General features: G+C 43.0%; 10 protein-coding genes and 1 long non-coding RNA gene across 37 annotated transcripts; 8 read left to right on the top strand and 3 right to left on the bottom strand.

Moving 5' to 3' along the window:
* The first annotated feature begins 15075 nt into the window (after nt 1-15075).
* On the top strand, nt 15076-26629 carry DPY30 (dpy-30 histone methyltransferase complex regulatory subunit). 5 transcript variants are annotated; one of them, XM_084828307.1, is made up of 5 exons: nt 15076-15215; nt 15934-15990; nt 16095-16142; nt 16974-17116; nt 24986-26629. In XM_084828307.1, exons 2-5 carry the CDS (start codon nt 15955-15957, stop codon nt 25056-25058), a joined length of 300 nt encoding a protein of 99 aa, XP_084684433.1. In that variant the 5' UTR covers nt 15076-15215; nt 15934-15954; the 3' UTR covers nt 25059-26629. The 5 variants fall into 5 exon arrangements, with proteins under 5 accessions (XP_084684433.1, XP_084684431.1, XP_084684432.1 ...); XM_084828305.1 differs by having other exon boundaries at nt 15897-15990; XM_084828306.1 differs by having other exon boundaries at nt 15076-15698; nt 15897-15990.
* A 2991-nt stretch (nt 26630-29620) lies between these two features.
* Nucleotides 29621-49814, bottom strand: LOC146359872 (uncharacterized). Its single transcript, XR_014786820.1, has 3 exons — nt 49672-49814; nt 34668-34766; nt 29621-30876 (listed from the first exon to the last, which is right to left on the bottom strand). It is a non-coding gene; the product is annotated as an uncharacterized LOC146359872 (long non-coding RNA).
* Nucleotides 49815-58862: 9048 nt separating this feature from the next.
* On the top strand, nt 58863-85323 carry MEMO1 (mediator of cell motility 1). 5 transcript variants are annotated; one of them, XM_084828262.1, is made up of 10 exons: nt 58863-59286; nt 70888-70969; nt 71955-72023; nt 73050-73162; nt 74108-74219; nt 75804-75946; nt 77795-77871; nt 80875-80979; nt 83374-83589; nt 83686-85323. In XM_084828262.1, the coding sequence occupies exons 1-9, from the start codon at nt 59226-59228 to the stop codon at nt 83503-83505; spliced, it is 894 nt and encodes a 297-aa protein (XP_084684388.1). In that variant the 5' UTR covers nt 58863-59225; the 3' UTR covers nt 83506-83589; nt 83686-85323. The 5 variants fall into 5 exon arrangements, with proteins under 5 accessions (XP_084684388.1, XP_084684389.1, XP_084684391.1 ...); XM_084828263.1 differs by having other exon boundaries at nt 83374-83469; nt 83686-84007; XM_084828264.1 differs by lacking the exon at nt 58863-59286 and adding an exon at nt 61301-61742 and having other exon boundaries at nt 83686-84013.
* A 91190-nt stretch (nt 85324-176513) lies between these two features.
* Nucleotides 176514-225646, top strand: SRD5A2 (steroid 5 alpha-reductase 2). The gene is made up of 5 exons (XM_084832358.1): nt 176514-176833; nt 212341-212504; nt 221813-221914; nt 223734-223884; nt 225372-225646. The coding sequence occupies exons 1-5, from the start codon at nt 176514-176516 to the stop codon at nt 225436-225438; spliced, it is 804 nt and encodes a 267-aa protein (XP_084688484.1). The 3' UTR covers nt 225439-225646.
* A 17537-nt stretch (nt 225647-243183) lies between these two features.
* On the top strand, nt 243184-322148 carry AHCTF1 (AT-hook containing transcription factor 1). Of its 5 annotated transcripts, none has more exons than XM_084828301.1 (36): nt 243184-243405; nt 254070-254196; nt 257424-257677; nt 262388-262568; nt 264253-264460; nt 265301-265417; nt 265902-265986; nt 268439-268589; nt 270007-270139; nt 270231-270412; nt 276705-276766; nt 281345-281473; nt 281960-282050; nt 282134-282223; nt 282387-282527; nt 283086-283190; nt 283506-283599; nt 284136-284259; nt 284331-284387; nt 285201-285347; nt 286495-286679; nt 286898-287042; nt 287212-287343; nt 306476-306623; nt 306711-306861; nt 307313-307414; nt 307979-308183; nt 308306-308506; nt 310080-310506; nt 311799-311916; nt 313033-313139; nt 315078-315235; nt 315830-317915; nt 319763-319896; nt 320950-321052; nt 321299-322148. In XM_084828301.1, the coding sequence occupies exons 2-36, from the start codon at nt 254076-254078 to the stop codon at nt 321304-321306; spliced, it is 6882 nt and encodes a 2293-aa protein (XP_084684427.1). In that variant the 5' UTR covers nt 243184-243405; nt 254070-254075; the 3' UTR covers nt 321307-322148. The 5 variants fall into 5 exon arrangements, with proteins under 5 accessions (XP_084684427.1, XP_084684424.1, XP_084684428.1 ...); XM_084828298.1 differs by having other exon boundaries at nt 320950-321056; XM_084828302.1 differs by having other exon boundaries at nt 243184-243412.
* An 89-nt stretch (nt 322149-322237) lies between these two features.
* LOC146359868 (kinesin-like protein KIF28) lies at nt 322238-384834 on the top strand. Its single transcript, XM_084828303.1, is given in 24 exon segments — nt 322238-322799; nt 328108-328299; nt 329219-329422; nt 334312-334347; nt 335929-336153; nt 337759-337913; nt 340780-340891; nt 342696-342763; nt 348197-348339; nt 350986-351107; nt 352768-352858; nt 355080-355134; nt 356564-356687; nt 359533-359677; nt 363072-363190; nt 365689-365796; nt 366137-366411; nt 370333-370467; nt 378673-378839; nt 380942-381048; nt 382666-382816; nt 383947-384137; nt 384675-384805; nt 384807-384834. Coding segments are annotated over 24 exon segments (3138 nt in total). The 5' UTR covers nt 322238-322745.
* On the bottom strand, nt 384819-410492 carry SCCPDH (saccharopine dehydrogenase (putative)). The gene is made up of 12 exons (XM_084828304.1): nt 410225-410492; nt 402182-402294; nt 399790-399870; nt 398594-398723; nt 397262-397311; nt 396283-396413; nt 394065-394182; nt 392399-392518; nt 392260-392316; nt 390889-391000; nt 388581-388662; nt 384819-387228 (listed from the first exon to the last, which is right to left on the bottom strand). The coding sequence occupies exons 1-12, from the start codon at nt 410409-410411 to the stop codon at nt 387123-387125; spliced, it is 1287 nt and encodes a 428-aa protein (XP_084684430.1). The 5' UTR covers nt 410412-410492; the 3' UTR covers nt 384819-387122.
* Nucleotides 410493-435963: 25471 nt separating this feature from the next.
* On the bottom strand, nt 435964-510862 carry CNST (consortin, connexin sorting protein). Of its 4 annotated transcripts, XM_084828293.1 has the most exons (14): nt 510675-510854; nt 507317-507450; nt 507063-507163; nt 495961-496018; nt 493612-494020; nt 482024-482202; nt 475977-476007; nt 470788-470874; nt 466405-466519; nt 459587-459608; nt 459334-459430; nt 452460-453346; nt 445360-445495; nt 435964-441151 (listed from the first exon to the last, which is right to left on the bottom strand). In XM_084828293.1, the coding sequence occupies exons 5-14, from the start codon at nt 493964-493966 to the stop codon at nt 440946-440948; spliced, it is 2115 nt and encodes a 704-aa protein (XP_084684419.1). In that variant the 5' UTR covers nt 493967-494020; nt 495961-496018; nt 507063-507163; nt 507317-507450; nt 510675-510854; the 3' UTR covers nt 435964-440945. The 4 variants fall into 4 exon arrangements, with proteins under 4 accessions (XP_084684419.1, XP_084684418.1, XP_084684420.1 ...); XM_084828292.1 differs by lacking the exon at nt 507317-507450 and having other exon boundaries at nt 510675-510862; XM_084828294.1 differs by lacking the exons at nt 495961-496018; nt 507317-507450 and having other exon boundaries at nt 510675-510769.
* A 100-nt stretch (nt 510863-510962) lies between these two features.
* Nucleotides 510963-526808, top strand: TFB2M (transcription factor B2, mitochondrial). Of its 2 annotated transcripts, none has more exons than XM_084828297.1 (8): nt 510963-511396; nt 515906-515994; nt 516248-516401; nt 517501-517649; nt 518306-518395; nt 519996-520058; nt 520830-520981; nt 525124-526808. In XM_084828297.1, the coding sequence occupies exons 1-8, from the start codon at nt 511072-511074 to the stop codon at nt 525233-525235; spliced, it is 1134 nt and encodes a 377-aa protein (XP_084684423.1). In that variant the 5' UTR covers nt 510963-511071; the 3' UTR covers nt 525236-526808. The 2 variants fall into 2 exon arrangements, with proteins under 2 accessions (XP_084684423.1, XP_084684422.1); XM_084828296.1 differs by lacking the exon at nt 525124-526808 and adding an exon at nt 521346-522290.
* Nucleotides 526809-533307: 6499 nt separating this feature from the next.
* Nucleotides 533308-1084872, top strand: SMYD3 (SET and MYND domain containing 3). 11 transcript variants are annotated; one of them, XM_084828281.1, is made up of 13 exons: nt 533308-533539; nt 577849-577912; nt 583365-583472; nt 584125-584182; nt 588638-588774; nt 601817-601924; nt 940133-940200; nt 941079-941181; nt 950613-950723; nt 995716-995803; nt 997584-997758; nt 1075225-1075333; nt 1079460-1084872. In XM_084828281.1, exons 1-13 carry the CDS (start codon nt 533391-533393, stop codon nt 1079559-1079561), a joined length of 1380 nt encoding a protein of 459 aa, XP_084684407.1. In that variant the 5' UTR covers nt 533308-533390; the 3' UTR covers nt 1079562-1084872. The 11 variants fall into 11 exon arrangements, with proteins under 11 accessions (XP_084684407.1, XP_084684408.1, XP_084684409.1 ...); XM_084828282.1 differs by lacking the exon at nt 601817-601924 and having other exon boundaries at nt 995713-995803; XM_084828283.1 differs by lacking the exon at nt 601817-601924 and having other exon boundaries at nt 1079460-1084871.
* On the top strand, nt 788220-872975 carry LOC146359864 (zinc finger BED domain-containing protein 5-like). The gene is made up of 2 exons (XM_084828279.1): nt 788220-788306; nt 831754-872975. Exon 2 carries the CDS (start codon nt 869192-869194, stop codon nt 870827-870829), a length of 1638 nt encoding a protein of 545 aa, XP_084684405.1. The 5' UTR covers nt 788220-788306; nt 831754-869191; the 3' UTR covers nt 870830-872975.
* Nucleotides 1084873-1087946: the final 3074 nt, after the last annotated feature.

Here is a 1087946-nt window from a genome sequence, read left to right as displayed (position 1 = left end):
CTGGACACGCAGGTAAGATCCAACTCGAGTTTATTCATGTACAACGAAGGCAGCTCTATCAATGCAGAGGCAGCGCAGATCAACACTCACCAGTTACATTTATAATCATAGTGTGGCTAAATAAGTGACATCAGCCAAGCCCAGTGCACATGTCTGCTCATTATCAACTAAACTTTTACTGAACCACCACCCCCCGGTTCCTCCCTGAGAGTCCTGCAATTTTTCCAGGGTTTATGACCCAATTATTTTGGAAGCACGATGATTCACAGGTTTGGGATGAGTTGCTGTGCCAACAAGATAACATCGCTCTACTGTCCTAGCAGTTTCTCCTTCAATATGGAAGAAACAGAGACAACGGTTTTAGGCCTTTGAGGAATCTGCCACGTAGGCATGAAGAAGCCAAGAAGACATGGCTTTGCCTTAGTTATTTTCCACAATACCCATGTGTTATATATATATATATATATATATCTGCCAACCAAGGATACATGGTATGCATCTGGTGGCTGGTAATCCATGAAAGCTTATGCCTGTTAGGGTGCAATCCTATAAACTGGACCCTCATGAGACCGAAGACTCCATGGATCCAATGCCCTGCTGGGCTAAAGCTGACAGGGTGAGAAGCACGGCGAAGGCGATCTTCACCTCCCTGTCTTCTGATTGCTGGGCTTTTCACCAGAGGAACTTTTCTGCCTGTCTAGCAGTAGTGGTTCAGAGGTGGAGGGAAGGAAGCTGGAAATGGCTCAGGATAGCTTGTACCTTGGCCTCTCCAGTCTCCTCCCCTCCCTGGACTACTGGACCCCCCTCCCATTTTCCCCTTTCCAAGGTTGATTTTCCAATCTCCGAGTCCAGCGGGTGTCTTTCTTTCCATGCCAGCTGCAAGGGGGCAAGGGGGAGGATCTCTGATTCCCCCTTGTGATGTTGGAGCACTGTCTCCATCCTTGGAGAGGGGAATCCCCACTATCCTAGGGCCCCTCAGACAGTGTCTAGGGCCCATAGGATTGCTCTCTCCATCGTCAAGGTGCCACAAAATTCTGTTGCTTTTGCTGCTCTAGACTAACATAGGGCATCCCTCTGAAATTTGATATAGCCAGGATCTATCCATTAATAACCCTGTTCATTAAATGTATATGGGATTGTTGTATGTCTGCTGCTTCCAGGAAGCAAACATCATAGAAACTATAAATATACTACATTGGAAATGCTTTGAGGAGAAGTTTTAGCTGAAAATTTATTTTTAGAAAAACACCCCCACACACACTATGAATTGTTGCTAGAACAATTATTTGAAGCAAAAAGTTAACAAATCCCTGAAAACTGATATGCACTAATAGAAATGTTGGTTCCATCTCAACATTTAAAAAACAAATTAAAAGTAAAACCAAGGATGTTTGAAATAATGGGCACCAATTATGGTCTAAGGAAGTATGAAGAATGACATGGAGGGAGCAATCCTATGGCCGCTAGACAGCAGTTAGACGGCCACAGGATATGTTGTTTTCCAGGAACCAACCTTGGACCCTGTGCTCCGAGGTCAGTTCCTGGAGAACCGACTTCCCCCCAGCCTCATCTTCCACACTCGCAAGGGGAGCGCAGAGCCACCTGAAAGGGGTGTTGGTTGGGGGCGTTCCGGGGTGGGGAGAGCATAACTGCCTGTACAGTACATCCTATGTGTTGTACAGCAGCCTCCTTCCCCGCTCTGTGCTCCCACGGCTAGACAGCCGCAATTGGCTGTCTAGCTGAAAAAGCAGAGCAGGAGAAGAGTGGAGTGAATTATCTCCTCCATGCTTCTCCTGCCCTCCTTTGGACAGGTGGCCACCTATCTAGATAAGATTGTTCCCTAAGAGATATCTTTGACACTGTATAGCACTATTATGTTTTGGAATAAAGGACCCATTTTTAAAACAAGAACTATCTGGAAGCCCTATTCAGTACGCCAATGTTATCTTTGCTTATGATAATCTCAGCAAACAATGCCACCATCTTTTCCCAGTATAGTTTCAAAGAATTTGAAAATGGCATGCAAGATACAAAGCAACTTATCAGATGTATTGGATGTAAAATAGAATCATAGAATCACAGAATAGTAGGGTTGGAAGGGGCCTACAAGGCCATCGAGTCCAACCCCCTGCTCAATGCAGGAATCCAAATCAGAGCATCGCTGCCAGATGGCTGTCCAGCCTTGACTTGAACGCCTCCAGTGTGGGAGAGCCCACCACCTCCCTAGGTAATTGGTTCCATTGTCGTATTGCTCTAACAGTCAGGAAGTTTTTCCTGATGTTCAGCTGGAATCTGGCTTCCTGTCACTTGAGCCCATTATTCCATGTCCTGCACTCTGGGATGATCAAGAAGTGATCCTGGCCTTCCTCTCTGTGACAACCTTACAAGGACTTGAAGAGCGCTATCATCTCTCCCCTCCTCTTCTCAAGGCTAAACATGCCCAGGTCTTTCAGTCTCTCTTCATAGGGCTTTGTTTCCAGTCCCCTGATCATCTTTGCTGCCCTCCTCTGAACCCTCTCCAGTTTGTCTGCATCCTTCTTAAAGTGTGGTGCCCAGAACTGGACACAATAGTCCAGGTGAGGCCTAACCAGTGCTGAGTAGAGGGGAACTAGTACTTCCCGGGGTTTGGAAGCTATGCTTCTATTAATGCAGCCCAAAAGAGCATTGGCCTTTTTTGCAGCCACATCACATTGTTGGCTCATATTCAGCTGGTGATCGACAACAATTCCAAGATCCTTCTCACTTGTAGTGTTGTTGAGCCACGTATCCCCCATCTCGTAACTGTGTGTTTGATTTCTTTTTCCTAGGTGCAGAACTTGGCATTTATCCCTATTAAATGTCATTCTGTTGTTTTCTGCCCAGCGCTCCAGTCTATCCAGATCACTTTGAATTTTGTTTCTGTCTTCCAGGGTATTAGCTATCCCGCCCAATTTTGTGTCATCTGCAAATTTGATCAGCATTCCCTGCACCTCCTCCTCCAAGTCATTAATAAAAAAGTTGAAGAGCACTGGGCCCAGGACTGAGCCCTGTGGTACACCACTCGTTACCTCTCCCCAGTTTGAGAAGGTCCCATTGATAAGCACTCTTTGAGTCCGATTCTGTAGCCAACTGTGGATCCACCGGATCATTGTTTCATCTAGCCCACTTTGAGCTAGTTTGCTCATCAGGATATCATGGGGCACTTTGTCGAAAGCTTTGCTGAAGTCGAGGTATATGATGTCTACAGCATTCCCACGGTCCACAAGGGAAGTTACTTGATCAAAAAATGAGATCAAATTCGTCTGGCCGGACTTGTTTTTACGAATCCATGTTGGCTTCGAGCAATCACTGCTTTGTTTTCAAGGTGCTTCCAGATAGATTGCTTTATCATCTGCTCCAGAATTTTCCCAGGGATTGATGTCAGACTGACTGGTCTGTAGTTCCCAGGTTCCGCCTTTTTACCCTTTTTTGAAGGTAGGGACAACATTAGCCCTCCTCCAGTCATCTGGCACTTCCCCCGTCCTCCATGATTTCTCAAAGAGAAGAGACAGCAGTTCTGAGAGTTCTTCTGCCAGTTCCTTTATTAATCGAGGATGCAGTTCATCTGGCCCTGGAGATTTGAACTCATTCAAAGTCATTAGGTGTTCCTTGACCATATACCTATCTATCTCAAGCTGCAATCCTGCCCCTTCAGCCTGTACTTTGCCTTTGCCAGGGGGGTCATAGACCCTCTTTTGGGAGAAGACTGAGCCAAAGTAGGAATTGAGCACCTCTGCCTTTTCTTTGTCATCTGTTATCGTTTTGCCATCCTTATTTAATAGCTGAACAACCATTTCTTTCCTCTGCCTTTTCCTATGCACGTAGCTGAAGAAAGCCTTTTTGTTGTTTTTAGCATCCCTCGCTAAACTCAGCTCGTTCTCAGCTTCAGCCTTCCTGACGCCATCCCTGCAATTCTGTGCTACCTGCCTGTACTCTTCCTTGGTTACTTGGCCTTCTTTCCACTTCCTATATGTGTCCTTTTTTGTTTTCAGGTCATCCCTAAGCTTTTTGTGAAGCCACATTGGCTTCTTCTGTTGTCTTCCACCTTTTCTTCTTGTTGGAATTGTTTGTAATTGTGCCTTGAGAATTTCCTTTTTTAAAAGCTCCCACCCATCTTGGACTCCTTTTCTCGTTGGAGTCACTTGCCATGGGACCTTACTGATCATTGTTCTGAGTTTATTGAAATCAGCTTTTCTAAAATCCAGGGTACGTGTTTGACTACACTCGGATTTTGCTTCCCTTAGAACCATGAACTCAAGCACAACATGGTTGCTTTCCCCCAGAGTTCCTGTAACTGCTACTTTATCCACAAAGCCATCTGTGTTGGTTAGGATCAAGTCAAGGATAGCCGATCCTCTAGTTCCTTCCTCTACTTTCTGTAGGAGGAAGTTATCCACCACACAAGTTAGGAATTTCCTGGAGGGGCCATGTTTTGCAGAATTTGTCTCCCAACAAATATCGGGGAAATTGAATTCCCCATTACTACTACATCATGCTTCCTTAAAACATTGGCTATTCGCTTTTCAAAAGTTTCATCCTCGACTTCTCCTTGATTGGGTGGCCGGTAGTAGACTCTGACCACCAGATTCCCTTTATTCTTTGCTCCATTTATTTTGATCCAGATGCTCTCGATGGGGCTACCAAGCTCATCCTCCTGTATTTCTGAGCAGAGATATGTATTTTTCACATACAGTGCAACCCCACCTCCCTTTCTGTTCTTCCTGTTCAATTGCTGTATTCCAGTCATGAGAGTCATCCCACCAAATCTCAGTTATACCTATCAAGTCATAATTTCCCTCCTGTATTAAGAGTTCAAGGTTGTTCTGTTGTTTCCCATACTCCGGGCATTAGTATATAGACATTGAAGGCCATGTGCTTCATAGTCTGGCTTTCTTCCTACATGTGTCTGAAGACGATTATTGGATGCTATCAGAGCTGTTCTCTCCATTGCAGTGCATGCGCCTACGTCCATTGTTACCCCCAACTTTACATCTCCCTTCCCCGTAGGATTCAGTTTAAAGCCCTCCTGATGAAGTTCTTCATGCTGTGGCCAAACACATTCTTCCCATCCTTTGTGAGGTGCAACCCATCCCTTGCCAACAGCCCAACTTCCAGGAAGTATAGCCTGTGGTCCCAGAATCCAAATCTCTCTGGTCGGCACCACATTCGTAGCCAGTCATTCACCCGGAGTATTTTTCGTTCCCTTTCTATCCCTCTTCTAACTACTGGAAGGATGGATGAGAATCATAGAATCATAGAATAGTAGGGTTGGAAGGGGCCTACAAGGCCATCGAGTCCAACCCCCTGCTCAATGCAGGAATCCAAGTCAGAGCATCCCTGACAAATGGCTGTCCAGCCTCGTCTTAAAGGCCTCCAGTGTGGGAGAGCCCACCACCTCCCCAGGTAATTGGTTCCATTGCCGTATTGCTCTGACACTCAGGAAGTTTTTCCTGATGTTCAGCCGGAATCTGGCTTCCTGTAACTTGAGCCCATTATTCCGTGTCCTGCACTCTGGGATGATCAAGAAGAGATCCTGGCCTTCTTCTCTGTGACAACCTTTCAAGTACTTGAAGAGTGCTATCATATCTCCCCTCAGTCTTCTCTTCTCAAGGCTAAACATGCCCAGTTCTTTCAGTCTCTCTTCATAGGGCTTTGTTTCCAGTCCCCTGATCATCTTTGTTGCCCTCCTTTGAACCCTCTCCAGCTTGTCTGCATCCTTCTTAAAGTGTGGTGCCCAGAACTGGACACAGTACTCCAGATGAGGCCTAACCAGTGCTGAGTAGAGGGGAACTAGTACTTCCCAGGATTTGGAAGCGATGCTTCTATTAATGCAGCCCAAAATAGCATTTGCCTTTTTTGCAGCCACATCACATTGTTGGCTCATATTCAGCTTGTGATCGACGACAATTCCAAGATCCTTCTCGCTCGTAGTGTGGTTGAGCCACGTATCTCCCATCTTGTAACTGTGCATTTGGTTTCTTTTTCCTAGGTGCAGAACTTGGCATTTGTCCCTATTAAATGCCATTCTGTTGTTTTCTGCCCAGCACTCCAGTCTATCCAGATCACTTTGAATTTTGTTTCTGTCTTCCAAAGTATTAGCTATCCCTCCCAATTTTGTGTCATCTGCAAATTTGATCAGCATTCCCTGCACCTCCTCCTCCAAGTCATTAATAAAAATGTTGAAGAGCACTGGGCCCAGGACTGAGCCCTGCGGTACCCCACTCGTTACTTCTCCCCAGCTTGAGAAGGTCCCATTGATAAGCACTCTTTGAGTCCGATTCTGTAGCCAACTGTGGATCCACCAGATCGTTGTTTCATCTAGCCCACTTCGAGCAAGTTTGCTCATCAGGATATCATGGGGCACTTTGTCGAAAGCTTTGCTGAAGTCGAGGTATATGATGTCTACAGCATTCCCACGGTCTACAAGGGAGGTGACTTGATCAAAAAATGAGATCAGATTTGTCTGGCAGGACTTGTTTTTGACAAATCCATGTTGGCTTCGAGTAATCACAGCATTGTTGTCAAGGTGCTTCCAGATGGATTGCTTTATGATCTGCTCCAGAATTTTCCCAGGGATTGATGTCAGACTGACTGGTCTGTAGTTCCCAGGTTCCTCCTTTTTACCCTTTTTGAAGATAGGGACAACATTAGCCCTCCTCCAGTCATCTGGCACTTCCCCGGTCCTCCATGATTTCTCAAAGAGAATAGACAGCGGTTCTGAGAGTTCTTCTGCCAGTTCCTTGATTACTCTAGGATGCAGTTCATCTGGCCCTGGAGATTTGAACTCATTCAAAGTAATGAGGTGTTCCTTGACCATATGCCTGTCGATCTCAAGCTGCAATCCTGCCCCTTCAGCCTGTACTTCGCCTTTGCCAGGGGGGTCATAGACCCTCTTTTGGGAGAAGACTGAGCCAAAGTAGGAATTGAGCACCTCTGCCTTTTCTTTGTCATCTGTTATCATTTTGCCATCCTTATTTAATAGCTGAACAACCATTTCTTTCCTCTGCCTTTTACTATGCACGTAGCTGAAGAAAGCCTTTTTGTTGTTTTTAGCATCCCTCGCTAACCTCAGCTCGTTCTCCGCTTTAGCCTTCCTGACGCCATCCCTGCAATTCTGTGCTACCTGCCTGTACTCTTCCTTTGTTACTTGGCCTTCTTTCCACTTCCTATATGTGTCCTTTTTTGTTTTCAGGTCATCCCTAAGCTTTTTGTGAAGCCACATTGGCTTCTTCTGTTGTCTTCCACCTTTTCTTCTTGTTGGAATTGTTTGTGATTGTGCCTTGAGAATTTCCTTTTTTAAAAGTTCCCACCCATCTTGGACTCCTTTTCTCGCTAGCATTGTTTGCCATGGGACCTTACTGATCATTGTTCTGAGTTTATTAAAATCAGCTTTCCTAAAATCCAGGGTACGCGTTTGAGTACACTCGGCTTTTGCTTCCCTTAGAACCAAGAACTCAAGTACAACATGGTCGCTTTCCCCCAGAGTTCCTGTAACTGCTACTTTATCCACTAAGTCATCTCTGTTGGTTAGGATCAAGTCAAGGATAGCCGATCCTCTAGTTCCTTCCTCTACTTTCTGTAGGAGGAAGTTATCCGCCACACAAGTCAGGAATTTCCTGGAGGGGCCATGTTTGGCAGAATTTGTCTCCCAACAAATATCGGGGAAATTGAAGTCCCCCATTACTACTACATCATGCTTCCTTAAAACATTGGCTATTTGCTTTTCAAAAGTTTCATCCTTGGCTTCTCCTTGACTGGGTGGCCGGTAGTAGACTCCGACCACCAGGTTCCTTTTATTCTTTGCTCCATTTATACTATTTATACCAGAAAACTATCTGGGTCCCAAAGTTCTTGAGTTTCATTCCCAAAGCTTCAAAGTCTGACGTGATTTCTTCATAGCTCCGCTTGGTGGTACCATTTGTTCCCACATGGATGAGAAGAAAGGGATACCTGTCAGTGGGCTTTATGAGTGCAGGCAACCTTTCAGTCAGGTCTCTAATCCATCCTCCCGGGAGACAACATACCTGGCAAGTCCACGGGTCTTTGCGACATACTTGGGTCTCGATCCCACGCAGCAAGGAGTCTCCCACTACTACCACTCTTCTCTTCTTGTTGTTGTAGGCCTGGGTTTCATCGCCTCTGTTTGACTGACCCTCAGCCTCTTGCTCACTCTCATGTAGGTTCCCCTGTGATTCTTCCTCTGCAGGCTGTCCTCCAGTCTCATTCGCAAGTACCTGGAATCGGTTCCACAACTCCACTGCTTCTACTGGTGCAGAGTGGCATCTAGTTCTTCTTCTCCTAACTGTCATCCTTTTCCAAGGAGTATCCTCTACTCCATTTGTCCTCACCTCAGCATTTCCCTCTGCCTCATCTTGCTGTTGCTCTTCAAGCTTCTGGTCTTCCCTTTGCTGATGTAGTTCCCCCATTCTTTCCAAGAACTCTTCATGTTCTCTTATTCCCCTGAGGGTCAACAGTCACCGCTCCAGTCCACTTTTTCTTCCAGCAGCATGATCAACTTGCACTTGTTGCGGGTGTAGGCCATGTTGTTCTCAGGCAAGAAAACAAACATTGCACACACCTTGCAGGTCACCACCACTGGAGAGTCTTGTCCTTCCATAGCCTCTATTCCCTTTTTGAGTGTAGCTTTCTGATTGTTCTAAACTAGCCTGTGCCTGCTCCTCTACTCAGTAGAGGTTAAAAGCAGAGTCCCACTGGTGTGGAAGTGTGTGTTACAAGACAAATAAATGAAAAAAGTTAGTTAAAAAATAAAATAAATGTTAGGGGCCTCCCCCTGGACCTCCCGTGCCGAACTCCCCTGGCCAACTCCTGTTTGCTCCCCGTCCACTTGCTCTGGTTGCTCGCTCTCTGGGAGCTTGCTTGCTTTTGTAGCCCCTGGACCAGCTGGAGTAGCTTGCTCTGCTCTGCTCTGCTCTGCTCTGCTCTGCTCAGCTGGGAGGCGGGAAACAGACTGAAGCTTCCTGCCCACTCAACTGCTGGGAGTACTCAGGCCACACACACCCAATTCAGTTGGAGCTCTCAGAAGTACCTGGTGAGCTCACAGCCACTCAGAAGGATAAAGGGCAGCCCCCTGGGCTTCCTGTAGCCCACTTACCTCTTAGCCTCTGTCTCCTTTGTCTCTTCTACCACTGCAACTCCCCTGGCCAACTCCTGTTTGCTCCCCCTGTTTGCTCACTCTGGTTGCTCTCTGTCTGGGAGCTTGCTTGCTTCTGTAGTCCCTGGACCAGCTGGAGCAGTTTATTCCGCTCTGCTCAGCTGGCAGGCGGGAAACAATTGCACATGTCCAGTGCAATCATATGTGCATATATTCAGAACTAAGCCCCACCATATACAAGCCCCACTGTGTTCAGGGCCATATTCTCAGGTATGTGTACAGAATTGCAGCCTTAGATTGCAATCCTGTGCATAAATAGGCATGAATGAACCTATTGATTTCAGTGGACTCGGGGGTGCTTTGGTGCATAGGATAGGCTGTAAGTTGTTTGTATGAAAGCTGCTTCCTAGGATGCCCTGTTTATTTTCATGTCACAAATGAGAAGCATGCTGAAGAAGAGCAGTGTAAGGGGACAATCCTATTGCCACTAGACAGCAGCTAGACAGCCATAGGATTGGTCAGTTTCCAGGAACTGACCTCAGAGCCCATGCTCTAAGGTTGGCTCCAGGCGAACCGCCTCCCCGACGCCTCGTAGGCAGGGCAGATCGTCCCCGGGCTCGTAAGAGCAAAGCGGAGCAGGGCAAAAGGGGGCATTCCCAGGGGTGGGGAGTGTGGAAGTGCCAGTATGATACTTCCTATGTGTCATCTGGCCTCTCCACCCTGCGCTCTGACATCCTGTGGCTAGATGGCTGAATTTAGCTTCCTAGTCTCTTAGCTTTGGTGTTTAAAATCTGTATTTTAAATCTCTGCATTGCTGCTAGGTTTTATTCTGGTTGTATTGTTATATTGTTATAAGCATTTTTTAATGCTTTTATATTTTATATTTTATCCTGCACTTTTTGGTTTTAATTTTTGTGAACTGCCCAGAGAGCTTTGGCTATTGGGCAGTATAGAAATAAATTGTGAAAAATTATTATGTATTCCAGCATCCTGTCTTCCCGCAACTGTCCAGCTGGCAAATGCTAAGGGATGAGACTGTGTTTTCTGGGGCAATAGTCATGCTTCTCAGATTCCCCTGCTATATAGGGGGGCTGCATCAGTTAATGGAAATGGTTCCTTACTCCCTCCCTTAGAGAGATGGGAATATTGGGCCTTCCCACTCCAAGCAACATAGAGTGACAGATACATCCAACAGGGTGGCCTAGTTTCAACAGGTGCGTATCAGGCTTTCTTATGACACACAGTCTGGGAATCACTTTTTTAGGAGAATGATGGTCACATCCAATGCTTGCTGCTATCTGTAGGGTTAGTCTGTCATGAGTCATCTCTCCTAATATAAATGTGTATCTCCTACATCAGCTCCACCCATCCTGGCTGGGGGATGCTGGGAGTTGTAATCCAACACAGGTTGGGAAAGACCATCCTACATTATAGTCCTTCTGGGGCTGTACATATATAGTCATGGATGTGAGGAATTGCACTTGATTCAGGCATCTGTCTATGATAACGCATCACTCCTTCAGTCCAACTGCTTCAAATCAGAGCTGCCCTGGGACTGCTGTGTTGAAGGAAAGCAAACTGGACTGTGCCATCAGTCAGGGGGACAAGGGGCACTGGGAGGCTGCACCCTCTGCCTCCCAGGAAGAACATCCCAATAAGGGGAAGACAGCTTGGCCCAAGCCATCGGTCAGAGAAGCAGCTGCAGGGAGCTATGCTTCCCCCCACCACCAATAGAAAGAACACTCTGCTCCAACTGTCAGTTGCCCTCTGACTGCAGAAGGGAGGGGAAGCACCCTCTGGCCCCATCCATCAGCCAGAAAAGGACTAGCAGCTGCTGAGTTGGGGGCTGTATTATTACAACTGATTGTAAGCTGCCTTTAGAATCATTTGAGTGAAAGGCAGGGTATAAATCAGGGGTGGGGAACCTATGGTCCCCAGATGTTGTACCACATCATCCCTGACTATTGGCCATGTTGGCTGGTGGGATGGGAGTTGAAGTCCAACAACATCTGGGGGGCCACAAGTTCCCCCACCTCTGGTATAAATCCACAAAATAATGGTGCAATCCAATGCTGCTTAGACAGAAAAAGAGTCCTATAATGCCCAGCATTCGCTAGCCAGCCCTGCTGGCTGGGGAATGCTTGGAATTGTAGGCTTTTTTCAGCCTAAATATGCATAGGATTGCACCCTAAATAAATATATATTTACCTAAATTAAGACAAGGGACACCAGAGAACTAAAACTTGTCTACATATGATGCTTTACTCATTAATTCAGTCCAGATCAAACAATTTACTTCATAAAGGAAAATGTTGGATCTGCACAGTGCAAGCTTCAAGTCCTTCTAAATTAAAGGAACCTGCTGAAGGAAGCGAACGACAGAGCTCAGCAGTTCACTTCCCATTAGAACTGCTCTAGTGCCCGAGCCTGCGTGGGAATCCAGCTTCTTGATTGGTGGCTATGCAACCCAGAGCTATTGTGCTCCGGCACCTTTGGGATTTCATGGATCACTGCCTTGTTGTGGCGAAGGGTCTTGCGTAACTCAGTGAAGCCCTAAGCTATGCCGTGCAGGGCCACCCAAGACGGACAGGTCATGGCAGAGAGTTCTGACAAAATGTGGTCCACTGGAGAAGGAAATGGCAACCCACTCCAGTATTCTTGCCAAGAAAACCCCACGGAACGTATCACAAGGCTAAAAGATATGATGCCGGAAGATGAGACCCTCAGGTCGGAAGGTGTCCAATATACTACTGGGGAAGAGCAGAGGGTATTTCCAAGTAGCGCCAGAAAGAGTGAAGCGGCTGGGCCAAAGCCGAAAGGACACTCAGCTGTGGATGTGTCTGGTGGTGAAAAGAAAATCCGATGCTGTAAAGAACAATATTGTTTAGGAACCTGGAATGTCGATCAATGAATCAAGGTAAGCTAGAGGTGGTCAAACATGAGATGGCAAGATTGAACATCGACATCTTGGGAATCGGCGAACTAAAATGGACAAGCATGGGCGAATTTAATTCAGGTGGCCATCATATCTACTACTGTGGGCAAGAATCCCTTAGAAGAAATGGAGTAGCACTCATAGTCAACAAAAGGGTGGGAAAAGCAGTACTGGGGTACAATCTCAAAAACGATAGAATGATCTCAGTACGAATCCAAGGCAAACCATTCAACATCACAGTACTTCAAGTCTATGCCCCAACCACTGATGCCGAAGAAGCTGAGGTTGATGGGTTCTATGAAGACCTACAACACCTTCTAGAACTAACACCAAAAAAAGATGTCCTCTTCATCATAGGGGATTGGAATGCTAAAGTAGGAAATCAAGAAATCACCGGGATAACAGGCAGGCATGGCCTGGGTGTACAAAATGAAGCAGGACAAAAGCTAATAAGAGTTTTGCCAAGAGAACACGCTGATCATAGCAAACACTCTTTTCCAAAAGCACAAGAGATGACTCTACACATGGACATCACCAGATGGTCAATATCGAAATCAGATTGATTATGTCCTTTGCAGTCAAAGATGGAGAAGCTCTATACAGTCAGTAAAAACAAGACCTGGAGCTGACTGTGGCTCAGATCATGAGCTTCTTGTTGCAAAATTTCAGCTTAAATTGAAGAATGTAGGGAAAACCACTAAACCATTCAGGTATGACCTAAATCATATCCCTTATGAATATACAGTGGAGGTGAGGAATAGCTTTCAGGGATTAGACCTGATAGACAGAGTGCCTGAGGAACTATGGACGGAGGTCCATAACATTGTTCAGGAGGCAGCAACTCAATCCATCCCAAAGAAAAAGAAATGCAAGAAAGCCAAGTGGCTGTCTGATGAGGCTTTACAAGTAGCTGAGGAAAGAAGGGAAGCGAAAAGCAAGGGAGAAAGGGGAAGATATATCCAAAGGAATGCAGAGTTCCAGAGAATAGCAAGGAGAGACAAGAAGGCCTTCTTCAATGAACAATGCAAAGAAATCAAACAACAGAAAACAACAACAGAAAACAACAGAATGGGAAAGACTAGAGATCTCTTCAAGAAAATCGGAGATCTCAAGGGAACGTTTTGTGCAAAGACGGGCATGATAAAGGACAAAGAAGGCAGGGACCTAACAGAAGCAGAGGAGATTAAGAAGAGGTGGAAAGAATACACAGAAACTATACAAAAAAAGATCTGAATGTCCCTGATAGCCATGATAGTGCGGTCACTGAACTTGAGCCGGACATCCTCGAGAGTGAAGTCAAGTGGGCCTTAGGAAGCATTAGTAACAACAAAGCTAGCGGAGATGACAGCATTCCAGCTGAGCTATTTAAAATCCTAAAAGATGATGTTGTTAAAGTGCTGCACTCAATATGCCAACACATTTGGAACACTCAACAGTGGCCACAAGACTGGAAAAGGTCAGTTTACATTCCAATTCCAAAGAAGGGCAACGCCAAAGAGTGTTCAAACTACCGCACAATTGCGCTCATTTCACATGCCAGCAAGGTGATGCTCAAAATCCTACAAGCTAGGCTTCAGCAGTATGCGAACCGAGAACTACCGGAAGTACAAGCTGGGTTTCGAAGAGGCAGAGGAACTAGAGATCAAATCGCCAACGTTCGCTGGATCATGGAGAAAGCAAGAGAATTCCAGAAAAAGTCTATTTCTGCTTCATTGACTACGCTAAAGCCTTTGATTGTGTGGATCACAACAAACTGTGGCAAATTCTTAAAGTGATGGGAGTACCAGACCACCTTACCTGTCTCCTGAGAAACCTGTACGAGGGTCAAGAAGCAACAGTAAGAACCAGACATGGAACAACCGATTGGTTCAAAATTGGGAAAGGAGTACGACAAGGCTGCATATTGTCACCCTGCTTATTTAACTTATATGCAGAGTACATCATGAGAAATGCCGAGTTGGATGAATCACAGGTCGGAATTAAGATTGCCGGAAGAATTTTCAACAACCTCCGATATGCAGACGATACCACCCTAATGGCAGAAAGCGAAGAGGATCTCAAGAGCCTCTTGTTGAGGGTGAAAGAGGAGAGTGCAAAAGCTGGTTTGAAACTCAACATTACAAAAACGAAGATCATGGCATCTGGCCCCATCACTTCCTGGCATATGGAAGGGGAAGAAATGGAAGCAGTGACAGATTTTACTTTCTTGGGCTCCAAGATCACCACAGACGGTGACTGTAGCCATGAAATTAAAAGACGCTTGTTCCTTGGGAGGAAAGCTATGGCAAACCTAGACAGCATAGTAAGAAGCAGAAACATCACCTTGCCGACAAAGGTCCGTCTAATCAAAGCTATGGTTTTCCCAGTAGTAATGTATGGCTGTGAGAGCTGGACTATAAGGAAGGCTGAGCGCCGAAGAATTGATGCTTTCGAACTGTGGTGCTGGAGAAGACTCTTACGAGTCCCCTGGACTGCAAGGAGGTCCAATCAGTCCATCCTAAAGGAAATCAACCCTGAGTGCTCATTGAAGGACAGATACTGAAGCTGAAGCTCAAATATTTTGGCCACCTAATGCGAAAACTCCCTGGAAAAGACCCTGATGCTGGGAAAGACTGAAGGCAAAAGGAGAAGGGGACGGCAGAGGATGAGATGGCTAGACAGCATCACTGATGCAATGAATATGAACCTGAGCACACTCCGGGAGAGAGCGCAGGACAGGAAGGCCTGGCGTGCTATGGTCCATGGGGTCACGAAGAGTCGGACACGACTGAACAACAACAACCTTTGGGATTCCCCTGCTCAGTGTGACTACGCGGCACACGCCCCTTTAACTTTTAGGGTGCTAAAGCCCTCCGTAAGAGAGAGCAGCCGAGACGCGCGCCAAGGGCCATCCTTTCCGGTACCCAAGCGCCCCGCCCTCCCCCGCTCGGGCGAAGCGAAAGGCTGTCATTATTACGCAGGCGCACTAGCGGCTGAATCACTACGGCCGGTAGAGCGCGACGTTTCTCTCAGTCGTTTATGGCACAGCGCTGCACGACAGTTAGAGTCCCCGTTTACGGCTCGTATCGACGGTTGTTTCGCTGGTTGCCCCGCGACGGGTCCGTTCTCGCTGGTTTTGCCTTCGAACTAAGGCTCCTTAGCTAAGCCGAGGTGAGAGAGTGAGGCGCGAGTCGAGCCTGGCGGCAGAGCGCCCGTCCCTCGCTTGGAAGCCCTAGGCCGGGGAACGCCGCGGGCCCGCCTGCTCCCTCGGCGCCTCAGTTTGCCTGCCTGGGCTCCCGTCCTCTCGCCCTCTCCCGTTCCAGCCGTCTCAGTTACGTCGCGCTGCTTAAATGTGGCCGCGGCCGCTTCCGTCAGGCTAGTAGGGTCGGTTAATAGCGAGGCTTCATGAAGCACGGCAGGCAAGCCGGCTGTTTGGGTTGCTTCTTGGTCGCAGTGTAGTATGGAGCAAGCGTCTGTTAGGGTCTAGAGACACGGCTGCTGTCCCCATGTACGCCTGCCTGGGATTAAGGCCCATTGAGATCAATGGGACTTGCTTTTGTGTTAAAGTATATAAGCCGCCTTTGCCACAATGGGTGTAGTTGATCCTAATTTCCCCATCACTGCCCGTAGCAGTTTTTCTGGCTCTCTTTCCAGGTAAATCTGAAAGCAGAAAAGCTTGTTTTTAGTAGTTAACCCACTTGATCTTGTTCTTAAGGATTTTTGGTGGGGGTGGGGATAAGTGATAAAAAATCTCTGACAAGAAAATCTGGACCCATACAAAAAGGCACTTGGAGGTGTTCATAACAACTCCAGCAGCCATATTACAATACTAACTTTTAACATTTACTGCAGTGTAATCAGCAACTACGTCTGTTGTTTTCCCCACAAGACCTGGTAACTTCTGCACATCATGGACACAGAACAGATTATGGAGGGCCAGCCACAGGTAATGCCAGCCCCCCAGCCCCACATTACTCTCTTTAATGCATCTGGTTCTTAAAAAGGAAGTATTCATTAGTTTTCATTTGACAACTGTGTGGTGTTTCACAGGTTCCAGAAAATCCTCATGCAGAATATGGTCTGACAGACAATGTAGAGGTAACTATGATTATCCTTAATTATTCTTAGTTGAAATTAGCCTTATCTTGGGACTCTCCCATGGAGTATAACCTGCCTTGATTGTTCAATTATGGAACTAACTGAGTGAAGATAGTGAGAGGGGCATTGAGTAGGTCATGACTTATGGTGGCTTGCCTAGTGTGGCTACCCAGCCTCTGATATTTATTGTGAAAAGATGGTTGAAATAGCAGTCCTAAGAAAGAGAGGTCTGCACCGGCTTTTCTAAGGGCGCAACCCTGTTTAGACAGAAAAAAGTCCCACAACTGTCAGCATTCCCCAGCCAGCATGGCTGGGTGGGGAATGCTGAGAATTATGGGACTTTTTTCTGTCTAAACATGCATAGGATTGTGCTCCAAAAGACTCGAAATTAAAGAGTGGCTTACTGGGACCTGGTCTTACAAAGTGTTGTGCCACTGGTTCCTTGTATATGAAATTTATATATTAAGATTGACTTTACTGTATGGAATGCTTTTGCATGTTTGTGCATATTTTGTGGGTGTAACGTTGAATTTGTTCCCAGGTAACTAAAACACCCAAATGTTTACTATAAGTCGGTAAATCAAGCCATACAATGGCTGTCTTTGGAGCTACAGTCAGTGATAAAACTTCTCAAGGAAATGAATAAACTTTGATACTTGGAGTTTTTTGTGACTTCTTGGAGAAAACATAGTTATTTCACTCAGGTAGATTAAAATAAAATGTATGGATCTTTATTCACTTTTTGAATAATGAAATTCAAAAATGCAAGTTTTATTTTCAACTAAAACACTGGATTGTTATCTTCATGTAGTATATGTTTACTTTTTAAAGCGGATTGTGGAAAACGAGAAAGCAAACGCAGAGAAAACATCAAAGCAGAAGGTGGATCTTCAGTCGTTACCTACACGTGCCTATCTGGATCAGACAGTTGTGCCTATTTTACTACAAGGACTAGCAGTGCTTGCAAAGGAGAGGTGAGCTAATATTGGGGATCTTGCAGTCCAGCATTTTCACCTCAGTACTAATCGTTCTTCTCTTTATCCATATGTCTAGAGAAGTACGGAGCAGTTTCCTCCCCTTTCCCATATTCCCTCCCAAAGCAGGAGAGGGTTGATATAGACAGAGTATGCCTGTGTGAATAACTGAAGCACTTTTCTCTCATTTTTCATGCCCAACAAGAGTCAGATATTGATTGACCAAGGGTGCGATCCAATGCATATTTAGACAGAAAAAAGTTCTGCAGTTCCCAGCACACCCCAGCCAGCATGGCTAGCTGGAAGGATGCCGGGAATTGTAGGATTTTTTTTCTGTCTAAATGTGCATAGGATTGCGCCCTCATAATATTTGTATCCCTTTCCTCAGCCAAAAAGGCTCCCACGGCAGCTTACATCAATCACATAAAAACAGTTTGTGCCCAATCTAATAAGACAAGACATACAAGGAAAAAAGGATGTGAAGGGTAGACTGACAGCATGGATGGTGGAATGGCCCTACGTCCCTTCTTATCTCCCAGAGGCAGGGCAATCCACCTGGAGCAGGCCCTGATGTTCCTTTTGCCTGCTCCTGTCTCCCTTGCTCCTCCTTTCCCACAGGGCTTTTGATGTCAGGTGGCCCACAAGGTTGGTGGGGAGGGGTTCAACTGGAGTAGATGAGTCGTGCTGAGTCTGACCGAACACAGGTAAGAGCTCACTATCGAGCCTACTCTGTGGCGGTGAGGGTGGCAAAGAGACAGTTCTTTTCCACCAGCATTGCATCTTCTCAGTGTCATCCAGCGGAGCTTTTCTGAGTGGTTTGCAGCTTGTTACTTTCTGGGCCAGGGAGAGAGACTGTGGAACCCTCGGTTGCACGCTGTGACGAGTTTGTGCGGCACTTTGAACATAAAGTTGCTCAGATTCGCCATGAATTGGACACCACCATTAATGCAGTTCCGTTGGTAGAGGCGTTCAGAGCACCGTCTGATCCAGTTCTATTGGATGAGTTTCAGTTATTGAGGCCTGAGGATGTAGACAAGGTGCTTGGCCAAGTCCGATCGACCACTTGTGTGCTTGACCCTTGCCCTTCATGGCTTCTTAAATCAAACAAGGAGGGGATGTTCAGCTGGATCCAGGAGGTTGTAAATTCCTCCTTGAGAGAGGGAGTGGTGACTCTACACATGGACATCACCAGATGGTCAATATCGAAATAAGATTGATTATGTCCTTTGCAGTCAAAGATGGAGAAGCTCTATACAGTCAGTAAAAACAAGACCTGGAGCTGACTGGCTCAGATCATGAGCTTCTTGTTGCAAAATTTCAGCTTAAATTGAAGAACGTAGGGAAAACCACTAAATCATTCATGTATGACCTAAATCATATCTCTTATGAATATACAGTGGAGGTGAGGAATAGATTTAAGGGATTAGACCTGATAGACAGAGTGCCTGAGGAACTATGGACGGAGGTCCGTAACATTGTTCAGGAGGCAGCAACTCAATCCATCCCAAAGAAAAAGAAATGCAAGAAAGCCAAGTGGCTGTCTGATGAGGCTTTACAAGTAGCTGAAGAAAGAAGGGAAGCGAAAAGCAAGGGAGAAAGGGGAAGATATATCCAACTGAATGCAGAGTTCCAGAGAATAGCAAGGAGAGACAAGAAGGCCTTCTTAAATGAACAATGCAAAGAAATCGAGGAAAACAACAGAATGGGAAAGACTAGAGATCTCTTCAAGAAAATCGGAGATCTCAAGGGAACGTTTTGTGCAAAGACAGGCATGATAAAGGACAAAGAAGGTAGGGACCTAACAGAAGCAGATGAGATTAAGAAGAGGTGGAAAGAATACACAGAAGAACTATACAAAAAAAGATCTGAATGTCCCTGATAGCCATGATAGTGCGGCCACTGAACATGAGCCGGACATCCTAGAGGGTGAAGTCAAGTGGGCCTTAGGAAGCATTAGTAACAACAAAGCTAGTGGAGATGACAGTATTCCAGCTGAGCTATTTAAAATCCTAAAAGGTGATGCTGTTAAAGTGCTGCACTCAATATGCCAACACATTTGGAACACTCAACAGTGGCCACAAGACTGGAAAAGGTCAGTTTACATTCCAATTCCAAAGAAGGGCAACGCCAAAGAGTGTTCAAACTACCGCACAATTGCGCTCATTTCACATGCCAGCAAGGTGATGCTCAAAATCCTACAAGCTAGGCTTCAGCAGTATGCGAACCGAGAACTACCAGAAGTACAAGCTGGGTTTCGAAGAGGCAGAGGAACTAGAGATCAAATCGCCAACATTCGCTGCATCATGGAGAAAGCAAGAGAATTCCAGAAAAAGTCTATTTCTGCTTCATTGACTACGTTAAAGCTTTTGATTGTGTGGATCACAACAAACTGTGGCAAATTCTTAAAGTGATGGGAGTACCAGACCACCTTACCTGTCTCTTGAGAAACCTGTACGAGGTCAAGAAGCAACAGTAAGAACCAGACATGGAACAACCGAGTGGTTCAAAATTGGGAAAGGAGTACGACAAGGCTCCGTATTGTCACCCTGCTTATTTAACTTATATGCAGAGTACATCATGAGAAACGCCGGGTTGGATGAATCGCAGGTCGGAATTAAGATTGCCGGGAGAAGGCGAAGAGGATCTCAAGAGCCTCTTGTTGAGGGTGAAAGAGGAGAGTGCAAAAGCTGGTTTGAAACTCAACATTACAAAAACGAAGATCATGGCATCTGGCCCCATCACTTCCTGGCATATAGAAGGGGAAGAAATGGAAGCAGTGACAGATTTTACTTTCTTGGGCTCCAAGATCACCACAGACGGTGACTGTAGCCATGAAATTAAAAGACGCTTGCTCCTTGGGAGGAAAGCTATGGCAAACCTAGACAGCATAGTAAGAAGCAGAGACATCACCTTGCCGACAAAGGTCCGTCTAATCAAAGCTATGGTTTTCCCAGTAGTAATGTATGGCTGTGAGAGCTGGACTATAAGGAAGGCTGAGCGCCGAAGAATTGATGCTTTCGAACTGTGGTGCTGGAGAAGACTCTTACGAGTCCCCTGGACTGCAAGGAGGTCCAATCAGTCCATCCTAAAGGAAATCAACCCTGAGTGCTCATTGGAAGGACAGATACTGAAGCTGAAGCTCAAATATTTTGGCCACCTAATGCGAAGAGAAAACTCTCTGGAAAAGACCCTGATGCTGGGAAAGACTGAAGGCAAAAGGAGAAGGGGACGGCAGAGGATGAGATGGCTAGATAGCATCACCGATGCAATGAATATGAACTTGAGCATGCTCCAGGAGAGAGCGGAGGACAGGAAGGCCTGGCGTGCTATGGTCCATGGGGTCACGAAGAGTCGGACACGACTGAACAACAACAGCAAAATCAGACCTCTCCTGAAAAAGCCTAACCTGAACCCAGAGGATGTTAACAATTATAGGCCAGTGGCCAACATCCTCTTCTTGGGCAAGGTGCTTGAACGGGTGGTTGCAGGACAGCTCCAGGCACTCTTCAATGAAACAGATTATCTAGATCCATTTCAATCGGGCTTCAGGCCTGGTTTTGGAACAGAAACTGCCTTGGTCGCCCTGTGGGTTGGCCTCTGCTGGGAGAGGGACAGGGGGAGTGCGACCCTGTTGATTCTCCTGGACCTCTCAGCGGCTTTCGATACCATCGACCATGGTATCCTTCTGGATAGGTTGTCTGCATTGGGAGTTGGAGGCACTGCACTGCAGTGGTTCCGCTCCTACTTGGATGGCAGACTCCAGAAGCTGGTGCTGAGGGATTATTGCTCTGTGCCATGGCAATTATGCCATGGGGTTCCACAGGGCTCTATTTTATTCCCCATGCTGTTTAACATCTACAGGAAACCGCTGGGGGAGGTTATCCGGAGGTGTGGGCTGAGGTGCCATCAATATGCGGATGACACCCAGCTCTACCTCTCTTTCTCATCAAACCCGGGTGAGGCAGTGGCTGTTCTAAATCAGGGCCTGGACATGGTAATGGACTGGATGAGGGCCAATAAACTGAAACTTAATCCAGACAAGACGGAGGTACTGTTAGTGGGTGGTTCGTCTGCCCGGCTAGGTGATATTCAATCTGTTATGGAGGGGGTTGCACTCCCTCTAAAGGATCGCGTTCATAGTTTGGGGGTGCTCTTGGATCCAGAACTGTCACTTGAGGCACAGGTGAACTCAGTGGCACGGAGCACTTTTTATCAGCTTAGGCTGGTATACCAACTACGCCCTTATCTGGACAGAGATAGCCTTGCTACAGTTATCCATGCTCTGATAACTTCTCGTCTGGATTACTGCAATGCGTTATACGTGGGGCTGCCTTTGAAAACGGTCCGGAAACTTCAGCTGGTCCAAAATAGGGCAGCAAGATTGTTAACAGGGACTGGCCAATGAGCTCATATTACCCCAGTACTTTTCCTTTTTTCTGGCTGCCAGTCCATTTCCAGGCCCAATTCAAAGTGCTGGTATTAACATTCAAAGCCCTAAACGGCTTGGGGCCAGGTTATCTGAAGGATCGCCTCCTCCCATATGTGCCTGCCTAGACCTTAAGATCATCTTCAGAGGCCCTTCTCCGTGAGCCCCTGCCAAAGGAAGTGAGGCAGGTGGCTACTGGAAGGAGGGCTTTTTCTGCTGTGGCACCCCGGCTATGGAATGAGCTCCCTAGTGAGGTTTGCCTGGCACCTACACTGTATTCTTTCCAGTGCCAGGTGAAGACCTTTTTATTTTCCCAGGCATTTTAGCATTTTAGCCCTTTAGACTTTTAGCTTTGCTGTTTTAAATCTGTATTTTAAATCCCTGCACTGCTGCTAGGTTTTATTCTGGTTTTATTCTGGTTGTATTGTTTACTGTGGTTTTAATGTTTTATATATTTTGTATTTTATTGTGTGCTCTTGGTTTTAATTTTTGTGAACCGCCCAGAGAGCTTCGGCTATTGGGTGGTATGTTGTTATTGTTCAGTCGTTCAGTCGTGTCCAGCTCTTCATGACCCCATGGACCATAGCACGCCAGGCCTTCCTGTCCTCCGCTCTCTCCCGGAGCATGCTCAAGTTCATATTCATTGCATCGGTGATGCTATCTAGCCATCTCATCCTCTGCCGTCCCCTTCTCCTTTTGCCTTCAGTCTTTCCCAGCATCAGGGTCTTTTCCAGAGAGTTTTCTCTTCGCATTAGGTGGCCAAAATATTTGAGCTTCAGCTTCAGTATCTGTCCTTCCAATGAGCACTCAGGGTTGATTTCCTTTAGGATTGACTGATTGGACCTCCTTGCAGTCCAGGGGACTCGTAAGAGTCTTCTCCAGCACCACAGTTCGAAAGCATCAATTCTTCGGCGCTCAGCCTTCCTTATAGTCCAGCTCTCACAGCCATACATTACTACTGGGAAAACCATAGCTTTGATTAGACGGACCTTTGTCGGCAAGGTGATGTCTCTGCTTCTTACTATGCTGTCTACGTTTGCCATAGCTTTCCTCCCAAGGAGCAAGCATCTTTTAATTTCATGGCTACAGTCACTGTCTGCGGTGATCTTGGAGCCCAAGAAAGTAAAATCTGTCACTACTTCCATTTCTTCCCCTTCTATATGCCAGGAAGTGATAGGGCCAGATGCCATGATCTTAGTTTTTGTAATGTTGAGTTTCAAACCAGCTTTTGCACTCTCCTCTTTCACCCTCAACAAGAGGCTCTTGAGATCCTCTTCGCTTTCTGCCATTAGGGTGGTATCGTCTGCATATCGGAGGTTGTTGATCATTCTCCCAGCAATCTTAATTCCGACCTGTGATTCATCCAACCCGGCATTTCTCATGATGTACTCTGCATATAAGTTAAATAAGCAGGGTGACAATATGCAGCCTTGTCGTACTCCTTTCCCAATTTTGAACCACTCGGTCGTTCCATGTCTGGTTCTTATTGTTGCTTCTTGACCCTCGTACAGGTTTCTCAGGAGACAGGTAAGGTGGTCTGGTACTCCCATCACTTTAAGAATTTGCCACAGTTTGTTGTGATCATAGAATCATAGAATCACTCAGTCATGGAAGCTCACTGGGTGACTTTGGGCCAGTCACACACTCTCAGCCCAACCCACCTCACAGGGTTGTTGTTGTGAGGATAAAATGGAGAGGAGGAGGAGGATAATGTAAGCCGCCTTGGGTTCCTTGCAAGAGGAAAAAAGGCGGGGTATAAATGCAATAAATAAATAAATAAAAATAAATAAATAAATAGAATAGTAGGGTTGGAAGGGGCCTACAAGGCCATCGAGTCCAACCCCCTGCTCAATGCAGGAATCCAAGTCACAGCATCCCTGACAAATGGCTGTCCAGCCTCGTCTTAAATCCACACAATCAAAGGCTTTAGCGTAGTCAATGAAGCAGAAATTGACGTTTTTCTGGAATTCTCTTGCTTTCTCCATGATGCAGCGAATGTTGGCGATTTGATCTCTAGTTCCTCTGCCACTTCGAAACCCAGCTTGTACTTCCGGTAGTTCTCGGTTCGCATACTGCTGAAGCCTAGCTTGTAGGATTTTGAGCATCACCTTGCTGGCATGTGAAATGAGCACAATTGTGTGGTAGTTTGAACACTCTTTGGCATTGCCCTTCTTTGGAATTGGAATGTAAACTGACCTTTTCCAGTCATGTGGCCATTGTTGAGTGTTCCAAATTTGTTGGCATATTAAATGCAGCACTTTCACAGCATCATCTTTTAGGATTTTAAATAGCTCAGCTGGAATACTGTCATCTCCACTAGCTTTGTTGTTAGTAATGCTTCCTAAGGCCCACTTGACTTCACTCTGAAATACATAAATAAAATAGATCCTGATGTTTCTTTTGCCTGCTCCTATCTCCCTTGCTCAGATACTGCTGTAGATGCACAAATAAATGTTTGTGCTGGTGACTAGACAAATTTGGCTAAAGGAATTAATGTATCCTCAGGAATTTCCCCAAGTTAAAATAAGAAAGCAGATCAAATGAACAGATATAAAAGTCTGTCATTCTTTGCAGTTTTAAAATTTAGACTGTAATACAGGGATGGGGAACCTTTCCATCCAACCTACAACCTCTCCCTTGGTCTCCCCCTCCACATGTCCAGCACAGAAGTACAGCAGAATGGCGGAGGAGTAACGGATTGCTTCTGTGCTGATGGAGGAAGGAAGAGTCCTAGGGTGGGGCTTCTCTTCCTCTGCAGCTAGCATGGAAGCAGAGTGAGCTGTCAGAGGAGGGATAGATGATTCCGCCCTCCAACAGCTCACTGCATTTCTATGATTGATAGCTGGTGAGGTAGAGAAGCCCCTTGCTCCACAAATAGCAAAGAAACCAAATGAGCTGCTCGAGGAGGACCTGCAGAGCAAACAGACAGAAAGATATTAAGTTGGAGAGAATGGAGGGTGTGAGGGAAAAACCCTAAACGGTCAGAGGTAAGGATATGGAGAGAATTCCTGCGGGGTAGACCATGATGACAGACGTCAGAATTTCAGAAAGAGAAAAGGGGGTGGCTCTGCTCACTGCAGCAAGCCCTGCTGGCATGTGGTCCTTGATGGAAGGGAAAGCGTCCACTGACAAAAATGGTTCCCTGTGTTCTGTAATAGATGAGAGAGAAATTCTGGCACAGGTTTATTAGCCAGCAATTTCACTTAGCCACTATCTGTTCTACATATGCCAAGTGCTGATTACATAATGTATTGAAATAAAACATTTGGTTGTCTTAAATAATACTCAGAAGTACTTTCCTCATCTTTTAAGATTTACTATGCACTCTGGATTCTAGTGCTGAAATTACTTCAGTTAAATTATCAGATTTAGGAACATAGACATTAAAATAACTTTTCAGCTGATGGCTATATAAGAAATTACTTTTCTCTTTTTCTTTTCAGACCACCAAATCCTATTGAATTCCTAGCAGCATACCTGTTAAAAAATAAGGCACAGTTTGAGGACCGAAATTAATTTCATCTGAAGAGGACCGTTTGCTCAGCATATATGCTAAATAAACATGAATCATTGTCTGGTGTACAAATCCTACAGAACCAAAAATCTCGTTTACACATCATTTCTTGGGCCTTCTCTTGAATTATTTAATAAAGTACCTTAAGTTTTATTTGTTACCTTGTTGTAAACTAGCATGTAAACAAAAAGGCCTCCAATATAAAGGCTTGAAACCTCACAATTGGGTGAAGTTTCAAATCATTCAAAGGCTGCAAAGCTATACACAGTTACTTGAGAGAAGGCCCCATTGAACGCATTGGAGCTTACTTCTGAGTAAACATGCTTAGGTTTGCTCTGTAATAAGATATTTAGCAGAGTATATTAATCCAGTGATATGGGGAAACAGTCACAAACCTCAAGCTAGTGAAGAGTCAAAAATATTATTCTCCTATTATGGTATCCAGTATGTTCTGCTGAAATGGGTCAAGACTGTTACCTAGTCACAAAAAACTACCCACTGCCTTGTGGATTACAACTTGTTTTAGTGAAAATAGCTCACTATGTAGTCTTACATACTAGAAAGCATTGTCTGAAAATCTGCAGTCTTGCATTTCAAAATGTTGCAGGTAGTTTACTACAGTTGTCAGTGAGATTTCATGGTATACAGTCTTGATAATGCATATTGATGGTAAAAATAATAATATACTGGCCTTTTTGAAATGTTGTTACTGTGTGCCTATATCAGTTAGCCACAGACCCTGTTAAACTGATAAATTTGGGGTTTTAGCAATTTTATCTTGTTCACTTCATTGAGATTAAAGATGTTTGAAATCAAAACACTTTAGTTAATGGGTGAGTGCAAGCATAGCTGGCTAATGTGGTTTGATCACACTGCGGTCTTAAGCTCTGATGACTCCTGGGGAAAAGGACCATAGCTCAGTGATGAAAGCACCTATTTTACATGGAGATACTTCCTGAGTTCACTTTCTTGATATCTTCACTTCAAAAGGATCTCGTAGCCAGTATTAGAAAGACCTTTGGTTGAGGCCCTAGAGAGCTGCTACCACTTAAAGGAGACATCACTGGGCAATGCTTTGATTTGCTATAAGCCTGCTTCATATGTACAAAGTGAGTTCAATATGGCGATTAAACGAAAGTCATATAAACACCTACTTGGGAGTAAGTATTATTGGACTCTGGGATTTATTTCATAATAAATACAGAATTGGGCTGAAGTGTTTAATCTTACTTTGTTCCATGGGAGGCAGCTTGGGGAAGCATATTTAAATCATAAGAACATTATACAGAAATATGCATAGTTGTTAGAGGCTGTATAATTTTTGTTAGAGGCTGTCAACATTTTTCATATGACTGAATCATGAAAAGCAACCTGTACCTGTTCTCAAACCACTGCTAGTATAAGCCTCATTAAACAGTATTTTTATTAATACATGACTTACCAGGTATAAAGAATAACTAGAATCACTGTGGTCTAGTCTAGTGAATGGATCTAGTGGATTTGGTTTAAATCTGTTTATCGGGATAGGAATAGTAACTATTTCACAGCGTTACTGTAAGGAATAAAGATTGCGAAACAAAAAGTGGTACTTCTTGTTCAGGTGATATATGAAACAGGGAAACTCAGTAGGCACAAGTAGATGGAAGTAAATGGACCTTATGTTGGCAGAACATTTGGGAGCAACCAAAAGACCATGTGAACTGGCTTCATTGCCTAGACTGCAATGGAGATACTGGCCAACAGCAATCTAATATCAAGGCTTAGTAAGAAGAAAGTGTTTGAGTACTGTGATGTAATTGAAGATACTTCATTAAGGGCGCTATCCTGTGGGGATGGGTGGCAGCCTATCCAATGCAGGAGAAGTACAGAGGGGATTGTTCCCTCTGCGCTTCTCCTGCCCTGCATTTGCAGCTAGACAGCCGATTTCAGTTGTCTAGCTGCAGGAAGGCAGAGTGGGGGAGGAGGCTGCCAGATGACACATAGGATGTGTCTTACTGGCATTTCTGCCTTCCCTACCCTGGAACGCCCCCAGGGATGCCCTGTTTTTGCTGCTCCATGCTCCTCTGCAGAGTGCAGGGCTGTTCCGCGCTCTGTGTGCCTTCTGCAAGGCAGCGCGGAACAGGAGGAAGGTCGGTTCTCTGGGAACCGACCTTGGAGCGCAGGTTCTGAGGTCGGTTCCTGGAAAACCAGATATCCTATGGCCGTCTAGCCACTGACTAGCAGCCATAGGATTGCTCCCCGCAAAGCATAGCTAAACATAGATGTTTGGAGTGGTAAAAGAAAACCCACAAGGATGTCTATTGAAAAAAGAATTTTAGGTTGATAATCTATTTAAATAAACCTTATATGTGTGTTTTGTAGATATTGAAGGAAATATGAGAACATAACTAAATAGAAAACATTAGTTTTCAGAAGGAAAGACCATCTTTTTTTTATTTCTTACACTGGCAACAAACCAGAACCAAAATAGCCTCAATAAATTCCACTGTTGACAAGTTAATTAAAACAGTTGACAAGCTTGTAGCCCTAAAGAATAATGTAGTCCTTTGAAGAATATTACCAATATTATCTTCAGAGGCATGGTGTATTGTATTCAGTTTTCATGGATGTGTCATACTTTTCAATATTACATGACAGTATACGCTGAACTCTGCAGTGATAACATTTTGCCTTAAAACCCAGCATGCTTCTTTTGCAGGTTTCTCCAGCAGCTAAAGTATTTTCTGATGATAACTATTTTTTATACTTTAATGAATTTTGCCTTTTTTTCTAGTTAAGCCACTGGGTACTGCAGGCAAAAGAACAGCCAGGAGAGGGAACCCTTGAGGAAAAAACCCTTTTTAAATATATGATGCAGAAGCCTTTTAATATGAAGTTCCCTCATCTCTTTTTACATTGAGCAGGGGGTTGGACTCGATGGCCTTTTAGGCCCCTTCCAACCCTACTATTCTATGATTCTTATTGAATACAAAACCACAGTGTCTACAATAGGTATTGGCTTCTATTGACTTTTAAAACGTATTTTTATTTTTACTTATTAAATTTATTAATTGCCCATCTGGCTGGTTACCCAGCCACTCTGGGCGATGTACAGAATATATAATAAAACAGTTTAAAACAAAATTCCACAGTAAAAACATAATTTTTCTAAAAATACGCTAACCCACCCCAAATGCCTATTCATCTAAAATTAATCTCCAGCTTTGTTAATATAAAACTGTCCAGGTTTTCTTGTTTTCCACCTACCAAGGAACCTGTATGTTTTGCCTAACAGTAGAGACAGATGCAGGTAACTGATGGATTTTATATTTCAAAACGGGGGGAGGGATAAATGTTTGTTTTTAGTCCAGCACTTTTCTTTACTCACCATCTAGTCCAGGGGTGCAGGACCTCAGGCCCAGGTGCAGCATCTGGCCTTTTGAGGGTCCCATCTGGCCCTCCAGGGTTCCCCAGAAGGCCATACCCCTTCTCTTGGCTCCATCCCCTTTCCCCCCATTGTTCCTGGGTTTTGGTGATGCAAAAGTGGCCACCCTAAACAAGAGCAATCTTTTAGTCCAGGTACTGCTAGGTCAGGTTTTGAAGTATTCCTATTCTATGAAGATCTACTGGAATATAGGACATCTATCCTTATTTTAAGTCTTATTGCTCAAAATCTGTTTCACAGTTTATTACCAGGGTTGGGGACCTGAGCTTTTCATATTTCTTTTCAAATGTTTTATACTGTGGTTCATAAAAAATTCCTCAGTTTCTAGGGTTAAAAGTAGTGCTGTGCCAAAAATTTGTCCCATTTTTTTTAATTGATTCTCACCCAATTTGAGAGGAAAGAAATTGCTTTAGAAAAGAAATTCAAAGGAGAAGAAATTTTGGATAAATTCTCATGGAATTGGTTCAGCGTTCTTGTGCTTACCTTACTTAGGAGGTGGCCAAGGAGTGTACACAAGTGTCCTGTCTTTCATTGTACAATCATCTCTGTGGCAGCCTGTAACTTCCTTGGCTTTCCACACTTCAATTAAAGCCCAAGGGAGACATAATAAAGTAATTCCTCCCATTGGGCTTTTTCAGATCAGGGAGCACAGGCAGCCTGGGTGGCAGCAGAGCAATGGGGAGATATACAATTGAAAGAAAACACACAGCACCCTTCACTACATTGCAGTAATTCAGTACGGTCAAAAACACTACCCAAACAAATTATAAAATGCCCTGAGAATGATACAGAAGAGTGGAAGCCTCAACGCTTGTAGTGGCCTTGGAAAAAAACAAAAACTCTTAGGAGAAAAGAATCTGTGCTACAATTCCTGCCAATAGTGAGTGCTATCTGTGAGAAACTCTTCGAGAATTCTCCTTCCATTAGAGAAATTAGGTGAAAATCCCCCCTCTAAAATTTTCTCTGCCCACAAATACTCTGGGGAATTTTAAGAGGCCGTTTGTGCATAGCTCTAGTTAAAAGCAACAACAAACTCCTAAATTGCACAATTAAACTTCTAAAAGGAAAACAGAACAGCAAAAAACAATGTCGGGTGGGGAAAACAGCTGCCAAAAGTCAAATGAAAAACGGACATGTTTTTACATTATTTATTTATTTAAAATCTTTCTTGGTCGCCTTTCAGACCAGAAGCCCTCCCAAGGCGGCTTACAACAATAAAATACATAAAAACAATTAAAATATTAAAAGTGATAAAATGTAAAAACAATAAAAGCCAACAATAAAACCAACAAGGATGTTAACAGCAGCAACAGTAGCAGTCATATCAGTAGAAGGCCAAGGTAAAATAATATTTTCAAGGCCTTCTTAAAATACTGCAATGAGGGAGCATGGTGGACCTCCAATGGCAACTTGTTCCACAGGTGTGGGGCCACTGCAGAGAAGACCCTCTCATGTGTGTTCACCCACCTGACTGCTCTCACAGGTGGGCAAAGGAGGAGGGCCTCTCTTTCTGATCTTAAAGTGCAGGCAGGCTGATATGGATGTAGATGGTCCTTCAAGTAACTTGGTCCCAAACCATTTAAGGCTTTACAGGTCAAAACCAGCACTTTGAATTGGGCTCGGAAACCAGTGCAGCTGGCGCAGTATAGACATTGTATGATCGAATCGGCTCACCCCCACCTGCTGCATTCTGCACAAGCTGGAGTTTCTGAACCGTCTTCAAAGGCAACCCCACATATAGCGCATTACAGTAGTCCAGCCTGGATGTGACTAGTGCATGGATAACTGAGGCAAGGTCCATCTTCCCCAGATAGGGCCACAGTTGGCATACCAAAAAGTTGGTAAAAAGCACTCCTGGACACCGCAGCCATCTGGGCTTCCCCAGTTAGCTCAGAGTCTAGGAGGACTCCCAAACTGCACACTTGGTCTTTCAAGGGGAGTGCAACCCCATCTAAGACCAATTGTAAACTTACATGCCTTCAAAAGGCCAGCAGGGAGGAAGTTGAATCAACTACCTAGGAAGTGAGTTCCACACCATCAGGGCTGCTACAGAAAAGGCCCAGCTCCTGGGGAAGGCTAACTAGCTGACATTTTTGAACTATCTTCAAAAGCAGCCCCATGTAGAGTATATTGCAGTAGTCTGGTCTGAAGGTCATGGGTGACAATGGTCAGGTCCAGGGACCCTGGAAGTGGGGAAGAAACTAGAGTCTTTCCCCACTCCAAGATTGGTCAAGGTAGAGAAGTACTCCCCTGAGAGATAATCGGAGGCAGGGTAGGAAAGAATCTTGCTGTTGTAGTCAACGCTAATTGCTAAGGAGGGAGAGGATGCAGCCCATCACCTAGGACCCAGCAACAGGGCACCATCTTGCTTGCTGTGCCTTGGGAGCAGAGCTTTCCTGTGGAGGCAGAAGCAGAGCTGAGAATTAATGTGTGTGGAGGGCTACAGTGAGGACAGAGCTGAGGTTGGAAGTGAAGAGGCTGGGCCTTGAACAGTGAGCTTCCAGTTCTTCTACCATCTTATAATATATTGTAAAGACACCATTCCTGAACAGCTGGGATCCCTTTCCAATTTAATTTTTAATTTAATATGGACTGCCTTAACCCCTCCCCATGCAGCTTATAAACACCTCTTTTGTCTCTGGCTGAGTCAGTTCCAGTACTGAACATGCAGGAACAGTTGGGTATTAATCATTCATCCTCCACCATTAGGATTGTTGGGAAAACAAGTAAATAACTTTCCCCAGTGGTACTTTTTCCTCTCTGCATTCATGCACAGAGTGCTTTCCCCCTTACTGTTCTGTATTCTGTTATCTAAAATTTTTAGGCATCTAGGATTCAGAAGCTTGGCTTCCAAATCCAAGAAGCCCTGGAATTTGTTTTAAATGCCAGATGTCTACTTTGGAATATACATACATAGATTTTTGGCACCACATTTCCAAAGAGGAGGCTTGCCCTAAGGGCCTTGCAATCTAAAAATAGACACAAGAGAAACAACAGTGGAAGAAGAGGGAAATGGAGGCAAGGTTAAACAAGGGAAGAATATGCAATTACTTCAGTTACGCAGTCAGGGCCAGAAATATTGGAACAAGGATAACTGTTTTGGCAGTTGGCCTCTGTACACCACCACATTGAAGTTGAAAGGAAACACACCCAGATGGGAGCGAAGTCAGGACTTCCAGCTGTAATTCAAGGGGCTTGACAAAAATGGGGCACTAACCATTCAGGAAATACAGCCAGTGGCATACAAACACACCCATCGTTGGTGGCTCATAAATAATGAAACAAGCCAATATCATTGCCAATATAACTTACGCCAATATAACTTAAGGATCGCCTTTAATACCTGGATGAAAATCCTTTGCAGTCAATGACTGCCTGAAGTCTGGAACCCATGGACATGACGCAATGCTGAGTTTCCTCCCTCGAGATGCTTTGCCAGGCCTTTACTGCAGCTGCCTTCAGCTGCTGCTTGTTTGTGGGTCTTTCTGCCTTCAGTCTTGTCTTCAATAAGTGAGAAGCATGCTCTATTGAGTTGAGACCAGGTGACTGACTTGGCCATTGAAGAATAGCCCACTTCTCTGCCTTGAGAAACTCTTGGGTAGCTTTTGCTGTATGTTTTGGGTCATGATCCATCTGCAGTATGAAGCGGCGTCCTATCAGTTTGGCAGCATTCGGCTGAATCTGAGCAGAAAGTATAGCCCTATACACTTCAGAATTCATCCTGCTGCTTTGATCAGCAGTCAGGTCATCAATAAACACCAGTGACCCGGTTCCATTGGCAGCCATACATGCCCATACATGCCCATGCCATAACACTGCCTCCACCATGTCTGACAGATGATGGGGTATGCTTTGGATCATGAGCTGTTCCTTTCCTTCTCCATACTTTTCTCTTCCCATCATTCTGGTACAAGTTAATCTTGGTTTCATCAGTCCAAAAAATGTTATTCCAGAACTGGGCAGGCCTTTTTAGGTGTTTGCTGGCAAAGGCTAATCTGGCCTTTTGGTTCTTGAGCGTTCCCAGTGGTTTGCGCCTTCTTGTGAAGCCTCTGTATTTACATTCATAAAGCTGTCTCTTGACTGTAGATGCTGACAATGACATGCCTACCTCCTCAAGAGCGTTCTTGACCTGGCTAGATGTATGGAAAGGGTTCCTCTTCACCATGAGCAGAATTCTGTGGTCATCCACTTTAGTTGTCTTCCGTGGTCTTCCAGACCTTTTGCTGTTGCTAAGCTTGCCAGTTAATTCCTTCTTTTTCAGGATGTTCCAAACTGTTGTGTTGGCCACTCCCAATGTTCTTGCTATCTCTCTGATGGGTTTACTTTGTTTCCTCAGCCTAATGGTGGCCTCCTTCACTCGCATGGACACCTCTTTGGACCTCACGTTGGGAGTTCCAGTGAACAGCTACCAAATGCAAATGTAACACTCAGAACCACCTCCAGGCCTTTTATCTGCTTGATTGGTCATGGGGTACCCAGGAAACAGGCCACACCTGGCCATGCAGCTTGTCAGCCATTCATTCCATTACTTATGAGCCCCCAACAATGGGTGTGTGTGTATGCCACTGGCTGTACTTCTTGAATGGTTAGAGCCCCACTTTTGTCAAGCCCCTTGAATTACAGCTGAAAGTCCTGACTTTGCTCCCATCTGGATGTGTCTCCTTTCAACTTCAATGTGGTGGTGTACAGAGGCCAACTGCCAAAACAGTTATCCTTGTTCCAATATTTCTGGCCCTGACTTTATGTACTTCAGGTTAGTTACAGTAAATAGCTTTTAAAGCAAGAATACATGTAAGTGTGCTGGTCAGGTACAGAGTTTGTTTCCCTCATGACTAGGGTGACCATGTATCCTTTGTTACAGAAGACAGCCTATTGAAGGGCTGTCAGAGAACAGTCCTCTGTTGAAAAGACTGTCTGGTCCAAGTCCGGTTTAAAGATAAAGAATGCTAAGAAGGGAGAGAGCACGGCTGTTAAAGCTACCCATCCACAGTTAGCACCTGGACAGCAGACTGAGCAAGGCACACAGGTCACTGTCACAGTCTTCCGCACTATGGTGAAATGTATTGCATTTCTATTTAGATTATAATAATTATTTCTAAATTTGCATCTACGCAGGTAAATCAGCATAAACAAATTTTATGCAAATCTGTGTCCTTTTTTTTTAAATGATGCATTTCTGTTTTTTTGGTGATGTGTAAGTGGCCACCCTAGTCACTGCTGCAAGTACAGAGACTCCCCACATCCCAGGCTTTTGGAGGAAGGGTTTCCAGGTGGTTTTTCTGGACAGGCTTGAGTCTCACCTCTTTTTCTAGGAATGAAGCAACTAGTCCAAGGATATGGCTTCCATCAGCTTTTAGCCCCAGAGCTTCCCATTTGACCAATGAAACACTGGATTTGGATGTGGCTGCCAATCCATTTCAGGGCCCTATTAACCCATTTCTGGATTAATACCAAAGTGCTGGTATTAACATTCAAAGCCCTAAATGGCTTGGGGACAGGTTATCTGAAGGATCGCCTATTCCCATATCTATCTGCCCGGACCCTAGGATCATCTTTAGTAGTCCTTCTCCGGGAGCCCCTGTCAAAGGAAGTGAGGTGGGTGGCTAGCTGCCAAGAAGAGGGCCTTTTCTGCTGTGGCACCCCAGCTGTAGAATGAGCTTCCCATAAAAGCTCGCCTGGTGCCTACGTTGTACTCTTTCCAGTGCCAGGTGAAGACCTTTTTATTTCCCAGGCATTTTAGTCTTTTAGGTCTGTTGTTTTATATTTGTTACTGTATTTTAAATATCTGTACTGCTCCTAGGTTTTATTGTACTTTTATAGTGCAGTTTTAAGCTTTTGCTTTTTATATTGTATTTTATTTTATGATGTACTTTATGGTTTTAATTATTGTGAATCACCCAGAGAGCTTCAGCTATTGGGCAGTATAGAAATGAATGAATGAATGGTGGTACATCTCCACATTCAGCCCTCAGCCTTCCCTCCTGACCCTGACTCCTCACCTTCTGGCTCCATCCCTGCACAGCAAGTAGGCTTGAAAAAAGCCTCCCAGCAGAACCAAGATACCACTGGTATATGAAGATGTTTTTGACTTGGGCCCAAACAGCACTCTGCGGCAAAGTTGCCAAATATTTCTGGGGGCCAGGCACTTTTACGATCTCTCTGACATTTCAGAAAGCATATCTCTTACCATTCCTTCCAGTCTTTAGTTCAGCTGCCCTGCACCATCAGCATTCCTATCATTCAGCTGTCATTCAAGTCAGCATTGTGTAGGATATCGATGTGTTGCCTGTCATCCAGGAAGGCCAGATGGAAGAAGAAGAAAAAAATTAAAGCTCGTACTTTGTAACCAGGCTTGTTAAATAGGTCTTTTGAAAGAAACTTGAGGGAAGAAAACAAACTCAATTCCTGACTGTCATGGCAATGAGAATGTTGAGCAATTCTGAAAAGGGTTTATTTTTCTGACATATACAACATGATGCAGCCCAAATGCTAGAATATATAAGGAATCCCCGCAATATCTAACAGAGATCTCAAACACTGTGTTTTATTAATTCTTGTTCCTAGTCCTTGAAAAGAAGGGTGGGGATTGTGCTGGGATTTGTTCTTAAATTACATCATTTTGTCCTTCGTAGGCATGCCAACTTATGCTCTGTCTCCAAGGTATATTACAAGAGATATGTCTGAAAACGCAGGCACATTCTCTGAGCCCAGAATGCCGGACCAAGACATGTGATTGTCATATGCAAAGCCCAAATGGTGCCCATAGGGCCAATACTTTTTAAAGTATTTCTGTGTAATCCAGACACCAATTTCTGCTTTCATTTTTACTTCCCCACCCCCATGGTGCCACCTCAAGCAGATCACTTCACTCTGCTATATGGCAGTAGGAGTCCAATCCCACCCCACCCCAACTTCCCTGCCCCACTGGGAAAGGGTTACTGTTCCTGAACTCTGTGTTCTGCTACCAGGTAATCTAGGTGAGTTAAGTGTGGTGTAGCTGTGCAAGTTTTGGAAGGAAATGGCTCCCCCCGCTCTTCCTACATCTCTATATTGTTACATCAGAGGCAGCATTACTAGATTTAGTTTCCTTTGGATGACAGAGATCTGGCGAATTGTGATGTACTGCGATATTGTCTTTATTTAGAAATATACAGCAGACTATACTCCTATAAGGTAGCAGATCCACTACCACACATCAGATTGGGGGGGGGGGGCTCTACCATCAACATGCCTGTCCTTAGCCAACTCACAGATCTCTGCCCATTCCAGTTTCCAAAACTTCAGTCTTTTTCCTTCTCTCTCATAATGACATCGTAGCTGCTTCCAAAAATTTAAAATTCTACAAATTCCATTCCCTAGTTTCACACACATTTTTAGTGAAAGCAAAGCAACAGAAAGGATGCTTCCAGCCAAGGCTTTTATCGTGCAATTGCTGTGCCTCATTCACGGAATTTTATAGGGTCCAAACAATGTCATCTTCCATTTGTAACATTCCTGTCTTTTCCCACTGATTCTTCCATCTTTTTTTTTTTTTAACACAGAAAATCTGTGAAGGAAGCAAAGATAGAATAACCGCATAATATCTTTTGATTGGTAGCATTAGGACCCGTCTGTCTGGAAGCATCCAAAATATTTTTGTTTGTAGAATGACTGTAATTTTATAACAAGGGTTCTCAAACTTTGTCAGAACAAACCTCTCTGAATCAAGGAAGGTCACTGAGCAAGTTCACCAAAGACAAATAAATGAAAAGTGAATTCCATGCACGCTCCAGGGAAGCTATAGATCTGTGAAAAGTGGGGAGTTACCCATTGCATTTACACACCCAAACATCATCCATCAAAACATGTTGGTGAGGTAAGACTCCCCACTACATTTTGTTTCCCAAGAAAGATTTGGAGCAGCTTGGCATTCCATCCATTGACCCAATCAAAGCACATACAAAAAATGGGCAAGCAGTGCTATGGGCAAATAACACCTCTTCTTAGCAATTCCTTGTGCCTCCTATAGATTCCTACATCACACAAACAAAACAGAAATGTCCACTGACCATCGAATATAATTTTGTTGTAGATTCAAGTGAAGGGGCACAGCAGAATTTAACATGCAGAGAGTGTGTTGTAACATTTATTAAAAAAAAAAAAACAGTGCTAGAAACATCCTTGAATCTTCTAGCTTCTCAGACTCTTAACTGGTATAGGTGAAAATTGCTGTTTGTAACACTGTGCCTTTGTGCCTTGCCCTATTTCCAGCCCACGGGCCCTGCTGGCATTTTTAATTAAATCCGTGTTTTGCAGAGAGAGTGGGGAGAGAGAACGTTTATTTTGTAACAGTGTTCTGAACACTTTAATTTGGGTGTGTGTGTGTTTGTGTGTGCATGCATGCATGCGCTCACATATTATATATTTTCGTGGTAAATAATGACTTTTGTGAAATGTTTGCGGAGAAAATGAAGCCATACCAATAACAACATGTTCTTGTAGAATCGCAGAGCAAATACAAGGGAACTGCAAGTCAGAGCAAGTAATGAATACAGATAAATCACAGGTTGGAGCAAGATATTTAAAAAAACCAGTTCTGCTGAAGAGTTTTGTTAAAACATCCCAAAGCCAAATCTATGCTGAGTCTCACACAATCAATCTTCTATTACCCTCTTTGATTATCCTAAAATTTAGCATCTAAACATTTCAGCAATGATGCCAAGAGCAAATGTGTGTGGTGAAAAAATAATGAAACAGTAAATAACTAACATTAGACCATAGCTTCCAAAGAGTTAAAGATAGGAGGAACTTGAAATGACATTAAATACACACACAATGCAGCTATACCCAAACCACTACTTCTTCAAACTTTTAATACACACTTTGGGCAACTCAGTATGGTGGTCACTTATGCATCGCCACAAAAGAGGCCAAAAGATGGCACCAATTTGCATACAATTTCCATGATCTATGGATGGGTGCAAATCTAGAAATAATGGCTAACATTTAAATAGAAAATTACAATACATCTCACTACAGTAGGGAAGACCGCAATCTGGTGACTTGTGTGGATGCTCAATCTGCTGTCCAGGTGCTGACTTTGATGGGCAACTTCAAGATCACAATAGACTCCCTTTACATGCTCTTCCTTCCCCCTCTTTTCCCCCCTCTTCACCCTGCCCCCCATATCTGAATCTGCCATATGTTTCACTGGACTTCTTGTGAGGTTTCCTCTTTTCATGGAGGGAACTCAAGTGGAACTCAAGCGCTGTAATTTAACACCTCATTGGGCTTCTTCACACAGAGCTTTTATCCTGCTGTTGAGATTGCTCATTCACGGAAGTTTGCAGGCCCTTTAGATGATGCCGTTAACCTCCAGGATGTCTCCTGCACTAAATGACCTTTATTCTGTTTTTAAATAGATCAGAGATAATGAGCTATCAAATTACCCTGCTTTTATCACTTGTTTTTGGTTTTTAAACAGAAGTAATTTTGGTAGAATATCAAGGACAGCAAAGAATCCATTAATTATTTTGTTATTATTTAATTAGCTTACCAGACATGACAACTGTTTTTACTATAGGAGTATTTAAATGAGAATGAATTTGCAATAAGCTTTTAAGTAAGCATTCTATTAAAATATGTTAATGATGGAGGACAGATCATTCATGAAGTGAAGCATTTTTAACAGGTAGTATGCTTACAAATATTGATAATTAATATGTTGTGCTCATATGATCATTCCTCACTTAATTTATGTAGGTTTTCATTTGAGCTAAGATGACTGGCCTTGAGAAAGCATTTTGTACTCAAAATGCATATTGAATAAAAAAAATAACTCCCTAAGACATTTGACTGTCCAGAATAACCATTGTTGTTTTTTAGAACTAACGTTGATGGCTGATGTTTTTCAATTTTCTTTTCATAATTGCTACTGTACACAGACTGATCCTGCTTTTGTGCATGCAGAAATTTCTCACCCATAACCTGTATGGACGTAATCGTTTTACAGCTCTGCCTACACACACTTTAGAAGGCTCCAGTTTTTGTGGGTACTTGGGCAACAAAGAATCACTGGGACCCTTTTGGCATGGCTGCACAGACCCAGACACAGTGGGCATCTCTACACCAGCCTAGAATCCTGCATTTAAAATGGGACTTTCTGCTTCTGTTTTAAATGCAGGAGCACAACGACTCCCTTTTTCACCTGCTTCCTTTCCCCCCTCCCCTTTCCCCCTCCTTCTCCCCGTATCCGAGTCTTTCATTGATCTCGCTCCTCTTCTTGCCGCTTTAACTCATTTCAGGGAGGAAACTGAAGTGGAACACAACAGAGTAATTTGATTAACTGCGATCTATTTAAAAATGGAACAAAGGGCATTTAGTGCAGGAGACACCCTGGAGGGACATGGCAGGGTCATGGCATCATGTCATGTAAAGAGCCCGCAAACTTCCATGAAGGAGCAATCTCAATTGCAGGATAAAAGCTCCATGTGAAGAAGCCCAGTGACCCAGTTTGCATGATCAAAACAGCCACGGTATTAAGTAAGCCACGGTGGTCTATGGCACATACTGGCATATGCTGGGCAGGATTTGAATATTCAACACCCAGCCACAGTTTGTCATGTCATGAGAATCCAGCCATTAGGGGTTGTGCAAGGGTTAAATAATGCTTGCATAAGCCATGGTCTGTTGTTGGGTAATGCACGGGTTATTTAGAGAGGGGCAGGGGGAGTACAACCCTATTGATTCTCTTGGACCTCTCAGCAGCTTCCAATACCATCAACTGTGGTATCCTTCTGGATAGGTTGTCTGGGCTGGGAGTTGGAGGCACTGCACTGCAGTAGTTCTGTTCTTACTTGGATGGCCAATTCCGGAAGGTGGTGGTGATGAATTATTGCTCTGTCCCAGTGGAAACTGATGGCTCCAATATCTGTAGTGTGGTGAATCCGCTCTGGATTTCAGTCAGAACAGGTGCTTCACACCTTGGATAACTCCTTTAGAGTTCTGACTGGTTCTGACTGAAACCCAGAACGGATTCACCACCCCACTGACATCGGAGCCACCAGCCTCCACTGCTCTGTCCCTTGGCACTTATGCCATGGGGCACCCCAGGGCGCTATTTTATCATGCGGTTCAACATCTACATGAAACTGCTGGGGGAGAATCATAGAATCATAGGGTTGGAAGGGGCCTACAAGACCATCGAGTCCAACCCCCTGCTCAGTGCAGGAAGCCTGATTCCCAGGCGGTCTCCCATCCAAGTACTAAACCAGGGTTGACCATGCTTAGCTTCTGAGATCAGATGAGATTATTCACAGATATGGACTGAGGTGTCCCCAATATGCAGTTGTTGTTTTTTTTAAATACATTTTTATCCTGCCCTTTCCCTAAGGAGCTCAGGCTGTCCCTATTTTATCCACACAACAACCCTTTGAGGTAGGTTAGGCTGAAGAGAGAGAGCGGCCTAAGATCACCCAGTGAACTTCATGGCTGGGTGGGGATTTTAAGCTGGGTCTGTGTGGCAGTGCCAAAGGGGTCCCAGTGATACTTTGTTGCCCAAGTACCCACACAAACTGGAGCCTGCCCTGCACATAATTTCCTAAAATGTGTGTGGGAGGAGCTGCAGGACAATTATGTCCATAATCTAAAATTACCCAGCTGCACCACTGGCAGCAGCAGCAACGCACCAGCTCCCAAGGTAAGTGTGCTTCTGGGGCTTACTGCTCCCTTAAAGAAGGGGGAGCAGCAAAAAAGTATCTTTGACTTTTTGATGGTCTTCATGCAAAACATGGCCATATTTGTGGGGTAAATGAAAAGCAAAATTTGAATTATTTTGAATCATTAGTATGCCTTGTAGAAGTCTTCAGGATTTATGGCGCAATCCTAGGCATGTTTACTTGAAACCAAGTCCCACTATGTTCAGTGAGATGCCCAAGTAAGTGTGCATAGGATTGCAGCTATAGCTGCCTCCTTAGGGACTCTGTAAGTTTAATCTTCAAGAGGTGATGTGGAGGCATTTTGTCTCTAGTGTACAGGTACATAATGTGTGCATACAGTAAGGAACCATGCAACCCATAGCTAGCTACTTTACATATCAGGGAGACTTGTATTGAACTGTTCATAACCTAGGGTAAGGCAATTCTTTTTTCCAAGTATTCCTATTTTTTTACATTACATTTCAATTCTACCTTTCCTCCAAGAGTTAAATGTAGTGATTCCCCCCTACCCCCATTTTTATTCTCACAACCTGTGAGGAAGGTTGGGACAATCACTATCTGTAAGCCTAAGCTCACCAACTGAGCATCAGTGAGCAGGGATTTGAACCCAAGTCTCTCTTGTCCTAATCTGACACTAAACTGACAACAATAGAAAAAACACCTTCCTGGACTGTAAATCAATGTAGGCAAACAAATACTAAAAAGCAGGCATAATAGAGCCTTCAGTATATGTGGTAGCGTGTCCTTGGGGTGGAGAGAAGAGTTCAGGTAGTAATCCTTGGTAGTGAAATTGGAGTGTTGCAAGCACATTCCCATCTTTGTCTATGAAATGCTGAAGAGCAATCCAGATAAGTGCAGGAGCAATGATTAACATTCCTATCTTTGAATATTGGGTCAAAGAGTTTTGCAGCAGTGTAAACAATTTGTTTTTGGTTAGAAAATGATCTGGGGCTTCTCTACACCAGGGTTTTATCCTGCACCTTTGCTGGGGCTTCTGCTTCTGGATTCTTTGCGGAATTAAAATTGGCTCCTTTGCACATGCTTACATATGCTTTTGGGGGGGATTTCCTTTCTCTGCAAGTTCTATATGGTTCATTATACAGCCACTAGATGGCACTGTGGTATAGTGGAATTGCGCAATTACACACAGCCATTGTCATATGTCTAGAAAAAATGCCGTACTTAAAAAAGGGGGATAAAGGTTATAAAGCACAGGAGAGGCTCTGGAGGTTGATAACATTGTGTTAAGGACCCACAAACTTCCGTAAGTGAACAATTATGAGCACACAATAAAAGTCTCATGTAGAGATGCCCCGGGTCTGGAGTGCGCTGTGTGTGTGTATGTGTATGTGTGTGCTGGGGGGGGGGGGATTTGCTGGTCTACCTCAAGCAGCAAATTCTCTTGGGCTATCCTGTATCTATAGCAAACACTCTTTCCCAACAGCACAAGAGGCGACTCTACACATGGACATCACCAGATGGTCAATATCGAAATCAGATTGATTATGTCCTTTGCAGCCAAAGATGGAGAAGCTCTATACAGTCAGTAAAAACAAGACCCGGAGCTGACTGTGGCTCAGATCATGAGCTACTTCTTGCAAAATTTCAGCTGAAATTGAAGAACGTAGGGAAAACCACTAAACCATTTAGGTATGACCTAAATCATATCCCTGATGAATATACAGTGGAGGTGAGGAATAGATTCAAGGGATTAGACCTGATAGACAGAGTGCCTGAGGAACTATGGATGGAGGTCCGTAACATTGTTCAGGAGGCAGCAACAAAATCCATCCCAAAGAAAAAGAAATGCAAGAAAGCAAAGTGGCTGTCTGATTAGGCTTTACAAGAAGCTGAGGAAAGAAGGGAAGCGAAAAGCAAGGGAGAAAGGGGAAGATATATCCAACTGAATGCAGAGTTCCAGAGAACAGCAAGGAGAGACAAGAAGGCCTTAAATGAACAGCGCAAAGAAATCGAGGAAAACAATAGAATGGGAAAGACTAGAGATCTTTTCAAGAAAATCGGAGATCTCAAGGGAACGTTTTGTGCAAAGATGGGCATGATAAAGGACAAAGAAGGCAGGGACCTAACAGAATCAGAGGAGATTAAGAAGAGGTGGAAAGAATACACAGAAGAACTCTACAGGAAAGATCTGAATGTCCCTGATAGCCATGATAGTGCGGTCACTGAACTTGAGCCGGACATCCTAGAGGGTGAAGTCAAGTGGGCCTTAGGAAGCATTAGTAACAACAAAGCTAGTGGAGATGACAGTATTCCAGCTGAGCTATTTAAAATCCTAAAAGATGATGCTGTTAAAGTGCTGCACTCAATATGCCAACACATTTGGAACACTCAACAGTGGCCACAAGACTGGAAAAGGTCAGTTTACATTCCAATTCCAAAGAAGGGCAATGCCAAAGAGTGTTCAAACTACCGCACAATTGCGCTCATTTCACATGCCAGCAAGGTGATGCTCAAAATCCTACAAGCTAGGCTTCAGCAGCATGTGAACTGAGAACTACAGGAAATACAAGCGGGGTTTCAAAGAGGCAGAGGAACTAGAGATCAAATCGCCAACGTTCGCTGGATCATGGAGAAAGCAAGAGAATTCCAGAAAAACGTCTATTTCTGCTTCATTGACTACGCTAAAGCCTTTGATTGTGTGGATCACAACAAACTGTGGCAAATTCTTAAAGAGATGGGAGTACCAGACCACCTTACCTGTCTCCTGAGAAACCTGTACGAGGGTCAAGAAGCAACAGTAAGAACTAGACATGGAACAACCCATTGGTTCAAAATTGGGAAAGGAGTACGACAAGGCTGCATATTCTCACCCTGCTTATTTAACGTATATGCAGAGTACATCATGAGAAACGCCGGGTTGGATGAATCACAGGTCGGAATTAAGATTGCCGGGAGAATTATCAACAACCTCCGATATGCAGACGATACCACCCTAATGGCAGAAAGCGAAGAGGATCTAAAGAGCCTCTTGTTGAAGGTGAAAGAGGAGAGTGCAAAAGCTGGTTTGAAACTCAACATAAAAAAAACCCCAAGATCGTGGCATCTGGCCCCATCACTTCCTGGCATATAGAAGGGGAAGAAGTGGAAGCAGTGACAGATTTTATTTTCTTGGGCTCCAAGATCACCGCAGACGGTGACTGTAGCCATGAAATTAAAAGACGCTTGCTCCTTGGGGGGAAAGCTATGGCAAACCTAGACAGCATAGTAAGAAGCAGAGACATCACCTTGCCGACAAAGGTCCGTCTAATCAAAGCTATGGTTTTCCTAGTAGTAATGTATGGCTGTGAGAGCTGGACTATAAGGAAGGCTGAGCACCGAAAAATTGATGCTCTTGAACTGTGGTGCTGGAGAAGACTCTTACGAGTCCCCTGGATTGCAAGGAGGTCCAATCAGTCAATCCTAAAGGAAATCAACCCTGAGTGCTCATTGGAAGGACAGATCCTGAAACTGGAAGCTCAAATATTTTGGCCACCTAATGCGAAGAGAAAACTCACTGGAAAAGACCCTGATGCTGGGAAAGATTGAAGGCAAAAGGAGAAGGGGATGGCAGAGGATGATGCAATGCACTAGATAGCATCACCAATGCAATGAATATGAACTTGAGCACACTCCGGGAGAGAGCGGAGGACAGGAAGGCCTGGTGTGCTATGGTCCATGGGGTCACAAAGAGTCGGACATGACTTAACAACTGAACAACAATCCTGTATCCAGTACTGGCAACATTTAGGGCATCTCAGAATCTTTCTACTTCTTCTATTCCTGCTTCTTTGGTGGATCTAGCTGAGCCTCCAACAACCTCCTCAGTTTTGCTACCTGGATGGTTTTGGAACGGAGCAGAGCATTTTATAATAGTCCTTGAAAACCTTTGAGGCTGTTGAATGGTAAACCTCTTTCCATCCATTGAGTAAAATTGAATTTCAAATGCATTAATTATTTGGTTTTGTTGGAAGGGTAACCAGTTCAGCCGCTGATACTCCCAGTCATGAGCTATTTATTATATCATAGGTTGTTTGGGGATTTGGGTCCATGACTACTAGCACCAGAGGCAGATAATTATGTCTCAAAGCAACCAGGAAGATAGTTTGGGGAGGGAGTTGCTACTGAAACTAATCTTCCTGCATACTCTAAAACAATCCTATATAAACACCAAAGGGAGAGAGTGATATTGAAGCCATTGCTACCCAAGACACTTGAGGAAGCATTACTGATGTTACACCAGTATTAGTTTCCACCAGCGCAACATCAATAGAGCTAGTGCGTGGGTAGTGTTGAATCTTTCCCTTGATGTGCATTCCACACATCCAGTTCCCAGAGCCCACACATTTGGTGCCAGTTACCTTGAATTAGGGTGCAATCCTATCAAGCCAGGCGGCCGCCTCCAAACTCAGAGGCGACCGACTACCCAAAGCAATGCAGGAGAGGCACAGAGGGGATTGCCTTTCCTGCCTTGCTATTTTTCCGTTTTCAGCTGTCTAGCGGCAGGGGGGCCTACCGGGAAAGGAAGCTGCCGTACGACACATTGGATGTGACGTACCCACAGCTCTGCTCTCCCCGCCCCGGAACGCCCCTTTTCAGTCACTCCGCTCTCCTCTTCCGAGCACAGAGGATGGGGCTTCGGAGGCAGTGCAGATGAGCGGGGAGGTCAGTTTTCCGGGAACTGAGCTTGGAGTGCGGGCTCCAAGGTTGGTTCCCGGAAATGAGCATATCCTATGGCCCTCTAGACAGTGTCTAGTGGCCATAGGATTGCTCCTTTAATTAATATATTTGCATCCAGCCTGATCCCATGCACACTTACTAAGAAGTGACTCCCACTATATTCCGTGGAACTTATTCCCAAGCAAGTGTGCATAGTATTGCTACATTAATCTGAATGTCTACAGATTAATGTAAACCACAGTCTAGTCTTTCATGAAGTTATTAGGGTAAACCACAAAGGTTTCTCTGTGTCTGTACAGGTGTTTCCAGTATTTCCTGACTAACATTAGCCAAACGTTTTAGTTATATTGAGTTTAAGCACATTTAGAGGGTTTTCAATTTTTATTTTAAAGGGATATTTAGGGCATCTCTTTTGTTGTTGTTGTTGTTCAGTCGTTCAGTCGTGTCCGACTCTTCGTGACCCCATGGACCATAGCACGCCAGGCCTTCCTGTCCTGCGCTCTCTCCCGGAGCGTGCTCAAGTTCATATTCATTGCATCCGTGATGCTATCTAGCCATCTCATCCTCTGCCGTCCCCTTCTCCTTTTGCCTTCAGTCTTTCCCAGCATCAGGGTCTTTTCCAGGGAGTTTTCTCTTCGCATTAGGTGGCCAAAATATTGGAGCTTCAGCTTCATTATCTGTCCTTCCAAAGAGCAGTCAGGGTTGATTTCCTTTAGGATGGACTGATTTGACCTCCTTGCAGTCCAGGGGACTCGTAAGAGTCTTCTCCAGCACCACAGTTCGAAAGCATCAATTCTTCGGCGCTCAGCCTTCCTTATAGTCCAGCTCTCACAGCCATACATTACTACTGGGAAAACCATAGCTTTGATTAGACGGACCTTTGTCGGCAAGGTGATGTCTCTGCTTCTTACTATGCTGTCTAGGTTTGCCATAGCTTTCCTCCCAAGGAGCAAGCGTCTTTTAATTTCATGGCTACAGTCACCGTCTGCGGTGATCTTGGAGCCCAAGAAAGTAAAATCTGTCACTGCTTCCATTTCTTCCCCTTCTATATGCCAGGAAGTGATAGGGCCAGATGCCATGATCTTAGTTTTTTTAATGTTGAGTTTCAAACCAGCTTTTGCACTCTCCTCTTTCACCCTCAACAAGAGGCTCTTGAGATCCTCTTCGCTTTCTGCCATTAGGGTGGTATCGTCTGCATATCGGAGGTTGTTGATAATTCTCCCGGCAATCTTAATTCCGATCTCTGATTCATCCAACCCGGCATTTCTCATGATGTACTCTGCATATAAGTTAAATAAGCAGGGTGACAATATGCAGCCTTGTCGTACTCCTTTCCCAATTTTGAACCACTCGGTTGTTCCATGTCTGGTTCTTACTGTTGCTTCTTGACCCTCGTACAGGTTTCTCAGGAGACAGGTAAGGTGGTCTGGTACTCCCATCACTTTAAGAATTTGCCACAGTTTGTTGTGATCCACACAATCAAAGGCTTTAGCGTAGTCAATGAAGCAGAAATAGACGTTTTTCTGGAATTCTCTTGCTTTCTCCATGATGCAGCGAATGTTGGCGATTTGATCTCTAGTTCCTCTGCCTCTTCGAAACCCAGCTTGTACTTCCGGTAGTTCTCGGTTCGCATACTGCTGAAGCCTAGCTTGTAGGATTTTGAGCATCACCTTGCTGGCATGTGAAATGAGCGCAATTGTGCGGTAGTTTGAACACTCTTTGGCGTTGCCCTTCTTTGGAATTGGAATGTAAACTGACCTTTTCCAGTCTTGTGGCCACTGTTGAGTGTTCCAGATTTGTTGGCATATTGAATGCAGCACTTTAACAGCATCATCTTTTAGGATTTTAAATAGCTCGGCTGGAATACTGTCATCTCCGCTAGCTTTGTTGTTACTAATGCTTCCTAAGGCCCACTTCACTTCACTCTCGAGGATGTCCGGCTCAAGTTCAGTGACCGCACTATCATGGCTATCAGGGACATTCAAATCTTTCCTGTATAGTTCTTCTGTGTATTCTTGCCACCTCTTCTTAATCTCATCTGCTTCTGTTAGGTCCCTGCCTTCTTTGTCCTTTATCATGCCCGTCTTTGCACAAAACGTTCCCTTGAGATCTCCAATTTTCTTGAAGAGATCTCTAGTCTTTCCCATTCTGTTGTTTTCCTCGATTTCTTTGCATTGTTCATTTAAGAAGGCCTTCTTGTCTCTCCTTGCTATTCTCTGGAACTCTGCATTCAGTTGGGTATATCTTCCCCTTTCTCCCTTGCTTTTCGCTTCCCTTCTTTCGTGAACTACTTGTAAAGCCTCATCAGACAGCCACTTGGCTTTCTTGCATTTCTTTTTCTTTGGGACGGATTTCGTTGCTGCCTCCTGAACAATGTTACGGACCTCCGTCCATAGTTCCTCAGGCACTCTGTCTATCAGGTCTAATCCCTGAAATCTATTCCTCACCTCCACTGTATATTCATCAGGGATATGATTTAGATCATACCTGAAAGGTTTAGTGGCTTTCCCTACGTTCTTCAATTTAAGCCGAAATTTTGCAAGAAGCAGCTCATGATCTGAGCCACAGTCAGCTCCAGGTCTTGTTTTTACTGACTGTATGGAGCTTCTCCATCTTTGGCTGCAAAGGACATAATCAATCTGATTTCGATATTGACCATCTGGTGACGTCCATGTGTAGAGTCGCCTCTTGTGCTGTTGGAAAAGAGTGTTTGCTATGATCAGCATGTTCTCTTGGCAAAACTCTATTAGCTTTTGTCCTGCTTCATTTTGTACACCAAGGCCATGCCTGCCTGTTATCCCGGTGATTTCTTGACTTCCTACTTTAGCATTCCAATCCCCTATGATGAAGAGGACATCTTTTTTTGGTGTTAGTTCTAGAAGGTGTTGTAGGTCTTCATAGAACCGATCAACCTCAGCTTCTTCGGCATCAGTGGTTGGGGCATAGACTTGAATTACTGTGTTGTTGAATGGTTTGCCTTGGATTCGTACTGAGATCATTCTATCATTTTTAAGATTGTACCCCAGTACTGCTTTTCCCACCCTTTTGTTGACTATGAGTGCTACTCCATTTCTTCTAAGGGATTCTTGCCCACAATAGTAGATATGATGGTCACCTGAATTAAATTCGCCCATGCCTGTCCATTTGAGTTCGCTGACTCCCAAGATGTCGATGTTCAATCTTGCCATCTCATGTTTGACCACCTCCAGCTTACCTTGATTCATTGATCTGACATTCCAGGTTCCTAAACAATATTGTTCTTTACAGCATCGGATTTTCTTTTCACCGCCAGACACATCCACAGCTGAGTGTCCTTTCGGGTTTGGCCCAGCCGCTTCACTCTTTCTGGCGCTACTTGGAAATACCCTCTGCTCTTCCCCAGTAGCATATTGGACACCTTCTGACCTGAGGGGCTCATCTTCCGGCGTCATCTCTTTTAGCCTTGTGATACGTTCCATGGGGTTTTCTTGGCAAGAATACTGGAGTGGGTTGCCATTTCCTTCTCCAGTGGACCACATTTTGTCAGAACTCTCTGCCATGACCTGTCCGTCTTGGGTGGCCCTGCACGGCATAGCTTATGGCTTCACTGAGTTACGCAAGCCCCTTCGCCACAACAAGGCAGTGATCCATGAAGGGGAGGGCATCTCTACACCAGCCTAAAATCCTGCATTTAAAACAGGGCTTTTCGCTTCTGTTTTAAATGTAGGATCACAACTGATTCCCTTTCCACCCGCCTCCTTCTCTGTAGATGGTCGTTCCCATAGTGTTATGTTTCCGTGAAGAGGCACTGCACATGCTCCAGTTTCAGCGATACTTGCTCCTGGGTTCCTGCCCCTTTCCCTCCCCTTGCACATTACTGGTGGATGGGGAGTGACATGCAGACAGCCCCCCTCCCGATCTCCCCGGGGCCCTGCCTCCCTCTTCCATGCTTTTGGCCAATCCCTGCCACTCAGCCCCTCTGCTTCTCCTCTGCTCTGCTCTGCTCTGCTCTGCTGTGCTCTGCTCTGCTCTGCCACCCACCCACCCCATCATCATGCACTGCCGCTCTGCCTCTCTGTTTTGAACAGGCAGGCTGAAAATGGCGAGGAGCCAAAATGGCTCAGGTGCAGGAAGACTGAACCCCCATTAGACCTTTGTCACCACCTTCGACATGATGACCACGTCCCCAACAACCACACTCAGTGCTTCAGTCACGCTAGGGGAGAAATACACAGGGAGGACATGGCACTCCATTTGCACATATCTGGAAAAATGCCCAATTTTTTCCATTTGAGGAAAACACAGGATAGGTGGGAGAAAATAATGGAATAAAGACTGGACAACAACGACGTCATGTAATGGACCCGCACAATTCAGTGAGTGAGCAACTATGAATGCACAATAAACTTGAGGTGTAGAGATCCCCTTAATTTTTCCTTGTACCATGATGAGACTTGAATGTATAATTTCATTGCTACTGCAAATATTGGGAGAAATAAATAACTGATGCCCTCAAATTCAGCCAGATTTACTATTTCCTATGAATGATCAACTTAGGACACAATGCTATGCATGTTTAGACAGAAAGGAAGTCCTAGAACTCCCAGCATACCCCAGCCAGCTGGCTGGGGACTGCTGGGAGTTCTAGGACTTCCTTTCTGTCTAAACATGCATAGCGTTGTGCCTTTAGAGATTTTATTATATTAAGTGTTATATAAGTATAACTAAATAAAAATTTGATTCTGATAACTTTTCTTCTGGAGTTGCTGCATCAAAAAACAAGACAAAAAAACCACAAGTATATTTGGAGCTGTGGTGAATGTTTCAACTTGTACATACCATGATTTGATAGATGGAATATGCAAGGCACAGACTAACTCCCCTCCATCCTCTTTGGCTCTCGGCCTTTGTTGCTCTGCTTTTCCTCTCTTTGCTGACTTCAATGGCGCTGCCTCCTTTTCACTCCCTCTCTCCACTCCAATGACGTTCCTAATCCCCCCCCCCCCCAGTTCAGTCATGTTAGCTATTTTGGAAGAAGGGGCCTTTGAGGGCTGTTGGTGTCTCCATGGCAGCAGTCCAATAATATACCAGATGACAAATTAGGTGGGTGAAGAGCTGAAGTGGATTAAGTGGCTGCCTTTGTACAGCCCACTGTGATCCTGTTTCATCCCCTCGAAGTGAAACTAATCATGTAGAAATAAAAATTGTCTACATTTTACACTAAAGTCCTCCTGCCACTGGATTATTGAACTCTTAAAATTAAACATATTTTTCCATGTTTGCAGGACATGAAAATTGAAATGTTAAATATGAGTCCTCTGTCATACCATGACTGCTAGGCTCAGAGTTCATACTGCTTTCAGAAGTGAAATGCTCTGACTTTGCTACCATTCCCTTCTACATTTCTGGCCCTGATGCAAAATGAGCTTGTACTCCAACCAACCCTCCCTTTTATAAATTTGTGACTACGGCTGGTGGCTCCGATGTCAGTGGGGCTCTGATTCCGTTCCGGGTTTCAGTCAGAACCAGTCAGAACTCTAAAGGAGCTATCCAAGCTTCACACCTTGGAAAGCTCCTTTAGACTTCTGACTGGTTCTGACTGAAATTTGGACTGGATTCACCACCCCACTGACATCAGAGCCACCAGCCTCCACTGCATTTGGGACTAGCCCAGTACATTTTACCATTCCAAGCAATGCAAAAGCATAATGCCTTACAATATTGGCCTGGACTGCAGAGCTGAAGGGAAGCATAGTCTGCTCCATCTATTGGCTAGGGGCCTCCAAGTGCCTAGATTGTGTGGGTTTGCAGTTTGCAGTTTGCGTATGCGTGTGATGTTAGGGGTGCATTATTATTAATATTGATTAATATTTATTATTATTATTAATATTATTATTATTATTAATCCACCTTGAGGATCATTTGATCAAAAGGTGAGATAGAAGTTGTCTAAACAAACAAACAAACATAAACAGTGTTGGAGAATACGCTGAATTGCAACTCTTGTGTTTTATATACCTGCTTTTTTGGTGCCCTAAACATTGCCACCTCAAAGAAACTGTAAGCTACTTGTTCTTGTTGGGTCAGCTGTGATTTGCGAATCTGCTGTAGTGACCTGTTTCAAATGGCTTTGCTATATCCTAGTACCCACAGTCAAGAGGCAGGGGGACCTTTTGGGTCCCTAGAAAAGTGGCACCCAAACAGAACCTGAAGGAACAGCTACAAAAGAGAACATGGTTGAAGATGTTTCCATAGTTCTAACATGTTCTCTCTATTCCTACATTATTTATTTACTTATTTCTTAGATTTCTATACCACCCAATAGCCAAAGGTCTCTCGGCAGTTCACAAAAATTAAAACCACAAAATATACGATAAAATACAATATAAAATATAATAGCTTAAAACTACAGTATAAAAGTACAGCCAGAGTGAAACTTAGCAACAGTGCAGAGATTTAAAATGCAATGGCAGATTTAAAACAACAGCGCTAAAAGACTAAAATGCTAAAATACCAGAGAAAATAAAAAGAACTTCACCTCGCACAAGAAAGAACACAATGTAGGTGCAAGGCAAATCTCTTTATACATATGCCTCACCCTTCTTTGAATGCTTTTTGGAATGATGGCCATTTTTAACAGGCCCTGTGTAAGCTAATAAAACTTGCTACACACATCTCATTTTTACCACACCTTCCTACCAGAAGAATGAGAGTGATTCAGATGATAAAATGACCACATCCTTTCACCTAGTTCAGGGGTAGGCAACCTTTTTGAGCAGTGGGCACATCTGGCAATTTAAGAAACTGTCCTGGGCACCACCACAAAATGGCTGCTACGGGGGGTGGGCAAAGGATAAGTAACCTGCCCAAAGGGGACCTGAGCCCCAACACACAGAGGGAGCAATCCTACCAGGAAAGGCGGCCGCCTCCGAACCCTATCCAATGCAGGGCAGGAGGAGCACGGAGGGAATCGTCCCCTTCGTGCTTCAGCCGCCCTGCATTTGCAGCTAGACAGACGATTTCGGCTGTCTAGCCGTGGGAAGGTGGAGTGAGGGAAGCAGCTGCCAGATGACACGTTGGATGTGTTGTACCGGCATTTCCGCCTTCCCCACCCCGGAACACCCCCCAGAACACTGTTTTTGCCACTCCACGCTCCTCTTCCGAGCACGGAGCACAGGTCCGTTACAAGCTGCCTGTGAGGCAGTGTTGCGCGGAGGAGGTTAGTTCTCAGGGAACCGACCTCGGAGCACGGGCTCTGAGGTTGGTTCCTGGAAACTGACATATCCTATGGCCATCTACCCTCTGACTACCAGCCACAGGATTGCTCCCTAAATGACTGCTTTGAACCCACAGTTTTCAGCACAACAGAAATTATGTACATATAAATTAGTACATGCAAATTTAATGCAACTCTGTATCCTCTTTTGTCCTCTTTTTTTGGTGAAGTGTAAGCGGCCACCCTAGTTTGCAAACTCCAGAACACAGATATTTGGTTGATCCTTTTCTTCATTTCTGTTGTGCCACCTGCTGTTGCTGTAAATCTGATGCTGCACTTGCAGCTTGGCCTGAAAACAATTTCACAGCCATCCCATTGATAACTCCAGGCTGTACACCACATCCCTTTTGTAGAGTTGTCTCCCTTCTATTGTTCACTTGTGTTTCCCTGTTGTAATGGATAATACAAAAGAAAGCAACATTCCCCACAGCACATGTTCCCTGACCTCCGTGGTCCCTGTATCTAGACTGATTGGAGAAGAACAATGGAGGGGAAAGGGAACACATGTGCTAAGGGTGCAATCTTTAGACAGAAAAAAAGCCCTACAACTCCTAGTATGGCTGGCTGGGGAATGCTGGGAGTTGTAGGACATTTTTCCATCTAAACATGTACCCTAAAAGATTAAACTGAGTTGGGGGAAAAGAATATCTTTTAAAAATACAGTGTGTGAATATACTTATAAAGCTGACAACAAAACAATTGCACACAATGTAAGGTTGATTCCATTCATATATGCAATTACAGAGATACATAAGCTTAATACAAAGGCACACATTGATGAAAGAAAGAAAAAAATCAAAGAAAATCAGTTAATGAATGTACTTTCATTGCTCTGCCCGAAATGAATTCAGTGTCAGGTTGTAAAGAAATTGCTGCTCCAGCCAACAGGATACGGATCTAATGCCCATTTGGTGAAAGCTTTATTCATGGGCTTCCACAATAACAATCCGTGAACTGGTAGATCAGATTCATAACAACAAATGTTTTATGTGGCATTTGTCCCACACTTTTCTCAAATGTGATTGCAGAGTCTAAGATTCCAAATATATTTGTTAATAAACTAGATTAAATCATTCTCTATTTATTTGTGAGAGTACTAGAGTGAAAAGAAACCATCACTCAGTGGTCAAGTAGACCACTGTTGCTTTGCATGTAGAAAGTCCAAAGGTTCAATCCTTGGCATGTCTAGTTAAAAGGATCCAGTAGCAGATGATATGAAAGGCCTCCATTTGAGACCCTGGAGAGCTGTTGCCAAACAGAATGATAGACAATACTGGGCATGCTGGACGAATAGTCTGACCTGATATAAGGCAGCTTCTTGTGTTCAGTCCTTTCCTTCATTTAGCTAATGAGCCTTTTCTGCCAATCCTGATTGGATTAAGTTTTCAGAATGAGGGAAGAGATGAAAGACAGGAGGCTCAAACAACCTATCCAAATGGGCCTTTGGGGAAGAGCAGTCAGTTTCTTTTCTGATGCCTACTTGCAGCACTCAGGGCCTAGAGCTGCCCAGGGTGGGTAACAGGAACAACTCCGCATGCTTCCAGAAACTACGGGGTGATAGAGAACCTGTTGTATCAACAGTTGCTTGTCTTGTTCATCCCCCTTGTTGACTTGTCACTTGATCAGTTCCTTTTTCCCACTCCCTCCCTTTCCTCTTCACAACAGGCACCATGTGTTCTCTCCCTTAGGGAAGCAAGTAACCCTATCTCATGCCTTTGCTTACTTACATTCACGCACCCAGCTTTAGGGGGTGCTTGTAGTTAAACAGTATTAGCCTTCTTCAACGACGTGTATAAAAGCACTAATAAAGTAGGAAAGCAATCCTATGGCCTCTAGACAGCATTTGGGGGGTCATTGGATAATTCAGATTCCTGGATCCAAGGTCGGAGACAGTGGTCCAACCTCAGACCCAGAAGTCCAAGCTCCCCTCCCCTTTGCAGCAGGCATTGAGAGAACCACATTGACTGCCTCTTTCAGGCAGAGGCAACCTAGGAGAAGAGGGAAAGGGGGCAGTTCTGTGGGTGGGGAGGGGACTAGGGAGGCCCGCTTATGAAGGATCCTCCGACCTCCCCAGCCTCTGCAGAGCCCCAGCTAGATGGGAGAAAAAGCCCCTGTAGCAAAGCTGGCGAGTAGGAGGAGCACAGAAGCTAAGATTGCCTCTGCGTTCCTCCCACTCTGCATAAGATGCCCATCAGCCTCCAAGTTTGGAGGCTGATGGGCATCCCAATATGATGGTGCCCTAAATGGATTTGAAGTTCTAAACTGGCTGTAGCTTGTGTTTATACCCTCTAATACTAAATACTGTTTTACCATGCTTTCTTTGTATAAGGCAACTGTGCCATAAGTCACACCAGACTTTCCAACACCCAGAACCCCAAGATTCCATTTTGAAACGGCTTTAAACAGAAGAATTTTGAAAATGTGTACATTTGGGGTGAACGCTGCCTGCACAAAACACCAAGTTAGGAATCTTGTATTTTTCTACTTTTTAATCCTTTTTGCCAGTTTTCTTCCTTTTACTTTTAAATGCCATGTCAGTCTAGTTTCTTTTGTAATAAAACCAGTTTTACTTTTTAATTTGCATGCAAGGCACTCTAGAAGCCTTTTTGGCTGAACAGAGTGATAAAAATGCTTCAAACAAACTTGCAATCCTGTGCCTTGGGGTTTTCAAGCCATGACTGCTCTGGCACTTGTAGGACAGGCTGAGAGATACCCAGATAATATTGGGGTTCTTTTGATGATGTTTGGGAAGAACCTCTGCCTCTGACCCTGGAGAGCCACTACCAGTCAGCAAAGACAATACCATGCTAAATGGACAAATAATCTGGCATGGTATAAAGCAGCTTCCTGTGGGAAGATCTACCAGTACTGCTAACCAGAAAATGTTATGGGGAATCCAGAAGCTCATATGAACACAGGTGCCACAGGAGTCAACACAAAGAGCAATATTATATGGACATTTCAGTCAATTCTTAAATTGTGCAAATGTAGGCCTTCTTATATACTGTCATGAAACTGACAAATCTTTGTCAAAGGACTTTCCAAAACATGCTTTACAGTACAATCTATGCATCTACTCAGAAGTAAGTTCCATCATGTTCAGTGGATCTTACTCCCAGCTAAGTGGGCACAGGATTGCAGCCCAAGTAAACAGTTTTCAGGAGCTCATGTGCTCAATGGGCGGGGGACACTACTATATCACCCTCCCTCTGCCCTGACTCACAGCTTAGAGAGGCTGATTTTGGTTTAAAACCAAACAGACACAAAGGGGTTGGGGGACCCAAAGAACTTGATGAAATGTTTATTTTGAGCCTCAACAGTCGTGGTAGTAGAGAAGCCACACAAGCCTGGTAAACCTACAGCCCAGCCCAAGGAGAAGCAGAACAGGGAGGAAGAAACAGGATCACTCACAGACCCAAGGACCAGCAGCCAAGGCCACCAGAGTAGACAGCTACCCTGAGGAGCCCACCCACTCACTGTCATGTTCACCCAGTCCTCCTTCCCTCAGATGCCAAAGAGGTCTATGGAGTGCCAGGATCCAGGCCAGAGCACGTCCTCCTTTAAAGAGTCACTCCTCACCAAGGAAGAGGTATGGAGCCTGGTCCAGACATCTAGGTCTGCACCAGTATATAAGGCAAGGGTGGGGAAGGTGTGGTTCTCCAAATGGTGTTAGATTGCAGCTTTCATCATCCCTCACCACTGGCCATACCGGCTAAGGGCTCATGGGAGTTGTAGTCCAACAACATCTGGAGAGCCACATTCCCCAACCCTGATATAAGGGCTAGGTTCAGTTCAGGCCTTTGATGGAACCAGCCCTCTCCTAGGAGTACTGCAGTGCAGATTGTGTCCAGCTAATCACTGTCTTGATACCTGTTCTCTCCAGCTGCCCTTCATGGGCTCCCGTACAGGTGTTCTGCTGCCTCCCCTCTTCTGCCTGTCTATGCACCTCCAACTTGTCTCCAGTGGGCTTTGTCTAACTTTTGCAGGCCACTAGCAGCCAAAACAATTATATTTAGTAGAGGAATCCTGGGCAAGCGGTGTTTCCTCTGCTGCATTTCTGAATTTGCTTTTGTGTTCAATAACTCTCACTTTCAAGGATTTCTTTGTTTTACTTACATACATGCAGCCAATTTTAAGAGTACATAATCACATACACCACATGGAAATGATTGTAATTGGTAGAATGCCACAAATTGTATTGTTTCCCGCCTGGGGGATATGCAGCCACATTCAAAGATAAAGAAAGTTGGCTGTGCTGTGCATGTAATGATTCTCAAAACCCTCTTAAAATCAGAATGAATGAGAAAAATAACATTTTGGATCCAGTAGACCTAAAAATAGGTGTTTTGGAACATCCTTCTACATGATCAAGGATGTGCCAGTGCTGCACGATGATTATTTTTTATTAATGAGGATGAACATCCATGAGAAACACAATGCATTGGTGCCCCCATATTTCCTTTGCCTGTAAAATCCCAGTTCTCTCTACAATGTTGGCCCTGTAATATGCAGTAGTGATGACGATTCTACAGAGATGTCCCCTGTTGCTGAAGGAAATGGTAACTCAGTGCTTGACAATGGAAATGCTCTTCCAAGTTATAATTTCTCCTACATCTGAGAAACTGACCTACAGAGAAATAACTTACGGGCACAACCCTAAAAGTCTTACAACTCCCAATATGGCCCAGCCAGCAATGCTGGCTGGGGAATGCTGGGAGCTATAGGAGTTTTTTCTGACTAAACATGCATAGGATTGATCCCTTAAGGGCCCTTACCTCTAGGTTTCACAAAATAGTGGATAATTAATTTCCCTTTATGATGGAATACAATGATATCTAAAAAGTTAAATTGGCACAATCTCATACTTCACAGAGAGGCCTGGCTCCAGGTTTGAGTGATCAGCAAAGTGCCATCTGGTGGCCCCCTCTTACGTTCATGGCTTATCGATGGCGGCCATTACTAATACTGGGCATGTTGATAGAAAACTTTAGACTAAGGTGTACAATATTAACCTCAATATTGTACACCTTAGTCTAAAGTTTTCTATCAACATGCCCAGTATTAGTAATGGCCAAGGGTCTGCCTGTAGACTGTCTAAAAACAAAGGACATCTGGCACCCATACAAACACCACGCTGTGTGTGTCCAAATGCTGCAACGGAATAGGGCAGGAATAGGCCACATGGTGCTTGTTGGCACCAACGCACCTCAGACACCTTCCTTGGCACTCACCAAGGTGCCCTACACCCTCCCCCTCCCCTCTCACTGCCATTTTTTTTAAATCACATTTTTCTTACCGGCAGCTGGGATTGCTATGAAGTAAGTTTCTGATGGTGCTGAAAAGTGTGGATTACAAGGAGTTGTTTAGTGTGTTGGGGCTCAGACCCCACCTCTGCTTTGTACTCAATCTTTTGGGTGGTCACTTGTCCTTTCCCACACATCCCATGCCAGCTATCTTGTGGTGGTGCCTAGGTAAGTTTCTCAAATTACCAAATGTGCCCATGGCCCAAAAAGGTTGCCTACCCCTGGAATGGGTCATTACTGGACTATGGTGTGACATGGCATCACAATATAAGACCCTGTGATGGGACTGTGTCGTTTGAGTGTGTATACAGCCCGTACCACTATAAACACTAAATATGTAAATATTAAATATTTGTTTAAAGAATTCACTCAACAAAGAGTTTACATAAGATTAATTTTTTAAAAAAAGGCAAAACAGCTCCTGCCCATAGATTTATCAGATAGTTTTCACTGTCCCTCATAACTCACAAGGGAGTTTCCCAAAATTCAACTGGCCAGTTACTTTTGGGAATCGGAAGATCTTGGGCTACATCAACCTTTGATCTGATCTAGTAAAGCAAAGGCGAAGAAGTACTTATTTTCCCTTTAAGATATTCTTAAGTCCCAATTGTTGTGGGCTGCATTTGTGGTGTTAATTCTAGGCTGTCGGGCGAGGGGGGGGGGGATTTTGTGTATTGTGGACACACACTTTTCATAATGTATTGTTTTTAGATTACGTTTTGATGACTTTTATTTGTATTTGTATTACTGTGCTGAGCATGGTTTGTACTGATTTTGTTATTCTTCTGTTACAGAGTTCTGCATTTGTGTGTTATAATTTGTTTCGAGACTGCTCTTTGGGGTGAGAAGGGATGCATGTATTTTCATAACAATAGTAACAACAACTTGGCAATTATTTTTAATTGCAAAGTATCTCACGTGTGTATTATACTGTTTTATTACAGCCTCATACAGAGACACACAGAACACTCCTCCCGCCCGCCCCCGAGTGGAACTGAGGCTAAATCCGCTACTGTATCGCTGGCCGAACACAAAAGTATTTCTCGTTCCAACTCTTCAAATATCAGGCACCGCCAACCCGGCACAGGATCCTTCCCCACAGTTGGGAGCAGCCCGGCGATTTCACGTGGCCCGTCAGCAACCGGCCAGGAAGTTGTCCCGCCCCCTCCTTTCACAAGCCAACCTCTTCCTCTAATCTTCCCTTCACCTCAGAGACACAACCCCGCCAATCAGCGAGGCCAGAAGCCATCGCCACGGCAACTCCACTTGACCAATCTTCAATGGTCCCGCCCGCTCCTGCCGCTTACCCAATGGCGAGGATGCTTTTCAGAGCGCTGTCCAATGGGAAGCTGCGATTCAGCCCGTCAAAAGAATAGGGAAAAACATGACCCAATCGCCGAAGGGCTTTTGCTTCCCTTTGCCCAATGGGAAGCCACGCTGGTGTGCTCCTTATGCCACAGGAGCCGAGTTAGGCCAAACCCGGCGGCTGCCGCCTGCTCTTTGCGTTTCGCCCGGGCGGCGGTCGCTGCCTCGGCCTTTGTCCCCCTCAGGCGCTGCGTCCGTCGCCGTCTCCGCTCCCTCCCCCAGGACCGGCGGGCCCTCCGGCAGCGTGCAGCCTCGCGCCGTGCGCCGCTTCCCCTGCCTGGTCGCCGGCCGCGCGGTGCCTCCGGCAGCGCCGCCACCCCCCTCGCGGGGGCTTTGGCTCTGCCGGCGGGGGAGGAGGGGGATTAACGCCGCCGCGGCCGGGCTCGCCTCCCGCGCCCCCTCCCCTCCCTCCCGCCTCCCCCAACACCATAGGCGGCTCAGGCACCAAGATGTCCAACCGAGTGCTCTGCCGGGAGGCCAGCCACGCCGGCAGCTGGTACACGGCCTCAGGTACGGGCTGGGTCGCAAGCCCCTGTGGGCGGCGGTCGCCTTCGGGGGCCGGGACGGGGTGTCGGGGAGGGCCGGCGTGTTCGGCGGTTCTGTCGGAGCAGGCAGAGGAGTCGGGCTGAATTGCAGCACGCCAGCTCGCCCTTGCCTGCCCCTGTCAACTGCTTTGAAAGGGGGCTCGGACCTGAGGAGCAGCCTTAAACGTTTGGAATAAATCCGCATTCTGCATTAATCCGAAGCGCCCGGTGCCGTCCTCGGGATCATTACAGTGCCGTTCGCTGTGCGTTGAAAAGGGCCAAACTCGAGCGCCCAAGCATGAAAGCCTCTCTGGGTTGAGCTGTAGGAGGGAAGAGGGATAAAGGATGTTTCGGGTAACTAATTTTCGTTAAATTCAAGAAAAGGAAAGAAAAAAAGAAAGTATCTTGGCATCTTAAAGAGGAGCAGATTTATTGTGGAATAAGCTTTTGTGGCCCTGAGTCTCTGTCGTCATTTGCAGCAATCTGATGAAGGGACTGTAGTCAATAAACGTTTTTGCCACAATTGGGCTGCAACCCTATACATGCTTATTTGGGAGTAAATCCTACTGAACTCAATAGGACGTACTTCTGGTGTAGGCGGCCCTAGGATTGCTCTGTAAGCCTGTTAATCTTCAAGACTCCACGAGACTCATTGGTGTGTGTGTGTATGCTTGATCGGCATTAGGAAGTCTTGATAGGGCTGGGGTGGGGAAAAGGATGTGTTGCAAAACCGCCTGGAGATGCTTTGAAAGTTGCTGGGGAGGCGCCCCCTGCCCCTGGGGTGGCAGCGATGATCGCAGAGGCCAGCGTGGGTTGTGCAGAGGAGGCTTCCCCTTCTCTTTCGCCCGGGCTGGTGGGCCTTTGACTGAATCAGCACTTTCCACCTGGTATGCTGAGGCACTTTTCTACAACCTCGATTTGCTCTCGGCCTTTGCCCTTTCTCTTCTTTTCCATCCCCCAACAGTGAGTTGCTCAGCCTGCCGAGGCTGGACTCCAGAGGCTCGAGAGCACCTGAAAAAAGGATGTTCCGTAATGCTGGCTGGGGAAATTTCTCCTGCTTCCTCTTCTCTTTGTGTCCTCACTTTGAGGAAGGAGTTAGCAAAAAGAATCTGGTGGTGGTTTGGTGCTGAGTTAAGAAACCTGAAGCGTGTGAATGAAAAGGGGTCATTTGGGGTAATGCGGGGGAGGGGGAAGAAATGGATTATGGGAACAGCAGTTGTAGCTCTGGCTAGTAGGCATCTTGTCTAGTCCAGCATCTTATCGTAACCCACTGAACTGGTTGTTTTGGTAATCATGAAAATGTATGCAATCCTTGAAAGTGATGCTTTGCAACACCCTTGAGTAGAATCAAGGCCTTGATGGCTGTATGTGCCGTGGGGAAAAAGACCCTTTGCCTATCTGTATTTGTATTTTTAAGTCATACGTGCACAGAAACAGGTGAGGAGAATGCCACCGTTAGTGGTGCTTGTAGATGTTATTTGCTGTCCAGTACCATCTAAAATGAGAACAGATAGGACCTGAGCAGTGGTTAGACCTTTCTCTCTCCCTCTCCCCCCACCACCTTTGTTTCTTCTAGTCCACTGAGGAAATGCTGTGTGCAGAACTGCCCTCTGCAGGCTAAAACGAGTATGTTCTCCAGAATGGAATTTCTTCTTCTGTGTATCTTATGCAGCAACCAGAGATTTCACTTGGCCCTAAAAAGAAAAACTTCTCAAGGAACAGGCAGAGAAATTAACACTTACTTCATCTGGCTTGTGGGTTTATGGGGTACAGCAAGTTTGACAAGCGTTATAAATACTGCTGCTTGCTAACTGCATGTTTAAAGTCAAGAATGCTCATCTACACGCTTCTTGTTAGCAACTGTCTCAGTTATCTGGTAGGTAGTCACATGAGAGTCATAACTGATTGGCCTCAGACGCCCAGAGATTTAAAGAATTGGTGAGAGTCAGTGACCCAGTTTGCATGCTGCAACAACCCCATGGTTTGTTAAACTGTGGGTTGTTGTGAGTGAAGCAGGAGCAAGCATGCTGGCTCCAGCTGGCTGCTCCTGCTGAGCTAAACAACCCAGGGATCTCTGTCCCTGGATTGTTGTCTGTGACATCCGAACCCAGAGTTTTAAGTTGTTGGGGAGGAACAACCCAGATGGGTTGTTTAGTTCAGCAAAAGTATCTGGGAGCCAGCAAATTCACCTGCTGTCTCTTGTTCACAGCTACCCAGGGTTTGGTTAATCCCTGGGTAGTCGTGACATGTGAATCAGGTCAGTGTGTTGTAGTGGTTAGATTGCTGATCAGGGTGACTAGGTTCAAATCCCCACTCAGCTATGAAGCTCACTGGGTGATCATGGGCCAATAATTCTCAGCCTACCCTACTTCACAAGAGTTATTGTGAGGATAATGGGGGGAGAAGAACCACGTACACAGCCTCAACCTTCTTGGAGGAAAGGTGAGATATAAATGTAGTAATTAAATTGTTTTGTTAATGTCTAGACTAGATGTAGTTTTTTGTAATATTTATTGGTGTGATTTTTAATTTTGTTTCATATGAATGAAATTATTGAATGTTTTTCTTCTGTAGCTGTAGTTGAGCCTTAGGGTAGATTGTCTCATCAGTGTTTGTTTGCTTAAATGAAGTATGGTTGTATAATTGAAATGGATACATGTTAGTTCATTGGATTCATAGTATTTTAAAGTTTTCATTCCCTTGCATTATGTTGGAGGTCAGGGAAAGGACAAAGATCTAAAAATGCCACCATCTTAACTTGGATCAAGTGAAGCCCATATTAGATCTGATTCTAAAGGCAGTGATGAGTCTAGTTCTGTATTAACTTTCAGAGGCTTAAAATATTGAGGGGTGTGTATGAAGCCCATAGACATAGGGAGGGGGTTGCACAAAACATCTCACCAGGAGTGAGTGCCTCTCCCCCTCTGGCAAGCATCTCTTCCCAGTACAAAGAACTCTCCCCTGAGTTCTCTGTCCATTTCAGCTAGCCTCACCCTCTTGGAGATCTCCGGCATCTGCCCCAGAATGGGGGAAGAGTTGGTTTCACGCATCATGCTATTGTAATGGGTGTCTCATTCCCAGACTGTATTCACAAGCAGACCAAACTCCAGTTTCATGGACCTGCAGTCTGTGCCTTCCCTGGTATCAAGTTCCTTAGATGTGATGGGATGAATAGGAGCAGAAGTAGTCCAGATCCAGCATTTAGTCTTAACTGTGAGAGCAAGAGGAAAGAGGTCTGAACTGTTGCTACTTCTCCAGTTTCTCTTGATGCATCTGAGGATCCTGTCATTAGTTTTAAAAAGTCCTCTTTTTACTCTAGCTGGCTCCTTCTCATGCTTTCTCCCTCCACTCAGCAACATTTACCTCTGCATCTCTTGGTTGTTTGCCAGTGGAATAGGGTTTTGACAGCATCGCCACCAGAAGCAGGGCCTAGCTTCCTGGTACACAGACAGTGTTGGAATTGGTTCTGGCTCTGACTGGTGTTGGGAAGTTCAATAGGGAGAGGAAAAAGATTCTTTGCATCCTTAAGTTCTCTGTGCACTTCAGAAGTTTTGAGGGAGGAGAGGGTCAGTAACAAGGGTGGGCAATTACAACTAATGGTTGGCTACTAAGGTAAACCAAAGTTTTATGGGTCCCTGAATAGACTAGAGTGGGTAGGGAAGCTGGTACCCTCCAAATTTCTGCACTACAACTCCCCATTTGCCATTCTAGCTGGGGCATATGGGAGTTGAAGTCCAAAACATCTGGAGGTCATCAAGTTGCCTACTTCTGAACTAGAACAGCATCAGCACATTAATAAATAAATAAATATGACTCTGGTTGAAAAACCAATGTGACAATGGATAAAACTGAGAGGTATGACTTTTTTTATGAAGCATACAGATCTACTTCATCTGTTCCATACTGGCCATTGAATCCAGGATGGGCGGAAACCAAAGAAAAGGGGTGCAACTGGATGGTGGAGGATAGAATTATCGATAAGATAAAATTAGGGTGCTGAGGAGGTTGCTTGAGTGGATGTAATGTTTCAACCTACTCATACAGTGGCCAAACTAGCTGGATGCATTGCAGAATAAACACATTCCCTACTCTTGAGAGTTGGCAGCAAGACAAAGAAGGTTGAACAGGCTGGCCAGACAGGTTTCCCGGGGTCTCTTGCTTACTCTACAAAAGCTTGACATGAGTTTAGCAGTTACAAGAGAACTTGTATATGCTAGCCCATTTTGCTGAAGCAAATGTTTATTAACTGCCAAATTATAAAGTGATGTGCAAACACAAATTTTCTTTGTTCTTTAAAAGAATCTGGTGACACCCTGAAGACTATCAGGTTTATTGTGACATATGCTTTCATGGACTAGAGCCTTCATCAGATGCATGAAACATTATTTGCACTTGGAAGACATGTATATACATAGTCATAGTGAAAATATTATAAATAGTTGGACTAAAAGGCCACAAAATGCAAGAAGTTGTAACAATTCAATGTAAACCTTAAATGTGTACAAGAGAAGCACAGTGATCATTCCCAACAACACTAATAGTTGATATTGTTATCTGGAAGTTTTATTTAACAATGTGCTGATTAACAGTTCTTGGAATACTTTATATGAAAGGATTCTTGTTCAGAATTATATTTTGACACATCTAAAATTTGAGCTGAATTTCTCCTTTCAGTTGTCCATAACATTGCAATTATGAATTTGTTCACTGTGTTCTGTTTTGTGCCAAGATCTCAAGACTCAAGTTGATGTACTGAGATGAGGGTCTGTGAGGATCTTTCCAGTGTTCTAATCTTAGATGGCTTGATTTTAAACAGAATTCCTTGAAGTCTGTTGTATTTCTCTTGCCTTGTCTCAGTTAAAGTTGGATGTTTTCTCCCAAATGTCAGGACTTGTGCATGTGCTTGCTTCACTTTTAGGCCCAGTTAGCACATATCATTTACAAGCGGCATGCTTGTGCATGCTGCTCGATTGTCCTTCCATCCATGGTTTCTTTAGTGTTGCATACTAACGGGTAATTCTGGCTTGTCTTTCCCTTGACAAGCCAGAGCCGTAAGCCAACTCCAAACCATGGCTTATTGTTACATCTGAACCAATCAATCCTCAGTCTTACTGCCGCTTGGGAAGTCCTCTCGTCTGAAGAGGTCTACTTTGCAGACATAATAGTGTACACTGTTAAGCAGTGTGTGAAATATGCTGTTAAACCAGGATGCCGAAGAGGAGCTGAGCAGTCAAATGCATGAAATATGAAACATATTTAGAGGACCATAATGGGAGCTCAGAAATTCCATTTGTCTCATTTTGTTCTGTGTTATGGTCTAGTCTGGAGATTATGAGTGCTGTGCAATCAAGTTTCCAATTTTTTACTAGTTTGCCTGTCCACACATACCAATATTAGTCACTTGTGGCACACTGGTGCCCCTGAGGGAACTTCCTTCCAATGTTCATCATATCAGCCTGGTTGCCTGAAAGTGATTCTTACTCATCATAAACAGACAGGCCAGAGGCTATAACCAAGCCTGCATAACGGTTCCTTCTGCAATCTCACTTGGGAATGTAGTGTCATAACTGTCATAAAGGTATTTATCAGGCATATAAGTGATCCATCTAGGAAACTTTTAATGTAATTGTGTGGGATATAAATGTTAAAATAAATAAAATATGCAACATTTATACTCTGTGTCTGGATGTTTCTGTATTTATGATTCATGGAGTAAATCGCTTGGATTGTGTTCTGAAATATACTCTCAAACTCTCATTGATCTTTGGCTAGACTACTGTTGGACTCTTGCTACACCCTAAAGCCCAGTCAGTGCAGGAGCAACATTCCTAGTCATGCTTAGGAGATCAGGAGCATGCCAAAGATTTACTCTCTTCTGCTGTACAAATTTCCTTCATCCCCTTTTCAAGTTTTAATCGTTGTTTGCTGTTATTTCTGAATCTGCAATAATCTGGTTAGAATTAAATAGAATTTGCAAACTCATTTCAAACTCTGGTTAAAAGTGGAAATCTGGTTAGCGTTAAACCATTGTTAGTGTTGAAGCAAGCCTAATGTAAGTAATACATTTATTGCTCAATCAAAATATCATTGTAAAAGATGCAAGCATAATGCTATACCATGGTTAAAGCAAACTATGGGAGGAAGGGGGAATCGGCATGCAAACTCATAGCATGCTTCTGATCTTTTAATTGCAGTTAGACTTCTCAAACTTCAACTTAAGTTGCTGTGATGTGTGTTTGGGCCTTAAGTTAGTTTTATGTACTTTATTTTTCATCTTCTTTTGACCGTAAACTCATTTTTTTCAGATTATATGAAATTAATTAAAGCAACTCTTCAGTTTTATTTTCTGAAAGTAGTAAGACTGTAACTTGACTGAATTCAGGGTTATTGTCCTCTGAACTTATTATTATTATTATTATTATTATTATTAATATTTCTATACTGCCCCATAGCTGAAGCTCTCTGGGTGGTTTACAAAACAATATACAAAGTTTAAAAACCATTTACATAAAACATACGGACAAACAACATATAACTAAAAACAACTTTTAACGAAAACCAATTTGTTTAAAAAAATACAACAAAACACATCTTAAAATAACACTGCTTAAAAATTTGATTTGCTTATGTCAGATTTTAAGCTGTACAACAGGCTTTCCCAACCTGGTGCCCTCCAGATGTCTTGGACTTGAACTCCCATCTGTCCCAGCCAGCATGACCAATGGTCAGGAATGCTGGAAGTTGTAGTCCAAAACATCTGAAGGTCACCAAGTTGGGGAAGGCTGCTTTACAGTGAGATAATTTGGGGTGTGGTGGATTTTAGAGTTAACATCAAGTTAGAAATGTTTTGTTTTGACATAGATGTAGCTATTTCCCTCATAGATTGTACTATTGTCTTATCCTCTCATCACACATGGGTTGCTGAAAGCTGTTGACATTTTTTTTACTTCGTAACTTCTGTCTAAAGAAATTGTGGGTAAAACATTTCCAGAAGCTGCTACTGTTGTATGTACAACTTAAATGCATCTTTTTTCTTTTTAAGAAACAGGTATTTTATTTTAGAAATTAAGGGTTAACAATATAACAACAAAAACATCGACATACACTGCCTATTTTGCGTTATTCATCAGAGGTTCTATGCATATTTTAGGGTTGTTGTGCCTGAACATACACTTGTTGCATACATTTTACACTCAATCACTTTTCAATTATTAGCCTTGATAGTTATTACACCCTTCCAAAAGTGGGACTGCAGATTTGGTGGATGGTGGTCTGTAGATCCCGCATTATTTATTTCATTTCTATACCGCCCAATAGCCGAAGCTCTCATTAATGTATCTAATGAAAGGGAACCATGTTTCCAAGAATGAGTCCTTCTTGCTTATCCCTTTGGTCAATCAGTTGTGTTAATTTTTCAGTAAGAACCACCTCCCAGATTTTCAGAAACCATCCATTCACAGTGTACCCTGTTTACATTTTCCAGATCGTGCTATAACATTCTTGCCACTGTTAGTAATAGTAAAACTAGGTCTCTATGTAACAGCTGCTTTTGTGTATCATTAAAAATAGAAGAGCTAATAATGGGGTGCTTAACTGTTTGTCTTGTTATTGAGAAATGTAATTGAGAATGGCCGTCCAAAATATTTGCACATGTTCACAAGCCCACCACATAGGGAAGAAAGTACCTTTGACCTGACCTTTCCAGCAATTTGGGGAAATATTTGTTCTAATATTTAGTTTCACAGGTGTCAGATGCCACCTATGCATTAGTTTTAGATGTGTTTCTCTAATTGCTGCTGAAATAGACATGTGGGTTCTTTTTCCAGATTGTATTCCATTGCATATCTGTAATCTGTTCCCCAATATCATTCTCCCAAACTATTTTTAATTCTCCTGTTGTTCTGCTATGAAGTGTCATTAACCAGCTGTAGATACGAGAGACTAAACCTTTAGACCTCTCTTACGAGCTAGCACATTCATTTTCGAAGACCCTGGGGAGTCAGGTTACCTCATTCCTTCGTTTTAGTTTTGAAGCAAATCTTTGTATTTACTTAAATGCATCTTTGAGAGCAGTCTTAATCTCCAGATCTGCTGGCTGGAGGGGGTTAGGATGGCATATAAATGCTTCTTTCATGGTAGAGAGCACCTTGGTACTCCTGTGGAAAGTTCTGCGAGTGCAGATCTACTACTGGCAGTAGGTGGGCCCTTTTCCCCCCAGCCCCCCCCAAATACACCCCCCCCGGTTCAGCGCTTCTAGACGTTTTATGTTTCTAGTCCTACCACATCTTAAGCACTAACACATTATGACATGACCATTTGTAGAAAAGAACCTATGTGCATCTGATGTAGTACATAGTTGCCTATAAAAACTCATGCCACAGTAAATGTCTTAAAGGTGCAATAGGAACATTGTGGCCAAAACACTAATAACACGATCCTGCACAGATTTCTCAGATGTATGCCCCACTCTGCTTGGTAGGGTTTGCTCACTTGGAAATGCATCTAGGATTGCAGCCAAAGCCAATTACTGAGCAGAGCTATTCTAAGTTGTGAGGGTGGGGCGGGGATTGAAGTGACAGATGACTCGCCACTTGGAAAGCCCTGCTGGCTCTCTAAGGGGTGTTTTTCCCCAGAGAATTTTCCATTGGTTCTTGTTTTTTTCCCCTTCGCTTCTCTCTGCCATTGTTTTCAGCGGGGAGGAAATTACCTGTGGACCTGAAGGGAATGGCGGGATATAGGTTCCAGCAGATCCAAGGCTGTCTCCACCCCCACAACACCCTGTTTCAGGGCCTACTTACTGCTTGTGGGAGATCTGCTCCATCTTTTAAAAAGCATTAAAATCATTCCAAAAGAGAAAACGTTTCATATAAATTTCTTTCAGAGCTCCCCCCCATACTTCTGCTTTTTCCACTAGAAAGACAAAGTGTGTGTGTGTGGGGGGAGTTCCCGCCCCAAATGTTTTAAAAAAATTCCACCCAGGCCTTCACATCTCCAGGTAGGACTCTGTATGCCTCAGGAGTGTTTCTAACAAAGTGTTTAGTGTTGCAGCACCTGTCCTTTGAAATGTGCTCCATGTTAATGTTACAGGTGTCTTTAGTTCTAATCTTTAGACATCTGCTTAAGACTACTTTAAAAGCCAATGTTAGAAGAAATGACCCATTGGTCCAGGTTCACATGTCATGCTCAGCAATCTGCAAATGAGTCGATTGTAGCCTGTTGATTAAAAGTAGAGGTGGCAGCACTCCTGCTTGTGTATGGCAATCCATGGCTTGTTTAAACCACGGGGTGTTGCTACACGAATAGATTTGTTCTCTTAATGCTGAGCCAAAACCTTTCTAGTGAGGATTGACAACTCAAAATGGTGGCAAGGGCAAGTGGGTTGATGGGCAAAACATTACCCCAACTTTGAGGCTGTTTGCCTCTGGTGGTGGTGGCTTTTTTGTGCTGCAATAGATCCCCCTTTATTAGTGGTCCCCCCCTTACACCCTCCAGATGCTAGCTCCTGTGGAATCTTGGGAGGAAATGGTGGCAACTGCAGCCAAGAAGAGGAGCTCGACTATTGGCATCTATATATAGCAACAGCATGCAAAAAAAGTTAAAGGAGCCCCAAATATTGAAGCACATACTGAAATTCCTCAATAATTTTCTACCTGTGAATGGCCATTGCTGTGTATGAAATGGCCAGGCTCCACTCTTGAAGGTGTGTCCAATCAATCATGTTCTAGTATGAAATCATTTCTTTTGTGAATAAGCATAATAACAAACATGAAGACTCTGGGGGAAGAGCCTTTACCCTGGCACTCCAACTGCTCACAATTTAGTAAGAAAACTTCCTTCCTGTAAGTCAACCACAAACAGCTCTCAAGCCCACGGTAGTGGGAGGGGAGAGCCATCTCCTAACCCTGTTGTGGAAACTCTGAATGTCCTGTAGGCTCCTCCCAACTCCCCATTCTTGGCACTAACCATGCTTAGTGTTAATTTAACTCCAAACAATAGTTTGCGAACCATGCTTTGAACATGACTGAAGAAGATGTAATGCTAACCACGCTTTGCAGAATGGAAGCTTAGCAGGTATTCCTAATGTAGTTTGGTAGCACCAGATGTCTACCTCCTACTGATAAGGATTCTGCTGTTGCTATTCTTCCTGACAAGTCAGAACTGCAGAATCTGTGATGGCTGGGGCAATTGGGAATCCAGTTATGATTTGAGACCCATGATGCTCTTGCCCTTCTTCCAATGTGTAGAACATGGGTTAAAGTTGCTATATAATCTCTTGACATGCCTACCCAAAGTAATAGATAATAATCCTTCTTCTTACACCTTCAAGTCATATAGCAGAGCTGGACAACACACAGCCCATAGACTGCATGTGGCCCCTCCCGCCCCTAAAAATTCATTTTAAAAAGTTTTTGAAGGGGGGGAAAGGTCTACGTATTGTCTACGGAGCACCAAAAGGATAAAAACAAGCTAATTTTGACCCTTTTGCACTTTGTAGCCACTATAGATACCATTTAAAGAAATTATCTTACGGCACCTGCGGAGACTTGTGACCCATGGGGGTGGTCCAGGGGGTGAAAATGGACCCTGTACCGCCTGATGTTGCTCACCCCTGTCATTTAGGGCCAGTTTATACCACACAACAGCCCACTGAGGGTTGTTTAACTCTTGGTGACTCTGCTGTGCATACTGGCTGCCGTTTTGTAGCAACTGAGGGTTGCCACACTGTGCAAACCTGGCCACCGTGGGACATGCGAGGGTTAAACCCAGCTGTACTAACAAACTATGGTTTGTTAACCAAGAAAAAAGCACAGTTCACAGCCCAAGAACAAACCATGTGTTTTTTTTCTGGGTTGTTTGTGGTTAACAAACCATAGTTTGTTAGCAGAGCAGGGTTCACACAACACAGTAAGCCACAGTTCTACAAAAAGCCATGGTTCACTGGCAACCTACACTCAACCCATACGCAACCTTGAGTGTGGGTTGTCATTCTGTGTGAACTCAGTCAATGGGCTATGTGAAAGTTGTTTGGCCCTCGTATAACCCACGGTAGCCAGGTTCGCATGACACGACAACCCCTAGTCGCTGGTTGAATACGCAAAATGGTGCCTGTGGTGAACCACGGCTTGTTGCGCGAACCAGCTCACAGGAATCTGATCTTTTCTTCTCAGTGCTCTTCTTTAGCTAAACAATTTAGCTAAACAGATCAGATCAGCTAAACAGAAAAACTGAGCAGCTGTGAAGAGGGAGCTATTTCACCAGCCTGATTACTGATGTCTGTGGTTTCATTTTAGTTGAAATAGTTCCAGGTACTAATGTGAGTAAATATAAGGCAGGAATCAAACAGATAGCTGCTTATCAATAAGTCTGTTACTGTATTAATAGCTTTCCAGTTGTTCTATAAATTTACTAAGTAGTTTTTCTGTCACAACTCCTTAAGATACCAAACTTGTTTATGTTAAAAATGAAATTTGCACTGTTAAAATGTACTACTGTTGAAGCTGTAAGGAAGCATTAAAATGACACGAAACAAAGTCTAAGGATGGTTCTAGGGTGCTGCCATTGTTTAAAAATCTGTCTCTTCCTGTAGGACCTCAGCTGAGTGCACAACTAGAAGGTTGGCTTTCTCAAGTACAGACTACAAGAAGACCTGCTAGAGCCATTATCGCACCGTAAGTTGTTTTGGTTTCTTTCTTCCACATGCTGACTAGTTAAAAAGGGCTGCACAGAGTATTAACGTTCAAACATTTGGAGCAAAAGTGGTGCCCATAGGTGTGGGGGAGTGAAATGCTCCTCCCAGTTCATGTTTATTACTCCTGTCAGCTTATTTTTTTGGTGCCACTTTCTTAAATCTATGGGGTTCTAATCTTGAGTTGGATCCAGAGTAAGTTAGTCAGACTTTAGTTCCATTGAAATCAACAGGAATAAGTTCATACATACACATTCATTCATTTGTACAAATATATATATTTGCTCACACAGATTCCTCTTCACTGTTGCTCATCTGTTTCTTGGGCAGCGGGGGGTGGGGAGATCATGGAGAGGAGAGGGTTAAACATCCTCCTGCAATCTCTCCCCAACCCCCTCAAGCTGCTGCTGAAGAAACAGCTGAGCAGCAGTGAAGAGGGGGCTATTTCACCAGCCCAACTGCCCATATAGGGCTGGCAAATCTCAGTATGGAAACCAATCAGGCTAGCAAAGCAGCTTTCTTTGTTGCTGCTGAGCTGTTTCCTGAGCAGCAGAGAGGTGGTCATGGAGAGGGAAGCCTCTGGGAACCACCGCTTCAAGGCTCCAGACACCTTGAAGTCACAGCTCCCAATGGAGCTGGCTTTCCTCACCTTTCCTGAGAGGATGTGGCTTGGTGGAGCGGGAGGGGCCTTGGTGGGCTCGCTGGGGAGGCCTGGCAGGCCAAATCCGGCCCACTGCTGGATACACATCCACTGGTTCAGAGTCACATAAGCTGAGCAGCTCCTGGTTTTCAGAGTACCAGTTGGGCATGTTGCTATTGCATTTTTCAAGTATAAGTTGAATATCTGCTGTTGGTGAAGTCCTTTATAACTTCAGCAAGCTATTTCTCTACATAGGTCACCAGTACTCTGACTATTTCTGTACAGCTAATTTAATGTTAATTTAATGCAATGTATCTATTTTTTGTAGACATGCAGGTTATACTTACTGTGGGTCTTGTGCAGCTCATGCTTACAAACAAGTGGACCCTTCAATCACGTAAGTAGCGTTAGAAAATTCTTACATCAAGTAGATTTGCAACTTGATTTGCTTAGATGCTGGCTTTAAGATAAAAAGTGGTTATTTTAGGTAGATACCTGTTCAACAGTGTCAGAAAGAGAATAGGTTGGCTCTAGAGTTGCGCTGAGGGGAGATCTGCTGATGCTGCAGGAAAGGGGGTGAGGTGGCGAGGTGGCATTTTTTTGGCCAATTCCACCTCCCCAGCCACGTGCCATTCCCTATAAAGCTGCTTTGAGGGCTGGAGAACCCTCCTGAACACCATGGGAAGTGGTACTGGAGGCTGCAGGAGGAAAGAGGAATTGGCAAGAAGCACCACTCTACTACCTTCCTCCAGTGTGGAGCCTCCATTTGATCTTGATTCCTCCTGCCAGTGGAAAGAACCCTTCCATTTGCAGGGACCAAATTTGGATCCAACCCAATGGAGATAGCTTGAAGCTTGCCAAATTGAATGGAGAATCTTAGGCAGTATGCTTTGTAGAAAACCTGAGCATGTGATAATGCTTTCTGAGGCTCAAATGCCAAAAGCAAAACATTGTAAAACTGATGTCCCTATCTCCTGCCCGCCCCACCCCCCTCATTCTTGCATTACCTTCTGCACTGTGGTTGCCAACAGGATATGAAAGTGTTTGGGATCCAAACCATACAAATATGCATATGTACGTGAAGCCATTTGTATGCAGGGTGGGGTGATTTTTAACCACATCAACACTGTTCTTCTGGTTGCACGAATGTGTTTAATCATCTTGGGCTGTGTGCAGCCAGCTTCATATTCATACTGTTCTCCATGTGATTCAGCATGGAGCAACCACACCAGCAATCACACTACAAAAATAATGTGAAAGTAAGAGGAGGGATATATCACAGTCATTCTATTGTGATCCTTTGTTATTCTTTCAGTTATGAAACCCTTTGCTCAGACATCGCAGTCGTGGGGAAATAATGGAGTTATATTTCTGTGGAGTAGACAGTTGCTAATATTGCGTCTTTTCTATTCATCATCATCAGACGGCGGATCTTCATCCTTGGGCCTTCCCATCATGTGCCCCTCTCTCGATGTGCACTTTCCAGTGTGGATTTATATAGAACCCCCCTATATGATCTGCGAATTGATCAAAAGGGTAATTATATATTCACAGCTCTTCCAGTACATAATAGTTTTGTTGTGGCCTTGCATTTTAACTGGCTTACCTCTAAATGCTTTACATGAAAATCTTAGCTGTACTACTGCATGGTATGGTGCAGGAAGTACGGGTAAGCATTGATTGTTACTTCTGAGCCAAGGGTGGGCAATATGTGATCCTCCAGGTGTTTTGACCTACAACTCATATTAGCCTTAAACAGCATAGCCAGTGGTGAGGGGTGAGGGGAGTTGTAGGCCAAAACATCTGGAGGGCCACACATTGCCCATCCCTGTTCTATGCTAACTTCTCCAGAAATGGAATGCTAAAGGTATGTGTCATTAGTTTTGGGGAACCTACTTTTCTAGGCTGACTATGCTGAATCAGAAAATCAAAAGTCACTGTTCCCAGTCCCAATTTCTCAACTGGGAGCCTTGAATTCAAGATGGTGTCCAAGCTGGTTTCTTGAATGAATGCTTCCTGTTTCTATGGCTGTGTAGGAGCTTGCTTGAGAGAAACAATCCAGAACTGATTGGGGTTTTCAGGTACCTACAAAATCAATAGAATGCATACTAAAATGCCTGACAATATCAATTCACAAAATCAGTATTCCTTTTGTAGGAGACAACAATCAGTTCTTCCCATAAACAAATATTCCCCAACAGGCCCATAAATGTTTATAGGTTAATTTGGAGTTGGCCTTGCTGCACTGGTTACTACTATTAGTCTCAATTCATAGTGTTCTCTCTTATACAGTCATAAAGGAAATGCTGTAGCTTGGCACTTTATGTTGCAACACTCAGTTGAGAATATTTACTCTGTCCTAGTTTGGGTTAAATGTAGTCTAACCAGGAAGCTTATGAAGCAGAAAAGAGAGCTTCTTATTCAGTGGTTGCATCCATTTACTATTTTTTAGTCATTCTAATATATTTGAAAACTTCTCAGTTTATGCAGAACTGTGGAAGACTGGAATGTTTGAACGTATGTCTCTGCAAACCGATGAAGATGAACACAGTATTGAAATGCACTTGCCTTATACTGCTAAAGCCATGGAAAGGTACCTTGACTTTTAAATAGCTGCACAATACGTAGAATTACATACATGGATCTCCTACCTATATCTATGGTCTGGAATAGTGGAATTTATTTTTCTTCTGTCCCACTAGTGTTTAATATGTTAGAATCCTCAATATCCTTAGGACTTGAATCCACAAACGCTCATTAAAAAGAGTAAGATTGAAACATTGAGACCTACGGATAGGCTATTATGTTAAAAGACTAGAAATTGGAGGGATGAGGGGTAGAGGTTCTGGTAGTTGGAGCATAGCGATCTCCACCTTCCTTTGCTGTCATACCTCCTCTTAGCTCAGTGCCCCAATTGTCCTCGCTCCTTCCCTGTATGATTTTTAAAAATTGGCAGAAGTCAAGAACATGCACTGCCTCAGTTTTCATAGCTTATTCCAGTTGTAGGAAGCCCGAATCTTGCTAAATTTAGCATCTTGCCCTCTAGAAATTATATGTAAAATTATATTAGTCTGTATGTTAATGAGGCAATGAAAATCATTTACCTTGAATAAGAGTAGTGTGTTTGGTACAAGGGGGGATACAAAAAGAGTAATCTGTCTTCAGTGCAAAGCATTCTAGTCCTGATCCGAAACATTTTCACCAGAATTTCTACCTGCAGTGTTCTGTCTTGGAATGCTGCACTGCTTCAGTTGTTGAAGTATTTCCTAAGCTCTTATTTGATCACACACAGATAATTCCCGTAATAAAGAAGTGGTCATTGTTAGGTTATCTGCTTCTGACAGGGAGAGTGTGTGCTAGTGGGAGTGTGTAGTGTGCAGAAAAGAGCCTGGCTTGGACTGGTCATAAATATAGCTTATTGTGCTTTCTTATAATATGCACTTTTTCATACTTAAATGCAACTTAGAGCGCAATCCTATGGCTGCTAGTCAGCAGCTAGACGGCCATAGAATAGGTCGGTTCCCTGAGAACTGACTTCCACCCCCTCCCATGCTGCCTCGTAGGCAGTGCACATCGACCCCATGCTCTGTGCTCGTAAGAGCAGCATGGAGCAGCGAAAACAGGGCATTCCTGGGGGCAGGCTGGGACAGGGAAGATGGAAGTGTCTTTCTGACGCTTCCTATGCATTGTCTGGCATGTCCACCCCCCCCCCCACTTCCTGTGGCTAGACAGCCAAAATTGGCTGTCTAGCTGCAGATGCAGGGCGGCTGAAGCATAGAGGGAAAGATCCCCTCTGCGCTGCTCCTGCCCTGCATTGGATAGGCGGTCGCCTCCAAGCTTGGAGGCGGCCGCCTATCCCAATAGGATTGTGCCCTTAGAGTGTGCTGGTGAGATGTAAACTTTTTTTAAAAAAAGCTTGGTGGAAAGTATGACAAATTTAACTTGTGATACTTTTTAAAAAAGTTGATTTAATTATTTTAAGAAATTCTGAATTCACAATCTTGCCCTTCACAGCCAATTGGGTGTGTGCAACATTCTGCATATGGGAGGGACGCCTACAGGATAGAAATTTTGCATGTGGGCACGGCTCAAATAGGAGGGTGAGGAGGGGTTTCAGCAGGGCATTGATCATGTACTGAACCTTTACAAATACAAGCTTCTTTTTTCCCCCCTTAAGCCATAAGGATGAGTTTACCATTGTTCCTGTCCTGGTTGGAGCACTGAGTGAGACAAAAGAACAGGAATTTGGAAAACTCTTCAGCAAATATTTAGCAGATCCTTGTAATCTCTTTGTGGTGTCCTCTGACTTTTGTCATTGGGGTAAGTTAAACCATGTTAATAGTTTTGAACCCCCACTGCATATATTTGCACATACTTCGCAAACTGCCATTTTTAATTAAAATATGTTTTGGTTTGACAAACCTGCTTGAGCAAATTGAAGCTAAACGTGAACTTCTACACACTTGTATAGTGAGGTGGTGGTGACAACAAAGTTATGATCATCCTACTTAAGGCCCAACAGTGGCTTAACATACACAAGGGGTAGTATCCAACTGTTACATTCCATTAGTGCAAATGACGTTGCGCTAGCAGAAACTAGGTCCTGAACTATGGTCAAGAGAAGAATCCAACTAAAGTTACATTTGGGCAAGCATGGTTGTGCAAGTGGTTGTGCATTATGCTTGTGCAACCCATGGTGCAACCCCTTGCGCATAACTCTTGTGCAACCTGTTCTGCATAACACCTGTGCAACCTGTTGCGCAACCCCTTGCGCAAAGCTCTTGCACAACCAGTTTCATGTAGCTCTTGCACAACCAGTTTCGGAACTGCTTGCATAACCGGTTGCACAAGCGTAAAGGGCAACTGCTTGCACAATGGAAAGATTTAGTGAAGCTCTGCTAGTGCTGTTGGAGTTTGCGGAATGACATCTTTGGTTACTGTTTAAGGTCTTAAGAGCTAAATGTATTGTCCCAAATTTGTTCTCCATGTAATGAAGTATTTTGCTTTCTAAACAAAAATAAGCACTGATTAAGGGTAGGAAGAATTTGTAAAAACTTTTCAGAACTTGCATTACAAACTTATATCAGATAATTTATTATTTATTTATTTCATTTCTATGCTGCCCAATAGCCGAAGCTCTCTGGGCGGTTCACAAAAATTAAAACCAAACAGCACACAATAAAACAATCTAAAATATATAGAACATTAAAACCACAATATAACAATACAACCACAATAAAACCTAGCAGCAGTGCAGGAGTTTAAAATACAGATTTAAAACAGCAAAGCTAAAAGTTTAGAAAGCTAAAATGCTAAATTTTTGTTCGTATTTGTTGCCTTCTACTTGGGTTAGAATTGCAAGGCCAGCAAAAAGACACACCTGTGATCAAGGGAGTTGTTTTTTTCCTGGCTTCTGTGTCATTTTAAAGTTTCACAGGTTATTACCAGAAACATACCAGAGGTGTTACAATAGGACAAAGCGTGAAGAGCATTATATTTCTTGCGAGCGCTAGTGGTTTTTGTAGTATTAGCAATTAAAAAAGACAACTGTTCTGGTATTTTGCACATAGCACTTTTACAGAGTAATGCAAACTAAAAATAAGCCTGTACCAAATTTAGCAGTGACCAGCATTTACTGTAAATTAATTAAGAAGCGTTTAATGTATGACCACACTGTATTTCTATGGTGCTAGTACAGAATATATTTGCATTTTAGGACTGTTTTTAATATGGTCAGTTGCTGTCTTTTTGGAATAATTCTATTACAATAAAATGTAATGAACGATGATAGCTTAAGATTCAGTACAACATGGTTTTACCTTGCCTGCTGAGATGCCATTCTGCTTCATTTTTTATCTTAACCATATATTAGATGTTTAGTTGCTTTTTAATTTGATATGCTTTGGGTCTTTTGTTGTGAAGTGTATTGGATTTTTCATTTTTTTATATAATTCAATACAATACGAACAGTAAACATTTCCCTCATCCCACTCTCCCTGTCCCATTTCCTCCTCTTCAGGTTTCCCCCTCTCTTCTTAATAGCCTGTATTTAAAAAGTAAAGGTTTCGTGTATATGAGTAAAACAATTGTGTATGAATAAAATATATAAGCAAAAACTGGATAAATAAATAGTTACATAGAATTTTGGGGGTGTTTTTTTTGCTTAAGGGCAGCGGTTCAGATACAGCTACTATGATGAGTCTCAAGGGGAGATTTATAGGTCCATCGAACACCTAGATAAAATGGTAAGTATAAAAATTGTAACATTTTGTAACTTCTTACTCCGTAATCAGCTTCTCCTGAATATTTTGAATGCATCTCGAATTTGATCAAAGCACCATATAGTACATGTTAACTGCATTCCCATTTCTCAGAGCTGTTAGCTGTAAACAAACACAGTGTTCTTCATTGTGAAAACTTAACTAAGTTATTTCAAGAGTCTTGAAAGAATGTGGCATTTGTAATAAGCAGGAATTGATGCCATCTTGACAAATTAACAAAGACATGCTCAAAAAATGATACTACTTGTTGCTTAAATAATCTTTTGAACATTTGTGTCGGACAACCAACACAGGAGGCAGGCAAGGAGTCAGGGTGTTCAGGTGAGCAGCACTGATTCACTGGCTATGTAAGGAGAACTTATTGAGTGTTGGGATAAGTAGGATGAGGGGTAAAATGGCAAAAATGTGGCTTGGGGGACTTCTAACACCTTCACATAGTGAAGGCCTGGTTGGGCGTTGTCTGTCTAGAAATGCAGTTGGGGACTGAAGGCCAAAATTGGTGAAGAAAAGCTTTCGTTGGGAGCTATTTTTGGAGCAGATGCAGATCCTGACACATTTTGAGTTCAACCAGTAATTTTAACAAGGAATGTTTTTGAGTAAAAATGAACATTTCCAACTAGTGGTGCTCAGCTATAACTCAGGTAAAGGTAAATGTGGTGCATGCTAACGTGGAGGCAATAAGTCTGTCTGGGAGCTATATCGGTGCCCTCTTCTCTTCCCGCTTCTGGCTGTGTGACTGAATTTCCCCAGAAAACAAGCCTCCTTTTACAGTAATGCAGGTTTAATTCATCAAATGTGTTTTGTACAAACTCAGGATTATTTTACTTTCCTAGTTCAAACAGCAAAAAAGCTTGCTTAGTAGGAAGCATGAGGTCAACTTTCAACTTCAAAATGCTGCTGCAGAGATCTTCTGAGATCCCAGGTGTACCTCATGATCAGTTTAGGGACTTTAAAAGCAACCCAAAACAGCTAGGATTCAGGTTATTTTGGGATCTTATCTAAAATGGAGAGTGATCAGTTGTAACAGACTCCTAATATTGTGGCACTCATCAAAGATGCAGTAGCTGTGGATGAGACTTGGCTCCGTAGCAGCCATTATTTGTTCTCAGCCTACCCTTCTGCAAGCGCTCTGTGCATGCCGGAGAACTTCGGGAAGGGAGATTTCTCATGGAGTAGGTAGAAGCAATGCAAGTCTCCCACACTACTTCTGCGTGCTCCAAAGCTGAATGCAATAGAGCAAAGGGAGCTCTAATGTTGCACAGATCTTTACAGTATGCAGGAGCTTCTGCCTGCTCCACATTCAGTGTGGCATAAGATCCAGTGTGCTGCTGGATTCTGGTGAATGAACTTGTGGAGGCCTTGCATAGAGACAGGGGTAAGGTTCAAGTAATAAATATGCAAAATTAGTCATTTAAAAGGAGTAAATTGTTCCAGTCCTTTTCATTGGCTGCTAAATATATTGCAGGTAGATACATCTATGAATATGTCCAAGGCAAAATGCAAAAAGATATAATTTAGTGTCTTCTGTTTTGATAACTTCAGGGCCAGGTAAAGTAATTCAAACTAGAAATGGAGTAGTTGGAACTGAGTGGATTGGAAAAGGTGAACAGTCTTCATAAAGAGCAACATAAAGCCATTAAAATGTAGGAAGGTACAAAGCCAGCTGTGTTTTGCACACTGTTGCATCTGTAAATATCTGCCTGTTAGGCAGATGTTGTGAGGGGTGTGTGTCAAAGTCCAGGATCACCCATGGTAGCTTTTCAGAACTGCTGCTTGTTCATTCTCTCAAACTAGTACTCTGATCGCCTAATTAAATTTGATCATCAGTAGGTTCAGAATGGAAAAAAATAGTATTTCACACAAGGCACAGCTGCATTATGGAATTCCCAGCTATAGGATGTGCCCACTATCTTAAAAGGCTTTTTAAAAAGTCTCAAACATACAGAGGCTCTAGATGCTGGTGACATATTATGTGGGAGGACTGTTGCTTTTATATCCTCCTTCCCTGTTAGCTGTCCCCACCAGCAGCCATTCCATCAGGCTGTATTGAAGGGGATGAGAGGGGGAAGCGGGGCCGTTCTACCAGCCCTGCTAAAAGACCATCTCTATAAAGGCTCCTCCTCCCTCAGCTGTCATCTCCAGCAGCCATTCTAGCAGCTGTATAGAGCGAGATGAGAGGGAAGGCAGGGCCATTCCACTAGCCCTGCTGAAAGACTTAATGTTTTCCCCATCTTCCCTCCCTATTCCTTTCTCCTTGTGTGTCTTTTTATATTTTAAGCCTGCAGGCAAGGATTGTCATCTTTTACTGATTATTTGTAAGTCTTTTTGGCTGAGGAGCATGATAAAAATACTCTAGATAAATACATTGCACATGTCTTTCTTAGAGCCATTTATTTGGCCACTGAAGGAAACAAGACTAGAGTGGATGAAGCTTTGGTGTGATTCAGCAGGGCTGCTGGACTTCAGCAAGTATCCAGTGGTTACAAATAGTATTGTGAAGAGATGCTCTCTGTTGTTGGAGACTACAGTGGGTTCCATGGGAGGAGGTGGTCTTTCGTTATATTGGGTGTAGACCTTGTCACTTTATCACAGGATGCTAGCCTTTGGATTTGGAGCTAACATGCAAAGGGGAAAACTCTTAATGGTGCTGGTGTGGGTATAAAAGACCTCCTGCTTTATGTTGATCATGATATCTGAACATCCAGAACAGCTGTTTTCCAGCAGTTTGTTAAACTGGTGTCAATCTTATTCACAAATTGTTTTGTATTCATAATACACAGTAATGCAGTTTTAACTATCAAATATAATGCTAAGCTGTATGACACTGGGTTTACTTTAAACTTTTCCTATGTTCCAAGAATGTTTTCTCTTAAAATAGATGCTTCTTGGAAAACATGCTTGGCATGAAATAAGTGTTTGTCCCAAGTAATAGCTTTAGAATTAATTTTATTTTGATGTTCTCTTTAGGGTATGAGCATTATAGAGCAGCTTGACCCTGTGTCCTTTAGCAATTACTTGAAGAAATACCATAATACAATATGTGGAAGACATCCCATTGGCGTTTTACTAAATGTAAGTATTGTTAAATGACGTCTGAATGCAGTGATTCCCAAACTATAGAACAGCAGTGGGGAATCTCCAGCTAGCAAGGTCTAGGGCAACCTCCATGGGCACTGCTTGCCCCACACTCAGCTCGCTGACTTGGAGCTCGGGGAGGAGGCAGGGAGAGGAATCCCCTTGTAATTTCCACTCACAGATCGGCGATAACGGGGATTCCCCTTACTTAGTGCATTGCTCCCCCTCCCGGTAGGGACAGGGAGCAGCATGCTAAGTGCTTCACCTGCCCTGTGTCATCCTCTGTTAGGGAAGGGGTGGGTAAAACTCATCCCCAGCTGAACTGGCAGCTGGGAAGCTCCATCCAGTGCTTTAGCCGGGGGGCTTCACCTGCCCTGAGTCATTTCCAGTGGGAGATAGCTGAATGCTGCATATTGCCCCCCCACCCCATTTAATAAGTGTTTTTATTTTTGAAGGCCGCCTTAGGAGGACTCCTGCCCTGAAAGGGCTAGAAATATTTTAAATAAATAATAATAAATCCAGCCCCCATAAACCAGGCTCCCACATTAGAAGTGAACACACCTGGTGGGTGGGGAGAAGTCCTCTTGGGGTGTCTGCAGAGAAGAATTAGCAGTGCAGTAGGTGTTATGTACTCCTACTCACCAGTCCCCTCCTGTAAGAACTGCCTGTATGGGGTTGGGATCATATGTCTGCCAAAGACTTCTGGTTTGGCCCCTTTCCTTTGTCAAAATATTATGGTTTGTCTTCTTTTTCATTACCAGGATTGCATGTACTGTTGGATTTAAAAAATCTGTACCATGATAAGCTGAGTTCCTTATATAAATATACCAATCGAATAAATGCGTTTCTTAGTTTACATAATCTAATCTACATCTGCTAACAATGGGGAGTGATATTGAGCTATGTGGAACACTGAGCTCTTCCCTATAATTACTGGAAATGCTCATGAACCCATTGCTGCTCACAGTATTCATTGGGCATTGCCTATACATTAAAGCCAGGTAGCAGCCATAACACACACAGTTCTATCCACCCCCCTTTCCCCTAGTTTTCTGGAACAAGCTTATGCTGGTTTAAAGCTTTTAATTGTGGCAGGTTGTGCAAAAAGTGCTTTTCTTTGCTGTTGAGTAGAGTGTGAGTGCATTCGCATGCCACAGCAGTAAATCGTAGGTTAATTAACCCATGATTTACTGAGGATGCACGGAGCACATGAGCCACTTCTGGGTTGCAAAACAATCTACAAATGTCCCATTTGTAGGTTGTTAGCATGACATTCAAACCCAGGCATGCTGGATGTTCTTGGGTTAAACAACCCAAAGTTAATCTACATTTTGTTGTTAGGTTAACTCTGGATTGTTTAACCCATAAACAACCCAGAGTGTCTGGGTTCGCACAACATATGAATGGGGAGTTTGTAAGTTGTTTGCAGTCTGGAAGTGGCTCGTACGTCCCTAGGAAATCGTGGGTTTTGCTGTGACCTGGTTTGCACATAACGACAATCCAGAGTATGAATTGTTGGTTGTTACATGCACACCCTGCACTATGGTTTAACAATGGTTTGTTAACCACAAACAACCCAGAGTTCACAACCCAACAACAAACCATGGTTTTACTTCCTGAATCCACGATTCAACAACAACTCATAGAGGCTGTTTGGACAATTGAACAGCCGACTGTGGCTTATTTAAGCCTTGGTGGGCTGCGGCACATGCTGGTGACCATTTTGAATATTGAAACCACGCCCGCAGCTTGTGTTATCCAAACCTGGGGACTGCGGGTTATGAGATGGTTAAGTAATGCTCACATAACCCAACAGTAGAACATGGATTGTTTAACCCTTGTACACCCCACGGTCTCCAGGTTTAGATAACACAACAAACTGTGGCTGTGGCTTGAATATTCAAAAATTGCCTGGCACGCACCAGCACACGCTGCGATTCACCATGGTTTAAACAAGCCACAGTAAGCAGCAGTGATTGTGTGAAGCAGGCCTGTATCTATTCTTTAGAGCAGGGGAGGCTGGGACCCTGACAGTTTCTGCCTGTAGCTCTAAAAAAAACCCAAACATTTAGTGCAGCTTGAATTTTTCTCTGCTTGTACAATTCTTCACAACCCAATCACTTGCTCATTCCCTTCTTCCATTTAGTGGCTGCTGGAATTTTGCCTTGGGGAATATGGACACTGGAAAGCTGTCTTGACCACCTGAATAGCTAGAAAGCACGTACTAGGGAGTAGGCTCTCCCTATGACTAATAAGGGAAAAATGCAGAATGTTCTGCAAAAGGTGTATTTTCGCATTTTTAGTGTTCATTATGGATATGCAACGGGAGTCAAAGTGCTGTTAGAGGTCATTTTATAAAAACATGAACCTTTTGGCTTTCCCCCCCTCTAGGCTATCACAGAGCTCCAGAAGAATGGAATGAACATGAGCTTCTCATTTTTGAATTATGCTCAGTCAAGTCAGTGTCGAAACTGGCAAGACAGCTCAGTGAGTTATGCAGCAGGAGCATTAATGGTCCACTGAACCTCTGACTACTCAGGGATGACGCCTGCACACTCAATGGGGTCCCAGCCTTGCCCTTGCAAAGATGCAGTTCCTGGCCTTTGGGTACACTGAAACCTCAAACTAATAGAACTCTTCTTTTTTCTAGTAGGTGTAGTCCTTCCTTAGTTACAACTCATTTTAAAATGCTTTCTTGTTTAGGACAAGGGAAGGAAGGCTGGTGTCAAAATGTTGTGACTTCTAAAAACCAGTGGCTATAAAGGTATGGTGACAGACGGTCCTTGCAAATACAACATGTAAAGCATTTACCACATCCCAGATTTGCACTCTGCAGACCTGTGCACATGTACTCTGCTTTCAGAATAGTTTTGCAAGTCGTAAACAGAAAAGGGTGGAAGCTTTTTATTGAAAATGCATTTATAAAAGATCCTGTATTAGAATATAATAAAACTCCAATATAGTCAATTACTACCCATGTTGTACAACAAATATCTTCTATTTTAGTTGCTAATAAAGGGCTGCACAAACCAAAATGGTGTCGTGTGATTTACATTGGGTAGTTTATTATTCTTTTCTACATGCAACTTTTCTTATCTGCTCGCTATTTCGGAAGTTCTCATGAGTGGTTTCTCTAAAGCAAAGTGAACCCTACTCTCTTAAAGCTTGGGTCTTGCATGCACCGCTAATAGTGTGCAGAGCAGTTCCTGTAGGGCCCTGGTATCACTATAACCTTCCCTCACATGTAGCCTCCTCATGTGAAACCACTCTTCTGAGCACACTATGCCTTGAACAGGCCATTCCGGTTCAGCTGAAGTCCTTAGCTCTCTTCATGAGCTGTTCTTCTTGTGGGAAAAGAACACATGAGGAGAAGAGTGCTTCAGCCCCACCACTCTCCGTCATTGCATCTGTTGCTCTGGATGCATGGAGGGTGGCAGTCTGAAGAGGAGCACCTCCTATCTCTGTAGCGGTGCTCCACACAATCAAGAACCCTGGAATATCAGACCGACAGGCGACTGATGTAGTGATGGAGAAGGGTGGGGCTGGAGCACTCCTCACCTGTTCTTTTAACACACAAAGAGGAGTCCATGGAGAGGGCTTTGGGGTGCTTTAATTTTAAGAATCCCACTGTTCACTTCTCCCCTGGGTCGTATTGTACAGGCTACATTTAGCAGAAGCAGGACTAAAAGCCATGTGCATGGGGGTGCCCTTTGAAGAGCAGTGTTGCATGTAAAGCCAGCCTTTGGGGGTGGGGTTATTGGAGTCTCTCTACACCCTTCTCTCCATCCTCACACTGCAAGATTTCAGTCTAAAGCATAAGAGCTGATGCAAAGGGCTTGTTCACATGTCACAACAGCTCACCGTGGCTTAATTTACCCATGGGAGCTGTCATTTTTGCATGGCGCCGAGCTTGTGTTGTGCAAACCCAGGCAGCAGGGCTTGTTTGAGGGTTAGACAATGCTCAAATAACCCTAAAATAAGCCATGAGCCACCTGGGTTCACACAACACAGTAAGCTCAGTGCCTATGAGGACCATGCAAACATGGCTACCGTGGGTACCCAACACAACAGCCCCATGGGTAAATTAAACCACGGTGGGCTCTCTTGTGGAAACCAAGTCAATGATTTATTGTGCCAACCTGTAATATATAGGATAGACTATGCCAGCAACTGTCAGAACAGCATTTTAAAAATGTGATTTTGTGAGCAAATGGGTTAATACAAATGGTTAGGATCTGAGTGTTAGTGCTAAGTGTTGTCAAGGCTGCTTCTGTTGCTCATTTTATCTCAGTATGTAGTAAGAACTGGATTCTGAAAAATGAATTAAAATATATTTTTTCTATTTTGGTATTGAAGTAACTCTATCAGTGGGAAAACAATACTGCATGAAACAGACTTCACAATATTTATTGTTTTAATATTTACTGATAATGTTTTACTGTACAAAAACTTCTCTCAAGTAGAAATTATCCTTACTATGCAAATATGCTGGGATATCTTAACCAGAATTGCAAGGCTATCAGAATAGCTATGCTTGCTCACAAGACAAAGAATTGTTTCTGCTGGAAAAGTTTGTTCTTGAGTTATTACTTTGTACTGTGGACTTTAAAAACTTGTGCGTTTGTGAATGTCACTTCTGAAATATTGTTCATTGTCAAATATAATGGAATAAGCTAATATTTAGTCAAATAGAAGTTGACTTGCCCTCATGTGATCTAACTATAAATATCCCTTTCCACATAACTGGAAAAGTGTAGTGCGGTTTATAGGTCTTCTCAAATGTCTTCTCAAATTTATAGGTCTTCTCAAATGTAAGACCTATAAAGTAAGGTGGGTAAAAATTATGATTTTTCAAAAAATAAAAATAGGATATTTAAAAATGAAAATCTAATTTTTTATATTTAAAAAAATCAATATACTAAATTTCTCATTTTAAAAATAACAGTTGCCATTTAATATGATCACAAACATGCTAACCCTACACACCAGCTCTGTCACAGTTACACACACTGAGTTGGTTACCTACCAATCAAGCATGGACATCTATTTTAGTTTTTCCTTTCAAAAGGGAAACTTCCTTTCCTGTCCAGTCTAACAGCTCTCACTTTTTGAAAGTTCTGAGTGTTGCCATAGCTCAGTGGTAAAGCAAATGCCCTGCATTCAGGTCTCAGGTTCAATCCCTAGCATCTCCAAGAAAAAATCTTGCCTGAAACACTGAAGAGCTCCTGCAAGGCACTTGACAACACTGGGCTATATGGACCGGTGATCTGATAGTGTAACACTGCTTCCTGTGTTTCTCTGACTAAAGTCATGTGCAAAGACACTGCCTGGATAGGATTGTTTTTCTGTGCTTATGTGCTGGTGGAGCTGGGCCAAGCAAAGCAGAGTTAGTTAGGGCAGAGAGACAACATAGGAAAGGACAGTTGGAGGCTGAGTGGAAAAGAACAGTGGAATGAACTGGAAAGAAAAACTTAATACATTATAGTACAGATACAGCTTCCAGTTCCTAAATTCCCCCACACTTTTGCCACAGAAAAACTGTCTTGGCTTCTGGGCTTAAGACAGGCATCTGGGATATACCCTCCTTGATGTTGCAAAATGCTGTCTTGAGTTGTGAATTAACATGTTTTAGAGATCAGGCCTTTGTTTAAGAAATATGTGAAGAACGGTCAGTGGCAACAAGCTTGATGTAAATCAACCACTTTAAATCCGGCCCTGTCATTAATATAAGCTTAATGAAGAATAAATTGCCTAGACATAGGGTAGATTGATTGCCTATCCTTATTAAGAGGCCAGCTACCATGTTTTGCACCAACTGCAGCTTGTAGACTAGGTCCAAGGGCAGTTCTCCACTAGAATGGAGCACAGTACAACCATCTCCAAATTACACTGGGGGCGGAGGGAGTCCATTGCTCAGTTTTCACTTGGAAGAGGGAGGCTCGGTGTTCTGATCATGTTAACGCTGTGTCCAATCGCTGGCAAGTGTTGGAAAAACATTAGTTGCGTGTTTTTCAGACAGCTTATTTGTGGCCTCTATAAGAGAAGAAATGGTTCTTTTGCCTATGTAGAATGCTATGATTTTAGCCAATTATTGGGCTTTAATGTAAGCACAGATATGAGTAAGTCATTTCCATTGAAATAGGTGTTAGTTCAAAGGAGATACATTCAGGGTGAAGGTGAAACACATGGCGGTGGTACAATTTCTCAAATGGGAGTTGATGGACAAATGGTGACTATAAGCTAGCACGCTAGATTCACATGTGTAGTTTGTGTGTGTTTTCCTATGCAGCTCTTCCTTTAGGAACTGATGGCTTCTGCTTTCAGGGGGCGATTTTACTTAAACTTGATCTTCTGTAGCTTTTTATGCTACTTCCGTCATTTGAATTATTTCTGTATTCTGTGGAATCACTGGGCATTTCTTTGTCAGTGTCTGTAATCCTTTGCGTCCCACCCAGTGTTTTGCCACTTTGCACATTTTTCTGTCGCACCTGAACTGATGCTTCAAGTAGCTTTGGAGCAGTTCTAACACTGACCAGAATAGCAGGATACATCTTGCTCACATTACTCACAACGCACAGTATTGTGTAGCACAATACATGTTAACTACAGGGGAAGATGTAAGCCCAGATTCGTTGACCCTCTGATAACCATAGATTTCATTGTTAAGGGAGACACCTTCAGTAAAAAATTAAAAAGTAAGTCCATAATACTCAAGCCGCTTTGGGCTCTTTTCAGGCAAGAACTAAAAATAGTTCACTTTTCCTAAGGACACGTCGCATAAGCTCTTATTCCATCAATGGCATGCTTCTGTTAATTATGAGTTTAGTGCCGGTAGTACAGATTGTTCTTCAAGCTGTTTCAGCATTTAAGAATCCTGTAGAAATACTTTGCAGTATGTGTGTGTCCTTAATCCAGAACTGAGTGTATATTTTGAGTTGGAGGTGCAGATCACAGAACTGTAAACACAGAATAGGATTACTTGTGTCTCCTGTTAGTTATTGCCTACTTCCCTGATGTCCTTATCACATTGACCCAAGAGAGATTAAATATAACAGCATTTATTTGTGCCTATTCATCCTGTTGAGCCATTGTGTCATCCATTATCAAACCTTAAGGGTTTCAGGCTCTGCCCCCTTTCTCTCCATATCCCAAGTGCTACTACATCCTGCCTGGAGAGGCCTACCATCTACAACGGATTGGCAGAAAGTAGATCTTGGACTTAACTTGCAGCATTCCTGACCATTGGTCATGCTGGGAGCGGCTTCTGGGACTTGAGGTCTGAAACATTTGGAGATCTGCCTACCCCTGATCCACAATTCTCAAACACCATGTTTTTAGTGTAAATAAAAACTAACTAGCATTATCTCAGAAGAAGCAGATTTTGGTGGAAAGTATATGGAACATTTCCTCTATAATATCAAGAATAAATGAGAGTCCTGTCCTCCAGTTTGACAGGGAAGTACAATGTCAGTCTTGCATACCTCCAGAATATAGAGTTTGGAGTGTGCGTTATGTATGCAACATATATTTTTAAGTAGTTAAACTTTGATTTAAATTGAACAATGCAAGTACGACTACTGAAAAGATGCAGAAAAGCAGTTGGATGTGTTAGAAAACACTTGGATTAAAGCAGGGGTTGGCAACTTGTGGCTTTTCAGATGTTTTGAGCTTCAGCTTCCATCAGCTGGATCATGGGAGTTGTAGGCCAAAACATCTGGAGGGCCCACAAGTAGCCCACTCCTGAGATAAAGCATTGTGGCACCAATTTTTAAAACATGTTATTTGCTTTTGTGTTTGAGGTAAACAACCAGCACAACACTCTTGCCATCGCCCAACTATAATGCTTCAGATTTATTGAAGTAAATCTGAGACCTAGAGAAGGTCTCATAAATTCACTTGTATCCTCTAGCAGTTTTTTAAACCTATAACTAGACCTTTGGTTGCAGATTTCCTCACTTCTTGGTCATACAGTATTTGTTCTGGCTTGTTCCTGGCCATCATGCGTAGGTAGCGCTCTTTAAAAACAAAAAAAAAGTTTTGCTGAGAGGAAAGTCTGAAGCAGTAAAAATTGTACATTAAGACTGATGTATGTTGACATACCATTCTTTTCTTTTGCCTTCAAATCTGCTAACTTTCGAAGCACGAGGGAGTAAAGATCACATCCTTTCAAGCAGTATCAAAATGCTGCCTTGAAAGAAGCTGTAAGCTTGTGGGCAGGGTTCTTTTTTAACATACTTGGTACTATGTCTACTGATTGCAAGTTAAATCTAGAAGAACAGTCTAAAGGGCAGTTACAGAAGATGACAGCAGGTCATTCAAACTGATAGCATTCAGCAGACATAGATGTCCTATCGGTGTATTTCAGGGAGTCACTTTTGAAGCTGGAGCAGCCTGATAGCTGAAAACAAAAGATTGTTTTGTGTAATGTAGTACTGTTAAAAATTAAGAATGCCTTGCAATTTATGCATCTTGTATAGTACTGTAGGCATCAATAGTCAATTCAGTAAAATGCATAATATGCAGTTTTAAACAGTAGATGTCGCCATTGGGTTTAATGCCTTTCTGTCAGTGTTACTCGTTTAATGAAGCCACTGCACTAAAAAGCATCTTCTTAAACCAGAGTACAGGTCAAGTCAGGAGATGAGAAGCTAATGTGCAGCTGTGAAACTATCTTTTGTAGGTGTATACTGTCAGATTTGGTTTTGTCTGGTCTTGCCACTCCTAAGCTATTGTTCGGGAGTGTAGTATTAACTGTTCCTCCGTTTCAATGTGAATGATAGCCTGTAAAACAACCACTTTGCATTCCATACGCTGAGGTTTTTCAAGCATGTCTATTTCAGCCACGATTTAAAATGTCAACCTAGGTTCAAGATGTCACATGGCTTCATCCAGATTAAAGTATTAATAAGTCAAATTGTGTTTTATTAAAAAAGTTTCAGTCTGCTTATTTCAAATCACACTGTAAAATGTAATGCTTGCTTCCTCATCTACCCAATAACACGTGACCCTTATATCTCCAAGCTATCTGTGTGGCTTTCTCCTTTTCCTACTGAGCCCTTGTTCCTTCAAGTCTGCCTACTTCACCCATCCCTCCCTTGAATTTCTGCTTCTATGTTTCCTGTCAGTTGTTTCTATTCCTTCAGTCACCCTCAGTCTTGGAATCTTTATTAACTCCTCTATCTCCTAGGCCAGATGTGGGCAACTTGCAATCCAGTGACATCTGGATGGCCACAACTCCCATCACCCCCACCATTGGCTGTGCTGGCTAGGGCTGATGGGAGTTGCGGTCCAGTGAGAGTCAGTGTGGTGTAGTGGCGAGAGTGTTGTACGGGGAGTCAGGAGACCCAAGTTCTAGTCTCCACTCAGCCATGAAGCTCACTGGATGACTTTGGGCCAGTCACAGACTCTCAGCCCAACCTACCTCACAGGGTTGTTGTTGTGCAGATAAAATGGAGAGGAGGAGGATTATGTACGCCGCCTTGGGTTCCTTAAGGAGGAAAAAAGGCGAGATATAAATGTAATAAATAAATAAAAAATAAACATCTGAAGGGCCACAAGTTGCCCACCACTATTCTACTCATTCTTGTCATTAAGCTTCCCCACTTTCTTGCCTGTGTTGTTCTTCCCCGCAAGGCCCAGATCTGACTTTTCCCCAAACTGATGGAATATTCACTACTGGCCATTTAACTTAAGTATTTTTGTCAGACTCATTCCATCTCTCGCCTTGCCCCTCTCAGAAGCAAGCATATAGACACTTACCATCTTTTTCCTCCTGTATTTTCCCTCTTAAGAACAGAAGAAGAGCCATGCTGAATCAGACCAAAGACCTACCTTGTCCAGCATTCTGCTAGCACAGTGACCATCCAGCTGCCTGTGGGAAGCCCACAAGTAAGACATGAGTGCAGTAGCTGTTCCCATGAGAGGTTCTCACCATGACAGGAGGTCATTATCCTACAGTACCTGTCACACTGGGTCATCACGCACAAAGTCCCCTGCCCTACAGTGTGGTTCTTCCATGCAGTACCTGGATAGCAGGTATTGGGAAAATAAACTGCTCCCTGTTTCACCAGAAAACCTAGAGAGGCACTTCTCGCTTGGTATGACTAGTTCCATGGCTAGGGAGCAGTACCATCTTCTACCTTTTTGTCAAAGTAGAACCAACAGGGTCTTGATAACATAGTGACCTCAAGTATCAGGTGGCCGCACCTACTGAGACACACATATTCTGGGGTGTGGCTTCTTCAGCAGGAGATGGATGGAAGCAAAGGAATTAAGGGAGTCATTAAGCTATTTGACAGTTTTGAAAGATAAATGGTTTGTACTAGAAATCTGTCCTTTCACAGAAAACATACCAATTCCTCCTGGTACACAGGAGGAACAAATGGATTAGGAGTTACTAGCTTACTCATTCCAGCTGGCAGCAGTACCCACCCTAGCTAAAAAGATAGGTGCTATTCTATTTATGCTTCTTTCACATAAATAATATCAGTTAACCAAACACATTGAAAGAAGAACAGAAAGTGCAATTCACATCATATAGCCAAAACTGAACATTGGCATCAATGAGGACGGATCTTCATAAAATTAAAATACAGAACTGAAGTTCTTCCAAAAATATGTTCCTGTAACATAGCTGCAGTTCGACTCACAGAGAAGTCAAAACATTATGCCTCTTGCTATCATGGAATGCAAAAGCCAAGCCCACATTAGTGTGTGTGTTTTTGTAAAAGCTCCAGTTGTGATAAAGGGTGGGGCAAGAGAGACAATGAGACATGAGTCTAACGTGTGTCTGGCAAACTCTTGTACCTCTTTGATAAATGGTATGTGAGAGAACTGTAGGAGAGTGTACACAAGACTTGCATGGTTGTTTTAGGAGATCTATCTGCTGTGGGGTACTTTTGAAGTAGTCTTCCAGAGCTCTTATAAGATTGTACTGTATTGGTCAGCACCTTTTGGGCTTAGATCGGGGGTAGGCAACTTGTGGCCCCCCAGATATTTTGGCCTACAACTCCCATCAGCCCTACTATCTAGTGGTCGGATGATGGGATTTGTATGCCAAAACACCTGGAGTGCCACAACTTGCCTACCCATGGCTTAGATGCATATAGTAACCAATAACCACAAGGCCAGTTCTTCATTCCTGGTTTGTGTCTTTCCTGGTAAAAGCGAGAGAACATCCTTAAAAACATCATTTACTACTACTGCTACTACTACAACGGATCACATAAAGTGACAAGACGGGAAGTGAAGTAATCTGGCTCACCCCCTGCAAATACCAGCAGCATAGCAGATGGTGTGAAAAATAAGTAGACAGCCAACGATTCACTTGGGCAGGCTGACCTGGCAGAAGCAGAGTGGTGTTCAAACTTTCTGTATTCGACAACTTGTATCTTTTGACTTGATCACAGTTTTGATGCCTATAATCCTGATGTGTTACTTTTCATTTGTCAGTATTTCCTTTCAACACCAGCAAGAAATTTTCACAAACTTACTGGATAATTTTATCTATATGGGCCATCAGTCCCTGAATCAAAAATCCAAATGGAAAAAAAAGCTAAAAGCTTTGACTAGAATCTAGTCACTGGATCATCGAACTTTGGATGTGGCACTCATTCATGCAATATATCAGGATTTTCCAGGCTCGCAGTGGATGGGAAGGTTCATTCTAATGCATGAGCCAGCCAACAAACATGTTGAATGGGGTGGACTTGCTTTGACTGGCCTTGAAAACTTTTCATTTTCTTAATGGATGGGTTTTGCTTCATGATCAGGTTCAAACTGATCTGTACATACAGTGAGTTGAAGAAATTTGTTTCCACATTGGATAGGTTAGCAACCCTATAGGTTAGTGGCCGGATAGCCAGCCAGATGGGCGGCTAACAAATCAAATAAATAAACAAACCCAGGTAATGTTATGTTTCACCTATAGTATGTAATATGATTTCATTTGCTTAGGCTATTTAAAACATTTGACTAAACCTTCCTGTAATTGTCAAGCAGCTCTGGCATGGTGCATTTTGTTTACTCCTATTTTATCCATGCCAGTTACTGCAAATTGAACTGTACACAGGTTGATGGATCTGATAGTTGATATGGATACTGCCTTAGGGATATTACTAGGCTGAATCACAGGATTTCTTCCAGCTCTATAAAGTAAGCTGGACTGTGGCATATTCTTCACATAATCACATATTTAAATGATGACTTCCACAGCATGTGTTGATGGCCACCAACTTAGGGAGCAATCCTATGGGGATAGTTGGCCACCCCCAAACTCAGAGGCAACCTACTATCCAATGCAGGGCGGGCTGAGCACAGAGGGGATCTTCTTCTCCATGCTCTGGCTGCCCTGCATTTGTGGCTAGACGGCTGATTAGGGTGCTTTGGAGCAGGGAGGGGATGGGAGGCTGGACAGTGCATAGGAAGCATAATGATGCTTCTGTTGTCCCCTCCCCATCCCCAGGAATGCCCCCTTTCCCCCCCGCTCTGTGCTGCTCTTACGAGCACAGACCTAGGGATGAACCACACTGCCACGAGGCAGTAGGGGAGGGGGAGGGAGAAGGGAGTTGGTTTTCTGGGAACTGAGCTCAGAGAGCTGGCTCCAAGCTCAGTTCCCAGGAAACGAAAAATTCTATGGCTGTCTAGATGCTGTCTAGCGGCCATAGGACTGCGCCCATAGACAGTTTTAAAAAGGGATTAGACAAATTCATGGAGGATGAGTCTATCAATGGCTACTAGCCATGATGGTTGTACATTACCTCCAGTATTGGAGGCAGTATGCCTCTAAAATACCAGTTGCTGGGAAACATCTGTGAGAGAAGATTATGGCACTCAATTCCTGCTTGTGGGCTTTTATAAGGCATCTGGTTGGCCACTGTGGGAAACCAGGTGATGGACAAAATAGGGCTTTGGTCTAATCCAACAGGGTTGCTCTTATGTGGTGGCTTAGTACTGTGTTAGCTCTGTCAATTTTTCTTCCTCTGTTTTATGTTTTTAATTTACTTAATGCTGCAGTGTTGTGTTCCTCTGCTCTCTGTTCATAAAGTAGTCTCTATACAGTTGATTTAATTGTATTTGCACCTTTTTGGTAATTATTTTAACTTGTTCTTGTTTCTATCTTGGATGCTGCCCGGAGACCTTCTGTTATAGGACAGCCTATAAATAGTATAAATAAATAAAATGGCACTCTTCTAGCCAGAGCTGCTTAAAACAAATGTTTTGATGATGAATTGGTTCTCTGCCTAATATAAAATACTAGCTAAAGTAAAACACACATAGGTCTCTGTGGCTAATTTTGTAAGTTTTCCTATTAATCGTTCCAAACCATGGCCTCTGTAGGAGGAATCAGACAAGATCATCTAGTACAGGCCCTTCCTTCTGGTTAGATTACCAGCTAATCCCCTCTTCAAATAGACATAAATTATTGTAATGATTCATTACTATAGCATTTTTATATAACAAACTGTTTTACAATACTTACCTCCCAATAACCTTGAGAAAGTTTATTACCATTCCAGTTTACAGACTGGAAATCAAGGCTAAGGATGTTACTTGCCTTAGGCCACCAGTGTATCCATGGCTGTCTAGTATCCTCTGTCAATACTACAATAAGGATGGTGATGCCAAAAAATATCCAAGATGACATTTTTAACAGGGTTCTTATTAAGGCAAAGCTACATGAAACATTTGGATAGGAAAGTATAATCACAGCACAACAGCCTCCTTGAAACTATTTAAAGCCATTACACAGGCTGCAGCAGAGGGAGTGAAGGGAAGCAGATGTACCACCAGCTCTGCTAAGAAACTATCTTCATCAGGTTCTTCCCTCTTTCAACTGTCACATGGCAGCCACCATTATATCTGCCACCAAAGAACATCAGCCAGCCACTGAAGGACCATAGCAGCAGCTGGAGGGGAAGAATTGTTTATTTTGCCATCACCTCCCTGAGTTTCCCAATTGCTGCTATGGTAGGGGACATCAGAACCACCAGCTGGCCACTGAGAAGACTTCCACAAGGGGCCTAGAGCATCCAGTTTCGGGCTGTTGAATCTAGACTCAGCGCAGATGGCCAGAACAACTGCCAGCTGCCAGAAACTACTGCAGCAGCTGGTTCACCAGGGAAGTTAGGGGGTTGTTATTGCTGCCATCAACTTCCCCTGCTCCTTGGATTTTCTGAGCACTGCTGAGGTGAAAATCAGCAGTTTCCAGTAGATGACCACCAAGAAGACCTCTGGGATGCTCGTAACTGTATTTTCATGTGTTTTGTGATCTTGTAAGTCACTTTGTGAGGACTCCACGCCCTGAAAAGCAAGTTTTTAAAACCTCTTAAATGAATGAATGAATGAATGAATGAATATTCTGCCAGACGCAGCATGAGAATGCTCAAGGAAAAACAAATTTGAGCTTTGAGAAGAGGGAAATCTTCTCTCTAGTATGGTTGTAATGAGAAGTCAGCCACATATTGACCTCAGTGTGGCACTTGAGAAGAATGAGTTCTCACCTCTCCCAAGATCCCTCTTCACTCTAGGTGGAAATATGCTCTGTTTTCTTACACATGACAAGTCAAAAGTCAGTACCACACACATACTCATGTAGTGCCCAGTTGAATGTCTGCAAACCCTCCTCCATATTGTCATCAGATAATGAGAGAGCTTCAGCTATTGGGTGGTATAGAAATGAAATAAATATAAATAAATAAATAAATAAATAAATAAATAAACTATATAGACATCCAGACAGCCTCCACACACCCCACACCCCACTCCTATTCCTCCCCACACCAACCTGCTTTTTGTAATATCTTGCATGATGAAGAGATATGGAAAGCTTGCACATTTTTTTGTGATCTTTGAGTTGGCCTGATAGAGATATTACACTATATGGATTTTGTAATGTTTAAAAACACACACACCCTAAAAAGTCCCCTGCCTTCATTTTCTTTTTTAAAATAACCTTCCATTCAACAAGAAATCAATTGAACGTGCTTAACGTGCTTAAATTAAATTAACGTGCTTAAATTTCATGCACGTGGAATTACATATTAATTACATTACATCCCAGACTATACGATATAAAACATCTTGTTTTAGGCTCACCATCTTTCTAACTGTCATGGAATGTCACTGTAAGCAACAAAGCATATGCATATGCACACACACAAAATGCACAAGTGTGCTGAAGTGATTATGTAATGTGCACTAATTACCATCACATACAACTGTGTAGTTCCAAATTTTCCTTTTAAAAAGTCCTGTCACGTTCCATGACTGTATTTATTTAATTAATAGATCTATATACTGCTTACCATATTAAAAATATTTCTAAACAGTTTACAAGAAAATTAAACATTTAGAAACCTATATAGCCCTGCTTGCTTTTGAAAAATCTTTTGAAAAAAAATCTTTTGAAGATTTTTGCTTTACTGGTATTTCCACCCACCAGATAATCTAAAAAAATCTGTGATACTTGCACTGTCCTGTGTCCTGATTACAAACATTTTCTGTTTTACCAGTTTTGCCAGGTCCCACTTAACTTATTTGTGTACTGTGTACCACTATAATTTGGCCACCAGATTTAAGTTGACACAAAGTCTTCTATTTTTTTTTTAATGACATAAACAGCACTAGGGATAGCCCATACATCATGCTATGGGTTTTTAGGCTTCCAGTCTAGAGAGATGATAAAGTTGAGTATAACCTCAACATAACTTTAAATGAAATTCTTCTTAACTTTGCAGGAATAACTTAAAAGCATGATTTCAGGCTGCTCTGAGTGACATCTACAGAAGACCCAGAAAAAGTAATAGGACTTGCACAGGCACCCTGATGTGTTGTACAGGTCCCATTAATTTAAATGGTTCTTGCACATGAACTGCTCTTGATATATTAGGTCCACATGAGTTGCAGCTTGCTCATAAAGCATGTTGATTTGGAAGTGCCCCAGTATGTTCAGTTGGGGCCGATCTACACTTAGTTTTTTTTCCACCCCCAATGAGGTCTTACCACCCATCTTTCACACTACGCAGCACCTGCCTCGCGTTGGAACTGGAATTTCCTGCTTCCGTGCTCCCTCTTTCAATACCCTGTTATTCTGGTATTTCCCATTAATGTGCTCTGCTCCTCTGTGTTCGTCACTGTACAAGGTCGTAGTCCCCTCCCATGCCTGCCCATATTTGGTGGTGTTTGTATTTCCCTCCTGTCCAATCACAGCTGTCAACGCCCCCATGCATACTTCCTGCTACTGATTGCATAGCTTCCTCAGCACTCAAAGGTTTATCACCAACAAGGAAAGGGCTGGAGGTGCAGGCTCTTGTCTGATCTTGGAAGCTCAGCAGGACAGCCCTCGTCAGTAGTTGGATGGGTGACTGCCTGAGAATCAGGCTTCCTGCATTGACCAGGAGGTTGTTCTATCCCTTCCACTGACATTAACTTCTAACTCCTTCTATCCCCTGCTTTGCTTTTTTTGTAAATTAAGGCATTATCTTCAAATCTTCAAATCTTCGAAGAATTGTAGCTTCTCCAGCCTGATTTCTCCGCACACAAGCATAATTTTTTTCACTGGGCAGTCTTCGAAGATGCAAGCAGCCCCACCCAACCCAAGGGTATCTTGCCTCTGCATCTTTCAGTCAGAAGGAGAAGAGGGTAAAATGCCTCCCTGCAATAAAGGGAGACGCATCTGATCCCCCACCCCACCAAGCTCTGTTGTTTCAGAGCACCCTATTAAGTTAAATGGGGCTTACTCGATGCTTGCAGACTTACAGGGTGATCTTATGTCCACTCAGAAGTAAGTCCCATTGAGTTCAATGTGGCTTACTCCCAAGTAAGTAAGTGCCCAGGATCAGGGCCGAGAAAACAGTACACCTGAAGTTAAGCTCCCGGGAGATGGGGGGGAAGGATGGGGGAAGGCAGCATGTGTAAAGGCAGCCACTTGTGATCCTGCATTTAAAACGGAAGCAGAAAACCCCATTTTAAATGCAGAAATTTAGGATGGCAGAAGATCCATATTTTCCATCTTCAGTCGGTGGAGGCAGATGTGCCTTAAGATTGTTTAAACAGTTGCTTCCAATGGGATTTCCCTCCATGGGTGACAAAAACAGGGCAGTCTTCAAAGCTTCAAAGATGCTAGCAGCCCCCCACAAAGCTGAGTGCTGGGTGCTACCGCCAATGCCCCTCTCCCTCACGCCAGCTGTCAAGGGCTGGTGCAGGGACAAGAGCCTCAGCAGACACACACACCCCGGCCTCTCACCCTGGCCTCCAGCAGGTACAGAGGGAGAAGAGGATAGGTGCCTCCTTACTTGGATGGGCGACTGCCTGGGAATCAGGCTGCCTGCATTGAGCAGGGGGTTGGACTCGATGGTCTTGTAGGACCCTTCCAACCCTATGATTCTATGCCTATGTCTTCCCTACACCCCCACCTGCTACAGCAGCAGAGGCAAGGGACAAGCTGGTTGTTTTCCATAAGACTGGGAAAACTTACAGGAAAAGACCAGCCTCTCCCGCACAACTGCTGCTGTAGCAATGATGGGGGGAGGACAAGAGGCGCTGCCTTCTTCCCCTCTTCTTGCTGAGGGGACTGGTGTCCGTGGGGGGGGCACGGACTGGCAACTTCTCACTCTACACACACACAGGGATAGAGGAAGAGAGGGACAGTGGGTGGGGATCAGCAGAACCAGGAAGAGTTTCTGCTCCTCCAGTCAGGGCCGCCTTCTTTAAGAGCAGGAAAACAGTACAGTGCTCAAGTGTGAACCGTGCTTGCGCATTCAATGAGGTACTGGAACAGGGAAACAGGGTGAGTGTGAATAATCACGTTTTCATGTGATGCCATTTAACTCGCCAGTCTACCGAATTGAATGCGCTAGCGGACATAATGTAGATCCCCCCATGGATATAGGAGAATCATAGCCGTAGTTTAAACTAAGCTTGATGTGTTAGACTACAACACATCAGATGTGTTGGACTACAACTCCCAGCATCCCACAGCCAGCATTGGGGGATGCTGGAGGATGCTAGGAGGCTGGGGGATGCTAGTCCTACACATTTGTTGTAAAAAGGTAAAGGTAAAGGTGTTCCCAACCAGTCGTGTCCGACTCTAGGGTGTGGTGCTCATCTCCATTTCTAAGCTGAAGAGCCAGCGCTGTCCGAAGACGCTTCTGTGGTCATGTGGCCAGCATGACTGAACACCGAGGTGCACGGAATGCTGTTACCTTTCCCGCCGAGGCGGTACCTATTTATCTACTTGCAATTTCTTGCTTTCGAACTGCTAGGTTGGCAGAAGCTGGGACTGAAGACGGGAGCTCACTCCGTCACACAGCACTCGGGTCTCGAACTGCTGTCCTGCCGACCTTCCGGTCTGCAATTCAGCATCTTAACCACTAAGTAGTCCTACACAATTGAGGGCACTAGGTTTGGGAAGGCTGCTCTAGACTACAAGGGATTTAGCTGCCGAAACATCTCCCATTCATATTGAATACTTGTTTTTCCACAGCAGTCAAGGCAGCAACCTGTTCTGGCCAAAAATACAAGACATTCCATAAATTCAGTCAGTTTTAAATGGCTGCAATCTGCCTTGAGGTTAGTAGCCCACCCAAATGGTGAACTGAGCTTTCCAGGCATAAACAGGGAGGCCTCTGCTTGAAGGGTGGCCTAAGACTTCTTCACTTCCCTGTGTATCTCTTAATTATTTTTATGGTACGTTTGAGAAGGAAAACGAATGCAACCCCCCGCCCACCGCCCTTAAGTCAGAATTGAGATCCACACTGGTTCTTAAGTAAAATACATGTAAGAGCATTAGAGAATAATAGGAGGGAGGTGAACCGGGGTAATTATAAATCAAAAACCAAGACATATAGTGCTGACAGCGGAAGATGTGTAGTGGAGACAATGAAAACACAGCTGGAGGCAAGCCTAAGCAGCAGTTCTGCCTTTTTTATGAGCTTGTTTTGTCCATGCTGGGAATAGGAGCCAAAGTATGTAAAGGTTCCAAGGCCCCATTTGCTTGACATCTCTGAGCTTTTCTATGACTCCAAGTATCCTCTGCTCTCTGAATGATGCCTGGGACAAATCTCACATTACGTCTATCTTTTTCTGAATCCAGAAAACATTCCCGGTAAGAGTCAGAAGGTGAGAGACTAAAAGGTCAAGCAAGGAGCAAAAAACTGCTGAACAACCTACAACAGCAAAAAAACCTGCTTGGTATGTGCATGTGTTTAAGCCAGGGAAAGTAAACAACAGCACACTGCAAATTGTGACCGAATTATAACAGTCAATCACCCCACTGTAGGAGGCCAGCCTTTGAGCATTCTTTTATGCTCATGTCTTATTATAAACGGCCTATTCAACAAGGAAATGTTTTGGGGTTTTCGTGTGGTGGTAATCTTAAATCCCAGAAAGCTTGAATCTGTGTGTGTGCGCGCGCGTGTGTGTGTTTCATTTAAAAATATTCAATAGAAATATGAAATAGAAACGAGCCTCATAAGGGGTGTTTTGTGTGCATGAAATCTTAAATTTGATCAGGGATAGCAAAATTCTGTATTCTTTGAGGCTGCTCTGTTCTCTAGACAATGGGCTGTGGGCTGCAAATGTATTTTGCCACTCAAAGGATTAATGTAGATCAGGGGTGGGAAACTTTGGACAGTCTGGGAGCCAATTTTCAGATCCCAGATCCTGCATGGGCCACACTCCTGCTGCCGCTGCTGAATTTGGTGGAGTGGTGGTGGTGGCGGCAACAACAAAAAGGGTGGTTTGCTGCCGAAATTTGGCAGCATGCTGCTACAGAGCCTTAGAAAGGCCATTTAGCTAGAAAACAAGCTAAATCTGGCCTTTCTAAGGCTCTGTACAGGTTTGCTGCTGAATTTTGGCAGCAAACTGCCAGCTTTTCTGGGCCTTCAGTGACGTGACAATGGGGATGGGAGCAACAAAAGAGGACGGGGATGCATGTTCCACACAGACCATATGTTGCCCACCCCTGGTAGAGGTGGACAATGTGTGAAGAAGTTTACGTGCTTCCTAAATGCAGTGGCAGAATTAGACCTAGGTTCCAGGCCGAGGTCTGGGACCCTATAATCGAGATGCCCTCCAAACAGTGCCGCAGTGGCAGTTGCCACAATGTCCTCTTTTCCCTTTTCTTTTTTTAAACTAGTGCGATCGGAACGCACTGCAGAGCAAAGGCACTCTGGGCCAGTGAAGCTGACAGGTGCAACTGCAGCTCTGCTCTGCAGCATGCCCCAACCTCATCTAAACAAAGTTTAGAAGGAGGAGGATGAGGAGGAGAAGGAGAAAATATGCCTTCTGCCATTGTGGCTGCCCCATAAGAGGGAGGGAGACCAACAAGGCAGCGGGAAGAAGGGAACCAACAAGTCCCCCCTGGGTTTTTTTCTAAACTGTTTACTGAGGTTGGACGCATTTTGTTGCATGTGAAGTGGGGCAGATGCTTTCCACACCTTGATTCAAATGTGGAAGAGCCGCATACAATTGCTGAGGGATCATATCCAGAACTTGGGCTTTTAGCTGGTCATCCAGCCTTTGGACGCTGCCAAACAAGAGGGCTTGCACACGTGCAGGTCTGTCTGGTGCGGGATGGGGCGGTGGCTGCTTGCGCATCTGTCTCAGCAGTGAGGCAGGGCATGAAGGAAGGCCCTTCTATGCGCTGCTTCTTTGGAAGAAAGCCTGAATGAAGGACAGGGAGATCTGAAGGTCCATCGTATAAAGCTGAGAGACAAAGAATAAGGTGGGTTGGAGGGAGGGGAGGAAAGCATTGCTTTCCCCTGAGGCCTGCTTGAAATTGTTTTCCAGGTAGACAGCTGTCTATAAGCAACCTAGTAAGAATAAAAACTGGACCCTTTCACATGGCATTCCTTTATTAAGTTTGTTAACTGTAACTGATGAACCAGGCAACTGCCTATCCAGCAAAACCTGTCTTGGAAAGGTCATATTTGTTGAAAATGTGAGCGCCAACAGGAGCTTCCCTCCAGAGGCTAACAGCAGCCACAAGACCGGGGGAGAGGGGATTTTCATTTGGACATCAGTGGAGGAGGAAAGGGTTAATCCCCTTCTCCCTGCACTCTGCAATCCCAAAGAAAATCCCCCCAGCACCTGCTATTAATTATCCCCCCCCCAAAAAAAGACACAGCTTAAGAAATGTGTTTAGTGTCATGTCTAGTTTGGCTTTCACAATTTAGGGCTGCATTCCCCAACCCAGTGCCTTCCAAATGTGATGAACCTCAACTCCCATCATTGGCCATACTCTCATCCCCAGAGAGTATGGCCTATGGCCAGGGATGCTGGAAGGAGTAGTCAAAAACATCTGGAGGGCACCAGGTTGAGGAAGGCTGATTGCGGGCTATCTTCTATTGAAACACCATCCCTCTTCAGATTCCAGTTTTACTTTGGATGCATCAATCACCTTGTTTACAGTGGAGGCTGATGGGTCCGATGTCAGTGGGGCGGTGAATCCGCTCCAGGGTTCAGTCAGAACCAGCCAGAACTCTGAGGGAGCTATCCAAGTTGCAAATCACCTTGGATAGCTCCTTTAGAGTTCTGACTGGTTCTGACTCAAACCTGGAACGGATTCACCGCCCCATTGACATCAGACCCACCAGCCTCCATTGCTTGTTTACCTCGACATGCACTTATGTATTTTCTTTCTTCTTATATGTACATTGATCATGTTACATGGGATGATAATATTCTGTTGAATAAAACAAAATTAAACCAGTCAGTTTAAGGAGTGTATCGTAAGAGCTCTGGCTCCCTCAAAATGTCAACCCCACAAAATGCTAGTCAATCTGTGTACCTTTACATAATTAGCATGAGCAGTTGAAAGCCCAACATTGCTGGTTAGGCCTTTGTTTATCACAGTTCCACTTGCTCCAAATTATAGGTTAATGGGTCTTGGCATCTCATGTAGACCTGAGCAGCCTGTGCTCTCCCTTGCTGTTTAACCCATCTGTTTGTGTGCTAATGATATAGTTCAAAATACCTATTTACCAAAAGAGATAATTTATCACATCACATTTTTAACTCACATTTCCTCCAAGGAAGGGTAAAATGCAATTTTCCTAGCTGATGATGTAGAGCTATTTACAGCAAGGTACTCTTTCTGTTGCAATGCTGGCCAGATCTTGCCTATTAGCCCACATTCCATTTGGGCCTTCGAATCTGTGTTATTGGTATTTCCAAGGCAAGCCTAAATTGGCACCAATGGGAACTTCCTTTGAAATGCAAATAGCCACTTAGGAGAGATGGATTTTTATCAGAACCTTTAAGGGAGCAATCCTATGGCTGCTAGTCAGTGGCTATACAGCCATAGGATATGTGGTTTCCCACGCTCCGAGGTCAGTTCCCAGAGAACCAACCTTCCCCCCTTCTGTGCAGCCTTGAAGGCAGCGCAGAATGGCTCTGCGCTCCGCGCTTGGAAGAGAAGCACGGATCAGCCAAAACGGGGGGTTCTGGGGGCGTTCTGGGGCAGGGAAGGTAGAAATGCCGGTATGACACATCCTATGTGTCATCTGGCAGCCTCCTTCCCCGCTCTGCCTTCCCATGGCTAGACAGCTGAAATCAGCTGTCTAGCCGCAAATGCAGGGCAGGAGAAGCACGGAAGGAACGATACCCTCCATGCTTCTCCTGCTCTGCATTGGATAAGCTGTCGCCTCTGAGTTTGGAGGTGGCCGCCTATCCCCATGGGATTACGCCCTAAAATACTTTCCCTACCATTTCTATTAGTCCAATGTGATCAAGTTCAGGCTGTGACTTGTCAGGGATGGGTCCAAGCGCCTTGAGATGTCTGACAGCTCTGATTCTGAATCAGAGTTGGCGCAGCTGTATCAGGGGCCAGGGGAAGGGACCCTCCCTAATGATCCAAGACGTTGGGAGAGATTCCTCTGAAGACCTTGACAAACAGATGGCCCAAGCCAAGTCCCTGCCCTCTCCCTCCACCATGAGAATGCAAGTTTCTGAGGAGGAGGAGGAAGAGGGTGTGACTTAAGGGACACTAAGGCACATCTCAAAGCAAAGCGAGAAAAGTTAGGAGCAAAGCTCAGACGCTCAGCCACTCTTAGAAGCCAACGTAGGAGGGAGCCACCCTAAGGGCGGAGCGTCACTGCAAAGCAAGTCTGACCATGAGATTCATGCCTAAACTGTTGGCAACTTCACTACCTTCCAGTTTGTCTCCTCTATTTATTTATTTATTTATTTATTGCATTTATACCCCGCCTTTCTCCCTCTCGCAAGGAACTCAAGGCGGCTTACATTATCCTCCTCCTCACCATTGTATCCTCACAACAACAACCCTGTGAGGTAGGTTGGGCTGAGAGTCTGTGACTGGCCCAAAGTCACCCAGTGAGCTTCCATGGCCAAGTGGGGACTAGAACCCGGATCTCCCGGCTCCCAGTCCGTCACTTAGGGATCTAATCCCTAATTAGGTCCGTCACCTAATTAGGGATCTCAGATTAGTTGTTGAGGGGCCTGAGGCAGTCTCAAGAGGTTCATGAAATCTGCATTTGTAAAGAGGCTAGTTTCTAGAAAAATAAAGTAGTATTAGCTAATGCTTTGTCTCCTTGTGGTGCTGATAGCAAAGGGAGGACAATCCATTTCTTGCAGTGACCAATCCCATTATATGTGGATGTGTTAACTGAGAATGTTTCTACATGAGCGATTTATGCATGCTCGTGACTGGCCATTCATGGAAGTGTGCGCATCCATTACACGATGTTGTCCACATCCAGGGCCCCTCCTGTGCTTTTTCTGGTTTATTCTGTTGTAGAAAAAACACCTCAAATAATCAGCTTTAAAAAAAACACGGTTTAATATGGGGCATATTGCTATTTTTCAGCCACTAGATGGCTCTGTTTTCATTGAAAAATATAGAAAGCTCCAGGAAGGCTGCCAAGAAAGGGTGTTTTATCACATTCCTTGTCCAAGGAGCCAATCCTCATCGCTCCATGGAAATGGAAGCAAAATGCTCCAGAGGCTCCTGGATTTTCCTTTAATGTAGAAGCACCCTAAGACACAGTATTGGTTTGGAGTTTTGCTATCATGTGTTCCTTTTCAATAAAAGGGGAGTGTTTGCGCTTGTGCATCACGATTGATTGGATCGAGGCAATAGAAAGGATGGTACAGTCTTGAGAAAGTCACATGAACAAGATGTTTTGGACCTTTTTGCAGACTGAAGAGAGAATCATCTCACCGCTTCCCCACAGCTTCATCTTGCATCTCCATGTACCATTTTCATCCCTCTCCTCTTTCAGGGAAATCCCCCCTTACCCCATACCTCACCTGCACCACAGCCCATACCATTCAGCAGGTCTTCTGACCCTCAGACTAACCTTTTAGGGGATTGCCAAGGGGAGGATAGGGCTTCCCCCAGCCCCATTACTCACACATTAACCTGGATTGAACCTATTGTTTCCCATTGTGTGTGTTTAGGGGCATTTACTTTTACTTATTTTAGCATGTAATCCTATGCATCTTTAGGCAGAAAGAAGTCCTACAACTCCCAGCATGCCCCAGCCAGCATGGAAATTTTAGGGCTTTTTTCTGTCTAAACATGCATAGGATTGCGTCTTTATTTTATTTTGTCTTGTACACTGTGATCCTGAAGGAAGTCAGAAAGTGTGCATAATATTGCAGCCAAGGGGTGATCTTCACAACAACAGAATGAGAAGCATGTTGGAGTATTCATGGAATCGGCTTTGGTCCGTCAGGGACATACAAAGCAAGATAAGCCTAGTGTACTGTACCTTTAAAATCTGGTTTTCAGTGCTTGAAAGGAACATGGGGGCGGGGGTCAAGAACTTAAATTCATCAAACTGGCAGGGGCTGCTCAACCAATGAGAGAGGCTTGTTTCCCACCCCTGTCCAGGCTGCCTGCTGCTACTACATTATGAATGGTGAGCAACTAATTTTCCCATTGTGTGCAGATTTCCCTGAAGAAACCAAAATCCCCAGTTCTCTAGTGCTGCATCTGAAGGCTCCTGAGAGTGCCTCGCCTCGCCCCACCCCACCCCAACTTCACTGCATCCCAGCAATCTGCTGCGGAGTTACTGCTCCCACCCCATTTTTCCCCATGTGTGCACTTTTGGTTATTGCCTCCAACACCCACTTCCAAGCCCCCCCCTTTTCTCCCTTTTCTCCTTCTCCCTGCTTTGCGATGAGATATTAGAAGCTCCCATAAGCCCAAAGATCAAAATATCTTTACTGGGAAAGATCTTTACTTTACAGAACAACAGAGGGCTCCTTCACATGGAGCTTTTATCCTGTGATTGAGATTGCTCCTTCACGGACGTTTGTGGGCTCTGTACATGACGCCGTGACCCTCCAGGGCGTCTCCTGCACTAAATGCCCTTTGTTCTGTTTTTTAATAGATCACAGATAATGAGCTATCAAATTACCCTGTTGTGTTCCGCTTCAGTTTCCTCTGTGAAAAGAGTAAAAGAGGCAAGAAGAGGAGCGAGACCAATGAAAGATAATGGAAGACTCAGATACAGGGAGAAGGAGGTGGGGGGGAAAGGTAGAGCATGTAAAGGGAGTCAGTGGTGATCCTGCATTTAAAATGGAAGCAGAAAACCCTGTTTTAAATGTAGGATTTTAGGCTAGTGTAGAAATGCCCAGAGGCTCTCTTCACACCTGAGGTCTCCAATCCCCTTCAATGCATTTACTTTGAACCTCCCCCTCCCATTGACTTCACTGACTGCTGCTTCTCCCTTTTGCTCACCAGATTGATGGGCTTTTTTCCTCCCAGGGTGGATGGGGGAATCTCTCTTCTCAGCAACACAGGAGAAAGGCTTGACAGTTAGGCTTTCAATGGGTATTAAAAGTGCCTTTTCTCCTCCCCTGAATAAATTCATCATGCAGAGCTTGGAATGGTCATTTTAAATGGTTTCCTTTTGGGGTGTGGAGTTGTTTTAGATAAGGCAGTAATGCCGAGGTGGTTTTCCATAGTACTCCCTCCCTCCCACCTAGCCAGCCGCTATCTTTTCTCCTAGCCCATCTTGCAGGGTCGTTGGGAAGCCAGAATAAGGGGGAAGAGCAACAACAGTGCAGCGGGGAGAAGCAAGCCGGGTCTAATGAAGAAGGTGTCCCCCGTGAAGCAGTCGCCTGGGGGATGGGCTGCTAGGGATGGCTTGTGCATTGACTGTATACAAGTCCGTTTGTGGATTTCTTACTTCTGCAGTTGGGAACCTGGAAATCGGTATATCCTTCATATTTAGCAGAGAAGGATTAGCAGCGCCAATAAACTTGGGGTAAGCCACCGAGAAGACTCTCTCTCTGTCGGAAGAAGGAGGGGACCAGCTCCCATAGCTCACTATCCAGGCCACACTAGAAGGGCTTGCGACTTCCCTCCTGCTGTGGAGGAGTGGAGGGACGGGCAGAGCCATCCATCATGTTACAGGAACCAATGATCAGGGGACAGGAGGGGGTATGGAGCCAGCAATCCCCTTCTGTCCTGATTGTTCTGTGCAGCTCTGCCCAGCCATGAAAAGATATAATATGGAGGGGCATGCTATGAGAGATGCCTGTATGCAGGGCCAGTGTAAATCCCAGAAAGGATCTGGAATCAAAAGGACCGGTTTGTAGTGGGATAAAATACCAGGTTTGAAGAGAGCCAGAGAAAGGACTTTACATCACAGAAACTGCAGAACATCAAAAAGGCACAGCATTTTAAGAGAGCATCCTGAAAGAACACTTTAGGACACGTTACTAAACTTAGCCTTTAACCCTTTCACTGCAGGGGAGTGAGACTGATTTCTTACTTCTGAGTAGGCATGCACAGAAGGGGGGATATATTGATGTTGTTGTTCAGTCATTCAGTCGTGTCCGACTCTTCGTGACCCTATGGACCATAGCACGCCAGGCCTTCCTGTCCTCCGCAATCTCCCGGAGCGTGCTCAAGTTCATATTCATTGCATCGGTGATGCTATCTAGCCATCTCATCCTCTGCCGTCCCCTTCTCCTTTTGCCTTCAGTCTTTCCCAGCATCAGGGTCTTTTCCAGAGAGTTTTCTCTTCACATTAGGTGGCCAAAATATTTGAGCTTCAGCTTCAGTCTCTGTCCTTCCAAAGAGCACTCAGGGATGATTTCCTTTAGGATTGACTGATTGGACCTCCTTGCAGTCCAGGGGACTCGTAAGAGTCTTCTCCAGCACCACAGTTCGAAAGCATCAATTCTTCGGCACTCAGCCTTCCTTATAGTCCAGCTCTCACAGCCATACATTACTACTGGGAAAACCATAGCTTTGATTAGACGGACCTTTGTCGGCAAGGTGATGTCTCTGCTTCTTACTATGCTGTCTAGGTTTGCCATAGCTTTCCTCCCAAGGAGCAAGCATCTTTTAATTTCATGGCTACAGTCACCGTCTGCGATGATCTTGAAGCCCAAGAAAATAAAATCTGTCACAGCTTCCATTTCTTCCCCTTCTATATGCCAGGAAGTGATGGGGCCAGATGCCATGATCTGAGTTTTTTTAATGTTGAGTTTCAAACCAGCTTTTGCACTCTCCTCTTTCACCCTCAACAACAGGCTCTTGAGATCCTCTTCACTTTCTGCCATTAGGGTGGTATCGTCTGCATATCTGAGGTTGTTGATAATTCTCCCGGCAATCTTAATTCCGACCTGTGATTCATCCAACCCGGCGTTTCTCATGATGTACTCTGCATATACGTTAAATAAGCAGGGTGACAATATGCAGCCTTGTCGTACTCCTTTCCCAATTTTGAACCACTCGGTTGTTCCATGTCTGGTTCTTACTGTTGCTTCTTGACCCTCGTACAGGTTTCTCAGGAGACAGGTAAGGTGGTCTGGTACTCCCATCACTTTATGAATTTGCCACAGTTTGTTGTGATCCACACAATCAAAGGCTTTAGCGTAGTCAATGAAGCAGAAATAGACATTTTTCTGGAATTCTCTTGCTTTCTCCATGATCCAGTGAACGTTGGCGATTTGATCTCTAGTTCCTCTGCCTCTTCGAAACCCAGCTTGTACTTCCGGTAGTTCTCGGTTCGCATACTGCTGAAGCCTAGCTTGTAGGATTTTGAACATCACCTTGCTGGCATGTGAAATGAGCGCAATTGTGCGGTAGTTTGAACACTCTTTGGCGTTGCCCTTCTTTGGAATTGGAATGTAAACTGACCTTTTCCAGTCTTGTGGCCACTGTTGAGTGTTCCAGATTTGTTGGCATATTGAGTGCAGCACTTTAACAGCATCATCTTTTAGGATTTTAAATAGCTCAGCTGGGAGACTGTCATCTCCGCTAGCTTTGTTGTTAGTAATGCTTCCTAAGGCCCACTTGACTTCACTCTCGAGGATGTCCGGCTCAAGTTCAGTGACCGCACTATCATGGCTATCAGGGACATTCAGATCTTTCCTGTATAGTTCTTCTGTGTATTCTTTCCACCTCTTCTTAATCTCCTCTGCTTCTGTTAGGTCCCTGCCTTCTTTGTCCTTTATCATGCCCGTCTTTGCCCAAAACGTTCCCTTGAGATCTCCGATTTTCTTGAAGAGATCTCTAGTCTTTCCCATTCTGTTGTTTTCCTCGATTTCTTTGCATTGTTCATTTAAGAAGGCCTTCTTGTCTCTCCTTGCTATTCTCTGGAACTCTGCATTCAGTTGGATATATCTTCCCCTTTCTCCCTTGCTTTTCGCTTCCCTTCTTTCCTCAACTACTTGTAAAGCCTAATCAGACAGCCACTTGGCTTTCTTGCATTTCTTTTTCTTTGGGATGGATTTTGTTGCTGCCTCCTGAACAATGTTACAGACCTCCGTCCATAGTTCCTCAGGCACTCTGTCTATCAGGTCTAATCCCTTAAATCTATTCCTCACTTCCACTGTATATTCATAAGGGATATGATTTAGGTCATACCTGAATGGTTTAGTGGTTTTCCCTACGTTCTTCAATTTAAGCTGAAATTTTGCAACAAGAAGCTCATGATCTGAGCCACAGTCAGCTCCAGGTCTTGTTTTTACTGACTGTATAGAGCTTCTCTACCTTTGGCTGCAAAGGGCATAATCAATCTGATTTCAATATTGACCATCTGGTGATGTCCATGTGTAGAGTCGTCTCTTGTGCTGTTGGAAAAGAGTGTTTGCTATGATCAGCGTGTTCTCTTGGCAAAACTCTATTAGCTTTTGTCCTGCTTCATTTTGTACACCAAGGCCATGCCTGCCTGGTATCCCGGTGATTTCCTGACTTCCTACTTTAGCATTCCAATCCCCTATGATGAAGAGGACATCTTTTTTTGGTGTTAGTTCTAGAAGGTGTTGTAGGTCTTCGTAGAACCGATCAACCTCAGCTTCTTCGGCCTCAGTGGTTGGGGCATAGACTTGAATTACTGTGATGTTGAATGGTTTGCCTTGGATTCGTACTGAGATCATTTTATCGTTTTTGAGATTGTACCCCAGTACTGCTTTTCCCACCCTTTTGTTGACTATGAGTGCTATTCCATTTCTTCTAAGGGATTCTTGCCCACAGTAGTAGATATGATGGTCACCTGAATTAAATTCGCCCATGCCTGTCCATTTTAGTTCGCTGATTCCCAAGATGTCGATGTTCTGTCTTGCCATCTCATGTTTGACCACCTCCAGCTTACCTTGATTCATTGATCTGACATTCCAGGTTCCCAAACAATATTGTTCTTTACAGCATTGGATTTTCTTTTCACCACCAGACACATCCACAGCTGAGTGTCCTTTTGGCTTTGGCCCAGCCGCTTCACTCTTTCTGGCGCTACTTGGAAATATCCTCTTCTCTTCCCCAGTAGTATATTGGACACCTTCCGACCTGAGGGGCTCATCTTCCGGTGTCATATCTTTTAGCCTTGTGATACATTTCATGGGGTTTTCTTGGCAAGAATACTGGAGTGGGTTGCCATTTCCTTCTCCAGTGGACCACATTTTGTCAGAACTCTCTGCCATGACCTGTCCGTCTTGGGTGGCCCTGCACGGCATAGCTTATGGCTTCCCTGAGTTACGCAAGCCCCTTCGCCACAACAAGGCAGTGATGCATGAAGGGGGGGGGATATATTACCTGAGGTAATTGAGTGTCCCCACTACTGCGGTAATGTGAGGGGTCGCTGCTGCACTCCCGGGGATTTTCTAAATGGGAAAAGCTACTTCTGTTGGGGAAACAAGAGGGAATGGTGCATCCCACCCCCTTCACCACATCACTGCCAGGTCATAGAGGGACGTCTAGGATTTAATGCGGCGGGGGCAGGACATGGTGCACTGTGGTAAAACTGCCAGGGAGCCACTTTCAGTTAAAAAAAAGTCAGAGTAAAAGGAGTTTCAGAAAATGCAGCTTTTCAAGAGGGAAGCAGCTGGTTGGCAGCGGATTGGTGACAACGTCATCTGTCGCGAAGGAACTCAGATGGCTCTAACTGCGCAGTAAATTACTCATGAAAACAGGCACCTAGACTCCTCCTATCATGTATTCCAGATTTGGGGGGAGGGGGGAACGCTTATGAAAAAAGAGTTCACCCTCCACACATGTACAATGTTTGGAAAAATAACATCTCCCAAGTGACAAATTAAAAGTGTGAGTAGAAACCAGGCTAGGAAAATAGAAAAAAAATAGTTTCAGAGTGGCTCCACACACTAACCATCAAAAGGCATTGTGCAGCTATTGTGTCTTTTCTTCTTCTGGTAAGAAAAAAAGATGGAAGAAGTGGCGGGCAAACACAGGAAGGCTACACATTGAAGACAACGTCACCTGGACACCCCCATCCCCTAATATTCCATGAGTGAGTCAGTGTGATGGCACAATAAAAGCCGCATCTGGAAACACCCTAGGGCAGATAAAGGAGACTGGTTCTCCTCAATATTTTCTAGGCTTTTATATTACTCACAAAAATGGACATTATCAGAATTGTTTCTCTATTACTCAGCCCCCCTCCTCAAGCACAGCTCTATTTATTTATTTATTTATTTATTTATTTATTTATTTATTTCATTTCTATACCGCCCAATAGCCGAAGCTCTCTGGGCGGTTCACAAAAATTAAATCCAAACAACACACAATAAAACAATTTAAAATATACAGAACATTAAAACCACAATATAACAATACAACCACAATAAAACCTAGCAGCAGTGCAAGAGTTTAAAATACAGATTTAAAACAGCAAAGATAAAAATTTAGAAAGCTAAAATGCTAAAATGCCTGGGAAAATAAAAAGGTCTTCACCTGGCGCCGAAAGGAATACAATGTAGGCGCCAGGCGAACCTCACTAGGGAGCTCATTCCAGAGCCGGGGTGCCACAGCAGAAAAAGCCCTCCTCCTAGTAGCCACCCGCCTCACTTCCGTTGGCAGGGGCTCATGGAGAAGGGCCGCTGATGATGATCTTAAGGTCCGGGCAGGCACATATGGGAGGAGGCGATCCTTCAGGTAACCTGGCCCCAAGCCGTTAAGGGCTTTGGCTGTTAAAACCAGCACTTTGAATCGGGCCCGGAAATGGACTGGCAGCCAGTGCAGCTGGAAAAGTACTGGCGTAGTATGAGCTCGCAGGCCAGTCCCTGTTAACAATCTTGCTGCCCTATTTTGGACCAGCTGAAGTGTCCGGACCGTTTTCAAAGGCAGCCCCACATATAACGCATTGCAGTAATCCAGACGAGAAGTTATCAGAGCATGGATAACTGTAGCAAGGCTATCTCTGTCCAGATAAGGGCATAGTTGGTATACCAGCCTAAGCTAATAAAAAGTGCTCCATGCCACTGAGTTCACCTGTGCCTCAAGTGACAGTTCTGGATCCAAGAGCACCCCCAAACTATGAACCTGATCCTTTAGGGGGAGTGCAACCCCCTCCAGAACAGGTTGAATATCACCGGGCAGACGAACCACCCACTAACAGTATCTCTGTCTTGTCTGGATTGAGTTTCAGTTTATTAGCCCTCATCCAGTCCATTACTGTGCCCAGGCACTGATTCAGAACAGTCACTGCTCTTGACTGTTCTGAATTTTTTGATGTAAAAGAGAGGTAGAGCTGGGTGTCATCTGCATATTGATGGCACCTCAGCCCACACCTCCGGATAACCTCCCCCAGCGGTTTCATGTAGATGTTAAACAGCATGGGGGATAAAATAGAGCCCTGTGGAACCCCATGGCACAATTGCCATGGCACAGAGCAGTAATCCCCCAGCACCACCTTCTGGAATCGGCCATCCAAGTAGGAGCGGAACCACTGTAGTGCAGTGCCTCCTACTCCCAACCCAGACAACCTATCCAGAAGGATACCATGGTCGATGGTATCGAAAGCCGCTGAGAGGTCCAGGAGAATCAACAGGGTCGCACTCCCCCTGTCCCTCTCCCGGCAGAGGTCATCTCACAGGGCGACCAAGGCAGTTTCCGTTCCAAAACCAGGCCTGAAGCCCGATTGAAATGGATCTAGATAATCCGTTTCATTCAAGAGTGCCTGGAGCTGTCCTACAACCACCCGCTCAAGCACCTTGCCCAGGAAGGGGATGTTGGCCACTGGCCTATAATTATTAACATCCTCTGGGTCCAGGTTAGGCTTTTTCAGGAGTGGTCTAATTACTGCCTCTTTTAAAGCAGCAGGCACCACTCCCTCTCTCAAGGAGGAATTTACAACCTCCTGGATCCAGCCGGACAACCCCTCCTTGTTTGATTTAATAAACCATGAAGGGCAAGGGTCAAGCACACAAGTGGTTGATCGGACTTGGCCAAGCACCTTGTCCACATCCTCAGGCCTCAGTAACTGAAACTCATCCAATAAAACTGGACCAGACGGTGCTCTGAACGTCTCTACCAATGGAACTGCATTAATGGTGGTGTCCAATTCATGACGAATCTGAGCGACTTTATCCTCAAAGTGCCGTGCAAACTCGTCACAGCGTGCTACCGAGGGTTCCACCGTCTCTCTCCCTGGCCCAGAATGTAACAGGCCGCGAACCACTTGGAAAAGCTCCGCTGGACGACACTGAGAAGATGCAATGCTGGTGGAAAAGAACTGTCTCTTTGCCACCCTCACCGCCACAGAGTAGGCTCAATAGTGGACTCTTACCTGTGTTCGGTCAGACTCAGCATGAGTTTCCCTCCACCTGCGTTCTAGCCGTCTCCCCTCTTGCTTCATTGCCCTCAGCTCAGGTGTATACCAAGGAGCTGGCCAGGCTCTGCTCAGAGGGAGAGGGCGCTTGGGCGCGACCGTGTCAACCGCCCGAGTCATCTCTGCATTCCACAGAGCGACCTGGGCTTCGACAGGAGCACCAGCCATACCAGCAGGAAAATCCCCCAGAGCCCTCTGGAATCCATCCGAATCCATTAGCCTGCGGGGGCAGACCATTTTAATAGGTCCCCCACCCTTGCAGAGGGGAAAGGCTGCCAGGAGTCTAAACCTCAGCAGGAAGTGATCTGACCATGACAAAGGGACAGATGTTAATTCCTCCACTTTCAGATCACCATCCTCCTGCCCAGTCGAGAAAACCAGATCAAGCGTGTGTCCTTTTGTATGCGTTGGGCCGATGACATGTTGGGACAGCCCCATGGTTGTCATGGCAGCCATGAAGTCCTGAGCCGCCCCGGATACAGCGGCCTCGGCATGGAAGTTGAGATCCCCCAGGACCATCATCCTAGGGGTCCTCAACACCAAGTCCGAGACCACCTCCGTCAGCTCAGGCAGGGAGTCTGATGGGCAGCGGGGTGGGCGGTACACCAACAGAATCCACAATCTGTCCCGGGTACCCAACACAAGGTACAAACACTCAAGATCTGCACTCGAATGAGCAGGAAGCCTGGAGAGGGAGATTGAATTCCTATAGACCACGGCAACCCCTCCTCCCCGACCCTCAAGTCGGTGTTGGTGCTGCACCGAGTACCCAGGAGGGCACAGCTGGGAGAGAGTGACCCCTCCCAGTTCCCCCACCCAGGTCCCAGTAATACATGCCAGGTCAGCCCCCTCATCCACAATCAAGTCATGGATGAGGGAGATTTTATTTTGGGCCGACCTGGCATTCAGCAGCAGCACCACCAGACCCAAGGGCAGACTGGTAAGGCTGCCAGGAACCATCAGGTTGGGGGAAGAGCCAGAAGAGGGGACAGCTGTAAGGTGTCTAGCCCCTCTTCTCCTCAGCTGGCCTGTTAATCCCCCAATGCCATACCTCCCCCTGCCCGTGACCACAGTTATGGTGGCACCTCTCTGACTCCCTGAGTTGCCCAATAGTCCTCCCAGGCACATATTAAAATGTTAAGATATAAATAGCACAACAGTTTAAAAGAATATAAAAGATAAAAGAGATAAAAGAGAACAGCAGCTAAGAAGGAGCAGATAAAGTCCACGTTTGCCCCTTTCCCCTTGTCTTTAAAGCTGCTGCCCTCTGCTGCCGCTATTTGCTGCTGGTATTGTATTTAAAATGTAGCACTACTTCACTTTAAAAAAAAATCACTTTGATTACCTCTATCCTTTTTGCTCCACTGAGATTTTGTTTGCTTCCAAACAAAAGAAAATTCATACTATCTCAATGATCATTAAGTCTGACATCTCAATAACAAAACGCATTCATCAAAGGCAATTTCCCTGGACAGGTAGGTAAAAAAGGCTGAACTACATCACAGGTATGATTGTTGACACATGAAAATGAGACTGAACCACACCACAGGTATGATTGCCCCCTCCCCCCCATCAGCTTCTAATTATCTCAGAACCATGCAACCGTAAATCAGTCTTTTGACTGTTGCACTGTGGAATGATAATTTTTCATGAATTATTTCACACATGGCCCAGTGTTATTTTATGTTCATAGCAAATTCCCCAGGGCTGATTCGCATGGGCTCCGATTCTGAACACGTTCAGTTCAGCTACTTGATCAGCCAGTCCTAGGCGTCTTTATACAGAAGTAAGTCCTAAGTAAATGTGTATAGGATTGCAGCATTAATCTCCTCACTGACCTTGGCCGAGTCACAAATGCCTCTCGCGTTATGATTCTGCCCAGCTCTACAAGGGGGTAAACACTTTTCACCAGTAGCATTCCTTGAAACCTGTGGATGCATGCTAAAGTGACCTTGGGGAGAAGTCTGGAAAAGCTCAGATGTTCTTTCTTACAGCCTGTCAACACCAAGTTACATTTTACAAACACATATAGATAGTGAGTAAGAGAGAAAGAGATTCAAGGATAAAAAGCAAAAGTTGGCCCTTCAAATTCTCTCTCTCTCTCTCTCTTTCACACCCACACTCCTTGCCCCGTGCTGTACACAGTATACTAACCTTGTGCTGTACCCTTCCAAATCCTAGATAACCACCACCATTCTCTGCATATTTGTGGCCTGCCTGGGACCAGTACTCAGCCACAATATATGGTGGGCATGTCCTGTATAGTTCAGGGATTAAGTCTGGCAGGCTTGCTCTCTAGCAGGGATGGGCAACGTTTGGCCCTTCAGATATATTGACCTACAACTCCCATCAGCTGTAGCCAGCATAGCCAATGGTGAGGGATCATGGGAGTTGTAGGCCAAAAAATCTGGAGGACCACAAGTTGCCCACCTCTGCTCTTTAGAATTACGTTCCTTCTTACATTCTTCTCCAACCTGGTGCCCTCCAGATAGTGTGCCTGCTGTGATATATGCATGCCCCACATAAAAAAAAGTATTTTCTTTTGGTCAAAATAGTTATTTTAGACATATGCAAATTTAATTGAACAGTTAGTTGATTAAAGCTCATTTGATTAACTGACTAAGCTTTCTTTAATAGGGTCACACAGCCCTGCTACCAACATCTATGTTAACTGCAGGAAAACAAAGGCATTTACAAATCTTGTGGACAACTGAGACTGTCAGCAGAACAATTTAAACAGCACAGATTGATTGATTGATTGATTGATTGATCAGTTAATGCTTTTTGCAGATTAAAAAAAAAATCTGCGGAACAGACTACTGAATCATGATATTGTCCAAAACTGATGTTGCTTAAGGGAAGGAATACAAAACTAAAGGAAGTTATCCTAGCCAAATCTGCACTCTGTGAGAAAGCGTGAACAGTGCTCTTCTCAGTAGTTCTGGCTTGTTGTGAACATGCTGCGCACTGGTTTTGGAGCTGCCAAAGAGAAGCACAGCTGCTAGGGAGAACAAGGCCATAGATGGCACTGTCTTCTTCTGTGGTGTCAGAAATCAATGAAACATGCTCCTAAGGAGGTAAGTACATTGCATAATAGAACAACACCGAAGGGCTTTTCTGTGAACACTAAGCAGCATCTTTTGTTACTTACATTGAGAAACTGTAGCTTAGAAGCCCTCCAAAAGCTCATTTGTTGAGATGTGTAATATGCAAATATAATCAACTAAAGAACTAAGTCTTTGCTTAAAAGCAAGATACTTAATTGCCCTCAAAAATCAGTGAACACCTTTCCTGATAAGCTTTATGTTTCCTCAAGGAGTAGGCTCACAATGCTATTTTGTACATCACTAAGATGTGATGGAGTGGTGCTAGAGGGAGCCATACTCATGCGACGGCTGAGCGGTGCCAAAGCAACCTAAGGAGAATGTGAAGGAGGAAGCCAGCAGGGGAGCAGCTGTAGAATTGATTGGATATGGAGTCATGGCCAGAGAGCCCTGAGGACTGCTGGAGGATGTTGGAGTGCCTCTGGCTGAAAAGACAGGAGGAGAGAGTAGACCACAGCAGCACCAAGAGAACGAGGAGAAGATGTGTGCCAACAGCTGCTGATGTGAAGTGGTGGCCTGACACTGAGCCCTTCCCAAAGCAAGTTTGGATGGGCCTAGCGGGAATGATGCAACTTTCAGGTGGTTGGCGGCTGCAGGAATTGTCTCCGCTTAAAGGAACAACATTTGTCTCTTCAAGCTCCTTTACCAAATTCAATTTGTAAAAATCTGTATCAGGAGTGGGTAACTTGTGGCCCTCCAGATGTTTTGGCTTATAACTCCCATCAGCCCTAGCCAGCGTAGCCAATGGTGAGGAATGATGGGAGTTGTAGGGCAAAACATCTGGAGGACTACAAGTTTCCCAACCCCTGAATGGAACACAGTTCTATTTGTGGTGATAATTGTCAATGGAAATCTCTAGATACTCTGTCTGACTGAGTTTGGGAAAGAAAAAATAGCTGCCTTGAGCACCGTTGCAATGAACCAATACCAAGTGTATCCAAATTCTGTTTTGCATTCTCTTGTTTCTTCCTTATTCTAATATACTTTTATAAATGCTTGCTATAATTGTTGCACAGGAATGTGAGAATGGTTACATGTCTGGTTTTCTCCTTTAGCATGAGGCCTAGGACTGAGGGTGAGGGTGCATGAAGACATCAGTCAAGCCCAAAGACAAAGAAGACTTTGAGAGGAACTGAGATGAGGGCGGTCCTTCAAAGTGCACTCAGGTTACTGTAAAGACAACAGGATGCATCTCTCCAGCCAGGGTCAACCTTGCAAAATAACACAGCCTGAAGCTGTAAAATGCAAAAGACAACTTCCAAGAAGTGGTTCCAGCTAGTTGCAATCCAGGCGCCCTTTTGAGGAATCGAGAGGCCTAGAAGGAATGCCCCAAGAAGATCCAAACGTACAATAACTCAGGAGTGAGAAGAAGCAAGTAGGACAATACAGCAGAACCCAGGACAGCATGCAAATGCCAAGAACTCTGGTCCTATACCCCTACATTACACCCCAGCCAGGCCAGCTTTGGGTTGTATGTGTGTGAGTATGAACGAGTAGTTAAGCATTATTACTAGGGGTGGGAGAACCCCCCGACATCCAGTCTGGGGTGGGGCATCCACTGCGAGGGAAATCCAGGCTGCTTGGGGCCCTGTGGATCTCCCCGGAGCCCTGGTATGTCCACTGGATTTTGCGAGGCGGCTCTCTAGCTTTATAAAAGGCCATCTAGGCTAATGGTGGCTGCCATTAGCCTACCATGGGGAAATTACGGCCATAATTGGCATATTTTATGCCATTTGCAGCTGTAAAGCACTTAAAGGTAAAGGTGTCCCCAACCAGTCGTGTCCGACTCTAGGGTGTGGTGCTCATCTCCATTTCTAAGCCGAAGAGCCAGCGCTGTCCAAAGATGCTTCCATGGTCATGTGGCCGGCATGACTGAACACCGAGGTGCACGGAACGCTGTTACCTTTCCCGCTGAAGCAATACCTATTTATCTACTTGCAATGTCTTGCTTTCGAACTGCTAGATTGGCAGGAGCTGGGACTGAAGACAGGAGCTCACTCCGTCATGCGGCACTCGGGTCTCGAACTGCTGTCCTGCCGACCTTCCTGTCTGCAGTTCAGCATCTTAACCACTAAGCCATCGCAGTCCCTACTAAGCCACCGCGGTCCCTAAAGCACTTACTTCTACCTAAATTACGAGAATCCGGCCTCATTGGAGTCCGCAGCCAGTTTTTCCAGGATCCCTAATTATTACTTCATTTCTTTTTGGGTGTGGCTAGCATTCCCACACCATCTGCTGTCTTGGCAATAAAAGCTTTAAACAAGAAGCCTTGGTGTACTCTTTCAGCTCCACCTCTATAAGGTCCTGGGAGCATCAGCTTGATCACCTGGCACTCCTGTTTAAATTGGTAAAACTTGTCACACCGTTTTTGGTGGAAAGGTGGGATAGAAGTTGAATACATAAATATGGTTCAGTTTTGAAATCCTCATACCTTATATTTGTGTACCAGATAGATATAGCTATACCACCCTTCAACCATGTTCCCAGGGCCGTTTACAAAAACGAAACCATAACATCATAAAAATAAAATCAGTCATAAAACAATGAGAACATTGCAATTAGCATTACAAGACACTTTTAATGCCTAGGAAAATAAGGGACTCTTCGCCTGGTGCCAAAAAGATAACTGTTTTGGCACCAGACAAGCCTCCCTGAGGAGAGACTTCCATGAACAGGGTGTTGCAGTTGAAAATCCCATCTCCCCATTTCTTACCTGCTTTACCTTAGAAGGGGGGAAAGCAAGAAGAGGGACGATTAGCTTAGTGCACAGATAGTTTGATGTGGGAGCAGACATTCCTTCAAGTACCTGGGTCCTAAGCCATGCAGGGCTTTAAAGGTAATCAATAAACACTGTCGCTTTTAAACCTCACCAATCTCTTTTCTCTGGGATTGAAAACTTGTCCAATCAGGACCTGTAGACAAGGCTTTTTAGCAATGATAACTAGCCAGTCACAGAAGAGTAGGTAAATAAGATTGTGAAGTGTCATGCACATGGAGGAAGAGAACCTATCCCACCTACATGATAGTGAATACAAATCTGATACCTGTATGAGATAGAATTCTTCCACTGGAAACCCAACATGCTCATATACAGTCAAACAGACTGTATATTATGGGTTTGTTTTTGGCTTTTTTTAGGACATAGCCATATACAGCCAGACAGGTTAGTTGACGAAACGTTAGAAATCTAACGGAAATATGCTATTTCCATCACAGTCATAGAAGAACACAATTCTTTTTGAGATCCGCTAATAATTTGCACCATACGGATTATAGTAATGATTTCCTCACAAACTGATTTCATTCACGCCACAGCTGCTATGTTAACACAACCTTCATCACGGTACTTCACATCCGTCTGTCAAAAGTGGTTGTTTTTTCAGGAGTCATTCACAGGTCCAACAAATCTAAAGATCAAACAAGGAGAAGAGGGGAAAAAACCTTCCATTTCAGTTGTATAATCCAACTAACTACTTAATTGGTTGGATTATACCAATTACTACTCTACTGTAAGATCCAACTAATTACTGAATCGGAATAGACCTCCGCCCCTGCCTTCATATATAAAGTTAATGGGGCTGATTTTAAATGTTCCTTGCGGAAAGATGAACATCCTGTTGCTGTCTGTCCAGAACCTCTGAAGGACAAGACACACAATTTATAAATTATTGAAACACTAAATTAGTCCAGTGACTAAAGCCACTAATTTTTTCATTATGGGATGTAAAATAATGAAATGTCATGGATTCAAGAGCCTTCAGAAAGCTTAGTAGGGTGAGTTACTTCAGTTTTTCTACATTTAATTGAACCGAGTCTGTTGAATTTAATGTTCCTACAAAGAACATTTCATGGCACCACCCAGTAAGCCAGACATGGGGCCTGAGAAGCTGGAGACACCACGTCTGCACCTTAATACAGCAACGCATCTGGAGGGCATCAGGCTGGGGAAGGCTGCCTTAATACAAGGGTAGGGAATGTGTGGCCCTCCAGATGTTGTTAGACCAGGACTCCCATCAGCCCTAGCCAGCATAGCCAATGGTGAGGAATGGTGGGAGTCCAACAACATCTGGACGGCCACATGTTCCCTATCCCTACCTTAATGCATACTCTGCTACCAACCAAGATGAGGTGGCCATGGAGGATCCATGTAGCCTGGCCAAAACAGCAATTCAATCCAGAGAGTAACTGTCTGAGGGGAAAACAGCATCCTAGTCCACCTGAGCAGGCAGCCAGATCCCCCTCAAGACACACCTCACCAACTGCTCCAGAGGCTAGGGTCACCCAGTGCCATTCACCAGACACACCAGAAAGCCTTCCAAGAGATCACCAAGTATTGCAGGTGTGCATGGTGCCAGGCTCTCAGCACAAATGAGGGCCTTGGAAGTTCCTGAGGTCCTGCAACATATAGAATCATAGAATAGTAGGGTTGGAAGGGGCCTATAAGCCCGTCGAGTCCACTGCACCTCCAACCTTCTGCCTGTGAGTATCATTTGGTCCTATATGAGGGAGTCCATCCCTTGAGTGCTTTGTCATGACCCATGGGGCCTCACCTGTGACAAGAATAGGAGAGACCTGCAGTGAATAGTGCCAAAATAGATGGGAGTGGCTCTACCAGTTATATTTACAGCACACTCCAAAGTATTTTCTGTGATCATAACCACCATCTATAAGCTTTTGGGCTACACCTAAATCTTTAGATCTGTCCAAATTCTACTTGCACATTGATTGGGATCTTTCCTGGTCATATTAGGCACCAAGAAAAAGTACATACCAGTGATACTTTTCTACAAGGTCAAGGTCCAGGAGACACAGCAGCACATGGCTTGAAGCCTGAAGGAACATCTTGTCCCATATATAACTACCTGGATATTAAGATCATCATCTGACACCCTCCTCCAGGTGCAACCACCAAATGAGGTGGGGTGGGCAGCTACAAGAGAGAAGACCTTTTCAGTGGTGGCACCCCGTTTGTGGAATGCTCTCCCCAGAGATGGTCAGGTGCCTCTGTTATGGTCTGTCTGGCACCAGGTGAAGACTTCTTTATTCTCCCACGTTTTTAAAGAGCTGTTTTAGTACACTGCTACGCTGCTCGTTTATATTTGGTTTTATGGGGTTGCAATTGTTTTATTATTTGTTTCTGGTTTTATCATATTCTGTGCTGTTTTTATTTGTTGTTTTTGTTTTAATGTTTGCACTGTATGTTTTAAATGTATTGTACACTGCCCAGTTTAAAAGTACAGTAAATAAAATAAAAATAAGAGACTAGTGTTGTACCCTTATAGCTACAGTCCCTTCCCTAAGTTCCCAGTTTGTTCTTTGGAAGCTGGTGGTGACCTGCAAGGTGTGTGCAATGTGACACTGCTGTTGGTGACCTGCAAAGTGTGTGCAATGTTTGTTTTCTTGCCTGAGAACAACATGGCCTACACTTGCAACAAGTGCAAGTTGATCACGCTGCTGGAAGAAAAAGTAAGTGGACTGGAGCAGCGACTGTCAACCCTCCGGGGAATAAGAAAACATGAAGAGTTCTTGGACAGAATGGGGGAACTACAGCAGCAAAGGAAAGACCAGAAGCTTGAAGAGCAACAGCAAGTTGAGGCACAAGTGGGAAATGTTGAGGTGAAGAAAAATGGATTAGCGTATACTCCTTGGAAAAGGGTGACAGTTAGGAGAAGAAGAACTAGACACCACTCTGCACCAGTGGAAGCAGTGGAGCTGTGGAACCAATTCCAGGTACTTGAGGATGAGACTGGAGGACAGCCTGCAGAGGAAGAATCACAGGGGAACCTACATGAGAGTGAGCAAGAGGCTGAAGGTCAGTCAAACAGAGTCGATGAAACAGTCAAACAGGCCTACAACAAGAAGAAGAGAAGAGTGGTAGTAGTGGGAGACTCCTTGCTGCGTGGGATCGAGACCCAAGTATGTCGCGAAGACCTGTGGACTTGCCAGGTATGTTGTCTCCCGGGAGGATGGATTAGAGACCTGACTGAAAGGTTGCCTACATTCATAGCGCCCACTGACAGGTATCCCTTTCTTCTCATCCATGTGGGAACAAATGATACCGCCAAGCGGAGCTATGAAGAAATCACATCAGACTTTGAAGCTTTGGGAAGGAAACTCAAGAACTTTGGGGCCCAGATAGTTTTCTCATCCATCCCTCCAGTAGTTAGAAGAGGGATAGAAAGGGAATGAAAAATAATCCGGGTGAACGACTGGCTACGAAGGTGGTGCCGACGAGAGAGATTTGGATTCTGGGACCACGCGCTATACTCCCTGGAAGATGGGCTGTTGTCAAGGGACGGCTTGCACTTCACAAAGGTGGAGAAGAATGTGTTTGGCCACAGCATGAAGATCAGGAGGGCTTTAAACTGAATCCTATGGGGAAGGGAGATGTAAAGTTGGGGGTAACAATGGTCGTAGGCGCATGCACTGCAACGGAGAGAACAGCTCTGATAGCGCCCAATAATAGTCTTCAGACACATGTAGGAAGAAAGCCAGACTATGAAGCACATGGTCTTCGATGTCTATATACTAATGCCCAGAGTATGGGAAACAAACAGAACGAACTTGAACTCTTAATACAAGAGGGAAATTATGACTTGATAGGTAAAACTGAGACTTGGTGGGATGACTCTCATGACTGGAATACAGCAATTGAAGGATATAACTTGTTCAAAAAGAACAGGAGGAACAGAAAGGGAGGTGGGGTTGCACTGTATGTGAAAAATACATATCTCTGCTCAGAAATACAGGAGGATGAGCTTGGTAGCCCTATTGAGAGCATCTGGATCAAAATAAATGGAGCAAAGAATAAAAGGAACCTGGTGGTCAGAGTCTACTACCGGCCACCCAATCAAGGAGAAGACGGGGATGAAACTTTTGAAAAGCAAATAGCCAGTGTTTCAAGGAAGCATGATGTAGTAGTAATGGGGGACTTCAATTTCCCCGATATTTGTTGGGAGATAAATTCTGCAAAACATGGCCCCTCCAGGAAATTCCTAACTTGTGTGGCGGATAACTTCCTCCTACAGAAAGTAGAGGAAGGAACTAGAGGATCGGCTATCCTTGACTTGATCCTAACCAACACAGATGGCTTCGTGGATAAAGTAGCAGTTACAGTTTTCTGGGGGAAAGCAACCATGTTGTACTTGAGTTCATGGTTCTAAGGGAAGCAAAAGCCGAGTGTAGTCAAACGCGTACCCTGGATTTTAGGAAAGCTGATTTTAATAAACTCAGAACAATGATCAGTAAGGTCCCATGGCAAGCGACTCCAACGAGAAAAGGAGTCCAAGATGGGTGGGAGCTTTTAAAAAAGGAAATTCTCAAGGCACAATTACAAACAATTCCTACAAGAAGAAAAGGTGGAAGACAACAGAAGAAGCCAATTAGGCTTCACAAAAAGCTTAGAGAAAACAAAAAAGGACACATATAGGAAGTGGAAAGAAGGCCAAGTAACCAAGGAAGAGTACAGGCAGGTAGCACAGAATTGCAGGGATGGTGTCAGGAAAGCTAAAGCTGAGAACGAGCTGAGGACGAGCTGAGGGATGCTAAAAGCAACAAAAAGGCTTTCTTCAGCTACATGCATAATTAAAGGCAGAGGAAAGAAATGGTTGTTCAGCTATTAAATAAGGATGGCAAAACAATAACAGATGACAAAGGCAGAGGTGCTCAATTCCTACTTGGGCTCAGTCTTCTCCCAAAAGAGGGTATATGACCCCCCTGGCAAAGGCGAAGTACAGGCTGAAGGGGCAGGATTGCAGCTTGAGATCGATAGGCATATGGTCAAAGAACACCTAATGACTCTGAATGCGTTCAAATCTCCAGGGCCAGTTGAATTGCATCCTAGAGTAATAAAGGAACTGACAGAAGAACTCTCAGAACCGCTGTCTATTCTCTTTGAGAAATCATGGAGGACGGGTAAAGTGACAGATGACTGGAGGAGGGCTAATGTTGTCCCTGTCTTCAAAAAGGGTAAAAAGTGGGAACCTGGGAACTACAGACCAGTCAGTCTGACATCAATCCCTGGGAAAATTCTGGGGCAGATGATAAAGCAATCCATCTGGAAGCACCTTGAAAACAATGCAGTGATTACTCAAAGCCAACATGGATTTGTCAAGAACAAATCCTGCCAGACAAATCTGATCTCATTTTTTGATCAAGTAACTTCCCTTGTGGACCGTGGGAATGGTGTAGACATAATATACCTCGACTTCAGCAAAGTTTTCGACAAAGTGCCCCATGATATCCTGATGAGCAAACTAGCTCGAAGTGGGCTAGGTGAAACAACGATCCGGTGGATCCACAGTTGGCTACAGAATCGGACTCAAAGAGTGCTTATCAATGGGACCTTCTCAAACTGGGGAGAGGTAACGAGTGGGGTACCGCAGGGCTCAGTCCTGGGCCCAGTGCTCTTCAACATATTTTTTAATGACTTGGAGGAGGAGGTGCAGGGAATGCTGATCAAATTTGCAGATGACACAAAATTGGGCGGGATAGCTAATACCCTGGAAGACAGAACCAAAATTCAAAGTGATCTGGATAGACTGGAGCGCTGGGCAGAAAACAACAGAATGACAGTTAATAGGGATAAATGCCAAGTTCTGCACCGAGGAAAAAGAAACCAAATGCACACTTACAAGATGGGGGATGCATGGCTCAACAACATTACAAGGAGAAGGATCTTGGAATTGTTGTCGATCACAAGCTGAATATGAGTCAACAATGTGATGTGGCTGCAAAAAAGGGCAATGCTGTTTTGGGCTGCATTAATAGAAGCATAGCTTCCAAATCCCAGGAAGTACTAGTTCCCCTCTTCTTAGCACTGGTTAGGCATCATCTGGAGTATTGTGTCCTGTTCCGGGCACCACACTTTAAGAAGGATGCAGACAAACTGGAGAGGGTTCAGAAGAGGGCAACCAAGATGATCAGGGACTGGAAACAAAGCTCTATGAAGAAAGAACTGAAAGAACTGGGCATGTTTAGCCTTGAGAAGTGAAGACTGAGGGGAGAGATGATAGTGCTCTTCAAGTACTTGAAAGGTTGTCACAGAGAGGAAGGCCAGGATCTCTTCTCGATCATGCCAGAGTACAGGACACGGAAGAATGGGCTCAAGTTACAGGAGGCCAGATTCCTGCTGAACATCAGGAGAAACCTCCTGACTGTTAGAGTGATATGACAATGGAACCAATTCCCTAGGGAGGTAGTGGGCTCTCCCACACTGGAGGCCTTCAAGACGAGGCTGGACAGCCATCTATCAGGGATGCTCTGACTTGGATTTCTGCATTGAGCAGGGGGTTGGACTCGATGGCCTTGTAGGCCCTTCCAACCCTACTATTCTATGATTCTAAGCTTGTTCCTAGAGGGCCTGATAGGAATAGGGCAAAGAAGAAAGGACAGGGAAAAGAGAATGAAGGAATAAGAACAAGAAGACAAAAGCACCTTGTAGGAAAGTGTATGAGAATTCTGGGAAAGTTGTTTGTATTCTCCCTTGGCTCCTTCTTCCTCTGGGCTTGCCACCATTTTTTCTGGCTGGCATTTGAGGAGAGCAATCCTATGCCCGCCAGACAGCATTGGGGGAGGGGGCATAGGATTGCTTGGTTTCCTGGTTCCGAGCTCATAGACAGGGCTCTGACCTTGGAGCCAGGAAACTCTGCTCCCTGCCCCCTCCCCATCTGCTTTGTAGCCAGCACAGAGAGAACCATGTCAGCTAACACTGTGTGCTCAGAAAACGGAGTGCAGAGATGGGGAAAAGGGAGCATTTCCAGGGGCGGAGCACCGAGGAGACCAGGGTGGCGGCCATACAACATTTCCTAGGGCCGCCCCAGCCTCCTTCCCTCCTCTTCCCAGGCACCCCTGTGAAATCACCTGTCTAGCAGAAATGCAGGGTGGCTGGAGCATGGAGCCACCGCTCTCCTCCTGCCCTACACTGGATACTCTGCAGCCTCCAAGTTTGGAGGAAGCCGACTATCTGGATAGGATTGGGCCCTTCGCCTTTTAAATCTGCCTGATATGCTGAGGGCCAAACTAGATGGTGTAAGAAATGCATGATCATAGTTCACATTATGTTTTGGTATATTTAATGGAAATTATTTTTAACTATTTTATATTTTGTATGTTTTAATAATTTTGTTATAAGTCGCCCTTGGTCTTTTTTAATAGAAAGGCAACTAACAAATTCAAATCATCATAATTGTCTTCTTTTTGCTGCTTGAACAAAGAAAATCAAATAGCAGTTATGCAAGTCCTTGATCAGGCCTGGCACATGGGAAAAGGGGTTTAATCCTGCTTTGCCACACTACAGTCCTGAAGAAAATTGTCCCCATGAAGCTGCTATTTGCCACAGGAGGGAAGTTGCAATAGTGCCAATGGCAGCTTCCCTCTAGACCAAAGAGCTAGACATATAAAATGCAATCATATGTTTTTCATGTCATCTAGTTTGGCCCTGAAATGTAACTCTTTTAACTTTTGTTTAAGGCCTGGTCTACACATGCAGCAGAATGGAGGAGGCAGAGCTCTGAGATGACAGAAAGGAGAATACCACTTCAGACCCCAGGAGGAGGATCACATTTTTAAGGGCAATCTTATCTGGATAGCCAGCCACCGCCGAACTCAGAGGCGACCGCATGTCCAAAGCAAGGCAGGAGAAGCACAGGGGGGATCATTCTCTCTGAGCGTCTGCTGCCCTGCTTTTTCTGCTAGACAGCCGTTTTCAACTGTCTAACCACGGGGGGGGCTGAGTGGGAGAGGAAGCTGCTGTACGACACATAGGATGTATCGTATGCGCAGATCCGCTCTCCCCGCCCCGGAATGCCCGCAGCTCCGCCCCTTTATTATTATTATTATTATTACATTTATTAATCGCCCATCTGGCTGGTCACCCAGTTCCGCCCCTTTTCAGCCACTCCGGGCTCCTTTTCCGAGTGCAGAGGATGGGGCTTCTCTGCGCTGCCTCCAAAGCAGCGCGGATGTTGGGGGAGGTCAGTTTGCCAGGAATGACCTTGGAGCGCGGGCTGTGAAGTTGGTTCCTGGAAAACAGCATATCCTATGGCCGTCAAGCCACTGTCTAGTGGCCTTAGGATTGCTCCCTTAGTGTTCTTTTGCATAATAATAAATATCTGCATTAAAAAACTAGCACAGCAAAATGTGGGCTGGGATACAACCTCTCTCCCACATATAGTAATTTTTTACTTACAGGATTTCTTTTTAATATGGAGATGCATTCAGTAATGCCCCCACCTGCATTCTGTAGTGTTATAGTCCTTATACTACCTCAGGAGTCTACTACCTCATTTGAGCTTCTTGTATAATGGTGCCATTTCAGTAAGTTTAAGAAGAATACCAAAACATGCGGCATTCATGAGCAGGAAACATCAGAACCTCAGACTTTTTGCTGGTAATTTGTTGAAAACAAGAAAAGAATTCCTGTATTTTTCTCAGTGGTTTAGAGGAGGAAAATTTGGCAAATGTAGCCCACTACGTACCTGCTGTAATTCCCACTTCTACACCACTATGAAGAGTACAGTGCTATGCACAGTTACTTAGAAGCGAGCTACTGACAAGAGTTGCCAACTGACCAAAACCCCCAGCCTGTTAAATTTAACAGCAGCTTAATGTGCAGCAGTGAGGTGAAGATTTCATAGCATGGGGATAATAATTATCTCTGACTAAGGTATATGCATCAAGCAATTCTTAAAAACATAGGTACATGTTTTTATGTGTGAATGGCTTTAGGTTTCACAGTGGCTGGCCACTCAGTAAAGTATTGCACTTCTGAGAAAATCAAGTGGAGAATTGGTTTCCATTCTTTACAAAACAGATGGTTATTTTGGCTTCTGCCCAAAGTCTTGCTTACCACAAATATTCAAAACTTGGGAGGGACTGCATGAGTAAGGCAAGTGGTGTGGGATTCCATCACACAACAGAAAGATTATGTATGGCACAAACATCTAATTTCTAGCAAATTACAAATAAATGAGAAACAAGTGTTTCACAAGCACTGAACAGTTTGGAGAAACTGGACCATCTAAAAAAAAGATATTGTGTACACACATTCATATACATACATAATATGATCCAGAGTAGAATTAATCTGGTTAGTGAGCTGTTATAATTTGCAGCTTCTGAAAACAGAACTGCACTTTGAGAGCAAGTGGATTAGGCATCGTGTATGGATTGAGTAATTGCCCACAGGGGCATAAGCTTCAGTGCTCAGGCTCCCGCTATATGTTCCAGCCAGTGCCAGGCATTATTGGCAGGGTCATGTGAAGGGCCCAGTGAAGTCTTCTATCTTCTCTCAATTTCAGCAGTAGCTGTACCAAAGGACAGACTGGGCCGGACATAACAGCCCACTGTGGGTTAACCCACAGTGAGACTGCAGTGTGCGCTGGGCGTGTGCACTGGGCGTGTGGGACCGCCATTTTGCATATCCAACCCCTGCTTGAGGATTGTCGTGTTGTGTAAATCCACTGGACATGGATTAAGCAACCTTTGTATACCCCTAGAGAAGACCATGTTTAATCCTTGCATAACTCACAGTCACCAGGTTCACACGACACAACATCCCTTGAGTGGGGCTTGGATATGCAAAGTGGTGCCCATGGGCGTCATGGCTTGTCATGCCGACAAGCCATGCCATGTCATGTGAACCAGGTCCATGGCTCAACTGGTAGTGGAGTCAGCATTATTCATCAAAGTGTAACCCATGGGTATATTTTTCTTTAAGAATTCTGAGTGGGAATATTCCTGCACATGCTCAGTAAAGGAGTAAGATAGGGAGTGGCCACCACTTTAAGGAGTTATCAAAATGAAGTGTAGAAGAAGCTTGCTTTCTCCTCCCTGTAAGACCCTGAACCCCTGAGACAGGGTTCTGAAATTTTCTGAAACCGTTTTGAAATTTTTTAATCATGTTTTTTTTTTTACAAACACTATCATAGAATCATAGAATCATAGTAGGGTTGGAAGGGGCCTACAAGGCCATCGAGTCCAACCCCCTGCTCAATGCAGGAATCCAAGTCAGAGCATCCCTGACAGATGGCTGTCCAGCCTCGTCTTGAAGGCCTCCAGTGTGGGAGAGCCCACACCTCCCTAGGTCATTGGTTCCATTGTCGTATTGCTCTAACAGTCAGGAAGTTTTTCCTGATGTTCAGCCAGAATCTGACTTCCTGTAACTTGAGCCCATTATTCCGTGTCCTGCACTCTGGGATGATCAAGAAGAGATCCTGGCCTTCCTCTCTGTGACAACCTTTCAAGTACTTGAAGAGCGCTATCATCTCTCCCCTCAGTCTTCTCTTCTCAAGGCTAAACATGCCCAGTTCTTTCAGTCTTTCTTCATAGGGCTTTGTTTCCAGTCCCCTGATCATCTTTGTTGCCCTCCTCTGAACCCTCTCCAGTTTGTCTGCATCCTTCTTCAAGTGTGGCGCCCAGAACTGGACACAGTACTCCAGATGAGACCTAACCAGTGCTGAATGGAGGGGAACTAGTACTTCCCGGGATTTGGAAGCTATGCTTCTATTAATGCAGCCCAAAAGAGCATTGCCCTTTTTTGCAGCCACATCACATTGTTGGCTCATATTCAGCTTGTGATCGACAACAATTCCAAGATCCTTCTCGCTTGTCGTGTTGTTGAGCTGCGTATCCCCCATCTTGTAAGTGTGCATTTGGTTTCTTTTTCCTCGGTGCAGAACTTGGCATTTATCCCTATTAAATGTCATTCTGTTGTTTTCTGCCCAGTGCTCCAGTCTATCCAGATCACTTTGAATTTTGGTTCTGTCTTCCAGGGTATTAGCTATCCCGCCCAATTTTGTGTCATCTGCAAATTTGATCAGCATTCCCTGCACCTCCTCCTCCAAGTCATTCATAAAAATGTTGAAGAGCACTGGGCCCAGGACTGAGCCCTGCGGTACCCCACTCGTTACCTCTCCCCAGTTTGAGAAGGTCCCATTGATAAGCACTCTTTGAGTCCGATTCTGTAGCCAACTGTGGATCCACCGGATCGTTGTTTCATCTGGCACACTTTGAGCTAGTTTGCTCATCAGGATATCATGGGGCACTCTGTTGAAAGCTTTGCTGAAGTAGAGGTATATTATGTCTACAGCATTCCCATGGTCCACAAGGGAGGTTACTTGATCAAAAAATGAGATCAGATTCATCTGGCAGGACTTGTTCTTGACAAATCCATGTTGGCTTTGAGTAATCACTGCATTGTTTTCAAGGTGCTTCCAGATGGATTGCTTTATCATCTGCTCCAGGATTTTCCCAGGGATTGATGTCAGACTGATTGGTCTGTAGTTCCCAGGTTCGTCCTTTTTACCCTTTTTGAAGATAGGGACAACATTAGCCCTCCTCCAGTCATCTGGCACTTTACCCGTCCTCCATGATTTCTCAAAGAGAATAGACAGTGGTTCTGAGAGCTCTTCTGCCAGTTCCTTTATTACTCTAAAATGCAGTTCATCTGGCCCTGGAGATTTGAACTCATTCAAATCATTAGGTGTTCCTTGAGCATATGCCTGTCGATCTCAAGCTGCAATCCTGCCCCTTCAGCCTGTACTTCGCCTTTGCCAGGGGGGTCATATACCCTCTTTTGGGAGAAGACTGAGCCCAAGTAGGAATTGAGCACCTCTGCCTTTTCTTTGTCATCTGTTATCATTTTGCCATCCTTATTTAATAGCTGAACAACCATTTCTTTCCTCTGTCTTTTACTATGAACGTAGCTAAAGAAAGCCTTTTTGTTGCTTTTAGCATCCCTCGCTAACCTCAGCTTGTTCTCAGCTTTCCCCTTCCTGACACCATCCCTGCAATTCTGTGCTACCTGCCTGTACTCTTCCTTTGTTGCTTGGCCTTCTTTCCACTTCCTATATGTGTCTTTTTTTGTTTCCAGGTCATCTCTAAGTTTTTTGTGAAGCCACATTGGCTTCTTCTGTTGTCTTCCACCTTTTCTTCTTGTTGGAATTGTTTGTAATTGTGCCTTGAGAATTTCCTTTTTTAAAAGTTCCCACCCATCTTGGACTCCTTTTCTCGTTGGAGTCGCTTGCCATGGGACCTTACTGATCATTGTTCTGAGTTTATTAAAATCAGCTTTCCTAAAATCCAGGGTACGCGTTTGACTACACTCGGCTTTTGCTTCCCTTAGAACCATGAACTCAAGTACAACATGGTTGCTTTCCCCCAGAGTTCCTGTAACTGCTACTTTATCCACGAAGCCATCTGTGTTGGTTAGGATCAAGTCAAGGATAGCCGATCCTCTAGTTCCTTCCTCTACTTTCTGTAAGAGGAAGTTATCCGCCACACAAGTCAGGAATTTCCTGGAGGGGCCATGTTTTGAAGAATTTGTCTCCCAACAAATATCGGGGAAATTGAAGTCCCCCATTACTACTACATCACGCTTCCTTGAAACACTGGCTATTTGCTTTTCAAAAGTTTCATCCTCGTCCTCTCCTTGATTGGGTGGCTGCTAGTAGACTCTGACCACCAGGTTCCTTTTATTCTTTGCTCCATTTATTTTGATCCAGATGCTCTCGATAGGGCTACCAAGCTCATCCTCCTGTATTTCTGAGCAGAGATATGTATTTTTCACATACAGTGCAACCCCACCTCCCTTTCTGTTCCTCCTGTTCTTTTTGAACAAGTTATATCCTTCAATTGCTGTATTCCAGTCATCGGAGTTATCCCACCAAGTCTCAGTTATACCTATCAAGTCATAATTTCCCTCTTGTATTAAGAGTTCAAGTTCGTTCTGTTTGTTTCCCATACTCTGGGCATTAGTATATAGACATCGAAGACCATGTGCTTCATAGTCTGGCTTTCTTCCTACATGTGTCTGAAGACTATTATTGGGCGCTATCAGAGCTGTTCTCTCCGTTGCAGTGCATGCGCCTACGTCCACTATTACCCCCAACTTTACATCTCCCTTCCCCATAGGATTCAGTTTAAAGCCCTCCGGATGAAGTTCTTCATGCTGTGGCCAAACACATTCTTCCCATCCTTTGTGAGGTGCAACCCGTCCCTTGCCAACAGCCCATCTTCCAGGAAGTATAGCGCGTGGTCCCAGAATCCAAATCTCTTGCATCGGCACCGCCATTGCAGCCAGTCATTCAACCGGAGTATTTTTCTTTACCTTTCTAGCCCTCTTCTAACTACTGGAGGGATGGATGAGAAAACTATTGGGCCCCAAAGTTCTTGAGTTTCCTTCCAAAGCTTCAAAGTCTGACATGATTTCTTTGTAGCTCCGCTTGGCGGTATCATTTGTTCCCACATGGATGAGAAGAAAGGGATACCTGTCAGTGAGCTTTATGAGTGCAGGCAACCTTTCAGTCAGGTCTCTAATCCGTCCTCCCGGGAGACAACATACCTGGCAAGTCCGCGGGTCTTCGCGACATACTTGGGTCTCGATCCCACGCAGCAAGGAGTCTCCCACTACTCCTCCTCTTCTCTTCTTCTTGTTGTAAGCCTGGGTTTCATTGCCTCCGCTTGACTGACCTTCAGCCTCTTGCTCACTCTCATGCAGCTTCCCCTGTGATTCTTCCTCTGCAGGCTGTCCTCCAGTCTCATCCTCAAGTACCTGGAATTGGTTCCACAGCTCCACTGCTTCCACTGGTGCAGAGTGATGTCTAGTTCTTCTTCTCCTAACTGTCATCCTTTTCCAAGGAGTATCCTCATTTGTCCTCATTTCAGCATTTCCCACTTATGCCTCAGCTTGCTGTTGCTGTTCAAGCTTCTGGTCTTCACTTTGCTGCTGTAGATCCCCCATTCTGTCCAAAAACTCTTCATGTTCTCTTATTCCCTGGAGGGTTGACAGTCGCCACTCCAGTCCACTTACTTTTTCTTCCAGCAGCGTGATTAACTTGCACTTGTTGCGGGTGTAGGCCATGTTGTTCTCAGGCAAGAAAAGAAACATTGCACACAACTTGCAGGTCACCACCACTGGAGAGTCTTGTCCTTCCATAGCCTCTATTCCCTTTTTGAGTGTAGCTTTCTGATTGTTCTAAACTAGCCTGTGCCTGCTCCTCTACTCAGTAGAGGTTAAAAGCAGAGTCCCACTGGTGTGGAAGCGTGTGTTACAAGATAAATAAATGAAAAAAATGTTTGTTTAAAAAGAAGAAAAAATGTTAGGGGCCTCCCCTTTGACGTCCCCTGCTGAACTCCCCTGGCCAACTCCTGCTTGCTCCCCCTGTTCACTCACTCTGGTCGCTCGCTCTCTGGGAGCGTGCTTGCTTCTGTAGTCCCTGGACCAGCTGGAGCAGCTTGCTCTGCTCTGCTCAGCTGGGAGGCAGGAAACAGACTGAAGCTTCCTGCCCACTCAGCTGCTGGGAGTACTCAGGCCACACACCCCCAATTCAGTTGGAGCTCTCAGAAGCACCTGGTGAGCTCACAGCCACTCAGAAGGATAAAGGACATCCCCCTGGGCTTCCTGCAGCCCACTGACCTCTTTGCCTCTGTCTCCTTTGTCACTTCTACCACTGCCACTCCCCTGGCCAACTCCTGTTTGCTCCTCCTGTTCGCTCGCTCTGGTCACTCGCTCTCTGGGAGCTTGCTTGCTTCTGTAGTCCCTGGACCAGCTGGAGCAGCTTGTTCTGCTCTGCTCTGCTCAGCTGGGAGGCGGGAAACAGACTGAAGCTTCCTGCCCACTCAGCTGCTGGGAGTACTCAGGCCACACACCCCCAATTCAGTTGGAGCTCTCAGTAGCACCTGGTGAGCTCACAGCCACTCAGAAGGATAAAGGACATCCCCCTGGGCTTCCTGCAGCCCACTGACCTCTTTGCCTCTGTCTCCTTTGTCTCCTTTGTCTCTTCTACCACTGCCACTCCCCTGGCCAACTCCTGTTTGCTCCCCCTGTTTGCTCGCTCTCTGGGAGCTTGCTTGCTTCTGTAGTCCCTGGACCAGCTGGAGCAGCTTGCTCTGCTCTGCTCTGCTCAGCTGGGAGGTGGGAAACAGACTGAAGTTCCCTGCCCACTCAGCTGCTGGGAGTACTCAGGTCACACACCCCCAATTCAATTGGAGCTCTCAGAAGCACCTGGTGAGCTCACAGCCACTCAGAAGGATAAAGGACAGCCCCCTGGGCTTCCTGCAGCCCACTGACCTCTTTGCCTCTGTCTCCTTTGTTTTCTTTTGTCTCTTCTACCACTGCCACTCCCCTGGCCAACTCCTGTTTGCTCCCCCTGTTTGCTCGCTCTCTGGGAGCTTGCTTGCTTCTGTAGTCCCTGGACCAGCTGGAGCAGCTTGTTCTGCTCTGCTCTGCTCTGCTCAGCTGGGAGACGGGAAACAGACTGAAGCTTCCTGCCCACTCAGCTGCTGGGCGTACTCAGGCCACACACCCCCAATTCAGTTGGAACTCTCAGAAGCACCTGGTGAGCTCACAGCCACTCAGAAGGATAAAGGGCAGCCCCCTGGGCTTCCTGCAGCCCACTTACTCTTTGCCTCTTTCTCCTTTGTCTCCTTTGTCTCTTCTACCACTGCCACTCCCCTGGCCAACTCCTGTTTGCTCCCCCTGTTCGCGCACTCTGGTCGCTCATTCTCTGGGAGCTTGCTTGCTTGCTTCTGTAGTCCCTAGACCAGCTGGAGCAGCTTGCTCTGTGCTGCTCTGCTCTGCTCAGCTGGGAGGCGGGAAACAGACTGAAGCTTCCTGCCCACTCAGCTGCTGGGCGTACTCAGGCCACACACCCCCAATTCAGTTGGAGCTCTCAGGAGCACCTGGTGAGCTCACAGCCACTCAGAAGGATAAAAGGCATCCCCCTGGGCTTCCTGCAGCCCACTTACCTCTTTGCCTCTGTCTCCTTTGTCTCCTTTGTCTCTTTTACCACTGCCACTCCCCTGGCCAACTCCTGTTTGCTCCCCCTGTTCACGCGCTCTGGTCGCTCGCTCTCTGGGAGCTTGCTTGCTTCTGTAGTCCCTGGACCAGCTGGAGCAGCTTGCTCTGCTCTGCTCTGCTCAGCTGAGAGGCGGGAAACAGACTCAAAGGATAGCTCCTTTGGAGTCCTGGCTGGTTCTGAATGAAACCTAGAGCAGATGCACGGCCGCACTGACATCGGAGCCACCAGCCTCCACTGGTTGCAGGGGTTTCCCTGTTCATTCTTTTCATGTCTGCTTTTGCACGGACAGCTTGTCTGAAAGTTTTTAAAAGCCCACATCCATCTTCTCCCAGGTTTGGCAGGGGGAGGCTGAGGGCCCCCAACATATTACTTCGTATTACTAGTTAATGGACAATCAAGGTTGTGCTAGTAGTATACTGTATCTTTAGGAACGAAGCCAACATGAGCTAGTCATGTTAGTGAACTGGAAGAAACAGTTTCGCTTCTGCAGTAGACACGTGAATGAGTGGTTGAGCATGTATCTCTTTTCTTCAGGGGCCAGAACAATCCTGGGCCTGGATGGAAGCAGTGAAAATTCTCAGGTAAGTTGTACTTGTTCTAAACTATATATTACATTTATTATGACAATATTCCATGTATTCCAGGTTACTTTGGGCTCAGTCCCACCCACAACTCTACACCCCCCACTGCTCATGCAAACTGTTTTTGGTTTGCTACTGGCCATTGTGCATGTGGGACAACTGTTGTGAAACACTTTACCAGCCACAACATCTGTCGTGGAGCCAAGGTGCCATCCAGGGTGCATCCCAGATTACTAGATTGACAAAAGCGTGTAGAGCACTGCATTTCCTCAGCTTTCTAAAAATAACATTTTGTGGGAAAGGTTTGTTTTATGCAGGTCTTTTTCACCCATACGTGGCAAACATCACCTAGCAAGTCTTTTATTATTTTCCCAATCATGTGTCCTGTTTAATTCTGGTTTTATACTGCAAATTTTCATTTTTTAAAACAGGTGTACAGCTGTTATTGTTTTGTTATTTGAATCATTAGCTGACATGACAATGGGATAAAGTGGGTTGATGCATCTTTCCATCAAATAAAGAAATACATGTTCTGGGATGAAATGCAGGTGAAGGAAGTAAGTCAAAAGTCCCTGATCTTTCCAGTAGTTAGCAACTCTTTTTTAATTTCATCCCAAGCACTGATTCATCCTATGAACAGATCACAAATCAGAGGTTAAAGGGATTGTATTAATGATTTACTGAAGAAATAGCCCCCCTTTTGAGCATCGCATAGGCCTCTAAACTTTCTTTGAGCAGACTGATGCCTTATTAGAATTACAGTACCTATGACTCCCAAAATGTTGGGGCCAAACTCTACTAGTATTATACTAGGGTTATATATAACTCATCTCTCTAGAGAGAGAATTATATATAAATCAACGATATAACTACTAGACGTGTGTGTGTGTGTGTGTGTGTGTGTGTGTGAGTGTGTGTGGTTATATATAATTGGGCTAAAGAATAATTTAGCTTCATTATGGTGAATTGCTAGTAAGTGGGGGATCCTAGGAACACTCCATAGAACTTCCAGGGATGGGGGGTGGGTGGGGGGAACTGCACCTGCACTGTTGAATTTGCTGCCAAAATTCAGTGGCACAGCAGCAGCTGGAAAAATAGCCCCCTTTAAAACCAACAAGTGTTGGCTTGCTTCCGAATTGCAGCATGGGAGGAGGGGCTTATTTTGTGGCAGCAGGGCAGTGGGGGCCACATAAAAGACCTGGAGGGCCACATGTGGCCCACAAACTGTGTATAGCCCACCCATGCCATTTTTATTTTATTTATTTCATTTCTATACCGCCCAATAGCTGAAGCTCTCTGGGTGGTTCACAAAAATTAAAACCAAAGAGCACACACAAAAAAATACAAAATGTATAAAACATTAAAACCACAGTAAACAATAGGGATTGGGCTGAAGTGCAGAGATGAATGGTGGAAACTGGGGGCACCCATGCCACTCCTCTGAAAGCCACAGCCTCACAGGGCTACTTCTAATTAAAACAAAAATGTCAGGACTTTGTTTCATGCATTTGCATGCGATGTGTTGTTTGTCCCTGAGCTCTAGACATGAGCTCTAGACAAAGAAATTAGAATATGACAGGCCGCTGCAGCAGAATCTATCCAAATACCAGACAGAGCAAAGCTGATCATGTGATAAATCCTTTTCCACTGAGAAGTTTGGGTGAACCTTTCTAGGGCTGAGCAACGAAGGCTACAAATCTGTGCACACTTACCTGGGAGTAAACCCCGCTGAACACAATGGGACTCACTTCTGAGTGTATATGCCAAGGATTGCACTGTAAGAACCTTGCCTTTGCCTGCATTGAGCGGCAGTGTGCATCTAAAATGCACTGCTGGGCTAGAGAAACATCCCCACACACACACACATTTTAGAACTAGAATGATTTATACAGAAAGTAATTTAATTTACATATTGGCCACTCCAACAGTTGGGACTTTACATAATACCATAAAACGCAATTTATGGCCTGCATACTATAAAAATGTGCTTACATAACGCAATAAAATGTAACCTCACATTCCAATATAAAAACAAATGTTAAAAAGAAGAAAGGTTAATGTATGAAAAGGGAAATCTGCAGCTGATCCCCCTAAAGAGCATCTGGCAAATAAACTAGCCTTCAATTGCTCTTGGAAAAAGACTTGCTGGAATGCTGAGTAAGTGGGCACTGATGAAGCTTGCACCTGCCTAAGGATCTCCTCCAGGCAGCAAAGCATTTAAAAGAAGGAAGATTAATTTGCAGGCCACATCTAAACTACATATGTTTTGTTTTGAGGACTCTGGATTCAAAGAGAAGCACATTGTGCAACTTTTGGGGACAGTATTTTTGTTGAAAAACTCCCAGAGTGGACTAGAATAAAATATTACTGAAGGAAGAACAGGAGGTAATATAGGATCAAGGACGTGTGCCCCCCCGCTCCTTTCTTCCTGCTTTGCTCCTTTGCACAACTAATGCATGAAGGGGGCTGGTGTCAACTTGGAGAAGGGGGGGGATGTGATGTACACAGATGTGTGTGTGTAGGTTTAAAGCCTAGGCAGAGCCTCTCACTTAGTGCAGGCCTTGGAACACAGGCACACCTTTCTCAGTGTGCAATGTAATTCTTCGGGAGAGCATGTTTCTTATGTTCGGAAGTAATAACAAAGCCTGTTGTTGAAGCTACCAGAGTCTCCCGTGTGTTGCCCTGACAACAATGTGTCCTGCTTTTAACACGTAAACTCACAGATAGTCAAGAATCAGATAGAGAGGGGTTGAGGCCAGTAAAGCGGGGTCATATTTGGTAAAGCACGGTCAGGCCTAGGAGAGCAGGGTCAAAGCAAGTAAGGAACCATTAGGACCCTGGACAGCATACTGCTGGGGGCAAGGCACTGACTGCAGTGTTTCCTCACCGGGAGAGCTGTTGTCCCAGCAAGGGACTGCAGGCAAGTGAGGCCGTAAGAAGGCTGGCAGGCCCAGAAACTTCAGAGGCTCTGCCTTCTGCTGGATGCTAGCTATAGCCCTTAAAGGGCCCATGGTTATTTCTGTAGCCTCATGCTCCTCCATGGCAAAGGGGCAGGAGAAGCTGTGGGTGAGTCATCCTCAGGGGTTGAGGGGAGAGCAACACCTTCAGACCTGGAAGGTATCTGAAGGGGGTGCCAAGGTTCTCCCTGAAGTGGGGTGACCAGTGACTCATCAGACTCTGTGTCCTCCTTGGGGTGCTGATGAGCCTCTGAGCCCAGGGACATGACACCAAGGAGGAAGGTGGACCATAAGGTGGGCAGGTAAGCTCATCCCTGCATTCTATCCTTGCCCAAGGATCACTACAGGGGGATTGAAGTTCAGAGAACAGATTGTTGTCTAAGCTTAGGTAGAGTGATGCCTTAAGATATATCTGTACCTGTTCCTGTTGCTTTATTGTAGCAGAGAGCAGGAGAAAGAACAGTCTTGGAACCTGTTCAGGTAAGAGAAGGTACCATCTAGGTAGTGGAATGCCCCATGCTGATATAATTCCTGATGGTATACAGAACTGCCCAGACTGAGGGCCAGACACATAAGAGACACAGCAGAATCGTGAACAATGGATAATACAAATACACCCATAGGCTGCTTTCAGACATTACATTAAAGATGGCAAAGCGTCTTTATAAATCCATCAGCTTGCAGTGATTATTTCCATTTATTTGTCACATTTTTTTCAGATGTGCCTTTATCATAATAATATAGTAGCAATTTGCCACAAACCCCATTTTCATTGGTGCATTCATTCCTACACAGCATGTAGTGCATTGTGAAGTCTCTTGTGTCACATCTGCCTCCTGCCAAATGTCAATGAGTGAAGATGAAGCTCAGTAAGCAAGTGGAAGTCAGGTTGGGCATGGTCAAGGGAAGTAAATAAAAGGAAAAGGAAAGACAAGACTATGGCAAAGGCAAGGTGAAGTGAGGCATTGGCAGGGAAAAACAATGTTATTCCTACCAGAGTAGACCAGACCTCATCTGGAAGCTTTTATAGGGTTCGGTCCTTGTCACATAACCTTATGTACTGATGTTCTTGTGGCCTTTTGAAGGTCTATCCAGTTATTCTACAGTTCCTTCATTTGACCAGTGCTCTCCCTGGGCTTCACTACACCAGGGTTTTATCCCGCACCCTTACTAGGGCTTCTGCTTCTGGATTCTTTGCGGGATTACGATTGGCTCCTTTACATGTGCTTACATGTGCTTTTTCCAGGAATTTCCTTTCTCTGTAAATTCTATACGTTTCATTATACAGCTACTCGATAGTGCTGTGGTGCAGCGGAACTGCAGAAGTAGACGCAGCCATTGAAGCGCTTCATCGCACTTCTAGAAAAAAAAGGTGGACTTTCCCCGATCTTAAAAAAAGGGATAAAGGTTATAGAGCATGGGACAGGCCCTGGAGGTTTGTGTAAAGGACATGCAAATGTCTATGAGTAACCAATCACGAGCACATGATAAAAAACATCGTGTAGAGAGCCCCCCTCCCCCCATGTGCAAAGGCAAAAGCCCTGCCTTACATATTCCAGGTTCCAAACTCACTGCATATTGAGTCCTCATACCTTGGCCAACATACAAGAAACAGGAAAACTATACTGTTTAGCAAGCCTGTCCAAATGGTCATAATCATTTGAAGGGCTGGGAATGGCCACAAGCAGCCATTCGGTATAAGGGAGATGAGAGCAAGAGGCAGGGCCATTCCACCAGTCCTGTTGAAAGACTTCATTTTCTCCCTCTTCCCGACCCATTCCTCTTCCTTTGTGTGTTGTATCTTTTTAGATTATAAATCTGCAGGCAGGGACTGACTTGTTCTACTGATATTTTAGCTGCTCCGGGAGCTTTTTTGACTGTGAGGTGAGATAAAACTACTTTAAATAAATAAATGAAGCGTTGTAAAACTGTGGTCAAAACATGCATAGATGCCCACGGCATCAGAACATACTGCAGTGGGCCAGAATTCTGGTAAACGTTTGCATGCACAATATGTATCTCACGATACTTCCCTGCCACCTGAACACGCAGCATTAAATAGCATTGTTTCTGCAAGTGAAATCTGCTCTTGTTTTATACCAGCTTTCCCCAGTCTGCTGCCCTCCAGATGCAGGGACATTTCTAGGGGGAGGCAAAGGGGGCAGTTGCCTGGGTCACCAGGAGATCCGGGGCACCGAGCAACCCCCAGGCAGGCAGCAGCAATAGTGGCTAGACAAGGTTTGGTGCGCAGTAGAGGCAAGCACTGCATTGTCCAGCCCAGGCTGCAGCTGTGTGCCATTTTAAATCACAACATTTCCCCTAGTGTGAGAGGCAGCCATGTTGCAGGCTGGAAATCAGAAGTGGGTGCCAGGTCTGAAAACCACTGGTTGAAAGGATGCATACACTATGTTTCAAACAAAAGTTTAAAGCACCTTACAGCACACTGACACAGATAAATGTTTCCATTTTAAAGAAATAAATTAGAAGTAGATGATATCAGTATCCCAGAAATCTCCCTGTGACCATATTTCATGTTGCTCAGGAACTCCCAGTGGGAGTGTGAGCGATGAGGTGGCAAAATTGTACCACACCTGGGGTGCCAAAATAGCTCGAGACACCTGTGTCCAGATGTCCTGGACTACAATTCCAACAACCCCAACCTGAATGCCCATGCTGGCTGGGATTGATGGCTTTTGTAGTCCAACACATCTTGTAGTCCAAGTAGGGGAACGTTGCTCTGCACCAAAGTGCCTATGCCTTCCTACTCTGAAAAGATTGTCTTATCAGGGTGGGGGGGGGGCGCTTCTCAAATCTGGGGCCAAAGCTGCCCCTCCTGAGGTCCCCATCTGGTCCTTTGGAGTTCCCCACATGGCCACACTCCTTCCCCCAAACCACTGGTCATTTGGTGGCTTCCCAGCTTTTGTGCAATCCCCCCCCGCCGCCCCATTCTAAATGGTTGAAATGCCTCCCCTAAGGCTGAGTTACTGGCAGTAAAAGTTTTCAGCTACAAAAGTCTGGCATTTGGGGCATTATGGACCACCGTCCCTCCCGCTTTGCCTTTGGCCCCACCCACCACTGGACTGTGGCCCCCTGGAGTTTCTCTGAAATAGAATTCAGCCCTCAGGCTGACAGGCTTTGCGTGTTTCCAGTCCTACCATCCAATTTCTTTTCCTGTCGACAAGCATCTCTACACCAGCCTAAAATCCCACATTTAAATGGAGCTTTCTGCTTCCATTTTAAATGCAGGATCACAATGGGTTCCCTTTACATGGGCTTCCTTTTCTCCCTCTCCTTTCGCCCTCCTTCTCCCCCTTGTCTGAGTCTTCCATTGGTCTAGCTCCTCTTCTTGCGGCTTTCCCGTTTTCACAGAGGGAACTCAAGCGGAACACAAGCAGGGTAATTTGATAGCTCATTATCTCCGATTTATATAAGAATGGAACATGGGTCATTTAGTGCAGGAGCCACCCTGGAGGTTCACGACCTCATCTATTTTATTATTTTATTTTATTTATTTCATTTCTATACCGCCCAAGAGCCAAAGCTCTCTGGGCGGTTCACAAAAATTAAAACCAAATGGCAAACAATAAAACAATATAAAATATATAGAACATTAAAGCCACAATATAACAATGCAACCACAATAAAACCTAGCAGCAGAGCAGGAGTTTAAAATACAGATTTAAAACAGAAAAGCTAAAAGTTCAGAAATCTAAAGGGCCCCGCAAATGGCCGTGAGTGAGCAATCTCAATAACAGGATAAAAGCTCCATGTAAAGAAGCCCTACAGGACTTCTTGCTAGCTGGAACAAATGTGATTATATGAGGAGTTGTATACAGTTTGTAAAGCAAAACTATTTGGTATCCCTGATAAACAGTAAAGGAAAATAATTTGAGTGGAAGATGGATAATTTCAAGTTTGGATGAAGAAGAATTTTCAAACGCTTGAGAAAGTGCAGAGATGCACTCTTTATGGCTTTTTAAAATGCCTGGAAAAATAATCAGAAAGCAAGCCTCAAAATGTCCCATCTATCTTTGTGCGATGAACTGAACTGATTATTGTGAGTTTTCCCCCAAAACAGGGGAGGAAAAGACCCAAGGCTGTTCTGGCCAACTGTTTTAGAGTGATAATCTTGGCTTGAATATCTGCCTAAAGAAAATTTGCTGTCCTAGAATTCAGCTGTTTACATGATAAGCTGGGCCAGGTCATTCATAAAACCGAACATTTAAAATCATTCCTATCCTAGTTGTAGCTCAAAGAGGTCCAGTCAGGGGCGTTGCTAGGTTCTTAAAAGATACGGGGCACAGGCCCATAACACGAATGTGCATATATATATATGTGTGTGTGTGTGTGTGTGTGTGTTTCTAAGCGCATGTCTAATGTGTGTGTTATGTGCATGCAGTGTGCTTGCATATAGATTACATACATACATAAGAAGTGTGCACTGACCCCCACCACACTTCAACTCAGACCCCGATTCAGCATTTTGGAAAACATCCCGCTTCTGCTCTGGCCAGTTTGTGCTCTGGGCCACTTCAGCTCAGCACCAAACCTGAGTCAATGTTTGGAAAAATTAGTCTTTATGCTTCCTGTTGACTACCATGGGAAATTAGAAAAAAAACTGTAACTTTTTTTCTCTTGGTCAGAACTGGATGATAATTTCAGGCATAGTAGCCCCCTAGAAAGGGATTACACCTGCCCAATGTCAGAAAAATAGATTGTTGTTGTTCAGTCGTTCAGTCGTATCCGACTCTTCGTGACCCCATGGACCATAACACGCCAGGCCTTCCTGTCCTGCGCTCTCTCCTGGAGCGTGCTCAAGTTCATATTCATTGCATCGGTGATGCTATCTAGCCATCTCATCCTCTGCTGTCCCCTTCTCCTTTTGCCTTCAGTCTTTCCCAGCATCAGGGTCTTTTCCAGAGAGTTTTCTCTTCACATTAGGTGGCCAAAATATTTGAGCTTCAGCTTCAGTATCTGTCCTTCCAATGAGCACTCAGGATTGATTTCCTTTAGGATGGACTGATTTGACCTCCTTGCAGTCCAGGGGACTCGTAAGAGTCTTCTCCAGCACCACAGTTCAAAAGCATCAATTCTTCGGTGCTCAGCCTTCCTTATAGTCCAGCTTTCACAGCCATACATTACTACTGGGAAAACCATAGCTTGATTAGACGGACCTTTGTCGGCAAGATGATGTCTCTGCTTCTTACTATGCTATCTAGGTTTGCCATAGCTTTCCTCCCAAGGAGCAAGCGTCTTCTAATTTCATGGCTACAGTCACCGTCTGCGGTGATCTTGGAGCCCAAGAAAGTAAAATCTGTCACTGCTTCCATTTCTTCCCCTTCCATATGCCAGGAAGTGATGGGGCCAGATGCCATGATCTTCATTTTTTTAATGTTGAGTTTCAAACCAGCTTTTGCGCTCTCCTCTTTCACCCTCAACAAGAGGCTCTTGAGATCCTCTTCGCTTTCTGCCATTAGGGTGGTATGGTCTGCATATCGGAGGTTGTTGATAATTCTCCCGGCAATCTTAATTCTGACCTGTGATTCATCCAACCCGGCGTTTCTCATGATGTACTCTGCATATAAGTTAAATAAGCAGGGCGACAATATGCAGCCTTGTCGTACTCCTTTCCCAATTTTGAACCAATCGGTTGTTCCATGTCTGGTTCTTACTGTTGCTTCTTGACCCTCGTACAGGTTTCTCAGGAGACAGGTAAGGTGGTCTGGTACTCCCATCACTTTAAGAATTTGCCACAGTTTGTTGTGATCCACACAATCAAAGGCTTTAGCGTAGTCAATGAAGCAGAAATAGACGTTTTTCTGGAATTCTCTTTCTTTCTCCATGATCCAGTGAAAGTTGGCAATTTGATCTCTAGTTCCTCTGCCTCTTCGAAACCCAGCTTGTACTTCTGGTAGTTCTCAGTTCGCATACTGCTGAAACCTAGCTTGTAGGATTTTGAGCATCACCTTGCTGGCATGTGAAATGAGCGCAATTGTGCGGTAGTTTGAACACTCTTTGGCATTGCCCTTCTTTGGAATTGGAATGTAAACTGACCTTTTCCAGTCTTGCGGCCACTGTTGAGTGTTCCAGATTTGTTGCATATTGAGTGCAGCACTTTAACAGCATCATCTTTTAGGATTTTAAATAGCTCAGCTGGAATACTGTCATCTCCGCTAGCTTTGTTGTTAGTAATGCTTCCTAAGGCCCACTTGACTTCACTCTCGAGGATGTCCGGCTCAAGTTCAGTGACCGCACTATCATGGCTATCAGGGACATTCAGATCTTTCCTGTATAGTTCTTCTGTGTATTCTTGCCACCTCTTCTTATTCTCCTCTGCTTCTGTTAGGTCCCTGCCTTCTTTGTCCTTTATCATGCCCGTCTTTGCACAAAACGTTCCCTTGAGATCTCCGATTTTCTTGAAGAGATCTCTGGTCTTTCCCATTCTGTTGTTTTCCTCGATTTCTTTGCATTGTTCATTTAAGAAGGCCTTCTTGTCTCTCCGTGCTATTCTCTGGAACTCTGCATTCAGTTGGATATATCTTCCCCTTTCTCCCTTGCTTTTCGCTTCCATTCTTTCCTCAGCTACTTGTAAAGCCTCATCAGACAGCCACTTGGCTTTCTTGCATTTCTTTTTCTTTGAGATGGATTGAGTTGCTGCCTCCTGAACAATGTTATGGACCTCCGTCCATAGTTCCTCAGGCACTCTGTCTATCAGGTCTAATCCCTGAAATCTATTCCTCACCTCCACTGTATATTCATAAGGGATATGATTTAGGTCATACCTGAATGGTTTAGTGGTTTTCCCTACGTTCTTCAATTTCAGCCGAAATTTTGCAACAAGCAGCTCATGATCTGAGCCACAGTCAGCTCCAGGTCTTGTTTTTACTGACTGTATAGAGCTTCTCCATCTTTGGCTGCAAAGGACATAATCAATCTGATTTCGATATTGACCATCTGGTGATGTCCATGTGTAGAGTTGCCTCTTGTGCTGTTGGAAAAGAGTGTTTGCTATGATCAGCGTGTTCTCTTGGCAAAACTCGATTAGCCTTTGTCCTGCTTCATTTTGTACACAAAGGCCATGCTTGCCTGTTATCCCGGTGATTTCTTGACTTCCTACTTTAGCATTCCAGTCCCCTATGATGAAAAGGACATCTTTTTTGGGTGTTAGTTCTAGAAGGTGTTGTAGGTCTTCATAGAACCGATCAACCTCAGCTTCTTCGGCCTCAGTGGTTGGGGCATAGACTTGAATTACTGTGATGCTGAATGGTTTGCCTTGGATTCGTACTGAGATCATTCTATCATTTTTGAGATTGTACCCCAGTACTGCTTTTCCCACCCTTTTGTTGACTATGAGTGCTACTCCATTTCTTCTAAGGGATTCTTGCCCACAGTAGTAGATATGATGGTCACCTGAATTAAATTCGCCCATGCCTGTCCATTTTAGTTTGCTGATTCCCAAGATGTCAATGTTCAGTCTTGCCATCTCATGTTTCACTACCTCCAGCTTACCTTGATTCATTGATCTTACATTCCAGGTTCCTAGACAATATTGTTCTTTACAGATTTTCTTTTCACCACCAGACACATCCACAGCTGAGTGTCCTTTCAGCTTTGGCCCAGCCACTTCACTTTTTCTGGCGCTACTTGGAAATACCCTCTGCTCTTCCCCAGTAGTATATTGGACACCTTCCGACCTGAGGGGCTCATCTTCTGGCATCATCTCTTTTAGCCTTGTGATACATTTCATGGGGTTTTCTTGGCAAGAATACTGGAGTGGGTTGCCATTTCCTTCTCCAGTGGACCACATTTTGTCAGAACTCTCTGCCATAACCTGTCCATCTTGGGTGGCCCTGCATGGCATAGCTTATGGCGTCACTGAGTTACGCAAGCTCCTTTGCCACAACAAGGCAGTGATCCATGAAGGGGAGAAAAATAGGTGCAGGGTTTATATTTTGATTTTCTTTTAAAGGGAACTGCCAATAACATTTTAATTCCTTGGAAGAATTGGATAAAAATTTCAGGATTCATTGCCCCATCAGAGGAGATCATGTCTGCCCAATTTCAGAATGATAGCCACAAGAGTTTTTGTGCAAGGGTGGCCTTGACATTTTGAGGTCTCCAAAAGAGGACATACTTATCTCCCTATGTTCCTTGTGGACCATTGTTCTGAAAATTATAGACAGCCTAGAGTTGTCCCTAAGTAAGAAACCAGCAAAGTTTCAGAAGGATAGGTGCAGCAGTTCATGTGGAAGGGGAGTTCTCCAATTTGGGGGAGGGAGTCATTTGCTTTCCCTTCCATTCACCCCTTCCCCAATAGTTTTTGGGTAAATTTGTATGAAAATGCATAGGTCATTAGAGGTGTCCCCCAGGCAAGAAACCTGCAAAGTTTCTGAAGGATATACATGCATTCCCATTTCGAATTACTAGAATTTATTTACATTTCACCAGTGTCAGCAGCAGGGGAACATGGGTGGGAAGGTGCTATTGCCCTCATGTCCTGCTTGTGGCTTTCCTATGGGCATCTGGTTGGCCACTGTGTGAACAGAATGTTGGACTAGATGGACCTTGGTCTGATGCAGCACGGCTCTTCTTATGTTCTTAGTGCCTCCGAGCATGTGCATAATGTTTTTCTTTCACCACTGAGCACTTACATTCTCCCTCTACCAATTCTGTTCCCCTCCATGCAACCATCCCTCCTCATCCTACCATCCTCCAGCAACTCTTTATAAAAACAGATGTCTTGTTTTGTGCAACTGCTCTCTACCTCCTCCTTCCTTGTTATGCACAAGCGCTCATTGTATCTTCCTCCCCATAACTTCAATTGTGCCAAGACTTCACGAGGATTCAGCCAATGAGTCTGTTTTCAAAACTAGGGCTAAGTTATGGAGAAACTCTGTACTAAGTGCCTTTCCCTCACCACTGAAGCTAGAGTTTGGCTATTGGGCGGCATAGAAATAAAATAAATAAGTAAACAGAGTTCATGCAACCCCCCCCCCCAAACCCACAAATGTCAAGACATGCATAGGACTGAGCTGAAAGGGTAGTCAATTCATTAGACAGAATTGGGTAGGCACTGTATTAACCCTGCAGTACATTGCTCACAACTCAGGACTTATTTCTGAGTAAACATGCAGAACATCAAGGTGCAAACCTCCCTGAAAAAGTAACTTGCGCTGGAATCCTATGCACACTTTCCTGAGGATAAACCTTATTAAACATAATGGGGCTTCTGAGTAGGGATACATAGGATTGTATAAATGAACAGTATTAATCTCCCCTCCACTTAAAAAACAAAAACTCCTTTTTTAAAAATTAAAACTTTCTGTTCATAGGAGCATAGGAAGCTGCCTTATACTGAGTCAGACCGTAGTCCATCTAGAATTGTTGACACTGACTGGCAGCAGGAGCTCTCCAAAGTTTCAGACAGGATTCTTTCGTAACCATACCTGGAGATCCTGGGGATTGAACCCGGGAGCTTCTGCATGCCAAGCATGTGCTCTACCACTGAGCTACAGCTCTTCCTATTGCTGGATAATGGCAACTGACAAACAAAACAGCCCCAGATTTGTTTCTCTGCAACCATGTGAGCCCACTTGTCTCAAAGACTTGAGTAAGGAGAAGGAGAAAAACCAGCCCTTTTGTCTGTTTGCATAAAGTAAAATACCATTCAGAACTGCTCTTGCCCGCCGAAGAGAATTCTCTTTAAGAATTCCCCAAGATATGCTCTGGGTGGGATAAAGAAGAGAAAGAAAGAAAGAAAGAAAGAAAGAAAGAAAGAAAGAAAGAAAGACCAGGATAGGAGAAGGAAGAAGAAAAGAAGAACGGTGATTGGAAATGCGGGGCGGGGGGGAGAGAATTCCCTAAGCCAAGTGGCTCCTTTCAGAGAAGTAATACTTCAGAGGAATTTAGGAGGCTGTGCAGGGTTTGCAAGGATTGCAAGTACTTAAATGAACTTTATGAGGTGAGGTGGTAGAGGGCTTTTTCTAGCTTTTTTAAAACTGTAAGGTAAAGGTAAAGGTGTCCCCAGCCAGTCGTGTCCGACACCAGGGGGTGGTGCTCATCTCTATTTCTAAGCCGAAGAGCCAGCGCTGTCCGAAGACGCTGCCGTGGTCATCTGGCCGGCATGACAGAATTTAAAACTGTAGAACCTGTGTAAAAGCCTCAGCAGTTCCTTGATCATGATGCCACGTAGTCCTAACCCTCCCTTTGGGATAATTTGAGTTCTACAGCTATTTAGGAGAAATTAAAGTGGAGGGAAAGAAGTTTGTGGAGGCTGATTGGATCCTTTGCTGTACTGAAGCTATTAAACTGCTGCAGAAGTCAAAGATTCCACTTTGGAGCAGTAAAATCAGGTGCTGTGTGAAATACCAGTATTTCACATGGAGATCTTTCTTTCCTTCCTTCTCACTCTTCAAAATTTCATTGCAGGCAAGCTCCCAACAGTGGGCATGTAAGAGCACAAAAGAAAAGTAGGGGGAGAGAGGTTTTTGGCACCTCGAAACAAACAAACAAACACCTTACACCAAAGATTAGGGATAGTGACCTCCTAATGGTCACCTTAAACACCTTCTGATTAGGATCTCTAATCCCCTGGGTGACTTGACAGTTTTTACTTTTTGTTTTAGACTTTGAGAAAAGGAAAATTTACGCATGGCTAGCGCAAAAGCCACTGGACCTAACAGTCTGAAATTTGGTAGGTTGTCAGCTCCATAGGGCCTGCTAGGTCCCTATATTCAATGAATTTATGTGGAAGCACAAAGAAATTATAGCTCTTTACTTTGACAGATTTTCTTGGAAAAAGCAAATTTTACCTGTGGCTAGCACAAAAGCCACTAGGCCTGTCTGAAATTTGGCAGGCTCAGTCAGCTCTATGAGGGCTGTTAGGTCCCCATATTCAATGAATTTATGTGGAAGCACAAAGAAATTATAGCTGTTTGTTTTGACAGAGTTTCTTGAAAATAACAAATTTTACCTGTGACTAGCACAAACGCCACTGGACCTAACTGCCTGCAATTTGGCATATTCAAACAGCCCCATGGGGGCTACCAAGCCTCCAAATGTCATGTATCTATCATACAAACTAAAAAAGTTATGGATATTTTTGTTTTCCAATGCAAATCAATGGGAAAATGTAAAAAAAAAAAAGGCAATTAGGACAGCTCGAAAGATCCCGGGGCACAGCCCAAAAAAGATCCAGGGCCCGTGCCCAGGTAGGCCTTTCTATAACGACGCCCCAATCCAAGCCTGTTATGTGTGTACCCCAAATCCCTTTATAAGAGAGAGGAGAACTTTCTGGAAGCTTTGTCTTCATTTAATGCTGCATCCCAGTGTCAATGCCAAAAGAGCAGACTTCTTTCTCAGACAGGTGCAGGGCATGTGACACGAACAAGGAGGGGAATGGCCAGTTATGCAACTGGAATATAATGCAAACAATGTGGCTACTTACACATCTTTTTTAAAAAAGGAAATACATCGCCAAAAAAAAGGACAAAAGAGAACACCACTTTGCATAACACTGACATATTTATTTATTACATTTACGTATTTCCCACCATTTTTCTCTTGCAAGGAACCCAAGGCAGCTTACATAATCCACTTCCTCTCCATTTCAACTTCACAAAAACCCTGTGAGGTAGATTAGGCTGAGAATGAGTGACAAAGTCACCCGCTGTGATTCATGGCTGAGCGAGGACTGGAACCCAGATCTCCTGAGTCCCGGTCCAAAACTCATATGCAAGTGTGTGTGTCTAAGTACAAATTTAGAAATATTAACTATTACTTAAAGAGAAAGACAATCCCCCTAGTGGGGAAGACTGACCAGGTGACCTGTGTGCCTGCTCAGCCTGCAGTCCAATTCAAGCTCCCTGATCTCTCTTCTTATGGTTCTTTGACCTTAAACTAGACTTGGACCGGACAGCCCATCAAACAGAGGACACCTTCAACACAGCACTGTCCTCCACCAGCTCTCCAAAATAGAGGACTGTCCTCTGTAAAGTAGGGCACCTGACCACCCTAAATGCAAAAGCCATTGAAGTAAATAGAGAGTCCCAGCAATATCAATAGGTTTGAAATGATTCCCCTTCTTGGAGCAAGATGTCTGCATAGTATGGATGTTCAAGATCTTCATAAGGATAAGCACTACAAGAAACTGCTGCTGCTGCTACCCCCCCACACCCTGCCCCCTATAATGGCCATAGCAGCTGATTCCCCCCTTCCAGTTTTGTTGCCTTTTCTGTCAGCCATTCCATGACCAGTCACTTCCCAGTATTTCCTTCTGTCCCAGGCCAGATAGTTGCTTTCCCCATCTTCTTTTGACCTATTCTGTCACATTATAGTACCTTCTTGGGATATGGTTAGAAAGCTGACAGACTGCCATAATTTGCATGCTGTGTTGTGTGGCATCATTGGTCTGCCTGTCTTATTCAGCATTTTTGTTACGTGAATATAAAAAATGAGGTTAATAAAGCAACTTGTTTATACCGTAATGTGCAATTTAAGTAACTGACAAGCATCTAAAGAAGAACATCTAAGGGCACCATCCTATGAATGATTAGGCAGAAATAAATCCCACAATCCCAGCATGCCCCAGCCAGTCAAGCTGACTGGGGCATGCTGGGAATTGTTGGACATTTTCCTGTCTAAACATGCATAGGATTGCAACCTAAACTCCCATAACAAAAGAATGCAATCTGGAAGATTATTGGGATGGCAATCCTAATCCTGATATCAGAGATCCCCAAGATATTCAAAGCCCTGTCAGGCTCATGCCCACAGGGTAGAAGTGAGGGAGCACTGGGTTTTTTGCTCCTTTCCCCCCTCCCTGGCTGGAGTTTTTCTGTCTTTAACTGATTTTCCTCCCATTGAAACCAATGGGAGGGTATTAATCTACACCAGCTGGTGTAGATTACTGGCCAGTTTATGACAAGGCCAGAGGTCAGGACAGCTCTCTCAGACCTCCCCCCAGCATGCCTTCTTTTCCCCTCTGTCTGACATCAGAGGTAAGGGGTGCGAATATTTCTATGGAGACTGGGAGAGGGATATGAGTTTGGTTCTCCAAGTGTGGATTTCTCTCTCTGCCCTCAGAGAGGGAGTGCCAGTATATTTGAAATCTTTAGAGGTAACCGGTTCAGAAATACTTGTAAATAAATAAATCCTATGGTCCCTGGAATGTTGTCTGAAGAGACTATAGGACTGCACTCTAAGGAAAGTAAATGCTACAATAATACTACATGAAAACCCATAAGAGAGGAAATGAAATGTTTTCAGACTCTTTAAAAAAAACTGGGAAACATTCTTACAGCTTGCTTCTGGAATAATAAAAAGGAGGTAACTATATTATCCTTAAAGAATTGACTTTTTCAGATAGGATAAAAGATCCAGAACAACATTTCATATTTGGAACAGGCTCTTTAGGTAGGACATATTTTATGCTTGGTTCTATTTATGCTGCTTCTGTTCTATGCTTAAAAAAGAAAAATGTGTTTAATGCGTGTTTTTTTAAAAAGTTGTTAATATATGTTATGGTTGGTTCTCAGCATTCTACTATTTTGATTTATAACCATTTTTGTAAGTCTTATAGAATTCTTCCATTTATTTACAAATCTAGCAATTGTTATTAAGTATAGCACATGTTCTTTCATATTTTTGTGAATTAATATTTTCATACAATCAAGCAGCAATTAGATACATCACTTTCTAAACCCTACCATCTTCAATAAGGAATAAACTATACCTGCTCCTGTTTGCTTTACTGCTCTGCCGAGAAAATAATATTTGCACTGAGTAAATGAGGATGGAAGAGGCTGCTTTTGGAAACACTATTTCTGACTATGAGAACATAACTAGAATCACGCAGCCTGCTTCACAGTGTCTCTTTCAAGTTTCCCAGTGAATTTTGGCTGGATCTTCAGAAGGAATTAACATGAATTATCATTGTTGTGGAGGCTACAGTGGTAGAAGAGACATATCCAGCAGTTTCTCCAGTAGTGCATCATCAATAAACTGTCAGAGCAAACACAGCATGATGGGGTTAGACCCAGAATCTGCCTCCCATGGGTTGAAGGGCTGCTTCCATCCTGGAAGGCTTCTGAACCAGTGGAGGAATCCTGCTGGCAGAAAGTAGGGAGGTAATCTTCATTGAATTTCCCTGTCCTGCTGCAGTCTTATGCCCACTCCCCAAATCTGCTCTGGGGGGTTGGGGAACCCTCTGGAATGGTGCAGGAGGGAGGAATGAATCAGAGAAGTTTAACACCCTGTTTTGCACCAGCAGGAGTGTTCTGGATGGAACCCCCCTCAGGGAATGCTCTTGCTGGTGAAAAATAAGCTGGATCCAACTGGATCCAACTTGATAGCATTCAGGCTTCAGTAGCAGTAGTACCTCTACCTTGTATTCAGTTTCTTGGCCAAATTATTGTCTCTGAGCCTCATCAGGTTGTCTTCTGTAAAATGGGAGTTGGAGCAGAAAACTGCAGGTTCAAAGTGGTCTTGCATTTTGGAGCTCACACCCCACCTCTGCCTAGTACTTAGGTTCTGGGGCAAGTTACTTTTCTTTCAGCCTCATCAGTTTGCCTTCTGGGAAATGGGTGTTTTGTGACCAACCCGCACCATGGCACCTATTCTGTGATCAGGCAAGCCCCTCCATAGCAGTCATTTTGTGAGAGCACCGACAACACTCCCAAATTCCAAATGTACCTGCCAACCCAAAAAGATTGGGGACCTCTGTAATAGGGTATATTCCATGGCAAGGATCCAAAGTACTGCATGACTAGTTCTGCCTGCCCAGAGAAGCTGTGGGTTTACATTTCTTCAACAGCAGTTCATCCTACCACATGTCAAATCCTCTTTGAACATGAATGGATTTCCAAAATCAAATTGCAACTGCATCCTGTCAGGACCCATGCATGTATGGGGCTTTGGTGAGCAATATGGCTGGGACAGAGCAGGGGCCAATGGAATTCATAGGAGCTGGTGCCCCCGGCAGCCCTGTCTGACACCTCTGTCACTCTCCATTTATTTCTGGGGGGACCATCCATTGGAAAATGCATCCCCTCCACTCCACTCCACCACTCCAGTCCCTGCCCTATTACTCGCCATTCTTCAAAATTCACTTTTGGAACCGGATTAATGTAAGGAAATATAGGAAATAAGGCTGCAGCAGGAGACGTTAAAAGAATGTAGACTTGACTAATTTACAGATGTATATTTATTTGCATATCTATTTTGCTCACTGAATCTGGGTTTTTTGATTGCAGAATCTACAGATTTTTAGTCCAAAGACAGTAATTCCACTAAAAAATATCCGTGTACAAAACTTTCTCTTCATGACCTTTTCCCTTAGAAATCTGATCTTAAATATACTAAACAACATTATCTTGTTTTTAATTATCCCTGGTTGAAGCAAGTGTACAGAACATGCCTCTTTTTGCCCAAGGGAGAATTATATCTTTTTCTCAAAGTGCCAGACAGAACTCTGTCTGTGCTTAAGATTACATTATACATGCATAATTCCTGCATAGCTTGTTATGTTGCCTGGAGCAATGAAGCAAAGCTTGCAAAGACCACTACTCCATTCAAGACTTTTAGAATGCAGGAAGACTAGACGATACGTTGTGATACATTATAAAATGCATGCCAATCTGGTAATGGAGACGAAGCAGACAAAAACTATCAGGCCAATTAAAAAAAACACATAGTTCAACGGGAAATAAGGTTTTGCTGGAGAAGGAACAGACTTGTCTTTCAAGTAGTTTTCAATGGTATCATGGTCAGGCAATATTATTAACTGTCCCCACTTAACCCCTTGCTATGTGACTCTTACAGGATTTGGAGAAGCTACTTTAGTGCTGTTAATGCTTCCTAAATCACATTCTTTGCTACTGTTATAACTCACAGCTTCTCTTCTAATAATCTGTACAGGTAGCCTAGCTAGGTATTAATTTAATTTTTGGCATAATGAAAACTGAGAATGTGGTGGACTGGATCTGGTATCAACTGAACACCACATCGCCTGCATTTGCATAGCATGGTAAGCTAGGATTCTGGCGAATCCTGGCTTTCCATGAGTAAGCTGCATGCTAGTGCATGCAGCCTGTTCACTCCCACTTGGCTCCTCCCACTAGTGCAAGAGGCTAAACAAAGCAGAGATAGTTTGCTTGGTGTGTCAGCTGATCCCTGAATTGTTGTGCCCTTTAAAAACTAGGATTATAAACCAGGGTTTGTTCCTAGCTTATAAATCCCGACTTGTTTGGCAGCTACAAGCCAGGATCCTGGGTTCAGACCACACAATAAGCAAACTGTTTCTGTTTTTTTTAGCTGCTCACCCGACTGCAGGGATGGGAATCCAGTGGCCCTCCAGATGTTGTTGGACTACAGCTCCCATCATTCCTGACCATTGGTCATCCTGGCTGGGGTGGGGAGTTGGAGCCCAATAGCATCTGGAGGGCCACGGGTTCCTCTCTTGCACTAGTGAGCGACAAGCAGAAGCAAATGGGCTGTGTACATGTGCAGGCAGCTCGTTCATGGTAAGCCAGGATTTGCCAGGACCCTGGCTTTCCATTCTATTTAAATGCTGCCATTATGAATTCTACAAGGAATTTATGGATCTATTACTGCTATATATGACAATATTTATAAATCAGGTAATGAAAGGGGAGCAATCACCACACTCATGGGAAGATGCAAGGATTGCAGTGATTTTAAAACCAGGCAAGCAAAGGGACCAACTAGATTCCTACTGGCCAACGGTGTTATTAAACCAGCATTATAATAAAAGAATATGTCTCCCCAGACCAAACAGGATTCATACCTCAAAGGAAAATAGCTGACCTAATACGTAGAGTACTTAATGCCATTCACATAAGTAAAAAGAAAGAAAAGCCATTAACAATCTTATCTCTTGATGCATAGAAAGCATTTGACCATTTGGAATGGAGTTTCATATTTGCACTCATGGGAAAATTAAATATAGGACAATATTTTATGAAAGCAGTACAGTCAGTGTGTGAGTTTATGAAAGCAGTACAGTCAGCACAAAAGATCATAGCCTTGTTCTGTCTGCATTCCCTTTCCATGGCTGGAACTTTATATACCAAACCTCCTGCTGCCATTTTCTGTATAGCCTGGGATTGCCGGGCATGTGTGATGTTGCTCAGTCTCATACAAGGATCATATTTGAACTTAACTGACTGGAGGCTAATTTGGGGAGGACAGGAAGTACACTTTTATGAATGGGAAATAGGGGCTAGTTATTATGAATGGCGAAAGCTGCTACTGTGAAATTGTGAAGGCTAGAAACATCACTGTAGCCGTAGCGCTTTTATGAATCGGAAAGGCAGGCTAGTTACTCTGACTGGTGAAAGCTACTACTTCGCAATTCTGAAGGCTAGGTACAGTGCTGTAGTGCTTTTATGAATTGGAAAAACTCCCGCCCAGAGGGAAGTCTCTACTAGTTCATCTCAGACTGCTAGGATCCAGCTACAGCAGGCCTGGCTAGCAGATCCTTGATCTCTCTTCCCACAGTATACACATATACATTTCTTATACTTTAATACAATACAGAACTGGGGGCCGCACACTCACTGCCTGGAATTCTTTGAATTCCACTATCCCCCTTTTTTATGTTAACAAAATACAACACTGATATCAACTGATATCAACTTTAGTTAAGAACAGTTACTGTCATTAGTGTCTTTTATGCCAGTCCAGAGTCCTGCCACTTTTGGCTACTTTGTAGTTTTGTCAACTACTCGTTTCTCTGTCTCTTCCAGAAGGTGTTAGCTAGTAATTGCACCTGTCTTCACTGCCACTTGTACAGGTCTCCGACATCAAATTGTCCTGGAGGGGCAACCCGTTTGCCTGTTTTTTGTGTCAGCAAGGTGGAAGATGCAAGAATCCCTTCCCTGCGGACTACTGCCTGGCAGACCGCCAGTCCTGCAGGACCAGGCCCTCAGGTCCCGAGCCAGCTGTGCTGCTTCCACCTGCCCCTTCCTGGAGGGGCTACATAAGCTGGCTGGCTGAGGTGGCCTGGGAGAGCCAGGGCCTGCAGGAGAAGCTGCCACCACCGGGGTAGAGGCGTGCCTGCTGCTGCTGGGCCTGCTGCTGCGCTGCCGCCACCACCACTATCACTACTGTGGACTCCTGCCTGGCATTATTTTTAAGGGGATTTTTTATTTTTATTTAATTTCTGGGGGATTCTGTTGTGTTTTTAGAGGTGGGTAGCCTGCCTGATAGGCGGGAGCGAGGGGGCATGTGTCCACCTGATGGAGGCAGTGGGGGGAGTGTTGGGGGCCAGAAGATACCGAGGCTGGGCGGCAGGTGCTGGCGGAGCGCTAGGGGCAGGCCATGCCAGGTAAGGGGAATAAGGGAGAGATGTGTAGTATCTGTCCCCTGCTCCGGGCCTGCCCAGAGCCAAAGGATGGCTGCGGGAGGCATGACTCCATCTTCTGGCCTTCGTTTGCTGCTCTGCAATGCCAGGTCTGTTATCCAGAAAACCTCCCTCATCCATGACATGATCCTGGACGAGGGTGCAGACCTGGCATGTATTACGGAGACCTGGCTGGCCGAGGCCGCTGCTCCAACTCTTGCAGCCATGTGTCCAGCTGGATTTTCGCATGCACAGCAGCCAAGGGCTGGGGATCGGGGAGGGGGAGTGGCTGTTATCTACCGAGAGTCCTTGGTCTTCACCAGACCCCCTCTCCGGGAGACAAAGGTTGCTGAGTGCATGTACTGGAGTTTGGGCCCGAAGGGCAGTCTGGGGATTCTGCTTGTGTACCGTCCACCCCGCTGCATGACTGACTCCCTGGCCGAGGTGCTTGAGGTGGTCTCTGATGTGCGTGTACAGCCCCTTAACTTATTTGTGTTGGGGGACTTCAACGTACATTCAGAGGCCATCCTCACAGGAGCACCTCGGGACTTCATGGAGACCATGGCTTCCTGAGAGCTGCACCATATTCTAACTGGGCCCACCCATGTAGCTGGTCATGCACTAGACCTTGTGTTTGTTTCTGGAGAAGCGGGGAGTGATCTGGAAGTCGGGGGAATATCCACCACCCCCTTGTCATGGTCATATCGTTATCTGGTGACGTTGGACTTCTCAGTTCCACAACCCCCCCGCAGGGGTGGAGGACCCATTAAAACGTTCCGCCCCAGGCGCCTTATGGATCCGAATGGATTCCTGAACGCGCTTGGGGATTCTCTGGAGCATGCCAACGGCCACTCGGTTGAGACCCTGGTGGGTGGGTGGAATGCCACAATCACTGGGGCATTAGATCGGGTGGCTCTGAAATGCCCTCTCCCCCTGAACAGGGCTCGGACTGCACCATGGTTCAATCCGCAGTTACGAGCTCTGAAACAGGAGGTGAGACAGCTAGAGCACCGGTGGCGAAAGTCTCGCTCCAAAGATGATCAGAGACGGGCTAGAGCTGTATCTTCAGTCTATCATGTGGCAGTGAAGGCAGCAAAAAAGGAATATTATCCTGCCTCTATCGCGTCTGCAGAGTGCTGTCCCAGGAGCCTGTTCCAAGTGGTCCGGAGCCTGGTCGGTCCTGTGGCTCCTGAACCACTGGAGCATTCTAAGGCCTCCTGTGAGGCCTTGGCAAAGCACTTTGCAGATAAAATTGATTGGATTAGGAGTGTTACTCCACACGCTGTGAGCAAGAGGCAGCCTGTGGCAAACCGGCTTTGTGTGATCGGTTCCAGCTTCTTCCTTCTGATGAAGTGGACAAGGTGCTTTCATCTGTAAGGCCGACCACCTGCTTACTTGATCCTTGCCCATCTTGGCTCATTATGGGCTGCAGAGAGAGACTGGGTGAGGGGATTAGGGTGGTGGTGAACGCCTCCCTTGAGGAGGGAGTGATGCCATCAGCCCTCAAGGAGGCAGGGATAAGACTGCTCTTAAAGAAGCCCTCCTTGGATCCCCAAGTTCTGAACAACTTTCGCCCAGTCTCAAATCTGCCATTTTTGGGCAAGGTGATCGAGCGGGTAGTGGTGATGCAGTTGAAGGCACACTTGGAAGAAACCGATTATCTAGACCCATTTCAGTCGGGCTTCAGGCTTGGGCATGGGACAGAAGCGGCCTTGGTCGCCTTGGTGGATGATATGAGGAGGGCTCTGGATAGGGGTGAATGCTCCTTCCTTGTTCTCCTCGACCTCTCAGCGGCTTTCGATACCGTTGACCACGGTATCCTCCTGGACTGCCTGGAGGGGTTGGGCATTGGTGACACTGTATTGTGGTGGTTCCGGTCCTTCCTCTCCGGCAGGTACTAGAGGGTAGCACTGGGAGAGGAGGTTTCGGACCCATGGCCATTCACTTGTGGGGTGCCACAGGGTTCCATCCTCTCCCCGATGCTATTTAACATCTATGTGAAGCCGCTGGGGGCTATCATCAGGAGGTTTGGGGTGCGGTGTCATCAATATGCGGATGACACGCAGCTCTACCTCTCGTTCAAATCTTCACCAAGATTGGCTGTAGAATCCCTGTCCAAATGTCTGGAGACGGTGAGTGGCTGGATGGGGAGGAATAAGCTGAAGCTGAACCCTGACAAGACCAAGGTACTTTTGGTGGGAGACAAGAGGAGGCTGGGGGATGTTGACCTGGTGTTGAATGGGGTACCGCTACCCTTGAAAGACCAAGTCCGCAGCCTGGGGGTCATTTTGGACTCCCAGCTGTCCATGGAGGCTCAGGTGTCAGCTGTGAGCTGGACAGCGCTGTATCAACTCCATCTGATACGGCGGCTGTGCCTCTTCCTTCCCGACCATCTGCTCCCATCGGTAGTACATGCCCTGGTCTCCTCTCGTTTAGACTACTGTAATGCGCTCTACGTGGGGTTACCCGTGAAGATGGTTCGGAAGCTGCAGCTGGTACAGAACGCGGCAGCTCGCCTGATTAAAGGCAGCCGCCGGCGGGATCACATCACTCCAGTGCTGAAGTAATTGCACTGGTTACCTGTTGTTTTCCAGGCCAAATTCAAGGTGTTGGTTTTGACCTTTAAAACCCTATATGGTTCCGGCCCAGCCTATCTTAAGGAGCACCTCCAGCAACACCAGATAGGCCGCTTAACAAGATCAGCCTCGGACGGCCTTCTCTCTGTCCCATCAGCCAGGACAGCTAAGGACAGCTAGACTGGTGGGGACGAGGGAGAGGGCCTTCTCTGTGGTGGCCCCCACTCTGTGGAACTCCCTCCCTAGGGAACTCCGCCATGCCCCCTCTTTAATGAGCTTCCACTGTGCATTAAAAACGTGGTTGTTCAGGCAGGCATTTGGGGTGGGTTAGGGTATTTTAGAAAATGTTTTTATTGTAGAATTTTATTGTTTTAAACTGTTTTATTATATGCTTGTACATCACCCAGAGTGGCTGGGTGACTAGCCAGATGGGCGATTGATTGATTGATAAATAAATAAATCATTGGCTTCTCTGGATCAGACGAAACAGGAACCAGTGGCCTAGCATTGATGATAGCTACCACCTCTGATAGGAGTTAAGGTTTCATGGGTGAGGAAATGAATTCCTGTGAGCATAGAGCCCAGAATTCTGTGTGCAATGCCAATCATTCGTTCTCATGCTCCGCCCATATGAGAGGCATGGGGAGGGTTGAATACCCAAGTGCAGTTTTGAGTGCTCAGAAAGTGACTGAGGGCTGGGTCAAGACTGTCTGCATCTTTGATTCCTAATTTTCGGCAGCCTCCTATGAAGTTGGTGCCACAGTCAGATTTCAATTGTTTGACTGGGCCTCATATGGAGAGAAACCTGTGAAGGGCATTTATGAAACTTGAAGTATCCATGGCTTCAATTACTTCAATGTGGATGGTGCAAATGCGACAGGTGAAAAGGCTGGCCCATGGCTTTCTCTTGGCTTGCCCACCTCTGGTCTTGTGAGCTATCATGTTCCATGGGCCAAAAACATCAATACCCATGTAAGTGAAAGGAGGTTCAGTACTGAGTCATCTGGTAGCAAATCTGCCATCTTTTGTTGTTGGCATTTTCCTCTCAGCTTGCAAGACTTGACACAGGACTGGATCACTGTGGTGATGCATCTCTTGGCTCCTATGATCCCCAAACCTGCAAGTCTAATTGCACTTTTGGTGAAGTGATGTCCTTGTTCCTGGACACATTCATGATAATGGCGCACTAACAGCGTAGCAATGTGGTGTTGCGCTGGTAGGATGATTGGGTTGCACACTACTGATTCTAGTTTGGCCTGATTCAAGCGGCCTCCAACTCTTAGTAACCTATCTTCATCAACAAGAGGGTTTAGCTTTAGCAGGGTGCTGTTTCTGGGAATGTTCCTTCTCTGACACAACGGATTTCTGTTGGGTAAACTTCTTCTTGGATGCTTCGCAAGATTATTTTTGCTGCTGCAGCTCCTCGGGCATCTGGTGCCAGTGACAGGAAGTGCTAGATGTATTGTCTTGTATACGATGGAAGGAATGTGTATAATGGATAAGGCATGCTACTCCTTGGGAGAGTACCGGCCACTTAGAGTAGCACTCAAAATGGTGTGTTTCTAAGTGATTCTCTGGGGCAGTCTGTGTTTTCAGGCAGGTGACTTCTGAATGGATTTCTGCATCTTGGTCTAGATCTTGAAGCACTGTGTCACGTAGGGTGTGTCTCTTTCTTCTTAATGGATGAAGTTCTCTATCAAGGGAAAGATCTTCCTTTACTGTGAGATGTTCTGGACATGGCTTGAATATGAGGTCCGACCTTTCTTTAACACACTTGTGAGGCAGGCGCTTGTATTGCTTAGCTTGCGGAGCAAACATTTCCCACAATGTCCCACCCAAGGTCATACTTAAGGGCCTAGAGTGTTTCATTGGGCCTGTTGCATTGCTGGCGAATCTTATGGGCTTGCATGACGTTTCTTCTAAGCAGCAATAGTATTTGAACCTCTGGGTTGAGAGGCAGGATGTATTTAGCTATTGGCTTCAGATGAGGATGACATAAGGCTGCATTTGGTGTAGGGATCTATTCCCTGTTGTCTGGTATGCTGTCACATTCTATCAGCATGGGAAGGGGAAAGCAAACCTTGTCATCACAGGATGATATCCCAAAAGAGGAGGCTCTTCTCCTTGCCGTCTTGGTGACACCCATGCATGTCTTGATTGTGTAGGGAGTTTTGTCCCCATAAAGATTAAGCATGTTGAAAAACTTAGGCCTTGCCAGTGACTGATAACACTGGTCGTCCAGCACAACATTCAGTTGCATAGCTTTGTCAGGCTGACCTTCCAGAAACACTTTGGCTAGGCATATTTTGGCACAAGACTTGCCTTGCCTTCCATTTCCACATATTTGGGTGCACTTTGCCACACTGTCAGTTGACTCAGCTCCTTCTCCACCAGGTTTAGCGGCATCGGCTTGCTCTGTCTTCTCCCCGCCACGCTTGGTGATGGGAGAGGCAGGCTGGGAGGAGTTGGTTCTTTTGGCATCTGGATGCAAGGCAGTATAATGCCTGCCACTGTTGCACTTTTCACATTTTATGGCAACGCTGCATTCCTTAGCAAGGTGTTCTGTAGAGGCGCAGCACCTATAACAAATCTTGCAATCCTGTAGCAAGGTCTTACGTTCTTGGAGGGGCTTTTCTCTGAATCCTCAGCACTTGCTTAAAAGGTGAGGTTTCTTGTGCAATGGGCAGAGTTGGTCTGGACTTTCTACCATCTTGGACTTCAGTGTGGCACCTGCTACATCTATCTTGTGTACAGTCACAGCTGGACTGGGTCTGAAGTTATGTGAGGATGGCTTGTTAAGATTGCTTGTTAAGAATCTTAACCAGTGGATGGCTTGTTAAGAATCTTAAACAAAACAAAACAAAACAAAACAAGGATGGCTTGTTAAGAATCTTAACCAGTTAAGATTGCTGGTCTGCTTTTACTGAATGTGTAACCTATTTCCCCCTTTTTTCTTCTTTCTTTCTCTCTCCAGTATTGTAATATTTGAAACTGAGGATTGCTGGTGCTTGTTGTAGAGGAGTTAAGACGGGTCATTCTTCTGTTTAACCATTTTCTCGATAAAGCTGACAAGGATAGAGAAAGGAGGGGAAACACCTTTGTATTTTTCCCTGTATTTCCCAACCACAGAGATCCACTTTTCTCGGATGGAGTGTGGTAGGTCCCCTATGATGGGCTTCTGTTACATGTAGCGGTCAAGGCACAAGAGCCCTGGCAGGCACAGGTGCCGCAATCTGCTAATTCCCACAACTTGTGATAGTCTTTGTTTGGAATCCTAGGAAAATCTCCCAATTTCATCAACAGAGCATTTTCTGTCTCTACGGATGCTCCATAGCATGTTTCCAATCTGTTCCACACCTGGTTCAGTGCTGCGTCTGGTCACCTATGCAGGATGTGTGGATCTGCTGTGGTTGGGCTGCTGACTCAGGCCCCAGCCAGGTAGTCATTAGATTAAGTTCGTCGTTGGCTGTCTTACGTCCTTGATAGCATTCAGAAATGAGTTTTTCCAGAGTCTATAGTCTTCCGGACAATCACTGAATTTTGTAAGTCCTCTGAGTAACAGGTCCCGCTTGGACAACTGAGCAGCTAGTCACAGGTGTCAAAGGCTTCTCTCTGGGTGTGCTGCGGCCTTTGATATGTACTGTAGGATGCTGCATGCTGCTTGAGAGGCACTGGTTGTGTCTCACTTTGAGGAACATACATGTTAGGTCTTCCTGCTGGTACTTCCAGTGAGGCGTGGTCATCAAAGAGGGACTCAGCACCATGGACATGGGGCGATATGACCATGGTTGCCTCTTGGGGCTTGTCTCTTTCTGACCAGTCTGATCAATTTTGATACATGAGTCTGGAATATGGGGCTGGCTGGGCACTGCAATATGCTCTGGCAGACGTTGAGTGAGTTGTGCCAGTTCATCTCATAGAATCATAGAATAGTAGAGTTGGAAGGGGCCTATAAAAACATCCAGTCCAACTCCCTGCTCAGTGTAGGAATCCAAGTCAAAGCATCCCTGACAAGTGGCTGTCCGCTTCATCCTGAATGTTTCCAGTGTGGGAGAGCCCACCACCTCCCTAGGTAATTGCTTTAATTGTTGTATTGCTCTAACAATCAGGAAGTTTCTCCTGATGTTCAGCCGGAATCTGGCTTCCTGTAACTTGAATTCATTATTCCATGTCCTGCATTCTGGGATGACCAAGAAGAGATCCTGGCCTTCCCCTCTGTGACAACCTTTCAAGTACTTGAAGAGTGCTATCGTATCTCCCCACAGTCTTCTCTCCACCTGGCACATGGAGGGCTCATTCTTCTTGGGCTTGAGCAGACACGTATTCCGCAATCCTGTTATCATGGTCCACCTCTCCTAATTCTTCAGGTTGGAAGTCTGCCTCTTCACCTTTTATGGTTTCCTGGAGGGCTTTAGCTGGGGCTGCTCCTTGCACTGCTGCCTTTCCTCTTTGAAGGCAGCCAAATTTGCAGTCAGTCTCGTTTGTCTGCAGAGTTCCTCAGCCTCAATTTCTGCCTCCTTGTCTTCGCATTCTGCCCTTTTGCATGCACATTCTGCCCTTTTGTGTGCAGCCTCCGCTTCGCATTCTGCTGCTTCAAATTGCACTGCCTTTTCTATTTTTGCATATTCACTGCATTTTCTTGCTGCTGCTGCTGCTGCTTCCGCGAATGTTTATGCTGCAGCAACAGCAAGAGCATTGCTACTTGTGTGGCTAGACCCCGCTAGACCTCCATGTATGTCTAGATGATATCTTGGAGCTGGACGTTGTTGAAGCTCTGGATGAGGGACAGCTTTTACCTTTGGGCTCTGGAAGGCTCTCTCTTTCATTAGTGGTGTTATGGCAAGATGTGACTTGCAAGGCTTCCTGTAGCTCTCTGTCCTCTGCAACTATGATCTGATTTCTTAAGTTGGACAGGAAGTCAGCAACTAGCTTCTTACACAGCTGCTTGTTTCCTTTCTGCCTTACACAAACTTGTATCTTTATCCAGTTTCTCTAGAATGCAGTGCTGCCTTTGTATCAACTGCTGCCATGCATCATAGTGCTTTGCTATGCTGTCATTAATCTTCTGTAATTCATCTGCATGAGATGCTTGTTTGACCATCTCCATAGTACTTGCTGTTTTCAACCATGCCTCACCACACTTCTTGGAGATGTCAGCCTCTTGCGTCTCCAATAACTCTCTCATCTGGGGAGTCAGTTTGCAAACCCTTTCTCTGGGCTAACTTCTATTGCTCTGTGATTCTGGATACTCTTTCAAAGCAGCATTTTGCTGTTTAACACTGTGTGGCTTAGGAGCTGTTGCAGATAACAAACTTGGGCTAATCTTCTAGAACCAGGCTTTAGCCAGCACGTGGAGCAGGGTTCATTTAATGAGTCTCCTTACTTCTCTTCTGTGTTTGCTCTGTAGCGTTACATGAGAGTAGGTCACTGACTCCGAAGTAGCCTCTCTGGGCTACTGGCAGCTTGCTTCTGGCTATGGCTGAAGCCCTTTCTCCTCCGCTTTGGAAGTTCTGCAATCCTTTTTGAACTCCTTGTCACGTCTTTCATTTGGTTTTACTCTGGGACTCGATTTACTCCATTTTTACTCTGGAATCTGAGTTGCTCTGTTTTACTGTGTTGTCTCCAAGCTAGGGATGTGGGAGAATTCCACCACGGACCCCAATGAGGCCGGATTCCAAGAATCTGGCCCCATTGGGGCCTGTGGCAGAACGGAGCACTCACCTCCGCCTCCCCCCAGAATCCGTCCGGGTCAGATCTGTCTCTGCGTTGATCCTGCGGAGCCGGCCGCCAGCTCCGTATCGCTGGTGAATGTCAACATGGCCGGCAGCCATTGCCGTGCTGTATTGCTGTGCTAAGTAAGTCTCCGGATGCAAATGGCGTAGTGGGCACCATTTGCAGCCATAAAGCTCGTAGATTAGCCTAAATGCAGCCATTTACGGCTACATTTAGGCTAATCTGCAGGCTTTACGGCCACAAATGGCGCCCGCTGTGCCATTTGCATCAGGAGACTTACTTAGCACAGCGATATGGCACGGCAATGGCTGCCGGCCGCATTAACATTTGCCAGCAATGTGGAGCTGGTAGCCGGCTCCACAGGATCAATGCAGAGCGGAGCCGGACTGGACAGACTCCGGGGGGAGGGACGGATCACCTCCCCCTGCAGGCGGATTCTCTCCCAGAACAACAAGTAGGGAATCCACCCATCCCTACTCCAAGCCGATGTGCCCTTCATATAGACACTTTTCAGCCAGTTTAACTCAAGCCTGTCTTCAAATCCAACAAACAATTATTCATTGAACAGTCTCTTTCAATGGAACAACAGAGAATACTAACTCACGGTCCACAGGAAATAAGGTGGTTGTCACAAATGAGGGTTAGGTCCAGTGGGAAATTACTGGTGGCTGCTGGATAAAAAGGGGTGAAGCTTGGTAAAAACAGAGTCTTCTCTCCCAGGTCTTCTGGGCCTCCTGCTTCTTTGCTGGCTAGGACTAAAGGTAAAGAAAAACTCTGGCCCAAAGGAAAGGCACTACTAGTTCATCTCAGACTGCTAGGATCCAGCTACAGCAGGCCTGGCTAGTAGATCCTTGATCTCTCCACTCACAGTATAAACATACACATTTCTTACTGTTGTTGTTGTTCAGTCGTTAAGTCATGTCCAACTCTTCGTGATCCCATGGACCATAGCACGCCAGGCCTTCCTGTCCTGCACTCTCTCCCGGAGCATGCTCAAGTTCACATTCATTGCATCGGTGATGCTATCTAGCTATCTCATCCTCTGCCGTCCCCTTCTCCTTTTGCCTTCAATCTTTCCCAGCATCAGGGTCTTTTCCAGGGAGTTTTCTCTTCACATTAGGTGGCCAAAATAGTTGAGCTTCATCTTCAGTATCTGTCCTTCCAATGAGCACTCAGGATTGATTTCCTTTAGGATTGACTGATTTGACCTCCTTGCAGTCCAGGGGACTCGTAAGAGTCTTCTCCAGCATCACAGTTCAAAAGCATCAATTCTTCGGCGCTCAGCCTTCCTTATAGTCCAGCTCTCACAGCCATACGTTACTACTGGGAAAACCATAGCTTTGATTATGGGGACCTTTGTCGGCAAGGTGATGTCTCTGCTTCTTACTATGCTGTCTAGGTTTGCCATAGCTTTCCTCCCAAGGAGCAAGTGTCTTTTAATTTCATGGCTACAGCCACCGTCTGCGGTGATCTTGGAGCCCAAGAAAATAAAATCTGTCACTGCTTCCACTTCTTCCCCTTCTATATGCCAGGAAGTGATGGGGCCAGATGCCACGATCTTAGTTTTTTTAATGTTGACTTTCAAACCAGCTTTTGCACTCTCCGCTTTCACCCTCAACAAGAGGCTCTTTAGATCCTCTTCGCTTTCTGCCATTAGGGTGGTATCGTCTGCGTATCTGAGGTTGTTGATAATTCTCCCGGCAATCTTAATTCCGACCTGTGATTCATCCAACCCGGCGTTTCTCATGATGTGCTCTGCATATAAGTTATATAAGCAGGGCAACAACATGCAGCCTTGTCGTACTCCTTTCCCAATTTTGAACCAATTGGTTATTCTTACTGTTGCTTCTTGACCCTCGTACAGGTTTCTCAGGAGACAGGTAAGGTGGTCAGGTACTCCCACCTCTTTAAGAATTTGCCAGAGTTTGTTGCGATCCACACAATCAAAGGCTTTAGCGTAGTCAATGAAGCAGAATACATTTCTTATACTTTAATACAATACAGAACTGGGGGCAGCACACCAACTGAATCTGACTTTTGGCAGTATTTCTTTTATATACTAATTAGGGACATACACAGCAATATCTTTCAAAGCCCTTCCTCAGACTATGGAAAAGAGATTAAATTTAAGCTGTTATGATGAAGAATTAAAAAGAAAAACTCTAAGCAGCATATGGATTCCACCCATATCTTGATTTGTACGGCAAAGGGAAAATATGCATATATGTTAAATGTCAATAATCCAATGTGTTTCTTTTTATTATTACTTTTTCTCTTTTTTGTTTATGTTGGTTTGTTGGTTTGGAAAACTAATAACATCTTTAAAAATCAAATGCTGCCATTATGTGCCTGGATTATGGGCCTGATAGCCACACAATGTGGAGGCAGATACTGGGTCTCTGTTTTGACCAGACTAAATGCATAAAATACGGCAATATCTTCTATTGCACCAACTTCCTTCCCTTGGTGAAGAGCTAATGCAAACATTTGGTCTGTTGTATATTGTATGGCATCACTGCCCTTATCATAACATTGACAACTTCACATGATTGCCTTCATCTTGGAAATATCGGTGAACACTCTCTAGAGCTGCCTTCCTGAACCTGGTGCCCTCCAGATTTGTGGACTGCAACCCCAGCATTCTGGACCACTGGCCATGCTGGTTGGGGCTGATAGAAGTTGAAGCCCAAAACATCTGAGCAGCACCAGGTTGGGGAAGGCACCTCTAGACAGTAGCAGTGCAGTCTGTGGGGAGTGTCTTTAGCAGTGGAAGAGGAAATCAGTATGCTTGATCAGGTTTTAGGGTTCTAGAGGAACCTAGACTGCTCACTTTACTTTTCACATTGTTATTGGCCACGTTTTACATCAGCTAACAATACAACTTTTGCATGGCTTGAATGTTGAACTACAGCAATCTTCTTTTGCAATTGCACGTTTTTCCTTGAACTGTACGTTTTGTGTATGGTTGCACATTTTTGATTCACTATTGCCGCTCTCAGAATGGAGCTACTTCAGTGCTCGCACCAGTTAAACTCCAGGGCATCCCTCCCATGTTTAATTTACTGACCCCCATCCTGTCCTGCGCCTTGCCCACGTGGCTAGAAACCGAAAGTGGAGACAGTCAGACGGGGCAGGTGAAGCACAGCAGACTAGAATGTGACTAGAATGGGGGTGAGGGGCAGTTTCATCCCCTGCCCCTATGAACAAATGCCCGCAACTGCACTCATGCATTTGGGTTTATTTTTCTCTTATTCTTAGGTGTTTTCTTTTATTCATCCTCATTCCAAATAAATGTTTGTTGTAGTGCATGATGCTTCTTGAATATAACACTCTTCTGCATTAGTGCTGTTTAATTCCCAGGACTTTATACCACGACGTGCAGGCTGCTAAACGTCATAGAATGTGATGCTAAGCAACAAAGAGCAAACACAAGGAAAGCGCACTGTGTGTTGTGTTGTACCGGCGCACACTATGTGCGTGAATTAGGGACTGGGTAAAATGAGGATCCATGAAATCAAAAAGGGATCCTCATGATTTCATATGATTTTTAAAGGGGTGACCCACAAAACCACCATCATATGACAGAGCACATCTACCTCCACAGACTGAACCAGAAAAATCACGGATGTGCCACTCATGGGCGCAGCCACGACACAAAAACAGGGATCCTTGGCAGGGATCCTCAGCATTTTTTACAGGGAAAGGCCCCCAAACCACCGTCATATTGCAGAACATCCATGCCCAGGGAATGAGTGACAAATAACATAGATTTGGGGCTTCATAGCATTGTGATCCCCTTCATGGATCACTGCCTTGTTGTGGCAAAGGGGCTTGCGTAACTCAGTGAAGCCATAAGCTATGCCGTGCAGGGCCACCCAAGACGGACAGGTCATGGCAGAGAGTTAACCTGGAGAAGGAAATGGCAACCCACCCCAGTATTCTTGCCAAGAAAACCCCATGGAATGTATCACAAGGCTAAAAGATATGACACCGGAAGATGAGCCCCTCAAGTCAGAAGATGTCCAATATACTACTGGGGAAGAGCAGAGGGTATTTCCAAGTAGCGCCAGAAACAGTGAAGTGGCTGGGCCAAAGCTGAAAGGACACTCAGCTGGGGATGTGTCTGGTGGTGAAAAGAAAGTCCAATGCTGTAAAGAACAATATTGTTTGGGAACCTGGAATGTAAGATCAATGAATCAAGGTAAGCTGGAGGTGGTCAAACATGAGATGGCAAGATTGAACATCAACATCTTGGGAATCAGCGAACTAAAATGGACAAGCATGGGCAAATTTAATTCAGGTGACCATTATATCTACTACTGTGGGCAAGAATCCCTTAGAAGAAATGGAGTAGCACTCATAGTCAATAAAAGGGTGGGGAAAGCAGTACTGGGGTACAATCTCAAAAACGATAGAATGATCTCAGTATGAATCCAAGGCAAACCATTCAACATCAAAGTAATTCAAGTCTATGCCCCAACCATGGAGGCGGAAGAAGCTGAGGTTGATTTATTTATTTATTTATTGCATTTATATCCCGCATTTTTTCCTCTTGCAAGGAACCCAAGGGGGCTTACATGATCCTCCTCCTCTCCCTTTTATCCTCACAACAACAACCCTGTGAGGTAGGTTGGGCTGAGAGTCTGTGACTGGCCCAAAGTCACCCAGTGAGCTTTTATGGCTGAGTGGGGACTAGAACGCGGATCTCCCAGCTCCCAGTCCAACACTCTAGCCACTAAAAGATGTCCTCTTCATCATAGGGGATTGGAATGCTAAAGTAGGAAGTCAAGAAATCACCGGGATAACAGGCAAGCATGGCCTTGGTGTACAAAATGAAGCAGGACAAAGGCTAATAGAGTTTTGCCAAGAGAACAAGCTGATCATAGCAAAAACTCTTTTCCAACAGCACAAGAGGCAACTCTACACATGGACATCACCACATGGTCAATATCGAAATCAGATTGATTATGTCCTTTGCAGCCAAAGATGGAGAAGCTCTATACAGTCAGTAAAAACAAGACCTGGAGCTGACTGTGGCTCAGATCATGAGCTTCTTGTTGCAAAATTTCAGCTTAAATTGAAGAACGTAGGGAAAACCACTAAACCATTCAGGTATGACCTAAATCATATCCCTTATGAATATACAGTGGAGGTGAGGAATAGATTTCAGGGATTAGACCTGATAGACAGAGTGCCTGAGGAACTATGGACGGAGGTCCATAACGTTGTTCAGGAGGCAGCAACTCAATCCATCCCAAAGAAAAAGAAATGCAAAAAAGCCAAGTGGCTGTCTGATGAGGCTTTACAAGTAGCTGAGGAAAGAAGGGAAGCGAAAAGCAAGGGAGAAAGGGGAAGATATATCCAACTGAATGCAGAGTTCCAGAGAACAGCAAGGAGAGACAAGAAGGCCTTCTTAAATGAACAATGCAAAGAAATCGAGGAAAACAATAGAATGGGAAAGACTAGAGATCTTTTCAAGAAAATCGGAGATCTCAAGGGAACGTTTTGTGCAAAGATGGGCATGATAAAGGACAAAAAAGGCAGGGACCTAACAGAAGCAGATGAGATTAAGAAGCGGTGGAAAGAATACACAGAAGAACTATACAGGAAAGATCTGAATGTCCCAATAGCCATGATAGTGCGGTCACTGAACTTGAGCCAGACATCCTAGAGACCAGAGTGTGAAGTCAAGCGGGCCTTAGGTAGCATTACTAACAACAAAGCTAGCGGAGATGACAGTATTCCAGCTGAGCTATTTAAAATCCTAAAAGATGGTGCTGTTAAAGTGCTACACTCAATATGCCAACAAATTTGGAACACTCAACAGTGGCCACAAGACTGGAAAAGGTCAGTTTACATTCCAATTCCAAAGAAGGGCAACACCAAAGAGTGTTCAAACTACTGTACAATTGCGCTCATTTCACATGCCAGCAAGGTGATGCTAAAAATCCTACAAGCTAGGCTTCAGCAGTATGTGAACCGAGAACTACCGGAAGTACAAGCTGGGTTTCGAAGAGGCAGAGGAACTAGAGATCAAATCACCAACATTCGCCGCATCATGGAGAAAGCAAGAGAATTCCAGAAAAACATCTATTTCTGCTTCATTGACTACGCTAAAGCCTTGGATTGTGTGGGTCACAACAAACTGTGGCAAATTCTTAAAGAGATGGGAGTACCAGACCACCTTACCTGTCTCCTGAGAAACCTGTACGAGGGTCAAGAAGCAACAGTAAGAACCAGACATGGAACAACCGATTGGTTCAAAATTGGGAAAGGAGTACGACAAGGCTGCATATTGTTGCCCTGCTTATTTAACTTATATGCAGAGTATATCATGAGAAATGCCGGGTTGGATGAATCACAGGTCGGAATTAAGATTGCCGGGAGAATTATCAACAACCTCAGATACGCAGACGATACCACCCTAATGGTAGAAAGCGAAGAGGATCTAAAGAGCCTCTTGTTGAGGGTGAAAGAGGAGAGTGCAAAAGCTGGTTTGAAAGTCAACATTAAAAAAACTAAGATCATGGCATCTGGCCCCATCACTTCCTGGCATATAGAAGGGGAAGAAATGGAAGCAGTGATAGATTTTATTTTCTTGAGCTCCAAGATCACCGCAGACGGTGACTGTAGCCATGAAATTAAAAGACGCTTGCTCCTTGGGAGGAAAGCTATGGCAAACCTAGACAGCATAGTAAGAAGCAGAGACATCACCTTGCCGACAAAGGTCCCCATAATCAAAGCTATGGCTTTCCCATTAGTAATGTATGGCTGTGAGAGCTGGACTATAAGGAAGGCTGAGCACCGAAGAATTGGTGCTTTCAAACTGTAGTGCTGGAGAAGACTCTTACGAGTTCCCTGGACTGCAAGGAGGTCAAATCAGTCCATCCTAAAGGAAATCAACCCTGAGTGCTCATTGGAAGGACAGATACTGAAGATGAAGCTGAAATATTTTGGCCACCTAATGCGAAGAGAAAACTCCCTGGAAAAGACCCTGATGCTGGGAAAGATTGAAGGCAAAAGGAGAAGGGGACGGCAGAGGATGAGATGGCTAGATAGCATCACTGATGCAATGAATATGAACTTGAGCACGCTCCGGGAGAGAGCGGAGGACAGGAAGGCCTGGCGTGCTACGGTCCATAGGGTCACGAAGAGTCGGACACGACTTAATGACTGAACAACAACAAGCATTGTGATGTTATAAAACAATGGATAAGACACACAATTCAATTAGGACCCTCTGAATTTTTACATTGGGTCCCTCTGCCCATCTCACCCCCATCAAAGTACAGAACTCATCTTTGTCCAAGTATGCACACTAAGAATCCCAGATCTGCTGCTTCCCAGCAGATCCCAGACCTGCTGCTTTATCTCAAATGATGTGAAGCATTTATGCGAGGCATGGATCTTGATGTATCATCTGGATTTTATACGTAGTGCATTCAAACTCATAGCTGAAGAACAAAGCAAATACATGTCACAGTGGCATGGATCCTATATTTCTCAGATACAGGATGGCAAGAAAACGAAAAGGATTCAAGACGCAGTTCCTTATGGGTCCTCTGGATTTTTATATAGTGTCCCCACAATTGCATCATTACATGGATCACATCCATGGCCACAGAGCAAAGTATTAAAATTATTGATCCTGTACTTCATGGAGTAAGCATGATATAAAAACATGAATCCATAATAATCACACTCCCATGTTTCACAGAACCACCATGGCATAAAAACATGAATTTGGGGCATGGATCCTATGGATTTTTTTAACAGAAGGTGCCACCAAAATAACCAGCAAATCACAGATCATTTCTGTGTCATTTTCAAAATCATGGATCCACAGATTTGTGGTGTTGTCATGCTGCAAAACATGGATTTGAGACATGGCTACTCATAATTCCCCTGGATTTTTATGGGGATGCCTCCGAAATCACCATCAAATCACAGATCATGCCTGTGTCCAGGGACTGAGCCACAGAAAGCACTGATCCAGAACTTCATGGTGCAACTGTGGTGAAAACTTTGGGTCTAAGTCCCAGATCCACATGGATGTTCCAGATTTTTACGTGGGAATGTTGAATTGGGCATGGAATGCCCAGTTCCAGCCAGTCCCCTAGCTGCCATATTTTGTACCAACTGAAGTGTCTGGATTGTATTCAAGAGCAGCCCTACATACAGTACATTGCAGTAATCTAACATGATTACCAGGGCATGGATCATTGAAGCAAGGATGTCACTATACAGGCAAAGTTGTAGCTGCTGTATCAGCCCAAGGTGGTAGAAGGCACTTGAGCCTCAGAAGACACCTGTACCTCTAGTGACAAGGCTGGGTCTAGAAGCACCCCCAAGCTATGGACTTGATTCCAGTATTTGGGGACTGCAAATCCTTCCAAGACAGTTAGCACACCACACACCTGGAGTGTCAAGCCACCAGCAGTACGTCTGTCTTGTCCGGATCAAGCTTCAGTTTATTGACCCTCATTATATCCATTACCCTGGCCAGGCACTGATTAAGCACATCCACTTCCCCACGGGGATCAAATGAGAAAGAGATGGAGCTATGTGCCATCAGCATACCAATGCTGCTGCACTCTAAGTCTCCTAATGACCTCCGTCAACAGTTTCAATGTGGATGTTAAATAGCATTTGGGACAAGATGGAACCTTGTTGGACCCCAGAGCATGCTATGGAGTTTAGCACACACACCCCAGCACCACCTTCTGTAAATGGCCATCCAAGTATGAATGGAACTATTGCAAAGCTGTACCACCCACGTGCAACTCAGACAGCTTGTCCTGAAGGATGCCATGGCTGACAGTATCGCAAGCCACTGCGAGATCCAGGAGAATCAACTGGGTTGCACCCCCAGGTGGGCTCCCACACTGGAGGCATTCAAGATGAGCCTGGACAGCCATCTGTCGGGGATGCTCTGACTTGGATTCCTGCATTGAGCAGGGGGTTGGACTCGATGGCCTTGTAGGCCCCTTCCAACCCTACTATTCTATGATTCCCCCTAGTCTCTCTCTCAGCAAAGCTCAGGGTGACCACTGCATTTTCTGTGCCAAAACCAGGCCTAAACCCTGACTGAAGGTGGATCTAAAAAGTCAACTTCATCCACGAGTGATGGGATGAACCATCCCATCTGCTACCACCCTCTCAAGCACCTTGCCCAGGAAAGGGACGTTAGCTACTGGCCTATATTCAGATCTGCTGGATCCAAGGTTGTTTATTTCAGAAGTGGTGTCACCACTGTGATCAGTAGGGAAGAACTGGTAACCTTTCAAAACGAGCCAATCATCCTCTCCCTTCTGGAGTTCATAGGTCATGAAGGGCAAGAATACTTGGGCTAACTTAAACAAGCACCTTGTTCACATCCTTGGGGGCAGCTGTGCTCTCTGACATGATGGGATTTGCTCTGTAAAAATCATATGAAATCAAGAGGATCCCTGCCAAGGATCCCTGTTTTGCACCGTGGCTTTGCCCACAAGTGGCTGATCCATGATTTTTCTGGTTCAGTTCGCAGAGGCAAATGTGTTCTGTAATTTGATTGTGGTTTGGTGAATTTGCTTTGTAAAAAATCACATGAAATCAAGGGGATCCCTGCCTCAGATCCATGTTTCTGTGCCATGGCTGCGCCCACTAGTGGCGGGTCTGTGATTTTTCTGGTTCAGTCCACGGGGTGCACGTGCTCTGTGATACGATGGTGCTTTGGGGTATCTTTCTTGTTAAAATAATGGGGATCCCTGAGGATCTCTGCCAAGGATCCCTGTTTTGCACTGTGGCTGCACCCACAAGTGGCAGATCTGTGATTGGTCTGGTTCAGTCGTGGGGGCAGATGCGCTCCGTGATATGATGGTGGTTTCGGGGGGGGGGGGTGTCTCCCTTTTAAAAATCATACGAAATCATGAGGATCCCTTTTTGATTTCATGGATCCTTGTTTTACTTTCTTCCCGTGAATTACAACTGCAAACTGCTGTGCAGCCCCCCCCGGGAAGAATCCCAGCAGACGCCCATGCCAGGCTGTAAAGGAAAGGATGCCATGCCTGCGCCTTTGGAAAAGTCCCTCTCTTACGCGGAGGCGGCCGCCGACTCTCCAAATGGGCGCATGGGGCGCGGCGGAAGATTAGGCCGCGTGTCCCAGGGGCGACCTCCGGCGGGGACAGCAAGGCGGGAGGGCGAGCGGCCTGGAGGCCGGTCCTGGCCAGAGCGCGGCAGGCGGCTCCTCCTCTTCTTCTCACCCAGGCTGCACGCGGCATCCCAAGCCAAACACCCCTTCCTCGGGAGGGGAGGCGGCGGCGGGCGGCCCTATTAATGGCGGGGCTGCCCCGCCGCCGCCTCCATCGCCGCCGAGCGCCCCCTTGGGAGGAGCATGCAATGCTCGCCGAGCCTGGTGGCGGCCCTCAGCGCCCTGCTGGTGGCCGTGGGGCTCCTGCACCTGTGGCGAAACAGCCACCGGCCCATTCGCTACGGGAAGCACGACGAGCAGCAGCACGAGGAGGACGAGGGGAGGAAGGGCAGTGCCGAGCCGCCGCGCTGCGCCCACCTGTCCGCCCGCTGCGCCTGGTTCCTGCAAGAGCTGCCCGCTTTCCTGGTGCCCGCGCTCCTGCTGGCGCTACGCAGCCCGCCGCGCTTGGCGCCCCTCGGCTGCAGGCTGCTGGGCGGCATGTTCTGCGGCCACTACTTCCACAGGTAACTCGCGAGGGGAGCCGGCTGAGTGGCGGGCGCCCGCGGGCAGCCCGCCACTGTAGTCGAGGCGTCTTTGGACGCTTGGTTCTCTCCTTCAGGCTCATCTGATTGGTTCTCCCGATGCTCAGGGCTGCCGTTCTCGAGATGCTTTACTCTCGAGGAGTCTCTTTGCCCAGGCTAGTGGGGGGGGGGGGGGGGAGGACCGTCCGCAACTGCAACTTTCGCTGGAGGCTGCGGAACTACTTTTGTAGCACGAACCTAGGCATGTTTACTCGGACCCAATTCTGATTCTGTTCGGCGGATCCCAAGTAAGCGTCTTTCAGTGCAATCCTATGCATATCTACTCAGAAGTGAGCCCCACTGAGTTTGATAGGACTTATTCTCAGGGAAGTGTGTATAGATTGCAGTCAAAGTCCCACAGAACTGTCGACCTTAACGTGTTAGTAAGGATGCCTGCAAATTCTGAATTTAAGGTAAGTGAAATAGTTAGGATTTCTGATGCTTAATTCTGTATGTCCCTTTCCTACTTTATAAAGAGCTGGCTTTGTTTTGTTTTTAAAAAACCCTCTACCAGCTTGGAGAGTTTTCACTTCTGTAAAGTCTTCTGCACCCCCACCGGGAACACTGCAGTTTATTCTATCAAAATTTCAGCCTCTATATAAAACGTTTTCCACACAGGGAGGGGTAAGGGCTGGGAATTGAAATTGCAGGAACAGCCTGCTTTTCAGGGCACAATGAGACTACCAGCCTGTGATGCGTTCTTGTTAACATTTTATTGACGACTATGTAACAGTTATTCTCCTCCCATAACCTTTCCTTTTCACCTTCACAATCATTTGTCTGCTGCCGTCCTATTCTACATCACCAGGTTTTTTAAATACAACTTACTAAGGAATATAAACATAAATACTTAACAAAATCATGGACACAATAGAAGTTCTTGTGAGGACTGTTAACAGAGTTCCTAGGCAGAGTTTCCATATAGGCAATAGCTTTAAACATAGGACCAAACTACACATTGCACAGCAGATCCATAACCAGATCTCCCAACGTTTTTAGTTTTTACTTTAAAACAGCCACAGTGGGCTCCAGATTTGATCAGTGCAGCAGTTCTGGGGGAAGGTTTTCATTTTTTAACTCTTTTCTCTTGTAGCATTTTTCAGATCTAAAATGTACCCCTCAAAGGTTCTGTTAGCACTGTGTGTATGTGTGTAGAAAATCCCACTGAATTAAATGGAATTTACTTTCAAGGGTCTGTGTATAGAATTGCAGCTTTAGAAGATTAAGGGTGCAATCCTATGCATGTCAAGACAGAAAAAAAAGTCCTAGAACTCCCAGCATTCCCCAGCCAGCTGTGGGAGTTCTAGGACTTTTTTTCTGTCTTGTCATGCATAGGATTGCACCCTAATAGAACTTGCTTTCAAGGACGTGTGTTTATTAGAACACCTCCCCCCCCCAGCCCCCATCTATCCATAGAATTGGCAACACATTTCAGGTAAAATTGGCTATGAAAGAACAAACAAAAGTAAAACCTTTAATGTGTGTGTTGAAGGCACTCTATAAATGTCACATTAAGTGTGTTTTCATTAAAAAGGAATTGAAGATGGTATTAATCTTGTTATAAACTGTTGACAAGAATAAGACAAATATTCCTAACGATTTTTATTGGCTTTTAGAGGACGTGTAGCCAATAACCCTCAACTATATGAAGATGTGACATTTGTGTTTGGCTTCTTAAGATTAGCAAGTATGGTATTGGCAAACTCTTCAAATAGAGTGAAATGTAAAAGACAAATCTAATAAAAATGGGACAGTGTGCTGGGAAGGGATAAAAATCTATGAACGTAATACCAAGGGATGCTAAAACGTTGCTTTTGTGACAAACATTTAGCCCAGTCCAGTGCATCTTTACTTAGGAGAGAGAGACTGCTAGCCAACCAGGGCTAAACCCTGGACCGGGCAATGAGACAACCAGGCCTAAGCCTTCCCACCTGCTTTGGCACTAGGGGTGGATGAAAGTCACTTACCTGTCGTCGAAGCTTGTTCGCGGTGGGGGGGAGGCGCTTCGCTGCTCCCCCCGCGAAGTTCAGGCCGGGGGGGGAGGCTTCCCACCTCGCCCCGGCCGAAATTCAGGCTGGGGGGGAGGCTTCCTGCCTCGCCCGGCCGAAATTCAGGCCGGGGAGGAGGCTTCCCGCCTCGCCCGGCCGCGAACTCCAAAGTTTTTTTAAAAAAACAAAAACGCCCCCATGATAGGCTACGTGACGATTAACGTAGCCTATCACGGCTAGATCTGCAAAGTCAGCCGTGATAGGCTACGTTAATCGTCACGTAGCCTATCACGGGTGACTTTAAAAAAAAAAAAAAAAAGTGCGTACACTAATGGCGGCCCCCATAGGGAGCCGCCATTCGCGTTCCTTATTTGGTCGCTGTAGTCTACGTAAAGCTTTACGTAGACTACGGCGACCAAATAAGGAACGGGAATGGCGGCTCCCTATGGGGGCCGCCATTATCCATACGCGCTTTTTTTTTTTAAGTCACCCGTGATAGGCTACGTGACGATTTACGTAGCCTATCACGGCTGACTTTGCAGATCTAGCCGTGATAGGCTACGTTAATCGTCACGTAGCCTATCACGGGGGCGTTTTTGTTTTTTTTTCTTTTATTGGAATGGTGGCGGCGGCAGCCGGTCAAAAGACCGGCTGCCACTCCCGCCCCGCACGAACACCCGCCGAACCACCGGCCGGACCCGCTGCCGAGAGGGACATTCGGCAAAGGTAAGTCCCGTCCCGGGGGGGGGGGAGCGGGGGCGGGGGGGCGGAGAATTTCTCCCCGAAACTTGTTCGGGGGGCCGAACACGTTGGCGCTCGGCCTCCTGAAGTTTCGGGGAGAAATTCTCCGCCATCCCTATTTGGCACACTTTCTTGTGTTAGGGGCCTTTTTGAAGAAGCTGCTGCTTTTAAGGTGACTGGGAAGCTGTGGGGACCCTTTGGGGAGGATCCTTTGTGTAGACCTGAGTCCCTGGCCCAGAAACTCTGTTTAGCTTCATAGTCCCATCCAGAGGTGGCCCTGGATGGAATGTCTTCACTCAACGCAGAGTTAAACCATGGAATTCACTACCACAGGATGTAGTGATGGCCACCAATTTGGATGGCTTTAAAAGTGGGTTGGACAAATCCCTGGTGGAAAAGACTACTAGTCCTGATGGCTCTGTGCTACCTCCTGGACCAGAGGCAGTGAGCCTATGTATACCAGTTGCTGGGGAAAATGGGTGGGAGGGTGCTGTTGCACTCATGCCCTGCTTGTAGGTTCCCCGTCGACAGCTGGGTGGCCACTGCATGGACTAGATGGACCCTTGGCTGATCCAGCATGGCTCTCCCTATATTCTTATGTTCTATATTTGGGACAAATGGGGCAGCAACCCTCTGCCACCCAGTTGTGGCAGAAAAATCCCCCCACAACCAGGTACATTTGCTCCAGTGCACTGCATGCAGCTGCTGATTGCTGTGTATGCTCTTCTGCCCTCCTCTGACAATCTCAGTAGAATATGGAGTATCTGCCCTCCCCTCCCCTCCCCTCCCCCCCCCCCCAGTGAGCACCAGCCACCATCTACACTTTAAGATCTTTGCGTGTCGGTGTAAGGTTGGTCAGATGCTGCTAAATTGGAAACTTTCCAGAATTATTTTTTGAGATTACTTTTACAGTTGCCATATGGCTCCCCTGCAGTGGTGCAAAGAACTGAGGGGGTGGGGGGGTGAGGAGGTTAAAAAAACACATTTTGTCCTAGAGGACACATTGGCCACCTCGCAGAGAGCAGCTCGCTGAGTGCTGACCTGTGCTGGTGGAGATGAGGTGGACTTCCCTCAAGGTCTGCACACGATGGGGCAGTTCCTCATCCCATCAACTGTACCACTTGGACAGCGGCCTGCGGAGAGCAAAGGGAGGCACAGGGAGAGTGTTAGCAGTAAGCAGTGATTGGAAGCTGCAAGACACAGTCCTTGGAGCCGAGTGAAGAGCCGGTGCTTGTGAGGGCGTAAGGGAGCACAGGTAGGAGTGGGCGGTGCCTCCTAAAGTGTTCATCCAGCACTCCTGCCTCAGCATCATCCCTGCCGGAGGAAAAGGATAGACTGCAAAGACTGTGATCTTACTCACCTCTTCCCCCTTGGGGACTGCAGTGTACAGCAGCAGCTCTTCATTCTAAGCCATGCAGCCCAGCTCTGATCCTGCAAGGCAGAAATGCTCATGAGCATCTGGCCATCAGTGTCAATGGTTGGAGCAGAGCTTTGCCAGCAGAGAGCTTAGCTGCATGTGCTTCCCTCATGTACGTGGCACTGCTTCCCGCTGCCAGGATGGAAGAGTGTTAGTGCGATACAGTTGAGGCAAAACCCTGTTTTCATATAGGGCAAAGGGGTGGCGGTGTGAATCCCAACTGAAATAAATGCAGCCCCCGTTCATTTTAAGGGGTCTGTTCAGAAGACTTGCAACCAACTATGCCCTGTATGAAAGAAAGGCTGAATGCCCAAGAGCCTCATCCACAAACAGTGCCCAGCGTGGCGTGTTTTGGCATTACCAATGCAACATACTGTGTAAGACAAACCACACCTAAAAAAAGATATTGTAGGACTGGAGAAAGGGCAGAAAAGGGCAACTAAAATGACCAAGGGGCTGGAGTATCTCCCCTATAAGGAAAGGTTACAACAGCTGGGATTGTTTAGCTTGGAAAAAAGGAAGGGAGACATGATAGAGGTTTACGAAGTTATGCATTATGTGGAGAATGTGGACAGGGAAACATTGTTCTCCCCCTTTCATAATACTAGAACCCGGGGTCATCCCATGAAGCTGATTGGTGGGAGATTCAGGACAGATACAAGGAAGTACTTCACACAGCACATAATCCAAGTTAGGAATTCGCTACCACAAGATGTAGTGATGGCCACCAATTTGGATGGCTTTAAAAGGAGGTTAGAGAAATTCCTTAAGGAGAAGGCTATCAATGGCTTCTAGTCCTGATGGCTATGTGCTACCTCCAGTATCAGAGGCAGTATGGCTAGTTACACCAATTGCTGAGGAATATGGGCGGGAGGGTGCTGTTGCACTCATGTCCTGCTTGTGGGTTCCCAGTCGACAGCTGGTTGGCCACTGTGTGAACAGAATACAGGACTAGATGGACTCTTAGGGCTCAATCCTAACTAGATAGGTGGCTGCCTCCGAACTCGGAGGCAACTGCCTATTCAAAGCAAGGCAGGAGAGGCAGGGGCGGGATCATTCCCTCCGCTCCTCTCCTACCCTGCTGTTTTCTGCTAGACAGCCATTTTCAGCTGTCTAGCCGCAGGGGGCTGACTGGGAGAGGCGGCTGCGTGTATGACACATAGGATGTGTCATACACACAGTTCTGCTCTCCCCACCCCAGAATGCTCCCAGCCCAGCTCCTTTTCAGTCACTCCGTGCTCCTCTTCTGAGCCTGGAGGATGGGGCTTCTCTGTGGGGAGAAGTCAGTTTTCTGGGAACCAGAAAAGAGCATATCCGATGGCCTTCTAGACAGTGTCTAGTGGCCATAGGATTGCTGCCTTAGTCTGATCCAGCATGGCTCTTCTTATGTTCTTACAAGCAACTGGTATGTATGCTTATTTTCTGGTGGATGCTATGCTTTTGCCACCATCCCTCCAAAACCCAGTCTAATATGAGCCCTTTGTTCTAGATCTGCTTTGCTTTCTTTCAAAATTTTAATAAAGTGTTGTTGAAAATTACTAGATTCTTTAGCTCATTTTGGAATTTTTAGTGTTCTTCTGATTTCTTAGAAATAGTAGTGCAGTCCTCCTCTCTTAGGAAGATCAGGATGATAAGGGGTGGGGAGAGGATAAATATGGCAATGGACTGCGGAATAAATGGCTAAAAAGCCATGAACTGATTAAATTTTATATCCACAAAATATTTTGGACACTACATAAATGCTTGATTTTTTTCTGCATGCACCAATGAAGTTGTCTGTTGTATAGGGGCAAGGCAAAATACTCAGGAGTAGTTATGAGATAATCTGAGCTTGAATTCATTTGATTCAGATGGAAAGAAAACATTTGTTTTTAGACAACTGAAAAACCTTAACATATGTTGCAGCAATGGAGAGCAGTTTCTGTCTTCTAAAAGGTACAATGATACATCTTTGCAAAAGCTCTGCTCTCACTCTCTCTCTCTCTCTCTCTCTCACACACACACACACACACACACTGTAAAAATTAGATTCTGGATTTTGGGGTTAGAAAAGTGCTTTTCATCACTCACCCCAGTGATGCACATTATCCACATATTTAATTCCATTCCTAACTAAAATGAGATACTGGATGGAACGAATGGCTTAGAAACTCTTTTGAGTGTATAAGGTTTATGAACATGTTTGAACCACCCAGAGAGCTTCGGCTGTTGGGTGATATAGAAATGAAATAAAGCTTGGTGAACACACTGAAAAGGACAAATGCTAGGGGAAAAGGAAAGAAATGTCTGCAGTGATCCCCAGAGGTGGACCACAGGAATCTTGAGGAAAGAAAACAGGAAAAACAGGATTTTTTTTAAAAAATTAACTTTTGTATACTTCTATTTATAGGTTTTAATTGTACAAGTTTTAATGTTGTAAAGCCGCCTTGTGTCCCAGTATGGGGGGAAAGGTGGGATATAATAATAATAACAACAACAATAATTGTCAGTGGGCTTACAGCCCTGGGTGCTGTAAACAGTCTGAACACAAGAAGAAAGAGCAGGTGGTATATCTTCAGATATATGAGTGCATGTGACAGCTGAGTGGTGAACAAAAACCAAATTCTATTTAGTAGATAGTTTTTGGAAACAAATGAGCAAGACTTTGGCTCTCTTCACACCTTGTTTTTTTAGCAGGATCATTCTGCTTTAATCACTAGTTTTCACGGGAGCTTTAAATGCTGCCGCTGCTCTCATGCTGCTATCTCACAACTTTCCTTCCCTCTTCCCATGTTATATGAGAGCGGGGAAAACCCGGCATTTTCTGTGCTTGTGATTGAAGTCGCAATTTCTCCCCTGTGTATTTCCCCTTTAGTGCTTTGTCGCGCTTCATGTGGGCGTGTGCTAGGGGCTGGCCTGGGTGGTGTTGAACAACATTGTCATGACAGCAAATTGGGGGCGCAGGTCACGGACCATGCTTCCAGTGCCCGTTTCTCCCTCTCTCCCATTCCACAAAGGGCAAAGTGGTTAATCATCCCAAATGCTGCTCCAAGATCCCCTTGAACACAGCAGTGCTTACTTCTGAGTAAACTCATTGGCTGTAAGGCTTTCCTTTCCTAGGAGTAAGTGCCACTGAAATCTGTGTGGCTTGCTTCTGAGCAGGCATGCATAGGAGTGCATTGTAAGTCTACTTAGGGTAGCAGTCTTAAGGTCTCCCATCCCCTTCAATGCATTTACTTTGAACCTCCCCCTCCCATTGACTTCACTGGCTGCTGCTTCTCCCTTTTGCTCACCAGATTGATGGGCTTTTTTCCTCCCAGGGTGGATGGGGGAATCTCTCTTCTCAGCAACACAGGAGAAAGGCTTGACAGTTAGGCTTTCAATGGGTATTAAAAGTGCCTTTTCTCCTCCCCTGAATAAATTAATCGTGCAGAGCTTGGAATGGTCATTTTAAATGGTTTCCTTTTGGGGTGTGGAGTTGTTTTAGATAAGGCAGTAATGTCGAGATGGTTTTCCATAGTACTCCCTCCCTCCCACCTAGCCAGCTGCTATTTCTTCTCCTAGCCCACCTTGCAGGGTCGTTGGAAGCCAAAATAAGGGAGAAGACCAACAACAGCACCGGCGGGGAGGAAGCAAGCAGGGTCTAATGAAGAAGGTGTCCCCCGTGAAGCGGTCGCCTGAGGAGGGGCTGCTAGGGATGGCTTGGTGCATTGACTGTATACACGTCTGTTTGTGGATTTCTTACTTCTGTAGTTGGGAACCCGGAAATAGGTATACACTCAGTAGTGCAATCAATATACTGCATTTATTTCCATCACACACTGACATATTTAGCAGAGAAGGATTAGCAGTGCCAGAAAACTTGGGGTAAGCCACTGAGGAGACTCCCTCTCCGTCGGAGGAAGGAGGGGACCAGCTCCCATAGCTCACTATCCAGGCCACACTAGAAGGGCTTACGACTTCCCTCCTGCCGTGGAGGACTGGAGGGATGGGCAGAGCCATCCATCATGTTACAGGAACCAACGATCAGGGGAGGGGAAGGGGTATGGAGCCAGCAGCCCCCTTCTGTCCTGATTGTTCTGTGCAGCTCCACCCAGCCATGAAAATATATAATGTGGAGGGGCACACTATGAGAGATGCCTTTATACAGGGCCAGTGTAAATCCCGGAAAGGATCTGGAATCAAAAGGACCGGTTTGTAGTGGGATAAAATGCCAGGTGTAAATACAGCCTTTCTTACAATTCTGTAAAGTGTGACATTTAGTAGGAGAAGGATACTATTAACAGGAATTGGACAGTCGTCCGACTTACGTGCAATGGCACTGATTGCATTTAAGGTTGCATCTGCGACTGGATGCGCACAATCTCGTCTGATCTTGGAAGCTAAGCAGGGTCAGCCGTGGTTAGTACTTGGATGGGAGACCGCCTGGGAATCAGGCTTCCTGTATTGAGCAGGGGGTCGGACTCAATGGCCTTCCAGCCCTATGATTCTATGATCACGGGGCTGGCTACAGGTCCATGTCATTCTGAATTTACCCCAGTGTGTATCAGACCAGCATGGGACCCACATTCCATTCCACTGGTTATGTTCTGTGCATTGTCGCAGTCAGGCCTGGAAATGGCTTAAGACATCTTAAGAATCTCATCCACACTTTACAATGATTTGAAGGAAGGCAGACAGAAGGACCTGTACTATCTCTCCTGTATGTGGGCTGCGGGGCATTCAAGCAGATCTTGAAAATGTTTTTGTTTTGTGATTCTTTTTTAAAAATGCAAGCTGGTCTGTTTGCTGCTGCTGTTTGTATGTGGTTAGTTTTTATTGGTTTTGAGTGCAATTTTAATAGTGTGCATTGCATCCAGTGTTAAGTCCCAATCATTTCAGTAGGTCTGCTCTGAGTAGGAGTAACGTTGGGCACTCCCCTGTCAATTTTACTGTTTACTCATTTTTGTGTAAGCCAACTTGGGACGGTTTTTACCCTGCAAGATGGGGAATACATCTGTTTAACAGAATATGTAGTTGAAGCAGGCATGACTTGAGTCTCAGGGGTCATGTCTGCTTGAGGGAGGTAGACCTGCTCAAGTCGAATAGTTCAGCCGGAGAGAGGAAAGGAGAAGCGCAAACCCGCAGTCTGAGTCAGGAAACACAGCTAGCTCCTCCCATGCACAAAGAATAGCTCCAGAAAGAGGAAAGGAGATGGGAATTAGAAGGTGGGCATGCCTGCAGGGTGGAGATCCTTATTAGAAGGTGCTTTGTTGGATCCCAAAAGCGTATCTAGTTGTGGGGAGGCACTGAATATCCTTTCCACTGAAGCTGGTATTTTATGCCAAAATGTTTCACATCTTATAATTTTTTTTGTTTATTGAAAAAATCTTTTAAAATGTATAACTGAATGTATGATTGCTAATCGTTTATTCTGGTTTGGTGTGACCTTTCCACAAGACAGCTTTCAAAGCAGTGTTCTCTGTAGCTGTAAATCTAGCTGTAAGTTTATGTCTACCATAAATTATGGCTGAAAATCTCCATGGAAAATGTTTTAGCTGCTGCATATAAAACCATAAGCACCATAGAGACAGACTGCATGAGTCTGATTGCTTTCCTCATCCAATTTTTTTTAGTACTTCTGGAGCTGCTGTTACTAAATCTTTTTAAAAAATTGAAATAGCAGTTAATACTGTGGATGTACAAGCACTACCAGATTAAGGATGTGAACATACTGAAATCTCCAGTACATTCTTTCATAAGCATTTACTCCAACATATTTGCCTGTGATAAATAACAAGGCAGTATCAGATTTTATGGCAGCCTTTGCCAACCTGGTGCCCTCCAGATGCATCAGACTACAACTCCCAGCATCCTCCAGCCACCAGTTGTAGTCCAACGCATCTGAAGGGCACCAGATGGGCATATATGGTATGGCACTGTTGCAGCTGTTTGTACATTCCATGCTAATCAGTTCCAGGCAGGTGAAACAAAGTCTTACAATACACCATTCATAGATTTTAATTTACTCTGCTTCAAGATAACCGCCTTCTTGTGAGATTTCCATGGCTGCTGTAATTATGAGTCTGTACTTGGTGAGAAAGCTATCAATTAGGAAGAGACACAGGGTTGCAACGGAAGAACGATGAGTCAAGTACACAGTTGTTTGGAAGGTTGGCAAGTTGATATTTGCCTGCTTCTTTTCTGGTATGGCCCTGCTGTGACTGGTAGATACCCTGTAGCATCAGACTTCCTGTGCATGGGAGCGCATATTCCCATTGTGGCGCCTCTGTGCTAGCCTGGTGCAAGTCTCCAAAGGTTCAGACTACCCTGCAATAACCCTTACTTATAGTGCAGGGGAGGGAGAGCGCAACCATGGACTAAAGTGTGGCATCCAGGGATCAAAAAACTAAACTGGCTGGTCCTGTTTGTATATCTAAACAGAAATAAGACTGAGTTCAATGGGACTTTTTCCCTAGTGAGTATGCACAAGAGTGCAGCCTCAGACCCTGGGAATTTTATTTTTATTTATTTAAAATCATTTTATATTGTCCTTCCGTTGGTAATGTTCAAGATGGTTTATAGCGCTGACTGTACGTGAGAACCATGACTGAATCCACTTACATTTCGTGAGTGCGTCTTTAATATTTGCACTGACTACAACAGCTTTTTTCAACTGGGTGTCCTCCGGATGTGTTGGACTGCAAGTCCCGGGATTCTGTGGGTTGTAGTCCAACACATCTGGAAGGCACCAGGTTGGTGAAGGCTGGGCTACAGAGTCTTCTATGATACCCTGGTTTGAAATACAGTTTAAGGTCTATTAGATCTCCTTTTCAGAGAGAAAACGTCTGCTGGTATTCTGAACGCTTGTAAGAAGTGAAATACATCAGCTAGGACAACTGCTTACAGTTTGCCTGTAATTAAGATTTCAATAAGAGATACTAAATAAGACTGAAAAATAGGGAAGGTCTCTTGTTCCACAGGACTAGTAGAGCAACACCTGTTTATGCCAAGATTTTATTCCACATCTCATGATTGTATTATTTTATCAAGACCTAAAATAAAACCAAGAGTTTCTTATCCTTCTCCCCCCACCCCCAAGACTTCCAGTTGCAAAGAGAACATAGAAACCTGACTGTGGCGTTATATTGAATTAAGAAACAGTAGCCAATTGATTAATGTTTGTTCAAATGGGTAGTTTCTTTAAAAATCAGTTTGGTTTTTCAGTTCTAGATCCTTTTGTTCAGTCGTTCAGTCGTGTCCGACTCTTTGTGACCCCATGGACCATAGCACGCCAGGCCTTCCTGTCCTGCGCACTCTCCCGGAGCGTACTCAAGTTCATATTCATTGCATCGGTCTAGCCATCTCATCCTCTGCCGTCCCCTTCTCCTTTTGCCTTCAGTCTTTCATCAGGGTCTTTTCCAGAGAGTTTTCTCTTCGCATTAGGTGGCCAAAATATTTGAGCTTCAGCTTCAGTATCTGTCCTTCCAATGAGCACTCAGGGTTGATTTCCTTTAGGATTGACTGATTTGACCTCCTTGCAGTCCAGGGGACTCATAAGAGTCTTCTCCAGCACCACAGTTTGAAAGCATAAATTCTTCGGCGCTCAGCCTTCCTTATAGTCCAGCTTTCACAGCCATACATTACTATTGGGAAAACCATAGCTTTGATTAGACGGACCTTTGTCGGCAAGGTGATGTCTCTGCTTCTTACTATGCTGTCTAGGTTTGCCATAGCTTTCCTCCCAAGGAGCAAGCGTCTTTTAATTTCATGGCTACAGTCACCGTCTGCGGTGATCTTGGAGCCCAAGAAAGTAAAATCTGTCACTGCTTCCATTTCTTCCCCTTCTATATGCCAGGAAGTGATAGGGCCAGATGCCATGATCTTAGTTTTTTTAATGTTGAGTTTCAAACCAGCTTTTGCACTCTCCTCTTTCACCCTCAACAAGAGGCTCTTTAGATCCTCTTCCCTTTCTGCCATTAGGGTGGTATCGTCTGCATATCGGAGGTTGTTGATAATTCTCCCGGCAATCTTAATGCCGACCTGTGATTCATCCAACCCGGCATTTCTCATGATGTACTCTGCATATAAGTTAAATAAGCAGGGTGACAATATGCAGCCTTGTCGTACTCCTTTCCCAATTTTGAACCAATCAGTTGTTCCATGTCTGGTTCTTACTGTTGCTTCTTGACCCTCGTACAGGTTTCTCAGGAGACAGGTAAGGTGGTCTGGTACTCCCATCACTTTAAGAATTTGCCACAGTTTGTTGTGATCCACACAATCAAAGGCTTTAGCGTAGTCAATGAAGCAGAAATAGACGTTTTTCTGGAATTCTCTTGCTTTCTCCATGATGCAGCGAATGTTGGCGATTTGATCTCTAGTTCCTCTGCCTCTTCGAAACCCAGCTTGTACTTCCGGTAGTTCTCGGTTCGCATACTGCTGAAGCTTAGCTTGTAGGATTTTGAGCATCACCTTGCTGGCATGTGAAATGAGTGCAATTGTGCGGTAGTTTGAACAGTCCTTGGCGTTGCCCTTCTTTGGAATTGGAATGTAAACTGACCTTTTCCAGTCTTGCGGCCATTGTTGAGTGTTCCAAATTTGTTGGCATATTGAATGCAGCACTTTAACAGCATCATCTTTTAGGATTTTAAATAGCTCAGCTGGAATACTGTCATCTCCGCTAGCTTTGTTGTTAGTAATGCTTCCTAAGGCCCACTTGACCACTCTCGAGGATGTCCGGCTCAAGTTCAGTGACCGCACTATCATGGCTATCAAGGACATTACTATCATGGCTATCAAGGACATTAAGATCTTTCCTGTATAGTTCTTCTGTGTATTCTTTCCACCTCTTCTTAATCTCATCTCCTTCTGTGAGGTCCCTGCCTTCTTTGTCCTTTATCATGCCCGTCTTTGCACAAAACGTTCCCTTGAGATCTCCAATTTTCTTGAAGAGATCTCTGGTCTTTCCCATTCTGTTGTTTTCCTCGATTTCCTTGCATTGTTCATTTAAGAAGGCCTTCTTGTCTCTCCGTGCTATTCTCTGGAACTCTGCATTCAGTTGGATATATCTTCCCCTTTCTCCCTTGCTTTTTGCTTCCCTTCTTTCCTCAGCTACTTGTAAAGCCTAATCAGACAGCCACTTGGCTTTCTTGCATTTCTTTTTCTTTGGGATGGATTTTGTTGCTGCCTCCTGAACAATGTTACGGACCTCCGTCCATAGTTCCTCAGGCACTCTGTCTATCAGGTCTAATCCCTGAAAGCTATTCCTCACCTCCACTGTATATTCATAAGGGATATGATTTAGGTCATACCTGAATGGCTTAGTGGTTTTCCCTACCTTCTTCAATTTCAGCCGAAATTTTGCAACAAGCAGCTCATGATCTGAGCCACAGTCAGCTCCAGGTCTTGTTTTTACTGACTGTATGGAGCTTCTCCATCTTTGGCTGCAAAGGACATATTCAATCTGATTTCGATATTGACCATCTGGTGATGTCCATGTGTAGAGTCGCCTCTTGTGCTGTTGGAAAAGGGTGTTTGCTATGATCAGCGTGTTCTCTTGGCAAAACTCGATTAGCCTTTGTCCTGCTTCATTTTGTACACCAAGGCCATGCCTGCCTGTTATCCCGGTTATTTCTTGATTTCCTACTTTAGCATTCCAGTCCCCTATGATGAAGAGGACATCTTTTTTTGGTGTTAGTTCTAGAAGGTGTTGTAGGTCTTCATAGAACCGATCAACCTCAGCTTCTGCGGCATCAGTGGTTGGGGCATAGACTTGAATTACTGTGATGTTGAATGGTTTGCCTTGGATTCGTACTGAGATCATTCTATCATTTTTAAGATTGTACCCCAGTACTGCTTTTCCCACCCTTTTGTTGACTATGAGTGCTACTCCATTTCTTCTAAGGGATTCTTGGCCACAATAGTAGATATGATGGTCACCTGAATTAAATTCGCCCATGCCTGTCCATTTTAGTTCGCTGATTCCCAAGATGTCGATGTTCAATCTTGCCATCTCATGTTTGACCACCTCCAGCTTACCTTGATTCATTGATCTGACATTCCAGGTTCCTAAACAATATTGTTCTTTACAGCATCGGATTTTCTTTTCACCACCAGACACATCCACAGCTGAGTGTCCTTTCGGCTTTGGCCCAGCCGCTTCACTCTTTCTGGCGCTACTTGGAAATACCCTCTGCTCTTCCCCAGTAGTATATTGGACACCTTCCGACCTGAGGGGCTCATCTTCCGGCGTCATATCTTTTAGCCTTGTGATACGTTCCATGGGGTTTTCTTGGCAAGAATACTGGAGTGGGTTGCCATTTCCTTCTCCAGTGGACCACATTTTGTCAGAACTCTCTGCCATGACCTGTCCGTCTTGGGTGGCCCTGCACGGCATAGCTTATGGCTTCCCTGAGTTACGCAAGCCCCTTCGCCACAACAAGGCAGTGATCCGTGAAGGGGTAGATCCTACTTTTCTTATTTTACATCTGGGGGTGGAACCCTAAATGTTCACCAAGCTCCTTGTTTCCCTCTTGTTTATTTGATATTGTTGGACAGGCCTGTCATGAAACAGTATTATGCTTTTTTTTTACATGGGGGATTAAAACTCAACTTGTATTTAGTTGTGACATTTATGTTCCATTTTTTAACATTAAAAACAGCCGTTTTTGTTCTTCCCACAGCTAAGACCGCATAATAAATCTTGGAACTTTCTGCTCCATTAAAGCAACTAACTTTTTGAAGTCTGTAGTCTAGTTAAGTCATTCTGGCACATCTTTCTGTGTTTTGGCAGATGTACGACTCATATTATAACAACAGGAACAAACCGATCTGCCTTCATAAAATATCAAATGGCTGTTTTCTAGAAGAATAGTAAGGGATGTTCCACTGAAACATAGATGTGCTGCATTTGAAACACCACTACAGCGTAAACTGACATTTCCCAGTTTGCTAGTCAAAGAGAAGTGTCGTAGTATAACTGGAACCCTGGGAAGTAGTTGAAAGAGCATTTCTGTAATGTTTTCCAAATATGATGCTTCTTGGGATATATCTGCAATTTCTATCTATCTAAAACCATTTCTAGGCCACCTTTAAGGGTAGAACCCTCTCAAGGTGGTGTTCCCAGCTGCCATGAGACATAAACTGGTGCAAGAGTCATCTCCCCTTCCCAGGGAATGCTGGGAACATTAGTTTTGCATGAGAAAGGGCCTGGGGATCTCTCAAAGAAAGTTCCCAGCATTCTGCAGTTCCCAGATTCTTTGGAAGAAGCCATGACAGTCAAAATCTTCTTAAGTTTAAAATACAGACAGGGCTCTTGTTTGCATATTATCATAGGTATTTCGTAAATGTGTGTACTCCTGGGAGCTTTTCAAGTAGTTTAAACTAATAATCACCCTGGATTTTATTCTTGGCACAATAATCATCGTGAGCGTGATCCGGTGCGAGTAGCGTGATATCCCATCCTTTCACAATGGAAGTGTTGTAATCTTGCAGTGAGGTGGTGACATGCTGCAGCCTGCAAAGTCTTAAAAAACTGTGTTGGATGAGCAGCCCAGTGCAGGCTTTGGACAGCAAGCGTGCACACAGCCAGGGAAGATTTAAAAGCAAACGTCAGGAAAGGCTGGTGAAAAGGTGGAGCAATGGCTGTGGTGGCGAGGATGTATTGCTTCTCTTAGAACTTGGATGAGCATACCAGTGTTGCAGCACTAATTCAGTGGAGGAAATAAAGCACAGATAATGAGGCAACTTTTAAAAATCAAGACAAAGTTAAATTTCACAAGGTTAAATGGGAGAGAAAGACATGCAAAGGGCTAGATGTGTCTGATCTCGTAAGCTAAGCAGGGTCAGCCCTGGTTAGTACTTGAATAGGAGACTGCCTGGGAATCAGGCTTCCTGCATTGAGCAAGGGGTTGGACTCGATGGCCTTGTAGGCCCCTTCCAACCCTACGATTCTATGATCTAAATATTATAAATAAAGTTATTGTGTCATCATGAGAGCCAGTATGATGTAGTGGTTAGACTGCAGGTGTCCCCAACCTTTTTGGGCCAGTGGGCACATTTGGAATTTCGACAGAGTGTCATAGGCACTCTCACAGAATTGCTGCCATAAGGTGGGAGGCTTGTCCACCACTGCTGTGGTGGGCATGGCCAGTCGCAGTGTACTAGTAGTTCCTGGTTCGGGGTAAAAGGGGAATGGCCAGGAAGAGGGGAGGAGTCAAGGCAGAGTAGAACCGAGCTGGGGAAAGTTGCATTATACAGGCAGTTAATAAACTGTTACTCACTTTGCTAAGTTGTGGAAGTTATTGGTTAAAGATACTAAAATGTTTAGGTAACAACTCAACAGACACCCATTTCCCAGAAGGCAAATTGGCAAGATTAAAAGAAATGTAATGTACCCAAGAATTTGGATACATGGCAGGGGTAGGGTCTGAGCTCCAGAACACAAAACCACTCCGTTGAACCCACAATTTTCTGCTCCAACACCCGTTTCCCAGAAGTCAAACTGGTGAGACTCAGAAACAAGTAATTTGTTTTTAAAAAAATTAATACAAGGCAGAGTTGGGCTCTGAGCTCCAAATGCCAAATCACGTATCAGTCCCCACAAAGCACAACAAAATACGCATTTCACATGTGAGGCCCAGAGGGATTCATGGAAATAAAGGTGGCACTGGAGGCTGGCACAGCCCTTTGCTTCCCAGTTAATAACGCATCAGGAGACACAGGCAGCTTGGCAGGTGCCAAGGGAGGTGTTTGCGGGCACAGTGGTGCTCATGGCACCACATTGGAGACCCCAGGGCCAGAGTGTTGGCTGGGGACCTGGAAGACCAGGGATTGAAACTCCACTCATCCTTGAAGCTGTACTCAATAGGTGCTCATGACAGTCATGCAAACGTAGATCATAGAGTTGGAAGGGGCCTACAAGACCATCGAGTCCAACCCCCTGCTCAGTGCAGGAAGCCTGATTCCCAGGCAGTCTCCCACCCAAGTACTAACCAGGGCTGACCCTGCTTAGCTTCTGAGATCAGACGAGATCAGGCAAATCAGCGATGGGTACAAGTATAGGGGATTGGATCCAGAGATGCGCTATCAGCATCATCATCATCATCACCACCACTCTAATAATAATCCTTAACATTTGTTTGTGCTTTCAGATGTTCAAAGTGTTTCATATACATTCATTATTTAATTACAATCCATACAACAACCCAGTCAGGTAAGTCATCATTATCCCCCATATTGCAGATGGGGGGCAGGGGGAGGCTGAAAGAGCGTGGCTTGCCTAAGGCCATCTAGTAAGTTCATGGCAGAGGCTAGATTCAAAGCAGAGACTTGTAGCGCAGTCTCTTAGCCATCGTGCTTCAAATTGTGGTAGTGGTGCTGTTCCGTAAACTCTTGTGCAAGAGCTAGTGGAAGACATTGTGTTTACATGCAAGACCTTGTGCGGGGCTAGCACCAAGGGTAGGCATGGTTTGGGACCCATTGAGGGCCCAAACCCTAGCTGGATGTGCTTCTCCGCCACGCCATTGCAACCTGCTTGTTCACCTGCCTCTCACTCCGGCCCAGACAATGGTGGTGGTGAGGAGTAGATGCCACTGCCTGCTTGCTCACTGGCTCCCTGCCTATCAAGCAAGCAGGTGGTAGCAATGAGAGGAGGAGGAGGAGCCATAGCAGCCAGTGACAATGGCAGTGAGAAGGTAAACTCACTGAGGGAAGGAGCCCATTGAGGGTGTCCTGCCCAAGGGCCCTCAAATATCTGGAGCAGGCACTGACCTTGTGCAAGAGATTGTACAATGCTTTGCACCAGCACGCATCTTCAGACATGTGCATCACCTTACACAAACAGAAGCACACAACTGGATTTTGGGTTTTTATTCTCATGCAAGGCTCTTGTGCTAAATCAGAACAAGCCCTTCTGCATGCCCTGGAAGGGCCCTTCTGCCTGTGGAAGGGCACTTCTGGATCCAACCCAGAGTATTCAGAGCTTGAAAAATGCAGTGTTCCCACAACAGAACCATGATCCAGAAGGAAGACATTTAGGTTTTTGTGCAACCAAGTAGTAACACCATTTGTGGCACTAAAAAAGGTAATCTGGAAAGGCAGCCGGTCTTTATGGGTGCTTATTAAAGCCATTCCCTGGTTTAATTTAGGCAATAATTCCTACCCCATACCCACTTTTTTCACAGGACTCCCTCTTTCAAGACGTTAGCCTAGTTCCTATGTAAGTTTAAGCCATAGTTTAGCCTTATGTGCTTGTTCTTAGGTCTGAATCAGGAACTGCTGTTGGTCTTAACTATGGTTTACTGAAAACAAGCCAAGGTCATTAGCCATAATTTGAAATTGGTTTGTTTCAATAAATCATTGTGGACATAATGACAAATTATGGTTAGCTTGAAATGGAAGCAAATTCTTCCAGTATCCTTCTCACAGTTGTGCCAGAGGAGGTGAGGGTAGGGGGAAGCACATGAGCCTAAGGCTCATACATGTAACACTAAACTGTGGTTTGGTGTCACATGTGAACATGACCATTTTGTACCTATTTCCCAAGTTCACAAGACATCTGCTATAAATGGTCTATTGAGATCATGGCTACATTCCTAGTTTCAGTAAAACTGCTTCAATCCTATTGACATTAGTGTGATTGAAGATGGCAGTTTTGTGTGCAAGATGGCAACTATCTGTGTTCTCTGTGACAAATATACATGCTCTGGAAAGTCTTGACTGGCGGTTTGCATGATTTTGGAAGGAAGAAACCTTGATTTAGGCAAGCTTATGCTATTCCTAAGAATGAACCAAATATAGGGATGTGCAAATCTGCCAGTGTCCAGACTGGGGGATCTGTCTTGGGGAAATCTGGCCCTCTTGGAGCTCTGCATGTGGCTTGCAGATTTCAGCATAATTTTTTCTCTGCAAAAATCAGCGTGTTTTATGCAATTTATGTCCGTAAGGTGCGTAAAATGCACTAATTACAGCCATAATTTGCCCAAGATATACAAATCGCAGTGCACTTAGTGTATTTTCCTGTTTTTACAGAGAAAAATTATGCCAAATTCCACAAGCCATAGCAGCACGGAGACCCGACCCGCCGCAGATTCCACAGGTTGGGTTCTCAGGAACCCAGTGTCATTCAGGTCTGTTGAAGATTTCTCCAGCATTGCTAACCAAATATATTTTGACCTCAGTTATTGCAACTTTAGTATGGAACATCTTGTGAGAAGCAATTCACAGCCCTTTTCATGGGAACATCCAGCTTCCAACACTTTCCCCTAAAGAATCTTCTCTTCTGGAGCAACGGGCCTATGGGTACGTTGCCAAATGACAACATCATGGAGCTACTAAGCATGATGGCTATATACTACGTCCAGGATCAGAGATAGCATGCCTCTAAATACCAGTCTCTGTGGAACAATAGTGTGCAAGGGCTACTGCAATATAGCATTCCCCCACCCCCAATTTGGTGCACTCTAGATGTGTTTGACTACAACTTCCACCACCCCGGCTAGATTAGAGCTCCCTGCTTCTTGATTAATGCTTTTCAAGTTGTTAAAACATTAGGCCACTCTCTACCTGAATTAGCTAAAATATTTGTTTTAATAAATATACTCCATATGGCAGAAAAAGAAATTTCTCAGTCTTCTATAGAGTTCCATGTTAAAAGAACAGTTTATACATTCTTGAAACGTATCCCGGTATCTGAGCTTTTTGTTTCTTTTATACAATGGAAAAATTACTAGGAATAGAATGCACTAGGTGGCGCAATAAGCCTTTCTATTCCTTTAGTTACCTTACCTGAATGCATGCAGGAGAATTAAATATTTGTCCCAAAAAAACAGCTTTCACACATGACATTAAAAGCATATTTGAGCCTCACTTGCACTGTTTGTCCCATGTGTGAATGTTGGTGTTGGACAAAAAAAAAGGAAGAATGCTTTTTTGAAATAAAAAGTACATTCTAGCCGAGTTGCATTACAGACTGATTTAAACTCCGTGTGTGAAAGCATCAGAATAAGTGTCATCTTCTAAATCTAAAATCCATAATTAAACCATATCTTTATTAGGACCAGCCTAAATGTCACAAATTAGTGAGCAAGCTTTTGAGTTCTCCAGAACAAAAAAAATTGAGCAAAAAAATCCCTCCTCTCTGATAAATTTATTTATTTATTTATTTCATTTCTATACTGCCCAATAGCCGAAGCTCTCTGGGCGGTTCACAAAAACTAAAACCAAACAACACACAATAAAACAATTTAAAATATATAGAACATTAAAACCACAATATAACAATACAACCACAATAAAACCTAGCAGCAGTACAGGAGTTTAAAATACAGATTTAAAACAGCAAAGATAAAAATTTAGAAAGCTAAAATGCCTGGGAAAATAAAAAGGTCTTCACCTGGCGCCGAAAGGAGTACAATGTAGGCGCCAGGCGAACCTCACTAGGGAGCTCATTCCAGAGCCGGGGTGCCACAGCAGAAAAAGCCCTCCTCCTAGTAGCCACCCGCCTCACTTTCTTTGGCAGGGGCTCACGGAGAAGGGCTGATGATGATGATCTTAAGGTCCGGGCAGGCACATATGGGAGGAGGCGATCCTTCAGGTAACCTGGCCCCAAGCCGTTAAGGGCTTTGAATGTTAACACCAGCACTTTGAATCGGGCCCGGAAATGGACTGGCAGCCAGTGCAGCTGGAAAAGTACTGGCGTAATATGAGCTCGCAGGCCAGTCCCTGTTAACAATCTTGCTGCCCTATTTTGGACCAGCTGAAGTGTCCGGACCGTTTTCAAAGGCAGCCCCACGTATAACGCATTGCAGTAATCCAGACGAGAAGTTATCAGAGCATGGATAACTGTAGCTAGGCTATCTCTGTCCAGGTAAGGGCGTAGTTGGTATACCAGCCTAAGCTGATAAAAAGTGCTCCGTGCCACTGAGTTCACCTGTGCCTCAAGTGACAGTTCTGGATCCAAGAGCACCCCCAAACTATGAACCTGATCCTTTAGGGGGAGTGCAACCCCCTCCAGAACAGGTTGAATATCACCTAGCCGGGCAGACGAACCACCCACTAACAGTACCTCCGTCTTGTCTGGATTGAGTTTCAGTTTATTAGCCCTCATCCAGTCCATTACCGTGCCCAGGCACTGGTTCAGAACAGCCACTGCCTCACCTGGTTTTGATGAGAAAGAGAGGTAGAGCTGGGTGTCATCCGCATATTGATGGCACCTCAGCCCACACCTCCGGATAACCTCCCCCAGCGGTTTCATGTAGATGTTAAACAGCATGGGGGATAAAATAGAGCCCTGTGGAACCCCATGGCACAATTGCCATGGCACAGAGCAATAATCCCCCAGCACCACCTTCTGGAATCGGCCATCCAAGTAGGAGCGGAACCACTGTAGTGCAGTGCCTCCAACTCCCAACCCAGACAACCTATCCAGAAGGATACCATGGTCGATGGTATCGAAAGCCGCTGAGAGGTCCAGGAGAATCAACAGGGTCGCACTCCCCCTGTCCCTCTCCCGGCAGAGGTCATCCCACAGGGCGACCAAGGCAGTTTCCGTTCCAAAACCAGGCCTGAAGCCCGATTGAAATGGATCTAGATAATCCGTTTCATTCAAGAGTGCCTAGAGCTGTCCTACAACCACCCGCTCAAGCACCTTGCCCAGGAAGGGGATGTTGGCCACTGGCCTATAATTGTTAACATCCTCTGGGTCCAGGTTAGGCTTTTTCAGGAGTGGTCTAATTACTGCTTCTTTTAAAGCAGCAGGCACCACTCCCTCTCTCAAGGAGGAATTTACAACCTCCTGGACCCAGCCGGACAACCCCTCCTTGTTTGATTTAATAAGCCATGAAGGGCAAGGGTCAAGCACACAAGTGGTCGATCGGACTTGGCCAAGCACCTTGTCCGCATCCTCAGGCCTCAGTAACTGAAACTCATCCAATAAAACTGGACCAGACGGTGCTCTGAACGCCTCTACCAATGGAACTGCATTAATGGTGGTGTCCAATTCATGACGAATCTGAGCGACTTTATCCTCAAAGTGCCGCGCAAACTCGTCACAGCGTGCTACCGAGGGTTCCACCGTCTCTCTCCCTGGCCCAGAATGTAACAGGCCGCGAACCACTCGGAAAAGCTCCGCCGGACGACACTGAGAAGATGCAATGCTGGTGGAAAAGAACTGCCTCTTTGCCACCCTCACCGCCACAGAGTAGGCTCGATAGTGGGCTCTTACCTGTGTTCGGTCAGACTCAGCACAAGTTTTCCTCCACCTGCGTTCTAGCCATCTCCCCTCTTGCTTCATTGCCCTCAGCTCAGGTGTATACCAAGGAACTGGCCGGGCTCTGCTCAGAGGGAGAGGGCGCTTGGGTGCGATCGTGTCAATGTATTCCTGCACTGGTACACATGTGTTAGTCTTTTTTTTTAAGGCCCTGAAGGATCTGGGCTCATTTTACAGCCACCTCCTGCTTCTAATACGATGAAAGCAATACAATGTAACATGTGACACCAAATCATGTTATTAAGTGCTACAACTCTGCTAACATGGTCTTGAAAGCACTGCCCATTTCGCTCACAGCTTCTGCATTGCAGCTTGGTGTGCGGCACAGAAATACCTTTTAAACACAAAGGATGCTGTACAATATTCAGTTATGTGTACCCACCAAGAAGCAGTTGTATTGCGGTTGAAATAGACTTTTGCAGCTATGCCTCTGCGCCAAAAGGGACTGCAGTGTGGATGCTAGTGTTCTTTTTGGAATCTTGCGATCCTCCGCTTCCTTTTTTTCTTAAAGTGCATGGAAGCTTCAGAATGTGACGGCTGTAAATGTAAAAAGACGAGGGACAGTCTGGCTTCTAGAGGTGGGACATCTTCATTCCTCAGAACTCTATAAGCTTTGTTTGCACTGGTCCTTATTTTAGAATCTGCCTCAGTTGTTTGTGGGATTAGTTTGGGCTTTTCTCACCACATGCTTGCGATTTGTGTCAGCTTCTTCCCTCACAGTCTGCATCTCATTAGGAATCAAGTAAAAAGGCATATTACCTTGTCTCATAGGAATTGCATTGCAGTATTAGTCAGTTGGCTCCTGGATAATCCAAAGAGTAATTTCCCCCCTGCAATTCATCCTCTGTCTCACCCCCTTTTCTACAGCATCCCCATTGACTGAGAGAAACAGTCATACTTACCCAGTGTTCCAGTACAGCAGGGGTGGGAAACTGTTTTGGCCCCAGGGGCTGCATTGCCTTCTGGCTCATCTCGTGGGGACTGGATGATGTCAGAGGGAAGCTCCTTCCTCCTGAAGGAACTGCCCTGTTCTTTGTGCAGAGAGAGACATGGAGCTACTGTTCCATGCCTGTCTGTGCATGGAGAAATGAATTCCAGTATACTGGAGCACTGTCCACATTTGAATGTATTTTTAGGCAGTGCAGATGAGTGATGGAACAGTGGGTGAAACAGAGGATGGATTGGAGGAAGGATATCACTCTTTGGATTGTCCAAGGAATTCCTCCACGCAGAGAGAGGCACAGAGCAATTGCTCCTTGCCTCTCTCTGTGTCGTGAAAAGAACGGACTTTTTCTCCATGCAGAGGAAGGTATGGAACAATGGTTCCATGCCTGTCTGTGCCTTGAGAACACTAGAGAACACTGTCCCTCTCAGCACTAGAGAAAGGCAGCCCAGAGAAAGGTAGCCTTGATGTCTTCAGGCCCTGGGAGATGAGCCAGAAGGCAATTCAGCCCCCTAGTGCTAAAGCAGTTCCCCTAGTGCTGATATAGTTCCCCTGCAGCACCCTTTCTCTTCCACTGGGTGAGGAGACCCCTACCGCTCTCTCCAGGAGAGGGGGCAGGATCTGTGAAAAGGCAGTCTCTGTGGGCCAGAGGTTCCCTATCTCTGCAGTACAGCCACACCTTCTTTTAAAAGAAATTCCCTGGAGTTTTTTGTGCAAGGACAGCATTCTGTCTGAGCATGTGGACATCTGGATGCCTAGGCAAAATGGCATCTTCACACTAAAATTCTGAGAATTGCTATAGATTTTGTGGTGGAGGCTGCAGGAACCATGTTCACAAATGAGCTGAGCAGAACCCTTTTAAAACCAATGTTGCTGGTGCTTTTTGTGCAACAGCAACATTAGACTCTGTAACTTGAAGCCAACTTGCTTGTTGTCCATCGGTGTCCCAAGATTGCCATCTTTTCCTTCCACTATTCTAATCCCCAGGAATAATCCAAATGTTTTAAAGCAACAACCCAACCCCAAATATTGCAAGGAGAACAAAAGTATTAACATTAATCAAAATACATATTCATAATTCATTCCTCCTGCAAAATTTGAAGTATTTTAATGCTGAACTATGAGAGTCACTTCCTTAATCTGTTTACAGTATTTTTTTAATTAATGCAAATCTTGCATTACTCCAGCATCTTTTCTAGAGCTGTTTGAAAATCCCTTCTCCAATTTGCTGCCCCATTGGCAGATGGCGAATTGAGGAGGAATTTTGGTGTTTTGGAGTGGAGCCGTCAAATTCTTTCAAAATGTTAGGGGGCTTCCCACTGGTAGCATGGTGGTTCTATCTGTCTGTCTTCTGTCTATCTAACACTCTGACTTAGGATACAATCTTATGCATTTTTACACAGAAAGAAGTCCTACAACTTCCAGCAATCCCCGTCAGCCATGCTGTCTTTTTAGGTTTGCTGCCTCTGGTGGCAGCAGAATTCCCCTTGGTGGCCTCCACCTGGAAGCCATCTTTTTTTTTTTTAATCAGAATGCCCTGGATGCAATGTCACCCAGTGTCAGGGTGGAAACTGAGCTGATAGAACCCCAGAGCAGTTCTGATTCTGAGGAGAAACAGCAGTCGGTGGGAGAGGAACACGCTCATCTCTCACAGGCACAGCAGCTGGCAGAGATTCCTCCTGCCAGCATTCCTAAGACAGTGACCCTGGCAGCAAGAGAGTGCTGGAGGGGGGGCTTGCTGGACGCTTGATGCCGACGCCGGGAGCGATGACAGTTGGAGGGTGCGGAAAGGAGGCGTAGTGCTCGTTTGGCACGCAAGCAACGGTCGTGTCCGAGGACCCAAGGGAAAGAGGGAGGATCTCTTCCTAGCCCATAAGTTCAGGGTCTTCCCGTGATTCTCCTTCAAACGGGGACCAACTGCCTAACCTGGAGCATAGGCTACTCTGCTATCTTTTCCCCAGTGCTGTTCCTTGCTTAGTCACTGGTGATTAGCATCTGAAAGAATCATTCAGTTGTAAAAGGATTAAAGCCTTGAAAAGAATCCTTTTGTCTGTGTCTTGAGTTAGCTATTAGAGTAGACTGAAAGAGGCAGCTAGGGCGATCCTGACACCCAGGGTATTTTGAAAACAAAACAATACCCTGGGGCATTCCGGGGAACATCTGGGGGGATTCTGAAGAGTAAAACAAAAAAGGCAAAGAGAAGGTTTCGCCATCACAGTGCTAGCAGCAGAGAAAAAAGAAAAAGGACCAACATTTGACTAATGTGGTAAGTTCCCCCCCCCTCCAGCCACAATTTTGAAGAAAATTGCCTCTTTCATTGAAATCACACACACCCCAAATTTGGGGAGGGCACAGTCCCCCCTCTTAATTCAAGCTGAAAGTTCTCATATAAAAACTCTCAACTCATCTCTACTGTTCTGCCCAGGAGTTCATCCATGTTTCATAAGTAAAACCTCTTTATTTTATAGAAATACCCTCAACAGCTTACACACTTATAAAACATAGTTACCAAAGTGTGGTGGTTAAAGAACAATGTAACTATGATCCCCAAGGTAGATTTTTTTTATTAGCTACTGAAAGTGATAGGTTTATTGCTATCATCTCATAAATATTCTGTGTATACTTCAGGACTGAATTGGCAGTTATGTTTCAAAGCATGTATATTCCCCCCGAGTGTACTTCAGTGAAGAAAAAATGGTACATTGGTGGTTTTGCTGTTATCTTTGGAAGCTCTTGATGCTTCTCAGATCATCAAGTTCTCTCATAATTGCCTGAAACTTGGCTCTCAGCATCAATGAAATAAATGGATTAAAACAGCATGTACTTGCTCAATTCACTTCTTAATATGCACAATAAAACCTACATTTGCAGCTTTACAGCATGAACTGTCTGCAATATTTTTATTAGACTATTTAATCAGCCTCTTTCAGGACACATTGGTGTTGTGAATTTGGGATGTCGATTACTGTGAATGAGCCTGTCACTATGGTTTTGCCTGAAATGTCACCTGATGTGGGTAAGGGATTTGACCAAATAACCTTAATGTTATATTATGGGCCTAGCTTCCAGAAGGTAATACCAATCAGAGCGAGTCTGATAGAAGCAGAGAAATGTTTCCGAGATTATCTACAGTGAGGGGAATCAGAAAAGGAGAGCTGATAGTTGGCTGAAGGAGATGCACCTTAGAGTGCAAAGGCTCTCTGTGGGAATCTGATCTAGGGGTGGGTAGATGTGCTGCCTGCTGTAGGAGTGCTCATTTGCTTCCAAATGTTCTCCGTGTATATCTGTATATTTGTAAATGGAATAAAATATCACCAAGACGTTATATGGCTAGAGTGCTCTCTCATTCGCTACCCTCAAACTTCTCATTGCTTGGTGAAGAGTGAAGGCTTTGGAAGTGGTGTGTGTGTGTGTGTGTTTACTTCCTTGGAATGAAATTGAGCCAGAATGGAGGAAGTAGCAGCAACACTTCTGGCAGAAATGAAAGCATTTAATCAACTTGTCCTGCAGGGGTGGGAAAGTTGGTTTTGCAGCAGCAGTCCCAGCAGCCAATGGAGGCTTTGCTGCTAAACCTTATCAAGCACCTTAAAGCCTGCCTAGGGGGTGAACTTAAAGCAATAAAATCAGAGTTTGTGAGTTATATGAGGAATTTGAGTAGCAGCCACAGAAGGTCATAGCTGACCCTGAAGACTGGCTGAAGAACACCCAGTTATGGGGGTGGGGGGGCTGAGGAATTCCCTAAGGTGAAGGAGCAGCTGAAGAGCTAGAATGAATGGGTTTAAAACTGAGTGTAAGATTAGGGTGAGGATGGCTGTAGGATCCAGAGAACAAGAAAATGTCGTATGACCTTCTTATTGGGCCCAGACAGGAATTGGAGGAGACTTTCTCGAAGTAGAACCCCATTGCCTTCGCACCTATGGTGATCGAGGAGAGTCAGCAGAGACTGACAACCCCTGCCCCCAATATCACCGCTCAAGAAGGTGACCCACTCAGCTGGACTTCAGATTTGGGGAAACCCAGTTGACTGATTTCCCCTTAGCTCTATGCTCTCTGAAACTACCCCCAGGACCCCAGAAGTGGCTCTGAGCAAAGGCCCAAACCAGAAGATGCAGTACCTATCTGGTAGTATGAGGCCTCCTTCCCTAAGCCCTACATGGGAATAGGAAGAGCGCATGCTCCATATTAAGATCGTGTGATGATCCAGAAAAGGGTGCATGTTAGGTGTCTAGCAGGTGCTGATGCAACACCTCATGTGGCTCAGCTCCATGAGACTCGTAGCTGGACAGCTCCACTGCAGTTTTGGAAACTTTGCTCCATGGCTTCACTGGTAAGATGACAATCTGAGCCACGTAGCAGCAGCAGTGGGAATGGAGCAAAAGGAGACGAGCAAGAAAAAGCAGAATGTAGGAGGAGGAGTCACAGGTGAGTGGTCAAACTATCACAGCATGTAAAGTTTCCCAGAAGAAGCAGCTCGCTGCTGCACTGCAGGCCTTGGCAGGGGTAGCTAGAAGAAATGGAGAAATGGGAACAACCAAAGGGACGATGCATTTAATCTGTTGCCTCGGCTAGCGTCCTCATTGGACACACACACAACCATAGCCTCATAGAGGAAGCCAGAGCTTAGCCTCTTTAGCACAAAGCCCCTGAAACTGACATGGTCCATGCTCCGCTGCTCTTCCTTCTGTGTTGCAGCCAGTGTCACAGCCAAGCTATACAGATTATTTTTCAACTACAATTTGGCTTTGTTTACTCATTCATTCATTCATTCATTCATTCAGTATATGAATTGCCCTATAGCTGAAGCTGTCAGGGTGACATACGCAGTAAAAACAACTACAACAAAACCAATGATAAAACATTTTTTTAAATGTTTTAAAAGCAGCAATGATTAAAATAACTTTAAAATAACAGGTAAAATATCTAAGCAGCTAAAAATGGAAAAAGATGGTTTTATGGTTTTAAAATGTAGCATTAAGAATACCATTAAAAATAAAACAGCAGTTAACAATTCTTTTACAGGGCCTGGGAGCCTTTATAGATCCTTTGCCTAAGATTCAAGGTATTACTCTATATGGCTACATCCACTCTAGCATATTTTTCAGTAGCTGTTCATTATAATGCCATAATAGTTGAAACCACATCCCTGTTCGTTGCAAGGGATTTTTTGGGTAGGGCTGTAACCCGATTTTAAAGATCTTACTGTGCAATCCTATGCATGTTTACTCAAAAGTAAGCCTCATTGGTTCAGTTACAAGTACATATAATCATAGAATAGTAGGGTTGGAAGGGGCCTACAAGGCCATCAAGTCTAATCCCCTGCTCAATGCAGGAATCCAAGTCAGAGCATCCCCAACAGATGGCTGTCCAGCCTCGTCTTGAATGCCTTCAGTATGGAAGAGCCCACCACCTCTCTAGGTGATTGGTTACATTGTCGTATTGCTGTAATAGGGAGTTTTTCCTGATGTTCAGCCAGAATCTGACTTCCTGTCACTTGAGCCCATTATTCCGTGTCCTGCACTCTGGGATGATCGAGAAGAGATGCTGGCCTTCCTCTCTGTGACAACCTTGCAAGTACTTGAAGAGTACATAGGACTGCAGCCTTAATTGATTAATCATCTGTTTCTATTCATTTATTTATTTATTTAATAAATTTATCTACCACTGAACATACTTAAAAATATTTGTACACAGTTCATAAAATACATTATAATATACATCAAAATACAATTAAAATACATAAAAATTGCTAAAATGTTAATATAAAAATAAAGTAATTAAAAATCAATTAAGATCAATAAAACACCATAATTATCAGTACAATCTGATATATGGCAACTCAGAAGTAAGTCCCATTGAGTTCAGTGGGGCTTCCTTCCCACTAAGCCATTATAGGATTGTAGCATAACAGTGAAATCCAATCCATATCTACTCAGATGTAAGTCCCACTCAATTAAATGGTCGGGATCCTGAGTTTACTGTTGCTGGTGGAAGCATCCCCTAAGAAGAGTTCTGCTCATGGATGCTTCTGGCAGTGGAAATGGGGGAGGCAGCTTTCACCTATTTCCCCTTCCCCCTGCAGTCTTTGGTGCCCTTGAAAATCTGCTGGGGGGGGGGGGATCTCGAAATGTGTATGCATTGGGAGAGATGAATCAGTGTAAATTTCCCACCCCTTCTGCCAGCAGCATCCTCCACTGGGTCTCAGTCCCACCCCTGAACAGAAGGACTCCTCCCAGGTAAATGGGTATAGAATTACAGACTTAGTCAATTAATGTGAGAATTAAATTCGTAAATCGGCAAAAACAATGTTCTTAAGCCATGTACATATTGTCTTTGTTTTTAGATAATATACGTATGTCCTAGCAACAGCATCTAGGAAGAAACACTGGGTTGGATCCAGACCTAGTCATACTTAGAGTAGACCCATTGAAATTAATGGAACTTAGGTTAAAAAAAGGTAAAGGTTAAGGTGTCCCCAACCAGTCGTGTCCGACTCTAGGGTGCGGTGCTCATCCCCGTTTCTAAGCCGAAGAGCCAGCACTGTCTGAAGATGCTTCCGTGGTCATGTGGCTGGCATGACTGAACACCGAGGTGCACGGAACGCTGTTACCTTTCCCGCTGAGGCGGTACCTATTTATCTACTTGCAATTTCTTGCTTTCGAACTGCTAGGTTGGCAGGAGCTGGGACTGAAGACGGGAGCTCACTCCGTCACGCAGCACTCGGGTCTCGAACTGCTGACCTGCCGACCTTCCAGTCTGCAGTTCAGCGTCTTAACCACTAAGCCACCGCGGCCGCAAAAGTTAGGTTAGTCATGACTAATTTAAGTCCCATGGATTTCAATGGAACTACTCTAAATAGTAGAGGAAAGGGGGAATGCCTTTTAGATGATGCTTGCTATCTCTTTCATTAGTATCTTTATTTTTTTATTACTTCTAGGGGCTTACAAATCAATGAAAAAAAATCTTCATTTGATCATCCGACTTCTGATGGATTAGTTGATTAACTCACTTTAAATATATTTGCATGTTAGCAAAATATCAATATAATTGCCTTTTGAAATTTTGAATGCCATGTAGACTAACTTGCAATTTGCTTAGGGTGCAGTCCTATGGGGATGGCCATAAGCCTCTTAACTCCGATGCTTATGGCCATCCAATGCAGAGAGGGAGGAGCGGCGGAAGCAACTTTCACCTCTGCACTGCCCCCGCTCTGCATTTTATCTAGATGGGTTTTTTCACCCATCTAGCTGAGGTGTCGGTGAGGGGGAAGGACGGAGGCTGGGGAAGGTTGGGGGTAGCTCAGATCCCTGCTCCCTCAGTCCCCTCCCACAGGAACGCCCCCTTTCTGTCTTCTCCGAGATTGCCTTTGCAACCTCGGAGAGGCAGCCAGCGCAGTTCTCTCCATGCTGGCTGCGAGGGGGTGGGGGAGGGGCATGGAGCTTGGACTCCTGCATCGGAGGCCAGAGCACTGTCTCTGACCTCAGATCCAGGAATCTGAAGTATCATATGGTCCCTCAGACTCTGCCTAGGGGCCAAAGAATTGCTCTGTTACATGCTCTAGATTATGTGCTCTTTTGGCACAACAACGTGTTTTCTTTATTTTTTGCTTATGAAAGTCTGCAAAGCCCCATGTGCTCTACTGGCACCATATGTAATGAATAAATAAAAATAAACTAAAGCAACCGGCCATTGTCAGATAAAAGGTCTTCTATTTAAGAGGTTGCATATTACATATAGGTAAATTAATCACATATGAAGTGCCATCAAGCACAGAAATAATATTGAAAGATACAACAGTTAGCTGGACTAATAAAAAGGAGGATACATAACATGCGATATGTTTTTAGGATAAGAAACAAAATTATACTGCTTAGTGTGAAAAGTGTCAGTTTTGTATGGTCCCATAGAGAGCCAAGTTTGATAACTGAGTTTTCCATAGTGGTTGCCCAATCTGAAATACCAAGTCACTTTAGCTGGATATTGCTCAGTGTTGCGCAAGTACTGGGTGCATTGCGCTAATAATGGAGATGATTAAATGTTTAGGTAGTAAATGTAGAAAATCCAGACAAATATGCTGAAGTGCTATCTCAGATAAATACACTGGGTTGACAATGTTTCTAATTTCCTGAAAAGCAAGATCCGTGTTTAAAGCTGGTTTACACTTAGGCAAAATGGGATCTCACCTTCTGTGTTACTATCCAACAGCTTTTCATTTGCTTTGTATAAAGCGGCATGACCATTTGAAACCAGCTCCTGCATGGAAGAGCAGTTTGATGATAGATGTTAATACAAAGCATGTTGGTATCTCAGTTGGGTAGACTTCAGGTTTTGGTTTGCAGATTTATTTGTTTGTTTGTTTGTTTGTTTGTTTGATTTATTAGCTGCCCATCTGGCCGGCCACCTGGCCACTCTAGGCAGTGTACAATACTAATAACAAATTTACATAATCAACTGAACAACCCTCCCCCAAAACCATAAAACAACACTGCTCTAAAAAACCCTAACCCACCCCAAATGCCCACCTGAACAGCCAGGTTTTTAAAGCCCAGAGGAAGCTCATCAAAGAGGGGGCATGGCAGAGTTCCCTAGGGAGGGAGTTCCACAGAGTGAGGGCCACCACAGAAAAGGCCCTTTCCCTAGTCCTCACCAGCCTAGCTGTCCTGGCTGATGGAACAGACAGGAGGCCTACCAAGGCTGATCTCATTGAGTGGCGTCCCTGGTGTTGTTGGAGGCGCTCCTTAAGATAGACTGGGCCAGAACCATATAGGGTATTAAAGGTCAATGCCAACACCTTGAATTGGGCCTGAAAAACAACTGGTAACCAGATGCCAATGTATGTTCCAAAACAAATACATACTTGTCACAGTGATCCAGGCTGGTGTACCCTGAATCCAGCTTGGTTGATCCATGAACAAAGGATCCACATGCTTTAGGATCCAGTTCTTCCCCTGGAACATGGTGCCTTCTCTTCAGAGGAGAATCTACACTAGAGCCCGTTTCATTTGAGGCACCACTGTGCCACTATGTTTTCAAAATGCAACTTATTGCTCTGGAGGCACATGGTAATGGATGCAGCATAGCATCAACCCGATTGAGTGTTGCAATTGCATGAGAAGTAGGAGGACTTGACCAGTCACCTGCATTTTATCTTTTGTGTTTATGGTGTGAGGACTACCACAAGCCACAGTATAGTGCTGCAATTGAAGGAGAAATGGGAGGCCATGCTGCTGATTCAGTTGTGTTGTGTTTTTTAATTAAAGTCCACTAACTGCATACGTATCTTCGCTGCTGTGGAGGAATGGTTCAAAAATAAATTGTGTGGCTGTTCACAGCTGCACAGCTGTGTAGATGCACTGTGAAAAATAGCTGCAAAAAACCACATGGATTTCCTGTCCACAGATCCCATGAAAATCAGTGTGAGGGAGGAGGAGGAAGAGTCTAAATTCTGCTACAGGAGTGCTGGGGAGAAAGAGCAGGGAAAAGGTTGCAAATTAGATTCTACATCTTTTAAGTCACTTCCACCCCTAAGAGTTATAATACAGCTAGAATGGAACACGCGTCTTTGTAGTACACAAAAATCACAAGCACCAAAAAATACCACCCAACCCTGTCATAAAAGTAGTTTGAGAGAAAAAAAAATGGAATATTGAGGGAGAAATAGTGACAGAACAACTGGTTGGGGAGTGCGTCATGTGCCCCACACATGAGCCAGATGTTACAGCACCAGGATAAAATGTTAGTATAGATTGGCCCCAGGTGCCTCGTAGGCCGGTCAGGCCAGAAAGCTTTCTTTTTCATTTTCAGTTACACCACTGTAACCCTGCTGTATCAGTGTTCTGAATCATGCATGTGTTTTTGCATTTAAGCCAATGCGAATACAAGCCCCCTTCAGACGTTCCCCCTCGATATAGGAAGTTTGAGGACTGGGATGGGAATGCTGGAGGTGGAGCTCCTGTGCATTGTGTGCTCACATTCCTTCCCCCTTTTTAATCCTGAGTTGAGCAGACTGCCTGCCTGCATAGGATTAGTCTGATAGAAAGGGGTGGTGTGTAGACTCAGAACAGGCACATCCCCTCAGTTATGAGGCCTTTCTCCAGGTGTCCCTGATGAATGAGGTGAGGGAAGTTATAACTGAGTTATAGTCCAAATCACCTGGAGGGCACCAGGTTGCCTACCCATGCGCCATCCATGCTGAACCTGTATATCTGTAAATAAGCACAAAGGACAGTGTCCAATAGGGCTGCTGTTCTCCTGTTGATTCTGTTGTGTAAGTGGAACCCACCATGAGCACAGTGGGAGTCAGCGCTTTGTAAAGGAACCCAGGAAATGCACAGAAGTGCTTGTGCAATTGGTTTCTGGACTGGGGAAGATCAGCAGAGCTTCCTTACGTGAGCTCTGCTGACCTCCGTTTCGGAAACAAGTGTTTCTGCTTGTTTCTGGTTCCTATAGGAAGTGCTAACTCTCTGTTGTGCTAGCGGTGGGTCCTGCTGGCAGTTGGGCAGAACTGGCTATTGCTCAAATATTACAAAACATCAATAAGCCTCCATTGACCTGTCTCCAGAGGAAATCAAACTTAGGTAAGCCCTGCAGGCCTGGAACTTCTCACTGCTCAGAGGACTGTGGTAAGCATAACAATGTAAGGCACTGGTGAGGTTGTATAGAGCTGTGGTGATGGCAAGCTGCTTATTCCTGCTCAGACAATCTTCAGGAATTTTGTTCTACAAACCAATTTGTTCTCTTCTTGGCAGCCTACCTAATCACTGTTGTTCTGGCAGGGATCTGCTCCCTATGGTCTGGGAACTGATTTATTTCTCCTTTGATAGGCTGCCAAGTTGTTTCCCTTGTTCAATCTGCTGTTTCCTCCTCTGCAACATTGTTACTTTAGCAGCTTTTGAAATTCTAATACTGGTCTGGTGCCACCCTTCTGTATGATAACATACACGAAACAGTTAATGGAGCCATATTTAAGAGATCCCTTTCGCTGTGCCTTAGCATGATGCTGACCAATTTTTGATTGCCCCTCTTTAAAGGCAAAATGTTTTCTGTGATCATGCCAGAAAAGCAATGGCCATTATATTGATTTTCCTGAAGTATTAACAGAATACATGAATCTGGCCACCACCAGCAGGCAGCATGTTGGATGAAGAACTAGCTTTCTAAGGCAGGGATGGGCAGAAGGTAGATCTTCAGATATTTTGTACTTCAGCTCCCAGAAGCTCTTCCAGCATGGCCAGTTGTTAGAAATGCTGGGAGTTAAAGTCCAAAACACCTGGAGATCTACTTTCTGTCCACCCCTGCTCTAAGAGACATAAACTGGAAAGTAAACACAGAAAAATAGACACAAGTGTACTTACCGCACATGGTGATCTGTACTTAGGACAGTCTTGTGTAAAGCACCTCTTTCATTAATTTTAAGGTATTTTTCAAATTTTATAAAATAAGACAACAGTGGGATATGGGTGGGGTAAGGGGGGAAAAAGTCTGGGTCAAGAGCCAAATGTCAATGAACAAGTCCACGGTTGCTGTATATACTCTTCTGGTTATAAAGAAGTTCTCTGCAATGTCAGGCATAAGTATCTGTCTAGAGCTACGCTGTCCAAATATCTAGGAAGGTATCCAGTAACTGCTGTCTCCAGTAGGCTACATGTTCAAAAGTAGACAGTGCCATCAAATCTTCTATCCCGTGCAAGTAGTCAGTCCTATCCATGCTTTAATTCTTAAAGAATTACTTTCTTTAATTACTTTAATTCTTCTGGTAGCTTTTGGCTACCAGAAGGGCTTGGATCCTGCAATGGCAGCTGTCTATTAGGACCACATCAGGCAGACACCTATACCTGTGGATTGTACACCCATAGCTGTAAATTGTATACTGTGTACTGATAAGAGGTGAGCCTAGCTCCTCACATATTCTTCTGGAGCCTACTGAGTAGTGGTTCATGTTAATGTACTGAGAAGCAGATGCAAAGTGATTATTCTCAAGGTCCTAATGAAAATACACCTGAGGAAAAAGGGGGGATACCTGGCAGCATGCTGGGATTACTGGGGCCTAAAGCTCATTGAAAATGGTACACTGGCATCTATTTCCAGCGGCTTGATGTTGTGTGTATGTGTTTTTGTTGTTGTTTTTGTCTACCTCAGGACATTCATTTACTCATTCCTTACAAGAGGTAGGCCTTTCCCCCTGAAGACACTGTTTTTCGGTGTGCTGTTCTGTATCTATAATGGCTTCCTTCAAGGTTACTACATGATTTACTGTGCTGAATACCCAGATGACTGGTGCAGCGACATAAGATTTTCATCAGGTAATTATTGCTATGAGATGTGGAGCTTCTTGCTGTCCAGATGACTTGCACACTGCCAAAATTCACTGAGTGTCGAAGTATGGCGGGGTGGGGGGGACATTACTTGTCTAACCATCAACACAGAAACACAATAGTTTGAATAACAAAAGCAAAAGAACACTTTGCAAAATCTCTTAGTATTTAAGATGCCATAAGACTGTTGTTTTCTCAGACTAACACAGCTACCCATGTGGAAGATAAAATGTGTGAATAGATTGTATGCTCATAAAGTCCAGCCATGAGAGGGAGCAATTTGCACATTTCAAACTTACACAATTGACATTTTGCAGTCAGCTCCTAGCTGATTTATCTATTACTTTCCCTCTAGATTTCTTCCCAAGAGATGGGTGAATCTGTTAACTTAAATTCTGCTCAGTTTGTTGTTTTTCCAATATTATGTTTATTCCATCCCATTTCCTCACAGTTTGTGATTTTTTCCTGAAAAGTCCACACAAAAAATGTGCGCTGTTGTATACGCTGCTCCAAATATATGCAATTTTCCAAGTGATTTCCCCTACTATAATATATTTTTGTATGTTCTTTCTTCTAATATACTCATTTTCTGAACATTTTTTACACATCCTTGTGTGCATTTTTTTTATTTGCAAATTGCATTGCAAAATTTGGAAATGTGTGAATATTGCCATATAACTCCATGCTGGTGCATGTGCAGGTTCAGCAAGTGTTAATTTGGTAAGTTTGCATTAAAATGCAAATCCAATGCATTTCTCCCCTTTCCCTAGTCTTCCCCCCACACCCACACCCAGTTTTGTTTTGTTTTGTTTTACTTCGGTATAAAATACGTTCCATGACTGAAGCCTAGCTCAAATGAAGGCCTGGTGCTTTCTGAATGAGCCACAGTTAGTTTTAATATTGGCTAGCTGATATACCCAGCGTTGCCCAGGATGTAATTTAGTCATAGGCACTATTTGTTAGAAACACATTAAGATAGGTTTACGCTTCTCGGAAATGCTCCATAAGAAAGGTGAAAAGGGAAATTGAGGAGATTTTTTGTTTATTATTTTTTTAAAAATTCTTATAAAGAGCACACAACACAATTTTTGCTTATTGTTACAAACTAATTCTGGAAAGTATAACTGTACGTGGGAAGAACATGGAGATTCCCGAGCAGCATGATGGGTGACATGATGGTGACGGCGCCAACAACTATGGACCTAAAGTTAAATATTAGGAAAGTAGAAGTTCATTGTAAGGCTTGTTTATAAACAACATTTGTTGTTTTTGTTGGAGCAAAGATATACAACCGATTCGGGGAACCCACTGTAGAACACGCAACATATAACTGCCCATGGGAGAAACATGGAGAATAAAGCCCTAAGTCTCCACTCCACTGTGTCATCCCAGCCCCTCAGACAGGCGCGCACACACCGCACCACATTTCACATTAGTGTTAATCACACACTACTAACAGATACATCTAGCATTGAAAGGGGTAAAGATATTTAACACTAACTTGCTTGCTCGCTGGATATTGCAGAAGAGGGGAGAGAAACTAAATGCTCTGCACAGTCAGAAAAAAAGCCACGAGTGAAGGGGAGGGAACAAACAGCAGCCAGCCAATCCAAGGTGAAGGAAATCAGAGTGAATGGGAGAGAGACCAATAGAATGAAAGATGGCCAATAGGATGACTCGTAGCTGAAATCAGAAACCTGGCCTGCACCATGATTAAGAGGGTGCACTTGTTAGTAAGGGGAAGTATAAACAAAGTAATAATGTAACCCAGTGACTCCTGTCATACACTCTGGCAAGTGAGAATGTGAAGTAAAAGGGCAGGCAACTATAGGGCCCAAACGGCAGGCTCAGTGGGCCCCCACAGTGTGATTACACCCAGGGCAGCTCCCCCTTATTCCCTGGGTTACAGATGGCCTTGCAGCCAGCCACAAACACACAAACCCACACACAATTTTTGACTTTTATATATATAGAAGAAGATAAGCTACATTCCAGAAGATTTTCCATTTTAGTCTATAGAAGCAAAACTAAACACATTTGTTATTAATGCTTTAATTGTTGAATAAAATTTTGGATTTTGTATTGTGTTCATATTTACTGGTGATTCACACCTTATTAACTGTACTTGTCTTCCACTGTATCATTCATGTATTATAGGTATGAGAGATTTACATTCCAGCTGATGCGAAGTAGACTTGCCTACAAAAGCTCATACTACAGTAAATTATTCAGTCTCTTGGTGCCACAGCACCTTTTTTCTCTGCAAACTCAGTTTTCTCTGCAAACTTCAAACTAAAAAGTATTAGGGATGTCAGAGAATTCCGTGATGAATCTTGGTGAGGCTGAATGCCAGTGCATTCGGCCCCCCAAAATCCATCACGGAACGAAGCCCCCGCCCCACCAACCCACGAAAAGCGTGCGGGACGAAGTCCCCGCCACCCCCAACCCACAAAAGGCGCACGAAATGGAGCACTTACCTGCTCCCGTCCACACGCTTTGCGAATGGCAGCCGTCCTGCGGCCGCCATTCGCTTCCTCTTCATAGCCGTGATAGGCTACGTAAATACTTACATAGCCTATCACGGCTAATGCAGGGACGCCATTTGCTACCATCATTTGCGTATGCTGGTATTTTTCCCCCCTGCCGTGATAGGCTACGTAAATATTTACGTAGCCTATCACGGCTAAATACAGGGATGCAAATGGCGGCGGCTACGACAGCCGCCATTTGCATCCCTGCAGGGCCAGCAGTCAGATGTCCAGCTGCAGGCAGCTAGAGCCGGCTGGCGGCTCTGTGGCTTGGCCGCGGAGCGGAGCTGTCCGAGCAGGATTCCGGGGGGGGGGACCAGATTGCCTCCCCCCACATCGAGGATTCCAGGGGGAGGGACGGAGCGCCTCAGTGGAAACAGAATGGAACGGAAGGTAAGTGTTCCGTCCATCCCTAAAAACTATATGCATGTTTGAATAGTTTCAGCCAGAAGAAACTTAGGACATACTAATTTGTTATTATGAGCAGGACTGGCTCAAGACATTTTCTTGCCTGAGGTGGAGCAGCAAATCCTGCCCTTGAGTAAAAATGCATAACATCCAAGACCAGCCAAGTTATTCTAGCACCTGAGGCAGCAAATCCCAGAAGTGCATCTCTCTGTTGCTGCCCTTTCGCTATTTAGATTGTATGGGATGCTTCTCAAACACTGTATTCTTATGATCAGAAAGAGCATATAGTATATGTATCACTTCAGAAAGCAGACCGAAGCTTGCATGTCTGAATGCATCTCTGCATCAAACCCTAGATGTGATCTCTCGCTAGAAAGAGTTGAGGGGGGTTCCCCCACCACAGGCACACCTGAAAGTAGCACAAGCAATGGGCTCCTTCACACTGAGCTTTTATCCTGTGATTGAGATGGCTCCTTCACGGAAGTTTGCGGGCTCTTTACATGACGCGTGATCATTCAAACCGTCTCCTGCACGAAATGCCCTTTGTTCCGTTTTTAAATAGATCGCAGATAATGAGCTACCAAATTACCCCGTTGTGTTCCGCTTCAGTTTCCTCTGTGGAAAGAGTAAAAACGGCAAGAAGAGGAGCAAGACCAATGAAAGATAATGGAAGACTCAGATACGGGGAGAAGGAGGTGGGGGGAAAGGAAGCGCATGAAAAAGGGAGTCGTGATCCTGCATTTAAAACGGAAGCAGAAAGCCCCGTTTTGAATCCAGGATTGTAGGCTGGTGTAGTGATGCCCAACGAGAGGGAGCAATGTATGGCTCTCACATGGCCCATGTTGCTTTGTGCCATCCCATCTGTCTACACATCCTCTGCCTTCTGGCTGCATGGTTCATCGAAGCAGCAATAACTAGGGGGCAGTACCAGCGCTTCCGTCGCCACTGCGCACCCTCCCAGCCCCCCTCCAACGTTATCCGGCACCACTGTGTATATGATGTGACCTGGTTTTGATTGTTATTTTTTATTTAAAAATTTTTAATCATTGTTTTATTGTGGTTTGTGGTTTCAAACTTTGTTTGCAGCCTTGGGAGGGTATTCCCTAAAAGATGGCTTATAAATCATATAGCAGGTGGTGAGGAGAAGTATGGATTCCCCCTCCCCTTGTTTACCTGTGTGGGGCACAATTTATTATTAATTATTATCAGCATCTTACAAAGCACCTACAATTTTCTAAGTGCTGTATAGCTATAGAAAGACAAGATGGTACCTGCACACAGGCTCATGGTCAAAGACTGTGCTGCTTCCGGAGCCTCCTGAAAACAGCTGTCTTCCAGGAAGCATCCCTTAACTGACCAGCCACAGAATTCTGTTTTTAAAAGAACAATTTTAATACGGTGTTTTAAATGTTTTTATCATTTTACCTTTTATGTTCACCGCTCTGGAATCTATTTTAGATGTGGAGCAGTATACAAATGTTGTGAGTGAATGAATGAATGAATGAATAAATAAATAAATAAATAAATAGACTGTCAGGGTGGAAACTGAGCCCATAGAGCCCCAGAGCAGTTCTGATTCTGAGGAGGAACAGCAATCCGTGGGAGAGGAGCTCACTCATCTCTCACAGGCACAGCAGCTGGCAGAGATTCCTCCTGCCAGCATTCCTGGGATAGATAGTTACCCTGGAAGCGAGAGAGCGCTGGAGGGGGGCTTGCTGGATGCTCTGTGCAGGCGCAGGGAGTGACGACAGATGGAGGGCGCGGAAAGGAGGCGTAGCACTCGTTTGGCACGCAAACAATGGTCGCGTCCCGAGGACCCAAGGGAAAGAGGGAGGATCTCTCCCTAGCCCATAAGTTCAGGGTCTTCCCGTGATTCTCCTTCAAACAGGGACCAACTGCCTAACCTGGAGCTTAGGCTACTCAGCTATCTTTCCCCAGTGCTGTTCCTTGCTTTGGCGCTAGATACTAGTATTCTGAAAGAGTCATAAAGGAATAAAGTCTCAGAAAGAATTCCTCGTCGTCTGTGTCCTGAGTTGGCTATTGGTGGGGACTGCAAGAGGCAACTAGGGCGCTCCTGACAGCTTGGTCCCCGTTCCTCTTTTTTTTCTCTCTCTGTTCCTACTGCCTCTGGAGGCTGCCATGGACTCGGCGGTACAAACTCTCGCGCAAGAGAACCAGGCTCTTCGTGATCAAGTGGCTCAACTGATGACTGCTGTACAGAGTCTGCAAGCTGCGGTTCAATCCCCACCACCTCCGATTCCCCCCCACCGCAAGTGCCCGGTGGCTCTGCCAGAGAAGTTTTCTGGTGAGAAAGGACTTTTTCAGATTTTCCGGGCCCAATTGGAGCTGTACATGCACCTATGACCTGAGGATTTCCTGACAGAACAGGTTCGTGTGGGCTTCATCATTAACCTACTTTCAGGTGTGGCAGCTAAATGGGCTTCGGGACTTCTTCTCGCTAATGACCCCCTGCTCGGGGACTATCAAGGTTTCATGACAGCGATGGCCAGTTTTTCGGTGACCCCCTGCGCACACAGATGGCTTCTTGGGAGATTTGCTGCCTCAGGCAGGGCAAGGACTCAGTTTCCAGCTACGCGACAACTTTTCGCTTGCTGATGCAGGATTTACAGTGGAATGATGGCGCACTGGTGGCTCAGTTTTTGGACGGTTTGAACGACAAGACCTTGGATGAGTTGGCACACATGCCTAGCCCGCCTACTTTGGAGGACCTTATCCAGACCTGCCTCCAGAAAGATAGTCGGCTGGAGGGGCGCCGGCAGACCCAGTGGGGGGCCGGGGGCCGGGATTTCCCTCCTCCCATTTCCCCATGTTTCCTGCCCCCTCCCCCACCCCCACCCCTGCGGTGGGGGCGGAGGAGACCCTGATGAAGCTGGGAGCTACCCGAGCCCTGCTGCCGCTGGAGGAACTAGAGTGGCGGCGCGCAGAGCGCTGATGCTTTCGGTGTGGAAAGCTGGGATATTTCACCAAAAACTGCTGCACTAGACCTGCAGCCCCACTGCCTCCCCCTCCTCTCCTTCCTTCTCCTCCTCCTCCTCCTCATCCCCAGGCCTGACTAGGCTGCCCCCTAAGCCTGTTGGGGGTCTCCCGTGTGGGGGTCGGTTCCCCACCAGGTGGGTGCCTTCCGCAACCCTCCCACCCTCCCATCTGCTATTGCATGTTCACCTCCGCTCCTCCCAGTGGGGTGGGGTGCAGGCCCTAGCTTTAGTGGACTCTGGGGCTACGACCAGTTTCATGGATGAAACGTTCGCTCTCTTCCACAAGATTCCTACCCTGCCTCTTCCTGCCCCCTTGGCAGTGGAGACCATCGATGGGCATCCTCTTTCTCTGGGCGCGGTGACCCAGATTACAGCTCCACTCACTCTGCACGCCCAGTCCCACGTTGAGCAGATTCAGTTTCACTTGGCCAAGGTTCCCCAATACCCAATCGTGCTAGGTGTTTCCTGGCTCTCTAAGCATAATCCTCAGATTTCATGGGGGCTTCAGCAAGTGGAGTTTGCATCTCCCTACTGCTGGGAGCACTGCTTCCCGACCGAGGCGCCAGTCCCAGCCCAGGCCTTAACCCTTTCCTCCCCCTCTTCTGGCAGTTCTTCAGCTACCGTGATCCTCACAGAGAAGTATGCGGCTTTTCGGGATATTTTCAACAAGAAGGAGGCCGACCAGCTCCCCCCCCCCACTGCCCTTTTGACTGTGCCATTAACCTCATTCCTGGGGCGACCATCCCCGCTGGCTGGCTGTATTCGATGTCAGAGCCGGAGCTTTGAGCTCTGCGGGAGTTTTTGGACACAAACCTCAGACGTGGCTTCATTTGCCCCTCCTCCTCCCATGCCTGCGCCCCTACCATGTTTGTGTGCAAGAAATTGGGAGAAGTCCACCCAGTGCACGATTTCAGAGCTTTGAATTCAGTCTTGATCTCCAACAAGTACCCCCTCCCCCTCATACCGGAGATGCTGGAGCGCCTGGGGCAAGCCAAGATTTTCACAAAGTTGGATCTGTGTGGCGCCTACAATCTGATTCGCATCTGGGAGGGGGATGAGTGGAAGACCTGTTTCGGCACCCGGCACAGACTGTATGAATACCTAGAGATTGGGCTTGCCTGCACCCCCCCCCCCATGTTTTCACGTTTTATGAATGCCATCTTCCGGGACTATTTGGACACTTTCCTCATTGTGTATCTCGATGATTTACTTATATTTTCTGAGGACCCCCATGCCCATCAGCACCATGTCTCCGCCATCCTCCAGTGCCTCCACAAACACCACCTTTATGCCAAGCTGGAGAAATGTGCATTTGACCTAGCCTCTTTGGACTACCTTGGCTACATTATCTCAGCTGACGGTATCAGGATGGATCCTGCAAAGGTCTAGGCTGTCCTCTCCTGGCAGGCTCCATCCACCAAGAAGGACTTGCAATGTTTTCTGGGGTTTGCTAATTTTACAGGAAGTTCCTGCTCAGCTTTGCTCGGCTGACATCTCCTCTCACAGATCTCCTTAAGGGCAGGAAATCTCCTTTTCATTGGACGGCATCTGCCCAACAGGCTTTTGAGGAACTTAAGAAGCTTTTTAGTTCTGAGCTGATCCTGTTACATCCTGACCCGAGGAAGCCTTTTGTAGTGCAAACTGATGCCTCTGACTTTGCGGTGGGGGCAGTGCTTTTTCAGCCAGATCGGGCAGGCAGCAGGTTGCAACCCTGTGCTTACCACTCCAGGAAGCTGAACATGTCTGAGAGGAATTATACCATCTGCGAGAAGGAACTGTTGGCCAACAAGTCCACTTTGGAGACCTGGTGTCATCTTCTGGAGGGGGCACAGCACCCAGTCGAAGTTAGAACTGACCATCGCAACCTGGAACATCTTTAGACAGCCCGTGCTTTAAACCAGCGGCAGATTAGGTGGTCACTTTCCCCCCCCCATTTCCACCTTAAGATTTGGCATGTGAAGACCTCCAACAACCTACAAACAGATGCTCTTTCTCATAAGCCAGACCTCCAGCCAGGGGGTGAGGGAAATCCCCCCCTCTCTGATTCTTCCCCCCCCAGAGCCTGGCGCAAGGAAGCTTGCACCTCGCCACACAGGGCCTTTCCAGATTACAGCCCAGATTAACTCTGTTGCTTATCGCCTGGCTCTCCCGCCCTCCATGAAGATCCATCCTGTTTTTCATCGGTCCTTGCTATCCCCCCTGGTTTCTGGTGACCCTCATCGCTTGGCCAGCTCCCCGCTGCCGCCAGTGCTGGTGGAGGGGGAGTAGGAGTTTGAGGTCATGGAGATTCTGGACTCCCGCCTTTCTTGCGGCTGCCTGCAATATCTGGTGGACTGGAAGGGGTACGGGCCAGATGAGCAATCCTGGGAACCCACGGAAAATGTGCATGCTCCGTTGCTGCTGAGGCGCTTCCACCAGCTGTACCCCCACAAACCCAGGGCCCCAGGGGAGGAGCATGAGGGGGGGGGCCTCATGGGAGCGGGGATGATGTCAGGCTGGAAACTGAACCAATAGAGCCCCAGAGCAGTTCTGATTCTGAGGAGGAACAGCAATCAATGGGAGAGGAGCTCGCTCATCTCTCACAAGTACAGCAGCTGGCAGAGATTCCTCCTGCCAGCATTCCTGGGATAGATAGTGACCCTGGAAGCGAGAGAGCGCTGGAGGGGGGCTTGCTGGATGCTCGGCGCAGACACAGGGAGTGACGACAGATAGAGGGCGCGGAAAGGAGGCGTAGCACTCGTTTGGCACGCAAACAATGGTCGCGTCCCGAGGATCCAAGGGATAGAGGGAGGATCTCTCCCTAGCCCATAAGTTCAGGGTCTTCCCGTGATTCTCCTTCAAACGGGGACCAACTGCCTTACCTGGAGCTTAAGCTACTCAGCTATCTTTCCCCAGTGCTGGTCCTTGCTTTGGCGCTGGCTACTAGTATTCTGAAAGAGTCATAAAGGAATAAAGTCTCGGAAAGAATTCCTTGTCATCTGTGTCCTGAGTTGGCTATTGGTGGGGGCTGCAAGAGGCAGCTAGGGCGCTCCTGACACAGACATGATATAAAAGGGGCAGCAGCTTCTTCTCTCGCCAGTGGATGGGTCCAAGTTGATCATAATTCTAATAGGTGATCTTTTTGGCCGGGAAGGGCAAAGCATGCTCCGTGCAGCTGCCGCTTCTCTGGCCGATGTCTGGCACCAGGTTGGTCTCTCCTTTGTGTGTGACATTCTTCTTGGGAGGCAGGGGGTGTTGGACAGCCAATCGATGAGGCTAGAATGTGCTGATTATGCTTGTTAAACAGAATAACTGTTCAAACATAGGTTTGAAATTAAATAAATCTGGACATTCAACTCATATGCACTTCATTTTCTGCCTGTAGGCATTGTGTTGTTTTTGTTTGGCATGGGAATCAATATCCACAGTGATATCCTTCTACGCCAGCTAAGAAAACCTGGAGAGCTCACTTACAAAATTCCACAAGGTATGTCTGTCTTTCTCCAATTTCCCAGCAATATAGGATGGCTTTTGATGCCCCGCTTGCCCCTGTAGGAGCTTGCCCCTGCAGTTTGAGAAGCACAAGTTATGGTGAAGAAGACATGAACCTATGCAATTAGGTTCCTTCCTTCATCAGAAGTGGTTAATAAGACTCATGGGTTATGGTGGGAAACTGAGAATGACTTGCCTTCTAGCAGGCTGATCTGAATACAGAATCTAGAACTAAAAGAAATAAAACATGATTTGACTTTTCACCCCCATTTCCTACTTATGGCCACTTCCTTTAGACTCTCTGGTATGATTGAGACAGAATGGAAATATTTCTCTTACATTAAATACAGGTAATGCACAATCTAGAGCAGGGCAGAAGGTACAACTTAGGACCACTGGAGGCTGGTTGCTCTGATTTTGGTGGGGCTGTGGTCCATGCTGGGTTTCAGTCAGAACCAGCCAGAACTCTAAAGGAGCTATCCAAGGTGCTGAACCCATTTTGGAGATGGGATCAACATTTTGGATATCTCCTTTAGAGTTCTGGCTGGTTCTGACTGATACCCAGAATGGATTTACAGCCACCAGCCTCCATTGCATAGGACCACTGGAATGATCATCTTCCCCTGTAGACCTGTTAGATCACTATGATCTCCATTTTAAAACCTTTTTATTGGCAACATAATGGTAACAACAAACACAAACAAAGCAAAAAAGGGGGATTCATATCATGAAACATATCAGTATACAGTAATCATTAGCATCTCCCTTGATATAGGGGGGAAAAGGAGAGAAAGAGAGAAAATGGATCTTCAGTCCATCGAGTGATAGATGGTGGGTGTTTTTCCTTCCAAGCTTGGAAGACTCTTTGCAACTGAAAAGGCTCAGTGTCCACTTTTGTGTCCATCTGTTAATTCCCACATCACAGGGATGTAATTTAAAAGTGCATGTACATTCACTATTATCACAGATTTTTCAAGAACAAAATTTATTCAAGGAATGACTTCCAGCCACTATGATCTTCAAGGAAGGCCTTATTGTCTGTGCCACATCCTTCAGAGCTCCATCTGGTGGCAACATGGCAATAGGCCTTCTCACCCCCTTGAATGGCCTCTCCTCTGCAATAGGAGGCACCAACAATCATATCCTTTTGATGTTTATTAAAAATGTATCTGTTTACCCTGTCTTTTCCCAGCCATTAACTGATTAAGGGTGCAATCCTATGCATGTTTAGACAGAAAACACAGTCCTACAACTCCCAGCATTCCCCAGCCAGCATGGTTGGCTGGAGTATGCTGGGAATTGTAGGACTTTATTCGGTCTAAACATGCATGGGATTGCACACTTAGTTAAGCCTTGGCTTTCAGAGTCTTGTAATTTGCAGTGGTGTTGTGTTTTATTGTTTAATAACTTATTGCAAACAGCGTCAGGATTTAAAAAATGGGAAGCAGTATATACAAATCTGAATAAATAAAGAGTAAACAAGGAGAAAACAATTCTACCATTGCTAGCTACCTGCCAGAGACAGCAACTGGTATTCTGGGGCCCTCACCTAGAGGGCAATACAATCAGCCTATAAATCTGATTTTATTATTGTGAACCAAAATCGGTATACAGTTTTGCCTACAATATACTGTTAAAAAAAGAAGAAGTCTGGAGCAGGCCAGGCATACGCAGGATTGCAGCCTTCGCTTTGATTTGGCTTAGTGTCCAGGGGAGGAGAATCAGCACATCAAACTGCAGCATAGCGGGAATGTAGGAAAAGAGAATCAACTTTCACTGCTGAAACATCTTCACATGTTCTCTTTTTTGTGCAGGAGGTCTGTTTGCATATGTATCGGGAGCAAATTTCTTTGGTGAGATACTGGAATGGTTTGGCTATGCTATAGCAACCTGGTCCCTCCCAGCCTTTTCCTTTGCACTTTTTACACTCTGCTGCATTGGGCCACGTGCTTACCACCACCACAGGTATTCAATCTGTTGTTATTTTTTACTATTTATGTAGCATTCAGCAATATTCTAGGAAAACACAATTGCTTAGGGCTGGTTCGCCATTCATTGTTTGACGGTAGCAGCAAGAGATGAACATGTAAGAATGAATGAACCATCATGTATCAGACCTCAAAGACAGAATTTTGATATTACACTACATGCAAGCATATATAACTGAACCTCCATGGCTTTTTTTTTTTTAATGAAAATTTTTCATTAAATAAGGAGAGAAATTTTTCATTAAATAAGGAGAGAAATTTTTAGAGAAGCAGTCAGGGTATGTGTGCTTTAATCTTTATCCCATCTACTGTTTCTGTGCTCCAGATCACACCCATATAGGCAACCCTCTGGGTTAACAAATGCATGTTTGTTTCAAGAAAAGGATTAAGCGCTCACCTGCAGCCACATCTCTTTTCTAAATTTATCTGTTTTTAAAAAAATCTTATTGTGGTATTTTCTTTTATTTGTTTTGTAAAAGAGCAGTTCTATGGCTGCTAGTCAGCAGCTAGATGGCCTTAGGATATGTGGGTTTCCGGGAGCTGACCTCAGAGCCTGCGCTCCGAGGTTGGTTCTCAGAGAACTGACCTCTCCCCCAGTTCCGCGCTGCCTTGCAGGCAGTGTGGAACATCGCCATACTCCACACTTGGAAGAGGAGAGCAGAGAGGCCAAAACAGGGCGTTCTGGGGGACATTCCAGGGCAGAGAAGGCAGAAATGCCAGTACAATACATCCTGTGTCATCCGGCAGCCTCCTCCCCTGCTCCTCCTTCCCGCAGCTAGACAGCCAAAATCATCTGTCTAGCCACAACTGCAGGGCAGGAGAAGCATGGAGGGAATGATCCCCTCTGTGCTTCTCCTGCCCTGCATTGGATAGGCAGTCACCTCCGAGTTCGGAGGCAGCCGCCTATCCCCATAGGATTGTGCCTTAAAACACTTTATTATTTAAGACCTTGTGCTCAGATACCTTGTTTTCTTTGTCGTCTTAGCACTCATCTTCCTAAGTTCATAAATGCACTCCTATCTCTGTGGTGTAGTAGCTTCTGGAGCAGGATAGCTTGTAAGGATAGTTAATACATTTACATTACATTTTACATTAAAGATATTTAACTTAGCCAAACCCTAACTGGAACAAACCATAGTTTGCAAACCTACTTCAGTTCAAATCATTATTTCTGATTTTGCCAACCAGCAGGTCAAACATCCCACTAAACTATAGCTAAACATCCTTACCCATAGCTCGTTGTGATATCGTAGTGTTGATACTATCAGTCGCTTAAACCTGAAAATCAACTGGAAGTTTCCACTCTTTTTATTTAATGACCCATTTTAGATATCTTTCAAGAGCAGTATAATAGAGGTGATGTGAGAAATTAAATGCTACTTTCTTAAAGCAATCTGTGCAGGACGATTCTATAATGTCACTTTTATCTATTTGTATTTTCATGTCGTGTCCCTTTTCTTGCAGGTACTATCTTAGGAAGTTCACCAGCTACCCAAGATCAAGAAAAGCCTTGATTCCTTTTATATTCTAAAGAGCAATTATCCGGACCTTTTTGGGGGTGCTGTGTGTTGTTTGTCTTTTTATTGTCTAAAGATGAGTTTTATTATTATTAAGTGTAAAATGCTAATATGATTTTCAAAAAAGGAAGAATCTGACATAGTATAATATTGCCATGCATTGAGAGTTGTTGCTGGATAGAAGTAATTATCCACATACTAAAAATGGTAGTGTCTTAGGGCCAGAATATAAGTAGCAGGCAGTTATGCGACTTTTCTTCCAAATTTTGTTTAAACAGAAAAAGCAGGCATTGGACGCTACAGTCTTGAACACAGCACCAGTGGAGTGGGGAGGTACTTAATCCTTTTCCCCGCACCATTTTTCTGCTCAAAATTGCCTTGCCACAAATTGCTTTTCTCCCTGCAGGAAAAGGACATGGTATCATTGCATCTTTTCTCCTGTGGGTGAGAAAGCAGCTTTTGAGTTATCCTATCCTGATAGCAAAGAGGAAACCATGGGGCACTAGGATGCACCGGAGGAGGGAGCAGACCCAGCCTCAGCAGTTTGGCTGGAATCACAGGAGCTCAGATAGCTTCAAGTTGGCAACTTACTCCTAACAAGATCAACTGAGGCCTTATATTCTCCTCACAGGTTCCACCTGCTAGTGGAAGACTGAAGAGGCTTAAAGGGGGTAGTCCTCTGCCCTGGACCCAACCACTATGTCACCTCTCAGTCACTTCACATGTTGTGCATTACTTCTGCTAGCAAGGGGACGCTGAGGAATGTAAGGCCTCTGCTGTAAAGGGGGGGCAGTGCTGAGAGTGCTTCTTCAAGAGTCCTTGGCTCGAGGAGTTCCTGACTAACAGTCTCCGATTCGGAGGTGTGGAACCCTGGCCCAGGCTCAGTGTCGGGGCCTGGATACCACACTCCTGGGACATGTGCCACTAGTTCACCTGAACCAACTGGCTCTGCCTCCTTTCTGTCAGAGCCCTGGCCTCGGCTCAAGATCATAACAGGGGACAGGATTTTCAACAGATAAATAGCAGGGAGGAGTTAAGTAGCTCTCCCTACCCCGCACCCCCACTTGCCCAGTCCTGATTTTCACATAGCTGCTTTTCAGTAGAAAAATAAGGACAGCAGCACTGGAAGGAAGAATCATAAGACACCCCTAATTTGGCCCTTCCAGGTGTGAAGAATAGCTGCCCATCAGCCAGTTATTCAGCAGTTGGTCTCTTCCTGCCAGCATTTCAAAGACTGCCTGTCCGCAGTGCTACTTTTTGTTTCCGAGGAATGACTGAACATTTATTACTGCCTGTGTTTTCGTTACTCCCGGGCTGTACTTGGCACTGCAGGAGTCATCCTATTTAGGAATCTTCTGTTGGGGGGAAAAAATCTTATTCTTTTTAGCGTCAACCCTTCTATTCTGTTCCTGTGTTCTTCCCCATAAAGACCAAGAGACCGTTCCATGAAAAAAAATGATGCTTGGTTCCAAGACCTCTTGATGACAGGAATGCTTTTTCATGTATATTTTCTTCAGCTGGATTGTTGTTGGAAATAATTATGATAAAGAGTGGGCTGTAGTGTTCCAAAGCCACACAAGTAATTTAACTGGACATGTCACTTCCTTGTAAAACGTGTTTCATGAACTTAATATGAAATCAAATAAATAATGAATCAGTGACTGAACTTATTGCAGACTTAGAATTTAGTTGTACTAAAAGGCTGATGCAGACAGCCTGTTCTAATAGAGCACTGTCATAGCATCTTAGATTATACGTTCTGTGAGTTTATTCATCACCTATTCAAGATCCTCTTGAAGTACATAGCAAAGTACATAATCAATCTGATTTCGATATTGACCATCTGGTGATGTCCATGTGTAGAGTCGCCTCTTGTGCTGTTGGAAAAGAGTGTTTGCTATGATCAGTGTGTTCTCTTGGCAAAACTCGATTAGCCTTTGTCCTGCTTCATTTTGTACACCAAGGCCATGCCTGCCTGTTATCCCGGTTATTTCTTTACTTCCTACTTTGGCATTCCAATCCCTTATGATGAAAAGGACATCTTTTTTTGGTGTTAGTTCTAGAAGGTGTTGTAGGTCTTCATAGAACCGATCAACCTCAGCTTCTTCGGCCTCAGTGGTTGGGGCATAGACTTGAATTACTGTGATGTTGAATGGTTTGCCTTGGATTTGTACTGAGATCATTCTATCGTTTTTGAGATTGTACCCCAGTACTGCTTTTCCCACCCTTTTGTTGACCATGAGTGCTACTCCATTTCTTCTAAGCGATTCTTGCCCACAGTAGTAGATATAATGGTCACCTGAATTAAATTCGCCCATGCTTGTCCATTTTATTTCACTGATTCCCAAGACGTTGATGTTCAATCTTGCCATCTCATGTTTGACCACCTCCAGCTTACCTTGATTCATTGATCTTACATTCCAGGTTCCCAAACAATATTGTTCTTTACAGCATCGGATTTTCTTTTCACCACCAGACACATCCACAGCTGAGTGTCCTTTCGGCTTTGGCCCAGCCGCTTCACTCTTTCTGGTGCTACTTGGAAATTCCCTCTGCTCTTCCCCAGTAGTATATTGGACACCTTCCGACCTGAGGGGCTCATCTTCCAGCGTCATATAACGTTTAGCCTTGTGATATGTTCCATGGGGTTTTCTTGGCAAGAATACTGGAGTGGGTTGCCATTTCCTTCTCCAGTGGACCACATTTTGTCAGAACTCTCTGCTATGACCTGTCCGTCTTGGATGGCCCTGCATGGCATAGCTTATGGCTTCACTGAGTTACGCAAGCTCCTTCGCCACAACAAGGCAGTGATCCATGAAGGGGAAATATATGTTAATAATGCTATTCACTAACAACTATATGTTAGTGAATAGCATTATTATTTTTACTTGAGAAAACATGACGTTGTTTGGAGTGAAGTGGGTACCTTTGGAGATTGTGGGAGGGAGGGATGAACACATGCTACCAGGAGTGTGTGAGGCAGTGGTAGCCTTCATAATTCCTGTTCTTGAAAGTGCAGCATTGGTGCTGGAAGTACTATGATATTTAGCGGGCCAAAATGTATAGTGTTATTTTACACAGCCTCCTTTCATCCATCTGTGTTGATCTCTTCTAATTAGGGAGATGGATTTAATTATTTATTACATTTATATACCACCTTTCTTCCATTGTGGAACTCAAGCTGGCTATAAGTGGTTCCCAGGTGGTCTCCCCTTTAAGCACTGACCAGACCCAGACCTGCTTAGCTTTAGCTAGGTGGCTATCTCATGTGCCTTCAGACCATGCTTGGATCTGTTCCTTACCTACACTATGGTGCAGCCATATCCCAAGTCAGACCATTGGCCCATCTAGTCCAGTACTGTCTGCTCTCAACAGTTCTGCAGGGTTTCAGACTGGGATTTTTCACAGCCCTACCTGGAGGTGCCAGAGATTAAATTAGGGATCCTTTTGCATGCAAAGTATGTTCTCTACCACTGAGCTATGTCCTATGAAGTTCAGTGTCTCATTGTCAGACCAAGTACTTATTGTACAATTGACATCGGCCTTGCCATTTTTATCTTCATTCCTGGGGTTTATATGGCCTTTCTTCCACAGAACTCAAGTTAGCATATGTAGGGTTCCATCCAGGCACTGACCAGAGCCAGACCTGCTTAGCTTCAGAAAGATTACTGCATTATGAGCCTTCAGACCATGCCCTAATGATGGATAAACACTTAGGAGAAGTATTGCTTTTGAAGAAAAACATTGAGTTGAGAATTTGCCAAGATATCTTCTGACCATAACATTCTAGGTTGCTTCAGACACTGAAACGTCTTCACACAGAGCAGACTGATTAATACGGCCCCATGGAGGAAGCAACATCTGGCCCAGGATGTGTTCACAAATAAAGGTCCCACTGCTTGGTGGTAATTAATGCTGCAAGAATCTCACATGAATGGCCGCCATTCTTGTATTTTTTGTAGATGCCCCAGCTTAGATATTCCATATGAAGGGATCCACCTGAACAGGAAATTATATTTGCATTTTAATTTGTAGGATAAATGGCATTGGGTGCAGTAGTAATATATTTTGAATATAGGAGAGGCATCAGTCATGCAAATAATCCTCCTGCATCAGTGAAATCACACCTCACAAGTCAAGTATGTGACTCAACAAACAAATTAGCTGAACTATCAGGCACAGCTAAGCTGTCTTCACAAGTGTGGCAGAATGAGAAGAGATGGAAGGAGCTTGAAACGGTTAGGCAATGACAGCCAAAAATATCCCCCTAGACTTGCATTTCTGCACAGTCACTAACTTGTTGAGTTAGACATGCATTGTTGCTACTCCAATGGGAAACTGAGCTGTAAAATCAAAAAAGAGTTCAGAGTGATTTGTGATTGCCCTGCCAATCTGCACGAAGTTTGGAGATATATTGATGCAAGATGCGCTTGATCTCATCTGATCTCGGAAGCTAAGCAGGGTCAGCCCAGGTTAGCACTTGGATGGGAAACTGCCTGGGAATCAGGCTTCCTGCAATGAGCAGGGGTTGGACTCGATGGCCTTGTAGGCCCCTTCCAACCCTATGATTCTATGATTCTATAATAATCATTCCTGCTCTGTTTTATGAGGTACACAGAACTTCTAGATTCCTCTTCCCACTCCTTGCTCCATCAGTGCAGGAGGTACAAATAGAATCTAAAAAGCACTTTTAAAGATTTGCTACAAGTTTTTGTATGTTTATTTTACTTAGTTGTTTTAACATTTATATCCCAGCCTTCTACCAAGGAGCTTGGGGTAGTACACAGGGTTCTCCTCACCCACCATTTTATCCACACATCAACCCTGTGAGGTCAGTTAGAATAAGAAAGAATGGCTGACACATTATCTCCTGGTGAGCTTCATGGCTAAGTGGAGACTTGAAACCTGGGGGTGTCTCCATGACAATGGAAGGAGAAGCCAATGGTGGGTTACCTAGATTTATCAAGGTGGCGGCTTTGGTCTGCGCAGGGCTCCACAAACGAGTGCACTGCACCATCCTAAGTCCATTCTCAAGAACGTCCTTCCGGGTGGGGTGGGGGGATTGGAGTGAATGTCATCAGACTGGCAGGAGCAGATCAACCAATGCGAGAGGCCTCTCCCGTCCTTCCTTACAGCTGACAGGAAACACCCCTTGACCGGGGTCATTGTGCAAGGGCTAGCACATACCCGAGATAAATGCAGGGTTGGGGCACACAACAACTATACTTCAGAGAACCCAACTTAAGGAAAAGAATTGGACTTAAAGTAGTCTCAGGAAATTTGGGTTTTCCATGAAAAACTACAGGGTGGCTGCAGGATGGCCATGACATCATGTTGCCAACAACCCCAAATTGGAGCCAGTTCACAGAAAATCAACCATGCAAGCGCACACACATACACAAACCCCCGGTCTCCTAGGTCCTAGTCCAATACTCTAACCACTGCACCACACTGGCTCAGGTTGTAATATAGCAAGACTCAACTTGTGTAGTAGAGCAGCTAACAGAGCAATTCTATGGCCCCTAGCCAATGTCTGTTGGACATGGGATATTTCAGATTCCTGGATCCAAGGCCGGAGATCTCAGACCCAGGAGTCCGAACTCTCTGCCTCCACCCCCTCGTAGGTGACACAGAGAGAACTATGTCGGCTGCCTCTATTAACTTGTAGAGAAGGGAATGGCAGCATGCCGGTTGGCGGGCAGGGGAGAGGACAGGGGAAGTGGGGCTATGAGCTATTACCAGCCTTCCCCAGCCTCCATCCCTTCCCCTCCCTGAAGACTCCACCAGATGGGCAAAAACACTCATCTAGCTAAAATGCCTTGGAGGCTCACAAGTACCCAGGGTGGACCAAATAGGATTGTGCCCTAAGAGAGTGAGCCAGAATACAGGAATACAGAAGAGAGTTTGAACCTCGTCTCTGCCATGAACTCACCAAGTGTCCTTAGGTAAACCACTGCCTTTAAGCCTCAGCCCCATGAACCTACCCCCCCACCCACGCTACAATATGGGAATAATACCTACCTTAGTTGTAAAAATTACATGATAATGGGTTGGATTCTAACATAGCCTTCCATGAACAGAAAGGATCCTTCTGTTCATTGGAAGGCTTTTGATCCAGTGGAGGTTCCTGTTGGTGGAAGGAGGGAGACAAATATTTTCACTCTTGCCCATCCTCCACCACTGTTCCAGGGGGTCAGATATGCAGGGGGCACAAGGGACTGCAGGGACATCCAGAAATGTTTGCCTCACCCCAACCACACCAATAGGAGCAAGACTGGATCAAAGTCTATGCATGTGTGAAGCACTATACAGATGATAAATACTAATAAAATGTCAACCAATATATATTTGATTTTAACAAAACATTTATATCCCAACCTTCTTATGCAAAAGTACCACTCAGGGTGACTTAAAAAAATAAAAGTTACAATATCATAAAAATGTAAATCAACCAACACAGGGAGACAGTGTCAGCAATTAAAACAAAAACATAAAAATATTATCTGCTACATACAACAAAATCCTGCTGGAATAAAAGAGTCTTCATATATAATAAATTTCAAAATCTGATATACTGATTACATTTCAGATTACATTTGTAACCCACTCTTCTTCTACAGAGCTCAAGGCGACGCACACAGATTTATTCACATTCATCAAGTTTGCATAATTAAACAACCGCTCAATCTATTCTGGTGTGCTAAACAACCCATCCCTTGGTTGTTTTCCATGATGTTCAAACCTGGAACTCCAGGTTGGTGAGGGAGAAACAACCCAGAGTTATAACCCAAGAACAAATAATGGATTATAACTCTGGATTCTTTCTCCCTCAATAACCCAGAGTTTGGGGTTTGCACGTCATGGAGAACAATCCAGAGACAGGGTGTCCCTGGGTTGTTTAGCACACTGGAAGCAGGCAGGAGCCAACACACTCAGTTGCTCCTGTGCACTCCCGAACAACTAATCATTAACAAACAGTGGGCTATTTCATTGTGTGAACTGGGTCATTCTGTCCTCAGAACAATTTTGTCAGGTAGATCACTTAGAGAGGCTGGCCCACAGGACAAAATAGAGTTTAGACTCCAATATCTTCAAAGTCCAAACCCATTAACACCCTATCTGCTACACTACATGGCCTCTAATATGGCAAGAAAAAAATGTACAGCACAGGACTAAAATTAAAGCATTTGTATTTAAGAACACAAGAAGGGCCCTGCTGGATCAGACCAAAGGCCCTATCTAGTCCAACATCCTGTTTCCCACAGTGGCCAACCAGATACCAGTAGTATTCTGAAAAGTACTTCTTCAACCCAGAAGTGGGGATGGGGCCATGCCAAGCAGCTCTGAGTCACATGCATCACAGAGCTCCTCCCTAGACACTTGCACATACAGCGCGAATGTCTGCTAAGTTGCTGCACATCCTCATTCACATGCACACACAACTAATGTGCGTACACATATAACAAGTAACATGAGTCCCATGCCCTATCACATGAGACGGTATCCTGATTCAAACAGACCTAACGAATGGATAGAGAAGACAACGACTGGCAAAACTAGTATTTGCCAAATAAGGAGGTGAAGGTGGCACTTAGGAAATGGTAGAGCAGGCGATTGCAAGGCTGTATGGCCAGAGAAACTCAGGCGCTAGTGAAAGGGTGACCATGAGGGCAGAAATGGACAGAATTGGGAGGAAACGAAATAGAACAAGGGACAGCTATAGTTATGTATATCTGGAAATGAAACAGATTATTTAGATCCCTTCCAATCAGGTTTCAGGCCTGGTTATGGGATGGAAACAGGCTTGGTCACCCTGGTTGATGACTTACGCCAAGGAATGGATGGGGGAGTGCTACCCTGTTGGTTCTTCTGGACCTCTCAGTAGCTTTTAATACCATCAACCATGGTATCCTTCTGGATTGCTTATCTGGATTGGGCTTGGGAGGCACAGTTTTAAAGTGGTTCTGGTCCCTTCTGGAGGAGCGGTCTCAGAAGGTGGTGCTGGGGGACTTCTGTTCCACCCCATGGCCATTAGCCTATGGGGTGCCACAAGGTTCTATCTTATCCCCCATGCTTTTTAACATCTACATGAAACCACTGGGGGAAGTCATTGGGAGGTTTGGGCTGAAATGTCATCAGTATGTGGATGATACTCAGCTCTACCTCTCGTTTCCATCTGCCCATCCCAGGAGGCTGTGGAACTCTTGAACCAGTGTCTGGAGGCTGTTTTGGGATGGATGAGGGTGAACAAGCTGAAACTTAATCCAGACAAGACGTAGGTACTGTGGGCTGGGAAACCAACTACTTCAGATGGAGGTTTACAACTGGTCTTAGATGGGGTTGCACTCCCCCTGAAAGACCAAGTGTGCAGTTTAGGAGTCCTCCTGGTCTCTGAGCTAACTGGAGAAGCCCAGGTGGCTGCAGTGTCCAGGAATGCTTTTTACCAGCTTAGGCAGGTAAGCCAACTGTGGCCCTATCTGGAGAGGACGGACCTTGCCTCAGTTATCCACACACTAGTCACATCCAGGCTGGACTACCGTAATGTGCTATAAGTGGGGCTGCCTTTGATGATGGTTCAGAAACTCCAGCTTGTGCAGAATGCGGCCGCAAGAGTATTGGTGGGGGCGATTCGATCATATAACACCTATACTGCGCCAGCTGCACTGGCTACCGGTGCGTTTCCGAGCTCAATTCAAAGTGCTGGTTTATTTATTTATTTATTTATTTCATTTATTTATTTCATTTCTATACCACCCAATAGCCGAAGCTCTCTGTTTAAAGCCTTAAAGGACCAAGTTACTTGAAGGACCGCCTATACCCATATCAGCCTGCCTGCACTTCAAGATCAGAAAGAGAGGCCCTTCTCATTTGCCCACCAGTGAGAGCAGTCAGGTGAGTGAACACACATGAGAGGGACTTCTCTTTAGTGGCCTCACAGCTTTGGAACAAGCTGCCATCAGAGGTCCGCCATGCTCCATCATTGCAGACTTTTAAGAAGCCCCTGAAAACATATTATTTTACCTCAGCCTTCTGTTGATATGACTGTTGCTGTTGCTGCTGTTAACATCATTGTCGGTTTTATTGTTGGTTTTAGTGGTTGGCTTTTATTGTTGTTTTTATTGTTTTTATGTTTTTAACAGTTTTAATATTTGAACTGTATTTTATTGTTGTAAGCCACCTTGGGAGGGCTTCTGCCCTGAACGGTGGCCAAGAAATATTTTAAATCAATAAATAAGGAGAGAGTGGTTTTTACCTCACTCTCCTACCAGCAATCTTGATCCAGGTTGCTCAGAGCGGGGCAAGGTTAAAGCCTCCCCACCCCCATTCCACCGACAGAGCTAGGAAAGAAAGCATGTGGGCACCCTCTTTGTGCACCCTCCTTCCCAGCAGAATTGAGGTGTGCACCTTGTTTCCCTGCAGAACTGATTCTGCTGGTGTGGTGGCGGCAGCAGCAGCACAGGGAGGAATTGTGAGGGCTAGGGTACCCACAGCGGGCTGTACAGGTGGCCTCCAAGGGCTGCATATGCCCCATGTATTACCCATCCCTGTAAATGGACATTAGGATAATGTCCAATAAATCCATAGCAAATCATATATGTGAACAAAGAGCCATCACTTTTGAAGCTTCTCTATAACAGCAGGGAGGGGAACCTTTGAGAGTACAGCTGTACACCGGAAGGACTCCAGGCAAGTGGGAACCCTGTTGTATCCACAGACACCTGGAGGAGGGGCTAGATGGTACATGTGAGCCATGTCAGGGGCAGAGCTCCTGGGCGCAGTCCCATCCCCACTTGCATGTTGAAGTAAGTACTTTTCAGAATGCCTGAATAGGGCTTATGGGAAGCCAACTAGCAGGACATGAAGCACGGGAAGAAATTTCTGGGGAAAGAGCTTACACTTGTCACGTAAATGCTGCCTTGACCTCCTTGGAGAAAAGGTAAGATATAAATTTAATTAACTGATTACACAGTGAATATTAATTGATATATCTCATCTTTCTTCCATAAATTTGCTTACTCCTTATTTTCTATGACCACAACTTGTGGTAATAAATTCTACACATTAATTATGCACACCGTGAAGAAGTAAAATGCCTCTTGGAAAAGAGATCTTGAGCTCTCCTTTCAATGGCTCCAACTTGCTTTCCCTAAGCAGCCAGTTCTGCCATCAATTAGGTGTCTGTTTTTCCTAGGTTTTGCCATGCCCTTTTCAATTTCTATTAAATTATTGTTACTCTACTGGAGAACAGTAGAATTCCCATTATGCTGTTTCTGGCTCATTAAGCCTGTAATTACTTTTGGTTTTGATGTCACTAACCATTTATCAGCAATTAAACATTTAATAAACAGATGAGCAGAGCTTTTAAACAAAACATACATGCATTGATTACACATTGTAGAGGACATATATTACTGATAATCAAGGCTGAATAGCTGCCAATAAGGAGAACTAACACAGAGAAATATCACATGATGGTGCATTTAACAATCCTGCAAATGCATAAGCTCAGGAATGCTGAGTTTTATCTCCATATTAAAGCTGGTATAACCTTATATAAACTGAACACGGTGTAATATTTAAGTTTTACAAAATCACCCCACCGCTTTTACATTTTTTGCTCTATACCAGGGGTGGGGAACCTTTTCTTTATGAAGGGCCATTGGCCTATGGGAAAAATCAGCCAGGGCCCACATCCAATGGTGGACAGAGCCAAAGCATGCATGTTATCAGCATGCTTTGCATCTTCAAGTCAACCTCCTTCCCCAGGTAAACATGCCCTTATACAAGATTAACCTGAGCTTAAGACATAAAATTCTGAAGTAAACTGTTCAGTATATAAGAATAAGGAGGGATGACGTAGCAACAGTGGGATGTATCCAAAGGTGGCTTTGTACCAGCCAAAGGCTCTTTCACTTGCGCGTGGCAGGACATTGTTCTCTGTTCCCACCTACCCATGCAGCCTTCCATGCTTTCTGGAAAGCTGTGCTTGAGGACTGGAGCCCCCTCTGGAACAGTACAAGATGTGGCCCAGACAGCTGGAGTAGACAAAATACCCATTATATTGTTGTAATATGGAGTGGTGGTGGACAGGAGAGGGTTAAAGGAGCCAGAAGAAGTGTTGGGGAACACCCCAGTGGCCCAGGTAAGGTGGGCAAATATCTCCTTTCTGGGGGAAATTACAGGTAAATGACTCACAGTGACAACAAAATAGAGAATAATCTGGATAGTGAGGCACATTTTGGCAAAGAGGGATGCCTTACACACACCCCGTAGCAAAGGGTGATGTAAACTAGGCATTTGTGAAGGAAGCAAAGGTCAGGCTACAGTTGAGAGAGAGAGAGAGAGAGAGAGAGAGAGAGAGAGAGAGAGATTAAGGATTCAATCCTATTCACACTTATTTGGAAGTAAATCTCATTGAGTCCAATGGGACTTCATTGAGTACTTCTGAGTTGAGACATGCATAGTGCTGTGACATTCTAGCAGAGCCCAAAGTCAGCTTTCTGTCTCTCTCTCTCTCCACCTATCTTCAGTGGGTATATTTGTAAATAAACACAACTATTAAAAACACCAATAAGCTTCTAATAGTCTTCCAAAGGAAATCAAACCCAGATAAACACTGCACCTCTGAAACTTCTCACTGCTCAAAGTGGTGTGAGCATATTAATTAATTTAGGGAGCAATCGTATGGCCACTAGACACTGTCTAGAGCAGAGCTTTCCAAACTTTTCATGTTGGTGACACACTTTTTAGACATGCATCATTTCATGACACAGTAATTCAGTTTTACTAGCAAACTAGTTAAACTAATCCGTTATAAGAGATACGGACACATACATAAATTGTAATAATGAAATGTATGGGGACACAACATATCTCATGAAAACCTTTCATTTATATTTTTAAAAATATATGATTTGTAAGATAATAACATACATTGGTGTCATTTATGAGTAACAGTATGTAAATATGTGCAAGAATTTAAAAAAGTTGAATAACACCAATAACTACTTACCATTTTAATAGGATGTATGAGGTTGATGGGATGAACACAGCTTTTCAATATTTGGTGGAATATTAGATAAAGACACTCGCATTTCGTCATCAAGCATTTTTAAGCTTCCACGTTTCAGTATCTTTAACTTTGCCACTGTTGAAAATAAATGGCAGAAATCAAATCATAAGTGCCACGTGGTGGGTGGCTTGCTGTTTGCCACATTGGGTTTGGGAGGGTGGCCTCCCTTCAGCCAGCAGCAGGTGGGCTGACTGGGTGACAGCCTGCAGCTGCGCTCGCCTGGGTGATCGGGAGCACGCTGATTCTGAGGCTTCTGGCCTCCACTGAGCTCCGTTCCGACTGGCCAAGATGGCGGACGGCCCGCTCGGAGCAGTCCCAGTCCCAGGCAGCGTTTCCACCTGGGTGTTACTCTGACCTGGCCGCGCGGCAGCATGGTGCAGAAGTCTGCGAAGGGCACATCTGAAACCATGCAGGGCTGGTGGCCGCTGCCACTTCTCCACGCTGGCATCGGCCGAGCTCTGCTCCCAAGGCAGCGCCTCCCTTCTCCTCTCTTCGGCCCGCGCCTCTGCCTTTCCGGGGAGCGCAGGCTCGAAGCTCCTCGCCTGCTCGGCGCAGCCCTCCCTGCTCTGGGGGCGTGCAGCGGGCTGTTGTTCTCCCCCGCTGCCCTGCAGCCGCACCGAGGACGCGGGGACGCCTCTCGCCCGAGCTGATTGCAAATTGCTCAACTAATTGCTCTGCTAACTTCGAATTCTCCACACTCCTTGTGCAGCCAGCGTTACCACACTCCTCACCGTACCGCTCCAACACCGCCAATCACGTGCATCCTACGTCAAGACGCCACATGATCCTAAAGCAGCTAATGTTAAAGCACCTAAGCCTTAGCAGCTAAGCAGCTTTAACATTAGCGGCTTTAGGAAGTTCCGGGGGAGGGGCCAAGGGAAGCAAACGTGAGTAAGGGAGCTCCGCGGTGCCCTTCCGCACAATTTTCTGCATTTCGCCCGACACACCTACACACTGCCGCCGACACACTAATGTGTCACGGCACACAGTTTGGAAAACTCTGGTCTAGAGGACCAAAGGATACGCTCATTTCCGGAAACCGACCTCGGAGCCCACGCTCTGAGGTTGGTTCCTGGAAAATCGACTGCCCCCCTCATCCATGCTGCCTCTGAAGAGGAGCACAGAGTGATTGAAAAGGGGCGTTCCAGGGCAGGGAGAGCAGAGCTGTGCATATGACACATCCAATGTGTCGTACGGCAGCTTCCTCTCTCAGTTGCCCCCACCCCCCGCTGCTAGACAGCAGAAAACAGCTGTCTAGTGAAAAATAGCAAGTCAGGAGAGGCACGGGGGGGGGAACAATCCCCCACGTGCCTCTCCTGCCTTGCTTTGGATAAGTGGTCGCCTCCAAGGTCAGAGGCAGCCGCCTATCTAGTTAGGATTGCACCCTTAGCCTTTTAAATTATGTAGTTATTTTAACGTTATGTGTTCCTTTTTAAAATATGTTATTTCTATTTTTTTAATGTTTTAAATTGCTGTGCACTGCCTTGATGGTTTTCTGGAAAATAGGGCAGTATATAAATGTTAATCATGTCTTGTATTGTATTGTTAAGGTTTTAATCTTTTGAAAACCACCCAGAGACCTTTGGCTATTGGGCAATATAGAAATGTAATGAATAAATTATAAAATAATAAATAAAGACAAATGGTTTATATTCTCAAAGCAATGTGTAATTCTCAAACATATAGTGAAGGCCAGGTCATATGATCTAGGAAATAGAGCACAGGTCTAGGAATGCTTACTGTTCACTTGTTTGCTTGAAATTTCTAAACTGCCATTTTACTCTGTGGGCATTCAAGGTGGTTTACAATTCACAATCAAAACCAAAAATCAAAGACTAATGTTAAAATCATTGAGCACACTAAAGTCCCACAGAGGAACCTAATCCAATGTTAATCTTACAAAGTTGACCCATTGAAATAAATGGGATCGAAGTTAGTCATGACTAACTTAAGTCCCTTTCATCTCATTGGGCCTACTCTACATAGGACTAACATTGGAAAAAATCCAACATGTACTCAGCTGTGATCGGGTCTGTGCAAGGAGCTTATACAATATAATGAGGTCTGTGGAGGAATCTTGTTATATAATATCATATGCTCATTGTTTATGACTAAACGTCAAGAAGAGAATATTTGTGCATCTTTTGCTTTGCCTTCTGCTTCTATTGTTGGTTACATAGCACTAGAAAAAAGTTCCTAGAAAACCTTTGTACATCATAGATAAGGGAGAAAAATCTATTAAACTGAAGAGGGTACAGGACATCCTTTTATAGAATCATAGAATAGTAGGGTTGGAAGGGGCCTATAAGACCATCGGGTCCAAACCCCTGCTCAGTGCAGGAAAACAGGTCAAAGCATCCCTGACAGATGACTGTCCAGCTTCATCTTGAATGCCTCCAGCGTGGGAGAGCCCACTACCTCCCTAGGTAATTGGTTCCACTGTCGTATTGCTCTAACAGTCAGGGAGTTTTTCCTGATGTTCAGCTGGAATCTGGCTTTTTGTAAGTTGAATCCATTATTACATGTCCTGCATGCTGGCATGATCGAGAAGAGATCCTGGCCTTCCTCTCTGTAACAATCTTTCGAGTACTTGAAGAGCGCTATCATATTTCCCCTCAGTCTTCTCTTCTCAAGGATAAACATGCCCAGTTCTTTCAGTCTCTCCTCATAGGGCTTTGTTTCCAGTCCCCTGTTCATCTTCGTTGCCTTCCTCTGAACCTTTTCCAGTTTGTCTGCATCCTTCTTAAAGTGTGATGGCCACTTATGTTAAGACCTGCATTAAATTTAACTGACATATTTGTCTGAGATAGTAATAATGGTATATATTTACTTTCTAATAGGTTACATGACATACAGTTTATTAGCTCCTCTGGAAGAGTGTAGTTGAAAACACAACAAAAGAACAAGTCTCCTGGGATAATGTATTCATGGCTGTCAAACCTACTTTATACAGAGAATGCAAAGGCAGCTTTTCTGGTCCACTGTGCACTGTCTAATAAGTGTTCTTTGTTTCACTGAAAAGCCTAAAGGTTATGACTGTTGTCAGGAAGCCCATATTGTTATCAAGAAAGTGTATTGTAACATTTTGCGGGCAGGCAAGGCCAAACACACAATTTATACTTCCACTGTGACGCTATGTGTTAGTATGGAGGACAGTGGAATTCTTTCTTGACCAAACAATGATAAATGTTTTTCACACATAACAATATTGACTCAGCAACATGCCTGACTGTATCATTATGCATGTGTGGCTGATAGATAGATACCACTTTAAATGGTATCTATCTTGAAGTTCTTCATTTCTAAAAAGCACTTTTTTATTTTATCTCAGCATATGAATGTGTACGGATTGCTATGCAGAATAAGGTAAAGGTAAAGGTGTCCCCAACCAGTCGTGTCCGACTAGGGTACGGTGCTCATCCCCGTTTCTAAGCCAAAGAGCCAGTGCTGTCCGAAGACGCTTCCGTGGTCATGTGGCCGGCATGACTGAACACCGAGGTGCACGGAACGCTGTTACCTTTCCCACCGAGGCGGTACCTATTTATCTACTTGCAATTTCTTGCTTTCGAACTGCTAGGTTGGCAGGAGCTGAGACTGAAGACGGGAGCTCACTCCGTCACGCAGCACTCGGGTCTCGAACTGCTGACCTGCCAACCTTCCAGTCTGCAGTTCAGCGTCTTAACCACTAAGCAGAATACTTCCCAGCAAATGTGTTTATGCACACTGACCTGAGAGTAAGACCCGATTCACACATCACAGCTGCAGTTCCTGAGTTGTTTCACTCAGGAATTGTGGGGACAAGTGGAGTGTACAAGTTGCACACTTGTCGTTTCCACTTTTAATTAACTAATTAAATTAATTAAGTTTCATGACATGTGAACCTGTCAACTCTGCGTTGTTTATGGGTTAAAAACCTGCAGAATCAACCCAACAAAAAAACAATGGGCAATTAAAAAGCGGGTTGTAAATTAAAAGCGGAAATGCATTTGCTTGTCCCTGTAATTCCTGGGTTAAACAACCCAGGAATTGCCACTGAGACATGTGAACCAGATATAAACCTTACTGAATTCAGTGAGGTTTATCTCTGAGTAAACATGCATACATTTATAGTATTAGAAACTCAAATAAAATGTTTTTCATGGGTCAACTTTGTTTTTTATCCAGTTGTCAAGATTTATTCAATGAATTCAAACCCCAAACACTAACATTATCAATGGCAGCTTCCCACTCATACCAACTACCAGTGTACCGGGGGGGGGGGGGGAGGAGGCATTTTCACTGGAGTTGCAGCACCAAAGGAAAGGGTTCACCCTATAGTTATTTTAAAAGGCAAAAACAGACACACAAGAGCAAACTACATGTTTAAAAGTAATATGTAGCTTGGATCTCACCAGTGACCTGCTTTGCAGAGAACAGTCTTCTATTTTAAGGGCTGTCAGAGGATAGTCCTCTCTTTGAAGGTGTTCTCTATCTGAAGGGCTGTCCAGTCCAAATCCAGTTTTCAGATTAAGAACTATAAGAAGGGAGAGCACGGGCCTTCCATTTGCCCATCAACAGCACCTAGGCAGCAGGTTGAACAGGCACACAGGACACCTGGTCAGTCTTCCCCACTGTGGTGAGATTTATTGGATTTCTATTTAGGTTATAGTAATAATTTCTAAAGTGGTGTCCATACATATAAATCAGTACATGCAAATGTTATGCAAATCTGTGTCCTCTTTTGTAGGAATAAGCATCATAGAATCATAGGGTTGGAAGGGGCCTACACGACCATCGAGTCCAACCCCGTGCTCAATGCAGGAAGCCTGATTCCCAGGCGGTTTCCCATCCAAGTACTAACCAGGGCTAACCCTGCTTAGCTTCCGAGATCAGGCACAACCCATATTTTAATGTAAAAATAATACAGTGAGCATCTATAATCACACACTTCCCTGGCCCCCTGACTATAAAGTATTAAAACAAAACGAAAACAGGAGGTCATGGCGACCATGGCCATGCCAGTCCAGGCGCTGATGCGAATCTGTTTCCAACTGCCCTCATTATCTGCCTCTCTTCGGGTGGTCATATGGGAGACTCTGGGCTGCAAGACCGCGGATTTCGGGCACAAAGTCGAGCCCTAGGTGCACTGGCCTATCCCGAGTGCGAACATGGCAAACATCTATTTCCCGGTGTGGCCACTCACTTCCATGGAGAGGGCTTACCAGCTTCTCCAGGGGTTGGGAGCAGTTTACCAGGTAGAAGCACACAGGCACCATAAGACTGCAGCCCAACGCACATTTACTTGGGAGCAAGTCCTCTTGAACACAGTTGGACTCATTTCCACGAAAACGTGCATAGGATCGGGCCAGACATGACTGCATATTAAAAAAAAAAAAAGCCGTCTTCTAAACAAAAGACACAAGTCCTAAATCGCAGCCTTCGAAGCGTGCCGGACGATCGGCTGAGTAGCCAAACTCGAAGCGATGCATGCTGGGATGCGTAGTTTAGCGAAAACTGCGTCCGGGCACTCTCCTCCTCCTCCTCCTCCTCCTCCTCCTCCTCCTCCTCCTCGCCAGGCTTGACAAACAGCAGCTCCAGAAGAAGGAAAGGCGTAAGAATTTGAAAATTCCCGCGGCGCCTGCGACTTGTTCTCGCGAGATCTCCCACTTCCCACCCGCTCTTTCGTCCCCTCCCTCCGCTGCCTGCCGGTGAGTGATCGTGGGTGGGGGGAGGAAGAGGAGGGCGACGCTGCTGCGCAGACAGATACCGAGCGAGCGCGGCGGCGGAGCGAGCAGGCCCGGCCTAGCCCGGCGAGCCCGCCTACCTCCGTCCCTCAAGCGCTGCGGCGGAAGTGCCGGAGAGATGTCGCCGTTCTGACCGAATACTGCGAGCGACGCGGCCGAGGCGGCGACACCCGCCTCAGCGGCAGGTACCAGGCAAGGAAGAGAGGCGGGCCGGCCGAGAGAGGGTTTGGGCGGCGGGGTGGGCGTGGGCAGCCTCCCGCGTAGGCCCGGCTTCGGGCCGGGGAAGGCGGCCCGGGAAGGCCAGCGCCGGGCTCATTATATAAGCGTCCGCTGGTGCCACACATGGCCGTGCCGGGTGCCCGAGCCGCGCTCCCCCAGGTCGGCCTCCCGTGTGCGCTGCCGGGCCTGCTGGCTCCGCACGCACCCAAGGGGGCTACGCGCGGGGATGGGCTTCGTGCCGGGGAAGCCCCCTCGTGCCGTTTCCCCTGCCCGCCGCCTCCAAGCCCCAGCAGCGCGGGGAAGGCGGCCTTCTGAGGGCTGGTCGCGCAAGGCGGCAGTCACGGGCGGAGGGAAAACGCGCTGCTGGCGACGGGCGGGTTGCAGCAAGTAAAACAACCAAAGGTCGTTGTGGGGGGCGAGGGCTCCGCAGCACGAAGCCCAGCTCCTGCTCTCTCTTGCCTGCCGAGGCGAGCGGGCTCTTGGGTTTACGTTTGCCAGGGAGTCGCTCGTGATCGCGCTTTCCCCCTCGCCCCTCTCCAGCAACACGACGAACATGTGATCGTTCGTAGCGAACAAACCAGAACGAGGGCGAAACAGCCATTTTCGAGAGCCTACATAGGTAATGTGTCAGGCTTAGACTCGGATTCAAGACTCTGTGGGCTTGCTTGTTCTATGCTTTTTTGCTGAGAAGGCTTGCATTGTTCAGTGGGACTTGCTTCCAAGGAAGCATGCATACGATTTCAGTCCTAATCCTGGGTTCTTGGGAACAAGTACTGCTGTGATCACTTGGGTTGGATTCTCACTAAAGTTCATACAATAATACTGCTAATGGGGTGGTCTATATATGCCACGGAGTATGATGGAACTCTCAGTTGGTAGAGGGATCTTGTCATCTCCCAACTAGAGTCTGAGGTGGTATCTTAGAATGCCCCCCCCCCCCCCCCGTGCATGTGGAAACTAGAACAGTAGGGAAAGGGCTGGGCTGGAACATTTCCCCTTGATGTACTTCTGTGTTTGTTTTTACTTGTATAGGGGTCTTTTTGTGGGTGACCATTTAAAAATATGGTCCCTCTCTTTGTAGTTTGAAGGCTGCTGCTTGGATATAATTGGCCAATGTTTCAGTGGGGTATCTGTGAGGCAGAAAGTCCTTGGTTCAAATTTTAGGTGTGAACTGAGGACAAACTTAAGTAAGTTATTCTCTGGCCTGCCTAACTCAGCTGTACATATTTCAGTTTATTAAGCTGACATATGTATGTGCCTTCAATTTATTAAGCCAGGATATGTATGTGTCTTGTCCCCTTGTACTCCATCCTCCAGCCCTTCTTTCTCAGCATGCTGTGAATCAAAACTTCCTGACATACTTCAAACCTTGGTTTAAGATGTTGGCTTGTACCAATCCAGGTAATCATTGTTTCCCATTAAGCCCCACCTGGAAAAGTGGTTACTTAACCAAGCAAGTATTGTGTCACTGTGCTTTGAGAAGGTAGGAAGGGGCAGCCTGAGGATTGAGCATGTAGGTGTTGGATGTTTAGGCATATCTCTGCTTAATAAGCTGAGATATGTATGTCCAAACCTGACCTCTGTCTGAACCTCAGCCTGTAGTAATATTGGCTTTTAGCATACAGGGCAGTATCCAATGCTGGCAGTCCACTAGCTCTAAACACATTATGCTAGCAGGTATGACCACTAGCACAACAGGAAACTAGTGTTTGCTAGTACAACCCAGGAAAGTAGCTGAAACTATTGCTTCTGGAATAGGACAGGTCAGTGGAGCTCCCCACCGCAAGGTCTGCTGATTGGTCCCATTCCAGAAGTGGTAGTTGCAGCTAGTTTCTGGTTGTGCTAGCCAGCACTAGCTTTCCATTGTACTAGTAGTTGTTCCTGCTAGTGCGGCAGCAGCGTTGGATACCAGCCACTTGCTTTTTGTAAGGATTATTGAGATAACAGATGTGGGGTGCTTCAAGCACTTGGGAGGAAGGGTTAAATGCTAAGCAGCATTATGAATATATAAGTGAGAATAACAGTGCAATCTTAGGCAGGTTTATTTGGAAGTAAACTTTGAGTTCAGTGGGATTTACTCTCAGGTAACCTTGAATACAGTTGCAGCTAACGTTTTCTATCTTTTAGGAAGTTGTTAAGAATGAATATGAGAAATTCCTGTGCTTTGGAGGGCTTTGGTTTTTTTTTTTTAAAAAGAAATGTAGTTGCAAGAAAACATGGGATAAGGCCCTCCGTGATTCAACGTATGCTGACTTCCATGGTGCTAGGTTAAGTAATGTTCAGACAAGACTATTGTATATATTCGGAACATCTTGATTCCCAACTGGCATGCAAAAATAGATCACAGAGTTTGTTAAAAATGCATTCAAGATTTGAGTGGTGATCAAATTAATAGATCCCATATTAGCAATCAGTGATTTACAACCAGGCTATATCAAAGGGTGAATATAGGTGGCTGGTGCCCTAGATTTGATAGGCTGAATGGATGAGTATCCAAAGCTATTTTTCACCTGTCTTCAGAAACTATAGGTTCTCTTGTGACTATACGATAGTTATTCAATGTTGCCATGAAATCATGTGAGTTTCTACTGCCTGTCTCTCTGCTTGTTTTAAAGGCATGTCTATTCTGGCAGAGCTGTAGAGTAGCTGGCATGTAAAATAATGCCTCAAATAATAAGCATGCTGACTCTTAATTTCTTTATTTACTGTCCTTGGATGTAATGTAAAATTGCTTGTCACTGTATCAATGTATACAGAGAATCAAAACAGTTGGGTCATGAATCAGGCAATAGCATATAACAGCCTTCCCCAACCTGGTGCCCTCTAGATGCATTAGACTACAACTCCTATCACCCCCAGCCCCAGGGAAGGCTGGCTTTTGGGATAGTTTTTATGGGTAAAAAATAGGAGTCTCATAAAGAGACCAGGGTATTTATTTCTAGATCTGTTGGTGCAGTAGAAACAATACTGCCTTCTAACACAAAGTAAATATACTAAGGCACAACCTCTGTAGGGAGTTGACAAGGTTGTGATCTGTCCACACTGATGTGTCTTAGGTGCTAAGCAAATACCCTTTTTTATACTAGGCTTCTTAATTTTTTTGTACTGTTTATACAGCTTCTACCTGCTGTTCTTGTTGTATCCAAGTGTTTCATGCTATTAGCATGAATTATGTTGCTCACAGTTGGGAACCTAGTTTCCTTAGCACAAGAGGAGAATCCAACTAAAGTTATCCCTGCAGAAGTGGCTGTGCATTGCGCTTGTGCAATGGAAGGATTTGGTGGAGCTCTGTTAGCGTAATTTGAGTTTGCTGAATGACACCGTTGGATGCTGCCAATAGTTTGCATGTAGTTGAAGATTTTAACTAGTTGTCCTGGAAACGTTTATATTGAGAAGCAGCCTGTAACTTAATATCAAATAAATCGTAGACTTTCCAATGAAAGTAATGAGCTGGGTGGAATAGTGAATCAATTTAATATGGACTCCCAACATGAACTTCCTCCCTGTTTGCATTTATTCCTCATTCTGCATTTTTTTTGTCCTGTACAAGCATTTGAATATCTGCTTATGACTCATTTAGTGAAGTATAATAATCTAGTGGAAAAGAATCTCAGATGTTCCTGCCAGTGTCTTTCATGACTTGTTTTTGTGATCTTTAAGATCAAAAATGTTTGAAATTGAATGCTTTAAATCAGGAGGCATTCATGAGTTGAACTTTTAAAAAAAAATCTCCCAGATCTTCTAGTGAGCATTTTTGGAAGCACAGGCACAGTGGAGTTTTAGGGCGCCATCCTATACATATTTAGACAGAAAAAAAGGTCTTGCAACGCCCAGCATTTGCTAGCCAGCATTCCCCGGTTGTATGATTTTTTTCTGTCTAAATATGCATAGGATGGCACCCTTAGTCTCCCAGAAAGTGTTCTGTCACTGTTTTTAGTGTTGGAAATCTTCATGTTCAGTTAGTGGTAGTGTTTATTGCATGGGGGCAGGGAAGTGTTCGAGGTGGAAAGATTTTGCCAAATGGGACTTTGATTTCAAAGCCTATAAGATGGTCTCCATTTGGTTCTACCACACTGTGATAGGAATCACAATTGATATGAAACATGTTGAGGGAAAGCAGAGGATTATGTCTTATGGTCTGCTGAACTGTATTGCATAGAAATGCTTTCCTTCACATGGAAAAGTAGCCAGCCCTGTCATTACTGGTGTCATGGTTTTCTGGATGTTGATCAAATTTTACTACCCATCACAGCCCTAAATGGCTTTGAAATATGTAACTACTTGTTAAAGGGAGACAGCTTCTTATCTTTCCAGAAGTGCTATCCTGAAGACAGAAGGTGATAAAAGCTACAAATTTGTGATTTGCCTGCATGTTTTAGATGGTGGACTTGTTGATAGGACTACACACACACACACACACACACACACGAGAGCGCGAGCAAGAGCATGCAGTTGTGTACTTCTAGATCAGCCTTCCCCCACCTGGTGCCCTCCAGATTTTTTGGATTTCAACTCCCATCAGTTCCGATCGGTATGGCCAATGGTCAGAAATGCTGGGAGTTGTAGTCCAAAGCATCTGGAGGGTGCCGGCTTGGGGAAGGCTGTTCTAGATTGACTTGTAAGGGGTGGAAATTGATTTTGAAGGGTGGAAGACTCTTCACTGTTATTCTGCATAGTTTGTTTCTGTAAGGTTTGAGCAGAAACACAGGATAAGAGGGCCAGATTTAAATCACCTGGAAAAAACTGTGATTTAAATCAAGTTTGCCACTTAGTTCTTCAAATATTTCTTAAACAATTGTGAAAATCTGATTACTAAAACACATTAATTTACAGCTCAACACAGCATGTTACAAGGAAGGAGAGTTACTTTGTGTAAATTTTTAAATAATTTGATTTTCAGTAATTCAGGGAATAGTACATAATACCCTTGCTAGGTCAAGCTGCAGATACAGCAGCTGTACACTAGGAATGGTAAGAACTTAAATCACACACACTCACAATCACAATAATACTTATTTTGTTAAACAATTTTAAATATTACATAAAGTTTTCGCATTGCAATTGCAGCAGTCTCCTGAGTTGCTAGCTGACACCTGCCTTAAATTGGTTTTTTAATTTTCAAATTTTATTAACTCTGACAGACAAGTCATCACACTAAATGTACAGTACTATCCTTTAAACATTCACAATTAGATATCATCTTCCCCACTCACACTGTCATTTTTATTCATGGACTGAAACAAATACGAGTTTTCCTGCTCTTTCAATTCCCAGTCGATTTCTTAGCTTTTAGTGAACAATGCCAAATGATGAAAATATTTTCTGTGTCCAAGGTGTCTGGCCAATAATTTCCACCAGTTCATTGGACTGACCTTGTTCAAATCATTAGTAAACATGTGAAGTTTAAATTGTTCCCCTCCAGCCCTGAAATGTATTATGACCAGCATAACAGAGGAGTGGTTTTGAGATACCCATGCCATAACAGCAGCATCTTTTTCAGATGTTAGGCATCTGTCTTTATATCTGAGGTTGAGAATGTTTACAAGAAAATGAGTTGAAGTTATTGCTTGATCCAGTTTGCCTGCAGCTTAACTTCCTCGTTAGGTATTTCTTTCTTCAGCATTTCTTGAAGTACCTTCACATTTCAATAGCATCGGCCATGCAACAATGGTCTCTCTGAAATTTGTGTAAGGCTATTGATATAAGGGGCCGCGGTGGCTTAGTGGTTAAGATGCTGAACTGCAGACCGGAAGGTCGGCAGGACAGCAGTTCGAGACCCGAGTGCCGCGTGACGGAGTGAGCTCCCGTCTTCAATCCCAGCTCGTGCCAACCTAGCAGTTCGAAAGCAAGAAATTGCAAGTGGATAAATAGGTACCGCCTCGGTGGGAAAGGTAACAGCGTTCCGTGCACCTCGGTGTTCAGTCATGCCGGCCACATGACCATGGAAGCGTCTTCGGACAGCGCTGGCTCTTTGGTTTAGAAACGGGGATGAGCACCGCACCCTAGAGTCGGACACGACTGGTTGGGGACACCTTTCACCTTTCATTGATATAAGCTTCAGTATACTGAGCATATACTCTATGTCACTTTTTGATCCAATATTAGATACTTTGAATGAGATGCTTCCATCTATTTTATCATGGTTTTCTTCACAAATTTTTATGAGGATAGGCCAGTTCTTAATAAATTGTTGGTAGTTCGGCTGGGCAAAGACATTGTCATGAGATGCATGAAATGAATGCCCATATTTGATTGGTAGGTAATTCAGTGCACGAGTGTGACAGAGCCACAAATTAATTTTTATGAGACGGTAAGTGTAGATTTAGCATGTGTGTGATGAGATTTAATTGTAACTTGTTTTTTAAAACAAGGTTAGTATTTTGATGACTTCTTAAAAAATGAAAAATCCAATTTTAATTTCTAAAAATCCATTTTTTAAAAATCATTGATTTGTAGCCACCCTGAGGAAGACTAGAGCAGTCACTGGTGTACTTTCACTCTGATTAGGATTCCTCCAGCTGCTGGTTGTTTAATGGTCCTGAGTAATTGGGTTGCTGATTGTTAGTCTTAATCCAGGGGTAGCGAACCTCCTACAGCCTTCGGACCAAATTCAATTTCAAAGAAGTGCCTGGGGCCTCATTCCAGTAGTAGGCTGAAGGCAAAAGGGGAAGGGCCGAAACTACAGAAAATACCAGCATATTGTAGCTTAAAGCTCTTACTGCCAGTAATTAAGTCTTAAGAGAGACATTGGGATCCCAGGAGGGCATGAGACTGCCCACCCCTGGTTTAATCCTGTGCTTTTATACTCAGAAGTAAGTAGTGCAGTTTAATGGGCCTTATTCTCAAGTAAGTATGCATAAGATTGTCATCTTAGTCACACTTCATCTCCCCCCACCCCTCAAATATATGGCTAATATGCTGATGAGAACTGCCCATCTAGATAATCCTTCATCTTATTTAATCAGATAGCACAAATATCTACAGTGTGAACAAATGTGTTATGGCTTTTAAAGAAAGTAGGTACTGTAATTAAGAGTACTCATGGTTTACTGTAAGCATTGTGGTTGTAAGACCTCAGAAAGGAATCAGTGTTACAGTTTTGCCATCTTAAATTCATTATGTAACACATACCCCTCCAAAAACCCAGTAGCCTAAAAATGACTTCCATTTTTTGTCCCCTTCGCTTGTACTGGGGTAGTGTGTTTCAGTGAGCTCCAGCTATTAGGTGGCATAGAAATGTAGTTAGTAAACAAAACAAAAAATCATGTTACTGTACAAAACAGTGACATAGTCTGACTGTGGTAATGTTATCTTTGGTATTGCCCTTGCCGCCATCAACATTCTTCCAGAATGTTGTCTTGTTCCTATCTAGATACGTTGGTATGTGTTTTTGTTTTCATTTAGCATATAGCCCTTTAGTTGCACAAAGTTTTTCACGGTTTTGAAAGCAGTGTGGTGTATGGCAGGTCTGTAGCCATAATGTGTTCTCCTGATTGGTATCCTTTTTCATATATTGTAAATATATAGTAGCCTGCATTTTTCAAAAATCATACTGCAGTAATTTTGTCTGATTTACCTTTGTGATTAAACTGCTAACCATTTGATTCATGGACACAATGATTTATGACACAGTAGCTTAAATCCAACATCATGCAGGTGGATTTCCTCTTGTTCCCCGCCAACTACACACCTTCCAAATCTGCTCTGGAAGGCCTTCCAACTCTCTGGAGCAGATTTGGAAGGTATGTGAGGAACTTCATTGCGGAGGGGAGAACTGTTTTGCTGGTGGACAGTCAGGATTGGATACAACCCAATGAAAGATATAGCTAACGTCTCCATTTTTACTTAGCTGTTCAAACCTTTAAAGTAATATGGCATATTGTCTCTACAGATAATCTTAATGTCTACCAGAAAAGGAGGTTTAGAGGAAATTAATCTTGATTTTTGGCAGAAGGGGTGATGGTTGGGCTAAGCAGACTTTGCTGGGCTGGTTTTTAGCAGTTGCTGAAGTTGCAAACAAGGGCTTCCTTATCTTCAGTGGTGGAGAATTTAGGACATAGACTCCATGGCTTAATCTGGTAAAAGCATATGCCAGTTCAAGATGTTCTACAGTATCAGCAGTCATGGTGAGCTCAATGGAACTATTCACAGCCTGTTCACTTTGCACCAGAGCACATCGGACCCTGCTTTGCACCTGTGCATAAACACTTGTATAACTTGGCATGTTTACATAATTCTCTTGAAGACTGTAGAGCTATTGAGGCTGCGGTCTTAAACTAGGGTTAAAAGGAATACTGAGATTGCAGTCAATTTTTTTAAAAAATGCTCTAACATTGTATGTATCCAGATAAGTCTCTTCCATGCAAGCAAAGGAAATACTCCCCTGTGTTGGTTGATGTTTGTGTTCTCACTCAGATTCTGGTTGTCATGTTTGGGATGCGGAGAAAGTATCCTCATAACCCAATCTATTCCTGGCCCTGCAAGTGTTTTCCCCCTGATAAAGATATTGCACATTTTGTATGCCTGAATCATGTTCTCATGCTTTGCTCAACTTGCTCATGGCACAACTTGTGACCTACCATACCAAATGAAACCCACCAGGAGTTTGATAAATCACCTATTTAAATTTTGTTAACATTGAAAAAAATGCTAAGACATATTCCTATTATGTCTTTGAAGAGGAATATGATTCTCCCATAGTCAGCTGTTTACATGAAGTAAAAATGATCTGCTTGGTCTCGAGATTGTATATGTGTACACAAATATTCTTGAGGGTGTAGTAGTGCTGGGACACCACTGGATACGTGCATATGAAAAAATAATTTTAAAGGTAATGCATACTTTGCTTTTTGATGCACCAAACTGCAGCAGGCATCTTTTTAAGAGAGATTTCCTCTTTCCCACATGACTACCTCTTTAAGATGGCACATGCCATCTGACGTTCTTATCAGTACTTGTGAATGGTAGCAGGTAGCCATGATCAGGCCAACTGCCTTCCTCTAATGCTGTGGCATGGGAGCAGGTGGGCATGGAGAGTATTCTGTGGTATATGTAGAACTACCAGACCATTGTGTTTTCTCCTTCTGTCTTTCCCCCCCCCAACTTGTGGAGTTGCCTATCGTTTATTCAATAATTTTGAGAAAGCAAGGTGGTATTACAACAAAGGTAGTTCATGAAAACAGGAAAATACATTGTTATTGGCATCTCATCTGTGTTTCCCCCACCTTTCTTCTCTCTGACCCAGTCAGTATTGGTTATCTAGGTTGGTGTGCTGCATGGGTGAGCTCACAGAATCATAGAATAGTAGGGTTGGAAGGGGCCCACAAGACCATCGAGTCCAACCTCCTGCTCAATGCAGGAATCCAAGTCAGAGCATCCCCGACAGATGGCTGTCCAGTCTCATCTTGAATGCCTGCAGTGTGGGAGAGCCCACTACCTCCCTAGGGAATTGGTTCCATTGTCGTATTGCCCTAACAGTCAGGAAGTTTTTCCTGATGTTCAGCCGGAATCTGGCTTCCTGTAACTTGAGCCCCTTATTCCGTGTCCTGCACTCTGGGATGATCAAGAAGAGATCCTGGCCTTCCTCTCTGTGACAACCTTCCAAGTACTTGAAGAGCGCTATCCTATCTCCCCTCAGTCTTCTCTTCTCAAGGCTAAACATGCCCAGTTCTTTCCGTCTCTCTTCATAGGGCTTTGTGTCCAGTCCCCTGATCATCTTTGTTGCCCTCCTCTGAACCCTCACCAGCTTGTCTGCATCCTTCTTAAAGTGTGGTGCCCAGAACTGGACACAGTACTCCAGATGAGGCCTAACTAGTGCTGAGTAGAGAGAGACTAGTACTTCCTGGGATTTGGAAGCTATGCTTCTATTAATGCAGCCCAAAAGGGCATTTGCCTTTTTTGCAGCCACATCACCTTGTTGGCTCATATTCAGCTTGTGATCGACAACAATTCCAAGGTCCTTCTCACTTGTAGTGTTGTTGAGCCATGCATCCCCCATCTTGTAACTGTGCATTTGGTTTCTTTTTCTTAGGTGCAGAGCTTGGCATTTATCCCTATTAAATGTCATTCTGTTGTTTTCTGCCCAGCGCTCCACTCTATCAAGATCACTTTGAATTTTGTTTCTGTCTTCCAAAGTATTAGCTATCCCGCCCAATTTTGTGTCATCTGAAAATTTGATCAGCATTCCCTGCACCTCCTCTTCCAAGGCATTAATAAAAATGTTGAAGAGCACTGGGCCCAGGACTGAGTCCTGTGGTACCCCGCTCGTTACCTCTCCCCAGTTTGAGAAGATCCCCAGTTTGAGAAGATCGAGAAAAACTATCTGCTTGGTATCTCAGACTACAAAGTGCAGTGGAGCTGAGCTGTACTTCAGAGTCCTGTGGCTTCTATCCCTTGTTCCTACAGTTTTCTTCCTCGAAAATTAATATTCTTCACTTCCTCGAGACTTGGCTAGAAATTTGAGATTCTCTACAAATGTGAATCCCTGCAAAATAAGCAAATTTATGTTGACTGTAGAATTTGAGTTTCTGTAATACAGTAAAATCGCCTTAACCTATGGGTATTGTAGTATTTGTAATAACTTACTGGTACTGACTGCTTGCTGAATAAACTTTCTATTGTGTGCCTACAGTGAATCATGCGAGACCTAACAGCTCACGTAACCAGCAGCCTGCTGCAATTTCCAGACGCGACTGTACAAGCACTTGGGGAAGATGAGATAACGATAGACTGTGTACTTCATGGGAAATTCACTGGAGGTAAATGTCTAAGACTCCATTACTTTCCTTTTACAAGTGTTCTAATACCTAAATGCATGACCAAATATTATCACTAGGGCAAAGAAGGATGTTCTTAACTGGAAAAAGCAAATTGCATAATTGGATCCCTATAGAGAGTAATTTTCTTGAATCCGCAGTTGGTGGGCAGCTGGCCCATTTGTGTGGATCCAAGTGCAGGAACTGAGTGTATTTGACACAGGAGTACAGTTCCTTGCTGCAGTGGAAAATATCCCTCCAAGCCACAGGCCTTTCATGATCCTGCCACTCTACAGCAGCCCACAGTGAGAAGGGCCACGATGTGAGTGTATGGGAATTGGTGGTGGTGGGGTGTCTGACTATAAGCATGGAAGATACCCCAGGCAGGAAAGGAGTGGAGGGAGCAGGAAAGTGAGTGGAGGGAAGGAGGTGGGGAAGACAAATGGAATTGAAGGGAGAATAAGGGGAGGACCAAGAATTCAGTCCATGTGTGTTTGAATTTGGGGAGAAAATAAGATAAAAAAGAGGGCGACATGCAAGGGGAATTGGGGGACCAAAAATGCCCAAGCAGAAAGCCCGTTCGACCACTTGGTTCTCAGGAGTTGTATTTGACATGTACATAATGTTGCATTAGAGCTGCACAAAAAAGTACAAAATCTGTTTTCTGACAGGCAGCATAGAAGTGTTCTGAAGGTGGGGGTGTTATTATGGTTATTATCGAAAATTATTGGGTTTTATTTTCCATGATTATGGAAAAGCAGCACACAAAAGGAGAGGCTGTGGCTTGGTGGCAGAACACCTGCTTTGTAGAAGGTCCCTGTTTTAAATCCTTGGTATCTCCAGGTAGGGCTGGAAAATTCCTGCCTGAAATCCTGGAGAGCCACTGCCAGTAAGTTTCAACAGTACTGGGCTAGATGTACCCATGGTCTGACTTGTTCATATAAGGCAACTTTCTATGTTCTAATGCTGCAGCACTTACATCTACATAGAAATTGAACCTAAATTCTGTCAAGATAGAGGTGCTGTTTGGCAAGTCTGGGAAGGAAGTTTTTTTTTCTGTTCAGGACAGGGTCACAGTCTCCATGAAAGAACAAGTACACAGCTTGGGGAAGCAAATTGACCTTCCTTTGCAGCTACATTGCAAGGTGACATCAATGTCTTAGGAGCGTTTTTTTACTAGCTTTGGTGGGTAAACTGGCTGTGCTTCCCTTCTCTAATTCATGCAACTGTAACTTTCTATTGGACTGCTATAAAACACTCCACATTGGCCTGCTCTGGAACACTGGAAGTTTCAGCTGCTGCGGAATGCAGTAGCCCACCTACTAACTGGTCTGAAGAACAGAGAAATCACCCCAGTGTTGTTGGGCTCTCTCATTGGCTTAGCTTCTAGCCCAACTCAAGGTGTTAATTCTTAATTTATAAGCTGTTAATTGCCTGGGTCCTATATCTTTGGGAGTGCCTCCTTCCCTATGTCTTTAAGGACAATAGGTGTGGAACTGTGTGTTCTATCTTATGTTGTGAGATCTGTAAAAGCATACAACTGGATTTAGTCAGTTATGGCACTATTCCTTTGGAATTCTCTTCCCTTAGAGAGCTTTGGTTGGTTCTTCCCTTCATGGCTTTTGCCCCCAATTAGACACCGCTATTTTCAGGACATTTGCTGGTAACCACTGAGTTCTGCAGTTCTGAATATTAAAATGACAACTGTACTTGTTTGATGCTAGGTTTCTGTGTTGATGGTATTCATCTTAGGAAACTTGCATTCTGTGCATACCTTTGGGCACCCATATTGGGATTGGAATTGCAAATTGGGTATTCTATAAATGGGGAGAAGTAGCTCTTTGGCAACTCTTCATAAAATACAGTTGTTGATTTTAAAGAAACACCAAGTGAAATCCTAAGAGTACAGATTACTTTCTTGCATTTAATTCATTTTCTACTTCTGGCTCAGTTCTCGGGTATTGAGATATTATTTTTATGGAACTTCCATTATCCATCTACCCTGCCAACATCTGGTGGTTTGTGGATTGGTAACTACATTAACTATATTGGATTCATAAGGAAATGCTATGTTTACCTCAGAACAGACAAATGGCAGTTAGAAGGGCTGACCGTTAACCAGAGTTTTCCAAATGGTGTACAGAGACTGAAAATGTGACATCTGTCAAGAGAAGATCTAGGCACTTACTTTAGTGTTGCATTGGAGATGTTAAATTAAGATGCATCATGTTACTCATATGCCTGAGCCGAATAATCCTGGAGCGGAGTTTCCCATCTCCAGGCAATAAGCATTTGTTTCTAAGCCTTTCGCTGTAATACAGCTCCTTCCTTATCTTGGTTTCATTGTCTTCTTAAATTTCATCCTGTAGCTAACATAAGGGTCAGTTCAGTGGGCCACTGGGAAGCACAGTACTGGTGTGGTGAATATGCACAGTAAGAAGCTTTTAGAGATTATCATTTCTGTGTGGAATGTCATAAGACTTTGGAAGGCCTCTCATATGTGTTAATATCCCTAAGTATGCCTATATAACAGTTTCTGGTCATTATTCAGGAACTGATACTTTCTTTAATGAACCATCAAAACCCTGGCGGGGGAACCCCGAATCTGAATTTTAATATTGCTACAAACAGACTGCTAAAGTCTGCAATGTATAAATTATTTTTGAGTACAATTATTGAAGTCACTGAGATTGCTCCAGGTTGCAACCAGAATAGTAGGTGCCAAGTGTGTAGAGCAGACAAATCCTTGGCAGTATCCAGTTCTGCCCATCCACCAGTGGGGCCCACCGCTGCTTCAATTCCATGAGTAGCCAGCTCTGCCGATTCCCTTCCAGAAGCTGTGCCAGCCTCTTGCAGAACTGAGATTTAACGCTTCTTTGGACAAGTCCTGCTTGTTTCCAGAATGGGACAGGCTGGCAGAGCGCCTATATGCAAGCTCCGCCTGCCTGCCCCATTCCAGAAATGGGTGTTTCCACTCATTTTTGGGTTGCCCCCAGAAGCGCAAAATCTCCATTCCACAAGTGGTGGGTACCATTTGTGGAAGGGAATCAGCGGGGCTGGCTGCTCATGAGCACTCTCCATTGGATGCTGCACCTTGTGTAACGGGGTTTTTTTTTTTCTCTTGGTCTTTTCTACCTAACTGCCTTCCAATATTATGTCTTTACAGATCCCAGCTTTACATTAAACCTTCTGCATTTTCCGTACTTACATACATTTCCCTTTTCTTCTAGGGCGAGGTGGGCTGGCTTGCCTTACATGTGGGCCTCAGCTTGAAGTAGTAAGCCCAGCCACTGGAGAACGGCTGTCTGCATATCGTTTTAGTGGTGTGAATGAACAGCCTCCCACTATCCTTGCAGTGAAAGAGTTTTCCTGGCAGAAAAGAACTGGACTATTAATTGGCTTGGAAGAAACAGAAGGGAGCGTTCTGTGCTTGTATGACCTTGGAATATCACGAGTGGTTAAAGCAGTAGTTCTTCCTGGAAGGGTACATACATGGCTTTTAAATTTAAAATCAAGGCTTTTGCTCTTTTGTATACTTCAGATACTGTTTTTGCTTTTATTCTTGTTTGTGTCAACTAAAATTCTCTTCTATTAGTAATGACTTAATAATATCAGAATTTTCTCAGCATAGACACCTGTGGCTTAGCTTTACTCTCAGGCACATCCTAGGCTCTGATAAGATAAATGGTACCAGAGCTCGTTAGCTCTGGAATGTGCTGAGGGGGCACTACACCAGCCTTTGACTCATCTTATGCGCCAAGAGGCCTAACTGCAAGGAAGTGCAACTAATAATGAACCAAAGCAGAGAGCATTATGGATCTCTAAGTGTCTCTAGAACTACTGTTAACTTGCTTACAGGCCCGGGGGTCTACACATGGGAAGATAGTTGTGGGGCACACGAAGTAAGAGAAGGCAGGTGCTTAGCAGAAACAGGGAGATAAAAGCAGACACTGTCATCAAATGAGGTATAGATATTCTGGGGATCTTTGACTTAGCTGGAGTTACTTGCTGTGTGTATTCATCTTTTAAAAGCAAAAGCTTGTCTCCTGTAATATGTAAAGCAACCTTTTCCCATGTTGGCATGACCTGAATTTACATTCCAGTCAGTTTGCAGGGTGTAGAAATTGTCTTTTTATCTATTTTTATTCTACCCCCCTTTTCATTTGCATATCAAAAATATTGTCAGGATTTAACATAGCACAATGAAGCTTCATGCTTGGAAAATCTGTGCTGCTGCCTCCTTCCTACAGACCTTGTGGCCCTTGACAAGCCTGCCCTGAGGATCAAGGGACCCTTGGCAACAGCATGGGATTAGCTGTGGGAGCTGTTTAAGGAGAGGGAATTGCCCACTTAGAAGATTCCCTCTAGCAGCTCTCATGCTATTAAGGGTCTCCCAACTCTCAGGAAGAGCTTTTCAGGGGCTGCAGTAGGTGTGTGTATGAACAATCCCGGAGGCCAACTCACACTAGGTTGGATGCAAGCAATATGTCGGAAGTGCGATACTGCTTTATTTGTACAGCTTGGTGTTCTAAATGAAATTGCATCAAGTTTGTTTATACAATTAATCCCAACATACTCTAATGAAAATATTTTTACCTGTAGCATTCCTCCTTTTCTTTACTATTCTTTGTCTGCTTAGCTTACATAATAGTTGGAAGCAGAGATTCAAGTAGATTGGAATTCTCTTCAGCTATTTCTTTTGATTTAAAATTGCAAGAATTTGAACACTAAGGTATATTATCTGGTGCACGTGCACTCATCTGCAGAGCAAACTTGTGTTAAACCTTGCCATTAAAATATTTGTCATTCTTGGCTCTTGGACTTCTAGGACAAATATATTTCGGTCATTGTGCACACAATGCTGATGCCCAAGGCTTGGACCATGGGGGTTCCTGTTTCTGGCAATAGAAAAATCTCCGCAAGCACATTGTGCTTTCCCATTTTTATAGCCACTATGAGACCCATAGTTGCAAACCTGTCTGCTGAAGTATTCTGTGTTTTTGTTTTTATATTATATAAAACTTGGTTGTGATTTTTAATTTTCAGTGAACTATCATAGTTTCTTTGAAATAATTTTGCTGATGCACGCTCTTGTTTTTAGCTCATTATTCAAGTGTATGTTAAAGGAAACCAGAATAAACTAAGAATTGCAAAGGTATTAATATAGAGCAACCAGAGAAAATTTAAAAAAGAACATACTGGCATTTAATAAGTGTGGGATGAAATTCATCTCTAGACAGCCCCTGCCATCCATATACATACATACATACATACATACATGTTGGGGAGTTGACAAATGATAGTGGAACCTGCTGTACATTAATTGATTAATCCACTGAAACATTTCTCTGTTGTAAAATGAAAGTAAACATCTTGGCTGCAGTCTGTAGGCCTGAGTGTTAAACCATGTTATTTTGTTAACTACTCCTCCCAGTTTGTAATTGATCCTAAACATTTGTGCTACTATTATGCTGTGACTTGAACCCATGGCTCACAGTGGACTACATTATTTTATATTGACCTGGTTTGCTCAGTATGCTGAGAGACTCCATATATATAGCTTGCTGCTGACACATGGTAAGCACCTTAATTCGAAAGGGAGGATCATTATGTGAACTTCCTGCTGTAGCTCTGGGTAATTTTCCCTACGTTAGTCACACTTCCCTATGCATGTTGCTTTTGGTATTCTATGCTTTGGATCTGCTGAAACAGTACTTGAGAGTCTCCCATAGGTGAGATGGAGTAGGCCTCTGAAGGGGGAAGCTACTAATCTGTTTATTAGAATTTTACTCTGCTTTTCTAGAGGGGTATGTTGAAAGCCGCTTACAGTTAAGGTAAAATTGCAACAAAATCATAATATAAAATGCATTAAAATGAAAAATTAGCAAACATAGAAACAACAGGAATCATAGCAGCATCAAAGAGGGCCAGTTAAAACACTTCAGTCGCAGTAACTGATAAGTGCACAGGGTGATCTGTTTTTGTGTGTGTTTGACTTCATGGGGGGGGGGGTAACACTTTTGTTCTGTCAATCAATAACTGCAACAGAATAATTACAGAAAGATCAAATTTGCTCTCTGCAAATTTGCAGCTTCATTGAGTGGGGAAATAAAACCAGCAAATGTAAAGTGAGTGGCAGTTTGTGTATGGGTGGGAATTAAATGAAAAAAGAATGTTCACAGAATAAACTCTGGAAATGGTAGTCAGATTGCCCTAACTACTCCAGATTATCTCTCTTAGCCTAGATCTTTCTTTGTAAAATGTAGGTCTTCAGTTCTTAATTTAAAGATGGGGAGTTCTCTTCCAGAACTGTAATACAGTATGCTTTGCCGTTATGATTCTAGCAATTCAGAATATAGTCATTTTTGGAAGTGTCCAGATTGCAAGAATGTATTCCAAAATAAGGTGATAGAATCATTTAAGTCTCATCTTTGAATTAAAATTCTAGTTTCTATCCATGCTGTCTTTCCAGAAAGATTCAGCAACAGAGCAATGAGAAAACACATGGACTAGTGGCTTGCAGTTTGCCACTTCTGTAGCATTTGTAGCTTTGTGAAATGATTGCATCAAAAAAGAGGTGTGGAGGATGACATCAGAGTATGAAATGTAATTTTTTGCTGTATAAACTTGTCATAGGTCAGTATTACTTTGGAGAGAGTGTTCCATTGGGTTTGTATAGTGTTGTGGCCTGATTCAAACTAATTCTCAAATAGTCTATCTTGTGTTCAAGGATAAACTTGAATAAAAATTTTATTTAAAATATTAAGTTAGGATGGGACCTTGCATGCAAGGTCATGGAAATCTCACCTTCAAATGAACATGGGGTGTCTCTGTGTACTTGTTCACTGGGTCTGCATGATCACAGAGGGGAATAAGCCACAGTGGCTTATTTTCCCTCTCCACGTGTGCTGGTCATGAGCCGCCTAATTAGCATGATTACCCTTGCTGGGCGTGGATTGTCATGACGCCTGAACCCAGCAAGGGTGGTGGCTGGGGTGGTTTACAAGCCACCCTGAAACCCATAACTTATCCCAGGGTTTCAGGGTGGTTTGTAAACGACCCCAGCCACTCACCCTCTCTGGGTTCAGATGTAATGACAACCCTCGCCCAGTGATGGTAATTATGCAAATTAAGCAACTCACGACCAGCATGCTGAGGGAGGGAAAAAAACCCACTGTGGCTTATTCCCCTCTGTGATGTAAGGAGTAGGGTGGGGTGGGGATGGAAAGAGCGTATAAGCCAGAAACCTCCTGATCTCACCTAAACGGCCAACTAGTGTATTTATATCCCCTTTGCTTCTAAATAATTATAATCAACTAAAAAAAAATGGAAGTATTCACAAGTATGAAATTGAGGGCTAAACTATACTGAGGTAAATTCTCTCCCTTCACTGCTTTTTTTAAAAGTAAAAACCAATAGTATATGCAATAGTATAGTTTCCAGATATAAAATTGTTTCGGAGAAGCCATATCCAAATCCTTAAGAAGAATTCATGCTCCTGTACTAGAAAGCTTTTTTCCCCCTGAAGGAGTTAGTGCAGGTCTCCAAATGCAGGTGAAGCCCAGATAGTGTTCTATGGAGAAAGAGGAGGTATTTCAGTGAGCACTTGTGGTCTAGCAGTACAGTGGCTTGTTTTAGCAGTGCATCAAATCTCATTAGCTTCAAAATGATCTTAAAGAACTCAGGGCAAGTTTCTTTGCCACTGAAAGAGGCAGCTATTCTTGTTCCATTAACCAAAAGAGGTACCTGACGTAGTTCAGATAAAAACCTAGGACAGAATAATGTTGTTGTTTTTTAGTGTGAGTACCTGTGAAAAAATGGCCACAGTTAAAGGCTTAATTTTTTTTAGCATTTTGTATAACGATCAACTGGCCATTAACACATTTTCATTTAGAAACTAAAAAAAACCCTTTTCACTTTTTTCCTAGTACTTGAGACTGTGGATGAAGTTGCATCATCTGCTTGGCATGGGGGACAGAGCAATTCAGTTATACCTGCTTGCTAGGCAAACCACCTTATTGTGGATCAATATGGAGGGAGCCATGCTGAGATCCTTGGCCAAATCCAAAGCCTCAGGGAATGCAAGCCTAAATGATGAAGCTGGGCTAATAAAACAAAAAAAAAATTGTTTTATTTGTATGCTCAACTTAAAGTTTGTCAAACAGCTAAAGTAACATTAATTTTCCCCCCCCAGGTCTCTGCCATAGAACCCATAATTAACCATGGAGGAGCCAGCTTGACAACGCAACACTTGCACCAGAGTCTTAGGTGGTTGTTTGGTGTGGCTGCTGTGGTTACAGATGTTGGACATGTCCTCCTGATAGATCTTTGCCTGGATGATTTGTCATGTAGCCAGAATGAAATAGAGGCATCTGGTAAATTCCATTCATCTTTCTCTGTAACACTGCTTGCTAATTGAAAAATAGGTGTTAAGTTTCCTTTATCATGTGTGTGCCCTTTGACATATTTTAGCAAACATAACTTGCAGAGGTAAAGAGGCCAGGACATCTGACTTGTGTTGTTAAAACTGTAGAGTTCAGTCTCTCCCTTGGTCCCCAGTAGGATGGCTAGCTTTGGTCTGCCAAGCTGTAAAATGCATATCTGACCCTTTGGCGATATGGAAGTCGGAGAAGATGGCAACATCGTGCTAGTTTCTGTGGATGGTGAGAGAGAGCAATAGGTTTGCAACTTCAGTTCAGCGGGACGGATGGTTTGGGATGAAATGGCTTGGGATTTCAACTTTGTCCACAGTAGAATTGTACTGTAGACTAGTGCGGACTTGAAGCACATGTAGTGCGTGTGTAACCTGTATTGGCACTGAAAGCATTTGGGAATCTGGGTTATATCCAGATGCATCTGTCCACCAACAGAATGGACACCAGTGGTGAAATAGATTCTCTTCCTCCCGCTGCAGACCTGCTCATGCCCCCACCATTCTTCTCCAGAAGGTTGGGACACGTCCAGAGGAGACCTTTGGGGGTGGTGAAGAGGTTCAGGGGGAAGGGGAAGTACCATTGTCTGGGTGGACGTTTCCTCATGCAGTGCTGGATGTCACCCTTTGTTTTAGCAGGAGTTGACATATCTTGGCTGTCTTACTAACCAGCCAGTTTTGTGGCTGCTGTTGATTCTGCCTCCCCGTCCCCATGGGTGGGGAAATAAGTTCTATGGACCCCACTATGTTACTATGCTGAAAGCAGTGCCAAAACTGAGCCATAATCCAGTGTACTCGTGTGTTCTCTTCCTCTTTTCTCTAGAATATATCCGAAATCCAAAGTCTCTTTGTTGGTGGTTTATATTGTGAACTTTCAGTTTATGATATATGCTTACACAAGCATTAAAATATCAAACACGCTATTGATTATGTGGACACTTTTCTAGAACTTTCCGTATTAAGGACTTTTTGTTTTTAAAATGAACTGAATTTGAAACAAATGCATTTGTTGATTTATTCATTAGTTTTAAACTGCTTTACATTGGAGGTATTGTTTTTCATTGAAAAAATAGGCTAGAACTGTATGGGCAGTTCACAAGTGGGGGGAGGGGAACAGAAGTGAAATAGACATATAAGAAAGCCCTATTTAGAATAGCCTGAACAGGTCCCATAAAAGTTGCAAGAAGAGAGGGAGCAGAACATTGAAACTGACAGATTTAAAAGCTTCATTTAGTCTAGATAACAGGCTGTGTCTGGAGTCTATTTTAACTTAGTATAAAATCCGGATCCCCTATCCAATCTGAACTTGGGCAGGTGTGATGCCTTGTTGGGGGAAGGGGCTAGTAGAAGATATGTGATCTGGATGCAAAACACCAAACAGCGGAAGACTGGCTGGATCTTCTTTTGATATGTTTGGAGAAATGAAGGAACTAATGAATGAATGGAATTCAAATGAATGGAAAACAAAATAAATAAGACTTTTAAATGAAAATTAATGGAAAATTAAATAAATCCTCTCAGGTCTACCTTCATATGTTCACTTTACTTTCTAATTTAAAACTGTTAAAATAAGCTACATTAAAGAATGACAATATGATTTTTTTTGTTGCATACTGCTATATGCATAGATCTAGAAGTTATCACTGGAATCCCTCCTGAAATCCCACAAATAAGGGAAGCTATAACAAGGAAAGGTCGGCATCTATGTTTCCAGTTATTGAACCCATCAGGAACTGCTGTGACAACTCTGTCATACATACACAGAAGCAACCAGTTAGTTGTGGGGTTTTCTGATGGATATATTTCACTGTGGAATATGAAAAGTTTGAAGAAAGAGTAAGTATATGAAAAGTGGGGTATTTCTTTAAATGAAATAAACTGAAAGGCTTTATATGCTGATTATAGAAATTCTTGAAGTATATAAAATGTGTATTAGGCAGACCTTTTCTTAACAATATTACATTAAATGGCTTCTATAAACTGTAGAAATGGCTCAGTTATGTCAAATTTGTGAATTATACTATTTTGCTTAACAGCTTTTTAAAAAGGCAACTTAGAGCTGAAATAATTGAATTCCAGCCATTTTGTCCCTTTGAGTTGTTGTGGATAGGGCTGCACAATAATTAAGTAGGAGTACACAAATGTAAAGGTGATGGCTTTAATCTAGAGTTCCTGTGAGGGGAACTCTATTCACAGTAGCCTCCTGCTGGAGAAAGAGGCGGGGAAGAAATTTTCACTGATTCCTCCTTCCCTCTGCAGCCCCCTGAAACTCTGCTCCCATGAGTTGGGAGGGTTCTCTAGAAAAGTGTGGGAGGTGGCATGGGGATTGGAAGGGGGAATTGTCAAAAATCACTTCAACCCCCTTCCTTCAGTGGGAGCTGAACCCCACAAATGGAAGGGGTTCTTGGATCCCACCTTTATTGCAGGATAGTATTAATAACTTGAATAAGTTACCTCAAATGAGACACAGGGCAGATAAAACCATCCAATATTGAATGGCCTTTTTAAAAACAAGAGTTGTAATTGGGTTCAGTGATGGGTCTGCCTAGGTCCACCTTCTTCCAGTGTGGCTTTTTATGCCTCTGTTTCTGACACAGTGGAAGTTGCTACCACTAGAACTGAATATGATGTTGCAGAGTTACCCATCTATCTTTTCCTCTCCTCTCCCTTATTTAGGTATCACTCTCAGTTAGAAGGAGGTAGAATTCCTGTCTATGCTGCTACTTTTCAAGAACCTGAAAATGATCCTCGCAATTGTTGTTATTTGTGGGCTATTCAGTCAACACAAGAAAGGTGGGTGAAGACAGTTTGACAAATTTAGAAAATATAGGTGGCTGTTGTCAAGATTATAAATTGTATTAAGGCTAAGTCTTGTATTGTGTGGGTGAGTTTGCTTATCCTTCTGCTGACTTAACAAATAATTGGTTTATTGGATTCTGCATTCTTGTATGTAGTCTTCTGATTGGAATGAAGTGCTTGAGCAAACTCTAAACTTGTATAGTCAAATCTCTTTCAAAACAGTTCAGTAGTCTGAAATATAATTCTAGAATTAGGGTCTTAGTAATCATCAGAAACTAGTGAAGTGCCCTTGCAACTAGAAAGCTAGAGGTGGAAGGTTATGCACTGAAAACATTGCAGTGAAATAGTACAACTGCTATACAATTAAATAATAATTAACCCTTAAAAAATCTTTTTGTGACAGTAACTCATGAAGTAATATTACCTGACAAATAACAAAGGTGCTTAAGTTCTACATTAAAATCTTATTTCATTCTAGCGAAGGGGATATTGTGAGTTTACATCTACTGCAGTTGGCCTTCAGTGACAGACGGCGTTTGGCATCAGGACAAATCATGTATGAGGTAAAATACCAATGTGTTAAAATGCAATACTCTTTTTAACATGGTCTTAAGCTACATTATGCGAGCATGCTTCCACTCACACAACAGAAGTTTCCCTTTTCCTTATCCTTCCTGCAGCCGCCCCAAATCCTCCAGTCTGATCTACCAGTGGTGTTTGTTCTGCTCATGGAATGACAGTCTTGGATATAACCCATTGTTGACTACATTTGCCATTCATGCATTTATGCAATCTCTCAAATATGGAGTGGCTTTGCAGTTCTGAGTTTGCATTCTTATAAAATGAAAAAGTAAAATGAAATGTGTGTGTTGTAGCACTACACAACTGGACTGAAAAATAGGTGCAAACTAACATTCTTTGCCACACATATAAAATTGGCATTGAACTGATAAGCAGCTAAATAACTGCACAATTATTTATTGTATTTGGAGCATAAATCCTTAGGATGCAACCCTAAGAGCTAATTCAAATGTTGCACAGTCCTGACAAGGCCACAGGAATTGGAGCTTGTTGTAGCACTTGTAATTACCCTGAACTCAGTTGCATAGAGATTCACCAAGCCAGCACAGCAGAGCACATTCCTGGTGGTCACCATCATGGTGACCACGTGAATGAGACTGTCAGTGTGGTGAGCAGCTTTCAGACTTGAAGTATACAGAAGCTAATCCAGTGACCTCTGTATGATGTATATAGTATTTTTAATTGTCCCTAATGCATAATCTAAGTGACCAGCTTGTCTTGCATTAAAAAAAACCCATTACTTTTATCCCGGTTAGAATAAAAGTCAGACAGAAGCTCTGGCACTGTAATGAAAACACAGAACTAACTCCTGGATGTACTTACTTGTGTTTCTAAGCATGTATTTTTATTGCTTGTCAGTCATGGTTTGTGTATATATGAGTCTTGGTGAGGTTTTTTACAGTGCCCGAAGCATTTTGGCTAGCTTAGAAAGAACATTTACCTGTGGATTTATTTTTTTCCTTCCAGGCTCAATTCTTCAAATGCTTCCTTGTTTGCTGCATGCTTCAACATCTTGTCTCTTCATAAAGTGATTTTTCCCGCTTTTGTACCTTTTAATGTTGCTTTAATTTAAATAAAACGTTGTTTAAGGATTATAGTCATATGCTACTTTTACAGCTAACAAATAATTTGCCTGACATATTGGATTGGATTCATCACAGCAGTTGAAACCTCACAGCAATACATTCACATTATTTATTGATTCTGACTTGACACCCCCAGTCTCTTATTTTTATTTGACCTTACTTTTTGGGTTCTGTGTCTTTCAAATTGGTTACTTCCCTGACTTTCCCAGTAAATGTTGAGAGGCAGCAAACATTCCTTTTATTGTTTAATTCTAGTGCTGCATTGATTCTTCCATCATTTGCAGTAGTGTGTGTGTGTACATATATATAAATTTTTAAACAATAGGAAAACAGAAAGTTGACAATTATATATTAAAGTACTTTTCCTTAACTGACAAAAAATGTAATGACTTCTAATTCTCTCTGACAATAGTTAGCAATATTTCCTCACTCAGTTAATACCAACAGGTTTCTTGTCCAATCACTTGTCTATAACTTGCACTTATATCTTCATATAAATAAAAATCAGCCATGTCAGTGTTTTTATTTTATAGAATGTTCTTATGTGTCATTATACGTAATGTAATATGTTGTACAGCATACAACATCTTGCATAATCAGAACTCTGTATTCTGAGACAGGATATTCCTTTATTCCTAAAGCAGCTATAACAAGTTTTTATTTAACAATAGGCAGTATACAATGCTGGCAGTTGGCCAGCTCTAAACATATTGTGCTAGCGAGAATTTCACAAGAGGAAATTACCACTTGCCAGTAACCCAAGAAACTACCCGAAACCATTGCTTCTGGAATGGGACACATCAGCGAAGCTCACTTCCACAACCTCTGCAGACTTGTCCCATTCCAGAAGTGGTACTTTTAGGTAGTTTCTTGTGTTGCGCTAGCAAGCGCTACTTTCCGTTGTGCTGGCTGTTCACACTAGCACACCAGCAGTATTAGGTACTGCACTTTTTCTTTAAAATAACTCTGTAGGATGGTTGCAACATCTCCAAACAGTTTGCTGTGTTTCTGGACTGCTCTTATATTAAGGAAGGCTTTCTATATGCCTCTTGTCCTTAGAGGAAACAATTAATGTTTGTCATCCGTTCTAAAAATATAAAAGCTGTCAATATGTAGCATAGCTTAGGCAAAAAGGCTTCCTTCAGGCTTTTTTTGCACATCATACTAGGTAAGCCTTTTATTTAAAGCAATGTTGAACCTCACTGTACTGTGCCTTAATTGGGTAGCGTTTTCAAAAGTACTTCGGATACTAAGTTTAAGCATTCCTTTTTTATTAAAACTTCTTAATCTTGCTGATCTGTATACTGCACGCTGTTCTAGTGTAATCACTATGTGTTTTCCCCCCCAGGGTTTGGAATACTGTGAAGAAAGGTACAGTCTAGACCTCACAGGAGGAGTTTTCTCTTTGAGAGGGCAGACTAGCAATACTAAATTAATTGGTTGTCAAACTGTAGAAAAATTTCGAAGCCATGTTGACAGAGAAGATGGTATTAATGAAGGTTGGTATAGAACACATTTTTTTAAAACTTATTATTATAACTAGGAATGGGAATGCTTTCTCCGTAACTTTATAACTTTCTCCATAATGCCTTTCAAATGTAACAGTTCATATTAGTTTATCCCACAGGGGTTCTTTTGGGTTGCTGCTTTTGAACCATTTTAAACATTTATCAGAAGTAAGAGAAAGTTGTTAGATGAAGAAAGGATATCAAGGGGTGGGGACCATTCCTCCAGGAGCTTTCAGTGGAAAAACTTAGGAAAAACTGGATTTGAGTTTAGAGAAATAGCATACAAACTCTTCTGAAACCCTAATTCTTTGGATCCATCTTGTCAATTCTGGCTCCTGGTCGAGAAGCAAAACTCAATTTTTGCTCCTTCAACAGCTCTTTCATAGAATCACAAGGGGCCTACAAGGCCATCGAGTCCAACCCCCTGCTCAATGCAGTAATCCAAGTCAGAGCATCCCTGACAGATGGCTGTCCAGCCTCGTCTTGAATGCCTCCAGTGTGGGAGAGCCCACTACTTCCCTAGGAAATTGGTTCCATTGTCGTATTGCTGTAACAGTCAGGAGGTTTTTCCTGATGTTCAGCTGGAATCTGGTTTCCTGTTGCTTGAGCCTATTATTCCGTGCCCTGCACTCTGGGATGATCAAGAAGAGATCCTGGCCTTCCTCTTTGTGACAACCTTTCAAGGACTTGAAGAGTACTATCATCTCTCCCCTCAGTCTTCTCTTCTCAAGGCTAAACATGCCCAGTTCTTTCAGTCTCTCTTCATAGGGCTTTATTTCCAGTCCCCGATCATCTTTGTTGCCCTCCTCTGAACCCTCTCCAGTTTGTCTGCATCCTTCTTAAAGTGTGGTGCCCAGAACTGGACACAGTACTCCAGATGAGGCCTAACCAGTGCTGAGTAGAGGGGAACTAGTACTTCCTAGGATTTGGAAGCTATGCTTCTATTAATGCAGCCCAAAATAGCATTTGCCTTTTTTGCAGACACATCACCTTGTTGGCTCATATTCAGCTTGTGATCAAGAACCATTCCAAGATCCTTTCTGTAGCAAACAGCTGGTGACTCACAGCTACTGATAACTAGCAAATTCTCCCAATGTTCTTTTGTTATAGTAAATCTCCAAAACTATTTTTAAAGCCTTTTCACTGGAAGCTAGAAGATTTGACCAAGTCTCATGTGTACTTAATTTCAGGTAAACAAAGTAGGATTGGGATGCAAGTAGCTCGTGAAACTGGGAAAGCATGAGATTCAGATTAGTCAAAACTATACATCAAGTATTTTATCATATTGCACTGACACTTTTTTTAGCCTTAAAATTGTGATGCATATTCTGTGAAATTGAACTGTGTTTCACAGTTGCCAACACTTTTTACAACAGTTCCATCTCTTTCTTTCTTGCCCCGCCACCAGTCATATCACCTGACACAAGTGTTTCTGTATTCAGCTGGCAAGTGAACACCTATGGTCAAGGCAAACCTTCTACCTATTTAGGTATATTTGACATAAATCGGTGGTATCATGCTCAAATGCCAGATTCATTAAGGTAAGACTTAGCCATTATTTCATAGGTTTTCAAAAAGAATATCTAGGATAGTGTGAGCTTGACATCTTTTGTTTTTTTCTGCTTTCTCAAGGCCAGGGGAATTTCTACATAATTGTCCGTATTTTGCATTATGGTCCCTGGATGCTGTAGTGAGCATGACGTCTCCACATCGCATCTTGGATGTCTTGGTACATGAGCGAAGCTTTAGTCGTGGTGTGCCTCCTTCATATCCTCCACCTGAACAGTTTTTTAACCCAAGCACCTACAACTTTGGTATGTATACCATCAATTGCTTCTACAGGAACTACTGAGTAGAAAATTGGACGTGAAATTTATGTCCTATATAATTTCTAGCAGTTATGGCCATTGCTGTTGTGAGGTCCTTTCAAGGCAAGAAATGCACTGCCCTTACTCTATTTCAGAGAATCCAAACAATTTTTTAGTCACACCATGTCTGTTGCAATTTTTTTCCAGAATTCAGTTTTGTTGTTTTTTCAAAGGGAAAATGCACAGTACTGTATTTTAATATAGAATATTTGTGTCATAGGGTACCTATTGGCTGGTGCTGCTAAGTTCACTGGTGAAAAGTGCAGTTTTCCTTACAGTGTCTGGCTAATTTATTGTAATGTCAGTGGTACCATTGCTATAATAAGTTTTTCCATTCTGTTACTAGAAGGAGCATTCATGTAGTCATTTGAATAGAGGGTGGGAGGACAATGAACACCAGAAAAGCTGCTCCCTTTCTGCAGCCATTATTTTGCAGCTTTAAAAAATGTTTAGGCTGTGCACTTTTCTCCTCATGCTTGAGTGCCATAAGAAAGAGGTGTGCAAGGTGTTCTCCCCCCCCCCCGCGAAATTACCTGCCCCCATACCATAGATATGGAGCAAGATATTGCTTTGCTAGCCTGGTTGAGCACTACTAATGTATAGTATAATATAGTGCTATCATTAGTACAAACAGATTTTTAATTTTACTTAATCTGATAAACACATCAGATTGAATACTGGAAAATGGTGAACCCAAAATGCAAATGTTGATTAGTCACATGCTTTAAGAACCAGACTAGGCATGACACCATTCACACAATTCATAAGTGAATGAATGACTTTCTAGAAGTAAATTGCAGACGTGGACCCCCTGATCTGGATTTGGACTCGGGGGTCGGGGGGGAGAAGGAGGCTTTAACCATCTGTCTACTGTGATCCCCAGTCCAGATCTGGGGCCCTGTGTGTGCTATTTGCATTGCACAAAAAACCAGTTCACAGCAATGGAAGCATTTCTTCTAATGTAAATGTGAGGCATTAAGGCTCTGATCCAGGTTGGGATCAGTGAGGGACAGAGGTTTAAATTCCCCCCACATACACCCATCAGGTTCCCAATCAGAAGAGCCCGTGCCTGCTATTTACTTGTAAAATGCCCTAACATGGGTAATTTAAAAATATTTCTAATATCATTTTGCTCCTAAAGCAATGACTGTGGGGGAGGCATTTGGGCAAAGAAGCAATGCACCTAAAATGTCACTGCCTCTGAGACCATTACTCCCCCCTCCAAGTTGACTTCAGAGAGAGTGGGGCTTAGAAGCCCACAAAGCAACGGTGATAAGGAGGGATTTGCTGTATTTTGTGTTCAGGGAGATGAGCTCAGCTTCCTTTCTTTGGCAATTGCAAACCTCCTGTCCTGTTCTTGGCTAGTGCCTGTGTGTCCTCTACTGCCAGGGATATTTGCTGGCAGCAGAAGGAAATGTGCATGCTCTATCTGCTACTGGAACCATTCCGTGGTGGGAGGCAGTTTGAGACATCTTGACCAATATTTTCCTGCAAGGATAGGGTATCTCTAATGCTGGTAGAGACTAGTGTTGAGCAGTCAGCTTTGTGCTTGCCCAGAAGATCAGTTGAGGCTGCTGAGAGTATCAGCTTAGCACATGAAGGATGAAAATACCAACCTTCCACTAGCTGCTATGCCAGGACCCCAAAAATCCTCATTTTGGGGAAGAGGGACAGGGTAGCAGGGCTTCAGTAAAGATGGGGGCAACCCATCTGCACAGACATTGAAACACAACGTGTTTCTGCTGGAGAATTGTATGTTGTACTACAAGCCCAATGATACCTCTGCTAGAAATTATGCTCTCCACGATATTTCTGAGCATGGCCTACCAGTGCCCTCCAGTCTTCATTGGAGCCATCCACTACCTGTTACTCTGTTCTTTCCCTAAGATGAGGGGGTTTGGTCTTGGGGAAAGGAGATGGGGTAGCTTAGGGCAGAAACAGAGTTGAAGCAAAGGTGGGTTGTGCCTGCCTTTACCGATCCCAGGCTCTTCCCTGCTGGTTCGTCCCTGCTTTTCACCCAGGATAGAACTTCTTTGCTAGTTATTGCAATCTATCAATCTAACTTACCTCAAAGCCTTAACTTTTTGTACCTTACAGCTTTTTCTCTTATACTATTCATTCCTCTCCTGTTATTTAAAAAAAAAAAAAGGAAAGAAAACAGTCACAAATCCTGTAAGGAGAACAAGCGCTATTACTCATACTCACATCGTAAAAGATGAGAAATCTGCACAATGCAGCTGCAACCTCAGCTCCCAGTTGGGGATTTATTTCTCTGTCCATGACAGAGGTGAAACAAGCAGCAAGCACCAGCCTGGAGGCTCTGGCTGCTTGCTCAGTCTCACCACCAAGGAGCAGCCCAAACTGGTTTCCACAGCTGCAGGCACAAGTGTCAGGGCATTTGTCCACCGACTACGTCATCCTCTCTCAGGCTGACCCGGAACCGACCATAAAAATCTAGAGTCAGAGGAGAGCAAGCCGACCACATCCTGTGCTGACCACGTACAACCAAAGGGCACCAGGGCTGCGGGCAGGGCTGGAACTACCTCGCATTCCCGTCTCCTCTCAACCTCTTTCCACCAAACACAGGAGGTGGCCGTTTTGGATGGCAGTTTTGATTTCCATAGACAGGACGACCCCTCCACCTCCTTCCTGAGCTAACTAGAGGGGTCCCAGGTGTCTAGCTTCCCCTAAGATCAAGACCTTCTTCCAGATAGATGAACAGGTCCTTGCCTAACTCAAGAAAGCTCTTTTGGAAGAATTAACAGTTACTATATAATCAAGAGGACATTTCCAAGCATTGTGAGAAGCATAAACTCTTTAGACTCCTCTTCCCCTTCCCATCCCCGCACCAAGATCCAGACCTAGGAACAAAAATCCCAAGGAGAGTTAACCACATCATCAAGCTGATCCCACTATTCTCCAGCACTCATTTGCTGAATTAAGAGAAGTCTCCCCAGATCCACACCCCACAGCCAAGGGTGTCACCTACAGAAACAAGATACCTGAATTGGATATACATGTCCAGGACAGCGACTCTTCCATACTCCCTCCCCTGGGGGCGGGGGGGGGGGGGAATTCAGATAAAAGGGAATGGGAGTGGTCAGACATGGAAACAAGTAAGGATGTTCCCAATACCAGATTTTTCAATAGTGAGGATTTCCCACCCTTATTGTCAAAGGCCATTGCTTCTCTAGCCATAAAATGTGTGGAGCCAGAGAAAGAACAGAGAAACATCAGCCGATCTCAAGAGGAGCAGCCATGTTCCCCAGATCCTGCCTGCTTCCAGGAAGGTGCTCTTCCTCAACTCTCAGTAAACTAATGAACCAGGAGTGGTCTATCCCCCTGCAAAACAACAAGGGCACTGATACAGCCCAGCATCTTTGCATTCCCCCTCAGAATGTCATGGAAGAACTCAAGGCCTCTGTAATAGATGGCCCCATTGCAGTCCTACTTTCAGGTGCAGTCATGCCTAAGGATGAGGATGAACCCCTAAAAGACCAGGTTTTAGCTCTCCAGGCCTCAGCAGTTTGTCCATGTTTTGCAAGGGTGTCATCCTATGCATTGTAAACATAAATGACTTGAATCAAACCATCCTCTACAGAGGTCTGGTAAAATTGTCTAAATCCTTTGCTTTCATAGCAGATGCCACTCAGGACGCACTACAGTTTAACACTAAATCTATTGCAGCTAGTATGGTAGCACACAGGTCTATTTGGCTGAAACATTGGAACGTGGACTCATTCTCCAGAGCCAACCCAGCCATAGTGTCTTTTACGGGAACATATCTATTTGGTGAAAGAGATTTTAGTAGAGACCAGTGACAAAAAGGAGGTCATGCTGTCTTTTTTCTAAAAGAGAGAACGAGAAACCCTTTAGTAGACCCTTCTCTTCCTTTTGCAACACTGACTATTCTTCCTTTCATTCTGAAACTACAGATTCCCCACACCTGCATTGTCCAGGTCCCACTTCCAGCCCAGAGGCAATACCTCCTCCTCCAAACTTTCCACTCCTTTCCATGCCACCAAGACAGGACACCAGCAATTCTGACACCAGAGCGCCCTCAGTGGGTAGACGGCTTCACATCATTGCAACCACAAACTCCTGAGATCCTTCTCCAGGTTGAACTCCTACGGGGCATAAGCTCTCAACACCAAATGGCCGGAGTGAAGACTCTACACGTTTCTCCCAATTCCTCTCATAGCAAGGATCTTGCAAAAGGTCAAATAAAAGCAGGCAGAAGTCATCCTAATAGCCCCCTTCTGGTCCAGGTGACCTTAGTTCTTCAAAATCCTAAACCTAGCCCTCAGAGGACCCTGGTTCCTCCCTCTGATACCAGTTCTCACTCAAAGCCCAGTTCTCTATCCAAATCCAAGTTGGGTTCAGTTAGCTTCATGGCTTTTGAACAATGAGCCTACTCTGCCTTAGGATACCTCAACTTGATAATCACTATCTTGCTGGCCTCAAGGAAAGACTCCACTGTGCGTGTATATGAAACTTCCTCGAAAGCCTTCACCAGGTGGCATTAGACATAAAAAAACTGGAACTCAGTAGGCCTAAAAGAACTTCTGCTAATCCTCCAAGCAGGCCTTGATCTAGGTCTCAAACGGGTATCGTACGCAGGCAAACTTTGGCTATTTCCTCAGTGCATCCAAACCTGGGTGTTCTCTGCTTAGCTCCTATCCTCACATCAAGTGTTTCCTAAGGAGGAGGGCACACTCTTAAGTCTACCACCAGTCCACATATTTCCATCCTGGAGCCTGCCAGTCATTTTACCTGCTCTGACTGAAGCACCTTTTAGCCGTGAAAAACAGTACCTCTCAGATTCCTGTCGCAGAAGATGTTCCTCGGAGCCATCACCTTGGCATGAAGGATTTCCGAACTCCCAGCACTGTTGGTTAGAGAAAGTCTCATCACCTTTCAAAAGGACACAGTCATCTGGTGACCAGACCCTACCCTTATCCCTAAAGCAAATACCATCCTTCATAGAGCATGGGAGTTAATTCTAACTTCTTCTGTTCTTACCCTTATCCCCCGGAGAAGGACTGGCACAGGTTAGATGTACACAGGGCAGTCAAAATATCTCAAAAGAACCACCTCTTTCAGAAAGTCGCATTCACTCTATCTCTTTCTATCCCACAGCTAAGGGGGGAAAGGTATCCAGATCAATCTTAGCCAGATGGCTTAAAGCCTGTATTTTTTTCCAGCTTATGAAGCTTCACACCTCCCAAAACCTGTTAATGACACTGCACGTTCCACTAGGTCAGCAACTACATCGGCAGCCCTCAGTGCACACCCCTCCATGGTGGAAATCAGTAGGGCTGCAACATAGAAAAATCGAAATTCCATCATGAGGCATTATAAAATAGACAGCAGCAGCCTCAGCAGAGATCTCCTTCAGCAGGAGGGTCCTCCAACTGGTAGTATCCTCACACTAATACACTGATCTCACATACCCACTATGTGAGATTAGTGTATTAGCACTAAGCTTTAGCATATCTCGTTGTAGGATGCCTTCTTCATACCAATCTGAAGAATGGAATATTGGTTACTTACCAAGAAGGTTCCTTCTGGGATGGTGTGCAGAAGGCATCCCAGCCACAACCTACATATTTCAGAGGTAATACTGTAATCATCTGGAGTCACCAGCCTCTGTGCCTACCTGAACCTGGTCTTGTTCTGGGGTTCTATCTAGGCTCACTATCTTTAGTATACTCTCCTCCCTTCAGTGGTTGTGTTTCTCTAAGCTATAGCCATGAACGGAACTGGCAGGGAGGAGCCTGGGACCGGTAGACTAAACAAAAGTCTGACCACATGGTCCCTGCTTTTTCTGGGTAATAGAGAGAGCTAACCTGTTTGGGGTTGCTTCCGCACGCCAACCCAGAAAGAACCTTCTTGGTAAGTAACCAGTGTTCCGATCTCTATAGATAGATATAGATCAGGGGTGATGAACCTGTGGTCCTCCATTTTATTTATTTATTTATTTATATACCGCCCAATAGCCGAAGCTCTCTCCATAGGATGATGGATTCTGTCTCTCATTGACCCTGACCATTGGTCATACTGGCTGATGAAAGTTTGCATCCAACACGGGTTTCCATCCCTGTTCTAGAGAAATGTTTGAGTCTTGTTCAAAGAAAAGGAAGCAAATATGGGACTTGCGTAACTTCAGCTAAACGAGTATTATTACTATTTCACCTTGCTGGCAATGTTGATTCTAACTAAATACTCTGCTTCACAGATGCAACTTGTTTGCTGAACTCTGGAGTTCTTCATGTGACTTGCACAGGATTTCAAAAGGATGTAAGTTTTAATAATCTGTTGCTCTTATTAAAATGCTCTTCGTATTTGCATCCTTACCTGCTTTTGCAACTCATAAATGCTAAACGCCAGTTCTGCCTGGCAATTTTATTTCTAAGATGCCTGAGAAAGATAACCTGAAACATCCATGCCAAGAAAACTACAAAGTCTACTGCTACACTGTACACACATCAATTCAGTATACTCTTAACTTTGGGCTTCAGCAGTGGGGCACCTTACTGTCCTGATTAAAGAAATAATTAAAATTAAGATTTTCCTTACTGGCAATGAGAATCACTTCAAAGTGAAGCTCTGGCCTCCAGCCACAGCCATCTTCATTTCCCCACAATGCCTCTGGGCCCCACATGGACCCAAAGACATTCTTTAGGAAATTAAGATGACCAGCAGCTGCAGGCCAGAGCTTCACTCTGCAGTGCGGTCAGCCATCTAGCAAAAGAAAAAAATAAGAAAAGGAAAAGGGACCTGTTGCATGATAAGTGGAGAGTGTTTTAGTGAGCGGTGGGGGGGGGGAACGTGATGGGGAAGGTATCGGGAAACCGGGGGTGGGGGAAGACTGGGAAGGCCAAGGGGTTAGTGCGGGTAGTGAGATGCTGGAGGGAGGATACCAGGAAACCAGGGGTGGGGGAAGACTGGGAAAGCCGAGGGGTTAGTGCAGGTAGTGGGATGCTGGAGGGAGGATACTAGGAAAGCCAGCATGGGGCAGGGGGATGGGATAACCAACATAAGCAAGCCTAGGGAGGGTAGCAGGAGGCAGGGCGTAGCAGGGAAAATGGGGATGGGGTGGGAAGGCCAGCAGATCACAGTGGGGAGCATTCATGTCTTTACTGATGAAAATCGGATAGGATCTGTCAAGGTAACCTCCTTATAGTCTAATTCATCCCTATAATGGGACCTCAACTAGAAATAGGCTTGTAAATGCAACCATATGAAATATAATATTAATACAAATTATGTAATTTTGCATTTTAATTATCCCTTACCCTCTCATCCTGCATACCATGTAAAGTAAAGACCATCAATAAAGAATTGTTTAAATATAACAGAAGCAGGAAACCAGCTAGGGAGGCAGTTGGATCATTGGATGATAGTGGAGTTAAAGGAGTACTAAAAGAAGATAAGGAGACTGCAGAGAACCTGAATGAATTTTTTTCATCTTCCTTCACTGCAGAAGATATAGGACAGATACCTGTGCCTGGGCTGATGTTTTCAGGAAGGGAGTCTGAGGAACTGAGGCAAATAATGGTGACAAAGAATGAAGTTCTCAACCGTATTGATAAAATGAAAGTTAATAAATCACTGGGCCCAGATGGTATCCACCCTAGAGTTCTTCAAAAACTCAAGTATGAAATTCCTGGACTTCTAACAAAAATATGTAACATGTCCCTAAAAACAGCCTCTGTACCAGACCACTGGAGAATGGCCAATGTAGCACAATTTTTTAAAAAGGGATTGGGGGGAGGGGGGTGTAATTACGGGCCGGTTAGCTTAATGTCTGTTCTGGGTAAACTGGTTGAAAGCATTATTCAAGATAAAATTAGTAAGCATATAGCAGGATTAGCCCTGCTGAAAAAGAATCAACATGGTTTCTGCAAAGGTAGATCCTGTCTCGCAAAACTTTTAAAGTTTTTGAGAGTGTCAATAAACGTGTGGACAGGGGTGATCTAGTAGATGTTGTTTACATGGACTACCACAAGGCCTTTGACAAAGTCCCTCAGCAAAGACTCCTGAGCAAACTTAGCAGTCATGGAATAAGAGGAGAGGTCGTCTTATGAGTCAGTAACTGGTTAAAGAACAGAAAGCAGAGAGTAGAAATAAATGGTAAATTCTCCCAATGGATGGATGTAAACAGTGGGGTCCCACAGGGGTCTGTATGGGGACCAATGTTTTTATTGATAAATAATCTGGAATTAGGAGCAAGCAGTGAAGTGGCCAAGTTTGCTTATGACACCAAATTATTTAGGGTGGTTAAAACAAAAAAGGATTATGAGGGACAGTTTGGAAAAAGGATCTTTCCAAACTGAGAAAGGGCATCAAAATGGAAAATGTGGCTCAGTGTAAGCAAGTGTAATGTGGTGCACATTGTGGCAACAATTCCCAACTTTAGAAGCTGATTGGATCTGAGCTAACAGTGGCTGACCAAGAAAGGCATCTTGGGGTTGTGGTGGGCAGCTTAATGAGAATGTCAACCCAGTGTGCAGCCGCTGTGAAAAAGGCAAATTCCACGTTACACATAATTAGGAATGGAATTGAAAATAAAACTGCCAAGTTCATACTCCCCTTATAGAAATCTATGGTTTGACTGCACTTCAAATACTGTGCACAGTTCTAGTCACTATATCTAAAAAAGGACATTGTAGAATTGGGAAAAAGTGCAGAAAGGGCAATTAAAATGATCAAGGGGTTGGAGCAACTCCCCTATGAGGAAAGCTCATCCTGTGAAGCTGATTAGTGGGAGATTCAGGACAGATAAAAGGAAGTACTGCTTCACACAGCACGTAGTTGAACTATGGAATTCACTACCACAAGATGTAGTGATGGCCACCAATTTGGATGGCTTTAAAGGGGATTGGACAAATTCGTGGAGGAGAAGACTATCGATGGCTACTAGTCCTGAAGACTATATGCAACCTCCAGTGTCAGAGGCAGTATGCCTATGTACACCAGTTTCTGGGGAACATGGGTGGGAGGGCGCTGTTGCACTCATGTCATGCTTGTGGGTTTCTTGTAGGCAGCTGGTTGGCCACTGTGTGAACAGAATGCTGAACTAGATGGATCCTTGGTCTGATCCAGCATGGCTCCTCTTATGTTCTTAATTACCTCCAAACAAGTGAACGGACGGGCAAAGTAGGGATGGAGTGTTCTGTCCCTCTGTTGCCAATCCACTCTTTCTAGGCTGTGGAATTTTGTTTTACTAGCGTGCTTCTTATTCGTAAGAGGGTCTGGCTCTGTTCCTCCTCCATCAGCCCTTCTTAGAGATAAAAAGCAGGCAAGTAACTTCTGTGGGCTTATTTTAAAAGCTGACAGGCTATATAGCTAAGAGTGTAAATGAACTAATTAGTCTACTTTGAAACACAAAAGTATACGTAAGAGTCTACGTAAATAACCACTTCCAAAAGTGTTCAAGGAATTACAATAACTGTGACAATTTAGGGACAGAAAGGCACCAAGACTTAAACATTTCCCCTCCATTTTTCATTGCTTAAATCACTTTTTAATTGCATCTTTCAGTATGTGTTTTGTTCTTTGCCTTTTCTTTGGTGATTCTCTCTCCTTTTAATGCAGCTACTCATAAGAAAATATCTAATTTTGCATCTATCTGAGGATTAAGTATTTGATTTGGAAAGGCAAGCTCTACAGTAAATCATACTGAGTTAAATATTATTTGTTTGTGGCTTAGACTAGATTACTACAAAAAAATTGCCTGAAAGGTACTGAAGATATGCACTGCTAACTATAGGACTATTGTAGAGAGAGTGAGAAAAAGAGCATGTGATGGGTTTCTTTCCTTAATTCTGTCTTTGAATGCCTGAACTACTGCCTGTTCACACTTGAGGCCATTCACAATCAGTCTGATTTTGTTTGGGAAGCAACTTGGAGAATTAAATGGGAATAATTTAAATATAACCACTCCACCTTATAAGATCTGGGAGTGGGCTTGATGAGGAAAAGGGATTGTAACAAGGTAATTGAGAACTTCAGACACCTGACTGCAAAGTAAATAGCCTATAAATGAATCTGCAGCCATTAATAAAATTTGGAGTCTTGCTACTTCAGTGATTTGTGGATCTTGTAAACTGGCTATCTTCTGTGTGAGCGGGGGTGTTATACCATGGTTGCAAGCAAGATTGCAAGAGTGACACCAAGCAGTTTTCCTCCTGAAAATGCTTCATACAGACTTGAATGCTTTTTACCTTGAGGGCTTGGGGGTGGGGGGTTTACCCCACCCTGAAGACCTGTTTATGGAAGGAGACCCTCCAGTTTGGAATTTGCTGTGAATTGTAGTTGGAAGGAAAAATTGGCACTCCATTCCTATGTGTGTACAGAAGCGCTTTCTGCTTAGTCATTGGATTCTTTGGATTCCAGTCTGCGTGTAGTTCCAGCTGTATGGGGCGTACACTTTCCAGTGCCAGCATATCCCTGAGGCAATAGTGCTGGCAAGCAGAGGCTCAACACAGTTCAGCAAGACACTGAGTAGGGAACGTTTAAGCGTTGATGAATCTCAGTTGAGTGTGCCATAGCAAAGAGATTTTCAATGGCACTCACTTGAGAACAGTAACACAACCTTGCAAATAAATCCACCAAGTTACTGATGCTCAGATTTTCCTAACCTGTTCATACATATTTATGTTGTCATTTGTAACCGAAGAACAAAAACAATGACTTCCGTAAAGCTTCCCTGCATGGTTACAGAAACATGAAGGAAAGGTGGCAAACATAATTTTCCCTCTGACTTTATTTTGGCAAGGATTTCTTAATCTTTTTAATGACTAGTGACTTCGCAGCTTTCTCCTGGCAGTTTAATTGCTGTCCTAATAAATAATTGTTTGTGGTTAATTTCAGACCTTGCATTTCTTAAAAAAATCTGGTTGTTCCTTAAATGAAGCTATTCCTGACGGTTATAATAGATGTCTTGTAGCTGGTTTGCTTTCTCCAAGATTTATTGATGTTCAGCCTTCGAGCCTGAGTCAGGTGAGTCTATGATAAATATGTGAGTGAAAATGTAGCCTTTCCATTGTGTCTTTTTTTTTTTTTTACATCCAAATCTAGTTTAATTCAGTTAGGGCGCAATCCTATGCATGTTTAGACAGAAAAAAAGTCCTACAACTCCCAGCATGTCCCAGATAGCCATGGCTGTCTGGGGCCTGCTGGGAGTTGTAGGACTTTTTTTCTGTCTAAACATGCATAGGATTGCACCCTTATAGTCCCTGATCTAACCAAGATATCCACTTTCAAAATTAGGTTGCCATATGTGTATCAAGGCCTCACTTGAATTGGCTGGATACATCATTTGGTGATGGTGCACACATCCTTATCTGGGGCCAGTGTCGTACATTGCAAGTGAACAGAGCTGGCTTTTAGCCTCTGTACTGAAGTGGTTGTCATTGGTGCCGTGAAATGCATTTATACTGATATTGGTGCATTTTATTACTACTTTTTTTTTTTTTTTTTTTTAAGGAAGAGCAGTTTGAAGCTGTATTATCAGCTGCTATCCAAACTAGTTCTTTGGGGCTCCTCACTAGCTGCATCAAACAGTGGACTGCTGAAGGTAAGTAAATTTTGCTATTTGATTAAATTATGTTTTAGAAACTAGAATTTCTGCTCATAACTTCTGCTTTTGGTTTTTCTAAGAGCAACCAGATTCTGCCCCAAACTTGCATTTTGTTCTTGAATGGACATGGAATAAAGTGGTTAACACAAAAGAAGACTTTGTTCGTCTATGTAAGTAATATAGTGTATTTTGGAACTATGTACGTCAAACCATTATATGCTGAATGTATTCAATAACTGGGCTGGGTTATTGGTTCATTTAGCAATGTTAAGAGGGCACCTTCAACTTCCACTCTAAACTAATATTGTCATAATCTTTGTTTTTTGTCATAAGGTGTCCCACTATTTGATGGATCATCTAACTTTATTGATCCACAAACTCTACAGTCTCTGCAGCACTGCGAGTTGCTTCTTAGCAACCTTAGCACAGTTTTGAACTGTTTCGTAATGGAAGCACAGGAATTGACAGAAAAAGGTGTGTGAGATCAAATCTAAGGTGCACGTTTTGTGTAACTTTCTAATAAATAGGAACCTTATAATCTTTTCTTCCTTCCGTAAAGGCAGTTCATAAATGTTTAGATACAGCTTCTCTAGTTTCAGCTCCTTGGTGGGGGAAGGGGTGCATTTTTCTTTTAATACCAAAAGTATTAAAAGGGTCTGATCCCCAAACACTGCACATTAATACCCAAGGAGATTACGTGAAAGCATAGGCAGCATATCTAGCCTTCATTCTTGGTCTTGAAGAAGGGTTTATGTCCCTGGGTAGTTCCCCTGCCTTGGCAGCTGATTTGGTATCTTTTACAGCCACATTTGGGCTGAAGATGGTGTTCCCCCACATCAGTCTGAAGGGTTACCCTCTGCCCACTAAGATGAAGGAGAGAGTGCAGTTCCAAATAAACTCTTACCACTATAGTAAACAAGGGATAGAATCTTTTCAGAGCTACCAACGGCTATAAAAAGGTTGCTGCAAACTGTCATATATTGCTTTCCAAAGATGCACTGTGCTTAAACTCCTGTGTTAATCCCCTTTCAGGCATTACAGATCTAACAAACAAGCAGGTTGTAACGAGTCTCCTTTCACAGTACGTACAAGTGGTCATCTGGTTCTGTCGATCCAGCCTTCTTCCAGAAAGTTTAGGTAAGCTTTTAAGAAACAGTGTTTAAGTTCTCAGACACAGCAACTATTTTTTCTGTTTTAACAAGCGGGGTGCAAGTTCTACATAGATACTACTTTCAGAATAGTAGTAAGTGACAGTAGATTCTGTGGCAATTGTTGATGTGCACTATCTCCTGGCTTGTAGTTGGGTAGAACATCTAAAACAAATGCATTTAAATATATGCATTGTATCCAGTGTTAATCCTAATTAAACTAAACCCATTGTGTATTTTGTAATCAGTTGGAATTGTTTTATCGAACTGGTTTTTAAAATGAGTTTTCATCTCTTGCGGGTAGATGAAGATATGGAATTGTCAAAGCCTTTCTATAATTATCAACATATACAACGCTTTTATGCCAACTGTCGTCAGAAACTGGAACGCTTATCAAGGTAAAGGCTTTCTAAAGGAATTTTCAAATCATGTCATAACAGAGGGTTTTTGCTAACTGTCAGAGGAAGAGGCAGCAAGGTATAGGCAAGACAACAAGGGACTGGCTTGCAATACAAAAATGGCTGATATTTGCCTAGAGGTATCTAATATTTGTAAAATCTTTATGTAAATATTTTATACAAGTGCTATCATTCTGTGTGTTGCCTTGTTGAAGTTGTTCCCCTTTCGTGTATTGTCTGTTAATCGTAAGCCATTCTGACAAGGATCTATTGCAGCATTTAATAAAATGCTACATACTTGGTAAATAATATGCAGATACTTTTTAAATCCATGGAAGCTTTTAAGGGTCTTGCAGAACAATCTTCTGCAGAGGTCCTGTAGACTAACTGGTTCAACATTTAAATTCTCTGTGTATGTAGTAGAAAGAGACAAAGAAACCTAAATCACACAATCTATTTAATATAAATTTTAAATGTGCTTGTAGCACTTGGGAATTGCGTTGTTTTTACAGCATTACTTTTCATTCATGTTACAGAGGCAAATGGAACCCTGATTGCCTGATGATTGATGGAATGATTTCCCAGTTAGGTGATTCAGTTGTGAACTTGTGGCAGAGAGATGATGGAGGAACAGGGAAATATCCACCTCCTACATTACATGTAAGTATGACTGGTAAAGGTTTGCTAAATTTTAACAAATGAAATACCTGACTATGTGTTCTACATTATAGGCGCTGCTTGATCTCTATTTATTAGAAAATATTGAAGAACTCTACAAGCATGCAACTGTATCCTTTCAAAGATTTAAAACATGACATCACAGTTATTCCAAAAATAGTGAGATTAGCCTTCTATTAATTTGGCAAAACACTCTTTAGTGTGTAGAACTTAAAGCACAATGTTAAGAGAACTGGGTACGATGTTCTGAAATGCCCAGGAGCAAGGAAGTGCAAAAAGAAGAAGTGGAAGAAGAGTAATATCTGCCATCTGAGGGAAGAATGGCAACCTTAACATTGTGCCATGACATGAACTGGATAGCCAGTACCATCAGCTGTGCATGTATTGCACATCATAACCAAGGTTCTCAATTATATTACATTCTTTAAAAGCTTTCAATTTTACTTTTCTTTCTCTCTCCTCCCCACCTTACAAAATAAATTAATTGCAGGGATTATTTGTTGGGCTTGATAATTTCACACTTCTCCATATAGACTATTTGCACAAGAATTCATGCAATTCTATAATAGGTTCTGTAACAGTTCTCATACTTTAACTCAAACAATAAGCTGTACAAGCAGAAGAATAAATTTGAACTAGTACAAGATGTTAGTAAAATCACTGGAAACTATGGAGAAGCTATCAAAATGCATGAACATCTTTCAAGCCTAGGAAACTGCATTCTGTTCTACGCATTTAGAAAGAATTAGCATCTTTGTGTTACTCTGTTAAACAGTGAGGTTAAATATGGATTTAATATTTAATGAAGAATGATCTTTTAAAACCTGAAAACTGCAGGAAAGATAGTTTTATAAATGGGAATGTTCTCTTTTCTAGCACTTCACTGGTAATTAGCTTATGATTGACCTTAATACTTTAATTAGACAATTTATTTATTACTGGACATCATGCATTCCTGTCCAAACAGGAATGACACTTCAGTGGATGCTTTCCCAACTGCCTTTGCAGTTCCTTTAGGTCTGGTTAACCTTATCCAGGGTTTTTGGTGTTTGGATCACAATGACTATGAGGTATGTGTATAAAGTGACAGTTCAATTTTCGTAGAAACAGGTAGAAAGGGAAGAAAAAAGGAAAATGTATAACATGAGCACTAGTCAATTAATATATATAGCTGGAAGCATTCATTCTTAACAGTCCAGTATCACCAGAGCTTAAGAGAATCCTATTGTCTTATCATAATGCTTCTGTTCTACTTTCTAGTGCAATGGTTAGTATGTATGTGGTGCAATGACTTCTGCACTCTTATCATAGCGTTAGGCTGATATACGTGTCAGACTAGGATATTGCTGGTGCAGAAGTGTGCGTTATGACTTTTACACTGGTAACAGGTCCTTTCACTAGGTGAACACAGCAGAATTGTTGCAGTGAAACACACAGCACAATATAGCATGATGGGGGAAATGGTGTTAGTGTGTTTTAAGATCCTTGCACTGCTGCTGGCTTTTGCTTTCATTTTTGTATTCTGTTTTAAACATTTCAAGGTTTTAATATTTTGTGTTGTATTTATGGCTTTAAGTCTTGTTTTGTGAATGCTCAGAGAGCTTTGGCTATTGAGCAGTATAGAAATGTAATAAATAAGAACATTCACCTTTGAGTTGTCCTAAAGGATTTGATCACCAAAGTGCCAGCTGTATTGATGCAAATTAATCTGCTTAAGACCTGATAGCACTGTATGGCAGACCTAGCCCATTTATACTGTGTAGGATGCTTCTGTAGCTAGATTTGTTCATTTGACATCAGATATGTATATCTAAGGATTAGCGTATAAAGCAAATTCCATATTGCTTTCAGATTCAGTACAGAAAACATTAATAGTATGTCTTCCATTTGGTTGATTGCTCGTTGTACTGCTTGAGTTTTCCCAGCCACCTGCTAAAATGAGGACAGCATTCTCATTTTAACAAAGCTCTTTTGCGTGGCAGGCTTTTGAGCCCAGAGGTGGTCCTAGAGGTTGAAGAGACTCTCCGCAGTGGTATTCTATTAGGTAGAAGAGATTAGCACTGGGAGGGAAGGTTAACTGTACACATGGAACTCTGGATCCTGCGTACCTAGATCTTTGGGGCCTGGCTACAATTGATAGAAAGGTGCATCTAATATAGATGCTGGTTCCAGTATCATTATAATTTGTATTCTATTTGTCGTCTTCAACTCTTGCAGAATTCTCTGACCTATCTGTTTCATCCAGCTACAATCAAATTGCCTTGGCAACACATGAGGATAATTCAAGCACTGATGTGTCAAGGGGAACACAGGCGAGCTCTCCGATACATACAAATGATAAAGCCATCAATGATGAGCAGCAGCGAAGTTGCACTTCACCTTACCGTCTTATTATTTAACAGGTGAAAAATTGATGCCCTTTGGTATTAGTTTAATTAAAATAATGCCAAATTAAAAACAAGATATCAGATCTTATTTTGACAGTATTGCTGTTCCTTTTTGGTATACATTTTGGTAGTGAAACACTTGGAGCATCTTTAGAAGTAGTTTTTTAATGTGGTTTTTCTGTAGCAGAAAAATCTGGCACAACTTTAATTTGCATTTCAAAAATAAATTTCAGTTGTATGGTGGAAGCTTGGAGTGTGTTGCGGCAGTATTCTACCCGGTTAAATGTAGAAGAGATGCTTAAACACGTATATGAAATCTGTCAGGAGCTGGGACTGATGGAAGATTTGCTAAAACTACCATTCACAGAAACTGAACAGGTAAGCTTGCTTAGGAATAAGATCTCAAAAGTACAATTCTCCAAAAAAAAAAAAAAAAAAGGTGATTGAAAGCATCATTAATATGGTGACACTACATGTGTGTGTTTTCATAATTAGGCCCTAATTGCTCTAGAAAAGGGAATGTAATATTCTAAATTTATTTTTCTAGGAGTGTCTTGAGAAGTTCTTGCAGACAAGCACCGGTGTTAACAATCATGAGTTCCTCTTAGTTCACCACCTTCAGCGTGCCAACTATATTCCAGCACTGCGGTTGAATCAATCACTGAAGACTAATCTCATGGTAAACCTTAACATTCAGTTGGACATGACAGAAATTAAACTGGTTTTACTTTTGAAAAGTTGCTTTGATACGCAGTACAAAGAAGATGCTATTTCAAGCTAAGTACTAAAAAAATATCTGAATGTGTACTTGAAAAGACAAAATTATCTAGAGCTGACACTTGTGAAATTCACAGGCCAGTTCGGGGAAAAAGGGGATCACACTTGGTGCTAAAATTAGTTTGCTTAACTTTAATTTCCAGGTTCTGATTTGAGATAACACGTCTGGTACAAATGGTCTCGTGTAGCATATTGTAGCTTTAAACTAATGATGAACATATATGTACAAGTGGGGAGAAAAAGTTTGTGAACCATAATGATGATTACAGAAATTCCATAGTTTTACAATAATAGCCTTCTTGAATTAAAAGCAGTCCTTTTCTAAATATCCTAAAGGGTTTACGCTAACCAATTCTGTGTCTTGTGAATTAAAACAATGTGTAAATTAGGCAATGAGTACTTAAGAGTCAGGTTATGTGCAAAAGTAAGTGAACCCCTGGTTGCATCAGCTCAGTTAAAAGGAATAATTAGAATCAGGTGTTTAAGTAGTTAGGTAGATCTTCAGGGGTGAGTTTGGGAGGTCCCACCCTATAAAAGTGTTGCAGAACCCAGAGTCAGAGAGACCACGGAGTGAAGGAAAAAGAGATTCTTTATTTAACGCACGGGCTTAAGGCTGGAATCATTTCCAAAGAGCCAGAAGCCCTGAAATACATCAGCACATTGGTTTTATAGACATTGTGACACATATGAAACGGCTCCTCCTCTCCCTCCCACGTGTGGTTGCAGTCCTCAACATTTCTTCTCCTAGCACTATTGTTTATAATACAAGAACTGGGTTATAGGGTAGCCATGATAAGGAGAGAACAGCAGAGAACAAGATATACAATTGTATGACCTTTGACAAGATAAGGAATTCCTGTGTCTTGTCAGCTTACAACAATATATTCAAGGGAGAAAGAGCTCAGCAAGAACATGAAGCATGAGACTGCATGAGGCTACTTAGTCTGACCCCCGATATGGCTGCTACATTCCCCCCTTAAATGCATAATTTCATTACAATTATAGCATTTCTGATAACCATACAAAGCTTTTTGTGACATACATATTACTTAGCCTCTTGTTGGGCTATTAGAGCGTAGAGGGCAGCAGTTTTACTAGCTGAGACATAAAACAGATTGGTTAAACAGCGCATAAGACAAGGAACACAGAGACATAACAGAACTTTTATGAACAACACTGGTAGAATTAGGATGAACTATGCTTCAAGCCAGCTAAGATCTGGAAGCCAAGGGGTTAACTAATTGAGCTAATTGTTTTGTCTTATTGTTTTGTTAGCTACTATATTGTGCAGCTTGTTGATCTGTTCATCTACAGCATTGCCATTATCAGTTAAGTTAAAACAACAGAGCCTTTGTTGTGTCTCACAACTTAAATGATGAAGAAGGAAGAGGTAATCTATACCAGCTCTATTTTCTAGAACTGCACCTCTTAGATCACGCAACTCTTTATTTAACAATGACAGTGCTCGTGAGGTGGCATTTATGCTTTTGGCTAAGCTGCAAGCTAACCGGTTGATGTAGGGGGTAGGATCTTTGCAACCACGCCCCAATTAGCATTTTGGGAATAAGTTAAACTTACACCATAAACTCTTAACATGGTATCTTTTTGAATTTTTCTAGGATGTCTACAGACAGGTATCAGGCAAGAGCTAATAAGCCTGTTTGCAGGTATACCTCTTGGCAAACAAAAATGTTTTACTTTCGTGATGTTAGCCAGGTGAAGCCAGTAATTATCAGCAAATCACTGGGACAAACTTCTCCTTCCAGGGGCAGACCCCCCTTTTTGCACCTTATTAAGGAAACACAGTGCAACACTACAACACGCATGTTTGATCTTCTTTGGGATCTGACCGTACGCTGGGCAGCTATTCACCTGGCAAGCTGCAGTAAGGTTTAGTCCCCTACTTCAGTTCTCCAGTTGCAGACTGTACGCAGGGGGACAGTCTCCCGGTGTGTCCACAGTAAGGTCTAGCCTGAGTCTTCTTACTGCTTTTTCAGAATGATTTTTAAAGGATTTTCAGGATTTCTGTTTACAGTCTACTCTCCCCCTCTCGCTCTCTTGACTCGTGTCTAATGTATCCAGGGTTTAACTCCAGCTGCTTTCATAGCTGCGGGGGTGGAAAGTATGACAGTTTTCAGTCTTCTCCATCTGGGAGTCAAAGGGTTATTTTTCCCTCTTTAACTCATACTTTAACTCTTGGTTGGAAAGGATGAACTTCTGTGATGGGAATTGGGGGCTTATTTTCTAAGACAAAGCGACGCTGGGCTTGTAGAACTTTGTTCAGTGTTTGAACTTCTTGTTTAAGGCTAACGTTTGCTTGCTTTTGATGCTGCTCCAGTGTCAATTATGAAGTCAATGTCACGGCTCCTCACAGTCAATGTCATGGCCCCTCTCAAGCTGTCTCCCTCTTCACCTATTCTGGCCCCTTTGGTTTTCTCCTTTGTGTTTGATGTATTTTATTTGGGCATTCATGCCACTAATGTCCATCTTGTCCACACTGGGCACACTGGTTCTTTTTTAAGAATCTTCTGCCTCTGCCGGGTCTTTTTCTTTTCTTTTTTCATTTACGTCTTCTTGGGCCTCTGGGTCGAGGGGGGTATACTGGCGATAGGCATCTGAAAGATGCTCCAAGTACGCTCTGGTGCCTCGGTGGCACCTTGCAGCACTTTAGACACTTTGGTCATATTAATTGACTTCTTTATACCTGCCTTTACGGCTTTTAACAGCAGGGTTTGATACTGGGTGAGGCGCTCTAGCCCCACTTGTGTTTTGGGATTCCAGCGGGGGGGGTTACTTACAAGGAGGTTTTATTGGGTAACTTACAGCACACAGGCGTACTTAATGGCTGGATCAGACAGCTTCTCTGAACCACGAACTATTGGGCTAAATGGGTTTTATACCATACATGTTACCCATGAGGCAACACAACACTAGCAAGCATTTTCAGCATAGGCTAGAAGTGTTTGGTTCTCAGGCACAGCTTCCTGTAAACAACTTCGCTTCCCAAAGTGCTTGATAACACTTTTATTTATTAGTATGGGAAGACAATTTTTTTCTCTTTCTTTTGCTTTCTTTTTCTTTGCTGATCTGCCTGTATTGCAGATCATGTTTCAAACTTTTTACATAAAACTTTCTGCTCCATGCACCAGCCTTGTCTCTTTATTTGTCTTTTAAGTTAAACTCATTTACTTAAACCTTCTGCCTTACACTAGTCCCAATGACACACATTTGGGATAGGCTCTTCTTTTCCTTCTAGTTACATTTTCTTCATTTTAAAGAACTATTACATTATTGTGGCTACTTTACCCCAGGTAATAAGCTCCAGGCACAATTAGCTGCTTTTAATTTACCCTGGGGGCAACTGTGGCCACGCTTCTTTTCTACAAATGTTTTTTTTTCTTTGCCTCTTGCCTTTTCTTTCTTTTTTTTCTCCCTCTCTATCTGTCTTCTACTTTCTCTATTCCTTCTTTTCTACTTGCTTTTGTCTTTCTTTCCTTGTCATCCATTGGGAACCACACTTAGTATTATTTGGAGTTGCAACTAACACTAATCTGCAAATATCACATATATTTTATGATATCTAAGAAATCATAAAATATACACAACAAACTTTTTCTACAATTTAACACAATGAATGGAAAACACTTTTTGCATGGTAAGGCATGATGGAGCAGATCCAGCAATTATACTGCTCTTCTGGCTGAAAGCTCAGGGCCCATTAAAATCAAGGGACGGGCATACCCACACACGCAAAGAGTTCTAGGTCACCATTTTTGCCTCGGCAACAATATGCTGCATGAGTTCTGGCAGAAGGAAATCTAAAAGTCACAGATCAAACTCAGCCTGCTGTACACTGAGCTGACTACAAACACAGACACACGGTCCACAGCGATGAGAGTTCAAGTTTATCAAAAGCTTCACAGCACTGTCCATGACAAGTCTTTGACAATTTAAAATTTTAGTCCATGTGCAGAGTGTCTCTAAAAAGCCCAGACAATGATGGAGGCAAACAGGGAAGGCTCTGGGCAATGAAGATGCAATGTTTCCAGCAAAGGCTCTCCACTTTTGCATCAGTTTAAAAAGGGAAAGTGTGGCCCTACACCCCTTCTGACAGACAAGGGCCTTTAACTTTTTAGCAAGGCCTCTGTCTAAACAGAGCGGCACAGCTCAGCTCTCTAGCTGTGACGCTTTAACCTGGGCAACTCCTCTGTAAATTTTATTCTACTTCTGTCAGGTTCTCACAGACATTTTAAAAACTTACTCTTTTTTTTTCTTCTAACCTGGTACACGAAAGCACTGAAACACTGAGTGCCGAAACTCAGGACGCTGGGGGGTGATGGGCATCACTTTATACTTGCATTTTTCAGGCAGCCATTAATCTTCGGGGAGGCGGTGGGGTGATTTGCAGGACTTCAAAGGCAAGCTTCTCAGTTTGTTTGTATTTGTAAATCCCAAGCTTAAAACAGGACATGATGAGGTACAGGGCTGCCAAATTCTTGCTTTGGCACGGGCAACAAATAACTCAGGTCAGCTTTCTTCGCTGGGGTCTCAAACAGGAAAACAGTCTTAATTTAAAGTTGTAACATCACTGACAGTGTCAGCCAGCCAGCTACACAGATCTCATTGTTTTTCAAGACAGTTGCTCCAATATCTTCTTTTCTTCTCAATCAGGTTGGGTCTCCCAGCTTACACAGTTTATTGCAGCTTTCAGGAGCATGGTAGTAGCGTGATTTTGGCTTGGCCAGGAACATGCTGTCTGGTTTCTCGGTCTCTTCAGCACACACACTTAGGCAGTGTAACACTGGACACTTAAATCAGTGAGATTTCTTCATTGCAGGGAATCCCACGGCAAAAGCTTAATGGTTACGCTCTTCAGAAATCATATAGCCGATGGTCAGTAGCTACAGGCTCTATGCAATTCTAACACAGTTCAAAGCTAAACACGGTTACCTTGACAGAGATCTTCAACGTGGTCTTTCCGCTTTATTCTGCTTTGGGACAGTCTTATGACACACTTTTCACTCGAAGAGGGGTCTAGCCTGTGCTCTGAGGGCTGATTCTTCACCTTTATTTTCTATTTTGCCTTCATCTTCTGGGTCTTCATTTTCAGTTTCCATTTCTTAGGGATTTCATCTCAATTAGGCGAGGTGATGATGTTGCACAACTCAGAATGTTGTGGGCAATTTTCCTGCCCCCTCTCTCTCGGCGCGCTAGGCTAACAGCTACTTCTTCGGCCTTACACTCTCACGCTCCCACGCTTTGTTAAAAGCCAGACTGTCCTGCAACATTTCTCTAATTAACAGCCTCAGATTTTGTTTTTTTTTTCCTCTCAGCTTGACCTTGAGCTTTTTGCTGTTTTCTCTCTCTATTCTGAATCTTTTTTAAAAAACCTTTTTTTTTCTTTGTTTGATATACATCTCAAGGGGGTGCAAGGTTTGCTTCCCCCACCACCCATATCCTCCCTCCTAAATTGAAGACAGACACAATTAGGGAATGGGAATTGGTCAGTGAGTAAGGGGTCTCACTGGCCGACACAAGAGGATTTTACACACCACGCACTTTGCTACTGGCCTGGGCACCGGGACGGTCAACGGTATGCGTCAGAAACCTCAGTAGCCACTCACACAATCATCAGTCTCTCAACTACATCCATATGTCCCTGCCACCCACTTTTCCCACTTTTTACCAGAGCGGAAAGCGGCTTCCCCAGCTTCCTCAGCTTCCTACTGAGTACTGGCGTGCTGGGTACTGGCGCCCACTCGGGGGTGTGATCAGGCCCCCCTTCTACCCGCAAGGAGTAGGTTCTTTTTGTATACGTATACCACCAACACTGACCTTCTTCATAAGGCGGGGCCCTCTTTTTTTCTGCCCAGTGGCCTTTCTCCCTAAAGGCGGGGCCCTCTTTTTCCCATATACTTGCCTTTCTCCTGAAGGCTTCCAATGTGGGTTTCAACTCAATTGCAGCTGCGATACAGGCAGGGCTCAAGTTCCTTCCTCTGCTTCCCAAGGTTCTCTTGCTGCTCGCTGCCGTTTGGGCGATCCCGGTGCAGGCTTTCTCCCATTCACTCGACAAAAAGGTCGGTGGCGCCAAGAAAGGGAGGCATGCGCCGAGCTCGTCTTCCCGGTGCGGCGATCAAGAGCAGGCAAATGCCACAAGTCTGGCTCAGAGCCTGCCACATCCGAGTCACGGCACCATTTATGTTGCAGAACCCAGAGTCAGAGAGACCACGGAGTGAAGGAAAAAGAGATTCTTTATTTAACGCGCGGGCTTAAGGCTGGAATCATTTCCAAAGAGCCAGAAGCCCCGAAATACATCAGCGCATTGGTTTTATAGACATTGTGACACATATGAAACGGCTCCTCCTCTCCCTCCCACGTGGGGTTGCAGTCCTCAACATTTCTTCTCCTAGCACTATTGTTTATAATACAAGAATTGGGTTATAGGGTAGCCGTGATAAGGAGAGAACAGAAGAGAACAGCAGAGAACAAGATATACAATTGTATGACCTTTGACAAGATAAGGAATTCCTGTGTCTCGTCAGCTTACAACAATATATTCAAGGGAGAAAGAGCTCAGCAAGAACATGAAGCATGAGACTGCATGAGGCTACTTAGTCTGACCCCCGATATGGCTGCTACAGAAGTATCAGAAACTTTGTGAGTTTGGACTTCACCATATGGTTGTGTGGAAACATCTCATGCCACAATCAAAAGACAACTCTGAGGACCTCAGAAAAGCAGTTATTGCTGTTCATCAGTCTAGAAAGGGTTACAAAACCACTTCTAAGGGTTTGGGGCTCCACCAATCCACTGTCAGACAGATAGTCTACAAATGGGTAGGGTTCAAAACCACAGTCAGTCTACCCGGGAGCAGTCGTCCTACCAAAATCTCTCCAAGAACAAACCAGCACATCATCCAGGAATTCAGAAAGAACCCCCCAGAATAACAACCAGGGATCTGCAGGCCACTCTTCCTTTGGCTAATGTGAGTGTTCGTGACTGAACAATCAGAAAATGACTGAACAAGAATGGTGTTCATGGGAAGATAGCCAGGAGGAAACCACTGGTCTCTAAAAAGAACATTGCTGCCCATCTGAAGTTTGCTGAAGGTCACATAGATGAGCCCCAAGACTTCTGGAACAATGTTCTCTAGACAGATGAGTCAAAGGTAGAACTTTTTGGCTTCAATGAGAAACGTTATGTTTGGTGAAAAACAAACACTGCATTCAAACAGAGGACCGCATCCCAACCGTCAAGCATGGTGGTGGGAATGTGATGGCTTGGGCCTGCTTTGCTGCCTCAGGACCTGGACGGCTTGCCAACATTGACACAACCATGAATTTTGCGGCATATCAGAAGATTCTAGAGGAGAATGTCAGGCCATCCATCCACGAGCTGAAGCTGAACCAAAAGAGGGTCATGCAACATGACAATAATCCTAAACACACCAGCAGTTCTACAAAAGAATGGCTGCGGAAGAAGAAATTCATTGTTTTAGAATGGCCTAGTTAAAGTCCGGATCTAAACCCCATCAAAATGTTGTGGCAGGACTGTAAGCTAGCTGTTCGTGCAAGGAAGCCCTCAAATGTCACTGAGTTGAGGCAGTTCTGTAAGGAAGAATGAGCCAAAATTCCTCAAAACCGATGTCATAGTGTTGCAGAACCCAGAGTCAGAGAGACCACGGAGTGAAGGAAAAAGAGATTCTTTATTTAACGCGCGGGCTTAAGGCTGGAATCGTTTCCAAAGAGCCAGAAGCCCCGATTTACATTAGCACATTGGTTTTATAGACATTGTGACACATATGAAACGGCTCCTCCTCCCCCTCCCGCGTGGGGTTGCAATCCTCAACATTTCTTCTCTTAGCACTATTGTTTATAATACGAGAACTGGGTTATAGGGTAGCCATGATAAGGAGAGAACAGAAGAGAACAGCAGAGAACAAGATATACAATTGTATGACCTTTGACAAGATAAGGAATTCCTGTGTCTTGTCAGCTTACAACAATATATTCAAGGGAGAAAGAGCTCAGCAAGAACATGAAGCATGAGACTGCATGAGGCTACTTAGAATGACCCCCAATATGGCTGCTACATTCCCCCCTTAAATGCATAATTTCATTACAATTATAGCATTTCTGATAACCATACAAAGCTTTTTGTGACATACATATTACTTAGCCTTTTGTTGGGCTATTAGAGCATAGAGGGCAGCAGTTTTACTAGCTGAGACATAAAACAGATTGGTTAAACAGCTCATAAGACAAGGAACGCAGAGACATAACAGAACTTTTATGAACAACACTGGTAGAATTAGGATGAACAATGCTTCAAGCCAGCTAAGATCTGGAAGCCAAGGGGTTAACTAATTGAGCTAATTGTTTTGTTTATTGTTTTGTTAGCTACTATATTGTGCAGCTTGTTGATCTGTTTATCTACAGCATTGCCATTATCAGTTAAGTTAAAACAACAGAGCTTTTGGTGTGACTCACAACTTAAATGATGAAGAAGGAAGAGGTAATCTATACCAGCTCTATTTTCTAGAACTGCACCTCTTAGATCACGCAACTCTTTATTTAATAATGACAATGCTCGTGAGGTGGCATTTATGCTTTTGGCTAAGCTGCAAGCTAACCGGTTGATTTCCAGACCATCAGCCAAGGCTAAACCTGGAACCTTAACCAGTGACATTGCTAAGGCCAATTTTTCTGAGTCAGAATATAACTGCACATGACTACTACAATTTTTAGTTAGTTGGAGTGCTCGAGGCTGCCGTCGACGGATTTTCTCAGGCTACAGGGGAAGAATTGGCACCAATTTAATTGGCGGCTGAGGCAACATGGGTGGTTATCAGACAAGTTGGCAGGAATGAATGACCAAGTGCGGGAATTACATGTTTAAAACTATCCATGAGGCAAAAGTATGTGGGCATCATTAAAAGATATGTTTTGAATTTTATTACAGTGGAAGGGGGCCAGGGATAGCTTTATATTTTCTGGAAAATTTTTGACAATTAAGCATTCGTGCACACGTAGCATTTGTTTCAGCAACGATGGGGGTGCGTAGAGTGAACTCTGTAGGGGGTAGGATCTTTGCAACCACGCCTCAATTAGCATTTTGGGAATAAGTTAAACTTACACCATAAACTCTTAACATGGTATCTTTTTGAATTTTCCCAGGATGTCTACAGACAGGTATTAAGCAAGAGCTAATAAGCCTGTTTGCAGGTATACCTCTTGGCAAACAAAAAAGTTTTACTCTCGTGATGTTAGCCAGGTGAAGCCAGTAATTATCAGCAAATCCCTGGGACAAACTTTTTCTTTCTAGGGGCTGGCCCCCCTTTTTGCACCTTATTAAGGAAACACAATGCAACACTACTAACACTACAACACGCATGTTTGATCTTCTTTGGGATCTGACCGTACGCCGGGCAGCTATTCACCTGGCAAGCTGCAGTAGGGTCTAGTCCCCTTCTTCAATTCTCCAGTTGCAGGTCTGACCGTATGCAGGGGGACAGTCTCCTGGTGTGTCCACAGTAAGGTCGAGCCTGAGTCTTCTTACTGCTTTTTTAGAATGATTTTTAAAGGATTTTCAGGATTTCTGTTTACAGTCTACTTTCCCCCTCTCGCTTTCTTGACTCGTGTCCAATGTATCCAGGGTTTAACTCCAGCTGCTTTCATAGCTGCGGGGGTGGAAAGTATGACAGTTTTCAGTCTTCTCCATCTGGGAGTCAAAGGGTTATTTTTCCCTCTTTAACTCATACTTTAACACTTGGTTGGAAAGGATGAACTTCTGTGATGGGAATTGGGGGCTTATTTTCTAAGACAAAGCGACGCTGGGCTTGAAGAACTTTGTTCAGTGTTTGAACTTCTTGTTTAAGGCTAACGTTTGCTTGCTTTTGATGCTGCTCCAGTGTCAATTATGAAGTCAATGTCATGGCTCCTCACAGTCAATGTCACGGCCCGTCTCAAGCTGTCTCCCTCTTCGCCCATTCTGGCCCCTTTGGTTTTCTCCTTTGTGTATTTGATTTATTTTTTTGGGGCATTCATGCCACTAATGTCCATTTTGTCCACACTGGGCACACTGGTTCTTTTTTAAGAATCTTCTGCCTCTGCTGGGTCTTCTTTTTTTTTTTTTCGTTTACGTCTTCTTGGGCCTCTGGGTTGAGGGAGGTGTACTGGCGAAAGGCATTTGAAAGACGCTCCAAGTACGCTCTGGGGCCTCGGTGGCACCTTGCAGCACTTTAGACACTTTGGTCATATTAACTGACTTCTTCATACCTGCTTTCATGGCTTTTAACAGCAGGGTTTGATACTGGGTGAGGCGCTCTAGCCCCACTTGTGTTTTGGGATTCCAGCGAGGGGGGGATTTACTTACAAGGAGACTTTATTGGGTAACTTACAGCACACAGGCGTACTTAATGGCTGGATCAGACAGCTTCTCTGAACCACGAGCTATTGGGCTAAATGGGTTTTATACCATACATGTTACCCATGAGGCAGCACAACACTAGCAAGCATTTTCAGCATAGGCTAGAAGTGTTTGGTTCTCAGGCACAGCTTCCTGTAAACAACTTCGCTTCTCAAAGTGCTTGATAACACTTTTTATTTATTAGTATGGGAAGACAAATTTTTTCTCTTTCTTTTGCTTTCTTTTTCTTTGCTGATCTGCCTGTATTGCAGATCATGTTTCAAACTTTTTATATAAAACTTTCTGCTCCATGCACCAGCCTTGTCTCTTTATTTGTCTTTTTCAAGTTAAACTTACTTAAACTTTTCTGCCTTACACTAGTCCCACTGACACACATTTGGGATAGGCTCTTCTTCTTCTTCTAGTTACATTTTCTTTATCTTAAAGAACTATTACATTATTGTGGCTACTTTACCCCAGGTAATAAGCTCCAGGCACAATCAGCTTCTTTTAATTTACCCTGGGGGCAACTATGGCCACGCTTCTTTTTTATAAATGTTTTTTTTTTTTTTGCCTCTTGCCTTTTCTTTCTTCTTTTTTTCTCTCTTCTCTATCTGTCTGCTACTTTCTCTATTCCTTCTTTTTTACTTGCTTTTGTCTTTCTTCTACTTGACTTTGTCTTTTCTCCTCGTCATCCATTGGGAACCACACTTAGTATCATTTGGAGTTGCAACTAACACTAATCTGCAAATATCACATATATTTTATGATATTTAAGAAATCATAAAATATACACAACAAACTTTTTCTGCAATTTAACACAATGAATGGAAAGCACTTCTTGCATTGTAAGGCATGATGGAGCAGATCCAGCAATTATACTGCTCTTCTGGCTGAAAGCTCAGGGCCCATTAAAATCAAGAGACGGGCATACCCACACACAAAGAGTTCTAGGTCACCATTTTTGCATCGGCAACTCTATGCTGCATGAGTTTTAGCAGAAGGAAATCTAAAAGTTATAAATTAAACTCAGCCTGCTGTACACTGAGCTGACTACAAACATAGACACACAGTCCACAGCGATGAGAGTTCAAGTTTATCCAAAGCTTCACAGCACTGTCCATGGCAAGTCTTTGACAATTTAAAATTTTAGTCCATGTGCAGAGTGTCTCTAAAAAAGCCCAGACATTGATGGAAGCAAACAGAGACGGCTCTGGGCAATGAAGATGCGATGTTTCCAGCAAAGGCTCTCCACTTTTGCATCAGTTTAAAAAGGGAAAGTGTGGCCCTACACCCCTTCTGACAGACAAGGGCCTTTAACTTTTTAGCAAGGCCTCTGTCTAAACAGAGTGGCACAGCTCAGCTCTCTAGCCGTGACACTTTAACTTGGGCAACTCCTCTGTAAATTTTATTCTACCTCTGTCAGGTTCTCACAGACATTTTAAAAACTTACTCTTTTTTTTTCTTCTAACCTGGTACACGAAAGCACTGAAACACTTGAGTGCTGAAACTCAGGACACTGGGGGGTGATGGGCATCGCCTTATACTTGCATTTTTCAGGCAGCCATTAATCTTCGGGGAGGCGGTGGGGTGATTTGCAGGACTTCAAAGGCAAGCTTCTCAGTTTGTTTGTATTTGTAAATCCCAAGCTTAAAACAGGACACGATGAGGTACAGGGCAGCCAAATTCTTGCTTTGGCACTGGCAACAAATAACTTGGGTCAGCTTTCTTCGCTGGGGTCTCAAACAGGAAAACAGTCTTAATTTAAAGTTGTAACATCACTGACAGCGTCAGCCAGCCAGCTACACAGATCTCATTGTTTTTTAAGACAGTTGCTCCAATATCTTCTTTTTTTCTCAATCAGGTTGGGTCTCCCAGCTTACACAGTTTATTGCAGCTTTCAGGAGCATGGTAGTAGCGTGATTTTGGCTTGGCCAGGAACATGCTGTGTGGTTTCTCAGTCTCTTTAGCACACACACTTAGGCAGTGTAACACTGGACACTCAAATCAGTGAGATTTCTTCATTGCAGGGAATTCCACGGCAAAAGCTTAATGGTTACGCTCTTCAGAAATCATATAGCTGATGGTCAGTAGCTACAGGCTCTATGCAATTCTAACACAGTTCAAAGCTAAACACGGTTACCTTGACAGAGATCTTCAACATGGTCTTTCCGCTTCATTCTGCTTTGGGACAGTCTTATGGCACACTTTTTACTTGAAGAGGGGTCTAGCCTGTGCTCTGGGGGCTGATTCTTCACCTTTATTTTCTATTTTGCCTTCATCTTTTGGGTCTTCATTTTTAGTTTCCATTTCTTAGGGATTTTATTTCAATTAGGCGAGGTGATGATGTTGCACAACTCAGAATGTTGTGGGCAATTTTCCTGCCACCCCTCTCTCGGTGCGCTAGGCTAACAGCTACTTCTTCGGCCTTACACTCTCACGCTCCCACGCTTTGTTAAAAGCCAGACTGTCCCGCAACATTTTTCTAATTAACAGCCTCAGATCTTGTTTTTTTCCCTCTCAGCTTGACCTTGAGCTTTTTGCTGTTTTCTCTTTCTATTCTGAATCTTTTTTAAAAAAAAAACCTTTTTCTTTCTTTGTTTGATATACATCTCAAGGGGGTGCAAGGTTTGCTTCCCCCACCACCCATATCCTCCCTCCTAAATTGAAGACAGACACGATTAGGGAATGGGAATTGGTCAGTGAATAAGGGGTCTCACTGGCCGACACAAGAGGATTTTTCACACCACACACTTTGCTACTGGCCTGGGCACCCGGACGGTCAACGGTATGCTTCAAAAACTGCAGTAGCCACTCACACAATCATCAGTTTCTCCACTACATCCATATGTCCCTGCCACCCACTTTCCCCACTTTTTACCAGAGCGGAAAACGGCTTCCCCAGCTTCCTCAGCTTCCTACTGAGTACTGGCGTGCTAGGTACTGGCGCCCACTCGGGGGTGTGATCAGGCCCCCCTTCTACCCGCAAGGAGTAGGTTCTTTTGTATACGTATACCACCAACACTGACCTTCTTCATAAGGCGGGGCCCTCTTTTTTTCTGCCCAGTGGCCTTTCTCCCTAAAGGCGGGGCCCTCTTTTTCCCATATACTTGCCTTTCTCCTGAAGGCTTCCAATGTGGGTTTCAACTCAATTGCAGCTGCGATACAGGCAGGGCTCAAGTTCCTTCCTCCGCTTCCCAAGGTTCTCTTGCTGCTCGCTGCCGTTTGGGCGATCCCGGTGCAGGCTTTCTCCCATTCACTCGACAAAAAGGTCGGTGGCGCCAAGAAAGGGAGGCATGCGCCGAGCTCGTCTTCCCGGTGCGGCGATCAAGAGCAGGCAACTGCCACCTGTCTGGCTCAGAGCCTGCCACATCCGAGTCACGGCACCATTTATGTTGCAGAACCCAGAGTCAGAGAGACCACGGAGTGAAGGAAAAAGAGATTCTTTATTTAACGCGCGGGCTTAAGGCTGGAATCGTTTCCAAAGAGCCAGAAGCCCCGATTTACATTAGCACATTGGTTTTATAGACATTGTGACACATATGAAACGGCTCCTCCTCCCCCTCCCGCGTGGGGTTGCAATCCTCAACATTTCTTCTCTTAGCACTATTGTTTATAATACGAGAACTGGGTTATAGGGTAGCCATGATAAGGAGAGAACAGCAGAGAACAAGATATACAATTGTATGACCTTTGACAAGATAAGGAATTCCTGTGTCTTGTCAGCTTACAACAATATATTCAAGGGAGAAAGAGCTCAGCAAGAACATGAAGCATGAGACTGCATGAGGCTACTTAGTCTGACCCCCGATATGGCTGCTACAATAGAATCATAGAATAGTAGGGTTGGAAGGGGCCTACAAGGCCATCGAGTCCAACCCCCTGCTCAATGCAGGAATCCAAGTCAGAGCATCCCTGACAGATGGCTGTCCAGCCTCGTCTTGAATGCCTCCAGTGTGGGAGAGCCCACCACCTCCCTAGGTAATTGGTTCCATTGTCGTATTGCTCTAACAGTCAGGAAGTTTTTCCTGATGTTCAGCCGGAATCTGGCTTCCTGTAACTTGAGCCCATTATTCTGTGTCCTGCACTCTGGGATGATCAAGAAGAGATCCTGGCCTTTCTCTTTGTGACAACCTTTCAAGGACTTGGAGCGCTATCATATCTCCCCTCAGTCTTCTCTTCTCAAGGCTAAACATGCCCAGGTCTTTCAGTCTCTCTTCATAGGGCTTTGTGTCCAGTCCCCTGATCATCTTTGTTGCCCTCCTCTGAACCCTCTCCAGTTTGTCTGCATCCTTCTTAAAGTGTGATGCCCAGAACTGGACACAGTACTCCAGATGAGGCCTAACTAGTGCTGAGTAGAGGGGAACTAGTACTTCCCAGGATTTGGAAGCTATGCTTCTATGAATGCAACCCCAAATAGCATTTGCCTTTTTTGCAGCCACATCACATTGTTGGCATATATTCAGCTTGTGATGGACAACAATTCCAAGATCCTTCTCTCTTGTAGTGTTGTTGAGCCACGTATCCCCTATCTTGTAACTGTGCATTTGGTTTCTTTTTCCTCGGTGCAGAACTTGGCTTTTATCCCTATTAAATGCCATTCTGTTGTTTTCTGCCCAGCGCTCCAGTCTATCCAGATCACTTTGAATTTTCTTTCTGTCTTCCAAGGTATTAGCTATCCTGCCCAATTTTGTGTCATCTGCAAATTTGATCAGCATTCCCTGCACCTCCTCTTCCAAGTCATTAATAAAAATGTTGAAGAGCACTGGGCCCAGGACTGAGTCCTGTGGTACCCTACCTGTTACCTCTCCCCAGTTTGAGAAGGTCCCATTGATAAGCACTTTTTGAATCTGATTCTGTAGCTAACTGTGGATCCACCGGATCGTTGTTTCATCTAGCCCACTTTGAGCTCGTTTGCTCATCAGGATATCATGGGGCACTTTGTTGAAAGCTTTGCTGAAGTCGAGGTATATGATGTCTACAGCATTCCCACAGTCCACAAGGGAGGTTACTTGATCAAAAAATGAGATCAGATTCATCTGGCAGGACTTGTTTTTGACAAATCCATGTTGGCTTCGAGTAATCACTGCATTGTTTTCAAGGTGCTTACAGATGGATTGCTTTATCATCTGCTCCAGAATTTTCCCAGGGATTGATGTCAGACTGACTGGTCTGTAGTTCCCAGGTTCCTCCTTTTTACCCTTTTTGAAGACAGGGACAACATTAGCCCTCCTCCAGTCATCTGGCACTTCACCCGTCCTCCATGATTTCTCAAAGAGAATAGACAGCGGATCTGAGAGTTCTTCTGCCAGTTCCTTTATTACTCTAGGATGCAATTCATCTGGCCCTGGAGATTTGAACTCATTCAAAGTCATTAGGTGTTCTTTGACCATATGCCTGTCGATCTCAAGCTGCAATCCTGCCCCTTCAGCCTGTACTTCGCCTTTGCTAGGGGGGTCATAGACCCTCGTTTGGGAGAAGGCTGAGCCCAAGTAGGAATTGAGCACCTCTGCCTTTTCTTTGTCATCTGTTATCGTTTTGCTATCCTTATTTAATAGCTGAACAACCATTTCTTTCCTCTGCCTTTTACTATGCACGTAGCTGAAGAAAGCCTTTTTGTTGTTTTTAGCATCCCTCGCTAACCTCAGCTCGTTCTCAGATTTAGCCTTCCTGACACCATCCCTGCAATTCTGTGCTACCTGCCTGTACTCTTCCTTTGTTACTTGGCCTTCTTTCCACTTCCTATATGTGTCCTTTTTTGTTTTCAGGTCATCCCTAAGCTTTTTGTGAAGCCACATTGGCTTCTTCTGTTGTCTTCCACCTTTTCTTCTTGTTGGAATTGTTTGTAATTGTGCCTTGAGAATTTCCTTTTTTAAAAGCTCCCACCCATCTTGGACTCCTTTTCTCCTTAGCATTGCTTGCCATGGGACCTTACCGATTATTGTTCTGAGTTTATTAAAATCAGCTTTCCTAAAATCCAGGGTACGCGTTTGACTACACTCGGCTTTTCCTTCCCTTAGAACCAAGAACTCAAGTACAACATGGTCGCTTTCCCCCAGAGTTCCTGTAGCTGCTACTTTATCCACTAAGTCATCTGTGTTGGTTAGGATCAAGTCAAGGATAGCCAATCCTCTAGTTCCTTCCTCTACCTTCTGTAGGAGGAAGTTATCCGCCACACAAGTCAGGAATTTCCTGGAGGGGCCATGTTTTGCAGAATTTGTCTCCCAACAAATATCGGGGAAATTGAAGTCCCCCATTACTACTACATCATGCTTCCTTGAAACATTGGCTATTTGCTTTTCAAAAGTTTCATCCTTGTCTTCTCCTTGATTGGGTGGCCGGTAGTAGACTCTGACCACTAGGTTCCTTTTATTCTTTGCACCATTTATTTTAACCCAGATGCTCTCGATGGGGCTACCAAGCTCATCCTCCTGTATTTCTGTGCAGAGATATGTATTTTTCACATATAGTGCAACCCCACCTCCCTTTCTGTTCCTCCTGTTCTTTTCGAAGAAGTTATATCCTTCAATTGCTGTATTCCAGTCATGAGAGTCATCCCACCAAGTCTCAGTTATACCTATCAAGTCATAATTTCCCTCCTGTATTAAGAGTTCAAGTTCGTTCTGTTTGTTTCCCATACTCTGGGCATTAGTATATAGACATCAAAGACCATGTGCTTTATAGTCTGGCTTTCTTCCTACATGTGTCTGAAGACAATTATTGGGCGCTATCAGAGCTGTTCTCTGTTGCAGTGCATGCGCCTACGTCCATTGTTACCCCCAACATTACATCTCCCTTCCCCGTAGGATTCAGTTTAAAGCCCTCCTGATGAAGTTCTTCATGCTGTGGCCAAACACATTCTTCCCATCCTTTGTGAGGTGCAACCCGTCCCTTGCCAACAGCCCAACTTCCAGGAAGTATAGCCCGTGGTCCCAGAATCCAAATCTCTCTTGTCAGCACCACCTTCGTAGCCAGTCATTCACCCGGAGTATTTTTCTTTCCCTTTCTATCCCTGTTCTAACTACTGGAAGGCTGGATGAGAAAACTATCTGGGCCCCAAAGTTCTTGAGTTTCCTTCCCAAAGCTTCAAAGTCTGTGAGAGACTGACCAACAGTTACAGGAAACGCTTACTTGAAATAATTGATGCTCAAGGGGGTGCCATCAGGTACTGAATCTAATGGGTCACATAGCTTTTCATGCCTGGATATTGAATGTTGAATCAGTTGTGGATAAGTAAATGTTGAAAAAGCATCATGTGTCATTTGTCAGGTTATCTATTTTTCTTTATCTATGGTTATGGGGTTAGATTAAGATCTAATAACATTTTAGGTTGGAAGTATGTGACAGTCCTCAGGGGTTCACAAACTTTTTCTTACCACTGTAACTTTAAGCAAGCAGGTATGTGTATATACTACTTTTGTTTGCTGACTTATGATTCATAATGTACGTTGTAGCAAATTATTTGATACTGACCAGTAAGTAGTATATGTGCCAAGAGCAAGACAGCTTGAAAACATTGCTTGTTCTTTATGAGTGCCTTAAAACTGGTTTTCAGTCATACTCATGCAAATGTCTACAAACCATTTTGGCTAATTGCCATTGGCTTCCAAAAAAGCCTAAGTATGACTCGTAAGAAGTGCAATTCCTTGGCTAATTTCAAAACCATAAATGTATATTTAACAGCTTTTTTTGAGATTTCAAAAGTAATTTCAGACATCTTAGAAAACCAATTTCAATCAGATGCCAATACATTCTGTTACAGTAGGGAAGGGGAATGTGTAACCCTCCAGATGCTTGGTGGACTACAGCTCCTATCAGCCCTAGCCAGCATAGCCAGTGGTGAGGGATGATGGGACTTGCAGTCCAGCAACATCTGGAGGGACCACACATTCTCCATCCTTGCTCTACAGGATAATAAAAATGCTGTAGTGAAGCCTGCCCCTTTGCCCCAGAATCTCTCTTTTGGTACATTGAGCTACCCCTCCCCCTCAAATTATATGGTAAATCAAAATGGAAAAATCAGAAAATAATGTCCAGTATCCTGAGAAGAAAGCAAAAGGAGGAAAAGGGCAGTTCTTTAATTGGTCATAGTAATTACCTTCTCAAATTTTCCAAAATGCCTTTTCTTCATAATATATATTCTGGCTGCCAATAGCTCACACCTTAAACTTTTCTTTCAAAATGAAATCATATTGTCATGAATCAGGTGTAAGCTTATAGTTGCAACTTGACCTAATCACTGTACAATTATTGCAGTTGTCTTCCCTGAATCCTCAAGATAACCTGAGCTACAAATAAAGAATACATTATAAACATAGGGGGCAAGTTACAGTACTACCTAATTGTAAAAAGAGTGTACCTTGATCCAAATTTACCCACTTGCAGAGTTCACACATTGTACTGTTGATGTATTAAAATTGGTCAGACAAATCTTCCTGTCACCTTGGCATCAAGAACTCATTAATATGTAGATCTGTACAGATAGCGTAGTTGCCACTCCTTTAGTTTTATGGGTATAATTTTACTCTGGGTGCCTATGTAAAAAAGACTCCCAATTGGAATAACATTTTTCAGTTGTTTCTATAAAATGCCCATTTAGAACTCTTCTTCCCTCCTCCCTTAAATAGAATGATCGTGATCCCCGTTGGAGAGAGAGATCGGTTGCCAGAAATTCTATATTAGACCAGTATGGAAAAGTTCTGCCCAGAGTACAAAGGAAGTTAGCTGTAGAGCGAGCCAAGCCTTACCATCTGTCGTCTTCACTAAGGCGAGAAAGTAAGTCTTTCATTTCAATGGGAATGGTGAAACTTTTAAAAATCTGTTTTAAAGTGTTTATAATGTTGGGTTTTCTTCTTTTTTTAGTTTTGAGACCAAAGCCATTATCGACCGTTGCAAAGCAAGTTGCTACAGGAAATGTAGTTACAAAAGCAACTTTCATCAATAATGTACTGTCCAAAATTGGAGAGGTGTGGGTGGGAACTGAACAGAAAAATAAGTCATTTCAAAATGATACGTAAGTATTACTTTAGTTGCCTTAGGGAATTGTTGCAGTTTGTGTTGTCCAGTGCTAAAATAAGAACTTCAGAATAACTGTCCCCATTCAGAACAACCTTCCTTCTAATAGCCATAATGAATAGGTTAGTATTGCTACTATTCCAAAGCTATGCATTTTAATAGTGGGAACTTTGGCTTAGAACAGTCCCATAGTTCAGTGTACTAAACTGGGTGCTTCACTTTATAACCTCTCATATGAAATGTTAAACTTCTGTATCTCTTGGGGGGGATTAAGCCACAGATACAGGTGAAAAGGCAATAACTTTTTTTAAAGGCTAGAGGAGGCAGCACGTTACATAATTATCTGACTTCTGCCTAACTCATTCTGCTTTGTGGAAATAATACTTAAATGCTCATATGATTTTAGTGACTTGTATGAACTTGGTCTCTCACCTGCTTTCAAAATCCAGAACCGAAGAACAGCCATCTAGAGTGGATCCTTGCAGTGATACAGAGTTACCAGATCCATTTGTTGGAACACCAGTTACTAAATCTTTGAGAAAATGTTCCAGGTAAAATTCTTTACTAGTCTGAAGTACACTTGGAAGTTCATTTGTATTCTTTGAGTGCTTTCCTGACCCATCTACAAACGGATAGGGTTCAAGACCACAGTCACTCTACCCAGGAGCAGTCGTCCTACCAAAATCTCTCCAAGGACAAACCGGCACTTTCCTGACCCACTGAAGTCAGTAACAGTAATTGTTTACAATAGTATGTGTTGAGAGTTGCTTAGTGAGTTCACACCAAATAGTTGGTGTGTGGGGCATAACATACTCTTGCCTTGAATTAAGTCTTCTGTGTGGATTAAACCTTTTAAAATTGAAGTATGTTCACAGGTATAGAAGTATAAGTCTGGTCCATGCTTTGGAAAGCTTTTTATTACTTAATTAAACAAGTGAACTGTGGTAATGTATTGATGAACACATAAATTTTAAAATTGGAAGTACCTCAAGCACATTCTCCACCTTCCTTTTAATAGCCATAATGAATAGGCTGGTATTGCTACTATTCCAAAGCTGTGCATTTTAATACTTACAAAGGCACTTAATTCTTTTAAACACTTAAAATATTTGCAGATTGCTTGACTTGGTGGTCCAGCCTATTCCTCTTGATTCACCACCCCTTGGAAGTAGTCTGCAGGTGTCACCAAGAGTTTCTGCTTCCTGTGTGCTTTCTAGTCCATTGCATTCCAACTTTCGATGCTCCAGAAGAAAATTACTGCATAAGAACTTTACAAGAGCACCAGAATTAAAATTACTGGAAACACCACCTGTTGTCAAGGTATATAAAATTGTGAAGGTTTCAGGAACCTGTTTGGTTCACAGGGTGAAGTGCCACGTAATGATGGGCTTCTACTTGGATTCTTAGTTCACCCATTTTAAGATACTTTCTCCTCTCCTTAGAGAGCTAAAGCTTTGACATCTACATCTTCCTCCGGCTTCCCTGGTTTTACTCCTCAGTCTATTTTGAGATCCAGTCTTCGCACTACTCCTTTAGCTACTCCAACTGTATCTCCAGCAAGGTCTATTACACCTCCTCTTCGTGCAAAAGAAACAAAAATATCATTTCTGGAAGAAAGCAAAGCTTCACAGTGGACTGCTGGGGTAGGTTGGAAGAAAGCAATGCTGGAAAAGAACAGTCTGAGCCCTATTTAGTTGTGACTCTAACTGCCTGAAGTGTAAGCACTGTAAGGGATCAGGATTGACCCCAGGTCTGTTTGACACCCATACTTTTACTGTCACATTGCAATTGCGGGATTGGGGTGGGGTATGTGTAGAGCCCAACATGTATAGGCCTGATCTATGTAATTATTGTTGATACTCTTCAAAATTGGAAGTGGGGGGGAAGAAGAGTCTAACTGGAATTGGGCCAGGTTCACTGTGTTGTACATGCATAGGCCCTAACTGAATGTGATGTCTAATGTGCAAATGTCAGACAAGCCTGGGGAGCCTGGGCATGATTCTGATTCCAGCTCCCCTTTATGCATAGGCTCTACACAATTCCATAGAGCATATTCACACAGTGACCAGGTTCGCACGTATCTGCTGTCTGTGGGTTGCCTAACCCAGAGTTAGCTATGCCTGCACAGCAGGGAGCAAGTGTGCTGCCTCCCGTGTGTGTACTCATCGCTTCCGCTTTCCTAAACAACCTAGAATATTGGGTTCGGACGTCATGACCACAACCCAGGAGTAGGGCATCCCTGGGTTGTTTCGGAAAGGGGGAGCAGGCAGGAACCAGCATGCTCGCTCGCTCCCACACACTCACAAACAGCCCATGGTTTGTTAACCATGGGTTAGTCCAGTGACCTGGGTCAGTCTTGAAATTATCTCAAGTATTCAGTTTGAGATAACTATAGTCAGCACTTCCCGGTAGTAGTGTGAAAGGCAAAGTTCCTCAATATAATTGTCACTGTTGCATTTATTTATTTCTGAAGCTTGAAAGCAGCTGCACATTGCCTGCTTTAATATTAATTTACAGATCCAGAGTCCCTCTTGCAGACTGCTGTTTCTGAACTCTTGCTGAAATGATATCAGAACACATGCCAGGCAAGCCTCCCTGGCAAAATAACCAAATACAGAGGAGAGCAAAGGAGCAAGTCAGAGTCGCAGGAAATGCACAAATCTAGGAGCTGAGAAGTGGAGTGACAAGCTACTTGTTCCTTTAGCAGAGGCCTGGAGGAACCTAAGCTGTTCCTATGGAAAGTGGGGGAAAGATGTCCACTTTTTCTACTCAGACTGGTGATTGGTTTAGTTGCTGATTTAGAAGTGCAGATTTGAGCCATTTCCTTCATCATGCACAACTTCTACATCTTTAAGGAAGGCATCATGGGTGGAGTTGGCCTGAAAAAGAATCAAATAAAGCATTAGTTAAGGCATGCAAGTTTCTCAAAATAGAGAAGTTCTGTCCGGTGGTTATCTTTTTTCATTTTTTTAACCATGGAAGTACTTTCAATTAACAGTTTAAAAAACACCCACATCACACTCTCCCAGGTTAACATGCACTCAAGATGTGTAAAGCTCCTGTGTGCACATGAGGAATGGTCACTTTGACTTAAATAGGCTGTCTTTTGTGGGCCGGGGAGTGGAATGTATACTTTATTGGTCAGAGCATTGCATCACCAGAATTTTCTGTTCACTTCTCTTGCTTATTATAATTTGGGCTCTTTTTTCTTTCAAGATGACAGATCATAAAACAAAATCAATTTCTTCTGAATATAATTATAATCCCCAAGTTCAAATGGAAGATATGTGGGCTAAGAATAGAAAAACTCCCTCTTTTTCGGCATGCAGTCTTCAGGAAAACCATGAAGAAATTGCCCTGTTACCAGAATGCATACCAGGCGATCGTTTGGATAAAACTGAACCCTCCAAAGAAACAAATAACACTTTTGTTAAGTCAGACAAAACTACTTCAGAGCATCATGGTACAAAATCACCAGTTGACTTCGGAGGTGATACCTTCATGGCCTCTCAACCAGCTCATTTTTTCTCAGAAGGCATTGTGGACATACCAGGGTCAATTGAAAGAGAAGGCAATGAGATGATGGGAAATGATCTTTCGCAAATGGAACAGCAAACATCTGCAGATGTAGAACAGTCAGCTGGTATGTCATGTGATCTAGTTGTCTACAGATATAATGGAAAGGAATTTAAGAAGAATGGGCCTACCTGGTGGATCAGAGCAGAAAAACTCCCAAATAGGGCATGATGTCAGGTGACTCCCACCCACAGTAAACAGAGAAATACTGTCTCTATATATAGCGGTTCTATTTTTAGCTATCCTAATTGTGAGTGGTGAGTGCATATCAGTTTGGAAGCAGAACAGGGCAACCCAAAAATCAGTAGTGGCTTTTGCCTATTCTGGGAACATTCTAAGTAGGAGTGCAAATTAAACATGTTTTTCCAACCCCCCCCAGATCTGCCTGTCAGGAACCTGCGGGCTTGCAGATTGTTGATGGTAATTGAGTCTGGGGAATGGGATGGGTCTAAAGTAAAGAACCCAAAGGTCAGGCAGTCTGAGTCTGCCTGGTAAGTCTCTAGCTGAGGCCCAGGTTGATGTGTCATAAAGGAAAATGGAGGACAGAAGAAAGAGGCTCAAACCCTCACAGCTTATATTAGGGGTCTTAGAGCAGGTGGGGTATTAAGAGTTTGAGAGTTGCCTTTCTGATCTGCCAAATTTCATGCCAGCCGTTACATAGCTATAAAATACTTGGGTTTGAGGTTGGTAGCCCTCTAGTGTTGTATAGTACAGAGTTTCAGAAGTGGGGAAATACATCCTGTCTCTCCTCCATGATGAGAGGTTTGAACTGACCTATAAGACTCCTGTTCAAGGCTGTTTAGAGCTATGAACAGGTGCATTTCTCGTAGGGGGTAGGGATACACTGCAACACTTTTGTTGCAGGTCCCACTTGTTAAGACATCCATTAATAAATTATAATCTTGTTTTTTAAAACATCTATCATAGTAACCATCACAACATCCTCTGGCAATGGATCTCCTATGTTAATCCATATGAATTTTCTAATGCTTCTAGGAAAAAGTGCAGAATCCTAATATATTATCACAAATCCCTTGGATAGCTAATGCAAAGTCCCTGCCTCCTCCAAATCTAAGATGAAATGAGAAAATACATTGCTTTCATTTCTTTGTAGGTGCAAAAGAATATGAAAGGCAGTGAAAACAAAAAACAGTGGTTGTCAACTAAGCCAAGCCAAAACTTTTAATTTCCATTCACATTTCAGTATAATAGAAATAAGCATTTTTAAGTTCCAGTAAATAAAATCCAAGGATACTGCTTGAGTGGGGGGTTTAGTACCTTTTAAACGGTATATGCATTAGTTACCAAAAAAATCAGTGAGGATAAACAGACTTATGGTATAACTTCTGCTGTCCGTAGAGTTTCCTGAAAAAGAAGATGAGGAATATGGCTCACTTCCTGAGGATGGAGTATTTGTGATGGATCATTTAAACGCTATCCAGGACACTGCAGTCACATTCGTACCATCTAATGAAAGGTAAATATGCTAAGTATATACTGAAAATAATAGATTTAGTGGTTTGCTTTAAACCAGGGGTGGGCAACTCAGAGGGCCAGGGGTCATTTTTGTCACTTGGACCTCCCCCTGTGAGCTGCCCATGGTGCTGAATTTTTCAAAAAGGCATCTGGAGTGATGAAATGGTCAAAATTAGCCTGTTTTCAAGATAATTTTACCATTTGGGGCTTCTTGGTAGCTACAGAGCACTAAAAGGATCAAAACGGCCACTCCAGATTCCATTTTGTTGGTGTTTTTTTTTTTAATTGTTTTACAATATTGGTGGGGAGCTGCACATTGCCCATCCCTGCTTTAATCCCTTAAATTTAATTTTTGTGTGCAGTTTCTTGGCTCCTGTGATTATGATGCATACTGGTGGAAGGAGGGCCACAACTGGAGCACCATTTTGCAGCCTTCATTGTAATATTTGCCCTGTTCTCATTCAAGTTTCTACAATCATATACTCTTCCAAACAGCATGCTGATAGTTGTAAGCTGCTCTCTTGAGCCCTGATCATCTTTAGAAAGATTGACAACTTGTGATGATACCAAATCTTCATAATTGTTTTTTACCCCTAAACTGCTCCTGTGTCTTTTCCTGTCCTCTGCCATCCTTTACTAGGAAAAAGCAAGACATTTTTCCTTAAGCAGTTGTTCTTATCTGGGTTTTGTGTTGTAACCTATCCTAACTGGTGCCAGTAGTGATTACACTGGTTTTCTTGGAAGTAAGTTCTGAGTTCAATGGGGCTTGTTCCTAGGTGAGTGGGACTCACTACTGAGTACAGGTGCTTACTGAAGCTTGAACTGTTAATTGAATGTACAGAGTAATACAAATTACAGACTTTAGCTAGCCATATCTTCAGAGCTGAGTGCTGGATCACATGAATAGTTACAATTTTATATACAACAAAGTGGCAGGTTCCAGACTTTTCCATAGAACTGGATTTGCTGTATCTCTTGCAGTACAGCTCAAGAATAGTTGCACTGGTTGAAGATGTGTTTTGGCAAAGAAATATCTTAATGGCCTTCATAAAGAAACTATTTTAAATTCATTTTATTCAAAGTCCACATGTGAATATGTCTTTCTTTGTGTACAAAGTGAAATTAATGTCCTAGAATCCAGCGTGCCACTGTTGTTGGAAGACAACGGTCACCTTGGTGAAACAAGAACCCAAGCCTTGGAGCCAGTTGGAGCAGATGCTGAATGTATGTATATTTGAATTATACAAATGGAACAAGCAGAAGAGTGTTTTTCCCAGCTGCTATTAGCAAGTGGAAGATATTTGAAACATTAGAAATGTGTGACTGTACTCTCTGGCTTGGTTTGCATGTAATAATAACCCAAACTATGGGTTGAGTATGGGTTAATTGTGGGTTGTTGTTACATATGAGTCCTGCACTACAGTTTAACCATGAACAACCCAGAATTAACAACCTAACAACAAACAATGAGTTCTCTTCCTGGGTTGTTTGTGGTTAGCAACTCATAGTTAAACTGTAGTGCAGGGTTCGCAAGTAACAGCAACCCACAATTCAACAACAACCCATACTCTGGGTTGTTGTAACATGCGAACTAGGCCGCTGTGTGTCTTTGATGCATATGTCTAAAATCTTGTAAGCCTGATATGTTTGTTTTATATGTTGATATTGTAGCTTCTGAACTATTTAGTACTCTGCTATTTAAATGTATGAAAAAGTTAGTAGAAGCATATACCCCAAAGAAGTATTGCCTCTATGCTTGATGTCTCTGCTGATCCTGTCTCACATTTTGCAGTGCTGTTGTATAACTTGGGTAATGTTAGAGTGGAGGAAATAATATGTCTTAAAACTTACTCTGTACAAACTTAAAATTTGGCAATTATTACATATCTGGATATTTTAGAACTCATTTTTCAGAGATCTACTTATTTAGGATTTGTTCTAACCTATAAGTTAGAACCGATAGTTAACTAGTCAAATGAACCATGGTCAGCTGAAGCAGCTCTCTTGTAAGCGTAAGAATTAGGGGAGCAGATTTTAGAAGAATTTGTTTTAATACATAAAATTTAATGTTGGTACACAATCTTCTAGAAAAGGGTCGAGTCCTGGAGCTGTAGTAATTCATTAAGCAAAAATATTTTGTTCCTAGGAAGATTTCTTCCTAGAAAATTCATCCACAGACCAAGGCCACCTTCTCTCATCTTCAGAGTAAATGTCAAGAACACAATGTGGAAACAGACCTATCATCTGTGCTTCTCCTAGAGGCCTGGTTCTTGAGCTTGTACCTGTAGCTCACAGTGCTTTGTGCGTGCCCAATAGGCCCTGCATGCAGGGCCAGTGACCCGGTTCAACTGTAACACTGGCAATTCTTGGGTTGTTTAACCCAGGAGTTGCAGGGATGAGCAGAGTGCATGAGCTGACACTTATTTTTTTCACTTTTAATCATTGCCCCATTCCTAGGTTGTTTTTTGTGATGTCCGAACCAGGAAACAACAAACAAAACAATTGAGTTAACTCTGAATTATTTAACCCATACACAACCCAGGTTTTGGGGGTTGGATGTCACAGAACAACCCAAGAATGGTGTTTTCACAGGTTGTTGATTAAAAGTGGAGACTTCTGACTTCAGCTTGTCTCCACAGTTTCTGGGTTAAACAACCCAGGAATTGCCAGCATTACATCCAAATCAGATCTATAGGTGTCTGTAATGTTCAGAATGACGTAATCAAGTATCAACCAAGTCTTAACACAATATATATTTAAGAGAAGGTTAACATTTCCTTTTTAAAAATAGGAATATCATGGTGGAACATCTCAAACATTGCAAAACCTATAATGGTGTCATTTTGTTTGACTTGGAGATAGACCAAAATTATTAGTTCATTGTAACTTAAATGTGCATCAGTTGCAGTTGGATGAATATTCTCTCGATAAACATCCTGCTCTGCTCTTGGACACAGATAAGCTTAATATTGAAAGCTGAGAAGCACAGTGTGACAGAACTATCTCAGTTCTTTTGATTCTATAAAGCAAAGATGAACAGAGGCTTAGAATGTTCCTTAAATATGGTTAAGGAATCTCATCAGGATAGCAGTCACTAGTAAAGAGCGTTGATGCAGAAACAATAAAGTTAGATAAATAATGGAAGGAAACCCCTTTTTTCAGCTGTCATCAGTATTCCTGATAGTGAAGATGTTGCCAGTATTCATTCCAAAAATGAACTTGAAGAAAGGGAAGCGGTAGACGAAGATAGATCAGAAAAAGCTGTCAGAGAAGAAGATGTAGTAGTCCTGCAAGAAGATACTCCACCTAATATTGAAAATGTAAGTAAAGTCCTTCTTCATTTAGCACTTCATCGCTTTCTTTGAAATCTGTGACTGTGTTTGGAACTATTGTTCTACCAGTATAAATGTTTTAGGATGCAATTCTATGCATATTTAGACAGAAAAAGTCCTACAACTCCCAGCATTCCATTTTTTAATCTAAATATGCATAGGATTGCATCCTTTAATTGTATAGTTTTATTTATTTATTAACCATAGAATTGGTTTGGATAATAATACACTGCTCCATGTGGAGCAGCCCTAACAAAGCAGCTCTAGGAGGAAGTAATTTCTGTCCCAGAGCACTACTACCACTTCCCGTTAATCTGTGTGCCTGCAACAACTGAAAAACACATTCCCAGTCATTGCAATTGGGAAGTTGCAGCTGTATCCATGGAGGTTTGGGGGCAAGATCCCATAGTTGCTCCATGTGGAGCAATGTACAAATAGCTTATTCAGACAATGGAATGTAACTGTTAGTTTGATGATTCCTATAAAAATTGAAGTACCGTTGTTGTATATCGCTGTTAAATTTAGTATAATAATATTACTGAAACATACTATGTATTAATCTTATATGCTTTCTGTTTATAGCTTATTGGAGATGAAAAACATGAGGTACAAGTTTCAGAAGCTATAGTGGAGGCATTCCCGTACAATGAACTGTGTCCCTCAAGCAATCTCAAATTTCAGTACAGCTGTGACAATATAGAGCAGCAGGTCACATGTGAATTACTTGATAGAGATGCTGATGAATCTTCCTTTACTGAAGGAGATGGAGATCTTCTCCTGTCTCCGAACAACTTTACCTTAATATTAGAAGGGGATGAAGAAGCTGAGATAGGAGACTCTACTGTATTGCATACTTTTCCTCTTAAATCAGCTGGCCCAAAATCTGAGGGTGAGTGCATGAATAGTGCTGGAAGTAACAACCAAGAATTTGCTACAAATTCAATGACCACGGCAACTAGTGATCAGATAACACAGAATACGGCTGAAGTATTACCTTACGTTCCAGAACCTATTGAAATGGCTATTGCTGAAAATCTGTTAGATGTAATCAAAGACACAAGAAATAACGAATTTTCAGCTGAAGTAGTGGAACAGTCTCTTCATGAAAGCATAAGCAAGAAGGCATTAAGTTCCCCCCAGGCTCCTCTACAAAATGTTCTTGAAACAAATAAAGATATAAAATTAAGTCAAGTAGAAAATTTGGTAATGTCTGGTACCAGCACAACAAAGCAGGCAACACAGAGTGTACATGTCCCGTTATCTGATGATCAGCCATTGACAAAGATGGATAAACCAGACCTGTTGGTATTGCCTACCCCAAGGAGAAGTGCTAGACGAGCGAGAGAGACTTCAGACATTCCTGAAAGCCTTCCCCTCAATCCTGAAGGAGGACTTCAAGAACAGCAAACAACCCAGGCTGTGGCTTTTCCAGTCAGAGATGCCAACAAAACAAAGGAGTTTGACTTAGAAATATCTGCAGATGTTCATCCCATTGCTCAGGAGTTTCAGGCAACTATTACTACAAGGAGAGGGGTTAGGAAACCAAAAGAGTTTGCATCAGAACCTCATGAGCATCCAAATGAGCAGCCTCCTTCTGCTTGCAGGAGGACTGCTAGAATTACAAGAAGTTTAGTAGGGGATCAAGAAGGTAGTCAGTTCATCATTGACCATACAATACAAATGACTGTCAATCCTAAAAGTGCAAGGAAACTAAAAACCATTGCTTTCCATCTTGCAGAAAATGTAATTTCAGAACAGGGGGTGGAACCCCATGAACAGCAGCTGAGTGCAAAACCAAGAAGAGGAAGGCCAAGAAAGCATGGCATACTGAAAGTAATAGCTCAAACAGAAACTGAGCCTGGGAACTTACCATTACCTACACCAGTTAGAAGGGGTAGATCTAGAAAGTCCAGCGCACCAGAAACAAGTTCTGAACATGACAGGAAGCTAAGTGAACCACATCTATCTGTACCAACTGGACAGGAGAGAGCACAAAGCACAAGTATATCAGAAACTGTTTCTGATCAAGAGACTAAGCTTACTGAACAGCTGCCCGTACGGCGTAAAAGAGGCAGACCAAGAAAGAATCCTTTGGATGTTTCAGCAAATTCACTGTTGGACTTGTCTTTATCATCTCCTCCTCCTCGGACAGATACTAGATCTTCTGTCGCTACTAGAAGAAATACTAGGAGTGCGGCACTAAACCTGTCTACAAGCACAGGATGTGTACCTTCTGTAGAGGAGTCTGCACTGAACACCACAAAGAGGAGATCTGCAAGAGTTACATCTGCAAGTATAGAGAAAACAGATACAGAAAAATCGAATCTAGAAGAACACTCTGTTCAGCCAAGTGACACAGTGGCTTTGGCAAGGAGGCAGTCCAAGATGACAGCAATCAGAAAGAAGAAACAGCTACCATCTCTCTCTGAGGAAGGTACAGAGGAGGAGGAACAGCTGGCACAATCAACCAGTAATGTAGCTGGATTGCAGTCCACAGACGTGACCAAACTGAGGCTTGATGAAACAGGGAGAACTTTGGGACACCATGATAGTCATGTTAAAAGGACCAGATACAACAAAAAGAGTGTGGAACAGAGCCTCTACTTGGATGTAAATGAAGCCTTCTATTTTTCTCCTCCTCTTACAAAGCTCACAGAAAAAACTAAAGGTATTTGAATTTTTCTTAGACAAATAAATGGTTGACAGACCAGTCAAATTCTCATGCTTGCAAAATTGAGCAAAATCTGAGCAGGAGAAATACTGGAGATTTTTATTCCAGCAAGACTGCTGCATGATATTGGTTACATGCCATAGTTTGAGGGTGTAGAGCTTAAAGTAGGTTGTACCTTTTCCAAATAGTTTTGCAGAATGTGATACCTGGTATAAATTAGGGAAAGCTAAAATCAAGCTGGTACCAAGCCAGCCTGGCTGGGAAAGATGATTCTGTGCTTTCTAACTGCTCAGTGAGACATCATTAATGGTTTCTAACACTCATGAGGCGGTGAAAGGCAAACCTGTTTGGGTCTGTTAGTTATATTTAAGGATAGTAGATTCCTATACCCTAGTAGAAAAATAGGGAACAAAATGACACCCACAAACTTCTAAAAAGAGCCCCAAGCCAGGATTGCTCATGCAACTTTTCCTTGTTCCTGTGGAATATCTCACATACTTAAAGGCAGTGTGTTGATGTGAACTCAGCCCATGGGGAGATGGAAAAATTGAGTTGCCTAAAGGACACACCCAATTCACCCCTGCCAGCTATGGTTGCTTCTGAATCAAAGGGAGATGGAAACTCCATACTTCCAAATTGACTCTGTGAGGAGTGGAGAATTGGGCTCAGACAACAAACCCTTTGGTGTGCTGTGAGCCCAGCAACAGCATGTGGGCTTTGGGAATCCAACATGAGTGGCGGGGGAAGGGAAGGATTGGAATACAAGACAGTGTACCCTTTTAGTGCTTTTCTCCGATCCCATAGTCCTTCCCACCCCCCATGAAGAGAATGCTTTGGGAATGAAGAGAGGGATATGCCCTCTTTTGTCCCTAAAGTAACTGCAGTGGAAAAAGAGGAGCTCAGAGGCAGCCTCTTCTAACCTAAAAGTAGTTGATGCACAGTGGAAATGTAGAGAGCCATATCTTCCTGCAACATGAAATGGTTTTGAGACTAGATGCAAAAATCAACATCTGGAAAACAAGTAATATACTGTGGAATCAGAATTGCCCCTTTTTCCTACTTCTGAAAGACAGTTTCTCCAGTCAGTAGGACTTAAATTTGATAGGAATCTACACTTGGTTTAGTGCAGGAGCAGGCAAATTGTAGGCCCAAACATCTGGAGGGCCACAACTCCCACCATCCCTCACCATTGGCTATGCTGGCTAGGGCTGATGGGAGTTGTAGGCCCAAAAATCTGGAGGGCCACAAGTTGCCCTCTCATCGTTCAGTGTAACCATTCACTTTGTATAATAGAGCCCCTGAAGCACTTAACAGCAAGTCTTGTTTAAAAGAGAGGGTGTGGCAGGGCAGTATACTGGGACACTATAAACACCAGACACAGGCCTCAACTCTGCAGAATTCCACAAGATCTCAGTTTAATCTTCTCTCCGCCCACCTGCAATCACTTGTGTGCCTGGTAGACCACTGCACTACTGAGAGCACTGCAATGTAGCTGTCCATTAATTTGAGCATCCTACAGCCTGCTTCTTGTCCAAGGCATGGCTATTCTTAAAAAAAGCGGAAGCAGATTTTTATTTAGGGATCTGTGGGAGAGTGGACTGTTGGATACCATAGCATACAAACCTCAAAAGGTCTTTGTGTAAAGTGAACAACCTGCTGTGTCTTGAACACCTGGCAAGGCTTTGCTCTGCCAAGAGTGAGATGGACACTTAGGGGTCATATGGAAAGCTGCTCCACACCCTGCTCTCCACTTGTTCTAGGTGCAGGATTGCAGCCTAAGTTGCATGTGTAGCATGTTTAGTTTCACATTCAAAATTAAACATATACTTCTTAATTAATATTAGGTGAACAAGCAGTAACGCCTGTGCAGCTCAAAGGTTTAGATGCAGGTTTGGCATCTCAGTTTGTCTTCTCACCCCCCGTTTTGAGGTCCAGGAAAAAACAAGTGTCCAGTATTTCAAGAATTGTGGAAGATTTGGTAAGTAAAACCTCTAGTCCGCTCTATCCTCTCTGTTCCTTCAAATAACTGAAGAGAGCAAACCAGCAAGTTTCTACATCAGGAGTGGCAGGAAGTCCATTTCAGAGTGCTAAAAGAGTCAAATGGCAAACAAGCTAATTTTGACCCTTTGGACATTGTGCAGCTGCTATGGACACCTTTTTTCAGGGAGGGGGACTTTCCTCCCAATTTTGGGAGGTGGCAGAGGCCCCCACCCCTGCTTTACATGAACATTCCTCAACCTGGTGCCCTCCAGATGCACTGGATATAACAACTCCCATCATTCCCAGTCAGCATAGCCAATGGCTGTCTGGAGGTGTTGGGGTTTGTAGTCCAACACACCTTCAGTGTGGCAGGTTGCTTTACATTACTCAGAACTCATAAGCCCACTATCTTTTCCAAAATATTTTGTCAAATCTGTTGGGAGGGACTTAATTGAAGCTATATTAATTGGACAGGCACAGGCAGTTAACATAATATTTGCACTCATTCTTAAAGGGGCAGTAGCCAATATGATAAATCCTTTGCTATCCCATGTAATTTATCTTGATAAATGTTTTAGTCTCCATAGGAATTCATACAGAAATGTGACATTACCAGGTTTTTCTTTTGAAAGACTGTGAATCATTGATCATTATGTATTCCTGGAACAATGGCTGTTACCCAGCTCATCTCTGTGGAAGATCCCCAGTTCATTAGTGACAGGAAGGGCAGAAAAGATTGAGATAAATTGGCCTGGCACTATACCCCCTCTTCCTAAGCCCAGGCTTCCTCTGCTGTTGACTATTCTGTGGTTTTAAGGCTTTTTATAGTTTTTAATGTGAGCCACCTTCAACAATTGGTTAGAAAGGCTGGAAACAAATGTTTTAAATAAAAATTGTGTAGCATTGTGTTAACGGTAAACAACTACAAGAGCCCTGTGGGTTCATATGTGACGTATACATTTTAGAACTCAAATACATTTTTTAAATGGGTAATGGAGACAAGGATACACCTTCACTTTTTGCATGGTTAACACTCTTCACTTGTCCTTAGGAATTACCAATTAAAGAGGAAAAGGATGCCATCTCAATAGAATGTCTAGAACAGCAGAAAATAAAAAGAAGCAGAGCTACAAGGTCAAAAGCAACAAAAACAAGCAAGTATGCAATTATTCCATCTTGGTTTTGGGGTGTTGGGGGGAGAAGTTGCTTCAAAAGTAGTCACATACCAAAAATGCCACATTGACACATTTAACTTTTGGTATTACTTATGGTATGAGGAATTGTGAGCAAAAGGGAACAGCATTAATTTGGTCTTCTGTTTACCAATGTGTCTCAAGTCTAATTCACCTAAAGAAAAAACTCTACTTGTCAGCATCACCTCTCTTCTCTCTTCCTTGCAGAGTCCTAGGGAAAGATGGTAGTTGGTCACCACCACCAATGGAAATTAAGTTCATTTCTCCTTTTGGCACCCCAGTAGATGGAGCAAAAGGCAAACAGAGAGAATCTGTGGACAAAGCAGAAAAGGCTGTTCAAAAGACTGTTCGTAGGAAAGAGAAGAGACTGTCTAGCTATCCAAAGCCAGTTGTTCGGAAGAAAATGCTATAACTGTTTTTAAAAATGTGTAATATACACCCATGTTTGTAAAGTCATCAGGATTGTGTGGAATATTAAGAAAAAATCATCTAATTTGGAAGATAATTTATATAAATTATTGTAAAATTTCAGGAAACTAAAGGTCTTCAATAAGTAACTCCATGTGGAGTGCTATTTCTTCAGTCAATGCAGTTTTTCTATTTTATAAGACACTTCATACATTTATATTATATGTAAATACATCTTATTTTAGGAATGTTAAATAAAAATGTATACTTAATGATTATTGTCCACTAGATTTTTGAGAGAGAATAATGGGAATGCGTGATGTAAACAAGTCAAAGGGGATTTTAATGATGGCTTGCCACTGCTGGTGCCCCTCTAATGGGAGGCTAACTTTCTTTTTTAAAACAGTTTGATCTTCCAGTGTTTTTAAAAATAAAAATTTGGCAGTTTTAGGATTTATAGAAAATGTTTTGACCTTTTGGGAATTGGTAATAGTTACCCATCACAAACAAATTCTTACTCTCCTGATTGAACATGTACTTTATTGAAGTTGGAATGTAAACAATTGTATTGAAGCTGTGCAATATTTTTTGTATTTGTCTTAACTTGGGAAAGCCGCTCTTCAGTTTATAAAACAAAATCTCACCTCAATTGTTTCATTGTTCTTTCAATTTGCTGCATCAGAAGGAGTCTTTAACACTTGAGACATTTATATGTTCACAACTATTTGCCACAGGACTCAACTTCAGGGATTTCACCTACTTTGACTCAAATTTGATACTTTGAACTGATGCATGTTTTATAGATTTTGTGGTTACTAGAGAAGTACTACCACAATTTTGGTGAACTAAAAGTTGTCTAGAAATATACATTCTTCTGTAGTGTTTGACCCATCACTGCAGTACAGAAAAAATGAAGGCAGGTTGAATCAGAGTCATGGTCCAAATTGAGAGAGAAGCAAAATGTAGGTAATGAATTCAAATGAAATTTCACAAAAGACGCCCAGTTTTCAGGTGCATTCACACTACAGATTAACATCACCAACTGGAGTTCTTAGAAATAATTTATCAGGTAACCTGTACAGGTAATGAGGAAACACATTAATAATTGAATAGTCTAGAAAGATACAGCTGTATTAGGCGCCACTCTACCATTATTACTTTTCAAAGCAAGGTCCTGAAGATAAATTGGTGGGTGCACTCTACATTTTTGTTTCTGGATTTCCTGGAAGAATTAAGCAACAAAAGCATGCCAAGTTCTGATAGTGTGAAAGTGGCAGTACGTGTAAGACCTTTCAGTCAGGTTAGTAACTCGCTTTGTGTACTCTGTTGAAACTAAGGTGGGCTGTTTTATTCCAGAAAGGAGGAAAGATGTGAGGTGAGGCTTTGGCAAAATGAGGAGGCAGTCAAGTCCAGTCTTCTAGTAATGGTGGTACTCCAAGGCCAAAGCTACCATCACAGAGAGAGTGAAGGGAGAAAAAGTGAAATTTGGTGTTGCTGCCCAAGCTGCCAGACGTTCATACACAGCGGAGTACGCCTTACCAGGAGCAAACCAGAGCTTGAATCATAGTTTGCCTTGCTTCATCTAGTAGATATGACCACTTGGTTCAAATAGATTCTGAAATTTGTCACCTCACATGCATGTTAGATCATGAAGGTTTCCAACCAGGTGCAAACATCCCCTTATCTTCAAAAAATTTTTTAACCTGTCATTGGTAGCACCATAATTTGAAGTTAGCAGCTGCAAACCAGCCATCGTAATTACACAAAGCCCTGACAAAGCATTTAAATTTGTGGGCAATTTTTAGATCATGGTTTCCTAATTATAGCAAACCCAGAACGAATGTTGGGGCTAGTGGGTCCTGCCAGGACACTGGTTTCTGTGCAGTTGCCCAGGGCTGCTGGATACTTGAGACCAAGAGATCCAGTGTACTTTTAAGGATAGCATTAATAATCAGGGTTTTACGTGATGATGCTTTTCTTATATTGTTACAGTCATGGAAGAAGGTGCCCCTATAGGACCTTTTAAAGGGTTGGCCCTGGAAATCCAGTGCCCAGTTTATTGACCAAGGGTCTTTCCATTTTCAAGGTTCCCTTGCCTTTAGGATCCTGAACTTGTGCCTCTTCACTTTCTCTCCCTGCTAGGAAAAACATCACCTGTTTAATGCTTCATGTGAGGCTGCTGTTAAGGCACAGAACCAGGGTGGGAAAAGGTAAAACGTTTGCCCAGCTCATGATCCCTTGATGTTCCTAGGCTTTACATAAGGTTGCCCCCCACCCCCTTCTAGCAGGGCTTCTGTGCCTTTCATATGTGCATGGCAGGAAGGAAGTTAACAGCTGCAGCTTTTCTCTCAGTGATGGGAAAAGCTGCAGCTGTTAGAAATCTCAGTCATGCACCTTTTGAAGGCACAGGAGTCCTACTGGGGGAAAGGGGCAAAGCTGGACTCCATATAAAAGTTTGTCTCCGCTTACTGTCTGAGTGAGGTAAAGAAAATTGAGGAGGGTGAGGCAGTAAGGATGGGATCTGGAAACATCTTGGATGCTGCCAAATGTTACAAGGTAGGCTTAAATTCTGCTGTTTTGGGAAAAGGTAGCCTGTGTCTAGAAAGAGACTTTTCTCATCTTTGACAAAAGGAATGATAGGCTCAGCACATCCCAAGCAGAGCTGCATGCATGACTCTTTTCAAACACCTTTCTGGTGAGCTCTTTACTGATTTCTTTTATTCCTCCCTGTTAACTTGCAGACCTTACCTGAGGGCGACACCCACACAAGCACCAACCAAGGAATATTTTATATTGATTTGTAGGCTTCCTGTTTCAGCCAGATGGAAGGAAAAATTAACCAGTTTTATGTTGTTTAACGTTTTAGCCCTTCTGTAAGTCTTTTAGGGCACAATCCTATGACTACTAGTCAGTGGCTAGATGGCCATAGGATAGGTCAGTTCCCTGAGAACCAACCTCCACCCGCTCCCACACTGCCTCATAGGCAGTGTGGAATGGCCTCATGCTCTACACTCGGAAGAGGAGCGCAGAGCAGCGAAAACGGGGTGTGCCAGGGCGGGGAGGGCAGAAGTGCCATTCTGACACTTCCTATGCGTCGGCCGCGGTGGCTTAGTGGTTAAGACGCTGAACTGCGGACTGGAAGGTTGGCAGATCAGCAGTTCGAGACCCGAGTGCTGCATGACGGAGTGAGCTCCCGTCTTCAGTCTCAGCTTCTGCCAACCTAGCAGTTCGAAAGCAAGAAATTGCAAGTAGATAAATAGGTACCGCCTCGGCGGGAAAGGTAGCAGCGTTCCGTGCACCTCGGTGTTCAGTCATGCCGGCCACGTGACCACGGAAGCGTCTTCGGACAGCGCTGGCTCTTCGGCTTAGAGACGGGGATGAGCACCGCACCCTAGAGTCGGACACAACTGGTTGGGGACACCTTTACCTTTTTTATGCGTCGGCTGGCATCCACCCCCCCGCTCCGCCTTCCTGCAGCTAGACAGCTGAAATCGGCTGTCTAGCCGTGAATGCAGGGTGGCTGAAGCATGGGGGAACGATCCCCTCTGCGCTGCTCCTGCCCTGCATTGGATAGGCAGTTGCCTCCGAGTCCGGAGGCAGCCGCCTATCCCGACAGGATTGCGTCCTTAAGCTTTCAAACCTCAATATTGTGGCAGCATTGAACTGGGAGGGAAAAGGCAACTTTTGCTTCAAAAGAATAGGCTTCTAAAATGTGACTGCCTTTTGTCACCTCTGTAAGGTCCTTTGTTCAAGGCAGGGGTGGGCAACTTGTGCTCCAGATGTTTTGGCCTATAATTCCTAATCCCCCCCATTACCCATGTTGATGGGAGTTGTTGGCTAAAACAGCTGGAGGGCCATAAATTGCCCACCCCTGGTTTAAGACAGTCACTAAGAGGTTTTACAGGCCCTTTCCAACCCTATGATTCTATGATTCCTCCTGACTATATCTGTCACCTGGTCTTGTGCTGCTACTGCAAGTAATTGAATTAAAATAGTTTTAGGGTGTTACTAGCTTAAGTAGGATTTTAATGTTTGTCTTTTTTCCAGTTTGATACTAAACTCAAAATCTTAATGCTCCTAGCCTTTTCCCTAAATGTTTGAAACAGTTGTATTTTAAACTGAGTCATGGTATACCCTGCTCCTTGAAACCTCTGTTCTATTGAACTGAGTAGTATCACACTTGCTTAAACTCTTAGAGTTTAAGGCTTTAGGTAAAAGCTTCAAAGAGGTTATATTGAAGAAAGCAGTAGTAGTAATAGTAGTAAAAGTTATGTAGCGCTTCCCACCACAAATAACAGTCTCAAGGTGACCTTAAACCTTAATGTTCAGATAATGTTGCAAGTAGGTTCATGGAATGTAAATTTTCAACCCTAGTTCACACTTTGGTTTTTCACTGGTGCTTTGAAAAACTTGAATGCAGAACAGATAAAAATGAAACCTTTTGCTGATAATCTCCTCTGCTTTGGTGTTGCTGTGAAATAACTTCCCAGACCTAGCTTTGATTTCGTTTTAATCCTGGTAAACCCAAAGCACTCTGCTGTAGATGTAACACAGACTGGTTTCATACGATAAGATAAGCCATAGGGGGTTGCAAGTCTTGTTAGTGTCAGTGTGGCTTACCATGACGTGCAAAACCGGCACGGACGATTCAGCGTGGATAGTTTTGCACAGACAAGCCACCCTGAGAACCCATGGCTTGTACTAGAGTTGTTGAAGGTGGCTTGTTCTTAGTTGGCTTGTTGTGACATCAGAACCTGGTAAACATGGCTGGCCCCAAGTGGCTACAGAGCCACTTGGAAAGAGCAGCAAACAAGCCCATTCCGCTCCTCGTGGTTTCACCAGTGCTGCCTCCATCCTCCCTCACCAGTGACTGCCCCTCCACCAATGCTGAAATGGCACTTTGGAAGGACCATAACTCGGTCACCACCTTCTAATTCTTTTGTTGCCTAGGGTCGTCATTATTATTTTTCCCCTGGTCTTTGCAAGTATGCAAGAGCTCAGATTCGCCTGTCCGCTATGTGTAGTCTCACCTTGTCAATTTCCTTGCATGATGCAGCTGTCAAAGGAAGTCCGGAAGTGAGGTAGGTAATGTACTAGGACATCGACAAGGTGAGCCTACACAGAGGCTGATCTGTGCACATTTGCAAGGGACTGAGGGGAACATAATAGTAAGAGAAAGTACAAACCCATTTGCACAATTCAGAACCAGCAGAAAAGAAAAAGAAATGCTAGCAAAGTAAGTGCTCTGAAAAGGAGCCCTGAAGGGGAAGGGGGCCATAACTCCCACTTGGCAATGTCATCTTCTCGCGATTAAGCCTTCAACTGACACTTGCCAGTGACCTCCGCCCTTTCCACACCTCCCCAAGTCCTGGCAAAACTGACAAATGGGAGTCCCCCCCCCCCATCGCAACTTCTTTTTGGAACAATTACTGCTGGGGTTACAGCGCTTCAGCGCATTTGTGCAAATCTCCCTGACAGCTTTTTAAAAGAACTCTTAGAAGGTGGTTCCACGGGACAGAGCAAATGGGGCCCCATTGGGGCAGGCAGGTGCAATTACTGCTGGTGCAGGCGCCCCGTTCACTCCATCCCTTCAGCTGCGTTTTGTGCACACACCCTTCCTATTTTTGCAAGCTATCTGGAGGAATAATTAATAGACATTCTTTATTTTTAAGCAGCTGACCAAGCTCCGGCCTATGAAAGGTTGCCACAACATGTGATAGGGAGCAATCCTATGCATGTTTAGACAGAAATAAAGTCCTACAACTCCTAGAATTGCTCAGCCAGCCATACTGTAGGACTTCTTTCCATCTAACCATGCATAGGATTGCACCCTTAGGGCGCAATCCTATCAGGATAGGCGGCCGCCTCCAAACTCGGGGCAACTGCCCATCCAATGCAGGGCAGGAGCGGTGCAGAGGGGACCGCCCCTCCATGCTTCAGCCGCCCTGCATTCGCAGCTAGACAGCTGATTTCAGCTGTCAAGCTGCAGGAAGTCAGAGTAAGGGGCGGACGACGGATGACGCATAGGAAGAGTCAGAAAGGCACTTCCGCCCTCCCTGTCCCGGACTGCCCCCAGGAATGCCCTGTTTTCGCTGCTCCTCTTCCAAGCGTGGAGTGTGTGGCCAATCCGCACTGCCTATGAGGCGGTGTGGAGGTTGGTTCTCAGGGAGCTGACCTCAGAGCACGAGGACTGACCTATCCTATGGCCGTCTAGCTGCTGACTAGCAGCCACAGGATTCCACCCTGAGTCTCTTAAGGTGCTACAGCACTCTGCTATTCTGCGTTAAGATACTGTATTCATAGAAAGTAGTACTCTCAAAAAATTCTAGTAGCTTATTGTATTTTTCAGTGTCCAGCTGAGATAGAATTATGCTGACTAGTATAGTATTTCTTCACCTTTTATTCTTCCCCAATAGCTACAATTTCCTCTTTTCCCATAATATCCTTGAAGTTTAGCACATGAAAGGCAAAGTATGTTTCCTCTGTGAAGGCGTGTCCTAAAATCAGCTTCCTCTCAGAGATCTACAATTACATGATGTGGCCCAAACTGGAAAACCTGTTACCGATTTATAATCCCATTGTTTTAAATCTGACTCTAATTTCAACAGAGAGAGAAGAATGCAGGCAGTAGGTGTGTGATTTCTATGAATTCCAGCACAACAAGCATACGTGATCCCAAGAATCCAAGTCATGTGAAAACATTTACCTTTGACCTGGCATATTGGTCACACAGTGGATTTTTAAAGGACCAAGATGGCAAACTAATTTCAGCTGGGCCAAACAGCAAATACTCAGGACAGGTAAAATTCATTGAAGGAAGTGCTTTCAAATGTTTTCTATCACAGCACAAAAGCATAACTAATTGTTCACTTGAAGCAGTTCACAGCATGCAAAGCAGAGATAAAGTTTAATAATAAATAAATAATTGGGAATAAGTTCCCAATAAAAGGCTTCTTAACATCCTTTCCCTACATTTTAATGCCTAAAATTAATTAAGCTGCGTATTCAGAATTGTCATTACATATAATGGATGGCTGTGGCTGGTAATTAACTCTACCTCCTGAGCTACCATTTTGTACCTCACTCCACCCCAAGTCACTATTTTGTACCTGGCTACTTGGCAGACTTTGGGGTTCTAGTAAAAAAACAAAGTAGATCCTACAAGCCAGAAATCTGCCCACTCCTGACCTGTACCACAACTGTGTTCTAGACCACACTTCAGTGTGGAACTTCTGTGGGGGAGATGCACTCAGTGCACCACAGTTATCTGGCCTCAGCCCATCCTTACTTGCTCTCTATCTGAGTAACAGGTTTCAAAGTGCTACCACATATGCATAGGGGCCCCCTTCCAGGGGCAGCCCCCACCAAACGTTGGGGGCCATCTCAAGCAGCGCTCCATGAGAAGGGCTTTTGCCAGAAGAAAAAAATGACACCCCCCCTCCTTACAGCCTCTTTTGGTAGTGCTTTAGTGTGCACAATCAGAAGTGAGAGAGAAAATAGTCCTGGATATATTAATGTCAATTTGTGTCTGCGGTGGCTCGTTTTATATACACACATTGACAGTAATGTATCCAGGACTATTTTTCCTCTCACTGCTGACTATGCACACTAAAGCACTACTAAAACAGGCTGTAAAATCCTATATGGGCACATGCACTAGACACAGCTTCTATTTGTGTGTGCTTATATATGTTTGAATTTAAATCTCTATCATTGTAGACAGAAGTTTTTCGAGACCTTGGACAGGGGGTTCTGGACAGTGCTTGGCAAGGTTACAATGCTACCCTCTTGGCTTATGGACAGACTGGCTCAGGGAAGAGTTATTCCATGATTGGATATGGTACAAACAGAGGCATAATTCCAGTGGTATGTGAAGAGCTCTTTAAAACAATTCAAAACCAAGAGAAAAACAAGCAATATCAGGTATGTTCAAGTTGCATAAAAGTTTGTAAAATCAAGCATTGATGGGTGGTGTATTTAATATTATATATTTTGACATATTGGTTGCATTTGTGTGTGTGAGTGTGTGTGTGTGTGTGTGTATTACAGTAGTTTGTGGAAACAGAAAACATATGCCAGGATGCGGAGGCACTCATTTAATTTAATGTTTATTACTTTTCTATATCACCTAACAGCCAAAGCTCTCTGAGCAGTTCACAAAGATTAAAACCATAAAAATACAGTATAATAATATAATATAAAACCAGAGGGTCTTCGACATAATATAACACACAATCATATCTAATAGGAACAGTTTGAGGGGCTAAGGAACAAGGGATTTATGTTGGAAGTTGTGTGAATAAAAATGCTTTCAGCTCATTCCTGTTGCCTACCTCCATCTTCTTGGCACACAGATAGACAGCCCAGACTGCTAGGGCTGTGCACTGCTTTGATCCGAAGCCTGAATAACGAGGCAAAGCAGGCTGATTTGGAGGTGCCTTGGAGTGATCTGAAGCAGATCAGAATAGCAATGAGGTGCCCCTGAAGTGAAGCATTTTATCAATGAGGCGCCTCGTCTCCCTCAGAGATTCGTAGCTCTTCTTATGCGTTCTGAACAGCCCAGACAGGCTGCCTCTAAAATGTATCAACTTGTAAAAGATCACATGGAGGGAGAGGAGGAAGAGGAGAAGGGAGGGGAGAAGGGGAGAGGAGGTAGAGGTGCCAAATGTATCAATTTGAGAGAGATACAGCTACTGGGAGTGGCAGATGAGAAAGAGGGAAGGGGAGAGGAGGAGCGAGCGAGCCTTGCTGTGAGTCAGCCTCCATTTGCTCATTGTGAGAGAGGTGGTGTTACTGGAGAGGAGAGGACTCTGAACGTTATTTGGCTAGAGCAGTGGTCTCCAAAGTGGGGTGCACGTATCCCAGGGGATGCCCAAGATGATCCATTGGGATACATGAGCTGCCTGATAACTGAGCAGCCTTCGGCTGCCTTGATGAGCTGCCACTGTGTGCAACAATGGTGGTGGCAGTGGTGACAGTAGGATTTGACAGGAGCCGAGAGGGAAGCTCCGTGGCATTTCTTTCTCGGCTCCAGTCCTATCCTGCCTCTGCTTCGGCCACCAAGAGCAACTGCGCCAGTCTCCACCAAGCATGGCAGAGAAAGCTATGGCACCAGAGTAGCTGGCATCCCGCTGAAGGACAGCGGGAAGGAGATTAACACTTCCCACTCTCCTTTGGCAGAATGAAGCCGAGAAGAAAGCGAGTGCTATGACAGCTCTTCCCACCCCACCCCACCCCACCCCACCCCACCCCACCCCACTGTAATAAGTTCACCGTTCATTCTTGTTGTTTGTTCATTTAAAAATCCAGAAAAATTCGCTGTAGTTGCTTACAGTGAATCTTCCCCCACGCACACCTTTTCAATTCTCTCTCAGCCATTAGTTTGCCCTTACTTTGATTCTGTCTAGATTTTTTATATATATATATATATATATATATATACACACACACACACACACACACACGACTTTCTTTTCCTTGTTCTTGGCTCCCCTCCACCACCACCCCTTCACAATTCCGGTATTCCTTCCCTTCTCATTACTGATCTCTTCCCCCCCCCCCTCAAAATTAAAAACCCCTTTCTTTTCTGTTAGGATTATAGTTAGTCCCCTACCCCTTTGCTTGTAGTTTAGTGTTTGCTTTTCATTTGCTCGTGTGTGTGTGCGTACGCGCGCACGCACGCGCTGTGTGGACAAGTAAACAAGGACTACACACAGTCCACATTTCCAGAAGCAATGGGCAAAGCACTGCACACATTAACAGCTATTATTTAAATAACATAATACTACTCTGTGTGTTGCAAAGCAAGCAAGCCCAATATGAGGCATCGTTGGGGTCTTGGCAGGGGCAGAGGTGGGCGAGGTGCTGCTGTGCCCTCCTGGCAAGGTTGCTGTGCTGCTTCCTGCCTCTGTCAGTCCAGCAGACAACTGTTGTTGCTCTTCGTTCAAGCCAATGTGCCCACCTGGCAGGGCTGCTGTCTTCATTTGCTTCCTGCCTCCCAGCTAGTGTTTCCCCAGGCAGTTCAGCCAAAGAGACCCTGAGGTTATTGACTGTGAATAGGAAAGTAGTACTAGGGGAAAGGGTTATTTGCACTTCAAAGAAACCTACAGCGGAGTTTAGGGATAGTGGCCTCCTCACCACTTCAACACCTTAAGTTGATTATCCCTTTATGAACTTTGGTTTGAGTTTCTCAGAACAGCACATTTTACCTGTGCCTAGCACAAAAACCCCTGGGCCAAACTGTCTGAAATTTGGCAGGTGGAATGCCCTCCAGAGGGGCTGTGCATTTCCCAACTTTCATGAATTTCTGTGCAACCAGTGAAAACTTATAGCTCCTTGCTTTGAGAGTTTTTGTGGAATAAATCAAATTTCACTTGCACCTAGCACAAAAAATACTGGCCCAAATTGCCTGGACATCCCTCCTGGGGGGCTGAGAGCTCCCCAGATTTCATATATTTATCATGAAACTGAAAAAGTTATGGCTGTTTGTGTTTTCCCATGCAAGTCAATGAGAAAACCACCAAAAACAAGTGATTTGGATGTCTGAATCTCTCTTTGGATTCAGATCTGAGTTGAAGTGGATGGAGTCTGTTGTTGTTGTTCAGTCGTGTCCGACTCTTCGTGACCCCATGGACCATAGCACGCCAGGCCTTCCTGTCGTGCACTCTCTCCCGGAGCGTGCTCAAGTCCATATTCATTACATCAGTGATGCTATCTAGCCATCTCATCTTCTGCCGTCCCCTTCTCCTTTTGCCTTCAGTCTTTCCCAGCATCAGGGTCTTTTCCAGAGAGTTTTCTCTTCGCATTAGGTGGCCAAAATATTTGAGCTTCAGCTTCAGTCTCTGTCCTTCCAATGAGCACTCAGGGTTGATTTCCTTTAGGATTGACTGATTGGACCTCCTTGCAGTCCAGGGGACATGTAAGAGTCTTCTCCAGCACCACAGTTCGAAAGCATCAATTCTTCGGTGCTCAGCCTTCCTTATAGTCCAGCTCTCACAGCCATACGTTACCACTGGGAAAACCATAGCTTTGATTATGCAGACCTTTGTCGGCAAGGTGATGTCTCTGCTTCTTACTATGCTGTCTAGGTTTGCCATAGCTTCCCTCCCAAGGAGAAAGCGTCTTTTAATTTCATGGCTACAGTCACCGTCTGCGGTGATCTTGGAGCCCAAGAAAATAAAATCTGTCACTGCTGCCATTTCTTCCCCTTCCATATGCCAGGAAGTGATGGGGCCAGATGCCATAATCTTCGTTTTTTTAATGTTGAGTTTCAAACCAGCTTTTGCACTCTCCTCTTTCACCCTCAACAAGAGGTTCTTTAGATCCTCTTCGCTTTCTGCCATGAGGGTGGTATCATCTGCATATCTGAGGTTGTTGATAATTCTCCCGGCAATTTTAATTCCGACCTGTGATTCATCCAACCCGGCGTTTCTCATGATGTACTCTGCATATAAGTTAAATAAGCAGGGTGACAATATGCAGCCTTGTCGTACTCCTTTCCCAATTTTGAACCAATCGGTTGTTCCATGTCTGGTTCTTACTATTCCTTCTTGACCCTCGTACAGGTTTCTCAGGAGACAGGTAAGGTGGTCTGGTACCCCCATCTCTTTCAAAATTTGCCACAGTTTGTTGTGATCCACACAATCAAAGGCTTTAGCGTAGTCAATGAAGCAGAAATAGACGTTTTTCTGGAATTCTCTTGCTTTCTCCATGATCCAGCAAAAGTTGGTGATCCAGCGAAAGTTGGCAGGATGGAGTCTAAATCAGTCCAAATCAAAGCGGGGCCGCTTCAGAAGGTCTGAAGCGGCATCTGAAGTGAAGGATGTGTGTGTCTGTGCACAGCCCTACTTTTGACACAACTAGGATGGCTACGTATAAATTGCCAAAGAAAGAAGAAATGCATCAACAGAAAGGAGGAAAAAAGATAACACAGACTTATATAAATTTTGCATCTGCTAATGTATATGTAAAGATGCAATTTTAGAAATAATGATTAAAATATAAATATAAATACATCTTACCACAGTGTTGGAGATGGTGACCTGTGTGTCTTGCTCCATCTGCTGTCCAGGTGCTCTGGATAGGCAAGTTCAAGGTCCAGGTCTTCCTTCTGATGGTTCTTTATCTTTAAGCTGGACTTGGACTGGACAGCCCTTCAAACAGAGGAGACCTTCAAAATAGGGGACCATCCTCTGGCAGCCCTTCAAATAGAGGACTATCCTCTGTAAAAGAGGGCACATGGTCATGCTAGCACACAACCTTAAAATCCTTGGCATGTCTCTTGGCTGGCCCATCTGAGCTCAAATTCTGTCCTGAGAGGAGCGGGGGGAGGGGGGCAGAGGGAGAGAGGTAGGGTGATGTTTATGGCTGCTTCTCAAAAGTTGAGTTCCCTTTCAAGGAGAATTATGGGTGTTCTAATTCCCCCTTTGTCATAAAATCCATCAGGGTTAATATATTCAGTAAGCACAAAAAATACTTGTGACAAATCAGTCATAACTTCTGTTAGGAGTGTGTTTATGGAATGACATAAGCTATATCATTTTGGATTTATTGCTGTTTGAGGGTAATTTGTATCTCTGACTTTCAAAAACACTTCTGTTTTAAAAAGAGAGTGGCTCCAATAGCTAGATAAAATGCAACTAGAAAATGTACAAACTGGATGTGCTTGGGAGATGAAAACATTCTGTAACTCAGGGGACACAGCACAGTCTGGATCAGACTTACATATGGACCTCATTGTTGCTAAATTGATTTAAACTGTTAATGGTGGAGATAGTGACTTATCATTTGGTATGTTCTTTTTCAATTTTTAGGTTACATTTAGTATGCTGGAAATTTATAATGAGCAGGTAATTACAGTAAGAGTGACTATTTAACTCTTCTTTATTTTTCAACCTTTTCCCCTAGAAGCCATGCAAGGATGTTTATTTCTATTCTACAGGGATGTAGAACTGACCCAGAACTGAGAACCTGAACAGACTTTAATAGCAGTTCAAAATGAAATCAGCGCTTTTACACCCAGGTCATGTGGCACTGTAGCACTCCTGCATGCCACGTCTTCAGCATTTAACTCATTGGTGCAGCAGGCCTCAGGAAAAGGCCATATGAAATAGTTAGGTTTATTCAATACAAAAAAACCTCCTGTAAGCCTGTGAGAGCTCTGTCAGGCGTGCCTTCCAAGCTGTGTGGGCCAAACCCCATCTAATTGCACCTTGGCTGAGTGTGGAGGCACTTGCTCCATACCAACTTGCCAGATCCTCATTCTTCAAATACTGTAAGCACCTCAGGGCCTCTGTATGTAATCAAAACAGCATGTTCTTTAATCCCCTGAAGTACATCAGACATCCTGCAGGCTGCTTGTCTCCTTGTGCTGCATACGTTCTGAAAGGAAAATAAAATTCTAGAGCGTTCTTCCCCAGCCAGGCACCCTCCAGATGTATTGAACTACAACTCACATCATCCGCAGCCAGGATGACCATTGGCCTGCTGGCTGGTGATTATGGGAGGTGTAGTCCAACACATCTGGAGAGCATCAAATCCTGCGTTTAAAATGGGGCTTTCTGCTTCCATTTTTAATGCAGGACCACGACTCCCTTTACACGCGCTTCCTTTCCCCACTCCCCTTCCCCTTTCCTTCTCCCCGTATCTGAGTCCTCCATTATCTTTCATTGACCTTGTTCCTCCTCTTGACACTTTTCCTCTTGTCACAGAGGAAACTGAAGCGGAACACAATGGGGTAATCTGATAGCTCATTATCTACGATCCATTTAAAAATGGAACAAAGGGCTTTTAGTGCAGGACCTGCCTTGAATGATCACAGCGTCATGTAAAGAGCCCGCAAACTTCTGTGAAGGAACAATCTCAATAGCAGGATAAAAGCTCAATGTGAAGGAGCCCCTTAAGTGCTATACAGTCTATTTCTCAGTCATGTGCATTTAACTGAAGAATATTCAATAGGAAAAGGTTCATGTAAGCTTGATGGCTACTACTGGACATTTTATTTTTAAAAAATTCTCGATTTCTCTTTGCACAGTTTGGGAAGCAAGAATGCTATTTGAGCAATAAGGGGAAACTGCATGTGCACATGCATGCCTGTGTGTTTAGACCACATACAATTCTTCAGGAGCAGCTATATGTCTACCCAAATTGTTCACAATTGTTATAGCAGTTAAAATGAGTCTAAGGTAGCTATATGCCAGAGGTGCAAAACCTTTGCACATAAAGGTGGATATTTGACCCCTATGACATAGCTGTAATAATTATGCATTGTAACAAATAATGCTGTTAAAATGCACAGCTCTTTTGCAATTTAATCTCATATGCATACAGGAGTAAACCTTGAATCTTGCTGAGAATTCCCCTCCCCACCAAAATGTCACAATTTGTTTTCAATCCAAAATTACTCTAAGAAACATTCTCTGCAATCCAAGGTCATAGATTTGCTATCTAAAATCAAGAAGCGGGGTGGACTGAAGGTAAGGGAAGATCAGCAACAAGGCTTCTACGTGGATGGTTTGAAACTGGTGCCGTGCGACAGTTACGCACAAATTGAGAGGCTAATGGAACAAGGTACCAAAATAAGAACCACGGCTTCAACCAGTATGAATGCCACCAGCAGTCGGTCTCATATGCTCATCACCATCCAGTTCAAACAGGTATAGTACCAAAATCTCAAGTAGTGGCCTGTTTGCAAAACTTAGCCAATTTATGTAGAGAATTAGGTTTTAACGGTTTTTAATTAGGACTCTTGTGTGGCGTGTACTACTATGGGTATATTAATAGACCACCAAAGACAGGGAACTATTTTGTTAGGGCACAGGTAATCAATCTGTGGCATGAGTCATGCAGGAGTTTCTGGCACATCTGGAAAAGGCCTGAGAGCTGGTAGCCTGGCTGCGCGCGCAAGTCTTATTCCTCCCACGCCACGCTGCTGCCTGCCTTCAGTGCAGTAGCCTGTTGAGGCAGAACGTCACCAAGCACAAGGGCTGCATATGTACTGCAGTGAAGATTGTGGAACTATCTCTTATTGTGAACTTGACTTCACTTTTGCCAAAATCATTGGCCAAAGCTGCCCCCTACAACTAGTGCTGTGCTGAAAATTTCGCTTCTTCCATTTTTGGCATTTCATGGGAGTGGGTGGATGCAAAACAAAAACTCTGGTGAAAGAGGCTGGGAGAGGTTAGAGTTTTGAATAACAATTTCGGTGTACCTTTTTAAGTGTAGGAGGTGGCTGGGGGTCCTCTTTCTATTCATTCTTTTTAAACACCCCCTGCACTTGCAGGAACCCAAGTCTCTTCTCCAGTCCAGCAGCTCTTTCTGAATTCCCAGGAGACCACGTGACTTCAAGCTCTCCAATAGGCATTCAGGAAAGACTCTGGGGCTTCAGATGCTTCTTTGCAAAGCACAAACAATTGGGGATTTTAGAGCTTTAGAAAATTTCTGATCTTCCATGCAGCAACACAGAGCAAGCAAGATAAGCATTCTTTAAAGCTCCCAGAGTCCCATTTGTTCTTTGCAAAGAAGCTTCTGAAGTCTGGGAGCGCTTCCTGAATGCCTATTGGAGAGGGAGAGGTCATGTGGCCTCATGGGAGTTCAAGAAGTGCTGCCAGGCTGGAGAAACCTCTCATGCAGGGGGTGTTTTTCAAGTTAAAAAAAGAAATAGAAGATCCTTCAGCCGCCTCCCAAACTTAAAAAGGTATGTGGAAACCCTGTCTCCCTCCCGAAGGAGAACATTCTCCAAAATTCTCCCCCTCCCTGCAAAAGAGGCAGAAAAAACAATGCCCATTTTTCAGAGAAAGAAAATATTCCCCCAAATAGGGGGAGGATTAGGCACAGCACTACCTACAACAGTCCATAAAGGAAAACACAAACATGACTTGGGGGGAGGGAATTCTAGGACCCCCAAACGATTATAGTGACTTTGCAATATTGTCTTTTTTGGCATTAGGTTTGCAACTTTGGAATTTTATTTTGTATGTTTTGATATACAGGTTGCAACTTATTTTCGTTGTGGGCACCGGTACTCCATTTTACTTTGTGCATTTGTGTGTGCACACATTTTCATCACTTAGGTTTGATCGTTCATCATCATAGCAAGCTGTGATGGATGGATGTTGGATATGTTGAGTGCAATCCACTAGGAATTTCTCCTTCACAAATGTCAGTGAAGAGAAGGAGAACTTGGCAAGCAGAGCTTGCCCAGGCCACATTCCTGTGGCACTGTGCTCCTTGTCTTCCTTTCCCAATGCTCTTTCTTGCAGATTTTTCTGAAAGAAGACATGACTAAACAATCCATTATAAATCTGGTGGACTTGGCAGGAAGTGAAAGACAAAGGTCCTCAGGATCAGAAGGAGACAGGCTGAGGGAAGGAACCCGTGTAAATCTGAGTTTAACAACCTTAGGAAATGTTATCAGGTACAAAAGAGACTTAGTCAACTGAGCCATCCATGTCTTGGGTATTGTAGTACAAAAATAACAACTGCTCAATTTTTTAAAGATGCTCCATCTAGATTAAATGTTGGGTTGTAACCTCCTTGAGGTGGATCCCTGTCTTTCTGCTTGTTGCTTGTTGTTCTTTAAAGTGCTACATACACTGATGGTGCTATATAAATAATAGTAAATAATAAACTGTTCAATCCTCAGTCTCAGAAACTGGAATCTTGAAACCAGCAGCAGCTGGTGACTCCAGGGCCAGAGGGGTAGTGATTCCATTCTGAGCTTTAGTTACCACCAGCCCAAACTCTAAAGGTGCTATCCAAGGTTCTGAACCTTATCCCCAAAATGGGTGCAGCACCTTGGATAGCACCTTTAGAGTTTTGGTTGGTTGTAACTAAAACCCTGAATGGAACATTGCCCCTCCAGACTTGGACTCACCAGCTGCCACTTCCGGAAACCTTCCTGAGCTGTTATCCTGGACCTGGTTTCAGAAATTGGATGATATCATTGAATGATAATGGAGTTAAAGGAGTGCTGAAGGAGGACAAAGAGACTGCAGAGAAGCTGAATGAATTCTTTTCATCCATCCTCACTGCAGAAGATATAAGACAGTGTGCCTGAACTGATGTTTTCAGGAAGGGAGTCTGAGGAACTGAGGCAAATAGTGGTGACAAAAGATGAAGTTCTCAACCTTATTGATAAATTGAAAGCAAATAAATCACCGGGCCCAGATGGTATCTATCCAAGTCCTTAAAGAACTCAAATATGAAATTGCTGATCTTCTAACTAAAATATGCAACATGTCCCTAAAAAAGCCTCTATACCAGAGGAGTGGAAGATGGCCAGTGTAACACCAATTTTCCAAAAGGGATGTGGGAAATTACAGGCCCATTAGCTTAACTTATGTTCTGGATAAATTGGTTGAAGGCAGTATTAAAGATAAAATAAGCATATAGAAGGACAAGCCCTGCTGAAAAAGAATCAACATGGCTTCCACAAAGGTAAGTCCTGTCTCACTAACCTTTTAGAGTTCTTTGAGAGTGTCAATAAATATGTAGACGGGGTGATCCAGTAGACATTGTTTACTTGGACTTTCAAAAGACTTTTGACAAAGTCCCTCACCAAAGACTCCTGAGCAAACTTAGCAGTCATGGAATAAGTGGACAGGTCCTCTTATGGATCAGTAACTGGTTAAAGAACAGAAAACAGAGAGTAGGAATAAATGGTAAATTCTCCCAATGGAGGGAAGTAAATAGTGGGGTCCCACAGGGATCTATATTAGGACCAATGCTTTTCAATTTATTCATAAATAATCTGGAATTAGGAGTGAGTAGTGAAGTGGCCAAGTTTTCTGATGACACCAAATTATTTAGGATGGTTAAAACAAAAAGGGATTGTGAAGAGCTCCAAAAGGATCTTTCCAAACTGGGAGAATGGGCATCCATATGGCAAATGCAGTTCAATGTAGGCAAATGTAAAGAGATGCACATTGGGGCAAAAAATCCCAACTTCAAGTATAGCCTGATGGGATCTGAACTAGCAGTGACTGACCAGGAAAGAGATCTTGGGGTTGTGGTGGACAGCTCAGTGAAGATGTGAACCTAGTGTGCGGCCACTGTAAAAAAGGCAAACTCCATGTTAGGCATAACTAGAAAAGGAACTGAGAATAAAACTGCCAATATCATATTGCCCTTATACAAATCTATGGTGAGGATACACATGGAATGCTGTGTCCAGTTCTGGTCACGACACCTAAAAAAATATATTGTAGAGCTGGAAATGTGCAGAAAAGGGCAACTAAAATGATCAAGGGGTTGGAGCAACTCCCCTATGAGGGAAGGCTGCAACAGCTGGGATTGTTTAGCTGGGAAAAAAGGAGGGTAGGGTGGACACATGATAGAGGTATACAAAATTATGCCTGGTGTGGAGAATGTGGATAGGGAGACATTTTTCTCCCTCTCTCAAAATACCAGAACCTGGGGTCATCCTATGAATCTGATTGGTTGGAGATTCAGGACAGATACAAGGAAGTACTTCTTCACACAGCGCATAGTTAAACTATGGAATTCGCTACCACAAGATGTAGTGATGGCCACCAGTTTGGATGGCTTTAAAAGGAGGCTTTAAAAGGAGTTTACCAATTCCTGGAGGAAAAGGCTATCAGTGGCTACTAGTCCTGATGGCTATGTGCTACCTCCAGTACCCGAGGCAGTAAGCCTATGTACACCAGTTGCTGGGGAACATGGGTGGGTGGGTGCTGTTGCGCTCATGCCCTGTTTGAGCGTTCCTGGCTGGCAGCTGGTTGGCCACTGTGTGAACAGAATGCTGGACTAGATGGACCCTTGGTCTGATCCAGCAGGGCTCTTCTTATGTTCTAAATAAGAGAATGTCATTTCTCAAATTCAGGAAGAGCCCGTCGATGTTCTCTCAATAAGTGACACATGCATTTTCTGCTAACTTCTTTTAAGTGATGTTGTTGATAATAAATATTATTTGGGCTATTCTGTTCATGTACTGCCAATTTTTGTAGGTTTTCCTAAATATCACCCATACCCACCCCATCTAGTGATCCTTAAATGGCTCCTTCTCAAATCAAATCCCATTAGTAATTTGTGGCCCATTTACTTTTGACACATGTTCAGTAAACAGATCTTAATGTGAATTGTGAATTGTAGTACTGAGTTATGACTACGGTTGCAATCTTATATACACGTTCCTGGGAGTAAGCCCCACTGAATTCGATACGGCTTACTTCTGAGAAAACATGCATAGGATTGGGCTGTAGTTTACCAAATGTACATCTCCTGCTCACTGTCGTTTTCCCTGTCATTTATTTTTCTTCTAGTGCACTGGCTGAGGCTGCCATGGGGAAGAAAGTGTTGCATGTCCCATACAGAGATTCAGTTCTTACAAAACTCTTACAGTCTGCTTTAGGAGGAAACAGCAGAACTATTATGGTAAAAATGGTCATATTCTCTGGACAGTGGGAATGTGGGGGAAACATACACTCTATTGCATTTTTATGTCAAAATTCTACTGTTCTTCCCTGAGGAAAAACAACCCAAAGCAGCTCACATAAAACCTCTGACAAAAGCAAAATACACTTCAGGATTGAAAGAATAGATTTCACATGCAACCTGTAAATAGAGAAACATAGAAGTTATAAAGTATATGCATTTTCCATAAGTATTTCTGTAAGGCAGAAGATCATATTAATACTGCTTTCCAATTTATTTGATTTTCTGATTGAAGACTTCTAATGTTTAAGCATGCAGAAAAATAACCTTGAGGGCAGGTGGAAGAGAGGTGAATGACTCTGAAAATGCAGAACACCCAGAAAAACTCCTGAAATGTATTGGGAATTTTGCCCTACAAGGCTGGGGTGTGGGGGAGGATGAACAAGAACACGCTTTCTTGTTCTGTAGCCACATTTAGCAGGATGTATGTTAGTCCGGGTTCTCTGATCCTTTGGTGCAGTAAAATGGTCATAATATAAACACAGCTGGAAAACTCTGAGGTATTGGCCACCTAAGAATCTGATTCTGGTTACACTGCTTAGGATGGAATTGGAAATATTTAATCACCCCTGGCTACTTGTGGAAGTGTTTTTAGGACCTTTCTTAGGACAGATGGCTGAACCGCACAATCCCCAGTTAAGATGTACATTTTTAATTAATTTCTCGCATTTTAATCACTGAGAGAGGTCTGCGCAGAACTTCAGAGCTAGGTTCCCTTTGCGCTAATAATGTTTCTGAAGTAAAGAGTCAAGTTTGTCTTGCCTTGTTAGCTGGTTCATGCTAGGGATGGGCAACCCCATCCAGGGGGGTTCCGCCACAAGGAAATCCGTGCTGCTTGGAACTTACCGAATTTCCCAGAGCCCTGATGTGTTTGCTGGATTTTGAGTGGCATCTTTCCAGCTTTAAAAAAGGCAGGACACAGTAATGGTGGCTGCCATTAGCCTATCATGAGGAAAGTACAGCCATAATGTTTGTATTTTATGCCATTTGCAGCCATAAAGCACTTACTTCTACAAAAACTGCAACAGTAAAGTGCTTAATTCTATCTAAATTATGTCTGTAAAGAGTTTATGCATGTAGTCAAGGCCTGGGAGCACAGCTCCTTTTTGGAAACATTAATACAAACTCCAAAATCTACAGTAGGGCAATACTGTTATTAGGACCAACCAATGTGTCAGAAAATATTGAGTAAGTTTTGAGTTTTTCAGAACCTGTCATCAAGCTGAATGTTAAGCAAACAGGGTGGGGTGAGGAGAGGGAAAAGGCTGGCAAGATATTAAAGCCACAGAATCGTTTTGATTTAGAAAATATACTCACTATCTTGGTTGGCCCTAATAATAGTATTGCCCAGCGGAGGCTTGTGGCTCCAATGTCATTAGGCAGTGAATCCACTCTAGGTTTCAGTCAAAACCAGTCAGAACTCTAAAGGAGCTATTCCTCGCATCTTGGATAGCTCCTTTAATGTTCTGACTGAAAGCCAGTGCGGATTCACCGCCCCACTGGCATCGGAGCCACCAGCCTCCCCTGGTATTGCCATCCTGAAGATTTTGGTTTCTTCTACCCCCGTGGACCAACCCAGCAAACTATGCCTTTTTGTTAATACAAACTGGGCCACATTCCTCTGGGTGTGGGTGTGTCTTTGGCCAAGGCGGCTGCCAGTTACCAATTTCTATTCTAATAGCCAGATTCTCAGTAACAGCAAAGTAATAACTGAAAACCTAACCTATTTTTCACATATTTGCAGATTGCAGCGATTAGTCCAGCAGACATGTGTTATGAGGAGACGTTGTCAACTTTGCGATATGCTGAGAGGTATATTTGTTTTCCCATCTTGTAAGGAAAGAGTTTGGATTGGAGTCCAAGATGGGGCAAGACATTAAATCAGGCTTCCCAACCTGGTGTCCTCCAAATGTGTTGGACTGCAACTCCCATAATCCACCAGCCAGCATGGCTGGTGGATTATGGGAGTTGTCATCCAACACATCTGGAGGGCACCAGGTTAGGGAAGGCTGCATTAAATGAAGATAAGCTGTAACTTATTTTTGTGCACACACTGTACTATACAGCATCTAGTCTGCTGCAGTTATTTATATGTATATATTTATTTTACCTTCATAACCTGCCTTTTTTCCTCTTGCAAGAAACTCAAGGCTTCCATAGTCCTCCTCCTCTCAATTTTTATCCTCACAACAACCCTGTGAGGTAGGTTAGACTGAGAGTCAATGACTGACCCACAGTCACCCAGTGAGCTTCATGGCCAAGAGGGGACTAGAACCTGGATCTCCTGAGTCCCAGTGTAATATTCTAACCATGACACCAAAACTGTTAACTTAGTTGTAAATACACAGACACAGTTCTGAATTAGGACTGATAATGTGTTTTTATGTGCTTCATTAAGCCAGATTATATCCTTTCCCAAGCCACTCTAACACATAAGGCATTCAGTTAGAGTTTGTCAGAGACAAAGCAAGTTAGGGTGCAATCCTATGCCTGTATAGACAGAAAAAAGTGCTACAACACTCAGCATGGCTGGCTGGCTGGGGAATGCTGGGCATTTAGGCACTTCTTTCTGTCTAAACATGCATAGATTGCACTCTTAATGAATGTTCACATGGATCCCAAGGCCTGGACATACTTGTATAACTAACTGTGTGAAAACCCTGAGAATATTTTGGTTTTGAAACATTAGTGGCTTTTCTTCTCCCCTTCTTTCTTCCTAGTATTCTACAACATCCTAATTGGGATAGGGGCAAGGTGGTCTACACAAAATTTATCCATGCCCGTCCTGAGGTGGGAGCAATTGGTTGTCAAAGGGAATTGTACTGGAAAGTTGCAAGGGTGAGTTACCACCTGGCAGCCTCCGCAGATTGAAACTTGGGCTGTTCACCATGGGTGAAATTGTGTCCATCTACTGATGGAGTGTCCTCTGCCAATGGTGTGGATTTTCCCTCTCAAATCTGCTCTGGAGGGTAGGGAGACCCTCCCAAGCAGATTTTGGGAGCATGCAGCAGGGGCTACAAGGGGAAGGAGAGGATGGGAAATGCCCATTCCATGAGCAGAAGTCTGCCTGTGTGACATAGGTTCTACATTCCTCAGCAAGGAAATAGAATTGCCCAAAGCTTTAGCCTCATCTCACTAAGGTCTCTTTGTCACAATGCTGACAACTTAAGACTAATGGAACAGGCTGCTTGATAGGGAGGTAAGAATGCCAGTAGGAGCAATATGTGAGTAGCTTAGAAAATGTTGGTGATAGAGCTTTTCGTAAGTGGTGCAGTCCTGTGCCTGTATAGGTGAGGTCTTATGGGCTGGCGCTGTTTAAATGGTAATGTGTGTTGCATCACTTACTTCAAAATAAGACAGCCCTGCTATGTTTGAGGACCTTCTTGCAATTCTATTGAGTGGGACCCTGGACTTCTGTCCCAAAGTGCTGTCCAAACAGTACTGCTGGTTTTCATGTTCACCAAGTGTAGAAGTCATGTTCAGTCTGCATTTTAAAAATCTAAAGCATTACTCTTTTGAATTATGGCTTTCTTCACACGGAGCTTTTATCCTGCAATTGAGATTGCTCCCTCACGGACGTTTGTGGGCCCTTTACATGATGCCGTGATCCTCCAAGGTGTCTCCTGCACTAAATGCCCTTTATTCCGTTTTTAAATAGATCGTAGATAATGAGCTATCAAATTACCGCGTTGTGTTCTGCTTGAGTTCCCTCTGTGAAAAGAGGAAAAGTGGCAAGAAGAGGAGCGAGATAAATGAAAGATAATGGAAGACTCCGATATGGCGAGAAGGAGGGGAAAAGGGAAGGGGGAAAAGGAAGCACGTGGAAAAGGGAGTTGTTGTGATCCTGCATTTAAAAGGGAAGCAGAAAGCCCTGTTTTAAATGCAGGATTTTAGGCTGGTGTAGAGATGCCCTATGTATCCTAGCAGTGCATTACTGCAGGGGTGGGGAACCTGTGGCCTTCCAGATGATGTTGGACTCCATGTCTCAGGAGCAGCCTATATGACCACTGGTCAGAGATTATGTAGTCCAACATCTCGAGGGCCCCAGGTTCCCCACCCCTGCCTTACTGCAGCCCCGAGAAAGTGGGATATTGAGGAGAAAAATCAATTTAAGGAACTCATCAGAACATAAGAAGAGCCATGCTGTATCAGACCAAATGGCATATCTAGTCCAGCATTCTGTTTTCACAGTGGCCAACCAGATTCCCATCTTTCCCCTGGCCCACAAGCACGACTTGAGCGCAACAGTACTCTCTCAGTCGTAATCCCAGCAACTGGCATATAGAGGCATACTGCCCCTGATACAGGAGGTAAAATATAGCCTTCATGACCAGTAGCCATTGCTACCCTTATCCTCCACATATTTGTCTAACCCCCTTTTAAAGCCGTCCAAATTGGTGGCCATTACTACATCCGGTGATAGCAAATTCATAGTTTAACTATGCACTGTGTGAAGAAGTACTTTCTTTTATCTGTTCTGAATCTCCCACCAATCAGCTTCATGGGATGACCCCAGGTTCTAGTATCATGAGAGAGTGAGAAAAACCTCTCCCTGTCCACTTCCTCGACACCATGCATAATTTAATACATCTCTATCATGTCTTCTCTTACTCACCTTTTTTTGAAGCTAAACAACCCCAAACATTGGAACCTTTCCTTATAGGTGATTTGCTGCAGCCCCTTGATCATTTTGATTGCCCTTTCCTGCAGTGTTTCCATCTCTACAATATTATTGAGGTGCTGTGACTAGAACTTGACACAGTATTCCAAGTGTGTTCACACAATCGCTTTGTATAAAGGCATTATGATCTTGGCAGTTTTATTTTCAACTTCTTTCCTAATTATGCCTAACATGGAACTTGCCTTTGCAGCTGCACCCTGGGTTGACATTTTCATCGAGCTATCCACCACAACCCCAAGATCCCTTTTCTGATCAACCGCTGCCAGCTCAGATCCCATCAGTAAACTTAGGATTTTTTATCCCAATGTGTGTCACTTTATACTTGCTTGTTTATCCTGGCTTTTCCCAACCATTAACTTGTCTAAGGGATCCTTCACACAGGGCTTTTATCCTGCTATGGAGATTGCTTACTCACAGAAGTTTGCAGGTCCTGTACATGATGCAGTCCTCCTCCAGAGCACCTCCCGCTCTTTGTGAGCTCTACTGTGTTATGTTGTGTTATATTGTGTACGGTAAGAACAGACCACGGAACAACGGACTGGTTTAAGATTGGGAAAGGAGTATGGCAGGGTTGTATACTCTCACCCTACCTATTCAACCTGTAAGCAGAACACATCCTGTGATGTGCTGGGCTTGATGAATCCAAGGCTGGAGTTAAAATCGCTGGAAGAAACATTAACAATCTCAGATATGCAGATTCAGCCACTTCAATGGCTGAAAGCGAGGAGAAGCTGAGGAATCTTATGATGAAGGTGAAAGAAAGTGCAAAAGCTGGGTTGCAGTTAAACCTCAAAAAAGCCAAGATTGTGGCAACCAGCTTGATTGAAAGCTGGCAAATAGAGGGAGAAAACATGGAGGCAGTGACAGACTTTGTCTTTCTAGGCGCAAAGATTACTGCAGACGCTGACTCCAGCCAGGAAATCAGAAGATGTTTACTTCTTGGGAGGACAGCAGTGACAAATCTGGATAAAATAGTGAAGAGCAGAGACATCACACTGACAACAAAGGCCCGCATAGTTAAAGCAATGGTATTCCCCTCAGTAACCTATGGCTGCGAGAGCTGGACCATAAGGAAGGCTGAGCGAAGGAAGATAGATGCTTTTGAACTGTGGTGCTGGAGGGAAATTCTGAGAGTGCCTTGGACTGCAAGAAGATCAAACCAGTCCATCCTCCAGGAAATAAAGCCAGACTGCTCACTTGAGGGAAGGATATTAGAGGCAAAACTGAAGTACTTTGGCCACATCATGAGAAGACGGGGTACCCTGGAGAAGATGCTGATACTAGGGAAAGTGGAAGGCAAAAGGAAGAGGGGTCAACCAAGGGCAAGATGGATGGATGATATTCTGGAGGTGACGGACTTGACCTTGGGGGAGCTGGGGGTGGCGACAGCCGACAGGAAGCTCTGGCGTGGGCTGGTCCATGAAGTCACGAAGAGTCGGAAGTGACTGAACGAATAAACAAAAAAAATTTGTGTTATTTTCCATGACAACAAAAGTCCAGCATTTTCCCTCCTCCCACAATGGAGTCGATATAAATGAGGGTATACTGTTTAAAGTCGCTTTATTACAAATTGAACAACAGCACCACCTAGTGGCTTTGTAATGAAACATAGATCTTATTGAGAATTTTAGTTTTTGTAAAAAGCCACATGGAAAAGACCTGGTCTAATCCCACAAGGATTCCGGAAGCAGAAGCCCCAGTAAATTGCAGGATTTTTAGCGTTGTGTGATGAAGCCCTATATGTTGTGCTTTTATAATGATGTAGTGTGTTTCTTTTTACAAACTTTTTTTTGTAACTTTTTTACAAAACTTTTACAAACTTTTGTAATTTTTTTGCTTTGGGATATTGAAAATGGGAAGCGGTATATATTCTAAAAAAATTAATTTTATTATTACATTTTTATAAATAAGTAAAAAACTGTATTTGCCATTTTAATGCCCATTCCCCCAATTTGGAGAGATCCTTTTGGAGCTCTTCACAATACCATTTTTTTAACCACTCTAAATAATTTGATGTCTTCTGCAAACTTGGCCACCTCACTGCTCACTCCTAATTCCAGATTGTTTATGAACAAATTAAAAAGCACCAGTCCCAATACAGATCCCTGTGGGACCCCACTGTTTACATCCCTCCATTGGGAAAATTTACCATTTATCCCTACTCTCTGCTTTCTGTTCTTTAATCATTTACCGATCCATAAGAGGACATCTCCTCTTATTCCATGACGTCAAGTTTGCTTAGGAGTCTTTGGCAAGGGGCTTTGTCAGAAGCTCTTTGGAAGTCCAAGTAAACAAAGTCTGAGGTTGTGATTTTACTCACTGGCTGAGAAAGAAAGCTGAGCTCAGCTGCTTCTTATCCTGCGAGAGGATACAAGGGTCTTACAGCACACAACAAATAATCATGTTGGCATAATTATTGTTTTGCGCAGCCCAAATTACCACTGAATACACGACTTAATGACTGAACAACAGTGGTTTTGTATGTTTAACTGGATTTTTCTCTTTGCTTCTGCAAGATAGTACAATAACTGTGTGTTTTTTCCTGTTTGTTTTTCATCTGAAAGAACAAAGAAGATAGAGAACAGAGCAGTGATAAATACAGGTCCAACTGCAAAATTGATAAATGAGCTGAAGACAGAAAATTGTCATCTGTTATCCAGACTGTCAGGCCTTGGAAACACTGGTAAAACAGTAGCAGATGAAACAAGTATGTATTACCAAGTAAGAACATCACATTTACTGGATTAGAAGACCACATACTGTCATTCTACAATATTTTTAACTGTTCCCTTTTTCTGAGAGATAATGGTGGTATATTTGGACGCAGCAGCAGGGCCAGCATCAAGAGTAAGCATGATCGGGCACTGGCCAAGGGCCTACACCCCAGCAGGGGCCCACTGACAAGAGCCCCCTGGAGTAGTTCCTCCTCTTCACCATGGCACCCTGGTTGTTCCCCTGCCTCTTTCTCTGGCCCAGACAACAGTGGTGGTGAGAAGGAGGAGGAGCAGACGCCACTGCCTACTTGCTCACCGGCTCTCTGCCTGGAAAGCAAGAAAGTGGCAGCAGTGATGAGAAAGAGGCTCACTGAGAGAGGGGGCCCATTGAGGGTGTCTTGCCCAAGCGCCCTCAAAAACCTGGAGCCAGCACTGCCAGTAGGACAGCCTTCCCCAAACTGCTGCCTTCCAGATGTTTTGGACCAACTCACGGCAGCCCCAGCCAGCATGGCCAGTGATTAGGATGGAGGGAGTTGTCATCTAAAGCAGCTGGCGATCACCAGGTTGAGAAAGGCAGCAATAGGGCGTGGCACAGATAGAAAAGCACTTTGCTTGCTCAAGATGTCCCTGATTTCTGACACACACACTTCAGCTGCAGCCCTGCGCATGACATACCACCAACTCCAAAGGGCCACCTGGCCCCCAGGAGCAACCTTTCAGGGAGGCGGTGCAGGGGACTGCAGTGGGGAGGAGGAGGGAAACCTGTATTCCTCAGGCAGAACTCTGCGAGCTGTTCTTGGAATCCAAGCCATTATTTTAAAAGAGTTATATTTAGGCAAGAAGAGCAAGAATAAGAACAGAGGAATAAGAACACACAATCTGCCCTAGAAGCAGAAAATTCACATCCAAGGGCACCAGATTGTCTACCCCCTCAGGCTGGTGCAAATGTAGCAGGATAATATTTTAATCACATTTATTTTATGTATTTATTACATTTATATCCCACCTGTTTTCCTCCTTAAGGAACCCAAGGCGGCGTACATAATCCTCCTCCTCTCCATTTTATCCTCACAACACCAACCCTGCGAGGTGGGTTGGGCTGAGAGTCTGTGCCTGGCCCAAAGTCACCCTGTGAGCTTGGATGGCCGAGTGGGGACTGGAACCTGGATCTCCTGACTCCCAGTCCAACACTCTCGCCACTACACCACACTGGTTCTCAGTTAAGGTATATTCCGTGGTGCTGTCTGTGTATCACACATATGGGTTCTGCGCCTGTGCAGAGCCTCGTTCAGAAAAACTCTACAGCCTTCCAGGCTAAGTTCCTTTTGGGATCTGCATGGGAAGGTGGGAGCCATGCCCTTCGTCCGTGTGCGGTTGGGGTTGCCTCATCCACTGCCTTCAGCCAAGGGGTCTCACTCCTTAACCTCTGCAGATCAGCAACCTGGTCTCAGCCATCCACTTGTCTGGTGCTGCCATTTAAATGCCCATGCCAGGGCAGAAGATGCTTTCAGACAGGCAGTCCTATCCTCTCTCCACTCTTAAGCTCCTGCCCTATTTCCTGTAAGAGAGCTTGTTAATCACCTATATGAGTGATGCACAGAGACCATGAAGGAGGAAGACAGGTTGCTTACCTGCAACTGGTTCTTCAAGTGGTCATCTCTGCATTCCCACAACCCACCCCCTCTTCCCTCAGCAGATGCCTGTCTCTGGTCAGGTGTCCTTACCTTTCCTAGGGCTGCTGAAACAGCCTCTGGGAACTGAGAAGGAAGACAGGAGTCACACCCCTTGAATGCGTGCAGATGGGGTGGGCTTCCCTCCTAAAAATGTTCCACTCTAGAAGTTCCTGAATGAGGTTCTGTGCCTGCTCAGAGCCTCATTTGAGAACATTCTAGAGGTGAATGCATATTTGTGAATGCACAGATGACCACTCAAAGAACCACAGTTACAGGTAAGCAACCAACATCAACAAAAACTAAAGCTAACCAAATTCCTCATTTAACTAGGATTCCAAGCTAATTAATAATCCTGGTTAATTGGGTCATTTGAGGAATTTTCACCAGAGAAGAGATAAAACCTATGCATGAGCCCTAGATGTATAGGATCTAGGATCTACGATCTACAGACTAGGAACATGGAATCCAAAATGCTCATTGCTGCTTTGCCTTGGTCTAAGAACATAGTTTGGTCAGGGCTCCCTGTTCTGCAAACAGTGCAGACCTTGAAACATTAAATACCCTACAACTAGGCAATATCTGTAATACAGAGTATATCTTGTCATCAAGATAATGTGAATCAGATTTACATAAAGGGTATCTAATTTGTACAAATTCTAACTGGGATAATAAAACAGACACCGAATCCTTCCCAATTTTGTATCAGTTTTTCTTCTTATAGGATGGACTCACATGAACCTATGGCTAACATTTTTATCTAGAAATATTTCACCAGTGCTTAAAAACGTTTGCTTCCGTCACTGAATATATACGATTTACACGTTACTGAGGTCCGCTGTTTCATGGTGGCTTAGTGAAGATACCACAATCTTAATTTAGGAGGGAAATGTGAAGACTGTTGATAAATTAGTCTTATTTTGTTATTTTCCCAATTGCCTCATAGTTAAGTTTTCTCCCTCTTTCCAGAAGAGCTTCGCTGTTTGTTGGCTGAAAATGAACTGCGGATTCAAGCCATTCAAGCCACCTGGGAATGTCGGCTGGAAGAAGCCCGAAAAGAGTGGGAGCAGCAATATGTGGCAGTTACTCAGGTCGCAACTTCTCAGTGATGGGTGTCGATCTCTGTCACTCCTTAGTTTGAGAGCTCCCCAGTAGCCTTTAACTGGTCACTGTTGGAGCAAAGTGGTGGACTAAAAGCCCTCTCGGTCTGGCCCAGCAAGGCAATTCTTACGTTTTAAAACTTTTTAAAAAATCTAGTCAGGATGACCATATGCCTTTTCCACAGCAACATAACATGCACTTGGAAGTCCTGTGCAAACAGGCTTATCCATTCATTTCAATGGACAGGGCAGCTCTGCACACTGAAAGCCATGCTTGCTCAGAATATCCTCCTCCCCTGAAATGAATGAGAGAGCTCTTGCTGGTAGGAAAGGCTCTGTGTACATGTTGGACCTCTCTGCCTGCAAAAGCATATTAAACTGAGGTAAGCAATGGCTGCTTCTGATAAGATTCAATTGTGTTTCTCATCGCAACCTCTACAGCAACAAGTGACTTGCCCTTTTTAAACTATAAAGTGTTTCACAGTGTGTGCTCAGCAACTGATTTCTCTGCTACAGAAATGTGGCGTTGAAGGATGATGTGACAAGTGAGTGCAACAAACGAAAAGCACATACATGTGTATAAGGCAGGAGGGAAACAACTGTGCAAAAAAGGTCATATCACTAACAGCTGCAAAAAGGTGTCTTTGGTCATGGTACAGTGTAATAACTTCTTCACACAGCACACAGTTAAACTAAGGAATTTGCTACCACAAGACATAGTGATGGCCACCAATTTGGATGGCTTTAAAAGGGAGTTAGACAAATTCGCAGAGGAGAAGGCTATCAGTGGCTACTAGTCCTGATGGCAGTATGCCTATGTACACCAGTTGCTGGGGAACATGGGTGCAACAGTGGGTTTCCCGTGGGCAGATGGTCGGCCCCTGTGTGAACAGAATGCTGGACTAGATGAATCTTTGGTCTGATTCAGCAGGGCTCTTCTTACGTTCTTAACTTATCAGGAGCCTTAAATATAGGAACAAGCAGTCCATGCAGTTATTAGGAACATAGGAAATTGCCTTATACTAAGTCGGACCATGGCTCCTTCTAACCCAGTATTGTTGACACTGACTGGCAGCGGTAATCCAGGGTTTCAGGAAGGAGTCTTTCCTAGCCCTACCTGGAGATGTTAGGGATTGAACCTGGGTCTTTCTGACTGCAGAGCATGTGCTGAAAGGCTCTTGCCTCACAGGGTTTCAGATAGCCTTACTAATATACATGCTAAGGCCAATACAGATTCTCGCCTGTTCTCACATTTAACTGTGAACATTTTTTAATTATTAAAGAGGCTAGATTTTTCTTCAGAGGAGAGAGTTCAAATATAGTAATTTGTTTATAAAATTAGGATAATGATCCTCAACCTATCAAAGTATATCCCATAACCTGCTTTGGGGCTAAAACGTGTGCCCTTCCTTCCATCTCTCTATATTTGTATATCTTTGTGTAAGTAACAAATGAGAGCATAAGAGGAAAGAGTTGAGGAACTCCATTGATAGCTAGCATTGCTTATAAGGGCAGGTGCATGATAAATACTCCTGTCTTTCAGAATCCTTTTGGAAGATGCTGGGTAAATATTATTTGTGTGCCGCATACATTGTTGGCTGTCACTTGATGAGGACTGTGCTGAAATAAGGTTTAATTAATTCTTCCACAGGAGAGATGGATGATGGAAACATTTCCTTATCTTGTGAATATCAATGAAGACCCTCAGCTTTCTGGGGTTCTGAAATATTTCATTCAAGATGGTATTATTTTGTGTGCTGCATGTCTGTTGCTTAAGTCCATTGCTTAATAATATAACATTTCATTTTATATTATTAAGCACCATCAATCTAAGCCAGCCTTTTCTAACCAGGCACCCTCCAGATTGGTTGAACTACAACTCCCATCACCCCCAGGCAGCATGATCCATGGGGTGCGCTGGCTGGGGATTATGCAAGTTGTAGTCCAACCCATCTGGAGACCGCCAGGTTCAGAAAGACTGACATAAGCGATTACATTCAAAGTAATGTAATAGAAAAAGGAAAGTTCCTGTTCCAAAGGGCAGAAAGGGATAACAATAGACAAATATCTACAACTCCAGTTAGAATTATAGATTTCTAACAGAAAGTTTAGCATTTGCATATAGGTCCAAATCCAAAGAATGTTAGGGCACAATCCTATGCATGTTTAGACAAAAATAAATCTTATAACTCCCAGCATCCCTCAAACAGCATGGCTGTCTGGGGGATGCTGGGAGTTGTAGGACTTGTTTCTGTCTAAACATGCATAGGATTGTGCCCTTAGAGAGCAATCTTATGGGCTCTAGGAGAGCATCCCAGGGACCATTGGAATGCCCAGAAGAACCCTTCCAAAGTCGGAGATAGTGCTTTGAACGTGGAAGGGGGAGTCAGAGATCCAACCCCCAGACCCCAACCCTGCACAACTGGCATGGAAAGAACCGCACCTGCTGCCCTCCAAGGTCAGAAAGGTGACCCCAGAGAAGGAGGAAAGGGGGCATTCTGGGGAGAGCAGAAGAGACTAGGGAGACCAGGATACGAGATATTCTGAGCTTCCTTCTCCACCCCACCCCTCTCCGAAGTGCCTTCACTAGTGAAAATCAGGAAAGACAAAGGTTTGTGGGGGGGAGATTTTTGTTGTTGTTCCTCCTGCCCTGCTGGCTGTAGTCCTGCAGGGCATAGGACTCTCGGAAGCCTTTGGGTTCAGGGGCTCCCAAGCAGCGAGAGCACAATCGATAAGATTATATCCTTAGTCACACTAAAGTCCCATTAAATTAGTGGGACATAAATTAGTAATGCCTAACTTGTCCTACTGATTTCAGTGACACCTAAGCACAACTAACTTTCTCTGCATTTGGGGCATTGTATGGTATTTTATGAATAACATTTTTTGTTTTGGAGAAGCTAACTTATTTTCCATTACAAGAGGGGTACTCCAAAAGGAATGCTATTCAGTCTTAACTGAAGGAAGGAAGTAAATAGTCACAGAGGCTGTTTTCATAAGAAGATCCAGTTAGATCTTTGCTGTATTTCCTATACTTGTAAACTTTGCGGTGTCAAGTGAATGAAAAATCACTACTGGCCAGAATGTGCATTGTTTAAATATGGTTCTCTTTCAGCCTGAATTTGAAGTGAAATATTATAGGCGCTCTTATGAGATGTGAAAATGGCCTGAAGCAGGGTTATTTATTTATTTATTACATTTCTATACCACCCAATAGCCGAAGCTCTCTGGGCAGTTCACAACAGTTAAAACCATAAAATGCAACATGATAAAATACAATATAATACTTTTAAACTACAGTATAAAATAAAAATAAAAACCAAAATAAAACCTAGCAGCAATGCAAAGATTTAAAATACAGTAACAGATTTAAAACAGAACCTGAAAAATACCTTGGGTATCTTAAATCTTCTAGTAAGACTGTATATTTTGTAAAGAAGCAAATTAAATTATATTCCAAAAATCAGCTCACCATTAGCCACTCAAATTGTCCTTGCCATTAGCATTTCATGGGGAAACATGTTTCTATGCTTAAGTGCCCAAATAAAATTGGTGTGATCCACAGGGGCAGTGACTTGGAGTGTGTGGGGGTTCTCCAATAGTGCTCCTCTAAAAATTGTTTTTGCTGACAGTCTCAGCACTAAACTGCTTTTAAGGCCCACCAATTATATAAAGCTGCCTGGTAGTTTGGTGCTGGGAGTTCCTGTGCTGAAAACAGAGGGTAAGTTTTCATAGCTTCCCCCGCCCCCCAGATCTCAGACGAGCTGACTTATCCCATCTGATTTCTGCAAGCTACACAGCACCTCTGCTGTTGTCTCACTGGAAGTCTGCATGTCAGACTACTGAGGGGAATGTGGAGTCAGCACAGCTGGTCCTAGAAGTAGAAGGCATAGAAAAATGCATGGTGGGAATGTCCACTGCAGTCTTTCAAGACAAATTTACAAGATAATTTTTTTCTTTCAGGTTCTTCTGATGTTGGTCAGTCATCTTCCAATGCAATAGCCCTCAGAGGTTTAGGGTATGTCTCTATGAGTTCCCTGCTTTTTCTGTCCTTAATTCACAGGGAAATTGCATGGGCTGTGTGAGGGCATGGGCCCTACCATTAGGCAGAGTGAGGCAGCAGATTTTGGGTCATGGAAAGGTAGCAAATGGTAAATTATTTAATTTGTTGTTATAATATTTTTTACTGCCAGGAATGGGAAAGGTGCTAGTGTAGTTTTCTGACTTGTTGTGACAAAATAACTAGGATTGTGTTGGGTACTATTCACCTGGATGGGTGGGTGGGTGTGGAGGTACCTTTGCTGCTCTGCCTCAGGCAGCAAAGTGTCTTGGCCCAACCCTAGCTATGTGATACCTTGATGTGATTTTTATTGTTTCTAAAGACTGAAGGCAAAAGGAGAAGGGGACGGCAGAGGATGAGATGGCTAGATAGCATCACCGATGCAATGAATATGAACTTGAGCACACTCCGGGAGAGAGCGCAGGACAGGAAGGCCTGGCGTGCTATGGTCCATGGGGTCACGAAGAGTCGGACATGGCTGAACGACTGAACAACAACATAGAATGGAATGTAAAAAGCATTCCTCAAGACAGCACTAAAATTACTATTAGTCCCTGTCACTAGGCACTTTCTATACTGCAAGACATTCCAGTCAAATGTCTGTGTGGGTATATACTGATTTCACGTAATTCGCCTTAGACCATCTGCTCCTTTCTATTAGTGGGGCTCATAGATCGCTGAGCCATCAGTCCTATTTACATGGTGATGAAGTGGACCTGCAAACTGAGTTTGAACCCAGCCTTAAACCCTAAGAGACTGATATATTTTAATATTACATTTGTATCCTGCCTTTCTTCCAATGAGCTGAGAGCAGAGTACATGATTCTCTTCTCCCCATTTTATCCACACAGCAGCCTTGTGAAGTAGGTTAGCCTGACAGAGAGTGGCCGAGGCTCATCCCATGAGCCTCCTGGCGAAGTGGGGATTTGAACCTGAATCTCTCTGGTCCTAGACCAACACTCCATTCCCTCTACCAAACTGGCTCTCCTCTGCTCATCATAACAGCTTTTCTTTGCAGTTACTCCAGACTATTGATCCATCTAGCCCAGTACCATTTACTCTGGTAGGAGTTCTCCAGGGTCTTCTCTCCCAGCCCTAAGAGCTTTTAATTGGAAAGGCTTGTGGGGACTGAACCTGAGACCTACTGTATGCAAAGCATGGTCACTGCCACTGAACGTTGGGCCCTCTCATCATTTTCTCCTCCTCGAATCTTATTCCAAATGATGCCTTAGCAGTGCCATGTACAGCATTACTGCTCTTTCCATATATTTGCTAGAATTATAACAGCAATATTTTCACCTTGGTGGGGCTAGGGAAAACCTTTATCATGGATTTGAATCTCTCTCTCTCTCTCTCTCTCTCTCTCTCTCTCTCTCTCTCTCTCAAGCATTTTAGATAAGCATGCAACATTCACAAACACTGATGGCAAAGTCACTATAACCCCTCGGGATAAGTGTAAAGTGATTGTTAATGGTGTGCCCATTGTTGTAAAAACTAAACTGCAGCATCTGGTGAGTTCCTTACTTGTTAACAGTTTTGAATTCTTTATTTGTTAACCATTTCCCCATACTCTAATGTGCTGTGTGCTTTATATCTTTATGGCATTAGTGAAATATTGGGCTTTGAAACTGTGATCTTCATCCAGTGAGTTTTCTTGATGAGCGGGGATTTGAATTGTTTTCTTACACCCAAACTCAACAGTGTACCTTCACTACCACTTCTACAGGGCTGGCCCTACCATTAGGCAGAGTGAAGCAGTTCCCTCAAGTGGCAGATGCTGGGAGATGGCAGCAAGAAGTGAGATGAGAGACCTGTGTGGCATGAGGCCTGCTCTGAGTTAGCCTGCTGCCTTCAGGTGCAGTAGTGAATGCTGTCCCATCATCCCAGTCAAGTCCGCTTTTGTACATGGGATGGGAATGGGTGCTATCTTTGCCTCAGGCAGCAAAATGTCTTGGGCTAGCGTTGCACTTTGTCTTCTGGAATATTAAAAGCAAATCAGGGTTTGGGATTGCCAACTTGGAATCTCGTGAGAGGAACTGAGAAAGCTCAGAGAAATTGATCTAGAAATATCTGTGCCTTTTAAAGAAACACCTCAAACTAGAGCAGATTAGAATACTTACGACCTTTAAGCTAAACACAGCTCTCCTGCCCTGTATTATGACCTGCCAGGAGCTTGACATCCTCCCTGTTTTTGGATTCACATCCAGGCCACAAAATCAGGAGGCTTATCAAACCCCACTTGGACCAGTAGTACATAGTGTGGGTGGGCTGTATTCAGTTTGACATGTCAGATTTAGGGCACAGTCCTATGGGGATAGTTGGCCACCTCCGAGCTCAGAGGCAGCTGACTATCGAATGCAGGGCAGGTGGAGCGTGGAGGGGATCTTCTCCTCCGCAGTCCGGCCACCCTGCATTTGTGGCTAGACGGCCAATTTTAGCTGTGTAGCCAGGGCGCGTCGGAGTGGTGGGGGGAAGCCGGACGGTGCATAGGATGTGTCATAACGGCACTTCCGTGGTCTCCTCCCCGCCCCCAGGGACACCCCCTTTTCCCCTGCTCTGTGCTGCTCTTATGAGCGTGGAGCCAGGGACAAAACCCGCTGCCTACAAGGGGGCAGGGGAGGGGGCAGGGAGCCAGGTTTTTGGGAACCAAGCTTGGAGCCCTGGCTCTGAGCTCGGTTCCCAGAAACTGAAAAATCCTACAGCTGTCTAGACACTGTTTAGCAGCCATAGGATTGTGCCCTAATGTATTTGGGTTGCATTTGAATAAGCAACACTTAGAAAGGCATATTTACTTTATACTTCAAGGTCATGATTCATTCTGGATGTTAGCACAGTGTATTTTGAAACATTTCCAGCCCAAACCTGTTCTAGTTTAGATACTATGGCACACAATTGCATTTAGGATATACTTAACATTTACATTGGATCAAATGTTGTCATTCTTCTGACAGAAGTGGTTCCATTAGCAGAACGGAGAGGACTGATTCCCCCGCCGGACACATGTCCTCAAAATTTGCTCCATAGTTCTGGGAACCCTCCAAAGTAGGTTTTAGGGCAGTGCAGGGAACTGCAGAGGGGAGGAGAGAGGGAGAAACTCCCATCAGATTAGCAGTTTTTCACTAGCGAGACAGATTTAACTCTTTGTGCACATTAGTGTACAATAAGCCCTTTATGTTAGGTGACTCACTATTATGTCCATCTTCCAGATGGAGGTGTTAAGGCTGTGAGAAAGTTGCTTAAAGCCACATAATTTGTAGCTGAGGAGATCTGAATGTAGACTTCTCAGTTTACACCTCAGTCTCCTAAGCACTACACGAATTCTTCTTGTAAAGACCAAGGGGGTGTCTTCACCAGGGATTTATGCCAAGCTGGCTGCATGTTGAGGTTGTTACGGATACATGATGTTGCGGCCATCTGCGGCCATCCTGGAGCTTATCGTGGAAAAACTGGATTTCCTGAGGCTGCTTAAAGTCTGATTCTTTTCCTTAAGTTGGGTTCTCGGCAGTATAGTTGTGTGCCCCAAACCCTGCATTTACCTCGGGTAGGCTAGCCCTGCCCAGGGGTGTGCCTTTCACCATGACCCCAGTCAAGGGGTATTCCCTGTCCCTGTGTTTCCCAGCACAAACCAGTTAGTGTCTATTCAGAAGTAGCTCCCATTGTGCTCAGTGAGGCTTGTCCCCTGAATGCCCACATCAGAATTTACAGAGATCCCCCTCAATTAAAATGGCACAGTTTAAAGCACAAAGTCTCTAAGTGCTCTAAAGTGCGATTTCGAGGCTCTGATTCTTCATTGTTTGGTTTATTGCCTTAGGAAGTAACTACATCACACCTTCATTATAGAGATCCTGTGCAGAATCAGATTAGAAAGGGGGATGGTTTCCCATCGCTGTGTTTGGGCCCCCCCCCCCCATCTTTCCCACGCACACATATATGTGTCTACTTGGAAATAACTCCTATTGTGCTCAATTAGGCTTGCTCCTGAAATGCAGGTGCATCTGGACTTTCAGGGGAAAGGAGAAAGGGGGGAGGGGGGACACTTCTCTTATTGGTTGAGCAGTCCCTGCCAGTCAGATAACATTCACTCCAACCCCCCCCCCCCGAAGTATGTTCTGTGAAGCGATTTTTACTGGTGCAGAGCACTCACTTGTGGAGCCCTGCATGGACCAAAGTTCAGCAAAGCTGATTCCTTTTTTAAAAATCCAGTACTCCTCCATTCACTTCTCCTTCTGCTGTCATGGAAACACCCCCTAAGTTTCTGACCTCTGCTTTCAGCTAATATAATGAAATGTATAAGGCTTAACAATCCATTGTGCAATAAAAATACTTTCAGCAAGCACTGTGTACTCAATTCCTCAGGACCGTATCATTTTGGGGTCAAACAACGCATACCTCTACATTGGTCCACCTACAGATCGCACCAACGAGGACCAGAGTAGATATGACTATGATTTTGTTCAGTCAGAGCTAGCAGCTGCCGAAGGCTTCAGCGTAGATAAACTTGGTAAGCACGATGTTATAGTTCTCCTTACTATTATTCTGTTTTTATAGATGTGCTGATCTAAGCTTATTTTTATAGCTATTGTATATATTTATATTTTATCAAACATTGCTTTGAAAACTTGTTTGCAGTGGTGGTGTATAAAATAAATTAATTAAACAAAAATATGGGTACCTGAGGTAATATACTGTGGGTGGGGCGATGTTTTGCCATTAATTCATATTAGTTGCATGATGTTCCCATATTTTTATACATAATGCAGAACGGGGAGCATAGGGTGCCAATGCTGCATGGTCAGGACTGTTGTCTTATGGGATTCCATGTGTGCAGAATGTTGTGCAGATTCTGTCTCTGGTCCTTTTTTCCTCCATCTCCAAGTGCTGTTCTTTCCTCTCTGTACCTACAACTCAACTATTATCAATGCACTGTTCACCTTGGCTACTATGGGCTTCTCTATATTAAGCAAAAATCCTCCTCTGGCTTTCTTCTTCCAGAGTATTTCTGGATTTTCGAAGGGCTCCTTTAGACGGCAAACATGTGATTTGGAATTGAAAACTTCCTTTCTTGCTAATGCTCTATATGTAAAATGAAACAATGCCATCAAGTGGCTGAATTATAGCGCTATGCCGGCTTTAGACACTGCCGATATTGCGCCATTTCCTTTTATTACAGCTTATCTCTAATCTTTTTGAAAGTGGGATAAAGGAGGAAAGTGCGGGAGATGTCCTGAAAGTTGACGATGTTGTGTAAAGGACCCTCAGACTTCCGTGAGTGACCGATCATGAGCATGCAATAAATCACTTATGTAGAGAAGCTCTGTAACTGGCTATACTGTTGCTGCTGCATCCTTCATCTCTACTCAGATTCTGAATTCCTCTGTCCAGTCTCATCTCTCTATATTCCATTCCATTATTGTGACAATCTTTCCCCTCATTAATTACATGTGCTACATGTTACACTTTTCTTTAAATTAGAGCTTCTACTCTTAACTTTTTAAATATCTGCATAGTAGCTCTTCCTTTGTACTAATTCTTGTTCCTTCCATTTTTCACCAACTTATCTACTGTCTGACCTCTTTGGCTTGTATCCAGTGGTGTCTGTTCACCAGCAGAACAGACACTGCTAGTGGAACAGATACTCCCCCCCTCTGCAACCCCACCCCACCTGCTCCAGATAATAACATAAGCAAAACGAAAGAAGGGCTGGTCCGTTCCCCCCACAGATACTTGTCATGTAAAGTTTGAAAATGGGGAGAAACAACAGAGGGAAGATAGAGGATGGTAGAGGCAAGAGTAACATGGGATGAATGCGAGCAAAACAACTGCATCCATTTGGCCCCAGTTCATATTATGACTGATATTTTCCTCCCATACTTCCTCCAAGGTGTTCAAGGCAGCATGCATGGTTCCCTCCCAACCACCCTGCCTTGCCATTTTATCCTCACAGCAACTTTGTAGAGGTAGATTGGCCCACGCACCATCTTTCAGCTCAATGTGCTTCATGGTTGTGGGGATTTGAACCTGGATCTACGTCCAACATTCTGTCTACTGGTTCTCTCATACATTTACCAGGCTCAGTGCCTTCACAAAACAGAGGACAGCCTTGCCCCCACTTCCATCAACCATGTACATGGAGGCCTAGTTTGTGTGAAAAAATAAGGAGGGGAACTATGTGACTGATGAGCATGAGGCTCATGTGAGATATTTTCTGTTTGGTTATGGGGAGAATGGGGAGTTACTTTCTCCACTGCTGGCCCCAGTGAATGTATGAACTGTGGCAATAATAGTGTGCCCTTTCCTATTTATCAACTTTGCCCCACCTCTCTCTCAATCTCTCAAAGACTTTCCCAAACTGCCCAGTTTAGGAAAACTGGGCAGTTTAATCTTATTTATTTTATTTTTAATTATTTTTAAGCGGGCTTTAATGATAGAACCCTCTCATACAGGATAAAACAAAACCATATACACCAATAAAACCTGCTGCCCACAGATTATGAGAAGGCCAGTGAAAGCAAGTGGGTCTTTAGAGGCTTCCTGAAGACCAGCAACAAAGGCGCCTGATGAACCCCTGATGGAAGTTGCTTATTTGCTCCTCCACTGCTGCCCAGCTTTCTATCCCCACTACTTATGACTCAGTTTCTCTCCCCATTCCTTCTACCACAAACTTCTCCAGGAATTGACTCTGTCAGTTTTGTACACTGCACAACTACTGTCGCACTATAAATACCATATAAGTGATCTCCTATCTGGGGCAGAACTTCCGTTCCTGACATTTTCAGTATTTATCCTTAAAAATATCAAGTTTCTTACCACCGAGTTTAGTTTAGTTGTTAATTTAGGGATATTAATATTAATAGATATTAATGGGAACAACACACAACATCCTGAATAGTTTTTTTTCTCAAAGAGGGCAGGCATTATTTATTTACTGATATTTATGAATTGCTTACATTAAAATAATTTTCTAAGCGATATAGAAACAATACAGTATAAAACCATTAAAAAACAAACAAACTGTACAGCAGCAAGGAAAACAAGATAACTTTCTGGGACTATTTGCTGGAACAAGTACATTTTCAGTAGGCTCCAAAAACCCAGAAGTGTCGGTGTCTGTCTAATTTGTACTGTTAAGTAGGTAGTTCCAGAGAATGGACATTCTGATACCAAAGACCCTATTCTGAGCCATCATGTACCTCTGAAATCTTAGGCACCAGCAGGAGGGTATCTCCTGATGTGTGCAACAACTGAACAGACAAGTAGGGGGCCAGCGATCTCTTAAGTATCCTGATCCTGAGTTGTTTAGGGCTTTGTTTAGTGCTTTTTGTACACATTCCAAAACCTTAAATCTGGCCTGGTAGCATATAGACAGCCAGTGCAGTTCCCTCAGCCTTGGTGCAATACACTGGCAATAAGCTGTTCCTGTAACCAACCTAGCTGCCGTATTCAGCCGTAACATTCATCCACAAGTAGCTGCGTGCCTGTGTGACCAAAATAAATGGTGATCCTAATTACCAAACATCTGATTATTCCAACACTTTAGATGTTTTCAGAATGTTCAGAGAAATTTCACATGAATATACAGAAAAGGCAAAGATGGCTACAATAGGTTTTAATCAGTGGAGGCTGGCAGCTACGATTTTGGTGGGGCTATGCATCCATTCTAGGTTTCAATCAGAACCAGTCAGAACTCTAAATCTTATCTCCAAAATAGGTTCAGCACCTTGTATAGCTCCTGTAGAGTTCTGGCTGATTCTGACTGAAACCCAGAATGGATTCACAGCTCCACTGAAATTGGAGCCAGCAGCCTCCACTCGTTTCAATAGCATATTAATTTCCCCCCATAATACACATGAGGATTCTGGTCATTTAGACTTAACAATAAGGCACTTTTCTTAAAGGTGCTGCAAGCAGGAAGGATGGCAAGCCAGATCCCAGCGTCCTTGCTGTGTTCCATGATTATATTAAGTTAATGCCATTGGTTGCCGAAGCAAATCAAATGAGTGTGGAGCTGAGGAAGGTAAGTGCGAATGTGTGTATATCCCATTGTCTACTGCAGGATTAGAAGCAGCCTGTACATTGAGCAGACAGGATAGTCCATGTAAGATGGTGACTGATTGAGGAGAAACCCCTCCTGGTTAAGCCTTTGAATCCAAACCAGAGTCCAGCTCCTGAATCTATGTGAAACATGTTTGTTTTCGTCACGGGACAAAAGATCTTTCCCTAGTGCTGACTATGGTGTCAGTGTTAAACATTTAACATAGTGCTAAACATTCAAGTGCTTGATGCTGCATGGAGAAATAAAGGGAACCTAACAGGGATGCCTCTCGCAATAGGAAGGGATGTGTCTAAGAGCATGTGTGCATGAGGATGTATTCAAGGGACTGGATGAATTTTTTTGGTGCCTCTGACAACTTCAGTCTCTGAAGATTGGTCCTACATCTATCTGCCCAGCAGACTCGGTCAACAGTATGCCCAGTATGGGCTATGCCTGCACGGTTCAAGATGTGATAATGTGGCTGGGTTGTCCTATGTCACAGGTTCATACTTGCTCATTTTGAATGGGTGAGAGCGGAAATCTGAGAAGACATCCTAAATATCTGACACAACAACATTTCAGATTTTGTCTCCCCTAGAAAGGGAAACTGAATTATCAGACAGGGGAAAGGTAGCTATAAGAACTACTTTGTATATATCAGTGTGTTACTAGGATATCTGCTTACACTATGATTTAATACAAACAATTACTTAAATGGATACTTCCAAAAAAAAGCTGTTAACTGTTTTCCATTGTTGGCAATGACTAAAATGTTACTGCTTATGCTACCTACCTCTTATACTAGACAAAATCACGTTGGTGCTATAGCACCTTGCATATATTCCCATTTTGTTTCTGAGAAGCTCAGGTATTATAGCTTTCTAAATTGGATGACAAATGAGGTCCGCCTAGTGCCAATATCTTTTCAGTGCTAGGTTAAGATTTTCCTCGACTCTGGGGTGGGTAACTTGTGACCCTCCAGATTGTTACTCAGGGCCCCTTTTGGGTTTCAAGGGCTGGGAACAGAGAGCTTAGAAGGAAGCCATGGAATGGAACAGGAGTGAAACTTTGGTGCACAAGCAAGCCTGTCTTTCCTTGAGGGCAGAGAGTTTTGCTGCCTGCAGTCTGAGATGCAGGCAATTGTGCTGACAAAGCAGTGGTCGAGTTGTGGAACAACAGGCCACTGTGAGAAGGAGTTGCAATGTTTGTTGCTCCTCACAGCTCGCAGAAGCTCCATGAGTCCAGAATGTTCCCGTATACGCTGATAAGGCCTAAGGTAACATCGGCTGTCCAAAATAGTGAGAAACTATCCCTACAGGGTTCCGCCCCCCCCCCCCCCCGGTCACTCACCAATCCAGACCAAAATTTTCCAGTTATCAGCTAGAGAAAAGAGCCAATCAAAAAGCAGAAAATTGAGGGTGTTAGGGGATTAAAGAAAGCAACGGCACCCTGTTAGAGAGAGAGAGAAGGAAAAAACACCATGTTTTGTTCCTGTCGTGCTCACTTGATTTTTACCTTTTTTGCTCAACTCTGTGTTTTGTTCGCAGATTGTGGTTTGTTTGGGGGCCTTTTGGCCTCAGCTTGGTTTATACCTCCCTTTTGGGGAAAGAAGGCTCTTCTTTTCTTTTTTTGAACATCTTCAGATGTGCATTTGTGAAAACACACATTTTCATGCATACGCAAATATGTGCATTTGCAAAAATGCACATTTTTGCGATCACCATTTTATTTTTCAAAAAATGCTGACTGCAGATCATCAGGGTGAGTGCAGGCTGCAGACCAGCAAGTAGGGGCTGGGTGGGTGTCCGGAGAACCTAGACAGAGGTGGATTCACACATCACTAATCTTAATACTTCCTATGTGGCATATTTCATTTGTTTAACAAGTGGAAAGTGTATTCACTGTTTTCCTAGTTAAGTTTTCAAAGATATTGAACTTTTAAATAGCCTTAAGTCAGTTCTGGTTACACTCTCTCGCCCATTGGGGCAAAGTCAGAACCTTATTTTCACAGATGTCTTGACCTACACTCCCCATCATCCTCACCATTGGCTATACTGGCTAGGGGTGATGGAAGTTGTAGGCCAAAATATCTGGAGGGCCACAAGTTGTCCATCTCTGCTCTACTCCCAGGCATTTGATGGGACTTCTTTATATAGTTATTTTACTGGGTCTTGATTATTTGTAATTGTTTTTAGTTGTTTTAAATGGTTTTAAATCTTCATATGTTTTAACCTTTGCTATAAGATGTCTAGAGTCTTGTTTTAGAGAAAGGTGTCTAATAAATTTAATAAATTAGGCTGCAATCCTATGCATGTTTAGACAGAAAAAGTCCTGCAACTCCCAGCGTGGCTGGCTGGGGAATGCTGGGCGCTGTAGGACTTTTTCTGTCTAAACATGCATAGGATTGCACCCTTAATGAATGAAATTAATTATGCTAATCTGCTACAGAAAAACTGTCTTGAGAAGCATTTCTTTAACAGGACCTAAACCTGGAACTGAAAGTGAAAAATCTGGCATCCTCTGACTCCAGAGGTTATGACCTACAAAAGGAGATCATAGTTAAAGTGGCACACAAAGTTACTAAGCAGGTAAGAAGTCTCAGCCACTGGTTGTGCTGTCTTGTCTTAACAGAAGGTTGCATTGATAAAGATTATGCTGCAGGGTCCACAGGCTGCTCCATTTCTGTAGCAGCGGGGCTTCCCCTACCCATCCAAAGTCCTCCCTGCTGCTGTCTCATGACTGGCCCCAGTTTTGGCAAGCTGATGCCAAAGCCCCCAAATTGGTCCACCAAGTGTACATCTCCCCACACCTGGCTATTATTTGTCCAAAGTATAAGCAGCACCTAACAAAGCTTTTTGGAAATTACATTTAGTTTTCAGAATATTAAAACTTATGATGAAAGTGATTGAAATCACTTCATTCCGCTAGGTATGGGTTTGGTCAAAACCCAAGTTCATCAACAGGAAATTTTTAATGGAAGAGCTTTATCAACGTTTCTTAGATGGAGAAGATGTGCAAGTTGACAAAGAGAGTGATCCGTTCTGGGATCCTGTGGAAGTAATTCATTTAGGCTCTGCTCATATCTGGCTCCAGTCTCTTGCTTACTGCATGAAACTTGAAGAACAAACTGAACTCCTGAATTCCGAAGGAATGGAGGAAGCCATCATACTGATCAATATAATCCCGTGCTCTCCAAATGGGAGGTGAGCAACTCTGTTGTTTCTACTGTTGGCTGAGGAAAGGCTATAAGGGCTTAATTTAAAGTTTTATGTCTACACCTTTAGCAGAGGTGGTTCTATACTTGGGGCAAATGGGGCAGTGACCCTCTGCATCTCCCCCACCCACTTGTGGCAAATAAATCCCCCATAACAAGTACATTTGCTCCAGTGCACAGCATGGAGCTGCCCATTGCCACGCATGATCTTCTCCTGCCCTCCTCTGACAGCCTGAGTAGAATATTGAGTATCTGCCCTGCCCTCCACCCCACCAGCCCCAATCAGCACCAGTCGCCACAGACCTATAGAAGGCACCGAGAGAAAGATGCAGCTCTTGTGCCTCTCCCCCACTGCTTAACCTGCCCCACTGCTCACTTTTCTCTCTCATTTGCTATACAGTAGGGAGGGCATTAGGGTGTGCAGTGGCAGGAGACATGGTGGCTGCATCTCTCTCAATGCCTTGAAGTTGTTAAAAGCATAGACATGTTCAGGGCTGGCTTCAGGTTTTTGAAGGCCTTTGGGCAAGACACCCTCAATGGGCCCCTCTCCCTCAGTGAGTCTACTTTTTCATGGCCATTGTCACCATCTGCTATTGCTCCTCATCCTCTTTCTTGTCATTGCTACAACTTGCTTGACAGGCAGACAGGCAGTGAGCAAAACAGGCAATGGCATGTACTGCTCCCCTTCTCACCACCATCATTGTATAGGCCAGGGTGAAAGGCAGGTGAACAGCCAGGTTGCAGTGGTGAGGAGGAACTGGAGCAACTCCAGGGAGCTCTTGCCAGTGGGCCCATGCTGGGCTGTGGGCCCTTGGCAGGTGCCCAACCCTGCCCACCCTTGATGCTGGCCCTGGGCATGTTCTCTGAATAAAGATTTGGCAACCATATTTCTTACTGAAACTTCTCAATATTATGTATAAAAATCCAAATGCACAATAAAGAACATTTGGAGAGTGGCTAAGTATGAATTTAGATTTTACCTGAAGGCTTTGGAGGAGGCTTTACAAACCTCCTTAATTTGTTATACAGTGGCTGTGTTCAGACATAACAATAAACTATGGTTTAGTCTTGGCCAGCCCAAAACATTTTTCTGCCTAAGGTGAAGGACAAGATGGTACCCCCTCCCATTCCATGCAAAAAGCTGACTGCGCTGGTAGCTGGTTTTTTTTTCTGACAGTGGCAATGGCACAGTATCCTCCCCCACATCTGAAGACAGCAGGCTAGCCTAGAGGGTGCAGGAGAGGCCGCATGGCCCACAGCTTTCACTTCCAGCACCTTGCTGTGGCCTCCCAGCATCTGTCACCTGAGGCAACTGCCTCACCCTGTCCAGTGTTAGGGCTTGCTCTGTTAGTGCCATGTGAACCAGCTTCAGGCTTGTACACTTCCTTCCAACATCTGGTGTGGCCCCAAGGTGAAGAACAGAAGCATTTGCTTCCAGTTTCAGCTAACCACAGTTTGTCATTGTGTGCAAACCAGGAACTGTTGTTAGTTTTAACTATGTTTTGTCTGAACATGCAAACTTCAAACTGTAGTCTGTGTTCCTGGCTTGTTTGGATAAATCATAGTTAAACTAACTGCACTTCCTGGTTCAGACATAATGACAAACTGCAGTTAGTTGCAAATGAAAGCAATGCTTTTCTGCTCTCTTCCTTCCAGTCATGCCAATGAGAAAAGGGGAGGGAGGAACAGGCTTGTGCACACAATAGCCAGGGCTGGCCCTCCCATGAGGCTGGGTGAATCCCCTGCTCATGTACCAGATTGGGAAGGGCGCAGGATCATGCCTCTCCCCTGCCAGGAGGGCCCCTGCCAGTACTGCCACTGCTCTCCCACTGCAGCAAATGCCACAGCAAGAGAGGGGCAAGTAGGGCTCCTAGAAGGAGCAGCCCCACTTTGTTCCTCTAGGGAGGATCTCTCCCAAAGCAAGAGATCGGGCAGGCAGCTGGCTTCTTTCTTCAAAGGCAGTCTCCTGGGCCACCTCTCTGGAGAGGCTGCCTGCCAATTTCTCACTCTGGGAGAGCCCCCCTTCATTCTGAGGAAGAGGGAAATGACTTTTTAAAAGGGACCCGGAAGACAAACAAATATACTCTTGTGCTGAGGCTGTGCCTCTGGGGGCAGGGGGCTTGTGATAATGGAAGATGAGATAATTAGTCACATAGACAGCTGGGTATGTGGTGGCATGTAGACTGCATAGTAAATTGCCTGCCTGGTGCAAAGGTTGCAGATATAACATGCCATCTAGATAGCTTCGTAGATAGTGCTGGGATAATGCCAGTGGTCATAGTTCATGTTGGTACCAACGATGTGGGGAAATGTAGTTGTGAGGTCCTGGAAGCCAAATTCAAGTTGCTAGATAGGGGGTTGAAATCCAGGACCATCAAGGTGGCTTACTGCTGATAAAACTTCGCAGTCATTCCATGGGTTCTGTTATGGATCAGTAACTTGTTAAAGAACAGAAAGCAGAGAGAAGGAATAAATGGTAAATTCTCCCAATGGAGTGATGTAAACAGTGGGATCCCACAGGGATCTGTCTTGGGACCAGTGCTTTTCGACTCATTCATAAATGATCTGGAATTAGGAGTGAGCAGAGAGGTGGCCAGGTTTGCCAATGGCACCAATTATTTAGAGTGGATAAAACAAAAAAGGGTTGTGAAGAGCTCCGAAAGGATCTCCCCAAACTGGGTGAATAGGCATAAAAATGGCAAATGCGATTCAATGTAAGCAAGTATAGAGTGATGCATGTTGGGACAAAAAAATCCCAATTTCACATATACGCTGATGAGATCTGAGCTACCAGTGACTGACCAAGCAAAGGATCTTGAGGTTGTGGTGGACAGCTCGATGAAAATGTCGACCCAGTGTGCAGCAGCTGCTGTGAAAAGGTCAAATGCCATGCTAGGCATAGTTAGGAAAGGAAATGAGAATAAAACTGCCAATATCATACTGCCCTTATACAAATCTATGGTGCAACCACACTTGGAATACTGTGTACAGTTCTGGTCACCACACCTAAAAAAGGATATTGTTGAGTTGGAAAAAGTGCAAAAATAGGCAATGAAAATGATCAAGGGGCTGGAGCAACTTGCCTATAAGGAAAAGTTACAACATCTGGGACTGTTTAGCTTAGAGAAAATGCAAGTGAGGAGAGATATAATAGAAGTGTACAAAATTATACATGGTGTGGAGAATGTGGATAGGGAGACATTTTTCTCCCTCTCTCATAATATCAGAACACAGGGTCATCTGATGAAGCTGATTGGTGGGGTGCGGCCCTTCGTTTGTCCTTAAGAGGTCAGGCAGACAGCCTGTCCGGAGATGCGCTCAGACCTGAACGCCGCTCTTTCAGGGGTCCTTCCTTAAAGTAAGGCATTGTGAGGTGGCCCTGGAGACTGCCTTGGGGAAACCCACAAGTAGGACATGAGTGCAGTGCCCCCCACCCCATGCTCATGTTCCCCAGCAACGGTACAGGCAGACTCCAGGGCCAACTGACAATGCCTCATTTTGAGGAAGGACCCCTAAGACTGTGGCAGTCAGGTCTGGGTGGCTCTCTGGAGAGGCTGCCCACCCAGTCTCTCATTGGCATGGGATGGGGGTGGCAAGCAGGACCCACTGCTTGTGCAATGGAGCTTGAAGGCTTCCTATAGGAAGTCCCAGAACAAGTGGAAACTCTCGTTTCTGGATTGGGACAGGCCAGCAGAGCTCCCTTATGTGTTTCTGCTCATTTCCAGTTCCTCCTGGAAACGCTTACGTTTCCACTGTGTGAGCATTGTCTCTCGCTAGTTGAGCAGGATTGGTGGGCATGCAGCACCTGTTGGATACTGTCTTGGATTTAGCCATGTTATATCCAGAAATGGCCCATGTCACTACCATCTTGCACATTAATCACTATTCTTACCCTTTTCCCCCCCAACAGAGCCTTGGGAGAGGATGATATGGTTATTGACCCTTTGGAATTGCTGGGCAAAAGGACTGATTTCCAAATTAACATTTTACAATGCCTTGGAGTCAAATGGATTAAAGAAGTGGCCCAGAGAGGGATTCAGATTGGGTACTGTTTTAAAACTTCCTATAGATCATGGTCAGGTTTCTTTTGCATACAAGCTTTACCCAAGGCAGCAATATTTTTCAGATAATGTTAGGCAGGGGTGGGCAGAAGGTAGATCTGGATCTAATGTAGATATCTGAGTGATTTGCAGTAGATTGGAATGGATTCAGTCTCCCAATTGCTTAACAACAGCAGCAACAAAATCTCCCCCCTCCCACACTAAGTTATAGTGCTGAAATGAAGAAAGCTTGGCGTAACAAGGAATGGATTTTGTTTGGAAGGACTGTGAACTCCATTCAGTCCTGAGTCTCAAAACAAATTCTCAGAATTCTTTAATTTTAAATGTGTCTTTTGCACCTCCCTCAGGTTGGTGGATCTTGAGGTTCTAGTAGAAAACAAAAACAAGGCAGATCCCACAAGCCTGAAGTCTGCCCACCCCTGAGGTTGGGTATCTGAATTTCTTCAACAAATGGGGAAAAGCCTCTTCATGAGTCATGGGAGATAGGGATCCTTATAGGGAGCACCTCCATAGCAGTTTAGAAGGAACCCATTCTTGTCCATGACGAGCCTATGCTGGTCTCTTCCCTGTTCTTGCCAGTTAGAAAATGAACTGCTCCATAAATAGGAGCTGATGTTTTTCTTCGCCATGACTGCATGGGCTGCTGCAAGAACAGCATGTGCTTTGTCTCACTTCATGAAATACCGTTTTTTGCACAAAACTTCCAAACCATATGAAAAGCACTACAAAATAAATTACACAAACAATTGAAAATGAAGGGGAACTGTGCAGGAAGACAGCAGTACTCCTGTGGAGCTTCCATTCATTTCAACGGAGCCTGTTTAGGGCAATTTCCCAGTGAATTATTTATTTATTTATTATTGCATTTATATCCCGCCTTTATTCCTCTTGCAAGGAACCCAAGGAGGCTTACATTATCCTCCTCCTCTCCCTTTTATCCTCACAACAACCCTGTGAAGTGGGTTGGGCTGAGAGTCTGTGACTGGCCCAGAGTCACCCAGTGAGCTTCCATGGCCGAGTGGGGACTAGAAACCGGATCTCCCAGCTCCCAGTCCAACACTCTTGCCACTACAGCGCAGTAGAGGCTGGTGGCTCTGATGTCGGTGGGGCGGTGTTTCAATCAGAATCAGTCAGAACTCTAAAGGAGCTATCCAAGGCACGAAGCTTGTCCTGACTGCACCTTGGATAGCTTTTTTCCAGTTCTGACTGAAACACAGAGCACATTCTCCGCCCCACTGACATTGGAGCTACCATTCTCCACTGGTCCAGGGCTGTAATTCTAAGCATACTAGCCTGCAGGGGCGCTGTTATAGAAGGGCCCACCTGGGCACGGGCCATGGATCTTTTTTAAGTGGTGCCCCGGATCTTTTGAGCTGTTTCAATTGGCATTTTTTTTATGTTTTCCTATTGACTTGCATTGGAAAACAGAAATGGCCATAACTTTTTTCTAAGATAAATACATGGCATTTTGGGACCTGACAGCCCCCGTGGAGCTGACTGAATCTGCCAAATTTCAGGCAGTTCGGTCTAGTGGCTTTTGTTCTAGCCACAGGTAAAATTTGATTTTTTCCAGAAAATGTGTCAAAGCAAAGAGCTATAATTTTTTTGTTCTTCCACATAAGCACATGGAATTTGGAGATCTGGCAGCTCCCGTGGCCCCTTCATGGATCACTGCCTTGTTGTGGCGAAGGGGCTTGCGCAACTCAGTGAAGCCATAAGCTATGCCATGCAGGGCCACCCAAGACAGACAGGTCATGGCAGAGAGTTCTGACAAAATGTGGTCCACTGGAGAAGGAAATGGCAACCCACTCCAGTATTCTTGCCAAGAAAACCCCGTGGAACGTATCACAAGGCTAAAAGATATGATGCCAGAAGATGAGCCCCTCAGGTCGGAAGGTGTCCAATATACTACTGGGGAAGAGCAGAGGGTATTTCCAAGTAGTGCCAGAAAGAGTGAAGTGGCTGGGCCAAAGCTGAAAGGAGACTCAGCTGTGGATGTGTCTGGTGGTGAAAAGAAAATCCGATGCTGTAAAGAACAATATTGTTTAGCAACCTGGAATGTAAGATAAATGAATCAAGGTAAGCTGGAGATGGTCAAACATGAGATGGCAAGATTGAACATCGACATCTTGGAAATCAGCAAACTAAAATGGACAAGCATGGGCGAATTTAATTCAGGTGACCATCATATCTACTACTGTGGGCAAGAATCCCTTAGAAGAAATGGAGTAGCACTCATAGTCAACAAAAGGGTGGGAAAAGCAGTACTGGGGTACAATCTAAAAAATGATAGAATGATATATCCAACTGAATGCAGGAAGATATATCCAACTGAATGCAGATTTCCAGAGAATAGCAAGGAGTGACAAGAAGGCCTTCTTAAATGAACAATGCAAAGAAATCGAGGAAAACAATAGAATGGGAAAGACTAGAGATCTTTTCAAGAAAATTGGAGATCTCAAGGGAACGTTTTGTGCAAAGACGGGCATGATAAAAGACAAAGAAGGCAGGGACCTAAGAGAAGCAGATGAGATTAAGAAGAGGTGGAAAGAATACACAGAAGAACTATACAGGAAAGATCTTAATGTCCCTGATGGCCATGATAGTGCGGTCACTGAACTTGAGCCAGACATCCTCGAGAGTGAAGTCAAGTGGGCCTTAGGAAGCATTAGTAACAACAAAGCTAGCGGAGATGGCAGTCTTCCAGCTGAGCTATTTAAAATCCTAAAAGATGATGCTGTTAAAGTGCTGCACTCAATATGCCAACAAATTTGGAACACTCAACAGTGGCCACAAGACTGGAAAAGGTCAGTTTACATTCCAGTTCCAAAGAAGGGCAACGCCAAAGAGTGTTCAAACTACCGTACAATTGCACTCATTTCACATGCCAGCAAGGTGATGCTCAAATTCCTACAAGCTAGGCTTCAGCAGTATGTGAACGGAGAACTACCGGAAGTACAAGTTGGGTTTCGAAGAGGCAGAGGAACTAGAGATCAAATCACCAACATTCACTGGATCATGGAGAAAGCAAGAGAATTCCAGAAAAACGTCTATTTCTGCTTCATTGACTACACTAAAGCCTTTGATTGTGTGGATCACAACAACCTGTGGCAAATTCTTAAAGTGATGGGAGTACCAGACCACCTTACCTGTCTCCTGAGAAACCTGTACGAGGGTCAAGAAGCAAGAACCAGACGTGGAACAACCGACTGGTTCAAAATTGGGAAAGGAGTACGACAAGGCTGCATATTGTCGCCCTGCTTATTTAACTTCTATGCAGAGTACATCATGAGAAACGCCGGGTTGGATGAATCACAGGTCGGAATTAAGAGTGCTGGGAGAATTATCAACAACCTTCGATACGCAGACGATACCACCCTAATGGCAGAAAGCAAAGAGGATCTAAAGAGCCTCTTGTTGAGGGTGAAAGAGGAGAGTGCAAAAGCTGGTTTGAAAGTCAACATTACAAAAACGAAGATCATGGCATCTGGCCCCATCCCTTCCTGGCATATAGAAGGGGAAGAAATGGAAGCAGTGACAGATTTTACTTTCTTGGGCTCCAAGATCACCGCAGCCGGTGACTGTAGCCATGAAATTAAAAGACGCTTGCTCCTTGGGGGGAAAGCTATGGCAAACCTAGACAGCATAGTAAGAAGCAGAGACATCACCTTGCCGACAAAGGTCCGTCTAATCAAAGCTATGGTTTTCCCAGTAGTAATGTATGGCTGTGAGAGCTGGACTGTAAGGAAGGCTGAGTGCCGAAGAATTGATGCCTTCGAAATGTGGTGCTGGAGAAGACTCTTACGAGTTCCCTGGACTGCAAGGAGGTCAAATCAGTCAATCCTAAAGGAAATTAACCCTGACTGCTCATTGGAAGGAGAGTTACTGAAGCTGAAGCTCAAATATTTTGGCCACCTAATGCGAAGAGAAAACTCTCTGGAAAAGACCCTGATGCTGGGAAAGACTGAAGGCAAAAGGAGAAGGGGACGGCAGAGGATGAGATGGCTAGATAGCATCACTTATGCAATGAATATGAACTTGAGCACACTCCGGGAGAGAGCGGAGGACAGGAAGGCCTGACGTGCTATGGTCCATGGGGCCACGAAGAGTCGGACACGACTGAACAACAACAGCTCCCATGGAGCTGATTGTTTGTTGTTTATTCGTTCAGTCGCTTCCGACTCTTCGTGACTTCATGGACCAGCCCACGCCAGAGCTTCCTGTCACCCGTCGCCACCCCCAGCTCCCCCAAGGTCAAGTCCGTCACCTCCAGAATATCATCCATCCATCTTGCCCTTGGTCGGCCCCTCTTCCTTTTGCCTTCCCCTTTCCCTAGCATCAGCATCTTCTCCAGGGTATTCTGTCTTCTCATTATGTGGCCAAAGTACATCAGTTTTGCCTTTCATATTCCCTCAAGTGAGAAGTCTGGCTTGATGTTCTGGAGTATGGACTGGTTTGATCTTCTTGCAGTCCAAGGCACTCTCAGAATTTTCCTCCAGCACCACAGTTCAAAAGCATCTATCTTCCTTTGCTCAGCCTTCCTTATGGTCCAGCTCTCGCAGCCATAGGTTACTACGGGGAATACCATTGCTTTAACTATGCAGACATTTGTTGTCAGTGTGATGTCTCTGCTCTTAACTATTTTATCCAGATTTGTCATTGCTCTCCTGGAGCTGATTGAACCTGCCCATTTTCAGGCAGTTAGGTGCAGTGGCTTTTATGCTAGTCACAGGTAAAATTTGCTATTTCCAGGAGAATCTGTCAAAGCAAAGAGCTATATATTTTTTGTGCTTCCACATACATGCATGGAATTTGGGGACCTGGCAGCCCCTATGGAGCTGACTGAACCTGCCAAATTTCAGACAGTTAGGTCCAGTGGCTTTTGTGCTAGTTGTGCGTAAAGTTTCCTTTTCTCAAAGACTAAAACAAAAAGTAAAAACTGCCAAGCTACACAGGGGATTAGAAATCCTAATCAGAAGGTATTTAAGGTGACCATTAGGAGGTCACTATACCTAATCTCTGGTGCAGGTTTTTTTGAGGTACAAAAATCCTCTCTCCCCCTACTTTTTTGGCCTTACATGCCCACTGTTGGGAGCTTGCTTGCAATGAAATTTTGAAGAGAGAGAAGGAAGGGAAGAAAGAGCTTTATGTGGAATACTGGTATTTCACACAGCACCTGATTTTACTGCCCCAAAGTGGAACCTTTGGCTTCTGCAGAAGTTAGTAGCTTCAGTACAGCAAAGGATCCAATCAGCCTCTGCAAACTTGTTTCTCCCCCTCCACTTTAATTTCTCCTAAATAGCTGTGGGACTCAAATTATTTCAAAAGGAGGGTTAGGACTATGTGGCATCATGATTGAGGAACTGCTAAGGTTTTTAAACAGGTTCTATAGTTTAAAAAAAGGTAGAAAAAGCCCTCAGCCACCTCACCTCATAAAATTCATTTCAGTACATACAATCCTTACAAACCCTCCACAGCCTCCTAAATTCCTCTGAAGTACTACCTCTCTGAAAGGAGCCACTTGGCTTAGGGAATTCTCTCTACCCCCCCCCCACATTTCCAGTCTCCATTCTTCTTTTCTTCCCTCCCCTCCCCTATCCTGTTCTTTCTTTCTCTTCTTTATTCCACCCAGAGTATATCTTGAGGAATTCTTAAAGAGAATTATCTTCAGTGGGCAAGAGAAGTTCTGAACTGTATTTGACTTTATACAAACAGACAAGAGGGTTAGGTTTTCTCATTCTCACTCAAGCCTTTGAGAAAAGTGGGTTCACATGGTCACAGAGAAACAAATCTGGGGCTGTTTTGTCAGTTGCCATTATCCAGCAATAGGAAGGGCTGTAGCTCAGTGGTAGAGCACATGCTTGGCATGCAGAAGCTCCCGGGTTCAATCCCCAGCATCTCCAGGTAGGCCTAGGAAAGAATCCTGCCTGAAACCCTGGAGAGCCGCTGCTGCCAGTCAGTGTCAACAGTACTGCGCTAGATGGACCCAGGGTCTGGCTCAGTACAAGGCAGCTTCCTATGCTCCTATGAACAGAAAGCTTTAATCAAAATAGGAGATTTTGGTTTGTTTTTTAAGTGGAGGGGAGATAAATACTGCTCATTTATACAATCCTGTGAATGCCTACTCAGAAGCCCCATTATGTTTAATGAGGCTTACCTTCAGGAAAGTGTGCATAGGATTCCAGCACGAGTTAATTTTGCAGGGACGTTTGCACTTTGATGCTCTGGATGTTTACTCAGAAATAAGTCCTGAGTTGTGAGCATGGTATTGCAGGCTTAATACAGTGCCTACCCAATTCCACCTAATGAAATGACTACCGTTTCAGCTCAGTCCTATGCATGTTTTGTCATTTGTGGGTTTGGTGTTTTTTGTTTTTTTTCTTGAACACTAGCTTCAGTGGAGAGGGAAAGGCACTTAGTGCATGCTCAGAGTTTCTCCATAACTTAGCCCTCGTTTTGAAAACAGACCCATTGGCTGAATCCTGGTGAAGTCTTGGCACAAAGGAAGTTATGGGGAGGAAGATACAATGAGAGCTTGTGCATAACAAGGAGGAGGTAGAGAGCAGTTGCACAAAACAAGACATCTGTTCTTCTGAAGAGTTGCTGGAGGATGGTAGTATGAGGAGGGATGGTTACATGGAGGGGAATAGAATTGGTAGGGGGAGAATGTAAGTGCTTAGTGGTGAAAGAAAAGCATTCTGCATATGCTCAGTGGCTTCTGTTTAAGAACATAAGAGCTGTGTTGCATCAGACCAAGGTTCATCTAGTCCAGCATTCTGTTCACACAGTGGCCAATCAGATGCCCATAGGAAAGCCACAAGCAGGACATGAGTGCAATAGCACCTTCCCACCCATGTTCCCCTGACGTTGACACTGGTGAAATGTAAATAAATTCTAGTAATTCAAAATTTGCATGTATGTATATCCTTCAGAAACTTTGCAGTTTTCTTGCCTGGGAGACACCTCTAATGACCTATGCATTTTCATACAAATTTACCCAAAAACCTAGTGGGGAAGCGGTGAAGGGAAAGCAAATCACTCGCTCCCTGAAACTGGAGAACTCCCCTTCCACATGAACTGCTGCACTTATCCTTCTGAAACTTTGCTGCTTTCTTACTTAGGGACAACTCTAGGCTGTCTGTAATTTTCAGAAGAATGGTCCACAAGGAAAATAAGAAGATTAGTATGTCCTCTTTTGGAGACCTCAAAATGTCAAGGCCATCCTTGCACAAAAATCCTTGTGGCTATCATTCTGAAATTTGGAGACATGATCTCCTCTGATGGAGCAATGAATCCTGAAATGTGTATCCAGTTCTTCCAAGTAATAAAAAATTTATTGGCAGTTCCCTTTAAAAGACAATAAAAATATAAAGCCTGCACCTATTTTTCTGACATTGGGCAGGTGTAATCCCCTTCTAGGGGGCTACTATGCCTAAAATTATCATCCAGTTCTGACCAAGAGAAAAAAGTTAGTTGTTTTTTTTAAATTTCCAATGGTAGTCAACAGGAAGCATAAAGACTAATTTTTCCAAACCTTGACTCAGGTTTGGTGCTGAGCTGAAATGATCCCACTACAAATTGGCCTGAGCAGAAGTGGGATGTTTTCCAAAATGCTGAATCAGGGTCTGAGTTGAAGTGGGGTCGGGGGTCAGTGCATACTTCTTATGTATGTATGTATGTATCTTTGTAATCTATACACACACGCAAGCACACCTCATGCACATACCACACACACATACACACACAGAGATGTGCACTTAGACTTGGATATATTATAAAGGTAGATGGTAGGTAGGTAGGTAGGTAGGTAGGTAGATGCGAATTTGTGTTATGGGCCTGTGCCCTGGATCTTTTAAGAACCTAGCAATGCCCCTGCTAACCTGTAACAATGCCACTGAAAGTGTGCGACTTCTAAACAGGATTAGAACTGTATTGCAAGTCTGTTTGAGGAAATACGCATTTTTAGAAATTGTGACATCTTCAGTAGAAAAATGAGTACCAAAAAATGAAAAGAAGGAACAATTTTCTGAAATCTGAGTGTGCTTGTGGTATATCAATTATTCAGTGGGAAGTAATATCTATCCTTGAAATGTTGCTGTATATGCATGGTTGGCATATTCTTTCAAGCAGTTGATCTCTTTGGAGACTGAACTTAGTTTTAATGAGGTTGTTTCTTTTTCCATTTTTAGATACAAAGTTTATGATCTCCAACACTCATTATACACAAAACCTGCTTGGAAAAATGTGAATCCAAAGATAGAAGAACTAGTTAAATTTTCAGCCATGAAGACATCCCATGATTTTTTGAACTATCTGCAGAAAAATGCCTTAATTATTGACTTGTGGGGACTTCAAGGTATTCTTATTGTGGTAAAAGCTGTGTATGCATCTTGACAAGCTTTCTGTCTAAAAGCATAGATTGCAAATATGACAAAATAATACTGCTGTTTGGGAAAGATAACAAACACATGAAGTTGCCTTATACAAGTCAGATGATTTGTCCCTCTAGGCCAGTATTGCCAACCTGCAGTGACTCTTCAAGCTGAGGTCTTTCCCAGCCCTTCTGATATCCTTTTCAGTGGACATCCTAAGGATACAACTTGAGACACCCTTCCTGCTCTGCTACCGAACAGTGGTCCCTCCCAACAATTCTCAATAAGATGTGCTGAATGTAGATATATTATTTTACACCATTGTGATATTCTGATACAAGATTGATCCACGCCAATCACAGTTTGCAAGTAAGCTCCAGGACCCATCTTATTCCAGCCAGGGTATAGAAGCCTATCATTACACAATGGAATTCCTTCCTACCCATGTTCTCCTTCATCTTTTGAATTCCATCTCTAGGGTTACTTTCTCTGCCATCTCTAGAATGTTGCAGGAAAATGGTACCATGTTTGCCATAAATGGAATAGTCAAAAGTCAACTTTACCAGTTGAAACTGGTTCAATATTCCTTTACCTATTTGATATGTAGGTATATCGTTTCAGCCAGCTTTGTGGTCCTGAACTTTTTTAAGGTGTTAAAAGTCATGGACTTTTAACACCTTATCTTGATCCTCTGTATGACTGGACCATCTAAGCGTAACTTGCATAACTGGGTACCCTTCAATAATAATTTATATAATATAGCTAACCAAGTTAGAGTTTGAGAAATTTGAGTAATGACCCCTCTGTTGGAGTGTAAACCTCTCTAGCCCTTCCTTATACTTGGAAATGTTTAAACAGAGAACACCCAGCAGTTTGAACTTTTGTTGGTTTATTCTGCTTGTTCAGTGTGAGGCCATTACACCTACAAAGCTTTGACCTACCTTATAATTCAGGGGTGGGGAGCAATAGGCCCTAGGGCCAAATCTGGCCCTCCAGGGTTTCCCAAATGGCCACACTCCCTTTCCCCCAACCACCAATCGTTTGGTGGCTTCCTGGCTTTTGTGCAGTTTCCCCCCATTCTGAAAGGCTGACATGCCTGTCTTGAGGCTGAGTTAAGAGCTTTAAGCTACAATATGCTGGTGTTCTGGGCCTGCCCATTTTGCCTTCAGCCCCACCCACCACTGGAATTTATTATTTATTTGAAGTACTTTTATGCTACTCCTCAGCCAAAAAGGCTCTCAGAGTTGTGTACATATAATCAATTAAACAAGATGGTCCCTGTCCACAGGCTTACAATCTAAAACGTCATAACACGCAAGGAAAAAGGAATGAGGTGGGAAGAGGGAAAACATTTATTCTTTCAGCAGGGATAGTGGAATGGTCTTGCCCCTCTCATATCCCTTAGATCAGCCTGCTGGAATGGCTGCTGGTGCTGATAGTTGAGGGAGGAGCCTTCACAAGGGAGGTCTTCAGCTGTGCTGCTCTCATCTCCCTCCATACAGCTTGCTGGTGGTAAGCTCTCAGGAATGTGGCCCTGAGAGCTTCTTGGCAACTGAATTTGGCCCCGGGCTGAAAGAGGTTCCCCCACCCATTATAATGAAACGGATTTAGATGGTTATTTTGCTAAGCAATCACACCCCAGCTCCACTTCAGAGCAGCTGCTGCTCCCAGGGGATGCTGGCACTTACACCCAACTTGCTAGTTTCCCTAGGATACTGTGCATGAGCAAGCTCATAATGGCACATAATGGCCAGGAGTGGGAGGCTGACAGACATCTGAAGCAGCAGAATAAGGTATAAGGTGAGGGGGGGAAAGGGACATATTATCTGCAGGTTAGGTGGAAGAAGGGCATCTCATGTCACTCTTTTTGAGAAGATGTTTTTAATGAACCTTTTAAAAGAGTGTGGAAATATCAGCCCAACACATGCCATGTTTATTGTAACCAATTCTAAAAGTACAATTAATGGCGTCTTTATCACAGAATTGGTATAAAATTCCCATTGTCTCCTAAATATTGTGAACTTGAACAGGGATGTGAAAGCGATAATCTGGTCCTTAACTGTGCAACGTTTTTCCAATAATACAGAAGGATGTGCTGAACTGGACTCATCTCACCAAGGCATGGCCGTCACAAGCGAGGGTTCTATTATCATTGATAACCCTAAAGCTGAAGTTCTGAGCCTTGCTGGTCAGGTGAGTGCATTCCTGCCATTCTTGCATACATTGGACTAAAGGTCAAAGCCAGGCTATGAGCCAGTTCCAAATGCCTCATATGACAGGTATCTTTTTTTATACTCTGGCTGCTACTTAATACTTAAGCTGGTACAGAACGCGGCGGCTCGCCTGATTAAAGGCAGCCGCGAGCAAGATCACATCACTCCAGTGCTGAAGGAGTTGCACTGGTTACCAGCTGTTTTCCGGGCCAAATTCAAGGTGTTGGTTTTGACCTTTAAAACCCTATATGGTTCCGGCCCAGCCTATCTTAAGGAGCGCCTCCAGCCACACCAGACAGGCCGCTTAACAAGATCAGCCTTGGATGGCCTTCTCTCCGTCCCATCAGCCAGGACAGCTAGACTGGTGGGGACGAGGGAGAGGGCCTTCTCTGTGGTGGCCCCCACTCTGTGGAACTCCCTCCCTAGGGAACTCCGCCATGCCCCCTCTGTAATGAGCTTCCGCCACGCATTAAAAACGTGGTTGTTAAGGCAGGCATTTGGGGTGGGTTAGGGTATTTTTAGAAAAATGATGTTTTTACTGTGGAATTTTATTTTTAAACTGCCTTATTATATATTCTGTACATTGCCCAGAGTGGCTGGGTGACCAGCCAGATGGGTGATTAATAAATTTAATAAATAATAATATTAATACGGAGGCAGAATAAGCGAAATGGTTGGGCTATTGAACTACATCCCTGGATCTTGTAAGGTCTTAGGGGTTTGATCAGTTTCTGTCAGTACAGCCTGCTCCATTAGGTTAAATGGGACACTGCCCCACCAGGCTCAGGCCAGCTGGGCTGTTGTTGCTGCTGCTTTATTTTCATTTTTGTTCTTGGTTGGAACAAAACATTTTTGTTCCTGCCATTGCAGCTACACTCTGGTGAAGAGGGGGGAAGCATAGGCTTTGTTTTCTTTTTCTGTGGAGTTCAGGGGTGCAGACAGAGGGAAAGCTGCCTGGGGGAACTTTTTTAATTTTTTGTTGGGTGGGTGAGGTGGGGAAAAATACTTAATACTTGGGGAATGGTTGGTGAGACAGTGTGCACAGTAAACTTGCGAGGGCAGTGGGAGACAGTCTAACGTCTAAAAAAAAATGACGTGTGGGAAATGGAAGCAGGGAGAGGAAGTCCTGCCATCTGTCATATAAGCCCTTGCCTTTCATGCTGGTCTGTGTATGCATGGAGGTAAGGCTGTACTTGCTCTGTAGAAAAAGGCACTCTGCCCCAGTTTTAGTTTATTCTTGTGGAATACTAGTGGAAACTAGGGGATTTTTGCACCCCCTCTCCCTTAAATTCAGGACAGATTAAAGGAAGTACTTCTTCACACAGCACATAGCTTGTTCTAGGGTTTCAGGGTAGCTTGTAACCCACCCCCACTACCCACCCTCATTGGGTTTGGATGACATGACAAACCACCTCTGGTGAGGGCAATTATGGTAATTATGCTGTGCGCACACGTGCAGAGTGGGAAAATAAAGCTACAGTGGCTTATTATCCTTCCCCGATCATGCAAACCCAGTGCGTGTGTGTTTGTATAGGGGTGTGTGTGTGTGTAATATATACATATATGTATGTGTATATCTATAATCTATTTTTTTTAGAACACAGAAAACCAGATTGCTGAACTTTACCAAAAGCTACAAAAGCTCGAGCAAGAGACTGACCTACTCAGAGACATTAACAGAGCTCTAAGGGAAGAAAATGTACTTTTGAAGGATAAATTGAAAGCATGTGAGGCAGAAATCCATCGAAGTAAGTACCTGAGAACTTTATAAATTAAAATGCAAGTTTTTACTCCTGCTTTATATTGTACTTTGACCCTCTTAAGACCATTGATCACTCAGATTTACTTTAATACATACTGTTGGGGTTCTATTTGACAAGTTTCAGAAGGAGAGATGTTCATGTTTGATTGATTCCATTGTGTTGGCCCACCCAAAGGTTTCAGACAACTTTGCATTATTATATATGGCTATATTAAAAAAATCATTAGGGTACATTCACAATTGATAGCTCAGACTTGTTACACATATAATTCAGGATGTCCTAATTATTATAAATGACTGAAAATATACCTTTGCACACCGATTGAAACTCTGGACATGAAGTCTACAGTGCCCCAGGTAAAAGATCTGCTTATACAGTGTCAGCTATGAACTTCAACAGCATGGAGTATAGGGAGTTCAGCTTTCACACACTTTTAGTACAGATTTCAGGAGGGAGAGTTACCAGTGGGAGAAAGGATGCTGGAATCCAAGCCTTAAGAGATTGCCTCCCTTCCACCCACTCCCTGACTCAGGGGTGTTGAACATCTTTCAGCTCGAGTGCCCAATTCTATTTTGGAAAAGCTCTTGGGGGGTCGCATTCCAGTGATGAGGAAGACCAAAGGCAAAAGAGGTGGGAACAAAAATACAAAAAATACCAGCATATTTTGGGCTTACTGCCAGTTACTAAGCCCTAGGAGAGGCATTTCAACCTTTTAGAATGGGCGGGGGAGGTGGGAAGAGAGCAAAAGCTGGGAAACCACCAAAGGATTGCTGGTCAGGTGCAGGATGAAGCAGGAACCACCTGTTGATATGAGGGAACGTGGCCATCTAGGGAACTCCCGTTTGTGGAAGTACAAAAACGTTACAGGAAAAACCCACAAACAGTCATGTAACTTCAGCTGAGGACTTGAACATGCCCAGTGGCCACACAATATGTAGTGTCTGTTAATGGCCAAAAAACAGAAAGCCAGGTGGTTGTGGTGGATTGGTGTATCCTGGAAGATGGTCTGCAACGTTTTGTTTCAAGTCCTACTTGTGTACTTATAACAGCAGAAATTCAAACTATATGTCAAAAACCTGTCTGCTCATATGAATTCTTATATATTATTGTTCTAGGCAAGACCTTAAAATCTCCCACAAAAAGCCAAGCTACTAAAATAACTCCATCAGCATCAAAAGGCACGCGCCCAGTATGCAGTACTCAGATAAGCTGTGATGCTGAATTTGCTAAAGCACTCAAAGCCTTCTACCAGAATATGACTGTGATCAGAGGACAGTTCTTAAAACTAAAGCACTGCAAAGCTCCGGTATCTATCTATCTATCTATCTATCTATCTATCTATCTATCTATCTATCTATCTATCATCTATCTATCTAATTTGAAAAGGAAAGGTCGATTCTAACCTTGGTTAAAAAAAGGATTGTGCTGTTTTTCTGTGAACTATCTGCAATGAATCTGAGAAATTCTTCTTAGACTCACAACTTTTCTGAACTCTTCCATTTTATCACTAAATGCTACTGCTCTCATAATGCCCACGTATTCCACAAACCTAAGAGCCAGGAATTGAAGACTTTTAAAACTGTTTTCTGACACCTAAGTGTTGTTTTGGGATATGTACACCAATTCTAGATTGGTGTCTACCTTGTTAAAATTAGCTCAGGTTATTTAGTCTATGTTGGTCAGATGTGTTCCTTCTTGCTGAACAAGTTGCCCATCTCCTGGTGTCAGCTATTCTATCCCTTTTCTCGTATCAGAGCTACCATTTCCTTGAAGGGCATATTGTTACTAATTTTTACAATGCAGCTTCCATTGCACAAAAAAATACTATTTATTTTGGTTCCAGGATGAAGATAATGTTCAACTACTTCGACTCTTTGCTGAGAGACAATCGCACATGTTAAAGGATTTTGGAGAACAACTTGAGTCAAATATAAGTAAACTGAAAAATGACGTTGCCTTAATAGTTAAAAAGAAACGAGAGGCTAGGTTACAGCAAGCCATGAAGTCATCATAGTATATTAAATAAAATGATGGTGCTTTCACATAATAATTATAGTAGCGCTTAAGTACCATTTGTTAGGTATCACTATAAATGATGGCATAATACATGTATTTACAAGCTGCAAGTCAGTGATGTTTCTCACTTATCTATTCCTCATCCCTAAGACCACTGCTTGTAAATTACCTGTTAGAACTCCATGACGTAGACAGAAGTAGACACAGGTCTGTTAGTTCTGAATCGTCTGCATAGTGTGCCTGTCCAGGGAGGGCAGTGGTTCCATGGAGCATTATATTGCTCTTCTCTCAAGGACACAGGAGGAATTGTTCCTTCACAAACTTACATATTTCATGAGAAATTGTGCAACAGTACCTCATTTGGAATAATCAGTGTTGGAAGATTAATAAAGAACTGTAAAGGACTTGATATAGCTGAGAATGAACCAACTGCTTCAGTTTTATAACCATTTTCTTCTAAGAAACATGTCAGATTTCAGCCCAGAAACTTAACAGTGAACACAGATAAATGTCTATTGTTTTTAGCCAATGGCATATGGGTGTACACACAGAGAGACATAGAGTAATTGATCATGATGTCTTTAGTTCATGCTAATGTTAACCTAAGCAGTAAAGAAAACAAGAACTCAGGTTCATTCTAATTCTAAACTACAGCAATATGTTGAAGTATATCCTCACCCTCTAGGAATGCTCTTACCAGCCTCAAACAGGAACATGGTAGAGCTGTTCAGGCTTCTCGGAACAGAGAAGGGGGAGAAGCTGAAGGGAAAAGGGGTGGGGGGAAAGCTGCTGCTGTGCTATAGTGCCATATTGTTCTAGAGCGCTCAGGTTTGGAGCTGGTTAGCCTGATAAAGATATTATACTATATGGATTTTGTAATGTTTCATATGGTCAACATGGCTGTCTTTTTCCCCCTCATTTTTTATGTGACTGTTTTGCTTCCAAACTGAGTGAACTCAAGTGGCTCCAAAACATCTCCCCCTTCACACAACAGCTCCTTTATGTTTGCTGATTCCACTCCATGTTCCTGAAGGTGATGGTAGGATGCCTGAGCAGCTGGACGGAAATACTGGTAACTTGCTTATTCATACAGAGAAGGGCCTTGGACTTTAAGTATAAGGCTCTTAAAATCCTACCTATAATTTGGGCTAAAAAAAGAGGGAATTACAGCTAGGGTTCCAGATATATTCCATCTTCCTTTATATTGCTTAAGATAGTGGGCTGAAATACTTCAGCAGCATTTATTCTGAGGATTATACAACACTCTAATTATGTACTTTTAACAGTGATCTTCAAGTTATACAAAAACCAAGCAGATTTGCAACCCTCTTTTATTACACTGAAAAAGAATAGAAGAAAGTAACAGCAACTAGAAATATTTCTTCCTTACACATTAGTACCATAGTTTCCCCTGCCTTGGGGTTATCTCCATTGCAAAGAAATGTCAGCTGTTCATGTAAGTTTATGAAGCTACTATTCAAACAGTGTAAGTGCTTCTAAACCAAGCTCACTTTGATGTAGAAAAAACATTGTGAGCCATCATCCTAATTGTGACTAGACCTCATGAGGACGACATTAAGCCCAACGAATTTGTTCCACTGGTGTTAATAGAATTTATTTATCTAAACGTACATGTGACTGGGCACTAAGGCTCAGTGGTTAATGGAACTTATTCCTAAGTAAGTATAGATGACAGCCTTAATCATGGCTAAGTATAGCTGGGTAGAGGCCTCTCAGTCAAAGAGTCTTCAGACAACTAAATCAAAATTAACGGAACACTGAAACCAGACTTTTGTCCCTTCAGGACATTAGTTGTCTCCACGAACAGTGCTCTGATACCTCCCATATTTGATCAGTTAAGGCACAGTTTTATAATAAAATCAACAACAACTTTCACAATTCCAAACAAAGAATAAGTGATACTTTCATAGTTACTACTTAAAAAAAAACACAGATTATTAATTACCCTAGCTAACATTTGATTTCTATCAAGTTTTGTTAGCCAGTTTCAAGCCTTTGTTTCTATAATTCTAGCACTAATCTTTTTATTAACCGCTGCTGTATTACAATACTCCCTTATTCACACTTCCAGTTGTGAAAATGCAATACTTTCTTACTCCCATTTCAAGCAACAATATGGAACAGATGATCACATTACATATAAAAACAATTGTAAGTATTTTATTAAACTAAGCAACCCTTCTTAATTGGTCTTTTTTGGTGGGCAAGTTCCATGCAAAGGTTTGCTGGTCCTGCTGTCTCTTCAGAACTTTTTTTAGGCTTCAGGCTTGCTAATAACGGAGAACTCAATTCCATGCTTATTGAGTCTGTCAATAAGTTTTGTATTAGAGAATGCAGCCCCAGGAGTATAGACACCACCTCTGTAAAACAGCCACACATTTTTGTTAGTGACATGCAGCTGCCAAAGCAAACCTAAATCTTTGCCAACAACCAGTATTCATATGGACAAAGCCATCCTGTTTTCTTTAAGTAAAAGGTCCCCTCCCCAATATTAACCAAACAGTACATGGTACTATGAACTGTCAGCAATAAGTTCACTATTTAAGTGAATTTAAGAACTTTGTGTAGAAAAGTTTCATTACGTAACTGAAATGACTGACAGTGGGCCATTTACATGTAACAGCAGCAAACTGAGTTAATTAACACACTATTTTCCAGGTCACATGCTGCCATCATTTTAAATATACAACCTCAGATCATCGTGATTAGAGATTATTTCATAACATACAAACTCAACCATTATGGGGTAAACAACCTACAGTTAACCTAAGAACTAATCATAGGTTAAGTGTGGTTTGTTCAACCCATGATTAACCCATAGTGTCTGGGTTTGTACTTAACAAAATAACCTCTGATCGGGCTGATCAGAGGTTGCATATTCAAAATGGGGGTGGTAAGCAACCCCAACTAATTGTGGGTGAATTAACCCATGATTTGCTGCCATTATGTGCGAACTGGGTCACCATAATCCTATACAGGTCTACTCAGAAGTAAACTCCACTGAGTTCAATGGAAGTAAATAGGATTTACATCCAAGTGAATAAGACTGCAGCCTAAAATGCTTTACAAATACTGAACTTAACATGCAAGCTCTGGTATAAAAATGAAATATCTAGTAAGATCTGAAAGTTTACATTCTCTCCCAAATGAACAAACAAGTGATACAGTAATTCTGTGGTTTACAAGCCATTGAACTTCAAATGGCCTAAAGCTTATGTCTTCCAGCCTGAATTAAAATCACTCCCCTATACAATGATTATTACTGATATTCTTAACATAGTTTTACCACTTCTTTACAAGAGCGGTATTTGACAAAATCCCATAATCTCTCCCTCCCCAAAATGCAACACAGCTAAATGTCAGAACAGATCAAGGTCAAATTACCAAGAGTTTATTGTTTCTAATGTTATTCTAGTATAGGCAGCCAGATCTATGCCAGCACCGAATAGATAGTGGCTGAGAAAGTGCACCCGACACTGGCTTATGAAGTGGGAGGGAAGAGTAAGTATAGCACAGAGCTCTACGAACTCTCTCAGAGAATTACCGGATGCATTCCACCCTAGCTGTTTGAAAGCACTGTGATCGGCAGGAGAGTTGTACAATCCCTTGGGGCTTATTTTTATGCTGTGAGAGAGTAGCCCTGATCTGTAGGTGAAGAAGCTAAAATAATAGAGCCACATTTCACACCAAAAGAATTAAAAACAGGACTCACTTTTCAGGAAGGGAACTCTTGTCCTTTAGAAGTGCCACAGCTGCCTGAACCATTGCTATGGGTGTAGCAACGTAGCCAACCTCTACAAAGAGACAACAAGCAAACCCCACACACCCCAGTTATGCTCATCAGTTGTGAATAACTTTGGATGGCAGATGAAACCAGAAACCGTATGACGTATCCCTGTAAATACTTTCCCACAAAGTCCAAAACTTCTTGTTCCTGGTTGCACCATGACCTTACTGCAAGAATCTCTAACTTCCTCTTGAACCCTGTGCATGTGTTTTTTCCATTTCTGTAACCCACCCCAACTCATTAAGTCCCACCGGACCATTATTGGCCCTGTTTACACATCAGAACGACAAACTGTGGTTTAATTAACCCACGATTTCCAGATTGCACGCTGTGCACAAGCTGCATCTACTTTGCACAATCAACCTCCAATCGAGCTGATCATAGGTTGCTTTGGGACAGGCCAACCTGGACACTATGGGTTATTTGTGGGTTAAACAATCCAGAGTTAACCTAATCGTAGGTTAAGTTTGGGTTGTTTACTCCACGAATTACGAAATAGAGCCTGGGTTTGCACATCATGCAACCTCTGATCAGAGGTTGATTATTCAAAGTGGCAGCAGATCACACACAGCACACACCCTGGGTAACTAACCCACCATTTGCCACTATTGCATACGAACCGGGTTAGTATTTAAAATTTGCCTCTCCTTAGGCAAATACCTTTCCTTCAGCCAACATCTTACTAGTCTAGAGGACTTTTCTCTTTTCAGGCTGTACATGCCTGTTTACTTTTATCTACCATCTTTCTGCTAAAGCACTGAAGGGAGTGCTTAGTCTGAAACATGATACAAAAGGGAAAAAATAATGAGGAAAGAGAAGCAGCATATTTAGGTATCAATTTTCATATTGTTACATAATAATATTACAGAATGTCCAGGTGATTCAGTCACTGCAGGAGTGTGCAAAAGGGAGAAGTCAAATGGCAACTGGCTGAGCTGATGGAAGAGTGCCTTGCAGCATCCTTTCCCTAAGATGCAGCCAGGCAGAACAAGTCCATATCCACATGCACTTTGACCATCACAGGCCCCTTTATATAATTTATGCCTCTATGTTACATTATGGACTAGTACTGCAACATACATTCTTATAACTACATGTTGCAACAGTAATTGCTTTCAGTGGCTTGAATCCAATGGTGTATGAGTGGAACACACTGGTTCATTCAAACTGGCTCCCATGTGCTTCTGGAGAGCCACCTGTCCCTCATGAGCAATTTTTGGGAGGTGATAGGAAAGCCCTGCTGAACAAGTGAAGTTCAGCTCATGCATATTTATATTCTAAGCCAGTAAGTCTGTGTGATAAGACTAGGAAAAAAATATGAAATCAGAGTCTAGTGTACCTTCGATAAGAGGTTTTAGTCGCCCAGAAATGGACGTATTTCTAAATAATTTGGCATATTTAGGACAGGGAAGGGGACCTTGAGCCCATAGGCCTTACATGACCCACAGGAGGTTCCCGTCCCTTCTGTCTGAGACAAGGCAGTTTTTCCTGCTCCCCCATACACACTGCATTTAAGCTTTTTAAAAGCCTAAATGGAGGCTTTTAAATGGAGGTACCAATGGGGTTTTTAAAAAGCCTGACTGCAGCAGAGGGGGGGGCAATGTGAGTGTTTAAATGGGCAATCACAACACAGGGCCACATGCCAGAAGTAGGTGGCCCTGCCCACATTTGGATATGGCGCAGCCCACTGCTAACGTGCAGCCCTCCAATGTGCTTGCCTGGAACCAATTTAATCGCCAGGCTGAAAAACATTATCTACTCTTGCTTTAGCATGAGACAAACAGGATTCCACAGCCTTAGCAAAATTTTAATAAGAAAGCTCAGGCAGTGCTGCAAACTATGGTTTAAAGGACTGGAAACAAAACTTACACACGCCTGTCTTCCCTCAGTTATCTTGTTCAAGTATCAAGGTTTTAGTCAAAAGCAAGAATTGAAGTGGTGGTGTTGCTGAGTTTAGTGATGATTTTCATTTTCCCTTGAGGGAAAAAAAACTTCTGTGAAATGCTGCACCTCTTTGTGTGAAGTGATGTGCAGATGTCTAATTTCTGTTCACATATAGAAGGGTGTATTTGGCAGGCTCTCTTCCCACAGCCTGATGTTTAAGAAACCTCCAACTCTACAAATAGAGGCTGTCACTTTAGTGTCTGCCTACACAAAAATCAGTTTGTAGTAAATATACTGTATTAAAGTGGAGTGTTATTTATAGTTGCTTGCTACAATATTGTTGCTCTACCTGGTCCCCTCACTTGGGTGCAGATTTTAACATTTGGTTTGCTCTGCTGTGGATCTTGGCCTGTGCTGTATCCCTCTCCAAAAAAAGTCATTTCAAAGGATGACCCTTTCATCTGCAGTTCAAAAGATAGGAAATAAACAGTATTAGATGTCCAGGCAATAGCACAGTTTACATCAAGCACGCCTTACTACTAATACTACTGAATTACAGCCCAATTCATGTATGTTTCTGAAGGGCATGAATGAGAGCCAGTGTGGTGTAGTGGCAAGAGTGTTGGACTGGGAGCTGGGAGATCTGGGTTCTAGTCCCCACTTGGCCATGGAAGCTCACTGGGTGACTTTGGGCCAGTCACACACTCTCAGCCCAACCTACCTCACAGGGTTGTTGTTGTGAGGATAAAATGGAAAGGAGGAGGATAATGTAAGCCACCTTGGGTTCCTTGCAAGAGGAAAAAAGGCGGGATATAAATGCAATAATAAATAAATAAATATAAGGTGATAATTACAACCAGTGATTTTACTACCTCATTTTGAGAGAAAGACATGTATGTAAAATAGCTCTTTTGTGGAACGAACTCAATTACTACTACTATTTCTGACAGAATATCTCAGTTTCAATCCTATGCACATTTTCCTAGGAGTAAACTCTAGGAAACACACTGGAACGTAATTCTGAGTAAACATGCATAGGAATGGATTACGCAGTTTTTCACATACGAAAATCCTGATAGAATGAAGGGCAGTACATAAGTGTTTTTACTGTCTCAAGGGGATGCACATTGCACAAACTGTAATATTCTGCCTGTATTATCCATCTGCTGGATGTAGCCGATTGCCTCCATGAAGCAAACATGAACACATCCAATACAGCAGATCTCTATTAAAATAAAGAGTGCTGCACATAGATTAAGCATGCCTGCTGGATTTAACCTTCTCAATATTGACGAAGTGTTCTAATTACAGTACCCACAACTAGAAGACCAGTCGCTGCTTTACTTGACCCATTCATTTTTAAAGGCACTGAGCTACTTTCTTTGCAATTTTTCCAGTATTTAAAATACTGTCTCCACATAGCAGATTAAGGAATTCTCTATTGTTGCTGTTAGTAAGTTAGTTGATAAAGATGTTGACATTATAGTGTTTTACATATTAATAGTTGAACAGCAATCAGAATTCTAACCTTAAATCTGTCTATCAGAAGTGGCAGTACTCGGATGTCCTTGTGTATTTGAATATTCCCCTTCTATTTAGAATATTGATCTTTTGCTCTCAAGAAAGCTCCATTATGAAACCATTATTTATACTGCATCAGATATAGTGATGTATTGTGACCTAAAGGCTAACTTACTAATGAAGAAATGGTGGTAATTACCTGTTTTTCTGTTGGTCCTTCCTTTGTAAAATATCCTCCAGAAAAAAATCCAGGGTACTAAAGTAAGAAGATCCACAGTAAGTTTCAGAATAGTAAGACAAGACTATCAAATTAAAAAAATATTTAAAAACAAACCTACTTTTATCAGGAGCTTTCTTCCAAAGCTGAACTTCACAAGCATTAAAAATAAAAGGCCAGCAAACATTAGCTTAATGACAGATCCAATACCACCCACAGTGCTGTAAGCAGCATACTGCACCTGAGCAGAAGAAAGAATTCATATCGATGACAATGAACTGACAGTAATTGTTCAAGAGAAACTCACACATTAACTTTTCTGAAATGTGAATCTCAAGAGCCATAATGCACAGAGAATCAAGCTGTACATGGGTGACAAAGAATAAATCAAAGAATGGCTGAATATGGTTATCAGGTTTAATCATGGTCTTAATCATTTGTAAGAACATCTCAAGACATTAAAGAAATTGCATTTTTATTTTAGTCCTACATCTGCAACAGCACAGACTCAACAGCACCACGATTATCCTATCCCCAGGTACTGAAAAGGAGAATTTCCTGCTTAAAAACAAGCTGAGAAGTGTGCTACAATGCCAGAGATGGAGAATGCCTAGCCTGCCCCCCTCCCCACCGCTGCAAAAGCACACTAAGAGCACAGGTTTTAAAAAATGCCATGGCATTGTTTCTGGAGGAGCACCAGTAGCCCTGCTGCTATTTGCTACTTTTGGTTTCATTCATCTAAAAAAGCAACATGAACATTCCCACACGATTGGTGGTGGGGAACATTCAGTAGTAAAAAAATTTAAAAAAAACTTTCCAAAAGTTCATAAAGTAGCAGATGCCTGAAAGTCTCGTGCACAGCAATCCTACTTCTGTGAGTTCAGCGGGACTTACTCCCAGCCTAAGTGACACACACGTTCAGATCCAGCTATTTCATTGAAGACATGTGTAATAAACCACAGCCCCAACCCTCTGCACCTTAAGGTTTTCTTGCCTACCATATACTCCTTCCTTCCCTTGCAGCAGAGCAAGGAAACCACATAGATCAAAGCTTTTGCATAAATACATAAGCGGATGTTTTCCCCTTAAGTTAATCCTGTCTGGCAGGAACCTGAGGAAAATCTTCCCAAGTCACAACTCCTTCCCCAAGTTCTTGTAAATGGCCAGTACTAATGGACTCATGTCCACAGATATCCTACATAGCCATTTTACTGCCTTTTGACTGGATATTTGTCCCCGACCCCACTCTGCCACGATCATTGCCCATCCCAGAATACACATAAAATAAGGCAGTTTTTGTCTCCATTTGCCCTAAGATTGCTGCTTGCTTCCTTCAGCCTCCAGAGGAGTTCCATGTAACTATGCATGTAAGTGGTAAACTCACTTAGAAATTGTATTCATGCAACATTAGTCAGAAATTGCTGTTTATTTTGTTTTTATGCAATCGCTGATTTCTCCTACTCTTTTTAACTTGAATCTTCCAATAAATAACTTAAATTAGAAGTCTGGAGTTGAGCAATGAGCTTTGTTTGAACATCATTTTACTAATAAATCCTCATGCCAAAAGGTACCTGATTATTTAGAGGTCTGTCTCCCTTCCCCTTAAGAATACCTCACATCTGGATTCCACATCCAGATTTTAAAATATTAACATGGGGTGGCAGCTGTTGATTATTAAAGAGAAAAACACCTCTCAGAACTGTTCTACTTTGCAAGAAAGGTGGGAGCACGAGTTCCTTTGTTATAATGAGACAAAACTAATGTTATGAATACTTAAGTAAACTTACAGGTGTTTCCTGCAGATGCATGTGCAAATAGCGTTGAGTTCGTTTTACTACAGAGGCATCTGATCCCATGAATGGAATGGAATACTGTTTGAATTCATTACTGTAAAACACTGCACCTCTGCAAAAATAGAAGCCAAGACAATCAAAACTTAGCAAAATGTCTTTAAGCCAAATCTCCGTCTGTAACTTGTCCTTTTCAATGCATCGTTACCATGTTTCCTTTTAGGAAAAGCCTTGAAAAACCACTTTATTTAACCACTTGAAACCTATTGACTGGATTTGTATGACACAACAACTCACCATGGGCAGTCAGCCATGATGGTTGTCGTGTTGTCCAAACGCGGTGCATTCTCTGCAGTGGCTTAATTTTCACGAACAAGCTACCCTGAGAACCCATGGCTTGTTGCAGAGTTGGTCAATACATAGTTGGTTGTCGTGCTGTCCGAACCCAGGAAAGTGATTTTATCGTGGGTTGCCGGGATCGGCTACAGATCTTGTGCCACTCTTCGCGATCTCACCAGTGCTGCCTCTAGCCGCCCTCACCAGTGAATGCCCCTCTACCGATGCCAAAACAGCCCTTTGGAAGGACTGTCACGCGTTCGCCACGTAAAAAATAAATAAATTGGTGCCTCAAAATTACACAGATGGGGTTGTAATTTTTTAAATTATTTTTTTCTGTCTGTCTTTCGCAGGGGCACAAGAGGGCACTTTTACCCGTGTAGTTTTGCCTGGTCAATTTCCTTGTACCTTTCAACTGTGAAAGGGAGAAGTGAAGTAGAGCAATTAACATAAAAGGAAATTGACAAGATAAGGCTCCACATAGGCTAATTTGTGCACAGTTGCAAAGGACCAGGGGAGAAATAACAGTAACAGAAAGGAGCGGCCCAGTAGGGCAATTCAGAAGCACTGAAACTGTGGGGGAAAAGGTAAATGGAGTAAGTGCTCCAAAAGCAGGGGGACAATGTCTCCCCCTTGGCAATGTGATCATCTCTCATTTAAGTGTTGGACTGACACTTAGCGTCCTCCACCTTTTCAGCACTTCCCCAAGTCTCCAGGTAGTGCAGAAAGGGGAGATGTTAACTCCCGCCACCCTTTTCACTGTTCCTTTTCAGAGCAGTTACTGCTGTGGCTAGTGCACTTCAGCAGATGTGCCCAAATCTCCCTGACAGTTTTTTTTAAAGCCTGAGAAGGGAGCTGCATGGATCACAGTGAATGGGGCTCCACTGGGGGGTGAGGGTGTAAGTACTGCTGGTACGGGTGCCCCATTTGCTCTGTCCCATTCAGCCACCCTCTAAGGGCTTTTTTAAAAACAACTGTCATGAATATTTACACAAATTTAAAGGCTGGGAAGTAAATGGGCGGGGAAATACACTCAATTTAAGGGTGGGAAGTACATGGGGGGGAAATTGCACAGCTACAGTAACTGCAAAAGCAGCAGCAAAAAGCAGGGGGGAGCCAATACCTTCCTTTCTGGACTTGCTGTAGATTCGAGGAACTGTTGAATGGGAGGACACTGAAAAGTGTTAGTTCAACACTTAAAAGTGAGAGGATCACATTGCCAAAGGGGAAATATTGTCCCCACCACCTTTCGGTGCACTGACTCCATCTGCCTTTTCTCCCTGTTTTTGGAATTAGGCTACTGGGTCCTGCCTTTCTCTTACTGTTATTTCTCTGCCAGTCCTTTGCAACTGTATGCAAATTAGCCTATATGCAGCTTTGACTTGTCAGTTTTTTTGCAGGACACCTATTGCACTTAGGAGCTCCCACTGAAAGCTGTAACATACAAAGACACCGACAAGGCAAGACTACACGTATCGGACAGGCAAAAGTGCGCTCTTGCTTATTTGTGAAAGAACAGGGTGGGTGGGTTAGTAATACATTTGCGTGCTCCCAAAACACCAAAAAAATAATTTTTAAAAGGTGGCGAACAAAAAGGGATAGTGATCAGAGCGGAGAGGGGGCTGGAGCGAGGAGTTCTGCCGCAAAGGTGCCTAGGATACATGCCGCAGCCCGCTGGAAGACTGAGGGGTAAGGAGGGGAGAACAAGCCATGGCAAGCCCGATCATCTGTCGGGCATACTGTGGGTTATTCAGCAAACAACTAAGACATCATGGCTTATTTGCAGGGTGGCTTAGCATGACAAGCAAACCTGCCCATTTTGAGCTATGTAAACATTCGCAATTAAAAAGGCACTAACATATACATAAATTTCTTATACCTTCTCCTAAGTTTTGCTCCGATCACTGGAAGGGGCTTATGTCCTATTTGCTTTCGAACTTTCTTGAGATTGTCTTGATCTGCAAGGCCATATACAGCTGATTTCCAGGTCCCATCATGAATACAGGCACCCTGTTAAAACACCATGTTAACTCAAAGTACTGTATTTGAGTAGCACTCTACTTTTAATTGCTTCAGTTCACCTGTACCACTACCCACAATAGCGAAAACACATCTTACTACAATTACATACACTGAACCTGTTTCAGAGATTAAATCAGAGCACAGCTGCTCCTATGCTTCACCACCTAATCATTTCACATCCCCACGCCCCCCACCAAAAGATGATCATTGTGTCTGTTCTTACGGCAACAATCACTTGCTGCAGGAAGGAATTGAGAGTATGTCAAACTAATGTCTAACTTAATCTGTTACTACTTTTTGAAGGTGACCGGCAGTGTTGAGAGTTGACAGCATTGATGAGAGAACACAACATGCACAGCTCTGGATTTTGGATGGAAGTTTTTTACCCCACAGCTTTTTATATGGCCAGGAAGGAACCTCTTTCTGCTCAAGGATCTGTACTGATAGACTGGGATGAGTTTGATATTACACTATTCCTCCTCCAATAGTTTTATTTCCCTCCAAATATCTCACATTTGTAATGAATTTTAAGTCGTATTTACCCAAAACAGCAGCAAATCATCTCATTTACTACACAACCCTACCATAGCAGAAACCACACGATCAGGTTGGGCTATCACAAACTGATGTTGTGTAACTCTCATACTGCAACAGCTATGCCAGGACAAGCATTGAGAGGTGATGTTCTGCTGTCTGACAGTTTTGTAAACTGCCGTTACTGCTTCAAAAGCCAGCTATTAGTTCAAAATATTTGTATTATCCTCTCGAAGTTTAATGATTTCATTTTATATGATGGGCGCGTACTGCAAGCTTAGCAAAATAAGAAATCGACCAACCTCTGGGCCAGATTTTACAGTCAGAAAACTTTCAACTGCAGTTAAGGTACCTTTAAGGGAAAGAGTTGGTTATTATTTGTGATAATAAGGAACTAAATAGTAGTTTATATTCCAGTAATCATACTGTCAGATGAATGATGACACTTTGGCATTAAAATATTTTCACAATAGTGTATACTTCTAATTAAGATTACAACCAGAATGTTTAATTCACATGAGGCACATGGGCAATCCAAAGGAAGGGCAAATTTTTCCACCATTTCACCCAAGATTCCTTCCGTACTGAACCATCACCATGTTTTTAGCCAAACATACCCAGTTTCAACTGCAGAATCCTCCTACATTGTGACTGCAAATCAAGCACACAGTGACCCAAAGTTAACCCAAAAATTACCCATGGTTTGTTGTTGGGTTAAAACAACCCAGGAATTGCTGTTGTGACGTGCGAACCAGGCCTTTGTGTTCTTTGCCCACAAAGACACAGAGACCAGATTTGGAGAGATCTGCATACAGAATTAACAGACCCTGTTTCGCCCTGCTTCTGGTATGAAGTGTACAAATGGCTCATCAAGATATTGCAGGGAATGGAAGGTTTGCATGCACTTCCCACATCCTCATTCAGCTTTCCTTGTTCTATTCCATCAAGGAACATAGGCTTTTTCCCATGCAGCAGCAGGATTGGTTTATGTCATCTAAGTAAACAGTTTCAGATAAATTGAACCAAAGGCATTTATAGCTCCACACCTTAAAACAGTATAATTCTGCTATTCATAACAAAATTATGTTTGCAGTAGAAGGAGATATGAAAAGTAGGGCCATTCCACTGGCTCAGCTCCTTCAGGCTCCTCTCTCCCTCAACTGTCATCTGGCAGCAGTCATTCCATCAGGCTGCAGCAGAGGGAAAGATGGGAAGCATCAGCTCTGCTGAAACACCAGCTCCATCAGACTCCTCCTCTCCCTGTTTGTATTCCAACTGGTCATCATAAGAACTACCGCTTAACTTTAAGAGTTGGTGCCCAAGCTTTTCTTTCTCTTCTCTCCTCCTCTTTTTAGACTGTAAGCCTGTGATCAAGGATGGGTTTTTTTTTTGTTTTTATTGATCATATATAAGCTGCTCTGGGACATTTTTTGGTTAAAGAGCAAGGTAACACTGTTATAAATAAATAAATAAATATTTTATAGCAATAATGTCTGTCCTTATTAAGAAGGAAAAAACTGAACACAGGGTGAATTGTTGCCCCTGACTACCCAAACACCTTTAAACCTGTCACAAAGAAAAATATTACTCTTTCCACACCAGTTATCGAAATACTGATCAAGCAGAAGAATCACCTTTCAAATTGTTTCTGGTGTATAATACTCCCATATCTGCTGGAATCGAGTCAAAACCACAGCTTCCAATAATATATACTCCCTTTTCTGCAGCTTTGTCATTGTAATTCAGATACATTCCTTCCAGAAACTGAAATAGAAATGCAACAACATTGTATTGAAAAATTGACAGCGCTCTCATGTTCAAGGTAAGATAACCTCCACAGCTGTGTCACTGATACCACATTAACTGGCTGATGGTCCACCTTCCAAAGTTATAGACATTTGTTCTATATCTCAAAGCACTTAGGGTGCAATCCTATGCATGTTTAGACAGAAAAAATGCCTATAACTTGCACCATGCTGGCTGGGGCATGCTGGGAGTTGTAGGCATTTTTTGTCTAAACATGCATAGGATTGTGCCTTTAATGATGTAATGCTACAACATGGTTATATTCAATTATGAATGCCCAACACACATTTACAGAGTTATACTCAAGACAGTGACAGATCCCCCTGCAGGTGTTGTGTTGTATAAGTTAATGCCCCATCCTGCCACTGCTATTCCCACCCCACTCTCAGGGTTTTACATAAGATGTAAGCCAAAACACTTAACAAAGCAGTATTAAATCTCTCTCTGTTTGGTTAGTTATTCACATACATGCGCCCACACCTCTATTCAAATCTACCTTAAAAGCAATCCAGACAAACTGATTTTTTACACCATCAAATGAGATAAAACTTGTAAAAAATTTATTGCCAGACAAGCCTACTACCTATTTTATTTTTGCAGATTTCACGGATGATTGCCAACATAATCTGGATTGTGTTTCTGAGGCCTTGGCACCACAGCAATGATATTACTATTATGCACGTGGACCTAGGGCATCTCAGGTCCTAATTCAACTGAAGATCTGCCACTCCTCCCTACTTTCATTGATTTTCAGAGATGAAGTTTTGAGAGGGTTTGTGAGGGGACACACACACACCATCACAGGCATATTCAGAGAAATGGATACAGCTGCACATGTATAGGATGGGTGTAAGAACTATTATTCTTGGGTAGCACAACCAAGTTTTATATTTGAAGTTAAGTCAATATTATTTCTGCATTATGGTCAGATGTGCAAGAACAAATATTAAGCAACATGTATTTTGTGACCTAATGCAAACATTACTTCCAAAGTAGTCTGGTTTGCCTTCTCAGTTCCACATACCTGAGGTTCTCCACTAATGTCGACACAACTTGCACCATTCTCAACACAAGCTTTCACCACAGGCTCTCCAAAAAACCTGTACTATAAGAATACATAAAATGAATTACTTGTTTGATAAGTTACATTACACTGACTACTTTAATAAACAGACCAAGCTATCTAGTTTTCTTAATATTTTTAATAGGGCTATCACCAGATAAAGAAACCTTAGATGATTAACTGAGTTTCAATCAATTAATGAATGGAATTAATTGTTGTGAATTAATGAATAACTAATTGTTGTGAACCACCCAGGGAATTTTGGGTACTGGGCAGTATAGAAATATAATAAATACATACATATGTCTTTATTACATACATACATATGCTCTTATATGTCACCAGCATAAAATGCATTTCTGCTTTCATCTGTCCCTCTCACAGGAAGGGAATTTATCTACAGTGGCACATGCAACATTACCATTTTTAGAAGTATTTATATTAAACACATTTTTAAAATGTGCTGCCCAATTAAATCAAGGGTAACTTTTCAGTTGACCAAGATATTTGTACCTGACTAATCTGACTAATTAAATTAGCTAAATACTTCAACCCTAATTATGAACTTTTTAGGATTAGACTATTTCACTTATGAATGGCTACAAGATTCTCTACTTGATAGGTCTCTAGAAATGTTAAGAGTTGTGTGACAGAAGCTGAACAAGTCTAGTCTTTCTCATCATTGAGCTAAGCATTCTGACCTTCTCCCCCTTTCTACCCACTGTGGCACATGGATCTGCAAGCCCTACGCTGCCTGTGATACCGTTAGAGGGTGGGCAGATAGGCTACCATGCTCCAATGACTAATCTCAAATTTATGAGAGTTGGTCCAAATTAGGCATGAAAAAAAAATTAACTGAACAAAAGCAATATAACATACTTTATAAACAGGAAACTTAAAAAAAAAGCATGACTACCCATTTTATCCGTTATAGTTTTTTTTTTATTAAAATAAATCTGTTGCCACTGTCTGATGATTTTATGTATTATATATTAATGCTGGAATATACCCTGAGTTCATGAACACAAAAAGTGCTTTTTTCATATTCTTTGCCCACAATTTCTATGCATGTGCATAGCGTTTAAGCTTCAATTGCTAACCTTTCTCTAGGTTAATGAGCTGGCAGAACTTTGAAACCGAAAGCATCAAACAATAAAGCCCATCCTCTACATCTCCCTTCCCATAGCTACAGTACACTTCACTAGAATAGACAGAACTAGCAGCATGAATATTTTCCATATATAGTAATTTATCAGCTATTTGCTTTTCTTAGAGAGCAATCCTATGTCCCCTAGACAGTGTCTGGGGGAGATAGGATTTTTCCGTTTCCCAGCTCCGAGCTTGTACACAGTGCTACAAGCTCATAGACGGGAAACCATGCTCCCTGCCCCTCTCCCTCCCCTCGTAGCCAGGCGGAGGGAACCATGGCAGCTGCCCCTTCGTGCCTGTCTGGGCTCATAACACAGAGCACAGACAGGGCAAAAAGGGGGCATTCCCAGGGGCAGGAAGGGGACCGTGGAGGCTGTTTCAGACAATTTCCTTTGCGGTCTCCAGCCCCGTTCCCGCCCCTTCCCCGAAGCTGCACTTGACGCCTGATACTAGGCTGCATGGCAGCCTGAGCACAGAAGGAATCCTCTATGCTTCAGCCACCCTGCATTGGATAGGTGGTCGCCTCTGACTTCAGAGAAAGTTGGAGGCAACTGTCTATCTCAATAGGATTGCACCCTTAGTAACTGCACATACGAACAGAAGGAAATCAAGAGAATAAAGAACAGTGCTTGTAGAATTCTTGTTACCTGATGTTTGGTCACACACTCAGTTAGGAGAATAAGTAAGTTCAACCCACTATTATCACTGTAGTACATTTTATAATGGCCTCAAAGGACTTCTACATTCTTGATAATTTGTGGAACAAATGGAACTGTGAAATTCTCCCTAAAAATCAGCCATGCTGATCTGTACTCAGACCTATTTAATGCAGTACTTAAGAGGTCTGATATTTGCTAGGGAGAAGACATAATCCAGTTTCACAAAATACAGTAGGTCAAACTATTTCAAATGTCAAAAGCTAGTACCAATTTCCATCCATGTCTCTGACATCACTGCTCCCCCAATTCTTTTTAAATTTTAGTGGTATGAACATTAAAATTAATAAAACAAGAATAAGAACGGTGTTACAGAGCAGGATTTTGCCTTTATGCTTTGAAGTTTCTTTTTTCATTCAGAGTTTGTTAAACCAAAAGATAAAAATAATGTTTGATCTTGCAATATACTAAGGAAACTTCATTTTACTGTTGCAGCATAAGAACCTTGTATTCATTCATTAATTTTTAAATTGGAAGAAAACACTTACAGGTCCTACGCAGTTCAGAACAATAGCAGTTTGTTTAGCCATATTAGCGAGAGAGGATGGATCACTGACATCACATAGTATTATGCCAACTTCTGACTTCAGCTCTGTCTTCCCTGAAAATTGAAAACTAAAATGTTATGAAGGAAGCCAAATACTATTTAATTATTTCTCTCCAGTCTCCTTTTTCCTTTTTCTTAACTACCATTATTTGGTTGTTAATTGTGAGGTGACTAGAAATGAACCAAGGCCAGTTTTCTTTAATTTTCCAACTACTTTTAGTAAACCGGTTATTTTTCTTCTATAACAATTCCACCCCCAAATATACCTTTTCAGCACAAGCATGCATGTAGGAAGATGTGGCACCTCTTGCTACAACATGACAAGAAAATGTCAGTCTCAGGTGGGGCCAACTTACTATCTTTCTGGCCCTGCCTGGCCCTGTGTTGCTGCCTGAAAGAGACGTTACCTCCCAGGTTGGAGCTGGAGAGAAAAACACTCCCCCAGGCAGCTTATTGCTGATTTGGGCCAGCTGGGCTCAAGGTTCCTGGGACAGCTCTTGTTATCTGCCCACCCTGACGCGGGCAACAGCGCTCCAGCGGCAGCGTTGCCAAAGGCGTCGCCTCCAAAGGCAGGGTCGACCCTTTGGGGGGAGCCGCTTCAGGGGGGATGCAAGGGAAGGGCCACCCCCTTAACATCTAGCTGATTAACTCTGCAGCTTTATATGTGAGGCTAGCTGCTCTCCAACAAAAATTTTGTTATGTGCCTGGGAGAGAGGGTATGGGGCCAAGCCAGGGCATTTGAGGGGGCCCCAATTAGTGTGGTTACAGGTCAAGGGAGATATGGCTTTGGGAGGAGGGCTAGCTAGTTTAGAGGAACATGGGCCAGACAGTTAATGGCTGTGCTGTGTTCTGGGCCTCCCCACACCTGCAGGCATGGTGATTGCCCTATCAGCCTGCCCTCAGGCCTCCAGATGCTGCTGTTAAATGCCAGATCAATTCAGAATAAGACCTCCCTTATCCATGATTTAATAATGGATGAGGTGACCGATCTGGCATGCAAAACAAAGACCTGGGTGGGTGAGCAGGGCGGAGTTGGTCTCTCTCAGCTCTGCCCACAGGGGTACTTGGTTCAGCATCAGGGAGGGCGGGCAGACGGGCCTATAGGAGTTCCGTCTCCCTCTCCAGGCTCCCTGTCCATGTGACTACTGGTATGGAGTGACTGCACCTTGTGTTGGGCCAGCAGGACAGATTGGGGATTCTGTTGGTTTACTGCCTACCCCACTGCTCAACAGACTCTCTACCTGAGCTGACAGAGGTGGTCTTGGGTGTATTGTTCATGCTGAGGGCACCTTTGTCAGGGGTGGCTCAAGATTTCATGGTCTCCATGACAACCATGGGACTGTCCCAACATGTCATTGGCCCAACGCATGTAGTGGGGCATACTCTAGACTTGGTTTTCTCAACTGGACAGGGAGATGGTGATCTGAAGGTAGGGAACTTTGCTTCTGTTCCTCTGTCATGGTCAGAACATTGCTTGCTGAAGTTTAGACTTATGGCAGCTTTTCCCCTCTGCAAGGGTGGGGGACCTATTAAGATGGTCCGCCCACGGAGGCTAATGGATCCAGATGGTTTCCAGAGGGCTGGGGAGCTTTCTGGCTGATATGGCTGGCTCTCATGTCGAAACCCTGGTCAATGTGTGGAATGTAGAAATGACCTAAGGAGACTGTAGACCCATCTGAGGCCTGCTGTAATTCCTTTGCTAGGCACTTCCAGGATAAAATCTCTTGCATCCGCCGGGACTTAGACGCCAGTCTTACAGCAGGTGAATCTAGTGACGTGTCCAGAGCACAGCCTTGTTCTGTTTTCTTGGATGAGTTTCAGTTGGTACAGATCGAGGATGTTGACAAGGTGCTTTAACTTGTTTGTGCAACCACTTCCATACCGGATCCTTGCCCCTCTTGGCTTATAAAAACTGGCAGGGAAGGAACAGCTGGCTGGGCCAGGGAGGTGATAAATGCCTCCTTGAGAGAGGGAGCAGCCCCGGGCCGCCTCAAAGAGGCGGTGGTGAAACCACTCCTAAAGAAACCCTCCCTAGATGCAGAAAATCTTAATAATTTTAGGCCAGTGGCCTAAATTCCTTTCCTGGGCAAGGTTCTTGAGCAGGTGGTTGCCAAACAGCTCCAAACCCTCTTGGATGAGACTGCTTATCTAGATCCATTTCAGCTGGGGGTCAGGCTGGCTTTTGGTATGGAAACAGCCTTGGTTGCCCTGTATGATTACCTATGTTGGGAGAGGGACAGGGGAGTGTGACCTTGTTGATTCTCCTTGATTTCTCAGCGGCTTGTGATACCATCAACCATGGTATCCTTCTGGGGCAACTGAGTTGGGAAACACTGTATAGCAGTGGTTTCACTCCTACTTGGATGGTTGGCTCCAGAAGGTGGTACTTCAGGGATATTGCTCGGCCCTGTGGACTCTCCAGTATGGGGTTCCGCAGGGGTCAGTTTTATCCCCCATGTTATTCAACATCTAGATGAAACTTTTCTACAGAAAGTAGAGGTAGGATATAGAGGATCGGCTATCCTTGACTTGAACCTAACCAACAGAGATGACTTAGTGGGTAAAGTAGCAGTTACAGGAACTCTGGGGGAAAGTGACCATTTAAACTTGAGTTCATGGTTCTAAAAGAAGCAAAAGCCAAGTGTAGCCAAGCCTGTACCATGGATTTTAGAAAAGCTGATTTTAATAAACTCAGAACAATGATAAGTAAGGTCCCATGGCAAGTGACTCTAACGAGAAAAGGGGTCCAAGATGGGTGGGAGTTTTTAAAAAAGGAAGTTCTCAAGGCACAATTACAAACAATTCCAACAAGAAGAAAAGGTGGAAGACAACAGAAGAAGCCAATGTGGCTTCACAAAAAGCTAAGAGATAACCTGAAAACAAAAAAGTACACATATGGGAAGTGGAAAGAAGGCCAAGTAACAAAGGAAGAGTACAGGCAGGTAGCACAGAATTGCAGGGATGGCGTCCGGAAGGCTAAAGCTGAGAACGAGCTGAGGTTAGCGAGGGATGCTAAAAACAACAAAAAGGCTTTCTTCAGCTACGTGCATAGTAAAAGGCAGAGGAAGGAAATGGTAGTTCAGCTATTAAATAAGGATGGCAAAATGATAACAGATGACAAAGAAAAGGCAGAAGTGCTCAATTCCTACTTTGGCTCAGTCTTCCCCCAAAAGAGGGTCTATGACCCCCCTGGCAAAGGCAAAGTACAGGCTGAAGGGGCAGGATTGCAGCTTGAGGTCGATAGGCATATGGTCAAGGAACACCTAATGACTTTGAATGAGTTCAAATCTCCAGGGCCAGATGAACTGCATCCTAGAGTAATAAAGGAACTGGCAGAAGCACTCTCAGAACCACTGTCTATTATCTCTGAGAAATCATGGAGAATGGGTGAAGTGCCAGATGAGTGGAGGAAGGCTAACGTTGTTCCCATCTTCAAAAAGGGTAAAAAGGAGGAACCTGGGAACTACAGACCAGTCAGTCTGACATCAATCCCTGGGAAAATTCTGGAGCAGATGATAAAGCAATCCATCTGTAAGCACCTTGAAAACAATGCAGTGATTACTCGAAGCCAACATGGATTTGTCAAGAACAAATCTTGCCGGACAAATCTGATCTCATTTTTTGATCAGGTAACCTCCCTTGTGGACCGTGGGAATGCTGTTGGCTACTGAATCGGACTCGAAGAGTGCTTATCAATGGGATCTTCTCAAACTGGGGAGAGGTAACGAGTGGGGTACCGCAGGGCTCAGTCCTGGGGCCAGCGCTCTTCAACATTTTTATTAATGGAGGACGAGGTGCAGGGAATGCTGATCAAATCTGCAGATGACACAAAACTGGGCGGGATAGCTAATACTTTGGAAGACAGAAACAAAATTCAAAGTGATCTGGATAGACTGGAGCACTGGGCAGAAAACAACAGAATGACATTTAATAGGGATAAATGTCAAGTTCTGCACCCAGGAAAAAGGAACCAAAGGCACAGTTACAATATGGGGGATACGTGGCTCAACAACACTACAAGCAGGAAGGATCTTGGAATTGTTGTCGATCACAAGCTGAATATGAGCCAACAAGGTGATGTGGCTGCAAAAAAGGCCAATGCTATTTGGGGCTGCATTCATAGAAGCATAGCTTCCAAATCCTGGGAAGTACTAGTCTCCCTCTACTCAGCACTGGTTAGGCCTTATCTGGAGTACTGTGTCCATTTCTGGGCACTGCACTTTAAGAAGGATGCAGACAAGCTGGTGAGGGTTCAGAGGAGGGCAACAAAGATGATCAGGGGACCGGACACAAAGCCCTATGAGGAGAGACTGAAAGAACTGGCCATGTTTAGCCTTGAGAAGACTGAGGGGAGAGATGATAGTGCTCTTCCAAGTACTTGAAAGGTTGTCACAGAGAGGAAGGCCAGGATCTCTCCTTGATCATCCCAGAGTGCAGAACACGGAATAATGGGCTCAAGTTACAGGAAGCCAGATTCTGGCTGAACATCAGGACAAACGTCCTGACTGTTAGAGCAATAGGACAATGGAACCAATTACCTAGGGAGGTGGTGGGATCTCCCACACTGGAGGCATTCAAGATGAGGCTGGACAGCCATCTGTCAGGGATGCTCTGACTTAGATTCCTGCATTGAGCAGGGGGTTGGACTCGATGGTCTTGTAGGCCCCTTCCAACCCTACTATTCTATGATTCTATGAAACCGTTGAGCGTGGTCATCAGCAGTTTTGGAGTGCACTGTCATCAGCAGGCTGATGACAAGTAGCTCTATCTCTCCTTTTCATCTTCTTCAGGTGAGGCTGTGGATGTGCTAAATTGGTGCCTGGCTGCAACAATGGACTGGATGAGGGCTAATAAACTGAAACTTAATCCGGACAAGACTGAGATGCTGTTAGTGGGTGATTCTGCTGACCGGATGGGTACTCAACCTGTTCTCGATGGGGTTTCACTCCCCCTGAAGGAGCAGGTTTGTAGCTTGGGGGTCCTCCTGGAGCCATCTTTGTCACTAGAGGCTCTATTAGCCTCAGTGGCATGGAGTGCCTTCTACCAACTTCGGTTGGTGGCCCAGCTACACCCCTATCTGGACAGGGATAACCTGGCTTCAGTCATCTATGCTCTGGTAACCTCCAAGTTAAGATTACTGCAATGCACTCTACGTGGTGCTGCCGTTGAAGATGGTTCGGAAGCTGCAGCTCATGCAAAATGCGGCAGCTAGACTGATAATGGGGACCAGAAGGTCTGAACATACAAGACTGATTCTGGCCCGCTTGCACTGGCTGCCTATATGCTTCCGAGCCCAATTCACAGTTCTGTATATTTTGACTATAAAGCCCTACATGGCTTGGGACCACAGTACCTGACAGAATGCTTCTCCCAGGATTAACCGACCTGTATACTACGCTCTACATGTAAGGCCCTGCTCCGAGGGAGGCTCAGAGGGTGGCAACAAGGGAGAGGGCCTTTTCAGTGGTAGCTCCCCATTTATGGAATAATCTCCTGGATGAGGCCTGCCTGGTGCCAACATTGTCATCTTTTCGGTGCCGGGTTAAAACTGCCCTCTTCTCTAAGGCATTTGGCAGCGTATAATGAGTCTCTTGATTGTCTCTGGCTGATTGTTTTAAATAATTTCAGATATTTGTTGTTGTTGTGTGTTATTTTATGTCACTATGTGAATGGTTTTTATATTTTATATAAATGTATTTTAATGGTTTTAATTTTTGTGAACCGCTCAGAGAGCTTCAGCTATGGGGAGGTATAGAAATATAATAAATGAAATGAAAAATCTCAAGAAATTATGGAATACTATTTAAGAGAAATACAATGCAGCAAGAAAACCATGCAAGTGAGTAGCAAATATTGATCACTGTGTCAGTACAAATCTGGTTTTGGAAATCAAATTAAATAGTAATTTTGTCCTTAAATGCTTTTAAAAACAAACAAGCCCAGCAGTCTTAGCACCACAAATTTTGTAACATTTACACATACAATATCAGAACCAACACATGTTTTAAGTCATCAATTCAAAAGCCTCGAGCTGTGAAACAAAAAACACAAGTCTCATCTGAAAAGTATTAGCAAAACTGTTACGGCATTTTAAACCAGCTGGGATAGTCACATGAAAAACTGCGTGAAACTGCAGCAATGTTGGAGTCAGCTACACTGACTAAGGGAGCAACTCTATGCTTGCTGGAGAATGCTGAGAGTTGTAGAACATTTTCTGCCTAAACATGCATAGGATTGCGCCCCAAGGGTAAGAGCCTCTTACCAGAACAACCTGGCATATACAAGTTAGGACAAAGTAACAGAGTTAGTAGATTCAGAAGCAAAAAGTTTGCAACAGCAAGGACTAGCTAACTGAAGTAACTTGCACGGTTTATACAACTGCAAAAAAACACACAGAAAAGTACTGACATTTGAAACAAAATAAAAGCCCGTGCATGCAACTGAGGCTGCGGTCTTAGGCAAGCTTACTTAGAAGTAAGTCCCACTGAAATCAGTGGGATTTACTTCCAAGTAAACATCCACAGGACTGCATTGCCTAAAACAATTTGAACACCACCAGTTCAATACAGTCATGTAAAACTGTATTCTTTGTTGGCAAACCAGAAATGACAATGAACTGGCAAAAGAAGCATTGAGCCCTTTGGGATCAAAACGTGCACTCACAACCAGTGTTGTGCAGCTGGGGTTGGCAGACTTGGGTTCAGTACCTACCCACTGCCAATTCACTATTTCTCAACCTCAATTCTCTATGCTAATATTGGTGACTTTCCTCCTAATGTCGCCTGGAGAATGAACACAACCGAGACTGTAAAGTCCCTTGAACTTAAAAGGGCTATTTTGTAAAATTGCAGTAATAGGTTCTCTGCCTTCCCAGAATGAAGAGCAGTTGAATCCCCAATCTGCACCGAAGTCTGTGCAGATCCATATCCCCTGCTCCCAAGTAGGTTGATACTGGTGTTGAAAACCATGGTCTGCAAATCATAACTCCCATTATTGGCTTGAAAACAGGTGAGGGATGCACAGAGATATTCTCTCTACATTCTCACCTGCCTGGATCAGCAAAATGTGATAATGGCCACTGGCTTACATGGCTTCAAAATGGAATTAGACAAATTAATCCATAATAGGTCTATTAGCAACTACTGGCCATGATAGCTAAACAGACCCTCCAGCTTCAATGCTCGTGGGCATTGTGGAGGTGTCTAATCAGCCACTGTGGGAAACAAGATGCTAGACTAGATGGATCCAGCCAGGCTCTTCTTATGTTAACCAAGCCCACCAAGCTTTATCTTACAGTTCGGCCATGAACAATTCTTTCTCCTCTCGGCAATCTATGACATCCTCTCTTCGTTTCTCCATCACCCCAGAAAGAACTCATAATACTAAGGTCAATGTCCAAGACGCGTCATCAAGCGCTGGTGCATTTGTGGCCTGATGCAGGATAGTCCTGATAGGGCACCTGCAGAATCCGTCACACAGCTCTCCGTCCCTATTGTGAAAGCACAAAGGGCAGGGACAAAGAAGCCCTTCATCTAGCTGGACGAGGGCCGAGTTCTAGTCCCCATTAGGCCATTGGGCCAGTCATCGATTCTCACAGGGCTGCTGTGAGGAGGAGGGCCATGTAATCCGCCTTAGGCTCTTTGCAAGAGAAAAGAAGGCAGGGAATAAATGTAGTAATACATAAATTACAGAAATAAAATGCCAGTGTACGCTTATATCTGGGAGTAAACCGCACTGAGCTCGGGGATACTTCCGAGAAAATGTGCATAGGGTGTCACTTGATTCACCTGCCCCCTCCCCGGCTAATGCTGCCCCACCACCGCTTTTCTGCGGCGCCTCTCATGTCTGGGGGAAGCCCTTGCGGCGGGGGGCGCGGCGGGGCGGGGGAGAACAGGCCTTCCGCCTCGGACTGTGAAACAGGCCCGGGGGGGCGGAACGGGGCGAACAGCGGCGCCACGCGAGACGCTCTCGCTCTCCTTCCTACCCAGTTTCGCGGCCGCTCTTTCGACCACAGCCTGCAGCTTGTCCCGGTTCCTGCCGGCCACGGCCCAGCGGAGCGAGCCGCGCAGCTCGTCCTCGGCAGCCACCCGCGCAACCTCGTTGGCCACGAACTGCCCCGTGAAGCCCGAGGCCCCGAACACCACCAGCTGGAAAGTCTGCCCGGTCGCCATGGGGACGAGAAGAGCCCCTCGCTCAGCTCGCGGGGGGAGGCGGCGGCCGCGGCACACTGCTGCGCGCCTCCCGACGGCGACGGAACAGAGCGGCGAGGAGGCGGGGCCGGCCCGCGCCAGCCTCGGGCTCGCTCGACGTCACGTGGCTAGCAACTCGCGCGATCGCCCCGCCCGCCGGAGGCGCCTCGCTCAGAAGCCGCCGCCTCCTCGGTGGCGCGCTGCCCGCGGCGGAATGGCTACTGGCCCCTGGCTCCCAGCGCTGGCCGGGGCGCGGTGGCGACTGGCCCCTGGCTCCCAGCGCTGGCGGAGCTATTTCGGCAATGAGGCAGCGCCTCTCCCTGGAAGTAAATTACAACATACCTAACGCCTTGCTGCCCGGCACTGCCTGAGGCAACCGCCTTATTTTGCCCAGTGGTAGGGTCTGCCAATTGCAGTCTGTGTCCAGAACTTGACTCTTCTTACGCTCTTGCTACACCCCTTTGCGAACAGCTTTTTAGTCTGCATGGTTGTCAGTCAGGGTAGGCAACCTGGTGCCTTGCAGATGTTTTGGAGTACGGCTCCCATAATCCTTGACCATTGGCCATGCTGTCTGAGACTTACGGGAGTTGTAGTGCAAAACATCTGTAGGGCATCAGGTTGTCTATCCTTAGTCATATGAGTACTGAAAGAGAGGGACAATAGTACTCAGTGCTAAAGTACATGCACTGCATGCAGAAGTTTGATTGGGGGCATCTCTAGGTAGGGCTAGGAAAGAACCCTGCCTGAAACCCTGGTAAGCTGCTGCCAGTCAGTGTTGACAATACTGGGCTAGAGGTGCCAGTGGTCTGACTCAGCATAAAGTAGCTCCCTATGTTCCTGTGATGGACTTGAGCACGCTCCGGGAGAGAGCGCAGGACAGGAAGGCCTGGCGTGCTATGGTCCATGGGGTCACGAAGAGTCGGACACGACTGAACAACAACAACAATGTTCCTATGAAGGGGCATTTTAGTTGGCTTCATATTCTGTGCGAAAAGTATCCATCTCCATTCAAGATTCAGAATTCTTTGGAGATAGCTCACTAGTCATAAGCCCGTTACCACACTACTTCACTGCAAAGTATATAGGGAATGCAGATGCGAAACATCTGCCTGGGAGTGGGCAGGGAGGCAGATGACATCTACAAAGAGATCACCAGACCATTATGGAATTGGTATCTGCACCCTCTGGTCTGTGGTGAGAACACACCAGCCAGTGAGAGAGCATGGGTAAGAGATCAAGGGAAGATGGCAGTGGCTGCTGCAAGAAACAGCCTTCACTCATCAATGCTATCTCTTTTTCTCTCTGGATGACAAAGATAGCTGCTCCTCTTTGCCACACCACCCAGATTTGGAGAGCAACTGGAAGCAGAGACAGCTTCTTGCCACCTCTGCTCATTTCCCTATTGCTCGCTTGCTAGATAGTTGGGATAAGGCCCAGCAGGCCCAGTCTTCATTGCCATGCCCACACCACATAGTGAGCAAATGGCAGTGGTAGCAACAAGGTGCTAACATCTGCATTCACTCTTGCTTGCTTTCTCTCTGGGCAATACAGGACTGGGCCCAGTGCAGACAGCAGCCGATCAAAGAAAGGGAAGCAGCAACTGCAAAGAGCAGCTGTTGCCCCTACTAGCTTGCTTGTATTCTCTTTCTCTGGGTAGCACGATGGTTAATATTGGGCCTACAACACCACGCTGAGACCACTTAACCACCGCAGTGCCCAGTGAGAGAGAAAGATGCATGCACACACACACACACAAGTGAGAGAGCGAGGCGATGACTCCTTGCAGCTGCCTACACTCACTTGCACTTGCCCTCTCTCTCCGAGCAGCAGAACAATCAGGTTGGGCTGCTGCCTCCACTGCTTGCTTGCTTGGCTGGCAAGCAGCAACAAAGCCACAGCCTATTTCATGCAATTGCTGAAGTTAGCTGTTTTGTGGGAGGCTTGAAAACACTTTTGTCTTTTGCTGATAAACATGGATTAATGTAAGGCTGTAGTCCGAAACACAATTTACTTGGAAGTCAGTTAAATTTAAAGGGACAGTCTCTGGTTGTATTATTTTTAGAGTGCAAACCCCAGTGCCTTATTCACAGTCAGATACATTGGGGTGGAAGTAGCGTGCTAGAGAGTACTTGTGCAAAAGTTAAGCATGAGACAGACATGATGCTAAGGTATCCTGTGGGAGAAAGTCTCCTGCAAGTGGAGATGTATTATTTGGGGTGGACCAAAGCTTTTTTTGAGGTGCATGAAACCCCTAGTTCCTTATGTGTATGTCAACAATAATTGACATGGAAGCATACTGGGAGTAATTTGTTTAAAAATGAAGCATTGGTCCAGACATAAAGGTAGGTGGTATTGTAGGAGACAGCCTCCAGGCAGTGGAGGTATAGGATCTAGGGAGGGCCAAAGCTTATTTCACATTTCTTACCCTAAATGTGGCCTGGGGACATCATGTGTGCAAGCATGTTATGAAAGACTTTGGCTAGAGACAATACTAGAGCATCTCACAGGAGACAATATCATCATCATCATCATTATTATTATTATTATTATTATTATTATTTTAAAGCATGTTCCCAGAGCAACTTACAAAGACCAGAAATAAGACAGTCCCCACTCACAAGCTTACAGTCTAAAGGACATGACACAAAAGGAAAAAGGGTTAGGAGGGAGGAGGAAAAAGCAGACTCAAACACTAGATCCTTACGGCTTCTCCACACAGGGCTTTTATCCTGTGTTACGTGATGTGCTCTAGTTAGACCTCTGTACTTGCACATGTTTTAACGAGACCCACACACCTGTTTATAAGGAATCTTTAGACATTAGCAAATAGAGTGTCTATGGCGATTCCCTAAGAAGGCGATTCCCACCCAAGGAGATCCACATTTAGACACTGTTGGAGAGAACACCACAATGGCACATTTATTGAGGTTTACAGAGATTCAAATACACAAGCCAGTTAGGGGCAAATTAGCTGAGCAAATGGATTTGTTAATACTTAGACCAACTGGGGATGCTCCAGCCTTCTCCAAGTTATGCTTTGGTTGGGAAATTAACTGCATTCTTGGTGAAGCTGAGCTCCAGGCCTAAAAGTAGTTTTTAAGACTCTGGGAAGAAGTCGTTGCGAAGCTTGAAGCATACACACGTGCACACATGCGCGCACACACACACACACACACACAGAAGGGAAAGACGGGGTGGAGGCTACAATTTGTAGTAAGCAATATACCTTTCCTTGGGCTCCAGCCCCTTCCTGCAGACAAGAACTAGTGAGTGTTGCAACTCCTGGGCTTAAGTGAAGGGGGAGGAGAGCAGGAAGACTTGACTAGGGGAGGCAAGGCACCCACTGATAGCACTTTGCTCTGGCAAGCAAGGAGCTTAGTGATTTCAGTAATTTCAGCATGGAGCCTTTCCTCTGGGAGGAGAGACTCTGATTTCAGCCACTGTGGCCCCTTATCCTTGGAGGGGTAAGGGCACCTAGTGACTTCAGCAGCATGGCCCCATGCCTTTGGGAAGAGGGGGACCAGGGACTGGGGACCCTGGCTGCCCAATCCTTATACAGTTCAGAGAAAGGGAATTACATCACAACTTCGATGAGCTGCTCATAGGCTGGAGTGCAACAATAGGAGTGTATTGCAGGTAGTTGACTAGGGAACATACCAGATATCACTCTTGCGCGCATTCATGTTTTGCTGAATGTTTACCACCACCTTTGCCTTTGGGAAATGCATTTTAGGAAGTCCATTAGAAACTGAATTACTTGATCTAGTCTTGCATGATTGCTCTCAGCCCCATTCCTGTGTCTTTGCTGAAGCTGGGGATGAAGATCTTTGGCTTTTTGGCTGTGTCTTGAAATGGAGTCAGTACAGTTCACTCAAAAGAGAGCTCCTTCATTTGTGTGGCCTTTACATGATGTCGCCATCCTTCAGGACTCTCCCGCTCTTTGTAACCATTATCACCGGTTTTTTCATGACAAGGAAAGTCTAGTATTTTCTCTCTAACTCTCTATATCCCACCATAGAAGCCGCATGAAAATGCAAAATTCCGCTATACTGCAGCACCATCTAGTGGCTGTATAATGAAACATAGAACTTGCCTGAAAATCCCTGAAAAACAGCTCATATTGGTCTGTGTAAAGGAGCTGAGCTTAATCCCACAAAGAATCTGGAAGCAGAAGCCCTGGCAAGGGTGTGGGATTTTACCCTCATGTTAAGAAGCCCTTAGTTTCAAAGTTCAGTAGGGAGCATCAAGAAGTCATGGATCTGGATCTGAGCACAATGGAGGGGCTGCTGCTTCCTTTTCCTCTGGTGGAGTCAGAAGTTGCAGTTGACAGCTGGAGGAGGAGAGCTCTGACTGCTGCTTCCTCTCCCTATGATAGTTATTGACATGGATGGGTGTGAGTTGGGGTAGCCCAAAGCTATTGGAAGTATAATGAACCCACTACCCAAACACTCTGGTTCTCTTCAGAACGTCCCCTTATCTGCCAAAAGACATCCTCCATCCATAATCCTTAATGTAATCCTTACTGTAGGCACAGTCATTTGCATCATTCCACATAAGCATGTAGGGGCGTGGGGAGAGAAAGACAAGCATCTCAGTTTTACAACTTTCAACACCACCTGCATAATTTCAACAATGTGTTAATTATCACCATTTGTGCATATGTGCAGAATCTGACACAGACAGAATCCTGTCTGATTGGATCCTTGTCTTCTCACCCTCTTCCAAGAGCCCAACATAAGATAGCCAAGGTTTGGTCTGTCTGTCTGTCTGTCTTTTTTAACATGCCTTTGCTGACCAGGAGGAACCAAGGCAACCTCCTCTCCAAGATGAGTCCCACACTGGGAGCGTGCCAAGCTACCAATACTTCTACATATTTGTAAGGGTGAAACTACTTTAAAGATAATACTAGTCTAAGTTCAGCTAGAAATATACTTGCCATTTCCCTACCTCTCTTTGTCTTTACTCCTTAATAAAACTACTTGAATTGGACCTCTTGAAGTGTTGTGTATGCACAACCCAGAACCTATCCCATCCACTCACTTAACTGCTCAGCTATGCTATACTTATTTTAAGGAGGAAAACAGGAACGAATTGGGTTTGGGCTGGTGGGAACTAGTAGACTTGGCAAGGGTTACTTCCCTACTCTCAAGAATCCTCATAGCTCTGCAGTGGCCCCAACTCAAATTTAGGGGATAATTGGGGCTGATGGCAGATACCCCTGTGTACAAGGCCAGCCCTACCATTAGGCAGAGTGAGGCAGCTGCCTCAGGTGACAGATGATGATGGGAGAGGACAGTCTGTGTGTGCCACTCTGCCCTGCTCCTAGAGTCTGACTGGTCCCCTCACATGCAGAGGAGGATGCTGGCCTGTTGCTAGTGTTCAAGTAAAACTCAGCTGCTAATCCAGTCAATTTTTGTACATGGAATAGGGTGGGGGTGGGGAAAATGAAAACACTTATCTTTTACTCCAGGCAGCAAAATGCCTTGGGCCAACTGTAAGTGTATAAGTAACATGCAAGATGCCTCTCAGGTGGTCCTCTGCAAGACAATTGAGAGTATGTGTCTGCACTATCACAGGGGGTGAAGGGGCATGAAAACTTTCAGTTTCTTATTCAAGCTGCTCAGCTCAGTTCTGCATTGAATAAGGAACTAGGAACCAACTTCAGTAAGCATTACGTTCTACTGCATAGGCTCTGTGCTGTGATGCAACAAACCATCAAAATGCTCTCTCTACCTGAGAAATATGTTCACTGTGATGTAGTATACTTTATTTAGTTATGGATATTTACTTACAACATTTGTACACTGCCCCATAACAAAGTTCTCTGGATGATTTACAACAAACAAAAACAATTTAAATACAAAACAGAACATAAAACCATACAATCAAAAGCAACATAATACAACAACAAAACTAAACTCATAGCACTCCAGAACTAAACATACAGATTTTAGAACTGAGAGGTTCAAAATATACAAGTCATTTAAGCCTCCTTTGAAAACTCTTTATAGCTAATCCTATAAAGTGGCGGCATAGTGGACATACTCTCAGTGACAGGAAAATAGGGCACTGGTAATCTGCCCAATATGATAAGCATACTAGCCTCCGTATTGCAGAAGATGTCAAGGGCAGAGCAGTACAAGAGAAACTACACACTTATTGCTACATTTGTTTGTGCCTAGTTTTCACATGCTCTGAAATTAAAACATCAATTGTATTTTAAAGTGCTTTAAAAGGCTGAGCTAAAATATTTTATAAATTCTACATCAATGCAAACAAAACATGATTTAGGGGAATTACTATATCTGATATATTGATGCTTGTTAACATCTAGGAAAACAGTTTTCATATTAAGAGTATACAGGACAAGGTTCAAAGTGTTGTAAAGACTAATTGCAGTGATTTCATAATATTAAAAGCGACATCTCTCCATATATAATAATGATGGTGTCAGCATGAAATTAGAGCCAGTGATTCTGTGGGAAATGAGTGGGTTGTCATAGGGATTTACATTACAAGGCTATCAGTATGTTAACTTTTTATCTACTGCCAAGTATCACTTTGGGATGATCTATGGTCTTCATCTTTAGACAATATAGGTTGCAATCCTATACATACCCGGGATCAAGTCCTGTGGAACTCCAGGGGACTCACTTCCCACTAGAAATTTGTAGGATTGCACTATTAAAAAGGCTTCTGGGTAATGAAAATTTATTTTTCCTCCTTCCTTCCTGTTTTCTTAAGTGAAGTTAATTGCTTAATTGATGTTCTTTAAGCAAAAATTCCATTTAATTCCCATACAAGCAGGTCAATAGACCATATATTGTTTGTAGTCGAACACTTAATGAAGCCATGGTTCTGCTGACGCTTGAAGAATCGACCTGTTGCCTAGCACACCTGCCTTTTGGAAATAACAATTTTATTGCTTTTGCTGTTACCTTCCTTTATTTTAAAATTTAATTTAAAATGTTTCTTTGTAAATGTACGCTGGCCCTGGCATTGCAGGATAAAAGCCAGAGAAGAATTGTTCAGTAAATCATTAACATTTATAGAAACTTTACCTAACATGTTAAAAGTGGTAATGACTAATTAAAAAATTAAATTTAATACAAGAACATTCAAATAATTAGCTTATGTATCAGACTTGATACTGAAAGTATTGTTTTTTTGTTCTGAAAATAATACTGAAAGTATTATTGTTTTTAAGGAGGGCATAGGAATTGCTGATATTTTAGAAAGAGCACATAGAATCATAGAATGGTAGGGTTGGAAGGGGCCTACAAGACCACTGAGTCCAACCCCCTGCCCAATGCAGGAATCCAAGTCAGAGTATCCCTGACAGATGGCTGTCCAGCCTCGTCTTGAACGCCTCCAGTCTGGGAGAGCCCACCACCTCCCTAGGGAATTGGTTCCATTGTTGTATTGCTCTAACAGGAAGTTTTTCCTGATGTTCAGCCGGAATCTGGCTTCCTGTAACTTGAACCAATTATTCCGTGTCCTGCATTCTGGGATGATCGAGAAGAGATCCTGGCCTTCCTCTCTCTGACAACCTTTCAAGTACTTGAAGAGTGCTATCATCTCTCCCCTCAGTCTCCTCTTCTCAAGGCTAAACATGCCCAGTTCTTTCAGTCTCTCTTCATAGGGCTTTGTTTCCAGTCCCCTGATCATCTTTGTTGCCCTCCTCTGAACCCTCTCCAGTTTGTCTGCATCCTTCTTAAAGTGCGGTGCCCAGAACTGGACACAGTACTCCAGATGAGGCCTAACCAGTGCTGAGTAGAAGGGAACTAGTAACACAGCATTCCCACAGTCCACAAGGGAGGTTACTTGATCAAAAAATGAGATCAGATTCATCTGGCAGGATTTGTTCTTGACAAATCCATGTTGGCTTCGAGTAATCACTGCATTGTTTTCAAGGTGCTTACAGATGGATTGCTTTATCATCTGCTCCAGAATTTTCCCAGGGATTGATGTCAGACTGACTGGTCTGTAGTTCCCAGGTTCCTCCTTTTTGCCCTTTTTGAAGATAGGGACAACATTAGCCCTCCTCCAGTCATCTGGCACTTCACCCATCCTCCATGATTGCTCAGAGATAATAGACAGTGGTTCTGAGAGTTCTTCTGCCAGTTCCTTTATTACTCTAGGATGCAGTTCATCTGGACCTGGAGATTTGAACTCATTCAAAGTCATTAGGTGTTCCTTGACCATATGCCTATTGATCTCAAGCTGCAATCCTACCCCTTCAGCCTGTACTTTGCCTTTGCCAGGGGGGTCATAGACCCTCTTTTGGGAGAAGGCTGAGCCAAAGTAGGAATTGAGCACTTCTGCCTTTTCTTTGTCATCTGTTATCATTTTGCCATCCTTATTTAACAGCTGAACCACCATTTCTTTCCTCTGTCTTTTACTATGCACGTAGCTGAAGAAAGCTTTTTTGTTGCTTTTAGCATCCCTCGCTAACCTCAGCTCATTCTCAGCTTTAGCCTTCCTGACACCATCCCTGAAATTCTGTGCTACCTGCCTGTACTCTTCCTTTGTTGCTTGGCCTTCCTTCCACTTCCTATATGTGTACTTTTTTGTTTTCAGGTCATCTCTAAGCTTTTTGTGAAGCCACATTGGCTTCTTCTGATGTCTTCCACCTTTTTTTCTTGCTGGGCTTGTTTGTAATTGTGCCTTGAGAATTCCCTTTGTTAAAAACTCCCACCCGTCTTGGACTCCTTTTCTCATTAGAGTCGCTTGCCATGGGACCTTACTGATCATTGTTCTGAGTTTATTAAAATCAGCTTTCCTAAAATCCAGGGTACACGTTTGGCTACACTCAGCTTTTGCTTCCTTTAGTATCATGAATTCCAGTATAACATGGTCACTTTCCCCCAGAGTTCCTGTAACTGCTACTTTATCCACTAAGTCATCTCTGTTGGTTAGGATCAAATCAAGGATAGCCAATCCTCTAGTTCCTTCCTCTACTTTCTGTAGGAGAAAGTTATCCGCCACACAAGTCAGGAATTTCCTGGAGGGGCCATGTTTTGCAAAATGTGTCTCCCAACAAATATCAGGGAAATTGAAGTCCCCCATTACTACATCATGCTTCCTTGAAACATTGGCTATTTGCTTTTCAAAAGTTTCATCCTCAGCTTCTCCTTGATTGGGTGGCCAGTAGTAGACTCTGACCACCATGTTCCTTTTATTCTTTGCTGCATTTATTTTAAACCAGATGCTTTTGATGGTGCTACCAAGCTCATCCTCCTGTATTTCTGTGTAGAGATACGTATCTTTCACTTATAGTGCAACCCCACCTCCCTTTCTGTTCTTCCTGTTCTTTTTGAACAAGTTATATCCTTCAATTGCTGTATTCAAGTCATGAGAGTCATCCCACCAAGTCTCAGTTACTCCTATCAAGTCATAATTTCCCTCCTGAATTAAGAGTTCAAGGTTGTTCTGCTGGCTTTCTTCCTACATGTTTGTGAAAACTATTACTGGGTGCTATTAGATCTGTTCTCTCTGTTGTGGTGCATGAGCCTTCGTCCATTGTTACCCCCAACTTTACATCTCCCTTCCCCGTAGGATTCAGTTTAAAGCCCTCCTGATACAGTTCTTCATGTTGTGGCCAAACACATTCTTCCCAACCTTTGTGAGGTGCAACCCATCCCTTGCCAACAGTCCATCTTTCAGGAAGTATAGCCCGTGGTCCCAGAATCCAAATCTCTCTCGTCGGCGTCACCTTTGTAGCCAGTCATTCACCCGGAGTATTTTTCTTTCCCTTTCTATCCCTCTTCTAACTACTGGAAGGCTGGATGAGAAAACTATCTGGGCCCCAAAGTTCTTGAGTTTCCTTCCCAAAGGAATGTTATTCTCAGGCAAGAAAACAAACATGGCACACACCTTGCAGGTCACCACCACTGGAGAGTCTTGTCCTTCCATAGCCTCTTTTCCTTTTTGTGGCTAGCTTTCTGATTGATCTAGAGCAGCCTGTGCCTGGTCCTCTACTCACTGGAGGTTGAAAACAGAGTCCCAGTGGTATGGAAGTGTGTGTTACAAGACAAATACATTAAAAAAAGAGAAAAAAATGTTTTTTTTTTAATGTTAGGGGCCTCCCCCTTGACCTCCCCTGCCGAACTCCCCTGGCCAACTCCCGTTTGCTCCCCCGTCCACTCACTCTGATTGCTCGCTCTCTGGGAGCTTGCTTGCTTCTATAGTCCCAAGAACAGCTGGAGCAGCTTGCTCTGCTCTGCTCAGCTGGGAGGTGGGAAACAGACTGAAACTTCCTGCCCACACAGCTTCTGGGACTACTCAGCCCCCCCCCCCCAATTCAGTTGGAGCTCTCAGGAGCACCTGGTGAGCTCACAGCCACTCAGAAGATAAAGGACAGCCCCCCCCCCCCGGCTTAAACAATAAGGAACACTCTCCAAATTACCAGGTGGCTAGTATAAAAGAAATCTGTTTCATGACACAAGCCTATGCATGTTTAGACAGGAAAATGTCTGATAACTCCCAGTATCCACTAGCCAGTGTGGCTAGCTGAGGAATGCTGGGAACTGTAGGACTTTTTTCTGGCTAAACATGGATAGGATTGTGCCTTTAAGCTATCTATGGTCATTTGTCTCTCAGTTTGAAATAGAAGGTGCTTTAGCTGTTTCTTCTTATACCTAATTGATGCATAAACATGTTCAGGCATGTGCACATATAAAAAAAAGTAAACGTACAAGAACATTGTTGCCAAGGTAGATTATGCTACCTTCAAAAAATGAAACACGTCTGGATGATCCTCTGTTTACTAAGGAGTCCCATTAAATGAGGCTTACTCCCAAGTAAGCACATGTTGGTTTATAATTTAAGAAACTGGAAAAATCAGGGAAGACTATGACCAGTGTAAGTCTGTTTCCAGTGTAGTTAAAGATATAACTCTTCCTTTGTTGGCAGTGGTCAAGTCCTCTTTTGGCACATGGAGAACCATCTGCCAGAGTTTTGACTGCAGCCAGTTATGAGGTGTGGAGAGCCTTAATTATGCCCAACTGGCTTCATAACAATGCATGTGTGTGATATATCTCATGTCCGTACCAGCAGGTACCTCTCAACAGCCACTGACAGGTAAGTAACGTTGACAACACCAACAGCATTGGCTCTAGGTATAAATGCAAGAATGTCTTACAAATCAGAGAGTCCCGTATCATTTTTCTTGTGTTCTCAGGCCTAGTTGCTTTTAAAAAAACCCTGACAGGTACTAACTACTTCAAAAAGTAGTTTAGCTATAACAACTGCCTAAAAAGTTGTTTTAACTAGTAGTTAACGACATTTTAATAAAAGTAATTGAAACTACTTTGAAGTAGTTAGATAGTTTAACTTATTTTTATAACTACTTCCTCTTCTGGTTGAAAATTAAAACTTTTTAAAACTTTTTTTTGTTACATAGGTCAAGCAAAACAGTTTACCAGAGTTTATTTATTATAAAGATTTATACCCCACATTTTGATCAAATGATTCTCAAGGTTATATACAAAAAAACTCAGACAAACACACCACTCAGCAACCCTTAGTTCCCTAGTTAACAGATGGGTCCAGAGTGTGCTTTCCTTCAGTTTTGCAGTCCCAGGGTAACTGGGAGTTGGAGCAGAATGTTTCTTCTAGCAGGGAGGTGGGAAGCAGGGCATTCAGCAAGGCACACTTTAGATCTGGTTTTCTGCATTGGTTGGGATGATGGTGATCTGGGGGTGGAGGAACTTTTTATCGTTCCATTGTCATGGACAGATCACTACCTGGTGGGGTTTAGACTTGCTGGGACTTGGAGTCTCTGCTGGGGTGGGGGGATTAAGATGGTCTGCCCCAAGAGACTGATGGATCCAGATGGCTTTTTGATGGCTCTTGGGGATTTTCCTCTCACCCCAGTAGGAGATTCTGTCAAAGCCTTGGCTGATCTCTGGAATGGAGAAATGGGCCAGGTGGTTGACACGGTTGCTCCTGAGTGTCAACCGGAGTGGAGCCAAACAAGTCCCCTTGTTTTCCAGGGTGCTGCAGATAATGGAATGAGTGGAATGTTGACTAGAGAGATGTTGGCAGAAAACTCGGAATGAGTCCGATTGAACATGGGCTAAAGCTAATTTGAAAGCCTATTCCATGGCAATTAAAGTGACGAAGAAACCATACTTCTCCACCAACATTGTGTCTGCTCAGAGTTGCCCAGCAGCACTTCTTCAGATGGTTAGAGGCCTGTTTTGCTCTGGGCTGCAAGAAGAGGTGGACCACTCGATAGTGTGCTGTGACCAACTGACGCAATGCTTGGCAAATAAAAGTGATCATATCCATGCTGACTTGGGTGCCATAATTGATACAGGTCTGATGCATGTAACTTTGGCTCCTGCTTGTTCAGTTACAATGGATTCTTTTCAAATTTTTCAGCCCAAGGTTGTGGACAAGATCCTTGGAGAAGTGAGGCCTACCACTTGTGTGCTGGACCCTTGCCCTTCCTTGCTTATAAAAGCAGCCAAGGGTGGGGGGACTGGCTGAGGGGGTAAGGGCAGGGGTGAACACTTCTTTATGGCATGGTGTGATTCTGTCTTGCCTAAAGGAAGCAGCACTAAGACTTTTGTTTAAAAAAACCTCCCTGAACCCCACTGTGTTGTATAATTTCCAGCTGGTCTCCAATATTCCATTCTTGGGCAAGGTGTTGGAGCGTGTGGTGACTTCTCAGCTCCAGGGATTTCTGGATAAGACAGATCATCTAGATCCATTTCGATCCGGCTTCAGGCCTTTTTATGGGACAGAGACTGTTTTGGTTGCCTTGGTGGATGATCTATGCCGGGAACTGGACAGGTGAAGTATGTCCCAATTAGTTGTGCTGGACCTTTCAGCAGCTTTTGGTACCATTGACCATGGAATCCTTCTGGGGCATCTGTCTAAGATGGTACTGGGAGGCACTGTTATACAGTGGCTCTGGTCCTTCTTGGAGGGAAAATTTCAGAAGGTTGTGCTGGGGGATTCTTGTTTGATGCTATGGCCATTGGCCTGTGGTGTCTCTCAGGGCTCCATCTTATACACTATGCTATTTAACATATACATGAAACCGCAGGGAGATATTTCCAGAGTTTTGGGGTTCGGTCCCACCAGTATGCTGATGACAGCCAGCTCCATCTCTCCTTTCCATCTAAATCCAAGGAAGCTGTTCTGGTTCTAAATCAGTGTCTGATGTTGTTAGTGGACTGGTTGAGGGCAAACAAATTGAACCTTAATCCATACAAGACAGAGGTACTCCTGGTCAGTCAGAAGGCAGATCAGGGAATAGGGATTCAGACTCTGCTGGATAGGGTTACACTCCCCCTAAAGATTCAGGCTTGCAGTTTGGGTATACACTTGGACTCGGCCCTGAACCTAGATACCCAGGTCTTGGCGGTGACCGGGAGTGCATTTACACAGCTGAGGCTACTGCACCAACTGTGCCCATTCCTAAAGACATCGGATCTGACCATGGTTACACATGCCTTAGTTACATCCTGTTTGGAGTAACAAGATGTAACTAAGGCAGCTCTATGGGGGGCTGCCTTCGAAAATTGTTCAGAAACTTCAGCTAGTCCAGAATGTTCGGCCAGACTGTTGACGAGGGCCAGTTACAGGAAGCACACAATTCCGTTGTTAATGGGTACCACTCCGTTTCTGGGCAGAATTCAAAGTAGTGGTTATGACCTATAAAGCCCTATAGTGCTTGGGACCAAGCTACTCGAAAGACCGCCTTCTCCCATACAAGCCTGCCCAGTCCTTAAGAACTTCCGGAGAGGCCCTTCTTTTACAATTGGCACCATCAGAGGTGCATTTGGTGGCGATGCAAGAGAGGGCCTTTTTGGTGGCCACTCCCAGGCTGTGGAACTCCCTCCCAAGGGAGGCTAGGTTTGTTCCCTCTCTGCTATCCTTCCGATGACAGGCAAAGACTGCTTTATTCAAGAGGGTCTTGGGCCTGTGAGTGGGTCTGTGGGTTGGATGCTGCTTTTATTCTGTAATTGTTGTTTTTATTGCGTTTCAATGTGTTTTATTGTTCTAATCTATTTTAAATTGTGTTTGTAAACCACCTTGAGTGCCATTTTTTGATAGAAAGGTGGAGTATAAATCAAATCATAATAATACAAAGCAAGCAAGCATCGTGTAGCTGATCTTTCTCTGGCTAATGGATGGGCCAGGCTGGTCTTCCCTTGCCATGATGTTTTCCTGGGAGGCAGGGGGCGCAACCTCCCAGTGGCCCTTGGTCCCCTGGCTGAATGATGCGGCCAACTATGCTTCCCTTCAGCTCTCCAGTCAGAGTGTAGTATCAGACCTTAGACAAGCTAGTTGTTCAGCAAACCAAGCTTGGTGCATCCTGATATCTTTTTGCACCAAGCAAGACCTAACAATTCAGTCAGGATAACACTCCCCTATTCCATTTCAGGGGGCTGCGGTGGCTTAGTGGCTAAGACACCAAACTGCAGACCGGAAGGTCGGCAGGACAGCAGTTCGAGATCCGAGTGCCGCATGACGGAGTGAACTCCCGTCTTCAGTCCCAGCTCCTGCCAACCTAGCAGTTCGAAACCAAGAAATTGCAAGTAGATAAATAGGTACCACCTCGTTGGGAAAGGTAACAGCGTTCCGTGCACCTCGGTGTTCAGTCATGCCGGCCACATGACCACGGAAGTTTCTTCGGAAAGCGCTGGCTCTTCGGCTTAGAAACGGGGATGAGCACCACCCCCTAGAGTCGGACACGACTGGCTGGGGACACCTTTACCTTTACCTTTTTATTCCATTTCAACACAATTACAAACTAAAAACTAGGGCTGTTTCATCTCACCTAGCAATATCCTTTTCTACTATTACTACCACGACTACTGCTAAACATTTATCACCAATAGTGTACCCAGTGTACCTGGTGATGTACCCGGGTACACAATAGGGTACCCAGGTGTATCACCAATAGTGTATACACACAGGTGACACAGTTCTGGTCCCAATGTCTGATTGAAAGGACTGGCATGGAAGGACAGAGAGGGTGAAGAGGGGCAGTGGATTATCAAGAAGTAATTTAGGAGGGACAAGAGAGTTGAGGCTAGAGTAGTTCAGGGAAGGCTTTGATAAAGAAGTGGGATATGTCAGGGAATGTGAAGGGAGAGAAACTCTGGAGGATAACAGGAAAAAAAGATGTAGTTAACTCTGAAAGTTCGAGCATCTTAATTCAAATCTTAATTAACCGACACCTGAATCCTGTAACTGGTAAAAGCCGATCTGTAAAGAGCTAACTCCATGCACGTGTTCCCATCAGCTGCTGTCTCCTGGACCATGCTAAACTGCTAGTTTTCTGAGCACAGCCAACCCTCAGGAATGCTATACACTGAGCATGCTCCTAGCAACTAGTTATACTGTAGGAATGGAATTGCCACACACCTTGCTGGTCATTGCAGGCATGCCTGTATTCATCTTAAGGTGCAATCCTATGCATGTTTAGACAGAAAAAGTCCTACAACTGCCAGCATAATGCTGGGATTTGTAGGACTTTTTTCTGTCTAAACATGCATAGGATTGTGTCCTTAGTGACTGATTTGGCATTCTATTGTTATTCGTACAGAGTTTCCATCAGGATAATAAGTATTTAAAGAGGAATTTCTCCAATAGTGGATGAAAGGAATTATTATGGCTAGGATTTAAGCTATAGCAGTTAACAATCAACAAAGCAGTCTTGGATGAAACTGATTATCTGGACCCATTTCAAACCAGCTTCAGAGCGGGATATGGAGTTGGAGACTGCCATGGTCGCCTTGGATGATCTTCACCTGGGAATTGATAGGGGGAGTGCATCCCTGTTGATTCTTTTGGATCTCTCAGCAGCATTCGATACCATCGACCATGGTATCCTTCTGGTTCACCTTGGGGAGTTTGGGGTTGGGGGCACTGCCCTGCAGTGGTTCCACTCCTTTCTCTCAGGACGGTTCCAGATAGTGTCACTTGGGGATAGTTTTTCCTCGAAAAAGGAACTATTATGTGGAGTCCCTCAGGGCTCCATTCTATCCCTGATGCTGTTCAATATCTACATGAAACTGCTGGGAGAGATCATCAGGAGATTTGGAGCTGAGTGTTATCAGTATGCTGATGACACCCAAATCTATTTCTCCTTAACAACTTCATCCAAGGAAGGTATGACTCCTCTGAATGACTGCCTGAAGTCGGTAATGGGCTGGATGAGGGAGAACAAGCTGAAACTGAATCTGGATGGCGTTGCACTCCCCCTGAAGGAGCAAGTTTGTAGCCTGGGGGTGCTTGACCCAACCCTACTCCTGGCACCTCAGTTGGAGGCAACGGTGAGAAGTGCCTGTTATCAACTTCAGCTGATACGCCAGCTACGCCCATTCCTGGAACATGTGGACCTGGTAACGGTGGTGCACACACTGGTAACCTCTAGGTTTGATTTCTGGAATGTGCTGTACTTGGGACTGCCTTTATATTTTGTTCAGAAACTTCAACTGGTACAAAATATGGCAGCCAGGTTGGTCTCTGGGACATCCCGTGGAGACCATATTACACCAGTTTTAAAATCTTCACACTGGCTTCCAATCTGTTTCCGAGCAAAATATAAAGTCTGGTTCTTACCTTTAAAGCTTTACATGGTCTAGGTCCAAGGTACCTTAGGGAGCGCCTTCTTCCCTACTCCCATTCTGCCACCTAAGGTCCTCTGAGGGCTCTTTGCTGCAGCTGCCTAATGTGAGACTGGCAGCCACACACAAGAGGACCTTTTTGTTTGCTGCCCCTCAATTGTGCAACGATCTGCTGGTTGAAATGTGCCCGCTGACCTAGTTGAAGGTTTTTAAGCAGGCATTAAAGATGCTATTATTCTGACAGGCCTTCCCTTTTTAGAACTCCTGTTCGTTCTGCTGACTTTTGTATACTGTTTTAAGCAGTGTTGTTTTAAGCTGTGTTTTATTGTTGGATTTTAAAAAAATGTTTTTAGTTCAAAGTTGTTTTTAGTTATATGTTGTTGTATATATTGTCCATATGTTTTTATGTAAATGGTTTTTAGACTTTGTATATTGTATTTTAATGTTTTAACTTTTGTAAACTGCCCAGAGAGCTTTGGCTATGGGGTGGTACAGATATGTAATAAATAAGTAAACAAACAAACAAACAAAACAAAACTATCTTAGCATCAGAGGCACGTTTGGTGGGATGTGAGAGAAGGCCTTCTCAGTGGCCACTCCCACCCCCCGCAACCCCTGTCGAAGGAAGCTAGGTTCACTCCCTCTCTGTTGTCTTCTGCTGGCAGGCAAAGACATTTTTATTCAGGCAGGTCTTTGGCATGCAAGTTACTCTATTGCTGAAAGTGGTTTTGAATGGTTGAGTGCTGCCTATTTCTTTTATTGTTGCATTTTTAATTATGTTTTAACGGCTCTGTTTTTATGTTATATTTTAATTAAGATTTTGTTTTTAACCTGGTTTTTATTATTGTTAGCTGCCTTGACTACCATTTTGGGTGGAAAAGCAGGATATTAAATAATGAATGAAATAAATAAATCCTTCCTGGTATTTTATTTCCCACAGTATTTATATCCCACCTTTTGGAACAAAAAAAAGGTTCTACATGGGAGCTAACAGCAATCCTATACTAAAACAACAATTAAACTTGTGTTCTTTAGCCAAAGAAAGCAATCAAAATTAATTAAAACAGTAGTAAGCAAAACAAAAACATCAAGAAACCAACAAAGAAACTTAGCAAAAGGAACAGAAGAAAAGAGCCAGAACGGAGAACCCCTCAAATGCAGAGATCACCAACACTCTCTGAAAGGGCACAGCCTGAGCCTGGCATGATGTGATGTGACAACAAGTGTCCCGTCCTTGCATGATAGTATTGTGTTTATGTGACTCTGCTCACCATAGTTAGTAAAGTAGCAACAGCTAGGTCAAAAAACAAACTATTATGTTACCTTTGCAATAACTGAGAGACGTCTTAGCTATAGTGTGGTAGGTTCTCACACAGACTAGCAGTTTCCTCATTGGCTTCAAAGCTGGGGACAGTTCTGCACACAAATCTATGTCGTTATGTGAATGATTTTATACTTTATATAATGCATTTTAATGGTTCTTAATTTTTGTGACCTACCCAGAGAGCTTCGGCTATGAGGCGGTATAGAAATATAATAAATGAAATGAAACCCCCTTTCACAATTATCAGAAAAATGTGTGTGCACATGCTGCAGAGCACAAAAACACAAGGCAAAACACAAGGATCTAGGGTATCTCATCAAGTCCTGTTTCTACTAACTACTTTTTAAGACAGATTTATCTGGTCCCCTTTTATATGTGAGCTTTTAATGAACAAATAAAATTGGGGAAGGAAATGGCAATGGGGAAGGAAACGGCAACCCACCCCAGTATTCTTGCCATGAAAACTAAATGGATCAGTACAACCAGAGATATGTCAGTATACCATTGGAAGATGGGACTCCCAGGTCGGAAGATGGTCAAAATGCTACTGGGGAGGAACAGAGGATCAGTTCAACTAGCCCCAGATGTGATGACGCAGCTAGCTCAAAGCCGAAAGGACGGCTAGCAGCCGATGGTGCTGGTGGTGAACGACAAATCCGATGTTCTAAAGATCAACACACCATAGGAACCTGGAATGTAAGATCTATGAGCCAGGGCAAATTGGATGTGGTTATTGGGGAGATGTCAAGATTAAATATACCTACTGGATAGTACGCCAAAAAAAGATGTTATTTTCATTATAGGAGACTGGAATGCTAAGGTGGGTAGTCAAACGACACCTGGAATTACAGGCAAGCATGGTCTGGGAGAACAAAATGAAGCGGGACATAGGCTGATAGAATTTTGCCAAGACAACTCACTGTGCATAACAAACACTCTCTTCCAACAACCTAAGAGACGACTTTATACATGGACTTCACCAGATGGTCGACACTGAAATCAGATTGACTACATCCTTTGTAGCCAAAGGTGGCAGACATCTATGCAGTTGGTAAAAACAAGATCTGGAGCTGATTGTAGTTCAGATCACGAACTTCTTATTGCACAGTTTAGAATCAGACTAAAGAGAATAGGGAAGACCCACAGATCAGTGAGATATGAGCTCACTAATATTCCTAATGAATATGCAGTGGAGGTGAAGAATAGATTAAAGGACTAGATTTAGTAGATAGGGTTCTGGAAGAACTATGGACAGAAGTTCGCAACATTGTTCAGGAGGCAGCAACAAAAAACATCCCAAAGAAAAAGAAAACCAAGAAGGCAAGATGGCTTTCTGCTGAGACACTGGAAGTAGCCCAAGAAAGGAGGAAAGCAAAAGGCAACAATGATAGGGGGGGATATGCCCAATTAAATGCAAAATTCCAGAAGTTAGCCAGAAGAGATAAGGAATTATTTTTAAACAAGCAATGCACGGAAGTGGAAGAAGATAATAGAATAGGAAGGACAAGAGACCTCTTCCAGAAAATTAGAAACATCGGAGGTAAACTCCAGGCAAAAGTGGGTATGATCAAAAACAAAGATGGCAAGGACCTAACAGAAGCAGAAGAGATCAAGAAAAGGTGGCAAGAATATATGGAAGATCTGTATAAGAAGGATTATAATATTGGGGATAGATTTGACGTTGTGGTCAGTGAGCTAGAGCCAGACATCCTGAAGAGTGAGGTTGAATGGGCCTTAAGAAGCATTGCTAATAACAAGGCAGCAGGAGATGACAGTATCCCAGCTGAACTGTTTAAAATCTTGGAAGATGATGCTGTCAAGGTGATGCATGCCATATGCCAGCAAATTTGGAAAACACAAGAATGGCCAACAGGTTGGAAAAAATCAACTTATATCCCCATACCAAAAAAGGGACGCACCAAAGCATGTTCAAACTATCAAACAGTGGCACTTATTTCACATGCCAGTAAGGTAATGCTCAAGATCTTGCAAGGTAGACTCCAGCAATTCATGGAATGAGAATTGCCAGATGTACAAGCTGGGTTTCGAAAAGACAGAAGAACTAGAGACCAAATTGCCAATATCCACTGGATAATGGAGAAAGCCAGGGAGTTTCAGAAAAACATCTATTTCTGTTTTATTGACTATTCTAAAGCCTTTGACTGTGTGAATCATAACAAACTGTGGCAAGTTCTTGGTGGGATGGGGATACCAAGTATTCTTGTCTGCCTCCTGAGGAATCTGTATAACGACCAAGTAGCAATGGGAAGAACAGACCATGGAACAACAGACTGGTTTAAGATTGGGAAAGGAGTACGGCAGGGTTGTATACTCTCACCCCACCTATTCAACCTGTACGCAGAACACATCATGCGACGTGCTGGGCTTGATGAAGCCAAGGCTGGAGTTAAAATCGCTGGAAGAAACATTAACAATCTCCAATATGCAGATGATACCACTTTGATGGCTGAAAGCAAGGAGGAGCTGAGGAACCTCATGACGAAGGTGAAAGAAGGAAGTGCAAAAGCTGGGTTGCAGTTAAACCTCAAAAAAGCCAAGATTATGGCAACCAGCTTGATTGAGAACTGGCAAGTAGAGGGAGAAAACGTGGAGGCAGTGACAGACTTTGTCTTTCTAGGCGCAAAGATTACTGCAGACGTTGACTGCAGCCAGGAAATCAGAAGACGTTTACTTGTTGGGAGGGCAGCAATGACAAATCTGGATAAAATAGTTAAAAGCAGAGACATCACACTGACAACAAAGGTCCGCACAGTTAAAGCAATGGTACTCCCCGTAGTAACCTATGGCTGCGAGAGCTGGACCATAAGGAAAGCTGAGCGAAGGAAGATAGGTGCTTTTGAACTGTGGTGCTGGAGGAAAATTCTGAGAGTGCCTTGGACTGCAAGAAGATCAAACCAGTCCATCCTCCAGGAAATCAAGCCAGACTGCTCACTTGAGGGAATGATATTAAAGGCAAAACTGAAGTACTTTGGCCACATAATGAGAAGACAGGATACCCTGGAGAAGATGTTGATGCTAGGGAAAGGGGAAGGCAAAAGGAAGAGGGGCCGACCAAGGGCAAGATGGATGGATGATATTCTGGAGGTGACGGACTTGACCTTGGGGGAGCTGGGGGTGGTGATGTCCAACAGGAAGCTCTGGCGTGGGCTGGTCCATGAAGTCATGAAGAGTCGGAAGCGACTGAACGAATAAACAACAACAATGAACAAATAGTTTAACAGCCCAATCCTAACAGGCTCACTCTGAAGTGTGACTTATTTCCAAGTAAATATGCACAGGACTGGGTTATTAGTAATTATTTTCTTCAATCCATTTTAAAGCTTTGCTGTTGTTTTTAAAATTTATTGTTAGTAAGACAGATGTTTTAAGTTTTTAATGCTAAGAAACTCAGATGCTCTAATCAGGACAGGCAATCAAATGAGATATGGATTACACAAACTACATCCATTTTTTCTGGGACAAATTGTGGCAAATTAGCTCTTAGAGCTAAAATTAGCATTTTTCCTTAAGGAGGAAAAAAGGTGGGCTATAAATGTAATAAATAAATAACTAATGAATAAATATTATTCATCTTTGAAATTCTGTGGTCAGAGAAAAAGTGCCCCTAGCTGGGAGGGAGGAGAGAATGAGATGGTAAATGAAAAGTTGCTAGATGGCGCTGTGGAGTTGTTTTCACCTGCATTTTGCAAAATATACCATATTATTTTATTTATTTTATTTATTATTGCATTTATATCCCGCCTTTATTCCTCTTGCAAGGAACCCAAGGCGGCTTACATTATCCTCCTCCTCTCCATTTTATCCTCACAACAACCCTGTGAGGTAGGTTGGGCTGAGAGTGTGTGACTGGCCCAAAGTCACCCAGTGAGCTTCCATGGCCGAGTGGGGACTAGAACCCGGATCTCTCGGCTCCCAGTCCAACACTCTCGCCACTACACCATACTGGCTCTCAAATATTATTTTGTAAGACTGATACTACCTTGTGACCACATCTCTCTAACCCACTTAAGATATTTTCTTTTTGAAATAATTGAGTTATATCCTCAGATGAAACTGGGGAAAGGTTATACAACCCATCATATGAGGAAATGGAAAAGTAAGTAAAGCAGAGTTGTGATGGTGGGGAAAACACTGCTGAGATTACAAATGAGGGAATAAAGCAATGTACCTGCTATTATTTCATGAATTTTTAAAATCAAGATATTTATACACCACTTTTCATTTCAGGAAAACCTCACAAAGCAAACCTTTACATAACATTATGAAAACAATAACCATCAATAAAAAATATACAATTTAGGGCACGGTTATTTTGCCCAGTTTTGGGTTTCACCCCCCCCCCCAACTGGGCATGATTTCAAGGCCCCATGGAAACAAGGGCAGCCATTTTATTTATTTGTTCACTTTACATACCGCCCAACTGGCAAATGCCCTTGGGGCACTTCAGCAGGATGGCAGCAAAGTGGCTTGCCCTGCTTAGGTGGAAGGTGCTCGCTAGAACCATAGCTTCCCTTTTTTAACTCATCAAAAGCAACTATCTATCAGGGGCTGGAGGAGAGGAGAGGGAGCCCAGTGCTGCATCCTTCCTAGGCAGCGGCTCCCCAAACATTTCTGGTTTTTAAAAGCTATTGCTGGTCTGGTGAGCATCCCACCCAGCCACATACTGGGTGAACTGGCGCTGCCTTCCACCCCTCCAAAAATAACCTAAGTGGCTGCCCCCATCACCAATTGTGAATAGGGGTAGCAAACCAGGTCTTAAGACAAGTGACAGAAAAAAATTGATTTTTTTTCATTCTATATTCTTAAATCACATTCTCTCTTCTTCCTGTAACCTTGCAGCACCAATTGCTAGAAGGATGGACCACCTTAGCAGGAACAGAAGGATCTAGATGTTCACAGCCCACCTAGCTGTGTTTTTCTCTCCTACGCTCAGGGCAAGATGCTTCTTCAGCAGCACCTTTTAATGTATGCATTATAAACTTGAAATGTCAAGTTACAAGTATATTCACATATTTAAGTGATAGAAGAATTTAAGTTCCCAAGTTAAACCCCTCTTCCCTAGTTGCACTCTTTGTATTCAAGCTGAATACAAACAAGTGTCGTAACCCAAGGGAAGAGCTCATGGGGCACCTGTTGTAGGAGGTCCATTTAGCCTTTGGCTGCATTCCTATACACAATTACTTGGGTAAGACTCAGTGGTACTTATTTCCAAGTAAACATCAGAGGGTTGGTTGTATGTTGACCACACAGAAGGTTACTGTAATCCACAAGTTTGTCCCATGACCACTGTTTTAAGGGTCACTGTTGTGTTTTGTATTTTATAAGACCTGCATGCAGGGTTATCACATACCTTGGAGCACTCCGCTGTTTTTTATATGCATACAATTATTTAATCATATGACATTTCAAATGTCCCACTATCTATTATTGAGGATGAACTAGAAAAATAATAATGCTGCCCATGGAAGAACTCTCAACATAGTGCCCAATTTCCACCCCCCCCCCCAATATACTTAAAAGCATGTATGTATGTGGGAACAGGGAGTAGGTAAACATGTTGTGCCAAGGGCATGGGACAGTAACAGGGAAATTACTGTAGCTCAGTGGAAGAGCATATGCTCTGCATACAATGAAATTCTGCATTTAATCCCTGGCAACGACTGAACAACAACAACAATCTCCAGGTAGGGCTTGAAAAGACTAATGTCTGAAAATCTTGGTGAGCCATTGCCAGTCACTGTAGAGTAGCCGTTCCCAACCTGATGCCCTCCAGATGTGTTGGGCTACAACTCCCATTATTCCTAGCCAGCATGGGAGTTGTAGGTCAAAATATCTGGAGGGCATCAGGTTGGGGGAGGCTGGCGTTGACAATACTGAGCTACATGGGCTAATGCTCTGACTCGGTATAAGATAGCTTCCTATGTTCCTAAATTTAGAAAGACAAAAAAATGAGATTATATAAGGTCAGTCTCCTGAAATAGACTGCTCATGACAAAGTGTTTAAATATACTTTTGTTAGTGCTACATTTCAATATCCTAAGGTACTGTTTTCAGTTATGGTACAACAACGTATGTTTTGTGCATACATAATAAACTACAGGACTATTATAAACTTGGTCAGAGAGCTTACTATAAGCACTATTTATGGATCAAATAGTACAGAGATATGATATACCATGCTTACAACAAAATATAATTTCTACTTCTTGATAATCCTCCAGAGTTTAGAGGGCTTTCCATAAAAATAAAGTTAGGGCTTTAGCAAAAACAATGGACAGGCTGAGAAAACAGTTGTGTGGTTTTGCATTTCACATTTCCAGGCAGTAATGATGCTTTTTGAGATTATTGATTGCAAGCATTTCAAACTGCCTGGCAAGGGAAAAAATACAGCACTGGAGAACTTAGAGAATGATGGAACAATTCTTTCCATAACTCTATGGCACTAATTTTCCCTTGGAAAACTCTCTTTGTACTTTCATCTGTACTCCACCTACACTATACAAGCTGAAACTTTTACATTTCAGATGCTAGCACTTGTTGACTTTTAAATTGAACTAGTACTATTTGCTGTAGTTTATTTTGTATTTCCACTTTTTTCATAGAATAAAAATAGTTGTCACAAACTGCAGCATATTTGGACACACAGGACATAACTTTTTCTCCTGGGAATAGATAAATAGATTAATAAGAGCAAAAGCACATTCATGTTCTTAAATGATACCACTGGGAAGTTTGCTGGACTCAGCAATTCCTTGGCTTAAGGACATGTAGTGTCTGGCTAGGAACAGGACAGAGATCACACAGCCTGCTCAAAAGCATTCTCTTGTCAAATGTCTCCTCTGAAGAAAGAAACATGAATCAATAAATCTACATGGGCAAGTTGAATATGTAGCTTTGTCCCATATTTTTGTTGTTATGTGTGTAAATTTGGTTTGTTTCCTAAGAGAAGATAGTACATGTGAAAAACATCCTGGAAGGTAAAGAGTTACCTATGAAGAGGAGAAAACAACTTTCAGGGCAATCTGCAGAAACCAGTTCAATGTCCCCCTCCCCATCAGAAAATGATACAGATGACCGCTTGGAGAGAACCCAGCAGAGCATAGGGGACTGGAATCAAGGGCATCACTCCCTCTAGTAGTGAATTCAACTGGATGTGGCCAAAACAGGGCCACTGAGAAACAAGAGGGAGTATACCAGCATGCTCAAAGGAACTCCAAGGTTTGTAGAAGTACAAACAATCTTTCAAAAATAAAAACTAAGGGGGCAAAACTAAAACCAGCCCAAACTAACCCAGTCCAGTGAGCATTCTCGGTAGCCACAGAATGTAGTGACAGTGGGAAAAGAAAAATGGAACATGGGGTGGTGGGGAAGACAGTGGAATGCCCTGCTAGAGGGAACACTGAACAAGGAGCACTACTGTTAGGAGGGCTAATAACACTGTAGCATTTTGTTGCCAATCCCACTTGTAATTATTTAAAAGTTAATGTAAAAGAATAAAAATCCATTCAAATGCTTTTCGAAAACATCGGCAAGTAGCCGTCTCCCAGAGCACACTATACAGATCTATTATTAAACACAGCACTCAAAAGACTTAATGCATTTTCTCAGGGACGCTTTATTTTTGTTTGTTACGTTTAGAAATCACAAGCTTGGTTGATGGTTTCAAATAGTAATGTCCTCCCCTTGTCATCAGTAGCTATGGTTAGATTTATCCCTAATATTCATGACTTCTTATTGTCTTGATCATACACTATAGCAGAACTAAAATTACCATTTTCTTATGCTTATAACAGCCCTTTAATTACACATTTAGTAGTACGTGAGCCAGCTACACTCACAGAATCCAACTTCATACGTAATTTGGCATTAGGATTTTCACTTATTCTTCACTGAAAAAGCTCAACTACCAAGCCCCCATCGTTGGCAGCAATTGATTGCACATCGACCTAGGCACCATAGGCACAATGTGAATACATTTTGAAACATTAGTAATCTGGAAGGCAGTGATCAGAAGGAATGTGACGTATAAGTAGAATCAGGATTTTCTCAAATGTCAGCAATATAATTTGGAACAATACAATTGCATTGTCCTAGCTTTCTGTTCTCTCCAATTTAATTTTACTTGCAATACCTAACCATAGACAACTGGGAGGAAATGACTATGTGCAATGGGTTATAGCCAAAGGACCTTTGCCCAAATGAATTATCACAAAAGAGAAAAACCATGTTTCCTAACTTCTAGTTTCCTCTCAATTTTATAGTAAGTTGAAGTGTTGCTTGTAAGTATAATTTGTACAGCATTTTCAAATAGAAACATAATACTTATATTTACCTTTTTCATTTAGCTTGGATCTATATTTAGGTACAGACCCTGCACAGATTTACACTGGAGTATTCACTTTTAAGTTAGTTGGACTTGCATAAAATGTTTACAGAATCAAGGCCAAAGATACCATGGAGACAGACTATAACATTATTTGAAAGGTCAGTTAGAGCAATTTTTTTTATACAGCCAACCATTTGAAAAATCACCACAAAGCATGTGAACTATCACATCAAACAAGAATTAGTACCAGGGTTTTAATTTGTTATATGAAGAGACTGGATATCTAGCTATAGTTCAGGACCACATGGTCAGCAGAGAGATGAAGGAGTACATGCAAACATGGCCAAAAATTCTAGACTGCTTCTGTATGGTGCTAATAAATGAGATCCAATGTAAGACTGCTCTACAACTGCACCAGCCCTAGACACTTCCCCCATTCTGCTTGCTATATGCCCCAGCCAAGGGAACTATGGATTCTGTGGCTGCAAGATGTCCCTATTTAAAGTAATATTGGGTTAGGATTGCCCTATGAAAAATTATAAATACAGACAGACACTGCTACTATGCTTGTTCTTTGGAGTATGGTAAAGCAGGGATGTTTTGAAATAAGCGAGATCCATTAAATTCTATGGAATTGCCATGACTGGAAATAAAATGACCTTTTAAAAAAGGAGTTATCTGGCAACCCTAGTGCAAAGTGAGACTTTTAAAAATTGTGTTGTATTTCTCTTTTAAATGTGCAATAAAATCACTTTAAAATCACTTCTCCCAAAATGAACCTAAGTACAAGGTTTCTTGATATCTGTACATGGCATACTTTTAGAATAAACATTTTCAAGTTATAATTTTCAACATTTTTGGTGATGAGGTGCACAAACATTTAACACAGAGGTGAAATCCATTGTTGCTTTAAACATTAACTTAATATTCAACACCAAATTGAAAATTACAAAATCCCCAAAGATATACTAACTACAGGGGAATTATTACATACAGCATAGCTACCGAATGCATGCTCATCATCACTCCATCATAAAATTATAAAATAAAATAAGAAAATCCCTTTACAGATCAAGCTAATTGAATAAGGGCAGACAAAAGAGACGTACTGAACCAGCCAGTAACATACCTCCCTTTTAGAAGAGTTCAAGCATTGCTATAGTATAACGCAAAAGACCTTTGGAATACACAGAAAAAACTGTTTCGACATAACAGAAGGTGTTTGTTTGTTTTTTTAAATTGAGACAAAACATGTAACATTGCCAATTAATTAGCCCCTTGTAAGACTTGCTCTGCCAGTACATAACTCCTTGGGCCAGAATCCAAATAGCCACACAAGGGAAAGTCCCTGATTTCAAAAGCTACTTTCTCTTCACCTAAACTACTTCCCACACTCTGAGGAACTTAAAGACCAGCCTCCAGTGCAGTGTGTGAAGTTGTGGCCAGAAATTGAACAAAAAGCAGGACAGCTCTAAGTTTGTATGTGGAAATATTTGTGTACAGCCAATGACTTATTTGGAACCTAATCTTGGGCTGAAATATTCCAATACCCTTGTCAGAATAACACTACAATTAAAATGCAATGCTAGCCTTGCAGAGCACTGTTGTAGTGGAGCCAGGGGTCACAGAATCAGAGCACGGGGGCTTAGATTACATCATCTGTCCCCTCCCCTCAGACTTCTCTGTTCCTTCTTACCTTAGCTGCAGCCTTGACAATAGCTGCAGTAACTGGGGGAAAATGGATTTTCCCAGCTGCAATTTATTGTTGTGAGCTATCCCTCTTGTAATGCCAAATATTTTGAGGAGACTTGCTCTTGAATGGGCAGTTAAGACCAATTAGCTTTAGAAAAGACCTGCTCATAGCAGAACTGAAAACTACTAGAACTGGTTTGTTGATATGGATCAGCACAGCTGCCTGAATTTTTGGGACTCTCCTTGGGGGCACGACTGTGGAGATTGTCATGATCAGCTCCTGCACTTTGACATTTAGTACTACACCACTGTTGGTGTAAATGCAAGTATACGGGAGTGGTGGGCCAGAGGTGAAAATGCAAATTAGTTTTCCCTAAGATCATTGTAGGAAGAATGAGCATGTCAGGAATGGGAAGATAAATGCAGTGGACATGTTTAGACTTTATCAGCCTTTCCCCATACCATTCTCTTCGGAAAACTTGAGAAACACAGGGGACAACTGACTAGACAGTAGCACTGTTTAGAAAGTAGGATTAATGTAAAGCATTGGTGCAGAAGGCATTCTAGACAGACAAGAGCTTTTCATACAAGGAATGAGGCACAACAGCACTGTTTGTTATGATAATGCTTTAGAAAGCAATCCTATGGCCCCTAGACAGAGTCTGGGGGGCCATAGGATACTTCAGATTCCTGGATCTGAGGTTGGAGACAGCACTCCGACTTCAGACCCAGGAGTCTGAGCTCCCTGCTGTCTCCTAGCTGGCAGAAAGAACCATGCTGGTGACCTTGGAGGGAAGGTAAAGGGGGCGTGCCAGTGGTTTGGGAGGGGAGGCAATGGCTCATGCTCTATCCCCAGGTCTCCCCAGCCTCCTTCCCTCTCCCTCCCTGACGCCTTAGCTAGATGGGCGACAAAGCCCATCTAGCTAAATTGCAGAGTGGGAGGTGCGGTGGAGGCACTTCCTGCTCTGCACAGGATATATGCCTCTGAGTTTGGAGGCTTATGAGTATCAAGGGCAGATCCGATAGGATTGCGTCCTTAGTCACTATTGTGAAGACTACATTATGTTTGGGTGATCTTTTTTGAGAAGGACAAATATTGAGGATAAGGATTCAATAAGATGGGCTGAAGAATTTGGATATATTCAATGCTGAAAAAAGGAGGGTGTAGGACAGTGCATGACAATTATTTCCAAATATTTAAAATGATGTCAGAAAGAACAGGGAGAACAATAATTTCCACCAAGAATAGTGCAAGTTGTAACAGCCAAGATCCAGAGAGCTATTTAGGTACACCTAAGGTCTTGGGAATGCCCAGTAGTTAATTTTATTACATTTATATCTCACTTTTCTTCCATCATGGAACTCAAGATAGTGTACATCAGATTACCAAGTATTATAAGTATTATCCAGGCATTGGCCAGACTTTAATTTCATCTCTTTGAACAGACCACCTTGCTATCTCATAAATTGCTTTGCAAAACGTTCCTCAAAAACATTATAGAAAGCAATTCCAAGTTCACATTTCTTCATTATTTGGTTACGTAGAAATCAGTACCTTTATTAAAGCCAAGGAGAATTTTGATATTGTCTAAGGCTCGTTTTGCTCATTACACAGAAGAAACCCAGGTTTGCCACCAAGTACAGACTCAGTGGAGGTCCCTCTCTAGGCAATCATAGCTCCCTGTTAAGTATACTTGCATGTGTTTGTTGCATACACACGTTACTTTTTTAGATGAACATTTAAAACACAGATGTACATCTAAAAAATAAAATTAGTAAAGTGGTCCCTTTTTAAGGGATGTGGATGGTACCTTTTATTATCAGCCGTAAAATTTATTAAAATAGCTTTTTGTTTTGTGTGTGGTGAATCTATTTTTCTAAAAACACCACTTTTTAGGAATTTACCATTCTAAAACTTCACATAGTTTGCCAAGGCTGCATTATGAAGTGATGGGTGCATCACTTATTACAGCTGCTATATTCTGAAATGCAAGGCAAATTAACTGACATTTAGATTGAGAGCTATGATTTATGTGACACCACCCCAATCAAGTTACACAACTCACTAGGACAATTAAAAAACAGTACATTAAAAAATCCAAATAAGGTACATTTCCATAAAGTACGGACTTAATGCATGATAGTTGGAGTTGCAATACCTTTGCAAGATCAGCTGGAAAAATAAATCAACAGTCTTGTACTATGCTTACATATATTGCATATGATTATGTGGGAATTGGAAACTGTATGGAAGGTGATCACCTTTTTCTGTCTTCATTTCCAAAAGTTGGTGGATAGGTGACTGTTCAAAGCATCTCAAAAGGCATCTCAACATTAGGACAATCAGTTTATCAGTCTCTCATGCTGCCTCACGATAATTGAACATCAATCCAATTTATATACTCCTGATTACTGGACAGAAGTTCCTACATACAACATAGGAGCTTCTTACGTCATTCATTGTAGCTCTTCTGAAGGTGCCATGTTATAAGAAACTTGAAGTATTTTTTTCTTCAGCAAGTGTCAGCAAGTTGTCAGCAAAGTGTTCATATTTATTTCCTCTATGAAAAGCATATCCAGTGCTTAAGTTCCTCTATACACTGCAGTATTTGGGTATAATAAAAGTCCACATTTGCTGCAAAGTCAGTACATACCGGGGATTCTGCATCGCCAAATGTGCAGTACAGTGCAGTTCCTCCAACACTAAGGAATACAGTTGCTATGCACAGTAAGATCAGCAGAACACAGGAGCCACCTCCAACATCCTCTGTAAATATAAGATATGTACACAACTGATAAAATCACAGGTAACTGAAACACTTCAGTTAAATTATTCAATTCTGAAAGGGCCAAGTAAGTGCTAAAACCATCAGCTACACCATTCAAACCCTCTGTCAAAATAGAAAAAAGCTAAAGAAAACTGGGACTGCTGGCCCAAAGAACTGGATTTCTAGAAACAAATAGCAACAAGAACTCTTGTTGAAAAGGTTACTTCTTTTGCAGTCATAGAGGAAAACATGCACCATACACTTTTAGCTATCCAATGGATACATTATTATAAATTATTCCTTTCTGCTTTTAATTTGTTCTTGTAATTTTATTTAATCTTATGATGGCCCATGCCCTGAATAAATAAAACTACAACTACTACCAAAAGTCACTGGCCTGATTCGCACGTCACACTATGCCATGGTGGGTTGTCACCATGGGTGATTGCAGGGTGGCTTAGCATGAACCCAGCATGGCTTTTCTGTCATGGGTTGTTTTTTGCAAACAAGCCACCTTGAGAACCCATGGCTTGTAGTAGAGCTTCTTCAGCGTGGGTTGTTTAAAACAGCGAGAACGCCACCTAGTAAGAGCAGTGAAAAGCCATGCTGGCTGTTCCTTGCAAACTTGCTAGTGACATTGCCATCCAACTTCCTCCTTTGCTGTCAGTGTCTGCCCTTTCATTGATACCACATTGGAACTTAGCAATGTCCCTATCACGTTGGCATCCTTTAAAAAAAATATTTTTGGGTCACTAAAAATGACACAAATTTGTGGTCCCCCCCTTCAGCCCTGTGCAAATGCACACATTTGCAGGACTGCAGCAAGGCATATTTTCTATTTTATTCACATTCTTCATTGTTAAACTGGCAAAGCGGAAAAATCGGCACATACTCCCACAGTAATTAGACCCCCAGCTAAAACTCCCATATTGTTCAGCCATCCCTTTTGGAGTTTGCTGTCAAGGGAAGTGCTGAAGTGGAGGAGGAATGTGACAGTTGGCATTTCAACATGTTATGAGAGGGGGAATTTGACAAGAGGCATTTCTAGTCGTGCAGATGGCATATTGATGTGCTTGGGTATTGTACTAGCTGCTGTCTTACTGATACAACATAAGAATGCAAACTGCAGTCCTGCGGATGTGTGCACTGGCACAGGACCGAAGGGGGTGGGGGGAAATACTGATCCATTTGCACAAATTTGAAGGACCATTAAAAAAACCCCAAAAAAACAGCTTGATCCCATTTGTGCAAATTGGAAGGCCCAGAACAAAAGGTAGCCAAGGCCTCTTGTTGAGGGTGAAAGCGGAAAGTGCAAAAGCTGGTTTGAAACTCAACATTAAAAAAACTAAGATCGTGGCATCTGGTCCCATCACTTCCTGGCATATAGAAGGGAAAGAAATGGAAGCAGTGACAGATTTTATTTTCTTGGGCTCCAAGATCACCGCAGACGGTGACTGTAGCCATGAAATTAAAAGACGTTTGCTCCTTGGGAGGAAAGCTATGGCAAACCTAGACAGCATAGTAAGAAGCAGAGACATCACCTTGCCGACAAAGGTCCGCATAATCAAAGCTATGGTTTTCCCAGTAGTAACGTATGGCTGTGAGAGCTGGACTATAAGGAAGGCTGAGCGCCGAAGAATCGATGCTTTCGAACTGTGGTGCTGGAGAAGACTCTTACGAGTCCCCTGGACTGCAAGGAGGTCAGATCAGTCAATCCTAAAGGAAATCAACCCTGACTGCTCAATGGAAGGACAGATACTGAAGCTGAAGCGCAAATATTTTGGCCACCAAATGCGAAGAGAAAACTCCCTGGAAAAGACCCTGATGCTGGGAAAGATTGAAGGCAAAAGGAGAAGGGGACGGCAGAGGATGAGATGGCTAGATAGCATCACCGATGCAGTGAATATGAACTTGAGCACACTCTGGGAGAGAGCGGAGGACAGGAAGGCCTGGCGTGCTATGGTCCATGGGGTCACGAAGAGTCGGACACGACTTAATGACTGAACAACAAGGTTAAAATTGCCCAGAAAAGGGTTAGCGATCAGAGGCAGTGCCCGGGGGGCGGGGGAGTTTCCCTCCTTTGGGAATACGAGGTTCTGAGATTTAGTGCTTTGCAACTTCTGGTTTGACAGCTATGTAGCGATCGGGGGTGGGGTGGGTGGGGAGATCTCGGCCCTCAGGAATATGAGGATCCAAGAGGGGTTGTGCTGCAAAGGCGGCTGGGATACATGCTGGGAGCAGGTGGGATGACTGAAGGGGAAAGAAGTCACACCAAGCCACCGTGCTCAATCATCTGTCGGGAGTACCACGGGTTGTTCAGTGAACCAACCCACGATGGCTTATTCTCAGGGTGGCTTAGTGTGATGTGTGAACTCACCCACTGAGTACAAAATGTTTAGTATTTTGAGAGAAGTACACTTATTTTGTTATTCAATGTAGAAAAAAACATATCACTGGGTTTTACTTCTCCATGACTAACATAATCTTACAGTCTCCACCCCTCACATAAAAATGTATTGAAAATCTGTGTGTGTGTGTGTGTGTGTGTGTGTGTAAGCTAAATGATACAGGCACAAGATAAAAGGTAACGAGGAATGCGAATATATTCAGGAGGGCAATGAAGCTGGCCAGGAGTATGGAAAAATATCCTATAAGAAAAGGTTGAATGAACACGGTATGTTTAGCCTGGGAAAGACGAGAGGGGGGTATAATAGTACTCTTCAACTACCTGAATAGCTGTCTCATAAAAGAGGGCAAATACTTGCTCTCTACTGCCCCAGAGGGCAGGACCAGATCTAAAGGCCTTAAGTTACAGAAGGGAAGATTTCTGTTGAAGTTTAGAAGAAAAGTCTAAATGATAAGAACAGTTTGACAATGGAACCAATTATCTAAGAATGGTGGGCTCTCCCATGGAAGTCAACAAGCAGAAGCTGGACAGTCTTCTTTCTCTGACTTTCCTTAATTGAACAGAGAGTTGGACTAGATAGCCAAAAAGGCTGCCTCTAACTCTATGATTCTATGAACCTTATCTACCTGATGGTGGGACTATCTGAAAAGGCCCCAGGCAAATATGACGCGCAGTACCGCTCTGGTCAAACCCTACATCAGCTTGTGTAGAGGAGAAAATGAAGAAAATCTATTAAACAGAGGAAAAGTATCTTCCCCTACACTCCACCTTTCATAATTGGGTATGCAGAATAGTGAACAAATAGCATAACAGGATGAAATGAAGTAATCTTATGCAGATAAAATGGAAATGCCCTGCACACATCAAACATGTGCAACGATCTTTCTAGCTCATCCTGAAGTAAGAGAAAGATAATGGTTGTGTGAAAACATTTTAGCATTTAGTGCAGGGTAAATTTTAGAACAGTCCATCAATGCTACCACCAATCCTTAGAAATTTAAGCAAATATGACACATAACCATAGTTGCTGCAAAGATTATTTCAGGGGTCCCCAATGTGGTGCCATGGCACCCAAAAATATAAATTTTAATTTTTTCCTATTTTTAATATACATACATGGATTTATATGAAATGCACACAATTTTCTAGCAATTATACATTGGCTGCAACAAAAGTGGATGAAATATCCAAATAAGTATCCATTTGAAGGTGAAGTCTATATGCCTTTTCAAATATTTAAAGTGTTGTAAGGTCCTCAATCCATTGTATTATAGGAGGTGAGTGTTTATCCTTCCAGTGTTGTAATATTAGCCTTTTAGCTGTCAAAAGGGTGCACTTACCCTAACCATTTGTTAGCTTCCATGAAGCAGGTAAATAATTTAAAAGAGTGTGTAAATAAGTGAATATTAAAGACAGTTCCACTACAAATTTTTTCTGTGTAATAAATAACCTCCCTGCAAAAAGAAGCAACTACTGGACATTGCCAAAACACATGTTTAAAAGAAGCATTAGCTGTATTGCACTGATTAGCTGAATTAGACAATCTCTTATTAAAGAGACATCACGGTGTCCAATAGACACAAAGCAAAAGTTTTTGCTGAAAAGGTGCAGCCTAAAATCCATAGATGCAAAAGGTAGACATCAAAGCGGCAACCCACTGATTAGGCATTTTGTGATGGTGCCCACAGTATCTCAAATTCCCAAATATGCCCATCGGCCCAAAAAGGTTGGGACCTCTGGACTATTTCATATCCTATGAGTGCCTTGGGAAAAAATGATGAAAAACAAGAAGCAGAATACCTTGATCTAATGTGTCCTCCATTTCTTGGAATCTCACTCTTCTTTTTGACTGTCTCTGCTGGATTTGAACAAGTGTTTTTCCTTCACTGTCATCTCTCTTCTTTAATATGGACACAAGCCCCTCCGCAGGAATAGTCTAACAAGAATTATAAAACAGATTATTTTCATGACCCAGTATTAAGAAACTATGTTTGGTTTTCTATTTTCATTGTCTTATAATTATGCATTATGTCATGTTAGATATTATCTATACTGCTATACTATAGCATTTGCTTTTAGACTTTACTATTGTTGGAACATATAATTAACATAGATTGTTTTGCAAGATACCTAAGGAATGTGTCTCTAAAGCACCCTAAACATTGAAGATACTATATTATTATAATTATTATTGTTATTATTATTAAACATTTCTATACTGCCCCATAGCCGAAGCTCTCTGGGCGGTTTACAGAAATTATGATGTTATTAACTTACTACAACATAACACGGTCTATATATGCATACAGTCTTTCCGCAGCTAAAAACTTGTCTTTGATCTCATTACATAATTAATGGGTTTCTCCTTGTACACTACACATAGGGATTACCCAGACAATGCAGATCCCTATAAAAACTAGGTTTTCTGGGATTTGTTGTGCTTTTGGTGCAAACAACATGACTTATTAGGCTGGTTTGGATGATACAACAGCCCACTGTAGGTTAATTTACCCGCTGGGGTTGTTGCATTGTGCTAGGTGCCCATGGCACCTAGCTTTTTGCATAGCTCCCATGGGCACCTGGCTTGCCATGGGATGTGTTGTGCAAACCCAAGTGGCATGGGTTGTTTGAGGGTTAAACAACCCTCAAATAACCCTAAAACAATCCGTGGGTTATTTAAGGGTTGTCTAACCCTCATACAACCCTGCCACACAGCCCCTACAGATAAATTAATCCACGGTGGGCTGTCATGTCATGAGAACCAGGTCAATGTGCCAGGTCAATTGTTTAACCCCTGCACATCCCACCCCCACTGGTTTGCACAACACAACAAGCCACAGTTGCTGCTTGAATATTAAGAATGGGCACCCCCATGTGCCATAGTCAACCATGGCTTAAATAAGCCACAGAGGACACTGTCTGATCATGTGAACAGGCACACTGACCTGGTTCACATGACACGACAGCCCACTGTGGGTTAATTTACCTGCAAGGGCTGTTGTGTTGCTCTGGGTGCCTATGGGCATTTGGCTTGCTGTGGGTTGTTGTGTCATGTGAATCCCTGGCCTGTTAGGGTTATGTGAGAGTTGTTTAATCCTCACACAACCCACCCCTGCCAGGTTTGGATGACACAACAAGCCATGATTGCGGCTTGCATGTTCAGGATGGTGCCTGTGGATGACATGTCTCATCTTGGATTCCTGCATTGAGCAGGGGGTTGGATTCGATGGCCTTGTAGGCCCCTTCCAACCCTACTATTCTATGATTCTATGGCTTAATTGAGCCATGACGAGACATGGCAATTGTGCAAACCTGGTCACTGTGCAGGATCCAGATATCCTCTTAAATTATGGACTTTTGTTTAAGGAATACTGTACTTTTTAACAGCTTTTAAACCACAATGTAGTGTTACTTGGGAAATGTCCCCCCCCCCCCCAGCATGGGCACTGATTTGAAGCTCTGTTTGAAGTGTGACTGCATGAGTAGCACAAGCTCCTACCAGAAACTGCTAATGACATCCCTTATGATGAATGACACAACTACATCTGTCCCCACCATATTATGACTCTGACACCAGAGTTCATTGTGCAAAGAGATGACTCACAGAAGAGCTGGAATTGACTAGTCTCAAGATAAAGTGTAAAGAAGAGCCTTTTCAATTTCAGCCCTAGAAGCAAATCTTCAGAGTTTGTAGTGAGACTTGATGACCTGGACTAACTGCCTGGGACATGTCCAGGAGCTTCTCAATACTTTAAGATTGTTTTTGCCTCCTGTGAGAGACCTCTGCCCCTCTGATGGACACATCCTCCAGCAATGAAAGGGAGCAGAGCAAAGACAGCAGCAACACAATTACCCCCCTATGCAAAGCAAGATATCCCACCTACAGCAAGCTATCATGCCCTTCCCCAATCCTTTATATATGGAGAGTCCTGAGAAGAGTGAGGGGGCTCATTTTCAGCTGGTTTTGTGTATAAATCCATAGGCTTGGTTCCAGACTCTATCTTCTGCAAATGAAAGGCCACTTTCCATCCACAGAAGGCTATGATCCAATGGAGAGATCCCACTGGCAGAAGAAAGGTGGAGACAACTTTTGCAAATTCCTTCCTTCCGCTGGAGCAACTTGTGACTTCCAGAAAACTGCACCGGAGGTTTCTCCATCTCCTCGAGTGGATTTTCAGAGGGTGTAAGTGGCTGCAGGGGGAAGGAGGAACTGGCAGAAGTGTCCCCCCCTTCTTTCCACCGGTGGAAGTGAAGTTTAGATCCAATATGTGCTCCATACAGGCTGCTGCTGCATTGGTACAGAGGTTGGAAGCTGGATCCCAACACAAATGAAAATATTATTAAGTGCCCACTTGCTCTGGTGCTGGGAATGCACCAGAGCATAAGATCAGATGCATCCTTGAAAACAAAAATATACAGTTACAAGACACATTTTTATAATACCTATGATTTATACTTTTAGTACTAATAGGAGTTTTAGTTCTATAAGTAAAATAGCTGAAAACATAAAATCAATAATAGGCTGAACTGCTAAAAGCACAAGTACTCAAAATGGAGATATTAGTACATTCTCTCTGAAGAGGGTTAAGTTGTTCCTGCTATATTAGCAAACCCATTAACAATACTTTATGCATTATTCAACATTCAAGATTGCCACTGCGTAGATGTAGTAGTTGCTATTGTTATTATAATGTTATGTGGCTGAGCTAGAAAAAAATATTGATCGATGTTTTCTGGACTAAATTAAATAGCAATATAAAGCTTGATAAGAAGATTGTGACCTCCAGTATTAGCTGTTTTATAATGTATATTACATTCTAAGTAGCCCGCCCCAAATGGAAATGTACCTTTGGTATCCATTTATCGGAAGATATAGTTTCAATTTCCAGTAGTTTACTACTACCCTCCAGTCTTAAAACACACACACACACACACACACACACACACTGACCTTTGGATATGCAATGTGAAGTGCATAAGCACTGATGCAACAGACAACCATATCCAATATAAATGATGAAGTCTATAATCTTATCTGTTGGGGGTGAATACCACTGGACATCGCAGAACATGCTTCTGAGCAAATATGCATAGGCTTGGGCTGCATAGAGACAGAGTGTGTGTGTGTGTGGGGGTCTATTATGCAGACTACTTGTTTTAACAAATGGCTGTACTTTTGGTTTTCCCACTGGCACTGTTCATTTTATGCAAAGATTTGCTTTCAGAAAGTTATATGTAGACAGTAATCCATTTTCCATAGATAAACTGATATTATGCCAAATCATATTACCCTTATCCTGACAAAGCACCCTGCAGTCAGTGCTTCATGCAGAACACAGACTAATCAAGCATGAGGACTGGGTGAAAGGTCAAATTACCTGTCACAATGTCAATTTACTTTACTGATATCATGTTTAATGTTACATCAATAAACTGCCTTTCCTTACACAAAGGCCAAGTTCTAAAAGCAAGGAATACTGAACAACTGAATAGGTTTCAGTGTCTTCAAATAGATTACTCTTATCAGTGTTGGCTTCAGCTTTTGGGGGCCCTTGCGTGAGATGCTTTCAGTGAGCTCTCCTCCCCGAATGGGCCCACCTCTTTGGCACTGTTGCCCCCATCCATTCCTTCTGGGCCCAATCCACAACACTGCCCAGAAGAATGGGCAACACAAGCAGAGATTGCTGCTCCTGCTCCTTGCTTTTGTCACTGCTCACATGCTTGGAGAGAACAGGTGAGCAGGAGGAACAGCAAGGAGAAGGCGGAGGAAAAGCTGAGCCAGGGAGCTTTGGAGTTTAGTGGTGGGCCTCCCTGCTGGGGTGTGGGTAGGGATATTGGAGAAATCTTCAATGAAATCAAATGACTTGGGTTTTGATGAGACTGATCTGCGGGTTCTGTAGAGGACTGGCTTTTCATGTGCGATTCCATGGCCTTGCCAGTTTTTTTTTACTTTCCAGAATTGTATGCAAATTTAGTTGTAGAAAAATACATAAAATAAAAAACACCAGCTGAAAATATGCATTTCCCCCATAGGCTAAAGCATGAAAATGTGTATTTTGGATGGATTTGCATATTTGGGGGGGATTTGCACATTTTCACAAGTGTGAAGTTGTGCAAATGTGAATTTTAGCAAATTCGGGAAATTGGAAAACATCAGATTCCATCAATGAGTGGATGACAGAATGAAAGGCACCTCATAATCCGCAAAACACAGACGGAATGGATTTCACAAAATCCATACATCCCTAGGTGTGGGTCTTGGCAGATGCCCAACAATCCTGATTCCAGATGCCAGCCCTAATTCTTGCAAATCAAATCAGAATAAAATATTAAAGCTATTGTACATATTCTGAAGGAACCAGTTTAAAATGGCTGGAGTCCTGACTTCCCCTGCTATGTGCAGCAACTGCAGGCAGTCCAGAACATTATACATTCTTGCTTAATACAAGGTATGGGTCTGCTCTAACACAAACACAAATTCTCTCCCATCCCTTTTGCTTTTCCCTGATTTATGTATCTCTGAAGCTCATGCATCCAGCTGACACGGCCTGGGGATCAAGCTCCCTCTAGAGACAGCCAGTATTATTCCATATTTGGCCCGGAGAGATTGCTATTGAATGATGCAAGGTACATTCTGTGCCTGTTCAGAGACCAAAGTCTGCCTGTGAAGAACATGGAGCCCAGAAAATATTAAACCAGAGTAAGGAATTACTTAAAGTTTTCCATAAACACTGTATCATCAGCTCTTGTCTTATTACAGTAAACTGAAGATGAGAGGGAGAAGGAGTGAATAGCATTTAAACAGCAGATAGAACTGCCAAAAATAGTATTAGAATAAATGATTTTATAGAATTGTTTAGTTACATTTATGAATTTTAACAGGCAAGATTTTAACTATAACATTAAAAAATCTGTCTAGAGGAGTTGGAAGGAATAACAAATCAGAAACGTTGCACAGTCCATTTACACAGATATAATATTCACATGACAACAGAAAAAAGGAAGTAGAAGAGCCTGCTCATATTAAGTAGGCATGAAAACCATACAAACCACCTGGTTGTCTTAGAGGACTAAAAAGGCTTCTTTTCTTTTTGTTAAAGGGATTTCAGTATGTACTAGAACATGAACATATTTGCTTTAATTTTAAAGGATTTTAAATATCTTTTATGGATTACCGAGACTCTTGGAACTACAAGGTGTGTTTAAGAAACAGTTTCAAAAGTTGCCTGAACGCTCCCCTCCCCTCAAATTTAGGGCATATCTGGATAGGAAAAGTAATACAGTTAGGAACCTAACATAGTCCCTTAATCACCCCAAATCAAAATCGTTGTACTTTTGCTATGATGAAGTCAAGATCGTCTGTTTTTGTAAAATGATACTTCATTTCAGTATTCAGGGGGTTCCTACAGAGAATCTCAAACTGCCTTAAGCTATATGCGACAAACAGCTGATACCTTGATAACTACCTATTCCATGTGCCATGATTATAAAAGCCTTTTAAAACCACTTCCATATGCACTTTGCCCTATTTTAAGAAATATTAAATCCTTCCTTTGTCACAAATTTGCTACTTCCCTACTCTAAGTACACACTGTACTTAATGTGACAACAGTACATTGCCTTTTGCTGAATTAATGTCTCAGGGTAGGGAATGGCTTGAATAATGCTTGGAATTCCTCTAAGCGCGAAGAAATACAGGAGTTCATGCATTTTTAGTAGATTTTTGCAGCATATAACATATTCCCTTCAGAAATGGTAAAAATATGAAGATAAATTATAAATGTTATTATTTCTATATGTTAATCCTCACACATAACAAGTAATTAGGACTGAAGTTTCTTTTAAGAAAAGCATGTTTATAATATTCCTAATAAACTTTAAAAACAAACACTCTGTTCAAAATATCTCTAAAGCGCTGCTCTAGTTAGTAATTGTGCCACTGATCCTGGAGCAAAAATTCAATGAATGGCTACTGAGAAAGGCTTATTTATTATTAGAAAAACAACAGCCTTTTTTGGACAAAACTCTACCTTGCCTTCAGAAGGATTTTGAAGAGAGAGAAAAATTATACAAGGCAATCTCTTCTTTCCAGCTTTTACAGATCAGTGCAGAACCAGTAATGGATAGCCTTCTGCGAACGACATCCTAGAAGACTCAATTAACATGCCCAGAAGCATGGTGTGACCTCAAAGAGGTCAGTCAGCTATAAAAGTATGGTGTGTTCTGACTTAATCTCTAACTTCTGATGCTGGCACCATGTGCTTTGGAACAGCAGTAAAAAGTGCCCTAAAGCATCCTGTCTGCAGGCCTTTCATATACCAACTGCACGGTTTCAGTCAGAAGGGCTTAAAATCCCTTTGCTAAGTCATTCTGTCTGCTCTCTCCCCACTCAGTTTAGAAAAGCAATAGCAGAACCAAGTATATTTTCATGGAGGAATACATTCACTTAATTGCTGTTATCAGCCGGCCATGATTTTATAATAAGTGAAAGGTTCTTATTTACCTCAGTTTAAACAATAGAATGTTTGTGGTCAGGAATTGGAAAGTACATCTACAGATTATGCATCAGGAGACTTTTTCATCCTGCCCAAAGTTCTCATTTGATTGGTATTGGAAAGGCATGGCCTTTAAAAATATACTATACACGTGTTTCTCTCTTTTCTTCACAATCATTTACTTATTACATTCATGAACATACTGATAAAAATATAGACATATTCTGCTAAATGTGCCTGCTTTTTGGGAAAACATGAGAATGTTTTCCAACGTGGACGTTCAACATGTGGAATTATCATGAAAAAAATAACTTCTATTATTTTTCATGCTAAAGAAAATAAAGACAAATAAATTAGCCACAAATAATGCAAACAATGTTCAAATTTATTTTTGCCAATGTTTACCTCTGCAATCTCTATCCGTTTTGCAAGTTCATCAAGTGAAGAAAAGCTTTCATCCAGTGAATAACCTTCAAATGAACCATAAAGTGCTTGTTTGGGTGGTATATGTGGAAGAATTTCAGAGTCCCCTTGGCTTTCTAGGTATTTGGGAGACTCTTCTCTGTCTTTTATGCTACCATTTAAAAATCGTTCAAAGAAGTCTTTCGGTTCTTCACTTTCACATTCCTCTTCCAGTACTGCTGTTTCCTCCTGCATCCTTTCATATGCAACACAGGCTTGTTCAGGCATATTACTTTCAGAGCACACATTCCCACTAGTATCTGATGTTTTGTCTTGCACAGATTTTCTACCATTTCCATAATCAGGCTGTTGCTGCTGCTGGTATAATATGCTGCTTCCCAGCTGGCTACTGGAAATCACAATAGAGCCAGAACAGTGTTTTGACCTGAGTAAGTTTCTTCCAGACTGAACATTTTCATCTGTGGAAATCAGATCAGGAGGTATGTAATCAGCATCTGTCAAAACCAACGTGTCTACCATTGGCTCAGTAGAGCACCCTGTTGCAGGCTCCTCAGCAGCAGCTTCTATTTTTGCTACATCCTCAGAGAACCGTTCCTCTCTTAGCTGCAGACTGTCCTCTTCACTAGCATCCCTAGAAGATAAACAGCCAGAGCGAGGCGTGCCCAGTGTCCCTGTGGACTGGGTGGGTAGCTCCAGTGTTGATTTAGCACTGCAGTGCTCCTCCTCCATATGGTCCTTCCCCACAGCTAGCCGAAGATTTGCCCTCTCTTTAAGTGTACGACAGCTTTCTGGATGGAAGCTCTCACTCCTCTCGCTCTCTTTGCGATGATTGTCCTTCTCTGGTCCAACGCCAGGCCAATTTTGTGTATCTAAATGCAACAGGAAAAGAGTTCAAGGCATTTAAAACGGATTAAATACATTAGCATTGTAGAGAGAGAGGAAAAAAATCAGTAATCTGATAACATTACCCATTAATGCGTTGAGTGAATTCCTGCCTGGCAGCAATGGCTGTGTTTTACTATTTTTTAATGTATAAAATACTGAACATATTTAGCAAATTAAGTGAAGTAGCTAATTTGGTTTTCTGCTGATGTTTAGAGAACTTAAGGCATGTCTCAATACTGTGCTAAACAAAGGCATGAGTAGTTACATCTTTGTAAGTTTTCTTTAACTTCAGTAACATGTGGCTTAATTTCCCTCTTAAGTATTCTACACAGCAAGAATTCAGAATACTCTAAACCAGTGGTAGGGAAGTCACAGCCCTTGGGCAGAATGCAGTCTGCAGCTGAATTTCATGAGGCCTGTGGAATCTCAGCCCTTTCCCCACCCAAGCAGGGAGAGCAGTGTGCTTTGAAAGTGCAGATTGGCCCAATCTTTTCTTTCAAAAGGTGTCGCTGCTTGTGTGGGGAAGAGTTTGCCCCCTACCTGCCTAAGCAGGGAGAGTGAAGCACTTAGAGAACATGGATCTGCACTTTCAAAAGGTGACCCTGCTGAGGTCCTCTTCCTGCTTGATGAGGGAGAGCAGAGACTTTTCAACAGACCTGCTTGGGCAGAGAAGTGGAGTAGCAGGGTGGCACTAACTGGGGGCTGAGAGAGAAAAGGGTGTGGTAGAACAAGAGAAAGAAAAAGGATGGCTCTACCCATGTTTGGCTCTGGCTCCACCCACTGCCAGATGCAGTCTCCTGTTGACTTTTCTTGTGGGTTTTCAGCCCTTCGCTACCCCTGCTCTAAACATTTCTATGAGAAGGGAGACAATGGACTGGTTTGCAGAACACGAGCAGACCAGACCATCATGGATTATTTTGAATATGCAACCCCCAATTGGGAGTAACACTATGTCATGCAAACCTAACTTCCATGGGTTATTGGAGGGTTAAAAACCCTCACATAACCTACTATTAATCATGGATTAATTAATTGAGGGTTTAACAAACAATAACGTGCTGTGTCATGCGAACCAGGTCAGTGTCTCAAATAATTGTTTCATACATATTTTCAGCTACATTAATTATGATTAACATGGTACACACCATACTGTTAAATATCTTAAGCATCTGAAAGATTAGAAAATCCACTAAGTATGCTCAGGTCCCATTAACAGAATGGGACTTCACTTTGCATTAGATTATTACCTTAATGCTTAAGAAAATTCTACATGAAGATTATGGAGTGTATGGGACTGAGCTTAGCTAATAGTATTTAACTATTAGTAGTAATCCAGTATTTTTAATCAATGCTTATAGTACTCCTGATGTAGTATGTAAGTATCACACGAGACTTGCATAGCATTAACAGATGCAGAGTCGAAGGAAATGGCAACCCTATATAGGACATCCTAAGACATCATTCAAACACCTCAGGAGCCCTGTTCATTGGTGCAACCTTAAGGGTGCAATCCTATGGAGATGGTCAGCCGCCTCTGAAGTTGGAGGCGGCCAACTATCCAATGCAGGGCGGGTGGAGCATGGAGGGGATCCTCTGCACTTTGGCTGCTCTCCATTTATGGCTAGACACCAATTTCGGCTGTCTGGCTGGGGCGCGTCAGAGCGGGGGCGCGCAGGAGGCCAGACATTGTGTAGGAAGCACTATAACAAGGCTTCTGTGGTCTCCTCCCCTTTTGCCCACTCTGCATTGGCCTTATAAGTGTGGAGACGGGGATGGACCACGCTGCCTACAAGGCAGCAGGGGAGGGGGGGGAGTGAGGTTTTGGGGAACGGAGCTCGCAGCCCTGGATCCAAGCTCGCTTCTCAGAAACCGAAAAATCCTATGGCTACCTAGACACCATCTAGCAGTCATAGGATTGTGCCCTAAGCTAGTTTTATTTTAACAGCAAGTGAATAAATGATAAACAAGGCAGAGCTAGACAACTCTAACATATCAAACGTAGGATGCCACTGTAGTCATAATCTGTGACTGACTCTACAAATCCTTGCCTAGATATGAGTGAAAAACAAAGGCTTGTCTGACTCTATGACCCAATTCGGACGATCAGACAACCCATGAGTTGGATTGTCTGAACAACCCACAATCATGAGTTGTTTGTGAGTGCATGGGAGCAAGCTGGCTTCTGACCACTTGCCCACTTCCGCTTTGCTAAACAACCTAGGAACCCATGCTTTGTTGTTGGGTTAAAATGCTGGGTTGTTTTTCCCCTAACAAACCAGAGTTTCAGGTTCGGACATCATGGCAAATATCCCAGGAATGGGGCATTCCTGGGTTGTTTAGCAAAGTGGAAGCAGGAGAGTGGTCAGAAGCCAGCTCATTGCTCCTAACTGCTCACAAACAATCCATGGTTAACTAACTCTGGGTTGTTTAATTGTCCCAACCAGGTCTTTATGTCATCTACCAGTTGTTTTCCAGGCCAAATTCAAAGTGTTGGTTTTGACTTTTAAAACCCTATATGGTTCCGGCCCAGCCTATCTTAAGGAGCGCCTCCAGCAACACCAGACAGGCCACTTAACAAGATCAGCCTCAGATGGCCTTCTCTCCGTCCCAACAGCCAGGACACCTAGACTGGTGGGGACGAGGGAGAGGGCCTTTTCTGTGGTGGTCCCCACTCTGTGGAACTCCCCCCCCCAGGGAACTCCGCCATGCCCCCTCTTTAATGAGCTTCTGCCGAGCATTAAAAATGTGGTTGTTCAGGCAGGCATTTGGGGTGGGTTAGGGTATTTTAGAAAATGTTTTTATTGTAGAATTTTATTGTTTTAAACTGTTTTATTATATACTTTGTACATTGCCCAGAGTGGCTGGGTGACCAGCCAGATGAACGATTAATAAATTTAATGAATAAATAAATAAATCTAGAAAAATGCATATAAATAACCTATATTCTATAGTGTAAAAAAGGTTTACCATAGTTATTAGTATGTCCCAAATGTTCCCTTTAACTTCCACCAAAAATAAGATTAAAAATAATGAGAAACTGCATCTTATACACCAATGTTTGGAAAGATCATAAGCTTTAAATAACAAAGGGATACTGAATCATTTCCAGCATAACAGCCATTTTTACACTTATCCAGTATAGGCTTTACTATATAAAAAATGAATGTTCTTTATACACACATGTATGTTTCTGTATAAGCTGTATTATCAATTTTTGAAATTAATTCTAAGAGAACCTAGGGAATTTAAAAATTTCTCTCTCTCTCTCTCTCTCTCACACACACACACACACACACACACACCCTACTTTTGTTGACATGGCTATATTTGAAATTGTGACATTGCTTAATCTATTTCTGTTGGTCGAAGCCTCCTCATACTTGTGTCCACCTTGTAGCAGGCACCATTGTGCAGGATCCAACAGTGCCCTAGTGCTGGCGGCGAGCACCGTCAGTTCCTGGTGCACACGCAGCCCTTACTGCTGGTGGCGGTGATGTAGCATTTCCGGGGGCAAGCCCCCAAATGTCCAGAAATGCACGTTTCTGGAAAACATGACCTGCCCCTTCCAGAAACTTGTATTTGTGGTTGTTTGGGGGCTTGCCCCCAGAAGCACTACATTGCTGCTGTGGGTGGTAGGGGCCAGCCACACATGCACCACGAACCAGTGGTGCTCATCACCAGCAGTATGGTACTGTTGGATTCTACCCATTGTTGGCAGCCACAACAGAGATAGCAAAGATGAAATGGTCATGGATGTTAAATCACCCTTTTACTCTGTCTCTTTGAGGTTAATGATAAAGAATTTAGATAAGCTAGGAACATCTGCAAAATTCTCTCTGAATTGCATTGACATAATACATTTTAAGCACAATGTAACTTTATATAATGACTGAGTGTGAGATTTTAATTCTTAATTTGAGGTATCTTAAGTGAACTTCTACAAATGCTATGCATTTGTCATCTGAAAACCTAGCTGAATTTTAAATGCACATAAATGTGCATCCCTTATGTATCCCTTACATTCTCTCTCTCTCTCTCTCTCTCTCTCTCTCTCTCTCTCAATCTTTCAGCCTATAGGCATAGAACTTGTGTGGTGCTATGCTATGGATTGAAGACTGTATTTGGAGTTCAAATTTTAAATCTCTTTTCAGCCAAACTGCAAACTGGGGGGGCTTGGGTAGGTCCCTGTCTCACCTTACCTTGCATGTTATTTTAAAGTCCAAGATTTAATATCACAAAAACCTACTTAAGCAATAAGATACCTATTACAGAAGAAAATAGTCATCAATAGGGTGTAACTAAAAAAAGCTCAAGGGAATTTCCACATCATATTCAGAGAAACTTTGGTGTAAGTTAGGACAACTCAGTATACATAGAAAAGCACACAGAAAAATTAGACTAACTTCTTGTAAGGTCACATGAGGACACAGCTGTTAAGATAGCCATAATTATGTTCTTGTGAGCAAAGTACAGAAAGTTCTTTTGATATTTTCAAAGCAGAAAAATAATAATGCATTTTAGAAATCTCTTTTCCAGCAACAAGGTATATTGTGGAAACCTGAAACTCTACTCATCAGTAATGTGTGCCCTGCCTCTACAGCAGAAAGCAGTCTATTCTGCATTGCAGCAAAGTGACTTTTCACTGCTTTCTCCTCTGGGCTCCGCTTACCAGCTTCCAGAAAAAGCTTAGGCCTGCACAGAAGATATATGGGGGGCAGGGTCTAGTTGACAAGGATCTGGCTGTAAGGAAGTGCACTGTCTAGCAAGAGATCACACAGTGTAGTAAAACGTCTTGTCAGTAGATCAAGGTTTGCATGGGGATGAACATCCAGTGATGTGATGAGACAAACATATATAACTCACTGCCGATGATGTTAGCAGGATGGACAGAGGCATGAAAGAAGGCCTGAAGAACACAGTTCATGAGGAAGTGAAACAAGGTATTATCAAAAGTACAGAAGTGGCTTAAGATGCTGCTTGAGATTTAAATAGGATCATAGTTACAGAACCTATTGCTGAACTCTTGTGAATTCACTGAACAGGATCTAGACAGGGTTCTGTTGAGCTTACTATATTGCTTTGCTGACTATATTGCCAAACCATTACATTGTTTGGATGATTTCAGTACTGCAGGATAGAATAGGGAGTGGCTTACATCTCTGTATACTGGCTTTGCTGAAAATAGTATCAGAGAAATAGCTAAGAGAGAGAGCAAGATCTAACTATTTCTAAGCAAGAACTATCTAACACAGATCCAGTTGTATTGATAAAGACAAAGTTATGCTAAGGCATTCAACGAAGACTCCCTGGTTAGTCAAGTCCAGGATCAGTGGATCCTTGCCCTGGGGTGAACAGAAAAGATCCAGGTCTCAGTATCACCTGAAAATCAGAGGAACTAGTCATTCCCCTTTACTGAAGGCGCTACCTGTACCCATAAGCAGAGAATATCGTTGTTTGGTAATTATCTCCTGTTCTGATTGGAATTTTCTCAATAAAACTGAGATGCATCTTTCTCCTTTTTGTGGGCTGGCTTTCTGTTCCTGATGACACAGTTTGTTAAACCCTCAAGCTAATGCATGTCAGTGCTTACACCAGCAAGGAGAAGACTAGCACCTGGGGGATGAGGGCCAGCATGCAGGAACACGTCCAAGCAGATATCTATGTGGGTGACAGCACCATAGACACCTTCAGCCTCTTCTTCTAGTTCCATGCCATTTTATCACAAGTGGTGCAGGTGTGGAAGGCGAACAGACAACTTTTAATGCTGGAGAAATGGAGGGTATTATTTAAAACTACTGCCTACATATATTCTGTTGTTTTTCAAGAGAAGCCTAAGATTTAAAAATATAATTACCTTCTTATTTTATTCCTGTTAGAAAAGTGTCTAGCTATTGCTCTTCCATATGAAAGCTTTCCAAACACTGGCAGGTTGCTTTTAAATGTAAACTCGGAAAAGTGACAAGAGAGATACCTGAATCATATCCAGCAGTGCCTATTTCCTTTAAATCTTCAGATACTATTAAACGTATGAAACTCTCATGCATCAAGGATTTTTCTTTACTTATTAGCTGAAAAACAGAATAGCATTCCTATAATTGAATACTGTTATTTTTTAAATTCATGCTACACATGTAATGAGAAGATCTGTTCTCTACATTTAGTACATTTGAGTACACCAAAACATGTGATTATAAACCCATGCCAAGAAAAGCTTTGGAGCTTACCTTGCTTTTGAAGATAAGTGACCTGCAACCAAAAAAGAAAATAAAAAATAAACAGCTGCTTTCACCAAAATATTCTTCACAAGAAACGTCATCAAAACTAGATGACAAATCAGATTAGTTCTTTCCATGCTCTAATATTAGCACAGAAGTTTCCAACACTGAAATACTATCTGTGCCAGGATAGTTTTAAAGCACAGAGCCAGACCATATGCTAACATCATTACAAACACCAATTAATCGCTAATGGCCCAGAAGGCTCTAAAAGCAGTGAAATCAATACAACATGTCAGAAGTGTTCTTATAGCATGGTGTTTATACAAAAAGTGTCAACTTTCAAATAATTCTCCTGAGTTGAAATCAACTACTCAGAACAATTAACAGTGGCTTTCAGATCACTGAAGGAGTTTGGAGAAAACTACTTCCTCTTTGCATTTTCCTTGTGAAACAGGGGTCTTAGGAGTGGATGTGAACCTCTGAAGAAGTAGGCTGTTCTGACTTTTTTCAGCACTTGTGCAGTATATTCATATTCTCCATTTTGCTCACAAGTCACTTCTCTAATCTTCTACAGAAATAGCAACTCGCCTCAGAAAGAAAGAGAGCTGTAAAACCACAACAACTGGTAGCAAGGCTCAGGTTTTAAAGGTCATCCTATATACCAATAGCAAAATAATTCTCTAAGAGGGGATCCTTATGTAACTTAAAAGGCACCACCCAACTACAAGAGGGAAGTATCAGCAGGCTTGGGGGAACCCCAAGGTTTGCAGAATTTTTTAAAAACCTAGAAAAATCCCTAAAAGGAGTGGGGGACATTCCTAAATCAGTTCAATGGAGGCTGAGCATGCTCTGTAGGGATAGGAGGATACAGTTGGCGGGGGCGGGGAGACAGAAAACCACTGTGTGTGTGTGTGTGTGTGTGTGTGTGTGTGTGTGAAGAGAAGAGAAGAGAAGAGAAGAGAAGAGAAGAGAAGAGAAGAGAGATCTTGGAAAAGAGCATGGCTGGCTGGCTGGCATACTGAATAGGAACACTCAATACCGCAACACTTTTGTTGGCTGTCCTATTTGTATTTTATATTAAACCAGTGATTATGACCAAGTAAAAACTAATGACAAACTCAATAACAAATATATGGAATTACTATAAATATAAAGGACACACTTGTTGATATCAGTGGGGTAACACTGAAAAGAAAAAAGGTTATGTTGACATTCCAGTGCTGTACACACATATACGCTTTATCATTATTTCCTATCGTTTTATCCTGCCCTTCCTCCAAGGAGCTGAGAGTAGTATCCTCACAAACAACCCTGTGAAATAGATTAGGCTGAGAGGTAAGGCCCAGAATCACCCAGTGAGTTCATGACTGAAAGGGGATTTGAGGCCAGGTCTCCTTGGTCTAAGTCCATCAATCTGGTCACTATTCCACACTGATCCTAAGACTCCCCCAATATGCCAAGTGAGTGACAAGCAGTTTCAAAAGTAGTGCAAAGACATTATATCAGTTAAAAAAGGGGGGAGGGGAAACACCCAGACAGCAAGCCTTGGGGCATGAGATAAACAGAACTTCAGTTAGCAGACTCAAGTGGTAAGCAAATGGGTGTCTGGTGGTAGACCTGACTGGTAAGCGGAAGACTGTTAAACACAGTCATGTGCTTGGAACTTATCATATTTAATTCAATGACAGTATCTTATATAAAGATGCATGGCCTGCACTGACTTACTTGCTTCCTTCATTATTCATTTATTATGTTTTTATTCTGCTCTTCCTCCAAGGAGCTCAGATCGGTGTATTTCTCCATGCTCAAAATTTTATTCTCAAAATATTTTAAGATGAGTCACCATCATGTATAGGTTAACTTAATTGGGCCAGTAACTCAGTGAACTTCATGGCCGGGTTGCTTGCAATTTCCCATGCCTTCCATAGTGGCCATTTTGTGGTGGTGCCCAGGACAGTTTATCAAATTGCCAAATGCGCCCATGGCCCAAAATGGTTCCCTACTCCTGCTTCAGATCATATAGGACTTCCTAGACTCATTTCAAATTTCAACCACATACTTGTGTCCACAATGGGAATTATTATAGCAGAAGGTACACAACTGAGAAGATAGTGTGTGTCCCCTCCCCCGGAAATGTTTAAAAATGCTAACTGATCCCAACAGTCATAAAGAACAGGTTAGAACAGATCCCAACAATCATAAAAATGAAGAATAGAGAACATAAGCCAGCATAACTCCCATTTCAAACCATATAAACACAACAAACCTGTTTTAGTGTATTAGTGGTTACCACAATATTCAAGCACTTCTTTATATTCAAGCATCTTTACTTAACTCTGCACTGTGAACATGTTTAAGAAATGTTCAAGGAGAAAGCTAAATTTCTTTAAATTTGCCTTGCTGATAAAGGTAATTTATCAAATGCATCCATTACTACCCCAAGGCAGCTAGGCAGCTCCTCAGACAATTAGTATGTGAGACGCTTTATACTATTAGATATAAAGTAGAAGGACTAAAACTGTAGCTACAAGAATCCAGGTCATGAGTCTAGGGCTCCATGAGACCCTTAGCCTAATTTCAAAAGCCCTTTGCAAGCTATCACTTTAGACTTCTGGCAAAAGCAATCTGTCCCTCCCTTGACAGCCCACTGGGCAGGGAAGCAGAGAGAAAAAGAGCAAGGGGAGGGGCAGAAAAAGTGCACATAAAGGGGATGGCAGAGAGGGAGAAAGAAAAGGAATGGACTCATCTACCACTGACATGGGGCCCACCACAGATTACCCCTGAGGGAACATGGTTCTCGTCAGAAAAAAGATTTCCCCACCCCTGCTCTAGGTGCTTGCTTTGATCCTAAAGGGTCATGCTGTTCAGTGTTACCATAACACAAGGTAAAGTAATTCTTGTTAGTCAAGAGTGTCTGATTGTGGGACCAGGATAGAGTAGGGATGCCTTAATTTGCCCTATAACAGAGAAGGGGAGGTATGATGTTGAATGGAAATGTAAGGAGGAGACTGCTCAGACAATGCTGGTGTCCTCTTGCAGTCTTTTCACCTAGCTCAGTGTATGCAGAATTTGTCAGTCAACCACTAAACCTGCAGCTGTTACATTCCAGATCAGCCTATAGCCAAGTAACTGTAATTCAGGCTTTGACCTTGGATGTGGGAGTGACCTAGTGTGTATCACCAAGACCACTCACATAGACAGAGACAACTAGAAACACCATTGACATTGGCAGTAAGCATTCTATATAACATCAAGCCAGCTGTTCGTGGAAGTCATTGTGTGGCAGTAGCAGCTCTATCTGCCCTCTGACCCAAATGTTAGCTGCTCCATTCTTGAGTTGGGTACTTCCAGGGGGGCTCTTTGCACCACTGAGGTGGTGCCAGCAGTGGTCAGTAGTGTGGCCAGACAGCGGTGAAGTGGCAGGGACAATTAGAGCAGACACTGTGGAAAAGTTAATTTGACTGAACAGAGATTAGAATTCATCCATCCATCCACCCACCCACCCATCCATCCATCCATCCATCCATCCATCCATCCAATTATTACATTCATTTATATCCCACCTTTCAGGATATAAATCCCTCTAAGGCAGCTTTGAGGAATATCAACAATCATTAGTAAAATCTCAACAAACCACTCAAAAACAATTAAGTAATCAGGATTCTTCCCACAGGGCAGATGGTAAAAGATGGCTGTGTTGGGGTGGGGGGCAGTCCAGCTGGAACAGGCTCCAAGGTGATATTTGCCTGCCTCCCTTTCCCTTCCAGGATACTTCCCACAGGGCAGATAGTGGCAGATGGCCCTGTGGGGGAGTAGGATAGTCCAACTGGAGCAGGATCTGAGATGGTCATTGTGTGCCTGCTTCCCTCTCTCTTCTGGGATTCTACTCACACAGCAGTTGGTGGTAATGGCCCTGTGAGCAGAGGGGACAGTCTAGGTGGAGCATGCTCACTGACGATCTTCTCCTGCTTGTATCCCTCTCTTCTGAGATCCTTCCCACAGGACAGATGGTGGTAGATGGCCCAGTGAGGGAGTGGGGCAATCCAGCTGGGACAGGCTTCTCAGTTATTTATACCCCACCTTTCAGGTATCAGATCTTTCCAAGGTGGTTTACAAGTAACTTCTTGTAACATTTGAAAGCATATGTTGTGGCGATGACTCTGCTGCTACTGCATCAGCACTCTGCTGTCCAGCATAACATTTTTGGTGTGAAGGAGTTTTTGGGGTATTAAGGGGACCCTAAATGAGGTGGAAGAACCATCTATAATTGTTTTTTATTTATTCACTTTAATTCAATTATTTTTAGACTGCTTTTAAGCGTAGAACTTTGTCATGGCAAAGTTTGACTAGTTTGATTGTGACTACTTTGTGGAGCAAAGTGCTCCAACCTTGATGCCACTTTGAATATAGAGCTTGTACAGGAAATGTAATCACCCCTGCTCAGGTTTCAGCTACTGTTGCTTCAGGGAGCTGACCAGGTGTTTGGAGAATTCTTGCACACTCAATCCCTGCTCTTCATGGCTGCTTGAGACCAGACATGACAATCTGGTTAGCCTGTTTATGGCAGTGACAGAAGTCTCATTGAAGTTTTCTCTTGCTCTGCAATAAAGGAAGCCATGATTGGACTATTACTGCAGGTGGAGGGTTCTTTGGATTCATCCAATGTTTCAGGTCATGACTAGTTTCCAATTTGCTGTTCTTGGGGAAGAACATACACAGTGATGGCACAACTGAAGGCATTGGATGATAGAGATTATCTTGATCCTTATCAATCTGTTTTTCAGGTTGACTATGAGACTGTAAATGCCTTGGTTGGGCTGGTTGATGACTTGTGGTGGGAGAAGAACATAGGGAGTTTGACCTTGCTAACTTTCCTGGTTCTCTAAGTGCCTTTGATACCATCAACCATGGTTTCCTTCTGGATTTACTGCATCAGTTGGGGACTGAAGACTCCTTATTGCAGTTGTTCCACTCCTACCTGCAAATAGATGCCAGATGGTAATGTTGGGGGACTGTGTTCTTTCCTTTTTCTGTGGGACTGCAAAAGGGTCAATTTTGTTACCCATATTACTTAACATTTGCACGAAACTGCTGCATGCAGTCATCTGGAGACTTGGCGTGAGGTATCATCAATACGCTGACAACATACAGCTATATTTTTCTTTTTCATCAGATCCAGGTGAAGCACTTCCTTTAACAAATGCCTGAATTTGGTGACTGAATGGATGCAGGCAAAAAAATGGAAGGTCAATGCAAGCAAGAAAATGATATTGATGATGGACAACCCATCTAAGCTGAAAGTAGGTGTTGCATGTTCTAGAGATGGAATCACATTCTCCCTTAAGGGGTATACTCATTTTGGTGGTACTCCTAGATTGGACATTACTGATTTACCAACTGTGGTCAAAGGAGATACAGCACACAGTGGTTCAATTTAGATAACTTTTTCATGATCCTCTAAACCATGAGCTCCATCTTCCCCTTTCACATTCAGATTCCCTCTTTTCTGGATAGTACTAATCATAGTTTTATTTTCAGCTACGATTTAGAAACCATGGTTAAAGTCAACCATAATTTGTTCAACTCAGATGTCACAGCAAAACTGCAGTTAGGCAAACCAGGAAAGGGACAAGGAAAGTAGCATTTAAGAGGAAAAGAGGGAGTGACCTGGTTCGCAGAGCACAACAGCCATAAGTTACCCATGTGGACTGTCACGTTTTTCTGGGCACCCATCGGTGCCATTTTTGCAAGGCACCTGCACAGTTGTGGGTTGTCATGTCATGCAAACCCAGGTGGCAGGGATTGTTTGAAGGCTAGATAACCCTCAAATAATCTATGGCTTGTTCTAGGATTATTTGAGGGTCATCTAACCCTCAAACAATCCCCGCACAACATAACCCACAGCAAGCTGGGTGCCATAGAAAATGGCACCCATGGGTGCCTGGCACAACATGACAGCTCCCATGGATAAATCAACTCATAGTGAACTGTTATGTCACGTGAACCAACCCAGTGGCCAGGTTCACACAATCACGGGGGTAAAAGAAGCCATCGTGGTTTCTCAACCCACCCCTTTGCATGCCTGTTGTTTATACAATTACCCGCACTACAGCATGAGTTGGTGTGTCATCCGAACCCAGCATGCGGTGTGGTGGGGGAGGCTTTGTACCCATCCTACAACCCACAACGTGCAACAGGTGTTTTGGGGCAGGTACGAAGCCAACCCCACTGCGTCGTGCACCAGGTCCAGATGACATGCCAACCCATACTGCAGCATGGGTAATTATGTTAGTAACGGATGCACATGTGGCACATGTGGGGGTGGGGGGAGAAGCCATGATGGCTTATTTTACCCACACAATTGTGTGAAACCAGTCAGTGTGTGAGCCCATAGTATATTCCTGATTCTCCCAAACCATGATTTTGGAGGATTCTTAACATGACATCTGAATTGAGCCTATGAAGAATTCAACAATTTAATCTTCCAATATTTTTGGTTTTTAAAATTTCTGTATCAAGTAGTATAGCATTTTACTTTGCACAAGTATCACAAGCAAAATAAGGTGAGACATTTAAGCTGGAAACTAACTTAATCCATCACAGTTCAGAACCCATGCTCAGTGGACTTTTTAATCCCCCCCCTTTCTTTAAGCAGCTGCTCTCTGTACTAAATCACAAGCTGCTTTTTAAACTTTGGGCCATGTCAAAAGCACTTTATACTGTAGCATGGAAGAGTTGCTCTTCAACCCCCCCGCCCCTGCCCCAATGAAGAATTTACTGGGCACACAGGACTGTGACTAATAATAATAATTTTTATTACTTACTCTTGATGAGATGTGCAAAGTTCAGCAAGTTTGCCTAACTCCTCATTATTCAGTCGTTTAGGAGAATTCTTTAGATCTGGGACCTCACTGGATGCGGTTGCTTTCCATTTTTTTTCTGTATCAATACACAGAAGTTTCATATATTCATATATTTAAAATATGTTAATGTCTTCAAAAACAACTTTTTAAAAATGTACTCCAGTCTCATACACTAGATTCAAAATAAATGAAAAACAGGTATTACAGCACAGAATAACTACAGTAGCCCATTAAAAACATGAAACGAAGTTGAAAATAATGATGTTCCTTTTCTTGAAAATAGATTAGGAACCAGTGATGTAAGGTGCAAAATTTCCCAGTGTTTTGTTTTTCTATGGAAAATTTTCCATTTCATCAGTGCATTCGTAAAAATGAATGTATGCCAATTGCAAATACAATATCAGGAAAGCCTGGCAGTTTCAAAGTTGAAATTAATGTGTTTCAGATGACTATCCTTAACAAGTATGTGAGAGAATACATATATGTCACTGAAACACATATCTATATAAGAATGTGGTAATGTAACGCTTATTACTAGAGATCTACCAGACCGATTTTGCTCATTTCTTTTTAAGTGACGCTTGAGCAGTGTAGATATGCAGAAAATTTTGAAACTTCAAAAAAGTTCAAAGCTCAAGCTTTAATAGCAAAACAATATGTGCATTTGCTCTGCACCAGTCTCCTATTGCTCTATAGTTCAGTGCCGGTTTATTTGCTCTGTACCAAATAGCGCCTGATCTGACATCATGTTTTTTTGACCTCCATTACCTGCATCTTCCCACTTTCCTTTTTTCTATTTCTGTTTGGGTTTGTTTTTATTTGTTTTGCTTCACAGACAGGTTTCACAAGGCGCTGCTAGGCCTCGGGGCGGTTGCTAGGGGCAACACCCCCCCCATTCTATTGTTTTGAACGGGATGAATCAAGAGACTGAGGAGGGAGAGGCTGCTCCTCCCATGATGCCCTGTATACAGGTGGTGTGTGTGTGTGTGTGTTAAGTGTGTGTGTGTGTGTAAGTGTGTGTGAGAGAGAGGGGGTAGTGGGCAGGGCGACAAGGCAGGAGTGGGTGGGGTGCAAGATCTCCACTATATTGGATGGATCTGGCTTAGGGTAGGTGAGAGGAAGGCAGCGTCCCCCCCCCCCATCTCATCTTTTGTTTTTCAGGTCTAGGTAAAGGCATAGGTGGGGCTTCTTGGGTGGAGGCCTGGAACACTGTGGGGTGGGTCTGTCTATACTTTCATGTAATGGGAGGGGGAGGGGGTTCTTATTGGAAGGAGGGAGGCTAATTGTGTGGGTGAATGAGGGGGATAGAGATGGGTTGGAAGACCCCATTTGCTTTGGCAGGGAGAAGCTTACTTTAATGTAGTAGGAAGAGGTTGTATTATTGGGGTGCTCATGGAAGGAAAGCTGATGCGGGACATAATTGGAAAGTTGAGAGAGAGAGAGAGAGAGAGAGGAAGAGGAAGGTAAGGAAAGAAATGCTACCTGAAGGTCATTCGAGTCACAAGGGAAATGGCCAAACATATTTTTATCCACTCATTCTCAGACTACTAGCACCTGTGGCGACACAGGTTTTATACTAGCATGTCTCAAAGTGAAATGGAACTAATAAAGTGACAGCAAAACTGAAGGTGCCCCAACAATGTTAGTGGAAATAAGCTGAACTCTACTGAAATAGATGAGTGGCTGTCCACATATCATGTACATTTCTTTAGGTTGCTAACATTAGTGTGTCAACAGTTTTTAGTATCTTTATTCCCCCCCAAATTTAAACTATGTTAAGGGAAGTACATTGTAAGGGAAGTACACTGGAGCATTCTAAGGCCTCCTGTGAGGCCTTGGCAAGGCACTTTGCAGATAAAATTGATTGGATTAGGAGGGTTATTCCATGCACTGTGGATACTGTTAGTGAGCAGGAGGCGGTCTGTGGCACACCGGTTTTGTGGGATTGGTTCCAGCTTCTTCCTTCTGATGAAGTGGACAAGGTGCTTTCATCTGTAAGGCCGACCACCTGCTTACTTGATCCTTGCCCATCTTGGCTCATTATGAGCTGCAGAGAGAGGCTGGGTGAAGGGATCAAGGCAGTGGTGAACGCCTCCCTTGAGGGAGTGATGCCATCAGCCCTCAAGGAGGCAGTGATAAGACCGCTCTTAAAGAAGCCCTTGTTGGATCCCCAAGTTCTGAACAACTTTCGCCCAGTCTCGAATCTGCCATTTTTGGGCAAGGTGATTGAGCAGGTGGTGGCGATGCAGTTGAGGGCACACTTGGAAGAAGTCGATCATCTAGATCCATTTCAGTCAGGCTTCAGGCCTGGGCATGGGACAGAAACGGCCTTGGTCATCTTGGTGGATGATATGAGGAGGGCTCTGGATAGGGACGAATGCTCCTTCCTTGTTCTTCTCGACCTCTCAGCAGCTTTTGATACCGTTGACCATGGTATCCTCCTGGACTGCCTGGAGGGGGTGGGCATTGGAGACACAGTATTACGGTGGTTCTGGTCCTTCCTCTCCGGCAGGTACCAGAGGGTAGCACTGGGAGAGGAGGTTTTGGACCCGTGGCTGCCCACTTGTGGGGTGCCACAGGGTTCCATCCTCTCCCCGATGCTATTTAACATCTATGTGAAGCCGCTGGGGGCTATCATCAGGAGGTTTGGGGTGCGGTGTCATCAGTATGTGGATGACACGCAGCTCTACCTCTCGTTCAAATCTTCATCATGGTTGGCCGTAGAATCCCTGTCCAAATGTCTGGAGATGGTGAGTGGCTGGATGGGGAGGAACAAGCTGAAGCTGAACCCTGAACGAGACCGAGGTACGTTTGGTGGGAGACAAGAGGAGGTTGGGGGAGGTTGACCTGGTGTTGAATGGGGCACGGTTACCCTTGAAAGACCAGGTTCGCAGCTTGGGGGTCATCTTAGACTCCCAGCTGTCCATGGAGGCTCAGGTGTCAGCTGTGAGCTGGACAGCGCTGTACCAACTCCATCTGATATGGTGGCTGCGCCCCTACCTTCCCGACCATCTGCTCCCATTGGTAGTACATGCCCTGGTCTCCTCTCGTTTAGACTACTGTAATGCGCTGTACATGGGGTTAACCTTGAAGACGGTTTGGAAGCTGCAGCTGGTACAGAACGCAGCGGCTTGCCTGATTAAAGGCAGCCACCAGCAAGATCACATCACTCCAGTGCTGAAGGAGCTGCACTGGCTATCAGTTGTTTTCTGGGCTAAATTCAAGGTGTTGGTTTTGACCTTTAAAACCCTGTACAGTTCCGGCCCAGCCTATCTCAAACAGCGCCTCCAGCAACACCAGATAGGCCACTTAACAAGATCAGCCTCGGATGGCCTTCTCTCTGTCCCATCAGCCAGGACAGCTAGGCTGGGGAGGACGAGTGAGAGGGCATTCTCTGTGGTGGCCCCCACTCTGTGGAACTCCTTCCCTAGGGAACTCCGCCATGCCCCCTCTTTAATGAGCTTCTGCCGCGCATTAAAAACATGGTTGTTCAGGCAGGCATTTGGGGTGGGCTAGGGAAATTTTAGAAATGTGATGTTTTTAATGTTAAATTTTATTGTATGAACTGTTTTTATTGTTGTACATTGCCTAGAATGGCTGGGTGACCGGCCAGATGGGCGACTAATAAATTTAATAAAAAATAAATAAATAAAAGTACATGCTATTATCTTTAAATTTTTACAAGTATTCCAATAAACATTTCTACATAATATAACATTTAAGTCACATCAAATGTGCTTTAATTTCCCCCCTCAAATATTTCAGGTCAAATACCTGTGGTGTATTGGTACAAAACATTAACATGGGGCACATTTTTAAAGCTTTGTTTACTAAATACTAGTAAAATAAACATGCTGAATTAGACCTATCTAGTGCAGGGCTGTGCAACTTATGGCCTTCCAGGTGTTTTGGCCTATAGCTCCCATCAGCTCTAGCCAGCATAGCCAATGGTAAGGGGTAATGGGAGTTGTAGGCCAAAACATCTGGAGGGCTACACATTGCCCACACCTGCCCTAGAGCATCAGAACATTTTCTGATTAAAACAGATTTTTTCCTATGCAAACGACCCATTTGCATAGGGCCACATGTAAATTAACCTAATTTGCACTGGAAAATTTCCCTGAAAAATTTCCAGTTCAGAATTTTCTGGAAAAGCCACATCACTGTTAGAAACACATACTTCTGCCCCAATAATGAGGTGTATTTCTCACAACGTTCAGTGCTATGGAGATATGCAACAATCTTTCTTCTTTTCAAACCAGGATTTATTCTATTAGAATAAAACCAAAACAGATTTCTCAAGTGTTACCTAACAGAAAAATTTCTAGTATATGACACCCTTACCCCACTGCTGCTGAATAGAAGAAAGATTTGCAAGTAGGTGCTCATGATATAACCGTTCAAGCTGAATAAACTTCATGGCTTTCTCATCTGAATGGAAAAGTAAAGAAAAATACCGAGACAGACTAACAGTCAAGTATAGATATTATTCACAGTATAGATATTATTTTAAAAACAGTGGTCTGCCTTATGATATGAGGGAAACTTGACATGCAGGGGCTTCATGAGCACAAGAATCAACTCAAAAGAGTTCACTCTTAATTTCTGCCCTTGCAGTCAACACTCCTAATTCACTATGCATCTAAACAAATTTCCTTTTTTGGGCAACAAGCTCTCTGGAATGAGAGCTCCCATCAGCAATTTGACTTTCACATTTAAAGATGCTAGATTTAATATAATCCCGTACCACCTGCCAGAATGTATTGCTTCAAAAGACCAAACTGGAAAACACACAGCTGCAATTGAATTTGTCCTTTAAAGCTAAAAGCTTCTAAAAGTTTGGTTGTCTGTCTAGAATACCCCGGGGGGGGGGGGGGGGAGACAGACTAGCTAATGCTACCACTATAATCAATCTCTTGGGAAAGAAAGCACAAGGGGAAATCAAAGCAGCCACAAACATCTTGTGTATTCTGCAACATACCATGTGGCTTAGACATGTAACAAACTAAAACTTAATCTATATATTAATAGACAGTAAACTTAAACCCATATCCTGGAATCACTTTTGCCTACTGGGGAGTTACTGGACAATCTAAGTTCATTCATATCTTGTGATCACATCTTAGATCTAGACTGTCACACTAGGATCATAGAGTTGGAAGGAGTCTTGTAGGTGATCTAGTCCAACCCCGTGCTTGATGCAGGAAATCTGGAGCTAGAGCATCTTCAACAGATAGCTTATTCAGCCAGAGTTGGTTTCAGGATTTTGAGGATCTTGAGCAAGCACCCTCAATGGGCCCCTCCCTCAGTGAGTCTACCTTCTCACTGCCATTCTCACCAGCTGTTATTGCTCCTCATCCTCTTTCTCATCATTCCTACCACTTGCTTGCTTGATAGGCAGAAAGCCAGTGAACAAGTAGGCGTTAACATCTACTGCTCTTCCTTCTCACCACCACCATTACCTGAGCCAGAGCAAGAGGCAGGTGAACAAACAAGTTGCAATGATGAAGACAAGCAGCAAGTTCAGAAGATTCTTGTCAGTTGGCCCCTACTGGGCTGTGGGCCCATGGCAGGTGCCCAACCATGCCTGTCCTCGATGCTGGCCCTGTATCCAGCCTTTGCTTGAATACTTCCAATGATGGGGAGCCCACCATCTCTCCATTGTCAAACTGCTCTTACCAGCAAGACATTTCTCCTAACGTTCAAGAGAAATCTACCCTCCTGTAACTTAAGCCCATTAAACCAAGTCCTGCCCTCTAAGGCAGCAGAAAACAAGTCTTGGCCCACATCTGTGTGACAGCATGAAGAAATGCCATCTATATAACTGTTGTTCTGTAAATATTCTGTATGGCCTCTGAGAGGCTACAATGTATCTGTGTAAGCCTGAGGCCGAGTGTTGTTACTGCGATGAAGGTCTGTTTTAGTAGTAGCTCCTTAGTGATGTTCTGAAGGGGGAGAGAGAACCAATCACTAATATTTTTAGATGGGGCCTGGATCAGGTAAATTTAATTCTAATTGGCTGGGGGTTCTAGTTAGGTGAAAAAGCGCAGTTGGGAAATGACAGTTGACAGTTAAGGAGTAGACAGAGATTGAGAGAATCTGTTGGTAGTTAGGGAGGAAGAAGGTCTGCTGGTTGGTGGGTGGTGATATAGAAGGACTAGGAAAAAGCTGAGGAGAAAATGAATAGCTAAGGTCTGAATATTAAGCTATTCCTTCTCTGTGGGATAACCATATGCGGCTGGTGAAGATCAGGAGTAGGGAGGAGGTGGCTGTTTTATGACAAGAGACTGCTCTAAGGTTACAGAAGCAAGCATTAAACCCCAGATAAATGGTCCTAGCAGCCAGAAATACAACAGGAGGAGCTTTGTGCGTCAGAGGAAGACTGTACGCAAGAGCTGGACCTGGTTGCAATGTATTTGGCTGGGGTGCAGGTTTAGGGAACTTGGCCTGAGGTAAAAAGTAATTAAGAGGCTCTTAGTAGTAACAGTGTCTCTTGACATACCTCTTTGTCATGCCTTCCCCTAACACTGTGGTCTCAGAAGAGGAATCTGATTCAGAGATGGAGGAATCTCTGGGGCCTGGTTGGGCTATAGTGTGACAGGGTGCTGGGAATTTGTCTGTCTGTTTTCACAGAAGACTGCAGTCAAGGGGAGGCAGGTGCACCTTCTGAGCTACAGACACAGTTGGCCTTGAGGAAAGGTGCCCAAGCTGCTGCAGCACGAGGAACATTCTTTGATAAATGGTGAGGAAACAGAATTGGCTGAGGAAGGGCAGGCCCAGGACTTTCTCCTAGACAGTACCACCAGCTAAAAAGGCAAGAGGAAAAGCAAGCAATTAGACGGAGTACTAGACTCCAGGCCACGATTTCCAGTAGGGCAAGAATGACAAGCGAGGAACTCTAGTTAACACCCTATATAAAAGTGGGCACAGAGGCAAAGGAGGTTTGTGGGTACAACATTGCTGGTACTGGACACATGTTTACTTGGACTACGCTTGGATCTTGAACTATTGCATGCCTTGATTCCTGTGCCTTGGGACCCTGCCTTGTATTATGCTGCTGGACTTTTAAGATCCTGCTTCTGGCTCCTTTTTGGATTATCTGAGTTTAAGTTTGGGCTCACTGAAGACTCTGATCCATGGATTCTTGTGAGGTGCCTGTGTTGGTGTCCTGTTGTAATAAAAGTGATTGCTGTTTCTTTAACATGCATTTTGGTTGCTGATGTTGTGAGGGAGCCAGGGCTGACATCCTTAAGAATGGCCAGTAAGCAGTCTTTTGAAAACTCCACAGTAAATATTAGTATTCCCCTATGTACAAAATATCCCTCTAGTAAATTATTTGTTTAGTAGTTCATCTTATCTCTAATGTTGGTACCCATCTCATGCCTAAGCCTCTTATACCAAACTATGAGGAGGTTTTAAAGTATTCTAAGAGAACTGGTTGCAGCGGGAAAGGGTCAGCTTATGGAACTCTGGGTTATAGTGGTAGAGAGTTCCTTAGGCCCTGAAATATAAGCATTTGCTATAAAATAAGAAACCTAGGTGGGACTGCCTAGTGAAAGAGCAGTTTCCCCATAGGTGGTGGCAGTGTAGGAAAGAAAATCTCCCACAGATAGCCAATGAGGTATTTGAACAGTGCTATCATGTCCCCTCACAGTCTTCTCTTCTGCAGGCTAAACATTACCTAGTCCCTTCTGCTGTTGTTGTCGTCACCTAAATGCAGAATGTTGTCTTTGTTGAATTTAATTTTGTTAGTTTTAACCTAGTTGCTTATTCTATCAAGATCATTTTGAATTTTATTCCTGTCTTCTGAGGTGTTAGCTATCCCCTTCTGGTGCCATCTGGAAATTTGATAAGCATTCCCTTTACCCCTTCATCTAAGTCCTAAAGAATACCAGGCCCAAGACAGAGCCCTATGGCACCCCTAGCCCCTAGTTTGTTCACACTTGCTGGTGGCCCTCTGCTGCAACTGAACAAATTGTGGTGGTTCTGCATGCAGCCTCCATGTGGAGGAAACCAGTTTATACAAATGGCACCTTCATATGAGTACTGCCCAGCCATGAGCCTCTGGTAGTCCTGTGTACACCTGGGGCATTGGAGTGGAGGCTGCCACCAAGTGTGAACCAGTGTTGTAACTCAGTTCATTCAATTATGGACACTGGGTTGGATCAAGAGATGTCTTACATGAGAGGAAAAGCACAAGGCAGCCCTGCCAAATTCCTCCAGTTTCCTTATCCTGTTGCAGCCTTCACCCCGCTGTCCCATCCCACACTGTTCTAAAGGGTCCATCATATGAGTGACTTTTGGTGGGCGTAAAGGGCTGCAGGCCCGATTGCATAAGCAGAGTTCTACTTGATGTTTTCCGAATCCAACCCAAAGGGTTACCACCACCAGTGTTAGAATTGCATTAGAAACTATTCCTCCCTTACTTTTTATTTTTTAGCAATTTGACACAGTGTAGAAGTGAAAGATAATTACTGTATTCAGTGATCTAAAGCTGCACATTGTTCCTTATTTGCACCAAAGAAATATCTGCATAAGACCATTATTATGCAACACTCTTTGTAATGTAACATTTAAGTAATTTTACAGGTTAGATTGCGCGTATTTGCAGCATGAAAGTGAAAAATCACACAATACAGCAACTGTCCCTAGCAGATTGTTACTCAAATGCAGTACCCAACCAAGAGAAGAGGAGAAATGCATCTAGTATTAGGGACATTATACCTATTATGTATTTTAAATATTTTATATAAATTCTTTTTTAGCGTTTCCTTTTGAGATTAGACAGGTTAGAAGTCTATAGGCCAAAGTACAAAGACTTAAGTGCATGCAAAAATGCTTCCACGTGTACAATGGAACTTCCCCAGCTGCCTTGCCTGACCACAGCTATTAAGAGATGTCTCATACAGGTATCCTAAATTTAGGGACAGTTTGCCAACTGCTGTGAGGTGCTGTAATTTAACAAAACAAAAAAGGGATTGAGAAAGGGGGTGTGGTGGAGAAGCCAAAGCTCTATCCTGAATCCCCTTTCCCCATACTTGGATCTGATTTATTTCAATAAAAATTATCAAATACATATCCTATGAATGTTCAGCTAGCACTTTAGTCTGAAAAACTGGTATAATCTAGAGAACACAGTGTGTCCAGAAACAGGCTAGTATGAATGCAGTGCAAAATTCTGCTACGTTAGGTTGGGATAGGATGAGAGGAAGACCAAATCTACTATGCACGATACAGTTAAAGCAAGCACATGCACATTAATGTGCAAGCCCATGAACATCACGTTCACATATCAACATATGTGGAACTTTTACATTCTGCCTTCAGAATTGTTACAACAGTATCTGTACATATTTGAGAGAAGAATTTAATACTTATATGCCACCACTACAGAATTAAGAAAACCAAATAATCACACTTAAAGATAATCTATCATCTTCACTTTGCTTTACCCTGACCAGTAGTTGAAAGTGTTCAGCCATATGCTTTATTTTTGAGGACACACAACTTTATCTTGATTTTTAAAAGGATACATTCTCCATCCTGAAAATAGGTTTCAGCCATCTGTAAAGGAAAGGAAAGAAGTAGTTAATATTTTCAAATATTTATTATAATATTATAGTAACTTTATCACACTTCATATCACCCTTCAGGGAAAGGTATCGGTTCTATACCAAGGGTCATACTGGAATGTTTGTGAGCCAGAGCGCAATTCATTTGAATACTTTTATCTACAAACACAAAACCACACCAGAATCTATGTAAAATGTACAAGAATGTGGTGTACTAGTCTGGACCATGGCAAGATACTATTTGTACAACTTGGGATGTGAGATTAGAGATGGCAATTATGTTTTGGAAACAATAATAAGATTGAAATCCTAGGCACGCTTACCTGGAACTAAACCCCATTAAATACAGTGGGAATTACTGCTGAGTAAACTTTGACAGGATTCCACTGTAAGTTCCTCTGTACTTATATTTTATCAAAGCATCCAATATTCACAGAGGTAAACAAAAAAAAGCCACCAAGTTTATATACTTTGCAACCTCTTATATTTAAGTACTTCCTCTACAATCCTGAGAGTTATAATTTTTTCTGCCCACACCAATGAAAGCAAATACTTGAAAATGCTCAGCTAAGACTGCTGTGGCATCTTAAATACTAACAAATATATTGTGGCATAAGCTTTCATGGGCCAATGCACATTTCTTCATGGGCTTTGGCCCACAAAAGTTTATACCACAATATATCTCCCTGTTTTAAGGTGCCAAAAGAATATGTTGTTTATTGCTACACCAAATATCATGGCTCCTCTGCTTGGATTTGTGACTACTGAATATTCTAACACAATTAAGCTATTTGACCTCATTTGCAATTTCACAATCTTCACTGCTAACATTTCTTCTCAATCAGATGACCCCAATTCTCTCTATTATATGTAACATTCTGGGATTAAGTTTAACATTTCATTCTACTTTCCAAAAGTATATACTTCTTCTGTGTTCTCTCAGATTAAATAATTGAAGTTTACTTGATAATAACTTTCTTAGTTAAATGAAATTGAAATAAACCATTTACCTATGTTATCCAATTGAAATTCATTATATCTAGAAAAAATGACAATTTAGAAAGAAATCCTAGTAGCTGACTATTGACATTTTAATCCATTAATAAAGTCTCTCATGGCATGATCTAAATTAGTCTAAAGAAGAACACAGTTGCTAATGGCAATATAGGCTTTAGTGTTGCCTTAAATTTGTTGGATACCTGAAGGGCTATCTCTTCCCTGAACCTTCCCACCCACTCAGCTCACTAGGGAAGGACCTTCTTGTGTCTTGCAGCTGTCAGAAATTTAGTTGCTGGATACATTTGAAATAGCCATCACTGTACTGGCACCCAGACTTTGGAATTCCCTACCCTGGAAGATTTGTTTTCTCCCTCCCTGATTGCATTCGGTAACCAGGTAAAACCTATTTTGTTTCAAATGAAATTTCAGGCTCAGATGAATTATTTTTTAGATACAGTTACCAAATGTATGATTTTATTTAATTGTTATGTATAATGTTGTTTTATTACATCAGTTATAAGCTGCTGCCTTTGGCTTTGTTATACAATGGAAAGGTGTAGAAATATTTTTTAATAACTTGTAAGAAAAATAAATATTTTATATTTCTTCTTGTAGTCTATTAGCATCTGCTGACCAAAACACAAACTCCCAAGTCATTTTAAAATATCCTTGCTCTAAGTGGCTCCGCTTCAGCAAAGGAGATCGTTACCTTGTCGTGGTGCTGGAGCTTGAGCACCTCAATGACGTCATGAGCTAAACCGTGAAGGGACACCCAAGATGGGAAGGTCATGGCAGAGAGATCAGACTAAATACGATCCCTGGGGAAGGAAACGGCAACCCACCCCAGTATTCTTGCCATGAAAACTAAATGGATCAGTACAACCAGAGATATGTCAGTATACCATCGGAAGATAGGACTCCCAGGTCGGAAGATGGTCAAAATGCTACTGGGGAGGAACACAGGATAAGTTCAACTAGCCCCAGATGTGATGACACAGCTGGCTCAAAGCTGAAAGGACGGCTAGCAGCCGATGGTGCTGGTGGTGAACGACAAATCCGATGTTCTAAAGATCAACACACCATAGGAACCTGGAATGTAAGATCTATGAGCCAGGGCAAATTGGATGTGGTTATTGGGGAGATGTCAAGATTAAATATAGACATTTTGGGTGTCAGTGAACTGAAATGGACTGAAATGGGCCACTTCACATCAAATGACCACCAGATCTACTACTGTGGACAAGAGGACCACAGAAGAAATAGAGTAGCCTTCATAATTAATAATAAAGTGGCTAAAGCCGTGCTTGGATACAATCCAAAAAATGACAGAATGATCTCAATTCGAATTCAGGGTAAGCCATTTAACATCACAGTGATCCAAATATACGCCCCAACCACAGATGCCGAAAAAGCAGTAGATCAGTTCTATGAGGATCTGCAGCACCTACTGGATAGTACGCCAAAAAAAGATGTCATTTTCATTACAGGAGACTAGAATGCTAAGGTGGGTAGTCAAATGACACCTGGAATTACAGGCAAGCATGGTCTGGGAGAAAAAAATGAAGCAGGACATAAGCTGATATAATTTTGCCAAGACAACTCACTGTGCATAACAAACACTCTCTTCCAACAACCTAAGAGACGACTTTATACATGGACTTCACCAGATGGTCGACACCGAAATCAGATTGATTACATCCTTTGTAGCCAAAGGTGGCGGACATCTATGCAGTTGGTAAAAACAAGACCTGGAGCTGATTGTAGTTCAGATCATGAACTTCTCATTGCACAATTTAGAATCAGACTAAAGAGAACAGGGAAGACCCACAGATCAGTGACATATGAGCTCACTAATATTCCTCATGAATATGCAGTGGAGGTGAAGAATAGATTTAAGGGACTAGATTTAGTAGATAGGGTTCTGGAAGAACTATGGACAGAAGTTTGCAACATTGTTCAGGAGGTGGCAACAAAAAACATCCCAAAGAAAAAGAAAACCAAGAAGGCAAGATGGCTGTCTGCTGAGACACTGGAAGCAGCCCAAGAAAGAAGAAAAGCAAAAGACAACAGTGATAGGGGGAGATATGTCCAATTAAATGCAAAATTCCAGAGGTTAGCCAGAAGAGATAAGGAATTATTTTTAAACAAGCAATGCGCGGAAGCGGATGAAGATAATAGAATAGGAAGGACAAGAGACCTCTTCCAGAAAATTAGAAACATCGGAGGTAAACTCCAGGCAAAAGTGGGTATGATCAAAAACAAAGATGGCAAGGACCTAACAGAAGCAGAAGAGATCAAGAAAAGGTGGCAAGAATATACGGAAGATCTGTATAAGAAGGATAATAATATTGGGGATAGATTTGACGTTGTGGTCAGTGAGCTAGAGCCAGACATCCTGAAGAGTGAGGTTGAATGGGCCTTAAGAAGCATTGCTAATAACAAGGCAGCAGGAGATGACAGTATCCCAGCTGAACTGTTTAAAATCTTGGAAGATGATGCTGTCAAGGTGATGCATGCCATATGCCAGCAAATTTGGAAAACACAAGAATGGCCAACAGGTTGGAAAAAATCAACTTATATCCCCATACCAAAAAAGGGATGCACCAAAGCATGTTCAAACTATCGAACAGTGGCACTTATTTCACATGCCAGTAAGGTAATGCTCAAGATCTTGCAAGGTAGACTCCAGCAATTCATGGAACGAGAATTGCCAGATGTACAAGCTGGGTTTCGAAAAGGCAGAGGAACTAGAGACCAAATTGCCAATATCCGCTGGATAATGGAGAAAGCCAGGGAGTTTCAGAAAAACATCTATTTCTGTTTTATTGACTATTCTAAAGCCTTTGACTGTGTGGATCATCACAAATTGTGGCAAGTTCTTGGTGGGATGGGGATACCAAGTCATCTTGTCTGCCTCCTGAGGAATCTGTATAACGACCAAGTAGCAATGGTAAGAACAGACCATGGAACAACAGACTGGTTTAAGATTGGGAAAGGAGTACGGCAGGGTTGTATACTCTCACCCCACCTATTCAACCTGTACGCAGAACACATCATGCGACGTGCTGGGCTTGATGAAGCCAAGGCTGGAGTTAAAATCGCTGGAAGAAACATTAACAACCTCAAATATGCAGATGATACCACTTGGATGGCTGAAAGCGAGGAGGAGCTGAGGAACCTCATGACGAAGGTGAAAGAAGAAAGTGCAAAAGCTGGGTTGCAATTAAACCTCAAAAAAGCCAAGGTTATGGCAACCAGCTTGATTGAGAACTGGCAAGTAGAGGGAGAAAACGTGGAGGCAGTGACAGACTTTGTCTTTCTAGGTGCAAAGATTACTGCAGACGTTGACTGCAGCCAGGAAATCAGAAGACGTTTACTTCTTGGGAGGTCAGCAATGGCAAATCTGGATAAATAGTGAAGAGCAGAGACATCACACTGACAACAGAGGTCCGCATAGTGAAAGCAATGGTATTCCCCGTAGTAACCTATGGCTGCGAGAGCTGGACCATAAGGAAGGCTGAGCGAAGGAAGATAGATGCTTTTGAACTGTGGTGCTGGAGGAAAATTCTGAGAGTGCCTTGGACTGCAAGAAGATCAAACCAGTCCATACACCAGGAAATCAAGCCAGACTGCTCACTTGAGGGAATGATATGAAAGGCAAAACTGAAGTACTTTGGCCACATAATGAGAAGACAGGATACCCTGGAGAAGATGCTGATGCTAGGGAAAGGGGAAGGCAAAAGGAAGAGGGGCCGACCAAGGGCAAGATGGATGGATGATATTCTGGAGGTGACAGACTTGACCTTGGGGGAGCTGGGGGTGGCGATGGCCGACAGGAAGCTCTGGCGTGGGCTGGTCCATGAAGTCATGAAGAGCCGGAAGCGACTGAACGAATAAACAACAACAAGTGGCTCCGATGTTTTCCTTTTCAGAGGTTCATTTTGACAATATACATATTTGAGACACGTAGCGATGGCCACCAATTTGGATGGCTTTAAAAGGGGGTTAGACAAATTCCTGGAGGATAGGGCTGTCAGTGGCTACTAATCCTGATGGCTATATGCTACCTTCGGTATCAGAGGCAGTATGCCTATGTACATCAGTAGCTGGAGAAGATGAATGGGAGGGTGCTGTTGCACTCAAGTCCTGCTTGTGGGTTTCCTGTCGACAGCTGGTTGGCCATTGTGTGAACAGAATGCTAGACTAGATTGGCCCTTGGTCTGATCCAGCACGGCTCTTCTTATGTTCTTATGAAATGTGTAATAATAGATCATAACAGAAGGAAGTGATAGTCCTCCTTCCCTTATGGATCTCCAGGGAACATGACTTAGAATTTTTCAAGGTTTCTTAACCAAACAAAAGCCAAAATAAATCTCCTCTCATTCTTTCAATTCAGTCAGTGATATTTAATAAACACTGAAATAAAATAGGCAGAATGCTAATTTTAATCCAAGAAATTATTTCCATCCATGATAAATTCAATGGTAGACGTGTGTCATATTTTTAACTCCTAAATGTATCACCTCCATCTCTTAAAAGTTCTTCCATACCTCTAAATCTAGGTATTGTTCCATACCTCTTTTCCACATCTGTAAAACCTAGCTCTTAACATGTCTGCTTTAGCTTTGATAAATTTATAACCAGAAGTTTTTCTCTAGGAATAAATCATATAAACATATGCAGCTGCTTTACAGCAGGTCAGACCATTGGTCCACCTAGCCTAGTATTGTCTACTCTGAGTAGCAGTGGTTCTTCAGAGTCCCAGGAAGAGCCACTACCTGCCATCTGATTCTGTAAATGGGGATGCCAGGAGTTGAACCTGGGACCTTTAGCGTGCAACACAGGTGCTCTGCTACTGAGCTATTGGAAATCAGATTCCAGTAGGAAAATATGCAATGTGCATGCACAAATACATGCACAGATGTACACTACATGCTTCTGTAGTGTGGAATTTAAGCAACAGTAGCATAAAAAATATCACAGAGAAATAAGGCAGGTATTCTCGCTACCTGATGGAGACACAGGGGCAGCACTCGTGAATCCACCTGCTCAAATTCTTCTTGAAGAAGAGAGAAGAGGGCTTGAAAGGTCTGGTTTGGATCCTTTTGTGGACAATTTGCTTTTGCCTTGCTTCCATCTTCATCTTGTGCACAAGCTGTTGCTGTAATGTCAGTCTTCTCTTGCTTGGCTGCGGAAATGACCAAAGAAAACAATTTTTTCTCTTAAAAAAGGAAGTGTCTGAAAAATATTTAAAAACACAGGGCTGCATTCAAACTTGCACAAGCAGAGGTCTGCTCATGCATGGGACTTTCCCACACTTCCCCACCCCACCCCAAGCCACTCTGGATAGTCAGGGTCTCTCAGGAAAAGCTTTTCAAAGGATGCAGTGGGAGACAAAGGGCAGGAAAGCAACACTGCAAAAGTGGACCTGTGTTTGCACCATTATGATACAATCCATATCAAAATAGCTGGTACAATAGCCAATAAAACATTTGTTATATACTTTAACCTCTAAACATATACCTGAGCCACTACACTTGTAGTTTTCAAGCAGTCCTTGTTCCTCAGGAATGAAAGGAAAACTGAAACATATGAATGATCTGACAGATCACTGATTCTGTATGCCCATATTGTGGAGCAGGGCTCCACAGCAGAAAAGGCCCTCTTCTTGGTAGCCACCTGCCTCATTTCCTTTGGTGGGGGCTCCCAGAGAAGGACCCCTGAGGATGACCTTAGGTCTGAGCAGGTGCATATGGGAGGCGGCGATCCTTCAGATAACCTGGCCCCAAGCTGTTTAGGGCTTTGAATGTTAATACCAGCACTCTGAATTGGGCCCAGAAATAGACTGGCAGCCAGTGCAGCTGGAAAAGTACTGGCGTATTGTGACCTCATTGGCCAGTCCCTGTTAACAATCTTGTTGCCCTATTTTGGACTAGCTGAAGTTTCCGGACCAATTTCAAAGGCAGTCCCACATATAATGCACTGCAGTAATCCAGATGAGAAGCTATCAGAGCATGGATAACTGTAGCAAGGCTATCTCTGTCCAGATAAGAGTGTAGTTGTTTTATCAGCCTAAGCTAATAAAAGGTGCTCCATGCCACTGAGTTCATCTGTGCCTCAAGTGACAGTTCTGGATCCAAGAGCACTCCCAAACTATGAACCTGATCCTTTAGGGGGAGTGCAACCCCCTCCAGAACAGGTTGAACATCACCTAGCTGGGCAGACGAACCACCAACTAACAGTACCTCCGTCTTGTCTGGACTGAGTTTCAGTTTATTGGCCTTCATCCAGTCCATTACTGTGCCCAGGGACTGATTCAGAATAGCCCTCCCTCACCTGGGTTTGATGAGAAAGAGAGGTAGAGCTGGGTGTCATCCGCATATTGATGTCACCTCAGCCTATGCCTCCAAATAACCTCCCCCAGCGGTTTCATGTAGATGTTAAACAGCATGGGGGATAAAATAGAGCCCCGTGGAACCCCATTGCATAATTGCTAAGGCACAGAGCAATAATCCCCCAGCACCACCTTCTGGAATCAGCCATCCAAATAGGAGTGGAACCACTGCAGTGCAGTGTCTCCAATTCCCAGCCCAGACAACCTATCCAGCAGGATACCATGATTGATGGTATCGAAAGCCACTGAGAGATCCTGGAGAATCAACAGGGTCACACTCCCCCTGTCCCTCTCCCAGTTGAGGTCATCCCACAGGGTGACCAAGGCAGTTTCTGTTCCAAACCCAGGCCCGAATCCCGACTGACATGGATCTAGATAATCCATTTCATTCAGGAGTGCCTGGAGGTTTTTAACAACAAATTTACATTTGTATACTGTTCCCCATCCAAAATAGATTCCAGAGTGGTGAACACAAGAAGCACAATAGTAAAAAAGATAAATAATTAAAAAACCAATATTAAAATTATTAAAAACAGAATGCCAATAAAAACCATGGTTAGTTATTTAAGAATGCTTCCTGGAACATAACTGTTTTCAGGAGGCGTTGGAACAAACACAGTGTTGGTGCCTGCCTGACCTCTGGGGCAGGGAGTTCCAAAGAAAGGGGGCCACCATGCTGAAGGCTCTTCTCCTGGTGGACTCCAATCAGGCTATTGGACCACACTGAACCACAAGGAGCATGCCCTCTGATGACCTCAGTGACCGGGCAGGTTGGTAAGGGAGAGTGCACTCTCTCAGGTATCGTGGTTCCAAGTTGTTTATGGCTTTGTACTGTTTCTTGATCAATACAATTTTGGGGCCAAGAACAACAAGAGCCAGCGTTTATTTCAAGAAATTATGAAATTTTATACTAGTGATGGAATAAGATTACATTCAAAATAATAGTGTTCTATTTATGGCAGCATGTGACCTTTACTATCCCTTTGTGCCATGCCCAAATACTACTCTAGCCTTTAGGAAGACTTTGTTTCAAAGTGCTATTATGCCTCAAAATGTAATTTGCATATTCCAAAGAAATTTGCAAAGTTTTCATGAGTGTAGTGTATAATGATGAAATTGGTATTCAAACACACTTAAAGTAGAATGAGTAAAGTTAATTTTCCTGGAAATTGGTTTCATTTTTTCAGCATTGTTGATACAAAATGGATTGAGTTTTGCAATTATTTTCTCCAAAATTGGTCTTGCCTGAATTAATATAGCTCATGCTAAGAAAATTCAGGAAGGCCACCTTTATGGCCCCCTAGTCACTATTAGTTGAAACTCATCAAGATAACTATCAAAATACTATTATTCAATTATAAAAGCCATTAGCAACATGAGTAAAAACAGCAAGAAAATAACCATAAAAGAGAACAGTTTACACCTTTGATATCTGAGGTACAATTTACCAAATGGACAGTTTCTATGTCTGAGAAGAAACTGCTCCAATGTAAATTATTTTTAATTCTAAGGTTTCTAGTTTACAGAACCTTCTAAATGTCAGAGGATATCTTTAGATTTTGTCAGTAAAGAAAGACTACAAGTTCAGGATATCCCAATCAGTTTTTATTTTTAATTCAGTTGTATCCTGCTTTTCTTCCATGGAACTCCAGGTGGCATAGAGTTCCCTTGTTCACTGATCATATAGGCACTGATCAGATCCAGACATGGTTAGTTTTAGCAAAGTTGCTGGATCATGTGCCTTCAGATCATGCCCTGGGACTTGCACACAGTTTAACAGTTAATCATATCAACAAAGGTGAGAACAGGAACATTCACTGGAACTGGCATTTGTTAAAAAAAAAATCAGTAGTTTATTACTTACAAAATAAGTCTGAATTTTAAGATTTACACACACACACACACACACTTACAACAGGAACATCACACACTAGTAGGAGGTCTTTTTCCATGAAATAATTTACTTTATGGAAATTGTGTTTATCGCAAGTTATCCTGGTTTTATAAAAAAAATAATCCTAGAGTTGAATAAAATATACTGGTAAGAGAGGTGTCCCCAACCTTTTTAGGCTAGTGGGCATATCTGGAAATTTGAGGAAGTGCTGTGGGCACTTTGACATAATGGCTGCCAAGGGAGAACTTGCCCATTCACAAAATGGCTGCCACTGTGAGTGTGGCCAGTTAAAAAAACACCCATTTTCCTGATGACAAATTGGTGTGGGAAAGGTAAAGACAGCTTGCTCAAAATCCTAACTAAAAGACAGAGGTGGGCTGTGAACTCCAAAACACATATCACTCTTTTGAACCCACTGTTTTGTGCGCCAACATTTCAGCTGTTGAGGCTCAGAGACAAGTAACTTGGCCAAGAAACGGAGAACAAAGCAGAGAGGGTTTTACTCTTAAAGGAGGCCTAAAAATAAAATAAAAAAGCCTAAGCCCCAAATCACATATCTGCCCTCACAAAGTGCAACAAAATATCCATTTCACTGAAGGCAAACTGGCGATGCTCAGAGAAACACACAGAGAGAGGCAAAACTCCACCCATATGTACAACACATCATACCAAAAAACCAACAGCCAATGCACCCCCCGAACATAAAAAATAGGCAAAACATACATACACACAGTACAAATAAAACACTTCCCTCACTCTCCACCACCCCTTTCGCTGCCACAAACACTTCCTACCACCGCACAGTACCTTTTTCTTTTTTCTGTGCAGCTGCATATGGTTCAGAATGAAGCATTGGCCTGCAGTCCCTGCCATTATTTTCTTATTTTCTAAGAAAGCCTCCAAGGCCCACACAGTCCCCAAAGACATTCTTGGAAATAAAGATGGTGCTGCAGGTTGGTGCTTTGCAGCATGCCAGCCTCCCAGTTAAAACAACAACAACAACAACAACAACAATTTAACAATCAGGAGGGGTAGGGAGTCTGGCAGATGCCAGGGAGGTGTTTGTGGCTACATCTGGGACCACAGAGGTAAGACATTTCCCTACTTGGAGCAGTTCCCATTTTTATGTTGCCAGATGTCCAAGCACCAAGTTATATGTAAGCAAAAAATGTTAGAAACTTTCACACCCTGGAGAATACAACGCTACAATACAGAACAAAAAGAATCAATGTCTTCCTTTTGGGGCATTTTCTGGTATATAGGGCTACAGCATTTAATTATAACTATTTCCTAGCAGCTGTTGAGGTTCTCTCCCTTCTCATGTCTTCTGTTTCCCAGCATACACCATTGATCCCCAATTCTGAAGTCTACATCTAATCTCTTCAAAATCAGTAGCTGAATCTTCAACTTTATGTTTCCACCTGTTAGAGACTGAAATATCTTTTTTTCCTCTATCCATATCATAGATATTTACATAAATATACAGCATTTGTTGAACATTTAATATATCCATTTATTTAAAATACAGTTAATTTGAAAGACACCTAAACTAGACAGACATTATCCTTGTTCATCCATTGCTCAAACAAAGCAGCCTAGCAGAATTTCAGCTTTATGATGAGACAAATAAACAATGCAAGAAAAATAACCTTTGTATTTTCAGTCTGATGTTGGACCAAGATATATCTGACCTGCCATTATGATCTTTTAAAGATTTGGCCACAGAAGTGAAAATAACTTCCCAATATCCTAACCACTTTATTATTACATATAATCAATGTATTTTGTTTGGCTAAAAATTATTTAACGTCAGGTACATTCATTCTTGACAATTTCTGCAAATGTAGTGTAAAAAATCAAGTAAAAACATAAAAATTCTAATCACTGTTTGCAGTACTCCAGTCTCTTTAGAACCTTGCATAAAGGGTGGATACTTTCATGACATTGCTAACATCCTTTATGGAATGCTTCAGCATGCAGGTCCTATAAAAATCCAGGCTGGACTACTGTAGGGTGCTGTACATTATTTATTTATTTATTTATTTATTTATTTCATTTCTATACCGCCCAATAGCCGAAGCTCTTGGCCACCCAAGTATTGGTGGAGGCAAGGCAATTCAACCACATAATGCCTATACTGCGCCAGCTGCACTGGTTACCGTTGTGTTTCAGAGCCCAATTTAAAGTGCTGGTTTTGACCTTTAAAGCCTTAAATGATTTGGGACTAAGTTACCTGAAGGACTGCCTTCATCCATACCAGCCTGCCCACACTTTAAGATCAGAAAGAGAGGCCCTCCTCATCTGCTCACCTGTGAGAGCAGTTAGGTGAGTGACCACATGTGAGAGGGCTTTCTCTGCAGTAGCCCCACACCTGTGGAACAAGTTGCCATGGGAGGTCTGCCTTGCTCTGTCATTGCCAGGTTTTAAAATGGCCTTGAAACCATATTATTTTACCGTGGCCTTCCCTTGATATGAGTGCTGCTGTTGCTGCCATTGTTGTTGTTGCTGGTTTTATTGTTGACTTTTATTGTTGTTTTTATTGCTATTTTATTGTGCTTGTGTTTTATCATTTTTAATATTTTAACTGTTTTTATGTGTTTTATTGCTGTAAGCCACCTTGGGAGGCTTTCGGACCTGAAAAGTGGCCAAGAAATATTTTAAATAAATAATAAAATAAAATAAATGCAATAGTCCCCTAAATCTCATATTTCAGAGGGACTGTAGCCTATTCATTTATTTCAGTAGTTAACAACTCAGGAGTCATACCACTGATAGTACACTCCAGGTATCCATGTTATTAAAAGTAAGGTGATTATTAATATTTTAAAGTCTTCATCGATTGTTTATAGTCAAGTATATAGTCAAGTATGTCCTGTTCAAATATACTCATGGCCATGTTAGATAGCATATTGTCATATAACATCTAATGCAAAGCTCATATTCCCAAATTTTGAGCTGATGGGCAAAAATAACCACCTATTACAAGATACTGTTGTTTTTTAATCTCTCATACACAGTACAAATACACACACACACACACACACACACCAAAAAACGGAGAGAAACATTACAAAAATTTAAGTTTAAACACACAATAGCAGCCCTTCTGCACAAGATGTTCACCCCTTCTGCTAAATTAAAGTGCCTTTTGCCAATGTGGCACCCACACGCTCCACAATACCTTTAGAGACCTTCCACTGTGTCCACACAAGGCTCTCTTTACCCTCCACCCTCTGTTGCCAATGTTGTGCTGTGTTTTTCCCTTGTTTGGGGGGGGGGGGATGCGCCATTGGGCTGAGGGTGGGGAGGTCAGAATAGAGAGAAGAGTGTGCAACGGGCAGTGACTTTACTTCTGCTTCCTATGCTGCTCAAAGAGAATTGCTACAGCTACAAATAAGACCTCATTGGCTTTTTCCTCTCTCCCTCTCACTCCACAGCTTGACTTTCCCTTCCCTCCCTTTACCCTCTGTGGCTGTGTTTCCCTTTCCCACCTCTCTCTCTCTCTCTTTCTCCCTGCCGGCCTTTATCAGGGTGGGTTGTTTTCCTTCTCTCCCGCCCCTCTGTCTGGGTGGATTGTTTTCCTCCTCCCTCTCTCTGAGTTCCCTTCCTTTCTCTCTGTGTGCGTTTTTTCTCCCCCCCCCCATTCAGTGTGTGTGTGTGTGTATGCTCCAAACATTTTGTGACTGGTCGTGCCCCCTACAACAGCCATTTTGTGGTTGTGCCCACTACACTTTCCTAAAATTCCAAATGTGCCCATGGGTCCCAAAAGTTTTGGCACTCCAGAATTAAAGCACTGATAATACACCAGCACTTCAAGAAGTTTAATTTAATCTAGTAAGCAATAAATTATAGTCAACTCCCTAGTAATTGGAAGGCTATTAATTCTTACTAGCCACATCTGCTTAAAGACCGTTATTTTATTCATCAGCATAAAATACCAAACATTCCTAACCCACTCCTCTTTTGAGGGCTTCTTGTAGGGGACAGGGGATGTGATGACATTGGTGGAGTCAGTAGGTATGGTCCTACTCTCCCCCTTCACATGAATTTTAATCATTTGAACAACTGGAAAGGGTTCCTGTATTAATAAAATCTGTGTTCTTTCCTCGACACCTCCAACAGCTTCCCTTTACTCGCCAACATTTAATAGATGAATGCACATGAATGGGTGGGGCTGGGGGCAGAGGACAGCAGCGTGGCCTGGCACAGGGTAATGGGACCATTATAGTCTGGACTCAAAACAAGCCACATGCAGAAAGCGGGGACTAAAGGTGCATGCAAGGGGATAGCTCTTGATAATAAAAGCAAACAGGCAAGCCTTAGAATACATGGCAAGTCAAATTCATATATTACACAAGTATGTGCTATACAGCATTTATAACATTTAGAGGACATTTGAAATGCCTTTTAGGGACTCTTGTTCTGAAATAACTCTTTTTGAAATCAGATGTAAAACAAAGGTGATGAGGATTCAAAGTGAGTTGAGAAACTACTGATGCAAGTACACTGTGCTGAATATCTAGGAACACGTCTGGGACTTCACATGCAATGAGCTTTAATTTTGTTATAAAATAATTGAACAGGCAGAGAGGGTATTATCCACCTTAATTTTTCCCTTGCTTTATAGTAAAAAAAGTAATGAAATTTATTTAAATTTTTGAAAAGAGTTTCCATGAATTCCTTGCATGGAACTGACCCAGATAGATTCTCAAGACAGGTTTGTACAACAATGCTGTACTATTCTTATATTAGGACAGGACAATACAGAAAACTGCTGCTCATTTCAACCCCAGCTTATTATTACACTTTGCAAACATGGTGATGCCTTAATGTGCTACATACCTACAAATAAATCTGCACTACCTTTACATGTATAACATGGCCTTTATTAGCTTGTTATAGCTGCTATGCTATGCGCTATTTGAAAATCAAACTCAAAACAAGGGGACTGACAGGTCAAATGGTCAAGAACAAGGATCTTTTCTTTCCTATTAAAACTGGCATGGCTATACTTCAATGACATTTATTTAATTATTCCTAATCAGACCAAATCTACAGCAACAACCTCTCAGGAATGCAAAAATCACGTTTACTCTCTTCAGATGATGTGAGTTTATTTTAAAGTGAGAGAACTGTAGCACAGAAATATAAAATGCTGAATTAATCATGCATAGATAAGTGTTCTTACAGTTCAGTTATAGTTGCTGACATGTGGTCACAAATATATCCAAGAAATCACATCAGATTTATCTTTTCCCAATAAATATCTCCCCAAACTCCTTTGTATATCAGGACTTTATTTGGAAGCAGACATGCTTTGCTAAATATGTACTACTAACTGCAGGTCTAGATATTGTTGGCTTCACAGAGAACTAAGCACTTACAAAGCTCATGTTGATTTTCATAATGAAGTCTCAGGATCCTGAAGCCTTCACTACATGAACTGGGGGATGGGGGTGATCCTACTACAGACTACCACTATAATTATCCATATTCCTGCAATACCTGGTCTTTTAGGTTGATCTTAACCACAAATACTCCTTCAGTTGCAAAAATCTTTTTCAACGAATAGTTCTCAACTTTCAAGGAAGCACTGGTGAACATTTAAACTCCACCTAAATTCAGGAAGGAGGGTCTGCTCTGTGCCAATGGGTTTCCTTAGCATCCAACTGTAAAATCAACAAACGTTTCAGGACATGTGGATGTACAGGGGATGGGACAACCAGGAAAACTGAGACAATCTACTGTTATCAGGGGTAGGCAACCTGTTATTCTCCAGATGTTTTGGACTACAACACACATAAGTCCCAGCCAGATGGCCAATGGTCAGGGATTTTGGGAGTAGTTATTAAAAATATCCAGCAGACATTAGAGAATATGGTATTTTAGGTCTTTGGACAAATATAGAATAAATTATTCAGGCTTATGCAGTTCTATAAACATAGTAGCAATCCCTATGAAAAGCAACGAGGTTCCTTTCTCTAAGTCTGATTTTGTTTTGCATGAAAATATCTTGCACAACATATCCTCAGATTAGGATAACCTTTTGTTTCTGCCATGTCAGAAACATACTTTTATTTCCTTAAAATTGCCAAGCAAAACCACCATGTTTAATTTTTCAATTTTCTCTGTAGTAGTTGAACTTAGATTGCAGGAAAAACATCTTAGTTCTCAACCTTTTAACCCAGTCTGATTTATTAGCTCTCTTTCTACTTAGTGTATACAGAGTGCAGAATGATCATACCCTTGTACAGCCCACGTGTTTTAAAGTTCTGTCTTTAAACACATATGACAACCCCATCTAGGAGCCAGTGTGGACACAGCCATCGGCTGGGTTTGCACTTAATGCTAAACCATGGTATGGGTTGTTAAATTCAGTGTTGTCATGATGTGTGAACGGAGCCATGCTAACAAACCATGGTTTGTTAACCATTAACAACCCAGAAAGAGAACCCATAGTTTGTTGTTGGGTTGTGAACTCTAGGTTGTTTAAACCATGGGTTGTCATTATGTGTGAATTCAGAATTGTGGGTTATTCATGGGTTGTTTCGCCAGGATACAGAGCCGGCAGGCAAGAGTGGTAACCTCCTCCAGTTGCTCTACATGCCAGAACTACAGCACCACAAAGGCATTTGGGATACAAGGAGGGAGTGGGTGAAGGAGGGAAGCAAACAATTGAGGGATTGAGAAAACAAACTGCAGTTAGTTCGATTGTCTGCCAGATAGATAGGGCAACAAACCATGGGTTAATGTGCAGTAATGTGCAAACCAGGTCATTAAAATAAAAGCTTTGAAACTACTTACTAACATCTTTTTTTTTTTTTTAAATATCACATGAGATGAGGCCCTCCATAACCTTGGGAGAACATGAAGCCTGTCTTGCTATCAAGCTGTATTTTCTTTTCTTTCCAACAGCTAGGATGTTCTCAATGCAGTAGATTAAAACCAAATTTAGTTGTTTTTACAGCATCTACCAGTTTAAAAAATCTACTCTGCTTTGTCTAGCATGAAAATCACTTGCTAAAGTTTCCTTTGAATAGTGGTTGTCAGAAGGCCCCACCCTAATTACTCAGGCAGCAACGCTAATGATCTTCACTGGGACAGTGAAAAATTTGTTTTTTTTTTCAGAGCAATCTCATCACAAGGGAGAAAACTCTAATTCTTATGTATTTTGTTTTCAGACTTGTGCCATCACATGATGAAACTGAGGGCTCAACGCAGAAGTTTGGTTTAAAAACATATACAAATCTATTTTAAAATATTTATAACTGTGGTAAGGTATTTTTGTTTAAAAAATGATTGAGCAATAGCACCTTAAACCCATCCTTGTTAAAGCTCAACAATGGGGCCCTACCGCAATGGCCAGCACTGCCAGTCCTGGTGCATGTGGGGCCACTACCACCAGCGGCAGTGATGTAGTGCTTCTGGGGGAAAGCCCCTAAACAACTGAAAACACAAATTTCTGGAAGGGGCAGGTCATGCCTTCCAGAAACGAGTTTTTCCAGTTGTTAGGGGGCTTGCCCCTGGAAGCGTTACATCACCGCCACCAGTGGTAGGGGCTGTCTGTGTACCTGGACCTGTGGTGCTGGCCTACTTCAAGTGTTCAGAGCCTGCCTTTTTCACTGATGACCAGCCTATCAGAATCTAATAGTTACTCCTCAGTCATATCTATTTTCTTTACATAGAGGAGTCTGGCTCACACCTGTCTCCTACCCACCCAAGTTCTTTTATTTCTAAATCTTGTGTAGCATGGCTACACTGCTCCTCTCAGCACTCTTACTGTTTTTAAAGAAAAAAGTGGGAACAAGAAACTCAAGTAGGACATAAATCATGAATCCCACAATATCTATCCTTTACATCCTATTATTAGTTTCCTCTTCTTCCTCTGAACACTGGTTCTATACAAAGTCACCAGATGCTCAAATCCTGAGAGCTTTGTGTTCATAGTCCCCAATGACCTTAATATCACAAAAATTCCACCTTAACATATAGCCCAGTTGGAAGCAACCTGTAGAGCAGTACACCATACAAATTCCATGCAATGAGAAAAGAATGGGTATTAGGCAAAGGAAGGGAATGATAAGAACAATGTTCTTGTTAATGTTTTCACAATGTATGCTTTATTCAAGCCTGGATTGCAGGGTTGGATAGGAAGGTAGGAGGGCTGGAGCACTTTCCAAGTCCAGTAAGACTACAAGTAGATGCACCTAAGACAGATTTAATGGGAAAGAGACCTTCAGGGAATTTGAGCAAAGTTGTACTACCTTCAAGTAAACAAAATGCATATGCATTTTAGGAAACTAATGTACCTTTCCCGCTGGAACGTTTTGTTTTCCTTGAACTCTTTTTTTCAGAGGCACATTTTTCTAACGGGAGCATTGCATCTGCAGTGAAGCTTGTAGATGGCTTATCATTTTCCTCTTCTTGGCAGCATGATGTGTAGTCTCCACTGTCCTCATTATTATTTATGCTATCCTGCTCAACTCTTCCCATTGTGTTGTCACTGTTTTTCAGGGCATCGTGCTTGCTGCCATTAAGCTGATTTTCATTTTCATCGGGAGAAGAAGCCAAGCAAGTTTTGATCCTTTCTAAGTGTCTGTCAGTACGAAGCAAGTCTTGTAAATTTAACTGCAGGTCATTTGTAGGAGATTCCTCGTCATCCATTAGAGCGTTCCTAAAGTGAACTTTGTATTCAGTTTGCCTAAATGATTATCAGCTCTAAAAAAGACAAGTTTGTATAATAATCAAAATCCAAGTCATGTTTTGACCATGTCGCTGTATCACTTAGACTATATAAGTTTAAACTGAATTGTTTCGATCGTTTTAGCAATTTAATTCTAGATAGATGGCATTTCACAGTTGTGAACTATAATCACCATAGCTTGTAAGCACAAGACAATTGCTCTCTTAAAAAATGGAGTAGCTACTTCATGTAAAAGCTCTTCTCAAAGTTCAGAAATATGCAGATGCACATTTGTTAAAGGTACGAATTATCTAGATTAGCCATACTCACACACTAATTGAAAATACTGTATTTAACAACAAGATGTCTAACCAAATAAATGGGTTCCATTATAATTAGGAAAATTGTCCTACCAGCCCTATCATTTAGCAATTAAATAAATTACACATCTGAACTGTGCTTCAAAAACCTTAAACATCTACAATATGGCTTTCGCACCCTTTTTCACAATGGAAGAAAATGAAACAGAAGTACTTAAATGGCTGCCTAGTAAAGAGGAAATCAAATAGGACTGTGCTTAAACAAGTGAACATCTGTGGTTAAAATGATGGAACACATCTCTCAATCACAAGATAAGAGACAGTTTAATTTCATATTGAAAAGAGTTTCAGATATAAAAATGAGAGGGCTTATTTACTGACTGACTCAACCCAGGACTTGTTGTTTCAGAAAATAAAAGTAGAAAGGGGCAACCTGCCTGTTGACAATGCAGTACCATAAAACATAACACTATGCCGGCATGCAGGGAGATATACTAGCAGACAGTTAACAGTTTTGTTTGGAATAGGTATGTTAATAACTGTTGCATAAAGGAAAATGGTATGAACAGATTAAACTTTCAAGATTTCTCAGTAACTGCAAAGTAGTTAAAACAACTTATTGGAAAGGAAAGGATCCTCCTGTGCAAGCACTGGGTCATTACTGACCCCTAGAGCTTACGTTGGCGTTTTCATGGCAGACTATAGTGGGGTGGTTTGCCATTGCCTTCCCCAGTCATGACTACCTTTCCCCCAGCACTCATTAAACCGACCTAGGAAGGATGGAAGGCTGAGTTGACCTGAGCCGGCTACCCGAGACCCAGCTTCCGCTGGGATCAAACTCAGGTCGTGGGGAGAGTTTCGGTTCCAATACTGCCACCTACCACTCTACGCCAAACGAGGCTCTTCTAACTTGCTGTCAAGGGCTCCTTGGAGGCCTCTCTCAGTCTAATCCAGTAGCCAAGTCCAGACACAGACAAAGGGATTCCTTTCAAAGCTTTATTCTTCTTTTACAACTTAACAACTATACCGTTTGCAACTAGATCTGAGCAGCACAGTACCTATGCCCTACGTTGGAACAGTTGGTCCCCGTTTGAAAGGGAATTACTGGCAAACCCCTGGACTTAAGGACTAGGGAGAGTCCCTCCCCTTTTCCCTTGGATCCTCTGGGCGCAGCCATTGTTTGCACGCCAACCGGGCACTACGCCTCCTTTCCGCGCCCTCCATCTGGCGCCGCTCTCTGCGTCTGCGTCGCGTGTCCACCAAGTCTGCTATCCGCGCTCTGTTACTCCCTGGACTGCTATCTAAGCTAGGAATGTTGGTGGGAGGAATCTCCGTCAGCTGTTGGCCCTGGGAAAGAGGAGCGCGCTCCCCTCCCAGGAGCAACTGCTCTTCCTCAGAATCAGAACTACTCTGGGATTCTATGGGCTCAGTGTCCACCCTGACACTTACTGGACCTTGATATTAATTATATAGATAGATCATTTTAAAAGAAGGAGTAGGTTGAGATCCAAGAATTATCTGAAGAATGGGTTCCTAAATAAAAGTATGAGTTATTGGGCTGGATCAAATTAAAGGATGTCTGATTGCTCCCCAACATGTAGCGGGGAGTGAAAGCATGCCTTCTCTTACCACATATGCAGCAAGGTTTAACCTACCTCCAATGCCACCATCCATCCATGGGGGAGCATAATGTTCCAGTGGGGACCAACTGTTCTGTGAGAGCAAAACAGGTAGATGAAGACACCTTCGTATGCCTACACCTAGATTAGTTCACAATTGCCCCTTCTACTGTTCTTTTCGCCCGTGTTCAGAGAAATTAAATATTCTCCATGTAAGGGAGTTGTTTTGTTCATTTCTGTTTTGAGACCAGTATTTTAACATTCTGTTTTTCAACCTGTTCTCTTTTCTCCCCACTCTCAATAGCTTTCAGTGTGGATCCATTTCTTTCATGGGTTTAAACTTTAAAGTATCATTTGTAATAGAATGGTTGTATTTTATTAATGTTTTGAACTGTTTGGGGGACTCTAAAATTTAATAACTAAGGGCACAATCTTATTCAGATAGGCAGCTGCCTCCGAACTTGGAGGCGACTGCCTATCCAATGCAGGGCAGGAGGAGCACGGAGGGGATCGTTCCCTCCACACTTCTCCTGCCCTGCATTTGTGGCTAGACAGCTGATTGCAGCTTTCTAGCTGTGGGAGGGCAGAGCAGGAGAGGAGGCTGCTGTATGACACACTGGATGTGTCATACAGGCATTTCCACCCTCCCTGCCCTCTTGTGAGCACGGAGCACGGGGCTGTTCTGCGCTGACTCTGGTCAGTTCTCCAGGAACTGACCTCGGAGCATGGGCTCTGAGGTCTGTTCCCAGGAAACCAGATATCCTATGGCCATCTAGCCACTGTCTAGCAGCCATAGGATTGCTCCCTCCGGGTGCAATCCTATGCATGTTTATACAGAAAAAGTCTCAGGAATGGCTGGGGAATGCTGGAAGCTGTAGGACTTCTTTCTGTCTAAACATGCATAGGATTGCACCCTAAATAAATCAGATTACATGCAATGGGAAGGAGATTCTAAAATGCCATAATACAGAACCTAAGAAAAGACATTGTCAAGCGTCAGTGGCCAAGGGAGAGGCTAAACCTAGCCCTTTATCATCCCCACAAGGCATACTCACAAAGGAGGAGGTGACAAACCAAAAGTAGTTTCAACTTTGTTATCAACAACTTTGTTATTACAATGATCTAGTTATTATGACTGTAAAATGTATTAATTGTTTTGTATTGATTTCTTATAACTGCTTTGTTCAGTATTTTTGTTTTCCAGCTTAAACATGCCATTGAAGAGACAGAAGATACATTCCAAAACAATCATACACTCTCATAATTTTACCTAACTTTGCATTTAATTCAATGAAATTATTCCAGAATTTCACACAAAAACCCTTCTTCTGACATCTAACCTGAAGTTTTTCATATCTCATATTTATCTTTTCATTCTTGTACCCTCAGCCCTACTTAATTTAACTCATCTCCCTCCTTCAGCCTATATTATCTCCTCTAATACATGTGTAGCATTCCAACATAGCCTTCCAATTAGCTAAGGGAGACTCACATCTCCTGCCAAACAAGCAGCAGCTTGCTAAGAGAATTGCTCAAGCCACTCTTGTCACACATATCTACATAGGTGTTGTCTGATGAATTTCTTGTGCTTATCAGCAAGGCTGAATTAGCATATACAATTCCCAAGAAACCTATACCTAAAAGCAGCTGCAGATGTTTTAGACTACAACTCCCATCAGCCCTAGCCAGCATAGCCAATGATGAGGTGGAAAGTCAAAACATCTGGAAGGCTACAAGTTGCCCACCCCTGTCCTATTACCTAATAGTGGGACATTCTCTGCCAGGGAAACGTATCTTCCAAGACTAGGTAAAACTACCCACTTTGGATTCTATTCACTCTTTACAAGTATAATGCCTAAAACCAACCTTCGGATTTGCTAACATAAAGGTCTTTTATTTCTATTCTCTACCTCATAAAGGTCCCACTTGTTCCAATTAGAAGTCCCTTACACTACTGTAATATAATTTAAGTTAGTGTTCATTTCCAGTTCAATATTGCCCATAGTTCCAATATGCCTTGGTGCAATCTGAGACATTTTTGCACCAGGAATGGTCTAACCTAATTAGGTCTTCAGAGCACCTCAATTCCATCTTAAGGCTGTCACAGACTGCAGACTGGGCTTTGCCATCCCCTATCCCCCACCCCAAATATCCTCCCTGGTCCTTGGCTCCCTTTTTTGCTTAAAACCTAGTCTGAAGACAAGTTCTAGCAAATTTGAAAGTTTACTCATTACTTTGTGATGGTCTACTAGGTCCTGATAATGTATTATTTTTTCCAGTTTTAGTTTAGATATACCAAACAGTTCTTCTATAATATTTACTGGAAAAGTATAATTTTAGAATAGGGATCCAGATGGAATTGAGGAAATTACAGGCCTGTTAGCTTAACATCTTTTCTGGGAAAATTGGTGGAAAGTGTTATTAAAGATAAAATTATCAAGCATAACTGCTGAAGGTGAATTAACACAGCTTTTGCAAGTCCTTTCAAACTGACATTTTAGAGGGTTTTTTTTGAGAGTGTCAGCAAGCATCTGGATAGGGATGATCCAGTAGATATAATTTACTTGAACTTTCAAAAGACTTTTGTCAAACTCCCACACCAAAGACTCCTGAGCATATTTAGCAGTGATGGGATAAGAAGAGAAGTGGAAAAGAGATACTGTAGGACACAGTGGATTAAATCTGTAAGACTAACCAATAAAGTGTCATTTATACTAAACTGCCTTACAAATATGCACAAGAGCAAATGAAGCACACAATAGTTGCAATACTTCCATAATTAAAAAATGCCGCCTTCACAGAATCAAGAATAGGTGGTAGTAACCGGTAATCATCATGAAGGAAAACGCAAGAACAATTTCTCTACAGTTTTTTTTTTTTTGCTAAGAAGTGAGAGTGGGTGAGAGGCTGAGGTAGAAGAATATTTAATGTTTGGATACACATTCTCTTTCCAGTCCTACTTTCCGACAGAGATAATTGTCACTCATTGCAGCTGCCCCACAGGGTGGCCTCATTAGTAGTTTCTCTCATTATGAGATTATTGTGTTATGTACAATCTCATTAGCAAGTATGCTCACTATCAGACAATCTCTTTAATCTAACCTCTTGACTTCTCAATCAAACACGTTTCTGTAAGCTCTTTAGTAAAGTTCCTTATTTCCTCAATCCCCACTCCCTCTCCCTCTCTCTCCCTTTAATCAGAACATGTAAACCTGTTTTCTATATGGAAATGGAAATGTAGAAAACATGTAAATGTAGAGAACAGCCAGAAATACATTTAATTCTAACTGTGATATGTGTAAATTGCTTGTCTATGAAAGCAGTATGACCTTCAAGTCCTGGTTAATAACCCTGGCTAGCAGTGGTACAGATAAAATGTTACACCATGAATAAGGTTGTCAAGGGAAAGGAGGAAGGAATTTGTGAAGCAAGAGTAGACAGAAGGCAGCAAGTGATCCTATGGTGTGTTCCCAAGTTCTTAACCAAGGTCAGCAGCATGTCTTCATGGGCTTGCCCTTTGTGGATACTCATGCAAACCGCAGGAAAAAAATTTAAACATATATGATAGAAGACCCAATTAAAACTATTTTCACATCCCAGATGTGAAAACTTACTTTATAGCCAATTATTAGCTAGCTATCAAAAATCATAATTTAAATCATATACTATCTGTGTATCTGAAGTTCTTATATTAAACAATTATCATCTATGGCTCTCACTTCTTACCCCAGACACTGGACTCTGCCTTATAAATCCCTAGTTGAAATGGGAATGGTGAACATCCACCACCTTCCTCATGTTTGATGATAAGCAGGTCTACAAGTGTGCCACGTAACAGGTAAGGGAGTGACTAAACAAAGCTGTGGAGAGAATGCGTGGAAGGAGCAGGTGCTACCTTTTTTCTGCTTCAATTATAAACGTGAAGGGCAAAATCCTGTTGTCTGGGGTAAGAGGTGGCAACCCTATCAGCACCATCAGCATCATCTAGTATGGCTAACAATATTTGTGCTGGGATATAAACTTGCCCCAAGTGTACCCGAGATGATGATGATGATGATGATGATGATGATAATGATTATTATGATGATGATGATTATTATTATTGCATTTATATCCCGCCTTTATTCCTCTTGCAAGGAACCCAAGGCGGCTTACATTATCTTCCTCCTCTCCATTTTATCCTCACAACAACAACCCTGTGAGGTAGGTTGGGCTGAGAGTGTGTGACTGGCCCAAAGTCACCCAGTGAGCTTCCATGGCGGAGTGGGGACTAGAACCCGGATCTCCCAGCTCCCAGTCCAACACTCTTGCCACTACACCACACTGGCTCTCTTATTCATTCATATACTTACTCTGATTCATATACTTACTCTGTTTGATTATTCAGTTTGATAACTCAGTGGTTTGCATCTCAAAATTAGGCACTACCAAAGATTCTACTTTATTCTCTCTTTTAGCATTTACATTTTACTTTTATTGTTTAAGTGTCAATGATGATCTCTTCTAAATTCCCATGTTAAAAAATGTGAAATTTTACAAACACACAGTTGGAACCATTGCTAATTTCCCATAGTTTTATTTAGCCTTCAGTTTAATCATCTTGAAAACTGTGACTTAGGTTCCAATCCTAAACCCACTTACCTGGGAGTAAATCCCATTGAAGTCAATGGGACTAACTTCTGAGTAGAAGTATAGATGTATAGGGTTGCACTGTTACAGTTTTGCTGAACAAATTCTTTCTTGCAACAGCAAATACTTTCCCCTGGCTAAGTATTTTCATTGATAAAGAGTGTTCATCTGTTTCTCTGAACACATGTGAAGATTCTGATCAAACACATAATTAAAGACCAATCCTATGCATGTGTATTCAGAAGAAAGTCCCACTGTGTTCAAGGGGAGCTTATTCCCTAGTAAGTGCATTTAGGATTGCAGCCTAACAGAGCAATCCTAATTTGGGCAGGGGGAACAAAGGGGTGGATCCTCCACCACTTCCAAACCCCAGCGAGTAGGAGGGCAGCTTTACTGGGGTTTTCAGCCTGGCAGATACTCATTTCTTTAAATTTCTCCCCAGTGAAACCAACAGGGGCAGGGGGAATTAACTATGCCGTCTCGAGGCTGGCACAGCCTCTTAGGGGTATGGAGAGGCTTTGGATTCAGCAAATCCAAAGCTGCCCAGCTCCTAGAATGCCCTGATTTGGCACTTGCCATTGGCTGGAACACCGCTGGCAACAGATCTCCACCTGTGGAGTTTTCCACAGGCATACCAGGGGCTGCCAGGGTGGACATGCCCTCGCCACTGATGGAGAGGCACCACTGCCCCTTTCTGACTCCGTCAGACAGCTGGCTAAAAGGGTTAGGATTGCACTGTTAAGGGAGCAATCCTATGACCGCTAGTCAGCGGCTAGATGGCCATAGGATATCTCGTTTTCCGGGAACCGACCGCCCCCCACTTCCGCGCTGCCTTGCAGGCAGCGTGGAAAAGCCCCATGCCCCGTGCTTGCAAGAGAAGCACAGAGCAGCCAAAATGGGGCATTCTTGGGGAGTGTTCCGGGGCGGGAAGAAATGCCTGTACGACACATCCAATGTGTCATACGGCAGCCTCCTCCCCTGCTCAGCCCTCCCGCAGCTAGACAGCCACAATAGGCTATCTAGCCAAAATGCAGGGCAGGAGAAGCACGGAAGGAACAATCCCCCCCCCCCCCGTGCTTCTGCTGTCCTGCACTGGATAGGCGGTTGCCTCCAAGTTCAGAGGCAGCCGCCTATCTGCATAGGATTGCGCCCTAAGACTCTTAAATTTGAAGTAATAGCTCTGATCCGTCTACCTATAAACTACTTATTTTCTCAATGAAAACAAATATAAATTAGTATAATTTAGGTGTAGCTATAAATTTAGAAATGCATATCCTGAACATTACCACTAAATTAAAAAAACAGCACAAGACAGCATTTCTATTTCAAATTGTTTTCACCAATCACACTGGAGTCTTTTAAATTTCTACATTCGCAATGTTTGGCTCGTAATGATCCCAGTGCAATAAACCATGGTAAAACGGACAGGGAATGAGCTCCTCCCTTTCTCTCCTCTTATGCACCCGGCTTCAATGAAGGTATTGTAGTTTCTAGGACTACTATTTAAAATTCTTTGCGGAAGCCAGGCACATGAGAAAGGGAGGAGCTGGGATGGAGCACGCAGGGAAAAGATTCATTCCCAAGTCAATAAATCATGGTTTATTGGACTAGGATGATTACATCTGAAATGGGCCACAGTCTTGGATCTCAGTAGGTTGGAATGCTCCCTGTTGCCCAAAGATTCCAAAACACTACAGCTTGGATGCTGAGCTTCCTTCTGCTGGTGGGTGCATTTGATCAGTAGAGTTCTGCTCATGGGATGCTCCTGACAGTTGATGGTGGGGAGGAGGCAGGGCGAAGGGTGAATCAGTGAAAACTGCTTCTCCCCCAATTCTATCAGTGGAATCCTCTGTTGGATCAAACACTTCGTACTCTTGACACAATACTTTGCTTAATCTAAATATTATTTAACAGCTCTAAGTATCCGGGCTGGGATCCAAAGTGCTCCTTTAGATACGCTCAAGGACTTGGGGTTCTAGTGGAATTTTTAGCTTCACCTTTGAATGACACCTCCCATATCACAACCTTTCCAAACCAGTTGCTCTCCAGATGTGATGGACTACAAGTCTCAATGGCCACGATCGCTGGGTATTATGGAAGTTGTAGTCCAACACATCTGGAAGGCACCACATTGGGGAAGACTGCCATACCATGTCACTGCTCTTGAGACTTCCCTAATTTCAAAAGAGGTTTTCTATCTGCCATGTTCAAGAAATACAAGCCTATTTAATTCAATATCTGTTCAATGTGTACAATTTTGTCATCATCTTGTACAGACTTCAGTACTATCATCACTATAACAAATCATATCCCAGATGACTTTGGCTCACAATATATAGATGTGTTTTAATGTTACTTTATGTACACTGCCCTGAAATCCATTTGAATAAAGGATGGTCTAGCAGTTTTAAAAATAAATTATTTTAAAATATTGCCATTTCAGTAGTAATTCTTGGCATTTAAGACACCAGAAAAAACGTATTTTCTTCTATGGTTATACATGGCTTGGAATGCACTCAGTCAGCAGAGTCTGAAGATTCTGGCTGCAATCCTGCACCCAATTATGTGCACTGTCCCATTAAGACATGGGGTTTTAGCACACAACTGAGTGCTGGACTGCTGTTTTTAGCCTAAGCCAGTGCACAGCAAGTGAACTCAATTCCTCAATTTGTTTTAAAGTCATATACCAGGATAGTTCTGTATTAAGGAGAAAAAACAATACTTGTCATAGGTATAATATTTAACAGTGTTTAAATAAACAGATTTGGGAATGTTTACACTGGAGCAGTTATATCTGCATTATTTCTTTTCCTGTGAGAAGTTAATTAAAATCTAAGTGAAATGTTTTGACTAGTCACAGTTCTGAAGTATTTACACTAGGTATCATAGCACCATTAATAAAAGTGCAACACATACCAATATTTTTACAAGAATAATTCTAAGACAGTATTCTTCAATCATGTATGTTTTATGTCTTGGCTCTGTCATACTGGGATCAAAGGAGAGTGTATCTCCCCTGCAGGTTCAGGCAACAAGGCAGATGCTACTGTCCTGAGTGGATCTTCCCCAGCAAGGAAGACACACCAAGCTGCTTAATTTATGGATTTCTAGTTGAGAAGCCAAGCTGAGATGTCTGTTTTAGGAATGCAGCTTGGATAGACAAGGCAGAGAGGAGTAAATTGCATGGGCAGAGGAGCAGGCTGAAATCTAAGCAGGTCTGGGAGCAAGGTGGGAAGAAGACAAGAAAACGAATCAATGATGTTTACACATGGGCTGCTTCGTTGCATTGGCAAAGTCTATGGGTAAGAAGGGAAAACACAGAGAGGAGCAGGGAAAGGAGTGATTAATCATGTGGGGAAACAATGGTGAAGCCAGGAGCTGATGAAGGTGCTTGGGGCCAAAGAAGTCCTTGGTTTAAGGCCCTAGTGGTGTTATAAGCATTATTTATATACTACTTCTCATTGAATAAATCTTGAAATGGTGGGTCTTCCAAATGGTGGGTCATGACCTGACCCATGGTGATTCACAACAGCAGCACTACCACCATGCAAATATATGTTAAAACATTGTCATCCTCAAATGCACGGTTGAGCTGAAGATGAGTCCCAGGTCTGAAATAAAAGGCACTAACAGAGCAATCCTGTGATCCCTGGAGAGCATCCAAGGGACCACAGGATTTCCCCCTCCCAAAGCCATAGATATTGCTTTGACTTTGGGAGACGGACTCTAAAATCCGATCCTGCTCCCACCCCCTCACAGCCACTGTGGAAAGAACCTGTTTTCTGAGGTCACAAAAGTGGCCTTGGAGGACTTGAAATAGGTCTGAAAGGGGGCATTCCGGTGGGTGAGGAGGGGAGAGAAGAGACCAGGATACATAATATTCTGTGGTCTCTCCAGTACCCTCCTCTAGACAGGCCTAGAGACTAGAGGAAAAAGAAACAAAAGGAGGATAGAGAGCTGAAAATTGCCTTGATTGCCCCTCCTGCCCTTCCGCCAGCAGTGAACTGGATACCTGGAAGCCTCTGAGATCAGAAGCTTCCTTCTAATGGCAGCACAACCTATAGGATTGTGCCCTAAAGTTCCCCCCAGCTCCCAGCAGGTCCCTGGTTCAAGACCTCCCACAGCTTGGAATCCTGACAGCTTCCATGCATAGCATTATTGATATTTTGTTCCTTCACAGACATAATACTGTATTTATTGAATAAGACTTATTTACAGAAGGTAATACTTAGCCTCTAAAGGCGCAGTCCTATGCATGTTTAGACAGAAAGGAAGTCCTACAACTCCCAGCATTTCTCAGCCAGCAGTGCTAACTGGGGAATGCTGGAAGTTGTAGGATTTTTTTATGTCTAAACATGCATAGGATTTTATTGATTTATTTATTATATTTCTATACCACCCAATAGCAAAGATCTCTGGGGGGTTCACAAAAATTAAAACCACAAAGTACAAAATAAAAACAGTATAAAATATAAAAGCTTAAAACTACAGTATAAAAATATAAGCAGAATAAAACCTAGCAGCAATGCAGAATTCAAAATACAGTAACAGATTTCAAACAGGAAAGTTAAAAGACTATAATGCTAAAATGCTGGGAAAATAAAAAGGTCTCCACCTGGCACCTGAAAGAGTACAACATAGGTGCCAGGCAAACCTCCCTAGGGTTCCACAGCTGGGGTGCCATCGCAGAAAACGCCTTCTTCCTGGTAGCCACCTGCCTCACTTCCATTGGCAGGGGCTCCTGGAGAAGGACCCCTGAAGATGATCTTAGAGTTCAGGCAGGTACATATAGGAGGAGATGATCCTTCAGATAACCTGGCCCCAAGTCATTTAAGGCTTTGAATGTTAACACCAGCACTCTGAATCGGGCCTGGATATGGACTGGCAGCCAGTGCAGCTGGAAAAGTACTTGCATGATATGATCATGTTAGCCAGCCCCTATTAACAATCTCACTGCCCTGTTTTGGATCAGCTGAAGTTTCCAGACCATTTTCAAAGACAGCCCCACATGTAACACATTGCAGTAGTCCAGACAAGAGGTTATCAGAGCATGGATAACTGTAGCAAGGCTATCTCTGTCCAGATAAGGGCATAGTTGGTATATCAGCCTAAGCTGATAAAAGGTGCTTCATGCCACTGAGTTCACCTGTGCCTCAAGTGACAGTTCTGGGTCCAAGAGCACCCCTAACGTACGAATCCGATCCTTTAGAGGGAGTGCAACCTCCTTCAGAACAGGTTGAACATCACCCAGCTGGGCAGATGAACCACCCACTAGCAGTACCTCTGTCTTGTCCAGGTGAGGCAGTGGCTGTTCTGAATCAGTGCCTGGGCACAGTAATGGACTGGAGGAGGGTCAGTAAACTGAGACAGTTTACTGTCTCAGTTTACTGACCCTCCTCCAGTCCATTACTGTGCCCAGGCACTGATTCAGAACAGCCACTGCCTCACCTGGATTTGATGAAAAAGAGAGGAGAACTGGGTGTCATCCGTGTATTGATGGCACCTCAGCCTACACCTCCGGTTAACCTCCCCCAGCAGTTTCATGTAAATGTTGAACAGCATAGGGGATAAAATAGAACCCTGTGGAACCCCATTGCATAGTTGCCAAGGCACAGAGCAATAATCCCCCAGCACCACCTTCTGGAATAGGCCATCCAAGTAAGAGCAGAACCACTGCAGTGCAGTGCCTCCAACTCCTAGCCCAGACAACCTATCCAGAAGGATACCATGGTCGATGGTATTGAAAGCCAGTGAGAGGTCCAAGAGAATCAACAGGGTCGCACTCTGTAACCCTGTTGCAGTCCCTCTCCTGGCAAAGGTCATCCCACAGGGCAACCAAGGCAGTTTCCATTCCATAACCAAGCCTGACTGAGATGGATCTAGATAATACATTTCATTCAAGAGTGCCTGTTGTCCTGTAGTCACCCGCTCAAGTACCTTGCCCAGGAAGAGGATATTTGGTACTGCCCTATAGTTGCTAACATCCTCTGGGTCCAGGTTAGGCTTTTCAGAAGTGGCCTAATTACTGCCTCTTTTACAGAGGCCAGCACTGCTCCTCCTCTCAAGGAGGAATTTACAACAGCCTGGACCCAACCAGATATCCCCTCCTTATTAGATGTGATAAGCCATGAAGGGCAAGGGTTGAGTACACAGGTGGATGACCAGACTTGGCCAAGCACCTTGTCCGGATCCTTGGGCCTCAATAAATGAAAGTCATCCAATAAAACTGGACCAAACTGTGTTCTGGACACCTCTACTAATGGAATTGCATTAATTGCGCCTTAAATGAAATATTGTTCTGAATTCCTCTCTTCAATTTCAACTATTACCAAGAATAAGTATAAACTATTATCCTTTTCCCAAAATTAATTTTCTTACAATTATTAATCTCTCTAATCTCCCATACATTCACAAAAAGAAATCAATATTCCTTTTATATTTATAACATACTTGCAATTTTTAACACTGTCTTGAGTTTTATTTTTTCAAAATTAGAGAACAGCACTCACCATTTTCTTAAAACTTGAAATGCTTTTCAAACATTGCAGAGGCAAGGAGATGACCTTTTAGGCACCAAAGAATTAACACAGTGAACTAGCATGTGATCAATCTGCCAAAAGAAAATAAAAGACATAGGAGAAGAATTTAAATTAAAATACTTAGTGTAATAAAAGCCAATATACTAGCCTAGAATGAGCAGGCTAGAAATCTAACCAGCTGAAACTCAGAACTAGCAAAATACAATACTGATTAGCTTTGATACCTTAATTAGGAGGAAGATAGATCTTCATGTTGATAAATTATAGTCATCAGTAAGGCAAGCCTTTAGACCTTCTTCAGGTATCAAAGAGATGGTCTATGAACAAGCCACCCATTCACAAAAGAATTTAATAAGAGCTGTACAGAGAGAGAAAATAAGCTTGAGCATCAGGATCACTGACACAAAGCCCCAAACTGAAACTTGGAAATTCACTAATTAACAGTAATAGCCCTATGGGTTTTTATTTTAAAAGTGTTGCCAAGATCATGACCATAATGTGCATAACACAGGATGTGTAGATTTGCCAAGTTTTGAAATGTATTCATTTCAGAGGGATAGGATCTTTTGCTAGATAGGCCAGAGTTTTTAAAATATGTATTTTATTGTTTTTCTAAGTCAAACCTAATGCAAGAATAACAAGGAAACAATTTATGGGATTTATGTTCAGATCTATAGAGTATGGTTTGATTTAGTCATAAGAGTAAAGGAAGTTCATGGATAGTCTATGTTATCCTATTATGTCTTTCCACAAAGAGATATATGTCTTTGGTGGTCTTAAGTGTTCTTGTTTGTATTTCTATATGTAATAAAACAATACCAAGTTTAGAAGATAGGACAGAGTGAATCTAAACCCAGTTTCCCCAGAACATAAGATTCAAATTGTTTATCAGTAGAGTTAAACAAGTAATGCATGTTCCAGAGATGACCAGCATGCAAGTCTATTTCTGTTTGCGAAAGCAAAGCAGACAGTGCAGCTGAGCTCCCTGGTGAGAGTTTTTTTCTTGAGAGCTTTGAATCTGAACAGAACAGTACCATGCCACATCACAAACCTCTCTGGAAAGTTTCCTCAGTTTCAAAAGTAGTTTGGCATGTGGCACAGAGTTGGAGGATGCTGCTGCTCAAAAAACACAAACCCAAAGCCTCCTTGGGCATGGAAAACACAGCTAGACATTATTCTTTGGATCCCAGCCTATATCCACTACTGCTCCAAACAAGGCTACTCCAAACAGGCAGAGGGAAATGGATAATTATTTTGTTTTTTGGGGGGTGGAGGGGTGGGAGTGCTCTATAGATACAGGAATAAAATCAAGTATCTTGGGAAAAGGCACAGGAAGGAAAGAAAAGATTTTCAGCCAACATTTAGTGGGCTCCTAATATGAACCATACACCAAATAGTTAACATTCAGGTATTTTTTTTCTATGAACCTTACCAGACCTTCTATACAATACAAAAACAAATATGACTACTATACTTATAAAGATGAGCAACTGGTTGGTACTGCTTTAATAATTACCAATATCCTGCTGTAATGAGACCTCATTTAAAATTACACACAAGTACACAATATGTGCAACAGATTGAATGTAAAGCCTTGCTTTTATGTAAAGACAAAAACAAGCAAACAAAAAGGAAACAAGAAGTCAACCATTATGAAATCTCTTGTTCATATAAAGCCTCCACTTCTGGATTCCCAGGTAGCATTTGAAGAAAATCCTCAGCCCTGAACACTAAAGGTGGATTAGATACAAGTTTTACACTTAAGTTCCAAATGTCACCTGTTGCTCTGCCTCCCCCACACCGACAAAAAATAATCACAAATGTATAGTGAGTGCCCTGCTTATTTTTACTTTTCATCCATTCCGAGTCCTGGAACTAAAGTTGTCCTTTATTCACCAAATTGTAAAGCCCTCTCTGTTAAAAAAAAAAAAGGAAAAAAGATCTCTGCCAAATCTTTGGCCCACTAGGCTAGGGATAAGGGTAGTTTGCAGGCAATCATGAAGAGGAAGACAGTGTTCCAGAATGTACTGGAGCATTCTAACCACTTAGTCATCATTCCTCACTGACCTTTCTGGTTTTAGTTAAATCCCTTACACCCAAATTGACCTGGTAAAGTATGGAATGTGACTAGAACCAAACCCCAACACTAGTATTTCATGTTTCTGAATAGATTGTCAAAGTAATTAAGGCAGGCTTGCAAATAATCCCACAAAAATTACTAGTCTTCTGGGGTCTGTCAAAGGAGGTACTAAGAGCTCTGCTCCTCCTCCAGCAGCCTGCTTGATTTCTGTGGTGGGCTCTGTCCCTCCTCTGCCAGTCCACCCACCTATATACAATTCCTCAGGTTTACCAGGTGAGTGCTTAAATAAAAGGCTGAATTAAGGACAAAGGAAGGACTAGAATATTCTATTATCGTTCCCCATGCTGTTATTTTTTTCAGCTATTACACAGACAGCATTTCCATATAATGAAAAATGTGCACATTGCATTTAGATAGCACATGTTCTTGTGTGCATTTTTGCACAGCTACTTTCGGTAAAAAAAGAAAAGATGCCTGTGCTTCCTGCATATATGTGTAAAATTTGATATTCCTCAAAGTCAGAGACTGGATACTGGGTTAGATAGATCAAAGGTCTGTAGATAGGAACATAGGAAGCTGCCACATACTGACTTGAGTCAGACCATGAGGCCATCTTGCTTGGTATTGTCTACACTGACTGGCAGTGGCTCTTCCAGGGTTTCAGGCAGGAATTCTTTCAGCCCTACCCAGAGTTGAGGTAGATTGAACCTGGGACCTTCTGCATGGAAAGCATGTGTTCTGCTACTGAGCCAGACTGTAACTAGTCCAAGCCCCCGTGAGAGCCAAATTTATAGTGGTTAGTCGTCTTGACCATCAAAATCCTGGATTCAAGCCCAAAGCTCAAGATCACTGCCTCTCAAGACAGTGATCTTGCGAGGCAGAAATGGTGATGGCCGCGCAGGTACGATTGGAGGAAGAACGAGGGACGCAAGCACAATAAGTAAATAAATATTACTGTGCGCTAGGTGCTGTTCGGAAGTGACAATCCCCGCGCGGCGAGGGCTGGCCTGCAAGCAAGTAAATAAATAGGCGAACAGACACAACCACCACCACCAACCCACGTTTAAGCAAAACAGAGACTGGCATGACAAGTAGCGAGGCGGTATGTACAGTGGTTTGACCCATTGTGGCTACTCATGTAGATAAGGGGTGGGGTGGAAGAGGAAGACAGGCGCCCTCAGCCCGGGTCAGCCCTGATATTCTCTTCCTACGGGAATGTCAGGCGGGGCTTTCTTGCCCTCCCCGCTCGTCATTCCAGCCTGACCAGCAGCCCCCCCCCCCCATGTCCTCGCGCGCCTGAGGGAACCTCCCGTGCCACACTCCGTCCCGTCGCCCCCGTTCTCGCCCACCCAGACTCCCCGCGCCCCGTTTCTCTGCCCCTGAAGCCGGGCTCGGTGCTACTCCGCGAGGGCTCTGGAGGCAACAAGCAGCTAAACAACACAGCCGAGAGGGTCCCCCGGCTGCGGAGGCTCGTTTTGGAAGCCTCGCTCGCCTTCGCTCACCGCGGGGCACGGCCGCCTCGGGACGGTTCCGGCGAGCCTCTCGCGCGGGCGCAGCCAGCCTCGAAACGGGCAGTCAAGGAGACGGCACGCGACGCGAAGGTGCCTGTGACCCGGCTGCAGACTCCGGAAAGCGGCGGCGGCGGCGGCGCCAGCAGCAAAAGGTGAGCACCACAGAGCTCCGAGCGCCTAGAGAGGACGCTATCATGGAGGCGGCGGCGGCGGCGGCTAGAGTGTCCCCCAGTAACAGCGTAGCCGGAGCTAAGAGGAAACGGAATTGGTTCAGCCTCTACAGCTGTCCGGGTGCTCCCGCGGTTGTGGGTCTCTGCAAGGTCAGCCACGTGCGGGCCTCGGGAGCTGGAGCGCGTCGCCGGGGAGGGCGCTGCGTTCGACGGCGGCGATGGCGGCCGTGGCGCTGGTCCCTTCTGGCTTGACAGGGCGGCAGTTGACGCTGGCGGCTCGGAGCTTGTCGTCCGGGCTGCGGCTTTCGGCGCGCGGCCTGTCGGGGCAGCGTGAAAGGCGTCACGGCCCGGTCAAGCCCCGCTTCCCGCTGCTGATTCCAGAGGTGGCCGAAACGGCCCGGGTACTCAAGGAGGAGACGCGGCCTCCGCCCCCGCTGCGAAGGTTCATCGCCTGCCCGGAGCTAGCGCGTGCTGTGGTCTCCCGGCTGGAGAACGGGCCAGGCCCTGCGCTGCAGAAAGCCGTCGTGCTGGAAAGCGAGCCAGGTGAGGGCTGCGGGGCGCCCAGCACGCCCCACCCCCGGACCTGTTAGTTCGGCTTCGGCACCCATCGCTACACTGCAGCCCCGTGAGCTTATTGCCAGCGCTCTTAAGTACCATGCCCTCTTTTAAGGGTGCTCTGTTCAGTGAAAAGTCTTCTTGAAGATGCTGGCTATAATATTTATACAGTGCTTTGGAGAGTACACATACATTATCTCGATTATTGCCAGAGCAGTGTTTTAAACAGGGGGCTTTCTGGTTCTTGGCTTTGCATCTTGGCCATTATGCTACAGTACCAGACAGTACTTAGACTTTCCCCTTCAGGTTCTGAGACTCCATTGTTCTTCTCTCTTTTTGTCTTCCCTTTCCCCCTTCTGAAAGGCCACCCACCCCACCCCCAAGGTCTGGCTGCTGGTAAATGTAACACTAAAATTAAATAGTGGGTGCGATCCTCTGCAGTGGCCATGCTGCATATCCAGTGTTTAAGTTCATAGACAGTGCTGTGCAATTGGCCATCCAATACAGTGGAATGCATTTCTTGACATTTGGATTGAGTTAATGGCCCCGCATTGAAATAATGGTAAGGTCTGAAGAAAAACTTTCAAAATGATTGGCTTTATACGTTATCATGGAGCTGTCTTTTAAATTGATCAACAGAGACATGTCATTCATGGTGTAAATATCCCCCAGTCAGTTTTGAATTTATCTTCGGTGATTGCTGGTTTTAAGGGAGAGAAATATGCTGGTAAAACCCCCAAAGTGTATCAAGGTGGTCAGTGTTTTCCCCCAGTCATCAACAATTGAAAAGTTGCGCTTTCAGTAGGCCTTTATCCATATATTGAATCTTAAGCCAGTAGTCGAACATATATAAGTATGCCCTCATCTCATTTTGGAAGTATAGTGGACTTAGAACGCAATCCTATCGATTACGCCCTCGATGCTCGTAAGCCTGCGAACTCAGAAGCTTACGAGTAACCAGTGCAGAGTGGGAGGCATAGCAGAGGGGATCCTCACGTCTGATGTGTTTCCCGCTCTGCATTTTGGTTAGACAGGTTTTTTCACCTGTCTAGCTGGGATGTTTCGGAGGGAGAGGGAAGGAGGCTGGAGAGGACTTGGGGTGCTTCGTAAGTTGGCCTCTCCTGTTTCCTCCCCTCTCTTTCATGACATCAGAGAGGCAGCTGGTGTGGCTGCGAGGGAGCGGGGGTCATGGATTGCTGGGTCAAAGGTCGGAGCACAGTCTCCGACCACGGATCCAGGAATCTGGAGTATCCTATGGCCCCCACAGATGCTGTCTAGAGGCCACAGGATTGCTTCCCACATGCATATTTTATTTATTTATAAAACTTACTCACTTTTCATTACAAAATAATCCCAAAGTGGGATAATGGTAGACTTGGTGTGCAAAATACATTTCTTAGCCGTGATGCATACATTTTGCAAATTTCTGTTCCAAGGTGGCCTGCTAGATAGATTTTAAGAATGTGGAGAACTTCCACATTAATAAAAATTCATATGTTATGCTGTTTCTTACTAAGAGTCATAAAATCAATGTAAGAATTGAGATATCTTTACATTCTGAGCAATCAGATTAAAAGGAAAATTGAAGTTCAGCAACATCCAGAGGGCCACACGTTCCCCATCCCTGTTGTAGCTTAAAGCTTTTACTGACAGGAGATACATTTTGTTGTTGTTGTTGTTGTTCAGTCGTTAAGTGGTGTCCGACTCTTCATGACCCCATGGACCATAGCACGCCAGGCCTTCCTGTCCTCTGCTCTCTCCTGGATACATTTCAAGTTGAGATAAATTTAGAATGGGGAAAAAACTACAAAAGCCAGGAAGCCACCAAATTCTCAGTGGTGGTGGGGGCGGGGTGGGCGCCAGGGGAAGGGGTCATGGCCATCTGAGAAAGCCTGGAGGATGAGATTGGGACACCATGGGCCTGAGGTTCCCCAACCCTGTTGTAAAGGAACTTCTTCATTAGCAAACCCAGATCTCTTTGGACCATTACGGAAGCAAATTCTTTTAATTATTACAGCAGAGGTGGGCAATTTGTGACCCTCCAAATGTTTTGACCTACAGCCTCCATCAGCCCTCATCAAAGTAGTTAATGGTGAGAAATGAGACTTTTAGGCCAAAACATCCAAAGGGCTGCAAGTTGCCTATCCCAATGTATAACTTTAGAGAGAGGCTTACAGCAGGTTTACTTGAAAACAGAAGAGGTGGCAAGAACAGATTAAGAAAAGGTGGCAAGAATACACAGAAGAACTATACAGGAAAGATCTGAATGTCCCTGATAGCCATGATAGTGCGGTCACTGAACTTGAGCCGGACATCCTCGAGAGTGAAGTCAAGTGGGCCTTAGGAAGCATTAGTAACAACAAAGCTAGCGGAGATGACAGTATTCCAGCCGAGCTATTTAAAATCCTAAAAGATGATGCTGTTAAAGTGCTGCATTCAATATGCCAACAAATCTGGAACACTCAGCAGTGGCCACAAGACTGGAAAAGGTCAGTTTACATTCCGATTCCAAAGAAGGGCAACGCCAAAGAGTGTTCAAACTACCGCATAATTGCGCTCATTTCACATGCCAGCAAGGTGATGCTCAAAATCCTACAAGCTAGGCTTCAGCAGTATGCGAACCGAGAACTACCGGAAGTACAAGCTGGGTTTCGAAGAGGCAGAGGAACTAGAGATCAAATCGCCAACATTCGCTGCATCATGGAGAAAGCAGGAGAATTCCAGAAAAAAGTCTATTTCTGCTTCATTGACTACGCTAAAGCCTTTGATTGTGTGGATCACAACAACCTGTGGCAAATTCTTAAAGTGATGGGAGTACCAGACCACCTTACCTGTCTCCTGAGAAACCTGTACGAGGGTCAAGAAGCAACAGTAAGAACCGGACATGGAACAACCGATTGGTTCAAAATTGGGAAAGGAGTACGACAAGGCTGCATATTGTCACCCTGCGTATTTAACTTATATGCAGAGTACATCATGAGAAATGCCGGGTTGGATGAATCAGAGGTCGGAATTAAGATTGCCGGGAGAATTATCAACAACCTCTGATATGCAGACGATACCACCCTAATGGCAGAAAGCGAAGAGGATCTAAAGAGCCTCTCGTTGAGGGTGAAAGAGGAGAGTGCAAAAGCTGGTTTGAAACTCAACATTAAAAAAACGAAGATCATGGCATCTGGCCCCATCACTTCCTGGCATATAGAAGGGGAAGAAATGGAAGCAGTGACAGATTTTACTTTCTTGGGCTCCAAGATCACCGCAGACGGTGACTGTAGCCATGAAATTAAAAGACGCTTGCTCCTTGGGAGGAAAGCTATGGCCAACCTAGACAGCATAGTAAGAAGCAGAGACATCACCTTGTCGACAAAGGTCCGTCTAATCAAAGCTATGGTTTTCCCAGTAGTAACGTATGGCTGTGAGAGCTGGACTATAAGGAAGGCTGAGCGCCGAAGAATTGATGCTTTCGAACTGTGGTGCTGGAGAAGACTCTTACGAGTCCCCTGGACTGCAAGGAGGTCAAATCAGTCCATCCTAAAGGAAATCAACCGTGAGTGCTCACTGGAAGGACAGATACTGAAGCTGAAGCTGAAATATTTTGGCCACCTAATGCGAAGAGAAAACTCCCTGGAAAAGACCCTGATGCTGGGAAAGACTGAAGGCAAAAGGAGAAGGGGACGGCAGAGGATGAGATGGCTAAATAGCATCACGGATGCAATGAATATGAACTTGAGCACGCTCCGGGAGAGAGCGCAGGACAGGAAGGCCTGGCGTGCTATTGTCCATGGGGTCACGAAGAGTCGGACACGACTGAACGACTGAACAACAACAACAACTTGAAAACAACTCACAATGAGCTCAGGGGGACTTATTCCCAGGTAAGTATTCATAGGATTTAAGCTTTAGAGTTAAAAAAAAAAAAAAAAAAGTATTTCTCCCTCTTGAAATTTCACTGCATTTCTTGCAACTGGTTTGCACCTTTATGCTTGTAATGAGGCTTACTATAATATGTAGCAAGCAAAGTGTAAAACCCTGTTGTTGTTTTTGTTACTATTTATTCCAGGTATTTATACACTGCTTCTCATGCAGACCTCACAAAGTGGTTTACATAAAGAAGTTAAAACAATGAGCATCAGTAGCAATTATAAAATAAGACAGAAGACAAACATGTATTTGCCTGAAGAAGCTGTTTCTGTTGCTTCTCCCCTCAGGGCAAGATAGTTCTTCAGAAGAACCTTTGGAGGCAGGTGGGGAAGGGTGGGGCCACCACTGGGAGCTGGATAGCAGTAGTTTGCCAAGTTGTTTCTGGTCCTTCTCCCTTCCTCTCAGTACATGATGATTCTCACTGTAATACATGAGTGGTTTAGCATATTTACATCAGTCTTTTGATAACTTAAAGGTTCTTGGTTGTCAACTCTCTCAGACTAAAACAGTGTTTAATTCTAATGTTGATAAACTAACTTCAGGGCAAAGCATAACACTCTGCCTTTTTTTTTTAAGGACCTGGAGTCTTGACTCGAACACTGCTCAATGCTGGTGCCCATGTGATAGCTCTAGAGAGTAATAACTCCTTTCTTCCTAACTTAGAGGTGCGTATGTTTGTTTTATTTAATTCATCATAGATGGCTGAAATTTGTAGCTAAACCAGAAGATAAGGTTCCAGGATAAATCCCAGCATCTCCAGGATTTTGGGTAGCAGGGCAAGGAAAACCACTGCCTGAGACTGTGGAAAGATCGTCCCACTGAGTAGACAGTATTAGGCTATCAGGGCAATGGACTGACTCGGCCAAAGGCAACTTCAGATGTTCCTATGATACAACCTAATTGTTTGTTTGTATTTAGTCTCTAAAGAAGAACTTAGATGGCCAACTAGAAGTGGTGCATTGTGACTTCTTCAGATTGGATCCTATCAGTTCTGGATTAATAAAGCCACCTTTGATGTATTCTGAGAGACTTTTTGAAAATTTGGGCATCTTGCCTGTTCCTTGGACAGCAGGTAAATTATAACTTCAGCATGTGAATTGTGGATAACCAGAGGGCCAATATTTAATTGTCATTTAATATTTTCTGTTTGGTGGACTTGAGGTGAATTATGTTCGGATTGAAGTTCATAAATTAGACCAGTATTGGTATAAAAACAGCAACAATTGAATGCAGTGTAAAATGGAACCAGTTAAAACATCTTCACATTTTTCCAAAAGGCTTTTCTTTTTCTTTTTTTGAAAGAGGAAATCCTTCATGGGTTTCCTAAAAACACTACCCCCAAAATGAGGGTTCCATAGCTAGCTGCCTTGGGAACTGTTATGATTGAAAGGTGGTCTGTAAATATAAAAATAATTAGTGTCACCATGATGTGGTGACCCCTATGGTTTGGCAACCTAGCCTCTGATAGAGCATCCCAGTTCACATGACATCCAGGCTCATTGAGGGTTGTTTAATCCCCATTGAGCCATGGCATGTGCCAAGCGACATTTTGAATATGCTGATGAGGAGGTTTCTGTGTCATGCGAACCTGGCCACCATGGGTTATTTGAGGCTAAAACAAGCCTTGCATATCCCTACTACAAACTGAGGGTTGTTTAACCCTCAAACAACCCACGGTGTCTGGGTTCGCACGACATGGCAACCCCCCAATTGGGGGTTGCATATTCAAAATGTTGGCTGCAATGCAGCTCATTGGGGGTTAAACAACCCCTGATGAGCCTGGCGTTCCATGTGAACTGAGTCAGCATCTTTAGAGGCTCTAAGGTCGTCTTCTCCAACCTGGTGTCCTCCAGATGTTTTCAGCGTCAGCTCCTATCAGCCCCAACCAGCATGGCCAGTGGTCAAGAATGCCGGGAATTGTGATGCAAAACATCTGGAGAGCCCTAGGATAGGAAAGACTGCTCTAAGAGGAGGGTTCACATGAGGAGGCATAAATAAGCAAGATTCAAGGCATATTAATGAAGCAGGGGATACTTTAGTAACTATTTTGTTGTTGCTGTCTTAAGTCATTCATTTTGTTACGATCATTTTATCTAATTTAGTATTAGGGTTGCTGAGGTAGTGCCATACATACTGTAATTTTCATACATCTTGGTGCATTTTCAAAACAGATATTCCTGTAAAAGTGATTGGAATTGTCCCTCAAAAAAGGGAAAGGAACCTGCTTTGGAAGCTTATCTATGCCTTATATGAATGCAATTCTATATATAAATATGGAAGAATAGAACTCAACCTATTTGTCAGTGAAAAGGAGTACAAGGTATTTATGTACATGAAATTTTGCTAATGGGTCAATTGATATGTTTTTTAATTAACTATAATTTGTAAATGCTATTTTTAATGTGGTATGTTTATGTATTAATTTGGTTGGTTTAGACTGAAATCTAAAAAAATTTGTGCTATACAGAAATCATTTTATCGATATCTATTTTGTACCATCATATATTAAAGATACTAATGAATTTTTTTTAGTGAAAATTGAGGACCTGAACAAAGAATACAAGTTCAATAACTTGTTGGGGGCAACAGCGGGGAGGAAGAATAAATTCTGCTAATGGTATCAATTCTACTGGTGGAGGGACACTGTTGGATTCAGCTTTCTGTACCTTAAAATTATAGCAACTGTTCTGGAAGAAAAGGAAAAGTACTAAAGAAATATTAAAATTGAGTTGGCGTGTACAATTTCATATCTCAGCTCATGACTGTTATTGGAACACTTCTGTTGTGCCACATAAGAGCTTCTAGTATGACCTCTGACAGTCTACAGATGAAATTAGATTTCTGCCTTGATATAACTTTTAGATGCTATTTGGAACTTCCTGCCTTTATCAAGCTTTCAGGTTTCTATTTAGAGAGCTTTTATGATAAAATCAGAAATGTTGTATAAAATATAACTGCTGGTTTTGTCTTTGCCAGACTCTTGTTGCAAAGCCTGGAGAAACAAGAATTTATCAAGCACTAAGTGTAATTTGCCAAACAGCCTGTGATATTCAGCTTCTGCATATGGTGAGTTTTTAGTGCATCTAGACAGTGTTCACACGCAATTACCAATCATGGCTTAATTAATTAACCTATGGTTGATCGGAGCTTCATGGGAGTGGGTACACAGCTTCCCTCGCCCTTGCATTTGTCACTTCCTCTTTGCATCTGGTTTAGAAAACTCGGCAACAAATCATGGGTTAAAACTCTGGGTTGCTTACTCCTCAGCAACCCCCAGACTTCCAGGTTGCTTGTCATGCTGAACAACCTAGGAATGGGGTGTTCCTGGGTTGTTTTCTAATTTGGATGCAAAGCAGAAGCAGCAAATGAGCGGGAGGCAGCATGCTCCTGTACAGCCCCGACAACCATGGGTTAGATAACTCAGAGGTTGTTGTTACGTGCAAACTGTACCATAATGTATTATGTATGTATTTATTCAGCCAAAAACGGTTCCAAGCAGCTTACATATAATGAGTAAAGCAGGCTTACAATCTAAAAAGACATCACACAAGGAATAAGGAATGGGGAGGAAGCGGGCGGGGGAGTGGGGAATTGAACTCTTTCAGCAGAGTTGATTATGCCTGCTGGTAGTAATGATTTGTAATATGAACTTATCGGTCTTGTGGCACTTAATTGTAATTTGATACCAAATTATTTTGGATGTGCTGTTCAATTGCCCAACTGCAAGCTTAAGACTTGGCTGGGATTTACACCTCTTCCCACCATGTGCAAGCAGGACGTGCTTCCTCCTACTCACGAGTGAGGATGCCCTCGTGGAAGGGGTGGGGAACCATTTTCAGCCTGAGGACATTGGGGCCATATGCCAGCAGTGGATGGGGTCACTGACCAAAGTGGATGGAGCCATTGCTGGCATGCCCTCCCCCCACACACACATTCACTCCAAGCAAACCAGCTGAGGAGGGTGGGGCATTTTTCCTGTCCACTTTGAGAGGCTACTTCTCAGTGCTGAGCAGTGAAAAAGGACTCACAACCAGATGGTGCAGGCCTGGAGAGAGGGGACAGACCCTGGCAAAGAAACTTGTGGTCTGCATGTGGGCCATAGTTTCCCGATACTGCTCAGGAGAGTCCTGTGACCTTGCTGGGATGCTGCTCAGGGGGTGTGGAACATGACACAGCAGGGGGAGTAGCTTCATCGCTCTTGCATAAGAGGAAGCTCACCCGCAGTGCTTTAGATCCCACTCTGCCATAATGCCTCAAGAAATTATTTTGTCTTTTCCCTAGCACTTACCAGAGAATACAAGTAGTTGCATTCCTAGACTAGGAGCCAAAGGGCTGCATGTTCCTGTGTGATCTGATCACTACAAACCTTGTTGGGAGGGCTTTGTGCTGCCCTCAGAAGTCAGTGCTGAAAGTTAGGGGATCTTCCAGAAGGGAACATGGGCTGCTTCGTTGTACATATGTATAAATACATTGCCAGATCTTTTTTGAACCAACTAATATTCAGTATGCTGGCTGTATACTTCCCTTCAACTCTTACTTCAGTCTTTCTTCCAAATCTAAGTCTCATACTTCAATACCATGATGTTTTTCAATACCGTGACGTGTTGACTGCTAGTGTGGCTTCAAAAATCCTACCTAACTTCCATTGTTGTTCCCTTCCTTCTAGGAGCCTTGGTCTTCATTTTTAACTAATTCAAGAAACGGTGGACTTTCTATACCAAAGAGTGTGGTAAGCTTACATTCCTGAATGCTGAGTAAATACAGTGAGAATGTTTGAGTTCAGTATTTGCATCTTTAAAACAAACATTTAATCTATACTAATGCAATTGGGAAGGAAAGTTCTCCCATTCACAGAGCACACTATACTGGCAATTTTGGAAATCCAGTTGTTTGCCTTGATGCAGAACATCAAGTGGACTAGTCAAGATGCATTAAACTCCCTCTTTCCTGAACCTTGTGATTTTGAGACAGAAAGATGTTGCATCCCTTTGGGTTAAGCAGCTAAATGCCAAGAGCCGAAGCTTTAATTTAAAATGCCAGACCATTATTTTAGTGAGAGGTTGAAAGACTCATTTGACTATGCACTTAGTAGAGCAATGAACTTTCAGTCCCCAAAGTGCTTTTTGCATAAGCCAAATCTATATAGGTGGGGTAGGTGCCAGTGGGACAGTTTGAAAATCTAGATTGTAAAACTTTGTTTGTTGCTTTAGTTATGCAATAATTGTCACATTCACTGCCATAGAATGTGGGGAATGTTCACATTTCAGCAGATACCATGCCTTCATATCGACACAAATTTAGAAGAATAATCAGGTTTATGCAGTGAAACAGTTTTTTGTACTTTGTTCAAATTTCTAATGATGTTTTCAGGTTAAAGTAATTTAAAAAACTATTTTAAAAGGTTGCAGATCCATATGCCCTCCAGAAGAATATTCGCTGAAATGCACATGAATTAAATTCTTGAATTAAAATGTTTTTAATTCTTTTGTTTTGCATGCAGTTGCTGCAGAATGACCACTTATGCTTAGTTCAGCTGACACCCCGGAAGGATTTATTTACAGAGAGCTTGACAACCACTAATTCAAGCATATTTATTGTGATGGTAAAACAATGTCTTGCCAAATGCAAGACTAAACTAATAGATAAACTAAAGTAAGTAAAGGTAATTTTTGTCACTTGACAACCAATGCAGAAAAGTATTTAGCAGAATATGGTAGTTGTTTAAATCTGAATAATGGCATTGTTGCTGGGTGCTTCCAAGATAACTGGCTATGAATACACAGGACTTCCTCAGTAACAGGGAGACCCTCCCTTTCATTTAAGCAAGGTGCTGCAGTCACATATTCAAGGTGGCTTCACTGCAGCATTCCAGAGCCTAATTATCGTTCCTGGCAGCTACACCAGCCATTCCTGGTGTACCTTAATACCTTGTTTTAATAAGGTATTAAATCCTTTTGGAGAATCATTATTCTTAACTATTTCATTGTGACTAATTTTACAAAATCTTGCCTTTTAGTTTATGGAGTTCCGAGAGCGGGAAGAAACTGTTGAGACAGTTAGAGATACCAGAAAACATTACAACGGGTAGTTTATACCCAGAACAGTACAAAGCTCTTTTTGAGGTTATGGAACAATCTAATGAATTTGACCAAAGCTGGCTTTACGAAGATGATTCCTTAGAAGATAACAGGGGCATAAATGTTTAAAGTGAAGCCTGTTTATATTGAAGAGAGTCACTTTATGGCTTGGAATATAGGATAAAGAGTTCTGAAATCTCTTTATTGATGAAGATAATTTCTATCCAAATGATAATACCTCTTGAAAATCCAAGACCCTATAGATGCAAGCAAGGGCAACATGATGGTTCCTGCATGGATCATTTTGAAGCTGCTGAATTTTCTAAGATGAAAAGGCAAAATCTTGTTTTACCCCCTAAATATTGTAATGAGTGAACTCCCATTTTTAGCCATTGCATTGTACCTGTGCTACATTTGGAAAACAGGTCAAATACGGTATGCTTTGCAGTTCGTTTAAAAAATAACTGCAACAAAACTAAAAATGTATAGGCTCACTGTGTGTGAGAACCATTTTTCAGAAAAACGGGTACTCTAAATCAAAATTTTGCCAAAGCAACAAGGAACAAAAGTCACAAGAGGCAAAGGCAGCAAGGAAATGTGCATTTCTGGTTTAAAGGTTTGTTTTCAGATACTTGAGTTACACAGGAATTGCCCAAAACATAGTAAAATGTCTGCGGACGTGCACATGTATATAGTATAACTTTATATATAATATAAAGTGGATATACCTCAATTATCCTGTTTTCTGTTTAGGACTTTCACTGCATTGTAAATGTAAGAGTTTTGTCTCGTCACAAACCTCTTCCTAGTGTATAAAACTGTAAATATTAAAAGTGCAGTAAAATTATTTCTATCTAGTCAAAATACTAATACTTTTATCTGATTTCCTGTGTTTGTTGTTGTTCAGTCGTGTCCGACTCTTCGTGACCCCATGGACCATAGCACACCTTCCTGTCCTGCGCTCTCTCCCGGAGCATGCTCAAGTCCATATTCATTGCATCGGTGATGCTATCTAGCCATCTCATCCTCTGCCGTCCCCGTCTCCTTTTGCCTTCAATCTTTCCCAGCATCAGGGTCTTTTCCAGGGAGTTTTCTCTTCGCATTAGGTGGCCAAAATATTTCAGCTTCAGTATCTGGCCTTCCAATGAGCACTCAGGGTTGATTTCCTTTAGGATGGACTGATTTGACCTTCTTGCAGTCCAGGGGACTTGTAAGAGTCTTCTCCAGCACCACAGTTCGAAAGCATCAATTCTTCAGCGCTCAGTCTTCCTGTGTATCTATATTTCCTGTGTATCTATATCTTTCTATCCAGGCCCTGGATATTTCTGTTGAATGGCAGAATAGAAATTTCTTTAGAGTTGGATCCAGAGAAATGTGCATGGAATGGGTCTTGGAGAACTTGACTTCCCTTCCTCCCTCTAGCAGCCCCAGCATCTTCTGAAGGTTGGGGGCTCTTGCTGTGTGGGGTGGATTGTGGTGCAAAGGAGGAATGGGGATCAGCCCCCTGAACCATAGCCCACCTCGCCAGCAATAAGCCCAAATGCTCAGATGTTGCGGGGGGGGGGGGGGGTTGCCAGAGGAAAGAGGGTAGGAGGTCACTTTTTACTAGCTCCATATCATGTGCATTTCTCTGAATCCAACCCATAATAAATACCAAATCCAAATTTTATTACATTCTAGCCAATCAGGCTTTAGTACACAATCATAAAAACAAGTCAAACACATAATAAGACAGTAATTAAAATGAAATGGAAGAGATCAATACTATCAACATAAGAACATGCTATGAAACTGAGGGTCATTAGATTAATGTACATTATGTACATTAAGAACAGGCAGCTTGGCATACTTAGCAGTTCGATATGATACATAATAATCTAATCCTTCTAGTAAAAATACAGTTTTCTTTAGAGGGGAATAATCTCTAACACTATCAATAAGGGGGTCCAGATATTGAGTTCTTAGATCTGAATACAGAGGGCATTATAGGAAGAAATGGAGTAGGTCCTCTGTCTTGAAGCCATTAAGGCACTCTCTATTTGTATTTGGTAAACTAGCATGGTGCCCTTTGACTTCCATCAGTGGTAAAGTATCCAGTCTACATTTGCTTAAGAGTCTCTTGAAGTCATGCAGGCAGGTGGAAGCTAAATATAGGGGCAGTTTCCCAGGATATACAGTAAAGTTTTTATACAGTACATTAGAATGACAGTTGAATGCTAATGTGCTAGTATCCTGGAAACCAATTGTCAGTGCCTTGGCGGCCTCTCAGTAGATTCCAATAGCCAATTCAAGACACAGACGAAAGGATTTCTTTTCAAAGCTTTAATCCTTTTTCAACTTAATGACTCTTTCAGATGCTAATCACCAGCGACTAAAGCAAGGAACAGCAGAGTGGCCTAAGCTTCAAGTAGGCAGTTGATCCCCGTTTGAAAGAGAGTCACTTGAAGACCCAGAACTTATGGGCTAGAGAGAGATCCTCTTTCCTTTGGGTCCATGGGAGGTGGCCGTTGCTTGCGTGCCAAACGGGCACTATGCCTCCTTTCCATGCCCTCCATCTCTCGTCGCTCTTTGCGTCTGCGTTGAGCATCTAAGAAGCCCCCCTCCCACACGCCCTCACTACCAGGGTCAGTATCTCAGGAATGCTGGCAGGAGGAATCTCTGCCAGGTGCTGTGCCTGTGAGGGATGAGCTGGCTCCTCTCCCACGGATTGCTGTTCCTCCTCAGAATCCGAACTGCTCTGAGGCTGTCTGGACTCAGTTTCCACCCCGACATCAATATCAACTAGGCACCTTGCAACTTCTAGTCTGGCGCTATTATAGCCCTTTGCAGCCAAATAACGTACTGAAAATCCCAACTCAGATATAAGGTGGCCAATTTTAGTAGCCTGTGATTCTGGGCCCATTTCTTCATATGCCATTAAGACAAGAGGAGTGGCCTGTTGTAAAATTCCCTTGAGCCAGTAATAAATGGCTGCTTTCTGGACCAAAGTTCTCACTGAACAGCAGGCAGACTCCAGGCGTACCACTGCTTTAGAAGTAGATCTAGGGATGTCCAGGGCTGTTGTTAAGAATTTGTGTTGTACTGAATCCAGCACTACAGTGTTTGAATGAACCCACACAGCTGCCCCATACAAAAGCTGGGGCAACAGCTTAGATTTATAGAGCTCAAGAAGGGGTGCTACTAGCCTACCACCAAGTCTAGCCACATAATGAAAAATAGCATTAGCTGTTACGTTGGCTGTTGACACCGTAGTTTTCAGGTGGGCAGTCCAAGATCCCGAATTCTGTATCGTTACACCCAGATATTTATACGAACTGACTTGCTCTAGCTGCTGGGAGTCTAGCTGCCAACAATATTTCTGCCTTCTCTTTCCAAGGACCATTATTTTAGTTTTAGAATAGTTGACATCTAAAAGTTCTTTTCTACAATATACACCTAGGGCTCTCAACAGCCTTTGCAGCCCCACCTCTGTATATGAGAGAAGACTGGCATCATAATAAATACATAAAGGTAAAGGTGTCCCCAACCAGTCATGTCCGACTCTAGGGTGTGGTGCTCATCTCCATTTCTAAGCCGAAGAGCCAGCGCTGTCCAAAGACGCTTCCGTGGTCATGTGGCCGGCATGACTGAATACCGAGGTGCACGGAATGCTGTTACCTTTCCCGCCGAAGCGGTACCTATTTATCTACTTGCAATTTCTTGCTTTCGAACTGCTAGGTTGGCAGAAGCTGGGACTGAAGACAGGAGCTCACTCCGTCACGCAGCACTCGGGTCTCGAACTGCTGTCCTGCTTACCTTCTGGTCTGCGATTCAGCGTCTTAACCACTAAGCCACTGCGGCCCCATAATAAAAACATTCATATCCAGAATTTACTTGAGCAGCTTTGACTTCGGTAGGGAAGCAAATCCTACCTCTGTGGAGATGCTGTTTGTGCTGTTGAGGAAGTAATGTATAATAAAGTCAGAGATAGGTGTCTGGCAGATGTGAGAAAATATCAAAATGGAAGAACTTGAAATAACTCCTGTAATAATAATTGTGATGGTAAAAAACTGGAATCAATGTTTTTAGAAATGTTTGGAAAAATCTACTTTATTTAAAGTGTGTTGGATCCAGAACAACACTTCTTTCCAGAACAGGGCACGTCAGCAGAGCTCACAGAAGGGAGCTCCGCTGACCTGCCCTGTTCTGGCAACTGGTGAAGGGAAACTAGACATCTCTCATGTGGAGAACAATCCATCACTCCAAATCACAATCTGATTGTATTTTAATTCATTCGCTGCTTTGCGGTCAAAAAGCAGTATATAAAGTTTTTAAAACAGTAATCCTGTAGAATATGATTTGATGCCTCTAGATTCAAATATTGGTGCTCCAGCATATCATTTTATTTCTGAAATACTGATCTAACATACAAGGTCAATATCCTGTGCTGCTGCGCTTCTACTAGTTCTGTTGCGCCAACAGAACAGACTGCTAGCGCAACAGGAACTAGCGGTTCCTTAAACCAGAGGAAGCTCTTTTACAGAATCTCTTCCTCTTGTGCAAGTGAGCAGTGCTAATGTTAAAAAATGTGGTGAATGTTGAGAACGTGTGGAAATTCTAGTTTTGTGCAGGGGACTGGGCAGGAGGGTGGAAAATTGGTGTGGAGATAACATTTGTCAGCCTAATGGTGCTGGGAACACACTGAAACTACATTGGAAGTTCTGCTGAACATTAACAACAGAACCTGAGTAGGTCATCTAGCTAATTGCTCTTAAGTTATACCTGATTTACGGTGACCCATATTAATAGTACCACGACCATTTTCTTTGTTTTTGTTTTGTTTGCTTTTTGAGAGAGAAAAGGTTGGGTGATAAAAGGCAGAACTACCTATTATAACAACCACCAGGCTCCTTCCCCAACACCCTTGGAAAAATTAATTTTTAATTTTACAACACGGCTAAACTGCTTAGAAAACTTTGATGTCTGTTTCATTATTTAATGAGAGGCAGTTTTCCTTTGAGAGTAAGGAGTCATATTGTATTACAAAGTAGAATCAATTGCCTGTAGCAAACACTACTCTTAGCAATATGATCTCATTTGTGTACTATACAATGTCATGCCAGTAAGCCACAAAAGAATACTGAATAGAGCCACAGTATGCTTGTTTATCATTGAAGGTCAGCTGGAAATCTAAAACATTACACTGATCAGCCAGAGGTACTTATTAATTAAAATATACAGAGACTGAAACTGCATAAAATGAACAACCTGAAATAGTCTGAAATGCTTCTAATTTCACCCAAGTAAAATTTTACCTGTAGAGTAAATTAAAATAATTATATTTAAGTTCAGAACTGAGTTAGGCTGTAATGTTTGTTTAAAAAAAGAAAGAAAACATCTCAGTACCTTAAATAACTTATTTTAAAGATCAGCTTTTGTGGACAGCAACTATTTTTTAAAAGATTGAATTACCTGTCAAGTTTACCTCTGAATATTAATATTTAAATCAAAGTGTGGAAAATATTTAAGGATTGAGAAATTATGCTGTGGTGCCACCTAGCTGTTGCTTGGCATGTGTGCTAGTTCTGTTTTTAGGGAAGGAACAACTTGACGTTTCTATAAAATCTAAGCAACTAGTGTAAACGTTAACGGAACTTTGGACTTTTCAGGACAGATACAAATTCTAGGACACAGTAATCCAAAATAATATAACAATCTAGCAGTTTATCGTTCTTATTTACAGGAAAAATATGGAAACATCCTAAATTTATTACATTTCTTTTTATCTTGTCCTTCATCCCAGGGGTTCAGAGTAGCATAAGAACATAAGAAGAGACATGCTGGATCAGACCAAAGGCCTATGTAGTCCAGCATTTTGTTCCTATACTTGTCCCAACTAGATGCCTATGAAAAAATCACAAGCAGAGCTTGGGCACAATAGCACCCTCTTGCTTGTGTTCCTCAGCAGCTTGTATTCAGAGGTGTAGTGCCTCTGATACTGGAGGTAATTATAGCCATTGATAAGACTTTTCCTATATGTATTTGACTAATCGTCATTTAATGCTATCCAAGTTGGTGGCTGTAGCTTCATCTTGTGGAAATTAATTCCGTACCCTAAGTGGGGTGTTCCTACCTGGGGCATTAACTCAGACTTATCCCAATTAATGGTATAACCAGAAAGAAGCCTAAGGAGCAATCCTATGGCCACTAGACACTGTCTAGAGGGCCATAGGATATGCTCATTTCCAGGAACCGACCTCCCGGAAAACCGACCGCTTCTCTCATCTGCACTGCCTCAGAGGCAGAGTGGGGAAGCCCTGTCCTCCAAACTCGCAAGAGGAGTGCACAGCGACTGAAAAGGGGCAGGGCTGGGGGGCGTTCTGGGGCGGGGAGAGTGGAGCTGCATGTACAACGCTTCAAATGTGTCATGCGGCAACTTCCTCTCCCACTGAGCACCCCCACTACTAGACAGCTGAAAACGGCTGTCTAGTGAAAAATAGCAAGGCAGGAGAGGAACGATGCCTCTCCTGCCCTGCTTTGGATAGGCAGTCGTCTCTGAGGTCGGAGGCGGCCACCTATCTTGATAGGATTGCACCCTAAAGGTGTTAACGTTATCAACTGTGGGTTTGGGAATAAAAGATGTATCATCTGCATATAATGTTTATATTCAGTCACACCATAAATTAACCCCGGAATATTGTTGTTCTGCCAAATGGCAGAGGCTAGCAGTTCTAAACAGAGATAAAAATCAAAGGAGAAAGTGGGCATCCTTGCCTAACACATCTGTCTATATTAAATGCAGCAACAAACTTGACATAGGGTGGAAGAAATCAAGAAAAAATCTATTATAATTTTGACGGAGAGATGAGAAAAATGTATAGTTGTGGTCTTCAGGATGAAGGACATGCCACATGTTTACCAATTCCTGCTCTGCCATGTATGCCCTCAACATTTTCCCGACAATAGATTTGAGCTTACACGGGGCATTGGAGGGGATGTTCTTGTCTAATACTGGGTCCATAATATCAAAGTCCCCACCCAGTATTAAGTGATCATAGGTGAGAGTTTAAATGTTGAAAACAATCATGAAAAGCTATCAAGGAATCTATTAGGACTTTACAGTATATGTTGACTGGCCAGTGTTGCACTGTATCTGCACCACCGGAATAAGAAAAAGTCTTTCTGAATCAGGAGCTATGTCTAAGACTGTAAGCTGGGCTCTTTTGTGAGTATGGCCACTCCTTTGATTTTTTTTTTTTTTTGAAGACCCACTGGCATAGACTTTGCCAGTCCATTCTTTGCAAAGCTGAAGTAGGGAGCTGAGTGTCCTGAAAGAGACTACATCAGCCTTCAGTTTAGTGACAGTCTGTTTTCTTGTGTTAGGGGTACATTTCAAATGACAGTATTAATGCCATGGCATGGCAATTTAAGACTAGAGGGAAACACAGGAGTGGTACAAGGAAAAAAAAGTATGCAGTGGCAACTTGGAAGCCAATGAAGTAGACAACCCAGACACAGCCATATTGACTTCATGTGGTCTGCTAGTAGTGGAGCCTAAAACAGTGATTATGCACATAAATATTTAAGCAAATCAGAAGGTTGCAAAGAAATTACACTGTGCAGGATAATAGCACAAATATTAAAACAGAATAGAATAATTTTTAGATAAATATGCAATAGGGATATTATTGTATTAATGTTGGTCATATTGATATCATTCTAACCATCTGTCTCATCAGCTAATATTGGGGAATGATGAAGGTGGACAGGAAAGTGAGAAATAAGGAAAAAAAGGAGGGACACACCCATGGAGGCTGTTATAATAGTCCTAATAGAACAAATAGCTGGGGCAGGGGGTGGGGTGTCAGACAATGCATTGCACAACTCGGTAGCCCAAGGGTGGGAAACATGTGGCCCTCCCTGATGATACTGGATTGCAACTCCCATTATCCCTATTAACTATGCGGCTAGGGCTGATGGGAGTTGCAGTCCACCAACATCTGGAGACCACACATTCCCCATCCCTGCTGTAACTCCCCCCCCCACCACAACAAACAGGAGACTAACATTATCTAGGGGGTGATCCCATAGAATACTTTAAGGAAAATAACCAGTTCATTATGCATATCCCCTATTCTCACTCCTCCATCAGGGTGAGCTGGCACAAGGTCTAATGTTAGCAAGAAATAATCTGCTACTGCCAGCTCTTTAAGAATCTTCAGGCAGACATTATGGTCCCAAGACATCATTCGTGTGCCAGTAAAAGCTCTCTTGGAATCCATTACATCCTTGACATATTGTGGAAAAAGCTTGATCTGAATTTTTAGAGCTCCATCTCAGTTTGCCCTTTACTCTGGCTCATTTGAAGAAATCTACTTTAACAGGGAACCTTAAGAACCTTACAACAAAGGCCCTCAGGTGAACTACCTCTTGGAAGTGGGGGGCAGGGAGGTGATGTGCTTCCTCAATGTTAAAAACATATTCTGCTGTCAAGGAGAGTATGTTTGTAATGAAGATAGTGGGATTCCCATTCCTTCCATTCTCTAAAGCCCAACATTCACAAATTGCAGACATGACGGCACTCCAGATCTGCTCATTTGGAACACTTCATTGTCTGCTTGTTGATATCTTTACAGATCTGTTGTAGTGTGCTCTTTGTCCTTCATTTTGGAAACATGTATTTCCACTGTGCCCAGACGAGGTTGAATTTGATCTACAGAGCTTTGTAGGGTTGAAACCGCAGATGTGATGGTGGCCACGTCTGCCAAGATTGCAACAGAGAGGGAATGTTGTCAAGTGAGCTTGCTGGATTTGTAACATTAGGCTGCACTGAGCTCCTGGTATCTCTGTGCATTTCCTTCTCTGCTCTTATGTGGTGCCAGGGTGGCCAAGGCGGCCTGTGAAACTATTTCTTTCACAGTAAAGATTAAGCCAACCCCTACTGTAGCTTTAAAAAAAGTCAGTAGAACTTAATAGAAGTTCAAAACAAACAAAAAAGAAAACAGAAACCTTAGCAGCTGGAAATTTAGTAGGATCAGTGAAGGCTCTGGAGCTGCTGTTCTCTCTTACGGTGCCATCTTGACCAGAAGCCCTTCAACTTGTATTCTCATAAAACCCCTAAAATTAGGTTAGACTGAAATGGTAATCAATCCAAAGTTACTCTGTTGTTCAGTCGTTAAGTCATGTCCGATTCTTCGTGACCCCATGGACCATAGCACGCCAGGCCTTCCTGTCCTCTGCTCTCTCCTGGAGTGTGCTCAAGTTCATATTCATTGCATCGGTGATGCTATCTAGCCATCTCATCCTCTGCCGTCCCTTTCTCCTTTTGCCTTCAATCTTTCCCAGCATCAGGGTCTTTTCCAGGGAGTTTTCTCTTCGCATTAGGTGGCCAAAATATTTGAGCTTCAGCTTCAGTATCTGTCCTTCCAATGAGCAGTCAGGGTTGATTTCCTTTAGGATGGACTGATTGGACCTCCTTGCAGTCCAGGGGACTCGTAAGAGTCTTCTCCAGCACCACGGTTCGAAAGCATCAATTCTTCGGCGCTCAGCCTTCCTTATAGTCCAGCTCTCACAGCCATACATTACTACTGGGAAAACCATAGCTTTGATTAGACAGACCTTTGTCGGCAAGGTGATGTCTCTACTTCTTACTTTGCTGTCTAGGTTTGCCATAGCTTTCCTCCCAAGGAGCAAGCGTCTTTTAATTTCATGGCTACAGTCACCGTCTGCGGTGATCTTGGAGCCCAAGAAAGTAAAATCTGTCACTGCTTCCATTTCTTCCCCTTCCATGTGCCAGGAAGTGATGGGGCCAGATGCCATGATCTTAGTTTTTTTAATGTTGAGTTTCAAACCAGCTTTTGCACTCTCCACTTTCACCCTCAACAAGAGGCTCTTTAGATCCGCTTCGCTTTCTGCCATTAGGGTGGTATCGTCTGCGTATCTGAGGTTGTTGATAATTCTCCCCTTCATAGATCACTGCCTTGTTGTGGCGAAGGGGCTTGCGTAACTCAGTGAAGCCATAAGCTATGCCGTGTAGGGCCACCCAAGACGGACAGGTCATGGCGGAGAGTTCTGACAAAATGTGGTCCACTGGAGATGGAAATGGCAACCCACTTCAGTATTCTTGCCAAGAAAACCCCATGGAACGTATCACAAGGCTAAAAGTTACTCATTGCATGTTGTCTAATACTCTAGTCTAGCCACTACACCATACTGACTTTGAGTTGGTGACATTCTGACACCATTCTCATGTGCCTCCTCAAACCTGCATCCACATTAAAATATGCCAAACTTGCATTTCTGCAAAATAAGTGTGTTTTTTCAAAATATAGCTGATTGCCTCAAGTTCCACAGACCCATTGCTCCATGGTAGCCTTAGACAAGAGTTGTTTCAAAGTGATGAAAAAGTCCCCTCTTTTTCCATCCTGATTGTATGGGTAACGTATAAAGCCCCTGCATTCAATTTACAAGGTATTTATAACAAGACACAAGAAGAGGTATGGATATGTATATATTAGCAAATTATTAGGTGTCCTAAGTTGTAGCATAGCAGCTCAATCCATTCTTCGTCAGCATTTCAGATGGGGTGGTTTAATTCAGCAACCCCTTTTCAAAGCAATTTTCAGTAAGGTCTCTTGCTAACGCATCGTCCAAACAGATTTACTCATTAAGATTTCGAAAGTGCTTATTGATCTTCACCAAGAGGTACTCTGTATGGCCAAATCATGCTCAGTGGCCAAAATGAGAGATAATGAGGTGCTGAACTAAGACTGTGATAAACACAGTGGGTAATAGGGCGATAACTTAAGATAGTAGACAGAGCTTAAATGCAATTTAAAAGGTGGAAGGGGTGCAACCCAATCCGGAATACTGACTGCTCAGAACCGGTCTCCACTAATTCGAGGGAACGTTCTTCCCGGTAAAGACCCTCAGGACTGTAGCCTTCCGGGATCTGGCCCCATCACTTCCTGGCACATGGAAGGGGAAGAAATGGAAGCAGTGACAGATTTTACTTTCTTGGGCTCCAAGATCACCGCAGACGGTGACTGTAGCCATGAAATTAAAAGACGCTTGCTCCTTGGGAGGAAAGCTATGGCAAACCTAGACAGCATAGTAAGAAGCAGAGACATCACCTTGCCGACAAAGGTCCGTCTAATCAAAGCTATGGTTTTCCCAGTAGTAATGTATGGCTGTGAGAGCTGGACTATAAGGAAGGCTGAGCGCCGAAGAATTGATGCTTTCGAACTGTGGTGCTGGAGAAGACTCTTACGAGTCCCCTGGACTGCAAGGAGGTCAGATCAGTCCATCCTAAAGGAAATCAACCCTGAGTGCTCATTGGAAGGACAGATAATGAAGCCGAAGCTCCAATATTTTGGCCACCTAATGCGAAGAGAAAACTCCCTGGAAAAGACCCTGATGCTGGGAAAGACTGAAGGCAAAAGGAGAAGGGGACGGCAGAGGAGGAGATGGCTAGATAGCATCACGGATGCAATGAATATGAACTTGAGCACGCTCCGGGAGAGAGCGCAGGACAGGAAGGCCTGGCGTGCTATGGTCCATGGGGTCACGAAGAGTCGGACACGACTGAACAACTGAACAACAACAACAACAACGTATGACTGTGAGAGCTGGACTATAAGGAAGGCCGAGCACCGAAGAATTGATGCTTTCGAACTGCCTTGCCTTCTTGGCTTAAATGTGTTTATTCTGGAACAGGAAGTGCAGCCCGCTCCTACAGGCTTGCAAGACAAAAGGTCAATCGCTCTGAAAAACAACAACAATAGATAAGCCAGCGCAGTCATTGTCGGCCTCGAGGGAGGGCTACGAAATCGTGAACCGGCCGCGAGCTGAGGGGCGACGGGGAACACGCCGAAGGCCGGCCCCTTTGCCCGTAGTAAAGATGGTTCCGGCGGCCGCCAGCGCGGCGTCACGTGGGGCCAGCGGCGGGAAGGGCGCCGGCGGCCTCGCGCTCTCTTTCTGTTTCTCTCCGTTTTGGGGAAGCGGCGATGGAGAAGTTCGCAAGCGCGGGCAAAGGCAACGGCCTGCGCCTCTCGAAGCCGGTGACGCCGGGCGAGTTGCTCTACCGCGCGGAGCCCTTCGCCTACACCGTCACCAAGAAGCGCCTCGGAGGCGTGTGCGAGCGCTGCCTGCGCAGGTATTGGCTGAGCGGAGCCTCCCTTCCTCTTTCTTGCTAGCGCCGCCGCCTTGGCCCCTGGCGCGCCGCCGCCGCCGCCCTCCGTCCCCGGTTGCGAGCCGAGCAGGGCTCGCCTCTTTCGTAGAAGCTGCTCCGTGTTTTTAACTGTTGCGCCGTGTGATATCCCGTGGCGCGAGGCACCGCATGCGACAGCTGCGGATTTATTCAGCAGTGCGCTTTCAGGCGGGGAAAAGGCTTCCCCGGTTTTGTTTCTGCCTGTCGTGTAGTAGCTAAAGGCACAGAAGCCTGGTTTGGGGGTGGGGGGAGTGCAAGCCCCGTGGGGGCAAGGGTAGCTGTTGCTCCACTCTCTGGGTGTCCTTAAGTCAGGTGTTTCAGGTTGTTGTTGTTCAGTCGTTCAGTCGTGTCCGACTCTTCGTGACCCCATGGACCATAGCACGCCAGGCCTTCCTGTCCTGCGCTCTCTCCCGGAGTGTGCTCAAGTCCATATTCATTGCATCGGTGAAGCTATCTAGCCATCTCATCCTCTGCCATCCCCGTCTCCTTTTGCCTTCAATCTTTCCCAGCATCAGGGTTATTTCCAGGGAGTTTTCGCATTAGGTGGCCAAAATAGTTGAGCTTCAGCTTCATTATCTGGCCTTCCAATGAGCACTCAGGGTTGATTTCCTTTAGGATGGACTGATCTGACCTCCTTGCAGTCCAGGGGACTCGTAAGAGTCTTCTCCAGCACCACAGTTCGAAAGCATCAATTCTTCGGCGCTCAGCCTTCCTTATAGTCCAGCTCTCACAGCCATACATTACTACTGGGAAAACCATAGCTTTGATTAGACGGACCTTTGTTGGCAAGGTGATGTCTCTGCTTCTTACTATGCTGTCTAGGTTTGCCATAGCTTTCCTCCCAAGGAGCAAACGTTTTTTAATTTCATGGCTACATTCACCGTCTGCGGTGATCTTGGAGCCCAAGAAAGTTTCAGGTAACTACATTCAAAGCGATAGCATGACTATGGCTGCTGCCTTTCTGATGCTGGAAGCCTTTCATACGCACTGAGGCAGTGTAGAGCCATCTTCCTTTGCAGAGGTTTTCTTATTTTGACCACCATCATCTGTAGCAGCATAGATACTGTGAATTTCTTCACTTGTGATGATGTAAACAATGGGCTTGTTCCTATCATTTGATTATTCAGACAACCAGCCACAAATAATCAAATGCTGAACTGACTCCCTTTGAAAAGAAAAACAAGATTATGTGAGGTGATAAGAAAGTTCTATTGCCAGAGAACTGGTGTTAGAGTACTGGTGGCCCATCCCCATATGCAAGCAGTTATTAGTTGTAAATGGGTTGGGAAAGGTCGTGGCTCAGTGGTAGAGCACATAGTTTGCATGCAGAAGGTCCCAGATTTGATCTCTGACATTTCCAGTGGCGAGAATACTGGGCTAGATCTGACTCAGTATCAGGCAGCTTCCTATGTCCTTATGTTTTTGAAAGTGATTTGCATATATCAAAAATGCAAAGCAGCCTTAATTCTCAATATTTGCTCCCATGTATGAAACAAAAAGAAGACTTCAGTTACTGAGTCAGCTGTCCTACAAGGTCTGTAAGAAAATGAATGACTGAAAATAATGACAATAATTGTAGCATATACACAAAACTATTGGGGTAATGTAGATTCTGAGGGGAAAGCTCATTCACATGTAAGCTGGGGGAGAAATGCCGCATGTTTGTTTGTTTAGCAGCTGTAATTCCAGCTGAAGTTGGCTGGCAGTACCACTACAATATGGTGTGGAGCACAGAGGGAAACGTAGCCTGCCTCTGAAAAAGTATTTGTCCATCTGTGCTCTGCTGAGGTACCCACGACGAGGGAAAGGAATGGGTATATGAACTTGTTGTTGTTTATTCAGTCAGTTGCTTCCGACTCTTCGTGACTTCATGGACCAGCCCACGCCAGAGCTTCCTGTCGGCCGTCGCCACCCCCAGCTCCCCCAAGATCGAGCCCGTCACCTCCAGAATATCATCCATCCACCTTGCCCTTGGTCGGCCCCTCTTCCTTTTGCCTTCCACTTTCCCTAGCATCAGCATCTTCTCCAGGGTATCCTGTCTTCTCATGATGTGGCCAAAGTACTTCAGTTTTGCCTTTAATATCATGTAATATGTATATGAACTACAGTATAGGAAGAGAACAGCTACTCCTAGTAAGTATTCAGAGCAGAATGACATTTGACAGGTATCTCTTGTCAGTTTTGTAGCCAATTGTGTAACCGTGAATTGCTCGTCATTTGAAAGGCATTGTACTCTAGTCACTCAACCACTCTGCTCCCCATTTCAACTATTCAGATAATTTGGCTGCTGATCCCCCCCCAATTTTCCATATTAGCTTTCTTCCCTTTTCTTCCCTTTTCTTCCCATTACTACTTTCATGCTCCCCAATGAGCCTTGCTTAGGCTCCAGTTTATTTACCTTTTCTACAATTGTACCGGTCAACAGACCATTTAGAATTTACAACTGAGTGAGACCAATGGTCAGTCCAGCCCAGAACTGCCTATTCTCGCTGGCAGTGGCTTTCCAGGGTTTTTACTAGAAATGCCCCTATGAAAAGTTAAGCAAGAACTGGCTGTAAGACCATTTATCATAGTTTTGTAACAAACTAGACTTGGAATAGTATCATTATTTAATTGAAGCTTTTGTAGTGGCATATTTCATTTCTTTCAGTCAATCTCCAGTAGATGGCAGCACATGGACACTGAAAAGAGTGTTTTGTTATTTATGTAAGCCTAGTGTATAAAATGAGACCTAATCCTGTAATTCTTAGCAGTGCAAATAGTTACACTGAATGCTATGGTCAGAGAAATACTGACAAAAGTTGTAGGCTTAGGCTGTAAAAGAGAGGCTAGTTATTGGACATAAAGCTGTCTACCACTACATTGGCAGGTGCCAGTTCACATCTGTGCCTGGCCACTTAGTGGAACTGACTTTAAAAACTGAATTTTATAAACAAATGCAAATGTCAAGAAAGGGCTGACTGATTCTAAAATATATTTGTAAGTAGCTGTTTAAAAGATAGATAATAATATGCCTTTTTAAGGATTAAAAACCCTATCAAGGCAGCTTCCAAAATAACATACAAATAACAGTCAACTTAAAACATCAAACTTAAAACATTAGTAAGAGACGTCAATAATAGCAACAACTTCTAAAAACATCTGACCCAGGAAGATAGTAAAAACCAATAAATAAGTACTCCTAAAACCATAGCAGCCCAGTAAGACCCATCTTACAAAAAAGTGAAAGGAAATGCATCATTAAGTCTTTTCTAAAGGCCTGTAATGATTGGGCCTGATATTCCACAGACGTGCTGAGAGTGCTGGCTCTAACCTTTGAAGCCTTAAACAGTTTGGGTCTAAGTTACCTGAAGGATTGCCTTCACCCAGATCAACATGTCTGCACCTTGAGATCAGCAACTGAGACCCTTATCATGTGCTTGCCAGTGGGAAGTAGATTGGCCACCAGGAGGGAGGGGGCTTATTTAAGACTGGAAATAAGCTGGCAGCAAGTAGAACTGAAGTAGAGGTTTCACATGATTTGACCACCTGTTGCACAAATTATGCTTAAGTTCGTTCCTTCTAGGAGGGGTATGCCAATATCCCCTTAGAGACACACAGAACTCTGAGATTCAGTCCAATGCAGTTTTATTTGGCAGGAGACAAACAGCGCTGTTTGGGTGGATTCTCGTGGCTAACGCCACAAAGGAGAACCACACCCTAGATGTTTTTGGTAAAGCTTATATACATTCAGTATAATGATCTCATTAGCTATGCGGGGTGGGCCACATAATATTCATGAACTTCATTAAGCATGCATAGTTGACATGTCTCTACGGCTGACCTGTCCTTGCAAGCTGGGCAGGAAGCGATCTAGCTGGAACTGGTTCTAACCGGCTGCAGGAGTGGCGGCTACTTGAGGGGGGGGGGGGCTCCTCTGACTGTACCCAATATGAAACAGACCGTTACTGTGGGTTTCAACAAGGCAGTTGATAAGACTATCTTCCTCTGAGACTTTCCACTGTAGGAGGCTGCCTCAGATGGCTGCCAGTACTTTAAGATGGTGCCTCTTTGGTTTTGTCAGTCCCCCCTTAAAAGCCTTTCATCGAGCATTAAACACGTTAGTCAGCCATTTCGACTTTGTCATAAAGCAAAAGCATTTTTCTAGGCAGGTGATGGGCTTCATAGATTTATAATATTCTGCCCCTAAAGAAGTTCTGAACACAGTTTGGCTATTTTCTTGACAACAAGATTGCCCCGCTCCCACTACTCCATTGGTAAGTAGTGCTAGGACCCACAGCCACTTCATTTTCGGCGAAAAAGTCCCTTCAGCCCCTCAAGAGCCTGATAGTCCCACACCGTCTCTAAATCTTGCCCTGTGCCTCCCCGAGTGTCCGGGGTCGGGGAGGGCAGAGGGTTGTTGCTTGTGGACTCCGGGTCTCCTTAGGGACAGGATGCAGAGGTCTGGATACTTCTTTATCCTAGTATGATGAGTCCACCTATGCCACCCCAAAAGTTTTATCGCTGTGTGGCTAGTCAGGGCCACAGTATAGAGTCCATCCCACCCGGCAGTCAGGGGCTCCTTTTTCCACTTTTTGACCAGGACTTGGTCTCCGGAGAGGAAAGGGTAGACGGTCTGGTCAAACGGCAAAGACTGGAACTCTGCGGCGTGGTGGTGTAACTGAAACAAAACAGACTGCAAACCAGTAACATCGTCCCACAACATTTGCTTTCCCACTTCCCAAGTGGCTCCCTCGCATTGTCCTGGGGACAGAACTCGGGGTGGCCGCCCAAACATGAGCGCGAAAGGGGACAACTTAATCCCTTTGCAGGGTGTTTTCCAAATTTTAGTTAGGCCGAGGGGGAGGGCCTCAACCCATTTGAGGTGAGTTTCAGCACAGATCTTAACTAAAGTTTCCTTTAGGGTCCTATTCATTTGTTCGACTTGGCCAGAGCTTTGGGGCCACCAGGACGTGTGAAGGTGCCACTGGATCCCTAGAGCCCGGGCGGTTCTCTGAGTAACTTGGGAGACAAAGTAGCTCCCCATATCAGATTCAATGGACTCAGGGTGGGAAAACCGAGGTATTTCATTGAGTAGGGCCTTAGCCACAGCTTGGGCTTGGCAGGTACGGGTTGGGAAACATTCAACCCATCCAGGGAGCTGATCAATAAACACAAGCATATACTTAAAACCTTTACATGGGGGCATCTCAGCAAAGTCAATTTGAAGCCTTTGGAATGGATAGTGAGCCCATGGTCTCTCTCCCATTGGGGTGGGAGGCTATTTCCCTTTGCTGTGCGTTTTTAGGCAAACAGGGCAGTGTATGACTATTCTTTGTGCCTCCGCGTGCATGGCAGGCCCTAGGATGGTGCGTCTAGCTAAATCTACCATGGGTCCAGCTCCCATATGGCCCTGGGTATTGTGCAGGTCTTCCAAGATCTGCCTTAAAATTACTGAAGGGGTGTACACGATTCCATGGGGCAGGACCCACCACCCATCTGGCCCCTTTTGACCTCCGCAGATCTTGGCCTGCGTCTCTTCCTCCTCAGTATATTGGGGCTTTGTTACTGGCGCGGGCTTGGCCAGGCATATCCAGGTCATCCCATCCTCGGCAGCTTCTTTGGCCGTGATGTCAGCTTGGCGATTCCCCCGCTTTTGAGCAGGGTCCTTGGCTCATCCATGTGCATATACATGCACAACTGCTAGTTCCTTCAAGGAGGGCTGTGATCAGACGTCCGTGGGCCGCCTTGTGTCCGGAGGCGGTTATGAAACCTCGCTCTCTTCATAGCTTGCCATGTGCGTGCACTGTTGTAAATACATACTTGGAGTCAGTGTAAATGTTCGCCCGCTTACTGTAGGCCATTTTTAAAGCTTCTGTCATCGTGACCATTTTAGCGGCCTGGGCCGAAAGGTGGGCTGGGAGTTTATATAGCCAGCGGTTTGAGCTGGATACCACAGCTACTCCAGTGTGTTGATGACAGGTCCAGTTTTATGAAAAATGGGCAACGTAGAATTCTTCATTGGGGTCGGGCCAGGGAACATCTCGCAGGTCTGGTCGAGCCAGGATTTCTTCATTGAGGACCTCTAGGCAGTCGTGGGCGGCTCCCTGGCCTGGTTCTGGCACGAGGGTTGCCGGATTCAGAGTTGTGGAGGTTTTGAAGGTGAGCTTTGGGGCAAGCAGAAGGGCGATCTCATAGCGCAAATGCCGGGTGGGGTTGAGGTATTCCCCCCCCCCCGAGCCTAATATCTGGGGAACCCCATGGGGAACAACCACTTCCATGTCTCCTCCTAAGGTTAGCTTTTCTGCCTCTTGAACGAGGAGGGCGCAAGCTGCGACACCTCACAAACAGGCGGGCCATGATTGAGCAACGGGGTCCAGCGCCCTTGAGTAATATCCTACTGGGTGAAGGGAGGGCCGATACTCCTGGCAAAGGACACCTGCTGCCACCCCCCTTCGCTTATGCACAAAGAGGCGGAAGGCCTTGGCAGGATTTGCGATCATCAAGGCCGGGGGAGACATTAGGGACCGTTTAAGCTCTTGAAAGGCTTTTTCCATATCCCTGGTCCAAGCCCAGTTGAGCGCCCCTTCTTTTGTCAAGGATTCATAGAGTGGCTTAGCCTTGCCACCATAGTCTGCAATCCATAAGTGACAGAATTCGGTGAGGCCCAAGAACGCCCGAGCAGGAGCTCGGGGAGGGGTAGTCTTGAATGGCCTGTATTTGGCTATGATCAAGGCGACGCTGGCCCTTTGAAATTTTATAGCCTAAAAAGGTGACTTCAGCTTTTACGAGTTGTGCCTTTTTGCCAGAGACTTTGTACCTGCAGGTGGCCAGCTAATTGAGCAATTCGCGGGTATATTGTTCACAATCTTGCGGGGTCTCAGAGGCGATCAACAGGTCATTACAATACTGTAAGACCTGGCCTTTTTCGAGGCCCCCCTTCCAGGTGGCCAGGTCTCTTTGCAGTTGGGACCCAAAAATCTCAGGAGCACATGTGAGCCCCTCAGGCACTACTGTCCACATTAGCTGGGTCTTGTGGTGGGTGTCAGGGTCTTCCCATTCAAAGACAAACGGGCTGGGCCGTTTCATGGAGGGGTATTGAGAAGAACGCATCCTTCAAGTCTAAGACAGAAAAGCAGGTGCTCTTTGGAGGGATCTCGGTCAGGATCGTGTGGGGGTTCGGCACGACAGGATAGGGAGCTATAATTAATTTGTTGATAAAGTGCAAGTCTTGCACAAGCCTGAAATCTGGGGACCCCAGTTTGGGGACGTTGTATGGGGAAGTTCCTTCACGGAGCCAGCCGCAAGCCTTGAATTTCTCAATGAGGGGTTTTAGGCCTTTCCGGGTAGCCAGTTTCATTGGGTACTGGCAGACCTTGACAGGGCCATGGCCGGGCTTTAGAGTAAAAACAACGGGGGCTGCAGTCTTTGCCCGGGCCCATCCTCCGTTCTCAGCCCAGGCGGAGGGATCTACACCCAGGAATTGTGACCACTCAGGACTCCCCTCAGGAGCCCTGGCCATATAAGTCAACAAGGCCATCTGGTAGTTGGACCCCTGTTGTTTGGGAATTCTAACTTCTATTTGGCCATTGCAAAAGCTTATCTCGGCCTGTAATTTTGTCAAGATGTCTCTTCCCAGGAGGGCTACAGGGCACGTGGGGCTGCAAACGAACTGATGAGTAAGGTGGGTGTCACCAATTTTAGTGAGGAGGGGTCGGGTCTTTTCGAGGCGGGTTGTACGATCCTCAACGCCCTGGATCTGTGCACTTCCCCCTGAGCCCCCCGGAGCCCTTGCAAAGGGGACGAGGCTAAGCGTAGCCCCAGTGTCAATTAAGGCATGCATGGTCTGGCCCCCTACTTCAATTTTTGCTACAGGGTCCAGGTGTGCTCGTTGTTGAGCCAAGAGGGGGTACCAGGCACCTTGACGCCCCTATTTTGAGTGATTTTCAGCATAGAACAGGGGAGCTGGGGGGGCCGGTGTCTGTGCAAGACCAGCGGGCGCACCATTAGCCTGGTTCTGGGGACATTTGTTCTTCCAATGGCTGTGCTGTTTGCAGTGGGCGCACTGGTTCCTGTCTAAACGGAGGCCCGTATTTCTATTACTCTCGCCGCGCCCTGGTCTGCTGCGCAAGGACCCTCCCCGTCCCCCGCGGCCCCTTCCTTGGCATCCAGGATCTTCACCCCGGATGGCCGTTGGAAGGAGCCTGGCCCCCTCGACTTTCTCTTTTTCTTCCCGCCTATCATAGACTTTCATAGCAATCTCAATAAGCTCTTCAATGCCCTTACCCATTACTCCTTCTACCTTTTGCAATTTTCTTCTAATGTCATCATATGACTGGCCGACAAATAGGGACACCAGAACCCGTCGATTGTCGGGGTTCTCAGGATCCAGATCAGTATACTTCCGACACACCTCACACAACCTTTCATAGAATCCCACTGGGGATTCTTCTTTTATCTGTTTTATTTCATATAGTTTGGATAAGTTGACTGTCTTTCTAATACACTTCCTCATTCCCTTTGCAAGCAGATTAGCATAGCTGGCGTGCTGCTTGCGCTCTGCATCAGTCCCGTGTAACCACCCGTGTAACCACCTGGGGTTGGTGTCAGGGATGGCCTTGGCTCTGCTAATCTTATCTTCGTCCTCGCCCTGTGCTTGAGCCGTCTCAAAAACACATTCCCTTGCTTTTGTTTTTACTAGTCTACGCTCCTCAGCTGTCAATAGGGTGCGCATGACAATCTGCAGACAATCTGCTTATAGGCCCAAATATGACAGGTTGTTGTAGTTTGGATTCCGCAACTAATAACGACGAGTTTAGTCATGTTTCCTCTGTAGTTACAAATAACACATACAAAGTCAGAGCATGTTGCATCTCAGATTGATAGATAGCCCAAAGCATGCCATAATGGCTCCATTCTATATCATAGAACAAGACTATATCTTTCAAGATGTGTTCATTTATATGAAATCAATATAGCCTGTTATATTAAAGGGTGCCAAATTGAGGGTGGCTTAGGATTTCATATGGACCATGACAAGTATGGGGCTGCCCCAACCCGTCATTGGCTCAACACTTGTAGCTGGACACATGCTTGATCTGGTTTTCTTGACCCAACAGGAGGATGGTGATCTGAAAGAGGGGAATTAACAACTATCCCCTTGTTACGGTCAGATCATTTCCTGTTGAGGTTTAGACTCTTGGCAGCCTTTCTCATCTGCAAGGCTGGGGGACCTATTAAAATGGACCTACAAAATATAGGTCCTGATCTAAGTAAAATGTTGTCTGAAAAGGAAGTATTAATATCAGCTGTAAGTCAGTGTACACTTATACACTTTTCTGTGTGTTTGGTGAAATATTGGCCCTGTAAGTAGGCTAGCTGTTTCTTTGGAAATTACTGCCTCCCAGCTGCAACAGGTGGTGGTGATAAACTGTGAGGATAACCAAATAACCAGAGCTAGCATGTTAGTTCAGGGCTGTATTTGTGGCAAAGACAGTCAATCTTATTACTTGTTATAGCTTATTATTATGTTCCAAATCGGGACTACAGCCAAGATTGAGTTTCACCTGATCCTTCAATAATCCACCTAATAGACCAAGGAAATTGCCAGGTAAGCATGGGGGATGGGGACAGCACAGATCATGCAGGAGAAGGTCAGAGCTGGCCTGACTTACTGCTGAAGGACAAAATTAGCTCACGGTGAAGGCATGGTGCATGGCAGATTGTCAAATGTTTGATGATATAGCTGCTTTTTGGCTAATAGCTGTCAATTCAAACAGTTTGTATATTGCATGTAGATTGTTTGTGAGCTCCCATGAAAGCCTTTATTTCCTTGGCAGTCATTTTGATTGAATTACCCTAAGTATTTGCTGTGGATAATCCCGTTTTATGTCTTGATAAGCCAATGCTTCTTAAATTAAAATTTTAATGAAACACACAGAAGACTGCTGATGTGTTAAGAATTGCAAGGAAGTCTCCTTGCTTTGGACACACTAATACGTTCACTGGTAATTTCTTTTGAGCACTTTAAAAAAATGGTGTGTAATGTACTAACAAGACAATATTGTAAGAGGTAATATATGTAGGTTTTGTTTTTGGCTGTTAAAAGATCAACTTGGGGTCTGAGAAAATAGTGATATATTGACAATTTTCAAATATTCTAACGGGATGTCAGAAATAAGAAGCAAAGCAATTATTCACTATATCCAGTCTCTTAGGACAGGTAATAAAATTATGGCTTTAAATAACAGGAAGGTTTAAACTAAATATTTAAATTAGACATTAGTAACCCCATCCTATTGTTAAGAGCTGTTCAGCAATGAACAGCTATTTAGGGGAGATTACAGAGCTACTTTCCTTATAAGTAGGCAGATTAGTTGAAGAGGCATCTGCTAAAATACTTGGTCTTTTGGAGGAGACTAGATGGCCTACCTGATCCCTTTCCCACTAGTAAATACTGGACAATTTGAACAGGGCAATCTTATACATGTCAACGCAGCAGTATGACCCATTTAGTTCATTCGAACTTACTCCCTGGTAAGTGTGTATAGGATTGCAGCCATAATCAGTTTTTAAAAGGTTATTATTATATAAGCATTTCTTGCATATTTATCTAAAAATGTATTTCTCCTGGCTAAATATCGAGGGTGATGTTTCAGCTAATGCTGAATTTTTCTATTAGTGATAAAATACTTACGAACCTTAAGAGAGGGGCTGAACAACTGTGTAATTGCAGAGTAATTATAGGGTCAGTGGGGTAAGAAAGCATCCCTGTCAATATGTAATATGGTCCTTACCCAATTCACTTCCAAACATTCTGTCATGCTGTAGCATGTCCCATAAATAGAACCCAGTGCAGTACTATGCAAATAGGCATTAGCTGGGTTCTTAAGGTCTCAGAGTTTGGAGAGAATAGAGAGACTGCATCCTGGAAGACTGCAACTTGCAATAAGTGGATGGTTGCCACTTGCTGATATGTGGAATAAGAAGCTGAATTTGGGGACAGTATTGCAGTGATGAGCCACAGAAAAGTGCCTTGAGCACTATGGGATACACAGAACTTCTACATGTTCTATGATTCTACACGAAGTTGCCAAGTCTACTGTATGTCAATATACAGAAGTAGGTTCTTATCCAGTGCCCATATTCTCCCAGTAAGTCATTTTCTCTGAGTAAAGGCTTAAATGGTTGCCCATGTGGAACAACTCTCCTCCAGGGTAATTAATTTTTTCATTTCTACTTTTTTGCCCTCCTACAAAATTATAAATTATAGCTGCCTGTACACGCACCTTATTACTCATGTAAATGCGGGTGCTGATAGTGGGTTTATTTAATACTCAGTCAGGCATGCATTTACTTTTAATTATAAAAATAACTGGTAGTGTGTTTTCATTAGACAGTGTGTTTTAATTAGAGAGTTATAGACATTCATTCTTAATTGTAGTAGTAAGGGTTGCATTTTCCAGTCACAAGTGAACAGCAATTTGGTACCAATTTTAAAATCAGGATTTTTCCAGCATTTTAAGTGTTGTTCTGTTTTCTGTCCCAAATGTAGAAAACACCTATTTTATTTTCCAGATATAGAATAACCTGTGCTGAGTATGTCCCTGCACACCTTTTGCTATAAATGCAATGAAATAGCCTGCTAGATGTCTGTTGCATTCAGACTTCAATAAACGGGTTTCAATTTACTGTAGCCACAAATTGTAATTAACGCATGATACAGTTTCTCAGAATATTTATTTCTAAGACAGTATCTAACCTGATTTAATGTCTTCAGGGAGCAATCCTATGCATGTTCCAACAGAAAAAGTTCTACAACTCCCACTGGCTAAGGAATGGTGGGAATTGTAGGACTTTTTTTGTCTAAACTTGCATAGGATTACACCCTAAGTAATATACTAAATTGTATTTTCCTTTCCTCAGCGTGTGAGGGGCAAGCCATTTATTTATTTTCATGCACTGTCTTGCTGGTAAATGATCTGGAAATCTGTCCTGATTGGAATCAGACCAAACTAGGAGCTGAGGGTTGTGACAGGCTACAACTATCTTAGGTAAGGTAGCCAGAGCAGAAGTCTGGCATCATATAGTCAGAGTCTATACTGACTTGGATTCCTGCATTGAGCAGGGGGTTGGACTTGATGGCCTTGTAGACCCCTTCCAACCCTACTATTCTGTGATTCTATGACTCCGTCTTTAGTTAAGTGAACTCATGATGTGTTGTCAGAAGCCACATATTAGCATAAAGGAAGAGAATATAGACAATAGCAAATTGGTGTACCATACAGCATAGGCTTCTGGAGTTTTTAATAGTTGTAAAGAGGGAAAATCACAATAGGTGTAACGATATAATACTCTTCCAGAAGATGTAATGATGGCCAACCAACTTGGATGGCTTTAAAAGAGGGTTAGACAAATACATGGAGGATAAAGCTCTCAATGGCTACTGGTCATAATGGATATATATTCTCTCCAGTATCAGAGGCAAGTATGCCTTTGTATATCAGTTGCTGGAGAACTCGAGTGGGAGGGTCCCACAGGCAGCTGGTTGGCCACTGTGTGAACAGAATGCTGGACTAAATGTACCCTTGGTCTGATCTAGCATGGCTCTTCTTATGTTCTGCTATATTTCACCTAAATTTTGGGTTCAGCAGAGTCAGGTGGGAAAGCCTTTTTTGTGGATTATAACACTCCAGTTTGCAAGCAAGAGATTGAATATCTGAATACTCCTCAACAGATAAATATTCCTTCCCCTTTGTTTGTTTGTTCAGTCGTTAAGTCGTGTCCGACTCTTCGTGACCCCATGGACCATAGCACGCCAGGCCTTCCTGTCCTACAAATAGAAAACTAACATGTTGCATAGAAGGATTCATTTTGTCTCTCCTTAACATGCTATTTTGTGGTATATGGTCAGGGAGTTATTTTCATGCACTTTGAATTAAGAAGGAGGGCTTACACAGTGCTGGTATATTTTCCACACAACTTTCATAACTTTTCACCCTAGAAAGTATTAAACGCTGTCCGCACCTCCATTGTCTGCAAACTGTGATCTAAGAACACATATATTCCACTCCCCTTGATACACAAATTCACTCATTGTTCCCTCCACCCCAGCAACTCTTCTCAAAAACAGGTGTTCTGCCCCCTATAACTCTCCTCCCATTCTTGTTATAGGCAAGCTATTGCTTATTCTTTTTCCCGTCCCTGAGTAATTTGTTTCAAGGTATAACCAAAGCTCAGCCCAGAGGCCTATTTTTAATACCAGGGATGAATCCTGGAATATAGAGAGAAAAGTACTTCTGAACATATGCAGAGTGCCTTTCCCTTTGCATTGAATCACAGCAATGTCTTGCTTCACCATACAGTTAGAATTCAGGGGTATGTTGCTTCTGCATGAGATTTTCTGTATAAGTAAGGTCTGCTCCTTCCCCAGTCATTTGTCCACGTGAAGAAAAATTCCACTCCTGGTTTTCTCCCCATCCTCTTTATTTCAGCAGCCAAAAAGATGCCTTTTTAAAAACTTAACACAATGGAAGACATACTTTTCAAAACATTTAATCTTGATAGTTTATCAATACATTGATATGAATAAAGCTGATTAAAGCACTTCCCTTACAGTAACGCCTCCTGTTTTCTCCTTCAGATTTTTGTTCTGCAACCAGCAGTGTACTTGGGGGTAGCAGTGAGAGCAATCCAATTGTAAAAGCATCTAATTTCCATGTAACAAGCTTTGGGGAAGAATGTTCAGAGGGCAAAATCAGCAAATGCACGTAAAAGCATACATTTCCCCCCTTTCTTTGTCTGAAACCATATTACTACAATTGATGTGAAAATTATAGTGTTTGGAAACACCATTACTTTGTGGGTTTCAAAAATATGGAACTATCCGTACAACGCTGCTCAGCAATTGAGTTATTGAGTTGTGATGCCTGTGCTAGGGTCTAGATGCCATAGGCGTATGTGGTGCAAAGTAAGAAAGAAAGTCAAAGAAAAGAGTAAGGTAGAGAGGCTCAGAAACTTCATCTAGTGCAGAATAAGCCCTCCCTAGTGTTGGTGGGGGCAATGTGATTCGATCATATAACACCTGTACTGCACCAACTGCACTGGTTACCAGTGTCTTTCCAAGCCCAATTTAAAGTGCTGGTTTTGATCTTCAAAATCTTAAACTGTTTGGGACCAAATTACTTGAAGGACCACCTTCACTCATGCCTGCCTGCCTGCACTTTAAGATCGGCAAGAGAGGCCCTCCTCATTTGCCCACCTGTGAGAGACATTAAGTGGGTGACCACATGAGGGAGGACTTTTTCCTCAGTGGCCACATCTCTGGAATAAGTTGCCATCAGGGGTCTGCCAGGTCCTATCATTGCAGGCTTTTAAAAAGGCCCTGCAAACTATTTTACTTTGGCCTTTCCCTGATATGTTTGTTTTTGTTGCTGTTTTTATCTCTGTCTTTACATTGTTTTATTGTTTGTACTATTTTTATTGTGTGTTGATTGCTTTTTAAGACCATATCAGTTTTTATTATGTGTTTTATGTTGGTACGCTGCCTTGGGAGGGTTTCTGCCCTGAAAGGTGGACCAGAAATTATGATGATGATGATAATAATAATTTATGGCCTGGTTCTGGGATACTTGAGGGACAGCTTAGCCTACCTTTAGACATTTTAGTGTGTGTGTGTTTATATCAGGTACAGGACCTCTTTCAGTCTGAGGGCCAAATTCCATTTCAGAGAAACTCTTGGGGGCTGCATTACAGTGGTGGGTAGGACAACGGCAAAAAAGATAGGGCCAAAAAACAAAAATACCAGCATATTGTGGCTTAAAGCTCTTACTGCCAGGAACTAAGTCTTTGGAGAAGCATTGCAACCTTTTAGAATGGTGAAAAAACTGCACAAAAGCCAGGAAACCACCAATCAATGGTTGGGGGAAAGAGGGCAAGGGAGGGGGCACAGCTTTCTGGGGACCCTCAGTGGGCTGGCTTTGACCCTGGGCCTGAGTTCTGCATTCCTGAGATATATATTTGATTTTCTGCTTTAAGAACTTATTTGAGTTGGAAATCAGATTATAAGTGCTCAAAAAATAAATATTAGTGGTGAATGAAGTGTTCATAATGAGTTCTAGTACTCTATCTAGCGAGTACCCCTCTGAGTCACTTTGTGTAAGCCTTGTGTAAGGCTACACAAGAATATTAATACTTAATAACCTCCCATCCATTTTCCTAATCAAGTATACGAGTGTTACTCTTATTACAGAATGAATCCAAGCACTCATGACAATAAAACTGCTGACAGGTCTGGTGTGTCCCATACTTTTCCACCATAGCAGTTGTGGTATGTATGCTGTGACAGCAATGCTCTTAGGAGCGACACTGTCTCAGTGCAGTTAATATTTTTAAAGGGAAAGAAGGAGACTGTACCCCACATCTTTTAGTTGGAGAGACTTGGCTGGCTTTTTCTGCCCATTAAAAAGAAGTAATCCAGATTTGTTCTACATGAGAGCCTGCTGAGATTGATTCCGATCTCTGGGGGCTTTTCAATGGGACTCCTGCAACTGGATCTGGCTTTGTACTGAAACAACGGGCTAGTTTGTCTGTAACAATAAGCCAGAATTCTTTAAAATTCTGTAGAATTTTGGCTTATCGGGAATGAGCAAGTGTTCTGGCGCATGCTGATAGATTGTTCCCGCTTGGTTTTTCCTGTTGACTGGAGCAACTGAACTAACCATGGACTCTCTGCCTGTGATTTGTTTAGTGTGAAGTCTGAACCAGGAACATGGGCTTATTCGTCTCCTAACATGCTGGATTCATAAGCCAAGGAATTCTAAAGAATTCTAGCTTATCATAAGTGAATTGGGCCAATGCTTTTCTTCTTTTTTGAAAACTCCTAAATGTTCCAGTGTTTTTTTTTAGAATTCTCAAACTATAATGAGTGCTAAAATGCAAAGTTGACACCTGAATATAAGAATGTATATTTTTGGCTTATAATAATCCTCACAGTAACCCTGTTGTGAGGGTAAATGTGTGTATAGGCAGGACAACTTCTTCCATTTTCCGCAAAAAGTGTTCTTTGAAAGTAGATCTGTGGGACGTGCTCTTGGTTTGCAGAATTGCAGTATGGCTAACAAGCCATGGTGGCTTGTTTACACCATCATGCATGCTGGATTTCCCTAATTGCCCTTGCTGGTGCAGCTTGCCTTGTCGTCCAAACCTAGGCAGCATAGCTTGTTTGAGAGTGCAGCAAACCCCAAATAATCTATGGGCTGTTGCTGGGTTACTTGTTACCCGCAAACAAGCCATGCTGCCTGGATTTGGATGATGTGGTGAGCCGCACAAGTGAGGGTAATTAGGGAAAATCCAACTGGCACATAACCACCATGTGCAGCAGGGTTAACAAGCTACCATTGCTTGTTAACCCTCACTGTGATTGGTTGTATCTGGAAGCCTTTAGGACTGGGCTTGATCTCACGGAAACCTTCTGAAACACTAAAGTCCTGCGACCGTATGCATTTTTTTCCAGCTTGGAAAACTAGACTTTGTATAGGCCCTATCCCATTATAAGTGGCATTGTGTATGAAGGGCCAAAAGGATGTGAATAGCTGAAAAAGAAGAATCTGGGGCGTTATCTTCAGGTTGACTCCCATGAATTATAGGTGCTCTAAGCCATCTGAGCCATGCAGTGGAATCCTATGTATGTGTACTTAGAAGTAAGCCCCACTGAATTGGGTGGGACTTATTCCCAGGTAAGTTGAGTATAAGATTGGTGCATTAGTCTTTGAAAGGTGAATCATTTGTCTTGATACGAAGTAACATATGAAGGATTCATATGTACATGTAGAATAATCAACATCCCTGTACTAACACCATGATAATCAGATGGTACTCTGTAATATTTTGGTCTTGATTTCTATATATCATTTTATTAATTTCTTTGGAATACATTTTGTTTCATGCATCTGCATCTGATGACTGCTTTTCAAGCCCAGAATGTTTGGTTGAATGAAAATATGCACAAACTACAGACAACAGTAATCTGATCAAGTGATTTGTATGCTTGTAAGAAGAAATATGTATTTAATAGAAAAATACTTTGCCAGCTGTTATCTTTTCAAGAGCACTGAACTTCTGATAGAGTTCTCTCTTAACTTTTGCCAATTCAGTGGCATTTTCTGTTAAAAGAGGCTCTTTTTTATTTAACAGTTTACACATATATACTAGCTTGATGAGAATGGTAGATTGTATCAAAAACATGTTAATAAGATTTTAAAATATAAAAACTTTTATTAATCTCATCAGTGATACTTCCAGTTCTTCAGGTTATTTTATCCAACAAGATAAACAAAAAGGAACAAAACATTGAAAGCAATTCTCCTCCTCCAACGAAGTCAACAGGGGTTAGACTAGTGGTGTAAGGAGCACCCTAGCTGCCTCTTGCAGTCCCCACCAATAGCCAACTCAGGACACAGACAACGAGGATTCTTTCCAAGGCTTTATTCCTTTATGACTCTTACAGATACTAATCACTAGCGACTAAGCAAGGAACTACACTGGGGATAGATAGCAGAGTAGCCTAAGCTCCAGGTAAGGCAGTTGGTCCCCATTTGAAGGAGAACAACGGGAAGACCCTGAACTTATGGGCTATGGAGAGATCCTCCCTCTTTCCCTTGGGTCCTCGGGACGCGACCATTGTTTGAGCGCCAAACGAGCGGAGCGCCTCCTTTCGGCGCCCTCCATCTGTGGTCGCTCCCTGCATCTGTGCCGAGCGTCCAGCAAGCCCCCCTCCAGCACTCTCTCATTGTCAGGGTCACTATCTATCCCAGGAATGCTGGCAGGAGGAATCTCTGTGCTTCTGAGAGATGAGCGAGCTCCTCTCCCACAGATTGCTGTTCTTCCTCAGAATCAGAACTGCTCTGGGGCTCTATGGGCTCAGTTTCCACCCTGACAAGTGGCAGGTAGCTTAAGGCTGTGAGCCAAAAGTGGTCCATGGATGACAACTTCTTGGTCCACGACTCTATTCTAGCAGGTAAAGAAGCCTTGCTTTTTACAAGAAGTTGTATAAAAATAAATTTTTTACAAATTGCCAGCATGGAGAGGCCTGTCCAGATCAGTACTCTAGTGTAGGGGATGGGGGGCTTTAACCTTTTGTCCTCCCCCCTACTGTGGTCCTGATCCAACTCGCAACAGTTGTACCTGGAATTTGCATTGCCCAAAAAGTTTAGGAGTTTTGTAAAGGAAAAATTAGTTATAAAAAATAAATCATGTCCATCATCCTTGGTAAATGCAAATAGGAAATTATAACTGACACTTCAAAGGTCACCCATTCCTATATTTAAAATAAAAACACACTTCACATTTAAAACTTCATCAAATATTGTTTTGATTCACTTTACCAATAATTTAATTGTAATCTTCTAGAAGTCTGGTTCATCATAACATTAGCAAAATGCACTGCAAATTCATTTTTAAAATGTAGGTCTATTTGAACACTAGAATAAAGATTATCTATAAAATCAGAATCTATGTTTGTGATTGGGGGCATTGATGCAAGGATCTCTTATAATAGAATTTGCAGGGACAAAGACAATTAAGTTTCGACAGAGGTCATACAGGCTGGTTGTTAAATATATAACTTAGTTCAACAGAGCATAACAGAAGCTAATATCTTTCACTTATTTATTGCTGATTGCATGATTCATTTTACAGTGGTTTCCATTACCATTTCTTGTGTTTGTTAAACTTGTGCAATCCTGTACCTGTTTACCTAGGAGTAAACTGCACTGAACTCCATAGGATTTACTTCTAAGTAAACATGTCTAGGTTTGTGCTGTAAAACATCTCTAATTTTCAAGGTGATGTGAAGTTCATAATGAGTTCTTCAAAAGAAGAACTGTGGAATTTCTGTGCTTCTCTTTGGATCATAAAATGGACAAATCATATGGTTTACCCTTGAGTGTACAATTTTCTTCCAGAAATGGCCAGATCAGGTTCCCAATCTGATTTGTGACCCTAGCATGAGGGAAAATAACTCCAACTGGAGTGAAGGGAGGCCCTTTCTCCATTTATTAAAAAACTCACTTTTAAAAATGACATTTATATGCCACTTGCTAACACAAATGATCAGGGCAGCTTACAATAAAAGACAACTGGTCCCATGCAATTTACAGGTGTGGAGGCCCTAATCTGTCTGGAACCACAGTAGGGGGAAAGGGTTAAAGCTTCCCTACCCTCCATACCATGTTTGAGATAATTTCCCCACCCCCTTGCATTGGCTATTTCTGAAAGAAAAACTGTGCACTCGAGGGCAAACCTCGTGATTAATGTCATGTGTAGTTTAGCCCTCTGAGATGAACAAGCGGCATGCATTTCATTACCATATGCCTCCTGAAAATATATGTTAAAACCATTTGTTTATTTTGGAATCTGTTCTTCATTTTACTATTATTGCTTATCTTGATGACTAAATACATGGAAGAAAAATGGTAATGTCAATTTTCATAGCATTAATGGAATAAAATACAGAAATTACAGTTCTAAGGCCTTTTCAGCCCTTGAATAAACATTCCATCACAATGCACAGGTAATATGTATTTTCTTTGTTCAATGCTCTGCGTGAAAATATACCAAAAACCATTACTTGACTGTGCCAGGTATAGGCAAAGACAGTGTTTCAGAAATATTAACATTAATTGAATTTGAACCTAAAATATACACAAGAAAACTTGTTGCCTTATCTTTTCCATTTTTGGCTACCACTGGGACTCCACTCCTCCTGTCTAAGGATTGTTAAAATATGTGAAAAGGGAAGTCCCATGCACACATAGTTTGCCCAATTTTCAGATTTTCGTTTTTGGCTGCCACTGCAATACCTCCTCTTTTAATTGGAGGCTTATTCATGTGTGAAGATAGAATTAAACTTCCACAGCTCATCTTTCTGCCTTATGTGTGTGCTATGTCCAATACATGTGTGTGTATTTTGAGAATGCTAGAGAAAACTGTCGTTCAAAGTGCCTTGAATGTGTGTCAGAAAATTGCTGTTTCTTTCAGAAACGCTCATGTGAATGTAAAAACAATGAGGGAACATCCACACTAATCTTTAATCCAGACTTGCATTCTTTTGTTCACTCGCTTTTTATAGGGAGGTCAGATGACGACATTACCAACTTGTGGGATATCACTGTTTCTCCCAGCATTTCTTTCATCTTTTGTCAGGCCAATCTGACGTTTGAAAGAATGGAACAGCAGAGCAATGACTTCAGGTGTAGATCATTCTTGGCACTACTCTTCTGTGTGTGTGTGTGTGTGTGTGTGTGTGTGTTAAGCTCCTTCTGCTTCTGCTTAGCTGCTGCTGCTGTCCTTGCTGCTGAGGAAATTGGGCAGCGATCCTAGTTCAATGTGTGTGTCGATGTTAAAGGTGCTTTCCTCCTTCCTGTTTTGGAAAGCAGTGGCTGGGTTGCTGGTAGCTGGGGACCCTTTGGCGATTCTGGGTGTGCGTTCTCTCTGGAGGTCTTTGGGCCCTTTGGGCCCTTTAGTTAGAAGCCCTTTGTTCCTCCCAGGAACTCTCCCTCTGTGTCAGGGTGGAAACTGAGCTGATAGAACCCCAGAGCAGTTCTGATTCTGAGGAGGATCAGCAATCCATGGGAGAGGAGCCAGCTCATCCCTCACAGGCACAGCAGCTGGCAGAGATTCCTCCTGACGGCATTCCTGAGATAGATAGTGACCCTGGTAGTGAGAGAGTGTGGGAGCGGGGCTTGCTAGACACTCGACGCAGACGCAAGGAGCGCCAAGCGATGGAGGGTGCAGAAAGGAGGCGGAGTGCCCGTTTGGCGTGCAAGCAACGGCTGCGTCCCGTGGACCCAAGGGAAAGAGGGAGGATTTCTCCCTAGCCCATAAGTTCAGGGTCTTCAAGTGATTCTCCTTCAAACGGGGACCAACTGCCTACCCAGAGCATAGGCTACTCTGCTGTTCATTGCTTCGTTGCTGGTGATTAGCATCTGAAGGAATCATAAGTTGTAAAAGGATTAAAGCCTTGAAAAGAATCCTTTCGTCTGTGTCTTGAGTTGGCTATTGGAGTGTACCGAAAGAGGCTGCTAGGGCGCTCCTGACACTCTGCAGCTTCTTTACAGCCTCTTACACTGTGCCACTTGAAACCAGAATATCTACATGGGAAGCAGCCCAGCCTGCCTCTCCTTCCTGTGTGAGAGAAGCAGATTGACCCCTACCCCTCATTCTATTTGCAACAGCACAACTGAGAAAAGAGAGCTCTTGGCACACTTTGCAGGGAGAAGTTCCTATTACATTGAGCTGGAATTACTCCTGAGGAAAAATTCATAAGCTTTTGCTGTAAGGCTTCAATTTTGCCTTGGCTGTGGGGATGGGATGCAGCATTACATTAAATGCCAGGTAGAATGACAATTATAATTGTGCTTTCAGCCGATTGTGGAAGAGCAATGTTTTAGCAATAGGAAATGGCTGTAGTGTGGATCCTCTCAAAGAGTCTTGTATATCCTTCCAGAAGTTGTTATACTATGTGTATTGTGTGTTCTAATGCTATTCAGCATATAGCTATTAAAAATTAAACAGAAACGGTCTGAAAGCCACTTGATAGCCTATTTTAGAAAACTTCTCTTCTGAGAACAGCAAAAAGGTTTGAGAATTACAAACATGGTTTTCTCATACTATCTGGATGTGAAAGTTGAATGACTTGTTCTTTTGTGAAATCTTTCCCTAGTTGTATATGATTTATAAGTGAGGTAAAATGACAAATACCTTGCTGTAAACACTACTTTGGGCTGAAAGTCTAGGAATGTATGTTAGGTGCTCCAAGTTCTTATCTGATATTTCCCTTAACATGAGCACTTCTGGTGGTAGAAGGCAGAATGCCTCCATTCACATGTAATGTTTCTGCTCATTTAGGACAGCCTTCCTGAACCTGGTGCCCTCCAGATATGTTGGGCTGCAATTCCCATCATTCCTCATGATGGAAGTTATAGTCTAATACATCTGGAGTGCACCAGGTTGGAAAAGGCTGCTTCCGGAAGATCAAGAGTACCTCTGGCTCACATGCGCCCTCTTCCCCTATCCCTCGTGTTCCAATTCGATTAATGTTGTTAGCTCAAGAATGGCATCAAAATATCATCATCATAATCATCATCATCAGTATCTACACAGTAGTAAGTGCAATCATTGTCAAGCTTCCCAGTCCAATTGTCTTGCCTGATCTAACTATAAATGTGTTAAAACATTTTGGAAAACTTTCCTTATATTTAATGAGTTATTCCCACTTATAGTTGCTGGAAGACATGTGGAAAAATCTTTACTTTAATTCTAAGACTGGTGTTTTTTGACATTGGGCAGGCTTTCTTACCATTTCTGACTGGTATAAAAATGTTTGGCTAACATTTGATTTGGATACTATTTGATTGCTCTATGACTTGGTGCTTGGAGACAGTGGGGTTGAGTCATGTTGAAGGGAGAAGTATATTTGCTGCTGCTGGAGGCCAGAATCTATATTAGAGTTCATAAATACATTAATCTGCTTTGTATGTAATCTTCATAAATGTTACTGTCAGTTCTTTGACTGGTTTATGTGTGGCTAATTCTTAAGGGAAAGCAGTGTCATCCATTTTATTTAGAGCAGGCTGATAGCAAAGCAATTATCAGTAAGTCATTTGGTTATGAAGATTATTTCGTAAGCCAAGGAACTAGAAACAAGCATACTGTAACAGATTGTGAAAGGGAACTATTCAGAGTGACCACCAAGTCATTACAGATGTACAGTGGAGCATCTGTGCAGCCTTCAGGCAGTCATTTATATACATTAGTAAAGCCATCGGTCTCAGTTTCATTTTTTTCTTGGTGGTACGCTAGCACAAAGATTTTCCATGCCAAGTGTTATTAAAATATATTTTGTGCATCTGTCCACAAGGAGTCTAATTAAATAGCAAAAATATAATGTGTATGTATTTTTGCTGTTCAGCAGCAAGGTCAGTGTATGCATTTCTAAGGCAATTCGTTCACTGAATTTCAAATAGCATTTTGTTCTTTGTTCCTCCTTTCAAAATAATTTCTGTTTTCCCTAGCTACAAAGGAGTTCATGTATATGCTCTTTCTGTTGCCCTTGCTTCCTTCATACATCCCCCCCTCTGTTGTTTGTTCCTGTATAAAAAATTACACTCTAAGTTCCTGTCTTTCCTTTTTGCTGTGCACATTTTATGATGGCCATCAATGTTTGGAGCTTTGCTCCACAACAGGCAAATGTGGTGGTGGATGCTGACAGAGTGCTGTTGTTTGGGGGCTGTCTGGACTGTGGCACCCCAGATCTGCGTCCAGTGGTCTGGCCCTAGTGGCCACACTGGATCAGTTATTGGTGCAAAGTGTTAGATAAAGTTATATTTATTCCACCCTTCAGTTTCCTGTGACGTTTTATAACGTGTGCAGCAGTAAATATTCCATGGTGTTAGAAGAGGAAGTAAATTGCCAACCGTGAAGCAAAATATGGGCCAGCTAAAACCTCCAGAAAGTTGGTCCTTGAAGAAAATTTCACTTAGAGGGGGAAAAGGTAGAAATAAGGGTTTGAGTTGTACAGTGTTGCAAGTGGAGCAGATAAGAAAGATATGGTAGGTGAAGAAGCCAGAGAGGTATAGGGCAGTATCTGATACAGTTGCTGTGCTTCTGTTGGTTTCATTGCACTCACAGGAGCCACTGCTTGTGCAACAGGAATTAGTGCTTCTAACTGTAATCCAGTAAATTACTGGAAACGCTCATTTCTGGAATGGGGCAGGTCAGTGGAGTTCCCTTCTGCAGGTTCCATGTTTCACTCATTTCCGATTGCTACAGGATTTGTTAGCTTCCCATTGCACTAGCAGTAGGTCCCTCTAGCACACGGGCGGTGGTGGATACTGCCCATAATTTTCTGTTTGATCACAGTGGAGATAAAGAAAAAAACAAGTATCCGGAAGGAATATTACATGTAGAAGTCATTACATCTTCACTGGAATTCATTGTGAATGAGAAAGCAGAGACTTATCTGAGACTGATTTAAAGCTGTTCACACAAACCTGTGAATGTGGGGAGCTGTGTGATTTTTTTAAATTAAAAATCACCAGGTGGGCCAGTTCGCATAATCAAAATAAGGCACTGTGGCTTATTTATTGTGGGTTAAATAACCCGTTCTGTGATTTGTGATAAAAGATTCACACACCTCCCACATTCACAGGTTTGTGTGAACAGCTTTAAATCAGTCTCATATATATGCTTTCTCATTCATAACTAATTTAAATTGCGGTGCGTGCCTGGCACAATTTCCATAATCACTGCTTGGCTGAAGTTTTTTGTGTCATCCAAACCTGGGTGGCATGGCTTGTCGGAAGGGGAAACAACCCTCCGTGGGCTGTTGTATTTTGATCATGCAAACCAGGTCATTGCACGGCCTTGAGTCAGTGGCATAAAATGAGACTGACTGAGCAGGCATGTACTTTTCCAATCCTAATTAAATCTCTATCTTTTACTCCGGTGTAATTAACCTAGCATATTCTCATGGTAAGTAGTGGAGAAATACAGCCACTCTACCTTTCAGGTATGCTTTTATTCATCTTCAGCAAGTAAATCGGAATATACATGATAAAAATATGCCTTCAGGGTAACTATTTACTAAAGTCACAGGATTTACAGAGAGGGATGAAGGCTGTCAAATGCATACAGAATTGTTCAGGAAGGTAACGTATCATGGTAATAAATTCATTTTTTTAACTTTATATTCGGTCCATTGTATTCAGTGGAGCTTACTCCCAGGGATGTGTTCATAGGTTTACAGGTTTAATGTACTTTTTATCCTACAGTAGTCAATAGCAAGAGTAAAACAGCTATTGTTTGACTATAGCATATGAAGGAATTATAGGTAAAAAGCTGAAGTGCCTTACCCAAAGACCTGGTTCATACAACCCATGATGATCTGGGTATGTGTGGCTGCCAATTTGAATATGCAACCCCTGATTGGGGCGATTGCGGGTCAGGCTGTATCGTGCAAACTCGGCCAGCGTGGGTTTTTTGAGAGTTAAACAACCATTGCATAACCTACTAGTAATCGAGGGTTATGTGAGGGTTGTTTAATCCTTGAATAGCCAACACTGCCCAGGTTTGCACAACATGGCCAACAGATTGCATATTCAAAATGGCCACATACACAGTGGCTCATCATGGGTTAAATAACTAGCACATGATGACCCAACTATGTTGTGTAAACTGGCCCTATGGGTTGGATCCAGTGCTGGTCATCTGCTAGCAGAACAGGTTTTACCTTGAGAGCAGATCTGGGGCACGCGTTCAGGGCTGCAGATGGGGAGGAGAGGATGGGGAAGTCTTGTTGCACCAGCAGAAATTCTTTGTGTGAATAGAAGTCTGCTTGGATGTCATTGGATCCAACCCATTAGCCACTGTTTTTATTAAAAGTGTATCATAATATTGGATTCCCACTGGTTTATTAAAGTCCAGATTTCTTATAGAAGTATATTTGTAGATATGTTGACAAAGGTGGGATAGGATGAGGGCTTAATTTGAGTCTGTGCTCACCCAGAACCTTAGCTGTCAGACATACACAAAGCGCTAACAGAGCACTTTTGAGCATGATCGAAGTGCCTTTCTTTCCCTTCTTAAATTAATCTCAGTCTTGTTCATTGGAAATTAGGAGAAATGGCTTTTAGGTCAAGACTTCCAGTCTTCCTTTAATTCCTCTCATTTTAGAATGCAAGTGTTAAGTATTCTAGCCCAAGTTTGATGTATTCTTAATATAAATAGATGAGCTGTGATTCTCACCCCTCTCCCTTTTATTTTTCCCTCCCAGAAATGGTAGTTACCACCAGTGCTAGGGACTGCTGAGTTCCTGGTTTTTACCCCTTTGCTGCTTCAGGGACCAGTGTTTAAAACTGTAGAAATGTAGGCCCATTCAGACAGCAACTGAAGAATGTGGTTGTGAAAGGGAAATATTTACTGTATATCATGGAAGGATTTCTGAGCTATTCTCGGGAATAGAATTCATGTATCGTTAGCATGCATAAGATTGTGATGTCTGATATAAGTACTCACTTGTCATCTTTGTTACATATACATCTTTTTACTTAAAAAGAGCAGCAATAGCTCAGTGGCTGAGAGAATCTTTCTCACTTGCATTTCTTTTGACCCAAATGTGCTCACTTCAATTGTTTGTTCTCAAAATTAAATGTGACTGAAAGTGATACCATGTTGGTATTTCATTAACTCTGTCGATTACAGCATGACTGTTGATTCAGACCATTTTCTTGCAGCTACCGGATCTTGTAAACGACCGGTGTCATTAATGTTGACACAGGTTAGCAAAAACCTCTGGTTGGTTCTTCATCCTTGACCATTGCGCAAAACCCCCTCATTGCTAATAGAAAATATCTTTTCACTTTATTGTGCTGTGCTCTACAAAGCCATCATTCCATGGCGGTTGACCTAAAACAAATAAGACCTACTGCAGAAGCTGCTGGAAGATGATTAAAGGCCTGTATCTCCTGTCCTCAAGACAAAAGGCAATTTAGGTCAGTGATTTAAACATAGGCATTTTTAAATGTAAAATACAATTTTAACAAAATATATCTGGTAAATCAATTCAAAACACAGGGGGAAAAAGCATGTCAAGTTGGCATTTTCATACTGTTTTATACCTCACTGCTTGCCTCTTTTGAAGTACTTTAGCACCAGCAGCAATTTTTGAAATGGAAATGTGTTCACTGATGTGATGGGATTGGATCAACTGAGCAGGATAGTTATTGACAATCTCTCATCTTGTGACAGATAACAGTGACTGTGCACCTCTTCTTAGAATATATGTGATGACATTGGTGCAAGAGAGACTGAAATGTAAGCTCAGATGCTGGAAGAAATGCTGTCGATTGGCTTTGCAGTAGATGATAATTCTTGCTTTTCAATGAAACGTTCCTAATGTCATTGCTTGCAGTTCTCACATAATGGTTTATTGGATACAGTGAGGTATTTGGTGCCAAAACAGAAGTTCTAAATTGTGGCATAGGGTGGTTTTGTTGTTGTTGCATTTTTTAATTTTGATGGGTTGGAGCCAGACTTCTTTTCTGGCAGTGGGAGCACCCCCTGCAAACCCCAGGACTGATGTCCACACTGTTCCTTCACTGGATCAAAAGCCCTCTGTGGACAGAAGGAGCCCTTCCATTTGTGGGAGGCAAAGTCTGGATTCAAACCAGTAAGAATAAATGTGACCTCTCCTGTAACAGGTGAGGTTGACATTCACGCATGTCTCCTCCAGCCAAGTTACTCCATTCACTCAATGGAAAGAGAATACATGTGCTTAGATCTCAGCTCAGCCACAGGCACACTAGGTGGCTTGGGGGAAGTCACTGTTTCCCAGCCTCAGTTTTCTGCCTGTAAAATGGAATATTAGTGATTATTCTCTGTTCTGTTCTCAAGGTACTCCATATTCTTCATTAGAATAAAAATTAATTGATAAACATAGTTTGAATCTGTTCTTGGTCACTGATTGACTGAAGAAACTATCATGTATAGAAATCATGGGTAGCCCTTGTTGAAGACAACATATTTTGGCCTTTCTGTAAAACAGAAATAATACAGATCTACTTATTTCACAGGGATACAATTTGCAGACGTGGTATATTATTAATGGTGATACGAGGAAAAATATGACAGTGGGGAGAAAAGTAGATTCTGAAAGGGAAAGCTCTTGCATATTAGAAATGTACCAAACAGAAATATCTTTATATTTCGCATGAATATATTTCAGTGTTTTACTCTGAAGTATGTTACTTTGATTTTAATAACATATCTATATACCCAAGTAAGTATATTTAGGATTGCAGGCATTTTCAAATTATATTTTAAGATTCTTTTTGTTTTTGGATTTAGTTGTAATCTTTAGATGCAAAGATGTAAGTCTTTTTCTGATCAGAGAACAGTAATTGGAAGCTGTTCATCAGTGTGTGTCTGTGCATGTATTTAATCATCTTTATTCTTGTCTTCCGCAAAATACACGAATTCTTGATAACATCACACACTTACAATGGTTAGAAGAAATCAACAACAGACAAGTTGTAACTAAGTAAGTGGTCAGTAGACAGGATTATACACAGCAGTACAGAAAGAAAGAAGACGAATATTCTGCTCAGTTGAAGCTTAGTTATCCCATTCTGCTCAGTTGGTACCTAATTATCCCATCTGATTTATCCAAAACAATGTATTCTTAGTTTGTTACTATCTACATGGGAAGCCTTCTTGATCAGTCTTTAAAGAACTTTTCAAGATGGAAAGATTTATCTTAGCAACTGGATGACTGACAGGCAGAAATTCATCATGAAAAATTGGAAGCTTCAGCTGCTGAATTTTTGCTTCCTGTAGCTGTTGAAGACAATGGGTTGGATCAAGAATTGCACAACTAAAAAGGGAGGAGATACTGTTTGGCATATCAGGTGCCTTGAGAAATGATTCAGTACTGCAGTGGGCCTTGTAGGTTATAGCCAGGATTTAATTAGAAGTAGCCTGGAACGGCTTGGGCCTATTCAGTTTCTGGAATGTCAGAGCCTGTGTGAGCTTATCTCTGTCAGTGTTCTCAGAGCAGAGCCAGGGGGAGTCAAGGGCTGGTCTGGCCTTGGCAGGCAGAGAGGCTGGAAGCTGTCCATGAGAACCTGACAGAGGTGGGGTGGGGTTTTCAGAAGGGTTGCCCAGGTTGAAGCATCACTGCTGCAGAGCTGAGCAGTGCCGCCCTGTTTAGACAGGGGCCTTACTGAAAGGCTAAAGGCCCTTGTCTGTCAAGGGATCTGGAGGGGGTGTCCTTCAGTCACGTCTTCCCCTTTAAGCCGATGCAAAGGCAAAGAGCCTTTCTTGTCTTCATTGTCTTCATTGCTCGAAGCCTTCTTTGTTTGGATCCATCATTATCTGGGCTTTTGGAGGCACTCTGCACCCGGACTGGAACTTTGGATTGTTAAGGACTTGCCATGAAAAGTACTGTGAGGCTTTTCATAGACTTGAACTCTCGTTGCTGTGGATTGTGTGTCTGTGTTTGTAGTCAGCTCAGTGTATGGCAGGCTGGGTTTGATCTACGACTTTTGGACTTCCCTCGGCCAGAACTCATGCACCGTGGAGTTGCCAATGCAAAAGCGGTGGCCTGGAACTCCTTGCATGTGTGAATAAGCCCTTCCCTTGATCTTGATGGGCCTTGACCATGTAGCCTAGAGTTATCAACAAAAGATTCAAAGTTGGAGTCTCTATGGCTGTGGGTTGTTAGGCCTTTCAAGAAGTTATCCCCTGATTGCGTGATGGGTTCATTCTAGGAATCATTCCCTTTCCATGTCCAGGGTTGGAGCCCCTTGAAAGGATTGTCTGGGTTAAGTACCCAGGAATCCAGAGTCCCTTCCCTTGTGTTCAGAACCGTGGAGATGGCAGTGGAGAAACCATGTTGAGGATCTCAGTCACGGTAGTAGTGTTTAGCTTTGGACTGTTTTGGAATTACATAGAGCCTATAGCTACTGACCATCAGTGATATGATTTCTGAAGAGTGTAACCGTTAAGCTTTTGCCGTGGGATTCCCTGCAATAAAGAAATCTCACTGATTTGGGTGTCCAGTGTCAGACTGGCTAAGCGTGTGCACTGGGGGGATTGGGAAACCTGACATCAGTAAAGCAATGTAGATGGCTCCGATAAGTGAGCCAATCTGCACTCCCTGTGCAGTAAGGGAATTTGGAAACCCTGGACACCAGATATCAAATGCAGAAATAGAACAAGTGATTGTCTTGAGCTGAAGAGGAAAAGCAGACATGAGAGAGAGGAAAGTGAGGGTTAAAATGTATTGGAAGACTGTGGAAAAAAAGACTTTCAACACAAGGAATGTAAGATTGTAAATGCATTTTACATTTTTAAGCCATTTTTATTTTTAAAAAAATGTTAGCGGGGGAGCACTTACTGGAAGAAAACAAAGGCTGTTGATAATACTTACTTGGCTAAGTAAAAATGGCATGTGAAGGCAAGTAATTCCCAGAGTTATTCATTCTAAAGGTGTGGCTGGTCTGTGGTTAAAACCTTAACTGATTCTAACTGTGGTTGCATTTGTGTAGCTTTTGTTATGGTAGGTAGATTGATTTTTTTTTTTGGCATGTTCAGTTTTGAAAGAGAACATTCAGCAAAAATATAATTGGTTTATTATTTTTACCATAGGATGTCACTAGAGTACAGAGAGAGATGAAAATGGGAAATTGATACGGTAAGGTTTTATTTTAGTTCAGTGGCAATACAACAAAATAACCCTTCACTAAAACATCTATGTATATGTTGTAGAGATGGAATTTAATGCCATAGAATATTGTACAGATTTATATTACATTTTCCCTTCACTTTTGTGATTGTGAGCCTTCACTTCTACATTTTACAGTTTTATCTAAATGAGAGTGCAGCTGCATTTTAAAAAGAGAGTTAGGATGCTGTCCTCACTGATGGAAGTTTTAGTTTCCACCCAGCCATAAACGAAAACCTGGTCTACTTGGTTTGAGAAGTCAAAACTCTGTTTCATACATCCATATTCATCACTTAACTGCAATAAATGTAATCCTTTTTCATGGGATTGGTTCACACATTCAACTACCAGTCATCAAGTATTGGGGATGTGTGTGTAAGGGGGAATCAAGTGATGCATGTACATATCATATATAGTGCTAGCTGTAGCTAGAAATGTCTTAGATTTAGAAGGGGAGAGGTTTGACCTGACTGATTGATGGCTTTAGCTTTCAAGTTGCAAATAGTGGCCATGTCCATCAATCTGTCTATGACAGGATTGGGCAACTTGTGGCCCTCCAGACGTTTTGGCCTACAACTCCCATGATCCCTCACCATTGGCTATGCTGGCTAGGGTTAATGGGAGTTTAGTCCAAAACATCTGGAAGGCCACAAGTTGCCCACACCTGATCTATGTTCCATGAAGCCATAGACCAGCCTTTCCCAACTTGGTTCCCTCTAGATGTTTTAGACTCCAACTCCCATCACCCCTGAACATTATCCATGCTGGCTAGAGGTGATGGAAGTTGTAGTCCAACATATCTGGAGAGTGCTAGGTTGGGGAAGGCTGCTGTGTGGACAAGTGTCCAAATGAAGCTAGCATGACCTTGCCGACTAGCTTCTCAGTCATGACTTTACAATTGGACATGACCTGTGCAGAGCTGCTCCGTGGTTCTGAGTGGGTAAAAAAGGGTCATAAGATGCTGAAGGAGCCTTTGCCAGTGCTGCCTTTGTGTCCTCATACAGATTTGTCTGTTAATCGTAATTCCTATTTTTATGATGATCCGTTTTTACTGCTAATGAGCCGTGCGCTATACTTAGCCAGTGAATGGCTGACTGATTCTCTGTCACATTATTCTCAGCCCCTAAAGGACAGCAGTGTTGTGCATAAAGGTTCTGCAACTTGCTCTTGGTGCACTTGAAGGAGTTAGCAGCAGTGGAGGCTGGTGGCTCCGATCTCAGTGGGATGGTGAATCCACTCCAGATTTCAGTCAGAACTCTAAAGGAGCTAAGTTGGAAAGATTCACTGCTCCACCGACATTGGAGCCACCAGCCTCCACCGTTTGGCAGGGGTTTGTGTGGATCACCTCTCACTACATTCATGCATTGATAGCCTTTTTGTAGTCTCTCTGCAAGGAGCTACTGATCACAGGAGGACTGAGATAAGTTTATGGTCTCTAACTATAATCCACCAAAAACTGGTTCTACGACTATCTCAGTTTAATTTGGTGGGGCTTATATTGGGGTCTCATACAAGCCTCATTCAAATGAAATAGAGATGCTCAGTAGCAGTACCTGACCGGTGTCTTTTTAATGCTAAAAATGTTTAAAATCTGGATGTTTGTTGCAGTAAAGTTTTCTGTTTAAAAGAAAAGGTGAATGATTTAACCTCAGGTGTTTTAATTAATGGTATGAAAACCATATATGATGAAACGTTAAAGAAAATAATAAAAATAAAATGAAGGATTGCTCAGTTACTGAGTTAATTCCCATTAGAATTTGTATATCCAGACAATTTATTCCAGGTTTCCACCAAATCTTGCCTACACTGAAATAGCTTTTTGATATGAATGTTTTGTGAATAAATAAAACAGTGTTTAAAAGCCTCCAGATTCCTAATGAATACCCATGATGGCCAGGCATAGTAGATCAGCTGTGATGAGAAATATTATCTGCATCAATCATTCAAGAGTCTGAAAATACATAATTTATATACCAAAATATTCTCTAGTAATTAAAGCTGAGAAACAAATATCAGCTTTCAAACCAGTCATTTGACTTTATTCCTTAACCAATAATCAACGTACTCCTTGGGTGCTTCCAAACGAGGCTTTTATTGCACCACCACCCTGCCTTATCCACAGAATTTTGGGGTGTGTGTGTGTCCAGATGACATTTTCAATGCATAACCCTCCCATATTTTCTCACCACTTTCTCTGTCTTACCACAGAAAATCCTTTAAGAAACAAAAGATGGAATAGCTGCGCAATGCCTTTTTATTGGTAGCGCTAAGAGCCCTCCGTCTTGGAACAATCCTATTCATTAGTGTAAACATACATGTATTTATGGAATTCATTGGGATGTTTTAGATACTGATTTCCCTAGATGAAATGTAGAAAGAGGTGTCAGCATAACAATTCCATTTTTTATGCTGACTCATTCTAAATTTCATGTATAGAAATCAACACAGTTTTTGTGGCATGTATCTAAAACCTCCCAATGAATCCCCCAAATGCATGCCAAATTGTAGCATTGCTGCACATAAAAAGGAATCTGTATTGAAAGTATAGGAAATTAAACTGTTGTAACTTTCTGCTCCAAGATGTTCTAGTTGAGGAGTGGTGTGAAGTTTACACCTCATACAAGAGTAGTTAGTTGCTTGTAATATCCTGCTATATTTGGTGTAGATTTTTATTTTAAGATTATTCTTGCAGCTGTGCCTGATTTTCTCCCTGGTTTGTTCTGTTGTAGCTTGGCTTTGTTTATAATATCATATTCCAAAAATGGTGTAGTGCCCTATCCTACCACAGCTATAACAGAGGGATACGTTGCAGCCTCCACATCCTGTACAAGGCAAACAGGGCAGAGATGGACAATGATTCCAAGATGGTAGGAGTGAGATGATCCTAGAGTGGGGCTTGAACTGGTGATTTGAGGAATTATAGCAGGGGTGGATTAACCAGCATAGCCAATGGTGAGGGATGACGGGAGTTGTAGGCCAAACCATCTGGAGGGCCACAAGCTTTTTAAAAAAATTATAATATTTATATACCGCTGCACATTAAAGATTTCAGAGTGGTGAACAACAAGATAAAAGAATAAAACCCCATAACTAAAACAGTTAAAACATTTTAAAAGAACAGATTCTGAACTTAATAAACCACAGCTGGTCACTTAGAGAAGGGCTCTCAAAATAGCAATGTCTTCAGGAGGCACCGAAAACAACACAACGTTGGCTTCTGCTAGACCTCCAAAGGCAGGGAATTCCACATGAAGGGGGACACCATGCTGAAGGCTCTTTTCCTGGTGGAATCCAACCAGGCCATAGGTCCATGTGGAACCACCAGGAACAAGCCCTCCGATGACCTCAGTGACCAAGCAGGTTGGTAAAGAAGAAGGCGTATCAGGTATCCTGGTCCCAAGTAGTTTAGGGCTTTGTACACTAGTACTAATATCTGAAACCTGGCCTGGTAGTGAATAGGCAGCCAGCGCAGTTCCTTCAGCAAAGGAGTTACATGCTGACAGGCTCAGCTCCCGACATTCTGCACTAAGTTCAGCTTCCAGACCAGCCTCAAGGGCAGCCCCACATAGAGTGCATTGCAGTAATCCAGTCTTGAGGTTACTAATGCCTGTACCACTGTGGCCAGGCTATCCCTGTCCAGGAGAGGCTGTAGTTGGCGAATCAGCCGAAGCTGGTAAACGGCATTCCAAGCTGCAACAGCCACTTGGGCTTCCAGCGACAGTGATGGATCTAGGAGTACCCCCAAACTACAGACCTGATCTTTCAGAGGGTGTGAAACCCCATCCAGAACAGGCAATGAGTCTATCTTCTAGTCTCAGGAACCACTCACCCACAGGGCTTCTGTCTTGCCAGGATTCAGTTTCAGTTTATTGGCCTTCATCCAGCCCATTACTGAATTCAGGCACTGGTCCAGTCCTTCCACAGCCTCTCCTGATTCAGATGTCACAGGGAGATAGAACTGTGTGTCATCAGCATACTGATGGCACTTGGCTCCAAATCCCCTAATGACCACTCCCAGCAGCTTCATATAGATGTTAAACAACATTGGGTACAAGATGGTACCCTGTGGCACCCCATAGCTCAATTTCTGAGTTGCCGAGGAATAATCACCCAATGCTACTCTCTGAAATCGTCCCCATAGCTAGGACTGGAACTACTATAACATAGTGCCTCTCTTAACCATCCCAGGAGGATACCATGGTCGATGGTATCAAAAGCCAATGAGAGGTTGAGCAGAATTAACAGGGCTGCACTCCCCCTGTCTGTCTCTCAATAAAGGTCATCCATCAGGGTGACCAAGGCTGATTCAGGCCCATAACCAGATCGAAAGCCAGGCTGGAATGGGTCTAGATAATCAGTATCCTCCAAGAGTACCTACAGTTGCACTGCCACAACCCTTTCAAGTACTTTCCCTAAGAAAGGGGTATTTGTGACTGGGCAGTAGTTGTCTAATACCATTGGGTCCAGAGTGGGCTTCTTCAGGTGTGGCCATACTCCTGCTGCCTTAAGGACAGCAGGGACCACCCCTTCCCATAGGAAAGCATTTATCACTCCCTGAACCCACCCAGTCATACCTCCTCCAGTAGCTTTTATTAGCCAAGAGGGGCAGGGATCAAAGGGCATGTGGTTGGTCGCATTGCTGCAAGCGCCTTGTTCACATCATCAGGCCACAGCAACTGGAACTGATCCCACAAAATTGGGCAGATGGTGGCATCAGACACCTCAACTGGAACTGTGATAACAGCGTCAAGTTCACTGAGGAGGCAAGTGATTTTTTCCTTAAAGTCCGATGCAAAAAGGTCACAGTGGGTCCTTGATGGGGCCAGGGCCCCATTTGCTGGGGACAGTGTTAACAACCCCCAGACCATCCAGAAGAGTTCTAGTGGATGGCTACTCGATGCAATGGAGACAGCAAAATAAGCTTTCTTTGCTGCCTGCAGTGCCACACAATAGGCACAATTATGTGCTCTAGAGCATGCTCGATCATCTTCGCTTCGAGTCTTACGCCATTTGCGCTCTAGCTGACATCCAGCCTGTTTCATTGACCACAGCTCTTCAGTATACCAAGGAGAGGAGTGGGCTCTATAGCTCTGAAGAGGGCACTCAGGTGCAATCAAGTCAATTGCCCTCCCCATCTCAGTGTTCCACAACGAGTCTAGGAGACTAGATCACTAGCTCTCTCCACTGGAAAATCCTCAAGAGCATTCAGAAATCCATTGGATTCCATCGGTCTGAGGTGGACCACCCGAATGGGTCCCCCACCATGCAGGGGGGAACTAACACTGTGAGTTCAAATCTCACTAGGAAATCATCTGACTATGACAATGGGATTACTTGGGGGGGACCCCCCCCCGCAATCTTCAGACCACCCAACTCACAACTTGGAGCAAAAACCAAATCAAGGGTATGTCCTGCTTCTTGTGTTGGGCTGATGACAAACTGAGACAGCCCCATGGTTGTCATGGAGGCCATGAAGTCCCTAGTTGGAACTCCAGAGACAGCCTCAGCATGGAAATTGAGGTCACCCAGAACCACTGTTTTGGGTTCCTCCAACACCACACTCGACTGCCTCTGCCAGCTCAGTCAGGAAGGATTCTGGGCAGCAGGGTGGGCGGTACAACAGCAGCATCCCCAGTCTGTCTCTATGGCCAACAGCAGGTGCAACCCCTCAAGACTCGCCCCTCCCCTGGCCCTCCAACCTGTGTTGGCGCTGCACTGAGTACCCAGGTGGGAAGAGCTGAGTCAGGTCAATCCCACCCAGCTCACTCACCCAAGTCTCAGTCATACACGCCAGGTCAGCCTTTTCATCCACAATTAAATCATGAATCAACCTGGCATTAAATAGCAGTACTATTTACTGCTAATAGCAGACCAACCTGGCATTAAATAGCAGTACTGCAAGACAGGAGGGCTCAGTGGATGAGCTACCAGGAATATGAGAGCTAGAGGAAGGGAGTAGAAGGGGAACAGTATGTAAACATCTGTAGCCTATTCTACTTTGATGTTGCAACCCCTCCTCCTGCCATATCTCCTTCTGCCCCAAGTCATTGGGATAGTGGTGCTCCCTCCATGGGTCCCTGTGTCAGAGCTTCCTAGGCACATCCTTACCACACCAGAACTACCCACACACTCTCAGAGTCCACCCACCAGTCAAACGTACCCTCAACCATACCCATACCCACATACACTCCACTCATCCAACAATCAATGCCAGCCAAACAAACACAAACACAATATGTAGCTTGTGGTTATAACCAGTCACTGGTCACAACTAAGACATCAAACTTGCCAACCAACCAAGCAATATAAAGAACAAGTAAAGTGTTTATTTCCTAGCCATTCAACCTACTTCCATTAGTTCATGCTCATTCCATCTCTCACCTGGAGTGTGGCAAGCAGTTCTCCGCCCTGGCTCTCACCCAGGGGAGGCCCCGCTTCTAAGTACAGCAGGCTCCCACCCTGGGCAGAAGAAGCAACTCTGGTACATAAAGCCCTGATCCCCTGTCTCTCACCCAGGATAGGCAAACAATAAGATATAGATACAACCATTGTCAGAGAATCCCTGCTGTCACTCAGGGACATCCCACTCACACAGAACAGGTAGTCAATAGACAAGCAGAGAGTAGATAATCCAAGGAAGAAAGAGAAAGTAAGAGGCACTGTCGTTCTCGTGGCATCCCGAAGGGGCAAACCAGAGGGGTGTCGCCCCCTTTGGGGACGCCCCTGCCGGGGCAGCCCACCACCTCATGGCAGGGCGGCTTAAATCTCTGCAATGCCAAAGGCCGCAAAGGGCTAAGAGATAGCGCTGTGCTCTGATTAGCTGGAGATCTTCAACAGGTGGCTTCACTCCACAATCAGCGTCAGGCTGACACAAGGCAAAGTTACCGGGAGGTGGGGGGGAGCCGTTGCAATGAGCTGGAACATGATGGAATAAATCTCTCCCCCAGTTCTCTTCTCTGACCAGCCTTTCACCAGTCCAAAAGTGCAGGGTGCCTGGTCCTGTGTCTTTCCCAGCCTCCTGGCAGGGTAGCTTAAATCTGCGTTGTCCACCTCTGGCTTATAGATAGGGATTTAGCCTGTGTGCCACCGCGTTGCTCTGGCTAAAGAGAAGAACTGTAGGGAAACTAACCACACCAGCCTATTCCCTGCATGAATAGGCCATGCTGCAGGGGTGGTGGACATGTTGCCCTCCAGATGTTGGACTGCAACTCCCATCAGCCCTAGCTAGCATAGCCAATGGTGGGGGGTGATGGGAATTTCCGTCTAACAACATCTGGAGGGCCACATGTTCCCCATTCCTGCCATTTATCAGCTGATAAATGTATTTGGTTTTATCACCCATCTCATCCCAAAAGCCCTGGACCAGTAATTATATGTGAATTACCCTATCCTATTTCCCTATCCCTGACCACCAAAAGTCTCGTTCAGTTTTTTTTAAAGTCTTGCACTTATTGCAAAAAAGAGACAGTGTCATGCTTTGATGAGTCTCCAGAGAAATAGAAAGTTGAAGGGCAGTCACCAAAAACACCTCTTTATGGCCTTGTAGTCCTGATTTGGTACATAGATGGTTTACTTAAGAAAGTGTTCCTAGCTGATGGTAGAGGTCTTGGTTATATTGACACCTGGCTTAGGGCTTTTTAGGTTATCACTAGCACCCTGAATTATATGGCCCAACACACTGTTTAAGAAAATGATGCACTGAATGTTACTATGTGATATAACAGTAGGTATTTATTTTAGATTTATTTAAAAATAAGCTGATGGAGAATTTTAAAATATGTGCTTATGAGCAATAGTAATAACATTTAGTAGAGAGTGGCATACATTTTGCATGTGTATGTTTTAACATGTGTCAGTGATACCATACTGCTCAATTATCTAGAGATAGAAATAAGGTAAATTGGGTAGAATGAGTAACTTTTGTGAACATGTGGGCTGCCTTATGAGGACTCTGTCCTAAAAGGTAGCATACAAATCTGTAAATAAAGATATAAAACAGGAAAGCAATAGGATTAATGTAGGACACTCAAAGGCACTGTGAAACCATACTTTTTCAAAAGTGAAGGTGAATCTAAAAAGTAAATTAGGGAAAATGATACTTTTGTCTTCCAGTAATTCTAGACTCTTGACTTCCATATGCACTGAACTTGCCCAAGGCTTTGCTTTCCTTCCAGGAGTCCCTTATCCTCAGATTTTATAATCTCAGTGCTTTTGAAAGCTGCATGTATCATCCCAAGGTTAAATGCTGAGAGACAGATAAGGAGATCTTAATGATTTGAACATCAATCCTGACTAAGAGGAGAGAAAAAATTGTAACAAGAAAAAGGGGTTGCTACACTTTTGTACTGAATAACTCCTATGAATCTAACCTTTGTAATACAAAGAACAGGAGGATAATTACATGCTGGTTCATGTACAGATTCACCAACTTTGACAACCATGTCTTATGACTTCAATCTAGATTTTAATACAATAGTTTCAAATGGAAACGGTGGCAGAAGGGATTGTAAAGTGAAGAGCTCTGTATTAACCTAAGAGTTTAGGTTCGTCAGGGCGGTGCCTTGATTTTTTGTATGTACTTGCTTTAATATCTTGACCTTCCTTAGTCATATCATGGAAATGCAAGGGAAAAGCTCTTAATTTAGATGTTTTTGGGAGAAAAATTATAACAAATGCTGCAGTGTGGATTTGTAAGTGAGATTTGTCAGTGTGGATTTGTAACCCAAGGGGTGCGCCACACAATCCATGGGGTGCGCAAGCTGCCTGATCATTGAACAGTCTCCCGTTGCTCCTACAAGGTGGGTGGCAAGCAGCGGTAGCAGCAGGATGGGACAGGAGCCGAGAGGGAAGCCCTCAGCTCCAGTCCCATCCTGCTTCTGTCCCGCCATGAAGAGCAACTGCTCCAGGCCGTGGTGCCTTCCTGCTGAAGGAAAGCAGGAAGGAGATTAACCCTTCCCACTCTCCTTTTGAAGCCAAGAAGGAAGCAGGCACTTTCCTCTCGGCTTCCATTCTTCCAAAGGAGAGCGGGAAGGGTTACCACCCCAGGCCAAGCCACCAGCTGGCCAAGGAGTGGGGACTCTATGCAGGTTGCGGGGCTGGCGACCGGGACTCCCAGCTCCAGTGCAGACAGGAGCCTGGCTAAACACACCTTTCCCCTCCTTGCAAGTTGACAGTGGTGCCTTTGTGGATTTACAGATTATCTAGTTTTAACTAAACCAACCCTCACAAAATGGACAGATGGCTTACAAGAACTGAACTTCGAACCAGACCTTCGAATCACTGTATCACAGAGTGTTAAATCAAGATTTTCAAAAATAATGAAGCATATTCAATCATGTTGCTCTCGCTAAAAACACTATTAATAATATTTTTTAAGTGAGAGCAAAAAAGGTTTTTGTACCGTTAATAAATAAACAGTATTTTTAAAGTAGTTTTTTTATTTCTTTATCTCATCCTGTTTAATTTTTATTAATAATATTTTTAAGTGAGAGCAAAGAAGTTTTTTGTACCGTTAATAAATAAACAGTATTTTTAAAGTAGTTTTGTATTTCTTCTTTATCTCATCCTGTTTAATTTTTTGGGGGGGTGTTTTATAATGTACATAATATATTAGTACAGTAGTACATGTATATAATTTATAAATAAATATACATATATTCGGGGTGCGTGCGCAAAAAAAAATCACCGATAGGGGTGCATGATCAAAAAGGTTTGGAGACCACCGTTCTAGAGGCATCTGGCTGGCCAGTGTTAGAAAAAAGAAAGCTATACTAGTTGGGCCTTGATATGATCCAGGTTAGTAACCCTCCCCCCCGCACCCCAATACTGTTGAATACAGTACAATGCAGAATAGGTGCATACATTTCTGAATGGAAATGGAGAAGCTTGTGTTTTCAGTAAACACTGCACTCAGATAATAATTTCAGTTCAGACTGCCTGAGCTGAAACCTATTGAAGGCTGCTGCAAACTTGCCATTGATTCAGTAGGCTTCGGATTGGGCCCTCAGACTCTAACTCCTGCTGGGATCCATCTTCTTTTCAATATTGATGCATTGTTGCTGAACCCTCACACACCTCATGATATTGTAAAGTTCTGAATAGCACTTCAAACTCCTACAGTTCTTTTTTCTTTCCTGTATGCTTGCATGAACTGTGAAAAGAGAGGTTTGGCATGCAACAGAGGAGAAAAATGGCTTTTATGTAGGTAGTTTCCAAGGCCAACCTGGCATCTATCACAGGGAGCATAATGGACATAAATATGTGCTGATGCTTCTGTGATGACTGATAACACAAAGCAGCAGGACATCTAAAGGAGCAATGTGACAGTGTGCAGAATGAAGAGGTGGAAAGAACGAGGACTATAGAAAGGACCTTGAAAGATCACCTATTCTGCATTGAAAGTAACATCAATTATTCACTGTCTAAACCAGCCTGCTGCACAAATATTCCTGACTTTCATCTTGTTATCACCAAAACAGGATGCAGTAGAAAGCAGGGAATAAAATAAAGAACTCGATAATTCTTGATTTTACTTTAAATGTGTTACTAATTTTACACATGTGACAGAAGAAAGCATAGCTCTCAGGAAAGCTCCTGACATTTACACTTAGATTTGTCGTGAGGTGCCGAACAAAGTACTCACCCTCTCACAAGAATATAGTATCATAAGAAGAGCCCTGTTGGATTAGACCAAAGGTCCATCCAGTCCAACAATTTGCTTCCCATAGTAGTTAGGCAGAGTTTTCTGGGAAGCCCACTAACAGGGCTCCAAAGCAGTAGCTCTTCCTTCTTGTTTCCCAGCAGGGGGTATTCAGTGGAATACTTACTTGAATATGGAGGTTCTATATAGCCACCATGACAGTAATTGATTGATCTGTGCTTGAGGAATTTGTCTCATCCTCTTTTAAAGCCACCCAAGTTACCAGCCTGCACTATATTTCATGATACTGAATTTCATAAGTTCTGTGTTGTGTGTAGTGAAGGGGTGCATGATAAGCTACGTGGCTCAGGTGGCAGTTCGGGAGGGGCAGTGGATCATGCCCCCATCTGCTGCCCTCAGGGCTCCCCACTGCTACCCGCATCCAAATTTTGCCCCCCAGTTGCTTCTGCACACCCTGTCAGTCAGCCACGGAGTGCTGTCCACTAATTTCTGCAGCAGCCAATAGTGTTTAGCCTTAAACAGTATCTGCAGGAAATCAGCCAGCGGCGCTCCTATAGGACTCTCCGGAGCACCCATGCTTTGTCCTGAGGAACAATATAGACCAGCACGTGCGCCCATTTTCTTTCCATCAAGCAGTCCAAGTCTGCACATCAGCCAGGAAGACGCACTTTGTTCATTTCAGAGTACTACCATTCAAATAGTGTAGTCAGCTGTTGGTCTGGCAAAAAGAAAAAAAAAGGATGTTCTGTATTCTCATGTTGCTGCATCACTGTTGATAAGAGACTCATCTTTTAAATTTGGCTTTTTAAAAGCTTCTGGTCTTTAATGTTCCTTTGACAGTTTGATTATGTTTTTATCAGATTATAGTTTTTATGCTTTGGACCTATTCTAAACCGCCTTGATTGGTCTGGAAAGGCAGTAGAGAAATACCATAAATAAACAAAACTAATATAAGAAAAATATTAGACATTGCTAGAGTGCTGCCGACAAAGTACAAAATACTAACTACTCGTGTATTAAAAGGCATAATGGCTGAGCTTTCTGGTAACAGACATTATGAAAAAAGCAATACCCAGGAAGCTGTTGGCATGGGACATGACTTCTCTCCAACTTATCTGAAAGCCTCTGCTAGGTTTTCCAGCTCAACTGCTGTGGTTTTGAGGGAACGGATTTGTTCCTTGAAAACCAAAAACTGATTCTGTCAAATGTACATTTACAAACATTCCCCACCAGGCAAGATGGGCAGGTTCACACGCAACAGCAACCCAGGGTTTAAAAAATACCCTGGGTTGTCATGAACAAGCCAGCATGCTAGTCATTGCAGCTTGAGTGGGCTTGGCTCCTCCTGCAGCAGGAACATCTAAACAACCCAAGGAAGCTTTGTTATTTAGTGTGATGTCCGAACCCAGGTTCCAGCTCTGGGTTGTCAGGGTAAAGAGAAGCTAGAATCCTGGGTTCAAATGTCACTGCCTAGCCATTCCCCTTGGCAGCAGGAGCAATTGAGCCATTGTGACTAGCGTGCTGGGCTGTTCACAACAATCCAAGATTTAAAAAACCCTTGAGTTGTTATGTGAAAACCAGGCCATATACTTAAATGACGTTATGTAGAACACTTGATTGCTAACTTGTGTGGCTATTGCACATGTTTTAATCACGTAACGAATTAATTAATTGATTAACTCTGCAGAAAACCCTGCTACTATATTAATTGGGAGCAGGTTTTAAATCTAACTGATTAATCAACTGAGACATTGCAGCCATACTAAATTGATACATCTGTTTAAAATCACACATTGAAAATATTTTTTTTGACTGATAGTCATTTAGTCATTTCAAATTTCATTCTTAACCTTGACCCACTATAAATTTTTAAATAACCGAGTTCCTATTTCTTCCAAATCTTTGTTCAGTTTGCTAATTGTAGGCCTAAATTACAGATTTTTCCTTAATAAGAAAATAGTAGGAAAACAAAATCCTACAAGAATCCACTCCTATGAATCCTGGCTAAGGTGTGCAAATATCCCTCTAGTTTAAATATCTCATCTAAGTTACCTCTTTTCCCACCCCCACCCCCCCACGCCACCCCCAGTATTAATTTGTCAAACTGCCTTTGAGGCACTAGCACTATTTTAGACAAAACTTTAAGACCATATTATATTGACAAGGGAAATTCATGGCAAAAATATATGTGAAAACGCAAAGTGTTTACAGACGCACAGCAAGAATCTTGCTTAAGGCAGATAATATGCGGAATCAGAGATACTGAATTTCAGCTTGCGATGGACGATTGTGTTTTGAACTCCAAAGACAACATCCCAATGTGATGTTTTCTGCAAAATAGTTTGGGGATTCTTTTATGTTAAACAGTATTTGATTCCTTGACTTATGAGGGCAGAACAAAAACCCCAAAAGGTTATTTTTTGTAATTACTATCATACCAGAGAAAAGGTAAAATATTTTCTACTCAGGTAACAGTATTTAATTTTGTGTGAAATAGCGATTGCTTGAAGAGCCTGTATTCTTTGCATACACAGTACAAAATGAGTAAATTGTTCAATACAAGCACATTTTCAGATTCAGAGGTGACTGCAACCCTATACAGACTTACCTGGGAGTAAGTCTCATTGGGCTCAATACTTATTTCTGAGTAGAGACATATAAGATTATACTGACATTCTTTTTGTTCTCCTAGAAAATATATTTTGTTAATAATCATACAGAGTTAATACAATTAAGTTTATGGCTATGTTATGGCTATCAAATATGGAAACATAAAACAATATAAATATTTAAGGACATATTCTTTCACCACCTACACTTTAATTCCCTTTCATTTTAATCCACTTTATTTTAATATTAATATTTTAATGCATTTTCATTTCCTTTTCCTTGACCTTTTGGGAGATGCAACTGGCCGCAGTGCAAAGGTGGTGTGCGCAAACTCATGGACGTAACTTTTTATCTGCAGTTTTTATCACAGCTGAAGAGCCAGCCTCTCAAATGGCCGACTTCATAGGCAGTTAATTCAAACAATGCTGTTTCCTAGAATTACAGCCTACAGCCACAGTCTAGCAAACAATGTGGCAACCCTACATATCACATAGACTGAACATCACTGTGAGTCTATTCTCCTTGCCTCCACAATGCAGCCTCATACGCCACTTCAAAAGATAATTTTGAAACTTGGCTCTAGAACATGGTCTGCATTTTGGCCTGTTACTCTAGCATTAGTGTTTGCAACTATTTTAAAGTATGCATGCATGTATCTGAAAGTTAATTCTCTTAAATATGGTATTATTATTTTTTCATTCCCCCTCCCACTTTCACCCCCAACAGGAAGAAGAAACTTCTTAGGTGTTCTCAGTGCAAAGCTGCAAGATACTGTGATGCATATTGTCAGGTAATGCTTATTCTGAGGTGAGCTATAAATGGATAATGCAAATACTGTAACCTTTTAGCTTTGCTGTTTTTCTCCCATTATTTTTTTCATAAGATCTATGAAATCAGTTGTCATGGCTAGCATATATTTAAATATTGAATATCTGAAATACTTGGTAATTTCCAAGGTCTAAGATACATGTAAACATTTGAGTTTTAAAATTTGAATTCTACTGGTTCCTTTTGAATGCATTGTACAAATATTGAACTAATATTCTGCTCCGTTTCATTCTTCAAGATCAGTTGTGACATTTTTTTCCTGTGAGTTATTGTGCTACTAATTTTAAACTGACCCACTGAGTTTTAACCTTGTCAATAGGGAAGCCATTCTGGGACAAGCCTTGCCCTTCTCCCATAGATACTATATGTGTGGCTGATATGTCCATAAAAATAGGACTGGGAACTTCCAAGGGGACCAGATGTACAGATGAATGGGTCTTGAGTTAACCCATGGGACAAGTTAAGATGATTAGAAGAGTCCTGCTGTATCAGACCAAAGGCCTATCCCGTCCAGGATCCTGTTTCCTACAGTGGCCAGCCAGATGCTCATGGGAAGCCCACAACCACAACGTAAAGACAGTAGCCCTCCCCTGCTGCTGTCTCCCAGTAATGGATATTCAGAGATATACTGTCTCTGAATCCTGCAGGTAGGATAGCCGTATTCACCTTTTAAAGCTAAGTTGGTGCTCCGTGTCTCGTGGCAGTGAATTCCATAGTTTACCTTATGTCTGTCCTGAATCTTCTAGTATTCAGCTTCATTGGAGGACACTGGATTATTATGAGGGAGGAAGAGAAACACCTCTCTATCCACTTTCCCTACCCTTTGCATCATTTTATGAACTTCTATGACCTGCACCCTCTGTCTTACTAAACTTTTTTCTAAACTAAAAAGTCCCACACATTGTAACCTTTCCTGCTGGGGGATTTGCTACAGCCACACCTGGTCATTTTGGTTGCCCTTTTCTCTATCCTTGCTCTAAATCATGCTTAATTAACAACATATCTAAACAAACTACACAGATTTACAACAAATGTTGCTTTGTTTGCATTTCTTTCCATTATCAGAAATGGCTGTAACTAGAGATAAAAGCTTGGGTGGAGTAAATTAGTTCTGAAGGCATAAATACACGTTTTCTGTTGATTACTTTTATGCTATAAACAAAGAGCTGATCATATATGACTAGTTATTGCATTTTGGTGTATTAAATGTACATTCCTTCACTGCAGAGATTGTGGAACAAGTTATGTAATTTTAACCAGAATGAGAGCTAAGACGACAAGAAGGGTTGTGCCATTTCTAGCATGTACATATTCACTTTGTGAATTTTTTTCAAATTGGCAGTGATCATAAAGCTGCGATTGCAATAGCTTTCTACTGTGAAAATGCACCACTAAGCTTAGAAGAATGAGACAATTTTATATGCTGTTGCATATTTCATGTCATCACCCTTTTACTGGCTACATAAACTGTTGATTATTTTGATGTCTCTTCTAGCATATTTTAGAATCCTTTCTAGCACTTATTTTAGGAACAAAGCATGTCAAATAAGTCTGGCTTCAAAGAACAATTTTAGTTGGCTCTGAAGGAACATGCCAGTACAACTGCATTAGAATTATATCCTAATGATTATAGACATGACATTTTCTTTAGGCTAAGAGAAAATGTCTTCATTTAACTTTTATTTGCTGGGTACCTTATGTTACAGATATATTCAGACGCAATATGTTGTACCACTTTGTAGGCCATGTGAAATGGCAGATGAACTGGTGGTGGGGGAGAGGTTAAGCCTCCTATAAAGCCTTTTTGTGTTAATTTGTGTTATATATAAGGCTGAGCCAAAATAGGAGGGGGACGTTTCACAAAATTTTTCTCAAGATGTGAAATGCACTTCCCCTTTTGGTAATTTGTCTAAGGTAGCTCCGTGAACAGAAGCAAAGGTGTTCAGCATTACTTCTGTCTTTCTGAATTGGCTTTCTGACATTAGCATGAAGACAAATGTGACTGGATATGTGAACATGTATCAAGATGACATATACTATTATAATTATTTCTTAATTTTCTTAATTTTTATTTATTTACAACATTTGTATACCGCTTCACATCTAAAATTCCAGACCGGTGAATATAAAAGGTAAAAAAGATAAAAAGAATTAAAACACCATACTAAAATTGTTCTTTTAAAAACAGACTTCCGATAAAAACTATGGCTGGTCAGTTAAGGAATGCTTCTTGGAAGAGAGCTGTTTTCAGGATGCGCTGGAAGCAGCATAGTGTTGGTGCCTGCCTGACCTCCAGGGGCAGGGGATTCCAAAAAAAGGGGGCCACCACACTGAAGGCTCTTCTCTAGGTGGACTCCATTTGGGCCATAGATCCATGTGGAACCCCCAGGAGTATGCCCAATGATGACATCAGTGACTAGTTTTCTAATACCAATGGGTCCAGAGTGGGCTTCTTCAGGAGTGATTGCACTACAGGCTCCTTAAGGACAGCAGGGACCGCCCCTTCCCATAGAGAAACATTCACCACACCCTGGACCCACCAGTCATACCCCCTCAGCTAGCTTTTATTAGCACATGGTTGGTCGCATTGCTGCAAATACCTTGTTCATGTCATCAGGCCACAGCAACTGAAACTGATCCCACAAAATCAGGCAGGTGGTGGCGTCAGTCACTTGGACTGGAACTGCACTAACAATAGCATCAAATTCACTGTGAAGACAAGCGATTTTGTCCTCAAAGTGCGATGCAAAAAGGTCAAAGCGAGCCCTTGAGGGGACCAGGACCCCATTTGCTGGGGAGACCATCTGAAAGCACTCTGCTGGGCGGCTACTTGAGGATGCAATGGAGGCAGCAAAATAAACCTTCTTTGCTGCCTGCATCGCCATGCAATAGGCATGATTATGTGCTCTAGAGTGTGCTTGGTCATCTTCACTTCAAGTCTTGCGCCATTTGCATTCTAGTTGACGTCTGGCCTATTTCATTGACTGTAGCTCCCCAGTATACCAGGGAGCAGAGCGGGCTCCACAGCACCAGAGAGGGCACTCAGGGGCAATCAAGTCAATGGCCCTCTGCATCTCACTGTTCCACAGTGAGACTAGAGCCTCATCTGGATCACCATTTCTCTTCTCTGGAAAATTCCCAAGAGCATTCAGAAATCCATTGGATTCCATCAGTCTCCTGGGGTGGACACTCTGAATGGGTCCCCCACCCCTGCAGGAGGGAAGTAACGCTGTAAGTTCAAATCTCACCAGGAAATGGTCTGACCATTTACATTGTTATATATAATATTATACTAGTATTGTCTATTGTGACTGGCAGTGGTACTCTAGGGTTTCAGCAAGAAGCCTTCCCCAGCCCTTCTACTTGAGGTCCTTTTAACTGGAGTTGCTACAGATTGCACCTGAGACCATATACTCATGCAAAGCATATATTCTAACATAGAACAGAGCTGCAGAACCTCAGGCCAGGGACCAAATCCGGCACTCCTAGGGTTCCAATCTGTTCCTCTGGAGTTCCAAAAATGTCCACCTGTTTTCCCTGCCCCTGCCCTTTCCCCCCCAATCCATGTGGAACCATCAGAAGCATGTCTTCTGATGACCTCTGTGACTGGGCAGGTTGATAAGGGAGAAGACACTCTCTCAGGTATCCTGATCCCAAGTTGTTTAGGGCTTTGTACACTACTACCAAAACCTTAAACCTGGCCCGGTAGCGAACAGGCAGCCAGTGCAGTTCCCTCGGCAAAGTTGCATGCTGAAAAGGCTCAGCTCCCGATAACAGCCAAACTCATATTGACCTGGTTACATGTAATGACAACCAAAGTTGATTATTATTGTCTTTGAATTTTGGGTTATCACTGTGAACCCTGCACTATGGTTTAACTATGGGTTATTAAACACAAACAACCCAGAGTTCACAACACAACAACAAACCATAGGTTCTCTTCCTGGGTTGTTTGTGGTTAACAACACATAGTTAAACCATGGTGCAAGGTTCACATGTAACGGCAACCCATGATTCAACAAGAATCCACAATTCAGTGACAACCCATAGTCAGGGCTGTTGTTATGTGCAAACCAGGAAGTAGTAACAGTTGGTGAAAGAAGTGTAATAATTATATTGGAGAGTAGTTAGTATGTTTTTTTTTTTTTAAAGATTAATCATGAATAGATGCCAGAAAGTGCAGTTCTGTGCCTCAAACTAGGGATGAAGGATGAGCCATCACAACAAGGCTTATATTGCCAAGTAGCAAGGCATGGCAATGAGGAGAGGAGAGGAGAGGAGAGGAGAGGTAGGCTGGGCCATGCATTGCTAGAGTTGCACTGTTGCACCTGCATAATAGCTTCTAGCACCCTGCTCATCCCAGTCTACCCTCCTTCTCACTGCCCTCTCAATACTATTTGAGAGTCCCCTGGTGATCAGTGAGGGTTCAGTGGGGAGCCATTGACTTTTATTGGAGGAAATTAAAGGGCTGCCCTCAGAGACCCTTTGAGGTAGGAACAAAGCCTGTTGTTACTATGGTTTTATCCCAAATATCTGACTTAGGGTGTTCTGGTCTCTGCTGACAGGGAGCTGGAAAGTGCGAGACCGCAGTGATCATGAATTGGGGACTTTGGTGGCCAAATCCAGTCATATTGTGTTCTCTGCAGTTGTGATAGTTGCCAGAAGAGGTGACTGCTGGCCTGATAGTTACTAAGCTTGAATGCTTCCACCATTCATGGTAGGGATGGGGAAACTGATTCGCTGCTCATCTTCTACCTCATGTTATCTCCTCCAGTAGCCTGACAATGGGCAACAGTGTATGTGGAACGTATGGAGACATATTGTGACCACACCCTGATACTGTCTTTCTAACCCAGTCTGCCATTTTTCAAGTATTTAGGAGATTACCATTTAAAGCTTTAGCTGATAAATCAGTGGTTTAGTAATACTCGGTCAGTGGGACTGAAATTGAAGGGCACATTTATTATTGTTTTTATATTACTTGAAATCGGGAATAGATTTCCATCTAATACTGAGCTGTACAACTTTTATTAAAGTTCTGAGTCGTCTCCAAAATCCTACAAAGTCAGCTATACTGAGGTTTTGGTAATATTCACATTTATTGAAATATGATAGACAGATGGTTGATCAACTAGAACATTTAATTAATGTTCTAGTTAATTAAACCTCTAACATTGCAAAAATACACAAATACTTCAGCAGGAATTCTTGCCAAAACTACATCCCTGAATATGGCCAATGGCTTGGATCCAAAGATTCTTGTGTCTGCACATGAGCACTTTTATCTGCACACTTAGGTCTTTGCAGTAATACTTAATAATTCATTTCTATTAGACTTTAAAATCTCTTGGTGCTATAAATACAAGGTTTTAAAGGCAGACTAATTTCTGTTTCCCCTCCCCTGCAATTTATAGAAAGAAGCTTGGCAGGACCACAAACGGGAATGCAAATGTATTAAGAATATTGAGCCTAACTTTCCACCAGACTCAGTGAGGCTTGTTGGCCGAATCATTTTTAAACGAGTAAGTAAACATTCTATCTGTGATTGATCCTTTAAAAATATGACTGTCCTGACCTTGCTAATGTGGAGGCAGATTGCTCCCATGTCACAAAGAGTTCTAGCCATGCTTGATATAACTCTTGTGGGGGAGAGACTGGAATAACTACTGACCGCCCAGGTTTCCCTATATTTTTTTACCTGACAAAGAAAAGCCCTTCTGTTGCAGAAGAGTTGTTATATTCAAGAAGCATCATGAAACTGCAGCAAAACTGTATTTGGAGTGAGGGATTAATCTGTGAATTGCAGAGACAAGTGCCATGTCTGAGTTGCATGCAAGCTGCTTCTTGTTTCCATTAACAACCCCTGAATGCTGCATTTGAGGGTTGTTTCCATGATGTCCAAACAGGGGCACTTGACAGTTCATAGGTTAAACATACTTTTCATAAAACAAATGAGAATAAAGAATGGGAAGGAAAATAAATGAGCTGGAACAACAATAGATTTTAAAATGCTAATGTTTTCCAAATCATGAAGTAAACAAGAATGAACTTATGCTGATTATTGTTGTTTATTTTTATACACAAGTGTGTCAGGATTATAATAATGTTTTAAAATGGACTTAATAGTATATCCTAGCACATTTTTATTTATTAATGTTTTTGTGTTCTTGACAGTTAAGACAGTCAGCATGCCCATCAGAGGCGCTCTACTCTCTTTCTGATCTCCAGTCAAGTAAGTAGCTGTTAGCAGTGTTTTTGTAATTTTTTCTCACTTTGACTGTGACAACAACAACTCATGGAGTATTTGAGGGTTGTTTCCCCCTCCAACAAGCTATCCTGCTTGGGTTTGGATGACACAACAAGCTGTGGCTGGGTGGGTGAGTATGCACATTGCACCACGGGTTAAACAAACCACTATGGCTTGCTTAGCCGATAATGACCATGCAAACCAGGTCACTATGTCAGAAATGTAGTGAGATCACCTCCTGGAGACTTCAGGCTCCTTCACAATGAGCTTTTATCCGGCGATTGAGATTGCTCCTTCACGAAAGTTTGCGGGCTCTGCATGAGACCATGATCATTCAAGGCATCTCCTGCACTAAATGTCTTTTGTTCCATTTTTAAATAAATCACAGATAATGAGTTATCAAATTACCCCATTGTATTCCGCTTCAGTTTCCTCCATGAAAAGAGTAAAAGCAGCAAGAAGAGGAGCAAGATCAATGAAAGATAATGGAAGACCCATATACAGGGAGAAGGAGGAGGAAGCGGGTGGGGGAAAGGAAGCTCGTGCAAAAGGGAGTTGTCGTGATCCTGCGTTTAAAATGGAAGCAGAAAGCCCCATTTTAAATGCAGGATGTTAGGCTGGTGTAGAGATGCCCTTTATCCTAGTTGATGAACTTTCTCATGATGATGATGTCCCATACTTCTTTGAAACACTGTTGGATGGTTCCATTTGTAGCAACAAACCTCTTAGTTGCAATCAAAAGATTATAAAGCAATTCCTTGTGAGCCTATCGAATCAGTGCAATTTAGGTATATAGTCTTGGTAACAGGATTCACATTGCAATTGTCTATCCCTCCCTACGCCATATGTTTGATAATTTCCCCCTAGGAGCAGTGGTGAAAGGCTCCTACTTATCAAGATTATTTTCAGAAAAGTGAGTTATTAATTTCATTACATGGAGCCTCACTAGCATAATATGTCAGCAACTGCCTAACTGCATATTTATTGATATTTTTTTAACCTATGGCCCAAATGCTGCCCTCTTCCTCATTTTAGTGAAAGTGTGCTTTGACACTATTTTGTCATGCCTTTGTAAAAGATGGTTCACATGGAATGACAGCTGATGGTTTAAACAACCCATGGGGTGTCATGCACGAGCAGGAGAGAGTGGGCACTCTGGCTTGTTGTTAAGTTAACCACTGGGTTGTTTAGCTTCTAAACAACCCAGTGCTCTGGGTTCACATGTCACACTCAGCAACCTCCAAACAGGACAATCTTAGGCTCTTGAGTAAAAGTCGAAGTAGATGGCACACTGCAGGCAGCACACCTTCTCTCTCCTGCTCGACCCCTACAGCCCATGGGTTGTTTAACCCATGGGCTGTGGTTACATGCGAGATGGACCAGTGTCTGATACTCATATTTAAGATACTCATATGTAAGTATTTGTTTTCCACTGCATTCTGCCACCAGAAGAAGCTAATTAAGGCTGCAATCCTATTCTCACTTACCTGGGAGTAAATCTCATTGATCATAGTGGAGCTTGCTTTTAAGTAAATATGCTTAACTTAGGATTGCGCTGCACAAGGCTCATTCTATGCTAGTTGAAATGAGTTCATATTGATAGCAAGAGGTCTATACTGAGGAAGAGCAGAGGTACGCCTAGGTCTGTTTTGTGCTATTCATTAGTACATTATTGTGGACAAAACTGGTACTGTTGTTAAGGCTGCTATCGCTCTGTGCGGACTGTCTTGGGAGTAAGTGCCATTAGGTTGAATGCAACTTACTTCTGAATAAACATGCTTAAAATAGCACCACAAACATGTTTTCACATGTGGCATTTGAATTATTTAAAAATATTTCTTGCATCTGTATAACGCATATAAAAATCAGTATAACCTAGAATGTCCATTTGATTTTAAAACAAGTATCTCCTGCTTTCTATCCTGCACTGGCAATATTCATCGAGGTGCACAGATGGTGGAAAAGGAGCTCAGTGGTGCTTTTAGCATAACATGTGAAAATATACTATTCATAGCTACACTCTTTGTAGTATTTCAACTTCCAGGCTTCCAGGGAATGGAACAAAGTTAATTTCTAAACCCCGGAAAATTAAAACAATTCATTTACTTGATTTCATTTCACTTCTTACTTCCGTTGGCTTCAGTATGAAATGGGAAACTAAGCTTCTAATCACTTGCCGTGAAAAGTCCTATGGGGCATGTTTTCCCTGACAATGGCTAATTTTGACATCTTGGCCAAATTCCAGTTCAGATAATTGCATTCTGTTTTTGATTCTCTAAATTCTCCCCAAAGTTTTGGACAGATAGATTATTCTTGTTTGCATCTGTCCTTAACTGAAATGTCCCCCACATTGCACTCTTAAACAGTTGCTGCTTTCTATTCCAGAGGTGGTTTTGTTTCAGTGATGGGTGAAGTTAGTACTGGCTGCCTCTCTGAAATAAATTAATAAATTCTGTAATGGCATTGTGCTCCTCTGGGCTAAACAGCTCTTTATAGTGTTTTGCTCTTAAAATGCAAAAACAGAAGGAAACAGGACCTTAGGGTCATTTCCAGGAGAAGGCAGGAATGCATGCGGGAGTATAGCGACATTACTTTCCCTTGGGGATGTGTAGTCAATGTACTTGCTTATCTCCCAAAGACAATGAATGGAGCTGGGGTGAAGGAAGGGGCAGGAGCATTGAAAACCTTTCCCGTCACCTCTTGAGCAAGGCAGCCTACAACTTCAGTGCTTTAGAATGCACTGCTCCCTTTGCATAATATGCATGATCTTTGCAACTGTGGGCCCACTCCAGTCTAACACAGGTGCGTGCACATTGAGGTTCCATAGGCACAGTAGAGCCCTGTCCAGGAATAGGGAAATGAGAGGGCTGTGTGTGCCTCACAAATCCCCATCCAGCCCTCCCTCTCTGCCTAGTGCAAGCACGTGAGTAACTCGCACCAAGCAGAGGGAGGAAGCTGGATGTAGGTATAGAGGGTCAAACCTGCAGAATCCTGCCCAGTGTACGCGTGTTAACTTGTGTCCTTAGTTCTGGAGGCAAGCCTGAAGCTATGAGACAGATTAGTAGGTCCTTTCTCCTGGTCATTCACCTTCATTGCTTTAAGGGGCTGTGTTGGAGGTAAACATACATTTGTACCTTCATTTTTAGGGTGCATTTTAGCTTTTTAAAAATTAGCCTTGAATAGTAAAGAAGCTGAAGAAAAAAGCCTATTTTACACCCTAAAAAAAGATCTTTGTTCTTCAGTCTCAAACACGCTGCTGTTGAAAACACTAGAAGTGTGTGGTAGATTGTCAGATGGTTTGCTACACATTTAAAGCCCTACTGGGGAAATAGGTGTGTGCATGTGTGAGTGAGAGAGAGGTGGATAGAGTGGGGAGAGGGTTATGAGCTCTGATCCTAACTGGAAGTGCCTTTTCTGGCTTTAAAAGGGCTATTGAGCTAATGTAAAACTAGTGTAACACCTAGTTTGTCTCAAAGACCTTTGGGTTCCTGTTTCTTGTTCACATGTTTGCTGCATAGAAAGTCTATGCATAGATTTTGAGTTTTGACTTGGACCATATCAACTGCAGTCTAATTTGGAATGTTACTGATTCTTTTAGCTTCTTTTTCCTTCAGTATTTCAGTCCATAAAATGATAATTTTGTAGTGTTGTATCCAGTGGTAGCTTTCTTTGTGCCGGTGGAAAGTTCTTACATATGGTACATACAGCAATACACCCATTTTTTGCTGATTTCCCTTCTACCTGTGCCAAATCCTGTACTGTTCCAGATGGTCCCCCAGTTTTCAGGAGCAGCTGTTTAGATGCCACAGGAGGCTACAATGGTTAGGGGGGATCAACAAAACTTGGGCACCCCACCTTGTGGAAGTGGATTCTGCTAGTGCAAGGCCATTCTTGGATGCGATCCACAGTTTATTTCTTAATATGTGGCCTATCTAGAGAGAGGCATCCAAAATATTTTTATTAATTAACATGCATTTATATAGGCTTTGTAGTTTAACCTTTTTAATTTTATTAAAACTCTACTAAGGTATTATCCTTATTATTGACTGTAACGAGATTGTTTTACATAGTAATTTTTGAAAGATGATTGGATGAAAGAAAACAACATGTCATCATTTTGCACTGAGGAAGATATTTTGGATTACGCAAAACGACCATTCTTACTGTTAGCATATCCAGTTGACTGCTCTTTCTATTTTATATCTTCTTGCACATCTGTTTTGGTTCTAAGCTTTTGATCTTTCATTCACATAGTCTTTGTACAGTTTGGCAGTAACAACCTGGTGGTGAGAGGTAGATGTCAAAAGTAAAGTGATCTATGTTTGCCCATCTGAATCTTTGGGGTTGGAGATGTCTAGGCTACAAAGCTAATACTAGACCACTTAAAGATGTTGGCAGAAGTTTCTGTTCATGCCTTGCAATATATTGCCTCTTTTCAAGATATTGAAGAGTTAAGTGAAGAAATGAAAGAAGGCCTTGGGCACCTTACAAGGACTCTGCATCTGTATTTGAAGGTGGAGATCCAAGATGTTTCTCAGCTGCCACCTGCCCTAGATATTTTTCAGACCTTCGCAAAAGTAAGTGTTAAACCAGATTCTTGACAACTGTATAAATTAACTGCCCTCATTCTTAACTTTTGTGCTTTTGCATTTCATGAAAGCACAATATAAAACCACAATATATTGTGAAAATGTCAGAGTGATCAGTAAATTTTATTTGCCACTTCAGTGATTAAACACATTCCTTGCCAAGGACCAATAGTCTATTTCTTTTTGATATGATTGCTGCTTAAATTAAATTGTCTGAATTAAACAATAGGCATATAAAAATGAGAACTGTGATAGTATAAAATGCTGTTATTGAAAAATGTCTTCAGCTGATTAAAGAAAAAAATCTTATCTTATATGTTGATAAGATATAAAAAAATCTTAGCTATCTTATATGTTGCTTTCTAAACAAATTATCTTATGGTTTATGCATTGCTTTTCTTTCAAAACTTCTATATTCATGCCATATATATTCTGTTATCAGATTTATATTCTGTATTTTTTCATGTTGATATATGATGATGTGATGCAGGAGACATCTGTGTATTGCAGAATTAGCCATGTCTGGCCATTTTTCTTGTTTTCAATATATCATCTAACACATATATTTATTGTTAGTAAACATGGCTATTGTCACGTACTTTTGGCTTTACATACTTATGAGACAGCTTCATGGAATAGTTTTGGGCTTTCCTTGAATAACCACCATCAGCTATAAAGTGCATCTTCCTTGAGTTCATTTACTATTTGCTGGAAAAATATTAGCAATTTTAGAGTATGTGTTTATGTCCAGTTTCAGAATATGTCCAGATCAAAATGGGTAATATGCTCTCAAATGAGCAATGGATTACTTCTTTAATGGGTTTTCTGGTGTACCTTATCCTAATTAATTCTCATAATAATGATAATTGTATAATTTCTTTGAAGTTGAAATATACTGACATGAAACATAATAGCAATACTAGTTTCCAGTTTATTAGAATGTATTCAGTGTTTTAAGCAAGTTGAAAAATTCTTAGGGACTATTACAGATCCATGGCCTGTTGGTTTTTCAGCCTATAAATTGCAGGGGGAGGGAGGTTGTGCATCAAAAACTAGATATGTATTCTTTAATCCTGAAATATTGATGCCAAGGGATTTACTATCATTTTTTAGGCTCAATAAAATTTCAAACTGTTGCTTCCATCCACTGAGCTATTCTTTATCATGGGTAGTTACATAATTATGAACAATTCAAATTGACAAGACATGGTGTGATTTGTATTTTGCCAGAAATACAAATCACATTGATCCTAAATGCATTTTGCATTGATCCTAAATGAATTACACAGAAGAAAATTCCACTGATCTTAGTGCCGCTTGGGTTGGAATTAGTGAGATGCCTGTCATCATAAGAGGAGGAATATATGTGGAGGGAAGATCTGTATATTGCAGGGATGTTGTTCTGTGTAGTGTAATGATGGGTGGTTTGTGCCCCTAGTGAAACATTGAGAGCCAGTGTGGTGTAGTGGTTAGAGTGTTGGACTGGGACTTGGGAGATCTGGGTTCTAGTGCCCACTTGGCCATGAACTTCACAGGGTGACTTTGGGCCAGTCACTGGCTCTCAGCCTAAACTGCCTCCCATGACTGGAATACAGCAATTGAAGGATATAACTCACTTAAAAAGAACAGGAGGAACAGAAAGGGAGGTGGAGTCACACTGTATGTTAAAAATACATTTCTCTGCACAGAAATACAGGAGGATGAGCTTGGTAGCCCCATTGAGAGCATCTGGGTTAAAATGAATGGAGCAAAGAACAAAAGAAACCTGGTGGTTGGAGCCTACTACTGGTGACCCAATCAAAGAGAAGCTGAGGATGAAACTTTTGAAAAGCAAATACCCAATGTTTCAAGGAAGCATGATGGAGTAGTAATGGGGGACTTCAATTTTCCTGATATTTGTTGAGGGACAAATTCAGCAAAACATGGCCCCTCCAGGAAATTCCTGACTTGTGTGGTGGATAACTTCCTCCTACAGAAAGTAGAGGAAGGCACTAGAAGATTGGCTATCTTTGACGTGATTCTAACCAACAGAGATGACTTAGTGGATAAAGTACCAGTTACGAGAACTCTGGGGGAAAGTGACCATGTTATACTTGAGTTCTTGGTTGTAAAGGAAGCAAAAGCCCAGTGTAGCCAAATGCGTACCCTGGATTTTAGGAAAGCCAATTTTAATAAACTCAGAACAATGATAAGTAAGGTCCCATGGCAAGTGACTCTGATGAGAAAAGGAGTCCAAGATGGGTGGGAGTTTTTTAAAAAGGAAATTCTCAAGGCACAATTACAAACAATTCCAACAAGAAAAAAAGGCAGAAGACAACAGAAGAAGCCAATGTGGCTTCACAAAAAGCTTAGAGATGACCTGAAAACAAAAAAGGACACATATAAGAAGTGGAAGGAAGGCCAAGCAACAAAGGAAGAGTACAGGCAGGTAGCACAGAATTGCAGGGATGGCGTCAGGAAGACTAAAGCTGAGAGCGAGCTGAGGTTAGCGAGGGATGCTAAAAGCAACAAAAAGGCTTTCTTCAGCTACATGCATAGTAAAAGATAGTGAAAAGAAATGGTGGTTCAGCTATTAAATAAGGATGGCAAAATAACAGATGACAAAGAAAAGGCAGAGGTGCTCAATTCCTACTTTGGCTCAGTCTTCTCCCAAAAGAGGGTCTATGACCCCCCTGGCAAAGGCGAAGAACAGGCTGAAGGGGCAGGATTGCAGCTTGAGATCGATAGGCATCTGGTCAAGGAACACCTAATTACTTTGAAAGAGTTCAAATCTCCAGGGCCAGATGAACTGCATCCTAGAGTCATAAAGGAACCACTCAGAACCACTGTCTATTCTCTTTGAGAAATCATGGAGGACGGGTGAAGTGCCAGATGATTGGAGGAGAGTTAATGTTGTCCCTATCGTCAAAAAGGAAGAACCTGGGAACTACAGACCAGTCAGTCTGACATCAATCCTTGGGAAAATTCTGGAGCAGATGATAAAGCAATCCATCTGTAAGCACCTTGAAAACAATGCAGTGATTACTCAAAGCCAACATGGATTTGTCAAGAACAAATCCTGCCAGACTAACCTGATCTCATGTTTTGATCAGGTAACCTCCCTTGTGGACTGTGGGAATGCTGTGGACATAATATACCTCGACTTCAGCAGAGCTTTCAACAAAGCGCCCCATGATATCCTGATGAGCAAAGTAGCTCAAAGTGGGCTAGATGAAACAACTATCAAGTGGATCAACAGTTGGCTATAGAATCAGACTCAAAGAGTGCTTCTCAATGGGAGAGGTAATGAGCAGGGTGCTGCAAGGCTCAGCCCTGGGCCCAGCGCTCTTCAACATTTTTATTAATGACTTGGATGATGAGATGCAGGGAATGCTGATCGAATTTGCAGATGACACAAAATTGGGTGGGATAGCTAATATCCTGGAAGATAGAAACCAAATTCAAAGTGATCTTGATAGGCTGGAGCGCTGGGCAGAAAACAAAAGAATGACATTTAATAGGGATAAATGCCAAGTCCTGCACCTAGGGAAAATTTATTTATTTATTTATTTATTTATTTATTTATTTATTTCTGTATTGCCCAATAGCTGAAGCTCTCTGGGCGGTTCACAAAAATTAAAACCAAAGAGCACAGAATAAAACAATACAAAATATATAAATCATTAAAACCACAGTAAACAATACAACCAGAATAAAACCTAGCAGTAGTGCAGGGATTTAAAATACAGATTTAAAACAGCAAAGCTAAAAGTCTAAAGAGCTAAAGTGCTAAAATTCCTTGGAAAATAAAAAGGTCTTCACCTGGTGCTGGAAAGAATACAATGTAGGTGCTAGGTGAACCTCACTAGGGAGCTCATTCCAGAGCCGGGGTGCCACAGCAGAAAAAGCCCTCCTCCTAGTAGCCACCCGCCTCACTTCCTTTGGCAGGGGCTCACGGAGGAGGGCCGCTGACGATGATCTTAAGGTCCGGGCAGGCACATATGGCAGGAGGCGATCCTTCACATAACCTGGCCCCAAGCCGTTAAGGGCTTTGAATGTTAATACCAGCACTTTGCCAGGAATGGACTGGCAGCCAGTGCAGCTGGAAAAGTACTGGCATAATATGAGCTCATTGGCCAGTCCCTGTTAACAGACTTGCTGCCATATTTTGGAACAGCTGAAGTTTCTGGACTGTTTTCAAAGGCAGCCCCATGTATAACGCATTGCAGTAATCCAGACGAGAAGAGATTAGAGCATGGATAAGTATAGCTAGGCTATCTCTGTCCAGATAAGGGTGTAGTTGGTATACCAGCCTAAGCTGATAAAAAGTGCTCTGTGCCACTGAGTTCACCTGTGCCTCAAGTGACAGTTCTGGATCCAAGAGCACCCCCAAACTATGAATGTGATCCTTTAAGGGGAGTGCAACCCCCTCCAGAACATGTTGAATATCACCTAACTGGTTAAACGAACCACCCAGTAACAGTACCTCCGTCTTGTCTGGATTGTTTCAGTTTATTGGCCTTCATCCAGTCCATTACCGCGCCCAGGCCCTGATTCAGAACAGCCACTGCCTCACCCAGGTTTGATGAGAAAGAGAGGTAGAGCTGGGTGTCATTTATTTATTTATTTATTGCATTTATACCCCGCCTTTCTCCCTCTCGCAAGGAACTCAAGGTGGCTTACATTATCCTCCTCCTCACCGTTGTATCCTCACAACAACAACCCTGTGAGGTAGGTTGGGCTGAGAGTCTGTGACTGGCCCAAAGTCACCCAGTGAGCTTCCATGGCCAAGTGGGGACTAGAACCCGGATCTCCCGGCTCCCAGTCCGTCACTCTCACCACTACACTACACTGGCTCTCATCCGCATATTGATGGCACCTCAGCCCACACCTCTGGATAACCTCTCCCGGTGGTTTCATGTAGATGTTAAACAGCATGGGGGATAAAACAGAGCCCTGTGGAACCCCATGGCACAATTGCCATGGCACCGAGCAATAATCCCCCAACACCACCTTCTGGAGTCGGCCATCCAAGTAGGAATGGAACCACTGCAGTGCAATGCCTCCAACTCCCAACCCAGACAACCTATCCAGAAGGATACCATGGTTGATGGTATCGAAAGCCGCTGAGAGGTCCAGGAGAATCAACAGGGTCGCACTCCTGGCAGAGGTCATCCCACAGGGCGACCAAGGCAGTTTCTGTTCCAAAACCAGGCCTGAAGCCCAATTGAAATGGATCTAGATAATCCGTTTCATTCAATAGTGCCTGGAACTGTCCTGCAACCACCCGCTCAAGCACCTTGCCCAAGAAGGGGATGTTGGCCACTGGCCTATAATTGTTAACATCCTCCAGGTCCAGGTTAGGCTTTTTCAGGAGTGGTCTGATTACCACGTCTTTTAAAGATGCCAGCACCACTCCCTCTCTAGGGATGCACGAAAGTCACTTACCTGGTCTCGCAGCTTGCTTCGCGGTGGGGGGGAGGCGCTTCGCTGCTCCCCCCGAAGTTCAGGCCGGGGGGGGGAGGCTTCCTGCCTCGCCCGGCCGAAATTCAGGCCGGGGAGAAGCGCCCCATCTCCCCGGCCGTGAACTTCAAAAGAAAGAGAAAAAAAAAACGCCCCTGTGATAGGCTACATAACGATTAACGTAGCCTATCATGGCTAGATCTGCAAAGTCAGCCGTGATAGGCTACGTTAATTGTCACGTAGCCTATCACGGGTGACTTTGAAAAAAAAAACCACGCGTACGCAAATGGCGGCCCCCATAGGGAGCCGCCATTCGCGTTCCTTATTTGGTCCCTGTAGTCTACGTAAAGATTTACGTAGACTACGGCTATTTGCATTGTCATTATTTTTGTCGTAGTCTACGTAAATCTTTACGTAGACTACAGGGACCAAATAAAGAACGCGAATGGCGGCTCCCTATGGGGGCCGCCATTAGCCGTACGCGTTTTTTTTTTTTTAAAGTCACCCGTGATAGGCTACGTGACGATTAACGTAGCCTATCACGGCTGACTTTGCAAATCTAGCCGTGATAGGCTACGTTAATCGTTACGTAGCCTATCACAGGGGCATTGGTTTTTTTTTTTTACTTGTAATGTTGGCGGCGGCAGCCGGTCGAAAGACCGGCTGCTACCCCCACCCCTGCCGAAGACCTGCCGAACCGCCGCCGGGACCCGCCGCCGGGAGGGACATTCGTGAAAGGTAAGTCCCATCCCGGGGGGGGGGGGGCGGTGGGCGGGGGGGTGGAGAATTTCTCCCCGAACAACCTTCGGAGGACTGAATACGTTGGCACTCGGCCCCCCGAAGTTTCGGGGAGAAATTCTCCCCCATCCCTATCCCTCTCTCAAGGAGGAATTTACAACCTCCTGGACCCATCCGGACATCCCCTCCTTATTTGATTTAATAAGCCATTAAAGCAAGGGTCAAGCACGCAAGTGGTTGATCGGACTTGGTCAAGCACCTTGTCCTCATCCTCAGGCCTCAATAACTGAAACTCATCCATAGACCTGGACCAGATGGTGCTCTGAATGCCTCTACCAATGGAACTGCATTAATCGTGGTGTCCAATTCATGGCGAATCTGAGTGACTTTATATTCAAAGTGCCGCGCAAACTCGTCACAGTCTGCAGCTGAGGGTTCCACAGTCCTTCTCCCTGGCCCAGAATGTAACAAGCCGTGAACCACGTGGAAAAGCTCCGCTGGACGACAGTGAGAAGATGCAATGCTGGTGGAAAAGAACTGTCTCTTTGCCACCCTCACCGCCACAGAGTAGGCTTGATAGTGGGCTCTTACCTGTGTTCGGTCAGACTCAGCATGAGTTTTCCTCCACCTGCATTCTAGCTGTCTCCCCTCTTGCTTCATTGCTCGCAGGTGTACACCAAGGAGCTGGCTGGGCTCTACTCAGAGGGAGAGGGTGCTTGGGCGCAATCGTGTCAACCGTTTGAAAAAGAAACCAAATGCACAGTTACAAGATGGGGAATACTTGACTCAACAATACTACAAGTGAGAAGGATCTTGGAGTTGTTGTAGATCACAAGCTGAATGTGAGCGAACAATGTGATGTGGCTGCAAAAAAGGCAAATGCTATTTTGGGCTGCATTCATAGAAGTATAGCTTCCACATCCCAAGAAGTACTAGTTCCCCTCTACTCAGCACTGGTTAGGCCTCATCTGGAGTACCGTGTCCAGTTCTGGGCACCACACTTTAAGAAGGATGCAGACAAACTGGAGAGGGTTCAGAGGAGGGCAACAAAGATGATCAGGGGACTGGAAACAAAGCCCTATGAGGAGAGTCTGAAAGAACTGGGCATGTTTAGCCTTGAGAAGAGAAGACTGAGGGGAGAGATGATAGCACTCTTCAAGTCCTTGAAAGATTGTCACAGAGAGGAAGGCCAGGATCTCTTCTCGATCATCCCAGAGTGCAGGACACGGAATAATAGGCTGAAGTTACAGGAAGCCAGATTCCAGCTGAACATCAGGAAAAACTTCCTGACTGTTAGGGCAATACGACAATGGAACCAATCACCTAGGGAGGTAGTGGGCTGTCCCACACTGGAGGCATTCAAGATGAAGCTGGACAGAGATCTGTCAGGGAAGCTTTCACTTAGATTCCTGCATTGAGCAATGGGTTGGACTTGATGGTCTTATAGGCCCCTTCCAACCCTACTATTCTATGATTCTATGAAACCTCCCAGGGTTGTTGTGAGGATAAAAAGGAAAAGGAGGAGGACCATGTAAGCCACCTTGAGTTTCTTGCAAGAGGAAAAAAGGTGGGATATAAATGTAATAAATAATAATAATGCCCGAGTACAGTACTTTTACTATTCCTCATTGGAACAAATGGAAGACATTCATTTATATGAGAGTATGTAAATAGGTGTATTCAGGAGTTCTACTGCAGTGGGGCTGAACTTGCCGTGTACTAGTAGTGACTTCAGTGTCAGGTTTCCCCCCCTCAACTGTGTCCCACATTACAGTCCATTTACTTTGGGATTGTCAGGCTCTCGGCCAACCCAAGCCCAGGAGAGATCTCTTTGGACGAGGAAGAGGATTTGGATTCCTCAGGGAACCCCTCTGCCACAGAATTGCGTGACTTGAGGAGTCCTGTTGTAGGGATGCCTCGCCTGAGGCACCCCCAAACCCTTTTGGCCCCATCCCATGCCCTGCTGGGGTTCCTGACTCAGCCCTCCGTTGTCCCACGGCTCTCCAAAGCACCAGCAGCAATGGGACACTCAGAGTTGTCACTGGAGCATCCACTGGTTCACCAGAAGACCATTTTGCCCAGTGTTTACCCAGGAGGAAGAGGCTACTTGGGAGCAAGGGCCTACAAGAGGAGGAAGGCCTAGCTACAGCCAATGAAGAAGCAGACACAGCTATAACTGGGGAAATAGGGACAGCCCCTATCTTGGGGTAATTCTAGTGTTATGACAGAACCATAGAGACTGGCATAGACAGACAGACAGACAGACAGATAGCATATAGTTATTAGTTCAGCTTAATCAGTTGTCCTGCATTCATTGAGTTTCTAACTTTCCCACTCTGTTTTTCTTGCTTTGTAAAATTGTTAGAGTTTATGTAACTTTTTTAAGCATAATATTCTGATGAAAATGACTTGTGAGTGGCTATGGAAGTCTGCTTTATTGTGTTTAATTGTTCCACTTTGCCCAAACTATTGTGCCTCATAAGAGAAATGCTTTGGGCTGTTCTAATACAAGGTTGCCTTTGGGGAGGTAATACATAGCACACGGAGTTCTTAGTACACGAATTTTCAGGCTCTTAGAGATAGGCTGCAAAGAGTTAGCTTCAACTTGTTTAACCAAGCTTATAAAAACAGATGGAACTTGGCATGGAATTACTACTCTGCTCTGGGCTACATTCAAGGTATATTCACCTATACAAATACTATTTGTATTGGTGAGTAGTGCAAATTTGCGTTATGTTGGGTTATGATTTCAGCATGACAACAAATCATACTTAAATATTAATCTTTATTTAGTTCAATTTCTTTTATAAGATTTTCATTTTTTAAAAATACTTTTTATTTATTTTGTCTTTATAAATGAAATAAACAATACCAACAACCTGATCAATAACTACAATTTCTCAACACTGCAATATTCTTATGAGGACACAACAATAACAAAAAGAAAAAGAAAGGAAAAGAAAAGAAAAGAAAAAAAGAAAAGAAAAGAAATTTTCCTTTTCCCTCTTTTAAAGAGTTAAATTTAAACTCCAATGCCCACGGGCTTCAGATGCCATTCTATTTTAAAAACTATACCTATATCACTAGCAATATTACAATTTAATAATCAACCTTACATTTCAATATCATATCAATCTTACAACAAGAAAGCATGCCTACAATTCATTCCCAGTAACAATATATTGCCCTTAAGTTAAAATATAATAGTAATAATAAAGCTTAACAGTTCAACCCACCAAAAATCTTCCTGAGTAATCTTATAGTAATGATGATGATGATGATGATAATAATAATAATAGTGATTAAAAAAGATGAAATTATAATGTTATATAATAATAAAGCTTAAAAGCAACCTTACAACAATCAGTGATATATTTTATACTAGATATATAAATGAGTGTGCACAATACACCCTCAAACAATATATTTAAATACAGCACATCATATTTATTTTGGAAAACAAGAATTTAAAGAAAAATAAAAAAGAGAAGAAAAATGAAAAAAAGTAAATGAATATATGTATAATCAGATATCTTCTGGCCCAGCCTGAATCATGTAGACTAAACATAAACAGTTAACAAAGCTTATTTAAAAATTCCAGTTCATGGGGCTGGAACAGAAATCTCATGCATTTTTACGTTCAGCCATGCCTCCGCCATTTCATGATTTAGGAACTTCTTCATCTGACCTTCAGAAACGATGCAAAATGTAGCAGGATATTTTACATAATATTGTAAGTTCATTTGTTTTGCCATATTCTTCGCCCTGATTAATTACTTTCTTTTATTCGCCACCTCTTTGATGTAATCCGGAAACAACATAACTTTATCTTGTTTCCAAAAAGGACTTCCACCCTCTCTTGCCAAACGCAGGATATAATTCTTTGTGGAGACTCTTGCAAATTGGACTATAATCATATAGTCAGTCCCTTTAGCATTTGGCACATGAAATGCCTGCTCACTATCAAGTAAATAATCAGATGGCACAGGGGGTATCTCATTCCACCCCGCTGCATGACTGACTCCCTGGCCGAGGTGCTTGAGGTGGTCTGTGATGTGCGTGTACAGTCCCCTAACTTACTGGTGTTGGGGGACTTCAACGTACATTCGGAGGCCATCCTCACAGGAGCACCTCGGGACTTCATGGAGACCATGGCCTCCTGGGAGCTGCACCATATTCTAACTGGGCCCACCCATGTAGCCGGTCATGCACTAGACCTTGTGTTTGTTTCTGGAGAAGCGGGGAGTGATCTGGAAGTCGGGGGTATATCCACCACCCCCTTGTCATGGTCAGATCACTATCTGGTGATGTTAGACTTCTCGGTTCCACAACCCCTCCGCAGGGGTGGAGGACCCATTAAAATGGTCCGCCCCAGGCGTCTTATGGATCCAAATGGATTCCTGAACGCGCTTGGGGATTCTCTGGGGCATGTCAACGGCCACTCGGTCGAGACCCTGGTGGGTGGCTGGAATGCCGCAATCACTGGGGCATTAGATTGGGTGGCTCCGAAACGCCCTCTCCCACTGAACAGGGCTCGGACTGCACCATGGTTCAATCCGCGGTTACGAGCTCTGAAACAGGAGGTGAGACGGCTAGAGCGCCGGTGGCGGAAGTCTCGCTCCAAAGACGATCAGACACGGGCTAGAGCTATATCTTCAGCCTATCACGTGGCGGTGAAGGCAGCAAAAAAGGAATATTATGCTGCCTCCATCGCGTCTGCAGACTGCTGCCCCAGGAGCCTGTTCCAAGTGGTCCGGAGCCTGGTCGGTCCTGTGGCTCCGGAACCACTGGAGCATTCTAAGGCCTCCTGTGAGGCCTTGGCAAGGCACTTTGCAGATAAAATTGATCAGATTAGGTGTGTTACTCTGCACACTGTGGATACAGTTAGTGAGCAAGAGGCGGCCTGTGGCAAACCGGTTTTGTGGGATCGGTTCCAGCTTCTTCCTCCTGATGAAGTGGACAAGGTGCTTTCATCTGTAAGGCCAACCACCTGCTTACTTGATCCTTGCCCATCTTGGCTCATTATGAGCTGCAGAGAGAGACTGGGTGAGGGGATCAAGGCGGTGGTGAATGCCTCCCTTGAGGAGGGAGTGATGCCATCAGCCCTCAAGGAGGCAGTGATAAGACCGCTCTTAAAGAAGCCCTCCTTGGATCCTCAAGTTCTGAACAACTTTCGCCCAGTCTCGAATCTGCCATTTTTGGGCAAGGTGATTGAGCGGGTGGTGGTGGTGCAGTTGAAGGCACACTTGGAAGAAACTGATTATCTAGACCCATTTCAGTCGGGCTTCAGGCCTGGGCATGGGACAGAAACGGCCTTGGTTGCCTTGGTGGATGATATGAGGAGGGCTCTGGATAGGGGTGAATGCTCCTTCCTTGTTCTCCTCGACCTCTCAGCGGCTTTTGATACCGTTGACCACGGTATCCTCCTGGTCCGCCTGGAGGGGTTGGGCATTGGAAACACTGTATTGCAGTGGTTCCAGTCCTTCCTCTCTGGCAGGTACCAGAGGGTAGCACTGGGAGAGGAGGTTTCGGACCCGTGGCCACTTACTTGTGGGGTGCCACAGGGTTCCATCCTCTCCCCGATGCTATTTAACATCTATGTGAAGCCACTGGGGGCTATCATCAGGAGGTTTGGGGTGCAGTGTCATCAATATGCGGATGACACTCAGCTCTACCTCTCATTCAAATCTTCACCAAGGTTGGCCGTAGAATCCCTGTCCAAATGTCTGGAGACGGTGAGTGGCTGGATGGGGAGGAATAAGCTGAAGCTCAACCCTGACAAGACCGAGGTACTTTTGGTGGGAGACAAGAGGAGGCTGGGGGATGTTGACCTGGTGTTGAATGGGGTACAGCTACCCTTGAAAGACCAGGTCCACAGCCTGGGGGTCATTTTGGACTCCCAGCTGTCCATGGAGGCTCAGGTGTCAGCTGTGAGCCGGACAGCGCTGTATCAACTCCATCTGATATGGCGGCTGCGCCCCTACCTTCCCGACCATCTGCTCCCATCGGTAGTACATGCCCTGGTCTCCTCTCGTTTAGACTACTGTAATGCGCTCTACGTGGGGTTACCCTTGAAGACGGTTCGGAAACTGCAGCTGGTACAGAACGCGGCGGCTCGCCTGATTAAAGGCAGCCGCCGGCGAGATCACATCACCCCAGTGCTGAAGGAGTTGCACTGGTTACCAGTTGTTTTCCGGGCCAAATTCAAGGTGTTGGTTTTGACCTTTAAAACCCTATATGGTTCCGGCCCAGCCTATCTTAAGGAGCGCCTCCAGCAACACCAGACAGGCCGCTTAACAAGATCAGCCTTGGATGGCCTTCTCTCTGTCCCATCAGCCAGGACAGCTAGACTGGTGGGGACGAGGGAGAGGGCCTTCTCTGTGGTGGCCCCCACTCTGTGGAACTCCCTCCCTAGGGAACTCCGTCATGCCCCCTCTTTAATGAGCTTCCGTCGTGCATTAAAAACGTGGTTGTTCAGGCAGGCATTTGGGGTGGGTTAGGGTATTTTTTTTAAAAAAAATTTATGGTAAAATTTTATTGTTTTAAATTGTTTATGGTGGGTTGTACATCGCCCAGAGTGGCTGGGTGACCAATCAGATGGGCGATTAATAAATTTAATAAATAAATAAATAAATAAATAAATAAATGCAAAAGCTTGTCCACAGAGGTAGGCAAATTTACATCACTAGGCAGATTTTTAATCCCAATAATACGTACATTGGATCTGCGCGTGAAGGCCTCTGGTTGGGAAATTCTCGCAGAGATATTTTTGAAAAAAGCTTGTATCATAGTTTCATTCGTTGTGAGTCTATCTTGTAGCTCGTTAACTTTTGTCTCCATTTTTTGCCAGGAAGTGTTAATTAAATCCACAGCTCCTTGCAGGGTGGTGATGGAATTTTGGATTAAATCCAACCTCTTGGCTTGCTCCGCAAATTGCGAAGATAAAGTTTCTGTCAAAGTAAATAATTCCCCTATATCTTCTGTTCTCGGAGCTTTTGGCAAAGGAAGTACGGGAGGAGTGGGCGGTGATGCAATCCCCTTCCTTCTCAGTGTAGCCATGTTTCTCCACAAACAAATCTTGCAGGTCCTCAAATATTCTCAAATATTGTTGATATTCTTAAACCATCCCTCAGGTGTTGTTGATATTTCTTAATCCATATATTACAATGGAACACGTCAGCCCTGTTTTCACCTATTAAATAGGAGTTTCAGCACAGTTTTTTGCGATGATTAAGCTCTGGGAAGAGAATCCTGGAATCCAGCCACCCCACGGCCTCGTGGGGAGTACTTTTCTCCAAGATGTTATCCAGATGCTGCCTTGCCCCCTCCTTTTAATTCCATGGGGGAGATGAAAAGGTTTTTCAACCTTTTAAAAAGCTGTTTGAGATAGCATCCCGCAGAGACTCCGCGGGATGCTGCGAGGGTGACATTGGTTCCAACAGGAAGTCAGATTTTCATTTTTTTCATGATTTGTATAATAATGAAAAATCATGCATACTTGGAGCTACAGTATGTGAATTCTATTGCTATGTATCCTGTTAGTAATTTCAATGATCTGATTATGCATGTTCTGTGTGACAGTTTCACCATCTGACTGTTTCACCATCTGATATCAGGCACTTCCACAGTTGTGTCTGGATGTGTGTACATGGATTGTGGTGAGGATGTCACAATCTGCCACCATTTCCCAAATGTATAAAACTACTAAAATTTTAATTGGAACTGGCCCAAATGTGGCAGTCAATCTGGGTATAGTATCTAGGCCTTTATTAAAACTACACTCTATTGTAGCCAGAAGGCTGAGTGCTTCAGATGAGGCTGAGGACCTTTCTCATTATTTGTTCAGTTGTTCTTTGATCCAAGACATTAGGGGAAAATATCTTGATGGCTTGCTAAAAATTGGAACAAACTGGTCAGTTTGCTAGAAGATAGACTTCTTGCGTTACTACAGGGACATAAAGATCTCAAGAAGACTTGCCACCTTCCTAATGGCATTAGCTAAAGTTCACACCAGATTTAATAAGGCAGATGAAGTAGGCTGTATTGGATAAAACTGATCATGTCATATTTAATTTTAGCCTGGTATGTTTTATTTTGATTTGGTTAACAGACACTTTAATAAAAGCTGGAAATTAGTATCGGGGAATTTTTATCATTAATTTCAGTTTGTCAGCTCTGAATTAGTAATTTTTTTTTTAACCCATGTCTGATTTGTCAGTTTTTATTTTTGGAATATTCTGGATATTTTCTTTCTGTTACATTGTGATGACCTGGTGTTATAAATAATTAAACTGAACTGACAAAACAAAACACTAAGGACTTGATCCTATGAGCTATTCCATTGACTAATTGGGCTGGGGTGATGTTACAGAGCCCCTCCTCTAGCAATTATAATCTAAAAGAGGTCAGCTGACACATAGTACCTCTTAGTTTCTTATATGTATGGGTGTATGTATTTTTATTGAATTTTTCCAAGTAACAATGAACACTAACAAATCCAACTCCAAACATGTGAGTCAATTTCTTTACAGTCTTTCTTACAGTTTCAAACTAAGAGTTGGGCTTCCCCAAGAAGGTACAGGCAATTTCAAGGGGATCCACTCATCTCTTATGCCTTATTTTAACTGGGCCAAAAAGAGATTTCACACTGCCTGCCTGATTGCTTCTTAAGCAGTTTCCCAACATGGATAAATTGAATAGACTGTATTCCCTCTAGTGTTGATTAGGAGTTTTGGAAGTCAGTAGGACAAACAGTTATTTTTATTCACAAGTTTTTGGTTCCTTCCACTCTGGACCTTACTGTGGAAGGGAGCGTCTTGCCTCCCTTCTCTCTTAGCCTGCATAACTTTCTGTATCAGTAAGCACTGTTAGCCAAGATATCTGCCAGTTTGTGTCTTTGTAGTAGAAAGTATACACTGGTTAAACTCCACTACCAGATTCTTTTGAGAAAATTAAAAGAATAGACTGAAGGGATCACAGTGAAGCTAGGCTGGGATTGGTGACTACCTGGAAATGCCGATTCACATGGTCAAGCAGACCACTGTGGCTAAGCCACAGTGGGCTGGAGTGTGTGTGGGAGGCTATTTTGAATATTTAATCCACAACCACAGCTTGTTGTGTCATCTGAACCTGGTAAGGGTGGGTTGTTGGTGTGGTTAACAAACCACCCCAAACCCTAAAACAGCCCATGTGTTCTGGGTGATTTGTTAACCATGGCAACAACCCACCCTCATTGGATTCGAACAACACAATAAGCTGTGGTCACACTTAAATATTCAAAAGTCACCTGGCACAAGCTGCAACCCACTCTGGCTTAAATAAGCCACAATGGGCTGCGGTGATTGTGCAAATCTGGTTAATATGCAGGCTGCTCTGAGCTCATCAGAGGAAAAGTGCGCTGCAAGTTTTAATAAATAAATACATTAATTAACATATTAAATCTTCATAGTTGTTGAAATAAGATAAATCATGATGAAATATGGTGAAGGCTAATTCAATAGGGGGACTGGAATTTATATAGTTTTGTTAATTTTATTTAAGCTAAGAGGAAATTTCAAATTTGGAACTAGCAATTCTAATAATAATGATATCACAGAACAATTGTATCATGTCCAATGCATAGTCTTCCATCACATTCATCTAAATCGTATAAATAACATGTAACTATTTATACTAATAACAACACTCCAGCCTATTCTCTGATTCCCACATACTCTTCAGCAGCGTGGAGGAAGTACTGTATTTATGGATTAAATTGTTATAGTATGAAAATTAGTATTCCCCCCAAAAAAGTGGTAGATAAAGCTGCTACAATTATGCTACAATGGTTACATCTTGTATTAACAATAATCAAAATGAATGAGGGATACAAAACAATCACATAGGAGACCTAAAATCAAAATGTATTCTGGAAGCTGTTTATTAATAAATGTATAAAAAATGCAAAACTACATCTGGAAGAAATATGGGTGCAGTAATAAAAAAAATGGCACTGCAGTTTCTCCCAGAAGAGTGCTCTGCATGCATTTCTTCAAATAAAAATCAAGTTTCTTGTAACATGAAAGTTTGTTTAGTCTCTGATATGTGATTTAGCTCTTTTCAGCAAACTATTATACCACGGATTTATAGTTGGGGAGAATAAGGATTTTCCATGTTATTGGAATCAACCTTTTAGCCACAGCAATTATTCTTAGGTACCGTTGCTTATTATAACAGAAATAGTACAAGCAAATATTAGTATCTTTGTCAAAATAAATTCTAATTTAGTTAGAAGCCCTCAACTTGCATTTCTAAAGCATTGTGTGGTCAAGACACACTTGGAAGTCTGAATTTTAGATTATAGGATAAAACTTTCTGCAGAATGCAGAGAAGGATAGCCAATCGAGTTGCACAGTGTACAGTACAGGATAGAACTCCGGAATTGTGAATTCTAAATGGAAATAAATTCTGTGCATTAGTACAGCTGGTATGTGCAAACACACACACACACACACACACCTTTTTGTTACGTACAGCAGTTAAATATTTGAGAACTTAAAAGAACTTCAAGGAGGGTATCTCAGATGAGCATAGGTGGCAGTTTACAAGCTCTTTACCTTTGCTGTATGGGAAGGAACCTATGTTATTGAGGAGGGTAGTTTGGGGGGATGTTTTCTTTCTTAGCATCAATTAGCATTCCATTTCGGTTTGGGGATGGAAGCAACCTTGCACTTTACACTAGGGAATGGCTAAGGGGAGTATGACCCTTTTGGTGCTCCTGGACCTCTCCGTGACTTTCAGTATCTTCAAATAAGATATCTTTCTGGATTGTTTGTCTGGTTTGGGCTTAGGAGGGACAGTGTTACTGTGGTTCTGGTCCTTCTGGATGAGTGGTTTTACAAGGTGGTGCTGGGGGACCTCTGTTCCATCCCATGGCCATGGGTGTCAACGAGTTCTGTCTTATCCCTTATGCTTTTCAACGTCTACATGAAATTGCTTGCAGAAGTAATTGGTAGGCTGGGCTGAAATGTCATCAGTATGTGGATGATATTCGGCTCTACCTCTCATTTCCATCTATTGATCGTAGGGAGACTGTAGAACATTTGAACCCTTAAGGTGGGTTTGGGGTGGATGAGGATAAACAAGTTGTGATTTAACCCAGATAAGGCAGAAGTGCTGTAGGTAAGGAAATTAATCTGGATGGAGGGTTGTATCTGGATTTATACAGGATTGCATTCCCCTGAAGACCAAGCTTTCAAGTTCTCTTGGACTCAGGGCCAGCTGGGACCCTATCTGGAGAGGTCTGACCTTGTCTCAGTTATCCATGGACTAGTAACATTTATGCTAGACTACTGTATGAATTCTTTATGGGGCTGTCTTTAAAGACATTTCGGAAACTTCAGCTGGTGTAGACTCATGGGACACTATATTGTGTCAATTGCACTGGTTCCTAGTGTGTTTCCAAGATGAAGTTAAAGTGCTGGTTTTGATTTGTAATTCTTAAATGGGTTGGGTCCAAGTTACTGGAAGGATTGCCTTTACCCGTAGCAGCCTGCCTGTATGTTAAGATCAGCAACAGAGGTCCTTCTCGCTTGCCTGCCATTGAGGGCAGTTAGGCTGGAGAATAAAAGAGTCCTGATTATATTCTTTGTCTTTGCCCTCAGTTGTGTTTTATGTTGATTTTTTTTAGCTGTAATTATCTTAGTATTTTCTGGGCTCGATGTTTGTTTATTACTGCTGGTGTTTGTTTGTTTTATTGACATTTGTTGTTCTATTTTTGTTTTATCTTTTTAATATGTAAGCCACCTTGAGAGGGCGGTATCTTTAAACACAGCGCAAACATTTAAAATAATATAAATAAAATAATTTTGAAATACAGCAATTTTATACTATAGGGAGACATATAAAGGCCAACAAACTGACCCCAGAATCATTGGGAGGAAGCACACAAATAGTCTAGTAGATTTGTGTGTAAGATGTGAGTGTGTTATTATTTTGATAGGCCTGGTTTTTTCCCTAAATGAATCTTTGTTTAGTTAGCAGTTCTTTGTTTGCTTTGATTCTTTAGACTTCTGGGCAACCCACAGACTTTTTCCTACCTGCTTGACATATTTTCCTATGTTGAGGAGAGAAGGTGGGTTAGAGAGCCAGTTTGTAGATCCACAGCAATCTCTTGCCTGCCTGTATGTAAAGAGGTTGCTGGCAGTTTCTAGAAATGGGTCTTAGAGAGAAATCTAGCTGGCTGAGACATAGTTGAGGGTATTAAAAAAAAAATCACCCCAGTTCATAGTTCATGACATACATTTATTGATCATTATAAAGTGATTGTAGAGGCAAACTGTCCATGAAGAAGAATTTGTCAGGGCCTACTTGGAGCAAAGTATCCTTCAGGACCTTGCCTATCCCACACTTCCAGTACTGTTGGCAGTGGTGATAGAAAGCTGTTGTAGCAACCATGTATTATGCAAATGGTAGCTTAGATATTCCAGTACCAGGGATAAAAGATCACAATCAGTTCAGTTCTGTCTTATTTAGAGCCCATAATGTCCACAATATTCAGAACTGGTTTATCTTTATTTAAAATGTCAACTTGTAGTAATTAATAAAAGATGCAATCAGATTTCCATTTAGGAACAGTGTAAAATTACTTAATTAATTATCTTAAGCCCCCTCTCTTTTCATTACAATTCATAGCACACGGAGTTCTGTTTTAATTTTCAGGTTCTTAGAGATAGGCTGCAAAGAGTTAGCTTAAACTTGTTTAACCAAGCTTAGGAAAACAGATGGAACTTCACATGGAATTGCTACTCTGCTCTGGGCTACATTCAAGGTCCTTTCCTAGTTAACAATTTACAGTACAGAAAAAAGTACATTTGTTTTTCATTTGGTATACTGACTATCGTTCACATCCTATTTTCTCTCTTGTGCTTCTGTTGCATGGATATAAATACTAGAAAAATGCAGTTATTCTCCTGAATATTCTCCATTCAGTTCTATTGCAATTGTCATGTGCAATGTGTTTCCACAAAGATCACACCCCTTCATTATTCGAACCTTCCCCAACCTGGCATGCTCCAGATGTTTTAGACTACAACATCAATCATCCTTGACCATTGGCCATGCTGGCTGGACCTGATGGGAGTTGTAGTCCAAAACATCTGGAGAGAACCAGGTTGTATTATTGTGCATTATATGGCTGGTGATAAGCATCAAAACTTTCCCCCTTTCTGTGCTGGACTCGCGTTGTCCAGTCACTGACTCTTTCTCTCTCTCCTTTGTTTAAGTGGCATAGTTATCTGCCTTCTGTGTTTTGACTCTTCCTCTAAACTGTGTGTGTGTGTCCATTTATTTATGTATGTATTTATTGAGGTCTGTGGCACTGTTCTGTCTTACTGAAAGTGGGAATTATAATTCTTTTTTAATGTATAGTACATTGAGGATTCACTAGTTGAAGTTTATGAAGTATTTTTGACATTTTATGTAATTCATAGAATAAATCAACAATAAACTAAAATTAACATATTTGTTTCTATTTCAATAAATAGAATAATAAATATACATACACATAAATATACATACACATACACACAAACACACATGCTTTCTACAGATTGTGATAGGTTTAGAAGTGGGCATATGATATTGATGACAGTTTATGAAATTCTATTTGTGTTGCCATTACATACAGATTGTTTCTTCAATAGTTGAATAGGGATCACTGTTAATGTTCTTGGGGTGCTTCTAGCACAATCAAATTGCAGCTCTTCCATCTTTTTCTAGCTAATAGATTTTCTGTGAAAATAAAGAAGATGGAAGAAGTAATGGGAAAACACAGGAGGGTTGCAAGCTGAAGATGACATTGTCTGGACCCCCCTCCCATAAAATTCCATGAATTGTCCGAGACAAGGCAGTTGCATGATAAAAGCCTTGCCTATTCAGATGATGAGAAATGAGAAGCAAACAGTATCAAATTTCAAGATTGGCACAGATAGGACAGAAGAGACTTGACTAATGACCTTAATCTTCCTATAAGTCTTTGTCCAGCAGTGGTTTCGTCTAGTGGCTATGTGATCATATCATTTGCGTGGCATTTCTACTCCTTTCTAAAGCAAGTTTCCTTGATATGGTTCTGGAACAACCCCAATCAAAGTAGTTGGTATTTCATTTCATGAAGCCGTTGTCATAGCAGAAAAGAAAGCAGCAGCCCCAAAATGCTCTCTGTTCTTGCAAGGGGAAGTGAATAGTGTGGAGCAATTCTGTCCAACCATTCTTAAACAACAATGAATGGCTTCCTTCTTCCTGCTATGATAAAGTAGAAGCAACAGGAGGCCCTACCCATGGAGACACTCTTGGAGTCTAATGCTATTTGGTAGAAATACTATTGTCATCTACAAATCATTAGCTACTTTGGACAGTGGAATTTCCAAGTAGCGCCAGAAAGAGTGAAGCGGCTGGGCCAAAGCCGAAAGGACACTCAGCTGTGGATGTGTCTGGTGGTGAAAAGAAAGTCCGATACTGTAAAGACCAATATTGTTTAGGAACCTGGAATGTAAGATCAATGAATCAAGGTAAGCTGGAGGTGGTCAAACATGAGATGGCAAGACAGAACATCGACATCTTGGGAATCAGCAAACTAAAATGGACAGGCATGGGCAAATTTAATTCAGGTGACCATCATATCTACTACTGTGGGCAAGAATCCCTTAGAAGAAATGGAGTAGCACTCATAGTCAACAAAAGGGTGGGAAAAGCAGTACTGGCGTACAATCTCAAAAACGATAGCATGATCTCAGTACGAATCCAAGGCAAACCATTCAACATCACAGTAATTCAAGTCTATGCCCCAACCACTGATGCCGAAGAAGCTGAGGTTGATCGGTTCTATGAAGACCTATAACACCTTCTAGAACTAACACCAAAAAAAGATGTCCTCTTCATCATAGGGAACTGGAATGCTAAAGTAGGAAGTCAAGAAATCACCGAGATAACAGGCAAGCATGGCCTTGGTGTACAAAATGAAGCAGGACAAAAGCTAATAAAGTTTTGCCAAGAGAACACGCTGATCATAGCAAACACTCTTTTCCAACAGCACAAGAGACGACTGTACACATGGACATCACCAGATGGTCAATATCGAAATCAGATTGATTATGTCCTTTGCAGCCAAAGATGGAGAAGCTCTATACAGTCAGTAAAAACAAGACCTGAAGCTGACTGTGGCTCAGATCATGAGCTTCTTGTTGCAAAATTTCAGCTTAAATCGAAGAACGTAGGGAAAACCACTAAACCATTCAGGTATGACCCAAATCATATCCCTTATGAATATTCAGTGGAGGTGAGGAATAGATTGAAGGGATTAGACCTGATAGACAGAGTGCCTGAGGATCTATGGACGGAGGTCCGTAACATTGTTCAGGAGGCAGCAACTCAATCCATCCCAAAGAAAAAGAAATGCAAGAAAGCCAAGTGGCTGTCTGATGAGGCTTTACAAGTAGCTGAGGAAAGAAGGGAAGCGAAAAGCAAGGGAGAACGGGGAAGATATACCCAACTGAATGCAGAGTTCCAGAGTATAGCAAGGAGAGACAAGAAGGCCTTCTTAAATGAACAATGCAAGGCAATTGAGGAAAACAATAGAATGGGAAAGACTAGAGATCTTTTCAAGAAAATCGGAGATCTCAAGGGAACGTTTTGTGCAAAGACAGGCATGATAAAGGACAAAGAAGGCAGGGACCTAACAGAAGCAGATGAGATTAAGAAGAGGTGGCAAGAATACACAGAAGAACTATACAGGAAAGATCTGAATGTCCCTGATAGCCATGATAGTGTGGTCACTGAACTTGAGCCGGACATCTAGAGAGTGAAGTCAAGTGGGCCTTAGGAAGCATTAGTAACAACAAAGCTAGCGGAGATGACAGTATTCCAGCCGAGCTATTTAAAATCCTAAAAGATGATGCTGTTAAAGTGCTGCACTCAATATGCCAACAAATTTGGAACACTCAACAGTGGCCACAAGACTGGAAAAGGTCAGTTTACGTTCCAATTCCAAAGAAGGGCAACGCCAAAGAGTGTTCAAACTACCGCACAATTGCGCTCATTTCACATGCCAGCAAGGTGATGCTCAAAATCCTACAAGCTAGGCTTCAACAGTATGTGAATCGAGAACTACCGGAAGTACAAGCTGGGTTTCGAAGAGGCAGAGGAACTAGAGATCAAATCGCCAACATTTGCTGGATCATGGAGAAAGCAGGAGAATTCCAGAAAAATGTCTATTTCTGCTTCATTGACTACGCTAAAGCCTTTGATTGTGTAGATCACAACCAACTGTGGCAAATTCTTAAAGTGATGGGAGTACCAGACCACCTTACCTGTCTCCTGAGAAACCTGTACGAGGGTCAAGAAGCAACAGTAAGAACCAGACATGGAACAACCGATTGGTTCAAAATTGGGAAAGGAGTACGACAAGGCTGCATATTGTCACCCTGCTTATTTAACTGATATGCAGAGTACATCATGAGAAACGCTGGGTTGGCTGAATCACAGGTCAGAATTAAGATTGCTGGGAGAATTATCAACAACCTCCGATATGCAGATGATACCACCCTAATGGCAGAAAGCGAAGAGGATCTAAAGAGCCTCTTGTTGAGGGTGAAAGCGGAGAGTGCAAAAGCTGGTTTGAAACTCAACATTAAAAAAACTAAGATCATGTCATCTGGCCCCATCACTTCCTGGCGTACAGAAGGGGAAGAAATGGAAGCAGTGACAGATTTTATTTTCTTGGGCTCCAAGATCACCGCAGACGGTGACTGTAGCCATGAAATTAAAAGACACTTGCTCCTTGGGAGGAAAGCTATGGCCAACCTAGACAGCATAGTAAGAAGCAGAGACATCACCTTGCTGACAGAGGTCTGTCTAATCAAAGCTATGGTTTTCCCAGTAGTAATGTATGGCTGTGAGAGCTGGACTATAAGGAAGGCTGAGCGCCGAAGAATTGATGCTTTCGAACAGTGGTGCTGGAGAAGACTCTTACGAGTTCCCTGGACTGCCAGGAGGTCAAATCAGTCCATCCTAAAGGAAATCAACCCTGAGTGCTCATTGGAAGGACAGATACTGAAGGTGAAGCTCCAATATTTTGGCCACCTAATGCGAAGAGAAAACTCCCTGGAAAAGACCCTGATGCTGGGAAAGACTGAAGACAAAAGGAGAAGAGGACGGCAGAGGATGAGATGGCTAGATAGCATCACGGATGCAATGAATATGAACTTGAGCATGCTCCGGGAGAGAGCGCAGGACAGGAAGGCCTGGCGTGCTATGGTCCATGGGGTCACAAAGAGTCGGACACGACTGAACGACTGAACAACAACAACAACAACTTTGGACAGTCATCCAAGGGCAGAGGGGATCCCTACAGGTGTGGTTTAACAGGAGGTTGCCTCAGAGATCCCACAGATTTGAGTCCCAATCTGAGGGAGAGCAGTTTTTAGGCCGCTCAGAGCACGGCTACCCCAAGCCATTTTGCTGCGTGAGGTGAAGAATATGGTAGTGCACTCCTCCCATTCCATGTACAAAACCAACTGGACTGGGAGTTGAATCTTTCTTCAAGAATGATGATAGGACAGCATTCTCAACTGTACCTGAAGGCAACTGGCTAGATCAGGGGACTCAGGGCAGGTCCCATGGCACGCAGCTCTCTTCTCACATACTTGGCTGCTGCCTCCCAGCGACTGCTGCTTGCGGCAACTGCCTCACAGACAGATTGCCCTAAGGCTAAATATTCCAATTCCTCAGGTTAAGAACTAGAAAACACAAGACTACCACCAACTGCTAAAGTTCCCCCGTGCTCCTGTAGAGGACACAACACACTTCTGAGCCTCAACTGAGCAAGCTGTTTGTATTTTAAAATTAATAGTACTATGGCTGCCTTGCACAGTACTAGCCTCTCACTTCACTTCTGGGAGAAAAATGATGGTGACCTATGTCCTCCTTTGTAGATTTCTCAAACTTGATGACAAAACTTCCACTTAAGTCCATCCTTGCTCATTGAATGCTGTGCTATATTTTGCTTTGTTTCATCTTTTGAAAGCCAGATTTATATTAAGCCTTGTAAAGTTCTGTTGGAAACAAACAGAGACAGCAATCCTGGAAAATGTTCTCTCTAGTGAATTGTGACAGCTGTGTCTTTTCTCAGTTTAAATCCCTTATTCTATCCTCCTCTCCTTTATCTCCCAGCTTTTTGTCAATTTTGTTAACCTAACCTAAAATCCAGGGATTTAAATATCAGAATTCTGAAAGTAGCTAAATTTTGGCCAAAGTTCAGAAAGAGTGACTGATGCCACTTTTTCTCTTTCATTTTCATAGTTAATATGAGCAAAGCACTATTTCTTCCTATACATTTTTATAAAAATAATGAGCTTATACTAGAAACTGGAATTATGTTGGGGAAAATATCTCTACTGCAATACTGTATCTTTCCTGTAGCAGATTTATGTCCATCGCAGTGACAAATTTATGGATTGTGCTTAATGAGGTAGAGCCATTGTATTTCCTGTTTATATAGCAGCTTTGCTATCTCAGTTCACAGCATCTCTTTCTAATTATTCCTAATATTATTTCAAACCTGTCTGACTGCAAAATTGTAACTGCAAGAATAAACTTCAGGTCCAGTGTATTAGCTTGGCAAACTAGTTCAGCTGCTTGACAGTCTATCCGATTGGCCTGTGATGCAAAAGGATATGAGCGCTGGTGTGAACATTAGGGCCAGACTTGGCTATTGGACGGTATAGAAATAAATAAATAAATAAATAAATAAATAAATACTAGGTGATTTTAGAACCTGACTTAATGGGCAGTATCCAATGTGGCACTACCATTAACATAAATCAGTCAGTCCTAAAGGAAATCAACCCTGAGTGCTCATTGGAAGGACAGATAATGAAGCTGAAGCTCAAATATTTTGGCCATCTAATGCGAAGAGAAAACTCTCTGGAAAAGACCCTGATGCTGGGAAAGACTGAAGGCAAAAGGAGAAGGGGACGGCAGAGGATGAGATGGCTAGATAGCATCACTGATGCAATGAATATGGACTTGAGCACGTTCCGGGAGAGAGCGCAGGACAGGAAGGCCTGGCGCGCTATGGTCCATGGGGTCATGAAGAGTCGGAGACGACTGAACAACAACAACAACAACAAAAGTGTAAACTACATCTAGCGCAAAGCCAAGAGTGCTTGCTGGTGCAATAGTTTCCTCCGGAAAACCCATCAGACCAGCAAGCAGTGTTGGTGTTGTGCTAGAGGTAATTTACATTAGTGCAATGTAATTTACATTAGCGGTAGTCTCACATTGGATACTGTGCAATGGTCGTAGGCTTCCCCTTTAAACAACCATTTGTATCATTTCAGTTGTGAAGCACAAAATAAAAATTTCTCTTCCTCCTTCCATTCTATGCTTTACAACTGCTTCAACATTCCTGATATGTTAGAGCAAAACCAAACCAAAACTGTTTGCCAACCCTGATTAAAAAAGAAGTACATTGAGCATGTACAGTTCCACATTTTAAACTCACTTGAATCATACCACCATCATGACTACAGGAATAAAATGGAGTTTGCTTCTGCTGCCGTGATGCTAGACCCATTTACTTTGGAAGAAGCATAATTTTGTTGAGGAAAAGGATAATACATTTTAAAAGAAAAAATAATAAATTGCGCATCAGTAATCATAAACATGCCCAGTCAGCCACCCACTGGCTATTTTTTTTTTTAAATAAAAAGAAATCAATGCTGCTGCTACCCCCATCACCTGGCACTCTCTGGGTGGTCATTTGGAGGTGCCCTGGGCTGCAGGGCCCTGGACTTCTGCCCCAAGGTCAATCCCCAGTTGCACCATCTTCAAGTCATTTGGGAGTTTAATTATTAGATCTCCTGATATATATTTTTTTACTGTAAAGTACCTCCTGGGGGCTCTACTGTAGGGTGTGGGGAAACAGGTGCCCACATACTGGAATGCTCTGAAAATGCAATTCTAGAGCTGTTAGTTGATTAAATAAATCTTAATCAATTGGTAGACTGATTAAATCTAGGATTCTTTCTTAGTTTTCAGATGATGTACATGTGTGTTACGTCAGGACACCATCTCAGAAGAAGCATTCCCTCCAACATGGGAAGGATGCTTCATCTTAGAAGGTGGCTGCCACCCTTACATTTTGTTGTTGTTGTTGTTGTTTATTCGGTCAGTCGCTTCTGACTCTTCGTGACTTCATGGACCAGCCCATGCCAGAGCTTCCTGACGGCCGTCGCCACCCCCAGCTCCCCCAAGGTCGAGTCCGTCACCTCCAGAATATCATCCATCCATCTTGCCCTTGGTCAGCCCTTCTTCCTTTTGCCTTCCACTTTCCCTAGCATCAGCATCTTCTCCAGGGTATCCTGTCTTCTCATGATGTGGCCAAAGGACTTCAGTTTTGCCTTTCATATCATTCCCTCAAGTGAGCAGTCTGGCTTTATTTCCTGGAAGATGGACTGGTTTGATCTTCTTGCAGTCCAAGGCACTCTCAGAATTTTCCTCCAGCACCACAGTTCAAAAGCATCTATTTTCCTTCGCTCAGCCTTCCTTATGGTCCAGCTCTCGCAGCCATAGGTTACTGCGGGGAATATCATTGCTTTCACTATGCGGACCTTTGTTGTCAGTGTGATGTCTCTGCTCTTCACTATTTTATCCAGATTTGTCATTGCTGTCCTCCCAACAAGTAAACGTCTTCTGATTTCCTGGCTGCAGTCAGCGTCTGCAGTAATCTTTGCGCCTAGGAAGACAAAGTTTGTCACTGCCTCCACGTTTTCTCCCTTTATTTGCCAGTTCTCAATCAAGCTGGTTGCCATAATCTTGGTTTTTTTGAGGTTTAACTGCAACCCAGCTTTTGTACTTTCTTCTTTCACCTTCGTCATGAGGTTCCTCACCTCCTCCTCGCTTTCAGCCATCCAAGTGGTATCATCTGCATATCTGAGATTGTTAATGTTTCTTCCAGCGATTTTAACTCCAGCCTTGGAGTCATCAAGCCGGGTGTAATTTACCCAGCATGTCTATCCATTGCATTGAGTATCATATATTCTGTAATGAGCACTGAATTGGGGCTAGGGACAATATTGCACTAGCAAAAAAACCTCTCACATTTTTCATTGTTTGGAAAAATGCTCTGAACAGCATGCTATATGTATGTATAATCCATCATCAGTTGTCTATGGGAAAGCATTTTAATTGATTTAACTTGTGTCATTGGAACACAGTTTTTGGTTTTTCTTAGAGTAGTCCTCTGACAACACAATTATAAGTCCATAATGTTAACAATCAGTGAGCAATTTGTACTGCACTCTGTTTTTAACTTGATTTTTAACCAAGCAGTAGAGTAGTGCAATGTGTTTAAAAATTGCGAGAATGCCATTTCTAATTTCTCTTTGATTATTTTTAATGTGTCACTATTCCATACTAGGGTGTGGTATTCTAAGAAGGAGAACTCCTTAAAAGCTCCATGGAATAATTGCTCTAGAATTAAAGGCTGCCGCTTCCATTACAGTTTATCAATGTAGGAGTATTTATGTAAATTGCTCCCATGTGTGACTCTATAACATAGGAAGGATTAATGTATTAAACTAGGGAAAGATATGAGCATTGGCAAGCCATGCCTGAAGTCCTACACATATCTTCTTCTGACCTCTTTGTGGGTGTACTGCACATGTTGCATGTTTTTTCTGTCTGGAAATAAGTGTTGGAAGCAGTTCTGTGTTACTAATTAAAGTGTGAGAACTGGCTCAAATTTACAAATCCTATGACTTAGGGGAAAGTTTATTTTTAACTATTTGAATTTTTTATCCCATTCTTCTGTGGGGCCCAGGTTACACTGTAACATGTGTTTGGTATCCTCTTTTCCACTAGTATGCTCAGCCAAAGCATTAAAAGAAACTATTACAATATCTCATGTAAAACATATGGTAATGACAGGCCTCAAAGGGTCCTTGTGTGGGATGTGCTGAATGAAGTGAACTCAGCCAGTTGATTTCCCTGTGCGCATGTGGGTGCTTGTGTGAATGGAACACTTGCTGCAAAATCATCAAATCAATTGGTGGCCCACCTTGCTTGGACCTGGGGAACAGTGGGCCTAGGAGGATGTGTGATATTGCCTGGATGTAGTGTGGTGGATCCCAAACAGAAATGCCAGGGTTGAGGCACCTGAAGGGTCTGTGGGTGTGGCTGGCTTCCCACCAATAACCTTTTAAAAGAGGGGAGCAACTTGAGAAAAATGAGGATGTTATAGAAGGCAGTATTCCACTTAGTCTTTGAGGTCAAATGGAGGTGGTGCAACATGGGAATGGGAAAGGGAAAAACAACAACAGCTCCAACAAGAAGCCTTAAAGTATATGTGGAAGATGTTAGGACTCAGTTTCATGATTTAGGAAGCAGCTAGTTCCTTTCTGTGCATAGCATTGCATGAATTTGGATTTGGCAGACAGCCCAGAGCAGCGGTGCACAACCTCAGGCTCCAGGATTCCCCAGAAGGCCATGCCCCCTTTTCCCTGACCACCGATTGTTTGGTGGCTTCCCAGCTTTTATGCAACTTCTCCCCCTTCTAAAAGGTTGAAATGCCTCTTCGAAGGCTTAGTTACTGGCAGGAAGAGCTTTAACCTAAAATATGCTGGCCTTTTTGGTATTTTTGGCCCCTGCTTCTTTTGATTTTGGTCCCATTCCTTTCAGCCCCACCTACCACTGGATTGCAGCTCCCTAGAGCTTCTCTGAAATGGAAGTCAGCCCTCAGGCTGAAAGTAGTTCCACAACATTATCATACAGGATGCTTTTGGATAACAGACAAGGATCGCCAAGGGCCATAGGCAGGAAAACATTTTCTCCGGTATCTAAGGGCCCAGTCTTCAAAGGGTTTCATTATAGGTCTAAGAAGCATTTTGAATAGTGCTGGAATGGTGTCTTATAGTCAGCCCCACCAACTGGTGACAATCTGACAAGCTGCTATGTTCTGTACTAGTGAGATGTTTGCTAGATGTAGAGCATTTTGGTGCAGTGGACAGAGAGTTGGGCTTAAACCAGGTAGACTTGAGTTCAAACCCCTGCTCAGGCAGGAAGTTCCCAACATTGGGCCACTCATTATTTCTCAGACTAACCTATCTCACAGCGTTCTTGTGAGGATAAAATGGGGAAACCTCATATCCATTTCCCTGTCCTTTTTGGAGGAAGTATGGGATACAAATGTAATAAATAATAGTTGCACGTTCATCAAAAGTTATGCAGCCCAAAGTAGTATTGGATTACAAAGGAAAGAAACTGGGAAGGAATTGGTCACAAATCCTCCTTTGTTTTAGAAATATTGCAGAATTATCAACATATTTTTACATCCCCTGTTATCAGAATTTATTTGCCTAGAAAGTTTTCCCAGGCTATAGTTACAGTACCTCTTAATTTCATCTTTCAATAAGCAAGAAGCAATCCATACATTTCAATAGATAGTCTCTTTTTCATTCTCCAAGATTAAGCTTCACCAGGAAAGAGTTCAAGGGAGAGGGCAACTGGTGGCTTAACTCAAGTAAACAAATGGTTTTGATTAAATCCATACAATGATAAATGGTGGGATTTAGGATAATGGGGTACAGTTGGTCGACTTATTATTTCAAGTGAAGCTTAGTTTTGAAGAATTCTTGAAAATATCTTGGTAGAGAATCCTCAAGGGTTGCACAGTTCATTTTGCTTTCATCTATCATCATTGCTATCATCTTCTCCTTCAACAAACATATTTTCAGTATAGTAGTACATTTAAATTTACTAGTTCAGCTCTAGTCTGCTCTGAATCAATTTAATCCTAGTTTGCCTTCATGTAGGGCACAGATCTGCAAACTTTGTTTTACTGGCACTCCCTAACTCAAAGAACAAATGTCTCAAGGTTCCCTCATGTAAAAGGGGCTTTCTTCTGGCCCTACCTGTGATAGTCAGCAGTATATGATGATTCACAGCATCCCTATATGTGTGTTTCCTTACTTGCAATTTTATTATTAAAGGAAACAGAACAGCAGCAGCAGTTAACAAATACAGTTCAAGCAAAGCTGACTTTCTTTCTTTTTAGAGGTAGAATTTGTACCCTGCCTTGGTCTTCTTATATAAGGAAAATAAAGAACCAAATAAATACATCTGCAAAAACAGATACATTTAATTTTTGTGAACCACCCAGAGAGCGTCAGCTATTGGGCGGTATAGAAATGAAATGAAATGAAATAACTAAATAATAAATTTTGCACAGTGAAATTATGTTGTCTTCTTTAAGGCCATTTAAGAGCAAATGCTTTATGAACTGTAGAACAAATGGAGAAAACATATTATTGCTTGCATTACCTGAGATGAGGAATCAGTACTGAAGCATAATATGTGTATATGTGTGTATCGGACCTTACATAGAAACAGCCTCATTTTATGGATGCAGATAGATTTCACTCAGCAGCCAGAAAGTTCAGTGGAAAAGATAACTAGCCACAATGATCAGTATGTACTGCTTTCTCACTGGGTGTATAGTCCAGTTAACATTAACCTTTCTCCATGCAGTTATAGAGCAATTTAGCATTGTGAACTGGCTCTAAATATTTGATGTAGTATTTTCAGAGCAACTGTCTTATCTCCAGTGACAACAAACATGATGTTCTGTTTTGGAAACTTTCCTTTGCCTATTACTCCATTTTACAGTCCTGGAAGAAACTTTATTGCTAAAAATGAAGTATTTGGGTTATCAAGATACTCAGTTAGGCAATGTTTTTTGTTATGCCCTTGGTTTTTGGAAAAGTGTGTGTGTGTGTGTGTGAGAGAGAGAGAGAGAGAGAGACAGAGCGCGCAAGAGAGAGAGAGAGAAGAGTGGAGGAGAAAAGGGGCTAAGTAAGTTATAAATTATATCAATGTATATAACTCATCACCCTTTACCATGAACTAGAGTGGTGTAGTGGTTAGAATGTCAGACTTGGACTGGGGAGACCTAGTTTCAAATCCCTACACTGCCATGAAGCTGAGCAGGCGACCATGGGGCAGTCACCATCTTTCAACCTATTCTTCCTCATGGGGTTGTTGTGAGGATAAAATGGATGGCAGGGAGAACCATGTATGCCACCTGGAGCTCCTTGGAGGAAAGACAGGATATAAATGTAATAAATAAATTATTAAATACTGTGGTAGAAATCCATTCCTAGGTCAAGAGTACTGTTCCATGGGAAGAGTTTCTTGCAAGCTCACTAAAGCGATGTCTTGAGATGTAAATACTACAATTACAAGGTAATAAGCAGCTGATTTAGCTGGTTTGTAGAATTTGAAAAACATCACATTTTAATTATAACGAGCAGTACAAAAGAACATCTATGGTACGAGGCACAAGGAATGAATTGTTAGCATCACTGCCATTATTCATATAATATTGCTATAGGCAAGGTTTTAAATGATTTAATTAGCATTGCTATTACTGTAGTGTTACTAATTAATTTTTTGCCATAATCTTACATTATAATAACCCCTGAGTTGTTAGTGTTTTGCATAACAATTGAACTGGCGATGTAGAATGGGATTCAGGGCTGAGAAGTGGAAATCAGTGCTGTTTAATTATTCAGTTTCCATAGGACGTAGTTAAAGAATCCGGTGAAATGTGTATTGATGTTGGCATTTCTAATTGATTCTGATTGTGTTGGTTGGAACAACAGATGAAGATTGAAAAACCTTAATCTATTATCCATTATATCTATTTTTCTATTGAAAATGTTTATTGTTCCCAAATAGCAGTGTGTGTGTGTGTGTGTGTGTGTGTGTGTGAGTGTGAGATGCATTGTTGTGTGAGAACCAGGGGATTTCAACATCACAGGAGTTTGTAGTTTGTAATGCTATTTTAAGAACATTAGAAATTGTGCTATATCAGGTGATCATTCACCTAGTCTAGCATTGGACTCAGGTACCCCTGAGAGTAGAGCATGATGGTGATAGCCACTCTCCAACATTTATCTGCTACTTCTAAAGCTACGTTAACTTTTATTTTACCATTTACCAGTGGACTAGTGGAGCCATGGCTCACTAAGCCAAAGCTACAGGACTTTTTGATTAGCAGGGACACTGATGCCATCTGCCACCCCCTTTAGATTTCCTTGCTTCCCTGAGCTTAGCTGCAGTCCTCACAGTAGTTGGAGAGAAATGGATTTTCTCAGCAACAATATATTGTTGTGAGCTGTCCCATGCTCTCACATGTAATACGCACTCATATACACATATGAGTCAACATAGCTATCTGTTCTACAGGGACTGGCAGGATGAGTGCCTGCAACTGATAATTTGGCACTACATCACTGTGTTTTACCAGCATAATGTACAAATGCAGTTAAGATGCAACATTTAAGCAATAAATAAATGTATGGTATGACAATCCTGCAATGTTGACAACCTCGTCATGATCTTTATAGGTAATGTGATTTTATAGCAAAGAAATGAAACATAGCAGCAACAAAAAAAGTCATTATTGTTTGTAAAATGATACAGATTTGGAAGGAAGTCCAGAACTGTGGCCTCTGATGCACAGCCTTGCTTCCTACCCACAAAAGCTGGGACAGCTAACTGGTGGTCTATTACCTGAAACAAGTTTGCCAGCTAATTCAATCCATTCCCATAGTCTGTTCCTGAGCACGGCTGAGAGAGGAACTTACAAGGTCAAAAGTGGAGCGTCACGCTCCTTTTTGCCTGGGTAATACCATTTCTCAAACCACTACATGTGGCAATGTCAAGCACAAAATATACTTTTATTTATTGTTTACATTTATTAGTCACTTAGTAACATAGTCCTCTAGCAGTAATTGCTCGCTGCTTCTGTGCTGATTGCATCCTTCCCTGGATAAAGTGGAAAGAATCCCTGGGTGTCATTGCAGTCATGTAGAAGTGTCTGGGGCACTTTTCTACTTTATGCTGGGAGAGTGGCTAGTAGGACTTGATCAGTGGACCCTTTCCAACCAAGGTTCTAGTGGGACCTAACATTGTTGCTGGGAGACGGTCTCCTTGGTTCTGTATGCAGCTGCCTTGGGTGGTGAGACACCAGAAATGCAGACTGGAGAAATTTCCTGCCTATTCTCTTGATGTTTGTATGTGACTTTGCCTTGCTCGTCTTTAAAATGCTGGGGAACTTGCAGATAACACAATATGCTGTATGATGCTGTATGGCCCCTTGCATTTCAGCGTTCACTGTATCGATAGAATTCTTCATCGTTCCAACATTTTTATTGTATACCTAGGACGTGTTTGGAATTCAAGTGAGACATAGCAGACACATCTACTACTCTCCAGAGAAATCTATCCTTGATTAAATTGTTTGAAATGACAGCTGCTGTGTGACCTGTTACCAAGGAGTCCTTTACTGATAGGTACTGTCAGAGAGAGAAAGAGGGAGTCCTATAAAGCACTAATGACAATCTTGAGTCCAAGTTTGGAACTTGGCCCAGGTGTGTTTCCTGAAATTACCCCCGATAGTTTTAAAAAATACAGTTAGTATGTTGTGGAGCCATGCAAACGCAGTCAAGCTCAGGCTGGACTCATAGGTTTGGACAGGCAGGATAACGAGCTTCCTGATGGCTGTGATTCTGACATAGCCCTGTCTGTCTTAGGAACAGAGGGACATAGCCTCATACCAAGTTAGACCAATGATCCAATGGCCATGCTGGCTGGAAATGATGGGAGATATAGTCTGAATCATCTGGAAGGCACCAGGTTGGGGAAGGCCGGTCTGTACGGACGGGCAGTGTTTTCCAGGGTTTCAGCCAGTGCTCCTTCCTGATCCTACCTAGAGATGTCAGAAATTGAGCCTGGGACCTTTTGTATGCAATGTATGTGCTCCACCTACCACTAAGCTACAGCCTTTCCCCATCTCCCCTAGACCCATTCTCTGCTAAGCTACAGCCTTTCCCCATCTCCCCTAGACCCATTCTCTGCTTGGAAACAGCATAACAGTGAGATATGGTAGAGAAGTGTGCAGGCAAGTAGTCTTTGTGCTGTTTTTAGCTTTGAAAAGCTGCCTCTGCTTTTCAGAAAAAGAAGGGTATGTTTGTTGTGAGTAAAAACGTGTAATGCATCCAGTGGCTGCATATAATCCTTTAAATGCCCTATGTAGTGTGAGGTGAGCCTCTCCAAGGGCTTGACATGGAAGCTCAGAGAGTAAAGAGCAACATCAACAAGGTTTAAGCTTGCAGCCCAGGGACAGCGTCTACAACTCTTAAAATGTCCAAGGCAGTAGGCAGGGATACTGGTACTGCACTTCTCTCCTCATTCTTTTAATACAGGGGTGGGGAGTGTGTGGGCCTCCAGATATCATTGGACTACAGCTCTCATCAGCCCTAGTCAGCATAGCCAGTGATGAGTGATGATGGGAGTTGCAGGCCAACAACATCTGGAAGGCCACACATTCCCCATCCTTGCTTTACTATCTACCTTCCACACCTTGAATGTATTTTGCAGGGGAAGAAGGTGGGAGAAAGGGCATGCAGAGGCATGGGTCGGGGTGTCTGCAGTTTTTCCTCAGGAATTTAAAGTTAGTCAGAACTGAGTTTTGATCAGATCACTACTCATTCAGATGCCACACTGACAGAAGCATGATAGGTGAATCATCTTTATTATGCTTAGGAATCCAGGCCCAAGAGGCAGTGTGGAATAGTGGTTAGACTGTCAGAACTAGGACTGGGGAGATGAGGGTTTAAATCACATCTCAGCCACAAAGCTCAGTATGTGACCTTGGGTCAGTTGCCCTCTCTCAGGTGAAGTTGCCTCAAAACGTTGTTGTGAGGATAAAACGGCCATGGAGAGGGAAATTTGGAGGAAAAAGCAGTATGAACATATAATAAAGAAATAAGATCCAAATGGATAAGAGGAGGGGTAGATTCGCCCTGTGATACTGGGGCTCTCCTCAGGTACTATGTGTAACGATTAAAACACAGCAATACTGTCCGCCACCACAGGCAGGTCCCTGATTTGCCCAGCTTTTAATAGTTAGACTGCAGAGCTCACCCCCCACTTCCTCTTCCCTCTGCAGTGTGAGACAGAAGTTCCAGCTGACCAGAGCCTGCTGGCGTTATGACTTTGATTATGACCTTTGTAGAAGAGCAGAGGCGATTCCCCTTGTATATGGGTCTCAAGAAGACAGGGGTGATTCCTCTGTCTCTTGTGAGTATAATGACATTAGGGTGATGCAACTCTTCAGGGGCTTCATCTCATGTGCCAGCACTAACTATTGACATGTAGAATAGGAATGGAAGATTTTTGCAGGGAGAGAAATAAGGACATAGAAAGTTGCCTTATACTAGGCCAGATCAACTGTCCATCTAGCCCAGTGTTTTCTACAAGGGCATAAATGTGTGTAAATGGTTGTGGTAAGGGTAAGTGTTGCACCTGACAGTTTGACTAGGTACCCTTCCTATGGAGAAACGAAGCCAAGAAGATAAGTGAAATCATACTTTCATTCTGAAGCAAGGACTGTAGCCTCTTTGAATGCAAAACTTGCCTGCCACCTGTGCAGAGTAATCTGTTTTGAACAAATTAAAGTGTTGCTGTTGATTGGACTACATGGTTGTTATCAGCATAAGTTCTATCATGACTTACATTTTCCACTTCACAGTGGTTTTGGGGATGCAGCAAAATGGGCACTGGAATCTGTGCACCAATTGGCTGCACTCTGCCTTGTGAGATGCTGTCACACTTTTGCAGTTTGTCTCGTAAAATGGACTAATTGTATCACACAAAAGGTGAACACATTTAACTGCCCTTTCTCCAAGGATATTAGGGGTGTGTTTACGTGTGTGTGTGTGTATGTGTGTGTGTGTGTGTGTGTGAGAGAGAGAGAGAGAGAGAGATCCCATTTTATCCTTGCAACAACCTGTGAGTAGAATAAATTGCTCTTGGCCATGCAGTGAGGTTCACCTCTGAACAGGTCTGATCTGAACCCAGGTCTTCCAAGTACAACACTGAATCCACAATGCCACCCTGCCTTTCAAGTTTGAGCATGACTATGCTAGCTGTGGTTATTATTAGAGAGTTACAGAGTCTGGATTAATTTTGCAAATATGGATTTTGTGGTGGGTGCTTCCACATGAGGCTTTTGTCATTCAACTACCCTGCCTCATTCACTGTTTTATACAGGGTGTCCAGATGATGACATCTTCAACTTGTATCCCTCCCGTGTTTTCCCACTGTTTCTTCCATCTTTTTTTTTACCACAAAGAAATCTGTTAACGGATAAATGACAGAATAACTACACAATGTCTTATGATTGGTAGTGCTCAGAGTCCTCAATCTGGAAGCACCTTGAGTGTGTGTGTGTGTGATTCAAAATGCCTGCCAGCTTCTTTCTTCAAAGAGATGACAGTGACTTAAAAGGGAGACCACTCTGTCTTCCAAAGAATTGAATCCAAGTTGGTTTAAGTTACTGTTTCTGTTTCTTGTAGCCCAGTGTGAGTTCCTCTGAATAACATAAATAATATTTAAATAGAAACCACTTTGTCAAAGAGTACTTTGTTTTATTCATGTTCTATTTCCTAACAACCACATCACTTTGGAAGGAGAGAGAGAGAGTATTTAATTCACATCAGAGCCTTGGCACCTGTAATAGTCTGTTAAAAGGGTAACGTAAGCTGAGCTTGGATCAGCATAGTGTGATTTAATTGTGCTAAAAGGTTGTTAAAAAAAAAGACATCTATCCCCAATTCTTCCTGCTATTATTGTTTGAAAGACGCTTCTATTTATTTCAGATCCTACAAGCTTAAACTTGAATGCTTTTTTATTCCTTGAAAGAAACGGTATATAGAGGACAGGAAAGCAAATGAACCAGGTCTGCTAGTTTGCAAAAAAAATACTGAACATGTAGCAGTTTTGTGTTATGTGTTCTGGGGATTCAGCAGTTCTGAAAAAAATGTTACTTTAGACAGATGTTATATTTTTTGGGTTCCTTCAAAGGGAAATGACAAACATTTCCAGTTCTTTCTAGGAATTACCGTAGGTTCCTTGGCATTTTGAAGCTCTAGGCCATAATCTGAATGCCAGAGTACTCAGATAACAAGCCAGATGTTTGTTACTCTTTCAGGATTGTGCCTTCAAGTACGTTTAGCATTCCTGGGAGTTTCTCGTGCCTGTCTGAATTTTGACCGAAATTAGTTAATGAAATTTGCTAATTAAAAATATTTCACAACTGACTCATATAAGCAACAGGCATAGTGTACTCATGTGTTCAAATATATTACTTAACTCCACTACTTGTGTCACTCTGATGTTCTTGCTCGCATTCAGACCATAGCATGCCTGTCCTTTTAGGCCAGGTGTGCCTGATACGATAGAAGCAAAGGAACTGAAGGGAAAACAAGGCACACTGTTGTCTGAATTCTCACTGAGCCCTTCTGCAAATACTGGGTCACAAAGGGAAGAAAATTTTTTTCCAAGCTCAATTCAGAGTGCTGGTTTTGACCTTTGAAGCCAACGCCTTGGGCCCGGAGTATGTCAAGAGTGGCTTCTTCCTATATGATCCTACCTGAGTGCTAAGATCTAAGCCCCCTCATGCATTATGTTTCATGTGGACTACACACAATTAAAGGGTAGCAAGGCCATGTGGCAGGCCCCGTCCTGATGTAGCACCTGTGTGCCTGTCTCTTCCCCCATGACTGTTGCGTGTTAAGTGAAGGTCTGAACAGGGAACTGCTACGCAATCAAGGCATTAATGTAAAATGTCTTGATAATCCCCCACAGTGAGCAGTTGATTCCTGTTCAAAAGGCAAGCCAGTTTTTAACCTTTAGAGAGTTTGATAAGTAAATTGTGTTTGTGGTGTAGGAGGAGTTGTTTTTTTTTTTTTAAGGAAAAAACAATAGCCCACCTCACATGGTCCTTGAAAAAGGTGCTCTTTGGATTGTGCCTACTTTAACACAAAAATTAACTTTGTGAGAATGAATATAGCAGCCATATAATGTTTGGCTTATCAAGATAATTTTCAAATACTATTTTTCTTCCAGTTGTATCTCTTTTTTTTGTGTCTGTCTTTGGAGTACAAACACAGGAATAATTTATTGGCAGTTACTTGAACATTTCCCACACATATATTTTTTAAGGGTCAAATTTTAAATAATATGAATCAGAGTATTTAGATGAGGTATTACACATGAATATTTCAGTAATATGAGATACAAAGGCCCCATCTACATGAGCCTTTTACCCTGGGGCGACTGCAAGTCGAGGTCCCTTGGGACAGACAACGTAGTTGCCACTTCACAGCCATCCATGGTTTTCTCCCAGAAAATGCGGATTTCCAAGGAGGCGTTTTGCTGTGATGTTTTTCGTTTGCTGTGGGTTTCCCTGTGGTTGCAAGCCATCTGTCCCTTCCTCAAACCAACTTAGCATTTTGCAGTGGGCATGTTGTAGGTGTGTGTAGTGCTTGCATCACTCTGTGACGCCCCTTTACTCCCCCCGTCCCTTCGCAGCTGCGCAGTTACAGAGGCACTGAGAGGTGTTTCCTTTTATTTAACTACACTTTTGCACATTTTTGCACCTTCGTATCTTCGCAATGGATGCTTTTTGACTCAGTGCCCAAGGGCCAGGGGAGTCTTGGGGGAGGACCAACTTCACTCCAGCCACCATTTCGGAGCAATAGCTAGGCACTTACCACTCACACTTGTGAGTGCGAACCATCGCGAGAGTCTCAGGTTGGGGAACTGACAAACAGATGACGTGGAAATGAAGGAGCACAGAACACTCACTTTTTACCTAACAAAGGATGGAAAGACACAACAGAACCCCTAAAATACAAAACAGCAATTGAAGTGTCGCACCCCCACGCTCACGGGACTGCACAGCTCCCGTTACGTTATAACGGTTTTCCCGTTTACATTATCCCGTTTACATTATACAGTAAAGTATAATGGCAAAAAAGGGGCATGGTGGAATCTGTTAGGGAAGCCTGCAGTAAACTGCGGGTATATCTCAGCAGAAGCTAATTCAAAGCTGAAATGCTGTGCAGTTGCAATGGAATGAAGGGTGAAAGTGGTGCCATGTAGACAGGGCTGAAGGGAGCAATCCTATGGCCCCTAGACAGTGACCTTGGAGGCAAAAACGACCTTGGAGGGAAGGTAATGGTTCCCATGGGTGGGGAGGGGACTGGGGAGGCCAGCCTCCTTTGCTCCCCCTCCTTGACGTCTCAGTGATATGGGCAAAAAAGCCCATCTAGCTGAAATGCAAAGTGGGAGGAGCATGGAGGCGGAGATCGCCTCGGCTGTGCCTCCTGCTGTGCTTTGGATGGGCGTAAACCTCTGAATTCAGAGGCTGACAGGCATCCCCAGAGGGTTGCACCCTAAGGTTCTTAGGTATACATCATGCCTGCAAAGGACCTTTGGGTCAATCAAAGAAAATAACTGAGTATTTGTTTTCTTTAGTTTCTGTTGCACTTCCATGTTTCATGTTACGTTCACTACCACATAATTATGTTATTTATGTGCTCAGTGTCTAGCTTGAATTTAAATGTGTACTTCTTTGATTTTTCCTGAAGAGCCTATCAGTTATTTTTGATGTTGGAGATAAAGCAAGTTTAACTTAATGTGGAGCCTTTGAAAATGTTTTTTTTCTAAATCAAAAGCTTTTGGCAAAAAAATTGGTTCTGTTAGGTTTCTAAGGCATCTGTTTGTGATTTTTTTTTAGCCATAGGCCATAACAATATATAACAGAAGGTGAGTATAATAAAATAATATTGGTATTATGTAAATGTAAAATTTGCAATCTACCATTAGTGTGTCAAGATATCTTGAATAACTATGTTTGCATTAAGGCACAGTGAATTAAAACGAGCTTGGTCCTCTTAAATACAACTCAGTCCCCCTCCTGCTTAACCCTTAAGACGGGGTGGGAAATGTGTGGCCCTCCAGATGTTGCTGGACTGCAATTCCCATCATCCCTAGCCAGCCAAGCTAATAGTGGGGGACAATGGAACTTGTAGTCCAACAACATTTGGAGGGCCACACATTCCCTATCTTTGCCTTAAGACTGTGAGGGGTATGCAGGCCTGTATTAGAAGCGCTGCTGGGATATGTGTATAACTTTGTAAATAAATGGGTTAACTTACCAATATCTTTGTGGAGCCTGACTTCAAAGTCAAGGTTCATGAGACAACATACATACATTTTGGAGCTGCCATACCAGATAGATAAGGCTCTTACACATGTTTCATGCCATACTAATAGCTCATCTTTTAATTGCAGACATGACACGTGCCGGCTTAAATGTTAATAAGCTCTATATGTTTGTTGTTGTTTTTCATATTGTCATTTGAAATGTGTAGTAAAAAGTAGATATTATTGGGGGTGGGGATCACTGTACTGTCAAAGATACATTTGAATGAAATATTAAATGTCATTTAATGCTTTTAGACCAGCCTTCCACAATCTGGTGCCCTCCAGATGTGTTGGGCAACAACTCCTAGAATCAGAGTCAGCCATGTTGGCTGTGGGATTCTGGGACTTGTAGTTGAACACATCTGGAGGACACCAGGTTGGGAAAAGATGTATCAGACTAAAGAAATGTATGTGGATTAAATGTATTTTCTTACCAGGGTTTAATTAGTAATATTCACTAGTTACCCATTAAACATTTGTTGAAGTCTATTAGTTTTTTGGGGCACAATCCTATACATGTTTAGACAGACAAAATTCCTACAACTCCCAGCATTCTCCAGCCAGCATAGTCCGTCTAAACATGCATCGGATTGCACCCTTAGTTATTTATTTAAGTTAAATCCCATATTTCCACCAAAAATGGCACTTAAGGCTGTTAACAATAATAGAGTACAGATTAAAAACAAAATCTTAATTAAAACATAATACAAAACCCCATTAAAAACACAGTTAAAAAGTTACTCGGTATCTTTATATATTCAGTGTAGCATGCGTGTCTCATTGTAAAGGGGTATGAGAACATTTTCCTACCATGATATGTTGAGGTTCAACTTAGGGCACTGCAATTGGCAAGACTATATCTCCTGGCTTCATAGGTGGCCTTACAAAATAGGGCAGCCAAGCTGTACAACAGAATAGGGAAGGAGAATGATGCATTATTGAATGATTGAATGAATGAAATGCCTCCAGTATAATTTGCAAAGACCTGTCTGTCTGGGTTTTATTTGATACAAGTTGTAAGTCAGGGCCAAATATAGCTGTCATGATGAACATGGCTAAGCAATCAGGCAGTATAAAATGGGATAATTCCCAACTGACCAGGTATCTGTGTAGAATGATGCTTAGGACCATTGTCCAAACAGCCATGAAGGAGTGTACCAGTCCTATGCCACATGAAAACCCCATAGGCCAGTGCACTAGGAAGAAATTTGAGATTTCCCAGCTTGGAGAAACTTGCTGCCTGTGCCACCTATTTCCTATCTGTTAATTTTACAAAACATTCTTGAATGCATGCATATAAATAACCACACCAGATAAGTCATGGGGCAGGTGATGGGACATTCTGTTCCAATTCAAATAGCAGCTTTTGGAGAAGGGGGGATGTTCATTTTTACCATGGCATGGGAGGTTGGCCCTGATGCTCACTGCTGAAAGTGATTGGAACCATATATCATGGAAGGCTTAGAGGACACTCCAGTCAGGAAGCTAGACAACAACTTTACTGTCTTTCTCAAGAACAGAAGAGAACAAGAACAGAGCAAGAACAGAACAGACACAATTGATTCCATCCAGCTAGAATGAAGGTCATTGCCACCCAATGACAAAACTATAGAATGACACTATCTATACAATATCCAAAGTGGTGGTTTTGCTGAAGCTATAGCACAATAATGACAGCAGTGTAATCCGCCTACACTGCATGATGTGATGACACAGCAGCATATTGTGGTGGGAGCTACTGCTCAATTGTAGTGATGAGACTCATCTGCTTCCCTGTTCCCTTTCTTACCTTTTTCAATAGATCACATTTTCTTTTCTCTTTGCAGGAACTATTGGTTGCCTATGATTTCATAGAATCATAGAATAGTAGGGTTGGAAGGGGCCTATAAGTCCATCGAGTCCAAGCCCCAGCTTAATGCAGGAATCCACGTCAAAGCATCCCTGACGGATGGCTGTCCAGCCTTGACTTGAATAGCTCCAGTGTGGGAGAGTGGGGGAATTTGTTTTTCTACACATCTGTTACATAAGCTGTAATGATAAAAAGTGTTAGGAATTTTTATTGGCATAAGTCTAGTCTATCCTATTAATTTTGACAAAGAACTCTAATGAACAGAGCATCAGCATTTCCTGGGTGGCCTTCCTACAATTGTTCAGCAAGCAATATCCAGCTTTTGGCATGGCGTATTAAACCTCACTACCCAATGAAGTGCAAGCACAAACAGATTTGGGAAATGTGCTGAAGTGGCAGTTGTGTTACCTCCCCCGGGACTGTGCTTCTTTAATTGTCTCTAGCTAGAATACAACAGTGATGTGAGTCTTTCAAGGGGGAAGCTTTACTGACTGAACAATTACTTTATATAACTAGTTTTCAAACCTGCAAAGGTTCTCTCCCCCACCCCAAATGATAGGAGTTTATCAATAGAATGTGTTGAGCAGTATTTTATAAGAATGTCCAAGGGGGGTGCATGTGGTGAAAATTTCATTTTTAATTGAGATTCTCATGTTCAAGCTCATAAACTAGAATATATTTTTATTAATTGAACTGTCACAGCATTTCATATATACTGAAATGTGTTTTGGTTTTAATTGGCCTTTGCACCAAGTATTTTCCCCATAATTGCCCTTTAAAAGATGCGAATGAAGGCTCCTTTTCTGTGACACTGAGATAGTGGAGTTCATTCTGTCCTGCTGTTAGTCTGCAGTTGCTGTATCCATGTGTGTGGGGAGAGAGACACAGTGGTAGCAACTGTGGGGTTTTGCATAATAGATTCAGAGCAGTATCTCCCAGTCATTTTCATGTCATATTCCCTTTCCCTTTCCTTTCCTGTCCCTGAGAAGTCAGGTTTTGTCATGACTAGAGCTAGCCAAACTTCTCTTAAGAATTTGCATCGTGCAGTTTGAGAAACTGAATCAGAGTCACATATTAGTCTAGGAAAAATACAGTTTCACCAGGGCAAGATTGTAACAGAAATGTTTGAAAGTGCTTTCCACTCAGAAATAATAGCTGATTAACATATCACTAATCTGCCAAAGTCAAAGCACAAGAACACCCTCAAATTTGCATTTCAAAATGGTGGCTGTGTGCTAATCTGCAGGTAAATGTAATTTCTTCTTAAACTTTTATTTTTCAGGGAGCTTTAGGGGTGCACCAATGCAGGGGGAGTGCCTAGGGTGCCAGCAGGCATGTCAGCAGATGGGGCAAACACAATGTGTCCTACTCTGACAGCTGTGTAAGTTTGCTTGAGGGCTTTGCTGTATCAAACTAAGGGCTATTCCAACCTGTATGAAGCTAGGCTCATTGGCTAGTAACAAATAATAAATAAATACAACTAAGTTGAATAATGAAATATCTTCCAGACAAAGCAGTTCCATTGAACCAACCCATCATAATCATTGTCTTCAAACTCCACTGTCAAATTATTATTAAAATAATCAGTTCTATCTGCATAACAGGATGTTCAAAGTTGTGCTGTGGATGCAAACAAAATGTCTTGCCTTGTTCAACAATTTATGGGAACTGCCAAATCAGTGGATGTGACAATGGTTTGACAGTGGAGTAAGGCAGTGGGAAGGGTCTGTCCACTCTCTTCCCCTTGGCAGGGACGCGGGGCGGTACCCCAGAGTAGTGGAAGAGGGAGAAGCCATATAACTCTATCTCTCGGCCTGTCAGTTTCCCCTGGCTTCAAACTATATCAACTGCAAAACTATGTGCTGGTTAGGCACATTTGTCACTTAGTGACTGAAGATGTAACTGCAGGCTTCAAACACAGAGACACATATAAATTAATTAAAATAAGTTAATGCATTTAAAAAACCAAAGAACCCTGAGGTGCACACCCCTAAGATCCCCTTAGTATGCGTGCCAACTTTCAGCTTCCTAGGTTTGATGGTCTTGGTGCTATGGTACTGATTGGCAAACATATATCCTCTTTTATTTTATAGATAATATGATTATTGTATATAATAAATGCAACAACATGTTCCTGAGCCTCTATATTTATTAGACCTTTATAATTAATTACTAGACACTGGGATATCACAAAACTGAAAAATAAAACCTTCGGGAGAAATTTATTTATTTATTTATTTATTTATTGCATTTATACCCCGCCTTTCTCCCTCTCGCAAGGAACTCAAGGCGGCTTACATTATCCTCTTCCTCACCGTTGTATCCTCACAACAACAACCCTGTGAGGTAGGTTGGGCTGAGAGTCTGTGACGGGCCCAAAGTCACCCAGTGAGCTTCCATGGCCAAGTGGGGACTAGAACCCGGATCTCCTGGCTCCCAGTCTGTCACTCTCACCACTACACTACACTGGCTCTCCATTACACTTACCTGCAGGTTAGCAGATGACCGCCATTTTGAAATGCAAATTTGGGGGTGGCTTCGATTCTGGTCGAGTTTGGATAAGTTAATCAGCTCTCATTCTGAGTGGAAAACATTTTCAAATGTTCCCATTACAATTTTGCCCATGTTCCATGCTTTTTTCCATATTGTTCCTATCTATCTATCTATCTATCTATCTATCTATCTATCTATCTATCTATTTCTATATCGCCCAGTAGCCCAATATTTCTATATCTCTGGGTGGTTTACAACAAAACCACAAAATACAATATAAAATACATTATAAAAGTTTAAAACTACAGTGTAAAATAAAAGTAAAACCCAGTAGCAATGCAAAGATTTAAAATACAGTAACAGATTTAAAAGAACAGAACTGACTGAAATGCCTGGGAAAATAAAAAGGTCTTCACTTGGCGCCGGAAAGAGCGCAATGTAGGTGCCAAGTGAGCTCTCTGGAAAGCTCATTGCATAACTGGGGTGCCACAGTGGAAAAGGCCTTCTTCTTGGTAGCTATCCACTTCCTTTCGCAGGGGCTCCTGGAGAAGGACCTTAGGGTCCAGGCAGGTACATATAGGAGGAGCTGAGCCTTCAGGTAACCTGGCCCCAAGCTGTTTAGGGCTTTGAATGTTAATACCACCACTTTGAATCAGGCCTGGACATGGACTGGCAGCCAGTGCAGATGGAAAAGTACTGGCATTATATATGATCATGTTGGCCAGTCTGCGTTAACAGTCTCGCTGTCCTATTTTGGACCAGCTGAAGTTCCTGGAATGTTTTCAAAGGCAGCTCCACTTCTAACACATTGCAGTTATCCAGTCAAGAGGTTATGAGAGCATGGATAACTATTTCTTTCCAGATAAAGACATAGTTGGTTTATCAGCCTAAGCTGATAAAAGGTGCTCTATGCCACTGAGTCCACCTGTGCCTCGAGTGACAGTTTTGGATTCAAGAGCACCCAGAAACGATGAACCTGATCCTCTAGAGGGAAAGCAGTCCCCTCTAAAAAGGGTTGAACATCACTTAGCCAGTCAGATGAGCCATCCACTAACAGTACCTCCATCTTATCTGGATCGAGTCTCAGTTTATTGGCCCTCACCCAGTCCATTACCATGCCCAGGCACTGATTCAGAACAGCCGCTGCATCACCTGGATTTGATGAAAAGGAGAGATAGAGCTGGGTATCATCTGCATATTGTCACTATTGACACTTCAGCCCACACCTTTGGATAGCCTTCCCCAGCAATTTCATTTAGATGTCACACAGCATGGGGGATAGAACTGAGCCCTCTTGCAACCCATAGCATAGCTGCTAAGGGACAGAGCAATAATCCCCCAGCACCACCTTCTGGAATGGGCCATCCAGGTAGGATTAGAACCAGTGCAGTGCAGTGCCTCCATCTCCCAACCCAGACAGCCTATTCAGAAGGATACTATGGTTGATGGTATTGAAAGCCAGCAAGACGTCCAAGAGAATCACCAGGGTCACATTCCCCACAGGGTCCCACAGGGTGACCAAGGCAGTTTCCGTTTCAAAACCAGGCCTAAAGCCCAACTGAAGTGGATCTAGATCATCCGTTTCATTCAAGAGTTCCTGGAGTTGTTTGGCAACCACCCATTCAAGCACTTTGCTTAGGAAGGGGATGTTGGCTACTGCCCTATAGTTAATGTAATTTGGGTCCAGGGTATGCTTTTTCAGGAGCGGCCTAATTACCACCTCTTTTAAAGAGGCCCGTATCACTCCCACTCAAGGAATTTACAAGTTTCTATACCCAGCTGGACATCCCCTCCCTATTAGATATAATAAGCCATGAAGGACCATGAAGGTCAAGCATGCAGGTGGTCAACCGGACTTGCCCAAGCACCTTGTCTGAATCCTCGGGCCTCAACAACTGAAACTCATCCAATAAAACTGGACCAGACGGTGCTCTGGACACCTCTACTAATGGAACTGCATTAATTGTGGTCCCTGACCCAGATTATAGTAGGCCACAAACCATTCGGAAAAGCTCCACTGGACAACACTGAGAAGATACAATGCTGGTGGAAAACAAGTCCCTTTTTGCCACCATCTCCACCACAGAGTAGGCTTGATAATGAGTTCTAACCTTTGTTCAGTCAGACTCAGCATGAGTTTTCCTTCACCTGCATTCTAGCTGTCTTCTCTCTTGCTTCATTGCTCTCAGCTGAAGTGTATACCAAGGAGCTGGCCAAACTCTGCTCAGAGGGAGAAGGTGCTTGGGCATGATTGTGTCAACTGCCCAAGTCATCTCTGCATTCCACAGAGTGGCCTGAGCTTCGATAGGAGCACCAGCTTATACCAGCGGGAGAAACCTCCAGAGCCCTCTGGAATCCATTGAAATCCATTAGCCTCTGGGGGCAGACCATTTTAACAAGCCCCCCACCCTTGCAGAGGGGAAAGGCTGCTGAGAGTCTGAACCTCAATAGGAAGTGATTTGACCATGTGAATGGGATAGATGTTAATTCCTCCAATTTCAGATCACCGTCCTGCTCCCCAGTCGAGAAAACCAGATCAAGCATGTATCCTCTTACATGTGTTGAGTCAGAGTGGAACTGCCCACTACATGAAACCTGGCAATAGCAGCATAACCAAAAAACAAACAAACCCATTCTTTCATACTAGGTATCTTATCTTTTCTTCAATATAGAATGCTGGACTAGATGGACCCTTGGTCTGATCCAGTATAGCTCTTCTTATGTTCTTAATATTCTGCATAGAATATCCTTGCTATATTAGTGTTGATATTTTGTGTATTAGAAAGGAGAAAGGAGTTGGTTTCTAAATTCAAGTGTATCCATAACATTTTTTTTTATCCATGTGTACAATGAACATGTGTGAAGAGAACACCAGGCCCTGCCCCTTCATGTACGCACATTAATTGTGCTGACTGAAAATAACTGTACAACTGTATACACAGAGAGATTTTCACATGTTTGGGAACTGACACACAGAGAAGAGCCCTAACCCACACATGTAGTTCTAAGTGCCGTTTTTTTCCCACCAGAGAGTTCAATGAAGGTGCACGCATCAAGGTATGGAACCAGCTGCCACGGGTGTTCATTGTATGTGCAGATAATATCCACATTGGGCTTATGTAATTGTATTAATACATCCCTTAATCACTGCCCAGTAAGGTGCCTATTTTTCTTGCACTTCCAGTGAGTGGAGTTGTAACCACAAACCATCTTGTGAAGTATAGTGTATCATCAGGATATAACTTTTACACAGTTTTTTCTTAGAGTAGAACATATAGAAAAGTTATTGGTATATTTCCATATGTATTTTTATTCTTTAAGATCATTTTGCTTATATCTTGTGCCGATATATGATTTTTCTTGTTTTATTTCACAATCAGATTTCACTAACATCTTTTAAATTTTTTATGCCATGTCTCTTATAGTTTGTGAAAACTGTTTCAAAATCTGTTATTCCTCTTACATGAACATTCTGATTTTTTAAAAACTTTGGTAAGTAGGACTTGATATGTAAGAAATCAAACTACAACACACTGTATTTTAATTTCTTGGTAATAAAATGTTTTGTTCTCCTTGCAAAGTTCAATATATCCTATACATTTCCTTAACTGTTAACCGCGCCCCCCAGTAATTCTTGAGAAGTAAAGTTGTTACGTGATAGTTAGCACTTAAAGAAAAGTAACAGAGTAATCCTAAACATATTTACTCAGAAGTAAAGCTGGCTTCATCTGATTACCAGGGAGTGAACTGTACCACTGCCCCTGAGGCTGCAGTGGTTCTTCAGCCCCAGCCCCAATTCCCACATTGGGAATGGTTGTCTGCAGTAGGGAAGCTTAGGCATGTAGACTTCCATGAGAGGTGGAACCTTGTGTGATCAGTGTTCCAGCTCCCAGAGAAACCTATGTGCATAGAGGTCTATCTGTGTAGCTTCCCCTGGTAGGCATCTGTGCTCAATGTGTGTGTGTGGGGGGGGGGGTGAGAGCGGAGAAGCTGTGAGCCCTCTAAGGCAGCACCAGCAGTGCAACTCTGTTCTCTCTGGTAACTGTGTGAAGGGGACTTTTGTCCCAATGAGATCAATGGGATTTACTCCCCAGTAAGTGAATTTAGGAGTAAGCCTCATTCAGCTTAATGGAGCTTCTGTTTGAGTAGATAACAATAGGATTGGACTATGTCTATTTTTAAAACCATCCCAAGTCTTGGGAGATTCTTAATTGGGTGACTCTTGAACAATGCCATTTTTTGTTGTGCTAAACTGTTCTATTGTACAGCTTGTGAATTCATGTAGGAGCAGCTTTGTTCCTTGTCTCTACCAGTTTTTTTTTTCAGCTGTGTAAAGCCATTCCATTAACCATTCAACACAATCTGCATGGTAGTATAATTTATTTTTTTCATGCCAATATGTTGATGCATTGTTTTCTACTGCATTTTGTGTTGTTTCCTTGATGCTAAAGCAATAGTATGCTGTGCACACCAGTCAAAAATATATTGCATGGTGCAACTGTGAGAACAGGCCAGATTCCCAAAGTGGTTGTGAAGTTTCACAAGGTTCTGCAGTATTTTCAGCCCCAAGTATGACAGCACTGAAGGATTTATGGAGCTGTGTCATCTACCTCACTGGTCTTTTGTGACTTAATTTATTTTAAATATAAAGTAGAACTTAATTTATATTGTTTAATATTTTAAATTAACAAAGGGCCTTAAATCACTCTTGACAGTTTGAATTTGTGATAAATAAAATGGTAGGAAGGGATTCTGCCGACAGACATTGAGGAAGCTCTGCAAACCTAGTGCTTGGAGTGACTAACTCATATATCAGCTGTGACTTTGTGGGTGTAATGAGAACTTCAGCCATTTGGGTTTGTTATGGCTGAACAGTGCTTCTGGGTGAAATTTCACAAGCTCACAAACAAGCACAAGTATATTCTTGCAGCCTTTTATATCTTTTCATACATAAAATGGGGATTTTTTGAAAGGTAGCTTCTGACCTGTAAGTAAGATTTGTATCAGAAATAGTCAAAATACTTTTCCTGTTTTGTTTGTATAAATTTGTTAATTATATATCTTTTCTGATTTAATTATTTGGTTACTCTTATCCTAAAGGTTAGATTTAAACATGCATAGAGTCTGAATATGTGATTCACCCCTCTCCCTTCAAATGCAACACATGTCCTCCATGTGGTGTGCAGTATGTAAATTAGGCAGGCCTCAGTGACTGAGCGCAAGTATTCTATATAGAAGGTCCCAGGTTCAGTCCCTGGCGTTTCTGGGCATAGGGCTCCAGGGACTCCTGTCTGAAGCCCTGGTGCCCACTGTCAGTCACTGTTGACAATAGTGAACTAGATGGCAGTATGAGGCAGCTTCTTATGTGCCTTCTTATGAATAATATTCAAGCCAAACCATTGTAAGGTTCTGGGAATAATAATAAATAATTTCTCCTTTTCCAGCACAATGTATTGTTTTATGAGTGTGCATGTATACATTACATTGTGATAGGGGAGAGAGAGAGAGTTTGGAGGCTGGCAGAAACTACAGCATCCTGCTGTGTTTCTTTGGCTAAAGAAACATGGATGAATGCTTTAGCTACTGCGTTTTTGCCGTTCCTTCTCCTTGCTGGAGAGACAGGAACAGCAGTGGGAGTGGGAAAGGCAACTGGAGAGAAGACAGGGACCACCCCACTCGCTAGTTTTAATCCTTTAATCGCTTTAATCCTGTAAAAACTGCACTCATTTTTATGTAACTATATTTGTCTCTACCTACTTACTATCAACATCTAGCTTAGCTTTCCAAGGAAGAACCATATGTGGGCATTCAAGATTTGTACAAAGTAAAAAAACAAAAAACAAATCCAATCTCTATTGTAACTTGGTTTAAAACACACACACACCCCAAGACCCCAAGTCTCTGTCGCTTTCTGTGTGTGTGTGTGTGTGTGTGTGTGTATATGTATATATATTTCTGTCATCTTTTACCTGCCATCCCAGTAAAGCCTCAATAAAGACTTAAGATCATGGAATATTCATCACATGAACAACTCCTCTGGTACTTGTAATGAACACACTTGGAAATTAAATTCCAAGCTAGCTTTTGGCAGATACAAGGAACAGCAAACTGTGTCTTGTTTTGGAGGCTGCTGTCCTATGAGACAAGTGTGAGATAATATGCATTTGGGCCTGATATGGAGGTCATGTTAGAGGGAATCTTTTAATTTAATTAAAAACTGTAATTAATCCTAGGGAGATATGGTAGCTCACTGTGCTTCAATATAATGGGCCTACCAAGTATAAAAGTCAAAATATAAATGAAAATTCTACATTTAAAAGATGGGGAGAACCTTTTTTTGCCAAGTTATCTGATGGAAATATTCAAAAACTTAAATGTCATTGTGCTTCTGGGAGCAAAAAAAGAAAGCATTTTAAAACTTTACCTTTAATGATAGAAAATTAATTATGGAAAATGGTTCTGTACAGATCTGAGTTACAGTTCTTGGCCCCTGTTTTGGATTTTCTTTAAAAAAAAATCTTTGAAAGACTACAAAACAAATAATTCTATGCTTAGTGGTTTAGCTAATACCCTTGAAGAAGTCGATAACGTAATAGTGATTTTATAAAGGGGCTATTTTCTATTTAGCCTGGGAAGATAGGCTTAAATCCAAAGAGCTGGTTAGCCTCATATAAAGAGCTTGCATAAACCTAGTGGAGTTTTTTAAAATAACATTCATTCTTTTATAACCTTACCTGCATGCCTCATCCCAAATGATTTTTGAAGCTCCTTTCTGTTTCAAAACCAGTTTGTTTTCTTCATGGGATGTGGGGAGTGGGGCTGTTCAAGAAACACAATTTAAAAGCCCCCTTGAGCTCGTAGGTCAAATTTAACAGTTCTTTGGATCCACTATGCACAAGGAACCCATGCTGTAGATATTGGACTTCTGAGCTGTACAATGCTTTGCACACTTGTTGAGGATTTGCAGCATGGAGTATTCCACAGTGTGGAGGAGTCCTGCATGTGTAGGGTGCAATGTGTTCACACTGGAGCTGTGACTTTTGCACAAGATGAATCAAATCACCATCCTAATCTCGAGCTTGTTTATGTTCCAGGTGCCTTATTTTGCTTGCTATTTGGCATCATTCTTGGTCAAGTGTGCATACAATGCCATACATGCAGATCCAATTAACTTGGTATTACTTAATTCAAGGTGGACAGGAGGAAGTATCCTGATCATCCTGACACACTTTTTTAACCTTTTCTCTTTTTCAAAGCTTGGATGAGTGTATCTATTGTGAAGCGAATCCAAAACTGAATGTAGTTGAGAAATTCCTCAAGATCCCTGATAATTTAAAGAAGCCCTATACATGCTGCTGTTGTTTAAAACTTATACTTAGGGCACAATCCTATGCATGTTTAGACAGAAACAATCCTACAATTCTCATCATTCCCCAGGCAGCCACGTGTCTCAACATACATAGGATTGCACCTTTAGTTAACTGAATGAAAGTGAAGTCAGCCTGGTACCAGACAGGGCATAATTTTAACCTTGTAATTTGCCAGTTACTTGGTCATAGCAATTGTTCCTTGGTGACTGGGATTAGCGGTTCAGATTGTGCCAATCTGCAATGAAAATAAGAACAAAAAGAAGCAAAGATTGAAAGTTAATTTTAAAAGATCCTGTGTTCTTGGGAAAAAGTTGCTAATAGAAAATATCATTGAGGAGGAGCTGCAACATGTTGGTTTGCTTTCTGAAAACAAAACTAGTCTGCTACAGCACTTGTAGATATTCTTATTTTTTAGTAGGATTGGTAGACATGAAAACACAGTGCAGCATTTGGCGGTATGAGTGGCATAAGGCATTACCTGAGTTTCCTGTGCCTTAAAGGGCATTATAATTCACAAGGGAAACAATGGGCAACATGGCCCCATATGACCAGGTTTCCTCTACATGAAGCTTCCTTTCCATTTCTCATTTGAGGGGAGATGTGTGTAATGATTGATTTGTTGCCACTTCTCATATTGGACTCGATGAACTAGGGTGTCTAAGGTAGGCAGTGCTAGGAAAGCTTGGACTAGATACACAATGTAAGATTTTTGGAAATGTTTGTTCTGCCAGCCCCCATCATGCTACATGTTCAACCCAAGAGCTTCCTTCTGCATCTGAACCCCATGCTCAGCTGAGAGCCAGGTGAGCCTGTTAGCTAAGTGTTGAATCTGGGCAGTCTGTGTCAGGGTGGACACTGAGCCCATAGAATCCCAGAGTAGTTCTGATTCTGAGGAACAGCAGTCGCTCCTGGGAGAGGAGCGTGCTCCTCTTTCCCAGGACCAACAGCTGATGGAGATTCCTCCCACCAGCTTTCCTAGTTTAGTTAGCAGTCCAGGGAGTGACCAAGCACAGATAGTAAACTTGGTGGATGCGTGACGCAGACGCAGAGAGTGGCGCCAGATGGAGGGCGTGGAAAGGAGGCGAAGTGCCAGGTTGACGCGCAAACAACGGCTGCGCCCAGAGGCTCCAAGGGAAAAAGGGAGGGACTCTCCCTAGTCCTTAAGTTCAGGGGTCTGCCAGTAATTTCCTTTCAAACGGGGACCAACTGTTCCAACTTAGGGCATAGGTACTGTGCTGCTCAGATCTAGTTGCAATCGGTATAGTTGTTAAGTTGTAATAGAAGGATAAAGCTTTGAAAGGAATTCCTTTGCCTGTGTCTGGACTTGGCTACTGGTTTAGACTGAGAGAGTCCTCCAAGGAGCCCCTGACAGTCTGGATGGAAGCCTTGTTGGTCCAGCAAGCCATCTTCAGGGCTTGGATAGCATGGCTATTGGAAAAGCTGTGGAGAGGGAAGAGACTACCAATACAAGGCACAATGTACAGATTTATAATTTATTTGATTATATCTATTAAATAGCAGCTGAAGGACATTGGAGGAAAATGATCTGTATCATTCTCTTTCGAAGAAGAATAAAATTTTGACATAGGACTTTTCATCTAAGATATGTTATTGTTTCTCTACATTTCTTTCTGGACATCCATGTCATATAGTACTTTTCTGAATGGTAGACAGACTATTAAAAAAAAACACTCTCTTCATTTCTTACTCATTCTTGCCTGGACAGCCAATTTTGCAGCTGTGAACCTGGGAAGGCTTGCAACTGTACTACGTGTGCTTTGGGTGATCTTGTTGGGGGGAAGAGTGGGGTGGGGATGAAGGCCAAGGAATGACACAGCTAAAGTTAACTCTGTATTAATTGTTTTCTGCTGATAAGACAATCCTAAATCTCATTAATACAGATAAATTGCTTCATTCACATACTGCCTTTTGCTCTGACCAGGAGGCTTGTGTCTAAGGGCTGTTCCCAAGATCATTAGTTACCCCCAATGCTTTTTTGTTGTTGTTTATTTGGTCAGTCGCTTCCGACTCTTCGTGACTTCATGTGTAGCAGCCATGTAAAAAAAATCAGATATGTCCTTGCTGAGCTGGCATAGGATAGCAAAAACAGCAATGTGGAAATTCCCCAAATTATTAACAGGACTGGGTCTCTCTGACACTGGCATATCATGTTCCAGTCCTCTGCTTGGCTTGCATATTGCTTGGATACATATCAAGGTCTCATTCTTTGCTAATCATGCCCTATTACCCATTTTCATAGACCTCGCAGTTAGAAACCGTGAGAGAAGGGGAGGGGGAAACTGCCTGCTGTCATATCTATAAAAGTCATGTATTACTGTGATTCGGGGCTTCTGGCCCTTTGGAAACAATTCCAGCCTCAAGCCCGCGCGTTAAATAAAGAAGAATCTCTTTTTCCTTCACTCCGTGGTCTCTCTGACTCTGATTTCTGCTACACATGGACCAGCCCACGCCAGAGCTTTCTGTCGGTTGTCGCCACCCCCAGCTCCCCCAAGGTTGAGTCCGTCACCTCCAGAATATCATCCATCCACCTTGCCCTTGGTCACCCCCTCTTCCTTTTGCCTTCCACTTTCCCTAGCATCAGCATCTTCTCCAGGGTATCCTGTCTTCTCATGATGTGGCCAAAGGACTTCAGTTTTGCCTTTCATATCATTCCCTCAAGTGAGCAGTCTGGCTTGATTTCCTGGTGTATGGACTGGTTTGATCTTCTTGCAGTCCAAGGCACTCTCAGAATTTTCCTCCAGCACCACAGTTCAAAAGCATCTATCTTCCTTCGCTCAGCCTTCCTTATGGTCCAGCTCTCGCAGCCATAGGTTACTGCGGGGAATATCATTGCTTTCACTATGCGGACCTTTGTTGTCAGTGTGATGTCTCTGCTCTTCACTATTTTATCCAGATTTGTCATTGCTGTCCTCCCAACAAGTAAACGTCTTCTGATTTCCTGGCTGCAGTCAGCGTCTGCAGTAATCTTTGAGCCTAGGAAGACAAAGTCTGTCACTGCCTCCACGTTTTCTCCCTCTATTTGCCAGTTCTCAATCAAGCTGGCTGCCATAATCTTGGCTTTTTTGAGGTTTAACTGCAACCCAGCTTTTGCACTTTCTTCTTTCACCATCTTCATGAGGTTCCTCACCTCCTCCTTGCTTTCAGCCATCCAAGTGGTATCATCTGCATATTGGAGATTGTTAATGTTTCTTCCAGCGATTTTAACTCCAGCCTTGGCTTCATCAAGCCCAGCACGTCGCATGATGTGTTCTGTGTACAGGTTGAATAGGTAGGGTGAGAGTATACAACCCTGCCATACTCCTTTCCCAATCTTAAACCAGTATGTTGTTCCATGGTCTGTTCTTACCATTGCTACTTGGTCGTTATACAGATTCCTCAGGAGGCAGACAAGATGACTTGGTATCCCCATCCCACCAAGAACTTGCCACAATTTGTGATGATCCACACAGTCGAAGGCTTTAGAATAGTCAATAAAACAGAAATAGATGTTTTTCTGAAACTCCCTGGCTTTCTCCATTATCCAGCGGATATTGGCAATTTGGTCTCTAGTTCTTCTGCCTTTTCGAAACCCAGCTTGTACATCTGGCAATTCTCGTTCCATGAATTGCTGGAGTCTACCTTGCAAGACCTTGAGCATTACCTTACTGGCATGTGAAATAAGTGCCACTGTTCGATAGTTTGAACATGCTTTGGTGCTTCCCTTTTTTGGTATGGGGATATAAGTTGATTTTTTCCAACCTGTTGGCCATTCTTGTGTTTTCCAAATTTGCTGGCATATGGCATGCATCACCTTGACAGCATCATCTTCCAAGATTTTAAACAGTTCAGCTGGGATACCATCATCTCCTGCTGCCTTGTTATTAGCAATGCTTCTTAAGGCCCATTCAACCTCACCCTTCGGGATGTCTGGCTCTAGCTCACTGACCACACCGTCAAATCTATCCCCGATGTTGTTATCCTTCCTATACAGATCTTCCGTATATTCTTGCCACCTTTTCTTGCTCTCTTCTGCTTCTGTTAGGTCCTTGCCATCTTTGTTTTTGATCATACCCAATTTTGCCTGGAATTTACCTCTGATGTTTCTAATTTTCTGGAAGAGGTCTCTTGTCCGTTCTTTCTATTATCTTCTTCCGCTTCCATGCATTGCTTGTTTAAAAATAATTCCTTATCTTTTCTGGCTAACCTCTGGAATTTTGCATTTAATTGGGCATATCTCCCCCTATCACTGTTGCCTTTTGCTTTCCTTCTTTCTTGGGCTGTTTCCAGTGTCTCAGCAGACAGCCATCTTGCCTTCTTGGTTTTCTTTTTCTTTGGGACGTTTTTTGTTGCCGCCTCCTGAACAATGTTGCGAACTTCTGTCCATAGTTCTTCCGGGACCCTGTCTACTAAATCTAGTCCCTTAAATCTATTCTTCTCCTCCACTGCATATTCATTAGGAATATCAGTGAGCTCATATCTAACTGATCTGTGGGTCTTCCCCGTTCTCTTTAGTCTGATTCTAAATTGTGCAATAAGAAGTTCGTGATCTGAACTACAATCAGCTCCAGGTCTTGTTTTTACCAACTGCATAGATGTCCGCCACCTTTGGCTACAAAGGATGTAGTCAGTCTGATTTCGGTGTTGACCGTCTGGTAAAGTCCATGTATAAAGTCGTCTTTTAGGTTGTTGGAAGAGAGTGTTTGTTATGCACAGTGAGTTGTCTTGGCAAAATTCTGTCAGCCTATGTCCTGCTTCATTTTGTTCTCCCAGACCATGCTTGCCTGTAATTCCAGGTGTCGTTTGACTACCCACCTTAGCATTCCAGTCTCCTGTAATGAAAATAACATCTTTGTTTGGCGTACTATCCAGTAGGTGCTGCAGATCCTCATAGAACTGATCTACTTCTGCTTTTTCGGCATCTGTGGTTGGGGCATATATTTGGATCACTGTGATGTTAAATGGCTTACCCTGAATTCGAATTGGGATCATTCTGTCAAAGCTATGGTTTTCCCAGTAGTAATGTATGGCTGTGAGAGCTGGACTATAAGGAAGGCTGAGCGCCGAAGAATTGATGCTTTCGAACTGTGGTGCTGGAGAAGACTCTTATGAGTCCCCTGGAATACAAGGAGGTCAAATCAGTCAATCCTAAAGGAAATCAACCCTGAGTGCTCTTTGGAAGGACAGATAGCTTTAGCCACTTTATTATTAATTATGAAGGCTACTCCATTTCTTCTGTGGTCCTTTTGTCCACAGTAGTAGATCTGGTGGTCATTTGATGTGAAGTGGCCCATTCCAGTCCATTTCAGTTCACTGACAACCAAAATGTCTATATTTAATCTTGACATCTCCCCAGTAACCACATCCAATTTGCCCTGGCTCATAGATCTTACATTCCAGGTTCCTATGGTGTGTTGATCTTTAGAACATCGGATTCGTCGTTCACCACCAGCACTATCGGCTGCTAGCCGTCCTTTCGGCTTTGAGCCAGCTGTGTCATCACATCTGGGGCTAGTTGAACTTATCCTCTGTTCCTCCCCAGTAGCATTTTGACCATTTTCCGACCTGGGAGTCCCATCTTCTGATGGTATACCGACATATCTCTGGTTGTACTGATCCATTTAGTTTCCATGGCAAGAATACTGGGGTGGGTTGCTGTTTCCTTCCCCAGGGATCGTATTTAGTCTGACCTCTCTGCCATGACCTTCCCGTCTTGGGTGTCCCTTCACGGTTTAGCTCATGACGTCATTGAGGTGCTCAAGCTCCAGCACCACGACAAGGTAACGATCTCCTTTGCTGAAGCCCCAATGCTTAACCTCTAGGAAAAGAGATGTCAGGACCTGACAGGACTCAGGTCTATCTAGAAACACCACTCTCTGATCTGGAATCCCTTCACCCTAATATCTGATATGTGGGGACTCTGTAAAGTTACTTAATGGAGAAGGAAATTCACTCTGTATCTGCCTGGGGCACATCTAATCTATACTACATAGTTATCTAGGCACTGTCCCTTTCTATTGGAACTCAAATACCTCCATTCATTTAAAGTCTTTTAACATTTGTTTAAAAGTGGGAAAAGATTGGAAGCTGAGCAAAACTGAGATGGCAGAAATACACCCACCCCTGTAAGTGTTCAAGTACTGCAGAATCTCTGCGCTTGCCTTTCAGCACTTTCTTTGTTCTGCTTTTGCGAATCCACATGCCCCTTGCTTTTGCTGTCATCTCCATTGTTTTACGATTAATCTTTGCTGCTCACTGAATCTTACTCTGTAGGCTTCGTGGTTTCATCTACTATTGGTGTCAAGGTCAAAATCTCTTAATTTTATAGGCAGAGCTAGCACCATAACCTCTGGGTCTGCTGCCTTATATTTAAATGCTGTCAGCTGTCTAAAAATGACAGTGTCTTGGGCTTATGTCTGTCAGCTTCTTTATTGAATTCTTGGGCTGTATTTTGTCTCAGAAGCCTATAAACATCATGATTTCAAAATTGATTTTTTTTTTTTTACTGTGACAACCTGACATGTTTAATATTGGAATTTTCTTGTTAAAACAAAAAGTTTATGGCATTAAAGATTTTCTACTGATGATCAATTTTCTACTGATTGCAAAGAGAAGATAGTATCTTGCTGCAGCTTTAAAATCGTAGAAAGCGTCAGTAAAAGAAAAAAAGAAATACATATACTTCAGTGTATTTTCTGTTGCTGTAAGTAGTTCCAGAGGCCAAGTTGGGTTGATGTCCCATATATAACTGAATAACATCATTGTAATTGGACACTACCAATGTTACCAAGGAAGTGTTTCTTTGCATGTAACACATAAGTAATTTCTGGAATTTGCTGTCACAAGATGTAGTGATGGCTTCCAGCTTGGATTTCTTTAAAAGGGGATTAGATAAATCAGTGCAGGACAGGTCTGTCAATAACTTAGTCATGAGAAATGGACCTGCAACAAAGTTGCAGCATGGAGTGTCCTCTTTAGTGTTTCTGTCAGTCAGTCATGCCCTTCTCCAGGATATTCCATTCCATTTTCCCCTCCCTTTCAGTTTTTCTGCCAAACCATGCCACCATTTTGTGGCCACTGGGTATGCTCAGTTTTCATTGGCTGTTTTGGGTCCCCTCCCCATTAGGGTTTTTTTCCTAACAGATCTTTGATTTCTGCAAACCTGAAGATCACCCAAACCTGCTGATGCCTGTCTGCTTTCCTTTGCCATCTTGTGTAAAATAATGAAAGCATCCTGTTTTCCAGAATTTGTTCAGCTCAAAAAGTAAAATGGAGGGCCTCTTCTGTTAGTTCCAATTATGGTGATTTCTCAGAGGTCCCCAGACATACAGACATTTGTGTTGACAATGCTAGTATCGCCCTTCCCAACTCTGACAGCTCAACAGCGGCATATTTTTAATGTTGCTGCAACCCTTATTTTCTAAGCATTTTTCCTTCTTTCTCATCGTCTGTGAATAAATTATTTCATTCAGAAACATTTGTTTATTTATTTTCATGTAGGAAATTATCTTTTAAAGCAGAGGTGTTAAAACCTCAGGCCCGCAGGCCAAATCTGGAGACCCCATCTGACGCTCCAGGGTTTTCCAGATGGCTACCCCCACCCCCTTTCTTCTGATTGCTGATTGTCTGGTGGTTTCACAGCTTTTGTGGAGTTTTTTTTTCCCCCATTCTAAAAGTTAAAGTGCCTCTCTTAATACTTAGTTACTGGCCGTAACTATTTTTTGGTATTTTGGCCACAGCCTCTTTTGCTTTCAGTCCCCCACTAGAATGCAGCCTGCAGGTGCTTCTCTGAAATTGAATTTGGCCCTCGGGCCAAAAGAGGTTTGACACCTGTGCTTTAAAGGCATAATTGTATAAGGAACCCTATGTTTATCACCATTGCCTCTTCCAAGCACAAGGTCTTAGTTTTCCAGGCTAAACGCTGGTAACGAATTAGGCTTATCTTCAGGTTAATCAGTATGCAGTGTTGGCCCCAGGTTTTGGGGGGCCTTGGGCAAGGTGCCCTCATGGAACTGTCTTCCCTAAATAGCTCCTCCTCCTTCAGTTTCTGCTTGCCCTGTCCCTCTGGACCCAATATGTACCACTGCCCAGAGATACCAGGCAAACAGAAGTTGCCGCTCTTTCCCATTTGTTCCTGTCAGCGTCCACTTGCTTGGAGAGGGCAGGTGAACAGACTATGACACCAAAGAGGAGTAGCAAGGTCAGGTGGCTCTAAATGTTGGCAGTGGATCCCATGCTGGGTTGTGGGCTGCAGCAGATGCCCAATGATGCTGACCTCTGACCCCAATTCTTACATTATGGTTTACTCATGACAATAGCCTGACTGAATGGTGAAAAGGGCCTTACGCATTTTCCCTGTATAAATTGGTTACAAACATACTGAAAAGAACTGAAATGAGCACTTGAGTGTTACGAATTCTACACTGAGGAAAGCTGAATTCCTTATGCATCCCTTATGCACATTTGATATTTTACCCTATGATTTGTTTGGCTAGTCAGGTGGAGTGGAAAGGAGGTATGGAAGGCACTGAAACCCACTGGAAATCTTACTAGCCCCCCCGCCCCAAGGTTTTATGGATATTGCATATGTACTTTCAAGCACAGCTTTGCAACCATGAGTACTAGAAGCTTGCTTTAGGAGGTAAAGAAGCTGACATTCTAAGGAAGTCAAATTCTGCATCCAGTACCATGTTCTGTACCTTTTTGGCACATCTTCAGAATTCCAGCACATAGACCTGATTATCCTCCTGCTTTCAAGTCTGAAGATAAGCTTTTGGACTGGAATTGTATCAACCTGAATAGCTTGATGTCATTGCTAAATTATCATAATCGTAAGTTCTAAGTGCATATTCTTTCTCATACAATTGTCAAAACCCCACAGAAGTGAATATAAACTGGAGCCAAAGTCATGAATTCTTCCCTAAACAGTTCATATTGTTATTTGTCTTTTAAAGAAGGACCAGACTTAACAGGTTGGTCATTTACATGGACAGATTTAATGATGATGGAGAGAGCTATCATTGCTGTTGTCGCTTGGCTGATGACTTAATAAACCAATATGGGAAGCATGGGTTCTTCTGCAGATATTTCAGCAGACTGTAGACCTTGAGGTAATTGAATTTCTTCCTTTCTATCTGTTCATTTTTCCTTTGTGTTCTGGATGCAGTTTGCTCTCAACTGCTCTATGAGAGCGGCACATTTTAATCAGTCTAGCAGGATTCTACCTTTCACCTTTAACTTTCCTTTAAGGTTGTTAACTTATGTTTAACTTGCCCCTGATAGTATTATGGCTTGCTTCTAGCTTCATGAAACAGGTCTGAAAATTCTGCCAAATGATATTCTAGCAAAAGGACATCATTTGGACCTGATTCCATTCCAGAAATAAAAAAATGCAAGTAGTAGTCTTGGCCCATTAAAAAAAATACCTAAGAACATTGCAAAGAAGTGATCACTTCTGAGTTCATCAAAACTCTTTATCAAACTCAATGCTAAGCAGTAAAGCAAAGCAAAACAAAACTGTGTGTGTGTGTGTGCCATAATTGTCATGTTCCCCAGCTTCAATCCATCCTCTGGGTCCGAAGAGGACTCAAAGGAAGAGGAGAGTTCTTCCATTAACCCAACCCCTGCTATCCTAGGGCCTTCCCTAGAGGGCACTCCCCCATTACAGCCTTCACCGCTCCAACCCAGTAGGAGCCAATGGCTACAAAATCAGGCAATAGTACTTTAAGAAAAAAACATCTTATCTGAGGAGGTGGGGTTAACTGCAGGTCTAGAGCTGCTGGCCTTTATAAGGCTTCAGAAAGCCTTTGATTGTTGCTGAGTCAACAGCTCTCCTTGACTGTGTCTCAACTAACTCAAAGCTGTCCAAGGTACTGAAAGACCCTGCCTGGTCTAATCTTGCCTTGCTATTCATGAAACCAAACTGACCTGATGCAATGGGATTTGACCTGACTTGACCCAGTTTGACTTGATAAGACCTGAGCTGATCGGACGTGACCAGGCTTGACTTGACTTGACTTGACTTGATCTGAGATTTGCCTTGACTCTGCTTTCTTGTATGTTCCCTGGCTTGTTGGTTTCATCACATCTGGGTGCTCTGAACCGAGTCGGACAGGACAATAATATTCCTGGGTGTGATGAAAAAGCCCCCATCTGTCATTTGTAATAGTTTTCAGGTGCAATGGATAACGTGTTACACAGATTTAATTGAGCTAGGAAATGTTTGGTGTACGAAGATCTCAGGTTGCAGTAAAAACTACCGGGACAGAGAAGTGTGGCTGTTCTTCCTTTGAAATTATAAAAGCCAGCAGCTATTTGGTCCTGTCTAGCATTAATTGGAACATGCCACCCTGTCCCTGGTAAGGCAGAGAGAAGAAGTAAAGAAAAGAAAGGTGTGGCAGTCCTTGATATTAGCAAAGCTGGAGATCACTTGTAGGTGCTATAAAGTTAATAGAAGCCAAATGTGGTAGTGTGGCTTATTGGCTGGAGGGCTCACTTATTTGTGAGATCTTTTAAAAGTCGATTCTAATAAAGGTATCATCTTGGATAAGTTACACTATTCAATAACTTTGTAAGACTTTAGTCTTGTTTGGATATTCAGCCTGTGCACTTGAGGGCTAAAAGTGGGGAGGGGACACAGACGTGCAAGTGTCCCTGTCTCCACTCCTGCTCTGTCCCCGACTTTCCCATGGTGGGGAGGAAGAGCCAATATGGGGTTGTGGTTCAAGTGATGGGCTAGGACTTGGGAGATCTGGGTTCTAGTCCCCACTTGGCCATTAAGCTCACTGGGTGACTTTGGGCCAGTCACTGACTCTCAGCCTAACTTACCTCACAGGGTGGCTGTGATGATGAAATGGAAAGGAGGAAGACCATATAAGCTACCTTGGATTCCTTGCAGGAGGAAAAGAAGCAGGATGCAATATTAATAATAAAAATAAACTGGACAGAGCTTCCATTCATGTTTGCTTGAATGTGATAAAGCAGGGTTCATAATTGTGCAGCGCTTTCTACTCTCATTCAAGCAAACATGAGTAGAAGCTCTGTCCAGACCTCCCCCCTCACCATGGGAACAGATGGGGACAGGGACATTCAGGGTGTACATGCCCCATCCCCTCCCCACTTTTAGCCCTCATGTGAGCTGGCTGAATGCCAGAATAGGGATCTTGTCCTTCCAGCTATCATTCTTTCTTTTAAATAGATGGACCTTGTCTTTAAACACCTTGTTGCATAAAAACTATTGTCATACATAACATGAAAAAGATGGACTTACCAATGCTGCAGGTGAGAACCGTCACGTTCATAAACCTCAGCAGGAATACCAGTCCAAGAGCTTTGTGGCATGCTTTCTTTTAATGTGGCTTGAAAGGTAACTGATTTCCACAAGGCCAAGAAGCTTGAGCCAGTAGGACAGCTAGACAGAGGACGCTAATCTCTTTTCTCACTGCCATCTGATGTTTTATTTACTGATTGCTCTGCTGCTCACACAAGAATATAATCTGGAAATTTATTTTTGAGAAATAGACTTACTCTTGCATGACTCTACTGAAACAGGTTGTGTTATTTTTCTTTCCTAAAAATACAGAGGCTTATTTTATGGTGGTCTTAATTCATTTCCTTATAAAATAGCTTTTCTACTTGGGTGCTTAGAATATTTGCTATTTGGAAATGAGATTGTTTGTCATGCACAGCTAGAATTATCACCCCACCCCACCCCTTCTGGGAGGCTGACAGCAGACAACAGTTTTGCAAGTTTCATCATTGCCCTTCATTACTTTGGGCGATAATGCTGCAGGCTTGTTCCACAGGAGGAAGAAACTACAGTGCAAATTGTTTTTTTTAAAAATGCCTTTCATTTTTTTTTTTTTTTAGCATTAATGAAAAACCTATCCTGGTGATTCAGCTTACCAAAGTGGAAAATGGTAAATAGTTTGTCTTGGTCAGAACTGTGCTTGTCTTGCTTTTCATTATGCATTCTGCAAACTTGAATACAGCTGCCTGCAGATCTTATTTCAGAATTTTCCTAAGGAAAATTCAAAGCCCTACAGCAGGTCTTGATTTCCTGCTATTATCAGGTGTGCACCCTCCTGTCATTCAGCCATTGGCATAAGAGGACTGATATAGTCCTGCAGTGCTGTGTATATTGCTGGAAGTATCAAGATAATGCTAGCGAGTAAGGATTAATTCAGGGGCAGGGAATCTGTATGATTGGGGCTATAGTACCAATGTTAAGATGGTCAGTGGGTAGGGTGGCTGCTTCTGAATTGCCTGAGATCCCTTGAATGCCTTCCGCATGTGATGTATGTGCTCTACCACTGAACTGAGGTTTCTCCCCATACAGATATGGGCACATATAGCTTAATATAAATGTGTGCTTTCCTACACAGATATGCACTACGTACATTTTCTGCTTTACCCAGACATGTAGTTCATTTTTTCACCATCTTGGTTGAGCCTTCTATAGAGCTAAAATGGAATCTGCTGCTGGGAATGCAGTGGGAAGCGGGGTGGGGCACTCTTGATTATATCTCATTATGTTTCACTTCTCCTTGGAAGCTGCCTTGCCCACAAATCATGGCTAATGTATCCCATGGAGATGAGGACTAGCACAGATCAGGGGGATGTGTCGTCAGAATAGTAGGGACAATGGAGAGTTTGCAAAGGGGTCAAATAAGAAGGAAAGGAGGCTGCTTTTGTTAAATGTTAGGGCTTGGCCCTAGGGTATGGGAACTAAAATTTAAAAAGATACACTTCTGGAGCACGTGCAGAGTTAATTTCCTTTACTGCTGAGTAAGCCACAGCTTCCACACATCTAGGATTCACTTTGACATTAATTATGCCAGCATTATTTCAAGATGCTGAGCCTTACCAACTGTTTTATTAAGAATGCAAACATGTTTAATTTTACAACTGGCTGCTTAATAATTTCTTTACAATATCTGTCACCTTTAAATCCATACAAGCTAACAATTTCAATTTAAATAATTGTAACAAATATTGGCCTGGGTATAAATACTTTTGAGAGAAACCTGATTTTGATATAAGTTTTCTTTTTCTTGTCAAATTATGCTCTTTGTTGCTCAATCAGTTTTATATTACACCACCTTCTTATGTGACCGGGGTGATGTAAATGTGTAAATGTGCCATAACAAGATGTTCATTCTGTTCACTCAAGGGGGAATGCACTTCTTGCTGCTTGGTGTGGATGCACATCTGTCCAGTTATTCACCCATGATCCTAAAGTGGTGGACGACACATGTGAGTCTCTCAGGTTTCCCCTGCCACCATTTTGAGTGAATATCCAAAGCCCTGTAACTTCCTTATTGAGCTGACTACTGTAGTCCAAACGAGCTCTCAACAGTGCCAAGCAGAATGTTGCTATAATTTGCTGAGTCTTGAAAACAGTTGAAGCAATGTAAACAGTCGTTGGATTTTTGAACCACACACTTACATTGTTAAATGTTATAACCCTCCAATTTTTCTGAGAATGCTGCTGCTTAGACAGTGGCTCATCATGTTATACTTGTGGTGGGTGTTTTCTTTCCAATGTGTACTTTTCACTCATTTCATTTTTACCTAGCTGCTTGGTGCTGTGTTGAATTAAAGTGTATTCTTCTAGTGCTTTTTGATTCTAGCATGGCTCAGTTTGGTGAGTTTAGCAACTGTGATGTGTGAAGGTCATTGTGCAACTGTTACTCCACAAAGCAAGGACCATCTAATTTGCATTTATCATTTTCATTCCCCTGCTCAGTCTCCTTGGATTTGTGTCTGAAGTTGGAGCTTCTTATTGCAGGGATCTTTGAGGCTATTGGCATGGTTTTGGATGGCACTAACAGGAGTAATCAAGTCTTTGCTGCAAATAAATGTAGTCTGATATTTGCCAGATCATTTTAATACAGATATTTTCAGGGATTTGAATTCATATCCAGCAGGGGGCACTTTAATACCAATCGAAGATGCATACGTAATCGTAAAGAAAACTTGCAAATTATATATACCGTGAAGAAAGCTTTTGAAATATCATCATTGCACTTTCCATCTGGCTTTGGGGCTTCAGAGAAACAGATGTACCAGTTTTGCACATGATATGTTGGCATGTCCTACATCTATATAATAATACTTTACAGTACAGTGTAATATTACTTTACAGTACTGTATGCAACTGAATAGCAAGGCATGGTTGTTTCTGTGAGAATTATTGCTAGCGATAGATGAGAACCAAGCCCCTTCTATTCTGTCCTTGGATCCAGCTTGCAAAGTAACCAAGGCAGAGATGGTAATTGTCTTTGGTCCCTGTATCACACTGCTGACTCCTGGTTGACGAGCACTGCCCGTGCCTGTTTGGCCAGATATGATATGTCTTCTACTTAGAGTATTTGAGCTACTGCAAAGCAATGTGAGTGACAGTCAGACTTGTTTCTGTTGCTGCCTCTGTCACCTCTTGCCTTTATCTCACAGTCTGAGCCCATCCACCGATCCTGCCTCTCGTCTAGATCACCTTGGTTGGAAGTGGAAGATTGGCCAGAAGGTCAATGTAGCTACAAGAATCCATCCTGGACTCAACTGAGCAGCCCTCCTCAGACTCCAGTAATGGGAGACTCATAGCTCAGTGGCAGAACATAGGTTTTGGTTACTGGAAGTCCCTGCTTCATTTTTGGATATTGCAGGTTCCCAGGGCGAGGGTGAGGAATGACTTCCCTTGCCTGAAACATGGTAGAGCTCAGCCAATCAAAGCACTCATCAGTGGGCTGGAAGCACTGGTTGTCTTACTGAAAATAACTTCTGGACCACTTACCAATAACTGATGCTCATTTTCGTAGAGGAATCTTCTGTCAATCTCTCCCTCCTGCTCCATTATGGCAGCCTGAGGTTGCACACCAGCAACATCATTGGGCAGAGAAAGGTAGAACAAAACTGGCTGTGTAACACTGTACCTCATCCTGGTTGAGGCAACAAGGAGGACTATGACAAGAACAGAGAGTAAACTTTTGCATCAAAGTATTTATGAGTCAGTGTTAGTGGTGGGGTACATTGCAGCAGCATCAAGGAGGAACACCCGATGCTACATAGTTCCCTAGCAATAAGTCTCTTGTCATATGTGGCATGAGGTGTCTAACCATTCTCACTTCTGGGAAATGGTATGGATGCCTGAAAGCCCAATGTGTTGCGCTGGAATGGGCAATACTGTAATGAGTGCTTGTTTGGGTGTGGAATCAATGAACAAGAATGACTTCCCTTGGAGGTCCTATTCTCCATTACATAAACCTAATCCTAGCACATCTTTACTCTCTCCCACTGAGTATATGCACACTTGCTATTTTCTTATGTTTTGAGGAGCCACCTCTTGAAGAAGAACATGTTGCTGGAGAATCATGCACACCTTTGAAGTGGACTGTGTTGGACTGGAATGTATCTCCAGTCACTATTTATCTGCAGCATATACTCCTGCAAGGAAGTATAGGCTAGAGTGGAATGTCTTGCCAGCAGTGTCACAGGAAGTTTCCTTATAGCAAGTCAGACCACTGGTCCATCTAGCTTAGTATTATTTACACAGGCTGGCAGTGGCTCTCCAGGGTTTCAGACAGGAGTCTTTCCAAGCTCTAACTGGAGATGCTGGAGAACATGGGATCTTTTGCATGCAAAGCAGGTGCTGTACCACTGAGCTGTGGGTAGAGGGTTTTTGGTGTCTGTGCTCCCCATTTTCTTCCCCTGTGTCCTTACTTGGATTTGGGTTTAGTTGCTGTTTTACCCACATGTCTCCTACTTCTCATCAATATTGTCTTTGTAGAAGCCCAATCTATTACTTTCTTTCCCACCACCCTCTCTGTGTGTGTGTATATATGTGTGCAGTTGTTAGCTCCCCACCACAGTTCTTCCATGTGTCTGGTGCTGAAGTGTTCCACACACCTAGCTTTGGTCTCAGAGTGCTTATTAGAAAGAAGGATGGTGGATGTCCAAGCCACATGGTCAGTGCTACTCTTTCCTTCCAAAGAGGAACCCTTACCTAAGTATTGTAAATGTCTGTATCCATGGGCCTTAGGCAGGTTATATGTAGGGACTGTGAGAACATCAGTGTTATAAGGCTATGCTTCTTTCTTCTCTGGGAAATATTAGCATCTGAGACTACAGAAGAGCAGACGGTGGCTGCTCAGTGGCTTTCTTGTGAAGAAGACTGGAGACGATACCCCTGAGTAAAACAAATGAGCGAGTTCCTTATTTCAACTAGAATGTGTTTAATCTTCACATCTTTGGTCAATTTGGTGCAAATTACTTTTCCTGAACTATTACACTTACATTTATTTTTTTTAATTGGAGAGGATAGAAGAGTGGGAGAAACATGGACATAGACGTTTACCACACTGCTGAATGTATGGACCAAAACATTTAATTTCCATATTTATTCAAGAGTAGTATCTGTAAAGAACTCTGGCTAACCTCTGTAGAGGAGTGTGTAGGCGTCCCTTTGATACTAATTAGGAATGTTTGCGTGACTCTAAGTTTCAAATAAAATAAATGATTTGTCAGATACATTCCTGAACTTTAATTGTTTTCTAGTTTTGACAGTAATCATAGATCTAATCAAGATGGTGTGTGTGTTTTGGAAAGTCAATAACTTATTTCCAGTTCAGACTACTTAGGTAAGGTTATTATCTTTTTTTGTAGTCATGGATTCCCTGGTTGTTTTCCTATATGACTACTTGCAACCCTAATATATTTTCTTCTGAAACAATTAAAGTTATGTTAAATATGCCACATTTCCCCATCAGTAAAGACACATATATACTTTAAATGCACCTTTTAAATGTAGGTAGACCTTTATGACTGTCACCATTAATTTACAGAGCAATCCTATGGTCCTTGGAAGAACATCCCCGGGACCATAGGATATGTCGGAGTCCCCCTCCTGAAGCCATAGACCAGGGGTGCAGAACCTCTGGCCTACAGGACACCTTAATCATGCACATGCCATTTCTTGGGGTGAGCAGTGGCCATAGGTAGCAGTGGAGATGAGAGAGGGAGTGCGGAAGAGTAAGCGAATCCCAACCCCTGCCGCCTCTCATCCTTGCTGGTGTCTGCAATCTTGAGGATGGCAGGACTTGCATGGGAGAAAGAGTGGGTGTTATTCCCCTGTGCATGGGCAAGAGTGGGGGTTATTCTCTCATTCCTGCTTCTGTCTCCGATCGCAGCACAAAGAAAAAGGGATGGTGACGTCAGGGTGGGTCAATGCCCCCTGATGTCATCCAGCCCATGGGGTGCAGGGTGGGGTGCAATCTGGTCCCCACCCCAAAACTTTTCTGTCCCCCAATGTAGACACTCCTACAGCTTCAGGAGGGGGACTCTGCATTCCAATCCCTCCCCAACCCCCTCACCATGGAAAAAACCATGGCAGCTGCTTCCTGAGTGGGAGAAGTGACCTTGGATGACCTCATATATGTCAAAAAGGGAGCATTCTAGTGGGAGGGGAGAGGAGAGGCTGGGATACACTGCTTCCTGTGGACTCTTCAGCCCTGGTCCCACCCCTAGCAACAAGACCTCTCTAGACAGGCTCAGAGGATGGAGGCGTGAAAATTGTCTCTGTTGCTCCTTCTGCCCTGCTGGCAGCAGCCCAGCAGGGCATAGGATACTCAGAAGTGTCTAGTGGGCAGCAATCCCATAGGACTGCACCCTATTAATGATGTTAGGTCTCCATATTTTGAAGCATCTGCATATCTCTAAATTTTGAGGAAATTCAGATTTTGGTTCAAAGACATATCATTGCACTTGTAAACATTCCTCCATTCTTCATAAATTGTTGCTTTCCTGCACTTAAATGCTCAGTGGGTTTTGCATTGTGATGCTTTTAAAACGAGCTATGACATGATCTTGGTATGATTTAGGTATTAGAAATAGCTAGATAATTTTACATTAGATAGAATGAAATAGACTATGAAAGGTGAATCTGAATAATTTTTGTTAGTTATTTTCACCAGTATGACAACAACGCTATTATTTTTTAAGGCTGATGCAACATTGTATAGTCTTAATATTCATTTTGTAAACTTCTTCATTGTTTGTTTTGTCTAAATCTTAGGGTTTTCAGCAAATAAGTAGGGACCTATCTACTCTCCACCTATATTTTCTTGAAAGATGACTATAAACTGTGGGACAGCTTGAGAGAAAATTGGATGTTGGCAAAAAGTATGCCAAAGGGGCCTGCTTCCTGTTTAGAGCACACTGTCTTCAGCACAATTGGATGCAAACAAAAAAAGCAATTAAAAAGTTGTATTCATTGCCAAACACTTCAGCTTTTAATTAGAAAAAGAAATCTAAATTTCAGAATTAACTATACATATGGCAGAAAATATAGTGCACTTTGTTAACTGACATTTGCTATAAAATGGAGTATGTTGCCATGTATGAATAGTTTCCTTGTAAAGACTAATGCCCTTAGAGTTGTTCCTTTACTTCAGCCACAAGTCATAATTCATGGGTATTCTGTATAACCCATCCATGAACAAAATTCAGAGAGCCAGGGCCTGTAGGAGAGGCCACCACCACCACCGGGGAAGAGGCGTGCCTGCTGCTGCTGGACCTCCTGCTGCTGCTGCCGCCGCCGCCATCACCAGGCCTTCCCTGGAGACTTCTGCCTGGCAGGCTGCCAGTCCCTGCAGGACCAGGCCCCCAGGTACCGAGCCAGCTGTGCTGCTCCACCTGCCCTCCCTGGAGGGGCTACATAAGCTGGCTGGCTGAGGTGGCCTGGGAGAGCCAGGGCCTGCAGGAGAGGCCACCACCACCACCGGGGAAGAGGCGTGCTTGCTGCTGCTGGGCCTGCGGCTGCTGCTGCCACTGCCGCCACCACCACCACCAGGCCTTCCCTGTGGACTTCCCTTGTTTCCCGCCTCCCAGCTGAGCAGAGCAGAGCAGAGCAGAGCAGAGCAAGCTGCTCTAGCTGGTCCAAGGACTACAGAAGCAGGCAAGCTCCCAGAGAGCGAGCGAACAGAGCGAGCGGACAGGGGGAGCAAACAGGAGTTGGCCAGGGGAGGTCAAGGGGGAGGCCCCTAACATTTTTTTAATTATTTTTATTTTTTATTTTAACTAACTTTTTTCCATTTATTTGTCTTGTAACACACACTTTCACACCAGTGGGACTCTGCTTTTAACCTCTACTGAGTAGAGGAGCAGGCACAGGCTAGTCTAGAACAATCACAAAGCTAGACACAAAAAGGGAAAAGAGGCTATGGAAGGACAAGACTCTCCAGTGGTGGTGACCTGTAAGGTGTGTGCAATGTTTGTTTTCTTGCCTGAGAACAACATGGCCTACACCTGCAACAAGTGCAAGTTGATCACGCTGCTGGAGGAAAAAGTAAGTGGACTGGAGCGGCGACTGTCGACCCTCCGGGGAATAAGAGAACACGAAGAGTTCTTGGACAGAATGGGGGAACTACAGCAGCAAAGGGCAGACCAGAAGCTTGAAGAGCAACAGCAAGATGAGGCAGTGGGAAATGCTGAGGTGAAGAAAAATGGAATAGAGGATACTCCTTGGAAAAGGGTGACAGTTAGGAGAAGAAGAACTAGACGCCACTCTGCACCAGTGGAAGCAGTGGAGCTGTGGAACGATTCCAGGTACTTGCGGATGAGACTGGAGGACAGCCTGCAGAGGAAGAATCACAGGGGAACCTGCATGAGAGTGAGCAAGAGGCTAAAGGTCAGTCAAACAGAGGCGATGAAACCCAGGCCTACAAGAAGAAGAAGAGAAGAGTGGTAGTAGTGGGAGACTCCTTGCTGCGTGGGATCGAGACCCAAGTATGTCGCGAAGACCCATGGACTCGCCAGGTATTTTGTCTCCCGGGAGGACAGATTAGAGATGTGACTGAAAGGTTGCCTGCACTCATAAAGCCCACTGACAGGTATCCCTTTCTTCTCATCCATGTGGGAACAAATGATACCGCCAAGCGGAGCTACGAAGAGATCACGTCAGACTTTAAAGCTTTGGGAAGGAAACTCAAGAACTTTGGGGCCCAGATAGTTTTCTCATCCATCCTTCCAGTAGTTAGAAGAGGGATAGAAAGGGAACGAAAAATACTCCGGGTGAATGACTGGCTACGAAGGTGGTGCCGACGAGAGAGATTTGGATTCTGGGACCACGGGCTATACTTCCTGGAAGATGGGCTGTTGGCTAGGGATAGGTTGCACCTCACAAAGGCTGGGAAGAATGTGTTTGGCCACAGCATGAAGAACTTCATCAGGAGGGCTTTAAACTGAATCCTACGGGGAAGGGAGATGTAATGTTGGGGGTAACAATGGACATAGGCGCATGCACTGCAATGGAGAGAACAGCTCTGATAGCGCCCAATAATAGTCTTCAGACACATGTAGGAAGAAAACCAGACTATGAAGCACATGGTCTTCGATGTCTATATACTAATGCCCAGAGTATGGGAAACAAACAGAACGAACTTGAACTCTTAATACAAGAGGGAAATTATGACCTGATAGGTATAACTGAGACTTGGTGGGATGACTCTCATGACTGGAATACAGCAATTGAAGGATATAACTTGTTCAAAAAGAACAGGAGGAACAGAAAGGGAGGTGGGGTTGCACTGTATGTGAAAAATACATATCTCTGCTCAGAAATACAGGAGGATGAGCTTGGTAGCCCCATCGAGAGCATCTGGGTTGAAATAAATGGAGCAAAGAATAAAAGGAACCTGGTGGTCGGAGTCTACTACCGACCACCCAATCAAGGAGAAGACAAGGATGAAACTTTTGAAAAGCAAATAGCCAATGTTTTAAGGAAGCATGATGTAGTAGTAATAGGGGACTTCAATTTCCCCGATATTTGTTGGGAGAGAAATTCTGCAAAACATGGCCCCTCCAGGAAATTCCTGACTTGTGTGGCGGATAACTTCCTCCTACAGAAAGTAGAGGAAGGAACTAGAGGATCGGCTATCCTTGACTTGATCCTAACCAACAGAGATGACTTAGTGGATAAAGTAGCAATTACAGGAATTCTGTGGGAAAGCAACCATGTTGTACATGAGTTCTTGGTTCTTAGGGAAGCAAAAGCCAAGTGTAGTCAAACGCGTACCCTGGATTTTAGGAAAGTTGATTTTCATAAACTCAGAACAATGATAAGTAAGGTCCCATGGCAAGCGATGCTAGCGAGAAAAGGAGTCCAAGATGGGTGGGAGCTTTTAAAAAAGGAAATTCTCAAGGCACAATCACAAGCAATTCCAACAGGAAGAAAAGGTGGAAGACAACAGAAGAAGCCAATGTGGCTTCACAAAATGCTTAGGGATGACCTGAAAACAAAAAAGGACACATATAGGAAGTGGAAAGAAGGCCAAGTAACAAAAGAAGAGTACAGGCAGATAGCACAGAATTCCAGGGATGGTGTCAGGAAGGCTAAAGCTGAGAATGAGCTGAGGTTAGCAAGGGATGCAAAAAACAACAAAAAGGCTTTCTTCAGCTACATGCATAGAAAAAGGCAGAGGAAAGAAATGGTTGTTCAGCTATTAAATAAGGATGGCAAAACGATAACAGATGACAAAGAAAAGGCAGAGGTGCTCAATTCCTACTTTGGCTCAGTCTTCTCCCAAAAGAGGGTCTATGACCCCCCTGGCAAAGGCGAAGTACAGGCTGAAGGGGCAGGATTGCAGCTTGAGATCGACAGGCATATGGTCAAGGAACACCTCATTACTTTGAATGAGTTCAAATCTCCAGGGCCAGATGAACTGCATCCTAGAGTCATAAAGGAACTGGCAGAAGAACTCTCAGAACCGCTGTCTATTCTCTTTGAGAAATCATGGAGGACGGGGGAAGTGCCAGATGACTGGAGGAGGGCTAATGGTGTCCCTATCTTCAAAAAGGGTAAAAAGGAGGAACCTGGGAACTACAGACCAGTCAGTCTGACATCAATCCCTGGGAAAATTCTGGAGCAGATCATAAAGCAATCCATCTGGAAGCACCTTGACAACAATGCCGTGATTACTCGAAGCCAACATGGATTTGTCAAGAACAAGTCCTGCCAAACAAATCTGATCTCATTTTTTGATCAAGTAACCTCCCTTGTAGACCATGGGAATGCTGTAGACATCATATACCTCAACTTCAGCAAAGCTTTCGACAAAGTGCCCCATGATCTCCTGATGAGCAAACTAGCTCAAAGTGGGCAAGATGAAACAACGATCTGGTGGATCCACAGTTGGCTACAGAATCGGACTCAAAGAGTGCTTATCAATGGGACCTTCTCAAACTGGGGAGAGGTAACGAGTGGGGTACCGCAGGGCTCAGTCCTGGGCCCAGTGCTCTTCAACATTTTTATTAATGACTTGGAGGAGGAGGTGCAGGGAATGCTGATCAAATTTGCAGATGACACAAAATTGGACGGGATAGCTAATACTTTGGAAGACAGAACCAAAATTCAAAGTGAACTGGATAGACTGGAGCGCTGGGCAGAAAACAACAGAATGACATTTAATAGGGATAAATGCCAAGTTCTGCACCTAGGAAAAAGAAACCAAATGCACAGTGACAAGATGGGGGATACGTGGCTGAACCACACTACAAGCGAGAAGGATCTTGGAATTGTTGTCAATCACAAGCTGAATATGAGCCAACAATGTGATGTGGCTGCAAAAAAGGGCAATGCTGTTTTGGGCTGCATTCATAGAAGCATTGCTTCCAAATCCCGGGAAGTACTAGTTCCCCTCTACTCAGCACTGGTTAGGCCTCATCTGGAGTACTGTGTCCAGTTCTGGGGGCCACACTTTAAGAAGGATGCAGACAAACTGGAGAGGGTTCAGAGGAGGGCAACAAAGATGATCAGGGGACTGGAAACAAAGCCCTATGAAGAGAGACTGAAAGAACTGGGCATGTTTAGCCTTGAGAAGAGAAGACTGAGGGGAGATATGATAGCGCTCTTCAAGTACTTGAAAGGTTGTCACAGAGAAGAAGGCCAGGATCTCTTCTTGATCATCCCAGAGTGCAGGACATGGAATAATGGGCTCAAGTTACAGGAAGCCAGATTCTGGCTGAACATCAGGAAAAACTTCCAGACTGTAAGAGCAATACGACAATGGAACCAATTACCTGGGGAGGTGGTGGACTCTCCCACACTGGAGGCCTTCAAGACGAGGCTGGACAGCCATTTGTCAGGGATTCTCTGACTTGGATTCCTGCATTGAGCAGGGGGTTGGACTCGATGGCCTTGTAAGCCCCTTCCAACCCTACTATTCTATGATTCTATGACTCCGGCCTGGCATTATTTTTAAGAGGATTTTTAATTGTTTGTTCGTTTTTTCTGGGGGATTTTGTTGTGTTTTTAGGGGTGGGTAGCTTGCCTGATAGGCGGGAGCGAGGGGGCATGTGTCCACCTGATGGAGGCAGTGGGGGGAGTGTTGGGGGCCAGAAGATACCGAGGCTGGGCGGCAGGCGCTGGCGGAGCGCTAGGGGCAGGCCATGCCAGGTAAGGGGAACAAGGGAAAGATGTGTAGTATCTGTCCCCTTCTCCGGGCCTGTCCAGAGCCAAAGGATGGCTGGGGGAGGCGTGACCCCATCTTCTGGCCTTCGTTTGCTGCTCTGCAATGCCAGGTCTGTTACCCAGAAAACCTCCCTCATTCATGACATGATCCTGGATGAGGGTGCAGACCTGGCATGTATTACGGAGACCTGGCTGGCCGAGGCTGCTGCTCCAACCCTTGCAGCCATGTGTCCAGCTGGATTTTCGCATGCACAGCAGCCGAGGGCTGGGGATCGGGGAGGGGGAGTGGCTGTTATCTACCGAGAGTCCTTGGTCTTCACCAGACCCCCTCTCCGGGAGACCAAGGTTACTGAGTGCATGTACTGGAGGTTGGGCCCGAAGGGCAGTCTGGGGATTCTGCTCGTGTACCGTCCACCCCGCTGCACGACTGACTCCCTGGCCAAGGTGCTTGAGGTGGTCTCTGATGTGCGTGTACAGTCCCCTAACTTATTGGTGTTGGTGGACTTCAACGTACATTCGGAGGCCATCCTCACAGGAGCACCTCGGGACTTCATGGAGACCATGGCTTCCTGGGAGCTGCACCGTATTCTAACTGGGCCCACCCATGTAGCCGGTCATGCACTAGACCTTGTATTTGTTTCTGGAGAAGCGGGGAGTGATCTGGAAGTCGGGGGTATATCCACCACCCCCTTGTCATGGTCAGATCACTATCTGGTGATGTTGGACTTCTCGGTTCCACAACCCCTCCGCAGGGGTGGAGGAGCCATTAAAATGGTCCGCCCCAGGCGTCTTATGGATCCAAATGGATTCCTGAATGCGCTTGGGGATTCTCTGGGGCACGCCAACGGCCACTCGGTCGAGACCCTGGTGGGTGGCTGGAATGCCGCAATCACTGGGGCATTAGATCAGATGGCTCCGAAACACCCTCTCCCCCTGAACAGGGCTCGGACTGCACCATGGTTCAGTCCGTGGTTACGAGCTCTGAAACAGGAGGTGAGACGGCTAGAGCGCCGGTGGCGGAAGTCTCGCTCCAAAGACGATCAGACACGGGCTAGAGCTGTATCTTCAGCCTATCACGTGGCGGTGAAGGCAGCAAAAAAGGAATATTATGCTGCCTCTATCGCGTCTGCAGAGTGCTGTCCCAGGAGGCTGTTCCAAGTGGTCCGGAGCCTGGTCGGTCCTGTGGCTCCGGAACCACTGGAGCATTCTAAGGCCTCCTGTGAGGCCTTGGCAAGGCACTTTGCAGATAAAATTGATCAGATTAGGTGTGTTACTCTGCACGCTGTGGATACAGTTAGTGAGCAAGAGGCGGCCTGTGGCAAACCGGTTTTGTGGGATTGGTTCCAGCTTCTTCCTCCTGATGAAGTGGGCAAAGTGCTTTCATCGGTACGGCCGACCACCTGCTTACTTGATCGTTGCCCATCTTGGCTCATTATGAGCTGCAGAGAGAGACTGGGTGAGGGGATCAAGGCGGTGGTGAACGCCTCCCTTGAGGAGGGAGTGAGGCAGTGATAAGACCGCTCTTAAAGAAGCCCTCCTTGGATCCTCAAGTTCTGAACAACTTTTGCCCAGTCTCAAATCTGCCATTTTTGGGCAAGGTGATTGAGCGGGTGGTGGCGATGCAGTTGAAGGCACACTTGGAAGAAACTGATTATCTAGACCCATTTCAGTCGGGCTTCAGGCATGGGCATGGGACAGAAACGGCCTTGGTCGCCATGGTAGATGATATGAGGAGGGCTCTGGATAGGGGTGAATGCTCCTTCCTTGTTCTCCTCGACCTCTCAGCGGCTTTCGATACCGTTGACTACGGTATCCTCCTGGACTGCCTGGAGGGGTTGGGCATTGGGGACACCGTATTGCGGTGATTCCGGTCCTTCCTCTCCGGCAGGTACCAGAGGGTAGCACTGGGAGAGGAGGTTTCGGACCCGTGGCCACTTACTTGTGGGGTGCCACAGGGTTCCATCCTCTCCCCGATGCTATTTAACATCTATGTGAAGCCGCTGGGGGCTATCATCAGGAGGTTTGGGGTGTGGTGTCATCAATATGCGGATGACACGCAGCTCTACCTCTCGTTTAAATCTTCACCAAGGTTGGCCGTAGAATCCCTGTCCAAATGTCTGGAGACGGTGAGTGGCTGGATGGGGAGGAATAGGCTGAAGCTGAACCCTGACGAGACCGAGGTACTTTTGGTGGGAGACAAGAGGAGTGTGGGGGATGTTGACCTGGTGTTGAATGGGGTACGGCTACCCTTGAAAGACCAGGTCCGCAGCCTGGGGGTCATTTTGGACCCCCAGCTGTCCATGGAGGCTCAGGTGTCAGCTGTGAGCCGGACAGCGCTGTATCAAATCCATCTGATACGGCGGCTGCGCCCCTTCCTTCCTGACCATCTGCTCCTATCACTAGTACATGCCCTGGTCTCCTCTCGTTTAGACTACTGTAATGCGCTCTACGTGGGGTTACCCTTGAAGACGGTTCGGAAACTGCAGCTGGTACAGAACGTGGCGGCTCGCCTGATTAAAGGCAGCCGCCGGCGAGATCACATCACTCCAGTGCTGAAGGAGTTGCGCTGGTTACCAGTTGTTTTCTGGGCCAAATTCAAGGTGTTGGTTTTGACCTTTAAAACCCTATATGGTTCCGGCCCAGCCTATCTTAAGGAGCGCCTCCAGCAGCACCAGACAGGCCGCTTAACAAGATCAGCCTCGGATGGCCTTCTCTCTGTCCCATCAGCCAGGACAGCTAGACTGGTGGGGACGAGAGAGAGGGCCTTTTCTTTTCCCCCCACTCTGTGGAACTCCCTCCCTAGGGAACTCCGTCATGCCCCCTCTTTAATGAGCTTCCGTCGTGCAGTAAAAACGTGGTTGTTCAGGCAGGCATTTGGGGTGGGTTAGGGTATTTTAGAAAATGTTTTTATTGTAGAATTTTATTGTTTTAAACTGTTTTTATTGTATGTTGAACATCGCCCAGAGTGGCTGGGTGACCAGCCAGATGGGCGATTAATACATTTAATAAATAAATAAATAAATAAATAAATAAATAAAATTTGCGAAATATTTTCTCTTTACTTCCCATATATAGGCAGGGCAGCTTTCCAATATTTCTCAGGAAAAGCAAAGACAATAGGCCTCTTCTGTTTTCCCACATTTCGAAGCCAGTGGCAGTGCAAAGAGTGCTAGTGCAAAGAGACCTTGTTTATCTAACTCAAATGTTCTTGTGCCACAATATATTTGTTATCCTTTATGGTGTAAGAGGTTGTCTTGATGTGCGATTTTGTGTGTGTGGTTACAACAGACAAAACACTCCTCTGTCTCTGTCAGGAGCACCCTAGCTGCCTCTTGCAGTCCCCTCCAATAGCCAACTCGGGACACAGACGACGAGGATTCTTTCCAAGGCTTTATTCCTTTATGACTCTTACAGATACTAATCACTAGTGACTAAGCAAGGAACAGCACTGGGGAAAGACAGCAGAGTAGCCTAAGCTCCAGGTAAGGCAGTTGGTCCCCATTTGAAGGAGAACCATGGGAAGGCCCTGAACTTATGGGCTAGGGAGAGATCCTCCCTCTTTCCTTTGGGTCCTCGGGACGCGACCATTGTTTGAGTGCCAAATGAGCGGAGCGCCTCCTTTCGGCGCTCTCCATCTGTCGTCGCTCCCTGCGTCTGCGCCAAGCCTCCAGCAAGCTCCCCTTCAGCGCTCTCTCACTGCCAGGGTCGCTATCTATCCCAGGAATGCTGGCAGGAGGAATCTCTGCCAGCTGCTGTGCTTGTGAGAGATGAGCGAGCTCCTCTCCCACGGACTGCTGTTCTTCCTCAGAATCAGAACTGCTCTGGGGCTCTATGGACTCAGTTTCCACCCTGACAGTCTCCTTGCAGTTAAACATGCCGTTTGTGGAATGGGACTTCCCCACCCTCTCCTTCCCTCAGGAGCCCCCTGCACACCCTCCAAATCTGCTCTGAAGGGTACACCAACCCTCCGGAGCAGTTTTAGAGGGTGCACAGAGGAGCTGCAGAGGGATGTAGAGGACGTGGAAGTCCCACTCTGCAAGCGGTGTCCTTCCACGGGCAAAATGAAGGATCTAGATCCAACCACCTGAATTCAGGTGAGTTAAATGGATCATATTGTGAGTTTAGGCCCTGGCTAAAACCTTAGACCAATCATTATCCAATCTAGCAAGAGTGATCACTGTGTGAAAAACAGTAGCAACTTTCTCTGTGTGAAATTCCCGATGTGGTGCAAAGACAGGTTGGCCATATGCCCTACTTTACAGAGGACAGCCCTGTATTTGAAAGACTGTCAAAGGACAGTCCTCTGTTTGAAACATCCTGGGTCTGAAAATCTGTCCAGTCCACATTCATTTTAAAGGTAAAGAGCCCATAAGAAAGGAGAACAGCACCTGGACTGCAAACAGAGCAGGCACACAGGTCCCATGATGTTATATTTCTATTTAAATTATTGTAATTATTTCTAAAGTTGCATCTATACATATAAATTAGCATATATTGATCTTATACAAATCTGTGTCTGATGCATTTTCTCTTGGGGCATGCATGAGTGGCCACCCTACGCAATGACTGGCACTGCCATCTCTAGAAGCACTGATTTTCTGTTGGGGTGGAGGGCTGAAATTAACCAGTCCACTGATGAAGCAGGTGATTGTTGTCCTCAGAGCAGTTAGCTCTGACCATCTGTTTGTCGTACAAACATTACAGTTTGCCCAATGTGGGATTGTATCCATACATGGAAGCCTGTTTGTGATTATGTGAGTATGTGTCCTTTTAAATAAAGCAGAAACAGCCATACATAACATTTTCATATAAAGAATACCGTTGTATAAGTTATAAATCAGCCATTTTCAGTAAAGGTTCTAATGAAAAGGAAAAGCCTTCTTGTTGAATTAGCTACTTATTGTAGCTGTCAGTGTGACTCTCACAAGCTGATAATGTTTATGACAGGATAATTGAAATGCTAGCTTTGAAAGGATGCAAAAAAATAATAATCTATTCTTGCTGGGGGAGCTTTCCTTGGACAAAATAGGTTTTGTTAAATAACAAATCATGGGGCCAAAATTCTTTTTAATGAAATATGTAATGTGTTAAACTGGTTTCCTTCAAATGCTCTTATTTTTAATGTATGTCATGCTATTGATTGTTTGATTGATTGGGTTTTATCCAACATTGCTTTTTGGTCCCCAAACCTATACAACAGCTTTATAGTCAACTAAAAGATATGTGCATAATATGGAAACAAAACTAGAAACAAACAGAAGAACCAAACCAAAACAAAAAATAAAATTATAACCTTCAGAGAAGGTTACAGACCAGCATTACTACCAATGTAACAAAAAATCTAGAAAAAAGTCATCCAGTAATCAGAAACACCCAAAAGCTCTGAAAGAGAATTATCCTTACCTCATGCCAAAAAGATAGCAGTAGAGGGATGAAATTAATTTTAGCCTGTAGCAAGTTCAAATTTCAATGCCAGTGTATGATGTAAGTATAGTTTTTACTTTTTTGCTTAATGTAATTTGCTCTAGTAACTGATATTAAGATTGAAGTAGCTCTAAATCTTTATTTAACCACAGCCTTCTGCCCAGCCATTTTCAGATCAGTTTTTACCTGATGTAAAATAATTTATTAGCATTTTACAATGTGAAGCAATAAAATAAAAGTACCCACTGGCTTTGTTTCCATAAGCCAATGTTTGAACAAAAGGGAAAACAAAGGGTCCGATCTACGACTCTGTTATGCTGTGGAGCTCTGTTCTGGTGCTTCCTTGGCTTCCTGCAGGCTCTGTTCTGGTGCTTCCTTGGCTTTCTTAGTCTGTAAACCATAGGTCAGATGGCTACTACTGGGAATAAATGAAGTAAGAATTGGTGTCTGAATGGTCCAGTAGGACTGTGTTGGCCTTAGACGGGGAGAGGGACGTTTGGGTTCTGGTTTAGGCAGTTAAAAGTCTTGGGCCAGCTCTGAACCCCAGCAGGCATACCTTGAGTTGGGAGACAGCGTGGCCTAGCTGCCACAAAAAAACAGGGGATACTCCATGACTGGTAGGAACAGATGCAACAGCCACTGGAACAGTGGTGCAGACTCCTGACATGTGATTTCCTCGCCAGTAGCTATTGTGCCTCCTGTAGCCAGTTACAGCAGTGCTGGTAGCTATATCTCAGCAGGGCAGTGCTGTCAGACCCTCAGGTATCCCTGGAGTTTCCATGGGCTCAGCTGCCTGTGTGGAGTGTGTTAATGGGGAGGAGCAAGTTGCAGATTTTTGTGCACAAGGGCTCAGTCTAGCAAACACAGCTGCTGCATATTCTTGTTCATTTTTTGCACACTTGATGTGAATGGAGGTTGCATGGCACCAGACTGTATGCTAGTCCTAAACAGTCTTTAAGAGACACGTAGGGACGACACTAGTTATACAAATATTCAGGTGCAGAACTAGTCCATACAAGTTTCAGGAGTTTTGCTAGTTTTGTTTGTCAGCCTTTGAAGGAATGAATCTTTGGGCTGATCTGTAGACTGGGACAGTTTTAAAGTTGTATTTGCAGTGAGGTTCACGAGCCCAGACATAGACCATAATTTTGTGAGAGTCCACAGGTATATTTCCCTGCCCCAAAATTGTGGATGGGTAATATGAGTGGGGCTCAAGGGCATACAGATCAGGCATTATGCTCGTGTGGGTGTACGCGCCCTATTAGGCCATAGTATTGTTGCTTGTTTTTGCTTATTGGAAAAATTCCCAACTGTGGTGATTTTTATTGAGATGCTGGTGATAACTCAGGTTTTTAATAAGCTCCAAACGTTCATTAAAAACAATAACATTATTAGATCCTAGCACTCTTGATTATTGAGAAGTGGCTGAAAATGAGAAGTAGATATTTTAAATACTAGGAGAGCTACATTCCAAAGGTATGAAAGCTCTCTTTTCACTTATTAAGTTGTGATTGTAACAACAATTTTATGAATTGGGCAGAGGATGGGAGCAACTTATTCTAAAAAAATAAAAATGTGTTTAGTTTAGTCTAACTTTGCATATGGTGTATTGCTATGGTAATAGATGGGATACATTATATGAAGTGATTCTGTTGTTGTAAATAGCACTATTGGGAGAGGTAATATTAGTTAATATTTTCATAATTTTAGCACAATTTATAGTGAAAGTTATGTGTCCCATCTGAATGGTTATACTTGGTAAGGTCACTTTAGGACTTACTAATGTATTTTTTTAGTTTCTGTCTTTAACCATATATATAATTATTGTGACGTGGGTTTTGTTGTTGTTGTTAATTTCTCTTTAGATTTTTTGTTCATTTTGTAAATCTACAGAATGATATCCTTGAAGGATGTAGTGAATGTATTCATTTTAAGAATTGTTGTATCTTTGAGGGGGGAGGGGATATTTCAAAAAAATGTGAGATCCAGTTAACTACAAGCAGAGTTGCACTCATGCTGTGGGGCTCTCCTGCTGCCCCGTTCCCACTTCACCTTCTTGAGTCCTCCTCTCCTCAAGGAAAGCTGCTCCTCAGGATCAAAGAATGGTGCTTGTGGAGCAGATGCTGTTGCATAATCATAGTCATCAGTTTCTCATTCTACCCAGTAGAAATAATAAACAAGGAGAAGGATTGCCTTATAGTATAGGTCCTTGTTGCTTTATTAATATATAACAAACAGGTAAGTATACTTGTAGCAAGTGTAGGTTTATCAGTTCCTACACCAATTGCTCAGGGGACTCTGGAGTCATCTTCCTGCTGTGGTTGAGAAGAGTCCTTGTCTGTTTATGAGTAGATTATCTTTGGGTGTAATGAACTGTGCTGTGGCCTTCTTAGCAGTTATAGGCCTTCCCTAGCTTCTCTGTTGCCTAACATGTGCTAATTGGTCCTGATCTAAGTACTTTTCAAGCACTATGTCTTCTCCATCTGTGGTCGGATAGGTATAGAATGTCTTTTGTGATATGTTCTTCAGGTGTGGAGTTCAATATGTATGTCCAGGTCAGAGTGATCTTTTGGCATATACTCATGGTGGAACCATAGAATAACTGATATCAATGTATTAGGTGTGTTTACCAGTATTCCATAAGTGCATTTCTCATGGTGATCATCCTGTTAATGTCTGTCCACTGGAAGTAAGTACTTGTCTGCCTGCTTGCCCTTGCTTGAGGAAGGTGAGATTGGCTCTTTTTCCTTTAGATGGGCAGTAAAAACTGTTCGGTTCCATTGGGCTTTTAATGCTGTACAGTCTTTGTTGCTCTTCAATTTTAATGCTGTTCTCAAATGTTGTTGTATCATTTTTGCTCCAGTGAATCTTGTGTTTACTATAAATTTTACTCATAGTTTTATTGTACATCACCTGAGGCATCTGGTAGATGGAACGTGTTTTCCATGCATGCAAGGGACCCCTCTGGATCCTGCCCTATATTAGATTTCTGAATAATTAAAACAATGTAAATGGAATGTTTCTTAACATTCGTTGTTTTTTTTTAAATCACCTTGATAATAGGTTCGGCGGTCTTTCTGTTGCCCCTAACCACGGCCAGGTAATTTCTGGCCATATAGCTGCTATCTTGCATTAAAAAAATACCATGGGAAAAATATTGCTGGGGTGGGAGTGGGGTTTCATCCTGAAGCTGCTTATGATATTGCCTTGTGGAAGAAGAACCACTGGCACATTTACAAGGATATTTTTCAAAGACAGTTTTAAAAACAAACATCGATGGAACTAGGCAGGCTTTAATAAAGTCTGAATGAATTTTCTCCTTAAAAGACAGTTAATTAAATGTTGACGAATCCCTGAATGATTGCTGAAGTCCAAGCTACTTTAACTTGATTCTGTTATTTCTAAAATTCTCCAAATCCTTAGCAGACCAGTTTCGATATTCTTACTTTTATTAAATTTAAGGTAGATTTGTGCTAGCCATGTGTCTCAAGGGTTATTCTCCTACAGAATGTAAATAGGTATTTAATATGTCTGTTCATTCCATGGGAAGATTATCAGAGGACATAAGCACTCATATATTTTGTGTGCCAAGAAAGCTTTGATTAGTTAACCATCCCTGAATCCAGAGCTATGTTTCTCCCCTTGTATCTCCCATAAGTGTCTCCTACCAGCCTTCCCTGAAGTGTCTTCCGAGCAGACCTCATCCCCCAATGTGAACCCTGTGGGGGAGTGGAGACACTGGGGAAAGGAACAGTGGGGGCTAGCAGGCATGATGTTAATCACATGAGGGAACAACAGGGCTAAACTTATCAGTGACTTGAATACGTATCTCTGTCTTGTTTCTCCAACCAAGTCTCAGGCAAGGTATTAGCCTTTTAATTTTGTTTAAAATGCAGCATAAACTTAAGTTAAACATGCATTTGTCGCTGCTGCTCCTTTTTTTAAAGGAAAATGGAAATTAAATTTTTAAAGCTGCAAAACCATGCCTAGAATGGAGTGGGGAGAGATTTATTTATTTATTTATTTATTTACTTGAAAAATAGATACTTTATGCAATGCATAGCATTGCAATTTTGTCATCTTCAACTTCAGAAGCAGGAGCAGAAATTATATGATCTTTCTGTCAAACAAGTAAACCTTTTAAAATAATTTAAACCTTTTGAGTTTTAGCAGGAATACACATGCTGAAGATAGCAGAGTATGTTACATATTGAGTCTGTGAATATCTGTGAATGTGAAGTACTATTATTAACTGTTTTTCTAATTGCAAAAAAAAAGTGCAACATTTTTCTAGCACTTCATGACTTAATATATTCTAACATTTGTGGGACTACCACTGCATTTTTAGAGCATCCCCAGCACAGAACCTAGTCTACAATATGATCAGTTGCTTCGTAGATGGTATTTTTTATACTGAAAGCATATTACCAACGATTTAAGCTGTTAACACTAAGATGTTTAACTTTGTTTGGTGATGTGTACTTGATCACATTTCTTTCTGTGCAAGAACACTGGGCTGCCAAAAGTTACTAAGACCATTTCATTCAGATGGGAGGGCTAGGAGCAGGTGCTATTATAAAAGTTCTAGCACACAGTATAGCATGAGGAGCTGTGTTTTTAAGAATACTGTGACAGCCATGCCAGATCTACACATTGTGAGTTTTTTTCTTTAAATAGCTTGGCACAGTGTGCCAAAAGCTTTCTCCCTTAATCTGCTATGCAGAGAGACAGGTGCCATATAACTGAATGGGCATATTCAAGTCCTGAAAACGCTCCATGCAGAAATGCCTTTAGTGTAACAAGTCTCTGCCTACCTAAGTCAGAGTTTTAACAAATAATAAATGTCATTATTTTATACCCAAGAAAGGAAATATAGAAAATAATTTATTGGTTTTCTAAATACCAAAGGCTTGTGTGGAACTGGTGGAACCTTTTAATAGGCATGAAATATTTGGCACAAAATGTATTGATTACCATTATCCAAAATGTCATGCTGAAACGTATTGCTTACACACATAAGAACTTTTAACCTCAAGTCAAACTGCTATTGTACTTGGTGTTTTTGTGGGTTGCCTACCAAACCTTTCACTGGTGGGTTTACTAAATGTAGCTATCAAATTGTTTCATGCTGCTGTGGCTATTGTGCATTTGTGTGCTAACGTGTGTTTTAACAAAGGAGAGTCAATCCATTAAATAGACCTTTTTTAGTTACATATGGGCATTGCAAATTATAACTAAGCAAAGCCTGAACATTTTCAGAGGTGGTTTAGCCTCCCTTGTCCCACCTGCTTAAGATATTTTCAGGTCACTGGTGTACTTAAAACAAAGACTTGTAATCTTGTTGCCTATACTGGGAATCTTTGTATTGCTTTGCTATAATGCTGTGTTGAACTTAGAATGTAAGGATTAATGTGCTTTAGAGTAGCCAAACAAGGTCAATGCTAATTGATGGCTTCTGATAAATTCAGTACAGGGATGAAGCAATGGGCAGAGGGAGGACTTGCCTCCCACCCACCATACTCCTCCACTTGAAATTGCCCCCACCGCTTTATAGCAATATAGTATGAGCTTCATTTTAAGATGAAGGTCTGTAGATTTAACATCTTGTTCAGTCCTGAGAATGGCATCATCACATATGCATCTCCAAAAAAGGAATGCATCACCAAAGAAAGAAAACAAAAGAAGACTCAGATTTGCATAAAATTTGCATGTACTAATTTATATGTACAGATGCAAATTTAGAAATAAGTGCTATACTTTAAATATAAATACAATGCATCATAGTGGAGAAGACTGTGGCCAGGTGACCCCGTGTGCCTGTTCTAATGTCCAGGAGCTAACTCTTGATGGGTAACTTCAGGGCCAGCCCTTACTGCTCTCCCTTTTTATGGTTCTTGATCTATAAACTGGATTTGGACTGGACAGCCCTTTGTAAAGTAGGACAGATGGCCACCCTACCTGAGAATAGTTGAAATAGATTTTGTTTTTTAAATAAACTACTGTTTCTTTACACCCTGAAATCATGTTCTCCTCAGCCTTTTCACCACTTTCCCATAGATTATGAATTCCAGAAATGGAAGACTAATAGATTTGTAGATGTGTTTCACTAACAGGACAACCTTATACATGTCTACTCAGAAGGCAGTCCTATTGAGTTAAGAACAGCCATGCTGGATCAGACCAAGAGTCCATCTAGTCCGGCATTCTGTTCACACAGTGGCCAACCAGCTGTCGACCAAGAACCCATAAGCAGGGCATGAGCGCAATCGGACTTCTTCCCAGGTAAGTAGATATAGGATTGCAGCCTAAATCTTTTAATCTTTGCTCCTTTTCCATTGTGTATTTTCAGTTATCCATGTGTTTCTTCAGCAATAGACTTTAGATTCAAATGGGGATGTGACGGACATTGTTTTGAATTTAATTTGTGTTCATCTACATTCTTTACATCTTTTTCAGTAGTTTTACAGGGCAGGAATATATGGCCTATTTTATAGGGGTATTTTCCTCCTTGATATATATCATGTTTTTATATTTATGTGGTTTGAGTTTCATCTCATGTGGCTCAGTGATCTAATTCATCAAGATAGTTTTGAATTTAATTTCATACTTCCAAGAGCTTGTGGGGCATGTTAGTTTTGTGCTACATGCACTCTCTCCACCGCTTTGGCGTGCTTAGGTACGAAAATTGGATTAGCGGGAGATCTAGATTCTGTAGAACCACACTATCCTGCTGATGCATATAGCATTTAACAGCAGGCGGCAATATAATATGGTCTAGCTTGAAGAATGAGCTATGTGCCCTGAGTGTTCTGTTTTATTACCGCTTTAAGACAATTAAATGGGACTATCTGCCAAGAAAATCTGTTTAAGAACATGTAGAATGGAAGCTGATTAAAGCAGCTGCAATTCTGTATGTCACTGATGTATTTCACTAACTTTTGATTGCTGTTGTGCAAATTAACAATTAATAATTAAATTCAAGACCTTCCAACCTCTACATATATACTGTAAAATATGATATTAGAAATTAAAGGAAAACAAAGGAGATTTGAGGCGAACAGGCTTGGCATTATTCCCCCCATCCCAGTATTACACATACACCTTGAAATGCCATTACCAGCTGTAGCTGAACGCAAGGCAATTTGTTATATGGAACAGCTAATTTTTCATTGCATTTCCACTGGGGCGTAGTATAATGCAATCCAACACTGCTACAATGACAGTGTGACCACTGGAATTCAGATCAAGTAAGCTATCAGTTTCCATCTCCCATAATCTTTAAGGCCGGTAAGGTCTGCCTACAGATTCACTTTAGGGCCTTTTAATTTATCCAACCCATTCCCCTCTCTCTTCACATCACTTCAGTTAATGCAGTGAAAGAAAACTGAGTAAGTACAGCTCAGTACAGCACTACATTTTATGATGTACCTCCTGTCCCCATATTCAGCAGTCTTAATCAAGTTTGGCAGTGTCACAGCCAACACTGTGAATGAGATCATAGGATAGTAGGGTTAGAAGGGGCCTACAAGGCCATTGAGTCCAACCCCCCCTGCTCAATGCAGGAATCCAAGTCAGAGCATCCCTGACAGATGGCTGTCCAGCCTCGTCTTGAATGCCTCCAGTGTGGGAAAGCCTACCACCTCCCTAGGGAATTTGTTCCATTGTCGTATTGCTCGAACAGTCAGGAAGTTTTTCCTGATGTTCAGCCAGAATCTGGCTTCCTGTCACTTGAGCCCATTATTCTGTGTCCTGCACTCTGGGATGATCGAGAAGAGATCTTGGCCTTCCTCTCTGTAACAGCCTTTCAAGTACTTGAAGAGCGCTATCATATCTCCCCTCAGTCTTCTCTTCTCAAGGCTAAACATGCCCAGTTCTTTCAGTCTCTCTTCATAGGGCTTTGTTTCCAGTCCCCTGATCATCTTTGTTGCCCTCCTCTGAACCCTCTCCAGTTTGTCTGCGTCCTTCTTAAAGTGCAGTGCCCAGATACAAAGGGAGGTTCAGTAGCTGACTAAAATTATCTGCTGATGATATTGTAAATAGGAGAGCATACCACAAACAAACAACAGCAACCAATACATACCAGCCCTGTAGTTTGGTTCAATCAAGGAACATACTTTCAGTTACAAGAATCTTCAGGGACCAAAATGTTGCTTACTCTAAACCCGTATCCAAAGGCAAAACCATTGGTCCTCCTATCTGGAGCCACCAGGGCTAGCATGTTGGCTTTGAGGGCAATCAAGAGCATCTCCCTGGGCAGTCAAAGGTTCCCAGGTGTCTCCACTGAAGATGGCCTGTGGCCTTCCTTAATAGCAAGGGATTTAAAAGGCCTCTTTTTTAGTAAGGGACTAGAACAAATCTTCCCGGCTCTCTTGTGCTTTGATTCCTTGTTTCCTTGCTCTGATTCTTGTCTTGACCTCCTGATAACCCTTGCCTCTGACTTGACAGCTGCCTTTGGCTAAGCCTTGACACCAGGACTAAATAAAGCCAACAAAGGACCCTGGGCTGGCGGGCTGTAGTGGATCCCCTACTCCACTTCCAACTCAAAATTCCCACACATGACATTTGCACACTCTCACACACAAAGAACCTTGTGTTCCAAGCCTTAGTGCAGAGGTGGACAACCCGTCACCCGTGGGATGCATGCCACACCTGACACACACACACACACACACACACGGTGCTGCGCCCTCTCACGCTGCTGAATTCAGTGACAGCAACAACAAAAAATGTGTTTTTTTCCTTTTTTGTTTTAAAGGCAGTCTTAGTGCTATGGAGCACTAAAAGAGTCAAATGTAGCTTGCAGACAAACTACATTTAACCCTTTTAGCATGACAGAGCAGTATGGACTGGTTTGCCACCAAATTTCAGCAGCAAACCAGCAATATTTTATGAGGGGCATCCTGCAGACTGTGCAATGCCCTAGAGAGTGTGGCCCATGGGAGGGATGTCCAGGAGGCAAAAATGGCCCCTGGGCCTCCTGCAATTGCCCATCCCTGTCTTAATGGAACAGCATCTTCCGTGCTTTCCTTGTATGGTATGTTCTTTGTCAAGTCACTTTCAATGGACATTAACATCAACACATTTAATTCTCGAGCTGTGGTCTCATCTCTGGTGATGGCCTGTTCATAGAGGTGGCCTTCTTGTGGTGCTGACCACAGTTGTGGCTTCCTCTGGGTGACGGCTGTGGTGGAAGCCTTGGGGTGATGGCTGCAGAAGCCTCTTCAGTGGTCTCCCTCAATGCCAGGACCACAACTTGGGCTGGCTTAAATAAGCCCACAGCAGACCAGAGGGAGACAGTCTTCCCTCCAGTTCACCCTGGAAGTCTTGTCTCCCCAACCCCAGTTGGGCAGTCGGAGCCATGGTTGGTTCAGCCTGTCCCCACCGCAAGCCAGCTGCAGGAAGCATTGTGGCACTGCTGCTGCATGGCCCTGAACTCTCCTTTTCTGCATCTGGCATCCCCACAATCTGTGGCTCCCTGGTAAGTCTTATTTCGTAACGTAATTGTGCGCTATTGAGGAATTGCTCTCTTTAGTCTCTCTTTGAACCTACTGCTAATCAACTTCACTAAGCTAAGCCTCATTCTAATATTGTGGGGGGAATTGTCCACTCTTCTCTTAATTTTATACAGCTCTGTCATGTCCTCCTTAGTTGTCATTTTTTTCCGAGATAAAGAAGCCCCCAATGCTTCAGTGTGTCCTCATATTTACTTACTTACTTACTTACTTACGTATTTGAGTTATGTCCCACCTTTCTTCCAAAGAATGGCACTCAAGGTGGCTAACAATAAAAACGGAATTAAAATCTTAATTGAAACATAACAATAAAACAGATGAATTAAAAAACAATTAAAACAGAAGCATCAAAGAAATAAGCAGCACCAGCCAATTAAACTCTTCAGCAGTAGAATACCTTATATGCCAAAGGCCTGATTGAATAAAAATATCTTTGCCTGCTGGTGGAAGGACAACAGAGAGTGAGCCAACTGATGACTTCAATGGTTGTAGTACGAAGAGAATCAGTATCTTTGTGTGAGATGGGTGGCCAGCACTGGTATTTGGCACAGCATTTGAGTGTAGCAGATATTTATATAATAACATTATGGTGCTTGCTACTTTATTTTCGGTCCCTTTCCTAATTAATAGTGATATAAGGTAGCAATGGCTTTAGGAATTAATACACTCTAAAGCTATGGCCAACCTAGACAGCATAGTAAGAAGCAGAGACATCACCTTGCTGACAAAGGTCCGTCTAATCAAAGCTATGGTTTTCCCAGTAGTAATGTATGGCTGTGAGAGCTGGACTATAAGGAAGGCTGAGCGCCGAAGAATTGATGCTTTCGAACTGTGGTGCTGGAGAAGACTCTTACGAGTCCCCTGGACTGCAAGGAGGTCAAATCAGTCCATCCTAAAGGAAATCAACCCTGACTGCTCATTGGAAGGACAGATACTGAAGCTGAAGCTCCAATATTTTGGCCACCTAATGCGAAGAGAAAACTCCCTGGAAAAGACCCTGATGCTGGGAAAGACTGAAGGCAAAAGGAGAAGGGGACGGCAGAGGATGAGATGGCTAGATAGCATCACGGATGCAATGAATATGAACTTGAGCACGCTCCGGGAGAGAGCGCAGGACAGGAAGGCCTGGCGTGCTATGGTCCATGGGGTCACGAAGAGTCGGACACGACTGAACGACTGAACAACAACAACACTCTAAAGAGTAATATTTTAAATAGCTTTTTCTCAGAAGTAATACCCTGTATTTGTTGAGATCATGATTTTGCTAAGTAGCATCCTTGCAAATGCATCCTGGGATCACAGAATTAAACTGTACCTTCCAGTTTACACATATATTATTTAGGTTTATGACTCATCATATCTTGGTGGCTGAATAGCGCCAGGATTTGGGGTGGCCTGAGTTAGCTGTCTTAACCTGGAAGAAATCATGCATACAAACAGATAATTCTGGGGCACTGGTTTGGTGTTCTGCATGAAGTGAGAATGCAGCGCTCTTGCAACAGTGGACCTTTTGCCAGTCTTGGGGTACTGTCAGATGCTTAATTGTACCAGCTCTGTGGTGACGGATGGCAACACATTTTCCTTCAATCAGGGTCACAACAAAGTATGTTTTGGGTTATTCACAATGGGAGCTGTGAGACAGTGATTTGCCCAAAGCCAGGCAGTGAGAACATCAGCAGTTAGTTTAGAGTAGGTGCATGGTTACAATGTACATATGGAGAATGGGTATGCTACCGGATCCCTGCAAGCCTCATGAACCATGAGCACAGAGCTCGCTTGATACTATCCCTTCCCATGCGACATGTGTGGGAAGTCCTCATTTTCCTGGAGATACAGCCTGGTTTTCTGGGTTTCTGTCAAAGCATAAAATAGGAAGTGTACTTCTCTGTCCAGTGGGGTGCACACAAATCAGCATTTAGACCATAAGTGCATTCCTGTGCTCTGTTCTGCTTATCTTTTCTCCTTGCTTCATTGGTGGAAAAAGACTGTCCCATGCACCGGAATAGCATCTGCCCCCTATAAACACTGCCATACTGAAGGAGAAGAGAAACCCTTACATAGAATTGGGGCTGCCAGTGTCTTTTGCCTAATGCTCAGAACTCCCAGAGTTTCAACATTCATCTTGTACCAGTGCTAAGGTTGTGGTTGTGGCAGTTGCAGAGGTTGTATGAAGCAAGTAGGACAGATTTGATTAATTTTGGTCCACTTGCCTTGCATCGAATGGCACTTCAGCTAAAATTAGTGCTGGACCGAAACTTCGGTTCAGCTGAGTTTTGTAGATTTCAGATGGGGTAAAGCATTAATCTTTGTTGGCTGGACAAATTTCTAATTTTTTCATTTTCTTGCTTTATGCAATGCTGAGGGTTTCTTTTTCTTTTTCTGTGATAAGCTATTAAAGATACTACATCTCAGAAATTGATTAGTCTCTCTCAGTTCTTTGAGAAAGCTAAATATTTTTCCAGCTTGGCCTTAAACAAGAGATAGCGGGCTCATCATAGAGGCTGATGGGTTGTTTTTCAGAGATGGTCCTAGGCTCAATTAGTCTTTCAAAACAAAACTTGCTTGTCTGTTGTACAGCTTCATACACAGGACTCCTTGTTTTCTCCTCCTTCCCCTACCCCTTTTTTCTGTCTTGGGTCCGTTTTTATATTTTTCCCTTTGTGGCTTGTGGTTCATTAGCTGCATGTGACAGCCAGCTCCCACCTCCTTTGGGAATGCCACAATTGCTTTCAGGTAGAGTAGCGAGGCTAGCCAAACTTCCACCCATGCAGGACCGTCACATTTTCTTTCACACACACCACGCCTCACCCCCCCAAAACAGCCTTCATACAGAGATATGGCTGCTCTGGCCATGTTCCTGGACTGAATGCCCCTGGGAACCACGCGACAGGGGCATTTGGCGTGTCCATCCTCAAGTTGCCAAATATTCCCCCACTTTCACAGTGGACAGATGGTCCTGCAAAAGTGTGTGTGTGGATGTGGGTCTGGTTACATTGGAACCTAAGATCAGACTCCCCTCTGAACAACTCTGTGGCACGGGAAGTTTGCTTCATCTCCCCACCACCCTCCCCACCACCCGCCCACCATCAGACATATTATTTCTACAGGGAAAGGCCGTATAAGAAAGGAAAAAATAGTGCTGCAGTCTTATTTTATCCCTGAGGTAGGCAGATACAATTCTGTATACAGACAGGAGAACACATTTGTCTCCTTTATGCTCAGACAGTATGGTGATGGATGCCATGCATATAAATACCTTTTTTAAAAAAACTAAGAGATTTGTTAAGAAGGTGCCAATTCCATTCAGTTACTTTTGTTGACTATGTTTTAAAATGTCTGCTTATGACAGAAGTTTTTATTGTAGCATGGACAGTATGCCTTTAATTTACCCCCCCCCCACGCAAGTTTAGTAATAAAGGAGGAGAAATGATTTCTTCAGTATAAATGTGTTTTTGCCTCTTTCATTCATCTGCCTGTTAGTGTAGCTGTTTTGTTAATTGATAATTCCACCTTAATGAATCCTCTGGTAGTGAAACAAAATTGAAGTGGGAGACCTTCTATATACGTTACACTCACAAGTAAAATGAGATTGGCTTGGAAAGAATTGTTATTTATATAGAAAACTGTGCAGATGGCATGTATAAGAAAATCACTCTTCCTTCTTGAAGAACCACTTGATAAATCACAGGCTTTACTTTATAGTTATTTCTCTCTCCGTGCCAGGCAATTGGGAGGTTATGCAAATGGGTAGCACTCCAATCATGTCGAACACCTGGCAAAACATAATCAGTACTCATAACCGATTACCTTAATATCTCTTTTGTTTATCTTTAAGATATGTAACAAATGTTTTAAATTCCTGGGAACATTTTGCACAATATATTTTATTAGTGTTTCTATAGTATAAACAAAAGAAATAGGCCTTGACCCAAGTAAGTTATACATGTGCACATGCAAGAACTGTGTGAACAGCCAAAGAAGTCTGCAGTAGCAATTCCTACAGCTGAAGCACCAAGCTCCTTTTACAGCCATGCGATCTGGCTAATTGATGCTGCACATACATAATCCATAGCAAACAAGAATTCAAGGTCTATGAAAGCATAGCAGTACTTTTCATGGGAGGTTCTTAACCATACAAAGTTCAAAGAGACAAGAGTCCAAATTGGATGGAGAGACCAAGTGAAGGATGCCTCAAGAGGCTCAGCTGGTAGCAAGTCCAAACAGAGAGGAGAATGTTCCTAGCAAAGTCTTCGAGCCTGGGCATCTGCTTAAAAGCAAGGTGTGGCTGCAATAGCCCTCCTCCTGAACAGCTAACTGACAAGTGCTTCCATTCATTTCCAGGGTTGTTTTTTGAACTGCTAGCTTTCTGGTGAGCAAGCAGTGGATCCCAGTTGCACAACAGATCAAGTGGGAGCACAGCAGCAGTTTGGATACTGCTCGTTTAAAAAACCAAATAACCTCGAAGTATGCATGCTAAGTTTCAGTTGTCTAGGATCCAGGGTCTTGGAACTATGGTGCTGACAGACACACACATATTCTCTTTTATTATTATAGATACCATCTGTCCCTTAAGTAGCTCAGCGTTCTCTCCGCACCACCCCTTTATCCTTGTACCAACGCTGTGAAGTAGGTTAGTTAGGCTGAAAGATAGTGACTGTCCCAGGCTTATCCAGTGAACTTCAAGGCTGAGAGGGGATTTGAACGTTGGTCTCCACAATCCTAACCACTAAACCACACTTGGTATCTAGTTATATAAGCTGTGCTGCATTTTTCCCAAGCAAGTTTTTTTTTAGTTTGTCTGTGTACGGAGAAAAGAACATTAGAATGACACTGTATTTCAGGAGTTCACATCAAGTTCCATTTTCTTCCTTTATTAGCTTTCAGTCTTCCTAATGTTTAATGCAGCAGGTATAATAAATAGGGCCTACGATCTCCAACAAGAACCCTCTCCCAGTGAAAGGCATGCTGCATAATTCTGCTTTAGTTTATTTCTATTACTCTGTATCTTGTAAAACCAACATTCGAAGTTCAGTGTGGCTCATTTTTGGAGCCATTTATTGCCTTGTAGGATACATGTCACATTCAGTAATGAGGAAAATCTAATTTGTAAGTATACATGCGCATAGTAGTAGACACAAGCCAATAACTTACACATTCGTAAAGAAAGGGGTGGGAGAGAGAGAAAGAGAGGTGTCCATCTGCATACAGTGCATGCTCTTTATGGGGAGCAACCAGTGCTTTTCTAGGTCAGTATAATTCATGCTGCATCTGGCACTACTGGAAAACTAATGAAAATGCTGGGAGTACAAGGCTTTATTTTACAGTTGAGAATTCTCAGTGATTTCAATATGATGTTGTGCCTAATTCTCCTAGTGCAGCATGTTTTTAAACAGTGAATTTTATTTTCAGCCTAGTCATCCATTTCATTCATTAACCCTTAAACTACTGAGGTGTTGGCTTTTTTAAAAAACATTGAGCTTTCAAAGGAGATGGTGTTCACTACATTCAGTATGAATTGTGCAAAAATATCCTAGCCGTTGAAAGGAGGGCTTATATATGCATTGTTATTGCAGAAATAAAAGTATGGAAAACGGGTGTTTTAAAAAGAAGCTCCAATAAAATGAATGTGTTAGAGTTATCATTGGGAAATTGGGCGGCAGGGGGATTGTGTTTACTGTACCAGAGAGTGTGATCTGATGCAATGCAACTGTTGCCATAGTAAAATTATATTGTATTGAATAAATGCAGTTTGCACCACTGAGACAAACTAAGCCAAGGTAATAAACTGTTATAGTACAGTTCATGATATCTTTCCTTTCTCTATATGTAGAAACATTTCATCTCTGGAAAAGGTCCAGTTAAAAGCTAAACATTGGCATACATAATGCCAATGACAAATCATTTGTGTGGTCAAATATACAGAAAAACATGTCTTCAGTTATATGGGTCAGTTTTAAATGCAGCATTATGGCATCTCTAGATGGAAATAACCCATACCACATTCACCTGATTGCCTAATGGAGTTACTTTTATGATGGCATGCAGTTAAGCCATAGTGTGAGTATCCTTATTATTGAGACTATGCTAAAAACGATCATACAAAGAGAAACATAAGCCATAAACCCCAACTACTCATGCTGGGTCCAAGAATGGGAAAACTCATGAAGGAGTTGTTAAAGCAGTGACAGAAATACTATAATGAGATCATATTATTACATGCTCTTGGGACTCAACCTTATTACATAGTTTGAATAACTGCAGCAGCGTACTGATTTACAGCTTCAGAAAAAGCACATTATGTAGTTAACCTGGGACAGTACCAGTTTAGGAAGCAGACATGTTTGAAGTCTCCCTTTATATAGAAAACTAGCATGTAAGGGGGACATCTAGGTTAGAACTGTTCTCCCTGACATTCTACTTTTCTATGAGCAGGGCATTTTTGATGACAGGCTACAATCAAGCCCACAGTTGGCCACCAGCACTGCAAGATGATATAGTCCCAGGAGGATGGCTATACTATGTCTTTTTCTGAACATCTAGATTAGTCTTTAGTGCATCCATTTTATCACATTCTCGATTCTCATAACGCTCCACAGGAACACCTTGCAACATTCCCAGTATCAGTGTGGGCAGCAAGTAACATGTAGCATGCTGTTCTTAGGCAATTTAGCAAAATTCTAATCTGAGAGTCTGTGATAGTAAAATCAATATGTAAATCTGCCTTTTGTGTCACTGCTAGAGGCTGAACCCAGTAATGAGAGTACATCAGCAGAGGTCAAAGAACAGTGAACTTGTGGAACATACAGTGGACTAAATTGAAGAAGATAGGAGACAAGTGGACATTAATGTTGCGCTGAATGAGGCTTGATACCTGTTAATGGTTCAAGGGGGAGAAGATGTTTTGACTCATCAGAACTAGAGCCTCATTGTGTTTTCCTGGTATGAGCCTTCTGCAATCCTTTTTTCAATATTTGTTATTTTTATTGAAATTTCAATATCAGTGGAGGCTGGTGGTTCTGATTTCGGTGGGGCTGTCAATACATCCTGGGTTTCAGTCAGAATCAGCCAGAACTCTAAAGGAGCTATCCAAGGTGCTGAACCCTATTCCCCCAAATAGGTTCAGCACCTTGGAAGGCTCCATTAGAGTTCTGACTGAAACCTAGATGGATTCACAGCCCCACCAAAATCAGAGCCACCAGCCTCCACTGATGAAAATACAACAAAGTTCAGCAAACAAGTAACAATTAACATATGCCAGAAAATCCAGGTGAGTAGAAGAAAAAAATAGAGTGGAGAGGTTAAAAAATACATTAAAAGCAATGCTCACATTGAGTTTGACAGCAATAATCAAATAATAGTACCTTCCAGAGAGAAATTGGTGTAGATAAACGACCAAATACAGAGGATCCTTTATTTATGTATGTCATGAATGGATACCATATTTCAGTAAATAAATCTTTGCTTTGTTAACCGGCTTGCTAGTCTGCTTTGATGTGTCAAGTTTCCCACTCAAAAGCAGTTCTTGGCTTGTGTTGCCCTGAAAATGTTTCCCTGTGTTGCACTGTCTATATCTTAGGTGCTGCTATTAGCAGCAGGATAATCTCTTTATGTAAGAGACTATCATAGGGGTCTTTGAAAATTGAGAGGAGAGCTAATATTAGATTGGTAGGGGACAACAACTATCTGCTGCACGTCTCTGAAATTTTGCCAAATACATGTTGCCAAAACTCTACAACAGTTGCAGTATAGCTAGTATTTTAAGGAGGAAAGGGCTGTCAGTTTCTGTTTTTTAAAGTAAGGTGTTGGAGTTGAGATGCCACACAGGAATATGAGGTTGGGGTTCTCCAAGTATAAGTGAGATCGAGAGCTGAGCATGATCCAAGGCAGGGAAGTTGCTCATATGAGTCCACACAACTTTGGGCAGAAGGTCCTGAGAGAGAAACACGGTCAATCCAAGAGTATGACTTGTGTTATGAGGAATTAAAGAAGTCTTTAACTATTTCCAGCTGTCTACCAGATTATGTGAACTAATCAGGACATTTGTGGAGCATTTTGCGTGCGCGGACCAGTTATTTTGATACTTCTGTCTAGGGCAGGATTGATAGCATGATTAAGATCACCCCATAGAAAGGTATAAAATTATGCATGGTGTGGGTAGGGAAAAAAGTCCAGGGTCATCCAGTGAAGCTAAATCGCAGGAAATTCAGGAAGGACAAAAGGAGAACCTCACATGACACATAGTTAGACAGTGAAATTCAGATCCACAAGAGGTAGTGACGGCAGCCAACATGAACAGCTTTAAAGAGGGATTAGACAAATTCATGGAGCAAAAGGCTATCAGTGGCTTCTAGTTGTGATGGCTACATATTACTTCTGGTATCAGAGGCAGTATGCCTCTCAGTACCAGTTGCTGGGGAGCACAAGCGGGAGCGTGCTTCTGCCCCTAGAGTTTCAGGGCTCTTGGGTTGTCAGACCTATCTCCTGTGTCCCTGAAGATGAGACAGAAAGGCGATGTGAACTCAGCAGGAGCAGTCTTCTAATCGTTCAGGCCCGCAAGCAAGCCTGACCCAGAAGCTTTTACAGGGGTCAGGATAATCAGCTGACTCTTTCTGCCCTATTGGTACAAGGAGGCTTCCTTGGCTGGTTGTCTAGTTTCCCAGCAGTTCCCTCTTTTGTCCCCCACCTCACATCCGTCAGGTTACCAGTTCAAGACCTGCAGCTTACTTAAATGCCAGTAGGGGCAGATGTGGTAGTTGCAAAGCATTGGTACTTATTTTCAGCTTCCCTGAAATACATGCCAAAGGAAGTGATCACCTACACCTGCTGCTTGCTGTGGACTTGGGAGATGGTAGCAGCTGCTGTTGGGACTATTGCGATCTCGCCTGCAACTTACTGGAAGGGGCCAGTGTTTCAGTTAATTAGTTCATGGGAATTTAGGCCACAGCTAGCCCTAGGATCTCTGTAGCCTACAGTGTGGTTTCCTGTGCTCCTCCCCTTCCTCCCCACCCCTTCTCTGACTTCCACCATTGCTGGGAGCAGTAATTTTGCTGTTTTGCTCCTGCTGGTGTTATAGAACAGAAATGGACTGAACAAACTGTTCTTTGAAACTGTATGCTGTATGTGCATATTATATACAAGATTATATTGAGAGTAAAGCTATTTTACCTTCATTAAGGAAGGGCATGATCTCATTTTTAGCCTTGTGTGCATGCAGGACAGGTAAACCCTCATTCTGTTCTGTGTTTTGTTTTCCTCTGCTAACTGCCTTTCTAACAGGAGGCAACAATGCTAAATAATTCCCATCAGTTGCTAGGAGTAAACAAGCGCTATCATTACTTACCTAGGAACTGGCAATGTGTAGGTCTGGGACAAATGGTGCTTAAGAGACAAAAGTAAGAGACGGAAGCTTAAGAGACAAAAGCTGACTGTAAGTTTCTGAGAGTTGTAGTTCAACACATCTGGAGGGCTCCAAGTGGGAGAAGGCTGTGTTGGAGCTATCCTCGTTGCAAAGTACAGTTTCAAGGGGGAATCCAAACTGACCAATTATATGATGGCACACCATAGTACTGCTGCAGTGTGGGAGATTTCCCCATTAAAATCTGCTAATATTGTACCTCATGTGAAATTGTGCAGGGAGATAAAAGTGTATCCATTCATGTTACTAGCCTGCAATTCACCAAACAACCACTGCTCTTGCAGCATTGCCAAAATTGAAGTACAAGTGAACTAGCTTTTACACAACAGTTGGTGAAGAAATATCTAGAAGCTAAATGAAATTGACTGGATAGTATTGACCAACAAGCACTTAACATGATGAGTATTGACTGTTTGTGCTGGATTATTATTTATAAAGACTCTCTTTATGACAGCCTGAGAAAATGGATGCTTTTGTATTTAAAACAGGGTCACTGGTTATTTGGCTTTTGATTTTGTTACTACAACGACTCCTAGTCTATTCAGACATATAATAGCCTATATTTTATAGGTAGTTGTTTTGTTGTATGTGTTCTTCCAGCTTTACTAACTTGGACAGGATCTGACCTCTTATTGTTCCAAGCTGTAGAAGGATAACAAAATGTATACTGAGGGGAAAAATTAGTTTATTTCTGATATTGTGTCTGATATTGAATCACAGCCAAACGTCAGAGCCCTGACAATTCTGAAAGAAGGAAGCATCATAAAGCAACTCTAAAGGGGAAACTTACTTGGGAACCTGTTCAGCCTTTCCTAATCTAGAGGCCTTTAGATTTTTGGGACTACAACTCCCATCATCCCTGACAACTGGCCATGTTGGCTGGTGCTGATGGGAGTTGGAGTCCAAAATATCTGGAAGGCACCAGTTTGGGGAAAGCGGCATAATGATCAGAGAAGAGCCAGAGGGTGGAACAATTATCTCCAGCTGCAACTCATCCTAAAAGAAATGGGAGGGCAAAGTAAAGGAAAGGTTATGAGACTTTTGTATCCAAAGCTATACATCATGGAAAGGCAAGGAAAGTTGTCAGAAAGAATGAACATTGGGAGGCTTCCTGATGAGAGGTGGAGGCTTTGAACGGAAAAGAGGAATGTTGTCAGAATCTAAAGTTGGGCCCAGGAAGAGACTTTTACAGGAGCTCTCACCCAAGGGAGGCTGGTCTTGCCCACCCTTTAATGGCCTTCTGACGGATGACTAAAACCTTGCTCTTTAGAACGGCTTTTGGGCCATGAGTGGTTGCTTTCTCATTGAATTGTTTTTAATTTGCTAGAAACTGTCTTGTTGATTTTATTTTAATGGATGTTTGTACATTTTATTCTCCTCTTTTTAGCATTTGATTGCTAAATTATAATTGTTTTAACTGTCGTTAGCCGCCGTTAGCTCTCTTGAGGAAAGGTGGGGTACAAATGTTTTAAAGGAAGATATAAAAGCTATTGAGACTGCCCAGCTCGGAGCCACATGGTACCCTCCTTTCAAAAGGGTATACACACAGACAAGTATACCTGCAGAGATACTATTTGTTTTGATCAGCTTCAAAGTGTTAGGTCACAGAGGAAGATCATGCGCATTCATGTTTCTGGCACCAGCTTCTCCTGCTTTCAAATTTACAAATCAGCTTTCCTATTAAAATTGCATATGTGAGCTCACAGGAAACAATCAGTTCAAATAACTCTTGATTGATTCACATACACTTGAACAAGAAAAGCACACATCCCATGTTGACCAAATATTTAAACTGAAAAAGTTCAGAAGATAGAAATTAGGATTCCGAATTAATCCTTTCAGTAGAAACTTCTAAGTTTTAGTGATTTTTTTAAATTAGGAAATGCTCATTTTTCAAAAAGTGATTTCACCATCTATACCTGAGACAATATTTTTGTCTCTCTTAATGAATTGTGCCCAACTTAAGTAAACGTTGATCATAACAGACAATAATAAACCTTGCATATCTACCTTCCAGCAACTAAAATTAGAAGCTTATGACATTAGGTCAAGCTCTGGCCAGACAAGTCAGGAGGCCACAGACATTTAATGCCAATAAGAAAATGGCAAAGGGATATTAAATCCAGAGCCACGCTCCTAGAGGATAAATAATTCACTTTCTGAGAATACCCCTGAGGAGTGCTAGGTTGGTTAAGTGCTGTAAATTCCCTTACTCCTCTGGTGTAAAATCAGAGTAAGGATCTGTAGAAAATAAGGACATTACCTGCACATTAATAACTTCACACAGTTTCTTGAACATAGCCAGACCAAAAAATAAGATGTTCAGCATTGGACCAGACTGCCTTGCAAGGTAGTGGACTCCTTCGTCAGAGGTTTTTAAGCAGAGACTGGATGGCCACCTGATAATGCTGCATCAGTGGCTTTTCTGCATCGGCAGGGGGTGGACTGGAAGACCTTCGAGGTCCCTTCCAACTCCATGATTCTATTCAAAAATATATTTTATTGTATGGTTTTCTGTAATGAAATGCTGTGCATGTTTTTATGGATAGTCATATATTATCCCGCAATGTGCAAAAAGCCTAGGTGGATTCTTGTGTTCTGAAATAAATGTTTGAGCAAAAAAGAGATGTTTGGGTAATAGGAGACAGTTAATACAGATGGCAATCATAGTGTGGCATCATACTTTTCTGGATTGCTTTAACTATGAGTAATTGAATTATATAGTAATGTATGAAATATGCTTATGAAGCTTGTGACTTGTTTTATGTGATGTCACACTAAGGAGGGAAGATGTGTTATTAGCTTTATACCTAAATGAGAGGCTGGATTTTCCCAGATATATACTTTCATCAGTTTTAAATATATATTTTTCTTGCTGTAAGCTCTGATTTGTAACACACACACACACACACACACCCAAAAAAGAAAGGAGAGAGGAAGAAAGTGGCTAGAAAGGTTCACCTTTTGTGCAAACATGCATCAAGCTCACCAATTCTAAAATATCCGCACTGGACTTTGCTGAGTAATGAGAGAAAGCAGATCTCCAACATGAAAACTCTGGACAATACAGATAAAACATGAGATACCTGCGTCACAGCTCATACTACACAAAAGGCAGCTGGTCTAAAGATAACTGTTCAGTGTGCTTAGCAGAAAAAAAAGGTGTGCCAGAAATGTAAGAATTCTCAGGAGCCCCACTTGAATGCGAGTTAGGTTTCATTTCTCTTATAAAATACTGTTGTGCCATCAGTATTAAATCTTAATGTTAATGGTTTTCATCTATGGTATATGGAAAAGACCAAATTCTTAGGAGGAAACTGAACACGAATGCCAAGTTGTGGAAACATTATTCTCATAACTCATTCTGACAGAGTGGAAGTGAAAACTGTTCATATCTTAAGCCTTAAAAAATATGAAATGGATTTCTGATAAAATCTGTGAAAATCTAGCCATTAATGTCAAGAGACATATTTTGTATTTTGGACAATGGAAAAGGAAAAACAAAATATCCTTTCTGGAATCTCATCTATATCTATATATACTGAATTTTTCAAAGTAACCAAGAACAGTAACAAATTTCAGTATGCCACATGTGAGTCAGTTTCTTAACAGTTTTTCTGATCAGTCAGGATCTCGGTTTGGTACAAGCAAGATTATCTGATGAAGTTATCACTCATCATAACAGATTGTGCTATAAAGTTCTGTGTACCTTAGGAAGTTATCGTTTATTCTTGTTAGTGGTAGAAAATTCAGTAAATGGATACCATATTCCATAAAAAGTGTAAATTTCTACTTGGCCTCTTTGTACCTGAAGATGTTTATTGAGTTTCTCCATTAGTGCAAGTTTCCAAATTTTCTGTTTCCGTATGATAAGAGAAAGTTCATTTGCTGATTTCCATTTAGCAGCTATGACCAACATGGCTGCTGTCCAGAAAAAGCATCATATCATATTCTGGAAATAAGATGAAAGGGGGAAATTCATGGATTGGCAGAGCATGCAAAAAGTAATAGTTGCAGTGGCTTTGGATTGGCTGGTATTTTAATCAAGGATGTCCTGACAGTGTAGCACTAGGGAATTCTATAAGTAATTTACTAATTGTTAGCATTAACCTAATTGGTGGCTGTGGACTGGCATTTAGTACTACAGCTTGATTATGTATTGCACTGGTATAGTTTTTTTTAATGCCTCTGGCAGGTAAAAATCTACATTGTAAGCCAATTCCTGTGTATTAAATGTCATACCTGACTCAGTGGTTGAAATATTGAAAGACATGCTTAAGCCCTTTTTCTGGGTAGGTAGGCTAGGAAGACACTACACAGTAGGCTGTGCATCAGCCGTGTTTGGAAACGAGCATCAATGGTGAAAGTGGAATGTTTGAACTTTTATTTAATGTTTAGGCATTTGTGATGAATGTTAAATAAAAAAAAATCAAGTTTAAAAATGTTGAAGTGCATTTGCTTTTGGTTGGATTTTTATTGTAGATACACAATGCTCTGGTTCGCACGATCAAAACAGCCCACCATGGCCATGGTCTGTTGTTGGGTATATGAAGGCTGTTTAGCCCATGGTTCCCAGGTTTACATGACATGACAAGCCCTGGCTGGGTGGTGAATATTCAAAATTCAGGGGTTTGCGAGTGATTTCTTCCCCTAGTTTTTAGATGTCTTTGTAAAGCCTATTAATTTTGAGATGTCTTTGACTAAATCAGGAGTGTTAAGCCTCTTTCATCTAAAGGTCTAAATTTCATTTCAGAGAAGCTCAAGGGGGGGGGGCATTCCAGTGGAGGGCAGGACCAAAGGAAAAAGAAGCAGGGCCAAAAATTCCAGCATATTTCACTTAAACCTCTTACTGCCAGTAACTAGGCCTTAGGAGAGAGGCATTTCAACATTTTAGAATGAAAGTGGGGTGGGGAGAGAGAAACTGCACAAAAGCCAAGAAACCACCAAACGATCAGTGGTTGAGGAAGACGGGTGGGGCTGAGGGAAGGAGGGTGGCCATCAGGAGAACCCTGGAGGGCTGGATTTGGCCCCTGGACCTGAGGTTCTACACCCCTGGACTAGATGAGGGAAGGAACATTATATGGTTTCTGATTTTGTTGCTTTGGGGTTTTAAAGGTTTATGATTTTATTGCTTGCTTAGTTTAGTTTGCTTTATTGTATGGAGACATTATTTGGATTGATGTTTGAATCACCTTGTGCAATTGGGAATGGTAGGGCATTAATGTTTTAAAAACAGCGTCTGCTGAATTTGGATGTGGGAAACTGGATTCAAATCCCTGCTCCTCTGTGAAGCAACCTGGGTGTCCTTGGGCAAGTCACTATCACTCAGCCTGATGTGAGCATAATACAAATAAATGTAATAAGTAAATAAAGCTCTTATACACCCAAGCACTTTAGCTGCCAAGGAATGGTCAGGAATGGTAAGAACTGGTACTCACATTTTGACATCCCAGTGATATATGTAAGGATGCTTGGATTAGGATTTGCGTGTGTTTTCTGGTTTTCACACTTCTATATTATGCTGCAACAACGTTTATTCATTTTTTTCTCCATTTTGCAAGCTACAGACATTTTTCCTGAATGAAAGCTGAAATTTTTCCATAATGACAGCCTGGCCTTGAGAGGAAAGCAAACTCCAGTCATGAGCCTTGCAGTGACATCTGGAATTTGACAGCTTGAGGAACTCTTTTTAATTCATCTTAGCACTCATCCCTTTCTTTCCAAAAGACAAGCAAGTTGAACTGAAAAATTATAAGCTTTCTGTGATACTAGAATGTTTGTGACTGTAAGAGCATTGTTCTGTGGTCCCCACTTTCCCAAACACTACAAAATTTCCAGGGAGAACTACTTGGGTTCGGATTCTTTGGATGAGATAGCACTGAAGACTCATGGTGTTTTGTAATACTTGCCTTGTTTATAATATGCAAGTAGAGTGTAGGTGGAGTAAAGAGGCACTCTTACAAGGCAAAAGATCCTCTACCCTACATCTGATCCTCAGAAAGAGATATCCTTCACTTTCAAAATACCTTCAACAAAACCTATCTCTATCTCTGTTGCATCCACTTTGCAAACTGATCTTTTTCTCGCACACGTCTCATATCTGTCCTTTTTGGATGGGGCATCTATCCTTGAAACTCCCTTTCAGGAAGGCTTATCTGGCACCAAGTTTGATTTTATTTTGACACCAGATGAACATCTTTCTATTTCCCCAGGCTTTTTAGGTTTGATAATTTTATCTGTTTTAACTTTTGTACCCGATATGTTCTTCATCGTGTGTATTGATTTTTTTAATGCAACCTTTAATCTTTTTATATAGGCTGCCCAAAGAGCCATTTCGGTTGAAGAGTGAATAAAAATATATTAGATGACTAAGTAAATAAACTTGCCAGTGCTGAAGGAAAAAGTATCAATTTTTCCATGTGTGGCCAAAATCCGAAGTACCATACATGCACAGGGGCTTTTTAGTTCTTCCTTTCTGACAACAGGCCCTGTTCTGTGCCCCAGAAAGCCCACCAAAACCTCACCCTTGATCACGAGGGGCTGTAGCCAGAAGGAAAAATTGGTCACCCCTCCCCCTGCCATTTCCCTGAACCTCAAATTCAGGGAAATGAAAAACTTATTGCCAGTCTTGTGAAACATGCAAAATGGTAATCAGATGAAAGTGTGCACTAACGAATTTTCCGTACACATTCTTTCTGCTGGACACCTCACTCATCATAAAAATATATATATCATTAGCTCTTGTAGTGCTGGACCAGAGTTTGGGTCAATTTATTCTGAGCAGCTGTGCTGATCATCAGAAGACTATTACCTATCGGTTTTGCATAGTGAACTTTCCTACTCCCCGCCTCTTTTTTAAAAAAATTAAGCCTTCCAATTAGAACAGTTGAAAGGTGAAGTTCTACGGAATGTGATAAATTTCTAGGACTTGCCATATGGGCTTGCATTCAAAAGCAATTCTAGCCATACAAAAAAGATAGAAAAAGTAACCTTACGATTATTTTTCAGGAATGTGAGACCTTTTGTTTCAGTTTGCAGTTAGCTCAAGAGACGACAGGAGACAGTGCTATAGTCTGATCTTTTCCCTAGCTAAATGGGTTTATTAACTCCATTCATCTCCTTAGATAAGAGATCTCTGCAACTGTCACAAAGGATATTTTCATTTTGCTATGTGAAATATCAGAACTTATCAGAAATATACCCACAGAGCCATATGATGTTAATTAGCTCATTGCAATGATATTCTAAAAATAAAATAACACTTGGAGCATATTGCTGCAACTGAGGTTGTTCATAATAATTGGTTGTTTAAAATACTGCAATACGCTTATTAATGTTTTTCTCTTTTAGTTATAGTCTTTAACTGGTTCCTCCATAGACCTCCTATGAATAAGAAGTGTTCATACTGGCACTAATCTTTTGCCTTCCCTTTTTTAGTTTGCACACCTATAAGACCTTGATGCTTAAGAACTTGACCACTGAACAGTTTTGTCTTGAGATGGCTACAGCCAAAAATAGGCTCCTTAACCAAAACATTTGGGCAGAGGTCCCCAACCTTTTGGGACCCATGAGCACATTTGGGAATGTGAGAAACTGCTGTGGGCACCACCACAAAATGGCCCCCACAGAGGATGTGGCTAATCACATAATGGCTGCCATGGGAGCCTGGCTAGTCAAAAGAGGTGTGTGTGTGTGTGTGTGTGGGGGGGGAGAGAAATAGCAAGGCTAGAAGCAAGGAGGAAGGATAACAGTGGCCATGGCCCAGTCACTCTCACAGCCTAACCTAGCTCATAGGGTGGTTGTGAGGGTACAGTTGCACTCTGTTCTGAGCTTCTTGAAGGAAGGGTGGAATAGAAATATAATAAATAACAAGAAATACATAAAATAAAAGTCCCACTCAGCGTTGCTGAAATTTTATGTATGTATGTATTTATTTGCAGCTTTGTTATCCCACTTTTCAGACAATTATTGTCTTCCTAAATGGTTCATATCAATAAAAGAGAGAGGCAGGCCCTGATAGCAGGCTTACAAACTAAAATGACAAGTCACACAAGGGTCGGCCGTAGAAGGAGATCAGTTTTTCAAGGCCTGAAGAAGAGGTGGTGAGTGGGTATTTAAATACACTTCTGGCCAGGCTCATCTTCCCTTGCTGGTCTCCTTTATTTATTCATTCATTTCATTCATTTCATTCATTTCATTTCTATACCGCCCAATAGCCGAAGCTCTCTAGGCGGTTCACAAAAATTAAAACCAAACACACAATAAAACAATTTAAAATATATAGAACATTAAAACCACAATATAACAATACAACCACAATAAAATCTAGCAGCAGTGCAGGAGTTTAAAATACAGATTTAAAACAGCAAAGATAAAAATTTAGAAAGCTAAAATGCCTGGGAAAATAAAAAGGTCTTCACCTGGCGCCGAAAGGAATACAGTGTAGGCGCCAGGCGAACCTCACTAGGGAGCTCATTCCAGAGCCGGGGTGCCACAGCAGAAAAAGCCCTCCTCCTAGTAGCCACCCGCCTCACTTCCTTTGGCAGGGGCTCACGGAGAAGGGCTGCTGCTGCTGATCTTAAGGTCCGGGCAGGCACATATGGGAGGAGGCGATCCTTCAGGTAACCTGGCCCCAAGCCGTTAAGGGCTTTGAATGTTAACACCAGCACTTTGAATTGGGCCCGGAAATGGACTGGCAGCCAGTGCAGCTGGAAAAGTACTGGCGTAATATGAGCTTGCAGGCCAGTCCCTGTTAACAATCTTGCTGCCCTATTTTGGACCAGCTGAAGTTTCCGGACCGTTTTCAAAGGCAGCCCCACGTATAACGCATTGCAGTAATCCAGACGAGAAGTTATCAGAGCATGGATAACTGTAGCTAGGCTATCTCTGTCCAGCTAAGGGCGTAGTTGGTATACCAGCCTAAGCTGATAAAAAGTGCTCTGTGCCACTGAGTTCACCTGTGCCTCATGTGACAATTCTGGATCCAAGAGCACCCCCAAACTACGAACGTGATCCTTTAGGGGGAGTGCAACCCCCTCCAGAACAGGTTGAATATCACCTAGCCGGGCAGACAAACCACCCAGTAACAGTACCTCCGTCTTGTCTGGATTGAGTTTCAGTTTATTGGCCCTCATCCAGTCCATTACCGTGCCCAGGCACTGATTCAGAACAGCCACTGCCTCACCTGGTTTTGATGAAAAAGAGAGGTAGAGCTGGGTGTCATCTGCATATTGATGGCACCTCAGCCCACACCTCCGGATAACCTCTCCCAGCGGTTTCATGTAGATGTTAAACAGCATGGGGGATAAAATAGAGCCCTGTGGAACCCCATGGCACAATTGCCATGGCACAGAGCAATAATCCCCCAGCACCACCTTCTGGAATCGGCCATCCAAGTAGGAGCGGAACCACTATAATGCAGTGCCTCCAACTCCTAACCCAGACAACCTATCCAGAAGGATACCATGGTTGATGGTATCGAAAGCTGCTGAGAGGTCCAGGAGAATCAACAGGGTCGCACTCCCCTGTCCCTCTCCCGGCAGAGGTCATCCCACAGGGCGACCAAGGCAGTTTCCGTTCCAAAACCAGGCCTGAAGCCCGATTGAAATGGATCTAGATAATCCGTTTCATTCAACAGTGCCTGGAGCTGTCCTACAACCACCCGCTCAAGCACCTTGCCCAGGAAGGGGATGTTGGCCACTGGCCTATAATTGTTAACATCCTCTGGGTCCAGTTTAGGCTTTTTCAGGAGTGGTCTAATTACCGCCTCTTTTAAAGCGGCAGGCACCACTCCCTCTCTCAAGGAGGAATTTACAACCTCCTGGACCCAGCCGGACAACCCCTCCTTGTTTGATTTAATAAGCCATGAAGGGCAAGGGTCAAGCACACAAGTGGTCGATCGGACTTGGCCAAGCACCTTGTCCACATCCTCAGGCCTCAGTAACTGAAACTCATCCAATAAAACTGGACCAGACGGTGCTCTGAACGCCTCTACCAATGGAACTGCATTAATGGTGGTGTCCAATTCATGACGAATCTGAGCGATTTTATCCTCAAAGTGCTGTGCAAACTTGTCACAGCGTGCTACCGAGGGTTCCACCGTCTCTCTCCCTGGCCCAGAATGTAATAGGCCGCGAACCACTCAGAAAAGCTCCGCTGGACGACACTGAGAAGATGCAATGCTGGTGGAAAAGAACTGTCTCTTTGCCACCCTCACCGCCACAGAGTAGGCTCGATAGTGGGCTCTTACCTGTGTTCGGTCAGACTCAGCACGAGTTTTCCTCCACCTGCGTTCTAGCTGTCTCCCCTCTTGCTTCATTGCCCTCAGCTCAGGTGTATACCAAGGAGCTGGCCGGGCTCTGCTCAGAGGGAGAGGGCGCTTGGGCACGATCGTGTCAACCGCCCGAGTCATCTCTGCATTCCACAGAGTGACCTGGGCTTTGACAGGAGCACCAGCCATACCAGCAGGAAAATCCCCCAGAGCCCTCTGGAATCCATCGGAATCCATTAATCTCCAGGGGCGGACCATTTTAATAGGTCCCCCACCCTTGCAGAGGGGAAAGGCCGCCAGAAGTCTAAACCTCAGCAGGAAGTGATCTGACCATGACAAAGGGACAGATGTTAATTCCTCCACTTTCAGATCACCATCCTCCTGCCCAGTCGAGAAAACCAGATCAAGCCTGTGTCCTTTTATATGTGTTGGGCCAATAACATGTTGGGACAGCCCCATGGTTGTCATGGAGGCCATGAAGTCCTGAGCCGCCCTGGATACAGCGGCCTCGGCATGGAAGTTGAGATCCCCCAGGACCATCATCCTAGGGGTCCTCAACACCAAGTCCGAGACCACCTCCATCAGCTCAGGCAGGGAGTCTGATGGGCAGCGGGGTGGGCGGTACACCAACAGAATCCCTAATCTGTCCCGGGTACCCAACACAAGGTACAAACACTCAAGATCTGCACTCGAATGAGCAGGAAGTCTGGAGAGGGAGAATTCCTTGCTTGAATAGCAATTGGCGAGTCTTGGTCCTCTGGCCGATGGATGGGGACACCATGTTCTCTCCCTGACTTTTGCAGTCCCAGGGCAACCATCAGTTGGAGCCCAGTATTCTTTCTGGTGGGGAGGGGGAAGCGAGCTCCCTGCTACTGTTCCTTCTCTGGCGGCAGATGTCATGTCACGTTCCTATCAAGAAGGATGTTGATACCTATCAAAAAGGGTGTTGATTTGCTGTGATACTTTAATGGAAACTCCATGTCCAGAGGCAGTTTACTTCTGAATACCAGATGCTAGCTAAAACCAACAGATGACTGTGACCTTGATAAACCTGCTTGTAAGCATCCCAGGAGTATATGGTTAGCTGCTGCTGCTGCAAACAAATGCTGAACTAGAGCAACTTTTGGTTTGATCTAGCAGGACTCATGTACTTATTAGAATGTGCTGACTGCTTTATTTACAAGGATAGTTACAAGTTTTTTTTTATAATATGCAGGGATGTGGTGGAATCTCCTGACGTTTTCACAATGCTTGATAGATATATGTCAGCAAATAAGATTTAGGACTAGACTAGATCACTTGTCTGGTGCTGTTCTCCCTTAAAGTGTTATCATTTCAGAACATGTTTGTTTCTTGCTAGCAAGCCTTATTTGAATTTTGACTGCTCTTGGAAAACAGGCACTGAATTCTCTTTAAGAGCTGATACAAATGTCAAGTAAAACCACACAGTACAGCCTCTCTGAGATGAACAACTTTAGGGATTACATATTTGAATGCTCCTCATGTATAAAACCTCCATGAACACCTACAAGAGCCACATCAGGAAGAAGACTAAGATAAAGTCCTTCCCTCTCAAGCTGTCTAGGTGCCAGGACAGGTTTTTTTTTCATGAAAATGCATTCAATTATGTCAGCTTTTCCCAGCCTGGGTCCCTCCAGATATTGTTGCCTACAACTCTCATCATCCTCAGCCAGCATGGCCAATAGTCAGGGATGATGGGAGTTGTAGGCCAAAGCAACTGGAGGAACCCAGACTGGGGAAGCCTGACCTGTTGATCACCCCATTAGCAGACTGAAGTGGTGCAGCTCTCGTGACTCCCCTGGAGGATTCCTCATCAGAGGAAGAGTTGGAGCCTTTGCAGCCAGATGTCTCCAGGGAACAGGCTGCTTCGGAGGCCCCCAGGGCTGCTCAAGATGGTCCTAGGCCCTCAGGGGAGATACCTTAAGATCTGCCTCCTGGAGAGCTCAATTTCTGAGGCAGAGGGGGATGCTGAGCCACTACCTAGCCTTGAAGAGTGGTGGTGCCTAAAGATTCAGGCTCAGATGGTGGCCAGGGCAAGGAGTGCCCACTTGCTGAAGAGGACCCCTCAAGAGTAAAGGCCTTCTCATGGGCAAAGCCTTCCTAAGGAGTAGACTTACGACAAAGTGTCTGTGGTGATCTGCAGCTGTGGCTTGGGTGGGGCTCTGGGAGCTCAGGCTTAGAAGCTCCCAGTTGAGAGCTATTGGCTGCTGGAACAACAACTCTCTTTTAGCTCCTAGTGCCTTGTAACCTATCTTTCCCTGCCCCGCTTATTTTCTTGTCTGGTCTCCTGTGCTGCTAACCTCTGGACTCCCACTTAGACCTTGCTCCTTGGATTGTACTTGTATTGGACTGCTTGCCCATGCTTGACTTTGGCTCTGCCTCAGACCTGGCTCTGGGCTGCTCCCTTCTTGACTGGTAACAGTGTGCTTCTGATTTCTGCTGGCTTTTGACGTTGGTGTACAGATATGCCCCGTAGATTGCCCCGGACTGAGCTTTACCAAGCCAAAACAGGACAGCAGTTTATTCCCACCCACCCCTTCATGTCTGAATCACATCACACTTAAAGAAAAACAGGCATGAAGGTAAGGTAGAAAGGCCAACCTTTGCATAAACATGTAGCCTACATTGGATATTTTCAGTGAGCTGGAGACTGAGACTCCCACAGCAATATGGGAAAGCGATGACTTAATACTGAGCATGGTTTTGCATGTGGATATGCTCACAGTGTGCTCCAAGGTAGATTTTTTACTTCTTATTTTTAGCATGAATACATCGATGGGTTTGATTCTACAGAGCTCTCAACATGACACTTTTTGCAAGCCAGAAAATCCTTTTTGCTTCCCCATAGAAGTCTTTCACTGCCTTGAAATTGAGAATGGGTGCACTGTGCACAGTCAGTACAAGTATAAAATGTTAATAGGCCTAACTGGCCAGAGGAAGTTGACATCTTTCCAGTGCTGATCTCTAGAAGAAGGGATTTAAATTAAATACAATATTGATTCCTGTTTTGAGATTTTCTGTGGTTGTGTGTGGGCTTAATTTGGGAACTAGGTTAGCCTCTCGAGATGGTTGGCAAATATACAAACTAATCAAAAATTACCCGTCTGTTTAAATGTCAGCCAAGCTATTAAATCACAGTAAAATAGCAGGCAGTGATGTAATAAGAAGCATGATATAACAATATGTAAGATTAACATTAAAGAAAAAAACTCAACACTGTGACAATACGTTAACTAAATGAGTTGAAAAATTAACAGCACAATCCTTACATGTCTGTTCAGAAGTAAGCCTCACTGAATTCCATTGGGCTTAATCCCAGGTAAGTGTATATAGGGTTGCAGCCTAAGTTTAATAAAACCAGGGAACTGTCAGGACCTGTTGTACCTGGGCGCAGCTCCCCCGTGTGGTGAACCGTTGAACTTCTCAGCAAAGAACCTTCCAGACTGACTCTGCACACCTAGGCTAACTGTTGTTCTAGGTAGCAAGGAGTATCAAGGGCTTTGGGTTTCAGCTGAGTTTTGCTCTAACAACAAGGTCTGCTTGAGCTCATACCGGCAAACAAGTACTGAGTAGAAACAAGATGGATGCCACATCAGGTAGCTCCACAAACCAAACCTTGACACGACTTCTCAGGACCCTGCAAATACAAGTGATGGCAACACCTGTGATGTCGGGGTCCTCTGGAATGTAGTTGCCCTGACCTGCCTCTGCTCCCCTTCCAGAGAGTTTCAGAAACACCTCTAACTAACTGTGGATTTCTTCAGTCAGTACTGGCTGCTATTCCAGATGTCCTTTCACACCTACAGAGCATAGCTGATTGAGCCTTATGGCGAGTGTTTATAGAGGCTGCCTAGTGCTTCCCCATTATTAGAAAAAGGTGTTGCTCTACTGGGAAATGTGTGACTTCATGTCATCCCTGACTAGCATTTTTGGGAATGCTAGTCAGTCTCATATGACAGAGATACCCCTACAAGACCCCTGGGGGTTTTTCCAGGTCCCAGTATGTTGCTGAGTTCCTCTGCCTAGTAGCCATCACAGATAACTAGTCTAAGTAGCAGCCTTTCCACTCTAGATGAATTCACTGAACTTTGTATCCAGATTGACAGACCTGGAAGAACAGACCCTTCAGAATCCTCCAAGAGATCAACCCATCACATACACATCGTCCCTTCCTGATGCCATGATACCATGCCATCCATGTCTCCCAATTAAAGCCCTACCATACCAATAACTTCCCAGGTCACACAACCCCACACCACCTCCAGATTCAGGACCACAATGAATACCATGTGCAGCACATCCTAGACTCCAAGAATGTCCATAGTGAGCTGAGTATCTCACTGATTAGGAGGGGTATGGGCTTGAGGATTGCACCTGGGAACCAGAAGAACATGTTAGGATCCATGCTTCCATTGCTCTTACCCTGACAAACCTGGCCCATAAGAGTGTGGTGGGCCCCAACCTAATATAGGGGGGAGTATTGTCAGGAACTGCTGGAACTGCGTGCAACTCACCCATATGGTGAACCCTTTAACTCACAGGTGTAGAACCTCAGGCTCAAGGGGCAAATCCAGCCCAGCTGAGGTCCCAATCTGGCCCGCCAGGGTTCCCCAGATGGCCACACCCCTTTTCCACTGGCCCCACCACCTTTCCCCCACTCACCAATAATTTGGTGGTTTCCCAGCTTTTATGCAGCTTTCCCACCATTCTAAAAGATTAAAATGCCTCTCCAAGGCTTCCATATGGACCTGTCCCCACCTACTGCTGGAATGAGACCCCCAAGAGCTTCTTCGAAATTGAATTTGGCTCATGGACCGAAAGAGGTTCAACACTATAATTTAACTGCTTTTCAGTGAAGAGCCTTCCAGACTGATTGGAAGGCCTTCCACTGAGACTGACCACTGGATCCTCTGGGCAAGGAGTATCAAAGGCTCCCAGTTCTAGCTGAGCTTTGCTTGAACAACGAAGTCTAGCTGATCTCTGCTGTGTCTTATGTGTCCAGTTTTGGTATTTGGGCCCGGCTTCTGACTTGCTCTTCAATCCTGCCTCGTTTGCCTTTTCTGGTCCTGATTGCTCCTGGCTTGTCCCATAGCTCCTGGTTCCCTGTGCTCTCTAATTTTCCTTCAGGTGTGCCTAAAAATGCTGCCTCATTGCCAGTGTTGAAGAAAGATTCACCTAACTGGTCAAGTCGCCTTTTGTACATGGAACAACAAAGTCCACCATCTTGAATGTTTGAGAACGGCAGTAACATCTTAAGTAAGGGGTCTATCCATAGTTATGTAGCAAACAGACAGACCCTGTTAAAGAAGGGACTAACTAGCTTTGGCCTCATTGTTAAATCTAAATCTGTTTTACAAAAGATTAGGTTAAAGTCCTTGTATAAAGTAAGATATTTTACTGAATGAGGCTCTCCTGGGAAGTGATTTATAAAGGATTATCATATATTTCAAGGATGTTATACAAGAAAATTGTGCTATATTGAAGTACTTTACATAACCTTGCTCATAAGCAACCTGCCTCTGAGTCAGCGTTCCTTCTTCTAGGCAAACCGAGTAGCTGAGAAAGACTGTATTTGAAGCTATGCCATGGAATCTATGACTGTAGTAGCCTTGTGGCTATATATACTGACTTTACATGGTTCATAAGCAACTGCAGAATTTGGGATTTCACACTTATTGGACTGATGTATGTGGGAGAGTTTTGATCTTTAGTACTAGATAGCTTCTTTCTCCACTTTCTTGATTTATACTCCACTGCTAAATACATTGGCCATGATCTAAAGAACTGCCCAGCCAACTCTGTGTGCCCAGCAGAGCTTTTAGCAGTTTGTGATGTGACATAGGGAAGTTGTTGTTCAAGGAACAAAAAACAAAAATAAAAATCTGAGGGCCCAACAGAAGTACTCAAGCAATTAGTTGGCTTCCAGTGGTGATGTTAAAGTGCTGGGGAAAAGTTGTTTTAGGTCCTGTTATATCTTTATTTCAGTGTGTCTGAAAGGATGGTAATCTAGATTGGTTTATTGTTGCTAATGTGGCAGGTATTAGATTTATTTTGAAAATGTATACCTTGCCTTTTATGAAGAACCTCATGGTGGCTACGAGCTGAATTAAAAACAAACCAAAAATATTAGTAAAGCAGTTATAATACAACATTAAATAGAAGCAGCAATCAACACAACCTAGATCCCAAAGTAGCCATGTTTTTATTTCAGATGACACAACATTAACAGTGAAGGGGCCAGGTGAGCTTCCCTGGTTGGGAAAGTCTGAGCAATTATATGCCACCACCTACCTATTTATTTGCAGATAAAGAATGGAATGATGTCATTTGTGTCCCCTCAACCCACCCATATTTAGCTCATTTCCACTAAGCATTGCTATTTTCTATTGCTTTACTTGTACTTGGCAAAACTAGACTTCGTCACTATAAGATTTGGTTAATTCAAAAGCTGAGTTAGACGCAGGAGTGGGAGAAGTAAAGTAGTCAAGACTTTATACATGTTCTTTGGGTTGAATTTTGGCCTCTACCACTGTCATGGAATAATCAGATGTGTCTTATGCTAAAAATCGTAAGAAGATCTTTTATGTAAATCCTTACTTTTTGCAAAATCCACCATCGGTTTTATCCCGGTGCCAGTACTGTTTCAAATGTACATAACTTGCTATCACAGCTATAAGTTTCAGAAATGTTGGGAGTGTTATTTACTAAAACAAACACTTAAAGATGCATCTTTGGGGGGCAAGTGGGTAGACTATGTGTTTTTATGTCTTTCAACTATTTCAAATTTGCATTGCTTTTTATATGAATAGATAAGGCATGCCCCATGCCTCTAGGTACTAAATAATGCTTTTGGATATGTAAGGATGTGTAGCTTCCTGCTGTCTGATGCTTTGAACTCTTCAGGGAATGCTGGCTGCTGTTTTGGAACACTGCTTGTGATTTCAAGATTCCTCATCAAAAGCTTTCAAAATCCCCAGATTTAAAAAAATTGCTTCCTGCTATGGAAAATGTAAAGCAAGGAAGAAGAAGAAAATGTGCTGCAGAAAAATCACAGATACTAAGGCACCACACAGATGCTTGACCCATTAAAGCCTGCAGGTTGCTATGCAGTCAGAATGTTCTATGAAAGAGTCATGCTTTTGATAGGGCAAATCATTCTGATGCATATCGACCAGCTCCAGTGTTGATAAAGAATGCAGGACTTAGAAGCTCCATCTTCCTTTTGTGTGGCCTTGTGCCCTTAAAATCTTTCATGTACCGTGAGCATAGAAGGGAACAATTTGGGTCTCTTTTCAAAGAGACCTTTGACCTAAGGAATAGGGTGATGGCTAAATGACAGCATACGCAGATGGAAAGCAGCCTGATCTGTAAGTGAAAGACTATCAAGGTGTGCTTGGTGTCTTCAGAAGTAATAGTTGTACAGTGCCTTGCTGATTTGTACTATAAACAACAAGTGCAGCTACTCAGGCTGTAACAGCTGGAGAGTCGGAGACTCTTATCATGATGGCAAGTTTGTGAATATCTTTTATTCCAAATGTGTTTTGAGTTAACGGAAAGGAAAATGTCTTTACAAACCATGATAAGCAGTCAGAGTTATGCTCACCCACTCAACTCTCATGGTCAAAAAATTCTTTGTGCCTCTTCTCCATAACAAGAACAACAAGAAGATACCTATAATATTATGCTTCAGGAGGTAATCCGCTTCTTACAACCTATTATTTGAAATATGTTGAAATACACAAAGCTATATTTCCATGAACTGCAAAATCATAATGTTCCTCTTACAAGAAAAGATACAGGGAAGCCATTCCAGCTGAGGAAAACTCCATGTTCATTTTGCACTCAGATTCTTGAGCCAGGGAGACTGTTAACCATTAGAATGTAAGTGAGATTGCCAGGCTGTATAACCCAGACATTTGCCCTGGCCCTTTAAAATTACCAGTTAAGTGAGGAAAAAGCAAGACAGCAACTGCGGCTTCTCCCACCCAATCCTTTGCCCATCCTTTCATCTCCCCCTCTGCCACAGGCTATGTGGCACACCTGATGTCAGCAGGTGGGACAGAAGGCAGAAAAAAAGTTCAGGGGAAAATGGATGTGAGAAACCAAGGCCGCTGTGTTTCCTGTTTAATTTGTATTTTAAAGGGACAGAGCACATCTTCAGATGGCAATCTGGTGAGCCTGACGGAAAAGACACAAAGGGAAAACAAAAACATCTGCTTAATTTTTCCACTTGTATCACTTTTTCAGCCACTCTCATGGTCTTCTATTAGCAGTTATGTGGTTTATATTTCATTTGTATTCCGCGCAAGAATATTTTCAAGCTAAAATAGATTTGTTCCACAAGGCTAAAACACAATCTATTTTGTTTTTGCTATTCCTGCATGGCAGGGGTGGGAGATGTATATTTCCAGTTTGTTTCACATGGGCACCCAAATATATGTTTCACAGAAAAATGTGTATGTAACCTAGCTTTTTTTCTTACAGATTATGCACATTACACTGTTATTCCTTCTGTTTTTAAAATGAAGTATACAGTAACTAGTATACCAGAGTGTTGTAATTCAAAGCAATTCGAAGTTTAGTCAGACTTAACTTTAGAACTTTCCCATACCTTAACATTTCAAAGGATATCATATTGCTATTAAAAGAACTTGCACTCCAGACTGCTAGAAGATGGAATATAAGAAGCTGCATTATACCAGGTCAGACTATTCGTCCATCTAGCCTAGTATTTCCTACTCTAACAGGCTGGAGCCATCCAGGGTCAGGCAGAGGCCTTTCACCTCACCTGCTATCTAATCTTTTAATTTGGAGATGCTAGGGTTTGGATCTGCGACCTTCTGCATGCAAAGGCTTCTAGTCTATATGTTACTTCCAGTATCAGAGGCAGTATGCCTATGTACACCAGTTGCTGAGGAACATGGGCGGGAGGGTGCTGTTGCACCCATTTCCTATTGTGGGTTTCCCGTGGGCAACTGGTTGGCCACTGTGTGAACAGAATGCTGGACTAGATGGACCCTTGATCTCATCCAGCATGGCTCTTCTTATGTTCTTATGTTCAAAGCATGTGCTCTACCACTGAGCTATCGTCCCTTCACTATTTTAAGATGGTGGCTTAATTTTCTAAGGGCTACATCCAACATCACTTTTGCATGGGGCTTCCCCTTCCCCTTCCGCTCCTCTTCACTGCACTGTCCTGCATACCCTGCAGATTTGCTCTGGAGGGTCCCTCAATCTTCGAGAGTAAATGAGGTGTGTGTGTGTGGTGAGCTCCAGGGAGGGGGGAAGTCCTTTCCACCAGTGCTGTCTGTTCTGCTGGCATACAAACACCAATGGATGAATCTCTGTGCTTTTTGTTACAGCAATTTAAGAGGAGTACTCCCATAGAATCAATAAAACACTGAGCCCCAGAGATGAGTAATATGTATAAATTTTTGACCTACAAAGTCCTATGTGGTCTGGGATCTGCATACTTTAGACTATAGGACAGACAAAAAGTGTTAAAGAAATCAAAATCTTTAGAGATCTGGTCTTTATGGATGAACTGAGGGTTCATTAATTGGGACCAGAATCATCTGAAGCCAAGTGGTTAACTTAGTGTCAAATTAATTGCAATGCACACTTGGAGGGTCTGTTAAAAATGGCAAGATCTGCTGTGGTTACGCATTTTCTATCACACTTCTTTCTGCTCCCCAAAACAGAAAGCCAGAGCCATCTCCTGGTTAATTAGAACTTCTTAGCCCACAAGGTCATAATTGTGTCCTCCTGCCCATCTGCAACTGCAGTGATTAGTGAAATAGGTTAGGCCTGGGGTTTCCAACATGGTACCCACAGGCACCAGTCTGCCCACGGACTCATCTCTTGGTGCCCAACAGGCTTCCTGCCCCTCCTGATTTTAATTTTATTTCTTAAGGTTGTTTTAAAAAAAAAAAAAAATTCGGAGGCTGGTATGCTGCAAAATGAAGTTGTGCTCTCCAGTGGAATCTGTATTGCAATCCAAAAGAATGGTTTTGTGTTTTCGAGCTGAGACTCAACTCCTGCCTTCTGTTCTCGTCCAAGTTACTTTTCTTTTAGCCTCACCAGGTTGCCTTCTGGGAAATGAGTGTTTTCTGACTAGCTATATCCGCCATGGCAGCCATTTTATGAATGGGCAATCCACCCCCCATGGCAGCTATTTTGTGAGAGCATCCACAACATTCTTTCAAAATTCCAAATGTTCCCACTGATCCAAACAGGTTTTTGTTGTTTTTACTGTTTTTTCTTTTCAAACTACTTACCTTCTTTGACTTGTTCCTTCACTATATTCCTTAATAAATACTTAGCTTTCAATTTGGACCTGAGGGTTTGGAGTGAGTTTCTGACAAACTCCAAGTTCTTCCACTGGGATTTCAGCCATAGGGAAGTAAAAAAGGGAGAGGATGGGGTGAGGCTTTACCAGCTGGAGACTGGAGCTTTGGATGTCAGTCTCCTGAGTAAATCACTTCTGAGTAAAGGTGCCTTACATTTGCTCCTGACTCAGGCTGACAAAGACTGTGTGCTGACAGCTTAGAAAAAGGGTGGAGGACACATGACCAAATAGGGGCCACATGCGTGCACGTGTATCCCTGTGTGTGCAGAATTCTTCCTCCACAATCCAGCTTCCAAAATGCACTTCCAGACGCAAGGGCCGGCTCTGGAATTGGCGTTGCTCCGTTGTTACAGTAATGTAAAATCTACTGAATCTACAGATAATATCACAAAATAACTGATTACTGGTTGTCAGTTAATTATGAACATTAAAATGCACATCCAATTATGTGCATTTAGCATGAAGATGGTATGAGATATCTTCTAGCTAGAGATTTTGGATAAATTACAAGAAACCTATTTCAAGAATACTTTTCAAGAATTCTTATGCAATTCACCATCTGGGAATTTACACAATTCAAGCTATGCAAGAAGCCTTCTAAGTGCTGTATTATGATAAATGTTTCTGTGCTGCCCAATTCTGTACTGCTGATCTTGCTAATTCTTTCTTTTGTTGAAAATATGTCAAAAGTGCTATTTATGAGAACAGAATGACCATAGGATTGTGTTACGAGAATCTCTTTTGTTATAGTAAACTGTTCTAAGTTTATCATTAATCTTCTTTCGTAGATCAGAACATTATATATATATATATATATATATATATATATATATATGAGAGAATGTGAAATATGGGCATATGAAAGATATGTCCTCATGCAATTTTAACAAGTGAGTAGTTTTTGCTTAGAGTGCAATCCTATGCATGTTTAGATAGAAAAAAAGTCCTACAACTGCCAGCATTCCCAAGCCAGCTATGGACTTTTTTTTGTCTAAACATGCATAGGATTGCACCCTTATATATTAACAGTGATGTCCAACTTTACCCCCAAATCCAAACCTGTTTTAACCTAACCAAGCTACTGGCATGATCCAAATAGGGGCCACATGTATGCACATGTATCCCTGTGTGTGCAGAATTCCTCCCCCACAATCCAGCTTCCGAGAAACACTTGCAGATCCCAGTTATAAAATAAAATATGGTGCTGATTTGCTGTTCAGGAGGGAAAGCAGGGAGCTGGATCAGCCCCTCCACCCCCACCCCCCTGGTCAGCTGATAAGGGGAATTGCTGAGCTGAATTCAAACTTAGGCACGATCCTATGCTGATACTTGGAGTGAGTTTGGGATGGGGCCTGTCATCACAAGCCTGTTTGCTGGGGCCTCTCCCACTGGCTGCTACTACCATCAGCTGACCAGCCACTCCTTCACAGGTATTTCGGAGCGCAGGCTGCCAGAGGCAGACCCTCTGAGCGCGCCACGGCATCGCGCAAAGTGCGATGCTATGTGTACACGTAGCGTCACACTTGGAGATGCACCGAGACATGAAGACCCGCCCGCTCCCTCTCCAGAGATACCAGCAACCAGTTACAAGCAGCAAATTGCAGCAGCAGAGGGAGGCACTGAACTGCACTGGTTCTGCTCTTACTTGGATGGCCTATTCCAGAAGGTGGTGCTGGGGGATTATTGCTCGGTGCCGTGGCAATTATGCCATGGGGTTCCACAGGGCTCTGTTTTATGCTGTGTAACATCTACATGAAACTGCTGGGGAGGTTATCTGGAGATGTGGGCTGAGGTGCCATCAATATGCGGATGACACCCAGCTCTACCTCTCTTTCTCATCAAACCCATGTGAGGCAGTGGTTGTTCTGAATTGGGGCCTGGGCACAGTAATGGACTGGATTAGGGCCAATAAACTGAAACTCAATCCAGACAAGACGGAGGTGCTGTTAATGGGTGGTTCGTCTGCCCAGCTAGGTGATATTCAACCTGTTCTGGAGGGGGTTGCACTCCCCCTAAAGGATCACGTTCGTAGTTTGGGGGTGCTCGTGGACCCAGAAATGTCACTTGAGGCACAAGTGAACTCAGTGGCATGGAGCACTATTTATCAGCTCAGGGTGGTATACCAACTATGCCCTTATCTGGACAGAGATAGCCTAACTACAGTTATCTATGCTCCGATAACTTCTCATATGGATTACTGACTGCAATGTGTTATACGTGGGGCTGCCTTTGAAAACAGTCCAGAAACTTCAGCTGGTCCAAAATAGGGCAGCAAGACTGTTAGCAGGGACTGGCCAACGAGTTCATATTACGCCAGTACTTTTCCAGCTGCACTGGCTGCCAGTCCATTTCCGGGCCCAATTCAAAGTGCTGGTATTAACATTCAGAGCCCTTAACAGCTTGGGGCCAGGTTATCTGAAGGATTGCCTCCTCCCATATGTGCCTGCCCGGACCTTAAGATCATCCTCAGAGGCCCTTCTCCGTGAGCTCCTGCCAAAGGAAGTGAGGCGGGTGGCTACTAGGAGGAGGGCCTTTTCTGCTGTGGCACCCCGGCTCTGGAATGAGCTCCCTAGTGAGGTTCGCCTGGCACCTACATTGTATTCCTTCCGGCGCCAGGTGAAGACCTTTTTATTTTCCCAGACATTTTAGCATTTTAGCTTTCTAGTCTTTTAGCTTTGCTGTTTTAAATCTATATTTTAAATCCCTGCATTGCTGCTAGGTTTTATTCTGGTTGTATTGTTATATTGTGGTTTTAATGCTTTTATATTTTATATTGTTTCACCATGTGCTTTTTGGTTTTAATTTTTGTGAACTGCCCTGAGAGCTTTGGCTATTGGGCGGTATAGAAAATAAATAATTAAATAAATAAATAGTTGTAAGTCTCCAAACTGGGAGGCTTACGGGCATCCTATGCAGAGCAGGAAGAGCGGCAGAAGTGATCTTTGCCTTCACATTCCTCTGCATTTTGGCTAGAGAGGATTTTTTGCAGTGCAGGGGCGTTGCAGTGGGAGGGAGGGAGGCTGGGGAGGCCTTGGGATACATCGTATCCTGGCTTTCCCAGTTCACTCCCCTCGCCATCCACTGGCGTGCCCCCTTTACCCCCTCTCCAAGGTTACAACCTCAGAGAGGTAGCCAGTGTGGTTCTCCCCATGCCGGCTGTGAAGGGGAGGGGGCAGGAGTGAGGAGAACAGATTCTTGGCTCCAAGGATTGTCTCTGACCTTGGATCCAGGAATACAAAAGATCCTATGGCTCCCCAGACGCTGTCTAAGGGCCATACAATTGCTCCCTTAGTCATACTTAGAGTAAACCCATTGAAATCAATAGGAGTTAACTTAGACTAACTTGTCCCAAGTATGACTGAGTCTGTATCCAACCCACTTTTTGTTTTTCATTTGGTCTCTCTGAGAACATACAGTTAGAATGGAGTCCATATCTACACAGAAGATATGTTTGTCAAAGAAATATAGAGGTTAGAGGTTCTATCACATTCCCTGTGATAGAAATCTGATAGCAACAACTGAAACATGGCATGCCTTGTCTCAGTTGTTGCTATCAAATTGATTGGATCAAAATGCAGTGAGAAGTACACTGAAATAAAATATATTTATGGTGGCTCTGATGTAAGTGGGGTGGTGAAGCTGCTCCAGGTTTCGCTCAAAACCAGTCAGAACTCAAAGGAGCTACCCAGGGTGCACCTTGGATAGCTCCTTTAGAGTTCTGACTGGAACCCGGAGCAGATTCACCACCAGCCTCCATTGCTCTGGGCTAACAGGTTCCATGAGCCAGGGAGCTGGTTATCCCTCCCAAAAAGGGCAGAAGCCAATGTATATTCAAAGTCAGATCAATGTCAAGGTCGCGTACAGCAAAAACGTATCAGGGTCAAACTTGTAATCATAACAGCTGTGGTGGAGCAGGAAATGAGACACTTGAACCTGGTTGCTGAGAAACCAGTTTGACATCTCTCTGGCACCTTACAAGGGGTCTGTATCAGAAAACCAGGGGGCTGCACAACCTTTATTTTTTAATTTATTTCAGTTGTTTTTGACATTTCTAATGACTTCTTTTTCAAGGTTGGATGCCCAGTGCAATTTGTAATATTTATCAACAGTATCAACATTGAATCTCAATATTTACAAAAACAAATAGGTATGTTCTTGTTTTCTAGATTTTAGAAAAGGTGTTACTTGGCAGGCTGGGGGGGGGGGGCTATTTCATAATCGCAATGGCACTAGAGAAAAGGTTGGCCCCTAGGTAACAAAAGATGACCCTTCCTGGAGAAATTCAGACCCAAAGGACATGTTATTTTAAAATCATACATATTACTGTAAGGATGTTGCTAGCAGTGACATGTTTTTGTTTTTATTCTAGAATAAGTCCAGGCCCCCGTTCCTGCAAGTTATATTGCCAAATAGTGATCCATTAAAGCACATGGATCACAGCTGAGCAAAATATATTGCAGGTCTGGGGCCCACGATCTGGATTAGGACCACAAAGGGGGGGCTAAAGCTGTATTTTAAAGCTTTGCAGTGTTGCTAGGTTTCATTTGGTAATTATTAATTTTATATTGTAGTTTTTAACATTTATATTATATTTTATCGTGTTGTATTTTATGGTTTTAATTGTTGTGAGCTGCCCAGAGAGCTTCAGCTGTCGGGCAGTGTAGAAATGAAATAAACAAATAAAGTTCTCCTACCCACTGGACTAGAATCCCAATCTGGATTGGGGCCCCTGTGCTTATTCTAGAGTAAAAAATAAAAACCGTAACTGCTACTGACCTCTGTAATGTGTGCTTTGGCCTTCATTTGCTTGGGAAGGGGGTGAGGGGCTCAGAGAAGGGAGATCATACAGGAGAAGACACTGCTTTACCTAATAACCCTGTTAAATCAAACAAATGGCTGAAAAGCAATAGCTTCTCAAAAGAGTAGTACAGCCAAAGAGATTATTCTCGGAACAGGGATTGTAGGATTCTTATTATGAATTGTGTATTTTGTCTCACACATTTCAGTTGTAGAATGTTTGGGGAGAGTGAGGGGAACAGACTATGTTATCATGGTGTAGATATCAGCCACACAAATATTTGTGGAAAATGCCCAAGAAAATGGGTAGCCGTGGTAGAGTTAGCTGTGACGGTAACCAGAAGAGATTTTGTTGCAAGAATAAAACATACTTTGGAACAAAGTAGAATTCATCTGCTTTGCTATTGTTGCATTCATAGTAAAGGATAAAGGATTTTTGAGGGAATTCTCATATGTGATCCACACAGAATAAAGCACATATGGTTTCAGTGTGATGAATCACATGCTTGCTACAGAAAAGCTGACTTTCGGGAAGATGGGAAAAGAGATGTTCAGATAAAGCTGAAAGTCATATGTGACTTTGGGGTGGAATTTTTCCCATTGCCAGAGTATACATTTTGTTCTTTTGAGAAGACTGTAATGGATGGTATAGCCCAGAGGCTTACCACTTTGATCTCTTATGAGTAACCAGGAGAGTTACCCTTAGAGCACCATGTCAAGGAATCAAAAGATGGAGAGACTATTTGAGAGAGGACCAATCTAAAGTTGTACATTGGGCAGACAAAACAAACCAGTGAGAAGAGGTTCAACTGACCTTTGAAAGAGTTGTGGGAGAAACTCATAGGGTGGTAGGAGGCAGTTACTATAGAGAAGCTGACAGCTGGGCTTGCTGACTTCATTGAGAGAGGAGGCAACAGCAGTGCTCAGTGATGGGGGGGCAAATAGGGGCTCCTGACTGAAATCCATCAGTCCCATCCTCCAGCTCTACTCAATTTTAGCCAAATCTTCCCCCCTAGTCTTCTAAAAATAACACCTTAGGGTACATAATGAAAGCTAAAGGACCCCCTCTGCCCCCCATAATTTGAGCACCATGCCTCATCATCATGGGACCACCCTTGGGGCTTGGGGATTCCTCACCTGAAGTATGGGGGCAGTGGTGTGAATCCACATGACAGCAATCTACTATAAAAGTTCACATAGAAATAGAATTTGCAGTCCAAGGCAGAAGCATCAAATGTGTTGTCTCAAGGAAGAAAGTTTGGTTTTATGATCACTGCCTTGTTGTGGTGAAGGGGCTTGCATAACTCAGTGAAGCCATAAGCTATGCCGTGCAGGGCCACCCAAGACGGACAGGTCATGGTGGAGAGTTTTGACAAAATGTGGTCCACTGGAGAAGGAAATGGCAACCCACTCCAGTATTCTTGCCAAGAAAACGCCATGGAACGTATCACAAGGCTAAAAGATATGACACCGGAAGATGAGCCCCTCAGGTCGGAAGGTGTCCAATATACTACTGGGGAAGAGCAGAGGGAATTTCCAAGTAGCGCCAGAAAGAGTGAACCGGCTGGGCCAAACCCGAAAGGACACTCAGCTGTGGATGTGTCTGGTGGTGAAAAGAAAGTCCGATGCTGTAAAGAACAATATTATTTAGGAACCTGGAATGTAAGATCAATGAATCAAGGTAAGCTGGAGGAGGTCAAACATGAGATGGCAAGATTGAACATCGACATCTTGGGAATCAGCGAACTAAAATGGACAGGCATGGGCGAATTTAATTGAGGTGACCATTATATCTACTACTGTGGGCAAGAATCCCTTGGAAGAAATGGAGTAGCACTCATAGTCAACAAAAGGGTGGGAAAAGCAGTACTGGGGTACAATCTCAAAAACGACAGAATGATCTCAGTACGAATCCAAGGCAAACCATTCAACATCACAGTAATTCAAGTCTATGCCCCAACCACTGAGGCCGAAGAAGCTGAGGTTGATCGGTTCTATGAAGACCTACAACACCTTCTAGAACTAACACCAAAAAAAGATGTCCTCTTCATCATAGGGGATTGGAATGCTAAAGTAGGAAGTCAAGAAATCACCGGGATAACAGGCAAGCATGGCCTTGGTGTACAAAATGAAGCAGGACAAAGGCTAATAGAGTTTTGCCAAGAGAACACGCTGATCATAGCAAACACTCTTTTCCAACAGCACAAGAGGCGACTCTACACATGGACATCACCAGATGGTCAATATCGAAATCAGATTGATCATGTCCTTTGCAGCCAAAGATGGAGAAGCTCTATGCAGTCAGTAAAAACAAGACTTGGAGCTGACTGTGGCTCAGATCATGAGCTTCTTGTTGCAAAATTTTGGCTTAAACTGAAGAACGTAGGGAAAACCACTAAACCATTCAGGTATGACCTAAATCATATCCCTTATATGGAGGGATATACAGTGGAGGTGAGGAATAGATTTAAGGGATTAGACCTGATAGACAGAGTGCCTGAGGAACTATGGATGGAGGTCTGTAACATTGTTCAGGAGGCAGCAACTCAATCCATCCCAAAGAAAAAGAAATGCAAGAAAGCCAAGTGGCTGTCTGATGAGGCTTTACAAGTAGCTGAGGAAAGAAGGGAAGCGAAAAGCAAGGGAGAAAGGGGAAGATATATCCAACTGAATGCAGAGTTCCAGAGAATAGCAAGGAGAGACAAGAAGGCCTTCTTAAATGAACAATGCAAAGAAATCAAGGAAAACAACAGAATGGGAAAGACTAGAGATCTCTTCAAGAAAATCAGAGATCTCAGGGGAACGTTTTGTGCAAAGACGGGCATGATAAAGGACAAAGAAGGCAGGGACCTAACAGAAGCAGATGAGATTAAGAAGAGGTGGAAAGAATACACAGAAGAACTATACAGGAAAGATCTGAATGTCCCTGATAGCCATGATAGTGTGGTCACTGAACTTGAACCGGACATCCTAGAGAGTGCAGTCAAGTGGGCCTTAGGAAGCATTACTAACAACAAAGCTAGCGGAGATGACAGTATCCCAGCTGAGTTATTTAAAATCCTAAAATGATGCTGTTAAAGTGCTGCACTCAATATGCCAACAAATTTGGAATACTCAACAATGGCCACAAGACTGGAAAAGGTCAGTTTACATTCCAATTCCAAAGAAGGGCAATGCCAAAGAGTGTTCAAACTACCGTACAATTGCTCTCATTTCACATGCCAGCAAGGTGATGCTCAAAATCCTACAAGCTAGGCTTCAGCAGTATGTGAACGGAGAACTACTGGAAGTACAAGCTGGGTTTCGAAGAGGCAGAGGAACTAGAGATCAGATCGCCAACATTCACTGGATCATGGAGAAAGCAAGAGAATTCCAGAAAAATTTCTATTTCTGCTTCATTGACTACACTAAAGCCTTTGATTGTGTGGATCACAACAAACTCTGGCAAATTCTGAAAGAGATGGGAGTTCCAGACCACCTTACCTGTCTCCTGAGAAAACTGTACGAGGGTCAAGAAGCAACAGTAAGAACCGGACATGGAACAACCAATTGGTTCAAAATTGGGAAAGGAGTATGACAAGGCTGTATATTATCACCCTGCTTATTTAATTTATATGCAGAGTACATCATGAGAAATGCCAGGTTGGATGAATCACAGGTCGGAATTAAGATTGCTGGGAGAATTATCAACAACCTCAGATACGCAGACGATACCACCCTAATGGCAGAAAGAGAAGAGGATCTAAAGAGCCTCTTGTTGAGGGTGAAAGTGGAGAGTGCAAAAGCTGGTTTGAAACTCAACATTAAAAAAACTAAGATCATGGCATCTGGCCCCATCACTTCCTGGCATATAGAAGGGGAAGAAATGGAAGCAGTGACAGATTCTTTTTTCTTGGGCTCCAAGATCACCGCAGATGGTGACTGTAGCCATGAAATTAAAAGGCGCTTGCTCCTTGGGAGGAAAGCTATGGCCAACCTAGACAGCATAGTAAGAAGCAGAGACATCACCTTGCCGACAAAGATTCGTATAATCAAAGCTATGGTTTTCCCAGTAGCCAACGTATGGCTGTGAGAGCTGGACTATAAGGAAGGCTGAGCACCGAAGAATTGGTGCTTTCGAACTGTAGTGCTGGAGAAGACTCTTATGAGTCCCCTGGACTGCAAGGAGGTCAAATCAGTCCATACTAAAGGAAATCAACCCTGAGTGGTCATTGGAAGGACAGATACTGAAGCTGAAGCGCAACTATTTTCACCACCTAATGCGAAAAGAAAACTGGAAAAGACCCTGATGCTGGGAAAGACTGAAGGCAAAAGGAGAAGGGGACGGCAGAGGATGAGATGGCTAGATAGTATCACCGATGCAATGAATATGGACTTGAGCACACTCTGGGAGAGAGTGCAGGACAGGAAGGCCTGGTGTCCATGGGGTCACGAAGAGTCGGACACGGCTGAACGACTGAACAACAACAATAGAGCCAGGGCCTGCAGGAGAAGCCACCACCACCGGGAAAGAGGCGTGCCTGCTGCTGCTGGGCCTGCTGCTGCTGCCACCGCCACGGCCATCAGCAACACCAGGCCTTCCCCGTGGACTTCTGCCTGGCAGACTGCCAGGCCCTGCAGGACCAGGCCCCCAGGTACCGAGCCAGCTGTGCTGCTTCCACCTGCCCCTCCCTGGAGGGGCTACATAAGCTGGCTGGCTGAGGTGGCCTGGGAGAGCCAGGGCCTGCAGGAGAAGCCACCACCACCAGGGAAGAGGCGTGCCTGCTGCTGCTGGACCTGCTGCTGCTGCCGCCGCCGCCACCACCACCACCACCAACACCAGGCCTTCCCTGTGGACGTCTGCCTGGCATTTTTAAGGGGATTTTTTAGTTGTTGTTGTTGTTGTTTAATTTCTGGAGGATTCTGTTGTGTTTTTAGGGGTGGGTAGCCTGCCTGATAGGTGGGAGCGAGGGGGCATGTGTCCACCTGATGGAGGCAGTGGGGGGAGTGTTGGGGGCCAAAACATACCGAGGCTGGGCAGCAGGCGCTGGTGGAGTGCTAGGGGCAGGCCATGCCAGGTAAGGGGAATAAGGGAGAGATGTGTAGTATCTGTCCCCTGCTCCGGGCCTGTCTAGAGCCAAAGGATGGCTGGGGGAGGCGTGACTCCATCTTCTGGCCTTCATTTGCTGCTCTGCAATGCCAGGTCTGTTACCCAGAAAACCTCCCTCATCCATGACATGATCCTGGACGAGGGTGCAGACCTGGCATGTATTACGGAGACCTGGCTGGCCGAGGCTGCTGCTCCAACTCTTGCGGCCATGTGTCCAGCTGGATTTTCGTATGCACAGAAGCTGAGGGCTGGGGATCAGGGAGGGGGAGTGGCTGTTATCTACTGAGAGTCCTTGGTCTTCACCAGACCCCCTTTCCAGGAGACAAAGGTTGCTGAGTGCATGTACTGGAGGTTGGACCCGAAGGGCAGTCTGGGGATTCTGCTCGTGTACCGTCCACCCCGCTGCATGACTAACTCCCTGGCCAAGGTGCTTGAGGTGGTCTCTGATGTGCGTGTACGGTCCCCTAATTTATTGGTGTTGGGGGACTTCAATGTACATTCGGAGGCCATCCTCACAGGAGCACCTTGGGACTTCATGGAGACCATAGCTTCCTGGGAGCTGCACCATATTCTAACTGGGCCCACCCATGTAGCTGGTCATGCACTAGACCTTGTGTTTGTTTCTGGAGAAGCAGGGAGTGATCTTGAAGTCGGGAGTATATCCACCACCCCCTTGTCATGGTCAGATCACTATCTGGTGATGTTAGACTTCTCGGTTCCACAACCCTGCTGCAGGGGTGGAGGACCCATTAAAATGGTCCGCCCCAGGCGTCTTATGGATCCGAATGGATTCCTGAACGTGCTTGGGGATTCTCTGGAGCACGCCAATGGCCACTCGGTCGAGACCCTGGTGGGTGGCTGGAATGCCGCAATCACTGGGGCTTTAGATTGGGTGGCTCCGAAACGCCCTCTCCCCCTGAACAGGGCTCAGATTGCACCATGGTTCAATCTGCAGTTATGAGCTCTGAAACAGGAGGTGAGACGGCTAGAGCGCCGGTGGCGGAAGTCTCGCTCCAAAGACGATCAGACACGGGCTAGAGCTGTATCTTCAGCCTATCACGTGGCGGTGAAGGCAGCAAAAAAGGAATATGATGCTGCCTCTATCGCGTCTGCAGAGTGCTGTCCCAGGAGGCTGTTCCAAGTGGTCTGGAGCCTGGTCAGTCCTGTGGCTCCGGAACCACTGGAGCATTCTAAGGCCTCCTGTGAGGCCTTGGCAAGGCACTTTGCAGATAAAATTGATCAGATAAGGAGTGTTACTCCGCATGTTGTGGATACGGTTAGTGAGCAAGAGGCCTGTGGCAAACCGGTTTTGTAGGATCTGTTCCAGCTTCTTCCTTCTGATGAAGTGGACAAGGTGCTTTCATCTGTAAGGCCGACCACCTGCTTACTTGATCCTTGCCCATTTTGGCTCATTATGGGCTGCAGAGAGAGACTGGGTGTGGGGATCAGGGCGGTGGTGAATGCCTCCCTTGAGGAGGGAGTGATGCCATCAGCCCTCAAGGAGGCAGTGATAAGACCGCTCTTAAAGAAGCCCTTCTTGGATCCCCAAGTTCTGAACAACTTTCCCCCAATCTCAAATCTGCCATTTTTGGGCAAGGTGATTGAGCGGGTGGTGGCGATGCAATTGAAGGCACACTTGGAAGAAACCGATTATCTAGACCCATTTCAGTCAGGCTTCAGTCTTGGGCATGGGACAGAAACGGCCTTGGTCGCCTTGGTGGATGATATGAGGAGGGCTCTGGATAGGGGTGAATGCTCCTTCCTTGTTCTCCTAGACCTCTCAGCGCCTTTTGATACCGTTGACCACGGTATCCTCCTGGACCGCCTGGAGGGGTTGGGCATTGGAGACACCGTATTGCAGTGGTTCCAGCCCTTCCTCTCCGACAGGTACCAGAGGGTAGCACTGGGAGAGGAGGTTTCGGACCCGTGGCCACTCACTTGTGGGGTGCCACAGGGTTCCATCCTCTCCCCAATGCTATTTAACATCTATGTGAAGCCGCTGGGGGCTATCATCAGGAGGTTTGGGGTGTGGTGTCATCAGTATGTGGATGACACGCAGCTCTACCTCTCGTTCAAATCTTCACCAAGGTTGGCCGTAGAATCCCTGTCCAAATGTCTGGAGACGGTGAGTGGCTGGATGGGGAGGAATAAGCTGAAGCTGAACCCTGACAAGACCGAGGTACTTTTGGTGGGAGACAAGAGGAGGCTGGGGGATGTTGACCTGGTGTTGAATGGGGTACGGCTACCCTTGAAAGACCAGGTCCGCAGTCTGGGGGTCATTTTGGACTCCCAGCTGTCCATGGAGGCTCAGATGTCAGCTGTGAGCCGGACAGTGCTGTATCAACTCCATCTGATACAGTGGCTGCGCCCCTTCCCGACCATCTGCTCCTATCACTAGTACATGTCCTGGTCTCCTCTCGTTTAGACTACTGTAATGTGCTCTATCTGGGGTTACCCTTGAAGACGGTTCAGAAGCTGCAGCTGGTACAGAACGCGGTGGATCGCCTGATTAAAGGCAGCTGCCGGCGAGATCACATCACTCCAGTGCTGAAGGAGTTGCACTGGTTACCAGTTGTTTTCTGGGCCAAATTCAAGGTGTTGGTTTTGACCTTTAAAACCCTATATGGTTCTGGCCCAGCCTATCTTAAGGAGCGCCTCCAGCAACACCAGACAGGCCGCTCAACAAGATCAGTCTCGGATGGCCTTCTCTCTGTCCCATCAGCCAGGACAGCTAGACTGGTGGGGACAAGGGAGAGGGCCTTTTCTGTGGTGGCCCCCACTCTGTGGAACTCCCTCCCTAAGGAACTCCGTCATGCCCCCTCTTTAATGAGCTTCCGCTGTGCATTAAAAATGTGGTTGTTCAGGCAGGCATTTGGGGTGGGTTAGGGTATTTTAGAAAATGATTTTATTGTTTTAAACTGTTTTATTATATGTTGTACATCGCCCAGAGTGGCTGGGTGACCAGCCAGATGAGCAATTAATAAATGTAATAAATAAATAAATAAATAAATAAATAAATGGAATGCTCATTTTTGCAGGTTTATAGCAGCTGTACCAAGGAGAGGGAAAGCAGGAAAACCTGCTAGTCTTAAGCTGTGGAAGACACTGCAATGTGAAATATGCTTGATAGTGATTTCCAGGGAGAAAACAGAACATTTGCTGGGGCCGTATTTAAGTTCATGTTCTCTTATTCTAAGCTTACTTAAATCTAAGACATTTGAGGTTGTATCCAATTGGTGACCCTCTGCTGACAGAAGGTTCTTTGAGTCAGTGGAAGCTTCCATCAGCAGAATGGTGGGGGAGGCAGTTTTCAGGGACTCTCCTTCCCTCCGGCAGCCCTGCTGAGATGCTTTAGAACAGTATGGGAGATTCCAAGGGAAATCTCTGGAGATTGTCTTGGTCCCCATTCTGGTGATAGACACCTCCACTGGATCAAAGTGTCTTTTGTCAGTGGAGGGACATCAATTGGATACAGACCTCTGTATTTAAATTAGGTTAGGGAGTAATCCTATTGGGATAGGCAGCTGCCTCTGAACATGGAGGCGACTGCCTATCCAATGCAAGGTGGGCAGAGCATAGAGGGGATCTTCTCCTCAATGCTCCGGCCACCCTGCATTTGCGGCTGGACAGCTGATTTCGGTTGTCTAGTCACGGGACCTCAGAGTGCGTGTGTGGGGTGGCTGGATGATGCATATGAAGCATCGTACCAGCACTTCTGCACTCCCCACCCTTCCTCGCCCCCAGGAATGCTCCCTTTTTCCCCGTTTTGCTCTTACGGGTCTGGAGCCCAGGGACGTTCTGTGCTGCCTACAAGGCAGCGAGGTGGTTCTCCAGGAACCAATCAATCCTATGGACATCTAGTCACTGTCTAGCGGACATAGGATTGTGCCCTTAGTCTTTCAACAGAGCTGACATTGATATAAGTTGGAGCCCTGCACCAGTTACATAGGCTGTTGAATTAAATGTTGGGTTTGTTTTTTTCTTGTTTCAATTGCATATAACAATTTATGGGTTATGCCCCAAAACAAAGCCTATAAAGAAGTGTATAAAGGAATAAATACTGAAATTAATAATATTTGTGCAGGGTTATGATGGTAAAGGTATATAATGGTGGGCTTCCATAGAGCTGGATAGGCTGATGCAAGAGCAGAATATTTTACTGTTTTTGTTGTTGTTGTTGCTTTGATCAGCTGATCACAATGCCATATTGCAAACTGCTTTGAAATTGCCCTTATTTTCAAAAGCAGTTTTCCACTTCCGTGGGTTTTTTTTTAATCTTGCCAATACCAGTAATGTAATAGTAGGCCTAATGCAGAGTTAGCCAACCTGGTGCCCTCCAGATGTTTTGTACCACAACTCCCATAATCCCTGACCATTGGCCATGATGGCTGGGGCTTCTGGGAATTGTAGTTCAAAAAATCTGGGGAGTACCAGGTTGTCTGGCTTGGCCTAATGTATCAATATCCCCCCAACCCCCACCATCCTCTGTAAATTATCCTTTCAAATGAAGGTTGCTTTCAATATCACCCCCTCTATTTTTTAAATGTAGAATAACAGGTCAGACAGTTGACTGTTCTCTGGTTTGTGTATGTGATCTGATTATATTGGCTTATTACTGTTACACTTGACAGAAATACTGTTTTTTTCCCTAGTTTTTTTCTCTATTACATTATAATGCCCAGAAGCTTTTGGAAAAATGCTACCACTAAAATTCAGTCATATATGACCTCTGATAGGGAGATGTACTAAGACTAACTAGGGAGTTTGAAAACCTTAAATATTTTATGATACTTTGTGAATTTTGCATTCTGAATGATAATTCACTAAGGGCTTCTATGTCCCATGGGGTTGCTGAAAGAGATGCTGAAATTGCAGAAGAATAGGGTGTAGCAAACAAACTCAATGAGCTGTCAAAAGAATTTTTCAACAGCAAAGAAGACTCTTTCCCTCTATTTGTGCTTCACACACTGACCTCCTCTGACACTTTTCCTTCCCTAATTGTGAAACAGTTTCAAGCCATATTTATTTTATTTTATTTCTAAATCCATTTGGCTATTGAAATTTAAGGTATAAGAATATTGCGGTGAGATTTCTCCTAATCTGCCATAGACTAGCGAGGGCAAAAATTCTCTTTGCCGTTGCTTAGCAACCTTTTTTCGTAGCAGATGCACACAGGGCCTCCTGATTGTTTAATGCCAGCACTTCTGGCTTCTGTCAACATAAAATGCTGGCTGCAGAAGCAACAGAAGTTATACTGAAATACAGGTAAGAAAGGAAATGTGCCTCTGTTCTGCTTATTACTGGGGACGACAGCTGGATTCTATTGAGAATGTGCACAGGAAGGCTTAGTCACACCAACATGTAATATATTATGCTGCCCCTTTCTCTGACCATGCCTGAAGGCATTAGACATTGAGGAAAATCATTGTTGCCAATGTTATGTAGAAGAAGAAACTGAAGCATAGAGAATTACATTTATTTAACAGGCACTTCCCAGTAAATAAATATATGATAAAATAAATGAATGCTTGTATCACATAAGGGTTTTTTGGCCTTGTACCTCAGAATATGTCATGTAGCAGCAAGAGAGAGGAGCATGTTGCTCAGTGAGAAGTTGCAAAAGACAGAAACCACCTAGTAAGATGTTTTGGCAACATGGATATTTAAGTTTTTCTTTTTGCTGTGTGTGTGTGTGTGCGTGTGTATGCATATGTGTAGGAATTCATATATCAAAGTAAACTTCAGATCACATCAAGTAGAGAGACCTTTGTTAGAACAAATAGGAGTACATTCCGGGCTGGATTGCGCGTCACAGCTGTGTGCTGGTACATCTCAGTGTATGAACCATGGATATTGTACCACAACTTGCAGATTGCCATCTTGCAACAACACCGAAGTGAGTCTTCTCCATTCACCTTATGGAATGATCTCCCCCCTGGTATTTGGGAGGTGCCAACTGTAGCATACTTTTGGTGCTAATTACAGCCCGATCTCTTCACCCAAACCTTTCTTGAATGAGTGTGCTGCCTAGTTTGTTAATTAAGGTGTTGTATTGGTTTTAGTGTTTTAATCAATTAGTGTTTTGGCAATTAGATAAATGTAATTGTATAATATATATTAATGTATATTACAATGTATTTGAATGTATTTGAATTCTCTTATAAACCTTGTAAACCTCATAGATATGCTTTTTAAATATGGTAATGTATGTAAATCTATTAGATAATAATAGCAATAATAACTAGCTGTATCTATTGTGAAAAATTTCACAACCATGTGCGTGTAACTTAACATTTAGTAACTCTGTTAATCAGCTGTTTCACCCAATCATGAGGTTTCACAACTTCACATTAAATTCGTATTAAAACTGTTAGAGATAGACTGGTATAGTAAGCAAGAAAGTTGTTCAGTTTTGAAAGCTTTTTCAAAATAAAAAAACCCCAGAAATTGCTATGGCCTACAGTGTTGGATTTATACATAATAGAAAAACATATTTTTCCAATTATTTTGATGAAATTAGCCCCAAAAGTGATTTTCGGTATTTATCACCGAATCTTTTCGATAAATGTTTGACTTCTTAAAAAAAAATTATGAAATGAGCCAAGTGGAACTCGAGATACTGCTTGCTAAATAAATTGCTTCGTGTTTTAATATATATCACATGGTGAAAGATTTCATAACAGAAGTGCATGTAAAGAATTCAAAGTGCTAATTCAAATACTAGATGTCGATTTTACCATTATTTATTTTTCTCTAAACATCTTTGCCATTCCACATCTTCAATTAGTAAATTACATGCTTGAGCTGCTTCTTTGAAAGTATCATATACTACTCTATTATATGTTCTGATATCTTTGTAACTGGTGGCACCAACAACGTGTAGTAATAGTGATCTAATTTATTTATTTATTGCATTTATACCCCGCCTTTTTTCCTCTTGCAAGGAACCCAAGGCGGCTTACATTCTCCTCCTCCTCTCCATTTTATCCTCACAACAACAACCCTGTGAGGTGGGTTGGGCTGAGAGTGTGTGACTGGCCCAAAGTCACCCAGTGAGCTTTCATGGCCGAGTGGGGACTAGAACCCAGATCTCCCAGCTCCTAGTCCAACACTCTCGCCACTACACCACACTGGCTCAGTGTGAAATATATTTTCATATATCTAAGAAAATGTATTACTGTATCTGAAGCAGATATACCATACATTCTCCCCAGACAGGGATAGCCCAAGTCACTGGGGATTGCATACATCAGGGTGTAAGGCCCCAGGCCTGAACCAAACTATTAGTAGTTTTAGAGTGGCTTATATCTAGAATGCTCTCGGCCTTTGGTCAGAGGGCCGCCGTTTTCTCTTAACTGGCCTCCTGATGTAGCCAGATGAGTCAAAAGGGTGAGAAGCCGCTCCAAGAACATTCCTCGCTAATGAGAATGTCTTATCACTGATGTGCCTGAGAAGCAGAGTTTGTTTACCTTAAACTACAGGTGGCTGTGCTGAGAACCTAGTGCTGTTAGTCCATGCTGGGAATGCCCGGTAGGGGGTGCTTGCTGCTGTTATGCTGCTTATTGCTAACCTGTATTGTATAAAACCCATTTGACCCAATTGCTCGTGGTTCAGAGAAGCTGTCTGATCCAACCATTGGGTACGCCTGTGTGCTGTAAGTTACCCAATAAAGTACTCCCTGTAAGTAAACCTTTGAGTCTGATTTATCATTATCTTGGCACTTCTGACCTAAGAGTTCAATGCCCACTGCAGGGGCAATACAGAGGGATACAGAATCTCAGCCCTGGGGGCCAAATCCAGCCCACTTGGGCTCTAAATCTGACCCTTCAGAGTTTCACAGATAGCCACATACCCTTCCTCCTGACCACCAATTGTTTGGTGGTTTCTTGGCTTCTGTGCCATTTTCTGCCCATTCTAAATGGTTAAAATGCTTTTCCTAAGGCTTAGGAGTTCAGTTCAGACCTTTAAGCGACAATAAGCTGGTGTTTTGGGGCTTTGGGGCCCTCCTGTGTACCTTTGGCTCCTCCCACTGCTGGAATGCAGCCCCCAAGAGCTTCTCTGAAATGGAATTTGGCCCTCAGGCTGAAAGAGGTTCAACACCCCAGGCATACATCGTATAGCATGCAGTAGAGTTAGGGATGTGGAACCCCTCCTCCATGGGCCAAATGCAGACCTGCAGGCCTCCCAGTCTAGACCTCCAGGCTCTTCCGAAGCCACGCCCCTTCATTGGCCCCACTCTAGGTTACCAATATTATTTGATCCAACTACAATTACTAATTCCAGTGCAAAGGGGAGCTCAAACATGTTGGGGAAGGAGAATGCCTAGATGCAAATGTCTGTTTCCCCTTGTTGTGCACAGGACTGTAGCTCCACCCATTTTTGCTCTGGCCCCACCTAGTTTGGCTCCGACCCCACCAACTGCTGGGATGTGGTGGTGGAGAAACCCTTGACAGATTTCGACTGAGGTAACATGGACCTCATCAGGACCTCATCAGGTCTCCCACCCACTTGTATAGTAAGTACAGTGTCGGAGTTAAAATTGGGAGGTACCAAGCTATGTACTCAGTGGAGTACATACCCCCAGCCTTTCTTGGAAATATTCCTGTTTGTACAGAGCACGACCTGCAATAGCAATGGTGGGGCGCATAAGAAGATCAGCATCACAAGGTAATCGCATCACAATACAGTGAGAAGTGAGACCGTGTCGAAATGTAAAACTTTAACATTTATTTATCGATGTTTCAACTAATTTTTAAAAATGGAATTATTTTTCTGCAATTCTAGACATCATGTAGACATGCATGTAATCATGAATTGGCTCCATTTGGCTCCATGATACAAATTATTATAAATTTTAACAATTAACTGCAAAGCTGCCAATTTATTTTTATCAGCAGCTTTAATTTGAGACCCTTCCAAACTCGATCGGATAATATTTAGGGGTTGAAATGGAGTGAACAAAAATTCATGCTCTGTATTAATATATAGATAATACTACTACTACTAATAATAAATGTTTTCTGTCTGTAGGCCAGGTCTGTAGTTTTGGGTAGAGGGCAGGCCATGTTACATCAGGTGGCCATGGTCATTTCCACCTAGCATCATTTGCTCCCTGGTCCAAGTGCTAGGTGGAACTTCCACCCAGCACTTGGACCAGGGACAAGGTGTTGCTGCAGGTGGGCTTCCTGGGTTAGGAAAGCCCCGCATGCAGCAAAGCTGAACTGGACTACTCTCTGTTGCTGCTCTGATGGGGAGCAACAGAGATTAGCTCAGCTCTACCCCATCTTTGTATGACCCACATCCTTCCTGGGGTAAGCAGGCAGGGTGTGCGAAGGAGAAGCAGCTGAGTCCCATTTGCTTCTCTGATGGAGGAGCAAAGGGAAGGGGACTCAGCCATTGCGGAAAGGAGGCAGGGTGTGCAAAGGGGACTTGCCCATGCAGCCACTTTCTCCAGCACCCACTGCTGGCTCCAAACTCACATCAGAGATAGCAGGAAGGGGATGCCCTCCGAGGATCCCTCCAGAGGCGGGACTTGGAGCCTAAGCCTCACACCATGAAGGATACCCAAGAGGCTGTGTGGGCCAGATTAGGGTGCCCTGTGGGCTGGAGGTGCTACATCGCTGCTGTAGGCAGTGAATACACAGATGAAAAACATGCAGCAAGTGAAAATACAACCGCTATCCAAAGGTGCACACGGTCTGTCCAACCCCTGCCTTTCTGACTGCTGCCTTCGGAACCTTCTGAAATGCCACTCCCAAAGGACCCTCCAAAGTGCCATTTCATGAGGCAGAAGAGCCGTTTCCTGAGGGGAAAGTTGGACATGGGCTGGCGTCTGCACGGAAACACTTTTCAGGCTCATTGGGCCCTCTTCGGATTCCAGCCAAAATCTCAGGCAAGGCATCCTTCCCCAAAGAAGCCTTGAAAGAGAGAGAATGATGCCAATTTAAACATGACAACATGCATGAATGGAATATTTGCCCATTTATATGTCTACTTCAGGTTACCTTCTCTCTGCATCCAGAGTTAGGGCCAAAAGAGATATTATTTTAAATCCGTACCTGGCAGCTATATCTCCCTATCACCACCACCACCACCATTTTCACCCTGGAGAAGGCACAGGGAGTCTGATTCAGATCAGGACCCTGTCATAGGGAGTAGTGGGGCTTTTAAGGGCTCCAGAGCCTACTCTGGAGCAAAAATGAAAAAAGGCAAAGCTGCTAGGTATGGATTTAAGGTAATGTCTGTTTTGGCCCTTTAGTATGTTGGGGATTTGCGGGCAGCAGGCACCATGCTTGTCATGCTGATGTATGCTGCACATACAGGAGCTAGGACTTGGGTTCATATTTCATTTCATTTATTATATTTCTATACTGCCCCATAGCCAAAGCATTCTATGCAATTCAGAAAAATTAAAACCATTAAAATACATTATATAAAATATAAAAACCATTCACGTAATAACACAGAACAAATAACACACAACAACAACAACATATATCTAAACAAAAACAATCTGCCAGAGACAATCAAGAAACTCATTATATGCTGCCAAATGCCTGAGAGAAAAGGGCAGTTTTAACCTGGTGCTGAAAAGACGACAGTGTTGGTGCCAGGTAGGCTGTCAGGGTTGTATCTGAGCCCATAGGGTCCCAAGGCAGCAATGATTCTGAGGAGGAGATACAATTTGTGGGGGAGGAACTCTCTCAGACTTCAGAGGTGCAGCTGGAGGGGGAGCCCCCCCCCCCGCTCACATCCCTGGGAGCAACAGTGACCCAGGCATGGAAAGGGAGGGACAACTTGAGCTTTTAGATGTGAGGAACAGGCGCAGGCACAAGCGAGAGATTGCAGGAGCTGAGCTTAGGCACTCAGCTTGATTGGCTTGACGTCAACAGCTGCCAGAAGCATCACGGATTGGCTCGACGTCAACCCAGAAGCATCACGGGAGAGGGGGAGATCTTCCCCTCCCACCCCTTAAGTTCAGAGAGTTGCCACGTTTTTCCCAAACGGAGATCAACTGACATCCTAACCCTTAGAAACCGCCAGATGGTTGTTCCTTTGTAGTTCCTCTGAGTCTCAGGCAGTTAGCATCTGTATGCTTCATTAGGATGAATGGAATTAAAGCCTTGGAAAAGCAGCCCTTTTGTCTGAGTGTTGGTTCTGGCTATTGGAGGATTCAGTAGGCAACGGGCATCTTGACACAGGCCTTGTCAGGGAGATTATTCCATAAATGGGGAGCCACCACTGAGAAGGCCCTCTCCCTTGTTGCTGCCCTCCAAGTCTCCCTTAGAGGAGGTTTCTGGAGGAGGGCCTTAGATACAGAGTGTAGTGTGCAGGTCGGTTCATGCTGGGAGAGGCGTTCCATCAGGTACTGTGGTCCTGAGCCATGTAGGTTTTTATAGGTCAAAACCAGCACTTTGAATTGGGCTCAGAAGCATATTTGATGCCAGGCAGGTGGGATAGAAGGCAAGCTGTTTGAAATACTGTTAGTTTTACGGAGGCCAGACTTCATTCATAAGGTATTGAAGGAGAAATGGTCATTAAAAATGAGTTGGCATAAGATGTCAGTAACGCTGGAAACTATGAAGCTATGATGAAACAGATATGATCCTATAAATTTGTTTGTACAGTGATATCAATGGACTTTCTGACCCTAAATAGATTACATGGAAGCATGTTCCATTGAAATAAATAGACTGAAACACAAAGAATAGCACTGTATATGGTAACCACAGCTTCAGCAAGGCTGCTGCATGTACCCTCAGACTATGCCCTTGGACTATCTGTAGTAGCCACAGATGAAGATGTAACACAAATACTGCTTGCTTGCTTGCTTGCTTATTTATTTATTTATTACATGTCTGTACTGCCCAACAGCCAAAGCTCTCTGGGCGGTTCACAAAATTTAAAACCACAAGTACAGCATAACTTAAAAGATACTGGAATTTTAATGCCCCAAATGGCACCTTGATAATTAACTTGCAATACAGTATAATTATTCATTTATTCAACTCATAGAATTGACTTTGCAGAGAGTTCATAAAATTAAAAAAGTTAAGTAACCCCTCTAATTTATTGCTGCTGCTAAAACTCTTAACCCTGTTTCTAATTCTTCCTTTGACATAGCTATATATTATGCAGTGTAATGGCAATTAGACCATGCATGAAGCCACTAGCACAATAAAGTTTTAAATTGCTTGTAGTAATCAAACAATTAATCTGTGTACCGTGTAATGGAGATATTTGTGTTTCATGTATATTTTTTCACATAACTATTTCAGTTAATTATCAACGTGACAGCACTGAACTCCTTGCCTGCCTCCTTCCCTAAATAGCTTTACTAATGTTAACATCAGAGGTATTGTTGGAAAGATGGGAAGACAAGGAAAATGGGGAATCCAGTCTTTCACCTGTGGGAGAGCTTCCCAAATGATGTTTTCCTCCTAGGAATTGTGTAGAGATAGCATATAAGGAGGCATCAGGACCTCCTGACATCAACATCCAGTCCTCACCCTAATCTCAAACTTATTTACTTGGCTTGCAACCAATGCATCTCATACCGAGGAAAGGGAAAAGCAGGGGCTCAGCTACGTTTGAGGGCGGCCTGAGCTCCACAGCTGCTGTTCCACTTTCTCTCCCCATCCCCAGCTTCGCAAGTGCTGACAGGAAATGCTTTTCTTTCTTTCTTTCTTTCTTTCTTTCCTTCCTTCCTTCCTTCCTTCCTTCCTTCCTTCCTTCCTTCTTCCTTTCTTTCCATTTAGCGCGCACTGTACAGCAAATTGCTCCCAACAGGCATCAGTCATGTCCACCATCTTCATTTTTCCAGAATTGACTGGGAAATGTGGGTCCCAGAGGCACTCTGGGGGTGAGGATAGAGCCTTGGCAGCAGGCACTTTGCTGTGCAACTAAATGTTTAAAAAGTTGGATGGCGATAAGCATCAACCCGGTAAGTGGCTGCCCTACCAGGTGCTGATATTACACCTGTTTCCTGCCACCCCATCATCATGTCCCCCATGGCTCATGTTTGGGGGACTTGTGCCCCAAAGTCCAGCCCTTGCAGGGCCACTGGGAAATAGACTACTGTGCTTGACAAGCCTGGAAGCAAAGGAACAAAACTGAATGCAGACATGTAGAGTTGGTTGCTCATCTCTAAATCTACTGTCTGGAAATGTGGCTGAGTTACAGGGCAGTACTTTGGGAAACAGGGACAGAGTTGATGGTCCAAGGGGATGGAGAGAGTGAGGATGCAGCAGCAGCCAAGAGAAAGAAGGGCAGGCTAAAGGTAGTTGTGGTTGGCATAACCAACAACTCAGCTACAACCCATCTGTTATGGCTACATTTCCATATACATGTGCAACTTTTGGTGGGCACTACATTGCGTGTGTTTATAGATATTAACATCTTTTCACTCGACTCAGTAGTCAATATGGATTTTTGAAAGAGCTTCTGTGATTTAGTTACAGTTATAAAATACTAAAGCATGATGCACTCAAAGTTAGAATTAAAAGAAAGAATATTAAGTTTTAATGCTGTTGTGATGGAATATAATGCAGGTGTTACTTTAGTGCATTCTCATTAGCAACAACAAAGCTTCTTATTGTACTGTGTGTGTATGTTGGCTTAAAATGGCACCACTCGTATAAATACATATTTTGATTCATATATGTATCTTTTGTTTACACCGGTGAGAGTTTTGAAAGGGCAGGACGCATGGCTCTTGTAAAACACCCGGAGGGCATTTGCTGGTTGGGTGGTATATAAATTGTAATAAATAAATTGCTCACAAATAATTTTTAGGCCATTATTCTATAATACCTTGAATATAACAGAAGAAATAAATGATTCCAAAACCACACTTTTAATCACTCAAATAGTTTTAAATATCTTGTGTCTGTTATGTGGGCTGTGTGCTACTGAAAGACTCAGTTGAATTTTCTCCTATTTAACAGCTGTTATGGATTTGTTCCAGTAACTACAGTATAGTTGTCTACCATTTGGCAAAAAAAAAAATCCTTTCAAATGAATGTATTTGCGAGGCTTGAGTTGATGTTACAGAACCATCTTTTTATGTACAGAGAGTGTGAATTATGGCATATACCCACCTATATAAACCAAATTATTCAAGGGCACTTGAAATGGTGATGATATGTTGCCTATCACTTATGAAACAAACACATGAACATTTTTAAATGTTTCTACACATGTGTTTTTATTATCACTTAATTCCAGAATTAATATCTGCTCCACTTCTAAATCAAAATGTTCACAAAGGTTTTTAATTATTTTTACACAAATTACATATGTATTAATTTCTGGGTTCTCAATGGGCAGCTGAGACTGCAAAGTCTCTGTCTACATTCAAAGACATCCCCGTCCACTCCCTGAAGCAGAGCTCTCCAAGACATCAACATAGATTAAGTAAGAGAGTTGATTTTAGTCATGGCTGGGCCATGGGCAGCAATCAGGTGAGCCAGGAGCAGGGGACCAGGAGTCATGAGACAAGCAAGTAGTCAGGATCGAAAGACAAACCAGGAGGCAGGATTTGGAGGAAGCCAGAATTTGGAACCAAAGGACAACCAAAGTATACAGGAACATGCCAGAGGTCAGGGGTAGGATGTTGTTCAAGCAAGGTTTAACTGGAACAGGACGCTCTCTTATACTCTTTCCTGACCATAGGGAGCCAGCTTGGGTGGACTTGGTCAGTTCAGGGCCTGAGAACACTAAACTACCTTGAAGACGCTGCAACATGCTGCTCAGTTGCTCACCACTTGGAGCAGTTGCACACAACCCCAAAAGTGGGTTCGGACGTCACTGTAAGCTATGGTGGCTTTATAAGCTACTCAAAGTGGCTTATTTTTGAAATAGTCCATGATGCCCCGCCACATGAGCAGGCTAATAAGCTACTGTGAGTCGCTTATTAAGCTACTGTGTATAATTTGAGTTATCTCCTGCCCCCGTCCTGCTGCAGTCCTCCCACCCGAGCAATGGTGCTGTTTCACCCATTGACAACATTGCAGCAGCCTGCTTCAACTTTCTACAATATCCCAATGAGATGCGAGATGTGTGGGGCGAAGTAAAGGGGCTAGTGCTTCCAGCATCACCCTGACAAAGGGGTGGCGGCTCTGAAGTGCTGGAAGTTTACAGGATCAGGACCAGACTTCATACACAGCCTCCCCTAGTCAGGTGGCACCCAATGCACCATCAAAACCCTGTGCGATTACTCACAAAGCAGCAAAACCCCTGGGTGCATAAAAAAGGGGGTGGTGCAAATAAACCCTTGGAAGTTTTCAGGAACAGGACAAAATATCACACAGAGATGTCTCTCTTTGGGAGTCATCCATGCACCCTCAAAATCCTGCAGTCTTTTTTTTTACCCATTCCTTGTGTTTTCCCTACTGGCAGCACCATGCTTTGGAGCACTGGAGCACTCTTTTGTTTATTCATTAAAGCGCTATTGTTCATTTTCACTAAAGTGCAATTGCGCATTTCTTCCCATAGACATTGCTGGCATAGATGCTTTAACGTGTTCCCAATTGCACATTTCCTCCCGTAGACACTACTAAAATAGCCTGTGTAAGCTGTTTCCATTACAGAGGGAATGCCCATGAGCAGCAGATCAGAAGCAGATCTGAACCGCTCTTACAGCACAACTCTGTAAGGTGACCAAAATAATCCATGGTGACCTCCAGACAACACGATAACCCACAATGGGTTAAATAACCCCTACTGCAGATCATGGGTTATCAGAGAGGGCTATTTTGGCCAAATAAGCCATCATGGATTTAAAAACTCCCGACAGATAACGTGATAACCCACAATGGGTTAAATAAACCATCATGGTTTATTTAATCCATCATGGGTTATCGTGTCATCTGAACACAGTCAAAGACTCCAGATTCAAACCCCAGCAATTCCTAATCATTTCAAGCTGTTATTTGCCTGGAACTTTAAACTGCCTACCTTGGATATTTATTATTGACAATTACGAGCAATTTTTGGCACCTCCATAACAATATAAGAAGAACACAAGAAGAGCTCTGCTGAGTCAGATCAAAGGTCTGTCAAGTCCACTGTCCTGTTTCCCTCAGTGGCAAACCCAACACCTCTGGGAAGCCCACAAGGACATTAAGGCAATAATCCTCTCCTGCTGTTGCTAAGCAGTAACTGGTATTCAGTGGCATATTGTGTCTGAACATAGAGCTTCCGTTTAGCCACCATTTGCTCTAATTCTGAAATTGGTTGAGTGCCTATCACTTTGGAAGTGAAATGACCCTATACAAAAAATAAGGGAATGGTTTCTCTATATACTCATGGGACTCCCTGGATATGCAGAAGTGAATACGTTTGTAAATTAAAAAGTTAAAAAAGATCCCCAAAATGGCTAGGCGAACTCTGAGCTTCCTAACTTGCAGAATGTTGAGGGGGTAGAGATAATAAGTTATAGAATCAGTCAACTCATTTACTGGAGAGGGAACTTCTGAATACACACTCCCTTTTTTTCTAATATCTTTTGTTTTATGAAATTTTTTAACAAGCTGTAAAAGATAGGTTGTCGTTTTGTGCTCAGACTAATATTTATTTATTAAACATTTTAAACCTACCCTTCCTCCCTGAGGATACTAGGACTGTGTACAAATATAAATTAAAATATTTCATAACACAATAAAAACAGTAAAACCACCACATCATGATAAAGACAGCAAATACAACAGAACAGGCAAAAGCAACCAGTTAAAATGCCTGGGTAAACGAGAACACTTTTGAGCTGATGCCAAAACAGTTGCAGTGCTGGCACCGGTCACACCTCCGTGAGGAGGGTATTCCATAATCCGTAGTCATGTTGGGAAGGGGCACAATCAATATCATTTCTTGCCTACTGGATTCCTTCACCCTCTAGTTGGTTTTCTTTTCCATAAGAGTGGAAATGAATCTTCTGTCTGTATTGAAGTTGCACGAAATAAGGGGGATCAATCTATTGTGAGGGGGAGAAGGCGAACCATGGGGACATGTTCTTCTGTCAGTGTTGTCTAGATTCCTCCAAGGTCAGTAGGCCGGAACAGCTGGTGCTGTACTGATTTTGCTGGCCTAATTAAATGTTTCACATAGAGCCCATATACCATCTGTTCAGTTTATTTAGAAATATGGCAGCACACAGAATCAGTATTCAATTCAAAATTAAGAAAGAATGTCAGCTGCTCATTTCCTTGTCTGTAGCTAGTTCCTCTGCAGACACTTATTTATTTATTTATTTATTGCATTTATACCCCGCCTTTCTCCCTCTCGCAAGGAACCCAAGGCGGCTTACATTATCCTCCTCCTCACCGTTGTATCCTCACAACAACAACCCTGTGAGGTGGGTTGGGCTGAGAGTCTGTGACTGGCCCAAAGTCACCCAGTGAGCTTCCATGGCCGAGTGGGGACTAGAACCCGGATCTCCCGGCTCCCAGTCCGTCACTCTCACCACTACACTTCACTGGCTCTTATTGAAGCTTCCACATGTACATGTTTTGAAGCTTCCACATGTACATGTTTGTGGGATCATCAGCCTCTAAAGCACTGTGCCAATCACCTGCAAAGAGCACACTGGAGGTGTAGGATCCCCCTGCAGGTTGATGCTAGTCCGCATGGCTAGCAGTGTTGGCATAGGAGAAAGAGGTACTGTTGTGCCAAAGCAGTAATGGCAGCTCTACATCTTTGCAATCTAGAAAATTGCCTGAGCTTTTATGGGCACTCTCCAGCAGGTAGAAAGGGAATAAAGGAGGTGGCCACGGTATATATGATTATGGTTGGCATTACAATCTGCATAGTTGGGAGAAATGATAACTTTGACTGGAAGAGCTAACACAGCAACAAAAAGGGGGGGGGGCTAAATGACCACTCCACTTTTCTGCTTGAGGAGTTGTTTAAAGTTCATAGAAAATATTTTTAAAAGTTCTCAGTGGGTGTTCCAGTTATTCCTGTTCTGCATGGTAAACGATGTAATCATTGAACTGGCTACAGTTTAATATAATTAAATTTCACAATAGACCCCAAAATATTTTAAAATATTGGGATATATTAACAGTATCAGTATATGCTCTTAGTAGCAGTTAGATCAAGAAAGTTAAAAGAAATATGTTTATTGGGGTTTTCTGCTTATTCAGATAGAACAGGAAGATTTTATGAATGACTCAATAGAGATAAGTATGTAGTAATGTTGAAACTCATAGTGAATCCTGATTTACCAATGGGAATTATTGCTGCAGATCACTGATACCAGTAATTTAATTTTTGTTTTATGTTGAGATTAGCACTTGAAGCCGTAGTCACAGTCCCAATAATTTACAAGAGCCAGAGGTTTTGGAAGCCTATGATGACGGGCCTTTTAATGACTCAGATAGTTTACATGTTCAGCAAAAGCTAGCAAAAGGGTTGTAATGAATATTCAATTTTATGGCATCCATTGATATTAAATCACAGAAAATGATTTTAAGTGTCCTGCAAAGTTTAGATTAACGTATTGTAGATTATAGACAGTTCATTTATTTTTTAAAAAAGCTGCTCCCACTAAGTTCCATAAAATTGAGCTGGCAGCGGTTGATTCCTTTAAAATAACATAAAAATACCAGCACAGAGAACACAGCAGGTTCCTTCAGCAGGTACATCTGATATTAGCATCCTGCTTATATAGTAAGAGCTGAGCCTCAGCCCATGCCATTTGAAATTGCTGACAGCTGCTAATGTCAGCCCTGTACAATGTGCAAATGCATTAATCATATTACTGGCTACATCTGTTCTTGGGAAAGGGACACGTCTTGCCTTTGAGGACAGGTACCTGGCGGTAAAAGGCTTGTTTTTCTATTGTTATGCAGAGCAGCATGTCATGCCATTACTAGGGACTGCTGGACTGTGATAACAACTAATTGACTGGCAATGCCTAATTTGCATTGCATTTTTTATTCCCAGAAATCAATGGATAGCCTGTAAGTCACAATGTTATTGAGGTCAGCACATACACACAAAAATCATATGGTTTGATTTAACTCCCAGATTACTGGAATTGTTGGGTATTCTTTCACTTCGCGCTCTCTCTCTCTCTCTCTCTCTCTCTCTCTTTTAAAAATGCAGAAAGATAAACTGAGTTAGTTGGCAACACTTAGTACAACTATGTATGCTGGTAAAAGTGTCTGCCCACTTACTTACAAATGGGCAAATTGATATTCTTTATTTTCTCAGGCATATAATATTTTGTGCTTTTTAGGACCACAACAAAGAGGTCTGGAAAAGATTGGTTGTGTTTGAAAACATTTTTATCACAAGCTGGGTGACCAGTCAGATGGGCGATTAATAAATTTAATAAATAAATAAATAAATAAAGCACTGAGGTGTTAATATATGGAGAGACCAATCCTATGGGGACTGTTGGTCGCCTCCAAAACCGGGTAGGCGACTGCCTACCCAGTGCAGGGTAGGAGGAGTGGTGAGGAACGCATCTCCTCTATGCTCCGGCTGCCCTACTTCCACAGCCAGACAGCCAATTTCAGCTGTTTGGCTGCGGGACCTTGGAGCGTTGGGTGGTGAGGCTGGACAACACATAGGAAGTGCCGTACTGGTGCCTTGGCCCACCCCCAGGAACACCCCATTTCCCCTGCTCTGTGCTGCTCTTCTGAACGTGGGGCCGATCCGTGCTGTCTACGAGATGCCATGGGAGGGGGTGCAGGTCGGTTCTCTGAGAACCAACCTTGGAGCGTGGGCTCCGAGGTTGGTTCCTGGGTACTAACCAATCCTCTGGCCGTCTAGCCACTGACTAGTGACCATAGGATTGTGCCCTAAATGATATATAACAGTTTTAGGTATTTTTTCTAGAAGGAACTTCTGTTGGGATATTTGGTGCACACATTGTAGAATACACTGTATTATTCCATTAGTATTGCATACAAAACTAATTTGTAACCATATGGAGGAAAAGAAGCCTGTCTGGTTTTATAAAGAAGTCATGGAAGATTGGGTTAATGTCCTCCTTCAATAGAATATACTTTAGTAGATAGGGGAAGGCTTTCACTATATTGTGTATTCAGAATCTACATCTAGAAATTGTGCTAAAGAAACTGAGCCATGTACAGTTGAATGATAAAATGCAAAAGATAGTTTACATAAATGGATTGACATCAGACTAGAAATACATATTCAGCAGTATTCTTCACGAAGCAGTATTGAATATGGTGGAGTTCTTATTTTCATCTGTCACTTCAATGAAAGCATGGATAGTACAATTATCAGATTTCCAGAGGATGCAAAATTAGGTGGGATTGTAGAATATAATATAGAGTAGAGAGGGTAGGCCAAAAATATAGCATGATTTGAATAGCCCAGAGAGCAACAGAATAAAGATGAATGAGGAAGGAAATGCCAAATGCACAAGTAAATAGTGGCTAGCTGGCTAGAAAGCAGCACTTTGTGGCTGGGGATTTGAGGTGAGGTGTATGTAGTTTGTAGTATGCAGGTGAAAGGGCCTGAAGTGTGGACAGGTACAATAAACAGCTTGTTTATTGGCCAGAAGCGTAGCTTTTTGTTCTTCCCTTATCAAACAGCACACTTGATAATGTAGGTACTTACTAGCTAGAGCGGCTGTATTTATCCAAGTGGCACAGTATTTTAAACAGGACATTTTCTGTCTGGATGAATTCTTCTGGGAATTTATTCATAAGCTGTATACCATATCTTGCAAAGCACTGGTATTTCTGTTTCCCTAAAACAGAATATTCCAATACAAGGAACAGGAATCCTGATTTGGCAATTACTCTATATTTTTAACACCCTCTGCAAACAGTTATTTGAGGACTGCACACATCTTCCTCCTCCTCCCAGTAGCCAGCCATTAAAACACTTTTACTACAGTACTCTCAAATCAGCAACAAAACAAAACCCGCCCACTCAAAATGGCCAATGCAATCAAAGAAACCAGTCATGCCGCCTTTAAACTGTGCATCCGTTCACCTCTTCTTGAAATCTTACATTCATCTATTTTAAAAATTCATATCCATCTATTCTGCTCCTAAGATACATCTGATAATGTGATGCATTGGAAATAAGAATGCAAATAAACAGAGGTCCAGGTTCATTGCTTTTCAACATTCATGAAGTGTAAGTCTATGCTACAAGAGTTTTTTCGAGGGCGGATTTAAGTTGATTTAATTTTTCACACATGTGAAAGCAGCAATTTCAGAATGCAAATATTATAGAATAAAGGCAAGGTGTCTATGACCAAGAAATGTTCAGCATCTGTCAGCTCTGTGAAATCGTTTTTGAAAAAGCATTAGTCATATACAACTAAAATATGCAGGTTAACTCATGATTATTTTTCCTGAAGTAGTACTGTCACATAGGGTTGGTATTTAGTAATATCATTATATGATATTAGTAATATGTGGTTTAAGAGAACTCTTAAGTCAAAGAGTAATATTTAAGGTATTAAATATTTGACTTATTTCCTGCTATCTCAAATTTCCTATTAGCAAAGAGGTTCCCTCCTTCTACATATCTGAACATGCATCTGTGATTTATGTGACTTTGGCAAGACACCTCCTTTGGGTCACCCCTCACATGCTGGATTCTGTTAAGATTCTCAACACAGGCAATTTTTGTTGTGTTTAAGCTATGGAGACAATCTTCTACAGGTCATTCTAGGTTCCTCTAGTTTATTGTGATACCAGTCTGTATCTCTTTGACTGAAAGGGTTTAAGGTTTTCCATCAAGACAGAATTTTGTCTGTTGTTGTCTTCAGTTGGCTGGAGCTTTGCTGGTTGAAAATGTAGGTTTTGCTTCAGTGACCATAATGCTGCAGTCTGATACCACCAGCCTACTAGAAGGAAATGGTCATCTTTTCTTTCTATTAAAGCTAGAAACTTTTAACTATAGTAAGCATATAAGATATGGTGATTTCATTTATATTATTTCTATAATGCCCAATAGCCAAAGCTCCCTGGTCCATATAAAATATGCCATAGGAATCTTCAGACTCTGTTGTGTTTGTTTCGGAATATATGCTGTCAAAATTGTGTTCAGAGAGGAAAAAAGATAAAAATATGGAATTTAAGATATGTTTATTAATTTTAAAATACATTTATTTTAAAGACCAGAGTTACGCATTTTCTCAAAATCTTAAATGTTGCAGTAGTTAATAATCTAGTTTGTTTTGTATTTTTTGCTTAGGAACAGTAATACTGTACTGTATGCCTCAACATAATTCTTAGCATTGCAGTATTAGGTATGCCTACCTGAAATTCCCTAAATTTATGGAGAGAGGCCTCCATCTCTTGAGAAACTCTGCATGGAAAGGAGTAACAATTGGGGTACATTTTAGAAGTATGGGATTTCATTTTCTTGCTTTTAAAAAATTCCTATGATTCTGAAATTGTGGGGCTAGTAATATTATGGTCAGTGAAGCACTTTGGAACAACATAGTTCAACATGATAGGAATTATTTCCTGAAAGTGAAACAGTACACAAGGCATGGTTTCAAAGGGCCCTTCAGAGAGAGATGTTTGTTTATGTCTGGTGCGTGAAACTCGGAAAACAGTGTTTAGCCATGGTAGCTCCAAACCAGCTATCCCTTCTCAAGGGAGTACTTTTTCTTTGAGATACTTCTTATTGCACTTCTTGTTTTTGGTCTCTGCCATCACTGAGCATTCATATAAAAAATATGTTACTCATATGTACATAAACTACCAAATGATCTGTGGCTCTACAGCTGGAAACAAGTTACCTAATACAGTGTTACAGGCATTCACATCATTAACACTCCAAGATACTCCCAACAGCTAGATACAATGCAACCCCATTAGGGTTCTTGGACTGCTCTTGCACCCTAAAGAAGCCTCCAGAGCTCCAACTCAGCTCTCTGACTGCAACCATGGTTGTGTCTGGGTCTCTCCCTAACTGCATTTTCACAGACTGAATTGGCACATTCATTAGGGGAGGAGAGAAGAGGCATTCCTTCAAACATTTGCTGGCAATTAAGAGCCATTGGCTCCCTAACTCAGTGGAGATCTGTCAGGCTAACCTCATTCATTCAACCAGATTTGGCTTCCCACTAATCCTGAATCTTTGCAAAGCAGATCATTAGGCTGTAAGCGATGTTTGAAAAGCCATCTTGATCAGCAAACCCCCCACCCATCTAGTCACAATAGCATACATCATTCCTGCAGTGCTGTTCTGAAACTTCCTTACGCTCATCTCCATTGATTCTTCATCTGGACATAAGGAAATACACAGAAAACATTGCCAACACACATACCCTGCCTCCCCTGAGAGAAGTCAAAGAGGTCTTGTTGTTGTTGTTCAGTCGTTCAGTCGTGTCCGACTCTTTGTGACCCCATGGACCATAGCACGCCAGGCCTTCCTGTCCTGCGCTCTCTCCCGGAGCGTGCTCAAGTTCATATTCATTGCATCCGTGATGCTATCTAGCCATCTCATCCTCTGCCGTCCCCTTCTCCTTTTGCCTTCAGTCTTTCCCAGCATCAGGGTCTTTTCCAGGGAGTTTTCTCTTCGCATTAGGTGGCCAAAATATTGGAGCTTCAGCTTCATTATCTGTCCTTCCAATGAGCAGACAGGGTTGATTTCCTTTAGGATGGACTGATTGGACCTCCTTGCAGTCCAGGGGACTCGTAAGAGTCTTCTCCAGCACCACAGTTCGAAAGCATCAATTCTTCGCCGCTCAGCCTTCCTTATAGTCCAGCTGTAAAGCCTTACATTACTACTGGGAAAACCATAGCTTTGATTATACGGACCTTTGTCGGCAAGGTGATGTCTCTGCTTCTTACTATGCTGTCTAGGTTGGCCATAGCTTTCCTCCTAAGGAGCAAGCGTCTTTTAATTTCATGGCTACCGTCACCGTCTGCGGTGATCTTGGAGCCCAAGAAAGTAAAATCTGTCACTGCTTCCATTTCTTCCCCTTCTATATGCCAGGAAGAGATAGGGCCAGATGCCATGATCTTAGTTTTTTAATGTTGAGTTTCAAACCAGCTTTTGCACTCTCCTCTTTCACCCTCAACAAGAGGCTCTTTAGATCCTCTTCGCTTTCTGCCATTAGGGTGGTATCGTCTGCATATCGGAGTTTGTTGATAATTCTCCCGGCAATCTTAATTCTGACCTCTGATTCATCCAACCCGGCATTTCTCATGATATACTCTGCATATAAGTTAAATAAGCAGGGTGACAATATGCAGCCTTGTCGTACTCCTTTCCCAATTTTGAACCAATCGGTTGTTCCATCTCTGGTTCTTACTGTTGCTTCTTGACCCTCGTACAGGTTTCTCAGGAGACAGGTAAGGTGATCTGGTACTCCCATCACTTTCAGAATTTGCCACAGTTTGTTGTGATCCACACAATCAAAGGCTTTAGCGTAGTCAATGAAGCAGAAATAGACGTTTTTCTGGAATTCTCTTGCTTTCTCCATGATGCAGCGAATGTTGGCGATTTGATCTCTAGTTCCTCTGCCTCTTCGAAACCTAGCTTGTACTTCCGGTAGTTCTCGGTTCTCATACTGCTGAAGCCTAGCTTGTAGGATTTTGAGCATCACCTTGCTGGCATGTGAAATGAGCGCAATTGTGCGGTAGTTTGAACCAAAGAGGTCTTAAAGAAATGCAAAACCAAATATTCTACTCATGCTGAAGCCTGTAGTGACTTTACTAGGGATCATGCATTGTAAGGAGATGCTCAGACGTAAACTTAAACTATGGAAGGAAACAAAGCCAGAAAGCCCATTATATTCAATTACTACATTAATAGTTTTTAAAATGCTTTTTAATGCTTTTTAAAGTTAAGGCTATTCCAAGTTACTTGAGTCAGTTTTAAAAGCCAGAGTCTGTAATAAAAAGAAAAACCATGACAGAGGAGAGAATAAGTTACAAAATTTTAATGGCAAAAATGTTTTGATTTGAAAATCCTGATTTTGATGTGTGTAGATGCAGATGCTTTAAATTAGATGCACCCGTGTTAGTAATATGTTTTACAATATTTAAACTTCTGCATGCAAAATGGTGCCATTGTTGCCTGTAAATATGCTAAATACCTCCTGTGGCGGCTTGTAAATATGCTAAACACCTCCTGGAGTTAGTCCCCTACTTCCATTATTAAGAGCAACAAAACAACAAATGCCACTACTCTTATTTTTATAGTTGCTTTTCCCAGGTGTAAATCTGCCCTGTCTGCTGCTACCTCCGGAAGATGTTGACTGACACGTTTTGCAGTTTTACTGTAATTGTGAGGTTTGCTTTCAATCATTGTGCTTTTGAAACAGCAGGGAGTGATGATGTATGTTCGGTTTTAAAACAGCAAAGGGCATCACAATGCCAGCACCTAATAAATCATGAAAAGACATACGTTGCTGCGCCTGCACTTTCTGGTTCCCCTCCTCTCCTGGCATCACACATTTTAAAAAATGCAACTCCAATTACACTAACATTTTAGCTGTGCTCTGTATATCTAGTAGTGTAGGGTTCGGGGAAGTGTCGGGAGATGAAGATTATATATCTGTTGTGCACCTTGATTTATAATGTTTTTATAATGGATGTTTTAAAATGGTTAATTTATTATTTTACTTTTGTTAACGCCATGAGTTGGTTTTGAGGAAAAGTGGGATATAAATGTTTTAAATAAATAAATACCTTTATTTCCAAGAGTTATTAGAAGACATTTTTGTTTATCCATTTTTTAAAATTTGTCATCATATTTTTAGAGTAATGAGAGATTGTTGTGAGTCCTAAGGTAAAAACGGTGGAGCAGGAAATAACCTGTCTTTATTAAAATAATGAAAACAAACAAACACACCTGCCATTTTTGGGAAGCATACCTTTTGAGCCATTTAGAACATCTGGCAGGTGTCGCAGGGAGGGTGCTCCAGTGGTTTGACTCTCTCTCTCTCTCTCTGTCTCTGTCCATTAAGATCAGAGGGTGGCCACCGGGAACACCATGTGTCACAAATCCCTTGGCCCCCTCTTTCCTTAAGCACTCACACACCCACAAGTAGAGAGGCTTCAGTCTCATGCCTTTAATTCATTATTCACAGGTTCATTACAGATGCAAATCCTCGAAGACTCTCTGGCCACAAAGGAATGCCTCCAGGGGATTCAAATGGGATCACTGAAAGTTGCCCACAGTTTGAAAGGGAGGCTATCTGGCTAGGCTAACTTAGAGAGGGAGGTTCCGACTCTCGCATGACACTTCCCTGAGTAGCCTCTCACGCATTGCTAACCGGGTCGATCGTCTGAGCTCTGCCCTGACGTTTCCCTCTTAGCTCTGCACCACTGCCTCGCGTCTCTTAGGGCACAGTCCTCAAGCCCCTCCTCCTCCTGCTCGCTGCTTCTCACAGAGGGGGGTAAGGAGGAAGCTTCATGCCCAGCCATCTGGAGTTGGTAACCTGAGAAGCACGCCTACCCATATCTGAACTGGCTTGTGAAAATGCCTCCCCCAGTTCTGGCTGCTCCTCTTCTGAATCTGAGCTGCTAACTATCTCCCTGTGCTCAGACTCAATCCTGACACCATGTCAGCCTCCTAGGACTTAGTATATGGAGTTCTACAGGTCTCATCGTTATCACTGCTGCTGTTTAATATCTCTGTGAAGCCACTCAGTAAGATTGGATTGGATGCTGATGACACTAAATTCTATATTTGTTTAACTGAGCACCAATGAGCTGCTGTTTCTGGCCTCCACCAGTGTTTGGATGTTCTGGTTGAGTGAATGATGAAAATACATTCAAATTTTAGCTCTGTTGAGCACCTGTGAGCCAGTGATGGCAATAAAAAAGGATCAGAGTCAGGAAAGAAATCTGAAGAATTAATTTAATAGTGAATGATAAAAAGATGCAGACTCTGCAATGAGATATGAGAGCAGCATATAAATAGAAAAGCTGATGCGTGTAACTGGGGGGGAAAGTAAAATAAACTATAAATATAGGGCAGTATTCAACAATCCTGGTCACTTACGCTATTGATGTACCCCTAGCGTATGCGACCTCTACTGGTAAGCCAATAGCATAAGCTGGTGTGACAAGTTTTCCAAGGAAACACATCACGCCAGTTTATGCTGTTGGTGGACCACTAGAGGTTGCTTACGCTGGCAGTAAATGGACCGACAGTGTTGGATACTGACGACAGAAATAATAAAAAATTAACCTAGGAGACAATACAGTACAGGAATATAAATAATTTATGTAAAATAATTAACTAAAAGAGCTAACCAAACTACGAACAATAAAGCATCTGTATGTCATGCTTGGCCCTGGCCCAACCCAGAGCGACTATGCAGACATAGATCTCCATGAGCCAGAAGAACCTGGGAGCAAGACAGAGTCCCTCAACCATTGACCCTGAACAGGAAGTCCCGATTATCCAGATAGATGTAGATTCTAAAGCAAGGTGGAGCTAAAATTTGCTCCTCCCAAATCCTCTCCCTATTTGTGGCAGTTCCCAGAAGAGGGTTTCTTAGGTGTGTAATTTCAGAAGTATTTGTGTCTCTAAGGAGTGTGGATTGCTGCAAGAGAGTAGGGATGTGTGAATCCGCAAAACTCAAGCTTGTTGAGATTCTCTGAATTCCACTCCTTAAGTCTGATGTGTGCCCATATCAGAATGTGAGCTTTGTTTTCTATCTGTTCACACAAAAATTTGTGTGTATTTTGGTGCACATTTTCCTAAATGTACGCATCAATTGTGTGCATTTTTCTCCCATTGTTTAGAGTTGTTTCTGCACATTTTTCAAAAGTGCATTTTTATGCACATTTTTCAAATGCACATATGTTGTTGAATGCATTTTTTTGGCCCGTGAATCACATCTCAAGCTCGGAAATGTATGGATTTTGACTGACAGCTGCATTCAAGTCCACGTTCAGGTCTGGGAGGTGCAAACTGGATAAATTCTGGTCAAAAACTAATTTCTCATACATCCCTACCAGACAGACTGGGTCCTTTAAAAATGCTCTGGTGGGTGAAATAATTAATTCAGCAGCTACTGAACAGTACTTCTGTGCTCTGTAGCCATGATGCAGTGGTGGCCCCAGTAAGGGGGCTGTCCAGGCATCACCCTGTCATCGCCCTCCCCCCCCGTACTTGTAACAATTAAAGTCTTCACCGAGCCGCTGCCAGCTTCTCCGCAACAGCCAGCTGCTCCTGCTGTGCTGCCGCACTGGAACTCCTGCTCTGGCGTGGCAACTTCGTGAACTCCTGCACATGTGCAGAATGTTCCCAGCAGTCCAGAGCCTTTCTCTGGAACAGAAAGGCTTTGGAGTATGATGATGATGACGATGATGTGTGGCTGTGTGAATTCCCCCCCGCCCCACTTTTCACTCATGAACATAATGTCACTGGATTCTCTTTACAATAGGAGTTGTTGCTGGAACAAGACAATGTGAGTTCAAAGGAGAGCTTTTGTGTGGTTGCGTGAATTCCCCACCATACCTGCTTTGTACTTATGAACTTACAATTAATGTGCCTCAGTTTCCCCTTTCTGTGGAATGGGTTGCTGGCTGTTAGGGATTCAAAAGCTGGCTCCGCCTCTGGTGACACCCCTTGGCTCCACCTTTGGTGGCCCTGCTCTCCGCCCCACCAACCTCAGTGGGCACCAGCCTCCCCTGCCATGATGTACCAGTAGATCTCTTGATACCTACAAAACTGCAACGTGGGAAGACTGGTTGTTTCAACACATGCAGTGCTGGACTGTTAAATATATCCATAGTATGTGATAGTTTTGCTGTTGTGTTGCTTACGCCAACCTCTATAGTACTTGATAGTGCTTGTTTTTTAAATTCAATTTTAACTTGATTCGTATTCCATGGTTTATTTGTATTCCACTTGCTTCTTTCCCACTGCCGATTCCTTAGCCATTGAACTGTTATTGTACTTCACTCTGGTGCAGCTGTGATTTTCTGGATCCTGATTCATCTTGGCATTCTGGTTTTGACTATAGGTTAACCTATGGATCCTGATTCAAAGAGTACCTATTTGCTTTATATTGAAATTCGATTCAAACCCTGTAGGAAATTGAAACATATGAAGCTGGCCTCAGAATAATATATGTTATACAGCAAAACACAGGCACTTTTTGCAAATAAATCCAGAATTTACTGGATTACAGGTATTTTCTACTTGCATTGGGACATTCATAGAATCATAGAATAGTGGGGTTGGAAGGGGCCCACAAGGCCAACATTGTATCAAAGTAAAATATAATGGTTATATTGTGTTGCCTTTTCTTTTTTTACTTTAACTTTTTGTCTATTTTCTTTTGATCCTAATTCTTTATATTGTCTTTTTTATTTAAAGCAACCGTGTCAGAGTTCTAGTCCCAGACTAGACAGTCTACACCCAGCTCATATTGCAGCCTGTCAGGTGGTCTGCCATAAAAATAGAGGGGTTTATCAAGCACCTGACAGGTCGCAATATGAGGCTGGTGTGTCATGTATGGCCCTGGGCCACAAATTTGAAAGGCCTGATTTAAAAGAAGGTCTTGTTCTTTCTCCCCATTGAAAATCGGAGTTTATAGTTTTAAAAATCTGGGCAGCTTCCCATAATGCAGGCTTTGCATCTTTTATAGGTTTGTTAATTTAACATAAAATATCTCTGTTCTGTGTATGTTGAATATTTTTCATGCCTTTCAACTAGCTAGTTATGCCTCAACATTGCTGGGTTAGATGCTCTTTGTCATCTCTTAATGGAAAGGCATTAATGAGTTTTATGTACTTTCAGGAGAGAGATGGTTTTGGTTTTTTAAGGCTTATATGCCCCAGAGAACATCATAATACACTGATATTTATTAACATATGAAGTGAATTATGTGTATTGTTGAGAGCTTTAATGTGAAGGAAACCTTTGTAGCTATAAAATAGCATATATTCTAGCCTGTGTTTTAAAATATAGTTATCTTGGGGTTCAGGGATCAAGAATTCTGAAACTTTTTTTTTTTAAATATCAGTGTGTAATTATGCATGGTTATTGCATTTATAGGAAGGCAAAATGATTTTTTGTAACGGATGCGTGCTTAGCTAACACTTGGGCTTCATTCTCATGACATGACAGCCCACCACCATGGGGGCTGGTGCATTGTGGCAGGTGCCATTTAGGGATGTCCGTCGCTGGGAAATCTGTCCCTTTTTGGGATTGCTGGATTTCCGCAAAGTGCCCGACTTGGCTTGCTTTTGTGAGCTAAGCCGCATAGTTTTGCTGAGTTCTGGGAACTTTGTACACATTTTGTGGCCTTGGCCTTAATTTGCACAAATAGAGATTGTTGAAATTACGACCACAATTTGCACACATTTGCATAATTTGCACAGGGTGCAGTCATAAATTGCATGATTTGCGCAAATTGCTGTCATAATTTGCACAAATCATGCCATTTATGGCCATAATTTGCACAAATGTCTTTTTATACAAAAAGAATAATTTACGGAAATTCTCCCAGCTGGCCTGACTCGTTGTACACCGGGTAGGGTCAGCTGGTGGAAGATGGAATGGAATCTGGGGGGCTGAGCTGACAAAACCCCATCATGTGCCACCCCATGGCTGGATTCCTCCAACATCCCTAGTGCCATTTTTGCATGGTACCTGTGGGCGTCCAGCTTGCCATGGATTGTCCTGTCAGGCGAACCCAGGTGGCAGGGGTTGTTTGAGGGTTAGACAGCCCCCAAATAACTCCTGGCTTATTTTAGGGTCATGCTTCAACTGCTGATGGAGGTAATTAGGGAAAAAACCAGTTTAGAAACACACGTTAACAACAGAATTTAAACGTTTGGCATGATCAAGACAGGTTTGTTACATGCATAGAAAGGGTTATATGTGTACATGCTGAAAAGCTATATGTGGACGTTCTTTTTTCTTTCTGTTTGCACAATTTGTGGTTGGATCAAGAGCCTGCCTCCCATAGGTAAGAGGACTCATTATGTCCATGGTAAGCTTCTGATCCAGCGGGGGATTTCTGCTGGTGAAACACAGGAGGAGGCTTGCTTTTGTGAGCTTTGCCAATTCCGTCTTCTCTTCCTCAGTCTCCTATGCCCCCAGAAAATCTGCTCTGGAAGATTGGAAAACCCTCTGGAACAGTGTGGGAGGTGGCAGTGCGGACGATACACAGAGGGAGAGGAGAATGGCAAAGATTGCCTCTCCTTCCTTCCTGTTGGGCAGAGCTTCTTGAGTGGAACTCCGCTCAGGGAGCACTCTTATTGGCAAGGGGAAACCCTTAGTCCATCCCCATGGGTCTGCCAACCCTATGTTTTATGGGAAAGATTTGTTTGTGCGATTCTCATTTTTTGCAAGCTAGAGCAGATATGCACATGTTCATTTTTGCACTTGGAATACTAAATCTGTAGCATGCATAGTGTTCAGCAAAACAGATACCAAAGCCAGCTGCCTTGTAGGTACATACATACACAAAAGTTATTTAATGTAAATCCCCTTACCCTTGATGACACTCTCACTGTTAGCTGTGAACTACATGACCAAATCATTTCCCCAAGCAGTCTTTTGTTTGATGAGTAACATCCCAATTAAAAATGCCAAAATCCATATTAATGTTAGGCTAAACAAAAGATCACAAAAAAATGAGTAAGCTTTTGAGTTTTCCAGATTTCCTTATCAGGGAAGATGTTTCAAAAAGCAGTTTTAGTGACTGGAGGGGGGGGGAGAAAGGAGAGAAGAAAAAAACCTTGATGAAGTAAGTTTTACATGTTCAGAGTCCCCAAGATTAAGTGTTCCCAATTAAAGTAATTCTCTCAATTGCTTATTGCAATCTTTTTATGTAGTTGCTGTCTCCCGTCCCTTTCTGAAAACCCTCTCCTGTTTTGCTTTGGGGAGGAAGCTGTTGCATTTACAAGTGACTTTCCTCCATGGCTCATCCTGGAACAACAGTCCTTGTGCCCCTGCAGTACAGTTCTCAAGCAGCATTGCAAGAATAGGCATGAACCCTAGAAAGGAAGCATGTATGTGCAAAAAATTATGAGCCAATTAAAAACCTTTGGGAGAAAGTAACAAGCATTCCCCGATGATGTTCATAATTGCCAACCCATTTCAGCATCAACTCTGGGGGAGTGGGGGGTGGCAGCTCACCCATCCCTAGTTGGAGGTGAACCTCACCTTTTCCCTTCGAATTTTGACCCAGTTTACTAGGCCTAGCACCAAAACCTATTTTCAATGACAGTGCTGAGCCTGAGCTTTTATAAGCAACCGCAGCACGCTTACCAACAGGCAGCCTGGGAACAAATTTTTTCAGTCCCTTTCCTCTTAAGAGATCAATAGCTGCAAACAAAGGAACCACTAACCTTCTACTTTCCAAACGATTTAGCTTCGGGGTATGTAGGAGGTGGTAAATAGAAAGGGAGATAAGCCCAGGTAAATATAAACAAGGTGACTCAGTCAATTATGGCATCTTAATTAGGTGTGAAACGCAATATTAAAGCAGCTGCACAACCTTTGTAAAACAAAGCAGTAGACTTCAAGTGGCAAAATGAAAGTATCCCGTCAGTCATTCACCTATGGGCAGGGGCGTTGCTAGGCACTTAAAAGATTCAGGGTCCAGGCTCATAGCACAGAAATCTGCATAAAGACCAACAACAACAATAACCATGACCACATGGTGGTCATGTATATAATTATTTATAACCTCAATGTATGTTTTGTAAATTCCTCGATATTTCGCAGCCCCTTTGTTCTCTTACTTTCATAACTAATGTTCACATAAATAATCTAAGATCTCACATGTAATTCAGTAATTCTGTTCCTTTCCTAAATACTGTTTTCAGCCTGCATGGGGATGTTTAGCCCATTAATGTCTCAGAATATTAATGTAAAGATACCTGCTGGTTCCCCTTCAAGGATCACTGCCTTGTTGTGGCGAAGGGGCTTGCGTAACTCAGTGAAGCCATAAGCTATGCCGTGCAGGGCCACCCAAGACGGACAGGTCATGGCGGAGAGTTCTGACAAAATGTGGTCCACTGGAGAAGGAAATGGCAACCCACTCCAGTATTCTTGCCAAGAAAACCCCATGGAACGTATCACAAGACTAAAAGATATGACGCCGGAAGATGAGCCCCTCAGGTCAGAAGGTGTCCAATATACTACAGGGGAAGAGCAGAGGGAATTTCCAAGTAGCGCCAGAAAGTGTGAAGTGGCTGGGCCAAAGCCGAAAGGACACTCAGCTGTGGATGTGTCTGGTGGTGAAAAGAAAGTCTGATGCTGTAAAGAACAATATTGTTCAGGAACCTGGAATGTAAGATCAATGAATCAAGGTAAGCTGAAGGTGGTCAAACATGAGATGGCAAGATTGAACATCGACATCTTGGGAATCGGCGAACTAAAATGGACAAGCATGGGCGAATTTAATTGAGGTGACCATTATATCTACTACTGTGGGCAAGAATCCCTTGGAAGAAATGGAGTAGCACTCATAGTCAACAAAAGGGTGGGAAAAGCAGTACTGGGGTACAATCTCAGAAACGACAGAATGATCTCAGTACGAATCCAAGGCAAACCATTCAACATCACAGTAATTCAAGTCTATGCCCCAACCACTGAGGCCGAAGAAGCTGAGGTTGATCGGTTCTATGAAGACCTACAACACCTTCTAGAACTAACACCAAAAAAAGATGTCCTCTTCATCATAGGGGATTGGAATGCCAAAGTAGGAAGTCAAGAAATCACTGGGATAACAGGCAAGCATGGCCTTGGTGTACAAAATGAAGCAGGACAAAGGCTAATCGAGTTTTGCCAAGAGAACACGCTGATCATAGCAAACACGCTTTTCCAACAGCACAAGAGACGACTCTACACATGGACATCACCAGATGGTCAATATCGAAATCAGATTGATTATGTCCTTTGCAGCCAAAGATGGAGAAGCTCTATACAGTCAGTAAAAACAAGACCTGGAGCTGGCTGTGGCTCAGATCATGAGCTTCTTGTTGCAAAATTTCGGCTTAAATTGAAGAACATAGGGAAAACCACTAAACCATTCAGGTATGACCTAAATCATATCCCTTATGAATATACAGTGGAGGTGAGGAATAGATTGAAGGGATTAGACCTGATAGACAGAGTGCCTGAGGAACTATGGACGGAGGTCCGTAACATTGTTCAGGAGGCAGCAATTCAATCCATCCCAAAGAAAAAGAAATGCAAGAAAGCCAAGTGGCTGTCTGATGAGGCTTTACAAGTAGCTGAGGAAAGAAGGGAAGCGAAAAGCAAGGGAGAAAGGGGAAGATATATCCAACTGAATGCAGAGTTCCAGAGAATAGCAAGGAGAGACAAGAAGGCCTTCTTAAATGAACAATGCAAAGAAATTGAGGAAAACAATAGAATGGGAAAGACTAGATTTTCAAGAAAATTGGAGATCTCAAGGGAACGTTTTGTGCAAAGACGGGCATGATAAAGGACAAAGAAGGCAGGGACCTAACAGAAGCAGGTGAGATTAAGAAAAGGTGGAAAGAATACACAGAAGAACTATACAGAAAAGATCTGAATGTCCCTGATAGCCATGATAGTGCGGTCACTGAACTTGAGCCGGACATCCTAGAGAGTGAAGTCAGGTGATTCAAGTCCATGTCTGGTTCTTACTGTTGCTTCTTGACCCTCGTACAAGAAGGGTCAAGAAGGATCACCACACTGGAGAGCCAGTGTGGTGTAGTGGCAAGAGTGTTGGACTAGGAGCTGGGAGATCCGGGTTCTAGTCCCCACTCGGCCATGGAAGCTCACTGGGTGACTTTGGGCCAGTCACAGACTCTCAGCCCAACCCACCTCACAGGGTTGTTGTTGTGAGGATAAAATGGAGAGGAGGAGGATAATGTAAGCCACCTTGGGTTCCTTGCAAGAGGAAAAAAGGCAGGGTATAAATGCAATAAATAAAATAAATAATAAAGTGGACCTTAGGAAGCATTACTAACAACAAAGCTAGCGGAGATGACAGTATTCCAGCTGAGCTATTTAAAATCCTAAATGATGATGCTGTTAAAGTGCTGCACTCAATATGCCAACAAATTAGGAACACTCAATAGTGGCCACAAGACTGGAAAAGGTCAGTTTACATTCCAGTTCCAAAGAAGGGCAACGCCAAAGAGTGTTCAAACTACCGCACAATTGCGCTCATTTCACATGCCAGCAAGGTGATGCTCAAAATCCTACAAGCTAGGCTTCAGCAGCATGTGAACCGAGAATTACCGGAAGTACAAGCTGGGTTTCAAAGAGGCAGAGGAACTAGAGATCCAGCGCCAACATTCGCTGAATCATGGAGAAAGCAAGAGAATTCTAACGAACAAAGGTTCGTTCATTGTGGGTTGCTAACATCTTAGCAACGAGGCAGGAACATATGGGATAAGGGGCTCCATTCCTCTCAATGAATGTAGGGAGGTAAGCCAGGGGACTTTTTGCTCCCCTCATCCAGGTGTCACTTTTGATTTTTAAATCATACTCCATGCTGGTTATTTACCATAATAAACTGTACTACTGCAGTTGTTGTAAGCTGCCTTAGGAGGGCTTCTGCCCTGAAAGGCAGCCAAGAAATATTTTAAGTAAATAAATACTACTAATCAGACTCCCACCCCCACCCATACTTTAAATATGGAAGGGGAGTCATGTGAACAGCGATAAGCATGGCTGCCCTGTGGCATCTAGTTGGGCCTTTTTGTAGGACAATCACAGTGATTTAAACCAGATTCTTTTGAAACCTTTTGTTGCATCCTAAAAGGTAAAAGGTGTCCCCAACCAGTCGTGTCCGACTCTAGGGTGTGGTGCTCATCTCCATTTCTAAGCTGAAGGGCCAGCGCTGTCCGAAGACGCTTCCGTGGTCATGTGGCCGGCATGACTGAACACCGAGGTGCACAGAACGCTGTTACCTTTCCCGCCGAAGCGGTACCTATTTATCTACTTGCAATTTCTTGCTTTTGAACTGCTAGGTTGGCAGGAGCTGGGACTGAAGACGGGAGCTCACTCGGTCACGCAGCACTCGGGTCTCGAACTGCTGTCCCGCCGACCTTCCGGTCTGCAGTTCAGCATCGTAACCACTAAGCCACCGCAGCCCCTTTTGTTGCATCCTATCACCCATCAACTCAAGTAGTCCTTTTTAAATTCAGTGGCAATGTTATGGCATAAATGGGCGTGGATAGCCACCAGTATATTCTCGAATGCAACCTTCCCCAACCTCGGGGCCTCCAGTTGTTTTGAACTACAACTTCTATTATCCCTGAACAGTGGCCATGCTGGAACTGATAGGATTTGTAGTCTCAAATCTCTGGAGGGTGCCAAGTTGGGAAAGGCTGATCTATTGGCAGGAGAAGGTTTTCCAGCATATGTACTATATATGATCTGCAACTTGGCAGGATATCAAAGCCCCATGCATATCCCTCAATTATATTTTTTTAATGTGGTTCCTTTTACTAAGTGGGTTTCTGTGCTTTCACGCAGAAAAAAAAATTAAGTGGTTTCAACAATTTCATTTTCCTTGCTAATCATAGTGACATTTCTTGGACGCAAAATAGCAAAAGTGTTGCCTTGACAGCCTGAGGCCTCATTGAGTGATTCTAAATGCCCACCTGCTCTTCTTTGAGTCTAGGATGTTATCCACATTTTTCTTCCAGTTGGCTGATAATTTTTGTGTTTTATTTTCCCCCCTTGGGAGTTCTCGGAAATCAATTCTTGTGAGCCTGAAAGTATCCTCCAGGGTCTCCATTCCCCCCTCCCCCGCAAAAGGATTCCTGTTATATTTTTTTGTAATGAATTTATAATTTAGCATATCACAGCATTTAAGTTAAGGCAGTGCCCTATTCAGTGAGATGCCTAAGCAAGGCCTCATTTAAAAAAATATAAACAGCCCCATTTATTCACAGGTGTACAGAAAGCATGTAGTACTCTTGTCCTGCATGTTGGAAAGACTGTATTTCTTTATAAGGTACTGAGTTTTCCAGGCAAAAGTGAGATGTGGAATTCCAAACATGGACATCCATGAAAAATCATGACACTTTAAAACAATTTGTATGCTATCATGCCACCTTTCCTTTGTGGACTCAGAACAGCAATCTGGCCTTAGTGGACTCAGAACAGCAATATCGCTGTGAAGTAGGTTAGACTGAGACTTTGTAGCATAGAATCATAGAATAGTAGGGTTGGAAGGGGCTTATAAAGCCATCAAGTCCAACCCCCTGCTCAGTGCAGGAATCTAAGTCAAAGCATCCCTGACAGATGACTGTCCAGCCTCGTCTTGAATGCCTCCAGCGTGAGAGAGCCCACTACCTCCCTAGGTGATTGGTTCCATTGTCGTATTGCTCTAACAGTCAGGAAGTTTTTCCTGATGTTCAGCTGGAATCTGGCTTCCTGTAACTTGAGCACATTATTCCGTGTCCTGCACTCTGGGATGATCGAGAAGAGATGCTGGCCTTCCTCTCTGTGACAATCTTTCAAGTACTTGAAGAGTACTTCATATCTCCCCTCAATCTTCTCTTCTCAAGGCTATACATGTCCAGTTCTTTCAGTCTCTCCTCATAGGGCTTTGCTTCCAGTCCCCTGATCATCCTTGTTGCCCTCCTCTGAACCCTCCCCAGTTTGTCTGCATCCTTCTTAAAGTGTGGTGCCCAGAACTGGACACGGTACTCCAGATGAGGCCTAACCAGTGCTGAGTAGAGAGGAACTAGTACTTCACATGATTTGGAAGCTATGCTTCTATTAATGCAGCCCAAAAGAGCATTGGACTTTTTTGCAGCCACATCACATTGTTGACTCATATTCAGCTTGTGATCGACAACAATTCCAAGATCCTTCTCGCTTGTAGTATTGTTGAGCTGTGTATCTCCCATCTTGTAACTGTGCATTTGGTTTCTTTTTCCTAGGTGCAGAACTAAGACCATCTAGTAGGCTTTGCAGATGAGCAAGGATTTGAACTTGCTTGAGAATAAGACCACAAAAATGCTGTGCTGGATCAGACCAAAAGCCTATCCAGTCCAGCATTCTGTTCCCACAGTGGACAACCAGATGCCTGTGGGAAGCCCAAATGAGCAGGACATGAGCACGATAGAAACCTCTGCTGTTTCCCCAGCAACTGGTATTTGTTTTTAATTATCCTAAATAATTTTGTGTTATCAGCCAACTTGGCCACTTTACTGCTCACTCCTAACTCCAGTACATTTATTTCTACCCTATCCCTATTCGGGCAATCAAAAACATGTTCTCCATCATCTCCTAAGGATGATTAATCTCTAGCTGGAAGCTCCCCAGCTCCTGTCAGCTTTCTCCCATTTTAAATTCAAATGCTCTTACTTATTTTGTGGAATGCAGACATTGTTCATTAGTAAGGTGATGAGTATAAGTAAGAAGAATCTGTAATGGTATATCCATGGCAGTGGTTTTGTGACATTGAGGCAATCCTTTGATAATTGAACTGGGATGGAGGTGTGGGGAGTGGGTCTGAGTTTTGTGAATGCTTTAGCACTCCCATTTTCAGCAGTTTTTCAGGAGAGTGCTCAAAGGGACACAAAAGCAGGAGTAGGAATAGATCCCTGTTGCTAAAGCAACCAGGCAAAGCTCCCTACTATTCTGCAAGGGACTTGCACTATATGGAATTGTTGCAACACTGTGTGGTTAAACAGGGAGCATCAGAATGGACAAAAGAATATGCATGCAAGCATATATCCACATATCTCATTGTGCTTGATAGGATGTATTCTTGAATATGCATTCTAGCACTACTAGAGCTTGATCAAGACTTCGGAATGTAGACAATGCTGTTTGTTTGCCTTCACCAATGTTGCCAAGTAGGCAAAGGGCTTGGTAGAGCTGTGATGTCATCATGTGGTCCCTAATTGGCTGTACTGTATGTTTTTCAAATCAGGGAAAATAACAGCTCAGGGAAGGGATTTTGAGCAGGAAAATAGCATCTTTCCTTTGTGCTGCCATCCATATTAGGACTCTCCATCATGGCCTGTATTTATAAACGAATAAAAGGGAAATTCAAATCGTAGTACTCCCCTTTAACACCTTGTTTGACCATTCTCACTAAGAAACACTTTGTGTGTTTGTCACTAACTATTGCACCAAATAAAATCAAAGGAGAAACACAAAGGAGAAACCAAACGAGAAATACAGGAGGTGCAGATATTTATTGACAGCGAAAGATACAATCCCCACTGCATATTGAGCACATGCAGTTCTTCTTTAGGGGCTAAACCTTCATTTTATTTGCAAACATAACAGTAAGAGGAAAGGTTTCCTGCCCATTAAAGCCAGAAATTACCAAAAGAAGAAGAAGAAGTAAGGTTTGAGATGAAATGAGGGGGTTGTTACAACTTCATTGACTTCCGAGAAGCTGTGCCAGCTCACAGCAGGTCTGAATTGGGCCCAACACATAGAAGCAGTTTCTTTGAAACACCATAACATGAAGGTAGTTCCATTGGGCCATGTGGGAGCCTGTTGTGCCTTTGCTGCTGTCTGATAACTCTTGGCACAGCACATAAAAAGCATTTTCTTCTCAAGCTAGCAGAAGCTTTTTGTTTGCAAAACACATAGTATCGCATTCACTTCCACTTCCCAAGCATGGGAATGCATGGGGTGAGATGGATGATAGTAATTTTCGCAGCTTAAGTCTCTACTTTATCACCAGGAAGCAAATAGAACCCTTATGATGTACAGACTATAGAAGAAAGTGTTCTCTTCCTATAGTATTCAGCTGCTGTTAGACCCTGTCAAATCTCCTTTACGGTTTCTTATATTTCAGATTCAATTTATGTCGGTTCTAGGAGAGTGTGCAATTCACTTTTTCACTGCATTCAAGAAAATATATCCTCAAAAGTAAGCTGGTTGATGATTGCTAACATGTAAAATCATCCTTGGATGAGAAATAAAGCTAAAAACAACTTCACATATTGGGCTGGGGGAGGGAGCCCAGAATTTGTTTATTTACATTTAAATTCCACTTTTTCTCCAAGAAGCTTAAGGCGGTGTCCATGGTTCCCTCTCTCCCCCTTCCCAGTCAATGTATCAGAGATGCTGAGTGCAACAAAGGATTTTTGTTTAATCTTCTATTTTTTGTTGTGATGTTAGGAATTTACTGTTTGTTGCAACACAAGGTTTGTCCAGTCCTTTACCAAGCCAACCTGTCCTTCATGCTGGCTCTGAACCACTTGGCTGACCTCACTCAGGAGGATATGGCGATGAAGCTCAAACGTACAGCACCCAGTAAGGGGTTGCTTTTCCCTGAGGAGCTGTATGTGGGCATCATCCTGCCAGAGAGCTTGAATTGGTGACACTATGGTGCAATAACCCCAGTCAAGGACCAGGCTGTGTATAGCTCCTTCTGGAGTTTTTCTTGCATCAGAGCTCTGGAGGGGGCTCTCTTTCTCACAATTGGGCATTTTACCACACTGTCTCAACAAATCCTCATTGATTTGACAATGGAACCAATTACCTAGGGAGGTGGTGGGCTCTCCCACACTGGAGGCATTCAAGATGAGGCTGGACAGCCATCTGTCAGGGATGCTCTGACTTGGATTCCTGCATTGAGCAGGGGGTTGGACTCGATGGCCTTGTAGGCCCCTTCCAACCCTACTATTCTATGATTCTATGATTGCTCTTGGGGTTTTGGTACTATGGCTGTGATGGTGGATAGTAGACAGATTAAGTGGAGCAAAAACACAGGAGAATTATGAGTGGAAGTTGTCATCGTCTGGACTCCCTGTAAAATTCTGCAAATGAGGCAATCCAATGCAGTGCCTTGTCTGGAAGTACCTGATGTCCATGTACTAGGGTAGAGATAGCTACATCCTCATGTCTATGAAAGAGAACAACTGTGGAATGGCTACGAATGCAACGTTCTCCATTACATCATAACTGGACCCTTGTTACGTCATAACTGGACCGTGGGAATGCTGTAGACATAATATACCTTGACTTCAGCAAAGCTTTCAACAAAGTGCCCCATGATATCCTGATGAGCAAACTAGCTCAAAGTGGGCAAGATGAAACAATGATCCAGTGGATCCACAGTTGGCTACAGAATCGGACTCAAAGAGTGCTTATCAATGGGAACTTCTCAAACTGGGGAGAGGTAACGAGTGGGGTACCGCAGGGCTCAGTCCTGGGCCCAGTTCTCTTCAACATTTTTATTAATGACTTGGAGGAGGAGGTGCAGGGAATGCTGATCAAATTTGCAGATGACACAAAATTGGACGGGATAGCTAATACTTTGGAAGACAGAACCAAAATTCAAAGTGATTTTGATAGACTGGAGCGCTTGGCAGAAAACAACAGAATGACATTTAATAGGGATAAATGCCAAGTTCTGCACCTAGGAAAAAGAAACCAAATGCACAGTGACAAGATGTGGGATACGTGGCTCAACCACACTACAAGCGAGAAGGATCTTGGAATTGTTGTCGATCACAAGCTGAATATGAGCCAACAATGTGATGTGGCTCCAAAAAAGGCCAATGCTATTTTGGGCTGCATTCATAGAAGCATAGCTTCCAAATTCCGGGAAGTACTAGTTCCCCTCTACTCAGCACTGGTTAGGCCTCATCTGGAGTACTGTGTCCAGTTCTGGGTACCACACTTTAAGAAGGATGCAGACAAACTGGAGAGGGTTCAGAGGAGGGCAACAAGGATGATCAGGGGCTGGAAACAAAGCCCTATGAAGAGAGACTGAAAGAAGTGGGCATGTTTAATCTTGAGAAGAGAAGACTGAGGGGAGATATGATAGCGCTCTTCAAGTACTTGAAAGGTTGTCACAGGGAGGAAGGCCAGCATCTCTTCTTGATCATCCCAGAGTGCAGGACGCGGAATCATGGGCTCAAGTTACAGGAAGCCAGATTCCGGCTGAACATCAGGAGAAACTCCCTGACTGTAAGAGCAATATGACAATGGAACCAATTACCTAGGGAGGTGGTGGGCTCTCCCATACTGGAGGTGTTCAAGACGAGGCTGGACAGCCATCTGTCAGGGATGCTCTGACTTGGATTCCTGCATTGAGCAGGGGGTTGGACTCGATGGCCTTGTAAGCCCCTTCCAACCCTACTATTCTATGATTCTATGATCCCATACCATGGCAAGCTCCTTCAGGCGATCTCAAAAGATGGTCCAATGTCTTTAACTAAATCAGGAGCCCCCTTCTTCTTAACATCTCTAACATAGTCATTCATATGTGTCATCCGCCCCACCCTCTCACACACACACACAACCCAGAGGAATCTCCTTCAGAGGGGTGAAGCTCAGGAAGCTCTGGCAATATAAGCCTTCAGTATTGGTCTAGCCGTTGCTGGAAACAATGTTTTCTACCTGCTCCAGTGCCTTGAATCCTTGTTCTTCTGACGTTGCTCTATGACTGAACCTTCGTGCTAGTGACCTTGGACTCCTGCGTGACTCTGCTTCTTGGACTGCATATTGTATTTGACTACTTATCTATGTTTGGACCTTGGCTGCTCCTCAGTCTTCTCTTTTGGAACTCTCCCTCTTGCCTGGTAGAACTGTGCCTTTTTATAAACAATAAAAAGCCTGTTTATTGACTTGCTTTTGGATTGCTCCTTAGTTTGACCTAACAGTGAACCTGATCCAGTTATAGCAGGACAGTATTTCCCCCATCAATTTTCTGCAGAAAATCCATGCCCAATTTGAAATTTTAATCTCGTTTCCCAAGATTGACCACTTCATTTCCCAACTACTTTCATTCCTTCATTGTGATGCAAGGGTTCACTGCATTAAGCTGTTTATAGTCAAAGCTCTGGAAAAACTGAGTCTTCCCCACACCTGCATATTTAAAGCACGTTGCACTGCATCATGGGATTTCTAGGCAAGCTTTTTCACATTCTTCTCTCACATACACCTCTAGCTGCCGGAAAGCTGTTGGTTTTTGTTAGGCCCATTCATTGATTGTAGAAGTAGAAGGTTTCAATTTTCTGACTTAATTGTCTATTCAGACTCAGAATGGAACAACTGGGGAGAAAATGCTCAAAGGTATAAAAAAAGTGAAATAATAATCATGGTGCTATGTAGAGAAGAGTGTTATACACACAGAGAGATATGTGTTGGAAACTACTTCCAGAGTCCTAGTTGTGGTGGTGTGTGATCTAGCCATAATGGTGTTGCTAGATAGGAGCTTGAAATCCAGGACACAAAGATGGCTTTCTCTAAAATGCTACCTATTCCACATGCAGGGCCAGCTCCACAGGCGAAGCTGAAGATTCTCAATGTGCAGATGAGATGGTAGTGTAGAGAGGAAGGGTTCAGGTTTGCTAGGCACTGGGGAACATTTTGGGACAAGCTGTGCCTGTACAAGAGAGACAGGCTCCACTTGAACCAAAATGGAATAAGACTGCTAGTGTTAAACATTAAAAAGGTGGCAGAGCAGTCTTTAAACTGAACCCTGGGGGAAAGCCAACAGGAGCTGGGAAACATCCGGTTCAGGATGAATCATCCCTGAATCATATGGGATGAAGATGCAAATTTTTCTGATTGCCCAAATGGGGGCAGGGGGGGAATAGGCTAGCAGCATACAGTGAAACTTGGTAGCCTATAGACATCTGGTGAGGGGCACCATGTATAGGTGTTTCTATACTAATGCTAGAAGCCTCCAAGCCATAATGGGAGAGTTGGAGTGCCTGGTTTTAAAGGAGAACCTAGATATAGTGGGCAATACAGAAACCTGGTGGAATGGAGAGAACGAGTGGAATACAGTCATCTCGGGATTATAGGAAGGCCATACTGGAGGAAGTGTTGCTCTGTACGTCAAAGAGGACATAGTATAGAACAGACTAGAACACTTAAAGGGGGCAGACTCCTCCACAGAAGCACTGTGGGTGGCAGTACTGGGCTCCAAAATTAATTTAGTACTAGGAACATGCTGTTGTCCCCAGATCAGAACACTCAGTGCAATCTTGAGACAGAAAACAAAATCAACATCCAAATGAGGAAGTGTTGTAGTAATGGGTGACCTCAGTTTTCCTCACTTGATAAATTGACTTGATAAATGCATGTAACAGTCATGACAAGAGGATAGATTTCTTGATTCCTTAAATGACCATGCCCTAGAACATTTGGTCATGGAACCAACCAGAGGGAAGGCAACCCTAGTTTTAATCCTAAGTGGTACCACCCAGGACTTAGTACGAGATGTAAGTGTTATTGAACCAGTTGGAAACAGTTGGTTCAATAACAGACCAAAGTGTTCAGTGTGTGTGTGTGTGTGTGTGTGTGTGTGTGTGTGTGAAATTGCCAAGCAAGTCTAACGTAGTCACATTTGACTTCAAAAAAGGAAACTTCTCTAAAATGAAGGAACTGGTAAAAAGGAAGTTGAAAGGGGGCATCAAGAAGATTACATTCCTTCAAAATACCTGGAGGTTACTCAAAACCATAATAATAGAAGCTCAGCTAGAACATATGCCACAGGTTAGGAAAGGTAGCACCAAGTCCAAGAGGATGCCAGCTTGGTCAAGGAAGCTATTAGAAAGAAGGCTTCCTTCAGAAAATGGAAGGCTTGCCCAAATGAGGAGAAGAACAGGGAGCACAAACTTGCACAAAGGAGATGCAAGCAGACAATAAGAGATGCAAAAATCCATTTTGAGGAGCATATTATTAACAACATCAACAGTATAGAATTCTTAAATATATCAGAAGCAGGAAACCAGCTACGGAGGCAGTTGGACCATTGGGTGACAACGGAGCTAAAGGAGGACAAGGATATTACAGAGAAGCTGAATGAATTCTTCTCATCTGTCTTTACTGCAGAAGATATAGGACAGATACCTGTGCCTGAACTGATGTTTTCAGGAAGCGACCCTGAGGAACTGAGGCAGATAGTGGTGACAAAAGATGTCAGTATGAAGTTCTCAATCATACTGACAAACTGAAAGTGAATAAATCACTGGGCCCAGATGGTATCCATCCTAGAGTTCTTAAATATGAAACTCAAATATGAAACTGCTCATCTTCTAACAGAAACATGTAACATGTTCCTAAGATCATCCTCTGTACCAGAGGACTGGAGAATGGCCAATGTAACACCAGTTTTAAAAAGGGATCCAGGGGTATCTGGGAAATTACAGGCTGGTTAGCTTAACATCTGTTCTGGGTAAATTGTTGCAAACAATATTAAAGATAAAATTAGTAAGCATATAGCAGGACAAGCCCTGCTGAAAAAGAATCAGCATGGCTTTCTCAAAGGTAAATCCTTTCTCACTAACCTTCTAGAGTTCTTTGAGAGTGTCAATAACTAGGTAGACAGGAGTGATCTGGTAGACATTGTTTACTTGGACTTAGAAAAGGCCTTTGACAAAGTCCTTCAGCAAATGGTCACCTGAATTAAATTCGCCCATGCTTGTCCATTTTAGTTCACTGATTCCCAGGATGTCGATGTTCAGTCTTGCCATCTCATGTTTGACCACCTCCAGCTTACCTTGATTCATTGATTTTGCATTCCAGGTTCCTAAACAATATTGTTCTTTACAGCATCGGACTTTCTTTTCACCACCAGACACATCCACAGCTGAGTGTCCTTTCGGCTTTGGCCCAGCTGCTTCACTCTTTCTGACACTACTTGGAAATTCCCTCTGCTCTTCCCCAGTAGTATATTGGACACCTTCTGACCTGAGGGGTCATCTTCCGGCGTCATATCTTTTAGCCTTGTGATACGTTCCATGGGGTTTTCTTGGCAAGAATACTGGAGTGGGTTGCCATTTCCTCCTCCAGTGGACCATATTTTGTCAGAACTCTCCACCATGACTTGCCTGTCTTGGGTGGCCCTGCATGGCATAGCCTATGGCTTCACTGAGTTACGCAAGCCCCTTTGCCACAATAATCCCCTTCTAGGGGGCTACTATGCCTGAAATTATCCAGTTCTGACCAAGAGAAAAAAGTTACAGGGTTGTTGTTTTTTTCTAATTTCCCATGGTAGTCAACAGGAAGCATAAAGACTCATTTTTCTAAACCTTGACTCAGGTTTGGTGCTGAGTTGAAGTGGTCCGACTACAAATTGGTCCGAGCAGAAGTGGGATGTTTTCCAAAAAGCTGAATCGCGGTCTGAGTTGAAGTGGGGTGGGGGGTCAGTGCACACTTCTTATGTATGTATGTATGTATGTATGTATGTAATCTATACTCTCATGCAAGCACACTGCATGCACGCACCACACACACACACACACACACACATATTAGACATGCGCTTAGACTTGTGTGTGTGTATGCAAATTTGTGTTATGGGCCTGTGCCCCAGATCTTTTCAGAGCCTAGCAACACCCCTGCTCCCAGCTACTGATTATCAGGCCGAGTGTGTGTGTCCTCTATTACTGGAATCAGCAGGGCATTAAACAGAAGGTACTGCAGTGTTGACCAGACAAAGATGGAAGGCCAATCCAGGCGCTTCATGCTGCCTACCAATCACAAGAGTCAATGTTGGATACTCTGTTTTTTTTTCCTGAGCACTCAGGGTCCCATGTTAATTGCAGCAGTCTAAGTCACACTGGCCCTGTTCAGAAGCACATTGGGGAAGGGTGGTTAGGTGCATGGTCATTACCACTAACCACTGTGAGTGCTACTGCCACACATGCAGGTAACCATGTTCTGCAACATGGTTAAACTAACCAATCTCTAAACACCCTCCCGTAGGAACTTGCAGTCCTTTGGAAGGATGTCCATGCATCCCCGCGGCCTTTATGCTGTCAGCCATTTTTGTGCTCAGCGCTGTTGGCCATTTTGGTGCTACTCCTTCTTTGGCCACTGTTGCTGCGGAGCTCTGTGGGAGCTGTCAATTAACCATGGAGGCTGTTCAAACATCATGCTAAGCCTTGGTAGAGCCCACTAACCATCTTGCAGCAAGTGGTTAATGAACGTGATTAGTCCATGGTTAATAAACCACCATGGTTGGGAAAGATGCCTGTTCAGATGTCACGCTAAGTCGACATAGTTTGCTCAGAACTCCTAAGCAGCATGGCTTAGTTTGAAGACTGAACAGGTCCAGTCCCTGGCTGTAAAGTTCCTGACTTGGACTCCTATGTCACTTGATAATTTTGGTGGGGATCAAAGTTATCAATATGTGAAAAGTCTCCTGTGTCTCTGTTAGTTACACAGAAGAGAGATTTTGGAAAGTTCACTTCTCCCTTCATATTCCTACAATAAGGATTTGTTAGCAGCACCTGTAAAAGCATTATCTAAGGTTTTAAGGCAATGCCCGTTACTGAATTTGACAACCTTATGGGTGTGTGTTGCCATTTACTATCATATTCATGGAATCAGAATAGATGATCCACCATTTTGACCTTGGATGCTATTTATCCCTAAAATGTATCATAATGTAATATATACAAAATGAAAATGAATTTGGAAATCAGAAGGAGGGTTTTTCCTTTAAAATCTCAATCTCAAATTGTCAAAAACAGATTGCATTTCTGAACCTACTTTAGTATCAGTATCGGATGCTATTACTGAGAAAAAGAATTTATAGAACATATAGGTGACTTTTATCCTAAGGATGGGTGCCGATAAACCATACTGTCAAACACAAAAGCTTCATGCTCCATATTTATGCTGGCTTTTTAGTTGTAAAAGATAGCCTGGAGGCAGCCTATTAACTTCCCCATCTTAGTGTGATTTATAGTACGATGGATACCATTTTTGATACATTTTCTTTTTGCTTGGACTGTTTTATTAAGTTGATTTATGAGTGGGTAATTATGAAAAATCAAAACAGTACCAAGAGTGGTGTAGGTTGCTTAAATATCAACATACCAGCAAAGATGGGTGCAATCAAGACAGCATTTGAATTGTATTCTAGAGCTACTTCAAACAAGGTGTGTGTGTGGGGGTGTTGCTCAAGTATTGTATCTAAATACAAACAGTGGGCAGTATCCTACTGTGCTCATGCACCAACAGGACCAACCACTAGCACAACGGGAATTAGCGGTTCTAAAAGCAACCCAAAATGAGTGGGTGTCCAGAATGGGGCAGGTCAGATGAGCTCGCCGATTATCTAGATCCATTTCAATCGGGCTTCAAGCCTGGGTATGGGACAGAAACAGCCTTGGTCACCTTGGTGGATGATTTGAGTAGGGCTTTGGATAGGGGCCAGTGCTCCTTCCTTGTTCTCCTCGACCTCTCGGTGGCTTTTGATACCGTTGACCATGGTATCCTCCTGGACCTCCTGGAGGGGCTGGGCATTGGAGACACTGTATTACAGTGGTTCTGGTCCTTCCTCTCCGGTAGGTACCAGAGGGTAGCACTGGGAGAGGAAGTTTTGGACCCGTGGCCACTCACTTGTGGGGTGCCACAGGGTTCCATCCTCTCCCCAATGCTATTTAACATCTATGTGAAGCTGCTGGGGGCTGTCATCAGGAGGTTTGGGGTGTGGTGTCATCAATATGCGGATGACACGCAGCTCTACCTCTCATTTAGTCTAGTCAACAGGAAGCATAAAGACTCATTTTTCTAAACCTTGACTCAGGTTTGATGTTGAGCTGAAGTGGTCCGACTACAAATTGGTCCGAGCAGAAGTGGGATGTTTTCCAAAAAGCTGAATTGGGGTCTGAGTTGAAGTGGGGTGGGGGGTCAGTGCACACTTCCTATGTATGTAGGTATGTAATCTATACATACACGCAAGCACACCGCATACACACACACACATATTAGATGTGTACTTAGACTCGTGTGTGTGTGTGTGTGTGTATGCAAATTTGTGTTATGGGCCTGTGCCCTGGATCTTTTAAGAACCTAGCAATGCCCCTGGTGTGAAGGCTTTGGGGACAGATCACTCTTGCCAGAGGCCTCAACCAATCATTTGCAGAGGCCTTTTCAAATTAGACCAAAGGCCAGATGAAACTACCCCAAAAGGCTACCCACTCCTGCTGTAACTCTTGAATGTTGCCTTTGCAAAATTATGAGCTGCTTTGCTCGTACATATATGTTAAAATGAAGAAGGTGAGTGGTCAAACAGGGAAGGTTCTTCTGCCACAAAGATAAGTTGCACCCATTGGCTGTGCACTTCACTGCAGGCACTGTTCAGTGGGTTTGCCAGATATGGAACTACTGGGACTGGGCTACTTCTGTTGAGTATGATGAAGTTATTATCAATGCTGTATATTCTGTACTTCGTGGCATCTTGAGAAATTTAAAATTTCATATATATTTTTAAAGAACATGTTTCTAGTCCTCAGGAAAATGGTTTGGAAAAAATAAGTTGAAGGTTTAGAAAGCAGAGGGAGGAGCAGGGTGTCTCCTCAAGAAATTCCAACATGATTATCCCTAAGCAGCCTAGGCAGAGTCCTGGCTAAACATTTCTTAGGAGTATGCTGTATTTCTGCAGTTAAACAAACCAAGCAAGAACTTAAAATCATTTTGAACTAAAAACAGCCTTGAAAATGGAGCAGCTAAGAAATATAAAATCCAAACATGGTTTAAATGTAAATTGGTTGCAAGAGAAGACTAATACTCCACTCTGTTTCATGGCTGCTTAGCATTGTTATGAAGACGTGAATATATTGTCATACTTCACTGAGCCTCAGCCTTACAATTCAGCTTAATTATCTTCAAGGCCATTTATTTTTTAAAGCATCAGGCCAAGCTTGAAAATGTCGTGTAACTGTGGAATTCACTCCTGGTTTTCATTATGCATTGTTTTATTGTCATCTACAACTATGATTATGTCTGTCTTTGCCTGTGAAAAGCTAGAAAACTCAAAAGCCTACCTCTGTCCAGTGATGAATAGAAAGTCTATTCATCTAGTCACATTTACATGGTCAAAACTGACTTCAAAAATCTCTACACCTAAAGGATTATGGCATACATTTCTAAAATAGTCACAGTAGTCTGAAAAAGTATTGAGATTGTTACTTATTCAACATAAATATCCTAATTCAAATATTGTAAACTTTGAACTGAACATAAATGAATGGAGGAGTTTACTATATAGGGCAGGAAATTCTTACACACAGAGGGTAGCATCTAATGGGGCATTGTGCCCCCAGTGATTCTATTGTGCCCCCATCAATTCATTCTCCAAGCGGCCCTCCCACTGATTCCATTGCGCAAGTGGACCCTCCACTTGAGCAACGTAAATTTTACACTTCCTAGAGGAAGCCCCCAAATTAGTGGAAACACTTGTTTCTGGATCAGGTCAGGGCAGCCGAGCTTCCTTATGCAAGCTCCACCAACCTGCCCCTTTCCAGAAATGAGCATTTCCTGATGCCCCTGGAAGCACTAAAACTCTGTTGCGCAAGCAGAACAGAATCAGTTAGATGCAACAGAATTGGCGGAGATGCTGCTCCCCGTTTGATACTGGCCAAAATGTAGTAATGGAAGATTTATTATGTGTGTGAGCACTGCACAACTAGGTATATGCTGAAAAAAAAGTTTATATTGATTAGCTATGAAAAAAAAATCTGAAGGCACAAAGATGTAATGAAGCAAGTGCTTTTTGCCCAGTTGCCCATGAAACTGATTGAACATTCAGAATTTGTTCAGTGCAGTTCAAAATAAGTTAAACATTCTTTACTCTCATTGTCTGCCAACAGTCCATTGATTCAATCTCTAACAGCACCATCCTATGCATTTTTACTCAGAAGTAAGTCCCACTCTGTTCAGTGGGGCTTACAACCAGGTAAGCGTACATAGGATTGTAGTTTAAGACCTGGTTCGCATGTAACGAACACATGTTTACCGTAAAGCATTCAGGTCCAGGTGTCCCTTGCATGACTACAGCCTCAGCACAATGGGATAATTAATTTATAGAATTTGCACCCAGCTTCCCTGTTAAATGACAGAACAAAACGTGTTCACGCAGCAGCCTTTTAAAAGTTGGGAACATGATCTCGACAAGTCAGAGTCAATTCCAGTTGGACCAGTCTATAGGTTTGCTCTCTTTAGCTAGACAACAACCAAAATCCACAGCTAGGTCAGTGTTCAAATCCAAAGCAGCCCTCAGCTTCTGGCAGGCTTTTCCTTAGAACGTTAAGCAGGGCTGCCAGGAAGCGGCAACTAAGCTAAATAAATCAAATCCCTACTCAGCCACGAAGCTTACTCAGTGACCTTGAGCTAGCTTTCTTTCCCCGGTCCCTGACCGAAAGAACACTTGGCTTGAACTTCCAGTTGCCTTTGGAGAGCAGAAGTGAGAGGGAACCAGACTCTGGCCTCTCTGCCCAGGGACCAAGGACCACTGGGAGGTTGTACCCACTGCCTCCCAGGAAGAACATCACAGCAAGGGAAAGACCAGATTGGGCCGGTGAAAGAGCAGCTCCGGGAGCTTTGCTTCCACCCTCCTTGCCAGAAAGAGCACTCAGATCCAGCTGCTCAGATCCAACTGCAGAAGGAAGGCGAAGCGTACTCTGGCCTCTGCCACCAGCTAAAGGATCAAAGGGAGTTGGTCAGATCCCAGCTTCCTCTATCCCAACACAATGACCAGCAAGAGGAGACCAGCCTGCCCCCAACACTGAGAAGATCAGCACTGTCAAACTGATCTCCCTCCTCTTTCTTTCCCCTTCCTTGTGTGCCTGATCTTTATACTGCAAACCTTCAGGCCAGGCCTAGATCCCAGTTGTTTTTTAATTGATGTGAGCTGCTTTAGGAGACTGAAAAGTGGGATAAAAAAAAAAAAAAATACATATCCTCTCAGGCTAACCTACTTCACAGACTTGTTGTGAGAGAAAAAAACTGGGGGAGGGGGAATGAAGCATGAGTTTTCCTGAGAAAGGGTGGGATCTAAGTGTACTACATACATACACACACACATACAGCGCGCTGCTATGTCCAGTTCTATTGTGACCCTCCAGCACAGGTGCAATACAGCAGGACTACATTCTATTATATTGGTATGGAAAAGCACAAGTAGGTTTCTGGCAGAGAACAGCAGAAAACCGAATTTTTCTTGTTCACACAAAAGAAGCAAGTCTATCCTGGAAGCTTTTTTTAGGAAGAAGGCCTTCCTTCTCACATGGCTTACTCTGGCCAATTGGTATTGTGGAGGCTCTTGCAAGCCATTCCTCATCCCCTTGGACAAAATTAAGTAATGGACCATAGGCTGAAACAATTCCTTATATATATACCCCAAAGGCCAGAGTTCAGAATACACTGGAGAGCTGGCTGACACATAACAAGAAGCCACCATGGGTGAATTTCCCCACAGGGCTTCTCCATGCAGTACCAGCCGCCATTTTGAAAATTCAAGCCTCAGCGGGGGCGTGCCACAGCTTGTCATTATGTGCGAAGCCAGCGAGGGTGGGTTGTTGGGGTGGTTAACAAACTACCCACAACCCTAAAACAGGCTTTGCACGTAATGCGAAACCTCCTGTTTGACATGAGCCCTTCCTAACAGTTTCAGTGATTTCAGTTATCCTTAAGTATGCTTACATTTCTCTAGGTTGTGCCATTTGTGCCACCCAGAGATTGTATGTGCACACAGATAGGCAAATGGAGTTGAATCATTCATTCAATGGAAAGAGCAGACTCAAATTAATTCCTCCATTAAACTGAATAGGGAATCTGTGGCTGATGGGGGAATTCCAGGTACACACGGAACTCCTTCATCCTGATCAGAATGCTGGATGTGGATACTGAGATTGTGAATTGTTTGGGGAATGGCCTCATTCATATCCTGTGATTATACTGGATGTTTTACAGAGTAGTGGCATGTTTTGAAAAACAAACTCTGCTGGCATCCATTATGCCATTACTTTCTAAAACACATTTGTATGTTTCATTCTTGATTGGGCTATAAACGGTGTTGCAAAAAACATGTATTAACATTTGGCTATAATAAGTTCTGGGAAAATCAATACATAACTTACTTTGCAACTGGGAGTGTAACGCGTTTGTGTTCAGAAGATGCCATATCCATACCTTATCTTAGTCTATGGTAGGAAATATCCAACATGTGTTAACTTCGCAAAGTCTCCTCAATATATTTTTTAATAATACTCACAGTTCTCCTTGGCCTGCTATGTTGGCAACAGCACTTTTGTCGCTGGCAAATAAAACACCAAGACTGACTTTCTTGCACTGAGAAAGTAATTCTCAGTCTTCTCCAAGCCATTATCAAAGACTACCTGACCTCTGTAGCCCTCCCCTAGGCACTGAGGAGAGAAATAAATCATGCTAGACACTTATATTAGACACTGTTCAATACCACTGATGTTTTTATTTCATTCTATATAATAAGCCCCAATTCTTAAGGTGGTTTCATTTTAGACAGGTGGCCAGTAAATGAAGATAAGACATGGGCAGTTAGTTTAACAGCAACTGAACCTAACTATCCACAGTGCTACCTTGAAAGCCTTAGTTTTGATTTATTACACCCAAAACACTCATAGTTATACCCAGGGGCATTGTTAAGGGTCCTGGGCATGATGAAAGTTTTATACTAAAAATAACTTTCTCTAGGAATACTAATTAAATTCAGTTTGCTGCTGATTACAGCATGAGAAAATTCCTAATGGTTTCACTATGGCCAAATATATTCTCCATGTACAGTTGTGCCTGTGTATATGGGTGCTTCCAGACAGAGGGCTCCTCGTGCTAACAATCAAAAAGTATTGTGCAGATATTCCATCTTTTCTTCCTTAATTTTTTTTGTGTGGAAAGAAGTGGTGGGAAGACACAGGAGGCTTACAAATTAAAGACATCATCGAGAACCCCTGTAAAATTCTGTGAATGTGGCAGAGTAATTGCACAGTACAAACCTTGTCTGGAAGCACTCACCGTCTGTGTTCATTATGTGATATGATGTATCATATTATATTCATTCTCGAATCCGAAATTTCTTTCAGGATTGACCTGAGGTAAATTTCAACATATACAGTGTAATGTATAGTGCCCTACATGGTCTAGGAGTCATTGAAAGATAGATTCTTCCCTGAAGCATACATATCTTCCTTTATTGCTATAGTTTAAGACATATGTTTTAAGGTAGCTCATATGTAGTTTAAGACATATGTTTTAAGGTTGTTCAGATTGATGGATAAAAAGGTAGTGCTCTGTGGTTTTAATAGATTTTTATGATTTTGATTTTATCTTTTTATTCTTTTCACGCTACGTATTGCCATTTGCTGTGAGACACATGCACCTTTATAAGTATAAAGGAATAACAACAGGGTAGGTAAATTGTAATAGACATAAGTATACATGCTGCATATATTATGCATATTATTCAGGTTTTTCATAAGTCAGTAAAATGTTCCTTATGAGTTATAAGTGAGATATAAGTTAAAGAACTGTGCAAATTGGACTAGGAAAAATAATTACTGGGAGGTCCACCTCATATGTGAAATTTTGTATTCAGATTCTGATTCCGAGCACAGAGTATGCATATTAGGTATGAAGGGTACAGGCATATGTAAAAATGCCTATTATTTCAAAATACAAGTGAGAGGCCAAGCCTTCCCAGTTGCTGATCATCAGCTTTTCTACATTTTATTTTATTGTGCACTGTCATCCCTAACTCAGTGTTGTTTGTGGGTGCCTTAGATGAAGTTGTGACCTTATAGTTTCGGTTCTGTTTTTTAAGAGTACTTCCGTGGGGGCAGGGGTTGGAGTGAGGAAAATGCAGTATTTTTTTTCATCCTGAAACAAAGCACAAGTTCCCATGACTGTAATTATGTTATTCTGCTATACCACAGTAACACCTAGAGATTATGTAGCAGAAAGTAAGAAAGGAAAGAAAGGCAGGAAAGGAAAAGGTCTTTGTGTAGAGATTCGACCTCTATTCTGTGACGAAAGCAGAAGTAGAAGCAGGTTTACAGCCTTGTCCAGAAAAGCTCTGTGTATTTTGAAGAAAAAAGCTGAAATTTTTATATGCAGGCACCGTTCATAACTGAGATGATATCAGTGTATCCTGTGTTTGGGATTTAGAATACGAGATTCTGTTCTCAGTGTGTAAAAGGAAATGCCTAAACAGGGATATACCATATTAATTTGCAGCTGGGTGGCAGGGAGGAGGGGTACATGTGAGCCTAAAACCTTCTCCTGATCTCACTGTGGCATCCATTGAAGTTCCATTGAGAGGATTGTTTGAAATGGTAAAAAATATTGGATGTAGCACTTACCCTAGTTGCTGTAAAAGAAGTCTGGAAGAGGTTCCAAGTATCTGGAAACTGGAAATAAGTGTAAAACACAGACACGTAACCTTTCTGCCAGCTGACTGACAAAATGTCATCTTGGATTATATCTCGGAAAGGAAAGAGATGTTTTAATTGCAAGGCTTATAGTGTGAGCTTTGACAGCAATGCAGAATTTACAAGGAAATATACTTCGTGTACTTCTTTCTTTAGGAAACATGCAAAAATTATTGTGTGGTGAAGTCATATTTGCATAAGTGGAAATGATCAAGCAGGAATCTTCCATAATATAAAAAGTTATCAAAGCTGAATGGGAGTGGTAGCATTATTGGTTAAGACTTTGGATATTTTTATACTTAAGTAAGAATAAAATTGAATAGCTTAAAAAGAATAACATGCATGAACTCTTGCTAGCAGCAGACTATAGGGGCAGACTATAGACTGTGACTCCCTCCATTCACTGAAAGAATGTGTGAAGGGGTTGTGGAGCCATGCAGGCTAGCCCTGCCCCTGCTGACATGCACTGCATACCCACCCACCATGTGTTTGGAATGCATTGGAAGGGGTTGTACATGGTTAGAACCCTGGCCCAATCAGCCCCCCCCTCACATGGCATACAGCCCCCTCTGATGTGTTCTGCACATGCAGATGGTGGGGGAGCATGGAAGCTGGTCATGTTGCTGATGGGGAGCAGAACCACCAGGCACATCAAATGTGGGGGGTGGACACAGCCCATCTGGCCTAGCAGCCCCCTTGTGTGTTCTTTTAATAGTGAGGGATGGGGGAGGGAGTCATGTGAACCCCCTTAAATGTGAAAGGACAATAGAAAAGTTGAGACTTGATCAGTACTGAACATGACATTTTGTCCTGAGCGATTCAGGTTATGTAGCCAAGATTTGAACATGTCATACCTCTTATATATGTTTCAGTGACTTGAGACATGCACCGATCATTCAGTTACAACCCTGAAATGCTTCAGTTTGGAGTACAGCCCCTGCAGAGAGGATACTTTCACTCAAGAAAGTGGTTTGATGCTTCAGGCTGTGTAGGACTCAGTGCAGGTTTTCTTCCCCCAGTGTGAGCCCAGTTTTGCTGTGAAAAGGACACAGGAAAACAGCAGGAGGGGAAGGCACTTACGTGGCCCAAAACAGAAAAGAAAAGACTCTTAGATACCTGAAAATGTGTTGTTATGGCCAATATTTGTTATGACTTCTTAAGACAGAAGCAGCATTGGAAAAAATTTTGTAACGTATTTGGAGAAAGATAAATGGGCCCTGAGGAAGGAGAGTCCTTTGTGAAATGTGTTGGGCATAATAAAAAATTTTTTCAGGCACCTTTCCTCTGTTTTGGGGCTGTGAAAAGAACATACATACATGATGGCACTGATTCAAGTCCTGATTCAGTCAGTCCTCAGGTTTACTTTTCACGCTTCAGCTGGGCTGCCTGTTGTTCCTGTTGTTCTTTCTTTGGAAGCACTGCATGAACATTTATGTAGTGAAATATACTTTTTCACGCATACTCCATACACACACTTCTTAAAAAGCAGAATAAAATTTTGAAATGTTGGAAAAACTGCTGGGGTAGGGACAAGGGGGCTTGAGTGGCTTAATGACCCCACCAGTTCCAGCCAAGCAGCATTATACACATCTGGTTTCTGCCACAACCATTCAGAACTGGTTTCCCCTGGACTCGAGTGAAGGAGACCAGAGAGTATGCTTGAAGAAAATGTGGTGATTGTACTCCACAGTGGGCTTGTTGCTCAAATTCTATATGTCTGTATACACCTCAGTCTGCTTTGTGGCATGACTTTGCGTCATCGCTGTCAGGAGCGCCCTAGCAGCCTCTTTCAGTATACTCCAATAGCCAACACAAGACACAGACAAAAGGATTCTTTTCAAGGCTTTAATCCTTTTACAACTTAATGACTCTTTCAGATGCTAATCACCAGCGACTAAGCAATGAACAGCAGAGTAGCCTAATCTCCGGGTAGGCAGTTGGTCCCCGTTTGAAGGAGAATTACTTGAAGACCCTGAACTTATGGGCTAGGGAGAGATCCTCCCTCTTTCCCTTGGGTCCATGGGACGCGGCCATTGCTTGTGCGCCAAACGGGCACTACGCCTCCTTTCCGCGCCCTCCATCGCTCATCACTGTCTGCGTCAAGCGTCTAGCAAGCCCCCCTCCCGCATTCTCTCACTGTCAGGGTCACTATCTATCTCAAGAATGCCGGCAGGAGGAATCTCTGCCAGCTGCTGTGCCTGTGAGGGATGAGCTGGCTCCTCTCCCACAGATTGTTGATCCCCTTCAGAATCAGAACTGCTTTGGGGTTCTATCGGCTCAGTTTCCACCCTGACAATCATAATGTCACAGTTGATATTAATGTTCCTTATCCAGCAAACTATGCAATGGGGACAAGCAATGAGCTGTAGCATTCCATTCTTTCCCCACTTCTTCCCTCCATCTCTACAGTGCCTAGCTGCAGAAAGAACTTCCTGGTTTGTTAAACCAGTTTCCCTTTGACCTCCAAACTGGAAAATGGTGATTTAAGTGCTCCCTACAAATCAGGATTGCAAACCATGGTTTGATTTTGTAGGGGGAGCTTAAACCACAGTTTATCAGTTCAGATGTTATGAGCAAACAATGGTTCAACAAAGCAGGAAGTCTCATTTGCAGCCAGGTAGGTATGCAAGAGCTGGAGGGGAGGGGAAGGGATGGGGGGATAAGGCAGTGCTTGAGCTCATAGCGTATTCCTATTCCAGAACAGGAACATTACATCTGAATCCTTTGTCAACTTCCATTTGATCTCTACTCTATTTTATGGAATCAAAGAAATAAGATATTAGCAAAAGTTGTAGAATCCTGTTTATCTTACTAATGTAACTTGGGTGCTAAACATTTCAACTAGAATCTGTGGACATGTCTCATGGGGTTTTTTTCTGGGGAATTAACCACCCTCATTCAGCATACCTTTTTCTGAGAAGTGCAACTTCCTTTGTTATAACTTTTAGAGCATAATCTATAAATTAAGGACAAAAATATAATCCATGTAGGATCAATGGCAAAAATTTCATCGCATTTGTTTCACATACTCCACAGTTCATTATCTGCCACTAGACGTAATGCATGTCCATAGAATATATGGATTAAAAGCTCTCTATGAATCAGTGACTATTAGCTAGGTAAAGAAAGGAACTGCATTCTCATGGTCAGAGTGTTCTTAAATACCGAATAAATCAATAGGGATATATTATGGTCCTTTGTAGTATCTCGTGGTGGACATTGTGACAGTATACTAAGGTAAGTAGACCAAATGTCGATGCTGTTCTATTAAACCTTGTGGTCAGTATAAAACTGTTTACATTAATGAGACAGACAGGAGGACAGCTAATAACATAAGGTGTACTGTTGAGAGTATTCATATTTTTCAGCTGATCTCACAGATGGTATTTCAAATTTTCTCTAGAGTTTGATGGACTGGTTTTTGGTAACGGGATGGTAAGGTACCTCACGCTATCCCTGTAGCTTTCTTGAGATTGTCTTCAAGCAGGAAGTATGAACTGGGTACTGGTGCTTTTGGAAATGCTGCATCAGAAACATTATGTTTAAATGTGGCATTCTGCTGAAAATAACATAAGAGGAGGGGGGAAATGGAAAAAGTCCCGGGTATTAGTAATGCAGCTGTTTGGACAAATCAATCAGCCAAAAATGCAATCAGTCCTAGAATCCATATCCCCAGCCATCATCTGTTGATCTGTCTGTGTGATAGCCAGTGCCAACATGTTTATTCATCTTGTAAATGTATGCATGGAATTCTTTTAGCTGTAGCCTATTTTCTAGGAAATGATAATCTCCAAGATTCGATCTCTTTATTAGTTAAAATAACAGTTTCTGGATGAGTGGCATATAAATCACAGAGGGCTGGATTGTTGCAAGAGCGGATCTGTGAAATAGCCTCCTGTCTCAAGACTCTTCGATCATAAACACCTAGTATGCTGAACAGAAAAATGTATTTAGATATTAAAGCTTCAAGCTTGCGTTGGGTTGTAAGGTTATGTGGAACTTAAAACTGGGAGCCCAATAGAATAGACACCAGCTTTCTGTATCATCAAGAGTTGATCAGAGGACAGACTACAGGCAGTTCCTGCAGGGAGATTCACACAGTAGTCCATAATCCTCCTGGCCTGGGAAGTCAAGTGACACTAGAGGGCCCAACCAGTGCCACTGGTTGATAGAAAGACTTCCAGATCTGCTATCTTCTCTCAGTCTCTCTTCTCTCACTGATGAAGGTCACAAGACCTTTCCTCTGTACCACCAGACTCTCAGTCTTCATCAAGCCTTCCTTCTGCCTCTCCCCCACAGTGGTGCTCAGATTATGAGGGAAATGCAGAGCTCCCTTAATGAAATAAGGGAGGGCCACCTCTGACTTTCTCTAATTTTAGGCACGTTTTGGCCCCACATAACCGTATAACAACAGTAGCTAAGGGGACCAGCACAAAAGGTAAGGGAGTAAAGCACCCTCTGCCTCTCCCCTGTAATTAGAGAGCTTCCCCAAAGTACTTGGCATCTCTAGGCCTTACTGTCTGACACATATAACAGCTCCATATTGCATACAACAGTTGTAAAATTTTACTTAAGGCAAATTCACACAACCGTATTTTTGAGGCGTAACTGTCACTATGAGGTAGCCTTCATTGGTGCTAACATATTTTTGTTAAAGTGCCCTCATGTGCCACAAATCCATACAGGTGGCCGGGTGTGGGGGGGAACCAAAGCTTAGTATCACCTGCACTTGCTAGCTCCTCCCTACTATGTCATGGAGGGTCAATGATTGTCTTCGTATTGCCTGCCATTGCTCACTGGCTTGTTGCTCCTTTGATCATAAAGTATTTTGAAAATGAAGTATTGCCCCATCTCTCTGAAAGTGCCATATCCTAAATGAAAGTTCTCATTTATGGGGCTCTACAAAGATCCATTACAGAAATGGCTGTGAAGTGCTAACAACTCTGGGCATAGCTACACCACAGACCTACACTAGGTTAATAGTTATTAACCTCTTTCCTGGAAACTGTAGTTCTATAAGGGAGCAGAGCTAGGAATTTCAGCAACTTCAGTAAATTATGGCTCCCAAGTTTCTTTGGGGGAAGACATAAACTAATATAAAACCAGTATGTAGTGTAGATACTGCTTAGGGTCCCAGTTGAGAGTATTTCTGCTCACAGTACAATTTGCCATGGCCTGAGGCAGGCCTACAAGGAGAACAGAAGAACAGTTTTAGCACATAGAAACTCACCAAGAGAACTTCCTTTGACCAAAAACATTTAAGATAATACTTGGAACGATCATTGCCTATATGGGTAATGACAGAACATCACAAATCCTTTAGGATTTGATGAAAGTAAAGTGTTAAAATGCTGTCTCTTTCATCCCCCAAAATGAATGTGGAACTATTGCTGCCCAATGTGCAGTATGTTTGCTTTTTGTTTTTTCTATCACCTATGATAAACTAGATTATGTTAGGTTTTATGATAAAAAGTAATATAAAACTGTAACATAAGATAAGGCTTTCTGTTTGTGAAGAGATTTGTACAACAGGCAGTTTTGTGTTTACAATTCAATAAGTCATTTATATGAATCTCTCATTTCAGGCAACCTTATTTGTGTAGTTAATATTGACTCTGTGTTAAGGATTTTTCAAAAATAAACCAATGGAAAGGATATAGCAGAGATTAAATAAAGATATGTGTAAGCATAGACGAATGAATGCCCAAGGGTTATTTTCTATTAGAAATAAATGTACAAATCAGAGGTGAAGATTCAAATTCCTGTTACATTGTGGTTTTAGGATGGATATTTAATTGTGGAATTTCTACTCCAGTTTGAAAGAACCTGATTTTAGTTCTTAAAAAGAAGAAGGCAAGCATCTTTCAACTTATGGGCCCATATCCTCCACTGTGTGCTGCAGTACATGCTCACAATTTTGTGGATGCAGAAGTGGGTGCTCATTGGGAAAGGAATGCCCCCACACATTCAAGGGGATGGTTTGGATAAATTTCATATATGTGTAAATATATAATGGAAAATAAATTAATATTTTAAAAATAGAATCAGCATACATGGTAATAATTACATATTTATTTTATTGTTTATTTATTGCATTTCTATACGCCTCATAGCCGAAGCTCTCCGGGCAGGTTACAGAAGTTTAAACATTAAATACAATACAAAAAGTTTAAAAGCCATTTACAAAAAAGCAAATAAAAGCACGCAGATAATATACACAGACAACATATAATTAAAAACAACATTGAACTATCAGTGTTCAGTATCTATCATCTATCTATCTATTAGAAGACATTTACATTTCTTTTATTTAATAGAAATTATTAGCATTATGTGTTTATTACACTAAACTCTGTCTTAACTGGGCTCACTTTTCATATGGACTGCTTTTCTACATTACCTCCCTTTTTATAGAGACTTTATATCCCTTCTATTTGTTTCTGTATTTCTGGAGGATTTTTTAAAAGTCCTCTGTTACTGGCCACAATGGACTCTAAAAGACGTTAATACTATATTTAAAAAGTTAAACTTCAATAAAACCAAAATATAAAATTTCCAGTTTCTAGTTGAAGGCAATAAAACAACCAGCAGAGGCCCATACCATGGCTAAAAACTGAGCAGACACAACCTCATTCTCCCTCCATTTATTCAAGGCACCTCTCCCTTCCATAGGAAAGTAACGACTCTTACTTTTTTGAAGGCCGGGATGGGCTGACCGTATTGGCTTCCTGGGTAGGCAGCACAACTACAGCTAGTGTATTAGTTTGGCAAATGCTCTAGGTTTAACCGCCGTTGTCCAGACTACTGAGAATGAAAGCATTCAAAGCAGGGCTTTATGTGAAGACCTCCAGGTGCAAGGAACACACAGAAAAAGTTGTTCTCCTTATGCAAACTTCTCTTCTCCAGAATTGTCTCACCCATAAGATAAAAGGGGAAGTTGCCCTTGGCAGGTGCGAGGCATCCAGCTTCTTCGTACCCTATTCCTGCTGCCTCTGCTGCATGCACATTCTCATCCATACTGCTACTCTCCTCCAAATATGCGCCTTGGAAGCAATGGCAACATAAGAAAGTGGTCAAACAAAGGCAAGAGAGCAGTCTTAGAATGAAGAGAGCAGTTGAGAGGTGCCTCAGGCATGGGTATTGCGTTCTAGGTTTCTATTTTTTGCACTCAAATGCTGAACTAGTATTATTCCAGCATAATTATTCTCTAGGGCTCTTTGGTGTTCAGCATGGGATATGACCAGTTAGCATGAAAGAAATTTAGAGTTACTGATGCTATTGGAGGGAGGAGGCCAGGCTAGTCTGGGCCAGGGCAAATAGGAGTCATTCCAGGTAGGCTCAACCAAGTGCCATCTCTGCCCACCAAGCCAAACTGGTCTGCTGAAGTAACTTGCGTGGACAAGGTACCCTACTTTCCGTCATACAGTTTGTCTCAAGTTGGACAGTTTGGTTTGGCCTTGTAAACAGTATCTGTCTAACCGATGGGCACTTAAAGCCAAGCTGAATTGAGTTAAAGATTTTTGTAGTAATCAATTGTAAACCATCAGGGTTGGTGGTTTTCCATTTTTTTTAAAGGTGTTGCTGATTTAATTTTCTCTGTAGCAATGTTTTTTCTTGAGATTTCTACTTTGAAATTCAATAGCATATTGTTGGATTTCCTATATGCATTGTTTTAAGATTAGTTTATCGAAGCAAAAAGACATAAACAATATTGTTTGACAACACTTCTGAAAAATACCTTATGTACTCTGCAAACTGGCTGCTTCTTGTCCATTTTTGTTTGTCCATCCAGTTGTACAGCAACTGGATTTTTAAAAAATCGTTTATTTGCTCTAATTATTTGGTATGCTTTTTATTTTTCTGTCAAAAAAATTACAACTGCAGCCTAGCTTTTAATTCAATATAATTCTGTATGCACATTCCAGCATTGTTATTTCTCTATGAGTAGCCCAAAAATCAATGTGTGTGCTAAATTTAAGGAATTTATAGTGTTCAAGTGTTGATATGAGATCTGTCTGTCTTCTGATCCACTGACTAGAAATTGTTTCATTTCTATTTCTGTTTTCAAAATATTTTAAAATACTCTTTATTCTTTGGCTAATGAGAGTAGAAGAGTTTTACTTAACTCTTACGTTAACCTTAAGCTGTCTTCTAGAACAGGGATGGTGGACCACAGCTAAAACGGTTTTTGTATTTTTACCCATAACGATAACAGTGAGATGGGCCACTAGAGCTCCTGGTGCTTTTTTTCTTGCAAATGCAACAATGGAATTATATTTTTCTCTCCCCCCTCCCCCTTATAAAAGACTACCTGAGATATAGGCTTGAAGAGGTTTTGGTACATAATCCTGTTGAAGGGCTTATGTACTGGAACCCCAGTACTTTTAAAAAGGTGTGTGTGTATATGCTTCTGGAGGGAGAAGAGAAGGGGAGAGAACGTTGTGTTACCATTTCCTTGCCTACCTTTTCTCTCACTCAGTCCTCAGCCTTATGGGCTTCAAAATATGTGACTGCTACCCTTGTAGGATTGATGCTTAAGGGGTGGAAGTCTATGTGGTTCCATATTGTGCATGCATCACATTCACAGCACGTAGCTTTAATAGCACATGTATGTGATGTGAAGCACTACAGTTCTAGGCACCATTGCTATGTGCTGCCTTAGTGCACATAAATTTTCTGTGATATCACACATGTACATTCACAGAAGAAAAAGCTCAGGACTTTTTCCCCTGGCAACATTTACCAAGAGGGTACAATTTTGGTCATGTCTGTAAAATTCTGTTCACTTGCCAACCTTAGGGCCCCATTTGAGTCCCCTGAGCTTTCTGAACAACAGAGGCTGAATGAGGGTACATTTATGGACATGACAGAGTCCTTCCAGACTAGGAGCCTTTCTACATGAGGCTTTTATTGTGGCTCGTGATTGCTCACTCATGGTAGTTTGCAGGACCTTTAAACAGTGTCATCCTCCTCCAGGGCCTCACCTGTGCTTTGCAATCATTATCATATTTTTTTTTTCCTAATGAGGGAAGTGTGGTATTAATTAGAAATCGTGGAATGAGAGTCTCGTGTAATTGTGCAATTCAGCTATACCACAGCACCATCTAGTGGTTATATAATGAAACATATAGAAAGGCAGAGAAAGGTAAACCCTGGAAAAAAGGACGTGTAAAGGAGCCGAATTTTAATCCTACGAAGAATCCAGAAGCAGAAGCTTCGGTAAAGATGTGGGATAAAAGCCTCATGTAGAAATGCCCTAAAGCAGGGTGCAGTGCAGCTTTCTTGATATGCCCTATATTGGAAGAGAATGGTCCTGGTTAAACAACTTCCCATAGTTACTCTGTATTTGAAAAGCCCCTGTAATGCATTGGCATTGCATGAAAGAGTTGAGAATTATTTCTATAAATTTTTTTTTGCCAGCTTAATTAAATATTTGGATTTTGAAAAACATTCTGCAGATATGCATACAGTGCTTTGCTCCTTTGTCCCCCCATTTTAAGAACTGCATTTGCCAAAACAATTGCACAGAGTATTTTTCTGAATGAGAAAGCAAACACCCTTTATATCATTACACAGGCAAGAATGAAGTTGCCTCAGGCAGGGCTGGGGTCTAGAGAGCTGTAGAAAAATTCAGCAAGAATTCCAAGCTATGTAAAGAAAACCCTCTTGGGGTGAGAGTAGTTCTATTTGCAAATTTTTCTAAAGCAACCAAAGAGGGGAGAAGAGTAGTCTCTGGTTATAGGAAAAACGCACTTCATAAAAAACTCTCAAATCAATAGGGCTTCACTTTCCAGCCTACGTTAATCCTTCTGAAGAAAGAATACTTTTCTTTTTAAAAGCTCTGTGCCGGTCTTTCCTTAAAACTATATGAGATCCAGAAAGATGGGAAGCCAAGTTCTTCTCTGAATTTTCTCAGGATAAGAAAGAGGACCACATTTCAGATTCCCTGCTGGACTTTAACTCTGAAATGCCCAGACGTTTTTGTAGATTCTCTCCATGTTTTCTTTTCATATTGTGTGTCACTTTTAAGAAAAAGAGCTCGCACAGTGGGTGAGAATGTCCAAACAAGTCCCTTATTATTTATAATGTATTTTGTCTCTATATAAAAACTTTCAGTTTTTTTCTTTATTGAGTTTGTGGCTTTAGAATTTTTGTGCTTAACCATCCTTTATGAGCTTTGCGTATTTTATATTGTTGGACTAATCCTATCAGAGTTAAACATATCTAAATCCATTGAAATAAACCAATGGGATTTGGAGCACCTAACTGCATAGGATCAGACTATAAATGACCTGGCCACAATCCAACACTGGGTTATGTGCACTTAAACCCATTGATTTCAGTGGGAAAGAAGATCATAACATGGTGCTGGATTATGGCCATTAATGTAAACTTATTCTTTCTATTGCATCCCTATGGAATGCATTATTGTTTTCCTCCCTTTTTGTTTCAAAACATGACATGTATCTAATGGGTGTTTTTCTCTTTGCAGGTGAGTAGATAGTTTCTCCTTTGAGGACTCAGTTTTGGTAAGTATACCATACCAATAACAGCCTGCTTTTTAAGAAGCATCCATTTCAGGAGTAGCTAACTGAAAATATATCCTTATAATTCTCTGGCAGTCTTCCCCAGCCTAGTGCTCCTCAGATGTGTTGGACTGCACCTCCCATCATTTTCAGCCAACTGTCCCCAGCCTGGCTTGAGATGATGGGAGTTGCAGTCCAACACATCTGAGGATGGTTGAGGAAGCCTGCTCTATTGTTTTTGAATGACCTATTCGAGGAAGCTCCGTTATACATAAAAGAGAGAAGCAGACCATTCCCAGGGTACTGATTTTTGTCCTTTTCGGCTTACAATAATTTAATGAGAACTTCTAGGCATTTTCCTACAGCTACCTAAGGATAATTCAGAGCTGGCCCAAAGTTACATAAATTAAATTAGGAGGGAAATGAAGGTAGAGGGGCAGGTTTTACCATTCTCAGTTCCAAGATGTCTGTGCTGGCTTTAAGCTGCCACTGTTGACAGTAGGAAGAAAAACATAAGAAATTCTGAAAACACGTGTTTTGTAGACAATAATGAAAGATTAACAGCGCAATTCTATACATATTTACTCAGAACTAAGTCACACTAAGTTCACTGATGCTTATTTCCTACTAAGTGTGTTTAGGATTATGACTTAAACCATGTTTGATGAAAGACTTAGGAGACCTTGAACTTTAGCTCAATGAGAATAGCTTCAACTGGAAGTAATTAGAGCATTAGTTTGTATAAACACTGGCCTGGTGCAGGCAATCGTATCTTGGCTTAATAAGCCAAGATATGCATGAAATTGTACCTCTGTGCTTGTAGCCCCTTCTTGGAGGCTGTGATTAAACCAGAAAGTTTTTAATTTCCCATTTTCTTTAACTAGAAAACTGTGGTTACCAGCTTCAGAAGAAGCCAGGTTATTAAAACACAGACTGAATCTGACTTAAGATCCTTGCTTGCTCCAAAGCTGGTAACCACAGTCTCCCATTTCTGATTACGGAAAACTATGATTATTTATTTATTTATTTATTTATTGCATTTATACCCCGCCTTTTTTCCTCTTGCAAGGAACCCAAGGCGGCTTACATTATCCTCCTCCTCTCCATTTTATCCTCACAACAACAACCCTGTGAGGTGGGTTGGGCTGAGAGTGTGTGACTGGCCCAAAGTCACCCAGTGAGCTTCCATGGCCAAGTGGGGGCTAGAACCCGGATCTCCCGGCTCCTAGTCCAACACTCTTGCCACTACACCACACTGGCTCTTAGAGACTTCCAGGTTTAATCACAGCTTGCATGAAGGGAGGAATGACAGGGGTACATTCAGGAGCAAAAGGTTTGTGCATGTCTTGGCTTAATAAGCTTAGATATAATTGTCCAAATGCAGCCATTATCTAGTTAAGGAATCTTGAGGTTTTTTTAAATCTCACTTTTAACAAATCTAGCTTCAAATCCTGTTTTCAAATCCTGGGTTAGGAGCAACTTTATAATTGTTCATCATGATTATCATCAGTGCAGAATGCAGATATAATACCAAGCTGTGATTAGGGATAGGGGAACTCAAACTCAAGAGGAGAGAGACTGCACAACCAAATGCACCATTCCCAATATTTTTTAAAATGGATTACTTGGTTCCATGACCTCTGCCTCTATTTGCTGGCTTCTCCAGGAAAAGGGATACCCAGGCCAGTTTCATTAAGGACCATACAAACAGTTACCACAGTCTCTTTGAAATTCAAAGCATACATTGACCCGGTTCACACATAATGACTAATATTGTGGGTGCATGGCAGCAAACGAGCATGCCGCCTTTCTCATGCTCGTTGCTTCCGCTTTCAGTCAACAACCCAAGAACAATTCTGGGTTGTTATTGTTACAACTGAACCTGGAACTCTGGTTTGTTTAGGGGTTAAACAACCCAGAGCTAACCCAACAACAAACCATAGGTGATTGTTGGGTTAACTCTGGGTTGTTTAACCTCTAAACAACCCAGAGTTACAGGTTCAGATGTAATGATAACCCTAGAATGGGTTGTTCCTGGGTTACTGATTGGAAGTGGAAACAATGAGCGCATAGGAGGTAGCCCAGCTCCTTGCTGCTGTTCGGCCATGGCAGCTCCTGGTTTAAAGAACCCAGGAATTGTTGTTACATACAAACCAGATCATTGTGTCTGACCTCTTTAAAGTGGACCCAAGTTAGTCTTGGTAGGGTTTCCTTGGAAGCTTTTTTTTTTTTTACAGCCTTTAAATATTCTCCTCCCAACTTGCATATACTAAGTAAGAGGTTACAAGCAGAATTTGGAGCAAATAAAGATACCTCATTAAAGGGTGTTTTTTTTTTTTAAAGAAATAAACACTCAGAGATGGCTTTGTGCATATGAAAGCTTTCTAAACAACTGACCCTTCCCTGAGTACAGGGTATTGTGTGAACTGGTGCTCTATGGATATAGTTCTGCTCCTGAAAGTGCCACTAACTTTATGGAAATTAAAATAGGAATATATCTGTGGTGCACACTGACTTCACACTAAATGCAGTATTAGGAATGGCTGGGAAGGATCATTTGGAGGTCATTTGCACATCTTAAACGGCCATCAGACTGTTTCTGTTCTCTTGTAACTTCTGATGTGTCAAACTGTTCAGTCCCTCCCGATCTCAGCTTAAGATGGTATACGTCTGAAGTTTTCATGGAATGTAGGGCCTAAAAACTAATCCCCTCAGGTGTGGTTGTGTAGTTTTCAGGCTTTATCTGCCTCTCATTTCTGACACAACCTTTGCCTGAGTGAAGCTATGAATCACTTTTAATTACATGTGATTTTATGTGTCTCTTATCTTTTGCTTTTTCTTCTTCACAGTGTTTTTGTTCTTTCTTTGTCTTTGAGAATATTAGATTATTTTATTCTATTTTATTTTCAGTGGTAAATCCACGGAGAATGCTATAAACAGTGATATGCATCATAGCAATAGCAATAATGAATTGATAGAGGGAGAAATCCACCAAGCGCTGCTCCTGTGCAGCTCCTATTAATTTTAATGAGGCTTGCATGGTAGTAGCATCTGGTGGATGATACCCAGAACGTTGACAGAATAGCAAGATCCTGAAATATATCTGATTTTCATGACATACTACATTTGATTCTTCATATTCTGTATGAACGTTGGCCGGCTTAAAAACAAAACACCCATCCTGAGCTTCATTTAATTGTTATGGCCTCTACAGATAATGTAATGTTACTTGCTATTCTAACATGATTGAAATTTTGTAATGGTTATACATAGTCTATACTGTGATGTAGTTGCAGAATGAAGGTGAAAGAATATATTTTACATATTATTTACTTTTATTTCCTAGGTTCTTCATTTTCTCCCTATGTAATGGGAACATGTTGTGTGCTTAAACTGAAGTCAACAGAACTAACTCCTATCAATTTCAATGGTATTAGGCATCCCTAATTGTTTCCCCTTGGACTTTACCCATTGTTCATGCTGAGCCAATTACTTCATTCTACTCTGGAAGCTCTTTCTTTTGTCTGTTCTAGAGTTCAGTCAACCTGTGTAAGTATTCTATTGCATTTACATTGGACTATAATTTCCTAAATGCTTTTCTTGTATCAGTGTTTAGCAGTGTAGCATTTTCTATCAATTTCTCAATAGTTCCTAACATGCCTATTCTAGCTTCTTCAGAGGCCTGTTATTATTATTTATTTTTCCTAAGTAGTAACCAAAATTATATATTTCCTGCTAGAATTATTTCTATGTGTTTATTACATTGTTCTTATCAGCATTAAATTACTGCCCAGTTGCTAATTTCAGCAGATCCTTTTGCAAGTCACAGACTTAATTATGTTAAATTATGATATAACATCTGCATATTTTTCCAAATTTCAATAATTCATAGTGGTATCTTAGAACGTATTAAGCAGTTGAAACATTTGTGACTTAGCAATGAGCACATATTGGAAGCATGCTTAATTTGATACGTCAGCATGGAGTACATACAGTTATATATCTGAAAAGAATCAACCTTAGCTTATTTTTTACACAGGTATGCGTAGCATTACTGCAGTCCTAGAAAAATGGTGTTCATATTGTGAACAATTCTGGTTTAGGAACAGTACTATTTCACATGTCCTGTACAATATACTATAATCAAGAGCAGACTATAGTGTAATCATTATCATACATTTCGGATTTTGTTTGGATTAAGCCATACTATATTTGTTTTTATTAGATATCCTAAAGTACTATATTTTATATGATTTTTCACTCCTCTCTGCTTATGGCATACGATAGTTTGGCTTGCATAGATAAACCACTAAGAGATATGACATGGAAGATCCTGCCTTGGGGGCAATGTGTTAGCCTTGATGGTTTTTCATTTGATCCTTGTGCCTGTAATTTCCATTAATTTAAAGAACCTGGAATTGGTTTATTTGTTATTGGGAGCACCTTTGGGTGTTCCAGAAAAACAGGGGAGTGATTTACATTTTTACCTATATGCATAACTTCGTTTAAAAACTATTTGTGGATACATTTGATACAAAAGCAACGTGTGTCTTTAAACACCACACATTACTTTTTGTACAAGTGTGGTCTGCAACAAAAATTTGCAGTGTATCAGGGCTCCAGGTAATATGGAAATAGAACCTTGTTGTGCTGTTCAGGCCTGGGGTGGGGAGGAAACGTTATGGTGGAGAGAAGATGTTGAAAACTGTATTTGGCAGAAATCCTAAGATTCTATTCTCAGCCATAGATCAAGGGTGAAATCCTATCTGGATGCCCGTCAGCCTTTGAACTCAGAGGCTGATGGGCATCCTATGCAGGAGGCGTGTGGAGGCAATGTTCACTTCCATGCTCCCCCTGCTCTGCAATTTAACTAGATGGGCGTTTTTGCCCATCTAAATGAAGTGTTGGGGAGGGGGAAGGAAGGAGGCTGGGGGAGGCTTCTGGATATGGCATAAGCCAGCCTCCCCAGTCCACTCTGCTCCCCACCAATTGGCATGTTCCCTTTCCTTTCCCTCCAAGGTTGCTTTTGCGACCTCGGAGCAGCAGCCGGTGTGGTTCTCTCTATGCTGGCTGCAAGGGGGAGGGGAGCTCAGATTCCTGGGTCCGAGGCCGGAGCATTGTCTCTGAATCTGAATCCAGGAATCTGAACTATCCTATGGCCCCCCAGACTATGTTCTCTAAAGGCATGGTAGACTCACTTACTTTGCCTGAATTTTGTTTTCTTTAGGCCCTTGTCTTGTAAGCAAGGAACCTCAGAGTTGGTTGTTGGGCCGTTTGGGTAATTTTAAAAATGTATTTTTCTTTATTAACTTCTTTATTTACTGTTTTATTTGAAACATTTATACCCCACTTTTCTTCCAAAGAGCTCCAGGCAATTTACAACAAGATACATGTTAAAACAACTCTGAGAATATAACAATAAAACACTGAAACAGTAGCAGAAATAACAAAATACAATTGTTACATTACTTTTAAACCCTAGATAGTTAAAAAACGCATTCAGTAAGGCAACAATTCACAGTCCAAATGCCTTCCTAAAAATGTTTGTACTTCGTGTGTAGGAACCACTGTCTTACTTTGTGATGGCTCCGTTTTGCTTCCAACAGAAAGACATACAACCACCTGAGCTCGCCAGAGAAAGTGGAAGCACTACTCACTGTGCTTCTTTCTGCTCTCCTGTTATTTAAAACGAAATGTAATGAAAAATTCGATGGCCCAGTTCACATATCACAAGCAGGAATGAGCTGCAGAGAGCCTCAATCTCATATGCTTCACCCTCCCCTTCCTTCCTCCAGTGTTGTTGTTTCAGCTTTGCTCCTACCTCTGCTTAACCGCAGTTTGGCATGTCATCCAGAGTAGCAAACTGTGATTAACATTAACTGTGGTTAGTCTGAAACAAGCCAACTTCAGCCCATGGTTTCTAAAGCTGGCTTGTTTAGGAGGAGGAGGAGAGAAAGGAGGGGTGCCAGGGCTTGGCTCCCTGGCTCCCTTAGCCAGTTCAACAGGAGAGGCCTCTTTGCCTTCAGGCTTTTATTTCCATAGATCAGGTTACACAGATATTCATTTCAAAGACTTGTGAAATAGCTTGCAGCACTTAAACTCAGCACCACAAACAATTGGTTTCTTCACAGCAGGGATCCCCTCCACTTGACTCCAGGAAGGCAACCCTAAGCTGAAGTCCTTTCAGCATTGTAGTTCCCAGTGAAAGATAAGATTGACATACATAAACTCATCACCAAATTATCATAAACAGCAATTCATACAGTGACCAAGAGAATTCAAACCTGGTAAATATCTAAGCATAAAAGATGTTGATCTCTGTGAGTTCTTCTTTGTTGGAGCCTACTTTAAATACCAGGGTAGGCCTAGTTAATATCCCTCTTCTGACCACCCGCTCCCGACCTGAACCTTTAGCCTGTAAACGCAGAGTATGCCACAGCGGGCGTTGCTGCTCCTCCCTCTTGATTTGATGTCTCACCCTGGGTGATACACCCGATCCCCCCTCCACCCCAGAATCGTCTTGTTCTCCAGCTCCCACTGTCTTGGGTGTGACGTGATACCTTATCTCAAAGTTAGGTCAGATCTGAAGCTACAATCCCTATTATCATGGAATGAGCTGCAGAGCCAAGCTGTGCCAAATTCCCAGGCCTTGAAGTTTCCATTACAATATTTTAGTCTAAATCATCCCTCTCTGACTCGGAATCAGACCCAGACTCCCCAGGGTTAGGGCTGTCTGTGATGCTTGGGTCAGACCCCAGAGGGGAAGAGTGTGCAGGCCCAAGGTTCACTTTGGCTCGTTCCTGCTCATGCACATTAAACTAAACCATGGTTTCAGTGTGATGTATGAAATGGGCCAAGGTGATGTATCTCGGCTACAACATTTCAGAGTGCAGTTGAGGGGAGACTCGTATGTTTTAATGTTTTCCTGAATATGATATTCCCTATATATAAAAAACTAGCATACCAGGAAAAAGGCTAGCCTAGAACTTTCCTTATATGCTAATTTAGCACACGAAGAGAACATGTTCTGCAGTGCAGTATTCAAACATTTGATTTCCCATCTGCAGTCTGAAATTATATCGCCTGGCAACAGATACATCACACGGAGCTGTTGGTCATTTATTTCCACTGTTAGAAGAGAGGATACTTAGAAGAAGTATAAACCTCTTTGTTCATTCTCTGTTCTTCAAATGTGTTAGCCTTCACTCTGTGTAACATTGTTCAGTACAATTTTATTTGCTTTCAGTGTCTTTTCTGATTTGGCTAAAACAGACCTGGTGCTTTCTGTTTTTTGGTTCATGTAAACTGAAGAGTTCTGACAGAGCACAGGTCTTTTGTAATGAGACCGAATGAAGTTTTTAACATCCTAGTACAGTTTCAGCAGCATGAAGAACAATATCTTATATCAGTAATAATGTTTTCATCAAGATAATGTATTTTGGTCACATTACATATGCACATTAATCAGAAATGTGATCCTGTTTTATTTATAGTACTCCTAATGCATTTGGAAAATCCCAAGTTTTTTAAAGAGTATGATTTCACGCTATTTTTCCATACACCCATTTTTACAGTGACAATGATACCTTTGTCCTCAGTACTCATTCTGTTCTTTTCTGAATGGGCATACAGAATTAAGTCCCTAATGTCATCATCTGTCTATTGGTACAGCTGGGATGTGTTCTGTCATAACAGCAAAACCCCAAGCTGAATTATTTCATAAAACATATTACATTGGATCATAGCATGCTAAGTCATGCCTTGCCTCAGTAAACCAGGGAGATTATAAAAGTATTAAATTAGTAATAATAAAACCAGTTTATCCTTGCACTCATTTAATAATTTCTGCTCACATCATAGACTTAGTAACCCCTTCTCTGCTGAATGCAGCCTTAGTTGAAAAGAGACGATGATAATAGGATTCCTAAAATCACAATACAAGGATTTCCTGGCTTTAAAGATAGCTTATGAAAACTTCACATACTCTGTGATTGTTTTGATCATGTACCGAAAAATTCTAAATAATACAATACTATACAGCAAAAAGCATTCTCAGCCTTGTGAACTGGCTTTATGCTTTAGTATGATTCAGTTAGTATCTTTGTGCCTGCTGCTTATAACTTACAAAAATGTATCATGGTGTGCTACATACAGAACTGATTTTCCATTTGGGGGGGGGTATACTGCTTTTACTGTGTATACATCCCACTATATTCAGCAGTGGGCATAGTCCTGAAGATGGTGAAGGGAGAATTCACCTGAGCATACCATTCTTTACATCATTTCTAAAAAAGTAATTGATCAATTTAATTTGTTGTTGTTGTTGTTGTTGAAGCACAGATCTGTGTTAGATATTGTACTCTGTAAACAGCTCTTAAGCCCTGGTTTCCTGGTTCAGACGTCATGGGAATTTTTGGTTGACCAAACCATGTTATCTTCCTTGAAGCTACAATTCCTGGGGGACAAGTGAAAGGGAAGAGCAAGTGGCGAGCACATGGGCACAAGGCTTGTTCTCAGAGTGATAAAACACAGTTTATTGAAACACGATTGTTATGTTTGAACCAGGCCAATGGGGGAATTTTTCTACGTTCCCAAGTTTTTCTAGTGCTTAAATACAGTTGATGTATTGATCATGCTAATAGCATATAAAGCAAATTCTTTCGGACTCAGTGGTTTTCTGATATAGTAAAGTGTTGTTTTATTCACCATTCCTGAAAACATGGCTTAGGTTATAATTATGCCTTATAGAAGCAAATTGGAGAATACGCCATACACTAAAATATGCTGTCAGGTTTGCAAAGACAAGCATATTTACAGTAAAAATTATTCTGTTAAGACCCAGTAAAACCTTGATGCTTTACAGATCTTGGATGCATCTCATCAGAACTGTACTAAAATAGAAAGTAGTTTCTCGTGAACAGATTCTCTCCATGGACCAGTAAGTATCTTGCATGCAAATTAAAAAGACAAGATGGTGCATGCAATTCTGCAAAACATGCACGGCTGTCTGTTGAGCCACTTGTCATTATTATGCTTCACCCATCAAAGCTCAGCACTACAGATCCTCAATAACCACAGGATAATTTTAAATATGTCTGAAATAATCAGGCTTTTTCCTCTTGGAACATTTGACTACATGATCCTTTTGTGATTTTCCCCCCCTTTCCAGCCCTTAAAAAAATCAGCCTATGGGTTATGCGAGGGTTGTTCAACCTTTGCATAAGACACCCTCTCCAGGTTCGCATGACATGAGAAGCTACGGTGACCACCCACCACGGCTTGAATATTCAAAAGGGCATCCAGCACACACCACAACCCACCATGGCTTAAATAACCCATGGTGAGCTGTGGCAATCATGCAAACTGGCCTAATGAGTGAGGTCTCTGCTATGATCAACGTTTAACCACAGAGATAAGTATAGAGTGAAGACTTGTATGTAGAAGGGACGTCCTAGTTCATTTTGAAACAGGCACTCCCTTTTTTCTTGGTCTACCCTTGTGGAATAGTGATTACTGCCCATAGAAAATAATTAGAAAATCCAGAGTTTTAGTGAAGCTGTGATTGGGCAGTAGAATATCAAGCCCCAAACAGTAGTTAGCAGGAATAACAAGAGTTCATGTTCTTTCTAGCTCAGGACTTATTTTATGCACACACACAAAATGTTTCTATTTTTACTGTTTGTAACTACAGTTTTTGTTAAAAGAACCTGTGCATAACTCTAAAACAGCCCATGGGTTATGTGAGGGTTGCATAAGACATTCTTGCCATGGCTCCCGCCTGCTGCAGCATGGATATTTAAAAGGATGGCTGGCACATGCCACAACCCACTGTAGCTTAAAATAAGCCACTGTGGGCTGCAGTGATTGGGCAACCTGGTCATTGGCTAAACACAACACTGAAAGGTGGTAGCAGGCTCATTTCTCACAAAATGCTTGGACAAAATGATTGTCCATTTCTCACGTTGGGGTGTTTTGGCTCATATCTCTGATTCTACAAGGGCTAAAGGCTTGCTCTTTTTTATTTGAAAGATGGAAGTCTGGACTAGCTAGTGGACCCACTGAAATGTTGGGCTGGGGGCTACAGTCCCCTCAGCTCTGTGGTTAATTGAGCTATGCATGAGACTACCTCAACTGCAAGCTGCAGTTTAAGGTTTCAAATATTCAAGGCCTCCCCTTCAGTGGTCTGACCATCGCATGTGTTTCAGTACAACGTCCATTCTGCTCCTCCCCGCGCAGGCTGCTTCTCTCCCTGCTGAGCGAAAATACAGGGATCTGTATCTTTTCCTCAGTGGAGTGACAGCAGCTTGAGGGAGCAATTCTGGGAAGCAAAAGGGCGAGCAGGAAAAGAATTAAGCATCCGCGATCTATCTACCCTTCTTCTGCTCCTGACTGCAACCTCAAGTGGCTGCTTTTCATGAAAAAAAGCAGCCAAAGACCAGGGGACCCAGTGGGGGCTGCAAAATCTCGCTGGGGCACTGCATGCAGCCAGTGCGTTGCCAGCCCCAGGCTACAGCTTAGGGTTGAAGAGGAGAGGATTAGGTAGCCGCAGGGCCAGCCCTGGCATTATACAGACTGATGCACCTGCATCTGGTGGCAAATTGCACCCCCCCATCCCTGCTAGGAGACCCTGCCCCTGCCGCCTCCAGCAGATACTCTGAAGAGCCCTGCCAGCTGCTCTCCTTCCATGGCATTTGCTCAGTGAGAGAGCAGCTGGTGGGGCTGTCTGGAGCAGCAGCTTCTCTCCCTCCTGCCGCACACCCCCTGCTTCCCCTTTCAGGAGCCACTGGTCTTACAAGAGCTTGGCCAGGGCCCACAAGAGTTTGGTCAAGCTGTCGCAAAAGCCCTGCAAGCACAAAAAGGTACGAGGCAGTGGAGGGAGGAGGAGAAGGGGAAGGTTTGGTTGGCAGCAGTGGGCGGGCGGGCAGGCGGGCAGGCGGGCGGCAGCAGCGTGTGTTCTTGGCTCAGGCGGCAAGAGACGTCATACTGGGGCTGGGTAGCTGCCTAGAGGCTGATCTTCAAATTGTGGTCATTAAATTTCAGTTCAGTTTTATTTCTGTATTAGCCATAGAGAACACAAATAATATAGTATAAAATATGAAGAAATACCAAAATCCATGTCATACAAATATCGCAATAAGTGATATGAAAAGATGATCCAACCCTTTAGTGATGCAATTCAGAACATGTGACTCAATCAAAACAGCATGAGATTTAGATAATACGAAAGCATCAGTTGCTGATTTGAATAACATTCATCCAACTTTTTAAAAAGTTGACCAGTTTTATTTGCCTGTCAGAAACTGGGAAATAAATTTCTTTCAAACTGACACATGGATGGGATAATTTAAATGTGTACAAGATCCTCAGTTTCTCCTGGGCCACATCAATATAAATAAGCATTATGAGAGACACCAGCAAGTCTCCCTTCTAAATTGGCATCATGCTAACATCTAAGTAACGTAAAGGCTCCTCTCTTGTCAGAAAAAAATAACTGTTTGGAGTATGATAGTCTTCTAAATAATTCATAGTACTATATTATTACAGTTCACAGAAATCTCATCATGTTGGATAGAGGGTATTGTAAACCCTGGACCTGAATTCAGGACTCTAGTAGCGTTTCTGAGAACTGATTCTAGTATACAATCAATTGAAGCTAAGCTACATTTATACCGTTTCAGCTAAATTCTTTAACTTATTGAATTCTTTTTAATATCAGAAAATATACATGCACCGATCATTCAGTTACAACCCCGAAATGCTTCAGTTTGGAGTACAGCCCCTGCAGAGAGGATACTTTCACTCAAGAAAGTGGTTTGATGCTTCAGGCTGTGTAGGACTCAGTGCAGGTTTTCTTCCCCCAGTGTGAGCCCAGTTTTGCTGTGAAAAGGACACAGGAAAACAGCAGGAGGGGAAGGCACTTACGTGGCCCAAAACAGAAAAGAAAAGACTCTTGTTGTTGTTGTTGTTGTTCAGTCGTTCAGTCGTGTCCGACTCTTCGTGACCCCATGGACCATAGCACGCCAGGCCTTCCTGTCCTGCGCTCTCTCCCGGAGCGTGCTCAAGTTCATATTCATTGCATCCGTGATGCTATCTAGCCATCTCATCCTCTGCCGTCCCCTTCTCCTTTTGCCTTCAGTCTTTCCCAGCATCAGGGTCTTTTCCAGAGAGTTTTCTCTTCGCATTAGGTGGCCGAAATATTGGAGCTTCAGCTTCATTATCTGTCCTTCCAATGAGCACTCAGGGTTGATTTCCTTTAGGATGGACTGATTGGACCTCCTTGCAGTCCAGGGGACTCGTAAGAGTCTCCTCCAGCACCACAGTTCGAAAGCATCAATTCTTCGGCGCTCAGCCTTCCTTATAGTCCAGCCATACATTACTACTCACAGCCATACGTTACTACTGGGAAAACGATAGCTTTGATTAGACGGACCTTTGTCAACAAGGTGATGTATCCGCTTCTTACCATACTGTCTAGGTTTGCCATAGCTTTCCTCCCAAGGAGCAAGCGTCTTTAATTCCATGGCTACAGTCACCGTCTGCAGTGATCTTGGTGCCCAAGAAAATAAAATCTGTCATCGCTTCCATTTCTTCCCCTTCCATATGCCAGGAAGTGATGGGTCCAGATGCCATGATCTTAGTTTTTTTAATGTTGAGTTTCAAACCAGCTTTTGCACTCTCCACTTTCACCCTCAACAAGACGCTCTTTAGATCCTCTTTGCTTTCTGCCATTAGGGTAGTATCATCTGCGTATCTGAGGTTGTTGATAATTCTCCCGGCAATCTTAATTCCGACCTGGGATTCATCCAACCCGGCGTTTCTCATGATGTACTCTGCATATAAGTTAAATAAGCAGGGCGACAATATGCAGCCTTGTCGTACTCCTCTCCTAATTTTGAACCAATCGGTTGTTCCATGTCCGGTTCTGACTGTTGCTTCTTGACCCTCGTACAGGTTTCTCAGGAGACAGGTAAGGTGGTCTGGTACCCCCATCTCTTTCAGAATTTGCCAGAGTTTGTTGTGATCCACACAATCAAAGGCTTTAGCGTAGTCAGTGAAGCAGAAATAGACGTTTTTCTGGAATTCTCTTGCTTTCTCCATGATGCAGCGAAAGATGGCGATTTGATCTCTAGTTCCTCTGCCTCTTCGAAACCCAGCTTGTACTTCTGGTAGTTCTCGGTTCACATACTGCTGAAGCTTAGCTTGTAGGATTTTGAGCATCACCTTGCTGGCATGTGAAATGAGCGCAATTGTATGGTAGTTTGAACACTCTTTGGCGTTGCCCTTCTTTGGAATTGTAATGTAAACTGACCTTTTCCAGTCTTGTGGCCACTGTTGAGTGTTCCAAATTTGTTGGCATATTGAGTGCAGCTCTTTAACAGCATCATCTTTTAGGATTTTAAATAGCTCAGCTGGAATACTGTCATCTCCACTAGCTTTGTTGTTAGTAATGCTTCCTAAGGCCAACTTGACTTCACTCTCTAGGATGTCCAGCTCAAGTTCAGTGGCCGCACTATCATGGTTATCAGGGACATTCAGATCTTTCCTGTATAGTTGTTCTGTGTATTCTTTCCACCTCTTCTTAATCTCATCTGCTTCTGTTAGGTCCCTGCCTTCTTTGTCCTTTATCATGCCCATCTTTGCACAAAACGTTCCCTTGAGATCTCCAATTTTCTTGAAGAGATCTCTAGTCTTTCCCATTCTGTTGTTTTCCTCGATTTCTTTGCATTGTTCATTTAAGAAGGCCTTCTTGTCTGTCCTTGCTATTCTCTGGAACTCTGCATTCAGTTGGATATATCTTCCCCTTTCTCCCTTGCTTTTTGCTTCCCTTCTTTCCTGAGCTACTTGCAAAGCCTCATCAGATAGCCACTTGTCTTCTTGCATTTCTTTTTCTTTGGGATGGATTGAGTTGCTGCCTCCTGAACAACGTTACGGACCTCCGTCCATAGTTCCTCAGGCACTCTGTCTATCAGGTCTAATCCCTGAAAGCTATTCCTAACCTCCACTGTATATTCATAAGGGATATGATTTAGGTCATACCTGAATGGTTTAGTGGTTTTCTCTACGTTCTTCAATTTAAGCTGAAATTTTGCAACAAGAAGCTCATGATCTGAGCCACAGTCAGCTCCATGTCTTGTTTTTACTGACTGTATAGAGCTTCTCCATCTTTGGCTGCAAAGGACATAATCAATCTGATTTCGATATTGACCATCTGGTGATGTCCATGTGTAGAGTTGCCTCCTGTGCTGTTGGAAAAGCGTGTTTGCTATGATCAGCGTGTTCTCTTGGCAAAACTCTATTAGCCTTTGTCCTGCTTCATTTTGTACACCAAAGCCATGCTTGCCTGTTATCCCAGTGATTTCTTGACTTCCTACTTTAGCATTCCAATTCCCTATGATGAAGAGGACATCTTTTTTTGGTGTTAGTTCTAGATGGTGTTGTAGGTCTTCATAGAACCGATCAACCTCAGCTTCTTCGGCCTCAGTGGTTGGGGCATAGACTTGAATTACTGTGATGTTGAATGGTTTGCCTTGGATTCGTGCTGAGATCATTCTATCATTTCTGAGATTGTACCCCAGTATTGCTTTTCCCACCCTTTTGTTGACTATGAGTGCTACTCCATTTCTTCTAAGGGATTCTTGCCCACAGTAGTAGATATGATGGTCACCTGAATTAAATTCGCCCATGCTTGTCCATTTTAGTTCGCTGATTCCCAAGATGTCGATGTTCAGTCTTGCCATCTCCTGTTTGACCACCTCCAGCTTACCTTGATTCATTGATCTGACATTCCAGGTTCCTAAACAATATTGTTCTTTACAGCATCGGATTTTCTTTTCACCACCAGACACATCCACAGCTGAGTGTCCTTTCGGCTTTGGCCCAGCCGCTTCACTCTTTCTGGCGCTACTTGGAAATTCCCTCTGCTCTTCCCCAGTAGTATATTGGACACCTTCTGACCTGAGGGGCTCATCTTCCAGCGTCATCTCTTTTAGCCTTGTGATACGTTCCATGGGGTTTTCTTGGCAAGAATACTGGAGTGGGTTGCCATTTCCTTCTCCAGTGGACCACATTTTGTCAGAACTCTCTGCCATGACCTGTCCATCTTGGGTGGCCCTGCACGGCATAGCTTATGACTTCACTGAGTTACGCAAGCCCCTTTGCCACAACAAGGCAGTGATCCATGAAGGGGCCACAACAAGGCAGTAATCCATGAAGGGGTCCCAGATTCTACCACTGATTTATTTTCATCTCCTGACAAACTACTCCAACCTCCTCGGTACAGGGCTTCCCTCATGCCACTATTGATTTTTTTTTATTTTTTTATTTATTTATTTATTTCTTGGCCACCTTTCAGGCTCTTCCATGGTAGCTTACAACAATAAAATACATAAAAACAGTTAAAATATTAAATGTGATAAAAACAAAAACAACAATAAAAGCCAGCAATAAAACCAGCAACAATGTTAACAGCAGTAACAGCAACAATAGCAGTCATATCAAGAGAAGGCCAAGGTAAAATAATATGTTTTCAATGCCTTCTTAAAAGTCTGCAATAACGGAGCGTGGCGAACCTTGGATGGCAACTTATTCCAAAGGTGTGGGGCCATTGCAGAGAAGGCCCTCTCACGGGTGATCACCCACCTGACTGCTCTCACGGGTGGGAAGGCCCTCTCTTTCTGATCTTAAAGTGTGGGCAGGCTGATATGGGTGAAGGTGGTCCTTCAAGTAACTTGGTTCCAAACTATTTAAGGCTTTAAAGGTCAAAACCAGCACTTTGAGTTGGGCTCGGAAACGCACCAGTAACCAGTGCAGCGGGCACAGTATAAGCGTTATATGATCGAATTGCCTCACCCTCACCAATACTCAGGCGGCTGCATTCTGTTCAAGCTGGAGTTTCTGAACTGTCTTCAAAGGCAGCCCCACATATAGTGCATTACAGTAGTCCAGCTTGGATGTGACTAGTGCGTGGATAACTGAGGCAAGGTCCGTCCTCTCCAGAAAGGGCCGCAGTTGGCATATCAGCCTAAGCTGGTAAAAAGCACTCTTGGACACCGCAGCCACTTGGGCTTCCCCAGTTACCTCGGAATCCAGGAGGACTCCCAGACTGCGCACTTGGTCTTTCAGGGGAAGTGCAACCCCATCAAAGACCAGTTGTAAACCTCCATCCGAAGTAGTTGGTTTCCTAACCCACAGTGCCTCCATCTTGTCTGGATTAAGTTTCAGCTTGTTCACCCTCATCCATCCCGAAACAGCCTCCAGACCCGGGTTCAAGAGTTCCACAGCCTCCCTGGGATGTGCAGATGGAAACAAGAGGTAGAGCTGAGTATCATCCGCATAGTGATGACATTTCAGCCCAAACCTCCTGATGACTTCCTTCAGTGGTTTCATGTAGATGTTAAAAAGCATGGGGGACCACCCCACAGGCTAATGGCCATGGGGTGGAACTGAAGTCCCCCAGCACCACCTTCTGAGACTGCGCCTCCAGAAAGGACCAGAACCACTTTAAAACTGTGCCTCCTAAGCCCAATCCAGATAAACGATCCAGAAGGATACCATGGTTGATGGTATCAAAAGCCACTGAGAGGTCCAGAAGAACCAACAGGGTTACACTCCCCCCATCCATTCCCTGGCATAAGTCATCAACCAGGGTGACCAAGGCTGTTTCCGTCCCATAACCAGGTCTGAAACCTGACTGGAATGGATCTAAGTAATCAGTTTCATCCAAAACAACTTGGAGTTGTGGGACTACCACACGCTCCAGCACGTTGCCCAAGAATGGCAAATTTGACACAGGGTGGTAATTATCTGGAACCATAGGATCTAAATTTAGTTTCTTCAGCAAGGGCCTCACCACAGCTTCTTTCAAAGCTGTGGGCACCTCACTATCCCTCAAGGAGGCGTTTACCACCTCAGAGGTCCAGATATCCAGCCCAGCTCTGACAGATTTCACAAGCCTGGATGGGCAAGGATCTAAAGGGCAAAAGCAGTTTGTTCACATCCTCAGGTTGCACAAGCCGAAAGGTATCCATAGCATGACTAGATGGTGCACCAGCCCTGTCCATATCAGACAATGTCAAAACAATGGCATCCAAGTCAGCACGAATACGAGCAATTTTATCTGCAAAGCGTCTGGCAAATTGTTCACAGCAGGCCTTTGAGGGTTCAAGTTCTTGTGTTCTAAGGCCTATGCCCAAGAGGCCTTTAACCACACAAAAGAGCTCTGCTGGACAGCACTGAGCAGATGCAATAGTGGTAGAGAAGTAGGATTTCTTCGCTGCCATCATCGCCACAGAATAAGATTGCAAGTGGATTCTTACCTGTGTTTGATTGTATTTATTCTGCGTCTTCCTCCATTTGCGCTTTAATCGTCGACACAGTCATTTCATTACCCCCAAGTCCTCAGAATACCAAGGAGCTAACACAGTTCTATGAGTAGGTCGAAGACGTTTGGGAGCGATCATATCAATAGCCTGGGTCGTCTCCTCATTCCAAGCGGTGACCAGGACCTCGGCAGGACTGCCAGCTAAGCCTGCAGGAAAATCCCCAAGAGATCTCAAAAATCCATCTGGATTCATCTGTCTCTGGGGGCGGACCATCAAATTTGGTCCCCCACCCCTGCGGAGGTTACAGGTGGTCTGAAGGTCAAAACTGATCAGATAATGATCTGTCCATGCTAAAGGAGTCACTACTGGCTCCCCCACCTGCTCCACCAGTAAACACATTTCAGGCCCACTAAAACCACATTCCAGGTTATGGTTAGCTGATGACACTCTCCCGTATTACAGATTGACACATTGGAGGAGGTTAGGTGGTAATACCTCCCCCCAGGAGTAGATGTTCCTGCTGCCATTTTTGCTGTTGTACCATAGGATCTAAATTTAGTTTCTTCTTCTAAGGTGGAGGGGGGATTCTGTTGTGCGCTTCTGCATGCATCTCCAAGTGCTACGTTAAGTGTGCACTTAGCGTCGCATGATTTTATAGCAAGCTAACAATTTAGATAGTTGCGGGCTTGTTCATACAATTATTAGTTTTACACACTGGTGGTGTGTAATGATTAAATTGCAGTTGTATTTTTCAGGAAATGTTGGTGTGATGACCAATGTCATGTCTGCAAACAATTGCTAGTGCAATTGTCACGAGTGCTCATAAGTAACCTGGACATAGAACAAGAGTCTAATTTTCACCATTAGAATAGTTCTTTAAAGAGAAACCTGTGCAACAGACCACGATGGGTTTTCTAGCTCCTTGCCATTTCTATGAAGTCAACTGGCCTATTGCTCTAGAGTAAGCTGCTTCTAATGTGAATGTACTGTTATCCTACGGTAAACTGCTTCATGTGAACAAGCTCTTTGTTAATCTGTTCTGAACACCCATTTAATTTTCATGCCCAGGAAATGATGCATTCTGCATGTATTTCAGGTGCTGTATGGCTCTGACTTGGCTGTCACTGAAGCAAGGGCACAGCTAGGGATGGCAGAGAATTTCTCCACGAATCTTGGGGAGGCCGAATGCCAACGCACTCGGCCCCCCGAAATTGGCGGTGAAATTCTCCACCCCCCTGCCCCCCCCCAGGATGGGACTTACCTCCCTCGAATGTCCCTCTCAGCGGCGGGTCCTGGTGGCGGTTCGGCGGGGGCAGGGGCAGTGGCTGGTCTTCCGACCGGGTGCCACCGCTGCCATTACAAAGTAAATGTAAAAAAACACACACACACATGTGATAGGCTATGTAACGATTTACGTAGCCTATCACGGCTAGATTTCCAAAGTCAGCCGTGATAGGCTACGTAAATCGTTACGTAGCCTATCATGGGTGACTTTGGGGAAAAAAAAAACGCGTACGCAAATGGCGCCCATTTGCGTTCCTTATTTGGGCCTGGGTAGTCTATGTAAAGATTTACGTAGACTACGGCGAAAATAAGGGCAACGCAAATAGCTGTATGGCTCTTGCCCTTATTATAGCGTTGCCCTTATTTTCGCCGTAGTCTACATAAATCTTTACGTAGACTACCCGGGCCCAAATAAGGAACACAAATGGCGGCGCCCATGGGCGCCGCCATTTGCGTACGCGCTTTCCCCCCCCCAAAGTCACCCGTGATAGGCTACGTAATGATTTACGTAGCCTATCACAGCTGACTTTGGAAATCTAGCCGTGATAGGCTACGTAAATCGTTACGTAGCCTATCACGGGTGTGTGTGTGTGTTTTTTTACATTTACTTTTTTATTTCGCGGCCGGGGAGACGGGGCGCTTCTCCCCAGCCTGAATTTCGGCTGGGCGAGGTGGGGCGCCTCCCCCCCCGGCCTGAACTTCGGGGGGAGAACCGAAGCGCCTCCCCCCCACCACAAAGCAAGCTGCAGGACCAGGTTAGGGACTTTCGTCCATCCCTAGGCACAGCACGAAGGCTTTTCACAAAACATACAGCTTTTTTTCTGTAAGGGTTTCCTTTTTCAAAGGTTGCTAGTTATGCAAAACATACGATTAAGGCTGGTGCTGTGAAAAATGCCAATTAAGCGGAAGTGTGCAGATTACAAATCAGTGTTAACTAATTAAGTTATGATACACTCTTGCCATTAGTGGAGCCACATAACAGAGAGAAAGGAGAGAAAGGGAAAAATATAAGCACATTTTTAAAGCATATTTTGTGATAGAGGGTGCAATACAGCATCTCTACTTTGATAATTAGGGCAAATAAATTAATAGGTGCCATATGTAATTTAAACAGAAGTGTCTGTTATTAGTTTTTTCCAGGGTATAATTAATCATTTGCAGCTGCATATTTGGAGTCATGACGATATACAGTAGTAGCATTTCATTAAAAACTCACTTAGTAATAATGGGTCAATCAAACTGTCATTGTTTTTAAAGGAGAGTCAGGAGCTGAATGCACATTGTTCAATTTCATTGGCTTGCTGCATCAATAGGTTGGATGGAATTGAATCAAAGTCCTACCTGCCTAATTGCTTCATATGCTGCCATTCCTGAAATCTCCTGGGCTTCACAGCAGCATTGGGGGAGGAGATACAGTGTGTTTTGTCTGCCATTGGATAATAATCAGTATTCTGGGGCTTGGGGCGGGGAAGCTGAGACAGGAGAAACACACACACACACACCCCACACACAAAGCAGCAGCAGCATTCTGACAGAGGCTTGCCAAATCACTAATCTGAACTCTTCAGGGAAGCGGTATGTTGCCTTTCCAACCAGTAGTTTTATGTTGGTGGTGAGATGCTGCAGTGAGAATAATTAAAAGTAGAGACATTCTTAGCATCTGTGATTATGTGGCTGAACTGTATTCATATATAGCTGCAGAAGTGTAATGCAGTCTGTGTTCAGTAGCATATTACACCGCTGTAGAATATACAGAGTCATTTGGATATACGAGCAGCTAGATGTCAGTGTTGTCATGGTGGATAATAAGACGCTCCTGTGTTTTCTTCGGCAAACACAGTGCAGTTTATTTGTGCCCAAGTTCTGTCTGGTCGTTCTTCACTGTTCTGTAAGATGTGAATTCTTCTCTCCTGCTTTTGTAACAGAATTAAATATGGGATAGTTCCTCTTTTGGGTTATATGGAAGCGGATGCTCCCCACAAGTCTAACTATCCCTAACCCTCCCCTCTCCTGTAGTGTTTTCCATAAAAAATATACCTGTCCATTCCCACTACTGTTTCTACCATATACCCATCAAGCCAACCCAGTCTTTCCACTAACTGTATCCTCAACTTCATAAGGTGCATTTCCTGTTTTTAAAAATAAAATAATGTTTTTGGAGAAGAATAGCACAGATGCCCTTAGATGTAGTAAAATTGCTCTCTCTGTGTCAGGACTATGTTATAGCATCATAAAAATAAATGTTGTGTCTTTTTAAACCATCTATATGTCTTCTGCAAGACAATAGTGTTAGATTTTAACACTTAGAAGAATTGATATTGGGGGGAAACTGTAAATACATTTGTTTTATTTACCAATTAAGTAATGGACTGTGGAGTATAAGTATCTTCTATGCTACATTATATTTTCCCCTCTAAATATGAGATGAAAAATACTGGCACTGGGGAACATAATTGCTAAAACATGAGGATATTTCAAAGCCAACAAAATTGTTTATACGTAATATGAGCATCCATTTTGCTGTTATTTTCCAAAATATACTCCTACATGAAGAATGGCAAATGTTTCTCCCCAGACATCTGTGGTTTTGGTTAGACCATTATCAGTTGATCTAACTGATCAACTTATGATCAGTTGGAACTGATGGGGGAAATAAATGGGGGGGAGGGGAACAAGCAGCCTTCACCTTAGCAAGGATGCATACAGTCTTTATCAGTTTCACCAAGTTCAGGAAAAAGAAAAAGATAAAATCCAAGGTAATGCTCTGTTTGCAAGCCAGAGACAGGGATGGAGGATACAGGTGGACTTACTGTGGGATTCCAGAAGTGTGGAGTTAGAGCTCATAGAAGATACATGACGGGGATTCCACCCCAAGAAGGGCTTGAATACAAATTGCATATTAGACTAGGAGATCCTGTAAGGAGCACAGAATGAGGGACCACAGAATGATGGGTTTTGGGTCTTAAAAAAATAGTTATATGTTTTATCCAGCGCTACCTTGCAAAGGGATATGTTGGAGAATCTTTCCCCTTCATAAAGTGACTTAGGAAGCCTTTTGTGCAACCACATTCCTTGCTTACATGAGAGCACACATGGAGCTTTGGATCAGGAGGAGGCATAATGTTTAAAATAATTTGTAAGTACGATTTCAGTGGAGATTTATGATGGGTTTTATTAATACTGACCTCAGAAGCTATCATTACAATTTGCATCAAATCACCCAGATTATAGCTAGCTATAATTTGCATCAAACTACAAATCTCCCAGTGTTTTTTTTTTAACTTTTATGAAAGACGGAAATTGTAAAACTGGAATTGAATACTTGCTGAATTACCCATGGGAAAACCAAGATAAGATCCTTGTCATAGTTCGGTGGCTTAAATACCAATGACTGGGATTTAACCAACCTATGTATGCGCAGCTTGCATCCAAACCACAAAACATTTTTGCTATATTTATGCTGCTTTGTTTTCATGTATACAACAATAACATTCCAGCCTGATTCTATGGTTCAGCTAAGTAGGATAGCCAAGTCTACTTTAAAAGTCTAGCCATTTGAAGGACTCTCTGTTTGAAGGACTGTCCAATCCAGTTCCAGCTTAAAGATAAAAAAAACAGGTTGGGGGCTTGAAGTTGCCCATCAAGAGCACCAGGATAGCAGACTGAGCAGGCAGTCTTCCATACTGTGTTGAGATGTACTGTATTTCTATTTAAATAATAGTAAGTATTTTTGCCCCTTCATGGATCACTGCCTTGTTGCGGCGAAGGGGCTTGCGTAACTCAGTGAAGCCATAAGCTATGCCGTGCAGGGCCACCCAAGACGGACAGGTCATGGCAGAGAGTTCTGACAAAATGTGGTCCACTGGAGAAGGAAATGGCAACCCACTCCAGTATTCTTGCCAAGAAAACCCCATGGAACGTATCACAAGGCTAAAAGAGATGACGCCGGAAGATGAGCCCCTCAGGTCGGAAGGTGTCCAATATACTACTGGGGAAGAGCAGAGGGTGTTTCCAAGTAGCACCAGAAAGAGTGAAGCGGCTGGGCCAAAGCCGAAAGGACACTCAGCTGTGGATGTGTCTGGTGGTGAAAAGAAAATCCGATGCTGTAAAGAACAATATTGTTTAGGAACCTGGAATGTCAGATCAATGAATCAAGGTAAGCTGGAGGTGGTCAGACATGAGATGGCAAGATTGAACATCGACATCTTGGGAATCAGTGAACTAAAATGGTCAGGCATGGACAAATTTAATTCAGGTGACCATTATATCTACTACTGTGGGCAAGAATCCCTTAGAAGAAATGGAGTAGCACTCATAGTCAATAAAAGGGTGGGAAAAGCAGTACTGGCGTTTTTGGTGATTCCACAAGTGTGTTATGATGCCTATCTGGAACAGAATTAGATATCTTGAGAAACTCAACTATGTAAAGAAATGTGTGATATTTGCAGTGGAGGCTGGTGGCTCCAATGTTGGTGGGGTGATGAATCTGCTTCAGGTTTCAGTCCGAAATCTAAAAGAACTATCCAAGGTGCACTGACATTGTAGCCACCAGGCTGTACTGGGTATTCTTGATTTCTGGTGAAATATCTAAAATCTGAGCCACAAGATGGTCTTGATCCTTTTAGAGATATTCCAAGCCACTCCCTGCATGTTCTGTTTTTGTTTTTAAAACTAAGAGCCAAGCTACAGTTTATGTTAGAAGTGTTTTTAATGAATGGGCAGTACCCTATTGTGCTGGTTTCCTCTAATTTCTGGGATTATTTTTAGAAGTGTAAAAGCCCCATTGTGCAAGTGGTGGCTTCCACGAATGCAATGGATCCAGCGGAGGAGGGGATACTGCCCAATGTGTTAGAGATGGCGGAGAATTTCTCCCCGAATCTTCAGGGGGCCGAGCGCGGTGAAATCGGCGGTGAAATTCATCGTGGGTGGGGGCGGCGGCCGGTCTCCCGACCGGCTGCTGCTGCCGCCATTGCAAAAAAAAAAAACTAAAGTAAAAAAAAAAAACACACACCCGTGCATAGGCTATGCTATTTGCATTGCCCTTATTTTCGCCGTAGTCTACATAAATCTTTACGTAGACTACCCGGGCCCAAATAAGGAACGCAAATGGCGGCGCCCATGGGCGCCGCCATTTGCGTACGCGCTTTTTTTTTCCCCCAAAGTCACCCGTGATAGGCTACGTAACGATTTACGTAGCCTATCACGGCTGACTTTGGAAATCTAGCCGTGATAGGCTACGTAAATCGTTACGTAGCCTATCACGTGTATGTGTGTGTTTTCTTACATTTTCTTTTTTATTTCGCGGCCGGGGAGACGGGGCGCTTCTCCCCAGCCTGAATTTCGGCCAGGCGAGGCGGGGCGCCTCCCCCCCCGGCCTGAACTTCGGGGGGAGAACCGAAGCACCTCCCCCCCACCACAAAGCAAGCTGTGGGACCAGGTAAGTGACTTTCATACATCCCTAATTTAGACTGGCCCCATCTCTCTCTTGACAATAGCAGCAGCAGGAGCCTCTGATCTGAATTTGGATCACAGTGCAGGTGTGCACCATTTCCCCACCAAAATCTCTTTTCCCCAAAGCTGCTACTTTCTTTCCATGCTGTTATTTGGCAATAGCAGCTTTGAGGGTGATTTTCAGTGGGGAAGCCCCATCCCATGGCGCAACACCAGTCTGGATCCCTCCCTCCCTGCATAGCTACCTTTTCTAAAATAAGAAAAGGCAATTTATAAGCATGAATACAATTAAGTAACATTCAACATACTTGATTCCCTGTATTTTATGTCCTGACTTTTCTGTGATGATTCCCTGCCCTTTAAGCTACCTGTTGCTACATTTTTGTCTATAAGCCTGAATCCAAAGATTACAGGATAAGCTTTCCCAGTGATCAAAATACGATACTTTAGTGCTCATCGCATATCCTTGTTTCTCCTCCCTGCCTACTGTTTACTGTTTCTATAATAAATAGAAATCCCTGCTTAAAAAAAAAAAAAAACCAGACAGAATGAAAAACTGAACTTAGAGTAAAGTATATAAAATAAAATATGCATGTTTTATTTATTTCAGGTTTAGGAATTTGGTGAGAAGTGCACAAAACGCATGCCTTTGTCCTGCACGGAGATCTAACAGATAGGTTTAAAATACCTTTCTTGGGTGTGTTTTTTTCTTTCTTGCAGCTGTTTTTACTGGTACTAAAATATTCATCAGACTGACAACCATAGATTATAGGAGAGCATTTAATTCAGTAGTCAGCAGTTGGTTTTTACACTCTACAAAGCTCTTAATTTTACCACAGGGACCATAGTGCTCTTTAACTTCATAAAGCTTTTCCTCTCCCAGTCAATATCTGTGGCAACGTATTAAACAGAAAACATCTAAGGACTTCTGTACCACTAATGATAATTTCTACTTCTCGGTACTCTGTACTCTGTATTCAAAAGGAAAAAAAGAACAAAAAGTGCAAACTACATTCAAAGTTTAATGCAAAAGACATTTAAAGCAAGTAGATGTGACAGAAATCTTATTATGATTTCCATACAACATTACAATAGAAAGATAGTTAAGCCTCATCAGACCAACTGACACTGAAGAACAGATACCTAATATTCTCACAGGCCAGTAAAGATGTAGGGCGTTTCACAATGTCAGATTTTCAAAACTGATGCACTAAGAACAAATACACAAAATTATATTTAATACTAACATTCATGACTGGAAACTGCATTACGTATTTGTGGTTTCACTGTACAGTTATGGCTGAAAATCTGACCCCAATAATAAAACTAATATACATTCCCTGTTAGATATGGCTCTAACTGTGTACAGCCCATAAATTGGGGGATTGGGATTGTGCATGCTTGCCCCCAGAAGTTTTTGTTGTATCCCTGGGCCCAACTGGAAGCCATGTATTGGATGTTACATTTAAATAGGGGCTTGTGTACATATATACTCATGATGTTCTATGTTAAGAATTTATATTGACATTGTAACTTGGGACCAAGTTACTTGAAGGACTGCCTTCACCCATGTCAGCCTGCCTGCACTTTAAGATCAGAAAGAGAGGGCCTTCTCATTTGCCCACCCATGAGAGTAATCAGGTGGGTGATCACCCATGAGAGGGCCTTCTCTGCAATGGCCCCACATCTTTGGAACAAACTGCTGGTGGAGTACTGCCATGCTCCATCATTGCAGACTTTTAAGAAGGCCTTGAAAACATATTATTTTACCTTGGCCTTCTCTTGATATGACTGCTATTGTTGCTGTTACTACTGTTACAATTGTTGCTAGTTTTATTGTGGGCTGTTATTGTTGTTTTTATGTTTTTATCACATTTAATATTTAACTGTTTTTATGTATTTTATTGCGGTAAGCCACCTTGGGAGGCTTGGGAGGCCTGAAAGGCGGCCAAGAAATATTTTAAATAAATAAATCCTCAAGTCCAAAATGTTGAGTTATCAGAAGAAAGCAGAATATAACTACAGCAATGCTTCTGCAGACTTGTTCAACAAACTTCACATCTTGTGAGATTCGTAATAGCAGAAAGGCTAGGGTTTGTTGTTGTTTATTTGTTCATTCGCTTCCGACTCTTCGTGACTTCATGGCAACATAAAATTCACAGGCTCCTGAATGGCTAGGTCATGAACATTGTCATGTGGGCAGCACAGCTATGGGATATGGGCAGCCTTAGCAGACCACCAGAGACAGCCTGTGGGTCTAAAGAGTTTCCTGCTATTCTAAGATAACCATATAAACACATCTGCTTATCAGTTCAGTTTATTATTTATACTCTGCTTTCCTACAGAAGTGTCCAAAGCGTCTTACTAGTGAATAAAATACAATATGAAATAAAAAGCATCTTAAAGCAATATAAGTATAAACAATCCCCAAAATACAAAACCGTCAAAAGATAGTAATAAGAACGTAAAAGTAACCAAAATGGATTTAAACCCTAAGGGTTGTATCCAGTGCTAGTCCTACTTAGAGTAGATCCATTGAAATGAATGGGACTTAAGTTAGTCATGACTGACTTAAGTCTTATTCATTTCAGTGGGTCTGCTTTAAGTAGGACTAGCATTGGAAACAACCTCTAGGTTATATTCTAAAAGCTTTCTGAAACAAAAAGGTCTTCACTAACATCTCCCACTGTAGTAACTGCCATGTAACTAAACAAAACAGGAGAAAGACGGGATGATGTCACATCTTCCTGTAAAGATATTCATGCATAAATATAGGTAAGTGGAAAACCTTTGGAAGAGTATTGCTCACACTACACTACAGAAATTTAGATCTGCCTTTTATCTCTGATGAAAGCCAATGTAACCCTATTTGCTCTGTTTTAACTAGCTCTTCTTATAGTTACTCTGCACATAGTATTGTTGAGTAGCAAGTTTATAATGTCTACATAGGGATATATCCAATTTAGCCCTTTAAATACTAGGAGAAAATGTCTAAATATATTCCTTCTGTTTTCTTCATCTGTCACTATCCCTGCATGTATGTTAGGCTGCTGGTTTCTGAATTTGCTGTGCCACATTGTACTATTGGTGTAGTGTGATTCAGTTTTTGTGTGTGCCTGTGTTTTCAGCCAAATGTTAATTGGCTTGCTCTGTATTGTCAGCTCATCAGCTAATACAGAGCATAAGTTTAAGTTGTAGAATTTCCCTGAACCATTCTAGTTCACAATAAGCCAAATAGATACAACCTTGTAAAATGAGTTCACTGTTTTATTCTGTTTGCTAAACTGCATGATGATGAAATTGTTTAGTACTGATATTTAAAATACCATTTGAACAAAGAAAGTAATTTGTGTGTCATTTATAATAACTGTGTCTTAGTACAGAAAAGAGAAGAAAATTATAATGTGGGCCTCACTCCCAGGGATTATGGTCTTTTATTTTGGCCACCTAATGCGAAGAGAAAACTCTCAGGAAAAGACCCTGATGCTGGGAAAGACTGAAGGCAAAAGGAGAAGGGGACGGCAGAGGATGAGATGGCTAGATAGCATCACGGATGCAATGAATATGGACTTGAGCACGCTCCGGGAGAGAGCGCAGGACAGGAAGGCGTGGCGTGCTGTGGTCCATGGGGTCACGAAGAGTCGGACACGACTGAACGACTGAACAACAACAACAACAAGTCCCCTAAAGGAATTGTTTCTGTGTCTCATATTCAGTATTTTGAGATCTGCAGTGAATTAAGTTCTAAGAATAGATGTTAACAAAAAATAGCCATTTGAAGGGCAGCATATTCTATCTTAGTTTCAGGTAGACTTGGGCTGACATTTCCTTTCCTGTGCTTCTCGCATCCAAGGGGTGGTGGGGTGTGATTTATATGAAATAAGTTAAAGGTGATTAGATTCTCCAACTCTGCTTTCTGGAGGCACAGGGATGGTTTGGAGATAGCACTCCATTTTTTGATGTTATGAGGACCAGCAGTACTCCCATTCCTCCTTTTCCATAGCTGCAAGAAGGTGTTCAGAAGTGTTCACTTTTGTTTTTTATTAATTGTGACTCATTGTGTCATTCAAACCTAACAAACCGGTTAATCTTAGCTATGGCTAATCGAAACATGCCAAAATCTAATAGTGGTTTATGAAGCTGGCTTGTTTTCACTAACATTGTGGTTAAGATTAACCACAATGTAGGGTTCATACATGGATCACTGCCTTGTTGTGGCAAAGGGGCTTGCATAACTCAGTGAAGCCATAAGCTATGCCGTGCAGGGTCACCCAAAACGGACAGGTCATGGCAGAGAGTTCTGACAAAATGTGGTCCACTGGAGAAGGAAATGGCAACCCACTCCAGTATTCTTGCCAAGAAAACCCCATAGAACGTATCACAAGTCTAAAAGGTATGATGCCGGAAGATGAGCCCCTCAGGTCGGAAGGTGTCCAATATACTACTGGGGAAGAGCAGAGGATATTTCCAAGTAGCACCAGAAAGAGTGAAGAATCAGCGAACTAAAATGGACAGGCATGGTCAAATTTACTTCAGGTGACCATCATATGTACTACTGTGGGCAAGAATCCCTTAGAAGAAATGGAGTAGCACTCATAGTCAACAAAAGGGTGGGAAAAGCAGTACTGGGGTACAATCTCAAAAACGACAGAATGATCTCAGTACGAATCCAAGGCAAACCATTCAACATCACAGTAATTCAAGTCTATGCCCCAACCACTGATGCCGAAGAAGCTGAGGTTGATCGGTTCTATGAAGACCTACAACACCTTCTAGAACTAACACCAAAAAAAGATGTCCTCTTCATCATAGGGGATTGGAATGCTGAAGTAGGAAGTCAAGAAATCACCGGGATAACAGGCAAGCATGGCCTTGGTGTACAAAATGAAGCAGGACAAAGGCTAACAGAATTTTGCCAAGAGAACACGCTGATCATAGCAAACACGCTTTTCCAACAGCACAAGAAGTGACTCTACACATGGACATCATCAGATGGTCAATATTGAAATCAGATTGATTATGTCCTTTGCAGCCAAAGATGGAGAAGCTCTATACAGTTAGTAAAAACAAGACCTGGAGCTGACTGTGGCTCAGATCATGAGCTGCTTCTTGCAAAATTTCAGCTTAAATTGAAGAACGTAGAGAAAACCACTAAACCATTCAGGTATGACCTAAATCATATCCCTTATGAATATACAGTGGAGGTGAGGAATAGATTGAAGGGATTAGACCTGGTACACAGAGTGCCTGAGGAACTATGGACGGAGGTCCGTAACATTGTTCAGGAGGCAGCAATGAAATCCATCCCAAAGAAAAAAAAATGCAAGAAAGCAAAGTGGCTGTCTGATGAGGCTTTACAAGTAGCTCAGGAAAGAAGGGAAGTGAAGAGCAAGGGAGAAAGGGGAAGATATACCCAACTGAATGCAGAGTTCCAGAGAATAGCAAGGAGAGACACGAAGGCCTTCTTAAATGAACAATGCAAAGAAATCGAGGAAAACAACAGAATGGGAAAGACTAGAGATCTCTTCAAGAAAATTGGAGATCTCAAGGGAACGTTTTGTGCAAAGACGGGCATGATAAAGGACAAAGAAGGCAGGGACCTAACAGAAGCAGATGAGATTAAGAAGAGGTGGAAAGAATACACAGAAGAACTATACAGGAAAGATCTGAATGTCCCTGATAGCCATGATAGTGTGGTCACTGAACTTGAGCCGGACATCCTCGAGAGTGAAGTCAAGTGGGCCTTAGGAAGCATTACTAACAACAAAGCTAGTGGAGATGACAGTATTCCAGCTGAGCTATTTAAAATCCTAAAAGATGATGCTGTTAAAGTGCTGCACCCAATATGCCAACAAATTTGGAACACTGAACAGTGGCCACAAGACTGGAAAAGGTCAGTTTACATTCCAATTCCAAAGAAGGGCAATGCCAAAGAGTGTTCAGACTACCATACAATTGCGCTCATTTCACATGCCAGCAAGGCGATAATAGGGATGCCGGAGAGTTTCTCCCCGAAACTTCGGGGGGCCGAGCGCCAACGTGTTCGGCCCCCGGGGAGAAATTCTCCACACACCCCCCCGCCCCCCGAACCCCCCCCCCCCGGGACGGGACTTACCTTTCCCGAATGTCCCTCCCAGCGTCGGGTCCCGGCGGCTGTTCGTCGGGTCTTCGTCAGGGGCGGGAGCGGCTGCCGGTCTTTCGACCGGCTGCTGCCGCCGCCATTCCAATAAAAGTAAAAAACAAACAAACGCCCCCGTGATAGGCTACGTGACGATTAACGTAGCCTATCACGGCTAGATCTGCAAAGTCAGCCGTGATAGGCTACATTAATCGTCACATAGCCTATCATGGGGGCGTTTTTTTTTTTTTAACTTTTTATTTCGCGGCCAGGCGAGGCGCCTCCTCCCCGGCCTGAATTTCAGCCGGGCGAGGCGGGAAGCCTCCCCCCCAGCCTGAATTTCGGCCGGGCGAGGCGGGAAGCCTCCCCCCCCGGCCTGAACTTCGCGGGGAGAGCAGCGAAGCGCCTCCCCCCCACCGCGAAAAGCTGCGAGACCAGGTAAGTGGCTTTCGTGCACTCCTAGGTGATGCTCAAAATCCTACAAGCTAGGCTTCAGCAGTATGCGAACCAAGAACTACCGGAAGTACAAGCTGGGTTTCGAAGAGGCAGAGGAACTAGAGATCAAATCACCAACATTCGCTGGATCATGGAGAAAGCAAGAGAATTCCAGAAAAACGTCTATTTCTGCTTCATTGACTACGCTAAAGCCTTTGATTGTGTGGATCACAACAAACTCTGGCAAATTCTGAAAGAGATGGGGGTACCAGACCACCTTACCTGTCTCCTGAGAAACCTGTACGAGGGTCAAGAAGCAACAGTAAGAACCGGACATGGAACAACCGATTGGTTCAAAATTGGGAGAGGAGTACGACAAGGCTGCATATTGTCGCCCTGCTTGTTTAACTTATATGCAGAGTACATCATGAGAAACGCCGGGTTGGATGAATCCCAGGTCGGAATTAAGACTGCTGGGAGAATTATCAACAACCTCAGATACGCAGACGATACCACCCTAATGGCAGAAAGCAAAGAGGATCTCAAGAGCCTCTTGTTGAGGGTGAAAGAGAAGAGTGCAAAAGCTGGTTTGAAACTCAACATTAAAAAAACTAAGATCATGGCATCTGGCCCCATCCCTTCCTGGCATATGGAAGGGGAAGAAATGGAAGCAGTGACAGATTTTATTTTCTTGGGCTCCAAGATCACCGCAGACGGTGACGGTAGCCATGAAATTAAAAGACACTTGCTCCTTGGGAGGAACGCTATGGCAAACCTAGACAGCATAGTAAGAAGCAGAGACATCACCTTGCCGACAAAGGTCCGTCTAATCAAAGCTATGGTTTTCCCAGTAGTAATGTATGGCTGAGAGCTGGACTATAAGGAAGGCTGAGCGCCGGAGAACTGATGCTTTCGAACTGTGGTGCTGGAGAAGACTCTTACGAGTCCCCTGGACTGCAAGGAGGTCCAATCAGTCCATCTTAAAGGAAATCAACCCTGACTGCTCATTGGAAGGACAGATACTGCAGCTGAAGCTCAAATATTTTGGCCACCTAATGCGAAGAGAAAACTCTCTGGAAAAGACCCTGATGCTGGGAAAGACTGAAGGCAAAAGGAGAAGGGGACGGCAGAGGATGAGATGGCTCGATAGCATCACTGATGCAATGAATATGGACTTGAGTACGCTCCGGGACAGAGCGCAGGACAGGAAGGCCTGGCGTGCTATGGTACATGGGGTCACGAAGAGTCGGACACGACTGAACAACAACAACAACAACAAGGGTTCATACAACACACTGCACCGCACTTAATCTGAAACAGGAGCAAAAGCTTTCAGTCTCTTTGAGGCCATGCCAGAGGAGGAGAAGGGAGAAGCAGCGCATGGAGTCGAGGCTTGTTGCAGCTCATCCTCATAATGCTAAACCATGGTTTAATGTTGTGTTTGAACCAGATTTCTAATTTAGATAAAATTTTGATTTAAGCGCAAAGTGCATGCCTTTTGGTGACTATAAGCCCTCCTTCATTTCTTTGATATGGGTGAACAAACTGAAACTTAAATGAAATAGGATGGTGCTGTTGGGGATATGTTCCATCTGAATTTAGATGTTCAATCTGTTTTGGATGGGGTTGCACTTCTTATTAATCATCAGTTTCACAGTGTGTGGGTGCTCCTGGATCCATTGTTGCAATTAGACACCCAGGTCGTGGTGGTGGCTTTAGCTGGCTCATGATGAAGGAATGGTGGATGGGCAGGTGCAATAGATCTTGTTTGATAGTGATTCCGCATTCTGTTCAGTTAGCTGCAGGTTTTGAAAGTTCTGCTGTGCTGTTTTTTGTGATTCATATTTTTAATTATTATTGTTATTTTAAATTGGATTGTATACCAGCTTGGGTTTTTTTTTTACAAGGGAAAAGTGGACTATAAATATTTTAATAATAATAATGGATCTATCCCAGTTTGATCATCAGTCATTCACTGAAATGAATGGTGCTTGCATGGATTACCAATATAATAGCAGTAGTTGACAAAGCACTTTTAGTAATAAAAAATGTTAATGTATAAAGTTGAACTGAGATTAGCATATTTTATTTGGCATGCTACAAATCTGCAGCTTCAAGACTAACTTAGTAATAGATCCTGAAATCCAAATAAGCTAGAAGATTTTGTTCTGGAGCAAAGAAATTTATGTTTTGGAGGGAGGGGTTCCTTTGTGAGCTATTGTTTATCTTACATTGTAGCCCTAAGCTAGATATGCATTTATTAAGCCCTTTAAATATGCAAATGCTAATTTAAATTAGGGCAAAAAAAGCTGGTGAAACATGAAAAGCTTCTTTAATCTAGTGTATTTATTATGGTGTGTTTTTGTTGTTGTTTAACTCTCATTACTTCAACCCATTAAGTAAATAACCAAGTAGATCTAGCTCTCAGCTTGCACACAAGGTGATGGATGCTGTAGCAGTGTAGCCATTATTCTGCATTAGACAGTCATTTTTAAAAGCCAGAAACTGCAAACTGGTGTTTGTCTGTGAAGTAATTGCTGTTCATCAGGTTTACAGAAATGGAAAATACATGCACAGACTTCTTGATTGGCCCTATTATTGGTAAAACCTAGTAGTAACTGTGTATATATTTTTCTAAAATTCTTAGGTCTTAATTGACTAGTTCACAAATACATTATTGTTTTCCATCTTTGAGTAGATCTGACCTTTCCTAGGTATACATTTGCATGGAGAAACATAATTTGGAAACTGAACAGTCATGGATATGGCCAATAGTATATCCTGTGTTTCAGGCAGCCTTTTGTTCATCAATCATGACAGCAGGAATAGCTGCTAGACATATAGCTAATAGCCTGAGTCACATGTTTTGTGACCAGAGTTGCTTGTTTGGAGACCATCCTGTGTGATTCAGTATTTAGACCCTAGTTTTCATTAAGAACAGAAGAAAAACTGTGTTGCTGACACCAGTGAGCATACAAAGAAAAAGAAGTCTGAGCCAGCTGATGGGGTTTCATATCCCACTACACCCATGCTGTCCCCTATTCAGGATGTCTCTGCTGTTCCTCAGCAGGAACCACCACAACTTCCATCACCTCCACAGTCGTTACTCTCACCTATTCTGATGGTGTGAAGCCCTCCACATGAATACCCTATGGTTTTTGATGACATTTGTATTACAGACTTGATGTCAGAGGCTGAAATAAGAGACTCCTCATGTCTACCTATGCCTCTCCACAAGTTACTATGAGTCATAGACCACTTATCCCCTTGGTACCGTTGTTCCCCGGACTCCAGAAGGGGTTCACCAGACTCATACTATTCCAGATGTTCTGACAGAAGGAGGTGGGAATCATCCTGGTGAGAGTCTCACAGAAGTTGGTATTCTCATTTACCCTCCCACTCCTGGGACAGGTCACCTCAAAGGAGGGACTCCCCTCCGAGGCTCTAGAGGGAATAACCCAGGTACTTTGAGCATTATCCCCCTTGGGTCTGAGACACTTTGCCCAAATATGAGAGATCGCCACACCATAGAAGAGTGGCTTTACAGATGCTGTGCTCCATAGCAGCTACTTTATCCAGGCCTCTGGCATTGGAACCAATAACTTTGGTACCACAGGCACTAGTTACTGTAACTAGCAACTATTTAGTTACTCCCAGCAGCTCCTGTGGTATCCACTCAAGTGTTGAGGTGCAGTGCATAATATAATCAGACCTGTCTACATGGGAACTTCTTCCAAACCACACAGTCTCCACTGTACCACAAATATTGAACCCTGTCCCTTGGACCACAAGTACTTCAGATGTACTAGTAGAACTACCAGCGCAGTTGGAATCCAACCCAGAGGGCTATCAATCCGATTCATTTGAATTGGAGTCAGCTCAACTTTCTGCTTCTTCTCCAGATCAAGGAATGGGAAGTCACTCACCACCATTACTAACTATCATCCTTATACTGAGCAACCCCTTTAAACAGCAGTATCCTTAGGTCTAGAGATCCAGCGAGTGAACACCCCAGTCAATGATCCAGTGACGGATTTCTTCAAAACCAAAGCTACTGGCCTAGTCACTTTGCCTGTTCTCCCGTCTTTTCTCAGGGCAGTGAGGGAATACTGAAAAAAATCCTCTTCTGCCCCCCCCCATCCAAACGAATGGAGAATCTTTACTATGTTCGGCCTGATGGTTATGTCTTTTTGTTGCAACACCCTGCACCAACATCCATTGTCATCAAGTCTGGCCATAACAAGGCATCCTTGAAACCACATTTGCCTCCAACTGAGTTAGAGCAGCGCAACAGCCTTATAATTGTTGGTGCAGCACAGCAGCCTTATAATTCATGTCCCAGGCCATGGAGTAGGTCCCAATGCCAGTGACAACTTGCATATTCTTTGGGTGATTGTTCCTTCCATAAGGGGGAATCCTAGCAGTCCAAGTGAACCTTCACTTCCACTTGATACCATCAGCAATTATGTTGGAAGCAGGGTGTTGGGCAGAAGCAGCAGCTTTGTCATGCCATGACCTGATAATGCCAACTGCCCAGTCTTCAGCTCTCATCTAAGCAGGTACTATACAGCATGGCATTGAATCACTACTGAAAAATCAGTTCTTGTTGGTACACCATCCCAGGTTTTATGTCCCATTACTTTAAAGTTCAGAAGAAGGATGCAGGCCTTCACCCTATCTTAGATGTAAGAAACCTACCAACCAAAAAAGTTTTGGTTATCCAACCAAAAAAGTTCTGAATTGTGACTCTGCTCCAGGAGGGGGATTGGTTCACCTCTATGTATCTGAAAGATGCTTATTTCCACATTTCTATTTGCCTTTGCCATTGTTGATAGTTGCAGTTTGCCCTTAGTGAGCGATGTTTCCAATTTCAGGTGCTGCCTCTTGGCTTAGCTACCATACCTAGAGTACTCACAAAGTGTATTGTCATAGTTCTGGCTGTTTGGTTGAATTTGGCTGGCTGATTCAGCGTGACAAAAGCCAAACTTACATGGGACAAACAGGTGGAGGGGTTTAGAGCAAAAGAGATGTGAGGGGTACCTAGATAGTGCTTTGATTTGTTGATCTATCTGGAGGCAGAAGTGCTTCAGGATTGAATCATAGTTCCTGCGAAGGCCAATTGTAGGTTACTTTGTGGAGTGCTTGATTTTGTTGGTGATTTGCAAATCAGAAAAGCATTTGTATTTATCTTGAGTTCCCATTGTTTGCTTACGTGCATGAGGGTGACTCATAGAAATTTAATTAGGATAAAGGATGCACAGGCCATAAACTTCAATTGCAATAAAGGCAGGTGAAGCCTTTTGCTCCTAGCTGTCATCAGTCTCTTGCCAATGCAGCATTTCCCAGAACAAAGACAGATCAGATGTTACAAAATGCATGTGTAAAAGCCATCATAGTTGAGCTTCCCAGTAACACACAGGATGTTGATCCTTTGGAATATTTTATTTATTTTATTTATTGCATTTATACCCCGCCTTTTTTCCTCTTGCAAGGAACCCAAGGCGGCTTACATTATCCTCCTCCTCTCCATTTTATCCTAACAACAACAACCCTGCGAGGTGGGTTGGGCTGAGAGTCTGTGACTGGCCCAAAGTCACCCAGTGAGCTTCCATGGCTGAGTGGGGACTAGAACCTGGATCTCCCAGCTCCTAGTCCAACACTCTTGCCACTACACCACACTGGTGTATGTATATGCCATAACAATTGGTATTTGGCTGGGTGACCAGCCAGATGAACGATTAATAAATTATATATATATATCTTAAACGCTTAAGTTGAAGTTTCAAGTTTAAGCTTAAAGTTAAAAGCATTCATTGACACAGAGAAATATGATAAACTGAAACAATCCAATGGATGTAAGCTGATTCTGTGTGGTCAGTCATAGGATCTGTAACAGATGCTTGTTTTGAATTCTCACTGCATTTTCAAGATAGGACTGTCTTCCTCATGGACCTCAAGGCCTGATCTGTGAGCCTATCCTTTTATACTGGCTGTATATCTTGAGGTCAGTGAAGACAAAATCTGTTTCTTCTGCTTTATCTGGGTAAGAGCAAAACAAAGAGATGGGCTGCTAGTGAGCTTTGAAGAAAAGATTAACTTAGAGTTTCCTGCTGATGTGTGAGCTACATACAGTGTTGATCTGTGGCCAATGACATTAATGTATGAGACTTTTTTTCAGGGCTCTTGATATGCCTATTTAATGAAGTTCGGATTTCTGTAGGATTCCTGGTGTGTCCAAGTTAGCTATGCAAATTGCTCAGCAGGTAGCTTCCTTGCTACAATTGTCAAGGCATGGAAATGAAAACGTATAAATTCATCCAAATGAAAATGTTTACCAATCACATTTCATTCCTTCTTTCCAAACACTATTTATCTCCTAATGTAAACATCTTTTCCATTGTTTCTGAATCAAAACTACCTATGCCTCAGATAGTTTTATCTTATGCTTTGACAAAAGAGAAAGAAAAATAGATTTTCAAAAGAAATATTCAATATACAAAAACAGTGTGCAAACATGCAGTGCAGTCCACTTCTGTCCTTGAAGTCATCTCAACTCCATGGTATTTTAGGGTATCTCTGATTTTACTTAGTAGATTATGTGTTCATGGTCATCTGCCACAATTATACCCTGCAATAATTATCTGTGCAGGTAGTCTCTAGTGGAGGCTGGTGGCTCTGATGTCAGTGGGGCAGTAAATCCGGTCTGGGTTTCAGTCAGAACCAGTTAGAACTGTAAAGGGGCTATCTTGGATAACTCCTGTAGAGTTCTGACTGAAACCTGGAGCAGATTCACCACCCCACTGACATCGGAGCCACCGGCCTCCACTAGTAGCCTCACAGCTAATGCTGTATTGACAATTTTTTTCAGAATCAGCTGTGGCAGAATCTGGATCAGGATATTTTGAGAACAATGCCAATAACAAAAGAAAATAAGAGGTATGAAGGGATTAGCTAAAGGGTTTTTTACATGTGTGTCCCACTCAGTCCTCCCCAGGACATTTTGCTGCCTGAGGTGGAAAACACAAATGGTGCAATTCTCCAGGAACCAAACTGAGGGATCATATACTGCTGTTGTAACAAGAAGCAGTACATGTAATATACCATGTGAGAAACCATGTGGCCAGGTTTGTAGATGACATTAAATTATGTAGGGTGGTTAAAACAAAAAGGGATAGCAAAGAACTCCAAAAGGATCTCTCCAAACTGGGCAAATAGGCATCAACATGGAAAATCTGGTTCGGTGTAAACAAGTGTGAAGTGATGCAAAAACACCCTAACTTCACATATATGCTTATGGGGTCTGAACTGGTGGTGACTGGTCAGGAAAAGGATCTTGGAGTTGTAGTGGATAGCTTGATGAAAACGTCAATCCAGTGTGCAGCTGCTGTGAAAAAGGCAAATTCCATTTTTGGAATCATTAGAAAAGCAATTTAAAGTAAAACTAGCAATAATATCATGCCTTTATAGAAATCTATGATGTGACCACAATTAGAATACTGTGTACAGTTCTGGAATGCCATTTACTGGGGGACACGAGTCGTCGTGGTGTCGTGTCCAGATCAAACTCTGCTCGGCCAAAATGTAGCCACCGCCACACCACTGAGCTGCAATTTGATCAGGTGGTAGAAGGATTAGCCAGCGCAATGCACTGTTACCAGGGTACACCCGATTGTACAACAGTCTTCAAGGAGGCTCCTTCCACGTACCCCAGGGACACAAGTGAGAGGGTGCTATCACACTCATGTCCTGTGGACTTCCCATAGGTTGGCCACTGTGGGAACAGAATATTGGACCAGATAGGCCTTTAGTCTGATTCAGCAGGGTTTTTCTCATGTTCAGGTTAATAAGCTTACTAATCAGCTATTTATTGTTCAGTGGTCATTGTAACTCTTTCTTTTCTTGCACAGCAATTTTAGTTTTGCAGGATGGAGATGAAAAACTAAATAATATGTTTAAGTTTCAGAAGTGCAACCTTATAATAATCCTGTGACAGGTGGGGAGTTTATGTGGCTGATCTAGGATTTGAACCTGCATGTTCCATCTTCAAACACACCACTCTAGCCTTCAGTATACTGGATCTGTTGGAGGTTAAAGCTATGTGATGAAGGGGGAGGAACTGGAGGGACATAGTGAATGAGCTGTCTACGTTGGAGATGACAGCTCATAATATATAGTCAGTTTGAAAGAAGAGCACAATTTCATAATGTTTGAGAAACTGCTTTCAGTCAAATGAAGATGCATATTATCTCCCTGATATATGGCTTACAAATAATTTGCCCTAATATATTGACAAAAGGCAGTCTAAACATTGAATTAGCCACATAACATAAAGGGAAGAGAAAATATAAGTGTCAGGACTATTCAAAAATCATATTCTGGTTCTATAGTGTTAGCAGTATGAAGTTTGCTTTAATGATATTTACAGATATTTCAAACCTAGAGAGGGAGAGAGTAATTTTCTTGCTGGTCTGGCTTAGTTTATTTACTTTTATGAATGACTGTTGGCAAGCCTATCCCTTGTTGGGACACTATTATTTGTGACAAGGTCTCAGACAGTATCAAGGAGATGAATCGATACTTGCTTATTCATTCCTTATAATTAATTATATCAGATCCAAATTCCAGAAGAGTTTTCTCCTGTTTCATGCAGCTGTTCATTCTTCACACTGGTGGCTTGGAGGGGTGACTATTGATCCTCAAGCGAGAGGAGTCTTGTATGAACTGTTATTGAAAGTGTCAAGATGTGACAGAGGCTGTCAATAATGCAAATCACTCTTAACATAATAGGAATAAAATGCCAAACAAATAATCTCTCTTGTTCAGGAATGCACTTTGTATTCCACGATGGTTGCGTGTGAAGCTTAAGGCATACATCTTGGGCTGCTAAATATATTTAGATGACTTGTCTGCTTCATTTTCAAAATACGAATTAAGTGAGGTTCAAAATACAAATTTCTTTTGGCAGTTTGGAGTGAAGCAAACTAAACTATGTATGGTTTACCTGTAATTTTTGTGTGTCGTGAATAAATGTAAATAGCCAGCAACTGGTTCTCTTGCTAGGCCTCCCTTTGCTAGATTTTAGAACCCTCCACAAGATCCTATTTCTCCCTCTATTTGTTTATTTTTTTCATTACAACCCAGTTAGAGGTCATGGCATGATTCTGTTAACAGCTTTACCAATATAGCTCCTTGGATACATCTTTAAGGTCCTAATTAAATTGTAAAATCCCAACTGTTGTTCACGAGCCAGCTTTCAGATCTGATACCACCCTTATTACCGGCACCTCAGCATCAGACAATGGTTTTAGTTCACTGATGAGTACATATTGCTGTCCTGATCTGCCTGGGGAAAGAACTGATGCAGGAAGCACTGATATTGACTGCCTGGGCAGCTGGGTTAGGAGGGTGTGAGGAGGAAGATATTTCAAGAAAATCCAGGAAGGCAACAATATTAAACAGAATTTGAGAAGCATGGTGGTCCAGGGATCTGGCAGACAAGGGTGCTAAGGGCACAATCGTATGCAAGTTTAGACAGAAAAAAAGTCCTGTAATTCCCAGCATTCCCCAGTCTAAACATGCATATGTTTGCACCCTAAGTGAATCTAACTCCTTTTGTGAAAGCCAGGAACTCGGCTAACTGAGGATATTGGATGTTTCATTAGCAACTCCTGCCCACATACTATCTGCCTGTGTAGTACTATAGCTCAGATAAATACTGCATGTCCAACCATTGGCAATAACACTTCTGATTGTGATCTCTCTATTAAGCCATACAGCCAGATGAGTGCTTGTCTTGTTTCGATGAAGAGTTGTTGGTTCTTGTGGAACTGTCTCATGAGAAACCAGGTTGTTGTGTGCTCTTTCTCCAGTGCATGAAGGACACAGAATCCTGCAGATGGTAATGAGGGATTCAGGATTCCCTGTAGCAATTGATGGGGATTCTGGGAAGGAAAATATCTCTGTCAAAGAACTGCACCCCCTTCCCAGCCTCTGAGCCTATAATGACTCAGTATCTAATGGTGAGAGCTTCATGTTCCCACGTTCCGGCATTTGCTCAGTAGAGAAAGCCTTTCCAATTCTCTGAGGGCCTCATTAAGGCCCTGCCTGAGGATAGGGTGTGTTTGTTAAAATGGTTACCCAGCACAACTTGCAAATCTCCCTGCACAATTATGCAGTATTGCATCCAAAGTGCTCTTTGTATGGTTCTCAAGCCAAAAAACTGGCACAAATTGGAACTTCTGTTTACTAATAATCAGGTGCTTCAATGGCACATAGGCCAGAGCTACAAGCTTTGTTTCAGTTGCCATGCTTAAGTTGTGGCTACTGCTGCCATAGTACATAGTGCTGGATGTGGCCACAATGACTAATGAAGATTTATAGGATTAGATTGTTGGCATCTGTTTTAACAAGATCAGCAAACAATACTATTACCATTTCTCTCTTGCAATGGTTATATTTAGCATGTCATGCTGATACGCTCTTCATTCTACTATATGCTAGTAAATATGGCAAATAGACAAAATTATTTTTTTAGTAATTTTCAGTTGGTTTGTCTGACTGGTAACTGTCACATTTGTTTAGGAACTGGGAGCCAGTCTTTATTGTATTTAAACTGGTGCTTGATGCTTGCGGTTTCCAGAAGAATCATAGCCCTATTCAGGAATTCATAACATGATTAAAATCAACGCATGAGAAGGAGCACTCCAGCCCCACCCCTCCACCCCATTGCATTTGTCGCCCTCAACTCATGGAGGGCAACAGTCTGAAGAGGACAGCCTCTTCTACCCATGGAGACTCTCAAGGCAAGCCAGAATGCTGGAAAATCCATGTTTTGGCTTGTGTGGACAACCTCCATGGATAGAGGAGGCCCTCCACATCAGTCTCCATAAGTTGAGGGTCCTAAATGTGACAAGCAGTGGAAGCTGGTGGCCACAGTTTCAGTAGGGCTGTGGTTCCATTCTAGGGTTCTGTCAGGACCAGGCAGAACTCTAAAGGAACTATCCAAGGTGCTGGACCTATTTTGGGGTTATGGTTCAGCACCTTGGATAGCCCCTTTCGAGTTCTGGCTGGTTCTGACTGAAACCCAGAATGGATTCACAGTCCCACCCAAATCAGAGCCACCAGCCTCCAGTGTGAAGAGGGTCAGGGCTGCTCCTTCTCCTCATGCATTCATTTTAACCCCTTCATGAATGCCTGAATACGGCTGTGGCAAAGCCTTTTTTGTGGTGGTACTTATATTGTGAATATATCTTCCTAGAGAACTTAGGATGGCTCCTTCCTATATGTTTTCTATTCCCATTTTAAGACAGATATTTTCTCCCAGTCTGTACTATTCTTGTTTTAACTGAATTGTTTTAGTGGTCTTTTGATCTTTTACGTATATTTTGTTTTATTTTTTCCAGTTGTTTCTTGCATTCCTTTGAGTATCTACTGGGCTAGAAAGTCAACTAAGGCTGCAGTCCTATCCACACTACTTGGGTGTAGGCTCACTGAATGCAAAGTACAGGTTTGAACCTAGAATACCCTACATGTCTTGGGCCCTGTGTATCTTAGTGGTTTTTCCTCTATGAGGCTTTCCGCCCATTATTATTGCCTGGGAAATCCCTGCTTAGATGATTACACCCTAAAGACAGATGTGAATTATGGCAGGATTTGGCTTTAAGGCTGTGGCCCTAGGCAAAGAAATCTTAGATAGATGGGCATTCTGATACTTTATTCTACTGTATGGTAGTAAATATGCCAAATAGACAAATTATTTTTCTAGTAATTTTCAGTTGGTTTGTCTTACTGGTAACTGTCACATTTGTTTAGGAACTGGGAGCCAGTCTTTATTGTATTTAAACTGGTGCTTGATACTTGCAGTTTTCCTTGTTTAGCAGGCATTTTTCGATGTTGTATGAATCTTGCTTTTCTGCAGTACTAGGAGCACTAATGGCTCAGTGTTTTCAACACTGGAAAACCTTCAACCTCAAGTCTTAGGAATCATTTTCCTCGCCTCGCTGGCTGGGGCATGCTGGGAGTTGTAGGACTTTTTTCTGTCTAAACATGCATAGGATTGCACCCTTAAAGTAATTATTGTATTCCTTACTTAGACTTAATTAATTTAATGTTGCAAAATTTTAAACAGTAGTTATAAGCCAATATAGTTTGGTTTCATCTATTGCCGGAGAGCAAAACTGTAATGGGTTAAATAAATCCATTAGTGTTAAGTGCAAAGTGGCGCACCAGGGTTTCAGACAGGAGTCTTCTCTAGCTCTACCTGGAGATGCCAGCAATTGAAACTGGGACCTTCTGCATGCAAAACATGTGCTCCATCACTGAGCTATGTCAGACTCCAGAACTTTCAGAAAGAGAGCACCGGTAGTTAGGCTGAACAGAGCCATTTTTATGAAAGGAAAACGGAAATGAATGTCCATGTTTGATTCATAGGTAACTCAATGTGTATGAGTGTGAGAAAGCCATTAATTGATTTTTATGAGACTGTAAGTCTAGCCTTGGATTTAATTGTAACTATGTTATTCTTTTAAATGAGAGAGATTTAGTATTTTGTTGATGGGTTTTTTATTTTATTCTTAAAATTGATTTATAATTTAAAAATTGGATTTTTAGTTTTTTTAAAAATTGATTTCTGTCCACCCAGTTTTATATGCATGTTCATAAAACTTCATTAACTCAAGCTGATAAAGTATTTTTCTTTTCATTTTTCTTTATCTTTACATAAAGATGTAGTGAGGATCTAATCTTGCAGATTTTGGGATATGAAGCAGCCCAGCAATGAAAACAAACCAATATTCTACCTGAGCAATCATCTCCAAGTATAGGGGCAGCCCTACCTAGGGGGCCTATGCAGTTGCTCTCACTGACAAACTACATCCATATTCCAGAAGGAAGTTGCTATGAAAGTGAAAGTCCCCTGCAAACAGAACACAAATTTATCAGATCCATTAATGTCCCCCCTCCCCTTTCCCCACTTAATGCCAATTCCAAAAGGCTAGGTGCTACCTTTTATTGGATTAACTTCTTCAACCCATGAAATAAATTTCCCCTTACTCATTTTGTATCTTTCAGTCCCTAGCAGGTTGCCTTGCTGGCAATTCATAGACTTATTTTTTGGTTTTAAAGATGGTGACTGTGGGGTGAGAGGTAGTACACAGTCCTGGAGAGGCTCTCATGTCCTTACCAGCAGGCATCAAAAGACAAGAGCAAGACTCTTGACGCACCAACAGTGCCATGCATAAGTCTGTTGGCATCAGCACCCCGTGACCTTACAGGGCAGTGCTAGCTGGTCTTCAACTTTGCATTTGCACAGTACCAACCCAGACTCTGACTGCATCTCAACACCTTCTGGTAAGGATGTTGATGTTCAGCAGTAGTGGCCAAGTACAAGATCCACCCCATGCATCCCTCATGACATTGCTTTCAAGGCTAAATGAATATCTGTGTATCAGTATGGGAACCCAATTCTCTAGGCAATACCTGCTTGTTCCAAATCTTTAAGGCATTTATGAGTTCTTGTTCTGAATGTTAAAACCCTCCATAGAATGTTGTTTATTAAATGATAGGAGAAGGAATTTCTTTAGGGTTTTTTTAAGTACAACGTGGTTTCAAAGGCACACTGCTTCTCAAAATTAGAGATCTGCTTACAGGCGTATTAAAATGTGAGATTTATTTCCAGTGTGGTTTTGAATATATGAAATATGAGCCATTACTAAATTATGTTGTTACTTTAAAAAATGTATTTATAGTTTGACCTTCCATGTGTCCAGCCTCGTGCGAAGTACATTTTCCCCTATGCCGTCATCTTAACTATAGATTTAGTGAGCTGAAGCAAATGATATTAAGAAGAATTATTAAGCTGCCAAAACGTTAGCAGCGCTTTGTATTCTTTCCATCTGCCTTTTGTCTGAAATATACCAGTGTTTTATTTCTGCAATATTTGTGTAATGCTATTTTCATATGGGAGGTTACTATCTAGAACAGCTGGTCCTATCTCCATTATACACATGATTGTCTACACAAATATTTTGTTCATTTAAATGAATGATTGGTTCTGTTGCTTTGAATCACCTCCATTGAATGTAATATTATCTAGATGATTCTACATAGCATAGGACGAAAAACCCAACCCCAACTAAAACAAAAAGGTAGAAACATGGTCTAGCTGATCCCTAGTGGTGTTCTGATTTCTTCCTCCTCTTTCTCACAGCCATGTATATGCATACTTTAGTGGGATTATATAGGTTTCTTGTTCTTTAACGGGCTCACATGTAAATCTTTATCCCAGTGAATATATTTGACAATGATTTTACAGGGTTTGTTTTTTGCATTTATTGAATACATACTGCATCTTTCTTCCATCATGGAACTCAAGGCAGCATTAGTTTCCTGGCAACCTCCCATCCAGGCACTGACCAGACCCAAACCATTTTAGCTTCAGCAAAACCATGAGCTGGGTCCAGGCACCACAAAACAACAACATGTGGTGAGGATGGTTCTGTTACCTTTGCCCAAATAGTCCTGAGGACATTCAAAAGAAGGGAAATGCTGCTCTATATGTTACCTTTGATATGGGGTTGAAAGTTAGTGAATTAGATACTCAGGAGATTCAGATGAAGTGGGTTCTGCTGTTGTTGATCAAGGAACTTACAACCAATATCTAGTCTCATATTTTGAACATGAATGTGAAATTTAGCCCATTTTGTCCATTGCCTCAGCTGGCTTAGCTCAGTGGCCAACAGGCCTTCTGCCTTCCCTGCCCCTTTGCATTTTGTAGTGTTTCTTCAGCAACCCATTTTCATAGGTGACTGGTCCCACAGCCCCATTGGCTTCCCAAGACCCCCTGCTTTTCCACCTGCCTTCCTGTCAGTAGCATATGTTACCCCTAGGCTCTGTGTGACACTCACCAGTCCTAATTGTTCTCACACTTCTATCACAGCAACAGTGCTTACTGTAAATGTGACTCTTTATACCTGTGTGAGAACCATTTTGTGGAATACATGGAAGTGGAATGTTTCACATCTCCTCTTTCTGTGGTTCTGAGTATCATGTGAAGAAAAAACAAGAGCATGGAAAGATATGTGATCTATATCACATGTGAGGTATACCGCAAAGTAATTTGTCTTTTATATAATAGTCCAAAGCGTGGAAATCCTCTGTTGCCACTCCCTTGTAAAGTGCAAAGCAGCTTATAGAAGTTCATGAACACTCCTTGGCATCACAATATCTCAGCCAATGGTTGCGAGTTGGAGTAGGATAGCATTCACAAGTTATATGCCAGGCAGTGTTTAGCCTATTTATATTTTATATTTTATTTCTATTTCTGTCTGTGTAATCATTTGAGAAATTTCATGGTAACATAGGATAACTAAAAATGTAAAAGTGCTTGGTTACTAGTTTAAATTATCTGAATTAGAAAAAATTCAGCTAAAAGGAAATTTAGCTGAAACATTTAACATTAAGAAATCTATTGCAAATATATTATTTTTATCTTTTTCTTTCACAGTTAATAATAAAGAATTATCTATTGACTGTATTGAGAGGAATTCAATTAAAACCTGACATTAAGAATGTTGGCAGTTAGCAGACAGAGTGACTGCAGTAAACATATTTTTCATTTATGATTCAGCTCACAATCATCTTAAATGTGATATTTTATTGCCTGTTAATATCTTAAGGGACTTTGCCAGTTTCTGTTTAGCCCTTTGGAGCACAAATTTCCTGGTGCAAAAAAGATGCTTGCAATATAATGAACGTAGAAAAGAGTGTCAAGGGATATTTCCAAGTGCTTAAACCCATTTGAGGTTTATTAATTTTCTGGATTTAGGTTAACATGGTTTCATGAATAGGCACAGGGCCTGGAGAGCAGGATTAGGAAGGTTTCCAGGGGCTCTGAACTCATGTCAAGCAAAACTGTCATGCCAACAAGCTAAATCAACTGAATAGGGAAAAGCCTTTAAAGTGCTTTACCAGTGCATAATGTTTGTAAATTTTATTCAATTAATTTACAGCTGCAGGGCTCATGAGGCTGAAATGAAAGTTTTGTGAAGTTTTGATAAGAAAGCAGCCAAAGCAACAACAAAAAAGAGTTTGATTATCTATACATAGTTTTAAAAATGTGTTTGCAGTTGTGTGACAAATAAATGTGAATGCGCTGGGAAGGCCATATACTCAACTGATTCACTACCCCATTAATGGAAGGGGCAGGGCCTTTTCTGTAGCAGCCCCAGACCATAGAATGACCTCCTTGAAGTTTGTTAGTGACCCTCTCTGTTAGCTTTTCATTTAAAGAAAGAAAAGAGGCCCATCTTTTCTTGCAGGCATTTGGTGACAAAAATGGAAGGTGGAAGATGCTGCCTTTTAATCTGCTGTTTTAATCTATTTCTCATAGATCATATAACTCACAGAATCATAGGGTTGGAAGGGTCCTACAAGACCATCGAGTCCAACCCCCTGCTCAGTGCAGAAAGCCTGATTCCCAGGCGGAATCCCATCCAAATACTAACCAGGCCTAACCCTGCTTAGCTCCCAAGTTCAGACGAGATCAGGCGCATCCAGCCCTTCTTCTGCTGTTGTTTTCTCCACTGGGTATGTTGTTTTTTTAGAGTTGTTTCATGATTTTAGAATTATGTATTTTATGATTTTGTAAACTTCCTTGAGTGCTGGGAAAGGAGGAATGAATGTGTTTTAAATAGACTGGCTTAAGAGTATTGATATAAGAGACATATGCCTGTCACTGGTGTATTCTATGATTAGTACAAGTGTCATTAATTCTCCCAGATACTCAGTGTTAAGGTGAGCCCGAGTTCTGCATACTTGATAGGTGTTCAATTTTTCTTACAGCTAGCCTGTACACCATGAGTTGAGAAGTCAGGTAGTCTTTCTTCAAGCCTTGTGCTGAATGAACGATCTAGAACTAAAGTTCTGTGTACCACACTAGAAGATAAAGGAATATACAATAATAAGTAGTAGGGGGAGAAAAACAACAACATTAACCTACATTATCTTACAGGTATTGAATTCTATTAGTTTGAATAATTTACAGGCGTAATAAACGTACAAGAGTTTATTTGTATTTTAGTCCATTGCTCTGACCTATTTTTCAAGTGTCTGATGCTGTCAGTCTCCTAAACTCAGTTGACTTCCTCAAACTGCCCATGCATTCCTAGCTCTACTCCATAGTAGAGTAGGAATAATAAAGGATGTGCATACTTTATTTTCTCTTTGAAGATAAAGTTCTGCTAATTTCCAGGCTTCTTTTTTTTAATGAATATAAAGCTAAAATACCCATTTTCCCCACAGCAATAAGTCTCTCTGGATTTCAGATGAAGCATCCAGTTGTATACGGCTGGGTGGGGAACCTTTTATTATTCTTGAGGGCCACATTCCCTCAATATCAGAAGGGTCCAGGGTGGAGGGGATACCACAGTGTCAATGGAGCAAAGCCAATTTCTGTCTATCTTTCAGTCACCTCTCTCGCTTTCTCTTTCTTGCTCCCTCTTCCTCTCTGCCCAGTGGGCTGCTGGGGGAAAGACAGATTGCTCTTGCCAGAGGTCTGAACTAATTTCAAAAGCCCCCTTGCAGAGGGCTTTTGAAATTAGTCTCAAGGCCGGAGGTTGCCAACCCCTGCTTTAGGGGTGTGCTTAAAAACAGCCCTTTGCAGCAAGAGGATCGGCTAAGAACATTATGCTTGAAAACCTTCTGATTTTTGTGTCGGTGTTTAAGAGAGCTATCTAGGGTATTATAAGTAAAGGTTTTAGAATAGCTTTGGTTACATTGTAGAGCCTCATATATGGGCTGAGGCCTCCATCTTATAGCACAATTATCTTTGAGTATGAAAATGTTGACATTGTTTCTACAGCATAAGGAGTCAGTGAAAACACTGTATTTGCATATGTACAATTGCTAGAGATGTCCTTTTCTAGAGATTTGGTGGAAGTAATTAGACTATTACATCAAAGATGTTTGGTAACTATTCTGACGCTGATCTCCATTCTTCATACTGTTCTTCTGTCTATGACCCTCTCAAATTAAAAAAAAATAAAAAAGGATTCATAATAGATCTATAGATCCTTAGTCTGGATTTAACATACATGTAAAGGTTGCAGCAGAACCAGCCATTAGTAGATGTGCTCAAGACTGTAAGTCATAATATCAGATACAGAATACCAACTACGGATATTAATTTTCAGCTGCTCATACATGTTCTTGCAAGTAGTCCTCCCCCAAATTGATGTCTGATTCAAGTGTGTGGAGACAATGGAACGCACCCAGCCCAACATTCAGTGTGTGGCTTGGCCTGCTCAATGATAGAATGCTGGCCCTTATTATGATATAAACTTTATGTCTCATGCTTTGACCGTTGTAAAAAGTAGTGCTCGTCTCTCATCAGCATTTTGGTAAGGGGTTTGAGAAGAGATTAAAATGTTTTTTGAAAACCCATCAATTGTGACAGTGTCCAAAAGCCAATTCAGAGTAAGGGCAATGCTCTGTGTGAGTGTGTGGGTTCCCAGCTATATGCATACATCTAGCAATCAAAGTTGTAGGGCTCATCAGGAACACAATATTCATAGGCCAACAAATAGAGCCTATACAAATGGGTGTTTTACTATCCATTGTACTACATCTTTCACTACATATCTGCACTTCACATGGTAAAGTTACAATTTCACCCTTCCTTTAGTGATCCTAGGTTATCAGTTAAAAGTCTACAGTTTGGCAATATCTTTATTTACTACAACCAAAATGTCATGAAATTGTGAGCGAACATTTGAGTTCTCTAGAACTGATGAAGAGTTCTGGAGAACTCAAAAGCTTGCTCACAGTTTTGTGACATTTTGGTTGGTCCTAATAAAGGTATTGGCCTGCTGTGGATTTTGGAACTTTGTCTTATGGACCAACACAGCTACCTTTTGGTTTTTATAGGTTATATCCAATACTGGCTGTCTGCCAGTGGAATGGAAATCACTGCCAGAATGGATTTTCCCTTCCCCTGCTGCACCCCACACATTCTGCAAATCTGCTCCAGAGATTTGGAGAACTCTGGAGCAGATTTGGGGGTGCGCAGAGGGCTGCAGGGAGGAGGAAGTCCTGTTGCGCAACATTGTCCACTTGTGCAACACTGGATTTAACCATATGTGTCCGGGTACTCAGGGTTCACATCATGACCACAATGATGTCATGAGACATAACCAATCAGATTCTATACATGTTATCACAGATCTGCACTTGATGTAGTAAAATAAGAAATACATATTTTTTATTCTTGGATATCGGTACTAATGACTCATAAGAAGTGGCCCTTACATTGTATTTATCTTCTGTTAATACTCAACTTCAATAGAGCAGATTATGATCGCCTTTTGCCCTTAGAACCTTACATGCTGCTGGTTGAAGCTACTCTGGGCAAAAAAGAGCCAGTGTGGTGTAGTGGCAAGAGTGTTGGACTAGGAGCTGAGAGATCCGGGTTCTAGTCCCCACTCGGCCATGGAAGCTCACTGCGTGACTTTGGGCCAGTCACACACTCTCAGCCCAACACACCTCACAGGTTTGTTGTTATGAGGATAAAATGGAGAGGAGGGGGATAATGTAAGCCGCCTTGGGTTCCTTGCAAGAGGAAAAAAGGTGGGGTATAAATGCAATAAAACAAACAAACAAACAAATAAATAAGCTTGGAATTAGTCACTCATGCTAGCGAGCAAAGTGCTGTTCAACAATTTCACTGCATCATCATCATAAAGTATACTGCAGTGGCAGCTTCTTCCTTCCTTTCGAAGAGCAATGCCACAAGAAGTCTAGCTGTGCAGTCCTGTGCATGTTTACTCAGAAGTAAGTCCCAAGGTGTTGAATGGGATTTTGTTGTTCAGTCGTTAAGTCGTGTCCGACTCTTCGTGACCCCATGGACCATAGCACGCCAGGCCTTCCTGTCCTCCGCTCTCTCCCGGAGTGTGCTCAAGTTCATTGAATGGGATTTACTCCCACATAATATAGGGTTGTCAGCTAGGGTTTTATCTGCCATTTCATAGGAATTCTGCTGAAACACACAATATCTCTTTGTTTTGATCACAGGAATATATTTTCTCTTCAGTATTCTAAACCCTTATTCTGATTCTTTTACAGCCAACCAACAGCATTTCCACCCCCACCTTGTATTTTGAAATCACCTATTGATTTTCATGCTTAGTTCCAAAGTAATCTTCCTTTGACCTCTTGAACTGTGCTATTCCCAGCATAGCGTGATGGCACATTGGCAATCTCTCTAAGACTCCCATGACCACTAGGCTTTGATTCACACAGGGACTGTTCACACAACATGTTAACCCACGCTCACTGGTTGGGTGTGGGTTGTTTTGAACTGTGGGTTGTTTGTTGAACTGTGGGTCATCATGTTGTCTGAATGCAGCTAGGGTGGCTTGTTAACCATGGAGTGTGGCTTATTTTCTTGAACGAGCCACCTTGAGAACCCGTGGTTTCTTGTTGGGTAGTTCAGGGTGGTTAAAAAACCACACTGCATGGTTAACAAGCCACGTTCAGACAACACACTAACCTACCCTGGGGAACACGTGCTGCATTCACACAACATGCTAACCCACAGTTCAGCAACCAAACCACACTCAACCACTGAGTGTGAGTTAGTATGTTGTATGAACAGCCTCCAATTATTTCAATCCACTTGTTGCTTTTCTAACTGAGGTACAATGTGATACCTGCTAGTACCCCAGCTATCACAGTTGCATAGTTTGAATTGTGATACAGTTGTGTGGAGCATTTTTATTCTTACAGAACTGAAAGTAATGTACAGTAAAGTAGCATTAATAGGAACCGTAATATGGTGGCTGTGTAGTAAGGATACGACTGAATACGTGAGCCTTTCTAATACTGAAATGCTCAGAGGACAGTTTGACAGTTTGCAGTTGTTGAACTCCCTCTCTCACAATACCAGAACTGAGGATCAGCAATTACATGGATTGCCAGGAGATTCAGGACAGACAAATGGAAGCACTTTTTCACACACCATGAAATTCGCTGCCACAAGATGTGGTGATGGCTACTAACGTAGATCGCTTTAAAAGGAGATTAGATAAGTTCATGGAGGATGTTTCATTAACGGCTACTAGTTATGATGGCTGTATGCAATCTCCAGGTTTCAGAGGTAGTATGCCTCTGAGTACTAGTTGTGAGGGAGCAACAACAGAAGAGTATTGTCCTTACCATGTCTCATGTGTGGGCTTTCCATAAGCATCTCTTTGCCCACTCTGGGAAACAGGATGCTTGACTAGATGGATCTTTGCTCTTATCCAGCAAGGTTCTTCTTATGTTCTTATGACCTTGGCAGATTCACATACGACCCGTTCTAGTGTTATAGACTTGCACATTCTGTTATTCTCTCGAAATATACCTTAGAGATGCAATTAGGGAATGAGCTGTTCATCTTCATTTAACCATTGGTGAGTAATCCTATTATCACAAAAGCTTACATCTAGTTTATATAAATTTGCATGTAAATCTAGCCATTGTTTAATTAACTCATTGACAAATTGATTGTTACAGTCAGAAACACTGATTGCAAGAAGAGATTCTTAGGATCGTTATTGTAATGACCTGGCACAATTTTTTATTGTTTTCCCAGGCAGTATGCCTGGCCTGACCATCTGGGTGGGTTAAAGCTTTGTTTACATGGTCTTACTATGTACATTGTGGCTGTAAATATGGTGCTCATCAAATCCTGATGAAAATCACATTTTGGACTTTCAGCATAATAGATTTGCAAACACTGATGTTACCATTTCTCATATGCAATACAATTTGTAATGGCTTAAAATTGCATATTTATACATCATATGTAACAATCAGCCTTTCGATTTCATGCTATGATTCCTAGTAATCTATATGCTGAGTGATACTAAGATAGCAGTCTTACGTCCATTGGAGTAAGCTCCATTGAACACAGTGGCAGGTATATCTGAGTAAACTTGCATAGGATGGATCTGCGGTGCCATATTTTAGTTCAAACTGTTCTCTCCAAAAACTACATGGAAGCATAAAATGAAGCTTAACTTGATCTGTGCAAACCCCCCCCCCCAATAGTTTAATTTTGTGTGTGTATATACTTGAATTACTGCCTGTCTCTATATGTACCTACTCATACATCAACACCTTCAGTGAAGAACCTTCTCTGGTGTCATTGCCATCTGAGGCAAGTGGCTACTAGATAGAGGGCCTTCTCAGTGGTGGCATAGCAATTGTGGAACACTCTTCCCGGAGAGGTTCACCTAGTACCTATTTTATTGCCTGTTTGGCACCAGGCGAATACCTCCTTATTCTCATGAGGTTTTGAGATGTAATTTCAATCCTCCTGATTGTTTTATGATGCTTTTATGGGCTTTAGCTTATTGTGGTTTTTGTATTTACAGTTTCATTGTTTTATTCTTTTGGTAAACTACCCAGGGAACAGGATTGAAGGGTAGTATAAAAATGCTTATAATAAAAAACCCTCTCTCTCTCTCACACACACACACACACACACACACACACATTCTTGTGGCTGTTTATAATAGTTTATGGATTGTGTTTCACTCCCAATATGATAAGCCCTTTATATAAGAAAGCAATAGGATCTTGACTCTTTAATCTCAAAACCAATTACACTTTATTTTACAAAATATTTTGGTCAGCCATTTTCTTCTGTCAGAGAAATAAAGTATATTTCTTTCTAACCTTCATAAATGATGACTGACAAAAGACAACAACCTCAGCATACACAGATATATTATTAATAATGCTTGCACGATTATTAGAGGCAAGGAAGTAAGCTTATATATGAAAGCTAAGATGAACATCAATGTCAGGTGTGGCGTGTTTAGACCAAGAGCCCTGGGCAACTCATACCAGCTCTTTACTCACTGAACTATCAGGGCAGAAGATATGGGGGGTTATTACTGGCCTTTCAAGCTAAGAGGCTGAAATTTCTGGGCAGAAACATGCTAGCCAGGGATTTAGGAGAAACCCATTTCTTCTTCCTTTATAAAATCTGGAGTTTGCATTCCATATACTAGCCGGCCAAGAGCTGAAGACATGGATGAAATTGAGATATTCAGTAGGCAAGGGAAACATGTCACCGTATTCCCTTTTATTATCACTTATGCGCTGTTATGCAGAGACACGCCCTTTCCATACTTTCAGATAGCCAAAATATAATTCTCCATCCCCAAAATTCTGCTGAATTACAAAACATGTATGGCAAAATGAAACAATTTCCAGAGGGGTAGCCGTGTTAGCCTGTTGTAGCAAAAACAACAGAGAGTCTTGTAGCACCTTAAAGATGAATATATTTATTTATTCTGGGATAAGCTTTCATGGACATGGTCCACTTCATCAGATGTATGAAGTATCAACTGTACATACTGATCTATATCTGCATGTGGGGGTTGGGGGCAGATGCAGGCCCACACCCTGCTTTATGGGCGGGCTGGTCCTGGTGATAACATGGATGTCATTGCAATGGTGAGCCAATTAACGTAAGTAGTGTTCTAAAAAGAATTTCCTTATTGAAGCCACAGGAAATAGAGTTGTATTTTTTTAATGAGCATTTCACTTTGAGCATTTAATGAGCATTTCACATTGATATCTGTCTTTGAAATTCTTTTGCTCCAGAATGGCCACTTTAAGGTCATTCACTGAATGTCCTTGGAGGTTGAAATGTCCCATCCTCCCCCCCCCCCGCCCCCAGTTTCTGAGTTTTGCCATTCTTTATGTCAGACTTGTGTTCATGTATTCTTTTGTGTATAGACTGGCTTGATTGTCTTATGTGGAATGCAGTAGGGCATTGCTGGTAAATGATATCACATTGGAAGATGAGCAGGTTTATGATATTGTGGATGGCATTGTTAGGTCCTATAATTGTGTTGCCAGGGGTAGATATGGGCACAGAGTTGGCATCTGGGTCTGCTGCAGAGTCTGGTTCCTGTTGCGAGGTCTGTTGGTGATGATGAGAATCCTTTTTCGGTCAGGTGGCTGTCTGTACGCAAGTATCAGCCTACCACCCAGGCCCTGTGAGAGGGAAATGTCATTGTCTAGGATGTGTTGTAGATCACTGATGATAAATTTGAGTGGTCTCAGCTGGGAACGATAGGCGAAGTGGTCTTCTGATGTTTTCTCTTCTGGGTCTGTCCTGTAGCCAAATATATTTGGGTATTAACCTGGCCTTGTTAATCTATTTATTCACTTTGTTGGGTGGGTATTGTAATCTGAGCCTGATTTAGATCGTCTTTCAACAGGCTCATTTCTGGCTCAAAATACTCAGTTGAATACCAGAATATGTAATTTACCTACTGGGGCTGCCTGTCGTGTACAGATTGCAACATGCTTTGTGTGCCTTCATATGTCGGCTTGATGATATGTATTGCATGTTGCATTGGCTAACTGGGTTGTAGGTACTGATGAACGTGCAGAGACAAATTAAAATGACAAACAGCAATTAAATGGATATCATTAAGCTATAATTTACCATTCTTAACCCCTTTGTTATTGCAGTTCCAAAATTTTCATTCAGGTCAAATGAAAATAAATGGTTCTAAACTGCTGGGAGTCTCTGAAAATGGTTAAACCCTTTTGTTGTAATCTGGTTTCTGTGATTGATGTAGATAAGGGCTTGTTATTGGACGGGCTGTGTCAAAGCATGGAAATGGGAATTAAAAAAAATACTTGTTTATGAGTGTCACGATTCTGATATATATTTGCAGACCTAAGGGACAAATGAAGATTTTGCTATTTGTTTCAGTAATTGCATCCTTGCATTATGTTTTTGGCGTGAGAATTGCTAATTCCATTTTTAAATAGGATGCTTTCCAGTTTATGCCTGCAGAATACAAATCAATAGATCAACAGTAAGAAGCAGATGGATGGGTGTTGCAAAGGAATTTTGTTGTCCACTTATTAACAACAGGTAGTTATTTATTTAAGCTGTGGCTTGTCAGAGCGGCAACAACCGAACTAAGCATCTTGACGGAATGCTGCCATATAAAGAGAGGTTTCTGTTATTTTGTAGAATAAGACTGCAATCCTATGCTGTCTTTCTTAGATAAATCCTAGTATGATTCAGTTATAATTCAGATGTAAAAAGTGCCCTTCCTTCCAGTTACCATGGGGGTCCAGCAGTAGATGGGTGGAGGGTAAGCTACTTGTCGGGGGGGGGGGGTTACTTGTCCTCACTTGCTCTGATGCTGCATATGAACCCCCGAATCTAGTCCTTGCTCTTGTATGTACAGATAGCAGTTTGTTCCTTTTATTCTTGAGTTCTTAATCCATAGGCATTTAAGGATTCTTGAGGAATAGTTTGGTTGTTGATATCAGAAACAGCCTTGGTTGTCCTGTATGATGACCTATGTAGGGAGAAAGACAGGGGGAATGTGACCCTGTTGATTCTCCTTGATCTCTCAGCGGCTTTCAGTACCATTAGCCATGGTATCCCTCTGGGACAGCTCTCTGAGTTGGGAGTGAGAGGCACTATATTGGAGTGGTTTCTCTCTTACTTGGAGGGTTGGGTCCAGAAGGTGGTGCTTGGGGAACATTGCTCGGCCCCGTGGATTCTCCAATATGGGGTTCCACAGGGGTCAGTTTTGTCCCCTATGTTGTTCAACATCTACATGAAACCGTTGAACGTGGTCATCCAGAGTTTTGGAGTGTGCTGTCATCAGTATGCTGATGACACACAGTTCTATTTCTCCTTTTTATCTTCTTCAGGTGAGGCTGTGGATGTGCTGAATCAGTGCCTGGCTGTGACAATAGATTGGATGAGGGCTAATAAACTGAAGTTCAGTCCAAACAAGACTGAGATGTTGTTGGTGGGTGGTTCTGCTGACCGGACAGAGGGTGCTCAGCCTGTACTGGATGGGGTTGCACTCCCCCTGAAGGAGCAGGTCCATAGCTTGGGGGTCCTCCTGGAACCATCTTTGTCACTCAAGGCTCAGGTGGCCTCAGTGGCATGGAGTGCCTTCCACCAACTTCAGTTGGTGGCCCAGCTATGCCCCTATCTGGACAGGGATAACCTGGCCTCAGTTGTCTATGCTCTGGTAACCTCCAAGTTAGATTACTGCAATGAGATCTACATGGGCCTGCCTTTGAAGATGGTTCGGAAGCTGCAGCTTGTGCAAAATGTGGTGGCCAGATTGATAACTGGGACTAGAAGGTCCACAGATATAAGACCGACTCTGGCCCGCTTGCACTGGCTGCCTATATGCTTCTTAGCTCAATTCAGGGTGCTGGTTTAAACCTATAAAGCCTTTCATGGCTTGGGACTGCGATACCTGATGGCACGCCTCTCCTGAAATGAACCTATCCATAGTTAGACGTTCAGAATCTAAGGTTCATTTTGGCATAAAATGATTTATTTCAGACAATTTTGTCTCTGTTCTCTTGCTAAGCTATGGATGCCAATTAAAAAAGCTGAGAGCAAATAGAAAAACAATCTAAAGTGCCAGAAGGTCTCTTGGATTCATAGTTGCATCAAAAAGGGCAGAAAATCATACCTTTGCTTGTCAGATTGCTTTCATTACAGAGTGAAAGAGAATACTAGGTTTGCTTTCTTCAGAGAAGAGTAATCCTTAACTATCCTACAGAATTATTATAAAAATAATCACAGACACAAATGAATGACGAGAAGTCCACCTTCTAAGCTGCATATTGTTGGTTGTCTGCATTGCTCCAATTAGCTGCATATATTTGAACAAAATTCTGTTTTTATCAATTCCCTTCTGGACATAAAGAATTGATTTCCAGGGGATTTGAAAACACATCCTGGGTAATTCATTCTGCTTTCGATTTTCTTCTAAAACAATTCTGACAGCTCACTCCACAATGAAGTTAAGCCAAAGCTGATGGATCTAACCTGATTTAGTGTACTAATGGAAAACTTAGGAGAAACAGCTCCTGTGCAAGATTCAGTGAAGTGAAAATGGCTTGTACTGGTGAAGTTCTCACTGAATTGTGCACTTTGGCTACATTGGCTGTACTTTGATGTCATGATAAACCATGGCATCATCCCTCCCTCCCCTCTCTTTTTCCGGCACAGAGATGAAGAGTTCAGAAATGTTTGCTACCATTTTTATTAACCACATCTTGTTGTTTCATCTCAACCCAAAAAACTATGGTTAATCTTAACTATGGTTTGTCTGAAACAAGCAAACCATGTTTATGAAGCTTGCTGTTGTCAACAAAGCATAGTTAAGATTAACCACAGTCAGTGTTCAGACATAACACTAAACAGTGGTTAATTAAAAATGGAAATGAAAGCTTCTGATCTCCTTGTGGCCATAATAGAAGAGGACCTGGGCAGCGGGGACCACATATGTGAACCCGAGGCTTGCTATAGCTCATTCCTGTTATAGTAACCTATGGTTTATTTTGACATTCAGTACACCCATTGAGACTGAATTAGCAAAAATCAAAGCACTTGAAATATGATTCAGATTTCACACTGTGAATAGGGTTGAGTATCTGCATACCCAGAAATAATGTAGTATGCAAAGGGAGTAACAAATGGATTTTGCCTACAGTCAGGTCTATGTGCTGTGCATTAATTTTAATTCACAGATCTATCCATGGATTAAATCCACCCTCTGCAAAACTGAAAATCAACCCTAAGGTGCTATGGTTGTTTTATGAAAATGAAGAATGAGGAAACAAATCTAGCCAGCATTACTCACTGTTCATCTTAAATAAGCCTCCAAACATAAAAATCAGCAAGAAACTTTAAAATGAGGCCCAAAGGACAACTTCTTTCTTTTCTCCCCACATGAAGCCTTTTCTTACAGCCTATTAATACTACTGTAGTCCTTTGTATATCTTTTCTTTTTAAATATATTCAGAATGTTAGCTAGACCAGTTTAAGAAATTCAACTTTTTTTTTCCAAGTTCTGTACCCTTTGGGATATTTTCATCCAATAATTCTCAAATGTATTTCAATTAAGAAAACCCATTTTAGGCTGTTTCAAGGTTTTCAATGCAACTTGGTATTATTGTTAAGAATGATGTTTGTATAAACATCTCACAATGGTATCATGAGCTCCATGATTTAGTAGCGCCCTTTACAACCATGAAACTGACTATGAAATGCTAAGTATTGGCAACCATGTATTGTTGTCCTTAGTGTGAGAAATGTAAATGGAAGCAGGATCAACCAGAAGCACAAACCCTTCAGGAATTCTATAGCTTCTTTGGAAGAATGACAGCTGCTGCTTACAGCCTACAGTTCCTGCCTACAGTTTCCTGCCTACAGTTGTATACTGCTCTATTTCTGTACAAACCAGGACTTGCGTTGTGAATGAGTAGGGCATTACATCTGGTCATTAGGTTGAGCTGCATGTTAGAGACCTGGCTAACTTTATGGGGTACACCTTACACCAGCCTTCCCCATCTCAGTGCCTTTAAGATGTGTTGGACTGCATCTCCTTCTTGTTCAGTCATACTGTTTCTGTATCAAATTGCATCTTCTTTCACACACACTTAAAGGTCCACCTTTAACTCGACTGGTGGTGACGATGGTGATAGAGGAGAAGGATCTTCTCCCAAATGGCTTTCATGTTCCAGGGATTCCAGCAATCAGCTCCTACAATTAGCTCCCATGGAAGAAACATTCCCCAGGTCATCCTGGATTACCACAAGCAATTTTCCAAACAAAATATGTGGCCAGGCCAGTATTCATAACACTATGTATGTTTGCGTATGTCTGTGTGTCTGTCTGACTGTGTGTGTGTGTGTGTGTGTGTAATCTTGGTTGGGATCTGTAACTCAATTTTGCCCATTGCAAGGTATTTAACAGATAATTGCCATTATTTTCTATCCACAAAGATGTAAAAGCATGATAGCAAAAATTTCTTTTTGGTGGGCTGTTTTAAAAGTGTATATCATTCCCTCCATTTTTGATGTTCAGGCAGGAATGCTATTGCTTACATAGCCAAAGCAGCAGCACCCAGGCATAAGAGGTATTGCAAGCTCTGCAGAAGTACAAACATTCTTAGAGGGGAAAAACCTTTAAGGGTGGGAGGAATCCCCAAAACTGCCCAATGGGGACAAAGTGGCCACAGAATGCAGACTGACTATTGGAGGAGGGAAATGGAAATCAGCTGGGAGGGGAGGGGAATGGAGGATCCTGAAGCAGGGCATGGCAGACTGACTGGAACTATGAAAAGAAGCATTTCACACTGAAATATTTTATTGCAGGCCTCACTTGTTTCTTTCTGTTATGTGGCTGTTAAGGCACAGATCTTCTCTACACACAACCCTAATGTGTTTGTGGCGTTCCTGCCTATTTACCAGTAAGAATACCATTTCAGTAAGGCTTTCCCCACAGTAGGCAATGCCTTCCACCATACATAGTAATGCTGCCACCAGGACCTTTACCTACAATCCAACAACTTTACTTCATGAGATGTGAGGACACACTGGCTTTTATTCTGACCTATATTATTCTCTTTATTACTTTACCCTTTTGCAGCCACGAACTGTAGGTGAAGCATTTTATAAAACAAAGAAATATTTATTATTTACGCCATTAAGATGTTAAACTGTAAATAAGTCACTTTAAAAACATATCTCCCACCCATGCACACTTAATTACCACTTTAATTTTATGCACACAAACCCTAGTCACAATCTATCTCCTCACAATCTATCTCTTTCTCTTCACAAGCCCTATCTAGGGATGCTGGAGAAATTTGAGATGGATTAAAATGAGCTCGGATTTCTAAGAATTCGACTTGCGGAATTATTTCCGTATTTTTCTGCTTGATGGAAAAAAAATCTCATCCGTCTGTGGGCAGATGACTGAATGAAAGGCGCCTGACAATCTGTGAAACACGGAGCAGATTTTACACAGTCCATATATCCTAGCCCTACCTAAACTCTTCCTTATCTGTTCCCTATCTAAAGCACGCAAGCACAGCTCCCTGTTTATATATCACACCATTTCACCCCCCTACTCACTCAGCCAATCATCTCACATATGCAAATACATCATACCTCCTGTCACTCATACTACTCTCACTCTAGAACTACTTACCAGAAAAACAGTCATAACAGTACTACACATATATAAACCCAGATTCATAACATATATACATGAATCATCACAGTGCTGGTGAACATGTTTTTCAAAACCTGGTTGCAAAATTTTATATAGTTTTAGGGTGCAAGTAGCCATTACGAAAGTATTACAGGGTATCCTCATAATGCAAATGCAGGGAGATACTTTCCAGGTCAAATCAAACCCCTTTCCCTGCCCACTGATTATTCCCTGCAAATGTCCATGCGTATCCTGGGCTAGTTTCAATCTGCCAGTTGCCAGGCTCCAAAATCAGGTGTAAATCCAACTTAAAGAGAGCAGTTGAGGAAGGCATTAGCAAAGAAGAATCAATATGCACAAACTGATCCTGCCACCCCAGTATCCCCTCATATTATCTTAGCAAATATATTTGCAGAGAAAACATCTAGTTTCACCCTTACATGTAAAAAAAGAGATCCTTCTTTTTTAAAAAAATAATACCAGTCACTGGAGGGGGAACAGATTGGAGGTTTAACCCTCTCCGATTTCCCAATTAATCCCCCCCCCCTGAAAACACCCCATTATTATTTGGTCAATGGAGGGAAGCTTACAGGTATTATACATATTTCTCCCTCCCCTTGCCTTGGGGTTATCTTGTTTCCAGAAAATCAGAATGGAGGAGGAGCACTTTTACTCCATGAATTCGTGTAGGAGAGAGCAGAGAAGGTGAAATATGCCTAGTAAAATCAGGCATATTTCAGATATTGGTAAAATATTGACTGACTGTATAACATTAAGTTATTGGTTCAGTTCAGACAATCATTCGAGGTGTCATAAATCATGCAAGGTATCATAAATCACTCTTCTTCCTATCATGCACCTTCTTCAGTGCAAAGATCCTGGCTTGTATTAAGTCAGAGTTACCCATTACACCCAACCTGGAGAATTCTGGCTTAGTATTTGTTAACAGACTGGGAAAATAAGCCTGGATCACATTCACTGGCTGCATTTACACATAACAGTAAACCAGGATTCCTGGCTAATCCTGGCTTACTGTCAAGTGCTAAGCCCTCTCGGCATGTTTGTAGTCAAACAGAGATGTCATCTCCAAGTAAATTGCCTTTATTATGTGAATCAATCAGTCCAACAGTGGTTCAGGTTACAGACTTTGTCATCCTACAGTAACCTAGCACTAACATCCGTGATTAAGCTGACACAATACTAGACTACCTGAAGATCCCTTTGATGAATGCGCTAATGTTTGGAGATAAATTGCTGCAAATTTGGCACCAGTCTGTATTACAGAACTTGAGAGGCTTTTCACGTCCTGCCCCCAGGGAGGGTTTTTCCCTAGAGACCTCTTGTGATGGGCCAACCTTGTAGAATGCCTTTCCAAAGCTGCTCCTCTCTCTTGACCTGACGTCTGATCATTGCATCTGTCACACCCATGTCCTTCCCCCTGTGAGTTGCTGTGTTCCCACAGAGGGAGAGGTTATGGTCGAGCTTTGGTCCAGCTGATTAGCCTGCACCTGGACAGATTCTTCTCTGTCTCCCTGAAGCTCTGGTCCCTCCCCAACCACTTCGCACCCTTCCTCATAAGAACGTAAGAAGAGCAATGCTGGATCAGGCCAAGGGTCCATCTAATCCAGCATTCTGTTCACGCAGTGACCAACCAGCTGTCGATCAGGAAACCACAAGCAGGACATGAGTGCAACAGCACCCTCCCCCCATATTCCGCAGTAAATGGTGCACAGCAACCGTACCATGTCTGGTTCTGGAGGTAGCACATAGCCATCAAGCCTAGTAGCTATTGATAGCCTTCTCCAGGAATTTGTCTAACCCCCTTTTGAAGCCATCCAAGTTGGTGGCCATCTTGTGGTAGCAAATTCCATAGTTTAACTATGTGCTGTGTGAAGAACTTTGTTTTATCTGTCCTGAATTTTCCACCAATCAGCTTCATGGGATGACCTTGGGTTCTAGTATTACGAGAGAGGGAGAAAAAAGTCTCCCTATCCACATTCTCCACAGTATGCATAATTTTGTACACCCATGTCATGTCTCCCCTTACCCTCCTTTTTTCCAAGGTAAAGAATCCCTGCTGTTGTAAGTTTCCCTCATAGGGGAGATGCTTTGGCATAGGGGAGATGCTTCAGAGGTGTTCATCTGACTCTGAGTCCATTCCCATGGCCTCTCACGAGGCCTGTGCTGAGATGCTGGGCCCAATCCTGACACTTAACAAGAATGAGCTGCATGGTCATGCACACAGTCTGTTCGCTCCTGCTTTGGTGCTCCTTCTCAGTAAACAAACCTGGAAGCAATAGCTTCATGTTATGTCCAAACTCTGGATCCTGGTTTGTTGCTCCACAACAAGCCAGTATGTATTGCTGGCTTACAAACCCTGGCTTGTTTGGAGGCAACAACCAGGTTCCTTGGTTCATATATGAAGCACAGCTATCATTTCCTGGTTTGTTAACTTGTTCATGCAAGCAAAAAGAACAAAGCAGAAGTGAATGGACTGTGTGCACCAGCATGCAGTTCATATATGGGAAGTCAGGTTTAGCCAGGAATCCTGGATTACCATTATGTATGAACACAGCATTGTATCATACTCTGAGACAACTTGTTAGCCTGCAAAATGTCTCCTGTTTATTGTTCCAAATGATAGGTTTGATTCAGGTAGAGTTGTGCTTATTCTGAATTTTTTTATATAAAGCCTATGTTTGGTGTTCTGCAAGAATATATCTTTATGATCTTTACTTTCATTTCTCCTCTTAGCTTACAGAAGGTTGGGTCCTAGCAAGAGAGTTCACTTAACTTATGTTGCCTGAGGATTTCATAAAGTGTATATGCTCCAAGGCTCAGAGTGCATATACTCCTGTATGTTTAGTTTGCAAGAGACCCTAGAAAATATAGCTGAATCCTTGTAATCCTTTCACTTTATTGCCTGTCTGCTTCACAGATTATATGTGTGCCCCTTCTCAAAGGAAATTACATCTTGACACAATGAGTGGAACTGAAAGGTTTTAACTGGTTAAATATGTACATCTAAAATAACTCTATGATATGGATGATTTTTGTGCAAGGGAATTTATTGCAGAATGGTAATATTTCTAATGTGTCCTTATACTGCTCAGCGCCTGATGCCTCAAAGAATTCACCAAGGCTCCCATTTTATCTGCATTTTTCTTGGTTTTTTTAATATCAAATTATATTAATTTATTATTTATTTGCTTCATTTCTATACCGCCCAATAGCTGAAGCTCTCTGGGTGGTTCACAAAAATTAAAACCACAAAGCACAGCATAAAATAATATAAGTATGAAAGCTTAAAACCACAATATAACAGTACAACCAGAATAAAACTTAGCAGCAATCAGAGATTTAAAATACAGATTTAAAACACCAAAGCTAAAAGACTAGGAAGCTAAAATACTGGGAGAATAAAAAGGTCTTCACCTGGTGCCGGAAGGAGTACAGCGTAGGTGCCAGGCGAAACTCTCTAGGGAGCTTATTCCATAGCTGGAATGCCACAGCAGAAAAGGCCCTCTTCCTGGTGTATTGGCCCCAGGAGTGTAGCCAAGTCATTTGTAGTGTTAGAGGGGCCTAGAGATCCATAATGCTTGCTTAAGTTCATTATTGTTGCAATTCCCTTGCTAGTAAGCCTCTGAGCATGTGCAGGTGAGTCAAAAGGCTGATAGCAGCCTTCTCAGTGCATTCCCTACTAATGAGCAGAAGGCCTTATCAGGACGTGCCTGAGAAGTGAAGCTATGTGTTTATGCTGAGCTGCAGGTAGCTGTGCTGAGAACCAAGTGCTGTTAGTCTATGCTGGGAATGGACACTAGGGGGCGCTTGCTAGTGTTGTGCTGCCTCATGGCTAACATGTATTATATAAAACCCATTGTACCCCATGGCTCTTGGTTCAGAGAAGCTGTCTGATCCAATTTTATTTATTTTTATTTATTATTAAATTTATTAATCGCCCATCTGGCTGGTCACCCAGCCACTCTGGGCGATGTACAACATACAATAAAAACAGTTTAAAACAGTAAAATTCTACAATAAAAACATTTTCTAAAATACCCTAACCCACCCCAAATGCCTGCCTGAACAACAGCGTTTTTAATGCACGACGGAAGCTCATTAAAGCTTCCAACCTTTAATGTTGGAACCTTTCCAATCCAACCATTGGGCATGTCTGTGTGCTGTAAGTTACCCGATAAAATCTCCTTGTAAGTAAACCTTTGAATCTGATATATCACGGCAAACAGCAGGGACACAAATGGCGTCCGCTACGGCATTTGCGTCGCTACTCTTTTCGTGATAGGCTACATAAATGTTTACGTAACCTATCACAGCTAAAGCAGGGATGCAAATGGCTTCCCCTACACCGGATGCCATTTGCAGCTGCAGCCCGGCAGTGGACAGAGGTCCGGCTGTGGACGGGCCCGGCTGGTGGCTCCGCAGACTCGCCGCAGACTGGAGCCAGCTGGGGAGAATTCTGGGGGGAGGGATGGATCACCTCCCCGCCCACCCCCCGCAGATGCCCCCCGGAACCTGGAGGTAAGTATTTCGTACATCCCTACTGGGAAGCTAAATTTGTTTACAGGTGGCTGTGCTTGAGAACCAAACACTACTAGCCTATGCTGGAAATAAACACTAGGGGTGCTTACTAGTGTTGTGCTGCCTTATTGCTGACATGTATGGTATAAAACCCATTTGACCCAATGGCTCGGGGTTCAGAGAAGCTGTCTGATCCAACCATTGGGTACGGTGTGTGCTGTAAGTTACCCAGTAAAGTCTCCTTGTAAGTAAACCTTTGAATTTGATCTATCACAATCTTGGCACCTCTAACCTAAGAGTTCAGTGCCCATGGCAAGGGCAACACACCTGGTAGCCACCCACCTCACGTCCTTTGGCAGGGGCTCACGAAGAAGGACTGCCGAGGATGATCTTAGGTTCCGGGCAGGCACATATGGCATATCACAGTGTAACGTTGATATAATTTTATGGTGACACCTTTGGCAGCAGTTGGTTGAGCTACTGTGATGTCATGAGATATTCACAAACATTCCGACTTCTCGGGCAACGGGAAAGGGAAAGTTGTCAGTTTGGCTTGGATTAAAGCTTCACACAGGCCCTAGCCACAAACTCTAGGTTGTTCATCCCCCAACAACTCAGAGTTCTGGATTCGGATGTCACAATAAGGAATCCAGGGCTAGAGCATCCCTGGGTTGTTTATCACACTTGTCCTCTGGCTCACATTGAGAGGATCCTCAGCTGCAGCAGTGAGTTTGGTGGGCACGGAGGGAGGATGTGGCAGCAATGGGGTGCGGGGAAGCCGATGCAGCAGTGGCGGCAGCAGCACACATGTGCTGTCCCGCCTCAGGTGGCAGGAGAGCTTGCGTCAGCACTGACTAGATAGGTGTTCGGCCTGATCAACATGGTTCTTCTTATGTTTTTAAGAAAGAGGAGGCTGGGAGAAAACCTTACATAAAACAGAAAGACTCTGAGTTCTTGGTTCAAGATTAATACCAGAGAAATTATCTTGAATCCTTAAGGATAGCATAGAATGTAGAATTCCCCCAGGTGTAGTTTCTCCCATCATTACCAAGTACAATGAGGAAATCCACATATGGTGAAATCTTACGGAGCTCTGAAAGGTAAAGTTCGAGAGTTTGGATCCAGCAAACCTAAGGGGTCAGCAAAGCCCGTGTGAGGGGGTTAAATTTCATAAGTTACTTTGAGCGAACCAGGAAAACCTCCTGTGAAGGGAAAGAGGTGAATCTACTCCTGGGCTGCACTTGGGCAGGTTATTACAATGAGGCATGAGCATCCACCAGGGTTGGTAGTGGCAAAGGCATCCAAACTTTCTGATAGGCAGTGGTGTTGCCATTGCTGAGTGAGGCAAGTAAGGGGAGGCTTTAGGGCTGCATATTCTCCATGTCAGTCTGCTCATATAAGGAGCACTACATTACCTATTTTTCATTGAAACTGTCAACTTCTATTTGACTGTATGTGTTACTGTTAGCTCAAGAGAAGAAGGTTTGCTTTGGGAATTGGGGAGGGAGGCCTTTAGCGAAGAAAAAGCTTGCAGAACATTGTGGTTTGACTATCTACTCAAAGGATGAGGCACAGAGGCTAATTTTTGGTACTGATTGGATGATATTACTCTTAGCAATAAAAATATACCAGGGTAGTGGTTCAAGGTAAAATCTCTGCCCCGCCCCAATTCCAACTGCCTGAACGTTTATTGGCCCGATAAACAAAGAAATGATTATGGTTGTAACTTTAATTTGCTTAAACTGTAATTCATTTATATAGTATGGTTTTTAAAAAATATATTACAAACTGGAGCACTTTTCTACATAAGAACCTATAAAATATTTCACAGCAGATTTAAAAAATGTACATGGTCAACAAAGTAATTTTAATCTTTTCTTTGTGTTGTTTTTCTGCCATCCTCCTCCAATGGACCCCTAATTATGAAATAGTAAGTATAGCTTCTAGTCTCTGGAGAAGCAGATAAACAAGCTACAAAAATAATGGGGACTTGTGACAGTTTTGGCATGTCCAATAACTATTTTAATAAATAAATTCAACAATAATTCTCATGCAGATCAATAATTGGCCCATTATTAAATGAATTATAACCTGATTTATCTTGCAGCCGCAACTAAAACACCAACTAACTTGCAGTCATTGTGAAGCCAAAAAATAAATCAAACGACCAAACACTTTTTGGTCAGTGTTAAATCTGCTGATTTATATTAAGGGTCCATCTCCAGTCCCTAATACTTCTGATTTGGGAGACTCAGAAGCACCCTGAAAATGGATTTTTGACCTAAAGGTAAAGTTGTCTGTCAAGTGACCTGATTATAACAAATGATGTCATATCAGATTGCCATTTACGTCTCACATGAATGATAGTTTGTTTACAGCCACTCTTCAAAGGAGGTTTGGACAACCTGTCACCCACCAGCCCTCAGAATGCAGTTCACTAGCCATGTGTTGTTAGGACCTGTCACATGATTGACAATACCCCTGTTTTTGCAGTTTAGGGCAAGTGACCAACCAGGAGGTTTATGAGCCCCTGGCATGTTTCCAGGTGGACTACTTCAAAATATTCATTCACATGGTACTCTCACTCCTGTGAGACCAGTGACGGAGAACACCTTAATGGTGCTGTTTTGGAATTACAAAGTGGTGTTGCTGTTTGTTGTGCTCTCTGCTGTTTTTGTTTGCATCATTGTCACAAAGTACATCAGATCAGTTCAAAAAACAACTCTGAGGTTTGCCTGATACTAAGTCTTTCTGTAGGCTAGTGTCCAATTGGTTAAAGTACTTTCTTTAATATTGTTTAATGGATAATCAAACATGATCTATTTTCAAGTAAAACACTGTCCCCAACCTGGTATCCTCCAGATATTTTGGACTACAATTGCTAAGATTCCTGACCATTGGCCATGCTGGCTGGGGCTGATGAGAGTTGAAGTCCAAAACATCTGGAGGGCACAAAGTTGGGGAAGGCTACTGTAGAGGTATCTTAGTTACATATAATTGGTATTAGAGATCCCCTTCTCCCACCTATTAAGGAGTGTACAAAACATATTGATAGCTGGATATGGAATTTTCCATTTTACAGTTTCCTTTGCAGTCACGCTGTAGCAGATTTACATACAAAAACCTTTTTTGGGCATGTGGGATCCAGGATCATAAGTGTTTGTCAAAATGAATAGAGATTTTCTCATAATTTGTACACATAGACCTTGTTGGTAATTTTTTCAGACAGGAGACTTTGACCTCTGGGAAGCAAGGTGACTGGGGCCTGCTACACACACACACACACACACACACACTGTCTTGGAGCTATTTTCTCATAGTACCATCCCACACCACTGGGGGATGTGTGTGAATATTGCAACTATATGGGTGTGACCTATCCTGTGGTTCTTTCACACCAAGAGAGGATTCCAGTCAGGTGGAAACCCCCACAAAGGCCTACCCATGCTAAGACTCCACATTGTATCTTGACGGTAGTTAACATTGTTTGGGTCCATAGTTTTCCATCTGGATATTGTAATGGTTATGCAGCAGCAAAGTTGTGTGAGCAAATATGAAAGTTCTCTTAAAATGTCGTTGAGACTGCCTTCCACTGTGGAGAGTTGATACCTTGGTGCCTGGTTTAGTATTTAGTAGTGAAGAACACCTCTGCATCTGGAGTCTGTCATAATTGGAGATAGGACCTTTGGATGTACATCACATGGAAGAGGTTTGTTCTGTCATTAAAAGCTGTTCAGTTAAATAGTGCAGTTTTTAAACATTTTACTCTTGTCAATCTAGTTTCAACCCTAGTTCCTAGAAAATGGCTTCCTCTAAGAAACAGAATATAAGGCTACCATTTCTCTATCTTCAGTTTCAATTTATTTGCTCAATTTTCCTGCCCATTCCTTGTGCAGTTATAACTTTAGAAGAGTAAGAATCTCTGCTCAGTAAACCATATCTCAGAAGCCACCTCCTTCACTATGACCCATCCAGCTCTTTATGGGTCCCTGAAAGCAGCCTCTTAGGACAAGTTCATACAGTAATTTCTTCCTGCAGAGCAGTCTTTAGCCATCATCAGCCATGTGCCTGCCTGAAATAATTTCTCCACATTAAGTGCAAACTGCCCATGGATCCAGGGAGCAGCAAGATCCAGAATCAAAGCAGCATTTTTTCCTGTTGCTGTGCCTGGAATTTCCTGGGTTTATACATCTTTTTTTCTGTATGAGCTGAATTCTGAGGATGGCTCTGGATAGCTTGCTTGTTGGGGGAAACTACTGTGTGAACAAACCCAGGAGTTTCCTGTAGGTTAACTTCGGATATTTTCTGCTGGATGTTCACCAAAATCTGAGTCTTGACACTGAAAGCAAAATGAGGTATTTTAATTTAGATAGCTAAAAAGACGTATTGGTGTTTCTTTTAATGTGTAGCTTTATATTTAGTACTTTGAAAATATTTTAACACACGTTAATCTTTTTTAAAAACTTAACTATTCTGTTCCTATAATTGAGGGGTGTTGAATCTCAGGCCCGCAAACCCAACTCAGCCCACTTGAGGTTCCAGTCTGGCCTTCTGGGGAACCCCCTTCCCCTCATCCCACCACTGCTCTCCTGACGGTCAATGTTTTTGGTGGTTCCCCAGTTTTTGCATGTTTTTTCCCCATTCTAAAAGGCTGAAATCCCCCCCCCTGCCGCCCATGGCTTAGTTACTGGCAGTAAGAGCTTTAAGGCACAATCCTATGTATGGCTGGAGAATGCTGGGAGTTATAAGACTTTTTTTGGTCCAAACTTGCATAGGATTGAGCCCTTAAACTAAAATATGCGGGTATATTTGGTATTTTGCCCCGTCCCATTTGCCTTCAGCCCTTTCCACCACTGGAATGTGCCCACCCAATAAATGAAATGTATAAAGAAATGAAGTCATCTTCCTGAAGTAATGATGGTTTAGCTGTATGCATTTAAGAAGGAAAGTTGCTGTGCAGATCTTTAATTTATCATTTTAACAGAAGGCAATATGGCTATATCAGAGAATAATTTGCATCTGTTTGTTGTTGTTTTTTACTTTGTACATGCTGTATTTGTTTCTATCCAGTCTGTTATTTGGGTTTATTTGATAGATTATGGCTAATCTACAGCAAGATTTTAGTCTGAATATGTGCTCATGTGATGAATTTGTGTGAGTTTCAGATTCCAGTGTGTAGCTGACAGTAAACCTTGGGTAATGCTGATGATTCTTGGAGCAGTGGCCAAGCCATGAAAAGTTGAAGATTTGGGTGGATGTTTATTGACTTCGTTAATTGTCCCTCTGGTCTAGAAATTATAACAGAAATATACAGAGAAAGTTGCCAAGATGTGTACAGGTACACTTTTCCTGTACAGGCAAAAAGTGCAGGGTACTTAATGCCTTTAAATGAAAATAAACTGTTAGAAAATAAACGAGCCTCATTTTTGTTTCTGGTTGAAGAGTTTTATTTAGCTTTTAATCTAAACCAATTCCCCTTGTATCTGTGTTCTTTATCTGTATTGGTATGATAACAGAAATGCCTACAGAACAAACACTCCAAAACGCTGGAGGAACCTTGGATGTGAATGGGGCTCAGGATCAGATATGAACGTTATGACTTCTACCTTTATAGAGACCCAAGCCAAGGACCTAAACCTGGTCACCCGTGAATACTCAGATGTAATCTTAGGTTTGCTGAGCCCATTTCTAAGTAGTATCTTAAAGCCGTTTTCCCATAGAAAATAGAACAAAACATTATTGAGAAACTATATATATTATTCAAATTTATCTTTTTCTGTTATTTCTGTTTCTATTGTTACATATCTATTTCAATTTATGAACAATAAACAAAATCAAGCCTCTCTATGTTGCTGCGGGATACAACTTTCATAAGAGAGTGCTGGGGGCGGGGGAGGAACTGTGGAACTCCTATCCTCTGTAGACTTCTCAGTGACAGATAGCTTTCACAAAAAGCACTTCAGTGTAGGAAGAGAGATACAGAATATACATGTAGATTGTCATATATAAAATACATGTATTTAAATGTGTACATTGTACACCACCTGGAGAGCCATGACCAGTTGTTGCTCCTCAGTGTGTGCGTGTATGCAGCAAAATACACATGTGAGACCATGACATATAACAGTCTTCATGCTTAGTTCACACTTTTTTCCTAACTTCCTACTTTCCATGTTTAAAACAAAAAAGTAAATGTGAAGGGGCCCTCTGTCCCTGAGAAATTTTTAGGTGAAGGGAATTACACAGCTCTGGTCATCTACCTAATAACTTTCTAGCCCTATGTAGGCAGTCTTCTTTTTACACCTACAGGGGCACTGTCACTGCAGGCCCTACCCTGTGACTGAGCTTCACACGATGTTCAACCTATGCATATTGGTTCCAATTGTACAATCCATACACACAGTGTTTCTGGTATACAGATTGAATGCTGGGGTATATGTTTGTAGGGCTTGTGTGGAGGTTGTTCATTATAGAAGGGCTGGAGCCTGCTACCATGATAGAAGCTACACACACACACACACACACACACACACACCTGTAAAGGGTTGTTATGAAAGCCATACTGTGATGGTTATAGATGATATTCTATGGTTCTCTCAATAGCCAATTTCCTATTGTTTTTCAGGCTCAATTCAAAGTGTTGGTATTAACCTTTAAGGTTCTCGGTGGCTTAGGGGCTGGCTATCTGAGGGACTGCCTATCTCAGTATGAACCAGTTCAGATCAACAGGAAAGGCTGGGTTCACACAGCACACTATCCCACCCTGTGTGGGTTGTTGTTGAACTGTGGGTTATTGTGTTGTCTGAACACAGCGCCTTTTCCTCAGGGTGGGTTATGACGTTGTCTGAACACAGCATGTTTTCCTCAGGATTGCTCAGTAACTATGCAGTGTGGCTTGTAAACCACCCTGAACAACCCAACAACAAGCCATGGGTTCTCAAGGTGGCTTGTTTGAGAAAAATAAACCACACTGCATGGTTAATAAGCCACTCTGTGGAAAACACTCTGTGTTCAGACAACATGATAACCCACCCTACGGAAAATGCACTGCGTTCAGACAACACAATAACCCATGGTGGGTTAGCCTGTTGTGTGAACCCAGCAGACACCCTCACTTGCAGAGGCCTGCTTGTTGGACATATGGGAGAGGGCTTTCTCCTGTGTTGTTCAAAAGCTCTGGAATACACTCCCTTTGGAGTTGCAACTGGTCCCCATTCTCTCCACATTCAGGAAGAGGATTAAGACACATCTTTTCAACTTGGGTTTTTAAATTGTTTGTATGGTTGTTATGGTTTTTAAGGTTGTTTAAAATGTTTTACTATGGGCGTATCCAGTACTGCCGCTACGCTTCTGCTCATTCTGTAGCGCCTGTGGAACTCACTGCCATTGCAACAGGGAGTTTGTGGTTCTTAAAGCAACCCCAGAAACTAGTGTTTACACTAGTTTCCAGTTGCTATAAAAACCATTAGATCCCCATTGAACTAGCCGTGGGTCTCGCTGACACATGGACAGCCTTGGATACTGCCCTATGTTTTTATTTGATTATCGTTTTTATTTTCTGACATTTTTGTAAACTACCTTGCTCGGCTTTGGAAAGGCAGTATAGAAATATGCTAAATAAATAATAGCACTTACCCCTCAGCAATATAAATAGGCCTGATTTTGTTTATTGTTCGCCTAGTCACATTATTGTGCTATGGAGGTATGTAAGATTTTGTTTCCATTTACTCTGTAATAGAATGGTGTAAAACTTACTTTCCTGTAAGTTAAGATGCAAGGGGGTTGGACTCGATGGTCTGGGGGCTGGACTCGATGGGCTTATAGGCCCCTTCCAACCCTACTATTCTATGATTCTGTGAAGTTTTTCATTGAGAAGAAACTGAAAACATACTGATATTAAAATCTTCCTTCCCAAGTGGCATCCGTAGGGTTCTCAAGTGTTCTCTATCCAGACCCTGACCAGACCCATACTTACAGTGCCTTGCATAAGTATTCACCCCCCTTTGACTTTTCCACATTTCGTTGTGTCACAACCTGGAACTAAAATGGATTTAATTAGCATTTTTACCATTTGATTTACACAACATACTTAACAGTTTGAAGGTGCAAAATGTTTTTATGTGGCAGAAAAGTTAATTAAACAAAAACAAACTGGCATTTGTTGGTTGCATACGTATTCACCCCCTGAGTCAATACTTGGTAGAAGCACCTTTGGCAGCAATTACAGCTGTGTGTCTTTCTGGGTAAGTCACTACCAGCTTTGTGCATCTTGATCCTGCAATTTTTGCCCGTTTGTCTTGGCAAAATTGCTCAAGCTCTGTCAGGTTGGATGGGGACTGTTGGTGACAAGCAATTTTCAGGTCTTGCCACAGATTCTCAAATCAGATTGAGGTCTGGGCTTTGACTGGGCCATTCTAAGACATTCAGGGTCTTGTTTTTAAACCACTCCAGTGTAACTTTGGCTGTGTGTTTAGAGTCATTGTCCTGCTGGAAGGTGAACCTCCGCCCCAGTCCCAGGTCCCTTGCAGACTGAAACAGGTTTTCCTCTAGAATTGCCCTGTATTTGGCTCCATCCATCTTGCCCTCAATCCTGAACAGTTTCTGCCGATGAAAAGCATCCCCACAACATGATGCTGTGACACCATGCTTCACCGTGGGGATGGTGTTCTCAGGGTGATGAGCACTGTTGGCTTTGTGCTACACATAGAGTTTTGCAGTAAGGCCAAAAAGTTCAGTTTTGGTCTCATCAGACCAGAGAACCGTTTTCCACATGTTTGAGGTGTCTCCCACATGCCTTTTGGCAAAATCCAAATGGGATTTGATATGAGTGTTTTTTCAGCAATGGCTTTCTTCTTGCCACTCTTCCATAAAGCTCAGCTTTGTGGAGCGTCCGGGTGGTAGTTGATCCATGGACCATTTGTCCCATCTCAGCTGTGGATCTCTTCAGCTCCTCCAGAGTTACCATTAGCCTCTTGGTTGCTTCTCTGACTAATGTCTTCCTTACCCCAGTCACTGAGTTTTGGTGGACAGCCTTCTCTAGGCAGAGTAGCGGTTGGGCTATATGCTTTCCATTTTGTAATTATGGATTTAACGGTGCTCTGGAGGATGTTCATGGTTTGGGATTTTTTTTATAACCCAACCCTGATTGGTGCTTCCCCAGAACTTTATCCTGGACTTGTTTTGCTAGCTCCTTGGCCTTCATGATGCTGTTTGTTTAGATATTGCATATAGGTGGACTCCATTCAACGAATTATGTGACTCCTAGAGGCAGTTGTTTGCACCAGAGCTTATTTAGGGGTGTCACAGCAAAGGGGGTGAATACTTATGCAATCCAGACTTTTCAGTTTTTTATTTGTAAATCATTTTGTAAAATATGTAGATTTTCCCCTCACTTTGACATTATGGACTATTTTGTGTAGATCAGTTACAAGAAATCCTAATTTAATCCATTTTAATTCCAGATTGTAACACCGCAAAATGTGGAAAAGTCAAAGGGGGATGAATACTTATGCAAGGCACTGTACTTGGCTTTGGCAATGTTACTTCATCATGTCACCTCAGATCATGATTAATTATAAAGGACATATATATTTTGCTGGAGAACATTGTCACTCACAATTCTTTGCTTTCCAAAGACAGACTACTGTTTCTTTTCTCTCCCCACCGCCACCTTCTCTCTCTGTAATCAGAATGGAAAGCAAACTTGCAGAATTGAGAAAAGATGACAGGCACTGCATTTTTTTCAGATTCTGTTGCTATTCATGTATAGGTGTGTGCAGTGGAGAAATACTGTAACTAATCTCCAAACTTAATCCTTTCTGAAAAATAGAATAGATTCAGCTCTATTTGGTTTGCTTATTTCTGGCTGATGAGTAGCTCTGTAAAAACTGGCAACAAAGTACTCTTTTAAATCTTTCTTTTGTCACCTAGAAAATGGACAGAAGCATAGAGAGAAGCTTTAAAGTCTCTCTTCTTTCCACTCAGAACACTTACAATCAGAGCGGAGAAGTGGAAAATCTTTAGTTCCTCTTATGATGAACCTGATACAGCGTTCGCAAAACCCTTGGCTTAAACTAGGAAACATGGCTTGCTATTTTTTATTATAAGGCAACGAGAGCTTGAGGCAGGCTTCTGTTCTGCTACTTATCTGCTCCATAATAAATTTAAGGTGTGCAGAGACTTCCCACCCTCTCACTTGTGCTTTTGATGCTAGAAGCAAGGGTTAATTTGTCCCAGTGAATAGGAATGATGCAGTAGTGAACATCATACCCCTCTGTGGTATTCACCCATTCTACTGGCTTTATGATTGCCCCTGTCTGCATTTTTTCAGGCAGTCAGGATTCAGTGTAGGTGGGGGCAGGGGGGAGCATAAAACCATCAGATTTTCTTATTGCATTATCTTCTTTATTACACTATTTTCCCCAGCCTTGCCCACAAGGTGAGCTTAGAAAGCAGCAGGGCCTGCCTTGCTACTTGTAGGAGTCAGCTAGCATAACCTTGGAGGGTTGCAATCACAGCAGTTGGAACTGCTGCCTCAGGGGTAGAGCCCCTGCTCGGCATGCAGAAGGTCCCAGGTTCAACCCTCAGCATCTCCAGTTCACTGGAGTTTGTGAATGGAGACTGTTACATTTCACAATCCTAGCATACTTAACCTGTTAGAGATACATGTGGTACTGGTTATTCTCTGCTCAGAATTTCATATCAAAATTTAATACCTGCCTTGTTAAACTGCTCTTATTTGTTAAGGATAACCAGATTGCTCAACCAACACTAAGAATGAAATCCTATGTATGTTTAAACAGAAAAAATGTCCTACAACTCCCAACATCCCTCCAGCCAGTCGTGCTGGCTGAGGCATGCTGGAAATTGTAGGACTTTTTTTTTCCGTCTAAACGTGCATAGGATTGCACCCTGAGTTATCATAGATGTGAGTCAGTGGGTAAAATGTTGCCAAAGTTTTGGACCAACAAGCAATTGCCCACTATCATACAGCAAACCAGAACTGACTACAAAGTATACCCATTTCCAAGGGGTTGTAAAAGACAGAACTACAGGAATAAATGCTGATCCACACATTTATTTAACAGTGATTTTCAGCTCAATGACATTGTCTGGATAATGGAAACATTTTCAAACTGCTATTTGAATTACAATAATCGTTCATTTTACTAGAAGAAAAATTAGCTAGCAGAATTCACAGGCTGACATACACATGATGTATTACAATATATCTGAAATTGTAGGGAATGGGAAAACTGCAGGAGGGTGTGCAAATGATAAATGCCAATAACAGTTAAAGGCACGGGATTCCCAAAGTGCAAAACACAACCCATTGGGATTGCCAGAAGTTAGGCATGGGGTTGCTTGCAAATCCTTGAGGATTGCAGACCCAGTTACCTCAGCCTGGGAATAAAGTAATATGAGGAAAAGATGGGTGAGGAGCCAGAGGAGAGGAATTCACACACTGCATAGTTAGACTGTGGAATTCGGACTCAGAATATGTGATGATAGCTATGAAATTAGACAGCTTTAAAAGGGGGTTAGGCAATTTTTTGGAGGACAAGGCTATCAATACCTACTAGTCATGATGTCATTATATACCCATCATGACATGATCCTCCTCTGTCAGTCACACCATGCCTCTGAATACTGGTCATTGGGGAACAACAGCAAAAGAGAGCTATTGTGCTCATGCCTAGCTTGTGGGCTTTCCATAGGCATCTGGATGGGCACTGTAAGAAACACGATTCTGAACTAAATAGTCCTATGGTCAGATCCAGCAGGGATCTTCTTACGAGTTTTTTTGGGATGCTGTCAGAGTTGGGCAGGGGATGAATTTGCACAGTTGGTATAAGAGCTTAATGGGGATACCTAATTAGGTTTCTGAGTTGAGGCGATGGAAAGCTAGTAAGTTTAGAAGTGGGAGGGCTGATTTCATGACATTTGAAGAAACACTGGATTTCCATACACATCTCATAAAACAGATCCAGACACTATTGGAAGGAAGCCCAAAAGATATCAGCCATGTATAATTTTGGAAAGCTGCTTCAGTCATAAATAAATTATTACTTCATTCACAAATAAAGCAAATCCAACAAAACATGATGCATTAAGCAGTCTCAGCCTAATCCACAGAGTTATCATTCACCTAATCCATTAAACAAAGCCTCTGCCAAATTTGTGAAATTGCCTGAGCTAAACAAAACATTAACCTAATTGATGAAATTTGCAATGCCAGTGATAGCATAGGAAAAGCTCTTCGTTGGCCAGATGTTGAATTTAACTCTAGTAGATAATTTTTTATAAGTTAGACAAAGCACCGTAGATTAGAAGAATAGCCCTTGAGAACCAACTGCTACTCACTTGGTATCAGAGCACCCTGCAGGAACAGGAAAAGTAGTACTGGGGATCAGAATCTCAGGTAGTTGGGGCAAATGTAGTAATTTCAGCTCAGGATTTATTACCTGGACTCTAGACAAGACAGCGCATCCTGGCCAGAGAAACAGTAGAATATTCAGTCCTTGCGATGCAGAAATTGTTTCTAATTCTACAAGAGCTAAAGCACATCTTAATTTTAATTTTGCACAATTGTGCCTTAATATAGTTAATTACAGCTGCATATGGAAAATAAAGACGTATTTCCAATTACATCTTGATCTGATTGTACTTCACCCAAGAGAAGTCACATTCAGAGGAGAGGATGCTTTTGATGCCAGTTAGAGCATTTTGAATCATAGCTACAGTCTTCAGGGAGCCAGGGGTATATGGCTTTCGAGAGGGATTTGGGGGTTAAAAATGGAACCTGAGGGGATTAGGACAATCTGCCTCGTAAACCACAGAGTAGTAAATTCACCTGCCACCCTTTCAGGGCCAACAGGCAGCCTGATATTTTAGCTATAGCTCCACTTGCTTTTAAATGTCCGGGCAATGCCTTTGCTCTAGCTCTCATGCTGATGCTGGTGGGTCCTGTAGTGAGTTGGTTAATAAGCAAAAAAGTAGACTTCACAGAGTTCTTGGATGCTGGTAGTAGACTTGTGTAATTTAGCTTAACCAGCAGTTTTATGGTTCAGTAAGCAGGACTTTTACACCAGGCCTCAATTAGTTCCAAGCCAGCACAGCTCCTCATGTCAGTATTTAGACACTGCTAGGCCTTTGCCCAGTTAAAGAGAGAAGGATGTGTTGCCTTTATTCTCACAGAGGAGCTAGGAGCCCCCTCCCAGGAGCTGGAATGTTGAGGCATCTCTTTCTCTTAAGAAAAGCAATTAGTTTTCCAGACTAGAATGCTTCGAGCAGGGGAGGGCCCCTTCTCCTAAATGTGTGTGTGCGCTGGCCTGCCTGTCAACTCATGAGCTAGAGGTGGGCATCTAGCAGAAAAGCTTATAAGATCCAATCCATAGGCTTTGAGCTTTGGCCTTGCTTCAAGGGGCAATGTGCGCACAGCCAGCTTGAAGAAACCTGTGGCCCCAGGAACAGCATCTCTGTCTATCTTGGGGGTCCAGATAGGCAATCCAGCTGTGACAGCTTCATTAGCTGGAGAGAGGTGTGAACTTTCTTTGCATGTATATTCTACATCTATTGTCTATCAATAAACTGTCATCTTTTTGCACAAGTGGCTTTGTTTCATCTTGGTAATCTAAAAGAATCTATTTTGACTGGGCCCTTACAGAAACAGGTCTCCAGATCAACATCAGTCCCTTAGGATAGGATGTAAAAGTCTTGTGGCTCCACCTTACCACTGAAAAGCCCCTCATTCTGTGCTCCTGCACTATATGGGGGACTTTCCCTAGCACAAGGGACAGAAGTGTCTATTGCTGCTTCAACACAGCTGGTGGGGTAGGACCCACTCCAAGCTCTGGAACATGTGACTGGGGAAAACCTTGTGTCAGCACTTGGACTTTTTTTACTGGGATCTTGGGCTCTACTTGCCCCTGCACTGTATAGGATCAAGCAGACGTGCTGAAGATTTCACGAATGAAACAATGTTTTGCTTATAAGCAATTCCAGAAATTTAGAGATGACTAGTCCCAACTAAATAGTCTGTTAGGAATGTATGAGATGCTTCTGGGTATGTGAATATATCCAAGGGCAGAGAATAATAGGAACCCAAACAATTGCTTTTGAGCAGAAAGTGTGAGAAAGTACGGTGGCCATTTACATATTCCCCCAAAGAGGAAATGCATTACCAAAGAAGAGACAAAAGGGAACATTTATTTCCATTAAATATGCATATGCTAATTTATATGTATAGAAGCATATTTGGAAATAATTACTATAATTTAAATAGAACTACAATTCACCTCACCATAGTGGGGAAGACTGTGTCCAGGTGAGCTGTGTGCCTGCTCAGCTGTCCAGGTGGTAAGTGTTAATGGGCAATTTGAGGGCCTCTGCTTTCTCTTCTGATGGTTCTTTACCTGGACTGGGCAGCCCTTCAAATGGAAGATGCCTTTAAACAGAAGACTGGCCTCTGTAAAGTAGGTCCTATGTCCACCCTGTTAGAAAACTCTATAGATAAGGACACAGTGGTAGTTGTGATATGTGTGTCTGTTCATTCATTCATTCATTTATATCCTACCTTTCTACCCTAGATGGGCCCAAAAGGTGTTGTACAATATAAAACATAAACATTTCTAAAACAATCAGATATATATCCATTAAAATAATGCAAAACCTAAATGCTAAAACCACATTTAAATATCTACCTCTATCCATCTTGAAAGATATAGATATAGATATAGATATAGATGACTAGCAAATCAAATGTGAGTATTTACTCCCCTAAAACCTGACAAAATAAAAGATGCCATCTTTTCTGATGGCCATAAAGGTGTCATAGAAAACTACAGCTAGTTCCTTTGTCAGCAATATTTGTGCTTGGCTCATATTGGGCTATGGATTTCCAAACTGTGGAAGTTTTTATTCTAAAACTCCCAATTCTGAAATCTACCACCATCAACCAACATCAAGAAATAATGTGAGAATTTGGCCTTCCCTTTCCTGAAGGCTATGAAACTCATCTTGCTGGTGTTGGACAGGCCCTGATAGAGTGTCTTTTCCCACTTGAACTGGGACTAAAAGTCCATTCTCTCTGGTGGAAATGATGCACATAGCATTAGTTTTCCATCATAGATTCTAGAACTGGTAGCTACAGTCCCTGGTAGGAAAAATGCTATCAGGACCTAGAGAGTGCCCACTGCCACCACCTCCTTCCTCTGCTCTGTGGTAAGTTTCTGGACCTGGGAAAGGGAAACAGCAGTGGTCCACAGACCAGGGTTTGCAAGCCATACAATCAAGACTGTACTTCCTCAACTCTGCTCATGACACCCCTGGAAATCCTTGTACCCTGTACCTTTTGTAGACAATGGGAGGAGGCTTACCAAGATGGGGAAGCTCAGACTCACTAGGGACCAGGCTGAGTTCCAGGGGTTGGGAGAGAACAGAGGCTTCCTGAGATCTGTGAGAATGTGCTGGTTGCAGGACCCTGTAGACCCCTACGCACCAGGTAAGATTGGCTCCTTCCTGTCCCCAGGATACTACCCGATACGTTGGGAATCCCAAGCAAGGGCTGTGGGACTCTTAACTGCAGAGTGCCATCCTGTCATGTGCAGCAACCATCGTGAGGCCCAGGGCATACAGAAGTGCAAGTGTTCATACTGGCCCACACACATGGTTCTGGATCATGCCCAGTGTTTTTAATGGACTAGCTGTGTTTATGTGCAGCTGGATATGTTCAATTACTTTGTCTGTGCAGTTTGATTTTTCTTTTAAATGTAGCAGTAAACTCTTGGTCCAACCCAGAATATTTTCTAGAATTGTTATGTCAGCTTTCCTAATGGAGGTTGTGTGTGAGTACAAGAAAGAGAATTAACTCAGTTTTTCTAGAATATTTGCCAACTATCTAAGAGGGAGGGCTTTTATTTTTTAAAAAAAATCAGCCCCATTCTTTATCACTGACAATTTATCTTTTAACAGTGTATTTCATAAGCAACCCAAGATGCAGATGTAATGAGAGTTGCACAGCCAACATGGATAGAAATCTGAAGGTTAGCAGAGAAAAGCTGGCAAGGGCAATAGGCACCAGTGGCTGACCTTCAGAACAGCTGTGCTGTCATTAAGTACTAATAAGTGGTAATTGTATTACTTCCATGACTAAAGTTGCCCAGGTATGCCCCAGTGTACTGGAAAGAACTTTTGAATGCCAAATCCAAACCAGAATTAAATTTCTGCATCAGTCACATCCCCTAATCGTAGAAACATTTACATGGAAGTACATATCTCTGATTTCAAGTGTGCTAAAATGTCCAGCCTTACATCAATATCACTTAAGTAGGATTTCTAGCTTAGCCTCATCAGAGTATTGGACAGTATGAATATACAAATTAAGGCAATATATAAAATAGCGATTGTTGCTGCTTCTTATACTTTATAATATAAATCTTATATAGCACTTTGGGATATATAGCCCATTTTATAAGTGAAGAAATGAGGCTGACTGTCTTGTCCAAGACCACTCAGTACATCTCTAGCGGAGGTATGATTTGAACCCACCCATCCACATTCAGATCCAACTTACTATCCACTGGATAGCTCAACTCCATAGTTGTGGAACAGTTGCCAAGAACATTAAGTTCTTCTGTCGTTTAGAGTTGGTGGCACTGTTGCAATAATGAAACTGATATTTTTGGTTAATCTTAGGGACCCCCAAAGCTCATACAGACAAGCGTCTCTTATGTGCAAAAGAAAGGATAGTCCCATGTGATATATTTAAAACAAGATCCTTCTAATAAATTAATAATTGAGTGAGATTACCTTTAAAACATGTTTAGAAGACTTTAGACATTGATGGCACAGCTACACACTAAAATTCTTCAGGTAAAAGACTGTTAAGTATACCTAAGAATGTTTTTCCTCATTAGAATCAACTGAAAATAGTTACATGTTTTAGCTAGAATATTTGATCAGGATTAGGAATATATACCACAACAGAGCATCGGTCCATCTAACTCAGTACTGTCAACAATGAATGGCAGTGGCTTTTCACAGTTTCAGACAGGAGTCTTCCCCAGCCCTACCTGAAGAGTCCAAGAATTGCACCTAGAACGTTTTGTATGCAAAGCCGGAGTTCTACCACTGAGCTCCGGCCCTTCCCCTATGCTCTTCATGTGAGCCATAAAGATCAGTAGGTAGCAGTAGTGAACATTTGGAGTTAGCCTTCCATCTCAATGTTAACCTATATTAGCAACAGGTTTCTGACAGTAGGGATCAGTTGCTGCTTAAAAGATGTCCAGCAGTTATAATGCAAGACTCCACATTTCTAATAAACGGGATTTGGAATGATATAAACTGCAATTATTGTATCCATTCACCTCAAATATCAATTGGAGAGCATGTGATTAAACAACAGTAGGGAATCCTAATGATCCCCAGTGAGACTTGTGATCTCATTTTCTCATTTTCTGCTTTGCCATGTGGAGATGACAAGTAAACATGAATGAAGACAAGGCTAATTACGATTCATTGTAGAGCAGTTCCAAACATTTTCTTGTTAACCTAACGATGGGCTATGCCACAAATATCCAGGGAAAAAAACATCCAGAAAATTGAAGGTTCTTCGATACAGACATTTTCTGGAATAATCTCAGTAAGCTTTTTCTGCTGCCTCTGGTGGGCTCTTTGAATTTTTCCATGATTCATTAGAGCAGAGCTTTCCAAACTGTGTGCCACGACACATTAGTGTGTTGGCAGCAGTGTGTAGATGTGTTGTTCGAAATGCAGAAAATTGTGCGAAAGGGCACAGCGGAGCTCCCTTACTCGCGTTTGCTTCCCTTGGCCCCTCCCCCAGAACTTCCTAAAGCCGCTAATGTTAAAGCTGCTTAGCTGCTAAGGCTTAGGTGCTTTAACATTAGCTGCTTTAGGATCATGTGGCGTCTTGACGTAGGACGCACGTGATTGGCGGTGTTGGAGCAGTACAGCGAGGAGTGTGGTAACGCTGGCTGCACGAGGAGTGTGGAGAATTCGAAGTTAGCGGAGCAATTAGTTGAGCAATTTGCAATCAGCTCGGGCAAGAGGCTTCCCCTCGTCCTCGGTGCGGCTGCAGGGCAGCAGGGGAGAACAACAGCCCGCTGGACACCCCCAGAGCAGGGAGGACTGCGCCGGGCAGGCGAGGAGCTTCGAGCCTGCGCTCCCCGGAAAGGTAGAGGCGCAGGGCGAAGAGAGGGGAAGGGAGGCGCTGCCCTGGGAGCAGAGCTTGGCCGACGCTGGCTCAGAGAAGTGGCAGCGGCCACCAGCCCTGCATTGTTTCGGGCATGCCCTTCACAGACTTCTGCACCACGCTGCCGCGCAGCCAGGCCAGAGTAACACACGGGTGGAAGTGGGGACTGCACCGAGCGGGCCGTCCGCCATCTTGGCCAGCCAGAACGGAGCTCAGTGGAGGCCAGAAGCCTCAAAATCAGTGTGCTCCCAATCACCCAGGCGAGCGCAGCTGCAGGCTGTCACCCAGTCATCCCACCTGCTGCTGGCTGAAGGGAGGCCATCCTCCCAAACCCAATGTGGCAAACAGCAAGCCACCCACCACGTGGCACTTATGATTTGATTTCTGCCATTTATTTTTATTTTTACTCTGCTGTAATCGTGGATTAACCACCCACTGGCAGTGTACCACTGGAGAGTGCTGGAACTGGACTCTGGACATAGGCATTGCAAATATTTACAGCAGTATAGCCTTGTAGTGAGACATATATATTTACACCATTTTTGTTGGACTTTTGCTTCTCTACTTCATGTGTTTTTGCAGCTGAGCTCCTACCTGGACCTATGTGTCCTAATATGTATTGTAAATACTTTAGTTAATTTTGTTTATTTTTCACATTTTCTCCTGGTCCTGATTCCTATCTTTATCTCACTTTATCACTGTGGGAGTGGAGTGCAGGTGCTGTTATTTTCATAAGAAAAAACAGAGAAAGATAAGCGCTAAAAACAGTCCTGTTATTTTCGTATTTAGTTAATGCTAAAACCTAGAAATACATTTGCATAGAATTATTCATTAAATTGCAGTTGAATTACCCGTAAAATGGATATGTTTCTAATTAAGAAAAGGAAAACTGGTGAAGATGACGTTTGCAATGAACAAAATGTAGCCGCTGTAGAGGAATCAACTGTTGAACGGTCTGTATTAGTATGAAAGAAGTGTAAAGGAACAATTTCCAAGCCTCGTTTATACAGTAAAGATTATATGAAACTGGGGTTCACATTTTCTGGTAATGAAAACAATCCTTGTCCCCAGTGTTTAGTTTGTGGGGATATACTTGCAAATGAAGGTATGGTACCAAATAAATTAAAGCGTCATTTTACCTCAAAACACTGTCATTTGTCAGAAAAAACAGTAGAATACTTTACTGAGCTTTCAAAATCTATAAAGAAGCAGTCTGCATCATTCAAAAAGAGAATGAAGACATCAGAGAAAGCTCAAAAGCCAAGTTACTTGGTTGCTCAAATAATTGCCAGAAACAAGGACCCACACGCTATTGCCGAAACCACCATAAAGGAATTTTGCTGTGCTATTGTTCGAACAATGTTTGGGTCCAAATTTGAGATAGAAGTTAATAAAATCCCTTTGGCAGATAACACGATCGGAAGACGTATTCAAGACATGTCTGATGACATTAAGCAGCAAATGAAGGATATTTTTCAAGACAATATGACCTTTACATTGCAATTAGATGAAGCAACAGATGTCAGTGGGTTAGCACAATTACTGGTTTTTATATGTTTCATTCATACTGACAGAATTATTGAGCAATTCTTGTGTTGTCTAGAACTTCCAATGAGAACTAGAGGTGAAGATATATTTAAAACTTTTGATTGCCTCATGAAGGAAAATAATTTGCAATGGTTAAATTGTGTAGGAATATGCACAGGTGGTGCACCCTCAATGGTTGGTTCAACAAAAGGTTTTATAGCTTTAGCAAAGAAAGAGAATGAAAATATTATAAATACTCATTGCTTTTTACATCGCAAAGCACTAGTCACGCAAACCATTGGAAACGAATTAAGAAAAATTTTGGACAAAGTGGTTCAAATGGTCAATTACATTAAAAGTAGACCTCTTCAATCAAGATTATTTGCTCATATTTGTGAAGACATGGGGGCAAGGTTTAAAAAGCTTCTACTACACACAGACGTTCGTTGGCTCTCAAGAGGTCGAGTGCTTTGTCGTGTATATGAATTGAGGGAAATGATGCTTAAACTTTTTGAAGAAAATCAGCAAAATGAATTATGCGATCTAATTCAAAGCAAACTTTGGTGCACAAAATTGGCATATCTTGCTGACATATTTGAACATTTGAATAAAATAAACACCAGTATGCAAGGAAAAGGAGAAAATATCTTAACAGCGGTAGATAAAATTTGTGCTATGAGAGACAAAATAGCAATTTGGAAAAGGAAAGTGAAAGAAGGAAATTTTGAAATGTTTTCCAAAACTGCTGAGTGCCAGCTAAAATGTGATATCAGCTCGCTAATTGTTGACCATTTAACATTGCTTGGAGAGAAAGTTCATCATTACTTCCCAAATGTTGAAATCCAAGACTGTGATTGGATCAGAAATCCATTTCGTTCAACTGCAATGAGGAACTTTTCACTTATTGAAGAAGAAGAATTAGCTGACATAAAAAATGATCGAAATCTGTTAATGATGCATGAACAGGGTGACTTAGACAACTTTTGGATTCGCATTTCAAAAATGCATCCAAACATAGCTAAAAAAGCGTTAAAAATTCTTCTGCAGTTTTCTACTACATACATTTGTGAAGTATCCTTTTCAACTATGGCAAACAAAGACACTGAAACGTGGAAGCTTAAAAATGCTTGATGATGAAATGCAAGTGTCTTTATCTAATATTCCACCAAATATTGAAAAGCTGTGTTCATCCCATCAACCTCATACACCCCATTAAAATGGTAAGTAGTTATTGGTGTTATTCAACTTTTTAAAATTCTTGCACATATTTACATACTGTTACTCATAAATGACAACAATGTATGTTATTATCTTACAAATCATATATTTTTAAAAATATAAATGAAAGGTTTTCATGAGATATGTTGTATCTCCATACATTTCGTTATTACAATTTATGTATGTGTCCGTATCTCTTATAACGGGTTAGTTTAACCTCCAGTTTGCTAGTAAAACTGAATTACCATGTCACAAAATGATGCATGTCTAAAAAGTGTGTCACCAACATGAAAAGTTTGGAAAGCTCTGCATCAGAGAGTAGCTTTTTCTATATTGCATTATAGGGGAAGGGTGGCCACAGTTAGGGATGATAACTCAGTAGTGAGCTCATGCTTTCATGTATAAAGGCCCCAGGTACAGTTTCCTTCTCTTAAAGGATGTCTAGTTGCCTGGCTGTGGAAGACTTCTGCCTGGGCTCCTGAAAGATAGCTTTCAGCCAGGGTAACCTACCTGTAGGCAACTTCTGGCCCAAGGGCCAAATCAATCTGGCCTATTAACAGCTACTAGTTGACCTTATGACTCACTCAACACAGCTACCAGAAAGAAGAAACTTTGTTGCTTTAACCAGCCTGTTCACAACTGGCTGTTCCATCTATCTACTCTGCCATGAAGCTCACTGGGTGACCTTGGGCCAGTCACTATTTTTCAGCCTAACCTACCTCACAGGACTGTTGTGAGAATAAAATGTGTGTATGTGGCAGGGGGGAGGGGGGAACCATGTATGTCACCTTGAGCTCCTTGGAGGAAAGGTGGGAAGTAAATGCAATAAATATTACCTCTCGAGATTTGCAAAGTGGTGGTGGTGTTCCAGCTTTACCCGGATATGAGTATGCTTGTAGTGGAAAGTAGTGAGGTGGAACTGGACACCTCACTCCATTCTCTGCCCAAGTCTATTTTCTGCCACTGTTCTATCTAGTTGTCAACCACTGGGGTACAGTAAAAAGCTGATTGCCATTATTTGAGTCCTATCCTTTATATCAAACAGTTCTGGCCAGATAAACCGCAATTGGATGGGGATCAGCAAGTCCTATTAGATCTGCCTCCTATTAGAGCTTTTAGGCAAAGTTAAACTCCCTTCTCCTAGTTCTCCTTCATTGTTCTGAGCAATAAATGAGGACAATCTGCTGTTTCTCTCTGCTAGAATTTGCTTGTACCTCTGCCTTACCTTGCCCATCAGCTTTGCCTTGTTCCTTGGACATTGTCACACCACATACCCCCTGTTTACTTTTCAGGAAGTCTGATGCTGCTAATACAGTTTTGGTGTAGTGAAGCTATCTGCAAAATACCTCTACCTCAGTCTTTTTGTAGAGGCTGTGGTCAGCTTGTTTGAAAGTAGTCAAGGGAGTGCTTGCAGAAGAAAGAATATAGTATGGGGCCTCGAAGTATGTTTCATGTTAGGGATACCATGTCTTTTGTTATAGTATTGATTGAGTATTGTTATAGTATTCATTGATTCAGTTAAACAAAAACTGAATCTTGTTTAAGAGTGAAGCAGAGCTGGATCTCACAGGACTTTTGTTGTTTATGAGAAAATACATACAGCAGTTGTGATCTCAAGTGGTTTGCATGCTATGTTAACATTCAAAGCCCTAAACTGCTTGGGGCCAGGTTATCTAAAGGATCGTCTTCTCCCTTATGTACCTTACCCAGACCCTAAGATCATCTTCAGAGGTCCTTCTCTGGGAGCCCCTGCCAAAGGAGGTGAGGCAGGTGGCTACCAGGAAGAGAGCCTTTTCTGCTGTGACACCCCAGTTGTGGAATAAGCTCTCTAGAAAGGTTTGCCTGGCACCTACATTGTACTCCTTTCAGCACCAGGTGAAGACCTTTGTATTTTCCCAGCATTTTAGCACTTTAGTCTTTTAGCACTCTGGCTCTGCTGTTTTAAATCAGTATTTCTGCATTGCTGCTAGGCTTTATTCTGGTTGTATTTTATATTGTAGATTTAAGCTTTCATTTTTTATATTGTTTTATGCTGTACTTTGTATTTTTTTTTTTTTTTTTTTTTGTGAACTACCCAAAGAGCTTCAGCTATTGGGTGGTATAGAGATGAAATGCATACATACATGTGGCACACTTAGGCTTAATGTTCTGCATCCAGATGTTGTTAGTCTAAAGGAGGACAAAGATATTGCAGAGAATCTGAATTAAAGCTTTGCATCAGACTTCACTGCAGAAGATATGGGACAGATACCTGTGCCTGAACTGATTTTTTCAGGAAGGGAGTCTGAGGAACTGAGGCAAATAGTGGTGACAAAAGATGGAGTTCTCAACCGTATTGACAAATTGAAAGTAAATAAATATCTAGTATCCTAGAGCTCTTAAAGAACTCAAATATAAAATTGCTATCTTCTAACCAAGATATGCAACATATCCCTAAGACCAGCCTCTGTACCAGAGGACTGGAAGATGGCCAATGTAACATCAATTTTTAAAAAGGGATCCAGGGGGACCCGGGAAATTACAGGCTAGTTAGTTTAATGTCTGTTCCAGGTAAATTGGTTGAAAGCATTATTAAAGATTAAATTACTAAGCACAAATGTAATAGGACAAGCCCTAATGAAAAAGAATCAATGTGGCTTTCACAAAGGTAAGTCTTGTCTTACTAACCTTTTAGTGTTATAGAATCATAGAATAATAGGGTTGGAAGGGGCCTACAAGGCCATCGAGTCCAACTCCCTGCTCAATGCAGGAATCCAAGTCAGAGCATCCCTGACAGATGGCTGTCCAGCCTCATCTTGAACACCTCCAGTGTGGGAGAGCCCACCACTTCCCTAGGTAATTGGTTCCATTGTCATATTGCTCTAACAGTCAGGAATTTTTTCCTGATGTTCAGCTGGAATCTGGCTTCCTGTAACTTCAGCCCATTATTCCGTGTCCTGCACTCTGGGATGATCGAGAAGAGATCCTGGCCTTCCTCTCTGTGACAACCTTTCAAGGACTTGAACAACACCATCATCTCTCCCCTCAGTCTTCTCTTCTCAAGGCTAAACAGGCCCAGTTCTTTCAGTCTCTCTTCATAGGGCTTTGTTTCCAGTCCCTGATCATCTTTGTTGCCCTCCTCTGAACCCTCTCCAGCTTGTCTGCATCCTTCTTAAAGTGTGATGCCCATAACTGGACACAGTACTCCAGATGAGGCCTAACCAGTGCTGAGTAGAGGGGAACTAGTACTTCCTGGGATTTGGAAGCTATGCTTCTATTAATGCAGCCCAAAATAGCATTGGCCTTTTTTGCAGCCACATCACATTGTTGGCTCATATTCAGCTTGTGATCTACAACAATTCCAAGATTCTTCTCGCTTGTAGTGTTGTTGAGCCACGTATCCCACATCTTGTAACTGTGCATTTAGTTTCTTTTTCCTAGGTGCAGAACTTGGCATTTATCCCTATTAAATGTCATTCTGTTGTTTTCTGCCCAGCGCTCCAGTCTATCCAGATCACTTTGAATTTTGTTTATGTCTTCCAACATATTAGCTATCCCACACAATTTTGTGTCATCTGCACATTTGATCAGCATTCCCTGCACCTCCTCCTCCAAGTCATTAATAAAAATGTTGAAGAGCACTGGGCCCAGGACTGAGCCCTGCGGTACCCCGCTCGTTACCTCTCCCCAGTTTGAGAAGAACCCATTGATAAGCAGTCTTTGAGTCCGATTCTGTAGCCAACTGTGGATCCACCGGATCGTTGTTTCATCTAGCCCACTTTGAGCTAGTTTGCTCATCAGGATATCATGGGGCACTTTGTCGAAAGCTTTGCTGAAGTCGAGGTATATTATGTCTACAGCATTCCCACAGTCTACAAGGGGAACTGTGGGAGTTCTTTGAGAGTATCAATAAACGTGCAGATGGGGTGATCCAGTATATATTGTTTACTTGTACTTCCAAAAGGCTTTTGACAAAGTCCCTCACCAAAGACTCATGAGCAAACTTAGCAGTCAGGGAATAAGAGGAGAGGTCCTTTTATGGATCAGTAACTGGTTAAAGAACAAAAAGCAGAAAGTAAATTCTCCCAATGAGGGAAGCATATAGTGGGGTCCCATAGGGATCTTTATTGGGACCAATGCTTTTCAACTTGTTCATAAATGATCTGGAATTAGGAGTGAACGGTGAAGTGGCAATGTTTGCTAATGACACTATTTAGGGTGGTTAAAACAAAAAGGGATTGTGAGGAGCTCCTAAAGGATCTCTGCAAACTGGGAGAATGGGCATCCAAATGGAAATGGTGTAACATGATGCATGTTGAGACAAAAAATCTAACTTCAAGTATAACCTGATCTGAGCTAGTGGTGACCGACCAAGAAATAGATCTTGGGGCTGTGATGGACAGCTCCATGAAAATGTCAACCCAGTGTGTGGCCACTGTAAACAAGGCAAACTTCATGTTAGGCATAATTAGAAAAGGAATTGAGAATAGAACTGCTAATATCATACTGCCTTTATGCAAATCTGAGCTGAACATCAGGGAAAACCTCCTGACTGTTAGAGCAATACGACAATGGAACCAATTACCTAGGGAAGTGGTGGGCTCTCCCACACTGGAGGCGTTCAAGATGAGGCTGGACAGCCACATGTCAGGGATGCTCTGACTTGGATTCCTGCATTGAGCAGGGGGTTGGACTTGATGGCCTTGTAGGCCCCTTCCAACCCTACTATTCTATGATTCTATGAAATCTTCAGTGTGACCACACTTAAAATACTGTGTACATTTCTGGTCACCACACCTAAAAAAAAGATACTGTAGAGCTGGAAAAAGTGCAGAAAAGGGCAACTAAAATGATCAAAGGGCGGGAGCATCTTCCCTGTGAGGGAAGGTTATAACAGCTGGGATTGTTTATCTTGGAAAAAAAGGAAGGTAAGACGAGACATGTTAGAGATATACAAAATTATGCAAGGTGTGGAGAACCTGGATAGGGAGACTTCTTTCTCCATCTCTCATAATACTAAAACCCAGGGTCATCGGGTGATTGATGGGAGATTCTGGACAGATAAAAGGAAGTACTTCTTCACACAGCACATAGTTAAACTATGGAATTCACTACCACAAGATATAGTGACAGCTGCCAATTTGGATGGTTTTAAAAGGGGGTTAGACAAATGCCTGGAGGAGAAGGCTATCAATGCCTACTAGTCCTGATGACTATGTGTTACCTCCAGTATCAGAGGAAGTATGCTGTGTACACCAGTTGCTAGGGAACATCAGCAGGAGAGTGCTATTGCAGTTGTATCCTGCTTGTTGGTTCCTGGTTGACAGCTGGCTGGCCACTGTGTGAACAGAATGCTAGACTAGATGGACCCTTGGTTTGATCCAGCATGGCTCTTCTTACGTTCTTATGACTCTATGAATTTAGTACTGCATAATCATACAAGATAATATCCTCTTTCCCCACACCAGTCTTGAGTCTAGGCCTTGATATTTAAAGTTCTATTTCAGCTTCTGAACAAGACATGTAAGTTCCATTAAAGACAGATTAAGAGTTATTTATCTTCACTAGGTCCCCTCGGGCATCTGATCTGAGCAAGAAATTATATACAAACCATGCTAAATGGAGGTGACATTGCTGCTAGTCATAAATCTCGTAGAGGAGATCATTTTTCATTAACAAGATAATTACCTAAATTACTTGATTTAAATTGGCCCTAATTATTTTGTCTGTGTTGCAAGCCATATAGAAGGAGCAAATGTGTGGTACACACAAAATCAAATCATTTTTTTAATGTGTTGAATTATGTGCTGAATGTTTTTCCAAGTAGCCTACTAAGCATGATGTGCGTTAGGAAGCCAACTAGCACATAGCAGAGCTAGAAAGTGTTCACTTGTGTAACTGTGGTGGCTCAGTGTCGTTGTTGTAGATCTGTGACCACTGGTCCATTTTTTTTTTTTTTACCCAATGGATTAAAAACTGATGATGTGAACTGTGTCACGAGAGCCCTTGGGCTAGCCAAGTTTCAGATGGGCTGATGAATCTTATTACTATTATTAGTTTTTCTTCCACTGCTGTTCTAGATCCACACAGATTGAGAAAATACATGTTGGTTCTTGAAAACCAAGATTTACAAGAGTGCAAAAGCAAAGAAAATAGTATTCTTAGTAGTGGAAATGGGAGAAGCAGCAGATTTTGCTCATGATAGTCCATAGCTGTATTTGTACATAGTCTGGGTTTGGACGATCATGGGGGTAAAAGAAGTCATTGTGGCTTCTCCCCTTGCCCCTATGCATGCTGCATAATTTGCATCATTACCCACACTGCAGCATGGGTTGCCATGCCATCCAAACCCGGTGCGCCACGCACCAGGTTCAAGCAACACAGCAACCCATGCTGCAGCACAGGTAATTATGCAAATTATGGTTGTGCATGCAACATGCGTGGGCCAGGGGGAGAAGCCATGATGGCTTGTTTTGCCTCCATGATCATCCGAACACCAGTGTGTCCTCTGACTTGTAATGTGACCTCTTTCAGAATAAGACTGCTTACCTTTGTTTATCTAAGAGAAAGTATGGTAGATCCATATTAGAATATCATTACGGGTTAGATCTGGATTTGAGCTCTGGCTTATTACTATGCAGATTAAGTTTTATATGGACAGAAGATGCACCCCTATCTGATGCAATGTCATATGTTTGGGACAGAAAGGCAAAACAGAGCTTTTCTTTCCAAAAGAAGACCAATGTGTTTCCTTTTTTGCAAGCAAACATAGGAAGAGTAAATTTGGTTGCTTCTAATGAAGCACCTGTTCTCCCTTTCTGCTACACTATGCTACATTACAATGGTGTGCCAAGGACAACTACTTGGTGGATTCTCTAAGACATCTATTGAAGACTTTCCATGGTTTGCACTTAACACCTCTTCATTACATATCTGGATTGGAAGTCTGGGCAAGGAGCAAATTTTGGCCTCTTCTTCTAGTAAGCTTGCCTAGATAGCATGAGACTGAGGGTAAGCTGCTGGTTCAGCCTCCAGCTATATTCGTATATCGGAAGACTACTCAAAGCTGCGAACATTTAATACACATGAGTACAGAAGGAGTATCTGGATTAGAGGCTGGGTTTAGACTGATGATCACTGGTCTGCATTGGGGGTGGATTATCCAAGAGTAAAGGAGGATTTTAGGATCCAGAATGGGTTTATGGCTAGAAGAGGAATTTTCCAAGAAAAATTGTAGAGCTGAAGATGGGAGGACATTCCATAAGAGGAAATGCAACAAATTTCCCCCTTACCCTGCATAGAGAAAACAGATAGTCCTGGTGATTTTAGAACTATTGAAAACCATACCTACATGACCCTTAAGCCTGTTGCTTCCTTGTTATAGCTAGCTATATCATTTAACGAAATGTTTAAAAAACTGGTTTGTTTCAATCTTTCAATTTTAATTCACAATTATTATCATGGGTTTTGTTTTGTTTATACTTTAATAAAAGTTTTAGAAGTGAATCTGACAACCTGCCAGCCCTACCTAGAAATGACAGGCCTTGCTTCAATTATCCGTGCACTAGTTCTGTCTAAACTGGACTAGTGTAATGTGCTCTATGTGGGGAAGCCCTTGAAGACAGCTCAGAAACCTCAGTTGGTGCAGGATGCAGCCGCTCAAGTGTTGGTGGGGATGAGATAGGCTTACCACGTAACCCTGTACTTTACCAACTGCACTGGTTACAGCTCAATTCATTACAGCCCTGCACTGGTCTGATCCCAATTAAAATTGCTGTTTTTAACCTTCGAAGCTTTAATCGATTTGGGGACCAAGTTACTTCAAGGACTGCCTTCACCTGTATCAGCCTACTCACACTTAGAGATCAGCAACAGAGGCCCTTCTCACTTGCTCACCTTTGAGGGCAGTTAAGTGGGCAAGTACACGAGGGGAGGCCTTTTTCACAGTGGCCCCACACCTCTGTAATGGGTTCCAATCTGGGATCTATCGAGCCTCATTATTCCCAGCTTTTAGGAAGGTACCAAAGTCTTATCAGGCCTTTCCTTGAATGCGTTTCTAGAGTGTTCTTGGTTTTTAGCTGCAAATGGGTTTTAGGTTGTAGCACTGTCTGGGCTGTTTGGGCTGGGTGTTTGTTATTATTGCTGGAGTTCATTGACTTTAGTGATTTTTGCTCTTTTATTAGGATTTTACTATGTAAGTCACTTGGGGAGGGCTTTTGCCCTTAATGGTGACCAAGACATATTTTAAAAAATCGATGGTAATTGATTCAAGCCAGAATAATGCCAGCCCCTCAATAATGACTTGCCAAGTCAAATCGCAGCAGGACAGAAAAGCACATTCTGAAAGTTGCAAGAAGGCAATTAGGATATTTGACAGTTTTTGTTGTTTAGCCATATGTGACTGTCTCAAAGAGTGCTGACAGCTCATATGGGGTGATGTGTTTTCTGAGTTTTTGACAACCTTGCCTGACATTCCTGTTAGCCTCGGGATATGTGGGTCTTGACACAGATCCTAGAGCAGCAAACCTGTGAAGGTATTTCTATTCATCTTATCAGGAAAGTGTCACCTGGAGCAGTTGCACAGCCCTTAGAACTGTTCGAATTCGAATCCTTTTTTAAAAATCAAATGCATCTGAGCCCAGTGTTGTGTTCAGCAGCTATTTATTCAGGTTGTCTGTAACTTGTGCCAAACCCTGTGTGATGTTTGGAAAGTTTGCAGTGGTGGGACTTACAATAGTGAGCTATAGTTGTACGCCTGTATTTCTTCTTTATATAATACTACCCTGTTTTATTGTTATTGTTATGGTTTTGTAATGTTTAATGTTTAATTATTTATTATTTTTTTCTTTTTATATTATGTTGTATTAAACATGAATGGCTTAGGGATTTTAATATATTAAATTGACCTTCTCAGGAACCCACCTTGGGGGTCTTTCATAACCACTAGTTGTCTGCTAAAGCCAGGCAAAAGGAAGAAAAAACACTTCATGGCCAGTGTGGTGGTAGGCAGTGTGGAAAAGCATAGAGGTAATGGGTGAGAGTGGAAGTGAAAAGAGCGACTGCTGAATTAACTCTGGAGAAAGTAAAGGAAGTGAGTTATTCTGTTTCTCTAGTCCCATGGACTTTCTCAGCTGCTACAGCTTCCTGATATCACTGACTACTGGATCATAGTACTTAATCCTACATCTCCAGTTTCATGGATTCAAGATCCCTCCTCACAGTCTGTGTGTTCGTTGGTCACATTTGTATCATATTCTTCCTCCAAGATGCTCCTGTGGTATACTTGGAGTTGTCCATCTGACCATCAAACAAAACATGCTGAAAGACAGGCAGATCAAGCTGAGAAATAGTGTCTTGCCTGAAAATCTGGTGAGTTTCATGTTGAAGCAGGAACTTGAAGCCAAGTATTTCTGGTGCAAGTCCAACCTTCTTTCTACCAGCTTCATATATTGGTTGTGTTTTAAATGACCTCTATGAAAACAGACATGGCTGTGACCTGCTGGTGCCGGTTTATTTCCTGGCCTCTCCGGCATACACAGAAGTACAGAGTTGTTATTCCAAACCAGCAGAATCTCTATCTAAAAGCGTAACACCCTGTACTGTAGATTGGCACACGCTGCAATGCTATAAATGACTTTCACTGCTGTAGCTCTTGCACCAGGCAAGAGGGTGAAAGCCAGCTGTGACCCTTTATGCCTTTCCATCCAAGGGAGTTATGCCAGCTACTACCAGCTAGCACAGTACACCACCTTGTCATGAGATAGCTGGTCCACTTCCTATATGGAACTTGCTGCTATATTTACATTTTCAGTCTACATTTTCATTGGAGAGCGGAACTAAATCTAAATGAACAATTGTGATTATTTGCAAGCAATCATTGTTTGTTGTTTTGTTTTTTACAATTTGGATTGTAAATTTAGATGAAATCAACTTCTGGCACCTGCTAGTCAACGTATGGTGCAAAATGATCACAAAAAGAAATGAGAACTGAAATCTCGCTTCTATGCTTCCAGAATGCCTATTCCTGTAAAGTGCTCTGTCTTTCTGCCAGGACTTCACTTCCTAAGGAAAGCATCTTCATTGTCAGGATTATTGCAGAAATTTGGTTTAAACAGTTTGGGTTTCCTCAAATGAGGAGAATAGATCTGTAATAAAATAGATAGCATTATCCCTTAAAAGGGTATATACAAAGGAAATAAGCAGTTATGTAAAAATCAAACTCCAAAATCAACCCCTATGTCAGAAACATGCTCAAGTAGCAAATTGCTTATACACTGGGACCTGGGTTTCTGCATGACTGCTCTACACATACAGACCCATCGGGAAGTCAATTTGACTTTCTGGTAAAGTGGTGACAGTTCTAGTAAGCCAGCATCAGTCAATTTACTTGTAAATGAAGATGCTTCATTTGGTTCAAGCACTCTTCTCTAGTGTTACTTTTTGCAGATGCATTTGAGAATGCATCTCAGAGCTGTCTGAAAAATTGTTCTTGAAATTATCAGAAGGGACAAGTGACGGAGATTTGAGTTCCCAAAGAAAATAGAACTCAGCTGTTCAGCAAAGCAATTTCTCAAATTGGGAGTCACAAAACAAATGCTCAAAAGACCATTCATCACTATGCATTTAAGAAAATAAAAGGAAATACATACTTCTAGCCTTAAAAAAGAAGACTGAAGATAAGGTATTAGGTTCTTCAGCCATTTAACACGCGCTATCTGGCAATTGATGCAAACTGCAGTATCGCAATAGTTCACACAATAGGTAAAAAGTCAAAAGCTGACTGGTAAAATGTATTAAGGTACTGGCTATAAAGGTGCTTGAACACACACAATTTCCCTTTCACCTTAAAAAAAAATATTATCTCGTGTGTGTGTGTGTGTGCATGCGCGCGCACATAATTCAGGGCATAAACCTCTGCATAGGAGCTTGAGAATGTGCCCAGTAAATTGCTATCTGTTGATCACTGAAGTGCAAAAACAACCTTAAAATATTAGTTCTGGCATCAGTGAAACTCATGTAATTCAAGGCCATAAATCAGGGCTTCATTACATTTAAGGGAACTAAATGAGAGTCTAGTGAGGACTATCCATCATGATGTAGGCTTGTGCACACAAGATAACCAAGCTGTTAACAAAAAAGGAAGTTTTTGTTTTTACCAAATACTCAGGTTCTAATTGTATTTCTATGTCTACTTAAAAAATAAAAAAAAAAAGTTTGGCCCTTTGACTGGCAATGAGAATGGCAAAGTTGTCTCATCTGGTTAGCTCCTCAATCAGATTTCGACAGCGAGGTTGTTTGTCAATTAGCAGTTTGTAGGATTAGCAGGCTCCAAGAAAGCTACGATAAGCTACCCATATTCATCTCTTAATATTTTAGGGTATGCAGAGGACAGTCTACATTTTTAACAACCAGCATGTTGCAAACAAGGATCTTCATTTGCATATGTCACTTTAAGTGTAGAAGAGCAGAATTATTCATGGAGGAAAGTTTGAATCCCCCTTCCTGGTAGAACATTTTATTTAACTGGCAAAGGCGGACCTTACTTTTCAGACTGTTATAATTTACAAGGCCCAGAACATCACTGGCTGCTCTTCCTTGTTCTCCCAGTTGGGTTTCTCCTGAGAGGAAACTTAGTTCTGTTACAGTGCAATTCTGTGCATGTTTACTAGAAAGTTAGTCCCACTGTGTTCAATGGGGAGTACTTTTTTTAGTAAGAGTGTTCAGAATTGCACTCTGATTCAGTAGAATATCCTCTCAGCAAAGAGGAGCAAGTGTTTTGCATGGACTATGATGTGCGTATTTCCTGTTCTCCCCAATGCTTTGGCAAGTAGCATCAATCTATGCCAAGGGGAAGGAAGACTATATAGGTTCTGTATGTGCTATCAAGGTTCTGTCAGTGTGGACAACTGAGTGTGGTGTGACATTTACACAAGTGTATGATAGTGTTATAAAATACCATAGAATACATTATTTTAATCTTTTCCCACTTTCATCTGGGCTAAACTGACCAGTGTTGCTTGCCTTGAAACTATTGGCACTGATATAGTAGGGTGATTTGGCCAGGAAGTGGTTGTCCATTTAGGAGGGGATAGCCTAATTGCCAAGTAATTCTCACCTCACCTCAGGTCTGCCCTGTTACTTTGGGAATGTACTTAGTAGGTATTAGTTAAAATAACTGATGACTATTGGAGCATCTGGCTATGTCTCACAGGAAGACTTTTTCCCCTGAAGCCTTTCTGCCTGTTGTTGTTTATTCATTCAGTCGGTTCCAACTCTTCGTGACTTCATGGACCAGCCCAAACCAGAGCTTCCTGCCGGCCGTCGCCACCCCCAGCTCCCCCCAAGGTCGAGTCCGTCACTTCCAGAATATCATCCATCCTTCTTGCCCTTGGTCAGCCCCTCTTCCTTTTGCCTTCCACTTTCCGAAGCATCAGCATCTTCTCCAGGGTATCCTGTCTTCTCATGATGTGGCCAAAGGACTTCAGTTTTGCCTTTCATATCATTCCCTCAAGTGAGCAGTCTGGCTTTATTTCCTGGAGTATGGACTGGTTTGATCTTCTTGCAGTCCAAGTCACTCTCAGAATTTTTCTCCAACACCACAGTTCAAAAGCATCTATCTTCCTTCGCTCAGCCTTCCTTATGGTCCAGCTCTCGCAGCCATAGGTTACTACGGGGAATACCATTGCTTTCACTATGCAGACCTTTGTTGTCAGTGTGATGTCTCTGCTCTTAACTATTTTATTAAGATTTGTCATTGCTCTCCTCCCAAGAAGTAAATGTCTTGTGATTTCCTGGCTGCAGTCAATGTCTACAGTAATCTTTGCACCTAGAAAGACTAAGTCTGTCACTGCCTTCATGTTTTCTCCTTCTATTTGCCAGTTCTCAATCAAGCTGGTTGCCATAATGTTGGCTTTTTTGAGGTTGAACTGCAACCCAGCTTTTGCACTTTCTTCTTTCACCTTTGTCATAAGGTTCCTCAGCTCCTCCTCGCTTTCAGCCATCAAAGTGGTATCATCTGCATATCTGAGATTGTTAATGTTTCTTCCAGCGATTTTAACTCCAGCCTTGGCTTCATCAAGCCCAGCACGTCGCATGATGTGTTCTGCGTACAGGTTGAATAGGTAGGGTGAGAGTATACAACCCTGCCGTACTCCTTTCCCAATCTTAAACCAGTCCATTGTTCCGTGGTCTGTTACCATTGCTACTTGGTCGTTATACAGATTCCTCAGGAGGCAGACAAGATGACTTGGTATCCCCATCCCACCAAGAACTTGCCACAATTTGTGATGATCCACACAGTCAAAGGCTTTAGAATAGTCAATAAAACAGAAATAGATGTTTTTCTGAAACTCCCTGGCTTTCTCCATTATCCAGTGGATATTGGCAATTTGGTCTCTAGTTCCTCTGCCTTTTCTAAATCCAGCTTGTACATCTGGCAGTTCTCGTTCCATGAATTGCTGGAGTCTACCTTGCAAAATCTTGAGCATTACTTTACTGGCATGTGAAATAAGTGCCACTGTTCGATAGTCTGAACATTCTTTAGTGTTTCCCATTTTTGGTATGGGGATATAAGTTGATTTTTTCCAATCTGTTGGCCATTCTTGTGTTTTCCAAATTTGCTAGCATATGGCATGCATCACCTTGACAGCATCATCTTGCAAGATTTTAAACAGTTCAGCTGGGATACTGTCGTCTCCTGCTGCCTTGTTATTAGCAATGCTTCTTAAGGCCCACTCAACCTCACCCTTCAGGATGTCTGGCTCTAACTCACTGACCACACCGTCAAATCTATCCCCGATATTATTATCCTTCCTATACAGATCTTCCATATATTCTTGCCACCTTTTCTTGCTCTCTTCTGCTTTTGTTAGGTCCTTGCCATCTTTGTTTTTGATCATACCCATTTTTGCCTGGAATTTACCTCTGATGTTTCTAATTTTCTGGAAGAGGTCTCTTGTCCTTCCTATTCTATTATCTTCTTCCACTTCCATGCATTGCTTGTTTAAAAATAATTCCTTATCACTTCTGGCTAACCTCTGGAATTTTGCATTTAATTGGGCATATCTCCCCCTATCACTGTTGCCTTTTGCTTTCCTTCTTTCTTGGGCTACTTCCAATGTTTCAGCAGACAGCCATCTTGCCTTGTTGGTTTTCTTTTTCTTTGGGATGTTTTTTGTTGCCGCCTCCTGAACAATCATAGAATCATGGAATAGTAGGGTTGGAAGGGGCCTACAAGGCCATCGTTGTGAACTTCTTGCAAGGTGATGCATGCCAATGTTGCGAACTTCTGTCCATAGTTCTTCCGGGACCCTATCAGTAAATCTAGTCCCTTAAATCTATTCTTCACCTCCACTGCATATTCATGAGGAATATTAGTGAGCTCATATCTCTAGCCACTTTATTATTAATTATGAAGACTACTCCATTTCTTCTGTGATCCTCTTGTCCACAGTAGTAGATCTGGTGGTCATCTGATGTGAAGTGGCCCATTCCAGTTCACTGACACCCAAAATGTTTATATTTAATCTTGACATCTTCCCAGTAACCACATCCAATTTGCCCTGGCTCATAGATCTTACGTTGATCTTTAGAACATCGGATTTGTTGTTCACCACCAGCACCATCGGCCACTAGCCGTCCTTTCGGCTTTGAGCTAGCTGCATCATCACATCTGGGGCTAGTTGAACTTATCCTCTGTTCCTCCCCAGTAGCATTTTGACCATCTTCCGACCTGGGAGTCTCATCTTCCGGTGGTATACTGACATATCTCTGGTTGTACTGATCCATTTAGTTTTCACGGCAAGAATACTGGGGTGGGTTGCCGTTACCTTCCCCAGGGATCGTATTTAGTCTGACCTCTCTGCCATGACCTTCCTGTCTTGGGTGTCCCTTCACGGTTTAGCTCATGACATCATTGAGGTGCCCAAGCTCCAGCACCATGACAAGGTAATAATGTCCTTTGCTGGAGCTTTCTGCCTGACCCGTCAATATTTCTGAATCTGCTTCTCTGCAACTTCTGCAACCTTTTCCCTGGTTGATTCTGCTTGTCTGAATCCCATCCCACCTTCTGCTTGAGCCTAATCTGCTATTCTACTCCTAATCTTGAAAAAATTTGTGTCAGTCCATTCATAGCATTATCTGTGCCTGTCCCAGTATTTAATTTCCTACTCATATTTTAGAAAGAAATACATTGCTTCTGTTATTATCTCTTTCTGGGAGCTCTCCATTTGTAGATTATGCCACAGCAATTTGGCAAAGTGGCTAATTCAGCAGCAATTTTTTTGCTACTGTGCAGTTGAACAGTTCTTAGTAAGTTTCAAGCCAGCAGCTGAATTCTTTATCCTTTTTCCTTTATCTGTGCCCTCAAGAGTGAATGAGGAAGTCTTTGAGAGTTCTTAATGGATGTCCATTTCACACATGCTGTCCTGTTGGCATTTGGTTGCAGTTCAATTTGCACCTTCAAGACAGAGAACAATAATTACCTTAAAATTATCTTAAGGGAGCAATCCTATGGCACTTAGACAGCGTCTGAGGGGACATAGGATGCTGCAAATCTCCTTCTCCAAGGCTGGAGACTGAGCTACAACCTTGGAGGAGAAGATTTGATTGTGGATCTCCCCAGCACCACCACCAGCCCCTCCCAGCTACTGTAGAAAGCTCCATAGTGGCCCCCTTGCCTGAAGTGAGCATCACAACCTTGAGAGGGGAGGAAATGGGTGTGTTGGGGAGGGGGGCAGGAACAGAAGTGGCTGTGGATCCATCAGATACAAAGACCTCTCAGTTCCTGTCCCCACCCCCAGCAAGATGAATGAGTTAGACAGGCTCAGAGGCGCATCTAAAGTAAAATGCATTTTTGGAGGGCAGAGAGGCTAAAAACTTATCTGCCATTCCTCCCACCCTGCTGGACTCTTACCGTCAGGGCTTAGGATGGAAGGAAGGCTCTGATCTCAGAGCCTTCCACCCTATGGGTATCTATAGCATAGGACCACACTTTAATTATCTTAAAATCTGTTTTGTAAGAACAAAAGAAAAAGGCCACAACAACGCAATATCCAGAATATCTAGCTGCACTTGCAGTCCAGCAAGCAGGACATTTTTTCCAAATCTCTTTCACTTCTTCCTTAAAGTCTCTTGTCTGAAGTTGAACAATTAAGGCAATATGTATTTTCATAGCTTAAAGGAACAATGAACAAGAATAACTATGTTGCCATTTTGGAAGTGATACATTGTCTGCTCATTAGGGGTGCACGAAAGTCACTTACCTGGTCTCGCAGCTTGCTTCGCAGTGGGGGGGAGGCGCTTCGCTGCTCCCCCCGAAATTCAGGCCGGGGGGGGAGACTTCCCTCCTCGCCCAGCCGAAATTCAGGCCAGGGGGGGAGGCTTCCCGCCTCGCCCAGCCGATATTCAGGCCGGGGAGGAGGCGCCTCGCCTTGCCCAGCCGCGAAATAAAAAGTAAAAAAAAACCAACGCCCCCGTGATAGGCTACGTGACGATTAACGTAGCCTATCACGGCTAGATCTGCAAAGTCAGCTGTGATAGGCTACGTTAATCGTCACATAGCCTATCACGGGTGACTTAAAAAAAAAAAAGCGCGTATGCAAATGGCGGCCCCCCTAGGGAGCCGCCATTCGCGTTCCTTATTTGGTCGCTGTAGTCTACGTAAATCTTTACGTAGACTACGGTGAAAATAAGGGCAACGCAAATAGCGTTTAATCTTTACGTAGACTACAGCGACCAAATAAGGAACGCGAATGGCGGCTCCCTATGGGGGCCGCCATTAGCTGTATGCGCTTTTTTTTTTTTTTTTAAGTCACCTGTGATAGGCTACGTGACGATTTACGTAGCCTATCACGGCTGACTTTGCAAATCTAGCCATGATAGGCTACGTTAATCGTCATGTAGCCTATCACGGGGAGGTGTTGTTTTTTTTTACTTTTCTTGGAATGGCGGTGGCGGCAGCCGGTCAAAAGACCGGCTGCCGCCCCTGCCCCTGTCGAAGCCCTGCCGAACCGCTGCTGCGACCCACCACCGGGAGCGACATTCGGGAAAGGTAAGTCCCATCCCGGGGGGGGGGCGGGGGCGGGGGGCGGAGAATTTCTCCCCGAAACTACTTCGGGGGGCCGAATACGTTGGCACTCGGCCCCCCGAAGTTTTGGGGAGAAATTCTCCCCCATCCCTACTGCTCATTAGCCTCTGAGGATTAAGTCTCAGTTTTAACAAGATGTTGCTGCTGACTTGACAGTTGTACATAGTGCTTGCTTTGAAAACATCTTTGTGTGATCCCATAGCAGCATGTGCCAAAAAAAAAAAGAGTCAATATTGAGCAAAGTCCAGCCTTGGAACTTAATTAAAGGGCCTGATTCTGCAAGCCTCACTGAACAACATTCTCTTCAAAGCTAGTATTGTCAGCAGATATGTAATCTTAACAATGTGCATATAAAGATAGCAGTGCAAATGTAGGATGATAGACCTACTGAATTCTTCAGAGGTAGATACAGATGATACTTAGGAGTGGTGCAATTCACATTTACTATAAAAATGGTTAATGGAAAGACACCAGTATAATCACAGGATATGATCCAATGCTGTGTCCCTAGTGACTAAGTCTGTAAGCTGTGAGTTGGTAAGTCCATAGGTGAAATTTCACTTTGGCCATGAATTCTCGCCAAATCCATTGACAACAAGGGGATAAAAAAGACTAGCCTACTTACCTTACAAAACTCTTGTAATGATTACTGAGGTAATGTATTTGAAATGCTTTGAACACTGCAGTCTTAGCCATACCGACTAGGGATCATGCCCCATTCCACTCAGTGGGACTTACTTCTGAGTGAAGATGCTTAGGATTGCACTGAAAATGTTACATAAATACTTAGTGTAAGAGCTTATAAGCACACTGGGGGTGTGCTTATAAGCTCTTACACTAAGTATTTCTGGGGGAAAGCGACCATGTCTTGGGGAAAGCAACCATGTTGTACTTGAGTTCTTGGTTCTATGGGAAGCAAAAGCCAAGTGTAGTCAAACGCGTACCTTGGATTTTAGGAAAGCTGATTTTAATAAACTCAGAACAATGATAAGTAAGGTCTCATGGCAAGCAACACTAACAAGAAAAGGAGTCCAAGATAGGTGGGAGCTTTTAAAAAAGGAAATTCTCAAGGCACAATTACAAACAATTCCAACAAGAAGAAAAGGTGGGAAGACAACAGAAGAAGCCAATGTGGCTTCACAAAAAGCTTAGGGATGACCTGAAAACAAAAAAGGACACATATAGGAAGTGGAAAGAAGGCCAAGTAACAAAGGAAGAGTACAGGCAGGTAGCACAGAATTGCAGGGATGGTGTCAGGAAGGCTAAAGCTGAGAACGAGCTGAGGTTAGCGAGGGATGCTAAAAACAACAAAAAGGCTTTCTTCAGCTACATGCATAGTAAAAGGCAGAGGAAAGAAATGGTTGTTCAGCTATTAAATAAGGATGGCAAAACGATAACAGATGACAAAGAAAAGGCAGAGGTGCTCAATTCCTACTTTGGCTCAGTCTTCTCCCAAAAGAGGGTCTATGACCCCCCTGGCAAAGGCGAAGTACAGGCTGAAGGGGCAGGATTGCAGCTTGAGATCAATAGGTACATGGTCAAGGAACACCTAATTACTTTGAATGAGTTCAAATCTCCAGGTCCAGATGAACTGCATCCTAGAGTCATAAAGGAACTGGCAGAAGAACTCTCAGAACCGCTGTCTATTCTCTTTGAGAAATCATGGAGGATGGGTGAAGTGACAGATGACTGGAGGAGGGCTAATGTTGTCCCTATCTTCAAAAAGGGTAAAAAGGAGGAACCTGGGAACTACAGACCAGTCAGTCTCTTTAATGAGCTTCCGTCGTGTATTAAAAATGTGGTTGTTCAGGCAGGCATTTGGGGTGGGTTAGGGTATTTTAGAAAATGTTTTTAATGTAGAATTTTATTGTTTTAAACTGTTTTATTGTATGTTGTACATCGCCCACAGTGGCTGGGTGATCAGCCAGATGGGCGATTAATAAATTTAATAATAAATAAATAAAGTCTGACATCAATCCCTGGGAAAATTCTGGAGCAGATGATAAAGCAATCCATCTGGAAGTACCTTGAAAATAATGCAGTGATTACTTGAAGCCAACATGGATTTGTCAAAAACAAGTCCTGCCAGACGAATCTGATCTCAGTTTTAGAACAAGTAACCTCCCTTGTGGACCATGGGAATGCTGTAGACACCATATACCTCGACTTGAACAAAGCTTTCGACAAAGTGCCCCATGATACCCTGATGAGCAAACTAGCCCAAAGTGAGCTAGATGAAACAACGATCCGGTGGATCCACAGTTGGCTACAGAATCGGACTCAAAGAGCGCTTATCAATGGGACCTTCTCAAACTGGGGAGAGGTAACAAGTGGGGTACCGCAGGGCTCAGTCCTGGGCCCAGCGCTCTCCAACATTTTTATTAATGACTTGGAGGAGGAGGTGCAGGGAATGCTGATCATATTTGCAGATGACACAAAATTGGACAGGATAGCTAATACTTTGGAAGACAGAAACAAAATTCAAAGTGATCTGGATAGACTGGAGCACTGGGCAGAAAAGAACAGAATGACATTTAATAAGGATAAATGCCAAGTTCTGCACCTAGGAAAAAGAAACCAAATCCACAGTGACAAGATATGGGATACGTGGCTCAACAACATGACAAGCGAGAAGGATCTTGGAATTGTTGTTGATCACAAGCTGAATATGAGACAACAATGCGATGTGGCTGCAAAAAAGGCCAATGCTATTTTGGGCTGCATTAATAGAAGCATAGCTTCCAAATCCCGGAAAGTACTATTCCCCTCTACTCAGCACTGGTTAGGCCTCATCTGGAGTACCGTGTCCAGTTCTGGGGGCCACACTTTAAGAAGGATGCAGACAAACTGGAGAGGGTTCAGAGGAGGGCAACAAAGATGATCAGGGGACTGGAAACAAAGCCCTATGAAGAGAGACTGAAAGAACTGGGCATGTTTAGCCTTGAGAAGAGAAGACTGAGGGGAGATATGATAGCGCTGTTCAAGTACTTGAAAGGCTGTCACAGGGAGGAAGGCCAGGATCTCTTCTTGATTATCCCAGAGTGCAGGACACAAGAGTAATGGGCTCAAGTTACAGGAAGCCAGTTCTGGTTGAACAGCAGGAAAACTTCCTGACTGTTAGAGCAATATGACAATGGAACCAGTTACCTAGGGAGATGGTGGGCTCTCCCACACTGGAGGCATTCAAGATGAGGCTGGGCAGCCATCTGTCAGGGATGCTCTGACTTAGCTTCCTGCACTGAGCAGGGGGTTGGACTCGATGGTCTTATAGGCCCCTTCCAACCCTACTATTCTATGATTCTATGATTCACACAGTCAGTGGTGGTGTTTATATTTCCACTCCAGGAACTTTCCTCTTATCCCCATTGTTGAACAAAAACACCGTGCATTTTAACGTCTCCCATGTATTGCACATAGTTAGCAGTTCAGCAGGAGGCATCCAGAACACAAGTGAATGAAAATACCCAGTTTCACAGAGTTCTCACACAGGTATCTGTATTGCATCTCCAGATCTTTATTGTTGCTTTCTGAAATCAGAGTACAGATGGAAATAGATGCTGTATACAATGGGGGAAATTCTTGTCAATTTGAGATTCAGTTCATGCATCCCGTGTCTCACAATTCTACTCCTATGGGGTGGGAAAGCAGGATTGCGCTCCGTGGGCCCACTCACGCCACTGAATCCCTGTCACCCTTCCCCACTGTTCTCCACCTGTTGGGTCCTGAAGATCTGAAGCAGGGAGCCAGCTCTATGTGTGTCAGCTCCCTGTGCAGTTTAGAACTCTGTATAATCGGGGTTCTAAATTGTGTGGGAAGCCTGCGCACGTAGAGCACTCTCCCTGCTTCAAACCTCCCCCCTGCCCCACACGTGGAAGGTGAGGAGGATGTGAGGCTAGTGGGGGTTTTCCTGCACTTCTCGCTCACACGACTGGAATTGTGTGAGGCAGAATGCCCAAATAGGGCTTGTGTCTTCATGAATGTATGTGCCATCTATTCTTTGAATTAAAGTAATTCAGCCTATCCCTGTTAAGATGAACTTGGTCTTAAAAATGGGTCAATTTTTCATGAATATAGTATGTGGCAAAACATAAATAATGATTTATGGGATTAGTCGTTTGGAATTCGTCGTTAAAATAAGTTGGCAGTTGGTTTGCTTTCCTTGAAAGGTTAGTGCTATAGCTATGGTGAGTGCTAACTAATTTCATGGGGATTTATTTCTATTAAAAACTCTAATCAATTTCTAGCAGCAATACTTAATTTCTTTAAAGGCTGTAGGTTGGCTGAGTGACTGCACTCTGATTACTTTATAATGAATTTTTTTTCTGGTAAATGAGTAATTTTTTACTCGTCAGAATTCAGTTTTGTGCCCTCAGTTTTAGCATTTTGATTCTGTATTCATGGTTTGTTTTATTAATTGTTTGGTTATATTTGGCTATGCTGAGCTGCACATGCATGCATAATATATGACACATTATGCATGAAATTTTCCTAAGTGACAGGCTCCAGTTACTCTCCAGTAAATACAGTATATGTCACATTATAAAGTAGAGTTTCTTTATATAAGTGTACCCTTAGATCTCTAACAATTATCTCAGCTGTTGAAAAAACAATTGACTGTTTAAATTACTCTGCTATGCTCTGTAGCAATTTAGGGGAGGAAATACAGATATGTAAGTACACTCAAATATATTTCTGATGTAACAATTCAGAGACATGGGTGCATTTACTATTTGTCAAGAGGAAAACACTGTAGTGACTGAAGTGTGAACTCTTTTCAGTCTGGCCATGTAGAGTAAAAAATAATTGCTTGTGCCTTTTGATGTGGCTTCATTGATTTTTCAGGATCTTGACTGTTGTAGATTCTTTTTACTCATTACCTTAGTGTAGTTGCTACCTCCTCTGTTGTTGATTCTGCAATGCTCCAGTAATGTATAAGATGGTCATGTTTGTGTTGAATTGCTTGATTATGAGCTACCAAGCCTGCAATGCTTATCTGATCTCAGCAGGCATATCAGGAATGGGGATGTTACCACATGATCTAGGCTAAGTATGTGGGTGGAAATTTTACAGAGAGGAGCAGAGCAGAGAGAAGCAATGGGGAGGACAGCAACAAGCATGCTGCCTTGGTAATATGCGTAGCAGGCCTTATATTAAACCTATTGATGTGCTATTCATATTTCACTGAATATAAATACGAGACTTTAAAACATTCATAATATGGTGGGTTGCAACCAAGGGTGTCATTCCTTTCATGGAAGGCTTTTTGATCCAATGGAGGTTTCTATGAATGGAGATGGGGGAGGTGATTTTCCCCAACTGCACATTCCCCCTTGTGATCCCCTAACAGTGGCTCCAGATGGTTGAGGGACACTCTGGAATCATGTGGGAAGGGTCTGCAGGAGGACGGGAATCTGGGAAAATTGCCTACCCCTTCTGTTCACAAGAGCTTGATCAAAGAGCCTTCCATAAATGGAACACCACCATTGGATACAATCCAATAAGAGACCTGAAAATATTAGTTTTAATTTTCCCCAAGTTAGGAGTTTTCTCCTCCTCCCAGAACTCTACCCAGTCACTATCCTCCAATTAAATACAAATGACATTTTAAACAATTTAAGCATGCAGAGATTATTTTTTGCAACTTGATGGAGAAATGTTGGATTGCATCCAGAGAACTATGGATGGAAGGAGAAAATGTATTAATGTTATTCCATGTAACCTTATGCTAACCAGGAACTGCATCACAGTATGGGAAAGACAGCGAATAAGAAACAAACAGGCTGTAACATATAACATATATATGTGAGTTTATTCCACATATAAACTCCACTGTGCCTTAAATGTAGTTAAACTACTCAGCTTAAAAAGAAGAAAACAGAGCATGTTTTGTTGGTTATTGTTATTAATTTAAAATTTTAGAAGCCAAAACCATTTTTACATATTGGCTTCAGTCAAGAGAATTGTTTTAAGTTACAGACTCCCCAAGTGCAGCCTACTTTGCACAACTTTGCAGCAAGCCTTTAAGTCTCATCTGAATTTTCAAAAGCTTTTGTGGGAGAGAGGCTTTTGTATAGGAATGATTTTTCAAAGCTGTGCTGTATGAATACAAGCTTCTGCAGGCATATCATGGAGCTGTCTCACCTGTTATATTAATCAGGTGTCAGATATTAGCACTGTGCCTGTAATATAGTAATGTACATAATCTGTAGAAAATCTGCTATGGATGCTGAATGCAAAATTAATGGCAGGGCTGTTTTATTGTAGAAAGACACAATGGGTTGGATCTAGTGTGGTGCTCAGCAGAGTTCTGCTCACAGTGGAGAAAAGGGGGCAGGGTAGCAATTTTTGCTATTTCCTTCTTCCCTTTGTGCCCCCTGAAAAGCTGTTCTGGAGATTTGGGAACTCTCCAGAACAGCTTGGGAGGTAATGCTGGGGGCTCCAGGGGAAAGGAGAGATCAGCAAAAGTACCTGGCTTCCCCCTTTCCTCCAGTGCTTCTGCTAGATCCCAGTTCCCTCCATGAACCAGTTCATGGATCCAACCCAATGGACCAATTCCCATGACTGAACAGCCCGCCATGGCTTATTTAAGCCATGATGGTCTGCGGTGCCTTCTGGTGCATGCAGACAGCCATTTTGAATATTCAACGCCCGGCTGTGACTTGTCATGTCATGCGAAACCAGGGACCATGAGTTGTGCAAGGGTTAAACAACTAGACATTGACTCATTCACACAATCAAAACGTAGCTTAAGCCACAGTGGGTTGCGGTGTGTGCAAGGCAGGATTTACATATTCAGTGTCCGGCTGCAGCTTGTTGTGTCACGAGAACCTGAGGGCCATGTGTTACACAAGAGTTAAACAACCCTCACCCGTGATCTGTTGGGTCAATGTGTAGCTGTACAGCGTTTGAGATTGCTTTTTGTGTAATATATGAATAATAGTTCTCATGCCTATAGCATTCCTAGCACAAAACATGTCTCTAATGACTATTGTTCTCTTATTTGGGGATCTACCTATTCTCTTCTGAGACAAAATAAACCTGTATGTAGAAGACAGTAGTATAAACATTAATTATTATGAGCATTTTTGCACCTTATTTTATCATATCTCTGTCTGTGAACTTCATTGTGTGTCAGAAAACCAACAGTAATATCACTGAATTGATTTTCTTGCATGCCTGTAAGCCATTACTTTCCAGAATGAAAATAAATCAATATTTGTGTAAGAACAGAAGGTGTTCTGCATATTTGCTGATGAAAGGAACACAGAGGCTTTCCCCTCAGACTTCTAGCATACATGATCATTCATATTTACGGCAAAAAAGTAGGATATCCATGATGCTAATTTTGTTATAATGTCTGTTCCCCTGACTTCCCCAGCTATTGAAACATTTGCACAGTTTGCTTATACTTCCTGTACATGCAGAAAAATGGACACATGGGTGCTTTACACATTATGATATATATGCTTGCTCCACACTTTTTTTCCTATATGGAACTGATATTCAAATACAATAATAATCATGCATGAAGCACCCTTCCATTGTCCAACCTGGAAATTGGTTTTCATGGGCGAGTAGGCACGCACTGACTTGGTTCGGACAATAAGCCATGGCATGGGTTATTTAATCCATGACAACCTACAATGCCTGTGAGCACCACATTGCATATGCAACCTTTGCTTGCTGTTATTTATGTATGTTAAAATATTTGTTGGCCACCTTTGAGGGCAGAAGCCCTCCCAAGGCAGCTTACAGAAATAAAATACATAAAACAATTAAAAGCTTAAAAGTGATAAAAGCTTAAACACAATAAGATAGCGATAAAAACAACAGTAAAAGCCAACAATAAAACCAGCAGCAGCAACAACAATGGCAATAACAGCAACAACAGCAATCATGTCAAGAGAAGGCCAAAGTAAAACAAGACGTTTTCAAGGCCTTCTTAAAAGCCTGCAACGATGGAGCATGGCGGAGCTCTGATGGCAACTTGTTCCAAAGATGTGGGGCCCTCTCATGTGTGGTCATCCACCTAACTGCCTTCACAGGTGGGCAAATGAGAAGGGCTTCTCCTTCTGATCTTAAAGTGCAGGCAGGCTGATATGGGCAAAGGCGATCCTTCAAGTAACTTGGTCCCAAACCATTTAAGGCTTTAAAGGACAAAACCAGCACTTTAACTCGGGCTCAGAAACACATCGGCAACCAGAGCAGCTGGTGCAGTATAGGTATTATGTGATCGAATCACCTCGCCCCCACCACTACTCGGGTGGCCACATTTTGCACCAGCTAACGTTTCTGAACCATCTTCAAAGGCAGCCCCATGTACGGTGCATTACGGTAGTCTGGCCTGGACAGCACTAGTGCAGGGATAACTGAGGCAAGGTCCGTCCTCTCCAGATACAGCCGCAGCTGGCGTAAACCTTCATCCAAAGTAGCTGGTTTCCATCCATAGTAGTTGCTTGGGGTTGTCATGTTGTGCAAACCCAGCGAGCATGAGTTATGCAAGGGTTAAACAATGTTAAACAACCCTCGCATAATCCTAAAACAGACCATTGATTATGCAAGGGTTGTTTAACCCTCTCATAACCGTACTTGCAGGGTTCACATGACATGACAACCCCAAGGGAACTGTATATTCAAAATGGTGGCTGCACGCACCCCATACGCACCACAGCCTCTGGGTTAAATAAACCACGGTGGGCTATCATGTTGTGCAAACAGCCCCACTGTGTTTTCTTTTCATTTTTTAAAGAAGGAATCTCAGCAAATTGTAGCACTGCTGTACAATAACCTGGAACATTGACTGCCAAACTATATGTGACCATAAATCTGTGGCTCATTCTTCCCCTGTATCTTGCTAGAAATATTTGAAAAAGATGCATGATGTAACTCGCTCTTTCTCACTTTACTGGCTGCCACTTGCAGGGGGCTGTGGAGTGATAATCATGATCACACCATGTCTAGGAATGAGAGGATTCCTCCCATTCAGTCTCTTTACTGTTCCCCTGGTTTGCTGTGTCCTGAATTCTGGTTTAATTAGGAGAATTTCTAAAATTAATTCCAAAACTGGCACAATTGCATTAGCCTCAGCTTTCAGTTCATTTGCATATTTCCCTCTATATTACCAATGTGTGCAATTATCAAAAAACAAAAACAAAAAAAGCAAACTTGATGTGAACTGATGAACACATGCACTCCTGATGCACACATGAAGTATCTTGATACAACCATGTGTACATCAAGTTTCTTTTTTTTGCAGTGTTCTATCATTCCACAGAAATGCTCATGCTCTTTGGTAGTATTTGGTGTGGGCTGTTTTTTATTTATTACATTTGTATCCCAAGCATTTTCTTTTGCATGGAGCCTAAGGCAGCTTACATAGTCCTCCTTCTCTCCATTTTATCCTCACAACAACCCTGTGAGGTAGGTTATGCTAGAGTCAGTGACTGACTGAAAGTTACCCAGTGAGCTTCATGGCCAAGTGGGGACTAGAATCCAGATGCTGTGGACGTTTTTGCAGTGCTTTATCTATTTGAACATGCACATTGGTAATGTAGAGGTAGAGGAAAGACATGAAGGAACTGAAAAGCTGCAGCACACTGTGAATGCACAGTACTCTTTGGCAACATAAAATGAAACAATGGAGAATCCCTAATCCATCAATTTCACCTTGGAAACAAGACAAGGTTATTAAGACTTCCACAGCCTGGGAAGAAATTTGGATGAGGAGAATTTTGGAAGCATCCCTCACCACATTATGCATTTTCTTTTAAGTATCCCTGGCAGCGTCATAGGAGGAAATATTGGTTGGGAGTGACCATACATATGTGGTAACATGACGTTTGGCCCAGGTACAAGTGGTTTACACAGTAATTTGCCCTATATTGCTCTGCAACCAAGAAGCAAAGCCACAGTATCTGCATTCCAAATGGTGAACAATGTTACAATGAGCTGCATTTGCAATGGGTATTTGAATGTTGTTTAAAGGTGACAGAAACTGATGTATTCTTTCTTTTTTAAAGCTATATTTCCTATTTACCAAGGGGCACATCCTTGGCATTATGCAAATAATGTAGAGGCAGTCATGAATTCATATTGTCTGTTTCATACTCTGCACCTGAGGCAGCATTAGGCTTTCAACTGCAACTCTTCCATCAGAAAAGCAACTCATTAACACTACCTTATCACCTTAAGAGAATATTACCCATCTGGATATGAAGTCTCCAAAGAATGATTCATTTTGCAAGTGAATCTGTTCAGTGCAGGAAAGAGTGAAAGCATGTGTATTAGATAAATGAATTAGAATCTCCTTCCTTACATAGATTTTGAAAAACCCTGTGTCAAGCTATGAAAGAAGATATTTGAATGTTATTTATTACAGAATTTCTACCCTGCCTTTCCATTTCCAAAGAAATGTTCAGGGTGGCTTCCATCATAAATTCAATAAAAACAGTGTCTCACACAGCAGTAAAACAATTTAAACAAAGCATAAAAACAAAACCATGGCTCCATGAGAACAGATGAAGAGCCCTGCTAGATCAGAGAGCAGTGGCCCGTTTAGTTTCCATCCTGTTTCAACCAGTGGTTAACTAGATGGCTCTAGAACATGGATGTTAAGTTTCAGGCTCACAGGCCAAATCTGGTTCACTTGGGGTCCCAGTCTGGTCCTCTGCAGTTCCCCAAATGTCCATGTCCCCTTTTCCTGACTGCCAATTGTTTGGTGGTTTCCCGGTAACTGCAGATTTCTCCCCATTCTACAAAGTTGAAATGCCTCTCCTAAATGCCGCTTAGTTACCGGCAGGAAGAGCTTTAAGCTAAAATATTTTGGTATTTTTGTCTCTACCGTTTTTGCCTTTGACCCCCACCTGCCACTGGAGTGCAGCCCCCTAGAGCTTCTCCGAAATGGAATTTGGTCTCAGACTGAGAGAGGTTCAGCATCCTTGCTCTAGGAGCTCATTAGCAGGACAGAAAGATGTTGTTGATCCCCAGCAGCTGGTATTTAGTGGCATAGTGCCTCTGAACCTGGACGTTCTATATAACCATCATGACTAGTAGCCACCAACAGACTCATTCTTCGTAAATCTAGTCCAGTATTCTCTACTCCAGTGGGCAGTGGCCCTCAAAGGTTTTCTCAGCCCTGCTGACTAGGATCTGGAGACTGAACCTGCAACTAAGCTTCTGAAAGCTAAGTATGTGCTCTAGTATCCAGCAATTTGAAGCCTGAAACACCTGCAGCATGCTCACACAGCCAGGAATGTTTGTAGGTCCCTCCCCACACTCCATTTCTGTGTTTTGACTCTCTGTGGTGCCCCCCAGATTTGTTAGATTACAACTCTCACCATCCTGTTAGCATGCCTCCTGGCAGGGAATGCTGGGAGTAGTAGTCTAACACATCTGGAGGGCACTAGGGTGGGGAAGGCTGGCTTGAGCCATGTTTGCCGCTGCTGCAGAGTGGCCTCCACAAATTGCTACGAACATCCATCCTGGATTCTTGTACGTACCCATAATGAGATCCATTATCGGAAACTCTGTTCCAGAATAAGTCATTAAATGCACATGGGTGGCTTTTCTTAATGTATCTCATTTCAGGGATCAGGAGTAGTTCTTCAGCATTCCCAATCCTTATTTGATTTTGTTCTATTTAACTGGTTTTTAAAATTGTAGCATATTCTTTTCCTTTCTTTAAAATCATACTGGCTCCAATATCACCTGGGTTGCAATTTTTAGCCACTTGATGGCATTGTTAAAATTCTGCTCATGTAACAGAACACTCACGTTGAATCTGGCCGAACACATCATGAAGCCCGTTCACAGCCCTATGATGTAGTAGTGGCACCTGCCCCTGCATGTAAATCCCACCCCTCTTGCAAGTTCACATCCTATTGAGCTGTTTTGGGGGGTACAGCTGGGGCTACTACACCCTAAAAATAAGCCACTGGAAGATGAGGCTTTGCTGTGATGCTTTGGCATGATTCTTTGTTGATTAAATTGTTCAGATCAAATCCTACTCGGACCCCACAGATAACCGCCATGTCTATGTCTGGGGTGTCAGAAACAGAGTCTTGGTGCAGTTGCTTGAATCAGTTCATTGTTGTTTCCCTTGAGGATGAGCAGTCTTCGTGACATGCTGGATCCATGCCCATCATGGTTGGTGTCCAACAAGGTAGCCCTTTGTAGCCCTTTGGCATGGGTCATCAGTGCTGTATTGGAGGAGGGAAGAAGAGTCCCACAAGTAGTAAAGAAGGTGGTGATTCAGCCTCAGAAAAAAGCACTTGCCTACAGATGACACATACAAGAATCCAACATCTCCCTTTTAGGGAAGTAAACTGAGCTGGTCTGTTCTTGAATTATACATTCTTCCTCAACCTTTTTCAGACAGGGTTTCAGGTTGCCTATGGTCATAAATAGTCTTGACAAATTATCTGTTCCAGGATGACAATAGGGAATAGCTAATCTGTTCATATTTATTCATTAACAATATTTTAGGGCCATTTTAAGGGTGAAAACCTTCTCAAGGCAGCATCCAAGATAAAGTGCAGTATAATAAACACAAAGTAATTAATAAAAGCCAGTGATTAAAAAAAAAAAACATCCAAGAAATGCTAAAATCTAATAAACAGTTGCAGGCAAGTCACCAGCAGTCCAATAAAATGCAATCCAAGAAAAACTAATAGGAACAAATGAGTCTTTGGGCATTCCAGAAAGCCTGTAGTAATGGGGACCTCTGAGTAGTTTTTGATACTGTAGATCCGCTTTTCCCAACCTAGTGCCCTCCAGATGTTTTGAATAACAGCTCCCATCATTCCTGAACTTTGGCCATACTAGCTGGGTCTGATAGGAGTTGTAGTCCCTGTCCATGTCCGGGCCCAATTCAAAGTGCTGGTATTAACATTCAAAGCTCTAAACGGCTTGGGGCCAGGTTATCTGAAGGATCGTCTCCTCCCATATGTACCTGAGCCTAAGATCATCTCCAGACGTCCTTCTCCAGGAGGCTCTGCCAAAGGAAGTGAGACAGGTGGCTACCAGGAAGAGGACCTTTTCTGCTGTGGCACCCCAGTTGTGGAATGAGCAAGGGGTTTGCCTGGTGCCTACATTGTACTCCCTTCAGTGCCAGGTGAAGACCTTTTTATTTTCCCAGCATTTTAGCATTCTAATATTTAGCTCTGGTGTTTTAAATCTGTATTTTAAATCTCTGCATTGCTGCTAGGTTTTATTCTGGTTGTACTTTTATATTGTAGTTTTAAGCTTTGATATTTTATATTGTTTTATATTGTACTTCGTGATTTTAATTTTTGTGAACCACCCAGACTTGGGCAATATAGAAATGGAATAAATAACCCAACTCAGAGTTCAGGTGCTTACTCTTAAAGCCTTTCATGTCTTGGCCTAGCATCCATTATGGACTTATCTCACTGTACAAACTCCCAAGCTGACTGTGGTCATCACATCAAGTTCTGCTTCACATCCCCCTCCTTTATCACAGGAACTGGATTCATCTGTAGGCAGGAGTAGGGCTTTTACTGTGATTGCCTGAGGCTCTTGAATTACCTCCAGAATGAGGTTAGAAATTGTATGTCTCTGATGGTATTCCAGAGGGGTTAGTAAACACATCTATCTTGCATCAGCATCAACAGCTAAGAGGAATATGATGGCTACGGGATGTAGTTTTTTCCAGTAGGCTGTGGAAACGTTTTGTGGAGTTTTGTTGAAATTTAATTATTATTAATTATTGTGTGTAATTTTAGCTATTATTTTTACTTCAAAGCTCTTTGAGTTTAAATAAATAACTAAAATAATTATTTAATGAATCCTGTTTGGATATGCAACGTTGTTTAGTGTCCTTTGGTTGATGTTGGTGTGTGTTTTTTTTTCTTGAAAAGAGTAAATGTCAGTGTACAAAAGTTCCAGCACACATGGTTTTATAGGGCATGTAGAAGATTAATTTCTATTCTTAAAACATATTTGACTAAATTGTTTTTTGCATATTAAGAATCTGAATAAGATAATACTATATATATATATATATATATATATATATATATATATATATATAAAAGTATTATGAGAAACATGCAATTGAAGGGAGCAGAGTTGTGGTAGGCAAACAGCATGGGAAGCTTTGGTATCTGAAATCACATTTGGCATTGAGTAAAACTTTCACATTATATACATAAGATTTTTAAATCGACTTTTCCCATAACAACTACCCAGAAGAGATTTACTATTCATCCTTCAAGCAAATGAGATGTTACAGCTATGAGGTTTTGCTTCTTAGCCATATTCTTATGAAGTCCAGAGAGAAGGCTGTAGTGTAGAGGTCTGTAATCATTACAGGTAGAAATTTATTGTTAATGATAAAATTATATTATTTAAAAAAACCTGAATCATAGAATAGTAGGGTTGGAAGGGGCCTACAAGACCATTTAATCTAACCCCCTGCTCAATGCAGGAATCCAAGTCAGCACATTCCCGACAGATGGCTGTCCAGCCTCATCTTGAATGCCTCCAGTGTGGGAGAGCCCACTACCTCCCTAGGTAATTGGTTCCATAAAGAGGGGTTCATTGATCTTAAAGATGGGAAGCCAGCAGTTGTCAAGGTTGGGAAATCTGTACAAGGAAGAAGAGCAAAAGAGAAAGAAAATGCCTGATAACAAAACATCCAGCCATTGAAAGATAAGGTATTTATAAAAGGAGCCATCCTTAAGAAGGATTTTATTTTTAAAGTTTCTCAACTTAAGAAAGACACAATTATAGCTGTGTTGGCTCCCATGAGGGATCCATAAGATCTTCACATGAAGCTTTGATTGATGTTTGCTCCTTTAACAGGTATAAGAGTGAGTCTAAGGAGAAAAAAAGTGAAATGTTGAATCGCAATGTGCGTTTGAATTTTGATAGGAAGCTTCACTTAGTCTAATCCATAGAATTATGAAGTTACTAAAGACAAACAGACCATCTGGTTTAACTGTTAGATTATTATTTAGGGTGCAATCATATGGCCACTAGTCAGTGGCTAGACGGCCAAAGGATTGGTCAGTTCCCAGGAACCGACCTCCACCCCCTCCCACGCTGCCTCGTAGGCAGCACGGATCAGCCCCATGCTTCGCGCTCAGAAGAACAGCACAGAGTGGGGGAAACGGGGTGTTCCCAGGGATGGGGTGGGGAGATTGGAAGTGCCAGTATGACATATCCTATGTGTTGTCTGGCTGCCCCTTCCCGCACTCTGAGGCCCCACGGCTAGATAGCCGAAATCGGCTGTGTAGCCACGAAAGCAGGGTGGCAGGAGCATGGAGGTCATCCACTCCTCATGCCCTGCACTGGATAGGCGGTCACCCCCGGGCTTGGAGGTGACTGTCAATCCAGATAGGACTGCTCCCTCTGGTAAGAAAGCCCAACTATGCAACCTACACTACAAAAATTTACTGATAAATCTGACCTGGGGAAATATCCTTTCTTTCGAACAGATCCAGAATATGATTACAACTCTCTACCAGAGTCTGTATCTGAATTTGTGCCACTCATTGGCTTCAAGATTCTGTTCATGTGCCATCACTATTCTGTGTCACAACATACTGCCTATATGAAAGTGTGATTGATTGGTTTTGACTCTGGTATGCACTCCAAGCTGTAAGGAGAAAAACCTACAAATTCAGCCCAGCAAGCTTCCTTGTGTTTAGAGGTAAACACTAGTTTTAAGAGGCACTGCTTTCCATGTTGTGCAAGTATTTGTACTGGCCTGTTCAGCTTAAAGTTTTCTGCCTGTTTCAAGGACTTGGAAGGCCAAAGTAGTTGGATAATCAAAGAATGACTTTGGGGGACAAAAGCTTACTATTATAAGACAAGTGTCAGACAGTTTTCCACTTTTGTCTTTAATAACAAGAAGAGTGGCCATCTTCTTCTCCCAACAATGCCCCTGGGAATGGTGCTTTGTTGTGTTGTAGCGTGTTCCCATTGTGAAATTTTGCAGCAAATTAAAAATGCTAGTAGGTTGCTGATTGAAACTGTACTGCAACTTGAAGCAACAGTAAAACTTTTGTGGTCAAAGAAAATCTTCTTGCCATATTATAATGGTAAACCCCTATCCCTTGAAAATTGAGATTTGTACCCCTAAAGTCACTGAAAATTCCCTTCCTTTGCAGGGGACAAATGGCCGCGAACTAGCAAATGCATTTTCTTTGTCCAGAAGCAACAGTGGGACAAACATGTTATGGCAGTATTTGAAACAATAGAAAACCTATTTATAAACGGCAACAAAAAGCTTGCTTAAAATAAATGGTTATGCTGACTGTACACCACAAGCAGTATTCCTTTCCAAACCATTTTCAGCATTCTGACTTCTCTTCAACTACCATTTTGCTTTGGCCTACATATTTTCTTTATCCTGCATTTACTAGCTGGAGAATGCACTGGAAATTCCTAGACTGCTTTTTCTCTGTACCTTTCTCTTTCTGGCAGGGAATGTAGCACTACATCAGGGAAGAGGGTAAGCTACCTTTCAACAGGCCAGCAGGTTTTGAAGTGGTGCAGCATCTACTTAATTTATTTATTACGTTTCTATGCCATCCAAAAGCTGAAGCTCCCCCACTTGTTCTTTCTGAAATGTACAATTTGGAAATCAGGGTTGGGAAAACTGATAGAAAAATATGAAAGTAGGCAAAACCAAAAAGAAAAGAAAAGGGAGACACAACTTGATACTGTAACTTGCAAATTGGCAAAATAAGTAAAGGGATATAGAAGTTGGGAGCTACGAGATTTATTTAATCGGTTTAGAACCTGCCTCTTCCTTACTGACTGTTGAAAGTTTATTTTAACTTTTTTTATTATATAACACGATATTCCTTTCTTTAATTATTATTATTATTACTACTACTACTACTACTACTAGTAATAATATAGGCTACTGGGAATGAACTGTAGACCTGTTTCTTGGAAATAAAATTGATGATATGATATTGAAATGTAAGGTTGTTTATTAAACTGTAAGATTGTTAAGGTTATAGATATAGTTTGTAAAATAGAATGGCACTGGAGGCTGGGGGGTATTGGAGTTTAAATTTAATTCTTTAAGGGAGAGGGGGAGGGAGAGGGGGGGAAGGGGAAGGAATCTTCTTCCTTTTTCTTCACCTCCTTTCCTCCTCCCTTTGCCTTTTTCCTTTTCTTTTTCCTTCTCTTTTTGTTATTATGGTGTCCTCATCAGATTATTGTATTGTTGGGAAATTCTAGTATTGATCAGGTTGTTGGTATGTTTGGTATTGTATATTTCATTTATAAAGATAAAATAAATAAAAATATATTCCAAAAAAAGAGGAAAAAAAGAACCTCCCTCTTCCTAAAAAGCTTGAGGCTGCTTACAATAATTAATAATGAGTAGTAATTATAGGGAGGGCAAATAAACTATTTGGACTCTCCTAGGATTATCTGCTTTGTTCCTAATGTGGGTATATAGATTAGAAAGACTATTTGTGATGGGCAGTGGTTGATTTGCTACAGTCCAACTAACATGATTTCAACCTGCCTGTAGTTTATTAACATACAGACAAGGAAACAAATTTATGGTGCAATCCCATGCATGTTCAGACAGAAAAAAGCCCTACAGCTCCCAGCATGGCTGGCTGGGGAATGCTGGGAGTTGTAGGACTTTTTTCTATCTAAAGATGCATAGGATTGTGCCCTTAATCTTTTTTTTTTTTTTTACAGCATCTGATGTATTTGTAAATTCATGTTCATAACGTTTTAAAAATAAGTAATGTAATTCACGTTAATAGTATGAAATATGTGCACAACCTAAATAAAATGTAAAACAATTTCCTCCCAATATTTTATAATATTTCTAGCAAAACACCGCAGAGAAAATATTGAAATTAGATTAATGAAGGCATCCTGAATGGTGGCAGATTACCTTATAAAATGTAGTAGGAATTCCCAAAATCTTGACATAAACAAATCAAATTGTTATGCTTAAAATTGGTATCAGCAGCAATACCTCTGGTCAAATTCTGGTTTAAAGGAATGTACATCTTAAACAACCATAACAAATGCACAAAGATGGGCATTTTGCTATATCCAGTTGTGTCAGCGCACTATCCATTTCTCATTTTGTATTTTTTAGCGCAAACAGTATGGGGCAAACAGAGCAGCCAGACACTGGGGGAGAAAGGGATGAGAGGAATATGAATTGCATTAAGAAAATAAAAGAACCTGAGTGACTGAATATGTCATATGCTGTAGAGAGGTTAATTAAACCAACAATTGAGTCATGTGAAGAATACAGTTATCTGCAGAATGCTGAAGGGTCACAATAGGAGAAGAAACTGAGATAGTGATACTATAGTTCTGTTGGGAATAATATACCACAAACAAAAAATTATTCCATACAATGAAACATCACAACATGTCATTCTAAATGGCAAGATACTGGCTGGTTGCAATTCTGAAATATCACTTGCTATAGGCGAATTACTTTCTCAGATTGGTGTTGCTTTTTAAAGTCCTGAGACTTGCAGAGTTGATGTTTTCACCTTCCTGTGACTGAAGGTGAAATAAAAGAAAGCAAAATGAAATTAAGTATTCTTTTAGCAAGGCCTGGGCAGCAGACGTTGGCCATTTGTGAACAGTACCCCTTTATTACACAGTGAAATAATACTGAATTGCAACAGGCTCTTTTGTTGTTTACACTTAAAAGCTGCACCAGAAACGCTGAAATATGATCCCCTCCCACTTCTAATGCTCATTCTAATACATGTGGCATTTCAGTAGACAGTCTATTAGCCTTAGGGTAACATTCGAAGTAATAAATGGGAAAGTAATTGAATGTGCTTTTACTTTATAAAAATAATTAGGTTATTTGTTAGCCCTTTACAAATCTGTGCTGATAATTTTTAGCCAAAAAATGTGTAGAATTCCTTTGCCATTTTTTTAAAAATGAAACTTTTTGTCACAGCGTTGGTGCTGAGAATTCTGTTTAATAATCCATCACACATCTTTCTGAATTATCTTTTATGCTTATTATAAGACCATCATGTATTAAAATATCACAGAACTTTGAAATATAATAGAAAATGAGCGGAAAGATGGGTATGGGGATGAAATTGTGTGTCTGGAGTGAAATCTGAGCAGATCACGTATTGCCAGAAAATAATAGAAACACTATTCAGCTTTCTTTTCTTTTCTTTTTTTTAAAAAAGATTGGCCATCTTCACTTATTTCCCTTTAGGGGTCAATGAGAGCCTTTTCTTTGGCTTTAGTACACTTTGGGAATCATCTTTACACAATACAACATATGAAATTCACATGTGAAGAGTGTGTTTTAATATATGAAGCAAAATACAAATGTTCAAATGTCTGCCACTTTCCTTTTGAACAAAGCAAGTATAGATTGTAGTTAGCTGCAGATATGACAGATGGGCAGAGCTGAACGAAGTGAAGCTGTTCTTTCTTTGTAGCTGAAAATTCTTTGTAGCTCAATTGCCTTCTTTCATGCCAACAGCCAATTCACGGGAACAAATGGTTGTGCTTAGCTGAATGGATCTTGAGGCAGTTACATAATTTATTATGTTTTTTATTTACACCTGGGTATGGGCAGCTCTTACATTAACTCATATTTACCATGCTACTGCTCAAGCCAAGGTGGAAACAACCAACTGGGAATCATGTCAGAGCTACTTAGGCCCAGTTAAAATCACCATGATAGCCTGCATGATGATAGGGCAAGCCTTCTGTTCCATCACACACCTAAAGTAATGTATGAAGCAAATATTTTACACAGAGGCCCCTATATCTGATCACCCAATATGCACATTCTTTTTCTTAAAAAAAAAAAAAATTATGTAAAGCAGATGTCTGAATCTGCTACACATTACTGTAGGCGCATGGTGATGTGAATAGGTTTAGTGCTGCATTTCCCTCATACCAAGAATGTCATAAGCAGGTATGTGACTGAACCAGTTTCATGGTGGCTGTACTTCCATGGAGGTGGTTGTCTCCATTGTGGTTTGAACTATCCACAGGATGACTGCATCTTGACTAGGATGTAATGTCCAGTATGTTCACTAGGGCTTACTTCTTAGTGAGTGTATCTAGGATTTCATTCTAAATCTTCTGAAAAACTTACCATGTGTTGATTTGATCCTAGGACAGAAAAGGTTGTGTGAATCAGTATAAATTCTGATGTCTTCATTTGAAATTGTGGCTAAAGCAAATCTAATGTAGCAAAATCAGGCATTATATTTATGACGTTTATGCATGAGTTAGTACAGGCAAACTTTGCCATATCAAGGTGATGTGGATAATAAGCTACTTGTTTTCCATCCCATAAATGCGTAGATATAATTAAGTTGAAACAATCTTCCTCTGATGAGTACCTCGTTTCCAATACTATAAAAATCTGTCTGTCACTCGGGCTGTTGTTATTTGTCTATGCCTACAGTAAACATGTTTCTTTCATTTTTCTAATTGTCTAATTGGAAACAGCATCTGATTAGGAAGTGTGTGAAAAGGAGGTCAGTGTTAGAAATGCACAAACTCACAAAGGACATGGGTGACACTGTTTTATCTCTTCAAAGTACTGTGAAAGTCCTTTTTACATAGATGAAAATGTTTCTAAAATGTTTTAAAAGGCAGCATCTTGCTATCAGAGGTACTACAAATACATAAGATGTGCATCTGTGAAAAATATATATAAAATAGTAGTGAATTACAGTTATGAAGCCACGGTTCTTTGAAGAACATAGCAGTACACGTGCTTTAAGTCTGTATAAAAGTTAAGTTCTTATCCTAAGAGAATAGACTTAAACCTGTCTTTGGGCATATTTAGTGTAGAATGTGGGATTTGGTTTCTAATAAAAGGTAAGTAGTTCTGTGTGCCAGCAAGATACTGTCACATTCTTTCAGCAGTTAGGTAGAGAGGAGCATAGTACTGTGATCTGTCAAACATTCTGAGAATTGGAAAATTAATGCCTTTTCCTCTTCTGTGCTAACAGGATTATTTTATTCAGATACATTTGCCTTTAGAATGAAGGGTTTAGGTTCCAGGGTTTAGCCATATCTTTGTGGACCAGCACACATAAAGGGGGAATTACTGGCCACTTAGACTTCTATAATAATCTCACTCAATGCAGTGGCCACTTAATGAAAACTACACCAGTTATTGAATTCTCTTTAAAAAGCCGGAAGTTCTCTTACCAGTCAGCACCTATTCTAACAGGGTTGTCAACTCTTAACTCAGCAGACAGTTTTTATTTTATTTTATTTATTTTATTTTAGACAATTTCTGTACCGCTTTTCATTTTTTAATAAAAAATTAATCCCAAAGTGATTTACAAGATAAAGGGGCTGTTCTCACATAGTGGCAGCGAATTGTGGGTTAATTAACCATGCTTTGCCACAGCATTTTTGAATATTCTGCATGATGTCCAAACCCAGAATTAGTATAGTTTAATCCTGGGTTAAACATGGTATCCAGGTTCAGATGTCACATAGCAACCCCAGATTGGACCAATTGGGGGTTGGATATTCAAAAAGACTGTGGAAGAGGCCCAGCACTCACTGTAGTAAATTGTGGGTTAATTAACCCACAATTAACCCTGCCGCCATTACATGTGAACTGGGTCAAAATCATGATAAAATACATTAAAACCAATCATTAAAATAATAAAACAATGATAAACAATAATATTTAATTAAAATAATTATGGGTGGTCAGAAAAACGCTTGTGCAAACAGGACTGATAAAAGGAAGTACTTTTTCACACAATGTATAGTTAAACTATGGAATTCGCTACCACAGGATGTAGTGATGGCCACCAATTTGGATGGCTTTAAAAGGGGGTTGGACAAATTCATGGAAGAGAAGGCTATCAATGGCTACTAGTCCTGATGGCTATGTGCTACCTTCAGAACCAGAGGCAGTGAGCCTATGTACACCAGTTGCTGGGGAACATGGGTGGGAGAGTGCTGTTGCCACAATTGGGTTCCCACAATCTAGTTCAATGCTGGACTAGATGGACCCTTGGTCTGAAACAGCATGGCTCTTCTTATGTTCTTAAGTATGTTTTCATTTGTCAGTGGAAGCACTCCACATTAGGAGCCCACCTGATCTCAATCATTCCACATGGTGGGTGACATAACTGAGAAAGTCCTCCTCTGCACCATGGCCAAATGGACCTCAGTATGCCACTGTATGGTCAGCAAGCCCTCAGAATGTAGAGACTGAGGTGGCCTATACAGGAGATCTCTCACATGTGGAATCACACTATTGTCCTAATATAGCATATTTATATCTACACTTTTCTGTTTTGGGGGGAGAAGTAGAGATCAATTTCTACTCAATATGTAGGTATTTGAAATGATCCTGTCTTCAATAATTATAAGAATTTTAAAAGCAGCTCACAAAACTATAAACTTGAAAACAATATTAAAACAATCTCAAAAATGTAGCATAAAAACATAAAAACAATAAGATTTGTTTTTCAACATAAAACATAAAAACAATAAGAACAATAAGAGAGAGCCAGTGTGGTGTAATGCTCTCTGGCGGCAAGAGTGGGACTGGGAGTCGGGAGATCCAGGTTCTAGTCCCCATTTGGCCACAGAAGCTCACTGGGTGACTTTGGGCCAGTTACAGACTCTCAGACCAACCTACCTCACAGGGTTGTTGTTGTGAGGATAAAATGGAGAGGAGGAGGATTATGTACGCCGCCTTGGGTTCCTTAAGGAGGAAAAAAGGCAGGATATAAATGTAATAAATAAGTAAGTAAGTAAGTAAGATCAGCTGGCCAGCAAGACAACAATGGCTTGGTTTGCATGTCATGACAGCCCACTGTGGGTTAATTTACCCATGGGCACCCAGCTTGCTGTGTCATGAGAACCCAGGTGGCAGGGGTTGTCTGAAGGTTGGACAACCCTCAAATAACCCATGGCTTGTTTTAGGGTTACAGAGTTGTCTAACCCTCAACAACCCTTGCTGACTAGGTTCACACAATATGACAAGCTGCAGCAATCCAGGTTCACACAACATGACAAACAGAAGCAATCCACTTTCTGTATTTGAACATATTTCTTATCACAGACATATAGATATATACCTAAAGATTTGGTCAGTGTATGTTGAAGCTGTTGCTTGAGAGCATCAAGGTTTTATATAAATTTTATTTTACATGTATCTAACCCTTCACTTAGCATCACTGATGCAATGAATATGGACTTGAGCACGCTCCGGGAGAGAGCGCAGGACAGGAAGGCCTGGCGTGCTATGGTCCATGGGGTCACGAAGAGTCGGACACGACTGAACGACTGAACAATAACCCTTCACTTATCTCTTTCCATTTGGCCTGAACCCCTCCCTAGCCTATCCCTCCATCTCTTCTTCCTTTTATTATTTTTTATTATTATTATGGTTATTGTATTTTGTTACTGTATCATGGAATTTAAAGAAAACATTCTTAAAGTTAAAGTATAAATAAAGGGTTGGATGCAACCCTTATGCAAGCGGACTTCCCCATCGTCTCCTCTCCCTTGCAGCCCCTCCTACACACACCACAAATCTGCCCCAGAGGATTCCCCAACCCTCTGGAACAGACTTTGGGCACTGCAGGGTGGAGGAGAAAATCCATTCTGATCTGGTTCCCTCCTGCTAGTGGAAAGAAATAATTGGAAACAACCCCCCAAAGAAGAGAACTGGTATCCTTTGTTTGAACAACATTTATGAAGGATTTGTACAAATCTGAGAGCTGGAGTAGGAGTTAAGAACAGAGGCATCATTTGAAACGAGTTGAGGGCTTTATGGATTTTTCTTTTTATTAATGCAACCACAGATAAAGTCTTGCATAAGGACAAAAAAACATTTCAAGTAAGAAAGCAATTTGACTTTTAACAGCCTCTCTGGATTGGAGGTCAAGAGTGTCTGTGATACAGATACATAGTCTGTATTTTGTCTGTGATTAAGACAAGCACATTTCTTGTAATATTACAGTTGTTTTCTTTTAGACTTCTACTATTCTCTCCCCGACCCAAAACTAGCAACAAACTTTTGCAAAAGTCTTCACTCTCACCAGTGACATCATGGATCTACTATCACTGGCAATTATTTTTATCCCAAGTTTCTTCTTCTTTCTGATAAAGTCTAATTTGTAATAATTTTAACAATTCCCTGAGGAAGAAAGAGACTAAAGTGAGGCTAAAATGAAATATTCTGGTATTGGCCAAAGGCACTTTAACATCTGAAGGAGAAAAAACATAATTAGCTGTTTACAAGAGTTAGCCAAATCCTTAACTAGTATGAGCTGTTAAGTTCAATTTGACATACTGCAAGCAACTAACTTGCCGGCTATGCCGTCATGTTCAATGACATCATCATGTTCAATGACATCATCATCATCATCAATGTAGCCAGCACTGTACATGGTGCTTTTCAGAATAACATAATCAAAACATGATCTAAAGTTCAACAGAAATGAGACAAGAGAGCCGTGGTCAGGGAGACAGTGGCAAGGATAACAGGGAAGGAATGTGCATGAATGTAGTTATACTATACTAGCTTCAGTAGGAGGTAAGGACTAAAGAGTTAAACCAAAGTCATTATGGAAGATATTATTTTTGAAGACGGTGTTCCCATTTTTATTTAGTGCTAGCATCTGTTAAACCGTGTTAGCAAAGCAAACAAAGGGCTGAGAGTGAACAAGGTGCTACACCCTTTGGTAAACTTTGGTATATGTTCCTTAACTGCTGAATAAATTAAAGCGTAGAGTAGGAGGGAGACATCATGCATGTGATATCCTTAAGCAAGTTGTATTAAATAGCTGCTTTCGTGCTGGCATGGGAAGTAACCAGAATTCATCATAACATTTTCCTAATATTGTAATAAGATAAGTAATTAATGAAACCCTAAAAGATTTCAGTGGGGAATTCATCTGCCCATTAAATGAATCTCATATGGCTTATTCGCTTAAAGAAACAATGACTGAATTCTTACCATCTGCATTAAGAAGTATATTATTTACCAAGTGAAAAAAGGAGATTCTTTTCTTTTTCTTAATTCAAGCCGTTTATGATTGGGACCAGAAATTACATATGGTTTCAATGTTATCTGAAAAATATCACATTGACATATATTTTTGTGCTGATTGGCTCTTTTTTAATTGCAGAATTTTGTTTTGTTTCAAACCAGAGTGTATTTTATTCAGTTGCTTTGAGTAGTTGTCTTGAAAATGCTTTCATAGTGACAGCTGTTTTGCATCTACATGTTTGTGAACCAATCTTAAACCAAAGATGCTGTCCAGGACTTATTTCCGTTGAAAGTGTTCCTAATGTAAATGAATGACAGGCCCAAGTGTGCTGAAAGGTTCCATGTTAATCTCTACTGCCAGGATAACAGTCTTTAAGTTCTGCTTTGATTTTTCTGTCATATACTCAATAACTGATCCTGCTATAACAAGTGTTGTAATTAACACATTCAGGACCTGATTCAACAAATGAAATAATGCGATGTCTGATTTAAACACACAAATAAGTACTTTACATATGTTATAATTGTGTACGCTGAATATACAGTTTGTAGCGGGATCATGATTAGAGGCCCTGGTCTTTTCCTGCATACATTTAGTTTAACTTCTGAAAAAGGCTACATCTGTACAAGCTGTACATGCCAGTTCCCCAACTGTGTGCACTGTAACATAGGCAGCCCACACCAGTAAGATAAAAAATAACTGCTTTATTTCTTTATACAGTTCTGTTTGGCAACCGTCTTGTAACCATACGCAAAAGCACAGACTTGGAGCATGCTCAGTTCTGACTGTTCTAAAAGAAACACTTTTGTCTTTTTACCACTAGGTGGTAATAACATAAACATATATTACACTCCTCCCCTTTTAGCTTATACTGTCAAGATATAGGCATACATAAAATGAAAACGCAGAAAACAAATTAGTATCTGAATATACTGAACTAGTTAGTAGATGTTGTTGTTGTTCAGTCGTTAAGTCGTGTCCGACTCTTTGTGACCCCATGGACCATAGCACGTCAGGCCTTCCTGTCCTCCACTCTCTCCCGGAGCGTGCTCAAGTCCATATTCATTGCGTCGGTGATGCTATCTAGCCATCTGATCCTCTGCCGTCCCCTTCTCCTTTTGCCTTCAATCTTTCCCAGCATCAGGGTCTTTTCCAGTGAGTTTTCTCTTGGTCTTAACCCACAAAGTCCTTTGTGCTTATAAATTCAGCCTCTCCCTGGGCTTGGGGGTTCTCTTTCAACAGCGTAGAGTAAGTCCAGGTGTTCCTGGCTCACCCACAAGTGTCACTGATGTTCTGGCTCTGCAGGTATTTCATCAGGAGACACTCCTAAAGCAGTGGTATGATCTGATGCAGGGACTATGGTCATTTCAGTCTCCCTGATTATAGCAAACGGAGAGTGTAGTGGTTCCATGCCGATTTGCTCTTCCACCTCAACCTGTGGATCCTTTGCTGGAATCACTTCTCCGTAGTTCAAACGCACTTTATTATGATGTCACCTACTACCCCTGCCATCTGGCAATTTCACCACCCATGAAAGAGGTCCTGCCTGCGCTATGACATGGCCTGACAGCCAATGAGGCCCATTCCCAGATTTGAGGGCATAAACTATGTTACCTACTGCTAGTGTCCTTGATGCTGCTTTTAAATCATAATTGAATTTTTGCACTTCCTGCTTCTCATGCACCTTAGGTGTGTTCGTAATTTCCTGCCCATTAGCAGTTCTGCTGGTGATTTCCCTCTGGTGGAGTGTGGAGTGAGACGATACTGGAAAAGGAACCTGGCCAACTTAGTCTCTAAGCTACCACAACTCATTTTTAAAAGTCCCTCTTTCAAGGTCTGTACAGTTCTTTCTGCTAGACCATTTGAAGCTGGGTGATGTAATGCAATTCTTACATGCTTGATGTAATTTTTCTCCAAGAATTCTTGGGAAATTGCGCCTGTAAACTGAGGCCCATTATTACTTAGCACTACCTCTGGCAATCCAAAAGTAGAAAAAGAAAAGTGGAGCTTATCAAATAGTAGCCTCAGCGGAAGTAGATGACATTATGTGAACTTCAAACCATTTGGAATGTGCATCTATTATTATTAAGAACATTTTCCCCATAAATGGACCAGAGTAATCTATGTGAAGTCTTGCCCAAGGTCATTGTGGCCATTCCCATGGGTGTAAGGGTGCTTTTGGAGGAGTAGAATGAGTAGATTGACAAACGCCACACTGCCGCACTACTGTCTCACTCTGTTGGTCTATCCTTGGCCGCCACACATAACTACGTGCTAGCCCCCTCATCTGTACAATGCCAGGATGCGCTTCATGCAACAACTTTAGCACAACAGACCAACTCCCTGGTGGTACAACTATCCGAGATCCCAATAATAAATACCCATCCTGGATACGCAAAGATTCTCTATGCTGAGATTAGGGCTGCAAATCTGTGTCTCCCCCTGCAATCTATCCATTTGTGACCATTCTTCACATTCTAGACAACAAAGGATCTTGTTCAGTCTCTTGTTTAATCTTTGCTGCATCTATTAGAGATGTGGACATCAGGTCAATAAGGTGACCAGTTTCAGTAGGCTGGGGTACTGACTTTGGGCAATCAGGTAATGGAAGTCTGCTAAGAGAATCAGCATTACTCATGGCATGACCTGGTTTATATTCAAATTTGTAGTCATAAGCTGATAATGTTAATGCCCATCTCTGGATTCTAGCAGATGCAACTGGGGGCACTGGCTTGGTCTCTCCCAGCAGACCCTGAACAGGTTTATGATCCGATAGTATGACAAAACTTCTGCCATATAGATATGAATGGAATTTCTTTACCCCCAAAACCACTGCTAACCCTTCACGTTCTAGTTGTGAATAGTTCTTTTTTGCCAGTGATCTTGATTCATAACTAATGGGGTGTTCTGATCCATCAGGCATCCGATGTGCTAACACTGGTCCCCTCCATATGGAGATACATCACAAGATAACAGGAGTTCTTTGCAGGTATTATAATGAATAAAGAGAGTGGATGACTTCATCAAGTTCTTTGCTACTGTAAAAGCTGTTACCCATGCTTGATGCCAATGGAATCTTACCCCTTTTTGAAAAAGCTTATGTAATGGGGCCAATACTGTGGCCAAATTGGGTAAGCATTTCCCATAAGTTTAGCAACCCCCCCCAAAAAAGACTTAAGTTCTGACACTGCTTTTGCTGTGGGTGCCTCAGTTATGGCACGTACCTTCTCTTCCACAGGATGCACACCAGCTGCATCAATTTTGTGTCCCAGATACACAACTTCTGGGGCTTGAGAAGTGCACTTTTCCTTCTAGAGGAGCATGCCTACTAATGAAAGCTTTGACAGTACTTGGTCTAGGTTGTGGAAATGTGCTGTCTCTGTTTCTCCTGTAATCAAAATGTCATTGAGGTACACACAGACATGCGACATACCCTGGAACATATTGTCCCTAGCCCTTTGAAAGACTGCAGGGGCCACAGAAACACCAAGAGGGAGCCAGTTATAATGAAACAGTCCCTTTGGACTATTTATTGTTACATACTGTTGAGAACTTTCCTTAAAAGGAATTTGAAGGTATGCATCACTCAAGTCAATTTTTTTGAAAGTTTTTCCTCCAGCAAGGGTAGCATATAGATTTTCAATTCTAGGAACTGGGTATGTGTCTAGCTTTGCTACAAGGTTCACAGTGACTTTATAGTCTCCACAAATCTTTATACTACCATCTGACCAACACAGGAATAATGGGAGCAGCCCACTCAGAAAACTGAACAGGTTCAATAATGCCTTTGGACTGTAGTCGATCTAATTCTTGATCCACTTTTTGCCGCATAGCATACAGTACTGGGCGGGGCTTAAAAAAGAGTGGCTTAGCATTTGGATCCACCCACACAAATACTGCCCATTACCCTTTTTAAAGTACACAGACCCTCTTTGAATAACTCTAGGTGTTTTTCAAGGATTGCTTCTGCCCCTGGTGAACTGATATTATTCAGGTTTGCCCAGTTGAGGTTCAGCAGCCTTATCCAGCCCTGGCCCATAAGACTAGGTCCTTTTCCTTTTACTACAACTAAGGGCAGTTGTAAGGTCTCATTTGCATATGTCACCTCTACAATGATACTACCTCTCGCTGGTACATGTTGACCAGTATATGTACATATCACCATTTTCAGTGTTTCAAACTGTGGCCTGTTACATTTTGGCCACAAACAGTTATAAGTAGCTTCACTGATAACAGAAACTGAAGCTTCTGTATCCACCACGTCCATGGTTATGCTCTTTCCATTAATGATACATCCACTTGCAGTGGTCTTTCGTTATATTTTTTTTCTAGCAATGTTATACTTGGTATTTACTTTATCTGTGCTCTTAACATTCTCTCCTGCACTTGCAGTGTGCTGTATCTTCTTCTTGTGACCTCCTTGCCCCTTTTTCTGTGTCCTTCTTGTATGACACATTTTGGCTAGATGGCCTTGGTTTGGGCACAGCCAGCACTCACTATTTCTGTGACCATCATGTTTCCCACCGTATCAAAAACAGGGAGTTAGGCTATGTGAGCGGTATCTCTCTTCCCCTGGAGAGTCTTTTTCAGCCAGTGTTGTCTTGGACAACTTATGCATGGTAGCAGAGAGTGCCTGGGCATCCCTGGGGTGTGTAGAGACCCTCTACAAATCTAAAGCATTCTGAGCTGCCACTTCCAGGGCTGGCACAATTTCAAGGGCTTTTTAAAAGTCTAAGTTGGATTCTGCTAATAGTCACCTCTGCATCCTTTCATCATTTATGCCATAGACCAGCTGATCCCTCAGCATGGCATTCAAGGTGTCTCCAAACTCACAGTAATTCGACAGATGATGCAGTTCTGCCACGTAGACTGCCACAGACTTCCCAAGGGAGCATGAGAAACTGTTAAACTTAAATCACTGCACAATCTCTGATGGCATGGGGTTGTGATGCTTTGAGACAATCCCAATCAGTTCCTCAAATGATTTGACACTGGGCTTATCAAGAGCTACTAAACGTCTTATGAGTCCATATGCCTTTGCTCCACAAACAGTCAGTAAAATGGCACGCTTCTTGCTATCATCATCAATCAATGTCATTAGCAATGAAATACTGGGGAAGTCTTTCTGCACATTGTACCCAGGCCTCCTGATTAGGATCAAACTCCTTCATAATCCTATAAGCAGCAGTTTTCCAGCGAGACTGCTACTTACAATATGTGAAGACCAAAGGAGACTGATGTATCCAGTTTACCCTCATCACCAGTGTAACATAGGTAGCCTACACCAGTAAGATGAAAAAATAACTGGTTTATTTCTTCATACAGTTCTGTTTTGCATCCACCTTGTGACCACATGCAAAAGCATCGGCTTGGAGCATGCTCAGTTCCAACTATTCTAAACAAAACACTTTTGCCTTTTTACCACAAGGTGGCAACAACATAAACATATATTACATGCACAGAGCATATGTATGTACAATTTGTAATGTATTGGCATTTTCAGAAATTACGTTGAATGCACGAAGGGAAGAAGCCAGCAGGTACAGTCTGAAAAACTGTGGGCTGGTGATTTGTCTTGACTAGGGTGTTGTTTTTCAAGCTGCTCTGGATGTGATTGTATTTGCCCTGAAAGATTAGGCTTACAGTCTGGAGTGCTATTAGATTTGCCCTTATCTTTAGAGGCCCAAATGGCCTTTGGGGTATGACTGACCTATCTTAATCTTAAACTGGTGTGATAGCTGCAACCTAGGCACTGTTATCCATGTTCTGGTAACATCTACTTTAGATGATTGCAACGGGTTGTACTTGGAGATGCCTTTGAGGGCCGTTTGGAGACTACAGTTGGTGCAAAATACTGCAGCATGCTTATAAACTGGATGTATGGAGCATCTCTCATCAGTCCTCAAATAGCTACACCATTTCCAGACACAAGTCGAAGTGCTGTTTTTGATCTGTAAAGCCCTAAATAGCTTGGGACCTGGGTATTTAAGGTTGATCTCTGTACATGAATCTGTTCAGTGACTGGAGACAAGGCCTTTTAAGTTGTGGTGCCCCATCCGCTGAAGTTCTGTCTCCAAAGAGATTCCTTGGTGCCCTGGCCTTTTCGGAATTTTAGTCTCTGTATGTTTTTATGTTGACACCTTATTCTACTTTACTCTGACTTGCTTTTTCTAAGACCCATTTTATGGTTTCTATTGTTTCGTATTGTAAGCTGTTCAGAGAGCTGTGGATAAAGAGCAGCTAATAAATATTTTAAATAAATAAAAGAAAATGCTCTGTGCATGTTGATTCCCACATTTAAGGAATGCAGTGGCCCATGTATAGTAACAAAAAGGAAAATCCTCTGTGCCCAGAGCTCTGTGAATACATAAGACCTGACATATAATATATGCATGTTTGGTTTATTCAAGGAGGGGAAAGGTTGTTTCATATTAAAGACTAAGCACATGAATTTTAATCATTGCAAGACTGGGATTGAGGGCTCCAGTTGTCGTCTTGTAGTTCTGAACTTTCTCATATAGAATAGGTCTGAATTGGTTGTTTAAAAAAAGTAACAAGCAGTAATCTTGAATTCAGGAATTCCTAACTTGCTTGCATATGTTCTACAAGCAAAAATGGAAAGTTTAATATGTCAGGTAAATGATTTGGTGCAAATCATTTGCTTAGTGCTAATTAGGATAAACATTTTTATTCATTCAAATCAAGGAAATGAGTAGATTCAGATGTGGATTAATTCAAGTCTGTAGCAGTTAGTTTCATTTGTGAATAATTTTAAAACTGATAAATAGTAAAGTTCAATTGCTATACAGGCTGTTACTATGGATACTTGGTTTGCTAGATACGTGGTTTCTTGGGTAACATTTCTGCTAAAGGGCATATTGCTAAATAACAAGGCTTGTTTGCCATAATGCATAAATATTCATTGCAGTAAAATACACACCTTCAAACTGAATATATTTAAATTAAAAACTGCCATATTTTTTAGCCTGAAGGCATCATGTGTTTAAACTACAGACAATACTACCTATATTATATCCTGCTTTAATTTCTGATTTTTAAGTTAAGAAATTTTATTTGAAGATTCAAAGCTGATTCTCCTTGAATATATTCCAAAACCAATGTAACTGTCTTGTGAATTATTATGATAATGGTAGTAGAACTAGATCCCCAACTATCTGTGGGAATATATCTTATCAGGTATTGGAAATTTCAATTTATATACTCTAAAAGGTTCATCCAGGAAAATTATTAGTCAGAGATGTAAACACTGACCAAAAAGGTTAGGATTATGGGCTGTGGCATGTTCTTTTCTGGAAATTATTCTTTAGATATTGTGAACAGCTTAGCAACAGCTGTATTTTATGATGCTGTTTCTAGTGCTGCTATTTATTAAAAGTCTAAAGAGTCTGAGTTCAAGATCACTTTGAATTTTGTTTCTGTCTTCCAAGGTATCCCGCCCAATTTTGTATCATCTGCAAATCTGATAAGCATTCCCTGCACCTCCTCCTCCCAAGTCATTAATAAAAATGTTGGAGAGCGCTGGGCCCAGGACTGAGCCCTGCAGTACCCCGCTCGTTACCTCTCCCCAGTTTGAGACAATCCCATTGATAAGCACTCTTTGAGTCCGATTCTGTAGCCAACTGTGGATCCGCCGGATCGTTGTTTCATCTAGCACACTTTGAGCTAGTTTGCTCATCAGGATATCATGGGGCACTTTGTCGAAAGCTTTGCTGAAGTCGAGGTATATTATGTCCACAGCATTCCCACAGTCCACAAGGGAGGTTACTTGATCAAAAATGAGATCAGATTCGTCTGGCAGGATTTGTTCTTAACAAATCCATGTTGGCTTCGAGTAATCACTGCATTGTTTTCAAGGTGCTTTCAGATGGATTGCTTTATCATTTGCTCCAGAATTTTCCCAGGGATTGATGTCAGACTGACTGGTCTGTAGTTCCCAGGTTCCTCCTTTTTACCCTTTTTTGAAGATAGGGACAACATTAGCCCTCCTCCAATCATCTGACACTTCACCCATCCTACATGATTGCTCAAAGAGAATAGACAGTGGTTCTGAGAGTTCTTCTGCCAGTTCCTTCATTACTCAAGGATGTAGTTCATCTGGCCCTGGAGATCCGAACTCATTCAAAGTAATTAGGTGTTCCTTGACCATATGCCTATTGATCTCAAGCTGCAATCCTGCCCCTTCAGCCTGTACTTTGCCTTTGCCAGGGGGGTCATAGACCCTCTTTTGGGAGAAGACTGAGCCAAAGTAGGAATTGAGCACTTCTGCCTTTTCTTTGTCATCTGTTATCATTTTGCCATCCTTATTTAATAATTGAACCACCATTTCTTTCCTCTGTCTTTTACTATGCACATAGCTGAAGAAAGCTTTTTTGTTGCTTTTAGCATCCTTCGGTAACCTCAGCTCAGCTTTAGCCTTCCTGATGCCATCTCTGCAATTCTGTGCTACCTGCCTGTACTCTTCCTTTCTTACTTGGCCTTCTTTCCACTTCCTATATGTGCCCATTTTTGTTTTCAGGTCATCTCTAAGCTTTTGGTGAAGCCACATTGACTTCTTCTGTTGTCGTCCACCTTTTTTTCTTGTTGGAATTGTTTGTAATTGTGCCTTGAGAATTTCCTTTTTAAAAAACTCCCACGCATTTTGAACTCCTTTTCTTGTTAGAGTCGCTTGCCATGGGACCTTACTTATCATTGTTCTGAGTTTATTAAAATCAGCTTTCCTAAAATCCAGGGTACGGGTTTGGCTACACTCGGCTTTTGCTTCCTTTACAACCATGAACTCAAGTATAACATGGTCGCTTTCCCCCAGAGTTCCTGTAACTGCTACTTTACCCACTAAGTCATCTCTCTTGGTTAGGATCAAGTCAAGGATAGCTGATCCTCTAGTTCCTTCCTCTACTTTCTGTAGGAGGAAGTCATCCACTACATGTCAGGAATTTCCTGGAGGGGCCATGTTTTGCAGAATTTGTCTCCCAACAAATATCAGGGAAATTGAAGTCCCCCATTACTACTCCATCATGCTTCCTTGAAACATTGGCTATTTGCTTTTCAAAATTTTTATCCTCGTCTTCTCCTTGATTGGGTGGCCAGTAGTAGACTCTGACCACCATGTTCCTTTTATTCTTTGCTGCATTTATTTTAACCCAAATGCTGTCGATGGGGCTACCAAGCTCATCCTCCTGTATTTCTGTGCAGAAATAAGTATTTTTAACATATAGTGCAACCCCATCTCCCTTTCTGTTCCTTCTGTTCTTTTTGAACAAGTTATATCCTTCAATTGCTGTATTCCAGTCATGAGAGTCATCCTACCAAGTCTCGGTTATACCTATCAAGTCATAATTTCCCTCCTGTATTAAGAGTTCAAGTTCCTTCTGTTTGTTTCCCATACTCTGGCCATTAATATATAGACATAGAAGTAGGGATGTACGAAAGTCACTTACTGTTTCGCGGATCTGCTTCACGGTGGGGGGGGAGGCGCTCCGTCTCTCCCCCCCGGAATCCTCAAGGGGGGGGAGGTGCTCCGTCCCTCCCCCTGGAGTCCTGCCCAGCCGGCTCCGCTCTGCGGGGATTCCGTGGAGCTGCCGGCTGGCTCCACCCACAGCCAGACATCCGGCCGCTGGGCAGCAGGGATGCAAATGGCGGCTGCTGTAGCTGCCGCCGTTTGTGTCCCTGTATTTAACTGTGATAGGCTACGTAAATATTTACGCAGCCTATCACGGCAAAGTAAAAAAAAAAACACGTATGCAAATGGCGGTGGCTATGGCGGCCGCCATTTGCGTTCTTTTTTTCGCTGTTTTAGCCTACGTAAATATTTACGTAAGCTATTACGGCGAAAAAAAAAGGGGAACACAAATAGCATAGTGGACGCTATTTGCGTTCCCCTTTTTTTTCGCCTTAATAGCTTATGTAAATATTTATGTAGGCTAAAACAGCGGAAAAAAAAGAACGGAAATGGCAGCCACCGTAGCCGCCGCCATTTGCGTACATGGTTTTTTTTTAACCTTGCCGTGATAGGCTATGTAAATACTTACGTAGCCTATCACGGCCTCCGCAGGGACGCAAAAGGCGTCCCTGTGTTAGCCGTGATAGGCTACGTAAGTATTTACGTAGCCTATCACGTCTATGAAGAGGAAGTGAATGGCGGCCGCGGAGGCAGCCGCCATTTGCTAGTCGGTGCGGACGGCAGCAGGTAAGTGCTCCGTTTTGCGCGTGTGTAGTGGGTGAGGGGCTCCGTTCCGGGACCATTTTGTGGGGTGGGGGCGGGGGGCTTCATTCTGCCACAGAGTTCGGGGGGCCGAATGCACTGGCATTTGGCCTCACCGAGATCCATGGCCGAATTCTCCGCCATCCCTACATAGAAGACCATGTGCTTCATGATCTGGGTTTCTTCCTACATGTTTGTGAAGACTATTATTGGGCGCTATTAGAGCTGTTCTCTCCGTTGTGGTGCATGAGCCTTCATCCATTGTTACCCCCATCTTTACATCTTCCTTCCCCGTAGGCTTAAGTTTAAGCCCTCCTAATAAAGTTATTCATGCTGTGGCCAAACACATTCTTCCCAGCCTTTGTCAGGTGCAACCCGTCCCTTGCCAACAGTCCATCTTCCAGGAAGTATAGCCCATGGTCCCAGAATCCAAATCTCTCTCTTCAGCATCACCTTTGTAGCCAGTCATTCACCTGGAGTATTTTTCTTTCCCTTTCTATCCCCCTTCTAACTACTGAAAGGATGGATGAGAAAACTATCTGGGCCCCAAAGTTCTTGCGTTTCCTTCCCAAAGCTTCAAAGTCTGACGTGATTTCTTTGTAGCTCCGCTTGGCGGTATCATTTGTTCTCACATGGATGAGAAGAAAGGGATACCTGTCAGTGGGCTTTATGAGTACAGGCAGCCCTTCAGTCACATCTGTAATCCGTCCTCCCGGGAGACAGCATACCTAGCGAGTCCACGGGTCTTCATGACATACTTGGATTTTGATCCCATGCAGCAAGGAGTCTCCCACTACTACTACGCTTCTCTTCTTGTAGCTGTACGCCTTGGTTTCATTGCCTCTGCTTGGCTGACCTTCAGCCTCTTGCTCGGTCTCAGGCAGGTTCCCCTGTGATTCTTCCTCTGCAGGCTGTCCTCCATTCTCATCCTGAAGTACCTGGAAACGGTTCCCTAGTTCCACTGCCACCACTGGTGCCAAGTGTCTTCTAGTTGTTCTGCTCTGTCACCCTTTTCCAAGGAGTACCCTCTACTTCATTTTTCCTCACCTCAGCAGTTTCCTCTTCTGCCTCAGCTTGCCGTTGCTCTTCTAGCTTCTGTTCTTCACTTTGCTGCTGTAGTTCCACAGTTCTGTCCAAGAACTCTTCGTGTTCTCTTATTCTCTGGAGGGTCGACACTCGCCGCTCCAGTCCTCTCACTTTTTCTTTCAGCAGCGTGATCAACTTGCACTTGTTGCACATGTAGGCCATGTTGTTCTCAGGCAAGAAAACAAACATGGCACACACCTTGCAGGTCACCACCACTGGAGAGTCTTGTCCTTCCATATTCTCTTTTCCCTTTTTGTGTCTAAAGTCCTGGTTGTTCTAGAGTAGCCTGTGCCTGGTCCTCTACTCGCTCTTTGCCTTTGTCTCCTTTGTCTTTTCTGCCATTGCAGCTCCCCTGGCCAACTCTTGTTTGCTTTCCCTGTTCGCTCGCTCTGATCGCTCACTCTCTGGGAGCTTGCTTGCTTCTGTAGTCTCTAGACCAGCTGGAGCAGCTTCCTCTGCTCTGCTCTGCTCTGCTCTGCTCAGCAGGGAGGTGGGAAAACCTTTGAAAAGCCATTTGAAAAGGCATTTTTCTGGCTACAAACATATCTGAAAGTACTTGAATAGACAGGTTTTATCTATCTCTATACAAAAAACAAGTCAGTGCCCAACATTTGATAACAGTCTGGTGTGACTAAAAAATAAATCCCTGCACAGGAGTAAAAGGATGTATAAATGGAGCTAGGTGGATAGGGGCTGGTTCATTTCTCTGTGGTTTGTGCGTGCTTTGTTTAGCCACTCTTGGTTGCAGTGGGAACTATTGGGCAGCATGCACCAGCATGTTGCTCATCAACATTAAACCCGGAAACCTGGCTTTTTCTTGCGTGCAAACCAGGTTATAGGCTTGAGCTGGGAATTCATGGGTGCATCTCAGTGTACATAGCTTGAGTGGTGAACCTGCATTCTCCCCTTCTTGGCCAAATCTACAACTTCATTCAGAGTCCAAGAACAACTGATTCTTCTTATTCTCAGTAGAAGCTGGCTGTGCAGAGCGCTGATTAGCTGGCCTGCCAAAAGAGACTGTTTTTAAGCTAAAAGCCTGTGTAAAATATGCGGGGGGGGGGCGGCGGGGAGCTTGGAAATCAGCACTATGTTCATGTGTCATTAGTGGGGAAGTATAGCTTACCCTACTGTAGAAAAAACTGTGCCATGCTGTGCAGTCAGATAGGTAGGCACATTTGAATAAACCATATATTAACTCAGATTGGCTAGACCCTATCTTTGCTATTTGTAGCTAAACTAGGCTATGTACATTTCCCCAACTCATTTCTGCAAGTAAAAAGAGAGAAATGAAACAAATCGCTTAAGACAGCATTTATTTGTCCTCTTCTTGGCTGATGTTATTGAGCTAAATTGTCTGTCTATCTGCTAAGATCTGGGTTGTACAGCATGACGAAGGGTCATAAGTCAAAGGTGCTGTGCAGGGGAGGGTAGATAACAGATTTGCTGATAGTGACATGAAATATTTGCACTTCTGTGAAAACTGTGGGGCAGGGGGAAAGATGGATGCTGTGAATCCGAGGTATTTTAATTTTGCACGACCAGCACAACCATCATGTAGTACATGGTAGCATCTCTACAGGACCGAGATCAAGTCAGTTGTTATCCAAAGTGAACTACCACTTATGTATGCATGTATGTATGTGCGTGTGTATTTAAATATTAACCTGATCCTACAGTATTCCAGAAAATAATTTTTAAGAATAACACACTGTAAGGAGTATTGTGCAGAGAAACAATTATGCCATTTTACACACAGTGCTCCTGTTTCTTGAATGATACATATACTTCCGTTCACCCCTTGTTGGTTAAAAGTAGCTGGAAAATGTTCAGAGAAAGGAAGCAAGGTGTATGTGTATGTAACGCTCACCGTGCAAGAAACCTTCTTCTACAAGTAACGTCCAAAAACTTTCATGTATAAAAAATGTATTACTCAAATGATCTTATAAAGAACAACAATAAAAATAGTATCTCTTCTATTAAAAAAATACAGAAGGATTGAGAAAAAAATATCCATGGCTCACTAGGATCAGAGTTGTTAGAATGCTGATTCTCCCCAAAGAAAACATTTTTAAACAATGCCTAGTTTGCAGTGTGGGCTGAGGGTATGTGGAAACTGGTGTATTTCCCACCACTTCCAAAGCCATGCTGGCTCTCTCTGGCCAGCATGGTGTGAGGACTTACATTTTTTTGGCTGTTATTTCTGTTTCACCTCATTGGTTATAATTGGGGGGGGAGGGGAAATTGGTTACACCAGCTTCTATGAACCAACGGGGTTTGGATCCATGAACCCAAGGCCACCTCTGTCCTGCCCCTGCTCCACCCCCTGCATATCACACAGGAAATACAGATATGCCCAAAGAGCTTTCTGCAGCTGTAACCAGTGGCTGTGCTCTGGGGCAGACACCACTCCCACTGTTGAAGATGCCACTCTGCCCCATCCTAATCCACCTTGGATATAATCCAGATACTGATCTCCTCAAAGTCTTAAGGAATGACAGACTAATTTAGTTTTATTTGGGTTGTCAAAAGACTTAGGATATTATCTGCTTAGGTGTTTTAGATCTTTGAATGTAATATTAAGCTTCACATTTACAATATTATTTGTTAAAATGCATTTCAAAATAACTGGCTGAATTTGTTTATAGCAAAAATAGCTTTAAAGGGTGGTACTTCTTTAGAATAAATATTTGTACGATAATATCTGGACACCAAAATGGTATTTTCATTCCTTCTATTATACGTATGCAATGTTTATTACACACCTTTTTGATATGGGGTCACTGCCACAGAATATTGGGTCTAGATGTTTCTCTTGTTTCAGTCTTTCTGTGATAGAGTTTTTTCCCCAGTGGATTAGAAACTGAACTTTTTCACCTGTAGAGAAATAATGGAATGAACTGAATATGTGCATCAGGAATCAGGAATCTACACTACACAAACAGGACTTAAAATGCATAAAAATCAACACTACGCAAGCAGGACTTAAAATCTATAACTTCAAGTCTAGTATTTGCTTTCTACACTTGCATTTAACAATGAAATGTGTAGGCCCAGAACTAGGTTTGAAAATCATATAGACAGGAGAACTAATTTCGCTTTTATATAAGATATTGGGCTTATATATCTGGGCCAATGATCCAGTTTGTTAGCAAATGTGTGAAAGATGTAGATATGGACTCTAATCCAGACATGTGGCCCTCATGCAATCCATGCCTTTTATTAACATAAGGGAATTATCATTTATAAACATTGTTCAGAGGTGTTCATCACCATACAACATCATATTTACCTCAAGATACTCATACTGGGGAGGATTTGTAGGCTTGGTTCTTATTTCCATACTTGGTGGACTTGTCTCCAAATCCAAAGATATTGCGTTTGAACCAAAGTTTGCTTCCACCACCAGGAGAACTCTGAGCAGAGTTCTACAGAGGACACATCAGCTAGCATGAAGAGGGAGAAGCAATTTTAGCTGATTGCCCTCTCCTCCTGTAGCCCCCAGTGCCACCTCCCATGCTGTTCCAGAGGGCTGCCCCGTTATTTGGAACAAATTTTCATGGGGCACAGGGGGCTGCAAGGGTAGGGGGAATAGTCAAATGTTGGCTCCTCTTCAGTTACACCAGTGGAAATGCTCCACTGGATCAATAACACTCTCCGTCAGAAGAAGCCCTTCTTTTCACAGAATGCAAAGTCTGGATCCAGTCCATTGGACACAGATCCTGGACCACATCAAGAGAATGACGGTACAGTCCATCCCTTTATACCCAGTGACTGTGTTATTTGGATACAAAACTCAATCTTCAAATTAGAAGAGAGCTGATTGCTTTTTTAGAACAGCTGCTAAATTCCAAATAAAAAAAGTTATGTAAACAAAGTCCCTTTCATCCAAAGTTGATATGAAAAGAATTAGGAAATTTTAACAATGGACGAAGCCTTTTTTCAGCTGAAAGGAATGGTACATTCCTAATATATTTTAGAAAAATTGCTTCCTTTCTTTTATGGACTCTGCTAAAACCTCTGTAAAAGATTGACAATTGTGCTTTTATTTTACTTGTTAACATTCAAGATGTATGTATATGCATGTAGATATATATTCCAAGGGCTACATCCAATGCTGCCAGTTGTTTCCTCTCCCAACCCTTCAGAGCAGACTTGAGGGGGCATGGGAGGGGGGGGCTGCAGGGAAGGAGGAGTCCACTCTGCTAGATTCAATGGATAGACACAATTGAATTTCACTCTATGGCCTGTGCACATTGTAAGTTATGTTTATCCTTGTGGCACTGTTTTCTCCTATTTTCTTTTTTTGTACTCTGCATTTTTTTACCTCTTTGTTTGTTGTTCAACATCATCAGTTTAGGGTCACTAATTCTTATTGTCAAAGTTCACTCCAAACCCAAAAATATTTTTTGAAGGACACAGCTTAAAAAGGTTGGAATAGAGTTACATACATAGAGTACAGTGTACTATATAAATTACAGTATACTTAAAATACAGATAACACCAACAGAAGAATTATTTAGTCTTTGATTATGAGTTTAAGTCTTTCATTGAATTAATGGAAATGGGCACTGCAGTCTTTTACTTATCTTTATTTACCTGGGAGGAAGTTCCATTGAACTCAGTGAGACTTACTTCAGAGTAGATATTCATAGGATTGCAGTCTAAGAGCAATAACTGGCTGTAACTTTGTAATTGTAACCTTGGCTGGTTTATTAAAATCACATTGTTAATAGTGATCAGACAAGTTCCTAGTAATGATGAATGATATTCATAAGATACAGTCGGAAAAGAAGCGTGTAAAGATGTCTGTTTGGTGATGACCAAGTTGGGGTTGGGATTTCCAGTGTTAATGAAACAGAATTGCTTCCTTAAAGAATTTCCTGTAGATAAGTGATTAGATGCAGATCTCTGAACTTTGGTTGTCTACCCACAAGTATTTGAGCTGTGAGCTTAACATAGTGTTTGTCTAACTTAGACGTCATTTTTTGTTATGCTTCCAAGACATCTGGTAGAAACACTTTACAATGAAATATGTTTTCTTTCCTTGCTGGAACTGATGAAATAATGCAGATTAGAGAAAGAACGGTCTTTTTTGTTGTTCAATTACTTTTTAAAAACTTTATTCCTTGATATGACAATCTAACAGGTCAAGGGGATGAATAAGACCTGTTATTTTAGTAGTTACTTTTAAAAGTTCTGGATTATATCTACACCTTTGCTTCTAATTCTGGGTCATCACCAACATATTGCCATGGTAGCAGGACTGGTCTAACAACAAGCTAGCTAATGACTGGCAGATGGAATTTCTACTTTCCCCTTAGGTCAGCAAGGGAGAACAGAATCAATCCCAGAAGAGGGAGTACAGCTGAGTGAAGTGATACAGCCCCCCTCAATGGGACAATGTTCATACTTACCCTATACTCTCCTTATACTTGAAAGCTCTACCTAATAAAAAGTTGGCTAGAAATTCCATAGAGGTTATCTGTGGCATTCAGTGAGTGCTTCTATTCATTCTACTTGGTTCTTTGTTTAATATGGTGTTTTCTACTGTTGGTTGGGGATGGGTTGAGAGTAAGACAACGCAGTAACGTTCCAGAGCTATGCCATGAGGTTCCCATTTATAGTAAAATGAAATGTATGTCCAAAAATGAATTATTACTGAAACAGGCAGTGCAAAATAAACTAGCATCTGGTTCTGTCAACACTGATAAGGTAACTAATACAAAATGCCAGTAACAGGTGGTGAAAGCATGGGAAACCTGATGGCAAAGAAATACATGGCACCGCATACAGAAGTGCGTAATGTAGGATGAAGTCATTGCACCTAACATAAACTCAAAGTGGCTTACAAAATAATAATACATAAGATGAAATTAAAAAGTTTAAACCAGCTAATGATAGAATTCTGTGACTGTAAAACTGAATGGCATTGGAAGGCCATCTAGCCCTATGTTCTGCCAAGCATTCCGAGCAGGACAAATATATCTTACCATTACCCAAAGAGCCTCTGCTTCCTTATTTGGACTGTCAACGCACCCTATGTTATAAAGCAAGGATAGATAATGTGGTACCTGCAGGCACCAATGCACTACTGGACAGTGCTGGCTCCAGGTTTTTTAGGGCCCTTGGGCAAGACACCCTCAGTGGGTCCCCTCCCTCAGTGAGCCTACCTTCTCACCAGTATTGTCACTGCCTGCTCTTGCTCCTCATCTTCTTCCTCATCATTGCTACCATTTGCTTGCTTGACGAGCAGAGAGCCAATGAGGCAGTGGCATGTCCTGCTCCTCCTTTTCAACGCCACCGTTGTCTGGGCCAGAGTGAGAGGCAGAGGAACAAGCAGGTTGCAATGATGAACAGGAGGAGCAATTCCAGGAGGCTGTTGTTAATGGGTCCCTACTGAGGTGTGATCCCTCAGCAAGTGCCCAACCATGGCCCTGTCCCCAGACACCTTTCTTGGTGCCCCCAAAGTCCACTACCTTGCTTACTTCTTTTAAAACATATTTCTTACCAGCAACTGAGATTGCTGTGAAATAGGTTTTTTTGTTGCTGAAAACTGGGTCCAAAGGAGGTGTTTAGTATATTGCCTTGTACTCAGTCTGCCTTTTACTCAGTCTTTTGGGCAGGTTACTTGTTCCTTTCCATGCCTCCCAAGGTAGCCATTTTGTGGTGGTGCCCAGAACAGTTTCTCAAATTGCCAAATATGCCCATGGCCCAAAAGGTTGCCTACTCCTGTTATAAAGTAACTGTAAACATAGTGTCCACTGTATACAGCTGGCAGAATCAAAGTAACCCCTTTCCTGAAGTGTGTGTATCACTTCAGGTTGCTGGGTAGAGCTGCACTGAATCTTCTATCTATGTCAAAAACATCATGCCTATGGAAAGTTAGCCTGTCAGGGAGAAGTGGTCAGTTTAACTTTCTGCCTGTGAGCAAATAATTATTTTGTCCATGGGGAAAGTTCACACTGGTAAACCTCCACCTAAATACCTGGTACACTCCAAGAAACACTCAACTGATACATTCAACTTGACTCTGCTGATTGAATAAAGTGGTCCACAGAGGCAACCTGTTACCCTCCAGGTGTTTGGATGGCAACTCCCATAATCCCTGATCATTGTTCATACTGACTGAGGCCTATGGGAATTGGCTTATGAGAACTGTAGTCCAAAACATCTGGAGGCTGCACCTTAAAGGTGTAGAGTACAAACAGTGTGAACTTGTATTATTATTATGGGGACAGAGTCACATGATTGTCAAAACTCTGAACAGAAAGGTTCCCACATTATACTACCCACATGACTCAAAATAAAAATATGTTGACTGTATATCGTCATATGAGAACCAGACCTGGATTCCTTTGAGACTAAACAGGTCCACTGTGATAGAATTTCAGCTATGAACTTTGTTTAAACTATTGCCTGACAGGCACATGATCGCTTACAATTTAGGAACTGAACTGTAAAGCAAATTCATTATAGTTTCTGGGAAGCCTTGAGAGCTGATTTCGGGTGGTAATTATATTCCCAGCTCTTCTTAACTTTGTTGAGAGTTATTGGCACCAGACATCTCTGAAAAGCAAAAACTTGCATATTCCAAGAGCTTGTTTATATGGAATATCCCTTGAACTCCGTTCAACCTTTTATTTCTTTATACGTTCAAGGAGTGAATCAAAGATTGAAAGAGAATCTGCATCCTCTAACAAAAATAGATAAGGTCCCTTGACTCGTCTCTCCATCTGATTTCTGTTTCCTACTCGCTTGAAGTCTTCTGAATCTACCAGTTTCAGAAAACTGAATATTCCACTGATCACAGTTTCATAAAACTGCCATGTTTATTAGCAGTAACAATCATAACAATGATTGGTAATTGTTATATGCCTATAACAACAAGGCACTATAAGAAAATTATTTTAAAATGTTTAATTTTAAAAACACTGCCCCAAACCTTATAATCTATATTATCAAGACAAACATAAAAGGAGAGAAAGCAAAAGAAAAGAAAAAAGATAGAAGGCGGTGAAAGAAGCTAACTATATTCAAGTATTTGCTAATTGAAATAAATATGTTTTCAGTTGCTTTTAAGGGCTGGAAGTTGTTCAAATGGGAGGGAATTCAAAAACTCAAAGAACAGCTATAGAAAACCCATGTAAATGAGATGGACAAGAAAACAGTCCATCATTTTAAAGGTTCAAAGGAACACATAGGAAGAAAATAAAATGAAAGGCTGTGATGGGGAACTGGAGTGGAACTGGGAAGACCACTAGTGACTTTCATACCCTTTTCCCCTAAAATTCACCTCACTCACCTTGAAAATAGTCTGAATAACCTCCCACCTGCAAATGGGGTACCAGTGGGTGAGGAAATTCTCCTCAGCCCTCTGCAAAATTTGTTGGTGCAGGTTTGTGCGAGGGGCAGAAGACAAAATAAGGTTAAAAAGGGAATCGAAGCACAGAAAAATATGAGAAGCGCTTAACCTTAAGAAAGGACTTGGGATATGTTCAAAAGCATTTCTGAAGATCTATAGTAATCAGTGTGCATATGCAGCAGGTTTTAAGTTAAGAACAGCTTTATTTATGAAAATCCACATCCCTTTTTGTCAACAACCTTTACGGTTTTATAATATTTAGTTCTATGCCTAATTACAATGACCTACTTCTAACAGGTATTAGGTCTGCCAAGCATCTGAAAAACAGAAAGGAAATAAAAAAGTCTCTCTCTATGTGTTGCTTTCAAAATAAGAATTCAACAGGGAATTTCCAGGGGAAAATAGAAACAAGCCCAGTATTGACTTAGTGCTCTTAATGCACAATGTAGAACTCATAATTAATGTAGTTTGATTTTGAATATTTAATAGCTTGTACTCTGAGGGTTTCTGAAGAGAAAGATATAATGGATTATGTGAAACAAATGCATGTAAATATGGGACATTCCATTTTCTTTCTTTCTTTCTTTTCTTTTTGCTCTAAATGATGTCATTAAAATGAGCTCCCCTTTTTTTAGCAGAGTGTCAAAAGATGAAAAGTAAAAATGACCAGCCAAAGAAAAAGGAGTAGCCATAAAGCATTTGTATTCTTCTTTGCACAAACCACATGCGGCCTTGCAATTTCTGAGAAACCCAAGGGCAAAAATTAATTTGCATATTATAAAATAGATTAAAGCTACTCTCTCTTCTATGCATTGCACAGGCTGCTGTGCCAAAGCAGAATTGTGGCTAGAGAGAATATTAGTCTTGTGCAGACAACCAAAATGTGGGTAGAATCAATGCATGGAGGGGTAGCAGGATCATACCTCCTGGCCTCACTCCATATCTCCATGTGTTGTTGGGTATTTCTGCCCATAGCCTATGATGTGCACAGGCTCTCTGTAGATGACCAAGTTAACACATGGAAGTTGGGAGCAGGGCTGGCAGGTGTCACAGCACAAGTGTTAATAATGTTGCTGTAGCATGCACCAATGCTAGTGCAACACCATTAGCACTTGCTAGATAAAATCTAACAGCAAATAGCTGCATTTTCTCTTTACCTAGCAACATTGATGTTGCACTAGCATCGGTTTACACAACACAACATCAATAGCACTAGTGCTATGACATCACTGGATACTGCTCATTGATTATCCCCATATTTTGGTTTGTTTTCACAGGAATATTTAGCTCCTGGAACACAACTGATATGGATTGGGTGGGGGGGGGGTGTTTCAGCATAAGAGCTCATACAAATGGATTGTGCAAAACCATAGGACTGCAAGCATGCAGGAGTCAGGGAATTCATTCTGGCTGTCAAACGCAAACCCAAAGCTATTTAGAAGATCTTGCTCACAATACTCTCTAGCATGACAAAGAATAAGGTATGCAGTGATTAAGAACCTGTAGCAGACCAGCTGATAACATCCTTGAGACATGATTTAGTTTCACTTGATTTAGCCAATGTATCTTTTAATGCTCTGCCACACCCTCAGCTAAAAAGAAATATTTTCAAGAAATAATTCTTTTCTGACTTAAGGGGCTTTCACATTATGGCTTGAAATATTTCATTTAACCCAGTAGATTGCCTGAGTGTGATATTCTTTCTCTGCATTCTTCCTTGATGTTCAATTTCTATTAATATTTAATGTTTGTGGACGGTTATAGCAACAGTCTTCAGGGGCAGCATCGAACAGGGCAGCTGTTTTGTTGTATAATTTGGCCATAAAGTGGCTCTCATTTTATTGTGAACAGGAAAACAATGCTGATAACACCAAGATATTCAGGTTTATTCTTGAAAGATGATGTATGTCCAGATGGTAAAAGGTCAAGATATTACAAAAAAGTGGATTCTATTCCCATATCTATCATTTTAAATTAGTGATTGCAGTAAATTAACACATTGTTTAATTGTACCATATATAGTATTTTGCCTTGTTAGTAAAACAAAGTCTTCCACATTCCATGATAAATTCCTACTTTTAATGATATAGGTGTACTCTCTGTAGTCACAGCCATCACTTAGGACTGCTTCATAAGAGGATTTTTATTTTTTTTATACTCTGATTCAATAGCTGAATACAAACTCTCAAGCTGAACGTGATCAGTGAAGCCTGCTTGATTCTTTACAATGAATGTAAGCAGATGTACTGATAGTGTCAGTTTTAAATAGTTTTAATCCTGATTATAGGTAGCTTTAATTGTTTTTTATGCCTTGTGCAAAGGTTTGATCACTTGATAAAGTGAAAATGTGTATATTGTACTCAGGAATGCAGAAATGTAAGAACTGAACCAGCCCTTAGGATGCATACCAAAAGATCATATTGATAGAAATAATGCTTGCACTAATTACACTTCTTTTCTAGTAATGGTAAGTTTTGAAGTTTAGTGAGATCTAAATCCTTTAAAAACTTGAGTGAATGTGGAGTGGATGGGTTAAGAAGAGAAGTACTTAGAAGTAATATGGTTTGATTCTGTTATCATCAGAATCGTCCCACTTAAGTAACTGTAAAAATAAGGTGTCTTGAGCACATGGCAACATGATCTACTAATGCTGCATTCATCTGAACACAGCATTATTCTTAAAAGGGGTCTCAGGACTAATGAGGGCTCTTTTTCTCCCTCTGCTGGTCAGAAACTGATGTAGTTGTTTATGTCCAGGTATTTACAAGTGAGGCTCTGAGGAGAGTGAATTATGAAAGAAAACTGATTGGCTAAGACATCTGGAGAAAGAGTATTAGATAAACTGTATGAACCATCATAAAATGCTGCCAGATTCTTCCTTTCATATATGAAGTCAACAAAGCAACCTCAAGAATGAATCCTGTTTAGTTTCCCAAAACACATGAATGTGAGTGCATTTAAAGCTGTTGCCACCCCAGATGTCATCTCTCTTAGACTGGAGTACTTCAAGATAGTAAGTACATTGAAAAGGCCAATATTGGTGTTGGGTCCTTAAACTGGTGACCTGAGAAATGTCAAATAGGGACTCAACTTTGTGTATAACCTGATCAGAGGAGGGAATTGCAGGGGCCACACTGAAGAAGATCCAGTAGGCTTGAACAGGTCAGGTTATACTCCCTAATAAAGGTTTTACAGGCCTGACAGGGCCTTCTGGGATAATATGTGTGGTTTTTATAAATAGTAAATGGTATGGAGTGGTCACATGCCAGATGCGGTCACATAACAGATCTCACAAAATTCAAAACAAATGTAGTGATTTATCCTCCTTTTCACCATGGGTGAAGCCAATAAATATCTAGAAATTGGCCAGAGGAAAATTGGCTTTAAGCAACTTTTATAATTCTCTAAAGCAGCATAACTGTGAAAGGAAACATCTTTAACCTGTAGCATAAATATGAACCTGTATTTTTGCTCATAAAAGTAGAAACTCTTGCCCAGAGTCATGCTGAGCACTAGTTTTATAGGTTGTTCTCAGATCTCTCAATACTGAGATGCTGCTGTAGATGTGGATGCACTTTAGTGGGCTGATACCTCATATATGGTCACGGTAAATTTTGCATCCAGTGTTCTATAAATCAGGTATATAATGCAGCATCATGCAGCATCATAGCATCAGTACAAATTATTCTTGTTCAGGTGAGCATATAACACATTAGAGCGGACAAGCAGCCTAACCATAAACATTTCAAGTTTAACAAATGGAGAACAAGATAAAATAGCTCTTTAATCACTTGCAAAGTTTAGGTGTCTAATGAAAAAAAAAGAGATGGAAATGTGTAGTTTAGCTTAATACATTTTTGATACAATAGCATAATTTTTCTCAGTTGTCTACTGTTCTTGATATCTATGTAAATCTTCCAGGGAAGCCAATGAGAGGTTTTGGTGAACAGTCAAACCCAATGTGTACAAAATAGATGGTGCAATGTAGTAATCAAGTATATGGGCTATAATCCACTGAACTGGGTGGCCAAGATTCCATGCCCAACAGGGTTTTCTCTCTCCCTCCCCTTCACCAACTGTTCCCCATGTGGTATGACATGGCCCTTTTGAAGTTTTAGGAGGAGGCTTTCATTATGCTGTATGAGTGGTTCATTTTCAAAGTCTTGCACACCTCTTAGCCACATGTAAAATAACAACAGAAACAATAATAAAATGGAGCAGTGTCATTGTCCATTACAAGTCAGGGAACACCTGTGTGTAAACAAATATGTGTTCAAGAGGCATTTAAAGCTCACCACAGTTTCTGCTTCTTGAACAAAGTATGGGTGGATGAACAGAAGGTGGGTGCCACAACCGAGAATGTGCTGTTGTGCTGTTACCTGCCGATACTTTTTTGGTTGCAGAATGACCAATAAGGCCTCCTCAGAAGTTCTCAACTATCAGCTGAATGCCTATAGGGGAAGGAGGTCAGCTAGGTATCCTAGAAAAAGAAATTTCCTTAGGTGGAAGGAAATATATTTAGAATTTATCTATATGTTAACTTAAGATGAAATAAAACCTTCATTTTCTCCACTAGGTTTCAGTTTTGTAGTTCCTCATATTCTACAGACACTGTGAAGTAGTGGGTTGTGTGGGGTTGTTTTTTTTTTTACATCCTTTGTTCTTTGTGTGGATTTTTTTTTCAAATTAAATCTGCTAACTTCTGTTTTCTGGCACCCCTGGATTGCTTAGCATTGGATAAACTGGCAGCAGGGAAGCTCCTAGTGGGCACAAAAAAGAATCTCACAGATGAGGGCTGCATATCATCATCTTTAGACTGCTGCAGCTGACTGCAAAAAGCAAAGGCTTAAAAGCCAATGCCATCATTAGTTGATGCATACTATACGGAAGCATCAAGATAAAAAATGCTGCTAAGAGAAATGCCTTCCATTCTAATTAGCAGAGTTTCTTTTTCTTTATCCACAGTGGGTGTTAATCACTAATAACATTTCCATTGATGCATCCCTCAATAGGTGGCTTACTTGCACATCTACTCTAATGATTTGTGGATTCCATGAGGAGAAAAATTGCATGGAAACTCTGAAAAGTTTAAGAACGCTTTGTCTTCAAGAGCTCTAATATTAACTTTAGTCTTCTTGCATATTAATACAATATTATCTTCCTTGCCTTAAAACTTGAAAGGAAAGGCCAGCCATCATGAGAGAGACCAGTCTTTCCCTGTGGTACCCTTCAGATGTTTTTGGCTACAACTCCCACCACCCACCAGTCTTGCTGGCTGGGGCTGATGAGAGTTTTAGCCCATAGCATCTGGACAGTACCACACTGAGGAAAGATGAGATAGCTATATCTTTATCTGCTTTTGCTCATAGTGGACCTCTGAACTCCGTTCTAAACTCTTAAGGCTCTCAAAGCTTCAGTAGAATCATGAAAGGCTGCAAAATTGCAACTTGTCCTAGTTGTTCCCTGAGCAGAGACTTAAATCTGGGTTTCCCACATCAAAAAAAAAAAAAAATTCTAGTGATCGTACCACAGTGATTTGTGTTATGAGCATAGTTTCAGTTCCCACATTTTGTTGGATTATTTGCTTTACATTGTTCATTCACAAACGATTTTTGTACCTAGACATCCCTTCTGTAAATGAATTAATTAACATATCCTTCCCCTAAAGATTCAGACATTTTCTTTATCAACTCCAGATTAAAGTTCTTGTAATGCAGACTACATGGGGATATCCCTGAAGAATAGCCACAGCAGGATGAAGCTAATCTGTTATGGAAAAGTGATGACATGTTACGTCTGTGATCTTCACTTCACACTTGTTTCTAGTTAATATTGTTGACTTTAAAATGCAAAGCTTTATGTGCTTTGATTCTTAGTTACCCCAGATTGCTTCTCCCAAAGCATTTTCTTAAAAATCAAGAGCAGTTAAAATGGTCTCCCCAACAGCGCCCAAATTTCATCTTTAGGGAGTTAGAGATAGATTTTTTTTCCCCACAAATTTCGTGTTTCTGGAACCCTTACCTGGCATGGTTATCTGATTATTCATTTGTTTGCCTTCAGAAACCATGAAAGACCTCATTTTTGTGTCTGGTTGATGCTAGTCTGCAGGGGGTTGGAGTATTAACTTTTTGATATTTTTTCTCCATTTAACATTTATTATTCACTGTATGTGCTTTAACACGTATATTTAGCATAGTAACTTCTTGGAAATGCAGCCATGTGGATTCTTCTCCCTGTGACAAGCTGTTTACATAGTAGCTACCCACCTAGTTATTTCTACCATCCATGCAAAAACAAACAAAAACACAATGGCAAACACTTCCACTTAAATAGCTTGCTATGTACAACAGCTTACAGGCAATTGCACATTCAGTTGAGTATCACATTGCTGATTTGGAGTGTGAATTATCCACCCATGTTAAGTCATTTTAATAGCGGTGTTGTCCTAAGTGGTGTGGAAGGGCCTACGCTTAATCCGTGGAACTCTGGCAAGGAAGTGTGATATATAGCAGGGTAGACATGGAGGTGCTTATTAACCCTTTCACTGCCTTCTTCTTCTCCACTCCCTTTTTCACACAAATACATGTTATGGGTGCAAATCACATTAAATCACTCCCTTCCAAAGCAGTAGAGTCTTAGGCTGCAGTTCATCAAAGATATGGTGATGACCAACAGTAGACATATAGGACACTTCTTTAGTCATCCTTCTAACTGTTGGCACAGATGATCTTGCAGTGCTGCAGCCACATAGACCTATAGGACTGGGTTGTAAACCATTTAGACAGAATGGTGTTTCAGAGGAACTGACATTTTTTTCTCCTACCTCAAAAGGGATATTCATTCTTTTCTGAACTGAAAAGCAAAGTCAATATTTTTGCAACCGATATAATCGCTGTGGACTAGTCCAGCTCATAAGTGTTGTCTGGAATTATGTTTTCAATAGCAGCAGCAGAGAAATAATTAAGATGTATGATTTTAGAAAATGATTAGAAAGGTTTGAATGGGTTAAATAAATAACAGACTAATTAATGCGTGATTTTAAAAGGGCATTTTATTGCTGTATATATAGATATTCATTTAAATTAACTTTGCTGTCAAGGCCTGTGAAATTACTCTGTAGACAGATTTTGTGTTTCAGTTTATGATTAATGTAACTTTGCAGTCACCCATAGGATGAAACTGTTTGTCTATTTTTTTTCTTCAGGTCTGGAAAGTGGGATTTCAGCATATATTTAAACTTGCATCCTTGCAACCTCTTAAAGGACACTAGCATTTCTGCTCCTAATTGGCATCATTTTTTGTTGAGGCTGTGTCCCAGATTTATATGCCGTAATATGAAAGGGTATCTCTGTGTTGGGGTTGAATATCCCTACTCTATTTACCCAGTGGTTGCTGCCTTCTATTTTAAAAATTTCTTTCACTTGGATATGAAGTTTCTAAATGACTCTAGTAATCCTAATCATGCATTTTAACCTTGTTTTTACAGGTGACCTGTAACTGTTTCAGCATTAGCAATGGAGAAATGCAGGATGTTGGTGTTGGCCTTTATCCCAGGTACTGTGGACATTTCTTATTTCACAAGCAAAACTTCCATGACTCTAGTTGTGCGCATCTCTCCCTCCCTCCCTCTCTCCCTCACACACACACACACACAGGCTGCTGAAATAGCAGGCACTGTAACACATCAAGAAATGCAGATATGAAAACCACTTGCAAGAATATGGAACACTGACAATCTGCGCCCCCCCCCCCATTCATGATAGGTTGAGCAAATGGCAGTATATTCTGTGACTTCCTTATTACTGCTGCCACCAGGTAAGTGAGAAAGGATGGGAGCAGCAAATAATGATACAGGAACTCACCAGAGGGGAGTTGAGGGAAGGCATTAAGACCCTGCTAACGTCCCAATTATATCAGAGAGTATAGCAGGATCTGAATTTCAGAATCAGACTCAGAAAAAAATCACAACCTATTTTTGGGGAATGGAGGAGGAAAAAGTTCCGTTTGCCAATCCTGATTCCAAAGCCAGCTGATGGGAGTTCTCTCATCACTAATCACAGATCTACCATAGGATTATCAAACCTGTGTGAAATGCAGAGTGGGTTGAAGTGGTAAACCCGGTATCCAGACTGTCCCACTTCAGACTGCAGGTTGGGATACACATAACTGAATGCTGGCCTTACCTCATTGTTAGAGTACAGGCTTTGCATGCAGAAAATCCCCTGTTCAACCCCTGACACCTCCCATGTGATGGAGCAGGGAGCAAGTGCAGGGAAGGACCTCTGCCTGAGTCCTTGGAGAGTGATTGCCAATCAGATTAGATGATGCTGGCCTGGATCCATCAATGGTCTGACTCAGCATAAAGCAGCTTCCTATGTTCCTATCTGCTTCTCAACCCTTTTTCTTAAATTGACTTTGTTTTCCTTCCTTAGCATGTCTTTGCTGAACAACAGTTGTGATCCCAACTGTGTGATAGTCTTCGAGGGTCCCCAGCTTCACCTTCGCTCCATCCGGGAGATTCAGATGGGTGAAGAGGTAATTAACTTGTTCTCTCTTCCATCACAGACACCTGGAGCAGTTGCATCTCCTTAAATAACTTCCAGACTGGAGGGCCACCTGTTTTAACACTTTGATGATATATTGATGCTACTTCCTATCACATAGCTATCAGGAAGAAGATGATAAAGGGAATCTTCTTTTCACACTGTCTGGGCCCTATAATCATAGCCTCTCATAAATCACTGGCAGCCTTGATGAATTCTTCTCCCTCCATTCCTCCTCTAGGCACTTCATTTTGTTTGTATTTGAGTGCCTTTACCCTGATAAAAACACTTATGATACTTCTGGGCGGAATGCAGTATTCACTAAATCATTGCAACAATAAGCATTTGTCAGACTGAAACCATGCTGAAGCAGTAAACCTTTCATTGGCAAGGAAAGTAACAAGGCACAGGTTGTTTCCGTGTTGGTTTTACTAAAAATGACTTGGAGAACTGCCCTTCCAAAATGATATGCATTCTTTATCAGAGAAATTCTTCATACTGTTTCCTTTTTTCAAATGTGACATATCTAATACTTGCCCTCAGAAGACTGCTACCAGGAAAGTATAGTATGATGTTGAATTCATGGAATAAAGTAAAGACTTCTCTTTACCTCCAGCTCTTACTATCTAATACTGGATCCCAGCGAAGTGTATGTGCAATTTTAATGTATTTTTTTGGTGGAATTCAATGTTGCTGTGCATGCAATGGAGCTTTCTTCCTCCCTTATCAATGGAACTTTGTTGTTGTTCAGTCGTTCAGTCGTGTCCGACTCTTCGTGACCCCATGGACCATAGCACGCCAGGCCTTCCTGTCCTGCGCTCTCTCCCGGAGCGTGCTCAAGTTCATATTCATGGAACTACTTAACTGGATTTCAAACGTTATTTCTTCCAACAAAATCTGAACCCCAGTCTTTTTTCTTGTTGTGCCTCTCCCCTTATATTGTAAGGATGTTACAGTAGGGACTTGTGTTGTACATTAAAACATCTCACACAGTGGTGGGAAGTTGATATCTTGCACACACCTACTTGGGAGTAAGTCTCATAAACAGTGTGACTGACTTTTTAGTATACGCTGCACTGAAAATAAACATCGGGGGTTAGACCAGACCAAGTTAGTTACATGTAGTCCCCCATTACAATCAGTAGGACTTAACTTAGAACTAACATTTCATATTAATTTCAGTGAGACCTAAGTTCCACAAACTTAGTCTAGGCTCAATACAAGGGCTTTTAAGCCTAGGATAGGGCTATTACTCTTTTAAAGAATCCCTTGCTGCATTCAGTATTAAAACATAGTAGCATTTCTGATATTCAGTTTGTGTGATTAGTCAAAAATATCCCACAGCATAATTATTTGAACAAATGAATGAAATTTAAAAATATTTCACTGCTGCAGTATTTCCCACAAGCCTGGCTGTCTGGGGCATGCTGGGAGTTGTAGGACTTTTTTCTGTCTAAACATGCATAGAATTGTGCCCTCAGGCTGTAGTTCTATAGACACTTACCTCGGACTAAGTCTAATTGAACTCAGTGGGCTTAATTCTGAAGAAAGATACACAGAATTTCACTGTAAGATTTTCCATCTGGCTGAAGTAAAACTCCTGGCTGTTGTTGTATTTTCAGCAGTTTTGAGCAGTGTAGTTTACAGTTTATCATTGTTATTCAGATCAGAGTTTGATCAAAGTTGCATAAATTTAAGCACATCAACTTTTTCTTAGGATCCCTCTAAAAGACTATACACTCTGATCCTGACTGGATGGCTGTGTAAGTTGTGTGTGGCTATATGCCCTTTTCCGTATCAGAGAAGAAAAATGGAGTTATATAAAAGTTTAATTGATCCAAGGATTTATAAAACCGATTAAAAGTAACTGAAATCACTAATGGCAACTTTGGCAACAATAAGGAGAATGTAAGCTTGTCAGAATAATATGGAAGAAAACTACCTTTCGGGCGCAATCCTATGCATGTTTAGACAGAGAAAAGGCCTACAATTCCCAGCAATGCTGGGAGTTGTAGGCCTTTTCTCTGTCTAAACATGCATAGGATTGTGCCCTTAAAGAATGTCCTATCATTGCCAGGGTGTTTGTGGGGAGGATTAATGGATTAACTGGAACAGTATACAAGAGGTTGGCTAGTTAGGTAACAGGCAAAATAATTTGTGATTCTCAGTTATTATAATATTTACTGCTTCAAACATTATAAAATGATGGCCCAGGAGGCTGACGTGTAGAACAAACTTTACTTAACACTGTGCATAGTACGGCTTATCTCAAAATGGCTGTTGCCCTAGATTTCAATTGTGTTCTAGTATTTTCTAGAACGGATTCCTTCCATGTACCCAGTTACAGAACTCTTTCGTACCGATTATCATTACACCCTCATTCCCTGAAAAGTATTAATGCTGGCCTGGGGCCATTAATGTGTGGTACTCCCTCCCTGTAAATTGCAACATGAGTAGGGAACCTGGAGTTCTCATGTTCAGGGATCCAGAATACCCAAGCTGTGCCTGGATTAAAATTCATTTGGAACTACATGACAACCCATACTTCTACTGTAAGAAATTACTGTAAGACCTGGTAGTACTAGGAAATGCCCTTCTCTGCTGTTCTGTTCTTATTCATAGACTTGCCAAGTATCTGTAAATCCAATCCTTGGCAGATATTTATTAATTTGTTTGTTTGTTTATTTCATTTATATCCCACCTTTATTCCATCATGGAACCCAAGGTGGCTACATGTGGTTCCCAGGTAGTCTCCCCTCCAAGCACTGACCAGACCCAGACCTGCTTAGCTTCAGCCGGGTAGCCGTCTCATGTGCCTTCAGACCATGCCTGGGCAAATGTTTGAAACCCGGGGGCTTTGACGGTTAATTATCCAAATCTGTATGGTCAAGGTCAAAACCTGATGGTGGAAAATCTATTAATTCCACTCCTTTTTTTCTGATGATCTTCTATTGTTCCAACCAATGGAACCCCCCACTTTGTTACATTATTGGGAATCTCCTGGTAGCCACAGTAGGACAACTGAAGGTGGAACAAGCAAAGGCAGGAAGACAAGTTTCTCTGTCCTCATTCTGTGAAGAAGCAGTAGGACTCCATACTGGCCCATATATATGACTTCTTGCTAGCCTATATATATATATGTACACATATATATGAATGAGAGATCATAACTGGGACTAATATAAGAAAGAAGGAATCCATGATAGAAGTCAGCTGTGGTTATTCGACAGTCTGTCTGTTTCTAATTACGAGGCTACATGAGTCTCAAATCTGGTCTTAGTCACTCAGAAGCAATTATAACACCTTAGTCTTTGCTGTAGTGGCAGCTTCAGTTTCAATTTTTCTGGCTTTTTTCAGTGTCAGGCTCCAGATTTTTTTTAACTCTTTCTGTGTTTTAGAAAGACAAAAATGAGGCAAAAATATAACGCTGGGAAGGAAAACTAAGAAGCATGAATAGTTTGCCCTCAGACCACTGTAATTCATTCAGGAATAAATTGAACTTAATGCTACATTTGAAAAAAGAAAAAAAAAAGAAATACTAGTTGGATCCTATTCTAAATACTCAGTAATTCTATGTTAAGCAGTCTCTGAATGTTCCACTTACATTTGATTTGCCATTCAATGTTGGCTCTGTTAAGTCCAATTTTGCTGGTCCCTTGGGGTGACTGTCTAATTCTGTGTACTCTATAAATCTTCAGCATATACTATTCACATTATAACTAGAGTATGAGGCTCAGGTATTTCAAACCGATCTGTACTGAATTAAAACCTATTAACTAATGCTTGTCACATTTCATATCTTTAAATTAATTCTCTTCTTGAGTTATCAGAGTTGACAGTCTCGCACAGTAGGTTCACCATTGAACCACCTTTGATTAACCCTCCTCTAACAGGAAAAATGCTAGTGATTAAAAAAAGAGAGAGAGAAAGAAACCTGAAGCTGGGCCTGAGCAAATTGTACTTTCTAAAAGTAGAGATTCCTTTATCAGCAACGCTGTGAATAACGAACATTTTACAAATCCATGATGTATCCAGGGATCTCAAGATGTTTTATGGGAACACTGATGGATGAAACGAGCGTAACGATGTATTCACACCATCAAAAACTTTTATTCCAGATTCATTCTCCTAGAATAACTGCTACCCCTTTGATCCATAGCCACAAATCACTAGTACAGGTTAAAATCATACCAAAATAATCTCTGAGTGAGTAGGATAACCAACATTATGACTAATTACGCACAATGATTGTGTGTTTTAAGTGGTTAAGCAGCCTTGGCTCTGGCTGAATTCAGGTGTAACAATAACGTATGGTTTTATCAATATGTGAAGGAGACTCCGACTGGTGTTCCCTCCTCCCCTCTATTCCTGTAGCTTAGTTGGAAAGAGGAGACTGAAAATTTTCACTTCTGTTTTCAAGTAACTGCAGTTTATTGTTTGATCCCAGACAATCTGTAGTTAACCTAAATCAGCCTTCTCCACCCTGGTGCCCCATTAGCCCCAGCCAGCTTGATCAATAGTTATGAATGCTGGGAATTGTAGTCCAAACCATCTGGAAGGCAACAAGTTGGCTTATCTAAACTATCGTTTACTGAAACAAGCAAACTTTAAATGTTGATTTATGAAGCTGGATTGTGAATAAACCATAATTCACAGTTTCAGGTTTGTACCAGGGGCATCGCTAGAGGAGGGCGCACCTGGGCACAGGCCCTGGATCTTTCTTGAGCCGTGCCCCGGATCTTTTGAGCTGTCCTAATCGCCTTTTTTTTTTTTTTTTTACATTTTCCCATTGACTTGCATTGGAGAACAAAAACGGCCATAACCTTTTTTAGTTTGTATGATAGATACATGATATTTGGAGGCTTGGTAGCCCCCATGGAGCTGATTAAACATGCCAAATGTCAGGCAGTTAGGTCCAGTGGCTTTTGTGCTAGTCACAGGTAAAATTGCTATTTTCAAGAAACCCTGTCAAAGCAAAGAGCTATAATTTTCTTGTGCTTCCACATGCATGCATGGAATTTGGGGACCTGGCAGCCCCCCATAGAGCTGACTGAGCCTGCCAAATTTCAGACAGTTAGGCCTAGTGGCTTTTGTGCTAGCCACAGGTAAAATTTGCTTTTTCCAAGAAAATCTGTCAAAGTAAAGAGCTATAATTTCTTTGTGTTTCCACATAAATTCATGGAATTTGCAGACCTACCAGGCCCTATGGAGCTGACTGAACTTACCAAATTTCAGACAGTTAGGTCCAGTGGCTTTTGCACTAGCCATGCGTAAAGTTTCCTTTTCTCAAAGTCTAAAACAAAAACTGTCAAGTCACCCAGGAGACTAGGGATCCTAATCAGAAGGTGTTTAAGGTGATCGTTAGGAGGTCACTATCCCTAATCTCTAGTGTAGGGTTGTTGTTTTCTGAGGTGCAAAAAACTTCTCTCCCCCTACTTTTCTTTTCTGCTCTTACATGCCCACTGTTGGGAGGTGCCGGCAATGAAATTTTGAAGAGTGAGAAGGAAGGGAAGAAAGAGCACCATGTGAAATACTGGTATTTCACACAGCACCTGCTTTTACTGCCCCAAAGTGGAACCTTTGGCTTCTGCAGAAGTTTAGTAGCTTCAGTACAGCAAAGGATCCAATCACCCTCCACAGACGTCTTTCTCCCCCTCCACTTTAATTTCTCCTAAATAGCTGTAGAACTCCAATTATCCCAAAGGGAGGGTTAGGACTATGTGGCATCATGATCAAGGAACTGCTAAGGCTTTTAAACAGGTTTTACAGTTTTAAAAAAGCTAGAAAAAGCCCTCTACCACCTCACCTCATAAAGTTAATTTAAGTATGTGCAATCCTTGCAAACCCTGCTCAGCCTACTAAATTCCTCTGAAGTACTACCTCTCTGAAAGGAGCCACTTGGCTTAGGGAATTCTCTCTGCCTCCCCCCCTGCATTTCCAATCATCATTCTTCTTTTCTTCTTCCCTCCCCTCCCCTCCCCTATCCTGTTTTTTCTTTCTTTCTCTTCTTTATTCCACCCAGAGCATATCTTGGGGAATTCTTAAAGATAATTCTTTTTGGCGGCAAGAGAAGTTCTGAACGGTATTTGACTTTATACAAACAGACAAGAAGGCTGGTTTTTCTCCCTCTCCTCACTCAAGTCTTTGAGAAGAATGGTTGCAGAGAAACAAATCGGGGGCTGTTTTGTTTGTCAGTTGCCATTACACAGCAATAGGAAGGGCTGTAGCTCAGAGGTGGAGCACATGCTTGGCATGCAGAAGGTCCCGGGTTCAATCCCCAGCATCTCCAGGTAGGCCTAGGAAAGAATCCTGCCTGAAACCCTGGAGAGCCGCTGCTGCCAGTCAGTGTCAACAGTACTGGGCTAGATGGACCCAAGGTCTGACTCGGCAAGGCAGCTTCCTATGTTCCTATGAACAGAAAGCTTTAATAAAAAATAGGAGTTTGGGGTTTCTTTTTTAAGTGGAGGGGAGATAAATGCTGTTCATTTATACAAGCCTATGTATGCCAACATTCGCCAACATTCGCTGCATCATGGAGAGCAAGAGAATTCCAGAAAAACGTTTATTTCTGCTTCATTGACTACGCTAAAGCCTTTGATTGTGTGGATCACAACAAATTGTAGCAAATTCTTAAAGTGATGGGAGTACCAGACCACCTTACCTGTCTCCTGAGAAACCTGTACGAGGGACAAGAAGCAACAGTAAGAACCGGACATGGAACAACCGAGCGGTTCAAAATTGGGAAAAGAGTACGACAAGGCTGTATATTGTCGCCCTGCTTATTTAACTTATATGCAGAGTACATCATGAGAAATGCCGGGTTGGATGAATCACAGGTCGGAATTAAGATTGCCGGGAGAATTATCAACAACCTCCGATATGCAGACGATACCACCCTAATGGCAGAAAGTGAAGAGGATCTAAAGAGCCTCTTGTTGAGGGTGAAAGAGGAGAGTGCAAACGCTGGTTTGAAACTCAACATTAAAAAAACTAAGATCATGGCATCTGGCCCTATCACTTCCTGGCATATAGAAGGGGAAGAAATGGAAGCAGTGACAGATTTTACTTTCTTGGGCTCCAAGATCACCGCAGACGGTGACTGTAGCCATGAAATTAAAAGACGCTTGCTCCTTGGGAGGAAAGCTATGGCCAACCTAGACAGCATAGTAAGAAGCAGAGACATCACCTTGCCAACAAAGGTCCGTCTAATCAAAGCTATGGTTTTCCCAGTAGTAATGTATGGCTGTGAGAGCTGGACTATACGGAAGGCTGAGCGCCGAAGAATTGATGCTTTCGAACTGTGGTGCTGGAGAAGACTCTTACGAGTCCCCTGGACTGCAAGGAGGTCCAATCAGTCCATCCTAAAGGAAATCAACCCTGAGTGCTCATTGGAATGACAGATACTGAAGGTGAAGCTCCAGTATTTTGGCCACCTAATGCGAAGAGAAAACTCTCTGGAAAAGACCCTGACGCTGGGAAAGACTGAAGGCAAAAGGAGAAGGAGACGGCAGAGGATGAGATGGCTAGATAGCATCACCGATGCAATGAATATGAACCTGAGCACACTCCGGGAGAGTGCGCAGGACAGGAAGGCCTGGCGTGCTATGGTCCATGGGGTCACGAAGAGTCAGACACGACTGAACGACTGAACAACAACAACAATGTATGCCTACTCAGAAGCCCCATTATGTTTAATGAGGCTTACCCTCAGGAAAGTGTGCATAGGATTCCAGCACAAGTTACTTTTGCAGGGAGGTTTGCACCTTGAAGTTCTGCATGTTTACTCAGAAATAGGTCCTGAGTTGTGAGCATGGTACTGCAGGCTTAATTCAGTGCCTACCCAATTCTGTCTAATGAATTGACTACCATTTCAGCTCAGTCCTATGCATGTTTTGTCATTTGTGGGTTTGGGGGGGGGGTTGCACGAACTCCAGCTTCAGTGGTGAGGGAAAGGCACTTAGTGCATGCTCAGAGTTTCTCCATAACTTAGCCCTCGTTTTGAAAACAGACTCATTAGCTGAATCCTGGTGAAGTCTTGGCACAAATGAATTATGGGGAGGAAGATACAATGAGAGCTTGTGCATAACAAGGAGGAGGTAGAGAGCAGTTGCACAAAACAAGACATCTGTTCTTCTGAAGAGTTGCTAGAGGATGGTAGGATGAGGAGGGATGGTTGCATGGAGGAGAATAGAATTGGTAGGGGGAGAATGTAAGTGCTCAGTGGTGAAAGAAAAACATTCTGCACATGCTCAGAGGCACTCTCTATTTAAGAACTTAAGAAGAGCCATGCTGCATCAGACCAAGGTTCATCTAGTCCAGCATTCTGTTCACACAGCGGCCAACCAGATGCCCATAGGAAAGCCACAAGCAGGACAAGAGTGCAATAGCACCTTCCCATCCATGTTCCCCTGCTGCTAACATTGGTGAAATGTAAAGAAATTCCAGTGATTCTAAATTTTCATGCATGTATATCCTTCAGACACTTTGCAGGTTTCTTGCCTGGGGGACACCTCTAATGACCTGTACATTTTCATACAAATTTACCCAAAAACTATTGAGGAAGGGGTGAATGGAAGGGAAAGCAAATCACTGCCTCCCCCAAACTGGAGAACTCCCCTTCCACATGAACTGTTGCACCTATCCTTCTGAAACGTTGCTGGTTTCTTACTTAGGGACAACTGTAGGCTGTCTGTAATTTTCAGAACATGGGGTGGGAAACACAGGGATATCAGACACCCCTTGACCGGGGTCATGGTAAAAGGCACACCCCTGGGTAGGGCTAGCATACCTGAGATAAATGCAGGGCACACAACAACTATACCACGGAGAACCTGACTTAAGGAAAATAATTGGACTTAAAGTAGTCTCAGGAAATCTGTTTTTTTCACGAAAAGCTCCAGGGTGGCTGCAGGATGGCCATGATGTCATGTGCCCTGAACAACCTTGAAATGGAGCCAGCTCACAGCAAATTGACGATGGAGACAACCCCCTTGTCCTAATCAAACACTTGTCCACTCTACAGTCTCATTCTCTCCACACCTTTTGAGGTGCTTCTTGACCTTTCTATGGCCATAACTTAACTGAGGCTAGCTTTCATTCTCCTGACTTGCCCTGACATCAACAGTGTTGCATTGGTAATTAGGGCTTCGGTTATTACGTGTCCCAGTCATTGTACAAAAGCATTCCTTTACTTTGTTTCTCTGAGTAAATTCAGAACGCTGTTTAAAATGTTCTGTATTGGCTGAAGAGTGGTAAAAGAAATAACATGGTCTGTTTTCTAGTGCTGCATTGAGGAAAGTGTGAGCTGTTGTCATTAATCGATGACTGTACATTACTTTACATTCAGTGCTCTCCAATGTTTAATGTACTGTATGTATTTTGCAGTTTTTGTCAAAATACTTTCCTATTCTTTGTTGGGTGCAGCTCACCATCAGCTATGTTGAAACAATGATGCCCTCTCCTGAACGTCAGCAACAGTTGAAGCGTCAATATTGTTTTGAATGTGACTGCCTTATGTGCCGTACACGAAACAAGGTTAGTTAAGCCCATCTCTAGACTGTGTAATATGTGCCAAGACTTGTAGTTTCAGTCTTTGCTCCTGGTACAATCAGAATCTAAGTGTAAATGTTCCTTGCCCTCATATCTGCTTATGTTCTTACAAAAGACACATGTGTATGAAAAAAGAGTAGGAAAGGCAAAAAAACTGATACTGACCCAACTTGCTTGCTCATAAAAATACAGGAGCTGGGGTCCAGAGAGACCTGGTCACATGTAGAACACATTTGTGTTTGTGTTTGTGTAGTACATGTGCATATATCTGAACACTCCTCCCCAATGATCCCTTCACATGATGGATTAGATCATAGAATTACTATGACTGGATTACTGCAATGCGTTATACGTGGGGCTGCCTTTGAAAACGGTCCGGAAACTTCAGCTGGTCCAAAATAGGGCAGCAAGATTGTTAATAGGGACTGGCCTGCGAGTTCATATTACACCAGTACTTTTCCAGCTGCACTGGCTGCCAGTCCATTTCCGGGCCCGATTCAAAGTGCTGGTGTTAACATTCAAAGCCCTTAATGGCTTGGGGCCAGGTTACCTGAAGGATCGCCTCCTCCCATATGTGCCTGCCCGGACCTTAAGATCATCATCAGCGGCCCTTCTCCATGAGCCCCTGCCAAAGGAAGTGAGGCGGGTGGCTACTAGGAGGAGGGCTTTTTCTGCTGTGGCACCCCAGCTCTGGAATGAGCTCCCTAGTGAGGTTCGCCTGGCGCCTACATTGTATTCCTTTCGGCGCCAGGTGAAGACCTTTTTATTTTCCCAGGCATTTTAGCATGTTAGCTTTCTAAATTTTTATCTTTGCTGTTTTAAATCTGTATTTTAAACTCCTGCACTGCTGCTAGATTTTATTGTGGTTGTATTGTTATATTGTGGTTTTAATGTTCTGTATATTTTAAATTGTTTTATTGTGTGTTTGGTTTTAATTTTTGTGAACCGCCCACAGAGCTTCGGCTATTCGGCGGTATAGAAATTAAATAAATAAATAAATAAATAGAATCATAGGGTTGCAGGGGGCCTACAAGACCATTGAGTCCAACCCCCTGCTCAGTGCAGGAAGCCTGATACCCAGGTGGTCTCCCATCCAAGTACTAACCAGGGCTGACCCTGCCTAGCTTCTGAGATCAGACGAGATCAGGCACATCCAGTCAGTTTATTTGCATTGCTTTATTCAATATTGAATGGATTGATTAGTATTTTAATATGCATTTACCTAGTGACACTATGGTTATTTGTAATTGTTCCAATTGTGTGTTTTTTAATTGTTACATTTATTGTACATTTGATATGTTGTGAGCAGCTTTGGGCACATTTTTGTGCAATAGCCACATAGAAGTAAACAGATGTTGATGATATTTCATGGGGAATTGCTCCAAAGAACCCCTCAACCTTAGGAGCCTAAGATGGGACAGGAGTAGAGATGGGTGAATCTGTCACACTTGATTTCACTCAGGTTCTCATTTTTCCACTGCTAAGTTTATTCCATCCTGTTTCTGCACTGGATTGCAATTTTTTTTAGACTGCATGAAAATTTGTACAGGTTTTCATGCACATTTTTCAAAATGTATGCATTTTTGTACATATTTTCCCAACATATACATTTTTGCCTAGCAAATTTTCCATTGAATAAAACGTCTTTATGCATATTTTCCAAATACACAGATTGTTTGTATGCATGTTTCCAAATGTATGCATTTTTTTGTGTGACTGCACTACAAACTTTGGAAAAGTACAAATTTCAACTTCCAACTTTTATGTTCAGGTCCAGGAAGTGCAAATTTGGTAAGTTTGCATTGAAGTGCAAACCAAACAGATTTTTCAACCATCTCTAAACTATCACTGGAAGGGGAGGCTGAAAAGCCACTGTGCATGCACAGCATAAGAGCTACACTCTGAATTGCCTCTGAATCTACCATTGGAGTAAGAAGGGAGTAAAAATTAAGTAATGTCCCTATAATCATGCCATGTCAAAACGGACAAAAGCCAGTACTTAAAAGAAAAAGGATCATGGTAGATTTATTGACACATCTAAATATATGCTTAAGCTATGAATTGGGTACATTGGTACTGGCTGAGTAGTATGCACATTTCAGACGCTTTATGTTTGAATTTCTTAATCCTCAAAAGTTCACAAGTCCCCCACTTCTGAGGTTGACACATTCAGTTATAGTGATAGCTTTTGGTAGGTGATAGATTTTTGGAGAGATCTTTCCTAGGTTTACACCAAGTTCCATCTAAAATGGCATTCAGGGTCAGATCTAGGGGTTTGGGCATGCAGACTCTAGACACTTGCGTATGAAGGGCTCAGAGGCATCTGAAAAGGTTTAAAGAGTACTAATTCTGCTGGACACCCTGGAATTTTGGCAGAAATATGCCCCAAGATTGAAGGGGCAAGAATGTGGTGGAGTACACTAAATTATAAAGGCTGTTATTTCCTCTTTATCAAATGAAGAAATAAGATCTACACAGTTGGAAACCCAGTCCTTGAAATTACTTGAATTACACTTACTAATGTTTAAGTCTCACCGGGTACGCTTTCAAATAATGAAAATAAACAATCCTCTAATTCTTCCTACAGCCTTTCTTTTTGAAGGCTTATGGTTTGTCTCCCCTTGCTTTTCTTCTCTTTTTACAAAGGAAAATTATATTTGTCTAGTGATAAATTCCCCAGGGGTCTATGCTACTGCAAAATATTTTGCCGGCTTTTATAATGCTACTTTATCAAGAGGATATTAAGGGCCACATGTCCAATACGGTTTTTGGCTGAGAGCCTCAGACAAGATCTAATCTCAACTAGTCTACATTTTCTTGGTAATTAAGGGTGCTCTCTACTTATCTCCCTGAATGTATTTCTATATCATGAATTAGCTCAACCAAAACATATTGATAACATGCAGGAACTCCTGGTGAAATGCTATAGCCTGTGGCTTTTCCAGGCAGATTTTTTCCTTGACAATATTTTGGTCAAGCCTAACCCCTTTGTGTTCATTTCTGTTTTGCCTTCTGTGTGCAACTACGGAGCTGTACTGGTACAATTACACTGATTTCTTTTTACAAAATGTTACTCCATGGGCCATGGATTTCATAAAGCTGTCAGTTATTTTTTCTGTATGCAATATGTTGGGCCTGAACTCTTCCCTACAATGATTTATTTATTTTAGTCCTTCATCTAGTTGCCTACACCTCCTTTGGGGTAGACTGGAATTAAACACACCAGTCCCTTTGCTGTAAAGTATTATGAGTGAGTCAACACTTGTGGCTACTGAAAAATCAATTTGTAACCAATTTCCTATCACAGCTGTTTTCTGATTATTATATATGTGAATTGATGTTGCCCTTTAGTACTTTTTATTGGTTTCATTTGTAAGTTCTATCAAAGGCATCTTGTGAAAGAGGTTTAGACCCAAATTTGCACAAAGTGTACTGCAGAACGATATTGTTTGAGTATCTCTAAATAAAATTATTTGGCTAAAAATAATTAACCTTGGAGCATTAGGGCTTATTTAGCTGTAGCCATTAGCCACTTCAGCAGCAATATCCTATGAAGTAATTCCCACTAGGTTCAAGGGGGTTTCTCCCAGGTGAGTAAGCATAAGGTGGCAACCTTACTGATTCACAACTTTTTGGGAGTGTTGCAGTTACTGCCAATGAACTGAAAACAAGTGGTGAAAACAAGTGGTGATCCAATAAGCAGTGCACAGTTCCTAAATAGCTTTTCAACTTGATCATAAATGATCTGGAATTAGGAGTGAGCAGTGAGGTGACCAAGTTTGCTGCTGACACCAAATTATTTAGGGTGCTTCATACAAAAAAGGATTGTGAAGAGCTCCGAAAGGACCTCTCCAAACTGGGCATCAAAGTGTCAAATGCAGTTCAATGTAAGCAAATGTAAAGTGATGCATGTCGGGGCAAAAAAATCCCAACTTCACGCATGCACAGATAGGATCTGAACTAGCAGTGACTGACCAAGAAAGAGACATCAGGGTTGTGGTGGACAGCTTGATGAATATGTCGACCCAGTTGTATTTGTTGTTTATTCGGTCAGTCACTTCCGACTCTTTGTGACTTCATGGACCAGCCCACGCCAGAGCTTCCTGTCGGCCATCACCACCCCCAGCTCCCCCAAGGTTGTATGGCTGCTGTGAAAAAATGCAAATTCCATGCTAGGTATATTTAGGAAAGGAATTAAAAACAAAACTGCCAAGCTCATACTGCCCTTGTACAAATCTATGGTGCGACCCACACTTGGAATGCGGTGTACGGTTCAGGTCACTGCACCTAAAAAAGGATATTGTAGAGTTGGAAAAAGTGCAGAAAAAGGCAACTAAAATTATCAAGGGACTGGAGGATCTCCCTTATGAGGGAAGGTTACAATCTGGGACTGAAAAGGTAAGACATGGTAGAGGTGTACAAAATTATGCATGGTATGGAGTAAGTGGAGAAAGAGACATTTTTTCCCTCTCTTATAATATTAGAACATGGGGTCATCCCATGAAGCTGATTGGTGGGAGATTCAGGACAGATAAATGGAAGTACTTCTTCACATAGTGCATAGTTAAACTATGAAATTCACTACCACAAGATGTAGTGATGGCCTCCAATTTTAACTTATATGCAGAGTACATCATGAGAAACACCAGGTTGGATGAATCACAGGTCGGAATTAAGATTGCCGGGAGAATTATCAACAACCTCCGATATGCAGACAATACCACCCTAGTGGCAGAAAGCGAAGAGGATCTCAAGAGCCTCTTGTTGAGGGTGAAAGAGGAGAGTGCAAAAGCTGGTTTGAAGCTCAACATTAAAAAAACGAAGATCATGGCATCTGGCCCCATCACTTCCTGGCATATAGAAGGGGAAGAAATGGAAGCAGTGACAGATTTTACTTTCTTGGGCTCCAAGACTGTAGCCATGAAATTAAAAGACGCTTGCTCCTTGGGGGGAAAGCTATGGCCAACCTAGACAGCATAGTAAGAAGCAGAGACATTACCTTGCCAACAAAGGTCCGTCTAATCAAAGCTATGGTTTTCCCAGTAGTAATGTATGGCTGTGAGAGCTGGACTATAAGGAAGGCTGAGCGCCGAAGAATTGATGCTTTCGAACTGTGGTGCTGGAGAAGACTCTTACGAGTCCCCTGGACTGCAAGGAGGTCAAATCAGTCAATCCTAAAGGAAATCGACCCTGAGTGCTCATTGGAAGGACAGATACTGAAGCTGAAGCTCAAATATTTTGGCCACCTAATGTGAAGAGAAAACTCTCTGGAAAAGACCCTGACGCTGGGAAAGACTGAAGGCAAAAGGAGAAGGGGACAGCAGAGGATGAGATGGCTAGATGGCATCACCGATGCAATGAATATGAACTTGAGCACACTCCGGGAGAGAGCGCAGGACAGGAAGGCCTGGCGTGCTATGGTCCATGGGGTCACGAAGAGTCGGGCACGACTGAATGACTGAACAACAACAAAAAGGGGATTAGACAAATACATGGAGGATAAGGTGATCAATGGCTACTAGTCTTGATGGCTATATGCTACTTCTAGTATCAGAGGGCATGCCTATGTACACCAGTTGCTGGGGAACATGGGTAGGAGGGTGCTGTTACACTCATGTCCTGCTTGTGGGTTTCCCACAGGCAGCTGGTTGGCCACTGTATGAACAGAATGCTGGACTAGATCAACCTTGCTCTGATCCAACATGGCTCTTCTTATATTCTTATATACAATTACACTTAATATGTAATTTATATAGCCTTTTCTGATTGCAGGGTTTGTGCTGAGGAGAGTGGGAACAAGTCTTTTCTCTGAACTCAGGTTTTGTTCCCTCTGAAATACAAGACAATATTTTCTTATCTTTCTAAGAACATCAAGTCTCCTAAGTGAAAGTATTGCTGCTGAATATTTGCACCAGTTAGCTTTTATACTAAAATTACAACTCACCAACAGCATTACAATGATAGCTACAAAACTAAAATGACACATTTAGCAGCATCTCCAGCAAGAGATGCCCATAAAAAGTAACCTCACTGTGGAAAAATAGTAACATTTGTGCATAAAATACAGTGGGTTGGATCCAGATTTATGCTGGATCTGCACAGCCCCTCCAGCCCTCCCCCTGAAAATGCTATTCAGAGGGTAGGTTCACATGATTAAGCAGCCCATCGTGGCTTATTTAAGCCATCATGGGCTGGGTTGTGGACAAGTGGCCATTTTAAATATTCAAGCCACTAGGGTGGGTTGCGGTGTGTGCCAGGTGGCTTTTGAATATTCAAGCCACAACTACCGCTTGTTGTGTCATCCGAACCTGGCGCGGGGTGGGTTGTTCGCATGATTAACAAACCACCCACAGCCCTAAAAAAGGTATTGGGTTCTGCATGGTTTTTTAAACTATGTGAACAACCTACCCTTGCCAGGTTCAGATGACAGAACAAGCCATGATTGCAGCTTGAATATTCAAAAGCCAGCTGGCATGCACCACAATTCACCCTGGCTTAAATAAACCATGGTGGGCTGCAGTGATTGTGCAAACCGGTCAGTGAGTCAGGAAACCCTGATGAATGTGATGAAAGGAGTGAGCTGTGGTGAGGGGAGGGGGTTCCCGAAAAATTGGGCAGAGAGGCTTTCTGCAAGCGGAGCCCTTCCTCATGGAAGGCAAATCCTGTATCCAATCTTTTGTCAAACCCCTTACTTTAAATTTGTCAAGCTAGAAATCCAGGTTAATGCTGGTGTTAAAATATTTTTGTAATTCCTTTATGTTTTCCCCCTTATCTTATGTGTTAAATGGTAGGTCAGAAATTTTCACATTTTGGTTTTGTAGTATTGCAAGTAAAGAATAATTCTAGAGAATTACAAAGGTTTCTTTAGTCCTTGAACTCTATTAATCTACCTTATAAATAGCATTAGGGGGGAAATGCAAATTCTAAGCTGGCAAAGGAATACTTTGTTTTGTCTTCAGATAAGTAATTAAATGCTTTGTTTCTACAGCAGTTATCTCCACAGAGGCAATTACGGTTGTCTTTCACAGAATGTGCAAGTCATCAACATCACTTTAGAATCCATACCTTGAATAACTGCTTTTCCTGTCGGTGATAATGAACCACTATATCAATAAACTCATATATGTTAAAAAGAAAACAACAACAAAACCTTACCTGTCACATTCTGCAATGTCTGGCAGCCTACTTCACAAGTGTGAAATTAATATAATTTTGTTGTCTCAAAATATCAAAACTAGCAGCAGATTTTAGCTTAAAGCTCTTAGTGCCAGTGGCTACGCCTCAGGGGAGGCATTCTGCCTTTTGGAATGGGGGGGGGGAACTGCAGAAAAGATGGGAGACCACCAAACAATCGGTGGTCAGGGAAAAGGGAATGGGGCCAGGGGAAGTGGGTGTGGCCATTTGGGGAACCTTGGAAAGCCAGGTTTGGCCCCCAAGTGGTCTGGATTTGCCCCCTGGGCCTGAAGTTCTGAATTCCCGATTTAAACTGTGCTGAGGAAATTCTGTTCACCTCACCACCATACCATCTTGCAATGTTGAGTGGGTGAGTTGGATAGGCCTCAGGTGGAGCTTCTGTCCCCACCCTTATGGTTCACTGAATCAATTAAAGATGCTCCCTTTCATCTCCTAAAGGTGCCTCCCGGTGCTCACTAATTTGTCCTCCCACCTCCCCTTCCCCCTTGACCTGCACTGGATGTGCCATTGTGGTGGTCTAGTCTTTGCTCAGCTTCCCATACCCAGCACTTAGCAAAACAATTTTGTATACTGTGGTGCATTCCTCAGAAAAATGTTGTGTCCCTCATGTACATCATCATCCCAATATAGGTGTGGCAAGCAGTGTTTGATCTGTGGTAGTAGGACAACGACTTCAGCAACTTGTTCCCCTTTCTCCCGGCCCCATGCATGAGTGCCTTGGACTGCAGGAAGATCAAACCAGTCCATCCTCCAGGAAATAAAGCCAGACTGCTCACTTGAGGGAATGATATTAAAGGCAAAACTGAAGTACTTTGGCCACATAATGAGAAGACAGGATACCCTGGAGAAGATGCTGATGCTAGGGAAAGTGGAAGGCAAAAGGAAGAGGGGCCAACCAAGGGCAAGGTGGATGGATGATATTCTGGGGTGACGGACTCGACCTTGGGGGAGCTGGGGCTGGCGACGGCCGACAAGAAGCTCTGGCGTGGGCTGGTCCATGAAGTCACGAAGAGTCGGAAGCGACTGACCGAATAAACAACAACAACCAAATGCCCAGACTCTATGCTATAGCATGCATGACCAGATGATTTTTACCACCCCTGGAATATCACACTGAATTGCAGTAAACTCTGCTCGTGCTTGAACACAAATAGACTTGCTTTTTCAGTTTCCCAAGTCATTCTCTCCCAGATGGATCAGTGTAACTTGAGGTGAGGAGCCACTGCAAAGCCAATTATGGAGCACAGGGAGCAGCTGGTTCCACGCCGTGCCCCCCAACCCATTCGATACTTGCAATCAAACTGATCTTGATTTGTGAGCCTATACTGGCCTCCTGTACCCAGAAGAGAATATCATAGCCACAGACAAGCACACACTTGGGCTCACTAGTCAGTCCAACTCCTGACAAAGTAAAACAAATTGTGACATGTAGTAAACAAGACAGTGCATGTGCTGACTGTAATTGATATAGCTGAGAATGTCTGAACTTTAGAAAACAAGAACCAAGTTTAACTAATTTGAAGAGTGAGATATGATTGCAGGATACCCCACCTGCCAATCCTTTGAATTAACTGATGATTAAGACCCATGTTGATGGTTGCTGATGCCACCCCTGTATTGAATGAGTGTGTCCCCAAAAACCCCACAGGGCCCCCAGCCAAGTTAAGTGCTTTTTCAATCACTGCCTCAGACTGGAAGTTGATGGTGTTAGGTTTGCCTGCCAGAAGGGAAAGCCTTCACCATTTCTCCCTGGCCTACCACTGGACATAGGAGAACATCACTGCATGTTGCCAGCTGGATAATTTAACCCATTCTAGATTGATCTGTCTTTGAATAATGTAAGTAAATGGCAGATGCAGTTCAATGTAAGCAAGTGTAAAGTGATGCATGTTGGGGCAAAAAAACCCAGCTTCGTGTATAATCTGATGGGATCTGAGCTAGCAATGAACGACCAAAGAAGAGATCTTGGGGCTCTGGTAGACAGCGTGATGAAAACGTTGATCCAGTGTGAGGCTGCTATAAAAAAAGGCAAACTCCATGTTAGGCATAATTAGGAAAGAAATTGAAAATAAAACTGCCAATATCATACTGCCCTTATACAAATCTATGGTGCGACTGCACTTAGTATACTGTGTACAGTTCCGGTCACTGCACCAAAAAAAAAAAAGATACTGTAGAGCCAGAAAAAGTGTAGAAAAGGGCAACTAAAATGACCAAAGGGCTAAAGCAACTCCCCTGTGAGTGAAGGTTACAACAGCTGGGATTGTTTAGCTTGAAAAAATGGCGAGTAAGGGGAGACATGACAGAGGTGTACAAAATTATGCATGGTGTGGAGAATGTGGATAGGGAGACATTTTTTCTCCCTCTCTCATAATACTAGAACCTGGGGTCATCCCATGAAGCTGAGTGGTGATAGATTCAGGAGAGATAAAAGGAAGTACTGCTTCACACAGCGCATCATTAAGCTATGGAATTCACTACCACAAGATATAGTAGTTTGGCCACCAGTTTTGATGGCTTTAAAAGGGGGTTAGACAAATTCCTGGAGGAGAATGTTATCAATGGCTACTAGTCCTGATGGCTATGTGCTTTGTCCAGTATCAGAAGCACTGAGCCTATGTAACCCAGTTGCTGGAGAACATGGGCATTAGGATGCTGTTGCACTGATGCCCTGCTTGTGACTTCCCAGTTGACAGCTGGTTGGCCACTGTGTGAACAGAGTGCAGGACTAGATGGACCCTTAGTCTGATCCAGCATGGCTCTTTTTTTGTCCTTATGTTCTTAGGTAACATCTGTCTCTATCTCCATGAAGAGGTTTTTGTTATAGGGTGGCTGAGAAATAAAATAGATTGGAGATATCCCTCTTCTCTAAGGCCCTACCCAATCTATCATCCCTTGATGCTGCTACTAGCTGACCTACCCTTAAAGCAAGGGTGGGAGAAGGCAGATCTGGAACTACTAGTAGGTCTCTGGGTGATTAGAAGTAAATTGGCAAGGATTTCTCACTCCCAACTGTTTAACAACAGCAGCAACAAAATTATTCCCACCACCACCACCACCACCATTATACTGCTGAGATGAAGGACAGATGAAGGTAACCAAGACTGGATTTTTTTTGTGGAAGGACTGTGAGCCCCTTCCAGTTCAGGGACTCAAAACAAATTTCCAGGAAGAAATTATCCTTAAAATTCTTTACTTCTAAGTGTATATCTTTTGTGCCTGCCTGTTGTTGATATATATCAGGGTTCTAGTCCAAAAAACAAAGTAGATCCTGCAAGCCTGAAGTCTGCCCATCCCAGGCTTAAAGTGTTATGAAATGCTAACAGCATCACTGCTTTCAATAGCAGCATCTCATCCTGTGTATGGCATAAATCACTTAGACCTTTAACACATGTCTGCAACAGGTTTGGAGAGATGGAACATCACTTCTCAAGTTGTTGTAGTTGTCCTCTGGCCCATCCTTCTACCATTTTTCTATATGAATATCTGCCTTGGACTGAGTATCCCTTTGCTTTTGAATGAAAAGCAAGTGCAGACAACCATCCAGCAACAAAAGCCTTTGCTAGGCCCTTTGCCCTGAGGCCTGTGGTGTATGTTCAGATGGTAGGAGGTACTAGACAGCCAATTCCTCCCATACTCTAAAGGCTTGAACTCTGAAACTGCCGTCTTACAGCTAGCTCTTGTGCTGGAAAACTATTATTCCTCCTTGGCCTACTAAGCCTCATTCTTCCAAGGTATCAGAGCTCTGCCAACATGGCCTCTGGCTTGGCCCTCACCACCACAGCTAAAGCTCAGAAATGATCCACCTGCAAGTGAGACAGGGCATCTGTGATCTGCAATCAGGGCATGTGCAATATTTCACCTGGGCACATGATGGTCAATACACATCATATTGTGATCAAGAGATATGAGAATAAACGCCCTCACCAAACTCATCACTGTGGGTGGTTTAGATGATAAAGAGTTGATATCCCATACTTCTGGTCAGCCAGCCTAGACCACTGCTCTCTCATGTGCAGCTCAATCCCCTAAAAGGCAAAGGACCCTCTGTTTTGGGGGGAAGAAGCAGAACTTCACACTCCTCAGGAGCTAATCTATTTGTGAACCATGAACATTGGACCACATGGATGTTCCCTGCAAAAACAAGATCACATGAATATAAGTCACATGAAATTATATCAGAGGCTGTCCTGCGCCTGACTACCCACTCCAACATTGTGCTGAACATTTAAAAAGCAGCTCGTGAAACGGAGCATCCCATCGACAAAGCTCTGTCCATGTAAAATCTGCCATCAAATGAAAGAACCCAACACATCAGTCATTAGGGTGAATGGGAAGCACCCAGGAGACTGATTTTATAGTATATTTCCCCAGCTATGCATTCCTGCCAAGAATGCCGTATCATACTAATGGTGCTATGAAAGGATATATAGGCCATGGAGCACAAATACTGCAAAAATGCATCCCACTGAGGGCAGGATAAATTGTGAATAATGTGATATCCCACAGGCACTTTTTTGTGTTTCCTGGTAGCATCAGAAGCAGGGAGCTTCTTAAATTAGGAAGTGGAAGCACATAAAACAGGCCAGTAACCTGATTGTTTCAGATGCCTTGCCAACTTGGCAGGGTCTGCATCCATGTGTATGTTGTGTGTACCCTGGGGCCTTATTAAAAAGCCGTAGAAAATCCTTGGGTCAAATAATTTCTGCCTTTTTGTCCAGATAGTCCTCCAGGAGGTTAGTCAGCTTATCAACTCTGATTGGACTGCTGCCTTTTCCCAGTACCCTTGGGTGGTTGGGTCCCCTTTTCTGTGGCCTGGTCTTTTTCTTCCTCCTATACTTTTATTTCTAAGGCAGTTGGCAAGTGGATGATTAGATCCACAAATGGAGCACTCATGCAGGAATCTACAAGGCCTTCTGGAACAAGTCCCATGGAATGGAAATGCCAGCAGAGCAGGCAGAGTTGAACCTCTGCTAGCCTGGGGGTGCCTGAACCTCCAGGGGATTGTGGTAACTGGTGGTCACTGTCTGCGTGGTCCTCTGTTGCTTTCCTGGCAGGGGCTGAGCACTGTATCCATAGTTCTTGCTGTGGTTTGTTCCGGGGTTCAGGGATTTCATTGTACCTGAGCCAGGCTGGCCCCAGGTACACAGAAAATTCCTGTTAAATAATGTCTAAGTATGTCACCAATGCCAACCCCTTCCAAAGCTGCCCCTGTAAAACTACACTCATATAGATGATTATCCAGAAAGCCTTTCTTCCCAATTTGTATCAGCTTGAGTATGCTTAATTTTTCTTTGTTCCATTACTCAGTGAATCCTTCGTCCTTTGTTTCTGGCTCACAGAATAGGAGAGAAAAAGATCCACATATTCCCCTCACCAAAATATTTCTTGATGGCAACGCATAAGTTATCTCCCTGTGGGAGGGAAGTATCCTAATATGGAAGGGCCCCAAAGCTATGGGTCTGAGGCAATTCATGGCTTCTGGGGCAGCATCCTGTAAAGGAATGTGACCTAAGGGATACTGTGCTTCCCCTTGCCACACACTTGGTCACAGGATGTGTATGGAGACATAGTCTGTGCCAAACCCATGCCCTGTCCAGCTCACAGACCCATGGCCTCGCAGGCCCCTTATCTGGGGGTTGCAGGCACCAAGAAGGCCAGCCTCCATTGGGGTGTACACTCTCCAGGCTTCATCCATACTGGCATTCTGCACCTCCACAGCACTAGTGGCCCTGCACACTCATCACTGCTTATTGATGCTGTGGGGATGGGCTCCACTCCCAGGCAGTGCTCAAATAGCAATATCCCAGATGTTCTTGGTAACTTCCCATCTCCTCTCTCCTCCAAGGCCATCACACGTGCTGAAAGGTCAAGCAGGGGTTTCACCATTTTTGCAACCATTGTACTATGGTGCCTCTCTGCTGCTTGCTTTGGGGCAATCCTTCATTGCTTTCTTCCTTTTTCTTCCTCAAGCAATTATATTTTTCATTTAATTTCATTTATTGGATTTCTATACCAGCCAATAGCCAAAGCTCTCTGGGTGGTTTACAAAGATGAAAACCCTAAAAATACAATACGATAACATAATATCAAGCCATTACCATATGAAAATATAAAAACAGTTTTAAGCAATCATAATTAAAAATCCCAGGACCCATTAAAAAGACTTACCATATGCTATCAAATGCCTGGGAGTAGAGGAAAATCTTAACCTGGTGCTGAAACGATAACAATGTTGTCGCCAGGCAGGCCTCACCAGGGAGACCATTCTACATTTTTTGCCATCAGTACTGCAATTTGAGGATCTTCACCTCATCAGAAGAGGGAAGGACTTGAATGGGCCATTTTGCTGGAGTGCACGTTGCCACCCTACCCTTTGTTTAGAAAGCCTTCTTGAGCCCCCTCTCCAGTCCTCCTTCAGGGCAACTCTCTGTTCGTCCGGCGTAATCCACCTGATAGTATAACTTCTGGAAGTAAATATTACTGTTTCCTAGCAACTATGGTTCTCAATCTGATTGCTGGAAAACAGCAAGATTAGGAGAGAGCTTGCTGAAGTGACATTGTCTGGGTGGCTGTGTGATATCCACCCTGCACAATTCATCTCGGACCAGATGAATGCCTGGAAAGCCCCCAACATTGGTATCAAGAGTGTTTACAAAAATAATATGGATCCATCCCTGAAACTGGGCCTGAAGCAAATTGTGTTATGTACAGGCCTCATCACCTTGGTATTTATTTCAGAACAGTCTAGGACAGTTGTGCTGTTATTTTTAGGCAGAAATGACACTGAAAGCCCAGGATGCATTTGTGAGTTCAGGTTTTAATGGCAGTCACCTTGTCCCTTCAAATTGAGATGCTTCTGGCTTCTAGGATTTATCCTGGTCTATATCCAATGCATACCGTTTGGCAGGCTCTGACAAATGAGATTGATACCCCAATGGTTGCTTACCTCTCTTCGTTGCTGTAAGGCTCTTTTCACTGAGAGAGCTGGTCACAATGCTTATGAATGAATGGGAGCTCTCAGAGGGCTGCCAGAAATTCAGATTCAGGGACTACTGGAAAAGGAAACTGGTATAATCTGGCATGACAATTTGGCAGGTTTAGTATGTTGAACTGGCGAAGAAGGATTGGAATGCAATGCTCCCCTGAGAGTCCAGCCTTGTAGTCATGTGAGAGGAAGAGAATCTCATTACTCACAAATCCAGGAGGGTAGAAAAAATGTAGACCTTTTGACAGATGATTTAAACTGACTTCTCCCCCCTCCCCAGTATTTCCATTTGGAGCCTCAGGGCTTTCTCTGGCTACCCTTCCACCAGTAAAAGGAAGAAGAACATGTACATTACTTGGGGCCAGCTCACACATGTGAGGACAACACTGAATTCCTGCCACACAGTTACCTTCTATCTTGCTTTTGCCACAAGTCTTCAAGGAAATAATCCCATGTTAACCGAAAATACAGGCATGCAAATCAACATAAAACTGCAGCAATTCCCAGACATTTGGTGACTCCAAAAAGGGCCAGCAACACCACAGAAATCGCCGTTATCCAATGCAGCTATGAATGCATAACTCTTTTCATGTAGCCTCGGGTATGTTTGAGCCTGAGACCAACTGTTCGGAGGAAATTTAGTGATACCACAGCATATGAGAAGGAGAGACCAGCACTAGCTCACTCTGTAGTAAATGCTAGTCTAGGCATACATTTTACCAATAAGTGGCAGGAGTAGCAGCTACGGACTGCCCATCTTCAGAATTACGTCACGGAGCTGAGTTGTAGGTCTGTGGTGGAGCACATGTGTTGCAGGCATAAAGGTCTTAGGTTCAATCCCTGGCATCTCCAGGCAAGGTTGATAAAGACCCCCATCCAAAACCCTGGAAAGAAAGCTGCTGCCAATTGGTGCAGATAAGGGGTAGGCAACTTATTGTCAGGGTGGACACCGAGCCCATAGAATCCCAGAGTAGTTCTGATTCTGAGGAAGAGGGGCCGCTCCTGGGAGAGGAGCGCGCTCCTCTTTCCCAGGGCCAACAGCTGACAGAGATTCCTCCCACCAGCATTCCTGACTTAGATAGCAGTCCCAGGAGTGAGAGAGCGTGGGAAGCAGACTTGCTGGACGCGCGACGCCGATGCAGGGAGCGGCGCCAAATGGAGGGTGCGGAAAGGAGGCATAGTTCCCGGTTGGTGCACAAACAACAGTTGCGCCCAGAGGATCCAAGGGAAAAGGGGAGGGACTCTCCCTAGCCCTTAAGTTCAGGGTCTGCCAGTGATTCCCTTTCAAACGGGGACCAACTGTTCCAACTTAGGGCATAGGTACTCTGCTGCTCATATCTAGTTCCTGACAGTAGAGTTGTTAAGTTGTAGAAGAGGAATAAAGCTTTGAAAAGAATCCCTTTGTCTGTGTCTGGACTTGGCTACTAGATTAGACTGAGAGAGGCCTCCAAGGAGCCCTTGACACTTATACCCTCTAGATTTTTTTTACTTACAACTCCCATCAGCCCTAGCCAATATAGCCATGCCGAGGAATAATGGGAGTAGTCGGCCAAGCCATCTGGAGGGGCACAAGTTTTCCACCCCTTGTGTAGATAATAGTGAGCTGGATGAACCAATATAAAACAGCTTCCTAAGGCAGCTTCCTTATGTTCCTGTACAGCATGGGTGGGCACCTTTGGGAGGTACCGGGGCCATTTTCACCCCCTAGACCCTTTCCATGGGCCACAGTCTGCAGGGTGACCAAAAAATTAATTTGGAAAAATTATGTTTTTAAAGAAAAAATGGTGCCTGGAGCACTACAGAGTTCCAAAAGGTCAAATTTCGCTTGTTTGCAATAATAAATAATAATAATAATTTAAAACAATAATTCGGGCAGCAGGGGTGTTGGGGGTCACATGTGGCCCATGCGCCATGTTTCCCATCCCTGCTATTTAGGCTTACTCAGAACTAAGTCCATTTATTTTAGTGAGAATTACTTCCAGGTAAGCATCCACAGGATTCCACCCTTAATCTTGTATTCGGGGTGATTTATGTGTTGTACCAACTGATTCTCACAGCACATTTGGGTCAGGGCAGGAGCCATGTGTTTGCATACACAGGATATCCAAATTCCAGATTATATAAATCCAAATGTTGTCGCTTTATGCTTAAATTTTCCCAGGTACACAGACCTGAGAGTGATTCATGCATTGGCCATATCTTAATATGATTATTGACCTCTGCTTGTTCAGAATCCTGATTGAATGACATCTACTGGCTCAGGTTCTGCAATAATAATAATGTGAATCAACAACTATTTACATATTAGAAGGAGAAATATATATGGACTGAGTCGTTGCCACATAGTTAGCTAATTAACATGGGAAGTCATGTATGGAAGGTACTGTGAAAATGATGAGCTTTGATCTAAAGGGAAAACAAAGCATGGTAGAGTTACAGTGCTATTCATAATGAAATATATCAGTTTGGTTTTGTAAATATTTTGGTAGAAGTATCAGACTTGAGATATGTATCAATTACAGAAAGGTTATCATTAGAATAGTGAGACATACACAGTTAGCATTTTGCTGGTTTAACTGATTAGTTGAACACAGCCTACATGATAGAACAGCTCAATAGTCTGTCCAGATTGCTATGAAGGTTGCTTAAATGTGAATATTATACAATGAAGATTTACAGAACAATCCTATACATATCTACTCAGAAGTAAGCCACCTTTCCCCTTCATGGATCACTGCCTTGTTGTGGCGAAGGGGCTTGGGTAACTCAGTGAAGCCATAAGCTATGCCGTGCAGGGCCACCCAAGATGGACAGGTCATGGCAGAGAGTTCTGACAAAATGTGGTCCACTGGAGAAGGAAATGGCAACCCACTCCAGTATTCTTGCCAAGAAAACCCCATGGAACGTATCACAAGGCTAAAAGATATGATGCCGGAAGATGAGCCCCTCAGGTCGGAAGGTGTCCAATATACTACTGGGGAAGAGCAGAGGGAATTTCTAAGTAGCGCCAGAAAGAGTGAAGCATAAGCTGAAAGGATAGTCAGCTGTGGATGTGTCTGGTGGTGAAAAGAAAATCCGATGCTCTAAAGAACAATATTGTTTGGGAACCTGGAATGCAAGGTCAATGAATCAAGGTAAGCCAGAGGTGGTCAAACATGAGATGGCAAGATTGAACATCGACATCTTGGGAATCAGCGAACTAAAATGGACAGGCATGGGCGAATTTAATTCAGGTGACCATTATATCTACTACTGTGGGCAAGAATCCCTGAGAAGAAATGGAGTAGCACTCATAGTCAATAAAAGGGTGGGGAAAGCAGTACTGGGGTACAATCTCAGAAACGACAGAATGATCTCAGTACGAATCCAAGCCAAACCATTCAGCATCACAGTAATTCAAGTCTATGCCCCAACCACTGAGGCCGAAGAAGCTGAGGTTGATCAGTTCTATGAAGACCTACAACACTTTCTAGAACTAACACCAAAAAAAGATGTCCTTTTCATCATAGGGGTTTGGAATGCTAAAGTAGGAAGTCAAGAAATCACCGGGATAACAGGCAAGCATGGCCTTGGTGTACAAAATGAAGCAGGACAAAGGCTAATCGTGTTTTGCCAAGAGAACACGCTGATCATAGCAAACACGCTTTTCCAACAACACAAGAGGCGACTCTACACATGGACATCACCAGATGGTCAATATTGAAATCAGATTGATTATGTCCTTTGCAGGCAAAGATGGAGAAGCTCTATACAGTCAGTCAAAACAAGACCTGGAGCTGACTGTGGCTCAGATCATGAGCTTCGTATCGCAAAATTTCAGCTTAAATTGAAGAACGTAGGGAAAACCACTAAACCATTCAGGTATGACCTCAATCATATCCCTTATGAATATACAGTGGAGGTGAGGAATAGATTGAAGGGATTGGACCTGATAGGCAGAGTGCCTGAGGAACTATGGACGGAGGTCCGTAACATTGTTCAGGAGGCAGCAACTCAATCCATCCCAAAGAAAAAGAAATGCAAGAAAGCAAAGTGGCTGTCTGATGAGGCTTTACAAGTAGCTGAGGAAAGAAGGGAAGTGAAAAACAAGGGAAAAGGGGGAAGATATATCCAACTGAATGCAGAGTTCCAGAGAATAGCAAGGAGAGACAAGAAGGCCTTCTTAAATGAACAATGCAAAGAAATCGAGGAAAACAATAGAATGGGAAAGACTAGAGATCTCTTCAAGAAAATTGGAGATCTCAAGGGAACGTTTTGTGCAAAGACAGGCATGATAAAGGACAAAAAAGGCAGGGACCTAACAGAAGAAGATAAGATTAAGAAGAGGTCTAAAGAATACACAGAAGAACTATACAGGAAATATCTGAATGTCCCTGATAGCCATGATAGTGCGGTCACTGAACTGGAGCCGAACATCTTCGAGAGTGAAGTCAAGTGGGCCTTAGGAAGCATTACTAACAACAAAGCTAGTGGAGATGACAGTATTCCAGCTGAACTATTTAAAATCCTAAAAGATGATGCTGTTAAAGTGCTGCACTCAATATGCCAACACATTTGGAACATGCAACAGTGGCCACAAGACTGGAAAAGGTCAGCTTACATTCCAATTCCAAAGAAGGGCAACACCAAAGAGTGTACAAACTACCGTACAATTGCGCTCATTTCACATGCCAGCAAGGTGATGCTCAAAATCCTACAAGCTAGGCTTCAGCAGTATGTGAACCGAGAACTACCGGAAGTACAAGCTGGGTTTCGAAGAGGCAGAGGAACTAGAGATCAAATCGCAAACATTTGCTGGATCATGGAGAAAGCAAGAGAATTCCAGAAAAACGTCTCTTTCTGCTTCATTGACTACGCTAAAGCCTTTGATTGTGTGGATCACAACAAACTCTGGCAAATTCTGAAAGAGGTGGGAGTACCAGACCACCGTACCTGTCTCCTGAGAAACCTGTACAAGGGCCAAGAAGCAACAATAAGAACCAGACATGGAACAACCGATTGGTTCAAAATTGGGAAAGGAGTACGACAAGGCTGCATATTGTCACCCTGCTTATTTAATTTATATGCAGAGTACATCATGAGAAACGCCGGGTTGGATGAATCACAGGTCGGAATTAAGATTGCCGGGAGAAGTATCAACAACCTCCGATATGCAGACGATACCACCCTAATGGCAGAAAGCGAAGAAGATCTCAAGAGCCTCTTGTTGAGGGTGAAAGTGGAGAGTGCAAACGCTGGTTTGAAACTCAACATTAAAAAAACTAAGATCATGGCATCTGGCCCCATCACTTCCTGGCACATAGAAGGGGAAGAAATGGAAGCAGTGACAGATTTTATTTTTTTGGGCTCTAAGATCACCGCAGACGGTGACTGTAGCCATGAAATTAAAAGACGCTTGCTCCTTGGGAGGAAAGCTATGGCACACCTAGACAGCATAGTAAGAAGCAGAGACATCACCTTGCCGACAAAGGTTCGTATAATCAAAGCTATGGTTTTCCCAGTAGTAATGTATGGCTGTGAGAGCTGGACTGTAAGTGGACTGGAGTGCCGAAGAATTGATGCTTTCGAACTGTGGTGCTGGAGCAGACTCTTACGAGTCCCCTGGACTGCAAGGAGGTCAAGTCAGTCAATCCTAAAGGAAATCAACCCTGACTGCTCATTGGAAGGACAGATACTGAAGCTGAAACTCAAATATTTTGGCCACCTAATGCGAAGAGAAAACTCTCTGGAAAAGATCGTGATGCTGGGAAAGATCGAAGGCAAAAGGAGAAGGGGATGGCAGACGATGAGATGGCTAGATGGCATCACCGACAATGAATATGAAACTGAGCACACTCCGGGAGAGAGCGGAGGACAGGAGGGCCTGGCGTGCTGTGGTCCATGGGGTCACGAAGAGTCGGACACGACTTAACGACTGAACAACAACTAGCCACCTTTAGTTCAATGGGGCTTACTCCAGATAAGTGGGTATAGGATTGCAGCCTTGATTGCTTTTTATAGAGCTGGTTCACATGATCAAAACAAGCCACCATGACTTAGGAGATCATCACATGGGGACAGAAATCTGCATCAATCCTAGGGCTTTCTCTACCCAGTTTCATCACGGGATTAGATGGGGCTCCCGTACACGGTTGTTTCTATTTCATTATATTCCATTCCTTACCTTTTCACAGGATGGCTACTTTTCTGTGAAAAGCCATTACACGCACTTGGGAAATTGTGAAATTTCCTCCCTGGTTCCTGCCCATTTCCCTCCCCTCGCAGATTACTGGTGGTTTGGTTTTGACTGACAGACAATGCGGGTGCACATCAACCTCCGCTGAGCTGCCCAAACCCCGCCCCCACAGGCACCTTTTTCCCGGAAAACTGTTAGAGTGCTGTCCTGCTGGCACACTGGCCATGCTGTGCTGTGGAGTAAGCAGCTGAAGTTCAGAGCAAAAGTCGGTGCATTGCATTTAGTCACAGCGTAGCAGCAAGCCGGCAGGTCAGTATACTGACACGCCCACCATCCCAACATCACTGCCATTGACATCATGACTGCGCCCCCAACAACCCCAAACTAAGCAGGTTGTTCACACTATAGGAGAAGTGCACAGGCAGGCCATGGCGCTCCTGTTGCGCAGACTGAAAAAAATGCTGATTTTTTTTTTCTGTTTGGCGATAACATGGGATAGGCAGGTGGAATTGGTGGGTAAATAACTGGAGGGTTACAACATCGTGTAATGGACCCACAAACTTCAGTGAGTGGCCAAACATGAATGTGCAATAAATTGCCTTGGTGGCTTGTCATGAGCTGCAGTACATGCTGGGTGCAATATGCATAATCGCTGCTTGGCCACAGCTTATTGTGTTGTCCAAATCCGGGCAGCATGACTTGGAGGATTAAACAACCCTCAAATAACCTTACAATAGCCCATGGGCTATTTGAGGTTGTTTCACCCTCCAACAAGTCATGCCGCCTGGCTTTGGACAACACAACAAGCTGCACCTGCATGGTGATTATTCAAATAGTGCCCAGCATGTGCCATGGCTTAAACAAGCTGCCCTGGCTTGTTTTGAACAGTGACCTCAGAAGAAGGTCAGGGAGGGGGGAAAGGGTATGTTACAGTGGGTGGGGAGAGAAGAAAGACATGGATCCACTGGATCCTGGGGACTATCTGTCACCCATCCAACCCACAGCAGAGTAAGTCAGCTAAACAGGCTAACAGGCCTGCCTAGCTGAAAATGCTTCTTAAGGTGGAATGGGAGGCAAAAACACCTCTGTCAGCCCACCTGCCCTGCCTTGCTCTTGGCGGCAAGGCTTTGGATGGGTCAGCTCCAGTCTCAGACCTTTCCATCTAAAGAGCAGCAGTCCTTTAGGTTTGTGCTCTGAAAGCACAGTTAGAGGCCAGGATTTTAAAAGCCTACAGCTGCAATCCTGTACCTCGTTACCTGAGAGTAAACCCTATTTAACTCAATGTAACTTACTTCTGAGTAGATAGATATAAGATTGTGCTGTAAAAGAACAAAAAGTTCTTTGCCTGATTCTGAAAAGTTAGTAAAGTGAGATGCAGGTTAGTTCTATAAGTGGCCCTCTTGCTGGTCACCACCTACTTCACTTCAGAGGATGGGGTGCCTGGAGGAGAGCCTCTGCTGCTGACCCAAGTCAGTGTACCAGCTAGGGATGGACGAAAGTCCATTACCTTATCCCGCAGCTTGCTTCGCGGTGGGGGGGAGGCGCTCCGTCCCTCCCCCTGAAATTCTGGGCAGGGTGGGAGGCGCCCCATCCCTCCCCGCCGAAATTCTGGCCGGGGGGGAGGCGCCCCGTCCCTCCGGCCGAAATTCTGGCCGGGGGGGAGGCGCCCCGTCCCTCCGGCCAAAATTCTGGCTGGGGGGAGGCGCCCCGTCCCTCCGGCCAAAATTCTGGCCGGGGGGGAGGCGCCCCGTCCCTCTGGCCGCGAATCTCGTCTCCTGCTGGGATGCAAATGGCGGCGGCCATAGCCGCCGCCGTTTGCGTCCCTGCAGTCAGCCATGATAGGCTACATAAATCCTTACGTAGCCTATCATGGCTGACTTTGGGAAGAAAAAAAAAAGCCCGTACGCAAATGGCGGCGCCTATGCGTTCCTTATTTGGGCACTAAACGCTATTTGCGTTGCCCTTATTTTCGCCGTAGTCTACGTAAATGTTTACGTAGACTACAAGTGCCCAAATAAGGAACGCAAATGGCGGCGCCCATGGGCGCCGCCATTTGCATATGCGCTTCCCCCCCCCCCCCAAAGTCAACCGTGATAGGCTACGTAAGGATTTATGTAGCCTATCACGGTGTTTTTTGAAAATCTAGCCATGATAGGCTACGTAAATCTTTACGTAGCCTATCACGTTTGTTGTTGTTGTTTTTTACTGGGAAATGGTGGTGGCGGCAGCCGGTCGGAAGACCGGCCGCCACCGCCGCTGCACAGCCGCCGGGAGCCGCTGGGAGCCGCCAGCGCCAGGGACATTCGCCAAAGGTAAGTCCCATTCCAGGGGGGGCAGGGGGCGGACCGTTTCTCCACCAATTTCAAGGGGCCGAATGCGTTGGCATTCGGCCTCCCGGAGATTCGTGGAGAAATTCTCCAACATCCCTACCAGCAGGTTGATATGGGAACAGGCATCCACTCAAGGACCCTGGTCTCAAGCCATGTAGAGCTTTACAGGTATGCACCAGTTCACTGAATAGTGCTTGGAGATGATCCAGAAGCCTGTTCTAAATGCATTAGAGTACCTGCATTAAAGTTTGTGCTGTTTTGCATCCCCTCGCCCCCAAATTTTACAGAATTACTGAAATGAAATGCCTCAAATAGTTACATGTCGTCTGAGTGGGGATTGAAAGGGGACTCTGGAATCTTGGCAAAGGCTCCTTCTTAACTCCCCTTAATGGCGATACATCAAATTATTCACAGTGTGTAAAAAGGCCTAATGTTTTAATTGTAATATTTTATTTAAGTTAAATATTATGTATTGATACTAATAAAAGGTCCATCTTTCCCAGCCCAGGCACATCTTATTAAGGTTAGGTATGAAAGTGGTTGAAATCTTTTGCCTGTACCCTATACTGTTTTCAGTTTTGGCCACTTTCACCACTGGTTATTGTTTCCCTTCAAATTCTGCCCCTTAATTATGAAAGGGGGCAACCAGTTGGTACACTGTTTGCACACTGGGGTCATTAAATTTGACCAGAATACTACAAAGCTGACACTACGCACTTGCCTCTGCATCCTTCTGTTGTGAAACGGATTTGATAGTCACCGGCATTAAGTATAAAATGTCTGTCAAAGGAGTTGGGTAAAATACAAATAAAAACTAGTGACCTAGCTTAATATCTATAATAGAATCACAGTCATAGCAGTTGTGATGAAGAGCAAAAGGGGATGCAAAAGCAGCTAGTATGAGGGATAGTAAAGAGCTTTGAAGCTCCACGTCTACCTCAGGAGCAGGCTTGTCATTAGACAGCAGCGTCAATCATAATTGTTGAAACAGATTAATAATTAATCAACTGAAAGGTTCAGGAAATTGGATGATTCAAGAACTCATTTGCACACAAACAGTTCCAGGCATTTTCATTTAAAATCTGGAAGAACACTGATCATTATTTACAGCTGAGAATAGTATGTAATGATTTCCTGAGGTCTCAGTGCTTCATGGTAATTAAAGTACTGCATTGGCTGTATTAAATGCATCAGCAGACCTTAGACCTCTCATTTGTTTGTTGTCCAGTAATCTCAGCATCTGTGAATATCTGTGCTCTTGGTAACAGGAAAATCCTTTGCAATTCCTAGGGCAGGCTTTCTCTGTCCCTGTTTTGTATGAGAAGGAAGGAAGGGGAGAGAGCATCCATTTGCCTTGCCCTCCTCCCTGGAGGAATTCTCTTTAGAGGATGAGTTGGAGCCTCCCAAGGTGGATGTCCTCAGGAAACAAGCTCCTTCAGGGGACCCTAGGACTGATTAAGAAGGTCCTGTCCCCTCAGCAGACAACGGTTCAGATATTTCCCCTCAAAAAATGGAAAGCTGTGCTCCTGAATCAGAGGGGGACGCTGACCCACTATGCAGCCCCCAAGAACACCAGCACCTGAAGGTACAGGCTAAGACCAGGTTCCAGGACTGATCCTACCATTAGTCAGAGTGAGGCAATCGTCTCAGGCAGCAGATGCTGGGAAGTGGCAGCAATGCGTTGGAGGAGAGAGCTGGCGCACCAGAACATGCTTTTTTCCTCCCTACCCAAGGTCAGAACTCCAACCTCAGGGGAAGTTCCTGCGGAGGTTTCTGTGGTGGCTGAGAGAGGAGGTCTGTACTCAATTTTCCTCTCTGAGGTCAGAGCCCTGTGTATAGCCCTGTCTACAGAGCCTGGGACCATAGGATTGCTCCCTTAATCTCATTTGCTGTTTTGTTGCCCATTCACCCAGTTTGGAGGGACACGTTTGGAACTCTTAGCAATATGCTTGGTTTTTAACCATCCTGAATAATTTAGTGGCTGCTTCACTGCTCACCACTTACTCTAGATCATTTATGAATAAGGAACGGAATTACCAAATTGTTTAGGGCTTTATCAAGAGCAGCACCTTATACTGTGACCAGAAGATGGTAACAGGAAGCCAGCGCAGATCACAAAGCACTGATGTAGTGAGTTCCTACCAGATCATCACCACAAGATAAATGGTCAGAGGAGCCCTGGGCAGAAGAGCACATTGGAATAGCATAGCCTTGGGATTATCTTTTAAATTATGTGTTAAAATAAAATTATATTCCCTGAGTTTTGCTGAAAGTAAATTTGAAATCTGTATGACTTGTTTACCCCCCAAAGTGGTTGTTTGGGTTGGTAGAGACTCCCATTAACTAGCAGAAATCACTGAATTTTATGGAGGTACAACAAAATGTTCTCCTCTGACTCTGAAGATTTCTGAGACTGAACGAAAGATGCTTTTATAAAATCTAGTGTATCATACATTGTATTATTTTTATGCTAACCATTTCTGAGATAGCATCTCCCTTATTTCGCAACATAATACTCTGAAAACTGCTGTGTAGAAGAGAGCTGCTCCACAAGATTATTGTTTTAGCATTTCATTACTAAGTATATGTGTAAAAGAAATCTCTTTCATATTAACACTGGCAGCGTAATCCTATACATGTTTACGCAGAATATACAGTGGAGGTGAGGAATAGATTTCAGGGATTAGACCTGATAGACAGAGTGCCTGAGGAACTATGGACGGAGGTCTGTAACATTGTTCAGGAGGCAGCAACTCAATCCATCCCAAAGAAAAAGAAATGCAAGAAAGCCAAGTGGCTGTCTGATGAGGCTTTACAAGTAGCCGAGGAAAGAAGGGAAGCGAAAAGCAAGGGAGAAAGGGGAAGATATATCCAACTGAATGCAGAGTTCCAGAGAATAGCAAGGAGAGACAAGAAGGCCTTCTTAAATGAACAAGCAAAGAAATCAAGGAAAACAACAGAATGGGAAAGACTAGAGATCTCTTCAAGAAAATTGGAGATCTCAAGGGAACGTTTTGTGCAAAGATGGGCATGATAAAGGACAAAGAAGGCAGGGACCTAACAGAAGCAGATGAGATTAAGAAGAGGTGGAAAGAATACACAGAAGAACTATACAGGAAAGATCTGAATGTCCCTGATAGCCATGATAGTGCGGTCACTGAACTTGAGCCGGACATCCTCGAGAGTGAAGTCAAGTGGGCCTTAGGAAGCATTAGTAACAACAAAGCTAGCGAAGATGACAGTATTCCAGCCGAGCTATTTAAAATCCTAAAAGATGATGCTGTTAAAGTGCTGCATTCAATATGCCAACAAATTTGGAACACTCAACAATGGCTGCAAGACTGGAAAAGGTCAGTTTACATTCCAATTCCAAAGAAGGGCAATGCCAAAGAGTGTTCAAACTACCGCACAATTGCGCTCATTTCACATGCCAGCAAGGTGATGTTCAAAATCCTACAAGCTAGGCTTCAGCAGTATGTGAACCGAGAACTACCGGAAGTACAAGCTGGGTTTCGAAGAGGCAGAGGAACTAGAGATCAAATCACCAACATTCGCTGCATCATGGAGAAAGCAAGAGAATTCCAGAAAAACGTCTCTTTCTGCTTCATTGACTACGCTAAAGCCTTTGATTGTGTGGATCACAACAAACTCTGGCAAATTCTTAAAGTGATGGGAGTACCAGACCACCTTACCTGTCTCCTGAGAAGCCTGTACGAGGGTCAAGAAGCAACAGTAAGAACCAGACATGGAACAAACGAGTGGTTCAAAATTGGGAAAGGAGTACGACAAGGCTGCATATTGTCACCCTGCTTATTTAACTTATATGCAGAGTACATCATGAGAAACGCCGGGTTGGATGAATCACAGGTCGGAATTAAGATTGCTGAGAGAATTATCAACAACCTCCGATATGCAGACGATACCACCCTAATGGCAGAAAGCGAAGAGGATCTAAAGAGCCTCATGTTGAGGGTGAAAGAGGAGAGTGCAAACGCTCGTTTGAAACTCAACATTAAGAAAACTAAGATCATGGCATCTGGCCCTATCACTTCCTGGCATATAGAAGGGGAAGAAATGGAAGCAGTGACAGATTTTACTCTCTTGGGCTCCAAGATCACCGCAGACGGTGACTGTAGCCATGAAATTAAAAGATGCTTGCTCCTTGGGAGGAAAGCTATGGCCAACCTAGACAGCATAGTAAGAAGCAGAGACATCACCTTGCCAACAAAGGTCCGTCTAATCAAAGCTATGGTTTTCCCAGTAGTAATGTATGGCTGTGAGAGCTGGACTATAAGGAAGGCTGAGCGCCGAAGAATTGATGCTTTCAAACTGTGGTGCTGGAGAAGACTCTTACGAGTCCCCTGGACTGCAAGGAAGTCAAATCAGTCAATCCTAAAGGAAATCAACCCTGAGTGCTCATTGGAAGGACAGATACTGAAGCTGAAGCTGAAATATTTTGGCCACCTAATGCGAAGAGAAAACTCTCTGGAAAAGACCCTGATGCCGGGAAAGACTGAAGGCAAAAGGAGAAGAGGACAGCAGAGGATGAGATGGCTAGATAGCATCACCGATGCAATGAATATGAACTTGAGCATGCTCCGGGAGAGAGCGCAGGACAGGAAGGCCTGGCATGCTATGGTCCATGGGGTCACGAAGAGTCGGACACGACTGAACGACTGAACAACAACAACAAAATTTCACTATGTTCAATGGGGCTTACTCCATAGTAAATGTGCTGATGATCACAGCCTTAGTCTGTAAATGTTTATTCAGTCAACAAAAAGTTAAATTTACCATTTGATTCAGTGTTATAGAAACTGTAGGCCTTTGGGAGATTTGGGTAATACAAAAGATAAAATCCTCTTTTGTGCCTGTCTGATCAGGCTACAGGTTTAAATATAAAATTGTGATCACCATTACCTGAGTGCGTTCCTTACATGATGGGCTTAGATTTTTCGTTGACCAAATATTTGCTCTGTTGTAACATGTTACTGAAATAGTGTTTCTCTTTCCACTCTTCTAACAAACAAAAAATTCCTTCATCTTGACTTCTTGTATACTGTTCAAAGAGAATATTTTTCTTTTGGATTTTCAAATAATGACAAACCTATTTACATTTGGATGCTTAAATCATTAATTTATATATCAGTACCATAGAGGTATCCGTATTGACCAGAGCAGGGCCATGTTTAACAACAGAACTATTATTATTGGAGTGGCTAAAATATAATAAATTTTGTACCAAACACTGTTCAATAACTACTGGTTGACAGTACTCTGTATATTAATATACTAAGGGTGCAATCCTATGGCAGCTAGTCAGTGGCTAGACGGCCATAGGATAAGTTGGTTCCCTGAGAGTTCCCTAGGCAGTGTGGATCAGCTCCGTGCTCGTAAGAGCAGCGCAGAGCAGCGAAAACGGGGCATTTCTGGGGTTGGGGCAGGGTGGGCAGGGCAGAAGTGCCTTTCCGATGCTTCCGGCACGTCGTCTGGTGTCCGCCCCTGCTCCAACTTCTCATGACTAGACAGCCAAAATCGGCTGTCTAGCTGCAAATGCAGGGCAGCTGAAGCGCAGACGGGAAGATCCCCTCCGTGCTGCTCCTGCCCTGCATTGGATAGGCAGTCGCCTCCGACTTTGGAGGCAGCTGCCTATCCCGATAGGATTGCGTCCTAAGGTAGCAATCCTGTGCACACTTACCGTACAGTAGCTGTCCCCAACCTGGTGCACTCCAGATGTTTTGGACTTCAACTCCAATCAGCTCCAGCCAGCATGGCTAGTGGTCAGGAATGTTGGGAGTGTAGTACAAAATGCCTGAAAGGTACCAGGTTGGGGAAAGCTTCCTTAGAGTAAGCCTCACAGAACACTTACTTTTGAGTAAACATGCACAGAATTACTCTATAAAGTACAATTGTAATTTGCCTAGGAAGTATCTCCATTGAACTCAGAGGGCCTTATGCCTGGGTAAACGTGCTTAAGTTTGGACTGTAAGTGTAATATATTTAGTAAGGTAGGTAAAATTAGTTCTGCATATTTAAAAGTGAACATACATCCTAAACACACATCCAGCAGTGTACCTTCTGTTATCATTGCATGTTTATAGCTAAGGTCAATGGACCAAAAGTGAAGAAGGGGAAGGAGGGACCAGTGATCTTTCTCCTTCCTTCCTAAAAATTCACCTGCTATTCTCTTACTCTCAACATACAGAGCAATTTTTCCAGTGGAGCACCTTGTTTGTTTTTACACTGGAAATTTCTGTATTGCATTCACCCATCCACTGCATTGTTTTACCTTTCCAGAAGAGAAATAGAACATTGCTTGTTTCAGTATTTTTTTTACAAGAACAAAATAATGGCTTCCTTGTTAGCTCGTGATCTATATATGTTTAGCTCTAGAGATTTACAGTTATTTTACACAAAGAAACAGTCAACTACTCTATGCTTTAAGGCAGTGATAAAACATGTGTATGTTTGAAACATATTGCCATTGCTCCTGTTAAAAAAGCTCTCGCGTTGCTGTTTTTCCCAATCATGAATGAGAGATTTATTTATTTTAAGTGCGTTTCTGGACAAAATTCTCATAGCACGTATATACCCATTTGCAGTTGGCATTGTAGTCAATGGCAACCAAGCAGTTTGCAGAACTGACTCTTTTGCTTAAGATTCGAACGTCAGTGCATTTTTTGCAAAATAAGTTAACAACAACGACAGCACAATACAAACCTACAAAAATGTATTGGTCAGCCTGTCCAACATGCCTATGTTGGCCATGGTGGCATATCAGCCACCTGAAAGAAAATGGTGTGGGTGGGAAGCACCAGTGTTTTCCCCCAGTTTACACATGCTTCTGTGCCACTTAGAGGGGTTTCTTACTTGCCACGGGTGACTAGGCAAGTGGTTGTTTTTAAGCTGAGCGGCACATTCCTATGCATTAGTTAGACGTGCTAACTATGATCATTGAGCCTTACTTCTAGGTAAGTGTGCTGAGATTTCAGTCTGAGACTATTTTTATTATTATTATTATTATTACTACATTTTATTATTAAATTTATATCTCACCTTTTTCCCTCTTGCAAGAAACTCAAGGTGGCTTACATAGTCCTCCTCCTCCTCTCTGTTTTACCCTCACAACAACCCTGTGGGGTAGGCTAGGCTGAGAGTTAGTGGCTGGCCTAAAGTCACCTAGTGAGCTTTATGGCCAAGTGGGGACTAGAACTTGGATATCCCAAACCCCAGCCCAACACTCTAACCACTACACCACATTGGCTCTCAGGGACCTGGTTCGCACAACACGATGGGCTCATTGGGGATTGTTTAATCCCTGCAACACATATCAGGCATGTGCCGGTGACATTTTGAATATGCAGCCACCACTTGGAGGCGGGGAGAGGGTTGTCATGTCATGTGGATCTGGCTACTGAGAGTTAAACAACGCTTGCATAACCCTCGGTTTGTTGTGGGGTTATACAAGGTTGTTTAACCTTCAGTGGTCAAGTTTGCACGACACGGCAATCCCCACTCAGGGCTGCAAATTCAAAATGTTACCCAGCATGCACCATGGCTCATTGTGCGTTAAATAACCCACAGTGAGCCAGCCTTGTTGTTCGAATCAGCCCAATGTAAGTATATTATTCCCTTGTGATGCTTTTAAACAATCATATTTTAAAGACATTTTTAGAAGTGGTTGTTTTTAAATGAGCACAGCAATACAGCAATATATAAACAATGGCGTGTCAACTGCCCTGCTTAAAGTTTCAACAAGTGGCTGATGTTTTTAACAGTCCATGAGTGATACCAGAGGAGAACCCATTTTGATTTTCATCGTCTGGATATATGCAGAAAAAGATTCACTGTATCATACACACATGAAAGAAGAATCTCCCACACACCCCTTCCCAAGTTCAAAAATAAACCAGACTGGAGTAGACAAAATAAGGTTGGTATTCCAAGTTTGCTATTAAAAATCAAATTTGCTCCTAAGAGAAATGTAGTAGAAGCTACATTGTTATAAATGTTCCAATTGCTACAGGGTGGGGAGTTTTTCTTCTTCTGAGGATGAAAAGGGATCTCTCATCCATTAGCACCTTCTTTTCTCTGTTTCTTCCTGGTATTTTTGAACACCTGGAGGTTTAGCTGGGTTCTTGCCCCAGAAAGTCACCTTTGAATGAGTCATTTCATGGAAGCCTCATTCCTGCTACAGCTGGCCTCCTAGGTGGAATGAAACATCTTTGGCACAGCTATTAATCAGTGCAGTAATTTTCCATAATTCCTACCACAGAACAATTTTGTATTGTAGCTAGTTTAGTCATATCACATGGCCCAGAGTTCTAAAGCAGATCTAGTGGAAAAAAATTTGGGGGATAGACTCCTTGCTCTGAAAGGCAGAATTATTGTCTCACCGAAGGCCTCTCTTGGCTACTTTATCCATAGGATTGTAGTGATGGCTCTTCTTTTCTCTGTTAACGAGTGAAACCAGCAACTTAAAAAAAAATACTAACCCTCTTGTGTAAGTTGTATGCTGGTTTATGAAAGAGTTGCAGCATCAGCTTCTTCCTCAGGTTTACTTTATTGACTAAGAACTGGACAAAGTTTTAGCAGCAAATCTCTCTTGGGAAATTATGAACTTAGGGCCTTTTCCATAGTCAGAAAAACATGTGCTCCAGCTGTATGTGGTCATTAATAAAATACTCTTAACAAACCCAGATCTGGTGATAATACTGCAGAATTCTTGTTCCTACTGTTTGTAATCTGCCCAGAGTTTGTACTCTTTAACTGTTTGTGATCCACCCAGAGAACATTGATTATTGGGAAGATTAGAAATGTGATAAATAAATAAATACACAATGGAGGAGGGAGGGAGGCAGAGGAGAATGGCATTGATGTGGTGGATTGCCATGCAATGCATGGAGATCACTTTCTCTTTGTCCCCATATTTAAGAAATAGAGAACACTGCGATATGGGAGTCCTAAAGCACTGCTGTTCTCTAGATTTGTCAGGTGGCCTGTAGCGAATTCCTCTCCGTTGTTGTGCTTTGTACACACAGCCGTACAGCACACAACAAGACAATGGTGTATTTGAGCTTGTGTACTTGTGGAGAAGAAATGGCACACAAAGTTTAGTAAACACCAACATGCATCTTGTGAGATTGTAGGGCAGGGGAGCCGGGCAAACAGTGTAGCCAGTGTAGTGTAGTGGTGAGAGTGACGGACTGGGAGCCGGGAGATCCGGGTTCTAGTCCCCACTTGGCCATGGAAGCTCACTGGGTGACTTTGGGCCAGTCACAGACTCTCAGCCCAACCTACCTCACAGGGTTGTTGTTGTAAGGATACAACGGTGAGGAGGAGGATAATGTAAGCCGCCTTGAGTTCCTTGCGAGAGGGAGAAAGGCGGGGTATAAATGCAATAAATAAATAAATAAATAAATCTGAAATCGGTTTAAAAGTATAGTTGAGTCTAGCTCTCGTCTCGGTTTAAAAGACCTGGCTTATCATTCATTTGAAACATACACTGTAGGCACAAACAAGTGTAAATTTTAAAGTAGGTCAGAACTTTGTGCTGTCAGAGATCCTCAACTGACATAATCTCCTTTCATTACCATTCATTGTTCAAATACCTAATATAATCAACTCTGTAGCCTTTCGAAGTCTGTAGTAGCTAAGTGTTAAAAAACACACACCAAAACTAAGGGTAGTTTGTGTGTGAGTCCAGCTCTGCAAGCATAAGGGACCCCACTAATGAAGCAACACAGCTCTAAAAAAAGGGGAAACTAGTCCAGGTGAGTTATGCACCTGTCTGAGTTATTAAACGGGGAAAGGAGGCCAGGACAATAAGGTCCTCCTCTCTCCCCTCCCCCAATTACTGGAAGTAGTTATGATATACATTTATAAAATTATTCATGGTGTAGAGAGAGTGGATAGAGCAACATTTTTCTTCCTCTCCCTGAATACTAGAACTTGGAGTCACATAATGTTATTGATTTTGTTATGTAAACTCTTCTGATTTTGTGAGCCACGTTGAGCGTGGAAAAGGGGCATACAAATAACCTGATAGTGATTACATTAGGGTGCAATCCTATGGCTGCTAGACAATGGCTAGACAGCCATAGGATTTCTTGGTTTCCAGAAATCTGGTCCCTGCCCCTGCCACCTCGTAAGAGACACAGTTCATCCCCGGCTCCACTCATGGAAGAGCAGTGCAGGGCAGGCAAAAAGGGGATGTTCCCGGGGGAAGGGAGGGGACCATGGACACGCTGTTATGACGCTTCCTATGCACCGCCCAGTCTCCCCACCCCTCTCCAAAGCTCCCCAGTTAGCCAGCCGGAATCAGGTATCTAGCCGCAAATGCAGGGCGGCTGGAGCACAAAGGAGAAGTTCCCCTCTGCACTCTGCCTGCCCTGCATTGGATAGTTGGCTGCCTCTGAGTTTGGCGGTCGCTGATCATTCCCATAGGATTTGTGCCCTCTGTCCACAAAAGCTCATGCCACAATAGTTTTGTTAGGCTTTAAGGTGCCAGAAGACTATGTTGTTTTTGTTGGAAAGAGGACCTTTGTTCTGGTCAGTATTTTCTTGTGGTCTGAAAGTTTTGAAAGCAGAAAGAAAGAACAAAAGACAACATTTAAGAATTAAGGTGGCAGCATTACAGAAATCATTACAGGGCAGCAGGATTCCTTCATAATTGTGAACATCAGGGAAAGGAGTGTGAGATTCCATTGTAGCAAAAGAAATAACTCACTCGTATGTGGAAGATGTCATCAGGAGATATTAAACGCTTGTGGGCACTGTATTGCAGCAGTACTCCAATAGCAGTTTTGGGGAAATTGTGAATTATCCTTCGCACTGTACATGAAATCCCTTCTGTATGACTCCCAGTGGTCATGAAGCAGACCTCTGTGCCCTAAGCAGAACTCTTTCTCCTTTCCAGGGGAACCAAAACTCTCAGTTCTGCCGGTGACTCTTGACATCCAGTGTTCTCCAAAAGAGGGTTAACCAGCCTCCTGATGTCCGGTTTCAAATTAGAGCTGAATAGCACCATCCTATCCAGCGAGCATAAAATAGTCAGAAAGGAATATAAGTGAGAAGACAAGTGTTGAAGTGCCTGATACTTCACCAGCCTTTTCCAAAATATTCCAGAGTCTACTAAACCCCCCAGCATTGCAATCAGATTACATTGTGCAATTTAAATAAATGTACTGAGACATATGTAATTTATTTCTGAGCACAGCATCAGCTTCCAGTTGTTCAAAATGTGGAATTTGTTTTGGTGCAGAGTGCAGCTAGTGCTGAATTTAAGAATGTCTGAACTATTTTTCCCAAAAAGAGAGTTGTTGTCATGCCAGTGGGATGATTTACTACTGTGCTGTCATGAGGTAAATGCGATGTCCAAAAACATCACTGGCTTTTGATATCTCTGTGAGATGCAGAGACATTTTTGTGCAAAAAACTGAGACAGAGAGGATTGAAAATATGCTCCCTGCCTCTTCTTTCTGTCCACATGGGTTTGTACTCTTGGCCAAAAGGAGCCCTTTCTGTATCCTGCAAGGAATAAACAAGGGAAAGTCCTCCTTTCATCTGTTTGTTGGATTCCTTTCTACCATTTGACATTGTACAAGGAGGCATATAAATGTAATAATAAATAATAAAATGAAAATTAAATATATATAGGAATGTGTGAATAGCAGGCCAAATGTCTCCCCAACCACCCACCCCTTTGGTCACACATCAGAAACTGATAATACACCTGCCCAGAGTGAGTTTCAAAACTGAAAATGTCACTCACACCACTATTCACATTACAACACTTTACCTTACTCCGGGATCATGTAAGTGGCAAAGTACCTGTTACACCCAAATAAGTGATGATGTCTCTTACAATTTTAAATGCAGCTTCTGGAGGATGATGATTGTTGTTGTTGTTGTTGTTTATTACATTTCAGTACCGCCCCATAGCCAAAGCTTCTGGGCGGTTTACAGAAGTTAGAACATTAAATACAATATAAAAAGTTTAAAAGTCATTTACATAAAAGCACACAGACAATATACACAAACAACATATAACTAAAAACAACTTTGAACTATCAGTCGTAACTAAATACACATCCAGGACTGATTAAAACTTATCATGTGCTGCCAAATGCCTGGGAAAAGAGATAGGTGTTAGCCTGGTGCCGAAAACATAATAATGTTGTCAGGGAGCTCATCAGGGAGCTTGTTCAATGGGGGGGGGGCATCACTGAGAAGGCCCTCTCCCTTGTTGCTGCCTTCCAAGCTTCCCTTGAAGGAGGAACTCAGAGGAGGACCTGAGATGCTGAATGCAGAGTACGGGTAGGTTCATTTTGGGACAGGTGTGCCATCAGGTATCGCAGTCTCAAGCCGTGTAGGACTTTATAAGTTACATCCAACACCTTGAATTGAGCTTGGAAGCATATAGGAAGCCAGTGCAAAAGGACCAGAGTCGGTCTTATATGTTTGGACATTCTGGTCCCCATCATCAATCTGGCCGCTTCATTTTGCATGAGCTGTAGCTTCTAAACTGTCCTCAAAGGCATCCCCACATAGAGCGCATTGCAGTAATCTAACTTGGAGGTTACCAGAGCATAGACAACTGAAGCCAGGTTTCCCCTATCCAGATAGGGGCATAGCTGGGCCACCAACCGAAGTTGGTAGAAGGCACTCCGTGCCACTGAGGCCACCTGAGCCTCAGGTGACAAAGATGGTTCCAGGAGGACCCCCAGGCTCCTTCAGGGGGAGTTCAACCTCCATCCGCTCAGCAGAACCACCCACCAACAGCATCTGGATTAATCAGTTACAGGATGTAATTGAAAGTGACATACAGCAGGGAGAGGGAGCTTAACCCCTTTCCACCTGATGTTTCCCTGCTTCAAATCCACCCATGTAGCTTTCCCACCCCTGCAGTATTTCTAATGTGTATTGGTCCCAAACGCACACAAGAGGAAACGGTCCTGGTGGGAATTTGACCAGGGAAAGGGTTAGGTGCCCCCTCTGTTTCATTCCCAGTCACATTGTCCTGAAGCAACTTTAAAACAAATAAAGAGCTGATGGCTTGCATTAGCATTAGCATTAGCTTGAGCTTAAGACAATGTAATGTGGAAAGTAGCCCTCAGATACAATTAGAATAGTTCAGGCTAAAGGACATCACCCCTTAGTTCTTAATTAGTATTACCAAAGTACACATCACACTGGGAGGGGGTACACTTGTCTTCTCTCCATGCGTTGAATCAGGGATGGGCAACTTTGGGAGATCCAGGGGACATTTTCTCCCTCCCCCCCTTGGACCCCTGCTCCCTCAGGTCACAGTCTGCCAGGCAACCCGAAAAATTAAGTTAATTTTTTTAACAACAAAAAAGCGCTATGGAACACCAAAAGGTGAAATCTAGTTTGTAAACTAATTTGCCCCTTTTAGGGTCAGTTTTTGTTTACTTGTTTTTTCAGCATGCAGGGGGCAGTGGATGTGGTAGCCACCACTCTGGGGGGTGGGCGCATGTTGCCCAGCCCTGTGCTGAATGAACACGTTGGGGGGGGGCTGTACGGAATAGCCCCACTCATCTCCATCACTGCACAACGACACCACGCACCCCCGATGAGTGTCCCTTTGCTGTTTATCGGAAAGAGTTCTCTGCACATACATCTGTATGTGTGGAGAACTCCTTCCGTCAAGCATCGGACATCTCCCAAATCAACCTGCCTGTTCACTGAGATCTGGTTGTTCCCTTACCTGCATAGGTACATCTGACAGTAACCAGGGGGAGAAAACTTTCAGTTGTGGTGCCCTGCTTTTGGAATTAATTTCCCCCCAAATATGGAATGTGTCCAACCCTCTAAGTGTTTTGCCACCTGTTGAAAATGTATTTCTTTAACTAAGCATTCTCTGATTTTAATGCTTAGCTTGCTAGGTTCCCCCCCCCCCGCTTTATGGGGTTTTAAATTTTAATTGTTATTTTAATGAATGTTGTACTCTACCCTGGAATTTGTTAATGAAAAGTAGTGTATATAAATATTTCAATTAAATAAATAAAATGGATGTCATTGGAGGAGGAGGAGGAGGAGGGTGCAATGGTGGTGGACAGGGCTAGGCTAAGCAGCCCACAGTCCCCTCTGCGCATTCATTCAGCTCATGGATGAGGCTGTGTATCCCTCCAACTGATAAAAGTTGCAAAACTCATATTGATAGGATGAAACCATATTGCTCTGTATGGTGTTAGCCCCACCTGAGTCCATTTGGCTATTGGTCAAAAAATGATCTTGCTGCGTTCAGTTGTTACCTTGTGTGCATCCATCTCCACATTTACAGTGCAGTCTATAAAGGACTACTCAGAAATAAGCACCATTGCTTTCAGTTGGACTTACTTCCAGGTAGGTAGGTATACTGCAGCCTTATTGTCAGAACCAGTGTTGTATTCAGACAGGCAGCTGATTTGTGAATGCAAAATTTGGAGTAAAAAATAATTCCCCCCTTTTTTTTTTACATGTAAAACTTTACTCTGTGGTATTGTACTAGTGTAATTACTTACATTATATGGATCACATTCTGCTTTTAGTTATATCAACATACATCAAGTCAACTCCTCTGTAATTGATACTGTGCCCTTTGAAGGAAGCACAATTAGATCTTGGCCAAACTTGGCTCATTCACTTTATATGCAAAGCTTAACGGGTCTGGATCTGTACAATTAACATAGCTGACATAACTACTGCAACATGAGCTTTTTTGTCCCACTGCTGACCTTTAGTTGTAGCAGCATTCGTTCTGAACAAAATTATTTCCAGGTGAGCTTATTGTGATCAGATAGCTGATTTTATGGTAAGTACATTTGCAAATTTGAAGGGAAACACTGCTTTCTTTGTAATTTCCTGATGTGGAATGTCATAGAATCCCAAGACAGTAGAGGCCATTTTGATGCAATCATCTCTTGGAGTAGTATAAGAGTTCACCTCCTTTTCTCCCCTTTGAACATGAATGGGAAGGCAGCTCTGCAAAGCTACACATGGAATTAATATGGGCTCTGGGTACATATTTTGTATTATTTGGAACACACAGTAATTAATTGTCCTCTGTGTGAGAAATACAGATTAAAGCCTTTTAACTTTTGTGCTCTTGGGATATAATCAATATAAAAAATTGGATCGCCATCCCTAAGGTCCTTTGTATTTTGGTGATGCTAGTGGAGGAGGAGATGCTTTTCTGAATTCTATGTGCTATATCCCTCACATGATTTACATTCATGGAGTATTATTTTCTTGTGTCAAGCAGAGCAAGTTAAAAATCCCTCCTTAGGCAGACAAATCTGGGCTCTGCAATATATCACAGGGTATGCTTGCACTACCTTTTGACTTTAGTTTTACTATGGAATTTACTACTGCCTGCATCTCCACCTTGATAGTGGTTAATTATAGCCTTTTACAGATTTAATTTATTTATTTGTGATATTCATATCCCACCTTCCTCCAAGGAGCCCAGGACGGCACACATGAACCTCCTCCTCCATTTTATCCTCACAACAACCCTGTGAGGTTAGTTAGGCTGAGAGTCAGCCACTGGCCCAAAATCACCCAATGAGCTCCATGGTCTGAGTGGGGTCTAGAACTCAGGTCTCCCAGTACTAGTTTAATACTGTAAGCACTACCTCACACTGTTTCGCAGATGTTATACATGTAAAGAACAAGCATTTCATAGGCAGGAGGTGGGGGAGAGTGCTGATTGTTCTGGATCTATGCACTGACCCTATGCATGTCAGTCTTCAGATATTGAAAGAAGCATGTGTAGGTTGTGGGGTGGAGACCGCCACTAGGATGCCTCAGTACCTATGTCTGTTTGGCCTGTGCATATGTGATGATGGCAAAGGACTACTGTGTTACCCACTCTTTAATGGTTATTAAAGAATTATGTTAACTTCTCACTCCATGGTTGAAATTGATGCCTGAGTGAATTGTTGAGTGTAGCACTTCGGTTGTGTATTGACTGCTTGTGGAGTAAATGTAAAGAAATGCAGCAGTATAAACTGGCTGGTACATATGAATAGTGCAGGTAATGATTTGGTTAGCACACACATTGATTGACATGTACTAACATTCAGAAATTCCTTGTCCTTATTTCATCTTTGTGTTTAAAGCTCTCGCTCTCCCCTGCATTTCCCCACCCTATCTTTCTTCCCTTATTTCTTAATATATCCCAGTGCAAGATGACCAACACCTCTAAACTCTCCACTTCTATGGCTGCATTCATTTTCCCTTGCAGCCTCCTGTGGAGGTCGGGGGGGAGGCCTCAGTATAGGCCTTATGCCTGAACCAAAGTCCCCAAGATGGAAGAGTATAGAGAATGTTGTAAGAAAATAACTGAGGAAAATAAGACAGAGATGGCTGGGTGAGAGAGTGGAATAAACATCCATGAACACAGATAAGGAAGACCCTAACTCCTATCTCATGAGGACAATGGACAGGCAGAAGCCCATTGCCTAATGAGATAAGGTACTGTCTTGGAGAAACTTGTGAATCAATTGAGTCCAGCTGTAGAATGTGTTAGTGTGTATTCATAGATAGAAGCCTCCTGTACATGTGATAGATGCCTGATGTGCACATGATCAGCATAAACCCTAAGGTGATTGGATAGAGGTAACATATGCAAGCTTTGGTAGGCTGAGACCTTTGCTTACTATTTGTTGTTGTTGTTGTTGTTCAGTCGTTCAGTTGTGTCCGACTCTTCGTGACCCCATGGACCACAGCACACCAGGCCTTCCTGTCCTGCGCTCTCTCCCGGAGCGTGCTCAAGTTCATATTCATTGCATCCGTGATGCTATCTAGCCATCTCATCCTCTGCCGTCCCCTTCTCCTTTTGCCTTCAGTCTTTCCCAGCATCAGGGTCTTTTACTTTCTGATAAAAAACCCATGTGACCTGTTCCCAAATTGTAGTTCCTTTGTAAATTACCTGTGTATACAGGTTTTGAATAAAGTGTGATTTCAGATATGTGACCACCAGTCTCATCCTTCGGGTGGGGATGGTTCTCTCACTCTTTGTTTCACCCACACTCCTCAGGATGCTTATGTGATGCTACGTGTCTCTCTGTTCCTTCAAAACTCTCCTGAAAAATCCACCTCTTTGTGAATGCTGTTCTCGTTCCACTGGGAAGTCTACATGCATGTACATGCAATTCCCCCTTCCACTGCACCCCCCCGCCATATCCTTTGTTGTTTTGAAGCCCATAGCCTTCAAAAATCATTATTGGTGGGTACAGACATTGGAGAGGGGCAGGAGCGTTGCTAGGGTCTTAAAAGATCCAGGGCACAGGCCCAGAACACAAATTTGCATGCATATATATATGAGTCTAAGCGCACGTGTAATATATATGTGTGGGTGTGGTGTGTGCATGCAGTTTGCTTGCATGTGTGTATAGATTACATCCATACATACATAAGAAGTGTGCATTGACCCCCCACCCCATTTCAACTCAGATCCCGATTCAGCATTTTGGAAAACATCCCACTTCTGCTCTGGCCAATTTGTAGTCGGACCACTTCAGCTCAGCACCAAACCTGAGTCAAGGTTTGGAAAAATGAATCTTTATGCTTCCTGTTGACTACCATGGGAAATTAGAAAAATAAACTGTAATTTTTTTCTCTTGGCCAGGACTGGATAATTTCAGGCATAGTAGCCTCCTAGAAGAGGATTACACCTGTCCAATGTCAGAAAAATAGGTGCAGGGTTTTGTTTTGTTTTTAAAAGGAACTGCCAATAATGTTTTAATTCCTTGGAAGAATTGGATAAAAATTTCAGGATTCATTGCCCCATCAGAGGAGATAATGACTGCCAAATTTCAGAATGATAGCCACAAGAGTTTTTGTGCAAGGATGGCCTTGACATTTTGAGGTCTGCAAAAGAAGACATACTTACCTCCGTATGTTCCTTGTGGGCCATTGTTCTGAAAATTACAGACAGCCTACAGTTGTCCCTAAGTAAGAAACCAGCAATGTTTCAGAAGGATAGGTGCAGCAGTTCATTTGGAAGGGGAGTTCTCCAGTTTGGGGGAGGGAGTGATTTGCTTTCCCTTCCATTCACCCCTTCCTCAATAGTTTTTGGGTAAATTTGTATGAAAATGTACAGGTCATTAGAGGTGTCTCCCAGGCAAGAAACCTGCAAAGTTTCTGAGGATATATATGCATTATAATTTCGAATTACTAGAATTTCTTTACATTTCACCAATGTTAGCAGCAGGAGAACATGGGTGGGAAGGTGCTATTGCACTCATGTCCTCCTTGTGGGTTTCCAGTGGGCATCTGGTTGGCCACTGTGTGAACAGAATGCTGGACTAGATGGACCTTGGTCTGATGCAGCACGGCTCTTCTTATATTCTTAAATAGGGAGTGCCTCTGAGCATGTGCAGAATGTTTTTCTTTCACCACTGAACACTTGCATTCTCCCCCTACCAATTCTATTCCCCTCCATGCAACCATCCCTCCTCATCCTACCATCCTCCAGCAACTCTTCGTAAAAACAGATGTCTTGTTTGTGCAACTCCTCCCTACCTCCCCGTTGTACCCTGGAAATGCTGGGGGTTGAACCTGGGACCTTCTGCATGCCAAGCATGTGCTCCACCACTGAGCTGCAGCCCTTCCTATTGCTGTGTAATGGCAACTGACAAACAAAACAGCCCCCGATTTGTTTCTCTGCAACCATTCTTCTCAAAGACTTGAGTGAGGAGAAGGAGAAAAACCAGCCTTCTTGTCTGTTTGTATAAAGTCAAATACCGTTCAGAACTTCTCTTGCCGCCAAAAAGAATTATCTTTAAGAATTCCCCAAGATATGCTCTGGATGGAATAAATAAGAGAAAGAAAGAACAGGATAGGGGAGGGGAGGGGAGGGGAAAGGAGGGGAGGGAAGAAGAAAAGAAGAATGGTGATTGGAAATGTGGGGGGGGGGAGGTAGAGAGAATTCCCTAAGCCAAGTGGCTCCTTTCAGAGAGGTAGTACTTCAGAGGAATTTAGTAGGCTGAGCAGGGTTTGCAAGGATTGCACATACTTAAATTAACTTTATGAGGTGAGGTGGTAGAGGGCTTTTTCTAGCTTTTTTAAAACTGTAAAACCTGTTTAAAAGCCTTAGCAGTTCCTTGATCATGATGCCACATAGTCCTAACCCTCCCTTTGGGATAATTTGAGTTCTACAGCTATTTAGGAGAAATTAAAGTGGAGGGGGAGAAAAGTCTGTGGAGGGTGATTGGATCCTTTGCTGTACTGAAGCTACTAAACTTCTGCAGAAGCCAAAGGTTCCACTTTGGGGCAGTAAAAGCAGGAGCTGTGTGAAATACCAGTATTTCACATGGTGCGCTTTCTTCCCTTCTTTCTCACTCTTCAAAATTTCATTGCCGGCACCTCCCAACAGTGGGCATATAAGAGCAGAAAAGAAAAGTAGGGGGAGAGAGGTTTTTTGCACCTCAAAAAAACCCTACACCAGAGATTAGGGACAGTGACCTCCTAATGGTCACCTTAAATGCCTTCTGATTAGGATCTCTAATCCCCTGAGTGACTTGACAGTTTTTACTTTTTGTTTTATTTATTTATTTATTTATTTCATTTCTATACCGCCCAATAGCCGAAGCTCTCTGGGCGGTTCACAAAAATTAAAACCAAACAACACACAATAAAACAATTTAAAATATATAGAACATTAAAACCACAATATAACAATACAACCATAATAAAACGTAGCAGCAGTGCAGGAGTTTAAAATACAGATTTAAAACAGCAAAGATAAAAATTTAGAAAGCTAAAATGCTAAAATGCCTGGGAAAATAAAAAGGTCTTCACCTGGCACCGAAAGGAGTACAATGTAGGCGCCAGGCGAACCTCACTAGGGAGCTCATTCCAGAGCCGGGGTGCCACAACAGAAAAAGCCCTCCTCCTGGTAGCCACCCGCCTCACTTCCTTTGGCAGGTGCTCACAGAGAAGGGCCGCTGATGATGATCTTAAGGTCCGGGCAGGCACATATGGGAGGAGGCGATCCTTCAGGTAACCTGGCCCCAAGCTGTTAAGGGCTTTAAATGTTAACACCAGCACTTTTAGACTTTGAGAAAAGGAAACTTTATGCATGGCTAGTGCAAAAGCCACTGGTCCTAACTGTCTGAAATTTGGTAAGTTCAGTCAGCTCCATAGGGCCTGCTAGGTCCTCAAATTCCATGAATTAATTAATTAATTAATTCTTATACTGCCCAATAGCTGAAGCTCTCTGGGCGGTTCAAAAAAATTAAAACCAAATGGCACACAGTAAAAAATTTAAAATATATAGAACATTAAAACCACAATGTAACAATACAGCCACAGTATGGAATTTATATGGAAGCACAAAAAAATTATAGCTCTTTACTTTGACAGATTTTCTTGGAAAAAGCAAATTTCACTTGTGGCTAGCACAAAAGTCACTGGACATAACTGCCTGAAATTTGGCAGATTCCATCAGTTCCATGGTGGCTGCCCAGTTTCCAAATTCCATACACTTATGTGGAAGAACAAAGAAATTATAGCTCTTTGCTTTGACACATTTTCTTGGAAAAAGGTAATTTTACCTGTGGCTAGCACAGAAGCCACTAGGCATAACTGTCTGAACTCTGGCAGGCTCAGTCAGCTCTATGGGGGCTGGAAGGTCTCCAAATTCCATGCATGTATGTGGAAGCACACACACAAAAATATAGCTCTTTGCTTTGACAGATTTTCTTGAAAATAGCAAATTGTACCTGTGACTAGCACAGGAGCCATTGGACCTACCTACCTGAAATTTGGCAGATTCAATCAGTTCCATGGGGGCTACCAATCCTCCAAATTTCATATATTTATCTTACAAACTAAAAAGGTTATGGCCATTTTTGTTTTCCAATGCAAGTCAACAGGAAAATGTAAAAAAAATGGCAATTAGGACATCTCAAAAGATCTGGGGCACAGCTCAAAAGGATCTGGGGCCCGTGCCCAAGTGGGCCTTATCTTAACGACGCCCCTGGAAAGGGACATGGGGAAACCTGAGTGGAGTTCAGCTCAAGATTTGTTGTTGTTGTTTATTTGGTCAGTCGCTTCCAACTCTTCGTGACTTCATGGACCAGCCCACGCCAGAGCTTCCTGTCGGCCGTCGCCACCCCCAGATAGTTACGGGGGGTAAAATATATTGCATCGTGTTCTCAGGAGAATTCAGACACCATTTTTCTTCTTAGCCAATTACTTTCAGAGGCCACTTGCTGACCTTAGAATCAACAGATGGTAGGAATCCAGTAGTTCTAGACTATTGAAACAACTTGAAATGGTGAAGAGTGAGGTTCATCATATGCCAGAACCTTTCTGAAAATGAGTAGTCTGGGTCTCCCCCAAGGTAACGACAATAGTTCATCATGCATTGGAAGAACTACTTATAAGACGCAGTCTTCTGCTCTAAGCACTGCAGTGGGCCATCTCAAAACACTGCTTTCCAAAATGTGATTTGCAAGATGGATTTTGTTATGTTAAACTGGGATTTTTGTGAATGTATGATTAGAGTGATACCTTAATTTAAGAAGAGATATCATTGATCATAGTTACCTTGGTAAGTGGTCAGGAAACCCCAGTTTTTAGTAAGCGATAAAGATGGGAGAGTATGGTATTAGTACTGATAACTGAAGGATTAACGCATACCAAGGAATACAACATAACCATATTCTGAACTGTAGTGTAGATACAATACCACATTTTCTTTGGCGAGACTGGTTTTTCACCAGTTCCATGCCATGCCATTTCAGAGAATTAGTCTTTGACTTGAGGATATATTGTCACTTCTATTGAACTACAAATTGGTGAGCAAAAGTGATTTAAGTTGTTCCTCTTCCCAAACATGATTTCCTATCTGAGTGCTCAATGTGCAACTTTAAATATGACTGGCATATATGACTTTTAGAGAGCAATCCTACAGCGGGCTTCATGGCCGACTGGGGACTAGAACTCAGATCTTCTAGTCCCAGTCCAGCACTCTAACCACAACACTAACTATACTGGCTCTCAAATATATTCACAAAGTATGAATGCAGCCCAAGGAAGCCCCCTCCCCTTTATCTATAAATATTAAATTCAGTGATGGACGGTTTTGCCATTGGCTTCAGTTGAATGGGGACTGCACTCAAAATTATCTTGGGCGAAAGCACTGAAACTTACACTTGTCCAACTGTTGCGCCTTACTGTTGTTCAACCACGCATGAACCAAGATGACATGTTTGTTTGTTAAATCTCTCTTTTAATTAAATGCTTTGTCTCTTGCTTTTGTTTCTGTCAAAGCAGGATACTGACATGTTGTCAGGAGATGAGCAAGCTTGGAAAGAAGCCAAAGAAGCTATAAATAAAATGGGAGCCCCAAAGTCACAAGAAGGTATCCTTTCAATGCCGAAGGTAATGGTTAACAGCAATTGGCTTTCCTTTTGAACCAGGGCATATAAATAGTTTGCTCTGGTTGGTTGTTTAGTTTATTAAATGTATACCTCAGTTTCCATATAATACACCCAAGGCAGCTAACGGTAAAATCCACAGTCAAGAAGTAACAATATAAAACCATATAAAAACAAATAAGAGAAGCTAGTTAAAATACAATTAAAATAAAATACAGGTTAAAACAGAGAGCAGCAGAGAAAACAAATTAGCTCTATTACTGATCATTTTAGATTATGGAAATACTTTGGTTCTTGAACACTTTCCTCAGTCTTTCTGTCTTTCACTGTCTGTATCAAACATTGTGTAGACATCAGTAGCAAAGACCATTCCTCCTTTTTTGCTTCAGCCTTGCAAAACAAGATGCCAGGCACTATAAATAAGTTTCAAAATATTTAGATTATAAGAATTCACAAAGACATATGCCATAGGAATACACGCGCACACTCACACACACACCCTCAGTTGTGCAAGTCTTCTAACCATGTAGGCTGCAATCCAACACTCGCTTACCTGGCAGTAAACTTCATTAATTCAGTTGGACTTACTTCTGAGTAGACATGCATATCATTGTTCTGTTAGACTAGGATCCTACACACATTCACCTGGGAGTAAACCCCATTTAACCCAGTGGGGCTTACTTCTGAGTAGACATGCTCAGGATTGCATTGTTAAACTAGTAAACTGTGTGGCTCAACAGGTTTCACTTCAGATCTTCCTTTTTTCCCTATGTTTAACAGTATATAGCTCTTGCTGTCCTTAATCTCTCTCATTCACTGCTTCTTTCCCAGCCCTCTGTGTTTTGTGCCTCTTTTCCCCAAGGTTCCTGTTTTTCAGCTCACCGTCTACTCTATCCCATTCCTTCAACCCACTCTACCATTGCCCTCTGCCAAACTCAATAATACATTAAAGGCACAATCCTATGCATCTTTAGACAGAGAAAAGGCCTACAACTCCCAGCATTCCCCGGCCAGCAATGCTGGGTGGGGAATGCTAGGAGTTGTAGGCCTTTTCTCTGTCTAATCATGCATAGAATTGTGCCCTTAATGTGAATATTAGTGGCAGCTGGGCAGCTTAGGAAGATACCTTTCCTAACTCAATGTGATAAAGACCTGAACAGTTTACTATTGTGTGAATCTGATTCATATGAAAATGAAGACCTTTTGTGTTGCATGCTAACATAGTGAAGGAGCTTTTGAAATATTTAATAATTGGATCATAGCAATAGCTTTTTATGACATAGATCACTAATCTGAAACCATTTATCTGTGAAGCCCAGAGCAGTTTTTCTCCATCTTGGTCAATTAGAGCTGGAAAAAACTCCTTTCATCAGAACTGTTACATTAAAGAAGGGACAATTACATATCCATAGGTTTTAATTTCATTGAAACATTAAAGCAGGAAAAGATTACCAGAAAGAGATCACTTATTTTAAGAAAATAATGCTTTTGGATGCCAAGAATTCATTATAGCTTGACTTACTTTCAGCTTCATATTATCACAATAAAATATTCTCTCATCAACTCACTTTTACGCTTTACTGGGGGAAATTGACCCTTCTATATAAGGGAGTTTGTTAATTCTAAATAATAAAAAAAATGTTTTCAAGTTAGAACATTTAATGGGATACTGGAATATCTTAATTTAAAGTGATTTCCACATATGCTTTTGCTTTTACTTGATTATTATGATGTGAATCAATCCTTGACCAAAATAAATGAAAGAGTGGGAGCAGGTTCTGGTGACATACCAGACATTACTAAAGAACCAGTCAACTCATCTCCCAGACTTGAACATCTACCAGCTGAAACTACTTGACCTTGCCATGGATGCCTGCATAAACCTTCACCTTTTGGAAGAAGCTTTGCATTATGGTATCAGAACTTTGGAGCCGTACAGGTGAGTGCCAGAATTACAATAATATATTACAAGAATCAATATCCATCCAGGGAAGAGGGGTGCCTTCTGTACCTTCTGGGTGGTGTTGACCAAGAAAAAGAGTGATGGTTGTCATCACAGATTTCATAGAATCATAGAATAGTAGGGTTGGAAGGGGCCTATAAGACCATCGAGTCCAATCCCCTGCTCAATGCAGGAATCTAAGTCAAAGCATCCCTGATAGATGGCTGTCCAGCTTCATCTTGAATGCCTCCAGTGTGGGAGAGCCCACTACCTCCCTAGGGAATTGGTTCAATTGTAATATTGCTCTAACAGTCAGGAAATTTTTCCTGATGTTCAGCCAGAATCTGGCTTCCTGTAACTTGGGTCCATTATTCCATGTCCTGCACTCTGGGATGATCAAGAAGAGATCCTGGCCTTCCTGTCTGTGATAGCCTTTCAAGGACTTCATGAGTGCTATCATCTCTCCCCTCAGTCTTCTCTCCTCAAGGCTAAACATGCCCAGTTCTTTCAGTCTCTCTTCATAGGGCTTTGTTTCCAGTCCCCTGATCACCTTCATTGGCCTCCACTGAACCCTCCCCAGTTTGTCTCCATCCTTCTTAAAATGTGGCACCCAGAACTGGACACAGTATGCCAGATGAGGCCTAACCAGTGCTGAGTAGAGGGGAACTAGTACTTCCCAGGATTTGGAAGCTATGCTTCTATTAATGCAGCCCAAAATAGCATTTGCCTTTTTTGCAGCCACATCACATTGTTGGCTCATATTCAGCTTGTGATCGACAACAATTCCAAGATCCTTCTCGCTTGTATCACCCATCTTATAACTGTGCATTTGGTTTCTTTTCCTAGGTGCAGAACGTGGCATTTATCCCTATTAAATGTCATTCTGTTGATTTCAGCCCAGCGCTCCAGCCTATCCAGATCACTTTGAATTTTGTTTCTGTCTTCCAAGGTATTAGCTATTCTGCCCAATTTTGTGTCATCTGCAGATTTGATCAGCATTCCCTGCACCTCCTCCTCCAAGTCATTAATAATAATGTTGAAGAGCACTGGGCCCAGGACTGAGCCCTGCAGTACCCCACTTGTTACCTCTCCTAGTTTGAGGAGATCCCATTGATAAGCACTCTTTGAGTCTGATTTTGTAGTCAACTGTGGATCCACCTGATAGTTGTTTCATCTAGCCCACTTTGAGCTAGTTTGCCCATCAGGATATCATGGGGCACTTTGTCAAAAGCTTTGCTGAAGTCGAGGTATATTATGTCCACAGCATTCCCACAGTCCACAAGGGAGGTTACTTGATCAAAAAACGAGATCAGATTCGTCTGGCAAGATTTGTTCTTGACAAATCCATGTTGGCTTCGAGTAATCACTGCATTGTTTTCAAGATGCTTACAGATGGATTGCTTTATCATCTGCTCCAGAATTTTGCCAGGGATTGATGTCGGTCTGACTGGTCTGTAGTTCCCAGGTTCCTCCTTTTTGCCCTTTTTGACGATAGGACAACATTAACCCTCCTCCAATCATCTGGCACTTCACTCATTCCCCATCATTTCTAAAAATAATAGACAGTGGTTCTGCCAGTTCCTTCATTACTCTAGGATGCAGTTCATCTGGCCCTGGAGATTTGAACTCACTCAAAGTAATTAGGTATTCCTTGACCATATGCCTGTCGATCTCAAGCTGAAATCCTGCCCCTTCAGCCTGTACTTCCCTTTGCCAGGGGGGTCACAGACCCTCTTTTGGGAGAAGACTGAGCCAAAGTAGGAATTGAGCACCTCTGCCTTTTCTTTGTCATCTGTTATCGTTTTGCCATCCTTATTTAATAGTTGAACCATCATTTCTTTCCTCTCTCTTTTACTATGCACATAACTGAAGAAAGCCTTTTTGTTGCTTTTAGCATCCCTTCCTAACCTCAGCTCGTTCTCAGCTTTAGCCTTCCTGACGCCATCCCTGCAATTCTGTGCTTCCTGCATGTACTCTTCCTTTGTAGCTTGGCCTTCCTTCCACTTCCTGTATGTGTCCTTTTTTGTTTACAGGTCATCTCTAAACTTGTTGTGAAGCCACATTGGCTTCTTCTGTTGTCTTCCACCTTTTCTTCTTTTTGGAATTGTTTGTAATTGTGCCTTGAGAATTTCCTTTCTTAAAAACTCCCACCCATCTTGGACTCCTTTTCTAGTTAAAGTTATTTGCCATGGGACCTTACTTATCATTGTTCTGAGTTTATTAAAATTGGCTTTCCTAAAATCCAGAGTATGTGTTTTGGCTACACTCGGCTTTTGCTTCCTTTACAACCAAGAACTCCAGTATAACATGGTTGCTTTTCCCCAGAGTTCCCGTAACTGCTACTTTATCCACTAAGTCATCTCTGTTGGTTAGGATCAAGTCAAGGATAGCCAATCCTCTAGTTCCTTCCTCTACTTTCTGTAGGAGGAAGTTATCCACCACACAAGTCAGGAATTTCCTGGAGGGGCCATGTTTTGCAGAATTTGTCTCCCAACAAATAACGGGGAAATTGAAGTCCCCCATTACTACTACATCATGCTTCCTTGAAACATTGGCTATTTGTTTTTCAAAAGTTTCATCCTTGTCTTCTCCTTGATTGGCTTGCCGGTAGTAGACTCCAACCACCATGTTCCTTTTGTTCTTTGCTCCATTTATTTTGATCCAGATGCTCTCGATGGGGCTACCAAGCTCATCCTCCTGTATTTCTGTGCAGAGATACGTATTTTTAACATATAGCGCAACTCCACCTCCCTTTCTGTTCCTCCTGTTCTTTTTGAACAAATTATATCCTTCAATTGCTGTATTCTAGTCATGGGAGTCATCCCACCAAGCTTCAGTTACACCTATCAAGTCATAATTTCCCTCCTGTATTAATACTTCAAGTTTGTCCTGTTTGTAACCCATACTCTGTGCATTAGTATATTGACATCAAAGACCATGTGCCTTATAGTCTGGCTTTCTTCCCACATGTTTCTGAAGACTATTATTGGGTGCTATTAGAGCTATTCTCTCCGTTGTGGTGCATGAGCCTTCATCCCCAACGTTACGTCTCCCTCCTGATGAAGTTCTTCATGTTGTGGCCAAACACATTCTTCCCAGCCTTTGTGAGGTGCAACCAATCCCTTGCCAGCAGTCCATCTTACAGGAAGTATAGCCCATGGTCCCAGAATCCAAATCTCTCCCACTGGCACCACCTTCATAGCCAGTCATTCACCTGGAGTATTTTTCTTTCCCTTTCTATCCCTCGTCTAACTACTGGAAGGATGGATGAGAAAACTATCTGGGCCCCAAAGTTCTTGCGTTTCCTTCCCAAAGCTTGACGTGATTTCTTTGTAGCTCTGCTTGGCGGTATCATTTGTCCCCATATGGATGAAAAGAAAGGGATACCTGTCAGTGCGCTTTATGAGTGTAGGCAACCCTTCAGTCACATCTCTAATCCATCCTCCTGGGAGACAGCATACTTGGTGAGTCCATGGGTCTTCACGACATACTTGGGTTTCGATCCCACGCAGCCAAGAGTCTTCCACTACTACTACTCTTCTCTTGTTGTTGTTGTAGGCCTTGGTTTCATTGCATCTGCTTGCCTGCTATTCAGCCTCTTACTTGCTCTCATGCAGGTTCCCCTGTAATTCTTCCTCTGCAGGCTCTCCTCTAGTCTCATCCTCAAGCACCTGGAAATAGTTCCATAGTTCCAATGCTTCCACTGGTGTAGAGTGGCTTCTAGTTCTTCTGCTCCTGTCACCCTTTTCCAAGGAGTCTCCTCTACTTCATTTTTCCTCACCTCAGCATTTTCCTCTTCTGCCTCAGCTTGCTGTTGCTCTTCTAGCTTCTGTTCTTCATTTTGCTGCTGCAGTTCCACCGTTCTGCCCAAGAACTCTTTGTGTTACTTTTTCTTCCAATGGCGTGATCAACTTGCACTTGTTGCACGTGTAGGCCATGTTGTTTTCAGGCAAGAAGACAAACATTGCACAGACCTTGCAGGTCACCACCACTGGAGAGTCTTTTCCTTGCATAGTCTCTATTCCCTTTATGTTTCTAGATTTCTGATTGTACTGGAATAGCCTGTGTTTTGTCCTCTATTTACTGGAGGTTAACAATAGAGTCCCACTGGTATGGAAGTGTGCGTTACAAGAAAAAGAAATTTTAAAAAATGTTTTAAAAAATGTTAGGGATCTCCTCCTTGACCTCCCCCTTGACCTGTCCTGCCGAACTCGTTTGCTCTCCCTGTTTGCTTGCTCTGATCACTTACTGTCTGGGAGCTTGCTTGCTTGTATAGCCCCTAGACCAGCTGGAGCAGCTTCCTCTGCTCTGCTCAGCTAGGAGGCAGAAAACAGACAGATTTTGAAAAAACTCTAGTATACCGTGACCTGTTGCGTTTTGCATAGGCATAAGAACATAACAGCCATGCTGGATCAGACCAGAGGTCCATCTAGTCCATCATTCTGTTCACACAGTGGCCAACCAGCTGCCCACAGGAAACCCAGAAGCAGGACATGAGTGCAAGAGCACCCTCCTGCCCATGTTCCCCAGCAACTGGTTTACATAGGCATATGCCTCTGATCCTGGAGGTAGCATATAGCCATCAGGATTAGTAGCCATTGATAGCCTTATATTCCATGGATTTGTACCAAGCAATAAGGTAGAATCCTCTGCACATGTGCAGAATACAACAGGCCTTTATGCATTTACAGAAGATTGGATCATGCATGCAGTGAACCCCATGCTTCTTGGTCCTCACAGCCGTGTCAGCCTGCAGTGCTGTGCAACCTTTCCCCTAGCCAGGCAAATCGTCAGCTGCAGATATGCATTTATATACAAATATACAAATTTCTTTATATAAAAAGTGGCTGTAAATTCCCCAAGGTTTACATGCATCCTAAGATAGTATCGATCATTCTGATAGAAGCAGGGATATAGTGAGGTTCATACAGCTTGCACTTACTGGCCATTCTTTGATGTCAAACTTTCTGGTTGGTAATTGGTGATGACTTTCTAACCAATACATCCAGCTTTCCAACTAGACAACATCTGGTTTGTGGGCAAATTGCAACCCACTCCTTAATTTAACCATTTTGAAAAAATAAGGTCCTTCTGTCTTCCCTTGCTGATTCTGAGTTGCACATTGTTTAAAAAGTATTGGGGCATCTGGTCATAGTGTCAACAAAATATCCTTTCTTTTGCATGTACTTTTCAATAAGTTCTATAGTCCAAGTTACTTTTTATGAGACAAGATTTTCATCAGGACTTCCTCCTTATGATGCTGTCTGTTTTCAGCCTTGTGTCTGATTAATTTTGACTGAAACAGTTTGAACAAAAGAAAAGCCTCTTCCTTTCAAACAGGTAGGATCTGTATAGTACAGCAATGTAGCCAAAAGACCAGGATGATCAAAAAGGATCTGCAGCTTTGCACTCTTTCCCTCCATATTTATTTTCTCTTGTTCATACAATTATATATTTTTAAGAAAATAGTGATGATGAGTGTGACAGAGCTAGAAGATTACCTGAGCTCCTTTATGCAGCAACCTTCTGTTAAAGGTTCAGATCAAATAACCTGGTAGTACTCCAGAGTTGTTAGGCTACAAGGTGAGAGAAAATCCTCTCCCTGGGTCTTGATCACAAACCCCAAGTATTTCCCAACCAAATTAGAAGAAAAGCAAATATTTATTAATAAAAACATTTGTATAAAAAACAGAAGAGAAACAGAGGGTTCATCAATAAGTAAACAAACCTAAACATTTACTCTAAATATCCTGCTTGAAATCTGCACTTACTTCCTCACACCAGTCTCCAGGGAATACCTCAGATTCATCCACCTATTTGGTCAGGGGGGGAACCAGGGCCCAGAATATCAGTCCATCCAGTTACCAAAATTCCACCATCTGAAGGGAGTAAAACTTCTACAGCCTTTTATTCAGTTAGCCACAAGAGGAGGGCAAAAGAGTGACAACCTGATCCTAATCAAGCTGGACCAATAAAGGCACCAGCTGTTAATTAACTGGAGAAATACTGGGCCCAGTTTCAGCAAGTTCATGATCTTAAATGAGACTTGTCAAACAGCCCTACGCCACAATGGGCCACCTCAGAGTTGGTATGATCAAATACTGCCACTGACATCATCATTTTAAAGCATTTTTATCTCACTCCTCAACCAAAAAGGCTCTTGGAGTGGCTTAGATACAATCAATGAATACAAGATAGTCTCTGCCAGCAGTCTTATGATCTAAAATGGCAAGACACAAAAGGAAAACTGGAAAACAGGATGCGGAGGAGGAAAAAAAACAGAAGTTGTCTTTCAGCAGGGCTGGTGAAATGGCCTGCTTTCCATCTCATCTTCTTCCGCTGCAGCCTACTGGAATGGCTGCTGCTGGTGACAACTGAGGGAGGAGCATTTTAGCACTTTTTATCTATTTACTCAATGAAAGGCAGTCACATCTTGGCATTCATTGGAGTTTTGGTATGTTCTTGTTGGGAATAAGAAATATTCAAATAACATGGGTGAAACAGAGGTTGACCTAATTTAATGATATACATTTGCCCACTGAAATTGACAGGTCCTTTTTCGTTTTGATTTTATTATGGTGTGAAAGGTCACTAAACTACTTCTGTCTAAATACTGAGTTTTGAGACAGTGAACTTAAAAAAAATGTTGGTGTAAATGTTTACAGGCATTGCATGCAAGAGGTCCCAGACTCAATCTCTGGCATCTCCAGGTAGGGCTCTGAAAGAACCCTGCCTGAAGCCCTGGAGAGCCGCTGCCAGTCTGTGCTGACAATACTGGGCTTGACGGACCAATGGTCTGACTCGGTATAGGGCAGCGTCCTGTGTTCCTAGGCATCGTGAGACCATTGTGAGGTCAGGCAATGTTTCCTCTCAGTTTTCTCATGGTTCTCCTTCTGGTAAAAGTGAAAGTTGCCATGTCCTTGAAAACATCTTAAAATTAGTAATGGCTGTGAATCAGCCATGAGACCAGTGTCAGCTCCAGGTTTTTGAGGGCCCTTGGGCAAGACACCCTCAGTGGCCCCCCTCTAGTTAGTTTAACTTCTCACCGCCATTGTTGACAGCTGCTATCGATTCTCATTCTCTTTCTCATCATTTCCACCACTTGTCAGGCAGAGAGCCAGTGAGCAAGTAGGCAGCAGCATCTGCTGCTCCTCCTTCTCACCACCAGCGTTGTCTGGGCCAGCGTTAGAGGCAGGTGAACAAGCAGGTTGCAGTGGTGAAGAGGAGGAGCAGTTCCTGGGGGCTCTTGTCAGTGGGCCTTTGCTGGGTGTGGGCCTCTGCAGGTGCCTGACCACCCCACCTCGTGTCCACATTATGAAGTCCCAGTGCTCTAGCAGAAGGACATCAGTCAAGTGATAGCCTCATACTCCATGTTGGCCTTTTCTCTATTTGCCTGTCTTTAATGAAGAACTACAGAATTGCAGTTTCTCTGGAAAACAACAGTTTCATTTTATAAGCAAAGTGCTGAGCTGAAGATACTAATTTCCCTCAGGGCAACCAATGAGTCCATGGCAAAACTGCTCTTAGGCAGTTATAGTTAAAAGGAAAATATTTTCTAATTTGTTTAAGTAGCGTTTTTCAGGTTATTCCCTTCAGCTAAGGCTGTGAACAAAATTAAGTACCTGATCACGAAATTAGTTATTGTCACTGTGTCAAAATTGTGGATAGTCACTGCACTGGCCTTCATGGTAATTTCAGTGAAAGTGAGTTTCCTGTGAAGGTGGAGATCTCGCCCGCTGCTTTTTTTGTGAGGAGAGGGATGACAATATTCACTTAAAATGACTTTCCCTTTTTAATTTACTGTATTTATTGTTTCAATTCAACTATGTTTCTTTTATCCTTTAACCTGTAAAGACCACGCTTCAAGACAATAATTCTCCATATCTTCTACAGTGCAGAAAGGATTGCAGCAGAAAACAATCATAATTTTATCAATCATTTTAATATTTCTTTCCTTGTTCGCTTAGTGGTGTGTGACATAGTTTTAAAACTACTTATTACAGCCAAGTTGATTACTCCCTCCCCTCTTCCAGTATATCTACACACAAATGGCATGTTCTGTTAAAATGTCTTTGATGGAAGGTTACTGCCTTGGGAAGGCTGCTGACCTCTCTTGTACCTTGAAGTTGGTGCTCTTAGTCTCACCAGGTGCAAAAGCATTTCCTGAGGAGAGACATTTTCAGTCTGAGTTCTTTTTACCTACAAGCCATCACTACAAGGTTTGACGCACCTGACAAAAAAACCTTTCAGTTTCTCATTACAAGAAGTTGCGCCTGAAGCAGCAGGATATCAAATCCTAGGAAATCTGTTGGGGCGCATTGAATTTCTCCAGTTGAATCAATCTACTGCTTGACTGCTCCTGCAGTTCCATTACAGCTATCTATTTTCCTTTTCTCAATTCCTAGGAAAAAAATTTATTCATATTGTTATCTGCAGGGAATGACCTGAAAAACAAGCCAACCATACAAATAGGAGGTGGTATGTCCACCTTTAAAAGGGTCTAAGGAATTGGTCTAAAACCATTTTAACTTCAGGGACTGTATTTACGGTGTGTGTTTCCATTTTGTTACCAGCAGGGTTGACAACCGCTACAGTGTGCTAAGTGCAGTTTTTGAAGACTTGTTTTCATTGCAGTAGTTGCTAGGTTTTCATTTAACAATCATTTGTATCCAGTCCAGGTATTTATTTCAAAGAGATGTTAAGCTATCAAAGATATCTAATGATTTGCTTTCTGCTCTAGATTCATTGATGATAAATATTTATTGACCTCTGAAATGAAGGAAGTTCTTTTTAGTAATTAAAAACTGCCAGAATTCCACTTTAAAAGGAGCATGGAGCATGCTTTAAAGGGCCCTGTAGAATTCAGAAGACTATTCAGAGTTTTACCACATTGGTCTCCACCACTGTCAGTCACACAGCCAGCTTAATTGGACTGACCACTGTATGAGTAGTGGAAACTGAATGCAGCGGGAAGAACTTTTGCCTCTCAAGCTGCTGCCCATGGTGTCTCAAGAAGCCCCCTCATACATGTATACTTTGAGAACTGTGATTCTGCTGTGACATTAGTCACAATGTAGCAGGATCAGTCTGCATGGACATGAGGGGTTTCCTGTTGTAAGCTATAAGAAGAAAAGAAGTATATGCTCCCAGAAATGTTGCCATCTCATAGTGTTCACTGGGAGCTCTCCTCATGACCACCAGTGGTCTAGTTCACAAGCATTGTCTAAAATTTCTGATGCTTCCTTCCAATAAGTATGTACCACCCAAGACACTAAAACAGGCCTGAAAAACATGCAGCTTGTAATCTTGTCCAGTCTCATAATATCACCCTTTTCATTGAAAGAAGGCTTGTTTACTCTGCAGAAAAGTCTGTTCTACTCTCTTGCTGTCAGCAATGTGAGGGGAAGAGTGGGGTTAAGAAGAAGAAATAATGTGAGAGGAATATAGCAAAGCCCATTCTGTCTGAATTTTCTGTGCTGTCTATCCATTTTGAGGTCAATTCTAAAATAACTCTAAAATTTGAGTACAATCCAGCCCAAGTAAGCCATATCTAAGATCCTTTCAGGTAAATCATTGTTGATTTCAACGTCTCACCACTGTGCCTACCTTTAGGTCTACTATAGTTTGTAAACCTAAAATATGGGTGTCTGGGGGAGGGGTACTTCAGATTCTAAATTAACTGTATATTCTTTATGCATAGATATCTAGTAACCCCCACTATTCAGCAGTAGGACACCGTGAGAAATCTCTGAGACCATTTAAGCATCAGATCCATTTAGCATAAGGGCAGTAGAAGCAAACTCCAGAATGCTTAGAATATTTTTTTCTTTTTAAAAAATCACGGTTGAGAAATGGATGTGTGTGGTTCTTTCTTTCCTTCCTTCCTTCCTTCCTTCCTTCCTTCCTTCCTTCCTTCTTTCCTTCCTTCCTTCCTTCCTTCCCTTTGCTCCAACATAACAGGAATGTAGAACCAGTTATAAAGCAAGGAGTGATAGTGGGTGGGGGGAGAAGAGAAATTTTAGTTGTGTGTTTCACAGCTGAAGTCATTGAACATGGTCTTCTAAAGCCCCCCATCCCACCCAGCCCCCCATAAGGCCATTAAGTCCAGAGTCTAAAACTACCTAGCTGCACTACTGTTTATGGTGAGAGAACACGATCAGGCTCCAGATGCCAGGTCTGGACTCCTAGGGCACAATCCTACGCATGTTTAGATAGAAAAAAGTCCTACAAAAATGTTGTAGGACTTTTTCCTGTCCAAACATGCATAGGACTGCACCTTTACCTACTGTTCTGGAGGAAGGCTAGGCCAGCATTTTACTGTTCAAAGAAAAGTTTCTTGTTCTGCTATAATGCTGCTATGTTTGATTGGCTCCTGCGAATCTTACAGGATCTGAACATCCTATAAATACATTGATGATTAAATAAAAAACATAAAAAGAACACAGATTTCTTTTTAATTTAAATCAGATTTTTTTTAAAGTATTTAGATATTATATTTTTCATTTTTGAATAACTTGGTTAAAATTAAATATAAGCATATTAGACGTACAGTTATAATTCGTAAAAATGAATCATTTGCCAGATACATTGTATTGGATCCAGATTTAGTCGTACTTAGGGTAGACCTATTTAAATCGATGGGACTTGTTGGTCATGACTAACTTAAAACTTAAATAACTTAAATTAACATTAAATTAAAAGACGCTTGTTCTTTGGGAGGAAAGCTATGGCAAACCTAGACAGCATAGTAAGAAGCAGAGACATCACCTTGCCAACAAAGGTCCGTCTAATCAAAGCTATGGTTTTCCCAGTAGTAATGTATGGCTGTGAGAGCTGGACTATAAGGAAGGCTTAGCACCGAAGAATTGATGTTTTCGGACTGTGGACAGACAACGAGTCCCCTGGACTGCAAGGAGGTCCAATCAGTCCATCCTAAAGGAAATCAACCCTGAGTGCTCATTGGAAGGACAGATACTGAAGCTGAAGCTGAAATATTTTGGCCACCTAATGCGAAGAGAAAACTCTCTGGAAAAGACCCTGATGCTGGGAAAGACTGAAGGCAAAAGGAGAAGGGGACGGCAGAGGATGAGATGGCTAGATAGCATCACCAATGCAATGAATATGGACTTGAGCACGCTCCGGGAGAGAGCGGAGGACAGGAAGGCCTGGCGTGCTATGGTCCAGGGGGTCACGAAGAGTCGGACACGACTGAACGACTGAACAATAACAAACTTAAATCCCATTTATTTCAATGGGTCTGCTCTATGGCCAAGTCTGGATCAAACCCATTGGCTCCCGTTCAGTTTGAATACCATAGCTTTCAGTGGGATATAGGATGGCTGACTTTAGCTAGACTGCCAGACTTTTTTATGTATAAATGAAAACCTGAATTGTTCAGTTCCCAGATTATGAATATTTACTGTCTACCTATCTCCTTACCTCAGATACATGTGAACATTTCCATTTCATCTAATTAAATTAAAGTGCTTTGTCCAGTAACTACCAGTTACGGACAGTTGTCTCTAAACAGAAAGCCATATAATGTTTGCTATCCTATGTGGGGTGGGTGAGTGTGGAGATTACTTGAATCTGCTTTATGTTTCTCTCTCTAGAGTCCAACTATATCGTTGTTTAATGAACATATTACAGCTGTCTGTCTGTCTAGACTCTTACTGCATTATTAAATTGACAAATTAAAGCTGTTCATTGCAGGTTAGTTCCAAAATACATTAGATAGTATTAATGCAGCAAACCACCCATACAGGCCCTTGTGGCCTTCTTGGTTCTCTTTAGCACCATGTAATAGTACAAGGGGTAGAGGTGCCAGTGGTATACAGACTGTAGAGATTGAGGCCAGTGACTCCAAATTATTTCTGTGGACATCCATGCAATGGAATATTGGCAGTATTAGGTGCTGCTGCAAGGATAGAGTTTTAGAGCCTTTGGCGTTTTTAAAGTGGAGAATCATCCTAGCATAGTCCTGCAAAAAGCCTAGCCATCAGGCATTTCAGAAGTTGGTTTCTTATTTCACCGATTTTATTTTTTTAAAAAAAGAAGTAATAAAAGCCTGACTGAAATCCTTTGTAATAATAGCGAACTCATTCTCCAAGTGTGAATCCTTATGTAGGCAAAAAAGGCACCATGCAGGCACAAGAGGGAGGCATCAGCAGGCTCAGGGAAATCCCACCGTTTGCAGAAACACAAAAAAATCTTAGAAAATAAACCATAGCATAGGAAAGAAACACCCCAATGAGGACTGAGTGTGCTGTTGCGAGGCAATAGAAAACTAAGGCTCTACACTACTGCTTTATAGAAGTATTGAAGTCCACTGGTAACTGTTGGGATGCATTCCACACTCTATATACTGCTTTTGTAGTGTTATTTCCTGCTTTTTCTTCCACATTATCCAAAATACTGCCACAAATGTCATTTTGCGTCCTAAGAGGTATAAATGTTCAGAGGGATACAGCATTACCACAATGGGATCGTAATGAGATGACACAAGGTGTAGATCTGGCCCAGGTGGGGAATGGGATGGTTTGTTGTTGTTGTTCAGTCGTTCAGTCGTGTCCGACTCTTCGTGACCCCATGTACCATAGCGCGCCAGGCCTTCCTGTCCTGCGCTTTCTCCCGGAGCATGCTCAAGTCCATATTCATTGCATCAGTGATGCTATCTAGCCATCTCATCCTCTGCCGTCCTCTTCTCCTTTTGCCTTCAGTCTTTCCCAGCATCAGGGTCTTTTCCAGAGAGTTTTCTCTTCGCATTAGGTGGCCAAAATAGTTGAGCTTCAGCTTCAGTATCTGTCCTTCCAATGAGCACTCAGGGTTGATTTCCTTTAGTATGGACTGGTTTGACCTCCTTGCAGTCCAGTGGACTCGTAAGAGTCTTCTCCAGCACCACAGTTCGAAAGCATCAGTTCTTCGGCGCTCAGCCTTCCTTATAGTCCAGCTCTCACAGCCATACGTTACTACTGGAAAAACCATAGCTTTGATTAGACGGACCTTTGTCGGCAAGGTGATGTCTCTGCTTCTTACTATGCTGTCTAGGTTTGCCATAGCTTTCCTCCCAAGGAGCAAGCGTCTTTTAATTTCATGGCTACAGTCACCGTCTGCGGTGATCTTGGAGCCCAAGAAAGTAAAATCTGTCACTGCTTCTATTTCTTCTCCTTCTATATGCCAGGAAGTGATGGGGCCAGATGGCATGATCTTAGTTTTTTTAATGTTGAGTTTCAAACCAGCTTTTGCACTCTCCTCTTTCACTCTCAACAAGAGGCTCTTTAGATCCTCTTCGCTTTCTGCCATGAGGGTGGTATGGTCTGCATATCGGAGGTTGTTGATAATTCTCCCAGCAATCTTAATTCCGACCTGTGAATCATCCAACCTGGCGTTTCTCATGATGTACTCTGCATATAAGTTAAATAAGCAGGGTGACAATATGCAGCCTTGTCGTATTCCTTTCCCAATTTTGAACCACTCAGTTGTTCCATGTCTGGTTCTTACTGTTGCTTCTTGACCCTCGTACAGGTTTCTCAGGAGACAGGTAAGGTGGTCTGGTACTCCCATCACTTTAAGAATTTGCCACAGTTTGTTGTGATCCACACAATCAAAGGCTTTAGCATAGTCAATGAAGCAGAAATAGACGTTTTTCTGGAATTCTCTTGCTTTCTCCATGATGCAGCGAATGTTGGCGATTTGATCTCTAGTTCCTCTGCCTCTTCGAAACCCAGCTTGTACTTCCGGTAGTTCTCGGTTCACATACTGCTGAAGCCTAGCTTGTAAGATTTTGAGCATCACCTTGCTGGCATGTGAAATGACCGCAATTGTGCGGTAGTTTGAACACTCTTTGGCATTGCCCTTCTTTGGAATTGGAAAGTAAACTGACCTTTTCCAGTCTTGCGGCCATTGTTGAGTGTTCCAAATTTGTTGGCATATTGAATGCAGCACTTTAACAGCATCATCTTTTAGGATTTTAAATAGCTCAGCTGGAATACTGTCATCTCCACTAGCTTTGTTGTTAGTAATGCTTCCTAAGGCCCACTTGACTTCACTCTCGAGGATGTCCGGCTCAAGTACAGTGACCGCACTATCATGGCTATCAGGGACATTCAGATCTTTCCTGTATAGTTTTTCGGTGTATTCTTTCCACCTCTTCTTAATCTCATCTGCATCTGTTAGGTCCCTGCCTTCTTTGTCCTTTATCATGCCCGTCTTTGCACAAAACGTTCCCTTGAGATCTCCAATTTTCTTGAAGACATCTCTAGTCTTTCCCATTCTGTTGTTTTCCTCGATTTCTTTGCATTGTTCATTTAAGAAGGCCTTCTTGTCTCTCCTTGCTATTCTCTGGAACTCTGCATTCAGTTGGATATATCTTCCCCTTTCTCCCTTGCTTTTTGCTTCCCTTCTTTCCTCAGCTACTTGTAAAGCCTCATCAGATAGCCACTTGGCTTTCTTGCATTTCTTTTTCTTTGGGATGGATTTCGTTGCTGCCTCCTGAACAATGTTACGGACCTCCGTCCATAGTTCCTCAGGCACTCTGTCTATCAGGTCTAATCCCTGAAATCTATTCCTCACCTCCACTGTATATTCATAAGGGATATGATTGAGGTCATACCTGAATGGTTTAGTGGTTTTCCTTACGTTCTTCAATTTAAGCCGAAATTTTGCAACAAGAAGCTCATGATCTGAGCCACAGTCAGCTCCAGGTCTTGTTTTGACTGACTGTATAGAGCTTCTCCATCTTTGCCTGCAAAGGACATAATCAATCTGATTTCAATATTGACCATCTGGTGATGTCCATGTGTAGAGTCGTCTCTTGTGCTGTTGGAAAAGAGTGTTTGCTATGATCAGCGTGTTCTCTTGGCAAAACTCTATTAGCTTTTGTCCTGCTTCATTTTGTACACCAAGGCCATGCCTGCCTGTTATCGCAGTGATTTCTTGACTTCCTACTTTAGCATTCCAATCCCCTATGATGAAGAGGACATCTTTTTTTGGTGTGAGTTCTAGAAGGTGTTGTAGGTCTTCATAGAACCGATCAACCTCAGCTTCTTTGGCCTCAGTGGTTGGGGCATAGACTTGAATTACTGTGATGTTGAATGGTTTGCCTTGGATTCGTACTGAGATCATTCTATCATTTTTGAGATTGTACCCCAGTAGTGCTTTTCCCACCCTTTTGTTGACTATGAGTGCTAATCCATTTCTTCTAAGGGATTCTTGCCCACAATAGTAGATATGATGGTCACCTGAATTAAATTCACCCATGCCTGTCCATTTTAGTTCACTGATTCCCAAGATGTCGATGTTCAATCTTGCCATCTCATGTTTGACCACCTCCAGCTTACCTTGATGCATTGATCTGACATTCCAGGTTCCTAAACAATATTGTTCTTTACAGCATCGGATTTTCTTTTCACCACCAGACACATCCACAGCTGAGTGTCCTTTCGGGTTTGGCCCAGCCGCTTCACTCTTTCTGGCGCTACTTGGAAATACCCTCTGCTCTTCCCCAGTAGTATATTGGACACCTTCCGATCTGAGGGGCTCATCTTCCGGCGTCATCTCTTTTAGCCTTGTGATACGTTCCATGGGGTTTTCTTGGCAAGAATACTGGAGTGGGTTGCCATTTCCTTCTCCAGTGGACCACATTTTGTCAGAACTCTCTGCCATGACCTGTCCGTCTTGGGTGGCCCTGCACGGCATAGCTTATGGCTTCACTGAGTTACGCAAGCCCCTTCACCACAACAAGGCAGTGATCCATGAAGGGGATGCTTGTAGGATTTTGAGCATCACCTTGCTGGCATGTGAAATGAGCACAATTGTATGGTAGTTTGAACACTCTTTGGCATTGCCCTTCTTTGGAATTCGAATGTAAACTGACCTTTTCCAGTCTTGTGGCCACTGTTGAGTGTTCCACATTTGTTGGCATATAATAGGAGCACTCCCCACATGTTGCAGTGCCCATTTGTGCTGTCACTGAAAATAGATGGTGCGTACAAACACAATGTCAATCCATCATACGGTGAGGAAAACATGGCAAAATCCAGCATAATTTGATTGCTGAATTTTCATAATGGATTTGTGAAATAAAAGATCTTCCTAAATGAGAGGTTCTTTCTACCCTGTAAATATGTGAATAGAATCAGTGGCTAGGTTAATAAAAGTGATGATTGCTCCAGTTTATGCACAGCCAATTTATATGTTTAATGTGTCTTCCTGTAGCAAAGTGAATAGCAATTAATAGATGTAGAGCATTATTTTATGGATGCATGCCCTTAGTTTGCCTTCATTTAAGGCATCATGAGAGAGGCAATTTGATTCTATTTTTTTCCTCATCAGATAAATCTGTTTGTAGGATGTGTGATAGCTGCAGTGGCTAACAACAGCTAAATAGATCTAAATATGACAGATGTAAGACACGCCTTTTCTGATTCTCAAGGTTTTTTTTTCCCCTCCTTTCTTTTTGAAACACTGCAACAAAGAAAATCAAATGGAATAGTATATATTACCAGTAGGGGCTGCTGGTGTTTAAAAATTAATGCCTGTGAGCCAGTGGGTAATCCTTATGGGTGTGGGTTTTTTCTAGAATGTTGTAACTGGGATATTAACTGAAATTACTGATAAGAAAACTACACATTGAGACTAAAAAGTCCTGTTCTGCAGACTTGTGGATAATCAGGTATGCATTTGATTTCAGATATTTAGCCATCCTGGAAAATATACAGATTCAATATGGTAGCCACACAAAAATGGGGGCATTTTTGTTTTCCATATTTAAACCTTTCCATATGAGAATTCATATGGTGTCATTTCTATGTTTTCTGACATTGGATCCATTTGTGAGCATTCATATACACTGAGAAACACAGAAGCAGGTTTATAATATGTCTATAATTATTTTGATGTGTGTTATTTCTGCATACACAGGAAAATAGACAAACAATTACACAGTATATGGATAGACGTAATATAAACATAATTTTTAACAAAAGGTTGTATCAATTTGTCCACCCATTGATGGAAGACTTTTTCATCTAGTGGAGGCTTCTGTCAGCAGGGAGGGAGCAAATTTGTTGATCCCCCTTCCCCTGCACCCCTCATCTGCTCTGCAGGGTTGGGGGGGGCTGTTCAAAACAGCGAGGGAGGTGGCACAGGGATTGAAAGACCGAGGGTATGTAAGTTTTCCACAATGTTTCTCCTAGGCCGTGTTTCCACCACAACAGAAGGAGAAGCAAATGGAGGACTACCAGATTTTTTAAAGAGAATCAGCTTTGCTGAGCTTTGGTCCATGCAGGGCTCCATGAACAGGTTCTCCGCACCAGTAAAAATCACTTCACTGAACATACTTCTTGGTGGGGGTGGGGGTTGGAGTGAACATCATCTGACTAGGCTGCTCAACCAATAAAAGAGGCTTTCCCCCCTCCCCCCCCCTTTCTCCTTTCCCCTGAAAGTCCAGATGCACCTGCATTTCAGGAGCAAGCCTCAGTGAGCACAGTGGGAGTTACTTCCAAGTAGACACACACATGCTTGTGCTGGGAAAGGGGTAGGGTGGGGAACACAAAGATGGGAAACCAGCCCCCATTTTAACCAGCAGGATCTCTATAACAAAGGGTCGCAGTAGTTACTGCCCAAGGCAATAAACCAAACAAAGGAGAATCAGAGCTTCGAGATCACGCTTTACCACACTTAGGGAATTGGGCTTTGGACTGGGCATAGTCTGAAGGCAGATGAGGCAGCCACCTTGCTGAAGCTAAGCAGGTTTGAATCTGGTCAGTGCTTGGAGGGGATATCACCTGGGAACCACATGTAGCCACTCTGAGTTCCATGATGGAAGAAAGGTGGGATATAAATGTAATAAATAAATAAACAAACAGTGCCATGTCAATTGAGGGGGATCTCTGTAAGTTCTGATGTGGGCATTCAGAGGGCAAGCCTCATTGACCACAAGGGGAGCTACTTCTAAGGAGACAGTAATGGGTTTGTTGTGGGAAAGAGAGCAGTAAACACAACGATGCAAACCAGCCCCCATTTGAACCTGGAGGATATCTAGTAAACCAAACAGTGGAGAATCGAAGCTTCGGGATCGCGCTTTACCATACTTAGGGAATTGGGCTTTAAACTGTGCCATGTCAATTGAGGGGGATCTCTGTTGTTCAGTCGTTCAGTCATGTCCGACTCTTCAGGACCCCATGGACCATAGCATGCCAGGCCTTCCTGACCTGCGCTCTCTCCTGGAGTGTGCTCAAGTTCATATTCATTGCATCAGTGATGCTATCTAGCCGTCTCATCCTCTGCCGTCCCCTTCTCCTTTTGCCTTCAATCTTTCCCAGCATCAGGGTCTTTTCCAGGGAGTTTTCTCTTCGCATTAGGTGGCCAAAATAGTTGAGCTTCAGCTCCAGTATCTGTCCTTCCAATGAGCAGTCAGGGTTGATTTCATTTAGGATTGATTGATTGGACCTCCTTGCAGTCCAGGGGACTCGTAAGAGTCTTCTCCAGCACCACAGTTTGAAAGCATCAATTCTTTGGTGCTCAGCCTTCCTTATAGTCCAGCTCTCACAGCCATACGTTACCACTGGGAAAACCATAGCTTTGATTATACGAACCTTTGTCGGCAAGGTGATGTCTCTGCTTCTTACTATGCTGTCTAGGTTTGCCATAGCTTTCCTCCCAAGGAGCAAGCATCTTTTAATTTCATGGCTACAGTCACCGTCTGCGGTGATCTTGGAGCCCAAGAAAATAAAATCTGTGACTGCTTCCATTTCTTCCCTATATTTCCTGTATAGTTTTTCTGTGTATTCTTTCCACCTCTTCTTAATCTCATCTGCTTCTGTTAGGTCCCTCCCTTCTTTGTCCTTTATCATGTCCATCTTTGCACAAAACATTCCCTTGATATCTCCGATTTTCTTGAAGAGATTTCTAGTCTTTCCCATTCTATTGTTTTCTTCGATTTCTTTGCACTGTTCATTTAAGAAGGCCTTCTTGTTGGTTTGTGCAGGGACAGGAAACACACAGGAAACACCCTTTGACCACCTGAAAGGCACACCCCTGGGCAGGGCTAGCATACCCAAAGTAAATGCGGGGGTTGGGGCACACAGCAACTGTACTGAAAAGAACCTGACTTAGGAAAAGAATCAGACTTCAAGCAGTCTTAGGAAATCCGTGTTTTTCCTGATAAGCTCCAGGGTGGCTGCTGGATGGCCACGACGTCATGTATCCCTAACGACCTCAACATGCAGCCAGCTTGGAGTAAATTGCTGGTGGAAACACCCCCCTGGTCCTTCTCCAGGAGCTCCTGCTGAAGGAAGTGAGGTGGGCAGCTACAAGGAAAAGGGCCTTTTCTGCTGTGGCACCCTGGCTGTGGAATGAGCTCCTTAGAGAGGTTCATCTGGCACCTATGTTGTACTCCTTTCGGCGCAAGCTGTATACCTTTTTATTTTCCCAGCAGTTTAGCACTCTAATCTTTTAGCTCTGCTGTTTTAAATCTGTGTTTTAAATCTCTGCATTGCTGCTAGGTTTTATTCTGGTTGTATTTTTATAATGTAGTTTTAAGGGTGCAATCCTATCCAGATAGGCGGCCACCTCTGAACTCAGAGGAGACCACCTACCCAAAGCAGGTCAGGAGAAGCACGAAGGGGATCGTTCCCTCCACGCTTCTCCTGCTCTGCATTTTTGGCTAGACAGCTGATTGCGGCTGTCTAGCTGTGGGAGGACGGAGTGGGGAAGGAGGCTGCTGTGTCGTACAGGCATTTCAACCCGCCCCAGAACGCCCTCAGCCATGCCCCTTTTTGGCCGCTCCGTGCTCCTCTTGTGAGCACGTAGGACAGGGTTGTTCCGCGCTGCCTCAAAGGCAGCGCGGAAGTGGGGGAAGGTTGGTTCTCTGGGAACTGACCTTGGAGTGTGGGCTCCGAGGTCAGTTCCCAGATAACACTATATCTTATGTTCATCTAGCCACTGTCTAGCAGCCATAGGATTGCTCCCTCAGCTTTCGTATTTTATATTGTTTTATGCTGTATTTTGTGGTTTTAATTTTTGTAAACCATCTAGAGAGCTTTGGCTATTGGGTGGTATAGAAAGTTATTTTTTAAAAAAATCCCATACATTGGAAGTCTGAAGTACAGAGACTTACAAAGTCAGTCTCTGTTATTCTGGTTTTTGGCTATATTTCCAATTGGTGTATAACTTTATGATCAAAAACCAAGAAGCTATGATGTTGTTGAGAACTAGCTGAATAATAATGCCATGACTTTTGATGCATGATCCATAAAGTATGATACATGCATGATCCATGAAGAATCAATAAGCCGTACTCTGGATACAGATGTAATTTGACAGCTGGTTTGTGTGTGTTTTCATTTCACCCTGGCCTTCATACAAGCCCTACTGATTAATATCAATGGGTAGGTACTGCATTACTATCTTTGAATTTTGAGATAGTTGGCCAAGGTAATATAAACTACATCATGTAATGCCTCAGTGTTATTTTCATATCAGTGCAAATCGCTGTTGTCTGGTTCTTGACAAAACATGCACTGTGACCAGTCTATAAGTCTAGGTTGTTTCTCTCTGTCATCACCCAGAATGGATTCACTAACCAATTTAAAATATTTATTTGCATCTATTTATTTATTTCCTGCATTTATAGATCACACAGAAACAAAGAGACCTCAGTGTGGCTTACAATATGAAATAAATCAAATTCAATAACTATAACAATAAGAATGACAGTAAAATATGATGCAGCATAAAGTTTGAGAAATATGGAATAAAAAGTGGACTAAAACAGATGTAACAGGCTTAAACAGATTTAAAAGTCCTGGGAAAATATAATATAGAAAAATTTAAATATATTTATAAACAAGAACAACAAAATCCTCTTTTTAGCTGATGACCATATTTGAATCTGTGCATTTTCCAAGATGGCACCATGTCTGAAATTGGCTGTAAAATGGATGTCCACAATTGCACAAAAGCAGATCTTATTACAACATGCAGGTTTTGTTTGGTTGTTTTTTAACTATCTATTTATTCATTATTATTGATTTATTACAATATTTTTAATCTGCCCTTCATCCTAAGATATCAGGGGAGTATACAAGAGGCAAACAAACCAAAATATGTCACTGTATAATTAAATAAAATCACAAAACAACATCAAAATAAAAAACGATCAGAAACATAAAAAGCAGAATAAAATAAAACAAACCAGCACCAGTCAAGCATCAATGGGGAGAGCATTCTGGAGAAGAGCTGCCACCACACAGAAGGCTCTCCACCTAGAACATACACACTGGGTTTCCCCCTGGCAAAGGAACCTGGCAAAGAGCCTTCTCTGAAGATCTTAAGACACAGGCAGGTTGGTCTAGGCAGAAACGCTTCTTCAAGTATTTAGCAGGCCAGTTATTGTGATTGGGAATTGTGTGTGTGTGTGTGTGTTTTTTAAAACCATTTTGTAAACACAGTGATTTTGGCCTCATGGAAAACTTCCACTCAAACTTCAATCTTCATTCTGCATTCTCTTGAAACGACAAAGAAAAAATGGACAAAGGAAGTAATTTCAAATAGATAGTGAAAGAAAGGGAAGAAGCAAGTAAATATTTCTTCTTTGGGGTTTGCAGAATGGCTTTCTTCTTTATAGTCTTCAGGGAGCATCCAGATATCATTAAATACAAGACTGGGTGCCAGACTATCAATGGCAGGAGAGGGAGGAAAAAAGCTCTAGGATCTCACAATTTATTGCAATTTATTGCATGTGTCAAAAATGTGACTTATAAGAGAACACTCTTTGATTTCACTGAAACAGATTCTGAACTCAGGTAAATGAAGAATGGGTATGTTACTTCCTTTGAAGGCACTGGTCTCTTTGAGGACGGAATTACTAAATGGGAATAGATAATATCAATGCCATAACTCAGTGGTAGAGCACATGCTTAACTTCCCAGTTTCAATACCTGGCATCTCCAGTTAAAAGCAGAGATGAGTAAAACCTCTGTTTGAGGATGCTGCCAGCCATGAGAGATAATACTGGGCTAAATGGCAGCTTCATACGTTCATTTGTGAATGAAAATTGGCATGCTATCCATATTTTAGTGTCATGACCCTCTTTGTGCCTTCTCCCATTTGTGAATAATCAGTATCCCAGCACTAGCATTAGTAACATTGTACTAGCTAGCGTAAGCGAAGGCTTATGCAATGTAACTAAGTGCTTGCTAGCGCAACAGGGAAAAGCAGGGATTTGCCACCGAAACTAGGTGGTACAGCGACAAAAAGAAGGCCGTTTTTGCTACGGCGCCACCACACCACCAATTTTGTTTTCTCCTGTTGCTCTAGCAAGGGCTGGTTACACTGTGGAAGCGTTGGTTTATGCTAGCGCAACATCATTAGCACTAGTACTTGGCTACTGTTGGCTACTACTCGAAACCATAAACTGAACATCATATGACGCTTAGAAATAACTCCTGAAATGTCAGTCTAGAGGAGAAGGAGGAAGAAAAAAAGGAGGTGGGGGTGTGAGAAAGAAAATTACCAGGATGGCCTGAGTTGTCAAGGTGAGACACTAGGATATTTGAGGACCCAGACATTTCTGGTTGCTGACATGGACGGGGAAAAGGGCACTCTTGATAAGAATGATAAACTTTCTGATACCAAAATATCCCATAATATCTGATACAATCTGACCTTCTTATTACCTGTTTGTGCAGAGAAGCCAAGGCTAAAATGGAGAACAATTTGCTCTCATACACAGATTCCTCTAAGCAAAACCGGGCCTTGAGCATGATTTTTTTCATGGAACGATGGGATATAAATTAATTAAATTAATGGATTCACATAGATAGTTGCCTGGAGGTTACACAATATTACAGTCCTGTGGTGGCTGCTCCACACAGCAATCCACGTGTTTGAGTGGCTGTCTATGTGGGTTGATCTCACCATTTTCTCTGTGCTGGGTGCTTCACACACAAATTATTGTGTAATGTTTAAACAGCAATAGACAACACAGAAAACCAGGGGTAAAGAACCTGTGCTCCTTAAGATGTTGTTGGGGTCCAATGACCATCACCCCAGCCAGCAAGACCAATGATCAGAGATAATGGGAGTTGTAGTCTAACAACATCTGGAGGGCCACAGGTTCCCCGCCCCTGCCCTAAAGAGTCACAGCTGAAAACACTTGCTAAAGAGCAATATCATCAGCTTTCCCCAGCTGTGTTATGCACCTTTGGAAGGACATGTCAACTGGCTCTCAAGGATTGGGGCAGGGTGGGGGTGGGGATCCACAATCAAAGAAAACTCATTATTGCCACCAGGCATATCGTAATTGCCTTTCTGTACTCAGGTGTGTTCCTAGAAGTGATACACTACAAGGAGTTAGTGTATATTAATGCTACCTTGACTAGATTTCAGAAGTCTGTTGCAAATGGATAGAAATGAAAGCCCACTGCTAGAAGCATAGCATAGTTAGAGACATATGAGAAATCCATCGCAGTTCATTTTTCATCAGGATTAACCAGTTTGCACTTTCTGGACTGAACATGGACTTCAATGCAATCTGCAGTCAAAATCTGTACATCTCCGAGATTGCAGTGTGATTCACAGACCCTCCCAAAAGTGTTCAACAGCAGGCACATTTGTACTTTTGAAAAATGTGCACAAACACACTTTAATAAATGGGAGAAGAATGTGTCCATTTCAAAGATGCGCACAATCAATGTGTACATTTGGGAAAATACGTACAAAAAGAGCATGAGTTTTCATGCAAAAACCCCAAAAAACCCAAAATAGCACAATCTGATACAGACACAAAATAGAACAAGCTTCGAAGTGGAATTTGGAAAACTTTGATGAACTCAAGTTATGTTTGTATGCACATCCCTAAGCATAGCAAAGCAGTTGTGTTTGCTCAATCTAGTCATTTCTAGCAAATAAAGAAAAAGGTGTAGGTTTGTAGAGCTGTTAACATATGCTGCCACACTAGCAAAAATATACTGTAAACTTGAAATGGGGAAGAGTCTCAAATTTAAGAGAGAAAATGTATCATTACTATATTGGGAAAATCAGTATTGTTATTCTTCATTATACCTTGATTAGTTTCTATTTATAATCCATTGTTTAGAAACAATCTAAAGTAGTAGCCAAAAACCAACTTCGCAAAAAGTAACCCATTACAATATTTTAAATTAAAGCTTAATCTTAATTCTTCCAATACCATATGATATGCTTTTTGTGAAACTGGCACATTATTTTAAAGTTAAAAATTGTTCTTTATTTTTATTTTTAAAGCTGTTTAGCTTCATGGCTGTGGAAAAATACTGTGCCTTGCACTGACCGAGGGTTTCATTGTATAAACCCTGTACCCTCTCATGTCTCATGTCATTTCCCCGGAAATTTCACAAAAGGTCACAGGGTTATGGAGCATGGCTGATGATCATAGCATACAGGTTGCTGGCTCGTGTCAAGAAATGGAGATAGGTTATCGTAGGGAACTCATTTTATGGCTGCCCACTATATTTATCTTGAAGCCTCTGCTTTTTTCAAATGGCTTTTAAACCCTAAGCCAATATTACCCATTTGGCATTTTAGGATGGAAAGCATATGATATCTCTTCAGAAGATAATGTCCTGCCTACATACCTTCTTATCTCTTACTTTTCTGTCTGGACTCTGGACACAACTGGTCTGCATATTGTCTCTCTGGCATGTCTGCCTTCTAGGTAGCACTCCCAGGTTTGGACAGTCATCAAAAAGAGAATAGTAGTTGGTTGATTGTACAAGCAGAGGCATTTCCCCCTCTCTTCCCTCATACCTCAAACACTGAAACCTCAACTGTTTTCAATATTTGTTGAAAACAGTATTTACAATCTGATTTTCATATCAGATTAAAGTGGAGTATGTTTCTAAGAGCTCAGTTGCACATTATAGAAAAGGGTATAACCTGTAGAAAGGAAATCAAGGGTTGTCATGCTGGTTAGCATACTTATTCATTTACTTTTCTTTAGTGATGAGATATGAATACTCAATCTGGGATAAAAGTTGTTAACTAATGTGTGGTGTACGTAGGAACATAGGAAGCTGCCATACACTGACACAGACCACTGGTCCATCTAGCCCAGTATTGTGTACACTGACTGGCAGTGACTCTCCAGGATTCTTTCTGAGCCCTACCGGGCGATGTCGGAGTTGGAGATTGAACCTGGGACCTTCTGTATACAAAGCATGTGCTCTACCAGCGAGGTATCCCCCACATACCCCCAATGTGTATAAGTCTGAGACAACTCCTGGATCCAGCTTTAACTAGCGTAGTGACTTGTTTCCTATCTGGTGCATCTAATATACCAGGAATACTCCTTTTTCGAGAACAGGACCGTACCATTCTCGATAAGTCTCAAGAAAAATGTAATGCGCTCTACTTGGGTCTGCTCTTGAAGACTGTTCAGAAGCAGCAGCTACTGCAGAGTGTGCCAATCCAAATGTACTGTGGCTGCATTGTGAAAATAGGCCCTAAATCTCATAGAGTTAATATCCACTGAACTGTGTTTGAGTGTTAGTTTCCATTGCACTGTCATCCTTTTAAAACAAATTATTCTGATAGAAATGAATTAGGCCACAAACAATGTGTTTGGTGAATTCCAGGTTTTCCCTATCTTTCCATTTTTGGACCATTAGCCATCCATTGGCAAATTGTCAGTAGACCTTGTTTAATTAAGAATTACAAAAGCTACTCAATTTCCTGGGATCGTGGCGGCACTGGTGACAGCTATGGCTTATACAGAGATACCTTAGTCTGATAGCGAAGCAAAGTTAAGGCATTGTTTTCAGTACAATAACATTACCCAAACTTGTGATTAAGTGCTTACTGAGTTCCATTTCCTTATAAGAACATGTGTAAGAAACAAAGAATGTATACCTCAAGTGAACTAAGCATTAATCTGTCAGCAGCCTAAGTGTGTTTAGGATAGGGCAATGGAAATATGCAAAAGGGTGACACCGTGTATGCTTGCTGGGAAACTTTTAAGAGCAGATGGAAGCCGTAAGGCAGACTGATTCATGAAAGTGCTTAGCATGCATCTCTTTCATTAGCTGAATCTTTGTTTGAACGTATGTAAACATGGGACTGGCTATTACAGATCCCCAACAAAGCCAGAGTAGCTACAGTGCTGGAAAAGTATTAACTAGTGTGCTGAAGAAAGATTTAAATAATATTTCTTTCTTGTAAAAGATTATTTCTCTCTCTCTCTCTCTCTCCTGGAAACAGAAACTGTACGAAGCACACAGTCTTTATGAAACACTATTTCAAATCTGGGATGCTTCCACACTAGGCATTTAATATGGAATTGGCAGACAGTGTTCATTCACTTCTTATCAGGCATCCACACAACTTCATCATCAAATCTCTGTGTGTTTTCTCATGGCTTCTTCCATCTTTTCTCATACACCTAAAAAAAACCAACCTGCATTTTTTTTTAGACAAATGGTGGAACTGCTGTGCTATCTCCACAGGTACTTGACCCTAATGCCGCTCTTAAATCTATTTGATGAAGTCGGATTTTGACATGTGTACTGCTTAAAGCATTGATTTTTTAAAAGATTGCTGGGATTTAAAAATGGCTGCTCAGACGGGTTGTTCATACAGTCACACCCACTAGTGAGGACAGAACATAGCAGAATGTACATACAAGACAAGTGCAGCACTCCCTGCAGCGTGTAAAGCCAATTCTAATTCTGCTTATAGCTAACAGTGGAAGAGAAATGGCTGAATAGTACGAGGAGCTGCCAGTCTGGAAGCACCCGTGAACAGAGATGTAAAGCTGAGATCAAAATAATTGAATGGAGTTTTGGAAACCCCAGTCTCACAGATTTGTATGGAATTAAAACATCCCCTGCTGTGCCTGCCACCCAAGTCTCCTAGAACCAGTCACTGCTTCTTATTTGTCAATCTCTCACCAAGACTTCTTTTTACCTGGCCTACTCCTTGTAGCTCCCAAGCATCTTTTTTTCTTCCCTTTGCTCTGTATGCATTTTTATAGGTGTGTCTGTAGCAGTGGAGGCTGGTGGCTCCAGTGTCAGTGGGGCAGTGAATCCACTCTGGGTTCCAGTCAGAACCAGTCAGAACTCTAAAGGAGCATCTTGGGTAGCTCCTTTAGAGTTCTGACAGGTTCTGACTGAAAACCAGAGTGGATTCACTGTCCCACTGACATCGGAGCCATCAGTCTCCACTGGTCTATAAGTAAAACAGACCAGTGTTACTGTGTGTGTATGTGTGTGCTTCCATGTCACATCAGTGTAACTAGCCATGTTCAGTAGAGCAGGGGTAGGCAACCTGCTGCCCTCCAGATGTTTTGGACTACAACTCCCAGACAATATTGCCAATGGTCAGGGATTCTGGAAGTTATAGACTAAAACATCTGGAGGACACCATGTTGCCTACCCCTGTACTAGAGCAGTGGTCTCCAAACTGTTTTGATCACACACCCCGTCAGTAAAAAAATTTTGAGCATGTACCCCAATATATGTATATGTATTTATTTATAAATTATATACATGTACTACTGCACTAATATATTGTGTACATTATAAAACATACACAAAAAAATAGAAATTTAAAAAGATGAGATAAAGATAAAATAAACAATATTTTAAAAATAGTTTTTGTTTTTATTTATTAACGGTACAAAACCCCTTTTTGCTCTCACTATTTTTTAGGGATGTACGAATCCCTTACCTTGTTCCATTGTGGGGCTTCCACGGTGGGAGGAAGGTACCCCGTCCCTTCCCCCGGAATCCTCCCTGGCCAGCTCCACAGAGCTGCCGGCCAGGGTCTTTTGCAGCCGGAGTTCTGGCCGCGGCCGGGCTGCTGTGGATGCAAATGGCGGCCGCCATAGCGGATGCCATTTGCATCCAGCCAGGCAGCCGTGATAGGCTACGTAAGTATTTACGTAGCCTATCACAGCAAAGAACAGGGATGCAAACGGCGGCTGCTATGCCGTTTGCGCTGCTGCTCTTTCCATGACAGGCTACATAAGTATTTACGTAGCCTATCACGGTAAAGGCAGCCACGCAAATGACGTAGTGGCTGCCATTTGCATGGCTGCCTTTACCGTGATAGGCTACGTAAATACTTATGTAGCCTATCACGGAAAGAGCAGCAGTGCAAAAGGCGTAGCGGCCGCCTTTTGCGTCCCTGCTCTTTGCCGTGATAGGCTACATAAATACTTATGTAGCCTATCATGGTGGCTTGGCAGGACGCAAATGGCGGCCGCAGCAGCTGGCTGAAAGACCAGCCGCTGCCAGAGCCCCAGGTAAGTTTCGTTGCAGGGGGATTCCGCAGGGTGGGGGGGTGGGAGGCCATTCCGCCACGGATTTCGGGGGGCCAAATGCCAGTGCATTCGGCGTCACTGAAATCCATGGCGGAATTCTCCGCCATCCCTACTATTTTTTATTATTAATAATAATATTTTAATGAGGGCAATGTGATTGAATATGTTTCATTTTTTTTGAAAATCTTGGTTTAAAATTTTGTGATACAGCAACTCGAAGGTCTGGTTCTAAGTTCAGTTTATTTTGATACTTGGTTTTAATGGCTGTCATAGCGCGCACTTTCTTCTCGGATTCATTCTGCCAAGGGAGAGTGGGAAGGGTTAATCTCCATCCCACTCTCCTTCAGCAGGATGCCAGCTGCTCTGGTGCTGTGGCTTCCTCTGCCATGCCTGGTGGAGACTGGCGAAGTTGCTCTCGGCTGCAGCAGGGGCAAGATAGGACTGGAGCCGAGAGAGAGATGCTGTGGAACTTCCCTCTTGGCTCCCGTCCCATCCTACAGCTGCCACCATCATTGCACACAGTGGCAGCTCATCAGGGCAGTGGGAGGCTGCTCAATTATCAGGCAGCTCACACACCCCAACGGGTCATCTCGCGCACCCCACTTTGGAGACCACTGTGCTAGAGTATATTAAGTAGAAAAATGTGTTCTGCCAGTGTATTGTTATCTGTAAGGACTAATAGTGCAATTAATAAGGGCTAACGTACACTACATCAGACTTCCTTATTCCAGTCTTGTGAAGGAGAAGAGCACATGTTAGGAGACAGGCTTGTCATCTTAACCCCAAAATATGCTCAACGTTGTAGCCTATCACTGATTTCTAATACGATTTTGACACCTCAGTTCTTGAGCCAAGGTTGACAATGGTGCCTTTACTCCCAAGTTGCCTGTTGCTATACATTTTTTACTCAAATCACGATAGCAAAACATACCTCTGTGAAGAAAATGGTCTAGGAATAAGAAAGGAAATACATGTGTTTTTTTTTTTTTAAATCTTTCCTTATCTGCAGAGGCTGGCATAAGTACAGGGAAAAAAAGATGCAACATTGACTGCATGAAATGTGAATGTATGAATAATTAAGCATCTTCTATAACTGTCCAGACGCATTATTTTTCTCTCCTTCAAAGGCATTCTCTGCACTTTAGGAGGCTTTCAGAACTCAAGAGCCTTTGTCAAATGGCAACCCTTAGAAGCCTGATATGTCTCTACTTGTACGCAACCTGCTTTTTTTGTTGTCTCTAATTCATAAACAAACGAACAAATTGGGCCAAAGCATACCAGTGATGGATCAGTGTGTTGCAACTGAATTACATTTTTTTAACTCACATGTGATCTACTGCTCTATATAATTCCAGAAATCCTCTTAGACAATAATCTGTGAACAAGATGGGCAAGTGATCTCATTGTCTGAAGAGATTCCCCATATATGCAGCCCTGGGTATCATTCCAGAGCTCCTATGTGTCTTCGAATAGTTATACAGTACTCCCCTATAAGACATCTCTACAGTTGTGTCAGTGATATTTGGTGAATTCTTTCCCCTTTGTCCTTGCTTCTTTAAGCTGATATTTTTCCAACGTTGTTTAAAAGTGTTCTTAAATAACCACGCTCCACAGTAATGGCCATGTTTTTTCCCTGCTTGAATCTAGGCAGCTAACAACATGCTCTCAAGAGACCAGTTTCTCTTCTTTACATTTAATTTTGCTTTTTGTAAGCCACAGGGTTCCCAGAAGAATCATCCATAACCACTCCAGCATATGCAAACGTTTGCTACAGATATGCACCACATGGGGACTTTTATGAACAGTAGCACCTTAAAAAATATAAGGCCATGGGGCCTAAAATGCAGCGTTCACTTCAGCACTGCTCTTTTCTTAATGGCCATAATGCTTGGTGATACAAGCCATTCCTCATGAAACCAAAGGCAGCTAATATCACTTCAGAGCTTTGTACCCTGGGGCTTCATAATTTCCTACATTCAATACACTGCCTTCCCTTACTCACTGAGAAGACCACCAGCCTTCTCTATATATTCCCCTAATATATTTATTTACAATGTATTTATATACCACTCCACATCTAAACAGATTCCAGAGTGGTGAACAATTAAAGATAAAAAGAATAAAACACCACATTAAACATTTTGTTTTTTAAAAACAAAATACCAGTAAAAATTGTGGCTGGTCACTCAAGGAAGGCTTCTTGAAATAAAGATGCTTTCAGGAGGTGCCAAAAACAACATAATGTTGATGCCTACCTGAGCTCCAGAGGTGGGGAGTTCCATAGAAAGGGTGCCACCACACTAAAGGTTCTTCTCTGGGTGGATCAGGCCATAGGCCCATGCAGAACCACCAGGGGCATGCCCTCTGATAACCCCAAAGGACGGGCAGGTTGATATATTAATATACGCTCACTTTTCACATGTGTAGCCACAAGTAATATTATTAAATATTCTTGACAACATAAGAACCATTTTGCCTACAGAACCTTATTTGTATTTTCTGGTATTGTTGTTGTTCAGTCGTTAAGTCGTGTCCGACTCTTCGTGACCCCATGGACTATAGCACGGCAGGCCTTCCTGTCCTCCGCTCTCTCCCGGAGTGTGCTCAAGTCCATATTCATTGCATCAGTGATGCTATCTAGCCATCTCATCCTCTGCTGTCCCCTTCTCCTTTAGCCTTCAATCTTTTCCAGCATTACGGTCTTTTCCAGGGAGTTTTCTCTTCACATTAGGTGGCCAAAATAGTTGAGCTTCAGCTTCAGTATCTGTCCTTCCAATGAGCACTCAGGGTTGATTTCCTTTAGGATTGACTGATTGGACCTCCTTGCAGTCCAGGGGACTCGTAAGAGTCTTCTCCAGCACCACAGTTCGAAAGCATCAATTCTTCAGCGCTGAGCCTTCCTTATAGTCCAGCTCCCACAGCCATACGTTACTACTGGGAAAACCATAGCTTTGATTAGACGGACCTTTGTCGGCAAGGTGATGTCTCTGCTTCTTACTATGCTGTCTAGGTTTGCCATAGCTTTCCTCCCAAGGAGCAAGCATCTTTTAATTTCATGGCTACAGTCACCGTCTGCGGTGATCTTGGAGCCCAAGAAAGTAAAATCTGTCACTGCTTCCATTTCTTCCCCTTCTGTATGCCAGGAAGGGATTGGGCCAGATGCCATGATCTTAGTTTTTTTAATGTTGAGTTTCAAACCAGCGTTTGCACTCTCCACGTTCACCCTCAACAAGAGGCTCTTGAGATCCTCTTCGCTTTCTGCCATTAGGGTGGTATCGTCTGCATATCTGAGGTTGTTGATAATTCTTAATTCTGACCTGTGATTCATCCAACCCGGCGTTTCTCATGATGTATTCTGCATATAAATTAAATAAGCAGGGCGACAATATGCAGCCTTGTCGTACTACTTTCCCAATTTTGAACCAATCGGTTGTTCCATGTCCGGTTCTTACTGTTGCTTCTTGACCCTCATACAGGTTTCTCAGGAGACAGGTAAGGTGGTCTGGTACTCCCATCACTTTAAGAATTTGCCACAGTTTGTTGTGATCCACACAATCAAAGGCTTTAGCATAGTCAATGAAGCAGAAATAGACGTTTTTCTGGAATTCTCTTGCTTTCTCCATGATGCAGCGAATGTTGGCGATTTGATCTGTAGTTCCTCTGCCTCTTTGAAACCCCACTTGTACTTCCGGCAGTTCTCAGTTCACATGCTACTGAAGCCTAGCTTATAAGTTTTTGAGGATTACCTTGCTGTAGGGATGTACGAAATTCACTTACCTTTTGATGAAATGTGATTCGAGGTGGGGGGGAGGTGCCCCGTCCCTCCCCCCGAAATTCTGGCCGGGGCGGAGGCGCCCCGTCCCTCCCCCCTGAAATTCTGGCCGGGGGGGGGGAGGCGCCCCATTCCTCCCGCTGCGAATCCTGGCTGGCCGGGTCTGCTTGCATCCCTGCAGTCAGCCGTGATAGGCTACGTAAATGTTTACGTAGCCTGTCATGGCTGAGTAAAAAAAAAAACCCGCGCGTACGCAAATGGCGGTGCCCATGTGCGCCGCCATTTGCGTTCCTTATTTTGGTACGTCTAGTCTACGTAAAGATTTACGTAGACTACGGCGAAAATAAGGGGAACGCAAATAGCGTAGACGCTACGCTATTTGCGTTCCCCTTATTTTCGCCGTAGTCTATGTAAATGTTTATGTAGACTAGACATGCCAAAATAAGGAACGCAAATGGTGGCGCTCGTGGGCGCTGCCATTTGCGTACGCACGAGTTTTTTGTTGTTGTTTTTTTACTCAGCCATGATAGGCTACGTAAACATTTACGCAGCCTAACATGGTATTTTTTAAAAATCTAGCCGTGATAGGCTACGTAAATCTTTACGTAGCCTATCACGTTTTTTTTGTTTTGGTTTTTTTTTTACTGGAAATGGCGGCGGTGGCAGCCGGTCGGAAGACCAGCCACCGCAGCCGCCGCTGCCAAACCGCCGCTGAACCGCCGCCGGAGCCGCCACCGCCAGGGAGATTCACCCAAGGTAAGCCCTGTCCCGTGGGGGGCGGGGGGGCGGACCGTTTCGCCACCGATTTCGGGGGGCCGAATGCGCTGGCATTCAGCCTCCCCGAGATTCGTGGCGAAATTCTCTGGCATCCCTACCTTGCTGGCATATGAAATGAGCGCAGTTGTGCAGTAGTTTGAACACTTTTTGGTATTGCCCTTCTTTGGAATTGGAATGTAAACTGACCTTTTCCAGTCTTGTGGCCATTGCTGAGTGTTCCAAATTTGTTGGCATATTGAGTGCAGCACTTTAACAGCATCATCTTTTAGGATTTTAAATAGCTCAGCTGGAATACTGTCATCTCCGCTAGCTTTGTTGTTACTAATGCTTCCTAAGGCTTACTTGTATTCACTCTCGAGGATGTCCGGCTCAAGTTCAGTGACCGCACTATCATGGCTATCAGGGACATTCAGATCTTTCCTGTATAGTTCTTCTGTGTATTCTTTCCACCTCTTCTTAATCTCATCTCCTTCTGTTAGGTCCCTGCCTTCTTTGTCCTTTATCATGCCCGTCTTTGCACAAAATGTTCCCTTGAGATCTCCAATTTTCTTGAAAAGATCTCTAGTCTTTCCCATTCTGTTGTTTTCCTCGATTTCTTTGCATTGTTCATTTAAGAAGGCCTTCTTGTCTCTCCTTACTATTCTCTGGAACTCTGCATTCAGTTGGATATATCTTCCCCTTTCTCCCTTGCTTTTCGCTTCCCTTCTTTCCTCAGCTACTTGTAAAGCGTCATCAGACAGCCCCTTGGCTTTCTTGCATTTCTTTTTCTTTGGGATGGATTGAGTTGCTGCCTCCTGAACAATGTTACGGACCTCCGTCCATAGTTCCTCAGGCACTCTGTCTATCAGGTCTAATCCCTGAAATCTATTCCTCACCTCCACTGTATATTCATCAGGGATATGACTTAGGTCATACCTGAAAGGTTTAGTGGTTTTCCCTACGTTCTTCAATTTAAGCCAAAATTTTACAAGAAGCAGCTCATGATCTGAGCCACAGTCAGCTCCAGGTCGTGTTTTTACTGACTGCATGGAGCTTCTCCATCTTTGGCCACAAAGGACATAATCAATCTGATTTCGATATTGACCATCTGATGATGTCCATGTGTAGAGTCGCCTCTTTTGCTGTTGGAAAAGCGTGTTTGCTGTGATCAGCGTGTTCTGTTGGCAAAACTTGATTAGCCTTTGCCCTGCTTCATTTTGTACACCAAGGCCATGCTTGCCTGTTATCCCGGTGATTTCTTGACTTCCTTCTTTAGCATTCCAATCCCCTATGATGAAGAGGACGTCTTTTTTTGGTGTTAGTTCTAGAAGGTGTTGTAGGTCTTCATAGAACCAATCAACCTCAGCTTCTTTGGCCTCAGTGGTTGGGGCATAGACTTGAATTACTGTGATGTTGAATGGTTTGCCTTGGATTCGTACTGAGATCATTCTATGGTTTTTGAGATTGAACCCCAGTACTGCTTTTACCACCGTTTTATTGACTATGAGTGCTACTCCATTTCTTCTAAGGGATTCTTGCCCACAGTAGTAGAACACCTTCCGACCTGAGGGGCTCATCTTCCGGCGTCATATCAGCAAGAATACTGGAGTGGGTTGCCATTTCCTTCTCCAGTGGACCACATTTTGTCAGAACTCTCCACCATGACCTGTCCGTCTTGGGTGGCCCTGCATGGCATAGCTTATGGCTTCACTGAGTTATGCAAGCCCCTTCGCCACAACAAGGCAATGATCCATGAAGGGGATTTTTCTGGTATGATAAACTTTAAATAGGTTTTTTTTGTGGGGGGAAGGGGTATTTATTTATTTTAAAAAGGTATACTCCACCTTTTGGGCCATGGTTCCTCCAAGGTGGTTAACAAAACTAATGCAAAATGTATCGTACTGCATAAGCCAATAAACTTCAACAAACAATAATAACAAGATAGAAGCAGTAAGTCAGCAAAACCAAAAACTTAGTTTCAGCAGAATGCTTCAACAAAATAAATTCACGCTACTCAAGAGAATGACCAAATGAAAAACCTGTCAACTGCAGAGAGCCCCAAACGCTCTCTGGAATAAAACTGCCTATGTATGTATGTATTTATTTATTCATACCATTTCATTTATTATTATTATTATTATTATTATATAGCATTTTTATATCATCCATTAACAATGCATTTCTCTGGGAGGTAATGATGGAAAGTCAGCAGTGAGGGACCAGAGTGCACTTCAGTAAGTACGGAATTCCAAAGTCTTGGTGCCACTGTTGAAAAGACCACGTCCCAAGTAACACCCCCCGCCCCATCTCAAATGGCAAAGGGACCAGAAGTAAGACCTCTGATGAAGATATTAAACTATGTGAGATTTTAAGGGGGTATCTGAGGGGCCATAGGATAGTTTGGATTCCCCAATCCGTCTCCGACCTCAGAGCAAGGAATCAGAGAACCACCACCACCCTCTCTGCCCCCTCACAGCCAGTGCGGAAAGAACCATGCTGGGTGCTGTCCGAGTTTGGGAACCCAACCTTGGAGAAGGGGAGCAGGGGGTGTTTGAAGATAGGATAGGTGCTATCCTGGATAGGAGCTATCCTGAAGCCTCTCCAGCCTCTTTCCCTCCCCCTCCAAAACATCCTAGCTAGTTGGGCAAAAAAGCCCATCTGGTGAACAATGCAGAGTGTGAAGGTAGGGAGGTAAAGATTGCCTCCACCGCTCCTCCTTCTCTGTATAGGATGACTGTAAGCCTCTGAGTCTGGGGGCAACCCATAGGAGTATGCCCTAACTGTATGGGAGAAGGCAGCCCTTTAGGTACATTGGATCCAAATAGTTTAAGGCATTGAAGGCTTAATACCAACAGCTTGAATCGGGTGCATTATGTTTTCTGTGGCTAGCCCCAATTAATAATCTAGTGGCCATGTTTTGAACCAGTTGTAATTTCTGGCTTTTGTTGCGCAAGTGGCCAAGCTGGTATTAGAATGTAGCCTTAGCATAAGTTAAAAACAGCCCCCTCATGCTGGTATTCTTATGTTCAGTCGTTGAGCTTCCACACACCCATAGGAATAGGATTAGATTGTCAATGAATGTGTTCTGTTAAGTGTCACTTTCTCTATTTTGGTATGCATTTGGGTATTTTGGTGCAATCCCTTGCATGTTTTCTCAGAAATAAATCCCACTGAGTTCAGTGGAGTTTGCTCCCAAGTAATAATGAATAGGATTGCAGCATAAATCTATAGCTCTGTGCATTTCTGGACTTTATCTGTAGCATTAATGAAGCAAAATGGGTAGGATGGTTGCATGATGCGTTTGTGCTGATTCCATTGTTCTCCCTACCAACAGCCAAATAGATTACGCACGCTGCCTGTGAGCCCATAATTCCTTTATACACCAGTGAGCAGAATGACTGCTGCAAAGGGACTTGGGAGTATTCCTTCATTCACAGGCTGCTTTATGGTTGCACAATGCCAACTTTGAAGTTGTTGTCAGTAGCCTAGCTGTTGTTAATCATGGTGCAAAAGAACTGAAAGTTTACTTGAGTATGTGTGGAAGACAGCTCACTCCATGTACAGTCAAACTTCCATTATCTAAATTGTCTTTGTGTGTGTGTGTGTGTGTGTGTGTGAGAGAGAGAGAGAGAGAGAGAGGCATAGCTCCACACCAAGGTAACCCTATGTAGAGCTCCTATTATCAGAATTTCTGATGATCTAAATAAGCAACTGGTATAAACGAGACAGGGATGTATTGTCTCTTCAAAGGAGAACTCCAGGAAAAATCTGGCTTTCATCATATTCACAAAGGATATATATTTGTTTTTAAACTGACCTAATGGTGTCAGAGTGAAACCCTAGCTGTCCCCCCCCCCAATTATATGCATCATTCACTTCCTTTGAGGACCTCACAGAATTGGTCTCCTCCTCCTGTTTGGGCTGCTTTCTCTCTATAAACATATTTTTTGGTAGCTCATGCTTTTTCAACAAGTCTCTGCTCTTTCAGTATTTCAGTGGTTCTGTTGCAGCCTTTAACCTAAAAGATTTTGTACTGTACTGCAGGCAAGATTTTACTTACTCCACTGTTGAGCTTACTACCTTATTAAGTCATCAAACATTCCCTCACATTCACCTGCTTACAGATTTTGTTCCTCGCTTTTATTTACCTATATATCGATTTAACCCCAAACTGCAAATAAATGCTTTTGTATGTGGTGTCATTGCCCAGCTTGTCTTTAGCCTCATGATAAAGGTCAAATAGATTAGTCTGGCAGGTGCTTGCTCCTCTAAATTCATGGTGGCTCCCAATTACATAACTATGCTCAGCTCCAGATAGCCCTCCAATATTTTGTGGGACAAGAGTACTTGAAAGACTCGGGGCACAGCCCCATAAGCCAAAATGTGCATGACATTTTCCTATACAGATTTATGTAAATATAGGCCAGCTTTCAAGAGGAAAACAACAACCCCTAGCTTTTGCTGTCAGGGTTTACTCTGAGCTATAGTTGGCAACAGGATTTTCAGGGCCCAATATCTGCCCCACCCACAATGTGTTGGGATGAACTGTTGCTTATGTATCCATTCAAAATAAAACAACCCTTTTCTGACATCACTTCCTCTACCTACCACCCGCCTCTCTCTCACACACACACACGTCTCCTTCCCCACCCTATCCAGCAATCGCATGTATATACTTAAGTCCCCTGCCACCAGTCAGTATCATCCACACATGATATGCAGTGACCACAGATCAACACAATTCAGACTACAACTGTGCCACAACTAGAAAGCAGGAAAATGCCCTATGCAGAGCAGATGCCCCAAGGAAGCTAGTCCAGCTGCACATGATGTGCACTATATCATTAAGGAATTAAGCATTTAGAAGCCTTTCAAAAAAAAGCCCTGCCCATGGGCACATAACACTTAAGTTTGTAAAAAAGATGCTAAAAAAGATGTAACAAAAGATATTTTTTTAAACCTGAGAGATTAAAACAGCCTTCTCTCACACTGAGTTCCAGATGGTGGGGTCAAGCAACGTGGGAATGCTATTATCCTTATTTCCGACTTTTATTTCCCAGATACGTTACATTGTTATTCTGCCCATTCCTTAAGGAATTCAGCACAGTGTCCATGTTTTCCCTGTGCCCATTTTGTCTTCCTCACAACAACCCTGTGAAGTTGTTGTTGTCCCACAAGAACACTGTAAGCATTATACTGTATTGGGCTGACAACTGTTCATAACAGGCTGTTAGGCTTGAGGGAGAAGTGAGTTTACCCCAAGCCAATAAATTCATGCAAAGCAGAGGGTACAGTGCCTCATCCGCCCACCCCAACACCCAACCACTCTTTGGCACCATATACATTGCAACACAACAGCCATTTTAGAGAAGACAGACGGATTAATATTTGACATGAATCTATTCCGATTGATTCCACTCCCTTCAATTTATTTATTCCCCTCTCTATTAATTTACCTTCCAGATCTTCCCAATCTTATATTTATTTATGGCTCAATTAATTCAGGAAATTGCTAAATTCCATTTCCTTGCCCTTGATTCCCCTATGTGTCTGCCAGGAGAGCAAGAGGTGCCTGCCCAATTGCTCGCTCCTCCTCTTTCTCCCAGCCCCAGCCAATAGTGAATCACAGGAAACAAAAAACAGCAATACACATGTGTTGCCAAGAGGCAATGGTTCCTTTCATGATTCAGAATACAATGAACAAAGTAACTGGTGAAGGCTAAAGGTCTTATTAAACAGAAGCAAATTAACAAAGCAGAAGAAAGCAGAACACGATAATGGCAGGAATCTGTTTCAAAGCAAGATCATAAACTTATGTCCCCTATGTTCCCGGAGGATCCCTGAATCAAAATATGACAATGGACGTGACTCCAAATGGCCTGTTTGTACACAGCACCTTTCCAGATCATCTTGCGTCGACATCTCCACCCTGGGAGTGCCTCAGGGGGTCATATATACTATTACGCTCATGGTAATCCCACTCCTATTCTCAAGCTAGTCCAGTGACTTTGACAATGTTTGGCAGTAACTCAGCATAGTCCCAGCTACTCTGGCTAACCTTGAGATCTCGCCAGAGTCTTATCTACTAGCCTCTCAATCAGTACAGTCTCAAACGGATAATTGGCCCTCGGAACTAAGAAGAAGCATCGCTAACCACTAAAAAGCAACAGGCCCAACCAGAAGTCTAGACATGAGAAGGAGCAAGTTGTTGTGCACCACTAAACTCCTCAAAATAACGATTGTCTTCTGCATTCCACTACAGCACACAGCTTGGTGACCCTAACAGAGAGAGGGGGCACGGGGTTTGCATATATTGTCTTGTTCAGTTACCACTGCACACAATTTTTCTAGGCTTTTCATGAGTGTACAAAATAATAATAGCATTTTCTGTGATTTATATGCAATAGAAAAAAGCCACATTATGTAGTCTAATAATGTATTAAAATTATTCTTTTCCACATCCTGTATTGCTTTAATACTTACACTGCAAGGTGTTCTTAGTGTTAATTGTGAAAACGCCCTGATTTCATAGGTGCCAGCCATAAGTTAGGATATAGATCAGTAATTCCCAAACTCTGTGCTGTGAGGGAACTGCAAGTATGTCATGAAAAATAAAATAAGTGTATAATTCTTACTCATACATTCTTAGGCCCGAAAGAGTTCATGAAATGTGTCTCCAATTTTAATTGAGAATTTAGTTTGGAAAAAAAAAGTGTGCCGTAGCATCAGAGGTTTGAGAACACAAATGTAGTTAACACAAATGTTAATGGGGCCGTATCCAGTGCAACTGCTGCACTTGCATGAATGGCCACTAGCACAATGGGAAAGTAGTGCTGGCTAGCACAACTGGAAACTAGCAGAAACAACCACTTCCACTTTGCTAACATATCGTGTTCTGGAAGTGGCAGTTTCATCTGGTTTCCTGGATTGCACTAACAAACAGTGGTTTCCTGTTGGGCTAGTGGGTGTTCCCACTATTATAAAGTTTCTTGACCTGGTGAATTGCCAGCATTGGATACTGCCCAGAGTATACATTGTACATATGGAAATAAGAGGAGTTCTGTGAAATAAATAACCTTCCTTGTAGCTTCTAACTGCATGGAATTAAAACAATGGCATATGAAGGCTGCAAGATATTAACTTCACACCCTATGCACCCTTATTCTACTATGTCCAGTGTGGCTTATTCTGTGTGTTTAAGACTGCAGCCTAAATGTCTTTAAACAGTTTTTAAAGCATTATTTTAGGTTTGTTTATATTTGAAGACTAGCTCAAGTTTCAGGAATACCTGGCAATTGTTTTTTTCTCTCTGTTTCTAAAATCATAGCATATATTGGTTTGTATCCAGTGGCATCATTCTGCCAGCACAGAGATAGGGAACCACTTTCAGCCTGAGAACCACATTCAGTTTTGGATAAGCGCTCAGGGGCTGCATTCCAGTGGTGGGCAGGGCCAAAGGCAAAGGGGGCGGCACCAAAACTACCAGCATATTGTAGCTTCCAGCTCTTACTGCCAGTCACAAAGCCTTAGGGGAGGCATTTTGACCTTTCAGGGGAAAAAACTGCACAAAAGCCAGGAAACCACACAACAATTAGTGGTTGGGGGGAAAGGGGTAGAGGGGTCCAGAGGAAGGCGTATGGCCATTAGGGGTACCCCAGAGTTCTGATTGGGACCCAGGAAGGCCAGATTTGTCCCCCAGGCTTGAAGTTTGCCATCCCTATGCTTGCACAAACCTTCTACCACTTGTGGAAAACCCGTATTTATTCTTGTGTATGTGTCAAATCCAGTACTCTGATTCCACTTCAGCTGTTGCACAGGCTGTTGCCCAAGCCCTTTCACGACCATTTCACAATTCACTAGGATTAACTTTTGAGTAGACCCATATAGGATTACACTGTAAAAAACACTTGTTTTTGAGGAAACTTCATACACCACATTATTACCCTTAGATTGACCCAACAGGTGAGAGAGACAATAGTGACTAATGTGACTTTTTTTTTAAAGCAATAAACATAAGAGTATGGAAGTGAATAGATAACTAAATTATAGGCTACTAAACCCCACGAACTTCCATTTTTGAGTAACCTAGAATGGTTTTTATGCTTATATACTTGTCAGGTTTAGAGTTTTGCCAAGAGAACACGCTGATCATAGCAAACACTCTTTTCCAACAGCACAAGAGACGACTCTACACATGGACATCACCAGATGGTCAATATCGAAATCAGATTGATTATGTCCTTTGCAGGCAAAGATGGAGAAGCTCTATACAGTCAGTCAAAACAAGACCTGGAGCTGACTGTGGCTCAGATCATGAGCTTCTTGTTGCAAAATTTCGGCTTAAATTGAAGAACATAGGAAAAACCACTAAACCATTCAGGTATGACCTAAATCATATCCCTTATGAATATACAGTGGAGGTGAGGAATAGATTTCAGGGATCAGACCTGATAGACAGAGTGCCTGAGGAACTATGGACGGAGGTCCGTAACATTGTTCAGGAGGCAGCAACACAATCCATCCCAAAGAAAAAGAAATGCAAGAAAGCCAAGTGGCTGTCTGATGAGGCTTTGCAAGTAGCTGAGGAAAGAAGGGAAGCGAAAAGCAAGGGAGAAAGGGGAAGATATATCCAACTGAATGCAGAGTTCCAGAGAATAGCAAGGAGAGACAAGAAGGCCTTCTTAAATGAACAATGCAAAGAAATCGAGGAAAACAACAGAATGGGAAAGACTAGAGATCTCTTCAAGAAAATCGGAGATCTCAAGGGAACGTTTTGTGCAAAGACGGGCATGATAAAGGACAAAGAAGGCAGGGACCTAACAGAAGCAGATGAGATTAAGAAGAGGTGGAAAGAATACACCGAAGAACTATACAGGAAAGATCTGAATGTCCCTGATAGCCATGATAGTGCGGTCACTGTACTTGAGCCGGACATCCTCGAGAGTGAAGTCAAGTGGGCCTTAGGAAGCATTACTAACAACAAAGCTAGTGGAGATGACAGTATTCCAGCTGAGCTATTTAAAATCCTAAAAGATGATGCTGTTAAAGTGCTGCATTCAATATGCCAACAAATTTGGAACACTCAGCAATGGCCGCAAGACTGGAAAAGGTCAGTTTACATTCCAATTCCAAAGAAGGGCAACGCCAAAGAGTGTTCAAACTACCGCACAATTGCGCTCATTTCACATGCCAGCAAGGTGATGCTCAAAATCCTACAAGCTAGGCTTCAGCAGTATGCGAACCGAGAACTACCGGAAGTACAAGCTGGGTTTCGAAGAGGCAGAGGAACTAGAGATCAAATCGCCAACATTCGCTGCATCATGGAGAAAGCAAGAGAATTCCAGAAAAACGTTTATTTCTGCTTCATTGACTACGCTAAAGCCTTTGATTGTGTGGATCACAACAAACTGTGGCAAACTCTTAAAGTGATGGGAGTACCAGACCACCTTACCTGTCTCCTGAGAAGCCTGTACGAGGGTCAAGAAGCAACAGTAAGAACCGGACATGGAACAACCGATTGGTTCAAAATTGGGAAAGGAGGACGACAAGGCTGCATATTGTCACCCTGCTTATTTAACTTATATGCAGAGTACATCATGAGAAATGCCGGGTTGGATGAATCACAGGTCGGAATTAAGATTGCTGAGAGAATTATCAGCAACCTCCGATATGCAGACGATACCACCCTAATGGCAGAAGGCAAAGAGGATCTAAAGAGCCTCTTTGTTGAGAGTGAAAGAGGAGAGTGCAAAAGCTGGTTTGAAACTCAACATTAAAAAAACTAAGATCATGGCATCTAGCCCCATCTCTTCCTGGCATATAGAAGTGGAAGAAATAGAAGCAGTGACAGATTTTACTTTCTTGGGCTCCAAGATCACCGACGGTGACTGTAGCCATGAAATTAAAAGACGCTTGCTCCTTGGGAGGAAAGCTATGGCCAACCTAGACAGCATAGTAAGAAGCAGAGACATCACCTTGCCGACAAAGGTCCGTCTAATCAATGCTATGGTTTTCCCAGTAGTAATGTATGGCTGTGAGAGCTGGACTATAAGGAAGGCTGAGCGCCGAAGAATTGATGCTTTCGAACTGTGGTGCTGTAGAAGACTCTTACGAGTCCCCTGGACTGCAAGGAGGTCAAATCAGTCCATCCTAAAGGAAATCTACCCTGAGTGCTCATTGGAAGGACAGATACTGAAGCTGAAGCTCAACTATTTTGGCCACCTAATGCGAAGAGAAAACTCTCTGGAAAAGACCCTGATGCTGGAAAAGACTGAAGGCAAAAGGAGAAGGGGATGGCAGAGGATGAGATGGCTGGATAGTATCACCGATGCAATGAATATGAACTTGAGCACACTCCGGGAGAGAGCGCAGGACAGGAAGGCCTGGCGTGCTATGGTCCATGGGGTCACAAAGAGTCGGACACGACTGAACAACTGAACAACAACAACGACAAATTGTCAGTTTGAATTGACTAGTATGTGGGATTAGTACTAATCTGTAATGGCAGATACTGACCTGGTTCACACACCGTGCTAAGCCATGGTGGGTTGTCACATGGGTGGTTGTAGGGTGGCTTAGCGTGACATCCGAACCCAGTGCAGTTTTTCCATGTTGTTGTTCAGTCGTTAAGTCGTGTCCGACTCTTTGTGACCCCATGGACCATAGAAAACCCATGGGTTGTAGCAGGGTTGTTTAGGGTCGCTTGTTCTCAGGGTGGCTGGTCATGACATCCGAACCCAGCAGAGTTGCTTCAGTGTGGCTTGTTTAAAACAGCGAGAGACCTCCTGGCAAGAGTGGCAATAAATCCTGCCAGCCACTCCTCATGATCTCGCTAACTATATCCCCTCTCTTTTACATCTTGAAACGACGCTAGTCAGATTCCTCCTCCACTTCGTCACCTGCCTAGACAGCAACACTTTTTTTCAATCTTTGGGAAGATTTGTGCAAATTTAACGTTATTTCTCCACCACCACCTTTGGGGAGAATTGCACAAATTGAATGGGGGGCTTTCATCTCCATGGAGATTTACGCATATTTAACATTGGGTTTTTTCACCTTTGGGGAAGTTTGTGCAAATCTAACTTGATTTATTTGTTTTAACATTTGGGAAGCTTCATGCAAATCTGCTAAAGTGCAGTAACTACTCCGCTTTAGTGGATTTGCCTTGAAATTTGCATATGTTTTACCACTCAGTCCCTGCTCTGCCTTGAAATATGTGTATGTTTAGCTATCCTGCTCACTGCTCTGTAACCCTGATGCACATCTGAACAGCTAACAACAGAGACCATTGAAGGGAAGCAACAAGCATGAAGGGGAGGGGGGAATTGAAAGCGGCTGGCATCTGCAGGAGAGAAGGAGCTTTAGGGACGGCTGTTATTACTCCAGTAGAACGTGAAGCAGCCTTTTAAAAAAAGGTGTTCACTAGCAAGGAAAGCCTGAAGTGGCGGATGAATATGACAAGGACATTGACAAGAGAGGGCTATCGGTATGCTTGGCTAAATAACGGACAGGTGGTCGTACACACTTGTGCAAGATCCCAGGGAAAATTGTGAATGTGTTCCCGCATTCATAAGGGCTCAGAAAATTGTTTCATTTTTGCGATCCAATGTGGGGGTGGGGGGCCACTCATGAATCACTGAAATGGAGTATGAAATCAACAAGGACATTGACAAGAGGGGGATATGGCTATGCTGATCTCAATAGTGGACAGACTGTCTTGCAGTCCTGCATACTTGTGCAAGACCCCTAAAATTAAAATAAAATAAAAAGTTTGTGAACAAGTTTCTATGTTCATAAGGGCTCAGAAACTTAAATCTCTTTGGTGATTTGATGTGGGAGTAGGGGGAGTTTTCGCTCATTAGCCGGCAACCCCAGCGGATCAGTTGCAGAAAAGGTGCTGACGTAGTGAATGAAGATTTGTGCCACAAAGGCCCCTGGGATATGTGCCAGCAGTGGCCGGGAAGACTGAGAGGGACTGAGGGAGAAACAAGTCATGGCAAGCCACCAAACACGCACTCATCTGTTGGGAGTAACAGACAAGGCACCCAAGTACCCACCCACCCTGACTTATCCACCGTAGCTTAGTGTGACGTGTAAACCTGTCCAATATAACACCATATATCAGGTAATTAACATACTCTGGATTTGATCTTCTATTTGACTACCTCTGTCTTGGCTTTGGTGCCCTGCTTTTCATTCTAATTCTTTTTCTGACACTTAGCTGGTTGGATTCCTTAACCTTTGTCCACATAGTATTGTTCAAGTCAGGAGACAGGTGCATCACAACAAAGATACTCCAGAATTGGAGCCAGCAGCATTTCAGGTCAAGAACCAGAGCCAAATTAAAAGTAGGTAAAGGTAATGATTTGATAAGAACAAGCTGCAAGAAGAGGCTGGTAACATAAAAAGGTTCATGAAAGCAAGTTGGAATCAGCCACCAGACTCCAGAAAACTAATAATTTCCACAGGCAGCTTATTGTTTATATACTTCATATTTACATTTCTCGATATGGTTGGCCAGCAAAAAAGCAAACTGCACCAACCAAGAAAGATCAATTAGCAAGTTAGGTCAATTAGGCCCTAGCACTGGTGTAACTAATTAACCGTTGTTAGATAGGAACCTGACTGGTTTTTCAAAGAATGCATGTTTGTGAATAGTGAGTATGAGTCATTCCTTTTATTAGCAATCTCTGCAAGAATCAGAAATCAGGTTAGGGATATATTCAAGCAGCATGCTGCTGTTTTTAGGGCCTGACACTATGAGATGCTTAGAATAACTTTTATTTCTGACCCTGAAACACCAATGACTGAAGTAATTCTACCATGTGGAATATGATGTTTAGAACACTGTAGGATTGTTAGCTTTGCCATAGTGATTTAGGAAAAACATGTATTGGTATATACAGAATATATCTGCACAGTTATACCAACCTAATAACTAATAGTAACTTTGGTTACAAAAGCTATTCCAGTGAGCTGTATATAGATTAAAAAAAAAAAAAATTGTGAGTGTATACAGTATCATATGCAGCTCCTATTCCTTTAGCATTCCAAAGAAGGGCAACCTGGAAACTACCATGCAATGCACACTACAATGGCTATATCCTGGATGAGCAAACAAAAGAACAAGCCTGAGTAAGTTAAAGAGGAAGGCCACCAACCCTGCAGCTAATGCATGTAGCAAAACCTGACCAAAAGGGTGTCTTTCAGTGTGAGTTTGCTGGTGACACTGGCACTGCATCAGAATTTGAGCATCCATGGTTACCATTGTTAATGACTCTCTTAGATTGCTGCCAGTTCATAAGAATTTGGATTATCTTGTCTTCTACTCTACCCCTCCTCCCTTTTAATTTTAGTACAACCAGAAGGTAAAGCATACTCAAGGCATCCATTATTTCTTTCCACAATTTGCTGGAAAAGGCAGAAGCTATTAAAAACCGAAGGCATGCATATCTCATGCTATTCAACTAACTGGTAATTAAAGAGCAATTAAATTTTTCATAGTCTACATTATGACTGGTTTTCAAAGACATTAGGAGCTGCAGTTCTCTGAGAGTTGTGTTGCTAAGACAGAGTTGTTTATTGTTACACCATTCATTAAATGCACAGGTTAATGATATCTGTGATTCTTATACCAAAAATATGACAGTTTTTTGAACGGTCGGTGTAGTATTTTCAGTATGGTGGCTGGTCTGGTGCAACTGGGTGGATCTTCTAGGAAAAAGGATCATTTGTACTGTTCAGATGAGACACTGCACCTGGTGCTGTAGCCCATCAAAGCTCCAAGGATTCAAAAGAGCCTGACATCTGAGAAAAGCTCCACCATGCTACTATTGGAATGACTATTGAAAGGGTCATTCAGGCAACTGCCTTTGGCAAATTTCATCCACTAGATGGGAGACTTTTGCTTGATTTATAAACAGAGTAAGGCTTGGGTAGACATGATGGGAGATACATATCTGCAATCGAAAACATGAGCCATACACCTCTTCCTTTCTTCCCCAGTAATGTTGAGTAATGCAAAGCACATGATGCGATGTCACTTTGCTGCCCCCATTCCACTTCACTGGCTGTTTCTTGCAAGGCACAGCCATTCATATCACATCATGCATTTTACATTATTAGATGTTAATGGTGAAGAGAGGAGGAGAGGCAAGGGTGCTGTTTTGGCTATAGCCATATGTACCATAATATCTAGTTATTGCCTGAGGCAGTGCATATTGAAAAGACTACAATCAAATTCTTGCGTTACTTTGCACACATCCCGAAGGGAAAAAAATCATTTGTGCTAATGTGTACTTAATGTGTAAAGAAGTTTACATGAGTCATTGTACTGCCATTTGCAGTAGCTTCTGCCCAGCCAAACCTCATACAAGTTAATCATAGAATCATAGAATAGTAGGGTTGGAAGGGGCCTACAAGGCCATCGAGTCCAACCCCCTGCTCAGTGCAGGAATCCAAGTCAGAGCATCCCTGACAGATGGCCATCCAGCCTCACTAATGCATGTTGCCATGAGTTTTCAGTGAACATATGCAACAATGAGACCAGCAATACACGGGTAACCTCTCACCTGTGCAGTGAAGGGTGCCATAGAGTACTGGAAGGTGCAAGAAAAATGTTGCCAAAGCATCTGCAGTAAGTTTGGAGAGGCAAGGGGTTCTTCGAAGTTAAAATTGGCTACTTTAAGTAATGATCCCATAAAGCTGATTCACACAAGATGATGAAACTGGCAGCTCACGTGTAATGCTTAAGAAGCAGCACAGTAACTCCTTTTTAGTAATGTGCTACTTGCTAAGCCAGGAATGGGGAATGTATGGCCTTCCAGATGTTGTTGGACTGCAACTCCCATAATGCCTCACCATTGGCTGCACAGTTTGGGCTGATGAGAGTTGCAATCCAACAACATCTGGAGGGTCACATATTCCCCACTCCTGTGTTACACATATATTTGAGTTACCAGTTTTAACATCTTATATGAACCAGCTTTATGGCAGAATTACTCAAAGTAGCCAATTCTAACTCTGAAGAAAAAAAATGGAAACAGTACTGAGCTTAAAAAACAACAACCCTTACCTCTCCAAACTTACTGTATACAATTTATACAAATAGTATAATTATATCATTATACTATATAATTTGTATAATTTATACAAATAGTCAGTTTTAACTGGTTTCTATTTTGCACCATGTAGGTACATTCATAAAAACATTTTTGGATCATTCCAACTTAGAAGGTCCATAGGCTAGTTTTATCTTTTTTGTAAAATGAATTAATATTGGGCAAGTTGGTGGATGTGCAAATCATGTGACAGGAAAGCAAAATAGGAACTCTACTGCCTGCCCATTACTCCAGTTCTAATCTTTGCTTGTGTTTAATTATTTTATGTATCCCTATAATTTTATGTATCTCAGATGCATGATACATGAAAGTGACCAGTGCTGAGGCAGTAGATGCATGTGATACTTTAATGAAATGTTAGCTAGCCAATGAACTCTTTTTACACAAAAATCAAGTTTTCTACCTCTACCAGCTATATTTCATTTTTTATGTTGGGATATATGCACACTGCATCATCTGTCTCTTCTTTAAAACTGATTAAAGACCAAGCAGTAAAATCTGTTTAGATAAATAAGTTAGATAGAACAAAACTTTAAAAAGTGCATACTCCCTCATCCATTATACAATACAAGGGATATGCATAAAGAGCGGTTGTTAATATCAGAGTTAAGATTGTGAGCCAAGTTCATGGTTAGATTCCTGATATCAATCAGATGGCTGAACACTTTCCAGGAACCTTCCAGCACTTAGACATGCATCATCTGCTGTACTGGAAACAGATTTCATTCAAATCTTTTACTGCCATTTTAGTTACAAGCATGCCTACATTAGTGGCTGAAGTGGATCAGTATGGTATTCATCAGCCTGCTTTTTTCTGCTTTACTGCTCTCTGGTGTGTGTGTGTGTGTGTGTGTGAGTGTGTGTGTGTGTGTGAGAGAGAGAGAGAGGGAGAAGGAGAGGGAGAGGGAGAGAGAGAGCTCTTCAAGACTGAATCTGAGAAAAATCTCTGATCAGAGACTGAAAATTTTATCAGCCTCACTTTGTCAAGCTACACATTTTAAGCAGAACAGCAGGGGAGCAGCAGTAAAGGAGGCAAAGGATGAACTGGGAGAAGCAGAGTAAGGCAAGGGTGGGGTGGAAGCAGGCAGAAATAAGAAGGAAAGAAAGGAAGAATATGAAATGAAAGGGAGGGGATAGAAGGGAGGGAAGCAGAGAGAAATATGTACACACAGGCGATAACAGGCCACTGAGACAGCCTTAAAGGAGAAGAAAGATTGCCAGATGTCCGCAGCCTTTAAGTGGCAAAAGCTGGTATATGAGGTTTGGGGGGGTTACATGGATTCAAACAAACTAGCTTCATATGCTTCTAGTTTACACAGGAACACACAACAAGGAGCATGGGAAATGTTCCAGGAAAAATACACTTCCAACTTCACCTGTGGATGCCCACTATTAGGGCTGTGTTTGCTGTACAATGATCCATATCAACCACTTCGATCTGTTGGAAATATTGCAACCTTGTCTGCAAGTTACTGGAAGAGGGCAGGGTGGCAGTTAGTTTATGGGAATTTTGACCACAGCTAGCCTTAGGATCTCTATAGCCTACAACGTCGTTTCTTGTGATTTCTTCCTTTTGTTCCTCCCAAACCCCAATCCCACCTCTGCCATTACTGGGAGCACACGTGTTTGCTGTCTCGCGCCTGCCTGTGTAATGGTACACAAAACAGACTGAACAAACTTTTTTTAAAAAAAAACTTTGCACTGTACCTGCATTGTATATGCAAGAATGTTTGTGAGTAAATTGTTTTCTTTCTTCCACTGAAGAAGGGTGTAGTCTCTCCTTTATTGTGCTCAGATAGCCTGTGTGCATGTGGGACTGGTAAACATTCCTTCTGTTTTGCCTTTTTTTTTTTTTTTTTCTCTGTTAATTGTCTTTCTAACAGGAGACATCATTACTAAATCATCCCATCAGGATCGGGATAGAATCAGAGCATCAGTACTATGGGGATCAGAAGAAGGACTGACACGTCCTCAAAACTAGAGTCATCTGAATGAATCTACAGTCTCTAGGATATGAATACAGCAGTGCCAGGCACCCCATGCCAGACAGTTCAGTGAAGGCGCATTAGTTAATATCAATGCTGTCGCGTTGTTAAGGTTAATTAAATGTAGTGTAGAAAATAAGAGATCATTATACAGCAGCGTAATAACCTGTCTAGCAGATAGTTAGGCCATACAGTAATAGACACCTTGAATGGAATTTATTAACAAGCTATCTGTTAAGGAGCCAAAGTACTGCTTAACCAAGGCTGTGTTTCCACGACAACAGAAGGAGCAGCTAATAGAGGAGTACCAGACTTTTTTTTTAAAAGGAATCGGCTTTGCTATGAGCAGGGTTCCACGAGCAGATTCTCCGCACCAGTAAAAATCACTCCACAGAACATACTTCCTGGTGGGGGTGAGGGTTGGAGTGAACGTCATCTGACTGGCAGGGGCTGCTCAACCAATAAGAGAGGCTTCCCCCCTCTCGCTCCCTTTCTGCTTTCCCCTGAAAGTCCAGATGCACCTGCATTTCAGGAGCAAGCCTCATTGAGCACAATGGGAGTTATTTCCAAGTAGACACACATATACTTGTGCTGGGAAAGAGGGGGAAAGAACACAAAGATGGAAACCAGCCCCCATTTTAACCCACAGCAGCTCATTGACCACAATATGAGTTACTTCTGAGGAGACACTAATGGGTTTGTGGTGGGAAAGAGACCAAAACCAGCCCCCATTTTAATGCACAGGATCTCTATAAGGAAGCTGTGAAGGAGTTATGTCCTAAGGCAATGGATCAGAGCCTCGAGATCGTGCTTAATCACACTTAAGGAATTGGGCTTTAAGATGCGCCATGTCATTTGAGGGGGTTCTCTGTAATTTCTGTGGGCATTCAGAGGGCAAGCCTCATTCAGCACAGTGGGAGGAAACACCCCTTGACCAGGGTCACAGTGAAAGGCACACCCCTGGGCAGGGCTAGTGTACCCGAGCTCAATGCAGGGGCTGGGGCATACAACAACTATACTTAAGGAAAAGAAATGGACTTTAAGTAGTGTCAGGAAATCCATTTTTTCCCTGATAAGCTCTGGGGTGGCTGTTGGATGGCCACGGCGTCATGTATCCCTAATGACTTCAACACACAGCCGGCTTGGAGTAAATTGCTGCTGGAAACACCCCCCAAGGTACACAACATATACATGCCCAGCTGAGGCTTGGCTTTCTCCTAAAGCCACTGCAATGTGAGCCTATAAGCCTTGGCTGTGGCAGTGTTTCCTTGCGTTCTGAATTATTGCAGGGTCTTTGTGTGCTGTGCAGAAACACAGAAGAGCCAGTGTGATGTTGTAGTGGGCTGAGTGTAGGATTTCAATGTGGAAAACCACACATCAAATCCTCCCTTGACTGTGAAGCTTGCTGGGTGGTCTTGAGAGAGTTGCTGTATCTCAGCTGAACTTAACACACAGGGTTGCTGTGTGAGGATTAAAGGAAATAGCCCCATGTCGATTGCCTTGAGTTCCTCAGAGGAATGGCTGGCTACAAATGTGAAAAGCAAACAAATAGCTCTGATGTATGGATAACTTCAGTCTTCACACTGCAGGCAGAAATTTGGGAGCTAAGTGAATCTGCTGACAGGCAGGGCTAGCCTGACTCTGCAAAGCCAGTAATGCCTGTAGACAGATTCTACTGGGGTAGCCACGCTAGTGAGTTACAATAAGCACAGAAATGAGATTTATTGTAGAATATGCTTTTGTGGACGAGAGCTCATTTTCTCAGATGCCTGTATTCTATGAAAATGCAATCCCCAATAGATCCCCCTCCCCTCTGCAGACTAATCCTTCTGCTCTGGAGGATTAGTCATGACTAAGTTTAGTCATGACGTAAGTTAGTCACGACTAAGGTAAATCCCATTATTTCAGTGGATCTGCTCTAAGTATGACTAGGTTTGGATCCATCCCACTATAACCTCCCATTAGAGGCATACTATCAGCTTAAGAATCAAGAAATTAAACTGTGGTAACCAGTTGCTTTGGTCCTGGTTAAGGAATAAACAGGTTTACTGATATCTCTAGAAATGTAGAGTACATGCAGACATCTAGCACAAAGTTTATGAAATGCAGTGAGGTTACAGTTAATTGCCAGAGGACAAGAGAGAGAGCAGAGGAAAAGTAAAGGCAATTATAATACTGTGCATTTATAAAGAGGTTACTTACATGCAATTCCATAATGAAAAACGTGGCTTTATGTATATCTAGGTGAAAGGAGGGGAGGGAGGAGTAGAAGAGATACTTTATGGGGGCCTACAATAGAAAACTGAAGCAGATAGAGCAGCTGGAGGCATCCTATATCTGAATATAATTGTACTGATTTCTGCTACTGCAGCTAAAGCCAGATCCATTCAGGTCATGAATTACCTAGTTATTCCTTACTTGCACATCAACACTTCACTCCTGTCCTTATTGTTACTTATGACTGGTGCAGAATTTCATTCAGTTTTGAAAGCATGTGTTAGTCAGATAATCCAGAAAGGACTGGATGTAAGTGGGCTGGCAGTATGTAAGTGGGCTGGCAGTATCCTACTGCAGGTGTGCTCTGACCAGTAAATATTTATTTATTTATTCATTTATTTATTTCATTTCTATACCGCCTAATATCCGAAGCTCTCTGGGCAGTTCACAAAAATTAAAACCAAACAGCACACAATAAAGCAATTTAAAATATACAGAACATTAAAACCACAATATAACAATACAACCACAATAAAACCTAGCAGCAGTGCAGGAGTTTAAAATACAAATTTAAAACAGCAAAGATAAAAGTTTAGAAAGCTAACATGCTAAAATGCCTGGGAAAATAAAAAGGTCTTCACCTGGCGCCGAAAGGAATACAATGTAGGTGCCACGTGAACCTTACTAGGGAGCTCATTCCAGAGCTGGGGTGCCACAGCAGAAAAAGCCCTCCTCCTAGTAGCCACCCGCCTCACTTCCTTTGGCAGGGGCTCACGGAGGAGGGCCGCTGACGATGATCTTAAGGTCTAGGCAGGCACCTATGGGACCAGGCGATCCTTCAGGTAACCTGGCCCCAAGCCGTTAAGGGCTTTAAATGTTAATACCAGTACTTTGCCCCTTCATGGATCACTGCCTTGTTGTGGCGAAGGGGCTTGCGTAACTCAGTGAAGCCATAAGCTATGCCGTGCAGGGCCACCCAAGACGGACAGGTCATGGCAGAGAGTTCTGACAAAATGTGGTCCACTGGAGAAGGAAATGGCAACCCACTCCAGGATTCTTGCCAAGAAAACCCCATGGAACGTATCACAAGGCTAAAGGAGATGACGCTGGAAGATGAGCCCCTCAGGTCGGAAGGTGTCCAATATACTACTGAGGAAGAGCAGAGGGTATTTCCAAGTAGCGCCAGAAAGAGTGAAGCGGCTGGGCCAAAGCTGAAAGGACACTCAGCTGTGGATGTGTCTGGTGGTGAAAAGAAAATCCGATGCTGTAAATAACAATATTGTTTAGGAACCTGGAATGTCAGATCAATGAATCAAGGTAAGCTGGAGGTGGTCAAACATGAGATGGCAAGATTGAACATCGACATCTTGGGAATCAGCGAACTAAAATGGACAGGCATGGGTGAATTTAATTCAGGTGACCATCATATCTACTATTGTGGGCAAGAATCCCTTAGAAGAAATGGATTAGCACTCATAGTCAACAAAAGGGTGGGAAAAGCAGTACTGGGGTACAATCTTAAAAACGATAGCAAGATCTCAGTACGAATCCAAGGCAAACCATTCAACATCACAGTAATTCAAGTCTGTGCCCCAACCATTGATGCCGAAGAAGCTGAGGCTGATCGGTTCTATGAAGACCTACAACACCTTCTAGAACTAACACCAAAAAAAGATGTCCTCTTCATCATAGGGGATTGGAATGCTAAAGTAGGAAGTCAAGAAATCACTGGGATAACAGGCAGGCATGGCTTTGGTGTACAAAATGAAGCAGGACAAAGGCTAATAGAGTTTTGCCAAGAGAACACGCTGATCATAGCAAACACTCTTTTCCAACAGCACAAGAGACGACTCTACACATGGACATCACCAGATGGTCAATATTGAAATCAGATTGATTATGTCCTTTGCAGCCAAAGATGGAGAAGCTCTATACAGTCAGTCAAAACAAGACCTGGAGCTGACTGTGGCTCAGATCATGAGCTGCTTCTTGCAAAATTTCGGCTTAAATTTAAGAACGTAGGGAAAACCACTAAACCATTCAGGTATGACCTAAATCATATCCCTCATGAATATACAGTGGAGGTGAGGAATAGATTGAAGGGATTAGACCTGATAGACAGAGTGCCTGAGGAACTATGGACGGAGGTCCGTAACATTGTTCAGGAGGCAGCAACGAAATCCATCCCAAAGAAAAAGAAATGCAAGAAAGCCAAGTGGCTGTCTGAGGAGGCTTTACAAGTAGCTGAGGAAAGAAGGGAAGCGAAAAGCAAGGGAGAAAGGGGAAGATATATCCAACTGAATGCAGAGTGCCAGAGAATAGCAAGGACAGACAAGAAGGCCTTCTTAAATGAACAATGCAAAGAAATCGAGGAAAACAGCAGAATGGGAAAGACTAGAGATCTCTTCAAGAAAATCGGAGATCTCAAGGGAACGTTTTGTGCAAAGATGGGCATGATAAAGGACAAAGAAGGCAGGGACCTAACAGAAGCAGATGAGATTAAGAAGAGGTGGAAAGAATACACAGGAGAACTATACAGGAAAGATCTGAATGTCCCTGATAGCCATGATAGTGCGCTCACTGAACTTGAGCCGGACATCCTCGAGAGTGAAGTCAAGTGGGCCTTAGGAAGCATTACTAACAACAAAGCTAGTGGAGATGACAGTATTCCAGCTGAGATATTTAAAATCCTAAAAGATGATGCTGTTAAAGTGCTGCATTCAATATGCCAACAAATTTGGAACACTCAACAGTGGCCGCAGGACTGGAAAAGGTCAGTTTACATTCCAATTCCAAAGAAGGGCAACGCCAAAGAGTGTTCAAACTACCGCACAATTGCGCTCATTTCACATGCCAGCAAGGTGATGCTCAAAATCCTACAAGCTAGGCTTCAGCAGTATGCGAACCGAGAACTACCGGAAGTACAAGCTGGGTTTCGAAGAGGCAGAGGAACTAGAGATCAAATCGCCAACATTCGCTGCATCATGGAGAAATCAAGAGAATTCCAGAAAAACGTCTATTTCTGCTTCATTGACTACGCTAAAGCCTTTGATTGTGTGGATCACAACAAACTGTGGCAAATTCTTAAAGTGATGGGAGTACCAGACCACCGTACCTGTCTCCTGAGAAGCCTGTACGAGGGTCAAGAAGCAACAGTAAGAACCAGACATGGAACAACCGAGTGGTTCAAAATTGGGAAAGGAGTACGACAAGGCTGCATATTGTCACCCTGCTTATTTAACTTATATGCAGAGTACATCATGAGAAATGCCGGGTTGGATGAATCACAGGTCGGAATTAAGATTGCCGGGAGAATTATCAACAACCTCCGATATGCAGACCATACCACCCTCATGGCAGAAAGCGAAGAGGATCTCAAGAGCCTCTTATTGAGGGTGAAAGAGGAGAGTGCAAAAGCTGGTTTGAAACTCAACATTAAAAAAACTAAGATCATGGCATCTGGCCCTATCACTTCCTGGCATATAGAAGGGGAAGAAATGGAAGCAGTGACAGATTTTACTTTCTTGGGCTCCAAGATCACCGCAGACGGTGACTGTAGCCATGAAATTAAAAGACGCTTGCTCCTTGGGGGGAAAGCTATGGCCAACCTAGACAGCATAGTAAGAAGCAGAGACATCACCTTGCCGACAAAGGTCCGTCTAATCAATGCTATGGTTTTCCCAGTAGTAATGTATGGCTGTGAGAGCTGGACTATAAGGAAGGCTGAGCGCCGAAGAATTGATGCTTTCGAACTGTGGTGCTGGAGAAGACTCTTACGAGTCCCCTGGACTGCCAGGAGGTCAAATCAGTCCATCCTAAAGGAAATCAAGCCTGACTGTTCATTGGAAGGACAGATACTGAAGCTGAAGCTGAAATATTTTGGCCACCTAATGCGAAGAGAAAACTCTCTGGAAAAGACCCTGATGCTGGGAAAGACTGAAGGCAAAAGGAGAAGGGGACGGCAGAGGATGAGATGGCTAGATAGCATCACCGATGCAATGAATATGAACTTGAGCACACTCCGGGAGAGAGCGCAGGACAGGAATGCCTGGCATGCTATGGTCCATGGGGTCACGAAGAGTCGGACACGACTGAACGACTGAACAACAACAACCAGTACTTTGAATCGGGCCCGGAAATGGACTGGCAGCCAGTGCAGCTGGAAAAGTACTGGCGTAATATGAGCTCGCAGGCCAGTCCCTGTTAACAGTCTTGCTGCCCTATTTTGGACTAGCTGAAGTTTCCGGACCATTTTCAAAGGCAGCCCCGCGTATAACGCATTGCAGTAATCCAGACGAGAAGTTATCAGAGCATGGATAACTGTAGCTAGGCTATCTCTGTCCAGATAAGGGCATAGTTGGTATACCAGCCTAAGCTGATAAACAGTGCTCCGTGCCACTGAGTTCACCTGTGCCTCAAGTGACAGTTCTGGATCCAAGAGCACCCCCAAACTACGAACCTGATCCTTTAGGGGGAGTGCAACCCCCTCCAGAACAGGTTGAATATCACCTAGCCGGGCAGACGAACCACCCACTAACAGTACCTCCATCTTGTCTGGATTGTTTCAGTTTATTGGCCCTCATCCAGTCCATTACCGTGCCCAGGCCCTGATTCAAAACAGCCACTGCCTCACCTGGGTTTGATGAGAAAGAGAGGTAGAGCTGGGTGTCACCCGCATATTGATGGCACCTCAGCCCACACCTCCGGATAACCTCCCCCAGCGGTTTCATGTAGATGTTAAACAGCATGGGAGATAAAATAGAGCCCTGCGGAACCCCATGGCACAATTGCCATGGCACAGAGCAATAATCCCCCAGCACCACCTTCTGGATCGGCCATCCAAGTAGGAGCGGAACCACTGTAGTACAGTGCCTCCAACTCCCAATGCAGACAACCTATCCAGAAGGATACCATGGTCAATAGTATCGAAAGCCGCTGAGAGGTCCAGAAGAATCAACAGGGTTGCACTCCCCCTGTCCCTCTCCTGGCAGAGGTCATCCCACAGGGTGACCAAGGCAGTTTCCGTTCCAAAACCAGGCCTGAAACCCAATTGAAATGGATCTAGATAATCTGTTTCATTCAACAGTGCCTGGAGCTGTCCTACAATCACCCGCTCAAGCACCTTGGCCAGGAAGGGGATGTTGGCGACTGGCCTATAATTATTAACATCCTCTGGGTCCAGTTTAGGCTTTTTCAGGAGTGGTCTAATTACCGCCTCTTTTAAAGCGGCAGGCACCACTCCCTCTCTCAAGGAGGAATTTACAACCTCCTGGACCCAGCCAGACATTCCCTCCTTGTTTGATTTAATAAGCCATGTCTGCATCCTCAGGCCTCAGTAACTGAAACTCATCCAATAAAACTGGACCAAATGGTGCTCTGAACGCCTCTACCAATGGAACTGCATTAATCGTGGTGTCCAATTCATGACAAATCTGAGCGACTTTATCTTCAAAGTGCCGTGCAAACTCGTCACAGCGTGCCACCGAGGGTTCCACCGTCTCTCGCCCTGGCCCAGAATGTAACAGGCCACAAACCACTCGGAAAATATCCGCTGGACGACACTGAGAAGATGCAATGCTGGTGGAAAAGAACTGTCTCTTTTCCACCCTCACCGCCACAGAGTAGGCTTGATAGTGGGCTCTTACCTGTGTTCGGTCAGACTCAGCACGAGTTTTCTTCCACCTGCGTTCTACCCATCTTCCCTCTTGCTTCATTGCCCTCAGCTCAGGTGTATACCAAGGAGCTGGCCGGGCTCTGCTCAGAGGGAGAGGGCGCATGGGCACGATCGTATCAACCATCCGAGTCATCTCTGCATTCCACAGAGCGACCTGGGCTTCGACAGGAGCACCAGCCATACCAGCAGGAAAATCCCCCAAAGCCCTCTGGAATCCATCAGAATCCATTAATCTCTGGGGGCGGACCATTTTAATAGGTCCCCCACCCTTGCAGAGGGGAAAGGCTGCCAGAAGTCTAAACCTCAGCAGGAAGTGATCTGACCATGACAAAGGGACAGATGTTAATTCCTCCACTTTCAGATCACCATCCTCCTGCCCAGTCAAGAAAACCAGATCAAGCGTGTGTCCCTTTATATGCGTTGGGCCGATGACATGTTGGGACAGCCCCATGGTTGTCGTGGCGGCCATGAAGTGCTGAGCCACCCCGGATACAGCAGCCTCAGCATGGAAGTTGAGATCCCCCAGGACCATCATCCTAAGGGTCCTCAACACCAAGTCTGAGACCACCTCCGTCAGCTCAGGCAGGGAGTCTGATGGGCAGCAGGGTGGGCGGTACACCAACAGAATCCCTAAACTGTCCCGGGTACCCAACACAAGGTGCAAGCACTCAAGATCTGCACTCGAATGAGCAGGAAGCCTGGAGAGGGAGATTGAATTCCTATAGACCACGGCAACCCCCCCTCCCCGACCCTCAAGTCGGTGTTGGTGCTGCACCGAGTACCCAGGGGGGCACAGCTGGGAGAGTGACCCCTCCCAGTTCCCCCACCCAGGTCTCAGTAATACATACCAGGTCAGCCCCCTCATCCACAATCAAATCATGGATGAGGGAGATTTTATTTTGGACCAACCTGGCATTCAGCAGCAGCACCACGAGACCCGAGGGCAGACTGGTAAGGCTGCCAGGAACCATCAGGTTGGGGGAAGAACCAGAAGAGGGGACAGCTGTAAGGTGTCTAGCCCCTCTTCTCCTCAGCTGGCCTGTTAATCTCCCAATGCCATATCTCCCCCTGCCCGTGACCACAGTTATAGTGGCACCTCCCCGACCCCCTGAGTTGCTCAATAGTCCTCTCAGGCACATATTAAAATGTTAGGATATAAAAATGTTCAACAGTGTAAAAGAATATAAAAGATAAAAGAGATAAAAGACAGCAGCAGCTAAAAAGGAGCAGATAAAGTCCACGTTTGCCCCTTTCTCCCTCATCTTTAGAGCTGCTGCCCTCTGCTGCTGCTATTTGCTGCTGGTATCTGTGGCTGCTGGTGTCTCTGGAGAGGCAGGTGGGTGAGTCTTCAGGTCCTGTTCCATGCGACTCCAAGTGCGACGCTAAGTGCGCACTTAGCGTCGCACTTGGCGCAACGCCGAGGCGCACACCGAGGTGCTGCCTCTGGCAGCCCCGCCTTAAGTACCTGTTTGGCGGGGGCAGAAGCAGTCTCAGGATCCGCCTGGTGCAGCTGCTGGCTGGTCCTCCTTCCCCCAGGCTCCTTCCTGAGCAGACTCTGGCAACCCCGCCTTAAGTACCTGTTTGGCGGGGGCAGAAACAGGCTCAGGATAAATACTGGGACAGGATAGGATCCAGTACCACTGAAGCATCCGCTAAAACTCTTGTAGTACTTTCCCAGCTTTAAGTGCATCAGCATCCCCTTAGACCGCAGTTGGGCCCTCTCTGATCTTAGAAGCTTTCATGCAGCGATACTGGCTATGAAACAGTAATGCTGGGAGACTCCAATACAATGACCCTGTGAGAGAGATTGTACCTCACTCACAGATCCACCTGTCTTCTAAACTAGGGGTGGGCAACCTTTTTTCTGTTGAAGGCTACATACCCTCATGCATAATCTGTTGGGGACTGCATGTCGGCAGTGGGCGGAGCCAAAGCCAAGAGTGGGTGGGCCCAGAGCCAAATCACCCCTTTTTCTCTTTCTGCCACCCGGTTCTTTCTCTTTCTCTGCCACCACATTTTCTCTCTCTCCCTCTTCTTTCCTACCCAGTGGGCTGCCAGGGAAGGACAGATTGCTCTTGCCAGAGGTCTGAACTGATGGCATGCAGATGGATTTTAAAATTAGGATGAGGCCCACATGAAATTAGGCCAAGGAACACATGCCTGTCCTTGTTTAGGACCTAGATTGTGATGTCTCTCAGTGATTTTTCCTCTTAGGGTCAAATCAGTGGTGGCTGGTGGCTCCGATGTCAGTGGGCTGGTGAATCCACTCCGGGTTTCAGTCAGAACTAGTCAGAACCCTAAAAGAGCTATCCAAGGTACAAAGCATCAGACATCAGAGCCAGCAGCCTCCACTGGGTCAAACTACATGTTTGTTTGTTTGTTTGTTTGAAGCTTGTGCTTACTGTAACATATAGTTTGTCCCTTACATGTCATTTTTGCAACCCTGATACTGTCTTTTTGGCCAGTTAGCCAGATTTGTACAGGCTGTGTAGGAAGGCCACACAGTGTTGTCAGTTGATAGATTCGTATTAAATTTGGGGACACAATATCATTTCCTGTTTGGCAACCAGAAAAATAGCTGTGTAAGTACATTGCAGCAAAAATGTCAAAGAATCCTGCAGCATCTTAAAGACTAGTTATATTTATGAGTTTTCATAGGCAAGATCCCCCTTAATCAAATTTAAGCCTGCTGCACCTGATTTCAGTCCTCAAAAGATGAGACTACAGTAAATTTGCTAGTCCTTAAGAACTCTGTGTTGATGTATTTATAGCTACCATGAGAAGGTGTAAAAGGACAGAGGCGAAGTGGACAGTTGACTGATTCTGGGTGCATGGCAGTGCCTAAAGAAGCGTTATTCTACAAGCAGGGTTAACTTATTCAGGAATCAAGAAGTACAGTTTTCATCTTGTTCACAAATTTAAATGTAATAACACTTTCTCTTCTGTGTTAAGCATTCAGAGTCAAAGGATGAGCACAGAGATGCCCACAAATGACAAGTCAACCAAGCTGCATGGCTTGGCAAGCATATAAAGTAATGAATATAGAACAGCATATTGCAAAAACAGCACAACAATAGACAAAAAGTAATTTTCCTGACTTTTCCTTTCAAGCAAATTATATTATAGCTTTGGTTTGGCAGAACATCAAAACGTCTGCATAGACAACCTCTGCTCTCTTACTGCTATTCAGTGACTTGATTCGGAGAAGATAGGTAATTTAATATTTTTCTATTTTGTTTGATTTTGTGCAAAACGAAAAGGAGTAAATGCATTTTTCCCTTCCCCAATAGTGCATGCATTGAATTATTCATAAAATCAAAGCTGTCAGCAACTGTACCTGGCAAAATATTTTTGCAGCCTGATAAGCCTCCCATGCCAATAGATTGCAATATATTTAAGGCTTAATTTATTATAATTAAGAAATCCCAGTAGGCCTTCTTAGATTCTGGGCATGACTACTTACTTCAGTGAAACACCTCAGTAATAAATTATATTGGTATTTACACTGTTAGGCAGAAACATGCAGCTGACCATACTTGTGGTAAGAACAGACGATAACTTTATTGATGAACGAACACAGGCATGACTCGGGAAGGGGAGGCAGGAGATTAGTCACAACATAATCCCACCATAACCACCAGGCAACTAGAGTAAATAACTTCAAGAGCTCATATTAATTGTGAAGTCGTGACAAGAAACGAAGGGATCTTCCTTCAGGTTATGAAGGCTTTCCAGACCGCTCCTTACCCTGGAAACTCTTAGAGAGGCTTCCCCTAAGAGGGGGGGCGATCAGTGGTGTTCGGGTGGCCATGTGTCCTCTTTTACAGAGGATAGTCCTCTATTTGAAAGGCTGCCAGAGGATTGTCCTCTGTTTTGGTGTCCTCTGTTTGAAGGGCTGTCCAGTCCAAGTCTGGCTTAAAGATAAAGAATAATAATAACTATTGTCTATCTACATATCAGCCTGAACAGCAGACTGAATAGGAAAGCACACACATCACAGTCTTTCACACTGTGGTGAGGTGTACTGTATTTCTATTTAAATTATAATGTTTTTTTCCTAAAGGTGCATCCTTACAAATAGATTAGCATATGTAAATTTTATGCAAATAACTGTCCTCTTTTGTTCTCTCATTTGGTGATGCATGCCCTCTTTTTTGGCAGTTTAGAAGTGGCCACCCTAGACATGGTGGGGCAGGAATGTGGAGAGCGGGGCTCCAGCAGGCGCAATGACATAATCTGCTGGAACGGTATTTGTCAGTGTTGTAAGCTTGTGGATTGGTATGGCACATGATCCGCTTTTTAGGTAGGCTAGGCGGAGATAGCGACTGGCCCGAAGTCACGCCGTGAACGTCATGGCTGTTCCGGAATGTGAATCTAGGTTTCCCCAGATTGATAGATAGATGATGCCATAATCAAGCATTCTGTATCTGGGACTAATAAAGATGCAAGGAGAGGGAGCACCATAGCCAGATTAACCACAGGGCTACCAGGGCTGTATCTCAGGGTGCCCACTAGTTAGCTTAGATTCCCAGCTTTCAAATAAAAAAGTCTTTAGGAATTGTAGAACGCGAAATATAAGGCAAAATGTTCAGGCGCGTTCCAACGGTTTTGTGAAAACTGGACAATCATTTTGTGGGAATTGAGCCTGCTGCCACTTTTCAGTATGTTTAGCCAATGAGCGAAGTTGCAGCTGTGATCAACATTTGGCCATAGAGACCAGCATAGTGTGAAGACCTGTCTGCAGAAGGGACTTTATGGTTCATTTTGAATCCCCCCTTTTTATTTTGGTTTCCTTTGTGGAATACTGATTGCCACCCAGAGAAGACAATTAAGAAATCCAGAATTTTAGTGTAGCTGTGTTTGGGCAGTAGCACTTCCAGCCCCAAAGAATAGGTAGCAAGAAAGACAAAAATTCCTGTTCTTTCTAGCTCAAGTCTTATTTTATGCAAAAAAGAGAGCTTTGTTCCTGCTTGTAACCATAAAAAACAATAACCTGCCAATGTAAATAAATATGCCATTATACCCTTAATGTGTGTGTGTGGGGGGGGGCACTATGGCTGACTATGGGTTACCTCAACTTTGCAAAGAAGTGCATGATATTTATTTATTTCTCTTCTGTACCGCCCAAAGCTGAAGCTCTCTGGGTGGTTCACAAAAATATATTCCAAGCTAGTCTGCTAGTGGGTTGGGTTGTTGTTGTTTAGGGAAATGCAGTTGGGGGCGGGGGCTGTGAAGTATTTAATGACAAGAAGGATACTTTCCTTCATTAAATATTTTCTGCATTTAATTTCCTCAGATCTCACTGTTTACAACCCCACCCCCATGTACTATATGTAAACCTGAAAATGTGCACTTGATGAAGTGAGCTGTAATCCATGAAAACTTAAGCCACAATAAACTTGTTAGTCTTTAAGGTGCCACAAGACTATTTGTTGTTTTGCTGTTTGCAAAGTTTCTTTGAGTTGACATTCATGCAGAAGATGGGGGCATATAGCTGTGGCATATGAGAAACAAGAATGTTTTTCAAATGTTGACTGTTTAATATGAGTTATAAGAGTTGGTGTGAGTCTTCAGGCTCCCTCCTCAGGGTCTTTTTAAGATATATTTCCAAGTGGGGTATTTGTTGCATCTTGTTGCATCAGATCTTCCGGCTGAACATCAGGAAAAACTTCCTGACTGTTAGAGCAATATGACAATGGAACCAATTACCTGGGGAGGTGGTGGGCTCTCCCACGCTGGAGGCCTTCAAGACGAGGCTGGACAGCCATTTGTCGGGGATACTCTGACTTGGATTCCTGCATTGAGCAGGGGGTTGGACTCGATGGCCTTGTAGGCCCCTTCCAACCCTACCATTCTATGATTCTATGATTCTATGATTGTCTATGCTACACATGCATGTATATGACTGTGAACAGCAGTGGAGGCTGGTGGCTCCCATTTCGGTGGGGCTGTGAATCCATTTTGGGTTTCAATCAGAACCAGCCAGAACTCTAAAGGAGCTATGTGATCTGCTGAACCATATCCCAAAAATAGGTTCAGTACCTCAGATAGCTCCTTTAGAATTCTGGATGGTTCTGACTGAAACCCAGAACGGATTTAGAGCCCCACCAAAATCGGAGCCACCAGCCTCCACTGGTATCCAGTGATGCAATGGACAGATGGCCCTTTTACATGGTAGGGAGGAGTATTATGAGTATATTGTAAGACAATTGTGTTTTTCTAGTACATAATTATTTGCTTTATTTTATTATATTTATGTTTTGCCTTGCCTTCAAGAACTAAAGGTCTCCCCATTTTTATCCTCATTACAATCCTGTGAGGTAGGTTAGTCTGAGAGGTAGTGACTGGCCCAGATGGTCCAGTGAGAAATGGGAGGCATTTGCTGACCCCTCTCAGGATGTAAAATGTCTTGGGCCAGCACTGGCTGTGTATGTGTGTGCTCTGTTTGGCTGTTGTGTCTGAATGGGGGAAGTAAATGACTCTTTCTTGAGTGTGAGTGTGTGTGTGTGTGTGTGTGTGTGAGAGAGAGAGAGAGAGAGGTTAGACAGCTGCTTTCAGCTGTCTAACCGCGGGAGGGCAGAGCAGGGGAGGAGGCTGCTGTACAACACATTGGATGTGTCGTACAGCCATTTCCGCCCTCCCCTCCCCAGAATGCCTCGTTTCGGCCACTCTGCGCTCCTCTTGCGAGCACGGAGCACGGGGCCTCTCCACGCTGCCTGTGAGGCAGTGCGGAAGGGGGTGAAGGTCAGTTCTCTGGGAACTAACCTCAGAGCATGGGCTCTGAGGTCGGTTCCCAGAAAACAAGGTATCCTATGGCCATCTAGCCACTGACTAGCAGCCATAGATTGCTCCCTGAAGCTCTTTTTTGGAATGTATGAGAAAAATGCAGCCATTTCTACAGCTCAGAATTTAGAGATTCTTTCATATTGTTGTGAACCACCCAGAAAGCTTTGGCTATTGGGAAGTATAGTAATGAAATGATGATGATGTCCCAAACTCCAATAAGCATAATTTAAATTGGAAGTGTATAGACTGATCCTGCTTCAAGAACCCTTGCAGCTGATTCGATCCGCTTTTTGCTTTGCCTATTAAAATATAAGGTCAGCTGGATAGTCACTGTCCATATGTATTCAGTGTTTTCCACTATGTGCTTCAAATTGTGCCATCTTGTATTTAATTACCGATTTGAGAAACAAAGGGAAAGGCTAACCCATAACCAATTGCTTCCAAAATTATACACATGGACCACTCTCAAAAGGGTTTTCCCTGTCTGTTTCTAATGCTGTTCTTGGAATTGCAAGGAGTATAACACACTTATACATGCCTTGTTGTGGCGAAGGGGCTTGCGTAACTCAGTGAAGCCATAAGCTATGCCGTGCAGGGCCACCCAAGATGGACAGGTCATGGCGGAGAGTTCTGACAAAATGTGGTCCACGGAGAAGGAAATGGCAACCCACTCCAGGATTCCTGCCAAGAAAACCCCATGGAACGTATCACAAGGCTAAAAGCTAAGACGCTGGAAGATGAGCCCCTCAGGTCGGAAGGTGTCCAATATACTACTGGGGAAGAGCAGAGGGAATTTCCAAGAAAGAGTGAAGTGGCTGGGCCAAAGCCGAAAGGACACTCAGATGTGGATGTGTCTGGTGGTGAAAAGAAAGTCCGATGCTGTAAAGAACAATATTGTTTAGGAACCTGGAATGTCAGATCAATGAATCAAGGTAAGCTGGAGGTGGTCAAACATGAGATGGCAAGATTGAACATCGACATCTTGAGAACCAGCGAACTAAAATGGACAAGCATGGGCGAATTTAATTCAGCTGACCATTATATCTACTACTGTGGGCAAGAATCCCTTAGAAGAAATGGAGTAGCACTCATAGTCAACAAAAGGGTGGGAAAAGCAGTACTGGGGTACAATCTCAAAAACGATAGCATGATCTCAGTACGAATCCAAGGCAAACCATTCAACATCACATTCAAGTCTATGCCCCAGCCACTGAGGCCGAAGAAGCTGAGGTTGATCGGTTCTATGAAGACCTACAACACTTTCTAGAACTAACACCAAAAAAAGATGTCCTCTTCATCATAGGGGATTGGAATGCTAAAGTGGGAAGTCAAGAAATCACTGGGTTAACAGGCAAGCATGGCCTTGGTGTACAAAATGAAGCAGGACAAAGGCTAATAGAGTTTTGTCAAGAGAACACGCTGATCATAGCAAACGCTCTGATCAGCGTTTCCAACAGCACAAGAGGCGACTCTACACATGGACATCACCAGATGGTCAATATCGAAATCAGATTGATTATGTCCTTTGCAGCCAAAGATGGAGAAGCTCTATACAGTCAGTAAAAACAAGACCTGGAGCTGACTGTGGCTGAGATCATGAGCTTCTTATTGCAAAATTTCGGCTTAAATTGAAGAATGTAGGGAAAACCACTAAACCATTCAGGTATGACCTAAATCATATCCCTTATGAATATTCAGTGGAGGTGAGGAATAGATTTCAGGGATTAGACCTGATAGACAGAGTGCCTGAGGAACTATGGACGGAGGTCCGTAACATTGTTCAGGAGGCAGCAACGAAATCCATCCCAAAGAAAAAGAAATGCAAGAAAGCTAAGTGGCTGTCTGATGAGGCTTTGCAAGTAGCTGAGGAAAGAAGGGAAGTAAAAAGCAAGGGAGAAAGGGGAAGATATATCCAACTGAATGCAGCGTTCCAGAGAATAGCAAGGAGAGACAAGAAGGCCTTCTTAAATGAACAATGCAAAGAAATCGAGGAAAACAGCAGAATGGGAAAGACTAGAGATCTCTTCAAGAAAATCGGAGATCTCAAGGGAACGTTTTGTGCAAAGACAGGCATGATAAAGGACAAAGAAGGAAGGGACCTAACAGAAGCAGACGAGATTAAGAAGAGGTGGAAAGAATACACAGAAGAACTATACAGGAAAGATCTGAATGTCCCTGATAGCCATGATAGTGCGGTCACTGAACTTGAGCCGGACATCCTCGAGAGTGAAGTCAAGTGGGCCTTAGGAAGCATTAGTAACAACAAAGCTAGCGGAGATGACAGTATTCCAGCTGAGCTATTTAAAATCTTAAAAGATGATGCTGTTAAAGAGCTGCACTCAATATGCCAACAAATTTGGAACACTCAACAGTGGCCACAAGACTGGAAAAGGTCAGTTTACATTCCAATTCCAAAGAAGGGCAATGCCAAAGAGTGTTCAAACTACCGTACAATTGCGCTCATTTCACCTGCCAGCAAGGTTATGCTCAAATTCCTACAAGGTAGGCTTCAGCAGCATGTGAACCGAGAACTACCGGAAGTACAAGCTGGGTTTCGAAGAGGCAGAAGAACTAGAGATCAAATCGACAACATTTGCTGGATCATGGAGAAAGCAAGAGAATTCCAGAAAAACGTCTCTTTCTGCTTCATTGACTACGCTAAAGCCTTTGATTGTGTAGATCACAACAAACTGTGACAAATTCTTAAAGAGATGGGTGTACCAGACCACCTTACCTGTCTCCTGAGAAACCTGTACGAGGGACAAGAAGCAACAGTAAGAACCGGACATGGAACAACCGAGTGGTTCAAAATTGGGAAAGGAGTACGACAAGGCTGCATATTGTCACCCTGCTTATTTAACTTATATGCAGAGTACATCATGAGAAATGCCGGGTTGGATGAATCACAGGTCGGAATTAAGATTGCCGGGAGAATTATCAACAACCTCAGATATGCAGACGATACAACCCTAATGGCAGAAAGCGAAGAGGATCTAAAGAGCCTCTTGTTGAGGGTGAAAGCGCAAAGCGGAGAGTGCAAAAGCTGGTTTGAAAGTCAACATTAAAAAAACGAAGATCATGGCATCTGGCCCCATCCCTTCCTGGCATATAGAAGTGGAAGAAATGGAAGCACTGACAGATTTTATTTTCTTGGGCTCCAAGATCACCACAGATGGTGACTGTAGCCATGAAATTAAAAGACGCTTGCTCCTTGGGAGGAAAGCTATGGCCAACCTAGACAGCATAGTAAGAAGCAGAGACATCACCTTGCCGACAAAGATTCGTACAATCAAAGCTATGGTTTTCCCAGTAGCAACGTATGGCTGTGAGAGCTGGACTATAAGGAAGGCTGGGTGCCGAAGAATTGATGCTTTTGAACTGTGGTGCTGGAGAAGACTCTTACGAGTCCCCTGGACTGCAAGGAGGTCCAATCAGTCAATCCTAAAGGAAATCAACCCTGAGTACTCATTGGAAGGACAGATACTGGAGCTGAAGCTCAACTATTTTGGCCACCTAATGCGAAGAGAAAACTTCCTGGAAAAGACCCTGATGCTGGGAAAGATTGAAGGCAAAAGGAGAAGGGGACGGCAGAGGATGAGATGGCTAGATAGCATCACCGATGCAATGAATATGAACTTGAGTACACTCCAGGAGAGAGCGGAGGACAGGAAGGCCTGGCATGCTATAGTTCATGGGGTCACGAAGAGTCGGACACGACTTAACGACTGAACAACAAATAACACAGTTAGAATTGAGTATGGATGTCTCCTAGCAGTAGGCAGGCATTGATTTGCTGTCAGAGAACATAATGAATGCCAAAGTTATTGTTACAAAATTACATTGTTGCTAGTGTACATCTTCCTTTTTCTTTGCTTTCTTCCTTTCCCATGTTTTCTTTTATCTTTCTTTAGTCTTTTCCCCCTGAATCTGATCCCATTTTAAACTAGCATGCCCCAACCTAGATTTAGTGGTGTAATATGCTATGTCACCATGTAAGACACCAGAGTAATTGTGTAAGGCTGCTCTTTATCCGCTGTGGTGATGCCAGTTGTTACGCTAGAACTGCCCCTTAAGCCTGTGGAATTGGAATGGCAATAATACTTGATGTACCAAATTTTGTGGGACAGAATGTAAAGCCTTATGCCTGGTACCCTTCATACATGATATCCTATATACCAGCAATATGAGAGTAACACAGGTTGGTGTAGCACTGTAACAGGCAGGTAGCAGTTGCTGTGGACCATCTTAAAGACTGATATGCCAGTGTAGCAAAACTAACAATAGTTTGTACTCTTTTGAAATATTCCAAACTTGATTCAAAATCTAGATGTGTTGGCTTGATTTCTGAGATCCATCTATATATGTCAAAAGAAATGGTGGAGGGATCACAGGGATCAGATGTACATACATATAATCCACTCTCCTTTTTACATTATGCCTGCAGATGTGGGGCCAAGAAAACCCATTGCTCAATAGGGACTGTACAATCCAGGTGGAGGATAGAACTTGAACTAGGAGGGGGAAGAGTAGGGTGCCCTTAATGAAACCCTAATCTATTTTAATAAAATTGTTGGCCCTACTGTAAACTTCTAAAGCAGTAGCTAACGGGGTCATCATAAAAGGTCGGGGGACAGTGTTCCATGACCCCCATGTAATTCAAGCACTGGCACTATTGTGCATCTCACCTTAACTTACTTTGTGCCTCACCATTTGATGTTTTTTACTTGTCAGTTTTTAGAAGCTCCAGGCATTCCAATAAATTGTCGGATAAAACTTTATGTTTATGAATGGAGCCATGTGCAATCAACCATGTTTGAAGCAGAGAGTACAGAAAGATTCTACAAACTGATGCATGGGCCCGTGATGTGAAGAAAGAATGCTATTGTATGGTGGAACATGAACTGACAATAGGAACAAAATTGCCACATCATTTCCCAAGAATAATCTCATTAACTGGAGCAGTATCCACCTCTTTCTGACTAAACTGATGATGACATCATTATACTCCATACACTCGCCATACTTCCTGAAGTCTGCTATCACTGGCTGCAATAGAGAAAAAAATACCCTGCTATATGCCTCTTCATTTGCTTTCCTTAATTTTTAGTGAGGTATATGTATTCAAACCTTCACAGTCTCTGTGACACCGGGGTCATCTAACATTTTTTCCTTTCATTATAGACAGTGATTTCAAGGCTTCCAAATCATGTGAAATTCTATCAGGCTGAAGGTGGAGGTGCAAATATTACTTTGCAAATGGATTTAGAGAGAATAGCACGCATCAATTAACCTATTTTAAATTGTGAGGAACTGGGAATGATCGTCATTTTCTTTACTCTGTATTACATTTTTAATCTGAACTCATGAGAGGAAGAATAAAACGATAATTTTATTATAGCCAGTGTAGTGTAGTGGTGAGAGTGACGGACTGGGAGCCGGGAGATCCGGGTTCTAGTCCCCACTTGGCCATGGAAGCTCACTGGGTGACTTTGGGCCAGTCACACACTCTCAGCCCAACCTACCTCACAGGGTTGTTGTTGTGAGGATACAACGGTGAGGAGGAGGAGAATGTAAGCCGCCTTGAGTTCCTTGCGAGAGGGAGAAAGGCGGGGTATAAATGCAATAAATAAATAAATAAATATAATTACTTAGCTTGGAAAGTGAAAAAAAGGGAAGGTTCTGAGAGGAGTACTCTGAGATGCAGGACTTTAAAAATATCTATTCCCTACCTAGAAAGCTTGAGTCTCCTTATAACATGAAAATAACTCTCTTATAACTCCCTTATAATATGAAAATACACAGGATGCTCAAGAAAATGAATGAATGAGAATTGCATTTCAAACTAAATAAATTAACAAATTCTTCCAAAACTAAAACCAAAACCAAACCAGCTAGTAATATTAATTGCCACAGGAGATTATCTAGGAAAATACACAATCCAGTTTCTTGTTTTACAAAATGATGTCTAAAATAATTGTATGGATAAAAAATAAAGTGTGTGTATGTGTGTTTTAGTGTTTGGAGAACATGTTTTTCCAAGATATGTTGAATCCCTGTCTGCAATGTAGTCAATGCTTTATAATACACTGAAAATGAAACCATGTTTTAATATTTAGTGGTTTTGTTTTAAATTGTAAGGATATTTTAATACATTTATGAGCTCCTATAGCTCCTAGGAGGAAAGATAGTGTTTTAAAATAAATGTTATAATGTTTTAAAATAAAAACAAATAGATAACAAACTCATGTGTATACAGGGTCAGGAGGCAAACCTGGGCTCCTGGGTTTTCTGACTCAGGAAACAACTTGTGCTACTTATGTTAGAGAAAGGCGGAATTAACCAGACATGGAACAACCGAGTGGTTCAAAATTGGGAAAGGAGTACGACAAGTCTGCATATTGTCGCCCTGCTTATTTAACTTATATGCAGAGTACATCATGAGAAACGCCGGGTTGGATGAATCACAGGTCGGAATTAAGATTGCCAGGAGAATTATCAACAACCTCCGATATGCAGACCATACCACCCTCATGGCAGAAAGCGAAGAGGATCTAAAGAGCCTCTTGTTGAGGGTGAAAGAGGAGAGTGCAAAAGCTGGTTTGAAAGTCAACATTAAAAAAACGAAGATCATGGCATCTGGCCCCATCCCTTCCTGGCATATAGAAGGGGAAGAAATGGAAGCAGTGACAGATTTTACTTTCTTTTCTTGGGCTCCAAGATCACCGCAGACGGTGACTGTAGCCATGAAATTAAAAGATGCTTGCTCCTTGGGAGGAAAGCTATGGCAAACCTAGACAGCATAGTAAGAAGCAGAGACATCACCTTTCTGACAAAGGTCCGTCAAATCAAAGCTATGGTTTTCCCATTAGTAATGTATGGCTGTGAGAGCTGGACTATAAGGAAGGCTGAGCGCCGAAGAATTGATGCTTTCGAACTGTGGTGCTGGAGAAGACTCTTACGAGTCCCCTGGACTGCAAGGAGGTCCAATCAGTCCATCCTAAAGGAAATCAACCCTGAGTGCTCATTGGAAGGACAGATACTGAAGCTGAAGCTCCAATATTTTGGCCACCTAATGCGAAGAGAAAAGTCTCTGGAAAAGACCCTGATGCTGGGAAAGACTGAAGGCAAAAGCAAAAGGGGACGGCAGAGGATGAGATGGCTAGATAGCATCACCGATGCAATGAATATGAACTTGAGCACACTCTGGGAGAGAGCGCAGGACAGGAAGGCCTGGCACGCTATGGTCCATGGGGTCACGAAGAGTCGGACACGACTGAACGACTGAACAACAACAACAACAAGCAACTTGTTTTCTCTCAAAACTGCTTCAGGAGTACTGCAGACAAAACTGAAGTTCTGTACACTGTTATGCAGGAGGGTTTCAACAACATTCAGGGATGCTGAGAACAATGGGAACTACATTTCCTATTATAGCATTCTTGGATGGTGCCAACACCATGTGCACCTGTGTCCTGGAACTTAGTCCATGCTGTGGGATGTCTCCCCATAGAAAACAATACTTCCTGCCACCTCACCTGGCATTTGGTAAGCCTTCCAAAGAGACAGGATGGCATGGAGTGCCCATTTTGCTACCCAAATGCTATGGAAGGGTCTGGGGACATTGGGTCTGTAAAGGTTAATTTCAGATTGGGTCAGACCCTGAAAGGTCAACATGGGTGGGTGGGTGGTGAGGGAACCAGCACCTAAAATCTAATGTCTGAATCCTCTCTCCCTGGCCAGTTCAGAGTTCACTGCAACTCTAATGTTTGAGACTCAGATGTATAACAATACTTCGTGAAAAAGGAAGAATAACACATAATTGACAGCATCCAATACTGCCACTGTACAATACTGCTGTGTTTAGAGCTGGCAGCATTGGATACTGCCCAATAAGTTTGAATAAGCAGATTAGAATATAAGTTTAAATAACCCTGCTCTAATTGATCCACCAAATGTTTGCTCACATAGAATGGCTTTACTCTGGCATGATTGGATATGGTTCTGGCTAGCATCCATGAGAAGAAAGTTACATAACTGAAGAACAGCTCCTGAATGGCTACTACATATCCATGGATTATATGGGTCTGTATATTAAATGAAGAAACTATCCCTAGAATCTGTTGCTGGACTCCACAGGGAGAAGATACTCTAGAAACCCTTGTGACAATGCAAGGGAATCTGGACTATGCTCTTACCTTGCACAAGGCTCACCAAGGTTTAAGACAATGCACACTGCCTCTGACCTGACTGGGTCAAACTTGAATTGTAATGGAAAACTTTATTCTCTTGTGCTGTCACAAGTCTCTTGGGGTAGGGTATGTAAATCCTATGTACACCAGTTGCTGGGGAACATGGGCAGGAGGGTGCTGTTGCACTCATGTCTTGCTTGTGGGTTTCCTGTTGACAGCTGGGTGGCCACTGTGTGAACAGAATGCTGGACTAGATGGACCCTTCATCTGATCCAGCATGGCTCTTCTTATGTTCTTATGTTCTTAGAAGGAGAGCTCTTGGTGTGGGGCCCAGTCAAACTGGAGGTCGCACTTTTCCCCTCCACTCTAGCTGGGCCCTGTGCTAAGTGAGAACTGGAATGGCAACTCTCTGATTGGTGAGTGGGACCCTTAACAGACCTGGGTCTGTGCAACAGCCCAACCCCATTGGCCTTGGGTACCAGCCACTCTTCCATCCCTCTAAACTTACTAGTTACTGTATTGCCTCATTTTTTATAGTAGAGCCCTGAAGATAAATGGAACCAAATGGTAGCACTCTTCCTGTTCCCCCTCAAATCTGTCCCCAAAGACTGCCTATTGTACAAATTCTCCGAAAAAGGTTCTCCAGCACATGTACCTACACAAAAGATGTTCCAGTAATTGTACAGATTTATTACAGAAAACAATACTAAACAGCTATATTACATGTCAGCTTTAAAGCTTGTGAAAAGCAACTAAACACATGTGTAAGACCAGTACATAAATTAGCTCAATAAAATAGCTTTGTAAATATTTATGTACTCAGTGCTCTCAGTTTCATGCTTGCTTCCTTTACCTTCTCCTCTTAAATTTCCCCTCTCTTTAGTTTATGGCAGTGAGTGGTTTGGGTTGTCTGCCTGACATTGCTTAATTACTCACTGCTTCCTCTGGTATCATATACCATAATCCTAAATCTTCACAGCCTCTGATTACCTTAGGAATTGGATGCAGTTATTAAACAGGTCTCAGTAGAACTGTTGTGGGAGTAAGGGAGGGACTCTGCATGATGAAATTACTGCTTCAGTAGTAGCAACCCATTGGAGCCGGCAGACCGGCAAAGCAGGCAAAGGTCCAATCCCCACTGCTGGGGAAAGAGTCCACACGGTGCCATGCTGTGCTACTTTCTTTCCCTTCCTTGCAGCAGCCACTGTTATTTCTGGTGCCTTCTTGCTCAGCCAGCTGGCCACATGAGTTTCAGTAAACTAGGAGAAGCCATACAGACAACTGTTCTGCTTTCTCTGAGGCGCTGGAAGAGGCTGCAAATGTATTTATTTAATTAATTCAATGTTGTATAAATACATTTCTATAGGCATTGCTCAAAACATAATAACAACTCAAAAAATGCAAATAGAACCCCAATAAAAACAATCCGCAATTATAAAACGAATAAAGATGTCAACACAACTAAAATGATGGTCAGATATAAAAGTTAAAACCACATTGTTGTTGTTGTTCAGTCGTTCAGTCGTGTCCGACTCTTCGTGACCCCATGGACCATAGCACGCCAGGCCTTCCTGTCCTGCGCTCTCTCCCGGAGCGTGCTCAAGTTCATATTCATTGCATCCGTGATGCTATCTAGCCATCTCATCCTCTGCCGTCCCCTTCTCCTTTTGCCTTCAGTCTTTCCCAGCATCAGGGTCTTTTCCAGGGAGTTTTCTCTTCGCATTAGGTGGCCAAAATATTGGAGCTTCAGCTTCATTATCTGTCCTTCCAATGAGCACTCAGGGTTGATTTCCTTTAGGATGGACTGATTGGACCTCCTTGCAGTCCAGGGGACTCGTAAGAGTCTTCTCCAGCACCACAGTTCGAAAGCATCAATTCTTCGGCGCTCAGCCTTCCTTATAGTCCAGCTCTCACAGCCATACATTACTACTGGGAAAACCATAGCTTTGATTAGACGGACCTTTGTCGGCAAGGTGATGTCTCTGCTTCTTACTATGCTGTCTAGGTTGGCCATAGCTTTCCTCCCAAGGAGCAAGCATCTTTTAATTTCATGGCTACAGTCACCGTCTGCGGTGTAAAACCACATTGCAGGGACTAAAATAATAAAAATTAAACACTAAAATTACTAAAATGCTTAAAAACACTTTGAAAGCCTGGGAGAACAAAAAGGTCTTAAGGAGCAATCTTATGTCCCCTAGACAGCATCTTGGAGACATAGGATTGTTGGGTTTCCCGGCCTTTCCAGCCCTGGCTTGTTGTGACATGCAGCCATAGCCACTATATTTGGGATGATTTTATGTATTCATTTTCTTCCCCATTACTATCTTACCTTTCCATCCATTGGGTTCACAAGGTGACTGTGAGGTCATATAAAAATTATATCTATGGCATTTAGTCTGTGGTAGATCATTGAGTCATGCAAGTCAAATGAGGTGAGGCGGGTGGCTACTAAGGAGAAGGCCTTTTCCACTGTGACACCCTGGCTGTGGAATGAGCTTCCCAGTGACACTCACCTGGCACATACATTGTGGTCTTTTCAGCACCAGGTGAAGACCTTTTTTTCCAAGGCATTTTAGTCTTTCAGTTTCTGTTTTTTTTAAAAAATGTGTTAATTGTATTTTTAAATCTTTTTTACTTTGGTTTTATACTATAGTTTTAAACTTTTAAAAGTGTTATGTTCTATTGTGCTGTATTTTATGGTTTTAATTGTTGTGAACCGCCCAGAGAGCTTCAGCTATTGGATGGTATAGAAATATGATAGATAGATAGACAGACAGACAGACAGACAGACAGATTAAAAATAAATAAGTCAGTACTTAATGCTGCAGTTCTCAAGTGACAGACATGCATGTGCGGATCAGGTTGAAACAGTGAAAGCCTTTCCACGGGGTAAAATGAAAAATCACAAGGTGTCGTATCATGAAAAAGCTAGAAAGCAAGAATATTTGAAAAAGTTGTTAATGTGACCTTAGAACACATTGCTCATTTATCATTCAAAAGAGCATTCTACCATGTAAATATGGAGGGGAAATCACCTCATGCTGATCTGTTGACTTCAGCCCCCTTCCTATGTATACATCAGTCCCCTCTATATGTAGAAATAAAACTACAGAGGTATAGACCATTGATATTACGTTGACATGGGCCAATGGTTACTATTCAGTTTTGTAAAAAAATGGGGGGGGCAGGACTGATAACAGTAGAGTTTGTATCTTATCGTCTTTCCGCTGCTCTGACTAGACAACTTCGAAGATCTTTCAGGGGGTAAAATTGCATGAAGAGTTGCCAAGAAGAATTGATTAATGTTTGGTCAAATGTGTTGTTTTCCTTTGCTGAATGACACTGATCCTGAATAGTTCAGACCACTGTACAAATCTTGCAAGGACCGAGTGATTGACTTTAAAACACTGACATTTCCAGTACATATTGCAGGTAATTAGTGACACCAGGGCATTACATGTGTTCCTTCTGCTGCAAACAAGCAGCCTAGCTCAGTCTTCATCTCTGCGTGAGCATAAATCAGTACTAATGGCAGTGCAGTTAATAGGGAGTACTGAACTCATCAAATTAGTGGGAAGGAAAGCATAAATTGTTACAGCCATCCTGGACCTCTATGCTTTTAAAGCGTTGCCAGAAGCAAAAGTATGCACAAATACTTGCTCAGGTTTGCTTCAGTATATTTTCCCAGAATGAAATTGCGTAGCCAGAGGACCCAGAAAACAGATAAAGATGAACATCTTACCTTATAGTTCTTGTTCTTAGTGGTGTCATTGACATTTTATCCAGTAGCTGTTCGATGTTCATTATCGAGGGATCCTAACAGTGCCCCTGTAAGGTTGGCCGGTATTACTGTGCCCATATGATAAATGGAAGGCTGAGAAATAGTAGTTTGTCTCAAGCTAATCACTGGATTTACGGCTGAGGTAAGATTTAGCCTGGGGGCTTCCTGGCTAACACTCTCAGCCACTCTGCTGTACCAGCTTTCTTGGGTCAGTTTGCTTAGGTCTGATGGCTTAGACCAGTTCGCTTGGGTTTGATGGCCCTTAATGGCCCTCCAGATCTGTTGTACTACATATCCCATCATCCCCAATCAGCATGGCCATCCAGTTGTAGTCCCAGGTTGAGGAAGCCTCGTTTAGACATTGCAAAACTATATCCGCTCACACATTTTGTGTTTCAAAGCATGACTTAGGAAATGTAAGCCTGAAGTCACCCTCTGAGTCAAAGCTCTGGGCATGCTTCCCCGAAAGTGCCTCGACTCCTGCACCAGTCTCTGCAAAAGAATAGAGACTCAGGCTCCACACTGAAAAATCTCTGGTGCAAATGAAATTGCCCAGTGCTACTGAGTCTGGAAGTCTCTTTGTTTCACACCAAATGCAGTCGGAGCTATTGTATGGCCTAGCTGGAGTGTGTGGATTAATCCCATCCCTGTCACTTTTTAACAGGATAATGTAAAAGCCATTCTATAGAGACAGAAAACAATAATTTGTTAATTCTCCTCAGTATTTCACACTCCTCCACAGTGTAGCTAATTTTCCTCTGAATGCCTCATTAAAATTCACAGCGGCTTTGCAGACCCACCCTAATAGCCCTCCACTGAGGCCAGAACTGTGAAGGTGAGAGCTGACAAAGATGCAATGATTTTTATCCCTTCCATGCTTCCAGGTTTTATTATTCCGGCTTCCATCCTTTGAGGGCTGTGCAGATGATGAGAGTGGCCAAACTGCAGTACAGCCAGAACATGTTTTCTCAGGCTCTGGAAACCTTGAAGCAGGTCAGTTTTGCACACAATGTTTCTGCCATTTTCCCTTTCCTTGTCCTCTTAATCATCTTTCCCAATCCACTGTCATCTTCCCAAGTATTTTCCACACCTTCTAGCTCACCCCTTTTTAAATGTCTTCTGCCGGTACCCCTCCTCTTTTTTATCTACACCAGCTCCTTAGGCAATAGTTGCAAAGTAAGGTGATGGGTCATTGCTGCTTACATAGTTTCCAGGGGTGACTTCCTTTAATATCAGTTATGTTGGTAATTACCGTTCAGTAGCTGGGGAGTGTCATTAATCACCCCCTAACCTTGAATGGCAAATAGCTATTAAGTTGGATGAACGAAATACTATTTCAGTGCCTTAGTCTGTTCCTCATCCTCCTATTTAAATATTGATCATGTTCTGCATCTAGCAGAGTGGGGAAGGTAAGATAAGGAGTAGATGAAAACATATGTGTCGGTGGTCATAGGCAAGACATGTCATTTTAGTAAGAGGTATGAAACCCATCTGAAACATGTAGACTGGGGTTTTGACATAAAAATGGAAAAATAAAATCTTAAAGGGGTAGGTTGATGTCAGTGACGGCTGATGCTTAAAATAAGATCCTCAACTGATATATTTGAGTTGAAACTTATCAAGCCTCCATTTTAAAGGTCTGTCCTTTGGAACTGTGTACAGTGAATTCTGGTTTGTAATTCAGTGTCTTGTGAAAGTTATTGTGAGCGGAAGGATGCTCATCTCACTTCCTCATTGGTGACCTTCCAGAAGCTAGTAAAGACCTTTTTTAGGAAGACAATGGGCATGTAATTCCTTAATTATTTTTGTTATTTTTAAGTTGTTATTATTGTTGTTAGCCACCTTGGAATCCTAGGAGAAAAGGTGGGGTAAAATGTTTTAAATTAAATAAACAAATAATAGTGCCCAAATCCTACAGTGTGCCACCCACAATATTTCTACAACTCAGTCTTGCCATTTTAGAATCACTCGTACAGAAGATATTGGACTGTGTGTAATGCCATGTTTTTATTTACTTGTTTTTTATTAAAATATTTCTATCCCACCTTTCAGTCCTTCATAGGGCTCACAAGGTGGCTCACCATCACAGATGAAAACAGCTAGCTAAACCCCGAGCCAGATGTTGCTCTCAGAAATGTTAATTTCAGAAATCTTGAATAACAACACAACCACACAGGTTCCCATGGTTTTCTCCTGTTGCTACCCTGCAGCAACACACGCATGCACGCGCATGTGCACGCGCACACACACACACAGGGAAATGGTCCTCTATTTCATATATCTCTTTCCCCTACAACTTCCAAATATTATTTAGGTGGTACAAAATAGAGGAGGTACAGATTTCTTTTTTTAAATTTAAAGAAACATGTCAAACAAGAACACAACCTCTCTGCAGGCTGCACATAGAAAGCTAGCAAATCAGGAAGGGATCTAGCCTGCAAGAACTGAACCACATGATCTATAAAGATTGGTTCTTAGTAAATGCAATTTGATAAGAATACATTAAATACTCTGCTGATAAATTGAGAGCTTACATCCTGGCATCTATTCTATCTGTATCAATCCTCTACTGAGAAAAACAAAGGAACATAAATATAAATCCCTTCTGCACCAGAATGATGCCTGGCTCTTTCTGACTCTGCTTCATTTGAACTGATTCTTTCCAGCTTACCCCGTGCATTATTAACTACATGTGTGATGAAAGTCAAATGAATGTGGCTTTCTAGGCATTTGTCCTTCCTTTGCCATCTCTAACAGGCATTCGCTTTAATCAAGGGACAAAGGAGAAACAGGAGTGATTTTCCCAATACCCTGCTCTTCGCTTTGTAGCACATCAGCATGATGGAGCTTGCTTCTGCCTTTCATCTTGACTGAGTGGTATAGCAGCATATTTGCATACTGTTACATGCATCTCTGATGTTAGGTACTCTGTCCAATCCCAATGCAAATCAGACACAAGTGAAAGTGCTGGGCTTTTATTTGTATTCAGAGACACATTCATGCCAATTATCTAATGAGGCTCTATATTCTTGGGCATATTTGTGTGCTAAGGATAGTTTCTCATTAAAAAAAACCCTAATTCCTTAAATCACAGGAGAGCCATTGGTTCTAGAGTTCAACAATAACTATGAATCTTCATCACATGGAGGAAGACAGAAGCAACTTCTGTGTTATGGCTTCTGTATGCCATTGTAACATTTAGCTCAATGTCTCAATCACTGCATGTGCGTTTTCTGTTTAACCTTTGTACATATTCAATTACCAAAAAATCCTGCCGGTTTAAGACAAGAGTTGCATGTTCACTGAAGCTCCACAAAGCCAGGACATTGGAAGCTAAGGCTGATACCTTAATGGATGTACCCTGTGATCAGTAAGGATGTTGTGCAATGTTAGAAATTAAGCTTGCTTACCACTTACCCTCCATGTACCCAGATCCAAATGGGAAGAATGGAGTGCCTGAACCTTACTGTATTACTAGAGGAATCCTGTGAGTTGACACATGCACATTTGTTGATGATATCAGTAGATGGTGTACTGATTAACTAATGGTAATCATGATTTCATTTCAACATACATACTTAAAGGGGGCGGGGTTAGGTGTACACTCAAACGCACAATAAATGCATGTTAGAACAAATCAGAAGCATAAAAGTGGGGTAATACTTTTATTAATATTACCCTACTATTAGGGTAATACTAATAGCCCAGAGTCACAAACTAGGGAGCCAGCTTCCCCGTTATCTAAAAAGCTTCTTTGTGCTGAATTATAATAAACAAAGATTTATTGCAGCCTTTCCCAACCTGGTGCCCTGCAGATGTTTTGGACTACAACTCTATGCATTCCTGACCATTGGCCTGACCCTGACCTGGGGCTGATGGGAGTTGCAGTCCAAAACATCTGGATGGCACCAGGTTGGAGAAGACTGGTTTATTGGAACCCTATTCCTGCAGTTTATAATGAAGGTAAATGGAGGTTGCAATTTTGTTCTGACTTATGAGTAGAGTGTAGAGATGGGTGAGAAATTCACATTTTAATACGAACTTACCAAATTCGCACTACCCGAACCTACGCATGAACCGAAATGCAATGATACCACAATATTTGCACTTTCCCAAAGTTTCCATTCCAGTTCGCACATCAAAAATGTGCACAAAAGGGCAAAAAACAGGGAGAAATGTGGACAGATATTCACACATTAGGAAGATGTACTCACACAAATAGGCATATTAGAACAAAGTGCGCACAAAACTACATTATACTAGGGAAATATATGTAGAAATAACTGCCAACCAGAAAGAAGCCACCACATACATTCACCATGGAAATTATCATGTTTGTAAATTTGATCACTAAAATAAAGAAGCACCCATCTGAACTGGATATTGTAACACTGATTGATATTGGTGCCTTTTTATTTATTAGCATAGCCACACCTTTAGCTTTCCTGGAGTTACCACTAACATAAACTTCCCCTACCCAATCTTCGCAAAGTCTGTCCTTATCTTCCACCAAAAGGTGAGTTTCTTGTAAGAAAGCAACATCTGTTTTTAACTTCTTGGGTTTGGAAAGCACTTGTTTTCTCTTATTAAGACTGTCTAGCCCCCTAACATTCCAGGTAATAATGTTCAAAGACATGATAATTCACAAATTAGAGACAGCCTCCAAAAATTATATATCTGAAACACTTATTTACACCCACCATCCTAACCATCCCACACCATTTATAAAGCCTAAAAGAGATTTCACTTATGTGAAGTCTGAACTACATAGATTCCTTTTTCCTTGTGTGTTGTGTCTTTTTAGATTGTAACCCTGCAGGCTGGGACTATCTTGTTTAACTGATTATATGTAAGCCACTCTGGGAGCCTTTTTGGCTGAGGAGCAGCATAAAACTACTTCAAACAAGCAAGCAAGCAAACAAACAAATAAATAAAGGCTTCTGCCTTTTCCAAATGGTGGGATATATCAAGATGCAAGCTGAAATTACACAAGATGTTACAAATGGGCAAAAGAGAGAAAGAAAAAGAAAAGAAAAAAAGATCATTCCAGCCAGAGCAGTTGAGAGGCATACTATAAAGAATGATGAATTGCCTGTCTTTGTTTTCCTCTTTACTTCAGGCTTATGATATTATGAAAGTGACCCATGGGACAGAGCACAGCCTAGTACAAGACTTGATGATGCTTAAGGAAGACTGTGAAGCTGGCCTGCCATTTGAATAAGGAACATCTGCAAGCCACTGATCTACAGAAGGAAAATAGAGAGAAGACACAGGAGAAAGCAAATGTCTTCCTAGACTGCCCATGTGGCAGTAAAATCTCCATACGTGTAGGCCAGATTCCATTGATCTCAGTACAGCTAGGAGAAAGTCCCAGTCTTGTTTTGTTTTGTTTTCTTGTATAAATTCTATGCTATTACTTCTGCTAATTCTCCAAGTGAAGTTCTCACCAGTTGATAATTTCAGCAGAAATCTGTTGCCTGCTAAGTAGAAACCTGAACAATTCCTGCTGAAGTAAAATTAACTTACTAATTAAAAGCATAGAAAATGCTATTTTGTGTAAATAATATTATTTGTTGATCATAGTTTTTTAGGTACCCTCTCTATGCCTTGAGCTATGTTATTAGATGGGATACATTTAAATAATAGAGCCAAATACCTTTAAGCATTGGAAATATTTGTACTCAATTTCCACTACTTTTTCTCCTACGTTGCATTGCTTCCTTCTGTCCCACATTTTGTCTTTTCCAGACATGGAATGGTCCTTTGCCTAGAATGGCTACTGTTAGTTGGCTAATCATGAAATTAGCATATTACCCATGAGAAAGCCTCATTGAACAGAGTGGACTTACTTCCAAGTAACATGCATAGGATTGCACTATTAATCTACTTAATCATTCGAACACCAAGTTGCCCAAGAGTGTGATTTCATGTCCACTACTTCTGGAACATTGATGGCCAGTTCTTACCATATGCAAAGCAATTGTTTACGTGCGTTCATATCTCCTTTTGTAACTATGAAATGTCTAGAAAACAAGGAACTGTCTTATTCCATTTCAGACCAATGGGAAGTCTAGCTTTGACTCTCCAGAGTGTTAGACAGAGCTTCTTCCTATTTCTCCTACCATAAGCTGCACAATATAGGTATTGAAACTGGGACTGCACACACCAGAAACTGAATCTGAGATACCCAACAATCTGCACTGATACTAGAAATTACATTATGAAGCTAGTAATAGAGAGTAACTTGCTTGCTTCGTACAGTAACAGTGTTACGTACTCTCATCTCCCCCACTCCCCCATTTGGCCCCTTCTCAGAAAAGTCTTTTAGAATACGCAGAGAAAGTGCCATGTTAAGAGATCACTTCAGCTCCTACCCACTGAAAGAAGGGCCTTAGCATTGGGGAAGATTTCTGTCTGAAACCCTTGAGAGCCACTGCCAGTCAGTGTAGACCAGTGTTTCCCAGACTTTTCTGTGGAACCCCGGTTTCACATGGTGTGCCTGGGGGGGGGGGTGATTAGTGTGGCAAGCAGTGCAGCCAGGAGGAAAGCCACCCCGAAAAGCACCTGGCAGCACCCTTGGATGGACCATTGCCCTGACTTACTGGGTTCCTCACAGTCATTTCTGGAAAAGTGAGGGCTTCCTGCTCAGTGAGATATTTGGGGCAATGCTGTTGCTCTTTATTTTTAACCCTTCAATGGATGTTAACCAAGCCAAACATTAATAGGAGAAATTTAAATAGAAACCGTTTAAGTGGCTTCAAAACCTCCCTTAAGATGTCTCTCCCCCCACCCACCCCAGCTGGACAATTTACTGCTGTCTCCATGTCCATGGCTGCCACTTCATTAATCTTGAGTCAGCTTCTCTGGGCACAGTTTACAGCCGCAGCTCATGAATGCCAATGCTAGAGAGTAATCTCCTCTCAAGGTGTTTCAGCAAGTTACAGCAAATGAAGCATCATGCTCGTGCCTGGGAGATACCAGAGCCTAACAATAGACACATTTGCACTGCAGAGCCATTCTGGCTGCATAGCCACGTCTGCAGCCAAAGGCTGAGTCATGTCAGACACCCGAGGAGTACAGTGATCCAGGGGGAATAATCACTGCTTGATTTACACAAAAAATAAAAATGATGTTACGAAAAGAATTACATAGAAGAATGGCCAAACACAGGCATTTAGGGCCAAACTAGACACAATGCACATCAATTGCATGAATCCAATTAAAGTGCACTTTTAACTGAAGACTGGAGCTGCAGGGAGAACCACAGCAAGATTGAGAGCACAGGGAAAGGGGAAGGGAGTTTAACCCTTTTCCCACCACGGTACCTACAGAAATCTTGCCCAAGCTGCTATTTGCATCGGGGGAGGGGGAAGCTCCATGTCCCCTTCCCTGTCCCCACGATCCCTCTTCTCTTCCCACAGGTGCATACACACACACACGGTGTTTGACGTACACTTTAATTACATTCACACAATTAAGGCACAATCCTATGCTTGTTTAGAGAGGAAAAAAATCCTACAACTCCCAGCATTTCCCAGCCAGCATGGCTGGCTGGGCAACGCTAGAACTTGTAGAACTTTTTTCTAGCTAAACATGCATACGATTGCACCTTAACATTCTACCTAGTGGGCAGGTTAGTGGAATTACTGCAACTGTATTGTGAATTTCAGGAAATTCTGAATCTGCTTTGTGCTGCTGTGCTATTGCAAGGTGTTAAAGGACAGCTTGTCTACCATTTACTGCTGCTGCTGTCTGCCTATTGGAGATGATGCCCTGCTGAAAGGATAAACCCAGAAAATTGCCATCTAAATATCCCAAATGTAAGCTGTACTTCATGCATTTTCCCCACTTCCCTATTGCTGGGCCCTCTTTGTGAGAGGCTTGCATTGAGAATTGCTGATATATGAGCACATATGTCCTTGAAGCTTCAGAGATCTAATACCCTAAGGACATAAGAAGAGCCATGCTGGACCAGACCAAATGTCCATGCAGTCCAGCATTCTGTGCACTAGTGACTAACCAGCTGTCGACTGGGAACACACAAGCAGGACACGAGTGCAGCAGCACCCTCCCACCGATGTTCCCCAGCAACTGGTGTACATAAGCATACTGCCTCGGATACTGAAGGTAGCACATAGCCATCAGGACTAGTAGCCATAGCTTTATCCTTCATGAATTTGTCTAATTCCCCTTTAAAGCCATCCAAATTGGTGGCCATAACTACATCTTGTGGTAGCAAATTCCATAGTTTATGTGCTGTGTGAAGAAGTCCTTCCGTGTATCTGTCCTGAATCTCCCACCAATCACCTTCATGGGATAAGCTGGGTTCTAGTATTATGAGAGTGGGAGATAAATGTCTCCCTGTCCACATTCTCCACACCATGCATAATTCTTTACATACCATGTCTCCCTTTGCTCTCCTTTTTTCCAAGCTAAACACTCCCAGCTGTTTTAAACTTCCCTCATAGGGGAGTTGCCTACGTGTGTAAGGTGCTCACATAAGACCTTGGGATATTAATTTCTGGAGACTCTGCAGAATGGCCATTTGTTGTTGTTTATTCGGTCAGTCACTTCCGACTCTTCGTGACTTCAAGGACTAGCCCACGCCATACCAGACCATTAATACCAGTAATACTACTCATTACACCAGCACAAGTGGAATGGTAATTCTTCCTTTAAAAACAACAACAACACACTACACTACACTATCTAAAAGGTTCTAGCATGGGCTAGAAATGTCTTTGATGAATAAATCTGAATCACATGCCTTAGCAGTCTTGTGTGTTCTCATTAAAATGTTTCAAAACAGGTCACTATGACAGATAGGGAGTTAAGCCTTAGAGAAAGGAGAGTAGATGAATTAATCCACAACTATGGTGAAATTCGAATCCAGCCCCCTTGATCTATGAGCCAGATTATCTAGTGGGCAAGATACTAGATTTTCTGTGCATTCTCAGTAATAGTGAAATCTAAGGTGTGAGTGCAAGGCAGCTTGCACAATGGATATTCCTATTCCCTTTCTTCCCCCTGAAACCTCCTGTACCTCCCAAAGAACGTCCCCAGTAGCCTCCCTACTGAACATTCTGGACTGTGACTTAGGGGGCTGCAGTAGGAGGGGGGAATTGCCCACAGTCAGGTGGAGACTTTGCACGAGCCACCAATCTTCAGGAAGTTCAGGGGGCTACAGGGGTGAGGAGAAGGGAAAGACATGTTACGTGAAACTTCCTTCCGCTTGTGCAAGGTCGCATTCAGTTGTCGGATAGAGCATTGGACACAGCCCATATGAATTAGTGGTGCATCGTTCTTTGTTACCTTGGGGCCAATGGCTAAACCACTAGATCTAATGAGGGAAAGCTTGCACAAACACAGGCTGAACTATGCACTGGCACTCCCTGGCTGTAAGCTTATTTCCCACATGGAGGTTGTCCAAACCTCACATCTTTTGTATTGCTTTTAATTGATTACAGTTTATTTCATTCTTTGTGTTTCTCTCAGCAGGAGAAATAAATGAAACAGACATTTATTTTTGTTTGAGAGTTATTTGCTGGACAATTTAATTTCTGGAGGGTAAGTGCTGTAGAGATGTGGAGCAGCAAAGACAGCAGGGGCATCGTTTTTGTTGTTCTTTTCACCCATTATGGGCTATGCTGGAAAAACAAAAACAGCCAGAGCTTGACAGCTCAGTGAGATTTAAATAAAGGATTGCTCAAAAACGTAATAACAATTCATCAGTTCAAGGAGAGGCAAAGACTCCTGTTTATGAGGTATTTTAACTTGTGTCAAGGGCGTGATACCTGAGTGCAAATGTGTGCAGAATGTATTAGAGATGTAAATTGTTGCTTTTCCCTTTAAGATACATAAAAAGGGGAAGTGCTCAGGTTGTGGCCACTCTTTAAATGCTCTTTAAATGGAAAAAATACAATTTCGTGCACACTTGTGCCCTTCATCCCTGATACAATGTATGTACAAATTGTATGCATCTCTTTCTATGTATTCAAAATCCTGCCAACGCTAAGTTCTTTGACATCCCAGTGGGGTTTTATGGAACAGATTTATGGATGTGATTTTTAAATATAACAGTCCATATATCTAAATGGGCATCCATACAAGATTGATGGCTGTGGGAGATGTGTTCAAATATAGCAAGAGCAGTACAACTATTGCCTATATCTTGACCACTCCTGCCTTAGCCTGTTCCCTTCCTGAAATAAAACCTTTGTGCTTGACCATTTTTCTGCTTAATTCACTTCACTATTTGGATTCATCCCTGTATTTGCCTAGCATAGAGCCAGGTGGAGTAGGACAACAGAGCTAGGACAACAGAGCCTGGTTCCCCCTCCTATGTGATGTACACTTGGTTGGAGGCACACACAAGAAGCTTGTGTGTGCCTCTAATATTCCCATCCAGCTGTCCCCTACACCCAGTTTGGTCAAGGAATGTGTGATATGAGATTGCATTCTTTGACTGAGTAAAGGGAGTGGGTTGGATGGAGATATAGGCGGCATGCCTTCCACTCCACATCAGCCTGGTGTGATACCTGTGCACTTCTTCCATCCATGCATGCTTAGGAGGAAACACTGGGTCTATTATGTGATGTGTCCCACCACCATCTTCACAGGCCAGGCCAGGCCTGGATGAGACCTTAGAGGAAGAACCTACTGCTGGCCCTAGTGTTTACAGGGCTCAAGGGGCATTGAGAGATGTCAATCACCCTTCTTGAGGCTGCATGGTTGGAGGAGCTGAAGCATCCTGATTGGTTCATCCTCCTGTTCCAGATCCATGAGGTTCACCCCCAGCACAGAGGCAGCAGTGTGTCTGGAGGGAGGTGCCGTGCCCACTTGGCAGTGCATCAAAATATCCCTGAGCCCTACTCATTAAGAGGAAGTGTACTCTGGATCAGGGCCCTGATGACAGGCCAGGAAGTGGGGGGGGGGCTGCAAGATCACCTATAAAGCTGCACAGCTGGAGCCTAACCCTTGCTGAAACAACATCTGTCTTTCTCAGCTCCTGGTTGAACAGCACCCCTGCCAACCTGAACTTCCTTGACCCCTAAGAGTGCTCCTGGTAAGACAGGATTTTGAACCACATGGCAAGGGTGGTAGGACTCTCATGCCATATATGTATCTATTGTACCTGATATATATATAGATATGTACACATTCATGGTAGATTGGTCTATTGGTTTAACTATGCATAGTTAAACAATGGAATTTGCTGCCACAGGATGTAGTGATGGCTACACTGTAGCCAATTTGTATAGCTTTAAAAGGGGATTAGACACATTCATGGAGGAGAAGGCTATCAATGGCTACTAGTTCTGATGGCTATATGCTACCTCCAGGATCAGAAGCAGTATGCCTATGTACAGCAGTTGCTGGGGAACATGGGCGGCAGGGTGCTATTGGACTCGTGTCCTACTTGTGGATTTCCCCCAGGCAGCTGGTTGGCCACTGTGAGAATAGAATGCTGGACTAGATGGACCTTTGGTCTTATCCAGCATGGCTCTTCTTACGTTCCTATGATAACTACATGGACTCTTTATGATTAGAAGCAGTATAGCTCTCAATGCCAGATGCTGGGAACATACAACACAGTGGGGATGCGGAAAGAGTGACCTTCCAGATGTTACTTTCAGTTCAGTATAATTTCTCCATTACTCAAAATAGAACCACAACTTCTGTAATATATGGTAACGGCAACTCTTTTCTCCTCCTTACACAGAAGGTGACTCTATTTTCCTGCTTACACAGAGGTTTTACAAAAGCTACGTTTTCAGTTGCATTTGATCTGACAGTTTCCTTTAAATTCATCACAGACAGATATCAGTGGCAGCCAAGGGAGTAAAAAGTCAGAAGAACTGATTTGTTGGAAGATTGGAGAGCGGCTGCCTAGAACATGAACCCAAGGTTTTGCTATTGCTTGTCAGCAATAACACCATCTAACAAGATTTTCTGACTTTGTCATCTGGTATAATTTATGTTGTTTCCTCTGCCAAAGTACGGTGCTTCCTCCTTGGGTACACAGGTGGGTCATCTGTACTCATAACGTAGAATCAGATTCACCGATTCAGTGGCTGCTGCATCTTTATTTCTTCTTAAAACAGAGCAAGGGCCAACCCAGGTCCTCAGACATTGTACTGCAGCTCAAATCATTCAGGGCAGTAGATCCCAGAAGGTTCAGGGGCATATCTGCTCTTCAGTGAATGTCAGTTGGTTTGGGCTTGCACCCCTCCTCCAAAAGCCCCCCACCCTCCAATGTAGCCCAATGAGCCATAAGGGATATTGCCAGAGGGGAAAACCAGTTGCTGTGTACACACACAGAAGCACTTTGCAGGCATACACAGGCTACTTCAGATCCCACTATTATATCTGATTGATTGGTGTGTGAACTCATTTTGTCTAATATATAAGAATGCCTCCAGGATGCTATAGGCAACATAACTTCATTGTTGTCTGTGACTTATTCTGCCCAGTATGAGTTGCAGTATCTGGATGCAACTAGGCATGGTCAAATCAGTCTAATTTTGGTCCATGTCAGTTTTCAGGTGTTCATTCATAAGTCTGTTATGTCCCATTTCCGCAGTCACCTGCAGGGGCTGGGATCTTACATACAATTTCATAAGCAGTTTATATGCATTTTGATACATTTTAAAGTAGAAAAGTACGTTGCAAAATTTAGAGAAATGCAAAATCAGAAGGATAGCTACATTCTTATCTGCGCATTTGTTTGGGAGGTGCAAATCATGTTGGTTTGGTTCCAAATGCAGATCAAACAGAATTTTCAAGCATCCTAGGTGCAATCCAGACAAAGGTTTACACAAACCATGGGCTGTTGGGAACAAGCAGGAGAGAGCAGGTGCACTGCCTGCAGCGTGCCTGCCACTTCCTCTTTTATTCCACAGCCCATGATTGGCTTGTTTGTAGGTTTTGGAGCATGACATCTGAACCTGGACCACTGGGTTCCTGAGTTAACTGTTGAGTTGTTTATCCCCTAAACAACAAAGCATGGACTAAGTGCTGGGTTGTTTAGCCCTGAAACAACCCAGTGGTCTGGGTTCAGATATCATGCCACATAACCTATGAACAAGCTGATCATGGGTCGTAGAGTAGAAGTGGAAGTGGCAGCCACCCTTGCTCTCTCCCACTCATGCATGACACCCCATGGGTTGTTTAACCAATGGGTTATTGTTACACGAGGTGCAAACCAGGTAAAAGTTAATCACAGTTAAGTTCAGTCTGGTCCCAAAGGACTCAAGTAGGTATCTCTACACTTGAGATGGATTTTACACTTCCAGTTGATTTTAGTGAGAGCTGAGCACACTTTTAAATGTCCCCAGATTTTGTGAGACAGGCCCAGGCCCATGAAATCATGTCACAGTCTTAATATTTGCCTACTGGTGTCTCTTTACCAGTAGTCAGAAGTGGTTATTTACCTTGGGTTTGCAATAAACATGGGTATTGCAACTCTGTTCCCATCATTCTTTAGAGGGATCATAGGCTTTAATAAGGACCTTAGAGATTCATTCTCAAAAGAAAATTAAGACTTTAGCCTCAGTAATTAGAATGCACACAGCTCCACATCACTAGAGATGCTTACAAATTCACT

The sequence above is a fragment of the Heloderma suspectum genome, chromosome 1 (genome assembly GCF_057233095.1).
Source record: "Heloderma suspectum isolate Gila_16-S chromosome 1, 16-S_ref, whole genome shotgun sequence".
NCBI lineage: Eukaryota > Metazoa > Chordata > Lepidosauria > Squamata > Helodermatidae > Heloderma > Heloderma suspectum.
This window is presented reverse-complemented; position numbering and strand designations above follow the sequence as displayed.

Excerpts from the sequence above, each read along its gene's own strand:
- AHCTF1 (XM_084828298.1), top strand. The coding sequence starts at position 254,076 with ATGCGAGACCTAACAGCTCACGTAACCAGCAGCCTGCTGCAATTTCCA. Across the intron at positions 286,680-286,897 it reads ACCGTCTTATTATTTAACAG|TTGTATGGTGGAAGCTTGGA; the intron begins GTGAAAAATTGA and ends AATAAATTTCAG. Across the intron at positions 307,415-307,978 it reads TCTTTGAGAAAATGTTCCAG|ATTGCTTGACTTGGTGGTCC; the intron begins GTAAAATTCTTT and ends AAATATTTGCAG.
- TFB2M (XM_084828296.1), top strand. The coding sequence starts at position 511,072 with ATGGCGGCCGTGGCGCTGGTCCCTTCTGGCTTGACAGGGCGGCAGTTG. Across the intron at positions 518,396-519,995 it reads ATATTCAGCTTCTGCATATG|GAGCCTTGGTCTTCATTTTT; the intron begins GTGAGTTTTTAG and ends CCTTCCTTCTAG. Across the intron at positions 520,059-520,829 it reads TTTCTATACCAAAGAGTGTG|TTGCTGCAGAATGACCACTT; the intron begins GTAAGCTTACAT and ends TTTTGCATGCAG.
- MEMO1 (XM_084828262.1), top strand. The coding sequence starts at position 59,226 with ATGTCCAACCGAGTGCTCTGCCGGGAGGCCAGCCACGCCGGCAGCTGG. Across the intron at positions 72,024-73,049 it reads CAAGTGGACCCTTCAATCAC|ACGGCGGATCTTCATCCTTG; the intron begins GTAAGTAGCGTT and ends CATCATCATCAG. Across the intron at positions 74,220-75,803 it reads ACTGCTAAAGCCATGGAAAG|CCATAAGGATGAGTTTACCA; the intron begins GTACCTTGACTT and ends TCCCCCCTTAAG.
- LOC146359864 (XM_084828279.1), top strand. The coding sequence starts at position 869,192 with ATGAAACTGGGGTTCACATTTTCTGGTAATGAAAACAATCCTTGTCCC.
- DPY30 (XM_084828307.1), top strand. The coding sequence starts at position 15,955 with ATGGACACAGAACAGATTATGGAGGGCCAGCCACAG. Across the intron at positions 16,143-16,973 it reads GTCTGACAGACAATGTAGAG|CGGATTGTGGAAAACGAGAA; the intron begins GTAACTATGATT and ends TACTTTTTAAAG. Across the intron at positions 17,117-24,985 it reads GCAGTGCTTGCAAAGGAGAG|ACCACCAAATCCTATTGAAT; the intron begins GTGAGCTAATAT and ends TTTTCTTTTCAG.
- SCCPDH (XM_084828304.1), bottom strand. The coding sequence starts at position 410,411 with ATGGCGACCGGGCAGACTTTCCAGCTGGTGGTGTTCGGGGCCTCGGGC. Across the intron at positions 402,295-410,224 it reads AAGAGCGGCCGCGAAACTGG|GGAAGACAGAGCTGAAGTCA; the intron begins GTAGGAAGGAGA and ends TTCAATTTTCAG. Across the intron at positions 392,519-394,064 it reads TGCATCTGCAGGAAACACCT|GTGCAGTATGCTGCTTACAG; the intron begins GTAAGTTTACTT and ends TCTTCTGCTCAG.
- CNST (XM_084828292.1), bottom strand. The coding sequence starts at position 493,966 with ATGGATGACGAGGAATCTCCTACAAATGACCTGCAGTTAAATTTACAA. Across the intron at positions 482,203-493,611 it reads AAAACGTTCCAGCGGGAAAG|CCAAGCAAGAGAAGACTGAC; the intron begins GTACATTAGTTT and ends TCATTTCCGCAG. Across the intron at positions 459,609-466,404 it reads CTTTGCACATCTCATCAAGA|GTCACTTATCTTCAAAAGCA; the intron begins GTAAGTAATAAA and ends TTTTGGTTGCAG.
- SMYD3 (XM_084828281.1), top strand. The coding sequence starts at position 533,391 with ATGGAGAAGTTCGCAAGCGCGGGCAAAGGCAACGGCCTGCGCCTCTCG. Across the intron at positions 584,183-588,637 it reads TCTTTCTGATCTCCAGTCAA|ATATTGAAGAGTTAAGTGAA; the intron begins GTAAGTAGCTGT and ends CCTCTTTTCAAG. Across the intron at positions 601,925-940,132 it reads AAGATAAAGTTTCTGTCAAA|GTGACCTGTAACTGTTTCAG; the intron begins GTAAATAATTCC and ends TTGTTTTTACAG.
- SRD5A2 (XM_084832358.1), top strand. The coding sequence starts at position 176,514 with ATGCAATGCTCGCCGAGCCTGGTGGCGGCCCTCAGCGCCCTGCTGGTG. Across the intron at positions 176,834-212,340 it reads TGCGGCCACTACTTCCACAG|GACATTCATTTACTCATTCC; the intron begins GTAACTCGCGAG and ends TGTCTACCTCAG. Across the intron at positions 212,505-221,812 it reads CGACATAAGATTTTCATCAG|GCATTGTGTTGTTTTTGTTT; the intron begins GTAATTATTGCT and ends TTCTGCCTGTAG.